Here is a 1,153,433-nt window from a genome sequence, read left to right as displayed (position 1 = left end):
GACTGATGCTTTAGTAAAGAAGAAAAGGGGCATAAAAAATTCTTAAGACGAAATAATGCTCCCTCCAACAAGCTTGTCTCTCAGTGGTCATAATATGTTTTCACTCTCTTGCTCTCTTCATCTGCTTTTCTCTGGCAAAGTGAGAGGTGAATCACTTTTGTACTGCTGTGATTATTTTTACCCCTCAAAACACAGCTTAAGGGCTCCATTTTAGGGCATAATTGCACACAGCGCCAACTTGCTCAAAAGGTTAAAAAAAAAAAAACTCCTCTAGTCTCAGTAAATATCAAGCAGCAGATGAGTCAGGTTCAAGTGAAAGCGGAGGAAACATTAACCATTTCTTACTGAAAACACACATCACATACTTCATTGCTCCTAATCAACCCCACTTGATTCTTTATCTGAACATCAAGGTTCCTCTATGCAGTACACACAATACAGTCAGTCTCTATCTTTACAAATAGCTTGAAATCCAAAAGCACATTGGTAAGTCAGTGCTTGAGCTCAAAATGTGTCTAACCATAAGGGAAAAATATCATACAAGGGGGTTAGCTTTCTAAGCTATCCAAGGGTGGTTAATTGCACTTTGCCATGTATAGAATGGTGATTATTATATTTGTGGTGAAAATTCTAGAATTCAATTTTCTTAGAATACTAATAATTCTATAAACAGAAAAATATTTGAACAGTTGCTTTGATTTTTTTCAAAGGGGAAAGCTGAAAATTAAAATTATTAAAGAACATTAGATTTGGGTATAAGCCCAATAATCATTGCCTCTAAGAAGGAAACTAAAGAGTTAGGTTTTGATTTTGCAGAGAACAAAAGTATCAAACTCAAACCAATCATTTGCTAATTAATTGCAAATTACATAATCAACCCATGTATTTATTTTGCATGTGTCTTCTTCTTTGAATAAGATGTTGAACCATATATTCCTATTATTTTATTTCAATCTCCATACCTATTATAGTTTTCAACCCTCACTGGGCACAAGATAAATGAAATTATCTTTCAGACAAAAAAAAAATGAGTTCTATGACCAGGTTGAAGCTTTCCTAGATCTTGCACTGCAACTTATATCTGACCAATGAAAAAGATGTACTTTAAGACACTTTATATCACTTGTCTTCAAGACCTACAACACCACAACATTGCAAAGTTGTCCTCGTCACTTGTTCAGACTCTAAATTCGGCAGTGGAGGGGAAAAAAGACATACTGGATTGAAGATATATTTATGGAGCATGAGGGAAAGAAACCATGTCATCAACAGGTTTCCTTACTTCTACTATTTCTTCCAATAGTCCATTTCCACACAACCCATGGGGATTTTGTGAGACACTGCATCCCAACTCTGTCCAGATCTTATGCATCTAGTGGCCTCCAATCACACTTGGAGAAAACTCCAAACTCAGTACCATCACCTTCCAGATGCTATCTGACTGACCTAGCCCTGTCACCTCTCTGAGCTCAGCTGACACCACTCCTTAGCTCATCCCCAACCCCTCCCCATCTGAGCACCACTTTACTCCTTTCTTCTTCCTAAAGTGTTCTCCCCCAGATCTTTGTATGGCCTTAACATAATTTTGCTCTCTATAAAATGTCATTTCTTATGTGACCACCATTTTTAAAACTGTCCCTGACCTTCTTCCTTCTATCATCATACCCTGCTTTACTTTTTTAAGGTCATTTATCACTATCTGAAGTCATATTACCTACCTTACTTGCTTTTATTTATTGTCTTTTTCCTCCCTGCTGGAATGTAAACTTCATGAGGACATAGACTATTTCCATTATAGCTAACATTGTTTCCCTAGCACCTAGCCTGGCACATAGTAAACAATAAGCATGTATTAAATGAATGAACAGCTATTTATGTTAAAAAGAAATCCTTGAATTTATTTTGATGTCTGTAATCATTACATTATTGTTAAATGCTATTATAATTAAATCACATTGTGGCCTAGCAAAAGAAAATCACACCCTTTTTGACTGAAATGCTGAGTTCAAGAGGGGAGAGTTCAAGACACAAAGTCTGAAAGCACTTTAAGCCCATTCTCTCACAAATGAACTGAAAAGAAAGGTTAAAGGGATCAAGTTTTTCAGTCTACCAAATAGAAACTCTAAGAGATTAGTTAATTATTGTCTTCACATATATGGAGACATTTCTATCATGAAAATGTCAAGCTGTTATCCATCTATGAAGAGGAAAGAAAAGGAAACAGATTTAAATTAAAGCTGAATGTAAGGATGAATGTAAGACTCACTTGGCCACAACAGAATGAGCTACTAATAGTGGTTTGAGAATATAAGGGCAATATTCTCAAAGAACACAGTTAAAAACATCCATTCTGAGTACATGGACAAATATCCTATGTGATACAGTTGAAACTCCCAGATGGCTTCATTTGGCTAAGGAATGTGTTGAGCAATATAAGGTTAACACAAATTGATATATGTTTATATAAAATAATTCAAACTTATACAAATGTATATAAATACACGCTTCACTCTTTTCTAGTGCTCTGCGTCCAACTAATATTATCTACCTGTCTGATCAAATAAGCAGCTTATCTTCCAAACAGAAACTGAGTGCACCATAATTCTGTCACAGATGATTTTTCCTTCTCCCTCTTCTCCTCTTACTTGGTTTATGCAGCAGATCCCGAAGAAAAACAGGAGAAAATAAATGTCCAGTCAAACTTAAAACCACCCATTGTGTAAGAAGTATTGTTTCCGTCTATTCTGTGATACCAGGAAAACAGTTTCTTCTACTCCAACATTAGTGAATAATAATATTAATGGACAATTATTGAATATTTGTTATTTGCTAAGTGTTTTTCAAATGACTTACATGAATTGCCTCACTTACATCTTACAACTCTTTAGGAAACTGAGATTCAGAAAAGTGAAGCTGATTTGCTCAAGTTGACCCAAACAATAAAGAGCAGAGCCCAGCCTACAATCTGCCCTGTTTGACTGCATTGGATATGTTCTGAACCCCTCTGCTAGATTAAGTTGAAATAGACTAGAAACAGACAATAATTCATCACACACAGGTGGCACTTGCATTTATCAGAGGGCATTAGCATCTTCCTGAGTCCCATGAGAAAGTGATTATTCCTTTTTTCTTCCCATAATCTCTCCTTTGAGAATCCCTTCCCATCTAACATTATCCAAAATTGGCCACCAGCCAGCAAGTATTTTTAAGTCAATCCATTTAAATATTGGACAGACTACCATGCTGAGACACAGAACAGTTCCAAGAGTGTGAACTGGAGAAATGCCCACAGTCTCCAGCTCTGTTTTCAGAATCTCCTCGATGTGCTCTCTCTGAGATGCCCAATTGGGATTATAGTCAAAGGAACTCTATCCCCATGTATACATTAAAGAACATTGTTATGCTGTGTAGAGACATAAATGCCACCTTAGTTGGGGTTTCTTGAGGGTAATATGGCAGGATATAACAATTTTTTAATGTATATATGTTTGCCCTAAAAGTTCTGCAAATTCACAAGAACATAATCACAAATAAACACAAAGCTTAGTTAAAAGGTTGTTCACTGCAGTGTTTTTATAGTATTAAAATAAATGAGGGGCTCCTGGGTGCCTCAGTTGGTTGAGCGTCTGACTTCGGCTCAGGTCATGATCTCACAGCTCATGGATTCAAGCCCTGCGTCAGGCTCTGTGCTAACAGTTCGGAGCATGGAGCCTAGTTTGGATTCCGTGTTGCCCTCTCTCTCTGCCCCTCCCCCGCTCATGCTCTGTCTCTCTCTCTCTCTCTAAATTAAATAAACATTCCATAAATGAATGAATGAATGAATGAATGAATGAAACAAACTGTAAATCCCCACACAGTGTATTGGTTAAATCAATCATGGTACATCCATACAAAGGCATGAAAATAATGTCTGGAAAAAATGTCAGTTTCTTTAAAATAAAAAAAAAAGGGTTGGGGCACCTGGGTGGCTCAGTCTTGAGCATCCAATGTCATAATCTCATGGCTCAGGTCATGATCTCACGGCTTGTGGGTTTGAGCCCCATGTCAGGCTCTGTGCTGACAGCTGAGAGCCTAGAGCCTGCTTTGGATTCTGTGTCTCCCTCTCTCCCTGCCCCTCCTCCCCTCATGTTCTCTCTCTCTCTCTCATTCTCTCTCTCTCTCTCTTTCAAAAATAAATAAACATTAAAAAAAATTTTAAGTGTTCACAATATATTAAGTGAAAAAGCAGTATATAAACAATATTCACATTATGGGTTCATTTTTGAAAAATATATTAAGAGGTACATAAACATGCATAAAAAAAGGAAAAGTTAAGCATTAAAAAGTTAAGTTCTCATTACATAATAGGATTCTATATTAATATTATTTTTTATTTTTTTCATATATATTTCTAAAAAATTGAAAAAAAAGAAAAAAAAAATACAGTCTACTATATTGTCCTTGCATGAAGAGTATAAACTCTTGATGATTATAGCTTTGTAGTAGAGGCTAAAGTCTGGGATTGTGATGCCTCCCACTTTGGTCTTCTTCTTTAATATTACTTTGGCTATTTGGGGTATTTTGTGGTTTCATATAAATTTTAGGATTGCTTATTCTAGCTTCGAGAAGAATGCTGGTGCAATTTTGATTGGGATTGCATTGAATGTGTAGATAGCTTTGGGTAGCATTGACATTTTAACAATACTAAAAAGCTGTAATCATCAAGACAGCATGGTATTGGCACAAAAACAGACACATAGACCAAGGGAATAGAATAGAGACTCCAGAATTGGACCCACATGTATGCCCAACTAATCTTTGACAAAGCAGGAAAGAATATCCAATGGAAAAAAGACAGTCTCTTTAACAAATGGTGCTGGGAGAACTGGACAGCAACATGCAGAAGAATGAAACTAGACCACTTTCTTACACCATTCACAAAAATAAATTCAAAATGGATAAAAGACCTGAATATGAGACAGGAAACCATCAAAACCCTAGAGAAGAAAGTAGGAAAAAACCTCTCTGACCTCAGCTGCAGCAATTTCTTACTTGACACATCTCCAAAGGCAAGGGAATTAAAAGCAAAAATGAACTATTGGGACCTCATGAAGATAAAAAGCTTCTGCACAGCAAAGGAAACAATCAACAAAACTAAAAGGCAACCAACGGAATGGGAAAAAATATTTGCAAATGACATATCGGACAAAGGGCTAGTATCCAAAATCTATAAAGAGCTCACCAAAATCCACACCCAAAAAACAAATAATCCAGTGAAGAAATGGGCAGAAAACATGAATAGACACTTCTCTAAAGAAAACATCCAGATGGCCAACAAGCACATGAAAAGATGCTCAATGTTGCTCCTCATCAGGGAAATACAAATCAAAACCACACTCAGATGCCACCTCACACCAGTCAGAGTGGCTAAAATGAACAAATCAGGAGACTATAGATGCTGGAGAGGATGTGGAGGAACGGGAACCCTCTTGCACTGTTAGTGGGAATGCAAATTGGTGCAGCCGCTCTGGAAAACAGTGTGGAGGTTCCCCAGAAAATTAAAAATAGACCTACCCTATGACCCAGCAGTAGCACTGCTAGGAATTTACCCAAGGGATACAGGAATGCTGATGCATAGGGGCACTTGTACCCCAATGTTTATAGCAGCACTCTCAACAATAGCCAAATTGTGGAAAGAGCCTAAATGTCCATCAACTGACGAATGGATAAAGAAATTGTGGTTTATATACACAATGGAGTACTATATGGCAATGAGAAAGAATGAAATATGGCCCTTTGTAGCAATGTGGATAGAACTGGAGAGTGTTACTCTAAGTGAAATAAGCCATACAGAGAAAGACAGATACCATATGTGTTCACTCTTATGTGGATCCTGAGAAACTTAACAGAAGACCATGGGGGAGGGGAAGAAAAAAAAAGGTTAGGGAGAGAGCCAAACCATAAGAGACTCCTAAAAACTGAGAATAAACTGAGGAAGGATGAGTGGTGCAAGGGAGGGGAAGGTGGGTGAAGCACATTGAGGAGGGCTCCTGTTGGGATGAGCACTGGGTGTTGTATGGAAAACAATTTGACAATAAATTTCATATTAAAAAAAAGTATAAACTCTTCCTGTTTTTAAACAAGATTACTATTTGTATCAAATGACTCTAATAAAACTGTATGCCTAGGGATTTGGCATTTAGTCAAAAGTAGAAAGAAAGATTTATCATAAGTTTAAAATAATGGAAATTTCTTCTTTTCATCTCTTCATGGAATTGGGAAAGAAAATGCCACATTCGATATTTATAGATACAGCCAGCACCTGAGCAGAGAACGGGTGGAGGAAGCCAGCCAAGGTGTCCAGGAACAAATCACTGAATACATGTTTGTGAGTTGAAAAACAGTCAGAAATTAATTGAAAATGAAATATAATGAGAGGCACAATTATGCAGAGTATCAAAGTATTTTTAAAGCAACAGAATACAGAAATTAGTCCTTATATATGGATTTCCATATATTCAGTATACGGAAAAAGTGTCATTTCAAATCAGCTTTAAATGTTAAACTCTTTAATAAATTATGTTCAGATAATTGGGGGGGGGAGGAGAAATTAGATTCCTACCTCACACCATTCAAAAAAGTAAATTTGATTAAGATCCACATCTGTGAGGCCAATCTATTGAAAAATTAGAATAAAGTAGTAGAAAGTGGAAAGTGGAAATGGCTTTTGATGTTGTATGTGAAAACTTCAAGAAAATTTGTGAGATTACAAAATAAAATATCATCTAAAATTTCTGAGATGCAAAATATACTTTAAACAATATAAAAGATAAATGGCATTTTTAGAGAAATTATTTGTAAACTTCATCTCAAGAAAATCAACTGACATTCTTAGCACATGCTAACCTCTCACAAAACAGAAAAATAGGATGTACAGAAAAATGAGCAAAGGATAAGAATAGGCAATCAGAGAAGTAATACAAATAGCTAATACATGAATTTTTTTAAAAAGGTTCAACATCACTATAGTAATTGAGTGAATGCAAATTAAATAATAATGAGACACCATTTTCCCCCAGGAGATTAACAAAAATTGTTTCAATTAGAAAATTCTGAGGGTTGGCAATGCTGTGGTGAAATGGAGATGTTCATACACTGGATTATTAGATTATACTTTGAAACGTCTGTTCGAGGATCAGAATAATATCTATAAAAAATGTAACTGCACTTCTAGGCATCTATCCCTAAGTAAACTTCATAGCCAACAAAGATATGCATACAGCATTGTTGCTTATAGTGAAATTGCATGTTAATCAACATGGGGATACATCTAAAGAAAATATACCCACATGCACACAAAAAGCCAGACCTATATGTATTTGTATATTTTTTGTAAATATATATATGCACATTAACAAATACCAATATAAACCCTAAAACAAAGCATAGGTCTAGGTAAGTATAATCTCTACCTTGTGTGATGGGAAGAAAGGATGAAATCCAGGTTATTAAACCCATTGTTCAGCAGAGGCATTACCTTACCTTTTCATACATGAAGAAAAATTCAGTTCTCAGTTTCAGAGAGGAGCTGGAGAAACAAAATTGTTCTATATAATAAAATTTGATGAGGTATCTTCCTTCCAAGAGTAAAATGTTTGCTCTTGGGAGAGAAAAAAAAAATAGAAAGGCAGAGAAACATGGTGGAATGGACAAAGGACTCCTAGGAACTATATAATGAATAATTTCATCTTAAATTGTTCATATGGTGGTGTCAAATACTCAATCTTCCCCAACTCGCAGAAACATCTGCTCTACACAAATCTTTGTGTGTATGTGGAGGGGATGTGGTGTAGTTATGGGTGCATGCAAATTAAGGAAAGAGTCTGAGTTCCATGCTTTGGTTAGAGCCAGGGCAGAGATAAACAGCCAGAAGATACAGAGAAATAAGGAAAATAAAAAGAAGCAAGGAAGCCAGAGCCATGAAAATGTAAGCTGATTCAGTAACACTCAGAAATCCTGGAAGTAAGGGCGCCTGAGTGGCTCAGTCAGTTAAACATGTGACTTCGGCTCAGGTCATGATCTCAGAGCCCATGAGTTGGAAACACCCCACCCTCATCGGGCTCTGTGCTGACAGCTCAGAGCCTGGAGCCTGCTTCGGATTCTGTGTCTCCCTCTCTTCTGCCCCTCCCCTAATCATGTTCTTTCTCTCCTTCAAAAGTAAATAAACATTAAAAAATTTTTTAAAAAAAGAAATCTTGGAAGTGACATGTCCTTAATATAGGTCAAATAACAGGGGTTTAAGAGTTACTTGTCTAAATCATAAAGAGTGGAGATGTTCTAGTTGGTACGCAGGTTACATATGTTTGTAAATATAATGGTATAATGTTTAGGACATTCATAAACATACACTGGTATATACACTGTATATAGGAATATACACTGGTATAAAAAAATATCATAGAATAAAAAAAGAAGGCCTCTTTTCACTGGCTCACCCCAGTCAGTCCCACTCACTCATACAGTGCGGTGGTCTAGACACTCACATATTCATTGATATATAGAGAGGATGAGTTGAACTGTTACTATTAATGTTGATGCTTCATGACTCTCCATGTACTGCCCCATCCTACCTGCCTGACTAGGATACACCAAGTACAAGTGACATACTACCTAGCTATATTTAGATAAGTAAAGTGACTATAATTGTGTACATTAATTGACCAAAATGAGAACTAGATATTCCTAAAATGTAGTTAGGCTTACAGGTCCAAAAAACCAGAGGATGAAGAGAACTGCATCTATGTAGAAGACAAGATCAGTGAATAAAATATTGCTTTGCAGAAACTAAGAAAAAGAATAGTCCAGCTGATCAGATGTATTGATTATTAAACTGAGAAACTAATACAAGAACTTGTTTCTTAGTAAAACTTAAGACAAGCTCAAAAGTTTAACCAGAGACAGAGTCTGAAAAAAAATCATAAAGACTAGAGACACCACATAGGAAAAAAGGCATTGACAAAGACACCTCTAAGGATCTGACAATCCCAGACAGAGTATTAAGAGTCAACTTGGGGGTGCCTTGGTGGCTCAGTTGGCCTGGTGTCTGACTTCGGCTCAGGTCATGATCTTGAGGTTCCTGAATTCAAGCCTTGCATCAAGCTCCTTGCTGTCAGTGAAGAGCCAGCCTCAGATCCTCTGTCCCCCTCTCCCTCTGCCCTTCCCCCACTTGTGCCCCCTCCCTCTCAAAAATAAATACATATTTTTCAAAAGAGAGTCAATTTGCTGCCTGTACCCATTACCTCAACATATCAGACACCACTAATTGATCCTAGCCCCATTTTGCACAGCTGAACCAGTGATAAAGTCACGATCCTTCTTAAGCAAACAGCCCAGGCAGCAACTACCAATGGATCAGAGTTAACACAACAGATAAAAATCTTATACCACCTAAGTGATTGATTGCACAGAGATATGCAAAAATAAGCTCACTCTAAGTAAGAATGTCTCCAAGATACCTCCTTGCCAAAGCAGAATCCAATATATATACTGGATACATATATATATATATTCCAGCCAGAGTATGCATTATATATGTATAGTTTTTACCCTGTCAATCACTCTGTGTCATCAAGTGTTACAGAACAGAGGTGCCCTCAAAGCTATAATCAGGGAAAAATTCACCTCAGTCTTCAAATTTTAACAATAACAACAAATAGCCTAGTCATGGTATAGAAATATAAAATGCCAGAAGGAATACAGAAGACCTCATTCCAGCTTTCAACTTCCTCTCTCCTGCCTCACCACGGAAAAACTCAAAGCAGGGATTACCAGCTCCCCTGACAAACCCGTCAGCCTACTCCACTCCTAATCATGCAGAGAACAAAAATCTCCCACTACACACTATCTGTGGCTGGGGGAGGGGAGCAGGATTTCTGCTCCAGATCAGAAGAGCAAAGAATTGCATTTGTCCTAGAGAAGGCTCCTGCAAAGTTTCTGCTGAATTGAGCTTTACATGCGGATGGAAAAATCTAGTGTAAGGCATGTGGTTGCATTAATTATAAGATTTCAATTTGACAGTTTAATTAGGAAAAGGAGAGTTAGTGTAGGGCTTGCAGAATTCATGATGAATCACATACTCCAACAGACTTCATTTTCATATTTCAATTACACACATTTCTAACTGATGAACAGCAACATAGCATTTTCTGTTTAATAAATGTGATATCTGTTGGAATTGATAACATTAGTTCAGTAATTACTGAACCATTATTGTCAGGCTTTTAAAAAACATGGAAAAGAAGCCTTAGTTATTAAAGTTTAGCATCAGCACAAAACCACATTTTCAAATGTTCCTACTAAACAGCTTTTTAACAGTGCATTAGCTATCCCTTACAGGTAGAAAGGTAAAACTCAATAGCAGGTATTTGTACAGGATTGATTTTGATCCAATCACACCTATTGGATTCGCTGACATACTACTGTGGCTATTATGTTCCTTCTAAATATTCAGAATTCAGGACAAAACAAAACAAAACAGGGGAGCAGAACTTAAGATCTGAATGACATGCAAATCATGCAAAGATTCCCATATTAGCTTAAAATAATAATAAAATAAAATAACTTATTTTCATCGATCTAAAGATAAATGTAGATTCAACAAGGAGCAAACTTTAAGTGACTCCGTCTGTCAAAACATGTGGAAACTTACGAGTTCTTTCTCAGAGTGCCTGCTTTGAGTTCTGGGAACCAAAGTTGAAAAGCTGGGTAGGTTCATAGATGCACTAGGGTCTTTTCTGTTGCATGGGGTTAGAGACAAACAGAAGTTCATTAAATCAAATACAGATGTCAGTTTCCTCTGGGACTAAAAAAAAAAAAAAAGATCATATCCTACAATGAACACAACTACATACACTAGAAGTGAAGCACATTTCTATTTTTTAAATTACTTCCAAAGTTTTTCATAATGATCTTGACTTCTATCTACCTGAACTACCTGCTTACTACTGTTTGTCTTGCAAAAATCTTGATGATATTTTGCTTAAAAAGCACATTTATATGTTTGTGTGTATATGTATATGTATGTATATATTTGTATATGTATCAAAAATATTTCTAAACATTCAAGTCACAAAAAATAGAAAAAGAGTCTTGCAACATATCACCTCTTACATGTTAGAATTATACTTGTAAAGGATTTGTGTTTTACACTTTCAAAAAGTAAGTCCTATTTCTGCACATGATTAGTAATTCATTTCCATTAGTTTCAGGGGGAATGCTGTGGAACTGAGTATTTTGCTGATTGCTTCAGAATGTTAAATAAACTACCATAAAGTAGCTAGCATAGTGCCTAATACATTGCTCAATAAATGGTAGCTATTATTATATTAGAGGGCCTGATTTTCTTGCACAAAAATTAAAATAATACAAACATATAAACATACAAAAATTATAACACAAAAGTAAGAAGTCTGAAAATTATTTCAAATTTAAAAAGAAAAATCAGAAAGAAATGATATTCCTATCTGCAAATGGCACAGCAGTAAGAAAATATTTAAATTTAACATTCTTAGTTCCTTCCTTGACACAAACCACAGCTTGATTAATGTGCAAATGGCTATTTTCAGGACTTAGAATTGTTCTGCCCTGCCATGGGGTGGCAATATAGGTGCAATAAATAAATAAATAAATAAATAAATAAATCAGAAAAGAATAGCACTTAAGCACTAGAGATTTCCACTTCTCATTTTGTAAATAACTGAGGCCTAGAAAAGCAAACTTCTTTTCTCAGAATCATAATAGCTAATAAATATCAGACTAGATTGTATGCTAATATACTGTTCTGTCCACTTTAGCAACAGTTGCCAAAATATGGCCCCCAGAGCTCAGGGAATCCCCAATTTCCTTTCAGGACCCATAAACCCAAAACCAACTTCCCAAGAATCCTAACACATTATTTTTTAAAATAACTCTACTGACATGTGCACTGATGGCACAAAAGAAATAGCTGGTAAAACTGCTGACACCTTCGAATGAATGAAAGCAGTGTCACCAAACTCTATTAGTAGTCACTGTATTCATCACTGCCACAATCACTGTATAAAAATAAATAAAAAGCCAGTTTCATTAATATCAAGTTTTGAGTACACATCTTTTCAATATTCTGTGTGACAAATGGGAAGCACACCTAAATCCTTTCTGCATATTTAAGGATAATGGTTGTCTCTAGGAAAAGCTCTATGTGATTGTTCAAGAACAAGTTTTGACTTGAAAGAATGAACTTTGGTTATTCAGATTTGCCTATTTGGCAGGCAATGTCTTGGAATTGACAAAAAATGACTCTGTCACTTCAGGGAAACTATCTGGACAGTATTTTTTTGCCGAAGGTAAAATTTAAGCTTTCACGCAAAACTTAGAACTTTGGAAATTTGCATCTGTCATCATGACAGCATCCCAATACTTAAAGACTTTTCTGATAAATTGCTGATGACTTTAATGAATCTGCCTTATTGATATTGTGCAATAAAATGTGTCATCCATTGGTAGATATGCATAACATAGTAGACCATTATTTTCTAAATCATCAATAATGATGTTATAAAATCATGTGTGAGTAAAGTAAATTTTAAGTTTAAAATAGACCAATGGATTTTAATGTAACAGGTACAAAAGTTCTTGGCATGGCTTTAGATTCTACACTGTAAATGATCTTTAAGATTATTAGCACTTGCTGAGTTTTGGTGTAGTATCAAAGAAGAATATTCATAATTATCTGAAAATGCTATTAAAATATTCCCACTTTTCTAACTATACATGTGTATAAGACTAGATTTTCTTTATATTACTGAATCAAAACAATAGATAACAGGTTGAATGAAAAAGGAAATATGTTTTCTATTAAACCAGACATTAAAGATATTTATAAATATGTAAAAGACTTCCATTTTTCTCATTAAATATGTGCATGTTTTGGAAAATGTAGGTATTTTTTTCATAAAAATATGTTTTGTTATTTTTACTTATATAAAGTAATGGCCTTAAAGTTATTTTTAAATGAATCAATAAAAGTTTTCAGCTTTCTTAGCTTTAATTTCTTTTTTGTTTCTTTACTTATTTTTTGAAAGACAGAGCATGAGCAATGGAGGGGGAGAGAGACACACACACATAGAATCCAAAGCAGGCTTCAGGCTCCAAGCTGTCAGCACAGAGCCCAACGCAGGCTCAAACTGTGAGATCATGACCTGAACTGAAGTCAAACATTTAACTGACTGAGCCACCCAGGCGCCCCTCTTAGCTTGAATTTCTAATACGGTATACATTGATACTTCTTACAAAAACAAAAGGTCTTTTTGATCTTCAAGAAATTTTAAGACTATAAAAAGCTCCTGAGTCCAAAAAGTTCGAGAACTACTGCACTCTGCTGGCCAATAGAGATGACAAATAGGTTTCAAATAACATATAAACTTTGATGAGTTGGTAATGGCTACACAGAATTGGTAGAGAAGGACCTAAAACTCATGTTTTGACCTTTGAAGATAGGAATTTAGAAAATGTAGTGTTCAAGCCACATTTTACCCCAAAACACATCATGAAACATTCCAGATCTTTCAGAGCATTCTACATAGTCCAATGTCCTACTCATCTTTCTCTTCCTCACAGTATTAAGCATAGTCCCTCCACAGAGGAGACTAACAAATGTTAACAACTTTAACTAAATCTAATAAAAATCATGCTAATAACTCTTTTTACAAATTCTGATACAAGGTGGAGGGCCAATTGTTACAGTTCTAGGAAGCAAGTGCCAAAAAAAAATGTCTTAAGGTGAAGAGGAAATAGAGTAGACAACTACATAGGTTGTATGATTTCAAGGGAACAGAATAAATTTCTACCCTTAAAAAAACTTTTTTTAAACCTCATAATTAGTGCCTGAATTCATTTTTATAATTGGAGAGATGGCCTTTTATTCTACAATGAAAATGTCAAAATACAAATACTCTAAGGAGAGGTAGCATATTCATTTGAATTCACAATAAATTAAAAATGATTGATATTATCCAGGTTTCAAAGTGACATGATCAAAAGAAAATAATAGGGTAGAAGATCCCAGATGAAAGACACTAAGAGAAGGTAAAAGAAATGACACTAAGTGGAAAAACTGAAGGTTCAAAAGAAAACTTTTATTTATTTCATAATTTGATATAAAGCCAGTCATGTTTTCAGATTCTCTAGAACAACAACAAAATTCTAATCATGTATTTTCCAGTCCATACACAATATTGTAACTTACATAGAATAACAATCTACTAAATAAAAATCAGATTGTCTTGCAACCTAATCTAGCCTACTGGTCTATGTGGCAGCTAACAGTCTATCAAGTTACTAAGCTGCATGTCTAGTATGCACACTTCAACAAGAGTTCCCTCTTGCAATGAAAGGAAAGAAGGCAGACTTTCACATATGCAGTGATGGCTCAGCATAATGGAAAAAGAACTAGAGTAGAGATAGGAACTTGGGTTCAACCCAACCCCTGACTATTGATCATTAGCCCTGTGACTTTGGGCAAGATTTTTATGCTCTCTTGGTCTGTTTTCCCTTAAGGGAAAGGATCTAATGATCTTTTTTTGAAATATAAAATGCAACAGTTTTAAATTTAATTATTTAGATAGGAAATTAACATTTCTGTCACAGACATTATTTTTAGCATGTCTCATTGGAATTTTGTAGAACAATATTTCCTTCAAGGAAAATCAGAATACAGAATATTAAAAGCATTTTAATGAGACAAATTATGTGAGGAGAAAAATCTATATTTAAGCCACTCTTTTGTTTATCTCAATTTTTCATTAACCAGTTAAGGACATAATACTTTTTCACTCTGCTTTACCCAGCAATGCCCAAAGGGCTACCACCTGAATAATAAGAAAACTGCTTATAAAGAGTTTAAAATGGGAATTTGTTTCTATCAAAACCCATCTCTGGCTATTTCCTAAGGGAATTTTAAGAGTTCAAGATGTCATAATCATGCATTTCCTCGCCCTTATAAAAATATTACATGGTATAGAATGAAAGTCTACTCTTTTCCTCTTGCTGTTACCTCAAGAAATACCAAAAATAATTTTGTGAGGCACAGTGTTTGTCATTTTAATTCTGTTGACAACTATGTGTAGTCACGGTTTCCCCTACTGTTTGTTGAATATAACTCCAATTCTAGAATCACTTTAGAGTAGAAAGAGTAGTCTTTTTTAATATAAGGGCCAGTGTCATATTGTGAACTCTTGATAGCTTTAAAAATCTCCCTCCCATTTTAAAATGTGCTGTAAAATGTGTTTTTAAAAATATCCACTGGGGGCGCCTGGTTGGCTCAGTCTGTCAGACTTCTGACTTCGGCTCAGGTCATGATTTCGTGGTCTGTGAGTTCGAGCCCTGCATCAGGCTCTGTGCTGACGGCTCAGAGCCCAGAGCCTGCTTCAGATTCTGTGCCTCCCTCTCTTTCTGCCCCTCCGCTACTCTCTCTCTCTCTCAAAAATACATAAACATTAAAAATTTAAAAAAGAATAATAAAAATACATTCTTCACTAATAACAGCTATACACTAGATTTCATTAAACCACCAAAATGACCCATAACCCAAATTCTCTACCTGAGCTAAGTTTGTCAGTTACTACCCTAATCCTTCCTTTTACTTGTAGCTTCTCTTTTTTATTTGGAACTCTTTGACATCTGTTGATATTTGTATGAATTTCCCCTAAGGTCCTAAAAAAGAAAAGGAAAAGAAAATCTAACAAGCAAAATTTAATTAAACACCAGAAAACAGAATGGCTGTCAAATTATCCCATGATTACAATAGATTTATCGGGAGAAACTCTCCCTCTTACTTGCCAAAGGCTGCATGACTGACAGAATTATTGACTTGGAGCATGAAATGAAGAACAGTTGTCAATATGAAGCATTTTTTTAACCCAGTTAATCAACAAAGTTTCTTATTTGGTCTTCGGACACAGTAGTGCACAGTAATAATACTTGACATTATAAAATTTGCTCTGTGTGCTGTACTGCACATGGGCCATTGCTTTTGTGCCAAAGATCTCATCACTCACTCTGGGTTGGAGGGAGTGAGACGACTTTAAGAAGATAAAATCTAGACCTGGACTGGTCACCATGGTAATTCACATCCAGAATAACTGAAATAATGGTCTCCAGTCTTCATTTGTTTCTTATGTTCTTTTTTTTTTTTTTACTGGAGTTTCTAAATTATTTTAAAATTCCAGGAAGAGCATTTGTAACAAATATAGAAGTCCTCCAAGATTTTGCTGTCCTTTAAAATACAAGTCAAGGATCAATTATCAAAACAAACTCATCCCGTTAATCAGTTTACGAAGGTGCAAATTATTTGTTCAGAATACAATGCCAGTGAGGCTGCTTTGTTTAATAACAATTCTAACAGCAAGAATCCCTGGGGCAGGAAGCAAGTAATCAAGAATCCATCTCTGAAACTTTGAGAATGCTGGCAACAGTCTATTATAATGCATAGTTACAGGGAGACCTTGTACAGAAAACAATACACTGAAATAGACCAGACTTGTTATGAAACAATAAACTTAAATATAGCTCAGGACCTGACACAGCTAAGTGATTTTTGCCTTCTAGGATCGAATTTAACACTCTAGGCTAAGTATTTCAAACAGATTTTTCTACTGTCCACTTCACATACTTGAATACATATACCTTAATCACATTTGGTGGGCAATTTTAACAATGTGCATGTTCACAGAGGGTCATGACATCATTAAAACCGAACATGAATGGCTAAAGGAGCTGATGTAAAGATTGTTTAGTCAATGAAACAGACTATCTGAGCACTTCCAGTATTCACAATATACTAAAAGAGATAAAGGACACCAAAAAATTGTCTGAATACATTCCACAAATACAGCAGCCAGCCATTCATATGCCAGTGAAATGGCAAGTGAAAACAGTCATAGGGTTTGAGAGGAAGGAAGAGAGGCTAAACTGAAGAAATGGGTTGAGATTGAGCTTAAATATTACATAGCAAGAGAAGGAACTACAGCAGATATTGAGAAAGGTGTAGAACTGTGTACTATGTAGAATAGATAGACAGTGGTCCACCATTGGGACTGACAGCAAGGGTCCTTGAGAAACAATAGTGGAGGGTAAATCCAGAAAGGCACATTGAGACCTCTTTGTGCAGAATACAGGGCTGGAATGCCAAACACAATTCCCCCCCTTTTTTTTCAGCACAGTATCTCATGGCTTTGGGAGAATGCTGTGAGGGTTACATGACAAGTATTATTTTCCCCAACTCAGAGGTGGGGTCAGGAATGCTGGGAAGAGGTCAGGGTCACACAGAGAGTGACACAGGGAATGACAGAGAGTCCTGTTTCCCAGTCCAGCCATCTCTCAGCCAAGATACACTACAATCTCCCTGCCTCTTTCCCAGGTTCCAAACTACTGAAATGGAATGACCGTGCTGGAATGAGCTAAAATGCTGGAACCTCCCCTTATTTTTTCCTTCCTCTGTGACAAGAAAGAAAAGAGAGGAGGACTATTGAACTTTAAACTTCCTGATAAACTATAATGTGGGAAAGTGCCATTTTTAGGTTTACATGAAGGAGTTACCTCTGAGAATGGCCCCTTGGCCTGTGAAAAACTAGAAACATCCCAGGAAGTCACTGAAATGTTGTAGCACTGTGAGAATTTGTATAAAAATAAACACTGGATTATTTCAGGCCTACTCCCTTGAGAAAATGAACCAGAATTACTCAGAACTACTAGCCTAATCTTGACAGAACAGAGGAAATTAACAACTGAAGCCAGATTTCTTTTTTCCCTTAAAAAAAAAAACAACCTATTTGTGACATTTTGGAAAATGAAAAAAGAATCAGGTTAACCATGTGATTCAAATGACCCTGAAAGTAAGATGGTTGAGTTCCCTGATGAGAAAACACAGTGTAGACCATTGCTTCTTAGAGGGGGTCGGCTGGAAGCCACAGAACCCACAGAAGTTAAACTCATGGATTCAAAGAGGCACATAATTCAGTTCTCTGTAAACTCTATTCTCTAGAGCCTGGTAGATTTTTTAAGGTTTTGCTCAGTTCCCTGCCCCACCCCACCCCCGCCCCCCACCCCCTCGCCCTGCCGCCTCAGGAGAAATAAAGATTTAAAGGCCAAAAGAAGCACACACCACGTCACTGTGGAAGCTGCCCCCAAGTTTGACTAAAGTGCTTCCTTTCCACTGAAAAATAATTTCCCATTTCTTTCTGGTTTGAAAGAAATCTCTTTTCGGTTGCCAAATCAGTCCACAATCCAATTCATATTTGTAACAAGAATGACTAAACAGCAGCTCAGAGTCATTTATTAAAATGTTGAAGATAATCACTTCTCAGCAACACCACATTATATAGTTTAGTTCAGTCAATACAACAGGCACATGCTCAGTCCCTTCTAGTGCCCAGCACTGTCCCTTCAGCTGTGAAAATGTAAGTCACAAGCCTTCTGTTCAAGAAATTATTGCACTTCCATACACAAACAGATCTATACACACAAATCTATAGCTCCCTGACTTGTACCTTTCTGGGGACACAGAGACAATCCAGGGACATAACATGAAGCAGAGAAGGAAAATGAAGTTAATATCATGCCCCCTTATTTCTTACAGCTAACTATGGGCCCTTATTTCTGGTGCAGAAAATTAACTCATGAAAAAAAAAAAGATATCACAAGAAATATCCTAAGAGAAGATGTAGCTTCAGCTAAGACTAAATGATTGGCCAGGTATTTGGGGGTTTTTATGCTTAATCGCACAGAAAAATGGGAATATAGATGGCTTTTTTTCTTTCCCTGCTTCAGTGTGTCCCTGAGAAGAGCGTGTTCCATTTTGAAATCAGGATCACTACCGTAGATAGCCCAAGTACAAGGACACCTCTGGCCACCTCTTCCACACAAAGGAGGTAACCAAGTGCACCACTAGAAACTCTGACAATAAAAAAGGTATCTCTTACTGTCTAAGGATAGCTTGTAAAGCAATCACATCCATTTTTGGTGTGACCCACATAATGAACCAATGCATTTGATTATTTGGCGAAGGCTCCATTGATTATTTCGGCTTTTTTTTTCTCTTCCTTTAATTGTGTAAAGAACATCCCCAGATGAGGATGTGCTGATGAAGGGCTCTGGTGCAGACAAAGGCTGGGGAGGTCTAAGCTACCTGATCATGCAGTTTTCTTGTGCTTTCTAGTCTGCTCAGGCTCAACAACATTTATCATTTATTATGACAGTTCCACCCAACTCAAAACCTTTTGGGGCATCCAACAGAACACAGTTCATAAAAGTCTTTACCAGGATCCAGTAACATCTCAGAAGCTATTTCCCTACTGCAGATGGCACAGCCTCACTCTGGAATTGTAGGGTCTTCAATATCAATCTCCCAATGGGCTTGCCATAAGCTGTTTACTACATCCTTTCCCACCACTGACACCTCCAGCATCCTAGTCTCCTAGAAAGTAAGCCCCCAAGGGGATGTTTGCTTGCCTTATAATTTTAATCAGCTGCGAAGCCGTTTCCTGTTCTAGGCCCCACATAAAGCTAAGTCTTTTGTATCGTATCATATCATATCATATGCATATCAACTAGAACACTATTTCTAAGTATAGAATGTATCACCTTCAGAACACAAAGAGGCTTACCAAACATTATGCCTTCTTTGTGGTAGGAGATGTACGTGTCTTTAATTTTAGATGAAATATACCAGCATGCCCTTGACTACTGTATGTCTAAAAAATTACAGACATATCATGTATCTGAATTGTCAGTGGGTTTCCCACACTTTGAGGCCGATGTGCCTTACTGAGACCTCCACCATACTAATCACAACTCCCTTATTCTTTCTTATTAGCATGTTATTAATACAATATAGATCAATGTGATGCTCTATGGATGGTCTAGATGTTCCTCTGACTATATCATGACAGAGAGTGGGAGGGTTAATATATACCTGGAACAAAACTTTAAATGTATATTATTTCCCTTTCCACGTAAGTACAAATTATTTCAAATCCTCTTTTCTGACTACAGTAGAAAAGAATGAATTTGCTACATTAAGCCTCATGCCATATACCTGAGAATATATTCATTTACTCAAGTAAAAATAGCACTTCCAACACTCAGGACTATACTTGGTTGAGCTTGTAGCAGTCTATAATCATTCTCAAAGGTCTATTCAGTTTCTGCAGGGAACAGACTTAATTAAATAGAAATACGATACAGACTACCATTCCTTCATCCTTTGGCTCCTTAAGGGTGACCCCAATCTCTGTAATGCCTCCCAGAAGTCAATACCGTTTGTGATTCACTATTTTGATGGAGGGAGGAAGTAATTCCAAAAGCTTCTACTTAGTATTCTCCACCATAATAACACTTACTCCACAGTCCAAGGATTCAATTGGTGTTATTACAACTGCTGAGTATCTTGATCCTAAATTTTATATTTGGGGATTGGTTAAATGTAAACTATGTGGGATTAAAAACCTAGTCAACCTGCTTTAAAATGAACTTGGGCCAGGACTCTACTAAATATTTGGACCTTTATTCCCCTAACTCTAACAGGGACATGGCAGTCCTTCAGGTCTCCATGTATCAATGTCAATTCAGACCCTGTGTCAAATAGCCCTGGAAATGTCTGGCATATCCCTTTCCCTATCCACAGAATCTCTTGGGGAAAGATTAGATGAGTTAGTATAGTATATACCTGACATTGTATCGCCAACAGTTCCCTGAGAGATCCAGCAACCTCATCAGTCATTGGATTCTGTCTGAAATCTAACTCAAGTACTAAAATAGGGTAAGAGAATGCAGCTTCCTTTTAGACCAACAATCTTTGGATACCTTCTCATCACCCATTCTTGTTTTCTTTTTATAGCACATATTAAGTATTTAACATGATAACTGTCTATTTTGACTTAGGAAAGCCATGTTCTATTAACCACAACCTTCCCTGTGGACAACCTCCTTAGCCATCCTCCTTACCCTGCCAGTTCTTAAAATAATTGTGACACCCCTGGATTTTAGTAGTTAAGCACTGCCACCTCATCCTCATTGCTGCAGAGACCCATTATTCTCATGAACTCACAAAGATCCCAGCTCAATGACTGCCAATGAGCCATTAGCACCAGCCGACAGAGAAGAACCACCACTAAACCTCTCAGGGATGCTGATACTCCTCTCACCAATGAGTTTCTGATGGCCTTGGTGATTAGGGTGTCTGCTGGGCCCTCCTTGCAACATAATTCCCTGGTGGGTCTTTTGACCTCACATGATATATGAATTCCAGCATGCCCACTTCCCTGAGCCCCATCATCTTCCCCAGCAATTCAGCCATTTTATTTTACTAAGTATGGGCCATCACTGTCTTCAGGCTTCAAACAGCCACTCTAGCATTAGTTTTCCTCTTCCCCAGGGGTCCTTGACCCAATGTTAAATTCCATGGAAAGACAATATACTGCAAATAAATGACAAACTCTTATTTATCCAGTCTTATGTCTTGGTCCCCTTGATCAAACATACTCAAAATCTAATCCCATGACTCCTACCAGTACACATTAGCTCATCCTTGCAGCTCCCTCAATATGACTGCTATAAATATGCCGTTTACCCTGATCCTTGAATTCCCAAAGCATCTTTTATTTGCCCTCAATAGCATTAAGACCAAGCCATCAATCATACACTTATTTTTTTATTAAAAATTTTTTAATGTTTATTTTTGAGAGAGAGAGAGCATGAGCGGTGGAGGGGCAGAGAAAGAGGGAGACACTGAATCTGAAGCAGGCTCCAGGCTCTGAGCTGTCAACACAGAGCCCAGTGCAGGGCTTGAACCCACAGACCATGAGATCATGACCTGAGCCAAAGCCAGATGCTTAACCAACTGAGCCACCCAGATGCCCCTATCATACACTTATAACAAAGAACACAGTTATTCATTTTTGTCACAAAAGTATTTAGTTTTAATTCAAAAAATTGCATCTGTTCAGATACTTTTAGAGCAGGCAGTGGATACCCCAACAGTTGTCCTTAGTTTCTGATTCCTCCTAAGTCCTAGATTCCCTCACAGTCACAAAACAGCTGCCAGGGGCCACTGGGCCTGACTGCTACTTTCTTTATGTCTAGAGTGAGAGAGAAAGAAATATTTTTTTTTCTTTCCTACTAGCAGAATTAAAAACCCTGCTCTTCACTCTGATTAGGGCATTTGGCCAACATACCCACCAGTGGCATTGGACCATGCAAATAACTGGGAGCAGCTGCGGCCTGAGTGGCTTCACTTTGATTAACTTATTAACTCCAATCATAGTACATAGGTATTTTTGCATTTTTATATTGCTTTTGTTTATTTGTGATATTTTTGTTTTGTTTTATTCTATTTTCTCAGCTATATTCCCAGTGTATAGAGTAGCACCTGGCCATAATTGGTACTCAGTAATTATTTTTTGAATGAATGAAAGGGCTGATTAGGATGCTCTTCTGAAACTGAGGATAGGGTGAATTCCTGAAGCAAACTGAGCAACTTGTTAGGAAAGGAAAATGGACACAGAGTAGCCAACCAATATAATCTGCCTTTCTATTTTGAAGAAGACTTTGAGTAAGTGATTTTTTTCTCAAGCTGTGGGCTCCACATAACTATCTCAACAGAAGAAAAATATCATTTCAAATTATGAGTAGAACTGATCAAACAAATGTTCTTTGTCCCTATGAGTTAGTTCTGGCCCTATTTGGAAATACTTCGTTTTCTTTGTGTTAATCAAAGTTAAGATACTTTTTTTTCCTCTTTAAAATGACTAGCACTTACAGGGCTCTGAAGGAGGTGTTGTTCTTTAAAATCATCATATACTCATATGCCTGATATTCAAAATAATCACTCTCAAGCAATATAATATCTAATGTGAGAATTCAATATCTTCTGCCATTAACAACATCATTAATAACAAATGTCTGTTTAATTACTCTTGCTAAGATTAAAAAGGCCATTATTCTTGTAACTTGAGAAATTCATTAGCTGGAAAAGGCTGTTTAATGCCAAATGCACTCCTTAAAGATGCAGTCTTCTATATTTGAAGGTATTTCTGACATTCATGCATTTGCATTACTTTAAAAAAGCACTACCCAACTGGGCTGAAGATCATGCTGTGACAATAAGCAAGCACTGTAACATTTCAAAATCAGAAATGAAGCTACAAGACATTTTACAATACCATACAGAGTCTGTTCTTTCGAATATTTAAATTCCACACACTGAGCCCATTATTCATCAGTCACCTCTCACTAATACTGTGCTCAAATGAGTCTTGTACCAACACGGTGCATCCTCAGGTACAGTTAATATTCATAAGCACCTCCTCCAAAGGGACTCAGAACCATAACTTAAGATCTCTGCAAGTCAATTTAAAAGTCTGAGACTTCAAGGAATTTAGACCCATTAAATCAAAATTACAAGATGGGATTTAGAACAACATCTTTCTTAATCCACTGTTACGGCTCAATATATTTTTAGCACAAAAACCTGCTTAACATTTAGTAAAAATTAGATCAGTGACAGTATACTCACAGAAAGCAATTCAAATTGCTTCAGTAGTAATGGTTATATACAATATGTTGTACCATTCTTTCACTTTTTTACCACAGTGAACAATAAATCAAAGTCCTAAAACAAGCTACAGTGAAGCATATCTCCTTACTTCTAGGATCTATCTACGTAGTGAATTTGATTTACATTTCCTACTCATGTTTGGGTTCTGAGAGACAAGACTTAAACAACAGAGGGGCGGGAGGAATTGCAGAGTTCAAGCCAATCAAGGTGAATTACTATCTGGAAGGAAGTTGCTGTTCAGACAGTGTCTTGCAATAAAGGAATGTTTTCTCTTCTTCCCTTTCTTAATCTAATAAATATAAATTGAGCACCTCTTCAGTGTCAGGAATCAGGCTACCATTTATTTAGAGTTGAATAAGACATGGTGAGCTGCCATCAAGGAGCTCTTACAACCTGATTATCAAGGTTGCTAAACTAGCTAAAGGCTAGTAGATGCAGTCCTGTTGTAGGTGCTGTGCTACACATTCATGCAGGACATAGTAGGACACAAACAGGAAGTGAGAAGTTCTGTAGAGTCAGTAAAAGCATATGAAAAAGCATAGAAGGATTACATTTTGATGGATCTTAAAGGATAAACAGGGCTTTAGTCATTTTTTTCTTACTTGCCTTTCATGTGACAGGGAAGAATAGGTGAAGGGAGAGTCTGTACTAACCTCAAATTTCATGCAATGAGTTTGATTTCTGTTCCTGCTAGACAGAGGAGCACTGTTAGTCTGATTTGTTGCTTTGTAGGTTTGTTTGTTTGTTTGTTTGTTTCTTTCCATCTGTCTGGAGAGACACTAGATCCAAAAACCTCGTGGTTTCAGCACCATTTGCACTGCTTTTGGGGACGTTTACCTGTGAGAAAGGTAGTATCTTCCAAACTGTCTTATCAATTGTTACCTATCATTGCTCTCTGTTGCAGTGCACTGGTGCTTACGGTATAAACTTACAAGGATCTTAACCAAAAGCAAGAAGCTGATTTTTCTTTATTTCTCTGCTTGAAAATACATGTCTACACGATGTTAAGCACCTGGAATGATTAGGTTAAGCAATGATGTTGTAACAATTTGTGATAATAGTCAAGTGAAAGAACATACCTGATGACGCAAAAAATAAGAAGAGCTCATTCTAAGAAGGAAACTGTTAAAGTCAGCCATCCATGGAACAGACTGCTTTCTAATTTGCTAAATTCCCTTATATTGATGGTAGGAAAGCCAGAATTCAAAGACATTAATTAGAGAAGTTGATAAATCTCTTCATTTTAGAAAGGTTATTTGAATTACAAGACGTGCCATCTCTAAGATTTGTATCATTCTGTAAGATATGGATTTCAACAAAAGGAACTCCTATAGCAATCATCTTTTTGGTCTTTAAAATTTTCAGGGCAGCAATATTTGTTTGTTTTCCCAAATATAAAATAAAGGTAACAAGAACAAGTACATTAATCTTGGCATGTTTTCTTACTTGGAATTTTTACCAACTTAATGCTTATGAATTTTAATGAATATAAGTAATGTAGGGCCAAACATAAAATACTAAGTGGCATCTTCATCTGTATTGACAACACTTTTATAAACACACACACAGTGTTTTTAGTTGATGACATGAATTGCTCTTTGACCCTGGCTGGAGCTTAATGTCTGAATTTAGCTATGCTATCCATTCCTGAAAGCAGTCCAAGAAATAATAGATAGAACTTTATCTGGGAAGACTCTTCAGCAGTTTGAGTTCTGGTACAGAATCAGAACAGGAGTCTACGGCCGTGGAATCCCCTTGGGCTTTTAAAGATTGCAAATAAACACACTAAGTCTCTTAGGGCTGAGACACCATCCTCGTGAGAAAGGTCTGGATTCCAAGCAGTGTTCATGGATTGGCCTGAGTCTGTCTAGGCATCACCTTGGCTCTGCTTTTGTTTTACCTTATGGTTTTATTTTTGAAGTTTCTAGTGAAGGAAATCATAGATAATTTTTCACAGAATGAAAGTTCAGAAGATACATTAAAATAATTCAAATACACCACATGTTTTCTGGAGAATTTTTCCTTATTCTGCTTCACAACCGAAGCCCCTTGAGCTTGGTCCGTAAAGGACAAAAGGGTCTTCTCACCAAACTTATCTGATTTCATTGTCAGAAACAGAATATTAGCCTATATGACTGGGGCTTTACTCTTAGCATGATTTTCTCATACCCATATACAAACACATGCACATTTTAAACTGGAGTTTGCATTTCCATGGGAACTAAATAGACGTTTATAGTACAGATAAAAATGAAAAGAGAAGAGACTTTTTTCCTTCTATAAAAGAATCATTTTTATTCTGTGAAACTCTACTGGGAAAATTTAAAAGGTAAGAGTGTAACTCCTTAAGTGGAAAAAAGCTTCAGTTTTTGCTATGAGCATTAAAATTCACACAAAATTGGTTGAAAGTCTAGCCTAGAAGAAGAAAATGTGTGTGTGTGCACGCATGTGTGTGTATACATATGCATATATATTATAAAAATAGATAAATATGTAATGTTCCAAGTTATTTAAAAATTGTGAGGTTTTTACTTTCAAAAAATCCATGAGTATAAAACATATTGAAATATTTTACATGGAAATTAATTTTCAGTGAAAGGGATCAAGCTTTCATTCCATGAAATAAATAACTTCACAAATAGCATAGAGTTTCTTATTTGATAAGCCATGTTGAATTTGATTCCTTGGTACATGGTTGTAAGACTTTGGAGGAAAATTTTGACTCAGGGTCACAGCTTTGTATTCAAGAGACAGTAATAGGAAAAGGATAGAATGGATTATGTGATTCCTGACACAGTTCTAACAGAAAACCTGTTAATTAGCCTCATGAAAAAAAGGTGAAATTTAGTATAAGGATAAGGGAACTCAAGAACAGAAATGCAGCTGAGCTTCAGGAAGAAGTATACTGATACCAAGGACTAAAGTGCTATACATAATTCGGGGAAGTCATCTCTCCTAATCTCCCATTAACTACATCTTTTTACCCATATGTTTTTTCTCAGTATAAACCAATTCTCTTGGCTTCCTAATTATTTAAATAAAAAGTTCCTTCAAATTCTTGTTTTTATAAAAGATAAGCCATAGTGAAGCCACAATGTATTAGGTATAAGTCCATGGTCAAACATTCGGATTGAATATTTTGGGTAACATACCTAACTTTGGGCCAATAAACATGTCAAGGTAGATAGAAGCACATTATATGCAAATAGTTGCCTCTGCTGTTACTAGGTGGGCTGAAGGGAAATAGCAGGGTTCGGAAAAGTGGCAGGCAATAAATTTAACCATCATCCTTGTGCAGCACACAGATTTCAAAGGCCACATAAGTGAAAAGTACAACCAGGGAGCAATCACAGTAAGCCATGAGGGAGCTACATGACCAATTCTTTAGCTCTGGATTAAGCAGAAACTCAAAAACCTATGCTGGAATCAGCGTATAGGGAGATAAACTATGGCAAGGAGGATTAAGCAGTTTTACAAAATTTTCTGTCAGGTACTTAAATAAACAATGGAAGGAATAGTACACATAATAAAATATACAGTGATGTCAGAATGTCACCTTGGAAAGTTATCATAGGAAGCCTCAGAATCCACACAGACTGTCTTTTAGAATTGTCCTTATTCAAGGCCCTAGTCCTTAGACTTGAAGGCTCAAACACTTAACTTTTTCAGAGCCTTAAAGCAAAGTCATCTTTCTAAGGCAGATTCATGTTAACTCTCCCTCTAAATCAGTCATGAGACTATAATATAAGCTCTAATACAATACAACATCACACATTCACATATAGTTGTATAGCTATACAGTGTGATATAAACTCAAATGCAGCACACCTTCACACATGCCATAATATTCATGTGAACATGACAGACACTTTCTGTCTTGAAATTAAGAAACATGGAAAACAACATCTTAAATTTATCTTACTGACATCATTGCATATGTTTAGATAATATGTAAAAGAGATTCTTACAGCATTATTTGTATAGCAAAACACAGGAAAATACCCAAATAAATGGCATGTTTGTTAAAGTAAACAAAGAAAAAGAGACAACAAAAAAATAGACTTTTTAATACAGAGAAAAGCTGGTGGTTATCAGAGGGGAGGTGGGTGGGGGGAGAGATGAAATAAAGGGTTAAGAGTACACTTATTGTGATGAGTACTGGGTAATGTACAGAATTGTTGAACCATTATACGATAATTGCATACTTGAAATTAATATACTATATGTTAATTATGCTTCAATTTAAAAAATATGACACACATAAACACAAAAGTAAATGGAAAACTACACAACCATTTATGATATGACTTAAATTTCAAATCAAAAGCTCTTTCTTTTTTAAGTATAAACAGTATTGCCTTTTAAAAAGGACACATTGGAGGGCGCCTGGGTGGCTCTGTCGGCTAAGCATCTGACTTTGGCTCAGGTCATGATCTCACAGTTTGTGCGTTCGAGCCCTGCGTCGGGCTCTGTGCTGACAGCTCAGAGCCTGGAGCCTGCTTCAGATTCTGTATCTGTCTCTCTCTGCCCTTCCCCCGCTTGTGCGCTCTCTCTCTCTCTCTCTCTCTCTCTCTCTCAAGAATGAATAAACATTAAAATTTTTTTGAAAATAAAAGAAAATAAAAATAAAAAGGACACATGAAAAATAAAATCATGATCAGAATACCAAGTTAATTTACAGTGAGAAATACATTTACTTCAGCAATCAGAATTCTCTTGTCCAGATAACCAATTTTCTTTTTAAAGCAGACCTATATGGAAGACCAAATAATGATCAAATGCTTGCTCAATAACCATGGAATTAGAAGAGGATTTAGTTAGCTAAATCAATGTTTAATGGCATCAGGACAAGAGAGTATATGTCTCCATTTGTAGATAATAGAAACATCTTTTTATTAGGTTTGGAGTACATGAAGGTTGTTGTTAGGTACAACCCATTGCAGTCTTTTCCTGAGAAATTATGATTTAGCAAATGGGACCACACATCACCAAAGCCCTTTAGCTAAAACATGCTTCCCTCCCTTGGAAAAGCTGCATGGACACATCCAAAGTTTACCTCTGTGACTTTTCTTTCTCTAAACTCCATGGCCCAATATTCTTTATTGTTAGATAAATTTTTCAATATCTTCATTCAGAATAAAATTTCCTAGATGTATCTTTGAAGCAACTTAACATTTCCCAGTTCTGATGCACTTATATAAAAATTTTAGTTTATGGGGCACCTGGGTAGCTCAGTTAAGCATCTGACTCTTGATTTCAGCTCAGATCATGATCTCACGGTTTGTGAGATTGAGTCTCACATCAGTCTTTGTACTAACAGTGTGGAGCCTGCTTCGGATTCTCTCTCTCCCAATCTCTCTGCCCCTCCCCCACTTGTACATATGCTCGCTCGCTCTCTTTCTCTCTCAAAATAAATAAATAAACTTAAAAAAATTAGTTTAGAAGGTGAATAGAAGATGGTGGTGGAGTAGGAGGATCCTAGGATCACCTCATCCCATGAATACAGCTAGACAACTATCAAAGCATCCAATATCCCAGAAATCAGTCTGAAGACTGGCAGAACAAACTCCTCAACTAAAGGTACAGAAGAGGCCACACTGAATAAGGTAGGAAGTGTGGAGATGTGGCTTGGGAGAGAAATGGATCATGGGTACTATGGTGGGGAAAAAGCCATGGTTGTAGAGAAGGGTGAGAGGCAGACTAGCACACAAGGGAACACACAGGAAAACAAATCCCCATAGCAATTGGCTTGGAAAGCAAGAGGGCCTGAATTTTGTGAGTTCTTGTAAACAAGGGGGTTTAAAGTCTAGAGTTTTAAAGGTCAGCATGATTGGTTCTAGGAGACCTGGGAAGACATGGGGGCTGTTCTTAGAGAAAAGGCAGGGCAAATGGCCTTTAGACATAAATCACAGAAACAGTGATCTGAAGAGTTCCTGGGGCACACAGTGGGGAGGTTAGTTGCTCATCTAGGAGTGTGTCCCAGGGAGGCAGCATTGAGAGATCCCTCCAGGAACAAAGGAACTGCCATGTGTCATTTTCCTCTCTTATCCTTCAGCACAAGCACAGGGCCATCTGCAGGAACCAGGGTAGTTATAGAAACACTTTCTACCTAACTTGCTTGCATCAACCCTCCTTACCCCCCACACTCTGGAAGAACCACCCTTCCTACTCATGCTTGCCTCAGACTCAGTGCAGCAAGCCCCCCACCCCCACTCCCCGCCAGAAAACCAGCTCCAACTCCGGCCAACACTGTATCTCTTGACCTGGGAGTTTTGCAAGGCCTCAATTCTGGTGGCAGCAGCAACAGGTCTCATTTCACAAGAAGACCAAGTTTAACACCTAGTTAAAACATGCCACATTCAGGCCAGGGACCAAACACTGCCCATAAGAGGCAAAGAGAGCCTCTGCAGATAATTTGACTGAAGGATAAAGCAGCCAGGACACAACAGCAGAATGCATGTAGCACACATTGGAGACACTCCTGGAAGTGCCAGGCCCTGGGCAATTGGGAATACTACAAAGCAAGGCACTATAGAACCTCTCCTTCACAGGGCTGCAACTCTAAAAAAATGGGGATGTAGCCAACTTTCCTAACACATAGAAACAGGCACAGAGACTTAGACAAAATGAAAAGACAGAGGAATTTGTCCTAAATAAAAGAATAGAACAAGGCCACAGCCAGAGATCTAAGGAAAACAGATATAAGTAACATACCTGATAGAGAATTTAAAGCAATGATCATAAAGATACTCACTGGGCTTGAGAAAAGAGTGAAAGACATGAGTGAGACTCTCAACACAGAAATAAGGAATAATATAGCAGAGATAAAGGGTTCAATAAACAAAATGAGAAACATGATTGATGGAATGAACAGCAGGATGAAAGCAAAGGAATGAATTAGTAATCTAGAAGACAGAGCAATGGAAGAGAGAAAGCTGAAGAGAGAAAAAAAGAATTATGTAAAACAAGAATAGATTTAGGAAATTCAATAACTCCATCAAACATTATAACATTCATATTATAGGAATGTTAACAGAAAAAAAGAGAGAAAAGGTGGAAGAAAATAATTTGAAAAAATAATAGCTGAAAACTTATCTAATCTAAGGAAAGAAACAGATATCTAGATCCAGGAAACACAGAGAACTCCCATCAAAATCAACAAAACAAGACATATTATAATTAAAATGGCAAATACAGTGATGAAGAAAAAAAATTAAAAGACAGACAAAAGAAATCAGTAACTTACAAGGGAAAACCTATAGGCTAGCAGGAGATTTTTCACCAGAAACTTTACAAAACAGAAGGGAGTGACATGGTATATTCATGGTATATTGGACAGGAAAAGTGTGCAGCCAAGAATATTCTGTCCATCAAGGTTATCATTCAGAACAGAAAGAAAGATAAAGAATTTCCCCAAACAAAAACTAAAGGAGTTCATGACCACTAAACCAGCCATGCAAGAAATATTAAAGAAGACTCTTTGAGTGGAAAAGAAAGACCAAAAATGACAGCATGAGGCTAGGAAACAGAAAAGCAATAAAAATGAATACTTCTGTAAAAAAAAAATCAGTCAAGGAAAACACACAATATTGTGAAGGATGTAAAATATGACACCATATACATAAAATGTGGGGAAGAATAAAGAATGGGTTCAAACTTAAATGACCATCAACTTAACACAGACTGCTATAAGGCGAAGATAGTATACACAAATCTAATGGTAAACGCAAATAAAAAACCACTACTAAATATATAAAAAGTAAAGACAAGGAAATCCAAGTATATCACTAAAGAAAACCAGTGAACCATTAAAGAGAGAAAGACAAGAAAGGATCAGAGAAAGTCTTCAGAAACAACCACAAAACAAGTAATAAAACAGCTATAAATACATATTTATCAATAATTACTTTGAATGTAAATAGACTAAATGCTCCAACCAAAAGACAAAGGGTGACAAAATGGATTAAAGAACAAGATCCATCTATATGCTGTCTCTGAGAGACTCGTTTTAGACCTAAAGACACCAGAAAAATGAGAGTGAAGGGATAAAGAAACAGTTATGATACAAATGGAGGTCAAAACAAAGCAAAGGTAACAATATTTATATTGGACAAAATAAACTTTAAAAGAAAGACTGTGGTGGCACCTGTGTGGTTCACTCAGTTAAGTGTCCAACTTCAGCTCAGGTCCTGATCTCATAGTTTGTGAGTTCAAGCCCCGTGTCAGGCTCTGTGCTGACAGCTTGGAGCCTGGAGCCTGCTTCAGATTCTGTGTCTTATTCTCTCTCTGCTCCTCCCCCACTTGTGCTCTATCTCTCTCTCAAAAATAAATGTAAAAAAAAAATTTTTTTAAATAAAGACTGTAATGAGACAAAGAAGGACACTATATAATAATTAAAGGGGAAAATCCAAAAAGAAGATAAAACAATTGTAAATATTTATGTACCCAATATGGAAGCAACCAAATATAACAGTTAATAACAAACATAAAGGGACTAATCAGTAATAATACAATAATAGTAGGGGACATTAACACCCCACTTACATCAATGGACAGACTGTCTAAACAGAAAATCAAGAAGGAAACAGTGGCTTTGAATGACACACTGGACCATGTGGATTTAACAGATATATTCAGAACATTCCATCCTAAAACAGAAGAATATACATTCTTTTCAACCACACATGGAACATTTTCCAAAATAGATCACATATTAGGCTAGAAAACAAGCCTCAACAAATTCAAAAAGATCAAAGTAATACCATGCATCTTTTCTGACCACGATACTATGAAACTAGAAGTCAACCACAAGAAAAAATCTAAAAAGATCATAAACACGTGGAGGTTAAAAACATACTACTAAATAATGGATGAGTTAATAGGAAATAAAAGAAAAGAGCAAAACAGTACAGGGAAACAAATGAAAATGAAAACAAAATGATCCAAAACCTTTGGGACACAACAAAAGTAGTTTCAAGGGGGATGCTTATAGCAATACAGGCCTATCTCAAGAATCAAGAAAAATCTCAAATAATCTAACTTTATACCTAGAGGAGTTAGGAAAAAACAACACACAAAACCTAAAAAATAGCAGAAGGAAGGACATAATACAGATTAGAGCAGAAATAATTTACATGGAAACTAAAAAAAACAATAGATCGATGAAACCAGAAGCTGGTTCTTTGAAAAAAATCAACCAAATTTCTAAACTTTTAGCCAGATTTATCAAGAAAAAAGAGAGAAAGGACCCAAATAAATAAAATCACAAATGAGAGAGGAGAAATAACAACAACCACCACAGAAATACAAACAAGTGTAAGAGAATACTATGAAAAACTATATGCCAACAAAGTGGACAACCTAGAGGAAATGGATAAATTCCTAGAAACATAAAACCTACCAAAACTGAACGAAGAAGAAATAGAAAGTTTAAACAGAATGATTAACAGCAAAGAAATGGAATCAGTAATTGAAACACTCCCAACAAATGAAAGTTCAGGACCAGATAGCTTCACAGGCAATGTTAATACATTTAATAAAGAAGTATTAACTCTTCTGTAAATGTTTGAAACTCTATCATATTTACAGGAGTTAATACCTATTCTTATCAAGCTATTCAAAAAAAAATAGAAAAGGAAGGAAAACTTCCAAATTCATTCTTTGAGGCCAGCATTACCCTATACCAAAACCAGATAAAGACACCACCAAAATAGAGAATTACAGTCCAATATCTCTGATGAACATAGATACAAAAGTCCTCAACAAAATACTAACAAACCAAATCCAACAATACATTAAAAAAATCATTCATCACGATTAAGTGAGATTTATTCCTGGGTGTTAAGGGATGGTTCAATATTTGCAAATCAATCAATGTGATATATCACATCAATAAGAGAAGGGATAAGAATCATATGATCATTTCAATAGATGCAGAAAAAGCACTTGCCAAAGTAAAACATCCATTCATGATAAAAATCCTCGACAAAGTACATTTACAGGGAACATATATCAAGATAATAAAGGCCATATGTGAAAAACCTACAGCTAACATCATCCTTAATGGGGAAAACTGAAAGCCCTTCCCCTAAGGTCAGGAACAAGACAAGGATGTCCACTATCACCACATTTATTCACCATAGTAGTGGAAGTCCTAGCCACAGAAATCAGACAACAAAAAGAAATAAAAGGCATTCAAATTGGTAAGGAAGAAGTCAAACTTTCATTTTTTGCAGATGAATTTGATACTATATATAGAAAACCCAAAAGACTCCACCAAACAACTGCTAGAACTAATAAATTCAGTAAAGTCACAGGATACAAAATCAATCTACAGAAACTTGTTATATTTCTATATGCCAATAATGAAGCAGCAGGAAGAGAAATTAAGAAAACAATCCTATTTACAATTGCACCAAAAATAGTAAGATACTTAGGAACAAACTTAACCAAAGAGGTAAAAGACCTGTATTCTAAAAACTATCAAACACTTATGAAAGAAATTGAAGACTACACAAAGAAATGGAAAACATTCCATGCTCATGGATTGGTGGAACAAATATTGCCGAAATGTCTCTACTTCCCAAATCAATCTACATATTTAATACAATCCCTATCAAAACACCAACAGCATTTTTCACAGAAATAGAACAAACAATTCTAAAATTTGTATGGAATGAAAAAAGACCTCCAATAGCTAAAACAATCTTGAAAAAGAAAAGCATAGCTGGAGGCATCACGATTCCAGACTTCAAGTTATATGAGAAAGCTGTAGTAATCAAAACAGTATGGTAAAAGCACACAAACAGACACAGATTAGTGGAACACAACAGAAAATCCAGAAATAAACCCACAATTATATGATCAGTTTAACCTTTGACAAAGCAGGAAAGAATATCCAATGGGAAAAAAGACAGCCTCTTCAACAAATGGTTTTGGGAAAACTGGACGGCACCATGCAAAAAAATGAAACTGGGCCACCTTTTTATACCAAAAACAAAAATACATTCCAAGTGGATTAAAGAGGGCGCCTGGGGGGTTCAGCTGGTTAAGTGTCTAACTCTTGATTTCAGCTTAGGTCATAATATCACAGTCATGAGACTGAGCCTCACACTAGACTCCATGCCCTGCATGCTTATGATTCTCTCTCTCCCTTTCCCCATTTCTCCCCAGATCACACACTCTTCCTCATATTCTCTCCCTCTCTCACTCTCTCTCTCTCTCTCAAAAAAATATATTAAAGACCTAAATGTGCAATCTAAAACCATAAAAATCTTAGAAAAGAACACAGAAAGTAATTTCTCTAATACCAGCTGGTGTAATCTTTTCTAAATAAATCCCCTGAGGCAAGAAAAATAAAAGCAAAAATAAACTACTGGGACTTGATCAAAACATAAAGCTTCTACACAGCAAAGGAGACAAAAACTAAAACTAAATCAGCAAACTAATCAACTAATCTAAAACTAATCAACAAAACTAAAAGGCTACCTACTGAATGAGAAAAGATATTTGCAAATGATATATCCAATAGAAGTTTACTATCCAAAATATATAAAGAACTAATACAACTCAAAACCCAAAAAACAAATAATCCAATTAATAAATGGGTAGAAGACACGAATAGGCATTTCTCCAAAGAAGACATCCAGATGGCTAACAGACACATGAAAAAATGATCATCATCACTTCCCATCAAGGAAATACAAATCAAAACAACAAGAATCACCTCAAACCTTTCAAAATGGCTAAAATAAAAAACACAAGAAACAACAGTATTGACAAGGATGTGGAGAAAAAGGAACTCTTCCACCGTTGGTGGGAATGCAAACTGGTGCAGCCACTCTGGAAAAGAATATGGAGTTTACTCAAAAAGTTAAAAATAGAAGGAACCTACAACCCAGCAATCGCACTATTGGTATTTACCCAAAGAATACAAAAACACTATTTCAAAGGGTTATATGCATCCCTGTTTATAGGGATTATTTCTAATAGCCAAGATATGGAAACAGCCCAAGTGTCCAATGACTAATGAACAGATAAAGAAGTGGGATACACATACAATGATGAAATCTTGCCGTTTGAAATGACATGGATGGAGCTAGAGACCATAATACTATGTGAAGTAAGTCAGCCAGAGAAAGACAAATACCATACGATTTCACTCATATGTGGAACTTAAAAAACAAAAAAGAGATGGAGGCAAACCAAGAAACAGACTCTTAACAACAGAAAACAAACTGATGGTTACCAGGGAGGAGATGGGTGGGGGAATGGGTGAAATAGGTGATGGGGATTAAGGAGTGGAGTTGTCATGATGAGCAACTGAAAACAAACAAAAAAACAAGACACATTAACTGAAAAAAGCAAATTATAGGGAAAAACATTTTAATTTAAGTTTCTAGGGACAATCTTATTTCCTTCACTTCCAAATTATTCAAGGACGCTTCACCTTAAACCTCATGCAATCAATCTAAAGATTCTCTTTCACGCTATTCTTCAGTTCCTTGAAAATCCACATCAAATTAGAGAAATTAGAGAACTGATTATAGGATGTTTAAAAGTTTCCTGTCTCACCCTAAAAGTCTCAACTATAAGCCATCCAGGAACCTTCACGGTGAGTCACGAGAAGAATGTAGAACCAATCGAAACAAATCCAACTGTACAACTTGACCCTGAAAAGACAGTCAGTCCATGATTCACATCCAGAGTGGGGTCATGACATCAGAAAGAGGCAATATTTGAAATACTCTGGTAGGTAATTTCATAGTGCTAATTGGGAACTCAACTGGTGGCTAAATAAATGGGAAGATGTGACAATTTCTCAGAGGGAAGGTATATTGTTAACTCACAGTAAATATTTAAGAAAACAAAGCTGACATAGCAAGATCAATAGCAGACAAAACGAAATTAAAGGCAAATAATATTAAAGAGATAAAGAGAACGTATATAATATTAAAACAATTCACCAATAGGATATTAAAACTGACTTTACATATACCTAAAAAGATAACGCTAAATAGATTTAAAAAATACTTACAGAATTGCAACAAAAATACTGACAAAACCTCAATCAAAATGGGATATGTTAGCATTTCTCTTTCTGTAACTGACAAAACAAACAGACAAAAAAAGGAAAAGAGATATACAAAATTTGAACAACACATTTAGATGACTCTATTAGATATATTTAGAATGCTGCAGTCCCCAAAATATAAAACATATATTCTTTTTAAGCACAGACACTTTTACATATATTGATCAAGTGTTAGGTCATAAGGAAATCTCAACAAATAAAAAAAAAATCACTACCATACAGATCATGCTGTCTGACCATAGTTAAATAAGAAATGAGTAATAAAAATATCATACAGTACATTTTGGAAACTAAAAATACATTTCAAAATAGCTCTTATGTTAAATAATAAATATGTAAATAAAGCATATGATAAACAGTAAATCATTAAATAATGCATTGGTAAAGAAGAGGAAATTTTGAAATATTTAAAATTGAATGGCAATGAAAGAATTGCATTAAAAAAACTAGTGGACTTCATCTAATGCAAAATTTAGAGGTAAGTTTATAATCCGAAATAGATTTGTTAAAAAATAAGGATGATTCAAAATTAGCAAAGAATTCAGAAAACCAGCAAAAGAGCAAAGTAAAATCAAAGAAATAGGCAAGATGGTAAATTAGGATGGCAAAAGTTAAAATAGAAAAAATTATAGAAATTATCAACAAAGTTGGGTACATTAGAATAACTAGTAGAAAAATACTTAGCAGACTGAGAGAAAAAATTATAAGTTTCAAAGTTTTAAAGGATATATATAGAATATAATCATTGAAAGAGTAAAGATTTTTAACATCATAGTACTATAAGCAAATAAATGACAACACATTATTCAATTTCAATGAAATTTACTTTTCTAGAAAAATATACACTATCAAAAATAACTAAAGAATAATGGAAACTTAAAAGGATCATGAATGTTCAAAAACACAAATCATTAATCCCAAAGCCATTCCCATGAAAAAGATATGAACCAGAGACAATTTTAGAAACAATGCTACAGTGGCATCTGGGTGGCTCAGTCAGCTAGGCATCCAACTCTTGATTTTGGCCCAGGTCATGATCTCACGTTTCCTGAGTTCAAGCTCTGCCTTCAGGCTTCGCGCTGTGCAGAGCCTACTGGGGATTCTCTCTCTCTCCATCTGTCTCTCTCTCTCTGCCCCTCCCCTGCTAGGGTGCACTCACTCTCTCTTTTTCTCTCTCTCTCTAAAAATAAATAAATGAACTTAAAAAAATCTGATCTATAAATAAATAAATAAATAAAGCTACAAAGCTTTCAATAAACAGATAATTTCCATTTTTTGAAATCTGCTCAGGAAGTCTGAAAAGAAAAAAAGCTATCCAACTCATTTCATGAGGCGAGCATAAGTATCATTCCCAACCCAGACAAAACTATTCATGAAACCTAAAAAACAGATTCTAAAATTTATACCTAAGAATAAAGAACCAAAAATAACTATGGCAATTTTGAAGAAGAAAGAGGAGGAAGAGGAGTTTACTGAACAATAGAACATAATAAAGAGCCCAAAAATGTATCTACACATAAATGGCAACTTTCGATAGACCAAATATTTATACTTTGATGAGAAAAGAACAGATTATTTAGTAAAAAATGCTGGATCCCTTTGCTAATTACATAGAAAACAATTTATTGTTTCTCCATGAATAGGAGTATCAAGTAGAATAAGGAAATTGGATCCCTCTCTACAGCACTTACAAAATCAATTCCAGATACCTTAAAAAAACTATTACGTAAAGGATAAAACTTGAAAACTTTTAGGAGAAAATTTTAGAGAATATTTTATGGCCACAGTAAAGAAAAATATGTCTTAAATAACAAACATAAAAGCAGGGTGGGAGAGTAAATTGACTATATTAAAGTTTAAAACTCTGCTATGACAATAGATTCCACAAACTTAGCTAAAAGACACATTCATTTAATTTCAAAACATATGCTTAGAAAACATAATTGTATACTGTATAACAAACAAGATGAAAGTATTCCTAATATATAAAATACAACAGTAAGCAAAGTAAAATTATCAAATAGAAAAATGGGCAACAGTTATGTACCTTCCCAAATGGGAAAAGCTCAATGTCGAATAAGTATATTAACATGTACTCAACCTCCTCCACTTGAATCAAGGAAATCCAAATTAAAAAAAAAAAAAAAACAGCATTTTACCCCCAAAATATAGGGAAAAAAATTTAAATGCTAAGAGTTGGTCTGAGTGTGGTAAAGAGGATCTAGTATACAATGCAAGTAACAGTGTAAATTTAAAAAGAATTTGGCAATATCTCATCAACTTAAAGATGTATATATATTAGGTCCAAGAATTTCACTGCTGGGCATATATACTAGAATTAAATCTACATATATATACATATACATATATATATATATATATATATATATATATATATATATATATATATACACACACATACGTATACATATATATACACAAGAAGACTTAAACAATGATGTTCATTGCAGCACTTTTTGGACTAGAGAAAAACTGCAAGTTAATATCCATCAGTAAGTTAACGATATATATAAATGATATAAATACAAGTATACTTTTCTAAATGGGACACTATGGGTTAAGGTTGGTAAAACAGAATCTATGTATTAAAGCTGATGGATTTTGAAAACATAATGGTAAATTACGGAATTTCCAGAATGCTATACATATTGCATGCTTCCCTCTATAAAAATATAAAAGCACACAAACAATATTCTGTTTTTCATAGATTCATACATAAGTAGTAAAAGGAAAAAAAAAAGGAAAACATTTTTAGGAACCAACTTAAGGAGCATGGTGGCTCAAGAGGGGAGAGTAACAGCATCTGCAAGGACCACAGCAAAGGGGCCAGAAGTTTTATCTACACTTCTATTGAAGTCTGTAGCTAAAATGGCATGATACTACAATGCTTAAAATTTGGTAGCTATATAGGTGTTAATTACATTAATCTTTATAATTGCTTATGTTTTTTAATATGTCATAAGTTAAATAAAAATCTCAAGCTTCAAAAAGAGAGAAAACAAATAAAACTGGCCTCTGTCTGAATACAATTTCCTTAGGTATTGCTTATCAGACCAAAGTACCCATAACCCTGTGAACACACAGCACTGTGCTGGGGACTCATCAAAGTCACATAAATAAGCCACATCTTCCAGGAACATCAATGTTGTTTAGGCACTAAAGAAATATACATAATTATAATAATATAACAAACATAGATATTCATGGGTGAGACTTTGAGTTGCCTTTTATTATCTCTAACCTTCATGTAGGTATCACCTCCATTCTATTCTTTCATCAATTGTCTTCACTATCACCTACAGGTACCATTGGAGGTATTTCTGCAGAAATATTTGCTAAGCATTGCCCTAGGAGAAATCACATGACCCCATCAAATTCCCTTCACAACAAGAATCTACACCACGATGAAGAGCCCAAAGGGACAAAATAGGCTTATATGGATTTACTCAACATTTGAACCTTTGTGTTAATAATCCTCTTTTTTCAGCTTTATGACTTTTATGTTCATTGGAGGCATAATAGTCTGATAAATGCCAGTGGATTTCTTTTATGAATTGGGATTTGGTATGATGCATTAATCCTAAAATGAAGGACACTGTAAACAACTTCACAAAATTCTAAGAACACAGCTAAAAAAAATGTTGACGATATTATGTAATGTCATTTTATGAAGACTCTCAAAAGTAATTTCTTTCTGATCTGATTTCAAAGAAGTCTTTGTTTCTCCAAAGTCACTGGTTTGTCATTACATTTTGAGTAAAGTGAATTGTGGAACAGGTCATACTTCTCTTTTGAGTAAGAGTGAAATGTGGCTGACTGGTGTAGGTAATGCTATTTGGTACATTTTTCTTTTTCTTTTTTTTTTTTTTTTTTTGTTAACAATTTTTGGTGTAGCTTTATATCTTCACTTTCGTTTATTTCTTCTTTAAAGCCTACTTTTTTCTATTTTGTTTAATTTTATGGAACTCTACAAACTGCCTTAAGTCTGAAATAAACAAGAGTAAATAAATAAATAATAGCCCATAGGATAAAAACACACACTTGACAAAGTTTACCAACTATAGATGTAATTTTTGCTGCTTAGTTAACTATTTGGGATTTTTTTAATCATGTAAATTTCTCAATTTTTGCCCTAAAATCATATGGTCTTTTTTCTTTCAATTTATTCTTCATTTGTTTTTAATCTGACAGTAACTATACCTCTGAACTTTGGGATCAAAGGGACAATGTAAAGGCATTGATTTCAGAGTAAAAACTGATGAAACCAAGAAATGACTGCCACAAATGAGTAAACCAAGAAATTACTCTGCCACAAATGAGTTATATAACTTTGACCATCTTAATGGGATTATACAAAGCACATTTTCCTTGGCAAAATGTGCCCATAGGAGTGTTTCTAGTATTAAGTGGATAATGTATATAAACCATATTTTAAATCATGAAGTTGCCTAAAAATATAAATCATAAGAAAGAAAGCAAACATCCTAAGTTTGACATATAAAAATCTAAATTTAAGTTCTGCTTCCATTATTTACTAGCTGTGAAGCCTTGGGCAAGTCTCTTAACCTTTAAAATCTCTGAAAAGTAGGAGTAACAAGCTACTTCAGAAATAGCTGTGAGATTAAAAATAAGGAATATACATAAAAGGGTTCTGAAAAATATAAAATTCCATAGAAATAAATCACTATTTTTATAAATCATTCTTTGCAGAATATATGACTACTAATTTTGTATTGCCGGAGCCTAAGACATTGCTTAAAATATAATTGCTATCTAATAATGAGGGTAAATTGAATTGAACTACTTTTTGGAATAGAAAACATTTGTGAAATGGACTAGTTTTTTTTTCACATATATTTTATCTCAGAACTGTTTTTCTGAAATAACTGATTGAAACCAAAGCAAAAGAAAGAAAGAAACAAACAAACAAAGTAGGATTTCTGTTTATATATACAATGACCTTTATGGTATTTTTCCCACTGCATTGATTGGCACAATAACTAAATTTCCAAACAATTAAAAAAAAAACTAACAGCATATTAAATAAAAGTAACTTCTGTGTTGTAAATGGTATTTTTGGAAATATCTCCCCATGCATATTTCCTTTCAGTAAACCAGTTTATCTTCCTGTGTATCATCCAACATTATCACCTGCTCATCTGACAAATATTGTATGCATGTTGACTTCATATGTACATATGTATGTGCACATATTCAGCATTTATTACTATGTGCCAGATACTGTTCTACTATTGGGGATATAACATTCAATCAAACACAATTTCTACGCTCATAGAGTTTACATTCTAATAGGGGGAGATCAATAATAGAAATATGTATACAAGTAAAACATAATATTCAGATGGCTGGTAGTATGAAGGAAGAATGAAGAAGGATAAAGGGAACAGAGAGTTGGATATGTTAAGGTGAGGTTCCCATTTTACCGAAAGTGGAGAGGAAAGCAGTCTGTCACGAGATGATATTTGAGCAGACACCTAAGAAAAATGAGGCAGCAAGCAATGCTGATATCTGGTACATGCGAACCTTCACATACTAAGTAAAAGGTCCTGCGGTTGAAGCCCCTTCATATATTTGGGGAGCAATAAGCAAGTCCATGCACCTAGAGCAGAATGAGCAAGAGGAAAATTAGTAGGAGATGAGATTAGAGAGGTGCTGAGGGATGAGTTCACATGGTGGTTGATGAATTTTGAGTTAGATAAAATGGGAAGAATGCAGTGAAACTGAAAAGGAATATATATGATAATTGTTCATTTTGTGTGTCAACTTGACTAGGTGACAGAGTGCCCAGATAGTTGGTTAAACATTATTTCTGAATGTTTCCATGGAGGTATTTCTGGATGAGTTTAACATATGAATCTACTAGACTTAATAAAACAGATTTCCTTCCCCTGTATGTGTGGGCATCATCTGATCAATTGAGGGCCTGAACAGAAAAAAAAGGTAGAGAAAGAGAGAACTCATTCTCTCAGCGTGAATGTCACAATGGTCTTCTACTGAATTGTCACATTGGTCTTCTCCCGCCCTCAGACTGGGACTTATATACCCTCAGCTGTCCAGCTGTCAGGCCTCTGAACTTGAATTAGAACTTATACCATCATCAGGGTGCCTGGGTGGCTCAGTCGCTTAAGTATCCAACTCAGGATTTCAGCTCAGGTCATGATTTCTCAGTTCTTGAGATGCCCCGTGGCATCCAGCTCCGCACTAGTGGAGTGGAGGCTGCTTGGGATTCTCTCCTCCTCTCTCTCTGACCCTCCCGCCTGTCTCTCTGTGTGTATGTCTCAAAAATAAATAAACTTTATATTAAAAAAATAAAAGAACTCATACGATCAGCTCTCCTGGTTCTCAGGCCTTTGGACTAGGATTGGAACTACATTACCAGCTTCCCTGGGTTTCTAGCTTATAGACAGCAGAGGTGGGACTTCTCAGCTACCACATTCATGTTTCCCAATCGTTTATAATAAATTTCTTCGTATAGATAGATAGATAGGTAGGTAGATAGATAGATAGATAGATAGATAGATAGATAGATGATAGATGGCTAGAAGACTAGAGTTAGAGAGAGGGAGAGGGAGTGAGAGATACTATTGATTCTGTCTCTCTGGAAAACCTTAATATAATGACTTATGGTAAATTATTTCCACATAGTAAGATAAAGTAGAAAGCCCTCCCCTGGTGGCCCTAGTGGAGTGAGAATCAAGATGAGAGCCAGAGGTGGAGCAAAAAGGAGTCAAACCTGAGGAGGGGCCTATGGAAACTAAATCTCTATGGGGAAATTTGGGAACATTACAAAGTTGCAAGTCTTGGGGAGAATGGAGGAGGGAAGATAGTCAACATGGATAAAGAGAGGGGGCTAAAGACATGAGCCAGAGACACTGCTCCTAGTTACTGGTGGTCTGTTGTGTAGGGGCTTATGCATGCCTCGGTAAGGGGTGATGGGGATGGATTCTGAGGGGAATGGTGACATAGCAGAGGCCTAGGATCATGATCAAGAAATTTTAGGATGTGAGGGCGATCTGGCTGCAACATCTGTCACCCCATGTATCACCAGGGTCGATTCGGCTGATCTGGCTAGCTAGGCAGGTGTCCCCTTCCTCCCTCACTGCTCCATGTGCATCCTTCCCAAAGCTGCACCCTCGGTCGAAGAGGATGACCTTCCCTGGTAAAGGAGGACCATTCTTTGGTCAAGGGTATATAAGCAGTTGCGCTCCCCTGTTAGAACCTCCAAACAGGCTCTCAAGGTTCATTTGTAGTAAATCATAGGGTAGTCAAGCTTCTAATACTCAAGATACATCCAAATGATGTGCTGCATGTGGAAGCCTGCCTTTATAAATAAATAAATAAATAAATAAATAAATAAATAAATAAATGGATAAATTTTTAAGAAAAGAAATTTTAGTGAACTGGGACCGTGGACTTTAGTAGTGGCTTCCTTCATAACAACCATTGAGGCCATATGGGACTACTCACACTATGCTCATTGCTATCAATCTACCCCAATCTACCTCTATCTCTCTGGGGATGGAAGAGGAAATCCAAAGGACTGGTATTATTATAAAAGACACTGCCTTAAATATGAAGAGGCCAGGAGACCACTGATTGTCAAGATTTCTTCCCACCATGGCTCCCTGCACACTACTCAGTGATGGGGGTAGTCCTGAGAAAGATGACTTACAGACCACACAATTCAGTTGCAATTTATGAATTGTGACCCTGCTACATACCACATTTTGGAAATCTCAGTTTTATATATTATTTATCAAAGATCTGTGCCATATATAAAATGAGTTTTCCCACTTTGTATGAGCAGTTATGTAATCAATAACTTCTAGTTAAAAAAGTAACGATGCTTGGGGTGCCTGGATGGCTCAGTCAGACTGTTGATTTTGGCTCAGGTCATGATCTCACAGTCATGAGATTGAGCCCCATGGAGCCTACTTAAGATTCTTCCTCTCCTTCTGCCCCTCCCCTGCTCCCACTCTCTCATACATATGCATGCTCTTTCTTTCTCTCTCTCTCCAAAGGAAAAAAAGTAACAATGCTTAATATTAACTTGACTTTCTAATAAGATCTAATTTAATTATTTGAAAGTTTGATAGGTCATCTACCACATACAATCTACTTATTAGGCAAAATCTGTTGCCATTGGTCATTTGCTAAAGTGTCCGACATTCTCTCTTCACCTCAACTTACTGAATGGGACTACTAAAAGCACGATCTGTATTAGTCCTGTAAGTATTTTTTTTTAAGTATTAGAGTAACTGAATGAACTGCTTCTAAGGTTTACTATTTATTCTCAACTGAAAACAAAACACTGGATCTGAGCCTAAGTGAAGAATTTTATCATTTATCCTTCTGCATTTAAGTTCAAGTCAGGTAATATCTTGAAAGTGATATTTACTTGGATAAAATCAGGACAGCAGCCTAAACAAGGTCCTTCTCATGCTATGATTCTGAAACTTCCATTGCTATTTTTGTATGCGTTTTTTCCCTCTTCTTTGCAATCTTTATAACTTAATCCTCACTGGGGTTCTTCTGTGTTAAAGCAGATAAGCAAAAGTGAATCCTTATATTAGCCGGAAGGCAGCAGGCATAGGAAAAAAGAAGTAGTGGTCACAATCGAAGGACATGTTTTCAATAGTGGTTCAGACATTTTAGAAAAGCTTACTCATCTTTCATATCTGCTAGTATGACCACCTTATTCTTCTTTTTCAGATTGCCTTCAGGGTTATCTGCTGTTTGAGTGTCATTACAAAAGTCAGGTCTGCTCAGGATCATGTCAAATAAGTTATCCTTGTGTCCTATTTTAACTCCCCATTACTTCTTCCCAGCCCTGTACTCTGGGTCCTAACTATGCGTCATATAATGGCAGCTGAGTGCCTCCTTGCGTCACGTCACTTTCTCTCTTAATATGATGAATACCAATGTTATGCAAACCCCTTAAGAGTGTCATAGGTTGTGGTTTTGCTGTCACATCTGAACAAATACCAAGCCTCTTATGGGGAGTAAAATAAGGCATCCTTAGAAAGGGTTACCTGTACAATTTATTATATCAGGATTACTAATCACTTAAGAAAATATAACTTCAAAAATTAATTATGCTTTATAGATACCTTACAAATAAATCCATACTTTAAAAATTTCATGCTGCTTTAACTTTGCCTGGAATCTTACCTTCTGCCCCCAAATTTAACAGCTTAGTTATCCATTATCTAAGCATTTGCCTTGCATTTGAATAATACAGTTTAATCAGATTTTCTAAAGCTTTTATTAGATTATTTTAGAGTGGCATAAATAATGTAAAGTAAGCCTAATTTCATATTAGATACCTTCTGTGGTTGTTCATGCAGCTCAAGTTTTTTTTTTTTTTTTTAATTAAGGCGATTCCAGCAGTCATTTCTGACTTCTGTGGCATCTTTCTACAAATCCTATCTACTTTACTGCTACACTGAGGTTCATTTGTGTCATTCAAATCTTTGCTCTTTAAATATCCACTTATAAATTTATTATGGCAATACATTCATATCTTTACATTTAATCTGAAACTTCGATAACAAGCAGGAGATGGAATAAATGAGTAGCAGACACACTTGACAAAATTAAAATGCTCTCCTGTCAGTGCCCATACGAACTATCACAATGACAGAATAGCATTTTAATTTTGTCCAGTTCTTCTCTCTCCTTTTCACTCTTCATTTCTCCTTCCCCAGCTTGCCGTGGAACCTTTGATAAAAGACCCAGACTTTAAGTGCCCAACATCCTCACCAAAATGTCGGAGGATGTTTTAGAATCATGGATTTTGAATGACAGAGATGAACTTCGCAGCAGCACTGCTGCAGTGGGGAATTTATCATTTTGTTAATTAAGGAGGGTTTTCCAATAGTCACTCCAGACATTGCCTCTGGAATATCATTAATTAACAATCTCGCTTCCACCATGGGAGGGAGGGGGGAGGCCAAGCAGCAAAACTGACAAAAGGAATAACTATTGAAATACACACACCTACAAATTTGAAAAGCACAAGGCAAATTTGGAAAGGAGGCAAATTATTTAAAGCTGGTATTATAGGATCAACAGAGTTAACAAAAATCCAATTCATAGAATCAAAGCTATCTCTGTTCACAGGCCTTGCGTTAGTTTCTAAATAAAGTCAACAATTTAGAAACACTTTATCTGAAGTAAATAATTTACCATGTTGTTTGGAATTTGGGTGGGTTTTTTTTTCCATGATGACTGTTACCTTTCTAGGGGAGAAGAAAATGAGTCTTTTTTTTCCAGTTTTCTTATTTGTTGAGTATCCAGGTAACAAACTACTTAAAATCAACCAAACAAAACTTGATAATTGGCCCCTATCCCCATCTGAGCCACAGAAGAATGTAACCATGGCAACCTGTCGTTTAGAACAGACCATCTCGTGTACCTTTCAGAATTTAAGTATGTGAGAATCTATCCATTCCTAAGCAGAATTATCGTGCCGGGAACATTTTGTTCTTTATTGTAAAGGAAGTATGAAGCCAGGCTCCTAAATAGTTCTCAACAAGGTGTTCAGGTGAAAGAGAGGCTCAGTAGCTATGAAAGATGCAGATACATACTCTAAAGTGAAGTTCTTTTTGTTAAGGAATAAACAAGAAGTGGACTTCATGCAAGGGCAACAATTAATGTCACTATGACTGTAGCAGCATAGCTTGAGGAAACCTTAGTTTCCAAAGAAGCTTGGTTACAACACAGCCACAGCCGGACACAGAAACCAACTCATCTCAAACTCACCCTGCTAAATAAGATAAAAACAGAGAGGGAGGAAAACTGTAAGAGACTCTTAGAGAACTAACTGAGGATTGCTGAAGGAGGGGAGGTGGGTGGGGGGATGGGTTAAATGCGTGATGGGCATTAAGAAGGTTACTTGTTGGGATGAGCACTGGATGTCATATGTAAGAGATGAATCACTGAGTTCTACTCCTGAAGCCAAGACTACACTGTATGTTAGCTAACTTGAATTTGAATACAATTTAAAAAGTAAATAAATAAAATTTTAAAAAATAAAGTAGTTTTGTCTTTCCAATAGGCACATTTAGCATATACCAGTAAGTACTATAAATTCACCTCACTTTGGTTGCTGTTGTTGTCCTTCAGCAATGAAAACTACAAACAGGACTCACCTGTCTGCATTTCATAATACATGAGAACTGTTTTTATTTCTAGTGACAGGGCCTAACCTGCCAGGCAACGATCTTACAGACTTAATCTTCAGGTGTCCCACATCCGCAAAAGAGTTTGAAAAGTGGTCCCTTATTGAAGGCAGCAAGTCTCTTTAAGCATTAAAATATTGTTAGTGATGATTAAAACCTTTGATCAGTTTTTAATTCTATCAATGAAACTGGCAGCCAATTTCTCTATTTCCACTAGAATAATTTTAGAGAGGAAAAACATAAAAAAAAGAACTTAGTGAGTGGGCATCTCAAATTGTGAGGTTAGCAGGAACAAAATACGTTTTGTTAGAGCTGGGTGTATTCTCTTTGCAGTCTCTACCTCAAGGGGCTATAATGGGTATCTGAAGGATACCACCCAAGGGTGGATTTTGCACTGTATATTTAACATGCTATCAGCAGATTTAAATTTCTACATCACTGCTATGTGGGGATCACTATGAATACAGCTAACCTTTTTATCTATATACAATATCAAAGCATGTGTGATAGTTCTTTAATTCCTGTTCAAGCCCCAATTCCTATTCAAGTCAACAAATGTGTATTTGAGCACCTGTTGTGGGAAAGGTACTCTGCAAAGTGCGGTAGGGTGCACAAAGGAGCCCTAGTTGATTTCCCATGAAGCTAACCTAACTTTGGTCCTCTTCTCATCCTTTTGCAAGGATCTGGCAGGGAAGGTGGCAATTTTGTAATTCATAATTCTTAGTATTTTCCTTTAAAAATTGTTCTAAAATTGTATGATCTTTAGGTTCCACAAACCTAGACATGCATCATTATCATCTTCTGCTGGAGTTTAATTTTAACACTTGCACATTTTTCTGTGTGGAACTATTGCAAGAAGAGTGATGAGGTGCTGACTGATGGTACCTCTAGGGGTTTGGACACTTTTCAAGGGGAAGAGGACATGTGGCCTGAGCGACAGAGCAATGAAACCTATAATAATTTAAAGGCGTCTCTACTTTACTGTTTGGGTCATCTCTATTAATAGGATAAAAAGAGAGAGAAGCAGACCATAAGAGACCCTTAACTATAGAGAACAAACTGAGGGTTGCTGGAGGGGAGGTGGGCGGGGGGAATGGGCTAAATGGGTGATGGGCATTAACAAAGAGGGCACTTGTTCTCATGAGCACTAGGTGTTATATGTAAGTGAAGAACCACTGAGTTCTACTCCTGAACCCAATACTATGTTAACTAACTTGAATCTAAATAAAGAGTTTTTTTTTTTAATGTGTGCAATGGTTAGCATTAAATTAAAGAAACCGTTTTGGAAATTCCTTCTTGCTAGTAAATATAGGAAGTCTAAATTTAAAAAAATATATAAAAGGAGTAATAATTTGTGTAATACATAGACATTTATAATCCTACTGACTACCACTTGTTGGATATGCATTTTATGTTTGCAGCATGCAAAATATTTCCTGTACATTAAATCCTCATAACAAACCCACGAGGTAGATACTATGACATTCTCAACTTTAGAGAGGATCCCAGGAACTAGACAGATTAAATAACTTTCCTAAAGTTATACTACCATTAGCCACTTAAAAATCTCATTTAAAAAATAAAATAGGGGCATGTGGGTGGCTCAGTCAGTTGGGAGTCTGACTTCGGCTCAGGTCATGATCTCACTGTTCCCAAATTCAAGCCCAGCGTCAGGCTCTGTGCTGACAGATTAGAGCCTGGAGCGTGTTTTGGATTCTGGGTCTCTCTCTCTCTCTCTAACTCTGTCCCTCTCACACTCAACTCTGTCTCTCTCTCTCTCTCTCTCAAAAATAAACATTAAAAAAATATTTTAATAAAATAGATTGAACTAAAATTTCATTAGAAAAAGCAGACTGTTCAGTCACTATTTCATCACATAAATGCAGACACTCTCTTAGGGAATCTTGATTTGGGATTATGAATTAGTAAAACTGTCTTGGAAAGCAATTTGACAATCTGAGTTTTTTTAACTATGAAATTTTTATACCTTCCACCCAATGATTTCATTTCTAAATTAACCTAAAAACATCATCTGAAATTGGACAAAGATTTATATCTAAAAATGCTCTTCTCAGTATCATGTATAACAATAAATAATATATATTTAAAGTAAAGATATATAATTATAGTGAAATGTAAGGCAGATTTATATATTAGAATGATATATAGGCATCAAAAGTTTTGTTTAACGTTTTTCCTAACATTATGGTACAAAAGTACTAAACACACAAAAATGCATTTTAAAAAAGGCTGGAGGAAAATATAACAAATTGTAATAGTGTTTGAGTTTATGAATATCTAGGTGGGAAAATTCTGTGTGCAATTGAAGGTAGGAAACTGAAACTGAGTTTTAAGACATATTTCAAGCTCAAAAGAAGAATCATCAAAATAATGATGAAAGTCAAAGTCAGCAAGACAGCATTAGATGATACTTAGGTGTATATTTTTTTAACTTTTTGAAGCTTTTTTGGACTTTTGAAATTTTCTATTTTTAATGTGCATTATCTTTCTAATAAAAAGATTTTTTAAATGGGGGATCATTGAAAATGGAAGATGTTAAAGAAGGATTTCAGGAGGCAGTTAAACTTAAGTTATATTTTTGAAATATCAGCAAGTTTTATATGAGCAAAGAGGAAATGGAAATCCAGGGCTAGTCCTAATAGTAAAAACTTGGAGTAGAGAATGTTCAGGCTGCATCTGTGAGGAAATGTCTTAATTTAATGGAATGCAGGATTCTCTCTAGAAAGATAGAAACTAAATTTTAGCTATTAGCATGAAACCAGATTATTCTGCAACTTGATGCCATTTTGAGAATCTGGAATATTACCTACTAAATAAAGTGTGGACCAGTGCCCATCACTGAGCCGAGGACTGGCGTGGAAAGCTGGAGGAAGGCAATGAAGTGGTAGTATGTAGATGAAACAAGGACTCTAGAGAACTTGAGAGTAGAAAGCACTCTGCTATAATCTTCAAGGCACATGATTATTAGTTTTGAAACTAGTTTATTCATAGTGTTAATAGCCAAGAATGTACAGACATCAGAGAAAGTTTAGGGAAAGAATAAACAGCATTTGATGAAAATAAATGTATGAGATTAAAATGATAGGAGGGTATAGACCTTGAGTTCTGGTGACTTCAGTGGTACCATTTTTTTTTTTACAAAGGAGAAAGGCATAGTTTGTTTGGGAAGAAAGTGATTTCAAACTTTAATACGTTTAGATTGAGGAGACAGACAATCCACCAAGGGTACAAGTCCCCATAGCAATTGAGATGCAGACCTCTGAAGCTGGGGTAAATGGAATAAAAGTTTCTCTTATGACTCAAACAAAGCTAGGAGCCAGAAAGAGAGGAAAAAAATAATCAACTCTGCCTAGTACCATCAGAGGGTGTTAGCAGTTACTCATTTTAAGTGTCACTTTGCAAACAGACTTAAACCAACCTTTTGGAACCTAACCAAATTATAAATAGAAGACGTTCTGTGAAGAGGAAGGCCCTCAACATGGAAGTGAAAGTCAAAACCATGAGTCATAGTTGATCCAGGGAAAGTATATAAAAAGGAAAGAGAAATGGCCAAGAATTAAACTCTGGGAATGTTCACAGATAAGAAAAAAAGAAAAGAAGTTTAACTCCAAAACCCAGTGCCTTTATTTAAAATTCTAAGATGTAAGGCCAAATTTGTTCTTCAGGTCAGATGTCGACAGCATACATTGAAACTCTAGAAACAAAAAGCCATAGGAAAACAAAAAATAAACCTATTGAGTCAGAATTCAGGGTATATTGCTTAATGAAAAACAATTAAAAAATTCTTAAAATCAACCAGTAGGAAAGTATGTTTCACAAAAAATCAATCCATTACTAAAACAAAAGTTCTCTTGGGAAAATAAGAGGTCGATACATTTTGGATTCAAACTCAATGACAAAGAAATTAAGACGACATAATAAAGAATATATTTACCTGAGAAGCATCCCAATTAGCTGAATTAACCTGTAATGTTGAGATTGAAGTGGTTACATTTTCCTTCTAAAGACACATGTGTAAATCAAAAGGACATTAAAAATAATTACCTACATATTCTCTCTCTCCCTCTAGCTGTCCCTCTCCCCCCTCCCAATATAAATAAATGAACTTTAAAAAAAGTACCTAAATAAACTATCCAAATTGCAAATCATTATATATTTACTTTTTAAGATGGCGAATACAGCGAGATGCTTTCTCTGTAAATGTTCCTTCTCTAGCTCCGATTTCTGAAAGATAAACTTGACTTTTTGTCACAGAATCTCACATTTATGGGTTCTCAAGATATGATTTCACTTTCACTTGAATTAAAGCAAGTATGTTCTTTCTCCTGATGGCCAAACCCCAAAAGGATTAGTTAAGCTGAAGCTGAACAAAGGTACCAAGTCTCAAGAGCACTTATTGGGAATCTAGACATGTCTTGTCACCAGGGTTACAGGAAAATACAGTACCAACCATGGAGATAAGAGACTGAATAAAAAAAAACAATTAAAATGTTAAGCTTTCTTTATAATGTGGGAATCAAAAAAAGTAAGACTCCTATTAACATATCTTTATTTAAAATTAACAACCACCCACATTTTTCTGTGTTTTTTATGCCATATTTTAAAGAAATAAAGCAATGCAGACAAACTTAAAGTCGTCTATAGCCACCCCTTATTCCCATTTCACTCCTTTCCTCCCTAAAGGCAAACTCTCTAGGTAGATTCCTACTTCAGAAACCTTTAGTAAATGCTCAAACTTACTAGTCGCCAGGGAAGTACAAATTAAAATAATGAATTAACAATATACACACATCAGATTGGCCAGAAACTACAAAGTCTAACAGTATCAAAGCCCAGGTGAATCTTTGGGGAAAGAGGGATTCTTTTATCCATCTGATGGGAATGTAAACTTGAAGTTATCTCTCTGGGGAGGAATTTGCCAATACCTGATAAATATTGAATGTGTTTACCCCATGACAAGGCAATTCCATGACTAGGTTGTGAATATAAACTATTCTTTCCTCTCCCTAGGTATATAGAGGGATTATACTCCTCAGTCCCCTTGTCTTTAGGTGGGGCTAGTTCTGGCTAATAACTGAGAGACAGAAATGGGTGTCACATGTTACTGGATATATAATTGTGAGAGTAAGGCCTCCAAGCTCCTACTTGCCTTGCCAAGATGATCTTGGAAGCATATGCTAATGTGTAGGGAACATAAGATCAAGGCAATCTGGGGAATGCTGAGCCAAATACATGAGGAAAGCTGCCCTGGGGAGTCACCTGAGTCCGTAAAAGATTTTATATGAGCAAGACACAAATTTCTTTTGTGTTAAGCCACTAAGATTTGGAGGTAGCTCTCTATGGCAGCACAAATAGCTTACGCAGACAAATAGATAAATATACACATCACACAAAAATTCTCACACATAGAAACAAGGAGACATGCATCTTAGATGCAACCTTTGCAATAATACAAAATTGATAAATATCTTCATGTTAATGAATAATGGGACCGATCAATTTTGGTATATTTATATGATGGTATTGTAACTATCAGAAAGAAATACAGAAGAATTTTATTTATGTGTGTATGGATTAATCTAAAAATAATTTTAAGAGAAGTTGCTGAGTGATATGTATAATATGATAATACTAGAATGCCTCAATTAGGACAGGAAATTTACTGTCCTGGTAGGTGATACTAATGGCTCAATAAATATTTGTTAAGTGAATAAATAAATGAATTTCTATTATTTTGGAAATTTTAGAAATACAGTATATACTACATAATATCTATCGGTTTTCTTACATGTAGTAAATAATCAAAAAACATATACTAGAAACATCATTTTGTTAACTCATTTTCAGCTGAATAAAGTAACTATGCGATTAGCTTAATTGCCTTGTTACCCCCAAATTAATCTTTCCCTCTGTTAGGATACTCCAATTTGACATTTGCTGTTGGCTTTAGGTAAGCTACTTAACTTTTCATTGCCACATTCTCCCCACTAGTAAAATAAGATTAAAACATAATATTTGTAATATTCTTGTGATGATGAAATTAGATAATATATCTAAAGTGCTCAGACCAGAATGTAGCATAACGTAAGCAAACAAAAGCTATTAGCTGCTATTGTCATTATTGTTGTCGTTGTTGTTATTGTTGTTGTTGTTATTACTGCCATTATTCCTCACCTGGCTTTTAAAGCATTGATAAGTCTATTTGTAAAATTGTTTTTGCTTGTGAATCATGATGTACATAGCTACAGGAATTAACAAATAAAATTTCCTCTTCTATTTGTCAGCTTCTTGGCAATATATTAGGTTTGTAAGTAAACTGTTTCAATATCTAAACATTTATAATAACAAGGAATCCAAGGGTCTGCCTAAACTTTTGAAGCTGAGATACAATGGGAAAAGAAAATTGGTTAAAGAGAGAAGTTTTGAGGCATTGGCTTGCTGTTCTTAACAGTTTCCCAAATTGTTCTATTTCGCACTGCAAAGCTGGGTTAAAAAATGATTGTGTGTGTGTGTGTGTGTGTGTGTGTGTGTGTGTGTGTGTGTGTGTGAGAGAGAGAGAGAGAGAGAGATACTAAAAAAAAAAAAAGAACACTGCCATTAGCCAGCTGAAATTTTGAGGTTACATGAGTTGGCTATGTGTAGAAGTTCAAAATTCAAACTATTTTCTCCACTACTGATAATTAACTTTAGTTTGGGACTGTACTGTTAGTGACACTTCAACAAATCAATGACCCTCAATAGCAGTCTTACCAAACTTCATGATCACCTAAACAGAATCTCTTACATTAACCCTTCACAATTACCTTTCTTTTCTGTTTCTCATCGACAACTTCTTAGGATTCTAATGTGAAGACAAATTGGCCATATTTGGTCTTTTGTAATTTGTAATAAGATTGAATGTTAATTCCTACATCGCTTTGTTTTGAGTCATGTTAAAAAGTTGTAATCAATAGCAGACATCTGTTCACCACACCTTATTTCTTCAGATAGAGTGTTCCTTTTGGAAACATGCATCAGTAAGGAAGTGACAGTAGATATCCCAAACAAGTATCAGTTTGTAACGTTCTACTTTAAAAGAACATGGTTATTTTACTGTTTCATGTGGAAGAACTTTTTGACTACTCTGTACACGCCTGCACTTAAAATATTAGATATGAATTATTTTTAAAAACTAAGAGACTCAAATATCAGGCAATGAAGCTTACCTTGTAGCTAAAGTTCAGTGTGAAAACTAGTAACATAAATATATTGTGTCCATTGTACAGTTTTGTTTGTATACTTTGAGCTCTCTGTTCTATGCTAGTACCCTTAATTGATAAGTATGTTTGTTGAAAATAAAGCAGATAAATATTAGAGATTTTAATTTTCAGAAAGTAAATACTGCTTTGCCACTAAACTTTATTCTTGGAGAGTTTTATATCTTAAAGACTTGGACAGAAATAAAAGCTCATTAACAGAATACTTTTTACCCAAACCACTGCAACTTCATCAGTTTGAATCACAGCTCATTAAAACAATTATAATCAAATGTTTCATTTCTTTTTTCCCTTATGAGAAACAGCTGAAAAGGTTATGTTTGTTTTTCCTTATCTAAATCTTTGGGGTGATATAAACAGGCTACATAGATTTGTGTGCTGTTTTTCATTTATGTTTCAAACTGTCTCTGATGCTAGTTTGAATTATTTCATATTTATCTTAACATTATTTCAACACACTTTCAGAACTTGGTGTTATGAGCATAGTTAAATTAACAAGACATTTAATACCATCCTCTCAAAATTCAAATATTGGCAGATGATTACTTAATGGAATTCAGTTACATTCTCCTGCAGGTGTATTCTATTTTGGACTTCTCTAAAGCTGTAAGAGGATAAAATCTCAATGGTTAGTTTTAAGTCCCCCTTTATACTCTGAAGTACAATATAACACACCATGTTAACTTCAGCAACCCTGCACAACATCAACAACAACAACAAAAAAAACCCACCCTGACTATAGGTAACTCAGCTAATCCATAAGTAAATAAAGCCATAGGAATAGAGCCATATTCTAAGAGCCACAGCCATCTAACTGAAATATCCCCAATCTTTCCTTGTATTATCTTGTATTTACTTATTCATTTTAAATACATATAAATTAAGTATAAGTCTATATTTAAGATTTCATTCAGATTGACCCACCCTAGGTCTGTGAATTGACACCTAACACGCGACTTGTCACTAGAAAGACACTTTTGGCAGAAGTCTGGCATCTGACTGCAACCTCTCCTAACAATGGTATTCCACTATATTCTGCTATATTTACAGGATCATCTCATCTTTGTTAACCATTCCAACAATATGTATAGGTAGGGTTTTAATTAACAATTAACAAGTGAACAATTACTGACTTAACTTGGCAAGGCTCTAGATGTAAAACTAAATATCTTGCATCACAACGTAGGCAGTGAAGGCAAATCTTTTGTACTTTAAGACTAAATATTCATAAAGAAATTATTCTATGTACAGTACTGTTCAAAGTGCTATGGAGAAGCATATAACAGAAAAAAGTCCTCTTCCTGAAGCTCATGTAATCATAGCAGAAGCACATCAAAATTCTTTAAGAATACTGCATGTACAAGCTTCTTTTTCACCAGTTCTTTCCTGGTGACATAGGCTACAGACACGTTAGTCACTTTATACATAAAAAAAAGAAGAAGAAGAAATGAAAAGTAAATTTTCTTTTTATGTAGGCTAAACTACCCTGTTTTCCAACATTTTTTTTCTTTAAAGTATATCCAATCCAACTAAATGATAGTGTAGGCGATAGAAAGCATCTAAGTGAATAAGATCAAAATTCCAGGTTACTATTAATAACTGGATCCATCTTCCTTTTTAAGTTTCAAATCATGAATAATTCCAAAGGGGGGTTACAGTGTACCTTGATGTTTAAGAACTTGAACCGAGTAGACTTTGCTCAGATGACATGGATTTCTTTCTAATGCACTCTTTTTTTAAGTGGTCAATAAAGGGGCACCTGGGTGGCTCATTAGGTTAAGCCTCCAACTTTGGCTCAGGTCATGTTCTCACAGTTTGTGAGTGTGAACCCCACATGCGGCTCTGTGCTGACAGCTCAGAGCCTGGAGCCTGCTTCGGATTCCGTGTCTCCCTCTATCTTTCTGCCCCTCCCCTGCCTACACTCCCATCTCTCTCTGTCTCTCAAAAATAAATAAACGTTAAAAAATTTTTAAATATGACAGATTTATCATTATACCAGTATTTTCTATAATCAAGATCACATGTAATTGATCACTGATTATTGGACCAATATCTATTAACTTTAAAAAATGAAATTAATCCATGTTCACCTTCATGCTATAGATAAATGTGCATTGCAAAATTTTACCTGAATCTCAATGGACATTTAGACAAGCTGAATTCAATGGCATGGAAAATAAAAAATGTACTAAAACATATTGAGACCTGGAAGAAATAGCTTCATCATGTAAATGAAAAATGTGAAGCCCACGAGGCAAATGACTTGCCGAAGGTCAAGTTACAAGTTATAAGCGGTACGTGAATCCCGATCTTCTGATTCTTAATTTAGCTTTTATTCATTCAAACCAAATGTTCCAGTTATCATAATTATGTAAAAATGACCCCCAAACTCTGAAACTTTACTTCACACCCTCTAAGATGGTTATAATCAAAAAGAAATACATTAACAAGTGTTGGTAAGGATGTGGAGAAATTGGAACCCTCATATATGTCTGAGAAGAATGTAAAACAACACAGCCATTTTGGAAAATATGTTCAAAACATTGAACATACACATCTACTTATGACTCAACAATCTGACACTAAAATTGCTAAAAAGTTAGATATCATATGTTTTCACTCATATGTGGATCTTGAGAAACTTAACAGAAGACCATGGGGGAAGGGAAGGGAAAAAAAATAGTTACAAACAGAAAGTGAAGGAGGCAAACCATAAGAGACTCTTAAATACAGAGAACAAACTGAGGGGGGATGGAAGAGAGGGGAAAGTGCATGATGGACATTGAGGAGGGCACTTGTTGGGATGCACACTGCCAAGAGCACACTATACACACTGTATGTTAGCCAAGTTGACAATAAATTATATTAAATAAATAAATAAATAAGTTAAAACAACCCAAATGTCCATCAACTAACAAGAAATATTTCATACCATGGAATATTTTCAGTCATAAGATGAGTGAAACATTGATACCTGATATAACATAGATGACCCTTAAAAACATTATGCTAAGTTAAAGAAGCCACAAAAGGCCACATATCATTCCATTGATATAACATGTACAAAATAGGCAAATCCAGAGAAATAAAAGACACATTAATGTTTGCTACAGGATAGGAAGAGAAGAATGGGGAGAGACTGCAAATGGATATAGGGTTTCTTTTTCTAGTGATGAAATGTCTTAAATTAGCAGCGATAGTTACACAAACTTGTGAATATACTAAAAACCACTGAAATTTACACTTTGAAATAGTGAAATTTATAGCAACTGAATTATATCTTAAATAACATAATTAATATAATCAAATAAAATATCTCAATGAAAACTAATTTTAAAAGACTTAAAACTACACTAACGTGTATTTCCTCATGAATCTGTAGTATTGTCAGGGCTTTTTGTGAAATCAGAGTTGGCTAGTACTGCTCAAAGTCTGAGATCTGGAGTTATCTGGAGGCTCACTTACCCACACACCCAGTGCCAGGGCTGAGACTTGTAGAGCTAGGGCTGGAACGGCTGGAGATCCTCTGTGTCTATACTAGCTTTAAGGCAGCCATACTTCCTACATGGCAATTTTGGCTTCCTTTGTCATATACCTTGAGAGAGAAACAGACAGAAGCCTTTCATGACTGAGTTTCTGAAGTCATGAAGCATTACTTTTGCCACTTTTTCCTGGAAGAGGCAGTTGTATACAGGTTGGCCCTGGCTCAAGGGGGAAAGAATGTAGAACCTACCTCTCAGTGGAAGAATGTCAATGTTACACTGCAAGAAAGGCATGTGGCCTGGGATATATACTGGTGCACCTACCTTTGGAAAACGAAATCTGCCACACCAAGAAATCAAAGTCTACTATATTAATATGTGTATGTCTTCTGGGGAGAGAGTATGACAAAACAGAAATAACAAAGGCATCAATTGGGCAGAAGAGATCAAATGAAATATTGGCCAGTTGGAACCAACTTTTTGGTGATGCCAACAAAATAATTTCCCTTTCCCTCTTGGAAATTTCCAGCCCACACTTACACCCTACACTACTCACCCTTCACTAGTTTCTAAAATTTTCTTGATAAGGAAGAAGTATTTAGTAATTCCTGGCCTCAGTTCTATTTTCTCTATTTAATTTAGGTAACTATGTTTTAGTGTCTTGGATTTGGAGTTTTCTTTTACAAACTATAGGAACACTAAGTAATCTTCAGCAAGGTGGAAAATTATCTAAAATATGGATTATGAGGGAAATCTTAGTACTTTCCCCTCCCCCCAAAAGAAAAAATCAATAACAAATAGAAACTCATCTTTACTTACCAACCCAAATTCTTTCTGAATTCTGAGCTTCCCTGAAGGTATGCTTCACCCATACAGATAATAATAATTTGAAAGCAATGGGAGAATGAAGGTTGGTAGGTAGGTAGGCAGATAGATAAATGGATAAAGTGACACCATGATTCTAAGTTTTTGTTTACTTGGTATTTTTTCTCTGAATTTGAGTAATTTAATCTTCCCAAATCTAAAGCTATATTTAGACAAAAGTCATTCTGTCCACAATAAGTGCTATTTAACCCTCTGCTTTAATTAGGATATGAAAGGCTATACTATGATAACGTATTAGAATAACATAAGCTCAAAATCTCAGTGACTTGATAAAAGTTTATTTTTCTATTATGCTAAGCCAGCTACAAACCTAGGCAACTCTTGACACAGCTATCTTCCAGTCAAAAACCTGGAAATGTAGGCTGATTTCACTTTATGATTTACCATCTCAATCCCTCAGGAACCCAGAGACTGCTTCCAGAATCCTTCAGACAGAAGAGACTCTAGAGAAACAAGGAGGACCTTTCATATCCTCAGACTAGGAGCATCACACACGACTTTTGCTCATGTGGCACTAGTTAGAAACTAGTCCCTACTATCTGCAAGGTAATTGAGAAGTGTATCCTTCTTCAAAGAAGAAAAGGATAATCATATATTAATGAATAATAGAGATGTTCACCACAATTTATTTTGGTTCCTAATTCACTGGAAAAGGAAACACTTAAGTAAATTCATTGGTATTTTTCTCAGACACCCACATTGAAAATTCTAATGGTCTGAATCTTTCAAAGGTCGATAGTTACTACACTGAGTACTGTAGAAATCTCCTCAATGCACACCAAAAAAGCCGAGGGTGAAATGGTTACTAGATGTCTTCTATCAGCACAAAGATGGTGTTTGTATTTGTAATGGCTCTAGAATTTCTGGATAAGAATACTTTTAAAATAGCAATTTCTAGGGAAAAGGAGCTAGGGCATTTACCTTAAACGTGAATTTTCATAGCAAGCACACTCCATTTATCAAATTGTATGCTGATAGAGATTTGTGGGTTACTAAACTGCTGACATCTTTTATGTTAACCTTCCAGTTTAATTTATGTTAACCTGTGACTACTTTTTTAACCTGTGACTATTAATTTTTATTAACCTTTAACATTTTCAACTAAATATATTTGTCTCATCTATTTAATTTAGATGTCACACAGATTACTAAATGTGACCTATGCCCAAAGCGATCACATCTTGCTTTCCATGGCTCTGTCAGCTAATGCTGTCCATTCGGTCTTCTGAAGTAATCTGTTACAGTACACTCTTATGATTGGTATTCTATGAACCAACTGCTATGCTATCTTGTAAACTGCAAACCAGTTAGGTATGCAAGCACAGTTCAGGTGACTCCAATATGCAATCTGTAAAATATCATTAGAGGTGATAATCTTAATTCTTAAATATTTTAGAATTATAAAGTCCACTGAGCTACACTAGAAATAATAATCTCCACTGAGTAATAATTTCTAGAATTTATTGAGCACTTACTATAAGCCAGACACTACTCTAAATACTATCAAGCACCTTCCAGTACATACTTTAGAGCTGCTAATCAGCACAACTCTGAGATAGGTACTAGAATTTTCCAATTTCATGGATAAAGAGGTATGTAACTTGCCCCAAGGATACAGTTAAGTAACCGTCAAGTCAAGAGTTCAGATGCAGACATTTTACTCAAGAGACTTTATCCTCTATTCTTATGTGCAGTTTAAATAAAGTGGCGGTTTGTAACCACAGGAAATACTTGGGAGTGCTGGTTATGGTTTGATTTACCATATCAAACCTGTGGTTTGATTTATTTCATTCTCTCTTCCTCTCTCATTCCATCCATCCCAGCTTAATAAATTCTACAACAATCTACTTTTTCATTTCCATCTACCACATCATGTTTGGAGCCTCTAAGACTTAGAATTGAAAAAAGAAAAAAAAAAAAACAGCAAAAGAAACAAGCCAATTACTTATGGAAGCTTAATGTGCTTCCAGACCCTGATCTCAAATCCCAGTTAATACTACTCTGGAAATGATTCACCAGCAGGGATACAATGCCTCTTATTTGTGAACATAAGGGAATGATTTAATACCTCATGGTTCCCTATCGCAAATGTCACAAGGACATGAAGATAGATTAGAGTAGAGATACTGAGAAAAGCTGTGTTGGGGAAAAGGAAAAGCTTTCCTGTGTAAGGAAAGCTGAATCACCTGAAAGTCTCCCGAAAAAAAAAACTGGAAAATGGGCCCCTCAATAAGAACTCATTACATTTCTTCCTTTATTCTTGAAGTTTGCAGTATTTCTAGAAATTTAGAAAAAATTTTAGGATAATAAATATTTGAAATTCCTTCAAATGTCCTTCAAAATTTGACTTCCTTGAAGAGTTACTACTAGGCACCCAAATATTTAGGGTAAGAGTCCATTGAAAAGGAGACACAAGAGAGTCTAAATGTAAGGGGATATAAACACAATATTCAGATTTTCTTTGGAAATTGGAAGTACAAAAACATGCTTTGGGAAACTCCTTAATCCATTACGGCCAAGCCCAAGCCTGCAAAGTGCTGAAGTCTGATACTGCAGACATCCTAATGGCCCTAACTTGATTATCCAACCTTCTGGGTTTTTTTTATAATTTTCCCCAAAGCCTCCTTTTCTTCCCTCTACAAGTCCAAATTGTATCCCTCACTTGAGACCAGTTTTTCTCACCACTTCCTTGATGGAGTTGTCTCCAAATCTTTGAGCTCGTACGAGTTTCCTCTTTTTCATAAGGATTCTTGGACACTTCAGTGCCTAACAACAGCAGTTAGGTTTAACTACTATGATAAAATCATTAATTCCTTTTTACTCGAACACTGAATTTAGTTTTCCTACTATCACTCACAGGATATGATACTGTGTTTACCAACAAGTAAGACCTCAACAAGTATGTCTTGGATTTAACTGAATTTTTGTTGCTGTTTTGCTAATCGTCCATATTTGGAAGTATTAGAAGGTAGCTGTTACAATTTTTATGATCACACAGCGTTAGCAAAATTATATGTCACGTATTTTAGTTATACTTTACTCTGGGAAACACTGACAATAAAAGTAATAGGTTTTACTTATCAATTTATCTTCGCCAATGGAAAGGCAAATCTTCATTTAAAAGTAAACTGACTTGTATGTTACATTTGAATTTCAAAAAGAAAATCATTGTACATTTATACTTTTGAAAATCTGGATTCCTTAAAAAGCAAATTGGGATGTCTTCCAGTGAAAACTGCTTCAGAAAGCACTACTTAAGAATAGAGTTTGTACTGACCCTAGATTTTTAAAAAAATACCCAAATTTAAGAAACAGTCACAAAAAATTAGTTACCATAGAACTCTTCTAACTAATTCCAGCTCTCAAGATTATTGCTAATCATACAAATATAAGCATTGATTGAAAATAAGAACAAATTTCTGACATGTTCGATCTGAAGCCTCTGTGCCATTGGACATTGAATTTATTCCAAAATGAATTAGTTTATCTAGCAATGTCAAGCTGTCAATGAAACTATCATTCACCTATCTAAAATTGTCAAGTTTTATAAGAAAAACAACTTCTAAAAGAAGGAGAACTAATAAGAACCATGGCACAGTACTAAAATGGCCTTTTGAAAATGGAGTACTTAAGAAATGCTCTATAGGTTATTAATGCCTAACTTTATTTCCTGACTTGAAATTAACATTTAACAATCTTTCTCTTGAATCTTAAGCTCTGAGCTCAGGATTTCTTGGACTTACGTTTTTTTGTTTTTTTTTTTTTCTTATCAAAGTCTTATTTGGAGAAATGTGGCAATTGTGGCAATCCCATTCCCATCATTATATAGCCTATTATGAAGTGAAATCTAGAACTATCCTTGATTGCTCTGCTCTTTGTCAAGAAAACCATTATCACATTTCCTGTTCCAGCTATGATATAATTATAACCAGTCATATTCTTTTGTGTCTACTCAAGTTTTACTGTTTTTTTTAAACAACATAAGCAATCTGGCTATTTTAACACATATACCTCTCTGGATTTGTAATGAAGGCTGTTGAGTCTATCGTTATTGAGATTTAACTGAACAAATCATTTTCATGGGAAAATAGAACCTCCGAAAGATGCATAAAATTAAGAGGTATGCATGGCCTCTATTATTTTTATGTTGGAGCTAATTAATGCCAGCATGAGCAATTAGCAAAAGGTAATAGTATCCTGACTATAATACACATTGCTCATGATAAGCTAATAATTCTAATATTAACTACTGGTCCTCTGTCCCCACTAGATTTGTATTTGCTCCAAAACTGAAAGGGATTATTAGAGTTTTAAAAACCAAGAAAGCAGACAAATAAAAACAGTCAAATGGTCCTCCCTTTTTCCCTTGTAATACCAGATTAGATAATATTTTTGCCTTTTATCTCTGAAAGCTTTAAAAATGCATTGTATGAGCAACCTCTAAAAAAAATTGAATTCTTTTTTTTTTTGCTTCAGCTGCATTTATCAATGAGTAATGCATCATCCAAATACATTTTAGAAATTAGACCTTGTATTCCATTATGCATTTAGACATTTATAGCTGGATGATAAACCTGTGTGCACCTCTGGGGGGTTAGACTTATAAATCAGTGTTCACTGTAAAAATATTATTCTCCTATTTGAAGGTATTGGGGTTCTGTATCTTGTTCTTCTAGCTTTTCCAAAGAAATATAAATTGTTATGAAAGAAAAAGATATAAATATTTGATTTAATGTAAAATGTACCTTTTCCTTTATTAAAGCATACTGAGTGATATGGGTCTCCTTCTAGAACTCCAGATGATTTACTAAACTCCCCACTAACAAAAGATTCAGAACAATAGTCTCTCCCACAGGTAGACCTCTTATCGCCGTGAATCCTACAACTTCCTTAATAACTTCCTTAGTTATTTTTAGAAAATGTGTTTCAATAAAATTGTAGGAAACTAACCTATTAATCTACCGTTCTGTAGCTATAAACTTGTTTGGGAAAAGGTTAACTAATCAGGGTTGGGCTTTGCTTTCTTTCTTTTTTTTTTGTTTCAAGTTTTTATTTAAATTCTAGTTAGTTAACATGTAGTGTAATACTGGTTTTAGGCATAGAATTTAGTGATTCATTACTTACATGTGATACCCAGTGCTCATCACAACAAGTGCTCTCCTTACTATCCATTACCCATTTAACCTAACCCCCACCCCTGCATCCCTCCCCTCTATCAAGGGTTGGGCTTTTCAACCCCTGCCCATTCCAAAGAAAAATCTGTCTTAAGACTCACCCTTGGCCTGGCTCCAGGGAGATGACCTCTGAACCCTGGGAATATTCTGCCTGATAAGAATGTTTTTGTATGACTGAAGCCTTGAGCCACTCTTAGTTCAGTTTGATCTGGTGGGGGGGATGGTTCTCAAGTCTGACTGGCTGAAGTCAGTCATGATGATGCCAACATGATATATCCCCAGTAGAAATCCTGGTCACCAAGGCTTCAGTGAGCTTCCTTGGCTGGAAACACTTCACATATCTTGTTACACATCATTTCAGGAACATAAAGCACATTTCTATGCAATTCCACTGGAAGAGAACCCTAGAAGTGTGCCTGTGATTTTCCCTGGACTTTGCTCCACATGCTTTTTTCACTTTGCTAATTTTAATCTATATCCCTTCACTGTAATAAACCATAAGCGTGAGTATAACAGCTTTTCTGAGTCCTATGTGTCTGTCAGTCCTCAAGCCTGAGGGTGGTCTTGGGGACCCTCAATATAAAACCTACTGTCAGATTTCAAAAGAAATGTGTTGATTTCAGTCAGGACCCCATTAATCTGCACTGAAATTCCTAATCAGAATTTGAAGACACACCCAGCCTTTTGTAGGCTTTTTTGATTGCTCTCCAAGCCTGCTAACATGACCATATTATTCCCCTCTCCGCCATATTCCACACTTTGTGGTATGGCTGCATTCATAAACTTGCTAGATTCCTAAACTTACTGGTTAGTATAATGGGTTGTCTATCATCAAAAATAATGGGAATAAATTTGTGTCTTCAGAAGTGATTCACCAGTTATTACAAATAAGATCATATAAATTTACAGATAATAGGACTCAGGATTTTCAAGATATATAAATATAAATCCCACCAAAAATCTTCATTATGACCAGAATTAAAGATTTTGTCCCTTATCACTTGCTGTAAAACACTCTTCTCTCCCTCTACAGTTGAGAGTCAGCCATCACTTTATCGTGTTATTTCAGCAACATTGAGTTTTTTTCTGAATGACTTTATTTCAAATCTCAATGAAAATAAATCTATATTTATATTTTATTCTAATTAAATGACATTTTAAAAATCAAGGTATGTAGATTTCAGTGATTCCAAATGATATCAATTTATATTTTTACTGAGTTGTTGATATTGGTATTGTTGATTTTTCTAAATTGATTGAAAAATTACAACATCTCTCCAAAGATATTAGAAAGATTTGTCAGACAAAACTAAGTTTAAGGACCAGTAAAATGTATTTGAAATTGAATAGCACCACAACATAGTTTTGTTGTTGTTGTTGTTGTTTAAAGCCTGTGTGTAAGTCCCTAAGTATAAGCAGAACAACAGAAAAGTAAAGTATTCCTCTCTCTGCCAAAAATAAACAACCTACGGGTTGTTATTTAAATATTAATATCAATAAATAAAAGTAATAATAATTACTGAATAGTATGGGTGCATATGAATGACTTCCCTTCATCAGTTCTTTCACACATTTGTATAAAGTAAGCCTGGAGCTATAAAGGGACAAATGATGATTATATCTGCAAGATTCTAGAAAATGTTGAGGGTGTTTCCATTTGTATAGAGAAAGAAAAAAGTCTCACAATTCAGGGACAGGAAGCTATGATTTACATAATGAACATGGCACAGAGACCTATAAAGAATCAAGACTTAGATGGCAGGAAAATCACATTGGCTTAATTCCAAGACACCAGGCACATCCCTGGAAAATTCTGATGTGCCGGAATATAACAGTATGTACTTTTCCCAGAGCCAGAATCAATGCAATATTTGGCGTTCCTACTTATACTTGGAACATGGGATTCTTTTTCTCAGATCCTATCAGGGTTCCATTTATGTTTAGCACCTGCATGCAGCCCCGGGGCTCTAAGAGAGACTTTGTACATATAAGTATGAATTGCTTAACACACATTTTGTAACTTATAGGTATTCATTTTGATAATCTCCATACTCTAATATCTGATTATCATGAAGATGAAAGTGTTACACTTATATAATTGGAATAATCCCCTTTAAATGAGTTTCTACCAATTTTTCACCATCATAAATAATGAGAAATTGCTCAGCAATGTCATGTACAATGATAAAAGTTTATCAATAATAAAAGCCAGGCCACTATATATCACCAGGGTGAAGAAGCCAACCTCTGAAGTGTGAATTCCAGTTCTACCATTTACTAGCTTTGTGACACTTAGTAACTATTGTACTCACTTTAAACACCAGTAAATAAGGATAATAATTTGTAGATAGGGGTAATAAATTTAGCTAACATAAAACTAAGTGAAACTAAAAAGAGCATGCATGGATATAAAACACTTTCCCACAGTGCTTGGTTTAGAGTGAGTGTTTAATTGAAGTTACTGTGGTAGGATAGAAGCTATGAACATGAAAAGGTCCACAGCCTTCCTTCTCCTTCTTTGCATAATGTGGGGAACTAATGGGAAAAGAGAACTAAGTTAGAACATGCAAATTCTCAAAAGAGAACCACGGGACAAACAAAGCACTTTTATCCCAGAACCTCCAATCTTTGAGAAAAGATGGGATCTAGCGAGCAAAATAGCAGGGATGGGTGGACACAGATGCGGGTGCCATATGGGATAAAAGTGTGCGAAGTTCCCAATAACTCAGCATGTTTGAAGAGAGGAAAGAATAGGAGATAAGCGTTAGTGTTGACAAAATCATCAGATGCTTATTAACTGAAAGAAGTATGATGAAAGATTGAAATTTTTGCCTGAAGCTTATTTTTTTTAATGCAACACATTCCAGAAATGGATTTCTGGGGTCACAGATTACAGAGGTGTTATGGGCTGAACTGCTTCCTTCCAAAATTTGTATGTTGAAGATGTTAACTCCCAGTACTCAGAATGTGACTGTATTTGGAAACAAACAGGGTCTTCAAAGAGGTGACTAAGTGAAAATGAAGCCCTTAAGGTAGGTGGTCCCTAATCCAATCTGACTGGTGTCCTTATAGGAAGGGGGAAATCTGAACAGATAGAATATATTAGAGATGCATGAGCAAAGGGCAGACTACATGAGGACACAGCAGTAGGGCAACCATCTGAAAGCCAAGGAAAAAGGCCTCAGGAGAGGCCTGTAGAGACTTTGATCTTGAACTTCTACCCTCTAGAACTGTAAGAACACTTGTTTCTGTCGTTTACGCCACCCAGTCATCTGTGGTCTTTTATGGCAGCCCATGTAAACTAAATACAAGGAGTAAATATTTATATTAGCTATAAAGGGGCAATAATATGCTTAGAGGTTAAAGTGGTGGGAGAAGGCTTTGCCTGGAATGAGAATGATAGAGTTTGACTTTTCAGTTCAAATTTTTGTTCCATCATTTTCTGTTTGTATGACCTTAAGTGAGTTATTTACTCCCTCCATACCACAGTCTTTTAATTTAAAAAAAAGGGGGGGGGGAGGGTGGCTGCATATATAATGGTGTCTACTTCATTTGGTTGTTATCAGACTTAAATGAGCTAAAATAATTAATACCTACAACAGTGACTGGCATATAATACTGGTCAATGATCTTAACAATTTTCCTTGGCTATAATAATTCTTTTCAAGGGTTCTCCATCCTTCTGACCTTCAACATTTTCAAAGACTATGGCAGTGTTGTGGAGAAAGTCTCTGGGTCAGCAGAAGCAATTTTGGCTATGGAGTTATTACAAGGGACAGTTCACTACAAGTCACATATCTTCTTTCATTGGGGTTACAATGAGAAAGGGTCTTCTCATTTTAAAATACCCAAACGTTGGAGCACTTGGGTGGCTCAGTTGGTTGAGTGTCCAACTTCGGCTCAGGTCATGATCTCGCAGTTTGCGAGTTCGAGCCCCACGTCAGGCTCTGTGCTGACAGCTCAGAGCCTGGAGCCTGCTTCAGATTCTGTGTTTCCCTCTCTCTCTGCCCCTCCCCCTCCCTCTCAAAAATAAAATAAACTTTGAAAAGAAGAATAAAAAAAAAAAAGAAATAACCAAAGGTTGAAATTCATTGTAGGAAATGTATCCAGTAAAGAGATTTAGACACAAATCAAGTTAAAGAAGAGAGAACTCTTTAGGTTTCTAAGTTTTGACATTCTGAAATATGTTTGTTGTATACCTTTTCTCTTATTTTTTTTAAATTTATTTATTTATTTTGAGAGACAGAGAGAGTGAGCAGGGGAGGGACAGAGAGAAAGAGGGAGAGAGAGAATCCCAAGCAGGCTCTGCATTGTCAGCGTGGAGCCCGACGCAGGGCTAGAACTCACGAACCATGAGATCACGACCTGAGCTGAAACCATGAGTTAGGTGCTTAACCTATGAGCCACCTAGGTGTCCCTGTTAATAACTAGTTTTTACTTTTCTATTACCTTGCAGTTCCAGATACTGTTCTAAGTGCTTTACATATACTAACTCCTTTAATCTTCCTTATAAACATGTGATAGATATAGTTTGTTAATGAAGAGACAGTTGTAAAGCGGTTCAAAAACATGTTCAAGATGAAGGAGCTAGCAAGTAGCAGTCAGGGTTTGAATCCTGGTGGTGTACGACCAGAGTCCATCCTCTCCTTCATTCTACGCTACCTCAAAAGTTTATTAGGCAGATAATAGATTTTTTTCTTCAATTATATTTACCCCAAAATGTTTCTTTCCAAGATGATACAATGCTGTCATTTATTGGGGGGGAAGAAGATATGATTCATTTATTTGAGCATTAAAGAAACATAGATGTGTAATATCATAGTGCTTAAAAGCAAGATTTCTGCCCGTAGGCTTGTATTCCAGATCTGTATAAACTTAGGGCATGTTATATAGATGAATACAATGAAATTGCTCAAGATCCTTTTCCAAGATATCATGAGCAAATGTGGCCTATAGCAAAATCATATCATGTATCAAGAACATTATTGTGCAGTTTTCCTAACGCATTTATGGTAACTCAAGTAGAAATCACTCTAGAAAGATAGGTTTGGGGTCAGCTTGAAAAGACCCTTGACTGACTTCCAAGAACTGAAGTATGATTTTTAAAATGAGACTCATCATTGGTTCCTGAGCAGGAGGCTAAATATATCAGTGTTCCAGATGGGATATGCAGACGAAACTGAAACTGGAGATGAGAACAGAAACACCATTACTGTATTTGCAGGTATTACACAGTAAGCACCTGAACTTGGTTTGGGGCAACAGTCACAAAAAAATACAAAACAATGAAAAGTGTTGCAAAAAAAAAGTCAGATTTGGCCACCCATTAGATAGGAGTAGAAAAGAAAGACAAAATAAGATTCAAAGAGGACCGAGGCTTCTTGAGTTGGAGTTCATTGGCTCATTCAGGTGCCATGACTAGAACGCGGCAGAAGGAGAAGATCTTGGTATAAAAAAAAAAAATAAAAGATTAAAAGTTGATTTTATAAAATAAAACTGAAGTTTGTTTTCCATCCATTAAATACATTGGTGCTATTTCTACCTTAGGAAAGTAAAGTTCTAATGATTTAAAATAACAGAGACCAAGGGAAGTACCTTTCAATTAAAGATATACAAATTCAACATTATTTGATTTTCAGCGAGCCAAGCAAACACATAATGAGATTCTCCCTTAGGCAAACCATTTGCTATTGACACAAATTACTATCTGACAAGGGATTAGAAAAAAAGAGTCCAAGGAAAAAAATAAAATGTAAACAATGCTTTAGCCTCTTCCTTTCTGCTTTTTGTTAGGTGTTTTACAAATTGTGAGTTAACTCTGTTTTCAGAGTTTTAAAAACAGTTGCAAGAAAGAAAGAAAGAAAGAAAGAAAGAAAGAAAGAAAGAAAGAAAGAAAGAAAGAAAGTGGTTGTTTGGTATTAAATGTTTCTAGAGGCATACCGCTAGTGCGCCAAATTTTCAACTTGTATATTTGTACAGATAATATAATTTAGGTGACTTGGGAATTGCTCTTCAAATTAAAACCAGTTTTAAAATACCAACATCAAGTTAATGAGATTTTACTGAATTTTTAGGAATTTCAGAAACATGAAGATTTTACAGAGGCACTGAGGCTTATTTGCAAAACCTTGGGCAGAATCTCCAGAGTTGTGTTGTTTCCTTCTTTCTTTTTTTTTCCTAATAAGTCATTATGCCTCTACAGAAGCCAGCATATTCTCTGGAGTTTTAATAGATGACATTCTTCACTTTGCCAGCAAAGTACTCCAGGATATATAACAGACCAATGAATTACTCCAGCAGAGCAATAAACGGGGCCTGAAAAAGTTAATGCACTTTCCTAAATGCCAAATTTTTATAAAGTGGCTTATTTTAAAAGATAGATGTCAACCCAGAGTACTATACACATTAGATTCCTTAATAACAGATACTACTTAAGGATATAGAAGTAACAAAAAAAGTAAACACACTTTGGGAAATAATTTTTTTTTATTTTTCTGACTTCTTAGGAAAATAAAAGTCTCATAAAATCATTAAAACTTTCCACTCATCCTCTAAAATATAGTTAAATTCAGAGGAATATTGGTAATGTCTGCATTTTGATATTTAAGGTTAGCCAAATGCATAAGGTCAAAGACTAATTTACTTGCTTTTAATTGCTCCAATATTAAAAGTGTGTGTGTGTGTGTGTGTATATGTGTGTATTGATATACATATACATCCACACATATACATATACCTACCTACTCGATTATATTAATGGACTGTATATATCTAAGTGTATTCTATAATATACCTATATATATTCCCACATGAAATTCTATTAATACTTTTCTTCTAACTATGTAATTTTGTGTTTTCAGGAAAAATGATGTATGATCTTGGAGGTCAGCATATCTGTATTCAAGTACTAGCTTTACTAATTTTTAGTTTTGTAACTTTGGGCAAGTTACTTAGTCTCTCCATGCCTCACTTTCCTCATCTGTAAAATAAACATAATAGTAAGATTGCTATGGATACTAAATAATTATCAAATTACTTATCATCATGCCTGGATACCGTATGTCCCCAATAAACGCTGGCTTTATTATTCATTTTACTTCTTTCATCAAATTGTAAGCATCTTTAAGGCAATTATTACACCATACTAGGTTTCTGTAATTCTATATATCATGTAACACTGCATCTATCACTCTCAGCCTTCAATGACTGCTTTTCAAAGATACCCTCTCCTTTATCCTCTGTATAAGTTATTGAGATATTCTACTATTCCCTAGATTTGAAAGTCTATGAGACATAAGGAAAGTCAACCTAAGGTAGAGCTGTCACCAAAAGTGACTTTGAAATTTGAAAACAGAAACACTGAGGCAGAAGCAGAACAAATATTTTGCCCAAATAAAAGGAAAGCTTTGCCCAAGTTTCCATTGCTGGAAGATTCTTACACATAAAAACCATACTACTAGGAACATGCATGACCAGGTTTAGTGCTTTCATTCATCCTGTAAAATACTGCTGTACTTTTGTTGTCTTGGATAGGCAGTTTTCTATCCATCTTCAGGGTTCTTCTTCTTTCCACTGGTAATAGAATTTGTTTTTCTGAGTTGGGAAGATAAGACTTACACAAGCCAATTTACAACTTCTCTTGGAAGTGAGCTGAGTAACTTTGATACAACTTTAATCCATTTAGAGTCTAATACTTCAGTATGGAAACCAATTTGACAATAAATTTCACATATTGAAAAAAATAGAGTCTAATACTTCGGAAGATCTTACTTTGCAGCCTGCCTTTTCTTCTGCTAAGAATACCCTTTCTTCTCCCTTCAAAGTCACTCTTAGTAACCTTTTAAAACCAATTTCCCAGGTAACTTCCACAAGAAAATACTTTTGACATCCTAAGATTGAATGAGATTCCCTTCATTCAACCATTAACTCAACAAATATTTGAGACCTACTATGTGCCAAATACTAGTCTGCACATGGAAATACAACAGTGATCACATTAACTAGAGTCCCTCCTGAAGCAGGGATACCCCCTAATGGACGGAGAAAGAGAATACATACCCCCTAATGGACAGAGAAAGACAATACATAAAACCCCTAATATGCCACAGGGAATAATGAAACACATAAGTAAAGATAAAATACAGGATGGCAGAAAAATAAAGCAGGCTAGGGATGCTAGGACATCCTGACCAATAGGGTAACTGCTCTTAAATAGGATGGTCAGGGAAAGCCTTAATGACACAATAACATTGAAGTAGTAATTCCAAGGAAGTGAAGGAACAAACCAAGTGTATATTCAGGGGAAGAATGCTTCAGACTAAGAGAACTTCAAGCACAGAAAGCCTGAGGTTGGAACATGCTCAGTATGTTTTAGGAACTAGAAAGGGTGCCTTCATGCCTGGAGCTGTGTGATCACGACAACATGGTGATGAGAGGCAGGAAGACATGTGAGGCCTTTCACCCCATAGGACTTGAGAACTCCAGCATTTACTCAGAGTGAGTTGAGGAGCCACTGGGGGGTTTGAGCTGAAGGGTGTAATGATTTGACATGTTTAAATGAATTATTCTGATTTCTGTCTCATGAATGTACTATAGTGGGACCAGGGAGGAAACCGGCTGATCAGTTAAAGTTTTACAGTGGAAAGATAAGAAAGATAAAAGGGGCTCCCTATGTGTTCCTTTTGCAAGTTGACTATGATCCAGCCTGCCATTATCCTACTCTTTGGCATTTGACTCGATAAAACTATGACATCCCTAAGAGGGGAAATGGGTCTCTTATCTCTGTATCATCAACATTTTATCAAAAACTTCGTATATTATAGTACTCAGCAGATGCTTACTGAATGAAAAGAAGTCTATTAATATAGACTTTCAAAGAAATTCAGACCCTGAGGAGATCCAAATATCATGGCTTTTTAAACAGAAAATTCATGTAAAAAAATATTTGGGCTGATTCACTGGAAGAGAAAAATACTAGTATTCCTCTATATTTTTTGAGATATTGGTCTTCAACTCCATGCAGTAAAAATGTAAAGGAATAAAATTGGGGCTGTGAGCCAATTCTAGAAATGGCAACTAAAGTAATAAAGATAATGGATTTTGATCAGTACATAAAATGAAAATCATAAACAATTTGCATGAAAAATGTAAAGTGACATTAATAAATAAACATCTGTTTAATATTATTAAGGTCAGTTGAGAAAAAACTAATTGTCGTAAATATTTCAATTAGTGTTTTGGCAAAAAGTACTTGAAATTTGAATGATAATGAAGGAAAATGTTTTGAATAAAGGAAGGTTTTAATATTCCAGACCCATAGTGAATCACAAAAAAGCGTTTGTCTACGTATTAGTTTGCTACTGCTGTTGTAACAAATCCACATAAATATAGTAAGCGAACACAACACAAATTTATGAGCATAATTTGTAGGTCAGAAGTCTGACACAGGTCTCACTGAGCTAAAAGCAAGGTGTTGGTAAAGTTGCACTCCTTTCTGGAGGCTCCAGCAGATACTATTCCGCCTTGCCTTTTCCAGCTTCTAGAGAATGATTTAAATTATGATACATCGACATGATGGAATACTATACAGTCATTAAAATTAGGTTTGTCAAATTTTTAGTTATATGACAAAACAATAAAAGTAACAAGTGTTACAAGCCACATTAGATATGCAATATTTTTTCAACTGTACAAAAATACACATGCATGAACAGATGGCTGAAAAAAGGTATTAAATATGATGCTTCTAAATGTAGCTATGAATAGTACCTATTTATTCTTTATGCTCTTTTCTTAATTTTTAAATGAACTTGTATAATTTTTAAAGTAGCATATTTTCAAAAACAGTAGCATGCATTTAAATTAATAGCCCGTGATTTCATACAAATATTTTATTGGCTCTTTCTGATACTTTCTTCTACTCCTTTTCCTCCAATTAAGCATGGTATTAAGACTTTGTTTTAATTTAAATGAAAAAAAAGGGCAAAAGTTGCATCTTGCTCTTTTCTCTTTTATTCATAACCTAAATTCTTCAAAGTACTATACCCAACGCCTTTTGGATTTCCTGATTTAAGTTTCAAAGAGATTCTATTTCTATGAATTCTCCTACCTTAATCTCTTGCTAGACAGCAGGCAACCTTTCCAGAAAAGACTGGATTTTTAATTTTAACTCTGCAAGTCATTCTCCTAACTTTCAGATCTGTTGAAATATTATAACATCCTATGATTTTCTGGCATATATAAAATTAAAAGGAGAGGCAAAACTATGAAGATAGTAAAAAGATCAGGAATTGTGGAGTGGAGAGATGGGGGAGGGAGGAGAGATGAATAGACAAAACACAGAGGACTTTTAGGGCAGTGAAAATACTCTGTATGATATTAGAATGGTGAATTAATGTCATTATATGTTTATCCAAACTCATAGAATGTACACCACCAAATGAACCATAATGTAAACTAAGGTCTTTAAGTGATAATGATGCGTCACTGAAAGTTCATCAATTGTAACAAATGTAACACTCCGCTGGGGGATGTTGATAATGGGAGAGGCTTGTATGTATGGGGGCAGGGGTATATGGGAAATCTCTGTGCTTTCTCTCAACTTTGATGTGAACCTAATACTGCTCTGAAAATATGAAATCTTTTTACCAATTGAAAGGACAGAGGACAGGTAAACTTTTTAAAAGGAAATATAAGTAAATTCATGCCTCCTCATCCATTTAAAAAAACAGTAAAATAGGGGCTCCTGGGTGGCTCAGTCAGTTAAGTGGCCAACTCTTGGTTTTGGCTCAGGTCATGATGTCCCAGTTCATAAGTTCTAGTCCCACATCGGGCTCCTCATAAACAGCACAGAGCCTGCTTGGGATTCTCTCTCCCTCTCTGGCCCTCCCCTGCTCTTTCTCTTTCTCCAAAGAAATAAATAAGCATTTTTTTAAAAACCCAGTAAAATAACAAAGCTCTGTCTTTCACCTGCCAAATTTAACTACTAAAAATAAAAGGCCAACAAATTTGCTTTCATACGTGTTACACATATGTATGTATATTTGTACATATACATACATTACTTTCAAACAGGAAATAAATAGCCTATTGTTAGAGAAATCAGTCCAGGAATCAAACATATTTTCCTTTCCCACTTGCCTTTTGATAATCAGTCATCTTCCACTTTGAAAAGAAAAAGCATACTTGTCTTTAGTTATCTAGACTCTCACAATGATACACTGTGCTGAAGTATAAGTTTCCGTGGTCCCCACCAAAGGAATAGTTTGAAATACTGATATCTGGGAAGTCTTCTTAAATCAAGGCACAATATATACATGGTATAGCTTATGTCTCTCCTTATATTTATTATACCTATTTCCATTAAGGGCTAAGAGTGAAATTAGAGTAATTTGGCCCACATTGGAATCATTTGAATTTAGATAAATTCTGAGTAGGGCAGCATGAATGAAAACAATTTTTGTTGCCTATCACATCTTGTCCATTCACTGCCTTTTGACATTGCTTCTGAGGGATGGCCCTGTGAGCACACAGGCACAAAATATTAAAAGTGCAGCCACCTTACTGACAAATTCATACTAAGACTCAATCCCTGAATTATCCATCAGAATCACTTCTGAAAATCAGAAGTGATATGGTTATCATGAGAAAAATAACAATGTTATGTAAATTAAAAACCAAAGTTAGACATTCTGTGATGGTCTGCCTTGGCTGTTCTATTTGACAATGAAACTGAACTTTCCAGTTAGGTTATAAGGTGAACATTGCCCATGAACTGAAAGAGTTAAGTCTACAGCTCAAGTTTTGTTGTTTTTTTTTTAATTTTTTAATGTTTATTTATTTTTGAGACAGAGAGAGACAGAGCTTGAGTGGGGGAGGGACAGAGAAAAAGAGGGAGACAGAATCTGAAGCAGGCTCCAGGCTCTGAGCTGTCAGCACAGAGTCCGATGCGGGGCTCGAACTCGTGAACCGAGAGATCATGACTTGAGCTGAAGTCGGCCACTTAACTGACTTAGCCACCCAGGCGCCCCTACAGCTCAAGTTTTGATGGGAATAAATATAAGATACTTTATAAGAAAAAAGTACTTTATCAAAAAAATGTACACTGGCATAAACGTATTAAAATAAATGATATTTTTATTTCACCAACCCTTTCTTAGTATACTGAGTAAAGCAAGGTGCCTTTTTGTAAAAAAGTAATAGGAATCACTTGAAAAGCCTTGGGAAAGCCTTTATGTTATTGACAAAGTACATGACTAATGACTGAGTAATAAATTCTTTTGCAAAAGAGGTGACTTCTAACTGCTTACAATGAAATTGAAGAAGATCCTTAACAAGTTGATAACCGAAATATAATTTTAATAATATATCCCCATTTGATTTTTGACATATGACTGATAAAGAACTTAAAAAACAGACACCTCTATAAAAGTTTCCACTTATTTAGGTGAAAATATTTATGTTTTCAACTATAAAAATAAAAAATAGGAATAGAAGGAGTACAAAACTTGCCTCATTCTAGTAACATATAATGTAAATCCATGAAGATACAATATTTTTCATACCAAAAAAAAAATCAAAAACCTTTTGTTACATGGCAAAAACTAATTTATAGACTCAGTAAAACTCCTTTCACAGAAACTTTGTGATAATAGTCAATATATTTTACCACCCATCCTCCTAGTGCAGAAGAATCTTCCTGTATATCCCATCTGGTATGAATTTGTCCTTTCCACTTTCCTCAGTTTCTTCACTGACAAAAGCATAAGACTGTGTTCTTTCCTCATTTAAATGACTTAAGCTTCCCTCCTTTGACAGTGTCTAAAAGTAGATGTTTTAAAAGACTCTTTCACATCGTTAGTTTTTTTTAACTTTTACTTTTTGTGAGATACAACATATAGTACATAAATCATAAATGTACAGCTTAATTAATTTTTAAAAAGCATATGCCTATGGAGCCTCCATCCATATCAAAATGTAAAATATTATTAATACCACATAAGCCTCTTGCATCTTCCCAGCCATTACCACTCCCCCCATATACCAAAGGGTATGTACTGTTCTGACTTCTACTATAATGGCTAAGTTTTGCCTGCTTTTTGAACTTCATAAAACAGAATCATACAATATATGCTCCCTTACATTTGGAGATTGAAAAAAACAAACAAGTCACAAGATGAGAGAACATACTGGCAATACACATATCTGACAAGGGATTTATATTAGGATATATAAATACAAATCAACAAAAAAAAGACAGACAATCCAATTTTAAAATGGGCAAAAGACTTGAACAGGTACATTACTAAAGAGAATAACCAAATAACAGTTCATACATTTTGAGTATCTTCTGTTTAAGCTCTGACTCTTTTGAGGCTCCAAAGCTTAAAGTTCCCTTTTAAATTAACTAATCTCTTCATTCACTAATTTCTTCATTAAGAAAACATTTGTTTAACATCTCCTATGTTCAAGGCGGGGTGTCCTACAATGGAGAAGTAAGAGAGATAAAGCTCCTGGCCTCAGGGAATGAAGGGTCCCATAGTTGAAATAAGTCATGTAAAAAAAAATGGCCACACTCCATATAAATAGTAATACTGGCCACACTAGAAATAAAATTATTGACTGTTCCTATTTGACATAAGGAGAAGGGCAGAGAGAATTGATTAAAGAAGAAAAGGTGGTATTTGGTTGATTTAATATCTTGTGTAATTAGTGTCATTAACCTAAAACAAAACTTAGACAAATAACCCAATGCTGATCATTTTCTTTCCCATGCTTCTATAATCATGGAAGTCAGAATCTGGTCCTAAAAAAGGAGGACGGACATATGGCAGTAATTTGTTGAATCAGAACCAAGAACCATTCTTTCTTTTAATTCTACTCTGACCTTAATATTCCAGAACTGGATAACTCCACAGTCTGAACTACATTTCACAAATTACTGAATTTTCTAACCCTGTATCTTGATATCCCACTAACTGCATTCCTGACATCTCCCTATACAACTTAATCTAGCATTTTTAATGCTTAGATTACCAACCATCATCTATTCTTTCCGTCTCATTTCTGTATGCCATATCTGGAACACTGTGCAGTCCTTGGTTAATCCAGGGCACCTGGGTGGCTCAGTAGGTTAAGCAGCCAGCCCTGTGTCAGAACCCACCCTCAACATGGAACAACTTGGGATTCTCTCTCTCCCTCTCTCTCTCTCTCTACCCCTCCTCTGTTCATGTGTGCCTGCTCTCTTTTTCTCTCTCTCTCTCAAAAATAAATAAATATTAAAAAAATAGTAGCCTTCATCCATATGAGTCTGTTTGCTTTTTGTTCGTATTTTGATTTTGAAATTATTTCTTAGTGTTTTTAATCCATCTGCACTTCCCCAAAATAACAAACAGACCTCTGGTCTTGCTCTTGAGTTTGGACTCCTGCTTTTCACTCACTTCTGAACCACTTCCACTCTCTAGATCCAAGGCTTTCTCAATCTACCCATCTTACAACTATGGAAGAACCAGCCACAACAAAAGGAAAAAGAAGGAAGAAATTTTTTAATAAAAGCAGGCAATGAACACAACCCATTCTTTTCAAATCAGGATATCAATTTTTAAATTGGTGCATCTCTCATCCATATGTATTTCATGAATTTCCCCTATATTTTTGTAATACACTGAATCATAAGCTAGAGTGGTTTTCTCAAAATCTAGCCTACCTGCATCAGAAAATCCTAAGGGTACTTACTTTGAATAAGATTCTTAGACCCCACTGCAACCTACTGAGTCAAGTTTTAGACCTGACATTCACATATCAGATTTTTTTCCTAAGAAGCTCCAAAGGTGATTCCAAAAAGTGGTTCAAAGACCAAAGTCTTAAACCAACTGAAATAAAACAATTCCATGAACAAATGACCACCAACCAATTTACGGATTTATTTTTGCCTACTCTTTCACAGGCATTATGGGAGAACACCAAAGACACTCTCATAAAGAGGCAGGGACACCTCTGACATTATGTAAATAAACCCAGGATAGTTTCATTGAGGGATGAGAAATCACATGAGGAGAGATGCTAGCTTTCCCTTCTAAAGCAGATATGTGACTGACGCCATCCTAGACTGTCCAATCCAAGCCCAAGCCAACTCAGATAAGAAAAACTGCCCCATCAATACACAGAAGTATGAGAAAATATTTTAAAGTGTAATGTTATAAGCAACTAAATTTTGAGGTGGTTTGTTACACGGCAAATACTAACTGATAGACTCAGTAAAATTCCTTTCACAGACACTTTGTGGTAAGCATTATTACATTTTACCAGCCATGCTCTCAGTCCAGAATAATCTTCCTGTATATTCCATCTAATGTGAATTTGTCTTTTCCACTTTCCTCAGTTTCTTCCCTTCATTCACAAGTCTTGCCACTTATTTTCTGCTCCAGAGGTCCTAACCACCTTTTTCATCTTGTTTGCTACATTTTTTGTTTTTTTAATGCATTTTGAGAGAGATCAAGAGAGCACACATGCACACACAACAGAGGAAGGGGCAGAGAGAGGGAGAGAGAGAATCCCAAGCAGGCTCCGTTCTGTCAGTGCAGAGCTAGACTCAGGGTGCAATCCCACAACCCCAAAATCATTACCTGAGTTGAAATCAAGAGTCAGATGCTCAACCAACTGAGCCACCTAGCCACCCCTATTTACTACCTTTTAATTGCACTAACCCTTCATTCACCATCAAGTACATGTAAGTTTTATAAAAGGATCAAGGCATTCAATGAAGTTCCTTTTATTAAGAGCACAAAAGCTGGGAACTACCTAAATCCCGAACACTAGGAGGATACCTAGACAAATTATGGAATTTGATGGAAAAAATATTCAGCCACTGAAAATCACGTTTTTAAAAGAATATTTAGTGACAATAAAAATGCCCATAAGAAGTAAAAAAGGCAGGATTAAACACTATACATATGGCTATTCATATACCCATATAAAAAAGCAAACGACGTACATTGAGATTTTTATTTTTTTTTATTTATATAATTTTTTTTAGATGAATCAAACTTTTATTTTTATTTATTTATTTATTTTTTACAACACCCAGTGCTCATCCCAAAAGGCGCCCTCCTCAATACCCATCACCTTTTTTTTTTTTTTTTAATTTTTTTTTCAACGTTTTTTATTTATTTTTGGGACAGAGAGAGACAGAGCATGAACGGGGGAGGGGCAGAGAGAGAGGGAGACACAGACTCGGAAACAGGCTCCAGGCTCCGAGCCATCAGCCCAGAGCCTGACGCGGGGCTCGAACTCACGGACCGCGAGATCGTGACCTGGCTGAAGTCGGACGCTTAACCGACTGCGCCACCCAGGCGCCCCTACCCATCACCTTTTTAACAGTAGTTATCTCTAGATAATAACATAGTAAATGATTTTTGCTGGCTTCTATACTGTTTTTTCTTTATCATTCTTAAAAATGAGCATTTATTACTTACACATTGAGGAAAAAGCACATGTTAAAAATATATAAATTGTCTTCTTGCTTTCTTCCACAGTTTTCCAAAGTATCTGTAAAACATCTTTGTAAATTACATGAATAAAAATTTTAAAAAATAATCATAAAATGTTATTTTGGCCACTAAAGCTTACATTTTGTCAAAAAGTTACCTAATATAGAAACTATAGTAGGTGGAATTATTAAAAACCAAAAAGAAAGGTATTGCTACAGTCCCACTCAAGCATATTCACTGTTTTTTCACATAAATAATCGTCAGTGTTTTTCTTTCTCAAAAATGCAATTTTTCTATTTGAGATGAAATAACTAAATTTATTGGACTTAAGATAACTAACCTATATATCTGTGTAAAATAGTACTTTTACTATATACTGCCAGAGCAGAGACACAAAAACTGTCCTCTAAGTAATAAATTTGTTTCTCATAGGAGTATAAGATTAAGAACTGTGAAACTACCTTACGTGTCATCTAGGATTTAGCAAATAAACAAATGTATTGGTATGAGAGACAGCTATCTCATTGTCAGAGAAAAGATTTATAAACAGGATAAGAGAGAAAGCTAGAATGGACCAAGTAGGTTTGGATTAGAATTGGATTATCAGTATAAACTCAGTTGTTGCTGTTGTTGCTTTTAATACAGACATATCTAGAAATGGATATAAATGTGTATGATGTATATGTGCATGTGTGTGTATGTATGTATACATGTACATATATATATATGTATTTTACATACTTATCTTTGTGTGTGTGTGTGTGTGTGTGTGTGTGTGTGTACCTTTCCAACCTCTGTCCACTAACAGTTTCTAGAAGAAAGATTACCTAATGTAATGAACACACCTAACACTAGATTTTGTTTTTCAAACACCATTCTTCAAAAAAAAAAGTAACCAGGGTTGGGCTAAGGAAAATACAGTACAAGTCAGCAACATTTTATGGTGTTAGAGGTTAAAGAGTGTCTTCTAATAGGATGCATTAAGAAGTACACAAAATCACTTCTCCACTATTTTTGGCAAAAATGCATATCAACTTTAACATGAGATAACATAAGACAAACTCAATTTGAAGTAGATTTATTCTACCAAATACTGGTTAGTACTCTTTCACGATGTCAAGATCACAAATGAAAAAGTACTACTGAGAAAATGGCCCAATTAGAACAGATTAAAGAGCCATGAATCAGGGTTAATTCCCAGGCTTTGATCATTGTATTACAATTATGTAAGATATTACTGTACAGTGAAGATGGGTAAAGGAACTCTTTATACATTTTTTGTAAGAGTTTTGTAAGTCTGGAAATACTTGAAAATTAAAAGTTTTTAAAAAAGGATTTAATGTAGGACAGGGAATTTTTTTTATTTTGATATGACCCAAACTCTTTCAAAAGTTGTTCCAGAGTGCCTGGCTGGCTCAGTGGGTACTGCATGTGACTCTTGATCTCAGAGTTGTGAGTTTGAGCTCCATGTTGGGTATAGAGATTACTTAAAAATAAAATCTTTTTTTAAAAAGTTTCTAATTCTATATTTAACTGTCTTTTTATCTTTTTTTAAAGATTTTCCTTATTACAACATTAATGCCCCTACTGGCAGCAAGAATCAAGAATTAACTACAGAGAACAACTGAGGGTTGCTGGAGGGGAGACAGGTGGGGGATGGGCTAAATGGGTGATGGGCATTAAGGAGGACACTTATTGGGATGAGCACTGGGTGTTATATGTAAGTGATTCTATTCCTGAAAGCAACATTACACTATAAATTAACTAACTGGAATTTAAATAAAAACGTTTTAAAAAGATTAAATGTTCTGCAATAAAATTTCACCCTCTCTTCTTCTAATAACTTTTTTCTCTCCTTTTATTTATTTATTTTTTAATGTTTATTTATTTATTTTGCGTTCTCTTTCTAGAGAGAGAGTGAGCAGGAGAGAGGCAGACAATCCAGGGCAGGCTGCTCACCATCAGCACAGAGCCCAGTGTAGGGCTCGAACCCCACAAACTGAGATCATTAGCTGAGCCGAAATCAAGAGTCGGACAGCTTAACCGACTGAGCCACCCAGGTGCTCTGTTTTCTCTCCTTTTAAACTTCAATTGTTATTCCCCCATTAAACCTGTATGAGAGAGAAGTCCTTATTTATTTTTCTAAAATTTTATGTATTGTACAGCTTTTTGTAAGCTTCTAACATCACTGAAATACTATAATAATGTGATTCTGGACATTATGGTTAAATAATTGCTACTGTCTTGCTAGTTACTGAAAATAATGTAGTTAAAGCATTATTCTAAATTCCATAATTAAATAATTAGGGTTGTCTTGGTTGCATGCTACTTTTATTATTAGTTCTGTTTTTCCTTATTTTTGTCTTCCTGAGGCAAATGCTGACATATCTCTGGAATGTGCTGGCTTTTGTTTGTTTGGGGTTTTTTTTTGAGTGTTTCCTAGAGTGGAACGACATGACAAATTTCAAGTGATTTTATTTTCTTCATTTTCCTTTTTCCTTTATTTTTATTTTCTCTTTCCTTTCTCTTTTTTTTTAATTATAGTAAAATATACATAAAATAAAATTTACCATCTCACCCATTTTTAAGTGTACAGTTCAGTAGCATTAAGTATATTCACATTGTTGAAAAGTTCTGAGGTTTTTTTTTTCTTTTTACTTTCATTTATATATCCAAAAAAGATGCAAAGCAAAGATTATTTGCTTAATTTTGGAGGACTACTAGGAGAGTGTATTCCTGGTTTCATGTACCACTTTCTCAGACATTATTTGGAATCATTCACATGAGATAAGAATAAAAGTATTAGTGCTAATTTTGATCTCAAATGATTCGGAACAAAAACCAAGAAAGAGAAGTAGAAAGCTAAAATACAGTTATATGCCTCCTGTATAGAACTTATTTATCTAATAAACTCGGTAGCTTCCAGAATACAACTTTACCAGAAAAAATAAGTAGATCAAAGTTCTCCAAAGAACCAAAATCAGTGTAACAAAATCGATGTTTTTAATTGTGTATACTTCAGGCACAAAAGAATCTCATGCTTTCATTCAAGAATTTACTCTTACTCTAAGGGAAATGTAACATACTTGGTCACCTGGTATCTAAAAATCACAGACTAACAACAGCAAATATGAAGTAAAAAGAGGAATGCTTGTAAGCAATATTGGTAACATACTGAAAATAAGAAATTATATGTGGAAAGATGCGGGAAAACCATGATAGGCAAAAAAATGAGTGTATTGTTAAAGAATTATTAAAGAATAAAAATATCTTTCATATCTCAAAATTCCTAGAGGCTATAATAAATTTAAAATCATTTTCATAACTAGCTCTTATAATGATATGTTTAGCATATTCTATTTTCAATACAGGGCATGAAAATAAAATCATAATAAGTAATTTCTATGTTGCAGTATCAACAGGTTTAAAGTATAGGATACATACAGCATTCAGAATGTAAAAAATAAAGTGGCTTTTGTTTTATTTTTGTGGTTGTTTGAAATGGAGGTGCTTCACACCAATGTGGGGGGAAGCGGACATATGGACATATTGATGCAAAAAAATTGTACCAAAATAATTTTTCCCCACAATGCTAGAAATAAGAATTCCATTCTTTCAAAGTCCATTTTTCCCCTGAATGCTGACTTTCCATTAAAACCTTACTTAACAGGTAGCATTAGAACAAGATGACAAAGGCAAACATTGAAGAAAAATATGGACTAAAATATCTAAATATCTAAAATATCTGGCCTAAAACATTAGACTAGAAATGCTTAAGGATCTTCACTGAGAAATGACCACAGGCATTCATAGAGGAATTTATGTCTCGGGAAGATGCCCAATTTGGCAACTGATAAAGTCTTCGAAGGAAAATCCCAAAAAAAATTGAGACTATAAGCTCTATGAGGCCAAGAAGTCTGTCTCTCTTCATCACTGTAATGCCAATGCTTATCATGCAAAGATTGCATACAGCAAAATCAGGGCTCAGATGGAGTGCTTTCTATATACTATATTACTCTTCATTTTTTTCAGTGTTCCAGTGAACTAAGGAGATGTGATACCTGCAGCAAGTAAACACAGTTTCTTTCTGGACTTAAAGTAATTTATCTGAAGTAGCATTGTATGTTTTTTTTTTTTTTAATCAGCTCACAAAACTTCCTCAGAGGTTTTGAGAGGATAGCTTTATTAGACATTTCAATAAACACACCGGCACCATAATTTAATATGAATAACTGACATTTTTTATTCATTTCTTTATCAAACACATATTGAATGTCTACTCTTACCAGTTATTCTACTAGACACCAAAAATACCATGGTGGATCAGAAAAGACAGCATTTTCTCTCATGTATCATACTCTGGTATGAAAAACAGGGTAAACTGTGTAACAAAATTAACAAAATAAGAAAGCTTGTAAGAAATCCTGGAGGAAAAACATGGGACTAAAATAAGAAAAACAAAAGGAGCAGAAGAGGTGAGGAGTGGGGTCTGATTTAGTCAGTAAAGTTTTCCCAAAAAGGTGACATTTAGGCTAAAATGTGAAAAATGATGCAGCACATAGATTGAAAAGAGATTGGGAAGATGATCCTCTGAAGGTAGAAGGAGCTTGTATGTTAAGGAATTGAAACAAGACTGAGATGGCCAAGTCCTAGCAAAGAGGCCATAATAATAGAGTGAGATTTTTCCCTCAGAGCACTGAGAATCCATTGAAGGGGGTCAAAGAAGGGGTTGATATGGCCTAGTTATATATGATATATATTTTTTTTAGTTCTTAAACTAAATTAAATAAACACTGCTAACTTAAATTTTATTTGCTCTGAAATTTTCCATAATGCATGTGAAATAAGGGTTTAACCAACCTTTAATTGTTTGAACCTGTTCGTGCTAAACTGAAACTCAGTTTTAATGGCTGTCTTCCAAAAATCACTCCTTGCTGAACTGTCATAAACTCATAACCACTTAGGTCCTTAAACATCCTCACTGGAAGCTCTGTTTTCCCTCTAACTTCATCATGACCACGGAGATCTACAGTTCCTACTATAATATGACAAAGTGCATTAACTGCACCAAGGGGCTCCATTTGTTGTGTTGGCAGTTTTTGTTCTTCCTTTCACCTCTCTAATGAGGCCCAGTCCCACTCACTGATGTCCTATAGCAGTCAGACAAACCACCGTCTCAAGTTCTGCCAGGAATCAAAAATAACATTAATTGCATTCTATATTGTGTATCTATATTTAATGATAATGGATAATATCTCTGATGACATTTTTTCAAAATTTGTTTCTCCATTTCCCCTTCCTTTGGAAAAATGCCTTCCTGAGTATCTCTCTACCTAGCTTGTTTTAAGAATGTAAATGCTCTTTCACCCTGTGACTCCTATATAATAACCAGTCTACAGAAGTGCTTTAAAAGATCCTGGTTTTACCACCTGAAAGGAGAGGGGGCCTCATAATTGTTCAGAAGAGTTTATTCAGCCCCCACTGGGAGCACATGCAGTTAACATGATTCTGCAGATGGGCTCACAGACATCCTAGTGCTTCCTCACTGGAGCACAATTCTTTTCCCAGGACACAGGACATTTCAGAAAAGGGATAAAGGGAAACACCTTCTCCTTTGGTACTCACAAAGCTGCAGAACTTATACCTTCTAGGACCCGATAATCTTTACCTGTGGCAGTCATAGTTTCTCTAGGCTTTATAGTTCCACACTTTTTCCAAAGTCAAATAGAAAGGTGCCAAATCAAGATACAGGACGTGATGCCTTACAACATTCCCCTGCAGACTCTTATGACCTGCATATGTTAGCAAGACTAATTAACTCTTTGTCTGAAGACACAGAATAAGATAATATATGTTAAAATACCTGAAAGATAGAAAGAGATGTGCAAACTTAAGATACTAAGACCATGGCTTATTTGCCTTTGTATTCCCAATGACTATCATAATACCTTATGTGCAGCAGATTCAGAGAAGACAGACAGATAGATAGATAGACAGATAGATGATAGGTAGCTATAGATATATAAATTTTATATGCAATATGATATGTATATGGGGAGAGGAAGAGAGAGAATGAATAAATCTAATAACTGCATCTGAGTATCAACAAACTTAGCTAGGTAAATTTTGAAATTTGTTCTCCCTTTCTATTTTATTGTTATTGCTATGAACAATATTTAGTATTTATCTTTGAGGCTATCTCACTTTATCTTTTCTTTGATTTTCTCATGTTACCCCACTTTCCCCACTATACACAAAGTATTCCTGGCTGGCCCATGGTGCCTCTCCCTGTCCCCACCCACACCCCCAGTACTTAGCATCTTTGTTCTGTTATCTCCAATGTTTTTCTTCCAAATTTCCCATCAGCTATTAAGTGGAAGAGCACAAATTCAAGTCCAGAGTTGTCTACTTCCAATGCTCTTTTCGCTAATCTCTGCTCCTTCCCAAGGAATTTCTAGTTCTGGTGACTTGATGTTAATGGAAGGATTTTCCTGGAACTCCTCATACCACTCATCATGTGGTACCGTCTCTCCTTCCATAGTAAATGCAGGGCTATTTAGATTACCTTTATATATATGTAAGCACATGGTTTGAACTTGTAGAAAATTGAGTTTGGGGTGCTGAATTTAAAATGAAGTCATCTGAATACTCAGATGAGGACAAAAATCCTATCCTGTGCTGTTAATTCTTGTACTCTTAAGCCTGTGAGTGTGAGAGTCAGACTTAAGGAGTATTTTAGAGATACAGCCAGTTGTCTTATCACTCACTGACTCAAGAGCAGCCCCTGATGAGTCACACATTGCTTCTGTCACAGCACATCAGCCATGAGCCAAAAGTCATCAACTGCATGGAGAGCTGTGCTATCAGTGACTCAGAGCAGCTTTTCCCTGTTTCTCCTGAGGACCAAAAAGGACTCAGTTAAAGCACAAAGAATTTAGAATGGATATGGATAAGAACAAAGAGTGTTAAAGTGGTAAGAAGGTGAAATTACCCAATGGTAACATAAAGCAGAGGATCCAACTCTTTTTTTTAATTAGAGGATGAAGTAGTTTAAGGTGGTGGCATAGAAAGATCCTGAACTTACTATTTCACATAGACAACAAATTTATAACTACATGTGGAACAATTACCTCTGAAAACAATCTGAGAACTAGCTAAACAGCTACTTCACAAGGATAAAAGGGCCAGATCAAGAGGGTAGGAGAGGCAGCGAAAGGGTCTTGCCAAAAGCCCACCTCCAGTGCAGTGACTCACCATTGGGAGGGGTCTGACAAATATGGAACTCCACCCTAAAGAGTGAACGGTTTATTGTCTACCTGAGGCACCCCAACATTTGGGACCTGTACTAGAGAGATGAGCTTCCAAAATGTCTCGCTTTGAAAAACAGTAGGGCTTACATCCAGAACCACAGGGCTGTAGGGAATGGAGTTTATGCTCTTGAAGGGCTCCTGCACAAATCAAATCACTCCAGGACTCAGTACAAAGGCAGCAATTTTAAAAGAGCCTAGACCATATGTGAAGAAGATTCATTTGCTAATCTTAAAGCATCTTCCAGAAACGCAAAATCCTGTTAGACTTTCCACAGGGAATAGAGATGCTACCAGGCACCATTTTTACATTTTCTCTCTACCTTGCTAGTGCTTGCACTGGTGGGAACCATTTTTGCACCCTTCTCTAACCTGCTGGTGTTCCCAAATGTACTGCTGCCATGCCCTCCTTCCTGAGGCAATGGCTGAGCACCTTGTCCCTGCCCAGGACATTCTAAGCCAGGGTACACCCTCAGAACACACAGGAGACATGTCCCTTGAACACTGGACTTTGGTGGCCAAGAGAGATTGCATTTCTGAGACCCATGGGCCTGAAACAATCTAAGTAAAGTTCAAGAAACAACTAAGAACTAGGGAAGGTTAAACAATGTGATTCATCTCACTACACAGGGCCATCCCTTCAAGACTGGGAGAGATAGCTATTTCACTTAACACAGAGAAACAAACACAGAGAGTTAAGCAAAATTAGGAAACAGAGAAATATATTCCAAATGAAAGAACAAGAGAAAAGTTTAATAAAATGGAAATAAGTAATTCACATGATAAAGAGTTCAAAGTAATGGTCATGAAGATGCTCACTGAACTTGGGAGAAAAATGGATGAACACAGAGAGAACTTAAAAAGAGATAGAAAATATAAGAAAGCTCCAAAAACAATTCACAGAGCAGAAGAATATAACAACTGAATGGAAAAAATATTCTAGAAGGGTTTAATAGAAGACCAGATAAAACAGAAGAAATAATCAGTGATCTGGAAAACAGGGCAGTGGAGCTCACCCAAACAAAGCAGCAAAAATAATAATAATAATAATAATAATAATAATGTTTAAAAATGAAGATAGATTGAAAGGACCTATAAGAAAACATCAAGTGAAATAACATTTGCATTATAGGGGTCCCAGAAGAAGAAGAAAGAAAGGGGCATAAAACTTATTTGAAAAAATAATGGCTGAAAACTTCCCTAACTCAGGGAAGGAGATAGACATGCAGATCCAGGTATCCTAAAGAACTCCAAACAAGAAGAACTCAAAAAACTCACACCAAGACAGATTATAATTAAAATTTCAGAAGCTAAAGAAAGATTCTTGAAAGTAATAAGAGTAAAACAATGTGTTACATACAAGGGAACTCCCCCATAAGACTATTAGCAGATGTCTGAGCAGAAATTTTGTAAATCAGAAGGGTGTGGCATGATATTTTCAAAGTGCTGAAAAAAAAATCTTCCAACTAAGAATACTGTACCCAGAAAGGTTATGATTCAGAATTGAAGAATTTTCCAGACAAGTAAACATTTAAAGGGGTTCATCTCTACTAACCCAGCCCTATAAGAAACTCTGAAGGAGTTTCTTTAAAGAGAAAGGGCACTAATTAGTAATAAAACATATCAAAATAAAAGTAAACATGTATTAAAGGAAGTAAATTATTCACTTATATAGCTGTATGAAGAGTAAAAGACAAAAGCAGTAAAAATGACCCTTAACTACAGTGATTAGTTAACAGACACACTATATAAGAAAATGTAAAATGTAACACCAAAAATATAAAACATGGGGGGGAGGGTGGGAGTAAAAACACAGTTTTAAAACGTGTTGAAACTTAACTTCCTACCAGCTTAAAATAAACTATTATATGTAAACCTCATGGTAACCATAAAACAAAAACCTATAATACATACACAAAAGAAAATGAGAAAGCAATCTAAACATAACACTACAGAAAATCATCAAACCATAAGGGAAGAAAGAAAGAGAAGAAGAAAGGAACAGAGGAACTATAAAATAGCCAGAAAACAATGAACAAAATGGCAATAAGTACATATTTATCAATAATTACTTTAGATATAAATGGACTACAATCTCTTATCAAAAGACATAAAGTAGCTCAGTGTATTAAAAAAAATAAACAAGAGTCATCTCTATGTTGCCTATAACAGAGTCACCTCAGATGTGAGGATGCACAGAGACTGAAAGTAAAGGGATAGAAAAAGATGTTTCATGCAAATGGGAAGAAAAAGAACTGATGTAGCTATACTCACATCAGACAAAACAGACTTTAAAACAAAAAACTTGTAATAAGAGGCAAAGATGGGCATTCCATGATAAAGGGGTCAACCCAACAAGAGGATATAACAAATGTAAATATCTATGCACCCAACATAGGAGTACTTATACATATAAAGCAAATGTTAACAGATCTAAAGAGAGATGTCAACAGTACTATGAGTAGAGGCCCTTTATACATTACTTGTATCAATGGACAGATCATCCAGACAGAAAATCAATCAGGAAATATCATCCTTAAATGACACATTAGACAAGATGGATTTAATAGATATATATGGAACATTCCATCCAAAAAGCAAAATACATATTCTTCTCAAGTTCACATGGAACATTCCCCAGGATAGATCATATGCTAGACCACAAAATAAGTATCAATAAATTTAAGAAGACTGAAATCATATCAAGCACATTTTCTGACCAAAATGGTATGAAACTAGAAATCAATTACAACATGAAAACTGAAAATAATCACAAATATTTATAGATCAAACAACAGGACCTGTACGACCCATGGGTGAACAAATAAAGAAGAAATTTAAAAAATGACTTGAGACAAATGAAAATGGAAACACGATGGTCCAAAATGGTAGGAACACAGCAAAAGCAATTCTAAGAGAATTGAGGCCTACCTCAAGAAAGAAAAATCTCAAATAAACAATGTAACTTTACACCCAAAAAAACTATAAAAAGAATATCAAAGCTCAAAGTTAGTAAAAGGAAGGAAATAATAAAGATTAGAGAGGAAATAAATGACTAGAGACTAAAATGAAAATAGAAAAGCTCAATGAAACTAAGAGCTGGTTCTTCAAAAAGGTAAGCAAAATTGACCAAACTTTAGCTAGACTCATTAAGAAAACAAAGAGTTCAAAAACCTAAAATCAGATATGAAAGAGGATAAATTATAAACCAAAGAAACACAAAGATTCATAAGACACTACAGGAACAATTTTATGCCAACACACTGGACAACCTCATAGAACTGGATAAATTCTTCAAAACACACAATCTTCCAAGACTCAAACAAGAATAGAAAATATGAATAGACTGATTATTAGTAAGGAGATTAGATTAGTAATCAAGAAACTCCCAACAAACAAAAGTCCAGGACCAGATGGCTTCACTGGTAAAGTCTATCAAACATTCAAAGAAGAGTTAATACCCATCCTTCTCAAACTCTTCCAAAAAAACTGAAGAGGAGGGGATACTCCCAAATTCAAGACCAGCATACCTTGATACCAAAACCCAGACAAGGACACCATAAAAAAAGAAAATTACAATATCCCCAATGAAGCTAGATGCAAAAATCCTCAGCAAAATATTAGCAAATCAAATTCAACAATGCATTAAAGGGATCATACACCATGATCAAGTGGGATTTAAACTCCAGGAAGAAAGGAAAATTCAACACCTGCAAATCAATCAACATGATAATAACACAATAACAAATTAAGGGTAAAAATCACATGACCTTCTCAGTAGATGCATAAGAAACATTTAACAAAATTCAAACATCCATTTAGTTTTTCAAGTTTGTTTGTTTGTTCATTTATTTGGGGGGGGGGGGGGTTGGGGCAGAGAGAGAGGAAGAGAGAGAATCCCAAGCAGGCTCTACTCTCTCAGCCCAGAGACTGACGGAGGGCTCAATCTCATGAATTGAAAGATCATGACCTGAGCTGAAATCAAGGGCCAGACACTTAAGCAACTGAGACACTCATGCATCCCCAAAAATCTGTTTATGATAAGAATTGTTAACAAAATAGGTACCGATGAAACATACCTCAACATAATATAGGCCACACTGACCAGTCCAAAGCTATCATCACACTCAACATCAAAAAGGTCAAAGCTTTTCTCTAATATCATAAATAAGACAAGAATGCCCACTTTTGACATTACAGTATTGGAAGTCCTAGGCAGAATAATAAAGCAAGAGAAGAAAATAAAAGGCATCCAAATTGGAAAGTAAGAAGTAAAACTATATTTACAGATGACAAAAACCCTAAAGGCCCCACCAAAAAACTGTTAGAACTAACAAACAAATTCAGGATACCAAATCAATATACAAAACATGTGTTGTGTTTTTATACATTAACAATGATCAGAAACACAAGGAAGGAAACAATTACATTTATAATTGCATCAAAAAGAATAAAACATCTAGGAATAACTTTAACCAAGGAGATGAAAGACCTATATGCTGAAAACTGTAAGAAATTGATGAAAAAAATTAAAAGATATTCAGTGCTCATAGATTAGAAAAATATTATAAAAATGTCCATAATAGCCACAGCAAACTAGAAATTCAATGCCATCTCTATCAAAATTCCAAAGGCTTTTTTCAGAGAAATAGAACAAACAATCCTAAAACAAAACAAAACACAGAAACTAGATTAGTGGTTGCCAGGGAGAGGAGGCGGAGGGTGTTGGGCGAAATGGGTGAGTAGATCAAGAGGTATACACTTCCGGGTTACCTGGGTAGCTCAGTCCATTAAGCAGCCAACTTCTGATTTGGGCTCCGGCCATGATCTCAGGGTTGGTAAGATCCACCCCACATCAGAGACTGAGCCCCACATCGGGGTTTACGCTGACAGTGTGGAGCCTGCTTGGATTCTACCTCCCCCTCCCTCTCTCTGCCCCTCCTATGCACTCGAGTGCATACACACACACACATGATCTCTGTCTCTCTCTCTCAAAATAAATAAATAAACTTTAAAAAAAGACAAAAAGAGGTACAAACTCCCAGTTATAAAATAAGTCATGGGGACGCAATGTACACCATGGTGGCTAGCTATGGTCAATAACACTGTATTGTAAATTTGAAAGTGGCCAAGAAAGTAAATCTGAAAAGTTCTTATTACAAGAAAAAATTTTTTTTTCTTTGTAGCTTTGTATAATGAGAAATGGTACTGTACTGTACACAAATGTCAAATCATCATGTTGTATACCTAAAACTAATATAATGTCTGCCACATACACTTTCATTAAAAAAAGAAAGAAAGAAAAAGGAAAACTTCTCAATTCCATAAACTTTTATCAGGTTGAGCTTGGGGAAGGTACTGCCAGAAAACCAACAAGCTAAAAGCAAAATAAAGATCACTCCTCCCAAACACAGCCCAGATCCCCCTTCAAACCTCTGTCTACAATTTAAGGAACTGTAATGGCAACAATACATGACATGTGTGAAGCCTACTAATACAGTTTGATGTATTAGTTGAAAACTATTGAAACAAAGACTATTTCTCAAGAAAAAAAATTTAAATACACAGTTTTCCCAAATGATTGAAATGCTGTCTTATTTAAAAGCAGAGAAAGAACTTCATTAGGTAATTTTTTTAATTCTTTGAAAAAGGTGTAATTCTGTCATTCTGATGTTTATTAAATAAATAACTAATATAAATTTTTTATATAAGAAATTATCTCTGAATATTTCTATTATTAATAATTATATTCTGTGAAGGTAAAACAAAAAAAAATGCTAAAATAGAAGGGATGTCTTGACATCATGAGTTCTCCAACCAGCTATATGAAATGGCCATATGGGCTAATTATTTCAAGCCAATGGTATTTTATAGAGATAAATGAACATCACTGTGTTTGCCTTCCTATATCTTGAGCATTGTCTAAGGGAAATAATACAACCCAGAAGATCAAGAGTTGTTTAGAAATTTATGCAACTGAAATTAATTTCAAATTAATCTAACATTTTGAATGCTAGCTATACCTGAGGTTTTTTTTTTAAGTCTTCTATTTTTAGTACAGCATAACTTTTAGTAGCTAGTATTGGGTTCTCAAAATGCACTGCAGGGAAAGAGAGGGGACCAAGCATCTTCCTAATGAGAGTAATACAATGAACATACATTTTTTATGGGACGTGTTTATCTATCCTCTCTGGAAGACAGGATTGCAATGAGATTTTATTTCCTACTCTCATCCTGGGCTAGAACTTTATCAGGTCCCTGCCAGTGGTGAGTTCTGCTTCTTCCAGAAGAAAATCTTATAAGTCATTTAGTAAATACTAAATGGAAACCCTGGGATATCTCACAACAAGAAATTCAAAAGTAATAGCTGAGCAATTCAGAACAGAACCTCTGTGTCTCTTGTAACAGTATGTTAAGCTAAGTAGAAAGATCTCTGTGGTTTTAGCAACTCTAATCACACCCTATTTGCCCCTATTGACTATAAGCAATGTTTTCTCAAGAACATTAACAAAGTATGAGCTATTTACATATTTCATCATGGAAGGGCCCAAATCTTACTTACATCTGTTTGTTTCTTGGGGCCCTGATCAAAACAGTTTCAGTAAGTGTCCAGTCATATCATTACACATGAAAATAGTTTTGATTTTTGTAGGCACAGGGACTAGTTAAGCCAACATTTAGAGAAAATTCTATTAAGCAAACAATCTCAGTCTAAGGTAGTATAGAATGTGAAAATTATGGTAGAGAAGAGAGAATATCAACAGAAGAGCTGTTTGAAATGCAGGCTCACGAACAGCAATATTCAAAGTGTGACTGAAACAGACTAAAGTATAAAAGTAGACATACCAGAGCCTTGTGTACTTGTCAGGGATAAGGCAAACAACTCGTGGGGCTCTTGCAAGCTTCGGTGTATTAGGAGCCAATGTTTTTCTAATTCTGAATTGGTGGGAAATAATTATGGCCTGTGCATTCTTTTTAGAAAGCTCCGGAAACAGTTGCTACTTTGAAGACATTCTTTCTTTAAAGTGTTGATATTTTTAAAGTGTAATTCTCATAGAGCTATGTTTCAGCGATGTGGTAAGTCACACATTAATTTATATGAAAAGCTGTATGTCCTGACAATATCAATTAACTTGTATTCATATACATTTAACGTTTCTGCAGTAGATATCAGATAGAGGATAGATTACAGACATTATAGATTTTTGCAAATGTGCAAATTTCAAATTTATTCAGTCATTCTTAGGAACTGGAACAAACTAAAGAGAAGAATTCAAGGGTTAAATCCTTCAGGTTTTTATCTTACATCTGCCTTCATTTGCCATATTCCCCATACACACACGTTTCTGGAAGGCAAAGTGTTTCTTCTCTTATAATCTGAGTCCTGGGACTCTAGTAGCATGGTTGCCTAGGGTCTGACAAAATTCTCCCTACATGTTGTATCTCAGATTCACAAAAGAAATCACTTTGGATTTCCCATGTTCAGAATAATTTATCCTGTGGCTTTTACATGGTCAAATTTTAATTTGGGCCCATTATTGCTTTTTATCTGGTAATCATATATATCAATATTTAGATAGATGATAATCAACAACAGAATTCCATGTGATACTTTCCAAAGCGTACTATAACTGTATTTTGCATGCTTGTATTCTACAACATCTATGTTATTTGTCACTGACAAGAAGATGGATAATAGGGAGTTAATTTAACTTTTTCTAACTTTTTAAATGTTTTTTATGTATTTTTGAGAGAGACAGACAGAGTGTGAGTGGGGGAGGGGCAGAGAGAGAGAGGGAGACACAGAATCTGAAGTAGGCTCTAGCCTCTGACCTGTAAGCAGAGACTGACACAGGGCTCAAACTCATGAACTGTGAGATCATGGCCTGAGCTGAAGTCGGATGCTTAACCAACTGAGCCACCCAGGTGCCCCTGGAGTTAATTTAGCTTTTAAGAAATACAGTTGTGTAACACAAAAACAGCCATCAAAATTATGAAATTCTGAACTAATTCTAACCCAGCTCTCTTAGACATTTTAACTGTTTTAAATTCTGATTCGAGTCTTTTAGAATCCATGGTTTGAACTTCAACGTAAAAGATGATACCTGTGGGACAGTAAATAAAAATGGTTTTCATTTGTTCTTAAAATTGTCTACAGTTGAGGTGGCAAAACTCACAAGTTGTTAAAAGGAAAGAGATGCTTTTCAAACCCAAATCAGCTAAATATTAATAGGCCAATGCTAGATATCAATAATCAAAAAGATGTCACCTTAAGGACACTAGAATCCTATAATCAATTGTTATTTGTTGAATTTACTTGTTTATTATTTTTGTCTTTGGAGAGGAAAGTAGTGTAGTACATTAAAAATTACCAGAAGAATTTAGATGACTGATTTACTTCTCTTAGTTTTCCTCTTTTATAACATAATTTCTAAGGTTTTATCCTATCTATCTTGATACTTAACTTTTAAAACTTGCAATCTTGGTCAAAGTTGGCCAGCAATATATCCTTATTTTCTTATGGGTCTGTTTAGTTCTAGATACATTCAGCTTTCTCAGCTCTGTTAGGTTCGTAGTATTTTAAAACACACCTGTTCTTTGTAGAAATTTTGGAGTATCTAACCGCTCTTGAATCACCCCCTATAGGCTAATTCAGTTTCTTGTAAATGTGGAATTGAGATGGTAAGGTAGTCAATTGAAAGAAGATTGATAAACCAAATCTTAGGCATTAAATATAACTATTTCCAAAGAGCATTTGAAAAGGGTCCTCATTTACCCTGTCTGGACAGAATTGGTCAATAATTGGAAAGAGTTTCTCAACCCTAATGTTAGTATCTCAGAGAAGTGGGCAATCTTAATCCAAAAAGAAATATAATAAAAATCAGGAAATTTGAGGTTTGGAAAATGGACAGGCTACAAGTACTAGAGGCAAGAACTGTAGCTGGCCAAGTACTGAAAGGTGAATGAATCTCAGGCATTGTTACCATAGTGTTTGTAGGGCCATCACACATTTGGAGAGAAGTTATCATAAAAATCCAGTAGGCCACTGCATCCCAACTTTCTTTTTTTTTTTTCCACTGTATTCCACATGTCAGATAATACTTACAAGAGCCATACAATACAGTGGAAAAACTAGATTTGTTTAAAAAAAAGAAAGGAAAATAAAAAAGAGAAAAGAAAAGCTTAAAAATAAGCCAAATAGTACTGATGTCTTATTTTCATTAGCATAGCCTTCAAAAAAGTATTTATAAAACATGAAAATTAAATCATACTTTTAAAGATGTCAAAAATGGTTTTATAAGGAAAAATAAATATGACTAATATTTTCTTTAATATTAAACCACGTTTCTTAAATATGAATTTTGACCTTTCTAGAATTCTACTTAACAAATAGCATTAATAAGTTGAGCAACTATGTAACACTAAGGGATATTAATAAATAAATATAATTCCTTTTTTATTACTATATATAATGTACATGCTGTAACATATTTTTATATAAAGAACATCATTTTCATTAAGACATTTAATCATGTAAAACTCTAAGTACTGGTGTTTCATCTGGTCTCCCCACTCCTTTCACTAAAAATGTATTCATGGGTAAAATTATAAAGACATTGTAAGTAACTATAATATCATAGTTCACAAATTCTACAAAATACTCCAAGCACACAACTGTTAGCTATAGAGCACTAAGAGCTGGTTGCTAGAGGTTGCCAAACCTGTGTAGTTCTGGCTCTCCTTGCGATTTCTCTCCCCCTTCTCAAAATCATATCAGAATACATATGGGTATATGAGTGCAAGTGATAGCATTAGAGGAATAACCTTGACTCCTTTTAGACAAATGAAAAATTCACGTCATTCACAAACTTTAGATCTCTATTATTAGCAACAAGAGTACTTGCTACACACCTCAAAATAACACAAATATTCTAGTATCTGCCCTCAGTTGAAAATATCTTGATGGAACTGTTAGCTCTTTGAGTTTCCAGCATTAGTTCCTATTTAAGTTCCCAGCATATGGCACAAGGAGGGCACATTGTCAGCATTCAATAATTGTGGGTGGAATTCAACTTGGCATCCGTTAGGTGACCCTACCGTTGAGGAATGGTCTCCCTTCACTAATCGCAAATGAGAACTGCCAAATACAATTTGGTCCTCCAGACTGGCTGTCAGCACTTTTAATCCATATTAAAGTAAGCTTGCTTACAAAGGAGAAAAATAGCTTACTTTTATAAAGCTTTAGAATGATTGATAAATTTTTTATACATATATGATATTTTAGTCTTCTCATTTTGTCTCTTCATTGCGATTTCATCAATGCAGAGGAAGTGGGGGTGGTCTGATTCTTGGAGGGGCACCTGGGTGGTTCAGGTCGGTTAAGTGTCCAACTCTTGGTTTCGGCTCAGGTCGTGATCTCACAGTTTGTGAGATCCAGCCCTGCGCTGGGCTCTGTGCTGACAGTACTGAGCCTGCTTGGGACACTCTGTCTCTCTGCCTCCCCTACCCCGACATGTGCTTGCATGTGCATGTGCATTCTCTCTCTCTCTCAAAATAAATAAACGTTAAAAAAATTTCAATTAATTAATTAATTAATTAATTCTGATTCTTGAAGAAGAGATTTTATCTCCAAACACGCTGTCTCAATTTCTCACAATTCAGATTCCTAAATAAGTTTTTTAAACGAGGTAATAATAATAAACAGGTCCTCATTCTCTAACCTTTTTACCCCATTCAAAAAAAAAAAAATTTCAGTTCCAATCTCACTCTCAGTTGAATGCTTACAATAATCAATACATAATATAATAAATAATATCAAACATTTACAAAAGCTTTAAAATGTTTACAAAACTTTGCAAAGAACAAAGCTACATCTTTTTCTTTTAAAACATATTTTACCTCAATGAAGACATGTGAAAGCACCCCAATGGAAGCAAGAGCTACCAGATCATATTGAGCAGCTCTCTTTTGACATCTATGGATAATTATGTCCAAGATTAGTATGAAAATGCTTTCTCTCCTTTTTGGCACAACTGATCTGGAATGCCTATGTAAGTTAAGACAAAATGCATTAGCATTTTATAAAACTCCCAATTTTTTTTTTTTTTACAATGAAGCAATTTCCTAAACTTCCACAATCTCAACTGCAAATTAAACTTCTATGTCAGTGCCAGGTTAAATTTCCAAAACACTTTTTTGGAAAGAGGTTTATTGAATGTTTTTTATGTGCTCCACACTATGCTAAGCAATTTTCAGACCTTATCTCATTAATTCTCACACCTATGAGGTAGATACTGTCAAAATCCTCATTTTACAGATGAGAAAAGGAAGTCTGGGGGAGATTTCACCATTTATTCAAGATTGTATAGCCATTACATGGTAGAACTATATTTCAGAGACACAGGTCATTTTCACTTCAAAACCCAAGCTACCTACTATTCTGCAAACTTGTGGTGAAAAGTCTTCAATTTGGGTTCCTTTTTGCATATGAAAAAAGAAAAAGCTTGTAAATTCTCACCTTTAGAAACAATTTCGGAGGTCCTCTAGCCTCCTATGCTTTTCCTCTCTATTTTCTGATGGATCTAAGGCTAGTGTAGACGTTGACTCTTATGAGGTAAGGACAGTGTCCTGATTCTGCATGTTACTTGTCAATGCACATGCCCATGCCTTTAATAACAATTAAAAGACAATTGCTCTTTGATGCAGACACATTCTTCTGCCTTTCAAAGCAAGACTTCAAAGGATGGTCCCCATCTGGCTTACCGAAGATTTAGTCATTCAAGAAATACATTTCTTAATGATCATCTATTATATGCTTTTCCAATTTTCTTTCCAGTTTTCCAATTCAAGAAATTTTTGAATGAATGACATATACACATAATATATTCCCCATGCTGGAAGTAATTCAAGAGCATACTAGAGGTATAGGGAGTTCATTTACAATCCATACCCTTTAGTAATTGAAATGTAAAAATAAAGCTATATGAGTTCCTTAGTTTTAGAGGCATCCAGGACTTTCAGGCCATACAGAGTAGAAATAAAATCATCAACTTATTTTTATCATTCTAATGGAATATCTACTTTAAAACTCTCCTGGAAAAGGCTAACTCTAGTCTAAAACATAAAACTAATGTGGCACCTGGGTGGCTCAGTTTGTTGGGCGTCAGACTTCGGCTCAGGTCATGATCTCACGGCCCGTGCGTTCGAGCCCCACTTCAGGCTCTGTGCTGTCAGTTCGGAGCCTGGAGCCTGCTTCGGATTCTGTGTCTCCCTCTCTCTCTGCCCCTCCACCACTCATGTTCTGTCTCTCTCTATCAAAAAATGAATAAACGTTAAAAAAATTTTTAAATAAAACATAAAACTAAGAAAAGCACTTATTACTTCTTTAAGCAATATGTCCACTATTTTCTTTCATTTCATATCCTGGAAACATATTTCCATAGAATCAGTCACTTTGTAAAAGAAGTTTCTCCTATACTTCTGGGGTGGGGGGGGGGGAGCGCACACACACACACATGCACATTTCTCACTATTTTACCATTCCAGACCTGATTACATTGTTACATTACCCTTTGGCAAGGTTTACAAAAAACGAAACCTCATAACCTCTTGACAAATGTTCCTCTCTTAACTGGTAATGAAAGAGTGAAAATTTGTGGTGAATGAGATCCAACCTGAGGATCCATCTACAAAAGAGAAACAGACATTTCAAACCCTTCTTCCTCTCTTTTTCTCTGAGAATATAAAGAGGACAGTTCTCCATGGGGACTTTTCCTTTCAGAGTAACAATACTTGAAAGTTGAGAATTCATCCACTTTCACCACCTGTTTAAAATGCCCAAGCCTTCCTTGGCCTATTGCAGCAAGTGGTCTGTAAATTTGAACAAACTCAGATTTCTTACATTCCTCCCACCTGCCACATTTTCTTAACTGAAAGCAAAAAGTGTTGCAATTGTATGTATTCCCGCGAGCCTGCAGAGATTCACAGAGTTCTAACAGACACTGCTTTACGTTTTTAAAATAGGACAAAGCAGTCTGAAAATAGTGAGGTTTTGGGGTAGATCTGTTTTTAAAAAGACTTAAATATGGTAAAATCAATCTAAAAACTGTTCTAGGCAGCTGAGAAGCTGGGGATAACATGAGCAAAGGGAATAAAGACAGCGCTGAAGAGCCAGTACCAGTTGCTAATACTTAATCTCTTTAAATAATGAATTAGCTGCTCATATCTAGTGTGGCTGCTAAGAGAAAGCACTTTCTTTGTGGAGTGAAGTAAAGCTTGAATACCCATGAATTATTCAATATAAAGTGTGCCAGTTAAAATGCCTTGATATTGGAAGTCAAGTGTAAGATTATCTCTTGTCTGTCAAAAAGCATCTCTACCGTGTTACTGAGCCCTAGAGGAGGGGCCCAAGGAGAGAGAAGAGAAAGAAGGAAAGCCATCCAGAAACAACATAGTAAAGCACTAAGCATTCAAAGTGAGTTGGTAGCAGCTTCCTCACTGTGGAGAAACCTTTATTGACATGCCCTCTTTAAACAGAAGTTATTGCTTACTGCTTACAGTCACTACCTCCCTCTGTCTTCCAGGATGAAACAAGGAAAAGTTGACTATTTTCCATTGGAAACACTACATACTAGTTCACCACTTGGCTTAAAGAAATAGTTTCCCTCCTATTTTACCTTTTGATCAATTTAGAAGTTTTAAAGCAAAAGTGATTAACCACAAAACATATCAGAATGTAGACCATGGCAAAATTTCAATGTACAGTATTTCATTATTACTCCATGAAATGATATCATACTCAGCTGGATTTTTTTTTCTTTCCTGGAAGTTCTTCAAGATTTGCCCTTTTTTTAATAACTCAGGGAAATCATTTGGTGCATAAAGAAATCAAGATCCTAAAGTCACTGGGCTTCTTTTAAAAATAAAGTACTTGGAAACTGTATATGCTATACTTTCAAAAAGCATTCATTAAACACTAATTATGGGAAGGCACTATTCTAGGTGCTGAGAATAAAAAGATCAGTAGTCCCCACACTCAAGGTATTTGCCATGTAGAAGAAACAGATGCATACACATTAAACCCATAAAATGTCAGAGATGATATGACAGAACATCTCAAAGGGCAGAGGGCAATCTATTTGAGTGGGGAGTGGGGACAATCAGAGAAAGCTCATAGAAAATAGAATGCTAGAGGTTAGATTTGAAAAAAAAACGTAAAAGATGTTCATCAAGGCAGATTGAGGAAGGAGGTTTTTATTACAAGGGACGAGGATGAGTAAAAGCGGTGCTGTGAACACCATCTGGCATCTGTGGAGAACTACAGCCATCAGGGTGTGAGTGAAGCATCATTTAGAAGCTGGCAGGTAAAAATAGGCTAGGCTACAGGCACAAGGCTGATTGTGGGTACCACGCTAAGGAGCTAGAATGTTATTTCCTCAGCAATAAAAGACAATTCAAGGCAGGTAAGCATTAGATGTACATCTTAAGGTTCGTGTTAAGAAAGATCCCTCTGATAATGAAGCAGCGAGCCAACTGAGAAAGTACAAAGCTGGGAATGGGGGCACCAGCTACATTACTATTACCAGTGCAATGAAGACAAAAAAGAATAAAAAGGTGAGGAATGGCCATGGCGGTGGGATCTAATTCAACTCCGAGGTATCTGAATCAGATGAATGAGTAGCAATCTCTGGTACCTGTGAATAAGACCCTTATTTGGAAACAGTCTTTGAAGACATAATTAGTGAAGCAGGCAATCCTTGGCACTCGTTGGCCTACAGCTGTATCACTCCAATCTCTGCCTCTGTCTTTACATAGCTCTCTTTCCTATGTGCCTCCACATCTCTCCCTCTATATAAGGACATCAGTCATATTGGATTAAGGGCCCATCCTACTCTAGTACGACCTACATTTAATTTAACCAATTACATCTGCATCATCTTATTTCCAAATAAGGTCACATTGTGACATATATACACACACACACACGGGAACACAGAAAATGATATAGATATAATGTCAGAATTTTATTTGATGTAATCCTTTTTTCAGAGAAAAAAGAATATGGCTCTATGCTTTGTGGTCCACATAAAACTGTCAACTGCAATCAAGAAGAGAAGTATTAAAGTAGGAGTAATAGCTAACCTCTGTTTCCCAGTATTATTTGGCAAAAAAAAAAACCCACAAAAAACAACTAAGCATTAAATTCAGTAACTGAACTAATCTCTGATCCTTCCTGACAACTTAAATCACTTGACATATTGCAATATTTTCTGCAATTTTCAATGATTTGCTTAAAGCCGACTTCTACCTACTACTCTGCACATAAAATAAAGCCAGCTTAGATCTAAACACTTTGTGGACATTTGATAAATCTAACAAAACCATAACAATGAGCACTGCCCCAATGTTTACATTCAAATTTAAAGGTATAGCACAAGTTGCGGTAGTAAAGAGAATCTTGGAGCAATTAGAGCTAATATACTAATCCATGCGTTTACCTCCCATTCATGCTCTCATGGTCTCATTTGATACTCAACTGCCTGCAATTGGCCAACAAAACAAAACCATCATGTACCAGTTGAAGGTACCCCGCTACCTACCACACCCTTGTTGGCTAGCCATTTCAGCTGCTACTTCCAAAGTTGTCTTCATCTGTTGAGCCTGCTATAACAAAACATGACTGATTGGGTAGCTTATAAATAACAGAAACTTACTCCTGCCAGTTCTAGAGACTAGGAAGTCCAAGATCAAGGTGCCAGCAAATTCAGTGTCTCTTGAGAGCTTATTTCCTGGTTCATTGACTGTGGTCTTCTCCCTGTATCCTCATGTGGCAGAAGGAGTGAGAGAGCTCTCTGGGGTCTCTTTTCTTGGGCATTAACCCCATTCTTGAGGGTTCCCTCTTGTGACCTAATCGCTTCCCAAAGCTCCATCTCTGAATGTCATCACATCAGGGATTAGGTTTCAACATGATTTTTCAGGAGACACAAACATTCACTCTACAGCAAATACCACAAAAAGGCATTCTTGAACTCAGGCTCCTTAAAGTTAATTTGCTTCTGCCCATACAGCCACTTTTTCCTTCACTGATTATACTCCCTGACACTACCTGGATTAATGCTCCACATTCAAAAACACCAGCAAATGCTACCATAGTTATGGTACCCCAGAGCAGAACAATATTTGGACATGATTTGATGGTACTCTAGAAAGTATTCAAAAGATTGTTGAAAGTTATTTATAATGTATTTTACTTTTTGTAGGTAGACAGTATGCTTTTAATATTTTATTTTCCATTTATAAATAGGAAAAAATTCTCAAATATTTTGACAAGTTTTAAATTGCAGAACCTACAAATGTTTAAATAATAAAATGTAGATTTTGCTAGTTTTAATGGTGGTGGGGGGGGGGGGCGGATTCCAGATGGGAAGAAAAGAATAAATGAAGAAAAAGAAAAAAATAAGGGACAGGGGTGCCTGGGTGGCTCTGTTGGTTGGGCATCCAACTCCAGCTCAGGTCATGATCTTGTGGTTCATGAGTTCGAGCCCCGCATCAGGCTCTGTGCTGAGAGCTCAGAGCCTACTTCAGATTCTGTGTCTCCCTCTATCTCTGCCCCTCCCTCACTCACACTCAGTCTCTGTCTCTCTCAAAAATAAATAAATGTTAAAAAAAATTTTTAAGAAAAAATAAGGGACAAAGAGAGGGAGAAAGGGAAGATGGGAGAAAAAGAAAAAAGAACATTTGCCAAATGAACTATCCTGTTATAAAGCTAAGTACTTCGCAAAGCATTAAAATTAAGCCAAAGTTTGAGAATAACAGGCATAAGAAATTCCTATCTTTTAGGTTAGAAAACATCAAGCAAGAAAAAGAAACTGCCCCCAAAAACAAGAAAGATTGCAAAACGTGTAAGATGCCCTGAAGGTAGTTGTACATATGTGTGTAACTGGCATTTTTCCCAGTTCAACTCATGAAGCTGTGCTATTTCTCACGAAGAGATAGGCCTAACTTGCCATGATGAAAAAGAATTCTCTTTAACTAAATATTAAGACATACTAGATTTCAACATCTCCCTCATCACTGACACTCAGTAAATATTTATTTTTACTATTAACCTCAATAGATCTTGGAATTATGTTTGTTCAGGGATACAACAAATCTTATAGGAGACCTCCAGGTAAAAATTATGCAGCCAGTATATAACTTCCTTTCGGATTCAATTTCAGAAACAAACTGAGTTTGAAGCGTGTCAATCATTTTGGGTATTATGTTGTCTTTGTATATTCCACGATGCTTCCAAAATTCAGTGAAGTTCTTTTCCTGCTCAGAAATACCCACCTTTGGAAAACAAGTATAAAAGGGGCCTTCAGGCCACTTGAAACCAAATCCTCTATTATAATATAATGCTCAATTTCTATACATTCAAAAGGACAGATGTCAGGAATCCTGAGTCTGATGTTCATAATTAACTTTTTTCACTTTTTTAAACAACAGAATATATGGATAATTTGCAAAATGCATCTTGATTATTTTTTATTGTTTTTCTCTTAGTTCTCATAACATCACTATATACAATTCTAAAATTAATGCACAATTAAAAGCTTCATTTCAAAGATATACCAATGAATAAATATGTATCGTAGAGAAGTTTCATTTTTAAAACCACTTTCATTCACCACAAATAAGTCTACTCAGAAGTATACTGTGGATTTTCTAACAAGTTTTTCAAGTTTTTATTTACCTAACAGACATTTAAATAGAATATTTCTCCTAGACCATGACTTTTGACTAAGGTATAATCATCAGGGATTTGCAGAAAGAGATATTAACATTAAAAAAGAAAAAAATATTTATGCATCATGTCATATAGATCATCATAGCAATCTAGCTATAACTGCCCTTCTCTTTGATTCCTCCTTCTTCGTTACATAAACTAAGTGATTCTATCTGTAAAAGGTTAGGCAAAATCTTTTGGATTGGAAATTAAGAGTCTCCAAAAGCTAGTATGGCAAAGATCAGCTAAGTACAATGTTTCTTTATGGCCAATGGGACTTCATTTTAGCAAACCTCCAAATCAGAACTGACTTGTGAGTATGAAGATCCCTTAGTAACAAAGAAAAACAATAAGGCCTTAGCAGATATATACATCTATGTAGAGGGATATATAGATACACACACATACAACATACACATATACATATACACACACAATCTCATCTACTTGGCTTAATTAAGAAAGAAAACCCACAACTTTGGGCACTTATGAGCTTGAATTTTCATATTGTACCAGATTTTCTAAATTCTGTGTGTGTGTATATGTTTTCTATACATATTCTACATGTATGTCTATATGTGTAGTTATGAATATATATGAATTATATACATACATATACAAATATAGTTATGGTCTTAGGAAAATAGGAGGTACACACCAGTTGTGAATAAGATCATCAGGAGACCAGGACACTAAGTACATTATCAGCTAACCACACCTCAGCAGAGACCAGCCAATCTCCACCCAAGGGCAACACAGCTAACCCTGCAGACCCAAGACCAGCCCAAGACCAGCACAAGATAAAGACGCTCCTCTTGGACCCCAGTGCCCTGAGATCATCAGTATTTCTCCTGAACCCAAGGGCTATCTTGGGAAAAAGGAAAGGGAGGCAAGGAAGAGATCTGTGGACTAATCAAAGAATCAATTAAACTGGAAGAGTCTAAGATACCATAAGCACTACAAGTCTAAAATTAGACATTAGGATTTTTTTTCCTCTGCTACATAGAAAAGTTGGGGTCAGATGGGGGAAATACCAGTGAGCAAGATTATATGAGCTGTAGAATGAAGAAGTAATATTTTCTCTGGCCACATCATAGACCATGAATACATCTTTAAATCACTACAGAACCGACACACATTTGAGATTTAAAAAGAGACGTATATAAATAATTTAAAAAAAAAAAAAAACTTCTCCTCCTTGGTCACTCTCCTATTTCCTTTCCATTCCCCTCCCCTCTTGGTTTTATTTGCCTTTGAAATAAGATAACATAAAAACTGAAAAAACAGAATGGTCCTTGAAAGTATGAGTATTCGTTCCGCCTGCTGTTTACTCATTTGGGTACCAGAGCACAGAAATTACATCTTTCTGCACTGTTCTATAGGTTCTATAACATAGGGATGCATACAAATTCACTTCAAATAAAGTTGAGAGCAAGAGCTTTACAAAAATGCTTGTGAAGCACTTTGCAAATGTTATACAATATAAATAATTCTATATTTTTTCAACTGTTCCCAAAAGAGAATCAGGGCCTTGTCCTACTCTCTAGAGGTCAAGACAGAGTTAGAACTCCCTACTGCTCTGTTACATTTCCTAGTACCTATTGACCGAACCAGATGTTGGCAGGTATAAAATCTGAGACAGCTGGTTATCCAACCCCTGAGGGCCAAATGCTCCAAAAAAAAATCACTTTTTTTGCAGCACACATCCTGATTCAGAATCTCTAAGCTAATTATCAGGGTTGTGATTCTCAACCTAATCATTTCTACTATGCCTCCAGAGTAAGAGGGAATCTCAAAATTAACACTTAGTGTGCGGAATTGTACACAGATAATGTGCAGATGGCCCACACAGGTTTAAATCCTTAAGGCAGTTTCCACTGCTGTTTACGTTCCTCTTTGGTTTATAAAATCATCAGAAATGATTGACTGAGCTCCTATGGCATGCAACCAACTTCAGAGTGACACCAAGAGGTAAACTGTTTCCTAGCCCTTATTGAACTCGGGATTTGGGAAAAATATAATGCAGACAAAGATGTAACTATGCAACTGACATTGCACAGAAAATAAGCAAAAATCACAAACATGCAGGCTTAAGTTCATGACTTTGGGCAAAAGGCAACCAGTAACAAGAGTTATGGGCCATATCCTTTGTTTTTTCCCCTGGTCTGTTCACAAAGACTATCTGGAGTCAAGATTCAAAGTGCAGAAGAGCGAAAGAGGTGGGGTTTGCCAGAGAAGAGTATGAAATTATCCTGCTCACAACAGAGAGTGACTACAAAAGCACAGAGAGGAAGAACGGAAAAAAAGATTTTTCTGGCAGTTGTTGACATTTTGGTTAGTGCTAAAGAAAATATACAAGTTACCTGCCATCGTTATACATCCCTATCATCACACATACTGGGGAACAGGGTATCTGGGGTCAAAATCTGGCTCCTCTACACACCAGTTTCATAACCTTTGGCAAGAAACTTACTCTCAGTTTCTTCCTATGTAAAATAAGAATAAGAATGGCATCTACTCCATGGAGTTGACATAACAATTAAGAGATAGCACATGATAACTTTTTAATATGAAGTCTTCCATAAACACTGAGTAAAGTTAATTGTTGATGTTGTTGTTATTTTTATGTAGAAATGGGTTTCCTGTATCAGTCTTGGAAAAAATGCGAATTCCAATCCTAGTTACAATCTTGTTATGACATAGTACCTGATACTAATAGTTTATCTATAAAAAATAGAAAAAAATTGCTTATTCACACCTTTAAGTATATTATTCACTTGCAAAATAGATATATTGCTATTTTAGATCAAAATTCTTTGAGGATTAAATAATAGCAGGCAGGTAAAATGCTTAGCACAGTTCTTGCCACATACATAGTAAGTGCTCAAAACTAAGTTGCTCTTATGATCATCATCATTTCAGTTATTCAACATTATCATGATCAATTAAGCAAGGAAAAATTGGGACTCAGGTAAAGGACGTGTTACGGAGAAAAGAAAGGAAAGGAAACGTGTGGAGGATGTATTTTTCTCTATGTGCATAGCAAACTGGGAGATGTCGAATTGATTTTACTGCCAGACAGATGACGGCTGCAGAGTTGATGAAGCTGACACAAGCAGGAGGCTTGCTCTTGACCCAAGAAGGAATTGTTAGTATGCTTTTACTATGTGCACCAAGCATTGTGCCAAGTATTTTATAAACATTAGCTCTTGAAATCCCCACAACCACCCTGTAAAATAGGAGGTATTGTCACCACCCCTATACGATCAACATTTTAATTTTAGCTGAAGAGGGGAATTGTCTTGATCAGAGTCTCGTGACTAGCAGGGGACAAAGTCAGGTCTACCAGGTGCTAGTTCAACTTCTTATGTATAATGTGACATTGGGAACTTTGAAGGAGGAGCCTGAGAGAAATATAAGGAAACAGAAGGGGAAAGTGTCTGTGACACAGTGGTTTTAACTTAATAGCCAGAACTGTTGAAGCACTCTCCTGTTACAGAGAGACCCATTCTTCTAGAAATGTGTTTAGTTTTTATCACTGATACTATGCACATTTTAGAATGTTTTTCTGGGAATTTCAGTCTTGAAAATTTTCCCACTCATGCTGGGAATCTTCTAGAATATTTTGTAGCGCTTAGTCTAAACAATTCCCAGGTGAAAAGGAAACTTGGCTTAACTTGAAAAATTAATCCTAGTCATCAAAAGCAAGGATGTAAGTCAATAAGATACTAAGGAAATACATATATATGAATAAATTAAGTATTCGGGATAGGAAAGCAAACTTTAAAAAATACTACTTATAACAATGAGATACTTTCCCCATACTCCACAGACACTGTCAATTTCCTCATCAATAAATGTCAAAGGTCAAAAACACCCATATCTTGGAAAACCATGGCATTTGAATGCTAAACAAGAGTACCCATAATTGAGGAAATAATAAATCATGTGAATATTTACCTTTGGATATTATTTTATCAACCATAACTAACTTTTTTTTTTGCACAATAAATGCTCATATCCTCGCTGTAAACAAAAAATTGAACATTATAATAAAAGTCCCCCAGCACACACACTTTGATCCCTCTTCTGAATAAAATTATTAGGATAAGACACATCCTTCTAAACATCTTTATATGTAGGACTCAAATCGTGATGCCTGGACCAGCAGCAGCAGCATCACCTGGGAACTTGCTAGAAATGCAAATTCTTGAGTTTCAACCCAGATCTTATGAATCAGAAACGTTGGGAGTAGCACCCAGGGCTGTTCTGAATAGGCCCTTCAGTGACACAAGATGTTCAGTCAAGTTTGAGAAGGGGCCCAGCTCCCCATTGTCCAGGAAATTAACAGTGCACCTGGGCTCTTGTCCTCTAGGCCTCGGCCATGTATCCTTCTCTCTCTTTTTTTTTTAATGTTTATTTATTTTGAGAGAGAGAGCATGCACTTGCGAGTGAACGGAAGTGAGGGAGGGGGGAGGGGGGGGAAGGGCGGGAGAGGGTGAGTGAGAGAGAGAGAGAGAAAATGAGCAGAGGAGGGGCAGAGAGAGGGAGAGAGAGAATCCCAAGTAGGTTCCACACTGCCAGCGCAGACCCCTTTCTCGAGGCTGCATCTCACGAACCATGAGATCATGGCCTGAGCAGAAATCAAAGGTCAGGGTTTCCACTGACTGAGACCCCCAGGAGCCTCTCATGTAACCTTCTAGCCTCACCTTGCCTAAACGAGCCATCTTACCTTTACAGCCCAAGTGTACACATCCGCAGCCCCTAGTTCTGGCCCTGCTATCTTCCTCTTTCAAGGCAGGTCCCTAAATGCTCAGGCTCAGGGCACACACGCAAGCGCCTTAGCAGCGCCCAAAGGCAGGACGGGCGCCGCCTCGAGGGCAGTGGGTGGCAAGAAGCCAGCGGAGGCGAGTTTGGGGCAGGCAGGCAGGACAGCCTGCCAGCAGCGGGAATCGCTGTGCTCCTCCAATCAGAAGCGAGCAGATGAGGGGTCCAATGAGATCCTCGCATGCGAAAGAGAGGGTGTTCCTGTGGCCAGCAAGTGGCCGAGCCCTGGGGTCTGTGCTGTGGGCAGCGGCCAAGCCAACCTTGGGGACCTCCTCCACCTGCACCAACCATAACTAACTTTTAAATAAACTGACTCTCTCATCTTGAACATTCCTGATAATGTGAATCTAAAAGTAGGAACGATGCAGTAGTTTTTATTTTTTCACCTTTGGTTCTTCTTTTTAACTCCATGTAAATAGATACAAGCAAGAATTGTAACTTACTCTACTAAGTACCAAGAACTTTAGAACACATATTACAGATCTCAGTTAAATTAAAAGTTGAGTCAGGTAGAACACACAATCTCTCCACTGTCCTGTTAAATTTCAGTTCAATGGGGAATGCTGCCATTTCTTCAACAGGTTTTCCTGTTACACTCTTATTTTAGGCTAATACCATCAGTACTCTGAAGCAAGTACTCTCAGATCCTAAGCAAATAGCATTATATTACCAAGAAGCAGGGTGTTTAATTGTTTCTAATTTTTCTACACAATCATTGCTTTGGTGTGAACCATCACAGATTGTTTCAAAACAGACCCCGGGTGACTACTCAGCAAAAGTCAATAGGCAAAGCAGAGGCCTAAAGTTTTCTCTTGGGGCATCTCTGCAGTAAATTGTGTTCCTTACACCAACTTCCAACTACCTAATTTTTCAAATCTTGCTGGAATAACAAGTGGCAAATTAGTGGATCTGTCACATGAATGCTATTTGCAATTTACTTGTAGTACACCCTTACTTCACATTCAGGTTTTGTCTTGATGTAATTGACTTAACAAGCAAGTATTTATCACACTTACTGCTCGAAAACATTAATTACCTTTGATCCTGCTGAACCTCACACCTACTTATTTTTAAGAAAATTTGACCAGGTTAAAAAGTTACCTAGATAATTACAACTCATTGTGTATTAGCAATTCCTCAGTATAGAATGTTGCATCCTTCGGAGTCCCACATACCTATTCAAACGTATTCAGAAATTTGAGGCAAAATATATTTATTACTCAATAGAAAATTACAATATTCCAGAAGAAACTGAGCTGTACAATGAAAATAACTTCAATAGTTATACCTTTTTAAAACTGATGAAGCTGAAGTATTTTAGAGTGCAATACCATATGTCTGTGTTAATGTGGCCAAGGTCCTGACGGAGAGATGCAACGCATCCCTCTTTATTAAAAAATAATAATAATAAAATAAAGACGTGATCTTCAGTTTCCAGGATAATAAAGATTTTATGTCTTAGGTACAAGATTCATTGCTGATGAAAAAAAGTTAAAAGTCGTTTCAGATGTTAGAAGTGTTCTGAACACAAATCACACAGTGCATAGCATTTAATTACTTCATTTAAAAATTCTCAGGATGTCCAAAATCGATTCTGTGCATATATAATTGTATGTTCAATGGAGTCGTGGTCTAAGCACATTTAACTTATGCCAAATTAATAATATGCATTTAACAAGTTAAAAAATAAGGAGGGCAGGCGATTCTCCTCACTAAAAAGAGGAGGCTTTCACACTAAAAGAGCCTACAGTCTGGGATGTTAGAAATGGGAGATGTGGCTTCGTGTCCCCTCAGTCATCACAGTTTTCATATATGTCTCTCATAACCTTAGCATCCTATCAGGCTGAGTATGAGTCTGGGGTTTCATACTATGCATTTTGAGGTTAGTGTGTCCTATCAACAAGTTAGCTAGTCATCTGTTTCTCAACTAAGGGAAGAGCAGTTTTTTAAAGACGAGGAGGAAAATATGGGTATTTCGGACTCAATGAGACAATAGGTCATGTCTAGACCCCATGTAACAACTTCTTAAGGGAATTATAGTGTTATTTTGACTCTGTGTAATTTTTGTCCCTCTTGTTTATTTAAGAAGTTGATCTACATATAAAAGAAGAGCCCACTGTACCTAAAACTCATTGCAGCCATCTATCATCACATGTTCATACCCAAGTTCTCTCAATAGTGCCAAGAGACACCTTACCTCAGTGCAAAGTAGATTATATTTGCATATTTATAACTGACATGGAAGCGGCAAATACCCATAATGCACGGCATACTCATAATGCAGCTTGATTTAAATATGTAAATACTAATAAACATGAATATTTAAATCTCAATGAAGAATTCACATAGAAGTAGAGCACATCCAGAATGTAACTTGATATTTGCCTAATATTATAGCACAAACAAAAAGTTAATGCTACCAATTGGAGATGCCTAGTAAACAAGCCTATCTCCACCACACCGAAAAAGCCTGAGTAGGTCTAACCTGAGTAGCATTCTAGCCAGGAGATTCTCTAGGACTGAAGACAGTGGATAATTCCATCAGAATACTTACTGGAAATATCAAACTTTCTTCTCTAGCATTCTTAACACAGATGAAAACCAAATGTGGTTAAAAAACAATTCACAAATATTTACTGAGTCCCTACCAGGTATAAGAAACTGTCCTGGTTACCACAGGAAATTTAAGATATTTTTGCAAGAATTCTAACTATCCACTTGGAAACAAAATCATATCCACGTGAAAAATTATAAGTTAATTGTAGGATAGTTAGAAGTCTAAGTGCAATAATCTAAGGAAAAAGTGGTGATGGCCCAGAGCAGGATAGTAAACGGGTAATGATGAAGGGAGCCTTTAGAGACACTTAAGAACTAGCAAGTAACTCCAATTGAAGTGTGAGAGAGGAGTCAAAGTGGTAGATGGCGATAACATTAACCAAGGCAGAGAATACAGGAACAAGAAAAGGTTTAGGTTGGGAAAGATAACACTTTTTTTTAACTTTGTTGTTTGGGGCTTTGTTTCTTAAAATGGAGATTGGGGGGCTTTTTAAAGGACTATTTTGTAGGAGGTTGTGGATCATCTGTCTCAAGCAATATACAAGGTTCTACTGATCTGTATAGATGACTGTCACTGATCTGTCACAAACACTGTTATATAGATAATTATTCAATCAGTGGAAATAAATGAAATATCCAATGAGTGTACAGACAGTATAGAGAAAGAATTGAATCTAGTGGTGTCCACATTACGAGCTCACAGCAGGAATAAAAATGGTGAGATGGGAGTAAAGAAAAACTTGTGGAATAAGGAACTGGTGAATTCAAAGAAAAGGAGAGTTTCAAGAAAAGAGGGCTCAGCCATTTCTGTCTGCTATTATGTTGAGGTCAAAGAAGATAAGAACAGAAAATATACTGGCATTTATTTTAGTAATTAGGTCACTTGTACCTTTGAGAAGACAAGAAAGGAGCAGGGGAGAAAGCCATATTTTATGCTAACAAAATGGAATTGAGGGTTAAAAAATGGTATTAGAACTCTACCAATCATCCAAACAAGAAAGGAGAGATATCAGATGGTCACAACAAGTTAAGAAATACATTTTTCAAAGTAGGGTAAAACCTTCCAGTAAGAGATGATCACAAATCCCACAGTGTCTCTTAAGAGCAGTCTGAAGCATAATTTCTTCAAACCTCTTCCCCTCCTTCCAAACTCTCCCTCACACACACTATCACCCCCCACCAGAGCCATGCTTTTCTATTGGAGGCATGCCAAAGTTTGACATGTTAAGTGAATGTCACATCTGTCTCAGTACATGAAGATGGCCGAGATTCCATCTAGCCTTTCTTAGAGTTCATCTTCATGAATACATGGAAAAGCTGTTCACGTTAATCTAAGAACAGAACGTGTGTGCTAGGATGCAAGTTCTTCTTGGTTTAGTAGAAAATGCAAACTCTAACATGGGGGCTAGTTTCATCTTGAAATGTTGTTGAAGAAACATGATACTAAATCATGTATCCAGATAGTACAGCCCCAGGCCCATCTCTGACCATGAATATTGCCTGTGTAGAACTAGTCAGCAGAAACTAGTAAGTAGGAGAAAAGTGAAAGTTCAGTTCTTAACCATCATTGTGTACCTGGGATCTAACACAATACCTAGCATGGAGCTTCAATTACTTTTTGTTAGATTGAACAACATTTTCTTTTTTTTTTTTTTTTTTTAACGTTTATTTATTTTTGAGACAGAGAGAGACAGCATGAATGGGGGAGGGTCAGAGAGAGGGAGACACAGAATTGAAACAGGCTCCAGGCTCTGAGCTGTCAGCACAGGGGCCCGATGCGGGGCTCGAACTCACGGACCGCGAGATCGTGACCTGAGCCGAAGTCGGCACTCAACCGACTGAGCCACCCAGGCGCCCCTGAACAACATTTTCTAAACATTTATCCATTCTAAAATTACTCTATCGAACAACTTGTGGTAGGGACAAAAACATAAGACGAGGACACAAAAGGTTAGGGTTTCAGGCCTGCTCTGGAACTTTTTGATAAGTCTTTTATCTCTAATAGTTCTCCCATCTGTATTCCCATTCTGCCATACTTCACAGGTTTTAGAGGGGCACACATAAAAAAATACACGTGAAATTGCTTGGTATATTTTTCTATACTATACAAATATTAAGGCACTTTTTATTGTTACTATTAATATATCATTTAATGTGATCAGATGTTGACATAAAATGTGCATTTTTTTCTGAGTTGGTTTTGCTACAAGTCTTATTTTATTCTTATTTACTCCTGTTTATCTAATCCCTGTTTGAAATCTGCTAAACTATTTGCCTATTTATCAGGGTGGCCCTAATTTGGAATACAGAGACTAATGGCATTGGAAAATTGCACTGAAAGGAGTCACCCATGTATTATGATAGATCATAAATATGGATGACTAGAAAGTAAGATGCTTCGCTTAAGATGCAAATTAGCAGAGAATGAGATGCAGTGAGTTGTGCACCAGAGATTCAAATCCTGATGGAGAAGTCCCTGTAGGGTCACTGACAAAAAGCAGGTTTCTGCTGTTACTCCCCGGCGAGGCTGTAGACACTCCCTGGGCTTGTCATGCAACACTAATTGAACAGGATACCAATAGGAGAGAAAGTGTGCCAGCCCCATCCCTGAGTGCGTAGCCACCAAGTCAAGTCTAGGGAAACACTCCTTGCAAAAAGCACACAGACACAGAACTACAACCTAGCAATCCACAGCCAGGCCAATCCTAGCAGCAGAGTGACTGAGAAATGAGGAAGGCAGAAAGGGAGAAACAGAAGCTTTGCAGGAAAAGCAAACAGTCATAATGAAGATAAACGGTTCTCCAGGGAACTATCACACTCTGTAATCCAAACACTCCTCCTTGCCCTCCTATAACTTGCAAAGTTTATCCCCTAAGTCCCCCATCCTGCCACCCTCCCGGATAAGATTCAGACGATGAGATTCCTGGTGTGATATATCAGACAACAGAGGTTTGGAGTATGTTCATTCATGTAGGGATGGTAAGAGTGTATGAATATGTAACCTTGAGTATGGCCAATAGCAGTAAGAGGGAGAAAATTAAAAGTCAAAAAGAAAGAAGATCAGCATGTAAAATACAAAGTGTCTGCTAGAAAAGTCCTTAATACAGGCAGAAAGTAACCAGAAGCGTAGCTTAGTTGGTATGTACTTGAATTGCCTACTTTTTGGTGCTCTGTTAGTCCCCAAACCTTCTCTCTACTGCCCGTGTTTTGAATCTCTTCTCAGAACTGACGTTATAATCCAAATATGTCATGTTCTTTGTGGCATTAGTGGGAGAAGAAAAGACCAAGGGAAAGAGGATATATGAGAAAATAAAAATGGGAACAGAAAGTAAGAAGGAATATGAGTGAATAAAAAAACCAGGGTTCCATTGTCATGATTCCAGTCACCTAAGCACCTTTCACCAATTCTAAAACATATGCAAGGCCACATTCATCACAGCCACAGCCTCGGGAACACCAGATTGGGAAACGTGCCTCTCTCAAGTCTGTCTTAAATGACCATCTTCCCAGAAACATCATCTGTTAAACTGAACTGCAAATTTCTCAAAAGCAGGTCACTGATCCTTTCTGCTTCTGGTCACAAGACGAAGTCTTAAAAGGAACTGCCTTTCTCCAAACACAGGAACTTGGGATTTTAAAAAGCCAAGAAAGGAAGATAAACAGAAACACATTTAGAGCTTCTATTCACTTAGTGATTCATATTTCACAAACAACTTGAGTATCCATTTAATAAAGGAAAAAATTACTATCAAGAAAATTTGTAATTTACCCAAATCATATTTAACACAAATAAATTCAAAGCACTTCAAATCCAATAGCCAAATCATTCTTTTAAATACATGAATGGATATATCAAATATTTATCCATTAAGAGATCTTTATTGAGACTCAGCTATAACGAGCTTCAGTAAATCAGTCTTGCTATCAAGGACGCCATCTTTAATAACTATAATCTGGGCATGGGGGTAGGTTGTGGGGGGGGGGGTCCCTATTAAGCCAAGATACCTGCTATAACATCATATGCAATATAACTCAGAGTCTATAACAACATGGGGAAGAAGTGGCAAGCCACAGAGCAAAATAACTTGAGTGTGATCCCCATGTGAGGAGCTATCAACAACAGCTACAGATCATACATCAAAGAAGGACAAATGGTAAAAATAATAACTAACATTTATTGAGCTCTCACTATTTGTCAGGCACTACATATTATCTTTTAATTCTTACTATAATATCATGAGATAAGCATTATAATTAAGTAACTGAGCTCAAAGAAATTAATTTGCTCAAGGCCACACAGTGAATAACTGGGCAGATTTTGAACCCAGAAACTTGACATCAGAGCTTCTACTAACCCCGATGTCAGACAGCCACAGGCTCATCCTCAACCCTGCCCCTCTATGTACTTCTATCATCTACTCTTCTACATGGATCTCTCATTCTTTCTCCTGAGTGTCCTTCCTTCTCTGAGACTACTTTGTCTCCATTAATTTCTCCCTCTTTTTTTTAACATTTCTCTTTTCTATCCTTCTTTTTCCTTCTCCTCCTCCTCTCCCTCCTCTTCCTCTATCCCTCTCTTGTTCTCTAAATCAAATTAAATATGGCATTCAAATAAGTTCTTAAAATGATGACTATTTTATATCCCATGGGTTTTTTTAAATTTTTATTTATTTATTTTGAGAGAGAGAGAGTGAGCAAGCATGAGCAGGAGAGGGGCAGAGAGGGAGAGAGAGTCCCGAGAAGGCTCCATCCTGTCAGCACACAGCCCAGTGCAGAGCTCAATCCCACAACCCCGAGATCATGACCTGAGTCAAAATCAAGAGTCAGACACTTAACCAACTGAGCCACCCAGGGGCCCCATATATCCCATACTTTTAATTCAAAATGCATATTGGCAGTACAGCAAAAGGAGGTACCCTTTTATATTTCTAGGTTCCTTCCTCCCAAAAGAAAATGTTAAAAATAAGTAGCTTTCTACTTCTTTGTGGCCCTTGGATGATCTGTTTCTTGAATGAAGACTTACTTACATCAAAAGGTTTCATACTATCTACCATTGATGCTGTACAGTGAATTGTGCCCTTCCCAAAATATGTATGTTGAAGCACTGGACCCCATGTGACTGTTTTGGAAGTAGGGTTTTAGGAGTGATTACGGTTAAAGGAAGTCATAAGGGTAGAGCCTTGATCCCACAGAACTAGTGTCTTTGTAAAAGAAGAAGACATATCACAGATCACTCTCTTTGCACCACATAAGGACATTGGGAGAAGAAGGTGGCTGTCTGCAAGCCAGGAAGGGAGCTCTCACTAGGAACCAAATCAACTGGCACATTGGTCCTGGACTTCCCAGAACCTAGAACTGTGAGAAATAATTTTTTTGTTGCTTAAACTACACAATCTATGATATTTGTTATGGCAGCCTAAGCTAATACAATTGGTCTTAAAAATATGGCTTTCTTTATGCAAAAATTTCATAGTTTAAATTGTTAACACTATGATTTCAATATGGGTATTCACCTCATTAGTAAACAGCTTTGAACTTACTGAGCCTTGGTTAAGATGTTTCTTGGACAAAGAAGAAATATATTCCTAAAATGTTTATAAAACATCGATTGTTTAAATCACATCCAAGATTTACTGGGTCATTTAGGGTAGAAAAACATTTCCTCAAAAGCCAAGAGATTTTGACAGATGTAACCTTGATCCTTCCAAGAAAGAAAGAAAGAAAGAAAGAAAGAAAGAAAGAAAGAAAGAAAGAAAGAAAGAAAGAAAGGAAGGAAGGAGGGGGAGGCCCCTATATTGATATACGTGAGTGTGAAATTTGGTGACATGTTGTTATTTTATTCAATATCCAATAGATGACTCTGCTACCAATTCCATCCATATATTATAAAAGAAAAATAAACCATTCATCCAACTATCAGGTCCAGAAACTGGAAACAACCTAACACAAGAAAGATACTTTTTCAAAGTCTCTTTCTTCTCCATGCTAACAGCAGTGTGAGTACTATTGCTATGCAGCAGTCACTTGACCTGTTGAAACATCAAACAATATTAAGAAAATATCAGTAATTTTCATTAGTTCTCCACCAGGAACCTTTGGCTTCACCAAAAAGGGTATATGAGTTGCTTAATGGCCAAATGGCAAAGAAAACAGTACAGAGAATACTTCCACCAACATCCCCTTCCAGGTTTCCTGAAACTTCAACAAAATACAATTTGACGGCCTCTTGGATGACCTCTGAGAGGTGGAGAGTCACTGTGAATTCCTACCTCTTCTTCCTGTGAAATAAGCTGAGAAATTTCAGAAGAGGAGGCCTTGTAGCTGAGCCTGACTCAGACATGCTTTTTCTGATTCAGCCATAGCTTTGTTTGGAAACCTGTACGTCATGGCCTTGGCGGGCCCCCAAGCTTCCTCCTATGCAGTCTGCTATTTTTCCTCTAGCTTACCCAGAATAGCTGGGCAGAGATTTAGTACAGTTGGTATGCGGTGTTTATAGGCCAAAGTGTTGTCAAGTTTCTTTCTGTGGGCAAGCAGAGGTTCTTGAAGACTGGCAAGAACAAAAGGAAAGGTGCTTCTGGCCTTCTGGTTTTGTTTCCTGGAAGAATTAGAGATCCACTTTCCCTCTTCCAAACAACCCCAGGATTAGAAGAACTTTACCATGTTTAACCTCCTTCTTTATCTTCTTTATTATCTGAAATATTGTTACCTCTTTATGAAACCCAAGTGCTTGGGATTATGGTATATCATTAGTCATATATTTAAACATATTTATTACCTAGGATCCTGCACAGGCAAGACAGGTATAGAAATCTCCTTTTGGAGACTTTTCTGGTATATTATTTCTAAGTATTCTATTTTAAAATGCCAAGTCCAATATTTGGGAACAGAAATGCAAGGATTAAAGAAAATAGGTCCTATCCTAAGAAGAAAAGAAGAAATAGATTTGCTAACTTTTAACTATTCGATCCAGAAGCCTTGTTTCTTTCCCCTTACAATATTTACACCTTCACTTCCCAGTCTTACAAAAATGGAGACCCCAATTCTACACTTCAATCTCCTCTTTTCTGCTCAGTGTAGTTCAATAAAATGGAAGATGGCCCAGATCTTTCTCATCTGTCATATTCCCTTGGGTAAATTGCTATTCCTTTTGCAATTTCCTAGTCACACCATTGCTGTTCCATTAGGCCATGGTACAAATTAAGATTCATGTTGGTGACTTGATTCAGGTTTTACTCTTTGAATGCCCAATTATAGATCAAGCATATGTCTCTGCCATGGAGAAAAAAAAGTCAGGAACAAAATCACAGATTACACTCAGGAAATCTTCCCACGTAGAATCCCTGACTTCTTCCTGCAGCCACAAGAAAAGCCACTCATGGCTCTCAGCTGCTATTTCTCCTGGCTAAGGCAGGATTATGAACCTTGGATGCCCTATGTACTCTTAAGGTCCCCTACTCCTAACACCAATGCATCATTAAAAGTAAAACCCATACCAAACCATGAATGATTATATTATAGTTTTCAAAATTACACCAAACTCCTATGTATGCAAACACGAAATTACATTCTGCTTACATCTACTAATGTGCATTATGTATCTGTGTTTGCTTTGCTGGGCTCTTAAGTGCTGGGGTCTTGAGCATGACCATGTAATGCAGCCATGCTTGAGACTCCTGGCTTGGGTGCTTCTTTCTTTACATTTGTATGAAATGACTGACCCAACCTGACACGGCCCATCCCTGTGGAGGATGTCCCATGGAAACGGAGAAAAATATCAGAGAGGATCAAATACCAATGTTTTGTCCAGCTGCCAATGTAAGATCTCCCTAATAATAGGTTGGAGGCACCAGGAACACTAGATGTTTACATTTATTTTAAAAACACCAACTCCGAAAAAGAGTTCTTCTTGGCTCAGTACACAAACATCTATTGTGAACCCTTCATCCCCAGCACTTTTTAAGCATTACCTCATTAATCTTCAAAGCAGCTATGTAAGCAAGTAGAACTATTTTCTCTGCAATTTTCAATGTCCCACTTAAAATGGATAGGAGAGTGTGCAGTGACAACACTACCAAGGTAGGCTCCCAACAGTACAGACCACCATACAGAGAGATGGAACCACACATGGAGCTTCACCTTCCCAAGTCCTTGCATCCATTTCCATCTCCCCAGAATACTTCCTATTTCCTTTAGGACTGTATCCCATCTATAGGAGCTTCCCATCATATCCTTGCCCCTAAGCTCCCATTCAAATATGCCCATGTTTCTGGAATCCCCATACCTTTGCCTTTGTTCCTTCTTTTTAAGTTTATTTATTTATTTTGAGAGAGAGTGTGTGTGCACACACATGTGCATGAGCAGGAAAGGGGCAGAGAGAGAGAGAAAGAGAGAGAATCCCAAGCAGACTCCTTGCTGACAGCAGAGAGCCTGATGCAGAGCTCGATCCCACAAAGCTACCCAGGCACCCCTCTTTGCCTTTATACTGAGCAAGACTTAGTTAATCTAAAAAATGTCTTTGTGTTACACAGTCAGTATGTTGTACATGTCAACCTTCTATTTATATTCTTACAGAGACCTTATGAAGATGTCTTAATACAAATATAATGAAAGGAATAATGCTTTAAGCTGGAAGATCTGGTGAATATCTCCTACATGACATTAGACTCTTGTAGGTTTTACCTAATCGTGGAGTCTATGCAGTGAAAAGGTAAAGAGCATAGATTGGAATGAAGTTTAACCACCTCTCACTCTTCTTTATCATCTAAAAACTGTGTATGTGTGAGTATGTGTGCAACTCTTTAAGACTAATACTTTGTAGATCTCTACTTCTGTACTCTAACCTTCATCAATATATAGGTCATCTGTGTTTTCTTTTACCTTTAGATATTAGTTTGCATTTTAGAAATTCCATTTATTATTAGTGGAGGAATAATTGATGCTTTGTGCTTTCATCTTTAAGAAAATGACTAGGGGCGCCTGGGTGGCTCAGTCGGTTAAGTGTCCGACTTCGGCTCAGGTCATGATCTCACGGTCTGTGAGTTCGAGCCCCACATTGGGCTCTGTGCTGACAGCTCAGAGCCTGGAGCCTATTTCCGATTCTGTGTCTCCCTCTCTCTCTGACCCTCCCCTGTTCGTGCTCTGTCTCTCTCTGTCTCACAAATAAGTAAACGTTAAAAAAATTTTTTAAAAATTAAAAAAAAAAAAAAGAAAAGAAATGACTATCCAGGGGCATCTGGGTGGCTCAGTGAGTTGAGCGTCTGATTTCAGCTCAGGTCATGATCTCATGGTTCATGAGTTTGAGCCCCACTTCAGGCTCTGTGCTGACAGCTGAGAGCCTGAAGCCTGCTTCAGATTATGTGTTTCCAACCCCTTTCCCCTCCCCAGCTCACACTCTGTCTCTCTCTTTCTCAAAAGTAAATAAGAATATTTTAAAAATTAAAAAAAAAGAAAACTGACTATCTAGAGCAGTTCTGGAATGATTAAAGGCATCAGAAATATTATTATATTTTTACTGTAACCATTTAGAAATATTAGCTTTGAGAGGCAAAAGAGAGTTATCTAATACTATTTATTGGTTTATGTGTGACTTCCTTCCTATTCTAAAAGAGCACTAGTTCAGTTTTATTAAATCTTCTCCATACTTACTGAGATTTCTTCTTAATGGTACAATTCCATTTTAATCACCTGACCAGACACCAGGGCTTGTCAAAGGCAGAATTTGCCTCCTAGTGTATTCAGAACACTTGTTGTATCCTTACTTAGATTTTATCTCAGAAATTACATTAGAGGCTAACATTTAATCTACATAATGACAGTTTTGTTGACATCCCAAGTCTCTCTATGCAATTTGCATACAAAGACACTCACTAATCCAGGAGGATTCCTCCAGGGACAGTTTGAGAGATAGCAAATTTTACATTAACCTAAGAAAAAGAATCAAGTCCCCACCAAGAGTAGACTTCTGGGAGAAATGAAATATAGCATGAAAAATAGCTTCTCATTAGCTTTTCTACTGTTTAAAATTGTACCTATAACACTTTTTCTAAGATGAAATTCTAAATTGGCTTCCATGTTTATATTCAGATGAATACATACATCTCCAGTGCCCAGCACAGTGTCTGGCCTATAAAGATGCTCAGCAAAGTTTCACTGGAGAAAAAATGAGTAGACAAACATTCAAATGTCAAATATTAATAATTTTTGGACTATCCTCTATTTTATATTACCCAAACCTCAGCTTTCTTCCATTAGAGGAACCGATCAGAAGTTGGCAATAGTTTAATTATATTTGAGAAGATATACAAAATCATAAAATCTATGCTTGTAAAACACGAGCCAAAAAACATCTAACGGCCTAAGTATGGCCATTCTCAACTGCCCTTCATTTCCTTCTTAAGCGCCACTTAAATGTTCCCTTATTGCCAATTCCAGATATGTGTCTTAAATAAGTAATAAGATAATTAGCCCTGAAATATACACACTTAACAGACTAACAACAAAAATAATAGAAGACCTTGGGAAAAAAATAATGCATCCTAAAAAGAAATCATGAAAACCCAGTGGAGAGTGAAAAAAGCTGGCTACAGGGCAGGACCAAATCAGATAAACATGTACTGCCGTCTCTATGATTTCACTTCAGCATGGAAATTTCTGGACACAGAAAGGATTGTCATGGAGATCAGAAGATCTGGGATCTGGCCTAAATGTAAAACTAACCAGCTCTGTGAGCCTCAGCATATGATAGCCTCCAGTCTGAATTGTGTTTTGTTTTGTTTTGTTGTTTCACTTCAGACACTGAGTAAGTATTTGACCCAACTTTCCTCATCTGTAAACATGATCATCTCAAAAGTCCTTTCTAAAACTAGCATGCAGTGATTCTAACATTTTAGATTTCAGTGGTGTGGAACAAGATACTAACTACAATTAGAAGAGGGTAAAATGTGAGGAAACTGCTTTCTGAAATTCATCTAAATACTGGATCCACCCCCAAATCAACATGAAGACTTCCTATTTTCTCTAACACTTAAATGCCTTATGCCCAAAATGTGTTATTTCACACTGAAAGTCTGAATATTTTGAATTTTAAGAAATCACATGGGCTTGGCTTCGTGTTTGTACTTGCAGTGGATCCTCACATGAGAAACAGTATTGGAAGCCCTATCATAGTCTAGAAATCAACAGGATAGATTGGGCTAGATTGTTCCCTTAACTGCAGTTCTCTCACATCCCAGGGACATGTCTACACCAGCACCCCTAAAGCAATCCAAATTGAGATCTTCAAGTAGCCCAGTTGATTCAGCTGAGTACGACTAACCAGGTGTAGCCACCACCTAGAACCAGTTGGACATGACCATTCAGTAACCATTTCTTGTGGTCCTCCTCTGTGCCTGGTACTATGTTAGGCAGTGAAGATTAGAGGCGAATATTACGTACCTTCCCCTCAAAGTTCATAGTCTAGCAGTTCATATACAGAAGTTAATAGAGAAATATAAACAATGATATATGTGTTAGGATGGGATAAAGACAGAATGTACAATAGTACAAACGAGAGGCATCTAACAGTCTTTGGAGGTGAGAAGAGGTGATATCTGAGATCTGAAAGTCAACTGGAGTAGGACAAAGTGAAAAGACCATCAGGAAGAGTGGCCTTTCTGGTGGAACAAGAAGTCCAATGTTGGCCAGCAACAGACAATGGAGCAGTGTTTCTCTCTGCCCACCTGCAGAGTCCCACCTAGGGGAGCTGCTAAACATGCAGATTTCTAGGCTCCTCTGCACCCTGACTAAATCAAGAGTCTCTTGGGGATGTGGCCCAGAGATCTGATTATAAAAGTTCATCAAGTGAGTCTGATGAAAGTTGAGGTTTAAGAATCACTGCAATACCAAGTAGCCTCTTCATGCATGTGGCTGCCAACATCTAAGAGCTGAAAATAGTCACATATATGTACAGGAAGATAGTCAACAACAGAGAATCATGAGTGGGTTCCCAGCCATCAGGTTGAATTTTGGAACATATTCAAGTTATGTAAAAAAAGGGATTGTGGTCCTGGACAAATTACCAAGCCAGGATTCCACCACAGAAGAAAATGCCAGGATTTGGGGACCAGAACTAGAAGACAGAGTAGAACCAAGTTACAGGAATAAAGGGAAAGTTTAAAAGATAACTAGCTCTTAAGACCAGAGATAAACTGACAGCATGGGTGATCTCCTGAGTGCCAGAATGTTGGGCCAGGTCTGTGTCCAGGAGCTGACTGAACTCTGATGGTATAAGAAGATAGTGTCTGAGTCTGATAAATCAGGCAGACCCATATATACTCTGGGAACAGATGACAGGGTGTGGTGTACCAGCTTATAACTTAGTATTCTAATACTATTCATTGTATTCATTGAAACTTATTATGCCCTATTTTCATTCTCAGTGCTGGTAGATACATGGCTCTCATTATTTCAACATCCATATTCTTTATAATTAAGTAGAATCTGTTCATATTCCTAACCAGACCTAAATATCAAATTGAGGTATCCTCCAAAAGGATTAGAGACCCACTTTTTTGATATTTGAGATCAATACAAGTTTGTGATTGTAATTTGGAATCACTGATCAATGCTGGACTTTCTAGTGCAAAACAATCAAAAATCCTTTTGCTGAAAGCATTTTTCTGACTTAATCTGCATTTAGAGGGTAATTAATTTCACTTGTTGTCCCTAAATGATTAGCACAGTTTCTGCAGGTCACAGGATCAGTCAAAGGAACTATGAGCAATACTGAACAAAAAGCCCAAGCTGTGTCCTGTTATATTAATGAATCCAACACTGGTATTCATGCCCTTGGTATACCAGACTGGCTGACATTCAACCACTTCCAGTACTTATGGTAGTTCTAGTCAAATGTGTACAAAAGCCTCTTCAACCAGGTTTTTTGAATAAGAAAACAAAGTGTAATATATGGCATGGGCTCTGGAATCAGAAAAATCTGATTTAATGTCAACTTACATTAACTTGTGTAAACTTGGGCAAGTTATTTATCTCCGAGATGCTTATCTGTAAAATGACAGTATTAATACTACCTGGCTTTGTAGCTCATTGAACTGCTTTAGAGATTGAGATAACTGTATGTAAAGCATTCAGAAGAGCACATGGCCAGTTAATTGCTATCATTCTTGTCCCTATTTTAATTCAGGCCGCTCCAGCCAGCAGGTACTGTGAGATCACATCCACAGGAATCACCTGTGTTTTACTGGGACGCATCTCCTCTTGATAATACAAAGTGCTCCACAGATTTCCCCTGGAAATTCGTAAGGGAATGTTGCCTGTACTCATGACCAAGTGCCATGTACTACAGTGCGGTCTCCATCATGTTCTTCCTCTCCTGCTTGGTGCCCTGAGTAATGGCGAAGGTCCATGAGTTGATAGTACTGTCAGTGCTGCTGGTAAGAATGCTCATGTCTGAACCTACACTGTTGATTTCTCATATTCTCAAAGCGTCAGTTCACTAAAGACCCAGTGATGTCACACTCCACCACCAGGAGAAGGGTAATCGAGTACCAGCCATCCACAGCTTCTTGTGAGAACATTTTTTTCAACTAGTATGTGCAACCCCAGCCTCAACAGAGTTCAACTATGAATTTATGCATTGAGCCAAAGTAACGATTTCTGAAAGAAACCCTAGGCCATCCTTCATCCTCATTCCCATTCCAAATTCCTTTCACCAATTTCCCACAAATCAATATGCCAATAAACCTATATTATAGCAGTGATCACTGGAAGACAGTATAGTTCAGTTGTTAAAAGCAAAGGATCGGAGTCAGACTGTTAAGTTTAAGGGGGAAATGACAATTCCTCTGTGCCTCAGAGGATTTTGGGGTTTTTTTTTCAACAATAAAATTGATAAAATAATAGAGCCTAATTAACATAAAAATTTTAGGGGCCTAAATAAGATGAAATATCCAAAGTACTTTAGCATGGTGCCTAGTACATAGTATTGGCTCAATAAATGGTGGAAATAGACATTAGCTGTTATTCCATTTCTGGTAGTCACATTTTATGGACTGAATGTTTGTGTTCCCCACAAAATTAAAATTTTGAAATCTAATACCCAGTGTGATGGTATTTGGAGGTGGGCCTTTGGGAAGTAATTAGGTCACAACAATGCAGTCCTCATGAATGGGATTAGTCCCCTTATACAAAGAGGCCAGAGAGCTAGCTTGCCCTCCATCCACTACATGAGGACACAAATTGGCCATCTGCAACCTGGAAGAGGTCTCTCACTGGAACCTAATCATGCTGACACCCCATCTCCAAATTCCCAGTCCCCAAAATTATGAGAAATAAGTGTTTTTCATTGAAGCCACTCAGCCTATGGCATTTGGTCGTAGCAGCCCAAACTGACTGAGACACCACAGTTTAAGACAAAAATAAGACTTCTTCCACAATCTAACAGAATCACAAATGTTTCCATTCCCATGGGTTTTTTTCCCCTTTTAATATTTACTATGTGCTCAATAGCTATTGAAATAAAAATCTCTGAAATTATGAGAAAATTATATGGAACTTTGTTTTTCAAAACCAATTACCAATTATATCCTAAGTAAGGTTAAAACATCAGATATGCAAAAGATGCATTCTTCATTTTACATAAACTTGCCACCCAAGCAGATTAGTTGAAAACTGTGACACACTGATATCATTACAGTTTTATAACCACTGTTCCCTAGAATTACTTCCTTGTTGAAAAAGTGAAACACAAAAGGCATTCACATAAATACATATCAACGCATACAATAACATTTATATATCACCTAATAATATAAAATGTTATTTCACTTTCGTAATCTAATTTAATCCTTACGGCAACCATGTAAGGAGAGCACAGCAGATACCGTGCCTATGTTATAAAGAAACTAACGCTCAGAGAGAGGTAGGTAAATGATACTAGTCACACAGCTGGCTATGGTGAAGCTAGCACTTGAATCTAAGACTTTCCAAATCTTGTACCAATGCCTGTTTACTGTGACCTTGTTAGTTAAAACTTAAGTGTTTGCTTTCCTGAATTTTGCTATATATGTACTTTGGTATGTCAGTCCACTACCCTCCAATTCTTCCCAATTCACTTACTGGACATTTAAAAAGAATCCATTCTACCATGTATTACAGTATGATGCCAAGTATCATCAGGATTCCTTCCCCTTTCTGACCTCTTTCGAGTTGCTCACCTAGGAAAGACTGTGGACAAAGAGAATCCAGAAAGCAGTTTAGGAAGGAGTCAGGAACCATGAATCACCATCACTGAGTTCCCTTGACACAGGTTGTCCTCAGTTTTCTGAGGCTCTGGGGGACCTGTGGAAAAACATAAAATTGAAGAACTAGGCATAATTTCAGACTGTGATTTCTTCCTTCTTCCTTCTAGCCCAGGTTCTCAAGTCCAGTTGTACCTTAAAAATACCTGAGGAGATTTCCAAAATTCGAAAAGCCTGAGCCCCACCCAGGCCAATTAAATCAGAAAGCTTACAGGTGCATCCAAGGTTTGAGAGCCAGTGCACTGGGCTAACTTCCACATCTCAAGCACAAGGGTAATTTGGGGAACAACAGTTGCTTTTAGGAAAAGCACTCACCACTATTATGGAGAAGGGCAAAGACTATAAAAAAAATAAAACACACAAAAAAACACACAAAAAAAGTGTGTGCTGGTCCGTGGAAAAACTGGAATCTGGGTCAAAAGACAGCCAGATCCAGACCCAACACATCAGCGCTGGCAGCAAGTGCTATAATAATACAGGGAAAATTCTTTCCCCTGCCCAGGTTAAGTCTCCACTCCTATACGTTGCATGAGTTCTTTCTATGCAAAAAGGATTACCCTAGTCCCTATTTTCATTTGGGCCTAATGTGACTGTGTTGTTAATGTTAGGGGTTTGTTTTTTCATTAGAAAAGAATCCAGAAATGTGGAATCTAACATTTTTATTCCCACATTATATATATATATATATATATATATATATATATATATATATATATATATACACACACACACACACATATACATATATATACATACATATATATATATATATATATGTATATATATCTTTTTTTTAATCTCTGAAATTTCTTTCAGACCTGGATTATTTTGTGAGTTAAACTCAAACATCAGTCTTAATTATAGGTATTAAATGTTGAAGAAATAAATATAATAAGAAAAAATAAATATAACAAGTAAAATAGTCTTCACATTTGTTCTATAGTATGTTTAATTTACAACTCCTATTCTCTCATTGTTGCAACTGCTGATATTTACAATATAACTAAGGTCTCAGCATTTGTTAACCTTTCTTTAAACTTAAAGTAAGTGACCCATTGTTTTATGCACCATAACTCACTTATGAGAAAAATCCTAAAATTGCCCTTGATTTATATGACTAAAAATATTTTTGATGTGAAATTATTCTTTATATGTTTGCAGTATATTTCAAATGAAGATGTAGGGGTTTTTTTTTGCCACTATTCTGAACTTCTCCCATCTGCCCTGATAAAAATACAAGTTATAGATTCAAGAATCTCCATAGGAATTCTTTAACTCTGTATCAACAGACAAAGAAATCATTCTTGAAATACATCTGATGACATGATAGACTGGTAAAGTCAAATCTCTCCAGAAGCAAAAATTAACTATGATTACTTGATGTAAGACATCACTCAAACCAATCAAATGTTATTTTGGGAAATCATAAATTTATATCCAGCGTCAGTTTGTCACTCATTAAGTTCTTATAAGAATGATTAGGAAATTATCTTAATAAGTAAACGTTAGTCTTAACCTCTTCTTAGTTTGATGGCTTAAAAATATAAGTTTATATCCATCCATTGAGTCTCACTAAAAGTCTCCGCCTGCTTGGAGAGTTATTTATTCTAGTATTAATAAAATTTGTCCAAGATGGAAGAGGAAATTCTTGCATTGCTTCATTCTGCAACAAATCTGCCTATGACATGTTAGCAAAGCCTTCAAAATATGGTTTCATAGTTAATCTTCGTAAATATTGACCAGGTACCTACTCTTTTCCAGGCACTGTGTGAGCTGCTGGGAATATATGAAAATCTCATTATCTAAGTGTTCTCATACACAAAAACCCTGGGAGCAGATTGCAGTCTTGCCAAGGTGTCGTTTTAGTGACTGACATGGATCACCACCTCCAGCAGTCAATAGTGACAGCAGGCAAAGCTGCTTAACAGGGAGTTACTGATCCTGCAGCTGTATTTTGCTTGTCGCTCCTTTGAAAGATGCTTACTTTGAAGATCTTGATCGTGTGGAAGAGAGGAAGCACGAAATAACCTATAAATCAAGGAACAGAGGGTTTTAGAGCCACAAGTAAATCACCTTGCCAGTAACTCAGAGAGATCACAGAGGAGGTAAACGCAGTGAAGAAAATACAAAAAAGATTCCGTGAACCTTGTGATAAAGGAGTCAATTTCTTTTCCAATAAACATTTTTTAAAGTACTGCAGCAAGAATAGAACTGAAGAGTCTCCCTCCCGCCCACCCTTGCAGAAGGGAAGAAAGATCTAAACAAGGGAACCTCTCCAGGCTCTTTAAGATACCACAAGGAATAGTTCTAGTAACCTCTACCTTTTAATGAAAAGTATGCACTCCTTAGATTTGCTTCCAAATTGCTATCAGTACTCTTTTCCATCCTTATTGAACCTGAAGAAAAACAAATTTCAGATACATTATTGATCATTTATCAATCCCTGGAACTGATAATAATAAACTTTCTTAGGTTGACTATTAGGCCTTGTTCCTCAGGGTTATGAAGAATGTGTTTATGTGGCTCTGGGTTTTACATCTGCAGAGATTTCCTAATTTGCCATAAAAATCATGTAACAAAATGGTGATATAGTTTACATTTCATCCAATTTATTATATTTTAAATACTTTCTACATGGATAAAATGAAGAAACATGATCGTAGAAATTGTCTACAGATAGGAGCATGGTTAATGTCTTTTAATTTGGCCTAATCCACCTAAATTATAGTTAAATCTCACTTAATTGGACTTTATTAATTTTAAATGTGACAAATCTACATGACATTTGGCTAAAGTTGGTCTGTGAAATTAGATGTAGATTCGAATACCAGTTTACCACTTCATTAAAAATTGGTTACACTCATTCTATGACTTATCTGGAAAATGGGGACAGTCTGTCATTTATTTTTACTTATTCTAATCACCCATACTGTTAACACCCTATTGCAATCCACGAACATCTGGTGCACAAGACAATGCAAAAGCCTCCAATTAGAGCCTTCCATCTCCATTCTTACCCACCCACCTCCTCAAAAATATAGGCTATTATTTACACAGCAGTCATAGTGATATCAAAAATCTAAGTCAGAGAATATTACCCCTTTGCTTGAAACTCTGTAATGACTTCTCATTTTACTCAGTAAAATCCAAACTCCTTCCCATGGCTGACAAGGCCTACCTGAATTTCCCACCTACACCACTTTTCTAATCTCATTTTTCCCCAACTTATTGAGATATGACTGACAAATATTGTACATATTTAAGATGTACAATGTAATGTTTTCATATAGATATACATTTTGAGGTGATTACATTTTGAAATGATTAATGAAGCTAATTTAAAAATCCATCACCTCACACAGTTACCTCTTTTCTTCTTGTGTATGTGTATGTGATAAGCACGTAAGATCTATTTTTCTAGCAAGCTTCAAGTACACAATACATTATTATTAACTATAGTCACTATGCTGTACAAAGATCTCCAGAACTTACTCATACTTACATCTGAAAGTTTATACCCTTTGACCAACATCTTCCTATATCCCTTACCTGCAGTCCCTGGTAACAACAATTCTGCCCTGAGTTATACTTTTTTAGATCATTTCACTTAGACTAATGTTTTCTAGTTTCATCCGTATTGTCACTAATGACAGGTTTCCCTTTTTTATTAAGGATGAATAATTTCCCAGTGTACGTGCATGCATGTATATGTCTGTCTCCTATATATATATTTTATATATATATATATATATATATATATAATATATATGTATATATTTTATATATAAAAAATATATATATAAAATATATACGTATATATTTTATATATATAAAATATATATGTCTATATATAATATAATATGTATATGTCAGTTTCATTTGAGGTCTAAGATGTTCCTAAACATGCTATCTTGCCCTTAATGCCCCTAATAAATTGGTTAATTAAATAAGAAGTGGTATAAAAATTCTACTAATTTAGTGTTAAGAGTTATAAACTCAAAAATCACAAAAGCTGGGTGTGGTGATTTTAAAATATGGCCACAAATTCTTTGACATTTCTCACGTTGGGTGGATCTACCTCTCTCTACTTGAATCTGAGCAAACTTGTGACTTTTACTTAAGAAGCTAGGTCAGAATAGGTCATGCAGCTTCCACCTCATTCTCTAGGAAAATTCACCATTGGATAAGCCAAGCACCATGCAAAAAGTTTGACCACTCCAAGATCTCTGTGGTGAAGAGGACACGTGTAGGTGCTCTCATCAACAGCTCCAGCTAAGTTTGCAGCTGATGGACAGCGTCCACTGTCAGGCATCTTGGATGGCCTGGCCACCAGATGGCCATGGTCCTGGCTGACATCTAACAAAAACCACATAAAAAAAAAAAAACCCAGGGAAAACTGTCCAGTCACGCCCTTCCTAAATCTCTGGCCCACAAAATTAAGAGTAAGAGCAAATAGTGGTTGTGTTACATTTTTAAGTTTGGAATCAATTTATTACAAGGTAACAGAGAATCATATACTAGGAAATGTCAAAATTGAGTTTCCTGTCACATGCTATTTCACCTGTATTATTCTGATTCTACTTGCCATGTGGTAAGAAAATGATTCATATAAAATTTAGCCAAGTGTAAACATTGACTTTGATTCACATAACAGGATAGAAAAATATTAAAACTGGAAAGTATTGTTGATTTCGTTCTCCTGAAAATGGAGCCCATGGAGGTTATGGCTTATGAGGAGAGCAGGTGCTCAAAACACGGGACTGCAGACTAAGCCCAGCCCACCTCCTCTTTTGTATAAAATAAAATAAATATGGCCCACAGGACCTCAAGTACTTACTATCTCACCCTGTACCAAAGAAATTTGCCAATACCTGAGTTAGAGAATGGCAAAATTGAAATGGGAACAAAAGTCCTCTGATTCATAGGCAAATATTCTTTTTCCATTATGCTGCCTGACAAGAATAAAATTTTTCATTAACATCAGCATATTTTAATGAGCTTATTTCATGATCCTATGAGTTTAATTTATACCAGGACATCTTAAATTTTGTAAGGACTTTTTGTTTTGGGGGAGACTGTTGTTTTTGTTCTTTTTGTTTTACCTTTGCTCTTGAAAAGAGAGGTGTTAGTCACAAGATGGTTAATATATATTATTGAAGGTTTTCTATGATACCATCAGTGAGGAAAAGAGAAGAAAACTGATAGATTAGCAAGCTTTTTCTCTAAGGGTCGGAATATCTTTTGCTTTGCAAACCAAACAATGTGTATCACAAATACTCTACTCTGCTGTTTAACACAAAAGCAGCCATAGATAAGCCTTAAATAAATGGGCATGGCTGTGTCCAGACTTCATCTGCAAAAACAAGTGGTGGGCTACAGTCAGCCTGCAGTCCTAGTTTGCCAACCCCTGTCTCAGATAATCTGAGACATATAAATGTGCGTGAATGTGCTGCTGCTGCTTAGTAAGACTGTAGTTACGAATTCTACCCAGAGAAGTAGGGGAACATCAAACATGAGGTTCATGTAATAACAATATTTGCCAGTGTATTCAACATGTTTTGCTCCCTATACATTATTTTTTTTTATGTTAGAGAGAGAGAGAGCACATGTGCAAGCAGGGGGGAGGGGCAGAGAGAAAGAGAATCTTAAGCAGGCTCCACACTCAGCGCAGAGCCCAATGCAAGGCTAGGTCCCACAACCCGGGGATCATGACCTGAGCCAAAATCGAGAGCTTGACACTCAACCAACTGAGCCACTCAGATACCCCTTGTTCCCTATACTTTAAAATAATACTTAATACCCAGTCTGAGCCTACTGCAGAATTAGAGTTGAGTTAGTATTACTGAAAGACCTTGTAAGTTAAACTTCAGTCTTTATTATTACAGCTTGAAAGTCTTACCTTTTTACAGTTAATTTATTTCTCCAAGAAATAAAAAGAGACCATTCTAGATGTCAAAAGCCCACTAAAACAGCTGCATCCCAGCCTTAGAATCCTAAAATGGGGTCTGTTTTCACTCCATTGCCAAACTTTCCTGAACACAGTATTTTCAGACTGTATGAGATTTTTCCTCCTGGTTTGCAGAACCCTTGAAGTTCTCTCAATACTGGGGGGAAAGAAAGGCTTATTCTTACCAGTTAGAAGAAGACAATTCCACTTGCAGATGGAAAGAATTTCTATCCTCCATAGGGCTTTACACCACCATAAATTTCCTGGACATGCTGTCACCTATATAAAAGGGACCAATGCCACCTAACTATGAACCTCCCTGGGATAAAGTGGATAAGGTGAGGAAGACAGTAACCTAGCTACCATTGCACTAAGTTGAAGGTGATATTAAAGTAGACTTTTAGGGTGGAAAAGTATGCTTTATTTTTCAGCTTGAGGTAAATGCCTACTTGAACAAAAATAACAAAATTTTTTCCAGTGCTAAAAGCAAATAAGTGGATTTTCCAGAGCTTTAAAAAGAAAAAGAGTATTTCCTTTGTGCCTAAGATATATGTAGATTTCAGAAAGATTTTAAAAATGCATTGATAAGGTAAGCAACTAACCAACGACAAATTCATAGTAATGTTAATTACATAAATATATGTGTGTATATATAGTAATAATTATGAAAAGCAAAATGCAAATATTATAATATTACTTTCAACCATTTCAATTTAAAGAATAAGAAATTTTGAAGTGAATTTTGCTTTGAAAACTCATAGAATTATCCACATATGAAAAATCTAAAATCGCTGTAAAGTGTAAAAATTATCCTTTTTTCCACCTACAGGTAAGTCAAAATTGCTGTGCAAATTTTCTTCAAACTTTTTGAATAGGAATTATCCAGAAAGAAAATCTCTGAAGCTACACACTAAAAACTTCAGAGACAGAAGAAAACTCTTCTCAGTGCCTGCATCTACAGAGCACAGGCAAAACCACCCACCCCCCTCTGCGTGTGCACCCATGTACATGCTCACACACACGTGCACGCACACACACACACATACTCTACACACACACACACACACACACTCTCTATAGTGTATATGATTAACTGATTCAACACAGTTTTATTGAGTGTCATGTACACTAATGTGTGTATGATGCACGTGTACAAATTTGTGTATATTATGTGAATATAACCTCATGTGTGAATATATCTGTGAAAGCAAAGCCAAGAGCAAGGCCTAAGGGCAAAGAGGACATACGCAGGTAAGATGACCCCCAGCTACCTAAGAGCACCAGCAACTATTCTCTGAAGCAGGTTATACACGCACCTTTCCTCTCTACATCTTTCAATTCAACATTTTAAAGTGAAATTATTTTTAAATGTTTCTGAAGTTACATGGAAGACTGCTTAAACTTGTGATTTTTTGAGTTGCAATTTATAAGGTAACCGTACCACTGTTTTCAGTACTAAAGTAAGAGAAAGAGGGCTGGCCATTCACTTTTCTTCTTTAACTCTGGCAAACTTCTATTTCAACAGCCTTTTATATTCATGAAACAATGTACCAAGTTTGGGTACTAGATGTGAGATGCTACTCATGTGGGAAGCCATTCACGCTGACACTACAGATAAGGACTGCTCTTGTTGCAGTGACACAGCAATCCTCTGGTCTCACAGGCCATCATATGTGTCTGAGTTAGCAGGTGGATATAGCCATCCTAAGAATATAACTAGGAAAAATCCAACATGGTAGAACACTAAGCAGTGACTTCTGCAAAGATGAAAACAACTTAGTAATTATAAAAGTCAGACCCTAGATTTCCAAACTAATAGAGATCCAGTATTAATTCTGATTTAGAAACATGACATACATTTCAGAAGTTATTATTTGGTAAGAAAAACAATTAGAAAAGAAAAAAAAAAGCCCTGGGGGTAGGAGTCAAGAAGAAACAGCTTAGTTTTTAAAGTGTCAAGACTGACATCTCACAGAATACAGGGGGAAAGAAAGGAAAAACAGAACATTCCTGTCCTTGATGCTCCCAGGGAGATCAACACTCGCCTTAACAAGAGGAAATGGCCAGCTGTGAAAAAACAGGACCAACTGTGAAGCTGAAGAACCAAGAAGACCTGACTACTTCAGACCCAAAAGTCAACCCCATGAGACAGAGCACCAAAAAGAAGGGAACTTGGTGAGTCCAGAAAAGCATCCAGGAGGAGCACACAGGCCTGGACCCAATCACTTTACCACAGTTAGCTTCAAACTTCCTTGGAGTATCTGACTTCAAACACCAAGATCTCTCTGTCCTGTCCTTTAGAGATAGCATCAGACTACACCTGTTCACCTGTTCATCCTGTATTGCCACCTAGATCAGCTCAGGACCTCATTGCAGATGGCCAGATAAGGTCACCTACTAGGCACTAAAGGAATGAATTCAGGACATGCCACCCATGAAATATGCCACTTTGGTATATGGATTATTTTGAACTGAAGACACATGAAAACAGCAAATGCAGAGAGGCTTTCTCTAAAGACAGATCCTCCAAAAGGAACTCAATTGTTATAAATCCTCTCCCTGGGAGTTTAATCAACCAAGAACGATAGAGTCTTGTCACAGAAAAGACTAGAAGTCAACACGACCCCCTGACAAACTTTGTCACAAATTATCACACCTCCTGTCTATTCTAAGGGCCCATTCGTCTTTGCTAAGTGGCCTACATTTCCACCCCCTTTCTCCTATTAAGACAGTATAAAAGCTCTCAAATCTCACCATTTGGGGGAGGATATTTACTTTTCCTGCAATATCCCCATGTATATAATACTAAAAATTAATAAATAAAATAAAAGCTCTTCTCTTATTAATCTGCCTGTTGTTCATTTATTTCACACACCTCACTATCAGAGAGTGGAGGGAAAAACTTTGTTCCCCTACACAATCTCCTCTCAGCAACACCTCCTCTCGACCAGGCTACAGGCTGCCCAACACAGGCACTTCAAAAGGAAATTTTAAAAGAGGAAAGAAACAGTCTTTGATATTTTGAGCAAGATGATAACTTCTTGGTAAGTTGCACTGTAATAGCACTTTTGTTAAATAGTAAGCATCTCTCCTGAGCCTATGCACAGTGACCTGCCAGTTCTCCTTGACTCAGAAGCCATGGCCCAGGCAGCTAGAGCATTCTGTGTCTCAGATCAGAGAGTGCTGGGAGTTTGGCCTTTGCCTCTACCAGGCCCCAGCCCCACTTTCCTACCAGAGGCTGCTAATAGCAAAAACCACCCTGCTCAGCCATCACAACTGGTCCACAGCCAAGTTGGCTGAAACTTGCCTGCACCAGACCCAATATGGCTAACAAGAACCTTTGTTCCCAGTACCAAAATAGCATTGCATTTCCCTCTAAAGAAATACAATTTTGTCTCTATTACAAGTAGTCTGATGTGTGGTAATCGAAGGGAGACACATTTTAAATTTGAGCTTTATGTTGTGACTAACATTAATTTAAATACCCTACATCAAAGAGCTGTGCTATTCTTCCAAACTGCTTTAAAACCCACCATGATTTTTTTGTTGTTTCAGAAACCCACAGTGCAATCTGCAATGCATTATAAATTTTGAGCGCAGAATCTTATCTATATTTTCTTGCGCATTCCAAAACCCCCCAAAATACTGATCAGAGACAGTTCCCACATTCCAAGACTAGTGCCACAAGCGTGCTGCAAGTTGAGAGAGAAAAGATTGAAAGTAACAGATGTTTGGGTTGCCTAGTCTTGTTATTTTCAAGACTTCATCAACAATGCAAAGTTTTAAATTAGAAATGTACTATAGTTCTATTGTTCCCTATGGAAATTTCTAACTAAAACCAGAGTCTAAGAATTCATTTTCAAACAAAAATTCTAACTTGGTTTTAAGAGGGGGGGAAAAAGTATCCTCTTAGAAGGGAAGACAGTTCAATCTGATGAGCCTCCCCCCTCCAGTCAGCACTGCAGAGGAGAGCAGGATTCAATGAGTAGCAAGTGTTCTCCCACCTCTTGCAGACTTGGTGACTCCATGGGGTATGCTCCCTGCTGTCCAAAAGGGAGGCCGTAGGGGATGCTCACAGCCCCACTACAGTGAGAAAGTTTTGTAGGTCTGTTCTCACTACACTCAGGATAGCTCCACATGCGCTATCCTGACTTGCTTCAAAGAGAGGAGAATTTTAGAAGCCCCTCCAGAAGGCTTGCCTGCATCAACTCCACCATCCATACTGCTCATCCCCTGCTAGGTTTGGCACACCCTGGAGGGAAATTATTAGCTCCCTCCTGGACTCAAAGGGAAGTGTGAGAAAAGTCTATTGTTTGCTCTCAAATCTGCATCCCTAGTGGCTGTCAGTTCACAAATTAGCCTACTTCAAGAAGAGAGCAACACAGGGCTTAAATGATACAGGATTTCACAAAAGCTCTGATCCACGGTTTTCTGGCTGAGGACGGACCAACAAGTGAAACTGATAAAGCAGAGACAGTTTTAATTGAAAGTAGATTTACAGAAGGAAGTCAGTATCCTGTCACTTTTGTTATTGTTGTTGTTGTCCTTAAAATCCTTTTGCCCTTGAGAGCCAAAGCATAAGAGACTGTTAAAAACTGAGAACAAACTGAGGGTTGGTGGGGGGTGGGAGGGAGGGCAGGGTGGGTGATGGGTATTGAGGAGGGCACCTTTTGGGATGAGCACTGGGTGTTGTATGGAAACCAATTTGACAGTAAATTTCATATATTAAAAAATAAAAAAAAAGAAAAAAAAATAAAGTTTATATAAAAAAGACGTTAGAGAGGGAGAGAGCCAGACACAAGAGACTCTTAAAAACTGAGAACAAACTGAGGGTTGATTTGGAGTGGGAGGGAGGAGAGGGTGGGTGATGGGTATTGAGGAGGGCACCTTTTGGGATGAGCACTGGGTGTTGTATGGAAACCAATTTGACAGTAAATTTCATATATTAAAAAATAAAAAATAAATAAAATAAAATAAAAAAAAATAAAAAATAAAATAAAAAAAAATAAAAAATAAAAAAAATTAAAAAAAAGAAAAAGAAAAAAAAATAAAGTTTATATATTCCTATACTTTAAAAAAAAAAAATCCTTTTGCCCTTTTATCCCAACCCTTACGTGAAAACATTCCTGACTACTCTAGCCCCCAATGATCACTCCATTCTCTAAACTCTTAAAAATACATATGGTTTCTGCTGCCAACTAAGCACTTTATTATATACCCACCTGTATTAGTGTCTGTATTATATTTTTAATACTGACTCCCTAAATTGATTTTGAGTGTCTCAAGGGCAGACAAAATGTCTTACACTTACTACCAGGACCTATCATGGAGATACTGGGGATGGGAGAATCCAAGAGAACCATTTGGCATAAGCCTCGTATTCAAAAACAAGACTCAAATTTAGATTTTTGATGATATCTCCAAATGAGATTATACCTAGACTTTCATAGACATACTGGCAAGAGTTTTTAAAAGAAGCACTTCGTCCAACAACTTTAAATTCATCACAGTTTCTATGATCCTTTTTTGGCATTACTTTATTTTTCAATATCCCAGGAGCTTCAAGGAGAGAAAGAGTGACAGAGAGAGAGACAGAGACAGAGACAGAGATGGCTCAGTTTGCCTCAGATTTCCTGTATTATCTGGCACCATGTTACAAAGAATATACTCAGAAAATATTCTCTAATGGTCAACAGACAGTCTGTGGCTTGATGTACAAATCTGGCATGGCCCTTTCCTATAACCCAACCAGAAGTCAGAGACCCAAGCAACTGAAAAGGACTCTGGGTAGACTGGCTAGAGTCCATCTCCAAAGCGATTTTGTCTTCAGAGACATCCCTCCTTGTGGGGAGCAAAACATTAGTATCAAAAGAAGGATGATGTCCTCTTATTTTGTTAATGAGGTACCCCCTGAAAACTTGGCCCTTTGAAATTTAAAGCAACAGAAACCAGAGACAATGGCTATGCTTACTTAACCAGCTATGAGAAAGAGCCATACAGGCAACTGTCATGCATAGACAAAGGGATCTAAAATTCCCAGAACTCCAGTCAATGTATCTCTAAAAGTAATCTCAGGGAAGCAGGACTAGAATGTGATTGCAGTCTTCACAATCTCATAGATTCTTTGAAGAAAGATAGTGTAAAGCAAGTGTGTGAATAGTAAAGGGAAACACAAACTAGTCATGAGTTCATCGTGTGAGTTCACTTTGTAAAGAGACTCCAGGGCAGCTGGTAATCTTCAGGGGACTTGTCCTAAACTGCCCTTGTCTCTCTCAGGCACCTCTTTCTGCCCTATTCTTGACTTTACTTGATGTGGTAACCATTAGTTCTGTTTGCCAAATCATTCTGCCCCTCTGCCTTCTGGAACTTTGTAGAATGGCATTCCCTCCTTCTTCTTCGCAACGAGGCATGGCCTTGTAACTTGTTTTAGTCAATGAAATGTGAGTGATCGAAGAACCAGTGAACAATTCACTATATCTCCATTGTCCTGCCTTGCCTAACATAACATGGATCCTAAAGCACAGAAGTGGAAATTCCCTCTGCCTGGGCCCTGAGTGAGAATGAACACAAGGCCTTCACTGACTCATGGGGACCACTTGTCATGAGGACAAAATAAATAAAATTTATTCTTTTAAGTCATTGAAATCTTAAGATTATTTCTTACTACAGTATAACATACCCCATTCTGATATATAAGAGCAGGGAAGAACTCAAAATGATTAATCCCCTGCCTCCCCAAACTGAAGTAACTTTGGAGTTTCACTCTTATATACCAGGGGATTGTAGAAGCCTCAGATGCGAGAGGCCCATTTTATCATAGCATCCACTGGACTTCTGAATATTAAATGTTATTTTTATTTCAATCTCCTCAGAGAGTAAAATTTTAAATGTTCTCACTACAAAAAAAAAAAAACAAACAAAACAAAACAAAAAAAACAAATTATTATGTGATGTGATGGGAGTGTTAACTAATGCTAGGATAGTAATCACTTTGTAATATAAAAGTATATCAAACCAACACATTGTATACCTTGAACTTATACAATGTGATATGTCAGGTATATCCCAATAAAGCTGGAAACAAATAAAGTAAGTCTCTTGTGGAAAAAGAAATAAAACGTTATTTTTATTTTAAGACAAACACAAACAGACGAGTACAAAGTGCCATAAATTTTTAAGATAAAAGAGAAAACGTCAAAAAAATTTTGGAAGCATAGGTTTAGAGGATGAAACCAGGAATCAGAGCAGAGAAGGGACCTTAGAGATGAGCAGTGTCAGGGAACAGAGGAGGAAGGTGTGGTGCAGAGAATCTACATGACTTATCCAGAGTCCCCAGCCACTTAATGCAGTCCTGGCTGGCTGATTCCGATTCCAGTACTCTTTTTTCCATACCTTGACTGTGTAGGATAATGATTCTCCTAGTGTTCTCAACAATACAAGGGAAGAAAGGGATTCTCACATAAAAACCAGGCATCTTACCTTCACTGTTCACTTGCAGGTGATTCCTTGGGTTGGTGCAATAAGGTGCTTATGAGATGGCAATGAGGTGACCCACTTCAAACCGTCACTTGTTCATAGAGAGATCTCATCTTATGTTTTCCTTTCTTTCCCAACTCCTCACTTTACCTAGGGAGAAAGATTTTTAAAAATAAACAGACTTGCCTTCCCCCACCACATGCCTCCAAAATTTTCCAGCTTTTGATCTTTAAATGTAATCAATTGTCTGTATTTTGGGGTCATTAAATATAATGAGCTATTTTATATATATGCATATTATATATGTATATATTTTATATATGCATATATAATACATGTGTATATGTTTATATATATGTATATGTATATCAGAGAAGGTTCCTCAGTGCTAAACCACCCCTTTTAATAGCTTTCTTTGGAAAAAAGCAGGGTTGAATAAAAAGCCCGCAGCCAGTTTAGTACTAGATCATTCTTAAAGTTATCTTAGGTAAGATTCGGAAGTACCATGTATATTTTCTTTTTTAAGTTGGAACTTAGTTTTTTCATACTGTTTTGGAAATTTGTGAACCCAGATTTTCAAGTGGATGAATTCAAAATACATGAAAAGCGATCAGATTTTTAAAATTTTTAAAGGACTTAAAAATCATTAACCCACAATTTCAGATCAAGAGCCTATAAAACTCAACATTCAAGTTCTACATCTTGTAAGTAGGGCCAGTTTCTGCTACAGACATTATTGAATACTTGGCACTGTGAGATGCTCCGAGCCATGTTAAAGTCCATGCCATGCAATGTCCCTGAGCATTGACCCAGGTTCTTGTTCATTCATTTTTTTATGCACATTACTCACAAAAGAGGAATTTCTTTTGCTTTTGCACAAACCCCTCCAAGCCTTAACAAATCAATGTGTCTTTCCCTATTGTCCTCTCAGTAAACAAATTTTTTTCTGTGATGCTCTTTAGATGAAAATTGTTTCTAAAACAGTCAGTACCATTCGAGTCAGATTTTCATGATTCCATTGTCATTGTAGGTATGGAAGGAAAGTTTGCAAGACATTTCCAAAAGCTCTCAAACTAAACATCACAGGAATGTCCCCATTCCACCTATCCAAATTTGTGCCCCGTTCCTCCTTACCAAAACCTTCTCTTCTAGGGTCATCTCTCCAGCAGTATTTCACAATGATTCCATTTCCACTCTTTCCCTCGTATTATTTTACCACATGCACATACCCCATGTCTTTGTTGCACAAACTCTTCTCTCTACCCAGCTACAAAAGCCTAACTTTTGAAGCCTAATCCAAGTTCCAAAATTTTCTGAAGGATGCTCCCTATTAAATCTACCTTCGACAATAACCCACTTCTGTGAATTCCAACCTCCACTGCCAGGTTTGCCCTTCATTTGGGTGTTTAGTCTTCTCTGCTTTGCACCATCATGTAGCTGCTTCATTGCAAATGTCTTCGTTCTTTGATTTGATCAAAATGTCACAGAGAGGAGGAAACATATGTAAACCAGAGAATGAAATACACCAGGAAAAGCCTATATAGCTAATAAGACCTTCCTATCTTGTCCAATTTGTAGTTCAGCCACTTTCAGAAATATTCCGGGTCTTATTTACAATGGCCCAGGGAGGCAGACAGAGCTTTACCTCTACCCATTCACCACAATAACCACCCCCCAAATTGTTTGCCCTGTGGAGTCAGACTAAAATAAAGGCCCGAACTCAGATAACCCCAGGGAGCCGTTCTAGCAAATGGACTGTTCCACCAATGGGGCTGAAACATCAGCCAAGGCCAGGTGGTGAGAATTTTACAAGCTAGCAGACAGTGGTGATGTGTCAGAGCCAGAGAAAATCAAGACCCAGCCATAGTCAGCTGCAGACTCTGCCGTCATTCCCTCCAGGTATAATCTACTTCCAGAAATAGTATGCATCACAAAGATGACCACAGAGTATAGGCATCCTTGACACATCAGGAAATAGGATCTCGAAAAGGCATGTACCTATATCCTATAAGCAAGTTTCTCACTGTAAATAAAAGTAAAGATGGAAGGAGATTTCTATTACCTGTGAAAAATAATATATACTTCTACTCACATTTCAAAGTTTTGGCTGTGTGGCGGGTTTAGTGGACAGTGGAGAATTTTCAGTGTTTTTTTTTTTTTTCTGCATTAGTCAGTAACATTGTTGAGATGGCAAATCAGTTCACTTTTCCTAGCCTCACAGAGGTACCGCTGTGTATGCACACACACATACCCATACATGTACACACACACTATCTTTCTTATACTTTACTTTTTTTGCTTAACATTACAGTCAATGTGTAGCACAGGTGATGGTCCATACAGAGGCAAAAATGTTATTTTAAGGTTTTTTTTATTTATTTTTGAGACAGAGAGACAGAGCATGAGCAGGGGAGTGGCAGAGAGAAAAGGAGACACAGAATCCAAAGCAGGCTCCAGGCTCTGAGCTGTCAGCACAGAGCCTGACGCAGGGCTTGAACTCACGGACTGTGAGATCATGACCTGAGCTGAAGTCGGATGCTTAACTGACTGAGCCACCCTGGCACTCCACAAAAATGCTATTTTAAAGTTGCTTTCAGTTTGTTCCTGCCGTTCTAGGGCAGCCATTCTCTACCAGGGGTGATTCTGCCCCCAAGAGACATCTGAAAATGTCTGGAGACATTTTGGGGTGTCATAACTGGGGTCAAAAGCTACTGGCATTCTGCTAAACATCTTACAATACAGAAGACAATCTCTCACAGAAAAGAATTATTAGGTCCAAAATGTCAATAGTGTCAAGTTTGAGAAACCCAATCTGATCTAGGGATAAAAGCAGTACATAGTTTTAGGAAAAGAGTACATCATGTTTAAAGGAAAGTACTTTACTGGCCTTTGTTTTATGCAAAAGAAAAACCAACATCTGGTTCTGAAATAGGGAAGTTCAGACTAAGGTTGAGTGATGGCTTTATGAACAGCATCTCTGTGGAAACCAGTATGTTGTTAACTTCATTTTAAAGTTTTTGGCTAGGATGAGAAATGAAGAGGGAGACAAGAACAAATGTCCCAGATTTCCGGGAAGAACTGATTTGAGAGGACTCCCTTTTTAAGGGAGATAAAATGACCCTGAACAATGTCACAGTAGGCAAAGAGCTAAGAAGAGGCAGTCAAATGAACGCTTCCTGTGATGAGGATGACAGATGGCATCTAGGATTGGTGAGATTTGAACCAGTGGTAAGTTTTCCTTTTTCATTGTTATTATTCTCTTATAATACCTCCAAGCCTTCAAAAGAAGTTTTGTAAAGGAACACAACCTTGTGTTTATTGTGTTTAGGGCATAAAGATAACCAAGCCAAGGGCCACCTGGGTGGCTCGTCAGTTAAGTGGCTGACTTCGGCTCAGGTCATGGTCTTGCTGTTCCTGAGTTCGAGCCCCACGCTGGGCTCTGGCTCACAGCTCAGAGCCTGGAGCCTGTTTCGGATTCCCTGTCATCCTTTCTCTCTGCCCCTTCCCCGCTCGTGCTCTCTCGCTTTCTCTTGCTCTCTCTCACTCTCTGTCTGTTGCTCTCTCTCAAAATTAAACAAACATTAAAAAAAAAAAAAAAAAAAAGATAACCAAGCCAAGGATTTCGTTCAGAAAAAAGTACAGATTTCAGTACAGATAAAAGTGAGGAGAGAGCTAGGGGAAAATGGAAAAGGAGTGATATCCACATGCAAGCCATACTCTGAGGGCCCAAAGAGGGAAAGAAGGTTGGATGGACTCACCCAACAGCCAAAGGGAAAATCTGCAAGCCCATGGATAAGTCTATGAGCCAATGTTGACTGTCAGAGGAGTTGGGAGTCTCCCAGGCATGAGTTTGACCTATTATGCCTGCCTGGCTCAGTTATTGGCTAGAAAGTGTGGTCTCGGTGTGAATATGGCAGATTTCAGAGTGCAGCAGCTGGGGACCCTTGGTCAATTACAATCACTGTACTTGGAGGTCTGCTGGGTACATTCTTATGATCATCTCACAAATATGACCATAACCAGGTATTTGGGTCCTTTGGACACCAACTTTTAACAGCATCATCTGTTCAAATGCCCTCCTTTCAGCCACTTGCACTGATGCTGTAATTATTGATAAACATCTCAATAATAAATAGTTTCCACCCAACTGAGAATTGAAAGAAAGAAAAGCCAAATCCTCTAGGATCACAAGAGCAGTAGGAGAAAACTAGCAGACTTCACGGTGCCCAAATCAAGAAAGCCTTCACCTATGTGATACTTTCACCTGGGACTGACCCAGGCTGTGCTGCTTGGAATTCCAGCTCAGTACCTTAGCATGTCACAGACCCTGTCATACAATGACTCCCAGCTCCCTTTCCAGACTTGGAAGCACTCCATTAGAGACCCATCATTATCCACCATAGAACTTCGAAGAGAAAATTGAGTTGAATAAATTATTAGCAATTTCATAATAAACTTCAAATCATCTTCCATACATTTTCCTCAAACTGCCAGAGTAATTTGTATATTAAACATTTAGATCGTACCATCCTTCCTTGTCAAGTCTCCCTTGTGAGAGATTGCTAAGCAAGGAGGAGGCCATTACATTCCAGGAGAGTGTAAGTTCAGAAGGGCTCAAGGCAGACCGTGAGCTGGAAGACTTCTCGAAGGTTTGCCAGCTCTGTGATTTTGTAGTTTTATGATTTCAGATGAAGAACCCAACAAAACACTGAGAAACTTTCCCCACAAAAGAAAAGGAAGTCAGTGGAAAAGCCAGCATTAGACAATGCCTGGCTTCTTAAGCTATCTCCTAAAATATGAAATATAGTTTTGAACCATAGATAATTGTGTTTTCCCTTTATTCAGAACCTCTATTGGAAGAAGTGGACATTAGAAGATAGTACTTGTTTGCATTTGTAAACATCCCAAAAACAGCACACAGAAGGACAAAAGAGCCTGGAAAGACCATCATGAGATTCTTGGTTTGGGTGCCTAACAGAACTCCAAGCATGAGTAGCAGTTACATTTTGGGTAACAGTGTGGACCTAAGTTCATTTCTTTCTTGTATCTTACACAGTGTGTTTACACCTGCCCACCCAAACAGAAGAAATATTAATACAGTGATTTCAGACAAAGTGACAGTCAAGTTGGCCTAAAACACTGGGAACATCAGCAATGTCCCTTAGTGAGTTCTTCACACAAATCCCTATGATTGGGGTTGCTCTGACATTAAAATTACCCTACATATTGTTTCCATCTTCTTCTGTTTGCCCAGTGCTAGAACACAGAAATGTTATTAACTCATAGCGCACACATACACACAAACATACTCACGCACGCACACACAAAGAGCTCAGCTTGTCAACAGCTTTGGTGGAATAAAATACAAATGATAATTAGAAACATGTGTCCCCAGCAAAGAGGCACAGAAACTAAAAGGTCATCTTTTTCCAAATGACCTAATTAGAAAAGCATGGAGTGCTGGCTACAGTATAATGGTTTTACACAGCTTTTAACTCAGACTTCCTGTTTTAAAACAGTGCAATTTACTGCTCCTGTAGCAAATATGAATTGTCACTTAATGCCAACAGAATTACGCCTCACAACACCACCTGCCTCCAGCAATCTCCTCATTGTTAGACCCATCAGCTGAGGACTGCTGATTTACCATCCCAGAATGACCATTTAGAACCTACTGCCAGGACTGCTGCCAAGTTGAGAACAAGGATTTCACGTAGAAGAGAGCCCACGAGGTACTTTACATTAATGCCGATTGAAATATGCATGAATAGAGCAAAGGGAAAAGCAGTTGTTCCAAATCAGACTATCAGTGAATGCTTCTTAGATTCCTTTTTCTGGTCCCAGAGCTAAGATTTTGATGCTGAATAATTTTAATTGCCCAGAGACAATAGACACACACACTGGCTGAAAATGCCGCATGGTAGAAACTCACACAGGCACCCAAATAGAATTGCCGTTTTAAATAGATGCCTGTGTAAATTTGTATTTAATCTCTCTCATATTTATTCAATATGTTGTGATGTTTCATTAAGTATTCATTTTGCTTGTCTCTTTCATTGCCTCAGTTCTCCCAACTGAAACACCTAACTAATGCTATGAGGAAGAACATTTATCCAAGGCTCTAAAGAATTGAAAATACAATAACAGCAAATGGTGCCCAACTATGAACTGTTTTTCCAACCTCTCTTGTAGCTAAGTGTACTCATATGACTAAGTTTAGGCCTGAAGGATATGAGTGGAAGGGATGAATACACCTTCTGAGTCACCTTTGTACAAACTGTTTGCCTTGAATCCTCCATCCCCTGTCACTGGCTGTGGAATGGTGATGACCTGAGTCATCTTGGGTGACAGAGCTGCTCTTGACAGCCTGCACCATTCACCTATACACTTTTCCGTGAGAGAAAAATAAATTGATAGCACTCTTAAGACATTACAGAGCAGGTACACATTGTTGGGTTTTTCTGGCACCTACACATCTTTTACTTTATTTTTTTTTTTTGGAGTTTTGAGTTTTTATTTAAATTTTAGTTAGTTAACATATAGTCTAATATTAGTTTCAGGAGTAGAATTTAGGGACTCATCACTTACATACAACACCCAGTGCTCATCACAAGTGCCCTCCTTAATATCCATCACCCACTTAAACCATCCTCTCACTCACCTCCCATCCAGCAACCTCCCTCTCTCTTTATTTTCCCCAATGTTCATCTGTTTCATTAGTTAAATTCCACATATGAGTGAAATCATATGGTATTTGTCTTTTTCTGACTTATTTCTCTTAGCATAATACATTCTTGCTCCATCCAAGTTGATGCAAATGACAAGATTTCATTCTTTTAAATGGCTGAGTAATATTCTATTGTGTATATAAATGCCACATCTTCTTTATCCATTCATCACCTGATGGACATTCGGGTTCTTTCCATATTTGGCTATTTTTGATAATGCTGCTATAAACATCAGGGTGTATGTATCCCTTTGAATCTGTACTTTTGTACTCTTTGGGTAAATACCTAGTAGTATAATTGCCAGATCGTAGGGTAGTTCTATTTTTAACTTTTTGAGGAACCTCCATACCGTTTTCCAGAGTGGCTGCACCAGTTTGTGTTCCCACCAACAGTGTAAGAGGGTTCCCCTTTTTCTGCACCCTTGCCAACATCTACTGTTTTCTGAGTTGTTAATTTTACCCATTCTGACAGGGGTAAGGTGGCATCTCATGGTGGTTTTGATTTGTATTTCCCTGATGAGGAGTGGTGTTGAGCATCTTTTCATGTGTCTGTTGGCCATCTGGATGTCTTCTTTGGAAAAGTGTCTATTCATGTCTTCTGCCCATTTCTTCACTGGATTATTTGTTTTTTGGGGTGTTGAGTTTGATAGGTTCTTTATAGATTTTGGATCCTAACTCTTTATCTGATATGCTATTTGCAAATATCTTTTCCCATGCCGAAGGTTGCCTTTTAGTTTTGTCAACTATTTCCTTCACTGTACAGAAGCTTTTAATCTTGATGAAGTCTCATTACTTCATTTTTGCTTTTGTTTCCCTTACCTCCAGAGATGTGTCTAATAAAAAGTTGCTATGGCCAATGTCAAAAAGGTTGCTGCCTATGTTCTCCTCTGGGATTTTAATGGTTTCCTGTCTCACATTTAGATTTTTCATCCATTTTGAATTTATTTTTGTGTATGGTGTAGGAAAGTGCCCCAGATTCATTCTTTTGCATGTTGCGGTTCAGTTTTCTCAACACCATTTGTTGAAAAGACTACCTTTTTTCCATTAGATATTCTTTCCTGCTTTGTTGAAGATTATTTGACCATATAGTTGTGGGTCCATTTCTGGGTTCTCTAGTCTGATCTATGTGTCTGTTTTTGTGCCAGTACCATACTGTCTTGATCACTATAGCTTTGTAATATAACTTAAGTCCAGAATTGTGATGCCTCCTGCTTTGCTTTGTTTTTTCAAGATTGCTTTGCCTATTTCAGGTCTTTTGTGGATCCGTACAAGTTTGAGGACTGTTTGTTCTAGCTCTCTGAAAACTGTGGTATTTAGATAGGGGTTGCATTAAATGTGTAGATTGCTTTGGGTAGTATAGACATTTGAACAATATTTGTTCTTCCAATCCATGAGCATGGAATGTTTTTCCATTTCTCAGTATCCTCTTCAATTTCTTTCATAAGTGTGCCATAATTTTCAGAGTACAGATCTTTTATTTCCTAGGTTTGTTATTAGATATCTTAAAGTTTTCAGTTGTGAATGGTATCAATTCCTTGATTTCTCTCTGCTGCTTCATTTTTGGTGTAGAGAAATGTAACAGATTTCTATATGTTGATTTGGTATCCTGCAACTTTACTGAATTTGCGTGTCAGTTAGGCTGTACCTCACCTGAGAAAACAGAAGCATCAAGAAGTTGCTCCCTCTCATTGTGCCTTTGATTTTGTGTGTATCTCTTGAATTGTTCAGTTCATTAGTGAACCAAAGAGAAAGTGATCTTAGACTAATACTTGAACCTAAATCAGTCTTAAAGATCAAACATAGTTCATGGGATCTTTTCTAGAAAATGAGGAGGATGAGTGTTTTAGAGTTTCAAAATCCTATGGTCTAAGGTTCTATACTTCACTTGAAGTAGATCACTGAAGCCAACTGATCACTTGAAGTAGATCAGATATCAATTCTTTTCATCCATTATATCAAAAAAGATATATCTATAAATTCTGTTTCTAGATAAAAAGACTTTTGATACATGCACTTCCTTCATTTAATACTTTTTTTGCAATACTTTAAATTCCTCTATTTCTACTGGCTCCTTCTCTGTACACTTAATCACATAAAGGTCTTTTTCAATTTATAAAATGTTTTTGTTGGATTCTTCTGCACCTTAGATAATTCAATTTTATATATTCCTTTCTCAGTCTAAATTTTGCAAATGTGTGGGCTAGGTCGACTATCTCTAAGACTACATTCTCATTCTCTTCTTAAATCCCTGAAACCTGTGCCTCTCTCTTTCCAGTTTACTAAAATCTTAAAAGATAACTACTCTAAATAAACATTTAAAAAAAGTGGGGGTACCTGGGTGGCTCAGTCAGTTGAGCGTCCAACTTCGGCTCAGGTATGATCTCGTGGTCTGTGGATTCGAGCCCCGCGTCAGGCTCTGTGCTGACAGCTCAGAGCCTGGAAGTTGCTTCAGATTCTGTGTCTCCCTCTCTCTCTGCCCCTCCCCCGCTCATGCTCTCTCTCTCTCTCTCTCTCTCTCTCTCTCTCTCTCTGTCAAAAATAAACATTAAAAAAAAGATAACTACTCTATTTTCCTAATTCTTATATTCCTGAACCATTGTCATTATCCAACAAACAATTGTTGAGCCTCTCCTGTGTAACAGGAAAGAAACGGATTAGAATACAAAGCAAAGTTCTTGAGGATCTCACCTCTTTGTAGCACTGGGCTCTTTTAAAGAATTTCCTTGAACTTGCCTTGATTAGCATGGATACACCATTCTGCTTCTCATACTATATCTATGATTATTCCATTATTCTTTCTTGGTTATTTTTCCTCTGCCAATAGCCCTTAATAGGGGTTTTCTCCCCCGCTCAGTAGCAGGTCCGCTGTTGTGTCTCTCTACTCTCTTCCTTTGGAAATAGCATCAGTTCTCCTGGCTTCAATTATCACCTCTTATGGATGATTCTCATTTGTCTCTAGGCATAAATTTTCGCCCAAGTTTCGGTTTCAAATTCCTAATTACACCTCATTATCCATTACATGTTGAAATTCCAACATGTCTAAAACTAACCTAAATTAATTTTCCTTGCACATACTCCCTACCCCACACTCTACCTAATATATTCCCGTAATGACATATACACTAACTTCCTTATCTCTCCCTTTCTCTTCATAGCAGGCCTTCCTGTACCACAATAGGAACAGAAGTTCCAATCGAAGCAACTTATTTCCTTGGCTGCTTTAATTCGAGCAACTCAATCACGGCAAAAGGAGAGCAAGCATTTGCCTTTTCTCAGAGTATGGTTTCTTCCATGCAGTGCCAAGTAGTTGGGAAATGAAGGAAGGTCAATAAGCAATTACATAATTTACTACCAACATTAACCTGACAAGAATTAGTGGGAGAAGTAATGTGCTCAATCCCCAAAGAGATCTCAAATACTCAGGCTTTGATGAATATATTTATAAAAGCATTTTATTGCAGAACCAATTAGATGAGTACTCCTTGTTCCCTCCATTTTTGTATTATTATAAAATGGTAAAGTACATGTTTCCTTTCCCTTCCATGACTATGGTTGATGCTAAACATACCTGTCTATTGTCCTTTTACTTTTGGTTCCACTTTCTGTCAGAAACCTGTTTTTCTTGGATTATGTTTAACATGTTTACATATTTCAAAAAAAACTATGAGACCTACTTTTGTATTATTGTACAGAATAAATAAACACACACATTTCACACACACATATTTTTTGTTTGCTTTATCATTTAGAGTTCTTGGATACAAGTGGACACAGAAGGATTCTTAAAGAATGCACATAGAGTGTTCAAGATCACCTAACAATGAGGCTTAGAGTCTATTTAATCAGGAGCAATGCCCAAACCAAACTGAAGGACTACCCAGAAAAGACCCCACCTACACAGCCCAGGGCACCCAGGACAGGACGCTAGAATGTATTCTATTGATGCTCTGGAAGGCCAGATATCCCTGCCACCACCTTCACCTGAAATGACTTACTCACTGGGCCTCCTTTGTCCCACTGCTCACTTCTAAACTGAAATCTCACTGAGAGCTATCTGATTGGTGATACCTCAGTTGCATGACTATATCATATCTGTAAGGGAAGTTGTGAAAGTGAATTACTACCCTCAGCTTCAGAGAGGGACTAATAAGGTAAGTTCTATTGTCAAACTAGAAAGGGTATTCAGGGATTCTGTGCAAATAAAAAGGTCTGACAAATGTCCTCTACATTCACTGGCTTCCCTTCCCATCTTCTCTCTTTGCCCATATTACTGTTATTTTACCAATAACCAAGGCTTCTACTATGAGTCATGTGTGTATCTTTTTTATTCTTCAGTTCCTGGATCCTATCAATCAACAATTATTTTCAAGTCATTCACTACTTGTCCAGACTATGTATTGGTGCCGTGGGGATTCAAAGAGAGTGTAAGCCAGAAGTTCAAAAATCTGTAATTAACATATAGAAAAAAAATTAAAGTATTATAAATGGTAAAATAAATTAATTTACTATAACAGAATTTTGAGGAGAGATCTATCAGAGTCAATAAAGAAGTCAAGAAAGAAAGATTTTATAGAAGAATTTAGTACTATTGGGCCTTAAGTTTGGGCTAAAGATCAGGATTGTACACATACAATCCTGTGTTCTTCCTAGTACCTTACTAAAATAATATCAATAAAACAGAAAATTATGAACCTATAACAAGTGCTACTTACGCAGGAACAATGACCAAACCACACTAAGGGAATGCCCAGGAAACATTCCACCTATGCTACCCAGTTGCTCAGCATAGAATCTGGAGAGGATCCATTGGCAGGAGACAGGTTTAGATGTTAAACAGTAGAGAAATAATAACTGATGTGGACAAAACCACATATTAGAGGACTTTCATAAAAGGTTGCAGTTAATAAAGAGGTCAATTAGCCCCCACAAACTCTAGACTCATTTGCCATGTATTACAGAAAACACTAGCAACTTGTCTCTACACCCTGGAAAGGAGAATGAATGAATGTTTTCACCTCTGGAAAAACTGAATGAGCTTAGAGAAAAACCACCACATTCTGACGAATGGCACTACTCTAACCATAAGTGTCAACTTCCCCAAACAATAACTTCAAAATAGTTCCTTCTATCCATGAGCTACATCCAAAAACACAGAATCATCATTCAATTTTTTTGAGGTATTTCTTCTAAATATAAACACAATCATGAGAGTTACAAAAAATGTTAAGGTGTAAGAAAGAAATAAGAACAGTCCAAATATATGACCACAGAGAAAACAAATACTGAAAACATTTGTAAACCCCTTAATCATTATGCTGTGTCTGTAACTCATAAATAAGGTGCTATAAAAAAAAACAGTAGTCAGAGAATAACAAAGAACCCTTGAAAATTAAAAATCTTAATGAAATAAAAACCTAAATGATGGGTTAAAAGATAAAATGTAATTAGAATCAAAAGACAAAGCAAAACAGGAAAAAAGATGGAAAGTCTGACAAACTATGTAAAAGTTGTGATCTAGAAGTTTCTACGTGTGATAAAAGAGGGAAAGAACATATGGATAGAAGGAAATTATCAAAGTATGAAATAAAATTTCCAAAGTTTATGAGATTAGTTCCCATCTTTAAATACCCTACTAAAAGAACAGAAATATTAATAAACAAATGAAAATGGTCATAAAAGGAGATGTCCTAGCGATATTTAGAAGAGATTCTAAAATTTTCTTGCAAGAAGAAATATCCAATTTTCTAATGGAGGAATATAAATTTAGAATGCCACTTCTCAACAACTGAACCCTGGTGGGAGAAAATGGAGCAATGCCATCAAATTTCAATTTGATTTTCAGTATTGATTTCTGTAGAATTTAGCCAAACTATAAATAAAGTGTCTAAGTATAAAGACACTATCAGACATGCAAGAACTCATACAAGTTTCCTCTCACAAACCCTTTCTTGGGAAGTTATTTGGGAATGTGCTCCAGCAAAAGGAAGAAGTAAGATATAAGCTGAAAACGTAAACCCAAAGACATAAGCTGAAAAGGTAAACCCAAAAAAAATCAGTTGACTCAAACTAGGAAGGTATTGAGGGAAGTTCTAAGATTATTACTTTATGGCAGGTTTGGTGATAACCATCCCACATGGAAAAAAAAAAGAGTCCACAAGGACACCAAGAAAAATATTTTTAAAACTTAAAAAAAAAAAAACCTGATAGGATAAAGGGGTGAAAAAGAAGTCAAAAGTTATTAGAAGGAAACCATGATAAGAAAAAAAAAAGAATATCTGAAACTTCAGAAAAAACAAACATCAGAAAATGAAATGAAAATAGTGATTTACTTAGATCTGAAGAGAACAACATTCACATAGTCATAATAAAGAAAATTGACTCGATTAAATACAATATTACTATAGAAAGAGTATAAACAGGGGAAATGAAGAGTGTGAGAAGCCTTTATCCTATGTTCAGGGCAGGAAGTAAGCAGTTTCTAAAACTGTTGATCACAAAACACCAACACAGAGAGTTAAATAGCTAAAAGAAAATTCTTTCCTCTGGCAAGTAGTTGAGGGGGTTAGGGAGCCAGGAAGGGTTTAGCTTTCTTTATGAGCCTGTCCATGCTATTTGCTTTTTACCAGGTGTTAAATTTTGTATTTAAATGTGTTTTTGTTTTGGTTTTTGTTTGTTTTGTTTTGTTTTGTTTTTTTAAGTTGAGAGCTTAGAAAGGCAGGTAGGATTTGGCAGAACTGAGGAGGACACACACATCAAAATCATCAAGGAGAACTAAACACAGTGTTCACCTTAGGCAGGTGAAAAGCCTTGTCGATCAGAATTGAAGTGTTACTGTAAAACAGAGCTTGAAAGGAAGTGTGTTGGGAGCTTTCAGACATACCTGAATAACACCTGGATGAAAGCAATGTTTTAGGAAGATCTGATTGGCTCTGGTGTGCAAGATGACAGAGAAGAGGGAAAGATTCAACTTCCAGTGCACCCCCCCCCACCCAATCTTATCTGGTCTAATATGTCTGCTAATTCATTTTTCCTCATAATCATAAAGCATAAGCATCACGCACTCTTCTCATTTGTCAACTGGTGCCATAACAAAATCAAATGAGCATGAAGGGCTCTTCATGATCGAGATCAGTGGTTCTTACTACCAGCTTCACGCTAGTATCATCTAGGAATACTTTGAAAACACACACACACACACACACACACACACACACACATATCATTTCTGGGCAACATTTCAAACCAGACTTTCTGGTAATGGTTCTCAAAATAAGGTCCCCAGACTAACATCATCAATGTCACCTGTAACTTGTTAGAAAGTAAATCCTTGGGTCCCACCCCATAATATTGAGTCAAGCCGGACCCTGCAGGTGATTCTGATGCTTGCTAACTAAGCACCACTGCTGTTTGGTATACTCATTCTGGTCGAGCATTGGAGTCAGGCAACTACTTAAATGCTGCTGAGCAAATTTCTTAGCTGCTCTAAGCCTCGAATTCCTCATACAAAAAAAATGGAGATAATAATGTCTACCTAACAAGTTTATGGAAAGGATTAATTTGTATAATAAGGTTAGTGTATAAGAGCTCAATAAATGATTTTAAAATATTAGGGTTTTAAAAAATGATATAAACTATATACTTTTATACTATATACTATAGGAACTATAAAGTATACTTTTATATTCTCCATGGTCCAGACAAGCCAATCTACTTACCATTCGTGCACCTGTGTCCACATTGGATTAACTGTCAGTGAAATGGTTCTTCCCACAAGAAACTCACAACGTTATGGAGAACCACATATATTTACACACCAATGAAATTTAAACGCTGGGATGCCTGGGTGGCTCAGGCGATTAAGCGTCTGACTCTTGGTTTCAGCTTAGGTTATGATTCAGGTTTGTTAGTTCAAGCCCCACATCAAGCTCTGTTCTGACAGTGCAGAGCCTGTTTGGGATTCTCTTTCTCTGCCCCTCCACTGTTCATTTCCCCCGCCCCCTCTCAAAATAAATAAAATTTTAAAAACTTAATAAATGCTCAAACTTACATTTAAACAAAATGCTATTAGAATAAAAAGAAATTTCAAATTCAGTCTTCCTTAAAATGGCTCAGAGAAAAGCTTAACAGAGAAGGTGGAATGGAAAGACTGGTAGGGTACCAGTAGCTAGAAAGAGAAAGGAAGAGTAATGCCAACAGTCCCAAGAATGTGTGGCCTGTTGAACCTAATTCCTTTCAGCACATTTAATGCCCTGTAATGCAACCCCTCCTTCTCTTACTATTTCCTCCTCCAGCTGATCATAAGCTACATTTCACCTCCATGATGAACAGCACAGGTAGTCTTCTGAGAACAAACACAGAGTTCATTACATGGAGTGTCCGGGGCATGCCTGGACCTTCAGGCAAAAATCTCAGTACTCTGACCCCACAACTTTTCTTCTTTTTGCGTCCTCTCCCCTTTTCATCCAGCTCCTTTCTACTTCCACCATCCTGCTCTCACCCACATAAACTCTAGGCCTCTGAGCTCCATTATTTTCTGTACCAAGAATGTTCTTCTCCTCATGTCTCTCAAAAATCACATTTTACTTTCAGATAAAAATTCTAATGTTACCTTCTTTTTACCATTTTTAGAAATTCCCCACCAGAAATAGGGTTTTCCTAAGTAATCTCAGAGTATTTCTGTGTTTATAGTATAGTCTTTAACATGTGCATGCTTTCGTATAGCTACCAGCATACCTCCTACTATACTTACGAAACTTTAAAGAGCAAATATCATATTTTGCTCATCTTACTATGCTTCTCTATAGTTCCTTACATGTAAGTTTTCAGTTCTTGTTAGTTGAACTGAACTGAATTGACCTCTTACTCAGAAATCTCCAGTTATACCCATGTGTCTGTGCCATCAAGTCCAACATCAGAATCCTGCCATCTTTTGTGGCTGCCTAATGCCCACTCGATTTTATTTCCTACTTGACCTTAACACAAAAGTGTGAACTTGGGCAAGTTAACATCTCTGAATCTCAGTGTTCTGATATGGAGAAAGTTTGTAATACTTTGATCAATTGTTGTGAAGATTAAATGAAATAAGCTATGCTAAACGGTTAGCAAAACATCTGGAAATAGTAAGCAATCAGTTCATAAATACAGTTACTTGAGTGAAAATTTCATACCTAACTTCTTTTAAAGCAACACTGTCTTGAGAAGAAGCATCTACCTTTTAAGCATTTTCTTCAGAAATAAAGATGAGTATCCTTCAGGCTTTATGGCTATATCTAACCAGATTATTTCCCCATACTCAAACTTAACTGCGTTATTATTATGTTAGAATGTTCATTACATAAAATGTTCTAAGTCATTTCAGTGCTTATGGACATATCATTGCATTATATGCAGTTGCCTACCACTTACAGATTTTAATTTAGTTACTAAATAGTAGGAAATTCTGATTAAGAAATCGCCAGAGGGAAGAAACCAAATTGAAGGGGAGTGAAGTCCGTATCATGGGCCATTTAGCTGAATTAAACCCAGCTTCCATGGGATGGTACGGAGAATGATTAGAAAGCCACATCTCTAGTTACTACATTGAGTCGATTACCAACCAATCTGCACCTCTACATTTTCACACTCACTACCCATGACTTCAGAACATTTCAATAATGAAACTCTACAGGGAGAAAAACTTTGAGTGTTTTTCCTTCACCTTGCCTAATCTCACTCAGCTATCTAGCACAGTAGCATTGCCCCCAAATGACACCACTGAGAAACATGGGAAAAGGGAGGATGAAGGGAAGAAGGGAGAGCAGGAAGGAGGCAGGGGATAAAATCACAGATCGCAAACATATGCTATAAAAATCAATGGAAATTCATTATAAAAAATACAGGAAAAAGTGTTCAGATTTATTTACTTTGCTCTGAACCCCGCTCTTCAAAATGTTTTATTGTTTTGCTATTTAGAAAGTGCTAAGAGATTTTTACAACAGAAGCACTTCTCTGTTTTATTAAAGATTATTTTAAAATGAGCACTGAGCAATTTATAGAAAAATCCATGTTCTCTTCGACTCATGTGGTTCAACCCTACCTGTTAAAGGCTCAATAAACTGTTATTGCTTCGTATTATTGAATCGTTGCAAGTATGAAAACAAAACATACCAGCTTCACATTCCCATTTGCCCTTCACATTTCATCTCCTTCTAGAGCTTTATTCTTTCTTTCCTTCACCAGTGTCTTTGCTTTCACTATGTACACACATTCATATTATTTAAACAGTATTTCCAGATCAAAACACAAGTTTTCATCTGAAGTGTATGTGTTTAGCAATTAAAAAAGAAAAAAAGCAGCTTGACAGGTTCAGATTTTTACTGTTCAATTTCACATACTTGGTATAACTGAGGCAACTTCAGACACAGAAGCAGTGTAATGTACACAAACTGTTTCTTCCCTCTATCAAAGCGTATACTTAAATGGTCATCTTATTGCCTAAAAATCAATTAACAGAATTTTTGGAAAATTTGAAGGGCCTCATCTTCGAATATAGAAATTACAAATTTTTTTCTCTTTTCAGTTTTCAGTTTTTGTTTAACGAATTCAAGTCAAAAACAGAAGTAGTAGCGTCTGTTGATTCTGCCTAATAATTAGTACAGGCGGCAGGGTTACAAGGTTAACACAAGGAAATCATTTGTTTCTGCCTACACATAAGAATATGAAAACACTCTTCAATATAAACATACTTGAGATGCTGAGGTACATTGTGAAGAATTAAACTCTGGGTCTTGTGTAAATTCCCTTGTCTGACAAACAAGAACATATTTCAAAGGTTATCTATGCCTGGAAGCTATACTAGGCAGAGAGACTCCCCCCACCCCTTTTTTATGTGCATTTGGGACTCAGTGGTGATGATAATATGTATTATGAATGAAGTGCAGAAATTAAGAAGAGTGAAGGAGAAAAATGATCTTTTTTCCGGTTAACACAAATTGGTTATCACTTGCTCCTCCAAAGGCCAAAATTCTTTAGCTATTGTGAAGTCAATGAAATTATTTTCCAATCTTATGAATTGCCATAGCAGAATAGAAGATCTTCTTCATTTAAAAGCTTATTTTGCAGTCAAAACAATCCCACCAAGCCTTCAGTACTTGGTGGCAGTGTTTGGTCGCAGTGTTTTGATCTTTGAGAAAGAATACACAAATGAGAATTATTTGGGGACCCACTCACCACAAAGTGACCAGTTTTTAAAGTCAGCATTAGTGCTAGCATAGCAACACCTACTGGTACGTTTATGAAGTAAAGTTGAAACCAACATGGCCATAAATTGGTTCCTCCATCTTAATAAGAAAACTTGCAATCTTTTTACATGTGATGTTGACACATAAAAATGACTACTTCCAAATCAAAGAATGGAAAGGAAAACTATAGTTGTTGAAGAAAAATAACTCTATGTTTAGAGTTCCACTAAGATGATTGTTACCCTTCTCTGTAAACTGAAGTTGCCATTCAGCCTGCTTCTAAAAATTATGTCATGTAGTTCATGTTTGAGACTGATGATCTCCCACCCGTCTCCTTCCCCCTCCTCCTCCCTCTCCTCCTCCTCCTGCTGCCCCCCTGCCTCCTCCTCCTCCTTCCCCACCTCTTTCTTCTTCATACATTCTTTAAAGGGAGTCTAAATATTTACAGGAAGCCATTCAAGAGAGTACTGAATGGATTGAAGTAAGCTGAGAGGAATAACATTTATTTTTACCACAGATATGAAGTCTAGTCACCAAACAATGAATAATACAGCATGTAATGTCATAGTGTGCCAGCTCTACCAACTCCTAAACAACATCTTAACTTAAAGAGACATTCCGGAACAATAAGGACCACAGAGAGCTGCAGAGATTGTATTAAGCACCAAAAGGAAAATACACCCAGATCACTACCAATCCCGACATTCAGTAGTATTTGACCTCACGGATATTTAGAAAACCCATAGCGCCTGGTAAACTCCTCTGTATTGTAATAATTGCTTGAAAACACCAGCCTGAGAAAAGTAAATAAGAAGCCACATGCTGCTAGTTAACCAAGTTGTAAGCTGGGACACTGCTTGACTGCCCCTCTGCTTTCTCGAGAAAGGTGACAAAGTTTTCATTCACTGACAAGAGGTCCACTGAAAGAATTCAGGAGGTAGGTAATACGAACTCTATACTAATCCATGGAAACTCAAGGCCTATGAAAAATAAAGAAGATCCAACCAAGGCAAGTCTGGTCAGTTTCCAAAACCTTGAAATAAAAACCCTTTCCCTCCTAGATAAGGTAGTAATTTTTACTTACAGTCTTCAAGGATTATATAAATTGAGTATCTGCTACTCTTAGTCTGCAATTCTACATTTCAGTTAAGTTGGACACCGTAACAGTTTTGTTCTTTAGTTACCAATGCAGATACTTTCATAATCCTTACAGCACATTTTGAAGCATCCCATTTGACTTAAAGCTACTGAGATTAATGACCTTTTAGGGAACATTATGGAATTTTGTACTCCCAAAAGAAAGAAATGTGTGGGTCTTATACAGAGCTGGAATAAGTCTTGATCTTTATCACCTGATGCCTGGCTTCCTAGGACCACCTCCTAATTGCTCTCTTTAACACCAGGCTTACCCCTTTCTGAACATTCCTGCCAGATTTATTTGCCTAAAGTATTTCTTTCACCAAGTCATGTACCGTCTCAGAAACCCTAGTTTCTCATCTCGCCAAAGAGCCTTCAAACTCCATAGCTTAATGTTCTGCTTTCGAGTATACATTTCAGCCATGGTATTCACTAGCCCCATAACACAAACTTTCCTCTCCTGTCAAGCTAACCAGCAAGTTAATCAGCCTCTGTCTCTTAGGCACATGTTCATTAATATTGCCTCATGTTCTGGGGTGCCTGGGTGGCTCAGCTGGTTAAGTGTCTGACTTCAACTCAGGTCATGATCTTGTAGTTCGTGAGTTCGAGCCCTGCGTTGGGCTCTGTGCTAATAGCTGGGAGCCTGGAGCCTGCTTCAGATTCTGTCTCCTCCTCCTCTCTCTGCCCCTCTCATGCTCATGCTCTGTCTCTCTCTCTATCTCAATGATAAATAAAAGTTAAATATATATTTATTTATATAAATATATATACATATATGTGTGTGTGTGTGTATATATATATATATATATATATATATATATATATATATATATACACACACACATTGCCTATGTTCTAAAGTGGTGCTATTTGCTTCCTCCTTGCTCTGTTATTATCACTTCTACCCTCTCACCCACCCCAGCATCAGTGCTTCCACCATTCCCTCTATCGAAGTCTTCTAGAAACCTCTATATGGACCTCAATACTTATTCCAGCCCCACATGAAGAATTCCTCTGATTTCTTTACTAACTTTTTACCGTTCCAAACATATACTACCTGGTAACAACTTTTGCTGATTGTGTATGTTTCTTCCTAATGTGGCAACAAACTCCTCTAGGATGGGGATGGCACTTGACACTTTTGTATAGCCTCTGTAACTCCAAACACAAATTAAGAGGTGAAAAGAGAGAAAAAAGTGAAAAGTTTCAAAATCACTAGAATTACACTCTGAGAATAGTACAAAATAACATCTAGAATAAAAAAAATAACTCTCATGTTTAAGCGCTTTCACATGCATTTGCTCATTACGTAAAGTATTAGTATCTCAAAATAGAGCCAAGAAATCCCGGAAATTCTCGTAGTTTCCAGAGGAGAAGAAAACAGAAAAGGCAGTGGAACCAGATTGTGGGGTACCTATAATACCTTTTCAGTGATTCCGTAATTCTTACTTATTCAAGGAGGATCCATCTCCTGAAATATTGCTATGGTATATTTTCTGTAACTTATAGTCAAATCACTTTCATTATATATATCATATATATCATATATATCAGGAGACACAGATATATATATCTGTGTATATATATACACAGGAGACAGGAGACACAGAATATATATATATATATATATATATATATATATATATATATATATCATATAATATATATTTAACTACATATTGTATTTATTTATTTTTCATATAATTTACTGTCAAATTGGCTTCCATAAAACACCCAGTGCTCATCCCAACAAGTGCCCTCCTCAATGCCCATCACCTACTTTCCCCTCTTCCCCACCCTCATCAACCCTCAGTTTATTCTCTGTATTTAAGAGTCTCTGATGGTTTGCCTCCCTCCCTCTCTTTTGTAGCTTTTTTTCCCCTCCCCCTCCCCCATGGTCTTCTGTTAAGTTTCTCAAGATCCACATATGAGTGAAAACATATGGTATCTGCCTTTCTCTGACTGACTTATTTCGCTTAGCATAATACCCTCCAGTTCCATCCATGTTGCTGCAAATGGCCAGATTTCATTCTTTCTCATTGCCAAGTAGTGTTCCATTGTATATATATAAACCACATCTTCTTTATCCATTCATCAATTAACTGCATATTTTAAGAGTGGCTACTTTGCAGTTCAGACCTCATTAGTTTTTCCACACTGAATATTCCTTTTACACTTTTTAAAAAAGTTACTTCTTTGGACTTTCGTACTTACCTATTAGGAATATATCTTGGGGAAAAAAACTGGGAATCCTTTTAAAAACTGCTTTAGAGGTTCATGAGATCATAAATGTAAAACTATGCTCTGGAACATAAGTTCCTCTACAAGTTCCATTTATTTTTATTATTGCTACAGTGATTATGGAAATATTCTTAAAAATCAAATTTTCCTAGAATACCTGGGTGGCTTGTTCAATTAAGCATCTGACTCTTGATTTCAGCTCAGATCATGATCTCACTGTTGTTGAGATCGAGCCCTACATGGGGCTCTGTGCTGACAGTGCTGAGCCTGCTTGGGATTCTCTCTCTTTTTTCCTCTGCTCCTCTCCCCCACTTGTTCACTCTCTCTCTCTCTCTCTCTCTCTCTCTCTCTCTCTCCCCTTGCTCTCACTCTCTCTCAAAATAAATAAATAAACATTTTTAAAGTAAATTTTCCTCGTAATAAAATGCATTTGGCATCTCAGCAATTAAACCTTCTTATACTGAACCCTCTTTTAAAGCATGTTGAAGGTCCTCTGCATTCCAGTGGTCTGTTTTTCCTACCATGGCATCTCAAATTACTATTATAGGGAAGGCAAATGTTATGATAAACGGTTTGTGATGAACTTGCCTTTGGATGTTCTTTCACTGTAGTATTTCTTTCCAGTCATCAGTTTTAAGCTAGAATCACTCAACATTCTCAAAGTGTAAATGATAATAAGTAATCTTCAGAGCCCTAGAGATCAACAGGCAAGCCACCCTCCCACAAATGTTACTAAGTCAGGGGACTCTTCTAGGTGGGAATTGAAAGCAGGAATGGGTGGTAGAGAAGAGGAGAAAACGTGGCATTCATACCATGTAATTTCCATATAAACTACTGCATGAACCAAAGCAACATGCCGAAAAGCTAAACAAAGACAGTACAAACTTTGTTAAAATCATTGGCATTGAGGAAGATAAATAAGCTACTATTGATCCGCATCCTCTTTGCCCTTTAGATCTCACTTGACACGACACAATGGTATTTCCCTTTGGGACCCCAGTGTCTTGATCTGAAAACATAACCAGTCATTCCTCAGTGAGGGGGAGAGATTAGTTTTGTTAACATCTGTTTTTTAGGCTTCTTTATTTTTAAGTTCTTGTTGAAACCTCCTTGATCTGCCTACCAGGGAATTGGAGCACATACCATGTGCCTGCTGCCTAAATCTCTGTTCTCTTTATTTGTTCTACAGAATATTGATTTAGATTTTGGCCTATTCGCATTACTTTAAACTTTTAAACACTGGCTCTTATAGCTAGAGGAAAGACTTTGCTGGAGCTAAAATGATCACCCAAGAGAACTTATTGGGGAAACACATAGACCAAAATTAGCCCTTGGCTCTGAATGTACAGCTCCCATTGAAACCAGTGGAAGCTGAACTCTTAGGATTTGAAGACACATTTTCCTTTACATTGAATATAAAGGCTTTTTGAACGGGTTGGGCTTATTTGAGTTTCTGTTAAAGAAGCTGAATTAGCTCTTTGTCATATTATAAAAAGAGAGGCAGCATTGCTTCTCCAATTTGTCTTCTAAGGGTTCTTTTGATATCTAACAAAATTGCAAAGACACCCTTTTTTGTTTCTGTACACTGATTGTTTAATATTACAAAGGACCAGGCATTATACCAAGCCCTTTCACTCTTTTATAGTTCCTACGACATTTTACTATAACATTCTCTAATCCTTTACAACCAAAATAGCAATAAAAACAGAGTGATGTTTAGAATCATGATGGGAGAAGGGGAAAAAGATGGTAGAAAACTAGCACTGGGATTCTTTAATGATAAAAAAATTTTTAAGTTCTGACTTTACCTACGGACTACTGCCATGAATCCTTCTCACTCTCCAGAAAGCTCTTTTATTATGCTGTGGATAGTGCCATTGAGGAAGATCAGATTTCCAAATGCCTCACCTTGTAGTCAGTCTTACTGTTAAAATACTCAGGATGAATTCACTGGCAGAAACAGACTCTAAGAATCTCTGGCTCTGTGCGTTCTGAAAGATGTAAGTAGTGTGGCCATGCTGAGCAGAGGAAATCTCTGCACCAGCACCGGCCCTCCCATAGCAGGCCTCAGCATTTTGGGGGGCCAACACAGTACCATCAGGTTTCTAATTTATTCAAGACAGTTTTGCCCCTTTCCCATCTGACCACACACATAAAATGCATGTCCAACACTTAGAGGTGAGCAAGGGCAACAACTGTGCCTCACTTATTTCTGTGTCTCCTGTCCCTAACATAATTCCTAAACAGAAGCAATTAGCTAAGGTTTCTTGATTTCACATTATGATGAATGAGAGATGCCAGATGATACCAGGTACATTATGGGTTCAGAAAAAACAAACTTTGAAAGACCTTGAGATAATTTAATATGGTTCTCTGCTTACAAAGACTACACTTACACCATAAGCACAGTCTAAGTCATGGAGCAATTTGGGGAACACAGAGGAGAAAACCTGATCTAGCTTGAGAAGGTGATAGGGTTTCCTGGAAGCCTTGAATTTTGAAAATAATAAGAGGGTATGTGTATGTGTGTACAAGTACTCCAGGGGTGCCTTGGTGGCTCAGACAGTTCAGCATCCCACTATTGGTTTCAGCTCAGGTCATGATCTCATGGTTCATGGGATCAAGCCCCATATCTGGCTCTGCAATGACAGCACAGAGCCTGCTTGGGATTCTATCTCTCTCCCTCTCTCTCTGCCCCTCCCTGCTCACACATGCACACTCTCTTGCTCTCTCTCTCAAAATAAATAAACAAACTGAAAAAAAATAAATACTCCAAGCAAAGACAACATGCAAGCCAGAAGACAGAGCATGAACAATGGCATGGAGATATGAATCTGTAACAAATAAGAGTCAGGCCACGGACAGGTTGGCAGAGACCAGACCCTCAAGGTTGGCTGACAAGTTAGGGGTTTCAAATTTTCCTGTGAGCAATGAGCAACCACTGAAACAGTTTAGGCTACACATGACAGGGTCAAATGCATTTTAGATATACCATTTTGGATGGCTGCTGGAAGACAGAGTTAAGGAGAACAAGGCTTCAGCTTTAGATGAGATGTTATAGTAATTTGGGTAAAAGAAAATGAAGGCAAAAACAAGGGAAGTGATGGTTAGGCAAGTGTTAGAAAGTCAAGTCAACAAGACTTGGTGAGTAATTATATGGGGAAAAAAGGGAACTGGAGTGGTAAAGATGGCAAAGAGGCAAAGATTAATGAGTCAAAGATTTAGGACTTAGGTGACTAGCTGGCTAATGTCTCCACCAAACGAAAGAGAGAATCCTAAAAATAAAAACAAAGAAAAACAGATTTTGTGAGAAGAAACATGGGTAAATGAGGAGAGTGTCATGTCATCCAAATGAAGAGAACAAAGTATTTTAAGAAAAAAGAGTATTACAGATAAAGTGTACATTTAGCAAGGAGTCATCCTGGACTGCGATCAGATAAGCAACTTGATCTTGTCTCTAACTGTCCCTTTAAGTTTGTTCAGTGAGTACAGCAATTCTCCCCGCTCTGCATAAAAATTCAGAAGTCCTATGACTTTTCTGCTTATTTTCAGATAATAGAAACTATAAGAATCACTGTAAGTTATAAACACATTTTTTTAATTTCTTATTTTGAAATAATCGCATATGGACAGGAAGTTGCGGAGAGGCCCCATTCACCCTTCAGCTAGTTCTCCCCAAGGGTTACATTTTATATAACTGTAGTATGGTATCAAAACCAGGAAACTGACATTGGTACAATGTGTGTGTAGTTGTGCACCATTTTATATTTTATCACATGTGTAGATTTGAGTAATCACCACTGCAAACACAATGTCAAACTATACTATCATCACAAAGATCCCTAACTGCCTCTTTTTTTTTTATGTTTATTTTTGAGAGAGAGACAGAGCGAGAGTGGGGGGAGGGGCAGAGAAAGAGAGGGAGACACATAATCCGAACCAGGCTCCAGGCTCTGAAGTGTCTGCACAGAACTCGACATGAGGCTCGGACCCACAAAAAGTGAGATCATGACCTGAGCTGAAGTCGGATGCTTAACTGACTGAGCCACCCAGGCACCCTGGAATGCTTGTTTTCAAGTCATATTTAATATCCCTGAATTACTTACTAACATTTATAGGCAACTCAGGATTCCTGAAGTACCCTTGACTCTTCTTTTATCCACATTATGGCAGAGCTGTGATTATAATAATAACTATGTTTAAAATTTTCTTAAATGTTTATTATCTTGAGAGAGAGAGACAGGGAGAGAGAAACAGAGTGCCAGTGGGGGAGGGGCAGAGAGAGAAGGAGACACAGAATCGGGAGAAGGCCCCAGGCTCTAAGCTTTTAGCACAGAGCCCCATGCAGGGCTCAAACCCACAAACCGTAAGATCATGACCTGAGCCAAAGTCAGAGGTTTAACAGACTGAGCCACCCAGGAAACCCTCAGACTGCCTCTTAAATGTAATTCCTACACCCTGCAACCACCACCCTGAATCCCTGGCCACCACTAATCTGCTTTCCAACTCCATAATTTTGTAAATTCAAGAATCATGTTTAATGTAACCTTTTGAGATGGCCTTTCTTTTTTCTTTTTTTAGATAGAAAGAGAGCACAAGTGGGAGAAAGGGGCAGAAGGAGAGAGATAGAGCATGTTAAGCAGGCTCCATGCTCATTGCAGAGCAATGGCATTGAGCAAGTCTCAATCTCACGACCATAAGATCATGACCTGAGCCAAAAGCAAGAGTCCAATGCTCAATGCAATGAGCCACCCAGGCTCCCCAATACTTTGTTCCTTTTTGTTGCTGAGCAGTATCCCACAGTATGGATGTACCAGTTTGCTTCATCATTCACCAGTTGAGAGCTATTTTGGTTGTTTCCAGTTTTTGACTATGACCAATAAAGTTCCTATGAATGGTCATTGACAAGTTTTCATTTCTCTGGGATGGCTGGGTCATACATTAAATGCATGTCTATGTTTTTATGAAACTGCCAAGCTTTTTCAAAATGGCTTTCCCATTTACAATCCCAACAGAAAAGTATGAGAGATCCAGTTTCTCTTCACCATTGACAGCATTTGGTATTGTCATTGTGTTTTCTGTTCACTGGTGTAATAGGTGGTGGTAAAATCTCATCATGATTTAATTTGCTTTTGCTTTTCCCTAATGCCTAGTTATGTTCAATATCTTTTCATGCATTTTTTGTAACTCATTCATAACTGCAATGAAATGTCTGTTCATGTCTTTTATCCATTTTCTGACTGAATTGACTTTTTTTTACTCTTGAGATTTTTTTATGAATGTTTATTTATTCACTTTGAGATAGATAGCATGAGCAGGGGAGGGCAGAGAGAGAGAGGGAGAGGGAGAGGAAAAGGGAGAGGGAGAGGGAGAGGGAGAGGGAGAGGGAGAGAGATAGAGAGAGAGAGAGAGAGAGAGAATCCCAAGCAGGCTCCATGCTCAGTGTGGAGCCTGATGTGAGGCTTGACCCTGGGGTCATTACCTAAGCCAAAATCAAGAATCAGATGCTCGACTGACTGAGCCACCCAGGCACCCCTTTTACTCTTGAGACTTAAGAGTTCTTTACATATTCAAGATACAAATGTCAGACATGGTTTGTAAATATTTTCCTAACAGAGCCTTTCACAAAAGTTTTTAAATTTGATGAAGTCCAATTTATTATTCTTTTCCTATGGATCATCTTGTAGTGTTATATCTAGCAATTGTTAACCAAGCCCTAGGTCTAGAAATTTTTCTTCTATTTTATCGTCTAAAATTTTTATAGTTTCACATGTTACATTTAAATCTATGATCCGTTTTGACTTAATTTTTGTAGGAGTAAAGTTTAGGTCAAGGTTCATATTTTTGCCTATGGATAGCCAATTGGTTAAGCATCATTTGTTGAAAAGACTATCCTTCTTCCATTAAATATCTTTTGCACCTTGTCAAATATCAGTTAGCCTTGGGATTTTTGTGGGCCTATTTGGAAGCTTTCTATTCTGTCCTATTGGCCTGGAAGTTTATCCCTTCACCTACAGCATATAGTCTTGAATATTGTAGCTATATATTACTTCTTGATATTGGATAAAATAATTCCTGTCACTTTATTCTTCTTTTTCAAAATTGTTTAGCTATAATAGTACCTTTGCTTTTTCATATAAATTTCAGAAAAAAAAACTTGTCTATATCTACAAGAAATCTTGTTGGGATTTTCATAGGAACTGTATTCAACCTGTATAAATTTGGGAAGAATTGACACCTTTGTGGTAGGATCCCCTCCCTAAGGAGAGAAAACAAAACAAAACAAACAAACAAACAAAAAACCTGAAGGCAATCTGGCTATACATACGTGACGACATCCCTCATGACCTTGTAACGTGAGACCATTTAATGGGACTGAATGTTTGTGTGTGTTACCATATATAGGAGACAAAGAAATAGAAAATGTATACAAAACTATACCACATGGTATTCAGGGCTCAGTTCTTTGGGTGAAAACCCAACTGAGCAGTGTCGGCATGAATGAAGCTGCTTCCTGGAAAGAAAAGACTCTCTGTGCGAGAATCTTACTACACCTTTACTATGTTTAGGCTTCCAGTCCATGAATACAGCATATCCATTCATTTATTTAAATTTTCTTTGATTTCTTTCATCAGTACTTTGTAGTTTATGAAATTCCTAAACATGTTTTTTTAATTTACAACTAAGCATTTATCTCTTTTTAAAATGATTTTAAGGGCACCTGGTGGCAGTTAAGTATCCAGCTTTGACTCAGGTCATGATTTCATGGCTCCCCACATCCAGCTCTGTGCTGACAGCTCAGAGCATGGCACCTGCTTTGGATTCTGTGTCTCCCTCTCTCTCTGCCCTCTCCCACTTGCACTTTGTCTCTCTCTCTCAAAAATAAACATTAAAAAAATTAAATGATTTTAAATAATATTGTATTTTTAATTTTGTTTTCATTCATATTATATAGAAATATAATTTATTTTTGTTGTTGTTGATTTTGTGATTTTTGTATCTATAAGCTTATGGAACAAACTTACAAGTTCTGGGAAGTTTTTTTTTAATTCTTTGGTATTTTCTACTCCATCTTGTCAGGTGGTAGAGGGGCAATAGTTGTTTCTTTTTTCTTTTGTCCTGTTTGCCTAGGTAGAAAAGTTATTGTCCTAAAATTTTCTATTAGACTGGTCCTTTGATGAAAAAGAGCAAGAATTTCTTGTGTGTATGTTTTTGTTTTGTTTTTATTTGTTGGTGTTTGTTTTTGTTTTTGTTTTTTTGTTTCTGTACCCATTGGCATTTCTGGATTACTGACTTCTCTAGTACCCAGACCGAGATCTATGAAGCAAAAAGAAAACACAGGGAACTCTCCACCACGTTGTCCCTCGGGTCCCCAGTTCCCTAGTCAGTCTCCAATGTTCAGAGTCAATGTCTGCTTTATATATAATGTCCAGGGATTTTAGCTCTACTTAATGAGAGAAATATTAAAAATAAAATCTACTCAATCTCTCTGGAAAAATAAGTCTTCTAAGTCACAAACACTTTCATGTCACAATTAAAGTATTTAATTTTTCATTTTCACAGCTGAGAGCTCTACTTCAGGAAAGGAAGAGTGGTTGACTTCTTTTTTACCTTTTTTCCTTCTTCCCTTTCCCCATTCCTTCCTTTCCTTCTTTCTTCCTTCCTTCCTTCCTTCCTTCCTTCCTTCCTTCCTTCCTTCCTTCCTTTCTCCATCTAGAGTTTCTATACTTCCACCAACTGGATAGCCCTTCTATGAATGAAGGCATTAAAAGAAAGGTAAAATGGCATCATACTCTTAAAACACGTGACTAAAGGTGACTCTTTCTCTTATGGATACTTTCACAGGTTCTCAAGAATCTATCCATCCAAATCCCTCTGAATGCCAGTCCTTCATCATAGGACGTCAGGTGCTTCCAATCACACCTCAGCTGCAGATTCTAGGCAGTACACTCCACAGCCTCTTGCTTTAAGAGTGCTCCTTTGGCAAGTTTTCTATTTAAAAACATCCCCTGCCCCCACAAGACAAGAAGAGAAAAGAAAAGAAAAATTGAATTCAGCAAAGTCGCAGGATACAAAATCAGTGTACAGAAATCAGTTGCATTTCTATACACCAATAATGAAGCAACAGAAAGAGAAATCAAGAAATCGATCCCACTTACAATTGCACCAGGAACCATAAAAAGCCTAGGAATAAACCTAAACAAAGATGTAACAGATCTGTATTCTGCAAACTATAGAAAACTTATGAAAGAAATTGAAGACACAAAGAAATGGAAAAACATTCCATGCTCATGGATTGGAAGAACAAATATTGTTAAAATGTCAATACTACCCAATGCAATCCCAATCAAAATTGCACCAGCATTCTTCTCAAAGCTAGAACAAACAATCCTAAAATTTGTATGGAATCACAAAAGACCCCGAATAGCCAAAGTAATGTTGAAAAAAACCAAAGTGTCACAATCCCAGGCTTTAGCCTCTACTCCAAAGCTATAATCATCAAGACAGTATGGTATTGGCACAAAAACAGACACATAGGCCAGTGGAATAGAATAGAGGACCCAGAATTGGACCCACAGATACATGGCCAACTAATCTTTGACAAAGCAGGAAAGAGTATCCAATGGAAAAAAGACAGTCTCTTTAGCAAATGGTGCTGGGAGAACTGGACAGCAATGTGCAGAAAAATGAAACTGGACCACTTTCTTACACCATTCACAGAATGGATTAAAGACCTAAATGTTAGACAGGAAACCATCAAAACCCTAGAGGAGAAAACAGGAAAAAACCTCTTTGACCTCAGCTGCAGCAATTTCTTGCTCAATGTCTCCAAAGGCAAGAGAAATACAAGCAAAATGAACTATTGGGACCTCAGCGAGATAAAAAGCTTACACACTTCAAAGAAAACAAGCAAAATTAAAAGGCAACTGAAAGAATGGGAGAAGATATTTGCAAATGACATTGGATAAAGGGTTAGTATCCAAAATCTATAATTTACCAAACTCAACATCCAAAAAACAAATAATCCAGCAAAGAAATAGGCAGAAGACATGAATAGACACTTTTCCAAAGAAGACATCCAGATGGCCAACAGATATGAAAAGATGCTTAACATCATTCATCATCAGGAAAATACCAATCAAAACCACTTTGAGATACCACCTCATACCAGTCAGAGTGGCTAAAATTAACAACTCAGAAAAAAACAGATGTTGACAAAGATGTGGACAAATGAGAAACCTCTTGCACTGTTGGTGGGAATGCAAACTGGTGCAGCCACTTTGGAAAACAGTGTGGAGGTTTCTCAAAAAATTAAAAATAGAACTACGCTAGGACCCAGCAATAACACTACTAGGAATTTATCCAAAGGATATAGGAGTGCTGATTCATAGGGGCACATGGATCCCTGATGTTTACAGCAGCACTTTCAACAATAGCCAAATTATGGAAAGAGCCCAAATGTCCATCAACAGATGAATGGATAAAGGAGATGTGTTTATATATACCATGGAATACTACTCAGCAATGAGAAAGAATGAAATCTTACCTTTTGCAACTACGTGGATGGAACTGGAGGATATTATGCTAAGTGAAATAAGTCAGTCAGAGAAAGACAAATAACATATGTTTTCACTCATATGTGGAACTTAAGAAACTTAAAATAAAACCATGGGGGAAGAGATGGGGAAAAAATAGTTTCAAACAGAGAGGAAGCAAACCATTAGAGACTTATAGAGAACGAGCTGAGAGTTGATGGGGTGCGGGGGAGAGGGGAAAATGGGTGATGGGCATTGAGGATGGCACTTATTGGGATGAGAACTGGGTGTTATATGTAAGTGATGAATCACAGGAATCTACCCCCAAAACCAAAACCACACTGTATACACTGTATGTTTGCCAACTTGACAATAAATTATGTTTAAAATAATAATAAAGTAATAAATAAATAAATAATAAAATCATCCTCTACCCCTGCAAAAAACAACAACAACAACAACAAGTCCCCAGGAAGCAATTCTACCGAGTTCCACATCTGTTTCTTAAAATTTAAGTTCTTTTTGCTATGATGGAGGAAAGAGAAAAACTGTCAAGATCCCTAGACATGGCATCTATACAATTGCCAAAGGCTTTTAAAATTTTCTTCAAATGTAAGTAAAGCTAGTATACTGTGGCCCTTCAATTAAGAAACATTTATAAAACACTTCCCCCACCCTTCCTGGCAGGGGATAGGGGGAAAAGAGAGAGAAAGAATCAGAGAAATCCTTTCTCCAGAGAAATCCTATTCACCAAATCATCTTGAATTTTCAACCTTCAAACTTTTTATAATCTCAACATAAGCAAAAGGCTCATGAATCCTAAACCAGTTCTCTATCATTTCCAGTGAAAATATGCATAATCATGTGGTACCTCTCCCTGGCTTATGATATTACCATACCTGGTATCAGAGTCAAATTTTCCCATTTAGCATCTTGTTGCACAGTTACAATGAGGGCAAGTTCAGCAGACACTTCAAAAATACTTGATGAATGAATGTGGTATTACTGCATTTATTTAGTGGTTTCCTCAACTAATTAAAACAAAATGAAGGGCTCTGAGAAAAGAACTGGATTTCTTCCCAATCTTAACTAAGATATCTATACACAGGATACACACAGTAGGTACTCAAATTGTAAATTGTTGAACTGAAGTACACAGAAATACTCTTGTTCAACCAAAGGTCAAGTAGCATATAGTGAATTAGCTAGCACGCCGTAATCATGTGTTATTGAATTTGGTAATAATTTACTTATTATCTGCAATGGGTTTCTGAAAAATATTTCTCTTTCCATTAAGGATTTCATTTTCAACATTTGCTTGTCAGTTAAATCCTCACATCACTAATGTAACTTCTCATCACAGGCAGAATTGAATATTCATGCATAGCTCAAATCAGTGTTACTCTGGCCTCTTACTTTCCCCACCCCCACCCCCACCCCGCCAGATAGTTAACCCATCATTTGTATGGAAAATTTATTACAGTTTGCCATTTATAGACTCTCTTTAAGTCTGGTTTGTTATATGAACTGTAAATTTGCTAAGAAATTGTGTTGGATTGTTATGGAGGTTGGGGACATAAAAATTAGACACATTAAGTAATAATCTTATATTTGTTCCACCTATTGAGACCCTTACTATTCTTCCTATCTTTGCTGAATATTTTTTTTTGAAAATTTCTACATGTAACAGAATTCTCCCACCATTGAAGTATTCTTCTGAAATCTTATTATCGTAATAATGAAGAACCGTATTAAAGATCAAGGCAAATTAACCAGCGTAATTTGTACACTGTAAGTGCTTTCTATGCATATGGACGGGATGAACTGCTATGATGTCATATTACAAAAAAGCATACTGCTTTTTCTACCTCATAAATAGACTCGCATTTTAATTTTTTATTAGATTATTTGGTAATAGACCAATAAATGTACTCTAGCATCTTTTGTATAAGTAATGAATTCTTTGTAATGTGAGATTTCATGACAGCTCTTTGCCATTAATAAACTTCACGGAGAGTAAAGAGACATGACTGAGGTTGGTTTGAGAATTATTGGATCTGCATATTAGCAGAATGAATGAGTCAAGTTCTACTATATCAAAAATATTATCCATAATAATTTGTATGCTAAACAGTGTATAATGATTCTGGCCAGCAGCGCAAGAAGCCACTATTAATTCATACTGATAACCCAGGGCCGGCATGTTCCTTTACAAGGCAACTTATGAAAACAAGCCCAAATTACTGTTGATGTTTAATATTAATTAGGCTCTCTCTTGCCCTGTGGCTTTCCCAAATAATTCTCTGATAGTAAGTCAACCATTAAATGGTTAAGCATGTCCCGAAACAATATGTGTGTCATCAAGGGAGTAATGCAACAGGAGAATTGGATTAACTCAGTGTCATAAACAGCATATTACATAGAAATATGCTTACTTTCTAGGAGCTTACAATCTGAAGCCTGATATTCATCATTGACATCATACATATTGTAGCATAAACACTTCCTAAATGAAGATTAGTTGCATATTAACAATGTAACCCCCTTATTATGCCCTCATAGAAAGCCAAAACTGTACAATTCATTATGAAAATAATCTTATTGTTAACTAAGTAATAATAAGCATAAAATCCCTAGGCATATTCAGGCTTAAGTCATGCACTATAATCCATACAGCACACATTCTAGATGCTTCTGCATTATATTCAGCTCATTCTAGCCACACACTCCCTCCTAAACAGGTACAATAGCCTTGCAACCTCACTGCTTTCTTATAACCCCAGAATCTCTTCCCTCTCTCCTTCATGACAGGTCCTGTAGTTACTTAAATACCATTTGCTTCCCACCAACACCCACCCTCTCCCTCAGCCTAACTTCATATCTCCTATTCAACTTTGGACTAGTTGCCAACGTTTCATTCAATTTAAGAAAGATTTGTTTATCTGTCCCTTAGGATCAGGATTTTTTTTCTCCTGAAGGAGATGAGGAAAAGCTTGATCTTTCAATGATTATGATTTGGAATCAAGAAGCTACAAGACAATCAGAATTTTTAAATGCCAAGGGTTTTCTACTCTCAGAATAGCACACAATTCCTGTAAGTTATTGTGCAAAAAGAGTCTCTGTCTCTTCTTTTCCCTTGTGATGCATTACAAAAGGCCTCTTACTGTTATCCTAACTCAATTAGAACCTGGCCTCAGAAGGCAGAAGGTTATGTGCAAGAAGCCAGTATGGTGTAGGGCGTGTCAGGAAGAACAAATGCATCTTGCCATCATACAGATGAAGGAAAATGTTGTCCTAGACCTCAAAAAAATGTATTTGAAAGCTAGCCTCATTAATGTTGATTCGCCAAAAGTGACATATATCAACAAACAGAATCCTAGAATCTTGTGGTTGTAAGGGGCTTGAGAGGTCATCTAGTCTAAGGTGGACCATGTAAAAATTCCTTTCAAGTGCCTTTCAGACAAGGAAATTAATTCCTTGGGTGAAGGTCAAGCATTTGAGGGAATGATCATCATTAAAGGATTGTATTTGCCAGGCGCACAATCAGGCAAGGCATTGTATGAAGGGTTGAGATAGCATGTCTCTGAGACCTAGAACATTATGAAAAAGTTACTAAAGGAGCTAGCAAAGAGCAAGGGGCTAAATGGCATGCCTGGATCTGGTCAAGGTTAAAAGCAGAAATTACTTTCCATGGAAAAATGACCAAATGTAAACTTCAAGTTACACTGACAAACTAAAGCAGTCTCAGGGAATTTAACAATCTTAGCTGTAAAGTGATGGGTTAACAATCTACACTTTCAGGGGGGAAAAAAAAAGTAAGAGGCCAAAATAACAGTGATTTGAGCTAGGCATGAATATTCAATTTTGCCTATGATGAGAAGTTACATTAATGATGTGAGGATTTAACTGACAAGTAAATGCTGAAAATGAAATCCTTAATGGAAAGAGAAATATTTTTCAGAAACCCATTGCAGATAATAAGTAAATTATTACCAACTTCAATAAAATATGATGATGAACACGTAAACCTTTAATGTCTAACATTAGGCATTACTGAACAATAGAGGTTTCAAAAAGATGAACACCTTTTCAGGTTGCTCCTTTTATTTTTAAAGTATCCACCTCTCCTTGAGATTTCTTTTAGCTACTAATAAAAGAAAAGCTGTTAGAGGGTTTTAAAGGTATTCTTTAGTTCTTAAAGGAATAAGGGAAAGTAGAAGTTTCCCTTTTTCCCCACTAATAAATGCAATTTTTCAAAGTAGTATGTGATTATATTTTTTGGACATGTCAGTAAACACATATTTATAAGTTGTAGATTAAATTTTTACCAATAAATAATATTTAGACCTCCACTAAATTAGGCATGAAACAGAATTTATTTTACATATTTTAAATACAAAAGTGTCCCGTTGTATTCAGTCAGTTACCTTGTGATTCTCAGGAGGGAAGAAGAAAAACCAAACCTTTCATGAGATTCTTGTTCACAGTGCTACTTCTCAGAGCAAAATTTATTTGAAATTCACAGTGGTTTGGCACTTCTGGAGGAAATGCCCAAGCAGAGGACCATTCATCAGTCAACTAGCAGTGCAGGTTTGGAGGGACCTTTTTCATTCCTGCTTTAGTATCAGCCTCTTACTGGGTTAGAAAACCATCAGGATGAAACCCATCAGGATGAAGATCAAAGACCCCTCCTGAAGTAGAAGAGAAAAGGAAATCTGCAACTGAGGTAAGGTGCTAACTTCCACTCTCTCCAGTGACTAAACTAAAATGAAAGAAAATAAGTTGGCTCAAAGTGGTGGGACCTTAGGAATCCTGGGAGTCAGAATTCCCGAGAGCTCTCTGGCTGCAACAGCTTTTGCACTTCAACAAATGTCTAATCAGAATGGTAGAATCCCTCCTCCACATCATGATCTGAGAAAACTATTACCTGAGATACCTTTTCCACCAAATACTTGGAATTATTCTCCTGACATTTTCTGCCGGAAATAATAATTTGGGAAAAGAGAGGTCACAAATTATTTGGAAAATAATTTATTTTCTTCTCTTGATCCCATATTGAATTAATATGATTCTAATACCTCTGTTAAACTTCAAGATGGGAATGATCTCAAGAAATAAATTGTTTCAAAACTGACCATGATATTACTTACCATAGTAATGGTTCTGACTAGTCCTGCATTAAAGAACTCTATATATTCTCAATGAGTAATTTTTATTGTATACAAATATTCCTCTGGACACACTTGGGGAAGTACTGTCCCAAGCAACAAAAAATGATATGAATCTTCTTTTAAGCAATATAAGACCTGATATTTGCTTGCGACATTTCTGTTTGCTCAGGGTTTCCTTTATCTTTCTAGTATATCTTAATGATTCGAGTTGAATCTAAAGGGGAAAGGAGCCCTTCTTCTATCAAAACTCAACTTGGTTCACTGAATAAAATTATAAAGAGGTTTAGTAATCTATTTTTTACAGAGATGAACCCTGAACTGTGATTCTCAGGAATCCTGATAAATGCTCAGGAAAAGGGTAATATGGCCAAAATCACATAGGACATAAGACCAGGACTAGCGTATGCACCTGCTTTTAACCCAGGATATTAACTCAGCAGTGGCCCAAGCCACAGACCCACTTTTTCTCTCCATCACTATCCAAGCCTGCCTCCTACTCATCCACTCCACTATTTTGCACTCTCAGAACTCCTGATTTCTCAACCCACTCCCTTCTCCCCTCTCTTTCCTGAATGATGCTTCTGGGCCGCTTCTCCCTTTCACACTTCAACTACTACCACCACCCTATTCTTTGTATTCTTGGATACAAATCCTGTCCCTGACTTCCAGATCCATGCACTATCCTGGATCCATCCATTCCCTGGATCCATCTGAAGGAATCAAGCAGAATCCAGATCTTCAAACTACTAATCCACACATCATTCTTCATATTAGATTCAGACTCACTGTCTCTTCAGTAAATACTCTCATTTATCTTATTCAGAAGAATAGTCAAGACGGCAGGTTTTCAGTTGGGGCAGGGGATGGGGATTTGCAAACAATTTAACATAGCAAAAAGTATTATTTCCATATATATGGTCTTTGAATTAACCAAATACAGTACTACGCTTTTATTTTAGTTTTTAATTGAAAATTGTTTAATTAGCAACCAATTTATCACAATTTGAGTTTACATTGGCCAGGATGATCAGAGAGTTATCCAGTACAAAAAAGCAACAAACTTTCTTGTGTAATGGAAATCCATGTGTTCCAGATAGGCACTGTAGGAGAAGAAAAATTTTTTCCTCTACTCTCTTAGGTTTAGTGTCAGGGTCTGTGAATTAAACTGAGAAAAGACAGAGTAGAGAAAAAATAGTGTATTTACACATATAATGAGCATACACACAGGTGAACTCAGTGACGAGTAATTCAAAGGAGTAGTTAAAAACTGCAGGCACATATACCATCTTAACAAAGGGCAATAAATTATGGAGAAATGACAAGACAAAGAAAATGGATTTGGGCTTCTAGGGATGGTAAATTGTGGAAAGGTAAACATGTGAGGGGAAACTAATGGAAGGTGAGAGCTATGTAAGTAAGGTTTGTTTATACTGACTCATCTCGGTGCTAACTTTCTGCCTCCTATGATAAGGGTTGTTGTCCTCCTGGTACAAGAGAGGGAAGGGAAGCAAACCTGCACAAAAGGAAATGTATGCCCTGCTTTTTAGATAGAAAGAGGAAGGGAAGAGAGTTCTTCCTGTGTCCCCTGTTTCTTAATTGCCTTCAACTCAAAATAATCCTTATGCCAAAGCAGCATATTTTGAGGGGGCATATTCTTATTCCCTTCAATGTAAAATGGAATGGGGAAAAAAAAGGCTATGTGCATTCAGAACTGTAGGGATAAAACATAACCAGCCTTTGACCTAGAAAAAAATGTATTTTAAAGTGATGGCTCTTTATTTCACTTAGTGTAAGTGATATTTGATTCATATCATATGAACCATATTTGATTCTACAGAAAATAAGGAGACTTACAAGTATAAATCAAGAGATTAAAAAGTGTGAATAATCCCTAAACTGTCTAGCCATAGCATATCTGGACAACTTACTACATTAATCTTCCTCGTTGGGAAGTATGAATATTTGGGACCTGAAAACTTCAAGTAAAAAATGTTTATGCTCTATAAATAAATACCCTACTATTGGCAAAGTGGTCCTCTCATTTATTATAGCTGCTAATACACCTGAAAAAAATAATGAGTAGCTTTTTCCTAATTACAAAAAATAAGAATACCTAATGCAAGAATGAAAAAACAGATTTTTATGAGAGCAAATATTAGAGGAGAATTTATGTGATTTTTTCACTTAAAACTGATAGAAGACCAGAATATGTGCTTATTCTGGTGATGGGTGTAGGGAAGAAGTGAGGAGACAACAGAACTCAAGGGTAACCTTACAGAAGTCCAAACTAACTACAACAGCTTCTAAACTCCTCTCCTTCCCTACACTCTTCATCTCTCTCTCTCTCTCTCTCTCTCTCTCTCTCTCTCTCCCTCTCCTGCTCCTTGTATTCAGTCTTCAGTTTCTTTTTTTTATCCATGGAACTAAGATTTGGGGTAACATGAATATTTTTTATTTTAGTCTCACGAGTTTTTATGTATATGATGCTTCCTGCCAAATAGCTGAGCCATTAGAATTATAGATCTAGCCTGTAACACTGTGTGTTGTCCTTTAGTTGACCGTCTGCACCAATGAAAGGCACTGTTGTCAAGGCATGCCCCTTTGCCCTTGTGGTTACCATTTTACTCCAAAGGATTTCCAAGGGTGAGCTATTATATTGCTTCAGCTACTGTATTCACCCTACTGAGTCACATTTTGGCCAAAAGCCTAATAGAAGGCAGAGTCAATACTGAATTCAGATGAATTTATTCTTCAATATTTTTTAAAAGACACTTTTATAACAAGGCCCTACTGGCAATTAACAGCAATATAATTGACAGTTATAAAATCAAAATAACATAGACACATGTGTCATTTAATTTAAGCAATGCTTTAAAAGAAAAAACATTCTTATGTAAAGTGAATTCCTTTTAACCTGTCATTGATTTTAATCTAAATTCAGATACACATTCTGCTGGCAAAAGTTTGCCCTCTGTATGTGGTAGCTGTTATAACTTAGAATGTGGTTACTTACACAAAATCAAACATTTAAAGAAAAGTAACATTGTTCTTATAAAACACTAACAAAACCCTCAAAACTGTGCAATATAACAAACAAAATACTATAAAACAAAAATAAATAATAAACCTCTACTCAGAGAAACTCTGAAAATACACCTCATTATGCCTCATCTGATATTGCTTCTACAGAGAAAGCAAATTCTAAATCTAAAATATTCTATTTCCCACAAGCCTCAAAATACTCCGATACTTGAGGCAATTGTCTTAATTTTTATATTTGTACTTTAAACACAATTTGAAGAAACTGATCTCTAAGCACTTGGGTTTAATAATCCTTGGAGCCATTCGGTTGCTAACTTACTGTGTTACCCTGGACAATCCATTTTAAATCTCTGAATTTCAGTTCCACTTACAGAATTAGGAGTAACAGGAAGTACACACTTCAGTGGTTTTCACTGTAAGTTTCCCTAGAGATGCTTGAGAGACAGTAAGAGAGAAGCTCAATTTTGTTTCTTTATGTACTCAGGCCCCACACAGAGACACCATGAAAAATGGGTTGTAGAGGATTCAGCTGACTTTCAAGGAACCATCTTAAATAAACATACTACCTAAGTAAATATAGCATGCTAGCTATGTAAATACAGCTTCAAGAAAAGACCTCAGCTACAACATACCCACAAACAGGTTGTTGCCCCCAAATCCTTCCATACAGAAATTCTTAAGCCACCACTGGACCCACTTACTATTTCATTTTTAAAAGGTTTTTGGGGAGGTTTTGCTTTTTATTTTTTTGAAAATGACTAGTGTAATCAAATGATCATGGATTTTACAGTTAGACCAGTGAGACACAAATTCCTCTTCTAATTTCTGTGAACCCCTGGTCATGCTTTTTATTATCTTAGAGCTTCGTTTAAAAAAAATTTTTTTTAATGTTTATTTATTTTTGAGAGAGAGAGAAAAAAAGAATGTGAGCAGGGGAGGGGCAACACAGAATGTGAGGGGAGACACAGAATCTGAAGCAGCCTCCAGGCTCTGAGCTGTCAGCAGAGCCCAATGCGAGGCTCGAACCCATAAACCATGAGATCCTGACTTGAGCCGAAGTCGGACACTTAAGTGACTGAGCCACCCAGGCACCTCTCAGTTTCTTCATTTTTAAAATAAGGATAATAATATCCAACTCACAACGTTTCTGGAGTGATTAATAAAATACTGCATGTAACTGGGATGTAAAAAATTGGGCGGCTTTCACTGGGCTATGAGAACTCCCCAGTCCTTTGAGCTGGCACATCCAAGAATTCTCATATTCCCTGAGGCAATTATACTCACTTGTGTGGCTCTGGCTTCCTCAAATTTTACCTCTGCTTCACTCCACAGGAAAATCGGTCTCCATGTTTCAGTTTTCTCAAGCATTCATAAGTAAAGATACAATCACAAAAGGTGGTTCATGTATTTCTCTTCCTCTCCCACATCTTTCACTACCTTCCAATGCCTCCCTTCAGGATTGGCCTGGGAGCTCTAAATTGTTCTCTCTCTATTATGAAAAAAATCTTCTCTTACTATAAAACCTTGGCAATAACTATTATTCATATCCTGATTCCAGTCCTTACGTTGTACGTGCATTATTTTCAACAGTTACCAAAAATATACCTGTAAACAACTCTAGGCATTGTAATTATCTCCCCAACATTCATTTCATCACTCTCTCATTATTCAGTAGTTATGCTGGTTAGATTTAGATAAATGTTGTTACTCAAAGTGTGACCCATGGGCCAGAAACTGTCAACATCACCTGGTAACTTGCTCAAAATGCAAAATCTCAAGACCCATTCCAGACTATTGATTTGGACCTACAGATAACCCCAACCTTTCTTTTTGCATGATCCTTGAGAGTTCAGGCAACTATGTCTAAAACCAATCAGTGCCATAAATTCCTGGTTTCAAAAATCAGTCCAGAAGGTGGATAATACTAAGATTGTCCAATCAGAGTGATACTCAGGATTTCTGCTTTGCATTTACTAGCAAGGTCTTATCTACCCCACCACATCATCCCTCAAACATGAATAAGAAGGCATGGAAACCTGTTCTGTGCTGCCATCTTGTAATGATGAAGGAAGAAACTGGAGGACAAATCCAATACCAAGAGGGTCTCAGTTGGAGTGCCTGAGTGGCTCGGTCAGTTGGGCATCTGACTTCAGCTCAGGTCATGATCTCATAGTCCATGAGTTTGAGCCCTGCAGCAGGCTCTGTGCTGACAGCCCAGAGCCTAGAGCCTGCTTTGGATTCTGTGTCTCCCTCTCTCTCTGCCCTGCCCCCACTCATGTTTTGTCTCTCTCTCTCTCTCAAAAATAAACAAACATTTTTTAAAAAATTAAAAAAAAACACAAAGAGGGTCTCAGTTAGTCTGAATAGAATGGAACCAAAACTCTAATGAGCTTCCCTCTGAAGCTCATCCTACCTTTCAACACATAATTAAGCAAATTCACCTTCATTTTTTTTTTTTTTTTTTAAATTTTTTTTCAACGTTTTTTATTTATTTTTGGGACAGAGAGAGACAGAGCATGAACGGGGGAGGGGCAGAGAGAGAGGGAGACACAGAATCGGAAACAGGCTCCAGGCTCCGAGCCATCAGCCCAGAGCCTGACGCGGGGCTCGAACTCACGGGCCGCGAGATCGTGACCTGGCTGAAGTCGGACGCTTAACCGACTGCGCCACCCAGGCGCCCCAAATTCACCTTCATTTTTAAGGCTGGGTGAGAAACCATGACCTAGAGTCAAATTTGGTTGGTACTGCTCCAAACTCAGAATGATTTTTGCATTTTAAAAAAAGTGTAGGATAAGAAGAAGAAGGAAGAAAAGGAGAATGAGAAGGAGGGAAGGGGAGGAGGAAGAGGAGGGGAGAAGGAGAGGAGGGAAAGGAGGGGTAGGGGGGAGAGAAAGAAACAGAGATATGGCCCACAAAACCTAAAATATTTACCATCTAGCCCTATACAGTAAAGGCTTGCTGACCCCTAAGCCAACTGAAGCATCCAAACAGATGCTCTCTTCACCTCTTCATGCATCCAAATGGCATTGCACTTAGCAAATTCAATTAGTATTAGTTCTCCCTACCACTGTCCTGCTAAATTCTCCCTGCTCTAAGATTCTGTGATATAATACCTAAAACTAGCAAGTGAAATATAGAAATACTATGTTATATTAAATCATATTTCCTTACATCAATAATGCTTTTATAGATCTGTTGTACTATCAGAAGATTGTGTTGTACTATACAGTGGTTAAGCACATAGTTCTAGAACTAGAATGCCTGAGACTCAACCTGATCACTCACTAGCTGTGAAACCATGAGCAAGTTATTTAACTTGTCTATGCCTCATTTTCTTTATTTAAGTTGGAAATAATAGCCAAAGTACCTACCTCACTGTGTTGACATATGGTTAAATGAACTGTTATATATAAAGTACTCTAGATTGTGCCTAACACATGGTAAAACAAATGAAGTTTATCTTTATCATACCTCTGCTTTACAATTTTCTAAAATGTTAAAATACCAGTCAAGATTCATCCTAATGTTGGTAAAGATATGTAACTGTTCAACAAATGTTCACAACTGTGGCGAATAAAAAACAGATTGTTCCCAATACTACAAACTATCTCTAGCTGATCACTGATATTTTCATTCATGCTTTTAGCACATTGTTCTTAGGTCGTGATGGTTTGGGGTTGGTAAAAACATCCTTTGTTGTCTCCCAGTTCTCAAATTACAGGCACTGGGAAAGGAACAAAGAAGAAGACTAAAAAGGCACCTGAAGACATTGCTATTCAGCTTTCTCTTTTATTGGTTTAAATGCTAATCTGCCACTTCTGAAAACAAGAAATTTCCCCCAGAGAATTCCTTTTGACCTTTCTTAACTTCCTCTCCTTTCTTTCCCTCTGACTTTATTTTTAGATAGATATCAAACAGGAAATTCCAGTCCACTAGGAAATGGTGAATTTTCTAGCTAGAGATCAGAGGGTGGAGCCCAGTGGGAAATCAGTAATGGAGAACAGACTAGGGGTTTGGACAGGGGAAGAATGGATGGATTCTGGTGAAACAAGAGGCCATCTTCATTTCTTTTTTCTCCTCCTAGGGATGAAACCAGTAGCTTCCATCTCTGCCTAAAGAACAACTTTTTAAAAAACAGACCAGTTGATTTAAGGCAAAATTCAAAAATCAAAAGACTGGCAAGACCTACAGAGCAGTTATAGCCACAGAACCGTTCTAATGCCCCAATACCGGATGGATGAGGGTGTGTAGGGTACCAAGAGACATAACAATGATTTGCCACTTACTGCTAAGTGTTGCCAAATGTGCTTTAAGTACCTCATGTACTGGAAATACACTGCAAATTACCTTCCTTATGTTGTGAATAGGAAAAGAAGCTTTTTCTTTCTTTCCTGTTTATACTATCGATCACTGCATATTCAAATCCACCTCTTCTGCCTTGTAAGAAATTGATGTCTAGGATGTACTTTATAACACTTTGTACTTTTTGGATTTGAAACCGTAAAATGTCACACAGTATGACCTTTCTGAATGAGTTTATTAGCTTAATTGTAGTTTAAATTTCATAAGCCAGAAAATACACAATCTTATACAACTACTAAATTTTTCACGAATTATTTGGGATTCTCAAAGATAGCATTATATAGTAAGTTGATTCTGGATTAAAGAATCAACTGGAAACTTAATTCTACAGATTAATATTACTAAAGATCTCTAGCACTGGTTTCTGTAGTGTAAGACATCTGGAAGAAGGCTTCCAAGTTGGGAGACCAGCATCTTTGCTGAAGCTTGCACACAACAAAGTAAAAAACTGTTATATTTTTATATTACCAATCTGGTAAACTCACATAACAAATGTAGAAACTGGCCTGCTGATCATAAAATTCCTCCTTATAAAAATAATGATTCAGAAATGATTTAACACTATGAAAGTGTGTTATGAAAGTAACACTATGAAAACATTCTTAAAGTTTTGATCTATTAAAACTCATGAAAAATTAAGGTGCATTTTTAGTTTGTCCTCTCTTTTTTTAGTCAAGTAATACTTGCATATAGTAAAAAAAAAATGGAAACAGTACAAAAAGGTAAATATATCTATATATGTGACTCCCTTATACCACGGATACCATCACAGAGGAAACTATTACTAATGGTTTATTATATCCTTCCCCAAATTTCAATACAATATAGCAACATATAACCTCTTTTAAACATGAATGAGATCATCTTCTGCACTTTGTTTTGTTTTGTTTTGTTTTGTTTTACTTAATAACATTTTTGGATAAACTCCCATCTAATCCTATAATCTTTTCAATCTAGTGATCAAATCCTAAAATCTAAATACCAAAACATAAACACCAAGTGTTATTTATGCTTCTCAGTGCACCTTCTACCTACCCATGTGAAGGATGGGTGGTCACAGATGAGAAACACACTGTTCAAAAAGGTAAACACCCTTCCTTCTTGCTGAACTTTCCAGACTTCTGAGTGTACTAGTTTACATAGTGACCCAAAAGATTTATGCAATACACTACCTTTCACAAAGTAATTTAAGCAAGGGGTTTTCCCTCAGAGGAGTATGGTATCCCAAAGAACACACTTGGGGAACTGCTTAGCTACAATATCTAGTTTACTCATTCTAAAAATCTGGCACATAGGTTATATTATGCCCATTTTATAAAATAATAAAGCTGAGACACAGAAAGTTTAAGAGACTTTCCTGTGATCACCAGCTGGGAAGTGACAGACTTGTCATCAATCCACCAAATCTACTGTCTTCTCTCTGGACCACACAGAGTGCATCTTCCCTTTACCTTCACTAGCCACTAGTGATATTAAGGAAATATTTCTTGTCTTTAATCTAACTGAAGAGGCTGTACTTAGAAATATTTTGACAGTATAGGTCTGGATACCAGAAAGGCCAAAATCACACTATATATAAAATGCGCAACAGGATCTCAGAGAAGGAAGAAATAACAGTGGACATAGGAGTCCAGGAAAGGCTGATCCATCTGACCTGGAGCATGTTAGTCATGCCCCATTGTGGTCCATCTCTTCAGCTAAAAATCTAAGATAATGCCTTTCTGGTAGCATTTCTAACCAGATAAATGAAAGCTTATACACAAAGCCTGACTTCTCAGTCAATGTTGGCTCTTATCGCCATCTTTAAAATTTGTTTCCAATTTCCTTCCTCCCCTAACCGTTATATTACTGGAAAAGTTAATCATTTTGCAGGAAATTGTATATCCTTTCTGCATGATCCGCATAAATTTCTAGCTTCCTAGAATCCAAAAATCCTAAATCTTTACAAAATATTTTTTTAATTTTTTCAATGTTTATTTTTGAGAGAGAGAGAGACAGAGACAGAGACAGAGACAGAGCATGAGCAGGGGAGGCACAGAGAGGGAGACACAGAATCCGAAGCAGGCTCCAGGCTCTGAGCTGTCAGCACAGAGCCCAAAGCCGGGCTCAAACTCACCAGCCGCAAAATCATGATCTGAACTGAAGTTGGACACTTAACCGACTGAGCCACCCAGGTGCCCCTAAAAAATATTTTTAAATAAAAATTCAAAACTATGCTTGAAGGTCTCCAAATCAATAAGTATTTGCCAATAAGTGTCAAGCCTTGTAATTTTTGCTAACAGATTAGAAAATGGAAATGGTAAGTTGGGCCTCAGATAATGAGGAGGGAGAGAGTTACAACATCAGGTCAGGAAGTGGCCTGGAGGAAAAGGAAGGCACAGGCTTCTCCCCTGAACCACTGAGCTGAGATAGAAAGTGCATGGGAGGAGATCAGGAGGTGTCTACTAGAGAGGGCATCAGCATAGAGCGTATTGCTCTTACTCCAAACTTTCCACATTTGGTATCAGAATTTCCCTGGAGTCAGTTTTCTCTCTCTAATCACATCCATAGCCCCAGGAATAACAAAATCCTGAGACGTTTGGTTTCCAGCCTTTCCTTTTAGTTGCTCCCTTAAGTGTTAGCAACTTGACCTACCTCTCCTACTTCCTGAATTTCTGACACTGTGTCATCTTCCTTGCCATAGTCATCTATGACCTCTTAGCTTTGGCAGAGATAATGCCATTTCTTGGACTAGCGGGCCTCTTGCTCCAGGAAGACGCAATGTCTCCTCATGAATTCCTGTAGTAACATAATTTAGCATCAACTGCATACTGCCATGACCAGTGCTTATTTTATACTGGGCTGATCTCCCACCCACTCTCGCATTTACTGAATCTAGACACCTTAAATGGAGGAACCAAGTTGAGCTCCTCCATTTTTCAATTACCAACTTAATATTCTCACCCTGAAATTTTAGCAAAGTTTTTGTAAGACATTCGAGAAAAGATTGTTAAATATCAATTTCTTATTTTGATTATACCAAACACCTCTTCTGTACCAATTTGCACATTCTGTCAGCTTTACCTAGTATTCCAACCAGTTCTGCAGCAACTATTTCTCTGCGGGCTTCAAGGACCTTCAGAGTGACAGGAGTGTTCAGAGTGACAGGACCTCACTCTGAACAATGGGACAGAGGAGCCAAAGGATAAATATTTCCTCTATTCTTTCCACTATCAGTTCTGAGACATAGTTCTCATTGTTTCTCAGAAAGTTCTATGGAATTGAAAAATCAGTTGTCCATTGGCATGACCAACTTGATAACACATTGTTGTATGGGCTCTTCCTTCTTCCTGTTTCACTCCCCTGTGCTTGTCTCCAGCAACCTAAGATTACATTCTTACATAAACAACTCTCACATAGGCCTCTGCCTCCAGCTCTGCTTTTGAGGGCAAGTTGGTGTGTTGACCAGGGTCCAGTAGTGAAACAGAAACCACACCAGAAATATGAACAGAGAAAATATTACATAAAAATGATTAACTTGCATCAGAAGATTAACTACCAAAGGGTAAGAGAATAGTAAAGAACATGAGAAGAGCAGGTAAAGGAAGCAGCCACTACTTCTAGGGACAAGATGAACTAGTCAGAGAAAAAATAAATCTGGGAGAGGGCATTCCCCCCATGGTTAAGAGTTGAGCCTCATTAGGGAGGGTATGGCCGTGGCCTTTGGATAGCTGAGGAGTTAGCTCCACTGCCAATGATCAGGGCTGGCCCACAAGAAATTGTCTGATGGGTTGCCAAAGAGAAAATTATCCCCTGGAACATAAGGAAGACTCTGGGAAGCTGCCCCTCAACACTCTGGTGAGACCCTTCAGGGAGCCCCCACTATTGCTGGCAACTAGCCAAAAGGCCACCCTTTGGAGTATTGGTGAAACTCGCTGAGAAACCACCCCTGGGTGTTGGCAAAACTACCAGGACAGTGCTCACTATTGGGAGCAAGAACAAACAAATACACCAACAAGATGAAGAGAAACCTCCCTCCCGCATAGTCCTCCTAGCTCTTTCTACCAACAGAGATAACATTGTGCCAGCTGGCTAAGGAAAACTGTTTACAGGTTCTAGCTCCAGTAGCACAAAGCAGGGCAAAGAAGGATGGATTGGGAACAGAGGAGCAATAAGTAACAATGAGCACACAAGGCAGACAGCTTTCTGCCAATGATGGGCAAAACATGATCCTTCCCTCTGGCCATTTACCAAAGTAGCTGGGACAGGAGAGCTCAGCCTGAGCAGCAGTTTCATACCAGTACATGCCCAACCCACGTCCCACTCACCTGCTGTTCTTTCCTTTGATCTTCCCTGTCTCCCCAGCTCACAATAGCACCTGAGGCTTCCTTGCTCTCTGACTTACATCTTCCAATCATCAGCTCCTCGTATCCATGACTGCATGTGAAGAGTGCTCTTGTGGCTCGGTTTTGATCACAAGATCCCACACAGGCCACACCAGATAATGAGCTTCTCCTCCAGGGAGAGGCAGTCAGCACTGCCCTTTCTCTCACACTTTCATTCAGAAACAGCTCTTCCGTGTAAGGGGCTAACCAAATTCTTTAAGTCCAAAGTGAGTAGGGGATCATGTCACATCAACTTCTTTCTCACTCAATAAAGCCATCATAATTACTATTAAACTTTGGACTGGTAACCTCTATTAATCAAAATACTATCAAAATCTTATTACCAAAAACATTCATTTGGGAGTCAGAAAAACCAGTTTTCAAAATTTGGCTGTGCCATTTGCTAGTCATGTGCTCCTAATCAAAATTTTACAATTTTTAACCTTATTCTTTTCTGTAAAATAGAGATAAGGTTTGCTTTCCAAGTTATTTTGAAATTTTTTTAAAAAGGAAGCAAGAAGCATTCATTCATCCAACAAATATTTGTTGAACATCTCCTATGTGCCAGAAATTTTGCTTAAAACTAAGAGAAAAGGTAATGTATGTAAAATTTTTTAATGTTTATTTTTGAGAGAGACAGACAGAGACAGAGAGTGGGGGTGGGGGGTGGTCAGAGAGAGAGAGGGAGACACAGAATCTGAAGCAGGCTCCAGGCTCTGAGCTTTCAGCACAGAGCCTGACACAGGGCTCGAACTCACGGAATACAAGGTCATGACCTGAGCTGAAGTCAGTGGCTCAACCGACTGAGCCACACAGGTGCCCCAAAAAAGGTAATGTGTGTAAACATCTGGCTCATGGTAGAAGCTTAGTACAAAACAATTTCTTTTGCTTTACTTTCCCCTTATGCCTGTGAACATTGTCCATAGTAAGTGAGCAGCACAATTTAGTTATCATTATTCCTCTTATTTGTGTTTCTTTGTTTCATAGGAAGCACAATAGAAAAATCTTTATAGATTACATTCATATACTAACAGTATTAGGGCTATTGTCTATGAGAATAGTCAGGTTGACTGCTATTTGTGATGAAGATCATTGTTAGTGATCATATATGCTCTCTATTGCATCCATTATAAATAATAGTACACATGTCAAATACTTTCGACGTTCGTATTATTTAAAAGACTTTTGTAACCATAAAACATTAACATTTTACATATGGGGATGGAGAGTTTAAATCATTTGCCCAAGGTTGCTCAGTACATCAGTGACATACTTACTAGCTAAACCCCAGGTTTCTGGTGTCCTGGTCCTCCTTCCTCTTCCCTCTCCTTGAGAAAACACTCACCTACAGGGATGCCTACTTGCCTTTCACTCTTCTCTTAAGAAAGTACACTGAGAAAAAAAGTACTTGCATTTCACCCAAATCAAATTAATCAGAAAATAAAATTAAAGTACATTTATTTAGCAGAAAGCTACTCTTTCCATTAATGAGAATTTTATTAAATATAATAAAATATTTCAGGCAGTTCCTTTCTTTCTGGTGTTTTTTTTCCACTTCCTTTCTCAGATTTATTGAAAAGCATTTTTATTAGTGCAATAATAGGCTCCAGGACATGCAATTATATTGAGATGCTGACACTTTCCTGTTAGTTGCAGCCTTTGGCCTGAGGCCAAACACTGAACCCAAGCACATGAGTTTCTGTGCAAGCAGTCCTGGCATGTCACTCGTGTGCCTATGTCCTTAAAGCAACCTCCAATTTTCACCCACGATAAGGAGAATTAACTAATTTTTCCTTCCCATTACAATTAATCCAAATGGATACTCCCATCTCTCTTATTATAGGGAAAGCCAAAAATTCCTTCTGAAATTTTTGGAGAATGCATTTAAGATCTGATTAGAAGCTTTTGACTTCAGTTCATATGGGGAAATGCCATAAAGGGTTTCATTATTTTATGAGTCATTTACAAACATGAAATGCAAAAGCTTATGCCTTTGTCATGAGGGTTCTTTATAGCCTTCACTTCTGTACATTTTTTTATTGCAAATCCTCCTCCTTCTAAGCTCTAAACCAGAGCATTTCAGAGTAAAAGTGTAGATATTGACTATAAATAAAATACATACCCAAACCTCTGGAACTTTTTTTTTTTTAATTTCTCAGGCAAGAATAAACTATCCCTTAAAAAGAATGAAGAAACAACCAGCGGATGTTTCTGAATCCACTCCCACTTTTTGTTTAAAGACATGAAGTCCCAAACTTAAAGAAGTAAAAATCTCTTATCTTTGTTAGATTCTCTACTATAGACCTTCACCACATATTCCAACCTCCTTCTCAGAAACACTGTATGTGTTGTTAGAAAATCCACATACAAACCTTAAAAACTGCTTTTCAGTTAGATGTGAAGAATGAGAATGCGTGTACACACACACACACACACACACACACACACACACACACCATTAGACGATGCCCTCTAAACATGTCTCTGGCCGGAATGAGAACAAAAGCAAAGAGCAAAGTTGGTTCCTGCTTTCCCTAGCTTTGCCCAGCAATGCACTGATGACCATCAACCCCCACAGGTCATATGACTATTCCAGCAAAGTCTCATGTTGTTTTGGATGTCACTTCCTCAGCCAGGAGGTACTAGAAACACCAGTTTTTCTGACCTAAATTTGGTATGAGGGGCTCCTAGGAAAGGTCCCAAACACCTGTGTCTCCTTAAACTACAGTCCTCCAGTGCTGGACATATTTCTCTCTCTAATGACTATGCTTGGTTTCCTGGAGCCATTTCAACCCCATTGGATTAGGACTCTGTCTGCAGTGTAGCTCAGCTCAGTCTCCCTTCCTGAGTCCTGACCAGACTCCTGCTTTCAACTGGCCAGTCCTCTTTGGAAGCAGATCACCCAACTTGGTGATAAAAATTATTGTGAGCACTTTGAAATACTGTTGCCAACCCAGATCAGGCCAAGTGGGCTCAGTCCCTTGGACACTAAACTCCTGCAAACCTTCCTTTAGGTTGGTTCTACAGCCAGGTAGAAGGCAAATGAAACCCCAGTCCTACCCAACCACCACCCCTGCCACTGCCCTCCAGAGATCCACGTGACTCTGAGTTAGCCTCAGAGGTTCAAGTGGTGCAAAAGTCAGAAATGACCATTGTCCAGGGGCACCTGCACGGCTCAGTCAGTTAAGCATTTGACTTCGGCTCAGGTCATGATCTAATGGTTCGTGAGTATTGAATTGGGCAGGATTTTCATTCGTCCAGTACATAAAATGTGACCAAGGTATGTTCCTCAACCATTATATGATGTTACAATGTTGTTTTAGAAACAGGTTCCCTGCAATATTTTATATAAGCAGATTCCAATGAAATAAGCATTTCAAATAGAGTAATTCTCAATTTGTATGGCCCTAATGATTCTCTGGGTATAGCTTCAAAATTAATACTGTTACTGATATGAATGGCAATTATTATCCACACATTTATTCATATATTAATTTAGAAGAGAATTTATTAGTTAAACTTACATTTAGTCTCTGTCCATGTCGTTTTAGGGCTCTGAGTACAAACAGAGAAGTAATTTCAGGGGCGCCTGGGTGGCTCAGCCAGTTAAGCATCTGACTTCGGCTCAGGTCATGGTCTCACAGTCTGTGAGTTCACATAATTCACATGTTACAAAGGATGGGAGTATCACCATTTACAACTTAGGTGTCAACTCCAGGCAGAAATAAACAAAATATAGTTTCAATACTTGGTCTACTTGACCCACCAGGTTTGAGTTGTGGGATTATTAGAATTTTTTTTAATTGAGAAGAGTTGTTGTTTCAAATTTTGAATACAAAGTGAGACTTTACTGATATTTTAAACAATCCCAAAATGAACAAATAAAGCTCAAAGCTAAAAAAAAAAAAAAAAAAAAAAAGGGAGGGGGGTTGGAGGAGAGGCTTAATACCTCCAAATTTTAAAGAGATTTACCAATAATTAGAGACAGACACCCTCCCCAAGGCTTACTAAGAGTCAGCTGAGAGGACTCTACCCAATTAACTATTGACAACCTACCCCCACCATTACCATAGATATTAACCATGGCCAGAAAAAAGGAGCAAGAAAGAGTCACTGGAATCATCAGCTTTATGGGAAATTCAGAGTTCATGGTGAGAAAAGGTTCTCTTGACTCTTCACAGGGAAAGGAAAGGGGTGCCTTCTCCCTACCAGACAAATGAGGAAGGATCCAGGAGAATAACTTATGAAGTCCAGAGGAAGCCACATGGAGGAGACTGGTGTTCCGCTCTCAGTATGATAGTTTTTGAGGCAGCAGACTTACTCATCTGCCTCAGTGCCTGTTTCAAGAAAGAAAAAGAGAACTGGGGATGTGGACAGTAGGGTGGAAACAGCGGGCAGGTTCACACCAGTTTTCCATGATTCAAATGAACAGGGCAGAGAGTAGTTGGCCTGAGCTCTCTAACCTGAATTCCACCCAAGAGGGAGACCACTTGGGTGTGGTCTGAACCCACACAGCAGGGAAGACAGAGTGAGGTAGCCCACGCACTAGCCCCCAGGTCTTTGAAGAATTGCACACATGCCCTCAGAGAAGCCAGCCTGCACATACCTGCCATGCTGATGTCACTAAAATGTACACCAGGGAAGCAATGATAACTAAGTGTAAACTGACTAAGGGACATATCCCCTCTTCTCTCCCTCCTACAAGGCCAGAGGATCTAGACCCAGAGTAGGGAGGAAGACAAGACATTCAAGACAAGACACACAGTGTGAAACCGTCCCTCCCAACCCACTAAAATAAGAAGGATGAAAGAAGAGACCTCATTCACTTCCTCCCTTCTGGCCAACTCTACTCTGGAAGTAGGGATGATTATCCAAGTGAAATCAGTCAACGAACTACAGATTTCCACTGAACTAGACTGAATCAACCCAGAAAGTTACCCAATTTGCAGAGAATGTGTCTATGGGCTCCACAGCCCAGAAAGATTCATAACAGTACACTTGAAGGCAGATATTAAAATGTTAATAATCCACTCCGTTGAAACTCTTCAATAAACCAGATATATTTTTATAAACCCCAAACATGAATTTATATAATCTAGATATGTATTAAATTACTACTGTGTACTCTACTTTTGAAAAGTATGGTGTTTTGGAACTTGGAAGTGTGTGTGTAACAGTGGCTATCAAGATGTCTTAAGAGGAAATATTAATGAATCTAGCCCAGATGGGTAGACAGGAATCTGCATCTAAGCCAGATGGTAACCTAGGCTCAGCCTATACCCAGAAAATCTAGCTGTACTGGTCTTAGTCACATAAAGTACAAATGTTCAACGTCGTTAACCAGTAAAATGATTTACATAATATTCTTGATATACTGTGCTTACCAATAGTGCAAAACTGATAAAATCTGCCTTTGCTACAACCAGGAGGTACTGGTCCAAAATTTTCCATTTGTAAATTATAAGCCAATGCCCCATTCATAATTCAGCCATGAGTCAGTTTTTAAATGAACAGAGATACAAATGCAATCACTGTCAGGCACAAACATGATCACTTTGGTTGTATAAACCTAGGTACCTAGATTTACATCCAATTTGTTTGGCTTTGGAAAGACAGACATGCAAGCTTAATACTAATGGTGAACAAGTAGATATTTTGATTGATTTTTCTGTGCTTTTGAATATCAAGGAGCCCATTTATTTAAAAGTACAACCCTTTGTTTTCTCATGTTAATAGCAGACAGTTGTAGCATGAACACAGTTCATCAAAGCCTTTTGTTGCAAGGAATCACATTAAAACAAGAGTGTGTCAAGCAGCAAACAGATCCAAATTACACAAGGTGTTTTTGACCTTGGCTTCTTTCTTGAGCAGAGACCAGCAATACATATGTAGGCTATCAGAGATTAGAATAAGCCTGTATTCCAAGATGAAAACTGATATTCCAATCTTTTTAATTATATTAATTCCTGAAATCAAAATGCAAAAATACCCACACTATGTCTGTATCTATGATAGTTGGAAGTATATTTAGTATACTAGTAATAATTAATAAAAAGTAAGAACTCATAAATATGAATGTATATAATAAAAACATAAGCTATAAGTCAATATCAATTATACTGGAATACAGGCTTTATGATATAACTATGATCTTTTCTTCTTACTTCATTCAAATAATTTATGCTTCTGCCCTATACGTTTATAATTTAGCTTCATATAAGCAACCAATTAATTTCTTTTATTTTGTTTGGACTTCTAAAGTCTTTGTGTACATGAAAAACAAATTTGATGTAAGCAATTTAACTCTTTTTTTTCCCCAAAATAACAAAAGCATTTTTTACCTACAGAGTGCCAAGAGATTTCTCCTTATAGAGTTAACTCATCCTATGCAACTGCTCCCATCAACTTTGTAGCCAGTGACAATGTGACTATCTAAGTATTCTAATGATTCGTGATGGGAACCAAATTTAGCTACAGTTCAGCTTTTCACTGTTCTGACACTTTATTTTGAATCAAAAATAAAAGTACAATCTGTTTTTCTGACCTGAGCAGACACAAATAATTTATAAAGTTTAAAAAGCTAATTTTAATATTAAAAATAAATATATATACATGTATATTTATTCCTTATGTACATTCAGGTTGTCCTAAAAATAAGATGGAAAACAATCTGCAAGAATCATTTCTTCTGTCTGCAAGCTTATAAATTACACTAAACTCATGAGAAAGTTAAATCTCAAAAGGTCTCCAGTTTAACATTTAGGCAAAAAGTAAGTAAAAGCTCCACATTCTTTACTACTTAACTCAAAATTCCTTTACACATTGCAGGAAGGAAGGAAGCAAGAAAGGAAGGGAGGAAGGGAGGAAGGGAGGAAGGGAGGAAGGAAGAAGGAAGGGGACAAAAATCTCATCTACAAAAGCTAGCACACGTTAGTAAGCTATTTAGGTAGTGCAGTACTCCTGAAAGTAAATAGATATTGTAGAAAAAGAGGAACAGCTAGTGTTCAAAAATTGGAGTCATTATAAAGGAGTTTCCTTTCTTTATCAGTAAACATTTACAAAGTATCTTCAGTGTGCCAGACGCTGTTCTAGAAGCTGGTGAAATAGCAATGAACCACATAAATAAAATTTCTCTCATAATAGAGCTTGTATCCTAGTGGGAGAAGCAGATTATTAACTATATAACCAATATAAAATGCAATGGTAGGCAGTAATAAGAGCTATGAAAAAAAGAAAAAGCAAGGTGTAGGATAGATGTGAGTACGGAGACTTTTGTGAATCAGTTGGTCAGGGAAGGCTTCTCAGAAGAAGTGACCTATTTGCAAAGACCTGGGGGATGGAAAGAGAGCCAGGGAAGAGTCTAGGGGAAGATCATTCCAGGAAGGGGAAAGAAGAAAACCAAGGTAGGGATTTTCCCCTGATTACTCACAACTGATTCACATGCCAGCCTTTTCTAACTCATACCAATGCACTCAATTTTTATCAGCTTTTTGATGATAATTTCTTAGTGAAGAATGACTGTGTTTTCAGTGCATTAAAGTCTACATCATATAAATGTGCCCTCTCTTTAAGAATGTTTATTAGGACTGGAAAGGATCTTGGAGACAAAGTAGTTCATAGTTTCCACATCTGTAATATGAGAATAAGTCCCAGAAAAACTGTATGATCTGCCTACTGTCACATAACTAGTTAATAGTAGAACAGGATTAAGTATAAATCTTAGCCTGATACTTTTCACAATCTATCTTGCCTTGTGGTTATTTGTATTCATCTCATTTCCTCAACTAGACTCTGAGTTTCCTAGGAATAAAGAAGAAAAAGTGTGTGTGTGTGTGGTGTGTGTGTGTGTGTGGTCTAGTAGGATGCCTTTCATAAAACTGGTGGTCAATTAATATTCCAAGAATGAAGAAATATTCTTCTAAGTCAGCCATTTTTCAAAATCCCAGATTTCTTCAAATCCTATACAATCTCCTTGGTAAAGCTATTTTGTCTCTTCTACTAGAATTCTTCAATAAATTGGTAGGGATCTACTTCACTTACTATTCTATAAGTGCTGATAGGATTAAGGCATGGTTCTCACCGAATGGTTCATGATCTAAATGAGAAACAAAGATAGAATATAAACAGAGAGGAATCCAGTAACATGTTCATTTCATGCCTGGATAGTCCCGATGACTAATACGTAATTTTCACAGTAAACAGTTAAGGAAGAAACTTTATGTTTACTGTAGAGACCTGAACACATTGTAGGCATGAAATCATCAATACTGATAACAGCTCAAATTTAGGCAATGTGCTCTCAATAAAACACATTGATCTCTGTTGATTAGTATATATGCTATTAATAAACATTTTTTTACTAACAATATTAGGCTTCCTCTATTGTATATGTGCACATATATACACATATATATATATGTATATATGGGTTTATATGTAAACCCAAATAAAGGGCTACAAGGGCATTATCATTTGATCTATATAATTTGTCAATAATAACAAAATACATTGTCATACAGCATGGGAATATATAACTGGGGTAGTTGACAGTTCTTAAAGAAAGTAAATTCTTCCTAAATTTTTTCTTCCCTTACATAAACAATATGAAAAAGAATCAAATCCTTGCAGAAAGACAGCAATAAAAAAAATGACCTGGTTTCTGTGCCCAAGTTCCCAGTACTCTGCAGAGCACAAGTTAAAAGTCTCAGCTTTTCCACCGTGCAATTCAGAGAATGTGGTGGGAACAGAATTCGAAGGCAACTCAGCTGGAAAATATCTTAGATGAAATATTTTTGTCGAGCACTTTTCTCATGTGAATTTGCTTCTAGTTTGGTATATACCAGTCATCAGAACACGGCAGTCATTTTACCTCATGTCTTGAGGATTTTTTTAATCAACAAACTGCTGTATAAGCCAGCAGAACAAGAGCAAAAAACAAAGCAACCATGTTTAACAGGAGTTATCTCTCTTATAAGGTCAACAGACAAGAGTCAAATTTTAATATCCTCAAAGGTCCTTTCCTATGATAAAATAGCAACAAGGAAAACTCCTTAAGGCTTTCTGCCTAGTTGGCTTTCTTCTCAAAATCAGACTCATCGTTGTCCATAAGGATTCATTTCTATTTTTTAAAGATACATGTCAAGTTTGATAGCTTTTTATTCAAAGTGAATAATAACAACCTAAGTATTAAAAGCAATGTTTTCCCCCCAGATGTGCTGATGTCTCAATAGGTTCTTTTTTATATAAAAGAAAACAAAGCACACACAACTGCTTATCAAATTAACAGCGTGTAGGACTGATGTCCTGGACATAACAGCAGCCTATCCAGTAGGTGTCATCTGATCAAAAATATTTCATATATACAAAAAAAGAAAGTTAAGAAACCCATATGAAAACGTGATAGCCAGAAAAACAACCAATTTAAAAATTAACTCCTTAAAGAAAACAAAATTAAATTAAAATTATCTTGAATCCATTAAAAGTTTACATTCCTGAGCAGTGATTCTCAATTGCTCTCAAATTTCATTGTTCTGGGATAGGGGCCAGGGGTAAAGATTTCTTTTTTAACTCCATAGGTGATTCTAATGTGCAGACAGAGTTGGGAATCAATATATTATATTAACAATAAAAAATAAAATAGGAAATGAGATGTAACTCCAAATAATTTCTCAGATACAGCAATAAAGCAAAAAGGAAAATAAAAAGAGCCTTAAAAGTCTCACCCTGTTCACTCAAATCATCTTTTAATTTTGTTTAACACTAATCACCAACTAATCAGATTCCAATAAGGATGAATCTTCCAAAGTGCAGCCAATTCCTATGCCCTCCAGCCGCACCACAATCCCATAAACCCTCTTCCACAGAGTACCACGGAATGATTTCTCTCATTCACTGTTGTTCTATCTGGACTGAATCTGGCTTCAAAATTGCCAAAGATCACGCAGAACACAAAGGAGACAAGCATTCCATACTTATTTATTATGATGATGCTGGTACAGCCTTAGAAACCCTTCCTAGAAAATAATCTACAAAAAGAGGATGTCATCTCTGCTGAAAATGTGTTACTTTTTTTTTTTTTTGCAATTATTTGCGGTAATGAACTCCTTTGTTTCCCCAAATACCCAAGAATTTCTCATTTTTTTAATAGTCACCAAGATCTAAGATAAGTGGGAAACAATGAATTAAAGATGTAGCCATTAGACTTTCACTTATTTTTTTCCACAGCTTTATTGAGGTATAATTGATGTAAAAACCATATATTTGATGTATACAATTTGATGAGTTTGGACACAGTATACAACAATGCCATCACCACAATCAAGGTAATAAACCTATCCAGCACTTCCAAAAGTGTCTTGTGTCCCATTGTTGTTGTTGTTGTTGTTGTTGTTGTTTGGGGGGGGAGGGTTGTTTGTTTTGTGGTGAATCCACTTAAAATGAGATCTATTTTCTTAACAAATTTTTAAGCACACAATACCATATGTTTAACTATAGGCACTATGTTGAACAGCAGATCTCCAGAACACATTCCTCTTGTGTAACTGTAACTTTATATCCCTTGAACAAGATGTGTGTTATATATATATACACGCACACATACGATGGAAAACTACTCCGCGATGAAAAAGAATGAAATCTTGCTATTTGCAACAATGTGGATGGAACTGGAGGGTATTATATTAAATGAAATAATCCAGTCAGAAAAAAGACAGATATCATATGTCTCCACTCATATGTGGAATTTGAGAAAATTAACAGAAGATCATAGGGGAAGGGAAGGAAAAATGGGTTACAAACAGAGAGGGAGGCAAACCATAAAAGATTCTTAAATACAGATGGCACAAAAACAGACATATAGACCAATGGAATGGAATAGAAACCCCAGAACTAGACCCATAAAACTATGGCCAACTAATCTTTGACAAAGCAGGAAAGAATATCCAATGGAAAAAAGACAGTCTCTTTAACAAATGGTGCCGGGAGAACCGGACAGCAACATGCAGAAGAATGAAACTAGACCACTTTCTTACACCATTCACATAAACAAACTCAAAATGGATAAAGGACTTGAATGTGAGACAGGAAACCATCAAAATCCTAGAGGAGAAAGCAGGAAGAAACCTCTCTGACCTCAGCCACAGCAATTTCTTACTTGACACATCCCCAACGGCAAGGGAATTAAAAGCAAAAATGAACTATTGGGACCTCTTGAAGATAAAAAGCTTCTGCACAGCAAAGGAAACAATCCGCAAAACTAAAAGACAACCAACGGAATGGGAAAAGATATTTGCAAATGACATATCAGACAAAGGGCTAGTATCCAAAATCTATACAGAGCTCACCAAACTCCACACTCGAAAAACAAATAATCCAGTGAAGACATGGGCAGAAAACATGAATAGACACTTCTCTAAAGAAGACATCCAGATGGCCAACAGGCACATGAAAAGATGCTCAACGTCACTCCTCATCAGGGAAATACAAATCAAAACCACACTCAGATATCACCTCACGCCAGTCAGAGTGGCCAAAATGAACAAATCAGGAGACTATAGATGCTGGCAAGAATGTGGACAAACGGGAACCCTCTTGCACTGTTGGTGGGAATGCAAACTGGTGCAGCCACTCTGGAAAACAGTGTGGAGGTTCCTGAAAAAATTAAAAATAGACCCAGCAATAGCACTGCTAGGAATTTACCCAAGGGATAGAGGAGTGCTGATGCATAGGGGCACTTGTATCCCAATGTTTATAGAACCACTCTCAACAATAGCCAAATTATGGAAAGAGCCTAAATGTCCATCAACTGACGAATGGATAAAGAAATTGTGGTTTATATATACAATGGAATACTACATGGCAATGAGAAAGAATGAAATATGGCCTTTCGTAGCAACGTGGATGAAACTGGAGAGTGTTATGTTAAGTGAAATAAGTCATACAGAGAAACACATATATCATATGTTTTCACTCTTATGTGGATCCTAAGAAACTTAACTGAAGTCTATGGGGAGGGGAAGAAAAAAAAAAGACGTTAGAGAGGGAGAGAGCCAGACACAAGAGACTCTTAAAAACTGAGAACAAACTGAGGGTTGTTTTGGAGTGGGAGGGAGGAGAGGGTGGGTGATGGGTATTGAGGAGGGCACATTTTGGGATGAGCACTGGGTGTTGTATGGAAACCAATCTGACAATAAATTTCATATTAAAAAAAAGATTCTTAAGTACAGAGAGCAAACTGAGGATTTATGGAGGAGGAGGTTTAGAGGGGGCAGGGAAAATGGGAGATGAGCATTGAGGAGGGCAATTGTTGGGATGAGCCCTGGGTATTGTATATAAGTGATGAATCACGGTAATCTACTTCCGAATCCAAGACTACATTGTATGCACTTATGTTAGCTAGGATGACAGCAAATTATTAAAAAACAAGAATTCTCAATTTCCCCCTTCCCTGGAAATCACCACTCTACTCTCTGCATCTATGAGTTTGGCCATTTTAAATTCCTCCTATAAGTGGAATCATTCAATATTTGTCATTCTTTGACTGACTTACCTCACTCAGCATAATGTCTCCCAGATCTATCCATGTGATCACAAATGGTAGAATTTCCTCCTTTCTATAAAAGGCTGAACATTATCCTATTGTACATATATGTCACATTTATTTTCTTTATCTATTAACTCTTTAATGGATATTTGTATTATTTCCTTATTTGGGCTATTGTGAATAATGCCACAAAGGACTTGGAAGTGCAGATATCTCTTTGAGATTTCAGTTATCTTGAATATATACCCATAAGTGGAATTCCCAACTCATATGGTAGTTCTATTTTTAATTTGAGGGGAACAACATTAAACTAAAAGTCTTAGGCACAGTAAAAGAAACAATCAACAACGGGAAAAAGGCAATATATAAAATGGAAGAAAATATTTACAAACCATTTATCTCATAAAGGGTAAATATCCAAAATATCCAAAATAATAGCAAAACCTCAACTCAATAGCAAAAATATAATAATAATAATAAGTATTATTAATAATAATAATCATAAATAGGTAATAAAAAGTAACCTGATGAGAAATGGGCAAAAGACATGAATATACATTTTCAAAAGAAGACATATAAATGGCCAACAGGTATATGAAAAGGTGCTCAACATCAGTAATCATCAGGGAAATGCAAATAAAAACCACAGTAAAGGGCACCTGGGGAGCTCAGTCAGTTAAGCGTCCAGACTTTAAGCATCATGATCTTAGCTCAGGTCATGATCTCATAGTTGCTGAGATCAAGCCCCATCTTGGGCTCTGTACTGACAGCATGGAGCCTGCTTGGGATTCTTCTCTTCCTCTTTCTCTGCCCCTCCCCCACCAAAATAAATAAATTTTTTAAAAACCCACAATAAAATAACACTACGCTTGTAAGATGACTGTTATCACAGACACACTAATAAAAGGTAGCAAGTGAACAAGTGTTGATGAGGTTGTAGAGAAATTGGAGCCCTTGTATACTGTCAGTGGGAATGTAAAATAGTGTAGCCACTATGAAAATAGACCTATGCCTGATACCAATGAGCCTATAGTTTCTCTGTCACCACAAAAAGGAAAGGAGGAGCAGACTGGGTCAGAACTTAATCCTTTAAACTGCATTTTAGAATTTGTAAATAATTCCACTTCAATTTAGTCAGAAAACAACTCTGTCTACTGTTATCCCTTTTCCACAAAGAAATAAGAACACTGTATTTTCATGATGGAGCCCATGTGGCTCATAAAGATAAACTGGTGTCAAAATCAATCTTCAGACAAAGATAACTATAAACAAAGGGCACAAGGGGTGGGGGTGGGAATGAGAGAAAACCTTGATTTACAGTATTTGTTAGTTCCACTGGTGTAAAGACTTCCATCATGGCAGAGCTCAAGCTTACCAATGTGACGTCAACCAACTAGAAAATTCCTGAAAATCTAACAATCAGCTCTGCTGAGCCAATACACAGGGATTTCACCACACCACTGCATATTAGTTTCCAGTTTATTTTACCTAATTCCCTGTTGTATATGTTCTAAAAGCTTGATCCCATAGAAGTAATCTTTATCAACTCACGAATGCTAAAATATATTAAGATTATATGCCATGGGAAGACACGGCTTGACGGAGAAACTCCCCAATCAAGATTTATACTCTTTATTTAATGTGACTTGCCCCATTTCTAATCCCTCACAGGAAGCACATTAGCAATCTCGTTCATTTGGACATAGTAATGTGGTATCATATATGTGCCAAATGTTGTCAGATTTCAAGTCCTAGCTCTGAAGATCCAGGAATCTTGTAGCCCTGAGGGAAAAACCACAAGGCCCATGTAATCATTTATGGACTACTATTAATGACAGTGATACTCCCCATCTAGGAGGGGCAGTGCTATTCTTGCAGAAGAAAGTACAGGAATGACATTCCAGAATCTCTCATTAGGAATTACAAGGGGCAGAAAGATATTCTGTAACATAAATTACAATAGAGATCAAGTATAAGACCCTATGAAATTTAGCATTAAATCAATAACCAGATGTTTCTTTATATAAATTTTGTGTTTTATATAATAAAAGAAAATATTTTCAACAATTTCTATTTTGAAGTCAGTAAAGAAGTCCCATTCCCTTGGATCTTATGTAAGTTCAGCCCATTCTCAGTAGGTACTAGAGGAACCCTAAGAAAAAAAGGAGATAGAGAAAGAAGGACATTTAACATTTATTAGTTTATGAGGTCTAACTGTAACTGGTCACTATATCCATCTTTTAGCATATTCTTTGAGTCTTCTTGGGAGGGGGATGAGAACTCAGGAAAGAAATATGTTTCTTTTGTCATTTGTCCCCTGCCAAACACATCTAGTCATAGATACTAGGAGAGCATCACTCACCTAGTAAAATAGGAAAGAAATATTGAGGGAGGAAACCACCTCCCAACTATATCTGAAACAGAGATGTGTTTGTTGCAGGCTAAGACACAGGCAAAAATCAGTCTATTAAACAAAGCAAAAACCTGATCTTGTATTGGGTTTGAGGGAAGCACAGAGTTCTGGGATTGGCCGAATTTTAAAAATGGGAATATATAGGTACTAGCTGACCTTTACTGTTTTTAGTGATTGGCGGGCTTTCAGAGGCATGGATCTCAGAACAAGACTGCTGTTTGTTGAGCAAGGGTTTACAACCACTTTTGTGGTTCCTTGCTGACAACTGGGAATAGAACAAAGGACCAATCCTTCTTGTACTTCCTTGCATGAACTTAAAGAGTAAGAATGCTTTAGTCTCAGAAAAAAAAAAATCAGAATGGTGATTGTTACAGTCCAGTGTAGAATTTCTCACAGATAATACTTCCTTATTATATAAGAAAATATATATGTTGTCTTAAGAAATTAATTTTTACCTCATTAATAAACACTAAGTATTATTTATTAACATAATAATACATTGTATGTATGTAATCAATCATCAAATCTCTAATGATTCAAATATGTGATTCAGTCTAGATTTAAAAAAATTTTTTTAATGTTTATTTATTTTTGAGAGAGAGAGAGAGAGAGAGAGAGAAATAGAGTGCGAGCAGGGGAGAGGCGAAGAGAGAGGGAGACAGAGAATCTGAAATAGGCTTCTGGCTCTGAGCTATCAGCACAGAGCCTGACACAGGGCTCAAACTCACAAACTGTGAGATCATGACTTGAGCCGAAGTCAGATGCTTAAACCACTGAGCCACCCAGGCGCCTCAAGTCTAGCTTTAATGCTGAGAGAATAAGCCTGATCTGAACAACCCAAATTAAAAATGTTAAACATGGATTACTTCATATACTTAGTTTGAGGACTTTCTGTCACATTTTCATCTACTTACAAAAATGGTGATTTGGGAGCTCCTGATGGCTCAGTAAGTAGAACGTGTGACTCCTGATCTCAGGGTTGTGAGTCTAAGCCCCACACCAGGCAGGGAGCCTACTTAAAACAAGTATTTTTTTTTTAATGGAAATTTGGGAATCAGGTAGATCAATTCAAAATTTGTCATTTACTAGATGTCTAACTGTAGAAAAGTTAGTCTCATTTTCTTCATTACAAATAAGGATAGTAATAGCTCACAATATTGCGAAAAGCAATATATAAAAGATGTGCCTGCATTCATATAAAATACACTGTCAAAATTGTAACCAGAAATGGAATGTGAGAAAAGTAAATGATAATGTTCCATGTCACTGCATCTACAAGAGTTTTGCTAAATAATGAGAACAATAATAACAAAATTATAGAAATCCTGAATTATGCTTGGCAATATATTTCTATCATTTTTGTATATGATTTTATCTTTATTTCTCCCCAGGTTAGGTTGACACAGAAGTTTTACCACTTTCAGGATGCCTAATAATTTCGACCCATGACTTAATTGTACTTAATTGATGAGACACATTTATTAAGACTAGTAATAGCATTTTCATTTTTCTGTTTCCATAATGCAGTCAGAAAAAAATATAATAAAGTATTCAAATCATTGCACAAATTGCCAAAGACAGCAATAGTGCCAAGTTCAAGTCACTGGGTAGGAGGCAATGCTGACAATGAAATACTCAAAATATCCTTTTATCAACTCAGGTGTGGATGTTGCAATTTGTTGTGAAAGAGATGCTGCACTTATATAGTAACCATTACTACATGGAGCTATTTAAATTTAAATTTAAAATAATTAACATCAAATAAAATTTTAAGTTCAATTTCTCACTAGCCATATTTCAAGAGATCAATAGCCCCATGTGGCTAATGGCTACCACATTGCACAGTGTAGAGAAAATTTCAAAAATCACAGAAAATTCAGCTGAATGGAGCTGGTTCAGAGACTTTTCCTTGTATCATGTTTGAAAATGCAAATATTTTCTGAAGCCTGTCAATGCTTCTCTCATTATATTTCATCCTTTTCTATCCTCACAGCTTTACTTTCTGAGTTCAGGATCCCTATGAGTTAGCTCTGGCAAAAATCTGTAAATGGTTTCACGGTTTCTAGTCTCTTCTCCAGTTAATCCATCCCTATAAGCCAAAGTTGATTAATTTTTCTCAAGTGATGTTTTTTTTCCCACCCAAAACTTTCAGGGTCTTCACCTTAGGATAAATAGCACATATATGTGTACCAAGCAAAAGGGTAAGATACATAAGAATCTTTAATCAACTGGCTTACTTCTGTCTCCTACAAAGGGATCCCAAAACCTAAGCCAGTCTTCTGTTCCATCACAAATGTCAGCTCATTGTTCCCTCATTATACTTTGCCCATTTCCACTTTTGCTCAAGTTATCTTTTTCTATTTGGAAATAATTGTAGATTCTATCCTGCGTGCTTGAATGTAATGCCATCATCCTATCAAATCCAGTTGGTCTGATTTTATCCATACAGCTGAACTTGACCACTTCACATCATAGCTATCTCTAATAACCCATGTTGGTGATCTTTCCTCTGTAATTCTGTCTCCACTGACTGTCATATTTGAGGATGTTCATCATAGCTGCTGTTCCTCGCATTCAAGGAATTTACAATCTGTTTTCTAGAGAGAATTACATATCTATAAACAGTAACCAAGACCTGTGGGAGTCTTTTTGGGTACCCCACAATGTCTACACCCATGTTTCATGAAGTTTAGTTTTTAAAATAATTGATTCAAATTTTATCTTGAAAAGGGAATGAAAAGGTAGAGAAAAATAATATTTCCTGGGCATAAATCTGGATCCACACAAATTATTAGTTTCATTTTATAGATGAGGTTCAGAGAAGTTATGTAAATTATTTGAGGTTATAGCTAAGATGAGAGATCAGAGATTTTAAAACAAATTCTAAAGCTCATGACCTTTTAACTAAAAGGAACCTCTCCTTCAAGAAAGGGCTTAGGCTTTTTCCTCCAGAGCTAGTACTTTGAAAAGTGCTCATGGCACACAATCAAAAGTTATCTCTATGATTTCTGTCTTCCTTTGTACTTTTAAATGTGATCAGAGCAGGAAATTCATGCCTGTCATTGAATTAAAAGTCAAGCAAGCCCCATGATTTTCTAGTCTCTTCTTGGTAATAGAAACTCCTATGGTCACTTTAACCCTTCTCTCAGACATTACAGTATTTAATCCAATCTATTAATGAACGCTGCAAACTTCATTCACAGCTAAGACTCTTTCACTACTCTCCAGCTAAGGCTGGCAACAGATGGGCCACCCGCCTTCAGGAATTAGATGTGGTCCATTTCTTCCCTCTTTCCCTCACTTTTCTTATCTTTCTCCCATAATCAATAGCTGCTTGGTCTTGTTCTTAAAGGTTCAAATACGTGGTGAGAGGTGGGAGAGGAAAAAGACATAGAAAGGTTCTTAGCAACTTTACTGTCATGGAGAGGTACCATGTTCTTCAGACCTCACAGAATCATTCTCTCATAGGTGTTTTTAGAGATTGTTTGGAGACTGTCATGCTGGGCACCTGCAAATGTGATTCCCTTGACCAAGGCAGTGCCTCACCTATGACTGGTTGCTTCTAAACCTCTTGTGGCTTCTGACCTGAGTGGCATACCCCTTAGCCACTGACTCTGGGACCTCCTCACCCTAATGCATCATCTTCTTTTGCAGAGTCCCATGGTTAATTGACTTCAGGCTAATGTTTTTACTGAATTTTCCTCATGGCTACAATTCATACACCTTTGGCCCCTTAACAGGCATATACAGAAACTTTCCTGACATGTTCCTTTTTCCTTAAAGGCTGCTTCAGCTTACTCAGGCATGAATCAGACTTCAGTCCTCTCTGTTCCTAACTTTAAAAAACACACAAGTAGTTCCCTGAGCTGAACTTCACTCACAAGACTCCAAACAGTCCTGTGTAGAGGCTGGGGGAACCTCCACAGAACTCAGAGTTCTCTCCAAAAGCTCCCCTCACAAAATCCTGCTCTCTCCCCTCTTTCTTGGTCCTCAACATAACCTTCATAGTCATCTCTCTGATTCTCAGGTAAGGGGTCTCCCTCATAATTCATTCTTGAATGTAGCCTCCAACATCTTCACGACTCAGCCAAAACTGAGAGAAGGGCCTCATTTTAACAGGGCCTCCTGTTACACCTGTTAAGGTGCAATTACCTCAGACAGAATAGTATCTCTGTTTTGGGTTATAGAGTGTATTGATCACAAAGTGGCAACTTATTTCTCTGTAATATCCATTTTCTATGTATCAACTCACCCTGCATCCTTTCAGTTCCCAACTATTGTTTCATGGCAACATAATTTTTTCATTGTTTTCATTACTCTACATATCATACTTAAATCTTCCAAGTACTTAATTATATTTTGTTTTCATTTTCATCTCAACTATCACGTGTGGCTTTATTCCTGTTTTCATCTTTCTCCTTTTACTTAATGTTCAGTGATATTCCTCATCTCCACACATTTTGAGTCAGAAAAAGCAAAAAGTAGATATTGTTTTCTCTGCCTCTGATTTCAGAGAAATTGCTAGTCTTATTGCAAGCAGTGATCTTCCCTCATCCAGTTGTCTTTCACAAATAGAGCAAAGCAGAATCTGCTTCTAAGTTAAACAAAAAGCAGAAATCAGAATGTCAAATTATAATTGGCATATCCCAGACATAATCAATATTGCCTTTTGCAAGTTCCTCCCACAGTAAAAGCAAACCCTGGTTAGCGCTGGCCAAATCTTGAGTAATTTGGCTTCAAATTATTACCATACTTAATATCTCTGAATCAACAGTGATGACTAAGATAAAGTGAACTATAAGAAATGATCAGTCTTCAGTGCAAAAACTTTTTCACTTTGTGCCAACTATTGCTGGTGCACCTGTTTTATGTTCAGAGTGGGAAGAAAATCAAGAAAGACATGGCCAATTTTGAAAGAGACACAATGTTTTCAGTGTCTCAAAATAGCTCAAATACATGCATTGCTTCTACTACTTATTCAAACTACAAGGCTGATTAAGCATATGTGTAAGGCAGCATGCAAATAAAAAAAATTACCTATTCACATCCCACCTTACTCTCCCAGGTTCCAGTTTCTTACCTAAGAATTAATACTGCACCAAGCAGAGACAGAGAGAAACCAGTAAGCCAGAGAGCTTTCAATGGGGTATACACAAAGAAGCAATTGAGAGGAATTACAGAATTTCTGATACTGCATTTGCTAAGGACTCTAGAAATGATCTACACCAGGGCCCGCTTTTCACAGGGAGAACTTAAATTGTTGTTAAAGTAGATTGCACTGGTTCAGCTAACATGATAGCTCAATAAAGCCTCTGTGATCTAAATCCTAGAAAATTGAGAAGTGGACTTTATATTAACTAAAGTCAGATTTTTTTTCCCCAAGTTGTAATCCTAGAACCATGACAGGACTCACAGATTGGTGATAAGAATGTATTTTAAGGGACTTTTAAGTGAATAAACCAATATAATTTGCCTGGAGATCACACAGAGGGAAAGTGGAACTACGAAGAATCATGTTCTAGATTCATTCCTCCATCAATTTTGTGGGTGCCTCAATTCCTTCCCAGGTTCGGGACAAAACATGGGCTTAGATACATAGCAGGTCTGAGACTCACATTTGTGCCGATCAGGTGTCGCCTGTGAATGAGGAGAGAGTATAGCCAACCATCAAGCATAATGGATGAATACGCTGTACTGAGACCTAAGCGTGACTCAAAAACATAGACAAATCTCTTGCGGAAAAAAGATATCCAGGGTTTTCATACAAATAACTACAAATTCAAACCAAGTTCAAGATTCAGAGTGTATACCCAAGAAATATGGGATAGGAAGTGATTAGAAATCCAGATGGATAAGGATGCATGTCCAAAGAAGATTCTAAGCACCCACTAGCAGAATAGTGGAGAACGTAATGATACGATGTTTCGTTGAAGGGTGAATATACATTATTTGTACAAATATTTTTCTATTTATCAAAAATGTCATTTTCTTTCATCTTCAAGGGAAATTTTGTTAATTAAGTGGATACAATGACATTTTAAATAATCCACCAACCCTTTCTAAAACTATTAGGCCACATTTTTTTGGCAATTGATCCATAATTGAATTTCAAATCAACTTAATACAATATAATGCAAAAATATGTTTCCTTTAACTCTCTGGGACAAGATAACCAAAATACGATGATGAACAAAATATAAGATTCACCTTCACAGAATTCATAGTGTGACAGTGAAAATACCCAAGCAATTAAAAATGTGATGAGTGTTAGGAAATGAATGTTATGGGAGTACTATAAGGGGAATTCAGTCTAGTATACAGAATCAGAAAATGTCTCCCAGATAAAGTGATATCTAACTGAGATTTGGAGACTGAGTATAAGTTTTCCAGATGAAAATTTAAAAACGGATGGGGGTATTTTGGACTATCTTCATAACTAGAGAGGCTCAACTGGCATTCATAGGAATTAACTGCCCAACCAATCAACTAAATTGTGAGAAATAACATAGCGTTGTTGCTCTAAACCATTCAGTTTGCGGGTATTTTACTGTTTTGCTTTCACATGGCCTAGGCAGGTGCCAACAAAGCAAAAATGATCTTCTGATCATCTTGAGACACTACTGATTTCTTATGCTTTTGCAGACTAAAAACTATGGGTGCCCAAGATTGAATCAGGCATTTCAGTATTTTATTGCCATAGTGATGGAGGGTGCTAATAGCATTTAGTGGATGGGGCCCAGGAATGCCAGACATCTTGCACCACAAGAAATTAGTCAGCATCTCTTTTGACTTGAGAATATCATGCCAAATATTTAATTAGGTGAAAAACCCGAGTTTCCCACTTAAATTCCTTTTACATATAAACACAAAGTATGCTTTGTACAGTCTTTAGGTCCATAATATTCAAGGAATGTAGCTACAATGGAAAGAGAGAGAAGACTGTATTTTATTTTGTTTGAAAGCATACTTACAGTTGTTCATCATTCTAGAAAATCACATCACTGAGAGCAATACTACTCATGGTATCTGGACTGCTAGTATAACACAACTGTGTCAGTTTGTATTTATATAATTAAATCCACAGCAATTCCTCAAATAGGAGCATACACCTGCCTGCTTCATTAAGTCTTTCAGGGTCACTTTGCCAAAACATTTACATATGTAAATATATACTAATTTAATATTAATATTTTCATTTATTTTCCTCTATATAGAAATCTGGAATTTCAGAATTCTATATAGGAATCCGGAATTCCTCTGATAGTGTAGTGTTATTGATCTTATATTATCCGTGGATTTTATTTCAGGAAAGCATAGGTGATATTGCCAAATAAATATTGTAAAAAGAGAACTTTGGTTCAAAGAGGACTAAGCTCTAAAGGAAAAATGTGTCCACCATGGCCCATCAAATTCTTGGAGGCATTTTTAAATGTTGGCATTTTAAAAGAAGGTATTATCTTTGCATCCAACTGATAATTACCCCATTTTTAGACAATTCCTTTGGATTGAGATATGACTCAAATGTACAATGTTTATAGCCATTCTTAATGCATACAGTTATTCACTGCCACCCATGTGTCTCACAGCTTGGGTGAATTTCTCAGCAGTTTGTCCCTTTTCCCACCCAACTGAAAGACAGGATCTCTTTGGTCATTAGTGCAGCCCAATCTTCTCATTCAGAGTATCAACCAATTCTTCTATTGAATATCAAAACAGCCTTCTTTGAACAACTCAGCCATGAATCCGCATCAGGACTATACTTTGTCCACACAAGTTCCCTGAATTAACCTTTCTTGCTTTTCCTCAAATTATTTCATTGTCCATCTTTACTCACTACTTCATCTATAGATTATCTCCACAAAATTTCAAGACACATATTCCTTGTATATTGAATTTCCCAGCACTCTTACACTTTGTATACTACCATCTACACTGCCATGTGAGTCTTCAAATCTTCCCTCCTGGCCACTAGATCTTAATTCAATAAATCTCTAAATCAGGTACCCATTTCCTGATTTTTTGCCTTTTCCTACACAAATCCCTGTAAACATGAGTCCATATAGAATTCTGTTGAATGTTTTTGTCATGCAAGAAAAAAGGTGGGATGTTTTGTATAACCATTAGTTTTTATGTAATTTATGCAAATCACTTAATATCTTTGGCCTTAATATCCTGACAGGTAAATTGAGGTTAATAGAAAAACTTAATTTCACAGAGTTGTGAGGATTAAATGAACTAATACAGGCTAAGCAATGAAAATCATGTTTACACATAGTAAGCACTATATAATATATTGTTATTATGCATAATTGTGTAAGTTATATTTTACAGTCTAGCTTGGTTTTTAAAGGTTTTTAACTATACTTAGTAAAACAAATTCTCACTTAATTAAAAAATGTGCTGATTATATAAACATAAGCACACACTATAAAATTCTAGCATCCCCCAAAATCTGACTTGTTTCCAAATGGAATTAACTTCAACACCAGTAGCATGGGTGAGGCAGTCAGCAACAGTCACTAAGTAGGCACTGTGCTGGCCCTCGGCATTCACTAGTGTTTTGGTCCAACTGAAGCTCGGTAAGACCTCCAATTTGGCAGCATCATAAGTTCACACCAGGTTATAAGATGTGAAAAGTCATCCACTGGGTTTTCTGGAAGCGTCAGTCTCTTGGGAAAAATGGCTCACCATGTAAGCAGTTGTTCTATGCATGCCAAAAAACAAAAAAGCCTGGGTGGCTCAGTCGGTTAAGTGTCTGACTTCAGCTTGGGTCATGATCTCACAGTTTGTGGGTTCAAGCCCTGCATCGTGCTCTGTACTGACAGCTCAGAGCCTGGAGCCTGCTTCAGATTCTATGTCTCCTTCTCTCTCTGTGCCCACCCCCCTACTTGTGTTATGTCTCTCTCTGTCTTTCAAAAATAAATAAATGTAAAAAAAAAATTTTTTTTAAACAAAAAGGCCCAGAGAAGGTAAGAAATCAGCTTAAGGTCTTACCAGTATGAAAATTAATCAGGATAATGTTCAATTCTTCCCCTTAGCTTTCAAATCTGTGCTTTAATTAGACTGGTGAGGGGGAACCAGACAATAAACTGAAACCAGTCTTGAACCTCATTTCATTAAGCCCCTGGCAACCTTCCTTATTAATTGCCTACCCAACATCCCTTCCTTGACTGATAAGTTCATCCAGTTGTGCAAAGGTCCAAAATAGAATTCTAATTGTATGGTTGAGGCCCCTACATCATGTCTAACACTTCATCCTGAGATTCTCATAAAGAGTCGGGTATGTCCCAAGCAGTTAGTTTCAGCAGTTAAGATTGGTTGTGAGAAGGAAATACAAACACTGAAAAAGCAACAGGACTTAAATCACCAGAAGAGAGATGATTTAAAGATGTGCTAGTTCCCACATTCCCACCACAGGCACTGAGATGATCCTGGCCTTCAGATCAAGGTGGGTATCCAGGAGAGGCAGAGGCGTGGGTTGGAAAACCAGTAGAGCAGCCAAGAAAGAGATATTCGGTACCAGGCAACAGTCATTGATTTCAATAGCCATTGGGTAGGAGAAAGATGCTTTTCCAAACCTTTGGAAAGAAGAGTTAGAGCTTAGGCGGTAGAACAAAGAAATATACGAATTCAAAATGCAATGAATGAAAGATTCTGTCCTCAGACTCTTTTCTTTTCTCTTTCCCTCAGTGTCTCTCATTCCTTAACTGGCCATGGTATAAAATTGTATTTTGAGGCACGTGGGTGGCTCGATTAGTTAAGCATCCAGCTCTTGATTTCAGCTCAGGTCATGATCTCACCAATTGTAAGATCAAGCCCTGTGTCAAGCTCTGCACTGACAGCGGAGAGCCTGCTTGGAATTCTCTCTCTCTGCCTCTCTCAGCCTCTCCACCACTCGTGCCCTCTCTCTCTCTCAAAATAAATAAACATCAAAAAAATAAAATTGTATTTTTGTATGATTTGTGAAATGTATATTTATGCCTCTCACTAGAAAATAGATTATACTGCTTGAGTTTGGAAGTTTAGGGCTTTTCCTTCTTCTTGTTTTATTTATTTATTTATTTATTTTTTGACTAATGATCATTTGCCCTCCACAGGAAAAAAAAAAAAAGTAGCTACACTGAGTAGCTACTTTGCTAAAGCAGTAAATTGTATCGCATAGTTACCAACTTTTTTAAAAGACATGCAATTTATCTGAAGAATTTCATTGGTTGAAGATGTGAATTAACATACAGAAAATTCATCATTTGGATGGTTCACTCAGCTCTAGATAGTTACAAAGTTATAGAAACAAAATAATGATTTCATTGACAAGCAAAAAAATATTATCTCCATTTCTTCCAATTGGTTATTTTTTTTTTAGGAAGAGATTTCAAAAGCATCTCTAGTGTGCTTTAATTATCCCTTATGCCTCATGCCATTTCTTTAGAGGGTATTTATTAAACATTTTAAATGACATCACTTCCTATTTATATAAGGTATTTGGTTTATAAGATCTTTTCATATCGTGGCATTTGACAGTCACCACAATTCTATAAAGGAGACAGAAAAGTCGTTTTTTATTTTAATTCTATACATAAGGAAATTCAGACTCAGAATATGTGACATTCCAAGCATTCATTTAGTTGTGATTGGCAGGGTTAACATGCAAGACAGGATCTTCCAACTCCAAGTTTAGTGTATTCACCCTACACCATAGGACTTCTTTAGTTAGAACCACCAACCAAGGAAGATCACAGTTTGAGCAAATGATTTACAACTATGTAAGAGGTGAGTCCATGAGTAGAAAGAAAGTAAAATACTTAGATCTTATCTCAAATAATATGCTTTTGTATCATTTAAATATATAGAAATCCAAAATAAGGAAACAACCATCCACTTTTCAAGAGGTATGTTAACAGAATATAGGCAGTGCTTCTACTCAGATAACACAGAAAATATTAACAGCAAAGGAGAGTCAGATAATCCCATCACTTCACACCCCAACATAACCAGACACATCCACAGTACCCCACTCCAACCATGAGATATCAATTTTTTAAGTGATACCCTATGTTAATAGTCTGAGTGTCTTCAACTCTTCCAACTATATTCAATCTCCCCTGCATTAATTTTTTTTTAATTAGCCTTATATCACAATATGATGAATACAAAATCCAGTCTTTGGGAGCCCGGGTTGCTCAGTTGGTTAAGCATCCAACTCTAGATTTCAGATCAGGTCATGATCTCACAATTCATGAGTTCGAGCCCTGTGTTGGGCTTTGCATTGACAGTGTGTAGTCTGCTTGGAATTCTCTGTCTCCCTCTCTCTCTGCCCCTCCCCTGCTCATTCTCTCTCTCTCTCTCTCTCTCTCTCTCTCTCTCTCTCTCTCTCTCTCTCAAAATAAATAAACATTTATAAAAAAGAAAGAAACAAAGAAAATCTAGTCTCAGGCCCACCCCCCCCCCAAATATCCTCAAGGTTCTCTGCTTTGTTATTATTCTTCTGTTCACCTAATCATGAAATATAGCCCATTTTTCTATCAATTCTTCCCTGACTACCAAAAATGAAAGGCACTAGTGAATAAAAAGGCAGAGTGTGAAGCATAGATTTTTAACTACAGGTTAAGTAGAATATGTCTGAAGATAGAAGGTAATATACATGGAAGCATCGTGCAAACCAAAAAAATAAAAATGTATTGTAGACACCCCTACTCCTTAAGTGCTTGTGCCAAACATACCACACCAATATTTTTTCCACAGGCTATATTTTCACCCTCTTCTTTTTTGCTTTATAGATACTGGTTTCTCCCCCTATCCCCTGCCTATTACCATCTCCCTCTTGGGAAGCCCTTGAAAAAAACATATTTTTCAAGCAGAGCCAGTGAGTCCTCACCTTCCAGACCACATCCTGAGACCTATCTTTTCACACTCAAATGGCCCAATTATTTGCTTTGCAAAGAGACAAAAAAAAAAGTCTCTCCCAAAGAGGAAGTATGATTAAAACTTTTAGAATAATTTAATTTTTCTCTCATCACAGAAGTCTTGATTTTTACCTTAGAAACCCCAGAATTTCTAGTAGAAATGTGCTAGTGTACTCTATAAAATAACCATCTTTGATATAAAGTACTGTTTTGGCTTTTCATCAAGTAAAATCAATACTCAGAATACATTCACAGGGAACAATTAAGACAAATAGATGGAAGTTAACAGGAAAATAGGATTTTGCTCAAAAAAGTTAAAACATTCCCTAGAGTTATTTGAAGTCTCATAAGCTAAAGGTGTTGGAAACTGGAAAGGGTCAGAAAGATACTAGATAATGACCTATGGGATAGGGCACGAAGAGAAACATTTGTTATGTCGAAAGTTGGGTTCCATGGTCTCTAAGGTCCCTCCCAACCCTCAGAGCCTAGACGCCAAATTTGACTGTCAATCAGAGCACAAGTCTCTGCATACTTGCAGGCCTGCCTATGGTTGGCAGTTTGTCTTTATTGCTTGGTTCAAATTCTTTTCCATGACCAAATATTTGTACTTAATATTCAAGCAATAATGTCAAAGCATATTACAAATTTCAATAAAAGAAACATTTAGAGAGCTGCTCACACGATTAATCTCCTTTAGTGGTATATATAACCAAGACTTAGTCATATTGGTTATTATGAATAATATCCATAGATTTAAAAAATTGTTCTAAAGATAATCTTATCTAATCAGGTATGTTAATAACATTAATCACATATTCAACCAAAATGTCCTAAGTATCTGTTAAGTGATATACATCATGTTAGAAACTAGGGATAAAAGATACTACTCTGACTGATACCAATAGCAACAAACAATACTTATCATACACGTAGTGTGCACCAGGTACAGTTATGCATTTTACTTTCATTATCTTTTTAAATCAAGAATCCATCAAAATAGATTTAGAAACCCAAACTTACCTGGTCACATATGATTAGGTCTGTGTAACTCCAAAAGGCCACCTTCCTAGCCACTCTTCAATACACCAGAGCTACACCAAAAAATGAACCAACAGAGACGGCACAATGAAATCACATGGTAGAGCCAAGCACAGAATGCAAGGGAAGCCTTTAATTCCACCTAGGAAGGGGGTGCCTGAGTCAGGTGCAGGGGCTGTTTCAGTGCTTATCAGAGATAGTTTTTGACTGAGACTTGTGGAATGATTTGTAACATTGAAAATAAAGGGAGGAGCCAGGAAAAAGAAAGAATATGAAAAGTCACAGCCTTATGAAAGACCAGGTGTATGTCAAAATCTACATTTCACTGTAACTTAAATGGGAATGGCAGGGGATGAAAACAGACAAACAGGTAGCTGGGAGACATCAGTTGTTTATTAAAGACTTTGTCTGACTTGCCAATAAATTTTATTTGAAGATAATAAAAAGTCACTGGAGAATTTTAAGCAAAGGAATGAAGTGATCAAAAATGCATTTGAGAAAACTCATTCTAACTGCTTTACTTGGTCGATGGATATGGAGGAAAGAAGACAGATTCAAGAAATAGGCTTTAGGGACCAGATGAGGGTGAGAAGAGAAAGGAGAACAAAGGAACTATAAAACAAAGGAACTATAAAAGGAACATTTTATAGTTTAGTCAATGTTAGTCATGTTAACGTCCATGTTAGTCAAACGGGTTGATGGTGGTGCATTCGCTGCAATAGTGAAGAAAGTGACAGCACAACTATGGGTAAAATAGATGTTCTATTCTGCTTTAGATTGTTGAGACCTAAAGTTGGAGATTTGGATTACTTTAAATTTAAATGTAAAAGATGGAACCAAGATTCCTTAGCTTTTGACTCAGAGGCCTATCAAACTCAGAAATCAAAAGAGTAGAAAAAAAAACAGCTTTGGAAGTCTAAATTTGCTCTCCCTTTAGACTTGGAGAACATAGGGAAAGAGAGGGAGAAGGACAGATACTGAGTTTCTCTCTATTGGCTTATTTCCTATTAGCCAAGGAAGGAATCTGTTATAGGTGATATCAGTGATCTGCAGCTGTGAACATGGGACGGAACACTAGTGACACTGGACCTAGAATTCCAAGGTGAAAGCAGACCATGATGATGTAGGAGTGGCTTGCTTAAAGATTTTACTTATTCAAGTGAACGTAACTGGGATTTGAAAATGATAACTGGAAGCTTTGGATTCCAAATCTCCTACCTTGACAAATGACTTCTTCTTACTACTATGGATAATTTTCCTCTGATGTCTATTTAATCTCCAACTTATAAATGTTTGTGTTAATGCCCTGTCTACCAACATCTTGTATGGTTTGAAGAGGTGAATTTGTGGCACACGTATATCTGAGTAATGGAAACAGGGCTACAACTAGTACATAATTAGAAAAAGATCACTCTTTAAGATGTACAAATTATACAAGAGCAACACTCTGAACAGTGAATTATTAAATGTTCTCCTAGTTGGGATAGACCAACTAGAAAAAAGTGCCTGCTTCCTAGGGAAAGACCCAGTCCCATGACAGGATACATTTTCCAGTCCCCAGCCAGATCCTCAGGAAAACATAACCATACATGGGGGCCCTCAGTGCAAACAACACCCTATTTTATAATCCTTACAGACAACAAAGCACAATCAATATTCCATAGCCCCAGGGCCATTCCAATGCACAATTCCAGGGGACACCAAACACATGGAAACATTGTCAGGGTTCCCCTGGAGTTGTGCTATATGACTGTGCTGCACAGTGTTTCTCTTCTAAGGATGGAATTACCATACAATTGTGTGGATGGTTAGTGGGGTAGGAAATCTCTGACAAGTGAGATATTCTTGCAAACCCTTCCCTACTACACATTGTTCAACAGGCATCTGATCTATCAATTCTACCTATCATTCAATATCCATTCAATATTCATAATCTAACCATCAACTCAAATTACATCTTGAATCAATGTCCCTTTCTCCATCTCTGCCTTCTTATCTGAGACACCATCCTCCCTTAGCTAGACCACTGTTCTCATTTTTCTACTATGTTCTCTCCTCCAGCACATTTTACACAAATAGCCACAGTGATTTTCTTTAAATAAAATTCTGATCATGTCAATCCTTCTTAAGATTTTTCAGTGGTTTTCTATTTCTCTTAAAATAAAATCCTAAATCCCATGTCAGCAAAGTCTTGGTATGGTCTTCTCCTGCACGTGCTGTTTTCTCTTCCTCCCAACCTTCCACCAGGTCACTTCTCCTCATTCTGCAGGTTCCAACATAATTGCTGCTTCTGTAGAGAAGCTTCCTAATCTAAATAGAGTCCCATCACGAGGCAATAATCTCTAGTCTTCTCTCGTGCTTTAGTGAATACTAATCACAATTTATGATGAGACAATTATTTGTATCATATATTCAATGCAACTCCCCAGGGGTAAGGGCTGCCAGGGCAAGAGCAGTGTCTATTCTGTTGAACGCCAGATCCACGCACTGTACCTAGCTCAGTGCCTGCTATATTTGATGGATAACAGGGTAGGTAATGGCTCATTTAGCTATTAATCCATCAACCCATTGCTATAAAACATTAATAGTAAGGATATATGCTCAAACATCACTATGTATGGACAGCCTTATGCCCAAACAGGTCAATTCCCTGCTACCCAGGTGAAAAAAGAAAAATCCACGTAAAAATAATGGTAGAATTTGTGGCAGTGGCGTTGAAGGTAGCAGTGACGTTGGCAATGGTGATAAAGAGAAATTCTTGTTTTTCCTACTCACCGTTTTCTGCACAATTTTAGTAACCTGTTTTGATGTCAAACTTTATCACAGCCAAGTCCTAACTTCTAAGCATATAAACTACAGAGCATAAAATCCTCCTCTTTGAAAACCATAGGCAGTTTTGACAATATATTTGAATTCATTAACCTCTTAACTCTGGTACAAGTCCATATTCACAAGTATGACAATGATTAAGTTAATGAGTTAATCATTCCCTTCTAGTTACAGTCTTTCTTAATTAGTTGATTTAAATTGGGGAGTGGGAGGAGGAAGGGGAAGAATCTTCTGTGGAGTCTATTTTCATAGTGCCAGATAAAATTTCTGAAGGCTTTTTTTGAAAGATTTAGAAATGTAGACATCTTTCCCATACCGTTTATGATTTTTTAAGCTACCAAGTCCTACTAAGCCGATTATCATATTTTAGCAAAATAAATCACTTGGCAAGCACTTCCTACACGCCTGCCCTGCAGAGACCATACCCTAAAGTCAGGCCCTCCAGGAAACACAAAGAGGCCAAGGGATATGACACAGGCTTTGCAAGCTTGTGAATCTAAAGTTTGTTAGTCATCTAACCAAAACTTAAGGGCCATGGATCATATTTTCAGGATCAGTTGCCTCCCCTTGCAGGGCCTTAGTTCACACGACCACGGTGTTTCCAAGTTTTAAAAAAGAGTGTGAAAATTTACTCTAATGTCCTTGCATAATTTGGACCAGGCCCCACAAATGCCCTATCATTATATTATGCAGACATTGTTCAAGTAATATTCTTAGCATTTTAATTTCCCTTTCTCGTTTATGATTTTAAAAGCTCTCTCAAGTGACCTTAAATAAATGCTAGATGGTAGTCTCAAATTTCCTCACTTCAATAATTTTTCTCTTATCAGTGCACTTACAAGTTTTTAAATATCTTTGCCCTTCCCCTCCCCCTCCACATAGTACACATAACTGGAATGGTGCATACTTATTTTATACCTTGAGGGTTCAAGAGTCTTTATACTTTTATATTCCAGTGTCTGGAGCAGAAAGAAGCAGAAATGGTTAGTTATTTAGTAAAAGAAAGCCAAGCTGAAGAACTTGGAAGGTGATACCAGAGATTCAGTGACGCTCTTGAGAGAAGTGATTTATATGTGACGTCCCTTTCTACTTCCATTCTCCTCCACTCCCTAAAACATTGCTCACTCTTTGCTTCTAGGAGTCTATTTCACATACCTCATATAAGCAGAAGCATACAGTAGTTGTCTTTCTGTGACTGGCCTTTTTCAGTTAGCATAATGTCTTCCAATTTCGTCCATGGTGTCACATATACAGGATTTCCTTCTTTTTTTTAAGCTGAATAATAAAAGCAGAGAGTAGAATGGTGATTACAAGAGACCTCAGGGAGGGAGAAGTGGGGAGTTGTTCAACTGGCATGTAGTTTCGCTCACGAAGATGAATAAGTTCTAGAGATCTGCTATACAACATAATGCCTGTGGTTAATGATATTGTATAGTACAATTAAAAATGTGTCAAGTAGGCAGATCTCATGTTAAGTGTTCTCACCACAGTAATAATAATTTGTTTAATTTTTCACTTTCTCTCCCCTACCCTACTCCATCTCTCTCTCTCTAGATATATAGATAGATAGATAGATACACACACACATATATATAGTTGTCTTCTTCCTACAAATATCTTCAATTCTTAAAATAAAAATCTTACTAGGATGAATTGATTTTTTTTTTCTTTCCACTACCTTTTAATTAAACTCAAAACATACTTTGATTTAAATATTTTTAGGTTTTTGTTCTGTTTTGTTTTGTTTGCTATGCATTAATCTCCAGGACCCAAAGTAACCAAAATTGGAACTTTGATACTATCATTTGGAAGCATAGAAAAGAGAATTTTTTTTCTTTAGAAGGTTTGTTAGATATCATCTAACAAATTTATAAATTTTACAAATTTATCTTACTTTAGAAATGAGAACATTAAGGCCTACCTGGGAGTAAACTGCCATAATTCTCTTTAGTAAATTTAACCCATTATAATAAAGAAAGAAAGCTTTGAAAGGGCAGGAATTTATTGAAAACTGAATCCTTTTTCAAAAAGGCCAATGATACCAGAACTTCCACTTGGCTCTACAGAGAGGTCTCATTCTTTTTTGGTTTCTCCTTGGCTTAAATATCCCCCCTCATGGCAAGGGAAATGAGGTCACAGTGTAGCTCTGAGGTCCCTAATAGGACCAAGAAAAAAAAAAAAAAAAAAAAAAGAGGAGATGAGGGAAAAAGAAGCAAGTCAAGCACTGACTTTGCAAAACCATTATGTCATTTAGTTACTGATTTGTATTTTTTCACATATTCTGAAAAACAAAGAATATAAGAATTATATGTAAGAAATCAAGAACATGGTTCTGAAAAGTATTCCCTAATACACATCACTTTAATACAAAAGAACAACTTTATATTGATTATACCTTTATATTTATTTACATTATGTCATTTTCAATGTTGTGTCCATACCAGATTAAAACCTCTTGAAGGCAAGGACCTTGGCATAGGGCTTATACATACTGCTTAGGAATCATAATGGACCAAGCACACATGTGCTTCAACGCTAAAATGAAATGGAATCAATCATTACTTAAAATTTTAGTGTCATAAGAAGGAAATGAAATGTTTCCTATTGATTTAAGACATATTAAATTTACCTATATTTCATCAAATAATTAAAAATATGTTTAAGAAATATTTTTGATAACTTTACACAAGTATTTCTTGTTTACCTGTAATTAGAAAAGCTAAAAATAGCAGAGTATGATAATCCCAATCTAACCTCGTGTGTGTGCCTGCGTATCAGGTAACAAGTATGTGTGTGTGTGGGGGGCAGGGGGAATGTGTGTGTGTATAACGTGTGTACAAATATATGAGAGAATGGAAGGAAAGAAGCATCTCTGAACCCCTGAGCAGCCACCTGAAGAGGACTATAGCCAGCATGGCCTCCTGCCCTTACGATTATACACAATCAGTGCCTGCCTTAACACTCACAAGTCAAAAAGCTATTGATTTGCAGCCTGCCTTAGAATGTGCTATTGGTGGAGAGAGTGTCTGGCAATGAGAGAACTCAGAGTACAAGACACTGGAGAAGAGGGTCGCTTCACTCAGAAAGAGGTCACAGGGCTTTCCTCTTTGTGATGCATCCAAAGGAAAGCAACAGCTGCAAAACAGAGAACAGTATAATGCATACAATACGATCAGACAAAGAAAAATAAGTCCCCAAAAAATAAGAATATGTATTCATGAACTTGACTTGATATAGCACAGGATAAAGAAATAATGGGGCACCTGGGTGGCTCAGTCGGTTGAGTGTCTGCCTCTTGATTTCAACTCAGGATCGTGGGATTGAGCCTCTGCATGGGCTCCACACTGAGCATGGAGACTGCTTGGGATTCTCCCTCTCAACCTCTGCCCCTTCCCCCACCCCACCCTCATACCCCCACTCCCATTCACGAGTGCTTGCTCTTTCTCTCTCTGTCTGTCAAAAAAAAAAAAAAAGAAAAAGAAAAAGAAAAAAGAAAAGAAATAATTTAGCCATTATAAGTCCAACAGATCAATACAAGCAGTCAATGTTTTGATTAAAATGGTCATTTTTCATACTGCTTTATGCAGTTTGACAATTTCACTTTCTAAATCAATTGGTTTAAGCAGATTGATCTATGTCACCACCTAAATTCTTTCCACATGGATATAGTTTAAGAATGTTACAAGAATCTAAGAAAGCCCATATGCATAATCATTTCATAGATGGTTGACCAAAAATGAAATTTCCAACACTAGATAAAACAGTAACAATTATGTGGATGGAGGTGGAAATAATGTCTGTAGTTTAAAGCTCTGAAACATATGATACCCTAGATGTGTGTCCTGTTTTGGAAAGCTGCCCCCAGGCTGTCTTGTAGAAGGGTTAGGGGCAAGATAACAGAGGCTCACGCAGACATCTCTGGGCTAAGGAAGGGACTTTCAGGCCACAACATTCTCTTGAGTTCCAAGGAGTCATCCCCAGTGAGAGGGACCACGTTCGAAGACGATTGACAGTTTAGACTGAAAACAGCTTTCAAAGAGACTAATCTTATAAAGTATTGCAAATGAATAAGGGCAACAGGAGAAGGTGTTCACCTGCCAGTCTCCGCCGTGCAAGATGAGAGCCTGTCTGTACTCACACATGTGCTGACTTAAAAAAAAAAAAATCACATAAAAAACAACATCTTTGCTTCGGAGACGTTTTTAACAAGTATTACAGAAAGAGCACCAGCTACCAAAAAGAGTTGCCAAGGCCAGAAGGAGCCATCAATCGAAACAGTTTACATTTCAAAGTTTTTCCAAGAAGAGTGAAAAACGTCTCCCTGCCTTGATGGAAAACAGAGGCGCTGTAGTAAGAATCTATGTGCTGCCTTCTCAGTCAAGTTTCTTTCTCTAGAGTGGCCTTTTAAACCTTAGGTTGGTACCCACAGGTAGAGAGAAATAGAAGTGTTAGTATCTCCTGGGGCTTGTGCCCTGAGCAGCTTAGTGGCCTGTGGAATCAGGATAAAAATCCTCTTCCTTTTATGAGTTTCACAAGAAAAACAGCCTTATTGCTCTTGGGCACTATTTGAGATTGATCGGTCACTTTTACTTCTATACTACGTACTTTCTGACATCACTGAACAAATAATTATACGTATCTGCCTTGGAATGTTTTTTTCCCCTGGAGATAATTCCGGAATCGAGTCTTACTTATCTCAGCCTCTTTTACAATGGAGGAAATGAAAGCTAACAATGCCACATTTTAACCAGGGTGTGCATTTGTTTGTCCCTTGTAAAGAAAATGTTTTTTTTTTTATTTGAAAGAAAAAGTCTGCGTGCTTTTCTTTGGCCCCGGAGAAGGAAAAAAGAACATTTCTTAAATTCAGTAAGGATTTTCAAAAGATACATAATCTAATGGATACTTCTGGTTTTAGCTTTTAATTTTCTGCTTAATTTTTCCATGACATTACTAAACACCAAATCTAATTTCCTGAATCTATTAGAATAAATTCTACATACTTTCATTTTTCGTTCCAGAAGCAGGTCAAATGGAAACAATAGTCTAAGAAAAAATTTTAATTTCATAATTAAGACTTGGGAAAGGAAGATAACAGTGAGAAACTTTTGTAATTGATATGTGTCCCATGAAAATGGTTATTTGTGCATCTCCCTCCTACACACAACATGCCAACAATCCCTCCACTAGATCCAAACGTGCCAACACATCTCTTTGACCAATAAGTAATGTGTATAACCATAACAAATACTCAAATGCCCTGATTACCCAGAAGTAGTGCCATGACCATTTTCTTAGATTGCAGTAGAATAGATTAAAAAAAGGACCACCTTCTCTTTTTGCACACACACACATACGCTGTTCATTATGATCACAAAGGTTACCGTCACTTTCTTAGATTGACCTTTCGATATAAATTACACAATATCACTGAAAAATATTACCAATTTCCATACCAACATCCTTTGTAAATACCACTGGTTCTCCATGAACTCCTTCTGACCTCCTGGTCTGAGGCTGTCACCATATGATGTACATAATTCTCTCAACACTGATCCATTACTTCTGCTCAGTGTTGGGGGTCAGGCCAATAGTGTAAAGTCAAAGATAATTAGCAGCCCTATCAATAACCAGCTCCAGAATTGTCGCCTAAGTGACAGGCCAGAAAAGCCAAGAAAAGAGGTAGCAATAGAAAGTAGAAGAAAAGTGCCGGTACATTCTGTGGTTCGAGCAGCTGCTATGGACTATCAGCATCACCAGGAGACCTCATTGCATTAGCATAAATTCAAATGACAAATGCACAGTGCTATTCAGAGACTCATTAATTTGCAATGGGTGCAGTGCTCATGACATATTAGTGCAAAATTCAAATGTCTTTGTAGCAATGTGAATTTAGTTGTGAGACCAAAGTCGCTAAAATGAAAATGTGTGGTTTTTTTAGCAGTTTATTAAATTATGAACTGTGATGACTATATCCGTGCATCTTTTTAAGCAGATGAGGTCCAGCGTGCTCCAGCGGCAAATCGCATGGTTTGTGTTGATATTTTCCTGTCAGACAATTTCCAAGCAGCAGATAAGATACTAGACTGTCTGCTTTGCTCTGCTGCATGCGGACTGAGAGCTCCCCCTTCTGGACAAATGACATTGCCACTCTAAAAGAATATGCCACCATTTATTGTCTTCTTTTTGTATCTTTAACAACAGGTTTTGATGCAAAGAATTTCAGTGTCCACCGAAAGCCAAAAGAAAATAATTTGGTATCATTTATTGTAAAGGAGAGTATATGATAACTTTCTACAAAATGCAGAAGTCACCCTCAATTGAAATTGGTCTTACATAATTTTCTACACAGCGACTCCAAGATCTCATTTATAAGCATCTTTTTTAAAATAACTGCCTGGTTTACGTATAGCTAGAATATAAGCAAAAAAAAAAATTAATTGTTATTGTCATATTATTTCCATAATACCATAAACAAGCTTACAATTACTAAGCATTCAATTGTATAAAGAAAATAGCATGGATATACATAGACAGAGCCTTTTAAACAAAGCTACTAAGTATATCTTGTACTCAACTTGGTTGAATGAGATTATGAACAGACACAGACAAGGAAAGCCAGATCATACCTTTGCCACTTGTGTCTGGTGGGCTAATCTGTCTTTTTAACATAACAAATCTTCTGCCCAATTATTTCAAGTTACTCAAAACAAATTTATTGCTGTTGTGCCTTTTAAAAATATAGTGACTCATATCATTACAAAAATGGAATGAAGAAGGAGGTTAACTTTCTCTCCAGTATTGATGTAACCCAAATATACGAAATGAAATGTCACACCTGCACTTCTCAGTATCCAGAATTCATAGTTTCTTAGAGCAGACCTGAATCCCGGTTTATATTAAACAAATACTCATGTTCATAGCTAATACTTTTAAAGAGATACATTTAGCATTTTTCAGAAGAAGCTATAGCTTTCCAAATCATGTATCATACCTCTGCAAAAATTGAAAAGCAGGCTACCATTTGAAAATTGCTGTTAGGAGAATAGAAAATCTACAAGTAAAAGATGTATCCTTTGGCCATTTGAACGAACTAATCTCCACTGGGCTATCCAAAGTGTGCTTTAGCAGGTCCTTCTTAAAAAGTATGTTTATCACTTTCTAAACTTTGAATACATTATATCAGGTACAAAGGGGGCTACGTCACCCTATTATTGCTTCTAGACTTAATTATGTACTCTCTGCGCACTCGATTTACAGTGAATTTGGTGAAAGCCATTCCACTAAAAGCTGTGTACTTCTAAATTACATTTAATAATATCATTGATGCTTTGTGTCATCTTCAACAATTAAAAATAACATCACTGTAATCTATCCTACTTACTTGGAATTGAATTGGTCTTGAGTTATTTAGCAGGCTCATTTTATTTAACAGTAACTGCTACATGAAAGATACAGAGCTAATGAGGATTGAGAAGGATCGCTGTACATTAAACATGTGGAAGGAGCATGTAACTGAGCAATATCAGATTTATCTCTGTAGCTGGATGTCTTGGCATTGTTTATCCTTACCGCATTCCCTTTCACCAAGTACTTAGAATTCCACACTCGCAGAATGTCACAACCGGAAGGGCCATTGTTGACCATCTCTCATTTTACAGACACAAGGAGGAGAGACTCTGAAAAGCTCAGCAAATTTACCAAGATCTAACAGCTAGAAAGTGGTAGAACTGAGGAAAGAGCTCTGGTCTCCGGACATTCCTTCTCAAACTTTAGCACACCAAAGAATTACCTGGAGGACTTGTTAAAACAGATTGCTAGGCCTGCTACCAGAGTTTCTGATTCAGTATTGGGGGAAGAGATTCTCATTTCTGGCTACCTCCAAGTAATACTGTTATTGCTGGCCCAATGGCCACATGTTCAGATCTTAAGAACTACTGTTCTCTAAACCAGTTTTCTGTAAACTGCTGTATTCTTATTTCTAATAACATCTCTAATCATGATACACAAATCACACTCAATATCACATTACTTTTCTGTCATCTCTCTGAAAGAAGACAAGGGTAATACCTACAGTGTTAAAAATTTGGAAGGGCACAGGAAAACAAAACAAAACAAAACAAAAAACCAAGGTACCCAAAGCCAGATTAAGGCATTTAGGGACACTAAACACTGAAAAGATTATTGCCACTGAGGTGAATCGCTATCCCAATTCAACCCATGTAAATCTCAAGGTAAAAAGCAATATTAAACCATACACACTGTAAAAGAGCCAATCAAAGCCTTAAAGTCTTAAGGTTCTCCCTCTCTCACTCTCTCTGTCTCCATCTCTCTCTTTCTGTCTCCCTCTCTCTCTCTCCCCCCTCCCCAAACCCTCACTTATACCCTAAGCATTTCATAGTGTACCTATCAGGTTATTCTAAAGACAGCTCTATTTCTATATTTCTAAGCTACTCTTTTTCATTCTGTCTTACCATGATCACTTGTCTATTTTGTGAGTATAAAATGAACTCTGAGCTGCAGTTTTCTTAAATCATTACAGAATCTACATAGAGGCCAAATATAGGCAAGATGGCCTTATCTCCGTTGCCTTCCCCCACTAGCTATCAATATTTAGGCAAACAGAAGTTTACCCTCTTTTCAGTCTCTAAAATAAAATAGCATTTACAGACCTAATGCATCAAAGTGCAACTTATCATTGCCCATATAATGTATTTGCAAATTTAGGTCACAAGAATCAGAAAGAGCTCCTGGGTAAGGAAACCTGAAATTGCCTGTGCTTGAAGAACCAGCTCAGAAGAACGGGAGCATCTTCAAGAATTTCACCCAGGCATTTGCCGGTTCCTGAGCCTAATGCACAGAATTCAACAAACCTGTTCAGCACTCTGGTCTCACAGTTAGTTGTAACATCATTGCCTTTTTTTCCTGGTTTGGAAAATAACTGTAATGAAGTTAATCACCAAAACCCAATATATACATCTATATATTGATTTTAAAATAGCGTCAGTTTGGAAAATGAAAGTGACTAATGATAGGAAAAGATTTTAATTATATATATAAGCCTTGATGTTTCTGTGTTCTCTCTGCTTTTTTTATTGGAGTACAATTACCTCTTTTTTCAGAAGATTTTCAAAATTATCTTTTATCAGTTTTTAGAAAATTTCTGAAATCATGGAATAGATTTTATTCCAATTCATATTATGAATACTGCATTTTTCTGAGCATTAAGGATCCTCCCCCAAAAAATAACATCCCTATTTCTGGAGTTCTCTAGTAAGTTACGACATTGAAATCCACTTTGCTATATTACTTAGACTCCTACAGAAAATTAACTTTTCATTTCAAAATAATTTGCAACTATAGTTTCCACGCAAATTTTGCTGTGTTTTTGCCTTATATTTTCTACCATCGTCCCCATTATTCAGATAAGCCAACCAATCACAGAAAAATTAACATAGGTTTGTCACGATTACTGGTGCACCCATGCTGTTACTGGGCTTATTACATGCCTCAGCCACATGTTATGTTCACCATCATTTCACCTAGACCTTCCAGTAACATACTCCTAATCCCAAATTCTTTTCCATGCTAGATGCTTCCTTTCACATTTCTTCTTCAGGTTTAAATCAAATAGACCTCCTATCTTTCACAGTCCTTGAATGCTATGCAATTTCTGAATTGCAATAAAAGTTCTATTTTCCTCTGTCTAAATTAAAGTGAATTATTTAGTGTTTCAATGAGTGGCAAACACAGAATTTGTTTATTCAGGACAAAAAACTATGAGAATATGATTCTTCTTTACAACACAATAGAATACTTATTCCTTCAAAAAATTCTGCCCTTTAAAAAAATGTATTAAGTGAAATCAAGTATTGTAACTCAGAGGTTATTTGGGAAAAAGTTTATTAATGTAAATGGCTAAAATCTAGCCTCATGTGAATACTAAGGCAGATAAATAGCAGTCTATTAATTCAGGTTATCTTCTCTACAACTGCATTTTTATTTATATCCTTTCATTTCAAAATATATGCGCATATACTATTTTTATCTCTCAGTAAAAATAAAGCTAGATATTTTTTGGTATATTAAGCAAGTCTGTTTTACCTGTTTCTAAAATCTTCTCTCTGATATTTTTAAGACAGTTATCTTACACAGACTCTAGAAATGCAAAGGCAATAAAAATGAATCGTTTTGTCTCATGCAGGAATCTTTATTAATGAATATGTGAACATTCTCTGTACAATTTAATATGCTGTATCCACTCATATAATTCTACAAAGAAGTATATTTTTGTGCATAAGCTGATTGGTAAATTTGATTTTAATAAGAAATCAGTAAAATATGCATATTACAAGTGAAGAGAGTACAGGTTCCTATCTGCCATTTATAGTAAGATCTTATATTTCAGAGCTTAATAATGAACCTCCCTGGGGAAGATTTAATAAAGCAGGTGCTCTGGTATTGCAGGCACTTTTGCTTCTGTCTTTCCTTTTTTTCCAATCTCCATGGAAAAAAAAATCTCAATAAGATTCATGACCCTGTTTATCAAGGATAAATCTAGTATAGTCTGGACCATGTACCACCCAAGCTGATCCAGATCTCCAACCCAACCCACTGTTTGTCACTGCGTTTATAAAGCACAACATGTCCTGTGAAATTATATGTTTAAGCATTGTCTCTCCATCCTTATCACAAGAAGTATAAAACCAGTTTAGAGTAACCGTCTGTTGCACAGTGTAACAAATTTTTAAAAATACAAGTGGGGTGGAGGGGGGAGTAGATCTTAACTGTTCTCTTCTCCTACAGAACACCTAATGTCTAAAACATGTTCAATCCTGTTAATGCTTGTCAAGTATTTCACAGTTCAGCTTTGTTCAGACTTTTTACTGACTATGAAAAATCAATTTGGTGGGATTCAGATTCCAGAGACGGAAGAGCTGGAAGAGACCTTAAATAACCTTGTTCTACCAGGTTTATAGGTCAAAAACTGAGTCCCAAGAAAATTAAGTGACTTGCCCAAGGTTTTCCAAAGAATCCAGTTTTAAACTCAAGTCTACAGACCCCTATTTCAGCATCCTTCTCACTGTTCATTTCATCTGATATTTTTCTTTAATAATTAAACAATTTCAAGAAGATACACAATGTGATTTCACAATTAAGATAAAGCAGTTACATTATATCCAGGATTGTGTAGAATTTCACTTGTACAGAGTTTCATCTGGTATTTAGTCATTATAGTCAAATAGTATCATTATCTTTCAATTACAGAGATCAATTCTAGTTCATTAGCAAAATAAAATGATTGCCGAAGGTCCACATGAATTCTTCAAAGCTGCAATCTTCCTAATGTCAGAAGTGAAATACATTTCATAAAAAAACAAAATTTAACAAAAGTACTTGAGGTTAAGTCAAACTGTGCAAGCCTCACTCACCTAAGTTATCACAGATCTATGTTCAACAGTATAATTCAAAGATCTGAAAAGGAAAATACATGCCAAAACCCTTATTAATAGCCATTTCCCCCTATTTCTTGGTTTTAGTAGCTTTTCCAAGAAAGATTAGGGTCACAGGATATTATAGCATGGACAAAGATTTTTAAGTATAGATTCAAGCTAAATGACCTAGAACTACATAAAAGGAAGACTAGATTATGTTTAACCTTACAAGAGAATTCTACATGTAGGTAAAAACAATGGCCCAAACAATATAGCTATTAAGGACTGTGGCAACCTTATCAGGTTTTCTGAACTGACAGCCTTAATTGCTATGAAAGCAAATCCCAGTCAGCTAAGCAGAGCTAAAAGCAAAGGGGTAACAATATTATCAATCTAAATTGATGCTAATATCCTCTCCATAAAACTATACTGGTGTATCTTGGAAGAAGTCATCATTTACAAAAAATACATAAAGCTGTTCCTCTTTAATATTTTCAGTTATTATAAAGTTATCATATTAGAGTTTCTAAGATGATATAAACATTTCAATGTTAAATTGTTAGAATATGTAAACCAAAATTATAGGCTTTGGCTTTCCAAAATATTTTTTTTTAATTTTTTTAATGTTTATTTATTTTTGAGACAGAGGGAGACAGCGAGTGGGGGAGTGGCAGAGAAAAAGGGAGACACAGAATCTGAAACAGGCTCCCGGCTCAGCTGTCAGCACAGAGCCTGATGTGGGGCTCGAACCCAAGAACCGTGAGATCATGACCTGAGGCGAAGTTGGACGCTTAACCAACTGAGCCACCCAGGCACCCCATCCAACATATTTTTAATTGTACTTTTTCTAAAAAAGTAATTGATGATCTGCTCAGACCATGATGTGGCCACACAAATAGCACAAATAGTTATGATCATGATATACATCGGGCTTGCAATAAAAGGGATTTTTCCCCATTATATACGGACAAAAATTTAAAACAAAAAAAGTTAAAGATAGTTACATTGTGCTTTTATACATCGATCCTTTTCAATATAAATCAACCCTTCATAAATTTATTTATGCAACTTAACATACATTATCTCATTCTTCTTAGTAATTATTTGCTTCATGGGACACAATCCCTGGAATTCTCAATTACTAGAAACTCAAGAAGTTTATCTTGTTAAATAGTTTGCTAATATAGAAGAATGACCTTTTTGAGTCATACTAAACAAAGGGCAGTAGTAGTCAGGAAGCCTGGACAGTATGTAAATCAGGCAATTAAGTAAACAGATATCAGGGGTACAATAATAGCTGTCAGTAAACAAGAGGAAAAGTCAGGTAAGAAATTTAGCGAAGAGAAGTAGATGTAGCCTAATAAATGAAAGGGCCCTAAAGGAATGAAGAAAAGCCTGGCCTAGAGAGTAAACTTCTGGGCAGAAGATAATACCCTTGTCTAACAGGAGGAAAGGGTACCCAGGTAACTGTGGGATTCTCAATGGGCAGACTGAAGCAACTCTGTGTTCAGCAATGGGGCCTCAAAAGAGAAGAGTTGTGTGTATAATTAAACAGACTAGGGACCCCTGGGTGGTTCAGTGGGTTAAGCGGCTGACTTTGGCTCAGGTCATGATCTAGCCGTTCATGAGCCATGTCAGGCTCTGTGCTGACAGCTCAGAGCCTGGAGCCTGCTTCAGATTCTGTGTCTCCCTCTCTTTGTCTCTCTGCCCCTCCCCTGCCCACTCTCCATCTCTCTCCAAAAAAAATAATAAATAAATAAACATTAAAAAAATTTTTTTTAAAGACTAGACACTGAGACCCCACTGAAAACCACACGGAGTCATCTTCCTGTGAAAGACCAGGTGGGTAAAGATTGGTGCTGCATAGACTAGCAGATGGAGAAAGTCTGGGGCTCAGCAGCAGCAGAACATGTCAATGCAAAGCAAACTGACGGCAGTCAAGGACACGAGCTGATGCAGGCCTCATCTGTATGCATGAGTGCTGCTGGGGAAGGGCTTCCTTTTTGTTTGCATAATTTCTGAAATTCTTAGACAAATTTATAAACTGGTTGGCCCCCACAAATACAATACCATCCTTCTAGCCAATGTGGCATCTGGAGGCGTGAGCCACTCAATGGAACCTAGCAAGGGAAGAGCCATACATCAAGAGTCTGGGGATTGATTTATCCAAATTATACTGTGTTGGTATATCTTCTATTATAAAAATACCCCTACTGAAAGTAAATGCTACATATGCAGATGAAAGGGAAAACTCCACTACACAACTCTTGATGTGTGTTGCACTGTTCACCCGCAAATTTAGTCTTTTGGATTATGATATTTGTAAGTCAAGGCTTTATACACAAAATGTAGTATTGTTCTACTCTTGCTCTTACACTTTAGTCTAGCAATAATTCCATGTTATTGGGGATGTTGATAGTCAAATTGTCCTGAATGCTGCCATTACTTGGGTATTTTCATCAATGCCCTATTGTTTCATGAAACATTGCTCAGCATTCTTCATTTATATTCAACTTTTAAAAAAGAAAAGAGAACCAAAAGAAATGCTTAAAGATATTTATGTTCTCTTAATTTAACTCAGAGATAAAGGAAAAAATGTTAACCATGGGTGAGTCTAAAATATACTAAGATGCCTAGGAATGAAACTTTCCTTCAATAAAATTTTTAACTAGAAAAATAACACGCTATCTTGAATAACTTAGATGTTCTGTCGGGCAAGAACCTGGAAAAGATAACTTTAAATTATTTTACTTTGGAGGCCACCTGGGTGGCTCAGTCAGTTAAGCATCTGACTTCAGCTCAGGTCATGATCTTGAAGTTCATGGGTTCGAGCCCCGTATCGGGCTTTGTGCTGACAGCTCAGAGCCTGGAGCCTGCTTAGGATTCTATGTCCCCATCTCTCTCTCTGCTCCTCCCCCACTCATGTTCTGTCTCTCTCTCTCTCTCTCTCTCTCTCTCTCTCAAAAATAAAATCAACCGGGGCGCCTGGGTGGCGCAGTCGGTTAAGCGTCCGACTTCAGCCAGGTCACGATCTCGCGGTCCGTGAGTTCGAGCCCCGCGTCAGGCTCTGGGCTGATGGCTCGGGGCCTGGAGCCTGTTTCCCATTCTGTGTCTCCCTCTCTCTCTGCCCCTCCCCCGTTCATGCTCTGTCTCTCTCTGTCCCAAAAATAAATAAAAAACGTTGAAAAAAAATTTAAAAAAAAATAAAATAAAATCAACCTTAAAAATATTTTTTAAATAAAAAATAACTTATTTTAATTTTTCAAATGACAAATTTATGCATGTGCACTACACTACAAATAGTACAAAGAATTCTAAAGTCCCACTCCAGTGATCACCCCAATCCAAATCAGCTCCCATGAGGTAAACACTGTTACCAGTTAGAAGTGTATTCTTCTAAACTATTTCTTACGCACTTATAAAGATATAAAGAATAAGTACGCAACTGCCTTTATACATATAATTAGTGCATTGAGATATGTCTTTTTTTCTTGCTTTTACATAAATTGAGAGAAAATGCCCTTTAATTCTATGATTGCATAATTTCATTAATTGTTCTGAGAAAATAAAACATTTCCTTGGAACTATTGGCCCAGAAGCTAGTATTGCACTGAGCTTCTGAAATAGCCTATTAGCAGGAGCATCCCTTGCCTAAAGAAGAAAAATCTGCTTCAGTAGCGCTATCATGTCCTTTGCAACCCTCTGCCAAACAGCATATATTTAGCTTCAGGCTCATCGACAAACTAGCAATGTCATTCGTCCTCAGTATCCATTATAAAAACTTGCACCTGATGAACCTCAAAGCAAGTTTCTAGATCACATACCCTTTTGGTCCAGCAATTCACTTTGCTCATCTTTTATCATCATTGCTTGTTAAATTTGCAACGCACACACGCACAAGCATGCAGCTATGGAGAGAATTAAACCCTACACTGTTCTCCCCTTGGGGTGAAGGGAAGGAAAGAAAAACAGGAAAGTCAATATTAAATATTTGCTGTGGTTATTTAAGTATATATACATTTGTGTGTTTCCCCTTGGAGGTTGCTTGATGGAGGATGCGTTTACAGAAACTTTAAATAAGTGGGTCAATCACTGTAAGACGCACAGAGACTTAACTTTTTTCCAATTCTATTATTCGGGGCTGTTCGATTTGATGTTTGATTTGAAATTAAGAGCTTTAAATAAATGCTTGGAAACTATACGGGATGGCAGTATTTAGCAATCTTGTTTTCTTTACATAACGTAACACACTAATGGACTACATTTTTCTTTGCTTTTTGCCATTAATTCTGAAAATAAGCAAGTTACTGTCCAAATCAGAGCCAAAAACACCACAGGGTTTCTGGCTGCAAAGGGACACTTCATGCATGAATGTGGGAAAGGAAAAAGTTGATAAACAGCCAGTTGGGAAGTGTGAAGAGATTATTTTTATTTCATGGTGTTTTCAGTGTGTAGTATCTCAGATGTTCAAAAATATATCACTGTGCCTGAAAGTTTACAATCCCCATAGTAGATATTATCCAATGTAGTAGATGTGAAACACTTATAATGAGGACGCTTTCCCTCCATCTCTCCCTCTTGCCCTTCCTCTCTTTCTCTTTTCCAAATCTAATGGGGTTAAAATGCAGCTTCACAGAAAGCAAGCATAGGCACATTGGAATTTTAATGAATGGATCCATGAGATGCGGTTCTTAAAAAAGTGAAACAGATGCTGTCCCTCTGCTGCTGTTCTTTCTTCCTGATTATTTTTATTGCTTTGCTATTCAAAAGAATCTGGTACTTCGGGGTGATTTTCCTTTGATAACCATCCTCTTTCCAACACTGAACACCCAAGTATTGTGTTCAGACCTCAAGGTTTGCAATAATAGTGTTGAACAAATTTGGGGGAAAAAACTTAAAAATTATGGTCTACATTTCATTGTTGATTCTGTAGAAATACACACACACACACACACACACACACACACACATACATACACATACAATAGGACTAGCCTGGATCTCCAAAATGATAAAAATTAATTATCTCACCAAAGTGCTGACCTCCAACATCTTTGCAAGGTTTTCAGTGTGTGAGACACATTTTCTGTCTACATGAAACATTACCTTTGCTAGTCTTGCTCATTAGTTCATCCTTCTTATTGCCATTGCCTCTAATTATTTTATTATCATCTTAAATTTTTTATTATTATTTATCATCTGTGCTAGTTTTATAATATAAGAAAAATTTAGAATTTAATAAAGCAAAACTATAATTGTCTTAGTTCATCAATAAAGGTGTGTTGCTTGGGAGCATAAATGGGAAGTTAATTTGTTTTGCAAAATAAATGCCACAATAATGGAAAGACAAAAATATTCAAAATTCTCTTAATAAAGGGCAGAGTACAGAATATTTTCATCTTATATCTTGAAATAAAGGAGAATGAAAATATAATCAATTGACTCTTGTATAATCATACAATTATACAATTATAAATATGTGTATATATCTACAATCTACCTCCCCCCCAATGCTATTTAAATGCAAAGAAATTAGCACATATGAGCTCAAAAGTACTCACATCTATAGAATATATCTTGTGCTCATATGTAATAAATCTGTTGAATGAGGAGCACCTGCATAGCTCAGTCAGTTAAGCATCTGACTCTTGATTTTGGCTCAGGTCATGATCTCACAGTTGAGAGATTGAGCCCTGCATCTGGCTCTGTACTGAGCATGGAGCCTGCTTAAGATTCTCTCTCTCCAGCTGCTCTTCTCTCCCACTCAACACTCTCTCTCTCTCTCTCTCTCTCTCTCTCTCTCTCTAGTAAAAAAAATAAGAAGAAGAATAAGTTGAATAAATTTGTTGAGTGAACATTCTAAAAGGCAGAGGGTTAGAGCTTTTGTGAAGCTGGGAAACAATTTGAAACACTTTCTAATCATAATAGGTAGTCATTATGTGTGTTGCTCCTCTAGATATCCCATATCTGTTCGTTAGTTGAAAACAACAAAACTCAGGATAAAACTTGTTTCTTGGACACTCCATCCAAAAGAAACCAAAGTAAATTACAGTACTCTCAACTTAATTTTGGAAGCTAGTCAACTCTCTATTTAAACTTCTGAAACAATATTAGTAAAATAGTAAAAAACACAGACTCCTATCCGTTAGCTTTCCAAAGACATGTGGTCTTTCTGTTCTTATGCAACAAAGAGGTTTATTTCTAGTACATAAATTATTTCATAGAAAAGAAATAATTTCAAAAAGATAAATATAGTACTTTTATAAAGAGTAAAGGGAAAAGAAATAGTGTGCTTATATCGTATGTTAGTTTCTTTGTGTATTAGTAGTTGCTCATCAAAACAAGGAAATAACATGGTTTTTAAGATACTAAAAGATTAACCTCTGAAGGTAAGTGGTATATGACAAGTACAAAGTAAAAAACATAGGGATATTTCCTTTTGTAACTTGTAATGGTTTGTAAACAAAATAAATCTAAGAAATACGAGGGACTCAGTAGCACCAATAGAAGTGTTGGACACAGAGAAAATTCTTTTTTTTTTTAATTATCTTCATATTTATTTATTTTTGAGAGACAGAGCATGAGTGGGGGAGGGGCAGAAAGAGAGGGAGACATAGAATCCAAAGCAGGCTCCAGGCTCTGAGCTGTCAGCACATAGCCCGACGCGGGGCTCAAATGCACGAACCATGAGATCGTGACCTGAGCCAAAGTCGGATGCTTAACCAACTGAACCACCCAGGTGCCCCGACACAGAGAAAATTCTTAACCAAAAACTCCTGCCAAGTTTCCTACTTTGTTTTATATGTAAATCTATTGGTGAAGTAAGGGGTTGGGTGTTAAGGCTTCCTTCTTGAGTTTTCCTACTTTAGAAATAACCAAACAAATATACACCCATCATGTGTTAGAAAGTGACGTACATCTTTATGCCTCAATCTTTTGAGGAAATGGTCCTATACATAGATGGCCACTCCCAATTCCCTCTCCTGGGTGACCTCCATGAGAATACACTTACGGTTGTCCTGCCCACAAAACTAACTCCATAGTTCCTCAAAAAGTTTAAAATAGAATTACCATACAATCCAGCAATTCTACTTCTAGGTATATACACTACAAAAAAACTGAAAACAGGTGTTCAAACAAAGACTTGTGTAAAAATGTTCGTAACAACACTATTCAAAATAGTCCAAAATAGTTCCATTTGGTGGAAACAGCCAAATGACCATCAATAGATGAACAGATAAACAAAATATAGTACATCCATACAATTGAATATAACTTACCCATGGAAAGTAGTGAAGTACCGATACATGCTACTACATGGATGAATCTTGAAAACATTATCTTAAGCAAAAGAAGTCAGACACAGAGGTCCTTAGATTGTACAATTTCATTTATATGGAATATCCAGAAAAGGCAAATGCATAGAGACAAAAAACAGTTCACTGCTTGCCAGGGGCCAAGAGAGTGGGGAATACAGACTGATTCCTTAATATGTATGAGGCCTCCTCTTGGGGTAATAAAAATGTCCCCTAACCAGATAATGGTGATGGTTGTACAACATCTGGTTGTACAACCAGATAATGGTGATGGTGATACCATAAGACAGTGAACTCTAAACAGTTAAAATGCTAAATTTTATGTTATGTGAATTTTATCTCAATTAAAAACAAAACTAAACTAAACTAAATTCCAGTGTTTGTGATCTGGCCCCAAAACTCTTCAGAGTCTATGTGCCTGGCCTAAGTGATCTGTGCCCCTGGCAGCCAAGACTCCTCACAGCAGTATTGGAGATGTCGCTTTTAAGTGAGGTCAAGTTCCCACTACAGTGCCTAAATAAACTTTCTCAAAATGTGGCCCTAAAGGCAAAAATTCTGATATGTTGACTTTTATTAGTCATTTTAACAGTATGCATTTTCAAGAGACCAAGATTTTAGATTTTTTTTTTTTTTTCTAATTCAGGACTTTCTACCTTTTAGCTCTTTGGCCATCAAAGAAATTTTTTCAGAGGCAATGATGAATTGGCTTCCTTGTAGGGCAACCATACATCCAGTTTCCTAAAAGCCTTCTGGTTTACATCTACTGACCTAGCAATTAATAGTAGTGTCCCTACTACTCTCAAAAGTGTCCCAGTCTGGACGATACATTGAATGATCTCCCTACTTCACAGGGACCACAGTTTAAGCTTTGCTGACTGATCTGTCCAACAAGAGTCTTTTTTTTGTGCCAGCTTTGATCCAGTTCTCTGGCAAGTTAGATGTGATTTGTCTTAATATATGCATTCTGTTTGCCAAGGCATACATAGCATGTTTGGACAATATGGTCTCATTTCATGATCTTTTGCTCTTATTTTTTCTTCATATCCTATGATACAGCTAATCGTTTGTGGGAACCAAAATGCTAGGAATGATGCCACAGGGAAACTTTCCTATAAGGTATACTTTCTAAAGTGGATTAATCAAAAAAAAAAAAAAAAAAGCTTAATAAACTCAATTTGGGCACACCCTGATGTTACTACATGGTAGTGTTGAGCTAAATCTGGTTGAAATTTCCCTCACATCTATTTGATAGGATCAAGTGCTATAGATAATTTCATAGTTGTCTACCTATGCTTACTAACATCCCTCTAGGTCAAAAATAGTCATCCTTTTTTCTTTTAACCTATGCATAGTCTCAGAACCTATGTTCATACAAGATTAAATCAAGGAAGTAGGTGGGCTAAGAAGACTGACATGAGCTGAGAGATTCTGAAATTAGATTACCAATGAGCATATTAAATTGATGCATTCCTTTTATTTTTTTTAATTTTTTTAAATGTTTATTTATTTTTGAGAGAGACAGAGACAGAATGCGAGTGGGTTGGGGCAGAGAGAGAGGGAGACACAGAATCTGAAGCAGGCTCCAGGCTCTGAACTGCCAATACAGAGCCCGACGCGAGGCTAGAACTCACAAGCTGTGAAATCATGACCTGAGCCAAAGTCAGACACTCAACTGACTAAGCCACCCAGGCGCCCCGATGCATTCCTTTTAAATAACGCTATCTGCTTCTTATATCTAGAAATTTAGTAGCATCGTGATTACATATTTCAATATTTGCTGTCAAGATCACCCTAAACAAAAATTAATCAGGCAATATATTAGTTGGATTCCTTTGACTACAAGTGGGATTGGCATAGGCCATCATAAGAACAGCAAAGTTTATTATGAGATTACCCACAGGCTTGAAGAACCAGTTACACTCTGTTTCTGTCAGCTCCCTAAAAACTTTGACTTCATTATGGTCCACTGTGGTGCCAGCTTCACACGACAGCATCCTTTCAGCTCGAGCTCTTACTTCTTTCCATTAATTTAGTTCAAATAACTAAAAGGGACAGTCTAATTGATCCAACCCACCTTGTTGTATTAGGCCATGCCACAGGTCATTGGTTCCTCTATAAAACATCTGCCCCTATTTCAGATTCATTACCCCCTTACCATCCCCTTAAGCAAGATAAACTGTTTTGGCCAAAGAAGAAAAGCTCAGTCGTGTAGTATGTTAAAATCCCCCCACCTTCCTGCCAGCAGGCGTTTTAAGCAAGGCAGTCAGTCCCCCTCAGAATGGGAGATTCTATATGCCCAACAGGGGCAGTTTTTCTCTTTGTTTTCTTCTCACTCCTTCCCACCCATCTCCACAAAAAGCTAGCTCCAGCAAAATGCTTTAACTCCATTCTATTCAACCTACCCTGGACCCCATTCTCATTAACTCTTACTCTTAATTAGATATCAAATATTTCCAATATCAAGTGTTAATGACAACTCGATGCTACTTTCAAGAGATCACTTTTAAATTAGCAAGAACCTCCCAGCTAAGAACCTCTCTGTGCTATTAGAGAAATATTTAGAAACAAGAACTTCTGCCAAGCACCTTCCCAACCTCCAATCATATCATATTTCTGTCTATATACTTGACCAGCTCAGGATTTTCTTGCTTTTCCATTTAATTCAAATCAATACCTGATCAAAACTTATTTTGCTTTATGTTTGTAATTCTGTAACTGTTTCAAAGCACAGAAATTCATACAATGAGGAAAGTCTTGTTTTTCAAGTATTATTCACTTATAAATATAAGATGTATTTGAAAGTCCTTTCTGCAGAAATGAAAGGCAGCCAGCAATGGATTAAACATACTGTGTATCTGTGGTCTTTGCTGCACAGTCTGAAAAGCCATTTCTATGAAATTTTTAAAAATTGAAAAATATTTACTAAGTTACTACCTGACATAATACAGTAGGTGCAGGTAATAGATTTCTTTTATAAAAGTTATCTCCCTGCCCTCAAAGAACCTATGTTCAGTTCAGGAGTTCCTCGACATTCCCACCCTTGCTCAGTTTCTCAAGTTGTCTAAATGAAAAACTCATTCAGAGACCTGGGAAAATAGCAAGTGGACAGCCCTAGAAAGCTTCTCTGGGCAGAAAAAAAATTCCCATGAGGGGTGCCTGGGTGGTTCAGTCAGTTAAGCATCCGACTCTTGATTTTGGCTCAGGTCATGATCTCATGGTTTGTGGGATCCAGCCCCCACAGGGCTCTGTGCTGACAGCGTGGAGCCTCCCTAGGATTCTCTCTCTCTCTCTCTCTCTCTCTCTCTCTCTCAAAATAAATTAATTAAACTTAAAAAAAAATCCACGAAATTTAATGTGTTAAGAAGATATCTTTCTTACCTCTCTGATCCCCTAAGCAAACCTACTGAATTTTCCTTCTTGTCTGTGTAAGGGACTATCAGGGACCACACCAGCAGTCAGGGCTCAGAAGAGACATGTACTAAGCAGAGGGACACATTCAGAGCAAGGGCAAAGGATAAAGGCACACCTATCTTTAAGGGGTTGTGTGTTGGGCTATTTTTTGTTCTTTCTGTTTTCCTAGGAAACATCATTTTGGAAAGTGAAGATATGACAAGTGGAGAGAAAGCAAAGATATAAGATGAGGAAAAGGGAGGGGAAGTAGACAAAGAGCCTGGCCTTTCAGTATGTGAGGATTTTCCCTTTTCTAGGAAGTTTAAAAAAAAAGTCTTCTCAAGGAAATTTAACACTTTCATACTATGATTAATGTATTAACACTTTAAAAAAAACAGTGATATAAACTCTAGCTAATTCTGTGCTGAAGATACTGAATTCAGGCACAAATCACACAAACAGTCCTCAAGCTTACAATGAAATACACTCCTGGAAGAGGAGCAATCAATAATATGATGCTACTAGATCTAGCTTCTTCAATAGAAGTAATGTCATAAGTGGGTGGAGGGAGATAACGTCCCTGGCTAAAGCCTGACATTAAACATTTTATAGACTAGGCAGCAAAGAGCTATTTAATCTTCCCAGCAAAATGTTTGTTTCAAACTGGTACAGATTAAAACCTTCCAAACTATACCGAAATTGAACAGCACCCAGTTTGGAATCCCAGCTCTGTCATTTTCTAGCTATGTCACTTCAGGTAAGTTACCCTGAGACAGGGAAACTAAAGGAATCCCATGAAAACTTTTTGTTCCTCCTTTCCTGCTTCTATTTTTGCTAGGACCTCTACCTCCACCTTACACACATGACTTACAAAACAGATAACGTATGTCCTCCTTTTAAAGGTCAAAGAGTTTTTCAAGTCTTCCGACACAGTAAGTAACATCTACCATGGAGGACACTTGAGCACTCTCGTCCTTGTTTTGACCAGTTTCTAGATGCCTGAGAGGATACGTATACCAGACCACAATCTTCAGTAAAAACTCCAGTCCCCAAGCAAGGACAAGGCTCACTCAACCTTCTTTCTGGGCCTGCCATGGAGACTTCTGAGTCTTTCTGTGTGAGTCATTCCATAGATCCTCTGTCCATATCTGCACTCTCCATATATCTTCAATCTGCTCTTACTTCCTCTTGGCTGGAGTTTGATTTCTATTCCGCTTGAAGCCAAGGACCCTCTTGACAGGTCCTGTGGGACTACCTCTGGGTCCCTAGACACTGCCTGCCTGCCTCGATCCTCTCAGAATCAGTTTCCCTTTCTATAAAATTGGATTATAATGATACCTATCTCATAAAGCATGAATTTGTGATAAAACAAGCAATATGTATTTTGGTCTTCATTCTCTGGCTCCCAGCCAGAGCTCCTAAAACCTTTACAATTTCCTAAGTGAAAAAGGTGTAAGGGGTATCTTTAGTTGTAATATTTGGTTTTTGTCCCTGGTTCCTGATATAGTTCAAGAGTGATAGAGGTAAAAGGAGTATCTTTTGTTATTTATAACAAAACCTTTTCAACCACACCTGAGTTTATGTTAATGAATTGACTTTTGGAAAGCCCCTAAGAATGGGAAGGCTTGTTGCCAGGGGAACCAACAATGTGATGAGAGTTTGGCACTTTCAGCCCATCTCCCCAGCATTCCAGTGAAGGAGAGGGGATGGATATTAAGTTAATCACTAATTGCCTATGATTTAATCAGTTATGTTTATCTGGTAAAGCCTCTATTAAAACCCTGACCAAAGAGCTGAGAGAGCTTCCAGGTTGGTGAACACATCAAGGTGAGGGGAAAGTGACCCACCCAGAGAAGTCACAGAAGCTCCACACCACTTCCCGCATATATTGTCTTATGCACTGTTACCATTTGTCTGTTCCTGAGTTGTATTTCTCAAAACAATAATAATAAGCAAAGCACTTTCCTGAGTTTTGTGAGCCCATCTAGCAAATTATCAAACCCAAAGACGGGTTTGCAGAATCCCTGATTTATAGCAAGTCAGTCAGAACTACAGGTGACAACCTGGGACGTGTAATTGGTGTCTCACGTGGGGAGCCCTCTTCTGGGAATGAGCCCTTAACCCGTGGGGTCTTCACTAATTCCAGTCAGTGTCAGAATTGGGTTATATAGTAGGACTCCCAGTTGGTGTCCTCCAACAAATGGAGAATTGCTTGGTTTACAAAACTACACACATTTGGTGTCAGAAGTGTTGTGAGAATCGAGGAAAGAAGTTTTCCTTGTATATGGTGTTCAAAAAACCACAACAGGTCCAAAATAGAGTCACTTGTTCTAAGCCCTACATCAGCAAAAAAGGTCTTAAAACCTAACCTAATTGCAGTTTCAACGTCTGCCAAAGACTAGAATTTTAAACATATCAGTCTGGAATTTACTGATCAATCCCAGAGAGGTAATCTGCCTAATAGACCCTGGTCCACTCCCCTTCCCCAAAGGAAGGTCAGCTTGCCTGAAATAATACTATCTTTTGTTTATGACATCCTTACTCCTGCCCCCTTCTGCCTACAAAAGCCTTCTATTTTCTACAGCTCTTCAGAGCTCCTTTCTACTTTCTAGATGGGACAAAACCCAATTGTGGAGTAAAGCCAATTTACTGTAGTCAGTTGAAGTTTTGGCTTTTGGCAAGGGTATTGTAAGAGTTAAATTAAATAATCTATATAAAGCACTTAGCAATGCCTAGCAAGTACTATGCACTCAGTAAAGGTTAGTTGTAATTATTATCATGTGTACATATTGATAAACATGTTTCCGGATTGCCACTCATTGTGCAAATTGGTCTATTTCATCCAAACACAATGCATCCTACATGCCCTAGACAAAAATACCAGCCAACTCTATCATATAGAGTCCACCATACTTATTTCTGATATTTTGATTCAGTCAGTTCAGCTGGCCTGAATCATACCTCTGGCTTCCAACAACCTCACTGTGGCCTCTTTTGCTCTAGCCCCCATCTTGACCCCCAACACTTAGTTGGGATCTGCTCAAGCTAGCTATGCTACCTGCACTAACCTTCCCTGTTCAGTGAAAGGATTTAGATCATTGTAATTAATGATGTAAAGTTATATTTAAATAATCCAGTATAAATATATAAAATATTTGTCGCTAATTTAGTTGAATCTTGATTCTTCCCTTACTTCTATCCCACCAAAAACTGCTCCTTCCTAAGAACTCCTCACTTCAGTAAAGAGTACTCCCCAAATTCCCCAAAATTCTAAGTGTCAATTCCTCTTTTTTTCCACTCCCTAAATTCAGTTCATCAGTAAGTTCTACCACTGTAATTGTGAAATACATTCTGAATCTTTCCCCTTTTGTCTGTATTATTAACATCTTTGTCCATTGGCAAGTCAGCATCGGTATCATCTGGGAACTTGCTGAACAGTTCTTAGGCCCCATCCCAGAAATACTGACTCAGGAGGGAGAGGAAGAGGTATCAGTCTGTGTTTTAACAGGCCATCCAAGTGATTCTGACAAACACCCTGGCCTGCAAACCACTGCTCCCATCAAAACCACTGTCAGCTCCCAGTGTCAGTGTATGACAATATCAAAGCAGCATTATGAGTCTCTACTCTTGTTCCCCTACCATCCATTTTCCTCTCAGCAACAGGAATAGTATTTTTTTTTACTTGAAATCCTCCAGTGACTTTCTATGTCCATTAAACTAAAATTATTTTCCTTACCCTGGTTTACACATCCCTACATGACCTAGCTACATGCTTCTTCTCCAATAACATCCCTCTCCATCTTTTATGCTCTAGCAACACTGGTCTTCTCTTCCCATCACTTAAACATACCATGCTGGGCCTTTGTAAAAATTTGCTCCTTTGCTGGTATCATCCTTATCATTCAGGTCTCAGATTCAGTGTTTCAGATTCAAGGTCTTCACACTATGTGAAGCTTCTGGGGTCCAATAATTAGTCACTTACAGATAACAAACACTCATTCTCTGCATATCACTAACTGTGACCTCATAGCTTTCTTATTTGCTATTTTTACAGTTTATTATCTTTCTTTTACTAGATGGCCTTAGAGTAATGATTTGTCCATTATGTTTACCTTTGTTGATCCAGAAACCAGAATAATAATGCAAATGTTTAATAAATATTTGTTGAAATAATTAACTAATTGTAAAAAAGCAGCAGAGGAAGAAGCACGTGCAACAATATCAGGGAGTTTGGAAAGTCTTTGAGGAGATTGTGTCAAGTGACTCTAAAAGTGACTCTAAAAGGAGACAGAGGAGGACAATGGATCAAAACTGAAGTCTGATCCAACAGGGCTCAAATACCAGCTCTGCCTCTCACAAGGTACCGGACCTGGAGCAAATTTCTATCTTTTTTTTTAAACCTTTTCAACATCATCCTCTCAGGGTTGTGTTTGGAAATAACTCAAATAATATAATAGGAAACTTAGCACATGGTAAATACACAGTAATTATAATTTGGAACTTTGCAGAAGGTCTGGAGGTCTTTGAAAAATATGTTATATATTGCACATGATAATAGGAATGTTAATCAAAATGAAATAAAGGAAAAACTCACCTATAATCTTGTTACCTCAAAAAACATTTTCATCTTGTCACTTCACTTTTATATACATAGAATATTTTTACATAATAAAAATCGCAAAGTAGATTCAATTTTGTAATTCCTTGACTTTTTGAAAACTCAGTTCAGAGATGTCTCTTTTTCTGCCTCATTTTTAAATTTCCCTCAAGCAGGTAGAGAGAAGCAATCAAGTTGTTGGTCCTCCCTGCCTTTGAAGCTGAAAGTTTTACTACCTTCTTGAAATGCAATCTCTACTTTAGCGATTTCATCTTGCACTCTGATATTATGAATGTCATGTCTTTAAAATGCATGAAACAACCTTTATTTGCACTAAAATTCCCAGCCTTTGATCATTTCCCATCCTTTTGTCTCAAAAATAACTGCTCCAGGTTTTGACTAGAAGAGTGGTCAACTCAAAGGCATATGTCTCTGTGTTTGATCATGAATCTACAAAATTAAAAGGCTTTGTTTTCATTGGAGGAACGCTAGTAATAGGGAGAGGAATGAATCATGGAGGCAGATGGAAGAAGGAAGTCAGAGTAGCATGATGACTATCATTGAAGAGAAACCCTGAATGCCATAGTTTTTGGAGTACTCATGGTCACTGTAAGTAATGGGAAGGGGTATCATAAGTGTAGTGAGAGGATCATTGTAAACTGATGAATTTTCAAAAGTAAACAGAGGAAAGTAAAAGTCTCCAAATTCAGTCTGTCTAAACAATATTAATCAAATGGCTACTATATGCCATGCAATGTGTTAAGTGCTGGGGGGATTATGATGATCAAAAAATAAATAAATACATAAAACTGAAACCTAGGTATGGTTCCTATCCCCCATATTTATAACCTTGGGTAAGAAATACCAATGAGCCAAATAAACACTCAAATAAACATAAATTTATAACCCAGATTACTGATGGAAAAAAGATACATAGTGTCATAAGATCATGAAATAATTAGATCTCACCTAGATTTGGGAATAAGGAAGGACTCTCTGAGCAGGAAGCATTTGAGCTAGATCTGAAAGTAAATGTTAACTGGATAACTGCTTTTGACTTGGAAGTAGGAGGGAATGGGTGTGCAGAGCATTCCAGATAGAGAACAGCATACACAACGGCCCTGAGTTAGGAGGAACAAAGCATGTTAATGGAACTGATAGAAAATCAATACTATTATGACCAAAGCTGTTCAGAAGTTCAGCTGAAATATGCTGCCAGTCAAGGTTGGATGTATCTGAATAGGTGATGGGGTTCTAACTCACAAAGTCTGTTGTAGGGATTAAATAAGTAAAATGGGAACATCCTGGTAAAGTACAGTACAGTGTTTGGCACAAAATAAAGTGGCTTGTAAGTGCTCTTTGTTATTATTATCATTCGGCATTACCACGTCCACTGTTTATACGTTAATTATTTTCCATCATTTCTGCCTCTATGTCTGGTCAGCTCAGGCTGCTATTGTCCCTCACATGGACTCCCTACAACAGCTCCATTCTCCACAATGAACCCACCGCTTCCCACATGAAAGCACTTAAGGACTCCACCTCTAGTTAGTTGTATATAATGTTGGTTTGCGATATGGTATATTGTATGTGAAGATGATAAGATTAAAAGCCAGAAATTATCTATAGTGGCCAAAATATATGGAAAATACAATGTCATTATTACATAAGAGAGTGGTACAGAGGGTTTAAATAACATAAATTTAAAATATAAGATGGAATTAAAATATTATTCAGAGTAATTATAATTTTAACTAAGAGTCACCTGTCAGTACAAGCTGTCAATATCAAAAGCTCAGATAGGGTAGCTAGGTAGATAGACAGGGTAGAGAAGACAAGACCACACCTGCTGGGTGGAAGATCTAGGGAGAGCTGGAAACCCTAACTTGAGTCTCTGGTCACTTCAGAGTAAAGCCAGCCTTTGGTAATATCTCTCCAGAGTGAAGCTCCAAGAGAGTCACAGCTCTCTTCTCCTGCCAACCAGTCCAAAACCCCAGCCTAAGTGTCTCCCTTTCTTTCTGACCCAGGATTTTAACTTCCTGTTCAACAGGATAAGAGGTGAAAGTAGGAGAAGAGTAAAAAGTGATAAAATGACTGCTTAAAGACCTCCCAAGCCTCTTCTTCCTTTACCTTCAAATTACTTCTTGCTAGCCTCTAGGTAAATACCTACTATTTACCTAGAGGTAAATGGAACCCAAACAGAGGATTCTTCAAAACCAATAGGTACTAAGTCCCCTGAGTGGCTCAGTGGGTTGAGCATCTAACTCTTCATTTCAGCTCAGGTTATGATACCAGGGTCCTGGGATCAATCCCTGTGTCAGGCTACACACTAAGCATGGAGCCTGCTTAAGTTCTCTCTCTCGCCATCTCTCTCTCTCTCTCTCTCTCTCTCTAAAATAAAACAAACAGAAAAAGAAAACAAGATAAGTACCAATATAATGGAGAATTCTCTTGATCCAAAACCCTACTAAAGATTCACCATTGCATCAAGATAAAATCCAAAGCTCTCAGCCCTCCATGCAGGGCCTCTTATGATCTGTGCCCTCTAGTGCCTCCAACTTTACCTCTCATTACAACTCCACTCAGTGAACTCCAAATAGTCTATTATTATTATTATTATTATTATTATTATTATTATTATTGATGTTTATTTTTGAGAGAGACAGAGCATGAGCAGGACAGGAGCAAAGAGAGAGAGAGAAAGACAGAATCTGAAGCAGGCTCCAGGCTCCAAGCTATCAGTGCAGAGCCCAATGTAGGGCTCGAACTCTCAAGCCATGAGATTATGACCTAAGCCAAAGTTGGACTCTTAACCGACTGAGCCATCCTTAAACTCCAAACAATCTTATAGCTTTTGAAATTTCTTGTATGGACAGTACTCTGGCTTACCTTTGGTCTTGGTGTATATGTGCTGCTCTCTTTGCCTAGATTACATTCTCACCAGCAACATATGAGGGTTTCAATTCCTTCTATACTTTTTAAGTTAGGATCTTGGTGCATATGAAATTGTGTCCCATAGGGTTAATGAGGTTAAACTGTCACCAGCAAGACCCCCATTGACCCCATCCTTCCCAGGAATGTTAACTTTATCTTTTAGAGGCAAACAACATGAAGAGCTCCCACTGGCCTAGACCAGTTTGAGCTTGACCACTGACTCACAACGGTGCAGATGGACCATGAAGTGTCCGACAGTTATCTCTACCTCATTATAATGTTAAAATCTCTACCCAAGTTGAAGCACAAGCTTCATTAACATAACATGGACATATGGATAGGCATGTCTCCTAAGTACCATGTGATGACAAAACTCTCCTTTCTGAATATTCACCCTAGTCCTAACGAACAGAAACCCCCTCACACCCGTTCAGGGAGTCAAGGCTTTAGAAGTTATTCCCCGTGATCTCTATTTGCTGCAAATAATTTATAAACTACATAAGTGCTTCTCTCTTTAAAAGAATTTCTTTTAATGGCTTTATTACTCTGCTCTGGCTGCCATAGCAAAATACTATAGACTGGGAGGCTTAAACAACTGAAATTTATTTTCTCACAGTTCTACAGGTTAAAAAGTCTAGGATCAAAGTTGGGTTTCTGGTAATAACTCTTTTCATGGTTTGCAAATGGCCACCTTTCTGCTTTATCCTCAAATGACCTTTCCTCAGAGCACATGGGGAAAAAAAGAGAGACATCTGGTCTCTCTTCCACTTCTTATAAGTACACCAATCCTATCATATTAGGGTCCCAAGATTATGACCTTTTTTAAACCTTTATTACCTCCTTATAGGCCCTGTCTTCAAACACAGTCACACTGGGTGCTGGGCTTCAAGATATGAATTTCAGGGGGACACAATTCAGTCCAAAGCAATGGCTGAACAATAGTCTGAAAAATTCTATATGAGAATAATGCTCCAGGAGCAAGATACTAAAGTTAAGAAACTTTTTCCTTAAAATATATTATTTGCAAATTTCCTTTAAAATTCATTTTGTTGTGTTAGCTACATACCCTTCACGTCCAAGTGTGGATAAAAGTGTCTTTCTGAAATTTCTCACCTGCATCTACTTGCAATCTGGAAGAACAGACTTCACACTCTTTCAAAAGATATTTAAATTTTCTGTGTAGCTCAACTGTTGTTGTCTCTAACTCCATTTCTATGCTAAAGAAAATGATGCCTTTTACACCATTGAGAGCCTGAATAATCTTGAAAGTTTTCATATGAACTGATGGAGGAAAAGAGGCCATCCTAGAGTTAGCCTTATTGGAAGCTTCTACCAAGCAAAAAACTTTAGAATTCCAAAGAAAACTAATTGGAACCCTGAAGCAGATGGGAAAAGCAGAAATTTCAGAACACCTTTGTGACCTCATTACAAGCATAATGAAGGAGGCAACGATGGAGTTAATTAGAAAAGAGGCAAGAAAAAGATTAAATGAGAGTACAAAAACAACAAAATGTAACTCACAGAAAGGGAAGCATTCAGCAAGAAATAGAATATGCTGATCTCTGCAAAACTATTCAGAACCAAAGAAGATGGGAGCTAGAATCAAACAAAAGGAATATAAACCAGGTGGCCACTGAGGAAGAAAAGTCTGTAGAAAACACAAAGAGCAGGCACCTGGGAAGGAACTAGCCGATGTCTGCATCAAGCAAAAAATATAGCCCCAGCAGCCAGGGGAATTTAGCTGGTTATACAAGAGGGGTCGTTCTTAGTTGGGTGGCACTAATTGTGTACCTGTGTAGGTGGCGAATAAAGCTCATGGGTTTCTTAGTAGCCACAAATAGACATTAGTCCAAATTTGTCCTTCATCACTTAAGACCATCTCAAACTGTTAACATCCTCACCGATTTCCACTATGTGTAGAGACTGAAATGACCTCTAAAGATCAATGATAATTTTCACAAGCAATATATGTCCAGAGATAGTCTGTACACAGTAAATTTTAAAACCTGTTAATAAAATGACATTGTACACATGCAGTTTGTCCATCTATCTATGTTGTTTTGACAATAAGAAGACAGTGTCATAGGCCCATTTCACTGTAAAAGTTTCTGATAGACGAAAAGTACCATGCTTTTTTCTTTTTAAGATCACTTATTTATTTTGAGAGAGAGAGAGAGAGAACATGCATGGGAGAGGGGCAGAGAGAGAGAGGGAGAGAGAGACTCCCAAGCAGGCTCTGAACTGTCAGCGCAGAGCCTGACATGGGGCTCAATCCCATGAACCGCAAGATCATGACCTGAGCCCAAATCAAGAGTTGGACACTCAAACAACTGAGTCACCTAGGTGCTCCCCCTCAACACTTTATAAAAAATTGTCTTATTTTTTTCTTTTCTGAGAGAGAGCACATGCAAGTATGGGAGGGGCAGACCGAGAGAGAGAGAGAGAGACAGAGAGAGAGAGAGAATCCCAAGCAGGCTCCATGCCCCATGCAGAGCCCAACCCAGGACTCCTTTCCACAACCCTGGAATCATGACCTGAGTGAAAATTAAGAGTCAGATGTTCAACCATCTGACCTGAGCCAGATGGCCTGAGCCACCCAGGCGCCCAAGAGTACCATGCTTTCTGGTCCAAATATAGCCATGCTACTTGTATAGACTGATGGTTTAGATTGTGAGGAATAAGTAGAGAAGGGATCAGGAAATCAGTTAATACAAGCCAAACACTAGCAAGTTCAGCCCCAAATCTTGTTTCTCAATTATATAGATGAGCTAATTACAATGAGTACACAGACTAGATATTTTCTATATAATTTCTTTATATTTAAAATAATCCACCTCAGTATGTGATTAAATTGAACATGAAACTATAAAATATTATTTCCTACAACTAACCTTAATACCACAGTGGTGATAAATTTAAGGCTCCAGGTTCTCACTCATGCACTGCCCCAGGGATGTCACTGAACAGGCATCAAGTTGGACTGACCAGTCATTTCTGCTACAGTCACACAGCTCTGTGTATCAAGAATGTAAGATTTCTTCGAGCTCAAGATTGATACATGAATAATGTAGGGAGTACATTTGTCACGTGTACCACATCTTTAAACCTCTCACAGAAACCTTACATTGTAAAGATACATGAAAAGTTAATGTTGCAAACATCCTTTACAGTGTAAAAGAAGAAATGAAAATTTGAAATATAAACAGAGAGGAGGAGGGTCAGATTATTTTGAATGTGACTTTTGGAGAGTTTTTAACACCTGAGAGAAAGGTAGTATCTAGCTAGAACTTATTTAAGAATGTGTACCATGACAGTCTATATCACTTAACTTCATCATACAATTATTTCCTAGCAATTGGTCTCTCCCAGAAAGTCAGAACCTCATTTTATCTAGTCCACTAATCTCTCTTTGGTCACTCCACCTCAAACTCTGCCAATTATTTGCACAGCCAGTTCCGAAGCCTAAAATTCCTACCTGTTCTCTTCTGCTTGTTCTGTTCTGAGACTAAAACATTTCTAAAAGAAGTCAGAGAGTGATATAGACTGGCTTCTACAAACTCCTACCATGTATTTTTTCCTCAATTGCTTTTAACTTCCAAGATTTCCACCACTGAATAAACATCAGGAACGGTCCTCATATAAACTCTGGAATTGTTCCTGGAGTTACTTTCTTTTATAACCCCTAGCCTTGTTTAAGATGATTGTATTTGTTAATAATCTTGACTCCTTATGTAGATTCCTCTCTTGACTGGCCACTTAGGTTTGAACCAGGTTTTGAATAGTAGTTATTTGTACTTGACTTTGCTTTTTGACAAGGTGCATTCAGTGCAAAATGTACTAGTTAGTCTTTGAGGATAGGTCTTAGTCACCTTTGATTCCCACACATGAAGATACCATTGCAGCCAATGAATGGGATCCTATCCCCATAGCCCACCCAAAAGTTTCTAACTAACCTGGTACTCCTTCTTCTCAGCTCCTTCCAGGTGGAGATCAATTCCAAAACTCTTTCCACCTTATTCAGGGCTCAACAGTATTTGATAATACTTTCCCTGGTTTAATTTTTATCATGTTTTCTTCTGTGTTCTTCCCACTTCTACCATTCTCCAGAAAGCTGCCAAACACTCCACCCCTCCTTTGCTATACACAACCAACTCTATTAACCAGCCCAAAGTCATTCAACAATATTAAGGCGCTCACCTACTTAACATTGTAGGAGCAAGAACCACTTTCTCGAAAGCTGAGTTTGGAAATACCCTGAGTTTGGAATATCCATCTGTAGCCCTAACACTTTAGGCCACTTGCAGGATCCTTACAAGTATGGCATAAACAGGGTGGTCTCCAAACCTAAACACCCCCATCCGGAGTTCTGCTGGCTAAATTGGTTTTGTTTGAAATAGATGGGAAAACTTAATAAAGGAACGGGTATTAAATGTCAAAGGCACAAAGGAAGAAAAAAGGCCACTGATATCAAATTGTGCTCATGAGGATCTTGGAAAACATTTAAAATATTCATCAAACAAGGTGTAAAAGGTAGCATCAGTCTCTAGGAAAAGTTTCCGAGTACACAAAATAGGCAGCAGTGAGCAAAACTGGGTATACCAGAATGACGGCACGCATAGAGCAGGGTGGGAGTAAAGGCATGTCTCTCCTTAGATGGAGCTGAGCTATAGATGACAGCGATGCAGGGTGATGACAAGGGTAGAATGAATAGGATTGGCTAAGTCAAGAACTAAGTGCCAAGGCCTCTACTCTCACAGCAGAGTGAGGAGAGGAAATAAGACCACGTTATTAACAGGGCACCTGGCTGGTTCAGTTGATTAAGCGCCTGATACTTGATTTGGGCTCAGGTCATGATCTCACAGTTCATGAGATCAAGCCTTGCATCAGGATGCTGAGAGCATGGAGCCTGCTTGGGATTCATTCTCTCTCTCTCTCTCTCTCTCTCAAAATAAATAAATAAACTTTTTAAAAAGGCCACATTATTAATGAATCATGCTCCTCTTAATATAAATCTGGAATTCCGTTGTTATAGACTGACACATACTCTTATCCAATTATTACACAATTCATTCTTACTCTAAATCAGAATCGCACGCATAGAACAACTATGTCCTATATTATATATGAAAGTTTCCTAGGCATCTTTGGCAGCAGGTGGAAGGCGTAAGAGTACAATAATAACACCACCATTGTATCTATACAGTATTTTATTTCATGGTTTTGAAAAAAAATAGTTAATTTTGTAATAACGAATACTATATAATCTATGGTATTTTATTATTACATAGTATAATAATAAAAAGTATATTGTATACAATAATATATATATATGCTATAATAACCAGTACCATAAAACGGTATTTCCTCCAAGCCTTCCATTAAAGTACCTACCATCTCCCCTATACTTCTAAGGTCCTCACACACCTTATCTGTGATTGGACTGTAAGAGTACTTTCCTTTCTACCCAGTGAAGACCTTGCTTTGTGGTTGCTCTTTGCACTGCTGAGAAAAGAAGCCAGCCCTGTAGCCACTGAGGGTACTGTTGCCTTTTACTTCTCTAGCCCCATTATTATCTAAGCATCAGTGTTCAGGGACATATTCTGCTCATTTTTCTCATCCACTCTCAAAGCTTTCCTAATAGAACCAAAAATTCTTTTGCACAGTCTCCTGAAAGTGACCAGGTCAACATCAGTTCACATTTTCAAATCTCAAAAATTATACAAAAAATAAATAAACAGACAACAGGGACTTGCTCATTCCAGCTTCCTCAGAGAACTACAGCAAAGAAATATAGCCTGCATTGTAGGCAACTTCATTTAACCACAGAGATAGATCATCACAGAGGAAAACTTTGTCAAAGCTCGATGGTAAGCAAAAGCCACTGAATTGCTTATGGGGAATAACTTTAGGTTCAAACTCTATGAAAGGCAGATAAGTATGTAGATGGAGGCGGTGGTAATGGACAGAAAGGGACAAAGAGGAGGAGAAGGAAGAAAATGATGGTATTCTTATTCGAAAATGCGTATGATACCACCTATATGTAAATCCACTTTACGAAATGAAGTATATTTGGAAAATGACCACTGCTCAGTTAGACACTAGATAAGCACTTATTTGATGGCTTGTTTCATTCCCACACCTGTCACTTTCTTCTGAGCCATGGAGATATAGACTGTCAATTAAGAGAGAGAGCAAGTTTACCTAATGTCATGTGAGCTTTTAGCCATGTACAAATACTTGCAATGTTCTATTTCTCTTCCAAGGCTATAGTGCTTATTCAAATCTTGGTTTTCTAAGGAAAACCAGTGTTTAACAAATGTTTAAAGATTATAGTCAGTGATCCTTCAGGATGAGAAGTAATACAATTAAGATTTTTTTTTTAATTTTTAATGATTATTCATTTTTTTGAGAAAGAGAGAGAGAAAGAGAGATAGAGTGCAAGTGGGGGAGGGGCAGAGAGAGGGGCACACAGAATCTGAAGCAGGCTCCAGGCTCTGAACTGTCAGCCCAGAGCCCGACGCGGGGCCAGAACCCATGAACTACAAGATCACAAACAGAGCCAAAGTCAGACACCTAACCAACTGAGCCACCAGATGCCCCCAATTAAGATTTTTTTTAATGGTGCTACACTAACCTTTCTGAGACTACGAAATATAATCTCAGTTCTACAAAATGTTTATAATATATGTATGTACGTATATAATTTTTGAAATGTGATTGCTTGACATTTTTAATTTCCTAATACTAAGCATGAATTAATTGCAAACAATAGAGTTCTTGTGTTTCAGTTAATTCTTTTGTCTGTTTTTAACACCTTAGTGCCACATAATAAGTACAATTCAAACTGAAATAGAGCTAGATAATCAGTATAATTGTTTCACATGGGTATAGCATCAATGTCTCTGAAAGAGTTGATGTAACTTCCAAAAATACCAAACCGGGGACTATAGGAAAGCAGTGAGAAAACTGGTTCAATATGATATCGATTTGTGGAATTCTTGAGTTCAAACCACGAGTTCCCCACTTGGTCTATAGATCTAGGTATTCCTGGAACCAGTATCCATAGTTCAGACAGAGCTTACTAGAGATCCAGCAATCTCTAACCTTTGACCAAATTAATCCCAGGATGGTTTCGATACAGATGCACAAACAATGGTGCTAGTGTGCTCCTGGAAGCCCGTAGACCTTCCCGTACTATCCGTCTTGCTGTGAAATGTCCAGATAAACCCCAGCAGCCAGGTAAATAATAGATGACATTTAATAAAAGCAAATCAAATTTAACATTTTGAATCAATTTCTTTCCCAAATATAGCACAGAAATTTAAAGCAAATGCTTTAATTGTGCATTTTCTCTGGCCAATCTCATTCTAACATTAAAACAGTGCCTCCCACAACTTTGTCACTCCCACCTGCCAGGACTAACGCTGTAGTTATACAGGCATAACCCAGGCGCAGTTAGGTCCAAATTTAAAATATTATGGAAGTTAGTGTTCCTTTTCAACGTACATTTCCATATACAAACAGGAAGAAGTCAAGCCTAGACGAAATCTGCATCTCTTAAGACATTTTTGTCTTTTTTTTGTTTTGTTTTTTGAGGTATAATTAACATAGGACATTTTGTCTTAAGCATTTTCCTCACACTTGTTAATCTTCTTCATAAAATTGCTTTGTCAAATAAAAGCAGTTAAATTCTTAACAAAAATAGCAGAGAGATGTAAATAAATCAAGAACAGTTAAATAGTTCCTGGCTCCAAATTAATACATTTCCTATTATATTCTGTCAGCATAGTTACAGCTTAGAAGATATCAAAGGATTGTCCAAAGTAGCAGTGTAAACAGTAAATATTATCTAAAAATGAAACTCACTTTATTGGCTATTTAGGACTTTCTATTTCTTTTCGCTAATAAAGAGAATAATTCAGATATTATATTTGATGCTGAATCATAAATCCATCAAAGAACTTATTTTCCTTAAATCCCAAATTCCAAGACATATGGAAAATTGCCTTAAGGTAGAGAAAGTTGTTGCCTTTATCACACTGTGCATCTAAATTCCCAAGATGATTGATTTAACGAGGTTTGCACATTAGAAGCCTTTTCCATTGTTACAATAAGAGGAAATCACAAGAAAGATTAATGCCCTCCGCATGGTGCCACTGTATTAAAATGTCTTTGAAATGTCTTCACTCCAGGAGCACTTCCTAACCATGCCAGTGCTTAGGAAAGTTGGTCTCAGTGTAAAGAATTTATTAGTTATGGCGATGAAGCTGTTGTGCCGGAAATAAATACCTGTGACATGCTTACTTTCAAAGGAAAGTATAAGCCAGTCAGTTTCCAAACAAAATTTGATTTCATGGCTTGGTTACAAGGAAAGCACATCTCTGAGGTGTTTGCAAGTGAGGCCACCCACAGGTCTGCCATGGTATCTAGGATCTTGTCACAACAATGCAGTGTTAGTGAAAGGGAAGCAAAGCGGAGCGATCCTCCTTACACTTGGAAAGCTTCTCACACTTAGATCTTTCCTGGTGTTTTCCCTGAAGTGACAATGTTTTTCTTGCCCTCACCTTCCCTCTTCATCACAGACACAGGAGAAAGGAAAATATTTCAATCCACTATTACAAATCCCTGGGATGGTGACATATACCCGAGTCTGTCCCTTCTTACACCACTCTAATTATATAAAGACTTCAGAGAATAATTGTCTTTTTGAAGAGAGAGAGAATGCATGCCTGACTTCAGGACAGGGGCAGAGCAGGGGAGACAGGGAGACAGAGAGACTGAGAGACAGAGAGGAGAGAGAGAGAGAGAGAGAGAGAGAGAGAGAGAGAGAGAGAGAATGAATCTGAAGCAGTCTCCATGCTCAGCGATGGATGTGGGGATCGATCCCATGACCATGGGATATGACCTTAGCTGAATCAAGAGTCCGAGGTCAGATGCTCAGCCAACTGAGCCACCGAGGTGCCCCAGGAATAATTTTTTTAAAACCTAATTAAGCCTTATACACCACATGTAATCAATCATCCCACTAATAACATTAACTGGGCACCAGTCATATGCCTGGTATTATGCTAAATGCTGGGATCTACACATGAAACAATTTATGAACCAAAAAAAATATTACTACTTCATTACCACGAGGTAAAATAATAGCCCAAACAGTGTAACCTGTACAACAGCAAAGCAAGTTAGAAATACTGAAAAGCAAGAGAACTGTGGCTGACAGTTACCAAAACGTGCACAGCACAGAAAGATAACTGTTGACACACATCAAATATTAACCCAACAAGCATGAAAACAGAAGGACTTCTATCACTTCAGCCTTATTCCCTGACATTCGTGCATTTCTGTTTCTTTGCCTTTAATCATGCTTCCTTGGTCTGGAATGTTTTCTCCCCTCTTCATCCCCCCCAAGGGATGCTCTCCTGAAAGAGCCAGCTGAAATCCTGTGTCCCCCATGGCAATTCCCAGCCCCAGAAACCTCTTATTTCTATGAATTCTTATACTTTTTCTAATCTCCACCTTCTACTTTAGCAGATGTTGTCCCATACTCCTTGTTCTTGTTTCCCCTTTGGTTAATTTTATAATCCCAGCTACCTTGCAACCAAAACTTCTGCCTCTCCACAATACTTATTACAGGAGTGAACACATTATTATATACACTTGATAAGTACTTGACAATTTGATTTGTTCTAAGATGGCCTGTTAACAAAAGGGCTTTATGAGATTACAAAAAAAAGTGGAGACTTACAGAATGGAAGCATGTATTTATTCACCACTCTGTAGTAAAAATGAAAACAGTTATCAAAATATATAGAAAACTCAGACATTGAGATGCAAACAATAAAGTGTCAAGTTTTTAATTAGGTCAATGGTTTAAAACATTAAAGATTAGAATTATGAAAAAATCCACAAACAAACATAACAGGAACAAATATTAATGTATGAGGAGAGTTCATAGAGCCTTTGCCTGACTCCAAAAACTCTATCATTGCTTCCCGGGCATCCTCTTCCCTTGCATTGGACAAGTTAGGATTTACTCAGTGGATCAGTAGAGATCACAAGGTTGTGAGACACAGAGGGAGAAGCAAAGAATCTGTACACATGAGGCATTAAGGAGTCATTCTGGGAGAGACTTTAAAGAGAGGATAAGGAAAAAAGCTATTGGGGAAGCTGCCCATGAGAGAGTAAGGAGTGAAAGTAAAGACCAGGGTTCCAGTTCTATTCAGCTAATACCGAGCAGAAAGATCTGGGAAAGTTATCTAAACCCTTTAAATTACAGACTGCGTATCTGCAAAGTCAGAGCAATAGAACCTAGCACACTGGGTTGTTGTGAGGATTAAGTGAGTTCTTAGCCTATTACTGATTCTCGGTAAATGGAGTAAATATAACCACGTTATTAACAATAACAGGCTTTGAAATTTTGACTGATAACTATTTGAAAGAAAAAAATTATTTGAAAACATGTTTCCTCCTAGAAGTTAGTATATCCATAGGGAAGTTATAAGAACCGGGCACAATCAGAGGACATAATCACACCAGAGACTCATCCAGTGTGCTGGTGGTATGGAGAGAAACTGGGAGAGCCTGGCAAATGCTACACTTTCCACACGTCTCCTTTCTCTCCCTCTTGCAGCTCAACCTTCTTTTCTTTTCACTCTCTCTTCAAGCATTGTTGACCTACCTCTTCCTACTTACATCCTATCCTCACCCTTTCCTCTTTTCCTATATTTTCACAAGTTCCCTTTCATCCATTTTATTGCCTACACATATTACTCTTAAGAACACAGAAATGCAAACATGAAAAGAAGAAAAGTATTGATTCTCTTTCATGTGTGTAATAAATTGAACCACATGAAATTGTCATTTTGTAGGAAAAATTTACATAAACAAAATATACAGTATGTTTATAACAGTATGTCTACCTACAACTACTACAGATACCTTCTAATGCTCTTACTAATTTAGGTTGGTGAAAAATTAAGGTAACTTCACTTTGGTAACATTGCAAAGTCATGTTCAAAGTGTGTTGAAATTTCAACTGGTTTTGAATAACTTTAAAGCTCTTTTGCATTTGGTCAAGATGTGACTAAATTTGTAAGCCAAATGCTTTTTCAAAAATGAACCATAAAATGTGGATGAGTATGTGTGGATATGTAGTTAGGGTTCTTTGGTTTTAAGCAATAGAAGCCAACTCTGGATAACTTACACATAAGAAGTAATTTAATGAAAGGTAAGGGAGAGTTCACAGAATTCTTAAAAACCTGAACAATTAGTTCTTGGTAAAAAGAGAAGGCCAAACATGGGATCTCAGGAATAAAGGATTCATGGTTAGAATCTTTAGGAAGCTCCCAAAGAATTAAAAAGCTCCAGTGGAAAAGAATAAACTTTATATTTTAAGGAAGTTTTAAGTTCATGGCAAAATTGAGCGGAAGGTACAGAGATTTCCCATATGCTGCCTGCATTCACCTATGCATAGCCTCCCCCATTATCAATGGCCCCCACCAGAATGGTACATTTGTTACAATCAATGAATCTACAGTGACACATCATTTTTACCCAGAGAGCAGAGTACATGAAGGTTCACTCTTGGTGTTGTACATTTGACAAGTTTTGACAGACATATAATGGCATGTATCCACCATCATAGTAACATACAGGGTAGTTTCATTCCGCTGACAAATCCTCTGTTTTCCACCTATTCGTCCCTCTCTCCCCCAAACCCTAGCAACTACTGATCTTTTTACTGTCTCCATAGTTTTACCTTTTCCAGAAAGCCATAAACTTGGAATCTACAGTGTTTGTCCTAGAACTTACCTGAAGAAAAAAAAAAAAAGGAATAATTTTCCTACCTCACAGGGTTGTATATGATTACATAAGTTAATATATGTACAGTGCTTAGAACATGGTTTAGACCATCATAATGCTCAATAAAAATCAGCTGGATATTATTGTCCCAACTCTGCTGTTATTAACTCTACCCTTATAGTCACCCCACATCTTTTCATCTTATGTTTATACCAATCTCTCTAGACAATGAACTTGGCTTTCCGCAGAACCATATTTTTTTTTGCTTCATCTCTCAGAAAACCAACATAGAACACTTCTTTTGGTTAGACCTTATTTTCTTCTGCCCACATATTACCCCATAATCAATCTCTTAGTCTTATCTCTTATGATTTCACATATGTAAGCAAGCCAGTAAAGAATCTGACCCTAGGTATTAAAGACATCAACCTCCTGTTGTATAGAAAAGATCATAATAATTAGGAGGCATGGGGCGCCTGGGTGGCTCAGTCGGTAAGCGTCCGACTTCGGCTCAGGTCACGATCTCGCGGTCCGTGAGTTCGAGCCCCGCGTCGGGCTCTGTGCTGACGGCTCGGAGCCTGGAGCCTGCTTTGGATTCTGTGTCTCCCTCTCTCTCTCTCTGCCCCTCCCCCACTCGTGCTCTGTCTCTCTCTGTCTCTCCAAAATAAATAAAAGGTAAAAAAAAAAAAATTTAAATAATTAGGAGGCATCAATGTGGGTAGTAAAATCACCAGCTCTTTGGGGCTAGAATATAGCTAACTTGGGATAAAACCCTATCTTATGGAAATTTGACTCGTCTATAGTAAAAATTATCTTTCCAGTGTTCTTCTAAGCTTTAATTTCACACAGAGGTTTCAAATACTAATCAAGTGCCTTGGGTAGCAGGAACTCAATGGCTCTCAGATGGACCCCAGGAAAGGATTCAGGTCATGGAATCATAAAGTGATGGCAGGCCATTGAAAGAGAAGGAAGTAACACAGTGAGGTAAATTTACCATTACAAGTTACAATGGATTTGGTTAACATGTAAAGGTAAAGATTCAAAGAATCTAAAGAGTACTCAGAGTATATAGGTAAAGTGTAAGGTTTATTTTAGTAAATTCTGTTAACTTCCTAGTGATCAAAAATCAAGGAGGTAACAATCACATGCATACAGATAGTGGTGTTCCACTGTGCTTTGTTGTTACCTACCCACTAGCAACTTTTCTTCCTTTTCATTACTAAATACACCCAGTTCATTCAAACATTAAGTCAACCATGTTCTTCTCAAAAGACTGGGCTCCTGTGGTTCAAGTCAATTGTGGCAATTCCATTTACTTTGCAGATAATGGCTCTAAAAATGGACAAGTGTTGCAAAAGTAGCAAGCAGGAAGTAAGGAGAAACTTTTGAAGAGAGTTAGATGGACGAATTTCATCACTCTTAAAAAAGAAGAGGAGAAAATAAAAAATAAGGAAAACAAAGTATAAAGCATTTATTCTGTTTCCTGAATTTTGTGTAACCAAATAGTTGATAAGGAAAAATTCTTCTTTATTCAAGAATTCCAGTTAATAAATACAGCCATTAAGGGGTAATGAAGCTAGGCAACAAGCATCAGTAGAGGCCAAAATATTATGCAAAAGTTGGTATGGGATTTTATAAAGAATGGAATTTATTGAAAACTTCTGAATTCACTGATGAATCTTAATATCACTAAAACTGGAACAACATTACCTGTGCTCTAACTTGAACTTTTAGGAAGTAAACAGTATCACTTATGAAATATTCTTGCAAAACAAAACAGAAGTAAACCTGAATCTATTCAAGTTTCTATATTTAAACCTCTATTTTTGGAAATATAAGGAAGAGGATCAAAGTAAATGCAGCACAAGGAAGCAATCAGTCACATTCAGAATGTGGATAGTCTACAGGATAAATAGCAGTTTCTTCAATAAATAAATGGACAGAGATGGTTAAAGACTAAATGAGGCTTAGAGAAATATAACAACCAAATGTCGTTTAAGGACCTTATTTGAATTATTCTTTTTTTCTTTACATAGTTGGGGAAAATTGAACATAGATTAGTGTGTAAATGATTTTAAGGAATTATTATGACTTTTATATGTGATAAAGATACAATGGTTAAGAAAAAATGTCTATATTTGCTAAATGCATGCTGAAATTTTTACGGGCAAAATATGTAATGCTTGATTGAATGTACTCAAGCCAAAAAAAGTAGAGAAAAGAAATAAATGAAACAGATTGGCAAAATGTCAATAATTATTAAAGCTGGGTAAAGGGTGTATGCTTGAAATTTTCTAATATTGAAAGATTTTAGAGACATGGGAAAAATCTGACATAAGAAAAGATGCACCCTATGGGGCGCCTGGGTGGCTCAGTCAGTTGAGCATCTGACTTCGGCTCAGGTTATGATCTCACAGTTTATGGGTTCAAGCCCCGCATCAGACTCTGTGCTGACCTTTCAGAGCCTGGAACCTGCTTCAGACTGTGTCTCCCTCTTTCTCTGCCCCTCCACCATTCTCACTCTGTGTCTCTCTCAAAAAAATTAAACATTTAAAAATTTTTAAAAGAAAGAAAGAAAGAAAGAAAGAAAGAAAGAAAGAAAGAAAGAATGCACCCTCTTCCTGTTTCCAGCCTCTGAACATTATTATGACCCTGACAGGCAACTGTATTTATGGCAGAACAGAGAGAGTGGAAGAAACTCATTCATTGATAACATCATTGAGCCATGGATTAACTCACCCTGAAAGTATTCTACTCTGTGATTTGACGATGTCAAGTAACTAATGCTTTATTATTTCAGATAATTTTAAGATAAGTTTTCTATTACTCGCAGCCAAAAGTATCCTATGTTATCCTAAATGTTACATAAAATTATTGTATTGCTGTTTTAAAAATTATTTTCTAATTAAGCAAATAATTACATGCTCATTGAAAGTAGTTACTACCTACTCTTTGGAAAAAAAAAAAACGATAGAACAGGCACAGAGTTATGATTCCCTTTCATGCCCCCCCCCCAAATGCTTACTCCTTATCAGATGCAACCACTATTAACACATTTTGATTTAAATCTGCTCCTATGTTTGCCTAGATAACGCTGTTTGCACGTACTCCTTTGTGATTCTATGTTCCTCTGTATCTACGTATATCCTCATGTGGGACCTAATCCTTTTGGCACAAAGAACTTGTCTTTGCATTCACCTATAATTATCTCCCCAAGTGGATAATGTGGCACTAAAATTTCACCAGGCACTCAGTAAACAGTGGTTTGTAGGTGATACTGATGTTAAGGAGAAAAGCTGAGCTTATGAGAATTATTTCCAAAGTGAGCACAAACTGAACTCCAAGTCTGAAAATGCAATATTGCACCTTCCCCATCCGCGCAGAAAAATAACAATAGAACACAACCGAAGATATCAGCAGGTGTGCAACATGCAAATGGCAAGCGTGGAAACCAAAGTGACTGACATTCTGAAGACATTTTCCAGCAAGATAAATTGTCAAAGCTGAGAACATTTGAACAGCAGGGCACAGCAAAGAGGCATTACATCTTCACATTTCAAGTCATTTGGCTGTGCACAGCAGAGTTACTTACAAAACTTAGTAAAGAGAAATCTACATTAACTGTTGAGCCATCCATAGGACTGCATTTGGTAAGGAGAGAGGGCATATGTGCCCATCTGTTCCGGATCTAGCTACCTTCCCAACCTTCCCTCTCTTGTCATTTTTAGAATGTAAACATTTTGAATGTAGGGAGGAACTGGGTTCTGTGGTACGTTCTGAACAGTTTCCAGCACTTTGAGCACTTAGAACATTTTTAAGGAATAACAACATTTTGCATTGGACTGGAGGGAATAGAACTTCCCCTTCATTTGCTAAAATGAGAATATCTTTTATTCACCAAAAGCTGTTCTTTGGCTGACCAATTTAGTAAAAGAATAAAGAACTCCTCCTCTCATGCTTAGAAGAGACCTGTTCTTAGACAATGAAATGATAATTGAAGGAGACATATAGCAGCAGAGAGCCAGTCTGTAAAAGTATTTCTCCGAACAAGAAACATGGTTATGGAATGAAGACACTGCTGGGCCCAGCCAGGGGTTCTGCTTTGAAAGCCCCAGGCTCTCTAGAGCACATATAGAAGAAAAGCATGCAAGATTTGGCCAGGCATTTATAAAAGGGACAGAAAACTTTGGGTTCCACATGCCCAAGTTTAAAAAGGGGGAAAGTGTTGGCATCGATATTGCAGAATCTTTTAGTATTAGTAAACTGTTTCTTAAAAAGAAAATCAAAAATTTTTAAATCTCTTTTGGATTTATCCTACAGATATCGTTGCTCAAGTGTGAAACAGGTATACAAATAAAGTAAGTCCTTATGCTCTGTAATTGTGAAATATTGGAAACAACATGAATATCCATCAATAGGGGAATGATTGAGTCATTTATAGCACATCAATACAATGGAACACTATGTAACTAAAAAAAGAATGAAAAAGTGCTCTATACAGCTATGAGAAGAATGAAGGATACATTGTTAAGTTTTAGACAAAAAAAACAGAATAATGTGTGTAGTATAATGCCAGTTTTCTGATAAAGAAACGATTAATATCTGTATTTGTAGCAAGTATATGCATAAACTAAACTCTACTAACTGGCAGAGAGTGGGAACTGAGCGTGGGAAAGGTAAGAATTGCAGGGCTGCTTTTCAATATATAGTTTTTCATAGTTTCTCATTTTGAATCACATAGCTCTTAAAAAAATTTGGGGGGGGGGCTTTTTTTAAGTTTTTATTTATTTATTTTGAGAGAAAGAGAGGTGTGTGGGGGGGGAAACAGAATCCAAAGCAGGCCCCACGCTGTCAGCGCAGAGCCCAACGAAGGGCTCCATCTCACATACCGTGAGATCATGACCTGAGTTGAAATCCAGAGTCAGACGCCCAACTGACTAAGCCACCCAGGCGCCCCTATAAAAATATGTTTAATGAGGGGCGCCTGGGTGGCTGGCTCAGTTGGTTAAAGCATCCAACTCAGCTTAGGTCATGGTCTCATTGTTCATGAGTTCGAGCCCACATCAGGCTGTCTGCTGTCAGTGCAGAGCCTGCTGCGGATCCTCTGTCTCCCTTTCTCTCTACCCGTCTTCACCCCCTCCACTCTATCACAAATAAATTAACTTAAAAAGTTATTTTTAGTGAACTTTCATTTAAACCTCTATTAAAGCTTAAAATCAATTTCAGGCCAAATTTCTTTTTTAGGATGATTTTTTTTTAACGTGTCCTTCTAAGTACTACAAAAGGAAGGCCATGCTGCCTCTCCTGATCAGCTCAAAAAATAAAAAATAAATAAATAAAAAATTGGAGCAGGTAAAAGGATTTAAGTGTACAATACCCTATTTTTCCCTAGACAGCTGATAACCTGAATATATAAATATTTGAAATGCTGAGTTGCTAATGTAAAATGAAAGATGTAACCTCAGGGATAGAACTGAATTCACAAGGGAATGACTACAATTTAGAGGAAGAAAAATACATATAGTCAGACTAATGCTAAAACCTCAATTGTGTCCACAGAGACTGTAAACAAGAAGTCTAGGTGAGTGACAAACATTATAAGATCTTCAACAATGAATGCTAGTTTATATGCTTCACTCCATTTATGTCAATAACAGTTATATTTATGGAATATATAGATGGCCTCACCCAAAGGCCCTATTACCATAGAAAATAAAAGTGTGGGATAAAGGTCAACTCTGCCCCTTGTCCCTAGGGAAAATAAATTGTTGAAGCTACAACCTAGCCAAAGAATAAATGCCTAAAGGCCTCTGTTAAAACTTTTAACTTAATTCCTGAAACCTTTTGTTGCATCTTTATTTTCTGTTATTTCTCAATTGTTTTGAAAATAAGTACTCACAGTAGTCGGGGAAATAAAAGCTGTATTAAGGTCTCTATCAAGGCAATATGTAGCCTTCTCTCTTAATGATAACACAAAACAAAACACAAAATTCAAGTACCGCTGTTGCCTTCATTTTACCCTTTTTTATTAAAAAAATTATTTAAGAAAATCACCAAACCTTTTTTTAATATTGATTAAATGAGAAATAAGCCAATAATACACTTCAAAATGCAACGAGCATAAATGATAAACCAGCTAACATTATTATATTTGCTATTTAATTTATAAGTATTAATTATAAATGTAAATCAGTATAATGTAGCCATAATGTTTTCTTAAAGTGATAAATAATTCCACATTGTGATTCACATAAAAATCTTTCATTTAAAAATAAAATCACTTTTTAAAATCGGGGAAAATATACTTGGGAAGATTGGAACTTCTCCAAATGACCCAGAGAAGCAGAAACATGAGTTAATAATCTGAGTGTCATTTCAATTCAGTGTTTGTGGGATATCAGATGTATGAAAAACTGCAGTGAAGAACAAGGTGGAAAACATGTCTCAACAATATTATTATAAGATATCTCATTTCTATATATGATCTCGAGGTTTGTTTTAAATCAGTAATCTTTCCTAAAACCCATACCATAGCATATCATAGACGACATTATTTCATTTGTCTAATATCATTCAAATATGTACGCAAGTAGCTGTCAGTAGTGGCAACTTAAGAAAATTAGAAAAGACTCTGTTTAACAATTTGGGTATGCCAGCATTAACAAAACAAGCAAACAAACAAAAATCCAAATGCAGAACACAAGTACAATCACTCATCTTGATATTCTGCCTGTATGTCACTAAATATCCGAAAGTAAAAGTAAAAACTCTTGAGGACTAGAAGGCTCTTAGAGGTTTTAGTAGTACAACAATCCTTGACAGATGATCACACACTGGATAATCGGGTGAGCGCTTGCAATGATGGGAAATTAACAGCCAAAAGTTCCTTGCTGAATAGTTCTAATTCTTACCGGAAAAGTTTTCCTGATTCCAATAATAGCCCCCACACCTTATACCAATTATTCCAAAATAAACAACAAAAAAAAAGTTTCTTTCCCCAACATGGCAGCCTTTCAAATATTCAAACATGGCTGCCATGTATCCAGGTTCTTTTTGGTTCCAAATAAAACACCTCCATATCATTCAAGTGTTTTCTTGTACTTTCCAGACTCTCCACCTTCTACCTTCCCCCTTTCTCTTTGATATTCTAGTACACCAATGTCCCTCTTAGAGGGGGGCACCTAGAATTGAATATAACACAAGTTTGGTCTAACCAGCAGACACTACCCCAAAAAAAGGATCTCTCTTGATGTGGACCATGCCATGCCTCAACTAATGCAACCTGTAATTATATGCCTCAACAGTCAAAACATATTTTCTTTGTGTCATATTGCATTTAGGATTAACCACAATGCCAATAAGGTCTTGGCAATATTATACTTTCTATTTATATTATTTTAATAACCATAGGACTTAACATTAATATCTGGAAAATTTTATCTAATTGGTTTTATTCCATCTTTCCAATGAGCATTAATTCTGTTATTCGATATATTCACTGTACCTCAAAGTTTATATTAATTGTAATTTTTATAAGGTTGGGTACTGTTTCCAAAGCAGTAAAAAATGTTTAATAGGGAAACTAGAGCATTATGAAACTTCACTAGAGAGAGTCTTAAAAATTGATATTGGTGCATTAATCAAATTTCTTTGCATTTAGTTGTACAATCACATACAAATCTAGTTAATTGCATTATCACTAATTCTATATTTTATCACCTGCTCAAAAAGTACATAACGGGGGCTATCAAATGACCAAGCCACACTATACCATAGGATACTGCTGACCCATCAATTTAGCAACCCATAAGAGAAATGAAAACGGCATTATTTAAGAGGGACTTTTAGCTGGTGAATACATGCTGCCACCCAGAGATTATATTTCACATTTCTATATACCACGTACAAACTTATTTCTTCACCAAAAAAATGATATGTATCCACACATATGACCTTAGAATTTGGAATTCAACTGTTCTGGAGTGTGAAATTTTTAAAATCCTAAACACCAATGAAATTTCTAAGAGCAATCAAAGGAAGAAACAGAATTCTGGTAGGATTCCTCAGTTCCAGTTACATCTGCATTCTTCTATCCAGCTCTATCTCTAGCGTAGTAATAACATAAGATACTCTGGAGAAGATGGGCTTCTTTTAAACAGGGATCTTAGTAATGTTATCCAAAGTTGCACGTGTATTTGCTTTTAAATGACTTCTCTTCTGTTAACACTTTTTATCTTCTTGGCAAATAGGGGAAGAGTCTAGCCACAAAGTGCTCTTCCTTAGTTATGATAGTACCTATGGTAAGCAAATGAATGAACTAATAAATAAGAGAAAGATGGGGGAGAGGGAGTGAGACTTTTGCTTACTAACAAATTGGCCTTTTAACTCTCTTTATTAGGGAATAAGTTCTTTCCTTAAGTGGCTTATAGTGGGAAAGTGAATTCACTAAGAGAGGGGCACAGAGGCAGTGAGAAAGAGATACACTAATGACTTGAGACAAGAGCACCCAAATCTTTCACACAAGTTCTTGGACAGAGTTGGCTAATTTATTCCAAAAGAATTTTTTTAAGTGTATTTATTTATTTTGAGAGAGAGAGAGAGAAGGACAGAAAGAGAACCCCAAGCAGTCTCTGTAGCGCAGAGCCCTACAGGGGGCTAAAACTTACGAACCGTGAAATCATGACCTGAGCCGAAACCAAGATGCCTCAATTCCAAAAGAATTTTTAATTTTTAATAGGGAGATATAAACCCCCTGAAATCCAATCTAATCTGCAGATTAATACAGAAACTAATACAGAAACAGAAATTCTGCAGACTAATACAGAAACATCACAAGCCGATTCAGAGACAGTGGTCTATCTACATGCAACATTTTCAAAGTCGTAATTAAAATTATAAAAATGACATAAATTATTTCTTCAATTATTTTTTAAGATTTCCTTTTATAAAAATGATTCTATCCTAAGACACTTTTTTTTCAAAGAGAACAAAATAAACTTGAATAGATTTCTAGAAAAAACTAATTGAATTGATATAACAATATAATTATGGTACAAGTACAATATGTAGAGATTAACTGGCCTAAAATGCCACATGTTGTATAGGTAAAGAGAACTTTGCATCACAAAGCAACTCAGGTCTTCATTAAAATTTTTGCTATAGGTTATAAGGCAATCCAAAAGTTTTAAAGAATATTCTCAATTTTTAAGCAGGTTTATTCTATAAGATTTCTCTAAGATGCTCTAAGCTGTTTGGAAACTTGAAGCTAGAAAAACTGCCATTTGAAAACTGTGAACAACTTTATGTTGCATAAGATGTGAAAATCATACACCACTTTTTCCCTTGTCTTTGAAAAAATACAATGAGTCCCTTCATTATACAAATATAAAATAGCAATGTTTGGGAAGCTGTGGCTCCAAAGAGCTGAATTATTCAATGAGATCACAGAAAAGGCTCTGTTTGACCCCTGCAGACTCTTTTCTTTAAAGAAAAATTCCCTTAAATCTCCCTTTTCATTGCAGCATACCTGCAAACTCTTGCTTTCCTTGTACATGAGGAAGTGTGCTCATGGAAGAGGAGGAACTAAGATTCAGAACTATTAGAAAGATACCTGATATTATATTGGTTTCAAGGATATAAAGGTGAACTTGAGTCAGAATCTCTGGTGATGGAGTTTGCACGTCAATATTTATAGAAAGTTCCAAACATGCTTCTGAAGCACAGCCAGGTTGCAAAAGGCTTCTACTGCAACGGATTGTAGGAAACTCCCTCACAGTTCAAATTAAGATTAACCCAGACTTTGAAAATACTCTGAGGTTGGGCTCTTACGTTCTGATGTGATTGTTTGGAGCAAAGACACACCAGAAATGTTCTAAGACCAGGGATTCCCTACAAAGAAGTGCAAGCAGGAAGATTCAGGAACAGGAGAGGCCACCTGAGACCCAAGTGAGATTGGGATGGCAAAAATGTCTCTGTTCACATTGAGCCTTAGAGTTCAGAACACAGGACCTGGGAGCATTAAGACTGGAAGGTGTTCCTGGTTATTGGATAAGCTGAACTTCATTTGTGAAAACAGACCAGGAGCTGGACTAGAAAGCACACGGAGATGGACAGAGCACTGTCAGCTTCACCTACACTCAGGTACTAGGTCACATGTGCGTAGAGTTTGCACAATACTGAACCATATTGCACAATATTGTCTATTTCTCGTGTGAGTGTGTGTGTGTGTGTGTGTGTGTGTGTGTGTGTGTGTGTGTGTGTTGGAGTTTGCTACATGTTATTCTGCCCTTTGGTACAAAGATGATTCAAGATACTACAAATCTTTACTAGTTCACAATATCCTTGACACCAGGTACAAACAAAGGGAGCAGAAAAGTTTTATCTGGCATCTCTTTGTATTCGACACCTTCTCCATCAACATCTCAAGATGAAATGCAGGCGCTTGCACATGCTCCAGGCCCTGACAGAAGCAGATGTGTGGAAACCAGCAACTGCTACCGTGTTCAGATTCAGATGGGCAATGGAGATGACTTTGCGGGTAGCCTCAGATTCAGTGATGAGGCTACATTTCATGTAAACAGGAAGTGTATCACCTTAATATCTGTATGTGTACACTGAAAACTAACATGTTGCAATGAAACGTGCAGGATCCACGATATTTAGTGATTTTTGTGCCATACAATGCACAAAGTACCCTTCTTGTTGGACCCTTCTTGTTTTGGCTGATGGGTCTCACAACTAAAACTGACACAATGAATTTTCCCATGGCCATAGGCAGACTTAACAATTTGCACAGACTTATCCATAAGATTCCTACTGCTGGGTAAAAAGTCAACTGTTATTTTGTTAGATACTACCGATTTCCTTCCAAAGAAGTTATACCATTTTACATCCTCTTCCCCCAGCAGTGTAAGAAAGCGCCTATTCCTACAGGCTTGCCAACAGAATGTATTACCAGACTTTTATGTGATGATCTGATAAGTGACATGTGTACCTTGGTGTCATTTTAACATATCGTTCACTTAGTATGAGTTAAGATTGAGTATCTTCTCATATGTCTAAGGATTACATGAATGTTTTTTTCCTGTGTTGTGTCTATTCATGCCCTTTGCTTTATTTTTCTATTGGGTTGCTGGTCTTTTGCTTCTCAATTTCTAAGAATTTAAACACTCCCTAAATTAGCTTACAAATGTAATACAAGTCCAATAAAAATACCAATAGATTTGTCTTTTTTTTCTGAAATAGACAATAAGTGCTGGGTTTTTGGGGTACATTTTGCTTGTTTGTTTTTCTCTACAAATTGAGAAACAACTTGGGTTTTTATAAATATATAGAACAATTTATAAGATTTGCATATTTCTTGTTAACTTTTATCTAGGTACTGTATTTTATTTTTCTTCTTGCTATTGTAAATGGGGTCTTGTCTTCAATGATATATTCTGACTCATTTTCTGTGTCTAGCAAGGCTATTTATTTGTGTATGTTAATTTCATATCCTGTTACCTTTCTGAGTTTCATTTGTAGTTGTTTTTTTAACGGTTTCTCTTGCAATTCTCCAATTATTCATTCACAGACTGCCTTTTCCTTTCCCATTCTTGTTTTAATTTTCTTCTCTTATCTAATTGTGCTAGCTAACACTGCTGGTAAAATTTTAAAGAGTAATGTTGAAAACTAGTGTCATTGTCTTATTCTTGACTACTGAGAACACCTCCAATGCTTCCTTATCATGTAAGATGTTGTGTTGGGGATAGATACAAATATGTACATATGTGTGTATATATGTTTATATCTATACATATATACATTTCTACATATAGTTTATCGATTGCCAATTTATTTTTTTAAAAAGCAGAAATGGAGACTGAATTTTGTCAAATGGTTTTTTTATTTTTTTAAATTTACATCCAAATTAGTTAGCATATAGTGCTAACTATATTAGCACTATATAATGCTATATATATATATATAGTATTGCTATATATATATATATAGCATTATATATATACTATATTGTTTTCAGGATTTCAGGAATGATTTCAGGAATAGATTCCTTAGTGCCCCTTACCCATTTAACAAATGCTTTTTTGAGCATTTATAGACATAATCATGTTTTCCCCCCTTAATTCTTTTAAATTACTAATATCAAACCATCCTCACTTTTCTGGGGTAAACCCCCACTTGGTCATGAAATGTTCTTTTTTTTAATGTATTGTTGAAAACTGTTTGCTTATATTGTATTGAGTAGAGCTGCATCAATATCTAGAATTGATATTGTTCTCTGGGTTTTTTTTTTGTCTTGTGCAACTTTAGTAGTTTTGGTATCCATGCTATACCTACTTCATTAATGAATTTGGACACATTCCTATGTTTTCTTTATTAAACTGTAACAGCTAGCCATAGTAATATTTTAAGGGATAACAGTTTGACTGATTTTTCTATTTTTCCTAAACTCTTCTTCCCCCTACCTTCCTTTTTCTCATCATCCAAGTCAACAATTCTTTTTCATAATGCTAATTTTCAAAACCTTGTATATCTGCTTGCAATTCTACTTCCTGATTTGCCACCTTTAAATTTTTTTTTTTAACGTTTATTTATTTTTGAGACAGGGAGAAACAGAGCATGAATGGGGGAGGGTCACAGAGAGAGGGAGACACAGAATCTGAAACAGGCTCCAGGCTCTGAGCCGTCAGGCCAGAGCCCGACGCGGGGCTCGAACTCACGGACCATGAGATCATGACCTGAGCCGAAGTCAGCCGCTCAACCGACTGAGCCACCCAGGCGCCCCAGATTTGCCACCTTTAAATGATATCACTTTACCTCCAGTTATGACTTACAGAGCACGATTGAGTTTATTCTACTTCCTACCATCTGTCTTCCTTCTCCTCCCATTTTTCCTCAGGTGTTCACTTCTTACATCATCAAGGCATACAACATTTGTACACTATTACATCACCCTTATCCCCCTATATGTTTGTTCTATTCTTGCTACTATATTTATATCTATGTATTACTTACAGATGGTCCTTCTGCCACTGACTACTTCCTGGTTGGAAAAGTGCACCTGCAAGTTTTTATTTGCTCTATACTTTTTATCTGAAACTTCTACATGTGAGGGAGAGTTTGGCTAGATGTATATTCCTTGGCTCCCACTTTATTTCTGGAGTACCAAGCTCTACAATGTTCTGTCAGCATTAAATATTGCTATTGAAAAGTCTGGTGTAACTTGGTTTTTTTTCCTCATAAGTTACTTGGACTTCTCACCTAGTTACCCAGAGGATTATTTTTTATTCTTTAAAGTCCAAAAATTTTATCAGTTTATCTCAAGTCTTAATATTAATCATTGTTGATTAGTTTTCTGGAGGTATATGATAGGTCCTTTCAATCTGTAGATTCAAATTTTGTGTGATATTAGGGATGTTCCCATGAACTGTAATTTTAAATATGTGTTATGTTACATTTTTTGTTTTCCTTTCTCAAAAACTAGTTCTATGTTTGTAGATCTTCCTCATCTTCTCTACCATTTTCCTCCCTAGCTTTTTATTTTTCGCTTTTTCTTTTTTCTTTTCTTCCCCATACCCTTACGTTTTCAAGACATTTAGTGTCTCTTTGCTTTTTGTAATTTAGTTTGCATTTCTGAAATAATTGTATCTGTTTCTCCAGTTTCTTTCCTGAATTCTGTCAATTCCCATTTTCGTCTTCCTATTATTGTCTGGCCATCTTTTCTCTAAGTTCCTTTATTTCTATTTTGTGATTTTTTTATAGATGGGATTGCTTTATATGCATATCACTTTTCCTTAGAAGAACATTGTTTCCAATTTTCTTTTTTTTTTTTTTTTGAACCGTTTATTCAGTTTTGAGAGGGAGAGACAGGGCGTGAGTGGGAGAGGGACAGCGAGAGAAGGAGAACACAGAATCTGAAGCAGGCTCCAGGCTCCGAGCTGTCAGCACAGAGCCCGATGTGGGGCTCAAACTCACAAACCATGAGATCATGACCTGAGCTGAAGTCGGGAGCCTAACTGACTGAGCCACCCAGGTGCCCCTGCAATTTTCTTGTAATTGTGATGGTGTTTTTATTCCACTGCTAAGCTCTGACTTTTCTGTCTTTCTTTATGACTTCTATGTGTGGCTGTAACATTTTCACTTTTTTATTCATAATTGAACGAGTTTCTTTTTTCCTGGCTTCCCTATGACCAAAAGAACCTAGTGAATGGGAGATGAGAGGTAAAGATTGCTTTCCCAGTTTCTTTAGCTCAGGGGATCTGTCCTGTGTTGTTACTGTGCCAGGTACTTTCTCTAGCGTCTTGCAGTACAACTGTACACATCTGTTCTCCCTGCTTCTCTCCTAGCCCTGATGCCCACAGCAGGTCTCACTCAGGTAGGGCTCCTTCCTTTCGGGGGTGAGTATTTGCTGTTATTTTCTGTGTTCTGCTTCTGCTATAAAATCTCGCTCCCAGTTCTTTCCCACAGCACCTGCCACCCTACACCATTTGGCAGCCCATGCTGTTCTGATTTCATATGTTCTTCCCCCAACTTATATTTTATTTGGAGTTTGTAGGTCTTCCTAACTCTCCTCATTTTATTGCAGGAGTAGGCTGCAGGGTGTTGTGTTTTTGTTGTTGTTGTTGTTGTTTGTTTTGTTTTGTTTTGTTGTGACCTTTTGTTGTTTTTACTGGAATCCAGAATTCCCCTAGTATAAACATCAAGTTATCATCTCTGTTGTTCTTCCCTTGCGTCACCCAGGAACCTTCAGTTCATTTCGATAAAACTAACAACCAGGTCTCTGGCGGATTCTAGAAAACTAAGAGAAGCACCTGCGCTCGTGTATAGTATCAAACAGAAGATGTGGAGGCTACTGTTAGTAGCCTGAGGGTGGGCTGCCATCTGAGACTAGAGAAAGTATTCTGAGTGGAAGAAGGCTGGCGTCAGAGAGTATATCTGCAATGTGGAAACAGCCAAATTAATACACGACGTGTTGTTGTTGCTATTACTATTATTATTATTTGTGAAACTAGTAAGCAAAGTCAGGCATTCCTGCAAGTTCTTGTGGAGTAGAATAATAATAATCACAGCAATAACAACTAATACAGAGTAACTGCTATGTGCCAAGCACTGTCCTAAGTGCTTTATGTATATCAGTTCATTCATCTCTCACAACACTATGAGATAGTGCTCTTATCCCTACTTTACAAAAAACACTGAGACACAGAAAGTATGAGTAATTTACAAAAGATCACACAGCTAGTGAACAGTAAAACTGAGATTCAGACCCACTGGCTTCCAAATTCCCTGCTTTTGACCAGTGTGGGATCTGTATCTGTCAAACGTTTTGTAAAAGATAAGACATCTTCAGGAAATCCAACTTTTTAAATTCTTTTTAATATTTATCTATTTTCGAGAGGGAGAGCACGCAAGCAGGGAAAAGCAGAGGGAAAGGGACACACAGATTCCACAGCAGGCTCCAGGCTCTGAGCTGTCAGCATAGAGCTCAATGCAGGGCTCAGACTCAGGGAGTGCAAGATCATGACCTGAGTCAAAGTCATTTGCTCAACTGACTGAGCCACCCGGGCACCCCTAGGAAAGCTGAGTTTTAAAGTGTCCTAGGGGCGTCTGGGTGGCGCAGTCGGTTAAGCGTCCGACTTCAGCCAGGTCACGATCTCGCGGTCCGTGAGTTCCAGCCCCGCGTCAGGCTCTGGGCTGATGGCTCAGAGCCTGGAGCCTGTTTCCGATTCTGTATCTCCCTCTCTCTCTGACCCTCCCCCGTTCATGCTCTGTCTCTCTCTGTCCCAAAAATAAAAAAATAAAAAACGTTGAAAAAAAAAATAAATAAATAAAGTGTCCTAAATAGAGAAAGCTACTTCCTCAGTTTCTTAGGATGCATACCCAAAGCCACCTCTGAGCAATGATGTTACTGTGAATGCAAGTAAGCCACAGGCCAATATGTCAGAGAAACTTGGCTTTGCACATATATATTAAGACTAAACACTTCTCATACTTTAGAACCCAATAGGTAAAAATTCAAATATGGAAGATAGTCATTTAATTGAGAAAGTAAATGGTTCACTTCAAGATGGCAATGACTTGATGTGCTCCAAATTTTAAATAGAAAACCTAGTTAATTTTGTAACAACCACCACTATTAGAGTCACGATCATCAGAAAGTATAGACATCACATAGACAATTCATATTCTTGATCCCGAACTACTGATCTTTCTGGGGGGGAAAAAAAAGTATTTTCAGGAAATCTGATTTCCCTGTGGTATCCTGAAATATTTTATCAGAGATGTCTAAAACTTGTTACTCTGGTTCATAAAATGTCCTAAAAATTTTTTGAGGAAGCTCACAGCGTCAGAATTAAAAATGTCTGCTCATCAGGAAAACACCATTAAGAAAATGAATAGGTAAGGCAATGGCTCAGAAAATAAATAAATTTTATACATACATACACACACACACACACACACACACACACACACACACTACACATATCTGAAAAATGACTCAAGTTATGTAAAAACTCTTGTAAATAAGCAGTAAAACCACAAGTAACCTAATAAAAATGGGCAAAAGATGTAAACAATTCATAGAGGATTTGCGAAAGGTCAATAAAAAAGTTGTTTTTTTTTTTAAGGGCTTAACATAGGATGCCTGGGTGGCTCACGTGGTTGAATGTCTGACTCTTGATTTGAGCTCAGGTCATGATCTCACAGTTTCATGAATTTGATCCCCATGTCAGGTGTTTGTTGCCAGTGCAGAGCCTGCTTGGGATTCTTTCTTTCTCCCCCCCTCTCTGCCTTTCCCCTGCTGGCACTCTCTCTGTCTCTCTCAAAATAAATAAATAAGCTTAAAATGGCTTAACATTATTAATTTTTAGAGAAATTCAAATTAAAACCACAATAAGGTTATCACTCCAAACACATTAAAATAATAAAAAAAAATTTTAAATGACAATGCAAAATGTTGGCGAGTATATGGAGTAACTAGAACTCTTATACTTTGCTCATAGGAGTATAAATGGTACAACCACCTTGAAAAATGAGTCGACAGCTACTAATTAAACATACATCTATACTGTCATAACTCCTAGGTACTTACTCAAGAAATTAAAACAAATGTCTACAAAAAGACTTACACAGAAATATTTATAGCCAAAAACTGGGACATAATCCTAATATCCATCAACAGGGGAAATAATAAACTAATTATTTTATATTCATACAATGGAATACTATTCAGTAATTTAAAAGAACGACCTCTGAAACACATACAACATGCATGAATCTCAAAAATCCTGTGCTAAGCAAATGAAACAGGACACATAGAATATCTATTGTGTAATTCCTTTTATCTGAAATCCAAGAATAGATGATCCATGGTGACAAATATCAGAAAGTGACCACCTCTGGAGTGTTGGAAGAGTGACTAGAAGGGGGCACAGAGCTCTTTTGGAGATGACAGAAATGTTTTTTAATCTCAATTGTAGTGATGTTTATACATGTGAATCCAATTATTAGACTCATCAAACTGAACACTTAACATTTTATTTTACTTTTTTTTACATTAAATTTTATTTTACTTTTTATTCTACCTTTTTTGGGAGGGGATGAGAAATATATCTCAACAAAAAAGGGGGGGAATTAACAATGGTTATTTTTTATTTATCTATCCAAAAACATTTCTTGAGTAAAGTTAATATATTTACATATCATTTTAAGATAGACCTGTAATGATAAATGCCACAAAGGATCGTAAAGTTCATTATTATTTCCTTCTATTAAAAAAAGAAGGAAAGGGGTGCCTGGGTGGCTCAGTCGGTTAAGCGTCCAACCTCAGCTCAGGTCATGATCTAGCAGTCTGTGAGTTTGAGCCCCACGCCGGGCTCTATGCTGACAGCTCAGAGGCTGGAGTCTGTTTCAGATTCTGTCTCCCTTTCTCTCTCTGACCCTCCCCCATTCATGCTCTGTCTCTGTCTCAAAAATAAACAAAAAAAATTTTTTTTTAAAGGAAAGACTAGTAAGTATCTGAAGTGATCCTTACATTTTTTTGGCTGGTAAAGAATAGAACTTCATTCAGATTACTTCAAATAATAATTATATATTTTAAGCATGCACACTCACATAATCTCCAGAAAATCCATTAACAACCATAGAATGGACCTCTGGAATTTGGAGCCATTCAAAAATTGAAGGACTCAAACTAGATATGGGAGATAGTTAGCCTATCACCCCTTCAACAGAAGGATTTTGTCAATTTCTTTCTGTTACCCACTTGTATGGGTACAGATGTATGTTTCCAACCTCTGCTTCTTCTGCTCTTGCTACTACCAAGCCAACTATCTCACTCTGTGCTATACTATGTCTTTTGCCGCCTGCTTATGATGTGTGATTTCTGCTTGCTCATAGCCTACTGTCTAAGTGACAATTGCTTACTTCAGCTCACTCAGCCCTACTGCTGCTAATACAATAACTCCTACTCTCTCCATATATCTTCAGTAAGATGCACCCAAATACAACATCTGAGTTGGCCTAAATAATCATCCATGTTTCAACAAAAACATGAATGTCACCTCATAGGCCATTTACTGGACCAGCTGCACTGAGCCAGTTGTCCTTCCTCGGGTCAACCACCCTGACCTAAAGACAAGACAGGCAATTCCATCATTGCAAGATATGGGTGAGAAACCAGATATAGCTTTTCCCTCAACAGAGGGCTCCCTATGAGCAGAGCAATCTCCCTTTGATGGCACAGTAATTGGTAAGAACTGTGATTGACCTGTTCTGCATGTTGTAACAATCTAAAAATTATACCTGAAGTCCATGGTGGATTTTTGCAGAGGAAAGAATAGACCGGCAGGAGGGAATATCCCTACCCTTAGAGATAATACATAATTTGTATTAAGTGCCCTAAAGTTCATGGAAGGGAAATGAAGTATAATCAATGTGCTCTTAGCAGATCCTTAAAAAAAGAATACGAGAGAGAAGCCAAGTCTAGAGTAAGGACCAAGCCACCCCATTTGAGTGAGGAGTCAGTTAGATTATCATAATAATGGTATGTTACATGTATATATATAGCCCCATATATGTTATATGTATATGTATAATAACACAGTAAGAATTACATGGCACTTGCTGCACATGAGGAGCTGTTCTCAACACTTTCCATTATTTACTCTTGATTCTCAGATACTTTGTGAGGTAAGGGAGATGGAGACACATGTGGAATAAGTCACTTGTTCAATGCCAAGTATTCGGTAAATGGCAGAGATGGGATTGATCATAAGCAGCCTGGCTCCAGAGTCTGTTTGAACCACTATGTTATTTGGAATCTTTGTAGCTAATAATCAATTTCCCAAGATAGAATCTAGTTTGAAAATGGAGGACTTATGCCTATTTTAAGTTTTTTTGTTTTTGTTTTTGTTTTTTTAAGTAAGCTCTACACCCAATGCAGAGCTTGAACTCACAATCCCCAGGTCAAGAGTCACATACTTCATTGACTGAGCCAGTCAAGCACCTCTGATTCCCATTTTAAAGGAGAGAACAAAACCCTACTCTCAGTGAGTAGTCTGCTTCCATAAAGGTGACTTGGTTAAAACTGGTAAGAAGCCACTAGGAGAATAGTTCCTTAACCATGTACTTTGAGAATAAAATCTAAGTGACTCTTAGATCTGAATGGAAAAGAACACAGGCTCCATTCCTGATGCTCTCTGGATATGACTGGTGAGAGAAAAACCTTCACCTGTGAGGTGGAAAATAGATATGAATAAAAACCAAACTCAGCCCCATCTGGCAGTCGCTGCTCAATCACCTCCAACATATGCACCCAGGAAACACCTCACCTCTCCTCACTTTACCTTACCTCACTTACTTACCTTACATGGTTACACAGCACCTAATGATTTTCAAAGCATCTCTACTCCTATTTCAAGCTTGCATCAATCCACTAAAGTGGATGGGCCTTTATCATACACATTTCTGGATTATGGGATGCAGGTTCTTAGAGGTTAAGAGATCATGCAAGACCACACAAAAAATTAAATAATGAGAAGGGATGAAGACACAGGGCTTCTGTCCCCAGATGCAGTGTTCTCCCCATGGCATGTCACTAACGTGGAAATGTGAGTGACAACCCAAGTTGTCAACAATGTTCCATACAACAATGGGACAACTTGGCCAGGCTTTCCAGGTGAGGTCCCAAGGTCAGTAAAAGTCAGACACCTAAGAGTGCCACCCTACATATATGGCAGCTCATCGTTTCTGATTTCTTGTCTGGTGAAGACAGATAATAATTCATTTGGTTTTCTGTACATTTGCCTGTTGAAGTCAACCTCCATTCATCCAGTCAATGATAACTGGATAGTAAGAGAAATGTTAGGTTTGTTAACCAAGCATATGCCTAAGTTTTCATGGGGTGAATAAGAGATTTATATGAGTTAAAACTAACTGAATTTCCACTACAAGTACATTCCAAAAGATTAAAATCAGTTGTCCTAAACCAACATAAATGATCCACCAATATATTTGGGTGTAACACTAAATTCTACTAATAGTCTATTTTTGCGAAAATTTAGTTTAAAAATGAATTAAGTAATAGTTTGATTTTAAATTATGAACAAAGACATTATTTACATTTCCTAAGAAATGTATCACTCATGAGGAAATAATGCATTTATTTTGAAAATCAAACTACATTTGACCAAGACTTTATGGATTCAAATAATTCACTTCCGGAAATACATCTCTGACATAGTTTCTTTGTATATGACAAACACTTTCTAAAGTTTTTGCTCATTCATTCACTTATTCATTCAAAACCAGTTACTGAGTACCTATCCTGAACTATGCTGGACACCGGGGATACAACAGTGATAAAAACAAATTTAAAAAATCCTTGGCCTCTTGGAGAGAGCTCTGGGAGAGGAAGCAAACCAATTGGTAGTAAACAAGATAAGTAGGTAAAGTGTATAATGTATTAGGTGGCGATAAACGCTAAGAAAAACAATAAAAGAGGGAAACCAGAGACAAGAAGCTGCGGTTTAAATAGGGTGACCAAAGCATCATAGTTTGCATGGGACTGGGTTTTAAAACTAAAGAATGCCTTAAGAATCTTCAGTCTCAGGCAAAACAGTATAATTTGTCACTCTAAATCCACACTGAGGGGCCAGAGAAGGCATATGACGAAGCTATTATTCGACTAAAAAGAACATTCCAGGTAGAGGAAATCGGAAGTGCAAAGGCTGAGGCAGGAACACACCCTGTTTGTCTGAGCAAGAGCAAGGACTGGTGTGCTTGGAGGTGGTGTGTAAGAAAGATGTGAGAGAAGTAAAAGAGGAGAGGCAACTATGACCCAGTGAGGTGCTTCAGGAAAATGCTCAGTGACCTCAGCAGGAAGAAGGAATATTGTCAGTACTGCTACTCCTCACCAGGAAGAAACCTGCCCCAGATCCTGTTGTTCTGGTTCTGACTGTGGGACTTCTGGGAAAAGCAAGGAGCAAAGGGGGACTAGAATCGTAGTTGAGGAAGTTGAGAGAAAGAAATGAGATCTGCCCTAGGGTAAAGGATCCCTCCCACAAATTCATCTTCCTCAAGGAAGTTTCAGGTTAAATCCTTGGATGTGTGTGTGTATTTATCCCATCTCTTCATTTCTTCCTCTCTAATCCTGTTCAACTAGGCTCCTTCTGTTTGTTGACAATTCAGGGTTTTAAAGTTAGTACTACCACCAGGCACTCCTGCTGATGGAAGAAGTCCAAATTCTATTTGGCCACGAATACAATTACACCCACAGAAGTATATTTTTGCTCCCAGCTTCAGTCTTCTTTTTGCCAGGTAGATAATTTATACAGAGCTAGAAAAAGATTGCTTAGGGGCAAATGACACAATATACTTGCCACAGATAGATTCAGCCACTGTTTCTGAGACCAAGGCACTAAGCAATTTGCTTAACTTTTCAACTCCCATTTCAACATCCTTTTTTCATTTAAATGGAGTTGATATTTCTTTACCATCTACTAGTAGCAGAGGGTGTCATGAGGACATTTTCAAATGCTTTAAACTACCCAAGATAAAAGATACTTCATGAGCCTTATGCGATGCTGTCACTGACTCTTCATTCTCACTAGCCCTATTTTTGTGTCTCTCTTTCTTATTTTCAACAAACATAATCATTCAGTACACCCATTGTATGCATACTTGGCAAATTTGCTAACTATGAATTTGTGTGCTCCTTCAGGTGTTTCATCCATATTTATTGATATTCATCAAAGAAGCAGGAGTAGTGATGGAGACTATTGGCTTTTTTTTTTGCTGCTGCTGCTGCTGAAGTTGTAGACGAATTAAATTGTCTCTCAGATGTTATCAGCAGCTGTCAAAAAGCATACCTTACGCAAAAATCTATTTTGTATTCAGAAAGCATGAAATCACACAACACAGTGACTCCAGCAGCAAATTCTACAGTTATCTATGGCTGTTTATTGAAGGCCAACTATGTGCCAATCACCAAATCCTTAAGATTGTATCTGGATCATTCCTAGGAATGGGTAACCAGCATATGATATACTATATATGATTTCAAAGACTCCCAACAAAAATCCTTCCCCTTAACGTACTTTCCTAAACAGTTACACTGTAAATAATGTAAGAGGGTCCATTAAGGGTCTCTAGGCTTTAAGTGGAGGCTTCACAAGTAATTTCAGGCCCAAACATCCTCATAAGAGGGATGAGTTTAGATTTGGAGGAGGGGGAGGAAGAGGATAAAAGCATTAAGAGGAAGAAATGCACTTGAGGGACATTGAACTGGGGGTGTGAGACCTCTGTCTGATAGAAAAATGAAGAGCAAAAATGGAAATACTGTATTTCAAAGGGTATTTTTTAAAGTATTTTAAGTCATTCAACTACAATTCACAATGGCTACCTTGCAAGAGTTCCTAATGCAGCAAATGTGTGTTCTCCAGAAATTGATCATTACGAATATTTAACATAGCAGGTTTTGTGGTTGTTGTTCAGCTCTCTTTTTTCTTTGTACTTTGTTTTGTTCTCTTACTTTAAGGGGGAAGTAAAATGTTTTACTAGAGCATACACACACACAGAAACATACACTGAGGGGAAAAACAAGTTTGAATTTCTCAACCCCATTCTTCTTCAGATCGTGGGCCATTCATTTAACCTTCATATATATTGATTTCCTAATCTGCAAAATGGTTATAACACTACCATCCTTCTCTTATCACAGAGCCACTTCATCATGTGAGTTAATGTTTACAAAAGCACTCTGAAAAATGTGTCACTATGCAAATATTAGGTGGAAATCATTATTTTTCTTATAGTTAAACTATTAATTTTATGCTCCCTTCTGTCCATCAAAGGTCGCCCTGAACCAACTTGCAAAAGGAAACCTTTTGTGTTTGCATATGTAGTTGCTCTCTGCTACTTCCATGGGCGAATATGTTTATCTTAGTCCAGCCTCTGGCAAGCACATCACTCCACCCTGTGTAGCCAGAGGGAAAGAATCGTCCTGAATAAAAAATAAGGGTCAATCATTCAAGAGACATAAATTTCTTCAAGTTCGGGGACCTATTTGTCACGATGAGAAGGAACAAAACTACACTTGCATAAGATATTCAAAAAGAAAATTAAGAGAAAAGAAAAACAAAAACCTGAGCAATCATTGCATATTTTTCCTTTGAGGCAACATTCCTCAGTCTGTGTTTCAAGAAGGTATTTTTGTTAAGGATTTTTTTTTTTAGATTTCCCAATATGTAACCTTATAATGATGTAACCTGCATCTCTATAAATTATATAGCATGTGTCAGAATCAAATGCTCTTAAAATATTATCAAAGGTTGCTAAATATATTTTGCACATTCCTTCCTAACTCTATGTTATACAGTAATTGATACAGAGCCCACAAAACATCTAAAAATACTTTTACAGCAAAATAAATGCCTGCAATTTCTTTCTACTCTATGGTAAACGTGGACCACAAAAACCAATATAGAAATTCAAAAGTACAATTCAGGAAGCAAAGGAAAGGAAAGATAAAACAGTGGTCTCCACAACTCAACATTTACTTCATCGCCCCCTAATTACCAAGCTACACATGGTTCAAAGAGTTAGAATCCATTAGAATTATGACCTTTTTTCCCAATGATATGGAAGTATTTTTTTCTCTGGTCAGGAGGCCGAATTTGAATTAAACAAATATGAAGGAGTAGCAAACAACGTGGTTGGACACACTGCTGTTTCTCTATCCCACAACCTTCCTCCCCTCCTCCTTCCTAGCAAAAAGATGATTTTTCTTAGGTATCCATGCCTCCTCTCCATGACTCAGGGGGGGGGATATCCTGATTCCTCACTGTTTTAAGTATACTTCTCCCCTGAGCAAACAAAACATTGTGCTTTGGTCTCAGTTTTTGGTCCAGGGTAGGATATGTCTTTAACTATGTCAGACTAAAAGAAACAACTTGATTCCATACTTGAGGCAGAGGATTTCACCTTCTTCTGTTCAATGTCAACAAGAAATCACATGGCTCTGATAGCCCTGATGGTCACCACAAGGGAGAAACAGGAATAAGATGAAGCTCATGCCATGTATGGCCGAACACACAGGCAGAAAGAAGCTGGGTCCTCAATGACTCAACACCAGCAACTGTATGACAAAAGGCTGCCTTACTCCTGACTTGCCAATTATATCATTGGCAACCAATTATTGTTTAACAATTCAGATCGGATTTATTTGTTGTTACACACAGCCAAACACATTGCAAGTATTAACAGCCATATTCTTTTCAAGTATTCTTTTACTTTGTGCAGCTTCTTAATGAGTAGACCTGTTAAATAGGTAAGAGCGAGGTCAAACAGTCAAGTTTGCATTCATTGTACTATATGCAAGTAAGTAGTCCAGCTAGTTGCTGTTACTAGGGGGGATAGTCAACCATGAAAAGGTTTCACTCATCTCCATAGGAAGATATTTCTTTTAGTACCTGCTTACACAAAGCAAATAGTGACTTTTCCCAGCTAAGAGTAATTTAAAACAGGATTCCCATCACCAGTGTACAAAAAGTATTTATGTAAAGAAAACCTAATCCGTTCAAGAGAGTACCTCTTATTTCATCTTCCTGGAAGAGTCTTTTCATTCTTCCTCTCCACCTGATCTAGCTGAGTCCCACTCACTCTTCAGGGTTCAATTTCACTGCCTCTTCTCCTGGACCCATGAAGACTAAACTACATGCCCTTCTTACATGTTCCCATAGCATTCTCAATTTACCCCAATCCCAGCTCTCTATTATATGGCAATTACCTTTTTGTTTATTCGTACTCTCCACTAGCATGTAAGAACCCCTAGGGCTGGGATGGCCAGCCATCTAATTCACTAGTATATCCATAGTATCTAGCGCAATGCCTACTCACCACAGGTGCTTAGAAATATTTGCAGAATAAACACAGGCCTGGAATGCTTTGAATAGAACAAGGCAGTTGCAGCATAAAATAGCCACTCCTTTTAGAAAGTTAAATAGGATGAGGTGGCTATCTGGCAACTCTTAATCTCAGAGCTGTGAATTTGAGCCCAATGAGCCCAGAGCCCAATGTTGGGTGTAGAGATTACTTAAAAATAAAATCTTTAAAAAAAAAAAAAAAGAGGGCACCTGGGTGGCTCAGTCAGTTGAGCATCCAACTTCGGCTTAGGTCATGACCTCATGGCCCATGGGTTTGAGCCTCGCATCTGGCTCTATGCTGACAGCTTAGAGCCTAGAGTTGCTTCAGATTCTGTGTCTCCTTCTCTCTCTGCCCCTCCCCCACTCGTATTCTGTCTCTCTCTCTCTCTCAAAAAAAAAAAATAAATAAACACTAAAAAAAATTATACATATTAAAAAAAGAAAATTAAATAGGAAACATTTTGGAAAAAACAAAATTTCCAAAAAAGACTTTTTTTAAGATCAATTTTGAGTGTTTGTAATTGCATATTTCAAAAGCTTTAATAAAGGTCCTGATGCAAGAAAAAGATATATCTTGTCATATGCTATAAGTTATATAGATACAGATATATTAAAAAAAACATAAACTATGGAAGAAAGGCTTTTATAGTTCGTTGTTTTAAATACAGTTATATAGTTTGGTCATTTTCAACAATTTTGTAGGGTTCATAAATAAAGGTCCAGATTAAAGAATCCTTCCAAGTAGTTTTGATATAGGCAAATCCTACTTAACTGTTTTACCCTAAAGACTCTGTTGGCCAGAAATGATGAGTTCTATTATGCGTGAAGCTTTTAATAATTATTATCTTTTTACATTTTAATCACTAGTAACATTACTCTGGTGCATATAATTCTAGAGGTCAATTACTATTTAAAATGGAAAAAAGGACTACCAAAATTACTTTATTACACCATAATTTTTGGTATCAAATATACAAAAACTTAAGCTTCACTAGAACTTGGAAATCTCCTCAAAGCACTTTTCCAATATAAGACTTTGTTAAAAATAAAACTTGTTTTATGCCATTAGAAAATGTCAAAATTTTAATAATATAAATTGTAACAGAAGGCTTTCATTTTGCCTAATTAGAGCAAAGAAATTTGTTTTGTTGTTAAAGTAATATTTTTATTCATAAACAGCAACACCCCAAAGAGGCCATAAAGGGTGTGAAGAGCAGATTTTATGGGAGATAAAGCAGAATAATCACACTATATTTCCAGAGAATTTGCATTTGGATTTTATTTGATGCCTATTTATACTGATTTCTAGTTTTATAGTGGTAACAAGATTTTCCAAATTTATTTCAGTTGAAAGATCATGATTGTAACTGCATACCTCAAGATGACACCTACAGAAGTTTTAGGGTGCCCCTAATATGGATTCTCCAGGTATAATTTATTAAAAGCAAGCAAACAGATGAACAAACTAGGCTAACTGAATTTCTTTTGTAAGTTATCATTTCTATCCACAAATGTTTACTGAAAACCTGTTGTAGTTATTACTCAGTCCCTGCATGGGTGAGGAGTAGGGGGTTGAAGAAGTGGTATTTAAATGACCTCCATCTTGCATCCTAGCATCTAGATCCTTGCCTTGTGCCAATAGAAAGAAAGAGCAAGAGATTTAAGGAGAGAGGACAGAGTCAGTGACCGAAGCTAACTTAGTAAACTCCAAGACCCCTTTAGGCCTCTTATAACCACATGAAGGGTCTTGGTTCACTTTTATTGAGCATGTACCCACTTAAATCTGAGCTTGTTAATTAGGACAAGCCTACTCTGTTATGGCATGGTTGGTTGACTGGTTGATTTTTGTTATTGAGGAAGGAAGCATACTACTCTCTAGACTACTATTTATACTACTAGTTTGTGGCTCTACTAGCATTTACTCTTAAATAGTGACTATTCTTGTATGGTCTATTAATGCTATCCCCAAAATATATTATACTTGTGTTTCAGTCTCATATTCTAGCTCTCTGTCTCTCTTATCTTCTCTAATTTACCATAGGTAGGTCACTTTTGAAAAAAAAAATAGCTGAGAATATTAAATATGAAATTATACACCCTACAATTATATGCATTCCATTCTAGAAAAGAAGACCAGATAGGAGAAATCCAAAAGGAACCAATAGATTGTATTTACATAACAGAGTAGAAAGAAGAGATGTAAGATAGTAAGCTGACCAATTTGAGAGAGAGACTAGGCAGAGTTCCAAGATTTGACAGTATTTGGAGCCTAAATATTTGTGAAACCACATTTCACAGTGCATCACACTGACCAAAAAGCTCATGTTAACTGAAGAGAATGGAAATATGAGAAACCTGACATATGAAAGGGAGAAAGGTATAAGGTGGTTAAAATCCAGAGATTAAAGGGGAAGAAGGTGGCACTGAGAATAATTAGAAAGAAATCTGAGAAATCAAATATAGTGACAAATCCCCATCACTTCTCCAATCAGCATAAATAAAAATAGACAGTAAAGGGGGACCAAAAAAAAAAAAAAAAAAAAACAGGAATTTATCTTAGAAAAGAACGTTATCATCAAAAGTAGAAAAGTCAATAAAGGGAAAAATTAAGTAGAGAGGAATTGCAAATTATAAAAATAATTAAATGGGATTGTGGGGGCACCTGGTTGACTCAGTCGTTTAAGCATCCAACCCTTGATTTCAGTTCAGGTCATGATCTCACAGTTTTGTGAGTTCAAGCCCCACATGGACTCTGAACTGACAGTGTGGAACCTGCTTGAGATTATCCCTCTCTCTCTCTGCCCCTCCCCTATTCACATTCCCTCTGTCTCTCTCAAAATAAATAAACTTTCAAAAAAATGGGATTTTGAATATTTATTTACACATACATATGTGAATGTCTGTTTAACAAACTGAATGCAGAATAATGGAGAAGAGGTTCACTTTGAGGCCCCTTAATTGAGTGGAAGGGAGTCTTAGGACCACACCTCCCTATGCTTGCTAAGACATTAATGTCAAAACCTAATATTGATATTAAATAAATCACTAAATCTTTGCTAAAGTCTATAATATGTAACTAGAAATAATTTTCTAAAGATGTGTGGATAAAGGTGAATACTCATAATAGTGTGCTGTGAGTACTACTATAAGCACTTTTTCCTTTTTTGCTATTTCAATATCCAGCAGTGTGTAATTATATAATGTCAACCTGTTATGTTTGAAAATAATACCCCCACAGGGGTTGGCTTATATCACAAGATCTTTGAATATGAATGTGGTTATAAGAATTTTCCTTCTGATTATACCTATGTTGAGGTAGTTTGTTGCTATAGGTTATGGTAATAATACTTCACATTTTATAGCCTTTTCATCCAAGGATTTAGGAAATGTTGCTAAAAATAAGAGAGCTAAAATTCAATAACTAGAAAACCTAACATCGTGGTTCTTTCTCTACTTATTGTGGAACATTTTTCTTCTTACAAAAAAGTAAGATTTTTTTTTTCTTCACTATTTCTCAAATTTTTCTTTGGTAACTGAGGAAGATTATGCTAATATAAATGTAGAGGCAATTACAAGAAACACACATAATGAACTAGAGTACATATAGTTGAAGAAACTTTATATCTAAAGCAAAGAATAGGTAAGCAGTTAAAAAGTGCTTTGAACACTAATGAAAACACGCTAATTTAAAAGTACAATGACACTAGTGAGCTTCTATTTTAATTGCTTTCTTGGGCATATAACCGGACCCATATTTGCAAAACAGCAGACTATGTCTAGTGTTAGGCTAATTCACCACTTGGAATTAAATGTACAACTAGCTCATAAGCATAATCCACTGAGCAAATCCATGACTCACAAAGGCAGCTCCTCTTTAATACAAAGAATAGACCAAAGAGAAGGAAGCTTTTAAGACTAGCAGAGAAAGAATATGATATAATCTGTCAAGACACAAAAACTACTGTACAAATGTTGTAAGTATATTCATGCGTAATCAAAATAATGATGCTAGAGTACTATAGCACTTTAAGGAAGAAAATATTTATGATATTTAATATCAACTTCTGTGCATCTCAGATTGAAACTGATATTATATTTTCTTCTCATCTTGCCTGTCAACCTAAAACTTCTCACATAACCCCATGGTTCTATTTTTGTTATTGCTGTGCTTTGTTTTAATAATATATTCAAGTAGTAGAAATTCAGAATATCTCAGGGTGGTTTGAAATTGAATACATGTTTCCAATTCCATTGCTTATTCATTCAATAAATATTTAAAGAGGTCTTAATATGACCCAGGCACTAGACTAAGAGCTGGGGAGAAAGCCATGAGTTAAAGAGATGTGGCCTCTGTCTTCATGGGCCTATTAGCCCAGAAAGGAAGACAGATCCCAAGAAAGCAAGTGCTATGGCGGCCATGAAAAGAAGTGCAGGAACCATGAGAGTATTGAACAGAATGACTGTGGGGGAGAGCTGTGTCACATAAGCCATGAAGGATGAGTAAAAGGTAGGGCTTAGAAAGGTAGAAGAACAAAAGGTAAGGGGAGGAGGAAGGACCCTTCCTGAGAGAGGGACTAAGTATTCTGTGGCAAGAAATAACATGATAAATCAGGATAAGCCAAGAGTCTTCAAATGCATAGTCAGCACCATACCAGCAGTTGCCGTGTTGTTTTTTGGGTTCATTGATATATCATCCTAGTGCCTAGCACACAGTGATCAGCCAATTAATATTTACTAAGTTAATGTGATTCAAGGATAGATAACTAAGAGGAGATCAGCACAAAATGATTCTACAGAGGTAAATAAAGGTCAGATATGCAGGACCTCAGAGGCATGTTAAGAATGTTTCATTTTACCCTAAAAGGGGAAATCACTGAAGATCCTGTGCAGGATAGTAACATCCAAAAAGATGATTTTTCCTATTATCATATTTCATCAACTCTAAGGAACCACTGAATATAAAATATATCATTATTTTATGTGACTTATTTTTTAAAAATGCTACTAATTAAACTGCAGATGCAAAATTAGTTGTAAGACTTCCCCTGATTTCAAAGAAGTCCAAATGTAAAAAAAAAAAAAAAGTGTGTATTGTCATTAATGAAATATAATGTGTGGAGAATGGATTAAAAGTGGGAAACCATGGGTACAAAGCAACTAGTTAGAAGCATATTATCATGGCTGCTTCAGTGACTCAGGCTATTACAGAAGTTGAAGACTGGACCATTACCATGGCAGTTTGGAAGCAGAAAAATGAAAGAAAGAAAAGGTATTCAGGAAGTAGAATTGTGAGAATTGTAACTGTTAATTATTAGAGTGAGAAAGTCCAAGGCATTGGGTGGATGGTTTATTGAATTGGAAACATTAATACGGATGCTATGAAGCAAAATCTGGGCTAGAGATATAAATTTGTGATTTATCAGCATATAGATCATGAATGAAGTCATGGGAGCAAAGAGAATTCTTTTTTTAGGGAAGCAGGTTTTAAACAGGGTCCATGACTCCAGCTGCATTACTGTGAATTGGAAATGACCATGATGGGAGACAGTAAAACAAATCAAAATCTTCTTGACATAATACAAGAGAAAGAAATGTGGGCCTGACAAAGGCATGAGCAGTGAAACAGAAAGAGGGTTCAGATCACACAGATATTGTAAAGGTGAGAGCCTAGGACTTAGTGACTAAACCGGCTGTGGAGGCTGTGAAAGAAGAAACGGTCAACTCTTCACAGGTTCCTGGGTAGATCATAGTGCTATTAACTATATAATAAGGGAGGAGGAGGAGGAGGAGGAGGAGGAAGAAAAAGAAAAAGAAGAAGAAGAAGAAGAAGAAGAAGAAGAAGAAGGAGGAAGAAGAAGAAGAGGAAGAGGAAGAGGAAGAAGAAGAAGAAGAAGAAGAAGAAGAAGAAGAAGAAGAAGAAGAAGGAAGAGGAGGGGGAGGAGGAGGGGGAGGAGGAGGGGGGAGGAGGAGGGGGAGGAGGAGGGGGAGAAGGAGGGGGAGAAGGAGGGGGAGAAGGAGGGGGAGGGGGAGGAGGGAGGAGGAAGAGAGGAAAAAGAAAAAGGAGGAGGAGAAAGAGGAGGAGAAGAAGAAGACGAAGCAGCAGAAGAGGTGGAAGAGGAAGAAGAAGTAGAAGAAGGGGGAGGGGGGAGGGGAGGAGGAGGGAGAGGAGGAGGGGAGAGGAAGAGGGGGAGGAGGAGAGGGGAAGGGGAAGGAGAAGGAGAAGAAAGAAGCAGCTTGCAGGAAAGACAAGAAGCTCTAGTTTAAGACCATTTAATGGCTGACTCTGACCTATAGAACATCCAAATGAAGACGTTTGCCAGGCAATTTTAATATTCAAACAAAAACAAAAATGTTATACTGTGCTATATTGAAACCTAGTTCATCCTACAAACAACACTGGGGACATCCTGAGCATAAATATTTGGTTCAAGAAGAGGTATCATCATAATATCTGAGAGTTCAAATTCTATGGTTAGATGGTCTGGAAGACAGTCTTCACTCCAGTGCTGCTGGCTAAGAGATCTTGGGCTAGACACTTGACAACTCTGAGCCTTGGTTTCTTCATTGGTAAACTGAGGATAATGTTTAGCTTCTAAAGGTGTTTTACAAATGAAAAAAGAAATAAAAATATGTAGAACAGTGCTTGGCATGTGTAAAGCATTTGATACATTGCAGCTATTTTTATTATCTTTTTTGGTGGGGGACAAATTTGTTTAATGTTACAATTGTATTTATTCTTGTCATTCTTACTTGAAATATTTATTGGCCTCTGCTATGTGGGAGATACTGGTAACCAACTTCTTCTACCATATCTCCCATCTCTTATTGTAAACATTGAATCAGTTGCTATTCCTCAATTTTTTTCTCTGTTCTCTATGTTCTTTGATGTCTTGCCCTTCAGTCTGGTCTAAAATGTCAGCAAGACCTCACATGCATGCCACCACATGGTCATACAAACTTTCTTCATAATAGACCAAATAATAGGATATAAGGAAGACAGACATGATTCAAGGTACAGAGGACCCACATTTGAACCAATAACTTATATTTCTACATAGTTTATATATTAAAAGAGAAAGGTAATTTCAACATCAGAGAGAGTCATTTCCTCAAAATGATTTAAATTTCCTTTTCAGCTTCTCTTGGGGGGAAATTGCATCATTAATTTGTGATTCTCTTTTTCTAACATTTGTAAATTTAATACTTACATGTACCTTTCTTCCTTCAGGGATTTGTTCCTCTTTGCTACTATTTTGTTATCATTAAAAGGCTTTGAAACAAAGTCATTTTGAAGCTATTCTTGCTTACGCTTTTATTTTTCGCTTCTTGGCTTTAACACTAGTTTTTAAATTCTTACCCAGAGTTGCCTGTTGGAAACTGCCCTTGTTATAGAAGAGGTTACCATGATTTATAATAGATCTAGATACATATTCTTTTGTGGTTTCTAGATTTCCCTTTGCTTACTTGTTTTGGGAAATTCTTCAATCTACTTCTATCTGCTAATTGATCACTTACTCAGCTAGAATTTCATCGCTTTATTTTGAAATTGTTTCCTTTTATTTAATTTTTATCTTCCTCTGGGCTGTGTATGCCAGTAGGATAACAGGGAGAATCTCCTACATGTCACTATCCTAATTTAAAAAGAGTCCCATATGATAGCCACCTGTTGTCTCTTTGCTCATGGCAGACCACCCAGGATCCCGCATGGAAATGGAAATCTCGCATCAGTTCCTTCACTAAAGAACACACACTCCAGAATTAAAACACAAGCATGTATTTCCTGTATTTAGGGGAACAACAGTTATGGAGCATATTTTTTAATGTGTCGGAATGGCACTCCTTTGTTAACTATAAGAGCTTGTAATCTAGTTGGGAGAGAAAAAATGCCATGGAACGGTTCAAGGATCACCACACACACAAAAAAATGAAGTGCAAGAAGTACCTGGGTGGCTCAGTATGTTAAGCTTCCTTAACCTCTTGATTTCGGCTCAGGTTATATTCTCACAGTTGGTGAGATCAAGTCTGCATTGGGCTCTGCCCTGAAAGCATGGAGACTTATTGGAGTTCTCTCTCCCTCTCTCCCTCTGCCCTTCCCCTGCTTGCTCTCTCTTAATAAATAAATAAGTAAATAAAAATTAAGTGCAAATTTTAAGGAAAAGCAGATAAACTGAATATACAAATCACTCAAAGAGGATACAGAGCAATTGACTGTTTCTGATCAAATAGGATGAAAGAGTTCCTAGGGAGTAGAAATTTTTTAAACAAGTGAAAAAATCTGGTAGGCATTTAACAAAAGAAAGTAATTTTGATTATTTCAAACAAGCAATAATATGGAGGTTTCAGAGAGCCAAGAGACACAGAGACCAATGAAATAGTTTGGGACCCACTCTATTCTCAATTCAAATAATATTATATAACATCAGATGCTTTCACATTGGTTTTAGTTCTGTAATTATCTGGATATTTTTCCTGCAAATTTTTAGCTGATATCACTGCCCTACCTCTTGAAAATAGGGAAGAAAGTGCAAACAAAGAGTTTTTGCCTGAAAGTAGGTGACAGCTTCAAAAGGGAAATATGGTCCTTTATAACTCTCATGGAACAAAAATGTTTAGAAGTGATAGCAGCCCACCATAACTCTATTTCCTCATGTGAAATTGCCCGATAGGCAGGACCCTTTCCATTCTTTAGTAAGAATATGAAAGTAAAGCTGGCATGATTTTTAGATGGAGATTTCTTACAGAAACTCTCTATGCATTATATGTATGTTACACTTGTTACAAAATGTCTAAATTGTCTTCCGAAAAAAAATCTTACTTGTTTCACATAAATTATCAAGAAAAAGTAAATCATTAATTGTGTGGTGAATACATGGGGAAATTTTTACCAAGGCTCTCCAGGATCAAAGACATGTTGAGAAGAAGCAAAAGGGAACAGCTTTTTGGAGCAGCCCAAAAGAAAACAAAATAAGAAACTTCCCAGAAGTTTTCAGGCTTTAGGCAAAAACACAACATGAGATTAAACAAGAAACTTTAGTCTCTATGAAATAAAATGGATATAGTCTATTGGGAAGAATAATCTTGACTTAGAGAAAAGTCTCAATTAAAAAATAATTTCTCCAGAGTGTAGTATTCATAATTTCAAGCATAAAATAGAAACTATAATGAAAAAATGTATTAGTAAAATTACATTAGATTTTGAAAATTTACAATTCATTATAGAGTGCTGAAAATACAAGAATTTATTGCACAAAATAGAAGGTAAAGGTGTGTTGCAAAAATTCCTATTTCATGAATCACTTAGTTTTGAAAAGAATTGGATTTCTTCATGTTTGTAAGTAAAACCTAGAATTTCAAAGTAAAACAACAACAAAAATACCGCATTCAAAAATGCAGGCTTTCATAACAGAGTTTTAGTTCTAACTTTATCATTTACCGTGTTCCTTCCATATTTTCTTTATATAAATACATGCTGTGGAAATTTGTTGTGATATATATAAAGAACCTAAAATTTCCTGTTAAGTATGGTGGATTAAACACACCTATTCTCTGGCCCTTCCCCAAAACTCTAAAGTTTAAAACACACATACACACACACACACAAGAAAAGAAAAAAAAAACACTTTTAAGCATAAATCCATAAGGACAATAAAAATGAGTGAGAAGAATGTAGGAGACAAGAGATGACATGATAATTTTAGAAAGTAAAAAGCAAATAGGAAAAAGGGAAGTGTCTCAACCTATCAGAGAAAGCTGAAAACTAAGTCTACGATCTAATCGTGCCACAGCACTTGGAAAGCCTCGACAACTGGCAGCACCAAGTATTTCTGAAGGTAGGTATACAGGGGGACTTCAAACAAAATTATAGACAAATCTTTCTCATCCATTGAAGAGGATAAACTAGGGCAAGTTCTGAATCCAAGGATAGGTTACAGCTGAAGGCATGGGAAAGGTATCAAGTCGCAACAAGAGCTTTGAGGGGAAGTTTACTTTAGGAACAACATTCTCCCTCAACTCCATCCTCTACTTGGCTCTCAGAACACCAGCAATCATACTTATCCCATACCCCAAGACATAAGATTAAAGATTCTTCTCTGAATTAGCCCAAGGGAAAAGATATAGAAATAGAAGAGGGAAAGCAGTTAAACATTTAGGGATCCATCTAACAGATCCAATATCAAAATACCAGGAATTGCTGAAAGAAAAAAATAAAACCTAAAATTGAAGGCAATAAATTATTACAGAACTAAAACAAAAAAACATTCAAATCATGAAAGTCAGGATTTCCAAATTAAAATCTGGGTAAACACAGTTCTTTTAAAGCACTAAAGACAATTAAGGCAGGCAGGATTTGAAGAGCCAAGATCACAGAGAAAGGAAAATGCATTGAAGTAAGCCTTACATTCATTGATGGTCCTCAGAGCATTTGTTAATTTGTATTGTGTGGTTTTGAAGCTGAAAAAAAGGGTTGGCCTGGAGTTTGTTGTCAGTGTCAATGGTTTGGGGAGACACAAATTCAAGTTCAGGGATACCCAGGATTCCAAAACTTGAGGAACCAATATCCTAAAGAAAAGAGGACCACAGGGAGAAGTAAACCTGACATTCCTTGGAATTTTTCTCTTTAACGTAGTTGCAGATTCTTAAACTTTTCAGGATTAGAAGCAAAGAAAACAAGCAGAAACCTGCAGTTAGAAGCTAAAAATGAAGCAGAATATTTAACTGACCACAGCGTCAAGAAGACAAAACTTAAAGTTCAAGGCCCACCAAGGATAAGAGATCTTGATAAATAGTTCCAGACTTTTAGCCAAGATCCCCAAAAGGAAAATACTCTAGAAGCAAGAACAGACTGGAAATAGACTATCTGCAAATGTACCAAGGTGATCCATCCCTCCTTTAACTGCTTGCTAAAGAAGAGAAAATTGTCTCTGGAAAAAGATAAAAATCATCCAGAGCCTCTATAAGTTTTAATTTACAATGTCCAGCATTAAGTCAAAAATCACCAGGCATGCAAGAAAGACAAAAATGACTCAAAACAAAGAGCAAATAAATAAATAAATAAATAAAACAGAAACAGACCCACAGGTAGTCTAGGTATCAGAGGTATCAATATGGACTTCAAAATAGCTACACTAACATTCAAGAAAATAAATCGCAAGATGAATAATTTTGTCAGAACAGTCTATATTAAAAACAATCCACTGAAAATTTAGAATGAAAAAATTTTAAAAAACTCAAAATAAGAAATCTATAGATGGGTATAATAACACATTAGACAAGCAAAAGAAAGGATTAATGAATTAGAAAATAGTTCATTTGAAAAAAAAAAAATCCAAACTGAAACATAAAGAGAATAAAAGAGTAGAAAATTCAGAAAAGGCATTAGAGTCAAATGGGTCACAGTAAAAAGTTGTAACAGACATGTAAGTGGAATATTCAGGATGACAGCTATGGGGCAAGTCTATAGAGCAACCAGTGCAGATGAAGGCTGGAGAACAGATCTCTAGAAGAGCTATTTCTAACACAGAGTGAATACAGTGGTCATTCAAAGTATTAGAATTTCAGTTCTGTCAGAGAATTGGCGATGAATCAGTGATATTTACATAGAAAATTTTTTTAAAAAGAGACTTTTTATTTCAAAGAAAACATAAGCTATATCAGAAAGGCAATGAAATACAGTATAACATATGGTTTGCTATGCATAATATATGATCATAACAATGTAAACAAATATTGACTTAAATAAAACATATAGGATAAAATCTTGGATTATGAGTAACTTATTCTGTGAGTATTCCACAAAACCAGCAAACATTTCTAATAAATTTTAACTTGACACGTGAGTGATGTCTTGCAAGACAAGTAGTACATGATGCTGAATGTCACATGATCACAACTGAGCCAGTGGTTCTTGAAATTCACTTTGATATACAAGTACTTTGAATTACAAGCGTGTTTCCCAAACAAATTATGCTCACAAACCAAGGTTTTAGTGTGTAATTTTACTGAAAGAATGAGAATGGAGAAATATTTCTGGGTTGAAGTGATAGGATATGAGAAAGCTAAACCATAATCTTCTAGAGCAAAAAGTCAATGAATAATATTTAAAACTGACAAATCAGGGGTGCCTGGGTGTCTCAGCTGGTTAAGCTGTTGATTTCAGCATAGATCATGATCTTACAACTTGTGAGTTCCAGCCCCACATCGGGCTCTGCAATGACAGTGCACAGCCTGCTTGGGATTCTCTCTCTCTCCCTCTCCCTCTGCTCCTCCCCCCTTGCACGTGCTCTCTCTCTCTCTTTCAAAATAAATAAAATAAACCTTAAAAAAACCTGACAAATCAAAAAATAATGGTAAAAGCTGTTATTTTGATATATGGAAGCAAATATTTTTTTAAAAAACAGCTAAAAGTAATTTAAAGCAGTTGCATCTGGAGAGAAGGAATTTGTAGAGAAGAGGAATAAAACAGGAGCCAGCTATTTTTTATGAGTCTTAAAGTATTGTTTGATTTCTTAAGCATATGCAAGTATGACTTTAAAAAAAATACATTAAGATAAAAAGGATAAAGAAAATAAAATGACTGGTGTATGGTAGGTATTCCATAAATGTTTATTATATAAATTGTAAGACATCAGGGAGTGTGGTAAAAGGTAAGTCATTGACAATTTGTTGAGCTCAGGATCCTTCCAGAGGAGTGAAGCATTGCCTGAAATTCTGCCCTGAGTGCATCTTCTGCCTGAGAGTGTCTTCTCCCTTCCCCACCACCACCCCCCCATTTGCTGGAGTCTCTTGATAACTATTCAGCAGGACTGTCCCGCCTCAGAGAAGAGAAAGAGCTGCCTACACAAAGCTAGCTGATAACACTGAATTGTCACATGCCTATAAACAAATAATATGAACTTCCTGAGGCCTCAATTTTTCAGTTCTTCCAAGCTCATAGAGTCTGGTTACTAACCGAATAGTAAGGTCAATTGGCTTTCTTCCTTGGATTATTAAATCTTAGAGAAACTTCAAGCCCTGATTTGATCCAGATTGTGGTGGCAGGCAAGAAATCGTCTATGTTAAAAAGCTGGAATAGTTTATCCCTCCCCCTACCCCCACCAAACAACAACAGCAACAACAACAGTATAAAACTCACGTTCCACCTCCAATCAAGTCTGCTTAGGTGGCCATGTATCTGAGAAATGACATTTATAGTGAGGCTATTTACAGCTTCAAACAGCACAAACAAACCTGATAAGTACCTGGAGAAACAAAGGTAGTACAGAGCAGAGGCTCAGGGCTTTTTATTAGGATGGATGGATAGATGTATCGATGTAAGGACAAGTATTGACTCGGGAGACAAATATGGCACACAGCAACTTAATCTTAGACACTCAGGGACCAAAAATATGAGAGTGAGGCAATACCTTCTATACTCCTTCCTCCACAATTTTGGGTTCAAACACAGTTATCTTATGCAGTCAAAGATCTCAGAGTTGGAAGGGATATTAGGAGATTGTTTTGTTCTCTTTAACAGATGAAGAAACAAAAGCTTTAAGAAGTCACGGTAGGGGAAAATTCTGGGAAGACAGTGGTGGCAGTTGGGGTAGTTTTAAATCACCTCAAATTGTCATGAAAACAGAAAACAGCATGACAGCAAAACCAAAAACCTGCAGACCAACATGTAAAACAAAATAGGTGATAAGATATTGTGTTTTTTTTTAAGTTTATTTATTTATTTTGAGAGAGAGCACAAGCAGGGGAGGGGCAGAGAAAGAGAAGAGAGAATCCCAAGCAGGCTCAACACTGTCAGTGCAGAACCTGAGGTGGGGCCTAAGCCCACAAACCATGAGATCAGGACCTAAGCCAAAATGAAGAGTCGGACGTTTAACCAACTGAGCCACCCAGGCACTCCAGTGATAAGGTGTTTAGTTTATTGAACCCCCAAAACAAATAGCAACAAAACATCAACAGCGATACAATCAATGTGGAGTCAGCATTTCTGTGTAAGGAGTTAGAGGGGTGTCTTCACAGACCCAAGGACAACAAAACCCCCAAATCAGTAGAAAGTGTTGCAAACCAAGATCAAGGCTTCTTCCTAATAAAAATAAAATTGTTATTTTGGAGGTATATGTTGATTTCATTGATATCACAAAAGATTCATACACTCTAGTCTGTGGAGCATCACAGAAAATCTGAATATTGGTAAGTCATCAGGTTATACCAGTCCATCAATTGGCAATTTTTAAACATTGCTAAGAAAATAAATAGCAGTTTGAAAGACTATTCGTGTGTGTGTGTGTGTGTGTGTGTGTGTAAACTTACATATATCAATGTATCGATTTTTTTTTAAATTTTTTTTTCAACGTTTTTTATTTATTTTTGGGACAGAGAGAGACAGAGCATGAACGGGGGAGGGGCAGAGAGAGAGGGAGACACAGAATCGGAAACAGGCTCCAGGCTCCGAGCCATCAGCCCAGAGTCTGACAGGGCTGGAACTCACGGACCGCGAGATCATGACCTGGCTGAAGTCGGACACTTAACCGACGGCGCCACCCAGGCGCCCCTGTATCGATATTTTTAAATAATCTTTCCTTCAAACTATTAGCTTTGTACTCTTTGCACTAAATCAAATGATTCTAGAAAAATCACTATATTTTAATTTTAAAATTGTTTGGAACTATGAAATTGACCTTTAAAAATACTAATGTTTCAGCCAAGCGCTCAGGTATCCTTTTAGCATTAGGAATACTTGCTCTCATCTTGCTGATATCAAAACTGCTATTTTCCTCTCAAAATGCATGAGAAGATGTCCAGTGTACATTGATATGGTGCCCTGAGGATGTCTCTATTTATAATATGGGGTATCTCATGAACAATTCTGGTTCTAGGCAATAGTGCTCCAAGGCAGAACAGAGTGGTCTGTCCCAAGTGACTTTCTTAGGTGGCCCCCTATGATGCAAATTGGGCTGCCCTCGAGGCACCCTATAAATTTATTATAAAAAATCTAAAATGAAAACCCACAAACTAACAAAAAAAAAGTTTGTCTTACTAAAATGAAAACTATTCCCCTGAACTCAATGTAACTTTAAAATAGAGCAGAGCAACAGTTACCATAAGAACCAATGGAAGAGGCCTCTAGCACTATTTTATTAGGAAATTCCATTTTATTAGGAAGAAGCACTGGTTTCTTGTATATAACTCTGAAAGAAGTAAAAAAAAAAAAAAAATTCTCATCTGAAGTTGCTGAAGTGATTACGGCGCCCTATGTGCTTTGCAATCATTATATCGCTTTGTGGTTAGACATGAGCATCAACATTGTTACAGTTTATTGTGTCCAGAATTTGTTTTAACAGCCTTCTTATCACTTACTTTGACATCTCCAGAAATGTATGTTGGCAAGAATGGTTGGACAAATAGTTAAATAAAAATCTGAAACTGTCTTTTAAACTCTAGTTTTGTGACTTCTGCTTCTGACCATGATAGAGAAACAGGGAATCTTCCACCTTAAGCAAAGAGAAAACAGGACAAAAATATAGGAAAGAATTGTTTTCAGACATTGAACAATAGGCAGCACAGGAGTGTGCAACCTAAGAAAAGGGAAACAATGTGAACTCTACTATCGTTCCACCTTACTCCCTGAAGGCAGTTTCCAGTTCTCGGAGAAGACAAGGAAACCCAGACTGAGCCCTGTGGTCTTGCTGGGTTTAAGAGGCAGAAGTTGGAATTCAGGGCAGCCAAGACAGGTAGAATTTCCATAGCAAAGTGCCAGAGAGGAGGGAGCTCCACAGATAGAAATTTCCAGAGATCAGTGGAGGATTTCCCACAGATCTTTAGCTGAGTACCAATCTGTACGTGCAAGAGAAAGTAGTGCCTTTGACCAAATAAGCAGCAGAAAGCAGAAGGCCAATTTTCCATTCCGACAGGGCCAGAAACTCTGCCTGTCCCAACCAACCAGGGTGAGAAGACTCATAATACTCGAAACAAGAGGAAGTATCTTCAGGTTATACTGCTTTTGTTGCCAGGCCAAATTAGCCCTAGTTTAAAGGCTGTTCTGGATCTGCCTAATAAAGCTTAAAACTCAGCCTCAGGGCACCTGGGTGGCTCAGTCGGGTGAGCCTCAAGTTCATCTCAGGTCAGGATCTCATAGTTGGATCCCCGCATCTGTGCGACAGCTCAGAGCCTGGAGCCTACTTTGGATTCTGCTTCAGTATCTCTCTGCCCCTCCCCCCATCTCTCTCTCTCTCTCTCTCTCTCTCTCTCTCTCAAAAATAAATAATAAAAGCAAAACAAACAAAAAACAAAAAAACTCGGCCTCAAAGGAATCTGGTTCCTAAGACTTAACTGTGTGCCAGGACAAAATACAACACTGTTTATAGAAATGCCAAAACATTTAGCACTCAAAAACAAAAGCACAATATCCAGTATCCAATCAATACTCACCACACAGGAAAAGAAGCATACATGAGAGATAATAGAATTAGCAAACACAAGTGTGATGAGGAGAGAAATGAGGTTTGGTTTTTTTTTAATGGAACACTTAGAGATGAAAAGTTGAGTACCTGAAATAAAATATATACACTGGGTATGATTAACAGCAAATTAGGAGCTGCATGGGGGAGGGGGAGCGCATTTGAAGACAAGCAAAAGCAACTATCCAAAATGAAGCACGGAGAAAAAAAAAACTGGGGGTGAGGGGGCGGGAAGAAAGGTATCACTGACCTCTGGGATAATATCAAGTTGTCATAATACGTGTGTGATCAAAATCTAGACAAAAGCCAAGAGTACAGAGGAAAGAAAAATCTTTGAAGAAATAATGGCTAAAAATCTCCCAAAGTTGGTAAATTCTACTTAGTTTTAAATTCACAGTATCTCTGAAAATTCTATTCTCCAATGATTGATAAACCTAACACTTGACTTGGGGAGACAAAAAGCCAAAAATTCAAAGCTAGTACTGAGAAATTCAACACAATGTCTTAACTGTGTTATCAAGGGGGAAAAGAGAGAGAGAGAGAGAAAGAAAGAAAATAATTAACAGCCATAAGAAGTGAATTAAGGTTGAAATGTCATGTGGTACTTTAGCCTGAATTCTGAATTTCCTTGTTCTCATCGATCTAAATCAGGCCCTAATGATATTTAAATGAAGCTACTTGTAATTCCCATAATAGGCAAACAGAAGGGAGGTTAAAATAATTCTATTATTTCACAATGATGAAACAGATTGAATATTTCAATTATTCTACTTATTATAGTACACATAGAACAATGCACTGTAATCTGCTTCGATATATATAGGCTCTTTAACCACACCACAGTGGGACTAATACACTCCATTTGGTTGAGCTTCACTCGCTGATTCAGTGTTGGAATAAAGTACTTCACAGATTAGCTTAGTCTGCAGCACTTAAAGGTCAGGATTTATTGTAATGTAAATCACAAAGCAATTTTATCTTGACAGAGATTACATACTGTTACAATATTTCTCGCTGAATCTAGTGATGCGTTTGCTTTTTCTTTGCAACTGCTGTGCAAATTGGACCGTAGCCCAGAAAAGAAAAAGAGATGGCAGGCTGCTTTGGCTTTTTAGAAACAACTTAATTCTCTTCATTTTTCAAAGTTCCACAAGAAAAAAAAAATCTCTGAAAATACACATAAAATCATACATAAATACTTGTAAACCTTTACAAACCCTAAGCTCAAGTGCACACAGATATCTGTGAATGATCATCTATCAAATATTTCTATGTGTTTCAGGAAAAAGTAGAATATAATTGCTAAGGACTAACCTCTAATCATTCATACTCAGGTGTCTTGATACATTAGCTAAATTGTCTCCATTTTACAAACAGAATAAGAAGCATTCAAGTCTGATGAAAGACATCACAAATAAAAAGAAAACAAAGTATAAACAACTTTGGTGAAGATTAGGAAGTCCACTGCTGTCAGTGGTCTTTGTAACAAATATTGAGTGGCAGAGTGGCAACACCTTCCCAATTTTTCTTTCTTTGGAGACTGCGCTTAAACTAGAAACGGACTGGGACTAGAAATCAGAAATTCCTTTTTGATTACCAGGGAATTAAATGAGCTTTTCACTTAATTTGAGGAGTTTGAGGTGTCTTTATTCCTGAAATTCTCAAGACAAGACAAACTAGTTTCCACCCTAAATTATGTCTCTCAAAAAATAAACAAAAATAAAACGTCCCCACAAAGTTTAAAACAGTGTATGTATTAGATTTTGCCAAGTTTTATCAATTCTTCATTCATGGTTTACATTAATAATGTGTAAAAATGGTGTGGTAAAGCCCCAGACTCACCAGAAAATGTATATCCATGGCTAGGAGCGCCTGGGTGGCTCAGTGTCTGACTTCGGCTCAGGTCATGATCTCGCGGTTTCTGAGTTTGAGTCTCGCGTCAGGCTCTGTTCTGTCAGCTCAGAGCCTGGAACCTGCTTCAGATTCTGTGTCGTCTCTCTCTGCTCCTCCCTCTCCCCCACTTGTGTTCTGTCTCTCTCTCAAAAATAAATAAACATAAAAAAATTTAAAAAAGAAAAAGAAAATGTATCCATGGCTAATATTCAACTGCAATTACTCTATTTCTATTCCCCTCACCTGGGCCACAATTGGGTATTTACCTCAGCTCCAACTCTTACAAAGCACCATTCCTGGAATGAAAGGTGATATATTATAATACTGTTTATCCAAATCCTGAGAAGCTTGTTCTTTCATGCTACTGGCTGTACCCTGTCAAGGAAGGCTTTCCCACCTATCAGTCATTCTGGGTCAACCTTCCTATATCTGTAATCCAATTTTAGTTTGATTCGTTTTCTTTAATCAATTCAAATGTTGGTCTACATGAACTTATTTTTAAAAATTTTTTCCAAAATTATAGATTTGACTTGATAGTTTAGAAAAAAATAATGTTTGCTGTATACTACTTGAAACAGTCTCATGTGTCAGCTGTTGTCTATGTGGCACATTTGGGGAAATACAAGCTATACAAAGAGTTATGAAAATAGGAGTGAAGTTCAACTTGTATGTGGGCAATAAATGATGTCTTCTTATTCATAAAATACAGGAACCCATCTCCATAATTACATGTGCAATTAGGCACAGGCACTTGCCATCTGAAAGTTCTCCCTATACAGACCAATCACACATCCCGATTTGCTTGGGACAGTCCCAGTTTATACCTCTTGTTGTCCTGAGGCTCCCTCTTTCACTCTCAAAAATGTCCTGGTTTGCATCATACCCAAAAGGCTGGAACTAATCATCCCCAGAAAACCAGAAGGTCAAAGATATTTCTCATTGACCACACTCTTGTCTTCTACAGGCAGCCCTCCAGCTCTTCCATACATGTTATTTTAATCTTCATAACAACCCTGGGAGTTAGTAGTATGTATAAACTACACATGCGGGAACAGGCTCAGGGAGGTTTAACGACTCGGTGTTCATACAGTTATTAAGTGACGCAACTAGGATTCACATCCAGATCTCTGCTCCACGTGAAGGGATCCCTTCTAGGGGATTAGGAGGTGTGGGGGTGAGGGAAGGAAAAGTGTGGGTTTGAGAGGCAGAAATATCCTGAGAAAAGGCCCATTCCCTTTCATACTTGATTTGAAGAGATTAGAGCAAGAAACAGGTCTGTAATATTGCCACTTCCCATTTCAAAAGAATTCATATTCCCTTAAAGCTATATTATCTGCACTGGTTAGATTGCCAGGATTATAGTGTTTGCTTCGGCAGCACATATACTAAAAAGAGAGAGAGAGAGAGAGAGAGAGAGAGAGAGAGAGACTGCCAGGATTATAATCAACAGGCCTTGTGAATTAAATGGACAGCTGTGTTCTGCCCTGAAAATCCAACCAAACTCTTAATTACAAGTTAAATTTTATAACTCAGTCTTCTTTTTGATGCTGAAAGGAAAAGAAAGGGGAAAAGGAGGCACCCCTGTGGGGAGACAAGAAGGAAAGGGAAGGACGGGTAACGAAACAGCCTGCCTTTTCTGCCCCACCCTCCTTCCCTCCTGCACCACTGCTCGCTGCCAAACACATCTACCCTCCCAGCTCGCGTGCGGGAGGGCGAGGGCCGAAAGCTTTACATTACACCACTGGTTTACACCCTGAGGAACGGCGCGTGAGCTGCAAATACACTTTGAAGCAACTTTCTAAAAGGCACATCTATATTTACCAATGTGTTCCACATGATTAAACTGTGAAATTTGTCTCCAGTTTGGCAATACCTTTGAGAGATGTTGTGAGGTTTAGAAAGAAAATGCCTGCGAAGTGCCTTAAGTTTCATGAAAGGAAAGCACCGTATGCATCCAAAGGTGCTACTCCACGCCTTGGCGCTATATTGGTGCAACAGCAAATAAAGTAGCCTAAGTTATGATGTCACAATGTTGTCATGCAACATCATACACAGTGAGAGCAAGAAAAATCTGTTTGAGAATGCCTCTTTTCCCCTCCTCTTCTGCATGTTAAAGCATATGGTATCCAAAACTAGTTCACAGTGAACTTCATTTCTGCCACTGCTGTAAATGAAGTTTCTTCTCAGGCAGATGTCAGTGCTAAAACTTTGGTGTTCATAAATACCAAATTTACATAAAATCTATACAGCTTTTTTTTTTTTTTTTCAAAAATCTTTCTTGGTTGGTGTAGGCTGATTGGCTAGGATACATAGGTCACTTATTTCTTTCTGAACTGATTATACATTTCCAAATTCACTAATTTGAAAAACAATAATTATGAGGGGGGCACAATGACATTCCTTGAGGTCTCTGGCTATAAATGTCATGTGCCAGGTTGAAAGAAAGACAAAAAATTAGTAAGTTAACTGAGATATTCTTGGATTGTCAATTTAGGCTTATGGTCCCAAACTACTGGTCACCATTTATTGCAAAAAGCATCATTTGCAGATAGAATAAGAAATGACTCTCATAGGTACTTTATTTCCTGAAAACATCACCAAAATAACCTTTTCATAAAGCAAACTTGAGTTTATTGCTTGCCACAGTAAGTGAGACCACTACTTTGACAAGAATCTTGGTGGAGTTTCAGAAGAGGTAAAATAAAGATCAGATATGTATAAGATATGGGAAGTTTGGTTTAAGATGGATCTTTTGGTATGAGAAGAGGGGTTTCATTATGATTGGGCAAATCTATGATCTAATAGTTTAAGATTGGTAGACACAAAATGGGGGAGGTTTAAAAAGAAAGGGCTTCAAAACAATTTTGAGGAGTAAACAGTCCTTTAATGTTGCTTTATTTGAGTAGCCTAATATCAGTTTAAAAGGATTTTCAGGAACTTTCTGAAATGAACACTAAAGTTATTAGCAACTTGATCTTCCCAGGCAAATTTCTGAAACAGTAAAATCAGTTTGATGAAGAGAGTGGAATAATAAAGTCACATTAATGAAGCATCTGAATTTTTTTTATTTTTTTCATTTATTTATTATTTAATTTACATCCAAATTAGCATATGGTGCAATAATGATTTCAGGAATAGAGTCCTTAATGCCCCTTACCCATTTATGAAGCATCTGAATTTTAAAGTCATTGTAATGTAAACCATAAGCTGTTACAGGTATACATGGTCTTGGTTTTCAACACCTTAATCACTAGTGTTGTTGAAATTCTACTGGAAAAGCCCAGACACCAAGAGCAGCTCCTTTTCTGAATAAAGGACACACTTCAAACCACCAAAGCAGGCAAAGGCTTCCTCTCAGATACCATCTTCCTTTACCTTGTTTCATTGCTGATGACATTCTGATGGAACCATTTTTTCTTAAAGAGGTTACTTCTTTCTAGAAGATCACAGTCAATTCTGGTCTTAGGGATTATTCCTTTCTTTTGCATGACCTAGTATAACTCTGTGTATACGATATAGTTTAACACTTTGAGGATAAACCAGAAGTTCTTTGGCAACCCCTCATTGTTCTTGCTGTAATAAAAATCCTGATCATACCTCTATTCTGTTTAAAACTTTCTAGTAAGTCTTTGTCCTCTAGATGATATCTAAGCTTCTCAACATGCCTCTCGAACCATATTTCTCTCTGCTCCTCTCTCATTGCACCACATCTATGAGCACATACTTGAATTCTATATGCCAATTGCATTAAACTACTTGCAATTTCAGAATATACCTGGCTGTCTTCCCTCACTGGAAGGGCTTCTCCGTGTAGAGCTGTGTCTATCTCATAACTGTCCATTTATTTGCTAACATGTTCCTCTCCGTCAGTAAGCAACTTGAGGGCAAGTACTATGTCTTACCATATAGTCTGGGAAATAGAGGCCACTCAAGATATTTTTTCAATAGGTAGTCAGTGAATGGATAGAGCAAATTTTATGATTCTGACCAAAAAAAATTCATAAAATGACAAGATCTCAAAAAATCATCTGACAGACCCTAAACAATGAAGAGGAATTCTTTTGTATAATTTTATTATTTTTTAATGTTTATTTATTTATTTTTGAAAGAGAGAGAGTGTGTGAGCAAGGGAGGGGCAGAGAGAGAGGGGGAGAGAGTAAATCCCAAGCAGGCTCCACACTGTCAGCACAGAACCCAAAACGGGGCTTAAATTCACAAACTGTGAGATCATGACCTGAGCCGAAGTTAGTCCCTCAAATGACTGAGCCACTCAGGTGCCTTGAGGAATTCTTAAAGTGTTAGTTCCAAATCAACAGTAAATTTTAAGAGAATTAAAAAGAAGGTTTGCACAAACAAGATTTTTTTGGTTTTAATTTGTTTTTTATTTTAATAGGTAATGCAGTTAGTTACATGGTTTAAAAATCAAGAAATATAAAGTGTATTGCACAAGCCAGATTAATAAAAATTTAAAAGCATGAGAATGCATTCTGTTGTGAGACTGTGGAAAGGCATGCACTTTCGTACATTACTGGTACACCCTTTTGGAGAGGAATTTGACAATGTCTAATAAAACTATTTATACATTTACCTTTTGACCTAATTATTCCACTTCTAGGAATTTACCCTGAAGATACACTTACAACAATAGAAAAATATACATGTACAGGGTTATTCATTGCAGCACTGTTTATAATTGTGAAATATTAGAAACAACTTAAATGCCCATAAATAGAATGGTGATGAATAAATCATGCTACATCCACAGAGAATTATGCAGCTATTAAAAAAAGAATAAGAAAAATCTTTATGAACTGATATAGAGTGACATCCATAATACATGGTTAAGAGAAAACAGCAAAATGCAAAAGAGTAGCTATAGTATTTTGCCATGCGTGTAAGAAAAAGTAAAGGGAAATATAAGGAAATATACATATATCTGCCAGCTTTAGCAAAAAGTTACATAGAAAGGATAAACTAGAAACAAATGAAATTGGGAAACTACAGGGGTAGGAACAGAATGGAAGGAATGGAGGAAAAGGAACAGGTAAAATGGATGAGTGGGATTATCTCTAAATTTATCTTCACACACAGTTCTGATTTTTAGAACAATGACATTGTTTCACATACACAAAATACAAATAAATGTTAAAAATTAAGCAAGACTTGGAGAAAGTCATAATGGAAATATAAACAGCAACAAATGAGCCTAATTCTATTAGAAATGAATAACATAACCCTATTTAAGGAGACAAAGAAAAAAAGAACTAATCCAAGTCATTGTGGATAACAACATTTTTAATATATGTATTTTAACTCTAAAGACAAAAGAGGGGCGCCTGGGTGGCTCACTCGGTTAAGCGTCCGACTTTGGCTCAGGTCATGATCTCACGATCTGTGAGTTCGAGCCCCGCGTTGGGCTCTGTGCTGACAGATCAGACCCTGGAGCTTGCTTCGGATTCTGTGTCTCCTTCTCTCTCTGCCCCTCCCCCACTTGTGCCCTGTCTCTGTCTCTCAAAAGTAAATAAATGTAAAAGAAAAATCTTTTAAAGACAAAAGAAACTGATAGAAGTACTATACCCTAATTAATAAATTGTTCTGAAACTGTATCTATTCTACGATTGAGCAAATAAATACACTGTGGTATCTATCTCACTTTTAGAAAAAGGATTTACAAATAATGGAAGGGGGAAGGCTAGAATGGCTTCAGTGGTGATGGACTAGAACTGGAGATGTTGGTATGAATCACGGTTTTTATTATACAGTGAGATGAGGAAAGAGAGAATGTGTTTCTCTGTGATGCCTATTAATAGGGTCTAGAAGCAATGACACCTGAGTAGTAATGAACACATCTAGCCTCCAGATCTTGGTTTCTAAAGACATAAATAAAAGGAACCGAGACTCGTTGGAAAAATGGCTGATTCCAGGGCTGGAGCAGAGAAAATTCTGTCTGGGTATGGGACATTTAATGGAACCAGAAAATATGGAAGTGTTCATAGAGATAACACACACACACACACACACACACACACACATACACACACACAAATTGCACAAAACCTAAATTAAATGAAATAAAGAAGGAAAATATATGAAATTTTTAAAAAATCACTGGTGGCAAGGGAAAATATGGAGAAAAATACCTGAAATGTTCAAATTAGATGCCTAAAATTAATTTAGCCTTTGATTTTTTAATTTTACTTTGTCTAGGTACACATATCCAGCTTCCCCACTCACTTATTAATGAGTATTTAGAATAAAAATATAAGCTATAATTTATATCACGTGCTCTAATACCATAAGCAGAACAAAGGAAACATTCCATGTACTTGATCATTTTAATCCTCTTCTCTTTGTCTATTATGATCATTACAAAGAAAGGTTAAATACTGCATACTTCAATGCTGTTCTCAAGAATAATTTCCAAAACTAAAAGTAAGGTCCAGTTTTATGTCTTAGGAACTTACAATAGAGATTGATAAATAACTATAGACAGCATTCCTTCGCCCTCCCTGGGTTGCCCTGGAGATCGGCGGGGAGGGGGGATATAATTCTGGTTGTCAACATCAGCTTCAGGTGGATGCTTTTTATTTTATGTAAAAGTTGGCTATTCTTCAGAGAATGGCATTAGCACATATTCACGCTAATGGTGGGTATTCTAACAACTAGTCAGTCACTGACTGAGTCAGCTCTTCTAAAGTTGCTCTGAATGTTATTTTAATCTTCTATTTTTTATTTACCTTTCCATCCATTTATTGTGTCTCTCTACTAGTGAATCCAACACACCTGAATTTATCTTAAAATTCCTTCCTTTGCACTTCCTAAAGCATGTATCATGGTATTTGCTTCAAAGAGATACAGTTTGAGTATGAGACTGTTCGTTACCTTGCAACTTTGAATCGTGCTTTCCGTACAAAGAAGCGGGATCAATATTACATACTATGAATTGAAAGGACAACCAACTAATCCGAAAAACACCTTTACTTATCTTCAAACTGCCTATTAGAAAAAAGTAAACACAAATGGTAATTTGAAAATGATAAATACCTTCAGTCAAGTTAAATTAATCTAAGTATTTTTTTTATATTGAGCAGAATTTCTCTAGGAAGTGTATGCATCTATTTGTTTCATCCTTACAATTACCCTATAATGTAGGAATTATCCCATTTAATAGATTGAGACTCAGAACTTACTACATTTGTTCACAGTCAATTCGGCAAGTATGTGGCAGAAGTGGAGTTCACAATCTAGTGTGATTTCAAAGCCAATGATCTTTCTAACTGTACCCGCCCCTCCACACACACCCCTAATAAAATCTGAAAAAGATAAAATCAAAATAGTTGAGTGAAGTTTTAATTATGCTCAAACTAAAAACAGAGCATGAGAGGCAAAAAAAAAAAATCTTAGATAAAACCAACACAAACAGCACTGGACTAGAAGTAGGGAGACCTTGGTTCTGGACTTTTTCTCATGCTGTACCACTCCACTCTTCTAATACCTGGCTCATTAAAACCAGACATTAAATATTCATTGACTCACTCACGTCTAACTAAAGGGTACAAATAGAATCTTTAAAACAAAATTAATCAACCCACCATATGATAATAAAATTTCAATTAGCTAGAACAATTAGGAGATTGTTTAATATAACCTTTGGTTAACTAATCATGAATAGAAAATCCTTTTTGTAGATTCAACTTTGCTATTGGACATCTATCTAAAACTCTTTTACTAAGCAGAGCAAATTTTATAGTACAGAAGAATTACTGAAGAACTTGCTATAGTAGATTCTGGGGCTCTATCTTAAAAGACTACACTTGAATTAAGAGACAATACACTATATGTATGTGTGTAATTCTGGAGTGATTCTGATTCCGATCTTAAGATGAAACTGAGAAGCACTAAGTAAAGGATATAGAACATACTAAAGCCTTTTTTGATGACAAGACTTGATAACACCTCAGTCATCATCCTGACCACTTACCATTTTTTTTCTAAACCCCTGATGTTAAAGGCACAGAATCCTGGGCCAGATTCTAAGAGTCAATAACCCTGGCTTTTACCTTTGCCCTTTAAAGAAAGTGTATTTTAAAACTCCAAACGGAGGTTAATTGCCTTCTGATAAATTGAGGTTTTGAGATTTTCGTTAGTCAGAATTAGGTGACATGGAATACAAAGTCACAATTGACATTACTAAAAGCAATGTTCGTGATACATCCTTCTTCAGGTTTTATCAAAAATATACGCAAGCATCACACATGATATACGCCAGAACTACTTTTTCACACCTTTCTATTTGAGTAGCTCATAGGCTCACTTTATTCATGGTTACAACAAACAGCGCGTGATCGGTAGCCATGGTTGCTAATAGGTATTTTAAGAATTAATGTATAAGTGACACAGTTTAAAATATATATTAAATAGCTGGCACCAAAATTCTTCTTAGAGAAAGAACATTTGTTTAGGAAAATATCCTGCTGACCCATTTGGGCGGGAATATTCATGTCAGAAGGGAAAAAAAAGAAGAAAGGGAGGACAGAATTTCTCTGCATGAAAAATGTAAGAAATTTGGGGAAGGAGGTGTTCCTTAAGAATGGAGGAAGGATGGAGAGGGATAAAGGTAAACAGTATAGCAAAGGCTAGAGTACCAGTTATAAGAAATAGCCAAGTTTTTTTTTTTTTTTGGTTTTTTTTTTAAGTATAGCAGTATTTAATACAATTTAAAGTTATCTGTTTGGCTTAGATATAAACTTATTTTTATCTCTCCAAACATTCACTGAAGGCTGCTCTACTCTAAATGAAACTTATACTTTTCCTTTTAACCCCTTCTGAATTGTTCCATTTTTAATGTATGTATCATAAACAATGAAACAATAATATTCAAGTACTCTCTAAGCTCTTTAACATTTATTATCTCATTTAATCTTCAAAACAATTCTATAAAGTAGGTACTATTATTAGGGGCATTTTACAGATGAGGAAGCTAAATTCTAGAGAGGCTAAATAACTTACCAAAGATTACACAGGTAGTAAGTGATGGAGCCAGAATTCAAACACAAGACCGCATGCTCCTAACCTTTCCTGGTTCAAACATATGTTTGGAGCGAAATAGGCTCATCCATCCATAGATACATACATAAAATAAAGAGACATTCTAGTCTCTTTATTTGAATGCCTCTTTATTTAAACAAAATACATTTTTATAAAATAGGAATATTCAAAATATGAATAATATTCAAAATGTGGATAATATTGTTATACTACTATAATTTTCAAAATATTTTAAAATCACTAAAAGTAAAAGCACAGTAATAATAAATTCTGGGTTGGGACACCTGGGTGGCTCATTCAGTTGAGTGACTGACTCGGTTTCAGCTCAGGTCATGATCCCAGGGTTGTGGGGTGGATGCTTGCTTACATTGCTCTCTCCCTCTGCCCCTCCCCCTCACCTTGTGCTCTCTCTTTCTATATATAAAATAAAATTAAATAATAAAAATAATAACAATAACAAATTCTGGATATTGAATTCCCATTCCTCAGCATCTTTACTTCTATCATATTATCATCCTTGAAGAGTTAATCACTGATTAATTCACTAATAATTAATTAACAACTAATAATTACTTACAGTATAATCTCTGTACTGGTTTTAAAATATGTTCAGAAATTTCTTGACACTCTTCCTTCCAAAAGGCGGATCCTAATTCCCCTCCTCTTAAATGTGAGCTGGACTTAGTGACTTACTTTTAACGTGATCCATGTAATCACGTATAAGTTGGTCATAAAAGTCTTCGCAGCTTCGTCTTGCTCTGGATCTTAGATCACTTGCTCTGGGGGAAGCCTGCTGCCATGACATGAGGACACTGCAAGCAGCCCTATGACGAAATCCATGTGACAAGGACCTGAACCCTCCTGCCAACAGCCAGTGAGGAATTGGGGCCTCCTGCAACAGTCGTGTGTGTGAGCCACGTAGGAGGTGGATCTTCCAGTCCCAGCCAAGCCTTCAGATGACTGCAGCCCCGTGAGAGACTTCAAGAGAGAACCACCCAGCTAAGGCACTTCCAGTTTCCTGGGCCCACAGAAACTATGTAAGATAGTAAATACTTACTGTTTAAGTCATCTGCGTTTGGGAGAATTTGTCATAGTAGCAATAGGTAAGTAATAAACTCCCCATGTCAGTGATTATCAAAATGTGGTCCCAAGATCAGCAGCATCAGCATTTCCTAGGTACTTGCTAGAAATGCAAGTTCTCAGGCTCCACACTAGACTTATTAAATCAGGAACTCTGGGATTGAGGGGCTGCAATTTGTTTTAACAAGCCCTCTAGATGATTCTAATGCATACTCATACTAAAGTTTGAGGACCATTATGCTAAGTTTTCGGTAATTTGGCTAACAGTTAACCTCAAACCTCCTTAATACCAGCCCCAACTCCTACCTCCCAAGAAACCTGTATTTATTCTTGGAAGATAGTATAATATTAGCATGAGATTGTAGACAAACCTCTTTCTCATGACAAATATCAACTCTGAAAGGGCAGAGACTGCCTATCTCCACATTGTACCCAGCACATAATAAATGTTCAATAAAAATTAGTTGGATAATTATAAGAATGACTAAATACATAACCATTATTTGGTAAAGAGTATTTTTTTTCTTTCCTATTTATCATCACTTGAACTTGAACTCTTTCAAAGTGACTTCAGCTAAGAACATCTGTTTGTTATGGTATCCATGGAGATGAGATGCTTGTAGTATATAAAAGTATACATTAAAATGACTAAGCCTGACTTTACAACATATGCTCACTTAGGTGGTCTGTGAAGTTGTTCAACACAAACTGATAATCCATCAATTACCAGCCATCAACGATATGTCCCCCTAGTGATATGGTCCTTATTAAGGGCTGTTTGAATACCAAAAGGGGATTTGAGAAAGCTGGCAAATGCTAACATTTGCCTGACATTTGTTCTTATCATTCTAAAATATGTATTATTCATAAAATGGTAACTCTAATTGATTATATGAGTATACAAAAACTAACAGGTAGTGATATGAAGCCCTCAAAATAAGACAGTTCATAATATTAATTCTGTAGCATTTTTAATTAGCTAAATGAAAAGTCTGTATTCCAAGGATTTGGGGTTACAAAGTTAGACAATTGTCATTCCTACTGGACATATCAGAGCTTTTGATATACTAATGTGAAATGTGAATTTTCAAGAAGTGAATGTAATGAACGATTCTATTACATACAGCATAGAACCTTTGGGAGGAGCCACTTGTAAAGCTAATACTCTAGAAAACACTGCCCTAGTGTAAATCTTTAATGATATCTCTACTTCTTCGAATTTGAAATCTAAAGTGTATTGTTTGGTTTATAAAATATCTCTTCTGGTTATATTTAAATCTTTTAAATCAGTATTTCATATACTTCCTATAAACTTAACTCAATATCATTCTTATCTCTATGTTATTATATATTCATTGATATTATGATTGTGTACAAAGTAATTTTTTTTACTATAAAGTACAACTTGGTTGTTAAAATTACATCCCCCAAATCACATACATTCTCTATATATTATTAACTTAAGTAAAAACCATACAGAAATATTTTAACAACTACAACAGTTCAAAGGAAAAATTATATAAAAATGACTGTGATAGTTAAATCCTTTGGGAGTATACTAATAATTTAATTATACTAATAATACACTAGGGCAATGACTTCCAATGATACTGTGTTCCAACTTCTGCACTGCAGCCTACACATTGTAGGTTGTTAGCCTCCTTCTCTGAGAACAAATATTCCACCCCATCCAGAAATGGGTCATGGAACCAATGTGGTACTCAGTAACCTGTTGCCATAGGCTACAATTAATTGGGCTAGATTTGGATACTACACTAAAGCTTGTCCAATCAGATTCTCTTTCCAGGAATTTGTATTTAGGATTAAACAATTCTAGCTTGTCTCTGCTGGTGGTAAAAACTGAGCCCATATAAATTTGGGAACTTTGGGGTTCTATTTAGATGAAAAAGAAAAAAATCAATCTGTGGAGAAAACCAATAAAACATACACTCCAAGGGAAGTGTGCATGATCTTAGAAAGGTGCTTCCTAATTATCTATTTTATAAAACTATGGCACTTGTTTATAATGGATACTTGGCAGAATTAACAAAGAAAAGTCCCTTCAGTTTGTAACTACTTACCTAAAATAGAACAGTATGGTTACAAAGTAATAGATAAATTGTAAGTCACAGGATCATACTTAGAAACTTCTAGTTTAACATAAATAAAAATAAGTAAACAAAGAAAAATTCTCCATTCTCCAAGGTCAAAGTTTCCAAGATCCTATATCTTGGAATCTTTGCCCACATCTAAAGCAATGGCCCTATCTTTGTAGATGGCTTTGTGGCTGAGCCACAAAAGAACTCACATGCTGCTCTCTGACCCTCTATGGGCAGATCTGATTATAGGTAATGGGCCCTTTGTAAAGAAAAACTCACTTCTGTGTTTTTCTCTTTTACTCTCACACTGCTACCACACTCACAATACTTCTGACACCCATCGTATGCAGGTTTTTTTTTTCCTCATACGAAGCAATTTTCTGTGATACTACCTGTGTGTCCTATAATTCAATTAAACTCTGACACTAACTAGAGTTAGTGCAGACCCTACAGGTTAAGAGCTCAGTCCTGCAATACTGCCCCCAATTTTAGATGCCAATTGTAAGTAGTCGGATCCCAGGTTGCCCACAACTTCTGTCCAACTTAGCTACGTATTAGAGGTTCCCATGATCCCCCTTCTCAGATTCAATCATTTGCTAGAATAGCTCACAAAACTCAGAGAAACACACAGGTCTACCAATTTATAATATGATAAAGGATATGATTAAAAAAACACAGATGAATAGTCAGATGAAGAGATACATAGGACAAGACCTGAGAAGATCTCAAGCATAGGAGATTCATTCTCCATGAAGACATACCTCCTTCCAGCAGTAATGTATTTGCCAACCCAGCAGCTCCATGAATCCTGTACTGTGGTGTCATCACATAGGCATGATGGAATACTGTTTCCAGCCTCTCTCCTGTCTTCAGAGAATGAAGGGTGGTGCTGAAAGTTTCAAACTTCAAATCATGACTTGGCCTTTTTGGTGACTGGCCCCACCCAGGAGTCCATCTCAAGTCAACTCATTAGAACAAGACATTCCAATTACCCAGGAAATTCCAAGGAATTTAGGTGCTCTGTGGCAGACACTCTTACTGCTCGGGAGATTGGTTACAAAGGTCTTAAGAGCTCTGTGCCAGAAACTGGGGTCAAAGATAAATATTAGGACAAAAAGATTCTCCTAGCACCCCATTTACAAGGGTTTTGAGAGCTCTGTGTCAGGAATGAGGGTGAGGGGGAGAGAACAATATATATATTTGTTATTATTTTACAGCCATTCTGGAACAAGCCCCACCATCCTATGAACTGCCTGTGACTGATATGGCCCATGGAGAAAGCTAAAGTTAAAACCTAGAGACATTCTTTGCTATAGAGGGGGTAGATACTGAAAGTATAAATGACCTGATGTCTGAGATTTCAACTCTTCCTGACTCATTATTGTATGATAACCATTTGGGTTAAAAAAAAATCAAATAATTCATTTGAAAGACCAACTATGCAGTGAGCAATCTGTGGATGGAAATCTGTGTGGTTAAGATAACTAAGTATCATAATTTTTGTTTACCTTTTTTATTAGTTCAACAGGACTGTACTATGATGTGATAATAAACAACTTCTAAAATGTAGCAACTTAACCCATTTAATTTTTCCACACTAAATATGAAAAGAGGAACACAGGAGATTTCAATACTATCATGAAGTCCCTAAGAAACCCAGGCTGTAGGGGTGTCTGGGTGGCTCAGTTGGTTAAGCGTCTGACTTCGGCTCAGGTCATGATCTCGCAATCAGTAAGTTCGAGCCCTGTGTCAGGTTCTGTGCTTACAGCTCAAAGCCTGGACGCTGTTTCAGATTCTCTCTCTCTCTCTCTCTGTCTCTCTCTCTCAAAAATAAACATTAGGAAGGAAGGAAGGAAGGAAGGAAGGAAGGAAGGAAGGAAGGAAAGAAGAAAGAAAGAAAGAAAGAAAGGGAGTGTGGGAGGGAGGAAAAAAGAAAGAAAGAGACAGAAAGAAAGAAAGGAAAGAATCTCCATCTTAGCACAGAGTTTCATGATCATCACAGCAGGGGAACACCATAAAGTGCAGACAGGCTCTTACTACTCCCACCTCTGGTTGATACATAGCACTTCTGCTCAGATTTCATTAGCCAAAACATGTGACATAGTCCACCGGGGTGAGACTTTCAACCCTTCCATTGCCTGGAAGTAGAATGGAAAATCTGTGAATACATTACGACATATTTTGTATTTGAGCACCTGACAATTCACATTACTTAGTAAGAAGTAGGAAAACACTCAGGCTCCTTCCATGGTTTCTTCTCACTTAAAGCTCAATTCTGGCCCAAATATTTCTACTCATAGCCAGCACCTCAAACATTTCTGAGCTAGTTTCTTATGATACAGAGGAATCCACTAAGGGATTCTGGCACAGGAACTAGCAATATTTCAAATATCAGGGGAAGATGATTTGTGTAAGCAAGGGAAATAGCGAGGATCTGCTTTTTACAAATATCTTCTACCCCCAAAGTTCATCAGTTTTACATCTTTAGATTAAAAGGGCATTTAAAAAAACATTTACAACTAAAAAGGCAATGTATGCTCAGAAATTTCAAAAATAACAGAAAAAAATCAAGACGAGTAAGAGTACTCCTTTTTACCAGCTAGAAATATACATTTCTTATTATAGAGAATTTCAAAACATATGCAAAAGTACCTAGGCATTTAATAATGATACAATGGAATTAACGTGCACCAATCTTTGTGCAAATCTCTAAGTATTTATCAGATGGAATTAATACAAATATATTAACAATCAAAAAGCGCGGAAGTTTTGTTAAAGTCCTTAACACATATTGTTCACTTGTGAAATCCACAAAGTTAGGAAGTTTATCTTATTTGCCTCTGTGTCAGCAAAGTCAGAAAAGTAACTGGCACATGGTAGACATTCACTAAGAATGTGCCAAATGAATGAATGAATGTATTACCAAGGGGCTTTCCAAAATAAACTGTACATTCAATACAATTACTCCCACAGAAAGTTACGTCTATCACTTGTCACCATCTTGGTCTGATTCATTATTTAGGTAATTTATTTCTTCCTGATACTTAGTAAAGGAATAGGTGTATTTAATGACAGTCATTTCCTGGTAAGTAGTACATGGGAGAAGGATACAAATTTACCTTCCCTCCAATTCCCTCCAAAATTTCCCTGGAATCTTAGGACTCAACCTTAGGACGCAACAACTCTTGCAGCAAGAAAAAAATATATACTCAATTTGTTGAAAATATTTATATTCTCCTAAAACCTGGGTAGGAAACATGTGCTTATAGAGATATATAGGTAATATAAGTATCTGGTGTGTGTGTGTGTGTGTGTGTGTGTGTGTGTGTGTGTGTGTGTGTGTGTGAGTGCACGCGCGTGTGCCTGCTAACGGCTTACAATAACATCAATTACATTTTGTCTCAGATTAAAAATTGTTCATACTCCTCAAATTGATCTACAACAAAATGCATATATTGTTTCCCACGAAGCCCTATGACTCCAGAACAGTCTTTGACAAATTCTTTAGCCTGCCTGGCTTGCTTTTTTCTAATAATACAAATGAAGTACACATGTAGTATGCTTGTATACAAAGTAGTACTTTGATATAGAGCTTCTATATCTCATTTCTTAAATTAAGGCCTTTCACAGAGCTTTTAATAATGCAGTCCCATGCTTCTAGAATTACAGGCAAAGTTAAAAATCATTCATCCTTTGCCTTTCAACAAATTCCAGTTGTCTCCTCTGTGTACATGTAAATTCTACTAATGTTAATGGAGGCGATGCACGTGCATACGCCGTGGAATCTATCTCTAAATCACACTTTAATCTTTAGCTACATAACTCTGGCTCTTGTTCAAATGATACATGTGCCTCAAATACACTCTGTATGTCTGTTATTTCTTGTCTGAATATTAAAATTTATTCCTGTATTTTTAGTAGCTATTGTAACATTTTGGCCAACAAATTTTCTTATTATTGTTGTACATGTGTTGAGTTTTAACTGGGTGCTAGATGAAACCATAAAAATTTCCTGATTTATTATAATGCAATTAGAATGTAAATTCGACTCCCGACCAGGTTATATTTGTTTTTGAAAATGAACATTTTCTGTTGTTTTCCACCTGGTTAAACATATGCAGTAAAGAGAAAACATAATGCAAACAAAATAAATGTAAGTAACCCGGTTGCTTATTTCTGTATCAAATCATGGTTATCTTTACAGAGTAAAAAAAAAAAATCTTAACACATGCATTTTTTAAAAACCCAGGTAAATGACATCATGTTTGGTATACTTACACTAAAAATATTTTATTAACCATATTAACTTTTGAAAGTGGCCAGCTAAATAATTTTGCATCATTTTTATATAAATCCTAATTAATGCTCTGTAAATTGATGTTCATGTAAATCTAGCAATTAGCCCTTTCTCAAGAGGATCCTATCCATCTCCATCTTCACATTGTTTGTCTTTCCACTTCCCCAGAATGTTTCCTCAAAAGGTGAAAAAAAGAAAGATAATCCTGAAACATGTAAAATATAGCAAAGCCAAAACTCATACGCTTTGAGATGAGGAACAATGATCATTTTTCTCCTTAGCTGTTCTCTTATTCTGGAATCACATTCCTCCAGTTGAGAGCAACTTACCAATTAAATATAATTCCATCTATTTGCATCTTAAGCTGTGGATATTCAGTCAATGCAAAGTCCAAATGTCAAGAACATGTTAGGCCTGTTTTTCACCTTCCCTTCAGTCCCCTTTCTTCCCCTTTCCTTCCTGAGAAAAGTAAAGGCAGAATGAAGTCTTCATTATCCTTAGGCTGTCACTTAAGGGAGCTCCCTTGTAGTGCAGCAGGGTTTGTCAATTCTTTTGGACACAGTCCAGAAAGTCCTCGGCCTCAGCCAGAGTCTCTAGGCATAAAATCCACTTTCTGCAAAAACTTCAGACCATATGGGACTCAAACACAATATCAGACCCTTCACCTAGCCCCATTCTTCAGCCATCTGACACAGTGGCCTAGATGGACTGTGGCTTCATCCCAATTTCAGGATTCCCTAAAAAGCTTACAATTTCCTAGGCTATGTCTTGAGAAGCCACGACTAATGTTCCCTTCACCAGGAATCTGGGTGTTTCTATCACCCTTAAATTCTGCCCAAAACACCCCTCCCTAAATTCAAACCCCAAGGTAGGGAGCCAGAATGTTCATTTCTGATCTACCAGTTTCCTTTCTCTCTCTCCTTCCCAGTAAAGAATTTTCTACTTTCCCTTCCTATCACACCAGGACTGCTGCTAAAATGTATATTTCTTCTTCCCTATTCCATGGCATTTGCCCTTCTCCTCCCTTAATCCTTGCTAAAATACTTATTCCTTGCTAAAATCATCCCGACTTTACTCAAGTATGAGTCAGGAGTGTGTTTTAGGAAAGCCTGTGTCTCTCTTCATCTTCAGAGTACTATTTGGATTAAGGCAACGCTGATGATTCCATTTCTCTGGCTACTTAGTTTAGAGATGACATTATGCAATCGTGGTCATTGAGATGTAAGGAGAATGTGCTGGGGACTTCTGGCAAAAGGTTCCTTTCTTAAAGAGGGACATGAATACAGATGTCCTCTTCTGCAGCCTTTGGGTAATGTTTATGAGGACATGAGGCCTGGAACTGGTGCAGTCAGTTATCTTGCACCTAAAAGGAGAGGGGCCAACATGCTACAAATTGCAGCCCAGAATAAGGATAGGAAACCCAGGTCCTTAATAATGTCACTGAGCCATTGAACAAGATACCCCACTTATTAACCAACCATCTCAAGATTTCTTTTTGTGTATGAGAATATTTCCTCATGGTCAAACACTTCCGGTTGGCTTTTCTAATACTAACTGATTATATCTTCTCTGAAAACAGAGGCCAGATGAAGGAAACTATATGAAATATAATTAAAAAGTATCCCCATAACAAATATATAGTATCGCTTCAAATTCTCTCTGAAGGGGCTCAACTACAAGAGTTATTGGTGAAGTCAGGTTCCTACCCAGGAGCAATGAGTCCCAATTAGCTACGTGGATAGTACTGAGACTCAACTAAACCTAGCCTGCATTAATAAAGAGTGCCCAAAGTGCCGTTAGTCCCCATCTGATGGCATCTTTGATAGAACCCCAGATGTCCACAGTGCTTGAAAGAAAACTTCAGAGAGTTCTCACTCAGATCAAAAAAGGCAAGAGATAATTCTGATTTTTTTCACACTGCCCTCCATTTTTTTGTTTGTGCTTTTGTCAGCTGTAAATATACATAGTTTAAGAAGTTGATGACCTCTACAAAGTTTTCACTTAAAAAACACAAAAAGGCAGTCTCTTCCCTACCATCATATCCTGCTTCTCAGAGGCAACCACTCTCAGCACTTTAAATTGAATCTTTTGGTGTTCAATTAAAAATATTTCAATAATATGATAATGTATTTGTTTGCCAGGATTGCTGTAACACAGTATCATAGCCTGGGTGGCTTAAGTAACAGGAATTTATTTTCTTACAATTCTAGAGGCTAGAAGATCCAAAATCAAAGTGTCAGCAGGTTCCGTTTCTCTTAAGGCATTTCCCCTTGGCCTGCAGACATCCACCTTCTCTGTGTGCCATCTGTGAGAAGGACATGCTGAGTCCACACATGGTCTTTTCTCTATGTCCATGCATCCCTTGTGTTTCTCTCTGTATGTCTTAATCTCTTCTTCTTACAAAGACACCAGTTAGATTAGATTGGGGTGCATCCTAAGTGTCTCATTTTAACTTAATTACCTGTTTAAAAGCATGTGTGGCAAACTCCCCCCACATACAGGCTTCCCTATAGTTGTAAGGTAATGGGGGTTAGGGCTTCAACATATGAGTTTGTGGAGACCCCGTTTAGTCCATAACAGGTAACATAAATTGAAAATATTTATATAGTAGTTACTATATAGCAGTATGGTGATGTTATAAACTCATGTTTGTATTATCCTCACAATAACCCTGTGTAATATGTATTATTACTATGATCTCCATTTTATGTAGAAGTACTGATATACAGAGAAGTAATTCGCCCAAGGTCATATTGCTGGAAAGTAGCAGAGTCACAATTCAAACCTAGGTAGTCTGGACCTGGTTTATGCTCTTATTACTAAAGTACACTCCATTCTTACATTGCTAGTTCTATCTATAGAAGAGGAACATTATTTCTCTTTCTAACTCTAGCAAATACACATGCAGGAGCATATACACACATGTGTACAAAACACACTTTCCTTCATCCTCCCAATATGATTTCATAAATTTTGGTTAGATCAGTGTTCAGATTTACCTTTTATGATGTGTTTTTTGTAGTCAAGCAATAAAGAACATTATTACTACTTTTTTTCTTGCATAGATTTTCATTTCCCTGGAGTTAATAATGGAATTATTTTTACTTTTGCTTAGTTTTCTACGTAGTTATCACAAATTTAACCCCAAATTCCCTGAGAATTATTAAATCTCTTCTCAATGTTTTATTCACATCAGGTATTCTAGTAATTTGATCTTCCTGAATAATTTCTGCCACCCCTTTCTGACCTGCTCTAATCTGGCTATCACTCCCTAAGCCTAGAGCTAGCATCTTGGTATTGCTCTTAATCCACATCATAGAGATTTTGCCTTGCTTCTGTGTTGATGGTTCTTTCATGAACATCATATCTTTAAGTATTTTGTTTCACTCCCTCCTTTTAGGGAAGTATATCTTCCATGAGCTTCCAGAAAATACAAGCAGAGAGGTAAATTTTTTGAGAACTTGTAGGTCTGCAAATGTCTTTATTCTATCTCACACTTTATTAATAGTTTAGCTAGGTATAAAGTATTAGCTTAGAAGTCATTTTTCTTCACCATTTTAAACCTATAGACCTATAGTCTTCAAGTTTCCAGTGTTGTTAAGAAGTTATTCTGATTTGCAATATTTTTTATGTGACCTATATATTCTCCCTGGAAGCTTCCAGAATCTTCTTTATGCCCCTCAGGATTCTGAAAGTTATTCATAATTGGGCCATGTACTCAACCTGGAAACTAATTCTTAAGTTCTGAGAAATGTTATTGAATTATTTTATTGATAATTGTTTTCCCTTTATCCTCCCCATGACACCACTTCTCTGTTCTCTTTGAAACTTCTTTTATTCAGATGCCAGATAATGAGACTGACCTTCAAAACGTCTTTTCTTTCCTCTTTGTCTTTTTCTTCTACTTTCTGAGATTTTCTCAACTTTATCTTTCAACTTACATATCAAGTTTTTTCATGTCTGCCATCATATGTTTTCTTTAATTTCCATAAGCTCTTTTATGTTCATTCAATGTTTCTTCTATGGTATCTTGTTTTTATCTCAAGGATTTAATATCTTATATACCTGAAGTTATTAATCTTTTTCTTCCCACTTTTTTCTATTGATTCATTTTGGATCCTGTTGTAAGTAGGGTTTCCTGAGACAGATTTAGGGGCAGATTGTTAATTGGGGAGTGCCTTCAAGAGAAATAACCTTAAGAGACTAAGAAACTGAATTGTGAGGCACTTCCAACAGGAAATCCCACGGGGAGCTCTGGAGCTAGGATGATGCTTTTGAGGCGTTCCTAATTGAGGCAAAGGAAACACACCTTTCTGCCCATGACTCAGACCCTAAATCTCAGCCAGACTGTATATGGGCTACTCTGGGGAAGGGATGTAACCCTGAGGTAAAGTAATACTACGTAGCCGCTCTGCTGTGAGCCTTTAAGTCAACATTAACAGCAGCTGAAGAAAAGAATGCCTCAGTCCTTGAAGGGCAGAGCTAAGCAGTGCAACACAGCATCCACTATAGTCTTTATTTCTCAAGTTAAAATCTCTCCTTTAGAACTTAGTGATCTTGGTTCTTTTCATATACAAAAGTAGAGATACTAAAAAGTTGTTTAAAACCTGTACTTTCATGGCACAAAAACAGACACATAGACCAATGGAATAGAATAGAAACCCCAGAACTAGACCCACAAACGTATGGCCAACTAATCTTTGACAAAGCAAGAAAGAACATCCAATGGAAAAAAGACAGTCGCTTTAACAAATGGTGCTGGGAGAACTGGACAGCAACATGCAGAAGGATGAAACTAGACCATTTTCTGACACCATTCACAAAAATAAACTCAAAATGGATAAAGGACCTGAATGTGAGACAGGAAGCCATCAAAACCCTAGAGGAGAAAGCAGGAAAAGACCTCTCTGACCTCAGCCTCAGCAATTTCTTACTTGACACATCTCCAAAGTCAAGGGAATTAAAAGCAAAAATGAACTATTGGGACCTCACGAAGATAAAAAGCTTCTTCACAGAAAAAGGAAACAACCAACAAAACTAAAAGGCAACCAACGGAATGGGAAAAGATATTTGCAAATGACATATCGGACAAGGGGCTAGTATCCAAAATGTATAAAGAGCTCACCAAACTCCACACCCAAAAAACAAATAATCCAATGAAGACATGGGCAGAAAACATGAATAGACACTTCTCTAAAGAAGACATCCAGATGGCCAACAGGCACATGAAAAGATGCTCAACGTCGCTCCTCATCAGGGAAATACAAATCAAAACCACAGTCAGATACCACCTCACGCCAGTCAGAGTGGCCAAAATGAACAAATCAGGAGACTATAGATGCTGGCGAGAATGTGGACAAATGCGAACCCTCTTGCACTGTTGGTGGGAATGCAAACTGGTGCAGCCACTCTGGAAAACAGTGTGGAGGTTCCTCAGAAAATTAAAAATAGACCTACCCTATGACCCAGCAATAGCACTGCTAGGAATTTACCCAAGGGATACAGGAGTACTGATGCATAGGGGCACTTGTACCCCAATGTTTATAGCAGCACTCTCAACAATAGCCAAATTATGGAAAGAGCCTAAATGTCCATCAACTGATGAATGGATAAAGAAATTGTGGTTTATATACACAATGGAGTACTACATGGCAATGAGAAAGAATGAAATATGGCCTTTTGTAGCAACATGGATGGAACTGGAGAGTGTGATGCTAAGTGAAATAAGCCATACAGAGAAAGACAGATACCATACGTTTTCACTCTTATGTGGATCCTGAGAAACTTAACAGAAACCCATGGGGGAGGGGAAGGAAAAAAAAACAAAACGAGGTTCGAGTGGAAGAGAGCCAAAGCATAAGAGACTCTTAAAAACTGAGAACAAACTGAGGGTTGATGGGGGGTGGGAGGGAGGGGAGGGTGGGTGATGGGTATTGAGGAGGGCACCTTTTGGGATGGGCACTGGGTATTGTATGGAAACTAATTTGACAATAAACTTCATATATTGAAAATAAATAAATAAATAAATAAATAAATAAATAAATAAATAAATAAATAAAACCTCTAAGTTCATGCTACCATTTGTCAACTGTGAGCCTTATAGTAGGGTGTTCTGGCTGGTAACTTCACTGGGTTCCCCAGATGACTTTTCTCTTGACTGGTCAGATTTCATAATGAAGCATCTTTTGTCTAGATTGGATTGTCAACAATCTGAGTACCAAGAGGAAAAAGAGAGGGGAAGGAGAGGGTCTTGGTATTCAGTATGCAAATGATCAGTTAATCATTCGTTTTCATCAAGTTACTGTCCCCTCTCATCCCCACCACTTCCTGGTACATCTCAATCCAGAAAGCTTCATGGAGTTTGTTTAGTTTCTGTTGTTTTTTTTTCCCCTTCTACTCCAAAGCTAAACCTGAAGAATGGAAAAGAGAATTTGCCTGGCTGTGCAACTGGGGACTTAACTACTTCTTAAAGAGGCTGTCATCCAATCCTCCTATTTTTAGCCCCACCTTCAATCTCATTTCCAGAGGTAACTGGTAAAACCAATTCCTGAACCTTCTGGAGAATTTACAATGTGAAAGCTTCTCAGTTTTTCCCATCGTCAGCAAAGAATTTGGCTTTCCAGGTCTGCTGAGTCAGTACCATTCATTCACCTGCTTTCCAGCTTTAAAAAACTTGCTGTTTCTTCCTCTTCCATTCTCTGTCCTTACAAGTGTATGCATTTAAAAATATATATCCCTTTACTGTCATTTTAGGAAGCAAAAGTGTATGTGCCTACTTAGTCTCTGGCTTATATATTCTTTCTCACATGTATTTTAAAAATAGGTAAAATATTCTTATGATTCTGGAGAAAATGTGTCTCTCCTACCCATCTTTCAGCTATTCTGTTGCCTCTTTTGCCTCCAAACCTAACCAGGTAATTAATCACTCTTATTAATCCCTTGTACATCTTTCAAGAGCTTATGTAGGTACAAGGAAAAATACATATTCTTATTCTTCCCTTTTTACACAAAAGGTAACATAAGACTGTTTTGTACCTTGCAGTTTTCATTTAATGTTGCTTAAAGTTCTTTGCATAGTATAGCTCAGTATAGAGCTTTCTCATTCTTTTAACAGCTGTATAGTATTCTATTTAATCAATTCCTATCAAGAAACATTTGTTTCCAATTTTTGCTATAAAAAACTTATGAATAATCTTCAAAATAATTTTGTGTGTGTACAAGTATAGCCATAGACTAAATTCCAGAGAACATGTTGCTGAGCCAGGTGGTGTCTATCATTTATACTGTTGATAGATGTTATCAATTGTCCTCCATGGTGGTTGTATCAATATTCAATCCCAACCATGGAGAAATGTCTGCTTATTTCTCCCAAATCCCAGCATTTAACATAATTTATTACAAAAGTAACCATAACACATGAAATTGTATCTCAGTGCACTTTACCATGCACTTCTCTTAGTACAAGTAAACATTTTCCTGTCTAGGATACATTTTCATTTCATTCTGCTTAAGTTGCATTCCATTCTTCATAATGTAGAGTTAAAACTTTTCTTTGGAGAGAAAAATGGTGTGTGTGTGTGTGTGTGTGTGTGTGTGTGTGTGTGTGTTATAAGCAAAAATTCAAAGGCATCATTACAACATTGTTGAGCTAAGTGTATTATTCTAGTATTTACAAAAAATATCTTACTGTATGTAAAACACCATATGTTGATATTTATTAAGGACAAAGGAAATTATCTGAAGTGTTATCTAGAGCAAGGTATTTCTCTTACAGAAGAACATATCTGGTTAGAAGGCACACTAACTCAAATTATGAGTTCACTAGTTTAGGTTGAGGAAATATGCTTGGGACAATGTTTATAATGTTCATAACTGTAATATGTTAAAATCAATTATGCTATTGCAGAAAGAATACTGAGCTTAGAATCAGAAGGCAGAGTACCTTATACTACTTAAGTAGTGTAATCACTCTCAGCTTCAATTTCTGATCTGAAAAATAGGAATAGTAATATCTGCCCCACAAATTTGTAAACTCTGCTCACCAGTGAAAACCATTAAATTACTTCTAATCAATAAAATAAAAAAGAAGATAGTTGAGTCAGATAAAAACAGCTAAAATTATAGAAATGGAATTAGTTGACCATAAAAAATATTAAGCAGTATTAAGGGACATTAGTATAAACAAATACAATAATAAGTGAAGCTAAGAAAGCATGTATAATTTGAAAGCACAAAATAGAATGTCCTCACAACTAGAAGTGAAGCAAAAATACAGATTTCCCAATTTTGTGATTATAAAACTTACCTGTTTTGTGGTTATGGATATTATAGTATGAACGAAAATGTTTCATAAAACCTGTAAGCCTTGAGATCCCAAACAAAAGCCAGAGTAGGGAATAAAATAAACTGAATTGAAAAAATTTAGAAACGTGTTTTGTGAAAAATATTTTGTTTTCTGTATGTTATCCTAGGTATTTTAAATATAAATTATTTCTGATAAAGACTTTATATTTTCATTTTATAGTCATTCTAAAAAAGGTTAACAAATCAAAAAAGCCCCTCATATACCTATTTTTATATTTTAATTTTATATATAATTTTAAAAAGGAATTATGAGAAATACCATTGTGTGGAATATAGTAGCATTTTTCAAATGTATGTATAGTTCTAAAAAAAATAAAAATTACTGTCATGTAATTGGCATATGAAATGCATGTTTTCTCAGATTTAATTTTTTAGTTGCAGCAATAGGTCCCCCTGGTGGAGGTTGAAAATATATTTTGTCCCATTTTTCTGTCTTTCTAAATCACTATTCTAATTTTAAGAGATTAAGTACATCCTTCCTTGAAAAAAATGCATAGGGAAAAATTTAAGAGAAGAATTGGCTGATTAAAGGTGGAGATTAGAAGGCCTCTGGATTGAATGGCATCTGCTCTACGTGTAAATCTGTTCTTAATACATTCATAATTATCAGAATCAAAACCCCTCCCCCAAAAAAGAACACCCTCAAAACAAAGATCTAAATTTTTTTTTTAATGTTTATTTTTGAGAGAGAGAGACAAAGTGTGAGCAGGGGAGGAGCAGATAGAGGGAGACACAGAATCCGAAGCAGGCTCCAGGCTCTGAGCTGTCAGCACAGACCCCGTCACGGGGCTGGAACCCCTGGACTGCGAGATCATGACCTGAGCTGAAGTCGGAGGCTTAACCAACTGAGCCACCCAGGCGCCTCAAAACAAAGATTTAGTTAATAGATTAACATAATTGAATATGCAACACAATAACACTTCTAAAAATTAGATTCATAAGTTACATGAATCTAGCTAATGATTCCTCTTAGTGGTCTGTATCTATTAATGTATACAAGGCAAATGAGACCTTTAGGCTTGAAAGCACAATCAGATGCAGGAATGAAACAGGTCTTGAAATGAAACCAGAATCACGTGTTCCTGTTCAATTCCATCAGTAGATGGCCACCCACAATCACCTTAGAACAGTATGAAATTCAGATTTCATTCTGTAACCTTTTGAAAACTGAGGTCAATCAGAGTCAGTACCAAGGCAAAAACAAATTTAGAAGATACAGTCTTTCTTTAGCTGTTCCCCCACACCCTGAGGTCCTGGATATCCCAGAACATCCAAGATCAGATTGTAAATCTATAAATCACTTGAACACACAAGCCAGTAACTACTCAGCAGTCCTTTGCCATCAGTGTCTTTCTGCCACTCCTCATTCCAACTCCTGCCAGTTTCTCCCACAGCACTCCCAAATCTCTGGCTTCCTTGAGGCCTAGGAACCCCTGACCAACTATTGATATAGCGCATTCCTCAATGCTTAATTTCTCAGAATCTTAAGCCGTGTTTTAAGATACAAGGCCAAACAATATAGCAATTCTACTTTCCTTTAATTTCATGTTTTTAGATTTTCCTTAGAAATTAGAATATGAAGTGGGTCATTACGCAAATAATGAGTATGTGAATTAATCAGCACTTTAGAAACTTCTACATCAATACTGTAAGTCATATTCTAAGTCAAGCGCTCTTTCACCTTTTGGCCCTCACTCATCTTTAACCTCAGTGTGGATTCCTGGAACAAGTTTCTTGAATCAGTTGTTAACTAGATTAACAACACTAAGGTATAGCAAGGGACTAGCATTTTCCCTTCCTCATGGTGCTGGGAGTTGGGGCAGGGGGATGCTGAAGAATGAGGAGTGCTGCTATAGGTTCTGACCCTCACTTCAATGAAAGCTGCTTCAGTTAACACTTCTCTATCCTGGGGGGACAAGGGAAGAAGGAGAGAGCAAAAGTGGTAAAAAGCAGCAATTTGTAATGAAAATATAAGTCCGAGGTCTCTGCTTTTAGCCACAGTTAATTTCAGGGTTTAAATTAACCTCAAATAACTGCAGTTGACTTTGTCTCTTCTTCCTTCTATCTGGTTTGTGATCTACTGTTTCTAACTTAATAATCTTACTGTATTTGTCTAGAGATGTTTGTTATAGGTACTTCTTTAGAAAAAGACAAGATACAAATTTTAAATAGAAACAAAGCTCTTTTCAGAAAAGGTTTGCCTTTTCTCTTTTTCACATGAATTAACCCTTTAGATGTGAAGACCCCAATAGCTGATAAAAATCAAGATTAAGTTTTAAGATAATTTTTAAAAAATCTTTTGACTGTAGTTACTTAGTAGAAAAACAAATTATGATTTTTAAGCTTGTTTTGACCAAATGGAAATAGTTAACAGTATTACTTCCACCAGATGTTAACAGTATATGATTTATATAATTCTCTACTTTGAGATACCCAGGTTCTCTAAGAATACTTCCTTCAAACAGACTTCCACTTGGCTTGCTTATATGTTTATGAATACTCCAAAGAATAAAGTAATGTGGGTTTAAAATTTAGTCCCAGCATATCCTAGCTACTTGGGTCTGGGTACACCCAAGAGTCCCCAAGAGGCCTTGCAGATTCCAGAATTACCAGTATAAGATTACAGAACTATAGTTCACTTGGACCCATAGACCAATAATTCTAACTATAGGACAAGCTTAATTGTAACAATTTATGTTTTAATTTTGCAATTCAAAAAATATTTTTGGGGGGCCTGGGTGGTTCAGTCAATTGAGCATCCACCTTCAGCTCAGGTCATGACCTCATGGTCCAGGAGTTTGAGCCCCACATCGGGCTCACTACTGCCAGTGCAGAGCCCGTTTTAGATCCTCTGTCCCCCTCTCTTGCACCCCCCCCGGCTCATGCTCTCTCTCTCAAAAAAGAACATTAAAATTTTTTTCACAAGTATAATCTATTTTTCCCAAAACCAAATAAGTAGATAGGATAGATATTACATTTTCTAATTTCTTTAAATCTTTCCCAGTTTTTATCTTTTAAATCTTTGCTATAGCAGTGAAACCAACCAATTAGATTTGAAGGGTTCTTCATACAAAATTTTAGAACCCAAATCTTGCTTTTTTTTTTTTCTCTTTGAGGGAGTTTTATTTTTTATTGCCAATGTTGAACAATGTTCCACCATCCCTTAGGACTTAGATTAATAACAATTATCTCCCAGCAAGACTGGTATAGAAAAGGTCCCCTGGAAAGTTTAGTTTAGGGCCAGCTATTTCAGATTTAATTGAACACTTTATCTTAACGGAAAATGAAAAAAGAAAACAGATCTTGCTTAAAATATGGTTAAATCTACCTGGTTGGCAGGGACTTTCAATGAATGAACTTTCAAGACAAGCAAATGCATATTTTCTAGCAAAAGATTGCTCCTCAGTAGGACAACCCCAAATCTTTAACCTGCTGTTAAATTTCAGGAGGTCCTCAATGATACGGAATATGATTTGGAAATATTTTTATCACTTAGCATTTAGCTGATATATGTAGAGTGATTTTTACTCTAAAGAGCCATCCATCAGGAGTAGGCTTGCATCAGTAAGTTGCCAGAATTTATGTTCTACAACAGTACACGTTTCCTGTCAGGCTTACATAGACCTTTTGGAAGACCTTGGGGATATAGTCTATCTTAACGCCATACAGTGAAAATGATCGCTCTTTTCAGAGAACACAGTGGTGTGCTGGACAAATGTTACAAGCATATTAAAAGCAGAAATGTCGGACTCCAGGGATTCCATTAAGTATCCTTATTTCTTTCATTACAGAATAAAAACCCACTTTAAAATATTTTTAATTAAGTATAAGATGAAAGTAACCCTGCTGATCTTTGATTCTATAAAATGTCAGTAATCTTCCTAAAATTATCATATAATGAAAAAATATCTTACATATTCTCAGACTAGCACAAGACATACAGGTTTCCAGGGTTCTGAAGAAAAGGATAATTTGGGTTTTTGTAGGCAGATAATATTATTAATGATTTACTTAACAGAGCACACCTCACAGAGGTAACTCGAATGTAAATATATTATCTCATATAAAAGATTTGATTTCACTAGTTTTATATTTAACTTGGCAAACTTTCAGTCTTAGATGAAGCTTTCAATGAATGCTTTAACTATAGGACAACAGATACTGAACACAGAATCAGGAAATGTAAACAAATGATCTATTTCAACTGGATATGGGTGAACCTAGCCTGCTTAATTAACCAAGATCTCCAAGACCTAACTAAACTGTCATCCACATGACTGCCATGCTGCATTCCAAGAATTCCTGCTTGCAACCCAAATCCTGAACAATTCACCATTCTGCTATTAAAATGACCTATACTGACCCCTTCTCTAACACATGCACCTCCACTGAGACCTAGAAGAGCTTTGCTTTAGAGTATCATGTCCAATCCATAAACCCTCCTCCTCTCCAGCTTGATGTCTCAAAGACCCTCCCACACATACTCTTACCAACTGAACTCCTAAACCCAAGCTTCCTTCCTTTCCCTACTAAGAATTTAAGAGTTTTTTCTTCATTCAATCAATTCTCCCTCCCCCAATCTTTTCCACAAAGGCAAATTGGAAAAAAATGTTCTAAATTTTACTCTCAAATTGACAATGTTTTTAAAAACAAAATTTTTTTAATCTTTATTTTTCAGGGAGAGAGAGAGAGAGAGAGAGAGAGAGACCGATCAAGAGTGGGGGAGGGGCAGAGAGAGAGGGAGGCAGACACCAAAGCAGTCTCCAGGCTCTGAGCTGTCAGCACAGAGCCTGACACAGGGGGTCAAACCTATGAATCATGAGATCATGACCTGAGGTTGGACACTTAATGGGATAAGCCACCCAGGCGCCACTCTCAAAATGACAATGCTTTGAGTCTTCACTACTCAACATGTACTTTCTCTATAAGTATTTGCTTAATATTATATTTTCAATTAATATGTTTCATTCCCAAACATCTAGTTTTTCAATGCGCTGCCCTATAACTATCAACTAAGATTATTAGCTTCTAGAGGTATGGCACCAAACACTAACTCCCAAGGAATAACACATAATAAAATGAATGCCATGCTAGATTAAGCATACATGTTTAATCAATGCTTTTGCTACTGAGCTTCTGAATTCCAGATTCTTTTAGTTTTATATTTTTTAAAGTGTGATCCTTTATACCTTGAGATACTCCATCAAAGTTACTGTAAGAAAGTATAATCTAGTGGTTCTGAATAGACCTGGAGTCAGAAAAAGCTTAGGACCAAATTCTAATTCCAATTCCTGTTACCTGGAACAAATAACTTAAACCCTGTAAGCTTTTGGCTTTCTTGTGTGTAGAATAAAGTCAATCTAATAGTATCTATCCCAGAAGTTTATTAAGATTAAAATTTATAATATATGTACATACCTATGTGTGTCTGGAACACTGCAGCACTTAATGTTACTTAATTTTTAAAAAGACATTTCCTTTATAAAACTTAGCTACACAGCATACATACAATATTCATGTGAAAAAAAAACCTTTTATTTCTATAGTTTCTTCTAAGTGTAAAGGAAAACACATAATCTTCTCTAAATTAACAATGGTAACTATCCTCAGAGATCAAGTATCCAGATCTCAGACTTTGCCTAAGCCAGTTTTGAACACCTTTTGCCCCAAACATAAATGACAGTCTCCCTCAACCCCCTACACTAATAACCTAGTTCCAATGATAAAAAATATATATGGCCAATTGTGCTGGTTATTAAGCTATGTTTTCTCCATAGCTCCAAACCACAATTCTATACTTAACTACAAAATACAGGGGTTGGACCTCTGTAAACAACATTTCTCCTTTGCTAGCTGAATTTTTCTTGGGCTTCACTAGGGAGGACTAGAAGAGTGAAAAAGAAAGGCAGCAGGGGAAAGAATCCTGCTGTTTCCTGTTTGCTTATTGTTCCTATCCGCATGTCCAGGGCAAAAATTCATCATTCCAGTGGCAGCACTTGGTTCCAGCCTCCAGCTTCTTATCATTACCCAATACTGACAATACCCTTTCCTCAAATGTCCCCAAGTCCCTGCTCTATAGAACCTTTCCTCCAAGCTTCTAGTTTCTGCAATCTCAACCTCTATCTTCCATTCCCTCAGCTCCAGACATGGTACTTGCTTCCTATAGTTATCTATGTCAGTGTTCCCTTTCTGAGTTTTTTGTTCTCCAGTATCAAATTAACCTATTCCTATTACTACACTATTAAAACATCTAGTTGTACTCTTCCTCCTGTCTGAAATCTGACATTGATATTATTCAGAGGGGTGGGGATAGGAGTTAAAAAAAATTTTTTTAGCCTTTATTTTATATAACATCTTTATGCATTACTTATGTAATTTTTAAGTGATTTTTAAAAAATTCTTTTGCCTTCTTCACACTGGTGTTCAAAACATTGTAATCTTTTTAAAGAACACACCACTAGTAAATCCCCCAGAAAATTTATTTCCAGAGACTAGTATCAGAAAGATGGCTTTTGAAGTTGAAGCCATTAGCCACTCAACTGGATAATCTACTTATTGTGGTGTTTGCTGATGTAAGGCCATTAACACAGGCACATCAACTTAATTTTAAAGTCTTCCATTAGGAGTGCCTGAGGGGCTCAGTTGGTTAAGTGCCTGCCTCTTGATTTTGGCTCAGGTCATGATACCACCATTCATGAGTTCAAGTCCCACTTCAGGCTCTGGGTTCCATGCTGTGAGCATAGACTGCTTGGGATTCTCTCTCTGCCTTTCTTGTGCTCACTCTGTCTCAAAATAAATAAACTTAAAAAAAAATGAAGTCTTCCATTAGAAGTATTGTATGGATTTTCTGCAACAAAGAATTCAATAAGCCTAGCACAGTACCCATCATTTATTAAGTGCGTAACAAGTATGTTTATTTCCTCCACATCTCAAAAACTTACCACCACTCTAACCTAAGGGTTGCTAATAGGCACATACTTTAGAGAACAGGCTCGTTAGCTTGTAACAAAGATGAAGGAAAAGACCTTAGCTGACAAATCCCAAACTATCAAGGCCAGAACAGCAATTAAGCAGGCAAGTTTAGCAAAAACAAATATTTTTATACATCACAAAATGCCATTTCATGAGAAATATGACAATATGATAAATGAGATGAATATCTACCTCCACTTCCTTCTTTCTTAAAGCAAATTCACTCTTTTCTTTTTATTCCCACCTCTACTAGCCATTTTATTGGCCTTTCAACTCTATAGTTAGTTAACAGTGAAAAAATTATCCACACCCTTCTGCAGGAGAAAACTTCCAAAAACATGACGAACTAAGGTGGGCACTCTTCCCTCAACCCACAGTAAGAAGGGAAGAAACAAAACTGCTGGTATCCCAAAGAATAAGTATTTATATTAAGAATAAAGAAGTTATCTTAGTAAGCGACAAAAAGTAGCTTGGATTATTTGTTCTAATAAAGTGGCAGAAAACAAGCAAGCCTAGATTTATTTTTATCTGTGTTTTACTCTTCACTTTTATTTTTTAATTTGCTGTAAATCAACATATTTTGTGATCAAGACATAGAAGGCAATTCATCAATAAGGGTGATAAAATTTTTTTTAATTTCAAAGAATATTTGTTGCCCTGGATATTGTTACTACTGTGAGCACTGATTTCATATTCAAAATTAAATTTTAATATGGTGAGCAATTATCTTGCTTTCTAGTTAACTATTTGAAGTGTCACCACTGTTATATTATTCCCTACTGATTTGTTTGTTAAATTTCTAGTGGGTAACTCTTTATGGAATACTCTAGGAAGCTCACAATATTTCAAGTGCATCAAATTATTACTGTACTTTAAATTTAAAGCAAGAAATCTAAAGAAAGGTCACTGAAATAGACAACTTTCTTCCAGAGAGTCCCTACCAGCAGGAACCAGATAATTAGTGAAGGATCAGAATGGGTACCAATTCCCTACAACCTATCTCCCATTACCACTTGTCTCCCCCCTAACATACATTTCTACAAGGCAGAAGAGCCCACCAATACCTGGAAAGTCTGTCTCTACTGTTTCCTGCTGAATCACAAAATGTTCCTTTATACAGGTAAAACATAATCTTAAATATTTCTGTGGCTTAGTTTTCTATTTTCATCATTGTGACGTTTAACTGAGTGATAATTATCTTAACAGATCACAATTCCAAAATTTAAATCTTTCATTTTGTCAAGAAATCAGACGATTCAAACTGTACTCAATTAGTTTAAGGAAATATCCAGATTCAACTGTCACAACTTACGTTAAGACACGAGAAGTGCTATCGAACGTAATACATGAGGATAAATGGGTCTATATGCACACTTTTTCCTTCCAAACTGCAAGACATGACTCTTAAAAAAGGAATTATGCGTGTATTGAGTCATCATCCTGTATTGAAATATAAAATGTCAAACCTGTAATGGAAAAATGTGCTATTCTGTTGCTATTTGTATTTCAATTTTTTTTTCTGAAACTAGTAGTTCAAAGAGAAAAGATTTAAGAAACATACTGTTGAGCATTAACAGACACTCGGAATCAAAATAAAACAGAAAATTTACCATACTTTAAAGTACTACTAAAATAAAGACTTTATTAATGAAAGTCTGCATAATGTGTACATCAAAACAAAAGTGACTACTGATGCCGAATAAAAAACTTTCAGAGAATGTGTACCACGTGATTCAATTTTTTAAATTTTATATATATATATATATAAAAGCTATATTATAAATACAAAGCTAAACTATTAGAGTGCTAACAATACTGCTCATACAAAGAAAATTAACAGTAGTAAAATATGAATACATAAGACACTTATTTTTGGTCCTTTTGGAAAAAGAGAACTAAGTTGGGTTTCTTTTTAACATGGCTCCAGCACAAAAATAGAATATGAGATGTAACTGCAACATTCTTAGTGTTTATCCTTGTAATTCTTTAAATGTCACCCGTCATAATAGCAATGAACTCCTCTTGATTTACTGCAGTAAGAAAGAAAATATAAGTCAGAAATACAAATTTTTCACAGGACAATTGTACTATTTTATACTAAGTATTTTTAAATTTTGTATTATACAAAATTGTTAATAAATTAAGACATATTATTTTGCTTTTACTTCTTTGATAGGAAGTTGACCACGTTTATTAAGTAGAACCTCATGAATACAAAAATATATAATGTGATAAACAATATGAATATAATATTAATGACAGAAAAGACATATTATTTAAGTTACAAAAAAGTCTATCATAATGACAATATTTACATACACTAACAAAAATAGTTTTAAAGCTTGAAATTTTTAATTTTTTAAATGGTTAAAAAAGCCTCTTTATTATCTTTATTCTATGAGTTCATTTAGCAATCCCTTCCTTCATAAACAAGTTTAAATCTATCATACATGTACATTAGAATTCTAAAGGAAGAAAATATAGAATTTTTTAAAAAGTCAAATTGTTGTTTGATTTTTTATATATTTAAAAGCCACTTAAAAAAATTTGAAAACATCTAGAGTAATAGTAATTTTAAAGGGTACAAATTTAATCTTAATTAGCTAGATAATACAGCAACTATAAAATATAGATGTAAATGCAGAAACCATCACTCATAAAGAGAAAATGTTACCAAAACTATAAATAAAGTTCAGTAAGAACCTACAGTGTATAAAGCACCATATTTAAGAAGGCAACCTAGAAATAAATAGGTAATAATCTTATTAAATAATTTTTAAAACCAATATATACAAATATACACAATTACTAATAGAAATGTTCAGAAAAGAATGCTCCCTCTTTGTAAAACAGGTGATTTCATGGGGTCCAAAACTTAACACATACCTTAACAAAACACTGGTTATGAATGATCATTTTGATAATAATAGTAACACTGAATGAGGAAAAGAAAGATCTGGATTCCAGTCATATCTCTGATACAGAACAGTTCTGTGTCTTAATTTTTTCATCTGAAAATACTGAACTACAAGATTATCTTTTTAGGTTGTTTCTACATGGTAATATATGAAAACATTCCAATGACTCAAACATTTTTAATTGCCTAGTGAATGCCTACACCATCCTAAGAGTTGTGTAATATACCAAAGCAGACACCAGGGTTCCTAATCTACAGTATCTTGAAATTTAAGTGAAGAAGATATTAGGTAATATAAAATTATTTTTAGTTTTCTTAGGAGTAACAATGGTATCATAATTTTGAAAAACAATATCCTTATTCTTAGCAGATGCATGCTAAAATGTGAGGGAGGTCAAGTTCAGGACATATTTTTCAAATGATCCAGAAAAAAAATACACACTACAGACAATGCAAATACAGTAAAATGTTAACTGCTGAATCTAGGTAGAAGGGGTAGAAGGTATAAAGGTGCGTATTGTACTAAACTAATATTTTTTCCCTCTATGGTTGAGAAAATTCATAATGAAAAGTTAGAAAAATATTAACCAATTAAAACACACTGAGGAGATGAAATATGTACATCAGGAATGAAAAAAATATACTGGTTCCAGTTTTAATAATCATGTAAGTCATGTTTCATACCAGAAACAGAGAACTGCTGTATAAGACAAAACATGATCTATTATTAAAATAATACACATATCTATGTTGAAAAAAATTCCATCATAATGGGAAAAATCATTACTTCTGAGAAAAACTTCGGCAAGAATAAATCTTGATTTGGGCTCTAAAATAAAACATAGGATTTGGTTTGACAGGAAGTGGAAAGAAAGCTAAGGTATGAGAATACCTTCAGCAACATAGTTAAAAAAAGAAATAGTGCAAAAATAAGCTCTAAGAAGTTAAGAAGAATAAGTTGGCCAGAAGCTGGTAATGAACCATGAATCCATGCATTTCAATACTAAACATCTGCAAGACATTATGACACAGTAGAACACATAACCTGTAATATTTTCAATGATCTTACAAATTCTAGTAGTGATCTTTGACTTTCGTATAGCTTCATAACTTTCTCCATCAATCATATATCGAGTTTCTATACTAATAAATCTAGCACAATACCCACCTTTAAATAGGCATCTGATAAAATATTTATTGAATCAAACAAATATAACACTTTTCTCCTACACTGCCTCTTTTATTTTATTTTTCATGTTTATTTTTGAAAGAGAGAGAGAGAGCAAGAGAGCATGAGCAGGGAGGGACAGACAGAGAGGGAGTATCACAGAAGTCGAAGCAGGCTACATACAGGCTCTGAGCTGTCCGCACAGAGCCCAACACAGGGCTTGAACTCACAAACCCCACAAACCGTGAGATCATGACCCGAGCAGAAGTCGGACGCTCAACCAAGCCACCCAGGCGCCCCTCCTACACTACCTCTTTAAACAAAATTTTCATAAATCAATCACTTCATTGGGTTAATCTTATTACAGGTATTTTAAATACAGAATTTATTACCTAATAAAGATAAATTATCTACAAATTAAGTAGATTAAGTACCTTAGAGACTACCTGGCTTTAGAGGAAAATTTTAGCAAAATTTAGACAAATTTTAGCATCTGAAGTGACAGTTGAGTCTTTTATTGAATACTGAGTATTGAATATTTTATATACTAAAATAGCATGTAATTTTTAAAATTCCATAAACATAGAAACCTAATTTTATTTTTTAGCATAAGAGGTAACACAGTGTTATGGATAAAAGCATAAACAGGTTATAAATCTCTTGGAACGTTAGTTTCTTCATTTATAGATGCATCCATCTATCCTATGCATTAATATAGATAATACTATATTTACTTCACAAAAGCCATTATGAAAATTAAGTGACATAATACACAATGTAAATGCCAAGCACAGAATCTAACAAGTATTAACTACTAAATAAGTGTTAATACTTATCATAATTATTTAAAAGATGGTCCACTTTGGGTTTTTAAATGTTGATTTTTCCAAAAATATTTACTGTGTTTTACAGATCTTGGGAGTGATAATTGGGAAAGCATTCTTTCTGTATCATTAGCACAGCTCTATTTAGATCTTGCATTATATTTTTTTTTCCTTTAACTCCTTCACTGTATTTATTATTCTAAATACACAATAAACATTTCATTTTCACTGCTCCTAAATACTAAAGTATGAAAAATTCATAAAGACAGAAGAATTACCAAAGTCTACAAAAAAAGACAGCAAGTATTATGATCTTTACTAATTTAACATATACAAAGAAAACAGGTTATATTTAAACAAAACTGCAGCCAAAAGAATCCAAATTAATCAAATTAACAAGTTTTTCTAAAATGCCACTCATACTTTTTCCAAAATAGGCAGGTTTTCATACAGCTACAGAGACCCATGTAAGTTATGGCAATATCCCAAAGCCAGACTAAAAATGGATTACAGTTCATTGTTTCTGAATATGAAAATGTCTTTCAACAATGATTTCCTGGACTTGCCACAATAATAAACTTAGTACATCTTGTTTGAGAAACAGATAATATAAAATAGCTACTATGAATTCTGAAAAAGTGTATTTATCAATTACAAGAGCATTTATAGATATAAATAAAAAACAGTAGTATATGTACGCATGTGCAAGACTATTATTCATATGGTCAAAGACAATATTTGATGCATACACCTAGACCCCATGTAATACTTCAGAAGTCCCTCACCCCCCAGAAATTCAAATCCCAGACTGGATACTAGATTAGATGAATTTAATATGTTAAGAACACCTTCCTCCACTTGCATAAAAGACAAATCTTAACAATAAAAGATTATGCACCACTGTATTATATTTGTAACCAATCTCTTAGAAAAAAAAGAAAAAATGTTACTTGCCTGTTAGTCATTTAACCAAATGACAGTAGGATGCCCAAGCAACAGTTATACAGTGACTTAAAGTAAAGTTAGCATTGAGAACCAAAGTAATGTTTTAAGTAAGTATGCACTAAAATCTTCAAGCAATGGGGCTTGAACTCTTGAGTTTCAAAAGCAACAAACAGAGCGGACTAACAAGAGATGTAAGAAATGGGACACATTTTCTATGCAAAGTTTCGCATTGTTTAAATTTAAGAGGCAGCTTCATAATTAATATTTTCCTCTAATGTCAAATTAAGCTAATACCAAAACCTAATTTGCATGTGCCTAACACAGGAAAAGAAAATAACTCTAATCTTTTGACACAGGTAGTAGCCGTTACTGACGATTTATGAAATAGACATACCAAGATTTTCTATGCTACTTAAGATAGTACCTTTATAAAACAGAGCTGCTTTGAAATTAGTTAGGGTAACAGCCAACAGCTTGGTAAGACACAAAAATTTTTTAAATATGAAGGCAGTGGATACTATCTTTGTTTTAAAAACCATCTTTGTTTTAAATATAAACAGGGGCACTTGGGTGGCTGAGTCCGTTAAGCATCCAACTTCGGCTCAGGTCATGATCTCACGGTTCCTGAGTTTGAGCCCCATGTTGGGCTCTATGCTGACAGTTCATAGCCTGGGGCCTGCTTTAGATTCTAGGTCTCCCTCTCTCTCTGTCCCTCCCCCACCTCTCTCTCTCTCTCAAAAATAAACATTAAAAAATAATTAGACTCTTAAATACAGAGAACTGAGGGTTGTTGAGGGGATGGGGGAGAGGGGAAAATGGGTGATGGGCACTGAGGACACTTGTTGGGATGTGCACTGGGTGTTGTGTGTAAGCAATGAGCCATGGGAATCTACCCCGAGAACCAAGAGCACACTGTGCACGCTGTATGTTAGCCAATTTGACAATAAATTACATTTTAAATAAATAAATAAATATAAATCTATCAATACCCTTCAAAGAACTAGTATTAAAAAAAAAGTTTTATATTCCTTGAATAATATTTACATAAATATGAGAAAGTATAATACACAACTCTAAAGTACAATCTACAAACCTGAACTTATAGCTACTGTCTTACCTCCTTATTAAAGCATGACAGTATTGCCAAAGTAAAGTATGTATTATGTACATATTTATGTATGTATGTATAGGTGATACTCTATCAACATGTATCTACTGTAATACACACTCCTGGGTCAGGGCTTTAAATCAACCAACGTCAGAGCACTCACTGTGTTCAAGAAAATGCAGGAAAATATAAAGATGAGTAAAGATACAAAAAAAGGAAAACAAGTTTCCATTTAGTAATAGGCACCTTCAAATATCTTCCTTTAAAATACTTACAACCACCTGGAAGGTATTACCATTCTCACTTTAATAAATGGGAAACCACAACTCAGAAAACACTGAAAACTCGCACAACATTACAGAGCAACTATGTAAGTGGCAGAGATTCAATTCAAATCCAGATCTGTAGGTTTCCAAAGCCTCAGGCCTTTCACCCTATAGGATTCCATACTGCTCTTAAGGAACTTATAATATATTGGAGAGTTACACATGTAAATAACTAACAGAAGGCATTGTACAGAACTGTCAAATACCGTGTTCCTCTAAATGCTATGGACCCTCAATGGCAGTCTCCATAACTCATACAGAGGCCACCAGAGGAGGCTCGAGAAAATGGAATTTTAAAATGAATCAGAGAGAAAGACTAACATTTTAGCAGACAGAAACTGGCAATTAGAATATTCTAGGATTAAGGAATGGCATGGCATAAAAAAGTGTTTTCAGGGTAGAATATATTTGGTCAAGGCATGTATGTATGGGAGGTGAAAGTTAAAGCAGGACACTGAAGAGCTCAGTAGGAAATAAAACTGGATAGTTAGGGCAGAATCTATCTTAGAGAGCTTTGAAATTTACTCTGTAGGTAGTGAAGAATCATTCAGTGTTCGAAGAGAAGAATGACATCATCAAACCTGTATTTTAAGAAAAGAATGTTATCAAGAAACTAAATTAGAGGGTAGAGGCTCATAGGCATAGAGGGCAATTAGGAGGGTAAAGGGACTGTAGAGTCAGTGAGGGCAGAAACCACATCTGCCTTCCTCATTGTGTAGCAGCACCAGATTGCACATAAGGCACCATATCCAGCAGGCATTCAAGGAAATAATGAATGGGGCTATAATAACATTCCTACAAAGAAATTAGGGCCAGAACTAGGGCAGCAGCAGTAAACAAAGACATAAAACAGTTTCAAAACATTTGAAGAGTAGAAACAATAGAACTTAGTTACAGTTTAGAAGAGCATGTAGTTTAAGGAAGAAGTCATTAAAGGCTGATGTTTTATGGGTGCCTGGGTGGCTTAGTGGGTTAAGCGTCTGACTCTTGATTTCAGCACCAATGATGATCTCATGGTTTGTGGGACAGAGCCCCGTGACGGGTTCTGTGCTGACAGCACAGAGCCTGCTTGGGATTCTCTCTCCCTCTCTCTCTGCCCCTCCCGACTTTCACACACATGAACACAGTCACTCAATCTCTCTCTAAAAAAATAAACACTTTTTAAAAAGTGGACATTTTTTACCAAGTAGCTGAAATTTTGGTGATGTTCAAAAAGGATTTTGGTGATCCTCAAGGAAAGATTTTGGTGATGCTCAAAAAGTAAAGTACCTTCCTGAAGTGTGGAACTTGATTTTACAACCAGTTTATTTGGTTTTAAAGGTCTGCTTCATTCTAAATTGAATTATGTGAAATGTTTATGCAAAAACCCCACTATAGGGTGAACAACAATTATACCAAATAGAGATACTTTGCAATGAGTCTTGAAAATCATTTGATTTTAGACAAATTTACTATATGCATATATCAGTAATAATACCTAAAATATGTGTTTTACTCAAAACTTACTTTCTCCATCACCATCTTTATCAAATTCTTCTATCATAGCCCGAAGTTCTTCATCACTCATGTTTTCACCCAGTTCTCTGGCAACACGTCGCAAATTTCTCAAGCTTATTTTACCTGAATCATCATCATCAAATAGTTTAAATGCCTTTAATATTTCTTCATGTGGATCTCTTTCCAATATCCAGTCTGTCACTACAGTTAAAAAGAAATTTTAAAAAAAATTTAAAAACACTTCATAATCACAAATGCATTCATGAAATCAAAAAGTACTAGATGAGAATTAAAGTTGTGAATCTTTCAACATTTAGTTTGATAATAAAATGCCAAATCAGAGCCCAAGAACCCAAAAGGTAAAACTCAAATTATAAAAATCAAATCTGGGTTTTAAAATTTAATCTTTATGTTATCAACAATTCATCCTATTATAAGAGTAAGCAAAACTATCACACACAGAGGCAAAATAAAAAGGACTACATACCATATTTATTTAAGGTCTACCATTATCAAGAATTGTACTAGGCTCCACTAACACCAAACAAAAAAGTCTAGGAGTTTGTAACTTAGCTATAGAGATGGTATATCAACAAAACAATTAAAGCTACTTAGATAAAAGCTGTCTGATGGCTGAACTTAAGCACATTATGGTTCCTTAAATTTAACCCTGTAATAAAGACCAAAAATTCCTGACAAATTCACTGCCATCATCGACAGAGATACAATTTCAGACAGACGAAAATTCTACCGATAGCTTCATGATTTGAGGAAACTCTTGGTTTTCAAAAATATGAAAAGTAGTTACTGAATATGACTGTAGCAAGAACCACCTCTCCCCCTCTGCCCCCCAAAAAACAAAGTCTGGAAAGATCTCTCTAAAATCACGCCCATTTTGTTCACCAAGATAATAACTCTCAAAAAACTACAATTAAAAGTGAGAAATATCAGACTTCAACAGCAATAATATACTCTAATAGATTAAAGGTAGTAATATAGAATAATGTAGTAAACTTAAACACTATTTTTAATATTCACAGTCATTAATCAATAGCCACAACAATAAAAATTAAAGTAACAATCTGTGGTATAAAATTTTTTCAGTTACTAGATAAAAATCTGAAAATATCTAAGTAAACATCTCTGAAGTAATTCTACAAGCTAGTCTACTACTATAACAAAAATTATTTGGGGCGCCTGGGTGGCGCAGTCGGTTGAGCGTCCGACTTCAGCCAGGTCACGATCTCGCGGTCCGTGAGTTCGAGCCCCGCGTCGGGCTCTGGGCTGATGGCTCGGAGCCTGGAGCCTGTTTCCGATTCTGTGTCTCCCTCTCTCTCTGCCCCTCCCCCGTTCATGCTCTGTCTCTCTCTGTCCCAAAAATAAATAAAAAACGTTGAAAAAAAAAAAAAAATTATTTATGACTTTCATCATGCCATTAAAAATAATTCAGTTCTAGTAAGGTTGACAGAATCATTAAAAACTTGCAAATGCTTATAGATGGAAAGTTTAATGCACTCAAAAGGAAAACTACAATTCAAGCCCACAAAAAATTATTGTTGTTTTGCTGTACTATCACTGTATTTGGTTAAGTAAGCTTTAGAGTAAGTACCTATTTAAGCTAACGTTAAATCATCTACATATACGTTTAATAGTTTTCTATTACCCGTTAATTGTATCCAAAAAGTCTTTCAAGTAACTAATTGAAGTATATTACTATAAGTATGCAAATAACCCAAGCTCATAAATATTCAGTCAAAAAGGAGTTGGCATATACACAGCCATAACACCAAAATAAAATACCATGCTTAACTCTATGGCTCATACTCAACTTATTTTGAATTTAGTCCCAACAAAAAAGCAGGACAAGGAAAAAAAAAAGTGTTAAGAAATTTTCTTCACCAATTAAATAATTTACATGACAGGTGAACCAAAAAAGCAGCTTGCTGAGAGTATTAATGTACTTAAAGAAGCAACAGGGTGATGTGGGGAACAGATGGGGCTCCAAGATGTATAAATTCTTATCCCACTAGTGCTTTAATTGTGTTAGTTACTTCAGACTTATGTGTATATATAATCTTTTATCAATACTTTGCCTTAGAATACAACTTTTCTCAGGAATTATAAATACCCATAATTCTGGACAGCTAAAACATGGTATCTTTATGGTGACTCTCCTCCATGCCTTCATGCTCTATTCCTATTCTACAAAGTAGAATTGTAAGAAACATTTTTTTTCCAAAGAAAATAAATCAACTAATATACACTTAGGTGACTTCAATCTAATTCACAAATTGCTGTCCATGTAACTTTATTTTCAAATTATACTACCATAAATATACTTCCTAAAAACAGTTAGACCTTACACATTATAAAAATCACTTAAGAACATAGCACATTAGAAAACATCACATTAAAAGTTAAAAAATCATTAAAGGTGCTGCTAGAAATACAGCTTCAACTATATTTCTCACTGCCTTTTGGGGGTTTCTATCCAAAAATACAAGTTATTTTACACTCAACATTTCAGAATTCAAATTCCTCCCACTATCACCAAGATAGCTGTTGTTTTGATGCCTGATCTCAAAAAAGATAACAGCATCATTAACAAATAATCTCTCATATTTGAAGTCTGAACATTTTTTAAGCTGATTAACCTAATCAGCGATTTATTACTACAGCGCTAAGGATACTACCCTTTTTACTCTTAAATGGGCCTCTCTCTTCATTCTCACCACCCTCAGCATAAAAAGTCTATTATTTTCTGTCTTCAGTCTCTCTGCCCTTCAACCCATCTTTAATACTCTCAACAGAGTTACCTTTCTAAAATATATCTTCTCTTCCACAGAAATTGACAATGATCATCTGCTGACTAAAGTCCAAGCTCTATATGTAATGCAAGACTACCTATTTGGCCCAATACTATCTTCCACTTCAAACATACTATACTTCCAGTACCACCCTGTTGTTGCTGTTTTCTCTGCCTCCAATGTCTTTCTCTACTGCGTCCCACAATCTTCTCCTTAGGATGAAATCCTATTCACATTCCCAAAGGCCTAAATTAAAAATCCCCTCTGCAAGGTCTTCTTCAATTGCTCCAGGCCAAGAATTGACAATTCTTTTTGTTGTCAAAAAACAGATAGTAAATATTTTAGCCTTTGTGGGGGCATAAGGTCTCTGTCTAAACTACTTTCTCTGCCAACTCCTGCTTTAAACAAAATTATAATTTACCACAGAACACCACAGCTTATTATTACTTACATTTAAATGGTAAGCTCCTTGAAAGACCCTCTTGGTAACTTCTAATTAATTCCCCTCCCTCAACCCAACATAGTACCTAATGCCAAAAAAATCAGCAAATATTTGTTAAATAAGCAAAGCAAAATGGTAATACAATATTCTATTCTAAAGAGGCAATGGAATGTGCCCAAAGATTCTGGTTACGTGTCAGACTTCATCCAGAAATATCTGTGGAACAGTATCCTTCACTAGTAATAGATGATACCTAAAACTAAGACTCAAATGTTCTGATTTTGAGTTATCTGTCCCAAAGTATAAAACATACCTTCATCTGTGGTCAGTTATTATTGAAAAATAATCCACAAATGGAGAGAATACAGAGCTCTTGACTTCAATTTCTAAACAGTAATAAATTTTTATTTGACTGATGGTATTTTCAAGCAGGTCAAAAGCCTAATCTTTGAAAGTCAGAGAGAAGTTTACCCATGGCCATTAATTCTGGAAGAAACCCAGTAATCATGCTCTCTTTTTTTTTAAGTTAATTTATTTATTTTGAGACAGAAGGAGGGAGACAGAGAGAGAGGGGGGAAGAGTAGAGAGAGGGAGAGACAAAGAATCCCAAGGAGGCTCCACATGTCAGTGCAGAGCCAGAGGCGGGGCTCTAACTCATGGACCTGTGAGATCATGACCTGAGCCGAAACCAAGAGTCGGAGGCCTAACCTACTGAGCCACCCTCATACCCTGTTATTAACACAGAAAAGATGGAGGGTCAGGAAAAGGTGAATATGGCATGGGACTTTGGCTTCAACTGCTAATAAGATCACAAATTTAAAACTGTATTTACTTAAGATGATATGTGTTACATAAAATTATTAATGACAATGATATAATGCTTAAAATAGCCTGCAACTATGAAAACAGGGTAATCAGAAAAATATAAATACATGGAATATAATACTTTTTATGTTCCAGTGATGCATGTACAATTATTACGAGGCACTAAAACACAATAAAACAAAGACAATTTTTAAAGTAATACTAACAAATACTTAATAGTACTTACTATAGCTAGGCCCCTTGCTAAGCACTTTACTTATTAACTTATTTATTCCTCACAACCCACAAGATAGCCCCAATTTATAGTTGAGACACAGAGAAGTACAATGACCAAATTATACAGCTAGTAAGTGGCAAAACCAAGATCTGAACCCAAGCAATCTGGTTTCAAACTGTCCATGCCAAGCCACTACATTGTATCAAATGTGCCTGAATTGCAGCTCTTTCCTAATGGTATCATTGTCACTATATCCTAACACCTGTCTATAAATAATCTAAGTTGGAACTTGGACTAAGATCATGAACTATACAAGAGCTTCAATACTGAAAGACTGAAAGAATAAAGATGGCTCTCCTCCTCTCAATAAATCTACCAATTAGAAAAAACGAAACAAAACAAAACCAAAAAACCACACGCAATATGCTTCCCAAAGGGACAACCTGCTTCTCTAAACAGTTATTTCTCAGTGTATAAATTGAAGTTCTTCTGTGTTGTGCTTTCTTTCTCTTTTAGGCTCATCCTTTAATTTCTCTCTTCACTTTCATTTTGAGTTTTCAGATTAAAAAAATAAAAACAATGATTTAATGATAGGACTCTATCTTTTCCATATGTACTAACTGCCATTTTTTTTTTTTTTTTTGCTTTGTGTATTGCTTCTTGCTGAATATTTACACAAAAAGTTTCTGTATATGTGTAACTGGATTTGTTCCTAAATTTTTTACATCTCTAAAAACATGAAATGTATATATCATGACCCATATAAAGTGGTTATCAATGGTTTAGAAAATTTATTTAATAAAAACCTGAATATACATACATTCTACGTATAATATTCTACATAATGTATTTAAATTATAATAACAAAGTCCTTGCCTTCCAGAATCTTCTATACTAAAAAGCCTGATATATGCTGTAAATAATTCACTAAAATCAACTGTATAAAATTCAATCATATTAAGCTCATGACACATTATGCTTAGTTGGTTGTTCTACAATGATTTTTCCTGCTTAAGTCTGCCAAATGCCTCCTTTACCACAATCTTCTCTCCACTTGCAACTTTAAACAGATGACTTTATTCACCAAGATCAAGTCACTCAGAGTATATAGACCTTCATAAGCTGTGTCAACCTGAAGGCATGCCCTTCATCTAGAGCCAAAGATAACAAATGCTACAGGTTTTCTCTTCTCCCACTCTGCCAACAAAAATCACACACCAGAATGGTCTTAGGAAATATTTTCCATACAAAAGGATACCAAATTTTCTGTTTTACTCTAAGAAAATAATTTTTTGATCATCCTTTATCATGTAATATAAACACATATTACTTAGAAAAACATCCTCCCACAAAAAGTTACACAATAGTTCCTTAGAATCTTTAGAACTAAAGACAAAATGATAAATTCCACAGGGAAGCTGTAAATCTTATATTTTCTTTGAAATTAAGTAAAAAGAGTGTCCCCCGGCCCCCATATGAGATCCACATTATACCACAATGTTCTATAACAAAATTCCATAACCCAGAGAATTAAAAAAATACTAATATTAACCAGAAAATTTCCTAACAAGTGCTAATTACAAAGACTATTAAAATACACACCAACTTCATTAAAATCTTCAAAGGTGATTTTCCCTGTGGCTTCTCTGTCATAATCTTTAAGAATCTTCAGTACATCAGCTTTTTTTACATCAAACCCCAAGGCTCTCATTGCCACCTTTTGGATTAAAAGGGAAAAGCAAATTATCAAGCACTCTTTCAAAAGAAGTGACTTCTAATTCTTAAGTTTTCAGACTTAAGAGAGGCAAACACATTAATGAAACATTTAATTCTGTTGCATGTTTTATATCTCTAAAAAAACAAAGTGATAGTTTTTCTCCACTACTGAAATTAAATGGCAATTTTTTTCATTTATATATCTTTTATAGGACATACCAATCAAGTGTTTATAAAATACACTTTTTATATATTTTTATATAAATATATAAATATATAAATATATAAATATATAAATATATAAATATATAAATATATAAATATATAAATATATAAATATATAAAATACACTATTTATATATTATATATATATTATATAAATATATAAATATATAAATATATAAATATAATTATATATATAAATATATAAATATATAAAATACACTATTTATATATTTTTATAAAATATAAAATTATAAAATACTATACAATAGGCTGACGTAGTGTACAGATCATTCTACTTATTTTTTAAATGTTTATCTTGAGAGAGAGAATCCCAAGCAGGCTCCACGCCGTCAGCACAGAGCATGATGTGGGGCTCAATCTCAGAAATTATGAGATTATGACCTAAGCTAAAATCAAGAGTCAGGTGCTTAACTGACTTGAGCCACCTAGGCACCCAGTATACAGATCATTTTAACAAGTTATTTGCTCTCAAATGATTAACAACCAAAATGCAAAAAAAAGGCATAGCATGAATATTAAAAATTTATACAACAGAAGAGATAAAAGAATGAAAATAAGAGTTACCATAAGAATCTACACGATTAGTTGTTAAGTAAGTAGTTCAGGTCCCTGAGTTTAAAGAAAAGATCCAAGATCCTGTTTCTGTTAACAAGAAGAGAGACATGACACTGACTAAAGAAGTCTTACTTGGAGAGGTTCCATTTGTTCCCTGATGTATGGATGAAATAAAGTAGAAGGGCAATAAGAAAAGGATGACTGGTATTAAAACAGATACCATAAAAAAGAGGTTTGAGGACAGTGAAGAGAGCTGCTTATCTTACCTGAACAGGAAGAGCTCAGGTGGAAGCAAGTGGTTAGCAAATGAGAAAAGGAGCTAGTAGTAAAAGTGTGGAGGGCATTCAATAAAAATTAAAGGAATGTGAACTTTATGCAGTTCATAACGAGGAGCCACTAGTTTTATGAACAATGAACAAAATGAGGAAAGAATTTTAGAAAGATGAACCTGATGGTACTATACAGAGTTAACTAGAAGCTCTAGGTAGGAAATAAGATCCCAAACCAAAATAATAACAATGGCAACAAATGGAAGAGACATTATAAAGCAAGAATGGATCAAAGCTGGGTAAGTAAAAAAATAAATAAAAAAAATAAAAAAAGAACTAAAGAGCTATTAAAATGTTGCCTTTCTCATTGTGCTAAGTGTGAGATCTATACTATCCTAAACACCAATTTTCCCTTGCATCTTTAGAAATAATTCTAGGCCCTAAAATTGACGTTTTTCCCCATTAGCATCGTGTCAACATCAGACATCATTTATGTTGTCTGCACCAGAGAAAGTACATAAAGAATATACTACTAACATGTTCAAATTAAAAGAGAAATAACACTCTCACAATGTGAAAGAAGAATGAGTCACCAAAAACCAAACAAACAAAAAACAGTGGGAAGAAGAATACAGTAAAAACTGTTTAAATCTTATAGTTTGAAATCTTTTAATTATGTGAATGAAAAATAAGGCCTTGCATAGAAATTTATTTTTATATTTAAAACACTATTCATTTTACAATATGAAAAGGAATTTCTAAAAAGATGTTAGGAGTATTATTCAATTTTCTTATAGCATTTAACTGTGAACATTTAAAACGGTTTCATATTTCCAAAACCAGTTAAAATACTTTAGAAATGTATTTTAACCAATTATCAAAAATGAACATCATTTTAACAGAAAAATATGTATTTTACATTACACTATTACCTTTAATTCATGATAATCTATTGCTTCATCCTTGTCTGTGTCAAATAGTTCAAAAGCATCTTTAATTTCTTGTTTCTGTTCTTCAGAGAGTTCTCTTCTTTTTTTCCTCTTTGTTTTGTCTACCACAAGCTCATTTCTATGAAATGAAAAGAAACAAAGTCTTTTTAGCCTACTTTAATTCTATTCTCCTATGCATCCAGATGATTAAAATGCAACAAAAAAACTAACCGATTGAATAATTTTTTAAATTTCTAAAAAGGAAGTTATGTGGGAGAATCAGAAATCTTCCGTACATGAGCCTTGCTCATTCCATAGTCTAAGCTGCTATAAATTTGCACTTTCCAAAAGTGAAAAGTATTACAAGTTATTCAAAGAAATGAAGACCTTTCTTTCCTTCTAGCTTTGCATTTATTCTCACTGATACTACAGACGAAAAAATCAGAACTTGAATAAAAAACATTGTTTTTATGACAAAAAATCGCCAACAAAAGAACAAAGCATTCATTATTTACATTGCTCTAAACATAGTGTTAAAAAATCAAAGGAAAATTCCTAACTGATGATCGTTATGTATTTGGTTTACTTCTGATATCACTTATAAGTTACCTAAATTTCTACCCAAAAAAGTTTAAAATTTAACAATTAACTTACAAAGTATTTCAGCGTGGTAGGTTACAAGTGATTTAGATTACACATAAGTTTGGCACTTTATTTACAATTTCTTTCATTGATATGTCTAAACAAACCATGAAAACGCCAAAAAAAAAAAAAAAAGAGAGTATTTGTGCTAATTTTCTATAATAAAGTGAAGAGTCTATGGTTTTGTAAATCTCACTTGTAAATTTAGATTTAGTCTCTCATAAACTCTGGCAACTTTTTTAAAGGAAATTTTATTTTAAAAGCCAGAAATGTCCTCCTTAAGAGATACTGATCTTAGCGTTCCAAAATTTCAAATGCCGCTGCAACATCTGCATAAAAACAAGTTTTGAAACCCAACAAACTCATAAAACTTTAAAATGTAAAACTCGGGTTGATTTCAGTAAAACACGTTATCTATTTGCCTGTATTTTGTTCTCTAAAATCTACAACAAAGGCAAGAGATGATTAGAAAGTGACCGAAGACGTACAATAAATAAAGCTGAGGAAAATCGGTTTACACCAGCTCGAACATTTCCCGGGGTCATTTTCTCTGAAAGGCCAAGTCCACAACAGACCTACAACTGACCCCACGCAAGGCTCCCACAGGAATCTCCTAACCGAAGGCGGCACCAGTTTAGAGAGGCGTATCTAGCTATTTTTAAGGTATTGACGTCTACACGGGGCTGGGGGCAACAGACAGGGGGTTAGAGGTCGCAAGTGAAGGAAAGGTAAAGAAACTAAAAAATTTGAAAAATCTTAAGAGATTACCAATTAAAGTCATTAAAATGGGTCTCCGGTTATACCTTAATATAGGGCCCTAGCAGAAGAGCAGTGAGGGGTTAATGTTATTCCCAAATTTTATAGTTAAATATGATGACAGCACTGCCGCTGAGGTGGGGCCGTAGACCAGGAAGGAGGAGCTGAACTAAGGGATGCTCCATGGCCTGATTTCTCGCAGAAAAACCGCGAGAAGAAACATCGCGATATTTCACTCCCTCCTCGCAACGAAAACAGCCCATCTTTTTGGTGGTGCAAAGCCCAACGCACTGATAGACGTGTCTACCTCAGCAGAAATGCACGGGGCTCATCACCTGCGACACACCACGGCCCCCAGAGTGAGGGGTCCGGGCCCGGGAACGCTGGCCGAGACTCCTCTCCCTCGTCCCAAACTGCATCCCCTTCCTCGCCTCGGCCCCAACTGCCTCCCTTCCACACACACCCGCCCTGGGGCCCGCTGCGAGGTGTGGAGAGCTTTGCGGCCTCCTCATTACCGACCTCAGAGCTAAACTCATTTTCTCTTCGGACAGAGACGTTCCGCTCAAGAACGACCTTAACGCCCTACCCAAGGCAGCACGACTTCCACGAGCCGTTCAACAGACACCAACGACCTCAGCGGCCTCAAGGACCTCCCACAAGGTAGACACTTCTGAGCCGGATTGGTTGACATTGTTAATGTCCTGCCCTTTGAGGCGGAAGCGTCATTCGTCCTCTTCTCTCATTGGGTGTATCTAGCGTCAATCAAAGAAACCTCTCCTCCCTCTTGGTCTCTTGCCCCTCCTCCCGCCCTTTAGATTGGCCTGTTGCGGTTTCCCCAAATCCTTTGCGGAGCGAGGGTCTGGATATTTGCGTGGTAGAGGGAGGTTGGTAGCTGGACCTCGCCTCACGCAAGGAGGCCTGTAATCTGTGGCGCTTGTCCGGAGGCAAGACGGACAGCTCCGAGGGAAAGGAAGGAAGGGAGAAGAGGCACGCTGTGGGCTATCCTAAGTCTAGAAGGAGGGAGTAACCGGGGAATGAGGTCTGCCAAATTTGGCTTCGCCATGTTCTAAAACTTTGGGTGGGGGTTCTAAAACACAGGCTTAAACATCCTTTTCTCCCATTCTGATTTTAGTAGATATGAATCTGCATTCTTTTTTCCTTACAAACTGGCCAAGTGATTCTAAATCAGTTGCTCTGGGTTATTTTTGTGTAATTATTGGGTTGGATTATTAGGCTACTTACGGTGAAGCTGTACTTCACCTTCTCTTAGCTCTCTTTCTCCTTGATTTTTCGATAATGTCCTTCATTTTCCAGGGTTGTAAGCTGCTTATGCACATTATCGTATACCTTCACTTCAAAACTAACTTCTTGAAGCTCATTTGGGTAATTAATTTGTTTACTTGTTCGACACTCCTCCTAAGGAAAGCTGACTTCCTTAAAGTGCACGATTTCATCTTTCATTTGACGCTATTCCTAGTGCCTAATACAATGCCTCATGCATAGGTGCTCAATAAATATTTGTTGCCTTGAATGGAATCTTGCTGTGAAAACCCACAAAGCACTGAACTAAACTGTAAACTTCATAAAGAAATGAAATAGCTTGAATGTGGGGGTCGAGCAGGGGAAGGGGGAAGGTACGTAACACTATGGTGTATGTATGAAAGATATATATGTGTTTCAAGGAGGATAGGAGAGAAGAAAGTCTTCTTGAAGGATTTGACATATATGTTAGGCCTAGAAGGATAAGCTAAATTTGAACAAGTAAAACTAGTATGCTATTATAACTCTAAAAATTAAAGGTTAGGTGCCCCTGGGTAGCTCAGCGGGTTAAATGTGGGACTTTTGATTTGGACTGGGATCATGATCTAAAGGTTTGTGGGAGGGAGCCTTGAGTTGGGCTCTGAGCTTACAGCATAGAGCCTGCTTGGGGTTCTCTCTCTCTCTTCCTCTCTCAAATAATACAATAAACTTTTTAAAAAATAATAAAAATTAAAAGGTAAAGGATAGCTGCCCAAAAAACAAAAGTAGAAAACTTACCCTTTTAAAGTACTTTCATAAATCACCTTTGAGTCTAAATGGAAAGGGAATACTGCCACTAAAAAGGTTTTTGGTCCTTTAAAAGGGAGTTTGGGGCGCCTGACTGGCTCAGTCTGTAGAGCATATGACTCTTGATCTTGGGTTGGTGAGTTCAAGCCCCACATTGGGCATGGAACTTAAACTTTAAGAAAATTAAAAATAAAAGAGAGGTTTACAAATTATTAAAATACTTGATACATCTTCATGCTGCCAGTAAATATCAAAATGAAATGGTCACTTTTCAAGGAAAACATAAAAAAGGTAGAAAACTGAATTAGGTCAGTAAGTATAGACAGGACTGAATGATAGGATGCCACCAAAGATTTGTGCCACAAAATAAAAAGGTATCCAGCCCGCTCAGTTATGAGCGAGTTAAAAATTCGTGAGGAGCTAATTACTGTGCTTTAAACTCAAAACACGATGGAAAGTTTCTTGAGTATTGAAGCTAGCACAACCCATAGCATCCTCAAAAGCATTTAAAATCACTGTATGCCCCACAGTGAGAGTGTATGTGGTGCTCACCATTGTGTGTGCGTAGCTCATATTTGATGTTCATTGATGAACATATGTGCAAAAATTTTAGATGTTGGCAAAATCAATTTGGTATTGTCTTAAAGGAACATTTCACTATAACCAAACAGTTTATTCTTAAAATGCAAAGATAGTTCAAAATAAAAATCTGTATTCATCATAATGCTACATTAAGGAGATTGCCTCCAAAAAAGCACGGGAAACTATTCAGAATCCATTTCTAATAAAATACATATTAATCAGCTCTAGAGGTACATTTTTAACTTGAGCAACATACTTGACAAAGGCTAGTATTTCTTAAACATGGTACCTGAAACACTAGAATTTTGTGGGATGTTTATGGTCATTTCATGAAGAATGAGTTTTGTGGGCAAATAATTTGGGAAAATAGATTTTTAAATGTTAAACTAAAATGTTTGCTACAGGATATCCTACTAATAGAATGACAGGAAAGTTAATCATCACTTCTACATAGTAGTGAGAATTAGTGACAATTCCATTCCTTGCTATAAGAGAAAAAAAACCTCTAGGTGAAAAACCATGCACCCTGATAAAACTAGGGGTCAGATCATCTATTACTAAACTAAGCTAGGGGATTAGCAACTCTGCCACAGACACCATTAAAATAGTTAGCAACACTGTCTTTGAAATTCTAATCAATGATATAATAAACAAGAAAAAGAAGTGATATATAAAATTAACATTAAGTGTGGATAATATGTTTACCTGGAAAAATCCAAGAGTATCAAACTATTAGAATTGAAAAAAGAATTCAATAAAGTAGATGATTTTCAGAAAAACTTACAAAATCAACAAACAATTGCAAGTTAATAATAGCCTTATGAAATTCCTACCAATAAACTTGAAATCTGTAGGATCAGAAGGAAGAAAATCACAAAATTTTACTAAAAAATATGAGATTTGAATAAATTGATACAGAAGCTTTTCTCCTAGATGGGATGAGTCATTATTGTAAAACTGTTGATTATACTCTAGATTTATCTGTAAATTTAATATAATCAAAATGAAAATTCTCAATTTTTTTCTTGAATGTAATAAAAGTTCTTGTAAGGATCATCTCAAAAATTGCATAAAAATGTTACAAAATGGTGAAAAAGAATAGTAATAGAAAAATCACTCTACAGGATATTAAAATGTATTTGCTGCTATGGTAATCAAAATAATAAATCCAGAGCCAGAACCAAAAGTAGATAGAACTTGTGGTTTAAGAAGATAGAAGCCTTAGTATTTGTTTAGTCTTCCTCCTGAAACTTTAATAAAACAATAGCTGAGAAATACTTTTTTTTAAGTTTTATTTTATTTGTTTGAGGCAGGCAGAGATAGCAAGAGGGGGAAGGGCAGTGGGTGAGTGAGAGAATCCCAAGAGATCATGACCTGAGCCAAAACCAAGAGTCAGACATGAACCTACTAAGCCACACAGGCACCCTAAGAAATAATTTCTAATACTGAAGTGATCTGGAGAGCTACCATTAGCATAATAGGTATTTCAAAAAATACCTGAAAGATCAAGCAATATGGAAGCCTGTTGACAAATGAGGTAGATCATCAAAGTGGCAACTCCTCAGAATTTGCAGGTGACTAAAGCTTCACAGAGAGTTGATCTGCCTGACAGTCCAGGAAAGACGCTAGGCTTGGAGTTGTCTGGCACAGTAGAGGGTGGAAATGAGAAGAGGGCTGAATACAGAATGTAAAAGCTCTTTAGGAAAAGTACTGCACTTGAATTCTTCCAGATTCCCCTCCCCAGTATTTTCTTCATGTCTACCTCGAACCCCAATCTTAAGAATGAATGAAGAATCAAAAACCGTCAGAAATAAGAAGAAAATCAGCAGCATGAATGATAAAACTAAGGAAAACAACTATCTAGGAAGACTCAGAGTCAGCTTAGGAATCAAAATTCATAATATTAAGCTTCCTAAGAGGTAGTCAAGAAAAAACTGTTTTAGAGAACAGCATACTCTGAAACAGTAACATTCTGATAATAATAAAAGCCTGTTAAACATATGATCGATGAAGTCAAAAGTGTAATAGAATGATGAGATGATTTCACTGAGGAAATATTCCAGAACTTAAAACTTTTAGGCAAAAACATGGAAAAATTGGAAAAACATGGAGAATTAACCCAATAGATCCATCATATGACTAACAAGAATTCCAGAAACAGCAACAAATGGAGAAGAGGCAGAAAAATAACAAAAACGTAACTGAAGAAATATTCTAAGAACCTAAAAATTAGTACAAGTTTTCAGATTGGTAGGACATGCCTCATACTGAGCAAACTAAAATGGTAAAAGAATCAACTTATCAGTAAGACACTTCATTTTTTAAAAATATTTTTAACCTTATTTTGAGAGAGAGCGAGCAGTGGAGGGGCAGAGAGAGAAGGGAAAGAAAATCCCAAGCAGGCTCCAATACTGTCAGCGCAGAGCCCAACATGGGGCGTGAACTCACAAACTGGGAGATCATGACCTGAGCGGAAACCCAAGAATCAGATGGTCAACTGACTGAGCCTCAAACATAAAAACATCAGAACATCAAAAATAAAAAGGTTAACTTCCAGGGGCACATGGGTGGCTCAGCTTGTTAAGAGTCCAACTCGATTTGGAGTATACCAGATTTTATATGTCTGCTTATGTAATTCAATCTGAAGTACTCCACCTAACCTCTTAAATCTTTTAGCTAAGAATGTTTAACTTGAATTTAAGTAAATCTTAATACATAATTTCTCATGTATAGGAAATTAGGAGATGGAGAAACCACTTAAAAAAAAAAAAGTACCATGGCATCAGACAAATCCGGAGAGTAACACATTCTGTAGGACAAATGGCCACTCTCCTCAACAAGTCAGTGCATGAAAAAAGGGATTGACCTAGATTAAAAGAGACTTAAAGGACATTACCTCCAAATAGAATGCCTTGTCCTGGATTAAGACATTGGACAAAGCAGCTGTAAAAGGCATTATGGAGACAATTGTGGAAATTTGAATATGGACAGGAGATTACATGTTCTAAAGAAATTACTAGTAATTTCATCAGGCATTTTAATAACATCTTGTCCATTTATGAAAATGTTCTCCTTTTTAGAGAACAAAGTAAAGTGTTTGAGGTAAAATGTTCAAAATGTCGGTAATTTACTTTAGCATATAAAAATCAGTTTAAAAACTTCAAAGGTACCAGGCACCTGGGTGGCTCAGTCCATTAAGCGTCCAACTTTGGCTCGGGTCATGATCTCGCAGTCCATAGGTTCGAGCCCCGCTTCGGGCTCTGTGCTGACAACTCAGAGCCTGGAGCCTGCTTCAGATTCTGTGTCTCCCTCTCTGCCCCTCTCCTGCTCTCTCTGTGCCTCTCTTAACAATAAACATTAAATTTTTTTAAAAAGGTACAATGTTAAATTCTATGAAGAAAATAAGACAGGGCAATGAGGAGCTAACCACAAGTTGAGTACTACAGAACTGAGAAGGTCCATGATAAAGTGACTTTTGAACTGTGATATTAAATGACTGACAGCTGTGTCAGTTTAGGTCCTTTGAATTCCAGATGACAACATAGGATCAGTCATGAAAGAGACTAGGAAACATCAGTGAAGGATAAAGGTGTGGTAAGCAGAAGGCAGGAGAGTCTTCAAACTACAATACTGTCCTCACACCTGGGAACAGAAAGGGGAAGGAAGGAGAACTGGGTAGGAAGAGCTTCACAGTACAATGCAGTTGTGAAATAATTTCAGGCCACTGAGGAGCCCCAAAGCAAAAATGGCCCTATAGAGGAGTCTTGGGTTAGGCAGGAATAGTGGAGGTCTAGTATCCATTCTGTACTGTACTCAGTCACCAGCTAGACACAGGCTAGGGGAAATGTGGCCTCAGTATGAGTGGTCTGAAAACATGGCAGCTGAAAGGTTGTAAAAAGCCATCATGATGGCAATTTTAAGGAGTGGTCAACATGCAGGTGCAACTGAGGGAACAACAGGATAAGAACTGAAAAGAAGCAATTGAACTTAGCAATTAAGAAGTCTTTGGTGACCTAGTAAAGAAGTGACCTAGTAAGGAAGACCTTTGATGACCTACTCACACAGAGGAAGATCTGACCAATATACCTTCAATACTGTTGTATAAGCCTGGCAAAGCTCTGAAGGGAGAATATACCAAAAAGAGGAAATGACAAAGGTGCAAAGGCCACAGGTTAGGAACAAAGTTGGCATAATCAAGGACAGGAAAGATTTCAATAAGTTTGATGTATAATGAGAATAGCAGAATGGTATAAGAAGTCAGATTGATAAACAGAGTCCTAATTATGTAGAGTCTAGTAGTTCATGTTGAAGGATAAATTTTATTTCAAGTGTAATGGAAATCCATCAGCAGGTTTTAAGCAGTGAATTATTATGATCTGATTTAGGTTTTGGAGCCAAACTTCCTGAAACATTAATCTATATTCACAGCATCCATTTCCTCATATCTCATTTTCTCTCAACCCACAGCAAATCTGACTTACATTCACCTCTCTACTGAAGTGCTTTTACTAGGTCACCAAAGACTTCTTAATTGCTAGTTCAATTGCTTCTTTTCAGTTCTCATCCTGTTGTCTCCTCGGTTGCGTCTGCATGTTGACCACTCCTTAAAATTGCCATCATGACCGCTTTTTACTACTCCTTCCTAGTTTTCTTTGATGGCTTTTTTTTTTTTTATTCATTCCCTGTTTGTTTGTTTGTTTGTTTTCAAAATGATGTTCTTAATACTTTCATGCTATTCTTAAGCACTCTCACCTACTAAATTTCAACAGTCACATACTGATGACTCCAAAATTTCTCACATTTTTTCTGATAACCCTCTACTCGCAGTATGAACATAGACTTCCATTTATGTCATGCATTTCCATTATATGGAAAAGAATATACCAAAACAAAAATAATTATCTTCTTCTAAAATACTTCTTATATGTTCTGCATCCTGGATAATGCCATTACCAGTCACCCAGTTTATATAACTCCTTGGAATAATATTTAACTCCTCACTATTGTCGAAGTATAATTTTCAAAATTTAAACACAGGACTATTATAAAAATATAGAATGAATATGTTTCTAAGATCTATTTAACTTTTTTAATGAGGAACCCAGCCAGATGATAAAGCTAGTTCACAGAAAAAAGTAGAAAAACTAAGTATATCTAGGTAGTTCCTGAAGGCATGCTGAGATAGGTTGGCTAAATTACAATGTCCTACAAGTCAAAATAAACTGTAGCCTTTGGAGTTGCACTCTCTATCAAACAAACATGATATGCATCTCTCTAGGGCAAAAATCTACAAGTTAATGTTTTACACAGTCTAAGCCCTAATCAGTAGCAACTAACAAAGGTAAACAAACCTCCAAGAGAAATTCTTATTGAGTATAACTTAAATTAAACAATATTCCAGAATGACATATAGCCATCCTTTGGCATCATGTCCGAGTTTTGGATGGTTTTTCTTCTATACGATCCCACATCACCATCATGTGGTGATGGAGCTATTTAAAGACAAATCTGCCTGACTCCAATGCCTCTATTGTTCCCTATGAAAAATGTGAATGGTAGGCAAATTTTAAGTAGTGCACAGAAAATGAGCAGAATTAAGATTTGAGGAAGGCTTCTGGTTTTCATGCTTAGTAAAACATAATAATTAAGAGAGTATGACATTGGAGAAAAGATAGAAAACTGTATCAATAGAGTAGACCTATTCATACAGTCAAACAGTCATTTGATTAATTATAAAGACACTAAGTCCATGGGGAAAAGACCTTGCAATAAATAGATATCACATAAAAATAAATGAATATTATTCTTTTCTCTCACCAACACAAAAATTAACTTCAGATGGATCATAGAATTATATGTGAAAGAAAATCTTATAAAATTTCTAAAAGCAACATAGGATAATATCTCCATGACTTTGAGACAGATAAGATTTCTTAAACAGGACTTAAAAAGCATTAATCATAAAAATAAAAACTGATAAATTGACATCCTCAAAATTAAAAATTTCTGCTCATCAAAGACACCACTAGAAAAGTAAAAAGACGGAGTGTCTGGATGGCTCATTCAGTTAAGTATCCAACGTCAGGTCAGGTCATGATATCACAGTCCATAGGTTCGAGCCCCATGTTGGGCTCTGTGCTGACAGCTCAGAGCCTGGAGCCTGCTTCAGATTCTGTGTCTCCCTCTCTCTCAGCCCTTGCCCGCACTTTGTCTCTTTCTCTTTCTCTTTCAAAAATAAACATTAAAAAAAAATATAATGAAAAGAAGTGGAAGTGTGTAAGAAAACATTTATAACACATATATCTGATAAAACATTACAAATCAATTATAAAAAGTCTTAAAGCCCAATAAGAACATTGTATAAAAGATTTGAATTATCAGTTAAAACCACAATGAATGTTATTGCAAACACACCAAAATGGCTAATATTAAAATAAATAAAAATTTTTTAGAAGATTAACAATATCATATGGTGGCAAAAGATGTGGACCAACTCTTAAAAGATTGCTGATAGGAATGTAAAATGATACATCCAATTTGTAAGTGTCTATCTCTACAAATGTTAAAAATTCACTTACCTTACAACACAGCAATTTCATTTGTAGGTATGAATCCAAAAGTAGTGGTATATTCCCCCAGAAAAACTTACATGAGAATGTTCACTGCAGGTTTATTCATAATGACTCCATACTGAAAGCATCCCAAATTTTCATTAACATGTAAAAGGAGAAACAAATTGAGGTATACTCATATAAAGGAATACTACCAGTGATAAAGAAAAAAAAACAACACAAAATTAACAGTAACATCAACAATAAGATTGATACTCGTGGATATTGTTTTTAGTGAAATGAGTCAGATACAAAAGAAAACATGCAAATGAGTATGCTGCACATGATTCCGTTTATATAAAGTTCAACAACTGGCAGAACTAATCAATATTTATATAATTCAGAACAGTGGTTACCTCTGGGCAGGCAGAAATGGGGTAATAGTGGTGATATTTATTGAAAAAGAACAAAATGGAACTTTAGAGGGTGTTGGAAATGTTCCAAATCTTGATCTGCATGGTGGTTTGAAGGGTGTATGCACATGTAAAAATCATCTAATTGCATACTTAAAATTAATGCACTTTATGCATTTTACTAGGTAACTTATCCATCAAAAATATTAGGTTCTCACAAGGCATTTGGTTGCAATTTTTGTAGAGTTAAGAATAATCGTCAAGATTGTAAAAGGTTAAGGAATGATGAAGCAGTAAGAATTAACTTCACTTTGAAGAAATTTGTGAAGAGAAGCAGAAAATTAAGGAATTAATAAAGATATTCACAAGTGAAAGAAGGTTGTTTTTAAAATTCTTTTAGAATAGGAAATGCTTTATTAGAGGAGAAGCCAGTGGAAAGGTACAGGTTGAAGATGGACCTGAGGGAAGAGAAGAGAAAGTTGATAAGACTTGATATCTTGGTGTCAAAGGTGGAGAATTATTTAAAGAGAAGAAAGATAAAGAAAAGTAGGGTGAAGGAACTAAATGATTGTGAAATAGAAGATAATTTAGGTTCTTTCACAGACTTTCTCTCCACTTCCTTAGGAAAATACGAAGTAAGGACATCCAATAAAAGTCAAGAGCTGGGAGGAAAGGATGACTGGAGGTAGAGTAGAGGGCTTGATGAAGCCAGTCAGCTGTTTCATTAGATTTGAAATCTCGGCAACTTTACCTTTTGAGTTTCCTCATCCCTATGATAGGGATTCCACTCACAGAGTTGTTATGAAGATTAAATTAGCTGATGTATATAAAGTATTCACATATGACAATCAATAAATGTTAGTTCCCCTTTAAAAAGGAGTAGAGGGGTGCCTGGGTGGCTCAGTACGTTCAGCATCGGACTTGGGCTCAGGTCATGATGTCATGGTTTGTGGTTTCGAGCCCCGTATCAAACTCTGTGGTGACAGCTTGGAGACAGGAGCCTGCTTCATATTCTGTGTCTTCCTCTCTCTCTGCCCCTCCCCCACTCACATTGTGTGTGTGTGTGTGTGTGTGTGTGTGTGTGTGTGTGTGTCTGTCTCAAAAATAGATAAACACTAAAAAAAAATTAAGGGGTTCCTGGGTGGCTCAGTTGGTTAAGTGTCCGACTTTGGCTCAGGTCATGATCTCTCAGTTTGTGAGTTTGAACCCCGCATTGGGCTCTGTGCTGACAGCTCAGAGCCTGGAGCCTGCTTTGGATTCTGTCTCCTTCTCTCTCTGCACTCCCCACCCCCGCTCATGCTCTGTCTCTCTCTGTCTCAAAAATAAATGAACGTTAAAAAAAAAAAAAGTTGCTGGAAATTACCCTCCACAAAGAGCTTGAAAAATAGAATCATCTGGAGTCAGAATAAAAAACTCAGTGAAGGATAAGGAACCTAGGCACTTCCTTAACATCTGTAGGGGCTAGTGCAAATGAGGTGTCATATACCTTACGTATAAATATTTTAAAGTTATAAATCAAGCTAATAAGCTGTTAAATAAAATATGTTCTGTCCTCCTACTTTGACAAATATAGCTTCATAATGACTGAAGTTTAGGTTTGAAATTAGAATTCTGAATTCTTGGTGTTCCACATTGAATCCTGGGAATGTTGGAAGAGCCAGACCAAGTCAAACTTTTCTTTCTTCTTCCAACGCTGTCCCATACCAGGAGAGGCCTCCAGTGTACATGGGTGGATACGCCAGCTTGAAAATCCAAGCTCCACTCCTATTTTTGGCAAATAGCAGCCATCTGGCCACTTTTAGGCTTGGGCTGTGTACTCCAATGGCATTGTCCTTGCTATGCAAAAGCCCTAAAGGGAGGCTTAGAGACATTTGGGTGGGGAATTCTGAGGTCCCAAGTGTCTGGAGCTTGGTCTAGAAGGAGTATATGAGCTTTGGGTCTATAAGGGAAGAAAAATAATTTTTCCTCTACCCTTCTGAGTTCTTGTCTGAGATCACTGTAATAAAAGACAGATTAACAAGAGAAAATCAAACAGAACTTTATTAACATGTTTACCTCTTCTATATGTGGATGATACCCAGGGAAAAACGAGTAACTCAGAGAGGTGACTTAGAATTCCAGCTTATTATGGAACGGGTAAAAGACTTGGTAGGGGGAGAAAGTGGGTATGACTAAATGGATCTTTATAGCCCTATGATCTATCCTTTCCTTGAAAGTTTCTGCAGAAAAAAAGTGGAAGGATCATTTTGTTGCATTCCTCCATTCTTGTTTTTAAAAGAACAAGTCCCAAGCCCTACAAATGGCTTGTATTGAACTTTCATATTTGAATTAAAGATTGTTAAACATGAAACAAAAAAAGAATTCCAGCTTATATGGCATCTTCAACAAAGAACAGTAAATTTGTGACAGGAGAGTGGAAAGCAAATTTAGGCTTCCAATGGCAGCAAACTGTGGGCAGGTGAATATATGGAAGGAAACTAATGGAATAAGGTTTGTTTGCAGATTCCTTTAATGCCATCTCTGAGCTAATAAGAGTCTTTTTCTGGTAAAAGGAGAATTTGTATCCTGCCTTTAGGCAGAAAAGGGGTAGGGTAGAGAGAACCCTTAGTTCTTCTTAGTTTCTTCTTAGTTGCGTTCACTTCAAAATACTTTTTATGTCAAAAAGGCATATTTTGTGGTAGCGTATTTTGCTATCCTTCGGTGGATATATTTCCTAAGGTGCCTGGAACTCTTCACCTCATGTGGAATGCAGTGTAGAAGGGCCAGAGTGGGTTCCAGAACATTGGCCTCTGAGCAATACCTCCTGTGCTCAGAGCTAAGGACCTTACACTCCTTTTATTCTTTATAGTGCTTATAGTCGCATTTAGGGCTAGGATTATCCACACTTCCTGCTTCCAGAAGTGAACACAGGTAGACTGCAATACTGCTAACAGGAAAGAGCAAAATATTCAAAACAAAAATATGCTGGAAATATAATGAAAATGAAGTAGAGTCTTTAAGTCCTTATTAAGGCTGCTTTCCACCTAAAAGTAAGCTCTCTAGCCTTTTGAGTTACTTTTATGGGTTGATAGCTTTCCTATGAAGCACTGCATAAAACTGAAGATGATTTATTAATCTCAGGTCTATTCTTCAAATCAAAATATTTAGTAGGTGGCCATGGTCTGGTAACCAGCTTTTGCAAGCTTTGGTTAAAGATGAATTTTCATAACCTCTTTGTCTGGCCTTACATTTTTTAAAATCAAACAAGTTGTATTTAGATACTCATGTTTATAGATTCATAGGATGTCTTTGAATACAAATGGTGTCCTTATCACAACAGTCAAAAACAAAGGATTTGGGTTTTTTTTTTTTTGATGAATTCTCATTAGTAATGAGGCACTAAACATGCTCCTGAATACAATGTAGAGGTGAAAATTAATAGGTTTATTTTTAGCTACCACCTACATACTATAAGCAGACAACATCAAGAGCAAGAAGGAAATAATGGTTCCTTTAATAAATCATAATGTTCCTGAAAAATTCTTCTTCCTCCCAGAATTGGGGCATCTAATTATATAAGTGATTACTGTGGCAACAGCTTAGATATGAAGAGAAAGAGAGGAGGGGGAGAAGGGAAACAGGGAGGGAGGGAGAATGAATTAGGCTATTAAACAAAAAGAAAAAAGTATTTTGACTGAAGAACAAAATGTGGGAACTGCTAACTAGAAGAGAAAGGAAACACTGAAAAAGTTATCTTTAAGGCTTAAACCAGTCAATATCTGAATATTAAAGGTAAATTTGTGAATGTAGATAAAAGAAGCTAAAAATCACAATAATAGTTTTCATAAAATAGGCTAAGGAAATACATACATATTTTTAAATTATGTAATAAACTCTGCAGGTGGAAATTCCACAGACTATAAAATACTATGTACAATAAGAAAAAGATTTCATGTTGTATAACATGTTATATGTTTTAATGTTAATGTACTATATGTTATGAATTATGTAATATATACTATGTTTCTATATTATAACAGAACCTAGAATACTGTTGACCCTTGAATAACACAGGTTTGAACTCTGGGGTCCACTTTTATGTGGATTTTTTAAAAATAAATACAGTACATACCTTAAATGTATTTCCTGTTCCTTATGGTTTTTTAATAACATTTTCTTTTCTCTAGCTTGCTTTATTATAAGAATACAGTATATAATACATATAACATATAAAATATGTGTTAATAGATAGTTTATATTGATAAGGTTTCTGGACAACAGAAGGTGATTAGTAGTTAAGTTTTGGGGGAGCCAATAGTTAAACACCAATTTTTGCCTGCATAGGAGTGGAAGGGATGGTGGTGCCTCTAACTCCTGTGTTGTTCAAGCATCATCTGTATATGAGAAGACAGCTCATGTAAAAAGATCTACAAATAGCTTATAAACATATGACTTGTTCAGCTTCTTTAAAAATAAGGTCAGTGCTTACACTGCAGTGAGATACAAATTTTCACTTGTTACATTTGCAAAGATCTAAGTTTGGAATTACAAACTTACTATGGAGAATGAGCAGGGTTTCCCTAAACATTGTTGATAGATAATTTAGGGCAACCTTTTTGGTGAACTTTGGAGATCACATGTATCAAAATTTTAAATCCGCATACACTTGAGAAGCACTTCTACTTCTCAAAAATTACTCTGTAGGTGTACTTGTACATAAAGTATGTGCAAAGCTATTCGTTACAGCTTATAAAAGAAAAAGATTGGTTCACATGGAATCACTGTGAAGAGTAAAATTCAAGCTTTTTAACCCTGAGTCATAGCTGGGCCCATAGTAGAGCTCCTTTTGTGAACCAAGCATCCCTCGTGTAGTCCTTATGCAAGCTGGTTGTGTGTTCTAGGGGCTAATTCTGTCACCAGTTTGGTGGAAAACAAGAAGGCTCAACTGGTAGTGATTGCACATGATGTGGATCCCATGGAGATGGTTGTCTTCCTGCCTGCCCTATATTGTAAGATGGGGGTTCCCTACTGTATTATCAAGGGGAAGGCCAGGCTGGGGTATCTGGTCCACAGGAAGACCTGCACCACTGTCATCTTCACACAGGTTAACTCTGAATACAAAGGAGATCTGGCTAAGCTGGTGGAAGCGATCAGGACCAATTATGACAACAGATATGATGAGATCTGCTGTCAGTGGGGAGGCAGTGTCCTGGATCCAAAGTCAGTGGCTTGCGTTGCCAAGCTGGAAAAGGCAAAGCCTAAAACTGGCCACCAAATTGGGCTAAGTGTACGCTATTGAATCTTCTGTACATAAAAGTAATAAAAGTTGTCTTTCAAAAAAAAGGAAGAGAGAAAGATTTGAAAAATACTAACTGTCCATGAACAGATGACAGTTTATTTATTTTTTTAATGTTTATTTATTTTGGAGAGAGAGACAGAGTGTGAGTGGGGGGAGGGGCAGAGAGGGGGAGGGAGACAGAATCCAAAGTAGGTCCAGGCTCTGAGCTGTCAGCACAGAGCCCGATGCGGGGCTCAAACTCATGAACTGCGAGATTATGACCTGAGCCGAAGTCGGATGTTCAACAGAATGAGCCACCCAGGCACCCCCAGATGACAGTTTAAATGCATTAATTTACATTCATAGCATGGAATTATTATAAACCTGTTAAAAAGAATAAAACATACCTATAGATACTATCATGTACTATTTTTGGAATGCATCATTAAATGAGAAAAAAAAGTACAGAGAAGTGTATATAACATATGATCAATTTGAATTTGAAATAACGACAACAACAACAATAATAATACTAATGGAGATTGCAGCTACTTTACAATATTAATCCTCTTCAGCCAAAAAGTACCAAAAATACCTGTAGTTGAACCACGTTTAATTGTTTGTTTATTTTTTTTTCTTCCTTCAAACATCATGAGGGTACTCTCTTAGAAAGAGAGTATGAGAAAAGACTCGGCTTGGGTTGGGTGATTTTGAGGGGTCCAAGGAAGTGAGGACAACTATATCATTGGGTATCTTAACAAATTTTGTCTATTGAGAGAGCAGCCTTTAGGAGGATAAAGCTATAATTGGATAAAGTCTAGGCTCCACTTGGTCTTTGCTGGCAGGGATGGGGGTGGGGCCATAGTTTATTCTATAGTAAATTGGTTATTTCCCAAAAGCTTTCTGCCTTTGTAGGCTGCCATTTTCCTGGTCCTTTGGCTCAAAGGAGCAGTTTTTGCTGGGCCCTTTTCTGTAGGTGCCCATTTATTTCCAGGCTTTCTGGCTTCTCTAGCACCAATTCTGGGATATATTCAGCAAAAAGAAAACCCAGGGAACTCATCACCATGTTGTTTGTTCATTGGATCTTGAAGTCTTTAGCTGATATGCTTTCTCATATGTTTGCTTTTTATATTATGCCCAGGATTTTTAGTTATAAATTGAGAAAGTGCATCTACTCAATCTTCCTGGAATGGAAATCCCTGGATAGATTTTTTTCACTGTTTGGAATTTTTTTGCCATAAGCATGAATCATTCATTCAAATAAGTAAATACATATAGATACAAACTTTGCTTTTTAAAAACTGATCACTGCAGAATCCCTATGAAGAATATAAAGGAAAACAGTGGGATAGAGAGTGGCTGAAGTAAGAAAAGCTTCTTGGTTAAGGTGGTCAGGGAAAACCTCTCTGTGACACTTGAGCTGGAATAAAAAACCAGTCTTGTAAAGAACTGAAGAAGAGAAGAGGAAGAGGAAATCCAAAAGACCTGAAATAGAAATAAGCTTGGCATAATCCAGGAACAGAGGGAATTCTAGTATCCATGGAATACTGGAGCTGTCATCTCACTTATTGGCATAATGAAAAGAATTAGCCAACATTCATATTGGATCTTCGCTTACTCATCAGTTGCAACCATAAGTTAAATACAGATACAAAAGTTTAGCAAAAATCAATGAAAGAATTCTGCAAAAACTGAAATGCCATATGGAATTTACAACAAGGAATATTACCTATTTTATTATTTACGTTTGTGCAACATATCCTTTATATTAATAAAAGTTATTCTAGAATGTATGTATGTGTAAACGTGTGTGGGTGTGTGAAGCCTCAAAGAAAAGTGAAGCCTAGGAATATATTTAAGAGCCATCAGTATTTAAATGGCAGTTAAAGCTGCTTAACCAGATAAAATCAACTAGGAAAAGTGTGTGTAAACAAAAATAAAGTGCAAGACCAAATCCTGGGCATGAAAAATGGTATTGCCAGTGTGGTAGAAGGAAAACCAGGAGAAAATGCTGTGCTGGAAGCCAAGTAAGAAGAAGTAGTCAACTAAGTTGGACTTGGAAAAATTGGTAACTTCAACAAGGGCACATTTAATGGAATGTTGATGTCCAAAGCCAGATTGGATGAATTTAAAATAGACATAGCACTTTTGGCTCCCTGGTTGTCAGCAAGAACCAAGCGCCTTATGAAAGGCAGCAAAAAAGGAGCCAAGAAGAAAGTGGTTGATCCATTTTCAAAGAAAGGTTGGTGTGATGTAAAAGTGCCAGCTATGTTTAATATACGAAATATCAGAAAAACACTAGTCACAAGAACTCAAGCAACCAAAATCACATCCGATGACCTTAAGGATCATGTTTTCGAAGTGAGCCTTGCTGATCTGCAGAATGATGAAGTTGCATTTAGAAAGTTCAAGCTAATTACTGAAGATGTTCAAGGCAAAAACTGCCTAATTTCTGTGGCATGGATCTTACCCATGACAAAATGTGCTCCATGGTCAAAAAATGTCAGATCATGATTGAAGCTCCTGTTAATGTCAATACTGCTAATGGTTATTTGCTTCATCTCTTTTGTGTTGCTTTTACTACTAAACGCAACATTCAGATTTGGAAGACCTGTTATGCTCACCACCAACAAATCCACCAAATTTGGAAAAAGATGATGGAAATCATGACCCAAGAGGTGCAGACAAATGACTTGAAAAAAGTGGTCAATAAATTGATTCCAGACAGCATCGGGAATGACATAGAAAAGATTTGTCAGTCTATTTATCCACTCCATGATGTCTTCATTAGAAAAGTAAAAATGCTGACAAAACCTAACTTTGAACTGGGAAAGCTCATGGAGCTTCATGATGAAGGTAGTAGTTCTGGAAAAACTACTGGGAGTGAGACTGGTACTAAAGTTGAACAAGCTGATGGATATGAGCCACCAGCCCAAGAATCTGTTTAAAATTCAGACATTTAATGGTGACAAATAAAAAATCTTATTTGTGATATTTAATTTCTGGTCATTCTTTTTAAATAATCTATACTTGGTGAATCAGATGTTCTGAACTGATGGTGATGTGAACTTTTCTGAACTGTTGTATGAATTTAATTCATTGCTCTTAGTTACTAAATAGCTGCGAAAGACTAGTAATCTATTTTAAGCTGAAGTAATCTGGATGGAAGTATAATAGATGGCTAATAAAATGAAATCTTTAGAGACAAATATAATAAAATAGTCATAGCATTTCCATTGTCAATCAAGATTTATGCAAAATGCATTTTGAAATTTTCTTCTAACTATGAGAAATACAGGGTAGAAAACTCCCTAAACTCACAGATTTACCTGGTAATAGTGTAATGGTTAAATTGTAGTGTAGGGCTAACGCTTAGCTTGAAAGATAACAACTTTGTTCTGACACTGAAGGTCAAAAGATAACAGCCTTGCTTTTACTCTTGTAAATCATACTTCATACTCTTGTGAATCAGGCTTTACCAATGAAGGAAACAAAAGCTCAAAAAAAGACCATCAGAGACAAGGTCAAGGAGATCCACTGGTTGCAACTTAGCAGCAGAAAGTCCAAAATAATCACCTCATTCGATAACTGTTTCTGACTCATCTGGCAACTGTTTCTAATTAATCTGGGAACTGTTTCTCTGTTCTGTTCGCAGATAATGACAAAACGATGTGATCGGCTTTAAAAACTCTGTACCCCAGCTGTTCAGAGCCACATTCTTATCAAGAGTGTTGGTCCCAATCAGTCGGCCTTGCCTCTCATTGTAATAAACTTTGTTGCGACTGTCACTGGTGCCCGTAGCATACTGTTTCAGGAGTCGTGTGGATGCAACAAAGGAGAAAGAATTTCTTCCTTTAACCTGACTCTATTATGAATTCAACCCTTTCTATTTGTCCTTCTCCACAGCTATTATTTATAGATAAGGTTGCAAATTTATGGCCTTATGACCAGATTTTGCCCATAGATGTTTTTTGTTCAGCTGCTTAGTATTGGCTCAGAGATTTTCTACTTGAAAAGAGCAGAATCCCTATCTTTAGGAATACATATTACTTGTGTGTCCCATCCTCCTTGCCCTTCCCTTCCCCTATCACCTTTAAGAATCTTTACACAAGACCATTCTGTTTCCTACACATTCCTTACAAAACTGTATAAACTTTGAAGTAATTACAAGTGAGATGATGTTATATTTATAGTTGGCTTCAAATAATCCACTCTGTGTGCAATGGTGAGAGGGCAGGGATTTGGTAAGGGAGTGGATGAAACAAAATTGGCCATATGTTGAAAATCGTTGAGGATGGTTGTGTACTAAGGGGTTGATTATACTCTTCTTTCTATGTTTGTATGTGATTGAAATTTTCTAGAATAATATATATATATATATATATATATATATATATATGCATATATTTTTTTAAATGTTTTATTTATTTTTGAGACAGAGAGTACAAGTGGGGAAGAGGCAGAGAGACAGAGGGAGACAGAATCCAAAGCAGGCTCCAGGCTCTGAGCTGTCAGCACAGAGCCTGACAGGGGGTTTGAACTCGTGAACTGCAAGATCATGACCTGAGCTAAAGTCAGTCACTTAACCAACTGAGACACCCAAGTGCCCCAAGAATAAAAATATATTTTTTAATATTTTAAAACTATTTTTAAAATATTTTTAATGTTTTAAAAATATTCTTAAATGTGGGGAGAAAGCTAGGATAGTTTTACCATCAAGAAATCTACACACAGCTTGAGAAGGCACTTTCTTCAAAGAGTTAGAGCTCAGAGAGTGAGGGGAGAGGAGTGTGCACTGGCAGAGAGAAAGAGGCACACAGGTGTTTAAAGCTGTACCATGTTGATGGAGGAAGCCAGATTGCAGTGTGGTTCAAGCATAGCAGGAACAAACATGCGTGGACTGCTTTGTGCATATTTCTGTGTGCTATGTCTTACAGATATTTTCTCACTTACTGCTCATACATCCTGTGATGTAGGCAAAAGACTGGTTCAGGGACAAGTTAAGTTACTTGTTTGGGTCACAAAGCTGGTAACTGGTACCTTTTGGGAGGGTAATTTCACTGAAAAAGCCACACTGTAGTGGGCTGAGAAATAGATGAGCAGAGACCAGAGACCTCTTACCAGCTAAATAAGACCTACAGGAGATATACTTAAATGTTTGACTTTGTTTTTGACATTTAAAAACTGTGAACAAAGATGGAGCTCCTGGGTGGCTCAGTTGGTTAAGTGTCCAGTTCTTGGTTTCGGCTCAGGTCATGATCTCACGGTTTGTGGGACGGAACCTTATTAGCTATCCATGCACTGACAACGTGAAGCCTGCTCGGCATTATCTCCCTCCTCCCTGTCTACCCCTCCCCACCCCTCACATGTGTGCTCTCCCTCTCAAAAATTTTTTAAAAAATTGAAAAATTTAAAAACCATGAACAAAGAACAAAAACTCTTGACTTCTGACTTCTCTTAAAGAAGCAAACAGTTGGGGCGCCTAGGTGGCGCAGTCGGTTAAGCGTCCGACTTCAGCCAGGTCACGATCTCGCGGTCTGTGAGTTCGAGCCCCGCGTCAGGCTCTGGGCTGATGGCTCGGAGCCTGGAGCCTGTTTCCAATTCTGTGTGTCTCCCCCTCTCTCTGCCCCTCCCCCGTTCATGCTCTCTCTCTCTCTGTGCCAAAAATAAATAAAAAACGTTGAAAAAAAGAAAATTAAAAAAAAAAAAAAGAAGCAAACAGTTTAGTGTCCCAGATGCTGCACCCCTTCACAACCAAGGCATTGCTGCCCCCTTTCTGTGGGACCTGAGCTCTCCTTTTTGTCAGAGTCCTCTGACCTCATTACTTTATTGCAAAGGCACTGCTTCATTTTGTGAATTATGGCCTATGTAATTATTTGAGTTCATTTATATACTAATTAGATTCAACCTGGAGTATTATGACATACTAGTGTGGGTCTGATCAGTAAGAGAGAAAGAAATAGTCATAGAACCCCATGTGATTTGTCCACCACATGTTGAGAACTACAGTCAAAACCACTTCTATAGCAATTAATCCTGTATTCTGTGCCTATGGTAATGTCTTGTGCAGAGTTTTCTTTTGCTGTAAGTGCTAAGTGCCATATGAATGAGTGGTGTGATAATAAATGCTCAGGAATTCTGAGGAGGGCACAATTATTTCTGCAGTCATTAAGACAAAGAATTGTAAAAGTTGGGTTGAAATTTTATGAGAAGAGAAATCATTAGAGATAGAAAAATATCAAAGGAGAAAGGCATGAATTTGGGGAAGTGCAAAATATGTGCAGGGAGTGGGAAAGCAGGCTAGTATATGTGAAGCTCATGCTCCTTCATCTAAGCAACTCTAACTCAGGAATTGGATAGAACCATAGAAATGCTAATACTAGAAAGGAGCCTGCAGATCAGATTGCTTGAAAGAGGCTTCTTCTCATAGATGACAACCAAGATTTTGAGAAGTTGGGTGATTTGCTTAATGGCACATAGCTAATTGGCGAAGGAATTGAGATTAGACCTTCTGATTTTGCGTGTCCTTCTTTGATACTTCCCTTCAATGTGAGTTATTTACATTATAAGGAAGGAGAGGAAAATATGAGCTTTAGCTGAGTTCTAGATATATTATTTTTAATGACCTCATCACTCATTTAAAATTTAATTCCTTTCATCACTCATTTAAAATTTAAATTCTTAACCAGGAATTAACCCATAAAAGTACTCAGAGAACCTGACAACTTGAGCAAAGTGTTAAGAGTAGTTGATCTAGGGGCACCTGGGCTGGCTCAGTTGGTGGAACATGCGACTCTGTGTCTTGGGATTATAAATTTTAGCACCAGATTGGGTGTAGAGATTACTTAAAAATAAAATCTTAAGAAAAAAAGAGTAATTGATCTATCATACCACTCTCTGCCATTATGCCGTTGCATTTCATCTCATTCAAGAGTGATTTGCCCAGCTTCTAAATTCTACATAACTACCATATTCAGTAAGGGAAAGGAAACATGCTGGCAGGCAAGGCTCAGGCTCAGGCTTTATAATAATAAAGATTGGAATCTGAAAATAATGGTCAGTTTCAATGTTGTGTAAAAGAGTTTGACAGACTATCTCTGGCTTTCATTCCGCAGTTGGTGATGCCTGGTTCACATCTTAGAATTTGAGACTGGCGCTATTGCATAATATTGAAACCAAAGGCTTTGGATATGAATCCAGGAGCTAAGTGATGTGGGCAATTTATTTAACCCCTCCAAACATTAGTTTGCACATATATAAAATGGTGCAGATATATAAAATTGTGTTATCAGAACTGAGTAACTAAATTTGGGTTTTCCCTAAAGCAAACTGTGCGACAAGGATTTGGATTCAAATAGCTTATTTGGGAGGTGATTCCAGAAACATGGTGAGGGTGTGACAAAGTTAGACAGGGAAGGGAATCCTACTGGGGATAATCCATCACAGTGCTAGAAAGCTAGGATGAGTAGTTAACCCCAATCTCCATTCCTCACTGGTTGAGGGTTGCTCCTGGGTTATTCACGGATACTTCTGGCTTACCCTGAGCACAAGTCAGACACACTGCAGGGCACAGAGAAAGCCCTCACACAGAAGCCCTCACCACAGCTTGAAGTAAGAAGCATTTGGTTTTTACAGGAACTGTCCGCAAAGACTCCACATGATTTCTGGAGGGGCTTGGGGAATATGAGCATAGCATTGGCAGCATCTTCTATAGTGAGATATGTTTGTCATAGTGGCACTTGGAACCATAATAAGCACTGAAGAAATGATATAGCTGCTTAAAGTACAAAATACTAACTACTGAGATGGCAAAAGAAAAGTCTTCCCAATTGGAAAGAGGAAACACCATTACCAAGGAAATGAAATGAGTAGATTCAAACCAGAAACCCAGAGTCATCCTTCACATTACTTTCTTCTTCCCATCCCCCACCTTTTCTCCATATCCCATGAATTTAATTACTTTAACAATACTTCCCTTCTCTCTTCTCCATCCCAGCAGCACTATCTGAAAGCAGGCATTTCAAATTTCTTGCTTGAATTATCATGGCAGTCTTCTAACTAGCCTTCCTGCCAGTGTTTGTTGCTTCACGCTGACCCCCACTGAATCCATTCATTAGCTATTATGAGAATGCTTTCCCTTAAACCCAGCCCTGATGCAGTCATCCTCTACTTCATTACTTCAAATACCTCAGAGATTCACCACTTTTTTCTGGGTGAAATGAAAACTCTACGATACAGGACTCTTCATAATCTAGTTTACTTCTCCATTCCCATGTCCATTATGACTCACTCTCAACTTTTAAATTCCAGATAGAAACAAACCGTCTTTAATGCCTGATATACACCACACTTTCTCACTGTTCAATGCCATGTTCCATGCTCTTCCCTACCTTTCATCATCTAGAAAACTACTGGTTTTCATTCAGGAATTCAAGGATATTTACCTCTCAATGTTGGCTTGCATCAGTGATCAGATAATATATCTGTATATCTGTTAAAACTTACCACTTACATTATAAATGTCTATTTACTTTCTTTTTACAAATTAGACCAGTATTCTTCATGATCACATACTGACCATCTGCATTCTTAACACGTACCCAAGGTAATTTGTATTCCCACTGAAGTCTAATAATCATTTTATTATATGAAGAGCTTCCTAAGGAGAACAACTTTTTTCTCTGCAATCCTAGTACCTAACATAGCACCTAACATGTAGTTGATATTCAATAAGTAACTCTTGAATTAATACAAGTGTTTAAGTTTTGAGTATGTCTACCCTTTCACAGACATTTTTATCAGGCTGCCACCTATGGTAATAAGTCTCATTTTAAAATTAGTCCCTTTGCTGATGATATTGGAAATTGGAAATCTCATTGGTGATCTGCCAGTCCTCCAGCTAAGTGACTATTAAATTTGACCTGGTATTCCACTTTTTTACCTTTGATTGTCTTTAAACTTTTTCCATGAAAAGTATTTAGTCTCAATGGTTTTGTTAATGAAGTCTAGAAGAATGTTTCTCAAACTTTAATATACTAAAAAGACCTGGAGAGCTTGTTAAAAATAGAGAAGACTGAGCCCCAATCTCATAGATTCTATTCAGTATTTGAAAGAAGAAAGGAAAGGATCTCTATTTTTAATAAGATCTTGGAGAAAAATTAACTCCTATAAAAATAGATCTACATATTATATAGAGAAAAGGTAGACATTTCTACAAACTGATAGACACTTATGTTTTATTTCCTCTAAAGAAATACTATGACCTGTTTTGAAAGAAATTATCAGCACAGTTTACAAATCGCTCTTTAAGTTTAGTGTTGCTGTTTTTTGCCTTGATTGGCTTGTCTAGCAACTTAATGTACCTAAAGGAAACCCATTGTCAATTTTCTTCTTTCCATCTTGTGTCTGTGCCCACATAATGTTCTTCCTGCACACAACCTTTTTACTAGACAACAAATCTTAATCCAAAATTTGAATCTATTCTTATTTTCCATAACAATGACAACAGGATCTGTAGTTACCTGAACCCTTGACAACAACTGGGGGAGAGGCTACTTCAATGAGGATGAATATGCACAGTCATACCCCATCCTTCTTACCTCTTGTACACTGCCCAGGGGTGGCATGGTCATCATAACCATGGAACCCTTTTCAGAATAGAAGTTTTATCATTTTATGCAGGGTTTATAAACTGTATCTGTCCCTCTGTCTACTTTATTGTCTCTCCTCTGGACTTTTATATCTACCACAGAAGATATCATAAAAAGACATCCTTTAGTTGTCCCAGGCTGGGGTAGATTCTGTCATGTCACTTTCTTAAGTTTTTTTAAATAATGTTTATTTATTTTTGAGAGAGAGAGAAAGCACGCATGAGCATGAGCAGGGAGGGGTAGAGAGAGAGGGAGACACAGAGAAGCAGGCTCCAGGCTCTGAGCTGCCAGCACAGAGCCCGAGGCTGGGCTTGAACTCACAGACCACAACATCATGACCTGAGTCAAAGTCAGATGCTTAACCAACTGAGCCACCCAGGTGCCCCACATCATGTCACTTTCTTGACCAATGATGAGAAAGGATCTCTATTTTGCTAAATTCAGCACAAGTCATTATGGTCCCCTAAGCATAAAAATGCTTTTTAAAAGTGGAATCAGAATACTTGGAATTTTTTTTTAAGTTTTTTTTTTTTTTTTTAATCAAGATACTAGGTACGTGATGATCTGAAAATTCAAGGGGAACCTGGAAAAATCTCTACCACAGTCAGATGGAGTCAGAATATCTTTGTAAACTATTGTCTCCATGCTGTTACTAGAAATGAAATAGTTATTTAATACAACAGAGCAAATCTGTTTTACATAAGACTATAAAAATATATCAATGCAGAAAATAGATGGTAATACCTGTGGATTTTCTGATCTGTATTGTAAGTAAAATTCTGCTGGACTTATAAGTATACTTCTTATATGTTTAAATATCAAAGTTTTTTGGATTGGAGAGTTTTCTAGAAATCCAATTATTATTTTGTAATCAAAGCCAATGATAAAATAATATTTTATTCAATGGAATATTCTTTAAAAGCTAGTTTTGCTGTAATGCAACTATTAAATAAAAGCAAAGGATTTTGGTATAAGATTCTACCTTTAGACCATACATAATATATACCTATTTATTTTATCTTGTACCTTTTTAAAATTTGATATGAACTATCAATTTTATCACTTGATTTTATGATTTAGTTTGGGTATTTAACAATTCCTTCAGTGAAACATTGCCTTTAAATGTATTTTCTTCAATTATGAAAGGATCTTTCCCTGTTCTAATTCATATCCTAATCCTACTGAGCTTAATAAATAGGGAATATAACCTAAAAAGAAAAAAAGAGTAGCCACATCTAGAACCTTAATTTGAAAAAAGTATATATTAATAATTGCTTTCTAAAAATGAATGCTTTTTTATTTAGTGCTACACAAAGAAAAAATTAATGGAAATTTTAGGAGAAAAATTATTTTTCTGAATTTCTTCAATTAAACCACTAGATGGCAATATCTTTGTTTCTTTGTGATTACACTAGACAAATGGCTCTTGAGGAAAACACAATCATATGTTTTAAAGCTCTGACCTCAGCTACCAAATTGCTGTTCCTAAATTTTACAGAGAGAAAACTGCAGAAGAGAAAACTCCGGTCCAGTTAAAGAATACTTTATTGTGTTTGGGTTGTAGTCAATTAATGTTCTTCCTTAATAACCAGAAAACCAGTGGGTCACTCAAGTGGAAAAGGAACAGCTTTACTTTGTAGCACACAAACTTTCAAGATTCTAGGCTTGCAAGGAGACTAGGTACAGAAAGACACTACTGAAACAGCATTCTTGAATCTGTCTTCATTACTTTCCACTTACTTTTTTTTTTATTTATCACCTAATTTCACCATCTCTAAAATTTCTTTTTCCTCCTTGTGAATTAAAAAACACAGCCAAGGGTGGAAGGAAGGGTTTGAGGGCAGATAAACCTTCTGGAGGAGATTCCTTTACCACAGATAATTTTGCTTACTACATGCAAAAACTATAGTCCCTATACTGAAAATATCCTTTTTACCTCAAGATTATTACCACTAATTTTTGTGTAATTTAAGGTTACATATTTAGTAAACTGTCTGAATTTCTTTCTTATTTGGAACTATTGAAATGTAATCAAAACATCAGGTCTTTAACTGCTATGGTATAATGTTCAAAAAGAAACAAATACTTTTTACTGTCATGTAAATATAAAATGAACACATGTGAAAGATTTTATTCAACTCATTAGTAATGAGAGAATAAGTTTAAGAAAGTTTTTAAATATACATACATACACATACAATTAGGAATGCTGAAAAGAATTTGCTAATAGCTGCAAAACTGGTTAATAACCTACAGGGCAATAAAATTTAATCCTTGTGGTAATCTTTTCCACAAGAAGAAATAAATTTTATATCTACAAGACAAAATAATTTGCCTTGCCATGTACAAGAATTATTTGTATTACTATTAGTTTTGTACAACTTAATTTCTACTGTGTGGAAATGTAAAATAACCTCCACAGGAAAAAGTGATCAAAGATACCCAACCTTATATAATCAGATAATCTCCAGAAGATCTACTAATCTCAGTAATCTCTTCTGTTCCTTTCCAAGTAATTGACAATTTTTCCTACCATTACCATTTTTAAAAACAGTTACGTTGTGGGACGAGGTATGTAAAGAAAGAGCTTTATTCCATGTGCTGCCACAAGGAGGCTTTTTCCCCTCACTAGATTTCCTGCACAAATGGTGACCAGGACCAATGATTAAATCAGGGACACTGTCATTAAGATTTGGAATAAACCCATTAGCAGACAATGGGCTTCTTTAATTCTAGAAGCAGATGTCAGAGTTGGTGAGCAAAGAATTGTCCATAAATTAAAGAAGAATAGGAATGACTTGTCTCTGCCTTGGCTCACAATATTTTAAGTGTGATGTGGTGCCACAAAATATACTTGAATGTGGGGATGTCTCCCAATTCCTCCAGAGATTAGATTTGGAAAAAAGTAAGAATATAGTACATCTCATGAACTAAGTGATTTGCAACCATAAATGCCTATAAGGGAAAGGCAGATAAAAATGAGTAAAGCGGCAGGGGGGAGGGGGTGGCGCAGGCAGGATATAACACAGCGTACAGTAGAAGAACTAGGTGGAGAAACTCATGCCCTATCTACAGAGTGAGATTACTATTTGGGTCCAATAATTGGTGCTATATGGAAATGCAGATCCCAAAAGGCAGATTTTCAGATATTTGAAGAGAAATAAGAAAATCAAATTGTTATATAGTTTCTCCTGACTTTTTTTTAGATGCTGGCCACTTAACCAATAAATATATAAGTAAATACATATATCCATAAATACATGAATAAACATGATGTGTCTTTTCTTCCCCAAAAAAAAATTTCCCTAAGAGAAATTTCTAGCATCTCTCTCCCCTATGAAGTCTGTTGAAGGGGCAAACTCTGGAAAGTAAGAGTGTGGTTGGAGATGTAGTGACAAGAATTGAACTGCAGTGATGACCAGGTAGACAGTAAGTATGTGTAAACTGTGTATCTGGGAGCCAACTGGGAGACAACAGAAATGGGGTTCCTTTGGGGGCTTGGACTTCTCATAACTTAGGAAAACCTTGAGCATCAAAGACCATTTATGTCACTTCTTGTCCTTCTCATTCCTGGCCTCAGTGCTGCACAATGCTGAGTTCACTAAATACAATCAATAAATATTTGCTGATTGACTTGTCATTCAAATAGCAAGTGAAGTGGAAGGATCAATATAACCTTTATTTTTTGTCAACTTTTTTTGTAACTCAGGCACTCTGTGTGTGTGTGTGTGTGTGTGTGTGTGTGTGTGTGTGTGTGTGTGTACTGTCTTAATTCCCTAAAATTAGTGGGGAAGGGAAGGTGTAAATGAATTGTTAACAGATTCCAGAATGGAACTGGGGATTTATTATCACCACAGCCTGCTTTACTCCTTTATCCCCTAAAGACTTCACAAAACTATAGATGATGTGTACTTTAACTGGACAGGGCTTCTGTAAAGACAAACACTAGGTATCCATCCACCACCATTACAGCCTATTGGTCCACCTGCAGATACCTGACCTAAGCTGAACCAATCAGATTCTTTTTCTCGGGACTTTTGAATACAGATACTGAGCCAATTAGTCAGAAGATGCTAAATACAACCGAAGGGTCAGGGCAAGACCTATAAAGGACAGCAAATCAAAGCCAAGAACAAGATAATTTTGGGGGGGGGGGAGCAGAGATGCCACAAGTAAACCCAGAAGCACAGAGAGAAGCAGAGGCCAAGCAACTCTGAGGGAGATGAAATGAAATGTTGGGTTTTTGAAACGGTCAGTTTTCTCCCTTAAATAAACCTCTCGTTGCTGAAGCTAATGTCAGTGTATATTTGTTACTCACAACCACACAATTCATAATTCCTGTCTACTAGTTACAGCACTGCCAGATGCAGGAAACCCATCCTCGGCAGACTGGAGAGACCTTGTTAATGTGACCTGAGAACACAGTGTGGTCTCCATGGTGATTCTTACAACTGATTCTCCAGCACTTTTTATCTAAGACTCTGAAGGTTAATTTAAATGTTCCTAAAAAGAAATGAAATAGAACTTCAGGGTCAAATGGAGTTTTCCTTGACATTTCCTATGTACTTCTCTCAGTATACATGTATCTCTATTAAAAATATCAAACTCTTGGTAACTGCCAGGTCTACATGTAAAGGTGGTAATTTTTGCAGTTTTAGCCATAAGAAACATCATTTTAATATCTAAAAATTAGTCCATTTTATTGTCTACTTAATGGTGAGACAGTTTTAAAAGCTTTAAATAACCTATAATAGCTCAATGGAAACAAATCACCTCAATACAAATGTATTCTCCTTGATTCCTTGATCAATGATGCAATTACTTTCTTTTTCTTTTCCTCATTGTATCTCATTTTTTACAATGGCTTACCATTGGGGTAACATGGGACTTGATCCCACAATCCTGGGATCATGACCTGGGCTGAAATCAAGAGTCAGATGCTCAACTGACTGAGCCACCCAGGTGCCCTAAAACAGTTTTTTTTTAAGTTTTATTTATTTAAGTAATCTTTGCACCCCAGGTGGGGCTCAAACTCATGACCTCAAGGTCAAGAGTTACATGTTCTTCCAACTGACCTAGCTGAGTGCCCCTAAAATAGTTTTTTTTAATTTTTTATTTATGTTTTAATTGTTTTAAATATTTATTTATGGGAGAGAGTGAGTGAGCAGGGAAGGGGGAGAGAGAGAGGGCGACAGAAGATCTGAAGCAGACTCTGTGCTGACAGCAAAGAACCCAATGCAGGACTCGAACTTAAGAACTGTTAGATCATACCTGAGCTAAAGTAAGATACTTAACTGACTGACCCACCCAGGCACCCCTAAAACAGTTTTTTTTTTAATTTTTTTTTAACGTTTATTTATTTTTGAGACAGAGACACAGCATGAACAGGGGAGGGGCAGAGAGAGAGGGAGACACAGAATCCGAAACAGGCTCCAGGCTCTGAGCTGTCAGCACAGAGCCCGACGCGGGGCTTGAACTCACGGACAGTGAGATCATGACCTGAGCCGAGGTCGGACGCTTAACCGACCAAGCCACCCAGGCACCCCTAAAACAGTTTTTTTAAAAAGATGTTTTCAAGTCTTTTACAATAGCTTTATAATTATATCTAATTATATCAACTATGTGGACAATTATGTTACACATAATTAAATTTCATTATTATTATTTTGCTATGAACTTGCAGCATAGCAATAAGAACAAACAGACTCCTTTGCTTCTCTACTGCTAGTAACAGGCTTCACTAGACATTAGTTTTAACTATCAGTAAAGTGTATAAGTATTAAATGTTATTGAGCTGGAAAGTACTATTGAAAGCAGTGTTTTAGGGAAATTATTTTAATGGTGGTGCTCAGGTCAGGATTAGTTATTAATATCAACAGTGTATATAAGAATCCAATCATTTGGGGGCACCTGAGTGGCTCAGTTGGTTAAGCATCCAACTTCGGCTCAGGTCATGATCTCATGGTTTATGAGTTCAAGCCCTGCATCAGGCTCTGTGCTGACATCTCAGAGCCTGGAGCCTGCTTCAGATTCTGTCTGTCTCTCTCTCTCTCTCTCTGACCCTCATCAGAGACCGCGCTTTGTGTGTGTCTCTCTCTCAAAAATAAATAAACGTTAAAAAAAAATTAAAAAAAAAAAAAGAATTCAATCGTTTGGAATAATCAGGCTTGCCACATTGAATAATTCTAGCCTAGACAAAGATTGCCCCCTGAAATGGCCTTCTGCTGGCTTCCTCAGCTATTCATTTCCTATATTACTAAGCACCTACCTTGAGCATGTTTGTCATATACAAAGAGCAACAAGGGGTTAAGTGGGGTAGGAACTGAGTGAGGTGGAATAGAGTAATAGAAGAGATTAGAGAGGTGGGGGGTAGATTGGTAACATCTTATAAAACTATATAGCCCTTCATTATATAAAAGGAATTAACTTTTATGGGGGAATGAGGAAAAAATTTTTTGAAGTTTTTGTGTAAAGAAGTGATATGATCCACCTTATAAATTTTAAAAGTTCATTTGGGATCCTGGTTGAGAATACACTGTGAGGAGCCAAGGGAAGAGAAGGAAGATCAATAGGAACTTGGTATTGCAACAATTCAGGTGAGGTTTGATAGAAGCTGAGACCAGGGTAATAATGGTGGAGATAGAAATACTCAGACTGTGAATTTGAATTCGATTTTTGAAGACAGAACCAGTAGGACTTGTCATAATTGGGGTATATCAGTTAGGAATTGTATTTAGTAGTTAACAACTGAAATCTACCTAGAGAGTATTTTTTCTTTTTTTTTTTATTTTATTTTTTTAATTCACTTCCAAGTTAGTTAGCATATAGTGCAACAATGATTTCAGGAGTAGATTCCCTAATGCCCCCTACCCATTTAGCCCACCTCCCCTGCCACAACCCCTCAAGTAACCCTCCATTTGTTCTTAATTCCAGAAGTAGGCAAACATGTGATGACATGGTAGCTGTCTACAGTTATCAGGAACTCAAGTTCCTTCTCATTTTCTGCTTTACCACCACAGTTTTCATTATCAAGGGCATAGATGACTAAGAAGTCCATTCATTGGGTCCTTTTTCATGACTGGAGAAAAGAGGGAGGAGGAGAAGCCAAAAATGTTTTCTATTTAGCTAAGCAGAACCTCTTAAGCAACCTTTCCAGGAATCCTATACAACATTTTGACTTAGAACTTTTTAGCTAGAACTTATTCACAAGGCCACACTTACCTACAAGGAATGTCTGGGAAATATAGTCTTTCAGGTGAGAACATTATAACTGTCCCCCCCCCCCCCAAAAGCCTGGTGTTCTGTTACTAAGGAAAATAGGAAGAATGGATACTGGTGGCAACTAGCACCCTTTGCCACGTGGATATGAGACAAATTGAGAGATCAAGGGTGACTGGCAGGAAAAGACTCTTACCCTTTATATGTCATAGACCCCTGTTAGCCCTCCAATGAAGGTTATGACCTGCCCTCTCAGAGCATTGTTTTAAGAATATGAATTAAAATAGTTAAAATTACAAAGGAACTCACTTATATTGAAATATCATTATCAAAATAATAAAACATGTGATAAACACATGTGCTTTCTTGACAGTTGTTCCTATAATTCAAAGCAATGATGGGGACACCTGGGTGGCTCAGTTAGTTAAGCATCCAAACCTTGATTTCAGCTCAGGTCATGGTCTCATGGTCATTAGATCAAGCTCCATGTCAGACTCTTTGCTGGATGTGGAGCCTGCCTAAGATTCTCGCTCTTCCCTCTCTCTCTCTTCCCCCCTTCTTGCACGTGTGTGCATGCTCTGTCTCTAAAACAAACAAAAAAACCACAAAGCAATGATGAATATTAAAGGTATTTTGAAAACTCTGTAACAACTGTAATGTAATATAAAAATATCTGTGATTTTTGTTGGTGACAAATCACAGATATTATTATTTATTCCCTATAATAATAATTGAGGAAACATTGAATTTCAGTTACAGATTTGTGGTATTATAGATGCACTTTTTCCCATCCAATTTTATAGTCTCCTTGATCCCTTGAAACTTCATGAATCCAAGGATAAGGACCCCTTTACAAAAAATTTCAGCCTCTGCAACTGGAAGGACATGGATGCAATTATCGAGGTTTGAGAGAAAAAATCCACAGTTCGTTTTTGGATATGTTGAATTTGAGATGTCTATTTTACTAGTTAGGATTAGATTCGGTAAAAATAATAGAAAAGTCCTAAATGCCAGTGGCTAAAATAACATGAACACATAAAAGCCTGACACAGACAAGCATGATGTTCCACAGTGTCATTAAGCCAGGATCCTTCTGTCTTGTTGCCCCACCAGGTGTTTTTCAGTCCCCAAGTTCCCTCTTAGGTGCAAGATTGCTTTGGGACCTGCAGTCATTATATGCATTTTAAATGCCTCCAACAGAATTCTGGCAAACAATAAATATTTGCTAAATGAATACAATAGAGATACAAATGCAGATATCTTCTTAGAAATAATAGTGTAAGGTTTTTTTTCAATTTTTTTTTAATGTTTATTTATTTTTGAGAGACAGAGATTGTGAGTGGGGGAGGGACAAAGAGAGAGGGAGACACAGAATCCAAAGCAGGCTCCAGGCTCTGAGCTGTCAGCACAGAGCCCAACGCAGGGCTTGAACTCACAAACTGTGAGATCCTGACCTGAGCCAAAGTCAGACACTTAACTGACTGAACCATCCAGGCACCCCAGAAACAATAGTGTAAGTTTTAAGAGCAGATGAAAATTTTAAGAAAGAATAGTTGTATCTGTACGTGTGTGTGTGTGTGTGTGTGTGTGTGTGTGTGTGTGTATAAAGCATATATATTTGAGATTTTTTCTTAAAAACTCAATTTTATGCCTAAAAGCTTATGTGTACTTATGTGTATACATTCACATGCACCACACTCAGACAAATAGAAGGGCACACATTTAGAAGAGCTCTACACTTTGTTTAATACTCTGCTTTTGCCATCTTGAAATTTTTCATAACTTCTGAACAAAAGACCCCACAAATTAGGTAGATAGTTCTGTGAACAGGATTTTTATTTGGTGATTTGGAACCTTAGATCCATCTTCACATTGTAGTGAAGGAATGCTGGAAAAAATGAAGCCATGATAAAATTGAGCAAATGGTCCTGCACTATCAGGAGCAAGTTGGCAAAATTGCAAGTTTTAGCTCCCCAAAAAAGTCTTAGTTACCATCAAATAACATACATTTAAGATACACATATAGAATTATTCAGCATAAGCCAAACAGGTACCTTAAAAAACCACGTATTGTGACTTGGTGGAATCTAGGTTAATACAGCTTTACCCTATTCACCATATTTACTGTAATTCAAAACAAAGAAATTCAACTCCCTTGCTTGTCAGAAAAGCCTCTTGAGTGAAGCTTCAGTGAATCTCCAAGTTTTGAGATTATTCTGTCTATAATGATTGGCACCAAAAAATAAAGTTTAAAAAGAACTTGGCAGGAAGACAAAGAGGCTGTGGCAGATAAGATTTAAAGAAAAAAAGAGGGGTGTCTGGGTGGCTCAGTCGGTTAAGTGTCTGACTCTTGGTTTTGGCTCAGGTCATGATCTCACGGTTCGTGGGACTGAGCCTCACATCCGGCTCTGAGCTGACGGTGCAGATCCTGCTTGGGATTCTCTCTGCCCCTCCCCTGGCCATGCGTGCACTCTCTCTCTCTTTCTCAAAATAAATAAATAAACATTTAAAAACAAAAAGAAGAAAGATCATGAGAGATTGTATCACCAGGAATGCAGCTGGTTGTTCACCAGCTACCCTTCAGCCAAGCATAGGCTGCTCCTCAGCCTCTCATCAATCAAAGTGACTGTCACTATCAGTTCTTTTATTTCTTCCAAGTTTTTATTTAACTTCAAGTTAGTTAACATATAGTGTAGTATTGGTTTCAGGAGTAGAATTTAGTGATTCATCACTTACGTACAGCACCCAGTGCTCATCCCAGCAAGTGCCCTCCTTAATGCCCATCACCCATTTAGCCCATCCCCCCGCCCACCTCCCCTCCAGCAACCCTCAGTTTGTTCTCTGCTGTTAAGAATCTCTTATGGCATACCTCCCTCCCTGTTATTTTCTTATTTTATTTTTCTTCCCTTCCCTCATGTTCATCTGTTTTGTTTCTTAAATCCCACAAATGGCTAAAATCGTATCGTATTTGTCTTTCTCTGACTTATTTTGCTTAGCCTAATATACTCTAGTTCCATCCACATCATTGCAAACGGCAAGATTTCATTCTTTTTAATGGCTGAGTAATATTCCATTGTGTATATATACCACATCTTCTTTATCCATTCAGCTGTGGATGGACATTTGCACTCTTTCCATAATTTGGCTATTGTTGATAATGGCACTATCAGTTCTAACTTGAAGGCCTAGACTCATTCTAACCATGGCTGTTAAAAGATAAACTGAGGCATATTAAAAATTTTAAGAGTTCTTTGAGCAAAAAATCGGTTCCGATAAAGCAGCATCTAATCTAGCAGATAGGAAGGAGCTCTGAGGAGCTGTACAAAAGGAAAGACTTTTATAGTCAAAAGGGAGCTGGAACAAGAAAATTTTACCAGGCAAAAACAAAACTAAACAAAACAGATTGGCTATTCCAAAGTTACTTTTCTTTAGGAGGATGAGGCATCTCTTGGGGAAGTTACCAAACTAGTGCTGATCAGGTGATTCCTGATTGAGTAGTCTAAGATTCTGTTTCTGGGAGAGCCAAAACTGTAATTAGGTTCAGTCTCAGTTTGTTGACATGGGGATTAGCATAAGCAACTCCATTTTCAGCCTATTGTCTTGTTTTTAACATGACCCAGAGCAGTGATCATATAGGATTAAAATTATAAGATGTTTATGGGGGGAGGGGAGGGATGGTGTAAGAATGCCAAACTTGTAACTATGTCTCTCCCACATTTTTCAGTATCACTGGAAATATTGGTGTTATGACAATTAGCACATTTTTCCTAATTTTCAAGCACCAAGGGGTACCAAATCAAAGTTGGAAACAAATTTATAGGTTTGCCTTGAGAAATCTCTGTCTCTGAGACTCAAAATTAGTCATAAAAATTAAAGTTTTCTCTGTTTATAGTGAGTATAGAGTAATGGTTAAGAGTGTGGACTTTGCAACCAAACTACCTAGATTTTAATCCTAGTTCATTTATCTATAAACTCTGTTTTATAGTCCCCATCTGCCAACAAAGGTGTGGAGGGAGGCAAGCTCTTAGTAGTGTCTGTGTTATAGTACCTTGTTGTGAGGAACAAATAATGTAAGTGAAACAAAACAGTTTTAGGCATATGATAAATGTTAAGCAGGCCAGTATGAGAATAAGTCATTTTAAAGGGAAATTTTCAGAAATGGTTAAAATCATGGCTCTGATATAGATTTAAAATGACTGTGTTTCAAAGATTCTATTTAACTTACCCTTTTTTAGAAAAGTTTATTTATTTAATCTCTACACCCAATGTGTATGTATATAGGGGCTCAAACTCATGATCCCAAGATCAAGAATCATATGCTCTTCAAATAGGCACCCCTATTTGACATATTCTTAATGAAAGAACCAGAAAATGTCACAACTGGTTAAAAGGAAAAGTCAAAGAACAGAGATACCTATAGACAAAAAATGTTGAAATGAATTTGTAGAGAGACCTAAAACTTGCTTTCTGGGATGAAAGCATCTCTATTCTCCTTCTGCCAGAAAGAATCTATTTGCATATTTACTCTTCGAAGCCTATTCTTTGAAAGTAGTTTTATTAACAGTACCTATTAATTTGGGAAAATCCTTCATTTTTGAAGTATCCAAAATGTCCTATTGTTTCTGGTCTGCCAAGAAGCAAATTTCTTACCACTTGTAAGTTTGGAACTGTCTTGGTCCCTTCAGGCTACTGTTAGAAAAATACCACAGACTAGGTGACTTGTAAACAGTAGGAATGTTTTACAATTCTGGGGGCTGTAAAGTCCAAGATCAAGGCAGATTCCATGTCTGGTGAAGGCCTACTTCCTGGTTCATAGACAATCACCTTTTCACAGCATCCTTGCATGGCAGATGGGGTGACAGAACTCTCTGGGATTTCTTTTATAAAGGCATTAATCCCATTCATATAGATTCTGCCCTTGTGAACTAATCACCTTCCAAAGTCCCCATCTCCAAATACCAGAATATTAGCGATTAGGTTCCAACATATGGAGGGACAAAGATTTCAATCTATAGTAGGGACTCTGTACAGCAGGCACAGGACAGCTTTCCTGAAGGACTCAGTAGACATTGGGTGCATAAGTAAGGTCAATTTTAATTCCCTTAAAATGGCTTATAATATCTGATTAAATGAGCACTATTCTCAAATATGACATTGTAGGTACAGCCTTGCTTTTGTAAATGCCAATTATCCTAGCAAAAAGGGGGACAGTGTGTCACTGGAACCACACAAATAACTATATATCACCATGCAAAATGTGTATATCAATAAGAGTGTTTGAATGTTGGGATTGGGACTGGTCAATGAGAAGCTGATATCTTTTTTTTAATGTTTTCAATTGTTTCTTGTAATGTTTTAAATTTACAAGAAGAGTTTATTAAATTTCTGTGGTCTACCAGGGTGCCTAGGTGGTTCAGTTGGTTAAGTGTCCAACTTCAGCTCAGGTCATGATCTCATGGTCCGTGAGTTTAAGGTCTGTGTTGGGCTCTGTGCTGACAGCTCAGAGCCTGGAGGGAGCCTGCCTCAGATTCTGCCTCTCTCTCTCTCTCTCTCTCTCTCTCTCTCTCTCTCTCTCTGTGTCTCTCTCTCCCTCTCAAAAATGAATAAATGTCAAAAAAAAATTTCCTTTAATTGCTGTGGACTACAGATAGCTTAAGAAGGAAAGAGAAGGCTTCTTTATATGTCTAGCAAATAAAACCTTAAGACAATATCAACAATATTTTAAACAAATAGCCACAATAAAATTTTCCCTTATCACTTTATTTAGTACAATGTAAGAAATTCTTTTTTACTACATCTTGAGATGTCAGTCTTGTGAAGCCATCTGCTTCTCAACTAAAGGGTTCTAGAATTCTGATTCCAGCCCCCAGTATGCTCTGAAAATTGTCTAAGTGATACCATGAAAATCCTATACCCAAGAGTCGTGTCTTTGAAGCATCAGTAGTTTGAAGTAGCTGGCACATTCCTTTTCTACTGGGCTCTGAAATGATTCTTCTTTGTTAAATACACAAACTCAGGCCTGTAGCTGATTGTAGATTGCTTGAGGCAAACATAGAATAAAACAAAACTATTCATAGATGAGAGAGACTTAAAATGGCTATGGCTAATTTATTACTAATAATTTCCAAATTTGAAAGATCTAATGAAAGTTCATAATAAGGCTAACGTAACTGACACAGAAATTGGCTGTTTCTATAACATGAAAAACCAAATAATAAAGCCATTTCCAAAAAAATTGCCAATGTCTTTAAGGACAATGATTAAGCCTATTTTCAAATAGGTCAGTGAATGTTACACCTGATCCACAAAAAAATAGGTGATCATAGTTTGTTTTTTTTTTAATATTGTACTATAACATATAATACTGAGAAATGATATACATTGTATACCAAGAATATTAACTGAAGGTATTCAGTATGTCTGGTATAGGTCCTGGTTTATTTACTTGTTTAAAACTCCCTGGATAAGTCTTATATGCATGCCAAATTGAAAACCACTGGCCCATATGATGCTAGATTCAAATTATAAAGTAAGATTTTGGCAAGTAGCATTTAAAAGCATAACTGAAATTATTACTGGTAATACAGTGTTGCTTTCTTTCATTAGGCAACACTCTGCCAGGTCCCTCACAAATATAGAAAAAGTCAATAGAATTATATTATCGGCATTTTGATCAGTGTTTTACCTAAAGTTAAAACGCATAATGGGAAATGAGGCATTGGCAAATCCCAGGAACATCCCATGAAGTATATAAAAATTTAATCTTGGGAAGGTAAAATGTCTTTCTGATTGGACAACAGTCTTCATGTAACTCATCGCAAGTAACCAATCAAATGAACATGTGTTTTGCTCTGCTGTCTTGGCTGCCCTCTGTTCCATTTAGTCTCTAATGTCTCCAACAACGTAAAAATATTTCTTGAGTTTGTAGCAGCATTTTTCATAATAGTCGAAAGGTAGAAACAACCCAAATTAACTGATAAATGAATAATCAAAATGTTATATGATCAAATATTATTTGGAAATAAAAAGAAGTGAAACAGTGATACACACTACAACATGGGTGAACCCTGAAAACATTATACTCAATGAAAGAAGCCAGACTCAAAAGACATATGCTGTGTGATTCCATTTTTCTGAAATTTCCAGAATAGGCAAATCCCTAAAGACAGAAAGTAGATTAGTGGTTACCTGGGTCTGGCAGGGAGAGAAAATGCAGAGAGATTGCCAGTAGGTACAAAGATTTTTCGGGGGGGAGGGGGCAGTGATAAAAATGTTCTGGAATTAGATGGTGGTGTTGGTTATACATTTTAGTGAATATACTTAAAACCACTGAAATGTAGGGGGCCTGGGTGACTCAGTCAATTCACTGTCCCACTCTTGATCTCAACTCTGGTCTTGATCTCATGGCCATGAGTTCTGCCCACACTTAGCCCTGGAATTGGGCCCCCACGCTGAACATGAAGCCTACTTAAAAACAAAATAAAACAAAACAAAACAAAACAAAACAAAACAACATAACAGCTGTGAATTGTATACTTTAACGGGGTGAATTTTGTAGTTTGTGAATAATATCTTAATAATAAACACTTTTTAAAAGACATTGTAGAACAAAGGCAGTCAGTGCATCTGTTTCTCAGCTGGGCAGAAACATGAGAGACCTGTGGTGAATTGTCTCCCATTGTTTCTATCCAAGTACATAGTATTTTTTAAAACATACTTTTCCTTATATATGTTTTGGACATATTTTTGTCCATATATATTTCTTATAGATGTTTATATACGTTTCCTTATATAGTTTAGGTGTATATGCCTATTTATATGTATAGGCATATATGCCTAGGTGTTTAAAAATTATTCTTAGGTGTATATGCCTAACTATATATATGTATATATGCTTCGGTATTTAAAAATTATTCTAAGTACTTATTATTATAAACTATACTTTGGAACTCATTTTTGTTCATATAAATGAAGACTATTTTTTAATGACTTTCTTATTTTTTTTCTATTTTTTTTTAAGACTATATTTTTTTCAGAGCAGTTTTATGTTCACGGCAAAATTGAGAAGATGGGGATTTCCCCTAAGCCCGCTACCACTGCCTGCATAGCCTCCTTCATCAACATCCCCCATCAGAATGATACATTTGTTACAGTTGATAAGTCTGTACTGAAACATCATAATCATCCAAAGTTCACAGTCTACCTTGGGGTTCACTCTTGGCATACATTCATTGGGTTTGGACAAATGTATAATGACTTGTATCCATCATTATGCATTCCGCCTAGTCATTGGCCCCAACCCCCACCCCTAGTAACCATGGGTCTTTTTATTAGCTCTAACATTTGCCTTATCCAGAATGTTGTATAATTAGAATCATACAGTAAGTAGCCTGTTGAGATTGGCTTCTTTTACTTTGTAATGGGCATTTATGTTGTCTCCATATATTTTCATGACTTGATAGCTCATTTCTTTTTTTTTTTTTAATTGTTTTAGTGTTTATTTTTGAGAGACACAGAGTGAGTGGGGGAGGGGCAGAAAGAAAGGGAGACAGAGAATCTGAAGCAGGCTCCAGGCTCCAACCTGGCAGCAAAGAGCCTCATGCGGGGCTCAAACTCACAAACGGGTGAGATCATGACCTGAGCTGAAGTCGGCCAATTAACCAAATGAGCCACCCACGCACCCCGGTAGATCATGTCTTTTTAGCACTGAATAATATTCCATTGTCTACATCTACCACAGTTTATCCATTTACCTATTGAAGGATATCTTGGTTACTCATTTGCCATCTGTATGTCTTCTTTGGTGAAGACTCTAGGTTTTTAATGTTAATTTCATATATTGCTATTTTGGTAAATTGTCTTACTGTTTGAAGTGGTTTTTCCACTTATTTCCATCTATTCTTTTGTTTTTTCCACAAGATGCTGGCTTTGGTGTATATATTAAAACTTAAGAGTAGTACACTTTAGAAATCTATGTGCAAGAGAGGCAAGGAAGGGAGGCCCTGTGGTTGCACACTACATTGTAAGATGATTTCACTGGGCCCTTTCTTTGGGGACCCCAGAGTCAGTATCATCAGGTCTTTCAGGTGTCAAATTTCTAAGAAAAGGATCTTGCCTGGAGGATAGATTTGTCATAACTGCCAACATTCTTTGAACTAGGTTGGAGGACTCTGCAAGTGTGAACTTTAAGTATACAAACTTTCACTGTACATAAACCTTTGCTAAGGGGTGCAAGGGGTGCCTGGGTGGCTCAGTCCATTAAGCCTCTGACTTCAGCTCAGGTCATGATCTCATGGTTCACAGGTTTGAGCCCTGTGTTGGACTTTGTGCTAGCTCAGAGTCTGGAGCCTGCTTTGGATTTTGTGTCTCCCTCTCTCTCTGCTCCTCCTGTGCTCACACTTTGCCTCTCTCTCTCAAAACTAAATAAACATTAAAAAAAAAAAAAAAGATAACAAAAACAGAAAAAAGAAAACCCGTTCCTAAATCCCTTTCTTTTCAAAATAGGACCCAAGGTCCAGTATCCTCTGAATAGAGATTCTGCTTTACTGTCTCTGCATAACAATCCTATAGACAGGAGCAGATTATACTCTTGTGGGACCTGAAGCATGCACTTTGGGGGCTTTGAGAGAAAGAATAAAAAATAATTTAGTTTTACAAATTAAAGCCAAAAAATGATCATCTGAACACATTTCTTAGGCCCCTCTCAGGCCTTGGAAGGGGCCTATGCAAGTACTAGGCACTAAAGCTAAAGATTACTTAACTTCATGCTAGATCTAAAATAACTTCCAATCATCCTTGAGTTGGGGGGGTGGAATTACTTAGTAGTGTAGTTAGGGAGGGATTTAAATAAAAAAGACCTTTACCACGACTCCTAGAGGTACCTGGTGCTATCAATTTCTAAGCCTTTTGTGGGGCAGTTGGTGGTGGTTGGGGGGCGGGGGGGGGGGGGGGGGGAGGGTTGTGTTGTGATGATTGTTTCTTGGCTTTCCTCATTCCTGTTTGCGGCTTTCTTGGGTTTACCAAATTAGTTTTCATTCATCTATCAGCCTTTCAGGGACAGAATGATGCTGTTGTCTCCTTTACCATTTTTGGTCTTGTAAGTTTGTGCCATTAAAAAATGATTTTCCCGTCATTTCACTGAATTTCAGAAAGGAGCAGAGGTAAAGCTACATGCTCAGTCTATCATTCTTAACCCAAAATCAGAATGCGCCAAATCACAGCCCAAACTTGCACCCTCCCACCCCATAAATGGCTGGAAGCACTCTACACTTTTAGCAGCACAGCATGAAAATATCCACTTACCCTTATACTAATACTTCATATTCTTGAATTTCCCTGTTTTAGAGTAAACTATCTTATTATTTAAACTTGCATTTCCCGGATTACTACTGAGGTTCAGCATAATTCTGAATGTTTAATGGCCTTTGTGTTTCATCTTCTGTGAATAACCTGCTCATATAATTTACCCATTTTTGTAATAGGTAGTAAAGGAGATTAGAACATGACACCTCAAAATATACCACTTTGGCATACTGATTGACCTGAGGCAAGTGAGAAAAAACAAATATGGTAAGGGTTCCCTTTCTACCTAAAACAGGGCATTAAATTTCCCATGAGAAAAGTGTCCTCCTTATATCAGGAAGACTGGAACATTTTTATCACTGGAAACAGAGAGTTGACACCAAGATTACTCTATATGAACAAACCAGCTAGAATAACCCTGGTCTTTCATTAGTTTTCCTCATCTATTTCCTAGTCATTTTCCCACAGTTTACTAACCTTAGTCCAAACACTCTTCTCCTGCCTGGTCAGTCTCCACAATTTATTGTTCTTTGTTAAAATGATATGTAAAGTCTCATGCCAATCCACTTCTTTGGGTTTTCATTTCTTATACATAAAACCTTCCTCATCCACATAAAAATTTTAATAACAAATAAAATTTATATGCTCCTTTTGTCTTTTGTAAATGTAATCCTTGGGCCCAGCCACAGGACCTCAGACAGGAGAAGAAAGGTGTTCCCACCCTTACAGCAGTTTACCTTTTTCTTATTGATCTGTAGGCATTCTTTTTGGTTGTTTAAAAAAATTTTGCTGTTACACAATTTGTGAATATTTTCTTCTAATTTATCATTTTAACTTTATGGCATCTGAATTCTAGGACATTTTAAATTCTGATGATTTTGCTTTTTTTTTTTTTTTTCCTATATAAAGATCTTCCCTATCCTAATGTCTTAAACATGATTTAAAATTTCAATACACATGTGTTTCCATTTTTCAAATTTAGGTCTTTAATCCATTTGGAATTTATTTTTATATTGTCAGGGACCTTTTTTCTCACATCAACAATTAGAATAAATACCAAATAACTCATCTTTTATCCATTGATTTAAAATGCAATATTTATAACTACCAAAAATTTATATGGGCATTTTCTGGATTCTCCATTCTTGTCCATGGATTTGATGTCTTATTTATTACACATTTTCAAAACTGTACTTCACATAGGGAATATTTATAAGAAATTAAATAGGAATTTGCTGTTAGAAAAAAATACCAACTAGAGATTGAAATAAAATGTCCACTTTAATATTTATCACACAAATTTTTACTTACACTTATCTGAAAATTATAAGAAGACAATGTGTACATGTCACAATCATATTACTATTCATATAAGAACAACTACACATAATCATTTACTCAACTATATCAGAATAACACAAGATTTTTGTTTGTTTTAGACTTCTTAGTTAAAAGGAAACACCAAATAAGGAAAATGAGTTTCCAAAGATTCAGTTATTAACAATACAAATAAAAATTATTTCTAAATGTCTTACATTTGACAACTCTGAATTATACTTACATACTATTATTTCCAAAAATCATAAGTTACAATACGGGTCACTGTCAGGGTGAAAATATATTTTTTAAAGCTTCTTTTAAAATATGCTATTATTAGGCTTAACATCACTTGATTTACTCTTGGCACATGTGGCATCTGGGAAAGTAAAAATACACTTTGCCAATTTTATGTTATTGTGCAGATATAAGAGAAAGAGCACAGTTTGGGAGGAAGACAGACCTGTGTTCAATTACCAGCTTTGTCCAAAGTTTTGTTGTGTTTGGCTGGTCAATTACTTCTTGGCACTGGGGCCAGGATTAAACTGAATAATGCATATTTTAAAATGCATAGCATGAGCACTAAATGGATGACAGATCCTTTCCCCAATTTATTCACACTGAAGCAAAAGCAAAATATCACAGTCTTATGTGTTTGTATAATTTGAAAAACAAAAAAAAGTTGGAGATTTAAAAATAAAACTAACATGTTTTGAAAAATTGTACTTTTAAGAAATAAAGAAAGCCTTCATCAGGTTCAAATATTTCTCAGTAAAACTTAGTGCCTACTATACCCTGATTTTTTTTTTTTAAGTCCTAAGGTATGATAAAATGGTCAATGGTTAAGGACTTTTGGTTTTCTTTTGTGCTACTGATATAAAAATAATGGCTATATTTAAGGCTCATTAAGTGATTGTAGTTGCCCTGAACCAAATCTATACTCTTCATGCTGCATATCAACTGAAACCTACAGCCTTATATGAGTAGATTCCTTTGATGGCATGTGGCAGGACAGCTTGTCTGTCACTGAAGATGACTCATATACACCATCACAAACCCACCTGTCTCATGCTAAATACTTGGTATTTGGAGGATCTAAGATTCCTGAAAATTAAATTTAAATTGTCACAAGGAATAGCCTACTTAGGATAGCAATGCTTCCATCCCCGTTCTTGGATCTTTTTGTCCCCTACCCTGACCACCTAACAAATCATCTTTCCAAATATGACTGAAAAACCCCTCTTCCAGGAATCTCTTCCTAACCAAACTCCACACCCCTCCATGTTTGTCCCTGATACTCATGTGTAATTTGTATTAGCTTCAACCTACATATATTATTATTCATGTTTTGTTTGCCTTCTAGCTAAGATTCCATCTCTTTGACTTTTTAAGCTTCCACAGTGTTTAGCACAATACTGTGCATGTATGTATGTGACTGTGTGTATGAATGTGGGATATGTGTGTGGGTGTTGAATTAAAAAAAGACTAAAAAACCTGGGTGGGTTAAGGGTGGAAAAATTTTATAATTTTTCAGATATCAAAGTTGCTAAACTTTCTTAATACTAAACAATCTGATTTCCAAAGCTATCTCAGTTTGGTTTTGGACATGTCAATAATAAAAAGGCAGTGACAAAACTGCTTAAAAAACCTTTATGAAATATTCCAAAAGGCTTTTTAATAAATTATAAAGAGCACCAAACCAAAACATTTCACTAAAATAGTGGGCTAACCTTTCCTATAACTTTATAAATGTAGAGTTCTTTTCATTCAAGACAAAGAATACTGAACAGGAATAGGTGTTGTGAATCAGGATAAAAAAGGCAATTCACTCTAAGTCAATATCTAATGCACATTTTGCAGTTAATCTGAAAAGCCTTCCATGGTACATATGCATGTTATGATAAGTAAAAGAATGATTCATATCAGAATGTCATAGATCTCTATAGTTGTTGTGGTATTATAAAATATGACACATATACTGAAGCTGCTATTTAACAAGAAAAATTTTGTTTATAATAGCTGTTAATATTAAAATAGGATATAATAAAAAATTATTTTCAATGTGTATATTTTCAAATTTCCCTGACAGTGTCCTTTTGAGAAATCTGACAATTTGTAATTATATTACAGACATTTGAATTTCATTTTTATGATTGAAAATATTACACGCACATAATAACAAACAACACTGTGTGGTAGCTTTTGACTGAAGCACTCTGCAATTTATATTTAAAGCTTTGCAACAAAACAAAATTCATTGTACTCTTTGTAAGTAAAATTACACAGCATATAATACGCTCTAATTACATTAAGAATAAATAAATGAAGCATAAAAATTCTGTGCTATACCAATGGATTGTTTTAGCTGTCATTCTAAATATTAATTTATATGTTTGTATTGAGTTCTAATGTATTTTAAACTCAAGACCCTTTATCTTTAAATAATATATTAAAATATCAAGTTTGGAATATAAACATAAAACTTTATGCCTCTTTTTCTAGGGCATCTAGGAAATAAAATAAGAGAAATGGGAAGTAAGGATGATAGTTCTTTCTGTTACTATGCCTCCTTACTTCCCCATATATTTCTATGTTGTTTCTGGATATTACAAGATGACAAATATTACAAGATGACAGCTTGGCAAATTATAAGCTTATTTAAATGATTTCTTATTTGAAAGAAAGAAAAATTTTTAATGAAGAGCTTCCTTTTTGGGCTTACTCATTCTCAACCTTTTTTTTTCTCTAATAAAGCATTTCTTGAAATGCTCACTATTACTCATTTTAACAGCACAAAATGAATTGAATTTACAGAATTAATCAAAATAGGTTATCAGTGTAGATACTAGGGTGAGGTCCTAGAATTTGTTACACGTAAGGCTAAACTTGCAAGAGATCGCATGGCAAAAGTAGAAACTTTGTGACATATGCCAGCTTTTGAAATATAGTTAGAAGCCAATCGAAAAAGCCTTTCAGCACCAAAGGTATTGAAATGCCCAGGAAGCACCTTCTCTACCAGACCTCTGTCCACTAATTCTATCAGACGTTCACAGGTTCCAACATAGTCACTTATCCTGCTGTATGGAAGCCAGTCAATCAGTGATCCATCATACACGACGTCTCCACTGAAGAGAATCTTTCGGTCTTTGTCATGTAAGCAAATACTGCCCCTGGAGTGACCAGGCATGTGCATAACAGTGAGCTGTCTGTCACCAAGGTTGATCACATCCCCTACAAATGGAAACAGAATTTACAGATAAACATGTTGTATACTTGACTTCAATCACTTAAAGAATAAAAGAAAAGAACATTAAATGTTTTCAAAAAGGTCGGGAAGGATAACACTTATTTTACTTTTATTTCAAAAATACAGTATTTCTTAATGGTGATTTAAAAATAATTTGCATATATTTCATTTCTATTGTTTGCTTAACCAGTGTTTGTCAAAGTGAATTATGTGGAACACTATTTTTTCAGGTTGTTATGATACATAAAAGAAAAGATTCTGTAGTCAAATAATTTGGAAACATTTCTTCAAAGAAAGTTAAGTAGCTTTTTTTCTGCAAGGCTTCTGAGAACTTTTTAATATAGTAATGTACATTGTAGATATACACAAGGGAGATAGGGTTATACCATTTCTCAAACTTATTTGACCACAACACTTTTATTTTTTAGTACATCCTTGGTACCAGTATCCTGATAACACGATTCATGAATGCTACTCTATATTTTGCCCCTTCTTTTGTCACCCTGTGAAAATTAAGCCTTGAAGAATCAGTACAAATGATCATGCTCTGGCTATTGTTGTTGCTATGAGTAATAAATTATCTTTAGTCTCCTGCCAGAATCTATTAAACCCTGGCAGGCTAATTTGCAAATCAGGTAAAATCTCACACTCTTCCCAGTTATTTGATAGTGAGAGGAAATTGAGGTATAAATGCAAAATTACTGTTTCACTGGTTTTAAATCACTGGTTTTACTAACTTAAGTAAATCACTGGTTTACATATTGTTATGTTTAGTTCAAACACATATACACAGAAAAAATCAAAGACATAGAGTTAAAAAGTTAATGGGGAATAAAAACAGTGTAATAATAGGAATTTGTGAAACCTAAAAGACAATGAAAGTGGAAAAGAGAGCTAAATAAGAAATGAGACAGGGGCGCCTGGGTGGCTCAGTCGGTTAAGCGGCCGACTTCGGCCCAGGTCATGATCTCGCGGTCCGTGAGTTCGAGCCCCACGTCAGGCTCTGTGCTAACAGCTCAGAGCCAGGAGCCTGTTTCAGATTCTGTGTCTCCCTCTCTCTGACCCTCCCCCGTTCATGCTTTGTCTCTCTCTGTCTCAAAAAAAATAAACGCTAAAAAAAAATTTTTTTTTAACAAAAAAAAGAAATGAGGCATAGAAAACAAATAACAGAATGGCAGACCTAAATTCAACTATATCAATAATTACATTGAATATGAATGGGATAAGGCAGACATTGTCAAACTAGATTTAAAAAGCAGGATACATATGTAGTCTACAAGAGAGGAACTATAAGATATAAGACAAACAGAGGTTGAAAAAGTTATGCAATATAAATATTAGTAAGAGAACTAGAGTGGCTATATTAATATTAGACAAAATAAGGACTATTAGTAGAGAAAAGAGGTACATTTTATTAGGATATACATTAAGTCAACATACTAAAAAATTATACATGTACCTAAAACAGACACTAAAGATTCATGAAAAAAGTTTCAGTAAAAACTGACAGAATTAAGAATAAACAATTAACTGATTATGCTTAGAGATTAAAATATTCCTCTCTGAATAATCTGTAATACAAGTAGATAGAAAATCAGTAAGAATACAGAAGACCTGAACAACACTATCAAACAACTTAACCTAAGTGACATTTATACAACACTTTATCTTAAAACAGTAAAGTACACATTCGTTTTAATTGCACATGGAATATTCACCAGGCTACACAGCCATAAAGCAAGTCTCAGTAAATATGAAAGGAATAAAATCATAAAAATATGTTCTTTGACTATAACATAATTAAATTAGAAATTAATAACAAAAATAAATATGGGAAATATCCAAATATACACAAAGTAAGCATCACACTTCTACCTAACTTAGGGATCAAAGATGAAATCACAGGAGATTAGAAAATCTCTTGAACTAATTATCAGAGAATACTATGAAAAATTATATGCCAACAAACTGGACAACCTGGAAGAAATGGACAAATTCCTAGACACCCACGCACTACCAAAACTCAAGCAGGAAAGAATAGAAAATTTGAACAGACCCATAACTAGTGAAGAAATGGAATCAGTTATCAAAAATCTCCCAACAAAGAAGAGTCTTGGGCCAGATGGCTTCCCTGGGGAATTGTACCAGACATTTAAAGCAGAGTTAATACCTATCCTTCTCAAGCTGTTCCAAAAAATAGAAATGGAAGGAAAATTTCCAGACTCATTCTATGAAGCCAGCACTACCTTGATTCCCAAACCAGACAGAGACCCCACAAAAAAGAATTACAGGTCAATATCCCTGATGAACATGGATGCAAAAATCCTCAATAAGATACTAGCAAATCGAATTCAACAGCATATAAAAAAGAATTATTCACCATGATCAAGTGGGATTCATTCCTGGGCTGCAGGGCTGGTTCAATATTCGCAAATCAATCAATGTGATACATCACATTAATAAAAGAAAGGATATGAACCATATGATCCTGTCAACAGATGCAAAAAAATCATTTGACAAAACACAGTATCCTTTCTTAATAAAAACTGTCAAGAAAGTTGTGATAGAAGGAATACACTTAAACATCGTAAAAGCCATATATGAAAAGCCCACAGCTAATATCATCCTTAACAGGGAAAAACTGAGAGCTTTCCCCCTGAGATCAGGAACACGACAGGGATGTCCACTCTCACCACTGTTGTTTAAATAGTGTTGGAAGTGCTAGCATCAGCAATCCAACAACAAAAGGAAATCAAAGGCATCAAAATTGGCAAAGAAGAAACCAAACTTTCATTTTTCACAGACGACATGATACATGGAAAACCAGAAAGACTCCACCAAAAGATTGCTAGAACTGATACATGAATTCAGCAAAGTCTCAGGGTACAAAATCAATGCACAGAAATCTGTTGCATTTTTATACACCAATAATTAAGCAACAGAAAGAGAAATAAAGAAACTGATCCCATTTACAATTGCAGCAAGAACCATAAAATACCTAGGAATAAACCTAACCAAAGAGGTAAAAAAGATCTGGATGCTGAAAATTATAGAAAACTTATGAAGGAAATTGAAGAAGTTACAAAGAAACTGAAAGACATTCCATGCTCATGGATTGGAAGAATAAATATTGTTAAAATGTCAATACCACCCAAAGCAATCTACACATTCAATGCAATCTCAATCAAAACTGCACTGGCATTCTTCTCAAAGCTAGAAAAAACACTAAAATTTGTATGGAACCACAAAAGACCCCGAATAGCCAAGGTAATATTGAAGAAGAAAACCAAAGTGGGACACCTCACAATCCCAGACGTTAGCCTCTACTACAAAGCTGTAATCATCAACAGTATGGTATTGGCACAAAAACAGACACAGAGACCAATGGAATAGAATAGACATTCCAGAATTGGACCCACAAATGTATGCTCAATTAATCTTTGACAAAGTAGGAAAGAGTATCCAATGGAAAAAAGAAAGTCTCTTTAGCAAATGGTGCTGGGAGAACTGGACAGCAACATGCAGAAGAATAAAACTAGACCACTTTCTTGCCCATATACAAAAATAAGCTCAAAATGGATGAAAGACCTAAATGTGAGGCAGGAAACCATCAAAACCCTCGAGGAGAAAGCATGCAAAAACTTCTTTAACCTCAGCCACAGCAATTTCTTGCTCAACACATCTCCAAAGGCAAGGGAATTAAAACCAAAAATGAACTATTGGGACCTCATCAAGATAAAAAGCTTCTGTACTGCAAAGGAAACAATCAACAAAACTAAAAAGCAACCGATGGAATGGGAAAAGATATTTGTAAGTGACATACCAAATCAAGGGTAGTATCCCAAATCTATAACTTACCAAACTCCACACCAGAAAAACAAAGAATCCAGTGACGAAATGGGCAGAAGACACGAATAGACACTTATCCAAAGAAGACATCCAGATGGCCAACAGGCACATGAAATTATGCTCAACATTATTCATGATCAGGGAAATACCAATCAAAACCACACTGAGATACCACCTCACATTGGTCAGAGTGGCTAAAATGAACAACTCAGGAAACTACAGATGCTGGCGAGGATGTGGAGAAACAGGAACCTTCTTGCACTGTTGGTGGGAATGCAAACTGGTACAGCTGCTCTGAAAAACAGTGTGGAGGTTCCTCAAAAAGCTAAAAGTAGAATTACCCTACGACCCAGCAATAGCACTACTAGGAATTTATCCAAGGGATACAGAAGTGCTGATTCATAAGGGGCACATGTACCCTAATGTTTATAGCAGCACTTTCAATAATAGCCAAATTATATAAAAAGCCTAAACATCCATCAACTGATGAATGGATAAAGAAGATGTGGTTTATATGTATAATGGAATACTACTTGGCAATGAGGAAGAATGAAATCTGGCCCTTTGTAGCAACATGGCTGGAACTGGAGAGTATAATGCTAAGTGAAATAAGTCAGGCAGAGAAGGACAGATATCACATGTTTTCACTCATATGTGGATCTTGAGAAACTTAACAGAAGACCATGGGGGAAAGGAAAGGGAAAAAAAATAGTTATAAACAGAGAGGAAGGGAGGCAACCCATAAGAGACTCTTAAATACAGAGAACAAACTAAGGGTGGATGGGACGGTGGGGGAGAGGGGAAAATGGGTGATGGGCATTAAGGAGGGCACTTGTTGGGATGAGCACTGGGTGTTGTATGTAAGCAATGAAGCATGGGAATCTAACCCAAAAACCAACAGCACACTTTACACTCTGTATATTAGCTAATTTGACAATAAATTATATTAAAAAATATCTTGAACTGAATGAAAATAAAAACAAAATATATCACACCTAATCGGCTGCTGGTAACACAATACTTAGAAAAAAAATTATTGCTTTAAATGCTTATTTGTAAAGGATTAACTGTTTAAAATCAAAGTTTCTATCTTAAGAAGTTAGGAAAAGAAGCAAATCAAATACAAAATGTTAAGGAATAAATAAAGGCCAGAGCAGAAATAAATGAAATAAGAAACAAATACCAATAGAAAAAAATAAAAGAAACTAATAGGTGGCTCATTGAAAAGAGCAACAAAAATGATAAACTCCACTGGCTAGACAAAAAAATTAGAGAAAACATAAATTGCAAAAATCAGGAATGAAAGAAGGACTATCACTATAGACCCTAAGGAAATGAAAAGGAGGATAAGGGAATATTATGAACAACAAATTTGACAACTTAGTTGAAATAAACAAATTCTTAGAAAGAGACAAATTACCAAAAGTGATTGAAGAAGAAAAAGAAAATCTATGTAGACCTATCAAGCAAAGAAATTGATTAATAATTTAAATCTCCCCACAAAGAAAAGTCCAGGCTCAAAGATGGTTTCTGTCAGTCACTCAAGACAGGGAAAGTATCTATATAGACTTTCAGAATATAGAAGAAGAAGAAAAGCTTCCTAATTCAATTTTACCCTAATTAAAGCCCGACAAAGGCAATGTAAAAAAAATAATAAAACTACAGGGGTGCCTGGATGGCTCAATAAGTTAAGCGTTGGACTCTTGGTTTCAGCTCAGGCCATGATCTCAGTTTTGTGAATTAAGAGATTCTCTCTCTCCCTCCCCTCTCTGCCCCTCCTCCACTCATTCTGTCTCTCTCTCTCTCAAAATAAATAAACTAAAAAAAAAAGGAAACTACAAACCAATATTCCTAACGAAAGTAGTCTCAAAAATCCTTATCAATCCTTATCAATATTGGCAAACTAAATACAACAATTTATAAATAGGATAATGACCAAATGGGGTTTATCCCAGAAATATAAATTTGGTTTGACTTCTGAAAATCAGGTAACAAACTATATTATATTAGTAAAATAAAGGGGAAAAGTCATATGAACATCTCAATAGGTGAAGAAAAAGCATATGACAAAATCCAAACCTTACTGGTGGTAAAAACTTTCAGCAAACTAGGAGTAGAGGGAAGGTCGTCAACTTGATTAAGGGCATCTATGAAAAACCTAAAGCTAACTTACCACTGAATAGAAACACTTAAGTGCTTTCCTCCTAAGATGGAAGGAAGGCAAGGAAGTTTACTCTTAACCATTTCTATTTAACATCACACTAAAGATTTTAGCCAAGGGAGTAAGCCAAGAAAAAGAGAGTACAGTCACAGAGAATGGAAGAGAAGTAAATCTGTCTTTATTCACAGATAACAAGATCTTATTTGTAGAAAAACCTAAGAAATGTGGGGGAAAGCTAGAGAATTAAAAAAGCAAGTTTAGCAATGTCAAGGGTACAAGATCAGAATACAAAAATAAATTGTATTTCTATATATTAGCAATGAACATCATAAAGTGAATTTAAAAAGCCATTTTGTTCACAATAGTATCAAAAAGAATGAAATACTTAGGAAAAATGTATATCTTTATACTGAAAGGTGTTTTTATACCTTGGAATAGAGTCCAAAAGGAGATTTGACAAATGGTGTCAACCAAGATAATTCAGTGGGCAAAAAGATGCTCTTCTCAACTAAATGGACTGGGACACTTTGGATATCCATATCCAAATAAGCAGAAAAGAACCTTTCAACCATCACTGCACAATATGGACAAAAACTAACTCAAAATGGATCATAAACCTAAATGTGAAAGTTTCTAGAAAACAAATAGAAGGGGTGCCTGGTTGGCTTAGTCAGTTAAGTGTCTGACTCTTGGTTTCTGCTCAGGTCATGATCTCATGGTTCCTGAGTTCAAGCCCCACATTGGGCTCTGTGCTGCCATTGCAGAGCCTGCTTGGGATTCTCTCTCTCCCTCTCTCTCTCTGCCCTTCTCTCTCTCTCAAAATAAATACACTTAAAAAAATTTTTTTTAAATAAATAAAAAGGAAAAAAGATTTTAATAGATCCTTTAACAAAGAAGACACTTGACTAGCAAATAAGTACCTGAAAATATGCTCACCATCATTAGTTATTAGGGAGATGCTAAACCACAATGAAATACCACTACACACTCACTAGAATGGCTACAATCAAAAGGACTGACAAAAGCAAGTGTAGACAAAGAGCTGAAGAAACTGGAAGTCTTATCCATTGCATTTGGGAATATAAAATCGTATAACTACTTTGGAAAACAGGCACTTTCTTAAAAATTAACATCCACTACCATAAGATCCCGGAATTCCATTCCTAGGTATCTACCAAGGGAAAGGAAAACATGCATCCACACAAGACTTACCTGCAAATGTTCATGACAGCATTATTAATTACGGCCTCAAACTAGAAAGATTCAAATTTCCTTCAATAGGTGAGGATATAAAATATGTTATAACCATAAATGGATTATTTCTCAGCAATAGAAAGGAATGAATAAGAGATACAACATGGACGAATCTCCAAAACACCATTCCAAATGAAAAAGACAGACACAAAGACCATATATGATTGCATTTGTAGAAACTTAAGAAAAAATATATATAGTAATACAAAACAGATCAGTGAGGCCAAGAGTGGGAGCAGGGATTGTCCTAGTCTTGTCGTGAATCCCAGTAAGAATGTTAAGATGGAATCAGACACTCCCAGCTTTCTCTGCATTCCAGTCTTAACGGGCCAGACTCCTTTACAATATAATTGTTCCAGAATTAAAGTGCCTCTGAGAATCACAAACTACTGTCATTTACCGTATGACTGGCAGGTAAGGTAAAGAAATTATAGCCAGGTTGGTTTAATAATAGAGCTGTTGGAGACCCATTTTTTCATAAGTGTATAGAAAGGAAAGGAGGAAGGAAGGAAGTGAAGGAAGTTGAATCCTAAAAAAAAAAAAAAAAAAAAAAAAAAAAAGGAGAAGCTGTGGATAATTACCAATGCAGGGATAGAGTCTTATTGATCTTTGGTTATATCCAGGTGGTATTCAAAGTATTTAGCAACAGATAAGTTGTGAGTGCCCACCTATCAAAATGGATACCAACTGTAAGCAGTTGATAAGGCCATAATGGGTGAGTATTAGATTCTTCCAATACCTTACAGCTTTGTAAATGCCTCCCCTATGCTTATAATGCTCACTTGTAGAATTTCAATAAGACCTCTCCTACAAGACTCAAAATTGCCTATGACATATATCCATATATAAATAAATACCACATAGAAAAGCATATAATACACACACACACACCCTATGCTTCCAAGCCCTCACCCTGACCCAGTTGTCATTAGATTCCAACCATACTAGACCTTTCTTGGCTTCCCAAATACCCTTTCCCATCTTGGTAACCCCATATTTTTATTTCATTTTTTAATCAAAGAAACATATGTACACATCTCAAAATATTTCAGAAGGGCTTAAAATGTAAGAAAAAGTTATTTGCCCCATTCTGACTCTAGCTCCAATCCTGCTACCAAGTATCAACCACTTTTTAACAATTTTAGCTATTTCTTCCGGTAGCTGCCTCTACTACATATATTTATCTCTAAAATTTTTTTATATTTCATTTCTTGATTTACTAATTAGATATACTATACTGATTTCATTCACATATTACCATTTCTTGGTTTTTAAATTTTAGATTTTGTTGACTTCCACTATAAAATATAAGAATCTTTAGCTCTCTTTACCCCTCACTCTCCACTTACCAACACCACTCTTGTATATATTTCTTGTCCAAAAGAGTAACGATTTAACTGCTCCAGTGTGGAGCTCTTTATGCCTGGCATAGTATCATTGTCAGAACGTCATTTTTGCCATCATCCTGATGTTTCCTTTCAACTTTTTCTTGTATTTGATCTCCTGTTTCCTGTATTCCATATCTTCCTCTTGCTTTACTTCCTTATTTTGAAGGGAGTAAATAGGATAAAATTATATCTTGGTAACTTTCTAAGTAACAGCAATCTTTTTTGATAACCTGATTGTTAGTGAAATGGATGTAAAATTCTGAGTTGGAAATAAATTTTATTCAAATAAGGCATAGCTCTTCTTTTCTAGCTCTAAAGCCATTATGATCTGTATAGATGACATTTTAATTTCTGGAAACTTGCTTCCAGTATTCTGAAATTTTACAATAATGTGCCTTGGGTTGGATGTGTTTTCATTCATCACGCTAGGAACTCTGTGGGCTCTTTTAATCTGAAATTTTACATCTCTTAATTGTGGGATATTTTCTTTAATTATCGCTATTATCCTTTCTTTTCTTCCATTTTCTCTACTCTATCTGTGCTTCTATTATTCCAGTGTTGAATTTTCCAAATGGGTCCTCTACTGGTTCTCTTCTCGTTTTCATTTTACCTTTCTTCTCCTTTTTTTTTTAAGTTTTTCAACTTTATCTTCAGTTCTTCTACTAAGAAACTTCTATCATTTTAAATTTCAAGAACTCATGTGTGTGTGTGTGTGTGTGTGTGTGTGTGCGCATGTGCATACTGTTCTGTTGCTTATTTTTAAAGCATCCTAATGTCTCTTGAATACGTTGAATGCAATAGCTTCTGTTATCCCCTGATGCTATTAATGATTGTCTTCCCCTCTCAAGTTGCTTTATGCTATTTGTTTTAGTATTTGATCTCGTGTTAGACCATTTTCTAGGATTTTTCATAATGCTTGGTTGCCTATTTGAGAATGGGGGGGGGGGGTGAAAAGGCTGCTTGAAGCACATGCATTGGGCTTAATGATCAAGGCTGTGCTGTAGACAGACGAAGCCAAAGATTGCTTAGGGATCAGCATCTTAGTTTTTCCTCTAGGGCTGGTCACATTAACCAGGTAAGATTCTTCCAGTTTGCTACTTGGCGGGGTAAAGACCTGGCTCTCATCCTTCTTGAAACTAACAAGGAACATACATACACATACACACATACATTCTCTCACCCTTTCTTCCTTATACGCCTGCACGCACGAGCACGCGCGCGCGCACACACACACACACACACACACACACACACACACACACACACACATTCCTCCTATTTTCCATACTGAATGCTGAGCTCAGTAGTACTTGGCATCGCTTAATCAACACTCCTCTGCTTTATTCTCCCCAGAGAACAAACTAAGTGCATGGACATTCCAGAGTTTTCACAGCTTCTTAAATGGCTTTCAACCAATTCTACTTATTTTACTATTTATCTTTCCTTTGCCCCCACTAAGATACCATCTACTGCTAATTCCCGAGCCTTTTAAAGCTCCTACAGTGCAAACTGGATTGGCTCTTGATTTCCCATTGCTGGCAGAAGATAAAACTGCTGACTCAGTCATTACATTTACATCAGCATTCAAAATAGTTCAATATGGATTTATACTTAAAACAGACAAACCAAGGTCCTTTTATTACAGGCTTAGGTTTCGGATGGAGTAGTTTTCAATCTGCTACCTTTCTAGGGTCTATTTTTTGTTTTTAACCTCCCCAAGTGACTTCAGTCTGCCTGTCATAACTGTGTAATTATCTTGATGACTGGGCAAATTAATTAAACATATATAAGGGGTCAAAATGTCTCCACTTCATATCATTTGACTATTGTGGAAAATAGATAAAAAGACGTATGGTACTATATTAAGAATAGTACTATAGAAGGTACTATAGGGTTTATCTATCTTCTTATAGGAGGATACTATTTCACTATTCATAGGGGGAGTTATTTTTCCATCAAAGATGATAAATGATGATCTCTCCCTGACCCTCCTTTGCAAGTTAGTTTTTGGGTTAGTCATACAGCACAGATTTATGCTTCCTCATGACAGGTGATCATCAATTCACTAAATGAAATGTAATAAACTAATGACTTCAGGCTCCTTATGTTCTAACCAAAGCAACAGCTGTATGCTGTTCAGATATGGGCTCATCATGTATATGTGTAACCATGTATGAATTTTTCATATAAATATTTTATATCTCCTTCCAGCCATCTGGATTATGATAACAGCAAGTCAGCTGGCCACATTATTCAGAAGAGAAAGGAAATTAATATTCCTGAGAAAAGAGAAAATTAGATACTACTTGAGAGGATGAGGCATTCTGCTTCTAATGAAAAACAACTTTTGATATAACACAATATTCTCAGCTTTAAGTGTTTGGTAAATATTAAGCTTTTTTTTTTTTTTCACACCTTCAAAGGCTTAAAGCACCACACAGATAGCTTGCAGGCCCCCTGTATTTCCAAAATGCTATAATTCTATCATAAACTGGGATTTAGGAAACCTGGATTCTAGTCTCAGCTCTTTTCCAAACTGGCTATGTGATCTCAGGCATGATAATTCAGGCCTGCTTGAACTCTTCATCTATAAAACAATAATTCTTATCGTTCTTTCACCATTGATTTCCTATTGTTGGCACAGATGGAAAAGTGAATAAATCACAAGTAATTTATTCATTCAGACAACTGTAATGTATTTTAAATACTAATTTAAACATTTTTTGGTCTCAGTGCCACAATTAATTTAATCTTAATACCCATCAACTACATGGAAATCCTAACTCTAAAAAGTATCACTTTTATCAAGAAATACAAAGAATACTGTAAATGTACTTTTCTTTCATCTTAAATTGTCAGATGATATAAGACTCCCATCTAAATCAGTCTCTTTTTTTTTAATCTTTAGATTTGAAATTTTAATGAAGAGGCTTTGTGGGTGGGGTGTAAGGTATGGAATCTTGCTTTCTATTTTTTATATTTCAAGTGCTCAAGATCTCATCTATAAGATAAACTGATTTTTGTAAAATATTTAATCATTTGTCATATTGGTCCTTCATAAAGTAAGCTTATTGTACTGCAGCAACAGGATTTTTCTATCTCCTAGAGGAATGTTTTAATAAATTAAATTGGCAATTAAAATGGTTTCAAGATAAAAATGAGAGAAGGGGGTTTCATATCCTACTTATAATTACAATATATTTATGGGATAGAATTTATGATCTGCATGCGTTGATCTATTGTGCCTTGGTTCAAATCCTAGCTTTTGTCACTATCTTGCTCTCTGGACTCTAGGCAAGCCATTTAATTAGGGGTCAGCCACCTCACTTCAAATATGTTGTGAAGATAAAATGAAATCAACAAAAATATTCTAAAAAGAAAAAAGGAAATTTAATATACAAATATTGTATTGTGGCTAATTAACTCAATTATTTAAGTGCCTGCTTGGCGTTGAGAGGGCTGGGACCCTACTCTGTTGTATTTTATTCCATTAGTTTCTCTCTGATCCCCATCCTTTCTTTTACAGAGCCAGAGGCCCAAGGCTACCCATGCATTAGTCGGTATACTTCACCATCACCGGAAATAACCTCATTAATCTTTTTCAGGCCTTGCTTTAAACCAGACCATGTATCTGTCATAATGTTAAGACTCACATTCTCTACTTTTTATGTTCACTATCAAGCTTTTTCTCTAATGAGGCAACATCAAGAACAGAAATCTATCTGGAAGATAAGGATGCACAAGTAGATAAGAACCACTGCTCCCTAATGGCTTTCTAAACCTACAGGTGGGAATTGTTCATATCCAGTGGTGACGCCGACAGAGAGCGGATGAAGTCAGCTGTTCTCAAAAGCATAGAGCCTGTCATGCACTCGGTGAGGACTCATTCCTTAAAAGTCTTTTCGCTATAAAAGCGCCTGGAAATCTGGCAAGTGTTCAGGAAAAGAATGTAAAATCCCTAGTCACAAGCCTCTGTAGTGTTACTACTATACCTTACACAGGAATCTGACTAGGGGGTGGGGCCGGCTTTCATTTGAGTACTTGGCTTTGCCACACAGTGCCAGAACTGGTCTGTGGTAAGGAAGGCTTCGAGGGCCTTGGCTCAGATCGAGTAGGCGTTTACTCAGGGAAGGGAGAAACAGTAGTGGTGTTTCTGCGATGTGACAAAACAAACCAGTTTACAGCCACGCACGTCTGCAACATGCATCCCTCGAACAGTTTTTCCCAATCCCTTCCCTTAAAGAGAGCGCGCGCCCGTGAGGGCCCATTACCATCCTGCAGGATGAGAGTGGGCTGCACCGCCTGCACTCGGAACTGCCTGGCCCTCCAGCCCGGGCTGGGCGCCCGCACCACCTCACTGTCGGACAGCCAGGTCACGGTCTCAAAGTTGTCCCCGCGAGCCAGCGCCTCGGCCTCGGCGTGATGCACGGCCACCCGGTCGAACTGGTAGAGGCCGCCGGAGTGGTCGAAGTGCACGTGTGTGGCCACGGCCAGCAGTGGCCGGCACGCCGCGTCCTCTTTGGCCCCGTGATCCTGCAAGAGGCCGGAGGAGTACAGGTACTCCGGGAGGCTGCGCAGCCCCAGGCCCGTATCGATCACCACATCCTGCTCGGAACCACGCACCAGCCAGATGTTGGCGCGGTTGCCCGACTCATAGAAGCGTTCCTGAATCCAAAAGATGCCGTCGCCCAGGGACTTGTGGGCGTACCACTCCAGCGCGGACATGCTGGGCAGGGGTGCGGTCTGGCCGAGTGGGTGTAAGGGTGTGTGCCTCCTGCAAGCTGTCCAGACGCGAGGCGCTGCGGCGGTGTGGAGCGGTCAGCCCGCAGCAAGGGAGGAGGGGCAGAGCGCGGAGAGGGCGGGGGATTCGGGAGGTGCGGGTTTGGGGGGTGGGGTGGGGGAGAACTAGGAGGAAGGACGCGCCGAGTCGCGGCCTGGAGAGTCTGCACGCACCCTCCAGCCAGGTCTGCAGAGAGTGGCGGCTGCTCTGCCCGCGCCTAGGCGCTGGAGTAATCTCGGCTTCAGCAGCTGCAGCACAAAGGAGAGTTAACGCAGGGGCACTGCAGCAGACTGGAGACCCAGAAGGAATCGCTCTTCACCCCGGGGGTCTGACTGCAGAGGCCAGGGGAGGTGCCAGGTCCTCCCATCCACTGCGCTCCGGCAAGCGCACTTCCAGCCAGCGCCGAAAGAGTCAGGCCAAACCGGATGGAGAAGTACGGCGCCTGCCAAGGGCTAAAAAGCTCCTTGCCCAGGGGGGCGGGGCCTAGAGAGAGAATGGGCGGGGCTAACTGTTGGGGATCGGAACAAGGCTCTGAGCCCGCGTGGAGGGCGGAGCGCGTTTCTCTAGAGGTGGAACCGGTATCCCAGCGCTCGCGCCTTCTGTGTGCACCCCTTCCTTGCCGGCCGGCACTTTGGGTGCACAGTTTTACCCAAGCCTCGAGACAGCAGGTAACAGAGGGAGCAATTGAGGGGTTGGGAGGCGATGGAGAGGGTAGAGAGAAGTTAAAGGGGCACATGGAGAAGGTGGGGGAAGTCAGAGGTGGAGATTCAATAAAGCGCTTCAGGATTGAGGGTAGTTGGGAGATAGCTTTACCTTTCCCTTCTAATCCCTTTAAAATCTTTGAAAACCGCCCTTTCCCGATCTTAACGAGGCTCCACTTCCTGGACTGTTTGCAGTGAGTTAGAAGAGGATTTATGCTGTTACCATCTACTGATGGTAGATTTTCAAATCTGGGGACTATGTGATTGGTTCAGGCACGAGTCATTGCCGCAGACTTGCTGCTATGGACAGACTATTCAGTATGTTTTCTTAACTCTTGGCACTTTAACCTGTATCGTGGGGAGAAGGGTTGTTAATAACGTCTTAATGCTCTTATAAAAAATGAAATTCTGTATTCCTTCCCCTACCCTCCATTTTTTTGGGGGGGGGGTTTAGTTTGTCAGCTCTTGAAAGAGAGCAAAGAAAGTTGGTAGAAAAGGCTCAACTAAGTAAAGGTGGAGGCAGTCGCACCTTGTGAGAACAGAAAACGTGGATAATATCTGGGTGTGGCCCAGCCCGCCATATAAATCACCCCCACTATGAACACCAGATCCCTGTATCCACCTAGCACCTCCCAGCTACTGAAACATCAAGTTAGGCTTCAAAAATTCCCTGGAGAACTTGATTAATTATAAAGAAACCCATGAGCTAGCTTTGTAAAAAGTAATTATGAAAACCCTTATTGTGGCAGCTACTAATAAACCTTCGTAGGAGAGATGTACTGTCCTCTCCTACACTCCTAAAAACCTTTGGTGGAGATGTAGCTTTTCTGAATATTTTCCTAATCTTCAGCCACTGTTTGGGGCTGTCCTTACATGCAAGTCCCTGAGCTAGATGATCTGTGAGAATAGTATTGAGTGGAAAAAAAAGAAAAGAAAAGAAAAATAAGTCATGATTTGGGTTCTCAAGAATTTGAGGGAAGATGATATTTATGCACACCTATTTGCAATATAAAACAGTATGGTGTATATACGACAGAGGAAGTAAAAACTAGGTGCTATAAGGATACAGATGAAAAGGATTATTGAAGAGTAGCATTTGAGCAGGGCTTAAAAGACCACTGTTTGTCAGGATGCTCTCAGCTGGGAAGTACAGAGCTTTCTGTAGTTTAGACATTTTTCCCATAGGCAGAGGGAAACCGCTGTAGGAGAAATGGAGAGATATCCTTACTAGGCCATGAGCTCAGCAATAATTCACCCAGTATTTGTTGGACTTTTGCCAGGCTCTGGTAAGTGATAGAGCATGGAAATGTAAGTCTTCAAGGAGGCCTTCATATTTACAGATCCATCTGCTTGTATCACACTCCCTTGGATGTCCATATTTTCTTAGTTCTCGACATGGTTCTTTCCATTTCCTGTGCTAGACTATGAGCTCCACAAGAGCAGAAACTTTGTTTTGTTCACTGCTATATTCCCAGTGTGCAGAAGATGGTCTGACACAGAGGGTGCTTAATAAATACTTGATGAATAGTTAATTGAAGGGCTTACTGGAGAGACAGACAAGAACTGGCAATCACAACATGATCTTTAAAAGGGTAATAAAAGCACTGTAGTACTTGGGAAACAGACAAGGGAGAGATCTGTCTCCTTGTTGGGTAGAGAAAATGGTCACAGAGAGGTGTCATTTGCACAGCATCTTAAATGGTGCCAGGCGTTGCGTAGTTGGATGCGGGAGGAAGGCATTCCAGGCAGAAGGAATGCTACATGCAAGAGCTGATGTAGCAGAGTAGAGAGTGGCTAGAGTGTGGTGTGTAGGGGGCAAGAGACAGAGAGTTAGACTCAAAGCTTTGTTAGGTAAGGAGAGTGACACATCAAGGTTTATGTTCTAGAGAGGTGACTGGAGAGTGGGTTGAAAGTGGGAGGCTGGCAATGGGAATTTATTTGTTCTGTGTTAGAGATGGTAAAGTCCTGAACAAAAGCAGAGGTCAAGGAAGGTGAATATGTAAGAGGATACAGCCAATATTCTTCTATAAGGGTATCAAGGAAGGTGGAGGGGAGGACAGCATGACTATCAGGTTCTGACTGGGACAATTGAGGTGTCATTTATCAGGAAAGATGCTGTGACCTGTCTTTTCGTGCCTCCCCCAGCTTCCATGCCTACTTACATCAGATTGTACATTCATTCACGTAGCCACTATGTAAAAGGGGCAGTGTGAGATGTGGAAGACAACACATTTAGGCCACAATCACAACTCGTAAAATGTTAGCACTAGGAGGAACTTCAGATATTACCTCAGCCTGTGACGTAGTGTTGTCTCTACAGTCAAACAGAATGGACTTTGCATTTCAGCTCTTGGATGTTTGAACAACACCCATCAAACTAGCTCAGAACAGTTCTGAACAGGAATTTTCAGGATTTCAGGAATCCAAAATAGAAGGATGATGCTTCTGATTTTATACTTTGAAAGTCAGTTAATTTTGCCATTGCTAATTCACTTCCTTGTAAAGATTAATAAAAGTATCTGTGGGATTAAAAAAGTGTTCAACTAGCCTGGGAATGTGTTTCAGGTAGTGTAATGTGGATGAATGGAGAATGGAAAGGTACCTGAGGCTTTAACCCAGTTTTGTCTTTGTTAGAAATTAACTGTGTGCCTTTAGGCAATCAACTAACCTCTCAGGGCTTCACTTTCCTCTTTTACAAAATGTGAAGTTTAATAGGAAGCAGTGGTTCTTTAAAAAAATTTTTTAACCATATTTATTTTTGAGAGACAGAGAGACAGAGTGTGAGCGTGAGGGGCAAAAGAGAAGGAGTCTCAGAATCAGAAGCAGGCTCCAGGTTCTGAGCTGTTAGCACAGAACCTGACACATGACTTGAACCACAAGACCATGACCTGATCTGAAGTCAGTTGCTTAACATACTGAGCCACCCAGGCACCCCAGAAAGCAGTGGATCTTAATTTACGCTATATGCTGTAAACTCTGGGAATGCTTTGAAAAGTCCTAATGCCTGAATCCCATCTCTAAAGATTCTGATTTTGTTGTTCTGGTATGAAGCCTGAGTTTTGTTTGTACATTCTGATGCTTCTAGTGTACTTCCAGGTCTCCAACTTTATAGTTCTGGAAGTTTAAAAGAAAACAACAATGTTAATAGTAGGCTGACTGAATTGTACTTCTTTGGGTAGATTTTGCTCATGACACCATATGAAAGAAAGGAAGGAAAGAAGAGAGGAAGGAAAAGAAAGAGAAGGAAAGAGAGCTTAACATTAATTGTGGAGCTGTTGCTATATAGAGAGCACTGTGCTAGACAGTGGGGATATAAAATCTCTGTTAATACGGCCAAAGAAATAAATAAAACATAAGTGAAACTCCTTGCCTTTGGAAAAGACCCATTTCCCAAAAGGTGCATTGTCTCTATTTCTTCCAAAATTGAAGAGTAGCAATATGTAACACCTCAATTTTTTAAAATGCACTTATTTTATTGGAGGATCTTTACAAGAGCGAAGTGGGGTGAAGCAACTGCTGTGGATTTTGTTAGGTAAGGAGAGTGACACATCAAGGTTTATGTTCTAGAGAGATGACTGGAGAGTGGGTTGAAAGTGGGAGGCTGGCAATGGGAATTTATTTGTTCTGTGTTAGAGATGGTAAAGTCCTGAACAAAAGTAGAGGTTAAGGAAGGTGAATATGTAAGAGGATACAGCTAATATTCTTCTATAAGGGTATCAAGGAGACTGGACTTAGACTGGATCTTCAGGTGAAAGGGGCTACTGTTAAGCAGGGAGGAAAATGGGGTAGATTGTAGTGGAGAGAATGGTAAACAAGACATGATGATACAAGGAGTCAGGAGTGCGGGCATCTTAAAAGGGCCCTGAATACTTGGGTAGGAAGTTTGGATTTAATCCTGTAGCAAAGAGGGAAGATGAGAAGACCGACATGATCAGAACTATGCCTTAGGATGAATAATGTGGAAGAATAAATTAAAACAAATAGGAAGAACAAGGGATACCACAAAACTTGCAGTCACTCAAAAGTGATGTAGAAAGAGGTTAAACTGGATTATGGTAGAGGAAATGGAAATGAAGGGACATTTCGAAGGAAGGATTAGGTGATTGATTCGATAGGAGGGGTAGAACAGAGTGAGGAATCAATATTGATGCACTCCAAGTCATCAAGTGTTGGTGACTGGGAAAATAACATTCTGTGGAGAAGCAGGGACATAATACCTAAAAGGCAAGCCAGTTGGTGTAGGGGGAAGATGACCTCAGTATTTTAAGTTTAAAGTGCTTTCCAAATATTCTTTTGATAGTGGGAACATGGGCTGAAACTCGAGACAAAGGGCAGTGTTGGAGATAATAGTATGGGAGAGGTCATCAAACCCTGCGTGCTGGTGTGTTTTCTGAAGACCAAAAAAAAAAAAAGCAGAAGACCAAAGATTGAACCTTAAGGAAATCCATATTTAGGAGGTTTAAGAAGAGAAGTAGCCAATAACAACAAAAAAAACCCAGAGTTTTAATAAAGCCTAGGAAGGAGAGAATTTCAAAAGGGAGGAGGCCATAGCAAGTCATGTGCTTTGGAAGTCCAAGACATGAATGAGGACAAAATGCCAGTGGATTTTGCTCTTGGGAGCCATTGGGACCTTTGCATTTCAACATTTTTGTGAAACCAGTTCCCATCACAAGTGAGGTAAAAAGCCAAACCCTTTACCTCAACTCACACAGGGCTCCGCAAAATCCGGCCCTGACCTGCCTCTTCTTGTTCCTTACTCCTCGCCAGGGACATGGCCTTCTCATTCCTCACACACTCCCAGCATTTGGCTTCTTTCTCTGCACTTGTTCCTCCTTCTCTGTGCAGCCATGTCTACCTTATCCCCTTATCTTGTGGCTTACAGGCCTTCTCCGGCATGGTGCTCAGATTTATCCTCCACAGAAAGACCTTCCTTGTGTGAAAAGCTAACATACCCCTTTATTATTCTCTGTCCCCTTGCCGTCATTTATTTTTTTTCAAGAGCTGTGTTGATGAGTTTCTAGGGCTGCTATAACATTTTACCACTAATTGGGCGACTTCAAATAGCCGATATTTATTCTCTCTCAGTTCTGGTGGCCCAAAGTCTGAAAACAAGGTGAAATCAAGGTGTGGGCAGGGTTCATTCTTTCCAGAGGCTCTGAGGGAGAATTTGTTCCAGGCCTCTCCTAGCTTGCAGTGCTTCCTGGCACTCTTTGGTATTCTTGACTTGCAGCTGCAGCCTCCCAGTCTCTGCCTCCCATCTTCACATGGTGTTTTCCCTCTGTGTGTGTTTCTCTCTGTCCACATTTCCCTCTTAGAAAGACACCCATCATTGGAAGAGGGCTCACCCTGATTCACTATGACCTCATCTTAATTTGATTACATCTGCAGGAAAGATTTTATTTCCAAATAAGGAAGGTCATCACATTCACAGGTACGGGGTGGGTAGGAGGGAGACACAATTCAACCCACAGCAAGAGTACATACTATTATGTTACACATTTATTTGTTTACATGTTTGTGTTCTTTGAGCCACTGAAATACTTGCCCTTAGTACAGGGACATGGTTTTATTCATGGGTCCTGCCATAGTGCCTGGAATACTCAATATTGGTTGAATGAATGACTCAATGAAATTGGCCTATATGAAGTAGAGGAAGATTGGGATAATAAGGAAATGGGGAAAGCTGCTTATAAAAAACCTTTCATTCAAGCAGTTTGGGAGGGTGAAAGAAGAACATGGCAGTGGTTGACTCAGAGGATACCAGAGATTGATGCTTAGGCCTCACTTGTGAGCCATTTTCCCTATGAGACAGTTACTAGAGTCCAAGAAGTACCTCTTAGGTCTCCAAGAGAAGAAAATTAATTTGGCAGCTTCTGTAGGTACAGGAGAACTGACTCATAATAGCCAAACTAAAAAGAGATGAATTTGTAGGCCAGAAGGCCATGTAATCATTGAGGGTGCCTCAAGAGCTAGGATTGATTTTTCTGCCAAGGGCAATCCATTCATTAATGATACCAGTTTATACATCCAAAGGTACTTGATAAATACGGAAGTTTAGAGGCTCCAGCGTCTGGTATTTCTCAAGGGATTTTCCATCAAACAATGGTAGCTGACATACTCTCTTCTTAGGGTGAGTTTTCCCAACTGTTTCTCAGAGCCCACCTCCAAAGATTCTGGTGTAGGTTTGAATACTTGAAGATTGCATAGGATTCGATATGTATATTTAACAAGTTCTCTGGCCAGTTCTCATGATCAGGCAAGTTTGGGAAATGCCTGGAATTGTTCATCTTTACTTGTGGGCAAATCCCAGACTGGAATTAAGCCCAGTGGTCTTGACCATGCCTACAGGGCTCTCACAATTCATTTCTTAGAGTGAGTGTGTCTTTTTGCTCAGCAGTTTTCATACTTGGAAGACCTGCTTTCTGCAGGCTCAGCATATACTTGAGTGACTCAGCAATGAAACATGGCCATTTAGATATCCTCCTCTCTTTTAGTGTGGACACATGGAATGAGCTTGGGTATTAGAATAGGTACCTTTCCTCTACAACTTATGCTTCATTGTAGCTAAATAGTGAATGAGGAAATTCAGTCATGATAGAATTCCAATTAGTAGATACAGAAAGAATAAAATTACAGCCCATAATGGAATAATGAATCTAGGCTACGATCATCAATGGCTGCTGACATCATTAGGTGGAAAGTGATGGGGAACTGTATGCTAGATGAAACAGACTGCTAGCACCTGAACCCACTGACCAGAGAACATCAGTGAGAGAGAGAAAGGGAGAGAAAGAAAGAGAGATTGGTTTTGTTTGCATCCTGATGTGATGCAATAGGAGGAACAGAGCAACTCTTTTAAGTGTCCTTGTAAAAAATTAAACTCAAATTTGAGTAAGCCTCTAGTTCACCTATTTAGAAAATAGAAAATACAATGAAGAGGAATGTGTTATACTGCATTTCATGTATTCAGTTCCTCAAATTCGGAAATGGGAGAATGTTACAACCTTGCTGCTTTCAAACAGTGGCCCGCATACCAGTAGCATGGATAATCCCAGAGAGCTTGTTAGAAATGCAGGTTCTCAGCCAGCTGAATCAGAATCTGCATTTTAACAAGATTCCTAGGTAATTCTCGTGTGCCTTAAATTTGGAGAAGCATTGTATAGGAAATGACCTCAGTTTTTCAAAAAATAACGGTAAGGAAAGAAAGGAAGGGGAACTGTTAAGTCAGTAGGAGAGGATATATTGCTGTTTTCTTGGACTTGCAGGATTGATACACAGTATTATCAGTGGGAAAAGAGACTTAGAGGATGTGTGTCATAATCACCACGACAGTCAACTGCACTCTTGTAGTGACAGAGCCTTGGTATAGGGATCCCTGTTAATATACTGCCAGCTCAGTTCTCACACTGTAGAGATCAATCCTGTTTCAGACAATTCACAAGTTCAGTAGAGAACTTGAGTATGTGACATCTCTACTGTGACCAAAGTTGAAAAGAGTACAGGTTTATCTTACCTTTAATTTAACTATTTCAGATGTTTTTTTTTATCATTTAAAAATCTAAAGTGTATATGACTCGTGGTAGTCTTCAAGCTGAATGAGAAAGCTGGGTGGTCTGTCTTCATCAGCCAGACCTTTCCTTGTCCACACTTTTTACATATGTCTGAAATCTTGATGCCAAATCACAGAGGGGTGGAGAGAATTGCATCAACTGGCTGTGTGCAGTGGTCTGGGCAGCATCTCAAAGGGGACCCAGGGTCAGCTGTTCACCCAGGGCCTGGTGAGGTAATTGAGGCCATCATCATGTCACCTGCCAGACCTGAGTAGATGTGAGGAGTTCAGAAATCAGTTTAGCGTATGTTTATTATTTCTTTACAAGTTTTGCTTTCCAGAAGTATTTTCCATTAGCCATGCTACTTAAGGGACAGAGTTTTATATTCTGCTTTAAAATGTTGATTTCCTTTTTTTTTATGTGATGTCTTTCAGAATTTGCTGGTATAACTAGTTCTGATGGCTGGGAACAAAGGACGCGGACGTGCAGCTTACACCTTTAATATTGAGGCAGTTGGATTTGGCAGAGGTGAAAAGCTACCCGATGTAGTCCTGAAACCACCCCCACTATTTCCTGTAAGTACATTAACAGCAGATTACTCATAGCTGGTTTTTTCATCTTTCAAAGAAAATTAAAATTCTGCACAGGACTGAAGATATAACATCCTTAGAATATCTTAAGTGTAAGAAAGTAAAAGAGAGTGTGCTTCACGGCCACTGTTCTTCCCTGAACCTCTTCTAATTTTTACACTGCCTTCTAAAAACAAAGAAACTGTATACAACTTGATGTGAATACATTCAGTACAACATGAACTAAGAAAGAATTTTTTCATTTCCTACTTCTTCTGTTGCTATTTTTGATGTATTCCAATACCAAAATAATATTTTGTTTTTTAAATTTTTTTAATGTTTGTTTATTTATTTATTTTGGCAGAGAGAGAGAGAATGAAGGCAAGCAGGGGTGGGGCAGAGAGAGAGGGAGAGTGGGAGAGAATCCCAAGCAGACTCTGTGCTGTTAGCAGAGTGTGACGTGGGGCTCGACTGCACGAGCTGTGAGATCATGATGTCTCCCAGCCCCTCAAAATAATATTTTTAGGGGCGCCTGGGTGGCTTGGTCGGTTGGGCATCCGACTTCGGCTCAGGTCATGATCTCACAGTCCGTGAGTTCGAGGCCCGCGTCGGGCTCTGTGCTGACAGCTCAGAGCCTGGAGCCTGTTTCAGATTCTGTGTCTCCGTCTCTCTCTGCCCCTCCCCTGTTCATGCTCTCTTTCTGTCTCAAAAATAAATAAACGTTAAAAAAAAAAAAATTAAAAAAAAATAATAATATTTTTAAAAGGTTAGGTTTTACAGTGCTCCCTAGTGGTCCTCAGTCTACTAGACTTTCACTTAATGATTTTCTTCTCATCTTGTATCTACAGAATTTGATTTTGCTCCCTAGTGTACCGTTTTGCCTTTGATTCCCCACTCGCCTGTTTTGGTTTTTGCTTATTTCTCTATTTTATTAAAGTCAGTTTGAGTTTTGTTGCTGTTTCTCAAAATCTAGTTGTTCCTGCTACATTTAGTGTTGCTTTTAAATCTAATGAGTATGCTGTAAACCTAATTGGCATAATGTTTAATTTAAGGCTTTCACTTTACATTTAGTTTGAAACCTGAGCTTACATTTCCAGATGTGTATGTGCTGCAATATAAAAAATGAAAAACTCATAAATGACCAGATACCCTTCGATCCAGCAGTTTCTCCCCTATTTCAGAAGGGAAAAGTCTTTTGTCGAATGATTTGTGTAAGTAGAGGACGCTGGACAAATGTATCTAGGGATCTAGATGTCTTACACAGGGAGTCTCTACTTTTTGCTCTTGATATTTTGCCTTTCTGATATTTAGTATAGCCTGGAACAATGACAGATACCTCACGTTTGTGCATTATGTCAATCACTTTATACATTGATTTCCTTGAAAACAACTCTTCTCCATGTGTGAGGTTACTTCTAAACACTGGAAATATTAGTACATACTGTGTTGTTGTATAGTTGGAATAAAATTGAAATTCCTTGCTGCTGGCAAACTGGCTGTGTTTGATATGGCCTTGCTGGTGTCTCTCTGACTCTTGCTACCACTGTCCTTCTCGCTTCTTAGCCATCATGGCCTCCTTGTTCTCTCAGGCCTTTTCCTCTGCCAGTTTCCGTGGCTAAAGCCATCTATTCCCAAGTCTGCATGATGACTTCCTAATTTTTTCCGGAGCAGTACTCAGATGTGATTTCCTGAGAGGTCCTGTGTGCTTACCCTGTCTAGACCAACTACTTCCAACCTCCGTGTATTCTGTCAGTCACACTTTTTTCTACCCAGCCTTACTTTTTTTATGACACTTATCGCTACCTCAAATTGCATATTTCCTCATTGTTTACTTATTTCTTGTATTTTTCTCTTCTAGTATGTAAGTTCCCTAAGGGCAAGAAGTTTGACCAGTTCATCATGGTATCTCTTATTGTCTAGCCATGTCTAGCTTATAGTAAGCACCCAATAAATAGCTGTAGAATGAATGAATAAACTCAGAGTGAAATTTTGAAAATGTACCCTGTACGTAGTTCTGATACCAGAAATGTCTTTTTCTTTTAGAAATGTCTTTTACTACATACCCTGAGACCCCACTTTTTAATAAATATATGTATTTCATGAACATATATACCTATGTGTGCATGTGTATAATTTTATAAAATTGAAGATGTAGATTCAAACTCCCGCTTTGTCATTTACATGGTTTATGAGCTTATAGATTGTTCACGTCTCAGTTTATTTACTGTAAAAGGGGAAGTACTGATGATACTTTAAGTGGGATTGTGGATGTTGAGTGATGAGGACATCCTGGTCAGAGTAACCACTTGTACATGATAACTGCTACTTTTAATCTTTTTTTTTTTTTTTTTTTTTTTTTTTTTTTAATGCTACTTCTCCCACCAATACCACCACTACTAATTGAGGTTACTAGGGGACTAAAGCAGTTACTCTCATTTACTCAATGAGTAAACTCTCATTGTTTACTAAAGTTTAGTTACTCTAAAACATGTAATCACAGTCAACAGACTATATAACAAAATACTTGGTGTGGTCAGTAGGAAAATTAAGAATCTTTCCTACTGTCTAAAATGAGAGCAAAGTAGGAAATAGGCTAAAAAGTTAAATAGATTCCAAAAGCTCAACGTCTTTTCAGTTGATTGTAAAACTTAGTACCTGGGAAATGTAGTTTTTCAATAAAAATGAAATTTTCCAGATTATAGACAAAAGGGATGTTAAGAAACTTATTTTATTAAAAAGGCACACACACATACACACACATTGTCTTTTAAACAGGATACAGATTATAAACCGGTGCCACTGAAAGCAGGAGAGGGCGAAGAATACATGCTGGCATTGAAACAGGAGTTGAGAGAAACTATGAAAAGGATGCCTTATTATTTAGAAACACCTGAAGAAAAACAAGGTGGGTTTGGACCCTTTGGTTATGTGGTTGAATGTGTACAGACAAGACAGTGTTTGTGTACAAGACAGAGAGTAATTTGGTGCTGATTGATTTAGTTACATCAGAAATTATCAACTACCATAAAAGAGCATAGTTCTGTTGATTCAACAGAAAATGTATTTTAAACTTTCTGATATTTTATTTTTAAAATTACCTTTTAATAGAAATTTCATAGGCTTGGTGAAAATTACAAAAAACAGAAATAGTAAAAAGTAAAAATCACCTCTAATGCTTATGGCTAGAGATCTATTAATATTTTATTATACATTCTAGATTTTTTTCTTTTGCATGTGTATGGTTTTTATAAAATTGGATTCTTTGCATCTTCCTTTTTTACCCAATAGCATGTTATTAGCATGTTCACATGTCCTCAATATTCTTGGAAAATTAGATTTTTAATCATTATGTGGTATTCCATGATCTGTATATAACATTATTAATTGTACGTAGTTCTCTGCTGTTAGATTTAAAGTGTTTTCTAGTTTTTTGCTCATATGTGTATATAATGCAATGGTTATCCTTACACATAAATTTTTTGTATCTAATATTAAATTTAAAATGTATTTAAAATTAAATATGATTATTTAATATTTTGGTGAAAACTTTTAGAAGCCATAAATATATTTTTGACTTATGATTTGTACATAAGAAAACATAAAGGGTGTACTCCTTGGTTATGCCAAGGACAGAGAGGAGAAATTACCATTGGAGAAGGCTTGAAAGTCTCAGAGAGGGAGTGGGAAGTGGTTTTAGAGGAAGAGAGCCCATTCCTGAGTAGTTATTTAGCACATTAGGTCTGTATTGATTTTCAGTTTCTGCCCTCGAATGTTGAAATTAGAGAGATCAATATCATCCTTGAGTTCCCAAAACAACATCATTAAAGCATGAGAAATTCATATAGTATCATCTCATTCCATTAGTATTAAAAATGCATTCCATTTTCTCCCTCTCTAAAAGACTTAGAACTGGCTAAGAGTCAAAAAGAAAGTCTTATATAGTAATATTACATGTGCTTATAATTATAAGAAGCATTTTAGACAAGTTTATTTATTTTTCAAACGTAGCTGCTTGAAGTTTATATAGTGGTTTAGAAAGGTATATTTTTATCTCAAAAGTGCAGATTTTTTTTACTTTCATGATTATGTTACATGCTTTTATCTATCTGAGTTCAAAAATGAAATTAAAGCTCTAATTGTAAAGATTTTTAAAAAGATTAAATGAACTAATAAACATTCTTATTAGAAAAAATTATAGTGTAGGGTATACTTTAATCTTTTAAAAATTATTGTTTTTTCTAGAGTATGGAACAGACTTAACTAAATGTGGTCATTATTAAAGCATAGGTCTAATTTGCAAGTATATCATATCATTAAAACATACCTGGGAGTCTTTTAAACAGGGAACACAATTTCATTGCTGGTTTCTGGGAGTGGTTGGCTTGTACCTGGATTAAGAGGCTCTTTATCTTTGATGACTACAGAACGTATTTAAAAATACAAGGAATCGTTTCTGTTTCTTTCTGGAAAAAAACACTTCTATAGGATTTTCCAAATTGATACAAGTATATTCTCCTTCAAAATCTTCATGTTTACCTTTCTTTTCTGATGTAATGTATTTTAAAAAACTACAGTTGAAAATGTTTTTTAAAATATATACATACATACGCATGAATATAGGTTAATATAATAAATACACATATATACATATATACACACACATAATGTTTATGTACTCTGCACACCATAAATGAGAAAGAATTGGCCAGACTGAACAGCAGTATGCGTCTGTCAGAGGAAGCTACATTCTGGATGGTGTTCTATCACTGTACCTTTATCAGCCTTCTCCCATCACTCATCACCTATATGCTTTAAGAAAGAGAGACTTAGGAATTAATGTAAAGAACTAAATGAGGGTAGGAGATCTCTGGGTTTCCTGATAACCTTGTGGCTAGTGGCTCAGGGCATTGAAATCACAAAGAACTGAGGACATAGAATAAAAATATATCTTATCGTGATGTTTTCACAATTTGTTTATAATGCTTTCGGGTAGAATTATAGAAATGATTGGTATTTTCTTTTATTTTTGTAATAAAAGAAAAACACCAATATTATTATTTTAATGAATTGTAGCTGCAAGGATATATAGAGAGCATCTGATCCAATTGTTCCCAGCTCGGGTTCCTGCATTACTGGGGTCCTCTGAGGTAGAAACAGGAGTGACAGTGGCAATCATTCTGTAAGCCATTTTTAGAACTTCAAAAGCTTAATGGAAATCATAACATTTACTTGCAATATGGCCATAAGATCTGCTGTTGAATAAATGGAGTTTGGTTTTTGTTAACTGTCAATGTGCCATCAGGGTCCATGAGACCCCTATTTTGATTTTTGATTTTCTTGTAATGTTTATTTATTTTGAGAGAGAGAAAGAAAGTGAGCAAGGGAGAGGCAGAAAGAGAATCCCAAGCAGGCTCTATGCTGCCAGTGCAGAGCCCGATGTGGGGCTCGAACCCATGAACTGCAAGATCATGACCTGAACCAAAATCCAGAGTCAGATGCTTGACCAACTGAGCCACTCAGGCACTGCTGGAGTTTATTTTTGAGCAGTGATATTCATAACTTTAATTTTTTTTAAGTTTATTTGTTTATTTTGAAAGAGAGTGAGCAAGAGATCATGAGCAGAGGTGGGGCAGAGAGAGAGAGAGAGTGAGAAAGAGAGAGAAAGAGAAAGAGAGAGAATACCAAGCAGGCTCCATGCTCTGTGTGGAACCCAGCTCAGGGCTCGAACCCACAAACCGTGAGATCATGACCTGAGCTGAAATCAAGAGTCAGTCACTTAACCAACTGATCCACCCAGGCGCCCCCATAACTTTTATTTTTTAATAGAGATCTTCTAAAAAACAAAGAGAATTTATTTAAAAAAAAAAAACAAAACTCATTTTATCTGAGCATTACCATATCAGCTCATTGGATCCTTTTATAAATTTAAATACGTTTTGGAATCTTAGTGATTTCACTTTTCCTTCATCTGTAAACATTTTGCTGTTTTATCAGCACAGATATTCTTTCATCATTACTCATCAGTTATCCCCCACTACCCTGGGAAAAAGAGACTAAAACATCAGAAACAAAATGGAAAAATGGTGAAGTTGCACGGAAGGATGGTACAGCATTGAAATAAGTCAGCACGGTCGCATTATCCTTCCGTGTTTCTATTGTGTTGCCCAAAGTATTATAGTAATGTTTAAGAAGATATAAAAAGAAAAGAAGTCTAGAGAGACTCTTGTCTTTGTGGTTGTTTTGTTTTTGTTTTAGCTTTCATAAAATGCAATTGAGAATTCAGAATTGTTCATTTTCTGCCCATAATGGTGCAGAGAAGAAAATTGACAGGGGAAGATGTGACACAATCACTAGACAAAAAAGATGAATGTAGAGGCAGTAATTCCTTGGGCGCCAACGATGATCATGAAATCTTTGTATAAGTAAAATCTCAAACTGAGTCTTCATCTGACAACATTCTAGATGAATCTTCTCAAACTCAAGAGTCAGTGGGTAAACAATCTATCTCTAAGAATAAAAAGGAAATATGGTATTCTTCTTAAAAAGCACCTCGTTACATACTATTTTGTGATAAGAACCTGGACCATCTAGTCCGTTAAAATGACATATGATGATATTTTTCTTTTTTTATATTGATGTACCAAAAGTTATTTGGTGTAGTTTGTGACTGGACACATGCTGAAGGCAAAAACAAAGATGATCGAAAGGCAATAGGTTGTGCAGGAATGAAATGGTTTGTTGGATTGATCATGTTAATTAGTAATTATAAATTTAATAATGAAAATGTTTTACAATTATAGACCAAAGAAGATGGCTGGGCCATTCTCACTTCATTACAAATGTGAGCTATCAAAGCTTTTTAAAGTACTGTATTTTGATGATGAAAGTGTAAGAAGAATTGCACTTCTTACAATTCTGGAACCTATTAGAATGTATTTCTAATCTAGAATCATTTGGATGTTGCAAATGTGAGAAGAATCAGAAGTAAGAAGTTAGAACTTATTAATAAAATGTATTTAAAATCTGGAATCAGGATATATGAAATGCATATATTCAAAGGTTGTACATGAAAAATGTACATGTGTTCCTAAAATGCACAGTTGATGCACAGTTAACAGCATTCAAAAGACTTGCTGGGGCACCTGAGTGATTCAGTTGGTTGAGCATCTGATACTTGATTTTAGCTGAGGTCGTGATCCCAGGGTCATAGGATTGAGCCCTGCATCAGGCTTAAGTCTACTTAAGATTCTCTCTCTTGGGGCACACAGGTGGCTCAGTCAGTTAGGCAACCAACTCTTTTTTTTTTTTTTTTTTTTAAGTAATTCAATTTTTATTTATTTTTTATGTATTTTTCATTTTTTTAATATATGAAATTTATTGTCAAATTGGTTTCCATACAACACCCAGTGCTCATCCCAAAAGATGCCCTCTTCAATACCCATCACCTACCCTCCCCTCCCTCCCACTCCCCATCAACCCTCAGTTTGTTCTCAGTTTTTAAGAGTCTCTTATGCTTTGGCTCTCTCCCACTCTAACCTCTTTTTTTTTTTTTCCCTTCCCCTTCCCCATGGGTTCCTGTTAAGTTTCTCAGGATCCACCTAAGAGTGAACACATATGGTATCTGTCTTTCTCTGTATGGCTTATTTCACTTAGCATCACACTCTGCAGTTCCATCCACGTTGCTACAAAAGGCCATATTTCATTCTTTCTCATTGCCCTGTAGTACTCCATTGTGTATATAAACCACAATTTCTTTATCCAACCAACTCTTGATTTCAGCTTAGGTCATGATCTCACCATTTGCGAGATCGAGCCCCATATTGGGCTCTGTGCTGACAGCATGGAGCCTGCTTGGGATTTTCTATCTCTCTTCCTCTCTGTCTCTCTGTCTCTCTGTCTCTCTGTCTCTCTCTCTCTGCCACTCCCCTGCTCACTCTCTCTCTCTCAAAATAAATAAAGTTAAAAAATTCTCCGTCTGCCCTTCTCCCCTGCTCATACACTCTAAGAAAAAAAAAATGGCCTTCAAAACGAGGGAAATAATGGAACATAAATTTGAGTTTACTGTACTTAAGTTCTTTTTAAAACTTGTAATAATTTTCTTTCTTTTTAAATAACAGTTTTATTGAGATAAAATTCACATATATAAAAATATACTTTTTAAAGTATACAATTCAGTGGCTTTTAGTGTAGTTACAGAATTGTACAGTCAACAGTACTGTCTAATTTTTAGAACCTTTTCATCATTCTGAAAAGAAACGCTATACCCACTAGTATAGGCTTCTATTCTCTCCTGTCTCTAGCCCATGGCAGCTACTAATCTGCTTTGTAGTGTTTTGTCTGTTCTGGATATTTCATATAAATGGAATAATAAGGACCCCTGGTTGGCTCGGTTGGTGAAGCAGGCAACTCTTGATCTTGGGACTATAAATTCAAGCCCCACATTGGGTGTAGAGATTACTTAAAGATAACATCTTTGAAAGAAATGGAATCATAAAATGTGACTTTTGTGACTGCCTTCTTTAACTTAGCATAATGTTTTCATGGTTCACCTGTGGTACTGCAGTCTTCATTCCTTTCTATGGCTGAATAATACTCCATTGGTTGTATATACCACATTTTGTTTACCCAGCAACCAGTTGATTGACATGTGGGTCAGTTCCACTTTGGAGCTATCATGAGTAATGCTGCTTTGAACATTCATGTATTTTCTACTGGGTGGACACATGTTATTTCTACTGGGTGTATATCTAGGATCATCAGATAACTGTATTTAACATTTTGAGGAACTGTCAAACTATTTTCCAAAGTTCTTGCAGTATTTTACGTCACTAATGTTATATGAGGATTCCAGTTCCTCCACATCCTTGCTAGCACTTGTCATTGCCTTTTTGGTTGTAGCCATCCTACTGGGTATTAAGTGCTGTCTCATTGCGGTTTTGATTTGAATTTCCCAAACAACCAATGATGTCGAACATCTTATCATGTGCTTTTTTTCCACGCATATCTTTGCAGAAATGCCAGTTCAAATCCTTTGCCTCTTTTTAACTGGGTTTCAGTAGTTGTTTTTCAATATCACTCATTCTTCTAGAAGTTTACTACTAAAGGTTAAATTTATCTAAAATATGCAATCTGTTGTGGAGAAAATTTTTAAATGCGAATGCTGGGAATTTGTGCTGACTTCTCTTTACAGGTGAAAAGCTTAAGAGCAAGATTGAAGTCAAAACAGTTAAATACCTAGAAAAGCTTGGTCTCTTGGTCTCTCTGATCTACTATTTATTTTGGTTATCTTTGTCTAACACCATGGTTTTGCTGTTATTTGGGATCATTTTCTTAACATGGAAGAAAAAGTACATACTTGGGCCTTGCTTTTTATGTTTTCATCTTTTGGTTTAACTTCCCTTTTTCATGGCTGTACTCCTAAAACCACATTTTATGATGAACCATGGTTTCAAGCTATGGCATGATGCTGTCACTTACACTGCCAACTATGGTTTCAAGCTGTGGCATGATACCAACTTACGCTGCTAGGAAAGGGTTTGGGCCCTCATTGAGGGAGTTTCTTGCAGCATAGTGGGCAAAGCAGAAACAAGAGCCACAGCTATGGCTCTCCCATTTTGGGCAAGCCTAGGAGGTCCCTGCAGAGTTGTCAGCAATTGACATGGAAGGCTTTTGGCTTGCTCAAGTCCAACCCTACCTACTCCTACCCTTTTCCCCATTCTGCTCCTCAATGGATTGTGAAAAGTAGCTCACTGAGAAGCCTAACTGTGTATTAATGTATGTATCAAGCACTGGAGGTGAGCAAACAGCTCTCTATCTCCACTTAGGTAGTTAATACATCCCAGTTAAACAAGATTTAAAGACTGGGAGCTGGAGGCCAGTGTCACAAGAAGAAAATAGAAGATGCCAAGTGACTTTCTTTCCTGGTATTTAAGTGGCTTTCTGACCTGGCTTTGGGCTTTTGTGAATATTTTCAGAAACGAGTCAGGTTGTCTGATTCTAAAAAACATGCTTAGGGTTTCTGCTCGCCCCCAGCCATTCATACCCAGCTGCTTCTTGCCACTTCCTTAAACGTGTGATACTAATTGAACTTTCCAGTAGGTGTTCAGAAACACTTTAGGCACAAATATAGGAAACTGTGTGTGAAATAAAAGATGTTACCTGGTGTTTTCAGTTATTTTAAAGGAATGGCTTAAATGCAGGCTTATTCTGCAGTTTTCTAATGAACACTTTTTATTTTTTTTCTAGATATTGAAAGATACAGTAAAAGATATATGAAGGTATACAAGGAGGAGTGGATACCAGGTAATTATAAAACTGAAAATGTTAAAATAATTTTTAAAGCTTATCTCCCTACCCCCTATTTTTTTTAGGGAAAATTTTCTATTTTTACCCTAGGAATTTTCACTGTAAGAAAATAGTTTGGCTCTTTTCCTATAATTAATTACTAATATATATCTTTTGAAAACTAGGATGAAAGATTTTTATACCATAACAAGGAAGAGTTGAAATGTTTTTGAAGTTCTTAAAATATTTTTTTATAAAATAGGACTTGCCAAATGCATTTGGGCTTTCCACTTCATTTTCCACAATCACCATTTTAATCTACAGTACCAATTATACTTCCATGTTTGTGAGTGATTTCAGCTTTAGAGGAGAAAACAAATCCAGGCAGACAGTATTGAAGCCAAGCTCATGGACCTTCCTTTCAAGCAAATATAGACTCTTTTTATTTGCTAAGAAGCTTTTTCAACAGAACCATATCTAAGAGAGATTTTTTCAACATTCACAGATTTTCCTTGGACACAGGCAAAGTAGAAGAGGCTGGAGAGATTTCATCCAGCTCATTCATTTTACAGACAAAAAAGTAATTGCCATAAAAATGAAGTGACTTATCAGGGTGACTGGGACAATACTTCTAGAACCTGGGCCTTCTCATTTTAACTCACTTCCCTTTGACATCTCTGTCCTTGTTGTTGTGGTAACTGCCTTTGGTAAGAATATAAATGGCATTTACAGAATTGTTGCTTTCACGAGTAATACTGGTCTTTTCAGTGTGCATCATTGTTAAGGTTGGATTCCCCTTGAACACTCTCCTGTCTCCTATATCAGATCTCTCCCATCTTCCACATCATATTCATCTCCTTAAAGGATTCTCTTTACCTACTTTTTCATGATCACCTATGAGTCATTTATAAAAGCAGAAATATATTCAAAGCAAAATTTATTAATTCAGGTAAAATGGCTTGAGTTATAAATGCTTTCTCCAAAATACCCTGAGGTTGTTGTTTTTTTGTTTGTTTTAGTAGGCAGTATTTTTTAATCCATTTTTATGTTGCTTCATTTTTCTGATTAACTCTATGCTTAAAAATTAAAAGAAAGTGGGGCAGCTAGGTGGCTCTGTTTGTTAAGCACCTGACTTCAGCTCAGTCATGATCTTGTGGTTCATGAGTTTGAGTCCCGCATCAGGGTCTCTGTTGTCAGTGCAGAGCCCTGACTTTGTATCCTCTGTCTCTGTTTCTCTCTGCCCCTGCCCTGTTTGCACTCACACACACACATGTGCACACCAGTCTCTCTCTCTCAAAAATAAACATTTAAAAAAATTAAAAGAAAGTGATAAATTAGAGAAATTCTTTACCTCCTGCAGTCAAAATTATTTATTAGAGTGAATTTACTTTTCCATGGCTGTTTTTATTTTTAATTATAAAGTTTTGGGTTAATTATTAGAATTGCTTAATTTTCATGTGTTGGGATTGTGGTCATATATTTTAACTTTAAAAAAAAATTCCTTATTACGTAAGAAACACGTATCAACTATAGAAAACTTACAAAATACAGCATGGTCAAATAATACATAAATAATAAATAAGAAAAGCAGCTATAATCCTAACACCCATAAAGAATTACTATAATATTTTGTTCCCAACCTAGAGCTTTCTCTGCACAAAAATTAAATATATGAAAATATTTATATGTTAGGTTTATTTTTTACTGGGATTCTATATGAATGTCTTATTTTATTTTAAGTATTTATTTATTAATTTTGAGACTGGGGATGGGAGAGGGATGGAGAGAATCCCTGGCAGTCTCCATGCTGTCAACGCAGAGTCCGATGTGGGGCTCAATCTCATGAGATCATGAGATCATGGAGATCATGACCTGAGCCAAAACCAAGAGTCAGAGGCCTAGCCAACCAAACCACACAGGCGCCCCTGTACTTACTATCTGAGAAACTTTTTCTTATTCAACAGTATGTCATGATTAACAAAATTTTTCTACGTTATTTTTCTTGTTATGAAAATTTCCATATTTAAAATTGATTAGATAAATACTATATAACTATTGACAGAAAGTTGTAGAAATTTTATAGCACTATTTCAAAGTTTTTTTTTTAATGTTTATTTTTTTTTTAATACTCTTTACACTCAAAGTGGAGCTTGAACTCATGACCCTGAAATAAAGAGTCTCATGCTCTTCCAAATGAGCCAGCTGGGAGCCACCAAAGTTCTTTTTAATGAACTCTTTTTTTTTTCATAGGAGAAAATATATCACCTAGGCTAAATCTGTACAGTCAGATATTAAGAAATTTTATTTTCACTGATTAACCAACTGTCATGTCCCTTTAAATAGTCATATCCAGTGCCACTAATTCCTAGAGGAAACTGCAACTGTTGTATTTTTTTTTTCTTTTGTACATGCAGATTGGAGAAGACTCCCAAGAGAAATGATGCCAAGGAAAAAGTGCAAAAAAGGTACATTGACTAATGTAATAATCCAGGTAATAAAAGGTTATTGCTCAAATTCTAATTATGGAATGAATTCTTAATCTGAAGTTACACTCAGCATTCTGAATGCTTTTTCTTAAAATATGTTTGACATTTTGACTATTGTGTTAAAACTTTCTGTTGTTGGTTTTTTGCTTTGTTTTGATACTTTGTTTAGTTTTTCCGTTCTTTAAGTATGGAATTTTGATGTGCTAGAGAAGACTTTTCAATTATTGTAGACGTTTTACTTTTGAAAATTTGAAATTTTGCATATAAATGCATTTGATGGTTATACCATCTATATTCTAAGTTTTTAACTCATATATTTGGAACTGGTAAAATTTGGGAACTCGTAGATTAGAACTTTATGTGGCACACAAAATACCAAAGTGAAAATTTCCAGTGTGGTGTTCTTTCATAATTCCGCTGAGTGAATAGTTGTTGAGAATCTACTGTTGCCAGACACTGTGCTAAAAGAAATGAAACAGTGAGCAAAGTGGGAATAGTCCTTGCCTTAATGGGGCTTACAGTCAAATGGAGTAAAAACATTAAATAAAAACACACTGTCCTCAGTGGGAGGTCAAGGAAGTTTCTTCGAAGAAATGTAATTGGAGCCCGGATTGCATGAGTAAATTTACTAAGATGGAATTGGCAGAAGAACATCCGAGAAACACCAGGTTTGTGGGGGGAAATCATGAGTTACAGTTTAGAAGTGGTCTTTAAGTTTCCTTTGAAATATACAAATAGAAATGTTGAGCATGTTGTTGGATACAGGGGGATGGACTTCAAAATGGAGATGATAGGGATCAGCATAGGTGCTATAATTGAAACTGTGAGGAAGGGTGAGATTATCTAGGCTGAAATTAGAGAATTAGAAGAAATGAGGGCCTAAGCCTAAACTTGGAGGACTGCCAAAATTTAATGGGCTGGTAGAGGAGGTTGAATCAGCAAAGAAAGGAGATGGAAGGAGAAGGGATGGGGAGGGAGAGAGGAGAACCAGAAGAGAGTGGAGTCACAGAAGCAAGAGTATGCAAGAAGTACAGACCATTTCAAATGGTGATCAACAGTGTTAAAGGAGGTTAAACAAAATTGTTATGAGGTCAAGTAAGATACAGATTGGAAAATGTAAACTAATTTTTGACTTATTGATCATTGTTGCCCTCAGGGAGGGCTTTTTAAAAGATTTGTAAGCATGGAATTCAGATTGGAATGGATTAAACAGTAAATGGGAATTTAGGAAAAAGGGACAGAGAGCATAGATGAATGTTTGGGAAATTTGGATATGAAGACTAAAGAAATGAGGTGCCTGGATGGCTCAGTCAGTTGAATGTCCAGCTCTTGATACTTGGTCATGATCTCATGGTTCTTGAGTTCAAGCCCCGTGTAGCTCTGTGCTGATAGCGCAGAGCCTGCTTGGGATTCTCTGTCTCTCTCTCTGAAAAATAAATAAACATGAAAGAAAGAAAGAAAGAAAGAAAGAAAGAAAGAAAGAAAGAAAGAAAGAAAGAAAGAAAGGAAGGAAGAAAGAAAGAGGGAGGGAAGAAAGAAAGAAAGAAAGAAAGAGGGAGGGAAGAAAGAAAGAAAGAAAGAGGGAGGGAAGAAAGAAAGAAAGAAAGAAAGAAAGAAAGAAAGAAAGAAAGAAAGAAAGAAAGAAAGAAAGAAAGGCGCCTGGGTGACTCAGTCAGTTAAGTGTCTTGACTTCAACTCAGGTCATGATATCACAGTCCGTGGGTTCGAGTCTCGTGTCAGGCTCTGTACTGACAGCTCAAAGCCTGGAGCTTACTTCAGATCTGTGTCTCCCTCTCACTTTGCCCTTCTCCTGCTGACTCTCTCTCTGTCTCTCTGTCTGTCTCTCTGTCTGTCTCTCTCTCTCTCTCTCAAAAATAAATAAACATAGGGGCACCTGGGTAGCTCAGACCGTTAAGGGTCTGACTTCAGCTCAGGTCATGATCTCACAGTTCGTGAGTTCAACCCCATATCTGGCTCTGTGCTGACAGCTCTCACTGTCCCTCCCCTGCGTTTGCGCTCTGTCTCTCTCTCTCTCTCAAAAGTAAATAAATAAACATTAGTAAAAAATTGAAAATAAATAAATAAATAAACATTTGGAAAATTTATAAAAAAGAATAAAGAGAGAAAAAGTGAAGTAGCCAGACAGGTTAATAACAATAGGGCTAGCAATTAAGAGAAGAGATTTCCTCCCTTACCCCTCTCTTTTTTTTTTTAGGCCTGGTATTTTGCATTTTGCTTTTTAAATAGACTTCATTTTTTTTTTTTACCATTTTATTTAATTTATTTTTTTTAATTTACATCCAAGTTAGTTAGCATATAGTGTGACAATGCTTTCAGGAGTAGATTCCTTAATGTCCCTTACCCATGATTTAGCACATCTTCCCTCCCGCAACCCTCTGTTTGTTCTCCATATTTAAGAGTCTCTTATGTTTGGTCCCTCTCCCTGTTTTTATATTATTTTTGCTTCCCTTCCCTTATGTTTATCTGTTTTGTATCTTAAAGTCCTCATATGAGTGAGGTCATATGATATTTGTCTTTCTCTAATTTCGCTTAACATAATACCCTCTAGTTCCATCCGGGTAGTTGCAAATGGCAAGATTTCATTCTTTTTTGATTGCTGAGTAGTACTCCATTGTATGTGTATATATATATATATATATATATATATATATATATATATACCCACATCTTCTTTATCCATTCATCCATCGATGGACATTTATGCTCTTTCCACACTTTATTGTTGATAGTGCCACTATAAACATTGGGGTGCATGTGCCCCTTTTGAAACAGCATACCTCTATCCTTTGGATAAATATCTAGTAGTGCAATTGCTGGGTTGTAGGGTAGTTCGATTTTAATTTTTTGAGGAACCTCCATACTGTTTTCCAGAGTAGCTGCACCAGTTTGCATTCCTACCAGCAGTGCAAAAGAGATCCTCTTTCTCCGCATCCTTGCCAACATCTGTTGTTGCCGGAGTTGTTAATGTTAGCCAGTCTGACAGGTGTGAGATAGTATCTCATTGTGGTTTTGATTTGTATTTCCCTGATGATGAGTAATGTTGAGCATTTTTTCATGTGTCAGTTGACCATCTAGATATCTTCTTTGGAGAAGTGTCTATTCATGTCTTTTGCCCATTTCTTCACTGGATTACTTGTTTTGTGGGTGTTGAGTTTGATAAGTTCTTGATAGATTTTGGATACTAACCCTTTATCTGATATGTTATTGGCAAATACCTTGTCCCATTCCGTCGGTTGCCTTTTAGTTCTGCTGATTTTTTCCTTCACTGTGCAGCAGCTTTTTATTTTGATGAGGTCCCAATAGTTCATTTTTGCTTTTGTTTCCCTTGTCTCCAAAAACATGTTGAGTAAGAAGTTGCTGTGGCCAAGATCAGAGAGGTTTTTGCCTGCCTTCTCCTCGAGGATTTTGATGGCTTCCTGTTTTTTTAGGTCTTTCATCCATTTTGAGTTTATTTTTGTGTATGGTGTAAGAAAGTAGTCCAGGTTCATTTTTCTGCATGTCGCTGTCTAGTTTTCCCAGCACCATTTGCTGAAGAAGACTGTCTTTATTCCATTGGATATTCTTTCCTGCCTTGTCAAAGATTAGTTGGCCATACTTTGTGGGTCCATATCTGGGTTCTCTATTCTGTTCCATTGATCTGAGTGAAATAGACTTCATTTTTTAGAGCAGTTTTGGATTCACAGCAAAATTGAGCAGGTAAGTGCAGGTTTCCCTTATACTTCCTGCCCCCATACATGCATAGCCTCCCCCATTATTAATATCCCCCACCAGAGTGATATATTTGTTACAATTACGGATCCTACCTTGACATAATCATTATTACAAAGAGTCCATAGTTTACATTAGGATTCACTCTTGGTATTGTACATTCTGTGGGTAAAGGCAAATATATAATGATATGCATGCACCATTGTAATATCATACAGAGTACTTTCACTGCCTTAAAAATTCTCTGTGCTCTGCCTATTCATCTCTTTCTCCTCCTTACCCCTGGCAACCACTGATCTTTTTACTGTCCTCATAGCTTTGCCTTTTCCAAAATGTCATATAGATGGAAGCATTCAGTATGTAGTCTTTTCAGATTGACTTCTTTTACTTAATAATAAGCATTTAATTTTCCTCCATGACTTTTCATGGCTTCACAGCTCATTTTTTGTTAGTGCTTAATAATATGGCATTGTCTGGATATGCAACAGTTTGTTTATGCATTTCCTTACTACAGGCATCTTGATGGCTTCCAAGATTTGTGAGTTATGAATAAAGCTGCTATAAACATCCACTATTGTGTGGACATAAGTTTTCAACTCCTTTGAGTAAATACCAGGGAGCATGATTGCTGGATTGTATGGTAAGAGTATACTTAGCTTTGTAAGAAACCACCAAACTGTCTTCCAGAGTTGCTCTACCATGTTGCATTCCCACCAGCAACCAATGACAGTTCCCGATTTTATATATCCTGGCTAGCATTTGGTGGTAGTGTTCTGGATTTTGGCCATTCTAATAGGTGCATAGTAAGTATCTCACTACTATTTTAATTTGCACTTCTCTGGTGACTTATGATGTGGAGCATCTTTAATGTATTTATTTGCCATTTGTATATCTTGTTTGGAAAGAGGTCTGTGGCCCATTTTTTAATGTTTTGTGTGGGTGTGTGTCTGTGTGTTCTTATTGTGAAGTTTTAGGAGTTCTTTGTATATCTTGGATAACAGTCTATAAGAAAAGCTTACTCCTGCTGTATCTCCTTTAGTCTCCTACCACTACTATATTCACAAAATTTCTGACACCAGGTGTATGGAATTTTTTTTCCCCACACCAAGCAGTTCTCTGCAACACCAGGTGGCTGTCTTACAATTTAATTCAGTTCCAAAATCAACTGTAATTAGCACAGACCCCACATGTTAAGGACTCAGTCCAGCTCCCCACTTCAAAAGCCAATTACAAGTAGTAGGTTCCCCAGATTACCCATAATTTCTATCCGACTTGGCTACAGATCAGGGGTTCCTATGACCCTCCTCCCACTTGGATTTCATTTACTAGAACAGCTCACAGAACCCTAGGAAACATTTAGGTTTACCGGTTTATTATTTAATAAAGATATGATAGTGGATACAGATGAACAGTCAGATGAAAAGGTAGATAAAGTCTAGAACGATTCCTAACACAGGAACTTTTCTGTCTCCCTGGAGCTGGGGTGCCCCACCTTCCCAGCATGTGAATGTGTTTACCAACCTGGAAGCTCCTCAAACGCCCATACTTTGGGGATTTTTATAGAGGCTTCATCACATAAGTATGATCAATCATGAACTCAGTCTCAAGTCCCTTTCCACTCCAGGGGAATGGAGAATGGAGCTGAAAATTCCAGGCTTTTAATCCTGGTTTGATCTGTCTTGTGCCCTTATCCTGAAGCTGTCTAGGAGCCCCGAAGAGTTGTCTCCTTAGAACAAAAGACACTCCTATCACGCAGTAAATTTCAAGGGATTAGGAACTCTGCCAGGAACTAAGGTCAAAGACTAAATATGAGAACAAAAGATGCTTCTAGTGTTTTTATCACTTAGGAAATTATAAGGGTTTTAGGAGTTCTGTGCAAGGAACCGGGAAGAGAGACCAATATTTTTTTGTATTATTTCAAATAGTGCTTTATCAGATACGTCTTTTGCAAATATTTTCTCCCAGTCTGTGGTTTTTCTTCTCATTTTCTTGACATTATCTTTTGCAGAGCAGAATTTTTTTATTTTAATGAAGTCCACCTTATCAGTTATTCCTTTCATAGATCATGGCTTTAGTGTTATATCTAAAAGGTAATTACCAAACTCAAGGTCATCTAGAGTTTTACAGTTTTGTGTTTTGTATTTAGGTGGTGATCCATTTTGAGTTCATTTTTGTGAAGAGTGTAAGGTTTTTTAATGTTTGTTTATTTTTGAGAGAGAAAGGGGGAGGCAGAGAGAGAAGGAGACAGAGGATCCAAAGTTGGATCCAAAGCTGGTTCTGTGCTATCAGCACAGAGCCTGATGTAGGGCTCAAACTCATAAACTGTGAGATCATGACCTGAGCCAGAGTTGGATACTTAACTGACTGAGCCACCCAGGCACCCCTATATTCACTTTTTTTTTTGCTTGTGGAAGTTTAGTTGTTCCAGCATCATTTGTTGAAAAGACTCTTTTCTCCATTGTATGGCCTTTGCTTCTTTTTCTATATTTTTGTGGGTCTATTTCTGGGCTCTCTATTCTATTCCATTGACCTTTGTATATTCTTTCACCTTTACCGGGAAGTCTTGATTATCAGAGCTTTAGAGTATGTTTTAAAGTCTGGTAGTGTCAGTCCTCCAACCTTGTTCTTTCCTTCAATTTTGCGATGCCTATTCTAGATCTTTTGCCTCTCCATTTAAACGTTAGAAACAATTTGTTGATACTATAAAATAACTTACTAGGATTTTGATTGAGATTGCATTGAATCTATAGATGAAGTTGGGAAGAACTGTCATCTTCACAGTATTGAATCTTACTATCCATGAACATGTAATATCTCTCCATTTATTTAGATGTTTGATTTCATTCTTCAGAGTTTTATAGTTTTCTTCATATAGACTATGTACTTATTTTGTTAGATTTTATCTAAGTGTTTCTTTTGGGGGTGCTAATGTAAACAGTAGTAGATTTTTAATTTCAAATTCCACTTGTTCATTGTTGGTATATAAGAAGGCTATTGACCTTTGTGTATTACCCTTGTATCCTGCAACCCTGCTGTAATCACGTATTAGTTTCCAGACTTTTGGTCTCATTCTTTCAGATTTTCTGCATAGATGATCATGTCATCTGTGCACGAAGATAGTTTTATTTCTTCCTTCCCAATCTGTTTACCTCTTATATCCTTTCCTTATCTGATGGCATTAGCAAGAACTTCTAGTACAATGTTGAAAAACAGTGGTGAGAGGGAACTTTCTTGCCTGGTTCTTAATCTTAGTGGGAAAGTGTTAAACTTTTCACCTTTAAGTATGACGTCAAGCCTTTCACCATTAGATGTAGCTATCGTTTTTTTGGTGGCTATTCTTTATCAAGTTTAGGAAGTTTCCCTCTATTCTTTGTTTACTAAGGGTTTTTCGTTATGAATGGGTGTTTGATTTTGTCAGAGGCTTTTTGTGCATCTGTTGATATGATCATGTGATTTTTTTTCTTTAGCCTGTTAATTTGATGGATTAAGTTAATTGATTTGGGAAGATTGAACCAGCCTTACATACCTGAGATAAATCCTACTTAGTTGTGATGTATTATTCTTTCTATACATTGTGGGATTAGATGTGGTAAATGTTTTGTTGAAAATTTTTGCTTATATGTTCATGAGAGATTGATCTTCTGTTTCCTTACTTATAATATTTGTCTGGTTTTGGTATTAGGGTAATGCTGGCCTCACAGAATGAGTTAGGAAGTATTGCTTCATCTCCTGTCTGCTGAAAGAGATCCCCCTCCCCTTTTTAACAGCTTTATTGAGGTATCATTGACATATGATAAAATGCATATATTTGAATATATAATTTGGTAAATTCTGACACATGTATTTAAAGTGGAAGTATTTCTATTTTGTTTCATTTCAAAGCTACAGTATATAAGAATATTTAGCTTGATTGAGTACAAAATATTATGTTAAAAACCCAAAATAGGGGCGCCCGGGTGGCTCAGTCGGTTAAGTGTCCGACTTCAGCTCAGGTCATGATCATGATTTGTGAGTTCAAGCCCCGCGTCAGGCTCTGTGCTGACAGCTTGGAGCCTGGAGCCTGCTTCGGATTCTGTGTCTCCTTCTCTCTCTGCCCCTCCCCGACTTGTGCTCCGTCTTTCTATGTCTCTCAAAAAATGAATAAATGTTAAAAAAAATTTTTTTTTAAAAACCAAAATATTATACATTGAGATATAATAGTTTTATCTGGTGTTTTTTTATACCTTTGGCTTTTATTGGGCAAATATATTATTTTTACAATATAATAACATGTGCATTAATGATACTGGTCATGTCCTAGTAGATTGTAAATTTGTAGCAGACTTTAAAGAGCCAAAAAGAATGTATCTGATTTGGAAAAATTAATTTTTTCAAATATATCCCACTGACTACTCATCCCTGGAACTTTATATACACATTGATTATTAGTTAAAACTTCCAGTGTGTCAGAATTTCCATTTGTTAAAAAACAAAACAACAACCATAAAACTTTGTTTCCATTCTGAGCTTTTTTTTTTTTTTTTGCATATTGTATAATTTTTGTGTTTGATTCCTGGTAAACTTATACTCTCCTTTTTGTTAAGATGGCCTCTACTGATTTACATGAAAGTAAATAGTACCCAAAGGGCCAAAGGCTGAAAAATTTTTTTCTTGAAGAACCAGCTGTTGGCAGATATTGAAAGAAACAAACAAAAATTCAAATATATGCATGTATTTGGCCAAAGATGAGGGAAAAATGCCTGTTAATGTTTTGAGGTTAAAACAGTCTTTTAACAAATTTTGGAAATTTGACACTTCTCCCCCAGTTGTACATAAAAGAATTAGTGATTATGTAAAAACAGTTTAATAAATAGCAAAAGATACTTAGTTGCCTTTTGGCAACTGACTTTCTTGGTCAAGAAATCAGTAGTTTTTAATAAGTTCATTTACCTGACCATGTTCTATAATACCCATTAAACAGACTTATGTGTTATGAAATTTAAATAATTCAACAGAAGATTCTTAGAGAAAAAGACTTCATTATGTGAGTAAATTACATTCTTAGCTAATGTTTTCTGATTTCGATATCATAATATATATTGAAATCTAGTTCATATATGATACTATATTTTATGTGCTACAGTTCAAATTAAACAGTCTTTACCCTCAAGGGGAACAGAAAAAGTTACCCATGATTAAATCTACCTATTACCTTTTTTTGAACAAAACTTCACATAAATATGTTTGGGGTTCTGAGTTCAGTGATTCCCTGAGGGGCAATTTGGTATGTAACACAGTAAATTGTAATTCCATCAGTTATGGGTCATCTACCACAATCTAGAAATTTCTTCTTTTATAAGTTAAATGTTAATCTTTAACAAAATTACATATTTCTGAGCTATATTTTCCTGTGTTGCCAAGTAATTTCTAGGTATTTAGCTTGATTTGGGGAAAGGACTATAATACTTTCAATCACAATGGGACAATTTTGTAGCATATCATAATGCCTTGGTGACTGACTGGAAGGATCTATATGTGAAATAATTCTCTATGCCCTGAAGTTTTACAATAGCTTCAAAATGCAATGTTTTTTATATGGCTCAAAAAAATTACCCCAATGCCATTAAAACATTTATACTGCTTTGACTTTTCAGGTTCATATAATGGGCATATTCAGGGTAGCCATTTTAATCTTCATTCCAAAGATAATGCTTATGTTGTGTGAATATAACCTCTTTCTCATTTCCTTAACCATTGACAAATGGTTATTTATTTATTTATTTATTCTGCACTTGTTTTTTTATTTTCCAAACCTGGTCAAATTGCCCTACTTAAAACAAAGTACACCAATCAGTGACCAAGAAGCCAATGCAGATGATATATTTGTGAGATTCTTTCACTGGTCCTCTGGTGCTTCTTCCTGAAGTAACATTTTAGCAGTTTGGGCTTAATAACATTAATTGCCAGTACAGATTTTCAGTACTAGTAAAAAGATATGTGGTTACGGTCTTAAAAAACTTCCTATTAAGTGATTATCGTTGACTCCTGATCATGGAAAATTGGGGAGGCATGCTGATTGATTTTGTTATTCTTTTGGAAAATTCAGTGTGCAAATTGGATGACTGCCCAGTAGGACATATCACTATGCTAGACAGCATATGAAATATAATACACAGTTTCTGTTATAGAAATATGTGTTAACAGCGGTTTTACTTTAGCAGGCCCCAAATCCCAAAAAGCAAAGGCTACGGGCAAAGGCGCGTCACTCACTAATACTGCAGATGTATTGAAAAAAATCGAGGTAAGGTTTTCTTCTTACTGTAAGAGCAAGCTGTAAAAGTATCATGCCTCCTTCACCTTCTTCACTCTTTACACCTTCTCTCACTTGTTAATCGTACCTAGATTTGGCACAACCAATCCCAGCACACAGGGTAACTAGAAAGATTTGAACATTGTTGGCTGGTAGATAAGGAGGCTCCATCCTGTCCTTCATTACCACTTACCTGTCAACTTACCTTACCTTCTGTCGCCTACTTCCTTTTCCATGTATCCTATTTTCCCCTTGAATGTCTGTGTATTCTTATTTTCCCCTGGCATTGGAATTATGTATTGGAAAGAAACACGAAAGAGTTATATACCTAAAATGTATTTTTTAAAAATATTTTTAAATTATTTTTTAAGTTTATTTATTGTGAGAGAAAGACAGAGACAGAGTGCATACGCACAAAAAGGGAAGGGGCAGAGAGGGAGAGAGAGAATCTCATGCAGGCTCCATGCTTACTGCAGAGATCGACCTAGGGCTCGTCTCACAACTGCAAGATCATGACCTGAGCGAATGTCAAGAGTTAGACTCTTAACCGACTGAGCCACCCAGGCACCCCCTGAAATGTATTTCTTTTAAAAACCTCTCATTGTTTTTTCCTATTATTGTATATGTACTTTTTTAATGCTTTTTTTCTGTCTCATGTTGAGTGCTTTGAGAGAAAAGTACATCTTATAGAACTTAAGTTTATATCTTCATTGTTTTTAATATTTCAAAAATAAAAAAGAGAAAGTATCCAAAAGGTTAATAAACTGAAAATTTCTCCTCCCATTCTTGCGCCTAACCATCCAGTTCCCCCCTTGTAGACAATCAGTATTCCCTGTTTCTTACAGATCTTTCAGAAATATTTTATGTATAACAAATACAGATTTTTTTCTTTTTCGTTTTAAAGACAAAAGTTAGCATGTTACACTCTTCTGCATTTTCATTTTATTACTTGTAATCAACTGGAGATGATTCTGTGTCAGTCTGTATAGACTTGCCTCATTCTTTTTTTTTCTCCTTTTTTGCCTACCCTATAAGAATGAACCATAGTTTATTGAACCAATACCCAATTGATGGACTTAATGTTTCATCTAGTGTTTTGCTATTATAAACAGTGCTGTAGTGAATTCATATTAAGTATGTCATTATACATATGTAAAGTAGATTTCTTGAAGTGCATTTCTTGGGTCAATTCTTATGTGTATTAGAAAATAGGGATGAATATTGACAGATCACTCTCAATGGAGGTTATACCAATTGAGGAAGTCAAGGCTTTAAAACTTTTACTTGTTGGGGCACCTGGATGGCTTAGTTGGTTAAGCGTCCAACTTCAGCTCAAGTCATGATCTCACAGTTCCTGAGTTTAAGCCCCACATCAGGTTCTCTGCTGTCAGCATGGAGCCTGCTTCAGATCCTCTGTCCCCCTCTTCTCTGCCCCTCCCCCACTGGCTCGCACACGTTCTCTCTCTCTCTCTCTCTCTCTCCCTCAAAAATAAAATAAACATTAAAAAATAAAAATAAATAAAACTTTTACTTGTTTGGTCAAGTTGGCATAGCTATGTGGTAACAGAAACTCATATTTGTTATTTTATTTTTTAACTAGTACTTGAGCTGGAGGTAACATGTATGAAAATAAAGCCAGGAGGATATTGAAGGAAAAGTGATAACTGTCAGGTTTAACTGTGGTAGAATGATGGATGAGGTTGCAGAACTTGCCAACTTATATTAACTGAACACAGATTCAGACTGTTGTCAAATCTTCTCAAAACTGCATATGACATGTGCTATAAGGAAGATTGATCTGAATGTAGTCTCATCAGAACAAATGATGCTTCCAGGTTTTCTACAAACACCTTTTTCATTTTGCACATTGTTAAAATTAGAGTTTTAAATCTAGAAATCTAAATGAGTTAGCTTTATTAACTCTGAGTTAAAGAGTAAAATTAGCTTCTGGATGACTCTATTATTGTTTCATTTCTTTAGCAAAAGTAGTTGCAAATTTATTATAATAAAACTTATTTGGGGGCGCCTGGGTGGCTCAGTCAGTTAAGCGTCTGACTCTTGGTTTTGGCTCAGGTCATGATCTCTCAGTTCGTGGGATTGAGCCCCACATGGGATTCTGTGCTGATAGCATGGAGCCTGGTTGGGATTGTCTCTCCCTCTCTCTCTCCCCCTCCCATCCTCGTGCTGTCTCTCTCAAAATAAATAAATACTTAAAAAAAAAAGCTTCTGTGGATGGAGAAGGAGTAACATACAGTCAGATCTCATGATTAATGTGTGAATAATCAGACAGCAGTAAACTAATATTTGAGCTTGTATCTGTTTGATTTACAGGAAGGCCTCTCTGTAGGGTAGCTATGTATTATTTAAACTAGAAGAACTGTTCCCTTTCTATAAGTTAACTGTTTGCAAAGTGTTTTCATGTTATGTCAATCACATTATTCTTACAACAAATCTGTAAGATAGTAGGGGTAAATAGTTAAATCTCACAGAGGAGAAAATGGAGACTAATAAGCAGACAAACCAAAAATAGCAGTTTAACACAAAAAGAATAAAGTAGTGGGAGAATGTGTGTGGCTCTGAGATCATTTTTTTAAATTGCAGTTATCTGCAATAGTTCACCAATTTAAGTATTTTATGGGTTTGATTTAGATCTACGTGGTAGAAATAAAGTTGTTATTTATTTAAAGATATCTGAGGTGGCAGTAATGGAAATAAAGACTTCCTAGTCATACACAGTACTGAATGAATTCTATATTTGAAAAATATTTTCCTTAATTAGCTTGAATAAGTGTATATCTAATTGTGAAATAATAGCTAATAGCAGGATTTTTCAGATATAGTGTATACTTTTCACAGTGTTAAATAAACATAGCACAGTTTTCTTTTAACTACACAATATTCATGGGTTGTAGGCCTCTTTACTGCAATATGACTAAAATAGAAAAGAAAAAACTCCATATGTTAATGTCAACATAGCATCATTATGTGTGGGTATGTGTGTATGTATTTACAGACACTTCAGAAGATCTATAAACACTATTTTATATTCGCAGGGCTCGAATTCACGAACCAGGAGATCATGACCTGAGCTGAAGTCAGTCGCTTAACCGACTGAGCCACCCAGGCACCCCAGAGAGCATTCAACTTTTGATCTCAGGGTCCTGAGTTCAAGCTCCAGGTTGAGAATAAAGTTTACTTTAAAAATAAATAAATAAAGGGCACCTGGGTGGCTCAGTCAGTTAAGCATTTGACTCTTGATTTTGCTTTGGCTCAGGTCATGATCTCACAGTTGGTGAGTTCGAGACCTGCATTGGGCACTGTGCTGCTGGTGCAGAGTCTGCTTGGAATTCTCTCTCCCTCTCTCTCTGCCCCTTCTCTCTCAAAATAAATTAAACAGGCATTTTGAAATGTTATCATTATATTCTCTTTTCTCCTTTCATGTTGGAAGGACAAGAGAATAACATCCTGAAAGTGTCTCTCCATAAACTGAATCAACTCAGTATTTTAGAAGGAGGTAGGAAGGAAATCATAAAAACAAAGCATTGTGCATTAGAGCTGATACCCTAGCAACACCTGAGATCTAGTTATGAACTAACAAAAACGAAGTAAATGCTAGTGTAATGACAAGACAAAGAGTCCCTCCTTTTTTTATTAAATTTATAAAAAATGTTTATATTAAGAGATAGACACAGAGCATAAGCAGGGGAGGAATATAGAGAGGGGGAAGACACAGAATCTGAAGCAGGCTCCAGGCTCCGAGTTGTCAGCACAGAGCCTGATGTGGGGCTCGAACTCACAAACTGTGAGGTCATGACCCGAGCTGAAGTCGGACGCTTAACTGACTGAACCACCTGGGCACCCCAAGAGTTCCTCCTTTCTTGAGTGAACTCACAGTTTCCTAGGTGGTGGCCTGGAGTTTTAGAATAAGATGATAGGTTAACTATATTCTCCTGAGCTAAGCAGGGAGGTTAAAGTCTAGTGAATTCCATTTAAGTTAATGAAGTTCAGGGGCGCCTAGCTGGCTCAGTTGGTTGGGCATCCAACTTCCGCTCAGGTCGTGAACTCACAGTTCATGAGCTCGAGCCCCACATCGGGCTTGCTGCTGTCAGCCTATGAGCACAGAGCCTACTTTGGATCCTTTCCCTCTGCCCCTCCCCTACCCATGTGCTCTCCTTCTCTGTCTCCCTCTCTCTCTCTCTCTCTCTCTCAGAAAAAAATAAAATAAATTTTTTTTTAATTAATGAAGTTCATTTATACCAGGAATTGGAAAAGAGAGGTGATGGTGAAAAATCAGATGAGGAAAATGAAGAGAAAGAAGGAAGCAAAGAGAAAAATAAAGAAGGTGATGATGATGAGGATGATGATGCTGCAGAACAAGAGGAGTATGATGAAGAAGAGCAAGAAGAGGTAATGGTCTATTGGAGGATGGTAACAAAGTTACTAAGTTTAAGGATTATCTAATGAGATTCAGATATATGCTATATAATTAAAATAACAAACCAAAACCAAGTTGATGGGTACCAGGGATGTATCATTATCACTGCTATCAATTCCTTAGTGTCAAGAGAATTATTATTGCATTGAAATAATGATACTAAACTGAATGTAGGAGGTAAAAATAACTCCAGAGGCAAGTTTGTAAGTGGAAGTCCACAAGTTAAGGAAATTGATCAGATTAGTTTAAAATTTATCTACATAAAATTTTAAATCAGCAATGACAGTAATTAAGGACTTAGTCACTAAATTCAGAGTCTGAAGAGGAAATCCCTGCAATGCATACCATCATGTTTTAAATCCCAAAGTGCATGTGGACCCTGTCGGGGAACATGTATGATCCAACCCCAAGTATCCGACTGAGGCAGGACTTAGCGGTTTGGGTTTGGGATTTCTCACTTTTAGAAACATGGTGCATTTCAAAATAGAGACAGTCATTTTTGTTATTTATTTTTGAGTAGATTAACTTTGTTGGTTATGGCATCTTTGGGACTTAGATACCTCTTACAGTAGTCCTAGGCTGAGAGTTTCTTCTCCATGACAGTGCACTTTTTTTTCACTCCATTTTAGCTCCTCACATGCCGCCGAATCTTTTCTTTACCTGAAACTGCTACAGCTATGAAATCTTTATTATATGCTTTAATTAGTTTACATTAAATTTTGGATTTTTTTTTTTTTTTGAAATTTACATTGGTATAAAGGGAGAGGTCTGGATCCATTTTTATCTATCTCCAAATGGCTAGCCAGCCACTAACCTCATTTATTAAACACTTTTCTTTCTTCACTGGTTTGAAATTCCCCTGTATCAGCTCTCAGATTCTCACTTCGACTTAGATGTATTTCTGAGATCTGGTTTTGAACCATCACTCTGCTGATGCAATTAATAGAAGGTTCTGATTATTAACATTTTTGGAAGAATTTTCCTGAGTATTCTTTATTCTTCCAGATAAATTTTAAATTTAAACATTTTAAAATTAAACCTGTCTCCAGCTTTCTTTCCGGATCATTCACTTTTTTATTCCTACACTCTGACATGTTTGAGACTGCCAGGCTCTCTGATTCTCTATTTCCCTTTCATTGGTTCCTTGTCTTAATTTCCTTCCCTAAGGGACCTAGACCCTTGCTCACCCTTTAACTGCTTTCTTGCCATTCCTCTCTTCCCTTGTCCTCCCAGCACCCACTTGAGATCAAAGTAACCTGTGATCAATTCCACTGTCTCTGCTTTTCCCCTCCAAACTGCCTATTGAGCTTTTTTGAGGAATCACAGGAACCCATGCCACTAAAACAACACTAGCCCCTTTTTGTTGGCTTACATGATTTCTCTGTTTCTCTTGTCAAATCCTCTGTCTACGGCAGTTATTTTAGATCATCTCTTTTCTTCTTAATCCCTCTCCTTGACTACCTTTCCTTTCACTCTTAGCAGATAATAGCATCTTCATACAGAAAATGAAGCCATCAAGAAGATACTCCCATAATTTCATGTCCTCTGCCTTCAGACTAAATGTCTTTCCTCCTTGTTTTTGTTTTTGTTTTTTTGTTTGTTTTTCCAGTGGAAGAAATAGGCTTCATCGTATTTGGAACTAACTGTCTTGCCTTTTTGGGGGTGGGAACCATAATCCTCATGTCATTTCCCTTTTCATATTTTCAATCTCTTTTCCTACTCATATTTTCCATTCATGCATTAAAACATGTTCATCTCTCGGAGCGACTGGGTGGCTCAGTCGGTTGGGCATCCGACTTCGGCTCAGGTCATGATCTCATGGTTTGTGGGTTTGAGCCCCACATCGGGCTCTGTGCTGACAGCTTGCTCAGAGCCTGAAGTCTGCTTCAGATTCTGTGTCTCCTTCTCTTTCTCTCTGCCCTTCCCCTGCTCATGCTCTGTCTCTGTCTTTCAAAAATAAATAAAGGTTAAAAAAAAAAATTAAACAAAAACAAAAACATGTTCATCTCTCATTATGATTCCCCTCCAAATGTGCTGCTGTGTCCTGGGAAGTTGTTTAGCTTGCTTCACTTGCTCACTGCCCTGTAACCTCCTGTATTTAGTTCTTTTTCATCTGATTTCCACCTACATGCTCTTAAAATTATTGCCACCAAGTTCACCAATAAATAAAATTTAGTCCTTATTTCACTTGACTTTTCTGCAACATTTAACACTCTCACAACATCATGATTAAAATATTATTTCCTTTATTTAAATTCAACAAATTAAGGCAATTATGGCATCAGCTATATGCCAGGCGTTGTGCTGGATGCTAAGACATAGGCAAACATTGTTGCTTTTCTGGGTTTTTGTGACACAACACTTCCTGTTTTTCTCCTAGTCTGGTACCTTTTCATGATCTCTTTTGAGTTCTTTCTTTTCTCATCTTTAAATGTTAGTATTCTTCAGAGTTCTTCCTTTGGATTTCCTTTTCTCTCTACAGTCTCCCTGTATGCATCCTTATCCAAAGTTTTAGTTGCCCTATATATACCTATTACTCATTTTCTTTCATTCAGTGTGTTTTTATACTAAGTGGTTCTTAGAATTGTACTAGACATGGGGAATATCAGGATCAGATACAGTTCTCCCATCAAGGATATTGGTCTAGTGGGGAGACACACAAGAGAAGAGACAATTATAATATAATGAATAATGCTATGGTGTAATACCTAGTTCAGGATGTTACAGGGGTACGTAAGAAGGGCACCAAACTCCATTTTAATGATATGAAAGAAGGTATCTCAAAAAAGACAATCTGAAGACTAAATCACATCAAGATGAAAAATGGAGTGGAAGATAATTACAGATAGAGGAAAGAGCGTGGAGAAGGCTTGCAGGTGAGGAGGGTTTAGCATACTAGTGTAATTGACCAGGTGAGTCAGTATGGCTAGGCTGGAGGATGTAAGTGGGGGTGTGTGGAGACATGAAGCCAGAGACAAAAAAAAGGGGGGGATCTTAAGTACCAGGCTGAACAATATTACCTTACCCTTAGTGCTGTGGGGAGCCATTGAAGGGTTTTAAGCCGTAGAGTAGTTTTATCATATTTGTATTTTAGAAAGCCCAGTTGCTTGGATTGGAAGGAGCCATGGTTAGACCATGTTTGAAAGTTTGTTGCTATGAACCAGTGGTTCTCTACCAGTGGTAATTTTGCCCTCTGAGGTATATCTGGTAATATTTGGAGACATTTTTGAGTGTCATAACTGGTCTTGGGGGTCATGGCATGCTATTAGCTTTTAGTGGCTAGTGGCTTGTTTTCTAGACAAGGCTGGCTTTTGGAATGCTCTGCTTATAAAGTCTGCTTGAGGTGAGCTCTGTTGAGAGTAAGATCTTTCCTAACAAGAATAACAGACATCAGGATTCTAGTAGTTTCAGAATTCTGTGTTAGGCCTTAGCAAAGCACTAAACAGTTTATATAAATATGTTTCCACTTTAATAGAGAAATGATACCTGTTTTGAGTATGAGGCTGGGTGAAGGATGAAGAGGGGAGATTAAAGACTTTTCTATATTTATTCTTTACTCTTTTTAGCAGTCAATTAATGAAAAAAATCATGCTAATTAACTTACTTGATGTATTGAGGATTTGATAAGCATTGTTTCTGAAGAGTAAATGGAGCAACCATATATAGTTTTATATATATATATATATAACTATCTATATAACACCTCTATGTAAAATTCAAGAAATACAGACTTTTTCTTTCCTCGGTCTTGTGAATATTGTTATTAAAGAAAAAAATCAAGCATTCAAATGAAAGCAAAGAACCATTTAAGCCATCAGTTTCAACAAGTTCTCACTTTGTACCTGTATCAATATTATTAACATCACGAAATTACCTATTGTGAATCACTGAATGTACTTGGAGGTGCTCATGTCTAAAGCATAAATTGCATGTGCTTGATTTGGAATAGTGGAGTATCCCTTCCAATTTCATTTACAGTCAGGTTCATTTGAACTCTCAACCATGCCACACCTCCCCTGTACACTAGCCCCAGGCTTCAGCCATATTTCCAGACATCATTAGATTTCTTGGCAACAGAGAAACCAGGCCATCTTACTGGAGATGATATGGAAACTTACTGGATATAGAAACTTAACAGTGTTGAGGGAAGACAAAGTAATGAAATCTATATCTGAATAATGCAAGTTGTCTTGCATTATTTATATAAACTTACATAGTAAAAAATCCCACCACATAGATACTTATAAAGCTGAAATCCAGATGCCTTTCTTTAGAGAATAGTCTCTATTTTGTTACTGTATCGTAACTCCTGTTATAGAGAGTAGAAATGCAGATTAATATTTTTATGGCAGATTTCAATGATGTACAAAAATCTAGTAACTAGTAAAATAAACATCTATGGACTTATCACCCAGCTTTAACAATCATTAGTTTATAGCCAGTCTTTCAACCACCCATTCATTCACCCAGTCCACTCCTATCCCACCCCACTTCCATTCCCCATCCACCTTGGATTATTATAAAGCAAATCCCAGGCATTGTATCATTTCATCCATAAATATTTCAGTATGGACTAAAAAATAAGGACTCTTTAACAACATCACAACATCATTAGTACACCTAATATCCTTAATATCATCAAATATTAAGCCAATGTTCAAATATTTTCAATTGTCCGCCAAATTTTTTTTGTCTGTTCCAATCAAAATCCAGATACATCCCATACACTGGAATTGGTTAATAATGCTCTTAAATTTCTTTTAATCCATATCCAAAATGGATTTTTAAATTTTTGATAGCGCAGAAATATCAGGAATCATTTACATGGATAATAGTCTTACCCTGTCTTAATAATTGAAATGTTCCCAGGAGTTTAATCCCTCTTAACCTCAAGGAAACTGAGGGCTCCCGGATGGAATATGGCATTTTCTAGGTTTTTTTTTTTGGTATCTTGAGGCTTGTATTTTGATGGAAAGCAAAAATCCCTCTACTTTTGCTCAATTACACACCAGGACTGAAAACCTCAGTTCTGGTGTACTTGAATGTTAATGTAAATTGGCTTTGTTTCTTGATTGTACATTTGTTTGGAGTAACTAATTGGTGGTTTGGCTAACTAAACCCTGTATCATCTTACTGAGGTATAATGAATTCGATGTATCATTCTACTAAGGAGTAACGGACATTCCTTCATTTTCTCTTAACTAGTTGGTGCCTGAGAATAGTAGGAGGTGATGGTCTTGTGGAAAGCAGCACAAGTAGATGGGAGTGAAAAATATTTTTTAAGGAGATGAAATAGCAGAGACTTTTTTAAAGCGGGATATATTTTATTACCCAGATTTGATATTCATAAATTAAGATTAAAGGGACAGCCTAAATGATGTTTTTTAATAATGTTACTAATTCATTTTAATGTTAACTGAGAAATTTCTCACTTCACTTAGGAAAATGACTACATTAATTCATACTTTGAAGATGGAGATGATTTTGGTGCAGACAGTGATGACAACATGGATGAAGCAACCTATTAGCTATGGAATGTCTCCAAAAATATCTTTATGATACAGCTTCTAAATATTTGGACAGACTTGTTTCCTATTTCTGATAAGGAATGAGTATTGTATTTTTGTTCCTGTTTTGTTAGACAAATATTTGCTGTCAAAACACTCGGAACCACATTGAGTTTACATACTAGGTACCTTACCAGTTAGTCTCTGATGCTCTGACATTCCTTCTCAACATCCTGTCATGCCTCTTACGTGTTCAAGTGGATGTTTTTTTTTTTGTATTATTCAGATTTGAATGTGCCTAGAGTTTTTGCATCTTTTAATCTATGTATCCATACTTGAACAAATTATTCTTGTTTAACTTGATCTGTTGTAAAACTAGTACTGGTCATCATAGTGGATTTCTGTAATCTGAACATTGATTAATACTGCACAAGGAGCACTTTAAAAACAAAGAAACTTGAAAATAATTTTATCTTTTACTTTTACATGGTATGTTCTGTGCTACGACTACATAAACCTACCTGAGTTCACAACGGTGTAATTTATGAGATTGGAAGTTTTGTGATCAAAAACATACACGCTGGGGAAAATGCCAGATTTTTGAGGTGTAGTGGCTGCTGTTAAATTTCATAGGACTCCTAGTTACCCAAGTGATTTATATCACAGTGCAGAATAAAACTCAGGTCATTTTAAAATCAAGATCAATCTTTTTTGTTTATTAAAAACTAGCTCCCCTGCTTTTTTTCTATTTTGGCAGGGAAAATACCGAAAAACCCTCAGCCTCCAAAGACACACAAATGCCAAAGATTTTCAAGGGAATTCATATTATGTATTTTTAGATGATTAATGTTACCTACCAAAAGGAATAAATTTTCTCTTTAGGGAATGTATTACCTGTTACCCTCTAACCTTGAGAATCACAGCCAAATTCTATTTCTGCCTTTACCATTAGACTCAGTCTTGAAAATCAGCTTGGTTTTCTGTGCCTTAGTTTCTCCACCTGTAAACTATTTCCTACAAAAATTGCTTAAACACCAACCAAAATTTGTTGTATGTATTCATTCATACCTTATAGAAATGATCACTTAATTTTAATTTGATCACCCTCTAAAAAATTGTAGCTTGGTAAGTGATTTAAAAGTTTTAAAAATCAACCATATTTTCCTCAAAAAATATATTATAATCTGATTTCCCATCGTGTATTCTGGAGGGGAAGATTGGAGAAAATTTATATTGTGCCATTTTGTAATGTGACTTTCTCAGGAAAAAGATCACTTTGAATTTTAATACTTCCTCAGTTAATTCAAGATGCGTGTGAAGACCATTAGTTCAGTGCTGTGTTGATCATATGTGAATTATTAAAATAAGCTTCTGGGAAATTGTAAACATTCTAAATGGAAAACAGGAATAAAAAAGTCCACATTAAAACAACAATCTACTGGACTTAGAAGGTCATAAAGTTTCCAGTTGTAATGGGCAAATAGTCACTTAGGATTATTAATTAAAACATTGATGTTTTAGGGGCACCTGGGTGGCTTATTCGGTTAAGCATCGACTCTTGATTTCAGCTCAAGTCATGATCTCACAGTCGTGAGATGGAGCCCCACGCTGGGCTCTGCACTCAGTGTGGGATTCTCTCCCTCCCTCTCCCTTTGCTCCTGACCCACTTGTGTGTGCTTGCACACATACGCTCTCTCAAAAAATAAATATTTAAAAAATATTGTTTCATTCTCTCACTTCCTTAGTACCTTAGCCAAATACCACTTAATTTATAGAAATCTGATCTCAATGGTTCTATTTACTTTATTATAAATCTGCAGATAACTTTGTGAATTGAGCAAATGCACTGAAGTATTTTTCCTAGCTTTCAATTTGCCTCCACAATTTTAGTCCAGCAGATGGTAAGACAGCCCTTTTAGGCAAGGATTAGCTCCAGGAGGCTCCAGCCATCTGCCTTAAGTGCATTATCTTCCCCCCTTGGAAGATCTTTGTAGAAGTTTAAGGTTGACCAACTGTGGGAACAGATAGGTAGTATTTGCAGGTTGCTTTACCAGCATGAGTCTTGTTTTTCTGGCTTAAATTCTCAGGGACTGTGAAGTTAGGTATTCCATAAGAAGGTAAACATTAATGCAAAGATAGCCTCCTATATATAAAAAAGTACTTGAAGTGTCTTTAAATTTGCTATATTAACAGGCATACGTTTTTGCTACAATGCTTATTTTTTGTTTACACATTAAATTCTTACAAAACAAAATTGTGTCCTTTTGTTTTATATGAACATGTTTTATTTTGAGCCTACTTAAATATATTTAATAGAGAAAATACAGATTTTACCTAGTAAAATATTTATTGAGCAAGAATGACACTATCAAATATTCGTGAATAAGCACCAACAAAAAAGAAAACTCAAGGTGATTAAAGTCATGATAAATTAAGATTTGGCAGACAGTGTAATATTAGTGTGATCACTAGTATCACAGACCTACACTGGATACAACAGAATGCTAAGAAATCTGGAGGATCTTGTTAAACTTTCCATCCCCACCATAACGTACAGTGTCAATGGCTTTGCCTTAATATGGTTAAAGGCTCTGGAGTTAGTAAGAACTTTTTCTTAAAAAGTAACTTTAAGTACAATTTTAAGAAAAAGTAAAGATTACATCACAAATTCTTCCACTAAATAAAAGCTTCAAACCAACTTTTTCAATTATTTTTGATATTGGTAACTTTTAAAAATAAAATATCCTTGAAATGGAAAGGTGGTTTTATGATAAAATTTACACATAATTTGTTAAATGTCTGACCCACAACTTGCTAAGAAGTCGTGGATCATGCCTTTTAAGGTCATCTTCTCTGATATCGAAGAGCATCCAAAGAACACTCATCTGAAATTTGTTTTCATTTATGTCTTATAAATAATCCAGTGGATTTTATTTCATTCTAACAAGGAGGAAATATGAATTACTAAACCTCTGGCAATTCTATCCACCTTACATAGTATCTCTATTTTAAATAGTTTGAAAGAAGAGGAGAAAACGTTTGCTTTTATTCAATTAAATTCACCAGCTTCCATTTTACATTGAATAATAAAATAGAAACTTTATTACATTTTGCATATCTTAAAATACAAAAAATAAGGGGCAGAAAATTTTAAAAACCAGTTTTACAGATGTACATGCTAACAATGTTCTACAATTCCATTTTGCATTTGTATCCAATACATTATACAAAAGATTTATAGTATTTGCATACATAAAAAGAATTAAATAAAGCATTCAGATATTTCTATGATCTAACAGTGCAATATGCATATACTTGGAAGAAAAATACTGATTTCCTGAGTAACGGTGTTGTAATTCAAAATAAGAATGATACCCATCATAATGCACCATTTAAATAGACTTCTAAAAACTCCACCTTTACCCTGTAATGCTTTGACTGGATCCTTTCTTCATAGTATTTCTGAAACATCCTTCATATTCCCAAGTAGGTAATTTTAGAAATAGATACCTTCAAAAGAACTAATCATTAAGTAGTGGTTCATTTAAAGAATTCTTCAAGCCACTGAACAAGCAAGTAGAGTCCAGAAAAAAAAAAGCTTTAAACGGTAAGTCCTTTGGAAAAGTTCATTTAGCATTACAGTCTTATAATTCTAATGTGGCCAGCCGACTGTATAATCCATTTTAATCTATCTTTTGAAGACATGAATCCCATAATTTTCTAGGAGTAGGACAGCAAAAACTTTAAATGGCATCCAATAGTTCAAAACAACCCTAACCATTTGTACCCAGACTTAAAAAAAAATAATAATCTGCTCTAAAAATAGCAGATTTTTCTTCGCTTACAACTCCATTTTTTTTAAGTGAACCAAACTCATTTGCGGTTGCTAGCATATATATATATTACATATATACCTTCTAATGTAAAGCATCCAAGTAAATTCAAAGAAGAGTTGCAACACAATTAAAATCCACAATATCAAACAATAACTCTTATTAAGTTTTATAAACTAATCTGTGTTTGCCACAAGTTTTGATGTATACTAGTACTTTTTAAAAGCTAAAATTATTCTAGATCTGTTAAATGCTTAGGAAATTTTTTTTCATTTAAAATGACCCTTAAAGATTAGAATCTAAAAGTCTATATATAAGATATATATAGAATTAGATATAATTCAAATATATAGAAAAAGGAAACTGCCTGATTGTGTCATAAGGATATGTTCTATTTCCTTCAAGAGGCCATTCTACAAGACTGAAATGGTTTTTAATCAAGTACACAGTACACTTCACTACCTTACGTAACTTATTTTGAAATCAGACCTACCATGATTTCAAAGTACCACTAGCAAAAAGGAATCACTGACTGTAATTTCATCAATTCGATGTAAACAAAGTTCTTCATTCCACTCTAAAATAATCCATTTTTCTTTCCTAAAACTTGATTTTTCAGCAGGCGTAATAAATACAATGTAAACCAACCAAGTTAACACAGCATAAAGTCGAAAGATCATACATATTTTCAAGATGCTAAGGCACATTAAAATAATTTTAAAATTTCAAACTAAAAAGTTACTGAAAAAATGATTTTGCTACACCTTCCAATATTAACATTTTTCGTTAATTGTCTAAGGTCCTTTAATATATCCAAGAGCTTTAATGTTTGACTTCTTTGTCCTGTCTTTTTATGATACTTTGCTCCTGAAAGTACATAAAACCTCATGTACCATATGTACTTTTTCACCCCACTTGTTACCAATATTGGAGTTTGAAATATAAAATCACTGGTCTAAAGCTGAAACATTAAAAATTAGTAAATAATGCCCAGAAAATGAAGTGGTATTATATACCTAAAGGTACATACTTTATTATACACAAAACACAAAACAGGCAATCCAGACTCCACCAAATCTTACTTCTAATTAATCATTTTGGTTACATTTTTAAAACACACACTTTAAGAAATTAAATGATGGAAATTAGTATACAAATGATGTTTACTTAGCCAGACTGTATCTGATCCACAGCAAATCTTAAGAAGTAGCACTATCAAGCCCTTTCAACTGATCTACACGCCTTTGGCCTCTGCTGCCCAATTTGATGCTATAGTTCAGAGGAAAAAAAGGTTTAAGTTGAACATTTTCTCTTTGAAAAATATAGGTTAATGGGTCAATCAATAATTTGTCTGTTACTTTCACGCAAAAGGTCTCTCTCATCTTTGCTTTTGATTCATGAACCAATTTCTACAACAGATCTCAGAGGCAGACAATGAAAATTTGTTTTAACCCCATGAAGTTGTGCTTGATAGTGAAGGTGGAGATGAATTTATACAGCCTATGTTATGAATCCTATTGGACCATCTGAAATAATACTTAATTTTAATTCTAAAAATTAAATTAGCTTACATAAGTAGTATTATAAGGCATTAAATGTAATTAAGGCATGTTACTACAAGTAACACAGCAACAACTTATCACAGTATGTGAGGATTTAATTCCTAAATAATGCTAATCTGTATAACACTTTTCATTAAAGAATTACAAAAGTGCTTTCAAATAACAGAGGCAAATATACTCACTTAAAAAACAGAAGCAGAGGCACCAAGCTTTAAGAGACAAAGATCACTTTTAGGTCTTGACCTAATCCAGTGTTCCAGGGACCAAATGGCAACTTCCCAACCATACACATTATTTTAGGGGCTTATACAAGTTATTTTGCCTAATAAGTTTAATATTAACAACCTTAAGCCAAAAAATAATTACTTGAAAAATAAAACTTAAACATAACCAGTCTTGAATATAAAAAATGATACATTTTCCAAGTTAAGAACTTCCTAGACCCATATTTAAATTCATTTCTGCTTTAAGCATTGATACAAGATATATGGATTTACAACTCTCAATATCAACGACCAACTGTAGGAATTTCATACTCAATCTATTTGTAAGTGGCTCCAAAAAAGGGTGAAAAACAAAAGCATCTTCAATCTCCTTAACTTTTGCCTTTAAAGTGGTTACTGAATAGAATTGATTCATCACACTCCAGATTCACATGATCATTAACACTGTAAGTATGAGCTCACTGCTATGTTTTGTGTTGAGCAGCAGGTGACTGAGAATCTTGACTATATAGTTTATGATCATGTTGGCCAAAGGGTATTCCCTTAGTTGGACCAATTCCATTTTCCATTTCTCTCTGTTGTGATGGGGGTGTGACTCCTGAATGCAAATGTGAGGAAGAATCCACTGTTGAATGATGACTAACATCCACTTTAGCTAAAATTTCATAATACAGCAAATAAAATACTGGCGTTATTATACCTACTATCAACATTATCACTACGGCTGTCCACCACCCTATTCCCCAGTCTGCTCCATAATAAGGATCCTTACGTTGAATGTTTTTGTTATCAGGTTCAAAACGTATTTGTTGTGCTGTTAAAGCAGATACCACCTCATTAAGGTTCTCTCTTTTGGTGTCTGTACATTTTACTATTTGTTCTATGTCTCGGTCTACTTCTTTTAAAAAGCTACCAGCTGACTCACTGGAAGAAAGAGAATCATTAGGTGGCAAAATTTCCTGTTGTTCTGGAACATACTGGACAGATGACGGACGTGAAGCCTGTCTTCCTTTTGGAGGATAAAGTGTTTCAGTCAATGAACTAAACTTCTTAACTGGAATTTTGATAGACCTAAGGGCAAAAAAGTCTTGATCGCTGATGAGATTATTAACCCTCTTGATATCTGCTACCTGTAAAAAAAAAAAAAAAAAAAAAAAAAAAAAGCAACATTCAACTGAATTTTCAATCAAAACAGAGGTAACAGTATTCATTCATCCCATTACTTTTGGAAGGAAAAAAAAAGGTACAGTTTAATTATTAGTAGTATTAAGTTATCACACCCGGAGAGATTTTATTTGTGGATAACAGTTCTATACCACTCTTGATCTACCAGTCTTAGGAAATCGCTAATTACTTTTTACTGTCACTCATGTATTAACACAAATGTTAGGTATTTAAGTAGATCCTGGAATCCTTTGATATTTCTCTTTGTACATCATGCACAAATATCACACTTCTGCTGTTTGTAAACAATGAGAAGGAAGAATTACAGATATTTATGTTCTTTCATTCTTGCAATTAGAATATAGGCAAATATCAACTTATCCAACTAAAACTACCATATTTTATCAAAACTAAGATGCCATCAACTCTAAAATGTGCCATTATTTATCACTAAGGAAAAAAAAATATTAAGGGTGCCACCATTTCACTTTCAAAGATGTTAAAATGTATCAAAAAACATGCACCTTAGATAACATATTTCCCTTACTTGTCTTCTAATGACATTTTCCCTAACTTCTGTGTTCATGCAGTATTCAACCACCCCCAAGATGAGTCATTTTTTATAAGCTTTCCCTATGTATTATACAGTCCTCAACCTGTCTGTATATCCTATCTACCTGCCATTGTGAGGAGGGAGAGCATGGGAGTATTCCTCAGATTACCCGTTATTATGCCAGGCCTCCCACAATCTTTGAGTGATTAGTCCCATTCATGATTTCCATCAACGCTTTAACCTAAGCCCTAGTCATTTATCACTCGATTGATGTCAGAGAGGTAAAGTGTGTCTAGGATAAAGCTTTTCTGGCTTGGTCAACTCAATGGATAATAATGTCATTTACTGAGATATAGAACACTTTGGAGGGAGAAAAGAAAATAAACACAGATTATATACGTGTTGACTTTGAGGTGACTGAAATATCTAGGTGGAAGTTATCCAACAGGGAGTGATATGTCTGAAATTTGAAAGAATGATCTCATCTAGAAATAATGACTTGTGGATTATCAGCAAAAAATGGTAAATGAAGTCACAAGTGTACACAGATTCACTAAAAAAGACTAGGAGAAAAAGGTGATAAATGAAAGATGACTGAGGAATGCCAACATTTGAGGGTTATGTTGAATAAGAGAAATCTACAAAGGAGATTAAGAAAGAGTGGCCAAGGGGTGGCTGGCTGGCTCAGTCAAATGAGTGTGTGACTCTTGATCCTGGGGTTGTGAGTTTGAGCCCCATGTTGGGTACAAAGATTAGTTAAAAATAAAAATTTTAAAAGCAAAGAGTGGCCAAGAAAGCAATATACAATGGTGGGTTTGACTATCTGGGTTTGACGGATGGCTATGATACTTTCTAGCTCTATGATTTGGGGCAAGTTGTTTAACCACTCTGCAATGAAATTTCCACGTATGTAAAATGACAGTAATAACACTACCTACCACATAGAGTTTTGCAAAGATTAATAAATTAAAACATATGAACATTCAAATAGCAATACATAGTACATTATGCAAATGTTAGCTGTTATTAAATATTACTAGTAGGAAAATCAGAAAGCTGAAGAATCAAGGAGGTCAAACAAGGACGGTTTTTAGGAGGGGGTGGTGACTGATCAACTGCAGATTTCTGATCAAGTTCACTGAAGAATGAGAGTTCCTGTTGGAAAAATCAACTCCCTGGAAGTGTGTATGTGGGAAGAGGATGGAGAGGAAGACTGAGGAGTAATTAGATGAGACAATAAAGGATGCTTTGAAAGTTTATGACCTCAAGACTGTTTAAGGCAAATGAAGACTCACTGACAAACTCCAAAACCTGACCCCATTCTCTTTAAATGTTTGTTTGGTATTGTCTATTCTGACTAGTAACTACTCCATACTCTTTCTAAACCAGGCTTCCAAGTCTTAAGTGTCTACCTAGGTTCTCACTCTAATTATCCCTATATTCTCCATTATACTAACTTCTTTGGTTGCATTTAGGATTCCAACCTTGCAATTTTTATGCTCTTGTCAGTTTTAGGACTGGCATATTTTTAATAATTTCTAAAATTGAGTACTTACAAGAGGAATACAGCACTAAGTACCCTATTTTTATTTACTTTTTTATAAAATATGTGAAGTGAATTAAAAAAAAAATTTTTAATGTTTATTCATTTTTGAGAAAGACAAAGTGCAAGTGGGGAAGGGTCAGAGAGAGGGAGATACAGAATCCGAAGCAGGCTCCAGTCTCTGAGCTGTGAGCACAGAGCCCAACATGGGGCTCAAACTCACCGACCGCGAGATCATAACCTGAGCCAAAGTCAGACTCTTAACCGAGCCACCCAAACACCCCATAAGTACCCTATTTTTAAAGTGATAAATCCTTTTGTAAGGTTCTTCCTTTTTTTGATGGTTCAGCTCCTGGTAAAAGGGAGCATTGCTTAACTCCCTAACACTGTTGTATCAATCTTCCTTATTGTAGACAAGACCTTCTTTCCTCTAATGTTAACCTAACTGCCCTTTCATCATTCTTCATTTTAAATGAGGAATCAGCTGAATAACCCCAAATAATCTCTGTAAACTTCTTCTCTATCATTATTACACATATTTTAGTCCAAGCCCTGATCATCTTCACTTGAATTATTCCAACAACCTCCTTACTGGGTCCCCTCCAACTCACCGGCAGGTTTCCCTACCATTTTGTAGTACTCTTGTTAAACCTTATAGCAGTGTTCTTACTATATAGATCAAACTTTTCCTCAGTTCTCTCAAAGTGCTTCATCCCAATCAGTCTACGCCCCTCATTTTTGAAACATCTATTAAACTTCTTCTGTTGTTCACCTTATTTTCTCCTTAAAATCTTCTCCATGTCACTGTCCTATACCTTTCTCCTCATATACTCTAGTCATATTTTTTTCCTTTTCACCTCATTAGAAATATAATCTATTTTTAATCATTCATATAGATGGCATTTCAAACTTCTCTTCTTGTAAGACAATTTATTAGGTTCGTTAAAAAAGAATCCATGTCTTTCTCTAATAAAGCTAGTGGACCACACTTTTCTCTTGAATCTCCACCTTGGTAATTTCAGCCTGGCCCCTAATTTTATTTACTTTTTAATATGAAATTTATTTTCAAATTGGTTTCCACACAACACCCAGTGCTCATCCCAACAGGTGCCCTCAATGCCCATCACCCACTTTCCCCTCCCTCCGACCCCCCATCAACCCTCAGTTTATTCTCAGTTTTTAAGAGTCTCTTATGGGTTGCCTCCTTCCCTCTCTGTAACTTTCTTTTCCCCTTCCCCTCCCCCATGGTCTTCTGTTAAGTTCCTCAGGATCCACATAAGAGTGAAAACATATGGTATCTGTTCTCTATATGACTTATTTCACTTAGCATAACACTCTGCAGTTCCATCCACGTTGCTACAAAAGGCCATATTTCATTCTTTCTCATTGCCAAGTAGTATTCCATTGTATATATAAACCACAACTTCTTTATCCATTCATCAATTGATAGACGTTTAGGCTCTTTCCATAGGAGATATTTGGCTATTGTTGAAAGTGCTGCTATAAACATTGGGGTGCAAGTGCCCCTATGCATCAGCACTCCTGTATCCCTTAGGTAATCTTAGTTACTATCCATCATCAACCTTCTAAAGCACATTTTGTAAATTATTTCTCTACAAAACATGAATTCACATGTCTATGTTAAAAATTAAACCAGATATACTATGATATAATAATAAATGGTACTGCCTCCATGAACAAGTTGCAAACCCCCCGCCCCAAATCCAGCTCTTATCTCATCAAGAAATGTGTTTCACTAAAATACTTTATTAAGTTTTTAAATAAAAATTCTTAATGTGTCTGTTTTGAACAACTATGAATCGCAGTAATTATTTAAAAAAAAATACATAGAACCTTAGGGTCACAGGAAATTTTTAAAAATTCAGTTCATATTGGTATATATTTGGGGGTGCCTGTATGGCTCCGTCGGTTAAAAATTTGACTCCTGATTTCAGCTCAGGTCATGATCTCATGATTTGTGAGATCAAGCCCCATGATGGGCTCCAACCTGTCAGCTTGAGATTTTCTCTCCCTTTCTCTCTGCCCCTCCCCACTCACGCTCTCACTCCCTCTCAAAATAAACATTTAAAAATAAGTAAAATAAATTTGTATGAATTTGTATAAACAAGTTTATAAATACATATGATATTATTATAGAGAACTATGACAGGTAACCAATAAAAGGCTCTCAAGTACAAAAATATACATTATGGAAGACTGTGGAGGGAGGATGAAAATTTTAATCAAGGAGAAAAAGCAATGATAAAACTTTTATGCTAGTAAAAGTTTCATGCTTATACACTGGGGCACCTGGGTGGCTCAGTCAGTTGAGGGTCCAACTTGAGCTCAGGTCATGATCTCACAGTTCGTGAGTTCGAGCCCCACATTGGGCTCACTGCTGTCAGGACAGAGCCTGCTAGGGATACTCTGTCCCCCTTTCTCTCTGCCCCTCCCCAGCTCATACTCTATCTCAAAAATAAACATTTAAAAAGAGAGAGAGCGAGAGAGAGCGAGAGAGAGCGAGAGAGAGAGAGAGAGGGAGAGAGAGCGAGAGCATATAAAGAGTATTCTAACAGTCTTATTTTTAAGTATCAATAGCGACAACATTTTTGAAATTATATCCTTTAAGTCATTAGGAAGTATTTAAACTCACTTTAAAATGTGCAAGGAGGTACACAGTAAATACATTTCAAAATTCTACTAGGAGTATGACAACATAAAGTTCAAAAAACAGTTTCCGTAACAGTTTCCGTATCATGTTTACATGAAAACAGATTCCGCACTAAGGATGCAAGATGGACATAATGACACAGATATAAAATGGATATAAAGAGTTTGGTATTATTAAAATAAAAATATACCTCCCTTTTTATCAATCCTACTTTGGAGAACCTACTCCACAGAAATAAAGGTAGCACCACTTATTTTTAATTAAAAATTTTTTTCTTTAATGTTTATTTTTGAGATAGAGCACGAGTGACGCAGAGAAAAAGGGAGACAGAGAATCTGAAGCAGGCTCCAGGCTCTGCGCTGTCAGCACAGAGCCCAACCCCACGAACCTTGAGATCATGACCTGAGCAGAAGCTGGACACTTAACCGACTTAGCCACCCAGGTGCCCTGTGTACCACCATTTAAAGATACAGTGCTGATGATATTCACAATTCAAAACATGAAGAAAATCTTGAGTACGTGATAGAATAGTTTAATATCATGGTATATCCATACTATGCAATACTATATAACTATATAAAATGGGTTAGATGTGTCAGACAGTGAGGCATGTCTATGATATATTAAGAAATGAGGGGTGCCTGGGTGGCTCAGTAAGTTAAGTGTCTGACCTTGATTTTGGCTCAGGTCATGATCTCATGCTTCATGAGAGTGAACCCCTTGTCGGGCTCCACACAGAAAGCTTTCAGCTTTCTGATTGGGATTCCCTCTCAATCTCTCTCTGTCCCTCTCCTGCTCATATTCTCTCTCTCAAAGTAAATGAATAAACATTACAAAAAAAAAAAAAGGAAGAAATAAAAAAGACAAAAGTAACTTGCAGAGTAATAGGCACAGTATACACCAATTTTTTTAGTGTTTTTATATATGTATTTTTTTTGAGAGACAGAGAAGGGTGGGGGGAGAGAGAGCGAGCGCACATGTGTGCATGTGCACATGAATGAGGGAGGGGCAGAGAAAAAGGGCAATAGAGGATCCAAAGAGGGTTCTGCCCTGACAGCAGTGAGCCAATATGGGGCTGGAACTCACGAACTGTGAGATCATGACCCGAGCCGAAGCTGGATACTCAACCGACTGAGCCACACAAGTGCCCCAAACCAATTTTTAAAAACAAAAATTGGGGCACCTGGGTGGCTCAGTCGGTTAAGCAGGCAACTTCAGCTAGGGTCATGATCTCACAGTTCGTGGGTTCAAGCCTCATGTCAGGCTCTGTGCTGACGGCTTGAGAACATGGAGCCAGCTTCGGATTCTTTGTCTCCCTCTCTCTGCCCCTCCCCAGTTTGCACTGTCTCTCTCATTCTCAAAAATACATAAACATTAAGAAAATTGTTTTTTGGTTTTTTAAATTTTTTTTATTTTAGCTTTTTTTTTGTTTTTTGTTTTTTTTTAACAGAAAAACAAAAAATCACCAACACCCCAAGTATTTTAGATAATACATATTTATATTTATATATTACACATATTATTTTTATAAGCACAAAAAAAGGTATGGAAAGCAACACCCCAAAGTGTGTTATTTCAGGAAGATGAGGCAGAAAAAATTTTTCTTATATATTTCTATATTCTCTTAAAACCTGAGTAAGGAGACAAGATAACACATTTGGATGTCTTTTAATACTGAAACTAGACTCATGGATTTAGAAATAAACGGAAATCCAAGTATTCACTTAAAAATTTAAAAAGTTAACATCTACCAACATAATACAGTTTTCTATGGAAAGAAAGGAAAAGACAAGATAAAAGCACAGAACTTACTTCAATTTGTGCTAATGAACAAATAATTTATTTTGGACAGCATTATGCAAAATCAAATTAAAACTTACCGTACAACAGTACTGAAGGGCTATTGCATTTAAAGTATCTCCTTCCTGTATATCTTTTGTTAATACTATGATGTCATCAAGTCTATCTCTTGATGTACTTCTTCGGATTTTCTCTTTTCCTCTGGATCGAAGCTCATACACTTCGGCATCCTCCTCCAACATGTCACTGTCTGTACAATTTCCAAATGCATGTACTTGACCACTTGAATGAACTCCTGGAAGAGGAAAACTACGATTCTGATGTCTCCCTGCCATGTCAAAATCTGAGGGGGAAAGAAAGAGAAAACTCTGGAGTGTAGCTGATCCATATGACTGAGTTACATGAATTTTACATTCAGGACACATTATACGTATATTTTTAAGAATGATTTTAGTTATTTAAAAATTTAGGTTTGAGTTTTAGAGATGTTAAAGTACAAAGAACATATCTGGCAGCAGAAACAATGAGAGAGGAGGGAGAGGTAATCCATTCTTATAAACTATGTATCACCAAAAGTGGAGGTGATAAACATTTTCACGGAATTAAACAGTTATTTTTTTAAGGTCAAAAAATTAAGTTCCCCTTATTCTGAGTATGTGAATAAAATTAAGGAAACTTCTGATCATATATGTGCAATTTATAATTCTGATAAGTCAAAGTATGGGTTTTATATGTACAAACAAAACACTTTAATAAATCCAAATATTCTGGCTTGTTCAGCATTTTAAGCTCATATATCTTTTGTACTACCTATCTACCTCCTTGGATCAAGTGGACTTCAGTATTTATGTTTAGAATATATATCATGTGCTTTCTATATAGGTCGTAATTTTGTCCTAGACCAAGGATTCTTATTTTTTGAAAGTTTTTCACCAACATTTATCAAAGTCCTCATCCAACTCAATTTATGGTTGATAAAGACTGAATATAGTTTAGGCCACTACATTCATTTCTACTTCAGAAAAGATACTCTTAAGAATGAGCACTGGCCTAAATTAAAAGCATACATCAATAAGCATGTTATCAATGAGTACTTTTTGTTTACTTGTATATGCAGTCTCAACTGATCTTCAACAAGCTGGCCTATTCTCATTAAAGACAAAACAAAAATAAAAAACTAATTCCACAGGTCCAGTTCTTGCTTCATATTACATGTTCACATAAGAAAGGAAGTATAGTAGATTGCTTTCAGTTATTGTTGTGAAAGATGGAAAGAAGTAGAAGGAGTAAAAGGCATTTTGGAGATAAAATACTTAGGACTTAATACTGTGACTCAGATATCAAGAGACGAAAGAAGTTAAGAATTATGCCAAGATTTCAGATTTGCATCATTGAGGAAATGGTGATGCCATTCTCTAGAAAACAAAACACTGGAAGAAAAGTGGGAGGCTAGACTGTGATTATAAATTCCTTTAAGACAGCCCAAAAGAATGTGAAGTAGCCCAGCAGGCTACATAGTCAAATTCAGAAAGGTCTGGGCTAGAAATATAATTTCATGACTCATGTGCATAGGTAGAAACCGAAGCCGTATAGGTATAAAGGAGACTACCTAGAAAAAGTACAGAATAAGAAAAGAGCAGCCAAGACTGAGCCTTGAAGACCTGCTACGTGTAGTAGTATGTGAGGGAAGGAAAATCAGCCTGCAAAGAATACGGAAAAGGAATATTCAGAAGAAGAAACCATAAAAATATTATGTCATGGAAGCCAAGCCCAAATGGTGTCTTCCCATCCAAGTACTAACCAGGCCCGACCCTGCTTAGCTTCCGAGATCAGACGAGATCGGGCGCGTTCAGGGTGGTATGGCCATAGACCCAAATGGTGTCTTAAAGGACTTAGTTCAGTTGTGAATACTACAGACAAATATGAAGTGACAAAGAGAAAAAAACAAACAAAAAACAACTCTCTGACTCTGCTGTACAACAATGCAATGCTTTAAGAACTCAAGGGTTTTTATTAGACCTAGATAACTAATAGTTACATGTTAAGTAGACTTAAAAGTTAAAAACCACTTAATATACACTAATTGAAATGTGGCCATACTTCCCTTTAGATTCTTCCTAATAATTTGTTGTTAGAATCCCAAACTGGCTTAGAACAGTTGAAATTCAGTGAGCAATGTGCAAAGCCATTTTACATACTGACATCAAACTTTCTCCAGAGTCTATTGCTAAATACTAAATAATACGACTAGAACTTCATCTCACTATCTCTTCTCTTGTGTAATGAAATGCAGGCAGCAGACTACCACAAGTGGATACTGATTTTGAATAATCAAGAACTGGTTGTGACTCCAATGAAAGTGGAAAGCTAGTCACAGGCCCAAGCAGATAATTATCTAAGCCGACTATACAGACAGCAGAAAGTACATAGTATTCATCTCATCTGGCTCAGTTTTCTTCACCTGTCTTAATTCTTAGGGTAGGGGAAAAAAAAAAACCCTGCATGCCACCTAGATTACAAACCATGGCAAAAAGTAATTACCAATGGATACGTTATTAAAGCATTTAACCAGCTCACTCTGTAACTGTAAATTGTTTCCCAAACACCTTCATACTTTATAGTAACTGTTGTTGGGTGTTTTGCTTTGACTTTCTTTAAGCAGATAGGGCCATAGGGTCATAGGGCACAAGGTAGTTCAGCACTGGGATAGTAGTAACACAGGGACTGTATCCGCCAGGGGCAATTCAGGTTTTAAAAACTTCTCTTCCTCTCTATTCCACACACCTAGATTTTTTCTTTCCCTGTTTATATGATGATTAAATCTCAGGTTTTCACGCCACACCGTCACACTTGGACGGTGTGGACGAGATGTTGCCAGCATATATTATCGTGGGGTAAATGTAGTGTTTAGGTTTTAAATGCGTGGCTCTGAGAACCAAACAGGTAGGAGTCCTTCCTCTGACCCTGTTTCCCCGAGAGTGTAAAGAGGGGCTTCGGTGGGGTTGGTGGCGAAGATCTCCTCTGCCTTGAGGTCTCCTACATGCAGGCCAGGATCCGAGTCCCAACCGGCGGCCCCGGCTACACCTGCGGCCGAGGGCTCTCCGCCATCTCCAGCGAGAGTGTAGCAGGGCCCAATCCCGCCGACCACCATCTTTACCTGTTCGGTTAGCAGCGGGGACGCAACGAGGAGCCCGCTGCCAGGTCCGCCGCCGCGGCTCCTGTCCCGGGCAAATTCATGACCAACCCTGCGCTTTTGGCTGCCCCTGCCCTCTGCCGCCACCGCCGCCAACGTCTCTGCCTTCCGGGCCGTGCGCCGCCGCCACGTCCGCAAACCTGCCGTGCGTCATCGCGTCAAGTGGGCGGAGGTGGGCAGAAGAGGGAGAGGAGGAGGAGGCCGGAGGTGGAAAGGGGCGGGGAAGGAGGAGGGCGGGGACGCGAAGGCGAGACCAGACCCGGAGGCTTCTTAACCACTGGCCTGCGCCTGGCGCGCAGGCGCAGAGACGCCGCCAGGGCCGCGGGGGCGGGGTCCGAGTTCCAGCTCCGCCCATATCTCCTCTCCTTCGGCCCCTACCCCGCCCCTCACCCTCCGTGATTGTAGCTCCGAGGGCCAACCCCGCTGGTTAACCCGGTGATCGGGAGCTACCTGCCCGCTGCGCCTTTGTCCTTCGTGCACACAGTGCTGGCAAAGACTGTCTAGAAAATACCCAGGGGTGGGAATCGGGAGGAGAGAGATGCTTAAGGATATGACGGGCACTGTTGAGCGTTTCTTCTTGCTCTGCATCTGGAGGTTTGTCTAGGGTGGAGAAGGTCGCCCAAAACCTTAGTATTGACATCCATGTTTTGGAAAATTGTACTGTGCTTATTACTTTTCATGCGGAAGCTTCTAGACTTTTGCAGAAGAGACAAAATACTGGAGAGAAGTCCTTGGTTGGCGGGGTAGGGTTGCCTCAGTCTTTGTATTGATAGGTGAGGAAAGTGGGCCACCTAGAGTCAGGCCCCGGAAAATGTTTGCCCTCAGGCTTTGGTTCTCAGCTTGTTATTCTCAAGGAGTCAAGGCTGTGTACAAATTGTAACTTTGTTTTGAAAATTAACTAAAAGTCACTGGTAGTCACTGTTGGGGTCTATGAGATACAGTTTGTTAAATCACAAACTCCTTACTTAATATATTATTTTTCTCAAATTTGCTAAATGAGTATGATAATGTGTTTGAATTTATGTAAATGACTGTAAAGCATTTTAGTGATATGCCTCCTGTTTCCCAAAGTTAACGTTACAGACTTTGCCCTTTGATGACCATGCTGTCTTATGACAATGTACGTGTTCGACCCAAACAGCTGGGATGCAGGGCGCAGAGCACTTCTTTTCAGAATGTCTGAATATTTATGCATCATGAAGACCTTGAAGCTGTGTTTTAAATTACTTTCAAAGAGTGTTTTTGTTTTCTGGGAAGTGTGTTCAGTAAAGGTTAGGAATTCTGCACTGCAATATTTTTCTTTTATTTGAGGAGGTAGACACTGCGGTCCACAATGCGACACAAAGAACTGCAGGAGAAGACTTTTTTTTTTTTTTTTTTTTAAGTTTGTCAGAGCTGTTCTGTGTGCTGTTGCCCTTGTGACACCCGTCTGTAACCATTTATCACTGAGACATTTTCTCATCAGTAGACAAAAGATATATTCCCTACTTGATATGTAGGGCTTCAGCTGCTCAGCCTTCATGAATGTTAATGTGAATACAACCTTCTTTCTGCGTGTAGGTTACTTTTCTTATTTTAATGTCAATAGGCAGTGGAATCCATGTGAGAGCCTAAGTGATAGAATTTCAAGCACTTCTACAACACTGCTACCTGTTTTCTTTTTATAAATATTTTTTCAATGATATCTGCGTGTTTTTGAATCAATATTTATGTTTAACAAAAGTGCAGTTATTGAACTTTATATAAAGACAATAATAGAACTATATTTTATTATTAAAATATACAAAGGAAGCAGTTAGCCATGAATTTTGGCCACGTTCCAAAAAGCTGGCCAGTAGGAACAAGTACTTTGTCTTTGAGAAAAAGGATGTCCCCACAGCTGAGCAAAGCCAAAGGGATTTTCAGTTTTTGAGATTTCATCTGACACAGTTTTCATTAGACGGCTGCAGATGAAAGAATATTTAGTTTTTAGGAATGTGTGTTTCTGTCACTAGCATTCAAGTTTTGTGATTTGCTCCAGAATAAAAACAGTATTGTAATGAGAGTATAAGTTGATGCAGCTGGCTGAGAGTGGTACTTGGTAATATCTATCAAAGTTAAAAATGCAATTGACTGAACTATTAAATGGCTAGGTAATTACCTTGGATTCACTTACACGTACATACATATAAAATGTAATAGATATGTTCAGGAATGTTTACTACAGTCATAGCCAAAAATCTGAAAATATCCTAAATGTTCATCAGTAGCAGACTGGATACTTCTGATACGTTTATATATCAGAATATTGTAATGTTATGCTTTTAATGTTTAACTCCAACAAATGCAATTAATCTATATTTTCTGATTTATTTCTTCATTTACCTAATAGATTTTCATTAGAGGAAAAGTATATGCGAGACCTTTATTCAAGCCATTGGGGATACAGTGTTTAAGAAGACTGTTTCCTTACTCACAAAGCGTCCATGTCTAGACACGTGGAAAAAATCTCCAAAATGTATTTTAAAGAGAAAAAGGTAAGTTACATATAAGAGGTATGATGTTATTCCTTTGGAATAGAATTTATATGTATACTCCCCCCCCCCCCCCACATACACACACACACATTCATGTATCTATGCAGGGAGATACATTTAATCTTTCTTTCTGGAATGTTATTGAAGGAATTTTGAACAGTGGTTAAAAAGGACTAGATGTGGCAGGAGAATAAGAAGACTCTTCCTTTTCTTCTTAGCCCTCTCTATATAGATTAAATTTTTATTACCACGTGATTTTATTTTATTGAACAATATTAAGACTGAACACATTTTATTATTGAATAACTGGACTTGTTTTATCTACATTTAACCAATAATCAACCATCCAACTCTTAATCACTCCAGAGTCTGTTTGTACTTTTATTTTCAAATAATAAGTGCCTGGAGAAAAGAACCAGATCAAGTCACTTAGTAATCAAAAAATGAGGGGCACCTGGGTGGCTCAGTCGGTTAAGCATCCGACTTTGGCTCAGGTCATGATCTCTCTGTTCGTAGGTTCGAACTCCGTGTCAGGCTCTGTGCTGACAGCTCAGAGCCAGAAACCTGCTTCAGATTCTGTGTCTCCCTCTCTCTTTCTGTCCATCCCCTGCTCACTCTCTGTCTCTCAAAAATGAATAAATGTTAAAAAAGAAAAAAAATTTTAATGAAAGGCAGGGCACCTGAGTGGCTCAGTTGGTTAGTGTCCAGTTCTTAGTTTCAGCTCAGGTCATGTTCTCACACTTCATAGGTTCGAGCCCCGTATTGGGCTCTGCGTTCATAGTGTGGAGCCTGCTTGGGATTCTCTCTCTCCCTCTCTCTCTCTCTGCCCCTCCCCGACTCGTGCTCTTGCTCTGTCACAAAACAAACTTTTTTTTTTTTAAAGGAGACTTTTTAAAAAAGTAAATAAAAAATAAATGAAAGGTAACAGAACACTGAATTATTTTTACTTTTTTTTTTTTTTTTATTTCTCTCTGGCAGATTTCTTTCATCCCTGCTTTTACTGTCTGCTCCTTCCTATGTCCTTTTATCAACCTTTCTTTTTAATTCTACTTTCTAGAAGCAAATCTGAAAAAGACCTCTGTACACTAAGGAAATACTTCAACTCAGATGAATTTAAAACTATATTCTGGGATGAAACTTAAAAAAAAAAATCCTGTCGTCTCTCATCATTACGTATATATGTGGTGGTGGTGGTTTGTGTGTGTGTGTGTGTGTGTGTGTGTGTGTGTGCGTGTGTATACATATATTTGAATCTGTATATATAGAATCCATATAGAGAGGAAATATTGTGTCTCTTCTCTAGAAGTCTTGGAGAAAAAACAAAGTGCATGATTTAGATATGTTTTGCTAGAGATGAACCAGATGACCTTTCTAGTTGCCATGCACCCTATGATTTTAAAATATAGTGATTATCGGGGCGCCAAGGTGGCTCAATCGGTTAAGCATCTGACTTCAGCTCAGGTCTTGATCTCACAGTTTGTGGGTTTGAGCCTCCCCCACCCCCATAGGGCTCTGTGCTGACAGCTCAGAGCCTGGAACCTGATTCTAATTCTGTGTCTCCTTCTCCCTCTGCCCCTTCCCTACTGGCTCTCTCTTGCTCTCTCTCTCTCAAAAATAAAGAAACATTAAATTTTTTTTTTAAACATAGTGGTTATTATAATCACAGCTCTGCCATAATGCAGTTGAAAGAAGAGTCAAGGATACTTCATGAATCCAGAGTTGCTTATAAATGTTAGTAAGTAATTCAGGAATATTAAATATGACTTGAAAACAAGCATTCTGGGGCGCCTGGGTAGCTCAGTCACTTAGGCACCTGACTTCAGCTCAGGTCATGATCTCACTGTTCATGAGTTTGAGGTCCATGTTTGGTTCTGTGCTGAGAGCTCAGAGCCTGGAGCATGCTTTGGATTCTGTGCCTCCCTCTCTCTCTGCCCCTCCCCCACTCACTCTCTGTCTCTCTGTCTCTCTCTCAAAAATAAACATTAAAAAAAGAAAGAAAGAAAACAAGCTTTCCAATCCCTCTGTCCATACAGGCATTACTATATGAAAACTAGTCTCACAAATACTATTCTTAAGTTCATTAGCTAAGTAGTTGGTACATATAAAAATGAAGGGTTGTGTGTTTATAATTCAATAGACTGTAACTTAAATGCTTTGTTTTCCATAATCTTTACAATCTCTATGGTTACATAAGTAAATTGGTGCAGGTGAATGCCCTAGAAGCTATAACCTAGAAGCTTGCTATTGTGCCTACTCCTCCAAAGACCTAAATGGTCAGACAGAATTCAATTAAGCCCACTTCACCAAAAGAAAACATTAAAAGGATGAACCAGTCTATGGAATTGGGTGAGAGCAAAAGGTGATTATCCAAAGTGGAGAGTAAGGCAAAATAGAGTCCAGATGGTGGACATCCAGTTAGATTTCTTAGATGTTCAATAGTGTGCTCATGGAGTCAGGAAGATTAGGGGGTAGGAAAACACAAGGGGAGAAGTGAAGAGGCAACAATGTCTTTCCATTCTAGTCTGCTTCTCTCCCAGTGGGTAGAGACCACTTCTTGACAATTGTCAGCTTGACCAACAATACCTGAAAAACCAAACTAGAGGTTCAAAAGCAAAACTTTCATTCCCATATAAAGAATCATAGAACAGGGGCATCTGGTGACTCAGTTTGTTAAGCATCCCACTTTTGATTTTGGCTCGTTCATGATCCCAGGGTCATGGGAGCATCGAGCCCCACATTGGGCTCCTATACTGGGTGTGGAGCCTGCTTGAGATTCTCTCTCTCTCTCTCTCTCTCTCTCTCTCTCTCTCTGTCTCTCTCTCTTTGTCCCTCTCCTCAACTTTTGTGCTCTCTCTCTCCAAAATTAAAAAAATAATAATAAAATTAAAATTAAAAAGAATCATAGAGCAGTAAACTGAAGTAGTGCTTATCTGACAGTATAGACAGAAATTACATCTATTTACTTGACAAATAATAATTACGTACCTACTGTGTTTAAGGTACTGTTTTAAGCCCTGGGAATATGTGCCCAAACAAGTCCAAATCATTGCTCTCATGGAGCTTATATTTTTGTGGTAGAAGACAGAGAAGAATAAGACGAATAAATGAAACACTGGTACGTTGGATGGTGATAAATGAATGGGGAAAAATTTAGTAGGGAAGGAGGTTGGAGTGTTCTAGGTGAGGGGAACTTGTGTTTGTGATAGGGTGGGTGAGAAAAGGCCTGATTAAAAAGGGCTGAAGAAAGTATATGAGCCATGTTGGTACCTAGGAGAAGAACCTGCTAGTCAGAGGGAACAACCAAGTAAGTACCACTTTCCTGAGAGGAAGTGTGCCTTGTGTATTGGCAAAATAGCAAGAAGACCATCAGGGCTCAAGTGGATTGCACAAGGTGGGAGAGCAGCCAGAGACGAAGTTAAGAAGGAGCAAAATTGGCTGAGAATGTGTGTGCCATTACAGGACTCAGACTTTCACTCTGAGTAAGAATGGGAAACCATGCATGGGAGGGTTTTGAGCAGAGGAGAACATTATTTACCTTCAAAAAGGATCACTTAGGAGGCCTAGGGTGGAAGCAGGGAGATCAGTTAGGCTACTGCAGTAACTCAGGCAAGAGGGAGGTTGCCTTGAATCAGAAAGAATGTCAACTTCATCCAACTGATTTGGATTAAATACATTTGGTTTAAAAATATTTTTGCAAAGGATCTAAATTTAGGAGGTTGTGCAATTTTGATTTTAAAGATATTTTTCATTGGTTTCTTCTTGCATACTTTGATTAGTGAGTCTGTCCTTAGGGTCTCTTTTCCCACCATTAATTCTGAATAAGCCAGATTTATCACCTTAACAATTGTTGGATCTAAATAAAGTTTTCCTTTTCCCTCTTCACCATGTTTTCATTTATTTACAGTTAAGATTGAGCTGTTCCCCACCCCACTTCCAACCCACCCCCGCCCTTTTTTTCCCAAGCTTTAATCCTATCTGGCTTCTAAATCCCTTCAGAATTATTTGAAGCAAAGGATGCCTGCTGACTTCAAAGAGTATTTCACACTTGGATTTACTTGGTGGGGTATATAGCAAGAGTAGTGAAACCTTTCTTCCTTTCTATGCAGAATAGTGTGTTTGGCAATAGTATATGCTAATCAGTGAGCAGTCTGCTAAGAAGAAATGCACTGAAACATTTTTTATTTGTTGTTTTGAAAAGGACCTATTTTCCTTTGCAGTACTTTTCAATTATAAATCTAATCTGTTATTTTGAAGGAGAATCAATGTGTATTAATAGAAACTCGATTAACTTTGCTTTCATTACCTTTTCCTTAAGGTCGTACTAGAGATTTGGTTATCTATAGCATAATATAATGTAAATGAATACTTGGCTTGTACGGATTTCACTCATTTCATTGAAAAATAAATATTTAAAATATTTTTTACTGTTTTTTAAATTTATTTTTGAGAGAGAGACAGAGGCAGTACGAATGAGGGAGGGGCAGAGGGAGAGAGGGAGACACGGAATCCAAAGAAAGCTCCAGGCTCTGTACTGACAGCTCAGCTGTCTGTGCTGTGAGCACAGAGCCCAACACAGGCTCGAACTCGTGAACCACGAGATCATTCATGACGTGAGCTGAAGTCAGACACTTAACAACTGAGCAACCCAGTCACCCTGAAAAATAAATATTTTAGTACACCAGGCCTCAAAAGAAAATTCCTGGGTGTTTTTTTTTTTTTTTTTTTGGCATTGTGAAAAACAATTTTTATAGGCTTTATAATTAATGGGGATGCAAAAGAAGGCATTAGCTTGAGAAAGAATGATTCTTTGTGTAAAAATATTGTGGTTACTCATAAGGCAAAATCCATAAAACCATTACCTAAACTAGTCTCCTAAAATAGATATGCCAGCCCTTCTACTTTATTTGGTCTTAGCAACTGGATGGAATAGAGTTTGGAAGTGAATGTGATGTGAATAAACAAAAAGCTTTATAGTAAATTATTTTTTCTTCCTGACTTATCCTACCTTCCATGAACTATATTCACCTTTCTCTTAATGTCTGCCCTTTATCCATTAAAATTCTGGTTTCATTAGAACTGGATGTAGGGCCTGCTGATCCTGGTTGGTTGTGTGTAATGAGAGCACCCAAATGCATTGCTAAGGGATTGGAAAACTTCATCAAGGAAATTATGATAAGAATGGTAACATCTACTTCTTTCAATATTTCTGAAGTCGAGGCAGTCTGTAAAACTGACATTTCAATAGCCATACCAACTATTGTCAAAATGTGGTCTGCCACACTTTTTGTCAAAGTGTGGTCTTGTCAGTTCCTGAGACTCCTTCAAGTCCTCAAGGTCAAAAGTATTTTTGTAATAATTCTAAAAAGTTGTTTGCCTTGCTCACTGTGTCATTATTTGCACTCATAGTGAAACTTTAGCATAAATGAAGGCAGTAGCACCAAACTATATTAGTAGTCATGTATTGCCCAATGCTGCAAACGCATTTAAAAAAAAAAGTTTTCTTGAGAACATTCCTTGATTATTAAATCTCAACCCTTGACTACATTTTTTAAAATTATCCTTTCTGATGAAATGCAAAATATGCATAAATCTCTTTTACTTCATATTAAAATCCAATGGTCGTCTGGAGGAAAAGCTCTTATGCTCTTGTTTAATTCTGGAGCTGAACAACCCATTTTTATCATAGGGCACAACTTTTAATAGAAAGAATGATTAGCAGAAAAACTGTGGTCAATAAGAATTAGATATATGGTAGCCATTTTCTTGAAAATGAACAGAGTAAGTCAGTTACTTCAAGGAAAACAAGACAGAATTTGCTATCATTGATAAAACTCAAGTTTTATCTCAAGCAAAAATTAGATTTTAGAAAACTTTATTGTCTCTATAGGCTTCCCAAAGCTGAAAGAATGTGTGATAAAATTTATGGTGATAATAAGGTGGTTTTTCAAATACCATCAAATGAAATGTGTCAACGCTTGGAAAATCTGCATAATTCAGAGAACCATATTTTCCAAATGTACAATGTTATAAAATCATGCACAGATAAAAGATCCATTTGAAGTGTGAGTCCAAAGGATATTAACGTGACTAAGTGAAAAATGTTCGATATGCTTCAGATGCCACATTGCAATTAACTTTTAAGAAACTATCATTTACTGAGTCTTGGTATAGTATCAAGAGTGAATATCCACAATTATCTGAAAACCCAATGAAAATCCTTCTCCCTGTCTTAATGTAATATTTATAAGGGTCTGGATATTCTTTATATACTTCAACCAAAACAATATATAGAAACAGATTGAATGTAAAGGAAATATAAGAATCCACCTGTCATTACAGTTAATAAATGCCTTTAGCAAAGTTGCAGGATACAACATCAACACATAAAAATCTCTGGTATTTCTATACACTAGCAATGAACAACCTGAAAAGAAAATTTAGAAAATAATTCCATTTACAATAGCACCAAAAAAGAATAATTAAGAATATATTTAACCAAGAATATGTAAGCCTTGCTCACAGAAAACTATAAAACAATACTGAAAGAAATAAAAGAATATTAATAAATGGAAAGACATCCTGTGTTCATGGATTAGAAGACTTAATATTGTTAAGATGGCAATATTGCCCAAAGCAATCTATAGTTTCAATGCAATCTCTATGAAGATCCTAACAGACTTGGAACAGAAATGGAAAAGCTGATCCAGAATACATAACAAAAGGCAAAGGATTCCAACTACTCAAAACAAACTTGAAAAAGCCCCATGTTGGGCTCCATGAGCATGGAGCTGGCTTGGGATTCTCTCTCTCTCTCCCTCTCTCTCTGCCCCTCCCCCACTCATTCCCTCTCTCTCTCTCTCTCGCTCTCGCTCTCGCTCTCGCTCTCTCTCTCTCAATAAATAAGTAAATAAAAACTTTTTAAAAATCTTGAAAAGGAGAGGCAAAGTTGAAGAGTTCACACTTTCAACGTTTACTACAAAACTACACTAATCAAAACAGTTTGGTACTGGCATGAGGAAAGACCTATGTCAATGGAAGAAAAATGAGAGCTCAGAAATAAATTTATAGATAGGTTGATTTTTGACAAAAGTGCCAAGACCATTCTATAGAGAAAGAATGTCTTCAACAAATGGTGATGGGACAACTCGATATCCATACACAAAAGAATGAAGTTGGACCTGACACCACGTACAAAAAAATAACTGAACATGGATCAAAGACCTACATACAAGAGCTAAAACTATAAAAACCTTTTTAAAAAGACATAGGAATAAACCTTCATGATCTGCAATTTGACATGATTTCTAAAGATATGACACAAAAACACAATCAACAAAAGAAAAGAATACATTGGACTTAGTTAAAACTAAAACTTTTGGGCATCAAGGACACTATCACGAGAGCGAAAAGACACCCTGCAGAATAGGAGAAAATATTTGTAGATCACACATCTGGTCTAGTATACAGGATATATGAAGCACTCATAACTCAACAACAAAAGGACAAACACTCAATGAAAAAATAGGCCAAGGACTTGAACAGATAGATATTCCTCCAAAGAAAGTATACGAATGGCCAACAAGCATAAGATGCTCGACAGGATTAGTCACTAGAGAAATACAAAACTTCGGTGAGATGCCACTTCACACCAAACAAAATGTGGTGTACACAGACACTCCAAACAGGATGTCGTGTATACGTAAAATCAAATATTACTCAGCCACAAAAAGAAATGAAGTACTGCTATGTGCTCCAACATGGATGGACCTTGAAAACATTACGCTAAGTGAAAGAAGCCAGACATAAAAGGCCACATGCTGTATGATTCCATTTATATGTGATATCCAGAATAGGCAAATCCACAGAGACAGAAAGCAGATTAGTTGTTGCCAAGGGCTTGGGGAAGGGAGGAATAGGAAGTGACTACTTAATGGCTACAGGTTTTCCTATTGGAGTGTTGAAAATGTTCTGGTAGTCATGAGAGTTGCATAACACTGTGAACATATTAAACGCCACTGAATTGTATACTTTCAAATGGTACAGATGGTAAGTTTTATGTTATATGTATGTTACCACGATTACAAAACAAATACAGCTGTAATAAGTAATCAAAGAAATTTGGAAAATGGTAAATGATGGCACTGATGTCACTAAATATTTTTGTTTTGGGAAATACAGTTTTCATAAAAATATATTATTGGGGCGCCTGGGTGGCTCAGTCGGTTGAGCGTCCGACGTCAGCTCAGGTCATGATCTCACAGTCAGTGAGTTCGAGCCCCGCATCGGGCTCTGTGCTGACAGCTCAGAGCCTGGAGCCTGCTTCAGATTCTGTGTCTTCCTCTCTCTCTGCCCCTGCCCTGTTCATGCTCTGTCTCTCTCTGTCTCAAAATAAATAAATAAATAAATAAATAAATAAATAAATAAATAAAATTAAAAAAAATTAAAAAAATATATATATTATTGATGTTAGCTTGAAATGAGTTTACTTTTAATTGAATGAATGCGTACATATTTTGAATCATTCTTAGATTTAATACTGTAAATATTGATAGCTATTACAACTATAATCCAAAGCTTGAGTCCTCAGTTTTTAAGAGACCAAAGGAGTCCTGACTTTAAAAAATCTGAGAACCCCTTGGGAATGCAAGCTTGTGCAGCCACCCTGGAAAACAATATGGAGGTTCCTGAAAAAACTAAAAATAGAACTACCATACGACCCAGCAATTGCACTACTAGGCATTTATCCACGGAATACAGGTGTGCTGTTTCAAAGGGACACATGCACCCCCATGTTTATAGCAGCACTATCAACAATAGCCAAAGTATGGAAAGAGCCCAAATGTCCATCGATGGATGAATGGATAAAGAAAATGTGATATATATATATTTATATATATATAAATATATATATATATATACACACATACACACAACGGAGTATTACTCAGCAATCAAAAAGAATGAAATCTTGCCATTTGCAACTATGTGCATGGAACTGGAGGGTATTATGCTAAGTGAAATTAGTCAGAGAAAGACAAAAATCATATGACTTCACTCATATGAAGACTTTAAGAGACAAAACAGATGAACATAAGGGAAGGGAAACAAAAATAATATAAAAATAGGGAGGGGGACAAAACAGAAGAGACTCATAAATATGGAGAACAAACAGGGTTAATGAAGGGGTTGTGGGAGGGGGGATGGGCTAAATGGGTAAGGGGCATTAAGGAATCTACTCCTGAAATCATTGTTGCACTATATGTTAACTAATGTGGATGTAAATTTTAAAAAATAAAAAAAAAGACCAAAAAAATCAGTTCAGCGATATTATATAGAATAAAAATTTTTAAATATGAAGAAAAAAATCTGAGAACCCCTAAGCAGTGCTATATGATAAAGCCTCAAAGTTATTTAAGCCAAGTTACAGTGTGAATTCTAAGGTCCAAAGATTTTCTAATATAAGTCCATTGTGAACCTAAGTGTTACAGATTAAAGCAGAACTCGAAAAAAATATCCTTCTAATCATATTACCACAATGTAAGGTAGAAGGTTGGAAACTAGCTTATTAGTGGGAGACATGGTTTGAACGGAGGAGTGGGGAAGTCAAAGAAAGACAGGTATTTGGGGGGTTGAGAAAGGTGAGCGGTAGGTGAAGAGGATCTTAAGGGAAATTCATGATTCAGTACATTAATTCAATGACGAATGTATAATAATTTTAAACAAGATTTTTCCTATTGTCTAGTTTTCTTTGCTAATACCTAATTTACACTTACAAAATCATTTATTATGCGCCAGGTATTATTCTAAGAGATTTATTATGTGTATGACACTATTATTTTAATTTGTAATATACTATTTTGAGGAATATTTTGAGAATAAGTTACAGATATCTTCACCCCAAATACCTCAGCATATGTCTCCAAAGAACAAAGACATACTTGTACAAAAACACAATATAACCATCACCCAAGTGTAATGCTGATAAAATCTTATTCTCACATATTCAGTTTATATTTAAATAGCCAAGATTGCCCTGATTGTGTTCTTTATCTGGTTTCCTTTTTGTACTTATTTACTTATTTTATTTTATTTTTCATGTTTTTTTTTTAATGTTTATTTTGAGAGAGAGAGAGAATACAAGCAGGGGAGAAGCAGACAGAGTCCCAAGCAGGCTCTGCATTGAATGAGCCACCCAGGAGCCCCTATTTATTTATTTTAAAATGAGACCTGGAATTTAATTAAAGTTTCTGGGTTGAATTAGTTGTCATGCCTCTTTAGTTTTTGGTGGTTTTTTGGGTTTTTTTGTTTTTTCCCCAGAAAGTTCCTACGCTCCCCTCTTCCATCTCAGTTTTTGGCCTTATGTGACTGATATTTTTGAAAAATCTAGACTTCAGTCACTTTGCATAGTGCACCTTAATTTGAATTTGTTTGATTATTTCCTCATGATTACATTCAGGGTAAATGTTTTTGGGCAAGAATCCTACATTGGTGATGTTGGGTACTTCTCAGTGCATCGGATCAAAAGGCACCCTTGTCTGTTTGCTTCATTATTGATGACCAGGCAACTAAGTACTTAAAGTATTTAATTAAAATTTTTTTAAGTTTATTTATTTTGATAGAGAGAACACACACACGGGAAGGGCAGAGAGAAATCCCACACTGTCATGGTGCAAACCTGATGTGGTTCTCAAACTCACGAAACCATGAGATCATGACCTGAGCCCAAACCGAGAGCTGCTCTTTTAATGTATTTAATTTTAAAACAGTGAGGCTGTAAGGCCACCTGGGTGGCTCAGTCAGTTAAGCATCTGACTTTGGCCATAGGTCAAGATCTCACCATTCCTGAGTTTGAGCCCCCAGTTGGTCTCTGTGTTGACAGCTCAGAGCCTGGAGCCTGTTTCCGATTCTGTGTCTCCCTCTCTCTCTCTCTCTCTGCCCCTCTCCCACTCACACTCTGTGTCTCTCAAAAATAAATAAACATTAAAAATTTCTTAAGAAACAATAACCTAGGTTGTGGCTATTGTTGTTACTTTTTACAGATTTCAATATTTTGTACATAAGGACACTGAGACATTAAGTGTCTTGTCTAAGGTCACTTAGCAATAGTAGAACAGAGTTCTGAACTCAGTGGTTCCAAAATCTGCAAGATTAACCATTTACTACATTGTAAAGAGACTGATAACCAACTTAAAGACTCTTTTTAAAAATTTTTTTAAATGTTTCTTATTTATTTTTTGAGAGAGAGAAAGAGACAGAGAGCAAGCAGGGGAGAGACAGAGAGAGAGGGAGTCACAGAATCCAAAGCAGGCTCCAGGCTGCAAGCTGTCAGCACAAGAGCCTGATGCGGGGCTGGAACTCATGCATGGATCTTGAGATCATGACCTGAGCTGAAGTAGGATGCTTCACACTGAACCACCCAGGCACCCCAGCAACTTAAAGATTCTTGATTCATTACCTACCTTCAGGGTATATAAGGCTAGGAGATTGGTCTCGAGGCCTGTAGTGAGAATTTTTTTGGAGAGAGCTGTCCTTGTGCTTTGCCTTCTACCTCTCCCACCTCTAGGCAAAAGTGGTGGAGAAACAGAGAATCACTTGGAGAGCTTGACTTGGAGTTTGAGGAATAGAGGAGCTGGTACCCGACTCATCCTGAAAAAGTCAAAAGGTGAGTTTGACCCTGCCCTACAGTTAGAGTAATGACTGTGGAAAGATGTGGTATTCTGAGGGTCAGTTGAAAATGTATCAGACGGGTCTTAATTGTCTAAAGAGACCACAACCAAGAGACCTATCTGGAGGGAGGAAGCAACCCTGGCTGACTACCAGAAAATAGAGACTGGAAGGTTTAACTACCAGTGGTATACCCAGGGAAACATAGCCCGTGTCAGGTATCCCCATAGATGAGAGTCTCTAAAGAATTCATTCAGAAAAGAGCCTTTTTTTAACCTCTATCTCCTTGTCTGCTTCTCAACCCTGAAGGAACCATTAAAGAGCATAATGAAAAGTAGAGGAGTTGGAAGGAGTAGAGAAAATGAGTGACCGTGTCCTCCTTCTTCACTGTAGGCATTATAAACTGGATCGGGCTCAAGCCAAAAAAGAACTGACTCACAAAACTTAAATGGGAGGGTAAGCTTTGCTTTGTACTATCTGACAATGAGACTATTTTTTAATACTGTAACTGAAAATGAATGTGAAACATGGGGCCCACCCAAAATCTCATCCTGGGCACAAAAAAGAATTGTGAACAACGCAGGTTTAATGAGTCAGTGATAAGATAGAACAGAATTGTGTTAATTCAGTAAACTGGCTTCTTAGATATTGAGCCCCTTTCCAGTATTTCCTCCTCAGGTTAATCTTATGTGGAACACTGGAAAAGAACTGCTTTCTTACTCACTACCAGAGTGTCTCTGACCTTTGACTCTGATTTAGGAGACATTGTTCAATGGTTATTGTCCTATGAAATCGTGCAGAATTGTATTATGTTCCTTTGTGTGAACTGCAAACAGAACCTTTCCAACTGTTGGGTGGAGTAGATTATCACTGACAACATGAAATTTTTTCAGTAATGCCACTCAGATTCTGCCCCTCCCATGGGAGCCAACTGCAATTTGTTTGGATAATATATATATTTAAAGAAAATTTTTAATGTTTATTTATTACTGAGAAACAGAGTGAGACAGAGTATGAGCATGGGAGGGGCAGAGAGAGGGGGAGACACAGACTCTGAAGCAGGCTCCAGGCTCTGAGCTGTCAGCACTGAGCCCGATGTGGGGCCAGAATTCACAAACTGTGAGATCACGACCTGAGCAGAAGTTGGACCCTTAACCAACTGAGCCACCCAGGTGCCCCACAATTTGGTTGGATATTGATTCTGCTCTGGCTGCTGCGCTCTGGCGTAGAGTGCCTGTCCATTTCTTCATCCCACTTGGAGTGCTGTATATTTCAGTTAGGGATGATATGGGCATCCCTCAGTGGCCTAATTCTTTTTCTCTTTCAACTCAGTCCCATTCTGTGTCTCTTCTTGCCTCCCTCTCTCCTGCTCTTCCTTCTACACTGGTCCCAAGGTGAACTAGCTTCTAATTTTTTTTGACTTACCTTCTCTTTCTAGCACTTTCTCTTTAGATCCTGCAGGAAATACAGTGTTTCTGATTGTAGATAGGATGATCATCCATAGGTAGGATTTGCCTCTGGCTTCTAGTTTCATTAGTATCAAGCTTCACTCAGTTCTAGTCCATCAGCCCTAGACCTCCCTCTCCGATCTCCAAGGAAGGATGCCTGACATTTAGCTTGGGATATAGGGATATAGAAGCAGAGTTGGCTGGGGAAGAAAATCCCCCTCCTATCATCATCTCAAATAAGGAAGGGTTTCCCTTGAAGTGCCTCCTGACTGGCTGAGAATAGGCCCCAACACACTGACGAGTGAGAAATCTTGGTATATCTAACTTTAAAAAATGTCTTCATTGAGAGGAGAAAAGGGACATTAATTGACTCATGTGTTTATGGATTCATTCCACATGAGGTGGCTAAAAATATTAAATAACTTAAAATTATATAAATCACAAAAAACAATAAAATTAAATAAGTGTCTTTTATTCTACTGAGTGATGATGATGAAGAGAACAGGCTATTTGAAATTATGAGGAAAATTATGTATTAGGTTGAATCACACGAAACTGCTGTTATTCAACCATTTTGCCCATGTTTGACCATTTTAACATAAGAAAATATCAATTTCGTGTGGTTCAGCCTAATATTAATGTTTTAAAGACATCTTTGATAGCATTTCTCTGCTGTAAATGCTTTTCCATTTGAATGATAATGTATGTTAGTCCCAGTTCTTCTTTTATATTATTTTCAATTACTTTACACTACCAGTAGAGTGCATTGGGTGCCTGGTGATATCAAAGAAAATTTTTATAATAAAATGTATGCATAGATGCATCTGGTTATGATTTGCTTTTCCTTTTCTCCAATTGCATAATTCGAGTTGATGCTGCATAATTCTTTTTTCCTTTTATTCCATTCCATATGGTGGCAGAACAAGTACCAAAAGATGAATACTTTCAGTACCTTTCATATCAAAGCTGCAGCTTTCACATTCTGTTCTATTGATACTGCATTTTGGCAGCGGATAAAGGAACACAGTTAAAGTCTCTGCTCATAATTGGTTTTATTTGGGAAAGATTTTCTTTGAACTAGTGACCACCCGTGATTTTATAATTATCAGAAATTAACCAGCTCAGCATTTCTTGTAGGAAATACTCACAATGCACTTCCTTGCTTTTTTGAAGAAAAAAAAAGAAAAGCATAAAGAAAAGAAAAACTAAAAAGTATTAGAGAACTCCATTTTGTTTGGGAGTATTCCTTGTGGGATTGCTCTAATGGAATGCTAAAGCTGTATTTGTCTGCATGGTACTCTTTCAAGCACGGTCTTAAAAACCTTTTTACTTTCTCAGAACCCTACAAAGAAAAAAACTCAAAAAGGAGTTTGCTTTTCTGAAAAGTGAGACAATTCCAGTATAAGTTTTCTGATATGACCTGACTTATGTATAAGCTACAGACAGAGTGTTAAAGCTTTCTGCAGAGTGCTCTTTTTTCTTCTTTTTAGCTACTTTCTTGAGACTTAAACCACATAGCATACAATTCACTCATTTAAAATGTGCCATTCAGCTTTTTATGTATAAGAAAATAAAATTTTAAAAATTGTGGTAAAATAAGTAGAACATAAAATTTGCCATTTTAACCATTTTAAGTGTACAATTCAGTAGCCCTTATTACATTCACAGTGGTGTATAACCATCGCCATTATCTACTTCCAAAATTTTTTCATCACCTTAGGCAGAAACTACAGATAGTACTCTTACATGTCTTTCAGTATGATTTGAAATTGCCATGGTTGCATTAAATTGTTTAAGAAAGCTTATTGGACATTGGAAAGGTAGAAAATCTGAACTTAAGTCTAAAGCTGATGGCAGAGATGTCTGCATTAAGTGGACCAAGCACCCCTACATATATAAAGTTTGCAAGGCCCTGCATGATGCCCAAACATACCATCAGTCAAACCTCTCTTCCCACTGGGCTTGATTTTCTCACCCATGTGGGAAATAGACAGTGGGAGCTTTGTTTGCAGTGGCTTTGTTTGCTTGCAGCCATTGGTAAAATAAACATTACCTCAGATTGCACAAGTCCTTGGTAGAGTTTGGGGGTCCTGGGAGAGCAGATCCTATAACCCCACACAGATGACTTCATCATGTTATCTGGTGTTGACTCAACCCATTGAGGATAATTGCATTGCAGTGCAGTTCCCAGTAGGACTGGTTTAGATCATGGGATGTTAAATGAAAGACTCCTCTGCTCTGGGAAGAGATCTGAAGGAGAAACACTGAAGAGAAGCTTGCCTTCTCTCATTTTAGGTTGGCCTGATTTGTCACTGAAGCTTTAATGACACTTCAGGAACTCATCGGACAGATCTATACTTATGAAAAGTTCTCACAGTTTCATCTTTGGATAGGATCAGTGAGCTCTGCACTGAATTTAGTACAGTGATAACTGAAAATACACCCAGTGAGTGCTTGGATTGAGAAAGCAGGCTCATTTTGTGACCCAAACCACCAGAAACTAAACTTATGTAATTAATCAAACTGTCTTTGAAGAAATCTCAGTATTTTCATTTATTTACAATTTTTTTCAATGTTTATTTATTTTTGAGAGAGAGAGAGAGAGCGCGCGCGTGGGTGGGGGGAGGGGCATAGAGAGAGGGAGACAGAATCTGAAGCAGGCTCCAGGCTCTCTGCTCTTGGTTCTAGGCTCTAGTCTCTAGGCTCTAGGCTCTAGGCTCTAGGCTCTAGGCTCTCGGCTCTGAGCTGTCAGCACAGAGCCCCACACAGGGCTTGAACTCACAAACCCTGAGATTATGACCTGAGCCGAAGAGGATGCTTAACCGAATGAGCCATCCAGGCACCCTGAAATCTCGGTATTTTTAAGTAGAAAAAGTCAATTTTAGAATATTATATTTGATGAATGGAGAAAGTATTAGTCAATGGACATTATTAAATAGAAAGATTTAATAGAATAACATGCTTATCCTGGTTCTTATTAATTATGCTTCAAGGTGGGATATATATAAGTGGAATTTAAAGAATCTTAAATCAAAGATTTAAAGATTTTATATCAAAAGCATTACATCTCTCTTCTCTGCCCTCCTCCCTGACACCTCTCAGGGAATTAGCTATTTGAATTTAGCATTTGGTAAGTTTACCACAGCCCACAGAATGTTTTTGGAAGCTTTAAATTCTTCTTTCACTGTACTGTCAGACATGTAAATACAAGCTTATTACAAGATAATTATGCAAGTAGTGGAAACCTTACAATCTATCCTCATGTGCAGACAGAAATCATAATCTTGGCCTAACTAGAACTCAATGTTAGGAATGAAGGATTTGTTTGCCTCGCCTGCTCCCAAACCTCAAGTAATAAATCTCAAAAGCTTTAATATTGATTCAACAAAATGAATGGCTGAGTCATTTCAGAAGGACTCTGACAAGTGGACAAATGCTGCCATGGTGACATTTTGATATGCAGTGTGGTTACGGCGCTTTGCTGGTTTCCTCCCCCTGCCATTAAAACAAAATGACCAACCATGGGAAGTACCACACACAGCGGGCCTATCCCAGAGGCAACTAAGGAAAGAAAGATTTAATTAGCTGCTCTTAAAGGATTAAAGATTCCATATGCATTCATAGCTGACTTATGGAGAAATTCTTTTTAAAATAGAAAAACTGTCTGACAAATATTTCTTGTTAAGAAATACAAACTATTACTAATCTAAAAAAGTCTCAGGTCACATTTTTGGTGAATGTTTTATAAACAGATTTCTTGAGAAAGAAATATTTTTAACTTCGGAAGTTAAGAATTAAAATATTTCCCACTGGACATAAAATTGTACTAAATATATTCTTTGCTAAATAATGTAATAAAATATTGCATATGGCCATAATAAAAATAAGATACAATATCTGTAATAAAATACTATTATTGCATATGTTTATAATTTATAAAGAGATGGGACTATTTGTTACAAAGCAATATGTACACTTGGCTATTACTTGATCTTAATATTCATTTGATGGAGCTATTAACAATACATATGTATGGGTTTCCTTACTAGTATAAAAGAGATCTAGTTATGTTAAAGACAGATACAACCACATTATAGCATGAAGAGAAATGGCTTAAAAATTTTAATGGGAGGGGCGCCTGGGTGGTTCAGTCAGTTAAGCATCTGAGTTCAGCTCAGGTGATGATCTCACAGTCGGTGAATTCGCCCCCCGCGTTGGGCTCTGTGCTGACAGCTCAGAGCTTGGAGCCTGCTTCAGATTCTGTGTCTCCCTCTCTCTCTGCCCCTCCCCTGCTCATGCTCTGTCTCTCTCTGTCTCAAAAATAAATAAAAACATTTTAAAAAATTAAAAAAAATTTTAATGGGAAAAAACTTTAAAATATATAATTATAAATTTATAAATTAATTTATATATAATTACCACTGTGGTGTTGTTGTTATTGGAATGGTTAACTTGGAAGAAAAACCTTCTCAACTGTACTATAATACAGCTAAAAGGAAATAATTTTTTTTATCTTATTTCAATGTTTTTCAGGCAGTTATTAAAATCTTACTATGTACCAGAATTTACTATGTCATTCAATCTGTGCACAATTCTATTTAGTAGGTATCATAAGAATTTCCATTTTATAGACAAGGAAACTGAAGTATGAAAGAGTAATAAATTTATCTAAGTTTGCTCAATTTACCTACACTGTAGTATCTCTTTGCATCATCTGGGCCCAATCATAGGAAAATGCTTTCATTTCTGGTCTTCTATGGCTTTAGAAATAGAAAATGTGCTACTGATTTTACAAAATCTCAGATATGTTTTGTAAATAGACTTCTTCAGGGAAAACATTTTTAATTTAGGAAGATAAAGATTCAAAAGATTTACAATAGAACATAAAAATTATACTTAATTCATCCTTTGCTTTTTACTTATTAATTTTAGAAAAATTAAATATTGAGATTATAGAGTATTTTTTAAGTTCTTATTTATTATTTTGAGAGAGACAGAGACAGTGCAAGGGGGGAGGGAATCCCAAGCAGACTCCACACTGTCAGTTCAGGGTCCAATGTGGGGCTTGAACTCATGAAACCATGAGATCATGACCTGAGCAGAAACCAAGAGTCAGTTGCTTAACTGACTGAGCCATTCAGGCACCCCAAGATTATAGAGATTTCTAAAAGGGAGACATAACTAAGTACAAAAAATTAACATTTTTATTTAAAATATTAATTTCAGGGGCGCCTGGGTGGCTCAGTTGGTTAAGCGTCCAACTTCAGCTTAGGTCATGATCTCGAGGTTCTCGAGTTCGAGCCCCATGTCGGGCTCTGTGCTGACAGCTCAGAGCCTGGAGCCTGCTTCGGATCCTGGGTCTCACTCTCTCTCTGCCCCTCCCTCACTCATGCTTTGTCTGTGTCTCTCAAAAATAAAAAATAAAAATGTTAAAAAAATAAAATATTAATTTCACACACAAATAACAAATGATACAAAGGTTTTCATGTTGTTATTGGGTTTTGTTTTGTTGTCATCATATATCTGGTTTAAAATCCTAAAATGTCACCTCAGCTTCTCTTGTCTGTGAGAGTCTGGCTTGACCCCTACCTTGTCAAAACCACAGTCTTAAGTTAAGGAGGAAGTACTCTTTTTACACTTCATGTATGTAAGGACTGAGAAGCCTCTGACACAGAAGTTAGAGATTTCAAAACGGTCATGACACATTATAACAAATTGTTCACCTATAGATAACTCATAAGTAGTCTAGAAAAGGTCCAGGAAAATCAAAGGCTTTGGCAAGACAGTAAAATATGGAGACCAGGACTCCCGTGAGCTGTTCAGCCTGTTCCAGTTGGCTTATTGTATAGTTTTTTGGACCCCAGTGGTCAGTGGCCCCAACTTGCCAAACCAGAATCAACCAGGGCTTGACACGCTCCTCTTTCCTTCCGAGGATGTGAAATCACCTCCTGCTGGAGCTGTGTGCCAGTCCTTTTTGTGTGTGAGCCCATTCTCCTTTGTCCTGGCTCCTCCCTCAAACAACTGTAAACATGTCCGTTTTCCTGGGGCTTTAGTATCAGTGTTCAAACTGCAGAAGTTGGATGCTGGAAGTCTTGCATTGATAGGAAGATGTGAAAAATGCCTCTCAGGTCAGGAGCCATGGGATTAAAACCTTCCAGTTCTTCTAGGCTTCCAATGTTAAGCTCTTTTCTGATATAAAATTTTTGTCATCTAGAAGGACTTCTCACTTTTCCAAGCCTCCCCCAGCTTTTCAACCCTATCATAAAGTCTGTTTTTTTCATGGGGTCCTCATTGGTGGGAACAACTCCAGAGGCGTTCCACGAGTTGCACAACTCCTGCAGCCCTGGAAAGAATGGCTCCAACATGTAAGGATCCCAAACCTGAAAGAAACAAGTCTCTTTCCACTAACTGCCCAAAAACTGCGTTTTTCTGACTTTGATTTTAGACCCATAGTCAGGCTTTCATCCTTCTTGGAACAAAAGTGTATTTTGAAGATTATCAATGGAAATCATATAGAAAAAAAAGTTCTGTGATCAAATAAAACAGCGAGTTAAACAAATTTAAACTGGTTTATTTATGATAATACTCAAGTCTTTTACTATTTTATCGGGCTTAGTGATTTTCCAAGGAAACATCCCACATTTATGGTTTAATTGCTAAGAGTTTTGCCCTTTACAAAGGTTGGCAAAATGAAACCCACAGTACATACTTTCAAAATGCCTATCTAACTAGTTGACTGGGGGGTTTAATTCAGTGTGGTTCAAACATGAGCTTAAAACATGGACATGAAAATATTATTGTCTCCAGTCTCTTCCCCATCTGTTCCAAGTCAAGTAAGTAATTCTTTTCCACTGTCTTGGGGGTGATTCCACAACTTCAATGTATGGCAATCTCAAATCATATCCAAAGCTTTCTCCTGCTCATTACCTGAAATGGGGTGGAGGCATGGTTAGTTGTTGACGTGTGCAGCGTGCACATGCGTGTGTGTGTGTGTGTGTGTGTGTGTGTGTGTGTGTGTGTGGTGATTCTAATTTTAGAATACCTCTCTTACCTCCTCCATTTCAAGGTTTAACTCTTCTGGGTCTCACTGTTTGTTTAGTGGTTAGGAATTGGCTGTCTTTCAGGGCTTAACTCATCTAATACTGAGAGTTGAGAGGGAGAATAGAAGGACAATTATCTCTTTGACTGCTTATGGGCACAGTGCCCTTTTTTATGGTTGTAACTGATCTCTGGATAATGCAGATGAGCTATCCCCTGTGTGCCTGGGATGCTAACTTTCTCAATGGCACATGAGTAAGTTCAGTGCATTCTGTGAGCCCTCCCCTTTGCATGATTCCTTGAAGTGGGTTCTTCCTTAACCACCTTTTTCAGCTACTACCTGGAAGTACACTACTTCTTGCTTCTGGAATTGTCTCACTGCTATTCTCTAAGGCTATTCTCTAAGGTCAAGCATTAGCAATATTATGCTAGACTGCAGCTTTTATGGTATCACAATCTGTAGGAGATCTATACATTCTCATACAAAGGTGAGAGTGAGTCTGCTAACCTGCACTCTTTCTCTCTTGCCTAGCATCTTTCTTTCCCAGTTCTCCTTCCTCTTAGTGGTAGGGTCAGGGCAGACCAAGGAACCTATTGACCTGAACCAGTAGTCAACAGCAGGATAAGTTACCAGGCCTCCCTCTCCAGAGAGGAGCAGAGAGAAAAGCCAGACCCTCCCTTGTCTCTGTCTCTGATTTTTCTTTCCCTCTGGGGTGAGGATGGAGGTAGGTGATTGTGCTATATTGTAATTTTACCTCTCAAAAAGCCCTGGTGGCAGAATCTGGTGTCGGTGTTTAGCAGCTTTCTGTAGAAGTCAGGTACTGGGGCTCCTGGGTGGCTCCGGTTGTGTCCGACTCTTGGTTTCAGCTCAGGTCATGATCTTGAAGTTTGTGAGACTGAGCCCCATGTTGGGCTCTGGGCTGACAGCACAGAATCTGCTTAGGATTCTCTCTCCCTCTCTCTCTGTCTCTCTCTCTGCTCCTCCCCTGCTCATGTTCACTCTCTCTCTCTCTCTCTCTCTCTCTCTCTGTCTCAAAATAAATAAATAAACCAAAAAAAAAAAAAAAAGTCAGGTACTTATCTCTTTGGTCCTGGCTTGCACTAACTCACCACTTCTAGGAGAGATGGCCCAATCAGTACGTTGATTTATAAAATTGTAAGATGTTCACAGCAAGTAAGCCAGAAGCCACAGTTAGTACATATGTTGATAATAGTTGTTAGCTGCTTCTTTTTGTTTCTTTTTTTCTTTTCTTTCCTTTTTGTTGTTGTTTTCAAAGACGGTGAGAATGAGAAACTCTAGGCAAGACTGTTAAGGGTAAGGATTTTGGATTAGAGCATGCAAGAGCTTTAGCCAGAATCTTAATATACAGATGTTGTGAATTTCAGATTAAAATATTGATCATAAGCTAGGCAGAGAAAAAAGAAACAGCACATTATAAAAATGAGGACTTAGGACGTGGAACATTCCAGATTTCTTGCAAAGAATCAGGGCTAGAATACATACAACATGTCCTTGTGGAATAGGACAGCAAATTCAGCTAAGAAAGTTCCTGCATTTTGTCCATGTTCATATTCTGTGTGGCTAATAATGCTTCTGGTTAAATAGGCATTTATTTCAAATATGCACTGTAATGAGGAGGGTTATGGCAGAATCTGAAAAAGAGGAAAAACAAGGTCTGTCAGCTCAGAGGCTGTGCGCCTTTATGTATTAGCAAGCAAGAGATCAGTTAAATGAAAATCAGTTTGTAGTAGTGTTCAAATAGGTAGTAACACTAAAGGGTAGCCCTGTGTGAGACACTGTTCACAAGGAATCACTCAGACTTTCTGAGGCTTTTTATTTCCAAAAGGCCCAAGAATGTTTTTTTTTTTTTCTGACCTAGAAATAGAATAACAGCTTCAAGTATGCTCAGTTATTAAATGGATACTCGAATTCCCTTGTGGCAGGAATTATTCTCTTTGGCTCATTGTTTTAAATTTTCTTTAAAAGCCTATTTATTTATCTTGAGAGAGAGGAAGAGTGTGAGTCAGGGAGAGGAGAGGAGAGGAGAGGAGAGGAGAGGAGAGGAGACGAGAGGAGAGGAGACGAGAGAGAGAGAGAGACAAAATCCCAAGCAGGCCCTGTGCTGTCATCACCGTCACTCACAAATTTTAATTCTGGGTCTGACAGTGGGGCTTCCTCCTCACTTACCTGTCTAGTCACATCATTCATCCAACAAATGTTTAATGAGCTATGACTATGTACCCAGGATCTTTGAGAACTTGGATTTAAGCTCTGTTTTTCCATTATGGAGTGCTAAGATAATAAACACTACCTGTTATTGAGAACTTTGCTACATGTTGGTGTGCAAGGGAGGATAGATGGGGCACTAGTAGCCTAGGCAGGTCTGATGGGACTGTGGAGAGAAAAAGGGGCCCAAGTCTGGCAAACTCTTGACAAGTCTTAATTTGTTCCCTGTCTGAGATCTGGAGCCCAAACAGAAGAAGCCTCTGGCAGACAGATTTGGGCACTCTTGAGATAACATTTTACGTCTACTTCTTTGGAATTTAGCAAACTGGAGACTGCCTAAACTTGGTTTTGTTCCTTTGATAAAATTCCCTTATGTGTGCCTAAACTTAGATATCTGAACTCAGAATGTCAAATATGAGAAATAGCTTTTTCAAGGAACTGCAAAGATCTTTGGAGATTTGTAAGGCTTACTGAGTATGCAGGGCTAACTAACTTGAAGAAGGAAGAACTGTGTGACATCAGTTCTTTCCTTACAGAGTTTAAGGAAACTAATTACTTTTTACTCCGTGAAATTTAGTTACTGAAAATTGATTTGATGGAGATTACTACAGGGAAAAATACACTCCATCAGTTCTGCATTGAAGCAGAATTAGGAATTAGGCCACCTTTGTCTTCAGAACTTTCAACACCTCAGCAACACCTGCCACCTCCCACATCCACATGCCCAGGAATCTACTTCCTTTCTGTTTTCCTTAACAAAGTATGACTTGAAGCACAAAATCTCTCAATGCTGTAAATGATGGAAGATGTTTCCATCTGATTCAGTTGTATTTGTATTTTAATATAGGATTAGTCTTTTTTTTTTTTTTACATTAAATTGTGAAGTACAGGGACGTAGGCTTTGGCAATATTTTTTTTTTATTTAAAAAATTTTTTTAGTGTTTATTATTTGAGAGAGAGAGAGAGAGAGAGAGAGAGAGAGCATGAGCATGGGAGGGGCAGAGAGAGATGGAGACACAGAATCCAAAACGGGCTCCAGGCCCTGAACTGTCAGCACAGAGCCCAACACGGAGCTCGAACCCACAAACTGCGAGATCATGATCTGAGCCAAAGTCAGACGCTTAACCAACCACCCAGGCACCCCAGGCTTTGGCAATCATTTTTATATGACAGCCTTCCAGGTTCTTCGCAGAACCCTATTCTATTGTATAGTCCTGCCTGCCCTCCCTTCTTCTCTTCCAGATGTATTGAATTTCTACTACTATGTTCTAGAGCCTATTCTAGCTACTAGGAATAGAGTAGTGAATGAGAGAGACATAGAACCCCTCATGGAGCTTTTGTTCTTGTGGGTGGACAAAAACACCTAAATAAGCAAATAAGCTATTTATTAGGGTAAATAATATAAAGAAAATAAAACAAGGTAATGGGTAAGAGCGCCTGTGGAAGTTGTCAGGGCAGATGCCTCTGAGGAAGGGATTGTCGAGCTACCCCTCAAATGAAGGATATGACAGAGATGGCAGCGATATGAAGATCTCCATCAACATGTACCAGGCAGAGGGGAAAGTTGTGCCTAAGTTCTGAAGCAGGAGTGATTTTGATGTGTTTGAGCCACAGAAAGAAGGTCAGTATTATAGGAGTACAGCGAAAAGAGGGAGAATGGTATAAGATGAGGCTAGAGAGGAAAGTGGGGGCAGAATCATGTGGGCCTTTTAGTCCCTGTGAGGAGTTTGGATTGAAGTATGTTGAGCATCCGTTGAAAACTTTCAGCATTTGATAGCATCTACACCACCTTGTCACATACTTGTGCTAAAAATACCACTTCTTCTGTTTCCTGGAGTTTTATTTTTCAAGGCGACGATCATCAGCTCTCTGGAGAAACGTTCACCATTCTGTATAATCTCTTCCTCTTGGAACATCTCTAGCACTTTCTGGGATGCTCATTTTTTGCCTGGCATCTTCTCCTATTTGGGTTCATTAAACTTTCACCCTAGAGAGTGCAAGTTCAGTGAACTTAGGGTTGTGTTTTAGGGATCATTGTTTTTCCCACAGTGTCTTCCAGTGTCTTCTGCTTCCTAAACACTCAGTAATAATTGTTAATGAATTACTTAGTTCCCTGAGGTAGCTTTGAGAAAGAGAGTGGGTGTAAATTTTCATTTCAATCCATCACAATGCCTAAGGTGGTATCCTACGCAGAGTGAAAATGCATGTTGAATAAGTCCAGTCGTGGAGAATGTGTTTAATCATGGGACTGGGTGAAACAATGATTAAGCCAGAGTAGTTTGATAGACACTGACTTTATCAGGGTCTTAATAAACTAAAGTAACATTTAGTCACAAATAAAGCTTTTAAGCACATGACTAAAATGATAAAACTGTGGGTTGAATACAGAATATTGAATAATCTACAAGCTGTAAATTCATGGGGCATATTAATAGTGAACACACGTTTAAAACAATGTTAAGAGAACATTTTTCTAATATTACATTTTTCTGTTTCACATTATCACTGCATGGATAATTGATTCACTGTTTTGACTATAAATTGTCTCCATGTTTCAGTTTCCTTACCGTAGGTTATAGTAAGAAGATCAGTGTCAACTCTTTCACTATACCCCATGGATTTACAGTTTCTAGACCCAGATCCCCCTTTGTAGTTGAGCATCATAGGAAAGCTCTTCAATCACCTTGATCATTTAGGTTGCTCTTCTCACTACCTGTTCTTACGCTTTCAAGTGCAGTATTTGCGTTCCTACACAGTTTGTGTCAGAACACTTTTGCCTGAAAAAGGGTTTAGTGCCCAGCCGTTTGTTGACTGTTGCAGCTGTGAGATGAGATGTTCAGCAACAACCCATAACAATTCTAAATCAGTACTGCTGGATAGCAGTTTGCAATTCAAAGTAACTATTCCTATTGAGATTCATTACAAAGGGTACCCATATGCCCTGTATTTGGAATTAGGAGATGTAAGACCTAGTTCTCTTTCCTCCTTTAAGCTATTCAGTCAGCGTGTATTTTAATTTCTTTCGTCCATAAAATCAGCGGCGAGATGGTGTTGGACTGCTAATTGCTAATCTTTAACCTCCTCCCTGATTTGAAACTTCTAAGAATGCTGCACGTACTTTAAAAATCTCAGGTGCAGCTGGGCGTTTGCACGCGCTGATGATATGGTCTGACCTTGGGAGCTTTACTTTTAAACCCTGGGAGTAATTGCCAACCTCTGTTGGGGTTTACCACGCGTGAGATGTAGCGTTGCAATTCACACACGATCTCATTCATCGAATCCCTCTAACAACTGTATGAGGTAGGAATTAACCCTCGTTTATAAATGAGGCAAATAATTAACCTAGATGTTGACCTTAGTCTCTGTTTATAAGTACAGGTAAGTGTAGAGTGCTTATTTTTAATGTTTCATCAATTAATGCTCAAATTCTCATTTGAACATCTCAGGGGGTACTTCAGTCAAAGTTTAAATAAATATCGTCAGGAAAGGAACAGGAATCAGTAGTAAATGGGTTTTCTCCCCGGAAAGAAAACCGGGAATGGCTTACAGTGGAGTACCCAGGGCGGAGTGCCCGCCAGTCTGGGGGTGGCGGGAGTCCTTGTGCCTAAGGGGACTAACTAGAAAGTTTAGTCTAGGGGTACAACTAGAAGGCGCGAACCGTGCCCTCCACTGTGCTGCACCAGCCGAGGCGCGACTCCTGGGTTCCGGCGCGCAGGCAGGTCAGCTTAGGCGCCTCACTGCCGGAACAGACCATTAGGGATGGCCAAGGCAGGGTGTTCTCGACGCCGGAGCCCGGACCTGACTGCCCGCTGAGCAGATGAGGGCGCGCTGCCTTGGGCAGCCACCCCCGCTCCGCTGGTCAGGTGAGCGCAGCCCGGGGAGCCGCGAGTCCTATTGGAGCAGATCGAGGATGAGGGGGAGGAGAAAGGGGGGAGGAGAATGGAGCCACCATCCTGACCCCACAGCGGGAGTGAGAACTAGCAGCCCCGGCGAAGCCTGGGGACGCGAGGGAGAGGCAGAACGACGGTGTGCGAAAGGGACCGGCGGCGACCGCAGGGCGCGCGCGGATGTCGGTGTCCCCAGGGCTAGGTAGGCTGTGGTTGGGGGATGGTGCTGCGAACATCCCACTGCTGGAAGGGAACGCCGCGGCACGCGCGACACGCTGGGTCGCTGCTCCCGCACCTGTTGCGGGAGGTGGAGGCGTGGGCGCGAGAGGCAGGGCGCGCACCCGGCGCCGCGCGCTGCGGCTAATCCCGCAGAGCCTCGGCGTCCGCTCTGCCCGGGCTGCGGCGGTGGAGGGAACCTGGCGTCCCTACCAGCCGCCCCTTTCCAAACTGTTTGATCTCAAAGAAGGTGAGACGTGGATGGGCAGATGGAAAAGTTTCTCTCTTTCTGCCTGTTTGAAACCCGAATCCCTAGCTTTAATTTTAAAAAATCCGCTTTGAAAGTAACAGACCGAGAACGGCGCGCCGTGATAATTAATAATCAATGGCAGTAATTAATGATGGGAACGTTGGAATAAACCTAAGGAGTCTTATGTTAAAAAATAACCACTAGGTCCCAGAACTTTCAGTGAGATATGTTGATTTCAGGGAGTTTGGAATTATCCTGGAGCCGTAGGATAATATATTTTTTAAAAAGCTTAGACTTTTTTAATGTCTTCAACTACTTTAAAATTGATTTTTTTCCTTAAAATTAAAACTAAGAAATTTTGCTTAGTGTTCATGAGGGACAAAAACTCATTTTAAGGTGCAATATTAACTTACTCGTTGTAACTCTTATTTTAAACCAGCTTTTAACATTTCATGAAATCCACAATCTTGGGAAATGTGTGTAATGTGTTTATATGTAGGCTGCAGACTCTTTTAGAAATTACTCATATCACATCTTAAGAGGGCATAATTACCAACCATTAGGATAAAGCTCAAAAAAATATACCTTAGCATTATTTGAAAATTCCTTCTGAAGTTATTACCTTAAATTACTAAAGTGCTTTTTCCTCCCCTTTGTGTGTCATTTATCAAAACAGCTAGATAGAACCAAAAAAAAAAAAAGTCACTAAAAAAAGATATTCTAGTCAAGATACACATGAACACCAACAGTTAATTTTTTGGTGAGTTACTACAGGGAGTGCCAAATACACTCTGAACTGTGATATAATACAGTCTTTTAAATATATGCAATTAGATAGGAGTCTTGGCTTGCCATTAATTTACAGTGACTTTAGACGTTCATCCATCCTTCTGGGCCTGATTTTTCTTTATTTACAAAATAAATGAATTAGACCTGGTGATTGAAAAGAGTTATTTCAGGCTGAAATGATGGGTCTCAAAATTATAACTTTTTTTTTCAACATTATAACTTTTAAAAAAAGTAGCCAGCATGCATATGCTAAAAATAAACATGTTATTTTCATGATGAATCATGATGGCAGCCACCCCATACTGAATGTAATGTAATGTAATGAATTCTGAGAAGCCCTTTATATAGATGATTTAACACTCAGGACAACACCATAAATTAAATAGTATCATCCCAATGTACAGATAATGATACTAAGCCATGGAAAGTTTAAACTTCTTGCCAAAGTTCCCCAGTTAGAGCTGGATGAAGGATCTTTCCTGAATGCTCTAAGCATCTCTGCTATACTGCATGTGATGATTAAAAGCTGAAACCACCTATAAACATCAGCTCAGAAATATTCTTTGACTAAAATGTAAGTCCATAATGTGGTGAAGGTAAATTATGGAACAACACTGAATCTTGATATCTACAGAAATGGAAATAATGCATCAGTCAACATTTATTGTGTTTTAATAAGAGCAATTATAGTTTTATATTGTATATATATCAAATATTGAATGCCAATTGCAGTTATCATCAGAAAATGATAACATGAGTTGTATTTGGAACACAAATGCTTTCATGGTAATGAAAATAATGATTAGAAATAATATGGTAAGGTAAGTGTTAAAGTATTAAAGAGATCTTTCTACTTGCAGGTGCCCTTGGCCATGTTACACCCAGAGAAAAAGAGTATATACAGCCGAATGAGCTGTGGCTAAACTCTTGTGTTCATGTGCCCACAATGAATGATAATAGCATGCTATATTTATTGAAAGTGCCTTCCATGACAGGAATTCTAGGCCTTTAAAAAGAGAAGCTTTGTTATTTAATCATCAAATATTATTATCCTGATTTGCAGATGAAAGAACTGAGGCAGAAAGATCTGTGACCTGGGAGGACCCGCAAACAAAATACATTGTCCTTAGATTAGGTGTATGGTCCTTTAATGGTAAGATAGTCATAGGCTGTGAATACACCATTGCAATCCTTAAGCACTGGGAGGAAATTTGGAGCCAAACTGGATCAACCCCTTTATTTTATGTTTGGGGAAATTGAAACGTAGAAAAGTTGAGAGACTTAAAGTCACATCTTCTCTTTTCCCATTTATGACTTTAGACACCTGGATATTCCCATAAACTGATAAGTGAGAAGCATGATAAATAAGTACATAACTTAGTCATTATGTGTTTGATTTATTGACAGACAACCAAATACTGCCTCATGCTTTGTGTGTGTGTGTGTGTGTGCGTGTGTGTGTGTGCGTGTGTGTGTGTGTGTGTGTGTATCTGTTCCACTGGTTTAATATTTCTGTCCTGAAAATTTCAAGTTTGCCCAATTAGGGTAGTAAATCTTTGAGGCCAGTGACTATATTATATATATTTCTAGTATCTCTTAGAGTTTAGCCAAGTGAATATATATATTATATTGAATTTCTTATAGGCTTTGTTACCTATTTACCTGTGATAGCTCATTGTCTTATACACCGCGTCCAGAAATCTGTGCAGTACAAGCAGTGTGCTGTTATTACTTTTACTTCACATAGAGCGCAACCAGATAATTTACAGATGCTTTTAAAGCATATTGAGCTCCTTAGATGATGGTTGCTTAATTTGATCATAAAATGTGGTGTGTTACCACAGAGAGGTTTGGATGGGCATTTCCTTGATTTTGTGGGAAAAGTCAAACAGCTTAGTATTACATGCAGTTGAGTGTACATCTCTCTCTCTCTCTTTGACTTGGAAATAATGTCTTTTTTCTGATTGTAAAGATAATAGAGAATCATGTAGGAGATTCAAACAGTACAGAAAAAAGAAAAATCACCCAGAACTCCACCGTCCGAGGATTTTGGTGAACATCCAGCCAGAAAGCTGTTTTTTTCCCCCATAACTCCTGTTGAATTATTTATTGGAACTGTTTACGATTTAAAGCGCTACTTAGTCCTAGTACTCTACCACCCCCGGGCAGCTCAGACGTTAAGTAAAGATACTTATTGAGAAGTGATAAAAAGACTGTCTCATTCAGAATGAAGTAGTACAGAAAGTTGTTTTCTCCATGCATGCATGCCTGTTTTTCTCCCTTCACAAAGGCATCTTTGCATGTATGGAGGGTTCCCCAATGTGTCAGGATGTCAGGCCACACAAGAGGCCACAGCACCCGAGCTCTGTTGCCCTGATAGAGGTGTGGTAGAGGAGGAGAAGGGTGGAGCTGGGACACAGGAGGCTGGGGTAATACAAAAGCTATGTTTTCTGATTCCACTGTGACACATTATACACTTTAAAATGTACCAGACCAAGTCCCTCCCCCAGCTGCTGGGCAGGTGGTCATGGGGCCCTTTCTGATGCAGTCAGGCGTAAGGCTGGCTATACCTCAGAATGAGGGCAGGATGCTGATAGGACATTTCTCATTCATTTATTCAGCATTCTGAAAAACCCGAATAGACTCTTTTTCATATAAAGGGGGAAAACTGACTGTTGGAATAATTCTCCATAAATGAGTTTTGAACTAATACAAAATTATTAGGTATAAAGGGAGACTGGGGGTCTCTTTGAGTTTTGCTATGATAGCTATTTTTATATGCATTTGAGTATAATTACATTAAGAATACTCACATTTTAAAGATTATATTATTTGATGACTTTAATTTATATGTTTATTTGTTATTCAAAATTCCTTTTCCCTGGGCACATTTTGTTGATTTGTGCTATATATTTGAACATCGAACTCTTTCATGCCTTACTTTATTAGGGGCTTAACATGGCTTAAATCCAGCCATCTGTTCTCATCTTGGCACATCAGCACATTGGAGATGCTGGTAGGGGCTAAATAAATTTCCCACATTTTAAAGGTTAGGGAAAGAACTACCTTTATGAATAGATTTCAAATGATTCTCAGCAAGACAATAGTGCAGAAGTGGAGTAAAAATGCATTTCATTCTCTGAAGCACAAGGTCCCCTGTCTGTCTTTAGTTTTGCTGAAAGGCAATTAGCATTTCAACTAGCCAATTTGGTTACATGCAATGAAGTACTTGGGTTTATAATTTGCTGCTCTCTGTCTGAGGCATTTGAGCTCCAGCTCTTATGTAATCCTCTCCAAGTAGCCTTCTCTCCAGCATAGTTATTGTTGCTGGTCGTAAGTAACTAATCAACAGAGTTTTCCTTGCCTTCAACTGTGGGGTGCCATAAGGCAAGGAAAATGAAATGCCAAGCTAATAAGGGGATGATTGTAATTATTAAATAGTCATTATTGAAACGTGGCACAGGTTGAAAGATACAGAATAGCTTCAAATGGAATGGCTTCAAAATACAACTTCAAAAAAAGGCATTGTGTGGCACTCCTAATAGTTTATTTCTGCATGCAGTAGGCCCAGTGAACAGAGGGTATCCATATTATATAGAGGGAATTAAGGGAGATGACTCAAAATTAACAAAGAAGAAGCAATTCTTTTTTAAAAAATATAATTTATTGTCAAGTTACCTAACATACGGTGTATACAGTGTGCTCTTGGCTTCAGGAAGAAGAAGCAGTTCTTAATTGTTAATATTGACTTTGCTGTCTCTCTGCAAGAAATAATTCTGTGGGGAATAGGCGTAAAAGAAAAGATTTTTTTTTTTTTAGTATTGTAACACGTGATCAAGTGCTCTGAAGTATATTGTGGAAATAATTCAGGGGTTTGTATTTGTGTGCTAACTGAAGGTAAGATTTTGTTAGCTTCTTTAGTCATGAATTCTGATAATTAGGTAATATTAATATACTTCCTGTGTAAACTCATATTCTTCAGAAGGAACCACTCTGTGTTTTGATAATCCTTTTGTTAGGATAATTGGAAGGATATTATCCTTTAATCCATGTCATAGGGCAGTAATTCAGTTTAGCTCATCTTTTTATGCAGTGCTGTTTTTGCAGAGTTGTACTTATGTAAATATTGGGAAATAAAGTAATACATGTTTCATTTTTCAAATAACATTTCATTGAAAGGAGTCATAATAGAAATGTTTTAGATATAAGCCTGGCAAATGATCAATATAATTTTGAGAATGTATATGAAAGAATTACATTACCTTTTATATCTCCAACCTGTGTTATAGAGAGAAAGCCCTATCTATAGCTATAATTAGAGTCATTTGTATAATATTCAACTAAATTCAGCAGTGTTGGTGAGCACAGATGAAATAAAGAAGGCTCATCTGTCCTCTGGCAGACTAGTCGGCTAGGGATGGGAAATGTTGTGGAAAAAGTTGGACTTGATCTGGATGTTGCAGAGTGGTGGGGAGAAGGGAGTGGAGAGTAGAGAGAAGAGCCCAGGGAATAGCTTGGGTCAGAGGCGCAGAGGGAGGAGTGATCCAGGTGTCTTGTCCTAGATACACATTAGATCAATTTGAGTGCATAGGTTGAAAGAAGAGAAAGAGATGGCTGGAAATGCAGGGTTTGTTAGATTTTTTTAAACATTGAGATATAATTCACTCATTAAAAAAATCCCCAGCTTTTAAAGTGGGTAATTCAGTGGTATTTAATGTATTTACAGAGTTGTGCAGCTGTCACCACCATCTTTCCAGAACATTTTCATCACCTCAAAAAGAAATTCTGTAGCTAGTAGCTTTCACTCCCCATCCTCTCCTACCCCCAAGTCCCTGGCAAGCAATCTAATGTCTGTGTCTCTACAGTTGTGCCTGTTCTGGGCATTTCGTATAACTGGAATCTTACGGTATGTAGCCTTTTGTGTCTCCCTTCTTTCACTTACCATAATGTTTTCAAAGTTTATCGTGCTTGTATCACTACTTCATTCTTTCTTTAAATGTTTATTCATTTATTTATTTTGGAGAGAGAGAGGAAGGGAGGGAGGGAGAGAGACAGAGAGAAAATGAACAAGCGGGGGAGGGGCAGAGAGAGAGGGAGACAGAGAATCTGAAGCAGGCTCCACGCTCTGAGCTGTTAGCTCAGAGCCCGACGTGGGGCTTGAACTCACGAACAATGAGATCACAACCTGAGCCGAAGTTGGACGCTTAACCAGCTGAGCCACCCAGGCACCCCGTTATGGCTGAGTAATATTCCTTTGTATGTATATATAAATATAATGCCTTTATCCATTCATCAGTTGATGGACATTGGGTTGTTTCTATTTTGACTATTGTATGACAGACATTTGTATATAAATGTTTGTGTGAATGTATATTTTCAGTTCTCTTGAATCTAGGAGTGGAATTATTGGCTCAGTTGGGACAGTGGATAAAATAGCCAGTGTGCATTCAGAAGACACTTTTCCCTTTTCTTTTTATACATGCTTTTAAGCTCAGGGTCACATTATGGGGCACATGTGTGAGGTATGGCTTAAAGGTTTGTAACTAGGAACTCTCCTTGCATAGACCCCTGCCACTTAACTAAGACATTTAAGACATGACCAAATGGTGAGAAAACAAAGTAAAGGAACAACTTGCTGCCAGTGACTTCTCCCTTACCACTGGCTGTAGTTTTTCCTACGAAAGAAGTGTGGTCCAGGTTGGCATTATGATTAACCTGTCTAGGATATACTAAAGTCAGAAATATGACTGGATATTGTCTGATACACACTGAATTCAATTCTCTGATGACTTCTGTGTTTTCGGTAGGAACTCATCTAAATGATACTGGTTGAACAACCAAAATGAGAAAAAAATATTTTTTCTTCTAAGCCAGTTTAATGAAAGTTTAAAATGTTATTTCATTAATGAGGGTAATTCAATAAATCCCTTGATTGAGAATTGGGCTTTAAGTAAATAAAAGACAAGTCCAATTCACTAATGTTAGTTTGTCAGATAATCAATAATTCTCGTATGTGTGTGTGCATTTATACATTTATTTGAATCTTTAGTTTCCTGAAAGGTCTGATGTACTTTATAAAATGAACAAATTGAAACAAATAAATTTGATTAAGTTTGTCTAATTTTGGTGGAGGCAAAATATTTTAAGCTTTTTTCTTAAAATTTTTTTAATGTTTATTTATTTTTGAGAGAGAGAGACAGAGTGTGAGTGGGGGAGGAGCAGAGAGAGAGGGAGACATAATATCCGAAGCAGGCTTCAGGCTCTGAGCCGTCAGCACAGAGCCGAATGCGGGGCTCGAACTCACCAACTGCGAGATCATGACCTGAGCCGAAGTCGGACACTTAGCCACTGAGCCACCCAGGCACCCCTACATTTTAAACTTTTTTGAAAAGAAAAACAAAAAACTATACTTGCATTAGTACCTTATGAATTGCAGCATAGGCTCACATGAATTAATTCATGGAATTCTAATAACCATGTGGTTGTAAGTTATTAACTGTTTTACTTTGTGGATGAAATGAAGATTCATAATAGTCAACAAAATTAATTAAAAACAGCAACAAACTCAAATCTTTAATTTAATGCCCAAAACTTGTCCAGTCATTAATAATCACAGCAATGATCATAATCTAATATTTTTTGATGTTTCACAAAAACATTTCTATTAATTTTAAAATGAATTAACTCCTTATCTTAGATTTCCTAATATAAATAAATCTGTTTCATCAGGTAGGATGGCATTGAAAACCTCACACTAATAAAAATATTTCTAAACCTCAACCAGGAGGACTTCACTTCTTTTGAACATTTGTTACCAAAATTATAAATAATTCGAGGTAGTCTTTAAATACCCTTGCAAAGCAATTTGATCCTGAGTGGCTGTTTTACATAGCATTTAAGTACATTTCTTGGAGAAAGTCAGCAAACTTAGGAAATTGTTCTTGTTTTTAGGTGACTAGAATGACTTAGCTTTTATAAGTCAGTTCTATACCTACTATTTGAGACCTTGAAATAATATAGTTAATAGAATTTCCAGAAGCTGTTTTAGCTTAGGGGATTTTACTTCATCTTTTTTTTTAATTTCTCCCTAATATTCATGAGTGATACTGTATTGGGGGTTGTTCATTCATTCACTCATTCATTCAGCGTTTACTGAAGCACTCTGCCATGAACTTGAAACACACACTGAGTTGATTTCTCCTTTTACATTTTATTGTAGCTACTGAGCTCAAAATTCAGATTTTATAGTGATTTTTTCACATTTTAAAATCGCAGTGATTTCACTGGCACCATGTATAGAACTCTTAACCCTACTCTTCTAGGGAGCTAACACCTCCCCTCTCCCTCCCCAGCTCATATCTTTCAACACAGGAGATGAATGTAACCATGGAGAGAATTAGGGCTGCATACTGCCTTCTTTCATTGCTTCTGCTCTTACTAGAGTATTGATTGTGTCAGCCACAAATAAAATCTACACCGACACCTAATAACCTTGCAAATGGAAGATCACCGTGAGTGTGAAATTGTGCATAATATGACCATTCTTATTACATCATTAAGCATTAGGTATAGGGCTGGTCTGTTCACTAGACTGTGCTGGTGAGTAGGCGGTGCTGCCAATAGGCTAGGTTTGATTATAGAGAGAAGAGAATAAAGATGTGCACTTGTCATTTAATAGCATGTTTCTATGATAGGAAGTATAGAGAGTGTGACTTTTAAAATGATCTTTTCTACATGACTATGAGCAACATTCCTTTCTTAATAGAGAATATTAACATGGTATGTAGTTAAAAGCATGGGATCTAGACCTTGAGAGCTTAGGTTTGTATCCTGGCTTTGAATATCTGAGGTCTAATCTTGACAAATACATTTAGCCTGTATGTCAGGTTCCTCATCAGAAAATGAGCATAATAATAGTACCTCTCTTACGTTTTTAATGGTTGCTCTGAGGATGAAAGAAGTTAACACATGTGAAGGAATTAGAATAGCCTAGCTTTTAGCTGCTATTAGCTAATATTGTCACACATGGAATCCAAATTTTTGATGATGAGGCTACATAAAGGATACCTTCTTCCTTTGCTCCTTATGTCTCCTGTAGACTTCTGAAGAGGGTTTAAATTTACCTTGAAGCTACCAGAGCTCAGGCTTCAGCCCCTAACATTTGTTTTTCTTTCTTTCTTTTGTAGACTTCTTTGGGATCCTTAGGACATTAATATTACAGCTGTTTTATTTTCTAATATAAGCACTTCCTTAGGGAAGTCCTCCCTCATCCCTCCAATTAGGTTTTACATCATTCAGGTTCCTGTTTCTGTAGTAATTGCTGCTTTGACCCATGAGTTTTTCTAGGGCTTTAAAAACAAATTTCCAAGTGATGCTGCTTTAGTTTTGTTTTTTGGTGTTGTTGATTCATAAATGAATTTTATTTTATTCAGAACACAAATGCTAGATGCTATCCAATGTTGGAATTTTTTGTCAGGTTTTATAAACCTTTCTTGTTTCCTCAAAACAACATTGTCTTCTCTGATTGTTGGGTTATATTCTGTATGCCCATCAGATAGATTAAGCTTAATAACTGTGTGGTTCAGACCCTCCATATCCTTCCTAATTTTTATGTGCTTGATATATTAACTACAGAAAAAGAGAGAGAGAATATTAAAATCCCTCACTTTAATGTTGTAGCAGTTTTTTCTTTACATATTTTGAAGCTCTGTTTTAGCTTATCTCCTGGTAACAGGAGATTTGACATGTGACATTTGACATTTTGTTATTTTATAGTGACTGTCTTTATATGCTTTTTGCCTTCCAGTCTGTTTTGTCTCTAACAGACAACAGCAACATTTCAGGAGGATTTGCCTGTTATCTCATGAACTTCAGAAAGAAGGAAATGAGCCCAGAAGGGTCTAAGATGGGAGGAATGTTGACTGAAGTTGAGAGTAAACGTTTGGATAAACAAAGAATATTAATGATTAAAACCTGTAATTCTAATGTTATACATTAAGAGTGAAGCAAAATAAGGTACAGCTTATGTTATAAAATTAGCGTGTTAGTGGGGTTTGTGTGACAGATGACTGGTTTTAAGTATTCTAAGATACTTACATTGTTCTATAGTTAGGTGAAGATATTTAACTTTAAACTTTTCTAAGTTTACAGGACAAAAATGAAATCTTTTAAAGAACAAACACATCAATCCACAAGCACAGCAAAGGGAAACAAAAGAAGAAAAAATAAAACTGAGTAAGAGCAGGGCAAAAAGTACAAATAAAATAGCAGAAAAAGATCTAAATGTAAAACTATAAGTGAATATAAATTAAACTCTTAAGTAAGAGCACAGAGATTATCAGAGAAGACCAAAAATGATAGAAGTCAATTACGTGTTATTTATAAGGAATATGCATTAGGCAAAAGAACATAGAAAGGTTGAAAGCAAGAGAATGCAGAGGGGATAACAGCCTCTAACAATTTGGTATTTAATTTTGTACACTGTTATTTGAAAGGAGCCATACATTCTGTATGCTGCAGCTGTAACTAATGACTCTAAAACTTAATAGCTTAAAATAACTATTTATTTTGGTCCTAAGTCTACAACTTGGGTAGGGTTTTGTTGGCACAGTTATCTCTTTTTGATTACAGCCATTCTAATAGAAGGAAAGTGATATTTTATTGTGGTTTTGATTTGCATTTTTCTGATGACTAATCATGTTGCATACCTTTTCCTGTACCTTTTGAGCCATTGGTATGTATTCTTCTTGAAAATGTCTATTCAGTTTCTCTGCCCATTTTTAAATCAGATTGTTTGTCTTTTGATATTGAGTTGTAGGGGCTCTTTATATATTTTGGATATTAACTCCCTTATCAGTATAGAATATGCAAATAGTTTCTCTCATTCTGCAGGCTGCCTTTTCATTATGTTGATGGTTTCCTTGGTGTTGCAGAGTTTTTTAGTTTGATGTAGTTTCTCTTGCTTGTTTTTGCTTTTGTTGCTTTTGTTTTTGGTTTCAAATTCAAGAAATCATTGCCAAGACTGACAACGACCCTACCCCCTATATTTTCTACTAGGAGTTTTATGGTTTCAGGTCTTATGTTCAAGTCCTTGATTCATTTCGAATTGTTTTTATGTGCTTGTTTCATCCACAAATGATTATTTAAAAAAATTTTTTTTATTAGGAGTTGCAAACATGTGCTTTTTTAACTCTGTTCTTCTTGCCACATTTGCTGGAATTCTTAAGGAGGAACTTTTCCTTAAGAGCTAGGCTATTTGGTTACGCTGAAAAGGAGTTTACCCAGGATAGACAGGATAAATATTTCATTGTTCCCTTTTAAATGTTAATTTCAGAATAAGCCATTGATGCTCTAGTTACTTTCAGTGGTAACCAGTGAGATTTACTTATTTATTTAATTAATTTATTTTAGTATCCTTATGAACATAAGGATTTATATATTGAGTATGTTTCAAAGAGTTGCAATCGTTAACTTCTAGATTCACAAAACTTTTAATCTTTGGCAAATGGGAGCCCTTTCATGTTCCTCTGTCCCATTGGTGTGACCTCATTAATCTTTAATAACTTCCTTACTCCAAGATGTTCAGGTTCATTTCACATATTTCTGTCCCCAGACATCAGTTATTCCTATAAGAAACCCTGGTTTTACTGGGGAATGGTGTTTAGAGACAAAAATGTGAGTACCAGTGATGCATTGTTACTGAGTTGTCATTACTTCTAAGCCTTTTTTTTTTTTTTTTTTACCTTTTTTTAATGTTTATTATTTCTGAGAGAGAGACAGTGCACGTGGGGGAGGGGCAGAGAGAGAGAGGGAGACACAGAATCTGAAGCAGGTTTCAGGCTCTGAGCTGTCACCACAGAGTCCGATGTGGGGCTTGAACTTGTGAACCGCGAGATGATGACCTGAGCCGGTCAGGCTCTTAACTGACTGAACCACCCAGGCGCCCCACTCTAAGCCTTTTTGATAGAGTCAGGATATGCGTATTTCACAAAGAAAAAAAGTTATGAAGTAATATTGGTATGTCGAATTTAAGTTTAACCTTACAGATACTTTACACAATTTCTTTGGTTTTATTGGCATTTGTCTTTTGTCTTATGTAATTACTTATTCTTTTATCTTGTAAACATGTATACTTTCAAAAGATATATTCCACAACATATAAAATGTGGCTCCAAAATGTATAATCTATAATATAAAAATATAATTTAAACATAATAATACTGATTGTCACTGACAGTAAGAATATTGGATGAAGTATAAGCTTTCTTTGCAGCTGCATTTGTCCTTAGTATTTATTTTACTATGGTCAGATAGTCAAAATACTATGTTCTAGAGTCACTAGAAATAATTTTTTTGTCTGTGTGGTTATTATCATTACTTGATATATAGTTGCTTTATTTCAGTTTGTCTATATAGAGTTATTTTTGCAAAAGAAACATTGGCAACATAAATCAAGGGCTAGTAAAAATGGTTGTCTATAGAAGAGAGGAAAGGAATAGGTGGATGGAAGTGAGAACTATCTGAATATACCTCGTTATATAGGCTTAAGTTTGGATTTATGTACATGTGTTACATATTCTGAAAAAGAATTAGGTTAAAAAATGATCAACACCAGGAGATGTCAAACAGTCTGTTGGATATGTGAGTCTGGAATTTAGGGAAGAAGTTTGCCTGGGGATGTAAATTTAGAAGATTATGTTTAAAGCAGTGAGGTGGATGAGATCACAGTAAGAGTTAGTGGGGAAGAGGTCTGGGTCTGAGAACTAGAATAGTTTATTATGCAGAGGTCAGGAAGAAGACAAGGATCCAGCAAAGAGGCTGAAGGGTATCTAGTGAGTGAGAAGGAAAACCCAGATGAATGTGGCATCAGTAAGCCTTATTTCTTCTGACTTAAGAAGAAGGAAGTGGAGGCACCTGGGTGTTTCAGTCATTTGGGGCATCTGACTCTTGATCTTAGCACGGGTCTTGATTTCAGGGTTGTGTGTTCCAGCCCCTTAGTGGGCTTCACCCTGGGCATGAAGCCTATTTAAAAAGAAAAATTAAAATGAAGAAAAAAGAAGTGACTATCTGCCCTTTCAGTCACTTTTTAAAATATTTATTTATTTTGAGAGAGAGAGAGAGAGAGAGAGAGAGAGAGAGAGAGAGAATGCATGCTCACAAGAAGGGGAGGGGCAAAGAGATTGGGAGAGAGAATCCTAAGCAGGCTCCACACTGTCAGTGCTGCGCCCATACAGGGCTTGATCTCATGAGTTGGATGCTTAATTGACTCATCCACCCAGGCACCCTTTAGTCACTTTTCCTATTACCATCCTTTTAGTTTATCCTAAGCCCCAGGTGAATACTTAAAGTTATAGAAAGTAACTGGAGTTAGGGAAATGGGAGATATTTAGAGTGGGAGTGTGATCTGATAATGGGAAAGCAAGTCCAAGTTAGAAGAGACTTTCAAGTAAGCCAGTTCTTATAAAATTTTCACTCTTAGTCTACCAACCTTCGGATACCTTCAACCCTTGCAGTTGGTGTTGTTAAACTTAAGTGAAATTCTGGATTTAAAATAAGATCGAGTTAAAGTTGGAGGAATAAAAATAAACAAAAAATTATCTTGCATGAATTGTAATAAAATACAGAGGAAAATTATACAGATTTTTTTTTTTAAGCCAGTTGATTAGCTGAAATTTTATGATTGAATGAAGTCACACTTACTGTGATAGAAGTGAGGACAGAGTGGGTGGTATAACTTCAAAGTATTTTGTTCCCTGAACACATTCATCAAAGGCAAACTAATGAAAGAAGAAAGTCTGAGGGAGTCATTGCATATTTAGAAAAAAACTGTCTTATTTCAGTTTATGACACCAGATCTCCTAAGGCAGAGTTAAGAGATGAAAGATAGCGTAGTTGATGCACACAATGAATTCTATTAAAAGCTTCCTTTTCACTTGTGAATTTTCTTCAAAGCTAAGTTTTAGGTATGAGGAATTTCATAGAAGGATGTAGGATACATGTGTATGGGGAGGACTGTGTTCTGTCCTCGAGGAATGCATTGCAGCTGAAAGAAGAAATTGAGGAATGGAAGATAAAGAAGAAAACAGTTTAGGAAAAGTAAAAGATGATGAGAGATTTTTTCGTATTCTTATTTTGATTAAATAATATTTCTGCTTTTTTTATTTTATACAAACAGTTGGGTACTAAACATATCTAGAAGTTCCCAGTTTTGATAATGGATTGAGAATACATTCATACAATTCTGATTCTAAGAATGTAATCCTTAGGTTCTGATTAAGCTCTGAGGACTTATATCCATAATTTTAGTTTTGGGATTTAGTTTCAGAGTTTGAATTCTTCATATTTTGCTTTTGAAAAAAACAGTATCAGGAGTGACTATAGTATAACATATTCAGTGAAGTGACTATGGGAAACATGTAAAGATGTAAAGAAACAGCAAAACTGCCTGAAACTTATTTACCTAAGGATGACCACCGTTCTTCCTGCATTTTCTAAGTGTATATTCACTTGTACACTTAAATAATTTAGTGTTTACTTTTTATGTGTTTTATTTTAGATTAACATATTGCATCATAAAATTCATTTAAACTATAACCTATGATATTTCATAATGTGTTCTTCATTATATTAAGTAATTATGTAATAAAAATTAAAGTGATGCATTATGTTTGATTTGGGAAATTAATGTATATTAAAATGTCAGGATCCTGAACAGAAATGTTCAGGGGTGCCTGGGTGTCTCATTCGGTTAAGCATCTGACTCTTGATTTCAGCTCAGGTCATGATCTCACAGTTGTGAGATAAGGCCTCGTGCCTTAGGCATGGAGCCTGCTTAGGATTCTCTTTCTCCTTCTGCCCCTCTTGCCTGCTTGCTCTCTCTCTCTCTCTCAAAAATTTTTCTTAAATTACAAAAAAGAAATGTTCAAGTTATCTATTTCTGCATAAATCAACTACCCCAACATTTAGTAGCTGAAATTAATTTATGTTGATTTCATATAGCTCTGGGGTTTGAAGGGCTTAGCTGGACTCTTCTTCCTTGGGGCCAACCATAGAATTATAACCAGTGAGTTGCTGAGGGTGAAATCATCTGATGCTTAATCAGTCCCATGTCTGGGTTGTGATGTCATGTCTATACATGACATGTGTGGGCAGTTGTCCAAGTATCTCTTTCTATGCAGGTCCTCCAAGTGGCTAGCTTGGGCTTCCTCAAGGTATGGTAGTCTTACATGGTAGATATCCTACATTGTGGTTGGCTTCTTCTAAGACAAGCATTGCTGGAGCAAGTTGCTAAAAATTATTTTTTCCTAGAGTCCTACTTCTTGACAGTGCTTGTGGAAACTGGTTTTGTTAATATGAATTGAGTGAGTTATGGCTGGTTAGTAAACATTAAGCAGCGTGATAAGAGTGTCACATATCTTATTTCTTCTAAACCTCATGACTGCCCTTTGAAGTAGATGATTTAAACCCACATTTTCATGAGAAATCTGAGGTTTAGAGATATAGCTGAGTTTTAGAGACACTAAGCCACTTGCCAACCTAACACAGATGGTAGGGACAGAGCATGGATGTGACCTAGGCCATACGACCTCAAAACAGTTGTTTATAATTTTCTGTAACACAGTTTCTTTTTTAAAATTAAAAAAAAGTTTTAATTAATGATTTGGAATGGGACTAGGCTCGGTACAGAGGGGGATGCAAAGATAGATAAAGCATAACACCCCTTCTTAAGGAGACCAAAATATACTGCAGTTTTGATGCAATTGTAGATAAAAAAAATAATATTATAAGTCATTTATAAGAGAGCAGTACTCAACTCATCTCCACTATATGGATGTAGAGTCGGAATAGAGAAAGAGGGTAGGTTGGGAGGTATAGCATTTTGTTTTGGTTTGAGACATGTTTGAGGGACTGGTAGGACATCTGTATGGAGATACCCAGCAGTTAGTTGAGAGTGTCTTGAGGTCCACATGTAGGATTGGGGCTTTATTTAACAAGGATTATTGGGGCTCCTGGGTGGCTCAGTTGATTAAATGTCCGACTTCAGCTCAGGTCATGATCTCACCGTCTGTGGATTTGAGCCCCATGTCAAGCTCTGTGCTGACAACTCGGAGCCTGGAGCCAGCTTGAGATTCTGTGTCTCCTCCTCTCTTTGCCCCTCCCCCCCTTTCTCTCTCTCAAAATAATAAACATTAAAACAAATTTAGAAAACAAGGATTATTACCTACTGTAGTTAAAAGAGTTTGTTAGATACTGTGGGGTAGCTACATGGAAGTGTCTGGGTAGTTGACAATATGAGTCTAGTTCTGAAGGACGTAAGTAGATACCAATAGGGGAAAATTGCTTTGTGGTCATTATAGATTTGAAAAATGATGGATTAAAGTTAAGTCTGTGTTTAGGCCTTCTTAGTACTTGTTTTTGCTTTAAGTATTTTGAACTTTTAAGAAAGTTTATATTGTATCCATACAAATATTATTTCCTAAACATAGTTCACAAACCGTGTTTAGTTTGGCCAAAATGTGGCATAACTTTGCATAGAACACACTTTGGAAAACATACTTCTAAGAGCTTATGTGAAAGTTTAAAAGTTGGAATTTAAAGTCTTTTTATAGGGACTAGGGAAAGCTGAGATTTCTCAGACAGAAAGTTTAAATTTAATACTGAAAGGATGGATAGAGTTGAGATGGAAGCTTGAAGAGGATGCAAGACTGAGGTTGTGGGATTGTTCGCAGGTAAGAAGACTGAATTTGAAAGACCAGGAAGACTGGAGAGAGGGAGGGAGGGAGGAGAGAAGAGGAAGAGAAGAGGTAGAGAGATAAAAGAGAATAAAGTCTTCAAGAAACGTGAAAGAATGAGTTAGAGTATGGATGGTGTGTTACTCTTAGGAGTATGGGTGTTGCATTTTTGGAGACAGTCTATGGAGATGGAGGAAGAGAGAATTATGAGGGAAGGAAAATTCTGAAATATAAACGTTCAGAAGTGGACAGTTAATATTGATGGGAATTCTGAATAAATACTGATTTCTCATATATAAATGTGTACAATTCATTTCCCAGTAACTGTTCATATATCTTTGTTGGAGGGTACAGTTGGGAGGTAAAAACTGATATAGAGAGGATTTAACTTGTTTTTACCTAGGGAAAAAACTTATTCAAGATGAAATTCTATTTTAATGTCTTGATTTTGGTCATGTTTACTGCTGCGTGTCCAGGCCTTAGACAGTGGGCACATTGTAGCCACTCAGCGAGTACTTTTTGAATGTTGCCAAATGATGAATGAATGTTAGATACAGCCACAGCTAAGACTGTCAGTAGGGTCCACATGCCACACATGGGTTTACTTTAAGCTCTTTAAAACTTGTGTGCATGAACGAAAAGACTAAGCTCTTGAAGGGCTTTGCGCTAAACTCTATAGCTGGAGTGAGCTGATTAGGAACAGTGTGGCCTGACGACCGCACTAAAGAGTGGTTTAGGCAGTTGTGTGGCCCTCATCTGAAAGATAGTGCTGACGTATGCCAGGAGCTGAGGTCAGTGTGGCGTGAGGGCCACATACACCAGCAGGCCTAGGCAGATGGAGGAGGACCGGGTTCAGACAGGGCACTGGGTGCTGAGGCTCCATGGCAGCTGGATCACTGTTGTCTGGGAGATACCATACCTCCTTTAGGAATGCATATGGCACTGGAATTCTTAGAGCATGCAATAAGGGACCTCCAAGAGGTAAAGCTGGATTTCCTTCCAGCGTGATGCAAGGTGTTTTGAGTAGAATTTAATTTAATTTGGAGAAATAATGTCCTGGTGAGATATTTGAACCGTAAGTGTTGTGGACTAGTTCATACTTGTTACAGACCGATGATTCCAAGGAATTAATATTTTTCATTACATCACAGCTATAAGAAAATTTTAATCAAATTTAACCCTGTCATCACTCAGCATAGTACTAAAACAGAGTTTGGACTACATTTAAAACAACAAAAATAAACACTATCTTTTAAGAGGAAGAAAAGAAGAAAAACATTTAACTTTGTAATATGTGTAGGCAGTAAATGATGACCATGAAACACCTGGAAGAGTGGACATTTAAAGTAAGAAATTAAAACAAAACAAAACAAAAAAAAACAAGAGAAGTTAGAGTAGATGTTATGAGAAAAGTACAGATAATAGTTATAAAACAAAAAAATAAGAGAGAGTACAGCCAATATATTATTAGGCATTTGTTTTTCTATAAAGATGAATTTAAGTCAAACCTACCAAATATCTTATTTAAAATGAAAAATCAGAAAAAAATAAAATGAAAAACCACAACATCTTGTAAAATGTTTTATACAGCTCAGACCCATTCCAGTGATCTGTTACTGATAAACTCCTATGCTTTCCTTAACCAGAAAGATTTCAAACTTTGCCATAGAATTTTTGAGTATTCTGATAGATGTTATTAACTTTTTTATCAGTAAAAAAACAACAAAAAACCAGCCTGAAATGTTTGCTCTGGAGTTAGTGGCACTTTCAAAGCGTTGTTTACCAGGGTTTAATTGAGTCAGTGGAGTGTTTTAGCATTCGGAAATTTTGACCTGCTGGGTAGAGGTACTTCTGTAATCGTACCAAGCATTATAGAGGTTTATCAAAAATGGATTTTAGGCTTTATCTTACAATTTTTATTTGTAAACTACTTATGTAACTGGACAGCAAGGGAAACTCAATCTCAGTGATTTTCCTTAGGGATACAAGTATATTGACAAAGCATTGTGGTATACTGAAATGACAGTAAATCTATTTCTCACAAGTTCAATGTTTATGAGACAGATAGAGAAATGATATTGTAAGGTCATTGGTTTCAAACTTCCTTGGATGGAAATGTTTGTAATTCAAGCTTAGGTTTTATAGGTTTCAAAGCCGTGAGTATTATAGAAGTTGGGGTAGGAGTGCCTAGGTGGCTCTGTTGATTAAACCTTCAACTCTTAATTTCAGCTCAGGTCATTATCTTGTGGTTTGTAGGATTGAGCCCCTCATCTGGCTCTGCACTGACAGCGTGGAGCCTGCTTGGGATTCTCTCTCTCCTTCTCTCTCTGTCTGTACCCTACTTTAGCATGATTTCTCTTGCTCTTTCTCTCAAAATAAATAAACTTAAAAAAAAAAGGAAAATGAATACGAATTAAAAAAAAAGAAGTTGGGGAAAAAGTAAAGGGTGTTCAGATATTTTGGCTTCAAATTAAGGCTTTTATTAATATTAGAATTTTGTACAGTTTTTGAGGCCCTGTGGAAAATTTGAAAATTGTCCAGTGAAGGGATTGAATATCTAAAAAGTATTTCGTTTAGGGGTGCCTAGAGGGCTCAGTCAGAAGAGTATGCAACTCTTAATCTTGGGGTTATGAGTTTGGATGCCACATTAGGGTAAAGATTACTTAAATAAAAATCAATAAAAAGTATGTTGTTTAAATTAGGAAAGTGGCTCCTTAGGAGTACCTGGATGGCTCAGTTGGTTAAGCATCTGACTTTAGCTCAGGTCATGATCTCATGGTTTGTGGGTTCGAGCCTTGCGTCAGGCTCTGTGTTGACAGCCCAGAACCTGGAGCCTGCTTCAGATTCTGGGTCTCCCTCTGTCTCTGCTGCTACCCTACTCATGCTCTGTCTCTCTCTGTCTCTCAAAAATAAATAAGTATTAAAAAAATAAAAGGAAAATGGCTCCCTGCAGTGACAGTAGATTGTATGACACATAAGTATTTTGCAAATATGGAGGAGGAATTACTTAGCTGGATCACAAGTGATTGTCTAGCACTTTACCTAATTCATCTGAATATCATATATTTAGCCAGTGTGGTTACTTTAAAGAAACTACTTTACCTTAATAAAATTCAGCAAGACCAAAGAACAAAAATTTTTTTTCATGTATCATTGTTAAACAAACAATTCTGTTTTGTGTCAGAGTTCATAAGTGAAAGTAATCACCAGAAAACAGAATGTTAAGAACAAAATTAAAGTTTACTTTTTGTTTAAACAAAAATAAATAATAAAAAACTACTCTTCTACTTGGAAATGAGAGAAACCTCAACTCTTCTAAGTAATACTTGCATTATAAGAAACTAATATCTGCAGTAATAAACTTTTTAGACTACAACAGCACAAACTCAGCTTATCAAAACCTGTGAGATACAGTCAAAGCTGCACTTGGAGCAAAACCATAGCTTTAGGGAAGGAATAATGAAAACTAAATTAATTTTCAATTTATGAATCTTTTTTTTGATTTAACTTTATTTTTTATTTTTTAAAATTTACATCCAAATTAGTTAATATATAGTGAAGCAATGATTTCAGTAGATTCCCTACTGCCCCTTACCCATTTAGCCCATCCCCCCTCCCACAACCCCTCCAGCAACCCTCAGTTTGTTCTCCATATTTATGAGTCTCCTTTGTTTTGTCCCCCTCCCTGTTTTTATATTATTTTTGTTTCCCTACCCTTATGTTCATCTGTTTTGTCTCTTAAAGTCCTCATATGAGTGAAGACATATGATTTTTGTCTTTCTCTGACTAATTTCACGTAGCATAATACCCTCCAGTTCCATCCATGTAGTTGCAAATGGCAAGATTTCATTCTTTTTGATTGCTGAGTAATACTCCATTATACACACACACACACACACACACACACACACACACACACCACATTTTCTTTATCCATTCATCCATCGATGGACATTTGGGCTCTTTCCATACTTTGGCTATTGTTGATAGTGCTGCTATAAACATGGGGGTGTATGTGTTCCTTCGAAACAGCACACCTGTATCCTGTGGATAAATGCCTAGTAGTGCAATTGCTGGGTCATATGGTAGTTCTATTTTTAGTTTTTTCAGGAACCTCCATACTGTTTTCCAGAGTGGCTGCACCAGCTTGCACTCCCACCAACAATGCAAAAGAGATCCTCTTTCTCCTCATCCTCACCAACATCTGTTGTTGCCTGAGTTGCTAATGTTAGCCATTCTGACAGGTGTAAAGTGGTATCTCATTGTGGTTTTGATTTGTATTTGCCTGATGATGAGTGATGTTGAGCATTTTTTCATGTGTTGGTTGGCCATCTGGATGTCTTCTTTGGAGAAATGTCTATTCATGTCTTTTGCCCATTTCTTCACTGGATTATTTGTTTTTTGGGTGTTGAGTTTGATAAGTTCTTTGTAGATTTTGGATATTAACCCTTTATCTGATATGTCATTTGCAGATATCTTCTCCCATTCTGTCGGTTGCCTTTTAGTTTTGCTGATTGTTTCCTTCACTGTGCAGAAGCTTTTTATTTTGATGAGATCCCAGTAGTTCATTTTTGCTTTTGTTTCCCTTGCCTCCGGAGACGTGTTGAATAAGAAATTGCTGTGGCCAAGATCAAAGAGGTTTTTGCCTTCTTTCTCATTGAAGATTTTGATGGCTTCCTGTCTTACATTGAGGTCTTTCATCCACTTTGAGTTTATTTTTGTGTATGGTGTAAGAAAGTAGTCCAGGTTCATTCTTCTGCATGTCACTGTCCAGCTTTCCCAGCACCACTTGGTGAAGAGACTGTCTTTATTCCATTGTTTATTCTTTCCTGCTTTGTCAAAGATTAGTTGCCCATACGTTTGTGGGTCCATTTCTGGGTTCTTGATTCTGTTCCATGGATCTGAGTGTCTGTTCTTCTGCCAGTAGTACCATACTGTCTTGATGATTACAGCTTTGTAGTATAGTTTGAAGTCTGGGATTGTGATGCCTCCTGCTTTGGTTTTCTTTTTCAAGATTGCTTTGGGTATTCGGGGTCTTTTCTGGTTCCATACAAATTTTAGGATTATTTGTTATAGCTCTGTGAAGAAGGCTGGTGTTACTTTGATAGGGATCATGTTGAATATGTAGATTGCGTTGGGTAGTATTAATTTATGAATCTTAAGAAAATATTTTAATAAACCAATCAGGATAGAGAAATTGCTAAAGATTAAAGAAGAAAGTGGTGAATTAGAAAGCTGGAAATTTGTGGACTTGGTAAATAAATCCAAGGCCAAAATAGCCAAAATCAGTAGTCTTACTGCTTCATTTTACAGATGAGGAAGTAAACTCACGAAGTTAAATGACTGTCTAAAGTTGCCCAGCTAGTAAGCGGCAGAGTACTCTAAGGACACAGCTGATAGGCCCTGATGTATTTTCTTTAGCATGAAGATTGGCATTAACCAGCCGGTCCATTAGTCTGAATTCTGGTGACAGTGTAGGCCCTATGAGGCTAGAAAATGGCTTGTGAGTGATATTGCTGGAGATGTTACAATTGCTTGAAGCAACTGGTTGCAAAAAATATGGTAGAAATCACGTGTCTGTTGGAGGTTGCTAGAACCTTGAAAATAAGGGCACATAAGCATTACTACAACTTGGGATAATATAATCAAGAGTTTTATTAACAGAAGACAGAGTGAGTTTAGGTAGATATGACTTCAGAGAAATTGAGGAGCATAATCTGAAATTGATAACCATTTGGCAGCACTTTTCATAAATTCATGGTATAGTGACTCTGTATTCCGTTAATTCTATCAGACTGCCATACATAGTCCCTATATATTTTGATTAGGTTCCACTGCTATGTTATATAGATTTACATTACAAAATGTACATAATGTTTTGGTGTTGGTACAGTTTTTAATAAGTAGATGATGGATGGAAGGAAGTTGAGCTTGTTTCCTTTAAAAGAAAGCAATACAGTTATTTTAAAAAGGGTTGAGTAGGCTGCATGTAGTAACTTCCTTCTAAAAAGTATATTATAGAAAGGGTGGAGAGAGGAAAGTAACATTGCAGGGGAGAACCCTGACAAACACTATCTCAGCTAGGAGTGATAAGTCATGTTGATAGTACATACCTTTATATCATGTAATGAGAATGTCAATCTACCTCTGTGGTCTTCCTGCCAAACCCATAATCCCAGTCTAATTATGAGACAAATCATCAGACAAGTCTCAGTTGAGGAACATTCTGCAAAACACCTGCTAGTACTCTTCAAAACTGTATCAAGGTTATCAAAAATAAGAAAAGTTTGAGAGGGATGCTTGAGTGGCACAGTCAGTTAAGTGTCCAACTTTGGCTCAGGTCATGATCTCACAGTTCAAGAGTTTGAGACCTACATTGGGCTCTCTGCTGTTGGCACAGAGCCCTCTTTAAATCATCTGTCCCCCTCTCTCTTTGCCCCTGTCCCCCCTCTCTCAAAAATAAATAAACATTAAAAAACAAAAAGGAAATAGTCTGAGAAACTGTCACAGCCAAGAGGAGCCTAAGAAAACATGACAGCTAAATGGAACATATCCTGGATGAGATCCTGGAACAGAAAAAGGACGTTAGGTACCTAAACAAAGTATTGACTTTAGTCAAACTATATTTTGTGGTTTTCTCATTTTATTGTGAAAATAATAAATATTTATTAAAAAAAATCATGATATAGGGCATCTGGCGGCTCAGTCAGTTAAGCGTGTGACTTTGGCTCAGGTCATGATCTTGCAGTTTGTGAGTTCAAGCCCTGTGTTGAACAGCTCAGAGCCTGGAGCCTGCTTCAGATTCTGTCTCCCCCTCTTTCTGACCCTCCCCAGATTGCTTTCTGTTTCTCTCTAAAAGGATTAATAAAATATAATAAAAAATAAAAAAAAATCATAAGGGGCGCCTGGGTGGCTCAGTTGGTTAAGCAGCCAACTTCAGCTAGGTCATGATCTTGCAGTTTGTGGGTTTGAGCCCCGCGTCACGTTCTGTGCCAATAGGTCAGAGCCTGGAGCCTGCTTCAGAATCTGTGTCTCCCTCTCTCTCTGCCCTCCCCCTGCTCATGCTCTGTCTCTTTCTGTGTCTGTCAAGAATAAACATCAAAAAAAATTTTTGAGAAAAAAAAATCATGTTATAAAACCATAGTGGTGGCTCTGCACAAGCTGGGTTGTTAAAAGGTTTGTGAACACTTAAAAGATCTAGAAAAAGAACAAAGCCCAAAGTTAGTACAAAGAAGGGAATGATAAAGATCAGAGTGGAAATAAAATAGAGATTGAAAAACAATAGAGAAGATAATGAGACTAAGAACTGGTCCTTTGAAAGGATAAGCAAAATTGATAAGCCTTTAGCCAAACTAACCAAGAAAATAAGAGGACTCACATAAATAAACTTAGAAAAGAAAGAGGGGAAGTTATACGTGACACTACAGAAATACAAAAAATTATGAGTCTATTACAATAAAATAATATGCAAACAAATTGGACAACCTAGAAGAAATGAATAAATAAAGATCATATCTTCTGGAGGGGGCTTGGGTGGCTCAGTCAGTTAAGCGTCTGATTCTTGATTTCGGCTCAGATCATGATCTCTTGGTTTGTGAGATCAAGCCCCACATTGGGCTCTGCGCTGACAGCATGGAACCTGCTGGGGATTCCCTCTCCCTCTTTCTCTGTCCCTCCCCTGCTTGTGTGCTTGTACCCTGTCTCTTCTCTGTCTCTCTCTTACACACACAAAAATAAACAAACATTTAAAAAAGAATATCTTCCCAGACTGAATCCTAATGAAATAGAATATCTGAACAGACTAATGACTAGTAACAAAATTGAATCACTATTCAGAAAGCCCCCCAAAAAACAAAAGTATAGGATTCACAGATGAATTCTACCAGACAGTTAAAAAAGAGTTAATACCTATTGTTTTCAAGTTATTTCCAAAAATATCAGAGAAAGGAATACTTCCAAATTCATTCTTTGAGACCAGCATTACCATGATACCAAGGGCCAACAAAGACCTACAAAAAAAGATAATTACAGACCAATATTCCTGATGAACATAGATGCAAAAGTCTTCAACAAAATATTAGGAAACCAAATTCAGTGATACATTAAAAGGTTCATTCACCAGCAGCCTCGATTTAGTGTATGGATACAAGGATGGTTCAATGTCCATAAATTAATTAATGTGATATACCACATTAACAAAATGAAAGATAAAAATTATATGATTGTTTCAATAGATTCACAAAAAGGATTTGACAAAATCCAACATTTATTCATGGTAAAAAGCTGTCAACAAAGTGGGTATAGAGGGAACATACCTCAAAGGCTGTATATGATAAGCCCACAGATAACATTGTATTCAATAATGGAAAGCTGAAAGCTTTTCTGGTGAGATCGGGAAGAAGACAAGGATGCCTGCTGTTACCACTTTTATTCAACATATTACTAGAAATTGTAGCCATAGCAGTCAGACAAGAAAAAGATACAAAAGGCCCCCAAATTGGTAATAAGGAGGTAAAACTTACTATTTGTAGTTGATATGATACTGTATATAGAAAACCCTAAAGACTCCACCAAAAAAATCTATTAGAACTAATAAGTTAATTTCGCAAAATTGTGGGATACAAAATCAATATACAGAAATGTTGTGTTTCCATACACTACTGATGAAATACCAGAAAGAGAAATTAAAAAAAAAAACCAAACAATCTGACTTACAGTTGCATCAGAAAGAATAAAATAGCTAGAAATAAATTTAACCAAAGAGGTTAATGACCTATACTCTGAAAATTAAAAACATTGATAAAATAAGTCAAAGATGGCACAAATAAATAGAAAGATATACCATGCTAATGGATTAGAAGAATTAATAATGTCCATACTACCCAAAGCTATCTACATGTTCAATGTAATCCCTATCAAAATGCCAATAGTATTTTTCACAGAATTAGAGAAAAAAAAATCCTAAAATTTGTATTAAACTACAAAAGACTCTGAATAGCCAAAGCAATCTTGAGAAAGAACAAAGCTGGAGAAACAAAGCCTAAAATACTAGATTTCAAGATATGCTGTAAAGCTGTAGTAATCAAAATACTATGGTACTAACACAGAAATAGACATGTAGATCAATAGAGTAGAAGAGAGAGCCCAGAAATAAATCCATGCTTCTATAGTCAATCTGTGACAAAGAAGACAAGAATATACAATGGGGAGAAGACAGTATCTTCAATAAGTGGTTTTGGGAAAATTGGATAGCTACATGCAAAAGAATGAAAATAGACCACTTGCTTGCAGTATACAGAAAAATAAATTCAAAATGGATGTAAAGACCTAAATGTAAGACCTAGAACCATAAAACTCCTAAAAGAAAACATAGGGAGTAATCTCCTGAACATCAGTCTTAACAGTGTTTTTCTGGATCTGTCTCTTCAGGTAAGGGCAACAAAAGCAAAAATAAACAATTGAGACTGACTACATCAAGCTGAAAAGGTTTTGCATGGTGAAGGAAGCCATCAATAAAACAAAAAGGCAACCTATTGAATGGGAGAAGATATTTGCAAATGATAATAACTGATAAGGGATTAATATACAAAATTATACAAAGAACTCCTACAACTCAGCACTTCAAAGAAACAACTTATCTGATGAAAAAATGGGCAGAATACGTGACTAGACATTTTTCCAAGGAGGACACACACATGGCCAGCCAACAGATGTATGAAAAAATGCCGAATGGCTAGCATCAAAAAGACAGGAAATAACAAGTGTTGGTGAGGATTTGGAGAAAAGGGAACCCTTATGCACTGTTTGTGGGAATGTAGGTGCAGCCATTGTTGAAAACAGTATGGAGGGTCCTCAAAAAACTAAAAACAAAGTACCATATACTCTAGTAATTCAACTAATGGGTATTTACCCAAGGAAAACAAAAACACTAGAAAAATAGAGAAATAGAAAAATAAACACCATATGTTTACTGCAGCATCATTTACAGTAGCCAAGGTATGGAAGCAACCCAAGGATCCATCATTAGACCAATGGATAAAGAAGATGTGGTATATATATGCAATATAAATACTTAGCCATGAAAAAGAATGAAGTCTTGGTATTCAGGACAGTGTGACCTAGAGGGTATTATGCTAAGTTAGATAAGTCAGAGAAAGACAAATGCCATATGATTTACTTAGATACGGATTTGAAAACAGACTCATAGAGAACAAACTAGTGGTTGTCAGAGGGGAGAAGGATGGTGTGATAGGCAAAATAGGTGAGGGGGATAAAGAGGTACAAACTTCAGTTATAAAATTTAAGTCGTGAGATGTAAAAGTACAGCATGAGGAATATAGTCAATAATATTGTGGTAACTTGTGGTGGTGACAGATAGTGACTATGCTTATCATAGCATTTTGTAATGTATGTAATTGTTGAATCGCTGTGTTGTATACCTGAAATGAGTACAATATATCAAGTGTATTTCAATTGAAAAAATAAACGTTTGTGGTGTTTAAGTGTGGTGATCCTCTGCTACAGCACCGTTGTGACGGTAGTTTTGACCTCAACACCTTTAGGCCCAGTAGTCTGTCTTTTGTGTTTTATACCCTTTTGTTATTCAGGAGGAACCTCAAGTCATTACAGATAGAATACAGACTTGTTTTTCTAACTCTGAAAAGTATTGTTCTCCCTCTCTGGGGTGATAGGTGGAACCAGGTAGGTAGGCGTTTCCTAAGTTCCCAGCTCTTTCTTCTACCTGTGCTTTCCATGCCAGGTATAGTGTGTAGAGGTAGCTGATACTCTGGTTTGAGGTTTGTTTTTTTGTTTTTTTGTTTTTTGTTTTGTTTTTGAGAGAGAGTGGGAGTGAATGAGGAAGGGGCAAAGGGAGAGGAAGAGAAAGAATCTTAAGCAGGTTCCACACCCAGTATGGAGCCTGATGAAGGGCTCAGTGTCATGACCGTGAGGTCATGACCTGAGCTAAAACCAAGAGTTGGATTCCTGGATGCCTAACCAACTGAGCCACGCAGGTGCCCCTGGTTTGAGTTTTGCAAGTATTCCAGGAACATCAGGAATCCCACCATTTTGTTCTTCAAATACATTATTGTAATTCATTTCCCCTCAGACCTTGAAGTGCCATTGTGGGTTTTCATTGTGCTTTTCAAACTTTTCTAGGTTCTGGATGTGTCCATCTTACCTCAGACATCCTTCTTTCATTCTAATGTTGTTATTGTGATAGTGGATGGGTGGGAGGAGAGCCTCACACAGGACAGTCTAAGAAGCCCAATCCTGTTGCCTTTGGTCTCTTGGCCATGTGGACATTGAAGGTCCAGAGCCTGGAATCTGGTACTTCATGGTATACTGGAATGAATTTTTCTGTGCTTCACAAATACCCCAGTGCTTTAGCTGTTCTTTTCCCCCCCTTTAACAGTTGAGGGAACTTAGGGCCCAGAGAGGTAGATTAACTTGTCCATTGATGGCAAAGATGGAAGAAGACAGAGACTAGAGGTGACTGGGGGCTCAGCATCCCCAGGGGCACTGGCAGTGTTTAACTAGAGGATTCAGAGCAAATATTGTAGGATCCCCAAGTAGGTACTGCTGGGAATGCTTTCCCTTTGTCCTCTAAAATCAAATTCCTGGGACTCTCTAGGGGGCAGCCTGCAAGGTGTGTATGTGTGCATATGTATGTCTGGACATGTATACATGTATTTTTCTGCCTTTGAATGACATGAATATAAGAAATATTTTACTTTTCTATTTGGTCCCACTTAGAGGAGACATTGGCATGGTACTGGAGTTCAAATTCTCTTTCTAATTAGCAGTTGGCTGCTCAGCTCCAGCCAGCTGATGTCATGTAGAAATGTGAACTCAGTTTTTTCAAAATAATCTAGAAACCCATTTTTTAAAAATGTGACATCCTTAAATTTTAAATCTTGGAAAAAACTCTTTTAGTATTATTTTGTAAACACAGTTTGGCCTAAAAACATGTCTCTAGACCTCTCTGCGTGAAACCTCTGGGTTTCAGCATGAAACATGAAACTCTGTACTTTGTTCTTTTCCTTACCTGCCATGAGTACATACAATGTTTTTTTTTAGAAATGACAGCATCTGGATTCTCCAATGAATGCAAATGATATTCAAGAAATAGGTACAGAATAGAAAGAAACTCACAGAAAGTGGCTGAGAGAATTTTTTTTTTAAGGTAATACTGAATCTCAGTTCAAATGAATTATAGCTGTTTTCGGTGAAGTCTTAATTTCAGTAAAATTGTTTTGTGACTTTTGCTTTTGATTTTTATGAGGAATTGCAAATTTCATTTTTACAAAGAGTTTTAAGTGGCAAAAATCTATCTTTAAATTCTTAGGACTTTTTTTCATCATTAGAGAGCATGTTTTTGAAGATGGAGGGGTGCCATCTAATGGTAGTTCATGAAATCTTCATTTGGACACATGATCCTTATATTTCAAAGGAGCAAAAAGGCAAGCGTGTCTTCTTGACAGGGTTACCTTTAACACACTCAGACGTGGAATCTGTGTGAACACATCCTGACTGACTTTATTGCTTCTGAATTTGCCTCAAAGTATTTTGTGTAGTGAATTTTTCACTTTGTGCTTTGGCAAAGTGGGATAGAGACAACCCATTTGAAACCTATAACCTTCTAGAGCCCCACATATCCTAGAGTTGAAGCTTCTGCCTACTGTTCTTCCTGTTTTTTTTGGTGAGCATTTGTAATTCAAATATGAGCAGCTTTTGAATGGCTTTTGTGATCTAGTTGATGACTCATGCAAATGGGACTGTATGGTCTCATGGAAAATGTTAAGCTTAAATATTTTGGGAATCAGAAATCAGAAGTCCACATACATTATCTAAAAGATTTTATGTCTTCTATCAAGCATTTACTTACCTCATTTAGTAAGTTTAGTAATATGTTACTTTTCCAGGAAATTCTGGTTCAAGTTGTACAATTGTTTACTGAAATGGTTGTTGTGGAACCAGAGTCCTATGCATATGCCAGGGTGATTTGTTCTATAATGGTTATTCTTTTGGAAAAGAAAAAAAGAAAAAGAATGAAAAAAGAAAAAAGAGAGAGATTGTGTTGAATTACACTTTGCACAAGCTGGTAAATATTACTCTCATAAAAGTATAAGATGAGCACATGTCAATGATTTTATTCAACTCATTAGTGAGGAAACGAAGAAAGTGTTAATGCTGGTTCAAAGAGCTTTTGAGGAGCTAACTATAAGAAAATTAATAAAGGAATGTTGGGATAAGATTTTTAGGTTAGTTATAAAACTGGTTACTGTCCTCCTGGGCAATAAAACTATGGCCTCTGGATTATCTCTTTCACTGGACAAAAATTATTTGCATGTTTACTGCATGAAAATTTCCAGATTTGCATGTAAATTCACAAAGTCTGAAACCTTTTATCAATAGTAAAGAATTGTTGAGTTGAACAAAGTACTTTTCTTTAAATCTTGCATCGGTGTGTGTCTGTGTGGTACTGAAATTACATGCCACATCCTTTTTTTGCCTTGTATCCAAGTCTTGGATACTGTTTCTTAAAAATGATCAATATCGTTGACCCTTATGTCTGTATCCATGTTTGGTGCTGAAAATGCGAAAGGTATCCAAAATGGGTGAGGTCATTGTCCTGAGTGCGTTTCTTCTAAGGGTAGAGGTGGAATAAATGCAAATTGTGATTAAGTGCAATGAAATAAGCAAAAAGCTGAGAGAAGGATATCAGAGGACAAATTTCTTTACATACAGAAAATAGAAAGATGATTCTGAGAAGATGACATTTAAGCAAAAACATAAAGGATGAGAAAGGATCATGTGAAAGGTGGGAGGGAAGAGAGTTTTAGGCGTGGGAGTAACCAGCTGTGGCCAGAAGTGAGAAAGGGCTTGACTCATCCAAGGATCTGGAACCCCAGTGTGGCTGTGAGTGAGGGGGAGAGTGGCACTTGATAGTCTTGCAGTCCATGGTAAGGAGTTTGCACTTTATTTTGAGTATACTTAAGGGTTTTTAAAGATTTTTCTTGTAAAAGCTTTTTTTATCATGGAAAACTTTAAACATACAAAAAAAAAAAAAAAAAAAAAGAAATGAACGCATCACCCAGTGTGGGACTAGATCCCAAGCATTTTGGCTCCTAATGTGTGACTGATACAAAAGTAGGTGGAAGAGTGAAAGCAAAAAAAAAAAAAAAAAAAAAAAAAAATTTGTTGAAAATATGAAGGCGATGAAAATAAACCATTGGAAGCAGTTAATGGGAGATGCCACAATGTTTTTTTAGAGCCACGACAGGATTTAAAGTGATAACTGAATATTTAAGAAAATAAAAACTTTAGATATACACTTTAATATTGGGTCTTCCCAAACCACCTAAAGCTTCACAGTAGAGGGCTTTAAAAAATTATATAAACCCACAAAGATAGAAGAGGAGAGGAGACAATACCAATGTGGTTTTTGAGCCAGAAGGCAGATGGATGAGTAGTAATTGGCTTAGCAGACCCACAGCAGCTTAACTCTATAAGCTAGCAGGCCAAGAAATAGCCAGTTTGCACAGAATTCTCGAAAAGCATAGGAAGTGGTAGCAACAGGTACCTCTAAAACTATGGGGGTGGGGCTGGGTAAACAACTAGATAGGGTGAAAGCTGTTCCAGGAGTAGTCAGATTCCTAGAATTATCATCCATTCTATACTGTTCCTAACCCCTCCTCCCCACCTCCACCTCTTTGCAGCTTTACTGTTTACCCTCCAGAAACTATTAAACATGGTTTCTTGATTGGGGATCTGAGGCATGTATGAAGGATGAAGATCCCTAAAGATACAGGAAATTAGATGACCATATGATTACTGATTGCTGAGACTCTAGTCCTTTTCCTGCCCTTGGTTCCTGAAATCTTCGTAGTTATATCTGTATCTTCTGAATAGTAGAATGGAAGATTTTCCTTTGAGGAACCTGACCAGCCCTTAGTCTTTTCTGAAGGTACCAAAATTGAAAATTTCTAATAAAAAGTTTACTCAAATTCACCCAAGTTAACAAGCTACACTCTTCCACATATGCTCAAAACTTTGAATTTTCATTTTGTTCTCTGATTGTTAATCATGGGGCAGATAAACAGACCCATATATTCAGAGCATTCAATCATTATTTTAGTCTCTTACTTTTAAGCATATACAGATAACCAAGAATTACCAGAGGTATGAAGAAATTTTTTATGTAGAAGATAGATTTCAGGGATTAAGTAATAAAGCAACTTAGAGGTATCAGAGACCATTAAGAGAACAGAAAAGTTTTAAAAAATTAATACTTTCTGAGAGATAAAAGCAGGTATTTGATTAATGGAAAAAGAACAGGATACCATTAAATTCTTGGAAATTGAAAGCACAATAGTATAAATAAAAAAATTTTTAGTAGAATTGAAATTTAATGATGAATTAAATTCTCAGGGAAAAAAATCAAAGATTTGGAAATTAGAATAAAGGATAAGAAAATGAAAGGGTTAATCCCAGAATATCAAGAAAAAAATAGGAGTTTTTAGGATAAAAGAACAGTGAAAATGGAAGGAGGAGAAATCATTGTAATATAAGAAAAATGTCTAGATTTGAAGGATGAGTGTCAGACTGAAGGGGGACTGACTGAGTACTCAGACAAATGAACAAAAATAAACCCATTCCAAGAAAAATCCTTTGAAATTTTCATAACACTGTGGACAAGGAGAAAAAGCTTCCAGAGGCAAGACAATGCAAATAAACATGTACAATACTTCATAATCAAAATGATTTTTGATTTCTTAAGAGCAATATTGGAAGTTTGAAAATAATGGAACAAGGCTTTGAAAATAATGAAAATTGTTTTCACCAGAAATTCTGTACCCAATAGAAGTATTGTTAAGTGGAAGATTAATACACAAAAATTTCTAACATACAAGATTTAAAACGTTTATTTCTACACAGCCTTTCTTAGGAAGTTACTGGAGGGTGCTCTCCATCAAAACAAGAGAATAAACCAAGTAAACCAAGAAAGAAAAAAACGTGGAATCAGCAAACATATCAAAGGGGAAAAAAATCAAAGGGATCCCTGGATGATTTTTGTGTTTCACACGTAGAGGTGAAGAAGTCCTGATGAATAAAGACTTGACAATGTTTTGTCTAGGAAAGTACAAGTTGCCAGATTTATGTCTCTTCACCCTAGAGGGTGAATCAATGGGTATCATGAAAGTCAGTGGACACAATCATTTAATTGATTAGATCTGCAATTGTGATGGCATGTAGTTGAGGCAATTATATGTGTGCATTATGAATGTCTACATCAAACCCTAGTATCTATCTCTCTTTTAACCACCATCTTGAGAAAATGTGCTGATTCCTGTAGTCTGTATGCAGAAGAAAACAATCTGGCACAGGAATTTTCTCCTGCAGACATACATCTTACTATATGCATAGATTCTTTCTTGTGAAGAGACAAAGTTGATCGTTGTAATTGACTGGATAGCAGAAGCATATGGCTGGTGGGGGCTGGTGTGAGGGAGACTTACTTCTCATTATTTACCTTTTTTGTCCCTTCTTAATATTGTGCCAGGATATATATGTTATTTAAAGATGAATAAAATAAAAATCTTGAATAAGTAAAGCTAATAAACTTTATATAAATAACTTTAAGAGACTACTCCCCTTTTCACTTAAAAATATCTGACATTTCCTGTATGTGTAACATCAGCTTACTTTTTATTGAAAGTTGCAAATTTAAATTTTGTTTTGGTATGGAGGAAGGAAAACATTTTTTTGTAGTACTCACCCAAATATAAATAACACAGATTAAGAATTCTTAGAGGCTGAATAATTTATGATATGAGTGATGAAACTTCTCTTGTTCCATAGGAGAAACTCTATAGCTTTAGAATGCTCATTAGTAAATGTAATAGAATTGAAGTAATTCTATTCTAGAAAACCTTTCGCCATTAGGATCATATTTTCAGTATCAGTTACCTGGTGGTCACACCGTGGGAAGATGCTTGCTACAGCCCAGACAAGGCAGCAGCTGAAACAAAAGGTCAATGCATCCTTTCAATTCCACACTGATAATGTTTGTCATCTTACTTTGTCCAATCACTCGTAGAGGTTGTACCCTTGTTTATTCTGAAACTTAAAAAGACAAAATTAACTTTTATTATTTTTTTTAATTTTTAATGTTTATTCATTTTTAAGAGAGAGAGAGGGAGAGACAGAGAGAGTCAGAGCATAAGCAGGGGAAGGGCAGAAAGCGAAGGAGACACAGAATCTGAAGCAGGCTCTAGGCTCTGAGCTTTCAGCACAGAGCCCGACGCAGGGCTCAGACCCATGAACTGCAAGTTGGCGCTGAAGTCGGTGCTGAAGTCGGTGCTTAACTGACTGAGCCACCCAGGCGCCCCCAGCAGAGTTAACTTTTAAATTGACTGAAGGTTTTCTTAGAAAGTTGATAACTGCAAAATCAGCAAAATCTATTTTTAATATGTTTTTCTTTATATTGTCATCTGTTGAGTCCTGATTCTTATTTGTGTACTTTCTTTTATTCTTTATCCTATTCTATTTCTACAGAGTTATTGAAACTTAAAATAGAAGGCTATTCCCATTTCCTCAAAATATACTCTATATGCTACCTTTCCTAAGGTACCCATTAATAAGAGGCGAGATAGGAGGAAGGTCATATCCTAGGTAAACAGGATTTGGAATTCTGTGGTTAGTATGACATACTGTCCACAGTATGTCATTGGAGTATATACATATACATTGGAGTATATATGACATTTAATTTTATAAATGACATAATAATATATAATATTATATAACATATTATTATATAATTATAATATAATATAATAATATATGACATTTAATACATTGTGTGCTAAGTGACCCAAATGGAGAATAAAGTTAGTGAATACCAGTAGGTTTTCCAAAGAGAAAGGACAGTTAGACATTCAGGAAAAAAGCAGAGAAAAAAATTAATGCCAGGCAAATTTAAAGAAGCATAATATTGGGGTTCCTTGTGACAGTCAGAATGCATTAACTTTTTAGAACAGAGTGTTGCATTCTGTCCTGCTATTATTGTCAAGACCTCTTTGGTTTGTCTGCCTGTCCTAAATTTCCTTACTAGTCATTGTCAGTTTTAAAGTGGAAGGGGCGGGCGCCTGGGTGGCTCAGTCGGTTAAGTGTCCGACTCAGGTCATGATCCTCTGGTTTGAGTTCGAGCCCCGCATCAGGCTCAGAACCTGCAGCCTGCTTCGGATTCTGTGTCTCCCTCTCTCTGTGTTCCTCCCCTTCTCACACTCTGTCTCTCGCTCTCAAAAATAAACATTAAAAAATTAAAGTGGAAGGAAAGCTATCGTAGATGGTGGTAATAATTACATGGGAACAGGAAAGATAGCTAGTGTTGTATCCTTTCACAGAAGATTAGAAAGACTAAGACTGTTGAATGTCGGAGCAGAGGAGAAGGGATCTTCCACTTGGTATATCCTGATGTCGATTCATAGTGTCACAGATTGGAGATTAATGGATAAATATTGATGTTGCAAAGCGACAGAAAAATCCAGCCTAAGCTGGCTGTCACAAAAAATGTAATTTATTGCCCAGTTTTGGAAAAGGCCAGGGTAAAGCTGGATTCAGGAAGCTAAGCTTGATTGTCAAGACTTGGCTCTTCTCTACCTCTTGGCTCTGTCTTTGGCTGTGTTGGTTTCCTTTCCAGGCTTCAGAGGAAACTGGCCCCAATCAAAATGATCCCAAATCCAGCAGTAAGGGGAATCTGCATCCTTATGCTTAAGCAGGATTCTCAGAATTGTTTTGTTGACTTTGGCCCATTGCTGTGATTATTGTGGAGCCAAGGACCATATCTTGTGGATCTTCATATCCTCAGTGATTAGTTCAGGGTGTTTGTTTGCACAATGTATAGTAGGTGCTCAGTATACAAATGTTATACCAAATTTTAATCTGCTCTTCTGAAAGCAAACAATTTGCATTGTAGCAACTATTCTAATATAATCCTGACTTTAATTTCAAAATATTTTTTTGTGGAATTAGATGACTTGTTGGATAGGCTGAAAGTGATTACTAAAAACTAAAGACTTTGTGCCTGTGTGTGATCAAGACTATCAAAATTTCATAGTAAAATCAGGAAACAAGCAAGAAAGTAACATAAATCTCATATTGTTTTAACACGATAAGAAATCTATTCAGAGATAAGAGATCTTTGGCAGGAACAGCTTTGATTTCCTTTGAATCACACTGAGCGAGGTAAGAGGAGAACATGGACGGTAGTTAGAAAAGAGAGGATCTGAATATTGGAATATCATGCCAATGCAGAGGAGAGGAATGCCTTCATAATGTAAAGTTCTTTTTTTACAGTTATGACAGAATATGAGTTCAGCACATCTTTAAACACATGTTGTTTGAAATTCATTTTATAAAGAAGTTTAGAATAGGTAGTCTGATGGGTCATATAAGACTTTTCTTAAATCCAATAAGAAAGACCTGAAATAGATGTAAGACTTATGTGTTTTGTCAGTCACTAATGCTAATCTTCTGAGTTTAATATAGGGAGTTCCAAAGACTGGATTTTTAGCATGATAGAGGAGAATATACCTAGTTACCCTAAAAAGAAACTTCAGCATTTGTGTAATTATGCCTGTCTTCTAATGGGAACTTCACTTCTAAAGCTTTTTCTTCATCTTTAAATTTCTATTGAATGCCAACTTTGCCTCAGCAACTTTTCTTACAGGTTGAAAAGATGAAAGCAGGGGAGATTCAATTATCAATGATGTCACAGAATTTGAGGCATTTCCAATCATGCTTGTTTGTTCATTTCACATAATCTCAAAACTCACTGATGTGCACCAATTTAAAATGAATTTACTGACTTAACCACAAGATCTCGGAGCTCTAATTGCCTGGGAAACTGCAAGAATGCACCATTTGAACTCATTGGTCCTGACGTTAAAAGATGCTGTTAAATATTTAAAGTAGTCAAGAGAACTGCAGTTTCTGTTAAGTAAATATAGTGTTTATTAGAATAATAATGTGCCCACTTTTAGGATACTTATGCAGCTTTTTGGTAGTTTTGGTGCATGAGTTTAAAATATTTGAATGTTTAAAAATATATAGCATAAGCAGTCTACTAAATTTTTCAAGATGGTGACATGTGATTTGCAAGAATAGAATATAAGAGGCAATATAGTATGGTTTTTGGGTAGAGAGTCTGCAAGTAGACTGCTGGGTTCAAATCCCCTTGTCCTCTTAACTAAATAACAGTGCGTGTGTTAACTAGATGGTGTGTGCTTTAGTTTCCTTAGCTGTCAATGGGATTAATGCTACTAGTACCTTCTTCACAGACAGGTTGTGAAGATTAAACGTGTTATCGTGTATAAAGTATCTACAGCAACACTACATAAGCATTAGCTTTTCTGGTTTCTTTCTATAGGTAATTGCAGTTTTTCTTCAAGATAGATGGAATCCTAGAATATAATATAGTAACACACACAGAAATATATGTGGGGAATTCTGTAGTAAGTTCAAGCATATTGCATTGAAAAATTCAGTAATTAACTCACAGCTCCAAATGTGGTCTGTTGTACATCCATTTCAAAACATGCTCCTCACACTCTAGTTCAGTGTATGTCAAAATGTATGTTAAGGATCAGTTACTTTAGAGTGAAAGGGCTGCCTGTTAGTTGTAGATTCCTGGGCCTCAATCAAATTCACCGGATCAGAATTTTTGAGTCCGTGAGTTAGCATTTTAACAAACATTTGACTTGTTTCTTGTGGAGGACAAATTTTGAGAAGTTACATCTCCAGCTGTTCATGATTCCCCCTTGTCGTGCTGTAATTCACTTACACTCTTTCTCACTCAGAACTTCAGGTGTCCTCTTACTTCTGTCAGCTCAAAATTCTATCACAGCTCACGTTCAAGGAGTTTTTTTTTCTTTCGAAATCACAGTAGACCACAGTTGATCTTTTTCTTACGCATCGCTGCCTCATCACCCCTCCATTCTGTATTCTCTTTCTCATTCCTAGTTCATTTCTTTCCCACTATTTGTCATAAGTGAGGTGTGAAATCATTCTGGCTTTAGAATTCCACAGAAAATCTTAGTTGTCTTTGGTGGCCCAGAATTGCTCCTAATCTCCTACCTCACTCAGGCTTTGCCTTTTTCCTTCCCTTTCTCTCATTCTTTTCATTTCCTTTCTTTGGGCTAACATTAGTGCCTTAGAAGTCAGGGAAGAGAGAAGTTTTATTTCTTCTTGCAAGTCCCTTTATCCCCATGGCAGGTGAAACATTCTCAGAGAGAAGGCACAGGTGTAGAAAATGCTTTAGTCTTCCAGAATCTCTGGTCCTGTTGGCCCATGTCTCATTCCTGGACTCCATCTGACCTCTGCATCCCTGCCTGTGGATTTTGCAGTTTTAACTATATGAGACGTCATTAAGCAATCTCAGATTGCATTGTTTGAATATACTTGATTGAGAAAATTGAATTTAAAGTAAAATATATCAAGATCTCATGTATTTGGTGGTTTTTAAATACAAAGCCACGTGTAGCCATGTGGCAGTACCACATACATGAAAATTTTATTACTTCTTGACCAAGGTAAAGAGTAATAGGAAGCATTTTGGCTCACTGAGTGCATAATGCAACTCTCCTTTAAAACACATGAACTTGTTATGTTCGTGTGACTGGTCACATAATCCATTGGAATCTTAATGATCCGTGAGATCAATTGTTCACATTTTTAGAGGTACATCTACATTACAAAACAACATTGCTTTCAAGAGGCCACTGCACTGTTGTGCTTTTGAAAGCACTTGAATCACACAAGGCTGCAAGTAGGAACACTATTGATGCGTCATAAACACACACATTCTAGTAAGAAGAAAACAGTACAGTTATGGAAAAGAAGGAAATACACACTTTGCCAGATTTACTTTTAAAGCAACATAGACATTTTCTAAGAAATGATGTTAGTATTTTAGGTAGTAGAATGGGAGAAATTTAGGTCCTGGAAATTTATGTTGAAAGCATTAGCATTTCCTTGCAATAACTAAAAAATTTTAAAAAGCATTTTCAAGTAAGACAAATGTCAGGAAAAGGTAGACACAACCAAGAAATCAATTTATTAATAAAGTTTCAGCTTCAGCTGCTTTTATATCCCAGTTTTAAGAGTTCTCTCATAGTTTTGTGATAAATAAATAGATGAAGAGGCCCTATTAAGATCATTGATCGACTTGATAATTTTTTAGTGTTGGCTTGTATTTTACAGTTTCATTTTGGGGAGAAGATGGGCTTTAATTTCATTTCCAAAGTACTGATTTATGTTTTTCTTAGGATAAATTAGAGGGTCAAAAAATTTAAAAACCCTAATTTGATAAATAAGTTTAAGACTACTGATAACTATTATCTTGTTATATAGGTTAAAGAACAAAAAGTAGTTATGAATTGTAAAAAATAATCATAGAAGAGATTGTGATTTTAAACTTATTTCTCTGATCCCATATTTAAATTGGATGGTTTAATATTTGATGTATTTATGTCTTAGTTCCTTACCGTCTAGCTCTTCACTCTGTTTATATCTGTAGCAACATGGTCTAATGAAAATATATTAGGTATGTTTTGTGAACAAAGCTTTTTTCTTTTTTTCCTAATAGGGATGCCCTCTGCATCTTTATTAGTAAATCTCCTCTCAGCTTTATTCATCCCTTATGTGTTTGGAGAAACAGAAATAAGGTTTGCCGGACAGACAACATTTGTAGTTAATGAAACAAGTACAACAGTTATTCGTCTTGTCATCGAAAGGATAGGAGAGCCAGCAAATGTCACCGCAATTGTATCGGTAAGAAATGATGTAGCTCTGTTCTTACTGAAGTAGATGATATGACATTTCTTAGTTTCAGCGACAAGAATTTTTCTTAACCGTTTGAGATTCTGAGTAGTTTCATTATGATAAATGATTTTTGGGTATACTATTCCATTCATATTTCCTAAATTTTTTTTAACTTGAGATTCTGAGTTGTTTCATTATGATAAATGATTTGTAGGTACACTATTCCATTCATATTTCCTGTAGGTTTATAGGGTGCTCCAATTAGCATATGCACGTGCCAATAATAGTAAAGATATAGACTGATTATTTTTAAATGTTCATATGTTTATTTTAAAACAAATAAAAAACAAAGATATCAGTAAGTGTTCCTAGGTAAAATAACATTTACTTCGGGTAATTTGGATTCCAGTTATCTCTGCTCAGATATATATTTCAGGTGGCTTAGGGAAAAATACATAAAATTTTTTAAAGTAATGGCAAATTAAAAGTGAATTTTGTCAGAAAGCTTGGGAGAAATTAAGTTCATTAACTTAGGTACAGGTTATGTAGGATTTGTTAAACTGTCAGGTTATCTTGCACACAGTTTAGTTATTGGATGGATTCAGTGTGCATATATCTGTGTCTACGTGTAACCAGAAAGTAATGTCATATGACCACTAAGGATATTGCTGTATCTGAGGCCCAAAGTACTTGAATTTTTTTTTTCCAAAATAAGTTTTGAAGTAGTGGGTTAAATTATCACATTGTGAAACATTGTAAAAAAGAGATAAAAAAGGAAAAGAAAGATATAAAAAAAATATGAAACAAACCCAGTTTTATAACTTTGTGCATTGCTTTTAGTTTTTAATTTATAATATGTGTGTATATATTTACTTATTTCATTTTAACGAGTATACATTATAGTTGATAACCTTTTATGCATAATTTTTATTGTATCATAAGAATGTTGTGTGATTCTGTCATTTTTCACAGCTTTTCCCCATGGTGGCATCATCATTTCCCAATTATTTTTCACCTGGCTTTCACTGAGGTTGCTTCCAATTTTTGTTGCTGTAAATGCTGCTCTGATGAAAATGTTTACATATGTATTGATTTTTGCATATTTTGGATAGTTAAACGATTTTTGGGGTTGGGTTACTGTGTTTTTCTCTTTATTTGTTTCAGTGGCTCTTGATAGTTAATGCTTTGTAAAAGACTGCAACTTTTTATATTAAGGTATAAGTACAAGTTTTTCAGTACCCTTAACTTACTCGGATATCTCAAGTATTTAACCTTTATTTTTACAAATGAAAACTAGAAATTGACTGTAATTTCCCAAACATGTTCATCATTTTTTATTTGCACTAAATCATGTTTTTTTTTCTAGTAGATAGGTTATTCATTCTGAGTTCTTTGGCAAAAGAAACCTCATTTAGATTTGCACAAGAAGTTGTTTCTTTATAATTTCATCATTACTGCTCCCTTGAAAATCTGTTAGCAATGCTGATGTTATAGAATGAAGCCTTAAAAACTTAAGGAAAAGTTTGTGATGAGTAATAATTTGGAATGCTGAAAGAATTGAGTCTTTATTGGAACTATGGGAAAATATAAATAAAACTTCATTTGAAAGTTCTGGAAAAAGTACTTCTTTGAAACTGATAGCATAAGTAATTTTTATTTTCCTGGTGTATTTTGACAGGCTATTTCCACTTCTTCTTTGAGGGAGTTTTAGCTACAATTTTTTTTTTTTTTTTTTGTCAGGTTTGGTGTAATCCCCTTGAGATCATTCAAGAGGCAGAGAAAAAAATTCACATCCATACTTGCTATGCAATTATTACTTTCCTGTGTCGTGATTCCTTTACCTTCTAGAGCATAAACAAATGTTTCTGTTTAGAATAATTTTTAATAATGTGTTTTGAAGGTGATTTTTATTGGTTTTTAAATATTTGTTTTGTTTTTGTACATCCATTATATAAACATCAGTGTCAGTTGATGACTACTGTGTTTTCTGTTGATGGCTCCAATTAGCATCAGTTTTGGTTGTCCTAAGAACTGTCTCTTTTTTGCATTTGATAGCTATATGGAGATGACACTGGTGACTTTTTTGACACATATGCTGCAGCTTTTATACCTGTTGGAGAAACAAATAGAACAGTGTACATAGCAGTATGTGACGATGACTTGCCAGAGCCCGACGAAACTTTTACTTTTCACTTGACATTCCAGGTAAGTCCTTCTTGCCCCTGCTGCCCACCTTGAACTCACAGAAACCTCACAATGCTTAAAAATCTGTTTCTCTAGAGATAAGCCAATCTAGAGACTGGAGGTGGTTTTCAAAGAAGTCAGAACTGACAGTCTCTTTGGCAATTCCATGGTCTGGTTATTTTTCCTCAGACAATCTTGTTTAGAAGATTCTACAGTTAGTTTCTGGATCCATTCAGCTTATTTAGGAATTGCCATGACAGATGCTCAAGAAAAACCTGTCTTCCCTTTGGCTCTTTTCTCTTTTATCCCTCCCCTGCTACCAGATGCACAAAGAATGACCGAGACTTCTGAGTTCAAAGGAGAGGGATACAAAAAGCAGGCTTGGAAGTGGGAGGTCCCTGTGCCTTAGAATCATTTTGGAGTAGCTCTGGGAAAAATGTTTGAATAGCCTAAGGTTTAATTGTCCTTTATGGCTTGATCTATTAGGTTGAGGTAATGACTGCTAACACTGCTGTAGTTAATTTTTCTGAGGGGCATTGAGAATTCTTTTTAGAATGATTATATTGGTATGAGTAAAATTTTTATGAAAATGATACTTGAAATAATCCTGTTTTGCCTTTGTATATCACTTTTTTGCATATTATGCTGCCGTAGAATATCAATAGAAATGTTGTAGAAAACTCTTCCCTTATTAATCAGAAAAAATGTTTTAATATTTTATCTTTAATTTGGCTTTATAATTTATAAAGTAAATAATTCTTAAGTGTCAGCACCTTCTATAGTGAGAAGAAAACACGTTTGAATAGAATTTTATACTGCTTACTTAATTCTCTGTTATATTAGTAATGAGATTGGAGTAATTATAATATAGCATTACTAGCCAGTGTTTGCTTATCATTGTAATGATTTAGTGATTAATCGTTTTTAAAAGTTTTTGAAAAGTTTTTATTTGGGACTTCTTTACCATGTTGACTTAATTTGAAAACATTTTCTTAATCTGCATTAAAAGTGTGCTTGTATTTTTATTCATAGTCTGAACAATTACTTAAAGACAGAAACTCTATTAAAATCATTCTTTTTTTCCTCTTATTTTTAATTTATTAACTTACCTTGGGGCTTTTATTTTAGAAACCTTCAGCAAATGTGAAGCTTGGATGGCCAAGGACTGTTACTGTGACAATATTATCAAATGACAATGCATTTGGAATTATTTCATTTAATATGGTATGGTTACATACTGATCAATCTTGTGGTTGCTAGATAATAGTTATTAAATTAAAGAAATTTTTTTAGTGTTTATTCATTTTTCAGAGACAGAGATAGAGCGTGAGGAGGGGAGGGGCCGAGAGAGAGGGAGACACAGAATCTGAAGCAGGCTCCAGGCTCTGAGCTGTCAGCACAGAGACTGACGCGGGGCTCAGACTCACAGACCATGAGATCATGACCTGAGCTGAAGTCGGACACTTAACTGACTGAGCCACCCAGGCACCACAGTAGTTACTAAATTTTTAAATTATTTTTCATGATATTACCTGGTATCATCTTGCCATTTGAAAATAAATACAATTCGCTCTAACTCCATCCATATCCCATATTCTGTAGACTGTCCATTTGTGCTGCCTGAGATTTCTCCAGATTGAGGAGGCCTATGTGATCTTGGCTGTCTCTTGTCCTGTTCTTCTGCTGATCATTCCACCTGATTCATTCGTTACTTCCGTTGGTGGTCTGTAACTTGGATGTTGTCTTATTCTTTTGCATCTGTTGTAACAGAATTATGTAGACTGGTGGCTTAAAAACAACAGAAATGTATTTCTCACGGTTCTGAAGGCTGAAGTCCAAGATCAGGGTGCTAGCAGATTTGGTGTCTGGTGACGGCCTGCTTCCTAGGGGTCTTCTTGTTATGCTTTCATAAGGTAGAAGGGGCAAGGAGCTCTCTGGGATCTCTCTGATAAGGGCACTTATCCCATTTGAGAGCTTTGGCCTCATGATCTAATCACCCCAATGGCCCTGCTCCTACAGTTTGAACATGACTTTGGGTTGGGGGGGGGGGGTGGGGACACAAACATTTAGTCTTGTAGCAGATGTTGTAATCTAGTTCCTTTTGCTTGATTTTCTCAGCTGCCTCTTAAAGGAAATCTTGTTTGTCAGCCTTCTCTGAAAGTTGGGAGATGAGAAAAACTTATTGAAAGAATACTGGAAAAACCTACAGTCAACTGAAAATTCAGTAGCAGACATAGTTCTTAAAAATTCTATACTCAATCCCTACACTGAGATTTTCCCATTTATTAATATTTCTTAAAGGTTAAAATTCCTTGTCATCCCCCTTAGTTTTGCTGAGCAGTTCATTTTATTCTCTCTGATCGCCAGATTCCTATGTTCCCGACCAGTTCTGTGTTCATAGAGTTTTATCTTTAGAAACAAACCCACAAGCTAGGTCCCCCACTGAGAGAAGTTGTTTCCAGCTCCTAAAATAAAACAAAATTTGTCTTGGGTACAATTGGATTTTGCCATGAAGTTTTAGACTATAATAACCTTCCTGATATGGAGTCTTTTTGAATCATGTTACTAATTATCATTACTAAAAGATGATGTGGTACTCCCCAGCTTTTTATTTATTTTCCAATTTAGATTGCTGCTGCAGTTGGTAGAATGTATGTCATTTTCTTAGTACCTTAAATTATCTTTGAAACAAGGTGGGCTATAGATAAATATGATCTTTTAATTGCAGTATCTTTATTAAAAAAGATATGTGGATAATGTCAATGTAGTAGACATTTTGTGACCTCCATTATATTGTCATATACAAAATTAAATTAATTAATCAGTCATTTCTATTTAAATTATAGGGAATTATTAGTTAATTATGAGGCAGGCTCACTTAATTGCTTAATTTCTCTCCTTATTGCCTTTCTCTTTTCTATTTACTCCCAACCTATCCCCACTATCCTCATACTGACTTGTTTAAAGGTTCTTTCCTTCCTTCCTTCCTTCCTTCCTTCCTTCCTTCCTTCCTTCCTCTTCTTTCTCTCTTTCTTTTTCTCTCTCTTTTTATTCTCTCTCTTTTTCTCTTTTCTTTTCTTTTCTTCTTTTTTCTTAGCTTCTGGGAATGAACCCTAATCTTTTGCATTGGTCACAGGTCCCTGACTGTTGTGGTCACAGTGCTGCCAGGCAGCCTCTGATTGGGCACCTGCATCATGTGGTTAAAATTAAATTAACTAGCTTTTGAGCTCACAGTAGTTAGTAAATAGGCTGGATTTGGTTCCTGGCCTGGATGATGATTATACTGATGATGAAGATAGCACTGATGATGTATGATGTCTTTGGGACAGGCATTCCTATCCCTGTTTATGGATGGGAACACTGAGACTTGGTGTCACCAGGAAAGATGGGCATTGCTGCCCTAGTTACCATGCACCTGGCTGCTTCCCTCTTCCTCTTCTTCTAGCTGGAGTTTCAGGCAGCCAAGCCAGAGTGTTTCAGCATTTGAAGTCCTGGCTTCTTCTTTGCTTCAGTGATCATGTCCTGAAAGCATTAGCAGTTCTCTGCTTTTCGTTGATAGGCTGACCACTGAGGAGGGAACAGTGGTTGGGAGCAAGGCCTGTGGGTGGTACTTCCAGTGGGTGGTTGCAAATGAACTGCTCTCATCTGGAGAAGCATCTCGTTTTTGTGACCTCTTGGGTCTCTGGGGCATTTGAGTTTGTTGTCTTTCAACTAGATAATCTTTATGGTCCCTCAGCAGAACAGCTAGTTGATGGAACCAGAACAAGAACTTACAACTTTTGCCTGAATAGTTTTATGTTCCCTTTACACTATTATTTTTTAGCATTTTTATTAGATACACCTAATTAATGCTAGGAAGTACAGCACTCTCAGGGCACCAGGTGAATTAATTTATCTGTGGAAATTTAGTATTTCTAAGGTAATATTTTGCACCAGTCTACCTCTAGTTGATGAGTGCCTGATTGTCTTTGTTCTTCCCGATAGCCTTTTTCAATCACAGTGAGTGAACCTAGGGGCAGAAATGAATCTGTGCCTTTTACTCTCATCAGAGAAAAAGGAACTTATGGAATGGTCACTGTGACTTTTGAAGTAAGTGTACTGTGCAATCACTTTATTTTTTATTTATTTTTATTTTTTGAGAGCGAGAGGGAGCAAGCGAGCTGGGGAGGGGCAGGGGGGAGAGCGAGAGAGAATCTTAAGCGTATAAACAGCATCTCTTCTCAGAATTCAGTCTCCCCCGTGCCCTTCTTAGTTTTTTTTCTCCATAATACTTATCATCTGAAAAATATGTATTTCTTTGTCCGTTTTTCCTTTCATTAAATGTTAGGTCCTTGTGGGTAAGGAGTTTACCTGTTCACTGTTGTATCCTTAGCACCTAAAAGAGGTCAGGCACAGAGTACTTAAGTACTTTTCAAAAGGAATGATTTTATTACATCTTTATATCTAGCCTGTTAGTATGTTATTATGATTATTTTAAAGATGGGGAAAGTGCTGTTTGGAGTTGCTGAATACTTGCCCAGTGTTAAACAGTCACTGGTGGAATTGCCATGTGATTCTATGACTTAAGAGAATTTTCCAATTTTGAATACCTTCCTCTCATGGAAGAATACATTTTTTCTCAGGTTTAATGTAATGGCTTGAAAAAATAAAAAAGAGAAAACTCTTAGAAATCATGTAGTTTAATGTGATTATAGTCCATATCTATAATTACAGGCCTTGACTATTAATTACAAGGGCAAACTTATATACAGTTTTCTATAATTCTTCTTATAAAACATTTTTAAGTAAAAACCAGATTTTTGTCATTTAACATCACAATAGTGCTTTCTTACTCTAGTGAAATATTTTGCATTTATGGATGGTACTATGTGTTTCTTTTCAGGTAGAGGGTGGCTCAAATCCACCTGAGGAAGATTTGAGCCCAGTTAAAGGAAATATCACCTTTCCCCCTGGCAGAGCAACAGTAGTTTATAACTTGACAGTACTTGACGATGAGGTGAGATAATATAAATGCTTCAATGGGACAGAGATTCTGTCTGCAGTATAGACATGTTAGAACATTATGTCAAGCATTAAATTGTGTTCAGTATTTGAAATTATTCAAGAACTTAGTCCTGTGTAAAGCTAGTGTATTGTACTAACTAGTTAGTGTATACTTTAGCTATAAATAGCCATTTTGGTGGATATCTGGTAAATATTTACCTTATTTATTTCACAATTGTGTATATAAAAGCTGATGAACCTGAATAATAACTGCCAACCACACGTAATACAGTAACTTAAGTATTTGGTAAACCTTGATGATTGTTTTTTGTTAGTGATTGCAGTTTTGAGTAGGTATAGTGCTACCTACCCAGCATAAGTATTTTACTATAAAAGCAAAGAAAATTCTACTGTAATTGATGTCCTTTTGTTTAGATATTTTAATTAAAAATTTTTTTTAACTAAAAAATTTTTTAAAATATTTATTTAGACACAGAGAGAGACAGAGCACGAGAGAGGGAGACAGAATCCGAAGTAGCTCCAGGCTCTGGGCGTGGGGTTCAAACCCACAAACTGTGAGATCATAACCTGAGCTAAAGTCAGACACTTAACCGACTGAGCCACCCAGGCACCCCTTGTTTGGATATTTTAAATGTTCACATTCATGGGAAAGCTTTAGTTATTTTTACATTGCACATTGAAGCTACCAGGGATTGAGATAAATGAGATAGCTAACTTAACTAGGGAGAGAATTGATTTTGAACAATAATGTGCAAGGATATCTCCGTGAGCTAAATGAGAGAAAACATAACTTTTACACTTGATCTTAGCCAAAAAGCTGAGACACGATTGAGAAAACATAACTTTTAATGAAACAATCTTAGTATTGTCAGAAAAAAGTAGAGAGAATAGCTTGGAATTTATAACCATGCTTCTACTTTCCAAAAAAAAAAAAAAATCAAGAAACCAAATCACAACAAATCCTAAGAGTATAAAAACAAATGAATTAGAAGATATTATTAGAAACTCTCTCCTTGAAAAAAGTGAAGTGGTATTAGCATTGATAACTCTAGTTGATCTGGTTATGTAAACTAATAAAAACCTTTGGTTTTTAGATCCTTGGAAAGGTTATAATTTAGGGCAATGATTAATTATACATTTTAACTATAAACCTAAAAGATCATCTTCTGAGGATAATGTACATCATGGTACCTACAGTTAATAAAACAGTGTTGTATGTTTGAAAGTTGCTGAGAGTAGATCGTAAGTGTTCAGCCACGTGCCTGTAAGAGTCAACTATGTGAGGTGATGGATGTGTTAATTCTCTGGATCTTGGCAATCATTCAAATATGTGTATGTATATCAAACCATCATGTAGAATTTATAGAAAAAGCTCAAGCAGTATACTAAGAAGAAATCCCTAAGATTTCTGTGCAGTTGCAAAAAAAAGTTTCACCTTAACCAGGTGAACATTTGCATGATAGTGACTCTTAGAACTTGTTCTCCAGAGAGGCATGATGTGTATTTTGGAAATCATGATTGGTTCGTACATTTACCTCTTGAATTAGAAACCATTTAGAGAGAAGCAAGAATAATTCACATGGTTGAAAACTAACCATTTGTATGTGATGTTTAATGTAGTTTTCCAGATTCTTAGATATTATATATCTATAATATTATTCCAGCTTCTTAGATATTCTTATATTTATTATTAGATTACCACAATGCTGCTTTTGATTCTACTAATCTGATAAAACTAGTAAAATTTTATGTCCAGTTTTACTGTCATATCATTAGCATTATGTAGAGATTGGTCAAAGTTAAAGACATATACCTATACTTTAATACTTGTCCAGACAATTGCTTTATGAACTTTTCTTTACCTATCTAAAATATATTATTTAACTTAGGAAAATATTTTAATATATAGCTATTAAACAGACTTCTTCTCTGTTTCCTCCCTCCAGTTAAAATATTTCTGTTTCTATGTTTGTATTGAAACATAGTGACTTTGTATACTTTGGTTTCTTTGCAGATGTTTTGGCTATTGATATTTTTGCTCCTGTTTATATTTATTTGACAGGTACCAGAAAATGATGAAATATTTTTGATTCAACTGAAAAGTGTAGAAGGAGGAGCTGAGATCAACATCTCTAGGAGCTCAGTTGAGATAATCATTAAGAAAAATGATAGTCCCGTGAGATTCATTCAAAGTGTTTATTTGGTACCCGAGGAAGATCACATACTCATAATTCCAGTGGTTCGTGGGAAAGATGACAGTGGGAATCTGATTGGATCTGATGAATACGAAGTTTCAATCAGTTATGTTGTTATAACCGGGAATTCAACAGCACATGCCCAGCAGAACTTAGATTTCATTGATCTTCAGCCAACCACAACTATTGTTTTTCCACCTTTTATTTATGAATCACACCTAAAATTTCACATAGTTGATGACACCATTCCAGAGATTGCTGAATCATTTCATGTTGTATTATTAAAAGATACCTTGCAGGGAGATGCTGTGCTCTTAGGCCCTTCTACTGTGCAAGTCACAATTAAGCCAAACGACAAACCTTATGGAGTCCTCTCATTCAACAGTATCTTGTTTGAAAGGACAGTGGTAATTGATGAAGATACAACATCAAGGTATAGTTGATTTTAAACCTTGCTACACTTATTTTTTAAATGTTTTTAATTTTTGAAAGGTAGGGGGGAAGGGCATAGAGCAAGAGGGACAGAAGATCTGAAGTGGGTTTTGTGCTGACAGCAGACAGACTGATGTGGGGATCGAACCCATGAACTGTGAGATCATGACCTGAGCTGGAATCAGATGCTTAACTGACGTAGGCGCCCCTATTTTATTATTTTAAAATAATATGTTATTTGAATATATTATTCCAAGATTTAGTATTTGTGGTGTTGGACATAGTGCCAAACTGTGCCATTTCTTCACCATGGTTTTGCTGTTTTTTCTTCTTATTTTCAGAGTAATTTAAATATGCAAGTGAATTCACATTATGATAAATTCTGAGGACACATCTACATATCTACCCCCTCATATTAAAAACATTCATTCTTTGTGATATGGATTCTGCTTTTACTAATATCTGATGGCCAGTTTGACATTGAAAAACCTAGCTAAGGGAAACATAGTATAATATGTGACCTTATATATTTCTTTTAAAACTCTAGATTTGAAGACATTACAGTGGTTAGGAATGGTGGCACCCATGGGAATATTTCTGTGAACTGGGAATTGACACGGAATAGCAGTGATGCTTCACCGGTAATAGCAGATATCAGACCAAGTTCCGGAGTTCTCCATTTTGCACAAGGGCAGATGTTGGCATCAATTCCTCTTACTATCATTAATGATGATTTTCCGGAAGAGGCAGAAGCTTATCTACTTCGGATTCTGCCTCATACTATAAGAGGAGGTGCAGAAGTGAGCGAACCAGCAGAGGTAGATCACTTGTTATGTTTTACTTCTGTGAATATTTCTGTTACAGAGGAGCCAAAGAATTTGGTCACACAAATCACTTTTATGCTTAGTTTGATGCACAAATCACTTTTATGTTTAGCTTGATACAACAGGAGAAACACTGGTTTTGGAAATGACATTTGTTTCTTTTGCTCAAGATTGTCTCTTCTGTAAATAAGAAGTTCACTCTTCAAAAAGATCCTATGAACAGTACATTAGTAAGGTCGTCAAATCTATTTTTTAAAATTCTTTTTAATGTTTATTTATTTTTGAGAGAGACAAATTGTGAGTGGGAGAGGGGCAGAGAGAGAGGGAGACACAGAATCTGAAGCAGACTCCAGGCTCTGAGCTGTCAGCACAGAGCCCAATGTGGGGCTCAAACTCAACAAACCACGAGATAATGACTTGAGCTGAAGTCAGACTTTTAACCGACTGAACCACCCAGGTGCCCCTCATATCTGTTTTTGATTCATATTTTACTCTGTTACATATAAAAAGTGACCATCTTTAGACATGATCTTTAAATAAATACTAAAAATCAGAATAGCCTAGAAAATAGTTTGGTATTGTCAGACGTGAGAATTCTGTACTTTAATATTTTATTTTTATCTGCAGCTTTTGTTCTACATTCAGGATAGTGATGATGTTTATGGCCTAATAATATTTTTTCCTATGGAACACCAGAAGATTGAAAGCAGCCCGGGTGAACGATATTTATCCCTGAGTTTTACAAGACTAGGAGGAACCAAAGGAGATGTGAACATGTTTTATTCTGCACTTTATATTCCTGCTGGAGCTGTAGACCCTTTGCGAGCAAAAGATGGCATCTTAAATACATCCAGGAGAAATAACCTCATTTTTCCAGAGCAGAAAACCCAAGTTACTACAAAATTACCAATAAGAAATGATGCATTCCTTCAAAATGGGGCCCACTTTCTAGTAAAGGTATTTTAATGATTAGAACAGTTTAAACTTTGGCTAACCTGCACGTGTACTTGTCTCTGTGAGAGAGTTACCTGAACATTATCTTGCCCTTATTTATGGTTTAGATTCTACCATTGGTTACTAAATTTTGTTGAGGGGGTCCAAAGAGAGACTGTGTCTGTTCCCAAGCCATATAAAGGATGAATACAACAAGGGTCCTACTAAAGTTAATATTGTAATCAAGTGATAATAAAAATACACCAACTTGAAATGCAGGTCAGAATATAATGGGTGACCCAATGGAGTAGCACAGATTGTTTAATGAAGAAGGGCCAGGGAGTGGGGAGATAGAGTGAGAGATCTGCCATTCTTTGGAGTTGATTTGGGCTAATGTGACATAGGAATGGGATTTGTAGGATAAATACTGTTTTTCATGATGGCTGCTGCAGGGAAGGCATTCCAGAAATAAAAAAGCAATATGAGAAAAATTGTGTAGATATTTTTAAATAATATACTGAAATCTGATTCTTTTGTCTATTAACTATAGATACGATCTCTGGCTTTTCATCTCTTTAATAATAAGAAGTTAGGGCCCCATAACATATTCTTCCATGTTGTGTTTTTTTTTATTTCTTTTATTAGCCAAAATATTATTTTATTGCCAAAATTTTATTTATTTTAATGTTTAGTTTTGAGAGAGAGAGACAGGCAGACAGAGCACGAGCCGGGGAGGAGCAGAGAGAGTGACAGAATTTGAAGCAGGCTCCAGGCTCTGAGCTGTCAGCACAGAGCCTGATGTGGGGCTCGAACTCCCGAACTACAAGATCATGACCCTCGCTCAAGTTGGATGTTTAACTGACTGAGCCACCCAGGCGCCCCTTATTGCCAAAATTTAAAACATCTGCACTCATTTGTGATACTGTGGCTCATTTTCCATGCATTTGGTTTTGGTTGCATCTGAAAATTAGCAATAAAATTGGTGCTTATCAAATTTTGGTTATGTAAATAAATTTAATACAGAATTAGATAGTATGAATGGATGGATAAAGAGTTTATAATCCTGTGTCACCACACATTTTGCTAACCGAAATATGTATCAAATGAAACAGCATATTCCATTAATTTTTTTTGAATCATGCACATTTAAACTGGTTTCATATTTTTGCCTAGAGTTTGTTTTGTGGTTTATTGTTGCTTTCTCTGGTATTTGTAATTGCTGACTTTCTATATGCCATCCTTACCATGTTATAGCTTCCAGTTGTCTTATATGTTGGATGGTGAGATTAGCCATATTAACTGCTTTTTACGCTTGCTTCACACCTGCTACTTGGGATGGGTTTTACTGGGCTCCTGAATTTTCCTGAACTCTTGCCTTTTCCTTCTTGAATTGTGTTTTAGTTTTGTTGTAGTATATCTTCCTCAAATACATGTGCACAAAAGGAATGTGCAAGGTAAACTTTTGAGTCTTTGAGCAGCTGAAAACAAAATCTCAAACTCACATTGCTAATTTGGCTTGGTAGAAATTTTTAGATTAAAATAATTTTTTCTTCAGCACTCAGAAAGTATTGTCTTTTAGCTTCCACAGTTGTTGATGAGAAATTTGAGGGGAAAGACATTATTTACCTTTTTAGGTAACTTGCTCATTATCTCCGAAGGCTTTTTTAAATGTTTTTGGTGTTCTGAATTCTGCAGGGTTGTGTCCCACCTTGCTTATTAGCACTTGGTGGGATAACTCTTTTATTCTGAAGACTTTTGTCTTTTTTTTTTTTTAAGCTGGGCCACTGCTCATGCTTGTCCCATTTGTGTATTTCTTTTTAAAATTAGGGGTGCCTGGGTGGCTCAGTCGGTTAAGCGTCCGACTTCAGCTCAGGTCACTGTCTCGTGGTCCGTGAGTTCGAGCCCTGCATCAGGCTCTGGGCTGATGGCTCAGAGCCTGGAGCCTGCTTCCGATTCTGTGTCTGCCTCTCTCTCTGCCCCTCCCCAGTTCATGCTCTGTCTCTCTCTGTCCCAAAAATAAATAAAAGTTAAAAAAAATTAAAAAAAATAAAATAAAATAATTATTATTTTTTATTTTAGAGAGAGAGAGAATGCATGTGAGCAGGGGAGAGGGGCACACGGAGAGAGAGAGAATCTTAAGCAGGCTACACGCTCAGTGCATAGCCCATTTTGGGGCTTGATCCCAGGACCCTAGGATCATGACCTGAGCTGAAACCAAGAGTCAGACACTCCTCCAACTAAGTCAGCCAAGCACCCCATTGTTTGTGTATTTCTTGAGGATTCCTAGTGGAGGGGTCTAGGTTACCTGTTATGGAGATATATGATTTATCAGTATATAGAGGATGCCTCTTTGTAATATGTGTACCCAGAGGGAGACCTTTTGGCACTATTCCCAGAAATTTTGTCACTAGTGGTATGAGAGTCTGCCTGTTTATCTGTATTATTATTATTATTATTATTATTATTATTATTATTTTATGTCCCCTCAAAATGGGGTATTTATGATGTGGTGCATACTTCTGTCTATGAGGATAATGCATTCTTCGGAGCATCCATGAATTTCTCTTGGAGTGATGGGTGAAGAGAACATGGCCTTATATACAGTTGTATCTGCCTCCCCTTGGCTTGTGGGATGCTTTTGTGATATGACTGGCCAGATTGCGGGGAGGGGTCTGGATCTGTGAAGTGGATTGAGTGCATGGTTGAGCCTGTGGCCCTAGCCCTGTTGAACAAGAAGTTAAAGTGACGAGAATGCGGCTACTAGAACACATTTAGAGATACATTTAGAAAGCTGTGAGTTTGGCCTTATAAAAAATGTCACAACTTTTTTTTTTAATATTTTTTTTAACGTTTATTTATTTTTGAGACAGAGAGAGACAGAGCATGAATGGGGGAGGGTCAGAGAAAAGGAGACACAGAATCCGAAACAGGCTCCAGGCTCTGAGCTGTGAGCACAGAGCCCGACGTGGGGCTCAAACTCACAGACCGTGAGATCATGACCTGAGCCGAAGTCGGCTGCTTAACTGACTGAGCCACACAGGCGCCCCAGTCACAACTTTTTAAAATTGGTCCTAATAAATTGAAAATACATACTGACTTCACCAGCTTGCGCTTAGGGCAGTATTTTCCCAAGTTAGGAGTTTTCAAGAGTCTCTGGGCGATAATAACCTCTCAAGAAGAATTTCATAATTTAATGGAGTTTTTTTTTTTTCACTTTTGGGGTGAACTCTGTCCTTTGCCTTCTCTGCTGTTGTTGTCTGGATTCAGAGCTTTCTTATTAATAGACATTGTCTTAGGCTTCTGTAAAGAATACCGTAGACTAGGTGGCTTAAACAGCAGACATTTATTTTAAATAAATGTCTCCCAGTATTGGAGTCTGGGAAGTTGGAGATCAGGGTGCTGGGCATGGTGAGCGTCTGGTGAGAGCACTCTTCCTGGTTTGCAGACTAATAGTGTCTTATTGCTGTGCCCTCACATAGTGGACAGAGAGGAAACAAGCTCCTTGATGTCCCTTCATATAGGGTCATTAATCTCACAAGAACTCTACTCCATGATCCACTTATCTCCCAAAGGTCCCATTTCCAAATGCCATCTCACCGGGGATTAGGTTTTCAATATGTGAATTCTGGGGGAACACAAACATTTAAATTCATAACATATGTTTCAGTGTATGTCAGTATTCAGTTCTCCCTCTGTCTGCCCCCAGTCTTGCACAGGGCACAAATGATACGTGAACTGAATTATTATCCCAAGTGAAATGAGCAGAAATTTTACACAGTTACTTTTGCTTTCATGGAGGCCTGGTCCTCCTGGCATCATGGTAATAGTGTAGTGGCAGGAGTTGAGTTTGGGACTGATGATGCAGTAAAGTTGATCTTGAGTCGTAGACAACTTTTCTGTGCCCTTTTTAGCTTTCTGATTTTTTTCCTCATGCTTCCTCTAAAACTAGTTTTTTACTGTGATATAGACCCTATCTATATAGGGTCTATATATAGATATATCTATAGATATCGATATATCGATATCGACATATCTATAGATATCGATATATCGATATCGATATATCGATAGATATAGATATGTCGATATAGATATAGATATAGATATAGATATATCTAGATATAGATATATCTATATCTATATAGACCCTATCTATATAGACCTATATAGGGTCTGTGCCAATATTAGTAAGCTTTTAGTCTTTTGAAAATATCCAATATCTCTATCCAAGTACCTGCAGAAAATCTCTGTAAGCAAAAGCTTATTCAGAACGTTCTCTGGATCAGATATTATCCAAGCTATTTTTCATCTTTCCATACGAACATGACAGAATTTCCTTTCTTCATGATACTTGAAAAGTAAGGAAAAGCTTGAAGAAGTGTATAATGTCTGAATTTTGGTGATGCCAGTTTAGAAATCTGTTTGCACCACTAATTCCAGACTCAATTCTTTATCTCTTCTGTATTCAGTTAAAAAACAAAGGTCTTACAGCACAGACAGTTAATTTAACACTATAGGGCGAAAGAGACATTATTAGTCACGGACACAATTCCTCAAGGTTCAAAACAGCTGTAGGTTGTGGAAGGCTGGTGGAAATTAGAAGGTTGTATAGTTTGTATAGTACATAATGGATGAGCAACTCAAGAATAGGAGGCATCAGACTCTGTGGAAAGTTGAATGAAAGTGAAGAAAGGAGAATCTGAGACATGAGCTCCTCATTCTTCACCAACCCTCTCAGCTGAGTACATTAGTCTGAGATACAACTTTTGGCAGGCTTAGGGTTTGCTAATGTGCTGTCCCAGTTGCAAACCATCTGAAAGCAAAGAACGACTCTTTGTGAATGGGGCAGTTTGATTTAGCAGATGCTTAAGGAACCCAGACAAAAAGGCTTACAGACTAGGAAATAAGCCTTGGAAAATTAGCATTTTCCTTTGGATCAGTTCATTTCATAGCCTTCTATATCTTCTTTCTTTGTGTTTTCAAAAATATTATATTTAGAATGAATTCTGTAGCTTTTTTGATAAATGTAAGCTATGACTTATTTTCCTTTTTAGAAAGTTTTGAAGGAAAAATACATTGAGTTTTTTTTTCTTGATATAAACAGTATTATTAGTTTAGCTCTTTCTGAGCGTATGGGAATGAGATTGTTCATTACAAACACATGCTGACTCACACGTGGCCATATATTTTAGAAACATCTTTGCCTTCAAGCAATGCACTTATATTTATATGTGATTCAAATATATAAATTTTATGTGTTTCTTCTTTGTGATATTTTTTAAGATAAATAGTAATTTATATGTGCACATATATAATCCTTTTCTCTAGAAAGAATGACAGTTATGTGGCTTTTACTGTTTACCTTTACATTATATTTATTTTATAAAGTAAATGCAGTATACTAAAGAATTACATGTTCTATTTTACTTGAATTAGTCTACATACTGTATTTGCGGGAGAATTGGTCAATCTGATTTCTTTGTTTTCTTTTACTCAAATGACTTATTTACCAAATATGGAATTTTTCCTATCTTTGTCTTCCTGTATGTGATTTTTAAAACAAAATGTATGACATTTAAAAAAGGCATTTACTTTTGCTCTATAAAATATATATTGTTTATCATAAAATGTGAGGTTGTATGTCGGATCAGAATTAGTCCTGTCCACTTGTGGAAAATCATCTTAAATTGCAAGTCTCTTCTGGTAGTACTTACTCGCATCGTTTCCATATTACAAAGCCTAACAGAGGGCTCTATAGAGTGGGAGGTCCATAATGTCTTACTAAGTTCAAAATTGCTTTTCAACTTAAAATCTCTATGATTTTTCCAGTCTTGTAGTGATTGTCTGTTCCTATAATTCTCAAGTGAACACTGCATGGGTTGATCAGCTGAATTTTGGAAAGTTAGAATATTAAGATGTTGAAGGTTTGTAATATACCAAGATTCCTATAGAGCTCATTCTGTGTTGGAGGGATGAGTCGACAAACATTTACTGTGTCTCAGCTGCAGTTTTGGGTCATGGCTGGGAAAAGGCTGAGAAGACCACAGACTCACAAGGACTTTGCTGGAAAGTAAAAGTCTGGAGTGCATAAAATGATGAGCAAGAAACATGTGAAATTTATGATAAAGTTCTAAGTTTAGTGAGGTTAATAGTAGAAATTCAGAAAGAGATAGAATAAAGATGACTGTAGATACCAGGAAATCTTCTGGAAAGAGAGGGAGATTTAACTGGTGTTTAAGAGTAGGTACACTTTGGACTTGTGAGATGATGAGAGGCCATTCTAGATGAGAAGAACACCATGAAAGTTATTCTAGTGGCCATGTTCATTAAGTACATACAGGGATAATTTGTGTTATACGTAGGCTGTTTTTTCTTTGAACAGAAAGACATGTTAAGTTACATTTGGAGTTCTGAATGATCTTCTGACACTGAATTTTCTCTGTCAGGGAAGGGGGAGTGGGTGACTGATTGGAGGTGTGGTGAGTGGAAGAGAAGAATGAGATATGGGCAACTCTATTTGGCTTTAAAGTCAAGATAGTTGGGTATAAGTGATAAGGAGGTAAAGAAGATGGCAGTGTTGGTGATGTTAGTGGTGATGGGACATGGAACAGAGATACTGATTTCTATTTTGGACATTCTGTCTATAAGGTGTCTGTGTGACATTTAGATGATGTCCTGTGACAGTTGATTATAAAGATTTAGAATTTGAAGGAGAGATCTAGGGATTTTTAAGGAGAGTGTATGAAATTATAAGATAAAGGGCTTAGGAAGAACCTTGGGGAATAATAACTGAAGAGCAAAAAGAGCCCAAGAAGCCAGTGCAGGAGATTGAAATAGGATGGTGAATGAAAGAGGAGGTGAAATTGCCAAGTTTATTTGTGAACTTTAGCTGTATTTACTTTGGTGCCCATGCTATTATGACTTTTTTTTTTCAATTTAAAAATTTCTGTTCTTTAAAATTTTTCATTGTGTTTGTTTCTTTGTTTATTATAGTTGGAAACTGTGGAGTTGGTGAACATAATTCCCCCAATCCCGCCTATAAGTCCTAGATTTGGGAAAATCCAAAATATTTCTTTAGCGGTTACTCCGGACATTGCAAATGGAGAAATTGGCTTCATTAGCAACCTTCCAATCATTTTGCATGAACCAGAAGATTCTGCTGCTGAAGTGGTAAGTAGGCTTATTCTCATTGATGGGGCCTAATGAGTCTTGAGATAATGCACAGACACTATTTTTTTTTTTTTTAGTATTAACATACAAAAGCAACAGATCTTGAAAAGCACCAGCATTTGCAGCAAGTCTTCAATATGTCACTTGATATAAATAACTGATGAGGATGTGATTTTCCATCATCTTTTGTCATATTTGAAAAAATAAAATTAGAATTAATCGCTCATGGCTAGAATTGAGTATTTTGACGTGGCTACTTTTAGGTAGTGCTATGACATTTGACAGAGTGATAGCCAAATATATTTTTTTGTTGCCAAGTCATGTGTACCTCAGGTATCCTTGGCCTGTTCCATTTCTTAGCATTCCTTATGCTTGCCTCCTGGGGCAGGACTGGGGTGGCTGCCTTGGGTTCTCTGCTTGGTGATGGAAGTGATGGTGGTAAAGTAGTGGAATGCCAAATCCTAGGAATTTTATATTATATATATGGGTGCATTTTTGTGTATGCGCACACACACAAAAGCATACTCATACATTCAGCACCCCTACCTGCTCCCTACCCTATTTGAATTTTCCTGCCATCTATCCAGGGATGGCTCTAACCTTCAGCTTTACCATTTTCTGAGTCACAGTCTATCCCTGAGACCCTTTCCAAGTCTCTCACACTTCTGTTTGATTTAAAGTAGTTTGGGGTTCAGATCAGAAAAGAAGATAACTGTTTTTGTTATCAAAGCCTCATGTCAAAATGGGGTGTCTGCAACTTCCTTTGTTTGTATATTTCATTCTATAAATAGGCAGAGAAGCTAATTTTTTAAGATGGTTGTGGTTTTTTATATTTTTTCTTAATACTCTGTTTCCTTCTAAAAACTAAAAAAAAAAAAAATTAAAGAGTGGATTGCTTTCTTTCATTCATCTGTCATTGTACCATTTCATATTTTTCCCTTGAGAGAAGTAAGTTTTGAGGGAAAATTTTGGGCTCTATGAACCTGAATTCTTCTCCTTCTGGGAAACAGAAAGGGTGGAAATTTCCCTTGGTTCTGTTTCTCTGTGTTTCATCTGTAGCCCAGGCCACACCCATTCTTCAGGGTGATTAAAAGGCTCAGCCCTCTGTTAATTTTTTTTGTCTTCCCTAAATATCTTATTTTGCTCCCTAGTCTCCAGCCCTGACTATTGCTAGTCAAATTAGCAGAATGGTTAGTGAGGAAAATGTCTTCTATTTTTCAAGATGAGATGTATTAAAAAAGCAAAGAACAAAGAAAGTACCTTTTTTAGTGGCTTAAAAAATGGCATATCTACCATCAAGTATTCATTTATATTCTTTATTTGAAAAAACTTTATCATTATCTATAATTTATCCTTTTATTATGTATGTTTGAAATATACTACACTTAAAACTACCAAATATAATTTGTTTCAGAATTATTATAATAGGTATCCTTTATTTAGATCCTACAATGGAGAGGCACTCTAATCCTCTCCACAAACTTACAAAATAGGGAAACTCTAGCTTCATTTCACTTGTGGAAATTGAGGTCAGGGAGGTTAAGTAACTTGTCCAGAGTAACCCAGAATTATGATTTGAGTATCTGATTTTGTTTCTACTGCATTTATTGTGTGGGTTAGAAACATTTATTAATGGTATTACTTTGTATTTTTGCCCTCATCATTTTAGGATGCCTCTCACATAATTTTCTAGTTGTACTTACAAAAGCTCATTTTTCAGTTTATATTGTGATATTACGTTAATTCTTTTTTCAGAGAAACTGCAGTGGAAATGTATTCTTCAGGCAGATTGTTCTGTTTTTCATGATTTTTTGACTTTTAAAATATTTTTCTTTTTATTAAGACAAATCCCAGGTTAGGGATACTTTTGGGTGGGAGCAATTTCGTAGATAAACTTGATTAGCAAATACTAATAAGAATTAGCTATATCTATAATTATTTTTATGCTTAAACAGAAGGCTTGTTCAGTTGTATTTTTAATGTCATCTAATAGTTGGCTTCTCTATGCAGAATGCATATATTCATAATTCACATAATAACATGTGCATGCCCTAACTGAAAGCTTATATAATTTGTTAGCATATGTTTCAGAAGAAATTGTTCCATTTTTTTTCTTTGTATAAGGTCTACATTCCCTTACATCGAGATGGAACTGATGGCCAGGCTACTGTCTATTGGAGTTTGAAGCCCTCTGGCTTTAATTCAAAAGCAGTGACCCTGGACGATATAGGTCCCTTTAATGGCTCTGTTGTGTTTTTATCTGGGCAAAGTGACACAACAATCAACATTACGGTCAAAGCTGATGATACACCGGAAATGAATGAGACGGTAACACTTTCTCTAGACAGGTAATAACCCATTTAGTTTATGTTTATTTAGTAACATGTATATGTTATATGTTCAAGGTCTCTGAAATAATTTTTTGTTTTAATTATTTCCTCCATATAAAGTAAAAAGAAAAAACTGAGTGGATAACATTTGGCTACTCTTCTGACGTTTTGTTTTTTGTTGATGGCAACTATGAGTGTTATGACATAGTGAACTTTTACCCTGCTATTCATTATGAGGAAACATTACAGGGAAAATTTATGAAAGGTATCAGATACATCATAAGCATAGCTAATATGTTGCTATATTAAAAAAGTAGGCAGCAACAAATCTAAAATGTTAGGTTAAGCAAACAGCTCTGTTGGCTTCATTTTCAACAGGGGAGAGGATTAGAGCTTTATTTTGAGTGAGTAAAAAGAAAGCGTTAATCTTTATATAATGAAATTCTCTTTTAGCATAGAATGTGAACGCTAAATAGTATTTATATTTTTAGAGAATCAAAAGTACAAATTTAAGAGGTATTCTTCTGTAATAATGAGAATTTACTTAATATTTCTCAGTGGATAATTGGTATTAGGAAAATATTACAGTCTCCTAAAGAGAATTTTTTTAAGCAATTCAAAAAATCTCCAAAAATGAAAAAGAATACTGTATTTAACTGATGTCAGTTAATTAAAAAAAATCAAGATCAATCTTATGTGCTGTAATTCCCTATATTAAAGTTGATACATATTAGAGGGGGTTAGTGTGATTGGAGGGCTTTGTAAAATTCATATTTTATAAACAATAAAATTCACAGATAAATTTAATTGGCATTATCTTATATTACATGAATCAGGAGTGAAATAGTAATCATTATTTTATGGAAGCCCTGATCCTCTATATTTTACCATTAGGTTTTTCTTTGTAGGTATTTTGCGTAAACATATTCCATAAACCTGATTAGTAGCTCTTCTTTATTTTTATGTTGAGGAAAAATAAGAATGTACGGAATAAATTTACAGAATGTCTGCTATGCATTTTGTTTTCATAACCGTTTTATGTGTACTTTTTTACGTGAAAAGTAACAAAACATCAACAAAGTGAACAAACAAAAAAGCAAAAACCAAATGCAACACTCACACTGTCCAAATGACTTATGTTTTAAATACGTATTTCACATTAAATCTTATGGAAAGGTATTTCAAATGACTCAAGAAAATCAGTGAAATGTAATGTAAGTGAAAACTGAAAATGATTATTTTTTCACTTACATTCTTTTTCTCTTAGTTAGGTTTGAGTACTTCTTAAATCAATAGACAGTCTTCAAAAATAAACTGAAAGAAAGTGAACAGCAGTTATAAGCCAGACATATAGCAGTTCATAGAAATTGTTAATGAGTTTCCACTTTGGCCAAATGTTTGAAGAATGATTTAAATTTCATCTCTGAAAGTTTATAGTGACTATAATTCCATCAAAATAGTCAATTTTAACTTTATAATATAAACCTTTAATTAAATATAATTTTTATGTGTTTATTTCTCTGTCTCCCATCGGCAAAAACAATACACAAGAAGTACAAATCATGGAGTAGAGAATTTCAGGAATTATTAGTTCCTCTCTTTTCAAATACAGGAAATTATTTCAATTTTATATTAAAATGTTTTAATTCAATTAGCAACTAGTGCTTACTTGTATTAGTTGTGCATGAACAAGAATGAGCAAAGTACCTTTGAGTGTTCTAAGACATATTTAATTAAATAAATATGAGAATAAAATCTTTGATTGGAAATAATATATTTTACCAAAACCATCTCACTTTTGCAAATTTTTAACAAAACTAAAATGAAAGAATGAATGGTAGTAAGTATTATTACGTTATGATATAATAGTGCAACAAAAATAATTAACACTTTATTGTGGTACATTATACACTTTCTCTAAAGTCAAATTCAAATACAAGTTCTCTGTAGTACAGATAAAAGTTGCTCTGGAGTTAAACAGTTTATGATGCTTTCAATATCTTATCAGGTAAAAAATATTTTACTGTTTAGTTTTCCCCAAATCAGAAAAAGAAATTATTTTTCCAATTTATTTCAGAAAACTTTTTGTATATGTGGTGTATAACCCCATTCTTACAATGTTATTTGACTTTAAAAATGAAGCCCTTGTGTTGTGCATGTTGACATGTGTTTTTTGAGGCTGTTTGAAAATGCAATACATTGTAAATTTGAAAGTATTTAGATTTCCTGATACTAAGTTCTTTGTAAGTAATAGTTGTCAAAATTAAAAGATAAACTGCTGTCTTATGGCTTCTTGAATATATTTCTATGCAAATGGGAAAGGTATGTATTTCTTTGCTTATAGAGTTTTAATTTTTTCAAAGAACAGTTGGCTTCAGATCTGAGGACAAAGATTTTTGTTTTTTTAAAAACCTCATTAAAGCTACTAAGTAATTATAAGTCAGGCTGAATGAGATTTGCTCAGCTGCTGCGGTCTGTGAGCATGCACAGTGCTTGGCAGGCCTCCGCGCCTTGGAGCAGGCCTGGAAAGGAATGTCTTCAATGGGTGTTGACATGCTGGCTGGCCATGGGGTCATCCTTCCCAAGTGGGAACTGCTGAACCTCTTGCTAGCGTTTGTCAATAGCAGAGAAACCAATGTGCAGAATTCCCATAAAGTGTACATTACTGGCTCATGGGGGAAAAATGAAAGGCTTTCTTTAGCTTTATTTTTACTCTGTCATTCAAATTCCTAGCAGTATTAGTGAGATTTTGGCAAATGGTGTCTCTGTCTCCTTTTTCGTCCCTCCCATACTTCTTTCTGTGTTGACAGGGTAGAAACCAAAAGGTTTGTCGTGTTTTTTGGGTAAGTGTACAAAATAATGACTGGGGTTTTTTTTGTTTTTTTTTTTTGTTTTTGGTTTTGGTTTTTCAACCTTTTGCTTTTCCACCCATTGTTTTGGACAAGGCTGTGGTTCTGCGTGGTTCTGCATGACCACAGGTCTTGAGAAATTTTGCTTGATGCCTGTGCATGTTTTGTGTGTAGTTTCATTTTCTAATGGTAAGAGGAGCGTGTATGAAATATGGGCAGATTTGTTATGAAAATCATATGACTGCATTAACAATATAACAAATAGCTTTCCTATTATTTGGACTGTCTCTTCTGTGGCCATGAGTATGCTAGGTGTTGGTTGTCCGATATCCAAAAGCTAGAGAAGAATGTTAATTCTGATTCTCTTTTACGTAGGAAGTGAGCTGTCTTTTCTACATATTAATTGTGGCTTCATTGTAATTTTGAGGTCTGATCATGAGTACTTTTTGGTTTAGCAGACAGTGACATTTGGGAAGGTTTAGAGCAGATTGCAGGATTGAGAATTCTCAGAGTATGCTGGCTTTTAAACCCCCAGAGCCTTGCCTCCCAGTCCCTTTGATCATTCTAATTACACATTGAGCATAAAAACCAGAAATGAAAAAAATAATCTGGTTTTAAATATGTTCTTTTGAGAGATGTATTGGAATTGTTTACCAAGTCATACATCTCAGTTCCATTCTATTCCATATTTTTTGGTGTATGTCCTATATTTTCTTATATAATAACAAAAAATTATGAGGTTGAAATTGAAGTGAATAGAACCATATGAAAGGTCACAAAATATTTCTAAAATCTAATCATAATTTCATTTATTTTTTATCTGTATGGTTTGCTTTAGCCCATGCAGTTACCCAACTTTTATTTAGTTAGTATAATCTAATGTCATGAGTTATTTAAAAAAAAAATTCAAGTGTATGTAAAGTCAAAACAATTTTATTTAAATATATTTTCTAGCTACATGTTACAAATTAAATTTTTCTAAAACTGTGAACAAATTTCTAGATTTGGTACTTTATAAAAATATATTTATTGCCTTTGATTACTGTATTTTTGGTGTACTTAGGCAACATGCGATTTCAGTCAAATATGAAAGATATAAAGAATTCAGAAATAGAAATTCTTCCATAAATGTTACGAGTAAAACTATTTTGATCCTAAGTGATTTTAATACACTTAAATTCAGTTTAACTCCTAGTAACATTCATATTCATTTTCTGAAAGTGTTGTAAATATTATAAGTAAGGCTACAAAATTGAGAAGTAAGATTATAGGTGGCGGATGCCTTTTTCTCCCCTTTGCCTTTTACAGGGTCAGTGTGGAAAATCAAGTGCTAAAATCTGGATATACTAGCCGTGACCTAATTATTTTGGAAAATGATGATCCTGGGGGAGTTTTTGAATTTTCTCCTACATCTAGAGGACCCTATGTTATAAAAGTAAGTATGAAAGAAACTTCCATCTATTCTGTACTCACAACTCGAGGAGAACAGTCTTGATGGATTTGAACTTTTGTGGATTTTCATTTTTTTTAAGGAAGGGGAATCTGTAGAGCTCCATATCACCCGATCCAGGGGAGCTCTGGTTAAGCAGTTTCTACACTACCGAGTAGAGCCGAGAGATAGCAATGAATTCTACGGAAACACAGGGGTGCTAGAATTTAAACCTGGGGAACGAGAGATCGTAATCACATTGTTATCAAGATTGGATGGGATACCAGAGGTACAGGATTTTTTTTCTTGTGCTTTTGTGGAAAGCTGATAGTATCTAGTACATTATGAGTGTAGATATTTTGAACATTGACAAGGAGATAGAGGAATGGAAGTGAGCAAGAAAAGACTGAGAAGTATTTATGTTTGGAAAAGAAAAGAAAAACAAGTTTAAAAAGCAAAAGAAGATTCATTCAACTTTGAATTGTATGTTTGTCCTACATAAAGAAATACCAAATGATCTGAAACTTTCAGTGATTGGTTTTCATAAGTTTACTTATGTTAAGCCTTATTGTATGTAACCTGTTTGAACGTGTAATGATATGGGTTTGAAGTGTTTCTGTAAAATCACATTTTTAAAGGAAATAAAGTTAAGTTTTGTATTGATGGAACCACATATTGTTCCGGCATGTTTGCACACCAGTGTGTATGTAGCTTTGAAATTAATTTTATTTTATTTACATGTGCTAGTTTAAATGACTAGATCATCAGTGATATGTCCAAGTCTTCTTACTGTTTCAGTATAGTCTCATGGCTTCTCTTTTCTCTTTTTTGGACAATATGTACTTTTATATCTGATGTCTCCCTTACCCGACAGGAGAATGTTAAACAATTGTTTTAGAAATAATATTAGCTCTTTTGTTTTCTCAGTGAGTGGTATGTTTCTGAAAAATAGGTAGTAGTAGTGTTCCTGATTATCTGTATTTTATTTGCTTTGAAGATTTGAACTTTATATCTTTCCTAATTTGACATGTTCACTTTAGTTGGATGAACACTACTGGGTGGTCCTCAGCAGCCATGGTGAACGGGAAAGCAAGTTGGGAAGTGCCACGGTTGTCAACATAACGATTCTAAAAAACGACGATCCTCATGGGATTATAGAGTTTGTTTCTGATGATCTAATTGTTATGATCAATGAAAGTAAAGGAGACGATACCTATAGTGGTAATTTGTTCTGCTTCTCATATTCTAGTATTGTTTACTAAAGAGGAAATTAACCACTTTTTCTTTTATTTCTTTAGCAAATAGTTATTTTTACTTGTCCATCTGCCTTAAAATTACATGTAGTGCAGACATTGGTGTTTTTAAAAATGAGGTTTAGGATTCCTATTTTTATTTCTTACCTTAGTGTTGTAATGATAATGATGTAATGATAATGATGGTCTCAGTTATATTTTGATTTCAGTTAACCACATGTGGTAGAATCCGAACGATAGGATTCAAATAGGAGAGACTTTAAAACTGAGAATTAGTGCTTGGGAGCTAAGTGCAGTGGCATGAAATGAGAAGGAGCTTATTTTTAGAGCAGCGTCTGTGTAGGTGAAAAAACTACTTTTGAGTGTACAGCTTCCTCTAGCAGCTTTAGCAAATATCCTTTTACAACTTTATGATAGGTGAACCTGATTAATCACCATTTTGTTCCCTGTACTGAATGACTTTTAAATCCCCGAACTGTGGTAAATAAGATCAAGTCCATTTATTGCACAAATTTTATACCTGCAGAAAGAAAACTAGGTTACCACATTTAGATACATACTTTGAACCCATGTAAGCAAATGATTGGCTTTTATTAAAAAGAGGTCTTATATTTACTTTTGTTTTTTAAGCAGTTTCTTTACTTATTTTATAAGTGTTCAATATATATTCATGTATATTATACACATTTGTATTTCACAGCTGTTTATGATGTAGTAAGAAATCGAGGCAACTTTGGTGTTGTTAGTGTATCATGGGTGGTTTGTCCAGACTTTACACAAGATGTGTTTCCTGTCCAAGGGACTATTTTCTTTGGAGATCAGGAATTTTCGAAAAATATCACCATTTATTCCCTTCCAGATGAGGTAAATGTTGCATATATTAACTCTCTTTATGCGTTGTCATTGCTTAATAATTACTTTTTATTTAATAATTAATCATCTGGCAATACATCTTGTCATGAAAATATGTCAAAAAGAATGCAGGCATGATAATGTCTGAATAGACACCAAAAGAGAAATACTTTTTGTTTCCCTGAAGGCATTTTTAACTCTTAGAACTCACGGTTGCCAGTAACATGCACAAGTGTCTAGGTTAGGTTGAGGTTAAATGTGCCGCTTGTGCTTTGGGCCTTTGAAGACAAGGGTGTACCGTCTATTAAGTATGCTCTTGGTGCATTCTCAGAATCGGAACAAAGGACCAGATGGATCATGGACCCAGAGTGGTGCTCATGTTATTGGTAGTGAAGAGAAAGAACTTAGTAACAATGGGAGTGGACTTTTCTGAGCTGAGCTGTGCTTTAAACAGTCACGAAGCCTGTTTACTTTCCCTCAGGCTTGTTCCTTGAGAGAAAGACTTCCAACGTGCTTCCATTTTAGGATGCAGAGAACACTAGCTTACATGGATGAAATGAAAGAGAAATGGTGTTCACCTATGGATTTATATAGACTCAGAGATGGTAGGGAATCTCATCTTGGTAGGACATGGGAATGAGGTCTTTATGGGTGAAGCTTCAGTAAGGTTTGTGAGAGGCCTTTGAGAGCTAGCCACACTCTTGTTACTATTATGACCTCTGTTCTAAATGCATCCAAAAGTTATATTTCTGGCTTTTTTTTTTTTTTTTTTGGTAAACGACACATATCTTCTTATAGAAATAATGTGAGCTGTGTATTATTTATATTTTTAGCATATATAAAACAAAATAACTGGATTTCTATTAAATTTTATGAGTTAGAATAAAATGGCTGTTTGGATGAAATGCATATTAAAATGTTTTTTTGGGTCTGAATCCTACTTGAGTCATTAGGGTGCTTCTGCCTCAAATGGCAGTGAATGTTAGTACTGCCATTAATAGAGTCATTTTTTAAAAGATAAAACATAATTTAGGACTGTAGTATAGAATTGTTTGTGCAAATCACCTGACTTAAAACATGTATAACATTTCCCACAAGATTCCAGAGGAAATGGAGGAATTCACCATTACTCTACTTAATGCCACTGGAGGAGCTAAGATAGGAAATAGAACTACTGCAACTCTGAGGATTAGAAGAAATGATGACCCCATTTATTTTGCAGGTGGTATTTCTGTCTTTTTTGAGTGACTTTACATCTTTTTAAACAGTAGGTAGATATGTTTTCAGTAACGTTTTTAACTGAACATTTTCAAGAAAGCACAACTGATGCTTATTTAAATATGATTTCTTGATTTGTTTGAATGATCATTATTTAATCTGTTTGATATTTTAAGAAATGTTTTTAAAGGTTGTCGGAAGGAAAAAGACAATAAAACAAGTACTGTTTTTACTAGCTTTGTTCTCCCTCTGCCTTCAGATTCCAAGGTATTTCTTTTGCCTTTGTGCAGTAAAGAGCACTCTTCATGAAACTTCTTCCAGTACACAATGTAGCCAGTTCAGGGTCTGGGTATTATTTGCCTAATGGATGCTCACTTACTGAAATAACTAATCTTTACTGGATCTGTAAATTAAGGATTCCCTATTTTTTGCATTTTAATTTTCTTTAGAAGTCTCTTTGGGGACTCTAGACAGTTTTTAGTTTTCATTGTAATTTTAATTCCAGTATAGGTAACGTACAGTGTGATATTACTTTCAGGTATACAATATAGTAATTCAAAACTTGGATACAACACCCCATGCTCATTGTGACAAGGGCACTCCTTAATCCCCATCACCTATTTTATCCCCAGTCCCCACCTTCCCACTCTGTCTCCTGGAACCATTGGTTTGTTCTCTGCAGTTGACCTTTTTTAGTTTGATTTGTGAGCTTAATTGGTGTCTAATTCTTTCTTAAACCTTTTTCTGCAAGCCATTCAATTTACAACTGCAGGAACCTTTTAAAGCTCTTGAATTTTACTGATTACTATTCTTAACATTCAGATAACATGTACATAATGAATTAGTCCTGTGTTCAGCCTTCTGCTAATTGCTGTGGCACAAATAGAACATAAGATAGCTGGGCTTATTCTCAAGGAACTTACAATCTGAATTTGGATATGAGGTATATGAAACAGTAGGCAGAGGATTCAGCATGTAATTTACTGACAGCTTGAGAGTTGAAGACCATGAATTCTGTAGGAATGAAGGCAAGGGGAAGGTTACTAACCTAGAAGTAATCAGAAGAGGCTTCATGTAGGACTTGGCAATAGAGTTGAATCTTTAAGCAAAGATACAATGGAGGACAGTTCTTGTTTGGGCAGGGAGAAACAAAGTGATTTGAAAATATGTAGATGGGATCAGAAAAGCTCACATGTTCCTTCTTTTCTTCATAAATATTTCAGAACCTCGTGTGGTGAGAGTTCAGGAAGGTGAGACTGCTAACTTTACAGTTGTCAGAAATGGATCTGTGGATGTTGCCTGCACTGTCCAATATGCTACCATGGATGGGAAGGCTACCGCAAGAGAGGGAGACTTTGTTCCTGTTGAAAAGGGAGAAGCGCTCGTTTTTGCGGTTGGAAATAGGAAGCAGAGGATATCTGTCTTCATTAATGAAGATGATATCCCAGAAACAGATGAGTCTTTTTATATAATCCTCTTTAATTCAACAGGTAAATAAATTACATTTTTATGGCGGATCTGTTGTTTCAGTACCTTTATCAAGATGACATTATGTAACTGTCGTCTATGACTATTCAAGAGCAGAATTGTTTCTTTTATTGCTTTTTTGAGGGAAAGAATGAAGAATATACGTGTTGAATCTTCATGTGCCTGGTATACTCTGTGGCATTGTTTTTAATTTTTTTCACAATGTGGCACATGTATAAAATTGTGATACTATGTAAGGAATAGAAATCTTCTAGTTAAAGCTACCCTCAGCCTTGTTTAGTAACCCAAGGGCTTAGGGAATCAGTATCTGTAACCCCTTGCCATTCTAGCATGGCGTTGGACATACTGGCCAGGAAGCTGCAGTCTGTAGATGGTTGAATACAATTGGCTGTTTGATAATTCTCTGAAGGTATAGCCATGATGAATGGTACTTTGCAAGAAGGAAAAGATAAGGCTCTTTCTTCTTCTCTATACCATAAATGAAGCAGGATGTTTGGACCCCACTGTTTGGGTCCTGATATTACCTTTAGTCAATTGGTGAGGCTATAGCTTGTTTCTACATTTATTCTTTTTTTTATTTTATTTAAAAAAAATTTTTTTTTTAACGTTTATTTATTTTTGAGATAGAGAGAGACAGAGCATGAACGGGGGAGGGTCAGAGAGAGGGAGACACAGAATCCGAAACAGGCTCCAGGGTCTGATCTGTCAGCACAGAGCCCGACGCGGGGCTTGAACTCATGGACCGTGAGATCATGACCTGAGCCGAAGTCGGCCGCTCAACCGACTGAGCCACCCAGGCGCCCCTCTACATTTATTCTTTTAAGTGTACAAAGAGTTAGTTTTTTATGCACCTTTTGAGAATAAGTTGAAGATAGGATACTCCATCACCCCTGAATACATTAGTGCATTTTTTCTACAAACAAGGACACTCTCTTACATAACCACAATATAACCATAATGTAGTATAACCATTAATATAACATTAATGTAGTCATTGCCTCAGACCCCATTCAGATTTCTCCAGTTGTCCCAATAATGTCCTTTCTAGCAAAATGATCCTTTCATAAATCATGCGTTGATTTTAGTTGTCCTGTCTCTTTAATCTCTTCAATTTGGAGTAGTTCTCCTCAGTCTTTCCTTGACTTTTATGACCGTTATAATATAGAAATTACAGGCTAGTTATTTTGTAGAACATCGCCCATTTTATGTTTGATATTTCCCCATTACTAGTTTCAGGTTTTACATCGTTAGCAGGAATTTCATAGAAGTTACACTGTGTTCTTAACCATCTCTTCAGTTGACATGTGATTTTGTTTTTTGTCCCTTGATGGCAGTGTTTACTTTGACCATAATTTAGGTGGTGACTGCCAGGCTTCTCTACTGTACTTTTTTCTTTGTAATTAATGAATATTTTTGTGGGGAACACACTTTAGTAAATATCCTGTAACTCACCAAACTTTCATTTTTTTTCACTGATCTATATATCAGTATTGACTCATGATTTTATTTTAATACAGTGGGTTATATTTCACTGTCATTATTTGTTTTGGTGGTCAGATTTTCCCAGATTTGGCTAATGGTAGCCTATTTGAGATGACTTTTTTGTCTTTTTGACATATTCCATATTATTCTGTGAGCATTTTCTTACTTCCTGGCACAGCAAGCTGTTATAAACTCATCTTATACTTTTCCTGTGACAACCCTGAAATTAGTCATTTCTCCAAGAAGCCTGGTTTCTTTCAGTGAAGGATGTTTCTTAGAAACCAGAATCTGGGCATTAGGTGGGCATATTTGTTCTCAGCGTATGTTCCTCCTCGGCCCTGTTTGTGTACAGAAATTAGGCATGTATTTATGTATCTATTTCTATATACATACACTTGTCTATCTGTAATTCTGTATCCAACTATGTGAAAACCATTAGTTCATACCAATATTTCTATTTCTATTTCAGTGATTTGTTATAAGCTTCCAGGTTTCTTTCCTTCCATATTTGTCCCTTCTTTCTCTGATACTGTTAACTTTAGAAGCTGTTATCATTAATATATTTACTTATTTGATTAATTCCCTCTGTAACCACTTTTCCCCGTTGCTTCTTTTATCCTCCTTACACAAGGAGGTTACCTTTCTTACCCCTCTAGGGTTCTAGCTTCCTATGTTAGGCCAATTCCCTGTGTGGATGCCTTCCCACTCCACTCAGATTCCAACATCTAACACCGAGGTTTTCTTCTGTGGAGATGGCCTCCACAGAGGTCACTGTGGACCTCTGTTATGGTCACTGAGGACCACTGTTATGGTCACTGTTGTGCCATAACCGTCTGCCCTTACTGTGAATGCCTGCCTTGTGCTTTACCTTGTGTCTTTTGGACTGAAATACTCAGAAAGAAGAAAAGGAAAAGAAAGAGCTCACTTTTTGTTTATGCTGTGTTTCTCTGTCATTTTCCCTATCTTTATCTCTCTTCAGTTGTGTCTCTCTTCCTGTTTCCCTTCTTGTTTTTCACCCGGCTTAATAAGAAAATCAAAAAAGTAAAAATGAAAAATTCTTATGAGGAAAAAATTAACTTTGTAGAGTAATGTCCACAAAATAAATTTTACAGTTACAGAAAACCCCCACAATTATTAATCAGGTATTATGTAGACCAGAAACATTTTGATTAATTGTCCTAAAATTTAAATGAAAGAAATTGCTATAGATAAAAATAATTTTGGTGATGTAAAAGTGAAAAAGTTTTGCTGTCTGATGAAGAAATGACATAGTCTTAATAGTTTGCTGTAGAAATAAGTTCTTAATTCCATTTATTAATTTGGTGTCATTTTGTGGAAAACTATTGTATCCCCAAAATCTTTGGGGTCAAAATGTCACTGGGGTTCAACTATTATCAGGAACAAAATGTCACTATGATTATGGTGGATCAAAATATCTAAACCTCTTTTTAATTTTTTATTCTTTTTTAAGTTTAGAGAGAGCATACATGCACACATAAGTGGGGGAAGGGCAAAGGGAGGGATGGGGGAGTGGGAGAGAGAGAGAGAGAGTGAGAGAGAGAGAGAGAGGGAGATTCTTAAGCAGGCTCCATGTTTAGCACAGAGCCCAACATGGGGCTCGATACCATAACCCTGAGATCATGAGCTAAGCCAAAGTCAAGAGTCAGATGCTCAACCGACTGAGCCATCCAGGTGCCCCAAAACATCCAAACCTCTTACATAGAGAATGTAACATGACTATGCAAGGAAATGACTGTGTTTATTTTGTAAAATGTATCATTGGGGAAATATATTTTGATATTTGGAGAGAGAACAAGTAAGAGGAAGCGGTGTCACTGGATGACTGGCCTGAGGTATACTGCCACTGCATTTGTTTTCAATATTTTCCCAGATGTCATGGCATCTGAGGACGTAGTGACTTTAGCTATGAAGACTTGGATGACATAATTTGTGCTTTTACATCTCCTCTTAGTTCTTTCTCTTCCACTCTTCTCTCCTCTTTTATGATGTCAACACATCGAGCCCTGAAGGGATCAACGGTAGGAGGGCTGGATGGGTAGCATCTCTAACAGGACCTAGTGTTGGCAATGGATATTTGTCCCTGATAGTTACTGTTCACAGTATATGGCCCGAGATTGAATTATTGAATCAAAGGATGTGGCCATGCTCAGAGCCCTTGTTAAATACTGTCAATTCTCCCTGTGGAGGGATGGAATGAGTTTTTAGTACCACGTGTGATATGTTGTATGACAAATGCACATGGCATCAGTATCCTGCCAAAATTAGATTTTATTATTTTTGTTTTTCCTAGATTTTTATGATTCGATATTTTGAGGTATTTGGTTATTCTGTATTGTCAGCATTTTCTGTACAATTATTTTACTAGACAGTATTTTTTCCCTCTTTCCATTGGTTAATTATCAAAGTAAGTGTGAGTACAGTTGTATATTGATGTAAATTCTTTTTAATGTGCTGGTCTGCTGCATTTAATTTCTGATTCTATAATTTTAGTTTTAGATGTTGCCCTTATCTGATTTTAAAAGTTTTATTTCTTTCAGTTCAGCTAACATTCATAAATAACTTTTGTGTACCAGTTACTGGAACTCTACTCTTCAGGGCATGGAATTGATTAAGAAGGATTTGTCCAAGGAGCTCACAGTAGAATTGTATGTGTGTGTGGGTGTGTGTACTAAATTAATGCTATGATTGTTATGATACACTGACAAAGTGGGAAGTGCTGTAGGAACATGGTGGAACTTCTCTTACCTTAACTTTGGAATTCAAGGAAGAATTCCTGGAAGATGTGTCGCTTGAGCTGGGTCTTGAGGAGTAACAAGTGTAAAGATAAGGAGGATTTTGCTTGCTTTGGGAACAGCAGGAACAGAAAAGAGCTTTAGATCTCTGGGAAATAATGAGAATGTTATTGGCAATAACAGTGCTGACATACTTTGGATGGAATTGGAGTAGAGGAATCAAGTTCAACACCATAAAGATTGCTTTGTTCTGTGTATGACCAGATCAAACTGCTTCCTGAAAACAGAGACTTACAGGGAAATACACGGGGCGCTTGGGTGGTTCGTTCAGTTGAGTGTCTGACTTCGGCTCAGGTCATGATCTCACAGTTTGTGAGTTTGAACCCTGCATTGGCTTTGCTCCTGTCAGTGTGGAGCCTGCTTCTGATCCTCTGTTGTTCCCCCTCCCACACCCTCCCCCACTGCCCCGAGGCTTCATTCTCTGTCTCTCCCAAAAATAAATATTAAAAAAATAAATATAAATAAAGGGAAATGCCCAAGGGATGCCTTGGGTGGCTCATTCTGAGCATCTGACTCCTGATTTTAGCTCAGGTCACGATCCCAGGGTCGTGGGATTGAGCCCTCACCGTCTCCTTACTGAGCAAGGAGCCTGCTTAAGATTCTCTTCCTCTCTCTCCACCCCCCTCCACCCTACTCCTTTCCCCTGTTCATGCACTCTCTCTAAAATAAAAATTTTTTAATATTAAAAAGGGAAATGTTCAGACCATTCTAATTAATATGAACAGGAATATATTTTTTTAATGTTTACTTATTTTTGAGACAGAGAGAGACAGAGCATGAATGAGGGAGGGTCAGAGAGAGAGGGAGACACCGAATCTGAAGCAGGCTCCAAGCTCCGAGCTGTCAGCACAGAGCCCGACGCGGGGCTTGAACTCACAGACCATGAGATCATGACCTGAGCCGAAGTCGGAAGCTCAACTGACTGAGCCACCCAGGTGCCCCTGAACAGGAATATTTTTATGTTATGGGGTAATCCTCCCATTTTTTATGAAAAGAAAGAATATACCTCAAAAATTTGAATTACATAAAGCTGTGTTTTTGATTTCTAATTAAACTACTAAAGCAATATTCCTGTTGTGAAGAAAAGTATCTTCTCTGTTTTTCAGTGAAGTAGGTCTTCTGTAATTAAACATTTCCACAAAGACAAGTCACATTAAACTTATCTAGGCATCTCTTTTATTTATGACCTTCATTGTGGAAATTCTTGCTGAAATTTGAACTTCATTATAAACTTTTCCTTAATTTTAAATATGAATTTAATAGCAAGTTAACTACTTCTTTGTTATTTTAATTTTTTTAATTTAGGTGATACAGTAGTATATCAATATGGAATAGCTACAGTGATAATTGAAGCTAATGATGACCCAAATGGCATTTTTTCTCTGGAGCCCATAGACAAAGCAGTAGAAGAAGGAAAGACTAATGCATTTTGGTAAGCATATTTGAATAAGGTAAAATCATAATTGGATAAAATAAAACCTTTAAGCATGCACAAATTTGAAATATTATTAATGTTTCAAAATTTCAAAATTTCAAAATGAACTATAAGCTTTGTTTATGGTGTTGCCACTTGTTTAAAAAAAACAAAAAACAACACTTTAGCTGGTGAACAGAAATTATTATCCGTACCCTCCTCACCTCAGCTTCCATCATCAGGACTGAGAGACTTGAGTTATCCAAGGTCTTCTGCAACTCTTCTTTCAAATGATATGTGACTACCCTCACCCCATCCTTTGCTTTTGAAGAACTCTTGCCAGTTCTTCTGTAAATATTTTTCGATGGGGTTTAGAATTTACCCTTCAGTTTGTACTTTGAAGAGTATGACTTTTAAGATGGCTTCTCTTTGTTGTTTAAAGTTCTGCCTCATTCTCTTACCGTGAGATTAATCATGGGTTCTCACTAAGGATTAGCTGGCTGGTTTATATTAAAGATGGTAAATAGAAAAAGTCTATTGCTGAGATGACACAGAAAGCTATCATTGGAGTTAAATTCACTACTTATATATTTTTCATAAAAATTAATTTTCTTTAATTTGTTACGTAGGATTTTGAGGCATCGCGGACACTTTGGCAATGTTTCTGTGGCTTGGCAGCTGTTTGAGAATGATTCTGCTTTGCAGCCTGGACAGGAGTTCTATGAAACTTCAGGGATTGTTAACTTTATGGATGGTGAAGAAGCCAAACCAATAATTCTCCATGCTTTTCCAGATAAAATTCCTGAATTCAATGAATTTTATATTTTAAAGCTTGTAAACATTTCAGGTGCTGTGTTTTTCCACCTTTTTTATTTTATTGCTGAAATTTGATGTTTTATACATAAGTAATTAGAGCTGTACCAAAAATACAATTAATGAAAAAGTAAGTGTATCTTGATTGTCCAACTTTAAATGTCAAAAATACCCTTTTTGATAGAAGCATTATTTTTAACATTCATTTTGTGGTCTTGGCTTGGCTAAGTTTTATGGATGGAGACTTACATTCATTCTTAAATAGATTTTTTTCCTCACTAAATAGAGTATCTCCAACAAAATATTAATGGAAGTTAGGAAGTACAGATTCATGGTAGCTTAAACCTTGGTCTTGTGCCATTGAAACAATTTAGACAATCAGTTTCCCCATTACTTGTGGTTTTAAGCACAGGAATTAAAACTTTCTAGTTAATATTCTCTTTTCATGCTTTTTTGGTTATTAATGAAATTATTCTGAGCCAAAATACCTCTGAAAATGTGGTAAAAAACATATGGTGACATTGTTGTTCATTGATTAATGACTATATTATTTAACCAGAAGTTTGCTAGTCAAATTCCTTTTGTCTTCACCTCATACTGGAAAGTACTTCAGATTCTGATTTCTTATTTATTATAAGTCAATCTTATTACAGGTGGATCTCCAGGCCCTGGGGGCCAACTAGCAGGAACCAACCTCCAGGTGACAGTAATGATTCCATTTAATGATGATCCCTTTGGAATTTTCATCTTGGATCCAGAGTGCTTAGAGAGAGAAGTTGCAGAAGATGTCCTGTCAGAAGACGATATGTCTTATATTACCAATTTTACCATTTTGAGGCAGCAGGGTGTGTTTGGTGATGTACGAGTAGGCTGGGAAATACTGTCCAGTGAGTTCACTGATGGTTTGCCCCCAATGATAGATTTTTTGCTAGTTGGAATTTTCCCCAGCACTGTGCATTTACAGCCGCACATGCGGCGTCACCACAGTGGAACAGATGCTTTGTACTTCAGTGGAGTAGAGGGTGCATTTGGAACTGTTCATCCAAAATACCATCCTTCCAAGAACAACTCAATTGCCAACTTTACGTTTTCAGCTTGGGTAATCCCCGATGCCAATACAAATGGATTTGTTATAGCAAAGGATGATGGTAATGGAAGCATCTACTATGGGGTAAAAATTCAAACAAACGAATCCCATGTGACACTTTCTCTTCATTACAAAACTTTGGGTTCCAATGCTACATATATTGCCAAGACAACAGTCACGAAATATTTAGAAGAAAATGTTTGGCTTCATCTTCTCATTGTCCTGGATGATGGTATAATTGAATTCTACCTTGATGGAAATGCGATGCCCAGAGGAATCAAGAGTCTGAAAGGAGAAGCCATTATTGATGGTGAGTGTCATCTTTGACTAGGACACTGAATTTTGAATTTTTAAAAATTTTGATTTCTTACAAAGGCCAACTGGTATTTAAAAATCTGCTTGTGTATTGGTTTAATTTCTGTAATAAAGCTATGCCTACCAAAACCATAAATTCTGTACTGAGTGTTGCAGAAACGAATCAGGGAAAGTCTTTATCCTTGACGTACTTAAAATAGGCTCTGGGAGAGAGATGTGTATGTATAAACAGATCACCTCAATATTGTCGGATGAAAGAAAAATTATGAAGGCAGAATATTTATCTCCCCATAGGCAGTAGGAGGGATGGGGCATGATGATTCCAGGTAGAAAAAAGAGCAGAGGTATAGAAACATGAAACAGCCTATTGAATTTGGGGAACTGCTGCTTGGTGAATTGCTGGAGGTGAAGGGTGTTGGGTGTAAGGTTAAGGAGGAGTTGAAAGAGAAAAATTACTCTAAAATGCCCTGCAATTACAGAAGTTTATAGTATTAGTAGGTAAATAGGTGAATTCTGTGGAGAGCTTTGAAGAAATAGGCTTTGTGGTCTTCAATCTGCATTATGTATTGTTTCTTTGAGAAATAGTGGTTATTTCCGTTATAATCACCAATTCTTTCCCAGCCCCTCCATCCTAGGATGTGATTATTTTTTAATTAGTAGGAAAGTAGAGCACAGCTTATATGGTTGTAGCTTATTAGACTATTTTCCTTCTGAACCTCCTTGCATTGGGTATCTGGTTGTATTTTTTTTCTAGTAGAAAAAAAATGCCCAAAAGAAACAACATGCACACGCTACTGATTTCACCTCCAAGGATTATGCTTACAGCATTCTGTAGCATTAAATCAATCCCCTTTTGATTGTGTGAATATATGCATATGTCTGTTACCACTGATTCATCTGGTGATGGCATGGTGGTAGAATGAGAGTGGGAAGGATTGGGGAGATCAAGAGCTGGTGTTTCTTTTCTCTGTTTAGCGTACTGCAAGGAACTTAGATTGTTTCTGTAATTTGTAATTTGGAAACAAAATTTCAAAGTATTTATATATTTAAAATATATTAATGAACTATAGTATATGTTAGGTATTTTAAGATACATAAAAGTATATGTTCCATATGGTGTACAGATAGATGAAGTTTTAAAACTTTAAATTCATTAATTTCAGCACCCATGTAACTAACTAGATCAAGAAATAGCATTCCAGAACCCTTCTAGCCCTTCTGCAGTCACTGACTCACCACCCTGCCCACCTACTGTTGCCATTTCTGAGAGCATGAGAGTAGCTTCTCCTATTTTTTTATTTTATGTAAATCAATTGAGCAGTGTGGATACTTGAGTGCCTGGCTTCTTTTGCCCAGTATTGTTTCTAGTGTTCATCATATCTTTGCCTGTCATAGATATTTCACTCTCTTTACTATATAGTTAGTCCAGAACTGCTGCAGGGGCGATTGAAATAATAATTGCAGGATACTTGTGACTGCCCTAAAACAACTACCTGGGTTCTGCCTTGGTTGATGATTTTTATAAACAGTATTACTTGTACTTTTTTCCCAAAGTACTGCCAAGCTGTCATCTTATATAAATATCCTAGTTGAGTTATTGGAGAGGGAATAAGTAAAGAAATAAGAACTAGTGAATTTTCGAAAAGGGAGAGCTTTAAAGAAATAGTCATGATTATTGATACATAGTAATATAATTGGAGCTTCATGTTGTTATTTTCATGAAAAAATCTGTAAGACTTGCATATGATATTGTTCCTGGGGAGGAATACTTTTTTTTTTTTGTATATCCTTTGCATTAATTATTGGTGTAAAATTATTTGGTCTGTGAAAACTTTTGTTGAATTCTCACAGCTTTATTTGACTCAGGATGCTTTTCTAACAGATTAAGCCTTGATTTGCTCAAACAACAGTAATAGAAACAGTTAAAAAAATTGTGACTGAATTGTTCCATTCTTAGATGTGCAAGAGATTTTAAAATTTTCTGGAAGAAAAATCTATATAAGTATACACTCACATATACATAAACACATACACACACATATATACACACACGTACAAGATATCCTTTAGTGTAACATATCTTACATCCCAGCAATTAGATTCTGTTTTCATATCAGAAAAGAGCTTTCATTTGATTATATTTGCTTTATGTATTTTATTTATCTAATAAAACCTCTTAACAAAATTGTTCCACTTTCTGAATCACACTTTGTAATTTGGTACAGGATAGTAGTGGATATTGTCGTGTTTAAACCCATTTCTAATTGCAGGGCCTGGAATGCTGAGGATTGGGGCAGGAATGAATGGCAATGACAGATTTACAGGTTTGATGCAGGATGTGAGGTCCTATGAGCGGAAACTGACTGTTGAAGAAATTTATGAACTTCATGCTATGCCAGCCAAGAGTGATTTACATCCTGTTTCTGGATATCTGGAGTTCCGACAAGGAGAAACTAACAAATCATTCATTATTTCTGCAAGAGATGATAATGAAGAGGAGGGAGAGGAATTATTCATTCTTAAACTAGTCTCTGTATATGGAGGAGCTCGCATTTCTGAAGAGAATACTACAGCAAGATTAATAATACAAAAAAGTGACAACGCCAATGGCTTGTTTGGTTTCACAGGAACTTGTATCCCAGAGGTAAGTAGTGCGCTTGGGGGATTTTGGAGTTAAAAGTTCACTGTAGGTAGATTTGTTTGGGGGTAGCCTTTCTTTCATTTGGTAAATGTGCTTAAGTATCTACTCTAAGCCCAGAAGTATGCTAGAACAAGTGGTTGCAAAAGTAAAGTATAAGGTCCTTGCTTTTATAAGTTCACAGTTTGAATTAGAAGCTTTATCAGCTGATAGAAGTAATAAGAAATTAACAAATGAAACTTGAGCAATTATCTGTAAAGTTAATGTATTTCACAGAAGGCCCAGAATACTCCACATGTAATGTACTTTGTCTACTGTTTGGATACTACATAGGTAAATGAAATAATACATATTGAAAGCTTCTATGAATAATAGTAATTGAAACTTTATTAAAATATGATTTTTTGAGTTTTTTTTTCCACATGTGAAATGTATGTGTGAGTAGTTACAACATTCTTCCATGTTGGGTGTAATGCCTTCCTTATCACCCTTCTTGGCCAGCTTTAATTCATTAGGCTGTTTTATTGTCCTTATCAGTTCTTTCCAGGTTTTCAAAGATCTCTAATCATCTTGGTTTCCTGTTCAGTAATGTGAGATCTCATGACACCACTTCACAGGTGTTGACTGTGACAACAACAGCTCCATGCCCATGAAAGGATGCCAAGTAACAAGAGTCTTTTCCTTTGCAAGTTGATGCTTGTAGATTTAGAAGGGCTTTTTTGTAAATTGAAGCAATTAAGAAAACCATGAATTAATACCAGGTGAAAAGCAGTCTCCTGGTCATAGGCCCGATTTAGCTCAAATTGGGGAGCCTAGCTCTCAGAGGAGTGTCTTACTGCCCTTCTCAGCTCTTTAGTTTGGTGATAATCATAAGAGATCTTCAAATAGTGGGCTTTTTCTATACCAGAAATACCAGAATATCTTAGACTAAGGAGGAGAAATGTCATACAAATCTGTAATTTAAAAAGAATTGTGTTTATCTATAATGATAATACTTAAAAATGTTTTTTAAATGTTTATTTTTGAGAGAGAGAGAGAGAGAGCATGAGTGGGGAAGGGGCAAAGAGAGAGGGAGAGATGGAATCTGAAGCAGTCTCCAGGCTCTGAGCTGTCAGTGCAGAGACCTACATAGGGCTCGAACTTGTGAACTGTGAGATATGATCTGAGCCGAAATCAGATGCTTAATGGACTGAGCCACCCCGGCGTCCCTATAATGATAATAGTTTTAAATAGATATTCAATCATTAAAGAATTTTACATGTTAAGTTTTTGATATGCCTTTCTGACAATCCATAATACAGTGGCAACAAATATTAATTATTATTCTCACCACCCAATAAGGTTAAGAACTGAGGGTTAGAGGACCTGAAAAAAATAACCTAACTTGAATTAAATAAGACAGGATCAAATACCTGGTTCAAGGCTTGGCAGTTACCAACACTAAATAAATATGAGTTTTACTTTTTTTTCTTCTAAGATACAGTGGGAAGAACTGAAATTTGAATCTGTCTTGTGACTTCTAACCTTTGTCTTTCCCCCTGTGTTTTTAATATTATCATCTCTATTTTTAAAAAGACAGGTCGCTTCCATCAGACCGTGAGAACCATTAGGGTACCATGTAAAATCAGCTTCCCTTTAATTCCTTTTATGACTCAGCACCTGCCTATGGCTCTAGCTTCTTGGTCAGTATGTTGGTCAGACTCCTCTTTGATCAGTATGTTTCAGTCACACTTGCCTGCTTCAATTACAGTCTCTGGGCATCAGGGCTTTGTAGCCTCTCTATTTGGAACACTCCCATTCTAGATCTTCAGAATCAGTCATTCAAATCTCAGTTTTAAGACCTTTTCTCAGTGAAGACTTTCTTATCTAAAGTAGCCCCCCCTTCCTTCTCCCAACCAGTTTTTCTCCATCCCTTCACCTAGTTTTAATTTTTCTATAATATTTATTACACTCTTAAATTCCCTTTGTTATTTATAAGTTCATATATTTATTGGCTAGCCCTTTCCACCATATGGATGAAAGAACCCTGAGTGTAATAAGGTCTTATTGTTCATTATTGTATCTCCCAACACCTAGAATGGATTATAGTAGGTACTTAATACGTCTTTGTTGAATTTACGAATGTATTCTAGTAATTAAGACCTAAAAAGGCATATACTTCAAACAACAAACACGTTTAGGTTCAGTTAGCTGCATAAACAACCAAACTGGAAAAAAAATACATAAATGTTAAAAATCTGCCCCAAGTGAGGAATAGTTTTTGATTGTTTTTCTGGCTTTGTGGGCTATGATAGTGAGTTTTCAATGCTGGAGTTTTCAATGCTGGCTTGTCTTACAAGTCCCACTGATAGATTGCATTGGTGTGGGTTTGCCCCCACTTAGTTATATAGCTTTGCCTGTTCATAGAAATCTCAAAATTTGAACAGGACCAGTCAAGTCTTTAATTGGAGAAGAGAGAACTTCGCAATGTAAGCCGCAACATGTATACTATTAGAACTTCTGGAAAGAAAAAGAAAACATTCTCCAAGCCCAAAGGAGAGAGAAATAGAATATATCTATATTGGAAAGAGTAAAATTTAGACAGTAAAGGGAAGTGTTGAGTCTAAAAGAACATTGGAATCTCAGGAATATTATAGAATTTGCGTTTCTGAAATTATTAAGACTATAAGTATAGAATTCTTTCATCTTTTCATCTTTTTTTCATCTTTTCATATTTCTCCTAAGGAGTAATATGAAGTATTTTTATCATCATCAGTAATACTAATTGATTGCTTGCTGAAGTTGTAATTCAAAGTGCAGGTAGATCAATGGGTTCTAATGTATTAGAGTACGATTTTACATTTGCAACTCAACTCTAAGAAACTACCACTTGTCAAATTGGTATAATGTGGAGGAGGAATATCCGTAACTATCTGCCAAGACTGTTTAAATCCTCCTCCTTTCCCAGTTACATATCTGTGTGAGGATGGCTATTTTCATATATTTCAACCAAAATAACAAGTAGCAACAGAGAAATTGATTGCAGAAGGAGATATGAGAGTCTAGCTGTCTTCCATTAAGCTAGACATTAAAAGAGATTTACAAAAATTTAAACAATGCCCCTCTGTCACTAATTTCTTTTGTTTTGGAAAATACAGTTGTTTCACATAAAATATGTTGCTTATGTTAGCACGTAATGAGTTTATTATTGCTATTTTAAAATGAGTTGCTATATCAATATTTAAATTCTTTTCAATTTTAATTTGTAAAATGGTAAATATCAGCAGATTTCACTAGCATAAGCTAAAAGCTCCTTGGGGTTCTTAAAAATTTTTATGAGTGTTCAGGAATTAATGAAACAAAATTATGTGAGAACCCCTGGTTTATTCTATGCTTGGAATTGTCTGCAGGGTTTAAATTTTATGGCTATTTGCTTCATTTTTAGAAATAAAAACCACTGTCACTTCCGTAGATTCTTCTCTATTGTGTTATTGTGGTGACATTGAAAAGTTAATTTTTTTCTTATCCCTTCAAAAATGTTGAAGGCAATAGCGATCTTTAAAGACTTCTCTATGAGTTATGTTATGCTTTTACATTTTCATAGATTCATATGAAATAAAATAATATGAAAGTTAAAATGAAAGTATAATCACATCTTAAATAATGAAAAAATGTAGAACATGACATGGTCTATACTTGGCATATTGAAAGAGATCATAATTATTTTGTGATTTGTTACTGCCTAGCCTGGTATGCCATCTTGTTTTTACTAAGTAGCAGGTGCTTAATAAATTGTAATTGAAAGAATGAATAAACCTGTATGTAGTGGAGAGCCCTGATGGGGCCATGCCAACTAGTTCTCTGTATTCCAGGTGGTGTCTATACTGAACAGATGACTGAGTTTTGTTGGATCTGTAGCATAGCAACCACATTCTCATGTTTTCCACCCGTATTTTGGTATTCTGTGTATTCTTTAATGTTACTTTCTCTGCACCTTATTTTGGCACTATTTTTGTATGTCCTACAGTCTTGTATATCAGATAATTATAAAGTAATGAGATTACTTTTCATAATGATTCATAGAACTTCCTAGTCTCATTATTTTATTTTTATAACTAATACTTGGATTAAATTTTATATTTATGAACTCAGCCTAAGAATAGATTTAGAGATATTTTGAGAGGATCTTTGTAAAACTGAGAATATTATTTAACTTGGACTGTGTTTCTTTTTAAGTGCCTGCCATATGTTATGTGAATAGATTCCTTTAGATATAAGTGATATTGATATAATCTGATATCATAGATCTTCACCCAAGTGTGAAACAAAATAAAAAATTAATTGGATGTGTAATTATTAGGTGTTAGCTTTAATCTTCTACTCCAATACAGAAAGCCAAATTATGGCTCAGTGCATTATTTTTTTCTGGGAAAATATGTTTCAAAAACTTTTCTGGTTGTTAACCTTTATAATTACTCTTCTGTAGTTCTGAAGATTGAGCACATTTCTGATTCAAAAGAGGAAATAGTAGTGGCTACTGCTGTTTATTGTGAAAAACTGAGTGATGGTGGTTTTTGATGATTACTTCTTGATGTTATGCTTCTCGTATACTGGCCTAAACGTTTGCTCGTATCCTGATTCCAAAGTCAGTTAGTTGAATATTTTAATAGAAAAACTATTTTAACTGTTTATTCTCATATCTTCATTATTTTCTGGTATTAATAATTCCTTCATCTGGTTCAGTATTTCCCAGGGATTGCGCACGATGACCTTAATAAGAAATGTCTAATGCGTATTCCTGGGCACATTCCTGATTGAGGACTCCATTTCTGAATCAGAATCTCTGGCAGGGAGATGAGATGGGAATCAAAACCCTGAACTTAAAAAATCTTTTTAAATGGAAAATATCATACATACATAAAAATAAGAGAAGACAGAATAATGAACCCCAGTGACCCACCACCTAAGCGTCAACATTTATCAGACTTTGGCCAATTTCATCTCCTTGTTTTGGGCTGAAGTCATTTTTAAAGCAAATCTCAGACATTGTGTCATTTGTCTGTAAATTCATAAGTATGAAAAATGGATTTTTACCAAGCATCCGAGGTGATTTTTTTATGGACCTTTGACATTTGAAGTTTCTTCCCTAACTGGAGATTTATAGTTTACTTTATTGAATAAATTGTTAATATGGATAGCCTTTTCTTTAAAAAAAAAACCCCTGAAAATAGTAGCTGATAGATTTTGATTAGGGCTTTACCAAATGAAAGCATGGTTAAATAGCTTTTCCCTGTGTGATTCCTACAAGTAAAAAGCTCCTTTCTTAGTCCTGGGTGCTGCCTGGTAATGCTCTTAGACTTAGTAAGTAAGTAGTTGTAAGGAAATATGTCAGAGTCCTGAGTGCATCTTTGGATCCATTTCATTTTTGTCTCCTGCTAAAAAGGGAAAATTTGAAATTCATATGTTGGGATTAATTAATTCATATGTTGGGATAATTATTAATATGAAATTCGTATGTTGGGATTAATGGCTTATTTATTTAGCTTATTCAGAGTGTTCATTCTGGTTAAAATTTGGGGCAAATGTGTTCCCATTGTGATAGGAATCAAAATGTATAGGGATTTACTTTTTTCAATACGTAAGCATATATATTTCTTGATAAAATGGGAATGTAGCATTTTTTTTTTTTGGAATTGTGTATGTATCTGTATGTTTGTTAAGGAGAAAAAATATAAAAAATTTTCAGTACTTAATATATTCCTGTAGGTACCTTCTAAGACATTTGTTTAATCACCCAGATCCATTAGACATTATGATACTCATTTTCAGAAGAAATCACTGAGACTGAGATGTTTGATAAATGGTAGCGTGAAGAGGCTTAGGAATGTTTGACCTTAAAGCCATATACTCTTTTCATCACACATTTATATACCAGTGGCTGTGATGAAAATGCTGATGTAAATGTCTAGGTGGCAGGTGGGAATTAAATTAGATGCGTATTGAGCACTTGGGTGTCTCTTCTGTTTCCCCTTCTCTCCAGCCTCAGGATTGGAGCGCCCCACCTTCAGAGCAGTCAGTTCTTCCATCATGTGGTAGATGGGCTCCTAAAAATCACTGCAGTATGCCAAACTGGATGAGGAAAACACAGAACTTAAGGAAATGATGGGTTAGGAGAACACTACTCAAAAACTTGGTCAGTGGCATGTAAAAAGAAAGATAGGGAATCAATAAAAAAAGTTTCACACAATAAATGTGAAATACTCATATACTACAAGAAATATGGTGTATACCTAGGGAAAAACCCTTGTTTGCTTGAAGAAGCAAGCAGTACACAGTTGCAGGTTGTGTATTCTTGTGAAGTGAGAGGAAGGTTATCTGACATCCAAGGGAAAGTTGCCACATTAGATGCAGTTAAGTGTGGCTAGCAACACACGTGTTGCACTGAGGCAGCTGATGTTTCAGGGGTGTTTGTGTTTCTACATGACTTGTTTCAGGTCAGCGCAGTTTTCTGTGTTCACCATGTTTCTTATAGATGAAATCACATAAGCAAATGTGAAGTCCACATAACAGATTATGGATTATTCACATTATGCTCTCTGATAGGTCAGTTGCATTGGAATAGTTTTATGATTTCAAAACCAGTGTTATAGCATAACTGACCATACTTGATCCTTTTCTTTACATCTATAGTTACTTCTCTTGTCATCTCTTCCAGTCTTTAAGTAGCATTTATATAATGTTATATGTATATACCATTTGTATGTGGCCTTAAATACCATTTATATGTTGATGCCTCCCAAATTTATAATGTCAATCCTGGCCTCTCCCCAAAATTCCAGACTCATTTTTCTAGCTGCTCACTTGACACATCTCTTGGATATGTAGTAGACATTTCAAACTGAGCATATTTAACAGTCAACTCTTTGACCTTTACTGTAAAGCCTGTAACTAACTGTTGGAGGTGGAAAGATCAAGCCTGCTTTACACAAGCCTGACGTGTCTTGATGTATTGGTGCTTGCTGAAAGTGGGCTACCACCACTCTGTTGCTCCATTCAGGAGTGGCTCTGAAGGATGAGGACAGAGCAGTAAACAGCCAGCCCACTTAGCTAGTCATTTTATGTGGAGGGAGAAATGGTCTGAAGTTATGAAGTACATGTTTGAGCAGTGCTAATGACATAGTGGTCTGGCAGGGACTTAAATTCATCAAGACTAGAGACAAGAAAATTTGGGGAAGAGTCATGTTAATAGATAGAAGGATATGGGCACTAAGTGTAAGGGGACATTTCCCAAAAGACTCTCAACAACTGGGAAATTAGGATGAGGCATCCACTGGATGTCAACTAGACTCTTCACTGCCAGCACAGTGCCATTAACAGAGTGATGGCAGGAATCGAGGCTATGCATGTGCCAGACAGCATGAGCTCCCTCTTATTTTTTTTTAAGTTTATTTATTTATTTTGAGAGAGAGAGACAGACAATCCCAAGCAGGCTCCATGCTGTCAGTTCAGAGCCTGGTGTGGGGCCCGATCCCACCAACCAGGACTCGATCCAATGAACCAGGACCCAATCCCACGAACCATGAGATCATGACTTGAGATGAAATCAAGAGTAGATGCTTAACCAACTGAGCCACCCCATTATGAGCTCCCTCTTAACAAGATGGATCTAGAAACTCTCGCTGCTGAATGCCCAAATAGCAAGCAGCAAAGACCAAAGGTAGTTGCTTTCCAATAAGCTCTTTAGTGGTAGCTTGATCCCAATCTGGCTGTTTTACTCCAGAGTGAGTAATTACTGGAATTAATACTTACCTTAGCTAATGAGTTATTGTTGTTGTTATTATTGTTATTATTATTATTATATTGGAATTAATGTTGGAGTTCTATTATTATTATATTGGAATTATTATTGGAATTAATACTTACCTAATGAGTTTATGTTCTTAGTAGATCTACCAGACCATCATCTGAAGGCTGAAAAAATGCCTGCTGTGTCCACTGGGAAGCCTGCCTCAGAGGGACTTGTTTTATGTGAAGGAGGTGTAACAGTGGGCACACAGTCCTAGGATTCCCTGCCCTTACTATAAACCACATCACCTGAATCAGCTGGCTTACTACAATAATGGGATGGCCTGATAAAGACTCAGCTAAGGTGCCATCTCAAGGACCACATCTTGTAGGGTGGGGGTGATCTAGTATGTATCCAGTGGCTGATAACTGGTCAGTGTCCACAGTACCTAGGCTACATGGGCTCAGGAGACAAGAGGTAGAAAGTAAGAGTGGCCCTGTCTCCATCACTCCCAGTCACCAATTGCTAGAATTTGTGTTTCTCATTCTCATGCTTTAGGTTCTGCTGGATTATAAGTTCTGGCTCTGTCTGGGTGAGGGGCTGTCCACCAGGAGTCGCACTGGAGGCTCTGCTGAACAATCACCTGTAGTTTTGGGCTTCTCATTCCAGGGGGCCTGCAGGCAAATAAAAGAATTATAGTATTGTCCCAGAAATGCTTAGTCTTATTTACTATGAGGCACTAGGGTTGCTGTTACCCTTTGAAGCAGAGGTATTGATGGTTGGTGAAACTCAGGATTTCTTGGTGCTTCCACACTCATTGATAACTATGTTGACTATTGCCTTTTTGTGAATACATTTTAAATCTTTTCTTTCCAGCCCCAGTGTTGGCACCAAAATGACTCTATCTTATGCTGACAGAGGTGATCATGATTGACATGAAAAAGAGTGACATCATCTAAATTAGAACTTGTATTTTGAGTTCTATTCCTTTAGTTTTGGTTCTTTTTTCTATGAATTGTATATATGCTTGCTAACATAAAAATAAAATTGAATTAAAAGACTGAGAATTTAAGAGCATCAAGACTTTATTCTAAAAGATCTAACTTCATGTAATTTTTAAGCATTTATCTTAAGTGTTTAGATAAAAATATTTTCCATATGAAAAATACATACAGACATGTGTATACATGTATATATGTATACATATGTATATATGACTATCAAAAAATATTGAGCATAATAGAAAATGCCCTCCTTGACCTGACATTTGTCTTCCCACCAGACGTTTCTCAAGGCTCTCGCCACTTGTCACTTTGTGCTGTCCTCAGAATGATTTCATAAAATCCACTCTATTACTTTTTATGTCCATGCCTAGAATGTTCTCCCTCATGTCATTTTCTACCCTCTACCCCACACTTCTATTCCCCATTTGGCTTGTCCGTGTTCAACTTCTAAAACTTTGAGTTTGTCTTTCTTTTTAGATTTATCCGAGACTGTCGGATAAATTTTTTTTGATAGATGTTTTGTACCATAGCATGCAGAAAAGTGGCTGGCATATATGAAGTATCAATGAATGAATTACATGTACAGTTAACTGATTATAATTGTTGTAATTTTCATATTTTGCATTTTTGTATTTTTATAAAATCTCTAAAAGTGTGAGACAAAAATGCATGGTTTTGAGTATTTCTTAGCAGTCATAACTATGTCTGGAGGAATGGAGAAGCTTCCTCACAGTGTTAGAAAGTTACAGAATTAAGTTTATGGTAATTACATGAAAGCATTATAATTTTATCACTGACTTAAATCGGTATGTGTTTATAAATAATTTATGCTCAATTTCAGATTGCAGAGGAGGGATCCACCATTTCATGTGTGGTGGAACGAACCAGAGGAGCTCTGGATTATGTGCATGTTTTTTATACCATCTCACAGATCGAATCTGAAGGCATTAATTACCTTGTTGATGATTTTGCTAATGCCAGTGGAACTATCACGTTCCTTCCTTGGCAGAGATCTGAGGTAAACCCTACCTTGTTTCCTTGAAAGTCTCCTGGAAAGCTTTTCCTGTTTGTTCTGTAACTTATTTGCAACTTCTTGCTGTTTAAGCGATGTAAAGTATTCAGGTAATTAGGTAAATATCATGGTCTAAAATGTTTTTTTAATTTATTTATGCAAAATAAAAACTAAAGGTTTTGAATGATTATAGTATTATTATAGTTTTATAGTTTTATATCTTCTTTAATTCCTGTATAATAAAAATGGTATAACTTGAAGGTTTGTCATTGTGGGTTTTTTGTTGTTGTTGTTGTTGTTGTTATTACTACTGATACAATGGGAAACTGCAGCGATCTTAATGGTACTCTTCTAATCAGCCAATGAGGAATTCTTATAACTATAATCTCACTTTGTTTTTAAACATGGAAAAAATGAGGTAGTTTTTCTTTGTTTTGAAAGTACAAGTGATCTCAAGTTTTATCAAAACTTTCCATGAACTATCGTCTCATTTCTGAATAGGTGCTCCAGAAATAAATGGCACTTCTTGTAAGTGACATCGAGGTGAGACTGTGTCCTCTACCAGAATTAAAAATTTTTTTTTAATGTTTATGTATTTTTGAGAGAGAGAGGTAGAGCACAAGCAGGTCAGGGGCAGAGAGAGAAGGAGACACAGAATCTGAAACAGGCTCCAGGCTCTGAGCTGTCAGCACAGAGCCCGATGCTGGGCTCGAACTCACGAGCTGTGAGATCGTGACCTGAGCCGAAGTTGGATGCCCAACTGACTGAGCCACCAAGCACCCCCTCTATCAGAATTTTTTAAAACATTCTTCTAGTCTACCATGTTAGAATATTCACATCAGTATAATTTTTCATTAAAAATGTAAGTAGCTTATATGTCATTAATGATACATAGTAAAATAACTTAAGGCTTGCAAATATAATCTTTGAGGAAATATCTAAGGGATTTAGGAGTTAATTGGTTGGAAAAGATAAAATTGAGGGAAGACTTAAAATATGCTTAAGATTTAAAGAGTTAACACTAAAGAATGATCAAATCTCTATAATTTGGGGAAGAAGGAGATTAAATTGTTTATAACAAAAGTTCTCCAATAACAGGCTGCAGATAGATCCATGGTAAATATTTTGCTGATTCTTTGGTAAAGTGAGGAAAATTATGAAAACTAAGCAAGTTTTCATAAGGCTAACAATGCTATTTAAAGAACTGTATTTTAATCTGATGTTGTCTTTTTCACTACTTTTCTGGATTTAAAGTATTCTTTTTTTTTTTACTCAAGTAATAATGGTGGCATTTAGTCACTTATTTATGTTTCTACTTGGAAAACAGAGTTGATCCCCCAGATTTTCCTTGGGAAATTTACCAACTATGAAGTGAAAATATAACCAGAAACCATTGTTTTATAAACACATTTTGGAAGAGCTAAGAGTTAATCAGATTCTGGAAAATAAGCTCTTGTGAAGTTATATTTAAAATATTTTCTTCTATAATTTTTAGTTTCTTTAAGCAATAAGTGATCTTTATTGCAAAGTAGTAACATTGACTAGTGGGGTTGGTTTATAATACGATGTCTGCTAGATCTACACCAACCACTTAATCTGGCTTTGTAAGACATGGTGATGTTTTGGTGTTACTTTTTATAGCAACATTTGTTAGCTTTGCTTTGTAGGGGCAAGATATCTGAAATCTTCAGACTGCATATTGTTATTTTTAGTTTAGGAACAATGACATGATTTGGGTAGTAGGTATCATTTTTGCCCTTCCCCTTGAGTATTTTGGCTGTGCCATATGTTAATTTCTTATTTAAAATTTTGATTAAAATGAACATTAAAACCAAATTCAGACCTGCTAAATCAAACTCTTAAGAAAAACTACATTAAAAAAAAGTCCTCCAAATGGTTTTAGCCCAAAGATTAGTACTTTGGAGATTGCATTTGGAGTGAGAGTGCATTGTCAGAATGTTGTCACCCTTCTTTCTGGGAGAAACCAGGAAGGCCTCTTCATTCCTTTCTGTTCTCCACTTGCTATGCTAAGTGAGTCATCAGGGTCTGGGTCTTCTATCTCTAGAACAAATCTCAAATCCATCTGTTTTTCTTCATCTCCACTGTCACTGCATTATTCAGAATCTCATTCTCTCTCATCATTCACCTCCTGTCTCAGCCCCTAGCATCCTTTCTTGCCCTGTCCACTCTGTTTACACTCTGCCCTGGTACTGAGTCTAAAACAAAATTCTCATTTTGTCCGTTTCCTGCTTATGATTCTTCTGTTCTCTCCACTGCCTGTGGAATGAAGTCCCAATTTTTTTTTGGCATTTGAAAATTTATTACTGTCATGTTTTCACCATCAAAACTTATGATCTTGGTCTTTCTTTCTTCTCTTTGTGTAAGGCCAATAGAGAGACACTGGCTACTTCACCAATCTTAAAACAAACTCCAGGAATGTTACCAACAGCATGACCTTTGTGACCAAATCCAACAACCAGAACTTCGTCATTTTCCTGGAACAGAATCAACAGTTTACTTCTGGTGTCAGCAACTATCACTAAAAATACCCGTTTGTTATATAAAAAAACTGGGAGAAAATATCTTAAGAACAGAAACTACAATAGACTAAAACTCTTACCTCAATAAAATTCAACCATCTTTGGATACAAAGGCTGTGATTTTTTTTTTTTTTTTTTTTTTTTTTTTTTTTTGCCATTCTTGATCAGCTACACCCTGACACACTTCCTGATGGCAGAATTTGGCTGTTTGGCTCCGACCCCTTTTTTCCAGCACACCTCCCTTTTCACGGGTCGTGTCTTCAAAAGTATTGGCCTTCAGGGCTCTGCCCAACTGGGCTTTCTTGTACTGAATATGGCACTTCCATCTTGCCCATCCTGCTGGTGCTGTGGGCCTGAGAGTCAAAATTGTTTTTAGTGTTAGCATAAAAGGTCCCTTTGAACTGAGCTAATTATCTGTCTAGCCTTATCTCCCACACCAGTGATGGTGGTCTAATTTCAGTTTCCCTGTATGCCTTATTCTTTCACACCGGCTCCCTCTACAAGTGCTGTTTCTTTTACTCGGAATGTCCTTCCCATTATTATTTACAACCACAACTAACACATTAAGACACTTAAAACGTGTCTGTTGTAAAATCGTTAGTAGGTAAAGTTGGTTGTTCTTTTTATGTGTACTTTGTGCATAACCCTATTATGACATTTTACATTGCATTTGATCAATTAATATCTTGTTACATTTTTAATATATGGAATATATTAAATACTATAATAACTATATTTAATGATTCAAAACCAGACCAGTAACCTACTAACTAGCAGTTTACATTGTTTTAAATGTTTTCCTTGTCATCTCTTTCCTACAATAGCCCGTGAGCCTCTTTGGGATTGGGGCATTTTCCAATCTTGGCACATTGTGGGTGTCACGGCATGCTTATTCAGTTAATAAAGGGAGGGGAATTGTTTTTTCACTTCAGATTTTGACTTAAATTTTGTAGAGCTTGGCTTGAGTTATTGCTACTTTTTTGGAAAGATTACTTACACCAGATTTTCAAAGTCCATTTTGAATCTCTTTTTAAAAATTCTACTACTAAGAATGTCAGGTGTTCCTTAGGCAGGAACTAGACATGTATATGTTGTCCGTTCAACTGCCCCCTGCACATCCCATCAGATAACATGCAGTTCCTTATTTATGAACTTTGTACCCTGAGGTTGGTCATACCACTGTCGTTGGTACAAGCAATATATGATATTACATTGATACATTAATATGTCATGTATGGTATGATGTTAATACATCAATATGGTATTTTCATTTTATTTATTTTATTTTACTTATTTTTTTATTTGAGAGAATGTGAGCAGGAAAGAGGGGCAGAAGGAGAGAGAGAATCCCAAGCAGGCTCCACACTCAGTGCAGAGCCCAACGTGGGGCATGATCCTCTGACCCTGGGGTCACAACCTGAGCTGAAATCAAGAGTCGGTCACTCACCTGAGCCACCCAGGTGCCCCTCAATATGATATTTTTAGACAGAAAGTGTTCATACTCGACACCCATTATTGTTTAAGAATTCACTTCTCTGGTCCTTCTCTGTCTGTGTTTTAATGTTTAATAAATGGATCATGTTAGGTGTTGTCAATACAGAGCCTGCTTGGGATTCTCTGCCTCCCTCTCTCTCTGCCCCTCCCCTGGTCACCTGTGCATGCATGCTTGCATTCTCTGTCTCTCTCTCCCTCAAAAGTAAATAAACATTTTTTAAAAAGGAAGTGGATCATGTTACATAGTAACTTCAATTAAATATAACTTAATTGGCTATTTTCTTTTCTTCTGGTAAGTGGTAAGTCATTTCTGTATGCCTCATTGCTTCATGCCTCTGGATTTTTACATTTATAGGTTCTGAATATATATGTTCTTGATGATGATATTCCTGAGCTTAATGAGTATTTCCGTGTGACGCTGGTTTCTGCAATTCCTGGAGATGGGAAGCTGGGATCCATCCCCACCAGTGGTGCAAGCATAGACCCTGAAAAGGAAACAACAGATATCACCATCAAAGCTAGTGATCACCCATATGGTAACCAAGCCCTCCTGGAAGAAGAATGCTCTCTTCTCCGGGTATATTTGGTCTAGTTAAGAACTTCTGAAGGGAGATTTTGCAAATGATTGCAATTGAACTCCTTTGGGTCCTCTAACTTGTGGGCTCTTGAAATTCTAAGCTGCCATTTTGAGGGACATTGTTTATAAAAGAAAATACAAAGATCAATTTCTGAAGTTTACAAATATATTTTGAAAGGTATATACAGGATTATTTAAAACAAAAAAAGTACTTTCATTCATGGCTTTCAAAATTTTTTTATTTAAAAAATTATCTTCTAGTGATATGTTAACAACTAATTAATTGAAATACTTTGTAATTTATATTGTACTGTCTTAAAGAAGTGAAGTTATCACTGTCTGTTTATATTAATTTCTTTTTGTGCTGCAAAGTGATAATTTTCTTAATTGTGGAGTTATCACAGATATCCGTCCTAACAAATAGAGACTGTTATTCTATATTGAAAATTAATAGTTTTTTGGGGGGCATAAAGCAAGAAAAACTAGTAACAGTTCTGTGTAGGGAACCTGAGAGGCTCTTGAACTCTGATTTTACAGTTAAATTTTTCTTAAATGGGTTGCAAATCCTTTAGGGAGGCATTTATCATGTTCTGCTCTAAGTTTAAGAATGAATTCTAGAGACTCAAATATTCTAGAGATTCTTTGGGTAGAGACAAAGAAAATTTTAACTTATATTGAAAACTTAACACATTCTGTGTCAAAAGCATGTTAATCAAATCTTCACTGAAGTCTTTCTAAATGAAAGCCCTCCGAATTTTATTCTGGTGGCCAAAATAATTGTGCAAGTTTGTTTCAGATGAATTCTGAAGATGTTTCAGAAGAAATTCTTCCACAGATCACTGGGGTCAGAATGGCTCTCTGTGTCTTGCAGGCTTGCTGCAGTTCTCCACAGGGCTGCCCCCTGAGCCTGAGGACGCGATGACCCTGCCTTCAAGCAGCATGCCTCACGTCACCGTGCAGGAGGAAGATGGAGAAGTGAGACTATTGGTCGTCCGGGCACAAGGACTCCTGGGGAGGGTTCTGGCGGAATTTAGGACGGTGTCACTGACGGCATTTAGTCCTGAGGACTATCAGGTAAATCACTTGATCATTTGGAAGCCATATTTATCAAAGAGACTCAGTCCTTCCCTTGCGGGAGTGGAAGAGACTTGCACTGGTCCCCTGTTATACTCAACAAGCAAAATAAGCGCTGATGGATTGCTCTCTAGCCTGTTGATTTCTACAAATTCAAGTACTTCAGTCCTTTAACGCCTGACACTTAAGTAGCTCTCATACTGATAATTTCTCTTGTGTCTTATATTTGTCATAGTGTTCACTTATATTACTTATTTTAAGGTCACAGATTTTGATATATAGGGTATATATTTAAAATTCTATTTCTTAAACGTTTTATTTTTTTAATATTTTAAAAAATGTTTATATTTTTGAGAGAGGGAGAGAGGGAGAGAGAGAGAGAGAGAGAGAGAGCGAGCAAGCACCAGTGGAGGAGGGGCAGAGAGAAAGGGAGACACAGAATCTGAAGCAGGCCCCAGTCTCCGAGCTGTCAGCACAGAGCCTGATGCGGGGCTCAAACTCAAGAACTGCAAGATCATGACCTGAGCTGAAGTTGGATACTCACTTGACTGAGCCATGCAGGCACCCGTCTTTCTTCAACATTTAAAATTTTTTTTAATGTTTATTTATTTTTGACAGAGAGAGCAAGTGCATGAGCAGGGGAGGAACAGAGAGAGAAGGAGACACAGAATCTGAAGCAGGCTCCAGGATCTGAGCTGTCAGCACAGAGCCTGACATGAGGCTTGGACTCACAAACTGTGAGATCATGACCTAGCTGAAGTCAGACACTCAACTGACTGAGCCACCCAGGTGTCCCTTAAACATTTTAAACCCTCTTGTATGCTTCCATCAAACAGGTCCAAAATTGTAAAGAAATTGTATATCCATGTCTTTTCCATTTGAATTATATTATTCTCCAAGTGAGAAGTAGTGTGGCACTGGCAAACAGAAGCTTGGGATTTTGAGCTGGACCAGACTGGGTTTCAACTGGTCTTCTAAATGTGTGACCTTGGGAGCCTCAAATCTTCCTAACCTTAGTATCCTTATCATTAAGAGGAGACCATGTCTACTGGGCAGAATTGCTCTGAGGATGGATGGCAGCATTTTAAGTGTCATGTACTATACATGGCACATACACAGTGACATTGTTACCGCTGCCTATTCTTATTATCACCAGTTCGTTCATATTAAGCAAATGCTCATGATTTCTTCTTGGCTGTACTTCTCAGGATGTATTTTCTATCCTTCAACAACTTTATTTTCCCAAAGAGTCCTCTTTTTAAAATTTAATATTAGGGGCGTCTGGGTGGCTCAGTCGGTTAAGCGGCTGACTTTGGCTCAGGTCATGATCTCGCGGTCCGTGAGTTCGAGTCCCGCGTCAGGCTCTGTGCTGACAGCTCAGAGCCTGGAGCCTGTTTCAGATTCTGTGTCACCCTCTCTCTGACCCTCCCCCATTCGTGCTCTTTTCTCTGTCTCAAAAATAAATAAACGTTAAAAAAAAATTTAAAATTTAATATTAGTTTCCCTCCTTCTTCCTAATAAGACCTGCACAATGGTTTGGAGTTCAGTAATTTGTATATAGTTTTCTGTTCAAACCTCAGAAACCTTGCCTAATTGAATTCAATTAATTTTGGCTGTAGTCCAGTGGGCAAAGTTTTCTCAGATTTCTTCTTTCTTAGACTCTTTTTCTTGGGCAAGTTCTATTTCTCTTGCCTTGACATTTATTGTATCTTTAATTAATTTGATATATAACATATTCCACAAGACATTACAGCTTAGCTTAATATTCTCTGCATTCTCTTAAAGAAATACTTTAGTCCTTATATTGGTGGTCTCCAATTTCTAGTTATTCTGGAAATCCCCAATCTCCAGTTGGATTATCATTTTCTTTAATAACCAAAACAAAATAAAGCAAAACCTATGCCCCTATATTTCATGACAGTCAGACTACCCTTGAAGACATTTCTGATGATTTTTAGGGTATTTGGATGTCCTGTTTGTCACTGGTTTTCACTTTGAACTGTAATCTTTGCTTTTCCCTGAAAACCTGATAACTTCTTCACTTCTCTATGATGGGTTAGCTCTTTCTGGTCTGCATTAGCATATAAAAGCAAGACTTTTTAGGCTGTGTGTGTGAGTATGCAAGTGTCGGGGAAGGAGGGAAAGTGCCAGGAGGGATCCTCTACTGAAGAGGAGACAATTGCATATCAGATATCACTGTTCTTAAGTTTATTCTCTTATATTGAGGTACACGTGGTCCCCACCATCCAGGTGCTTACTCCCAGCTCTTGAGAATGATATTAAATAGCTAATTAATGACTGAATCACAGTTACAGAAATGTTCAAGTTTGGTACTATGGGAGAGAAGTGGATATTGACATAGGGTAGTGGAGGTGGCCTTTTTTTGGGGAAGTGATACTTATGCTGAGCTCTGAAGTTTAAAGAGGAGAAAACTAGCAAACTAGGTGAAGCGGGAGGGAAGAACTACCTGAGATCTCATGGTAAAATGGCATGAGTAAAATGGTTAAATGGCCCTAATGAGGAGCAGAAAGAAGACCAGTGTTTCTGGAATGTGGACAGATAGGTGTCATGATAAAAGATAAGGTAAACAAGGGCCTGAATCTTCCTAGGCCTTAGATCTCATGCTATATTTGTGCCTTATATTTTAATAGCAAGGAGAAGTAATTGAAAGGTGTTATATATTTATGAAAGATTATGAAACTGAACTGGGGAGAATGGATTGGAAGATATAGGCACTGGATGCAGAAAGGCCAGTAAGGAGTCCATTTTCTAAACAAGGCGAAAGGTGTTAGTATTTTGGACTAGGTAGATCATGGTGTATATGTAAAGAAGTAGGTGGTCTCAAGAAGTGTGTCAGAGTTGAAATGGCAGGACGTGAAGGTTGTTTATTGTAAAGGATAAAAAGAAGAAGGTGTCAAAAGTGACCCCCTAGTTCTGGGCATGAACAACTTGCTGCTATATAATTTAGTACGATGGAGAGGATTGGATAAGGCATAGATTTTTTTAAGGGAAAATTGTGACTTAAAAATTCTGACAGAAATTATAAGAAAACTTTGAAGTAGGCATTAAGATTTAAGTCTAGATATAGGGGTTGGAGAGAGGAATTTAAGAGTTGGGAGCATATAAATAATATTAAAAGCCTAAGCCTATGGTATCCTTGTCTAGAGAGAGTCTAATAAACAGCAGTTTTTAGAGGTCATAAGGAGACTGTTAAAATCAGTAACGAATACTAAAAAGGATGAGTTAGAAAGTTAAGGAAAAATGGTGAGTGTGATATGGAATACCAGAGAAAAACATATTTCTGGAGAGTTAATGGCTAATTGTGTAGGATATTACAAAGGTCAAGTTAAAAGATGGTTTCCTTAGACAGTCAAATATTATCTCTGTTGTTAACACTTGTAGAATTACTCTATTGATGATTGCCCTCTAGGCAAAGTTAATTACTTCCTTCTTGAGCAAACTATATGTATTTTACAGCTGTTGTTATTCTATTTGAATTATTATATTACACAGTTAACATTCCTGATAGAATCTTCTCCATCTCGCTAGAGATTTGTCTTGGTTATTTTTGAATTCCACGCATTTAAAATGGTGCCATTGTACATGCTGTGCATTTGGTAAATATTTTTAAAAAGTAAATAAATGAATAAGTAAATTGGTACTTGGGTTTCTTAATTTAGCTTTAAGGCCATTAATAGCTCCTGAGAATGTAATATAGTTTGTCCATGCAAACTAACACTAGAAAAATTTGAACAACTTTAAGGTGTATTCTCATGTCTTGAGGGGACAGTGTTTTTTTTTTTAAGAGATAATGAAGATGGGAGTAAAAAAGGACCGTAAGACTTTGAATTTAAATAAGTTTTTGTTTTTCCTGTAGTATGTGAACTTTTGTGATGGGAGATCTATCTGTATGACGAATTGCAGTTGCAAGTACAATCAAGAAAATGTTAATGCCCAATAGACAGATATTTATTGTTTGGAGAAATTCTCAGAATGAAAACACCAAAATGCTGTTGTTAGGCACTGAGTAATTACATTACTCAATGATATAATTTGAATAGCTCTAAATATACTTGTCAAGAGACATGTGCATTGAATTAATTTAGGAATTTGTGGTTTTCACATATTCAGATATCTCATTTGCCTTGACTATCTTTTTGATGAATAGCTAAACAAGAGAAATAAAAATCTGTCTGCTTTATTTAGTTGTGGAGAATATTTGTTTAGAATTTGTATTGAACACTATCCATATCCACCTAAGGACTTTGAGGTTTATATTCTTATTATGTTATTCTGTTTCAGTATTTACAACAATGTGGGACATAGTAAATACTCATTGTGCACATTAATATTCAGAATAATTATAATCTAATGGATAAATGTTTTGTTTGTATTTCAGAGTGTTTCTGGTACCTTAGAATTTCAACCAGGAGAAAGATACAAATACATTTCTGTTAACATCACTGATAATTCTGTCCCTGAATTGGAAAAATCTTTTAAAGTTGAGTTATTGAACTTGGAGGGAGGAGGTAAGCTGGTGACTCAAAAGTGTCATATATTTGCTTGTCCATTCAGCTTGATGATAGTAGATTCTATTAAGGAAATGCAATCCTTGGAATCAATGTAACGTTTTTTTTAAATGAGTGAATTACTAGTTTTTGGAAAGAGCACCCTGAAGATTAATAATTACTAATATACTAATAATTGTATGGTAGGCAGTTTCTGATGGAGAGTCCCTTTCTTTTATTGGTAAAAAGAAAATTTCCATCTTTCCACATAAAGTTAGAATATTTATTGGTTTTAGAAATCAATATTCAACTCATAGTTTTATTTACATAGACTTTTGCTGTGAGGTTGGTTAATTCTGAGTTAATATTTCTAACGTTTATTGTAAGGACACCATCTGTTCGTATTGTTTTTTCCCCTTTTATTACCCATTGGTCTTTTCCTAAAGTAGATGTGCTTTTAGCATGAAGTAGTATAATTGTTCTCATTCACCAAATCATAGTTGTCATTTGTAGTAGGTGCCCCTAAAATCACATCTTTCCTTTCTCCCACTTTTGGATTTTCATAGTAGCTCCTTCAGAGCTATTTCCACATGTAGCCCAGGTAAAAACTAGTCCTTTCAGTTAATTTATTATGAGGTGATTATCAATAAAACAGGTCAGCAGTACTTTGTCTTCAATTATGATATTCAAAATCTCCAATTTTCATAGATTTTTGGAGTCAGAATTCATTTTGTGGCAAAACCCATCTGCACTGGAGAGAGGCTATTTATAGTCTTTATCCCATTTGGATGAACTATTTATATAGATTTCTTTGCAGAAGTGTTAATGTATTTGATATTCAGGTACTGCTTGGGGTGTTATAGAATATATATGATGTGCATCATATTCCCTTTATAAATGTAAGAAATTGAGAGTTGGTATGGAATCAGCAGGACATTTTCTTCCGTTACAAAACCTTGTATTATCATCTTGTTATTATCTTCATGTTTTAGTGAAGAAAGTTACAATACTGTATAAGCCATCCAAAGGGAGAGATTGAGTAAAATAGAAATATTAAAATTGTCTTTTACTGTGTAATGAGACTTTGGAGTAAGTATGCAGGATTTCCCCACATTTCCTTTCCCTGTGTTCACAAAGCCCAGGGTGAAAGCAAAGGAGGCCAAGCCAGGAAAGGGACTAAATAGTGCCACAGGTTGGTTGACTGCATAGAACAGTATAAATATGCTGAATGGCCTTTTTTGGAGAGCGACATGTAAAAATGCCAGCCTTGTTTGTCCTCCAGAGACAATTACTCGCATGTCTGAATCATTATTTTCATGACAGGACTTCATTAATTAGAGGTCACTATAAAATAGGTGAAAAGTTGTTCTTTGTATCCCTTGTAGCCAGTAGTACGTATTTAATAGAGAAAATGTTAGTGATCATTATTGATTAATAAGTAACATTAAATATCTTCAGAAGTAATATTTGTCACCATAGTGATTTTATGTAGAAACTTCTCCCCATATGTTTAGAATATGCACCGTTCTGTTACATGTTAATTGGGCATGGGTACTCATTTGAAAACCAGTCTTGCATTCTCATTAGAAGCAATAGTGGCAGACAGTCTCATTTTCCCCTCAGTGAGTTGGGATCGGAGGTAAAGGGATCTAGGTACCAGCTTCTATTCTGAGTCATAGCTAGGGACTGCCTAAGAAGTGCAGTATTGTGGGGAGTTAAATTCTTTTGATAGCCACCCACATAGATATTTTATGTTATTCAGGGTACATTGGTGTTGAACTTCACCATCTCTCATGATGTGTAGGTAATATAGGGGATGCACTGGATATTCCCTAAAATTCATTTTGTCTCTTAAGTCTCTAAGGTGATTTCAGATGCGTGATGTTGTAAATTCTCATGTCTAGTGTATCCCATTCCTGTTGAGGGGAGGAACAGAAGAGCAGGGCAGATTTTAAAATAGCATGTCAGTCAGGCATATAGGTATGGATGTGGACTTTCTTCTCTTACTCCTCTTCTTTTCTACTGCTACCATTACTACCCTTCCTTTCTTCTTTGTTTGTAAACATTTGATAAATTAATGAGGGGGGTATAAGATGTATTGGAAGTGAAGGTAATACTACTTTTTCTTTATCATAGTCTTTACATATTGCTGAAGTACTTTATTCTTTACATTATTTGTTTGGTCTTTACAACAGTTCTGTACAAAGCAGCCATTTTAGAGGTGAGAAAACTGAGATACCAAGAGGTTTAATGACTTGCTGAAGGTTTTCCAGTGGGTATCTCTCACAGCCAGGTGTGAAGTAGACGGTTTTACACCACTTGCCGAGGCCTCTTTCTACCATGTCAGTGGCAAAAGGGTGCTCAAGTCTGAGGATGGAAAATAAAGTGGGAATTTGAACGTATGGCTGGAGGGAAACGTTGGGCGCATTTCCCTAATTTTGAGTTTGATTCTTGTGTATGGTAAGGTGACTCTGTCATAGTCGTATAGGCCTAACTGTGGTTATACACAACCACAAATATTTTAAAAATATTTAAAATGTTAAAAACAATATACATTGCTTTAAGTAAGTGATTTAAAAAGAAAACTGGTCAAGTTGGCAGAAATGAGAAATACCAATTTACAACTTATTTACATGGAATATTTCCTAAAGCTCTGGATGAATTTTTAATAAATTGGTAGCTTGACTAATATTATACTTTTACCATTTAAAATAATTTATTTTCTATGGAAGAATGCATGCCATTGGGTGAATATTACTACATTTTCCTCTTTTCTGGATATGTTTTAAGAGCTCTCCATTTTCTCACTGTGTCAATGTGTATTGTGTGGGTGTGTGTGTCTCTGTGTCTCCTTGTGAAGTGACTGAATTCTTTAGGGTTGATGGCAGTGGTAGTGGTGACGGGGACATGGAATTCTTCCTTCCAACTATTCACAAACATGGTAAGCAGCTGTTCCAAGGCCCTGTACTAGTCTGCATTTTATTTTAACTTTGCAGAGACAACAATACTAACCAATTATTTACGCCTACTATGTGCAGGTCCTTTACATGTTTTCTCATTAACCATAACAGCAACTTTTTGAAGTATTATTTGCTCTGTGTTACAGTTACCTAGCTAGGCAAGTGATCAAGCCAGAATCAAATTCTTGCCTGCCTCCAAAGCCCAGACTTTTCTTTGTATGAACCCAATACAGTCGGTTTCCTGATTCTACTTGTAATAGAAATTTTGCTTGAATATCATTTATAAAATGATTTTTGAAAATCTTTTACATAGCTTTGAATACTTAAAAAGAGATAAATAGAACATTTATATTGTCATGTTAAATGTATCATGCTTATTTGCAAAAAGAACCAGCAGTCTTTGTATGTAGCATTTAATCAAAATATATGGGAAAAAGAAATTAAGGAGGCAATAAATGGGGAGAATTAGTTGCCAATCATTGGGAGGATATACTGAAAAGAGAATGCATTTGAAGTAGATTCATATGCCAGTATGATTCAGCATTTTTTTTTTTTTTGTATTGGGAGAAAACAAATAGAATACTTATTTCTTGAGGGAGAACTCTTTCTAATCTTCAGATGTTCCTTTTCACAATTTCAGGTTTTATATTTTAGGGTCAGAACTCATGTTCCTACCCCTCTCATTCCTAACTTCCATCAATGCCTCATGGAGCCACTGTATTTCATTACTCTGTTACTTTTGGAATTCCTCATTTTTTGTCTGCCTATATTAATACAACATAAAAGTTGAACATACTTCTTAGGAAATAATTCAGTACTTCTTTAGATATTGACACCTCTTTAGTTACAAGATTAGAATATTTGGGGCCAAGAGAGGTAGATCTGTAGTATTATAATATGTTGAAAAAATAGTCCTAGAAACCAAGAATCTGTTTAGCCAGATTGATGAAAATCATAGGGAAACTCTTTCATAAAGGCAAAAGTCATTTGGCTCATGTTCTTCTGAGGTCAGCAAAGGTTGTGGGAGACTTTCCTCATATACTCCGTGTGGAAGAATGTTCTCTTTCATAGGAGAGAAAAAGAAAAACAAGTTTTCCTTATTCATCTCCAAGTGCTTATACAGCACTTGTATATCACGTTGGTGCCAAAATAGAGAAAGGTCATAAAAGCATGAATATGTGTGGCAACCATTTGTGTCTGCCTTTCTTTCTAAAACAAATTAGAACGTACTCAATGAATGGAACAACTCTTTTCAAAAAGTTGTTCCTTGGCTTTTCTTTTGGTTTGCAAATTACTTATTAACATTTTCTTGCTATTTGTTGGAACTTATTCATGCAGCCAGTCTAGGAGTGGCTTCACAAATTCTAGTGACAATTGCAGCCTCTGACCATGCTCATGGTGTATTTGAATTTAGCCCTGAGTCACTCTTTGTCAGTGGAACTGAACCAGAAGATGGGTACAGCACTGTTACATTAAATGTGAGTACATTTTTTCCCTGCAGCCTTAGACATTTTGCCTACTTTTATTTTTTTCCCAAAGTGTACGTATTTATTTTGAGAGAGAGAGAGTGTGTGAGCAGGGGAGGAGTGGAGAGAGGGGGAGAGAGAGAATGCCAGGCAGGCTCCTTCTTGCCAGAGCAGAGCCCAACCCAGGGCTCGAACCCATGAACCATGAGATCATGACCTGAGCCAAAACCAAGAATCAGATGCTCAACCGACTGAGCCACCTACGCGCCCCCACTTTGTCTTCTTTTAAAGTTGTTTTATTGTATTATGAAGGTGTCCTTTATGTTATTTTTTTTTTCCTTTTTAGGTAGAGGGGAATGAGCCTAGTGGTACATACAGTACAAATTGATCATTGAATAGGGATTTGAATAAAGATTTGTCTTTTTATGTAGTTTTGCATATAAATTTATCTTGTGATTCTGAGGAATCATAAATCTTTAAGGAATATAGTGGAGCTATACAAGTGATATTTTATATAGATGTTGTACTAATTCGCTTAGGCTGTGGTAAAAAATGTCTCCTAAAGCTCAGTGGCTTAATATAACAAAGATTTGTTTTTCCACTCATGGTATATCTGCAACTTAACTTAGCAGTTGTCAGTCATTGAGGGATCAAGGATACAGAGGGAATAGCTCAGTGAGTCCTTCTGTCTTCATGGTGGTTGGTGGGGTGGGAGGGTTGTAGGGAGGGGTGGGAATGTGGATGTAGAGAACCTCATACTGGCTCTTATAGTTTCTTGTGATTCATAACATTTCCATTTACACTTTTGTGGTCAAAGCAAGTTACATGGCAGTGCCTAATGTTAACGGGTAGAAAGATGCAATCCTATCTCATCTCTCTCCCAAAGAGAAAGAAAATCCAAAACATTTATGAACAGCACTAATAATGAAAACTCTCTATGGGGTGTGTGTGTGTGTGTGTGTGTGTGTGTGTGTGTGTGTGTGTAGGTGTACTTCCTACACTGCTTTGTTCCAGTTAGGAATTAAGCAGAATTCTATTGTTAAACAACTGGCATGAGCTAGAAGCTTGCTCACCTTCCTCAAATTTTATGTAAATAATGAAGAAAGATCACTCAAAATACATCCCTTAGCACTCTTGTGGCAGATATTCAATATTAGAAAGGATAACTAATTATTCAAAAAAGAAAAAAAGAAAAGAAGGGATCAAGTTTTATAAAATTGTTGTCTTGAATGTTACTCTGATTAACATTCAGATTTAAGTATAAATAAAAATTATTATTTGGGACTTGGAGTAATTTTAAACCTCTTTACTCTTCTTAACATGTTACTGGCAAAAGCATTTCTTCTTAAATATATTTTATCAAACCTTGGGTGAAATATTTTTTTTGGTGAGTTTTCCATATTACATTGAAGATAAAAGGAAATAATTTGTTTTCCGAAATGAGTTTTTGTCTAACTTTTCAGAAAATATCATTCATTATTCCTTACAATGAAGGGTATAACATCTTGCAGTAAAAACAAAAATATTCATGAGTGTATTTAAATATAATAAATTATAGGGGCACCTGGGTGGCTCAGTTGGTTGGGCATTTGAGTCTTGATTTCAGCTCAGGTCATGTTTTCACATTTTGTGGGTTCGAGCCCCGCATTGAACTCCGCACTGGTGGTATGGAACCTGCTTGGGATTCTCCCTCTCTCTCTGCTCCTCCCCTGCTTGTGCTCTCTCTGTGTCTCTCAAAATAAATAAATAAACTGTAAAAAAATATATACATATATAATAAATTATTAATTACATTTGCTTCATTACTAATATTGCAGAAAAGATACAGCTGTAGGTAGTTTAGTTAGAAGCTAAAAATATTCAGTCAATTTGTAGCTTCATGCAACATCACTTTTTAAGTTGACTCTCTGAGGGTCTTCAAAGATGGGTAGTACTTCTTCCCTGCCATCAAGAATCTTATAGTCTCTTTTTTTAAATGTTTATTTATTTTTTGGACAGAGAATGAGAAGGGGGAGGGGGAGAGAGAGGGAGAGACACAGAAGCCGAAGCAGGCTCCAGGCTCTGAGCTGTGAGCACAGAGCTCAACGTGGAGCTGAAACCCACAAGCTGGGAGATCATGAACTGAGCTGAAGTCGGACACTTAACCACCTGAGCCACCCAGGTGCCCCTAGAATCTTATATTATTGGTAACAACTTATAAAGAATAAAATAAAAATTGAGTATACTGCTATCATTCTATATTTAAAAACCTCTAAATCAATCACTTTAATCCCTCTTTTAATACATTTTACCATTAAATATCTTCTAGATTCTGAGAAACCATGGAGCTCTGTCTCAAGTGACTTTGCTTTGGAGCATAGACTCTGATCCTGATGGCGATCTTGCCTTCACCTCTGGCAATGTCACATTTGAGATTGGGCAGAAGAGTGTCAACATCACAGTGGAAATACTTCCGGATGAAGATCCAGAACTGGATAAGGCCTTCTCTGTGTCAATCATCAGTGTGTCCAGTGGCTCTTTGGGAGTTCACACTAATGCCACATTAACAGTTTTGGCTAGTGATGATCCTTGTGGGGTCTTCATCTTTTCCGAGAAAAATAGGCCTATCAAAGTTGAAGAAGCAACCCAGAATATCACACTATCAGTGATAAGGTTAAAAGGCCTCATGGGAAAAGTCATAGTCACATATGCAACACTGGATGATATGGAAAAACCACCTTATTTTCCACCCAGTATAGCCAGAGCAAGTCAAGGAAGAGACTATATGCCAGCTTCTGGATTTGCTCTTTTCAGAGCCAATCAGAGTGAGGCAACCATAACTATTTCAGTTTTGGATGATGATGAACCAGAAAGGTCGGAGTCTGTGTTTGTTGAACTCCTCAACTCTACTTTAATAGAGAAAGTACAGAATCGCCCAAGTAAGTAACCACTAGTGTGTTTTTATTATTATTATTGAGGTAAGAATCCTAAAATAATAAATTAAGAATTGGGTATAGCAGAAAATTCTCTAAAAATAGTAAGCTCTGACTCTGAAAGCATCATCATACAAAAGTTGATCTATAAGGCAAATGGAAGTGGGACACTTGAAAACAAGAAGTCATGTTCTACAGGTCTCTAATGTTCCCAGACTAAATTTTTAAAAGCTTCTATGTAATCCCGTGCGAGTGACCTTTAGTACTATTGTATTATGTATTACAGCTTCAAAATCATTCTAGAATTAATCTGGGGATTTCAGGGACAGTCCTGGTAGTAAGTAAGATCCTGAGCCTCCCTCACTTTGATCCACTCTGGAAGATTCCCTAACTCATGTAGCCTCTTTGGTGATGAGTATGTAGATCCAGCAACTGCATGAGGGGAGGGGGACAGGATTGTGTAGCAGTAAGAAATCCTGTAAATTTGTGAGTCACTGAGAGTTGAGAAGGCACTAGTTGGGGATAAGAATGAGGAGTGACGCACGTTGGACAGAAGATCTGGCGCAGCAACTTCTTTTGAAAAGTAGCAGCCACTCCCCTTGGGGTTGTGGCTCAGTGGCTTTGTAGAGAGTCTGGTGGCTACTGGTAGAGAGCATGCCTGATGCTTGTGGACCTGAAAGCGGTTATTGTGTTAATATCTCTCTAAGCGGCCATGTAACTTTTAGAAACGTGTTTTTAAATAAAGAGAAAAATCTAGAATTCCTGGAATAAGGGAACAAGGAAGATTAGTGGCATTAATTTGATATTAATTTAACATCGGTTTTACGGCAATATTTATAAGAAAACAAAACCTTCTTAAGGAAGCTGGAATTACATATTCCAAAAGTAATATTCCAAGAGCTACATGTTGACTGTGTTTTGCCATATAAATTAAGTTTTCTCATAAATAAATTTCTTCACCTTACTGTAATACCTGGATGGTTATACTATATAGTGAGCAGCATTCTTGTCCACAATGTAAGTAACTGTAGTCCAGGATTATAGAAGGAAATTTACTTTATAGGACAACTGCTCACATTAAGTGTTCAGATTACAGTCAAGGTTAAAATTCTCATACAATACCCCATCCCTTTTTTTAAGATTTAAGATTTAAGATTAGTTAAAATTTGTAATACAACCCAGTGATTAATCTTATTAATTAAGAATTTAAAAAATGCCTTGTTTTCAAGGAACTCACAGTTTATTGAATAAGATAGAAATAAACCTGGAAGGGAGTATCACATACAGTGGTAGCTAGGGCTTTGGGCGTTGGTGTTAAGAGAATATTCCAATTTACAGTAATGAACTATTGGGCATAATCTTTTTGTGGCCCCCAGTTTCCTTACCTATTGTACAGAAATACCATGGGACTTAAATACAGTCATATATGTGAAAATGAATACAGTGTCTGGCACCTGGTAAGCATTCAGTAGGTATGAACAATTATTGTTAATAGCATGGTATATGCAGAATATCAATGTGCTGTAGGATGGGAGAAACAATCACTGTATGTTTTATGTTTGATATGTTCCTGGAACCAGGCAGCGTACTTGGGGCAACTCACAATAGGTGTAAGATACGATGTGAAATAATTAAAGAACAATTAAATGCAAATCTGTGTGATAGTGACTAAATTTTAATAGACAAAATCAGTGTAGGACCCAGCAGGGTCTCTCTTGCTGTGCTCTGCGTATACTCATTAATTTTGAGGAGAGCAGTAAGACAAGAGGTGATCAGCACGTGGGTAAGAGCATAGCGCAGAATGAACAGTTGTGGGTAATTGAAGGTTTTATACCTGGTTTGATGTGGAATTGTCTGTGGGGAATGAGAGATTTAGACAGCCCCTTACAGGATGCCTCTTGATGTGTCCGCCAAGTGCTAGCATGATATGTGACTTCCTCCCCATCTTTGTGCCTCTGATTCCTCATCTGTAAAATGTGGACAATGTTAGCTGCCCCATAGAGTGTGGGGATTAAATAACTTGATACAAGAAAAATGCTTCAAACAATGCCAGGCAAATTCTTGCCTAATCTAGTTGAATTTAATTATATTATATTGATTCATTATCAATAAATCATTATTTTTGATTTTGATTTTAACTGTGATACAATTTAGCATGGTCTCGGCCTATACCACTGAAATTAAATGGTGTTATTGTTTTTAGATTAAATTCTCAGAAAATGTTAAATTTTATTATTATCACACATGTCCAAGTACTACAATCGTTAGAGAGTTTACCAACTCAAAATTGTTTACTGCTAATAAGAGTTTGTTGATGCTTCGTTTGTGTTGAAAGGTCTCTTGTTATGTAGTTTTGTCAAGGGTGCTGGTTGAAATTGAACCTAGAAAATAAATTAGGAAGGGTTTGTGGAAGGTCATGTGTTTAAAATCAGGGGCAAGTGAGAAGAAAGCCTTGAAAGTACTGAGCACAATTGATTGAATCAGTGTTAGACAGCATTGAGGCTGACTGCTTTCTGGCCAAGGTAGTTGAGTGAGTGTTAACTGAGAGGGGGCAGAGAGGAACAGGTTTGTGAGCAAGGACAGGGACACAGAGAGGCAGTAATTTAATTAGAGAATGATGATTTGCAGCTGGTCTTTGAGGGCACGAAGCTTAATTACTTTCCTACTCAATTTTGTAACTGAAATGCTGTTTTTAAAAAAATTTTATGGCATGCTGGTAACTAATTAGAAGAGCATAATTCTGTAGGTGTCATCATTATCTGTTTTAATATTATGCAAAGTGATGATTAGTCACACTCGAATCATTTTTTGCCTTTTGACAAATTTCCAATACTTATTAAATTATTCCTGCAGGGTGACTATTCCTCTGCTAGAGATTCTATAATAAAAATCTCTCTAGAATGTAAAGCTAAAAGAGAGTAGGGACTTTCTGTTTAATTTATTTTTGTTTCCCTAGTGTCTAGATGAGTGCCAGTACATAAGAGTCAGTAAATGTTTTTTGATATACATAGTAGAGAAAATACCAAATGAAGCTCTCATTTGGCTGATCTTGCTGCTGAGGCTTCCTGGTAACTTTTGGCCAGTTTGTAGAATTTTGATACATTAGCTTTTCTTCTTTCAGTTCCAAATTCCCCACGCCTTGGGCCTAAGGTCGAAACCATTGCTCATCTAATCATCATTGCCAATGACGATGCATTTGGAACTCTTCAGCTCTCAGCACCAGTTGTTCGAGTGGCAGAAAATCACGTTGGACCCATTATCAATGTGACTAGAGCAGGAGGAGCATTTGCAGATGTTTCTGTGAAGTTTAAAGCCGTGCCAATAACTGCAGTGGCGGGTGAGAAGAGACATCCAAGGAGCAGTGAAGTGTTTTAGAGGGAAATTATATTCTTAATTAACAAAGCCACTTAGAGATGTAGTGAGAAAAATCAACTAGAAAACAATAGTTCTCTTGCATCTTTTTAAAGGCATAAATGTAGAGCTTTTATCTTGCATTTATGGCACCAGTTTTGCAGAATTCTTGAGAAATGTTAGCAAAATTATATATGAACTTTAAAGTTAAAATGACCAAAATATGCACGTACCAACGAAAAGTAAACTAAGGAAAATATTGTTAGGCTTTCTCTATGTGTACTTTTTAGTTTTTTGAAAGGGATTCATGTGTAAATGATCCTGAGGAATGCAGGATAAAATGTGCAGCCACATGATTGCAGTGCTTGGCAACAGTCTTGACTCTCAACCCATTTATCTTGCTTGTTTATTTATTTATGAAGAATGTGGAAGAGGCAATGGCTTGCATTAACTATTCTGGGTAAGCAAAATGATTTCATTGCCAAATGCAAGCATTAGGGGACTGCCTTTTTTGTTGGTGCGGTTATAGCATCTAGATGGAGATTTGCCAGAGAGCTATTCAGTTAGAATCTTTCTAGCATGCACTCAGAGGAACGGGCGTGTGAATGGACAGGATAACATGCTTGACCTTTTGAAATAAATCATTTGGATATGATATTTGCTTGAAAAGGTAATAAACAAGGCCCACTTAGTTCCTAAGTGGGGTGTGTGTATGTGTGTGTGTGTGTGTGTATGCATGCATGTGTGTGTGCATATGTGCGCATGTGCACACGTATATCTTAGGTAGTCTGACTGAGGAATACCTGACTGTCTATACAGGGCCTTACATCTTGACAAACAGTGGGGATGAATCAGTGTTCTAGGAAATTAGCCCTTAGGCTTCATAAGAGGACTCTCTCCTTTCCCTACCCAGGCTTTGACCAGGAACAAAGCTCCTGCCATCCTGAGCAGTATGCAGTAGCAGCTTTTAATCCAGTTTTATAGGAAAGCCCATAGTTTCCAGCGGTAACATTGATAATGCAGACATGCCTGTATCTGTACCCAGTATAATTTCTTTCTAGTGAGGTCAGGATTCTAGTTCTCTTTTTCGTTTTAAAAGTATTGTACACATTTTCTTTTGCTTTTGTAGATAAGGGGTTATCTTGTGGTAATGGATGACTGTGTATCTTTGTCTGAGTCCATAGCCATATCATCTCTTTTGTCTGTATTGACATTTATGTCTAGTGACAAATAGAAGAAATTATGTATGCATTTTACTAAAAGGGAAAGGATAAACTTGAACATCTTTTGGAGGTCTTTTTCATTATTTTATGATCTCAAACCCATTTTTTCTGGGAAGAGAGGTAAAATCATTTTGTTTAGAGTATATGTAGTCATTGTCCTTAAAAAAGCTTTACAAGTATGTCCGTGAAATTTGATACATCATAATATTTCACTAGTATATGGCATGTTTATTACCATATTAGGGAATTGTCTTAGCATTTTGCTATTTATCTTTATAGGTGAAGATTATAGCATAGCTTCATCGGATGTGGTCTTGCTAGAAGGGGAAACCAGTAAAGCTGTGCCAATATACATCATTAATGACATCTACCCTGAACTGGAAGAATCTTTTCTTGTGCAACTGCTGAATGAGACAACAGGAGGAGCCAAATTAGGGGTGTTAACAGAGGCGATCATTATCATTGAGGCCTCTGATGACCCCTATGGATTATTTGGTAACCAAACTAGTTTTAACTCATTGATATAGATCATACATTTCTTTCTTTTTAGGGACTTAGGATTAACTTGATCATGTTTCTCTTTTTAACCTGCTGTTACTGATAACATAGGATACCTGTACACCCTCACTCGCAGTGCTTAGTGGTTGTTAAAAGGAATCAACGTCTTAGCATAAATATGTAAGGGACAAACTTTTAGGCTTTTAAGTCCGATATGACCTCGAGATGTGTTTTGTGGATCTTAGACAATTTTTTCAAAAATTAACTTACAGAAATTTACACAAAAGTTTGGATTTCTGGGCTTTCATGATTAGCAGGAAATCTGACAACACTGAGCCTCCTTCTGCATAGCATCAGTTGTGGGTACAAACTAACAGCTGCCTCTTTGATCCAGGCTTCTGCTGTGCAATTAGCCACAGAACTTAGTAGACCCACTTCACTCATGACTGGTATATGCCTGGCCTTGTGGGATCCTGAGTTTGTGGTTTCTGTTTCTATCATAGAGAACAATAATTTGGAAATTTTGAAAGACTGCTTAAGGGAAAAAAAGAATCAACTATAGGGTAATAATGGTTAGCTCTGTGTTGCCTCAGTTTCACTTTGTATTTGAAATGAACTCTGTTCTGCCCTTCAGGTTTTCAGATTACTAAACTTATTGTAGAGGAACCTGAGTTTAACTCAGTGAAGGTAAACCTGCCAATAATTCGAAATTCTGGGACACTCGGCAATGTTACTGTTCAGTGGGTCGCCACCATTAATGGACAGCTTGCTACTGGTGACCTGCAAGTTGTCTCAGGTAATGTGACCTTTGCCCCTGGGGAAACCATTCAAACCTTGTTGTTAGAGGTCCTGGCTGACGACGTTCCGGAGATCGAAGAGGTGAGAGGAATGGCTAGTATAGAATGACACTGTAAATCATACCTTGTCTTATAGTGACTAGAACAGATGGCTCTTATTGTGGCATTTATAGAGAATGTCAAGTTAATTATTTCTACAAGAATTTTCAAAATATGGTAGTGATTTTTACAGATAACAAAAGCAAGAATATTCTAGAAAAAGTTCTTGTACATATTGAATTTTATAAGTTTTTTGTGCAATTACATTGTATTTTCAATGAATGATTAAATATACATATTTATAGATTTAACATGTATATTTATACATTTTTCCATATAAACTGTTAATTTGTTTGTATCTAGATTCCCTTTTAGCTTGAGTGCTAGCCAGTTGATGTTAATTAAATTTAGATTTTGATTTTCTACTTCTTTATTTATTCTTCAATAGTTTTGAGAATTTAGTATATGGCAGATACCACGTTAGACATATCTACCTGATATTTCATGGTAAATAAGCTAGGTGGCAAATAAAAATAGAGCCTCAGTGGAAAGTTGGTTCATTATTAATATATATTAGCTAAAGATAATTTTATATTATGAAATTCAAGTATTATTAAAGCCTAGGTCTCATTAAATTACTTTTAATGGCATTTATTCTGTAATAGAATCAGATTTTTATAGAAAGGAAGTCCATAACATTTCACTTGAGTGATAATTATGTCATTATTCAGTTCTAAAATATTGGATATTAGTTAATACAGATAAAACATTTCTCTTTCCTTCTCTCTAAATTAGGTGGCACTATGATATGATGTCTTTTGTTTTACATTTTGTTAGAGAATTTCCATTTAAGATAATGTGGAAAATAAAGCATAATAGATTACTTATAAAACATACATGCAATATTTTCCCTAAATAAAAAAAATGTATATAATGAACATAAAATGTATTACTGAAATGGTAACTATAAACAAGGATCTAAAAATTGATTCCCAAGATTATATTGCTGAATATTAAGGAATTTAAGTATCCTGTGTTTATTATATATAATTGTGCTTTATTATTAAAAGTTGATAATGGATTATTCTGTTACATGTTGGGTTTATAAATGTAATGGGAGTTTCTTTGAGTCCATTCATATTACATTATATTTTGTCCTTGTTTTTGTATGGATTATATGTTTGATTCCCCCTCCTCTCCCACTGCATCATTGTTATTTTAATTTCAGAACTGGGATTCTGTTAAGGAAATTTTCACTGTATTTTTAGGTTATCCAAGTGCAGCTAACTGATGCCTCTGGTGGAGGTACTATTGGGTTAGATCGAGTGGCAAATATTATTATTCCTGCCAATGATAATCCTTATGGTACAGTAGCCTTTGTTCAGTCGGTTTATCGTGTTCAAGAGCCTCTGGAGCGAAGTTCCTGTGCTAACATAACTGTCAGGCGAAGGTATATGAACTAATGGCTTCTGTCTGTGGGGGGGTTGGGGCTTGTGGGTGGTAGGAAGTGACCTCTTGTGCAATTAAATAATTTAGGTTTTGTGGTTATTATAAAATATAAATTATTTTCTAGGTTATGGTAATTTGTTAATTGAATTATGCCTATTAATATGAAGAACCCAATATATTTATCATACCTATTCTTAGTGAAATGGATAATAGATTATACATCATTGGGCTTTCTAACCACAGAAAGTTACTGCTTTAATCTCTGGTTTTTTTGAATTAGAACTTAAATACAACTAGCTTCCAAATTAAAGAATATTCAGATGCTGTATGAAGTGGTTGTGTTTTCTGCATGTGTGTGTGTGAGGCAGCATACAGTTCACCGAGCTCCTTCAGAAATAGAAAAATGAGGTGTTGGGAATTTGTGGCAAGTAATTACATTTCCTTAAAATGAACTCATGCCATTATCGTTATTACTTTGTTTCTGTGAAATCTGGTAATGAAAATTCATTTTCTAATTCTGTTCAATAATTCTGAAATGGATATGATTTGGCTATCTTTGAATAGCTTGGTTAAGAGTAACTATTGTTTAATTGCAAACCAGCAGGATTCCCTTACATGAGAAAGTAAAATGTTGAATAACAAATATAATTAAGAAACATGGTTGCATTTGTACTATTACTTTTACACTTAAAAAAAGTAAAAACTCCAGTCAGTATTTTCCTTTTCTAATTAATCCACAGATTGCTTTGAGTGCTTAACCTGTCTTTTAATTGTCACTCCATGTTTTAGCGGAGGGCACTTTGGTCGGCTATTGTTGTTCTACAGTACTTCTGATATTGATGTAGTGGCTCTTGCGGTGGAGGAAGGTCAAGATTTACTGTCCTACTATGAATCGCCAATTCAAGGGGTGCCTGACCCACTGTGGAGAACTTGGATGAATGTCTCTGCAATGGAGGAACCCCAGTATACCTGTGCCACTTTGTGTCTCAAAGAACATGCATGCTTGGCATTTTCATTTTTCAGTGCTTCTGAGGGCCCCCACTGTTTTTGGATGACATCATGGATCAGTCCATTGGTTAACATCTCAGACTCCTGGACCTACAGGAAAAACATGACAAGGGTAGCATCTCTGTTTAGTGGTCAGGCTGTGGCTGGGAGTGACTATGAGCCTGTGACAAGGCAATGGGCCATAATGCTGGAAGGTGATGAATTTGCAAATCTCACAGTTTCTATTCTTCCTGATGATTTCCCAGAGATGGATGAGAGTTTTCTGATTTCTCTCCTTGAAGTTCACCTCATGAACATCACAGCCAGTTTTGAAAACCAACCAACCATAGGACAGCCAAATACTTCTACAGTTGTCATAGCATTAAATGGTGATGCCTTTGGAGTGTTTGTGATCTACAGTATTAGTCCCAATACCTCAGAAGATGGCTTATATGTCGAAGTTCAGGAACAGCCCCAAACCACAGTGGAGCTGATGATCCTCAGGACGGGGGGCAGCTTAGGTCAGGTGACAGTCGAATGGCGTGTTGTTGGTGGAACTGCTACTGAAGGTTCAGATTTTGTAGGTGCTGGAGATATTCTGACTTTTGCTGAAGGTAAGTGATGGTTCTAAATGAGGTTTGGTTTCCCCTGGTAAAGTCATTCTAGTCAATTTTTATGGTAATGTTCATAAGAATTCTTACTGTGTAGATTGTGGCTAATATATGAAAGTGCAGTATGGTTTAAAAAAGAAGTTAGCTTGTTAGTAGTTGACATGGCATATGTAGAGTGACTTGTATCTCTTTTAGTTTATTCAAAAAAGATTTTCAGGGAATGTGTGTATCTTATTCCTTTATAGTTACAGCAGTACCTTTAAGGAAACAGGCAACTCTAAGGCAAGTTCTAATTTTGTAAGGGAAATTACCAAATTTCATACTATTTAGGCATGAAGATTTATCCTGATTTTTCTAGTACATATTAAAAAGCTTCTCAGTTAATACTCATTTTCCTATCTATCAATACTTCTTACCCATGAGAATTTTCAATGAAAATAATTTGTAAGTATAAACAGTATGAACTTTGATGACTTCATTCATATTAAATTAAGCCTAGTGATAGAACAACTTATAATAATGTTCTTAGGCTTGGATGGGATAACTGTTGTAAATTTTCATGAACAATATAATTATAGGTAACTTGGCCAACACATTAGAATTAGGGTTGGATTCATGGGTTTTCTTTTTCAGGTCTAATTGAATCATGATATTTAGATTTGGAATGTTTAGATGTTAAAATAATTATCTTTGGGTGGGAGAAAGATATCTTTATTAAGATCATTGTTTAAATCCTGATTTGGGCAATTATAGATTCCATATAGTTTTTAGCATAGAGTTTGCCTGAATGAAAAAATGGACACTTAAAAAAGCCTCACAATATACAAAAAAAAGAAGGAAATAAATACTATTCACAGTTCCATGTATTAGAGCAATTGATTACATCTTTTGTTGTTTAACTTTTTTGCATATACTGTTTTTAGAAACAGTAATTGGAGGTCATGATCATGATGCATATGTAGCATACTTTTTGACATATCTAATAAGCATTATGTTTTAATTTTAAAAATAAATTTTAAAAGTAAATTTTAAAAATAAATTTTAAAAGTAAATTATTAAAATTTAAAAGTAAAATTTAAAAATAGTACATCACATTTCTATAATGGTTATTTCCTAGTAAATGATTTTGGGAATAATGGAATATGATATGCTTGGTGGAGTGGGGACCGCAGGTTGGTAATTGGTAACATTTCTCCTTATTTCAAAGGAAATAATGAAAACATAATGAGGATGACTGGAGATGAAAATTTAAAGTTAGATTTTCCAGCAGCTTTAATAACTACAGAGAAAGTTATATAAAGTAATAGCATTGGGGCGCCTGGATGACTAAGTGGATTAAGCGTCTGACTCTTGATTTTGTTGTCATGATCTCTTGGTTGTGAGATCGAGCCCCACATTCACCTCTGCACTGGATGAGGAACCTGCTTAAGATTCTCTCTCTCCCTCTCACTCTGCCCATCCTCCACTCATTCTCCCCCCACCAAAATTTAAAAAGTAATATACTTTTTAGGTTAGTATTACCTTGAATTATAATTTTAGCATCACACAAAATGGACTATATTTAATATCTAACCCAGATTCTTAGATAATCTGTAGTCTCTTGAGGCAGTCATGATACTGTGAATTGATGAAATGCAACAGGGTCATGAGAGAACATGCATTCGTATCCCCTTTCTCCTTTTTCCTGCCTTTTCTCATCTCACCCTTTCATCCTCTTTCCAGAAAGTGGTAAAGAATTAGGTGGAGGAAAATAGGCTGATCTGCAGAAGCCGTGTCATGTTTAGAGGTGTTTAGTGTTGCTTCATGCACACTAGTGGGATCCTAGTGCAAATGGGAAAATAGATTGCTTGAGCCTTGTCATTGTTACACAGCCCTCTGAATTCCTCTTTTGCCTTTTTCCTTCATTTCCCCACCTCTTGGAAACTGATATTTGATGCTGTCATGTAGTCATCCAAAGACTCATCTCATTCAGGCTGGTTCTTTTCACTCAGAATTTGCCATCCCTTTTCTGTTTGCCACTCTTTGACTGCTATTTCCTAAGTGTTCCTAGTCTTTTAGGGAGGTATTGGCTCGATTACCTAAAGAAAATTATTCACAGCAATGCCAGAATGAGAATGAGACTCCACTCACCTAGAGAGAGAGGTGTTTCTGAAAGAACATGCTTTAGAAATCCTTTCCCTGGCTAGGTCATTGTTCTAGGCAAAGACCAGGAATAAAACTGTGATTCTTTGAAATAATTCTACCCTTTAAAAATTTTTTCCATAATTCAAAATGTCCTTCTCTGCAATCTGTCCATGTTAATAAAATTTTACAGGGTTTTATATGTGAAAGGATATACAGATTAACATACAACTTTTGCTTATAGTGGCACTAATACTGTTCATGATATTCACTTACATGCTTTTACTTAACTTTTTAAAAATGTTTGTTTGAGAGTGAAAGAACTTGAGCAGGGAGGGTCAGAGAGAGAGGGGGAGAGAGAGAATCCCATGCAGCCTCCGCGTTGCCATTGCAGAGCCCAAGACAGGGCTCCGTCTCATGAATGGTGAGATCATGACCTGAGCCTAAATCAGCAGTTGGACGCTTAACCGACTGAGCCACCCAGGTGCCCCTTACCTTTTTAAAATGGAAGTAATTTGGGACTTTCGTGAATTCTGTATGTTGGTGATTTTGTTACTTCGGTTTTTATTGTACTAATTTTTTTTTAATAGGTGAAACCAAAAAGACGGCCGTCTTAGCCATTTTGGATGATTCTGAGCCAGAGGATGATGAAAGCATCATAGTTAGTTTGGTGTACACTGAAGGGGGAAGTAGAATTTTGCCCAGCTCCAGCACTGTTAGAGTGAATATTTTGGCCAATGACAACGTGGCGGGAATTGTTAGCTTTCAGACAACTTCGAGATCTGTCATAGGCCATGAAGGTGGGTTCCTTTTTTTGTTCAGCACATTCATTCTCTTTTCCATGGAAGTCATTTTTTGTTTATTCTTTTAAAGTTTCCGATGTTTCTTTTTTATCCTTTCGTTATTTTGTAGAGCTGTGTATATAGTGTGCATGGAACTTAGCTGGGAGAGGGCTCTATAGTGAACTGTGCAAATACTTAGGAGCCTTGAAGATTCCAGCTTGCTTCCTCCCACTGGTGTGATTTTAAGGGAGTTAGTCAGACTTGGGGTGCTCAGCTTTCTCGTATGTTAAATGACAAGAAATACTACTTACGTCATAGTTTTTTTAGGATTACATGAGTTAATGAATGTAAAGTGCTTATCATAGTTCCTAGCAAGTGTCTATGTACCTAGTGATAGTTGTTGATATTAAACTGTGAAACACTGGCTCCTTGTTCAAAACAAATAGTAGTTTGCAGTTGGAGAATATTTCAGTGTGGATTTTATATTGTGTTGATATATTTTATGAATGAAGTGCCAAACTAGAAAAAAATTAGAATGTGTCCATTTTTTCTTTAAAAATAAAGATTTTCTTGAATCCTCACTTAATATTTTACATCATATGTAGGGTTTTGCATATATGAGCTAATTTTTACTTAAAACATTTTAGCAATGTCTTTTGTCTTTGAATAAGCCTGTTTGAGATAAAACTGGTATTTATAACTTGCTTCACTATAGTTTGTATTTAGAAGAATAAATAACTGTACCTCAGAAAGATAAGAAATGACAAGGATATAGCTCATGTGTTTGGACTTGTGTTTTACAGATGAGGAAACTAAGACACAGATTAGGTGACTTGACAAGGTCATACAGCTAGTTAATTGCTGTGCTGGAAACTACATATGTTTTAGTGTGCATTACCTTTTACCTTACTCTAAACATGGGAGTTTATTTAACTTCCCAGTACAAGTGTCTGAGCTGTTTTTCAACACTCTTCCCTTTTATTGTGGTTTAGAATCTCATGTCATAGCGATAATAAAAATGACTAACAGGTTGCTGTAAGTGCAGTCTAAAGACACATCATCAACTCTCAAAAAAATATTTGTAATATAAAAGTCATTGTAGAAGTTAATCTTAATAATAATGACAGCAGCAATAACATTTAGTGAGTCTCTTCTGTGTGCCAGACATTTAACATCCGTTATTATACTTCATTTGAACACTAGTCCTATAAAGTGGGCATAATAGTATACACCTAATATTCTCACAAGGAGACTGAATTTCTGATAAATTAAGTAGCACACAATTATTCATAGTGGAGCTTAAACACAATACTGTGTGAACTCAAAGTCCATTACTACTGTATAGGGAAATCTGTGAGAAGAAAACATGTTTTACTTGAATTTAATCTGCTGCATAACTTGACGTTGTAGGAACTTTTGGTAAATATTTCACATGATTTGAGTTGAAAGAATAATGACTTTGAGTACCAATGTCCATGTGAGAGAAGCAAATTGATCAGAGACCCTGACTATCTCAGCTTATAGGTGGAAATTGGATTTTTAGAGATAATAGTTGAAGTGAGGAAAATTAATAAGATCTTTGTGGATAGAGGAAGAAAAGCAAGGTGTTAAAGATGGAGCCATGTGGAACACCCAGGCTGAAATGCTGGGAAAGAAAAAAGACCTTTTGGGAGAGAGAGAAGGCTCTCCCCGAGGTGGGAAGAGACTGAGAGAAGAGTGTGTTTTCATTCATTATCAGAAGAAGAAAGTAACATGGGGAGCAAGTGAGATTAGATTCCCAAATGGGCTGGAGGAAACGGTAGTAAATGTAGAGGATTTTAAAGGACAACTTGGGATGGGAAGCAAATATCTAAGAACGTGGAAGTCTTCAGGCAGTGCTCCTCCACGTAGGGTCCTCACATCAGTGCCCATCCACAAAGTGCTTGCTTTGTGGCAAGATAAGTTTAGAAGTTGAAATAAGCCCTTCTAGAAACTTTTAAAACATTTTCATTTTGTTAATAACCAAAAGCATTGTCTGTGGGCTTGTAACTTGTATGTATTTATGGGGGTTTTTTTGCAAAGAGAAAAAAGAACTAGTAATTAAAATCAGTAGGCCACTTGTGTTATTGGTCAAAAATGTGCATTATCATATTTCTCTGAAGGCATGAGTTTGGTACTGGAAATAAAACACTGACTTACTTTTACTGCTTGCATGAGGGCTCCCTAGATTTTTCTTATTTTCTAAATAAAATTTGAGGTGAATTTGATTCCTTTACATGCTTTCCTAAACCTTTATTCATAAGTTTTTTCAGGAGTCTAAATTAATTCTTTTTCCCTTTTTTTAAAATGTTTATTTATTTTTGAGAGAGAGAGAGAGAGACAGAGCATGAGTAGGGGAGGGGCAGAGAGAGATGGAGACACAGAATCCGAAGCAGGCTCCAGGCTCTGAGCTGTCAGCACAGAGCCCGATGCGGGGCTCGAACTCACAAACTGTGAGATCCTGACCTGAGCCGAGGTCGGACGCTTAACTGACTGAGCCACATAGGTACCCCTATTTTCTTTTTTCAAAAACATTATATTGAGCCTCAAGAATTTAGAATTTTGTGTGTATGTTACCATAAGCTTGCACAGAGAAATGTGTATCAACCATATATGTTTACCAAAGTGAATTAATGAGAATTTCATGGTGATTCTTCAAGATAACTGCTATACAAACAGTAAGAGGCACCTGGGTGACTCAGTTGGTTAAACATCTGACTTCGGCTCAGGTTATGATCTTGCACTTTGTTGGTTCGAGCCTTGTGTCGGGCTCTGTGCTGACAACTCAGAGCCTGGAGCCTGCTTCAGATTCTGTGTCTCCCTCTCACTCTCTGCCCTTCCCCCACTTAGGCTCTGTTTCTCTCTCAAAATGAATAGACATTAAAAAAAATTTAAACAGGGTAAAAAAAAAATCATGCCATGTGGACCTAACTAGTGTTAACCCTGCTTTTGGCCTAGTGTTGGAGTTTCATTTATATGTTTAGGTTTAAAATGTGGACTATCCTGAACTTCTGGCTCTGGAATACCTTTTTAGTTCGTGGAGAGGAATTGCCTCCGTGCTCAACAGTGTACTAAATTCTGTAGAATTCTATTTCTTCTTTTTGTTGTAAAGCAATTGGACAGATGCCCTATGGTAAATATTACTTTCTTTCAAATGGAATGGACAAATTTAAAAATAGGGGGCAATAGATTTTTACTGTGGTTGAAAACTATGTGTGCCAGTTATAAATCCATGGTAGATGTGTCACTTGGTCATCAACTCAGCAGCATCATAATCATCATGCCATATTCAATGGATTTAAAAATGTGCCTTTTTTCAGAGACAGTTTGAATCTTTTTTAGGGAGAGATTTGAACAAGAAATGCAATTTTTAAACATACAGAGCTGCCGTAGAGTAGACACACTCAACGTTTTTCTCAATTGTTCATATTGACAGTTTGTGTTGCACATGATTCATGTTCCTATAATTAGTTTAAATCATTTTCTGTTTATGGTAGAGGGCAGTTAATTTGGATGGTCTCTCTCTCTCTCTCTCTCTCTCTCTCTATATATATATATATATATATATATATAGCATGTGTACATGTATCTGTTAAAATACATTTCCTTTGTTTTAATTTCCATTATTATTGGACACAGTATAGTTGATGTTTATCTTTTAGAAAGACTCCTGGTTTGTTTTGGGAACAGGTAGACGAAACAAAACACTTAAAGTTGTTAAAATACATTTTACGTTTATATTTCTTAATCTGCATTAGGCTAGGCCTAGATGCTATATGATAGATCTTCTGTTTTAGAGTTCTATGGTATCACCAACTTTTGGTGGACTCTGCATTTTATATCAAAATGATCTTCTGCGAATGTCGTCAGACTCTCCTGTAGGTAAGGGCATTGCTTAGGCTTTCATTCTGGGCAAAAACTAGAAGGCACTGTAGCATAGCACCTAGCAAAATATTTATATGACAATTATAACTTGCCCTCTGTAGGGCATTCCTTTTGTCCTTGCCTTTTATTCTTAAAAGACTAAGCACCTGTTTCTAAGTCTTCCTTTTCCTGTGACTGTTTCTTGACTCCTCATCCAGGTAGAGGGTAACTCTGATAATTTTTCCCAGGAAGCATATTAAATGGACCTGGTTCCTGGGAGTCTTTCCTAAAGAGGCAATATCACTACTGTCATTTTGATTATTTGTTAGGAAAATTTTCACCCTCTTTATGCTTTTTCACATGATTTACAGTGGGCTTACATGATTGTATTTAAGGAATACTTTCTTTACCATTTATTTATATGTATGTGTTTGTGTGTGTATCCTGCTTCAAGCTGTGTTTCTTGCAGTATTGTCTTGCAAGTTACTTGCATGGTAACTTGTTAAATTTTTAAAGGTGGTATCAAATGGGTGTTTTTAGACTTTGAGCATTTTATGCGCATTAAGTTTGTAGGAGGACTTTACTTTTTTTCTCTCCTTAGCATTTCATTTTTATTTTCACTTTTTAATGGTATATTTTCCCACAGATCTCCGTGTACAATCTTGTAGTCATATATTTTATTATTATGATTATAGGTTCCCCTTAAACGTGAATCTATATTGACCTACATTTTGTTTTCTTGCCACTTGTGTTCATAATGCATTTTTAGCACTTGATCAAACTTCTGTAATATTCTTCTTTCACTATTAGTAAGTTTTGGGACTTAAAAAATTTTAAAAAACCATGACTATAAACCTTTTTATTTGTGTCACCAGACCACACTGTAGGTGAAACTGCTTAATTACTCCAAGGCTCTCTTTATGTCTCTCAGTTAATAAACCCTTCATTGAATACAGAGCTGCCCTATGAGAAATTCTAGAAGGTATACAATAGAGGAACTCTAGGATTTCATAGTGGTGCCTGTCTTTTGTTCATATGAATTCTACAAGTATATAAATTTTGAATGATATCTTGGCAGTTATGGCTCATTCTACAGGCTTTCTTTCACTAACCTTGAGATAAATTGATTCCTAACTAGCAGTCCCTATATGGTTCAAAAAAAAATATTTGTTCTCAGACATAGTCTACTAATGTAATGGTGATTAATTTTTTCTTGTATTAAAACACTTAAAAATGTATACATTAAAGTATCTGGGAAATCTTATTTAGAAATCTGATACTTTTGCCTTATGTTTTCCACTCTCCCGAGAAAATTAATTGCCCTAAAATTAGTTATGAGTGCTTAACTTTAGCATGAAATTTTTATTTTGTTTTTTAGTAACTGGAATTAAGATAAACTTTAAGTTAATTAATCCATGATATTTTAAGAAACATTTCTCTCAGAAAATACCTTCAGAAATAAAAAACATTGTAGTAATTTAAAAACTATTAGAAAATGTAAACATATTTTGTCTTATTTCTCCTCTCCTTGTTTAAAGAGTGTTAGAAGTGTTTGCTTATTGGATAACTAAGTAAAAGTGATACTTGGAGTGAATATGCATGGATTTCAACTATAAGTCTATGCCACAAATATAAATAACTCGTGTTCTTTTAAAGTCTTTGGAACACCATTCCATTTATCTTTTCATTAAAAATTATTTTTTTAGTGATATAGTTCATTAACTTTGTGTTCATCATCATCTGTGACTTTTGAATTGAGCATATGTTCTCAACAAGCAATGTGGCCATCAGCAATACTTCCTAGGAACTTACTTTCCTCTTTGAGTAGTTGAAAAGAAATGATTGTCATGATTTTCTTCAATTTTACAAAGTATTATGTAAGGATAAAAGCCAAGAATGGAAAGTATCTAAAATACCTCAATCATCCAGGAAGGAAGACCGTAACTTTGGTGAAGTTACAGAGGCTGATGTACAAATTTGACACCTTTCCTTTGTATTTCTTTTTATAAAACAAAATCATTGATGGTATATGTAAGTTACAATTTGAAGAAATGTGATTTTCAGGTATTTGCAAGCATTTTTATGCATGCATTGTGTAAAATCACATTGCATATCAGTGTAAGGAATTTGTGTCCTTTTGAGAAGTAAAGAAGAATTTACTTGTGTTATTACTAGTTTTGACCATAAGGACTTTTTTCCCCTTTAATTTACAGAACATTTATGTTCTGGTGCATGTTTTGGAGTGTATGAAAGTTTGTGTTTCCCATTTTAGCATGTGCTTTTGGTAACTTCTACATATTGAACTTCCTGAAGTTCTACTAAGTGAAAGTATTTAAAAGTGGGATCCCTATGTTAAACAATAAGCATGTGTAAAGCTTCTGGAAAATTCAAAACAGGACAGCCTTTTAATGTTCGTAGAAAAGGTGCTGTAATAGTTGCATGTTTGGAATTGGGGTTTTGTTGGGTTGAAGTGCTATTTATTTTCTGTTAAACATTTATCAATCTTTACATTTCATTTGCAGGAGAAATTTTGCAATTCCATGTGGTAAGAACACCCCCTGGTCGAGGAAATGTTTCTGTTAACTGGAAAATTATTGGGGAAAATCTAGAACTCAATTTTGGTAACTCTACCGGACAACTCTTCTTTCCTGAGGTATTACTACAAAGAAAAGATTTAACACAGCTATGTAGAGAAAACAATGTAAGTAAAACCTTGGTTTGCGAGCATAATTCGTCCTGGAAACATGCTTATAATCCAAAGCACTCATATATCAAAGTGAATTTCAAGAACCATTGGCTCACTTATGATCATGTGACATTCAGTGTCATGTACTATTCGTTTTGCAAGACATTGCTCGTTTATCAAGTTAAAATTTATTAGAAATGTTTACTTGTGGAACACTTGCAAAACAAGTTACTCACAATCCAAGGTTTTACTATATTTTGAAGAAAATGGGAAAACTCTGATTATGTAAAACAAGGATTAACAGAGATTGATGTGAGAGTTCTCTTTGAAACCTAGAGGAAGAACATTACTCGAAGAATATCTAAGACTTAAAAAGTGCCCGGGGCAGGGTGCCTTGATGGCTGTCAGTTAAGGCTCCGTCTCCTGATTTTGGCTCAGTTCATCTTCTCACGATTCATGAGATTGAGCCCTGCATTGGGCTCTACGCTGACCGCTGCTTGGGATTCGCTCTCTCTCTCTCTCTGCGCCTCCACTGCATATGCGTGTGCGCGCTCTCTCTCTCTCTCTCTCTCTCTCTCTCTCTCTCTCAAAATAAATAAATAAATATATTTTAGAAAGTGAGTTTGTTTTTCCTGTGTCTTTGGCAGACTTACTTGAAGGAAATCGTAGATATCAACTTTGTATTTGAGCCAAGCTCTCTTGCTGTTCTCCTGCCCTCCCACTTCTGGTGTCCACCGTGTCATTCTGAACAGGATGGATAGTGCTTGTCCTTTTCTGTTACTCCTCACTGTCTTGGAACTTTAAATGCAAGACAGTAACAAATTTAGCTCTTAAGTATCTTTTTATGTCTTGTTCACACTGAATTTTTGAGGTTCCATTTAGAAGCTCTTTCTGATAGATTGAAAGAAGGTGATTGGTGGGAAATAACTTTATAAGAGCATTTCTTGGATAGAAAATCAGCACCATTTAATTATAACTCTCCCATCTTCACCTCTTTTCTGTACTCAGTATGAATTCTTGTTTGATAGTCCGTTTCATTCTTTTTCTTCCTCATTTCCACTCCCTTGATATTAAGCCACGTTCCATAACTTTCTGCCTCGAGTACTGCATTGGCCTTCTCGTACCTACTTTTCCTGCAACACGGCCTTTTTCATCGTTCCCCTTTTTCCTATTCACCACTGCCATACAAATCTCCCCAACGTTTTGCTTTGTCTTACATTTTTAGTAGAGCTACATTGCATATTCGATAAGATCTACATTCAGTAGCTCAGCATTCAGGATCCTCTGTAATTAGCTGCTGTCTACTTTCAGCCTGGTTTCCCCATGAGTCAATGGTTTTTATTTATTTTTTAATCCACAGGCTGCTTGTTTAAATGAAAATTTATTTAGATGCATAATTTATAAAGCCAATAAAAGCAAGAGATATTTCAGTGGCAATGGAAGGATGAACTTCTTTCTGTTTGTCATAGGGGTCATTGAATAAAACGATATTTGTGCATTTGTTTGATGACAACATTCCTGAAGAGAAAGAAGTATACCAAGTCCTTCTCTACGATGTCAGGACACAAGGTAATTCAAAATTCAATTTAAAATTTTTTCTAGCAGATTGTTCTTTTTAGAAAATTGTACTTGCTATGTCTATATTTAACAACTAGATGCATACTAATTAAGAAATATTACTTTATTTTTTGAAAGTATGTCTTTAAATATTGTCGGTCTCATAAAAATGTTAGATCTAAAACAATCAGCTCAAAATGGAATTCTTCTCTTTGTGGATTCAGGAGATAACCTCTAGAAGTTTTGCTAAATATTTTCTTCTGGAATAAAATACATTTCCAAAGAATAATTTTTCTGTAATTAATTTATATTAGGAGACCAATTTGGACTTGGGCCAGTTATATAGATAGCTCCAATCTAATCAATTTTGAGTATATTATCTGGGTACTTCCTTTAATTTCTACTCAATTTCTGTAATTCGGATGATTATTATAGCAAATGATGATAGTATGTCAAGTGAAAATATTTTATGATTTACTATCTAGGAAAAGAAAACTAAAATGTAGGTTCTGTTTGTCAACGTGAAGATTTCTGTTACCGGGTTGAATGAAATAGAACACTTTTTGGGCGCTTCAATATGTTTCAGAGGGTGGGGTTATAATTTAAGTATTTAGAAGTTAATGCCAAATCACTGTTAGATTTCTTGTGATCCCTGATGTTTTTAGGGGTTCCATCAGCAGGAATTGCTCTGCTGGATGCTCAAGGATATGCAGCTGTCCTGACTGTAGAAGCCAGTGATGAACCGCATGGAGTTTTAAATTTTGCTCTTTCGTCAAGATTTGTTTTGCTACAGGAGGCTAACATGACAGTTCAGCTTTTCATCAACAGAGAATTTGGATCTCTAGGTTTGTGTTACTGTAGAGTGAATGGGGTTTCCAGGCAGGTGCTCTTTCAGTATTCTACGTGTGTGGATGAAAGCCATTGCTAAAGTAAATCAGAGACAGGAGAGACAATTTACTATTTGTTAATTCAGAACAAGACTTTATAACTTTTTTATTTTTGAAGTTTATTTATTTATTTATTTAGTAATCTCCACACTCACCGTGGGGCTCAAACCTACAACCCTGAGCTCAAGTCACATGCTTTTTTTTTAAAATTAATTAATTAATTAATTAATTTTTAAATTTACTCCAAGTTGGTTAGCATATAGTGCCACAATGATTTCAGGAGTAGATTCCTTAATGCCTCTTACCCATTTAGCTCATTCCCCCTCCCACAACCCCTCCAGCAATCCTCTGTTTGTTCTTTGTATTTAAGAGTCTCTTATGTTTTGTCCCCCTCCCTGTTTTTATATTATTTTTGCTTCCCTTCCCTTATGTTCATCTGTTTTATATCTTAAATTCCTCATGTGAATGACATCATATATTTGTCTTTGACTAATTTCGCTTAGCATAATACACTACAGTTCCAGCCACGTAATTGCAAATGTCAAGATTTCATTCTTTTTGACTGCCGAGTAATAGTCCATTGTGTGTGTATATAGATATAGATATAGATATAGATATAGATATAGATATATGTATATCTATCTATATGTATATATATATATATATATATATATATATATATATATATATATATATATATATATATATCTTCCTTATCCATTTATCCATCGATGGACATTTGGGCTCTTTTCATACTTTGGCTGTTTGTTGATAGCGCTGCTATAAACATTGGGGTGCATGTGCCCCTTCGAAACAGCACACCTGTATCCTGTGGATAAATATCTAGTAGTGCTATTTGCTGGGTTGTAGGGTAGGTCTATTTTTAATTTTTTAAGGAACCTCCATACTATTTTCCAGAGTGGCTATACCAGTGTGCATTCCCACCAGCAATGCAAAAGAGATCCTCTTTCTCCACATTCTTGCCAACATGTGTTGTTGCCATGTTGTTAATGTTAGCCATTCTGACAGGTGTGAGGTGGTATCTCATTATGGTTTCCATTTTTTTTTTAATTTTTATTTTTTAAAATTTTATTTATTTTTTAAATGAAATTTACTGTCAAATTGGTTTCCATACAACACCCAGTGCTCATTCCAAGAGGTGCCCTCCTCAATGCCCATCACTCACTTTCCCCTAACCACCCCCGCCATCAACCCTCAGTTTATTCTCAGTATTTAAGAGTCTCTTATGGTTTGCCTCCTTCTCTCTCTGTAACTTTCCCCCCCCCTTCTCCTCCCCCCTGGTCTTCTGTTGAGTTTCTCAGGATCCACAAGGAGTGAAAACATACGGTATCTGTCTTTCTCTGCCTGACTTTTTTCACTTAGCATAACACTCTCCAGTTCTATCCATGTTTCTACAAATGGCCAGATTTCATTCTTTCTCATTGCCAAGTAGTGTTCCATTATGTATAAACCACATATTCTTTATCCATTCATCAGTTGATGGACATTTAGGCTCTTTCCATAATTTGGCTATTGTTGAGAGTGCTGCTGTAAACATTGGGGTACAAGTGCCCCTATGCATCAGCACTCCTGTATCCCTTGGGTAAATTCCTAGGAGTGCTATTGCTGGGTCATAGGGTAGATCTATTTTTAGTTTTTTTGAGGAACCTCCATACTGTTTTCCAGAGCGGCTGTACCAGTTTGCATTCCCACCAACAGTGCAAGAGGGTTCCCGTTTCTCCACATCCTCTCCAGCATCTATAGTTTCCTGATTGGTTCATTTTGGCTACTCTGACCGGTGTGCGGTGGTATCTCAGTGTGGTTTTGATTTGTATTTCCCTGATGAGGAGTGACATTGAGCATCTTTTCATGTGTCTGTTGGCCATCTGGATGTCTTCATTGGATAAGTGTCTTCTGTTCATGTCTTCTGCCCATTTCTTCACTGGATTCTTTGTTTTTCTGGTGTGGAGTTTGATAATTTTTTTATAGATTTGGGATATTAACCCTTGATTCGATATGTCATTTGCAAATATATTCCCATTCTGTTGGTTGCCTTTTAGTTTTGTTGATTGTTTCCTTTACAGTGCAGAACATTTTCATCTTGATGAGGTCCCAATAATTCATTTTTGCTTTTAATTCCCTTGCCTTTGGAGATGTGTCAAGTAAGAAATTGCTGTGGCTGAGGTCAGAGAGTTTTTTCCTGCTTTCTCCTCTAGGGTTTTGATAGTTTCCTGTCTCACATTCAGGTCCTTCATCCATTTTGAGTTTATTTTTATGAATGGTGTAAGAAAGTGGTCTAGTTTCATTCTTCTGCATGTTGCTGTCCAGTTCTCCCAGCACCATTTGTTAAAGAGACTGTCTTTTTTTTCATTGGATATTCGTTTCTGCTTTGTCCAAGATTAGTTGACCATACATTTGTGGGTCCAATTCTTGCATCTCTATCCTATTCCATTGGTCTATGTGTCCATTTTTGTGCAAATACCATGCTGTTTTGATGATTACAGCTTTGTAGTAGAGGCTAAAGTCTGGGATTGTGATGCCTCCTGCTTTGGTTTTCTTCTTCAGTATGACTTTGGCTATTTGGGGTCTTTTGTGGTTCCATATGAATTTTAGTATTGCTTGTTCTAGCTTCGAGAAGAATGCTGGTGCAATTTTGATTGGGATTGCATTGAATGTGTAGATTGCTTTGGGTAGTATTGACATTTTAACAATATTTATTCTTCCAGTCCATGAGCACAGAATGTTTTTCCGTGGTTTCCATTTGTATTTCCCTCATGATGAGTGATATTGAGCATTTTTTTCATGCATCGGTTGGCCATCTGGATGTCTTCTTTACATCCAGGGAAGTGTCCCATTCTTGTCTTTTGCCCATTTCTTCACTGGATTATTTGTTTTTTGGGTGTTGAGTTTGATAAGTTCTTTATAGAGTCACATGCTTTTCTGATTTAGCCAGCCAGATGCTCCTAACTTCCTTATTTTTGAAAGATTAAAGTAATTATCTATCATCACAGAAATGCTGTGTAACAATCATAAAATGTCAGCAGTGTGTAGTAATAGGCTTGTTCTGGGTCCACTACCATAGATTGGGTTTGGCCTGGGTGGCCCTACTCCAGATGTCTCTCATTCTTCTCCTGGGGTCATTAGAGGCCCAAGAAAGTAAACAAAAGCTTGCCAGTCTCCTTGAGGTCTAAGCTCAGAACTAGCACATAATCACTTTTACCTTGTACTAACAGCCAAAACAAGTCACAGCCAAACTCAAAGTCTGAAGGCAGCTCAGTATACCTTACCCACAATGGGATATCACTGAGGTATTACAAGGCCAAGGTTATAGGAAAAGGTAAGGAATGGGGGCCAAGAATACAAGGTACTGCAGGTGCTTTTAGGAAAGTCAAAAAGTTAACACTAAGATATTATTTTAAAAGTTTAAGTAATTATAAAATCTCTTCCCATCCAATTCAATTAGGAGCCATTAATGTCACATATACCACGGTTCCTGGAATGTTGAGTCTAAAGAACCAAACAGAAGGAAACCTTGCTGAGCCAGATGTTGACTTTATCTCAGTGGTTGGCTTTCTGATTTTAGAAGAAGGGGAAACAGCAGCAGCCATCAACATTACTATACTTGAGGTAAAACTATTTTGCTATTGTTATATTAAATCCAAATAACCACAAAGAAAGTAGAAATTGATGGAATATTCTAGTGCCTTTAAATCAGATTATTTCCTTTTGTGATTTTTTTACAACCACACTGGGGTTTCTGTTCTTGTCAAAATAGGCTGGTCTGTTGTGTATTTTGTTATAGAAACATCTCCTGATAAAGAGAACTTCTTTAGGGCAGTCCCCTTTAAGATAGGCATTGTCTTACGAGATTCCAGGGAAGCATTTTGATTACTCCAAAGGATTCGTTGGACCAGCAAATCCATGTAGGTCAGCATTTTAGTTGTTAGGAATGGTTAAATTAGAGATAGTGAGAAACTCACTGGAGGCTGATGGCATAAAATGTGATTACGGTCAAACTTATCACTGGTGACTGAAATTACATTTTAAATGATTTTTCATCTTGTAAAACCTCATGCTGTTTTGGGACCCAGTGCTTCAGCTACCTGCATACGTTTCCGAAAGGTTTATGAAAGTAGTATGTATGGAGAAGGTAGGAGATGGTATGTATGTGTGTTGGAGGGAAGACCATAAATACTGCTTTAGAAAAATAATTTTCAACTAGTCTGTATTTTGGGGCTTCTGTTTTTGAAAAGGTTTTATTTGCTCAGAAGCTTTTTACTTTTAGAAAATTCTAAGTAGTGTAAACCATTCATCATCTGAAGTTAGTAACTCTTACACTTTGTTGATTACCATTGCATAGTGACCTCATACAGTAGTATGAGATCTCTAGAGCCTTAAGATAAAAGGTAATACTCAGCATGTGACATGTAACACGATTTGGTAAAAACAAAACAAAACATTAAGCCAAGTCTTCTTTCAAATATGTAACCTATTAATACAATAAGTAAATATAAATAAATGGATTATTCCTTAGATATGATAATTTTTAAAACAGAAAATATGTAGCCAACCCTTCTTTTCCTTGCAGAGTCTAGTTTTATGAACATAGAGTTTCCAGTTTACCTTTTTTTTCCTCCCTAGGTCTTTGTAGCCCTTTCTATTCCCTGAGTGGCATGAGGTTAAGAGACTACAGGCCTGTACACAGAAATAAGCCAGGCCTGGGTTGGGGGACAGGGTGAGCAGTGATAGGGGAGTTGCTGCATGAGAGTGAGGAACAGTGGGGATGAGTAAGGGACTGTCCCTTTTACATAACTGATTCTATAATTCCCATTGGTCTGTATAGTATAGAAGATAGTTTAGAGACCATTTCCTATTTTTTCACAATGAAATACATCTCCATTAAATAAAATGAATAATACAAAATGTATGTACTGACACACACACACACACACACACACACACACACACACAGACATTGGGTTTTTATGTAAATATTGTTGACTGTCTTGTCATGATTGACAGGGGTTTTGCTAGTCCTTAAGTTTTGGATATCTGCCTTATTTTCAATGCTGTTATGGGAACTAGTGATTAAAAGTAATAGTGTATTAAAATTAACCATCACAGGGGTGCCTGGATGGCTTAGTCGGTTAAGCATCTGACTTCATCTCAGGTCATGATCTCACAGTTTGTGAGTTCGAGCCCGCATCGGGCTCTGTGCTGACAGCTGAGAGCCTGGAGCCTGCTTCGAATTCTGTGTCTATCCCTTTTTTTCTACTCTTCCCCCTGTTTATGCCCTTTCTCTCTCTCTCTCCCTCTCAAAAATCAATAAATAAACATTAAAAAATTAACCATCACAAATAGCTATCACTTTTAAAGGACTCTCTGTAGGCCAGGCACTCCATACTCATTATTTTTAATCATTATTACAGTCCCCAATTGTTTCCCCCATGGTGGAAGCTGAGGCTTTAAGTAACTCACTTAAAATTACAGAATTTGGTGTTAGGTCTCCTTGACTGTGAAGTCTGTATTTTTTTTTTCATGGTATTGTATTCCACATTCCAATCATTGGATAGTAAGGTAATTTAAAACCTTCTTTTCTTCCATTATATTTAAATTTTATTAGTTTTGTATATTTGTGTTATTGGTTGACATATCAGTTTAGGAAAAAAATATATTAGCAGTTTTGTGTGTTGAACCTAATAACTTATTGTACAATAGGTGTAAGTTTATACTTTTATTATTTTTTTTTAAATTTCAGCTTTATTGAAATACTATATACTGCATGGTATCACTTATGCAGAATCCAAAATATATATAAAATTGTAAGATATTTAAAATGTATATTGTGATTTTTTTAAAAAAAAGTTCATTTACTTTGAGAGAGAGAACATGAGCAGGGGAAGGGGCAGAGAGAGAGAAAATCTTACGCAGCTTTCCACAGCATCAGTGCAGAGCCTGACGGGGGTTCAAACTCACAAACTGTGAGATAATGACCTGAGCCCAAGTCAGATGCTTAGCCGACTGGGCCACCCAGGTGCCCTTGTGGTGATTTGATACATGTATACATTGTGAAAGAGATTCCTCCTATCTGTTTAATGGACATATTTATCACCTGACCTGTTTATCTTTTTTTGTGTCTGAGAGTTTTTAAAATTTCAATTATATGATAACAGTGTTATTACCTATATAGTCACTGTGTTTTACATGAGACCCTTGGACCTTATTTATCTTAGAGCTGAGTTTGTACTCTTTTACCAACTTCTCCTTATTTCTCCCACCCCCCCAGCCCCTGGCTGTGGCCACCAGTTTGCTACTGTCTGTTTCTGTGAGTTTAACTTTCTTTCTTTCTTTCTTTCTTTTTTTTTTTTTTTCAGATTCCACATATAAGTGATACCATGCAGTATTTGTTTTTCACTGTCTGGTTTATTTCACTTAGCAAAATGCCCTCTAGGTCCATCCATGTTGTTGCAAATGGCAGGATTTCTGTCTTCCTTGTGTCTGAATAATATTCCATCATGTATATATACACCACATCTTCCCCATCCATTCACTCATTGATGGACACTTAAGTTTCTGTATCTTGGCTACTGTGAATAATTCTGCGGACATGGGAGTTCAGATATTTCTTCGATACCCTGTTTTTACTACCTTTGGGTATATACCCTGGTGTGGGATTGCTGGATTATATGGTAGTTCTATTTTTAATTCTTTGAGGAACCTCCATATTGTGTCGCATAGTGGCTGTACAAATTTACATTCCCACCAACAGTACACAAGGGCTCCCTATTCTCCACATCCTCACCAATATTTATCGCTTGTCTTTTTGATAATAGTCATTCTAAGAAATGTAAGGTAATGTCTCATTCTGGTTTTGATTTGCATTTCCATGATGATCAGTGATATTGAGCACCTTTTCCTGTATGTGTTGGCCACATCTTTCTTGGAAAAATAACTAGATCTGTTGTACATTTTAAAATCAGATTATTTGTGGGGTTTTTTTGGAGGGAGGGGCTGCTGAGTTGTAGCAGTTCTTTATGTATTTTGGATGTTAACTCTTTATCATATATGTGATTTGCAAATACTTTCTCCCATTCCATTGGTTGTCTTTTCATTTTGTGGATGGTTTCCTTTGCTGTGCAGAAGCTTTTTAGTGTGTTGTAGTCCCACTTGGTTATTTATGCTTTTGCTTTTGGTGTCAAATCTGAAAAAAACATCATAGCCAAGAATGTTTATTTAAAATTTTAAATCTTTTCTATTCTAGCTTTGCATTTTTATACTTGTTGCTATATACTACTTAAGTGTATATATTTACCAGATAATTTTAAAAACTGCTTGTGAGAGGTCATGACTTTGAGAGCGTAATTATAGGGAATTTAATGGATATAATTTTTGCAGGACGACATACCAGAGCTAGAAGAATATTTCCTTGTGAATTTAACTTATGTTGACCTTATCATGGCTCCTTTAACTTCATTTCCTCCTAGACTAGGTATGATTTTTGTTTGTTTTCGTTTATTCACTGCAAATGAAGTAAAGTTATTCATTTTTAAATCAGAAGTAATCGCTTATAATACTTGTTAATCTCAGCTATGAAAGAAAATATAGTGAGCTTTTAGGTTTATTTTAATTTAGAGATTGTCATCTGTTGCATTTTTGTACATTGGACATCATAAACACATTCAAGAATTATTTATTGTGTCATGCTTTCTAAATTTTACAACTATTTATGATGAAATTTGTAATCTTAAAAATAGAATTAGTTCTTAGGCATTTTTCCTGTTAAAATTTAATTTGCTATTTTTATTAGATCTCCAAACTGTCAGATGATTTTATTTTTCTTTAGGGTAAGCAGTACTTTTGTTTGTTTATTGTGTTCTCTGCTTCTTTTTTGACCTTTTACCTCTTTCTTTTCATGCTTTAGAAAAGATTCACTTTATTCATTACAGACTGAAAGGTAAAACTTGAACCTCAGTATAGATTTACGTAGATTACTTTAACAAGGTGTATTCTTATTTTAAAACACAATCTTTAGTGTGCAGTTTGGGCATTTAGTATTGAGAATTTTGTCTGAAGCTTGTAGGTATGATGGCCTGGGAAGTGTGGGCTGGGAGCCCTGTGGTAGCCTGTTCCCCCTCCCTTGGTTAGAAGATGGGCTGGATGGCGGGAAATTAGCCTGGGTTCAAGGAAGAGAAGCATGGCCAAGAGGAGTAACCTAAGGAATAAGTTTTCCTCATTCACTTGTGAGACTCAGTATGACAACTTTGAAAATAACAGAAGAGAATAATGAGTTTATAACATATTACAGTAAGAACCTTGGTTTGCGAGTGTAATTTGTTCTGGAAACATGCTTGTAATCCAAAGCACTCAAATATCAAAGCAAATTTTAAGAACCATTGGCTCATTTGTGATCATGTGACATTTGGCGTCATATACTACTCATATTGCAAGTCATTGCCTGTTTATCAAGTTAAAATTTATTAGAAATGTTTGCTCATCTTGCAGAAAACTCGCAGAACAAGTTATTTGCAATCCAAGGTTTTACTGTATGTGGAAAGGTTTGGTTCTTTTACAAAAGGAATTTATGACTCCAGTGACTAAGTTGTTTATATCCAGTATTTATTATAAGATAATTACTGTTCATGCTAAGAAAACTTACTTCATATTTCTTTATACTCATATTAGAGGTAACTTAAATAGTGTAACTTCTGTTGAGTGCTTTCTAATGCCCCTGTTTCAAGTGCTTTATATGTCAGTACCATCATTCGTTACACTTGAGCATTTTACAGATGAGGGAGTGGAGGCTAGGAGAAGCTAAGTAACATGCCCAGAGTCACACAGTGAGGAGATGGTGGAGCTGGGCTTATGCTGTGAAGCCTCTAGTCTGATGGACACAAATTTTGATTTTATATTCTTTTCTTGACAATGTTCTCTTCGCTCAGAGAGAATTACGCCCTCCGTATCCCTTCCCCACCTAGGCCACTGTTAGAAGTATCATAAGAGTAAGGTAGAGCCTTCAAATTTTAAAGGGGAAAGGACAAAATATTAAAAAACTAAACAGGGACACGGTTAATATTTCAAGACTGAATAATGAATACTGGGAATATACTGAACTTGGTAGACCGAGTATAAGTTAAAAAGGGATAAAACTTCAGTCTTAGTCTCTGTGCCACCTAACCTTCCCCCATCTTTCCAAGGTTTTGTCTCACCTTGTATCCCTGTCTCTCCCTGCTTCTCCTTAAACCTGCACTTTTCTCTGCAGTACTTATCGCCTTTCTCTTCCCATTCCTTTCTCTTTTCTTGTTCTTTCTACTTCGTCCAGTGGTCCCTATTTTCCTTTCCTCTTGAAATGGATTAAAATAATAGAAATAAAACCATAACCTCAGTTGCTTATTTTATATTGTTCTCAGTTCATTAGATTTCAGTAAGTGGGTGTTCTTGTTAGGAAAAAGTTTTCTTATTCAAATATTATAAGCATTTATATTTTATTTTCTTAAACATCTTTGAGTAATGTCTATGATATCTTTATATTAGAAATTATATGATCTCAAAGGATGGTCTTTAAATTCTGTGTCAAATCATTCTTTTTTAATCATTTCTATTTAAAAATATATTTCTGTGTTGTTTTCAGATTCAGAGGGCTTGACTGCACAAATTATTATTGATGCCAATGATGGTGCTCGAGGTGTAATCGAATGGCAACATAGCAGGTAAGACCAAAGCTGTGTAAGAGTCCTTTTCTGAGTTTCAGATTTTTTATCTACTGAATAAAATCTTACAAGGAAAAGATTAATGTATTATGTTTATTTTAGGTTTGCAGTAAATGAAACCAAAGGAAGTTTAACATTGGTAGCTCAGCGAAGCAAAAGGACTCTTGGCCATGTTTCCTTGTTTGTATATGCCCAGAATTTGGAAGCACAGCTGGGGCTGGATTACATCTTCACCCCATCGGTGAATTCCTTGTGAATTATAGTGACTTAGGTCTTGTAGTAATAAATCTGAAAGTAATGAACTATTATGTATTGCATATTAAATTAGGGTAGAAGACTTCTACGTTATGGAATAGCTCCCTTCACTATTTTAGTAAAATTTGTAAATTTTTAGTTCTAAACATTATTCTCTATTTATTTTATTCATTTATTATTTTGTTTTAATATTTGATATTATTTTATTCACTGTCTTATTACAATATATGATAATGGAGAACACAAGTTATTGTGTCAAAGAATTTATATCATTATATTTATATCATTAGAAACATATTTTCTGGAGTGTTTCTTATGCTTCTTGAAAGTTTAAGGTTTTTAGTTTTTAAGTTTTTATTTTATTTTTTAGTAATCTCTACACCCAACATGGGGCTCAAACTCACAACCCTGAGATTGAGAGTTGTATACTCTACTAACTGACCCAGCCAGGCGTGCTGAAAATTTTAAGTCTTTTATTTCTTTGTTTTAATTTACTGAAACACAATTAGTGTTTTAAAATGCTTTTTAATTTGTCTCTTGGTGCCTTTTATTCCTCAGTCAAATGTTTACTTTCTTCTCTTTCTCCACACATTTTACTTTTTAAACTTAATGTTGTCAATTTAAATAAAAAAGGTCAATAAAAAATAAGGGAAAATCCCTTATTTTTATTAAAAAGTTTATTTCATATTGCCAGCCATATTGTATTTTTGCCAAATATTCTGTGAAAAATCAATCATATATTTATATATAATACCACCTACTTTCACTTTCTTGTCCAGATTCTTCATTTTGTTGATGGAGAAAGGTATAAAAATATTGACATCATGGTTCTTGATGATGACATTCCAGAAGGAGATGAAACATTTCAGCTGATTTTAACAAATCCTTCTCCTGGACTAGAGCTGGGGGAAAAAACAATAGGTAATTAACAATTTCTTATATACAGTTCACTTTCACCCATGATGTTTTCCTAACATGGAGGCAGTTGTACAGGGATTAAAGTCTTGATAGTTTTCTATGCTTAGAATAAAAAGCATTTTAAATTCAACATTTTGGAATCCCTATGTCAGTATAATAGTCCTTCCAGCCTTGTGTAGTTGTGTGTGTTTGTGTGTGTGTAAAACAAAAAAGTAGGTTCGTAGTAACAATTATATTAAGTCATTTCTGTAGCTACAAATTAAATAACTAAATGTCTTTCATTTAGAATTTAAATTCTTCTCTGGTTTCCTGTTTACCAATAGAGGGAATGACAAGTTGTTTAGTATCATTTTATTGCTATAGTATTTTCACATAAAGTTGAAGTATACTGATACCTAAGACATTATGGGAGCCACAATTCTTTGGAGCAGTTTGACATTGTTATGAAATGTCATACTAATTTACTGCTTGTTAGATATGATACTGACTGCTTAGAGAGGGTAAAAAAGAGAGGAGAAAACTTCATGGAAATATAGAACTTGTAGGATTGGAAGGTCTCTTTAAAAGTCACTTAATTTAGTTTCTGTGGTGATATGTCAGGTGCATTTAGAAGACCAAGAGTTGACTGACTCTTCAACCTCTTGTTTTAGCTAGTGGCTGAGAGTTCTTTGGGATTCCCTTAATTTAATTAACCTTTATATTCCTAAATTATTGGTCTATATGTGAAAAAAATTTTGATTTGTAATAAAAAACATGAAAGAATCTTGAGTAATTCAAGAACTGGGTTTTACTTTTATTGCCATATTAATAAAACAGATTGATATTTCTGTGTATTTAGAACCTTTCTTGAGTCTACAGCCATGTTTCAAATTCAGAGTATGTTGAAAATATACCTTAAAAAATGTTTACTTATTTTGAGAGAGAGAGAGAGAGAGCATGAGCAAGGGAGGGGCAGAGAGAGAGAGAGAGAGAGAGAGCGAGCATGAGCAAGGGAGGGGCAGAGAGAGAGAGAGAGAGAGAGAGAGAGAAAGAGAGAGAGAGAGAGAGAGAGAGAGGAGAGAGAAAATCCCAAGCAGGCTCCGCATTGCCAGCATAGAGCCTGATGTGGGCTCAATCCCATAAACTGTGAGATCATGACCTGAGCCAAAATCAAGAATGGGACGCTGACCAACTGAGCCACCCAGGCACTCGTAAAATATATATTTTTTTGTACATACAACATAGTGGGTTGTATGTAAAGGGTTGTAGGAATGGAAATGATGTGTTGATTAAGAATCTTTTATGTATAAACAATAGAAAACCCAATTCAAATGGACTTAAAGGTAATTTATTGGCTCATTTAATCTGAGGGTCCAGAGGCATACACAGTTTTAGATGCAGTGGTACCAGGACTTAACATGCCACCAAAGACCTTGTTGTTCTCTGCCTCTTCTCCTTGCCTTTTGGCATATTGGCTTCCACACAAGGCTAATGTTACTTGTCACAAGATGATTATCCACATCTTCCTTTTACATTCTATGTAATAGGAAAGAAGAGCACTCAAACTTAAGCATTCCTAAAAAAGGCCTAATACAATTCTGTTTGGAATTATGTAGGTTATATGCCCACAACCATGAGGCCTATCTTATTCTGTCAGGTTTACTTTATACTTGCGATTTTCTGTTTTTAAATCTAAAAACAGTCCTCAGTGCTTTGATAGTGGGTGATTTCTTAAACTATGCCCCATTAATCAGCCTTTAGACCATTTCAAAAATTCCGTAAAATATCAATAAATATTCTTATATATAAATCTTTGTATATATGAGTAATTAAGATCATCTGTTGAGTACATTGGGTATTGAGTGGAAAGGACAACAGCTGCCTTCTTTATTACCCCCACTCCAAAGTTATATATAAAATTTTTATTTCTTCACATCCTCAGCAGGAATTTCTTTGGATTTTAACATCTCTCTCTCTCTCTCTCTTTCTCTCTCTTTCTCTCTCTCTCTTTCATCTGTTTTTCCTGGACTCTAATTCTGTTCTATTTGCCTGTTTTATGTACTAATAGCAGTTTTATTTATCATAGCTTTAATATACATTTTATTTTTTTAGGCCAAATACTTTTTATTTTTTTTCTCTGTACCATCTCACCTATTCTTTCAAGTATCTTTTCCATATGAACTTTAGAATCAATGAACTGAATTCCATAAAGCAACTATTTTGATAGTTTTGGGGTTGAATTCAAGTTTTAGGTTAATTTGAAAGAACTCAGCATCATTATAATACTGTTTTTTCATTTAGAAATATGATATACTTTTCCATTAATTTAGATCATCTTTTGTATCATTGCTTTAATTTGTGTTCCCTCAAAAGCAAACCCTGAGACAAGGATTTGGATGGAAGTAGTTTATTGGAGGAAGTGATCTCTGGAGACATAGTGAGAAGTGAAGAAGTGAGACAGAGAGAGAGAAGAAGGCTGGTAAAAGTTGGGCTGACGAATGGTACTGCTTTGGGCAACTGGAGCTCAGTGCTGCTGGGGTCCTTCCTAGACACCGAGATGAGCAAAGCTCAGGGTGATCGTCCTAAAAAGAAGTTGGGATATTCATTCACCAGCTCCTGTCCCTCGTTGTTTGAGTATGCTCTTGGGTGTTAAGTCTCCAGCAGTTCTGGCTTTATTCCTGCATCAGCTGATGGTGTCCTCAGGTAGAAAGATCAGTTGGCAAAAGAAACTCTTGAAGTGGTCTTGAAAGGGCCTAGGGGGCATGGAAGAGACACTGATAGCATTGGTCACAGTCACACATTAACACTGTATACATTGTTCATATAGGTCCTCTATTTTTAACTTTAATTTCTAGGTATTGTTGCTATTGTGAATGAGGTCCCTTTTCTGTTGTTTTTTTTAATAGTTATAGCTTATACATAGAGATATTATAATAATCTTTTATTTATTTTTTTTTAATTTTTTTTAATGTTTGTTTATTTTTGAGACAGAGAGACACAGAGCATGAACAGGGGAGGGGCAGAGAGAGAGGGAGACACAGAATCTGAAACAGGCTCCAGGCTCTGAGCCATCAGCACAGAGCCCGACGCGGGGCTCGAACTCACGGACCGTGAGATCATGACCTGAGCCGAAGTTGGCCGCTTAACCGACTGAGCCACCCAGGCGCCCCTATAATAATCTTTCAGATGCATGTTCCATAGCACACTTCCTAGCTCTGAGCACCAGTACTGCCACTTGCTAGCTTGTGTACTTCCACAGATTGCCTCTCTGTGCTTCAGCCGTTGGATTTGTAAAGTGAAAATAGTAATAGAATCAACCTCCTAGGGTTGTGAGAATTAAATGGGTTAACACAGGTTAAGCAATTTGTAAGTTCCCAGTAGGATTAGTTGTTCCACTGCTATTATTCATATTATCATTAATGGTAGTAAAAAATAAAAAGCTCTTAGTTTTTGAAGGTTACTCAGCTTACATTTTCAACTCTTATAATAGTTCTAAGAAGTTTTTTCTCCTGTTTTTTTTTTTTTTAAGAAGACAATCATGTTGTCTAGAAAATAGTGTTAGTTCTGACTCTTCCTTTCCATTGTTTTCATACCTGTTACCTGGCTCCTGGCTCCAGGACAATGCTGAATAGTAGCAGTAATGGCAGGTATTGTTGTTGTCTTTCTGTTTTTAGTGGCACCCTTCCAATGTTTCAACATTGAGTTAGGTCTTTGTTATTGGCTTTTGAGGTTGACGAGAAAGGTGCCTTTTATTTTAAGATTACTGACTATTTTTATATCATGAGTGAATATGGAATTTTATTAAATGCCTTTTAAAATTCCCTTTATTTTTAAGGTGATCTAGAAAAGAGTTGTCTTAGTTTATAATGAAACATCTCCATACTTCCCAGTACTTATAACCTGCCCTATTTTGATTTAGTGCTTTAATATTTTTATTTCAACAGCGTTAATTACCATCCTTGCTAATGATGATGGCCCTGGAGTCCTATCATTTAACAACAGTGAGCACTTTTTCCTAAGAGAACCGACAGCTCTCTACATACAGGAGAGTAGTGCACTATTGTATGTTGTTCGGGAACCTGCACAAGGACTCTTTGGAACTGTGACAGTTCAGTTCATTGTGACAGAGGTAAACTCCTCAGTGGAGTCCAAAGATCTGACCCCTGTCAAAGGCTACATTGTTTTAGAAGAAGGTGTTCGCTTCAAGGTATAGTATGAGGCTTTAATGCCCCTGCAATTGGTTCTTTTTTATTGCTGAGTAGCACTGCACTCAATAGTCCATTATTTGTTTATCCATTTTTCTGTTGATAAACATGTGGGTTGTTTCTAATGTTCTTTAATCAGAATAAGTAATATTTATGAATAATTTTCTCTTAGGGGACTACCCTGGGTCCTAAAAAGAAAAAAAAAAAAGTTCTCCCAGACTAGATGACAGGCAAAGATGATTAGATTACCATGTGAAAGTGTTACAGTGCTATATAGTCTGCATAGAGTGCTGGTGGAGAAATTTGTTCTGCAAATAGGGTAGTGGAATGTGCAAGTAATAAGGAAAATGTACATATTGCTGTTGTAAATGTTAACTATTTAGGTAACATACTTCACTTTATATTATTTTTAAAACAAAAGCTAAAAAACTCTAAACCATTTATTATAGTCACTAAGCCCTAGCCAGTCATCCTTTTGGCCACATTTTCATTAAACAAAATATAATTGCTTACTCTAGCCTGCTTATTTGAGAAGCCTGTATCCTGTGTGAATAGGAATAGCTTATTGGAGAAGAAATGCTGGATTTGGGGTTAATTATAAATGTGATCTATACTTATGGAAGTTTACCTTCTGAAACTTCCTTTTCTGTATATTGATAATTTTCTGTCCCCACAACTAAATTTTATTCATTCATTCATTCATTCATTTTAAAGTTTATTTATTTATTTTTGAGAGAGACAGAGAGAGAGGATACGAGCAAGAGAGGAGAGAGAGGATCCCAAGCAGATTCTGCACTGATAGCACAGAGCCTGTCACGGGGCTCAGTTGCATGAACCGTGAGATCATGACCTGAGCTGAAATCAAGAGTTAGACACTTAACCAACTGAGCCACCCAGGCGCCCCTAAATTTTATGTTTTAAAACACAGTTAAAGCTTAAAATTGCTAACTACATTTGCCTAAGGTTTTTCAAGCCTGACATAAAGTATAATTATAAAGTAATGTATTTAAAATTATGTTATCTAAAAACAGTCTACCTGGTAATCACTTTTCTTTGTGATCAGTTTGTGTACACTTTAACTCATTTTAAATTCGTATTTATTTACATGTACAATTTTTTCATGTTTTTGGAAATTTGAAAGTTTAATCATTTAAGAATATTTATATCTTGATATAGATATAAAAGAATTCAAATTTTAAGTATTTAATGAATTTTCCATTGCTTTACATTCACAGGCATTTTCCTCTTTTAAAAAAATGTTTTAAATTTAATTAACTTAATAAACATTTTTATTTTTATTATCTATTTAAATTATAAAAATTATTCATTATAATATATAATTATAATATATATTATATAAATTATATATTATATATTATTATATATATTATATAAATATTAATATATAATATATAGATGTCTATAATAAATACACATCTATATAAAATATATACTCTTCCTAATTATAATAATTGATCATTATTATGAATTATATTAATATAATAAATATATAATATAATAATTAAAATATAAATTACTATATTAACATTTTTTTCTTAAAAGATTCTTTTTCACAGTGTTTAAAGATCTTTCTGTTAATTAGGCAAATTAAACATTAGAGAAAATTGGATTAAGTAGAATTTTATTTCACTTACGTAACGGTCTTTTTCCCCATGTTTTTATTTTGAGGTATAAACAGTAAAATTCAAAAATCTTAAGTACATGGGTCATTAACTTTCAAAATATATATACACCCATGTAACCACACGCAGATTAATATATTGAGTATTACCATCACCTAGAAGTTTCTTTCTTCTCTCTTGCCCTCACCAGAGAAACTACTTTCTGGTTTCTGTCATTGAAGACTCGTTTTGCGGATTCTTGAGGTTCATATAAATAGGTACCATATAGTATGTACTCTTTGTATCTGGCTTCTTTTGGCCTACGTAGTTTTTGAGATCTATTGAGTTGCATCAGTAGTTCAGGTTTTTGTTGTTGGTGTTTTTTTGTTTTTTTTGTTTTTTGTTTTTTTGAGAGAGAGAGAGAGAGAGAGAGAGCTTGAGCAGGGGAGAGTAGCAGAGAGAGAGTGAGAGAGAGAGAGAATTTTTTTTTTTATTTTTTATTTTTTTATTTTTTTAATTTTTTTATCTTTTTAAACCTTTATTTATTTTTGAGACAGAGAGAGACAGAGCATGAACGGGGGAGGGTCAGAGAGGGAGACATAGAATCGGAAACAGGCTCCAGGCTCCGAGCCGTCAGCACAGAGCCCGACGCGGGGCTCGAACTCATGGAACCGTGAGATCACGACCTGAGCCGAAGTCGGCCGCCCAACCGACTGAGCCACCCAGGTGCCCCGAGAGAGAGAATTTTAAGCAAGCTCTGTGCTCAGTGTGCAGCTCGATGTGGGGCTTGATCTCACAACCATGAGATCATGACCTGAGTCGAAATCAAGAGTTGGATGCTTAGCCAGCTAAGCCACCCAGGCGCCCCTATAGTTGGTTCTTTTTTATTGCTGAGTAGCACTGCACTGAATAGACCAGTATTTGTTTATCTGTCTTTCTTTTGATAATCATGTGGGTTGTTTCTAATTTGTGCCTACTATGGCTATAATTGCTTTTTTTTACAGTGACTCTTACACTAGAATGAGACTGATGCAGTTATGTAGCTAAGCAGGATCAAGAGTTAGCAAACATCAAGACCTAAATTTATTTTTTTAATCTCAACATTATTTTTAAATGTCATAAAATTTATTTTTAGAGACTTCAGTGCAATATATCACAGTGTTGAAAATCTTGAAAGTGGTAACTTGAAACACTTATAACTATTACATATTATGGGGATCAGTATTAAGATAAAAAAGAAACGATCTTTTCCAAAATGTATAATCTTGTTGTCAAAAATGTTTAGCAGATTTCTTTGTATGTGTATTGCAGAAATACTGAAGTCTAGTAACTTTATCTTTTAATTTTGTTTTCAGGCCCTACACATTTCTGCCATATTGGACACTGAACCAGAGATGGATGAGCATTTTGTATGCACCTTGTTTAATCCGACTGGAGGTGCTAGACTGGGGGCACATGTTCAAACCCTGATAACAGTTTTGCAAAACCAGGCCCCTCTGGGGTTATTCAGTATCTCTGCAGTTGCAAATAGGTATAGTTTATTCATAAGGAAATTGTCAAGTAGGAAATATCTTTTGACATAAAGAAAATGCAGAGGGAAATTGATCTCTGACTCTTTTAAAGGGTACTTTTAAAATGAGCTCCAGCAGATAGATCCAGAGAGGCGTTATGCCCTCTTGTGACAAGGAACATCCAAAACCTAATCATGTCTTGTATAATGGTATTATTAGAATTCTTATTTCCTTGGAATTCCTACTTTCAAGTGAAGGCTTGTACAATTTTGTATTTTCAGTGATGGTAAAAAGCAAGAAATGGTATAAAAATATTTAGCTGTTCAAACCAAATGAATGACTCTTCATACATATATTAACATGATTGTAGTTTGAAATTCCGCTGGAAGCTGACACATATTTGATTTTTTATTTCTTAGAAATACTCTATTTCTTAGAAATACTCCAGTAGATCTAGTTTTAGTACTAAACTAATAATTTTTGGATTCATTTTTTTTCTTTTTGATATGCTGTTGATTCATCTAAGAGGAAACTTAGGAGTGACAAAGCTTTATTTTTTAGAATATATAGTATGAAGTTACTGACTCTGGGTATTTCTTAATACTTAAGAATGTACTTAGTATATTTTTAAAACCACAGTATCAGATCATAGTACTTCTTTAATCTTCATAAATTAATATTTTGAGCTGTAGGGGTCTAATTTTCATGCTGTGTGAAATTTGTGGATGGGTCTCACCTTGGCTTATGTAAATTTAAAAGTGTATTAAATATATTCTAGCATTGTGATATATATATTCAATATGTAGAAATTATATTATTTTCTGCTTTCTGTAATCTTTTTTTTTTAGAGCCACGTTTATAGACGTTGAAGAAGCCAACAGGACTGTATATTTAAACGTGTCACGCACTAATGGCATTGATTTAGCTGTGAGTGTGGAGTGGGAGACAGTATCTGAAACAGCCTTTGGCATGAGTACGTTTGGTTTCTTGTAAGCACAAAATTTTATAACTGAGAAAGATCGCATCTATCAGATTTAATTTCCCCCCATGAATTGTATCTTATGGATCTGTTGAAAATGGAGAACAGATGTCTAATTCTTTTATTGCAGCCGCAAATATTTATTGAGAGTCTATCATGTGTCAGGCATGATATTGAACTCATGATGCTTAGAATTTAGGAGGAGACAAAAATAAACTCAGTAAGTAAAACTCAGTATGTAGTTTAAAACTGTAATAAATGTTTTAAAGGAGTAATTCTAAGTGCTGTGAGAACACGAAGGAGTGCTTCCCAAGAGTATCAGTGTTTGAACAAGGATTGAATGATGAGTGATGTTGATTCTGCAAAGATCTGAGTTGGAGGACCATGGAGGGAAGGTGGGAAACTATTGAGGCACAAGTCTAGAGGCATAAAAAAGTGTAGAAATGATGAACTGTAGAGTGGACATTGGAGTTAGAAATAAGTGGGAGAGTTGACTTTGAAGAACTAGGTAAGACCTGATCATTGAAGAGCTTGAAGAATATGTTAGGTACTTTAGTCTTTATTCTAGGGTTAATGAAAAGTCTCTGAGTGGTTCATGCTTACAGGAGAGTTGCCAGGTATATTTGTGGAGTATGGCATAATCTCATTTGCATTTCAAAGATACAATTCTTGGTACTGTGTAGAGAATGATTTGGCAAAGAAGAAAAGAGAGGATGAAAGGAGACAAACAAAAGGTCAGCCTATGGTCGTTTGGACAAAGTGATGGATTGTGTATGAAGGAGATTGCAGAGATAATTACTAGATTTTTAGCTTCTGTGGTTGCATGGAGAGTCATACTTGCCAGTAAGAATGGATGAGGGCTAGGTGTTATTTTGGTGAGAGGGAGTAAAATATGTGATTTAACACATTTTGAATTTGAGTTACTTTTGAGAAGACATTTCTCTAGACTCAAAGGAACAGAAACTTTTGCAGAGATAAATTTGGATATCTTTAGTGTGTATGTTGTATTTAAAATCATGGAAATTCATGTAAAAACCTGGAAAGAGGGACTGTAGGTAGAGAAGGGAGGAGGACCCAGACTGAGCTCTGAGAAGGCTCAAATTGAGTTACTAGGGAGAGGAAGAGGATGAAGCAAAGGAGACGTAGAAGACCTAGTGTGAGAAACCCAAGGGAATGTGGGATTGCAGACAGCAGCAGAAGAATGTTTGAAAAAGGAAGGAGTGGTAACTGTGTTAGTTGCTGGTGTAGAAGCCCAGTAAGATAAAAACCAAAAAATGTCTATTGTGGTTAGCAATAGAGAAGGAATAAAATAGCAAGAGCTATTTGTATAGAGGGATAGGAATTGAAATAACATTTTGAATGGAGGTAAGGGAATGGAGACCTCAAATATATGTAACTGTTTGAGGTTTGACTGAGAAGGTAGGACCTAGCAAAGGTAGTGATATGGTGTAGGACTCAAGGGGTTTTGTTTATTCATTTGTTTAGTTTCGAGAGACCTAAGCATATTTAAATGCTGACAGAAAAGGCCTAGTAAGTAGAGAAAGAGTGAATATTTAAAATGGAAAGGGTTAGTAGCGGTATAATTTTCTAAAAGACAGGAGGTGATAGGATCCAAAAAGGAAAGAGTATGATTTCTAATTCAGTTATCTCATTATGGTTTGGAATCTGCATGTGTTTTTGGAAGTACTTGTGAGGGTGTATGTTGGAGATTCTTAAATGTCAGCATTATTTATTTTTCATTCACCATCTTCCTGCATTATGGTAGGGAAGGATTAGGCCAGATGGTAAGGACCTTAATGTAAAACATTCAGACTCTTAATGCGAAAGCTGTGGTGTACCTTTAAAAGATGACAGTAGGAATTAAAAATACTTGTTTTTTAGGAAAGGAAATCACTTTGAGGCATTGACATGACTTCTTGAACTGGTAATCTGAAAATGATCAATAATTTATAAGGAGCCTAGATTTCAACCTTGACATTTATTCTTATTGTTCACACATTAGCTAAAGTTTAAAAAGAAATTTCTTTGGGAAACTGGTATGATAATAAAACGTAGAGCTTTTTAAAAATTATTGTTCATGGGATAGGGATTTTTTTTTGTCTTTGTTTAAATGTGCAAAATTTGGGACATGTACCTGTGATAAGTTGATTAAAAACTTGACAACTATTTAAAGTAGGTGAGTCTGTTTTGGTGTTCTTAAATATATAATGTGTAAAGCAAGAAATCAGTGGATGGGCATAGTTTCAAATTAACAGTGTAAGTTTTTAAAACTAAACATTTAGTGTGTTTCTATAAAACTAGATTATTTAAACATTTCTCAATTATATTTTCATCATCTTTATGAAAGTTGATAAAAATCATGTTGAGCATATTTCCCTTTAAAATATACATTTAGTATTTTAGGGGTGCCTGGGTGGCTCAGTCGGTTAAGTGTCCGACTTTGGCTCAGGTCATGATCTCGCGGTTCTTGGGTTTGAGCCCCACGTTGGGCTCTGTGCTGACAGCTCAGAGCCTAGAGCCTGCTTCAGATTCTGTGCCTCGCTCTCTGTCTGCCCCTTCTCCACTCACTCTCTGTGTCTCTCTTTCTCTCTCTCAAAAATAAATAAACATTAAAACATTTTTAAATATACATTTAGTATTTTAAATGCACTTTGGAAAGATCTATGTAGATTTAGAACAGAGTTTTAACAATTTTTAAAAGTTGTTATTTTTAGTTATTTTTTAAATTCTATGGCTTATATTTTTTGTCTTATACACACACACCATTTATGTCTTACAACAAACTCACTAGTTGAACTGTTTAAACACTAAACTTGGCATAAAGATTTGAAGGGGTTTTACATTAGCAAATCATGATTTATGTTTTTCAGGGGGAATGGATGCTGTGTTTTCCATAGTTCAAAGTTTTTTGGATGCATCACCTTCTGGTTGGTGTTTCTTTATTTTGGAAGATTCAATTTATGGTGTAATGTTAAGAAAAGTGTCTTCTACTATTTATCGATGGCAAGGGATTTTTGTACCACTTGAGGTAAACATCAGTCATTTTATAGTACATAAAATAAAATGTACATGTAAATATCAGATGACTCATGAATTAACTGTTATTCCTTGTTTCCTAGGATTTAAATATAGAAAATCCTAAAACTTGTGAGGCATTTAATATTGGTGTTTCTCCTTACTTTGTGATTACTCATGAAGAAAGAAATGAAGAAAAGCCTTCCGTTATCAGTGTGTATACATTCACATCTGGATTCAAATTATTCTTGGTAAAAAATGTCTTCATTTTTTGTAGATTTCTTTATTTAAAAGGAAAATTAGATTTGTAAGATCTAAATGGAAGATAATATATGTTCTATATTAATATGAAAAGCAGCTTTTTGCAAGTTGATACACATTTTAGCAGAGTGACTTTATCCGGGATATTTTTGTCTGTCTTGAAATGACACCTAAGTATGCATTCCTAGTGTTCAGAATGATTTTTAAAATTTTGAACTTCAAATATTACTCATACTATTAGTGTATTCAGAGCCTTTCCTAGTTAAATTCGCCTTTAAATATTTTTTCCCATGGTCTTATCTTCCTTGCAGGTACAAACGATCATTATTTCGGAAAGTTCTCAAGTAAAATATTTTAGTTCAGAAAATCAAGATTATTTAATTGTTGCAAGTCAAAGAGATGATTCTGAATTAACTCAGGTCTGATTCTTTTAAAATGAATTTTTAAAAAGTACTCTATTTGAAACTCGTCAAAGGTGTAGTCTGTAAATTTAGTGTAAAAAAACCCCATTATTTGATGGTGGTAAAATAGTAAAGTAGAATGTAGATATTAATTATTCACAGTTAATTTTTAAACATTGGAATTATAAATATTGTCTTCAAGAGGCAGACCAAGTGCAGTAATAAGCATGAACATTTAATTAGAGTTTAATGGCTTTGGAAAACATTATGCAGAAAAATCATGTAACTGGACAGATGGTATCACTAATAATTCATGATTAGCATTGCCAAATGGGCGCTTAACATCACCCCCAGAAATTCCACAGTTCTCTAATTAACTACATCTCATAATCCTAATAATACTTATTTGATAATTTTCTCACTCCTCTGACTCACTTACCTGCTTCTCATTGCATTTTCAGCTGATGACTTTGTTGAAATGAAATCTACCAGAAAGGAGCTTAGTCATCTTGCCAAGACCAAATTCAGAAACCTTCTTGAAACCCAGTCTTATTCCTCCATCCCGTTATGGAAAAAGTTTTCCTTCTATAACAACCAGCTCCTCTTGCCATAAGAAGGTTTAGTTATTCCCTTTGTGTCTGGCATCACTAGTGTCTCTCTCTGTCAAATTATTGCAATCAGTGTAAATGCAGGATCTCCAAGTTTCAAAAGAAATTTCTCTCCTGATCTCACCCCCTTCTACCTTCTGTTTCATTTCTTTTCTCCCTTCTGTAGTAAGACACGGTGAAAGAATTGTCTACCAGCTTTTGTCTTTCCTCATGGTCATTGATGACAGCTGGGTTGCAAATTCACTGGATGTTTTTTTGGTCATTGTCTTATGCTGCTTCCTATTAGCATGTGACAGTTACCTCATCCTCAAATTTAAACTGTCTCTTGTCTTCATTTCTTTTTTTTTAAATTTTTTAAATATTTATTCTTGAGAGAGAGAGTGAGACAGAGCATGAGCAGGGGAGGGACAGAGAGAGCCAGGGAGACACAGAATCCGAAGCAGGCTCTAATCTCTGAGCCAGCAGCACAAAGACTGACGTGGGGCTCGAACTCATGAACAATGAGATCATGACCTGAGCCGAAGTCAGATGCTTAACCAATTGAGCCACCCCGACACCCCTCTTCTCTTCATTTCTGAAATACCACACAGGTTTGCCTTCTGTGTCTCTGTGTCACCCTTTTCAGTTTCCACCGCCAGTTCCTCCTCCCTTTTCTGAACTTAGATATCTTGGCGTTTTTCAGTTTTAGTGTTTGTTCAAATTTCTTTTTCTTTTTGTCCAATCCAGGTACTTTTATCAATCCTGTGCCTTTAGGTGTCAGTTATAGGCTGTCTTCCAATTTTCTTGGTAGCCTTTTCTCTAATTTCTAGACTTACATATCTAACTTCTTGTTGGCATCACTCCGTAAGTACCTAAGTTTAATAACATATCGCAAACTTAACTTTGATTTTCTCTTTGAAACTTGTTGCAATGCTTGCTTTCATCTCAGGAAATAGCAACCTCATAAATGCAATTGCTCAAGACCAAATGCTGGCATTCATCTTTCTTGATTACTCATTTTTATTCATTCACATCTAATTTATAACTGTTTTTGATTATTTCTCCTAGTAATGTTTTGAATACAGACATTTCTTTCCATCTCTTATTCTCACTGCCTCATCCAGGTCCTGTCATTTCTCTCCCACACTGTTGGAGTAGCCTCCCAGCTGCTCTCAGAACTTCTCTGACTCCTCACATCCCTTATCCATCAAGTAGCTGGAGCAGTCTTTTAAAAATAATATTTCATATTATTCCTCATTTTAAAACTATTCAGTGATTTCTAATTATATGTAAAATAAATTCTAAGTTATTTAATAATGGACTATAAGTTGCATAGCTATATTTCTGTATACACTCAACACAGGACTGGATTATGTCAATACTGTCGCTTTTGCTCTGTAAAGGATCCCAGTGATAAATTATATGGTCATCTTCACTGTCTTCACTGTCTTCATTCCTTAGCACTATCAACTTCCTTCTAGTTGGACCATTCTTCATTCAGCTTATGACAAACATTTTTTGCCTTAGAAATTTTTCCATGTCATTCATTGTCATTCTTTCCAACTTTATTTCCCTAGTACACCCATAATTCTTTATCATATCATCCCAGTTGTTATCTTCAGCATTTGTCTCAATTGAATAATCATACATTTATTTATCAGTGTGTTTATTGTTTGCCTTTTCCTAACAGTTAATAAGATCCATAAGGGAGAGGCCACTCTATCCATAATTCCTAGCATAATGCCAGTCTCACATAAGATTTCCAGTTGTTGACTGAATAAATATAATTCTGCAATTGACCAGATTGTGTAAGAAACCAGGTAGATTCAGGATCTTCTTTTAATTTTAAATATGTGAACACTCACCTTAAAACCTTGTATGCATTGCCACCTTCAGGACTAAAAATTTTTGGTGTTTCTTTTTATATTCTATTGCTTGAACAGTGGATAAGGAATGATTTTACGGCATCAGAAGGTTTCTTACCCACAACTGAAATTTTCATATATAAGTAACTTCTCTCCTGTTTTTAGCTTTCCTTTTCTCTTTCTGTGACTTGCCCCTACCCAGATGTATATTTGAAATTGATTTATTTTCATATAACTTCTTTTTCACTCATTCTCTGCATGTGCTTATACACACACACACACACACACACACACACACACACAGAGCAGTGAGAGAGCGTCAGTTTTGATATTTTCTCATTTATGAAAGTATCCTCCTAACTAAATAAAGGGTACCAGGAAAGTAAATAAATGATATTGGTTAAAATCACACAAGTACTAAATTCCTACTCATGAAGGGTTTTGTATTTGAACATTTCCCACAGGTCTTCAGATGGAGCGGAGAAAGCTTCACCTTGCATCAGACACTTCCTGTCCGAGGTGTGCTGAGCATAGCCTTGTTCACCCGAAGAGGCTCTGTGTTCTTAGCCATTTCCCAGGTTAATGCCAGGCTAAATTCCCTTTTACTCAGATGGTCTGGCAGTGAGTTTATTAACTTTCAAGAAGTGCCAGTTAGTGGGACAACACAAGTTGAGGCCTTGGCTTCAGGAGATGATATTTACTTAATCTTTGCCAAAACTCTCTCTCTAGGTAAGAAGATATTAGCGTTTGCCATATATACATTGTGGTTGAAATTATACAGCATTCATATAGTAGGATCTTTATGAAAACACGTAGCTCTCGGAATAATTTTTTAGCTAATCCATTTCTTCTTTTCTTTAATGTTTATTTTGAGAGAGAGAGAGCATGTGCCCACACGTGTGCAGGGGGAGGGGCAGAGAGAGGGAGGAAAGAGAGAATCCCAAGCAGGATCTGCACTGTGAGGGCGGAGCCCAGTGCGGGTCTCCATCCCGTGAACCGTGAGATCATGACCTTAGCCAAAACCAAGAGTCAGATGCTCAACTGACTGAGCTGCCCAGGTGCCCCAGCTAATCCATTTCTTGATGCATAAGGTATTGACTGTCAGCTACAAATGGATTTTAGGGGGAAAAAACAGATTTTAAGTGTTATATGTATAATCTTTAGATGACAAACTATCACATTAAAGTTATATTAAAATTTGGGATGGGTATGTAAAGTGGAAAGATCTATGAAGATCTTATATCAGAAGTGCAAACAGATAACATTTTATGTGACTGTACTTGGGGAGCCGTGGGTAATTTATAGTAGTAATAAATAGTGCTCAGCGACTTTTGATAAGACTGTTTCAAAATATTCTCTGAGTATAAATATGCTTTCTTTTGCCTAGTGGAACTTTCTTAGGTAAAACTTAAGCATTCCTAAAAAAACAAACGTGTGTCACTGTTCTTTAATATCAGATCATGATTTGATTAAGCAGTGACCATACTTCATGTAGTAAATGCAAAAAGACATTTGAAGTGTTTCCTACCAAGTTGTGTTATTATTTAAATAAATGAATTTGGAGGAATGTCCTAACTAAATTTGTTTTTAAATTAAGTTAAATATTTTTATAATTTTTTTACTGTGTAATTTCGTCATTTTTTTCCTGTAACTTTTGCCTTCAGATTTGGCTTTTATTCCATTACTGTAGGAAATCAGAATTCAATTGATATTTTCATCTGGGAGACAGGACAGTCTTCTTTCAGATATTTTCAATCCCTGGATTTTACTACCATTAATAGGATCTACGCCTTTACGCCAGCTTCAGGAACAGGTAAGGGTGTTTAAACTAGTCTGAAATGCAATGTAGAAAGCTAGAATAATTTTAATCTTGTTGAGTTAGAGATAGTATCACTTTGCCAGACACTGGGTCTTTTAATAAGGATCTAAAATCAAGATCTTAACAGTACTATTTCTGGAAATCCTAGAAATTCAAAAGGGCTAATATTTTTAAATGGGAATTGTGCTTGAGAAGAATCAGAATAACTGAAATGTGTTATTTTAGACATAATAGTGAGCATTAGTGAACATATCAGTGAGCAGACAACATTAGTGAAGGATAAAGTAATACATTTATTTTGTCTAGAGAAAAATGAAGAGTGACATTGCATATAGTGTATATTTTAAATATGAAAGTATAAAAGGATAACAGGTATCTGCATTGAAGTATTTTTAAAAAGTCAGAAAATGGCTGTTCACTCTCCCATCCTTCTTCCAGTCTGATCCTGTCTTGACTTTCTGTGCTTTAATATACACATCAGAAACATAAGCAATATTTTTACTCACAGTTGTTTCAGAAACAAAAGTCCGTTAGTGAGAAACCAAGGGGTGAATGTTGTCTGGAGGCTGTAGGATTATTGCAGGGTTGGTGAAGAATCATTTAGGTGGACCAGTGGCAACAAGGCATAGAGGCCAGCAGCACTTGGCCTGTTGAGCTTGTGGGGCTGCCTCTCCGAACAGGTGTGAACAATGCAGGGAGCAGGCTCACTGAGTCATCAGGTCTCCTGTTAGGGTGCCCAGAGGAACTTGGAAGCCAAACCAAGTGACTCAGCAGGTGAGTCTGGATCAAAGCTTCACTTTTAAACTGAGACATAGGAATTTTGTATGAATCAAACAGCACCATTTATTATTAGCCATTATATATAAGTCATTGTTTAAGGTTATGAAGAGTTCTTTCTTTTTTTAAAATTTTTTCAAGTTTATTTATTTATTTTAATGGGCAGGAGAGTGGCAGAGAGAGAGAGGGAGAGAGAGAGAGAGAGGGAAAATACCAAGCAAGTTTTGTGGTGTCATCACAGAACCCTATGCAGGGCTCGATCCCATGAACCGTGAGATCATGACCTGAGCCAAAATCAAGAATTGGACGCTTAACTGACTGTGCCACCCAGGCACCCCTAAAGTTATGAAGAATTCTGTACCTTCAAAGGTCTGGTTGGAGAAGCAAGAAAAATATTAAGATAATAATTCAAGATAGAATTCCAGTCCTATTTGCTCTGTCATTGGTGGAATTGAAGTGGGTAAGAGGTATCAGAGGGGAGCTTGAGCTCGGCCTGGGTGGGCTGGTAGGAAATGTTGTGCGCAGGAGGGAAGGTGTGAGCAAAAGAGAAAAGTAGAAGTAGACATGATGCTGAGGGCACAGTGAGTCAACCAGAGTGGTAGGGACAGAGGATTTGACTCAGCGTAGTGGTGGTAAGGTTGGAAACACACTAGCATCTATACAAGAAGGTCTGGAATGTCAGGTTCAGGATTTCATATGTGTTTGGATGGTTCAGTGGTTCCCCAATATTTTTGCCTTAGGAACTTCTCATTCTCTTAAAATGTTAAGGAACTCAGAGTGCTTTTGTTTGTGTGGGTTCTATTTACTAATATTTATTGTATTAGAAATTAAAAAGGAGAAATGTTAAAGATACTTCTTAATTAAGAATGAGAGCAATGAACTTACTACATGTGAACAAAAATAACACGTTTTATTTTTTTAAAAAAAGTATTTTCTAAAATAAAAACCTTTGTACAAAGAATGGTATTACTTTCTTATTTTACAAGTTCCTTTAATGTCTTGTTTCTTATGTCTGTGTCTGTATTCTGTCTACTGCAATATTATCAGTCATATGGCCTCCAGAAAATCCCACATACACTCAACAAAGAATAAGAATGGTGTAGACAAACAGCATCTGAGTATTACTACAAAAATAGTTTTGACCTCACAGACCCTCTTGAAGTGTGTCAGTGACTGTTAGGGGTCTGGTGACTACCTAAACTCTGAGCATTATTAGGGTAGAGAAATCCTTGAAGGCATTTCAAAAGCAAATGATGATCAAAAACATGTTTTCTAATTCCACCTAGCTTTGGTGTATGTAATATGCTGGATGCAGAGTTTGCACCTTCACGGACAGGAGTTAACATAGAAGCCTCTGCAGGGTTTAGAGATGTGGCACTGAAGAAATCAGCCAGAGGTTTAGATTTTGGAGACATCAATGCATTCAGGTAGTTGAACTCATAAAAGCTAGAATCTACTTAGGATACTGAGAAGAGTAGAGGATTTAGCACAAATATAGGAATCTGTTCTCGCAGTTTCTCTCTTAGGTGCCTGACTGCAGTTTTCTCATTCAGGCACTGTAATCTTTAGACCCTGTCTCCTTCAGTTACCTCACCTGCTGAGCAGGAATCAGCATTATTTATCTCTCATTGCTTTATGGATTATCTATCTCATTGTGCTTTGTTTCCCTGTGCCCTCTTCCCTCCTCAGTCCCATGTCCATGCTACTTTCTCCCAGACCCTGGCCACCTGACATCTGGACCATTACATCATTGTCTGGCCTCTACCTTAGGCTCACTGTGCTGTCAGAGCCCTGTGTGTGTCTCTGTTCTGTTCATCCTCTTCGTAAATACCTTCTCTTGACTTGTCGTGACACCTCTCTGACGGGTCGTAGCTGTGACTTTCTTATCATTCACTCAGCAGTTGATTTACTAAATAAATTATGTATCTTTCACCGTGTATTTGTTTGTGTCTACTTGTCCTTTAATTTTGTTCCTTTATTAGTTTTGCTTTTCTTACACCTCAAGTTTTCAAGTGGACTAACAGTATCTACTTGAGTCACTTATTATAATTCAAAATAGTTTCCTAATGAATGTTTTTAAGGATGACAAGTGCTGCCTGAATGGGTTATTAATTGAAGTTATAGAATTCTCTTTAAAGATTTTTAAAGAAATAGAATAGGCACACTTTCTAAAAGAATTTATGAAAAATTCTGCCAGAGGCTTGTTAGGGGACCCATTGTGAGGTCTCTTTATTTCTTTTGTTTCTGTGACTTGAGGTTGTAGAAGTATGAAAAGATTGTAAGTAATTATTTAGAATGGCTTATTATAGATCCCCTGAAAGCTGAAATTATGCATTAAATAATATTCAAGGACTTTCTTATTTTGAATATGTCAAATATTAGATTGGAGCCATGACTGTGAGGATTACATATTTATTCTGGTTAATGACTTGACAGAGATTATTGGGTGGTGACAGAATTCTTTAAATGCAAGAGGAAGAATGGATATGACAGAGAAGGCAAGGACATATACACTTATCTTTCTTTCTTCCTTCTCTTCTTCATTATTTAATAGAGTTTTTAAAATGCCAGTTATGTGCCAGGCATAGTGGTAGGCCCTGAGGAAATAAGGACAAACAAAACGAATTCTAGTCCCTGCTCTGAAGAAGTTTAACATACAGTAGGGAATGGGGGACATGATATATAATCACACACAAAAAGCTTCTAGGTACAAACATAACTGTTGTCCAAGGATACAGTGCTGTCATAACACAAAATAGAGAAGACTTGACCAGGTCTAAGGGATGTCCAGAAAGCTTCTTTAAGGAAGAGGCATTTAATTAATGCTGCTGGAAAGACACTGATCCCTCCCTTTCTCCTTAACTCCCCAATACTCTCAGCTTCACTATCACCTTTGAAAAACCATCATCTTTGGAAATCATTTGGATGAATTCATCATTCTCTTCATTCCTGCAGAGTGACCATAAGAAGCCCAGGCCCCCTCTAGAGAAAGCGACTGTCATCTCATCTGTGTGTGTCCTAGATCCCATGAGCCCTAATTTCCAGACCAGGGGCACAACTCTTCCCTCCCCCAACTTCCTACACCCTTCCACAGTGCCTCCCAGAACAGACCCAACTTTTCTCGTAATTTCCCTCACCTCTTTGCCCTGGAACCTCGCTCTAGCACTCAGCACTCAGTCCTGGGACTTCTCTATCTACACTCCTTAAATGATCTCAGCCAGTTGCCTTCCTTTGGAATACTCTTATTTGTTTGCTTATGGTTTTGATAACTGGAAGGGAAATCTATAATCAGTACCAGTTAAAATTTTGTTCTCCAGAGGAGAGGTATAGGATTTTTTTTCTTTTAAATTCCCTGGCCCACTTCTGTGATCTTGAACAGTACAAATATTGTTTTCTGAGAAAACACTTTCTGCATACATACTCTACAGATTTGAGCCCCCTACGTTTCCTAGTCTGAATGTCTGATTATCTTTTTGTTGCCTTCTCATATTTCTCAGATTGAGAGGAAATGAATAGAGTGTATCTCCAATGATTAAGATACATAATCAATCAATGATGCTCAGAGTACTTTAGTTTATGATTTTGGTTGAGCCTGTAGAAACAATTATTGATTGGACCTGTAGAATCATTTAAATTTGGGAGATGTTGAGATCTGTCTGAGAAATTTGCTCTTTACTGAATGTCCCCAGTTTAACAAAGCTTTATGAAAAATATGTCATCATTGTTAACATACAAGTTTATTGATAACATTTTTCTTGATTTTTACCTTTTATACAACATTTATTAGACTGCAATAGCACTTAAATAATTACCATAAAGAAACATAATGAATAATTCTTGATATTTAAGGATTTGGAATCTTCCATTGTAACCTTATAGGCTGAAATGTTCATGGTTTCTGGTTCTAGTGCTGTTTTAATATCCAACCCATCTTAGTTGATATCTTTATGTTCCCATGTGTTTCTTCAAGTACTAGAATTTGTGCATGTTTCTGGATGGTTTCTCAGTTTTAAGCCTGAAGATTGCTTAATGGTATATACAACGTAATAAGCTCCCTTTCTCTGAATTTCCCCTTATACAATGTACTAAGCCCCTTTACCCTCCATGTTTGCTAATATGTACCATTGCATTGAATCATTAAGAGCACATTTTCCTACTAACATTTCAAAAAGCATTGGCAGCAAGATCATAAATTTGTTCATATCCTTTGGCCTAATTACCACCTTTAAGAATTTATCAAATGAAAAAAATTAATAACTGTCTCTAATTCATCTTGAAAAGTTAAATAAAAATAATAAACATTCAATGTAGAGAACATTTAGGCATTTTTTTATTAAGTAATTTTTTTTTAGCATTTATTCATTTTTAAGAGACAGACAGAGAGCACGAGTGGGGGAGGGGCAGAGAGAGAGGGAGACACAGAAACCGAAGCAGGCTCCAGGCTCTGAGCTGTCAACACAGAGCCCAACGTGGGGCTTGAACCACGAACTGTGAAATCATGACCTGAGCTGAAGTCGGACGCTTAACCAACTAAGCCACCCAGTCACCCATGAACATTTACGCATATTTTAAAGATCAACCCTGTAGATTATATATGCATTAAAACTATAAATTTCAATGCTTTGTAATAACACCTAAGAAATGCTGTATAAATTTAAGGTTAAGCTTTGTAATTAAGAATTTTTTTGTAAATAGTCTCTTTACTCATGGTTCATCATGAATTCATATGGATGGTGGCTGGAAAGGAAAATACAAAAATGAAGCGTTTAGTGATGGGATTATACATCTTTTTCACTTTTAAAAATATCCTCCCATATTACCCAGCACATAAATACTGATGAATGCAGAGAGTCCACAATGCATTTGGGTTTCACCCAGTGATTTTTTTTCTGTTTTAATGTTTATTTATTTATTTTGAGAGAGAGAGCTGAGGAGGGGCAGAGAGAGAAAGGGAGAGAGAGAGAGAATCCCAAGCAGGCTCCATGCTGTTAGCGCAAAGCTTGACATGGGTCTCGAACTCACAAACCATGAGATCATGACCTGAGCTGAGGTCAGGAGTCAGATGCTTAACCGACTGAGCCACCCAGTTGCCCTATCCAGTGATTTCTTAAGTGGAAATAGGTTTATTGTTAGGCTGGTTTGATCATTCCACAGCATTTAAAAAATTACTATTTCAAATAATATTCATTTCAAATAATATTTTGATTTTCAGAAATCAGATCATATTTAGTTAATTCAGACACCAAAATGGAACTTTGAGAGTTGAAAAGATTTTGTTTTGGTCCTACAATAGGGAGCATGTGAGATAACATTCACATTTTACTATAGTTGCCTTTTCTTTCCTTTCCACAGTCCACATACTTCTTGTTGGCCAAGCAATGTCTGCACTTTACTGCTGGAATTCAGAGCTGAATCAATTCTCTTTTATTCTGGAAGCACCTTCTGCTCATGATGCAGCTTCTGTTACAGTAAAGTCCCTTAATTCAAGCAAGAATTTAATTGCTCTAGTGGGAACCAGGCACTCCCACATATATGAGCTGGCCTATATCTCCAGCCAGTCTGACTTTATTCCTAGGTACGTTCACCATTTTATACGGAACCTCTTTATGCTTACCATAGTTTTTATAGGGCACCTAATTTCTAAGTGTTTATTTAATGACTGAAAAAATATAAAATATAAGGTTAATTTATAATCTAGAAATTTGGTTATGTTCCATATTACTTATATATATTCTATCGAGCTAATCAGTATTTTAAACATTTTGGATTAAAATTTTATTTATGAAATGTGATTTTTCCAAATGATTAGTATTAATCAGTGTTCTGAGAATTTTATATGTAATCTACTGTGTATATGCCTGAGATTTGTTTCAGCTGTATTATTTGATGTGCTTCTTATGCTAGTTCAGGTGAACTGATATTTGAACCTGGTGACAGAGAAGCTGTAATAGTGGTAAATGTCCTTGATGATACAGTTCCAGAAGAAGAAGAATTCTTCAGAGTTGAGCTTAAAAATCCCAAAGGAGGAGCAGAGATTGGTATTAATGGTTATGTAAAAATAACTATTATGTCTAATGATGATGCCTATGGAGTCGTTGGATTTGCTCAGGTATAGATCCCACACTTAAAAGTCAAAATGATTTATTCATTGTATTTATATGCTAGATGTTGTCAGCACTCAGTCCTCCTTTGAGTATCTTAAGCCTCTCTTCCTTCTCTTTCCCTGTTTCACCCTGACTGTGCATTTTAAGGTGTACTTAACTGATGTCTTATAATTTATAGTCCTACACGCTGAAACTTCTGAATCATCTTGTCCTAAACTTTTTTTTTTTTGTACTGATTACTCTTATAGGATTGAATTTGAAATGTTCCCAGTTGGCCTTAGTCCTGGAGTTTGGCTCTGCTATTAGCCTTATCTCTAGAGGGTAATGATGAAACAAGTCCCAAATAGACTATATACTGTGTTTTATCACACACATCACCTACAAATATATTACTGTCTTATGTATATTGAGAGAGAGAGAGAGAGAGAGAGAGATTTATAACTGTACTTGCATTGTACACATGGAGGTGCTTTCCCCTGAAGAAAGAGAACTATTCAGATATTCTCAGGTTGACTTCCATCTCAGAGTTCATATTCCTTTATTCATGAGCAAAAGGACACCCTTTTATATTGCACCATTTAGCCCTGTGTGCGAACTCTATCCTGATTTCTTTTTTTTTAATATGAAATTTATTGTTAAATTGTTTTCCATACATCACCCAGTGCTCATCCCATCAGGTGCCCTCCTCAATGCCCACCACCCACTTTCCCTCCCTCCCACCCCCATCAGCCCTCAGTTTATTCTCAGTTTTGAAGAGTCTTTCATGGTTTGGCTCCCTCCCTCTCTAACTTTTTTTTTTCCTTCCCTTCCCCCATGGTCTTAAGTTTCTCAGGATCCACATAAGAGTGAAAACATATGGTATCTGTCTTTCTCTGCCTGCCTTATTTCACTTAGCATAACACTCTCCAGCTCCATCCACGTTTCTACAAAAGGCTACATTTCATTCTTTCTCATTGCCAAGTAGTATTTCATTGTGTATATAAACCACAATTTCTTTATCCATTCATCAGTTGATGGACATTTAGGCTCTTTCCATAATTTGGCTATTGTTGAGAGTGCCGCTATAAACATTGGGGTACAGGTGCCCCTATGCCTCAGTACTCCTGTATCCCTTGGATAAATTCCTAGCAGTGCTATTGCTGGGTCATAGGGTAGGTCTATTTTTAATTTTTTGAGGAACCTCCACACTTTTTTCCAGAGTGGTTGCACCAGTTTGCATTCCCACCAACAGTGCAAGAGGGTTCCCATTTCTCCACATCCTCGCCAGCATCTATAGTCTCCTGATTTGTTCATTTTAGTCACTCTGAGTGGCGTGAGGTGGTATCTGAGTGTGGTTTTGATTTGTATTTCCCTGATGAGGAGTGACGTTGAGCATCTTTTCATGTGCCTGTTGGCCATATGGATGATGTCTTTAGATGAGTGTCTATTCATGTTTTCTTCCCATTTCTTCACTGGATTATTTCTTTTTCATATGTGGAGTTTGGTGAGTTCTTTATAGATTTTGGATACTAGCCCTTTGTCCGATATGTCATTTGCAAATATCTTTTCCCATTCTGTCAGTTGCCTTTTAGTTTCGTTGATTGTTTCCTTTGCTGCGCAGAAGCTTTTTATCTTCATGAGGTCCCAACAGTTCATTTTTGCTTTTAATTCCCTTGCCTTTGGAGATGTGTCAAGTAAGAAATTGCTACGGCTGAGGTCAGAGAGGTTTTTTCCTGCTTTCTCCTCTAGGGTTTTGATGGTTTCCTGTCTCACATTCAGGTCCTTTATCCATTTTGAGTTTATTTTTTATCCTTATTTCTTAACTAGAGTTATAGCTGCAACTATCATGTATCGTTCTCTGAAATCTTCTGCAAGTAAGGAAAACCCAGCTCAAATTGTCTTAAACACCAAGAACATGTCCACAGAGAAGATAAGCTTCAGAGTTGGGTGGATACTATGTCAACATGGCTCAGATTCTTTCCATCTCTCCACTTTGCCAGCATAAAGCTGGTTCTTCATCTGGTTGTTTGAAAGCTGATGTTACTGTTAGGTCTACTGCTTTCTTGTTCATGTCCAGTTGGGGAGAGAGAGAAATGTGGCTCTTGGAGTAAGGAAGAGATTTCCCAAAAGCTTCTGGAAAACTCTTCTCATCTCTCATTGAACTAACAAGGCCACTTATGCAACTGTTCATTAATTTATTTATTTGTGTAGCATTTTTTTAAACAAACACCTGTGTACCAGATGCTCTTTCAGGTGCTAGAGATATATCAAAAAGTAAAACAGTAGAACTCTTTATCCTCAATGTTCTTAAATTGTAGATGAGGCAAAGGGAGACAGTAGACAAGAGACATCTGTACTGTATCTGATGGTAGTATGTGCCATGGAAGAACGCTAGGCAGGAAGGACAGATGGAGATTGTGAGGGAGGGGGTGGGGATTGTGTGCAGAGAAGTGAAACATAGGCTATCAGGGAGGGTGGCATTGAGGAAGTGATATGAGGACGAAGGTGTGTAGGAGATGGGGGAAGAACATTCAAGGCAGGGGGAACCAGCAGCAACAGCCGAAGCCCTGAAATAAGCCTTGCCTATCTGTTGTAGCAAGGAGGCCACTGTGGCCGAAGTCAGTCAGGTAGAGATGAGGCCAAAGAAATTGAAGGGCCAGGGCCTTGTTTCAGGCATCCCCAGCAGCACCCACAGTTTTGATGACTTGCTAGGAGGACTCAAAGGACTCAGGGTTCTGTCATTCTCATACTGTGATTTATTACAGTTGTGGGGATACAAAACAAAGTCATAAGGGAAAAGGCTTATGGAGTGAAGTGCAGAGGAAACTGGGTGCAAGCTTCCAAGAGCTCTCCCCAGGGGAATCACACAGGACACACTTAATTCCCCCAGCATTGAGGTGAACACTGACAGTATGTGAGATGTGTTATCAACCGGGGAAGCTCATTAGAGACTCCGTGCCTGGGGTTTTCCCTGGGAACTGTTCATGCAGGCCCTCTCAGCCTGGCACATGTCACAATTCCAGACTCCCAGAGTGAAAACAGGTGTTCAGTAAAAACTACATTGTGTGTATAGTACAGGCACGGAGAGCCACTATGAGTTCCAGGAATGGCGAGAATCCTCTTGAAATCCAGCTTCCTAGACACCAGGCAAGGGCCAACCTCTGAGCAGCCTTTGAAGGATAGCAGGGAGGCTGCTGTGTGAACTTACTCCTGTATAAGCCGCTGATTACCATCATGAAGTTAGCCACTGAGGGAATGGGTTGAAGTGGGAGAGCAACATGACCCGGCTCACATAACCATTTTGGGGGTGCCTGGGTGGTTCAGTGGGTTGAGCCTCTAACTTCAGCTTAGGTCATGATCTCATTGTGTGTTTGGGCCCTGTGTCAGGCTCTGTGCTGACAGCTCAGAGCCTGGAGCCTGCTTCGGCTTCTATGTCTGTCTGTCTGTCTGCCTCCCCCCTGCTCACGCGCTGTCTCTCTCAAAAATAAATAAACATTAAAAAAAATTTTTAAATAAAATAAATGAACTACTCTGGCCATAGAATTGACACTAGATTGTAAGTGGGTAAGGACAGAAATTGACGGGAAACTAGTGCAGTAATTTAGCAATAAACCACAGAATTACAGGAAGCAGGAATTTTCCTTTCAGTGAGAGATGTACAACTTATTAAGAGCAGGTTTGAGAGCTGAGATGAGGAGTTTTGGATGTGCTAATGTCCTGAATGAGTCCTTGCAAGTGTTGTAGGATCACCATGTTCCTCATTCTGGCCCATCTCTGCAGATACAGGCAGGTCAGCTTTTCCTGAAGCACTTCTGCCCAGAAGAATTATAATGTGAGCCATATATATAATTTTAGTTTTTTAGCTCCAGAAAAGAAAAATAGAAATAGGTGAAAATATTTTTAGTATTTTATTTTATTTAGCCTGATATATTAACCAACATAAAATGGCTGATGAAATACTCTATACTCTTTTTTTCATACTTTGTCTTCAAACCTCCAGTGCATTTTGCACTTATAGACCAGTCACGTAACAGGTGCTCAGTAGCCACCTGTGGCCACTGGCCACTGTGTAGGACAGTACAGCTCTAAGGCGTGAATTGTGGTGGTGAAGATTAGAAAGAAAGAAGACTACCTTCCCCACCAGGTGGAAACATGACTTGTTTCCTTACTTTCTTCCAGTTTCTGTTGAAATAACAACTTACCAGAAAGGCCTTCCCTGATTGAAAATTGTTAATTCACCACCATCATTCTGTACCTTTTTTATCCTGCCTTAGTCTTCTTTATGGAATTTATAGTGGCCTAATTTGTCTATTGTCAAGTTTCTTTTTCTAGAATGCAAGGCTACAAGAACTGAGATACTGTTTTGTTCACAGCTTTATGCCAGAAAAATGCCTGATACACAGGAAGTGTTTGGTATGAATCTTTCATAATGCAGGGGAGGGGACAGAACACTCCCATGGCTTTCTCCGGCCATAGATATTGACAGGGCAGAGCTGGAGACCTTGGAGCAAGAACCAACATGCTCTGCTGTGTGGTCTCATCCTCCTGTCGTTAAACCTTGCTGAGCATGGAGAGCACATTCTATTCCTTAACTGTTTAAGTATGGTAGATTTCCTCTTTTTTTTTTTTTTAATTTTTATTTATTTTTGGGAGAGAGAAAGCATGAGTGGGAAGGGGCAGAGAGAGGGAGACACAGAATCCGAAGCAGGTTCCAGGCTCCAAGCTGTTAGCACAGAGCCTGACACAGGGCTCGAACCCATGAACCGCAAGATCGTGACCTGAACTGAAGTCAGATGCTTAACCGACTGAGGTACCCAGGTGCCCCAGATTTCTCTTTATGAAGCTTACTCCAAAATTATCATAGAAACATCAAAGTACTGTGGTTTAATCTTTCCCAGTAGATAATATCCTGGGTTCTTTCAGTCCATTCGCTAGAATTTCTCAGTACAGGCCTCTTGTGTCTGGACAAGTTTGTTATACGATAAGATTTAGTTGTCAGAGAGTTTCTTCATACTTTTCTGGCTGTATTAAATCCTTGTTTTACTAACCCTTATTGGTAGAGGGCATGGAGCCTGAGAGGCTTCTCTTTGAAAGGCATTGTATTTTATGTACAAATTATATACATATTTTATTTTATTTTTTTAAAGATTTTATTTTTAAGTAATCTCTACACCCATCATGGGGCTCGAATTTACAACCCTGAGATTTAGTCGTGTATTCTACTGACTGATCCAGCCATATCCATTTTTATGGATTTAAAATATCCATATTTTAAAATCAAGATATTTTCTGTAGGAATGTTTGAATGCTTTGAGCAAGATTTTATTACTATGTAACATTTGTAACAATATGTGAAAAATGCAGTGTAAAACACTGCCAAAGGAAAGGCTATCTACTCAAATTAGCCTTCTAAATAGAAGCTTTAAGAAATTCATGGAGGAATTTATTTTCAGATTACCATAGTAAAAAGACAAGAAAAAGAAAACTATTACTGGGAAGATTGTTAAAATCTTTATACTCCATATTCTTCCTTTATTGCTTATAGATAAAGTAGGGGTGTTGTAAGAAGGGATTCTTTTGAATATTGATTTTGAGGAAAAGCTCATTCAGCAGCTGGCAAGAGATGCTGCAAGTGTTGGAGGAGGAGTTCCAGTCACACTAAGGTAGAAATCAGTCTGGGACGAAGGAAAGACACCACGAAGCTTAGGTGAGAAGAGAGTGTGAGATTCTAATACCAGAGAAGGGGCTATTTCTGGCAGGAAAAATAGTTGTAAAGACTAGGGACTAAGGATGAAACATCATCAGTGGAAACAGCACAGGCTGTAGAGTATATGAATTCAAGGATAATCACATTTCAGAGTGTATGAATTCAAGGATAAAAGACGTTTGTAAGTGAACAGGAAGAATGCCCTGATTCTCACTGGTGTTTCTACATTTGGGTGGGACCTTAAAGTCCACGTAGATCAAAAACTTATTTTACAAGAAGGAAACAAGACCTAGAGGGATTGCCAGAAGTTGCACAGGGGGAGAAGATTTCCTTCATCTCCTGACTCTATGTCCATCCATTTCTACAAACTTTATATACTATGTATAATACTGTCAAAAAGTATATGCTCTCTGGATATGAATATAACATATGTTTGTTGAATAAATTTGAAAATTACAGAAGACAAAGTAAAAAATAATCGTCTAAAAATTAACATTTTAGTTTACTTTAACTTAGCCTTTTACCTATTCACACATGTATGTTTTTGAAATAAAATCATGGCTATCTTATACTGCTGTTTTTTTAACTATTGTTTTTCACTTATATCACATTTTTGTGTTACCCATTATTGCTTAGTACTATGAAGTTTGCACATACATAACAGCACGAAATAAAAGTGTACTTAGGTAATGTCCGTTAATCCCTTGTGACTTCCTGTGTGTTTTTCAGAATTCATTATATAAGCAAGTGGAAGAAATGGAGCAAGATAGCTTAATAACTTTGAATGTTGAGCGCTTAAAAGGAACATATGGTCGTATAACCACAGCATGGGAAGCTGACGGAAGTATTAGTGATGTATTTCCTACCTCAGGAGTGGTACGTAATTTACAAAATTATAGGAGAGTCACTTCTAAATTATGGTTACTGTTGATGCCTGCCTTATGGATGAAGTGTTTGAGTTTGACCATGTCAGCCCTGGATTCCTACTAATCACTGTAGAGAGGGATACAATTTAAGATTAGTTTTATTGTGATTTTTGTTCGTTTTTTTCTTTAATACCAAAATTATCTATAAAAAAGTCATCCCTTTTTAGGTTCAGTACATCAGTTGGCCAGATTGTAGATGTGTTACACTGTCAGAAAGATAAAACCAATTACACTGGAGATGGAAATGTTTCAAGATTTGTATAAAATGGAAGCAGTAAATAGGGAATGAATCTATGTAAGATAGTCAGGCGTATGAAAAAGTAGATCAGAATTGCTGAGTGATGTAGGTTTAGTTTTCTGTAGATAGACTCCGAGATTAAGAGTTGTGGGTAGTTTACTGAGGAGACACACCCATAAGGAAACAAGGAAGGTAGGAATGTGCAGAGGGGCCGTTGGTCCTTGGGTAGTTGCACCTGAGGTTGAGTGTGTGAGCAAGTTCTGGAGGTGAACTGGTTCTCCAGAGTTGTTTTCCAGTGGAACAAGGAGGCTGAGATTTTGCATCCCTATTTTGGGTATCCTTCACCTCACATCATCTTCTGGGTAGAGTATAATCTTCAGCGGAAGTGTACTGTAGCTGAAGACAGGTCCCAGTGACAAACACAAAAGCTCTTATTCCCACCAATTGGGATATGGGCACACCAGCTCTAAGAAGGGATCTGGGCAGAAGATCACTTTATCTACTATTGGAAGATAGTATAAAATTGGGTCAGAGATCGAAGAATGGAATCAGATTTGGGTCAGAAAGGTAAATGACTTTAAAAGAGAGGGTTTTAAGAACCTTTAGTTCCTAATTAGAAAATGGGTGGTGTTCTTGACTCACCTTGGGTTTCACAGATTTATCCATAAAATTTTTCCCAAATGCTTCTCTGAAGAGTTCCTTTAAAAGGCCTCTCATGGAATTATCTCAAAAAAAAAAACGATGGGTGTATGTTAGGTCTACCATTTCTAGGCTTTTGTACCATTCAAAGATTAGAGCTTTAGTGCCTTAAAAATGTTTTGGCAAATTTTATTGCATTGAGTATTTACTTTTATGGAAGTTACCAAAACTATAAGTTGTATCTATCAGGTTATGTGTGTTCTGAATTATATTTCACCAATTAATATTTCTTAACATAAACATGATTAAAATGATTTCTAATTTAAATGTATAATAGTATCTTAAGTGTAGACTATATTTGGAAGAATTAATTATTTTATTCAAGAGCTAATAAACTTTTCCTGTAAAGGGCCAGATAGTAAATATTTTAGACTTATGGGCTGTTATGGTCTCTTTCTCAGATTCTCAACTTTGCCTTTGTAGCATAATAGCAATGTTAGATGATATATAATCAAGTGAACTTTGCTGTATGCCAGTAAAACTTAATTTAAAAAATGGATTTCACCAAAGGGTAGTAGTGCTCTGACCCCTGATTTTATTAATAAAGCTCTTCAGTTTATATCTTCAAGTGCCTTCTGAGGTGGAGAGATGAGCGTCAACAAAATGGGCCTGGAATGCTAGTTTGAATGGTTGTAGCTTGTAGTCATGTTGCTAGAGAATAGGGTATAAGGTGGGGAGCAATGGGAAATGACATTCAAGGAACAAAGAAAGCCCTATCAGAAAGGATTTCAGATGCCTTTTAGCAAATTTGGATTTGACTCTAGACAGTGCAGATACAACAGGAGGAGAGAGATGCTCTGATTTGTATCTCTTTTTGTCTTTCTCTACCTCTGTTTTGGTTCATTGATTGTTAAATCATACATCTATTGTAGCCAAAAGAAATAGCAATCCTGGCAACATTTTTGTAGAGAAAAATGTTTAAACTAGTATGTTACCTTCTTTTATTTGTATACTTATTAAAAAAAATTTTGTTAAAGTTTATTTATTTTTGAGACAGAGAGAGACAGAGCATGAACAGGGGAGGGTCAGAGAGAGAGGGAGACACAGAATTTGAAGCAGGTTCCAGGCTCTGAGCTGTCAGCACAGAGCCTGATGCAGGGCTTGAACTCGCAGACTGTGAGATCATGACCTGAGCCGAAGTCAGAGGCTCAACCGACTGAGCCACCCAGGCTCCCCGACCTTCTTTTATTTTTATAGATTTTTCAATATGTTATCTGGGACTTAGACTCCCAGAGAGACTATATACTCTATATTTTAATAGAATGTAGGCTTCAGGATGTGACAGTTTGGCTACAGGTTTTATCAGGTTGAGTTTCAGTAATTGTTTACTTTTTTCTTTTTCCTAACAGTCTTCCACTTTTAATATGAAAAGAATTTGATTGATTTGTAGAATCATATTGTGTTGCTTAAATATCTCTTGTTATTTAAGTTGTGGTTCATATTGAAAGAAAATTTAATCTGATGTTCTTACTGCACAGTGATAATTACAAAATAAATAAAATCTTCTTTCTTTAAAATTTTAGATTTCATTTTCTGAAGGGCAGGCACTATCTACAATCACTCTGACTGTTATTGCTGATGATATACCAGAGTTATCAGAAATTGTGACTGTAACACTCATTCGTGTTACCACAGAAGGAGTTGAGGACCTATCTAAAGGTGCTACCATTGATCAGAAAAGAAACAGATCTGTGATAACGACTCTGCCCAATGATTCACCTTATGGCTTAGTGGGTTGGCATGCTGAGTTTCTCTTCATTAGAGTAGCAGAGCCTAAAGGTAAGTCTTGTTAAATATTTTTCAGGTTCTAGTAACTTTTATTGGGTAATTTAATTGTAATGTTTACTAGGAATATAAGTCCCTTTGTGTGTGGGGGGGGGGGGGGCGGTATTCAGGTGTGCCTGGGGGCTCAGTCAGTTGGATAACTCTTGATTTTGGCTCAGGTCATGATCTCACGGTTTGTGATTTCAAGGCCTGTGTCTGGCTCCAGAGCACTGCTTGGGATTTGTTCTTTCTCCCTCTCTCTCTCTCTCTCTCTCTCTCTCTCTCTCAAACTAAATAAATAAAATTAAAAAAAAAAATATATATATATATGTATACACATACATACATATTTTCAGTTTGACAGATCATATTTAATCTTTTCTACTTTTTGTTTATTAAATTTTATGATCATATAATCACTTAACAATAGTGTTACGAGAAACACTTTTACTCTTTTGAGACATTACTATCATAATAGAAACGTTAATATTTTGGTAAATCATTGCAGTAAAGGTGACTGGTTTTTATTTTACTTTCCCTTTTTCATTATTTATTTGTTGTCTTTCCATGCTCAGATTTCCTCTACACAGATTTTCAACAGTTATAGGCAACAGTAAGCAACACAGTAAAATGCATATAGTACTCAAGGTATTGTTAAACCCCAAATCAGTAATTAGAATATTTTTTCTGTGAAGTGTAAGTAATCAGTCCCTATTTCCTTTAAGCTTAGTGCTGAAATCTCTGCCCAAATAACTACTTATATAGATATAAGATATATGGATTTTTTTAGATAAATGCCATTTGACTTATTTGAACAAATATATTTGAACATACATGATATGTATTTATTTAGAATATGCTGTGTGAAGGCTCTAAAATTTTCAGACAGGAACATGGACATCTTTCAAGGATCTTTCATTTAGATAGTTGACTGAAAAAAAATGACATATATATCTGGGCGTTTATATGTCTGTATATATGGGAACAGAAGCAGTAGACTTAGAATATGTTCATTTATTCACTCAACAAACATTTTGAAGCACCTAGGAAGTGCCACAAATTGTGCTGTGTGTTCTGGAAACAGAGACACAGTCTTAGGTTGTTAGAAACTCACAGACCAGTGAGGAAGATTGGCAAGCATTTTTTTGGTCCATTTACAGGGCAAATTTAATGTTAAAAATCTAAGAAATGAAATAAAAAATAGGTGCTGTGAAATACTTTGATCCTTGTGGTAAACACCTGACTATAAGAACAAAATTACTGACTGTTCGTCTAATGATTAAGTTATTAAATGATGACTTTGGGTGTTTACTTTTTCATTTTTGAAAAATCTTCACATTTGCAATTAGCACCTCTGTCAACCTGCACATATGTACTTACCTAAGATTTTCAGCAGTTTTTGTTAAGGTACATGATAGTGTGCAACATAGGAGGGTGATTAGAGAACCCAAAGTGAGGGTTTAGAACTGGGATATAATATATGATGATTGCCAGCACAACTTTAGGGACAAGGGGGACAAAGCACAAAATCTTCCTTGGGACCATACATTGGGATAGTGCAGGACATTCCACGTAAGTGCTTGGAATAGTGTCGACCACAAATAGGAAAGGTTATTTACTTGAGGTATGTGTATCTCACAGAGAACATCACCGTTCTTCAGTTACCCATTGTTCGAGATAAAGGACTGTTTGGGGACATTGCCATTCACTTGATAGCTAAACCCAATTTCTTACTGCACATCGATAATCAAGCTACTGAGAATGAAGACTTTGTGGTACAAGAAACAATAATAATGATGAAAGAAAACATGAAAGAAACTTACATCAAAGTTGCCATTTTGCCGGTGAGTTTAGGGTGCAATAAATAGGATGTAAAATAAAAGAATATGCTCTTAAAGATAAAATTGTGATGCTCTGGAAGATAAAAATCTTTGAAAAGGTTGCTTTTACATGTAAAATTGTGAGTATTCTAATTTTTCCACCCACCCTAACATTTAATAACAGATGACTACTTTTTATAACTGGTAAAAATAATATATTTACTAATGATTTGTGTTTATTTTTGAACTGGAATATTGTTTGAATGACCGTTGAAGCATGGAATTTACATTTGATTATATGTTTCATTGCATTCACTGTTTTGCTGGTTAGTTAGTTGTTTTGAACTAACGAGTGAATGAATAGAGTGCCCGAATTAATGTGGTTATTTTTATTGTTGGTTTGATAGTACAGTATTTTCATGTCATGATATTATTCAAATCAAGATTATTCTTTAGATGATTTAGATCTGGTTTTAGTGCTTTCTCACGTATATAAGAATAAGTGTATATATCTGTAATAATTCACAAGAAACTAAGAGTAGTTATTAGTGTTATCTGTAATATATATTATCTAATATTGTGTGTGTTATAATCTTATATATTACAATGTTAACAATAAATATATATTATTAAATAAAGATAATGTTGCATAGTAATATCAGTGTTACTAATTGCAGTATTAGTGGTATTAAATAATAGTGGCCTCTAGAAAGGACATTCTGGGAAAGATGTAAGGGATGAGGCAGAACGGAAGTTTCCTTTCCTGTTCAATGTCCATTATTTCTATCTTTGGAAATTTTTTATCATCTATTCCAAAATAAGGTAACAGTTTTTAAAAAGTTAATTAGAATATAGGATAATATCTAGAGTTGCAAGTCTAGAGCTTTTACTTTTAAGATGTATGTAGCATTTACCATTTCTCCTGTATTTGGTGGGGTATTATGTGCATAAAACATATTTGATAGAATATGATCAAAATTGTGTGGTATATTTAAAAAAAAATTTGCTAATGAGTATTAGGCTTCAGTTAAAACTTCACTGATAAGCTTGAATATTCCCTAAGATTCTGAAATTTTTCAGTGGGAATGTGTTAAAATATAAAAGGGAATCTTTTTTATTTGTGAAAAAGTTGCCCATTCCTGTGGTCAATCATTTATTCCTTACTGAAAAATAATCAGGTTTCCAAGACAAATTCAGTATATTTTTAAAAATGGAACACCATGTCTCTCCTGTTTGCCCCACCCCCCTCAGGATAATGCTCCTGAGTTGGAAGAAGGATTTATTGTCAACATCACTGAAGTGTACCTGGTGAATTCTGACTTCTCTGCAGGACAGCCAAGTGTGCGGAGACCTGGGATGGAAATAGTTGAGATAATGATTGAAGAAAATGATGATCCCAGAGGAATTTTTAAGTTTCATGTTACCACAGTGAGATAAACTTTAATATATTTATAGTAATACAGACACTTCTACCTGCTGATTTGCTCAATGTTATGTATTTTCTGCAGAGTAATTGGCTTTGCTTATAGATATTTATAAATATCTGCCTTAATGGGCACCTGGGTGGCTCATTCAGTTAAGTGTCCGACTTCGGCTCAGGTCATGATCTCACAACTTGTGAGTTCGAGCCCCACATCAGGCCCTGTGCTGCCAGCTCGGAGCCTGGAGCCCACTTGAGATACTGTGTCTCCCTCTCTCTCTCTGCCCCTCCCCCACTCATGCTCTGTCTCTCTCTCCCTCAAAATTAAATAAACATTAAAAAAAGCCTTTAAAAAATAAGTATGTGCCTTAAAATTTGTCTTATAGACTAATTCTTAATTCTCTTTGTGCTAGACCAAGAGGTTAAGCAAGTATATTTTCAAATTTAAATTTGAAAAGAATTTTGAAAACACCTATTATGCATATTTATATCCGACTATTGATTTCTACTTTGAAGTGTGAAATATAAGAAATGTAAGAAGAAATAATAAATTTAGAAAATGTTGATAGGGTGCCTGAGTGGCTCAGTTGGCTGAGTGTCCTGTCTGACTCTTGATTTCAACTCAAATCATGATCTCATGGTTTATTCGAGCCCCACATCAGGCTCTGTGCTGATAGCAGGGAGCCTGCTATGATTCTCTTCCTCCCTCTCTCTCTGTCCCTCCTCTCTCTGTCTCTCTCTCTCTCTCTGTCTCTCTCTCCCCCGCCCCCAAATAAATAAATAAGTTTAAAAAAAAAGGAAAGTGATGATGACATATAAGATGTTAATCTTCTCTTGTATTTTAACTATATTCTTTATTTAAAGGATTTTGGTGGAGTTATTACTGCCTATGAGGTGCCTCCACCACTGAATATTCTTCAAATTCCTGTAGTCCGGATGGCTGGAAGCTTTGGGGCAGTAAATGTTTATTGGAAAGCAACACTGGATAGTGCTGGCCTGGAAGACTTTAAGCCATCTCATGGGATTCTTGAATTTGCAGATAAACAAGTATGCTAATGACAAATGTATTAGCAATTTTTCGTTGTACTTCAAACATCTTATAGATACCCACCAATGGATGCATTAGTGACTGCTAAATGTATTATACTTTTTGTTTGTATATCAAGCCAAACAGAACTCTTATTAATTAATATGTTATAATTTATTGGTGGACATAGGAAGAGAATATAAAGGAACAAAAATCTCACCCTTTTCTGAACTTTCCTACCTCATTTAATTTTAAGGAGAAGTTAAAGGAGGATAATGAATGGCTTAGAAGTGCCTAAGAATGTAAGAATGTATAAAAAATTGCCTCATGAACTTTGTTATTCCTATAAATTTTAGGTTCTTTTATTCTATTGATTTCTTAATGCTTATCAATACAGATAACTTACTTATTTAGGATTTGCCCTGAAAGTGTGCACATTTTATTACATAATATCCAGAACTTTTTGTTACAACTAAAAACAAGACTTTTTAAAATGATAGAGAAGAGACAAAATAATCAAATCTGAAAAATTGAAAAACAGTATTCTAGATTTGGGCCAAAGTATTCTCTAAGAGTTAGTTACAATTTTGGAAACTGGACATTTTGTAATATGTATGAAGCCTGATTTTGCTGAGACAGATTTGTACAGTATGCATCAGCCTATTAGTTGCTGCTGAAAAATAAGCATACAGGTTAGACATCCCTATACATAATGGTTTATTAATATTTGAAATCATGAGTTTTTAACAAATTTAGAACTTCAAACATTTCCTACTAAAAGGAGGGAAAAGAGAGATCTTTACACTAACAGTAGAAACAAATACATATATTTTTCATCAAAGTAGCATTCTGCCTTATATTACTAGCACTTTATTTTGTGCATGAGGTTGAAGTCCTGTTATTTAACAGTACCTTAAGATCATTGTCATTCTTAAAGTTAACATCTTCTAAGCAAGTATTCTGTATTTTACAGTATAGAGTTGAGGTGCCTACATTTTAATAAGCTTCCATTTTAACATTTGATTTTGTTCAGGTTTCCGCTTCTGAGTATGAATCCAGATTTCTCACTTTTTTATTAAAGGTATTAGGTAGATTTATGTAGAAAAACTTCATTTTCCGGTAAACGTCTGGGTCAAAATAATGGAATTTCCCTCCGAGATACAGAAAACATTTTAAATGTAGAGATACAGCTAGAATATTTTTATGACCGGTAGTGAAATCACAAGCTGGGCCAAGTTTTACTTATTTATAAGTTATAAAAATGTTTAACATAGACCCAGACAAATGTACGAAATCCTGATCACCAACATTTGAGAACAGCAGAATTGGGTTTTCTTCCTGCCTTTCTTTAACATTTTAAGAGTGACATTTGAAGCCAAAGGGATTTATTCTAACTGCTGAAGACAATGGTAATTTCTATGTTACCATTGTATATCATGTGATATTAATGCTAAGTATACTAATGTTTATATTTGTGAAATGGTTATTAGAGCCTATATGGCATTTCAAATACTTTTGTTCAAGAATCAGGCTTCATTAGTTTTTGTATACATAAATATCACTATATTTTATTACATATGTAATTCCCTTATCTTGAAAATAATAGACTGTAAATTTCTGATTTGAAATACTAAATAGTATGTATAATTTTAAAATAGTATTATGAACATAACAGGCCAAAAAATACTATATTTTTGTACTATATTTCTGTCAACTAAAAGTTTAAATATATGTGATCAAAAATTGTTATTATATTATATCCTCCTTGCCTCTTACCCTCCCTCCTTCCCTTGTTCCCTCCCTGATTTCTCTCCCTCCTTTTCCTTCTTTCTCCCTTTTCTTTTGTAGGTTACTGCAATGATAGAAATTACCATAATTGATGATGCTGAACTTGAACTCATGGAGACGTTCACTATTTCCTTAATCAGGGTGGCTGGAGGTGGCAGACTTGGCGATGACGTTGTGGTAACTGTTGTTATTCCGCAAAATGACTCCCCATTTGGAGTATTTGGATTTGAAGAAAAGACTGTAAGTTAAATATATCAGGGGGAGGGTGCCTTCCCCTAAGCTAATTATTTTTGTAGATTTAAAAGAAAGATATCTTTCATTTTTTAAAAAACTTTTACCTCTCACTCATGATTTTCTGCTCAAAAGTCCTTGAAGTTGGCTGTTGAATTAAGGGTCAGTCCTCTAATCTGTGTTTGACAGTAATGAGTCATCTAAGATCAGACAATTACAAAGGGGGAAAAAAATCTTACTTATTGGGTATCGTAGACCAAGAGTTAGTTTTTGTCCATATGTTTTGTTCTCAGCCTGTCTTGCTACCAGACCACCATCCTGGTCACAAGGCAAGATTTTATGATGAATCTAAGTGTTAAATCCTAGGATACATTTAGTTGGGGAGGGATTTACTTTACCTTCCCTTCTCGTACTCAGTCTTATATTGAACAAAACACGGAGGGATTTACTTTACCTTCCCTTCTGGTACTCAGTCTCATATTGAACAAACACCACAGTCAACCCAGCTGAAATGTTTCTTTGTATTTGTTCTTTCCTCCCTCTTACTTCCCTTTGGTTGTCTACTTTCAGGACCTGGAAGAGGGAAGCCAGTTACTATTACCGGTTTAATTGCTAAGGGAGAAAAAAACTTAACCATTTATGCAGCCAGATTTGGTGACTAATGCTAAATTATCTCTACATCTTAAATATTAAAAAATTGTTAAAACTGTATCACAATTAGTACATGATTTTATATCACCATTTTTAAGGCTGTCTTTCAAAGGAAATTCCAAGATGAAATAATCATATATTTAGATAATTCTGATATACAAAGTTTTCTTGGTCTATAGGTCACCTTTCCCTTTATTTGACCACTTATAGATAATTAGTAATTCATAATAGATCATTTTAAATAATAAACAGATTGCTCCCAATGCTCATTGTCTTTACTATTTTGTGGATGAAAGGCTAGACTTATAACTTGCCCATTAAGGCTGGGCTTCCCAGATGCTCCAAACTTTAAATATATCCTAATAATTACCTAATGATTACATCATTGAAGTTTTTTTTTTTTTTAACGTTTATTTATTTTTGAGACCAAGAGAGACAGAGCATGAACGGGGGAGGGTCAGAGAGAGGGAGACACAGAATATGAAACAGGCTCCAGGCTCTGAGCTGCCAGCACAGGGCCCAACGCAGGGCTCAAACTCACGGACCGCGAAATCATGACCTGAGCTGAAGTCGGCCGCTTAACCGACTGAGCCACCCAGGCACCCCCATCATTGAAGTTTTAATTTCATAAGAGAATAGGAACCATGAGAGGGACAGGACACACACACTTCTGCTATAGCCTTATGAGTCTCTCTTTCTTGGGAAATGAATAAGCAGAATTAAGTGTTTGTAAGGAGTGGTAGAGTCACAAGAGTGGCTGTGAATGTTTCCTGAGCAAAATGAAAAGTCTGGAAAACATAAAGCTATTAGTATAAAGAAGAGAGTAAAAAGTATCCATAATGTTATTAACCTAAGATACGGACATCATTAATATTTTTTTATTTCCATCTATGCTTTTTTTCTTTGCATTTGTGAAAAGAAATATTTTAATTGATATAAATATAATTCAGTTTTCATAAAATGTCATTTAACTTCTGAGTTTGGATAAAAGGTTCAGGGTTTCATTCAAATCTTCAGTGGTAAAACCTTAACATAAATGTTGCTTTTAACTTTGTCATGCTTTTGGACTCCTAGGCATTAGACGGTATGTGTATAAGTTTCTCTCACTATTAGGGAAAATGAAGACTTATATGCCTATTCATAAATAACTTTATTTTATCTTAACTACTGTTGTAAACTTTAGTGCACCCTTGGCCTGAGAACTCATATCTTATTGTAGTAACCTCAAGTTTCCAATTTGTCTTGCAATCTAAAAGTGAGAGTGAGGTCACCCAATTCCTACTGTGTTATTTCTCATAAGCCTTGCTGTGAGGAACAAATGAGTTGATATATGTAAAGCACTTACAACTGAGTCTTACACTTAGTAGGTGTCAATTGCTATTTTTATAATTAGTAGTATCAGCAGCAGCTTGTTTTTCAGCCCTTTGTGGTTACTTTTTTATATTGTGTTTCTTACTGCCAAAGGCTCTTGATAACACAACATTTTTTGTTTTAACATGTATCTAAGATACACAGTATTGTGCATATAGTGAACATTTTGTTAGCATTATTTGATGACAGATTAGATTTAGAAGTCAACAATATTGAGGAAAGTTTATTAATATAAATCTGTCAGAACAAATAAGCTGCTCATGAGGGCAATATGGTAAGTATACCAAAGCACTGGCAATAGCACAGGCTCAAGAAATCTCCTTGTGAAACTGAAGCTGCAATGTTATCATCTATGGAAAGAAAAAGGACTTATATATGAATGATAAGTTTATAATGGGTATCTTCTTTCTCACTTTGCTTCTTATTTAATATTTCTGTTATCTGAGGGGTGGCATGAATAGCACTGGCTATGGAGTCAGAACATCTGAACCAGAAGAGAAGGCTTCTCTTTTCCATATATGTGCATATATCCAACCCCCAGATTTCTTAGAGCGTCTGTGAAGCTTAAATAAGATAATGTATATGCCGGAATTGACATATACTAGAAGCTCAATAAATATTAGTTAGCTCTAAAGCTCTGCTCTTGGAACCATTACCAAATCTCATGAAAAAAAAAAAAGCAAAACAAATTTGTGTTGGGCACTTAGGTATCTGTCTTGAAAATAGAAAGCATTGTTTTATATTATTGTATTTACATAACAGGTGGATATTATAGGCTTAGTTTGGACTTTGCTTCCCCAGTCAGTATATGCAATTCAGTTGAACCAGCTCTCTTAATAAGGAACTTGTGTAGAAAATAAATAGTACAGGTAAATTAATGTATTGAATTTCCTTCTCTATTTCTGTCAGGTTAATAAAAACCTCTTTTAAATTTGGACTTACTCCTGAAGCCAAGACTACACTGTGTTAAGTAACTTGAAAATAAATTAAAAAAAAAACAAAATAAAACAAATAAATTTGGACTTCCTAAAATTGGCAAACTGCAGATAATTAGGAGGACACTTGCAGTCTGTATTATCTGGGGAGCCTGACTCCATTAACAAAGAACCCCTAAATCTTACTTCCTTAAGATAATAAGAGTTTATTTTTTTATTCCTTCAGAAGCCCTACATCCATGGTCCTTGTGGGGTCTTAGGGACACCTCTTGTCCAACTGGCGTCTCAGGCACCCACTTCTTTCCTTCTTGACTCTGTCCTGGTTCCTGGGAGTCCTCACTAGTCACCCAGCACATGGAGAAAAAAGGAATGTGGAATGTTTTGTGGGAAGCTGATGCAGACTGTTAGGAACATACTTCACTTCCCATGTGTTACTGTTGGCCAGAATTTAGTCACATGCTCTACCTAATTGCTAGGAGATGAGGAAAGGCTAGGAGATGCCAAGTTCAGCAGAGTGTCTAGGACAAAAAGGAAATGGGGTTTGGTGAAGTATTTTTTTTTTTTTTTTTGGCCAGATGATTGTAACATGCCATGAACAGAGTTCTGAATTGAAAAGTTTCAGTCTTTGCAAATAGAAATAAGATTATTTTTCCTGCTCCTTTCTTTTTTCACCTTACTGGATTTTCTTTCTTTTAGGTAATGGTTAATGAATCTCTTTTGTCTGATGACCCTGATTCATATGTGACATTGACAGTTGTCCGGTCCCTAGGAGGAAAAGGAGCTGTTCGACTTCAGTGGACCATAGATGAGACAGCTAAAAATGATCTCAGGCCTTTGAATGGGACGCTTCTTTTTGATGAGGTATCGTCAGCATCAGGACTCCTGTAGTTTTTTTCAAACTTGTGTTTGTTTTTTTCCCATAGTACTGCTTATGAATTCGTATGATGGTATATACTATGTGTGGAATTTATTTGAAATCATAGGCACTTTGGAGGAAAATCACACACATACCTGATGTCTAAAATCTAACTTAATTTCAGATACTGCCTCCATCCCTCAACGTTTCCTCTCCTGACTGAGGGTAAAACCCATCAATCAAGCTGGACATCTGGGAGTTATCCCCATTTCCACCCATTCTGTAACTCTTATTTGATCCCAAGTCTCGTCAATGTTTAGACAGTTTAGAGATTATGTTAATTTTCCCCCTTCTTTCCAATTAAAAACTTACATGGGATTTTTGGTCAGAGCTAATTTTTATATAGTAATTTTTCTAGAAGCAACTCATAATTCTAAGGTACAAAAAGACACTTGAAAAAATACTTATGGGCATAAACATTATTCTGCTAATGAGAACACTCAAAATTTGGCTTTTATCAATCCAGAAAATTTATTATTCTTCTCATTTGATATAGACAGAGTCTGAAAAGACCATTGTGTTGCACACGCTTCATGATACTGTGTTGGAGGAGGACAGGCGTTTTACCATTCAGTTGATACCAATTGATGAAGTAGAAATATCTCCAGTGAAAGGTAAGAGAAATTCACATGTTTGGAAATTAGAAAGTAGATACTCAGGAAAATATAACCAAATAATGAGTAGTTACAAAGTTAGGTTTTATAATTACTAAAATGTTTGCTGAAACATAAGCTAACCCACTTGTATGACAGCCAAAGAGTTTTTAAAAGTGAAATTCTAATACCTGATTGGTATTGGAATTGGTAAAGTTATATATCAAAGATTTTACAGTACTTAGCTCTGTGATTTTTTAAAAGATGTTGTTGTTGTGATGTTTGTAAAGTAAAATATGGAAGCTTCCTAAAATGTCCATGAATAGGAGACTGGTTAAATATGACAGAGTACCATATAAGTATTCAAAAGGATATAGCTGAAAAAGCTTTAATTACATTAAACATTAAAAACACTTAGTTACGTGGATAATTGCTGTGTTATAGCAGGCTTCATAACATGTTCAGAGTTATCCCATTTTTTCACGTGCATGTTATAAGTGTGTTTGGAATTACTTACTTGAAATGTTGATAGTGTGATTTGATTACCTATATTTTCTACACATTTATAATTGTCACATATGGCTTTTATAATAAAATATTATTTTAAAACTTAGCATATTATGTCTGTTTCAGGCTAGCTATGTCTATTTTCATCTGAAAGTGATTACTTCAATATTTTGACATTTCAGAAACAGGCATCGTAATTCTCATTTGTCTATGGTCCTTATGAAAATTTGTTTCCTATCTGAAGAGAAAGGGTTAATGGTCCTAAAATGGTTGCATTGTGGTACAGACAATAATAACCATAAAAAAATGGCCCAGCAACTTTGATATGAAAGCTTAGTGATATACGTGCCCTTTTTTAACATCAGTAGCTCCATCCTATGGAGTTGGTCTGTGGCCGAAAAAGCAGAATTCCAGGCCAAAGAGATTCTCAAAATTGTAGAGAATATCACTGTATGTACTTAAGGTAGTTCTTTTCTCATTTTTCTCTAGAGTACTTTCCAACAAACCTCTGAGGGAATCATATGATTATACCATATTCTTCCATACATCTTAAGTTAGCTCAGTTGTCTACATCACATTGGATGTCAGACTGATGTCATATAGACTAACTAGACATAAGACTAAGAATATACCTGTGGTTCAGGATGAATAATTTATTAATCTAAAAAATATATTTCGAATTGTGGCATACTTGGACATGACGGACCACTCTTAGTTTTATTAATCCATTGCCAAAGAAAGTGAGAGTATAGTTACTCAGTCCTTTGTTTCATAAAACCCTAATATTAGCTTCTGGAAACACTTTCCTTCAAGTTAGTGCCAAATTATAATATGAATACTCATATTACTTGTTATAATTTTTCTTTCTATTATTTAACTCGCTTTTTATAAATGCTTGTAAGCAAATAGCAGAGTCAGAAAATTAAAACTAAAAAACTACCCCAAGAATTCTTACTTTTGCCACATAGCCAGTTTTAGTGAACTGCAAAATGGTCATTGCAGAAGTAAATTAATGCAAATGGTGGAAGAGTACTCTCTTATTATGAGAGTGATAGTGGAATTATTGCCCACTTTCTCCTGCACCCTTTCATTAAAATATGATTTGGGGCAAGTTTTTTGCCTCACTGTCTTGAGTGCCTCAATGTGCTTAAATAATTTCGTTGGGAAAATGAGGATAAATGAGGATAATGTTAGCACCTAGTTCATATGATTCCCATGACCATTGACTCACAGGATTAGTATATATGTAAAGTGCTGAGAATTTTGCCAGGCATATAATAAGTGAATACATATGTTTGTTTCATTCATGTTATGTATCATCTTCAACTCAGGTAGTGCATCAATAATCATTCGGGGAGATAAGGGAACATCAGGAGAAGTTGGGATTGCTCCATCATCTAAGCATGTCCTCATCGGGGAACCCTCAGGAAAATACAATGGTACTGCTATCATCAGGTATGGGCTTCATGCTTTTTCTTTGCTTAGGTCGAGATTTTGAACTTTTATTTAAAATCCTTAGCATTTTTATGTAAGTGCATTGTTTTCATCACATACATATTCTTCAGGCATCATCATTTTATATGTTAGTAACATCCTATGGAAAGTAGAAAAAAGTTTTGCTAAAAATTAAAGACCTATCCTGACCTATCTTGAAGTTAGATGATGAAGAATATTTAGGAAAAGTTTCTTCAACAGATATGTATTGATCATACGGTTGCATATTCATGAATCTTGACATCTAATGATCATGACTGCTACTTGGGTGATTTGCACAACCTACGACAAGGAAAGTACCTTCACTTAACATCAGGAGATCTGATGCTTTCACCCTGTTCTGTCACACACCGTGTCAAATAAGAGAGTTACTTCCTGTCTGTAAGCTTGTGTCTTAGCTACAAGATCATTCCTTTGAAAATCCTCTGGATCAAACATTTTATGATTCTAAGTGTTCTAAAATTAGGCCCTATATATAATTAGGGCCTATTAAAGTAGTATGATCATAGGCAGTTTTCTTTATTACAAATTTTCTCATGAAGAGAGGGACAGCTATCAATGAAAAAACCGAATTTGGGTTAATACTTTATCTTTTTCATAGTTTTCCTCTAGTGTTCTTTGTATCAAGTGCTGTTTTTTAAGAGAACTGTGGTAAACTATTCATATTTTGCCCCTTGTGTATTACATGAAAAGTCTATAAATGCTTTCTTTTAAATCCCTTTAAAAGAATACAGGTTTTGTCTGTATTGTTGTTGAAAGACACAGAAAATATTTAGGAAACATATTTAGGAAAAATTACTTCAACAAAATTGTACTGATTATACCTTTGTATATTATAGCCTCGTTCGTGGTTCAGCGATTTGGGGGGAGGTCACTGTGTACTGGAGGATATTCCCTCCTTCTGTGGGAGAATTTGCTGAAATATCAGGGAAACTGACATTGCGAGATGGACAGTCTGCAGCAGTTGTAATAATACAGGTATCAATATTACTCGTTTCTGTTATTCCCTATGTTCTGTGTGTGTGGTGGGGTGGGGTGGTTGGGGGTTGTTGATATCCCTGAGTTTGTTGTTGTTGTTTACGTGATAGGCATTTTTCTTTAAGTGTTATAGATCCTACTGATAACGTCTCTTTCTGTCCTTCTCTAGGCTTTGAATGATGACATTCCTGAGGAGAAGAGCTTCTATGAGTTTCAGCTCACTGGGGTCAGTGAGGGGGGGATACTAAGTGAATCCCGCAGCACTGCTGGTATCACAGTGGTGGCCAGTGACTTTCCCTATGGCCGATTCTCCTTTTCACATGAGCAACTTCGAGTGTCAGAGGAAGCCAAAAGGGTAGAGTATAAAATGCTTAAAATCTTAAATACCATTTTTAGTTTCTATTTTTTTGTGAGTGAGTGATTTTTTTTGGCAAGCTTGATTAAGCTTTAATTTAAATATTAAGAGTTAATGTAACAAGTTATAGTGTGAGTGATCTTGACAAAGTATTTCCTTGTTCATTTTCCATAGTTTTCACAAACTAATTTGTTAATATCATTATTTTAACATATAATTTATAAACTTTTATATATTTATTTGCAATCTTAACATAACCCTGATAAACATAGAAAATTAGTTAGAAATGATAACAATTAAGTATTGTCTGGTAGATAAAACATCCAAATTAAATAAAAACTGTTTCTTGCATAGGTGAACATCACAGTCACCCGTTCAGGTGGATCATTGGGTCCTGTGAGACTCTGGTATGAGACCGTGAGTGGGACAGCAGAGGCAGGCTTGGATTTTATCCCTGCGGTAGGGGAGCTGCTCTTTGAAGCAGAGGAAATGGCAAAAAGTGTGCCGATTGAAATACTTGATGATGGTCTTCCAGAAGGCCCAGAGGAATTTTCTCTAGTAATTACAAAGGTGGAACTCCTGGGAAGGTAAAGAAAATTGGGAAAAAGCAAACAAAAAAAGAGAGAGGGAGAAGAATATTTGTTGTGGGGATTAATCCTGAACTTGTTCTTTTTCAGATTTATGTGACAGTGGGACAGGACATAGAAGGGAAATTATGATAAAGGATGTTAATTATGCAGTGTTCTAAAGTATTATTTTTCCCCTAAAGTTGAAAGTATATTGTTTTTCTTGTGAGAATTCACTCTGGGTAGTCAGGGAATTGAACATGGCATGGGCTTGTAATAATTTCGTAACCTCTATCTCCACACCTGTGAAAGGACTGAGTGAGAGATTTCTTTCCTTGGTATCTCTGAAGGCCGTGTTATCTTCTGTGGGGGAAGGAGGTGGTTGCTTGCCCATCAGCAGTTTCTAACTGGGGAAAAATTTGAGTCAAAGATAGTTGTTAGCTGTGCACCAGGATTTTATTGAAAATTAAGAATTAACCATACTGAGCCTGTCTCACTCCCTGATTTGGTGGGAGCAGACTTGATGAACAAGGACAGAAACTCCTTACGCATTCTGTAGTAGCCCAGGGAGTACGTCTGCTCTGACAGACTACACAAAACCTGCAACTAGAATAATGTTTGCATTTATGTAAGTTTTTTTAATGTTTATTTGTTTATCTTGAGAGAGAGAGATTGAATCCCAAGCAGGCTCTGCACTGTCAGCACAGCCCGGCATGGGGCTTGAACTCACAAACCCTGAGATCATGACCTGAGCTGAAATCAAGTCAGATGCTCAATGGACTGAGCCTCCCAGGCGCCCCTACATTTATGAGTCTCAAAGGAATTTTTCTTGTGCATGAATATGTTTTTGCATCTGTTATATGCATGCCATGCTTTAAAAGCTGTTTCCAGCTAAAATCTTTCACTGTGTGACTTAGGTAGAGTGTATATCATTCCACTTGGGAAAAAATACTGTGGATTTGTGTACACTTCAAGCCTTAAATTTCCCAGAAATGATTCTGTGTCTGGCAATGGTAATTAATTTTTTTTTACTGGAAAAATAACTTTATTTTCTTCAGGGGTGTGGACAGATGTCTAATATCAGAACTCAAGGAATTGCTTCCTGGTGCTAGCAGCCTTCATGACTTTGAACCTGTTGAGTGCAAGTCTGGCTCAGGGGCTGGCATGCACCCACTGTGACAATGTCACTGATCTGGACATCCCTAAAGCATGGGGAGAGGTGCACAGACAAGTTCTTAAAGCATTTCTCAAAGTAGTTCTACTCTTGAATGTAGTGGAGGGAGGCTCAGTGGATGACAGTGGTCCTCTGCTTCTTCATCTTGGTCACCACACCAGACAGAATCTGCCCTTGGATGGAGAAATTACCAGGAAAGGGGCATTTTTGTCAAATAGGTGCCTTCAATGGCCTCCTTGGGCATCTTGAAGCCCAGACCAATGTTTTTGCAGTATCACAGGAGCGTCTCCTTGCCAGTTTATCCAAGCAGGACCCTCTTCTTACTTTGAAAGTGGTTACATGCTTTTGGTAGGCATCCTTAGTCTGAATGTCCACCATCTTCCTGGCCATTTGAAAAAAGGAAAACCGACAATGGGAATGAATTTTAGCTTACATTAAATGTGTTAAAATTTGAGCTGCTCGCTGTTTTCATTAAGTAAGTGAAATTTAGCCAAATTAACTCATTAAGTGTGGAGATAACATCTGTTGCTATTGGCTAACTATGACTTGGCCTTAAAAAGCAATTCCTGCTTAAGTTTAATTCTGAGAAAACCAAGTTTTTCCTTCTAGGTGAATTTCTAGGTTTCCTTTGATTTGAAAAAGGAAAGTTGTATGATCTCATTTTGCCTAGTTGCTAGAAAATTTACTTCTTTGGGATTAAGGGAATCAGGTCATCTACAGTCCATCTCAGACAACTGTTAACATTGACTCTTACTTAATAGTTTAATCCCCAGTTTTCTAATGTTGCCTTACAAATAATCTTATTAATCAGCTTTCAACCTTTTGAAACTATGTAGCATAAAAACACCAGGCAAATAGAATTTGAGAATTGAAGAAAAGACTGAAATGGTTTTGTGACATTTTTTAGCTTCAGGAATTAAAGTGATATAAAACTCTGGAGGTCACAACTTTTCTTCATGGGGAAAAACATCAATCAAAAAAAAAAAGGTGACTTCCTCAGCAGAAATATGTCATTAGCCAAGTGAACTACCATGTGTATTAAAGAATAGAGGCATTGATTGCAGTTGGTGTCCACAGAGATATTTTCTTATAGCTTGAAATTTCTTTAGTGGCATGACACCCTTTTTTTCCTTAAAGTAACCCTTTCAGGGATACCTGGGTGGCTCAGTCAGTCGAGTGTCCAACTTCGGCTCAGGTCATGATCTCTCAGTCTGTGAGTTCGAGCCCTGTGTCGGGCTCTGTGCTAATAGCTCAGAGCCTGGAGCCTGCTTCGGATTCTGTATCTCCTTCTTTCTCTGCCCCTCCCTGCTCGTGCTCTGTCTCTCTCTCTCTCAAAAATGAATAAACATTAAAAAAAAGTTAAGGTCACCCTTTTAGGGGAACCTGGGTGTCTCAGTCAGTTAAGTGTCCAACTCTTGATTTTGGCTCAGGTCATTATCTCACAGTCTGTGGCAATGAGCCCCATGTTCAGCTCTGCAGTCTCATTGGGCCCTGTGCTGATAGCACAGAGCATGCTTGAGATTCTCTCTCTTCCTCTCTCTCTGTTCCTCCCCGCATACAAATGCCCTCGCTTGTTCTCTCTCTTTTTCAAAATGTAAATAAACATAAAAAAATTTTAAAGTAACCCTTTCATCCTGACACTGTGACTGTGGCCCAGCTGGTTTCCTGTCTCAGAGTGCACTACAGTTTCATGTACATCCTCTTCCTTGGTCCATCACTGTTGGATGAGTTTATCAATGCATTCGTCACCCAGAGGTTCATTTTACAACTTTTCCCCAATTTCCCAATAGTCTTTTTCTCATTTAATAACTTTATATTGGTTTAGGTTTCATGCAGGCAGTGATAATTGGGAGCAGCACAGAAGTCTGTTTCAGGCATCATTTCAGGAAAAAGAAATATTTTAGTGTTGGGATCTTTAAAAATATAAGAACACTTAATAGGACTAAGTTATAGGAGCTAAGAGGACATTTCAATGAACAATTATTTACTCCTTTTCTTTTATTATTTTTTTTATGACTTCGCAAGCGGGTATGATTTTACCATTCAAGAAAATGGACTTCAGATAGATCAACCTCCCGAAATAGGAAACATCTCCATTATTCGAATCATAATAATGAAAAATGATAATGTAGAGGGTGTCATTGAATTTGACCCAAGATACACTGCCTTTGAAGGTAAGTTTTCAGTCATCTTATAAATTTGCCGCAACTTTCTTTTTTCAAAAAGGTTTTTTAAATTTATTTATTGAGAGAGAGAGAGAGAGAGAGAGAGAGAGAGAGAGAGAGAGAGACGATGGGAGTAGAGGAAGGGCAGAGAGAGAGAATTCCCAAGCAGGCCCCACCCTGTCAGCATAGAACCTGAGTGGGGCTCAGTCTCATGAACCGGGAGATCCATGACCTGAGCCAAAATCAAGAATTGGATGCTTAATTGACTGAGCCACCCAGGTGCCCCTACATGTACACCTTTATATGTATTTACATATATTTATATATTTTATTTGTAAAATATATTTTGAGTTATCTTTGGGCAGTATGAACCTTACTTGTGTGTGGCAAAGCTGAATGGTAAGGAATGAGGCTTTAGAAAACCCATTGAACCTTAGGATTATTGCAATGTTTAGATTTCAGTCATTTTCATAAAGTATCTTTCTCATTTATGAAATCATTTCCTCTCTGATTAGAAATCAGTGAATATTCAGTTTCTAATAAATAATCAGCTTTGAAATGACCGTTTTACTGGACTGCAGATACAATGCAGGTGGTATCTGGGCACCTACTCGTACTTTCTTGTGACAGTTCCTAACAGCAGCCACCTACTGTTGTCTGTTCCCCACCCCCCTAGAAGCAGAATGCATGATCTATGGCTGTAAGCCCTCCTGGGGAAAAAGGGGCTGCTTTTTTATTTTATTTAAAGGTAGAATATGAACATGCCTTTCAAAATAATCATGTTATCTTCTTGCTGCAATTAACTTTTTGACTTCATTGCCTCCATCATATTCATTGGTTATGTACCCATTTTTAAAGCTCATCAGAAATCATTTTGCAATTGATTAATATCGACTTTACAGATATGGAAGACATCACTATTTTGTGAACTTCAGTCTACAGTTAATAAAAGTCATGCTTTAGTTTTATACCAAGAAATAAATAAATCACTTAGAATTTTTTTTGTGTTCAGTGATTTCTGTTTGATTTGTTGTCTTTGGAGCAATGCATATTTATAACTACAGTGTAAATTCAGTATTATTTAGCTATAGCTAATATAAACTGTTGGCTAATGTAAACATAGCTAGTGTAAACTATTAAATGACATTTTAATTTACAGAGGTTGGCATAGCTTAAGAGGAAGTAAATTTTTGAAAAGAATTTCTAAGTTGAAATTAAACTTTGAGGATACATTTTCACATTTTCAAATATATTTCATCGGAACTCAAGAAGTAATAGAATTATATTTATATGTGGACTTCTAAAACATTCATATGATATAATTAACATTAAACACAGTTATTTATATTACATAGACTTCAACTAAATGTAGCAGCAGTCCAGAATACTTTCCTTTGAGTACACATATTTTAAGGGTTTTTCATGTTCATCTAGCATTGTCTAAGGGTTTTTCATATTCATCTAGCATTGTCTTGGAAAGCAAGCATCATTTATTTGTATGTAGCACACAGAGGAAGAATTCTTGTGCTAATGATTAAATAGGTTATTTCAATTCTAACTTGCACTGCTCACTATAATTTTTAACTTATGACAAACTGCATTTCTCATAAAAAATGTCTTGAAATTTTCACTAATATTTTTTAAAGTGATAAATGAACTATGGAAACATTGAGGGCTTGCACAACTGTACTGTTATATTGCTGTGTTTAATTTGACTGAGTCTTAAAAAGATAGTGGTTTTGTCTGGCATACCAGTTAATTACATATTCCTGCCACAGTGGAGGAGGATGTTGGCGTGATTATGATTCCAGTGGTGAGGCTGCAGGGGACTTATGGCCGTGTGACTGCTGATTTCATCTCTCGGAGTTCCTCTACAGTTCCTGCCGGTGTGGATTATATACTGCATGGCAGTTCAATCACCTTTCAGCATGGACAGAATTTAAGTTTTATAAATGTCTCCATCATTGATGATAATGAAAGGTAATACTATTTAGTAATGTTGGAAATACTTTGGGCATATGTAAAGCAGGATTTTTGTGTTCCAGTCTTTACCTATGTTTTGCACTGATAACAGGATTTTAGGTTATACATGTGCCAATTGAGAAACTCATGAGAAACTTTTATGGGGGCTGGGGTAGGGAAGAAGGGATCAGGAGACCATTAGGATTGTCTTTGTCATTTTTTGCATATAGAGGGAAACAATAAATTTTTGTTCTCTTAGATTTGAAAAGCCTAATCAGAATGTAGAAGCATCCTGCAATTCACTTCCTTAATAATGCATTAAGCAATTCAAAAGAGAGGAAGAACGTCTAATAACTATTGCAGGTTATGTAATATTGAAGTTGATCATTCATGCTTTTAGCTAAGCACCCTCTTCGTACCACTGGTGTATGAATGCTGTGCCTTGAATATGTATGACCAATTTGGAAAATGACTAGTTATTTGGGTTTTAGAAGCGTTTTAATATGTTTAAACTCAGAATTGCTCCTTCTTGCTATGCAGTGAATTTGCAGAGCCCATTGAAATTTTGCTCATTGGAGCGACTGGAGGAGCGGTCCTTGGGCGCCACCTAGTGAGCAGAATCACAATTGCCAAGAGTGACCCTCCGTTTGGCGTTGTAAGATTTCTTAATGAAAGCAACATTTCTGTTCCTAATCCCCATTCCACAGTGATTTTATCCTTGCTGCTGGAGCGGGCTGGAGGACTCTTGGGAGAGATTCAGGTAGAGTTCTTCTTCCCATGGTTTGAAAAATGATAGCTTGAGTATGGAGCTGGATTTTCTTACTATTCAAATATATCCATTTATGTATATGCAATAATATTTATTAATTACCTAATAGGGGTAAAGTGGCTTCCAGGTCATATAAGTCCATAAAAATGTATGAGACAAGCTGTCATCAGAATCTCTCGAGAGCAAGTTAGAAATAAAATGAAGAATTCTTATAAAACGCATTAGTTCAAGTACTTGTTGAGTGCTTTCCATGTTCCAGGTCCTCTTCTGGGCACTGAGAATACACTGGTGACCTAGACAGACCTCGTCTCTGTTCTCTTAGAGTTTTCAGAGCAATAAACAAAAAGAAAATTATGTGATAGCACTTAAGTGCTCTGCAGGGATGTAAAATTGAGAAACACAATCGTGAGTTACCTCTAGATTGACTACTACTCTAGAGTTAGAGTTGTTGACTACTCTAGATTAGATGGTGACGTGATATTTAAGCTGAACACTGGATGCTGAGAAAGAGATGGTCACGTAATTGTTAGAGGGATGAGCATTTGGGCAGAAGGAATAAGTGTGTATCTACAAGCCTGGCATGTTTGAGGTACGGAGAGTTCCATGTGGTAGCGGGCTTGGGTGGTCGGGGGTAGCAGCACAAGGTAGATCAGAGAGGTCGAGAGATGTTTGATCACAGCGACCCTCCTTAGCCAGACTAAAGAGCATTCTAAGTGCAAACAGGATACCATTAGAGAGTTTGAAGTGGGGGAATGGTGTTGATGTCCCTGGATTGCCATTTTTAAGTAGCTCCCTTTTGACTGTTCTAAGGAAAATGAAATGTCAAGAAGCCAGAGTAGAAGCAGGGAGGTTAGTTAGGAGGCTCTTGCCCTGTGTCGTCCAGGGTCAGGATGACAGTGGCTCAGACAGGTGGAGATGGGATGGTGAGGAGTGAATAGATATTGAGTATGTTTTGGAGAAAACACTAGACTAGTGGAGGCTGAGGGAAGGCGGAATGAAGAATAACTGCTGCAATTTCAGTTGAGCGGCTGGTTAAACTGTAGTGCTGTTTACTGAGATGCAGAAGCTTGGCAGAAAACCAAGAGTTCTGTTTTGGCCATGTTAATTGGAGATTGATACCGGATGTCCCAGTGCAGGGTCGGGCAGGCAGGGGCATGTGTAAGTATGGGTTGCGGTTGCGGGGAGGGGAGAAGCTGCTGACGTGTGGAGGCATTTGAAACTGTGTGGCCTAAGGTGCGTAGATAGGGACGTGAAGGAGACAGCCTGAGGTCCCCAGCTGCCAGCAGTGAACTCTCTGAGGAAGGAGAGCCAGCTAAGAAACCTGAGATGTAGAGGCGGAGGAAAACTGGGAAGGTATGTATCATGGAGGCCACTGAAGACAGGATGCAGCATTGCCAGAAAGAGGCAGTGGTCAGCTGCATGCCCAGTGCTGCGGAAAGAGGAAAGAAGCAAAGAGAAATTCCCAATTTTCTTTCCTTGCAGATATGAAAAGTATATGAGTTTATATTATAGAAATATTTAAAAAGGCATTTAGAATATAATTTTGTTTTTTATAACAATTTAAGAAAAGTTGTGTTTGCTTTACACTAGGAATTTATTTAGGTGTATTTAAAAGAAGTTACACACCCATAAGATTTTTCACATAGTTTTATTATCTTATTCAAATGGGTTTTGGTTGACAGAACCTGTGCATACAGCAAAACAGTGTTGTATTCATACTATTTAAATTTTTATTTCTCTAAAATGTATATTTAAAATACATGCTTTTATATTTTTGTTATCCTGTGGTGATGACAAATGACCAAGTATTCATACTTTTCTTTACTTAGTAAGCATATACATTGTTATCCCTGAAAACTTATATCCTGCAATTAGGTAGTTTATATTTGCAAATATTAGTATTTTTATTTTTTTAACTTTTAATTAAAAAATTGTTTTTCAATGTTTAGTTTTGAAAGACAGAGAGAGACAGAGACAGAGTGTGAGCAGGGGAGGGGCAGAGAGAGAGAGAGGGAAATAGAATCCTAAGCAGGCTCCTGGCCCTGAATTGTCAACACAGAGCCCTGCATGGGGCTTGAACTCAAGAGCCATGAGATCATGACCAGAGCCGAAGTTGGACATGTAACTGATTGAGCCACCCAGATGCCCCTCAAATATTAGTATTTTTTAAAAGACATGAGGAATTTGCTGGAGATATCATAGAATAATTTTCATATATAGATATATTTGTTTCTAATACTACATATCCTGCAAAGTAATTCTTTGCTTAAAATTGATTATCTCTGGGGCACCTGGTTGGCTTAGTCAGTAAATTGTGCCATTCTTGATCTCAGGGTTGTGAGTTTGAGCTCCTCATTGAGTGTAGAGATTACTTTTTAAAAAATTTTAAAATAAAGAAATAAATTAAAAAATTGAAATTGATCATCTCTATTAAAAACACAATATCCTTCAGGTGAACTGGGAGATATTAGGACCCAATTCTCAAGAAGCTTTACCACCACAGAACAGAGACATTGCAGACCCAGTGAGTGGATTCTTCTATTTTGGAGAGGGAGAAGGTGGTGTGAGAACCATCACTCTGACAATCTATCCTCATGAAGACATTGAAGTTGAAGAGATTTTCATTATTAAACTTGAACTTGTGAAAGGAGAAGCTAAATTAGACTCCAGATCTAAAGATATTACTATAACAGTAAGTCCAACTTTATTTTTCCCACAGAATTTTGGATTTAATGAATTTATCAAAAAATGCATTTTATATTTGTTGAAACTCCATGGGCTTAAGATGTATCGAAAGTCATAAAACCAGATAAAGTCAGAATAATTCCTATGGACCAGACTTTCTGGTTATTATATTAATTCATTATATAGCTTGATTATTGGTAGTTACTTTTTAAGTGGCCTTCATGTAGTGTGATAAATACTTATTTTGCTCCCTGAGAAAATTTGGTGTTTTGGAAATATTTTTGCACTTTTAGACAGGAGCTGTTTGTTACATCATCCTAAACATTGGGTATCCTTGCTTTGAAAGTACATAAAAGTTATTAACTCAGTCACAAGGCAGATTGTGGGGAGAAAGAATGGTTATTTGTTCAATTAGCGCAATGATGTGTTGCATCAACTCTGAATTTAGTGTATTTTATATGAATGAACCATTTAGTCCATTAGGGGTAGAAAGTGCTGGGGACCAAGGCTACTGTGAAAATGATCGAGAGAGATATTCTTTTTTTTTTTTTTTTAAGCTTAGAAAATAGTCTGGGGTCTGTATCAGTCAGACTTCTCCAGAAAAACAAAGAGAGAGAAAGATTGACTTAAAAAAAATGGCTCACACGTTTGTGAAGGTTGACAAGTCCAAAGTCCATAGAGCAGGCTGGTAGGAAGGTTACGAAAGACTTGCAGTCGTGATCTTGAGTTTGAATTTTGTGGGACAGGTTGGCAGAATGGAAAATCAAGCAGGATTCCTAAATTGCAGTGTTGAGGCAGAATTCCTTTTCTTCTGGGAAGCTCTAGTGTTTGCTCTAAAAGCCTTCAGCTGATTGGAGGAGGCCCACTCACAATATCAAGGGTAATCTCTTTCACTCAAGTCAACCAATTGTAAATATTAATCACATCTACAAAATACTTTCACAACAAAATCTAGGCTAGTGTTTGACTGAACAATTAGACCTGGTAAAGTGAAGCAAACATGAGGCAAATCAAATCAAATTCAGGCATTGAAGTACCATCCTTCTGAGACTCTCCAAATTACAGTTTTCCAGACACTCCCATTACCCTTGGGGAATAAGAACCTACTTGTTTTAGATAACAATCAGTGTACTGAAGAAGCTTTTGAAAAATCAGGTAGCTAGGCAGATTATATTCAAGACTTATTTCTGTGTTTCTTTCATTTCTTCAGCTTATCTGCATATTGATATGTTAGGTACTGTAATTTCATCTGTAGTTGTTATATTATTCATTCTGCTATCTTTTTCTGTTTTTAGATACAGAAGTTTGGCGATCCAAATGGGGTTGTTCAGTTTGCTCCTGAGTCTTTATCTGAGAAGACCTATTCAGAGCCGTCGGCTCTGGAAGGGCCCCTGATCATTACTTTCTTTGTCAAAAGAGTCAAGGGCATTTTTGGAGAAATTATGGTACTATTTTTCATTTGATTTTTAAATAGTGTGACAATTTGCCAAACAAACGTGATTGGGAAGAACAGAGAAACTGTATGTTATGGTAAAAATTTTAGAAGTAACATGAGTTTCAGAGAAGCCGAGAAGGTTCATTTCAGCACCTTTGGGTTCTTCAGCCAACATCAACCTCTAGCTGTTTCTCTAAACCCAGCTATACTTAGATTGAAAAGATCTTTCTCACACTTAGTCATGAAGGGTGTGACTGAATTATTTTGTATTTTCTTATTTGCTCTGATGTTTAACTTTTCCTACTTAAGTCCCTCAATGAGTTTTGTAAATTGCTTAATCTATTCTTTAGAGCTTTATTTCTCAGTATAATTTTCTCATTTACCAACTGATTTTTAAGAGGTTGCATTTGCATGTATATTGACATAGACTGTTTGGGGATGGTCTTGTAAATCATCGGGATGTTTGTCTAACAGATCAAGGTTGTTTGTTTGCTAGCAGAACATACTTTGCAGTTTCTTTATGAACTTAACTCTTTTCACATATTGGAGATTAACTGGTACTTCCTCAGTGGAAACTTTATGGTTAGGGGTACAAAAATTCTTGGAAAAGAATTTGTAATTCTTGAAATCTTGTAGATATTCCCTTTTTGTTAAAAGTGAACCCAAACAAATTCCAGTATGAAGCATCAGATTCTCTACTCGCTTTTTATCTTCAAGTATTGTCTGTGATTCAAATGCCTATCAAATACATATTCAGAACTCTAGAATGTATTTATGGAACTGCCATTCCAAAGTTAACTTTGCTTTGCTTTATCTCTTCAAATCATGTTATTATTTTAGAAGTGAAATGAGATTTTGTAATCTTGTCCTGCAAATTGCATACAATAGTCTGAAAGAGTTCATATACTTTCATGATGCTAATGTCATTCTTCCATACTTTCTAAACTGACTATTTGGAGAGTCTGGCTTTGACTATGATGCTGCACAATTCAGAGTTAGTTTTTGTATATTATGGGGGGAAATATAAAGGCTTTTGATTCAATATACTGAATTATGTGACTTTGTTGGATTATTTCCTTTTATTTTAGGTTTACTGGGAAATAAGCAGTGTGTTTGACATTACTGGAGACTTTCTTTCTACAAAAGGATTTTTCACTATTGCTGATGGAGAGAGTGAAGTGAGATTTGATGTTCATTTGCTGCCAGATGATATACCTGAGATTGAAGAAGATTATGTGATCCGGCTTGTTTCTGTAGAGGGAGGAGCAGAACTGGATCCAGAGAAATGCATCACACAGTTCTCTGTTTCTGCAAATGATGACCCACATGGAGTATTTGCTCTGTATTCAGATTACCAGTCAATCCTTGTAGGGCAAAACCTTAGTAGATTCATCCAAATTAATGTAACCCGGCTTGCTGGAACATTTGGAGACGTGGCTGTTGGTTTTCGGATCTCTTCTGACCAAAAGGAGCAGCTAGTTGTTAGTGAAAATTCAGAGAGGCAGCTGGTGGTCAAAGACGGTGCCAGATATAAAGTGGACCTGGTGCCAGTGAGGAGTCAGGTTTGTAGCATTTCTTCAGTTTCCTGACCGTTTCAAGGAGAGGCCTGGCTTATCTCGTTTTCAGCTTAAAATCTTACTGAGATATTTAAATATAACCATAAAAAAATGCCATAAAAATGCATAATAATTATTGGATGAGACATGTGCAGTTCATAAATGAATTTAGTATATTCCCATTTGGTAATAACATATTTTTGTTTAAATGCATCTGACACTTAATGCAGTACTTATTTCTAACATTCCTATAGTTCTTTGGGAAATTGACTCGATGCCCTGACCCTGTTGTATTAATTTCTAGCCTCCATTTCCTGTTTCTGAAAATTTTCCAGACTGGAATAAAGACTGCAAAGCTGGGGAAGTGGGAGATGGATGAACTTGACCAGAATATGATTGTATTAAGTCTCACTGACAAATTAGAAGAGTTTTTAAAAAAATACAGTGTGCCTAAATTATGTAACAAAACATTTTCTTATACCTATCTATGTAATATCACCTTGTGAATGCATTCAAGTTTTAATTTCTGTTAATGAACACCAGGGGACATTCCTTTAGCTTTTCTAGGAATAGCTTCCTATTATTTTATAGTGAGATTTCATTTGACAGTAAGACCTGCCACAGTGAAGATTTGATTATTCTGTTATTTTACTAAGCCATATGGATAGTACAAAACTATTCTCAGACTATGTGTAGGAAATCCAAAATAAGTGATATATATTACAGGGACTAAAAGCCTTGATCTTCCTAACTCCTAGATTGTCTCTTGTAGTGCATGGTACCTGGAACATTTTGAAGGGTGTTAGTCTTCTTTTCCTTTCACTTGAAAAGATGAATGGTATACAGTTGACCCTTGAGCAACCTGAGTTGAGCTGTGCGGGTTCACTTACATGTGGATGTGTTGCAGCAAATATAGTACAGCACTGTAAATGTTTTTTCCCTTATGATTTTCTTAAGAACATTTTCTTCTCTCCAGCTTGCTTTATTGCAAGAATACAGTAGTAATATGTGAAAACTTATCAAATATGTGTTAATTGACTGTTCATGTTATCAGTAAGGCTTCTAGTCAACAGTAGGCCATCAGTAGTTAAGTTTTGGAGAATCAAAAGTTATATGCATATTTTCTTCTTCTAACTAATATCCCAGTCTTCAAAGAGCAATGCATTATATCTAGAGCATAAGGGAAAAAGGAGACCACTGAAAAAATCTTAACCCTCGATTTCTGCACATGCCCCACCATAACGGTCCAGCCAGTGAACTGTGTGGAGGAAGGGTGCACCCCTAGAAGAGAGGTGGGAGGCACATGCTTGAAGTGAGGACACTGATTTATTTCTGTTTCCTTAGCACTTGATCTATGAGTCATATTCAGTGAGTGTCACTTTGAAAAAATGAAGATTGATTGCATGATTGAAGCATCTGTTATCCTCATGTTACATAACATTTGAAACTACTAGGGTACATATTTTGCACATTTGGAGGACTGTGGTGTATGTTTAAGTACATTATATTTAAAAGAAGAACAGACTCCACAAAAATGGTTATTTTTGCATTCAATAAAGGTGTACAGAGTTTTTAGTAATAGTCCAGATTATGAGATGACTTGGAGGCTTATCCATTATCAACAACCATGTTTCTGTGGGAAAATGCTTTGTAAATTTAAAAAAAAAATCCATTTTAGAGTAACATTAATTTTTAAATTCAGAATTTCCCTTTTTTAGTTAGATTTGAAAACTTTAAAACTTTGTAATCTAATACATTTTATTAGTAATTTTTATTTATCCAAAATATTCGGATGATCAGTACACCTACATCATTATCCGTTTTGAGTAAATCTCATTAGCATAGTAATTATCACTCGATGGAGAAGAAGAAAGTGAGTTTTAGATGCTGACTGTTCACCAGTGCGCTCTTTTATTCCTGTGGTACATGATTCCATTACTAATGTGACTTCTGTGATTGTTATCATTCTTGAGGCATTTGGACACACATGGAAGATTTGCAAATTTGTGTTTTTACACTCGATCACTCTTCACCCCATAGTCTTTGTACTTGTGATTTGTTTTATGACCTGAGGGAAAAGACATATATTGATGAAACTGTATGCAAGGACCGTGAGATGTTGTGCTAAGGACTCCTGTCAAATGTCAGTATTTTTCTCTGAAAATTATTTTTTATACTACTAAAGAAGTCATTGATACTGATTGTTTATAGGTCTTCTTATCCCTGGGCTCTAATTTCACCTTGCAACTGCTGACTGTGATGCTTGTCAGTGGGCGTTTCTACGGCATGCCAAAAATTCTCCAGGAAGCAAAATCCACTGTCCTTCCTGTCCCTGAGAAAGCCGCCAATTCTCAGGTAATGAGTCCAGGGTGTGTAACCGTCGTAGAACCACTAGAGGGCAGCTTTCACAGGAAGGATTAAAAAGATTCTTAGACCTAAAATTGCTCAAGATTCATTATTTCCTTAAATCAGTATCAAAGTAGATGCACTGATTATAGATGCATTGTATGAAAGTAATTTGCCAATTTTTGGCATTTTCCTTTTTGGAGATTTAGAAAGTTTGTGTCTCACAGAATGTGAATATAAGGATTTTTAAAATAACCGTCACCTAGAATAAAAATTTCCAGGTTTTTGTTGTTGTTGTTAGTGAATATTTCATATTGAGATATTTTATGCTAAATAATTAAAATTAGAACAAAACATCAGTTAATATTTCAGACTTTTTCATTTACTCATTGTGAATATTTTTCTTTCATTTTGAGAGCCCTTTTTATTGTGCCACGTTTGTGATGTTGGAGATAAATCGTGATAGGATCCTGTGACTTGGTTGTCCCTGCATATTTGAATCTTCTACAGGAGTTCAGTGTGGGAAAGAGTGTTTCCTAATCACTTTGTAAATTCACAGGAGAACAAAGAATAACTTGAGGGCTTTAATTCCTATGTAGGCAGATTCTGTCAGTATACGAGCAAGGCAGAGGCTGTTGTCTCTGGCTCATGGTAATGTGTGTATCTGTTAGACGGTTCCTGGGTGGCTCAGTCAGTTAAGTGTCCGACTTCAGGTCAGGTCATGATCCCATAGCTTGTGTGTTCAAGCCCTACATCACGCTCTGTGCTGACAGCTCAAAGACTGGCACCTGCTTTGGATTCTGTGTCTCCCTCTCTCTCTGCCCCTCCCCTGCTTGCTCTTTGTCTCTCTCTCTCTTGATCTCAAAAATAAGTAAATATTAAAAAAAAAGTCTGGAATATTGAAGAAAAATAAAATGGGGCAAATGAGTCTTAATATAGAACTGTCAATCATATGGTATCCCAATTTATTGGTATTGGGACCAAAAGAGGTAAACTGAGTTATCCAAATCACAGTGTGAAGCCAGGAATCTGGTTTTATTTTTACTTATTGGCCAGAAATTATTTCATCTATAAATCATTTTTAAGTCCCAGAGTTTCCTGAAAAGGTTACCCTTAAAACAAGATCTTACTTGATATGGATGAAAAAGATGATTATTTTAAAAAAATCTTTGGAGGTTTCTGGTCCTCAAAAAAATATTAAATTGAGTCAAAGAGCTGGAAAGAATCTTAATAGAAAATCTAGTGTATGGTGCTCATTTTACAAATGAAGAATTTATTATTATATCTTGGAAAGAAGTCAGATTTCAGTTCTAGATAAACCAGATTCTATAAAAACCCATGAACAAATCATTAAAATTTTTAATCTTTTGCTTTCATTTTTAACAAATTACATTTGTCTTTTTTGGGTCTTGTAAATTCAGAGGATTATATTTTGATTAAAAAAAAAGGTATAAACTATCATTGGAGTTACAAAATTGAATAAATTTCCAAATCTCAGATGTCATTTTATTTTTTTTATTTTATTTTTTTAATGTTTATTTATTTTTGAGACAGAGAGAGACAGAGCATGAATGAGGGAGGGTCAGAGAGAGAGGGAGACACAGAATCTGAAGCAGGCTCCAGGCTCTGAGCTGTCAGCACAGAGCCCAACGCGGGGCTCGAACTCACGGACTGTGAGATCATGACCTGAGCCGAAGTTGGCCGCTTAACCGACTGGGCCACCCAGGCGCCCCTCAGATGTCATTTCTTAAGCATTACTCTTGAATTGAATATTTTCAAAACAAGAAAATAGATTGTATAAACAAAGAGAAAGTTGACTTATAACTGACTGTTTAGAAAACAGGAATGTTTAGAAAGAAATAAAATATTCTAAGCATGTTTTTTCTCAGGTTGGTTTTGAATCTACTGCTTTTCCACTCACGGACGTCACTGCGGGAACAAGCCACGTTGTGATTTCTAGGAGAGGCACATATGGCTCTCTCGTGGTTGCCTGGGTGGCTGGATATGCTCCTGGGTTAGAAATCCCCGAATTCATTGTTGTTGGCAATATGACCCCAAAATTAGGTGAGTTGTAGCTTTTCTAAGATCTGCCCTATAGGACATGGAGATGTGTAATTGGCCACTCATTTTCTTGGACTGTCGTTACTCTGGATAATGAACTGTGTTTCGTTTTTGTTTTTTGCTTCTTAATGTTTATGTTTTTATTTTTAAAAAAAAAATTAAAAAAAAAAAAAAAAAAAAAAAAAAAAAAAAAAAAGAGGACCCAAAGCAGGCTCCATGCTTGCAGCAGAGACCCTGATGTGGAGCTCAAACTCATGAACCACGAGATCATGACCTGAGCCACCCAGGCACCCCTTGTTTTTTTTTAATGTTATTTATCGATTTTGAGACAGAAAGCAAGCAGAGGAGGGGCAGAGAGGGAGAGAGAGAATCCCAAGCAGGCTCCGTGCTATCAGTGTGGAGCCTGACCTGGCTCTACCACACAAACCACGAGATCGTGACCTGAGCTGAAACCAAGAGTTGGACACTCAACTGACTGAGCCACCCCAGCGCCCTGAACCATTTTTCTTTTCTTTTTATTTTTCTTTTTTTAAGTTTATTCATTTATTTTGAGAGAGAGACAGTGTGGGTAAGGAAGTGGCAGAGAGAGAGAGAGAGAGAGAGAGAGAGAGAGAGAGAGAGAGACACACTCCCAATCAGGCACTGCACTGTCAGTGGGGTTCAAACTCACAAACCCTGAGATAATTAATGACCTGTGCTTAAGTCGGATGCTTAACTGACTGAGCCTCCCAGGTGCCCCACCATTTGTTTTCTAATACACTGCTTTCATATTTGAGTGATCAGAGTTGGTAAAAATGAGAAACTTTATTCAATCAAAATAAAAACTTCATACCTCACCTGGAAATAGTGGTCACTAAGCAGATGATTCTGTCGATATATTAGTTTATTAAAAGTAGTTCTAAAAACTTAATGTGCCTGTATAATATTAAAAAAAGGTAGAACTTTGTATTCATTTATGTGTTCACCTGAATATTTCTCACAATAGAGTGGCTGTTGCTTCATTTTCTTTCTTTCTTTTTTAATTATAACGTTAGCTCTGTGAGGGTCACTGAGACCTAAATGTTAGATGATGTGACCTCTACCATGCGGAACAGACAGGGATTGAAGGCAGAACTTGTGGCGTAATGACCTTTCTCTAAGTTTACTTCCCCTTCTGCCTTTTTAAATGTTTTAACCTTTTGTAGACTGTCACAGAATTTTGGAAAAGACAGTATTTTACTGCATTTTTAAGAGTTGTATCCCAGTGTAAGAACTCATAAATAATACCCTGATACTCTTGTCCTCTTCCCTCCCAGGGAGCCTTTCATTTTCTCATGGAGAACAAAGTAAAGGAGTCTTGCTGTGGACATTTCCCAGTCCTGGTCGGCCAGAGGCCTTTGTTATTCACCTCTCTGGGGTGCAGAGCAGTGCCCCTGGTGGGGCTCAACTTCGGTAAGATCCTCAACCAGCAAAACAAAGAGAATTTTCAACCCAATTCTCAACCAGTAAAATCTCTGAGGAACAGTGTGGAATTTAGCAGTTGAAACAGAAGAAGACACAAGGATCACTTTCCTTGAAGCAAATGTGAGAACAGTTTTAGTGTAGAGCAACACATGGCCTGCATGCCAAAGATGCCACAGAAGGAGGCTGACTTTCCTAGAGTCACCGCCCTCTGCTTGCTTTGAAGAGAGTTCTTCCTGTCCTCTTACTCCATAGTGTTGGCCTAGGTAACGCCTCCAACAAAAACCGTGATGGCAAATCATCTGTTATTAAAGGAGGCTGTCTCCTGAGAATTTGCCAGAAAATACCTAATTTTCCCAAGGGATTAAGAATAAGAATAGGCATAGCAGGGTTATAATGTGACTTGTACTGGTGGCTCTTTTGAGTTTAATTTAAATCAGTACATTTGCAGATAAATATGTCCCAGTCAAAAGCAATTTACTTGTCTCATACCTGCGATGGGGTTGATCAGAATAGCAGAGGGCAGACCTCTGCAGACCTCAGCAGAATAGCAGAGGTGGACTCATGGATTTAGTCCTGGCCCTGCCACTTATTTGCTGTGTGACTTTGGGAAAGTTACTTGATCTTTCTTCTCTTCACTTTACTTACTAGGAAAATGGTGGAAAGGTGTGGGCAAAACCAGCGTGTGTTCAAGTATGTTTGTATGTATGTTTAGATTTAAGAGATCTTGGTTGGCACAATCAAATATTTAAAAAGTATCTTAAAATGTTTTTTAAATATTTAAAAAATGTTTGGCCACAGAATGTAATGCTGGGTAAGAAATTTAAATGCTTTTAACAATAACAATAGTTAACAGTTTTATAGTGCTTATGATAGGTCAGGCATTGTTTTGAGATACATATTTCAGGGCACCTGGGTGGCTCAGTCGGTTAAGCGTCCGACTTCAGCTCAGGTCATGATCTCACAGTTCGTGGGTTCAAGCCCTGCTTTAGGCTCAGTGCTGGCAGCTCAGAGCCTGGAGCCTGCTTCAGATTCTGTGTCTCCCTCTCTCTTGGCCCTTCCCCCACTCACACTCTATTTCTTTCTCTCTCAAAAATAAACATTAAAAAAAGATATATTTTATAATTTGTATATATGGTGTTATATATGTCTTAATTATATTTTATATGTATGCATGTATGTTTACTATGACTTTACAACAACCATATGACATGGATACTATTATTAGTCCCATTAGATGAAGAAAGAACTCATAGATATGTAATGTACCCCCCATCACACAGCTTATAAGGTTGGGACCATAATTTGAACCCAGGCTGCCTTCTACTTTCTGAGCTCTTAACCGCTATGCTATGTGTTGAGAGATAGGTGCTTGACACTAGAGAGTGATGGGCTCTGGGGTGTCCTCCCTAAAGGATTAAAAAAACTGATTAAACAACAGGTAAAAAAAAACCAAAACTGTTAGCCAAAGAAATTATGTCTGTGATCTAAATTCTCTTGATGGGCCACCTGTGTTACCTCTGGCATAACCGTTAATTCACAACAAAACTCCATAAGAAAAAGCTAAAGATAAATCACTCATTTATGGATGTTTCTTCAAATTCACATGAAAAATTTTAGCAAAAACTGTGTGAGAGAATAGTCCCATTACTGGCCAGCTGGAAGAAGCAAGGATTTTGCATTTAATAGGGATGGCCATTTCTATTTGGTAGATAAGAAATCTGGCTGACATCCAGAGCATCCTGAGTTTTTGGCTCCCTGTGTACTTATCATAAGAGAGAGCCTCCTGTTTCAAATTCTTCAGAGAACTGCTCTGGGATAAACTAGATATACAGGCCAGAGACCTGTATGTTCTTCACTGGGCTAATAAAACTTGTCAGGGCTTGTCACCCATGATCACAGCTTCTCTTCTTACATTTCTTGTGTTCTGGTGTATTCACTAATGCGTAAATAGGGTTTTGTGGAATTTGAAAGGGCATGCCATTTTTAAGGTGCCTCTCATGAGGGGCACCTCGGTGGCTCAGTAGGTTGGGTGTCCAACTCTTGATTTCAGCTCAAGTAATGATCTCCTTGTTTGTGAGATTGAGCCCTGTATCAGGCTCTGCCCTGAAAACGTGGAGCCTGCTTGGAATTCTCTCTCCCTCTCTCTCTGTCCCTCCCCAATGCACACATGCATATGCATATGCACTCTCCCTCTCAAAATACATAAATAAGATGCCCTCATGAGAAGCACTTTAAATATTTGAAAAATGAATCTCTACAATAGTATTCCTTTTTTTCATCTGTTCTTTCATGTTGTTTTTTTCCAGATCAGGGTTCACCTTTGCTGAAATTGAACCAATGGGAGTCTTTCAATTTTCCCCTAGTTCAAGAAATGTCATCCTGTCAGAGGATACACAGATGATTAGATTATATGTCCAAAGACTCTTTGGGTTCCACGGCGATCTTATTAAAGTTTCTTATCAGACAACTGCAGGCAGTGCAAAGCCCATGGAAGACTTTGAGCCTGTTCAGAATGGGGAACTACTTTTTGAAAAATTCCAACCTGAGGTCAATATTGAAATAATCATTATTAATGATCAGCTTCCTGAGGAAGAAGAAATGTTTTACATTAATCTTACTTCAGTAGAAATGAAAGGATTACAAAAGTTTGATGCTGATTGGAGACCACGCCTGAATCTAGATTTCAGTGTGGCATTGATCTCAATATTGGATAATGATGACCCGGCGGGAATGGATGTTTCTTTCCCTGAGACAACTGTGGCCATAGCAGTTGACACAGCTCTCATTCCTGTAGAAACTGACTTCTCAAGCACATACCCTGACACAACCACGATAAATGCTGTTCCACAGCCCTCTGAAATGGTTGCCATTGTTCCTGAGGCAACTGGTGTATCCGCCATCCCTGAGAAACTTGTCACTGTCCCTGATACATCTGCCTTGCCTGGGAAGCCCGAGGTGTCCACTGTGACTGCAAATGTTTCCATCCATGGAACATTTAGTCTTGGGCCACCTGTTGTTTATGTTGAAGAAGAGGTGAAAAATGGTACATCTAATGCTGTAGAAGTTTTGATCCGAAGAACTGGTGGGTCTACTGGCAACGTCAGCGTAACAGTTAAAACTTTTGGTGAAAGATCTTCTCAGAAGGAACCAAATGCATTGCCCTTTCATGATATCTATGGAATTTCCAACCTAACGTGGGCAACTGAAGAAGAAGATTTTGAAGAACAAACTGTTACCCTTACATTTGTAGATGGAGAAAGAGAACATAAAGTATTGGTTCAAATTTTGGATGATGATGAGCCCGAGGGGCAAGAATTCTTCTATGTGTTTCTCACAGACCCTCAAGGAGGAGCACAGATTGTGAAGGGGAAGGATGATGGTGGATTTGCAGCCTTTGCCATGGTCATTATTACAGGTATAATGGAGATAAAAATGTACTTTTGTGGTAAAAAATTTGTAATAATATTACTGTCTTAAATTTAATTTGAGAGGGTGACTTACTTGAATTGCTCATAGTTATTCATTAATCCATTGTTTTCTTGTGGCAGGAACCCATAACATGAACTCATGATATTATTCTGGGGCGCCAAGCTCGAATTTAATTGTACTGTAAATGTCACTTAGCTCACATCTAGTTAAACAGTCTATAAATTTATACTTTCACAGTATTAGGAAGACCATAAAAATGCTTAAGACCATGTTCTTCTACTGGAAAATATTTAATTTAATTATCCAAACACATGATTGCATATCCTTTTGTGAAACCTCATTCTGCATTTCTGAACCACTTTCAATAATCCATCCCCAAATCTAAGTCTCAATGCTAGGAAATTCTTTATGTTGGGAAATAGATGAAAACTCTTTTATTTTGTTCTCCTTTTGAACCATTGCAGTTTTTATAACTTCTTTACTATTGGGTATATAAATTACAATAGATTAAAAATATACTGATTTTTTAAGAGTTTCTTATACATCTTCTAAAATGTTTCAGTGATAATTGGTAGTTTTCCTCTGAAATCATACTGTGTTTCTTAAAGTTGTTTAGCTCAGCTTGTCAGTATCTTACCCTAATTAGAGTATTGACGAGGCCATCTTATGAGTCTTACCTACTCTGCTCTTTTTTATAAACATTTATGAATTTTACACAGTGCTTCAGAGTTTCAGATGACACTATGATAAAATAGTGTAGTGGAAAGGAAACTAAATGTCATGGCTCCTATATTTATGGACCACATCAACCATTAATTGGGAGACTTGATGAAATCATTTAGTGTCTACTCTTTATGTCTCTATTTTATAAAAGGAAAATTTTAGAATAAACATTTTTATGTACCCCTTTAGGATTTGATGCCTCCTAGAATTTTTATTTTAGCCATTCAGTAGTAATTAAATCATAATTTTGCAATTATATAACTTCCTTTTATACCCAGCCAGAATTGTCATTTATTCCCATTCCTCTAGTTTATTGAGTATTGTAAGTTGTAATTCTGTTCACCAAGTTATTTACTGATTTTGATTCAGTTTAGGTTAATGCATCTATATTTTTCTATCAAAATTATTTTGACACTCAGTATCCTCCTCCCCCATGCTATAGGATAGATATTTAATTATAGTTATTTGAATATGACGAGGGATCCATGAAAATATTTAGCAGCTAGTGTGGCAGAGGCCCAGACCAGTCAAAATGGTTGCCAGAGGCTCCTTGATATCCTAAGCATTTCCCCAGTAGTTACTGGATTGTGGAGACATCTTGTGGCCCTGGTTACAGTGTCAGGAGAGGGTGCTTGGGGTGCTCAGAAAAGCAGCTGTGTACATGTGGAACGGAGGTGCTCCTCACTCAGTATGGCGTACCAATACCAGTGCATAGCCGTGTGGCATGCCAACACCATACTGATGTGACATACCAGTGCCTACCCATATACCAGCCCTGAGCCTAACTCACCAGGCAAACAGTCACTCAGCTGAACCTTGATGAGGTTCTCTAATGTTTATTCCCTACATAGGGTACACTGACGATACACATAGGGCAAATGATAACTCCTCACCATACCTACCTCTTACTGTCACGTGATGTAATCTATGTGACAACATCCAAAGTACATTTGCATGGTCATATACCCCAGGTTCCCTTATTTGTCTTCTTTACTCCTGGCTTTTTATTTTAAATTTTATTTAATTTTAATGTTTTTTTGTTTTTTTGTTTGTTTTTTTTTTTACTTTTGAGAGAGAGAGAGAGCGAGCATGAGCAGGGGAGAGGCATAGAGGGAGACCCAGAATCTGAAAGGGGCTCTGGACTCTGAGCTGTTAGCCCAGAGCCTGACACGGGGCTCGAACTCACAAGCTACGAGATCATGACCTGAGCCAAAGTCGGATGCCCAACAGACTGAGCCACCAAGTGCCCCATCTGCCTTTTTATTTTAAAATAATATTTCCTTTTTAACGACATTAGTTTTTCCCATTCTTCTTATCTTTCGCTAATCTGCATAGTCTTTTCACATTTAGACTTTAGAACAAACTTTCAAAATAATATCAGGAGAAAATAGTTTATCATTTAGTTTTGGGTTTGATCATTAGCATATTACAAGTCTTAATTCATCTTACTAGAAACTTGACATCATTTTATGATCGTAGATGTGGCACGGGAAGCATTGTGTTCATCAGAACCATGCTCAGTGCTGTATCACTGGAAAAGAAAATGAAGGTTCTGCTTGTGAAAAGTTTATATTCTATTTGGAGAGACAAATCCCCACCAAAATGACAAGGAAACTGTTGCTACCAAAGGAAAAAGTTGCTGACAGTTTCGGATGCAGGGCTAAGAAGTGATTGCAGTGATTAATGAGTGAGGATGAAGACTGGCAGTCCGGCTGAAACGAGGCACACATGAGACACCAGGACAAAATGGTTCATCACCTGCATGTCCCTAATTAATAGGCTCCACATCTACTCACACTTCAGACCTGCAAAGTAAGGGCTGGTGACTCCTGGAGCTCCCTCATTGGGACCATTAGGTGGTTTGCTGTTTCCTTACCCTGACCCCTAACTTCAGAGGTTCTGTCTCCTTGGAACCCCAGCAGTGAGGTTGTACAGTGACGGGCACAAGTGGTTTTTGAAGCTAATTGTTTGGGGTCATTGCTTTTAGGATCACTTTGCAAAACTGGGTCATTGAGAAATAGAAAGCAGCAGGCAGGAACTGTTTACTGGCATATCTCTAGTCTGAGAAGCTAGCTTACATGCTGGCAAAGATTTGGAGTGACTGTTTTAGTGCAGTGTGGTCCCTTGGTTTGCTCGAGTTTAAACACAGTTTGTAGTATGATGGTGCATGTAACCTCCAGTGTTGCTCAGAGTTGCTTCTTTTACTCAGAGATACTTAGGAGTTCCTTAATAGTTATGTTTTTCTCTGGGGGAAATAACCAAATGCATAACATGAATGGTCTTATAGGAAGGAAAATCAGTTAAATGCAGTTCATTATTCAGCAAATATTCATTAAACACTTACAATATGCTGGACACTGTTATGGATACTGAGAATACAGCAGTAAACAGAAACGTTGCTACTGTGGTAGAATATACTAACTTTCAACAGTAAACATATGTAAAATGTAAAGGGCTATCAAATATAAAATAGTCTCATCAGAGAGAAATGAGCATGTGTCAATGTGGAATATAGGAAATTATGTTTTCTTTCTTCTGGTCTTATGTTCTCAAGGTGTCACCTACCTTGGTATTATCATTTTGATTCTAGTCTACTTTTAGTAAAGATCTTTAAAAATTGTAACTGCCCCTACTCACTTAATATTTCTCACTTCTATACCGTCTGAGCTGGAAAGATTAGCAAAGCATTGGAGATCTTCTAGAGTCTTGAGTATATTATAACCCTCCTTTTTACTTATCAGGGAGTGATCTTCACAATGGCATCATCGGATTCAGTGAGGAGTCCCAGAGTGGACTGGAGCTGGGTGAAGGAGCTGATAAGAACAGACTGCATCTTACTGTCACACGACAACCAAACAGGTATGTTGATACATATATATGTAGCAGATATAACATCCTATGTGTCTGTATAGTATCTGATTTGAATTCATAAAATGGTAAAAACAGGATGAAATGCTAATAGAAGGTCATGTGGAATTTGGTATGTCAGTGTTCGGATGCTGTAGTTGCTAATCTGTGATTTAACACACTTGGTTAATGAGTGTGACTTAGGGCCACCTTGAATATTTTGTACTTCATAAAGTACCATACAGACAGAAGATTATGGAAAGTCATCACTTCAGCAAATTTACTATTCTCTGATCACTCCACGTACACAACTATTTTATTAGGGAAACATGGAGTATCAAAATTTTGCTTGCAACTTAATACTCCACAGTACACATCTTCTGAATGCTCATCACAGACATACATGTGTTATGTACCCATGTACATGGGTGTAAATTATCTTTTCCATTTTGGGCCTAAATTCTCTGGAAATGTTGGTCATCTCTTGCCCTTTGTTTTTATAATAACGGTCCTTTTTAGCAGTAGTGTGTTTCCCTTAGAAGAATTGTTGTGAAAAGACAAAGAACACTTACTTGAAGGCAGGAGTAAGTGAGCATACTAGGCAGAGAGATACTATTTGTTTCCACGTTCTTGATACATAGTAGTTTAAGAAGTACTTACTCAGGTTTGAATAGAGTGTGGTCAAAGAATGCCACGTAAACTCTGGCCTTGATTTTTTAAGGGTAATGATTAGGTGAATTGGTTACCTTCAGCTTTATCAGTGGTCAAGGAAGTGCTATGCTTTGGGTGAAGAGGTACACTTAAGCGCAATGATACATTCTGCATTAGACACAGGGATAACACTCTCTGCTATTGCATTTGCATAGGTTTTGCTTTGTTCCTAGGGCCTTTGAAGATGTCAGGATCTTTTGGCGAGTCACATTTAACAAAACAGCTGCCGTACTCCAGAAAGATGGTGTGAACCTGATGGATGAACTTCTATCTGTATCAGGGACCACAACCTGTACAGTGGGTCAAACAAAGTGCCTTGTCACCATTGAGCTCAAACTGGGGAAGGTAAGAAATGATGAGGAACTGTGTTTTCAACTTCTAATTATATTTCTGCAGAATTAATAATTTTAGAGTCACTTTATTGCAATTTACACATTGGTTATGTGGAGATTCTTTGTGCCTCGCCTAGCCATAATATCTAAATCTCTTTTCTAGGTAACAGACTTGAGACTTACAAATTATTACATAATGAATTTTTTTAAATATTTATGTTTTTATTTTGAGAGAGAAAGAGACAGCACAAGCAGGGGGAGGGGCAGAGAAAGAGAGAGAGAGAAAGAGAGAGAGAGAGAAGAGAGGAGAGAGAGAGAATCCCAAGCAGGTTCCATGCTGTCAGCACAAAGCCTGATATGGCTCAACCCCACAAACCATGAAACCACAACCCGAGCTGAAATCAAGAAACAGATGCTCAACCGAGCCACCCAGGTGCCCCTATATTATGAATTTTTTAATAAGCTCGTCAGTTGCGCACCTAAAACTAATACATTATATGTCAATTTTATCTCAGTAATACCAAAAAATCTCATCAGTTTTCTCCATTTCTGCTTCTTGTCATTTTCGAGGTTCTTCTGGGGCCACATGCTCATTGTGTGAATGATGCCTTGAATCATTTTCAGTCTAAATGTTTAATGTTTTGCTCTTATCATACCCATAATTTTGCCTAAATCATGTTATATCCATAGATTTCATCCATAGAATGAAAGTTCTCTCATTCTTTATTCATATATGGAGAGAGTTCACTTTTGATCTACCATTCTTGGTGAATGTTTGGATAAATTTCTATGCATTTGTATTGTACATGGCACTCAGGAGACAGGCAGGCCCTATCTTTCCATAGGAATCTGCATTATTCACATGGTATTAGTCACTGATGACTTACCAGAGCTTAAGTCTTTTAGTAAATGTGTGTGACCTTTTTTTTTTTTTTTTTTTTAATGACTGTTTGGTGATAATTTAATGCCTAGGGAGCACTCAGTATTTTTTGTCCACTACTTAATTTATTACAGTAAAATATTTAACATAAAAACTAGCCATAATATTATGAATGTTCAAAAGTATCAAGGTTTTGGGGGCGCCTGGGTGGCTCAGTCGGTTAAGTGTCCAACTTCGACTCAGGTCATGATCTCACGGTTTGTGAGTTTGAGCCCTGTGTTGGGCTCTGTGCTAACAGCTCAGAGCGTGGAGCCTGCTTCAGATTCTTTGTGTCCTCCTCTCTCTGTCCCTCCCATGCTCATGCTCTGTCTGTCTCTGTCTCTCAGTAATAAATAAACGTTAAAAAAATTTTTTTTAAAGTATCATGGTTTCTTTCTCCATGCCACACACTTCAAACAGCAGAAAAAGTATGCACAAATGCAATTATTCCAAAACGTGTAACTATGCTTAAATCCATTCTAAATAGCAATGTTGTAGATTTCATTTTTTTTTTCATTTTTTTCTCTTATTTTTTCACTTTCTGAGGATCCCTGTACCAGTGATATTGATCTTCCCTAAGGTTACACTAGTATTTATTTTCATACCTTCCTGGAATTGTAATAATTTTACTGGCTCCAAAAGAGAAATAATACCTATTTTAGGAGGTTATGTATTCTTGGTTATCACTACTTTGTTCTTTGTTGGTATTATGGGTCCTGGTTCTTGTCTAAAGTTGTTTCACGTAAGAATTGCTGGTCATCTGGTTGGGATCTATTTTATGACTTCACTTGTTAGATCATTAGATTTTTTTTTTTAAGCTCATGCCTCAGAGGTTGATTTTTTTTTTAATACCATATTTTTCTTCCAGAATCCTTTATTCTTTGAACTTTGCAGTGCCAGCTTTACGTTAATCTTGCTTTATCATTCTTGTGACAGGAGCTGGTCTATTAGAGGTATTGGGAATATATACCTTGTTAGTGTCTTGTTGTATTTAGGAGGGCAATCTGGAGGCTTCATCTCATAAAAGATGAGATAACCAGCCTGTGTTCTTAGGGCATCTCTTTAGCTCTTCTCTTCTGTGACATTGGAACACACAGTTGTGTAATCTTTCACCTTGTGTGTGACTACCAGCATTCTTTACCTTCTGACTGGTTTTCATCTTTATTTATATGTGTTTCATAGGTCCGAACAATTTATTCCTGTTATTGGTACAATTCTTACTCCTTCTAGGAATGTTGTCTTATTCACATTTTTTATTAGCTCTTTGCTACTTACGTATGCAAAGAATGTTTGTCATTCTTTAATAAATGAACACATATTTAATAAAAGGCATAAATATCCAGGTACGTTAACAGTCTCCTTCAAATTAAAGTTAATAAAATATTCAGTACATACTTTATATTCACATTTATTTTCCATTATAATCATTTTTTACACACTATGGTAACTTTTCTCCTTTAAATATCATTATAGACTCAAATTCAACTACTTTTTTCAATTAAAAAATTTTATTGAAGTATAGTAGACACAAAGTATAGTTTCAGGTGTACGGTGTAGTGATTTGGCAAGTCTCTATTTTATATTTGTGCGCAATTCAAGTATCGCTATCTTTAGCTACCATATAATGCTATTACAGTATCACTGACTGTATTCCTTATGCTCTACCCTTCACCCATGTGACTTATTCCATAACTGGAAGCCTGTATCTCCCACTCCCCTTCACCTGTTGTGCCCGGTCCCCTATCCCCCTTCTCTCTGGTAGTCACTAGTTTGTTCTATGTATTTATGGGTGTGTTTCGGCTTTTATGTTTGTTTGTTCATTTGTTTCATTTTTTAAATTCCACGTACAAGTGATGAAATCACATATGGTATTGGTCTTTCTCTGACTTATTTCTCTTAACATAAATACCCTCTAGGTTTATCAACTAATTTTAATTACTTACTGAATGACTTTCTTTTCACTCCTCAAATAGCCATGGCATGGCCACTGAAAGTCCTATTAAGATCGTTTTCTGGTCTTTTCCTATTATTTTAAAGTTCTGTGGGCATCTGGGTAGCTCAGTCAAACTTCAACTCATGATTTTGGCTCAGGCCATCATCGCGCGGTTCGTGAGTTCAAGCCCACATCAGGCTCTGCACTGACAGCGCTGTACCTGCTTGGAATTCTTTGTGTCTCCCTCCCCCACTCATGCTCTCTCTCTCAAAATAAAAAAATAAACTTAAAAACAAAATAAAACTCCGGAAGTATTTTTGCTTTATGGCAATAACATATATCTCATAGCCATTCTGATTTTTCCTGATCTAAGACATCCAATCAACTACCATCCAAGGAGTTGATTTATTTCATCCAGAAGAGTTGTAGAGATCTAAATATACGTTCTAGATACACATGGGAGTTGGTGGTTGGCAAAGGTGCCGCTGCTGTGGGCCACCTTACTAGTGATAGAGCTAGAAAATATTTTAAAAATATTAAGTCCAACTGTTTTTATCTAATTTAACGTATCATTTTATCATACTTTATTTTTCTTGAGGAGTTTCATTAGCTGCTAATAGTTTCTGTTGTACCAAAATTTCAATATTCAAAACATTTGATGTTATTCTACTTGGAAACATGTAAGTCCTCTTCTAGGCCTTTTTCAAAAAGTTTCATGCCTTCAACCCCCAACAACCCCATATTTCCTAACTGTCCCTTAGGGACTAATCAAAATACTGCTAACTCCATGATGCCTCCCCTGATATCTCCAGTTAGAATTCTTAAGTCTCTTGGGGCACCTGGATGGCTCAGTCGGTTAAGTGTCCAGCTTCAGCTCGGGTCATGATCTTGCAGCCCGTGAGTTCGAGCCCCATGTCATGTTCTGTGCTGACAGCTCAGAGCCTGAAACCTGCTTCAGATTCTGTGTCCTCCTCTCTCTGTCCCTTTCCCGCTCATGTCTCTCTGTTTCTCAAAACCAAATAAATATTAAAAAAAAAAAAAAAGAATTCTTAAGTCTCTAAATTTACAGACTTGATACCTTTTTTTATGGAAGTTACTGGTTATATGTAGGGTTAAAACTTATGCATATTTTATCTTGACAGTTGGACTCTTACCTGATTGAAAATTAGAACATGATTTTATTCATCTTTACATTCCTCCCATCATCTTCCATAAATATGTGTTGCATAGAGGAGTTATTGACAAGTCTATTGTGCATTTTATTTCAAATAGGATTTTTGGTAAATTGCAATCTTGACTAGATCTCACTAGACTTAAAACTTGTATCTCATACACAGATGTCAATCTTGTAAGAAAAATCTTTTGAGATCAGAGTTCAATCCTATATTGCTATTTGGATAAATGTCTTTATGAGTCTTTTGCTGACTTCATTCTTGTAAAGTGATACTAGTCAGTTTTTAGAGATAAAAATGATTTTCATGGAGTAGAAATACCTTATTGGTGACAGCAGGCAGGTACAGTAGGTAAAGATCCTGAAAGATAGAGAAGTTATGCTTTCATCCTATTTGAAGGAGGTCTCTACCTGCAGGAGAGAGAGGGAAAAGAAAAAAGGCAAGCAGAGGTGGTCTTGGAGAAGCTGAAAGGAAGGGAGATAGGCTGGGTAGAGTTGTAGGTGGGAGAAGAGACTGCTTCCTCTGGGCTTGCTCAACTGGCAGGAGATACCAAGGGAAGTCCTAAATACTAAAGATACTATAATTATGGATTAAGGGAATGTGGTGGACAGTACATAGGATGCTAGCTATGTATATCCTTTTTCCTAATGAGGGCAATGCTACTAAACCCATATCTAAGTAGTTTCAGTTAGATAAGAGAAAGAATTTGGTCTCACCTCTTACTTCTCTAATATAATGCCCAAATCATAGAGTTAAATTTTCTTCTGCATCCTGAGAAGCAGCTAATTTTCAAAGCATTTTGCTCTCATTGTCTTCCCAGCTGTCAAAAGGCAAGGTACAAGTAAGAGTAATACACATTCCAGTTTCAGTAAGAGGAAGTTTAGAAGGGTGAAGAAGGAAGAAGGTTATATGCTTAGAAGAATAAAAAAATTATTTCCAGAATGTATGGTTAGCTTCTAATACACATTTTAACATCTCACATTTTGTGACTAGAAGGAAACTTCTTACCATTCCAGTTCAAGTTCTTCTTTTTATGTATGATAAACTGATACCTAGAGATGTAAATGAGACTGATTCAGTGACCATGTTCTTCTCTAGTAGGCTTTGAGAGATTATTTGGAGGTCCTAGCAGACCTAAGAACCAACCATCTCCTCGTTTTTAAATAAAGAACAGGCTTCAAGTGTACTGAACTTATTTAGGAAAGTAGTGGTAAGAGTTTACGCTCTGATGATAGAACACCTGGGTTCAAATCTTAGCTCTTCCCTCAATTAGCTCAGTGACATTAGGCAAGTTGCTTAGCCTTCCTGAGCCTCCCGTGTTTGCTGAGGTTAATAATAGCATTGTTAATGGAAAAAAGACAGTCTCTTTAACAAACGGTGCTGGGAGAACTGGACAGCAACATGCAGAAGAATGAAACTAGACCACTTTCTTACACCATTCACAAAAATAAACTCAACTGGATAAAGGACCTGAATGTGAGACAGGAAACCATCAAAACCCTAGAGGAGAAAGCAGGAAAAGACCTCTCTGACCTCAGCCACAGCAATTTCTTACTTGACACATCCCCAAAGGCAAGGGAATTAAAAGCAAAAATGAACTATTGGGACCTCTTGAAGATAAAAAGCTTCTGCACAGCAAAGGAAACAATCAGCAAAACTAAAAGACAACCAACGGAATGGGAAAAGATATTTGCAAATGACATATCAGACAAAGGGCTAGTATCCAAAATCTATAAAGAGCTCACCAAACTCCACACCAAAAACAAATAATCCAGTGAAGACATGGGCAGAAAACATGAATAGACATTTCTCTAAAGAAGACATCCAGATGGCCAACAGGCACATGAAAAGATGCTCAACATTGCTCCTTATCAGGGAAATACAAATCAAAACCACACTCAGATATCACCTCACGCCAGCCAGAGTGGCCAAAATGAACAAATCAGGAGACTATAGATGCTGGCGAGAATGTGGACAAACGGGAACCCTCTTGCACTGTTGGTGGGAATGCAAACTGGTGCAGCCACTCTGGAAAACAGTGTGGAGGTTCCTCAAAAAATTAAAAATAGACCTACCCTATGACCCAGCAGTGGCACTGCTAGGAATTTACCCAAGGGATACAGGAGTACTGATGCATAGGGGCACTTGTACCCCAATGTTTATAGCAGCACTCTCAACAATAGCCAAATTATGGAAAGAGCCTAAATGTCCATCAACTGATGAATGGATAAAGAAATTGTGGTTTGTATACACAATGGAGTACTATGTGGCAATGAGAAAGAATGAAATATGGCCCTTTGTAGCAGCGTGGATGGAACTGGAGAGTGTGATGCTAAGTGAAATAAGCCATACAGAGAAAGACAGATACCATATGTTTTCACTCTTATGTGGATCCTGAGAAACTTAACAGAAACCCATGGGGGAGGGGAAGGAAAAAAAAGAGGTTAGAGTGGGAGAGAGCCAAAGCATAAGAGACTCTTAAAACCTGAGAACAAACTGAGGGTTGATGGGGGGTGGGAGGGTGGGGAGGATAGGTGATGGGTATTGAAGAGGGCATTTTTTGGGATGAGCACTGGGTGTTGTATGGAAACCAGTTTGACAATAAATTTCATATATTAAAAAATAAATACACATTAAAAAAATAAAAAAAATAATAGCATTGTTAGATTAAATGAGATCGTGAATGAGAGAGGTTCCTTGCACAGTTCTTGGAATGAGTTGGCTCTTCATTAAGAGAAGGTTGTATTATTGTTATTCAGAGTGGGTGGGAATAGAGCCTGAGGCAATTCAGTGACTTGAGAAGTAGTTGCATCAGCACTAGTGGTTAGAGAGTTATTAAAACAATGCAAACCTAACACTGTGGAATGACATCCATGGAGTGATTTCACCGACTGATGGTGGTTTCTACTAAATTCATTTGAGTCCCCCGACCCCCAGCATAAAGTTTTTCTACTCCATCATATCTCTAGTTATCACTTCTACAGTTATTCAGTACTACTTTCATTTTGAAGTTACGAAGAATTTAAGTAACTTTCCTTAGTAAGTTACTTGCCCAAGATTAGAACATGTCGTTTGAATTCCAGACCATTTCCCCTTCCCCTGCTGCTGTACTTAATGGTTCTATGTTAGCAAAATGTGTAAAGGTGATAGTTAAATCACTTAGGAGGCATACTCTTAACCCACAAAATCTGTTTAAAGTAAACAGATCTAAACATTTGTTGGAAATATTTTTTAAAAATATTTAAGTAAGATATTATTTTATTACTAGTTTGTCTGCTTCTGAGCAGATCTGGGCCCATGGAAAATAATTTTATAGTAGTTAAGCAAAACCTTACCCTGGAATGCTTCTGACCTGATGAAGAAAGGAACTTTTGGCCATTACACATGTAATGGGTTCTTGTGAAGTCTCCACGTCATGTTTAAGTCTAGAGAAGTTCAGATATGATCTGCAATTTTTGGATTCTGTATATAATTCAGGCAGATTGTTTGAGTAGAGTATTTTATAAGACTGGAAGATTCATTTTGTCTCTGGTCTAATTATGTGCTGGCACCCATCTGTACACTGTTCATTTTAGATGGTTCTTAGATTATAACATACTCTTTTGACTCTGAGTGGTTATAAGTAATGTTGTAATCATCATCATAAAGCAAAGAAATACTTTGCTAGAAAATAAAGACAAGAGTCTGTGTTGGAATGTGATATGCTGACATCCTGGACTAAATGAAATGTTTGTGAACTCAAGTTTACTTGACCATTAGGGAATAATAATTCCTGACGATAGTTACCCGTACTTTTCTAGTTTTTTAGTTTATTGTGTTTGCCAAATTTAGTTTCTCGAAGGTGGGAAAAGTACTGTTCTCTCTATATTTCAATACTACTGACAGTTGATCAGGGAAAGTAAAAGAATGATATATGCCATGGGGAAGCTAAATATATTTCTTCAGATAATAAAATGAGATTAAGTTCATTTACTGGGTGACTAAGATTCAACTTTCCCTTCGATGGTACTAAAGTTCATCTTACTGCTTCATGACATAATGATTCTCATTAAAATGATCACAAAACAAAGGATGAAAAAAGCCCCTGGTAGGTAAAAACAATGCATTATGTCAAATTAGACAATGACACATTTAGCTGTGAAATGTATTGGCTTAGCTTCTTAGAGTTATGCCATGTACTGCTAAGATTTTTAGATTACAGTGAAAGAGTGAATAAGTAAAAACAGGTGAGTGACAGTACGTTACAAAATGGATTCAGGCTCTAGAGAATAAATTTTTTGAGATTGTTAAGAAGAACTGAGATGAAACATGACAAACTATAACTCAACAGACTAAATTTAGACTTACTTGATACTGAATTTGGGAAAATTCTTAAAAATACATAAGATTACAGAATTGACTGTTATCAATATTTGGTCATATTTCTGTATAACCTTTTAAAAATGAAACCTTACAAAAGTTGAAGCTCTCTATTTCCTTTATTCCCAGCTTGATTCTACAGCTCCATGCCCTACCTATCCCCAACCCAACCCCTCTACCTGAGCCAACTACTGTCACAGTGAAATTTGGGGATTTTTAAAAAATTTCATAGTAAGGTTTTTGTCATTTATTATTTTATTTTAATTTTTTTTGAGTATTGCTGACACACATTAATTAATGCTGACACATTAATTTCAGGTATACAACATAGTGACTCAACGTCTGTATACATTATGCTGTGCTCACAAGCTTAGCTACCATACGTCACCATTCAACACCACCACAGTACCACTGACTGTATTCCCTGTGCTGTGCCTTTTATTCCCATGACTTATTCCTTCCATAACTAGGAGCCTATTTTACTTTCAAATCCTTACGTAAATGTGTATCCATTAACACTATGTAGTAAGCTTTATCTAATTTTATACTTTATGCTTATTGTATCATGCTATACATATCATTATGTAACTTGATTTTTTTTACTTATTAGCATATTTCCAGATCCATCTATGTTGAAAAGTATTGAAATGGTTCATTCCTTTTAACTACTAAATAGCATTTCATTGTAGGAATGTTTATCTTTTTGCTTATTGAAGTACACATAGGTTGTCTCCTGATACTGATGTCCTAGTAAGAAGCTCACCCAGGAGAGTAAAGGTGTTTCTTAAAGAAAAACCAAAACCATAAACCCTCTTGTAATCTAACATAAGAATTTGATCCTGTAATTCTACAGACTGTATCTCCAGATGTGTTTGTTTTTATAATTATGCACATAAATACTATTTCTGAACATCATCATTATGTAAAAATAGAAACATATTAGTAATCATCCTTTTTTCTTTTTCTAATTGTCAGATACCTCGAGTTGAAATGCATTTTTTTGTGGAATTGTATGAAGTAAGTGCTGGGGCAGCAATAAACAGTAGTGCCAGATTTGCACAAATTAAATTCTTACGGAGTGAGAAACCTCAAAGCCTCGTGTATTTTTCTGTGGGTTCTCGACTGCCAGTGGCTCATAAGAAGGCCACTTTAATCAGTTTGCAGGTGGCCAGAGATGCTGGGACAGGACTAATGATGTCTGTTAACTTCAGTACCCAGGTGAGCATGGAATATGTATCAACCCACATTATGGTTTCCTTCTTTATTTGTAACATATGTCATAAAAAGGATAATCGATATAGTATTTTCTCATGATACCATTTTAATTCACACTGTATTTATTACATTAAGCTTTGTCCTTGGAATAGTTCGGCTTCACTTAGGTCATGTTCTAAAGTGATAGTCTTTTATACTTCTTTTTTTGAAAAAGGTGATAATACAATGCAAAGTGTCTTACATAAAACGGTTCTATAAAATCTCTAGAGAGTTAGAATTTTTTCAGAATGTAACTGAGAAAGACCAGAAACAAAAAGTAAGAGTCTTTGTTATGTTCTGTATCTGAACTGGTTGAAAATTTACTTCTCCAAAACTTCATGCTCTATTTGACCTTTAGGTTTCTTTAAATCCATAAGTTCATGAGGTCTCGCTGCCACTTTTTACAGCCCTCCTACTGGGGAGAAGGGAGGGAGTAGGTGCGTTCCCAGAGACTCAGAAAAGCCGTGTGGTTAACACTCAGTGACCAGACCCTGGGATTGGTCCAGACAGCATCATACACCTTTCCGGCATTATTCTTTAAATTTTGTCTTAGTAGCAAAACACTAATACATGAAAACAAAAGAGTGTATCTGCTCTGCCTGAAGCACAGTTGTGGGGGTTAGAGTGTGCCCACCGTAGCCCTCCTTTTTTTTTTTTTCCTTCACTCATCGAACTCGACAAAATCCACAATTTGAAAACCATCATTCTGCTCACAGCTGCCATTTCCCCTGTTTCAAGATTCCAAACCTGGTGACCCTTTAGGCCTCCCAGTTTCAAAAGTGGTTGCTGTTGTTGCTGTTTTTACAAAGTGCCCCAGACCGTGTACTTGGTTGGATCACTCTTGGGTGGCTCAAACATGTAGAACATTCTGTGCTTAAAGTACAATTTATGTGTAGCCAGTTTCTGTAGCCATCATGTGAGTCAGGGATGAGAGATGAAACTCAGAACTGTGGGTGGTGAGCTGTCTGAAGTTTGCCAGGCAGAAAAGCTTGTCTTTATGACAGAGTCCATAGCTTGGCAAACAAGAAGATGAAACTCTATCATACGAAACTCTGGAAATAAACTCCATTCTGTGGGGCATCTTTGTGGCTCAGTCGGTTAAGCATCTGACTCTTGGTTTCAGCGCAGGTCATGATCTCACGGTTTGTGAGTTCGAGCCCCTCGTCGAGCTCTGCATTGACAGACAGCATGCAGCTTGCTTGGGATTTTCTCTCTCTCTCCGCCCCTCCCCCGCTTGAGTTTCCGCACTCTCTCTCTGTGTGTCTCTCTCTCTCAAAGAAATAAATAATAAAAAATCAACATTTTAAGAAAAGAAAGAAACTTCATTCTAAATAGGCTCGAAGTGGTATGGACACAAAGTGAGGTATTTTGATTCATGGTGGGAAGATTTTAGTATTTTTTTTCTTTTGAGCATTTAAGTAAGATAGAAAGAAGAATGGGGGAAAATACGTGTTTCATTCTCTTCTTCTCCAGTGAGATAGATACCATCATATGCTCGCCACTTTGTAGATTAGAAGAAGAGAGACTGGAGAACAAGAACAGATGATAAAGAGATGTGAGGCACATTTTAAACTAGTTCAATGTGCTCAAATGACAGTGTAAGGTTGAAGTTTCCAAAATAAGAATCTGAATGCCAGCTTATCTATCACATTCATTTATATTCTTTCTCGATTCACCATAAATGATTCCTTGAAAAACACATGCTGTCACTGGCATGTAACTCGTAGCATATTTATGACCACTATGAAAATCAACATGAAGGATCCCTGTTGTGTTGAAAATGTTCTGTATGTTGACTATATTCACGTCAATATCCTAGATATATTATTGTTATGGAAGATGTTACTAAAGAGTGACCTGGAATAAAGGGTGCGGGGGATCACTCTTTATTACATCTCATAACTGCATGTGAATCTGCAGTTATCTCAAAATTAAAAATGTAATTTAAAAACAGAAAGGAAAGTCTCACCTTTCTGGTACTTTATTTTCCTATTCCTTCATTGCCACTGCATTTTGTCTCTCTGAATGCTGACATAAGTAGAAGACAGAAACCTAAAATTCTATTTTCTAGTAGCTGGCAAGGATGAGAAAATAATTATGGACTAAGTTACTATACTGTTACAAAGATACCAATTTTCATTTTACTTTAGATAGATTATAATAATATAGTCAAATAGTAGCTGTAGCATGCATACTTTTGGTGGGTCAGCATTCTCTGTACATAAATACTATCGTCTTAACATAAGCTCCTTTATATCTATGTATTTGTGACATAAAGTTAAGGGATATAAAGATATGAGAGAGTGAAAACATCACCAATTCCAGTTATTTTTAGATAGGCCTATAGCTGTGTTTTGCATGAAGTAATGCAGAAATGTCCCATCTCTTTTCTTTGCCTCCATGTTCACCCCCTGCTCTAGCCTGTGCACAAGAGCCAGAACACTCAGGAAAATATGAGATAAAATGTGTCATTATACTGCTGGAATCTCCAGTGTCTTCCTGCCATTCTCTGTATAATGGATGTACATGGTCTGACCCTGCCCACCTCTCTCACTCTCTCATGTCAGCTTCTTCTCATTTCATCCTTCTGATCACACTGGCTTCCTGGTTCTTCATCTGACATTTTAAGATGGTTCCCATCTCAGGACTTTTGCAATATTTCCCGTCAGATCCCTTATGGCTTGTTTGCTTATGTCACTGAGGTCTCTGCTTACATATCACATAAGGATCTTCTATGACCAGCCTTCTTTAAAATAGTAGCCTTACCATCACCCTGTATCCCCTTGTGTAGTCTTATTTCTCTTCAAAAAATTCATCTTCATGTAAAATTATGTTGTTGATTCTCTAACTTTTGTACTACCTATATCTTCTGCTAGAACAGGTTCCATGAATGCAGGTGTTCTGTGTTCACATCTGCATCCACAGTTTTCTAGCACACACGAGGGTTTAATATTTGTTTGCTCAGTCGTGAATGAATGTACATTACCTTTTCTTTCCTAAGTTCTCAGGCTTCACTTAAAAATAAAAAATCTTTTAATAACCATAATTTGGAGAAAATCAGAAGTACATATGGCCAGGACCTAATATTCTTCAGGGCATTTTCATATCTTAAGTGTAACCAACAAGAGACCAATTTTTTCTGCCTCCTCCTTCTTCCCCTCTTCCTTCTTTGTACTCCTCCAAACTCCATCCTCCTAAATTTTTTAGGTGAGAAGGAAGATATAAATATTCTCTCATTTCCTACATACTTCTATTATGCAGCATGAATTATTTAAAGCACAGTTTTCAGGGGCAGTTGGGTGGCTGAGTCGGTTAAGTGTCCGACTCCGGCTCAGATCGTGATCTCGCCGTTCCTGAGTTCAACTCCTGCATCGGGCTCTGTGCTGACAGCTCAGAGCCTGGAGCCTGGTTTGAATTCTGTGATTCCCTCTTTCTCTGCCCCTCCACCGCTCATACTCTGTCTCTCAAAAAATAAATAAATGTTAAAAAAAATAAAGCACAGTTTTCAGTGTGTTTACAACTGCAGAAATTCCATGAGGTAATAGTGGCGTCTCTTTTCTAGTTCTCTTCCTTGAGCTATTCTAAGGCATCTGTCTTTCCTAACTTCATCACTGTGTATTTATCTCTCTAATTTATCTTAGGAGATTAGAGCAAATGTAAGAACCCATGTTTTAGTATTAATGTTGTTATGGCCCATCAGTTTGTTTAAGAGAAACAGGATTTGTTTAAGAAGGTAGAGTTTGTTCAGGACAAAATCAGAGGTGTTAACAGTTTCACTTCAGTGGTGTTGTTTAATTTCTAGGAGTTGAGGAGTGCTGAAAAAATTGGCCGTACTCTCATCTCTCCAGCTCTTTCAGGGAAGGATTTTGTGAGAACTGAAGGCACTTTGGTCTTTGAACCTGGCCAGAGCAACACCATACTGGATGTCATCCTAACACCAGACACAGGGTCTTTAAATCCTTTTCCTAAACGCTTCCAGATTGTGCTCTTTGACCCAAAAGGTGGGGCCAGAATTGATAAAGTATATGGGACCGCTAACATCACTCTCGTTTCTGATGCGGATTCACAGTCCTTTTGGGGACTTGCGGATCAGTTACAGCAGCCCCTGGATGGTGACATTCTTAACAGAGTACTCCACAGCATCAGCATGAAAGTGGCAATGGAGAACACAGATGAACAGCTCAGCGCCGTGATTCATTTAACAGACAAGGTAAGATGCCCTTGCAAGTGTTATTAGCAGCTGGATTAGTAAAATTTCATTTAAAAAATTAAAAAAACAAAACAGTAAATAATGTTAGTTATCAAGAAATTATGATAGGGTTGAATTTATGAACATAAGAATAGAATTCATCATATCAGACACTGTAATTTTGCTGATGTCTGTCTGGAAAGCTCAGTCTTAAGCCCGGAGAATAATCAGTAATCTGTAGTGGCAAGGACAGCCCATTGTCTGAAAGGGGGCACCAGATGTCAGAAGCTAACCTCCAGAGGCTGGACGAATATCTTGTGAGATTTCATCTCAGTTTTCTGAGCCCGTAGAAAGGACTTGGACTAGATTACATAGTTTTTCCATGGAACAGGAGCTGTTGTTCTCTGCTTGTTTTCTGCTCCTCCTGGGCACTGAACAGGGCACCTTCTCTCAGAGAAGAAGAAATAAGGAATGACCAAATGATTGCAGGCATTCAAATTGATGTGGACTTAGATCAACCAGGTCTTATTTTTAACCCATTTATTTATTTAGAGTAATGCCAGTAAAGAAATTAAAAGGAAATGCAAGATCCTAAAAATGTAAATGAAAGACGAGATCTGCAAAGAATTATTATTAAAGGAAAAGACTCTATAGGGATTTATTTGGGACTTTCTTAATCAAGATATTTCTTAGTAATATATTTATGTACAAGCATGAAAATTTTTGAATGCATGCATATGAATTTATAAATGGTGTATTTTTACATAGTGACCCTTTAAGTACTTAAAATACTAACAGCGGAGTTTTAGATTATCATTCCTATTTTACTTCTCATGTGGTCTCTTAAAATACGATGCCTGAAGGGTAGAAAAGAAAATTATAAAGTACATAGGCAAGAAGAGGGAGTCTTGCCAAATAGCTTTTAAAACATAGAGAAGTGACTGCTATTTCATGCAGAGAAAGTTCTAGAGATAAGAATTCACTATGGGATGGGGTGCCTGGGTGTCTCAGTCGGTTGAGCATCCGACTCTTGATTTCTGCTCAGGTTGTGATCTCACGGTTCCTAGGATCGAACCCCGCATCAGGCTCTGTGCTGACAGCAGGGAGTCTGCTTGGGATTCTCTCTCTCTTCTCTCTCTGCCCATACCCCACTCGTAGACACTATCTTTCTCTCAAAATAAATAAATAAACTTAAAAAAAAAAAAAGAATTCACGGTGGGGAATATTGTTACTTAAACTCTCTAATAATGAAACGGCCTAGGACAATAACACGTTGATTTTGACCAAGAAGAGGGAAAGAATGCACAGTAGCTCCATTTCAGAAAAGAGAACCTTATTTCATGTGATTTAGAGAAGATAAGGACATTCTATTTCCTCAATAAGGTATGTAAGAGAACTGTATATTATTGGTGTAGAATCAACATTTCTTTAACTAGCATTGTCAAGTAGTACATATTGTTTGCTTTTCATTGGATCTGTCATGAGTAGTAAAACTGAATTATGAAAGAAACTCATGAAAAAATATAATTAACTTTTTTTGTAATTACTTGTTTTTGAGTAATCATTAGCAAACATTGTTTTCAAAATGTATTGTTATTAAAATTTTTTTAATGTATGGCATATTGTCTTCTCAAATTGAATTTTTATATGTATGTCATTATTTAATTCTGGTGATTTGAGTGGCTGACTTATTCAATAATTTTATATATTTTATAATATGTTTTATATAATATTATACTTAATACTATATAAATAAAACTGAAAAATTCTCCTGAATTCCCCTGAACAACTTGAGTAAATAGAAATTTATACCTTGTCCCACGATAGGAAGACTCAGCATCATAAAGACAACAATTTCCTGTAAATAAACCTATAAAAGCAATATAGTCCCTATCAAAATATCAGTAAGTTATTTTGTATTTTTTAAACTGGACAAAGTGATGTCATTGTTGACCTGGAGGATATACATGTGAGAATGGGCAGAAATTTTGTGAATAAGAAGAAAAATGATAGGGACCTCACCACACCACAAATATGAAAACTATATTATGAACTTAAATTAAACAATTAAGCAATTAAATTAATGAACTTAAATTAAACAATATTATGAACTTAAACAAGTAAGCAGTTAAAACACAGTGACACTGGTGTAGACAGAGACACTGAGAGGATGAAAGAGAACAGAAAGTAAAGAAATAAATGCAAGCACATATGAAAACTCCACACATCATAAAAGTGACATTTCAGATTAATGGCTTAAAAATTTTTATTCTGTAAATGTTATTGATGTAGCTGTTTTTAACCATTTGTAAGATAAATAGAGCTGGATCTCTATCCTAAACACTATTCCAAAATAAATCTCAGACAGATCAGAGATTGTAAAACTGATACCATGAAAGTATTCATAGAAAACATGGATGAATCGTTTTTAATATGTAAGTTTGAAGTGAAACAAAATTTCTTTCTGCATACACCCCAAGGAAAGTGAAAAGACAGCTAATGTTAAAGGTCAGTGCTGACAACAGCAGCCATACAAAGCAGGAATTATATAAATGGCCACTTTGTTTTACTTATTGAGTGCTTTACCAGAAGAAACTTTCTATTTCCCTTGAATATGAATGGAAGGTTGGGTGGCTCCAGCATTCTTGGATGACAACCTTTAATTCTTAAAACTGCACATGTTGCTCTGTTGGCTTCTGGCATTTCATTTATAAAAAAGTCTGATGTCAAACTGAATTTTTGTTTCTCTTTTGGTAATTTTTCTTTCCTATCTGGTTTCTGGTAGGATTTTTTTTTTAACACTTGAAATAATATTTAACAATCACCCAGTGCATCTGTTGGTGTTTCTTTTTTTGAGTATAACAAGCTTTGCATTTTTAGACATGACTGTTTCTTTAGCTTATCAAGGAACTGTGGGGGGTTTTTATTTTTTTTACTTTTATTTTTTGCTTCTGCCAGCTCTTTTATATGCTTGTTGGATCTCATGGATTTGTTTTATTTATCTGTTACATTTTCTCGGAGTTCTGGAAGCATATCCTGAGCTGATTTTCCATTGTATTCAGTTTGATTGTTTCAATAGTCAGTGAGCTGTTTGTTTTTCTTCATTGTAATTTTTATTTGTTAAATTTTTACTTTGTTTTGTTGCCAGATAAATAAATTTACTTTGTATCTTTTATCATCTTTTCTTTGTGGATTTTTCTCCATTCTTGCTTACTATCTTTGAGATGGATATTCTTATAAACTTAGATCTTGAGTTCAGCTATCAGTTTGGCTCTGTGTAAATTACAAAACTTTAAAACTCCACTGGTAGTAGCAGCAGACAGATCATCTCAGTGTTGTCAAAAATTCATTAATAAAGGTATGTGCAAGTTACAAAGAGAGTGATCATGTTTATTGACAGGTGGGGCACAGTGTATAAATCACAGAGAAAGTGATGACTAATCTGGATTTTGAAGAATTTATAGAGACTTCTCAGGTATATAAGAATAGTGGAATAACAAATCAATGGCTTTATACCCATGCTTAATCTAACAATAAAGATGTGGTCCCTGTCATTCTGGCAAAGAAAACCAAAATAAATCATGAAAGCTATTTTCCTCTTACTCTCCTTGTCCCTCAAACAACAAATAACCTGGTTTTTTAAGGTAGGAAGCCTCATACTTCCAGATAAAGGCAAGAGTGCCAGGAGCTGCTGACTACTCTTGATTAGAAAAGGATATTTTTATTTGATGTTTGAGAAATTTAGTGATAGGCAGTGATGTCTGTTCATTGAAAGCCAGGTAATCAAGAATAATCTTGCTTTTTTATTGGCAAATATTCTTGTACTTATTTTTATTTCCTGGGTAGATCCAAAAGTGAGATTAATTTTAATATTCGTGATGTTCATTATTATAGTTAAGAATAAGTGATCCATGCAACCATCTAGCTATTAAATAAAAAAATATGTTTTGCTGATCATGCCTTTTCTTAAGAAATGATTATGCTTTTTAAAGTGCAAGTAAATTTGAAATATTTTTATACCAGTTTTTATTAAATTCTTCATAGATTCTTCCTTATTTTGCTACTTTTTAAAAAAAAAATTTAATGTTTATTTTTGAGAGAGAGAGGAGGGGAGGGGAGAAGGGGCAGAGAGAGAAGGAGACACAGTATCCAAAGCAGGCTCCAGATTCTCAGCTGTCAGCACAGAGCCTGATGTGGGGCTCGCACTCATGAACCTCCAGGTGGTGACCTGAGCCGTAAGTTGGACCCTTAATCAACTGAGCCACCCAGGCACCTCTGCTAGTTTAAAGACGTGTTAAAGAACATGTACTGTACCATACATATCATTTAAGCAGGTTATTTTTGAAGATATTTTTTTCATACTGGAATTTTTTTTTTTCTAGATAACTGTTGAAGGAAAAAGCCAGGCATTCAGTGTTGAAAATCGAAATCTTTTTTATGAAATACTCTGTGCTCTTATTAACCCAAAGCGCAAAGATACTAGGGGATTCAGTCACTTCATTGAAGTGACTGAGAATTTTGCCTTTTCTCTGCTGACTGATGTTACCTGTGGCTCTCCTGGTGAAAAGTAAGTATTTTTACATCATACTTGATATGTATTCCTTCATAGTTTACAAAGTAATATGCAATGCAAATTCACATTTAAATGTTGTAACTAAGGATTACACAGTCAATGCATTGTATCCAATGGGCAAATGAAGTAATTATTTGAAGAAAACATAGTAACTACATCAAGAAAAATGAATGTATCCTGTAAGCAGTATGTTCCTCTTTTTTGAAGGGTCTTTTAAGAATTAAAAAAATGGTTTATTGCTTACTCTTATGATATAATAGAAGATATATTCTGAACAGAGAAAAAAAAAGGAAGGTGATTCCAACTTTTAGACATGTTTTGATGTACTGTTGCAGTGAAGTTATGGTCCAGTTTTATGTATTTGGAGGCAGCTCTCCCAGTGTTATTCAACTTTGGAGTAGTTGTTTCATGGCAGAAAGCAAGCAAGAGGAAAAGGAAAAAATAAAATGTGGCTCATGTTCATTATCAACTATATAATTAATTTTGTAACTATATGTTAGTGTTCTTCAGAAGTCATGGTATTTTAAATTACATTCAGAAAGTAAATTGGATAACTAGTAAAGTGATCTAAAAATGTTTTATTTCTATTTGATTTAATATAAAAATGGCTGACAATAGAAGCTGGTTAAAAATGGAGATTTCCTTCCAATTCTCACAGAGTAATACAGGCTATTTAAAAAGTAGTGACTGAAATCATTATTGTACTATTTGCTAACTAACTTGGATGTGAAAGAAAGAAAGAAAGAAAGAAAGAAAGAAAGAAAGAAAGAAAGAAAGATTATTGCCCTTACCTTTAATAGAAGAGAGCAGTTGTGGGAATAAGTGCAATTGGAAAATTAAGGTGGAAATAAAATAAATAAATAGAAATAAAAAAGAAGCAGTGACTATTATTTAATGAAACATCTCTGATTAAAAGTGTTTATGTATTTCTTCTTAATGCCTTCATCAGCATTTAAGTCACATTGAAATTCAGGAATATTTTGGAGGCCATATTTTAAAAATCTGGTATAATAATTTCAGACATCTACTTAGTGCCCTTTATAAACTTTGACAGATTAATTAATATATGGGTTGAATATGTAAAAATTTTAGCTTTAGCTCTTAGATCCCAAGACACGTGAAGTTCAAAGAAATAGTCAATCCAGATATAAAAGGTTACAAGGGAGATCAAGGAATAAAATGAGAAGACTGGTATTAACTGTACCTCTGCTCCAGTCCTCAACTTTGTACTAGATTGAACAGTATGAAGTTGCCTTTTTTGTAGGTAAAAGAAAGTATAATATATTCAACTTTTCATATGGTTCAACCTAATCCTTACTAAAAATTATATTTTCTTCTTATAAAAGATCATTGTAAACAGCTGGTCAAAGATAGGGCTAGAACTTTCATTATTCCCATTTACAGGTATAGAAGTGGAGAGACCTTAACTCAGCTTGTCAAGGGTCACACGATTAGTCGTGGTGAGATGCCAGTTCAGGCCTGCGTAATTCCCCATCCCCTGATGAGCACTATGCCTTGTGGTCAGAAGAGACTGTAACCACTTGTTTTGTAACAAGCCACCCCTGTGGCTATAAAGTGCCCACGACTTTCATCCCAGGTTAGTGCTGGGGTCTGATTTGAGGTTAAGGTACAAAACCAGCATCCTTTTATGCTGTACTCTTAACTCTAATGAGTGAGTCCTAAGGATTGAGGTTTTCTTAATGGAGTTCATCAGCAAAGCTCTGCATACCTTTTTAGGAGGCCCCTTCTCCAGTCTTCACCACTGGTCCTAAATGTCTGTCTGAGACCAGTGATTAGTTCAGCTACTCACTACCTTTTATACATGTCCCTAATGTCTTCAGAACCCTCTGAAATGGATCATTTCTTTACTTCATGTAAGTTTGCAGTGAGGCCAGTGTGTGTGTGTGTGTGTGTGTGTGTGTGTGTGGTTAAAAAACATCCTTTATTGTTTTTCTCTCTTGAACTGTGTTCAGCTCTGTTGTTCAATGAAATCAAAAGTTTATAACTTTATAATTCCCCATAGTGCCAATCTTTTCCTTTTGTTTTTCCATATTTTTGCAAGATCATTGTGATATTGAGGTTGTCTTAGATGTGAACCACCCACCCTGCTTTGAATGTTTGCTCCCATATTTGTGACCTCAAAGGCATAGTGAGAACTCAAAAAGTATAGGATACACAAAAGGAGTTACCTTTCTGCCTTGTTGCCTAATGTATTCCCAGGCCTGGAATGGTCTCTGGTATGTGGTAGATCCTCAGTGGTTATGGTATAATGAGTGACTAGAATAAAGAAATGAATCAATATGTTTTTTGCCATGTGTTTCCTCTCCATAGACTTACCTTTCCTTCTGAGTTGTCCAGAAGGAAACAGCATGTGCATTGGCAGTCAGCCAGGAATAGTGTGGTATGTTTCGGGAGATCATCAACCTTTAAAGACCCAATATAGGGGCACCTGGGTGGCTCAGTCGGTTAAGTGTCCGACTTTGGCTCAGGTCATGATCTCACGGTCCGTGAGTTCAAGCCCCGCATCAGGCTCTGTGCTGACAGCTCAGAGCCTGGAGCCTGCTTCAGATTCTGTGTCTCCCTCTCTCTCTGCCCCTCCCCCGTTCATGCTCTGTCTCTTTCTGTCTCAAAAATAAACATTAAAAAAAAAAAAAGACCCAATATAGAATAAGATAGGTAGGATTCATGTGTGTTTGAAAGAATCAGACTCAGGATTTTAGAACCGTCATGTCGAGGACAGTGTCAAAGGCTGAAGAAGATGATAAATCAAGAAATAGGAAGACTACATAGGGGATGAATGTTCAGGTAAGATGAGGCCTGAAATTGAAGCAGGGACATGGGGAAGATGGTACTTCGAAAACAATTTAGTGGTAAAATTACCATATAGGTGACAAATTAAACTTCAAAAATAAGAGAGTAATCAACACCAGATTTTTTACTTGGAAAACTCTAAAGTTGTTGACCATTCCAATATGTGTTATTTATACATTGTCTTAAGCAGTATTCATTGGCAGCTACTGAGGGTGAAGGATTTGGGAATTGAGCAGGGATGCTGAGGAGAATGATGGCATCTAGAACAATTGGAAGCCAAGTTAAAACAATGTCAGTGTATTGAGGGCCCAGCTGCAGTTGGTCAGTGGATTTGTAGTGGTACCATTCTACATGTTAATGTGGGGTTCTCCCCCTTTCACATCAGCTGGGGTGTCAAACAGACTGTGGGATTGATTAAAGTGAGTGTGGTAGAAGGGTGTAGATATAGGAGGTTAAAGTATCAGGGGGAGTATAGTTATTTGCCAGACAGATGGGCCAGGAATTTGGCACTGTAGTGTCAAAGCTGGGTAGAGCCAGTGCATGCTAGATAGGTCTCAGTATCCCAAGGTAATGGCATCCAGGATGACACTGATGGACTAAATCTCATTAGATTCCAGGGAGAATGGGCAAAAGGTATGCAGCCATGTGGCCGCTGGTCTCAGCGGCATTGTACCTGGGCAGGGGCTGCAGCTTTTAGCTTCGAGTCACCAGTGAAGATGTGAGAGGCTGAATGAGGATATTAAGAGATGAGGTTTTGGTGAGCTGTTGTGAAGGTGTGGGTGGTTTACACAGCTTGAGATGATTAAGGAGTCCTGTACAACAGGGGTCTAGAGCTTACGTGAATGACTGGATTAAAGATAGATATTTGAAGGCACTGATTCAAATGTGGTAGTTAAAATTATGGAAGATTTTTAAAAAAAAATTTTTTTAACGTTTATTTATTTTTGAGACAGAGAGAGACAGAGCATGAACGGGGGAGGGTCAGAGAGAGAGGGAGACACAGAATCTGAAACAGGTTCCAGGCTCTGAGCTGTCAGCACAGAGCCCGACGCGGGGCTGGAACTCACGGACCATGAGATCATGACCTGAGCCGAAGTCGGACGCTCAACCGACTGAGCCACCCAGGCGCCCCTGGAAGATTTTTTTAAGAGAGAGAATATAACTAGAGAAAAAGCCCTCCCCTCCTTTCCTTTTCTTCCTTAAATCTTCTATTTAAAATTCTCAGCTCCATCTCCCAGGTTAGGGATTTTGACAAGGCATCATTATCTCCATTATTTAATTATACATACTCTCTGCTTGTTGTGGTCCATATAAGTTTTAACATTTAATGCATAATTTTTACCCTAAAATCATAATATTCTCCAAATTTTTTTAGGCAGGTTTCAGATCTGATTCATCTTTGTATCTCTTCTTTGTAACTATGATGGGTCCAAGACAGGATTTATTACATTCTTTGGGGGTTAAAAAAGATTCGAGGGGCCGGCCCCTGGGTGGCTCAGTCAGCTAAACATCTGACACTTGGATTTCAGCTCAGGTCATAATCTCATGGTATCGAGCCCTGCATCAGGCTCTGTGCTGTCAGCGTGGAGAGAGAGCTTGGGATTCTCTCTCTTCCTTTCTCTCTGCTCTTCCCCTGCTCATGCTCTCTCACAATAAATAAATTAAGTTAAAAAAAAAAAAAAAAGATTTGTAGGACCCCTAACCTCCTCTCCAGGCAAGGATTCTCATTTAGTAAGTCTGGGATGTGATTTAGAAATCTGTATTTTCAAACAAGCTTCCAAGTGATTTCAACACACACTGAGGTTTGGAAGCACTTTCACTAAGCCCATCTTATGCCTAGGGTGTTTAAAACAGAGTTGTTGAATGGATAAAGATCCCAGCTCTAGGCAGTTTCTCTTACCAGTCACATGGTTGGATTTGAAATGCTCTGATGGAGCAGAAAGAGATGAGGTAAACCCTTGATGAAAACGTGGCTCTGGGTGTATAAGGTTTACAGTATTCTTAAATAAAGCAGAGGTTTCAGTATAATGGTGCACCCTTTCCTCAACCCATTCCACCAATGCTGATGTGACTAACACAGAAAAGACACAGATTGTATCTGATATCCGTGAAATAGCTCTCAGCTTTCTAAAACCCGTGTTTTGGATTACAAGGGGAATCAGGAAAAGGATGCCGAAAGTTCTGTGGAAAACAATCCTTCCTGACAGTTAACCATAAAAGAACTGAAAGCACATTGTCTTTACTGCTTCTGGGTTGGTAATGTCATGGTTGTGCATAAAGAACAGAGCCCCTGTGTAATACATTTTAACAGATAGAAGTGCATATGAGTACGTAAATGCGTGCCATTTTTTTCACAGCCTTTTGCTTCTCTGTTACAGAAGCAAGACCATCCTTAACAGTTGCCCCTATTTGTCCATACTGGCTCTTCACTGGTATCCTCAACAAATCAATGGGCACAAGTTTGAAGGAAAAGAAGGTGATTATATTCGAGTTCCAGAGAGGTTATTGGAGGTTCCAGATGCAGAAATAATGGCTGGAAAAAGGACTTGTGAATTAGTCCAGTTTACAGAGTATAGCAGCCAACAGTGGTTTATAACTGGAAACAGTCTTCATGCCCTGAAAAATAAGGTAATCTATGACTTAAAGAATTCTGTGGTTAGAATCTGATTTTTCCTTAGTAGACACACTCCTCAGAATGCATTTGCTCGATCAGATTTGTGGTCAGGACTGCACATGGTGAGCTAATTATGAAACATGTCCCATCTTCATGAACTTATTTGTAGAATGTGCAGTCTCAAATATAGTTGGAAATAGCTCCTTCATGTTTTCTTGAGGAAAATATATATAGTGGGGAAAGTGAAAAATGTAGCCTTCACTAATATTATATCATATTCTGTTCCCCACTCATGATGAAGCCAGACAGTTAAAGTGAGCATTGTCTGTAGAAGATGGCTCGGTAACTCAAGTGGAGGTAAAATGTTTGCAATGAAAAACCAGTCAGATTCCCTGCATTCCTAAGTAAGCTAATTATTTCAGTAGTGGCAGTAAGCAAGTGATTTAAGTGACTAGGAAAATGAATCAAAGTTCAGAATTGATTTTTCCTTTGATTTTAAAACACCATTTTTCTGTCTTTTTTGTCATTACAGGTACTATCTTTGAGTGTGAAAGGTCAGAGTTCACAACTCTTGACTGACAACAATGAAGTTCTCTATAGGATTTATGCTGCTGAGCCCAGGATTATTCCCCACACTTCTCTGTGTCTCCTTTGGAATCAGGCTGCTGCAAGGTACTTAATAATTCTTTAAAATAAAAATTCAGTCCTTCCCCATTCTACCACCGTTGAGCCCAATTTTTGTACTGAACATACAGGGTAGCCTCAGGTGAGACTTTAGAGTGGAGAAAAATCCCTGCAATAAAATGACAAAGCAGCATTGGAAATTGGCATTATGCAGGTAGCAAGTGGAGCCCAACAATTTAAAGATGTGTTTAACACATTACTTCTTTATTATAACTGCTCTCATTGGACCTAGTGTGAGTTCTACTCAATTCACATAACCTTCCTTTGTTTATTGGTTAATTTGTTGGGCAGGAAAGGAGATTCTTTTTGCCTCTTCCATCTGGCTTATAGTTCTGAATCTGATGCTCTGTGTTTAGAGGAATTAGCAGGAATTTATAATTCTAGTCCACATGTGGCTTAGAGTACATTTTAGAATTAAACCATGCACAGGAATGAGAAGAAGAGAATGATTCTTCTGTAGAATCTCCTTGGCCTAGGGCCTCCAGTTTCTGAGCAGTTCTAATGCCTGAAGCTCCATCAGTGCTGTAGGGTCAGGCATGGCTGGCCCAGAGGGCTTAGTCACTAGGCTCTATTTATTTCTGACTTTCACCTGCACAGACTAAAATTCTAAATACATTTAACAGCTGTGTTGGGTAGCTGTCCTCCAAACAGCAAAATTCTGGTTAGTCTTTTTCTTTGTGTAAAAATCTTTTCAGTTGAAATTTCGAATGCCTGGTGAGAGATCTTAAACTTAATACATAGATACTGTGCCATCCTTGATACATAACTAATAATGAATGCTTCAAACTTGAATCTGCTGTTGGGGCTAAGAAGTTTTATGTCCTTAGAAAAGTAAAGGATTCAAGAGGCACTATCAAAGGGAGGAGGCTCAACCTAGAGTCACTGAGGAATGATCACAAGGCTTGGCATCTAACCCTGTATTTGCTGTAATCATTACAAAGTTTTTGTGTTAAAAGCCAGATATTATAGAAGGAAACTTTTGAAAGAATGCTGGAGAACATTTATGAAATATAACTGGCTTCAAAATTTAAACAAAAATGAAGAAAGAAACATAGAAAATCTTTTAAGTAATTTATGTGGTTCAAAGGAATTGGGGCGCCTGGGTACCTCCTTAGGTTAAGCAACTGACTCTTGGTTTTGGCTCATGTCATGATCTCACGGTTCTTGAGTTCGAGCCCCACATTGGGCTCCAAGCTAGCAGTGAGGAGTCTTCTTGGGATTCTCTTTGTCCCTCTCTCTGCCCCTCCCCTGCTTTAGCGTGCATGCATGCTTTCTCTCTCTCTCTCTCTCTCTCTCTCTCTCTCTCTCTCTCTCAAAAATAAATAAATAAACAAAAAAAAATTACAAGGAATTGTTTGAAGAAGGGTGAAGACTACACATGTAGTGGCTCTGTCCATCTTTTGGTATTTTTGAATGCTAGGGAAGAGTGCATCTGCACTGGGGTGTGTTTGCTTTAGATTAAGTGCTGGCACTGCTCTCTTGAGAGGACTGGCTGCTTTGGTATCAGGAATGCTTCTGCAGGTTTGGTTAGTATTTAGGCTGCTTCTTGGGGTATCTTGTGGGATCTGTTGTGTCATGTCTTAGACAAGATATTCCCTCCAGTGTTTTTTTTCTTGAAAATTGGTATGCTAAATGATTGAGTAAAGAACACTTAAGTTCAGTAAGTTAATTTTACTTTAAAAGCCATCTCAATACCCTAAGTGTTGATAAAAGAGCAGTAGTGACCGTTGTGTTTTTTCCCTAGCTGGTTGTCTGACAGTCAGTTTTGCAAAGTGGTTGAGGACACTTCAGACTACGTGGAATGTGCCTGTTCATACATGTCCATGCATGCGGTCTACGCCGAGACTGACAACTTATCTTCATACAATGAAGCTTTTTTCTCTTCTGGATTTATATGTATCTCAGGTCAGTTATGGTATTTTAGAGTCAATAATTTTGAATATTTATAAGAATGAAAGTCTGTTTTCCCATGTTTGCAAGATGCAAATATACTGTAATTCATTAGTACTAGGGGGAAATGAATTTTACCATTGTCTTATTCATTAATTCATACAGTGGGTATTTATGGAAGGCCAACTTGGTACTGACATAATGAATAACAAAGGTATAATACAAGATACAATATAATAATGTAATAAGATATTATAAAGAACAAGACAGTTCCAACTCATAAGGAATATACAAGACAGTGTGAGATAGAAGCTAGATAGTAGGGAAGAATAGGGGCACCTGGGTAGCTCAGTTGCTTAAGCATCTGACTTCGGCTCAGGTCATTATCTCATGGTTCATGAATTCGAGCCCTACATCGGGCTCTGCACTGACAGCTCAGAGCATGGAGCCTGTTTCTAATTCTGTGTCTCCTTCTCTCTTTGGCCCTCCCCCACTCACACTCTGTCTCTCTCTCTGTCTTTCTCAAAAATAAATAAACAGTAAAAAATTGTTTTTAAAAAGATAGTAGGGAAGGATATAGTTCTTAGTGTTATGATGTAGAGGGCTGGTTCTGCAGTAGAATGTCAGGATTATATGAGACATAATATACAGTGTTCGATGTGGTCTGACATAAATTATAAGCATTTTGTATTTTCATTAAAAAAACAAACATAGGGATGCCTGGGTGGCTTAGTTGGTTAAGTGTCCAATTCTCAATTTTGGCTCAGGTCATGATCTCACTGTTCGTGGGCTTGAGCACTGCATCGGGCTCTGCACTGACAGTGTGGAGCCTGCTTGGGATTCTCTCACTTCCTCTCTTCCTGCCCCTCCCCTGCTAATGCTCACACCCTCTTACTCAAAATAAATAAATAAACTTAAGAATAAAAAAACACGCATACAACCTATGAGCTGTGAATATACTCAATCACTCTGTAAAAAATAGTCTTTCATCTTTTACATGTAGAACCCTTTTCTGGCAGGAATAGGAACCTCACTGGTATTAATGTCTGTCAAACTATTTACCTGTACCTTAATTTTTAATAAGTATAGAACTTTTCTCATTTGCTGTATTGATTATATGGGCAGGAGTCTGAGAATTCCTTTAACTATATTTCTCTTCCCTACCCTTGCTTATTCCATGCCCTGAGTCATCTTTTACAGCCCCCTGCTGCTTCTGTAAACAGTGTGTTATACAGACAACTAGGTATAGGAGGCAGATTCCCTGGGTTCAAATCCTGGTTCTGCCAGTGGCCAGGTGTGGGATCTGGGACAAATTAGTTTCTCTATATACCGAGGTTTCTTTGCCCATAATATATGACTTTAAAGTGTACTAATATAATAGGGTGGTAAACATACTAACTCAGAAATTTCTGATCTCCTACTTTAATAATGTTTTGTCTGTAAATGTGATTATTACTACGTTTGTGTCTTTTTTACTTGGTATGGAAACAATAATCTTTATTACGAAACTTTTGTGGAGGTAGACACAAGTAATTAATTAATATTCTTTGTCCTGAGGATTTAAAAATCTTTCCATTATAATTTCATTTTATAAGAATATACATTTCCCTTAATTTATGTTAAGTTTAAGTCTAACATATTCAATAGCAAAAGTTACTTTCTTATTCTTAATAACATCTTTCATAAGGATAACATTTCTTGCTTGATAGATTCTTCTAGGTCCACATAGTTCCCAAATCAGATGGAGACATCCTACTTGATTTTATTGCTAGTATATTTACTGAAATTTCATAGACATAAAATAAAGCCAAAAGGTAAAATGCTGCAGTAAAATCTGGATGTAATTTTATATATTTCCTTAGGGACATAAACTCAAGTGCTGCTATGACCCCACAAAATCCCTTGCTTGCTCTAAGTATTGAACATCAAAACAGAGTTTTAAAAACTAAAGAGAGAATATTATCGTGATTCTGTAGAAGACTAGCAGGACAATAACATATTTCCTAGAAGAATTGTTAATAGATATTTTTTCCAATTCAGTCTAGAAAAGAGTACATAGATTTGCTCAGGTATTTGAGAACCAATACCTGAATATCAGTGTTTGATTTTATTACTTTTGACTTAGAGTCATATTTGAAATTATCGGGTCTTTCCCCCTCTGTCCACAACATATTTTTTTAATGTTCGTTTGTTTATGTATGTATGTATGTATGTATTTATTTTGAGAGAGAGTACACACACATGCACACACAAGCAAGGGAGGGGCAGAGAGAGAAGGGAGAGAGATAGAATCCCAAGCAGGCTCTACACTGTCAGCGCAGAGCCCCATGTGGGGTTTAAACTCATGAACTGTGAGCTCATGACCTGATCCAAAATCAAGATTTGGACGCCTGACCCGACAGAGTCACGCAGGCACCCCTGTCCACAGCATATTGTAATGTATACAGCGTGTTCTGTAGAGCAGGAGACATAAAGTCCTGTGTTTGTATCTGTTTCTACCTTTATGGGAGGAAGATTTCCATCTATCCTTCTGATGGCCCCCAGGAACTAGAGATGAGAATTTTGTGTATCTTACATGCACATTTTATAATTTATGTCAGACCCTATCAGAAATCCATCTAAATTTGGAAGCAGTCTGACCAGCTCTTTTCATGAAACATGCCAACATACAATTACATATGAAGTAATAAATCCTTTAAGCCAGGATGGATCACAGTGTTTCTGTTTTAGTTCTATATGTCTGGTTATTGCACTCCAGCAGAACACCTTAAATGATCAAAGTGTGTGAAATGGCCATACAGGCCAAAAAGTTTAGTAATCTTCAGCTTTGGAAGATGAAAGATGAGGGTTTATATATACCTGCAGCTTTAAAAATTGTAAACGAGTTTAACAGATTTCAAGAAATTGAACAAAGGTTATCTTTTGAAGCCAAAAAGATAGGACAAGTAAAACATAAACGTGCACTTAGGTGTAACAGTATGAAAGTCACTTGGAAAGGTGACTTAGAAGAAATGCAACTTAAAATAATGTTAGATAATGATGCCATAACACCATAATTTTCAGAGTGTACTTGTTAAGGAACCTAAAGCCTGGTTTGAAGTACATGGTACTATCTGGAGAATAATGTCAAAGAAGCCTCTCCTGCTTCTTGTAAGTCTGTTAATGTTGTAGTAGGATAGACTATTGGATTGGAATCATTCTGATTTTAACTTTAAATACAATTCCTGTGGCCTTGGGATCTTAACAAGACCTGTAACATTCCATAATCCATTTCAGTTTTAATATCAGTATGTGAACTAGGTCTTACGTGATGCCCTTGCTCTTAAGTCTCCTGTGTTTGGAGGGCTTTTAAGCTGAGATTAAAGATGAGTTACAGACTTCACGTTTATTTATTGTTCTTTTTTTGTTCTCTTACAGTGGAGAAATCATTTAGCACATTAGTCAAACTAAAGCTTTCCCTTTTACATGGGTAATGGTTTTATTTACTGTACAGATTACTAAGTATATACATGTCAGCACAATGTCAATTTTTCAGTTAAGGAACAAAATAATTGTCTATAAATTGCTAAATAATAAGACAGGATAAATAAATCAGTACAATCCAAAGTCCTTTGAAGCATGCTTTTTCTTTTGTCCAAGGTATATTAAACTGAAAGACTATTCTAGTTATGCCTTTTATGTTTTACAAGCTGAAATTCTGATAGTTTTTCCAGAAAAAAAATACCTTTACCATATGCCACCCATTCATTTCAAAATACTTTTCAAAGTTAGAGATTTAAAAAAAAAATTTTGTGTCACATTCTTCCAAAAATATCAAGTTTATATTCACTGTAATCACTGTCCTAAAATAGCCTTATGATTATGGGGGAAGGTATATCAAAACAGCTTCATTTTAACTATCAAATGGAGGAGTTACTAACATGAATAGAAAACAATAAGTAAGAATCTTTTTAAAGCCATTTGAAGAGAAAGTTGCAGATAGTGAGTCAGAAAGCTTAGTTTTAATTCTGATATGGCATAAAAATAGTGGATTTCTCTAGACATACAGGACATATTTAAGATGAACTTGGTGCAAGTTAGCAGAAGACAATTCGAATTTCTTAAATAAATAGAGTTCAGGGTGGATTAATTCAGGACCTCAGTGGTGTCATCAGAGGCCCACCCCCTTCTTGTTTTTCTGTATTGCTCTCCTCAAAGATTTTGTTTTCTGTCTTGCCCTACATGGTCTTGAGCTAGCCGCAACTCTCAGCATTGCACAAGTGTCTAGGCTTGCCAAAGGAAAAGCACTTACTTGATCTTGTTTTAAGAGCAATGAAAACTTCCCTGAAAACCACCCAGAATGTTTTCTTGCACATCTCTTTGCACAGAATTGTGATCTCTGACCTTTCATAAACCAGTCTGTGTCTGGGAGGAGGTACAGGTAGAAATGTAGAGATAAGGTGGGAGAGCAGCAAGTAACTACCTTTTTCAACACTGTGTCTTCGTTGCCCAACACAGCCCCTGATGTGTAGCAGTTTATAGTTAGTGGTTAAGTTAGTAAATAAATGAATATATGTTGTTGATGTGACATCCTCCAACAATTACGTGTTCTTGTGACTATGTAAGTCAACATCCTACTTTCAAGTCCCAAACCTTCTCTCATTTTAGCCATTTTTAATAAAAATTCTTCTGAAATACAGCATATTCTTTTTTTCCTTTCACTCAGGACAGGACATTTAAACACAGCACTCTCCAGTGTATCTTGCTGCAATGATCAAAATGCTTTGCACTGTCCAATATAGTAGCCACTGGTCACATGTGTTATTGAGCCTTCAGAATATGACTGGAACAAGTGACTGGAACAAGTGAAGAACTGAATTTTTCATTCTATTTAATTTTAACTAATTAAAATGTAGATAAACACATGTGGTTATTGAACCTCTCAGGTTTAACACTCTGATTTTCTGGAGGCTAGTCTCCTGACCCTCATCCCTCTGTAAGAAATCCTCTCCCCAAACACATAGAACTTGTGTTCTCTAAGGTGGTTCATATTGACTTTTGTTCAACAGAGAAAACTTTTCAGGCTTGACAATTTTGTTTTCCTGCCTTTAGCTTATTAGTAGCAGTAACCAAGAGGCACCATGCTCAGAGGAGAGAAATGTGGGAGTCATTAGAGATGAGCCACAAGAATTAAAAAAAGGAACAGTTACAGCTAGCATTAGGTGGGAAAATAGAAAAAAAATGAAGGTAACAACCTAGTAATTGATTTAATAATGTATAGTGAGCGTGTGGTTTTGTTGAGATTTATCCATAGAGGAGATAGAGACAGATACATAGGTAGATACAAAAGTTATGAACACTTAAAAGAAATTTCATGGCAAAAAAACATTGATATTTAGATCAGTAACTTGGAAAGTGTATCCTATTCTTTTTTTTTAGTTTTAATTTTAATTTTTTTAAATTTATATCCAAATTAGTTAACATATAGTGCAACAATGATTTCAGAAGTAGATTCCTTAGTGCCCCTCACCCATTTAGCCTCCCCCCGCACAACCCCTCCAGTAACCCTCAGTTTGTTCTCCATATTTAAGAGTCTCTTCTGTTTTGTCCCCCTCCCTATTTTCATATTATTTTTGTTTCCCTTCCCTTATGTTCATCTGTTTTGTCTCTTAGTCCTCATATGAGTGAAGTCATATGATTTTTGTCTTTCTCTGACTGGGTAATTTCACTTAGCATAATACCCTCCAGTTCCATCCATGCAGTTGCAAATGGCAAGATTTCATTCTTTTTTGATTGCCGAGTAATACTCCATTGTATGTATGTATGTATGTGTATATACATATATGTATGTATATATATATACCACATCTTCTTTATCCATTCATCTATCGATGGATATTTGGGCTCTTTCCATACTTTGGCTATTGTTGACAGTTCTGCTATAAACATGGGGGTGCATGTGTCCCTTCAAAACAGCACACCTGTATCCCTTGGATAAATGCCTAGTAGTGCAATTGCTGGGTCGTAGGGTAGTTCTATTTTTAGTTTTTTGAGGAACCTCCATACTGTTTTCCAGAGTGGCTGCACCAGCTTGCATTCCCAAGGTATACCCTATTCTTAAGGGATGTCAAATGATAGATATGTTTACTGGGTATGCATATTCATATACAAACATTATGTATGTTTATACACATTATAAACATTCCGATATTGTGTAGCTCAATAAAATCTTTGGTCCAGTTTGATGTTAGAAAAACAATCTAGTTAGTTCATTAGAGTTTTTATTCTCTAAATCAAATATTATCAGTGTTACTTTGTTAAGGGTAATTTATCTTTTCCTTCACTTTCTAATAATATAGAAAAGTCGTTTGTGTTAGGGAACTAATTAATAGCTCTTTTCCAATTGATTATATAACCTACATTGTGCTAGGAAAAAAAGTAAAGGAAAATTATCCAGTTAGCTGCTTGTTATTTCCGCATAATGGCCAAGGAGTCAATTTTTTAAAAAGCTGTTTAGCGCACCTTTAGGTAATAACTGGAATTGTTACACTTTATTATTTTTTTAAAAACATTCTATTTATAGTTATAACACTTTATACCCTGTGATTTACTTGTTGAATTTAAACCAAACATTGTTATAACTTAAAAAAAGAAACGACTGACTTGTAAATTTAAATCATGTATGCTAAATGCAGCTTTTTGATATCAGATAAGAAAATAAAAGTTAAGTACTTAGCATATAGTGCGTCAGGAACTTGAGAACTGAAGCATGCATTTCTTTAAATATAAGATATTCACCATCTTTCCCAAGGCCTGTCAAGGCTGGGGAGCAGGCTGCTTGAGGTTTTTTAGCACCATTCTTCTTCCCTAAATAAAAAATGCATCCAGACAACTATCATGCATTATAGTTCTAGGCTAATAAAATCTAGCCCATTTTTTTACCACTGGCTTTGAATCCTGGACTACCACCAGGTGTCATGCTAGCATGTTAATTGCAGCTCATATACTTAATTAAATATTCTTGAGCTGGTCAAGTTTAACGGTACTAAATTTATCTCATGAAAAGTGAATATAATGGAGAATTACCAAGTTAAGGGAAAAGGCTGTGAATAAGCTCTTCTTGTGATCTAGAAAAAAACCAGTTGACTCATGTTTATTTCTCCTTTATCCAACACTAATCCCCTTGCCTCACATTGTTGGCATCTACCACAATAAACGTACAGTAAAGCACATATTTGTGATCATGTGGCTTATATCGAAAAAAATTTGCAAGGCCTTGCTTTTAAATCAGTTTATTACACACACACACCAAACCTTGAGTTTAAACTAGCTTTGATCACCATAAGAAATTCCTGGTGAACGTTGGTGAGTTCAGAGCATTAGCTTCAGTAGTTTATAGACTAAGTAAAGATGCAAAGTCAGGCATGACACTGCAGTTTCTGGATACTCTGTGTCCCTGTGTGGGTGGATCTTGGAGGCAACCTGAGACCTGCACACCTGCCCCAGAACACCCTAGAGCAGCCTTCCGAAAAATGGATTATGTCAGATTTCTTGGCCAAATTTCTAGGCCAAAAGCTTTGTCTAATGCAAAGACTCACTTCCTATGTGGAACTTTGTCTAACTTATTAAAATCTAAACTTTACCAAAAGGAGTTAGGAGAGGCATTGCTGTAAGGAATACTACTAGTTAGTCATCAGCCCCCTGTGGGCACTTTGCAGAGGCCCAATCCACTTAGGCCAACATGTGGTATATTTTAAAAGTTTGCTCCAGGGGTGCCCGGGTGGCTCAGTCGGTTAAGCATCTGACTTCAGCTGAGGTCATGATCTCACAGTTCGTGGGTTCGAGTCCCACCTTGGGCTCTGTGGTGGCAGCTCAGAGCCTGGAGCCTGCTTCGAATTCTGTGTCTCCCTCTCTCTCTGCCCCTCCTCCACTTGCACTCTGTCTCTCTCTCCTCAAAAATAAACAAACATTTAAAATATATGTATAAAAAAAATAAAAAATAAAAAAAATATATATATGTATGGGGCACCTGGGTGGCTCAGTCAGTTAAGTGTCTGACTTGAGCTCAGGTCATGATCTCATGGTATGTGGGTTTGAGCCCCGCATCGGGCTCTGTGCTGACAGCTCGGAGCCTGGAGCCTGGAGCCTGCTTTGGATTCTGTGTCTCCCTTTCTCTCTACCCTCTCCCTCTCGTGCTCTGTCTCTGTCTCTCTCTCTCAAAAATAAATAAACATTAAAAAAAATTCTTTAAATATATGTGTAAATTAAAAATAAATTAAAAAAAATAAAGTTTGTTCCATAACTTCATAGAAGATAATGGAAAGCAAATTTAAATAAATGCAGCGTCTCCTGTTTGTAAAGGAGGCATTAATAAATGAGGTTCAAACTGTGTTAAAACTACATGCAAATGATATGGCAAAGCAGCACGTACATGCCAATTGTCACGTTTTGATGGTTCTCACACAAAATAACTCTAGCAAAGGTGTGAAGGATGAAAAGGCGTAAGTGAAAAACCAAATGGGTTACTATTTGAAGCACATTTAAATTCTAGAACAGGAAATATTTAAAAAATATGTATATACTCTGCATTTAAAACATGGCACTAAAAGAAATTTATAGATACAAATTGCAAGAAAAAAGATTTTTTGGTTAATGCTGAGTGTCTTTGTATTTTTTTTAGTGCCAAATTTCTAATCATCCCCTTGAAGTAGTGTAAAGAGATGAATTCAAGTACATTTAAAGAAAATAAGAACAGTTTTCTTTACCCCGCTTAGAAATATAGATGCTTAGGTTAAACGTCATCTCAGGAGGAAAGAATACATTTTGTTCTTTGGTTTTGGCACCCAGTAGCATAAGGTTACTCTTAAAATTCATAATTACCACTGTTGTAATTACATAACTATTCCTAGTAGATAAAAAGGGAGTAATTACTAAGCCCGAGTTTTGTTAGTACTATTCACAATTTTCTGCCTGAAAACTCCAATTCACCTCCCTAAATATCTCTATTTAGCCAAGCCACCTGTTCTTGGAAAATTAGATTGGAATTTGATTCTTTTCTTATACAGTAAAACTTGTCTAGTGGAAACATAGAAAAACAGAAGCGTAATGAAGTTATTAATCTGCTTAATTTGTTCTATCTTTTTGGTAAGGGAGTGAACATGTAGCTGTTGAAAATTAACGTTGTCCTTTGGCCCTAATTGCTAAGATTGTATATGTCATGTAAAATGGAGTAGATTAAAATTAAAATATGATTGTTTCCATGCTGTGCGGCATGGGGAGACTACAGGCCTTATATGCTTACCTGTTCCAAAGAACTTTGCTTCGCTACTGTTTGCTCATGGATTGTAAACCCACCTGTGAACGTTTTTGTTCTTGCAGGTCTTGGCCTGGCTGTCCTTTCCCATATCTTCTGTGCCAGGCACTCCATGTTTGCAGCTAAGCTTCTGGCTCACATGATGGCAGCCAGCTTAGGTACACAGGTAAGAGGGCCCGGGGATTTCTACCTTTCACAAGAGGTTCATGTTTCTTCTTCTGTGATCCTTGAATTGAACATATGAGCAAAGTGTAATCTCATTGTAGCTGAAGTAAGCTTGTTTAGTTGTACAGCAGGGGAGGGTGGAAGAGTGTGGTAAGAGGAAATGACAGTATTAGGACCTAAAGTGTGTTTTGTGAACTGTTTTATACAGAGGTACCTTAATATCCTCCCTTACAAGAAAATAGCTGCTTCTTATCACAAAGCATTATACTCTCAATTTATATGTGATAAATATATTACTGATGTGTGCATGTATTAACATTAGCATATTTTCCTTAATCTGTTTGAATAAAATATGCTTTGTTACAAATTCTTTTACATGGAGGGCATTAAGATGATATGTATTTTAAAATATCTGCTAATATTTTATCTGTTGACCCTTGAACATAGGGTACAGGGCACTGACTCCCTGTGCAGTCACAAATCTGCATAGAACTCTTGTCTCCCCCAAAACCTAACTACTGATAGTGTACTGTTGACTGGAAGCCTTACAGGTAACATAAACAGTTGATTAACCTGTGTTTTGTATGTTGTATGTATTAAATGCTGCATTCTTACGCTAAAGTCAAGCAAGCTAGAGAAAAGAAAATATTATTTAAAAAATCATAAGGAAAATGCATTTCCAACACTATATACTGTATTTATTGAAAAAAATCCACATTGTAAGTGAACCCACACAGTTGAGACCCAGGTTGTTCAAGAGTCAACTGTATTTTGTGTGGTTTAATATTATAGAACACAGTTTGGTAGAACGTTCTTTTCTGAAAAAACTACTCAGGTTTTCTCTTGCAGAAGATAGAACATGAAAAACATGTCATCCAATAGCATGAAGTTTAAAGCACAGTTTAAAACACAGAAAACAGATCAAAAGATGAAATTAGATGCCTTTCCTGTCCATGAAGTACTCACAGTCTAGAACAGTAGATGTATAGATAAGTGCAAACATGGACTATTTGCAAAGTACTGTGTGACTGTAGATGATGATTTAATTTATTTTTCTGTGAAGGTCCAGGAAGTCTTCATATAGGAGGTGATATTTGTGGTCAGACTTGAATGAGAAGTTCGTGCAGTTTGTTGATGAAGGGAAAGGTGGGCATAGATGTTTGTACAAGCAAAGGGGGAAAGGCATATTCATATCTACTTGAAGGCTGTAATTACAGATCCGGACAGTAGGAAGACATTATACAGTATTATTATTGAGAGAACTTTGTATTTATTTTATAAAGTAAAACTTCCCCTTTTCTAGGTAGTTGGGGCCCTTCTGGAGTGCAAAATAATACTGTTTCTTGATTGGGTGCTGCTGGTTATATGCATATGTTCAAGTTATGTAAATTTATTGTGCTGTACACTTAGGATTTGCATGCTGTGTTTCAGAGTGCTTAAGGCATTTTATTGAACTCTAACAGAAGTTTTTAAAATAATACTAGAAGAGGAGCTGAAATTTAAGATGGAAAATTATCTGAGATATTGGACTCCTATTGTCTTTTTTTTTTTTTTTTTTTTTTTTGGTCCTAGGAGTGAAAATGGCATGTGTAAATTTCATAACTTTATTTTGGGGGAACAGTTAAGTGCTGGATTCGAGCAGAGGATTCCAGATTGCGTTTTTAAAGTACCTATGAGCTTTGGGAGGTAACAGCTGTTACCAAAGGGGGGCTTACATTGAATTTGACAAGGCTATTTATATTGCCTTGGTAACCTATCTTAGCTGTCTGATCTTGCCTTTGCTTCTTGTATTTAAGATCTTAGAAAACCCGCCTTCCATAATTAGAGTTTACATGGCTGCATTCACCACCCACTCTGGTGATTTTTTGGCAGCAGAATTTGTACAAGTCTTAATTATAGCACTGTAGAATTACAGACAACTCTTCAGTGTCCTAGCAGACAAATTTGCTCATGTCTGGGGATGTGAAAGAAGGACCCAGGATTTATATGTTGGGACACTGCCTTCTGATTCACATTGTACTTAACATTAATTTTAGAGAAGAAGGGTAGTCAAATCCATGTTTTTTGGTTTATTTTTAGAATAGATGAAGCATTGTGCCATGAAATATTCTGTAATATGTAGCTTGTGACATAAAATATCTAAAAAAAAACATTTCCGTAGTTTGTAGGAAGAATTGGTGTATTATTGATAAAGTACTGTTGCCTCAAAATGGTTTACCTATCTACTTTGATTTTTTTAAATACTGTTTAAATTTGTTTTAATGTTTACTTATTTTTTGAGAGAGATAGAGAGACAGAGCATGAGCAGGGGAGGGGCAGAGAGAGAGGGAGACACACAATCCGAAGCAGGCTTCAGGCTCTGAGTGGGCAGCACAGAGCCTGACACCAGGCTCGAACTCAGAAACTGTGAGATCATGACCTGAGCTGAAGTCGGATGCTTAACCGACTGAGCCACCCAGGCGCCCCATAAATACCCTCTAAATTAAAGAGAATAGTTGTTTCCCTGAAAATCTTTTAGCAAAGGCTTTTTTAAATTCTCAGACTCTCCAAAAAAAAAAAAAAAGAAATGAAGCTGACTGCAGGAACTTGGGCCCGCTCTTTCTGAATTTTAAAATCGTATTGATGTCTCCAGTTACAGAATCTTGCCAATGGGGGTATTCCATTTCCAACCTCAGATCTCTCATTTGGAATCCTCCATCAACATTATGTTGACATCCCTAGAGTGTGAGTTTCCTCTTGAGAAGTCTTCAAAAATACACTTTTGGCCAGTCATTCTTTGGCTAAGAGAATGAAACTTTCCTTGCTGGCCTCAAGTGTTTGAGTTGCAAATACTCAAATACAGGTCAGCCAAAAGCATTCAGTCTCACATCTTTATTGCTTACCTAGAATGAGATTGAATGGCCTTTGTGGGAAAGGGAAGAATAGAAATGTGATCATCTTTGACTTCCTTTTGTCATTGTAGGTCAGTCAGTGAGCAAGTTAGCAATCAAAATGTGCTCGTCTGGCTCTACTTCTCTGCTAGAAACATATGCAAAAATATATATTTATATTATTTATATCTATAAATTAATCTGGTTTGCCATTCTAGCATCTTTGAGAATCATTGACTATAAACTACCAGCAGGTGGCAGTAGAAGTTTTTTTTTTATTTTTTATTATTATTTTTTTTTAATGGTTTCAATCCCTAGCAAAAATGGAGTTCAGCAGAAAACTTGAGAGATGTTTTTACAGTGCTTCCATGATTGGGCTAGAGAGTATTCTTCTGTAATAGTAAATGTACGTTTGTGGCTTCTTACCATTGTCTTTTTATTTCTTTTGTTCAGAATTATACTAAATAAAAGTGTAGGATACCATAAGCAAGGTTCTGCATCACTAGCTTAGAATATATCTTTGTGTCATTTATCACTTATAGTTAAATTCAGGGGCAAAAGATTGTTTTCCTGTTTATATTTTTGCTGTGGAAGTTTTAATAAGTCCATTATTTATATAGAAATATCTGTTCATTGAAATGTTGCAGGTAGAAGTTTTGAGATAAGATCTCTTTTTTCAGTATTGTTTATTTAAAAAATAATATGTATTTTTCTTCAGTGCCAAGTTAAAATGTCTCGGTTACCTAAAAGAAGATTACTAAATGGCAAGAAATTGTGAGACCATTCACTTCAAGTATAATGTGAAGAACAGCAAACAAATTTTTATGGTATTGGGTGATATTTCTCGGAAAAACATCTAATTATATCTTTGGAATTTTTATCTTAGAATCACATTGCCAACCCATGTGTGCCCTGATAAGGCTGGTAAACAACTAGGACAAAGGACAAGTTTGCAGTTCAGGGTTCTCAGTTCTGGGGGTTCTGTCAGGAAAAGCAATTCTCCAAATCTAAAAAAAGAACAGAAGTTTTCTCATAGAAAACATGATAAGATAGAACTGCATTTACTCTCTGGTTGGTAAACTTAACAAAGGGAAATACTTGGGTTTTTTCCCTCTGTTTTTTTTTGTTGTTGTTGTTGTTGTTTATTTACATGGCTTAAGCACATATTTTTAAACTGAACAGTAAATTTGTCTAGAAAAAAAATGTATGTAAAAATGATTAAATTTGTTGGCCAGTCTATATATTATCTGAATTCAGAAGACACTAAATATCTGAGAATTTTAAATACTTAAATTAAGTTTTTGGTGGCCATTGGATGTGCAGGAGTTGTAACTACTTAGACATTCTCCTCAGTAAAGGACAAGGGAATTGCCTTAAAATTCAGAAGCTTGTTCTCTGGCATTTAGCTGAAGATGGGCTATCAGTGTTTGTCCAGTTTTCTAATTCTGCAACATTTGGGGTGTCATTTTGCCATGTCATTTTGTTTCCCGGGTAGAATGCTGCCCAAATATTCCTGCCAACAGGTTCTGCTTTAATGCTGAAATGTCCTTTCGGTTTGAATATCTAGCATCTTTGGGACTCTAAGAATCGTTGACTACAATGTGAGGGAAGCCAGAAGCCATGTGTAAACTCTCAAATACAGGTTCCTTCTGGCTACTACAGGGCCCGGTTTCTCCCCTTACAGCTTCCCTGTTTTGTTGAGACTGCCAGCTCAGGAAAGCCATTGTGTGTGCAGAGTCTGAAAATGCATATCTAAAAAGTATATTTATATCAATTAAAGCAGAATGAGACAAATTATAAAGTGTAAACTAATCAGAACAGATTTTTGTTTAGTTGGAATTTTGGGTTAATTACTTACCAGAATATCCTATATTATTTCTGCTTTGTTACTAAACAAACAAACAAAAAGAAACAAAAAAAAAGTAAGAATTGAAGTACAAGGATCAAAATTGGGTCTCGCTTTGAGGATTGGGAACTTGAGAAACACAAAGGGTCGTTATCCAGTAGAATATTTGTGATTATATGCCAGTGCATATGTAAGTAGATCAGAAATGTGTTTCTTAAGCTTCATTGTGGGCATCTTATTAAAATTCAGATACTGAACCAGTAAGCCTGGGGTGGGCTTCTAGATCGGGCTTGTTAGGAGATTAGATTGACCATATTATGACCCAAGTGCATTTCTGGTTGTTGCTGTTGCTGCCACTGCTGCTGTTGCTGTTATTATTGTTATTACCAAACCCACACTGTCAGCCTGTCTTCCTTACTGTGAAAAATTATTTAAGAAATACCATTAATTAAATTTTTACTTTCATTCATAGTGTCATTGCCTTTGAAACTACTTACAAATGCTTGTCTTTCCTTCTGGAAGGAAAGACTACTGCTGCTTTTTTCTTGTTTTATCCTCCCCTACTCCATCCCTAAGTACCCAAAGGAAAGGTACTTAGACAAGAGAACTAATGTCCGACCCAGAGTACAGACTATGTTTTTATTTTGGTCTTTCTCATAGCATTTCATACTTGGCAGAACTTCTCAGTGTTGTTTTTGGACATAAAATAAACCACTAGAAAGAAAGTGTAGCCAGTCCCTCCCCTATTCTTTCTTCCCTCTGAAGACCTTGAGTGTGCCCCCATTTAAATGGTATTAAGTATGTCAGGTTTCCATTTTTATTTTTTGTCCAAAAAATTTTGTATTCAATTGTGCCTTGTCTTCATGTAGAGATTAAATGGTGACCATGAATAAAGAGCATTCCGCACCCAGATATGAATATATATTTAAGTTGAATTTATTATATATTTGAGTCTTAATTCAGGTGTGATCCTCAATATGGCCAAAGGCTTAGCACATTCATGACTGAATGCCCATTCCATTGTCCACTAGTGAAATTAAAACAAAAAATTTGAGTAAACTCTCCTTATCCCAGGTGAAGATCATCATTCATCTATAAAGTCAACCACTTGGAACTCATCTACCACATGCACAGTTTTGAGATTGAGATTATGCCATGGGAAATTCCAAGCAAGACATGCACACATGAAGTATGTAAATGACAGTCTAAAATAGCAACCTCATACCTCATACCAATAGCAACCTAAGAACCAAGTGTGTACGTAGGTCTCTTCTTCTCTAGTGTACTGTATAGTATTCCGTAAGCTATCAACAGGGGGGCCTCAGCTTGAATGTCTTCATGTAGCAACATAGCCAACTTAGTTGTTGAAGGATGTATGAGATGTGAAGACTTAGAATGCGCACATTCTAGGAATGGGAAGGAGAAAGAATAAAGGCATGGAGGTTATAACGGACCTGGGCGTTCCACTCAATCGAGGCCTGCCCGTGCGCCCCTGCGCAAGAAGAGATAGATACACTGACTACAGGCGAGGTAGTTTCATATTGCCTGAGAACCACGGGGAGCCACCTGTGGAGTTAGTCCAAAAAGGTACAGTATGAAAGCGGTGTTTTTAAGGATTAATCTGGCAATTAGGGATTAAATCAAAAGTGAATTAAAGTAGGTGAGAAGGTGGAATTAGGGAGATCGGTTTAGAGAAGCTGGGTAGGGCAGCTTTTACCATTATCCGGTTGTGATGGGTTGTGAGCTGGGACAATGGTAGGGGTAATGAGAATCCAGAGGAAGAAATAAGAACTAATAAAAACACCCTGTTTTGCTTTATGAAAGCTTTGAAATCTTACTTCTTTTTTTATAATCAATAAAAAGACCGCATTGCAAATTTTATTTAATTTAATAAATGCTAATATAATACCTATTAAGTATTATGTGAGGTAAGGATTATGATGTAGGTACTAATATTCCTCCTTTTTTACAGACGAGGCAGTCAAGGCAAAACGAATAGAAGTTACTTGCCCTAGGTCACATAGTGGTGACAGAGCCAGTAATTGAGCACAAGCAGCCAGGCTCCAGTCCTTGCCTTTAACCACTATGCATACTGCCTCATAAATCAGGAATTAATGAGATTTACTCTGTCACCAAAGGAGGTAGATGATTTTAAGATAACTGTGGAACTCGTGGTTTCATTTGACTTAAATAGAAAAAGCTAAAAGGTTTAATAGATGGGATACATGCAGTTTGCAGCCTTAGGGATTTAAAGTTTCTATAGCACATTTAAACCAGTGGTTCAGATATTACCTATATAAACATGAAATCTTGACACTGTAAAACAGGTTCTATGACACAGGTTGTGTACCCGTGATTATAGAATACACATAGCTAATGTCATTAAGAGCTTGCCTTTATGGCACTGAACTAAGTGATTTATACGTATTGCCTTGTTGTAACTACCAGACGAGCTGGGAACTGCCATCATTCTTATTTTACAGATGGAAAAACAGGACTAAGTTTTGTTACCTGTCTTAACCTTCATTGGTAGAATGTGGCAGCTGGAAGAAAGATTCCAACTCAAGGCAGTCTGGCTCCGAAACCCATGTGTTTAAAACACTGTGCCATGTGGAATGAGAAGGATCATTAGGAGTGGATAATTAAAGCACAGTTAAAGTTTCTGAAGCCAAGGAAGGGAAAAAAGATTTCAAATGGAAGGACTGAGCATCAGTGGGAGATTAGTCCTCAAATTTGGCAAGAACAAGGTCATTGGAAACTTGGAGAGAGAGGATGAACATGAGATGTAAAAAGTTAGGGAAGAAGGGGGTAGGGAAGAAATGGGACAGGCTGATTCACACCATACCTGAAAGAAGTTTGACAGTGAAGGAAGGGGGCTGTCAGGGTTCAGGAAGGGGGAGCCACTCAGGTGCCTCTGATCATAAAAAGCTTGCTGAAGGGAAGGTGGACCCTGGGGCTTCCAGCTACCACCAGCCGAAGGACAGATTTCTCCCTCTCCCACCCTACCCTCTTGATTGGTATTTTCCTCCTTTGAAAAAGAGTTTTTTTGGAAAAAAAAAAAAAAAGGTTTATTTATTTTGAGAGACACAGGGAGAGTGCGTGCACTGGGGAGAAGCAGAGAGAGAGGGAGGGAGAGAGAATCCCAATGTGGGACTTGAGCTCACGAACCATGAGATCTTGATCTGAGCTGAAACCAAGAGTCGGACACTTAAGTGACTGAGCCACCTAGGGACCCCTGAAAGAGAGCTTTTTATAGAAAACTGATGAAAGGGTGATAAAAATTAGTACATTTCTCTTTGGTCTTTGTTTTGATTTATATTTTTTTATCGCTTTGAAATGTTTTATGCCTAAGGCAAGTGACACCCTGCTAGTGTGCCTAACCTAATCATGTTACATCTGGGAGATTAGAGCTATAGTTTGAACTCCCCCCCTCCCCTATTTCCTGAATCCAAATGTCTTTGATGACTTTATATTTTGGGTATTATTACTGAATTTCATGTGAATTTGCAATCAGTTGTGAAGTCAGTTTGTAACTAGTGATTATCAAATAGTTTTATAATCTTTTCTGCAACCAAAAATGTTGACATTATGTTATTCACAAGTGTGTGCTTTGAGGGATTAAAATGATATTGGTATTCAGATGAAGGGAAACTTGAGTATCAATCCAGGCATTGAATTTCAGAAGAAATTATGTATTTTATTTCTGCTTTCTTCTTGAGTACACATTTTCTTTATGCATCAAATTTTTCATTCTTAAATATTTAAATAATACAATCCAGCCTTTTTTCAGCATGCTTTCAAAATTCAGCTCAACCATAGACTGTTCTCACTAAATTGAAAATAAGTGGATGCCAAAGATACAAAAATAGTATCATGGTCACACTACTGGGAAATTCAAACTTTCCCAAGTGCTGAAGTAGCAAAGCAACAGAAAGAGTGAGTAATATTCTGAATGAGGCTACAGTGACATTATCATGTTTGCAACATGGCTTTTGTTACTAGGAAAATTTGTGAGGCAAATCCAGAATTTACCAGAAAATACCAGTTTGGAATCTTCTATTACAGCCTCAGAAACATAAACTATCCTTGACTTTTTAAAAGCCTTCTTTTGATATCCTTAACTAGGGAAAATTGGCATCTGAGAAAAATTGTTTTTATGAATATTTAGTACTGGCTGTAAAGAACTTTAACAAATATGGAGTGTAGGGGGAAGAGTCCCAGTTTTGGACTTAGAAGGACAAATGGAGTAATATCCTGAGCTGTATCAGAAAAATCTTTGGAAAAATAAGAATGCCTGCCTTGCAGAGTTGTTAAGAAGATAATAGATCATGTTCAACAAGCTGGAAACACAATGCCTGAGAACAAGGGAGCAGAGGAAGGTGAGGACGGTCCCTGCTGCTCACTGCAGGGCAGAGGCCCTTTGCTTCAGCTCTGAGTCGAACACTCCCTAATGCCTTCTGGAGCACCGAGCGCCATTTTCTATTCCAGAGGTTTTCTTAAATCAACCGCAAGGGAGGTGACAAGTTTTTCAGGCTCACCCCCTTAAAATAGCCCTCTCTGTCTTGCCTGCTGCCACACTTCTCACTTTACTGTCCCGGAAAGGCTTTGCTGTTGGACCACATTATGTGTATGCACTGTATTAATTTTGCTTTGTTTATATTTTTTAAATGAGCTTCCCCCCCACCCCCGCCCAATCTTGAGTGTTTCCTAAGTTCTTATGTCTTTTTTGCTTGTGTTGAGTTGTTGAAACCTTAAGAACTGGAGACAGATGTGTATGTGTCTTTCATTCATATATATATATATATATATATATATATATATATATATATATACACATATGTATACATACCTATATATATGCCTTTTTATATATACGCTTACATACATTTATGGTTTTTAAATTTTTTTAATGTTTATTTTTGAGAGAGAGAGACAGAGTGCAAGTGGAGGAGGGACAGAGACAGAGAGGGAGACACAGAATCTGAAGCAGGCTCCAGGCTCTGAGCTCTGAGCCTGATGTGGGGCTCAAATCCACGAACCACAAGATTGTGACCTGAGCTGAAGTTGGACACTTAACCAACTGAGCCACCCAGGCGCCCCCATGCTTACATACATTTAAATGGGCATCCATGTGTCTTTTAAAAATTATATATGCCTTTATATATAAAAAATATAAAATACATATATTTATATATTAGTGTGTATGTAGGGTGAGCTTGTGCACATGTATGTGTATACATTTGACATTTGAAATAGGCTTATATTTAAAAAACACAGAAACATGTAATGAAACTCTTGGTACTGCTAAGGACTACCTACTATAAACACTGATATGCATAAATTCCTTGTAATCCGTATAACACCGTGAGGTAATCAGTATTATTTTTATTACTCCTGGATTGCACATAAAAAATAGGAGACCCCAAAAGGTTTTGTTGGTTACCCCCTGCTCCCCCATCCATATCAAGTAGGTCTGTCATCTCCAAAACCCTGCTGTCCGTCTCCACCCCTCTTGGAAGGAACCAGAGAACTGGGTGGTGCCTTCTTCCTCCACTTCCATGGAACATAAGAGCATGGTCTCTTGGAGATGGTTTTTAAAACAGCTTTGTTGAAACACAATTCATATACCACACGTTTCCCCCATTTAAGGTGTACAGTTCTTTGACTTTCGATATATATGCTGAGTCATGCAAGCAACACCAATCAATTTTATTTCTTTTTCTAGCTTTATTGAGATATAGCCAACATTTACTATTATACTAATCATTTCAGTGGGCCTCCCTTCGGTCTCGTTTCTAAATCTCAAGTATCTTGCTTTCCTTTTGTAAATCTTTTCAATGACTGGCCCTTACAAAATTGGTTTTTGAATTTACAAATACATCTATAAGCCCTAGAAGTTGTGTCTTGAGCTTCAGCTGCTTGCTCTACCAACAGAATGTCTTACATTTAGTCGCCTATCTGCCTAACTGATCTTTAAGTTCCTGAGCAAAGAAACTCTTTTTTTGTGTCATATGCTATGCCAAATGGTAAACAAGAGGGCCAGGATAACACTAGTTATAAAAGTGAAGCAGCCTTTCTTATTGGCTTGTTAGCTGTGTGGGGCCTAGAACCACCTTTCTAGCAAAGCCTCATTTGGATCCAATCTCCCAGGAACGTGTGCTCTGTGTTCTGCCAGGGATGGGAGGAACTTGGTTTCAGGTGCTATGTTTTGGTTATAAGGCTGAATGTTATTGCCAAATTGAAACACTGACATGTTATGTATCAACAACCAAGTGTATTTCATTGCCAAATGTCATCTTCAGAAGATAGTGTGTGCATGTGATCTTCGGGGATTAGGCCTCACTTCAAGCCCCGCTCCCATCCAGTTTAGTCCCCCGCACCTTCAGGAATACAGAAATCAAGGTGAGGTGAAAGAGTGAGTGAGGTGAAATGACACTCTGAGTTCGTATTCTCATTTTTTAGAAATATTTTAAAACTTTTTCAGTACGGATTTCCCTTTTCAAAAATATGTATAGACCTAACTATATTTGGGAATTAAATGTATTTTATCTTGCCGCTTCCAGAGTTTATCCTAATTGTTATCATGTTCCTGTAAACCATCTTTCTTCTACAGTAGCCTCAAAACTATTCCCCATGGTTTTACTCTGGCCCTGGTCTTTATAATCTGTTCTCTTCTCAGTAGCCAGAGTAGTCCTTTCAAAGGCTGAATCAACCCAAGTCATTCTCCCACCTGAAATCCTTCAGTGACTTCCTATTGCTCATAAAAAGAGGAACTTTTGGCCTTTGTCCAGAAACTCCTTGAGGGTCATTCCTGCCTGTGCTGATCTTACCTTCTGCCATCTTTACCCATTCACCCAGCACCAGCCAATAATTTTTTTTAAAAAATTATTATTTTTTTAATTTTATAATGTTTATTCATTTTTGAGAGACAGAGAGCATGAGCGGGAAAGGAGCAGAGAGAGGGAGACACAGAATTGGAACCAGACTCCAGGCTCTGAGCTGCCAGCACAGAGCCCAACATGGGGCTCGAACTCACGAACTGCGAGATCATGACCTGAGCCTAAGTCTGACGCTCAACCAACTGAGCCACCCAGGCACCCCATGTATTTTTTACTTTTTTTAAAGTTTTTATTTATTTAGAGAGAGGGTGAGAGCACAAGTGGGAGAGGAACAGGCAGAGAAGGAGAGAATCCCAAGCAGGATCCATGCTGTCAGCACAGAGCCCCATGTTGGTCTCAAACTCATGAACCATGAGATCATGACCCAAGTGGAAATCAGGAGTCAGACACTTCACCGACTGAGCCACCCAGGTGCCCCTGCTTATTCTTATATTTATTCATCTATCCACCCTTTCTTCATGCTTGGCACATATGTTATCACCTCAGAACAGGCTCCCTGAGTAGCCCCGCTGCTCGCATCACTGTTACGTTTACTTTATATATGAAATCAGTATCTGGATTCTCTTGTTTATTTATTATCTTGTGTCCTCTTCCTCATTTCCTCCTTCTCATCTCCTAGAATATAAAGTCCGTTTGATCAGGAATTGCCTGTCTTGTTCATTGCTATGTGTCCAGCGCCCATAAAAAGCTTTTTGGCACATACAAGATTTCCAATAAAAACTAGTTAAAATAATGAGAAAAACAATCAAGTAAAAGAAAATTATAGGCTTGCTCCTAAAAAAAATTCCTCTGCATTTTAAAATGAAGTTATCACCATTTTCTCACGAAAATAAGCTCAATTCCTTGAAGAAAAATCAGAATTAAAAATTACTTACATTACTAAAAATTTGTAATGTTGTAGTGGTCTACAACTTACAGACAAAGTGCATTATAAATCTTGGTTTATAATTTAAATGCACTCAACTCAGAATTAGGTTTTTTTCCTCAGAAAAATAGTTCTAAAGAGAAGTTAAGATCCCAAGCCAGCCACCAAAACCTGTTCAACTCTTCATCCAGCTCTTAAGGATCCTAATTGTACTTTGTAATTTTTCTTCGTGTTGAAACACATTCTAATTTCTGATTGGGAATTTCAGTCAACCTTGCTGTTCCCACATCCTGTCCTTTCTTCAGAAGCCCACAGAAGCAGACCAGAAGGGCCCAGGATTGGGAAGCAGTGGGGACAGGTGAAATGGAGTTAGAAGTCAGAGGTAGACTTCTGGAAATCTGCTTCCTGAGTTCAGGGAGATGCTTCTCTGAATAACTTGCATGTCAGATATGAAGGTTTCTGAATCTTGTGGCAATGGTAGAGGACAGGTATTTGGTTCTTAAAGCAGCTTTTTTAACTTCTTAGTGAGAAGCAAAGTTAGAGGTGGGAGAACAACTAAATGTTGGAGTATACAGAAGAGGTTTCTCAAATAAGATCTTTCTGTATTCCATAAGAATAACATTTTGTGAGGGGAGCCTGGGTGGCTCAGTCAGGTAAGTGTCCAGCTCTTGAATTTGGCTTAGGTCATGATCTCATGGTCACGAGATGGAGCCCCATGTTGGGTGTGGAGGGATTCTCTCTCTCCCTCTTCCCCTGTCTAACCCCCGACTCAAAGAAAAGACCAAGAATAACATTTTGTGATAGATTGAGTCTAGATACTCAGGATAGATAATAACTAATTGTGATAGCTAATTGCAATAAATAATTATAAACGTCTATAGTACCAAAGTAGACAATATAAGCCATTAAAGTAAGGATCTAAGTAACAAGGTTGTCATATTGACAATATGTTGGAACTAAGGCTGAGGTGAAATATCCCAACAGACATAGACATGATGAACATAATGAACATAATGAACTATCCTGCTGTGGTTAGGTCATGTTTATAATTATGATGAAGCCACTGATCTTTTCTGAGTTTGTTATATTGGATACCACACCCCCAAAGCCCTTTACCCTACAAATAGCTGAAAGCATTCATTATAATGCTTGCTGTTTTAAAAACAAGTGAGTTAATGAGACATAACAATCATAAAACCTTGTTTCCTCCCCCAAATATATTTTTTAAAAATTAAAGTCTTTGCATTTAAGAACATGGTTTTATACCTTGGAGATCTTTAGATTAAAAAGTGAAAGTGTTAGTTAATTTTCTTGGCTTTCTTGAATCTGTAGAGAAATGTTCGATAAATTTTGTTGTACTAGGGCAATGTAAGCATTTTTAATTCTATATATAGAGGCAGGTAGGTATTGCTTACACTGTTTCTTTACTCCACAGAGGTCCAAAAGTCAGAGGAGTCTAAGAGATTAGCCTTAGGAGGCCAGAATGGCTGGTTTCCCACTGTTTTCACTCAGGTCATGGTCATCGTTACTGTTAATTCTTAAGTACTTGTGAGACCCTGTAAAAGATGGCCTGTATTATACAAACAGTCCAAACTTGAATTTCATTGTAAGTTAGGGATTGGCATTTTGACAGTGTTTGTCAGGATTAATTACTGAAGACTCTTGTGTGAATGTAGAAAAGTCAGATGAGAGCAAGCAAGTCTGTCTACCTCCTCCTGTTTGAGTCTCAATCAGAGCAGCAGAAAGATCTATTTGTTCTCTAGGAACAAAAAGAAGAAGATCTTTTCTGAAATTTTTGTAGAAGCCCAATTTAAATTTATCTCTTTGTATACAACAGCTATTCATTGTTCCCATTCTGCAAATACTTAGTGTTATATGTACTATATCAAGCTTTTTGCTAGGAACTACAGATATAAAGCTAAAAAAGATTTCCTTTAGATCCTCGAACAATTTATAGTCTACTAGGAAGGGAATAAACATGTAAATAAATGAATGCAATGGAGTGTTATAGGCCTATGACGGCAGTGTGTGGGATATAGGCCTATGATGGCAGCATATGGTGGGATAAAGAAGGAAAGGGAGAATTATTAATTCTATCCAGAGGGTGAGGGGTGGGGTCAGAAAAATCTTTAGAGAGATGAGAATGCTTAAGGTGTCTTGGAAGATAAGAAATCTTCACCAGGTGGAATCTACACATAATTATAATACAGACATTAGTAAAGGCAGAGGAAGGGGTTGTGTCTGGCAGGATTATGATACAAAAGGGATTGTTCTACATTGGATTATATTCTGTTTATTTTGCAAGTCTTCAGGGATGGTTCAACTGGTTGAGGGCTGCTGGGGAGGTAGGGAGAATCATTTCTGTGGCAGACTTGGAAGAGACGGAGAAGAGTCTCCAGACCTGAGCAGAGCTGATATTTGAGGAGGTAACAAGAAATGAGCATTTCTTACAAGTTTTTCAAGGAGAAGCATTTGGGTGCCACAGATATGTTTTCATGTCTCATGTGCATTTTTCTTAGAAAGGTGTTATATAGTCTAATCTGAAAAGGCTAGTGTATCCAGTTCTATACTACCCCTGATAAAAATCAGAAGTCTCTGTTCTGTAAGGTATCAGGTTCTCTGGGGTTTCATGTGGGGTTTTTTTGTCTTTTAATAATGCACAAAGTAATATCTGTTAAAAAGTGAAGCATTCATTATACATTAATTCTTGAAAACAACTCCAATGAACTCTGTTATTAGTTTGAGTAAAAAAAATAGGAAAAAGCTAATCAAGTATAAAGTATGTTTTTCAGTGTTACTTCAAATGCAATCTACTGCGATCATGTTAAAGGTCCATAAAAGCATAAATTAATGTAGTTTCATATATTACATTATTTAAACTTATATAAAAATATCGATACAACACTATATTTTATATGCCTTTTACATAGTCATTAGGACAAATTTCAGAAAAACACTACAATGAAGTTGTGCTAGCTCCAACTATGTAACCATAGGAAATATATCCTGTATTTTCCGTATTACCTTTGCGAATCTACTATTGAATTAGCATTTTTGAGGAAAAGATAGAATTCAGAACATAGAAAAATACAGCGAAAATACCACAGGAAAATATCTGTGTCATTGTTTAAAATTCAGCATGTGTAACTCTTTTCTAAGTTATTAATAGGCCTGAGAACAACAACATAAGCAATTTCTCCTAAATAGAAGCAAGTCCTAGAGAATAGACTTCCGTCAGAAGTGGCTGCTGTTAAGGGAGAAGGGAAGCCGAATTCAAACAGTTTTGTGAGAAACTAGAAAAGAGGAAGCAATTCAGCTTCACAATCAGTCACTGATATTTGGTTTACTCTCTTTGGAGTTCACAAGTGGCTGCCAAGCTACGTATAATGCACGCTGTCTAATCCTCGGAGGCCTCTCTTCTAGCTGATGTCTGCGTCAGTGGTGGCCATGAGAGAGGAAGCAACTTCAAGAAAAGATTGTTTACCACTTGAGTTTAACATGGAATTAGAAGGCTAAAGTAAGTGGTTTAGAACACCAGTGGAATGCTGTTTTGTATAAATTTAAAAGACAGTGATTCCCAAGAGTTGCTGAACATCTCGACCTACATGTTAATTAGGGTCTCATTCTAGAAGGGCACCTTCTTACCACTTCCTTGGGGTAATTCTGAAAAGTCAAAGACATATTTTCAGTAAATCCTTCTTAAGTTTATTGTCATTTATAAATTATGTGTGAGATTACACAATCAATCTGACTAACCCCAAAAGTACTCACAATCACATCCTCTGGAAGGTTATCATCTAAGGAGTGCTGGGTATACATATAGCTATATGAAACAAGAGAAAGTTTGAAATTGGCTACATAAATGTGGTGCAGTTGTCACCCATTTTTTGTTGCTGCACACTTACACTTTCCCCCTGACAGATTATAATTTACTTGAGGGTAAGGACTCTAACCACATTTGTTTGTTAGATCTCCTTCTGTGGACAAACTGCAACAAATGGAAAAGAAACCATTGACCAACTGCGTGTGAGTAATTCTTTCCCCAGGATAAGCCCACTTCAGCTTTTAAGTGGAGAATGGCTTGGGGAAGGTGTTGAAGAAAGAAGGTCACAGACTCATACATGTTGGAAACAAGGCTTTTGTTCACATTCTTCCATTCTGCATGCAGGAGGAAGGGAACGGAGCATCCACCAGCAAAAGCAGGGCAAGGACTCCAACCTTACTTTGTGGGGTGGAGCCTCAGATTTCCCCTCCCAGTGTCGTTCCAAAAATTGTTTTGAGATCCACAAGGAAGACAGACCCTTAGATACAAGTAAACCCCCTTACCATAGGCTTTTGAAGAGCAATCCATGTGCACATTTTGAAAACAAAAGAAAGTATCAGTGAACAAAATCAGCTAGGAGACTTGAAAGGAGTTTTCATTTAGAAAAATAATTAATTCAGTTAAGATATTTTGTTAAAGTTTTTTAACTAATGTTTTTACTTTTAAAATGTGTAACACATAATTATTTTGATTATGGAAGCCCTGACTCTCCTCATCAAAGGAAGAATGTCCTCTCTCCCACTCCTGAACAAGATTTAGCCTTGTTTCTTGAGATTTAATTTTTTAGAATTGTGCTTCTTCGATTTGCTTGATTTCTTCCTTTTATTTTCCTAAACAGAAGTGGCATATATTTAATTTCAAGTTTTAATTCAATTAAAACAAATTCTTTTAAAAAACCATTTTCAGGTGGGTTTTTTTCCTTTTTATTTATATAATTCTTAGAGGGGTAATGATATTGTTAATAATATTCTTTTTGAGTTTTTGGTGTGATCCAAAGACTTTAAATATGCGACTTCATTTTATTTTCATAGTAGTGCTATCATGGGCATCATTGTCTTCATTTTATAACTGGTAATCTGAGTCTCACAGAATGTAATTAAACTTGCCCAAGAAACCATAGCTGTGAAGCAAGACTAAGATTTGAACCCATGTGTTTATGAATCTCTTTTATCCATGAAACTACCCACAAACATGTATAAATGTGTGTGTACATATGTATATCACATGGACATACTTTGTTATGCATCTCGTTAGTTGAAAATTGATGGAATATTTTGTATTTCTTGGATCCTACATTAGTACATTGCCAAGAAACTGCTGGGTTCCACCTGTGCAATTTTTGAAAAGAAATTAAATGATGCACTCCAGGAAGGGTTCACATTTGCTCATTATTTCTGGATTAATCAGGTTAATGGGAAAGAACAAAAAACAGCTAAGACCGGAGCACCTGTAACCAGTGTTGCCGGAAGTTCTGTCCTTATTACTTTGACCTGTGTGTGTGTGTGTGTGTGTGTGTGTGTGTGCACGCATGTGTGTGTGGCAAAAGATCTAATTATTGGGCTTTTAATAATATAATTTAGGTACTCATTAAATGTGCTACCATTTAATAGACTTGTCTGATCACAAACCTTCATTAAAAGTCTCAGAAAAGTTTTTTTTTAATCTTGTATTTTTCCGTAAAATTCATCTCATTGGATAATTCAAGAGAGATGGACTTTGGTCAGTGGTTCACAGTAACAAACGAAGATTAGATGTGTGAGTGATGCTCAGAATTTGTAATATTAATCTGCTGTTTTATAGTATTGATGCAAGTTGTGGAAAACGAATCTGGAAACCTTAGAGATTGGAAAGAAACAAGAATAAAACATGGGGCAAATTTATCTTTAACTTTTGAATATAAGCTAACTTTTACTAAGTATTAAGCCATTGGAAGAACTTCTAAAATTCATGTATGGGAGAAAATCACAGATTTTCTCACAGGTTTTAAAGGAATTACTTTTTCCATTAATATGTTTGCTTCCAAACAGAAAGCTTTTTCTAGATTTTAAACTTTGATATTTTGATTAAGTGGAATTATTTTAAAACAAATATTTTTCTCATTTATGAAACCAGTTTTACAGAACTCTTCAATGCTTCTTTATTTGTCTTTCTGATTCATTTTAGAGGAGTGGATAGGAAATAAAATTATTGAATACTCTGTTGAGAATCACATATTTTAAATCTCCATTTTACAGATGTGGAAACAAACTTACCCATGGTCTCTTGCCTAGTAACTGATGAAGCTGTAAATAAAACTTACATCTTAAAACTTACACTATGTTTTTTTTTTTTTACTACACATACACCTATCTATATTTTTCATGATAAACTTTTAAAAACTCCTCTCTGTGATATTTTCCATTTAAAATTTTCAAGAAAGCTATTGTTCTGGATGGGAAAGCTCCACCTGTGCCCAGACAGGCCTTTGGATGCACTCACTACTTACCTGCTTAGACATGATAAATTGCTCTTTCTGTTGGCATTTTATATAGACACAATGAATGCCTTAAAAAAAATCTCTTGTTGAAGTATAGTTAACATACAGTGTTATATTAGATTCAGGTGCACAATGTAACATTTCAAAAATTCTATACATTACTCACTACTCAATCATGATCAGTGTAGCCTTAATCTTTTTTATCTATTTCACCTGTCCTCTACCTACCTCCCCTCTGGCAACCACCGAAGTTGTTCTCCATGTTTAAGAGTCTTTTTTTTTTTTTTTTTTGTCTTTTTTTCCTATGTTCGTTTGTTTTGTTTTCTTTCGGAAACTCCACGTGAATGAAAATATATGGTATTTGTCTTTCTCTGACTTATTTCAGTTAGCATTATACCTTCTAGGTCTATCCATGTTGTTGCAAATGGTAAGATCTCATTCTTTTTTACGCTGAGTAATATTCTGTGTGTATATGTGTGTGTGTATGTACCATCTTCTTGATCCATCCAACTATGGACACTTGGATTGCTTCCATATCTTGGCTACTGTAAATAATGCTGCAGTAAACATAAGGGTGCATATATCTTTTTGAATTAGTGTTTTTGTTTTCTTTGGGTAAATACCCAGTACTGGAATTACTGGATCGTATTGTGATCAGTATCGTATACTGATCATAGCTCTTATATAAGATGAGCAACAATATTCAAAAGCACATAGATATTCTTAATCAATTAATAAGTACATAATAAATATATATAAATGATTCTAACATGAACCACAGTTTTCAGAATTCTAAAAATCATATCAGTAAATATCCTCAAAGTCATGTCAAATTAAAAATCCTCACTTTAAAAAATGTCTGTGACCATATTATATATTATGTGCTATTAATAACTCACAATCTTTAAGTTAAATGTTTTTGATAGTAATATTTTCATCAAAACGGCAGTTCAGTATGAAAAAATTCTGTGTCTACATTGGAAGTTTAGGATTTGAACATAATCTTAATGGGTCTATACCTAAAACTACTGCCAACCTCAGTTATGTCTGAATTGATTTTATTTGTCCGAAGATATGATTGTGGAGAATTGTGATTCTTTTTAAATATATTTTCAGATAAACCCTAACAGATCTTTAGTGATAGAGATACTGTACTAAAAATTACATGTTCATCTTTGAGAACGAGAGGGAAGGTCTTCTGGAATAACTACATGGTATTTTAGGCCTTGAAGAGGATGACATTATGGAGAGGCAGCAAAATATATTCATTCTTAAACCATTATCTGTTTTTTTCTCTTTTCCTATTATTTCAGTAAATATAAGAGCCAGTGTTAAGGTACATAGAAAATGCTGGTCTTCAGAACCCTACTTAGTACTTGGAATGTTTTTACTTTACTAAATTTTTTTTAATGTTTATTTTTGAGAGAGAGAGAGAGACAGAGAGACAGAGCATGAGCAGGGGAGGGGCAGAGGGAGAGAGAGACACAGAATCCCAAGCAGGCTCCAGTCTCTGAGCTGTCAGCACAGAGCCCAATGCAGGGCTCGAACCCACGAACCATGAGATCATGATCTGGCTGAAGTCGGACACTTAACTGACTGAGCCACCCAGGTGCCCCATAACGTTTTTATTTTAAATGATGATCCTCTTATGAACTGGTCACTCTTGCCATACCTAGTTTCTTGTCATAGCTGCCATATTTAACTGGAAGCAATATTGGTACAATGCTGGCTTGCTCCACCAGCCTGAAATTTATTTGCATAGGTGCAGAATATACCTCTTTCTAACTGCCACTTCTCTATTTTTTACTAATTTGGCATTTCACCTTCTTTCACCCCCTTTTCCTAACTCCCCACCTTAAAGCCAGCATTCTTATCTGGCACTTGGTAACTGTAAAATGTGTCCATATGCACTTTATCCTTTTATTAACAGAATTGTGGCATGAAGAGGTGAGTTGTAGTAACTAGAACTACACATTTTTGAGGGGGTAAAGTTACAGGTTTCTGTTGGTGTTGACTTGCAGGTCAGGGAGTCGTAACGAGCAGAGTGGTTGTGGTGTGATGGTACATGAGTCCCCTTATCCTTGTGTAGCCCTTATCCTTAGCATTACTGATTTCTCATTGCTTTTCTCCTTTTCTCCCTTTTTGTCACTTGTCAACATTGGAATCACATTTATAAAATAAAAGTACTTTTCATGCACTCTAACCTTATTGGCATTAACCAAGTGGTTTTCGTGTAAATTTTACAGCCCTAAACTAGGATTTCTCAGCCTCAGCATATTGACATTTTAAGGCAAAAGATATGTTGCGGGAGCCTGTTCTGTGCATTGTAAGATGTTTAGCAACATCTCTGGCCCCTCCTCACTAGATGCCAGTAGCATCCACTTCCCCAGCTGTTACATCTAAAAATGTCTTCAGGTGTAATCAAATGTTTCCTGGAGGCCAAAATCATCCGCATTGTATTTGAGAGCCCACTACTCTACATAACTGGTCTAACTCCTTTCATCATTTCTTTCTACATGTTTTAGGAAATTATTCTGTTGTTTTTAAATTAGAGAACAATGATCTTATTTCACTTTAGGATGTTGGTTTCAACACTACTGGGCACTGCATTGCCTCTGATTCTTTTTGTTTCATATCATGGCCTCTTCAAGAGCTGCTAATACATGTTCCCAGTGTTGTTTTGGTGTGAGATGGTGAAAAAATAATGTCAGTGACTTATACCGGGTACCTATGACAGTTGATTGTCTTCTCAGCCTGGCTACTCTTTGGAGAATATCTTGGTGATAACTCTATCTTCCGATGCTACCTGCTAATTTTTTTCAAACCAAGCTACTGATTTCAACTTTTTGGTGGAAAGTAGACCCCACGTTATCATTGTTTTGTTCCCATAGTGCCAAAGCGCAGAGCAATTTTTTGACTGTCCTGGTGTTAGCGCTGGAAGTTTTGGCTTCTGGTAAACCTTCAGTCGTGAGAAATCGAAGATGATGGTTCAAAATCCTACTTGATACTCTTTTTATTTCCCTTGCAATCAGAGCATCTTAGTCCTACCTTAATTTCTGTTCTACAGTGGGATGGGGAATTTAGTGCAGGGACACTGAGGTTCTGGAAATGAGGTGGGCCCGTAGTTAGGTTATGTGTGGTCTCACAGTGTTTTCCAAAAATTGAGTTTGAATGTTTTCCATGGATCCTGGCCCTGTGTTGTTTTATATCTGGTTCCTCTACACATTTATGTTGATTGCCTTGTACTGATGGTCTTTGCTTTGTACCCCTTCATTTAAGGACTGCTTTCCACTTTATTATTTGGTAAAGAAAATCTTTGGTTTTGTGTAGATTTTTCACAAGGCAAACTCATAGATGTATTTGTGGTTCACAAATTCTTTCATCTATCCCATAACATGAAATCAGCTTTCTGATAATTTATAATCTCTTGGCAGTCTTTTTAAATGGTTGCTTGCTCCCAGGCGATTCACTCAAAGACTTCTTAAACTGTGGATACTTTACAGGTGAAACAGATAGCAATCTGTGTGGTGTTGATTAAGGATTATTAAAATTATCTTCTCTATACTTAGTATATCTCCTCTATAATAATATAGGAATGTTCCAACACTAGCTCAACTCCTTCAAATTAATGTTTGTATCCACTGGGGCGCCTGGCTGGCTCAGTCAGTAAAGCATGTGACTCTTATCTTGGGGTTGTAAATTTGAGCCCCACATTGGGTGTAGAGATTACTTAAAACTAAAACTAAAAATAAAATTAAATAAAGTTTGTATCCACAGATCTCCAGTTAAAATGCACATTTGTGAGCAATAACAAACTCGTTAGCATATAATAATAGTACAGTCACCTAGTTATTACAAAAGCCTATATGAAATAAGATGAGTTTTGAGAAATGACCAAAGGGAGAGTTATGAAGTTTGTTTGTCTGACACAGGTAAGGACTCAGTATTGACAGTTCTAAGCAAGTAGAGCAGTATTGGGACGTGCAGTGCTAGGAAAGGAGTTGTTAACAGAATGTAAGTCGAGAAAAAGAAATGAATCTGCCTCATAACTTGTCTTAGCCTATTGGTTTAAGGCGTTAATAAGTACTAGGGTCTTTAGGCTAGTTGTATGCTACGGAAAAGGAGGCAAGGGTAGTGAGTGGTATTGCTCACTTACTACCCTCAGTAATATTGAAGTGGGTTGGCCAAGGGCTCATTAACTCCAACATGGCCAGTACCAATTCCATGATGTCCTCTCCTGATTTTAGTGTAGCAGTAGTCATTCTTAGAAGGCATCAACAATCCTGTTCCACATAATGTCTGTGTTTTCTCCTTACAGTGACAAAGCACACATTCACTGAGCACTTGAGCCAAGCTGTTGTTCTGAAGGCCTGCTCTTGGCACTGTTTTATAGGAACTTTCTCAAAAGAACTCTGACCAGAGTCTTGCTATTAGTATCCAACCTTTTAGTTTCCCTTTGAACGTGGTATGGATTGCATGGACCACCCTCTCCTACTTGGTCTATGGCTTCAGTTCCTCAAACTCCTCCTCTTACCGCCAGCTACCAATTGCTAGAGTTTCTCAGCTCACTACTGGGCTCACTTATTTTCTGTCTCTATAGAAGTATTTAACAGAATGATACTGGAATGAGACCGACCTAGAGAGTTGAACAGAGATGCAGATTCAGAGTCCCTACCCCAAACCTACTGAATCAGAATTGCCCCGGGAAATTTTTCCGCATGCTGAAATTGTAGATATAACACTCCGTACTCTCTCCGTCAGTGATCTCATCATTAGCCATAGCTTTAAGTACCATTTGTTTGCTTCATTACTTGCAAAGTTTAGATCTCCACTGCAAACCACTCTTTGAAGCTCTGGTCTTGTATACTTTGTTGCCCTCATATCTCTCCTTGGATGTCTTATAAGTATCTCAAACTTAACATGTCCAAAAAAAATGTTTAATATTCCCTCGAAATGTGTTCCTCCCACATTGTTCTGTATCTCAGTAATTGGGACCATCTTTCCCAGGATTTCTTGAACATTATTTATTCCTTCCTGCGCATTACCCATAGTATCCAGCCTATCAGCAAGGTCTATTGATTCTACCTCCAAATTATGCAATGACTTCATCTATTTTTTTTTCCAAATCCATCTACTACCTATTTTTCAGCCCACCACGTGCCTTATGTGACTACTAAAATTGGCCTCTAACTGGTCTGCCTGCTTCACCTGTAGGTTGCTTGCAACTTGCTGTCTATATTTAGGAGTCCAGTGTCATCTTTTAAAAATTTCATATATGTCCTCTTACAAAACCGTTTAATGGCTTCACACTGCTCTTCGGATTCAGTTCAAACATCTTAGTATGGCTGGTCTAACAGTGCATGGCCAGCTTGGTTAGCCTCACCAGTCTCTCCCCAGCCCTAGCACTCTGCCCCTCACTCGCTATGCTCCAGCACAGTGATTTTGCCTTGGTTTCCTGAGGGTTCCCTATCTTGAAAGCTTCACGGGTACACTAGCCTCTTCCTGAAATGCTCTTTTCCCTGGTCCTTGGCTGCTCACACTGCAGATCCCTTCAATCATGTTAGGGATCAGGTTAAATGTCACCTTTTTAGGGAGGCCTTCCTCACCATTTACTTTGCTCTATTTAAATCTCCCTCATCCTCAGCATGTAGTATTCTCCCAGTTCAGTTTTCCTTTCCTCTATAGTACTTCGTACATTGTGGTCATTTATTCACTCATTGCTGTTTTCCTCAGGAGACCATATGCTATGTAAGAGTGTGAACCATGGCTGCTTTTATTACTACTGTGCACACTCATTCCTCAGAACAGTGCTTGGACAATAACTGATTTCATATTGAAAGTGGAAACCTACATACTAAAATCTAACATGGAATTATAATAATTTAACTCTATCCCGTATTTCATCTGTTATGCTTTTATATAGTTTCATGTAAATATGTAACAGCATTAACTAGCCAGCACTGAACTTGCATAATTCAAGAGTAAGATTCTTGTACCATGATTTTGTTTAAAGTTTATATATTTATTTTGAGAGAGAGAGAGGGAGTGTGCCTGTGAGGGGGGGAGGGGCAGAGAGAGGAGAAAGAGAATCCCAAGTAGGCTCTCAACTGTCAGTGTGAAGCCCAGTGTGGGGCTCGGGCTCACAAACTTTGAAATCAGGACCTGAGCCAAAACCAAGAGTCAGATACTTAACCAACTGAGCCACTCAGGTGCCCATTCTACCATAATTTTTAAAAATTCAGCATTCCAGATATAGTGATCTTTTTCACTTATGTGGCAAAAGAACAAACACATGGTTGACCTTAGATAAGGTATAAAATGACCATTTGCCCACACACTGTGACTTGAGGGAGGTTATAAAAGCAAAAACAACTAAAAGGTATTCATTAACCCTTGATTGTTGTTCCTAAAATGTCACCATTTTGAACATTGTCTTCTTGGGGTTCTGTTAAAATCATGTACATGAAAGGGTCATTGCACTATCTGAGTTCAGTGTACATGTGATCTGTTGCATCACTTTTATTTTAGTAGAACTGGATAGCAATAAAATCCCCATATAACTCTATGATAGTATAATATTATTATTAACCAGAAATATCTGTGTTGTTTTCTGCCCATCACCACACTGTGAGCTCATAAGAGCCAAAAAGGAATTCATCACTAGGATAGAACATCATAGAATTCACAAAACTGTACTGAAAGAATGAGTAAATAAATCATATATATAATAGTAACTTTTTGTGGCTGGTGCAAGAATTTAAGATAAAGAATTCTATACAACAATTGAAATGATGTTAAAACATGAATGAATACGCTTATGGACTTTGGAGAAAGACATCACTCTAATTGGCCTTGTTTCACTGATAATACAAAAGGTGTTTGATAATTGGTTACCAGGTGTCAATCATTTGGTGTTTTTAACCAATGTAGTTCAGAGTTGCTTCGTCAACTCTTACATTTAGTGCCTTTGTTTTCTCCTTTCTTTTATTTTTTAATGGAAGTCTAGTTGACAAACAATGTTACTTTAGTTTCAGGTGTATGTTTTCTCCTTTCTTATCTATCCATTTTCACCTTTTATGCTTGGCTTATTTTTGTTAAGTGGTACAAATATTGAGTAACATTTATTGACGTTGGCACACTTTCACAACCCGCCTGTGGCCTTTCTCCTCATTACCTTATCTGACACTCTTTAAACTGTATTTTTACTATTCTTGCACAACTGATTCTAGTGAAATAGAGAAGCCGTCATTTTTAATCCTCTGCTGTTTTTCTCACAGCAGAAGCTGTGGCTACTTCTGGGGTATCATTAGCAAGTTAAATGCTGAATACCACATTTTGGGTTGTGGCCTCTTATGACTCACTTGTCTTTTGAACAAGGTGTGTCCAATGTTGGAAAGAAATCATAGCAAGGTCTACACCGGAGTGCCAACACGTTTTTCAGAAGGAGTTGCCACACCCAAACCTAAAGCGTTTTTTCAACAGCTAAGATTAAGAGTAATTAACATTTAAAATACCCCCACTTATTTGTCCATTAAGTTTTCATGAAAACATTTTAGCCATGTGTGTCAGCGCTCATTTTAACTTCTTTATCTTTCAAAGGTTTGTCTTTATTAGAACAGTGTTTCCTCAGCAGAGATCTTTGTTTTAGATTGACTGCTTTTCTATACAGAGTAATCCTGCTCTGTGGAGGCTGATGGTCTAGATGAGCTGATGTCAATGTTGTGGACTCTTTACTGTCCTCCCTTGTTCATCATACAGAGAAGGCTCATTTAGGTAGTGAGGAAAAAGAGTTCACTGCTATGACCTTGTACAGATTATTGTTTTCAAGGCTGAAATCTCCTTTTAGGTATGTATTCTTAAAGAAAGTACTTTTTTGTTGATAGTCTATTTCAGTAGGAGAGGGAAATTTCTTGGCAGACCTATCTTGTAAGACTGTATAATATAAAAACAATTAAAATTTATTTTTTTGTCATCTCTTCACCTTTTTTGTTCATGTAAAAGCAACCATATTTTTTTTTTTACCATTGTATGGTTTTCTGTGAATCTTTTTTGTGCACAATTTGGTATCTTTAGTTTAGTTTGTGTTTTTGGGAGAGAGAGAGAGAGTGCATGAGTGGGCGAGGAGCAGAGACAGGGAGAGAGGGAATCCCAATCAGGCTCCACATGCCCTGACAGTACAGAGCCTGACGTGGAGCTCTATCCCACGAACTGTGACATCATGACCCAAAAGTCAGATGCTTAAATGATTGAGCCACCCAGGCACCCCACAATTCGGTATTTAAAATTCTTCCATGTATTTGAGGAAACTACATCTATTGTATATAAAGTTAAGCAGAGTTGTTATAGTACTTATTAGTGTTTCTCTATGAAGATGATTGTCATAAGTCAAAAAGTTAAGTCCTGTCAGTAGTGTGTACCCACACATTTGATAGGAAGGCTATGGGGAAAGAGAAGGATAATGGAGAGCGTTGTCTTTTCCTGCACATATGCAGATTTATTCCCTCATTTGAGAGACTTTCGTAAATACTCTAAACAGCTGCAAAATCCTCCATCATTCGGCTGTTTACTTCAAAATCCATTGTAGTTGTTGATCAGTCTTGTGGTTCTCAGAATTGGCACATTATTTAAGGTATTAACAGTTTTTAACCCCCAGGGAAAAAAAGGATTCCTCCATGTTTTTTGCTCTTGATTCTTTACTTTCATTAATATAGCCTAAGGTTGCTTTAGCTATTTTAGCTGTTGGAAATAAATCATGAAGATAACTTTAGGTATCATATAGTACAGCTCATCCTGCATCTTGCCTGTTCTCCCTGAGTTAGGTTTCTGAAATGTATGCAGACTCCTTTGTGCAGTATGGCTTATGCATTGTACTAGCTGTGGTCTTCTGCTCTGCATGAATGTACTGTTGCCTGTCTGTTCCTTCCTCTCTTGATGGACTCCTGGGTGATTTCCATCCTTTTGCTCTTTCATACAATGCTTCTGTGACCCTTACAGCGTAGTGGTTAACAGACTCCAGAACTGGACTGCTTGGGTGTGTGTTACCACCCTTACTAGTGATGTGACTTTGGCAGGTTGTAAACTGCTGTGCCTCAGTTTACTGGTCTGTTAAATGCAGTATATTTCCAATGGGGTAAGCATCTTATGAGCATAACAGAGTAAAAACACAGGAAGGACTTAGAACAGTGCCTGACCCACAGGAGCCATGGTAACAAGTGTTAGCTATTACATTTATTAATACGGTACCCTTGCATGCCTCCTGAAGTGTTTACGTGTGACACTTTCTCTTGGGTAAATACCTAGAAGGGTAATTTATGGGCTATAGCTTAGGAATATCTTTCATTTTACCAGAAAATTGTTAAATTGTTCTCTAAAGATATTGTACCAACTTATACCTGTGGTGCATCAGTTCCTTTTTGTCCTCCACTTCAAGTTTATCGTGAGACTTTTAATTTTTTTCAGTCTGATAGGTGACAGAGTAGCTCTCTGTTATTTTAATTTGCATTCTCTGATAAAGAGTCAAGTTGAAAATCTTTTCTAATTGGCCTTTCTGGGAATTTCCATTAATAGTCTTTGCTTAAAACAAAATGTACAATACTAGATACAAGCATATGAAATTAAAATATAGGAAGAAGGGGCAGAAATGGTTTGGAAGACTAGGACCTGGCTGTATCTGTAATATTTTATTTCTTTAAACAACAACAATTTAAAGAAAATATTTATTATATCTGGGTGATGAGTAGCTGGTTATGTATTATTTGTCATTTTCATGATGTTTTCAATATTTCATAATTTAAAAAATCAATTTAGGTTTCATTACCAAGCCAGGAATCATGTTTGGGATTCAGCAATTAAAGAGTGATAGCACTGTTTTAAATATTATTGATTAAGACAATTAGTATGTATATGTTAGTATAAGAAAAGCAATTACTTATAGGAACATTTTAATCATAAAAGTATAAATAGTAAAATTCAGGGGCACCTGGGTGGCTCAGTCGGTTAAGCATCCGACTTCGGCTCAGGTCATGATCTCACGGTCTGTGAGTTCGAGCCCCGTGTCGGGCTCTGTGCTGACAGCTCAGAGCCTGGAGCCTGTTTCAGATTCTGTGTCTCCCTCTCTCTCTGCCCCCCCCCCCATTCATGCTCTGTCTCTCTCTGTCTCAAAAATAAATAAATGTTAAACAGTAAAATTCAAATAATACTAGCATTCCATTTATTTAAAAAATATGGAAAATACATTTGGAGAGAAAATTCTCTAGTTTTTTTTTTTTTCTCCTGACAATAGAAAAGGATTATGGTGTGATAAAATAATAAAATATCCTGTGGAACATTGTATTTTAAAAGTTTTACCGACTATGTTACCAAAATTAATTATGTCAGTAAATTTCACTAGGATATTTTATAAAACTACCATTTTTCTTAATCTTAGAATGATATCTTTTTAGACACCATTAAAATAGGTTAAATGTGATGCTCTTATCAATATAAGGAGGCAAATGACATAAACCCACCTGCTATCATTTGTGTGTGTGTGTGTGTGTGTGTGTGTCTAATATTTAATTTGTGCAAGCAGTGATTTTTTTGTAATAATTACTACATTTAATTAATATGAAAAGTTTGATTTTAACATAGGCAAATGACACAGATGATTACATCATCTAGACAGTTTTCTTATCTATGGTGAAAAGTTGTAAGTTCAGAGCAACAAATGCAACTTAAATATTACCTATTAGGATTTAAAGGTTAAAGGGTGAATTTTCCTGGACAGTTGTTGACTAGAACTCTAAATGAATCTATGTAATGTAATCTTGTGGATTTAAAAGATCATTATAGATTTGTTCAGTTTCTTTGAAGTTCCCACTATTCTCAGTACTATAATGCTACATGTTAACATGAAATTATCTTTCCTTCATCTTTCTTAACATGTTTCCCATAATAAATTTTTATTATTCTGAGAAGATTTTAGATTTGATTATACTAGTACTGCGATTCAAATTTTCCAACACAGGTTATAATAACTTATGAAACTGTTTCTATGATATCAGGATAGATTGATATATAATAAAACTATTAGTCTCTTAATTTTCTAGAACCCAAAGTAAAAAAGTCTAGTAACATTCCAGTCTTGTAATTTGAAAATCATGGCAGTCTGAGAATTAGGTAAATAGTGAATACAGTAGTCAGATATTTAAAAACAGCTGTATTGAAGCATATTTGAAAAACAACCTATACACATTTAAAATGTACAATTTGATAAATTTTGACACACACACATATATATACTTATAAAGTAATCAGTACAATTAAGATAATGAACATAACCATCACCCCCCAAAATTTCCTCTGACCTTTTGGTAATCCTTCACCCCACTCCCCCATTTCCAGTCAACAACTAATCTGTTTGCTGTCACAAAAGAGAAGTTTGTATTTTCTAGACTTTTACATATTTTTTTTTTTGCATATTGACACTGTTCATCAATACTGCATGGGTAAATTCCAAACCAGGATATAAAACTATTAGATAGTAAATCTAAATTATTCTTATATACTCATTCATATCTTAAGAAATGTCCAGAACGGGCCCCTGGGTGCTCAGTTGATTAAGCATTCAACTCGCTTTCAACTCAGGTTTCTCACACTCTCATGAGTTCGAGCCCCATGTCAAGGTCTGCACTGGCAGGATGGAGCCCACTTGGGATTCTTTCTCTTTCCCTTTCTCTCTGCCCCTCCCCTGCTCTCATGCTGTCTCTATCTGTTCCAAAATAAATAAACACACACACTCTCTTAAAAAATTGAGAAACAAAAAAGACATGTGCAAAGCACAGCTTTATTTGTAACTATAATCTTCAGTCAAAACTTACCCAGTTGATTTTGGCTTTTGAACAAGATGGAGTAAGAGGACAGATAGGTTGCAAGAAGATGTGTGTATTAGTTATCTATTGCTGCATAACAAATTATACCAAAACTTAGCAGTTTAAATGACAGACATTTAATTCTGAAGGTCAAGAATCCTGGAGTGACTTTGTTCGGTGATTATGGCCCAGGCTATTTAATGATGTTGCAGTCACACTATTGGTGAGGGCTGCAGTTATCTGAATGCTTGACTTCACTAGAAATTCTGTTCCCGAGATGGCCAAATTTCTCACTGGCCTACTCCTGCTGTCAGAAGGCATCAGATCCTCATGCTTTGGCCTTTTTATATGATTGTTCAACATAGTGTTGGGCTTCCTATAGAGAGAATATTACAAGAGAGAATGAGCATGACCCAAATGAAAGCGGAATTATCTTGGAAGTCATATACCGTCTCTTCTCTCATGTTCTACTGGTCACTTAGAACAACCCCTGTTCACTGTGGAAGGGGAGTACACACCTAATTCATGGTAGGAGCTAGATGTCATTGAGGCCATCTTGAAGGCTAGCTACCACAATATGTTTAGGCTATTTAAAATCAAATTGTTCGGGGTGCCTGGGTGGCTTGGTCGGTTGAGCGTCTGACTTCGGCTCAGGTCATGATCTCACAGTCTGTGAGTTCGAGCCCCGCGTCGGGCTCTGTGCTGATAGCTCAGAGCCTGGAGCCTGTTTCAGATTCTGTGTCTCCCTCCCTCTCTGCTCCTCCCCTCTGTTAATGTTCTGTCTCTGTCTCAAAAATAAATAAACGTTAAAAAAAAAAAATTAAAAAAAAAATCAAATTGTTCAACAAGCTCTAAGACTCACGTAATCTGCCCATAAATCCACATTAGCCATATATATTTGCCTATAATTTATAGGCTGATTATGTAAAAGTCTTATAATTTATTGAATAATAATTTTAAAAAAATTTTTTAATGTTTATTTATTTTTGACAGAGAGAGAGAGAGACAAAACATGAGTGGGGGAGGGGCAGAGAGAGAGGGAGACAGAATCCAAAGCAGGCTCCAGGCTCTGAGTTGTCAGCACAGAGCCCAACATAGGTCTCGAACTCGTGAGATCCTGACCTGAGCTGAAGTTGGATGCTTAACTGACTGAGCCATCCAGGTGCCCCCCACAGAAATGTTTTAATGTTTATTTTTGAGAGAAAGAGTGTGAGTGAGGGAGGGTCAGAGAGAGAAGGAGACGGAGAATCCCAAACAGGCTTCAGACTGTCAGCACAGAGCCCAACATGGGGCTTAAACCCATGAACAATGAGATCAGAACCTGAGCTGAAGTCAGATGCTCAACTGCCTGATTTCAGGCACCGCCACCCAGGCACCACATTGAATAATAATTTTAAAAGCATATTCACTTGCCACTTTACTACCAGCAGTTGAAAGTAACAATACTGCATTTTCTTTAAATATTTTCTATAATGGAGTGCCTGGCTGGCTCAGTGGTAAAGCATGAGACTCTTGATCATCACATCATGGATGCAAGCCCCACGTTGAGTGTAGACATTGCTTAAAAAATAAAGTCTTTTAAAAATAAATAAATAAGTATCCTCTCTATTTCAAGAACTTTTTGTTAAATCGGGTACATTTCATCCTCTGTGCTTTTTTTTAAGTATATATTTAAGTATTTATAAGAGTTTCAGGACAAAAGAGAACCATCTGTATCAGTTATACCTTCAGCATGTGAAAGAATCTGAATCCATTATATGTAGTTTTATTCTCAAGAATTAATAATAAACATTAAATTAAGAAAGATTAACTAATTCAATATTTATTTTTCACAAGTTCTGCCATATGTAGCAAAAAGTCATTCATATGAAGATTGTTAGTGTATTGTTCACACTTCTCAGTGCATTTCCAATATTTTAGGTATAGATACATTTTTAAAATTCTTTGCCAGTGCTGCCTTGAAAACTGGTATGGGAAGACATAAAGAGGAAAATTTGAGTTTAAAAATAAATCCCACTTAGAAATTCAGCATACTTTTAAAAGATCATCTAAAGCTAAATTATAGCTTTTTCTTAAACTCTAATAAAGACTCAAAGTATTAATAGATGTTCTCCTATGTTAACAGTAATAGAGTATGTGACTCAAAATAAGCCCCCCAATGCAAACAATGAAAACTAAATTGAGCACAGCATCAAAAATCTGGCAGTAAAATCATCTTGCCCCACCCTGTAGCACATGCTGTTCCCAAGGAAGAAGCAGTAAGTTCTGAAGCTTAAGTTTTGGCAAAGGTTCTCATCATTCTCAGACCCCCTTCAGACTCCCAGATCTGTATTCAATATCATTGTTCTTTTCATACCCCTGCCTGCCCCATCTGCTCTTGCTGATCACTTTCTTAAACTTTAGGAATACCTGCACAATTTCATGTAATTTTAACTGTACCCCAAAACACAGCAGCATATAAAGTGAATAGATGAAATAGCTTGCCTTTGCTTGGTGAGTCAAAGACTCACTCACTCAATTCCTCAGTGGGAGGCACTATATGGTGGCTGGCTGGCAAAACTGAGTAGACTAGTAACCTTTGACTGTTCTTTCCCAATGTAATTATTTTACTCATATTTCATGACTTTGTTAAGAATGCATCAGTCACTGATGCTACGAGACACATTGGCTTCTCAGACTCCACTGGGCTTCCTGAGTGTAACTGGCATAGCACCCAGGCATGGTCATAGCACATAGCAGGGCACAGGGCATCGGGTATCTATTCCCAAGAATGAAAATGCAAACCTAATTTATTATTTACCCTGAATTTCTTCAAGATAAATTTTAATTAAATTAGGAATGTCAGTATTAAAAAGCAAGGTCTTGTTTCCTAAGTCTGGTCCTTCAATCTGAATGCTTTCATTAGATTAATTTTAATCATTTATCACATTAATCAAGATTCATTGAGTTTGTAATAAAGGCCAGGCAACCATGTTTGCAGTGGTGAACAGAAAAGGGCAAGGTTTCTACTCTGGGCATAAGTACCTTAGCATTTGAGACTGACATAAAGGAGTAAAGAAATAGTTCAGGTAGTGCTAAGTGTTATGGAGAAAATCATTTGGAGGAACATGGAGTCAAGTGAAGGCATCTCTGTGGAGATGACCTGTGAACTGAGAGGAAATGCAAAAATTGTGGCAGGAACATTCTAGGGAGAGAAAATAGCAAGTGCAAAAAGGACCCAGAGACAAGAACAAGCTTGACATGCTTGAACAACAAACAGAAAGGACGGTGTAGCCATCACTTAGTGCATAGGATAGGAAGTCTTAGAAAATGGGGTCAAGTGGTAGACAGGGCCTTCATATATATAGCACATCTTTAAATTTTTAAATTTATTTTCTTTTTTTCCCCTCAATTTAAGAAAATACATAGACCATCTGACTCTTTGTAACAGAGTAAATTTCAAATTAAAGGACTTAATTGAACTTTGCCTTAATTGAACACTGCATCTATCTATTAATTCTGTGCTAATAGTTGAATTGTAAGTTATTTTGTCTATAGATTTGTGCCCTTCATTAGAATGAGATATGCTCGGGGCGCCTGGGTGGCTCACTTGGTTAAGCATCCAACTCTTGAGTTTTGGCTCAGGTCATGATCTCACAGTTCATGAGATCAAGCCCTGCAATGGGCTTTGCACTGACAGCATGGAACCTGCTTGGGATCTTGATCTCCATCTCTGTCTGCCCCTTATCCACTCACGTGCACTCTCTCCCTCTCTCTCTCTCTCAAAATAAATAAACATTAAAAAAAAAAAAAGAATTAGATGTGCTCTGATATGTCTAGGCTCAGAACTGCCAATAGGGGTGCAGATAAGTCCTTGAACCCCAGCTTCTTATATGGTTGACTATCAGATGATCAGGTTAAATGGATTTTACGTAGTTGAAAATGTAAATACTTTTTAAAAGTATCACAAATTAGTTTAAATGCAGCAGATCTGGCATTTCTTTCTTGAGATATTTCAAAGTCTGAGGAAGGAAAGTTATCTTTTTATGTTTCTTGGACTTATAGTGGACTTATAAATTTCACCTGAAGTGATTTATTTAAAAAAAAAAATCTGATGTTACAGTGAATTATTTGCTACTCCATATTTAACCATTGGGGTTAATTCTTCAGAATTGAGACAATTGACAGCCATTCAGTGTGTTTGGCCCCTGACTGCTAATGGTTTCAATATATACATATTAGAAGTGAAACTAACATAATAAAATACATATCCCATGTGAGTGAAAAAGTAAGCACTATGATTTCTCCAGAAAAAAGAAACTGAAAAATAACCTTCTCATGAACTTACTGCACCAGCACAGAACAGTGTTAAATGCATGAGGAGAGAGGACTGCTGGGGCTCAATGAAATACCACTTATGGTACAGTCTTGTTGGCAAGCTGCCCAACACAGTGTGGGGACTATGAATTCTCAGGAAACACAGACCTAAAGTTTGGACAGATTATGAAATTTGAGTCCTGGCTTTATGGAGCGATTTCTTTTATATGAATTTCCAAAATAGCTGTCTTATTAAACTTCTTTCTGTTTTGTTGTTTGTACATGTTTTTTTTTTAAGTTTATTTATTTAGAGTGCAGTGCAGAGCCCCAAGCAGGGCTTGAACAAATGAACCATGAGATCATGACTTGAACCAAGATCAAGAGATGGAGACTTAACTGACTGAGCCACCCAGGTGTCCCTGTACATGTGTTTGAAAGAAGAAAACGTCTTAACTTAGAGAAATAGTATTGAATACAGAATGCCACGGAGCCAGCAGAAAGTTTAGCACATCTAATATATATTTTGTATAAATATAAGCACTTATAAGATCAATTAAAATTTATTTTTATAAATTAATTTAGTTCAGACATGAAAATTATCCTATGGAAGGAAAGACAACATATAAACGTGATTCATTGTGAGTATTGATAGAGAAGTCAGTAGATCTGGATTTTATATCCTTAGTTGTTACTCTTGTTATTTGTTAGTTTTGTGCCTATTTTATCAGCTATAAAATTTGAATAATATAGTGCTAAGTGTTTAGAATAGTCACATGTGATGTAAATATATGTGTGCATAATTCACACATATTTTAGAATTAAATTCATTATATGAGTAGTCCATGAAATTCTGTAAGCTTAGTACAGTGCCTAGCAAAACATCAGCACTCAATAAATTGTTAACTCATTAATAGCCAGGCTTTCCCTTTTTTGTACCCCCAAAAAGTAGTTGCAGTTTTGCATTCTACTATCTTAATATTATATCAGGATTAAAGCAACTTGAAAATAACTTTTTACCTATGTGCAATTAGCAATCAGAAAAAAAAAAGAAGTGAGGGGAGGAGAGAAATACATTGATATTCCTTTTTTTTAGGAGATCCCAGATGATGAGAACTTATTTACCTTTACATTCATTGGCTTTATTCATCAACAGGTATTCCTTTTTTGAGGGCTGTCATTTTGCCTCTGAGGCTTTCTCTGGCTTGTGTTTGCTAAGTGAGAGGATGAGAAACTTTTTTCTATTGTGCCTTTCCTTTAGACAATGTACAGGTGGGGTGGTGTGCTCGTGCAGCTTAACACCGTAGGAGAGGGAAGCACAGCTCAGGGACTTGGCTGTGACTACCCAAGCCCCTAACAGTAGTGATGGTTGAGGTCAGAGGGTGGCATGCCCTGTCTACCCGACCCCTGCTGATATAAATCTGACTTTCCTGGGTTTGCTTGCTTTTGCCTTTATCCATTTCCATCCATGTCCCCTAAGAAATGCTCTTGTGTAAGTAGGTACAGCTTTACTTTTGCAAGTGCTTCCACTTTCATTGTCCCTAGGTACATTTATATGTGTTAATCCCTGGAAACACTTCAGAGTGTTATTGTGAATTTCAAGTTGACTTCCTTCTGTCATGTCTGACTATTTGAGGCTAAAGATCCTTTGCAGACAAAGAGAAAATAATGGATAACATGTTCTGTCTAGAACCAGAACAGGAGAGTCTCTCATGGCTTTAATCATTGGGCCTGGGCCAAGACTTGGAGGATCTCAGCAATTCACCTTTGTTGGGGCCTCAGTGGTCTTTTCATTGCCTTATGTGGTTAACATATTTTAACTTACCTCCTCCATTTCAAGTTGGTCATAGAAATTTGTTTTTAAAGCCTGATAAACAGACAAGTTCCACAGTTGAATTTCCTTAGTCAGTGTTGAGTCATTACTGTATCCTCACTTTTGCAGCAGATGTCATCACTGAGATTTGGGATTTGCTGAAACACTTTCGCTCTGAATAAAAAGTTTCACAACTTCATGTAGGTTAGCATTTTCATTGTGTCTGATTTTTAGCATGCTTGAATAAATTTAAAAGCGGTAACTCATTGAAAGTAACTGAACCAAAGGAACGGGATGGTATCACAGATTCTTGGAAATCAGTTATGGTTAAAGATTACAGTGGACTCTGCTGCTGCCTGTCTTTTTTATGTAAACATAAAGTTCAAAGGTCACACATGACAGAGAGAAAAGAGCATTTAGCTTCTGCAAAACTTTTTTTAACTCTTTCTTTAAATAGTTTCCTGATCATACCCTGTTTGCAAAGTAAATGGAACAGTGAACTTCCTGGATGCTGGGTTTTAGCATAAATATATCAGATAGCAAACTTACTGGCAGATGAATCACAATGTTTTTCACTTGCAGTTGAAGATACACTGCCGTGTCCCAGGATAGTCCCCAGACCTTTGGGATGGTGTTTCTGGTGTTGAGTCTTCTTAGGGAACAGATCACTCTCCATACCTATCTGTTCTCTAGTCTGTCTGGCCCTCAATAGGTAAATGTCCCCTATCTGGCCAACAGCAACAAAGCTGAGAAAACTTGGCTGAATCTGGAAACCTGTTGTTAGTCTGCCTCTTCCCCAATACCAGGAGGCTGCCTGCATTCTTGCTTGTTTCCCAGGGTCTGACTTCAGACCCTGTTCTGTGCTGGCTGTGACCTCAGCAGCTTTCTAATATAAGGAATTTGGACTTGCCTCTCCCTGCCTCATTTAATCCTCTTTCTTTGCACCCCACTACTACTCTTTATACACCAGATACTTGTGTGGCTTTTCTCCTTTCTTTGAGTGGACTTTGAGGTTTCTCCAGGCCTGGTGTGCCAACCTCCTGCACCTTCCAGACATCCACTGTCCTCTCCTTCCACTCCCCGTGCCATTTCCCTAATCTAATCCACCTCATTGGGCAGTCTGGTATCAGAGTGAGCGTCCTGCATCTTAGCCTGCTAGAGTTTTGGCCAGCCACCATTCCCCTTCATCTGAGGGACCTCACCAACTTGTCTGTCACCCGGGGTGATGCCATCAGCTCTTTGGAAGAGAGGGTTCTGAATATGGCCTTGTGCTCATCCATGCCTGTTTTCCCTTTGATTGACTATTCCTTGCACTTTTTCTCACCACAAATTTCATGTCTCATAGACAATATAAGAAAAACACACGTACTTCTTTTATTTACTATTTGAGTAAAGTATAGACACTTAATGATAAATAGAATGGAGTAAACTTTACAAGCAGAAAGTAATACTTTTAAAATGTCCTCTCTTAAATAGGGACTTCTCCATTTAGATGAGGATTTAATAATTCTCTGAAAGATATTGCTTGGATGCCCAGACTTCTGCATACAGACTATGCAGTTATTTCTTTTTCTTTTCTTTTCTTTCTTTTTTTTTTTTTTTTTTTTTTTTGATCTAAAGCTATGCTTCTCGGACTTTAATGCGAATATGGGTTTGTATACAACACAAATAGAGATGTACCTTGAACTTCCTGGGCAAAATAACTTTTGAAAATCCCTTTTATTTGGCCCTTCACCGAAGTGGTTTTTTTTGGGTTTTTTTGTTTTTTTTAACTTAAGTCATTTGCCAAGATTTAAAAATCAGGAAATTTCAACCAAAAAAACCAGACTTTTGGTTGCAAAAAATTGTTAAATGTAGCAACACTACTGATTGCATTTCTTTGCAGCAGCTGCGACATGGTTGGAAGGAACAGGTGCCTCTTGACATGGGTGTGTGCTCGTTGGTTTGACACAATTCTTGTCCTGCAGGCTTCACTCACTTATGTTAACTCTTGGGCCTTATAGGCATTTGAATTTGTGATATGTCTTAAAAGGAAAAGAATGGTTGGTATCAAAGAGATAAAGGCATAGATTTTCACCCAGCAGCACTTTTTTGAAGAATTAAAACATAGAAAAAGTTACAAAGAATAAGGTAACAGTCTTGTATTACCATCTCCCAGAATAAGTCACTGTTAAGTTTGGGGAAATTTCCTTTCAGGGATCCTCCCCACCTCTCATCCAGCACCAGAGTTTCTCCCCCCGCCCCCATAGAATTTTAATAGAATGTGCAGGAGTTAATTTCTCCCTCAGCAAGCTTCCCTCATTCTTTAACATCCTGCTGTCTTTTTCCTCAGGAGATGTAATAATTTCAGGTTTGCAAAGTCCATTCACTTTGTGACTAGGGCACTAGACTTTCTCCAAATCAGGGACTTGACTGGTTCCTACTCAAGGATTCTTCCCAGCCACTAGGCCCAAGTAGAAAACATCGTTGTCAATTGATTTCATAGTGGTTTAGATAGGATGAAGGGACAGTTGTTGAGTACTTTTAACAAGTTAATTTGTGAGTATTCATAAATGTGGAACATTTTAGGGCAGTTGGGTTTGTCTTAGTCCTGACCTCACCTGTTTAGGAAGGTGTATTTTTCAGATTCTGGCCAGCTTCAGGCCAATGGAAGTAAGAAGTGAAGATAGTCAACTATTCATCTAGACCAAAGTTGAGAAATCCAGATGCCTTTTTTGTGTAGTGTGATATCTCTAGGCCCACCTCCATTGCCTCCAAACCTTTGCACCCAAGAGCTGTCCTCCTGGGAATGAGTGTGAACCCATTTGACTTGCTCAGACTACTTACATAATTATCAGCTTCTGATTTGTAATTGCTGTGTATTTTAGCAGTTCTAGCAGTTTGAGCATATTCAGGCATTTAGGATGCAAATACTGTTTTTAAATTAGGATTTAGACTCTTTTTCTCTCTCCCAAGAAATAATTTAATCCATAGTATGGCTGTGATGTACAAAAGTTGATGTCATTATCTTTTCTATGCATTATTCCAGCAGTATCGTAGATTAGATAGAATTCTGTGGTTTATTCAGAAAGCCTCACCATCTCATAGCATGTTTCTATGGGAAAGCACACTCTGCGATACACATATTAGAAAAGGATGCAGGGAATCTGTCTTTCTTACTCAGCCACAACCCCTGAGCATGGTTTACGTGACAGCCATTTGTGCCAATAGATGTCTGCAGACTAGTGTTCTTATTGCTCACACTTTGCAACTCAGGCTAGAGCCCTTTCTCCTCCGCTTTTCCCAGCTCCATGTGGTATGTTTGGCACATTTCGGCACCTGCGACACAGCTCTCTCCTTATTTCTCTTTTTTTAATGTTTCTCTTCTGTTTATTCCCACACATGCAGTAATGGCAAACATATTTCTTACTTTAAAAGGGATGTATTCACTTATAGCCATAGGCCACTTCTATGTGTCTTTCTGTAACAAATGCTTATTGTTCTTATCTTAAAGATGAATTTGAACTTGCCTGTATTATACTCTTTTGTTTGTCTGTAATCAGGTAAATCACTGTTGTTGTTACTCCCAAATACAAATTTCTGTAATTCACTTCAAATAGCAAATTCCCCTAAGAGAAGTCACAAGATTAAACAGGGTCTGTACATGGCCCCGTTTCAGAGTTGCATGAAATAGCAGGTAGCTGGGGTTTTGCTTTGAGAACCAGCAGAACCCAGTGAAGCCAGACTGGAGAATGGAGGGGGTGGATTTAGAGGGAGAAGTAGGGACCGGGTAATGTCATGTCTACTCGCTTATCATAAACTACTTTTGTTTTATTCTAAATGTGACGAGAAGTCATGACAAAGTTTTGGCTGCTGGGTGGAGGATGGACTGTGGTAAATAGTAGATGGTGGAGGACAATGAAAAAAAGACAACAGTGAAGATGTCTTTGCAGGAGTCCAGGTGAGAGATAGTGATGGCGTGAACTAGGGCCTCAGGAGTGAGGAGAATAAGTTTCAGGTTTGCACTGTATTTTGAAGGTAAAGCCAACAGGATTTGCTGCTGGGTTAGATGTGGCCTGTGAGAGAAAAAGAGGAGTCCAGGAAGACCCCTGGTTTGAGTCCCTCAGTCTTTATTGATTCCTTTCCTTCAACACACCAGTTTTCCATGTCATTTCTTCCTTTCAGAAATCAACTTCGAGCAGATACTCCATTACTCACTTGCTTGTCCTCTCTTCTCTCACCACCCACCTCTGGAAACTTACAGATTATACCTGTTCTGTGAACTTTCTAACAGATTTTGAAATCCTTGATCTTTCATCAAACTCTTCTGATTGACCAAAGACCAGATTCTTTCCACATAGTTTATTTAGTTGGGAGAAAGAGTTTCCGTAGCTATTCCATTCTTAACCCAGTAACACATGTTGCCTCCCGGCTACAGTGTGCTACCTTTTAACTGAGAAATCCTAATGCCTCATTTTCCCCTAATGTATTTGCTCTGGCCATTTAATCCCATGTTTTAATATACGTACATCCATGTAAGTGCCTGTCATTGATTTTTAACACCTAGAGGACAATCCCTGCCTTATACTTTTACAATTAGGTTCTAAATAAATGTTTTTTAAGTGATGATAGCATTTTAATTCCAATGTAGTAGACAGTGGCTTGTATGGTAAGAATTGTAATCACAATTTCACCCATAATCAGGTTGTTTTCTCCTCACATTTTAAGGTGATGATGTACCTGAGTTTTTCTGAAAGCATCACTCTGCTATCATTTTTCAAGGGCTGGCCTCTTTACCACACTGAGTTTACCAAGCTTTCCACTATGCCAACATCATACCGTCACCATTCTACCACATGCGACACCTCTTTCCCAATATTGGAAAGCCACTTTTGTGTTAGAAACTCTTTGGAAAGGGATGGGAAAATCCTTTATTTTAGGGGAAAAATGACATCCATTTACTTACTAATAAATCTAGAATTTCCATTGAGCTGACTTTAATAGTATGTTTTTATGAACCATGTTTAGCAAAGGGAATTAATTTCCTTTCAGTATCACCATGGACTTTTAGAAACCAAGAATGATTTATTTTGTTTTGTGTCTAAGATTAACCAAGTTAAGAATGGAAAAATCCTATTAGATCATAAGAGACTGTTCCCTTCCCCACTGCAGGATTATGTGCTACAGTATATTTCCTAATCTTTGTTCTTTTTAATAACATTCTTCCTGTATTCATTTCAAAGTCATTACCCCAAAATGTTTCCATGAAATTATATTGTGCGTGATTTCAGATAGAGATAAATTTCTTATGTTTGTTTTATAATACACACCAAAGTTTATTTTTTTTTAAATATTGAGCAATATTTATCTCTTTCAAATGGAACAATCATAGTAGTGTCTCTGTGAGTTTAAATAATAACAGTATTTTCTTGTACTTGAGTAACTTGCAGTATAATTTTGGAATAGTAATATTTTGTTTGGAACACAGTGTGGACTGTGGGCCATTTGTCAGATATACTTTACAAAGAAATCAGAATGTACCCTAAATGGAGAGAGGGAAGCAGATCAGGGGTGTGTTTTCTTCTTTGGCTTTCTGTTTTTTGATACAAAAAAGGTGGAATTGATAGACTAATGATCCATTGGTACATGAATAACTTAAATAATAAAGTAGTAGTCTGTATTCTCAAGTAGTGTAGAGATGTACAGGTGGACCTGTCAGACTTCAGCAGGTGACTTCTGCTGTGGTTCATGATTCCCAGATGGTATCCAGCCAGCACTTAATCTGTTCAAAGTTAAGTAAGTAAGATCTATCCACAAAATATAAGTAGGAAATAGTATAAACTAAATTAATCAGCAAATTAGTTATTAGGTACGTCATTATTTAATACATTAAATAGTGCTACTGTGGACATTTGTCTTTCAATCTAATGGTGTGTGTGTTTTGAATTTTTCTCAAAGATAGTTTGAAAATCATCTGGCTTTTGAAAAAACAAACTAGCTAACTTGAGAAACAAAAGAATAAGCCCAAATGTTATATATCACTTAAGTTGGATTTGCGTATTATCTTATTAACAGTCGGCAATTAAAAAGTCACCTAAATTAATAAATGTTACTTTTTTCCACGAACCCAGGGAAGATCTACTAGTTTACTACTTAAAAACTGGCCATGGCTCCTCAGTGCATCCCAGATGAAGTCTAAACTCCTTGGCATAGCATATGCTCCAGTACCCACTGATGCTCAGTCTCCCCTTGCATCCCTTCTCTTTGGCACATCTCCCTCCTGCCCCTCACCCATATTCCACTGCTCTCCTGTCTTTACCACTGGGGATTCTGCTGCCACCTGCAACTTTTTCTTGCTTTGCCTGATGTATTACTACTCATTCTTCATGCCTAGTGTCAAATGGCTGGGTAGTTTTTCTGGGCTTGATGAGGTGCCCCTGAAATATTTTATATTCTCTGGGTTTTTCTAAGGGTGAAATGATGCTTTTTTCATGTCTCTATCCCTGTGTTCATCTGCGCCACTGTGTGCTAAGTATTTGACAGCAGGGATGTTAAAGGTATTTATGGAATTTGTCAGTAAATTAATGAATGAATGTTATAGTAATCCATCCGTGGTTGGATACTACTAATCAATACTTTAATGACTAGTATCCAGTATTTTCTAGTTCTTCATATTTCACACAAGTGAAACAATTTGTGCCTATTGTATTTTGGTACAGAAGCCATTTTTTTTTTTTATTTGTTCACCTTTGCTGTGAATTCAGTGGCAGAATTTTACTCTAATTATCTCAGATAAATTACTTGTTCTCACACAGTTGTATACTAAATATTGTGTGCATTTGCCCTTCTGCACATTTGCCTGGGTAAAGAGTGATATCACAGTATCCAAGGAACTCTCAGAAACACTTAAGAAGTATTCTACTCAAAACCAAATGTGACATGAATACATAGCTCTTTGGGTGTTTGGAATCTCTCCGGGGAAGCTGACACTTGAGACAAACAAAAAAATGCAGGGCTGTACACAGTTCTGTTAAAATGCTCAGAGGATAAAATAATTGCTCTAGAAATTCAGAGTGGAGATGATAAAGAAGGACTAGGGGAGGCGTAGCATATGAGTGTGATTTTAAGGGCGAATAGGGGGCAGAATGCCGCAGGAGGTTGGGGGCATCATAGCAGAGGTCCGAGCTCTGGAGAATGTTTGCTTGATCCCCCTTCCTCACTTTACCTATTCTCCAGACACTCCGATGTGTCTGCTGCTATGCACAGGATCACACTAGCCAAGTTCTGGGAAAGGATCCAGTAGGAAACATGTCAGAAACTTCCTGGCCATAACAGAAAATTGCTTCAGTATCAAATTGCTTTGTTGCTTGGGCCTCACATCTGTTTCCTTGTCCTTTCACCAACCCCTGTGCTGGTTCAAGTGGATCTCCTGATTCCTGCCTCCTTGACCTTGTAACCATTCCAGAAGCCTTGCCATTGTGCCTCAGGGTTCTCATCTGCCTGCTTGATTTTTTTTTACTTTTATTTTTTTCCTTTGGTCTTTGAGCTCCTATGACGTGTATGTTCTCATTTTCTGCCTGGCTGAGCGAGGTTCCTGACTTGCTCCTCTCAGTCAGATTCTTTGCTTGTTAGTGAATCTGGCTTGCCATCGATTTAGTTGCTGACCTCTAGTTTTTAGTATAGTTGGCTTTCTACCCATCTAGACTGCATTTCCAACCAGAAAATAGCGTAGTCTCAGTTTCCTGCCCTGCGTCTTGTTCTGTCATAACTATCAGCTCACTTGGCATGAGTGATTCATTTATGGGAAGACTGAAAAAATAGGATAAATTTATGAAAGGATTTCCAAGATAGGTTGAAGTTGTTATTTCACTCTCTATGCCAATAGTTTTTGAAGTAGGAGGTTTGCACTTCAAAAATACACAGGATGATCCATTGGGGGGTGGAAAGAAATTATTATAATGATTAGTCCATTGTGTTTTTATCTTAAAAATTTTTTAAGAATTACCATTATTTAAAATACAAAAGAAATGAAAAATGTAAATATTTAGAATAAAAATAAATAGCACAATTATTTAAATTATAGATTATATAAATTATCGTATGCATCTGAGAACTAGAAACACAAAACCTATACACTTAATACAAACTCTTCCTCAACTATATACATAGAAATCTTAAAGGTTAAGTATAAAAGTGAAATAAACACTATTTTAAAACGACAATACCATGCTCATTCACTGTGCTTTTTATCTCCAAGTAGAATATGCACATAGGATGAGGTTCTTCATCAAAGATATTTTTATATCTACCTCTCAAATAGTCTTGGAAATTACCAGTTTTTGTTGGTGGAATCTCTATTACAACTGATTAAAAATACCATTGATTTTTGCTCTAAGTGTAGTTAAGAAAAAGTTTGTATTAGGAGTATAAGTATCACCTTTGACATGTGATTGCATCATAAGGAGTACCTTCAGTCTGTAAGTTTTGGCAAGAATCTTTTTCAAGATGTATATATGCATGTTTTCCCTGCTATCTGAAAATTCACTTTATGCCACTTTGTTTTTACAAAAGACCTACAGTAGCTGTTTGCCCTAACCAAGGGAAATCCAAAGAGGGTTTTCACTTTTACAAAATGGTAGCTGTCTCTTGGCTTTAACACCATTTCAATTTATGTAAGATTTAATAGGAATGCTCTACTTTCAGATAGCGGGAGAAACTTGTATATGTGTGTGTGTGAATATATGTATGTGTGTATGTATATATATATATATACACATACACACATACATATATATATATATATATAATGTGTGTGTTTATATATATATACAGAGACACGCTCATATACTTCTCACAATTTTTATCTTTAATAGCAAGAAAATATTGGCCAAAAATCTAATTTTTATGGGAATACATTTTTTATAGCAGCAATGGCAGGTTCTTTTGTCAGTGTTCCTCTCTATTCCTATTAGAGTTCTCATCAGGTGTTTGAACTTGGCAACTCATAAGAGAAAGGATGACATTAAAGTAGTCTGAGATCGTCCTTATATTAACTGAGTTGTGGCCATTATCTTATTTAATATTGAAAAAATAGAGTTCCAGTTAATGGGATTTCTCTCCATTCTACAAATAAACCTAGTAAAGGAGTTACAAAAGAGAACTATAACATCTTAAATACCTTTGATGGGTTTACCAAGGAAAGTAAAATTATAACTATAAAATCAGTGTGGTTCTATTTTTAAGTGAAATTCTTTAGGAAAATGGAGTAGGTAGGTAGCATAGTGAGAGTTCTGTTTTTAATTTACCTAAGTTCTTTCATGTATTGACAACAGTGTGGCTCTTTTAGACTACTAGGCATTTAGCTTTTGATCTCTCTGTATTCTGTAAATGTTAGGAACCACCAGTTTGTCTCTTGATCCAAACATTCCCATCTAGGCTGAATCCATGATCAGTTAGTTACCCTTGTTAATTCAAAATCTATTAAAAGGTGTTATTTGGATTCATTCTCTTAATATTTCCATAGAAACTAAAAATTGTCCCAACAGTATTGTTTTTACATACTTTTTACCTAGGAGGATAAAGTTTTTTTTAGCTTATGGTAATTTTTATTAATGCAAAACATATGAAATGAATCGCACAAAAGTTGACCTTGTAACTTCTCACATGTTACATTAGTAGTTTTAATATTACATACTAAATATATAATGCCTACCTCCTTTATTTGTGTATTTATTTTGGCCTCAGCTTTCTCAGCTTTCTGAGTCTCCCAAAGAGTATAAACTTTTTGGAATCAGAAGCAATGTCCTGGACTTTTTTCCCCTTGTCCTGTCAGGAAGTTAAGTGGGGACTTTACCAAATCTCTCCAAAAAGTGTCTTCCAGTATCTCAGGTTGAGAACGCCTTTGCCTAAGAGAACAGGTCAACGTGTCCTGTTGATTGGCCCCATAATGATTAGACTGCCAAGTCTACAGTGCTTCAAGTCTGCTTGGCTTCAAAACTTGGCTCTGCCATTTCTGAGCCGCACGATGGCGGCAGTTGACTTACTGAGCCAATCGCAGGGAGTTGTCATGAGCATAAAATGCAAAACAGTATGTAAATATCCTGACAAGGTGCCTGATACACGGTAAGGACTTCATATATAAAAACTGCTATTATTGTCATTATGATTACGGAGAGAAGAGAACCTTGTTCAACAGGGGTGTTTAAAGAGGTCATTAACCTCTCAAGACCATTGGTAAACAGCAGCAAGCCTCTTGTAATGCTGATACCAGGTCCTTTTATAACGAAGGAAGCGGGAGGGAAAAGAAGAACCGGAAACAGCTGAATAAGAAGACCTAAGTCAACTGGAGGCCTGACTGGCCTTAATGATTTTAAGTGACAGTACCAAGCATTTCTCTTGACCTTCTGCCAGCATTATCTTTTGCTCAAAGTTAATTAATTCCAGTTCTCAGATCTATATTGTCCACATTCATTTTTATGTAGTAGAAATTTGGGACTTTTATATTTCCATTTAAAACAAATTTTCATTCCCCTTAACCTTTCAGGTTTGTACTATATGAAAAACAAGACTAGACAAATATAGCAGGTCTTGAAAAAACCATTTTCAATATTGAATGAAACGAGAAAAATTATTCAGAAGTAAACCCTAAAATCAAAAGAGAGCCATTCCTATATTTGGTGAAGAGAATTGGAATATTAAGAAATGTATTGTTAGAAGCACATATTAAGAATTTATTATATAAATATAACATATATTTATATATAATATATAATATATATAATATACATACTAATATAGTCAGTATATATATTAATAATATATATACTGACTAATATATGTCATATATATATAATATATATACTAATATTATACTGTATAATATATATACAATATAATATATATACTGACTTCTTTAATCCTCACGATGGCCCTCAGTAAGTAGTTATCATTGCCATTTTGCAGATGAAGACATTGAGGCACCAACAGTTTAACTTTGCTAACGACAAACATCTAGTAAACCGCTTAGTAGCTAGCTCTGCTCATGCCTAAACTTGTGTCCTGTCAATTCTATGTGAATTCTATGTTCACATGTATTTCCGATGATTAAAAGGCTCAGTGTAAAAAATTCTGTGCCACACTTAACTAGGAGTTTGTGTTTTCGCCTAAGTAATTGGGTCCCCAGCAAGTCATGTGCATTATACACTGCAGAAATGTAGGGCCAGTGCCTTCTCAGTAATCAGTAATTGCTTAGGGCAGGGTGGAAGCAATCTCTGTATTTATCCAACTCTAGAATGGAAGTGTCCCCTCTCATAGGAGCAGCCATTACACCAGTAATCAGAGAATCTGTGCTCTTATCAATTTCACACCTAACCCAAAGAATAAACCTGAATTTGTAGACTTTTTACTACACTGTCCTGTCATATCCATATTTCCCACTTCCCTAGTGGGAATTCTTCTTTTTCTGATTTGGTGGAAGTTAAGCAATTAGGTCTAATAGAGGTTTTACTTTGGAAAAGTGGTAACATAAAAATAGTTTTAGAGATAATGATTAGTATACATGTGAAGTTGTAAAATGCCTTTAGTCGTATTAAGATTATAATAAAATTTTAAGAAGTTGTCTTCAAATTTTAGTTTTCCTCAATTGCAGGAAATTGAAATTTGATGAGGAAACCTAGATACATCCTCCATTTGAAGTAGTTCAAGTCTGTGCCTTAGAAGCCACATTTATCACAATTCATGGATCTCTTCTTGTTGCAGAGTAGTTTTCTAAATATAATCACAAAGAGAGACTTCCTGTCCATAAACCTCATTCTGAAATGAGTTCCATGTGAGTGTCCACAGAAAGAACGAAGCCAACCACAAGGCACTTTCAAGATACATGTGTTCATTTCATTTGAAAATATTGAAAGTTAGTTGTTCATCGATACATGATACTTCCTCATGCCTCAACATCATAAATCTTTATAAGTGAATATCATGCTATATAGTGTTTGGTCACCGTGGCATGAATTTTGAAGATTTAATAAGACCCTCTTAGCATGAATACTTTAACAGTGAAAATCTAATCCTTTTTTCAGTATGTGCAGTAGAGGATGGGACTATTTTAATGGACCCAGGTTTAGCTGAGTAATAACATCTTAATAACTTTAGGTTGTGCCAGCTGCTGTCCTAACATGGAGACTGTCTCATTTAACCTCACAACAAATCTTTGAGTGAGCTACTCTTACTCTCCCTATTTAAAAATAATAAACCTGAGGCTCAGAGAGTTTAGCTAGCTTGTCTAAGATCACAAAACTATTACGTGGTGATAAACTGTCCTAATTCTAGACCAAAGAATTATAGCTAATAGGCTTAGTGAAGCATAACTATATTAGTGTGGTTAGTGTAGTACCAAAAATTATGTAAGTAAAAATTTTGTAAATATAATTACTTTATCTAATAATTGACCTTTAATAAAAGAGATACTTCTCCTGTTTCTCCTTGCTTTTCACTTACCAGCAGCTGCCAGATCCTTTTCATTAACTTTATAGGTCAAGTGGTTAATAATCTTTAAGTAGACCTTTAAATTCACCAGCTAAGTTTATTTATTAACAATAACAAAAACAAAAGCAGCCTGTTTTTCAAGAAACCCCGTCTAAATAACAGTAGTCATGTGATCACAATGTTTTAATTACCTTTAAGATCTCTTAAGAGACGAATTCTCTAAGTGACTATTGGAACATTTATGAACAAAGATATGTTATGGTCTCTGCCTGTGTGCTTTCCTTATAACTGGATTTTGTGATGTTTGTAATTTTTTCTTTTTCTTTCTTTAACTTTGAAAATTTTATATATAATTAAACTTTATTTTTAATATTCATTATTATTAATTTGTGGGGATTATTCCCTAGAAAATACTACCTTCTCAAGATAGTACTCTTAAAGTAATCTTAGAAAAGGTAATATATTCAGATGTAGTTTAGGGTAACTTATTTTTAATTATTTGTTATAAGGTATTTATCATTTGCAAAAAAGTAATAATTTAGAATAATCAATATTCTGATTTAAAAGCACCTTGATGTTAAAATAATTACTTTGAAGTTTGTTGTGTTGAGCGACTCTGGAGTTTGGCTTAAGAATTCAGATACTATTTAGTCCCCCAGACTTGAGTATTACGTATTAATCTCTATGGCCTTTGCTCTGAAATCTGGGGAAGAACCACATGAACTGAACATGATGAGGTCCATGACCTTATTTGTTTGTTTTTCCATTGTGTCTGAAGGCTAAACTCTTTCAGGAACGCAAAAAGCACTGCAAAAATGAACATTGACTGTGGGATTGGTAGAAAAGGGGGTGGGGACCAAGTAAAAAATACACATGGAGTTCTAAAATTAGCCTCTGTTATCACTGTGCTGCCCATGGGGGGCTGCTGGCTGTCCTGTGGTTGAGAGGACTTTCCCCCACCTTCACTGGGACACTCTGACGAGGAGCCCAGCCTTCTGCTCACAGACTTTGCCCTTATATAGTATACTCCATGGGTGCACTTCATCCTTAGAAAAATTACCCAAATTCACTTCAAAAGAGCACATCAGTTTATTTTACTTACAGTTATACACATAACGAATAGTTCAGCATTTCATAGCTCATTCGTGTAAATATTTAGTCTGTAATGATAAGGATTTGGGCCATACTTAGCATTATTTGTTGATACTTACAAGCCCTTGTACATTTGTGATTGTCTTATATTTGGGGTGACAGATTATGGTTTAGATGGGTATGGGCAGGGACTCTTGACCTCTGCATAGCATTTCCCAGATGTTTTCTTAGGTGTGGACTGGCCCCAGGGCTTGGAGACTTGGAGATGTTCAGGGGGCATTTGGATAGAGTTTGTCATTGTCCTCCCAATGAGTTTTCAGTGTAGCCACTTTATGACATTTTTGTGGGATTGCCTCTAGAATCCCGTTCCAGGGAGTTAATTGGAAGTAACGATTACATGTAACAAGGCAATGACAATTCTTCAAAACATGGATTTAATATAACAACTTTTCATTTGTAGTGGCACCATACTGTCATTTAAGAACATTAAAAGTATGAAGACATTTTGAAATTGATAACATCATTACACTAAATAAAATCTAAAGGAAATGTATATTTTCAGCAGTCTCACCACCAACGGATAAACTGATAAGGCCCCTTTGTGGTGGAGCCAGGCCATTTGAATTTTCAGGAACATGTGCAGGTGATCTTTTGAGCACCCCAGGTGAAGAACCAAAGTTTGATATAGTTTCAGCCAGTGTGGATGTTACTTTATGTTCTTTTTATATATTCTGTTTGACTTAATGTGATATCAGATACTTACAGTGCTCTTTCATAATCTTTAAATTTTTCATTACAATGTTTTTATATTTATGTATTATAATTTTTTGAATCAGTCTTCTAATGTTGAGTCTCATATTTGTAAGTTAGTGGAGGACAATGATGCATTATCATTTGGTTTTTACTGGATCATTTCCCGACCAAATCAAAGGGAATGAACAAACCTTGCTGTTCATTGTTGCCACATTGCTTTCATAAGAAGGGATGTGGCAATCCCAATACTATCAGCAGCGAGTGCTTGTTTCACCATAACTTTCCTGGAATTGGGAATTATCATTTACTAAAGCACATTTTAAATCCCCATCCTTTTCAGGGCTTCCAGAAATGAGAAGGGAAAATACCACAAATAGCGACATTTATAAATAAAGCCATGGATAATTCCCTGGAAGCTGGGGGATATAAATAGTGCTGTGTCTATAATCAAATAGATACCAGTAGGTTATTCTCATTTAAAAGTGACTTTCTAAATCATTACCAACAAAAATTTGTAAAATGTAAATTACCTACAACAACCAAAAATGAGTAAAAATTAACTGTCATGACTTATGCCAACTGTGTGTTTAGCAGTTAGAATATTCAAAATGAGTAAACAGGACTGTGGTGAATCAAAACAACATGAACAGGTGTAACCTGCTTCACATGGTTAAGGTTTATACCACACGCAGAATCTGACACACTGCCGGGGAAATAAATTTCAAACCTGATCATCTCTGTAATTGAGAGTCCAGACTTCTTTCCTTAAAAGAAAAAATCAGCCAGAGAGCCTCACCTTATGTTTTTTATTATCCGTAGGCTATAGAAAGCGTGCTTTCAAGCAGAAAGTAGATTATTGGCTAATAATGACTTGAAATGCAGATATTCAGAGAATATCTCTAAACTTTGTAAAAAATGTTTATTTATTTTTGAGAGTGATAGAGAGAGAATGAGTAGGGGACAGGTAGAGAGAGAGGGAGACACAGAATCCGAAGCAGGCTCCAGGCTCCTAGCTGTCCGCCCAGCACCCAGATGCAGAGCTCAGTGAACCATGAGATCATGACCTGAGCTGAAGTTAGACGCTTAACCAGTTGAGCCACCCAGAGGCCCCTATCTCTAAACTTCTGAGTTGGATTCCTCTTCTTCCTCTTCCTGTTCCTCACCTTCTATCATCTTTATCATCACCACCTTTTTGTAAGTGGATCATTTGTAGTTACTATACTGAATAGTACTTTTTTTATTTAATCTTTATCATGGCTGTTAGATGTATTTTATTCCTCCATTTTTCAAATGAGGAAACTGAGCAGGGAGGAAAAAAACGCACCATTCAACACTGGTTGTACAACCAGTAAGAGCAGCAGCTGGAATTTGACTGATGTAGAGTGAGTCCCTCAGTATCTACCCTTCTTCCATCGCTGAAATCAAACATTTCAGTGGACTTGCAGAGATTATTTGGCTCTCACAGATGCTATGCTTTGGGCACTAGATCCGCTCAATCTGGTAGTTGTGGAAGGTGCTAATTTTTGTGGGAAGTAGTCCAAGAGTTTTGAATCAATTCTGATTCTAATGATCCTCCAGAAGGTTTTCTTGACTTTCAGCACACCTGTAGAGGTTTTATTACAGGACATGTCTACCAGACTGAACGAAAGCCCAGATCCAGAGAGAATAATCTAAAACATCTGTTTTTCAGAGGCCAGTCCTCTTTTATTGACATCCACTCATCACTAGGTGTTTTTTTTTTTAAGTTAGTTTATTTATTTGAGAGAAAGAGTGAGTGAGCAGGGGAGAGCCAGCGAGAAGGAGATGCACTGTCAGGGCAGGTCCTGACACAGGGCTCGATCCCATGAACCGTGAGATCATGACTTGAGCGGAAATCAAGAGTCAGATACTCAGCCAACTGAGCCACTCATGCTCCCCATCCGTCACTAGGTTTTAATCTTGCAGCAATTTTTGTTGGGGGGGGTGGGGAATCTTACATGTCCATCAGTCACTAAGTTCATTTGAGAGGTAGATACAAAGATTAGTGGAAAGCCTGTCAATTTTGAATGTAGCTATATCTGAATTTGAAATCCAGCCCCACTACTTATTTTTATAACTTTGGACAGCTAAATTACTTAATGTCTCTGTACCTAAATTTTTTGGTCCTTAAAACGTATATAACAGTCACAAGTTTGCAGGGTCGTTATGAAGATTAAATGAGAAACAACTGGAGTTTGAAAAATGAAAATTCTTAGGGCACCTGGCTGGCTCAGTCCATTAAGCGGCCAACTCTTGATTTTGGCTCTGGTCATGATCTCATGGTCATGGATCAAGCCCTGGATTGGGCTCCGCAGTGACAGCACGGAGCCTGCTTGGGATTCATTCTCAATCAATCTCTCTCTCTCTCTCTCTCTCTCTCTCTCTCTCTCCCTCCCTCCCTCCCCTCTCATTCTCACTCTGCCTCTCCCCCACTCACACTCCCTCTGTCTCAAAATAAATGAACAGTTAAAAAAAGGAAAAATGAAAATTCTTCCTCAAAGTAATCTCTTTCTTTGCTAAAATGTACTGTAATTATTTAATGTATTCATCTGTGATTCAGGTGAAGTTTAGCATAAGCTTTGAGTGTTGCTCCCTTAGAGGACACAGAGACAATAGCTTGAGATCTTATCACTGCTAGAATAAATATTTTGAAAAAGGGTTATTTTGCAAATAGTTCGTTTGCTTCTTGAATAAAAAAGATCATTTTTCCTTTCAGGGTCAGTTTTTGCCCTTCATTTATTTTCATTATTCTAAATTCAGCTGGCCCCTAGAATTTTTATCAGATATGACTTCTCTTTAATATGCTAGTGGAGAATGATGAACATTTTATAGTTTATTTCTATCATGAGCTAAGCTCATAAAGAAATTTATGTTAGGTGAGTTGGAGTTATAATCTCATTAGTGTCTTTTCCTCTATTGCAGAAAACAAGTTTTTCTCATTATAAAACAATTATAAACAGTTATAAGTTTCTTATAAAGTGAGTAACTCAACAGAAATAGTGTAGTTAATGTTTCATATGTCAAAAGGGGGCACCTGGTGGCTCAGTCATTTGAGCAGCTGACTTGATTTTGGCTTAGGTTGTGATTTTATGGTTCATGGGATCAAGTCCCACATCGGGCTCTGTGCTGAGTGTGAAGCCAGCTTAAGATTCTCTCTCTTTCCCTCTGCCCCCTCTGTCTGCTTGTTCTTTCTCTCTCTAAAATAAAATATAAACAAGCAATAAACAAACAAATAAAATGTCAGCATGGAATTTTGCTTCCTTAAGTTTATTTTTTTTTAACAAATTCTTTTTTAACGTTTATTTATTTTTGAGACAGAGAGAGACAGCGTGAACAGGGGAGGGGCAGAGAGAGAGGGAGACAGAGAATCCGAAACAGGCTCCAGGCTCCGAGCTGTCAGCACAGAGCCCGACGCGGGGCTCGAACTCACAGACCGCGAGATCATGACCTGAGCCGAAGTCAGACACTTAACCGACCGAGCCACCCAGGCGCCCCGCTTCCTTAAGTTTAAAAAAATCTAACCTAAGTTCCTCTTTACTTAAAAAAAATCCCTCTTATAAAATGTTTTTACCAAACTGCTACCTGCCAAATCCATTGTTTTTTTCCATTTCTTATCTTCTTTTGATATTGTTTACCACATCCTACTTTGTGCAACTCTTTTGACATTTTAATTAGTTCCAAATTTTATTATGAAACATATAAACTACTAAAAATGTGAGCACTGATGTGCCTTCTCCCAGTTCAATAAAACATTATCAACCGTTCAACTTCCCTGTATGTTCCTCCCTGCTTGTAATCCTCCCCAAACAGATGTGTAACCATTATCCAAAATTTGGTATAGAACATTCTCATTCATTTTTTATACTTTTACTATATATTTGTGTACTCCTACACAATATGTCATGTTACATTTTATATGTTTTTAACCTTTATATAAATGACATTATAGTGTATTTGTGTGTTTGTCAGCACTTATTTTTGTATTTTTCAGTTGACATTGTTTTGTGAGATAATTCTGTGACACTACTTTCTGTTTGCCCTCACCTATGTTTCTCCTACTATTCTCCTTTGGTTGGACCCCACTCCTGCATTGGTTTTGTTCCCAGGGTCCTGTAACTGACAGCCTTTTCTTCTTACCGCACAGTCTCTCCCTGTGTATTCCTTGCCTCACTTGGCTTTTTCAAAGCTCTTGTATTCTCTTGAGATCCAGGCCTGTTTGTGTAAAAACCTGCTGGATATCTGCGACAGGATATCCTGCAAGCACCCTAAACTTCATCTTTCAAAAAGTGAATTCACAATTTTTTCCCCTAGACCTACAATCTCTTCTGCTTTTCTTTAATCTGAATAAGGACACACCATCACTCTGTGATTCGTGCTGTTCGTTTAGATACTCTGAAATCCCTAGTATTCTTTACTCTTCACACTCCTTAAACCATAAGTCCTCTAGAGGCTAAAAGCAAACACTGAGCTGCCGGAACAAAACACATATAATAATACATATACATAAGAACATTGCCAGGTTTTTTTTTTCTTATGTAACATCCTGAGAAGAGTGCCCAAGTCAGTGGGCAGCTCATCTCCATGAAACCCTTTAGAGACTCAGACCACAGCACCTCTTCTGTCATCAACATATGACCTCCAAGGTTACAGTTCCAGCTAGTGGGAGGGGGCACAGAGGAAGACCAAGGTCAACAATTAACTCTTAAGTAAGGCTAAGTTCACATCACTTTCATGAACATTGTGCAGGCTATAAGGAGTTCTCTTGCTCTCTTTTTCTAAATTTTTTTTAATGTTTATTTTATTTTTGACAGAAAGAGAGACAGAGCATGAGCAGGGGAGGGGCAGAGAGAGAGGGAGACACAGAATCCGAAGCCAGGCTCTGAGCTGTCAGCATAGAGCCCGACGCGGGGCTTGAACTCAAAGACCGCGAGATCATGACCTGAGTTGAAGTCAGATGCTCAACCGACTGAGCCACCCAGGTGCCCCAGGAGTTCTCTTGCTCTCTTAAGTGGCCAGCCACCCCCTAGCCATAACTCTACACCATGAAAGTGTGGGAGAATGGATTTTGGTGGGTAATCCTGTATCTGTGCCACACGTAAATTCATAAATGTCTTTCAGGGGCTTTCCTTTCTTACCTCATTTAAATGCCACTGCTGTAGTTCAAGGCTTCAACATCTCTTCCTTAAATTACTTCAAATAACCTTTTGCCTGGTTATGTTTATTTCTTTCAGCCCATTTCCCATGCTAATGTCACAATTCTTTTTTTTTTTAATATTGGCATTCTGTGGTTTTTCTTCAAGAAAAATTTTTAAAAAGCTAATGCATAATATAATGAGTATAGACAACAATCTCATAGTGCAATCATCAAACTTACTAAGAGACTAAAAGTTAATTATCCCTGTCACTAAAAAGAAAGGATAATTATATAATATGGTAAAAGTGCTAAATATCTCTACAATAGCAATACAATTGATATAAATGTATCAAATTAATGTGCTGTACACCTTAAATATATGCCATGTTATATGTCAAATACATTCAATTAGAACAATTTTTGAAAGTCCAGTATCCTGGGGTGCCTGGGTAGCTCAGTCAGTTGAGTGTCTGACTCTTGATTTCAGTTCAGGTCATGATCCCAGGGTTGAGGGATCAAACACCAGTTTGGGCTCCGTGGTGAGCATGGAGTCTGCTTGAGATTCTCTCTCTCTTTCTCACTCTGCCCCTCCTCACTGCTCACATGCGCACGTTCTTGCTTGCTCTTGCGCACTCTCTCTCTCTCTCTCACACACACACGCAAAAAAGTCCAATATCACCACAGGATCTCTTCAATGTTTGTGAAATAAATGTCAAGTTGTATGACAGGTATATAGAATAGTCACAACCTGGCCTCAGGTTACTTCCCTGACCTGGCCTTTTGGCACTCTTTCCACGTATTCCGTACTTTCAACATTTGTGCTGGCTTACTGTGACTTGACCATGTTATGTATTTTCAAAGCTATATGTCCTTAGTTTTGAAATCTCCTGTGACTAGAGCTCTTTGTCCCTTTATTCTGTATGATTGTCACCTCCTATCAACGGCTTTCCTAGATAACCTTCCACGGAAGCAGAGTTTATTGCTGCTTTACCTCTGTTGCCAAGTATTTAGACCTGCACTGCTCAGAATATGATCTGCAGATCGGTAGCACTGGTATCATTTGGAAACTTGTTCACAATGCAGAATATCTGGCCCAGCCCGGCCTACTGAATCAGCATCTGCATTTGTAACAAGCTCCCATGTGATCTGATACTGCTGGTGCACAGGCTTTAGAATTGTTGTTTGCTTCTTTTTTTCTTTAATATGGTTTGGCTAAAAATCTTTGGCAAGGAGCCATATTTCTTATCAGTACTATTTTAAGGAGAGATCATGGTGTGATTCTTGATGCAACAGCTTCCTGAGCTACAGGGTCACATGTACAACTTTCTCATTAGAATCACTGATGCCAATATTTACTTTCAGTGTTGGTCTAACAAAATGAATATGTTGCTAGAAGTGGGTGATGGGTCCTTTGGCAGACCATGATTAAAAAACAAACAGGGGCTCCTGGGTGACTCAGTTGGTTCAGTATCTGGCTCTTAATGTCAGCTCAGTTCCAGATCTTGCCATGGTGAGATCGAGCATTACATTGGGCTCCTCGGTGAACATGGAGCCTGCTTGGGATTCTCTTCCCCCCCCCCCTCTCTCTCTGCTCCTCCCCTGCTTTCACTTTCTCTCTCTCTCAAAATAAATAAATAAATAAACATTTAAAACTCAGAGATAGTGGATGAGAATGCCAACTTTATAAAAACATGTTTTTATGGGGGACTTAATTGTCCAGGAACATTTCTATACAATCTTCTAAATTTATAATGACCAAATGGTAATATCCTTTCATTGTTCTGGTGGCTTGTGCATGTGTTTTTATAACTCAGTATTTAATGCATGAATTTGAATTTATTTTGAATTTAAATGCAATAGTATTGTTTTGTTGTGTAAGCGTTTATTTTTTTCAACCAAGTAAAAAGTGGCCAAAAGTTGGCGTTAGCCAGACTTTTAATTTTTAAATATTAGAGAATTCTTTCTAGGTTTACATGAATCCAAAGTTCTGAGTGGAAACTATAATTCTTCTTTGCATATATGATAATTTTTTATCACCCTAATCAACTTGGTCTTACAATTTTATAAATTACTCCATTTAATGGAAATGAGGAAATACTGTGATTTCAAGTCTACCGATTTTACCTGGGTATTAAAGAAAATATCTCTCACAATGTAAGAACCTTCACAATGTAAAAACCTATATAATGTAGTCTATGCAACTCAGTAAACACTTGGAGACTGTCCACTATGGGCAACATGTGTGCTGGGATCTAGGGATGAACAGTGCCTGATTTTGAGAAGGAGAAACATAAACAGATTGTTTTAGTACAGGGTGTCAGTGCTAAGGTAAGACTTATGAACGTGGTCGATGAGAGCTCCAAGAAGGGGCCACGTGGCTCCCCGCAAGGTGACTTGGTAGATGACACCCAAGCTGAGTACTGAAAGATTAGTAGCTTTTTGATAGGTGAAGCGAAGGAGGTGGGGGAGAAGCAATAGTTCCTGAAATGAGTCCAGGTAGAGCAAGTGGCATTGGTAAAAACAGGGAATGCTGCCATGGTGTCATGTGTTGATGGAGAAAGGATCAAACAGCAGTTTAGGGTGACTGGAGTGTAAAGCAAAACAGGGCAGAAGTGCAAGCTGAGGCTGGACTGGTAAGCAGGAGCTAATGATCAAAGGCCAGGTGTCAAAGAAGCTTGTAATTTTACCTTTGATGAGGAGATAGTGAAGATTTAGAGTAGAGAATGATAGGACCAGGGATCACTTAGTTGTTCATCCAAGAATGCATCCAGTTCACTAAGCGGTTTCCATAAAACAAATTTTGTTTCTTGGTTCAGGTCTTCTTTGCTGCCACAATCGATAAACTTCACTAGTCCAAAATGTTTGCTTTCCTAGGAGTAATACAATCTAATTAAGAAATCTTTCAAATCACAAGGTGTGAGAAAAAATAACTTTTTGCTATTTGAATTCTTTTGTGCTAAACTTTATATAAATGATTAAATTGAAGTATAGAAAGTAGAGTGTGATTCGGCAAACATGCAATTACACTGACAACACAGTTTCTTTTAAAATTGTCAGGATAATTGCGTATTATTAATAGTTGTCCGTTGCTATTTCTTTGATTAGTCCATAATTAGCTATGTTTCCTACTTAATGGACAGATATGAAATAACTGTTGTTGGACAAGCGTGTGCTTGAAAATCCCCTGTTATATATTGATTCAGGAAAAAATCATCAGCAGTTTGTTACTGATCTAAATTTAGACACCTGATATCTTAAAATTTAATTAAATATTTAGTGGTCATAAAAGAAGTGATCCATGGGAGCAGAGGTACAAAGAGCAGCAAGGAGAGCCAGGAACTTCAACTTTATGTGTTCCCTCTACTCACTTTGTTTTATTTTCCTTCCCCATATAAATTATTATAAATTTTCCACTTGGTAGAAAGGATTTCTCAAGCATTGCCGGCCGGTTTAGTTTATTTTCCTTGTGAACAAATCTGTATGTAATCAGTTTAGCAGGTGAGAGAATTCAAGGAAGCGGTGACTTGCTAGGAAATGAGTTTGCAAGGCTGTGAATTTGTTGTCGTTAATGGTATGATTTCCCAAATATCCCATTTCATTTTTACGTAAAAGGTACTTTTCCGTCCCATCGCTCCAACCTCGAGTACGTCTAACCACTAGGAGGCACTCTTTCCAAACTCTCGTTCTCAGAGCGCCCAGAATTTTTCCCAATAAAGTCTGTGGGTATTTATTCATCTTTTCTGTTTTCGTTTCTAAGCTAAATGTTTTTGCACTCAGTGTCTATTTGCTAGTAGAGATGGTTGTTAAAAGAGAAAGAAAAGAAAGCACTTCCAAACGTTTTGATTGGGATCTACTTTTCCAAGTGCTATTTTATGGAGTGAGGTATTTAATTTGTTAGAAAAGCACATCTCTGTGACATCAAATGTTTATTAAAAGTTTTAATAATGCCTTTAAAATAAATGATTCTCTCCTCAATATTTTTTTCTCTGAGGTAGCAGCATTGAGATGCCTAAATGTGTCTTAGGGAAGAGCAGTTGAGGATATTAAGTGATAGTAGAATGCAACATTACAAAAAGTAAACAGTGATTTGTATTGGGAGGAGCTTTCAGATCTGAAAAAGTCATCAGGGACTGTAGGATTGCTGTGTGGTGTATACACATACATAGAGATGACAATGACCAGAACCTAGAGAACATTTTCATCGTGGCACATGAAAATCAGTTTCATCACTGCCAGTCACACAACTGATATATACAGTTGGAATAATGATTCCCTGAAATTAAACAAGAGTTATCAGTTGTGTCAGAAATAATCACACTTGGCATTTTGGATTATAGCAACTAATACAGCTATTAAATATTTGGATAGTTTCAAATTCCTGTTACCAGAGATTATAAGTGAACATTTAAAATGTACTTCCAATTGAAATCAGTTGGTTTACTTTAAAAAGCATGATTTTTCCAGTTTGTTACATCAGCATCAAAGACCTCTCTCCATTGTTTCATTCATTTATTGAGGGTATACTGGCCAGGCCCTATTCCTGACTTTGTTTAGAACAGGAAACATAGAGACAAAATTCCTTTCCTTGTGATGTTTATATTTGTTGGTGGTAGTGGCAGGGGGCAAGGGGACCTATCAGGTTGAGATGAACTGCAGTGGAAAAGGATAAAGCAGTTACAAAAGGATTGAAAGTATTAGAGGCTGAGCTACTTTATATGGAGAGGTTAAGGAAGGGCTCCCTGAGAAGGTATCATTTGAGGAGACATGGAAATGAGGATGAAAGCCATGCATGTAACTGGGGGAAGTTCCAGATAAAAGGAAGCAAAAAGCAAGCTTCATCCTGAGGTGTACATGAGGCATAGTAAGAAAGCGTGTGTCTGGAATGTTGGGGAGTCTGGTCGCAGAGAAGTTCAGGGAGATGTGACAGATCTAGTAGAGTCTTCTTCCAGATAGCGTAGGAAGCCACTGGCGGGATTTGGGCTACCTGAGTGACTTTGTCACTAACTTCTGAGGTAAATCTAGACTGTACAGTGAGATGACAGTAGGAAAATTAAGTCATTTTGCAGTTGTCTAAAAGCAAGAGATGATGGTTCTACATGAACTTGAGGAAGTTCCACAACTTTGTTGAGGCTGTTTCCCCTTGTGAGGATAATGAGACCTATATGTCAACTTGTTTTGAGGATTAAATGACAGAACCTTCTGGATCCTTTTGACTAAGACTTTGTGGAGCTGATTCATTCAGAAGATCACCTTTAGAGTTTTATACACACACATATACACATACACAGTCAGAATCATATCTTTGATTATTGTAAGTCATTCAACTTAGTGTTCTCCCAGTCTTTGTCTTTTCTGTCAAATATATTTTCCACATTAATTGTATTTCTCAACATAGTTCTGAGTATGCTTCTTTGACCATATACTCCACCCCCAATTCACAAATCTGTGATGGCTCCCTATAACTTGTGCTTAAATTCAGAACTTCTGAATTTAGTTTTTGAAAGCCTTCAGTATTGCACTTTAGTCACCTACTGTATGCAACACCAGATTGCTATTTCCTGTAAATTCCCTCCTTTCCAATCCTCTTTTGCTTTATTTAGGTTTCCTGCCTGAGATGTCGAGAGTCTGAATCTCAGTCTGTCCACACACATACAGGAGGAATATAACTCTATTTGATCATAACTGAATTGGGCCTCATTCTGCTGGGTGGTAGAAACTCAAGTCTGCACTCCCTTGGCCTTTTTCTGAGGCTCTACTTTTATGTTCTTGGAGACTTTTGTAATAGTAAGCCATCTGGGAGAAAAAGGCAAGGGCATCCTCAGTCTGGTCCTCTGTGGTCATCCATTGACAGTTTCATTCTGGCTGGCAGCCCAGGATGTCTCCCAGGTAACTGGTCTGGAGTAGGGACTTAAGTCTTCACTTCTGTTCCCCGAGAGTGAGTAGTTTTACTCAGGGTGAGTAGTTCTGGGACTGTATGTATCCCTACAATACTCACTCCCAATGTGTGTATTCCTTGGGCTCTGACTGGTAGCTGTGGAGTGAGCAGAATTGCTTAATGTATTTGGGCAAGTTTTGCTCTCTCATACAGAGAAGGCAGATGGTTGATGCTCTTGAAACTTACAAAAATTCAGAGTCTATATCTTCAACAGGAAAAAAAAAAGTGTGAAGGGGCACCTGGGTGAATTAGTTGGTTAAGCATCACACTCTTGATTTCAGCTTAGGTCATGATCCAAGGGTTGTGGGATCAAACCGCGCATCCAGCGAGGAACCTGCTTAAGATTCTCTCTCAGGGCACCTAGGTGGCTCAGTCAGTTAAGCCTCCGACTTTGACTCAGGTCATGATCTCATGGTTCATAGGTTTGAGCCCCGCATCAGGCTCTGTGCTGACAGCTCAGGGCCTGTAGCCCGCTTCGTGTTCTGTGTGTCTCTCTCTGCCCCTACCCCACTTGTGCTCTCTCCCTCTCTCTTTTTCTCTCTCTCTTTCTCAAATAAGTAAATAAACATTTTAAAAATCTTTTAAAAAAAATTCTCTCTCTTCCCCTGTATGCGTGTTGTCTCTGTCTCAAAGAAAAAAAAAGTCTGGGAAAAAAAAAAGTCATGTGACTTCCTAATAGTTTTTTGGTGGTGGTGGTGGTTTTAGCTATGAACTCTGTGGGTACAACAGAATCTGTACCTTTACGCCTGTACACAGATTTATGGTATGTGTTCGGTTGGGACGATGTACTGAGCTTCATAGATAGATATCCAAATGTCTTGTGTCTTGAAGTACTGTTTCTCAGAATGTGACTTCAGGACCAACTCTGTTGTTATCTCAAGTACTTGTTAAAAATCAGTTACCCTAAAATTTTTGCGTTAGATCTCTTACGATGAAGCTTGTTAGTTTGCACCTGTAATCATTTCCAAGATGATTCTTTTGCACCCTAGATTTTGTGAACCATTGTCCTAGGTCATGGAAAAAGACAATGACCATGTTCTGCAGTGTTCTTCCAAACAACCTTTGTGATTTCTTCTGGACTAAGATATTTTGGATTATGGATCTCATTTAGTTAATTATTATGGGATTATTAAATTTTTAATTTTCTGTTTATTTCTAGCATTAATCATGGTGTTCTTTCTCACATGCACACACACGTTCTATCTGTATCTAAACATATCTACAACTTTCGAATTTGATAATATGAATATTTTGCATTTTTCTGACTTTTTTAAAGTTACATGAGTTGTAACTTTACATGTTGTAAAGTCACATGAGTTGTAACTTACATGTAAAAATCTTCCTTTTTTCTGGGACACCTGGGTGGCTCAGTTAAGTGTCCAACTTCAGCTCAGGTCATGATCTCGAAGTTCATGAGTTTGACCCCACATTGGGCTGTCTGCTGTCAGCGCAGAGGCCACTTTGATCTTCTCTACCCCATTTTCTCTACCCCTCCCCTGCATGCTCGCGCTCTCTCTCTCTCTCTCTCTCTCTCCCCCCCCTCTGTCAAAAATAAACAAACACTTTTTAAAAATCTTCCTTTTTTCATACCCAATATTGTTTATTTGTGCCTCTTTTCTTGATTAGCCTTTCTCAAGGTTTATCTAGTTTAATTGACATTTTCAAAGAACAAACTTACGGTTTTGCTTACTGTTTTTGTTTTTTTTCCAGTTTACCCTTTCTTTATTTTCTTCTACCTAATTTGTTTACCTTTTTATTTACTTAGGTTTTGAACTAAATAACTTTTTAGGGTTTTTTTGTAAGTAAAAATTAAATCTATAAATTTACCTTTAAGTATCACTGTAGCAGCTTTCCAGTAAATTTTGGTGCTTTTGTTGTCATTTAGTTCTAAACATTTTGTGCTCTCCATTTTAATTTATTTTAATTAATGTGGGAGCACATTTAAAAAAATTTTTAAATAATGTTTTTATTTTTTACTAGGTTTTTTTAATGTTTATTTTTGAGAGAGAGAGAAAGAGAGCAAGAGCACATGTATGAGGTGGGGGAAGGACAGAGAGGGGGACAGAGGATCTGAAGCGGGCTCTGCACTAGCAGCAGAGAGCTGAATGCAGAGCTGTAACTCAGGAACTGCAAGATCATGATGTGAGTTGAAAAGTCAGATGCTTAAACCGACTGAGCCACCCAGGCACCCCTATTTGTTTTTTTTTTACTAGTTTTTTATTACTGACTTCTAATTTAATCATATTGGGTCAAAAATTATGTAGTTACATATGATATCATATGTAGTTACATATGACATCATTTGTAAAAATTTGTTGAGATTTTAGGGAGAATGTAGTACCTAGTCAATTTCTGTAAATATTTTCTCTTCCCAGAATTTTTGTTTGTTAAAACTTTTTTTTATCCTTACTATTTTTATCTGTGTGATCTATCAGTACCTGATAGAAGTATTTTAAATATTTTATTTTTTTAAGTTTATTTAAGTAATCTCTACACCCAACATAGGCCCTGAACTCATCACCCCAAGATCAAGAGTTGTATGCTCTTCTGACTGAGCCAGCCAGGTGCCCCTTAAATCATTTATTTTGATTGTGTATTTCTCACTATCTCCTGTTAATCCTATCAGGTTTTGTCAGATATGTTTTAAGATTACATTATATTTTTTGTATATTTGTGCTAATTTTTTTCTATTATAGGTATTCTCTTATATTCTTTCAATGCTTTTTTCTTTTAAATCATATTTTGTCTGATTTTCTTAGTGATAAAATATCCTCTTATTGCTGTTTTTAGTATATTTGTATGTTACATCTTTTTTCATACTTTATTTTCAACCTCTTCCATGTTTGTGTTTTAGATGTAATTCTTGGAAGCAATTAAGAGCTTGATTTTTTTTATTAAATCAAGTATTCTGACTTTCTTAATGAGTTTAATCTATGTCTGTTTATTCTGATTATTGATATATTGGACGGACTGCTACAATATTTCTTGTTTTCTGTTTATCCTCTTTTTTTCTTTTTCATTTTTCTCCTTCCCTGTGTTCTGTGTAATCTGTAATGTTTTCATTTGGAAATTATGGATTATATTGTTTACTCATACATTTTAACATATATATTTAAGTAAAAAAAAGTAACAATGTATGTAGTTTATTATTTTGTCTTCTTTGTTACTGTAACAAGAATTTTGTCAATTTGTGTTGTTTATAGATTTTTTAACAGAATTATCATTTATCAGTCTTTTAAGAAATAGATAAAATTTTGCTGTCTATAATCATTACTTGCTGTGGGTACTGTTGTGTCTTATATATTATACCTTCCTGATGGGTTGGATTTTCTTTTTCTAGAAGACTTTAATGGGTCGTTTGCTAAGTATATTGGTGTCCAGTATCTTTTTTTTAAAGCTTTTTTTAAAATTTTTATTTATTTTGAGAGAGAGACACACAGTGTGAGCAGGGGAGGGACAGAGAGAGAGGGAGACACAGAATCTGAAGAAGGTTCCAGGCTCTGAGCTGTCAGCACAAAGCCGACATGGGGCTCAAACTCACAGGCTGTGAGATTGTGACCTAAGCTGAAGTCAGATGCCCAACCACTTCCCAATCACCCTTGAAACCCCTAGTGCCAGGTATCTTCATCTGTTTATGTCTAAATATTTTTATTTTTCTCCCAGGTTTAAAAAAAATAGTTTAGTTGGGTATAGAAATTTAGGTTAAAAGCTGTATTTCCTTGGCACCTTGAAAATACCACTTCATTCTTTCTTGTCATCTGTTGTAGCCAGTGAGAAGTTTATTGTCAGCCTGTCATTCTAATGTAGATAATTAGTACTTTCCCCCTTCTGAATACTTTTCTGTATCCTAAATATTCTTTCATGTTTAGCCATGACTTTCTGTTCTGTATTCTGGGAGAATTCTTCAGTATCCACTACCCTTTCATTAATTCATTCTTGTTCCCAGTCTTAAGTTATCATATTTATTTCATCTTTTAATTTTACTAACTATGCTTTTAAATTTCGAGGTTTGTATAAGAATTCACGTATACTTATTACTAACTGTGTACTGTATATTTTATAGCCTCTTGCTATATTTTTTATACTTTATTTATTTTGAGAGAGAGAGAGAGAGACAGGGAGTGTGCATGCAAATGGGGGAGGAGTGGAGATGGAGAAGGAGAGACAGAATCCCAAGCAGGCTCCACACTATCAGTGCAGAGCCCAACACAGGGCTTGAACCCACAAACTGAGATCATGACCTGATCTGAAATCCAGAGTCAGTCACTTAACTGACTGAGCCACCCAGTTACCCTGCCTCTTGCTGTTTTTACTGATAACTTTGCCTTCATTAATCTCTGGTCGTTGTTAACATACTCTTTTAATATCTTTGTCAGCTTGTTTCCTGAAACTAATTTTATCTGGAGTGCATTAATGTTCAAATTATTTATTTGATTGATCACCTTTTATTTGCATCAGATTTATTCATGTGTTCTGAAATATTGCTTGGCAGGCTTATTGTTGAGTGGTAGATTTTTTGCCTTGTTTTGTTTTCTCCCTTCTCCTCTCCTTTCCTTTTTTCATCACCTCTTCATTTCTAATAGTATTGCAGTAGCTCCCACCTAAACTTAGAGCTCCCCTACTGGAACTCAGACTTACAATAACAAAATATTCCTGGGTATATGGTCAGTCTAGTCTTGGAGCCAAATGATGACATGGCTCATTTTCTCATTAGCAGACTGGATTGGTGTTCTACTCAGTCCTACAGCTCCATAAGACACTAGTTTGGGCCACAGTTGATAGAAACTGTTTTAGTCTTTTTTTTTTTCAGGAAGTTTAGGTAAGGAAGCACCAACACATGCCGCCTGCAGTTTCCCCTTTCCTGTGAAACATTTTTGTTTTTACCCCACAGCAGCCAAAATATCTGATGTCTCAGCATACTTCCAAACTCCTAGTCCAACAAAATCATGACTTTAGTACCAGCCTACCCTCTGGATTTTTATTCCATTTCTGGTTCGCAAAGTATTTGATTGTATTTGACCCTGGCTGTACTGTGAATTTTGCTCCTTTCACTCTAACTCCATCACTGGTCTGTATTTAGAATGGACTTTCCTGTATGAAGCCATTGTGCATCTTGAACTGGAAGTCCCAAACAGTCTGTTTGAGGAAAAGGGAGAAATAAAAAATAGTTTTATTGGGGTTGTCATTCAGTAATTCTTAATGTCAATTAGAACAAAAGCAGCTGTTTATTTGCTGGCTTTTATTCCAGTTGTAATACTTACTGCTCTGAAAAATTCATTTTGATTAACTTGAAGCTATTCTTATCTATATTTCCTCCTTAGAACTACTTGGTTTTGACTTGTATTTTGTGGTCTGATTTAATACACTACTATTGAAGAATATGTTTTTCGAAAGGAAAGGATAACAGTGAGGCTGATAATGTTTCAGTGTCAGAAGAGATCATTTTATTAAAAACTTCCCCACTGAATGCTTCTTTTAGGGCTTTTTGCGATCTCCTCTGACTGTGACTTTGCTCCAGCATCCAGAACCTTTGTTTAATTCTCCACTACTTTTTACTCAACAGATATTTTATTGACCATCTATTGTATGCCAGGCACTCTTCTGTGTACAAAATATGAATATATGACAGCAGACAAATCATATAAAATCTCCACCTTCCTTGAGCCTGCATTCTAGTTTATTGTTGATTATAGCTATGATCAAGCATGGTTTTTATTAATCACTAAACACTAGGGAAAGTTACAGTTCTAAGTTGGTTATGTGCACTACTGGTGGGAGAAGTATAGTTGGTGATTCTAGGATTCACTTTCATAATATTATCTTTCAATTCAGAAACTATATCCAGAGGAACTCATCTTTATTCTTTGTGGCACATGCCTGGAACACTGATAGAAGAAACACCACCCCTATTAGTGTGTGTGTCTTTATATTTTCTATTAGTTAAGTTTACACTAGTAGACTATCAGTAACTTTAATGCTATCGTTATGGATTTAAAATTTATTTAGAAGATTGATAATTATTTCATTTGTCTGTAAATCAAATGTGCCATATTTAGAAAACCATATTCAGATCTTCCAGCTTGGAATACAAAGTTAAATCAAGACAATAAAAGAAGCATATTGTCAGGATAAGCCTTGGAATTATGTTTGAGAACACAGCAGTCAAAGAAGAGGCCCATTTTTAATGAGGTACAAGATGCGGCTCAGAGTTTCATTAATTAGGTAGCTATGTGAGGAATGACACTTAAAAGCAGTTTTAGGGTATTGGTTTCCATTGACTTACTCATTTTGTTCTGATTTCCTGCTCTGATTAATGAATTTTTGAGCAATGGTGATTAGGTTAGTTTGAGTTCATTATTCAAATACCAGGGTTTAACAGAACACTAAACAGAACATCAGGAAATGTGGATTCCGTTCTAGGCTTACTCCTGACTTTCCATGCAATTTGAATTTCTTCCTGCCTTGTGGAGATATTGTAGATTAATATTATTATGAATGAAATGCTTTAAAGGGCAAGGATATAAAGTACTGTGAAAGTACCTGTGGGAAAAAACAATAATAATTAAGGGGAAAAAATAACTCTAGTTCACCTGGGAATAATACTTATAATTGATAAGCAACTTTTCCTTGGAAATTTAGATACATTGCTGTACAGGTGGAAGAATAGCATTTCCTTTCACTTGGTTGTAATATAATCATATCTAACATTTGAATAGTGGTTTTCAGGTTTTTTAAACACTTTCTCATTGGAATCTCATGTGATCCTTACAAAAGCCCAGTAAGTTAGACCATTTCTGTGCGGCCTCATGAAAAGCCAAAAATCATCTTTTCTCAGAGAGCCTACGAGACATTGGACACATTTGTCTTACTCTTCAACACTGATGCCATTCTAGAGTTCCCCACAGAGACAAGAGATCCTGTCATTCTTACCTTACTTCACCTCTTCATGCAATTGAGAAATAGCGTATTTCCCAAACATACATCTTGGTATTTTCATTTACCTTAGGCCTTCGAAATGGCATTGTTGACTTCTTTTCTCCTTAAGAGCTGTTCCTGTGAGTAGCTTCTGGCTTTTTCTGCAGACTAGCAGAACAGCCCAGGAGCTGCTTTTATTTCACAGAAGCAATGCATATAGGATAAGAATCTTCCACTCTCCACCGACTGTCTTTTAAGCACTTGGGTGTAAATTCGATTCTGTCTTCTCCGAAATGTGAATTGCTTTAGGAGCATGCTCAGTGTTCAGACTGTTCCACAAAGAGAAGATACATCGTCTGTGTCATCTTTTAGTTTTCTCTAAGAATCCAAAATAAATTCAAAAGGCACACTGTGGTTGGCATTTACTCTGAATTTACGAGTCTTCCGTGATTTTGATGACGTTCCTCCTTATTCCAAGTTTATCCATTACTGGCAAAGGGATGGTACACAGGTGAGCTGGCTGAGTTTAGCACAGTACTCTGTTTCATTGTAAACATATACTCTGGGGAAAGACAGACGGATTTGTATACACTGCCAAGGCTATTGCCACAGTGAATGTGTTTCTGAGTCAGAATTCCTAAGATAGAGAAACCTGTGTCAAGAGCTTGGAGGGAGGCTTTAGGATGTAGCCAGTGGAAGTGTTGGGTCAGATCATAAGACTCAGCTTCTGAGGTTACATCACAAACTCAAAAGGCCTTCAGGGGCCAGTCACACCATAAGCATACGAAAGAAAACAAGTGTAAAGCAACAGGGAATGGTGACAGAGGGGACATAGGGAGTACATGCCCTGCCTAAGGGCATTCTCATTCGAATTATTAAAAACACTGAGCTGGCCAAAGAAAACACATATGCAGGCAGAAGTTCACTTTCCAGTGTGTGACGCCTGCCGTGAGGCCAAGTTCAGTTCTGTTGGCTGGTTTAGTTTGGTGGATCCCATTAGATTGGCCCAGGGTGTGTTAGCATCTAAGGGGATTCTAAAGCCTCAAATGAAAGAGTCAAAGAGTCACGGACCCTATCCCATTGGCCTCATCTTTTCTCTATTCATCTTATTCCCCCCACAGCACACATACACACATGCACGCACGTACACCCGGTCATGAACAGGCCTGGAAATGCAGAAGCCTGAGGCCAAAATCGTGCTCCTATCAGGTTGATATATTAGTCTGCAACCCAAGCAGAGAAACTGCACTTAATATGGGGTGTGGTAGCTGTTTGGTGTAACTAAATAATGTTAATTTTTATTTCATCAGAATATGATATTTCTATGCTTTAAGTCACTTTTATGTCCTTCATATTTTGGTAGTGGCATATACTTATTCTGAAAACAAAATTGGTTTCGAACAGTTTTCCTTTCCAAAGGTACTGGTACAGAAGGGACATACTCGGTACTTAAAATAATTGATTCTAAAAGCAGTACATTGCTTAAAATAATGCCACTGCATCAGGAACATTTTCTGGTTTTTCCTTCATTGGATGACTCAGGACTATTCTGTTTACTCTTCCTGTCTGTCCGATGGAAAAACAGAAAAAGCATATTTGAATGAACTTTCCTTGGATTGTTTTCAAATTTTTTATTTAAATATTTCCATAGGACTTCATAAACAGCAAACAGAACAAATATACAGAATGACTTATCATTGGCCAAGGGAGAAAAGCTATTAAAGTACCAGCACCAGGAGAATAAGTGAAATACAAATATATTTGATAATAAATAGTAAACATCCAATTACATTTGCTTTAGATTAATACGATCTTTTCAGATAATGACACCATTAATGGGTTATTGAATGATACGCCATGACGTCTCTCAGTCTGTGAGTTAATCAGACAAGTTACTTGGAAGCAAAAAGCCACGCTCTGTTGTAACTGGAACAAAAGCCCAGAGAGAGAAAGGGTGCTGCGAACACTGGAGCCAGCCAGTTTGAACCGGCACGAGTTAGAAATGCTGGGAGAGGAGAGGTGGGACCGGCAGAGAGGAGGAGCACTGGGAAGAGAATTATATTCAGCGATTCCTCAGTTCAGAGGTTCACTGTAAGGCAGTTCAGAGGCTCTCATTTGAATGTGTGGTTATGGCCATAACATTCTCACAAACTTCTTATTCTTCTATGAAAGAAACACAGAAACAGCTGTTGTACTACAGCAAAGCTTTCTGCATTTTTTCTCCTGGGATTTGCCCTTTTTCCCCCCTCCTTATCAGGGTAGAGTATGAATACTAGTAAAGTAGCATTCTTAGTTTTGAACATTTCCTAAGAAAAAAATAAAAACAAAGTATAAATAAAATCTGTTCTAGAGAATTCCTAATAAATTCATGCCAAGTAAAAGCACTTCTTTTGAGTATTATAAACAGATATCACCATGAAAAGCAAATAAAACTATACTTCAAAAACTGTCTAATTACAATATTGTAGAATATGTGTTAGGGATGTACGTTTGTTCTAAATCACCAGAAACAGGAAATCACCCGTAACCCTTGTGAGGATCAAAGTCACCGAAGATTTTCTTAGGTAAAGGAAATGAAATTGGTTGATATTACATGATCAGCCTTGTGAAAATTTATAATACGAATAGCCATTAAAAAAAATAAGAATGACTTTCAGGAATGAGTTAAATTGAGTGGGCAGGAAGGTAGATATGAGGCTTCTGGTATGTTTCAAACTCATGATACTCAAATCAGTTCTGTCTCATTAATTTTGGGTTTTACTACTACTAGGCAGCAATCCAGAATCATTTAAAACTTGCTAGATGCTTTCCACTCTGAGTCACTGCCAACCCTGTCCCCCAGTTGAGAATACAGGTATTAGAGACAGAACTGGAAGAATCATCTAACCCAAAATCTCAGCCATACAGATATTTGGAGGAATTTAAAAATTCAACTTCAGAGCAGACTCTCATGCAGAGTTAGATATAGTCTAAATTCAAATGCGTATGGAATAAAACCCATAGCTAACTTATCTTGTATCTTGAAATTTTATTTATAGATGGGTAATGTAATAATCTTATATTACCCATTAATTTCAATATTTCTTCTCACAAAGCTTTATATTAGAACGATTTACAAGAAAACCGTAGCCTTCTATATTCTTCTCTTCTTTGGTAGATATCCATTGAGTAAGGAACCATCTGGAAATAACAGTGTGTACCAAAAAAGCTACCTAAGCTAATCCAAAAGGGAATAGTTAGAATTATTAACTGGCCACTCTTTCTTTGGCGATGACTCATTGACACTATTCACCTACTATGTTATGAAACACATTATTAAAGCTAACCTTGTGTATTGTAGGTGCTAGGTGCTAAGATGACAGCAAAGAAGTTCCTGACAGTACTGTAATCTTTGGCTCAACATGTGTACTTGACAATTAACTAACAATGCCAGGCAGCATTCAATTAAGAACACTAAGTAGCAGACACAATAAGGAGTTAGTTCTGGAAAAATACTAGCCCAAGTGTATTTGGAGAAAGGGCCATAACTTGGGTTGTTCCCTGGAGAAGGGGTAGAACTGAGCAAAAGAGAGGTGGAGGGGAAATGAATGCGAGATATTTATAGGAGGTTGAGGAGTTTTTCAGAGTTAATGGTAGGTTCTGAGTTTGAGATGAGTGAAATGTTGGAGAGTACGGATAAAGTGGGGTGAGGTTAGAGATTGTAAAATTAATCCATATAGATCAAGTCTCACAAACCCAAATGCCTCTAAGAGGCCAGATAAGCTGTTTAAGTGAGGTGCAAGGGACTGACTAATCATTCCCTGTGCCAAGGACTTCTTACTTTTCAAGAAAAATCAAATATGTAAACTATTGTGTGAAATATCTGGACTTTTAAAGCAGTAAGCAGGCGGGGCTCCTGGGTGGTTCAGTCGGTTGAGCGTCCGACTTCGGCTCAGGTCACAATCTCGCGGTTCGTGAATTCGAGCCCCGCGTCGGGCTCTGGGCTGATGGCTCAGAGCCTGGAGCCTGCTTCCGATTCTGTGTCTCCCTCTCTCTCTGCCCCTCCCCCGTTCATGCTCTGTCTCTCTCTGTCCCAAAAATAAATAAACGTTAAAAAAAAAAAAAAATTAAAGCAGTAAGCAGGCCAAACAAAACCTATCTGGAGGCTGTGATACCATAGCCACAATTTGTGTAGGAAAAGGTGAGCCTTGCAGCCTTTTCCTCACCACAGATATGATGAATATTTTAAGAAGGATGTCACAGTGGTTGCCCATAGGTGATTTTGAATGGGAAGGAGCTACAGCCTCAAGGAAGTCTTTCCTGTGCCTTTTCCAACTAGGAGCTACAAATAGTCCCCAAGACTTGGAGACTGACTGAGCTAGTCCTAATGTGCTTCCTTAGGACCCTTTGGGTAGGAGGGAAAATTGTAGAGTAGCTCTTAAAAACTGGCCTTCTCCTGTCACTCATAAAAATGTCTTTTGTCAGCAGCATCTGCACTGCTTGCCTCTAGCCATGCTTCACTTTTAATTGTCAAATACAGTGAGGCATGGGTGGGGAGCAAGAGAGTTGGTGACTTGGTTAGTTCGTTGGTTGGTTGGTTGTCTTGAGGATCTTCTGAGTTCTAGATGCAGTATCAAGCTTCATCCCTGGCCTTTAAATTAGAACATCAGAACCTGGAACCATTCTGCTACTTCTTGGCCTTAGCACCTTGGACAAACCATACAGCTTCTTGAACCTGACATACTGTTTCCCATCCCAGGACCATGGCACTTGCTGTGTTCTTTTGGCCAGCAAAACTTTTCTTCTCACGTTTACTGACTGTCACTTCTGTGTCCTTAAGATGACAGCTACAATGTTACTTCTTCAAAGAGACCTCCCATGATTTTCCCTTCTAAATGGAGCCTGGGGCTGCTCTAACAAAGTAGCCAAACTGGGCCCCTTAAAACAACAGAAATGTCTTTCCTTACTGTTGTAGAGGATGGATGTCTGACATCTAGGAGTCAGTGGAGCCATGCTCCCTCTAAAGGCTCTAGGGCAGAGTCCTCCCTTGCTGTTTCATAGTTTTCAATGAATGCCAGCCATCCTTGGCATTCCTTGGATGGCAGCTACCTGACTCCAATCTCAGACTCTCTTATCACCATGGCCTTCTGCCCTGTGTGTGTGTGTGTGTGTGTGTGTGTGTGTGTGTGTGTTTGTGTCTCCACAGAGTTCTTAAAAGTCATGGGATTCAGGGCCCACCCTAAGCTAGTGTGACCTCATCTAAACTAATGACATCTGCAAAGACACTATTTCCAAATAAAGTCAACTTCCGAGGTTCCAAGTGGACATGAATTTTGGGGTGACACTATTAAAACTATTGTAAGATCCCTGTTTTCTCTCCTCCGTTGTACTGATTGTATGTGTAGTTATATGTTCATTTGTTACTTTATCTTCCTGACATGAAAATTCTGTAAGGATAGGATTCAAGTCTCTTTTATTTGTTTCTACCTACCATTTGTGCCTAGAGTATTATCGATAACTAATATTTATTCAATGAATTCAATAATCTTTTTTCCTCAGGGCTCATTGTCTTCAGTGATAAAAAGATGGGGTTGGGAGGTGCGTGCCTTGGTGGCTCAGTCAGTTAAGCATTCTACTCTTGGTTTTGGCTCAGGTCATGACCTCATGGTTGATGAGTTCGAGCCCGCAAGGAGCTTCATGCTCACGGTGCGGAGAGCTTGCTTGGAATTCTATCTCTCCCTCTCTCTTTACCCCTCCCCTGCATGTGCTTGCTCTCTCTCTCTCTCTCTCTCTCTCAAAATAAATCAACTTAAAAAATGATGGGTTTGTAATTGTTGGTCCTTAAAGTATTTTACAGTGCAAATAATACATGATTCTGACCTTTCTCTAGATGCTCAGTGACACCAAGTTGGCCTTTGCTTGCACAAGATTTTTTTAAACTATGATTACACCGTGTCTTTCATTTAGAGTTCTACTTGAAGGGAAAGGGAAAAAAAAAACACGGAACACTGAGATAACAATTAGTTGGCCTGATAAAAAGGGACCAACAAATTTCCAAGATTCAGATTGTGTCTTTAAGTGTAATGAACACTCATTCTGGGTTATATTTGAAAACTGGGCACCAAAGCTAAATGTACTTCAAGCAGTTTTCAGTTTTACATTCAGAGAGATTGATGCCCCAAAAGACCTTTTTAAATTTCAAACAATGTTATTTCATAGGAATATAATTCATTTCCTTTTAAATTTAAAAACATGTATGTTTTTATTGCATGAGACAGTTATTTCTCATGCAAGTTAATTTATCAGTTTGAATTATTTAATTGGAAAATTATTGGAAATGTGTCATCAGTTTTGACATTTTTAACAATACAGTGTTGCTAAAGCATACTCTTGGGGACCTTTAAATGCCATCAGGAAAAAAATCCACTTAATTCTGCTACTGAGAAAATGGGCTGGGTTTTATTATTTTTTTTTATTAAAACACGATTTTATTTGCATTAAATTTAAGAATGTTTAAAGTTGCAATTCTAAACAAAACAAATGCAGTTCTAAGATTCCTAAGTACTTATAATTGAAAAGGAACATAACTGTGATAAAAATGGTGAAGAACTGACTATATTAATATCTTTATGCTGTAAAAGCTTGTTCATAAATGTTTTTTATTTTGCTAGAAATATCACCAAAATAGATGTAGTTTTGGTGTCAATTAAAAATGCTATGTCAACTGGGGCGCCTGGGTGGCTCAGTCAGTTAGGTGTCCAACTCTTGGTTTTGGGTCATCTCATGGTTTGTGAGATCAAGCCTTGATTGGGCTCTGTGCTGATCATGGAGCTTGCTTGGGATTCCCTCCCCCCGCCCCCTCCCCCCCCCCCCATATAAAGAAGCATTTTTAAAAATCATATGTCGGGGCGCCTGGGTGGCTCAGTCAGTTAAGCGACTGACTTCGGCTCAGGTCACGATCTCGCGGTCCGTGAGTTCGAGCCCCGCGTCGGGCTCTGTGCTGACAGCTTAAAGCCTGGAGCCTGTTTCGGATTCTGTGTCTCCCTCTCTCTCTGACCCTCCCCCGTTCATGCTCTGTCTCTCTCTGTCTCAAAAATAAATAAACATTTAAAAAAAATGTTTAAAAAAAAAATAAAATAAAAAAAAAATAAAAATCATACGTCAACCAAACTTATGGGTTTTTTTTTATGTTTATTTTTGAGAGAGAGACAGAGTGCGAGCAGGGGAGGGGCAGAGAGAGAGAAGGAGACACAATCCGAAGCAGGCTCCAGGCTCTGAGCTGTCAGCACAGAGTCCGACGCAGGGCTCCAACTCAAGAACTATAAGATCGTGACCTGAGCTGAAGTCAGATGCTTAACCACCTGAGCCACCCAGGCGCCCCTCAACTCTACTTATGTTAAAATGTTTTTAAAAAATCAGATGACTTCAGTTCAATTCAATGGACATATTTTTTTTTTATTTTTTTTTCAGCGTTTTTTAATTTTTTTTATTTTTTTTTATTTTTGGGACAGAGAGAGACAGAGCATGAACGGGGGAGGGGCAGAGAGAGAGGGAGACACAGAATCGGAAACAGGCTCCAGGCTCCGAGCCATCAGCCCAGAGCCTGACGCGGGGCTCGAACTCACAGACCGCGAGATTGTGACCTGGCTGAAGTCGGACGCTTAACCGACTGCGCCACCCAGGCGCCCCTCAATAGACATATTTTAATCCAGGCCCTGTGTATATGCTGAAGATGAAAAGCAAAATAGTATGAGGCACTTACTTCCCGGCCAATGAACTGAATTTTTTCCTATTCCAAAGACAAACTTTTCTCTTTTCTTTTTTCCTTGTTTCTCTTTAGTGCTCTAATCAGTAAGAAGAGAGAGAAATTTAACTGGGAAGATAGCAGGATGGGAGCCAGGTGTCAGCCATGCCATCTCTTTTCCTACCTTCCCAGCCAGGAAGAGGGATTTAGTCATAAGCACAGGAGAAGAAAAGCGAGGGGACATGGGATTCCCCGTCACCGGGAAGTTCTAGAGGCTCTCTGCATAATAGAGCATCCTTGCACATAATGGGTGGATTTGGTTTAGACTCTGACCCATGTATTCTGAGATGTTTTTGAATTGTAAGTCAGAAGGAAGCTGAAAAATCATGGTATTTTAGAGCAATATAGTAAGGTACATTAGCTTTCATCCAACCCTACCCTCTGATTTTAAAATGGATTGTGTTCTGTTGAGTATTTGGAAGTGACTCAGTAAAGTACACAGTGCCCTGATGTGAAGTTTCTTGGACTAAGGAGAGATGCTTTTATTCATGTTTGATTAACCATTTCCAGAATAATTGTTAAACACAAACTTTGTACAATGGTTGGTCCATGATTCCTATCAGCATCTTAACAATTGAATGTTTCTACATGAATGAAGGAGAACTGGCAAGGCATTTATTAAAGTGTGGTGGTCACTTCAGTGAAAAATGTAGTAACGAGTATATTGCTGCATATTGAGGTAATTACACCATACTGTTCTCTGTGGAGAAGTAGTTGTCCAGGTGAGAGATAATAGTGGAAAGGGATGTGGGATTGACATATTCAAGAGGTATTTAAAAAGTATAGCTGATAGAATTTGAGAACTAATTACACAGGATGAAAAAAAAGAAGTCAAGGGCTTGAGTACTGGATCAGTTACTGGACCCAGAACATTGGATGTGCTTTTTAGTGAAGAGGAGAGCATTTCAGTGTGGAGTCTTGTAGGGAGTGATTATGCCTGAGTATGTATCTCTGATTATTTCACATATTCATAATCAATCTATTTTAAGTTTTAAATTTAATACCATCTGATCATTACTTATCTCAAATAAGGCCTAGTAACAAATTTTATTTTTGTTCATAATTATTATATATATCATATATATGTATTATATATATAATATGATATATATCATAATATAATATGATATATATCATAATATAATATGATATATATCATAATATTATTATTTTTGCTCATAAAAATGAGTATTTCACTTAAGTTAATGCAATTTCTGTTTTATTAGAAGCCATGGTTGTAATTAACCACATAGTTAATTTTAAAAAGCAAAAACAGGGTGGTTGAGCATCCAGCTCTTGATTTCGGCTCAGGTTGTGATCCCAGGGTTGTGGGATCTAGCCCTGCATTGGGCTCTGTGCTGATTGTGAAGCCTGCTTAAGTTTGTCTCTCTCTCTCTCTCCCCCCCTGCTCCTCAATAGAATAGAATAGAATAGAATAGAATAGAATAGAATAGAATAGAATACAAAATACTTTTAATGGTGCATGCAATTAAATGAAAAAGTCTCCATTTTAAATTAGTTTCTAAATTATAGATTTGTAAACATTTCCAAATGAGTTGGTATCCTGCAAATGATAAATTCAAAATATTTATTTACATTAAATAATAAATAAATTTATAAATGTTCTCATAAGTAATAAATTTAATTTATACTGAAATTTTATTTCTTTTAAAAAGAAATAATTCAACAAATATTTATTAAATTCTCACTAGATCTTAGCCAATGTACTATTAGGTATACCTCGATAAACAAGACATGAGCCCTAAAAAACATGAATAGACATTTCTCCAAAGAAGACACCCAGATGGCCAACTGACACATGAAAAAATGCTCAACATCACTCATCATCAGGAAAATGTAAATCAAAACCACCATGAGATACCACCTCACACCTGTCAAAATGGCCAACAGTAACAACTCAGGCAACAACACATGTTGGTGAGGATGCAGAGAAAGAGGATCTCTTTTGCACTGCTGGTGGGAATGCAAACTGGTGCAGCCACTCTGCAAAACAGTATGGAGGTTCCTCATAAAATTAGAATCAGAACTACCCTGCGACCCAGCAATCACACTACTAGGTATTTATCGAAAGGATATGGGTGTACTGTTTCCAAGGAGCACATGTACCGTGATGTTTATAGCAGCACTATGAACAATAGCCAAAGTATGGAAAGAGCCCAAATGTCCATCGATGGATGAATGGATAAAGAAGATGTGGTATATATATATATATGTATGTATATATATACACACCATGAAGTATTATATGGCAATCAAAAAGAAAGAAATCTTGCCATTTGCAACTACATGGATGGAACTAGAGAGTACTATGCTAAGTGAAATTAGTCAGAGGAAGACAAATACCATATGACTTCACTTATATGAGGACTTTAAAATACAAAACAGATGAACATAAAGGAAGGGAAGGAAAAATAATATAAAAATAGAGACAGAGACAGTACATAAGAGACTTTTAAATGTAGAGAACAAAGGGAGCAGTGCTGGAGGGGTTGTTGGAGGGGGGATGGGCTAAATGGGTAAGGGGCATTAAGGAACCTACTCCTGAAATCATTATTGCGCTATATGCTAACTACCTTGGATGTAAATTTAAAAAATATATAAATTATTAAATTAAAACACACACACACACACACACACACACACACACACACACACACCACCTGGGAGCTAAATGCTTCTTGGCACACAGGAGCCAAATATTCCCTGAGCTTATAATATATTTTTTGTGCTTTTTAAATGGTCTCTTTATAATATATATTAAATATGTCTAATGTTCTAGAAAAGTTCTCATCTCCATAAGAAGAGAATATTCAGTCTTGGCAGCCTCAGTTTACCCATTAGTAAACTCCTTCACTGGGACAATATGCTGGAAAGCCTGCTGCCATTCCAATGGGCAGAGTTACAAGAGAGGGGAGAGCTAGAGGGATGTGGTGATGAGTGGTATTAGGACCCTGAGCCACACCTGGATCTCCAAATATCAGCACTTCAAGGACTAGGCCTGGGGCATATGAACCAGTGCAAGATAAAAGAAGGAAATACATACATACATACATACATACATACATACATACATACATACATACAACCAAGACATGAGCCCTACCTTCAAAGTGCTTAAATCTGAACTGAGAGTTTATTAAATACAAGTTATGTAGAATTGGAGCTATTTTTAAGGATATAACTTATACTGCATGTAAAGCTATCTTAATTTTTTCAGGCAGTGGGTAACTTGCTGTAATACTCTTCTGTAAATCCGTGGCAATACTTGCAAAGGTCGGTTATTTGTCATTGTTAAAATAGGAATTTCCTAAAGATCGAGGGTCAAAATTTCTCCACAGACTAAAAACTAATGAAAATTTTATACAGATATCCAAAACTCCATTGTACCAAGAACTAGTAATTGCCCATAGTCTACCCCGAGCCTTTAAAAGTTATCTCTCTTTTGGGGTGCTTGGGTAGCTCAGTCAGTTAAGCATCCCACTTTGGCTCAGGTCATGATCTCTCAGTTCATTGAGTTGGAGCCCCGCATTGGGCTTGCTGCTGTCAGCACAGAGCCTGCTTTGGACCCTCTGCCCCCCTTTCTCTCTGCCCCTTCCCTTCTCTCTCTCTCTAAAATAAAAATAAACATTAGAAAATAAATAAAAGCTCTCTCTGTTTTAGTACTGGCTATCAGTGCTGCCCAAATAGTGCCTCTCTTTCTGATCTCTCTGCCCTGCTGCTGCTACCCCTGCCTCCATCTGTTTTCTCTCTGCCTTTTTTTGGTTCCTACCACTTCTCGAGAGAGTCTTTACTTTAGTTCAAAACAGCTAATGTTTATGAACATCATTAGTCAGTTACCGTGCTCTTCATTCCAATCAGACAGTCATGGGTTACCATTTATTAACTCTGAGACCTTTTATTTTCATTGCTACTTTCTGTTCAAAGATAATACATTTTTGTTAAATCCTATTTGTGCCTGTAGGGGGGTGCCGTGAAAAAGATTGAGTTGGTGGAAGGGTGGACTATTTTGAGGTTTAAGCATGCTGGATACTTGAAGCTGCCAGACTGATGAGTAGATATCCCACATATCTAATATGACCAAAGTCAGCTACCCCAAGTCCTTGTCTTATTCCATCGTATTTCATAACACTATCAGAATAATCACATTTTCTCCTTTGGGACATGAACTCAGTTAAGCTGTCTGTGTAGATAGTAATGAGAGAGAAGTATCAAAATGTCACTTCAGATTTCTACCATTTAAATACAAGAGTCAACTTTTTTTTTTCAATATATGAAGTTTATTGTCAAACTGGTTTCCATACAACACCCAGTGCTCATCCCAAAAGGTGCCCTCCTCAATACCCATCACCCACCCTCCCCTCCCTCCCACCCCCCATCAACCCTCAGTTTGTTCTCAGTTTTTAAGGGTCCAGGAGTCAACTTTCATGTAGATTTTGATCTACTTGTGTTGATCTGACCTGTTTCCTTATATGGAGCCCTCTTTTATTTCCTATATGCTACTGGATTGTCTACGGTAGGAATTTTTCATATTTTACATTTTTAAAAGAAAAGCACTTGGATTATCTGTTGATAATCATCACCTACTTTTTATCAGTTCAAGAACATAAATTTTAGTATTAACCTAAAATAAACTTAAAAACAGCTTAATAAAATTTGTTAATTGAAAAGAACAATTTGAATCACTTTTGAGATTTGCCAGCATTGAGCATGTTTATGGGAACATTAATATTAACAGAGATATTCTTTTTTTTTTAATTTTTTTATGTTTATTTATTTTTGAGAGACAGAGACAGAGCATGAGCAGGGAGGGAGGGGCAAAGAGAGAGGGAGACACAGACTCCAGAGTAGGCTCCAGGCTCTGAGCTGTCAGCACAGAGCCCGACTCGGGAATCAAACTGCAAAGATCATGCCCTGAGCCAAAGTCGGACGCTTAACCAACTGAGCCACTCAGGTGCCCCAGCAGAAATATTCTTGAAAGGCATGTGGCAAATCTCAATTCTGTTTTCATATCCAAGGAACTAATGGCTGCCTTTGCCTGGATTTTATTTGTTTCCATGAAATAGCATAAAAACAGGAGAGAATAGCAAAAAGAGAATGGAGTTAGGGGTCAGATAAGCCGGATCCCAACTATGCCATTGATCAGTTGAAGACCTCTGGGTTTCTGTTTCCTTAATACCATGCAGGGATAATAACTTTATAGGACTATTATGAAAATTAAAATGATATGACCTATTTACAGAAACCACCTAAAGCCTACTACACCTTAGGCACCCAATAAATGTTAATTACTTTTCTCTCCATTTATTGAGTGAAAATATAGCCCAATGTGCCCATAATACTCAATATTTTAGGACACTAAAGGGATTCATATGCTCATTTTTCCAAGTCCAGGAATACTGGTTCTTCTTGGAAGACCTAGTTTATTTTGAGTGTCATCAGTGGTTTCGGTTTTGTTTTAGCTGACCCATTTAGACAATGAAGACGCTTGGCAATTCATAAACATCCTGATGTTTCTTCTTCAAGAAATTACACAAAGGTAAAACATAATTCACTGATTGATTCTCAGATCAAGAGCTCAGAAATTCCTAGAAGCTGATTCCATTTATACCATAGAATCCTTATTTTCTTTAAAAAATGATCTTATGGACTTCCAAGTTATTTACCAGTTGGAAACAAGAGGAGTCTTCAGTTGCTAACAGTACATCAGCCTGTCCAGTTTCATATAAATATCTACACCTATTTGAACAAGTTGCCCATTCTTTATGATGAACACTGACATAAAAATTTACACTTATACTTTTAATTTCACAACAACCCTATGAGGTGAATACTGTGCTATCTCTTCATTTTTATACATGAGAAAAGAGAGGCACAGAGAGATAATTTTCCAAAGTACTACAATTAATAAGGAATAGAGCCAAGATTTAATTTAAGCATTCTGGCTCAGAGCTCATGATCTTAATCACTATACTTCTTGTTATTTTTGTTTTTTTGGTTTGTTTTCATGAAGTGACTAAGGGATTTGAAAAGTTGAAACCCTCAGAGCTCTTTAATTTTAAATATTAAATGTCTTTAACAGATTCTCATGACAACACTGAGTTGAAATCTACATTATAATCTGGCCCTTTCCTTCATTCCATCATGCAGTGAGCTTTGCTAGTAGTCTCACTGGAGGAGTCACACAGTGTAGACATCTAAACACACACCCTTGCTTTTTAATTTGAGTAAAATGCCTAGTCTTAATTTTTTTCATCATAGATTTATGATATCTGATAAATGAACACAGCTTGTTCATATCATACTAATCTTTTCAAGTTCTTTATGGGCAAGTGATTAGATCCTTTACTTCTTGTGGGCTGGCTAATGACATTTAAACTGGTGGAATACCTCAGGTAGCCTCCATGTTGGACCATAGGTGCCTAGTTTCTTCCAGAGGGCCACATGCTCTATGTGTGGGGCATACTTCTTTTATTTGAGCTGTCTTTTCTACATACTACATATTCCTAACCAGAATTGATTCAATCATGTCACTTTGCAGATTATATTGTTTATTGCTCTCAATCTCACAGATGCATTTGTGTTGCTACTACTAGCTTTAATGACCTCTGTGAAATTGCAAATAAAGTCAATACCGCCTGTCCAGCTTTTGAAGAATAATGATTCAAGTGAAAAAATTTTAAAGTTATGTATAAAAATTTAGCTATTTGAGAAACAACAACTGTTGGCAAGGGTGTGGAGAAAAAGGAACCCTCATGCACTGTTAGCGGGAATGCAAACTGGTGCAGCCACTGTGGAAAACAGTATGGAGGTTCCTCAGAAATTTGAAAATAGAATTACCATATGATCCTATAATTCCACTACTGGGGATTTAATCAAAATACGAAGGCACTAATTCAAAAAGAAATATGCAACCCTATGTTTATGGAAGCATTATTTACAGTAGCCAAAATATAGAAGCAACTCAAGTATTTGTGGCATATATAAACAATAGAATATTACTCAACCATTAAAAAAGAATGAAATCTTGCCATTTGCAACAACATGGATGGATTTAGAGGATATAATGCTAATAAGTTACATAAGTCAGAGAAAGACATATACGATGATTTCACTCATGTGGAATTTAAGAAACAAAACTAATGGAAACGGGAAAAATACAAAAAAATGATTTAAATAAATAAGCAGACTAGTGTTCATTAGAGGGGAGATGTGTACAGGTATGGGTAAAACAGGGGAAGGGGATTAAAAAGTACACTTAATGGTGATGAGTCCTGAGCAATGAATAGAATTGTTGACTCACTGTAGTATACACCTGAAACTAATATAGCACTATGTTAATTATACTAGAATTAAAACAAAAACTTGGCTATTTGACTTAATTTGAAGTAAAAATACGAATTGAAACTAACTGACCATGAAGATAATGTGTGCCTTTTTTATTAATAATTATTATAACAATTTTCTGGAGTAATTCTGGAGAAATGGTACAAAAAATAACATAACACAGAAAGAGTATGGTAATGGCTGTAGGAAATTTATTTCATTTCTTTTTCCTTAAAAATCTAGATGAAAGATAAAACCTTTTTTTTAAAGGCCTATAAAAAAATGTTTGATTTCCCTAATTGTGAATTAGATTTCTGCTATGCTTATTTAGTTTTAACTATGCCAATGGACTGATCAAATAATTATCAATAGTAATTGCAAGTACCTTTTTTTTTTAATGTTGTTTATCTTTGAGAGAGAGAGGGAAAGAGAGCACAAGCCGGGAGGGGCAGAAACAGAAGGGGACAGAGGGTCTGAAGCTGCCCTGCGCTGACAGCCCAATGCATGGCTCAAACTCACGAACTATGAGAACATGACCTGAGCTGAAGTTGGGCGCTTAACCGACTGAGCCACCTAAGTGCCGCTTCTAGTACTTTTTATATTTAAAATTTTTTTTTAACGTTTATTTATTTTTTGAGAGACTGAGAGAGACAGAGCACAAGTGGAGGAGGAGCAGAAGGAGACACAGAACCCGAAGCAGGCTCCAGGCTCCAGGCTCTAGGCTCTAGGCTCTAGGCTCAGAGCTGTCAGCATAGAGCCCGATACAGGGCTCGAATCCACAAACTGTGAGATCATGACCTGAGCAAAAGTCAGATGCTTAACTGACTGAGTCACCCATGCACCCCTACTACTTTTTATATTTAAACATATATTATAGTAACTAAATGTTAAACTGAAGTTGATTTTTAATGAGAACATAATATATTAGATATCCACATACTATGTAAAACCCTATGGAAAACACAGGACTTCTTTTCCAGCTTTTTTTTTTTTTTTTTTTTAACTTTTACTAAGCTTCAGTTTCCTCCTCTATAAAATGGAGGCAGTGATCTCTAAATTGCATGAGTTATTTAGGAATAATATGAAATAATGTTTTGTAGGGCATTTACTACAGTACCTGGCACATAATAGCCATTCATTAAAGGGTAATTATTATTGTTATTATTGCTGATAAAAATAAGTTAGTGCTTTTTTGGCTATATACCAGATGAAAAAGACTAGTCTTAGTGTTAATGCATGACTCATAAAGATCTGTTTCTCAGAAAGAAAATCACTTTTAAAAGAAAAGAAATAAAAACAATAAAGTATCTCTAAAAACTTCTGAAATGGGGGCTGAATTTCTTTTTTGGGGTTTTTTGTTTGTTTTGTTTGTTTTTTGGTAAATTCTACCATTGTTTCTTGCAGAATGGCCTTTTAAAATGTCTTTATTTGTGGGGCAGATTGTCCCAAGCAGTCTACTTTACCAAAAATGAGCTATGACAAAAATGGACATGTGTATAGATGTGAGGTTTGTTCTTTTTTGAAATGATAATTGCCAACATTTGATTTACTTAATTCATATACTTAAAATAATCTGACTCTGTCCATATACAATCTAAGTGGACCCTCCCAGTCTCCATCTGCTTCTGACTCTGAGGAGTAGCTGCTGATTTACATAATGGTACGTGTTCTTATATTTTAATTATTAGATGTGATGAGAAAACAGCATGCTTCATGTTCTGACAGTAATGTGTAGTGTGAGTAGGAGATTTGTGCCCTGTGTTATTTACAGCAGCAGGCACAAGGGTGTACTAAAGAGAGGACATACACAGAATGTGCCATCAGGAAACTGTGAATGTTGATTGATTTTGGTACTGTATTTTTACTATGGCAACTATAAAAAGGTAATAATTATTAAAACCTGTTCATACTGGTTTCTGACATTCAGGAGTTGCCAAAAGCTATTGCATTGCGTAAAATACCTCCCTGACACGCCTAAGATATTTAGAGGCATATTTAATTTAATTTAATTTTCAAGGGTCTTATATATACACATACATCTTATGTAACAGCCAGAGTAAGTATAAAATACAGAGAATTGGGACTTGTATAGGAAAGAAATGTTACAGAACCAGGCTGGATCGCTGGCGGAAAAACCAAGCAGCACTCGGAGATCTTGGTAGATCAGAGTTTTATTTTACACTGGCAAGCTCAGAGGAGATCCTTCTCCAGAGATCTGAGCCCTGAGCACAAGCATGGGGGACAGTTTATTATCTGTTACTTTCACATTCTGCATTAGTAGTAATTTGGCACACATGGCAAGCAGGGCAGGAAGAAGAACCTGGAAGAAGAGTCTGTAAGCTAGGAACTAGAGCTTATGTTCGTCCCGTAGGCCATCTTATGGTGCATAACTTTACTTATTTTCCCAACATTCCCTCTTTTATGCCTTTTCAAAATATCTTTTTGGTAGGCATCACCCTTTAGTTCCTGGGGTTGGTATCCTTGGAGGGCTAAGATGCGCGTTGCAATTTCCAGGTAATGTTGAGGGACCTGGTCAGGGTTTGTATAATGTCCTCCACAAATGCAGGTCCGTTGTCACTGTGTATGGTTAAGGGCATACCAAACCGAGGCACAATTTCCTGTAGAAGAGCTTTGGCCACCTCAGAGCTCTTTCCGTCCTGGTCGGAAAGACTTCGACCCCCCAGAATATGTGCAGATTATTACAAGGAGGTACCTGAATCCGTTGCTTGGTTGTATATCTGTAAAGTCCACCTCCAAGTCTTTAAAAAGGGTGGCCCCCATCCTTTGAATGAACCAGTTCTCCTGGGTTTTTATGGGGTGGGTTTCTAGTAACTGTCAGATCAGGTTCAGGGAGGATATGGTTTGCATATATAGAGATCCATCCCGTTTTCCAGTTGTTTAAATAATCATATGCCCATGGGGTCTTATTTTTTTCCCTACAGAATAACAAGCACAAAAGATTGTCTACATGAAATACTGTGACAGTTCTTCTGACATTTACCTCAAATTGTCTAGTTTAGGCAAACAACAAACATTTAAAGACAATCAGAACTAGAATTTAACACCCGTAACAGTGCGTTGTTAAAACATAGCTTTTCTCTCTAAAAACCTGCATTTCCAGAGATAGCCAAATCGAGACCAATGCATTTGTAGAACAAATCCAGTCTTAACAAACCTGGCCTAATTATTTACATAAGCTCAGCAAGAATAGCAATTGATCATGAGGATCTTTTAAAGTTTGCTTTGCTGGAACCTTTTATAAGGAATCTCCAGTTTGAACTTTTAGTAGCCTCTCCAGGCCAGAAGCCAAGCCAAATACTTGCCATCAGACAGGCCTGCGATACTGGTAGATTTGGGTGAATTCCTTTTCACAAGGTCCCCGAGATATCCTGAGGTTGCTGCACCTGCTAGGAAGTGACCTTTACTCACCTGGTGAGGCTGCTGGGAACTCTGTAAGCAAGGTATCAGGCCAACCTTTCCAAGGGGCTTTATGGTTCCATGTTTCATAAAGCCAACCTTAGTTCCTGAAAGCTGTCTGGTCATATCTGAGTCTATGCTTGTCACTCTCAAATATGACATTCCAGTCAAAAGCCTTGGTAAAATAACCAGTATTTCTAATGGTGACCTGTTACAAGGAGAACAGATTCTTATTGAACTTATGTAAACAATTGTAATTGCCATGAAAAAAAGAGTACTCACTGAGAGTTTTTGAATTTCAGAGGATTTAGGTAGAGAGAAAAGATAAATGCTTCAGTTTACAAATGAATACTTTATGACATTTCAGTTTATCATAGGTATCATAAAAGTTTCCTTAATCTGGAGGTGCAAACATTAAAGAACCAGCAATATTTCCAACAAGAGTCACAAAACTATAATCTTCCTCAGGTCAACCTTGGTAGAGTAAAAGTTTCATTTTTAATGCTGCTAACTTTAAAGACAGGTCCAACAAACTTAAATAGTTTAGATACTGAATATGTTTCACATGCATTCACTTAAAATCAATCAGTTTTTCCCCATTGTCAGTTTTCACCTGGGACACCAGTGGGGGTATCTGAAGTGGGTGGTCCAAGGGGGTGCTCTTTGCCCCTTGACCTTGAGAGTGGAGGGGAGGAGCCAATGGTGCTTGAGGCACTGAGGATGGTATAGGAACCAGTTATGTAGACCACACCCAAGTTGGTACAGAAACAGGAGGTGGTTGGGGGAAAGGCAGAAGAGGTAAGGTGCCAGCAGAAGGCAGAGAAGGAAAACTGGATTCAAAACCTTAGCCCAGACAGAGGAGCAGACGCCGTGTTTTCTTCCACCAAAGTGGAAATATGGAGTCCACATCAGGTCAGAGAAGACTGGGAATTTCCTCGAAACAAGTGGAGTGTCAGCAGCTGCTTGGGAATATTCCTTAAAGTCCCTGTCCTGAAGTAGTCTAACCACACTTGGCTCCATTTATAGCTGTTAACCTGGGAAATGAATGAGGGAGAAGGCCTCACAACTATTGGGCAGAGGAACAGGGAGAGAGGGTCAGCGTCCCCTTCAGTCTGATTCTATCTCAGCCAGACCAATAAAGTCCCTTTCTCGAGGAGGGCTGGGTTTTGGGGGCCCCTTCCGATTTGGGCACTCATTCTTCCAGTGTCCCTTTCCTGTGCAGTAGGCACATTGGTCTTTTGCTAAGGGGCCTCTGGGCTTTCCCCGCTTTGGTGGTTGGAGCTTCCCAGTCTTTGCATTGTCCTTTTCTTTCCGTGCTACTGCCAGAAGGGTGACCCTCTTCTTTAGTCTTTTTTCAGTTTCCCTCAGCTGTGATTTCCCTGTTCACGAAAACTTTATTGGCGACCTCTGTCAACTGGGTAATATTCATCCCGGCTAAGCCCTTTAGCTTTTGGAGTTTTCTCCTGATGCCTGGGGTGCAGTCTGGCTGCTGGCCCTGGTGAGAGAGGATTCTCCAGGTTCGGGGATAGAGGAGAGACGAATGACAGAGGAGTTTCAGGCCCCTGTGCCCCGGGGGGGGGGGGGGGCTTAGTGGGTACGGTGGTGGAAAGACTGGGTCCTCCTCTGGGTCTCCCACAGATGCCGGACGGGAGCAGTGGGCTGCTTCTTCAGTTCTCCAGGTGAAGCAGCTAAAACCTTTGCCTGACTCTGTGTTATAGATGAATTGCATCCAAGGTAGGGGATTTGGGGCAATTTCAAGTCAGGAATCAATATACAGAAATTGGTCAGGGTGACCTGGGTTTCCAGTGACTATTTGCCAAACCTGCCGGACCAGTTGGACACCTAATGTTCCTTCTGAGAGTCATCCTACATCAAAAGTGGGCCATTTCAACTCGCAAAGGGCCCTTAACTTGCCAGGTGTCATCTAATTCCATAGTCCCCTGAAAACCCCTTCTTTACTCTGTCCTGACCCCATAATGTTCCTGTGAGATGGAGTTGCAAAGACAGAAGGGTAGGGGTGCCCCCTCTAATGAGACTAGTCAGATGCCTGTCTCACTGTATCCCTAAGGAGCTTAGGTGATGCTTAGTTGTAGCAGTCTCAGCTTTGTGACTTACAATCAGAAACTATTCTGATGCTGCCATAGGTTATATGCCGTTCACCGTGGAATCGCAGATGGGCCCACTCAGACTACATGGGCTTTTGGGAACCTTAAGGGTGCCCCCCCGTGGAGCCACAGAATCGAACTTCTCAGGGCAAGCCAGACCAAATCGGACATTTGCACTCATATACACACCAGAGGTTATTGCATTCCCTCCCACAGAATTCCTACCTGTGAGACCTCTGAAGTCTCTAGGGAGTGATCAAATCCCCCTTCCACTCTTGTGAGTGGGTCTGACTAGATTGAGGCCCCAGCTTTACCGGTTCCGATGTCGGGTCCAGGTCCTTGCTTGCCAAGTCTCTTCGAGTCTGGCAGGAATGGCAGAGCAGGACTGGCCTGAGGCGACCAAGTGAAAGACTGCCAAAAATCAGGCAGGGCGCGCTTTCTCTGTTGCGATGCCTAATTCCGTCACCACCTTGCCATTTTCCCAAACCGGTGGCAACAATGGGCCAGCGTGGTTGGGTTTCCTGGTCAGGGAACCGAGTTTGTTATGGAACCAGGCTGGATCACTGGTGGAAAAACCAAGTGACACTCGGAGATCTTGGTGGATCCAAGTTTTATTTTACACTGGCGAGCTCGGAGGAGATCCTTCTCCAGAGATCTGAGTCCTGAGCACAAGCATGGGGGACAATTTATCATCTGTTACTTCCGCATTGTGCATTAGTAGTAATTTGGCATGCATGGCAAGCAGGGCAGGAAGAAGAGCCTGGAAGAGAAGTCTCTAAGCTAGGAACTAGAGCTTATGTTAGTCCTGTGGGCCATCTTATGGTGCATAACTTTATTTATTTTCCCAACAGAAGGAAGGAAGGAATCAAGGAAGGAAGGAAGGAAGGAAGGAAGGGAAGAAGGAAGGGGAAAGCAAGCTAACTATGAACATGAGCATAATAGATTTTATGTTCTTTGACATGAAGACCATAGGAGGGCCATCCAAAAATATTCAAAGCTTTCTAGTCAATGTGGGGGGAAAAAGGAATATCTGTGTGAAATCAGTGAGAATAATTTTAATGTTAAGTATGATATTTTTAGTAATAGTAAAAATTCAGATTTGGTATTGACAAAATATTTCTGGTATTTAAACTTCTCTTAAGGGATAAGGTAGAAACACCAGTGAAAAAGATGCTAGCCTGGGGTGGGGGGTTGTAATAGTACACATGTGATTTCAAGATAATGAAAAAAGATACAGGAAATTAAGTATGGCATTAGTCCAAGTGTTTTGTTTATACGAACATGCTACAGGCAGTCTCTATTGAGCATACCTAAAAAAAAATACTGATAACCTTGCCTTTATAGTTGTTTTTCCATTTCTGGTTTCTACCTTTTTGCATAAGGAATTAACTATTATCACTAAACTTTATTGATGTTTTAAGTTTAATACTTTTTTAAAGTTCTTCAGATAGTTTGTTTCTTCAAATACTCTTGTAACTTTTTTTTTTAAAAATTAATATTTATTTTGGAAGGTGAGAGCGACAGTGTGAGCAGGGAAGGGGCAGACAGAGAGGGAGACACAGAATCTGAAGTGGGCTCCAGGCTCTGAGCTGTCAGCATAGAGACTGATGCAGCCCTTTCAAATAATTTTAAAAGTTACACAGATAGGGACACCTGGGTGGCTTAGTCGATTAAGCATCCAACTTCAGCTCAGGTCATGATCTTGTAGTCTGTGAGGGTGAGCCCCATGTTGGGCTCTGTGCTAACAGCTCTGAGCCTGGAGCCTGCTTCGAGTTCTGTGTTTCCCCTCTCTCTGCCCCTCCCCTGCTCTCTGTCTCTCTCTCTCAAACACTAATTGTAAAAAGGGAAAAAAAAAAAAAAGTTACACAGATAATGCTGATTAAAACTTAAACAAAAGGAAGTCTGTTAACCACAGAATACATTAGTCATGGAAATGTCATTATACTTTGTGAATTCCATTATCATTGGCATTGGCACATTGGCAATAGCCAATGCAACAGCAACATGCAAAGGTCTTTTTGTCTTTAGCCTCAGATTAATGGGTTATTAACACAGTTTTCTAATGAAAGGGATTCTGCAGACATAAATGATTTACAAGTAGTAGAAATAATGTGGAACTCAGCGTCTTGTGATCTTTTTAGCTTAACATATCTTGCTTTTGTCATTGAAACAAATGTTTAAAATAGCTTACTCATCAGTTAACTTTGGAAGAAGAGAGTAAAAAACTTTTTGGATCAGGGATGCTAAGTGGATTAGAAAATGTGAATTATAAAAATTCAAAAATTAGGGGCGCCTGTGTGATTCCATCAGTTAAGCGTCCAACTTTGGCTCAGGTCATGATCTCGCGGTTTGTGAATTCGAGCCCTGCCTTGGGCTCCATGCTGACAGCTCAGAGCTTGGAGCCTGTTTCGGATTCTGTGTCTCCCTCTGTCTCTGTCCCTTCCCTGCATGTGCTCTGTCTCTCAAAAATAAATAAACATTTAATTCACAAAATAGAGTAAGTGGATACTGTAGATTCAAGTGTAGTTAGTTAAGCTCAAGACAGAACACCATAATAATAGTAAATATTTTAATTTCAGGAAAAAAGAAAGTTAATAGCAGGATCCAGAAGGTGTTAATACCTGCAAGAGTCTGCTTCAAGCCGAAATGAAATAATAGGGACCAGATTTACCATCAGATCTAAAACAAATGAAAAAAACGGAACATTATATGAAATAATGTCAATAGGCTAGACATCAGGCAGCCAAGGATGAGGATCCCTGAAGTACAAGAAACAAACAGGATGAGGTTAATAATTGCCCTGGAATACTGCCTTCCAAGCTGTGGCACAAAAAGGAGGAACACAGGTGGTCTGCAGATTCACAGAACTAAGGAGAAAGATGAGAGTCTGAGAAAAACAAGGTGGCTAAAGTTTGGAGGCCAAAATACTGAAAAAGAAGGAACCCTGGAGATAGGCAGAGTTCTTATTTTTCAGTTGAGTTCTGACTAGCCCATGTTGTAAGGAAACTACCCAAAGCTAGAGAAAGAGTCCCCCAGAAGGCAAAAGAGATCAATGTGAGGTGCTTACACAGAGCCACGAATAGTAACTTTTCCTGCTGTTAGACTAAGAAATCCTCAAGATCCACAAACACCTGAGTAGAGTATACAGACGGGTGTTGCCTCAGCCCCATGGAGTGATTGGCCTGAGCACTAGGCCCTGCCCAACACATCTTAACCGCAAGAATTGAAAAGACCAAATTGCTTCCACATGCATCCTAGCACAAAGCTCAAAAATATTTAGAGGAACACAAATATCCAACTCCCAAAGAGGTAAGATCACAGTGTTTGATATTTAATAAAAAACTGTAAGATGTGGTGAAAGGCAAGAAAATATGACACAGGGCGCCTGGAAGGCTCAGTTGATTAAGCGTCTGACTTTGGCTCAGGTCATGATCTCATGGTTCATGAGTTCAAGCCCTGTATCAGGCTCTGTGCTGACAGCTCAGAGCCTGGAGCCTGCTTCAGATTCTGTGCCTCTCTGTCTATCCCTCCCCCTCTCACACTCTGTCTCTCTCCTCAAAAATAAACGTTAAAAAAAAAAAAAAAAAAAAGATTATCTCTTTCCCTCTCTGTCTGTCCCTACCCCTCTTGTACATATGTGTTCTCTCACTCTCTCTCTTAAAATAAATAAACACTGAAACAAAAAAGAAATGAAAACTACAATGTGTGAGATGAAAAATACCCTGATTGGGATTAGAAATAGCAGAAGAAAAAATAAGTGAATTTGAAAACAGCAATATCAGTTACTCTAAAATGAAAAAGAAAAGAGGGAGTCAGAATAAATCAGCAGGGCACCATTGAACTGTGGGGAAAAAATTAAGTGTTTCATATATGTGTAATTGAGGTGTCAGAAAGAGAGGTAAAAGTGCCTAGTGGTTGGGAAAGAGCATTTTAAAAAGTAATGATTAAAATTTTCCAAATTTCTTAAAAACTGTTAACTTATGTATTCAAGAATCGTGATGAGCCCCACACAGAAGAAGCATGAAGAAACTGTATGAAAGCACATCATAATCAAATTGCGTAAAACTAGTATAAGGAGAAAAATCTTACGGGCAACAAAAATTAAAACAAAAAAATCCATACAGAGGAATAAACATAAGAATTACAGCAAATTTCTTGTCAGAAATAATACAAGTGAGGAGAAAGTAGAGCAACATGTTTAAGTACTGAAGGAGAAAATACCTGTTGAGCATCGGACCCTTGATCAGGCTCCTTGATCAGGAGGTCAGTCTCCACACTCAGCTTGAGATTCTGTCTCTCTATCTACCCATTTCCCCAACTCGCACTCAGTCTGTCTCTCTAAAATTAAAAAAAATAAAAATAAAAAGATGGAAAATTAATTGGGATTGACTATATTAACAAAGTAGATTTTAAATATTTTTTTAATGTTTATTTTTTGAGAGAGAGACAGACAGACAGAAGCATGAGCACGGGAGGGACAGAGGTAGAGGGAGACATAGAATCTGGAGCAGGCTCCAGGCTCTGAGCTGTCAGCACAGAGCCCCATGCAGGGCTCACTCACAAACTGCGAGATCACGACCTGAGCCGAAGCCAGATGCCACATAGTAGATTTTATTTTTTTATTTTTTTTATTTTTTTTTTTTTATATTTCAATATTTAATGATACATATTTTCTTTCATTCCATTTGTTTGTATATTTGTTTCCTTATTTAAATGTCTTTCTCATTGTTTTTACATTTCTTTTTTTTTTATTTTTTTTATTTTTTAATATATGAAATTTACTGTCAAATTGGTTTCCATACAACACCCAGTGCTCATCCCAAAAGGTGCCCTCCTCAATACCCATCACCCACCCTGCCCTCCCTCCCACCCTGCCCTCCCTCCCACCCCCCATCAACCCTCAGTTTGTTCTCAGTTTTTAACAGTCTCTTATGCTTTGGCTCTCTCCCACTCTAACCTCTTTTTCTTTTTTTTTTTTTTTTTTTTTTTCCTTCCCCTCCCCCATGGGTTTCTGTTATGTTTCTCAGGATCCACATAAGAGTGAAACCATATGGTATCTGTCTTTCTCTGTATGGCTTATTTCACTTAGCATCACACTCTCCAGTTCCATCCATGTTGCTACAAAAGGCCATATTTCATTTTTTCTCATTGCCACGTAGTATTCCATTGTGTATATAAACCACAATTTCTTTATCCATTCATCAGTTGATGGACATTTAGGCTCTTTCCATAATTTGGCTATTGTTGAGAGTGCCGCTATAAACATTGGGGTACAGGTGCCCCTATGCCTCAGTACTCCTGTATCCCTTGGATAAATTCCTAGCAGTGCTATTGCTGGGTCATAGGGTAGGTCTATTTTTAATTTTCTGAGGAACCTCCACACTGCTTTCCAGAGCGGCTGCACCAATTTGCATTCCCACCAACAGTGCAAGAGGGTTCCTGTTTCTCCACATCCTCTCCAGCATCTATAGTCTCCTGATTTCTTCATTTTGGCCACTCTGACTGGCGTGAGGTGGTATCTGAGTGTGGTTTTGATTTGTATTTCCCTGATAAGGAGCGACGTTGAACATCTTTTCATGTGCCTGTTGGCCATCCGGATGTCTTCTTTAGAGAAGTGTCTATTCATGTTTTCTGCCCATTTCTTCACTGGGTTATTTGTTTTTCGGGTGTGGAGTTTGATGAGCTCTTTATAGATTTTGGATACTAGCCCTTTGTCCGATGTGTCATTTGCAAATATCTTTTCCCATTCCGTTGGTTGCCTTTTAGTTTTGTTGGTTGTTTCCTTTGCTGTGCAGAAGCTTTTTATCTTCATAAGGTCCCAGTAATTCACTTTTGCTTTTAATTCCCTTGCCTTTGGGGATGTGCCGAGTAAGAGATTGCTACGGCTGAGGTCAGAGAGGTCTTTTCCTGCTTTCTCCTCTAAGGTTTTGATGGTTTCCTGTCTCACATTCAGGTCCTTTATCCATTTTGAGTTTATTTTTGTGAATGGTGTGAGAAAGTGGTCTAGTTTCAACATTCTGCATGTTGCTGTCCAGTTCTCCCAGCACCATTTGTTAAAGAGACTGTCTTTTTTCCATTGGATGTTCTTTCCTGCTTTGTCAAAGATGAGTTGGCCATACGTTTGTGGGTCTAGTTCTGGGGTTTTGCCACATAGTAGATTTTAGAGCAAAGTTATACCAGAGAAAAAAGTCATTCTATAATGATAAAGGGGTTAGTTTATTGAGAGACTATAATCACCCTAAATTTAATAACTTGATAACTAAGCTTCCAAATATACCATGCAAAAATTTATAGAACTACAAGGAAAACTTGACAAATCCACAATTATAGTTGGGAATTTAAAGACTTCTCTTTCAATAATTGATAGAAATTTTTTAAAAGAACAGAAAATCTGTAAATACATGGAATTTTGTTTTGTTTTTTTAGAATATAGAATATTTTAACATGTTATCATCCAACCTGAACTAATTGAGATTTATAAAACACTGAAACCAACAGTAGTATAATACATGTTTTTTATCATGTACGCAAGGAACATAGGCTTATAAATTCAAAATTATTAAAGCCATACAGAGTATGTCCTCTGACCACAACAGAATTAAATTGGGAATCAACAGAAAGATCACTAGAATATCTTCAAATATTTGGAAACTAATTAGCACACTTATAGATAATCCATAGGTCAGAAAATAATTCAAGAAAATTTCAAAGAATTTTGAACTGAGTGAAAATGAAAACACAATATATCAAAATTTGAGGAATCCTTAAAGCAATATAAGGAAAAAATATAATAGAACTAAATGCCTCTATTAGAAAAAGAAATAAGGTTTCAAAAATAGGACCACAGAAATATAAAAAGTTTTTAAATTAAAAATAGGAGAAAAAGAAGAAATAAATAATAAAGAACAGAACAGGAATCACTGAAATATAAAACAGTAAAACAACAGAGAAAATCAATGAAACCAAGAGCCATTTCCTTAAGATCAATAAAGTGACCAACCTTTAGCCAGAACAATCAAGAAAAAAAAAAGAGGAGCTCTAAATTACCATTATGAAGAAAGAGAAATGGCATCACAACAGATTCTAAATATTAAAAAGATAATAAGGGAATATTATATATCACTTTATACCAACAAATTTTCCAGGTTTGGTTAAATAAAAAAGTTACTTAAAATGACATATATTACCAAAACTCATTCAGTAAGAGCTAGGTTATCTGAATAGGTATATATCTATTAAAGAAATTGAATTTATATTTAAAAATCTTGCCACTAAGATAACTTTAGTCTTAACATGGTTTTATTGATGAATTTTATCAAACATTTAAGAAAAAAATACCACTTCTATACAGATTCTTCCAGAAAATTGAAAAAGAGGAACTCTTTCCCAACTCTCTAAAACCAGCATTACCCTGATACCAAAATGAGACAAAGAAAGACTACAAACCAGTGTTCCTCATGAATATTGATGCAGATATTCTTAATATAGTTTTAGCAAATCAAAATGATAATGCATCACAAAAAGTGATAACTATCCAAGTAGTATAAAGTTGGTTTAATATTCCAGTATCAATCAAATTAATTCATCATATTAATTAGCAAGCAAAAATGGAATAAAATGTTTTGTAATCTCAATAGAGAAATAGCATTTGCCAAAATTCAATAGCCATTCCTGATAAAAAAAAAAAAAAACAAACAAACTCCAACCAAGTAGGAATAGAGGGGAGCTTTCTCAACTTGACAATGCCATCTACAAAAAGAAATTATATTAACTAACCTCATAGTTGTAATGATTTGCTAGGGCGGCCATAACAAATTACCATAGACTGGATGGCTTAAATAACAAATTTATTTTCTTACAGTTCTGAAAGCTAGAATTCCAAGATCAAGGTGTTGACAGGGTTGATTTCATATTGAGTCCTCTCTCCTTGCTGTACAGATGTCTGTCTTCTCCCTTTGTGTTGGCATGGTCTTTCTTCTGTACGTGTGCTTGCCAGTATCCAAAATTTTCTCTTATAAGGAAATCACTCATAGTGGATTACAGCCCACCTTAAAGACCTCACTTTAATTTAATTACCTCTTTATTGACTTCATTTTCAAATACAGTTTATTCTGAGTAGAGGTTAGGACTTCAGTGTATGAATTCTGGGGGACACAATTCAGACCATTAAAATACTTAATGGTGAAAACAATGTTTTCATGCTAAGATCAAAAAGAAAACAAGGGTGTTCATTTTTGCCACCTCTTTTCAGTACTCTGTGTGTGTGTGTGAGTGTGTGTACATTATATCTATATTTATATCCATTGTCAACAAGTACCATAAGGCAAGAAAGAGAAATTAAAGCCATTCTGATTAAAAAGTAAGTAAAATTCCATTTATGCAGAGATGACATAATCCTTTATGTAGAAAATATGTTTTCTACAAAAAAGCTACTCAAACTAATAAGTATGTTCTGTAAGTTGGCAAGATGAAGATCAATATACAAAAATCAATTGTATTTCTGTATACTAGCAGTGAATATCAGGAATTAAAATTTAGTGAAATATCAGTTATGATAATAGCAAAAATATAAAATACTTAGGGATGAATCTCTTAAAAATTATATGAAGGACTTGTACATGGATAATTACAAAGTACTTCTGAGAGGAATTAGAGAAGACCTAAATACATGGAAGGTACCATGTGGTCATGAGAAGAAAGAGTCGATACTGTTAGTATGTCCATTCTCAGATTCAACCCAATTCCAATCACAACCTCAGTAGGTTTCTGTTTTTGTAAGCATCTATCTGGTTCTAAAATTTATATGGAAATGCATGTGACTTGGAATGGACAATATAACTTTGACAAAGAAGAATAAATCAGAGTCTAACACTACCTGGTTTCAAAAATTATAGCTTCAGTCATCAAGACGATGTGATTTTGGTGTAAACATAGAAAAATTGATTGATGGGACATATCAGAGAGGCCAGAAGCAGATTCCTACATAGATAGACAAAAATGCAAAAGGTAATTCAGAAGTATTTATAAAAGATCAAAAAAGGTAGATTCAATCCATAATTGGGTTTCACCAATGTTAAAAACGTTTGTTCTTCCAATGACACTGTTAAGAGAATTTTTGAAAACAAGCCACAGAGTAGAAGGAAGTACTTGCACATTAAACATGTGATGAAAGACTTGTATCATGAATATAAAAAGAACTCATAAAACTCAACATTAAGAAAACAAACCAATTTTTCAAGTAGGCAAGAGAGCTGAAGAGGCATTTCTTCAAAGAAAAGACATGGATTGCAGATAGGGACATGAAAACATGGTTAACGTCATTACTTATTAGGAAAATCCAAATTTAGATCACAATGAGGAACTATGTGTGCCCCTTAGAAAGGCTAAAAGGTTTTTTGACTATCCCAGACAAGTTTTAGTGAGATGCTAATATATTGCTGATGAGAATGGAAATGTTACAAGCACTTTGGAAAATAATTTATCTATTTCTAAGAATATTAAATACACACACAAGAGAATATTAAATACACACTTATCATATGATCCACCTGTTCCTTCTCCTAGATATTTATTCAAGACAAATAAAAGCACTTGTACATTCATAGCAGCTTTATTTGTAAAAAATAAAAAAAAAAACTGGAAACAACCCAAATATCCATCAGTATTTGAAAGAACACATAATTAAAACACTATAGGTGTTTTGGATAAGCTGGAGAGTAAAGAGAAAGGCAATTAATAGAGAGGAATGAAAATGTTTATAGTAAAGTGGGGAGAGAGGTATACTAAGGAGTACTGAGAATTGATGTTTATAGTGAAATCATTTTTTATTATTTAGCCCAGCAGAAACACCTGCTCTGTATTTAAAATGAAAACTATACATAGGTACAGTAGAACTCTCATCAACCAGAAGAAGCAAAGAATTTTATAAGTTACTAACAAAACATATCAGATACTCTCTTTGGGGACATATATTTATTTTTCTTTTCTCTTTAGTTAAGCTGTATATATGTTATATCAGTATAGAATTGAGAATAGTATTATATTTGCTATTGGCATTATATTCTATGGCCATTATGAACCTGTGGTGGGCCATGGATTAAAAAATTGAGGAAGAGTGAACTAGAAGTTCAGCACTTTGAGGCAGGACTTGAGTTTGATTTTAGCTTTATAGGCTGCAGCATGGTGTTCTAGAGAGAATGCTATATAAATGAGAACTCCAGGATTTGAATCCCACTTTAACTGGGGCACCTGGGTGGCTCCGTCAGTTAAGCATCAGATTTTGGCTCAGGTTATGATCTTGCGGTTCGTGAGTTCGAGCTCTGGATCGGGCTCTGTGCAGACACCTCAGAGCCTGGAGCCTGATTCTATATCTCCCTCTCTCACTCATACTCTGTCTCTGTCTCTCTCTCAAAAATTAATAATGATAGGGGCGCCTGGGTGGCGCAGTCGGTTAAGCATCCGACTTCAGCCAGGTCACGATCTCGCGGTCTGTGAGTTCGAGCCCCGCGTCAGGCTCTGGGCTGATGGCTCGGAGCCTGGAGCCTGTTTCCGATTCTGTGTCTCCCTCTCTCTCTGCCCCTCCCCCGTTCATACTCTGTCTCTCTCTGTCCCAAAAATAAATAAAAAACGTTGAAAAAAAATTTTTTTTAAAAAAAATTAATAATGATAATAATAAACAAACATTGAATCCCACTTTAACTTTCAAACACATTTAGTTACCTCCAAAAAGTGAATTCCTGTATCAGATCCTTTTTCATCATTTATTAAGTTTGTGTAACTTAATAATGACTTCACATCATTAATATGTGGGTTCACAAGAAAACCAGGGAAAGCATGTAGCACCTTTTGCCACCATATTCTTTATCTCATAAAGATAGTAACACTTTGTTGGTAGTGGGTGCTTGCCTGCTTACTGAATGAATCAGTAACGTGAATGACTGAGGACCTTTGAAAAATTCTTTTTGTTTTTTATATTATGATGTTTAATGCATCCAGAGAACTGACTGTGAAAATAACCTTTCTCCTGGTCATCTCTGTATGACTAAGTAAAAGAACAATGGTAATAACTCCTTTCTCCTTACGTTAATGTGCCTTAAAGATGTATGTGCTAAATATGCTAGGAGATGGCATTTTATTTTACTTTAACCATTTAATTTGTATTTAAGCTAAAGTTAATTTAATTTTAGATACGCCTGGTTATTTGTAATAGCTGGTTCTCCCAAGTTTTCTTACCTCATTCCTGTTGTAGCAGTGTGCACTGTGATAGGTCAGCCTTTTCTTGCAGACTAACCTCCTTTCATACAGATGAAAGTATTTCTTGTGCTTTAGAGAACACTCTGGAAGAATGTTCATAGTTTGCAAAAGTAGATTTGTGACTGGTATTTTTAGGGCTTAGAAAAGGAGAGTAAAACATAATAAAATATAGAGAAGTCCTATCTGTAGAATAGAATTCTGGGTGTTAAAACTGTATTCTGAAAGCAAATGCAGCTTAAATAATAACCTTTACTAATTTGTTTCAAAGAAAAGAGTTTTTAAGAGAATAACAATTATTCAAGTTAGCATACCATTTATAAATAGTTTCATAGAATACTTAAAACTAAGCATATTCAATTACAAGTTTGGATTACACTATTGTCTTACATAAGCAAACTCTTCAGGTTGATTAGAACATAACTACCAAGTAAACCTCAACGCTATGCATATTATAGAATATGAATTAGAGAGGTTCAAACTTATTATATAGGTACACTTACAAAATCTTTGTGGAAATAGATGCCACTTTGTAAAAAGAAGGAAAATAAGATGTTAAAATTACTCCTTTTCTTTTCCTTTGGCTGAACCTCTCAGTCTGTTCTTCCAACAGCTTTTAAGGAAGTTTTGGTGCTTAGTGTTCAACGTTAGTTGAACGAAACTAATGTTAGTTTTGGTGAAAGTGTTCAGTGAATATTTGTGGAATTTAGGAAGGTTAAATTTATGATCTATAGTGTGTTACAATTCAGAAGTTAGAAGCTAAAATCTAGGAAGATCTAAGCATGTTTTCAAAATAATTGAAAAGCTATTTGTGATATGTTCTGGAAGGGTGAATTTGTTGACTTTGTTTTTTTGTTTTTTTGGTTTTTTTTTTTCAATATATGAAGTTTATTGTCAAATTGGTTTCTTTTTTTTTTTTTAATTTTTTTTTTTAACGTTTATTTATTTTTGAGATAGAGAGAGACAGAGCATGAACGGGGGAGGGTCAGAGAGAGGGAGACACAGAATCTGAAACAGGCTCCAGGCTCTGAGCTGTCAGCACAGAGCCCGACGTGGGGCTCGAACTCATGGACCACAAGATCATGACCTGAGCCGAAGTCGGCCGCTTAACCGACTGAGCCACCCAGGCGCCCCATGTCAAATTGGTTTCCATACAACACCCAGTGCTCATCCCAAAAGGTGCCCTCCTCAATACCCATCACCCACCCTCCCCTCCCTCCCACCCCCCATCAACCCTCAGTTTGTTCTCAGTTTTTAACAGTCTCTTATGCTTTGGCTCTCTCCCACTCTAACCTCTTTTTCTTTTTTTTTTTCCTTCCCCTCCCCCATGGGTTTCTGTTAAGTTTCTCGGGATCCACATAAGAGTGAAACCATATGGTATCTGTCTTTCTCTGTATGGCTTATTTCACTTAGCATCACACTCTCCAGTTCCATCCACGTTGCTACAAAAGGCCATATTTCATTCTTTCTCATTGCCACGTAGTACTCCATTGGGTATATAAACCACAATTTCTTTATCCATTCATCAGTTGATGGACATTTAGGCTCTTTCCATAATTTGGCTATTGTTGAGAGTGCTGCTATAAACATTGGGGTACTAGTGCCCCTATGCCTCAGTACTCCTGTATCCCTTGGATAAATTCCTAGCAGTGCTATTGCTGGGTCATAGGGTAGGTCTATTTTTAATTTTCTGAGGAACCTCCACACTGCTTTCCAGAGCGGCTGCACCAATTTGCATTCCCATCAACAGTGCAAGAGGGTTCCTGTTTCTCCACATCCTCTCCAGCATCTATAGTCTCCTGATTTCTTCATTTTGGCCACTCTGACTGGCGTGAGGTGATATCTGAGTGTGGTTTTGATTTGTATTTCCCTGATAAGGAGCGACGTTGAACATCTTTTCATGTGCCTGTTGGCCATCCGGATGTCTTCTTTAGAGAAGTGTCTATTCATGTTTTCTGCCCATTTCTTCACTGGGTTATTTGTTTTTCAGGTGTGGAGTTTGGTGAGCTCTTTATAGATTTTGGATACTAGCCCTTTGTCCGATGTGTCATTTGCAAATATCTTTTCCCATTCCGTTGGTTGCCTTTAGTTTTGTTGGTTGTTTCCTTTGCTGTGCAGAAGCTTTTTATCTTCATAAGGTCCCAGTAATTCATTTTTGCTTTTAATTCCCTTGCCTTTGGAGATGTGTCGAGTAAGAAATTGCTGAGGCTGAGGTCAGAGAGGTCTTTTCCTGCTTTCTCCTCTAGGGTTTTGATGGTTTCCTGTCTCACATTCAGGTCCTTTATCCATTTTGAATTTATTTTTGTGAATGGTGTGAGAAAGTGGTCTAGTTTCAACCTTCTGCATGTTGCTGTCCAGTTCTCCCAGCACCATTTGTTAAAGAGACTGTCTTTTTTCCATTGGATGTTCTTTCCTGCTTTGTCAAAGATGAGTTGGCCATACGTTTGTGGGTCTAGTTCTGGGGTTTCTATTCTATTCCATTGGTCTATGTGTCTGTTTTTGTGCCAATACCATGCTGTCTTGATGACAGCTTTGTAGTACAGGCTAAAGTCTGGGATTGTGATGCCTCCTGCTTTGGTCTTCTTCTTCAAAATTACTTTGGCTATTTGGGGCCTTTTGTGGTTCCATATGAATTTTAGGATTGCTTGTTCTAGTTTTGAGAAGAATGCTGGTGCGATTTTGATTGGGATTGCATTGAATATGTAGATAGCTTTGGGTAGTATTGACATTTTGACAATATTTATTCTTCCAATCCATGAGCAGGGAATGTCTTTCCATTTCTTTATATCTTCTTCAATTACCTTCATAAGCTTTCTGTAGTTTTCAGCATACAGATCTTTTACATCTTTGGTGAGATTTATTCCTAGGTATTTTATGCTTCTTGGTGCAATTGTGAATGGGATCAGTTTCTTTATTTGTCTTTCTGTTGCTTCATTGTTAGTGTATAAGAATGCAACTGATTTCTGTACATTGATTTTGTATCCTGCAACTTTGCTGAATTCATGTATCAGTTCTAGCAGACTTTTGGTGGAGTCTATCGGAGTTGACTTTGTTTTTTTTAGGGAACTCATTTGTACCAGATTGTTAGGAAATAATGAGACATTAATTTCTAGCATCTGCTTTTTTCCCCTAATACTGTGTGTTACAAATGCTCCCAATCCAGGGCTAAATAAACAGAAAGTTGAGTTAGGAATGCTTCTCATTTAAAAAATAATCCTGGAATCTTGGCACAGAAAGGAACTTAAGAATTTATCATTTCCATCTTCTTCCTACTACAGATGAAGAAACTAGTCTCAGAAGGATAAACTGAGTTATGTCTATAGCTTCAAAAAAGAAAAAGAAAAAGCCTTTTTTTTTCTTCTATACTTGGTACAAGAAGTACTCAATAAATAATTTCCAAGAGGAAAGAGTCACTTCAGTATGGCCTAAGATACATATTATTGTAGGGGCACCTGGATGGCTCAGTCGGTTGAGCGTCTGACTTCGGCTCAGGTCATGATCTCACGGTTTGTGAGTTCAGGCCCCACATCAGGCTCTGTACTGACAGCTCAGAGCTTGGCGCCTGCTTCGGATTCTGTGCCTCTCTCTCTCTCTGTCCCTCCCCTGCTCACACTCTGTCTCTGTCTCTCAAAAATAATTAAATTTTTAATTTTTAAAAAAGATACATGTTACTGTAAATTTACTAATGAGCATTTTGGCTTTTCTTTAGTTGACTAAGTAGGCTGGTTATGGTTAAGTGTCACCCTGTGAAGTGAAGACATTTGAAGCATGTAGGCCCTCACCTTAGATCCTGACAAATTCACCACAGTGATGCTACCCTAGGAACACTGCTGGATAGAAATTTTCAAGGTGGTTTAATGGCCACAACCTTTGTGACAAAAGGATTAGGGAGGCACATGTTTCATTTGAAAATAAAAGCAATACTTTGTCCCATTACTCTAATTTCGTTTTGAGCACAGTATTTATTTTTTAAAAATTTCAAACAACCTCAAAGTTATTTATGTTTCTTTGTTAGAAGGTAGGTTTTGAGATATAGGTCAGCTGTTTTTTTCCTTGCAACACCCCTTTGTCTTTTTGGCATCAGTTACTCTTTCTCTCAACAGTAATTTATTGAACATTTGTATATTCCTGGCATAATGGTAGCTTGTTAAAATATAAAACCAAAAAGGCTTGGTCACTGTCCTAAAAAGAGAGTTTATTCCTTGAGAAGTTATGCTATTGTTGTTCGAAATCTCCCCTTGCCATCTGCACTTTTCATTACAAAATTTAACACAGTAGGCATATATTGTTGAAAATACAAAACAATAGGTAGAAACCACAAGAGTGTTTTCCTTTATTTATTTATTCATTTATTTAATAAGTATTTATGGAGTACCTACTGTATGCCAGACTCTGGGCTGCATAATTAGGATATATCAGTAACTGAAACATTCAATGATCCTGCCTTCATAAGTATTACATTCTAGTAGGTGAACAATAGTAGGCGAGATGAACAATAACCACGAAACATAGTAAGTAAACAAATTACAAAGCATGTTAGAAGATGATAAGTGTCATTAAAAAAAAAGTAGGGGAGCCCAGTGACTCAGTCACTTAGGTGCTGGACTCTTGATCTCAGCTCTGGTCATGATCTTGCAGTTCATGGGTTCAAGCCCTACATTAGGCTCTGACTGAAAGTGTGGAGCCTGCTTGGGATCCTCTCTCTCTCCCTCTCTCTGCCCCTCCCCTGCTTGTGTGCTCTCTCTCTCTCACTCACTCTCTCTCTCTCTCTCTCTCTCTCTCTCTCAAACTAAAAAAGTAAAAAGGGGTAGGGGCATCACGTGTGGGGGAGGGATAAAAGAAAAGGGTATAATTTTAATTTGTGTGGTCATCTTGTCATTCTGAAGATTTCCCTTGACCAAAGCCTTGGGGGCAGTTGAAATAAAAGTCCAAGGTTTAGAATAATCCTAGGATCTGAAATTGTAAATTTAAGTCTACTTTGTTACATAGGTCACTTCACAAAAAGAACATGCATTTGGTGGTAAAGTCACACCCTTTGCTTTTCTTTCTTGTCCCTCTTTGTAGCTTTGATTTAAGTGAATGTCTGTATTTTCTTTTCTAATTATCTAAAATAAATGCATTTTGTGGGATTTTTGTCCATCCATAATAAGAAAAGGGTTTACTTTCAAAATTACTTTTTGGGGTGCCTGAGTGGCTCAGTCAGTTAAGCATCTGACTTCAGCTCAGGTCATGATCTCACAGTTCGGTTCATGAGTTCAAGCCCTGCATTGGGCTCTGTGTTGACACCTCCGATCATGGAGCCTGCTTCAGATTCTGTGTCTTTCTGTCTGTCTCTCTCTCTCTCTCTCTCTCTGCCCCTCCCCCACTCACATTCTGTCTCTATCTCTCTCAAAAATAAACATTTTTAAATATTTAAAAAGAAAGAAAATTATCTCTTGACAGAAAGTAGCCTAATTTCATATAATTCATTGTTTCTTAGCAATGTAAAAATCCGGGGTGCATGGGTGGCTCAGTTGGTTAAACGTCTAACTTTGGCTCAGGTCATGATCTTGTGGTTCATGGTTTCGAGCCCTGCATCCGGCTCTGTGCTAACAGCTCAAAGCCTGGAGCCTGCTTAGGATTCTGTGTCTACCTCTCTCTCTGCCCCTCCCCTGCTCCTGCTCACTCTCACTCTCTCTCAAAAATAAATAAACATTAAAAAATTAAAAAAAAAAAAAGAAATGTACAAATCCATAAAAGACACAGCGTGAGGAACACAGTCACCGATATTGTAATAGCAAAGTAACAGGACAGGTACTTTGGTATTACAATAGCTACACTTAATGAACACAGCTATAAATGTATAAACTTGTCAGATCAGGTTGTACACCTGAATCTGATGTAACATTATGTCAACTATATTCAAATAAATAAATAAATAAATAAATAAATAAATAAATAAATAAATGCAATATAAAACTCTATGTATTTGCCATTTTTTTTAATTTTTTTTTTTAACGTTTATTTATTTTTGAGACAGAGAGAGACAGAGCATGAATGGGGGAGGGTCAGAGAGAGAGGGAGACACAGAATCGGAAGCAGGCTCCAGGCTCTGAGCTGTCAGCACAGAGCCCAACGCGGGGCTCGAACTCACGGACCGTGAGATCGTGACCAGTGCCGAAGTCGGACGTTTAACCGACCAAGCCACCCAGGCGCCCCTGTATTTGCCATTTTTAGAATGACTGTTTATCATCTCAGTTTGAGCAACACATTAACTTATTTTCCCTTTGAGTCATTGAATCCTAGATTCTGATAAGAACAGTTTGTTTTCTTAATATCCTTGATCACTTTTAGCATGGTTTTAAAATACAGGTATTTGTTTCTTACAGATTGTGTTCCTGGCTTCTGCATATGCAAGTCCCCAACTCACAGATGAGAGCTGTTCGGCCATGGCTGCTGTCACACATTATCTGTATCTTTGCCAGTTCAGCTGGATGCTCATTCAGGTTGGTACCTCATTTCCTCCTCCCACCCCCTTCAGCGTTGCAGTGAATCTGCGTGGAATGTTCTTCCTATCTGCTATTCTTTATACTGAAGTGGAAGTAATTCCATATATCTATCACTGCATTCCTAGGAGATCATTGGAAAGAAAACCTTGTAAGCTGTACAACATCAGAAAGTTTAGTGAATTGGGGAAATGGGCAGAAACATAGTAGGGGTAGAAATAAGGAAGTGGTAGGAGATGAGGCTTGTGATGTGGACCCTGTAAAGCACAGTAAGAAATGTGAACTTTTTTCTAGGGGAGGTCATAGAATGAAACAAGTGACGGGACAACGTTTGTATTTTAGGAAGATTTTCCTGTGTGTAGTGAATTGGTGACAGAAGGGTTGACATGGGAGCTAATTCAGTTTACATTAGCTGCATCCAGGTAAGAGAACATGGCAGTGTGAACCTGAGAGTAGCAGAAGAAGCTTTTGAGATTTCTTTCTTTTTTTTTTAAACTATAATAATAGAATGTATAGATGGTTAAGAAGAATGCAGAAGGTGCAACCAAGGATGGTTCCCAAGTTTCTGCATGAGTAGATGGGTGGATGGGGGTGCCTTGAACTGAAATAATGACCACTGGAAATTACAGGAAGGATGATGGCACTTTTAGGACATGCTGAGTGTGAAGTTTCTCCAGTGTAAGACCTCCAGTGGGGACTTTGGGAGAAGTGGGATACACAGTACTAAATCTCAGAACAGAGGCCCATGCTATATAAATACTTTAGAAAATTGTTGACTTACAGTTGGAAAATGAGTGCATTGCTTTGGAAGAGATCGCCTTGGGAGAAAGTACAGAGTAAGACCTGAACAGTCCTAGTAGACACCTGAGGAACTAGTAAACGTTGCGGACAGACGTGAACTCTTCCTTTTCTGCCTAAAATCCCAAGTTCTCTTCATTGTCCTATGCACGTTTGCTTGATAAAGAGAAAAATATGAAAGCTGGATCCACTTAAGTAGTGTTAACGTCATTAAATGGCTCAACTAAATGAAATGTTGCCTTTGATAATGCTTTGATATTGTTAAATCTTTCATATGATACAAAGTTTTGTTTGTGTTTTGAGTATGCAGGTGAACTATTTCATGCAAACAGATGCATTCAGTGCTTGCATATTCTTTTTTCTTGTTGAATAAAAGGATGTGGGGTTTTCACTACACAGCAATAATGAAAGAATATGAGAGTACCATACAAACTCACGGAAGGGATATTTTGCAAGGTATGATATTATAGTTGTTGGGAGAACTGAACTGAATTATTTAGTTAATAGAACTAATTGCAATAATTAAAGCCCTGAATCTGGGTTTGAATTCTGATTTTGCCACTATCTTTGTAACTTTAATCAAGTTTTTGGCCTTTTCCAAGTTTTGTTTCTAAATCTGCGTACGAGGATAATTCCTTCTTCATAGAATTATTATTTCATAGGTCTTTAAGCAGCTCTAATTATGAAAAGCTTCTGGTGTTCTCAAACCCCTCCCCCATAATTAAAAAGTAAAGCTAAATCTTGGGGCACCTGGGTGGCTCAGTCGGTTGAGGACCCAACTTTGGCTCAGGTCATGATCTCACGGTTTGTGAGTTTGAGCCCCACATTGGGCTCACTGCTGTCAGTGTTGTCACTGTTGAGCCCATTTTGGATCCTCTGTCCCTCCCTCTCTCTTCCTCTCCCCAGCTCGTGCTTTCTATGTCATAAATAAACATTAAAATAAAAAATTTGAAATATAAAAAAAGTTAAGCTAAATCTAAACCATATAACATAAAACTTAATATTTGCTGATATTAAAGTATTTACTAGATTCTCTGCAAAATTATTTTAAGAGTTTAAGCTGAACTTTTTATGTGTACCATGTATATATTGTTATTTATCTGCTTGGACTGAGGTCCTCAGTGTTGTGGGGAAGGTCTTTGTCCACGTCCCTGCCCTACTCAGTTTTTGATGAATGAGTCAGATAAAGACCCAGGAAACTGTCCTATCAGGTATGCAGATGATACAGAGTTGAGAAAACAGCTAAAACAGAAAGCTGCCTGGATTAGCGATGCAGGTAGAATCAACATAGAGAAACTGCTGTGAAAGATTGAAAACTGAACATAATCTGATGGGGTTAAGATAAACCACCTGAAATATTAATTTAACACAGACTTAGGTGCAATCAAATGTGTGACCAGATTGCTTAAAACAGCAACTACAAAAACAACACAGACCTAGGTTACATTAATAACAGCATAGAGGTAGGTGAGGGAATCATGGTTACATTGTAATCTACAAATGTTCAAGAAACCTTGAGACCCTGTAACAACTTTCATGAATCCTGTTTCACCAGGAATATTAACTAGCCAATGAGAAGTTGGAAACAGTCTTGTAAGAAACTTTGAGGCAGCTGGAGATAACTAACCTGGAAAGAATTTAGAGTGATGTGATGGCTGTCCACAAATACTGGAAGTGCTACTACAGGAAATAAAGACTGGTCTGTAGCTCTAGTTGGAAGAATGGCACAAATGGGTCAACAATTAGAGAAGCAAGTTTTGATTCACTTTAAGGTCTTTGATAGCCAATAAAACTGTCAAAATTGAAGAGGCTGTTTCTAAAAACAGAAAGTACCAGTCAGTGAAATATATTCAAACAGGGATAAATGAACAACTTTCGAACATGTTTTCCTGCCTTGGGGCAGTGTTAGATGGGATCACATATAAGATTTCACCCAACTCAATAGAGACTGATGTATTCTCTATCTCTTTTTCCAGTCTTAAGTAAATAAGATTGTGGCTGATGGACATTTAGTAAGGTAATTAGATATCTGTATGGCTATTGGTTAGGAAAAGTATTGAAAGCACCAGTGAAGTTTAATGTATTTCAGATGGCACACCACACATTTTTCATGGTTTGTGGTGCAACCACAAGGGGAAAATTCAATAATTTCTCATTCTAGGTAGGTTACTTCTAATGAGTTACTTTGTGGGAAGAGGTTGTCACTTTACCAACATGTGTTTTCCTATTTGTAAACTACTGTCTGCTAAAATCTTATTTTTAAAATAGAATCCATTTAAAAAAATTTTTTTTAACATTTATACATTTTTGAGAGACAGAGCATGAGTGGGGAAGGGGCAGAGAGAGAGTGGGGGGAGACACAGAATCTGAAGCAGGCTTCAGGCTCCAAGCTGTCAGCACAGAGCCCAGCGTGGAATTCAAACTCACGGACTGTGAGATCATGACCTGAGCTAAAGTCACATGCCTAACCTACTGAGCCACGCAGGCGCCCCAAAACTAGAATCCATTTTTAAAACATTGTGTAAAAGATTAGATTGCTGTTAACCCAATCCTGATAGTCAATTAGGGTTTAAAAATTTTTTAATATTAACATTTTAGTAATTCTACTTCTTATTTTTAACAGGACAGAATTTGACTTATGTATGTGTGTGCATAGCTTATGACAAAAAGTTAACCATTAACTTTTTTTTTGAATGTTTTATTCTTGAGAGAGAGAGAGAGAGAGACAGCGACTAGCAGGGGAGGGGCAGAGTGAGAGAGGGACACAGAATCTGAAGCAGGCTCCAGGCTCTGAGCTGTCAGCCCAGAGCCCAACGTGGGGCTCAAACTCACAAACCGTGAGATCATGACCTGAACCGAAGTCAGACGCTTTACCGACTGAGTCACCCAGGCGCCCCTAACCATTAACTTTTAATCATTGGACTTAGCATGTCAGAATTACTGTTCATTTTGACCTGCCTCATATCTTCAGTGTTAGAAAAAATGCATTTAAATAACTTTATCTTGAACTTTTATATTATATACTTTTAGTACATTATAGTAAAACTGGATTATATTTTAGAGTAATGAAAGATCTTATCAGTAAACAAGTTACATAACTTTTCTGAGCCTAGATTTTCTTATCTGAATAATCAGATTCGTAATAACAGTACCCATCTTTGAGGATTGTGGAAAGATAAAATGAATTCATACGTGAAAAGAGCTTGGAAATGTGCCTGGCACAGACTGCTCCATACATATTTACCCAATATAATTGGCTAAGCAAATATGTATGGCTAATATTCCATGGATTTTGAAACATGTTACAAACTATGTTTTTCCAGTACAATTTCCACTTTTTTATTCCCAAAAGAGAATTTGCTTGAGAATAGTAGGGAGAGACTCAGAGTGAGGCAGACAGCAACTGGCTGTGAAGCTTCAGCAAGCTAGATAAATAACCTCTAACCTCTTGTACTGACGTACTCTCATGGCTCATCACAGCATCTGTAACTTGTGACCTTCACTCTGTTTCTTTAGGCTTCCCCCTTTCTGGACAGGGAAGTTGTATCACTAATGATTGGAATAGAGTAACAAACTATTTCCCTTATTTTTTTTCAAGCAAACAACTCACAAATTCCCTTTTAGGCCATGGAACTTGAGCTATCCTTGTTCATCATGCAAAAACCATGAAACTACTGAAATAATCTTCCACTTCCTTAAAACAGCCGATCATGTCTACTTTCAGAAAAACGAACAGTGAGAATTTAAACTCTTGTACGATTTTTACTGTCTTTTCCTAGTTTCTATTGTTCTATTTTCATTTCCTTTTTCTGTTTTGATTTGCTTTCATTTTAGGAATAGCATATACTTGTGGTACAAAACATAGTCAAACACTGAAGAGAAAAATAAAATGAAAAGTACATCTGTTTCTCCCTATTTCACACACTTTCCACCCTCTGCTTTACCCTCAACCCTACTCCCAAATGTAAACACTGTTAGTGGTTTCCTGTGTATCTTTCCAGAAGTATTCCACAAATATACAAACATTTATAAATATATAAAAAAGCACATATGTGTATATTCTTGTGTGTGTGTGTGTTTATTTACTTATATATAGTGCATATAAATTTATTTATACACACATTTACCAAATACAGTTATACTTTTTTTCCTATTTTATAATATGGTTATTCCATAGTTTATTTTTCTGGTCTCTTATTAACGAAATACCAGTTAATTTCAGTTAATTTTCTAGTATAAACTATGTTTCCTTGAACATCCTTGCATTCTGAATATTTATTTACTTTTGGAATATTCTTAGAATAAATTCCTAGAACTTATGCCTTTACTATTAACATTTACATGAAATGTACTGTGAGATGAACTGCCAGACCATGAGTTAATCCATGAAGAAAATAAATCACAAGTAACTTATTCGAGATGTTAGTATATAATATGGGTAAATAGAAACTTACTTTTTCTGTATATTCATTTGGCCCACTTTTATGATCATTTCCTGTCACCAAAATCATATAGCAGTCTACTTCAGATATGAACAATATCCAAACCTTCGACTACCCTTACAGTTTGTTGATTTCATGCTTAGGGAAATAGTATAATGTTTTATTTTAAAACTAAAGCTTACTTGAAGAAAAAATTTTTTGTTAAATTTCTCATGTTTTTTATTTATTTTTTGAGAAAGTGTGAGCTGGGGAGAGGCAGAGAAGGAGGGGGACAGAAGATCCGAAGCGGGCTCCATGCTGGCAGGCTGACAGCTGCAAGCCCGATGCAGGGCTTGAACTCAGGAACTACAAGATCATGACCTGAGCCAAAGTCAGATGCTTAACTGACTGAGCCACCCAGGCACCCCAAAGAACATATTTTTTAATTGCAGGATAAAGTTAGAAATCATTCAGCAATTGTAACTTGTGCCTTAATTTCTGTGTAAAATCAGGCTATGAAGAAGCAAATATACATATTATTTATTCCTTGGCAGAAAGGCTATTTAGTGCCAGGGCATAGCAACAAGAAGGAAAATGCTACAACTAGCTGTGTTTCTCCTTCATCATTGATTTAATTTGGGAGGACATCAAAGCTATTAAGGACAACGGACTGGTAATTATAAAGATAAAAAGGAAATACCCAGGAAATACTGAATTCTCCAGTCCTCAAAAAGCCTTGCAATTTATTTCATGCATAATTGTTAAGAAAGAGGGAGGCTAACTTTAGCAAGGACATGTGGTAACATTTCTTAGACTCTTCTCTGAAATGAACGACTAAGAACATATGATAATGACACAATTAATAGCATCCATGATCTCTGAGTAAACTTGATACTATAAATCAGTCTAAGGTTTCTGGTGACAGAGTTAATAACCAAATATTAAATGACAGGCGAGATACCAGTCTTATCCCACGTAGCATAAAAATATATGGGGCTCAGGAAGCCTACTTTTAATTGTAAAAAAATAAAAAGAATTTCACCTTTATGTTTTACAAATGTACTAATATCCGATATATTAATATATGTTATATGAGTAAACTAATGAATTTGTGTTTATGGAGCATATGAAAGCATAATTATGGCCTATGATAATTAATAAGATAAGTCTTCATTTTTCCTATGTGGATATTGGAAAATAGTAGTAGTCACTGAAAATGTTACTATAAAAATGAAGAGATATGTCTGTATAAGAATATAAGTAACTATACTTACAGACATACGATTTTTTAGTTTATTCCTATCTATATTTGACCTAGATTATATCTGGCTATTTTGGTTGGTTTGCATTTTAATCAGAATCAATTTAAATTCTGGGGCGCTTGGGTGGCTCAGTCAGTTAAGCATCTGACTTCAGCTCAGGTCATGATCTCACAGCTTATGAGTTCATGCCCCACATCAGGCTCTGTGCTGACAGCTCACAGCCTGGAGCCTGCTTCATATTCTGTCCCCTCTCTCTCTGCCCCTCCCCCACTCACACTCCGTGTCTCTCTCTCTCAAAATAAATAAACATTTAAAAATTTAAAAAAAAAAGAATTTAAATTCTAACAACTTCAGTTACTTCTTCCATCCTCAGCTTCCTCCTGTGTGTTAAAAAAAAAAAAGAAAGAAAAGAAAATGGGAAAAAGGAAAAAAAAGAAAAAAACTATAATAAAAGTTAGGAAAACCATTGTTTTGATTAAATGAGATATAGTTAAAAGTGGCGTCTACATTTATTACTCAATTAGTAAATATAGGTTCCATTCTTCCTCTCATAAATTATTGCATTTAATATTTTAAAGTTTGCACCAGTTAACTTTGATCCTCATCACTAGGAGTTCAAGCAAATCAATTAAAATTTTTGAGCCTCCCAACAATCTTTTCTGGCAAGATAGTATATAACTGAGTAAACTCAGTAACTAAACCAAATTATAAAATTGTTAAATTCAACAAAACTTATTAACTCAAATTGTATAGATCTTCATTTGTTTGGTATTTCTCAGCAAATACTATATGCAAAGCATTTTACTAGATACTCTGAGGTATACAAAAGTTAATTTCCCACATGTCACAGTCATGTTTGAACAATTTATCTTCTGATAAACCTTTGTAAAATGTCTTTTAGTGTTAGCAAAAAAATGGAGAGGAAAAGAGAAAGGGTAATTTCCATACTTTTACAAGAAAAATGCATCTCCACAGGCATAGGAAGTGTTTGGGGGAAATGAGAGGGGGAAAAAAGCTCTCGTGTGAAAAATATTGTCAATATTTTTGTGAGTCTCTATGGAAATAAATCTTAATCAGTCTTCAGAGGAACCTTGGACTTATTTTCTAATCCCAGCTCTATAATTAACCAAAATATGAAAAAGCTGTACTTTTCTCTCATTGCCCTTGCTTCCTCATCTCTAATAAGAGGGTATGTGTGGTAAGATCATCTGTAAACTTGGTATTAACTTCTAAAATTCACAGTCTGAGCATCCATACCATTAGTGTTTTTATTTAAGAAATTGTAATTTCTACAATGATTCAATCATAAAGTATGAGTAAGGAAATTGTTAGTAGCATAGTTTAACTTATCCCTTTACCAGAGGAGGAAACTGAAGCCCAGAGGAACCAAATAATGTTGGCCAAAAACATACAGCTTATCCATGCACGACCACGTCAGAATCCAAATCAAGTCACACTAAATCAACGTGTCTTTTCAAAAAAATTTTAAACTCATTATTTATATTATTATTTACCTGAAACTTTATTTTTTTTTCAATGTTTACTTATTTTTGAGAGACAGAGAGAGAAAGAGCATGAGCAAGGGAGGGGCAGAGAGAGAGGGAGACACAGAATCCAAAGCAGGCTGCAGGCTCTAAGCCGTCCGCACAGAGCCCAACATGGGGCTTGAACTCACAGACCACGAGATCATGACCTGAGCCAAAGTCAGAGTAACTGACTGAGCCACCCAGGTGCCCTCGGAAGGTGGTAAATGTAGCAGTGTTTAGAGGTGATGTTAAAAATGTGACTGGTGATGTTAAAAAATGCCACCTCAGCCTGGGTAGCTGAGTCTGTTGAGCGTCTGACTTCAGCTCAGGTCATGATCTCGCAGTTCATGGGTTTGAGCCCCGTATCAGGCTTTGTGCTGACAGCTCAGAGCCTGAAGCCTGCTTTGGATTCTGTGTCTCCTTCTCTCTCTGTTCCTCCCCTGCTCACGTTCTGTCTCTCTCTCTCAAAGATAAATAAAGATTAAAAAAAAATTTTTTTTAATGTGACTGTGGTAACATCACTGATTTTTGGACACTGCAAAACATTTTATTCAGTTGTCCCTTTCGAAGTGTCTGTTGGGTTCCTAAAGCTGAAAATAGTTTTGAATCATTTGGGGCTTGCCTTCAGCCTACATTACATTAATGCTAGGAATCTGTGAGCTGTGTGTTATGAAGTATAGTCAAGTTAGATTAATACGGTTGGCTAAATTGGGGGATAGTAACATTTTGGCTAAAAAATAGCATGACTACGTAGTGGTGATGTCTTGAGATGGCCCATAAGATGGTCTAACAAAAATTTTAAAGCTTAGAGATAGAAACGTAAATAGAGACCTAACTATTGAAATTTTCAGTTCACAGTGTTTGGCAGGAAAAAAGTGACATATGGACAGTGAACAGTAAGCCATGCTCAGTCCACCTGAAGCATGTTTGGGTGAGAGTGACACCCTTTAACTTGCATTGAGTTCTCAAAATTTCGTTAGTTCCAGTATTGGGTCATCACACAGACACCAAGACACACAGATTGCACATGCTGTGAATCTGTCAACATGAAATTATCATACAAACATAATGGTCTTTAAACCCTCTTACCTCAGATTACAAGAGAGGAACCATGATTACGAGGAAAAGAACGGAGTCACTGCTCCACTGTCTTCTCTGTTTAGAGAATGGTAGTCACTGGTGATTTTAATCCCACTGCTTTTGAATAGCATTATATATCTCATTCATTTTCCTTTTTTCTTTTAACAACAAACTAAATTGAGCTAACTTGAGCAAACATTTAAATCATAAAAAGAATAATAAGCATATAGGATAACTTACTGAACCCAAGAACTGTAAGAATTGTCTCCTCTGAAAACACACTTTCTCTCTTCCCTGGGCTGTTGCCTATTCCTACCAGTAAAGTTCCTATGTCCTCTTTTTTCAGCTGACCAGCTGAATTTCAAGAAAATCAGTGATTCATAATTGACCCAGCTTGGGTCAAACTTCTGTCCCAGATCAAATCAGCTATGAATGGAAGAACAGGGTCATGAATCCACTCTGCATATTTGGGAGTGGAATCAGTAGTGGAAAGATAGGGTTCTGAGAAGAACTCATGACCCAGTCGTATCTCAAAAGGTACCTTCCATACTATATTAAAATATCGTAAAATTCAAGTAAAACTTGAAGTTAGCTCACCAACACAGATTTTATCTTTGAGCCATATGGTATTTCTAAGATAATTAAACATCATTTCATTACATTGTATCTCAATTCTGTAGCAAAAAGAAGAAAACAAAACAAAACTTACAGTGGGAAAGCCTGTCCTTAAAGTACATGTCAGTGGTTGGATTCTTTTGGGAGGGAAAAGGATTTTTTTTTTTAAGTCAACAAAAGGTTGTGACTATAGGAGTTGTGTTGTTTGTTCATCAGCACTGTGCCTTGAGCTTTTTGGAGCAGAAGCCATGCATGTCCAAATCTAGCCAACAGTTACACTTGTGTCAGTCTTATCTGAGCCTCTGGTAAAGATCAGACAGTTGCCAAAAGACTGGGCGATTCTAACTGATGGAACTAATGTCCATCTTTATAAAAGCAGACATTTCTGAAATATCCCAATCTCTATCATGATGAACCAACTTAGAAGTCATTTAACCCACTCTTTTCTGATTCTTCCACCAACTATCCCACTGAGTTACCATCTTATATGGATACACACAAACATCTATTTAAAGTAAATAATTAATACTTTTATTTGGGAAATGGGCTAATCATCCTTCTTTTGCCTGAATTTTTATTCTGTAACAGGCTGTTTGATCACCTCAGCGTCAGACAGTTGATGCGGTCCCACTTACTTGGGTGCGCATCCCAGTCCTAATTATGGAAAGAAAGGAGAAAGCCCTGTTGGACCCAATGATTTGAAAAAGAAGTTAGAACAAATTTACATAAGGAACAACTCAAAACATGCTTCATAATTACAGGCATACGCAGATATACATAAAGATATGGAGTGCTGACAGGAAATAAAATTCAGAGACAAAAATCTCCAAGTAACCAAACATTTTTATTTTTTCCTGGCTTAGGCCGTTCAGTACTAATCCCTCAAGGCTGATTGGGTCCAGATAGAACCTTACTTGGAAGACTCTGTAAGCAGCACCTAAAAGCCTTCCCATGAACATTAGACATGCTTATTTATCCCATAGAAAGAGTTTCCATTGTATCACAGCTTACTTTTGGTCTTAGACGGTTTATCTTTTGTCTTTCACACTGTCTGACATCCTAAAAGGAGATTTAAGGGAGGTGGTAACATTTTCTAATGGTGACAATGTGCTCAGCACTTTATACATAATATCTCATTTAATCTTTGTAATAACCTCAGTGTATGCATAAGGGGACCAAAGCTATGGCATTGTTGCTTGCTCCTGATTAGCTCTCTGATATATATAAATACTTATGTATGTGTGTGTGTGTGTATGTACATATATATATGTGTGTGTGTGTGTAGGTGTATATATGTATTTATGCTCACACGTTTTCCACCAGATGAAACTGAGAAGGAGGATTTATTTAGTAAAGAAGTATCATTGCATGAGAAATGAACATGTTCAGTGTTGTTGCTCTGCTAAATGTAATTAAACATAAGTACTCTAATGGAAAGAGAACACTAGAAGGCAGAATATATAAGTTCCAAATTTGGCTTAGGCGTGGGAGCTAAAGCGTGGGATTTGGGGCCAATAAGAACATTTTGTTTTCCTATTCTGTTTATCTGATGTTCCCCCTCATCTTCCTGATTCTCTATATGCTTATCTTTTATATTTTTATCTAAATAAGAAATAATGGATATAAAATATGATATAAATATAAAACAAATATTTTCATTAATATTTCTTTCCCACTTGTTTGGAAACTAACATACAAGAAAGCAAATACCTCCCCTATCTCTTTCACTGCTATATCCCCTGTGCCTAGACTGGTCCCTGGAATTCAGTAAGCATTCAGTAAATATTTGTCAGGTAAATGAATGAAAAAGAGTATAAACTGAGGAAGAAAAACAGCTACAAAAACTACCCCATCATAGTACTTTTTTCTCTGTGGAGTCATTTTCTGTTTACTCATCTGTATCCCGTACTGGGAACTGACATGGGGCTATCTTCACAATTATGTACACATTTCTAGAAAAGTGTCTAGCCCTGTCATAAAGGCCATAATAAAAATTGTCCAGTAGTCTAGAACAATGGGCTATTTGCTTCATTATCATCATGAAGTTGTTCACAGGAGAAGTAGGTTTGAATATCAGTGTATGTTTCTTCAAAGACACATTCACAGAACAATCATAGATGATTGTGACAGAATAAATCAAAGCAAACTAAGAAAAATAAAAGGTATAATAAATATTTTTCACTATTTCAAGATTTGGGAGGTATCCTGAATTTCTTTGAACTAACTAAAAAAAAATCAAATAAAAAATAATTATAAAGTAATGGTAGCCCTTTGTTGGTCAGTAGTAAGTTTGTGTCCTGTGCCATTAGACCAGAACCTGTTCATTTTATGTTCTGTTTCCTTCTTTAGTCTGTGAATTTCTGGTACGTACTGGTGATGAACGATGAACACTCAGAGAGGCGATATCTGCTATTTTTCCTTCTGAGTTGGGGACTTCCAGCTTTTGTGGTGATTCTCCTCATAGTTATTTTGAGAGGAATCTATCATCAGAGCATGCCACAGATCTATGGACTCATCCATGGTGACCTGTAAGTACATCCAGGCACAACTCATTTAGCCTTTTTAGCCTTTTGTACCCAGACAGCTTTAGTAGTAGATGGTGAAACAGTTGACGAGGTGGTATGACTAAAGGAGGAATACCAGGAAGACCTTGCATTCCTCCCAGATTGTCTGCATCTCTGCTTCCTCTAATTATCCCTTTAAGTAAGAAACTATTACCTTTCCAGTTCCCTTGATAGATGCACTTTTCTCAGGTGAGTTGATGTATTAGATGGTTCACAGTAATTTGTACTTTAGCATAATTTAGTTTATTAGATTGAGACAAAAATACCTAGTGAAATAAGGGAACTATGAAAATTTTGATAAAGAATAGAATCAATGAAAAATATGGAGTATGGCATATTATCTAAGGACTCTGATATTTATTTGGGGGTGGGGGGATGGGAGAAAATGATAGTTACTGACATCCATAACATCCTTAAATACCAAAAGACTGTATCAGAGTGAATGGAAAGTGTCTGCAAAAGTACACAGGAAAGAGACAGGGTCAACTACAACCTTCTTGTATATTCTTACTAAAGTACACTAATAGTCTTAAAATGTAACAAATTTGTATATACACACATATATACATGCCTGAATCCTGAATCTGGTATCTTATGGCTTTGAGGACCACCCAGCTCTTTTTATTGACTCCACACGCAGGGAAAAAAAATTAGGGGTACCTGGGTGGCTCAGTCAATTAAGCATACGACTTGATCTTGGCTTGGGTCATGATCTCGTGGTTCTGGAGTTCAAGCCTCACCTCGGGATCTGCACTGATAGAGTGGAGCCTGCTTGGGATTCTGGCTCTCCCTCTCTCTGCCTCTTCCCCACTTGCACGCTCCTTTGCTCTCTCAAAGTAAATAAATAAACTTAAAAAACCTTTATAATATTAAAGTTTAATCAGCTCCCTTGGTGTAATGAGGATTAGAGGGGAAAAGTAACATTTCTAAATAAAGAATAGCTTATTCACAATCTTATGAAGATAGTATTACCTAATTATCTCACAGGTTATTATTATTATTATTATTACTAGTTAATAGATGTGAATAATCTTTAAATGTAAAAGTAGTATATAAGCAGAAGTCATTTCAGTACCATTATTGCCCCTGATCAGTTATAATTATCTATTAATAATTAATAAATACTTATTATTGAGGTATGCAAATATATTTCACAAATGGGCAGTCACACACACACATATCCCCCGCTACATTCAACCAAGGAAACTAGCCGTGTGATACGCACACACCCACTGAGATGCCATATATAGTCATTTTTTATTAAGATTCAGTAAGATTCCCTCATACTGTTTACCTTATAGCATTATAACGTATTTGTGCATATAAAATTCTAAAAGCCTAATCTTCTAGAAGGGAATTATGGTGTCTTTTCAAAATTGTGTTGTGACATTTTGTTACCCCTGACATTAATTTAAATCTTGGGCAGCCAGGATTAGTGTCAGAAAGTTCGGCATCATTCTTTGTCTAATACAAAGCAACCATGAGACAAGTCCTGGCTGCCAGCTGCCCATCCCTTTCATGAGCTTCCTGGCAACACAGGACTTACTTGGCAGCAGTTTTAGCATTAACACATGTCCCCATCCAGCCTTGGTAAATGGAACCTGATAAAAGTGATATTAATTAGAAGGAACTCTCTTGGTGCTTCTAAAGGGATTTTTAAAGAGAGAAATAGGGGCACCTGGGTGGCTCAGTCGGTTAAGCATCCAACTTCTGCTCAGGTCATGGCTCGTGGTTCACGATTTTGAGCCCTGCATCGGGCTCTGTGCTGACAGCTCAGAACCTCGAGCATTGCTTCAGATTCTATGTCTCCCTCTCTCTCTCAAAAATAAATAAAAGCCCCTCTTTCATTCAAAAATAAATCCCCTCCCCTGCTCATGCTCTATCTCTCTCTCTCTCAAAAATAAATAAAACATTAAAAAAAATTTTAAGAGAGAAATAAACTATTGTACAAGAATGTCCAAGTCAACTGAATGTTAAAATATTTGCTTTCTGAGGCTTTTGCAAAAAGTTTTTTATTATCGGCTTAATTATAAGTAAAATGCAAAATACATTAACCTCTACCTGGTTTTCATATGTTAGGGATTATTAGACCAAAGTGACTAACTTTTGTCACTCTTATAGGTTACATTGATCCTCCATTCACTTAGAATTCCTAAATCATCCCTATGTAAATTTGTTATAGTTTATTTTTACTTCTGTGTTTTCATTATCACTTTAATTTCAATATAAGGATACAAATTATGATATGATTTATGTAAAATATTTTGTACTTATGACATCATGTAGAAACTTTTCTCTAGAGGTAATGATAGGATTTGTGGTTATGGGAAATAGCTGCTCATCTATCATGTAGTGGTTACTTCACAGTAACAAAAAACATCTTTCTATGAAGAATTTTCTCTAATGCATCCATATATCCAGTTATTATTTTTAAATGTTTTTCTCAAACTTTGGAACCTAGATTATGATAATTTTATAAAAACAGGTGAGAAGTGATCTGTCTCTTTTCTCCTATTAGCTGGAAAGGTTTTCAAGTTCGTGTTATTTCTTCTTTGTTTTTGTAGTTTTTTTGTGTTTTTTTTAAGTAAGCTCTGTGCTCAACATGGGGCTTGAACTCATGACCCCGAGATTAAGAGTTGCTTGCCCTACTGACTGAGCCAGCCAGCACACCCTTCTTCCTTAGTATTTTAGAAGACTTTACACATGAAGCTAGCTAGGCTGTTTTTGTTTTTGTTTTTTGTTTTTTTGTTTTGTTTTGGTTTTTTTTTTTGGGGGGGGGGTGCAAGTGAGCAAGGAGCAGAGAGAGAGAGAGAAAAGCAGAGCTGACCAAAGCAGGGCACGAGCTCACCCAATACAGGGCTTGAGCTCACACGATGTGGGACTCTAACTCGCAAACATGATATCATGACCTGAGTCAAAGTCAGATGCTTAACCGACTGAGCCACCCAGGTACCTTACAGGAACACTTTTAACTACAGGTTTATTTTCTTTAAACTATATGGAACTATTCATATTGTTTGTATCTAGTTCTTCCTGTATCATTTTGGTAAATCTTTTTTCTATGAATGTTTTCATTTCATATCGGTATTATAATTTCTTAATGTTTATAAGATCTACAGTAATGAAACTTTTTTCATTCTTGTTATTGATAATTTGTGTCTTTTCTTACTTTTTTTTCCCCTCTCTTGATCAGTCTTGCTGAGGGTTTATTAATATTATTTTTCTTTCCCCAATCTAGCATTTTACTGCTGGATAATCTCTATTATGCATTTGTTGTCAGTTTCATTTTAACTTCATCAATTTCTACACTCATTTTTTTATTACTTATACTGTCTGGGTTTTATCTGATTTTTTTTTTCTTTCCTTTTTTTTTTTCTTCTTATTGTATGCCAGGCGGTATGCATTTATTTTGTTTATTTTGTTAAAAATTTCCTGGGCTTCGTGGAGGTACAGTTGACATATATTATTGTGTAAGTTTAAGGTGATGATTTGATGCATCACTTGCAAAATGACTGCTACAATAGAGTTTTAGTTAACACTTCCATCACCTCACATAATTAACCTTTTTAAATGTGTGTGATAAGAACATTTAAGATTTACTCTCTTAGCAACTTTCAAACATATAATACATTATCATTCTCTGTAGTCATTATGCTATACATTGAACCCCCAGAACTGACTCATCTTATAACTGAAAGTTTGTACCTTTTGACCAACATCTCCTCATTTCCCCCAACCGCAGCCCATGGCAACCAACACTCTACCCTCTGTTTTTATGAATTTGGCTTTTTTTAGATTCCTCATATAAGTGAGAATATACAGTATTTGTCTTTCTCTATCTATCCCTGATGCCCTCAGGGTCTATCCATGTTGTTGCAAATGGCAGGATTTTCTTCTTTCTCATGGCTCAATAAATTCTATTGCACTGATATAAAAAAATATTTGTGTGTATGTGTGTGTGTTATGTATATACACATCACATTTTCTTTATCCATTCATCTAGAGACAGACATTTAGGTTGTTTCCATATCTTAGCTGTTGTGAATAATACTGCAGTGAAAATGGGAGTGCAGATCTCTCTTTGAGATCCAGATTTCATTTCCTTTGGATGTATACCCAGAGTTACGATTGCTAAATCATATGATAGTTCTGTTTTTAATTTTTTGAGGAACTTCAGTACTGTTTTCTTTAGTGGCTGTGCCAGTTTACATTCCCACCAACATTCTGTGATCTTTCCTTTCTTCTGCTAACTTTGGGCTTATTTTATTCTTTTTTGCTAGTTCCTTGAGGTGTTCTTAATTTGTTAGGTTGTTAATTTGACACCTTTATTTTTTCCTAATATTGGCATTTATCACTATAAATCTCATCTTAGAATTGTTTGGGGATGTTGTGGTTTGTTTTTTTTTTTTCCAGGACATTTTTTTATTTCCCTTTTGATTTCTTCTTTTACCCATTTGCTGTCAGGAGTATAATTTTAATTTCCACATTCTTGCGAAATTTCCAGTTTTCTTCCTGTTACTGATTTCTAATTTCATATCATTGCCGTTGGAAAAGATATTTGGTATGATTTCAATACTCTTAAATTTGTTAAGACTTGTTTTGTAGCCTAATATATGGTCTATTCTGGAGAATGTTCTATGTGCACATGACAAAAATGGATATACTGCTACTTTGGATTGAATGTTCTGTATATGTCTTTAGGTCCATTTAGTCTAAACTATAGACTAAAGTTCAAGTCCAGCATTTCCTTATTGATTTTCTTAATGGAAGACCAATCAATTGTTGAAAGTGGAATATTGAAGTTCCCTACTATTATCCTATTGTTGTTTATTTTTCCCTTCACATCTGTTAACATTTTCTTATATATTTGGGTGCCCTGACATTGGGTCTGTATGTACTTATGATTGTTATATACGTTCTTGATAAGTTGACCCTTTATCATTATTATATCATGGCTTTCTTTATCACTTGTTATACATTTTGAGTTGAAGTTTATTTTGTCTGATATAAGTGTAGCCATCCCTGCCCACTTCTGGTTTCCACTTGATGGAATATCTTTTTCACTTTTTTACTGTAAGCTTATGTATGTCCCTGGAGCTGAAGTGACTCTCGTATAGGCAGCATATCATTAAATCTTGTGGTTTGGTTGTTTTTTTTTTTTTTTTAATGTTTGTTCATTTTGAGAAAGAAAGAGCGCCAGCAGGGGAGGGTTAGAGAGAAAGGGAAGCACAGAATCCAAAGCAGGCCCCAGGTTCTGAGCTGTCAGCACAGAGTCTGATGTGGAGCTGGAACTCATGGACTGCAAGATCATGACCTGAGCTGAAGTCAGATGCTTAACCGACTGAGCCACCCAGTCCCCCCGAGATTTTTTTTAAGTTTTTTTTTTTTTTATTTTAAGAAAGAGAGCAAGCATGAGTGGGAGAGGGGGGCAGAGAGATTGGAGGGAGAGAATCCCAAGCAGGCAGCACACAGCACAGAGCTGGACAGGGGCTCAAACTCACAAACCATGGGATTGTGACCTGAGCTGAAATCAAGAGTCTGACTCTTAACCGACTGAGCCACCCGGGCACCCCAGCTCTTGTTTTATCAATCTATTCAGCCACTCTACCTTTTAATTGGAGAATTGGGTTCATTTACATTTAGAGTATTTATTGATATGTAAAAACTCACTAATGCAATCTTACTGTCTTCTGGCTGTTTTGTAGTTCCCGTATTCCTTTCTTCTTTCCTTGCTATCTTCTTTTACTAATTAATGGTTTTCCTTAGTGGTACACTTTGATTCCCTACTCTTTATCTTTTGTGTATCTACTGTAGGTTTTTGTTTTATGGTTACCATGAGGCTTCCATAAAACCTCATCTAGATATAACTATTTTACGCTGACAGCTTAAAACTTCAGTCACTTGCACAAACTCTGCCCTTCCACTTCACCCCTCTCCTTTTATGTTTTGATGTTAAAACTTACCTCTTGTTAAATCGTGTTTTCATTTGAAATTTAATGTAGCTATAGTTACTTTCAATCCTTTTTTTCTTTAACCTTCATACTAGAGTTATAGGATTATCATACCATGATATTATTGAGAATTCTGAATTTGACTGTATAGTTATCTTTACTAGTATACTGTATATTTTCACATGTTTTCAGGCAACCAGTTAACATCCTTTCATTTCAGCCTGAAGAACTCCTTTCACCTTTTCTTTTCCTTTTTCTTCTTTCTTTGTGTCTTATTTTAGAGAGAGTGCACACATGCAAGCAGGGGAGAAGGGCAGAGGGAGAGAAAGAGAATCTTAAGTAGGCTCCACATTGAGCACAGAGCCTACAGCAACACAGGGCTTGATCTCACAACTGTGAGATCATGACTTGAGCTGAATCGAGAGCCAGATGCTCAACCAACTGAGCTACCTAGGCGCCCCTCTTTTCACCTTTTCTCATAAAGCAGATCTAGTGGTGATGAAATCCTTCAGCTTTTATTTGTGTGGGAAAATCTTTATTTCTCCTTCATTTCTGAAGAATAATTTTGCTGGGTAGGGTATTCCTGATTAGCACATTTTTTTGCTTCCAGCACTTTGAATATATCATCCCACTCACTCTCTCCTGGCCTGGAAGATTTGTGCTTAGAAATCCTCTGATAGCATTAAGGGGAGTCCCTTGAAAGTTATAAGCTTCCTTTCTGTCTCTGCTTTTAAGATTCTCTTTGTCTTTGATTTTTCACAAGTTTATTATAATGTGCTTTGGAAAAGCTGAGTTTGTTTAGGGACCTATATTATATATTCAGAAGTCCAATAAACATCTTTACCAGAATGACGCATAGCTATCTTATCTTTAGCATGTTCAAAATTGATCTTATAATTGTGTGCTTTGACCTGTATTTCCTAGGAAAGTTCCACCATCCGCCCAGGTACCCAAACTGTGAACTTAAGACTTTTTCTACTTCTTTTTTCTTACACTTCACATGCTATTAATCACAAATTATTTTCTAGCCTAACTCCTACATGTCTTCCTAATTTACCTTCTCATTTTCATCTTCATCTCTTATTTCATCACCATCTCTTCAGTTCAGTTCTGTCATCTTCGTCTGGTCTTTTGGGTTGCCTCCTAGCTTGTGTTCCCATCTCTAATTTCTTCCTTTTTAAATCCATCCACTAAATTCTGAAATATGGAAATGATCATATCACTCTGATGCTTTGAAACCCAACAGTTGCTTTTCATTACCTTCAAGTTCATGGACTGATAGGTCATCCATAGTTGACACTAACCTGCTGAACCAGCTTCATTTAGCATCCCTCACACGCATCCTCCCCAATTACCTTTGTAACTGAATCATTCATTTGATATCTCCAATGGTCTCTTGATACCTTTGAATGTATCTTCTATGTCTCAAATGGTTTTCTTTGCTTTTGTCTGCCTAGAAAATATCTATTATTTTCCTCTAAATATCAACTTAAATATCACCTCTGTCGAGGATCTAGTTTCAGATTAAAATACTACCTCTTATATGTAGCCTTGATAGACTCAGAACCTGTCATAAATCCTATGATTTAGCAACCATAGTATATTATGAACACTTGATTATGTCAGCCATGTTCATTGAAATTCACACTAGAGATAGGTGATTAATAATTGGTAACATATGGTAGAAGTTACTAAATTTTTGAAGGATACAGGGCATAATTTACTCTTTAATGTAAATATCTGAACCGAAAAAAAGGAAAGCCTTAACAACCCAAGCTAAGTGTATACAAAGGAGGGTTTAGAGATAACTTTCGTGCTTTCTCTATGCAGTAACATGTATATAATAAAATTTTGCACAATCATATGATTATCAAAATGTATCTAAAAGTACTTGGAAGTGACCAAATAATACTGTATCTCAACACTTTAAATACTACATAAGAATGGTGATATTTTATAAGAAAAAAACTTCCTTATACATACATAAAGGGTCAAATTGTAATTTACCAAGACTAATGGATTTTTTAATCTAGGTTTAAGACACACAACATGATCTGGAGAAAGGTCCTACAGAGACTATAAAATTGTAAGTTTGCTTTTGTCTGTCAAGTAGAAAATCCAGTATAGACTTGTTATTGCTCCTTTGTCACTGAGTCAGATGATCTTATGACTGTATGAGGAATCATACTATACTCAAAGTTAACAAAAGAAGGCTTCCTATACCTTTAACATTTTCTTAAAGACATCTTCATCACTTTTTGAAATCAGTGCTAGAAATTTTTCCAGCTTTCTTTTTATCTTATAATTGAACAGTGCTGAAATAAAATAAAGTCAAAGTAAAGGAAATCAATCAATTTTGATTGATTTCCATTGGTTACCAGAAGTCATTCTATTGAGAGTATCCAGAGGTAGTTTTTATTGAGTAGTTTATAGAGTATCCTTGGAAGTAGTCACCCATTTTTCTTGGATTCACTTCTTGGCTACTTGAGAAAAAAGAAACAAGCTAAAGAGAAATCTTTAGCCTGTTCATTCAAAGGGCAGAGGGAAGAGAATATGGAACTGAGTGAAGAGCCAGGGTGGAAGCAAAAGGAATATAGCCCTGAGAATTATCCCTAAATAGATTAAAAAAAAAACACACACACACACATTAATTTGAGTCTACAACTCTGTGGCTATGAACGGATAGAGTGATTGAGAATCAGTATCCGAGTCATGCCATATAGAGAAGAAGACAGTGAAGGCTTTCTTATCTCAGTATTCCTACCTTTCAGCTGCAAGACCCTGACACATCAATAAATGTCAATAGCAGTAAAACTGACATAATAATGATGATTGATTGGTTTGTACTTCCAAACACTTGCTTTTTTCTTTCTTGCTTGCTAATTCATATGAATTCAAACTTCAGAAAAAATCAGCATATACCTATAGAATAACTATTATGTGCAAAGGCCTAAGTGAATTCTCATCTATTTAATCTAAGAATTTGTTTGCTCATAGTGAAAAAATGCATAACTTAATTTTAAAATTGCTTACAGTTTTTTAATTTTTTAGTATTTCAGTTTCTCAGTTTTTAGCATATTTTACTCTTGATATTTTGATCTTTTTTTTTTTTAACAAATCTTAATTACAACCTCTTCTGATTATCCTGATCCTGAGCTGAATTACCCATTTTATAAATTATTCAATCCTCTGAAAACAATCTAATTTAGTTAGCTATATTAGGAGAAATTGTTGTTAATATAGAAGACAAATCTGTATGCTCTAAATTAGAACTAAGCAGAAGTAATAGTGGTCTATTGCAAGTATGATCACATGAGAGTCTTTATTTTTATTAAATTACTTAAAAAGAGAATCATGAAAAAATGATTATAAATATAGAGAGCCTGTTTACTTATTGTCTAAGATTAGAGAATATTGACATAAATGAATGCAGGAGCAGTATTATCAGGATCTCTTCATAGATTTGTTCAGGTAGGGGGTGTATTATTACACATGGTGTACACACACATACACACACACGCACATAATATATGAACATAGAGATAGCTGCTTTAGACTGGCATTTTCCATTTATTCAGATCTCCAAAATAAAGAGATATTGGAAGTATACTTTCGTTTAAAATCTTAGAATCCCAGAATTGAAGGGTTGGAAAATATTTTCAAGCTTGCCTTAATAAAGTCCTCAAAAACATCATGATTAAAACCCCTGTTCAAAGTATCTTGAACTTCTTATCCCAAATATTCACTTTATTTGACTTTTTATGGGTACTGATTAACAACCTACTCCGCTAATCTTATCTCATTCCCTTATCTTGTGTTAGCTTTATCTCTCCTAGCAACAACCTTAGCTTTTGTGACTACTGCTTTATCTCTCTGAGAAACATTCTGCCTGGTGCCTTGAGTGACATCCCTCATGGCTTCTGAGTCCCTGGATTCTTCTCTTTACAAGCAAGGTGGAACCTGGACAAAAGAGAACTTTATAAAGCATTGAATCCAGTCCCCATGCAATCTTTGAGTAATCTTTACAGCATTGCAGACCAATGTTCATTCATTTTATAGTTGAACTCATCTGTGAAAAAGAATGTATTTCCTCCCAGGGCTTTCTTACGTAGAGTAAAAAAATCTCTTAGATTCTGTCTCAATGTCTGATTGCTGAGTTCATACCAAAAAACAAACAAGAAACAAAAAATAACTTGGTATTTTCCATGTGATAATCCTTCAGTGTCACAGTTTTCTTCTTTTTTTGTTTTTTCCAAGCTGAACATTTCTGATTTGTTCAAATATGTCTTCACGGGGCGCCTGGGTGGCTCAGTCGGTTAAGCATTAAGCATCCAACTCTCTTGATTTCAGCTCAGGTCATGATCTCATGGTTCGTGGGATCAAGCCCCAGATTGGGCTGTGCCCTGGCAGCATGGAGCCTGCTTGGGATAATCTCTCCCCCTCTCTTGCTTATGCTTGCTGCTTAGGCTCCTTATGCTTGCTCTCTCTCTCTCTCTCTCTCAAAATCAATAAACTTAAAAAATATATATGTCCTCATATAGTGTGCTTTTGCATCTTTTCACTATCTCAGTAGCTCTCTTCTAAACTTATTCTGTCTATATCAGTCTTTTCTTTCTTTTTCTATTTTATTTTTGAAAGAATTTTAAACACAGAAAAGTTGCAAAAATTGTCAGCATTTACATACACCCTTCACCCTGGGTACACACACACATACTTACGTAGCCATGGCACGATGATCAAAACCAAGATATTAACTGTGATAAATAACTATTAATTAAATGGCAGACTTTGCTCAGAGTTACCCAGTTTTCTCCACAGTGTCTTTTTCTGTTCCAAAATCCAGTGCTGGATTCCACATGTCATTCAGTGATTACATCTCTTTGTCTCCTCCAATCTGACAGTTCCTCTGTCTTCCCTTGTTTTTACTTTTGATAAGTACTGGTCAATCATTTTATAGAATGTCTCCAAACTTGGTTTTATTTAATGTTTTCCCATGATTATATGGAGAGTATGCATTTTTTTTTGTTTTGCAAAAATGGCACACAATATTAAAGTACAAGTTTTTGTGTGTCATCCAATATGTTTTCGGTTCTCTTGGATATATACCTAAGATTGGAATTGTTGGGTCATATGATTTAACTTGCTGCTTTCAAGATTCTCTCCTTGTCTTTGTCTTTCAGCAGTTTAATTATGATATTTCTAGATATGGTTGTCACTAGTTTCTCCTAATTAAGGTTTGTTGAGCTTAATGTGCAAATTAATGTTTTTCATCCGATTTGGGAAGGTTTTGGCTGTTATTTCTCCAGATATTCTTTCTATCCCTTTCTCTCCTCTTTTGGGACACTTACTATTCATTTGTTGATAAGCTTGATGATGTCCCAGGAGCTCTGAGGTTCTGTTGATTTTTCTTCATTATTTTTCTTTCTGTTGCTCAGACTTGATGATCTCAACTGGCCTATATTCTTATTTACTGGTTCTTTCTTATTCCTGCTCAAAACTGCTGTTGAGCTTGTCTAATGAAATTTTCATTAAAGTTATTATACTTTTTAACACTAGAATTTCTGTTGGTATTTGGGTTTTTTTATTTGTTTGTTTTGGGGGAGTCTGGTTTTTTTTTTTTTTAGCAATTTCTTTCTCTGTGTTGGTATTCTTTATTTGGTGAGACATCATTCTTATACACTCATTTAGTTCTTTACACATGGTTTCTTTTATTATTTGAACAAATTTTAAGTAGCTGGTTTAAAGTCTTTATTCAGTAGATTTAATATCTGGTTTTCCTCATTGATAGTAACTTTGCTTGCTTTTTTTCCCCCTGTATATGGACCATACTTTCTTATTTCTTTGCATGTGTTGTAATTTTTGTATAGAACTGGATATTCTAAATAATATAATGTGGAAAATCTGAAAATTATATTCTCCCTTTTCCTCAGGGTTTGTTGTTTCTGCTCATTTCAGTAGTAGTTCTTCATTTATTGAGTTTTATGAACTAATTCTATAAATGTATAAAACTAAATTCTATAAATATTCTTTGTCAGTGGCCACTGATCTGTGTTCTGTTAGTTTAGTGATTCATGATTGACAATTATTTCCTTAAATGCTTGGAACCAAGAAATCTCCCACTCTTTACCAAGTGGTTCTATGTGCATGTTAGAACGTGACTTCAACACTCCACCAGGAAGTTGACAACTACCCCTTAGCCTTCACTTCCTGCTTATGTAGGCCTTCAAGGTCAACCAGTGATGAGAGAGCCTAAGGGATTCTCAGGTTTTTCCTGAGCATGGGCACAGTCCTAGGCATGAACGTGAATTTCTAAATTCTCAGGATTATATTGGCCCCCTCTGAGGCCTCTGTGGACATCACATACCCCAGCTTTTCTTACAATCTTCTTGGTTTGTCTGTTTGCCCTAGTTGTTTTTATTCATTAGTTCAGGAAGCCATGAAGTTAAATCACTTGCTTTACATTGTTTTTAATAAACAACCCTGTCCCTTTCACCCCCTCATTCTTTCCGTCCACCCAAGGAACAGAATTCTGTACTGGCTGGACTCTGAGACAGGTCAAATATAGAAATATCCTTGTAAATTAGGGCTTTCATTAGAAATGAAGCTTTCAAAGAGTGACAGCTGCATTCTCCCACCCAAATTTCTTCCCTAGTGGCTACTAGACTGTGCCAGGAATGCGAGTTGTTATTTTTCAAGGTCACATGAAACTAGAGACCAGTTCTGATATTTAAGCAATCCAATATTACATAAATATGCTTAACTCTAGAACACCCAAGTACTGAAATGCGGGAACATAAAACAGTATACTTCAGCAACCTCACTATACTAAATATGTCAGGAGATGTGTCTGTAGATTTTTCTTCGATTGGAGTGCAGTGGAAAAGGCAGCTTTGGAGGTAGATGGACAAGGAGTCAAATACTGACCGTGCCATATTCTGATTCTGTGACCCTGCACAAGTTGCCCTCTAAGAGCTTGAAGTTCCCCATCTGTAGAATAGGTGTAATAAAAACCCGTGTCTTAGAAATGTGATGTGGATTGATTGAGATGATAAATGTAAAAAAAAATGCATGTGAATGTACAGTGTCTGGCACACAGGAGGGGTCAGTTTGTGAAAGCCTAATTTATCAGTCTGTGAATGTGTGTCTCATATGAAGTAATAATTACATGTAACCTATCAGATAAGCCTGTCTAAATATTACTGGCCCTATAAATTCTTAAAGGGTTGCCTATCATTTTATTATCTCCAGATATTCTGATACTGTTATTTAAATTATTTCTATCATTTTCTTTTGCATCTTTGACATTAATATTGCAAACAGTATATTCTTTAATATTTCTGAAACTCAGAAGCTTTTATCAGCCTAACTTAAAGAGTTTTGTTTTGGTTATAAATGAGGGGAAAAATACAAATAAAGCTTTCCATATTTTATATAACAGAATACCATACACGGGGTGACTTTAAACAACAAACATTTATTTTTCATAGTTCTGGAAGCTCACAGTCCAGATCAGAGTGCCAACATGATCAGGTTCTTGGTGAGGGCCCTCTTGCAGGTTATGTCCTCATGTGGCCTTCCTGGGTGCATGCACAGAGAGATCCTGTGTTTCCTAATCTAAGAATTTGTTTGCTCGTAGTGGAAAAATGCATGGCTTAATTTTAAGATTGATTACAGTTTTTTAACTTTTTAGAATTTCAGCTTCTTAGTGTTTTAGCATATTTTACTCTTGATATTTTTGATAAGTCTTTTTTTTTTAACAAATCTTAATTATAACCTCTTCTGATTATCCTGATCCTGAGCTGAATTACCCATTTTATAAATTATTCAATCCTCTGAAAACAATCTAATTTAGTTAGCTATATTAGGAGAAATTGTTGTTAATATAGAAGACAAATATGTATGCTCTAAATTAGAACTAAGCAGAAGTAATAGTGGTCTATTGGAAGTATGATATCACATGAGAGTCTTTATTTTATTAAATTACTTAAAAAGAGAATCATGAAAAAATGATCATAAATATAGAGAGCCTGTTTACTTATTGTCTAAGATTAGAGAATATTGTCATAAATGAATAAAGGAGGAGTATTATCAGGATCTTACCATGAGGCCCCACCCTCATGACCTAATCCAACAATAATTACTTCTCAAAGGCTCCACCTCCAAAAACATCACACTGAGGGTTAAGGTTTCAATGTAGGAATTTTGTGGCAGACAGAAATGTTCAGTCCATGGCAGGTATTTTTAAAGTTTACCTAGGGGAGCCTGGGTGGCTCAGTTGGTTAAGTGTCCAACTTCAGCTAAGGTCATGTTCTCATGGTTCATGAGTTTGAGTCCTGCATCGGGCTCTGTGCTGACAGCTCACAGCCTGGTGCCTACTTCAGATTTTGTGTCTCCCTTTCTCTCTGTCCCTCTCCTGCTCGTGCTCTGTCTTTCTCTCTCAAAAATAAATGTTAAAAAAAATTTTTTTAAGTTTATCTAAATGTGAATGTAATCTAAAGTAAATGATTAAGTATCCATTTTAGTTCCAGGGAATCATTTTTGACCAGGCCACAAGCTGTGAAAAATAGTAGAACTTTAGTCTCATTTTTGTTGAAAGATGAAGAACTGTGTTCTTCTGTATCCAGAAACAGCCGGGTTATTCTAAAATTATTCTCAGAGTAAAGTTTCCTGTAAATATTTTTGCTTATACCGACTTCATTTGTATCAACAATGGCTCTTTCCAAGTCTTAATACTTACTATAATAACATCAGTATATTAATATGTAACAATCACTTATAACTCCATCACAAAGATAATTTGAGATAGATAGATAGATAGATAGATATTTTAATGTTTGTTATTTATTTTGAGAGAGAGAGAGAGAGAGGGAGAGCAGGGGAGGGGCAGAGAGAGAGGGACACAGAGAATCCCAACCAAGCCACGGGATATCAGCACAGAGCCTGACATAGGGCTTGAACCCACAAACCATAAGATCATGACCTGAGCCAGACACTCAACCAGCTGAGCCCCCAGGTGCACCTCTGGGGCGTGTGTGTTTGTGTGTGTGTGTGTGTATTTTTTAACCTTTTTTCTATGTATATGCACACACACACACACACATATATATATACATTCACATATATTTGAATATATACATTCTCAATAAAAGCAGGATACCTTATGTACTATTTTGCAGTTTACTTTTTATGTGACAGTTTTCTATATCAGTATATATTAATCATATTTTGTCCTATAGTGTTTTGTTATTTCACCAACCCTCTATCGTTAGACTTTTGAACTATGTCTAGTTGGGTTTTTTTAATAACACTGTTGTAATGTATATCCCTATAGAGTATAATGTTTGTTGTACTTCTGTTAATATTTTCCATAGGATGAATTTTGAGCAATGGAATGGCTCATTTAAAGGACACCTACATAATTTTTTACTTTAAAATATATTACCAGAGTGTTTTCTAAAATAACAAATAGCAAATTATAACAGAGCCTGTTGCCCCACATTCTTGCCAGTTCTGGGTATCCTAAGTTTTTTTTACGTGTTTGCCGATGTGAAATTTTATAAAAAATATTTTTTTCAAATTTTTATTTCTTTAACAGTTAGTATGTTTTAATAGCTTATTTTATTTTGTACCAGACATTATACTAAGTACATGGTCTCATTTATATATCTTTGCATAGCTTTATTTAGCATTTTTCTTTTGTCAGTTGTTTGTTCATCTCCCTGCATTAATTTTTCTGATTGTTCATGTTTTCCAATAATTTGAAGTGTTTGTTTTCTTTTCCTTTTTTAAAAGGTGAGGTTGGCTATATTAGGGCTATTACTTTTGTCTCCCTTGAATTTTTATTTCTCTATTAACACATCATTCTCCTATCCATTTTTAAGGAAATTTTACATCTTAATGTATGAGATGAGCTTTTGTGTGATATCAGATCATTTCAGAGAATCATTTGTGTGCTAATTAAAATTTCCAAGTACAATAATAGTACGTTGAGAACATTTAAAGTGATTTACTCAGGGTCAAAATGGTGAAAGTGTGTTGCCACAAGACCCTCAGTCTGAATTCATCCTAATTTATTAACTAGAGGCAGAATCAGGAAGACTAATGATTACTTATCACTGCAAAGTGCTAAGGACTTGGATATGTGAAATATCAAGCCAAATAAAGTATTAAGAAATAACTAATTGTAAAACTGTAGGAGATGGAGTTGTAGTGATAGAGATGTTTGTGAAATTGCATTTTTTAAAATTTTGTTTTAATGGTTTGTTTATTTTTGAGACAGAGAGAGAGCCAGCGCGGGGATGGAGCAGAGAGAGAGGGAGACACAGAATCCAAAGCAGGCTCCAGGTTCCGAGCTGTCAGCATAGAGCCCAATGCAAGGCTCGAACTCATGAACCATGAGATTATGACCTGAGCTGAAGTCAGATGCTTAACCAACTGAGCCACCCAGGCGCCCCTAAAATTGCATTTTATCTTGCTTATTTCTTTTAAAAAATTTTAGGGACCAAATGCAAAAGTTGGTCAGCTTTCGTTTTCAGATGTTTTGTATTACAAGGTATTTTGCAATATCTCAAAAATTCTCATTTGAAAAACTGAAAAAGCTTATACAACCACAAATGACCAAGTGTGTATTAGTTCAGGAAACAAATCAGTTATTTATAGCAGAAGTTCTGTTGAAGATAATTCTAATGAAAAAGGAAATGCCCACAAATATAAACATTGTGTCAAAGAGGATACTTGGTACAACCTAAGAAAACCGTTCCCTGCTTAAAAAGATTTTCTGACAGTTGATTTTCAGGTTGTATTTTTTACTTTGTAACTTCTCAGGGCAAGGATATCTGCCTGCTATTTCTTTTTCTTAAAATAATTTCTTATTATAAAATTAATGTTTATTTTAGAAACTATGGAAAACTTAGAAATATAATTTTGAAAAATGAAAATCAGATATATTTCCATTATTCCTATATTAGCACTTCTAATTGTTGATATGTTTCTGTTTATGTCCTGATTTACATATTTTGGTTTTTATAGTTCAAAATTGGGATTACACAATTCTGTCTCCTTATTTCACTTAATGTTATATCATTAGAACTTCCCATACCATTAAGTGTACCTCAGCATTTTTTACTGGCATCACAGTGTCTTTCTCACGATAGAATTTGTCATATCATGTTTATCATTTCCCAGCTTTGGACATTTAAATTCTTCCCTGTCCCCATTTTTTTTTTTTAATTTAAATCCAAGTTAGTTAACATGTAGTGTAATAATGGTTTCAGGAGTACAATTTAGTGATTCACCACTTACTTACAACACAACAGTGCTCATCACAATAAGTTCTCTCCTTAATGCCCATCACCCATTTAGCCCATCCTCCACCCACCACCCTTCCAGCAACCCTCAGTTTGTTTTCTGTTTTAAGGGTCTCTTATGGTTTGTCTCCCTCTCTGTTTTTATCTTATTTTTCCTTCCCTTCCCCTATGTTCATCTGTTTTGTTTCTTAAATTACACAAATGAGTGACATTATTTATCTTTCTCTGACTTACTTCGCTTAGCAATACATTCTACTTCCATCCACATTGTTGCAAGTGGCAATATTTCATTTTTCTTATCACAGTAATATTCCATTTTATTTATTTATTTATTTATTTATTTATTTATTTATTTATTTAACGTTTATTGATTTTTGAGACAGAGAGAGACAGAGCATGAACGGGGGAGGGGCAGAGAGAGGGAGACACAGAATCTGAAACAGGCTACAGGCTCCGAGCTGTCAGCACAGGGCCCGATGCAGGGCTCGAACTCACGGACCGCGACATCATGACCTGAGCGAAGTCGGACGCTTAACCGACTGAGCCACCCAGGCGCCCCTCCATTATATTTATATACACCACATCTCTTCTATCCATTTGTCAGCCGATGGACATTTGGACTCTTTATGTAATTTGGCTATTGTTGATAGTGCTGCTATAAACATTGGGGTGCATATGCCCCTTTGATTCAGCAATCTTGTATCTTTTGGATAAATACCTGATAGTGCAATTGCTGGGTCATAGGGTAGGTCTATTTTAATTTAATTTATTTTTTTTTCTTGTCTCTTGGTCCTGGACACAATATTTTTAAACTTTTGAGAAACCTCCATACTGTTTTCCAGAGCACCTGCACCAGTTTGCATTCCCACCAGCAGTGCAAAAGGGTTCCTCTTTCTCCGCATCCTCCCCAACATCTGTTGTTGCCACAGTTGTTAATTTTAGCCATTCTGACAGGTGTGAGGTGGTATCTCATAGTGGTTGTGATTTGTATTTCCCCAATAATGAGAGATGTTGAGCATCTTTTCATGTGTCTGTTAGCCATCTGGATGTCTTCTTTGGAAAAGTGTCTATTCATGTCTTTTGCCCATTTCTTTACTGGATTATTTATTTTTTAGATGTTGAGTTTGGGAATTTCTTTATAGATATCGGATACTAACTTTTTATTCGACATGTCATTTGCATATATCTTCTCCCATTCTGTTGGTTGCCTTTTAGTTTTGCTGAGTGTTTAATTCACTATGCAGAAGCTTTTTATCTTGATGAGGTCCCAATAGTACATTTTTGCTTTTGTTTGCCATGCCTTGAGGGACTGTCTAATAAGAAGGTGCTACAGCTGAGATCTAAGAGGTTGTTACCTGTGTTCTCCTCGAGGATTTTGATGCTTTCCTGTCTTTTTTTTTTTTTTTTAATTTTTTAACGTTTTTTTAATTTATTTTTGAGACAGAGAGAGACAGAGCATGAACGGGGGAGGGGCAGAGAGAGAGGGAGACACAGAATCCGAAGCAGGCTCCAGGCTCTGAGCCATCCGCCCAGAGCCCGACGCGGGGCTCGAACTCACGGACCGCGAGATCGTGACCTGAGCCGAAGTTGGACGCTCAACCGACTGAGCCACCCAGGCGCCCCATGCTTTCCTGTCTTACATTTAGGTCTTTCATCCATTTGAGTTTATTTTTGTGTATGCTTTAAGAAAGTGGTCCAGGTTCATTCTTTTGCATGTTGCTGTTCAGTTTTCCCAACACCTTTTTCCATTAGCTATTCTTTCCTGCTTTGTTGAAGATTAGTTGACCATACATTTGTGAGTCCATTTCTGGGTTCTCTGTTCTGTTCCATTGATCTATGTGTCACCATTTTTAATATTGAAAAATCTGCAGTGATTGTGCTATGTCACATTTCCATAGCACAGATTCCTTAAAATGAAATTACTAGATTAAAGATACATTTTTAGAAATACTAAAATTACAAAACTGTCATCCAAAAAGGTTGAAAGTTATAGAGTCACCTGGGTGGCTCAGTCAGTTGAGTTTCTGACTCTTGATTTCTGCTCAGGTCATGATCTCACAGTTCGTGGGATCGAGGCCTGCTTGAGCTCTGTGCTGATATCATGGAGGCTCCTTGGGATTCGCTCTCTCCCTCTCTCTGTCTCTGCCCCTCCCCTGCTTGTGTGTATGTGTGTGCACATACTCTCTCTCAAATAAATAAACATTTTTTAAAATGTTAAAAATATGATCCTTTTTTTAAAAGTTTATCTGAGAGAGAGAGAAAGAGCACAAGTGGAGGAGGAGCAGAGAGAGATGGAGAGAGAGAGAATCCCAAGCAGGTTCCACACTACCAGTGTGGAGCCCAATTTGGGGCTCAAACTCAAGAACTGCAAGATCATGACCTAAGCAGAAGTTGAACATCTAACCAACTGAGTCACCCAGGCACCCCAAAAATACAATCTTAATGATATTTCTTTTGTTTAAATATTTATTTATTTTTGAGAGAGAGCATGAATGTGGGAGGGACAGAGAGAGAGGAAGATACAGAATCTGAAGCAGGCTTCAGGCTCTGAGCTGTCAACACAGAGCCTAATGCAGGGCTCAAACTCATGACCATGAGATCATGACCTGAGCCAAAGTTGGACTCTTAACCTACTGAGCCACCCAGGTGCCCCCTTAATAATATTTCTTGAGAGTACCAGTCTCCCAACACCAATGCTAGTCTTGATTATGAGCTTTATGATTTTGATAGGTAAATGTCATATATTAGGGCTCTCCAGAGAAAAAGAATCAATACAATATAGTTAGCTGGGTAGATAGATAGATACATGGATATAAATTTATTATAAGGAATTGGCTTGTGAGATTATGGAGGTCTGCAATTACCACAATCGGCAGGGAAAGTTAGCAAGCTGGAGATGTAGAAGAACAGATAGTGTAGGTGTGGTTCCATTCTAAAGGCCAGGAGGCTTGAAACCCAGGAGCAGCCAGTGTTCCAGTTGGTGTCTGAGGGAGGAAGAAAGCCAATGTCCAGTTCAAAGACCATCAGGCAGGAAGAATTCCCTTTTATTCAGGGGAAGATCCAGGGGATTTTTGTTCTATGCAGGCCTTCAGCTGATTGAATGAGGCCCACCCACATTGAGAGCAATCTGCTTTACTCAGTTTATCTATGTACTTAAATGTTAGTCTCATCCAAAAACAATTTTACACACACATCCAGAGAAATGTTTGACTAAATATCTGGGCCTCTCATGGCCCAGTCAAGTTGACATATAACCAGCATATGCAATGAAATAATGTTTTGTTGCTATTTATTTAATGAGACCAAGGAGTTTGAATACACTTTTATAAATTTATCGGCCATTTGTACCTGTTTGATAAACTGTTTGTGTCCTTAGTTTTCTTTTGTCTCTCTGCTTCAGTTGAGTTGTCCAATCTTAGACATTTTTTTTTGCTGTTTTCCCATTGTTTTAATCAAAGATACCAAAGTATCCTGAGTACTTATCACTAGACCTTGTGTTCTATCTACATGATTACAATAATCACACCTTTTTTTTTCTTAATCATTTTTCAAGTCTGACTTTTTCCCATGCGTCCTGCCACAGCTACTGAGGTTTGTGTGTCCTCTTAGTCATTCGGGTTTCTGCATCGCCATACCGCTCATCCCTGCTTCCAATACAGATTTGACTTGTTATTGCATATTTCCCCGCTCCTTTTCTCCCCTTGTTACCTCCCTCAGAATACTTTTGTCTGGACCTTACTTTGCTTCTTTCCTTAGGCTTTGTCTTTTTGGATTATATTTAGAGTTTTAGGCCATTTTCTAAAACTTTTGTTCTGGTCCCCGTTATAATTTTCAAAACCATCATCTTTTTTTCTGGCACTTGCGGGTTTTACTTTTTCTTTTCATGTATCCCATGTTGGTTATTTTATCTATTTATTTATTTATTTGTTTGTTTGTTTATTTTTTCACAGAATCGGAAGTAGGCTCCAGGCTCTGAGCCATTAGCCCAGAGCCCGATGCGGGGCTCGAACTCACGGATCGCGAGATCGTGACCTGAGCTGAAGTCGGATGCTTAACCGACTGCGCCACCCAGGCGCCCCTCATGTTGGTTATTTTATTTTATTTTTTTTCTTTTTTTTTTTTTTTTTTCAACATTTTTTTTTTTATTTATTTTTGGGACAGAGAGAGACAGAGCATGAACGGGGGAGGGGCAGAGAGAGAGGGAGACACAGAATCACACAGAATCGGAGACAGGCTCCAGGCTCCGAGCCATCAGCCCAGAGCCTGACGCGGGGCTCGAACTCACGGACCGCGAGATCGTGACCTGGCTGAAGTCGGACGCTTAACCGACTGCGCCACCCAGGCGCCCCTCATGTTGGTTATTTTTAAAAAGCATTTACTCATTCTAGAATGAGATCTCCCTGGAGCCTTGTGTTATTCAATACACGAAATTTTGATTTGGGGTTTTGCTCACCTTTGTTCTTAGTTATTATAGGGGATCTCTTTAAATACAAATCTTGATTTAAGGTTTATTTACATAGTAACATACATAGTAAGGTCTATGTGTATAGCACAGTTAATGGTAATTAACAGCATGCATCTACTGTAGGTCTATAAGAAAGAAGTGTAGTTTTCAGCTACCCACATAGGTAGTCATCTGGCACTTTAAATCAGTTGAATACATGAAAAATGTGAGCCCCCAAAGACATTGCTGCCAGTTTTTTCCTGTCTCTCTGCCTCTGTAATGTATCTTTCCTGGGAACCATACCTCTCCAAGTGCCGTAGCCAAACACAATCCCCTTTACTCCTACTGCCCCCGTGGATTTGGTGAACTGCATCCTTGGAAATAATAGATAAAGATCATCAGGACCAATTTGAGGGTGCAGTGCTGGCAGAAGAAAAGGAACCGTGGCTGTCTCACCAAGAAATTCCTGTGATCTGCCCAGCTTCCTAGTTGATAGAGATCCTAGCTCTTTTTAAAGCTAAATGAATACTTATGTGAACCATTAGATAAGTTATTTCTTCGTGGAAAATTTAGGTGCAAAGAGGTGCAAATCCAAAACAATTATAAGTAGCATAGCCAGAATTACACCCAGTGTGTCTGACTTATCTGTAGATCCATAGCTGCTCCCACACACACATACTGGAAATCCTAGTCTACTTGAAACAGTGTAACTGATGTATTTTATTTGAAAATCTGACAGTTATTCAGAAGGTAGAGGAAGCAGTAAGGCCAACAGCTTGACATAATTCTGTTTAATTTTAGAAATAGAAATGATAAGATCCAGCAGAAAATAACCCTCGCCAAATGGAGCTTTTGATAAACAGAGAAGGAAATCCTGAACATAAGTAGATATGTGTGCACACTAAAATTTAGGAAGATCAGTTTTGAAACAGATAAAAAATTGGAGAACATTTCATTACTGGAGATTCTGAAAAACAGTGGCAGAGGAATGAAAGTTTTAAGAATGAACTTCAAATGGAATGGTTGAAAATAATTTTAAAAAGAGGGAGAAAAGAGGAAGGCAGTCATCAGAATCAATCTGGGGGTGTGTATTCTCATTTGGGGAGGGCTCAGAATAACAAGGGCAGGCATAATGAAAGAAAGTATAAATATATCCTAGAGAAAAAGAATGGCTAATGTAGGAAAAGAAGAACTTAAACTAAAATGAAGTGAGGCTTGTTAAAAATGATAAAATGACAAGTGGAGGAAAGGAGAGACCATTGAAAGTTTTTGTTAAGATTAAAAATACCCTCTACAGTGGAGAAAACCTCTATAGGGAGGCATTTAATATTAGAAAAAGAAAAGATGATTCAGTTCGATTTTGCTTTCACTTTCTCCATCAAGTAGAAAGAATCTCTAGAGAGGGAAGAAAAGAGCTACCAGTAAAAGACCTGAACTCTCAAAGTGAGCTGATTATGTGAGCATCTAGGCGTTCTAAGTCACTTCACATTTATTTCTCTTCCTGCTTGACTGATAAAATTCAAATATGAGAGAATTTGAGGAACCAACATTGAGGAATGTGGAATGCAGGACAGTTCTGTAATAGAAAACAAATGGAAAATAAGTGAATATTGTCCCCAGTTTCATAAATTGGATTCTCAGTCTTCCTGGTCCTGAAAAAAATTCCCAATATCTTCGTAAATTGATGCCTTAAGAACACTTAGAAAAAAAGAAACCAGTGATAAACTAAAAGATAACATATACTGTTGGACCAATTTCCTTTATAAGGAGTGTACCAGTATACTCTCTATAGGAGAATGCTATAGACATTGTAATCTGTGTCATTTTTTCCCATTGTTTGTTAATGACGTGATGGTAAACTATGGACTGGATGTAGCTGAGTTGTTTTATGCTTGCTTAAATCAGTGTACCTAAAGAGTATGGCTTTACTAATTCGTTTTGAATTCTAAAGAGAAAGAGAAATTGCTGGAAAACAGTGGCATACATGTCAGTAGGAGACTGATCATGATGTTTAGGAGGATGTCACATGACATCACAGAGAAGGTTTGTGGACCTGTCCATAGCTTCATAGATAGATAGAAGCATAGATAGATATGCTTTGTATCTAAAGCGTAACAGAACACAGCTTTCTTCAAATCTGTGAAGAACTGACTTAACAAAAACAGAGACCAGAAGAGTCAACTTGGAGAGTCAAACACTGATTGGAAGTTAATTAAATGACTTCTAAAGTTCCTTTCCCCTCAGTGTTTTATAATTTGATTCTCTGTTATAAATCTGAAAAAATTTTTAAATCTGATATATATTTTTAATTGTTTTTAAAAATAGACTACTACATTCAATCCTACACTAAAGGAGCCTACTTTGTATAATTTTTTAGAATTCATTTTAAACTTTATTGCTTTTCTATGCTTGTTTTAGAGTAAATGCTCAATAAATAATCAGTAAATAAATTTGGTTGACCAATTTGCTTTAAGAGTTTAGTTGTTGTAGGGGCACCTGGGTGGCTCAGTTGGTTAAGCATATGACTTCGGCTCAGGTCACGATCTCAAGGTTTGTGGGTTTGAGCCTCACGTCAGGCTATGTGCTAACAGCTCAGAGCCTGGAGCCTGCTTTGGATTCTGTGTCTCCCTCTCTGTCTGCCCCTCCCCTGCTCATGTTCTGTCTCTCTGTCTCTCAAAAATGAATAAACGTTAAAAAAAAAAAAAAGATTCTAGTTGTTGCTAAAATATCACATAGGATATAATTGTTAACCCAAAAATTGGCTTCTTGTAAAGGAAAAAGATGCCCCAAGATACTCATATAAAAAGAAATTTAGCGGTATTTTAAATTATATTTTAAAATAATATCAAAAAAGTTTCAAGGCAACAATTCCAGTTTGTTTGTCAGTACTATTTATGTTGTGAAAAATCTGCTGATGGTGCATTCTCCAACTTTATCATCAAGTAGGTGCTCAAGCTATTAATTTTGGAGTCATCTTTGGCATTTCCCTCTCATCCACTTTCCACATGCTGTTAGTCACAGGGCTATTGATCCTTTTGATAACACTTAAAACCTGTTCCCTCCTGTCCTTTTCTATTTCACAGGCCTAATTCATGTCCTTGTGATCTTGAACCAAGTCTATTGCAATAGCCTCCAAGTTATTATATTATTTACTCCCCATTTTAATCCTTTCGCTGTACCGTCACCAAAGTCCATTCTAAAACAAGATCTGCTTAAACCCCTTCAGCACCTCTCTGAAAAAAAATCCAAACTTGTTTATACAGCAGGCAGTTCCCTTACTGCCCTTCATGCACTGGCCACAACCTGTATTCTTCCAGCCCTTCATAGCAGCTCGTGCACACTCAGCCCTGGATCGAAGGTACTTGTAGACTAAGTACCAAGTTTCAACCCAAGATACTTACAGAGTACCCCAGAGTCATAAAGCCTCAGGATAGACATGGTTCATCTTCCTGAAGTTTAATTTTATTTAAATGAAGAAAGGTAGTTTTGTTGAGAAGGGAAAGAGGACAGAACCCTATCCAAGTGAAAATATGTAAGAGAGGTAATGGAAAATCTCAATGAATTTTTAAAGTGAAATAGATAAAAATTACAGAAATTTCTTAGAGTGGTAGGCCTTTTCAAGCCACAATGTTAAGAATCACCAGAATTGCCCGTTCATTATTCATCATTAATAGTTCTCAGTGGAGAAGTCTAAGAAACACTGTTGTAGACAATTAGCCCTTTCTCGAACATACCAAGGCATTTCATACTTTGCTCTTTTTTGGAAGACCATTTTCCTTCTTCATTACTAAATGGATTTTTACTCAACTTTTAAGGTCTAGTCAAAGGCTGTTTATTTTATGAGACCTTCTCAGAACACCTCAAAGAAAATTAATTGCATCTTTCTTTTCCTGTAACACCTTTAACCCCTCTTATCGATGATAAGATGTCTTATAGTTAAGTATTTACCTGTCTCCCAATTAGGTCATAATTTCTATGAAGGCAAAGTCTTATTCTTCCTTGTAATCCTGGAATCTACCCTGCAGTCTTATGCTGGTAAATGTTTAACAACTGGCTCCTGGGGGCAGGGGACATCTGATTTGTAGCCTTAGCTAGTTTTCATGGCTGGTTTCAAGCTACCCATGCGACACCACCAAACACGGAGAGGGAAAGAGATGCATGGTAGCACCCCATATTTGACATATCCACCACATTTCCACAGTGGATGGATGGGTGATAATAAGACCTAGTAAAATAATAAGAAAGTGGTGAGTTTTGAGTTTCAACTTTGCTTTTAATATAATTAAGTGTAAGCCTAATTTTTAATACTGGCTGTGTTTAACAGCTGGTTCACAAAATTCTTAAAAATTGAATGATCAGCTCTCGTGAGCTTGCACAAGGCAGCCTCTGCGCAGCATAGCCTATGCTCCTTAGAAGTAAATGTTAACAGACTCCAACAATCATTTTCAGAGGATTCTAGGGGGGAAAATATGTTGGTAGTAGTGTAGGAACACTAATACTTCCCTTAGGTTGATACTGATGTTATCTTCAAATAATCTATTGCGTCTGTGTGTGACTTGCTATGTCTTCAGTTCATTTAAATGTTCAAAATGTGTTGCCCATTGGGGCAAATCACAGGGTAACACAAAGACTATTGACCATGTTTCCTAAGTTTCCTCCAAGCGTGACTTTTTCTGGCATAGAGATGTGAGGTGAAAGGAAGCAGCTATGACCTTCCACTCTCAGAACCTCTGCAAAATGATCTTTAATCAAGGAAAGGATGAAGAGAATAAATGTAGTATCCAGAACTGTCCATGCTTCCTCTGATAACATTTTTGCTAACCCATCTTTGTTTGCACTCAGGCCCTCAGATTGCACTTACTGGTCCCACTGGAGAGAACTGAAACGAGACAGGGTGAATCACATAGTTCTGGCATGTCCCAAGAATGACCTACTGCCGACTTCCCTTGACGTGAAATAAGATATTCTTGGTAGATTTCAGAATACATTTTATTTTTTATTCCAAATGGTCACACCGCTTGTGTGTGCTTAGTCATACAATAAATATCTGTCTGTGATAGATAATTAGAGCCAAAAATTGGGAAGTAACTAGAAATTTTCTTTTGTTAAAGCTGTAGCTTTTGAATATGATTTTAATAAAAGAATCCACGTTAAGTTTTCTTTTTCCATTTTATAATGGCAAAAGAGAGGCAAGTCAGTTCTGTCATGAAATAAAGTTATATAATGTGTGTATTAAGTTGTACTATAGTGCCTATGTCACTAAATTGGGTGGATTTCAAAACACTATCACAGCCCTCTAGGGATTTGGACTCAAGGAGAAAGAATAAAAGCATCAGAAAATTAAGCACATACATTTAAATATGTTTCAGTAAATTAAGGGTAGTTATATGAATTATGAGTATATATTCCATGTGTTTCTGAAACACTGCAAGTTATTTTGGTTTCTGAATTCCATTAAGGCATCACAGAAACAAACGGATGTTGACTAGATCAGGGTCACCCTAGTAATATACTGTCATCATCTCAGCCTCTCCTTTTTTAAAATGTGTCTGTAGTAGGTCACAAACAAAATAGTCTTTAAACGTGAGTTACTAAAAACCAGCTGTGTTAAGAAATAGGTGTTAGTAGAGGAATAAAATGAACAGGACACCTGGGCTTCCAAAGTACTGAAAGATAGTCTTACTCAGCATTTCTGAGAAGTGGTGGTTTCATACACAGTTCCTAGGGCAGATCAAAAGAGCCACCTCATACATCTGTCCATCTTCTAAAAGAAGGGGAAATGCTTGAATGAGCACAAAGCCTGTGTTAAAGCCAGTCTTCTTCTCAGAGATGAGATGATCTTTGAGGCACTTTTCATTGACTCTTGCTTGCCCTGGCCAGACGTAGTTCTTTCTGGACTGTAAGTCAAGTTTAGTTTTCCTCTGAGTGACGGAATATTTCAAAGTAGAAAAATCATTGTTCACATTTGTCCAGATAGGTTTGTTTTTTTTTTTCAGTGAGCTCTCTGCCCAATATGGGGCTCGAACTCACAACTCCCAGATCAAGAGTTGCATGCTCTACCAACTGAGCCAGCCAGGCACCCCTGTTCAGATAGATTTTTGATGGGCCAAAAACAAAATGAAAAAATTTAGTCAAAGATATTTTCAGATACTAAAGCCACTGGAAAATGAACACTTAAGTGATAGTGATTCCACAATATAAAGAGACTTTGTCTGATATCTGAAAGTAACTCATACTACTTCATTAGAAAGCTGAAAATCTTCCATCAGTCAATCTGTACTTGCATCCTAGAAATCACCTTTCATTCAACTGAAGTATATTAAACTTAGTATCTGAAAACTTTATGAAATGTTTGAAATATTTAATAAATATTAGACAAAGTAATGATTCCCACAGTACTAAGTTCTGTATTGAAATAGTTGACATGCTTCTCTCTCTTTCCCAGTAGGCTGTAAATTCCCTGAAAATGAAATCCAGACATTATTTGACTTTGGATTCTCAGCATAGTGCACAATTACTCAGTGTTTGATAATGATTTCTTAGAAACAGATAGCAACATATTTTATTAAAATCCTTTTGTATTACTTACGTTATATACGTAAAGGAAATTTGTAACAATATACATCAAACCACTAGCAGTGGTTTATCTCTGGGGAATGGGGTGGGGCATGGGTATAAAAAGCCCTTTACTTTCTGCTTTGGAGTCTTATGATTGTGTTTATCACAAACTTCACTACTTTCATAATAAAAAATGTTTAAAGCCAAAAAAATGTGGCACCTTAAAAGCTTTATAAATGGGAGAACTTGGCAAATGTCTAACTCCTTGTTACCTTTATGTTGAAGTCTTCACTGAATTTTATTTCCATTTATTTTGTTTTCGAAGGAGGAACAACTTAATTTGAACACTTTGGTAACCAACATGTCATTTCTGGTTCTTTCCTGATATCTTGGATTAAACTTCCCTTCACAATTCTGCATCCACTTCCCCTTCTTCCATAGTTTCCTAGGTTCATCATGATCACGTGAATGAGTGGTAAAAAAACATGACTGCCCAGATCCTAGGAGAGTTCACTCTACATTCTTCCTCATTCATGTAAAACACTGTTACATAAAGAATATTTACTTTTGTGTATTGTGTGTGTATACAGCATTGCTCATCTTACTAGAAAATGATGAATGTTAAATTTCTCACTACACTCATTGTTCTGTTTGTCTATGACATGGCGTATGTTGTCCTTTTACATTCTTTTTCTACAGAGATTTGGTAGGGCAAGGAGTAAAAAAGTGGTGCTAACAGGTTTCGCACTTTATTAGCATTGAGTCTCATTCCATTGATAGTAGTAGCACTGAACTGATCTATCCATTTAAACGAAAACACTTTCCTCCCTGGGAAATGAGCCATCATCTCCTTCAATTGTGACTTCCTCCAGGTATCTGAACTTACCTGACTCCATTCCCCACCCTCCACTCTTCACATCTAGTAAAATCCCCTCTTGTTTCTGGTTCTTTCTTTACGGTACGTCTCTCATTTGGCTTTTTCATTCCATGCCCACTACCAGCCCTTAAATCTATGACCTGAAATATTGAAATAAAAACAAGTCCAGTACTTAGCTGGCTCCCCAGTTTTTCTGTAATTGAGGCCAGGTTGGTCTGCTGTCCCCTACCGGTAGTCTTCTGGGGATCACTTTCCTACTTACTCCTAAATAAAGTGTGATTTCCCTTAGCCTAACTTTCAGTGTCCCTTGATACCTTTTCAGCTTGGTCTGTGACTGTTAGACATTTCATTTGTTCCAGTCTACTTGGGATGCTTGTTATTATTCCCCTTCCAACACCTTATTCTTTCCTTACTCTACCCATTTGTTTATACCGTTTGTTTTCATAAATCGCATTCAGTCTTCCTTTCCTGCCTCTCTGTCTGTTAAAATCTTGTGTATACCTTGGGGTTTAATTCTATTACCTTCTAGAAGCCTTGCTTCCTTTTCATTATAGGCAGGCTCTCTGTCCTATGAATAGCTTTCTGTTTATTTGAATACTCATGACACTTACAGAATTGCTCGCATCATTTGTGTAGCTGTCTCTCTCCCTGTTACTTTACTTGCCTACTATGTGTCAAGTATTGCTCTGATGCTGAGGGAATAATAGAAAACAAGAAGCAGTTGTTCCCTGCCTTAGACAAGATAAGTGATCAAGTGTGTTCATAAATGTTTAACATTGAGATGGCTCAAACATACATCTGTTTGTAATTTCTAATCAGCCTTTAATTGACTGATTTGACGCATACTTTGCCTTTACAACAGGAACAAAAAATCTTTTATCCATTCAACACAAAGATTTATTGATCATCTGTTTGGTTCTAGACACTGAGTGGTGGGAAGTTCCTCAGAAATTACCAGACCCTGGGCGTGCCTAGCTGGCTCAGTGGGTAGAGCATGCGACTCTTGATCTCAGGATTGTAGGTCCGAGCCCTACAGTGGTTATAGAGGGTACTTAAAAAGAAAATCTTTATGAAAGAAAAAAAGAAAGAAAGAAAGGAAAGAATGAAGGAAGGAAGAAAAGAGAAAGAAAGAAAAGGAAAAGAAAAGAAAAAAGAAAAGAAAAAAGAAAAAAGGAAAAAGAAAAGAAAGAAAAATTAATTACCAGACTCTGGAGGGTGCTTGCTTTTACAGCCACCACCTCAGCTCTCAGCCCCTGCAAAGATTCACAGACGCATGTACACACAAGTGCAGAGACAAATTCCCCCACACATGGATCCACACTTATGAGCCTGGGATGTTTCTTGGCCTCTTTTTCTATCTCAATTTCTTTAAGCCTATTATTTATTAAAGAAGAGAAAACCTCAAAACTTTGGGAGGAGGGGAAAAGCTGACCCTTATTTTATGAAAACCATTCTCCATTCCACAAGATCAGACATTAATCCCATAAGCATGCCAAGAGCCAGGTTGAGGAGCTTTAGGTATCCTGTGGCCAATGATGCGAATGTACTCTCACTCACTTCAGCTTGAATGGACAGACCGAGTAAAGCTAAATGGAATGAAAGATAATGTGACCAAAGCAGAGAGAGCCGTTGTTCATTTATTCATTCATTTATGCATTCATTCAATAAGTATTTATTAAGTACCTTTTATATGCCAAAATGGATTAGGAGTCATTGGATGTATGGTAATAAAAACAGTCTGAGACATTATTCCCAGTGATAGTAAAAAGAGAGAAGGTACAGGGTTGCAAAGGGAAGGATAAAGAGGGAAAAACAGAGAAGAGGACTTTGACATTAATCAAAACTGTCATATATTATATCTTTTTAAAATTATTTATTTTTTTGAGAGAGAGACAGGGCACATGTGAGTGAGGGGCAGGGAGAGAGAGAGACAGTCCCTGGAGGGGCAGGGAGAGAGAGACAATCCCAGGAGGGACAGAGAGAGAAAGAGAAGCAGGGCTCATCCGAGGCAAGGCTCGTGCTTACCCAAAGCAGGGCTTGAGCTCATGAACTGTGAGATCATGACCTGGACCAAAGTCAGATGCTTAACAAGTGAGCCACCCAGGTGCCCTTTTTTTTTTTTTTTCAAAGAGACTTTATTTATTTATTTTTTTAAGTAAACTCTACAGGGGACTCGAACTCACAACCCTGAGATCAAGAGTCACATGCTCTACCAATTAAGCCAGCCAGGTGCCCCTAAGACTGTCATATAATTGTAAGCCCTAGGGATGTCTGGGATATAATGTGAGGAGTTCCAATGGGAAAACCATTTATGAAACTGTTGTTGCATTACATTCAGTGCTACCCAGCAGTTCAGGAGAATTAATATATATTTCAAGCATGATTTATTTTAAGTGTGGCTTTCAGAAAGGGTATATGTGGGGCGCCTGTGTGGCGCAGTCGGTTAAGCGTCCGACTTCAGCCAGGTCACGATCTCGCGGTCCGTGGGTTCGAGCCCCGCGTCAGGCTCTGGGCTGATGGCTCGGAGCCTGGAGCCTGTTTCCGATTCTGTGTCTCCCTCTCTCTCTGCCCCTCCCCCGTTCATGCTCTGTCTCTCTCTCTCTGTCCCAAAAATAAATAAAAAACGTTGAAAAAAAAAAAAAAAAAAGAAAGGGTATATGTGACTCATGAGGAGCCTTTTTCTATATGTTGTTGCTAACCTTCCAATTTTGACATATATATGTGTTTTTCATAAGAGACCTTGTTCTGTCATGCAGCATTGACCAGCTACCAAACTATGTGAACTAAATTTAGACCACAACTGGCAGAATGTGTTCTCATGTAAAGAAAGTAGAATACATCAGGTAATTCCTGTAGTCCTGTGGTAAAAATGTATAATAATAAATATAATATGCAGAAGTATAATAATAAAATTTGTGAACTTTTTAAGTTAAGATGTATCAGCGGATCCATGGGGGTCTGTGATGTCTTTTGGTTGGTCACCTGTGGGAAAGCTGAAGCTGTTCACACTGGGCTGCCACTTCAGCAGCGAGTCAGGAACACTTTATCCTCCTGTGGCAGGGATAGAGGGGGTGACTGCAGAGCAAATAACCAGTCAGCAATGTCGCATACTCTTTTTAACTCAGTGGCTCTTGATAAATAAGAGTTTATGATAAAAGCATCAAGTTGTGGAGATGGCAGCAGCAATGTGAATTGCTGGTAATTAGATTGACAGAGTACAAATGGGTTTGTGCCCTTGGATGTGAATGTACCCCCAGGATAATGTTTCTCAGTGTGCGTTTCTCAGACTGTCTGCTTCACCTGAAAATTCTGATTCCTCGGCTCTGCCTACAGAGATTCTGACTCCTCAGGTCTGGGGTGGGCCATGAAGGTCAGTGCTCTGAACCAGCCCTCAGAGGAGTCTAATGCAAATTGAAGTTTGAAACGTATGCACTTAAAAGGAAAAAAAAAAAAAATATCTTCCTATCAGTCAATATAACTAAATTGTTAACAGGAATAAAACTATAATGATTACATGTTCAGAAGTACGAAATATATATCATACACTGAGCCACAGTGTAAAACAAATTTATTTTATTGAAGTATTTGTAATCAGCTCTACCAAATATATGCTGGGTTTTCCGTATTTATTAGAAGAAGTAAGCCACATACAGAGACTTAGTAAAGAACCTGGCCTGCAAGGAAAAGAAAAACCTTTTCTGCAGGACTCTCTCCTTTCCCTCCTGACCTTGACTGCTTTAAGAGACTGATATCCTGCAGGAAGTCCCAGGTGGGCTTCCTGGAATGCAATTTCATACTCTGCCAGCTCTTCCTGTCCTTAAATACTTGCTAATTGAAGCTCCAGACAGCTGGAGTAGCCAGCAGAGCTTCACAAACAGGTCCCTCTGCTGTCCCAGGACCTGGACAGAGATGCCACAGGAGGTGCCATCAGTAAACTGGATATGGGAGGTTTACATAGCAGCGTAGTAGAATGAAGTTTTTGGCAGAGTCTCAAGAGAGGTGTTGAAAGAACAAGTGGAGATTTATGTTGCTCAGTCCCTTGACCTCAGATAGTGTTTGCGTTGGGTTCGTAGGTGTGAATTGCCCTTCTAAAAAGTAGCAGACACTCTTAAACTTGCCTTAAATCAGCTAAGAGAAAAAATGCACCGTAGCGTCATACAGAGAACTTGAGAAATGAATTTTAAATCCTTTTATGAAATTGTCACATTGAGATTCCTTTCCAAGACAGTGTCCTGAAACACACTGAAAGCAATTCAGTAAAAATCCCCACACTTTATGAGGCAAAATACGATTACTCAGAATTCATGCTGATACAGATGACAAACCCAGTGCAAACTGGCATGGTGTAAGCCTTAAAGATTATGTAATGTAATTGTCTGTGAATGAGTGGCTTCAGGCATTGTGAATCCAAGGGTTCAGATGTCACTGCATGCTGACTTTCACCATGGAGGGGTGGAGTCCTTGTCACAGCGATTGTCTTTCAGTCATCGCACCACTGCAGGGTGCTTCCTTCAGGGTGACAGAGTGATGGCTCCTGGCTTCAGGCTCTCATCCTTTCAGCCTAGCGATCCAGATGGAAGCGATTTTCTCCTTTCAAGAGTTCCCCCAAAAAGTCCTAAATGAGAGTTTCATTAGCCTCATGGAGTCAAGAGAACAGCTTATCTCTGTGGATAGAGGAGCAGATAACATTGATTTCCCAGGTAAGGGTCCATCCTTAGAGCAGTGAAGAGTGAGGTCAGCTATGATAGTAAGAAAGTAGTATGTAAAAATCTATATGAATGCAGTCCTAGGGTTACGAAACGTAGGGGAATTAGTTGAGATCTTTCTGACATCCACCCTTTTTTTTTTTTTTTTTTTTGTTTATTTATTTGAGAGAAACAGAGCATGAGTGGAGAGGGGCAGAGGGAGAGGGACAGAGAGAATCTCAAGCAGGATCCTCATAGTCAGTGCACAGTGCCCGCCACAGTACTCAAACTGAAGAAACTGTGAGCTCACGGCCTGAGCCAAAATCAAGAGTAGGATGCTTAACTGGCTGATCCACCCAGGTGCCCCTGACATCCATCCTTAGGATTGCTGTCTACTTTGATCTGGCATAGATGACCCTTCTTAGCTAGAACACTTTTAATCATCTCTTCTGGCCTTAAACTATTTGATAAATATGTCACACTTCAGTGCAAAATGAAACCAACTTGAAGATTGCTCTTTTGCACCCTTGGCTAATGGTAACAGATGTGGTGGCTTGTGTGTTGCTGTGCCATTAATTTACTTAGGTTCTTTCTCTGAATGGAAATTAGAAATGATGCCATTAGGTCTCCATTTTTTGCATTGGAATCTGATGATTATGAACTGCTTTATTCTTTTAATTATACAATTCCTGGGATTCTCAGTGATAGATGTCACTGAAATAAAATAATTATTGGTAAAAATTATTGGTAAAAATGCCACATTGCCTTTAAAAAGGTAAATATTTTGGGATGCCTGGGTGGCTTAATTGGTTGAGCATCCGACTTCAGCTCAGGTCATGATCTCACAGTTTGTGGGTTCAAGGCTCACATGGGGATCTGTGCTGACAGCTCGGAGCCTGGAGCCTGCTTCTCATTCTATGCCTCCCTCTCTCTCTCTGCCTCTCCCCTGCTTGTGCTCTCTCTCTCTCTCTCTCTCTCAAAAATAAATAAATAAACAAAACGAAAAAATGATAAAAGGGTAAATATTTGTAGTTCTTTACATTTTAACTCTTCAGATTTGCATAACTAAGTACATATGGAAAGAAATCTAATTCTTCTCTGTCAGAGAATTTTCTCATTCATTTGGCTAGGCATTTCCTACTCTCTGTACCTCTCCCATTCCCTGGTTTCTGATACTTTCTCCTTGTATAATTACCATTTAAGCCGGTGGAACTTTAAAATTCTTTTCAAATAATTGGACCTATCTAAGCCTTGGTGATCCATATAGGTCATATTTAAGAAAAGTTGAGAGAAAATATGATAATGTTTCTAACTATATTGCTTATAGTTATGGGAGGATGGCTGATTTCTTCCCCCTAGATTGCATATGATGCTACTATCTGTTTAATGTTAGCTGGTTTATGTTATTTCTGGGCAGGTTCCAGTAATCGTTCTTGTCAGGCTGCCATGGGTGTGTGCTTTTGTAAGCTGGCCTTGATCCCAAAGAGTGGGACCCGGAATCCAACATGTGTCCAGTTCCATTCTCAGCCCTCTAAACTATGCAGCTTTCTTAGTACTGGCATATTTACTGGCCTTCATTATCTAATCAGCTGGTCACAGAGAAAAGAGCTTGTTAAATAGCTTCCATTTATATGTGACTTTCCACTTTGGTAACTACTTTCATGTACATTATCCTACTTGATTCTCAAATAGATGAGGTATCATTATCCTAAGTTTTCAGGTAAAGACTGGAGCTTAAAGACCTTTAGTGATTTGTGCCAAGTTATGTGAGTAAAAAATGACAGAATCAGGGCTTTGACTCTGGACTGAGTCTGTGTTCTTTCCATCTTGCCACTGCCTGGAACCCATTCTGGCATTTGCAGACTGTGAGACAGAGCAAGGCATGTGTGAAAGACCAGCTGCCATTGCGTATGTCACTCAGGAAGTCTGCAAGGCTGAGAAATGGGCGGGCATTTTAGTTGGAAGGCAGAGGGGCTTGATAGCAATTGAGACACTGAGAAGACACTGGGGAGGAAGAATGAACCGGTAGGAGACATTATAAAGGACACTTACACCTACTGAATGTTATTGCCTTGACATCTAAATCTCTGAGATATTATTTAAGAGCTACTCATTTTGGGGACAAGTTAGTTCTTGTACTACCTGTATCATAATTCAAATAAGAGAAATCTTTTCATTAAAGGTCACTTGATTTGAAATACACAGTATTTCCTCAAGCATATTTATTCTCAGTTTACTAGTTTATAAATGAGAATTTGCTTTATCATTTAAGTCCTTTGTATGTATTTTCAAAATTGTAATATAAATTTAAAACAAATATTTCCCTACAGAAAGAGACAGAAATTAGTGGTTTAAGTCCATTAATTATTGTTGGGACTTTGAATTGCAAAAGAAAATATTTTATCTAACGTGATTTTTGTCTTATTTCAAGAATGTCAATTACAACTGTCACAACTGATATTTTTGAAGGGCTCTGATGCAAAATGGCATAAACCTGTCAGTTTCATTCATCATTATGTAAGATATGACTTGAATCCTAACTGAAGCCTACTGTCTTCCTCTTGATGGTATTATTTTTCTCTCAATTTTCTCACGATGTTGTATTTACAAAGTTAAGTCCATAAAATCCAATTTGAGTGGCTGGAAGCAGATCAAATGGTTTAATGAACTCAGCTTTATTTATATTAGTTGGGGAAATCAAAGCCAAGACTAATAATTTCTGTGCCCATGAAAGAATCAGGGACCTAATTAAGCCCACAAGAGAAGCAGGTGAGAGACTGCTTATCTTCCACATTTCCTGTATGAAATAGTCCTACCTCATCTCACTAGCTTTCATGTGAGTCTTTACCAAGGAAGTGCAAAACAGAGGTAAGCGTAAATCACACTGGCTCTCCTGAAAGAATGGCACCAAGTAGATAAAGTGTGGTTGCACTCCCAGATCATTACATCTGTGTGGCACAGATTCATAGTCACCCTTGTCCTGGCTTTTTGGAAGAGACCAGCCAGTTCCAAATTGTCTTGTAAAAGAAGGGTAGTGTTTGGTAGTAGGCGTGCTCTCATCTGCACCTGGAGGAGCTGGAACACTGATTCTAGATGCTTTATGTGAGCAATGATGTATATCCAGGGAAAAGCCAGTGAAGGTTATTTTTCAAATGACTGCCTACTCATGAGAGTGGTTCAGCACCATGATTAGGGTGCTCTGCAGTCAGAAAAAATGGCAACTGAAGGTATGAATATAGTCAAGGATTCTAATCATGCAAGCAGTTGATAGCTGAATTGTAATTCAAAACATTTCGAAATTGACCCCCCAAAAAATGGAATGGTTCATACAATAATCACAAGGATTCTAAAATCATGCAAGCAGTTGATATTGCCTACAACTCAAAATATTTTCAAATTGACCCCCCCCTAAAAATCGAATGGTTCATACGGTAATCACAGTTCTCAAAACAGTTCCATCTTGAACTAGTTAAAATGGCATAATCATCTTTCTCCTAGCCTTATCTGCCTGATTCAACCATAGCAGATGTTATCTGCTCTATAGAGCAGATCTATAGATCTATAGATCATGCAATCTAGGCTCTCTGATACAGATACTTAGGAGTAGAGATTACAGCCAAGTTCAGCATAATGTTTCCGCTAAAACTAGACTTAAGCTTAGGTACTCTCAGCTGCTTGTAGAATGTCTAAGGAGCCAGATGGGAAGAACCACTAATATTATCATCTGGGAGAGTTGAATAGTTGAGCTACAAAAAATTTCTGTGACTCCTAAGAACTTTCCTCTCTCTCTCTCTCTCTCGCTCTCTCGCTCTCTCGCTCTCTGTCTCTCTCAGCCATGAAAATAGGACAAGGGAAAAAAAATTGATTCAGAGGCTCAGTAGAGAGTACCCCTGTACTTTAACATTTAGGGAAAGGAAAACCTCTAACTTTTCTAAGTCCTGGATACATTTGGGTTCTTATTTGTGTAACCCCTGTAATCAAGGCTAAATACAGACAGCTGAGTTTGACTTGGCCTGGGTTTTCTTGAAATGGCTAACATCCATTTATAGGCTCATAAATCCTTCAAGTGTTTCCACTGTGTGGGTTTATGGAACCCCACCCTCGCTTATGAGTAACTAGAATAGGGTCACAGATAAGCTCGATTACTTGTGGGGAGAATTTTAGGAGTAGATGAATATAGTAATTTAGTTTGCTTAATGTGAGGACTGAATTTGTTCCAACAGGTTTACAAGTTATAGTTTCAGCATGAAGCATTCTGTGTTGCTATTTTAAGGTGTTACATTAAAAGGAGACAAAAGAGCTAAAAATTACTAAATTTAGGTGTGAAATCCTGGGACTTTTGAAAGGAAATTGGGGGTCCTATGGATATTTCTATAATTTTTAAGCTCCCTGTTGTCTCGGGTCTTACTTCCTTTTTGTGTGAGTTAAAATAGAAATGATTTCTTTTTCCCTATTGAAGATCCTTCAGATAAACTAAGACCTAGTGATTTTAGAGGGGGATTGATCCTTAAACAGAAACTCTTATTTATAAGCAAACTTACATGTTACAGTTTTACAGTTAATAAGCCAGTGTTTAAATATTAAAAACACTCTTGTGATGAAAAACTCTGTAGGGGGTGGGTGGCTAAACTATGGGATTATTGTAAGCATTTACATGTTCTGAGCCTTTAGATTAACCTGCAGCTCTTCCTGGACAGAAGAGAGGGTGGGACACCTGAGCCCAGGTTAAAAGTGTGATAGTCTGAAGAAGTGATAAAAGTGAGTTGATAAAGACGTTAATGGGAAACAAGGACCTGATACCAGAAATAGAATTGTTGTTATATATTCAGATTAAAAAGGTGTATGTTTTCTCTCCTGATCTTTTGTTTAATTTCTGAGCTAGGGTTAGTTTTTCTGGACATTTCAGGGTTTAGTTGCTGGAATAGTAAGTGAAACACACTTGGAAATGCTTTCTGATATCTGGTATAGAAACATAAATCATATTCCTACCCATGGTTTCTATCTCATAATCCCAAAGGGATCCTGGGCCACACCCAAGCTCCAGGGGTGACTTGATGGCCAGGGGCCACTCTGACTTTCAACAGATTGCAGTGAGGGAGCTACTCTTCTAGGTACAAATTCTTGACCCAGAAACAGGTCATTGAATGGTTTAGCACCAGGTTCTCTATGAATGTGCCTTGTATCTTGGGCTAGGAGGCAGTCCTGTCTCCAACCGTGTCCTGTTTTCTGGGATGAGGGGGTCTCTGCACTGGACCCCTATTCCAACAGCGGGGCCAATAGGGGACCCGCTATGTGAGGCCAACCAAGGGCTTCCCCACGCTCCTGTATCCTCCTGCCTGGGAAGGATTCTGAATTAGAGTCGCTCAGTCCCACTCCTGCAGAGGGTAACTTCAGCGCATTGGCCCCTCAGCCAAGCACACACACCAGCGGAAAGCTGTGTAAACCTAGTACAGCTGCCCTTCCTCCAGTTTCTCTTTCCGTGGCTTCAGTCCACCATGGTCCACCCCAGTGTAGAAACGGATGATCCTCCTTCTGACATATCATCAGGTTACTAGTAGCCTAACCCTAGATCGCAATGCCTCCATCACTGAGACCTCACTCCCCAACCCATCAAGTAGGCACTTCATCATCTCATATCATCACAGGAAGAAGGGTGAAAACAGTATAACAAGATATTTTGAGAAAGAGAGTGACCACATTCACATAACTTTTATTATAGTATATTGTTATAATTGTTCTATTTTGTTGTTAGTTATTGTTAATCTTTCACTGTGCCAAATTTGTAAATTAAACTTTATCCGAGGTATGTATGTGTAGGAAAAAACATAGTATATTTAGGGTTTGGTAATGTCCATGGTTTCAAGCACCCACTGGAGGTCTTGAACTGTATCCCCATGGATAAGGGCAGACTGCTATACTGATGCATAGGCCCAATCCTAACCCAGTTTCTGCACCTAGGACCAAGGGCCCAAGCATGAGGATGTTCCAAAAACTCCCCAGCTGATTCTCACATGCAGCCAGAGAATTCCTCTTCTCTAGACACTCAAGCCTGTAGCATCACTTTGTCTTAGCTGTTTAGTCTCTTGTTGATCTTAGCCGTTTCTTCCTTCGTGCTCCTAGCCTTGTCTAGCGTATGATGATTTTGAGACAGAGAAGAATGGCAATGAAACAGAAGGTTTGAGTACTTTCAGTCTAGTTGAAGAAAGGAAGTCCATGTTAATAATACCCTGTTTTAGAAAGGGAAGCGATCTCTGTATTCCTTGAATTATTTTAGTAGATTAATAAGCCCTAACTCTACTCTCCTTACTCTACCAACATTTAGAGTTTGAGAACATTATTTTGTTTACAGCCTCTATACATCAGCACTGATTTATTTCTCTCCTGAGATTTAACTAAAAGTAACTCAGTTACGTACAGTTTTTTAAAAAAAACTTTAAATGTTTTTATTTTATTCTGGGGAGAGACAGAGTGGGGGGGGGAGGAGCAGAGAGAGAGGGAGACACAGAATCTGAAGCAGGCTCGAGGCTCCCAGCTGCCAGCCTAGAGCCTGATGTGGGGCTCAAACCCACGAACCGCAAGATCATTATCTGAGCCAAAGTCGGATTCTTAACCATTTGAGTCACCCAGGTGCCCCAGTTACACACAAATTTTTAGAAACTGAACAACTACACAAAATGATTAAAAGATACAAAATAAAATTCTTAATCCCTAGAAAATGCCTCTGAATGTGTGCACATTTCAAAATAAGAGGAACGAGGTCCCACTAAAACTTTTATTTTTTAGTTTAAAAAAAAAAGTCAGTTTGTTCTCAAAGACACAAACTACAGCATGGACATTTCCATGGTGTTTAGAATGCTGCTTATTGCATAATGGGCTAAAGAGGGTAAGTCTTTCCTTTCAATAGAAAGCATGCCCTTTAAATTTTTTGCCAGGCTAAGTGACAGATGAGACAATTTACATCCACTAAAATTTCAGAAACTTGATACAGTAGCCTTGGCAACAAAATTCTACCAAATGAAAAGCATCAAATTGCACAGAATGGTGTGCACAGCCAGTGGGTCTCCACGTCAACTTCCCTGGGAATTGTGCCAAGATAAATGGCTTTAAAGTTTCCATTGCTGCTTCTGAATTATAAACTGCAGCTTTTTGAGCTCTTATTAGACTAGGAAAGTTGATTGCCTATTGCAAGCTTGTCTGACCTACCTGGCAAACTTGAGACCATCCCCAACCCATCAGAGTAAAAGACCTGCTACACATTAAATTACAGTATCCCTCCTGTCCTGCGTCATTCTCCTTCTCCTCTCTGGAGCATTCCCTTGCTCTTCTGTTTTTCCATTTGCTCCTTCTTCTGGGCATAGTCTCCTTCCCCATGCAGACCTCAACTAACTTGCTTAAAAATCACACAGTTAGTCAGGAACAAAATCAGGAGCTTGCATATTGCAAAAACAAAGTTGCCTAGGGGCACAAGGAAGACTTTGAGGCCATGTCTTACCTAAGTCTGATAATGAATCATTTTAATACCAGTTATCAAAAGGGACACATAAGTACGTTTTAAAAGAACTTGGGATTGATTTACCATAAAAAATGTAGTGTAATTGATTTAATGTGTCACCTTTGTGGACATGTAGTTGGAACAGTGGATATGATTACTTTTGAATACAACCTTTTTTCTGTAGTGAGAGTCATCAAGGAAGGGCAGGCTCTCAAATAAGATGGCTGTTCTAGCTGATTTCTTAAGAGGGCCATGGGCAAAAGAGAGCCAGTAGTGCATCCTTTCTGCCACGCCTTGGTACACCTTCAGAATGGCAGCCTGCAAACCAGGGTCCTCACCAGTCAGCAAGTACATAGACCCGGATTCTCATTTCCATAATGGGCCTTTTCATGTATTCCAGTTATCTCCATTGATAGCCCAGATGGGGAGCTGAAATGACCCTGTTTTAGTGGTGTTGTTCGGCTGCAGTTGGTACAGGAAATCTGGATATACTGTTAAAACATAAGGCTGGGGTGCCTGGGTGACTCAATCACTTAAGCATCTGACTCTTGATTTTGGCTCAGGTCAAGATCTCACAGGTCACGAGTTTGAGCCCGGTGTCCAGCTCTGTGCTGACAGCATGAAGCCTCCTTGGAATTCTCTTTTCCTCTCTCTCTGCCCCTCATCTGCTTGTGCGCGCTCTCTCTCTCTCTCTCTCTCTCTCTCTCAAAATAAATAAAAACTTTAAAAATAAATAAATTAAAAAATAAAGCATAGTGCATTGAAAAGCTTGGCAGGCTAGCTTCAATGCATGAAAGCTCTTCAGTTCTCAACAGGACAGAGGTGACAATTTTGAAGAATTGGGCACATTATTTTGATGAGTGATAACCAAAGAAATGCCATCTAATAATAATTATTAATTTAAATATTAATTAAATATAATAATTATGTGCTTAGTACAAAGCGCTGCTGTGAAGTGCATACGATTATTATCATCTCCATTTTAGAAATGAGAAAACTGAGGCACAAAGTACCTACGTAAAATTTGCATGTGTAACACAGCCAGCATGTGGCTTAGCTGGGATGCGAACCTGCTTCAAGGTCTGCTTTAAGGCATGGCCCTCACAAACAAGATTACATGTTTGCAAATGCTTTACAGCAGACTAGGTGTGATACCAGCAAATGAAATGTATTTTATTGGAGCAGGGCATAAAACAATGGCCTTTAAAAAATAAAACAGCCAAAGATCATAAAACCACTTTGGTGCTTTGTAAATATTAACCAAACTACTATTTTTAAATCCGGCAATTTAATTATTAAATAATACCGTTCCCTCTCTTGGTACAATGCCTTTTCCCTGTATTTCAACATAAGCCCTGGAAAATGGAAAAATTCAAGATTAAACCTCTGTGTTTGATATTGAGGAGTAGAAGGAAATAAGTATACATTACTGGTATACAGTATACAATTTGTATTGGCGTCTCCTTGGATTTCAGTTAATAGAGGGAATGTTTTTAGTGTTGAAGCTCTTATTAAGGAGGTTTAATAGCACTTTGAACATGAAAATTCCTGAACTCATAGGCAGCCATCTGTGCTGTGAGTGGATTTTAGGGGGATGCCAGAAACACCTGGTAGGTGGGGGATGGGAACACTGAAGGCCTCAGTTAAAATGCCTAATCTATCAATAAGAATAAATGTTTTCATAAAAACAAGTTAACCTCAGCTCTTATAGCATGAGGGTAGGATCAAAAGCCCACAGACTAGGAAACTATTCCTTTCTCTGCCATTAATGAACTGTCTAACTAGAGGAAAGGAACACTCTCAGTTCTTCATTTTCCAAACCATAAAATAATTAATGGACTAAATAATGGTTGCTAACCTCTTTGATAATCTAATAAAGCTCAGAACTCACTCTCTTGAGAAATGTGCAGGCATAAATTCATTGAAGTTCTTGAGCCCCTAAGCCTCATCATAGAACCCAGGTTAAAAACATAGATTAAATCTCACATTCTTTGCAATGCCTCCTTTGGTGATTCTGTTAATTTGTAATGCTGGCAAGTTGAGATATGATAGGTGGATTTCCTTGTTCAGGAGCAAGGCAAGGCCTGCCCAGAATATGCAAAGATATGGTACCTGTATGAGAAAGGGGGTGAAGAAGGTTATTGGGTTAGTTTGAACAGGAGCTCGGTGGAAAGAGGGAAGTTCCTGGTGTGAAAAGACTCTGCTCTGTGCTGAGGACAGACACAGTGACTTGCCGGGAGGGGACAACAAGGATTTTAAGTTTGTTCTCCTGCTCTAGTATATTGTGCTTTATGCATTGGTCCAGGCCATCTAATCAGGATCTCATTAAGGAAAAGCTTAGCATTGTTTGGTTCTCTTTCCCACAGCAGAGCTAAAAGTAAACAGTGGCCAAAGATAAACAAGGAACACTGCTTTTTCCTGTGTTGTACAATAGTAAGTCTAATTTATTGACAATATTGTTGCTGTGGCAAATACTGAATCTTACAAAGAACTTTTTAAAGAGCCTGCTGGTTTCTAAGCTTAACCAAGACAGCCTACTGTCTTTTGTCATTAATAGAATTTGTTTTCTAAATCAGGATTTCTTAAATAACAGTGTGCATGTGTGCCGGAAGACCAAGAGACTCACTTGCTACTCAAATCCAGGGTTTTATTTTGTTTTGTTTTATTTTGTTTTGTTTTGAACTCTCTAAACCAGTGAATGGCTGCATATCAACTTTTCTCTGCTTTTGTTTCTTGTAAAAAGTAGAAAGACAGATGTATTAATAAAGATCAGCATTGTACCTCCCTGCTTCTGAATCTGTTTTGAGGCTGTATGGATCATGGTGTGGGGAAGGATTTCTACCCAGATCCTTGACACTATGAACAACTCCACTCTTCCTCCTCTCCCTCATACCTCATAATCTACATAAAGCTAGATGGAGAACTTACCCCACAGAACCTAGAGTTCTAAACAGAGTCAAGGCCAGCCTACATTACAGTCCTAGTTTTTGTAAGAAAATTGTACTTACCAAGGTCTGCTTCACCATTCTTTCTTGATTGATTGCTTATTGTGGCTATCTTTCCAAAAGATTTTAAGTTGACTTTAATATCCTTAAAGTTGGTTTTAGTATCCTTTTATTTTTCATTTTGTTCGTCTGACCCAGTCTACATCCTGCCCCTAACCTTATTTTCCCAGTAATAAGGTCTACGTGTACATGACCAGACTTATCTAACACATCGGATGTATCCTAATCATCTGCTGATGCCTTGCCCTGCCCCATTGTTAAGACTTCTCTGTCATCAAGGACCAATCTCTTAAAGCACAACCTGTTCCAGGCTTATGTCACTGAACATGACTGAGCCAAAGTCCAACAAGTGAAAACATTAGATTTTTTCCTTAGTTTTTTTTTCTCAAAAGAAAAATATACCATAAACACAGTGCAACTCCCCTTCCTACTCCTCCATATTATAAAGGTTAGTGTGTATCCTTTCCATCCATGTTTTTATACCCTTCACAAGCCACAGAGTATTAATTTCTGTAAATGTACCTACCCTTCCACAATTTGCTTATTTAATCAACATGTTTATTGTTGATAATGGTTATTCCAGCTTGATACTTACTTATACCTTTAGTTCACTGATTTAAAGTGTTCTTCTGTATGCACAGGTATGAATATGAATATAATGTTATTTATTTCTCCCATTTGTTAGCTATCAAGAGATAGACATGTAGATTTCGCCTAATTCTTCTTGTTAGAAACAGTGGTCCAGTGAACATATTTGCATATGTGTGTGTACAAAAATTTCTCTGGAACATATAACTAGAAATAAAACTGTTGAACTTCATGTAGACACATCTTAAACAGTAGTCATTAACAAATTGCTCTTGAAAACGGTTGCTGCAATTTGTACTATGTGAGACATGTAGGAGCATATCTCCGTAGCTGTGCCAACACTTAGTGCCTTGTCCTTGCAGATTATTGTCCATTTTTCTAATGGATTGATAGTCTTTTTCTTATTGATTTGTGGGAGTTTATATAACTTTTTTCATGATAGTGACAATTTTTCAGTTAAATGTGTTGCAAATTATAAGCTTCTAGTTTGTCCTGCCTTTTGAGTTTTATGTATCAGATGAAGTATTCAAGTTGCTGTAGTCATATTAACCAAATTTTTCCTTTAACGTTTACATTTCAGTACCTTGCTTAAGAAAAAAATCTATCCCAACATCATAATCTCTTACATGGTCTTTTAAAATGTTTGAACTTTCACTTTTTTCATTTAGATGTTTTATTCATCTGAAATGTATTTTCATTGGTAGTGTCAAGTAGGGATCTATTTTTTTAAAAAATAGTAACGTATTGTGTCAATACCATCTAGTGAGTAATGTATTCTTCCCCTATTTATGTGTCATATACTAAAAGTCCTTTCACGTGTGGGTAGTCTTTTCCTTCTGTTCCATTTGCTTATTTCTATGCTAAGACCATAATTGTTTAATTGCTATTTTTCTCCTTTAATCTGTTAATGATGACATTATATTGATAGGTATCCTCATGTAAAGCGATCTTTGATGTACTTGGATAAACAATACTTTGTTTTAGTCCACTCCTAGATTCAAATTGCTAATATTTAATTTAGGTTTTTTTTCCATGCATATCCATAAGCAAGATTCGTTTGTACTGATTGTTTTCATACATATCTGGTCTTCTGGGATCCAAATTATAGTATCATCAAAAAATGAGGTTGAGAACTTTCTATTTTATGATATAATTTGTATAAGATGGAGTTATCTTTTTTATAAAGGTTTAACACTCACCTGTAACCCCTTATTGACCCGAAGATATGGAGTGAAGGTTTTTTTTAATGTTTGTTTGTTTGTTTATTTTTGAGAGAGAGACTGCACGCATAGGTGCATGTACAAACGCGCACATGTGCAAGCAGGGGAAGTGTGGAGGGAGAGGGAGCAGGAGGCAGAGAGAGAATCCCAAGCACAATCAGTGCAGAGTAGTAGCGGGGCTCCAACTCACCCACAACCCATCAGATCATGAGCTGAGCTGAAATCAAGAGGCAGACGCTTAACCAGCTGAGCCACCCAGGGGCGTGTGGAGGGAGTTTTTACTCTAATTTCTTCAGTAGTTTTTGGTGTATTCACATATTGTATTTTTATTGAGTCACTTTTGGTATTTTTTTCTAGAACATTTATTTCATCTAAATTTCAAAAATTTTTGCATAAAATGCTTTGTATTATTTTCTTATATCTAAAGTCATATCCCTCTTTTCATTCTTTTTTTTTCCTTCCAAGATTGTGTTTAAATTTTTTTTTTAATGTTTATTTATTTTTAAAAGAGAGACAGAATGCGAGTTGGTTAGGGGCAGAGAGAGAGGGAGACACAGAAGCAGAAGCAGGCTCCAGGCTCTGAGCTGTCAGCACAGAGCCTGATGCAGGGCTTGAACTCGCAAGCTGTGAGATCATGACCTGAGCCGAAGTCGGACGCTCAACCAACTGAGCCACCCTGGCGCCCCAGTTCCAAGATTTGTTTAAATTCAAGTTTGTAAACATATAGTATAGTATTGGTTTCAGGAGTAGAATTTAGTGATTCATCACTTACATACAACACCCAGTGCTCATCCCAACAATTGCCCTCTTTAATACCCATCACCCATTTAGCCCATCCCCCCACACACCTCCCCTCCAGCAACCCTCAGTTTGTTCTCTACAATTAAGAGTTTCTTATGGTTTACCTCCCTCCCTGTTTATACCTTATTTTATTTTTCCTTCCCTTCTCCTATATTCATCTTTTTGTTTCTTTAATTCCACATATGCATGACATCATATGGTATTTGTCTTTCTTTGACTGATTTATTTTACATAGTGTAATATGCTCTACTTCTATCCACATTGTTGCAAATGGCAAGATTTCATTCTTTTTCGTGGATGAGTAATATTCCATTGCATATATGTCTCACATCTTCTTTATCCATTCATCAGTCAGTGGACATTTGGGCTCTTTCCATAATTTGGCAGTTGGTAGTACTGCTATACACATTGGGGTGCATGTGCCCCTTCGAATCAGTACTTTTTTATCCTTTGGCAAATACCTAGTAGTGCAATTGCTGGATCATAGGGTTCCTCTGTCTTTAATTTCCTGAGGAACCTCCACACTCTTTTCTAGCATGGCTGCACCAGTTTACATTCCCACCAACAGTGTAAGAGGGTCCTCCTTACTCTGTGTCCTCACCAACATCTGTTGTTGTCTGAGTTGTTACTTTTAGCCATTTTGACAGGTGTGGTATCTTATTGTGGTTTTGATTTGTATTTCTCTGATAATGAGTGATGTTAAGCATTTTTTCATGTGTCTGTTAGCCATTTGTAGGTTTTCTTTGAAGAAATGTCTGTTCATGTCTTCTGCCCATTTTTTTTTAATTTGGGGGTGTTGAGTTTGATAAGTTCTTTATAGATTTTGAAGACTAGTCCTTTAGCCAATATGTCATTTGCAAATATCTTCTCTCATTCCGTAGGTTGCCTTTCAGTTTTGTCAATTGTTTCCTTTGTCCGTTTTTTCATTCTTAACATTGTTCTTATGCCTTATTTCTTTTTAATGATCAATAATGCCAATGATAGTTTCTTTTCAAAGAAGTAGTTTTTAAACCATGCCTTCATTCATGTGATCAGTAAACTTCATTGAGTAACTGCTGTATGCCATGTTCTGCTCTAAGTGACTGGGGTCAGGATGAAAATAGTGAAAAATAAGTAGATCCTTAGATCCCTGCTCTTGTGGAGTTTATGAGGGAAAGACAAAAAAAACACATTAAATATAATTAATTATATGGGATATTATAAGATACAAAATGCTATGGGAAAGATAGGGCAGGGTGACCAGGATCAGAGGTGTTAAAGGGTATGAAAGGACATGTGGATCACCATTTTAAAGAAGGTTTTTAAGACAGACAGGAGAGGTGTCATTTAGGAGATGATATCTGAGCAAAGATTTAAAGGAGGCAAGGAAGTTAGTCATGTGGGTATCTGGAAAGGAATATTTCTGGCAGAGGGAGCAGCCAGTGCAAAATTCCTAAGGCAAAAGCATGCCTGGGATGGCTGAGGATTGCAAAGAGGCCAGTATGGCCCAGGTAGAGTGAGTGAGAGAGATTGGAAAGAAGTCAGGGAAATAGGTAAGTGTAATCACTCTGGGATTACCCTGAGAAGTCTATGGGAGGAATGACAGAATCTGAGTTACAGTTTCAAATGTAAAGGGAAGCAGGGTGGAGAAGTTAGGAGGCTAATGCAAAATAGAGGCAACACAGATAATGGGCCCTTGGCCCAAGGTGGGTAGCATTGGAGATGTAGATATGAGGCTGGTAACATTCATCTGTGCTGTTTTTGTTTGTTTGTACTTCACCAATGTTGGCTTTTATCTTTATTATTTTCTTTCTTCTACTTTCTTTTTTTTTTAATTGAAGTGTAATTGACACACATTGTTACATACCATCTATTCTTACCTATTTTGTTCAATTCATTATAATTAAATGTTGTATTTGGTCAGATACCTTAATCATATGGTTTGTTCTTTCATTGTTTTCCTCATTTTTTGTTTCTGTCAACTTGATTTCTCAGTTTCTGAAAGAAATGAACTCTTACAATATGAGTGTGAATGTGTTGATTTTATCTTATATCAGGGTTTGCATTAATGTATTTTGAGACTGTCTTATTGGGTTCATGTAGTTTCCACATTATTATATCTTCCAGGGTAAATTGTTCTTTTATCACTAAGTAATACATCTTTTTGTCTCTACAAATGCTTATAAGCCTTACCTTCTACTTCGTTGGTATCAGTATTACTTTTTGCTTTGGCGTTTCCTAACTCTACTTTAAACTCTATGGGTCATTATTTTTAGGTAAATCTCCTGTGGCATGTATCTGGATTTGTATAAATCAAATGTATAGTCCGATTAGCTAGTGGGTTTAATACAGTTATATTTATTGCAATGGTTGGTAAGCAAGAGTTATTTCTACTAACTCATTTTATATTTTCTATAAATCAGGCTTTTTGATAACTTTCTTTACGCCGTCTTTTCATTGCTTTGGTTAAACAACCCACTTTTTGTTTACAAGTTGATATAGTTTTTTTTTTTTTTTAATTCAAGTATAATTAACATAGAGTGTTATATTAGTTTCAGGTGTACAATATGATTCAACAATTCTATACATTGCTCAGTGTTCATCACAATAAGTATATTCTTTATCTCTTACCTATTTCACCCATCTCCCCACCCACCTCTCCTCTGGCAACCACCAGTTTGTTCTTTATATTTAAGAATCTGTCTTTTTGGATGTGTCTTTTTTTTTTCTTAGTTGTTTATTTTGTTTTTTAAATTCCACATATGAGTGAAATCATGGTATTTGTCTTTCTGTGACTGACTTATTTCACTTAGCAACATACCCTCTAGATCCATCCATGTTGTTTTAAATGGCAAGACTTCATTTCTTTTTTATGGCTAATATTCCATTTTTTATGATACACACACACACCTTCTTTATCGATTCATCTATGGATGGACACTTCAGTTGCTTCCATAACTTGGCTACTGTAAACAATGCTGCAATAAACATCTGTGTTTATAGTTTTTTGAATTAGTGTTTTCATTTCTTTGGGTAAACATCCAGTGGTGGAATTACTGGATCTTATGATAATTCTATTTTTAATTTTTTTGAGGAACCTCCAGACTGTTTCCATACTGGCTCCACCATCTTGTATTCCCAGGAACAGTGTATTCTCACCAACACTTGTTGTTTTCTGTGTCTTTGATCATCATTCTGACAGGTTTAAAATGATATCTTATTGTGGTTTCGATTTGCATTTCCCTGCTAATTAGTGTTATTGAGCACCTCTTCATGTGTCTGTTAGCTATCTGTATATCTTCTTTGAAAAAATGTCTATTCATGTCTTCTGCTCATTTTCTGATTGGACTATTTGGGTTTTTTAGTATTGAGTTGTATAAATTCTTCATATATTTTGGATACTAACTCCTTATTGGATATATCATTTGCAAATCTTCTCCTATCCGGTGGGTTTTCTTTTTGTTTTGTTGATATTTCCTTTGCTGTGCAAAAAGCTTTTTATTTTGGGGTAGTCTCAATAGTTTAATTTTGTTTTGTTTCCATTGCCAAAGGAGACAGCTAGAAAAATGTTTCTATAGCTGATGTCAAAGAGATTATTGTCTGTGTTTTCTTCTAGGTATTTTATGGTTTCAGGTCTCACGTTTAGGTCTTTAATTCTTTTTTGAGTTTATTTTTTGTTTATGATGTAAAAAAGTAGTTCAGTTTCATTCTTGTGCATATAGCTGTCTCATTTTTCCCAGCACCATTTATTGAAAAGACTATCTTTTTTTCATTGTATATTCTTGCCTCCTTTGTTGTAGATTAATTGACCATATAATCATAGGTTTATTTCTGGGCTCTGTATTCTATTCCCTTGTCTATTTTTGTGCCAGTACCATATTGTTTTGATTACTACAGCTTTGCAGTTTATCTTGAAATCTGAGATTGTGTTGAGCTTTGAAGAAATCTTCAAGATTGCTTTGGGTATTGGGAGTCTTTTGTGGTTCCATACAAATTTTAGGATTATTTGTTCTAGTTCTGTAAAAAAATGCTGTTGATATTTTGATAGGGATTTCATTAGGTCTGTAGATTGCTTTGAGTAGTGTGGACATTTTTAACAATATTTTTTCTCCAAATCCATGAGCATGGAGTATCTTTCTATTCATTTGTCAACTTCAATTTCTTTCGTGTTTCATAATTTTTGGAGTACAGGTCTTTCACCTCTTTGATTAAGTTTATTCCTAAGTATTTTATTGTTTCTGGTGCAACTGTAAATGGGATTTTTTTTTAATTTCTCTTTATGCTACTTCTTCATTAGTATATGGAAATCCACCCATTTCTGTATATTGATTTTGTATTCTCAAATTTATATAGTTTTTGAGTATATATATATATATATATATACACACACACACACACATATATATACACACACACACACATATACACACACACACACACACACACACACATATATATATACACTTAGCAAAATATACACTTAGCAAAAATTTTAAAGTTAATGTCTTTAATTTTTACATTAATAATAGAAGGACATGTATTTCCTTTTGAGGTTTATAATTTTTGTTGTTGTAAATCCAGCTAGGTAAGGGTAATTGTTTTATAGGAAATCCCTGTGCCCTTTAATGGGGTCCTGCACAACTCACAGGTTCCAGACCAGTTTTATCTTAATTTCTTAGCGTGATATTCCTGATCTATATGAACAATGTCAATTTGGATGCAACATCTTCATGGGGGGCAGGAATTGGAATTCAGATATCTGTCTAGCAACTATTTTCCACTTCCTTACAGCAGTCAACAAGGACTTCTCTGGTACCCATCTCATCCTGGCAGCCATTCATGGCCTCTAGAATCCTGCATTAACTGCATTCTATCACGTTCAGGCAGGGTCCTGCCACATACACAGGCATTAAACCCAAGCTTCTCTGGTTCTGACTGCTCTGTGAGCCACAGGACTGTACCCTCCAAATCTGTCACTTTATTTTATACACATGAAGAAATGTGGTTTTATGTGTTGAATTAGACTATACATTTAAATTTTTATTATTCTTGGTGTTTTTTGTTTGTTTGTTTTTAAGTGAACTCTATGCCCAATGAGATCAAGAGTCGCATGTTCTACTGACTAAGCCAGCCAGGTGCCCATCTTGTTTATTTTTTAAGAAATTTATTTGTTTGGAGCAGAGGAAAGTTATTACACATCAGTACAGTCAACCATATTGACCTGAAGTCTATTTTCCACATTTTCACTTTAATATTCAAAATCTTAGTGATATTGATTTATATTTCTGATGCTGCCTTACTCAAAGACACTGTTTGTTTAAAATTTCTGTTTTTCTGGGGTGCCTGGTAGCTTAGTTGGTTAAGCAGCTGACTTTGGCTCAGGTCATGATCTCACAGCTTGTGGGCTCGAGCCCCGTATCCTGTTCTGTTCTGACAGCCCAGAGCCTGGAGCCTGCTTCAGATTCTGTGTCTCCCTCTCTCTCTGCCCCTCCCCCACTTGCTCACACTCACTCTCTCTCTCTCTCTCTCTCTCTCAAAAATAAATAAACATAAAAAAATTTTTAAAATTAAAATTTCTGTTTTTCTTGTTTTTTTTGAATCACCAAATACTTTAATTCCTTTATATAAGGGGAATACAGTTTAGCACGTAAATTCTTAACCAACTTTGGTTTTGTGATAACTTGATTTTATATATGAATACCAAAATTTAGAAAGTTTTAAACTTTATATTCAACATTTTAACTGAACATATGAGCAGTGATTGCTTTTTCTAAATCTTCCCAAAAAAGCTGGAAGACTGAGTCCAGGGAAGGCCAGGAGGTTACACAAACATTTTTCTGAGGCTTGTGAAAAACAGTTGGAGTCAGTCTAAATGCAAGACACATTATATTTCAATCTGATAAGATGAAGTTTGTAAACTTTTTGAGCAGGTTAACATCTGAGTAACACAAAACTCATGGAAGAATCTGCTTCAGTTGTGACAGCATTGTAACAAGGATTTCTGAACATTTGAAAAGAGATTCAATAAGGGTGATGTGACACAGTAGATTATTAACACCCGTTCATCAGTTCTGTTTTAGCAAAGGATCCTTCTAGAAGGTTTATTGTCAAGTACTCTGTCCTCCCAGAGTTACCCTTCCATAATACGGTTTTGAGAGCCTGACCTGATTCCCTATCATAGGAAAGGTGGAGGGGATAGTGTCTTCACCCACTTTTCCACAAACACTTGTGCTCTGGATTTCTGCATCTAGCTTCTTCCACACGTTTTCCTCTCTCTGTTTGTTATTAACAAAGAGATGAAACATAAATTCTTTCAAATTCAACAAATTCATTCAAAATTTGAATTCATTCAAATTCAACAAGCACAAGTCAGGGTAAAGAGAAGACAAAACAGAATATGAAGCATTTTGCTTGGCATCCTTATTTTTAAGGATTTCTCCTGTCACCTGCAACTGAGAGATTTCCTCAGTGGTCTCTTTCTTATGTCCTCAGCTGTCACTGCCTCCCTTGGAAAGGAACTACCCCTGGAAAGGAACAGTTTTTTCCTTACTTGCTTTGAATAGCAAATCGACTTTTCTTTGACCTCACCTTTTCTTTCTCTTGAGGCCCATGCATTTACCCCCCAATGACTTATTAAGGAGTTTTGCTAACCATATTATATCCCTAAGAAGAATTCTGTTTACCAGATTTTGAAATAATATATTTTTCTTCCCCAACATGTTCCAGATGCATTTTATAACTTTACTTCACCCCAATTTTCTGAAATGCTTTCATTAATAACTTTGAGTTTATTAAAAACAAAAAAAATTTAGGAATGTAATTTTCAGGAATGAGATTGATAAGTTATTATTATATATATTATATATAACATATATTATATACATTATAAATATATATTAACTAGCCCAATTTAGTGAGGTCAAATCAAGTAGTACATGCAGACCAATATATAACAGCAAAAGGAAACCAAAAAGATCTTGGATTTTTAATCAAATTGAAAAGCCAAATTACCTTGGACATCAAGATCATAGATAAATTCATGTATCTACTTGTCTAGTTCCAAATCTTCTATCACTTACTGTGTGACCTTGAACAAGTAATTTAACTTTTCTGTTCTTCAGTTTTCTCATCTGTAACAATAATAATAATAATAATAATAATAATATGCCTACCTCATATGGATGTTGTAAGCAATAATTTAGTTAATACAAGCAAAGCTCTTAGTACAATGCCTGGCATCTTGTTAGCTAAGATTTACATACTCACACCACATATGTTATCTCAAGGATTTGACAACAAAAGTATGACGCAAAGAAGGAGGTTTACAGATTAGGGTTTTAGATTAAATGTCACAGATATCTGACATTCAGAATATACTCAGTGAAGGGGCACCTGGGTGGCACAGTAGGTTAAGTGTCCAACTCTTGATTTAGGCTCACATCAGGATCTTGTGGTTCATAACTTCAAGCCCTGCATCAATACTAGCTCAGAGCCTGCTTAGGATTTGTTCTCTCTCTGCCCTCCCCTGTTTGCTCTCTCTCTTAAATAAATAAACACTTAAGAATGTGTGTGTGTGTGTGTGTGTGTGTGTGTGTGTGTGTGTGTGTGTATAAAATCAATAAAGAAATCACTATCTTTCAACTTTATTCTAATATATGCCAAATAAATCTAAATTATTCATAAGGAAGTAAGGCATGCACCCTTACATTTTTCTTAATATTTTTTTCTGGCTCCTTAGAAAATCTGATAAAAGCAATTTACTTGTTTCAGTAACTGTGTGAAAATAATAGTGCTTACATATTGGATTCATGGTTCCCACGAAGCCCATCCTGATATCTCAGGTTAAGAATTCATGGCTTAAGAGTCTCTGGTAGGAAATCAGTTGGGGAAAAAAAGGTTTTTTTCAACTGTTTTTAACGTTGAGAATTACAAGACATAGATGACTTCCTGTTGTTAGGAACTCTGATGCTTCTGAAATTTTACCCTCCTCGCTAGCTAAGAAATTAGCCTGCTATAGTGCATGCATACTGGCAGAAATGAAAATTCTGGGTTAGAGATAAAGCAATTCATGACCCAGCAAGGGCAGCTCATGTTCACATCTATTTCCGTTGCCCCCTCAAGACTCAGGGGCCAGTGCAAAGCAGCCTAGGCAGATGCTATGTACAGAAGTGGATTTGTATCCCAGCTGAGGATTCTCAAGCTTAGGAAACTCCAGTCTTTTATAATGGGCTGCAGGCAAATCTGTCTGATCTTTACACTGGAAGGACCCATCTTTATTATACTAGAAAACAGCACAGAAGTCTGCCTTCTGCTCCAGAGGAGAGTGCTATCTCTATCTTCCAAGGCTATCCATACTTTCTTGAAAAGATAGTCCAGAACAAAAGCTGTCAGTGCCTCTCTTGCAAGACAGAAAGAAACAGACCCTTGGAGGACCTTGTCCCAACATGTGTCCCACCATGTATCGTGGAAGACATATTGTCAGGTTTTAGTTGGCGGAGGGGGAATAGTTAGTTATATGGATAGATAATCCATAATCTCTTCACTGTAATAGAAATATGAAAGGAACAAGGTATACATAGTGATTGCCTTTGGGAAGCTTACAGACTTTAAACAAATAAGCCTTACAGTGTATTGCAATTTAGATAAATTCCACCAGAGGAAATTAAATGGATTTATGAAATTGTACATTAGGGGGACTTGATCTATGATGACGTCAAAGGAAGTGTCCCCAAGAAATAATACTTGAAAACAAGGCCTACCAGAGTAGTAGGAATCATCAGGTTAAGAGTAGGGAACACATGGGCTCCTGGGTGGCTCAGTTGGTTTAGTGTCCGACTTCAGCTCAGGTCATGGTCTCACAGTTCATGGGTTTGAGCCCCACATTGGGCTTTATGCTGACTGCACAGAGTCTGCTTTGAATTCTGTATCCCTCTCTCTGTCTGCCCCTCCCCCACTCTCTCTCTCTCTCAAAAATAAATAAACATTAAAATTTTTTAAGGAAAAAAAAAAAAGAGTAGGTAGTGCAGTATTTTGAGTAAAAGGAAAATCTTCCTGGAGGAAGAAAGCCTGGATTACTGGAGGAACAGGACACAGGAGGGCCAGGATTATTAGATCAGAATAAAAAAAGCAGGGGCCAGATTGGATTTTGGACTTGATCCTGATAACAATGCAGTCACTCAAAGGTTAAGAAAGAACACGCCCTTACTATATTTGCATTGTAAAAGCCTCCACTGCCACCACCACCACTATTGTTGGTAAGAGATTATAGGGAAATCAATGAATTCAGACAGGGGAGTTGAAAGCTTATTTATTTACATAAGCCAGACTAGAGGTGATGGTGACCTGTGTATAGACACTGGCATTGTAGATGAAAAGAAATGATGGATTCCAAAATATCTATAAAATGTAGTTGTCAGGCCTGGGTGATTGATTTGATATTTAGAGGGAGAAAAAGTCATGGGCAATTCTCAGATTTCTGGCATGGGAAACTGCACAGGCAGAGTGCCTAGAATGAATTATCTAGCCTCTTGGGGATTCATCTCAGAAATTCACTTCTATTTCAGTGGCAGCAAGCATTCTAGATATATACACATAAGGAACCTGCTTGTCTCTATAGCCCTAACAACTAACTTTGGTACAGATGAAGGATGAGCTGTAGGGGATTGAGATGTCAACATATACCTCCTAACCTCAATATAGAGCTCTGTTTCGCTCGAATTCATTGAAGAAAAGAGTATCCTTATGTTATCAGTTGGTAAAATATTACTTCACATTTTCCTAGCAGTATGATCCCTTCCAAATAGCACAATTTAAATCAGGATGTAATGCCATCATTAACTCTCCCTCACTTCCCAATGTATTCATTTTGTCATGTTGTCTTAATGCCCATGGATGCCCTTAATGCCCATTCTGAATGTATAGGAGTTATGTAACCATATCAAGTATGTATTGAGCCTGCTGTTCACAATGTGTAAGTTATTTTTTGGGATTAAGAAACTCCCAAAAGCATCTTCTTGAAGTGTTTAAAAATACATTTGCTAGGGGTACCCAGGTGGCTCAGTTGGTTAAGCATCCAACTTTGGCTAAGGTCATGATCTCAAGGTTCATGGGTTCAAGCCCCACTTCGGGCTCTGTGCTGACATTTCAGAGCCTGGAGCCTGCTTCGGATTCTGTGTTTCCTTCTCTCTGCCCTTCCCCTGCTCACACCCTCACACTGTCTCTCTGTCTCTCTGTCTCAAAAATAAACAAACACTAAAAAATAAATGAATAAATAAAAAATGCATTTGCTAAAAATCCAACTCGAACTCTTCTAGGAAAACACATCGCTTGTGTTTCTAAAAACCTTCAGAGCAAGGTAGGATTCAGGTAGCTTGAAGACAGAAGATGACATTAGGGTTCTGTCTCACTCCATGACTCACTTCTGGGTTCTCTTATGCTTTCATTATTGGCAGGCTTTCTCCATGAGGCAGGAAAAGAGGCCACTGGCAAATCCTAGCCTATGTGGTCCTCTGGTTTCGCAGTGAAGAGCATATTGCTTTTCTGTCATAAAAACTGGGAAGACCCAGTTAAGTCAGTGTGGCCAGAGGATGAAGCACTGACTGTCCTACTAGGGTCACCTGTTTACTTGGCTAGTTCAACTGGAACTGCATGTTATCTCTGCTCCATAAGAAGAGGAGGATATGACCCCAGAGCATGGGGAAGGGATGATGGACGGGCACAGATACCAACAAACAACATGATCATTTCAGTTAGGAAAACCGGGGAGATGCTGAAACATGGCTGAATGACTCCAGTAAGGACAGACCTGAAAGAGTAAATCAAGGTGCACAGGGACAAATGAAGAAGAGGCAGTTGTGCAGTAACACAAATAGAAGATGAAAAGACTATACAGTGTGTGGCTTGTGAATCAATAGGTGCCAAAGTTTTGAAAGCAAGGAAATAGAAAGATACATTAAAAACTATGTGCAGAGTAGGGGAATGATGATTCAGTTTTACTATTTTACTACCTTAAGTCAGATGCTTGTCTCTAAGCCGGGACTCTTCAACTAAAAAAATAGACTGAAAACATTTCAGAAGAGTTCTACAAAGATGAGTAGCAGGTAGAAAATGAAATTTAAAAAGCAATAAGCAGGTATGTAGTGCTTTGTAGTGCTCAAAAGGCAAAGTAAGGCCTTTTGAGGAGGATAAAAGATATAAAATTATTGTAATAGGGAAATATGAATTTAATACTTTTATGTATATATGTTCCTGTGCATTTTAAAAATGGCTGTTTTTCTTTCTGCATCTGTACTCAAGATAAAACAGAATAAAAGAAGTTTGAGCAGAAGCATAAAACATTTGGATTAGAGATAGGGAAAGTTTTAACTTTGTTGGTATGAATTAGGAGCCTTCTCTGGAATCTTTTAAAATAAAATTCCTTCTCGTCTCTTCGATTGGTGGAGGTCCTGCACTGCTCAGAGTTGAAGCAAGAGTTCCAGGAGTGCTGGCTTCACAAGGGTGAGAATCACATGTTACACAAATTTGCATCTTAGGAGCAAGAGCATAAGAGACTCTAAAATATTTCCTGAGTCAATGTGTGTTGTTGCTAGTTTATATATACACTCAATTCTTAATTTTCTGTGTATGGAATCTGTTTTGTGGATCTACCAAACAAATATTAGGCTGGTGTTATCATCATGCATAGCAGACTCCTAGACTGCCAACTTTCTAGCTACTGTGTTTTCAGTGAATAGAAGTGAGATCTGCTATTAATCCAAGTAAAAGATTAATGACAATGTGGTACTGATACAATTTCCAATTATCTGCAATTTGGGATCAGCTGGTCCATTGTCTCCATCTATTATTATCAACTAAGAGTTTATTCTAACACTAATTATGAAGGATGGAGTTTGTTAATATCACAGGTTATACTGAATAAAAAGCACATGGTCATAACACCATGATGAATAGATTCAATACTGAGTTCAGGTCAAAATGGATTTGAGTGATGGAATTTAGGCTTACAAAGAAACTGAAGGCCCATCTTCTACTTAACCTCTCTTTCTGTTGACATGTCATTATTTAAGTGACAATGAGATTGAGGCCCAGTTGAGGTGAATGATTTGCCAATGTAAAAATTACCTCTTTAAGGCAGAACTTGTAGCGGAACCACTTAAAAGAGGAAAATTTCCTGAAGTCAGAGGAAAGTTTTCAGAGGCCATAACTTAATAGAAATATTAATTTCAGGGGTGCCTGGGTGGCTCAGTTGGTTAAGCATCCGACTCTGGCTCAGGTCATCTCACGCTTCAGGTGTGGGTTCAAGCGCTGTGTTGAGCCCTGTGCTGACAGCTACAAGCCTGGAGTCTGTTTCGGATTCTGTGTCTCCCTCTCTCTCTGCCCCTCCCCTGCTCATGCTCGCTCTCTCTCTCTCTCTCCCTCTCTCCCTCTCTCCCTCTCTCTCTCTCAAAAATAAATGGTAAAAAAAATTTTTTAAGGAAAATATTAATTTCAGTTGGTTACTATAATCTCTTAATACCATCATGAGACTTCATTGACTTGCGGTTGTTTTTGTGATGCTCTGCAAACACATTCAGCACTGCAGCCAAACTTAGTATGTTTGTTTCCCTTCTTCTCATATATAAGGAACACCTCACAGAGTGCCTTAGATTTGAGGAGAACTTAGGTGGTAAAATTAAAATTAGCTCTCCATCAGGAAATAGTTGTCAGGATGAAGAAATCTGGAAGTTATTTCACTGCTTCACAGAGGTTTGAAGCTTGAGACTCATAGTTTAGTTCTACTGACTTGCCTAAGACCTAATTACTCTAGTCCATACACCATTGGCCCAGGGAAGACATGTTCACTCAGTTCAAGCAGGCTCTCCAAGCTCTGCCTACTTCTATGGAATCAGTTAAGTGGTTAATGCCTTATGAAGAAATTGTGTGTTGCTATAGTTGTTTTAATTTATTTTGAATAATAAAAAAATCTAGGAGTCATACTATTGGGAGTCACCTTAAATGATAATGAATTATAATAAGTATCACAGTAAACTTGCAACCACAAAGTAAACTGTTTTATTTCATTCAGTTGGGCCCGCGCTGCCCATTTGGACCTCACAAAACATGTCTACCTCCTTGGATATTAAAATAAGTGTTGAAGTGCTTCACTGTGATACATTTTGGTTTTTAGCCCATCGCATCACAGAGAGCTAAACTTTAAATACTAACTCGAGATAATTTAATCTGAATTAAAAAATTTCAGTATTAGAAAATACAGCAGTCTTTAAAAAATAAGACTCTACACATTAGCCGACAATCTCTGTCCTGTTTCGTTTATGCAGTTCTAAAGTTATGTATGTCAGGACTTTAACAAACATGTGCTTGTAAACCCATAAATGGGAGGTACCGTAGGAAGCAGGTCTCCATGATGGTGTTCCATGTGATTCCAAGTACTGAAAGGGTTTACTGTTTTGCTCCAACTCTTTATTGAAATCCTCAAAATTTGATTCCTTGATTTTTTTTCCTTCCCAAGAGAACAAACAAGCTATAGTTTGAGTCAGTAATAACACCAAGCATTTTTATTAATGTGTGCTCAGCAACAGCCTGAGACTTGTGTGGTTACTTGAGCCACAGACCAGTGTCTGTCGGCAGTTTCCTGTTAAGCATCTGGAAAAAGCACATGTAATTCTTTTGAGAAGAAACACCAAAATTACATCTCTGCTTGATTATCTCAGATGTAATCAAAGAAGGAAACCTATGGTGTGTTCTTGACTGTAATACAATAGACCTGTCTATAGCCTGGAGAAATCCATCTGTGTTTATTTTCCTACCAGAGGAATATCTAGCCCAGATATAGTCCTGTTAGTATTATATTGGTTCAAACTGACAAATTTTTTTTTAATATTTATTTATTTTTGAGAGAGATAGAGAGCAGGGGAAGGGCAGAGAGAGGAGAGAGAGGATCTGAAGCAGGCTCTGCGCAGACAGCAGAGAGCCTGATGCAGGGCTTGAACTCATGAACTGGGAGATCACGACTCCAGTGAAACCAAGAGTCAGACATTTACCTGACTGAGCCACTCAGGCATCCCTGACAAATCTTTTTTTCTTTTAAAGATACCTTGATGGTGATCCTCTTTGAAGGTATAGAAGTTTTTGCCACAAGTTTTGTGTGTGTGTGTGTTGGGGGGGGGGGCGTTCTAGGGTTTTTTTGTTTTTTATCTTTTTTTGTTTTTGTTTGTTTTTGTTTTGTTTTGTTTAATTTTTTTTTTTTTTACATTTACTTATTTCTGAGACAGAGAGAGACAGAGCATGAATGGGGGAGGGTCAGAGAGAGAGGGAGACACAGAATCCGAAGCAAGCCCCAGGCTCCAAGCTGTCAGCACAGAGCCCGACGCAGGGCTCGAACTCACAAACCATGAGATCATGACCTGAGCCGAAGTTGGTAATTCAACCAACTGAGCCACCCAGGCGCCCCTTGTTTGTTTTTTTAAAGTAGGCTCCACACCCAGTATGGGGCTTGAACTCAAAACCTTGAAATTAAGAGTCACATGCTCTATGGGGTACCTGGGGGGCTTAGGTGGTTAAGTGGTTAGGTGTCCAAATTCAGCTCAGGTCATGATCTCATGGCTCGGCTCATGAGTTTGAGCCCCACATGGGGCTCTGTGCTGATAGCTCAGAGCCTGGAGCCTGCTTTGGCTCCCTCTGTCTCCCTCTGTCTCTGCCCCTCCCCCGCTCATGCGCTTGCACACGCACACACATGCGTGCACACTCTCTCTCTCTTTCTCTCAAATGTAAATAAACATTTAAAAAAAATTAGAATCACATGCTCTACCAACTAAGCCATTTAGCTATGCACTTTATAAGGATACTTTGCTCAATGCCCAGCCACCTTGTTGAGAGAGGTAGTGTGGTACAGTGGTTGGAGAAAGGAATCTGGAGCCAGACTGATTACTTGGGTTCAAAATCTGGCTGTTCTGCCTCCTAGAGTTCAACCTTGAAGAACTCATATTAACCTCTTTGTGCCTTGATTCTCCTATTTGTAAAATGAGGATCATAATACCCTCTTATGATTATTGTGAGGATTAATGAATTATTCTACTCATTCTACTCTTCTACTACTGAGAAGCATTTAGTATGTGCCTAGCACTAAGTGCCTAGCATTTAGTATGTGAGAGTTACGTGCTAACGCCGCACTCAGACCCAACCCTGTAGAGTGTCTATAGTGATTCACAGCATAAGCCTGATCTTTTAGTTTGACTTCTCAAAGTCATTTTTGTTTTCATTATACGTGATGTTTAACATACATTTGAAACAGGGAAAGAAAATGGTACAAGTTCAAAGATTTAAGACATATACTCACACACAAAGATGGCAACACTTTCTATCACTGGTAAAGAAAGAGTTTTTTTTAAGTAATCAGTATACATTTTTTCCAGTGTTACTATTGAAAGTACTTTCTCATTTTCAATTTTGAATTCTTCAACGAAGAATTGTTGTTAAAGCCGTTGCTTTGCTTGGGAACATACTTCACGGTAAAATAGCCAAAGTCTCTTTAAGCAGGTTAAATAAAAATGGAGATGTCAGAAAAATGAAAGACCTCCCAACCCACACTGAATTGCACTTGCTTTGATATTGTTATTTTGCTATCTTCAAATTAAAAATAAATTGATGTTGCTTTTTGAAATCTTATTTAAGTACAGACTGGCAGAACCATAAAGGTAGAACAATAAATATTTTTTGTTTCTTGAACCTTTATCATGTGCCATTATGTTCAACAGTGAGTAGGATACAAAAAGGAATAAACTAGAGCTCTGTTTTTGAAAGCTTATAGTCTGTTTGGAACAATAAGACACAAAAACGATAAGAGGTCAGTACAGATCAGTAAATCATTAGTAATACGGAAATTCACATGAAAGAAAGATCATTGTGGGTAGATATGGTCAAAGAAAACTTTAGAAGAGGATGATATTTTAGCCAGGCATTAAAGAATGAAAAGAATTTTCCTAGGTAGTTCCATGAGTGAATTCCACTCATGAGTGAATTTCAGACTAGGCTGAGCAAAGATAAGAATGGGCAAATTAGCATGGCTGAAAGGCCAGAGCAAACCGTTTGAATCCAGGATCATCCAATGGCCAGAACATATTTTACTAGTTTATTGATACCTTACAAATGTAATTATCACCTTTTTTCAACTGGATCCTTACACCTGTGCATTCATGTTTTCCAGTGACTGTGAGGCATGGGCTTTATGTAAGTTGGCAAGTACAGTATTTAACTCTTTAAAAAATGCAGTATATTTCTATTCATATTTAGCTAGGAGCCTTTTCATCAAACTAAAATTCCCAAGGCCCTCCTACAGATCCTGCTGATGAAGAATTAGAAAAATAACCATACTGGGGCACCTAGGTGGCTCAGTTGATTGAGCATCAGACTTCGGCTCAGGTCATGATCTCGTGGTCCGTGAGTCCGAGCCCCGCATCAGGCTTTGTGCTGACACCTCAGAGCCTGGAACCTGCTTCGGATTCTGTCTCCATTTTCTCTCTGCCTCTCCCCCATTCATGCTCACTTGCTCTCTCTCTCTCTTTCTCAAAAATAAAAAAAGAAAAGAAAAGAAAAAAACCGTACTGGGGCACCTAGGTGGCTCAGTCGGTTGAGCATCAGACTTCGGCTCATGTCACGGTCTCACGGTTCATGGGTTTGAGCCTCACGTCAGGCTCACTGCTGTCAACACAGAGCCTGCTTCAGATCCTCTGTCCCCTCCCTCTCTCTCTCTCTGCACCCCCTGTGCTCTCTCTGTCTCAAAAATAAAAACATAAATTAAAAAAAATAAATAAATAAAAATAACCATACCTATCTGGGTACATATGGTGACAATGAGAATTTTTATGTTTCAGAAATAAGGTAATAGGATTCTTTCCCAATGTAGTGAAATAGTGAGTGAGCAATATCCTACCATTTCAGGACTTGCATTTATTCATTTGGACAATAGCATGCTGATTATACCTCTAGAATATTACTATTTTTTCCTGTTGTTACAAAGGAGACATCTGTGATCTAGCACTGATTTGGTCATCAAAAAATCTCTTATCTCAGTTTTGCTTCTTATAGGGAGACTATCTCTCTGACCTTCTCACAGAATATTAGCAATTCCCAATACTTTATAATGACTTTATCCAATTCCATCTTCTGTCATGGCTTTATCACCATCCAATGTGGTATCTATTTATTTACTGTGTGTGTGGGTTTTTTTTTTCATATTTTTCTGTCTCTCAAGTGTCTATGTCAGATTCCAGCTGTGGTGTAAATGGAAGTTTTTACTCTTAAATTTCTTTCTAATAACTTAGCTCAGGACAAGGTTGGATTTAAAAGAATTAATAAGTGGCTCCTGGATGGTTCGGTCAGTTGAGCATCAACTCTTGATTTCAGCTCAAGTCATGATCTGAGGGTTGTGGGATTCAGACTTGGGTCAGGCTCCACACTGAGTGGGAACCCTCCTTAAGATTCCCTCTCTCTCTGTTTCTCTCTCTCCCTCTCCCCTGCTCATGCTCTCTTAAAAAAAAAAAAAAAAAAAAAAAAAAAAAAAAAAAGGAGAAACAGCACTGTCCACTAGAGTGTAGGCTCCATGAGGGCAAGGACTGCTTGCTCTGGTGCTTAGTCTCTACTCTAACCCTGGAGCCTTGAACAATCTCAGGCATCTGCAAAGTGCTCAATAAATATTCATTAAATGAGAGAATGGACATATTAATGCTCATCTTATGGATTCTTCATGAGAATTAAACCAAAGATTGTGTGTAAAAATATACCTAGCACAGCACAACCTAGCATGGGATATGGAATCCACAAACCCTAAAAGGGCCGATACAGTACCTAGAAATGCCAGACCTGACTTAAATGTATGAACTTCAACCCAGACACTGGGAGAAACTAACGAAGTATATGTTTTAAATATATTTGACTCTTGAAAATTATCACTATCCTTGTTTTCATAATGAGTGATTTTTTTTTTTTTTACGATGATGAGAACTTCATCATGACTTCAGCAGCAGTTGGCCTTATGTCAGCTGATAAAACCTTCTTTCACATAACAGATGGAAGAAGAGCCTACACATTGTGCCTAACCATAGACTGAGGACTATACTTGACTATATTTGATCTGTGTCTTGGCACTGTTGAATAATGATTATACTTCAACTATAAAATGAAGCTACTGGCTTTTCTTTTCTTTTTTTAAATTAATCTCAAGAAAGACCACTTGGAACTCCAGGCAAATGCAAATGTCAACATCAGGGTCCTTGTGTGACTTTTTATGAGGATTAAAGAAAGGGAGTTACAAAGAATCAGACATCTGATTTTAGCATGTGTGATAGTCTCATAGCCTCTGTATTTTCTTGAAACTTTCTCCTCAAAAAGATCCATCTCAGAATCTAACTTTCCAAAATTGCGTAGTGTAGCATTTAGGGGATGGATTGTAGTGTTTTGTACTCTGTTTTCTTGATAGCACTGAAATACAGGAGAATCTCATCTCTGCTGTGTTTCTCTGCAAGATATCTGCATGCCGACAGCCATCCTACCATTGGGCTCCCAGGAGAGTCTAGCTTTAGACCTAGTGTTTGAAATAATTTGTGTCTAGGGCCACCTGGGTGGCTCAGTCTGTTGAGTGTCCGACTTCAGCTCAGGTCATGATCTCACAGTTTATGTCCGTTCAAGCCCCATGTCGGTCTCTGTACTGACAGCTCAGAGCCTGGAACCTGCTTCAGATTCTTTGTCTCCTTCTCTCTCTGCCCCTCCTCTGCTCACACTCTGTCTCTCTCTCTTAAAAATAAATAAATATTTAAAAAAAAAAAACTAAAAAAAATAATGTGTCTAGTTAAAGATGCCTATGTCAGATTCCAGTTATACTTTAGGAAATAATTTTATTTATCAGTAGAAGACAAATTTACGTTTAAAAGATAGGAAGAAAGGCGGTATCCATATGAATAGCCCTCTTCTCGCTTCAGAAATACAGCTGCTTCAGTGCTCATCCTTTTGCTACTTTTATCCAATACAAATACTTTCTTCAGTTAAGTTTTGGTTAGTTTCAGAGCACTAAAGGGAAGTGGAATATTTCAAAGAGGGGTGAATTCTACCACAACTCCACTTCCCAAACCCCTCCACTCAGCTTTGATCTTATGGGTCATACCTTGACATTTTCACTGGGTTGAAGGGTCCTGAGAAGAGAGCATTGGTTCAGTAACCACTTCCTTCCTGGCACAGCTGTGATTTCTGGACTGTTTGGGGAACTTTTGAAATTCTTACATAGCGCTCTCTTGAGTTTTCCTCCATAATTATCCTTTCCACAGACTGTATTAGAAGGGTTGTAAAATGTTGTGTCTCCCTTTCACTTGAGGCCTTTTTTGTGAAGTTAGTAAAATACATGGTGTGTGTGTCTTTGGACCAGTCAAGCCTGTGTTTTAATGTTATGGGGTTATTAATTCTGGTGCCTGCCCACCCCCCCCCATATCAGGGCATGTACACAAATCCTTAGCCTTGAAAGTTTTATAGCCCCAGAGGAACAAAGATTAATCATAATTATATTATCTTCCTGAAAATCTCAAGCCACGCTTCCCTTTTTAAGAGCACAGATGATTCCTGAACCAACAGGAAGCAAAGCTCAGAAATTTCTGAGTATTGCCTTTTCTTTGCCATTGTCTGAGAAAGAGAGTGTGGCTTTCTCAAGACTGTCCAAATGATTTTCTTCTCGGGTCACTTAAGGAACAAATGTCCTTCTCAATTCTTATTTCTTTCTTGGCAAATATAATTTCACCATCCAACTCCCGTGTACACAATAACTCACTGCTTCCTTTGAGCTCCTGCCACTCTCCAGGTGGCTGTGCTATCACATTTAACACATTGCATTCAGATATGGCATGAGCCTCTCCTCAATGCTATACCCTGATCTTCTCCAGGTCAGGAGGCATGTATTATTCATCACTATATGCAGAGAGCATAGCAAATAGTATGCACATAGTTGTTGCCTGATAAACACATGTTAAATGAATGAATAACAGTCATGTGAAAGATCAGCAACATTGAATTTAAGATCAGCAACATTGTCCATTATATGACATAGTGACCATGTTCCTCCATATTGGAAACAGTTGTGCTTCTCCTGAACTACTTTGTGTGTGAGCACGTGTGTGCATGCACCCAGAAACACCTGCTAGAGAGCGGGTTGGTATGAATGTATAGCCTATTTATAGTAAATGACACTTTGGTGCCCCATTCCTGATTTAATCTTAGTTTATTTTTTATTTGCCTCAGTTCTCTCATTTTCATTTTAGCTTATGTAGAGTATGTTTTATAAGCTACTTAAAACCCTTTTAGGAACATAAGCTAAACTTTAGTATTTTATTGAAATAATAAAGCATATGGTAGGTCTAGTACCTCTTTACTGAGAGGGAAACTATGGGGGAAAAACATCATGAGGATGCTATTTGCTGTTACTCAGATACTGAAATTACATGATAGGAACCTTTAACAAAGCTGCCTCAATTGCCAGAGAAAATGTCTTCCTAGTCCAGTAACATTGCTGCAAAAATAACAGCTAAGGCAAAGTAAGGAAGGCCACTGTAATGGCATGTGCTCCCTTACCCTTCAAAACAGCAACTGTAGAGGGACCTGGGAGCTCAGCTGGTTAAGTATCCAACTTCAGCTCAGGTTATAATCTCACGGTTCATGGGTTTGAGCCCCACACTGGGCTGTCTGCTGTCAGCACGGAGCCCACTCTGGATCCTGTGTTCCCCTCTCTCTTCACCTCTCCCCCCAGGCTCCCCCCATGCCCCCACCCCCACTCTCAAAATAAATAAACATTAAAAAAACAAAAAGCAACCATAGAGAATCCCTGAGTAGTTATGTAATCTCCATCCCAACATAAAGATTCAATCCCACCTCACCTTTCTATGATTTTAAATGTAGGATTTTGTATACACAATTTCGGGTCACTTTGGCAGAACCAAATGGAGATTTAGACACCTATGTTTTAAAGATGGTAAGTCTTTCTGGCTTTCAAGTGGCCAAACATTGACCCAGGGCTTTCACATTTAAGTCATTGCTGTGGGTGTTCATGCCAGTGCTTGCTTTTCTGAGAAATGGTATCTGGTGCTAGAGGTGTTGATGATTTTGTGGATAAACTTGCTTTGCAAAAAATCAGTGACAGTAACCAAATATTTGGGTATCATATGAAATGGATTATGAATACAGTTAAATCCCACATATAGTTTCTATACATGAGTAAGCATAACAGTGTTTCAGCAAAGAATTAAACCAATTCACAGCTGAAGTAAATGATAATGGCTGTTCTTTATTGAATTCTTACAACATGCTACATACTGTCCTAAGCACCTTCATCAACTTAATCTCATTTAATTCTCACAACACATTTATTTTAAAAAATAGATTTTATTTATATTTTATAAGTAAAGATTCTGAGGCTCAGAGTGATAACTTCACTCACCCACAGTCATATAGCTATTAAATAGCAGTGCCAAAGTTCAAAGCCAGACCTGTCTGATTCAGACTCCACATGTATAAGCACATGGCTTTCTCACTCTGTTTTGTGAAATCATCATACTCTTCCTCTTCCGATGTAAAACATCCCAGACAATAATATGTTTTGATGCATTTCTACCCATAATCAAACTCAGATTAGTCTCTGTTTTTGGTGATAACAGGCAGCAGAATCTTCAAGTGAGTTTTTGAGGTGATCTCTCCTAACTGCCTTCCACATATCTGAGTCACAGGCTTCCAAATGAGTTATGAAGAAGAGTCTTGACATTCGATAAGATTCGATAAGTACATGATGGGGGGGCGGGGGTGCCTGGGTGGCTCAGTTGGTTGAGTATCCAACTTCAGTTCAGTTCATGATGTCATAGTTCATGAGTTTGAGCCCCACATTGGGCTCACCTTTGTCAGTGCAGAGCCTGCTTCCGATCTTCTCCCTCTCTCTCTCTGCCCCTCTTTCACTCATTCTCTCTCTCTCTCTTTCTCACTCTCTCTCAAAAAATAAACATTAAAAAAATAGTAAATAAATAAAATAAAAGTACATGAGGGGTGCCTCAGTCAGTTAAGTGTCTGCCTCTTGATTTCAGCTCAGATGAGGTTGTGAGATCAAGCCCCACACAATGTGTCTTCACTTACCATGAAGCCTGCCCAAGATTGTCCCTCTTACTCTGACCCTCACCCACTCACACGTGTGCTTTCTCTCTCTCTTTCTCCCTCAAAAATTTAAAAAGAAAACAAAATTTTTCTAAGTACATGATACCCTCCCAGATGGTATGTATATCATGCTCTTGAATTTCCAGCATGTTTTAAAAATTATTTCCATTTCATGGCACATGAAACTTTTATTTGAAGAAAAAGAACAAACTAGTGTACTGTCATAAAAGGAAGTTTTTATGGCCCAGCTCTACAATTAAGTTTTGCTACCATTAAAAAGTTAAGAACCTCAGCCAAAAATCTTTAGTGCATATTAGATCATGACTTTTTATTTAAAAGAAATTCAGAAAACTCATGAAGGAGATAGTCTTAAATTTTTTAAGGCAGGTTTTAGGCTATTTGGGTTTTTCTCACATGTTCATGATTATGCTCAGAAATTAATATCACTCTGCTGTTCCCATTTCATTTCACTGCCCTGAAATCCTGTTGCTGAAATTACTAGAGTTGAAAATAACAGGAACATCCTGTTGTCAAAAATAAGTTCCTTATGATAAAATACTGTTTCAACTGAAGCCAACTTTTGTTTTGTTTTGTTTTGTTTTGTTTTGTTTTGTTTTGTTTTGTAGAGGGTGGAAGGACCTCAGTGGGAGAGGGGCTTATGAGTGACAGAATATGATTTTGGATTCACTGCCCTTCACTCCTTTATTATATCTCCAACTAAATGGAATTTATTCTTTTGTATGAAATTTTACATTTTGCAAAAATTTTAATATATGGTGTCATTAAAAACTTTCATAGGAGGGGGAAAAAACTTTCCTGGGAGCAGTAAGTATGGTCTAAGTTGCCTGGCTCATGACTATTGAGTGTTATACTCAGAAATATGTGTGTTTATCATTTCTTCTATGATTTATTCATTAGTCCCCTAGCTCCTAAGAACTTATATGCAAAGTAAAATAAAACACAGAAGACACTTCCTAAGAAAGGGATTTTTAAATTTTTAGTAGAATGTGACCCTTGCAAACATTTTAGGCTATTTTTCTCTTGAGTCCCACTTATGTTTCAGAGCCTCATTCACAGCACTGACTTAGGAGGTTCTTGCCCCTTGGTTTCTTGACCAGAGCTGAAGGGAGGATGGGTGACCTTTACTATCCCTTCTGGTTCTCAGATTCTATCAAGAAACATTTTCTTAAATGAAAGGAGGAAGTGCATTTAACCACCTGGTGAGCTATGCAGGTTGATGGGGACATTCACAATGCTTGCTTTCTAACAGTTAACACCGAGAGTGTTCCAGCAACTACCCCATCCAGAATGCAGGCTTCCAGAAACACTCCCTCCTCTAGAAAACCGTCAACTAATTGTCTTTATCCCTTCAGCATCCTTTGCCCTCTCCTTGAGGGCTTTGAGGAACAGTGAGAAAGAAGCCATTCTGATCCTGAGAGAAGCCCCTAAACAGCTCTGTCTGCTACTGCTGACACTTCAGGGCTAGGCCTGCTTGTCAGCCTGTGGTGGTGCCATCACATTACATGGGACTGCCTTCACTAGGACTTGCCTCTTTTTGAATGACCCCTAAGTACTTTGACTTTTCAAGTTAGAACGAAGTTTCAACAGAAATACACATGAGTCATGGGGAAAAGCTGCAGAGGGAAAGTTTTCCTCCTTCCCCTCTTGTAGACCCATTGTGGACACAGGCAGATCTTCTGATTTGCATAACTGAATCACCAAATATCTACGGATTGGTAAGGAATTGGAAAGGGAAACAAATGATATTAAACCCCTCCTCTTCCCTGAAGACTTCCCTGACTACCCCAGTCAAAAGGTGTTCCTCTCTTTGAACTCCAGCTGTTCAGCATTTTTTCCCTGGCACATAAAGGTGATAGATGTTACACTTCTCTCTACTATTTGGAATCTCCTTTTTCTTACATGAGAGGATTTGGGGCTTCATTATAGATAATGATAATAATAATAGCAAATAGATTTTATCTTACACCTATAGCATGACAGGCTCTGATTGAAGATCTTTACCTATATTAACTCATTGAGTTCTTACTCTCCTCTCTGAGGTAGATGCTATTGTTCTTTCCATTTTACTTGTTAGGAAACTGAGGTCAGGAGAGAAGCTCAATACTGGCTCAAGTCAGAGAGTCAATAAAAGGTATACCTAGGACCGACTCAGATGGTTTGATTCCAGAGCCTTCATTCTTTTTTTTTTTTTATCTAATGTTTATTTATTTTTGGAGAGAGAGAGAGACAGAGCATGAGCAGGGGAGGGTCAGAGAGAGGGAAGAGACACAGAATCCGAAGTAGGCTCAAGGCTCTGAGCTGTCAGCAGAGAGCTCGACGTAGGGCTCGAACCCACAAACCATGAGATCATGACCTAAGCCAAAATTGGATGCTTAACTGACTGAGCCATCCAGGCGCCCGCCACCCTTTTTTAAATTTTTTAATGTTTACTTTTGGAGATAGAGAGATAGAATGTGAGTGGGGAAAGGGCAGAGAGAGACAGCCTTCATTCTCTTTTTTTTTTTTTTTAATTCTTTTTTTTTTTTTTTAATTTACATCCAAGTTACCATATAGTGCAACAATGATTTCAGGAGTAGATTCCTTAATGCCTCTTACCCATTTAGCCCGTCCACCTTCCCAAAATCCCCCCAGGAACCCTCTGTTTGTTCTCCATATTTAAGACTCTCTTATGTTTTGTCCCCCTCCCTGTTTTTATATTATTTTTACTTCCCTTCCCTATGTTCATCTGTTTTGTTTCTTAAAGTCCTCATATGAGTGAAGTCATATGATATTTGTCTTTCTCTGACTGACTAATTTCACTTAGCATAATACCCTCTAGTTCCATCCACATAGTTGCAAATGGCAAGATTTCATTCTTTTTGATTGCCGAGTAATACTCCATTGTGTGTGTGTGTGTGTGTGTGTGTGTGTGTGTGTGTGTGTGTGTATACACCACATCTTTTTTATCCATTCATTCATGGATGGACATTTGGGCTCTTTCCATACTTTGGCTATTGTTGATAGTGTTGCTGTTAACATTGGGGTGCATGTGGGGCGCCTGGGTGGCTCAGTCAGTTGGGCGTCTGACTTCAGCTCAGGTCATGATCTCACAGTCCGTGAGTTCAAGCCCCACGTTGGGCTCTGTGCTGACAGCTCAGAGCCTGGAGCCTGTTTCAGATTCTGTGTCTCCCTCTCTCTCTGACCTTCCCCCATTCATGCTCTGTCTCTCTCTGTCTCAGAAATGAATAAACGTTAAAAAAAATTTAAAAAAAAATTGGGGTGCATGTGCCCCTTCGAAACAGCATACCTGTATCCCTTGGATAAATACCTAGTAGTGCAATTGCTGGGTCGTAGGGGAGTTCTATTTTTAATTTTTTGAGGAACTTCCATAGTGTTTTCCAGAGTGGCTGCACCAGTTTGCATTCCCACCGGCAGTGCAAAAGATCCTCTTTCTCTGCATCCTCACCAACATCTGTTGTTGCCGGAGTTGTTAATGTTAGACATTCTGACAGGTGCGAGGTGGTATTTCATTGTGGTTTTGATTTGTAGTTCCGAGATGATGAGTGATGTTGAGCATTTTTTCATGTGTCGGTTGGCCATCTGGATGTCTTCTTTGGAGAAGTGTCTATTCATGTCTTTTGCCCATTTCTTCACTGGATTATTTGTTTTTTGGGTGTTGAGTTTGAGAAATTCTTTATTGATTTTGGATACTAACCCTTTATCTGATAGGTCATTTACAAGTATCTTGTCCCATTCTGTCAGTTGCCTTTTAGTTTTGCTGATTGTTTCTTTTGCTGTGCAGAAGCTTTTTATTTTGATGAGGTCCCAGTAGTTCATTTTTGCCTTTGTTTCCCTTGCCCCCAGTGATGTGTTGAGTAAGAAGTTGCTGCAGCCAAGATCAAAGAGGATTTGCCTGCTTTCTCCTCGATTTTGATGGCTTCCTGTCTTACATTTATCTTCCATCCATTTTGAGTTTATTTTTGTGTATGGTGTAAAAAGTGGTCTAGGTTCATTCTTCTGCAAGTCACTGTCCAGTTTTCCCAGCACCACTTGCTGAAGAGGCTGTCTTCATTCCATTGAATATTCCTTCCTGCTGTGTCAAAAATTAGTTGGCCACACCTCACGCCAGTCAGAGTGGCCAAAATGAAGAAATCAGGAGACTATAGATGCTGGAGAGGATGTGGAGAAACAGGAACCCTCTTGCACTGTTGGTGGGAATGCAAATTGGTGCAGCCGCTCTGGAAAGCAGTGTGGAGGTTCCTCAGAAAATTAAAAATAGACCTACCCTATGACCCAGCAATAGCACTGCTAGGAATTTATCCAAGGGATACAGGAGTACTGATGCATAGGGGCACCTGTACCCCAATGTTTATAGCGGCACTCTCAACAATAGCCAAATTATGGAAAGAGCCTAAATGTCCATCAACTGATGAATGGATAAAGAAATTGTGGTTTATATACACAATGGAATACTACGTGGCAATGAGAAAAAATGAAATATGGCCTTTTGTAGCAACATGGATGGAACTGGAGAGTGTGATGCTAAGTGAAATAAGCCATACAGAGAAAGACAGATACCATATGGTTTCACTCTTATGTGGATCCTGAGAAACATAACAGAAACCCATGGGGGAGGGGAAGGAAAAAAAAAAAAAAAAAAAGAGGTTAGAGTGGGAGAGAGCCAAAGCATTAGAGACTGTTAAAAACTGAGAACAAACTGAGGGTTGATGGGGGGTGGGAGGGAGGGCAGGGTGGGAGGGAGGGCAGGGTGGGTGATGGGTATTGAGGAGGGCACCTTTTGGGATGAGCACTGGGTGTTGTATGGAAACCAATTTGACAGTAAATTTCATATATTAAAAAAAAAAAAAAAAAAAAAAAAAAAAGACTTTTCCTATTTGACCTTTGTTCACTAATAAACTGGATTAATTCTGAAAAAAAAAAAAAAAAAAAAATTAGTTGGCCATACATTTGTGGGTCTATTTCTGGCTTCTCTATTCTGTTCCATTGATCTGAGTGTATGTTCTTGTGCCAGTACCATACTGTCTTGATGATTATAGCTTTGTAATAAAGCTTAAAGTCCAGGATTGTGATGCCTCCTGCTTTGGTTTTCTTTTTCAGGATTGCTTTGTCTATTCCGGGGTCTTTTCTGGTTCCATACAAATTTTAGAATTGTTTGTTCTAGCTCTGTGAAGAATGCTGGTGTTATTTTGATAGGGATTGCATTTAATATGTAGATTTCTATGGGTAATATTTACATTTTAACACTATTTGTTGTTCCTATCCAGGAGCATGGAATATTTTTCCAATTTTTGTGTCTTCTTCAATTTCTTTCATAAGCTTTCTATAGTTTTCAGTGTACAGATTTTTCACCTCTTTGGTTTGATGTATTTCTGGGTATTTTATGGTTTTAGGTGCACTTGTAAATGGGATCGATTCCTTGATTTCTCTTTCTGTTGCTTCATTGTTGGTGTATAGGAATGCAACCGATTTCTGTGCATTGGTTTTATATCCTGCCACTTTGCTGAATTCATGGATCAGTGCTAGCAGTTATTTATGGAATCTTTGGGTTTCCCATATAGAGTATCATGTCATCTGTGAAGAGTGAAAGTTTGACCTCCTCCTGGCTGGTTTGGATTCCTTTTATTTCTTTGTGCTGTCTGATTGCTGAGACTAAGACGTCCAATACTATGTTTGAATAACAGCGGCAAGAGTGGACATCCCTGTCTTATTCCTGACCTTAGGGGGAAAGCTCTGAACCCCCACTGAGGATTGTATTAGCATTGGGTCTTTCATATATGGCTTTTATGATCTCAAGGTATGATCCTTCTACCCCTGCTTTCTTAAGGGTTTTTATCAAGAAAGGATGCTGTATTTTGTCAAATGCGTTTTCTGCATCTGTTGAGAGGATCACGTGATTCTTGTCCTTTCTTTTATTGATGTGATGAATCACATTGATTGTTTTGCGGATATTGAACCAGCCCCGCATCCCAGGTATAAATCCCACTTGGTTGTGGTGAATAATTTGTTTAACGTATTGTTGGATCTGGTTGGCTAACATCTTGTTGAGGATTTTTGTATCCACATTCATCAGGGAAATTGGTCTGTAGTTCTCCTTTTTAATGGGGTCTGTGTTCGGTTTTGGAATCAAGGTAATGCTGGCTTCATAGAAAGAGTTTGGAAGCTTTCCTTCCATTTCTATTTTTTGAAACAACTTCAAGAGAATAGGTGTTAACTCCTCCTTAAATGTTTGGTAGAATTCCCCTGGAAAGCCATCTGGCCCTGGACTCCTGTTTTGGGGGAGATTTTTGATTACTAATTTGATTTCTTTATTGGTTATGGGTCTGTTCAAATTTTCTGTTTCTTCCTTTTTCAGTTTTGGTAGTTTATATATTTCTAATAATTTGTTCATTTCTTCCAGATTGTCCATTTTATTGGCGTATAATTGCTCATAATATTCTCTTATTATTGTTTTTATTTCTGCTGTGTTGGTTGTGATCTCTCCTCTTTCATTCTTGATTTTATTTATTTGGGTCCTTTTTCTTTTTGATCAAACTGGCTAGTGGTTTATCAATTTTGTTAATTCTTTCAAAGAACCAGCTTCTGGTTTCATTGATCTGTTTTACTGTTTTTATGGTTTCGATGGCATTAATTTCTACTCTAATCTTTATTATTTCCTGTCTTCTGCTGGTTTGGGGTTTTATTTGCTGTTCTTTTCCCAGCTCTTTACGGTGTAAGGTTACGTTGTGTATCTTAACCTTTCTTCCTTCTTTAAGAAGGCCTGGCTTGCTATATACTTCCTCTTAGGACCACTTTTGCTGTGTCCCAGAGGTTTTGGGCTGTGGTGTTATCATTTTCATTGGCTTCCATGTACTTTTTAATTTCCTCTTCAACTTCTTGGTTAGCCTGTTCATTCTTTAACAGGATGTTCTTTAGTCTCCAAGTGTTTGTTATCTTTCCAAATTTTTTCTTATGGTTGATTTTGAGTTTCATAGCATTGTGGTCTGAAAATATACACGGTATGGTCTCGATCTTTTTGTACTTGTTGAGGGCTGATTTGTGTCCTAGTGTGTGATCTATTCTGGAGAACGTTCCATGTGCACTGGAGAAGAATGTATATTCCATTGCTTTAGGATGAAATGTTCTAAATATATCTGTTAAGTCCATCTGATCCAGCGTGTCATTCAAAGCCATTGTTTTCTTGTTGATTTTCTATTTAGGTGACCTGGCCATTGCTGTGAGTGGGGTGTTGAAGTCCCCTACTATTATGGTATTATTATCAATGAGTTTCTTTATGTTTGTGATTAATTGATTTACATATTTGGGTGCTTACATATTTGGAGCATAAATGTTTACAATTGTTATGTCTTCTTGATGGATAGACCCCTTAATTATGATATAATGCCCTTCTTCATCTCTTATTACAGTCTTTATTTTAAAGTCTAGATTGTGTGATATAAGTATGGCTACTCTGGCTTTTGTCAACCATTAGCATGATAGATGGTTCTCCATCTCCTTACTTTCAATCTGAAGGTGTCTTTAGGTCTAAAGTGGGTCTCTTGTAAACAGCATATAGATGGATCTTTTTTTTTTATCCATTCTGTTACCCTGTTTCTTTTGATTGGAGCATTGAGTCCACTGATGTTTAGAGTGAGTATTGAAAAATAAGAGTTTATTGCCATTATGTTTCTTATAGAGTTGGAGTTTCTGGTGGTGTTCTCTGTCCTTTCTAGTCTTTGTTGCTTTTGGTCTTTTTTTTTTTTTCAACTTTTCTCCCCTCAGAGAGTCTCCCTTAAAATTTCTTGCAAGGCTGGTTAGTGGTCGCAAACTCCTTTAATTTTTGTTTGTCTGGGAAACTTTTAATCTCTCCTTCTATTTTGAATGACAGCCTTGCTGGATAAAGAATTCTTGACTGTATATTTTTCCAGTTCAGCACATTGAATATATCCTTCCACTCCTTTCTGACTTGCCAAATTTCTGTGGACAGGTCTACTGTAAACCTGATCTGTCTGCCCTTGTAGGTTAAGGACTTTTTTTCCCTTGCTGCTTTCATGATTCTTTCTTTGCCTGAATGTTTTTGTGAATTTGACTATGATATGCCTTGCTGATGGTCGGTTTTTGTTGAATCTTATAGGAGTCCTGTGTGCTTCCTGGATTTTGATATCTGTGTCTTCCCCCAGGTTAGGAAAGTTTTCTGCTGTGATTTGCTCACATAACCCTTCTTACGCTTTTTCTCTCTCTTAATCTTCTGGGACCCCTATGATTCCGAGGTTGTTCCTTTTTAATGAGTCTCTAATTCTTAAATCGTGCTCTTTTGCCTTAGTCGCCCTCTTTTTTTCTGCTTCATTATTGTTCAAAGTTTGTCCTCTATATCGCTGATTTGCTGCCCTACCTCATCTATCCTTGCTGTTGTGGCATCCATTCGAAATTGCAGCTCAGTTATAGCATTTTTTATTACATCCTGACTAGCTTTTACTTCTTTTATCTCCGCAGAGAGGAATTCTAATCTATTTTCGACCCAAGCTAGTATTCTTAGTATTGTGATTCTAAATTCTGGTTCAGACACCTTGCTTCTTTCTGTGCTGATTAAGTCCCTGGTTGTCGTTTCTTCCTGCTCTTTCTTTTGGGGTGAATTCCTTCATTTTAGCATTTTGATGGAAGAAAAGGAATTAATAATGTAAAAAAATTAAAATTAAAAAATTAAAAACAACACACACATACACACACACACACACACACACACACAAATCAAATAAATGATGCTATAACCTAGGTGTGTTTTGGTCTCGCTATTGAAAGGGGCTTGAAAGATTAGAGAGAAAAGGGGGGATAAAAAGGGAAAAAAAAAGAAAAACAAAAAAAAAGAAAACGGTTCAAAATTTGAGAAAATGCATACAATTAAATAGAATAAAACGAAATGATGGAAGAAAAGTAAAATTTGAAAAATTTACCAAAAAAGTAAAAATAGTAGAAAAAAATAAAAATATTTTTACGAAAAATTGAAAATAACAATAAATTTTTTCTTTCTGTATCTGTATTCAAGAAAAAGAAAAGAAAAAAAAAAGAAAAAAAAAATTGAATAGATGGACCAGCGAACAGACTGAAATACAATTGAAATTACATTGCTTTCCCCTAGAAGTCAAACTATGAAGCACTTTATAGTCTGTAAACTAAGCAGGCAGAGAGATTTGTGGTGTTCCTGATGAGCGAGGTTGGCCCAGTTGGGCGGGGTTTAGTGTAACATCTCCGTTATCCACTAGATGGCGCCGCTTAGCTTCCTGGAGTGGATTCTTGTGGCACTTGTGGGTGTGTATGTGCATGCGTGGGGCAGGGGGGTGAAAATGGCATCACCTAGCTACCCCGTCTCTAGTATCGGAACTCTTTGCTCTCCCCAACCAGCAATCGTGCACCTGTCCTTTGTCTCTGGCTTCCATCCACTTCCCACTTTTACACTGTCTGTGACCAAGCTGTCAAGGTGCCAGGCAGCAACTCCCTCCTGAGTTTTATCTCATATGTGGCTGTTTCCTGACCCCTCATTTCTGAGGGACTGCAGCTTTGACCTGCTCAGATAATCTGGGGGAGGTTTTCACTGAGGAATGGCCCAGTGCCAGCTGTACCCAGGAACGTTTGTGGGACTGCTGCTGCCAATGCCCTGAGACTGTGTGCGGCTGGTTGCCAGCCCACCCCAGAAAAAGTTCACATGGTCGTGTAGCAGCAGTGTTTCAGGGATTATGGAAAATCACAACATACCTCTGGCACCACAGAGCTTTCATTCTTAAATTTATATTCTTTTTTGTAGACAGTATTCTCCTAATCCAATAAGAGGCTTCTACCTACCCCATGTTTCTCCCACTTACACCCTCAATAGTGACATCATTTATTTTCCTTTGAGAAACTTGTTTACATAAACCATAAAGGAGATAACTTTATATCTATATATATCTAGATAGATATCTACCTATCTATTAGGGCTTTCCCACTTGGGACTTTTCACTGTTGCTTCTATAGGTGTATAATCCAGTCCTTCAGATTTCAAAACTTCAAGGAAAGTGAAATGTGTCATTTCCACACCAAAACTGGGGTTTCCCATAGAGTGAATAGAATTTTGGCCTCCATATCCTTCACTTCCAGTTTTACTTTTCTTTTCTAAATTAATCCGTGAACTGTATCTTGTTTTCCCCAGGTATTGTGGTCCATATTTCTTGTTTTGTCTTGTTTCAAGTTTTTATTTAAATTCTAGTTGGTTAAACATTCTAGTATAGTGCACGATTGTTTTCAGGAATAGAATTTAGTGATTCATGACTTACATAAAAGACCCAGTCCTCAACACAAGTGTCCTGTTTAATACCCATCACCCATCTAGCCCATCCCCCACTCACCTCCCCTCCAGCAACCCTCAGTTTGTTCTCTATAGTCAAGAGTCTCTTGGAGAGAGAGAAAATGGCGGTGTAGGAGGATGCTGGGCTCACCTTGTCCTGCTGATCACTTAGATTCCACCCATATCTGCCTAAATAACCCAGAAAACTGCCAGAAGACTAGCAGAATGGACTCTTTGGAGCCAAGTGTAGACAAGAGGCCCACGAAGAGAGTAGGAGGGGCAGAGAGGCAGTGAGCACTACACGGACTGGCAGGAGGGAGCCGGGGTGGTGGAGGGGCAGCCCACCTGGCAAGGCAGAGCCCCCGAGTCTGACTTGCAAAAGCAGAGGGGCCATACTGCATGAGTTCTGACAGCCAGTGGGGCTTAACATCTGGAATGTTATAAGTCAGCAGCTCTGCTGGGAGAGCTGGAGGGCTTGAAGACACCGGGAGGGAGAGTTGCTAAACCCCGGAAGACAGAGCTCACCTTGGCAAGGAACAAAGGCACTGGCCAGCGCCATCTGCCTCTCCCATCCCCCAGCTGAAATCCCAAAGGGAACCAGTTCCTGTCACCGAATTTCTTGCACCGTGCAAACACCCAACTCTGTGCTTCTGTGGATCCATCCCTCCCTCCTGGTGCTGCAGCGCCCCGTCCACAGGGGGACCACCAATGGCAAAGCAAGCTAAGCTGCCCCTGCGCACCTTGCTGATCCACCCCGGCTAATATGCCAGATCCCATCAAAGCAGCACCACAAGCCTGGCAGTGTGCAAGTAGCCCAGACAGGGGCCACACCACTCCACAGTACGTCCTGCCCCTGAGAGTGGGAAAGATAAGGTATACACCAGTCTTACTGTGGCCCCAGCTGTGGGCTGGGGGCAGACATCAGGTCTGACTGCAGCCCCACCCACCAACATAAGTTACTCCAGACAGCACAGGGGAAGTGCCCTGCAGTTCCGCACCACCCCAGGGACTATCCAAAATGATGAAACGGAAGAATTCTCCTCAAAAGAAACTCCAGGAAGTAGCGACAGCTAACATATTGATCACAAATGATTTAAGCAATATAACAGAACAAGAACTTAGAATAATAGTCATAAAATGAATCGCTGGGCTTGAAAAAAGTATAGAGGACAGAAGAGAATCTATTGCTACAGAGATCAAGGGACTAAGAAATAGTCATGAGGAGCTAAAAAATAGTATAAATGAGGTGCAAAATAAAATGGAGGTGACCACAGCTCAGATTGAAGAGGCAGGTGAGAGAATAGGTGAAGTAGAAGATAAAATTATGGAAAAAGAGGAAGCTGAGAAAAAGATAAAAAAAATCCAGGAGTATGAGGGGAGAATTAGAGCACTAAGTGATGCAATGAAACAGATTGTTATACGGATAACAATATCCATATAATAGGAATTCCAGAAGAGGAAGAGAGAGAGAAAGGGGCTAAAGGTGTACTTGAACAAATCATAGCTGAGATCTGGGGAAGAAAAAAAGGCATTGAAATCCAAGAGGCACAGAGAACTCCCTTCAGATGTAACTTGAATCGATCTTCTGCAATGATATCACAGTGAAACTGGCAAAATACAAGGGTAAACAGAAAATTCTGAAAGCAGCTAGGGATAAACATGCCCTAACATACAAAGGGAGACCGATAAGACTAGTGACAGACCTATCTACTGAAACTTGGCAGGCCAGATAGGAATGGCAGGAAATCTTCAATGTGATGAACAGAAAAAAATATGCAGCCGAGAATCCTTTATCCAGCAAGTCTGCCATTCAGAATAGGAGAGATAAAGGTTTTCCCAAACAAACAAAAACTGAAGGAATTCATCACCACTAAACCAGCCCTACAAGAGATCCTAAGGGGGATTCTGTGAGTGAAATGTGCAAGGACCACAAAGTACCAGAGACATCACTACAAGCATGAAACCTACAGACATCACAATGACTCTAAACCCATATCTTTCTATAATAACACTGAATGTAAATAGACTAAATGCTCCAACCAAAAGACATAGGGTATCAGAATGGATAAAAAAACAAGACCCATCTATTTGCTGTCTATGAGACTCATTTTAGACCTGAGGACATCTTCAGATTGAAAGTGAGGGGATGGAGAGCTATCTATCATGCTACTGGAAATCAAAAGAAAGCTGGAGTAGCCATATTTATATCAGACAAACTAGACTTTAAATTAAAGGCTGTAACAAGAGATGAAGAAGGACATTATATAATAATTACAGGGTCTATCCATCAGGAAGAGCTAACAATTACAAATGTCTATGCGCCAAATACAGGAGCCCCCAAATAGATAAAACAATCACAAACATAAGCAACCTTATTGATAAGAATGTGGTAATTGCAGGGGACTTTAATTCTCCACTTACAACAATGGATAGATCATCTAGACACAGGATCAATAAAGAAACAAGGGCTTTAACAATAAACATACATTGGATCAGATGGACTTGACAGATATATTTAGAACTCTGCATCCCAAAGCAACAGAATATACTTTCTTCTCGAGTGCACATGGAACATTCTCCAAGACAGATCACATACTGGGTCACAAAACAGCCCTTCATAAGTATACAAGAATTGAGATCATACCATGCATACACATTCACAATGCTATGAAGCTTGAAACCAACGATAGGAAAAAGCCTGGAAAACCTCCAAAAGAGTGGAGGTTAAAGAACACCCTACTAAAGAATGAATGGGTCAACCAGTCAATTAGAGAAGAAATTTAAAAATATATGGAAACAAATGAAAATGAAAATACAACAATCCAAATGCTTTGGGATGCAACGAAGGCAGTCCTGAGAGGAAAATACATTGCAATCCAGGCCTATCTCAAGAAACAAGAAAATTCCCAAATACAAAATCTAACAGCACACTAAAGGAAATAGAAGCAGAACAGCAAGACACCCCAAACCCAGCAGAAGAAGAGAAATAATAAAGATCAGAGCAGAAATAAACAATATAGAATCTAAAAAAAAACTGTAGAGCAGATCAATGAAACCAAGAGTAGGCTTTTTGAAAAAATAAACAAAATTGATAAACCTCTAGCCAGGCTTCTCAAAAAGAAAAGGGAGGGGACCCAAATAGATAAAATCATGAATGAAAATGGAATTATTGCAACCAATCCCTCAGAAATACAAGCAATTATCAGGGAATACTATGAAAAATTATATGCCAACAAACTGGACAACCTGGAAGAAATGGACAAATTCCTAAGCACCCACACCCTTCCAAAACTCAAACAGGAAGAAATAGAAAACTTGAACAGACCCATAACCAGCAAAGAAATTGGATCGGTTATCAAAAATCTCCCAACAAATAACAGTCCAGGACCAGATGGCTTCCCAGGGGAATTCTACCAGACATTTAACACAGAGATAATACCTATCCTTCTCAAGCTGTTCCAAAAAATAGAAAGGAAAGGAAAACTCCCAGACTCATTCTATGAAGCCAGCATTACTTTGATTCCTAAACCAGACAGAGACCCAGCAAAAAAAGAGAACTATGGGCCAATATCCCTGATGAATATAGATGTGCAAATTCTTAATAATATACTAGCAGATCAAGTTCAACAGCATATAAAAAGAATTATTCACCATGATCAAGTGGGATTCATTCCTGGGCTGCAGGGCTGCTTCAACATTCACAAATCAATGTGATACATCACATTAATAAAAGAAAAGATAAGAACCATATGATCCTGTCAATCGATGCAGAAAAGGCATTTGACAAAATTCAGCATCCTTTCTTAATAAAAACCCTCGACAAAGTCAGGATAGAAGGAACATACTTAAAGATCATAAAAGCCATTTATGAAAAGCCCACAGCTAACATCATCCTCAATGGGGAAAAACTGAGAGCTTTCCCCCTGAGATCAGGAACACAACAGGTATGTCCACTCTCACCGCGGTTGTTTAACATAGTGTTGGAAGTTCTAGCATCAGCAATCAGACAACAAAAGGAAATCAAAGGCATCAAAATTGGCAAAAACGAAGTCAAGCTTTCACTTTTTGCAGATGACATGGTATTATACATGGAAAACCCAATAGACTCCACCAAAAGTCTGCTAAAACTAATACATGAATTCAGCAAAGTTGCAGGATACAAAATCAATGTGCAGAAATCAGTTGCATTCTTATATACTAATAACGAAGCAACAGAAATTCAAATAACGAAACTGATCCCATTCACAATTGCACCAAGAAGCATAAAATACCTAGGAATAAACCTAACCGAAGATGTAAAAGATCTGTATGCTGAAAACTATAGAAACCTTATGAAGGTAATTGAAGAAGATATAAAGAAATGGAAAAACATTCTGTGGTCATGGGTTGGAAGAATAAATATTGTTAAAATGTCAATACTACCCAAAGCTATCTACACATTCAATGCAATCCCAATCAAAATTGCACCAGCATTCTTCTCGAAGCTAGAACAAGCAATCCTAAAATTTGTATGGAACCACAAAAGACCCCGAATAGCCAAAGTAATTCTGAAGAAGAAGACCAAAGCAGGAGGCATCACAATCCCAGACTTTAGCCTCTACTACAAAGCTGTAATCATCAAGACAGCATGGTATTGGCACAAAAATTGACACATAGACCAATGGAATAGAATAGAAACCCCAGAACTAGACCCACAAAAGTGTGGCAACTGATCTTTGACAAAGCAGGAAAGAATGGAAAAAAGACAGTCTCTTTAACAAAGGGTGCTGGGAGAACTGGACACCAACATGCAGAAGGATGAAACTAGACCACTTTCTTACACCATTCACAAAAATAAACTCACAATGGATAAAGGACCTGAATGTGAGACAGGAAACCATCAAAACCCTAGAGGAGAAAGCAGGAAAAGACCTCTCTGACCTCAGCCTCAGCAATTTCTTACTTGACACATCTCCAAAGGCAAGGGAATTAAAAGCAAAAATGAACTATCAGGACCTCATGAAGATAAAAACTTCTGCACAGCAAAGGAAACAACCAACAAAACTAAAAGGCAACCAACAGAATGGGAAAAGATATTTGCAAATGACATATCGGACAAAGGGCTAGTATCCAAAATCTATAAAGAGCTCACCAAACTCCACACCCAAAAAACAAATAATCCAGTGAAGAAATGGGCAGAAAACATGAATAGACACTTCTCTAAAGAAGACATCCGGATGGCCAACAGGCACATGAAAAGATGCTCAACGTCGCTCCTCATCAGTGAAATGCAAATCAAAACCACACTCAGATACCACCTCACACCAGAGTGGCTAAAATGAACAAATCAGGAGACTATAGATGCTGGAGAGGATGTGGAGAAACGGGAACCCTCTTGCACTGTCGGTGGGAATACAAACTGGTGCAGCCACTCTGGAAAACAGTGTGGAGGTTCCTCAAAAAATTAAAAATAGATCTACCTTATGATCCAGCAATAGCACTGCTAGGAATTTACCCAAGGGATACAGGAGTGCTGATGCATAGGGGCACTTGTACCCCAATGTTTATAGCAGCACTTTCAACAATAGCCAAATACGGAAAGAGCCTAAATGTCCATCAACTAATGAATAGATAAAGAAATTGTGGTTTATGTAGACAATGGAATACTACATGGCAATGAGAAAGAATGAAGTAGGCCTTTTGTATCAACGTGGATGGAACTGGTGAGTGTTATGCTAAGTGAAATAAGTCATACAAAGAAAGACAGATACCATATGTTTTCACTCTTATGTGGATCCGGAGAAACTTACCAGAATACCATGGGGTAGGGGAAGGAAAAAAAAAAGAGGTTAGAGAGGATGGGAGCCAAAACATAAGAGACTCTTAAGGAGGGAAGGGTGGGTGGGTGATGGTTATTGAGAAGGGCACCTATTGGGATGAGCACTGGGTATTGTATGGAAACCAATTTGACAATAAATTTCATATTTAAAAAGAAAAAACTCATTTGCAAAAAAAAGTCTCTTAGGGCTCCTGAGTAGCTCAGTCTGTTAAGCCTCCAACTCTTGATTTCAGCTCAGGTCATGATCTCACGCTTCATGAGATCAAGCCCCATGTCAGGCTCTCTGCTGACAGCATGGCACCTACTTGGAATTCTCTCTACCCCTTCCCTGTTCATGCTTGCAAGCACATGTGTGTGCATGCCCTCTCTATATATAAATAAATAAACTTTACGAAAAAGAGTCTCTTATGGTTTGCTTCCCTCTCTTTTTTTTCCCTTCCCCTGTGTTCATCTGTTTTGTTTCTACATATTCTTACCTTTTTACATATTTATTAGATATGCTTTACATGTTAGCAGAGCATTATGGGATTTTATAATAATCTTTTTTTGTTATATTTTATTTTTCTTGCTCCAAGATCCTTCAGGAAAGGAATTATACCTCATACACTTCTTATGTTTCCAGCTATAACTGTCAAATTGTAGACATATATAAATACTCAATAAATACTAATTAATGGTAAAGTCATAGGCCAGCTCTAGCAACCGTGATATGAACATATCAAGGGTTAGATATCTAAAACACATCTTTGATGTGCTAACCCGTTACTTTAAAGACCAACATCCTTAAATATTTGTTCAATAAAACGTTCAGGATATCAGAATTGAAATGGGCCCAGAAACAGAGCTGAGCATTGGATTTAGACATAACTATGTTATATACAACTGGCGATAATGACCTTAAAATGCTTGACATATCACCTCATCTACTCACATTTCACTTGTTTTCTCAGTAGTTAAAAGTTACCCCTGTTGTTATCAGGATGTTTTACTAATACCACAAGGAATTGTATAGTATATTTTAAACAGCATTGACTAAGTCCACTTAACAGTGTCTTAATGATTTAATGTCAACATTTAAGAACATTATTAGTTATTGCAGTGTGCTATAAATGTTAATGTGACCGTAGGTAATACAAGATGTTGGTATGATTGAACACTCACTTCTGCAAGGGAGTACTCTAGAAGTTTTCTCTTGTAGTGTTTGCAACTTTCACATAAAGTCAGTGGAATCTGTGGACCTGGTCCCCAAAGCAATGTAATGTGGCTACCAATCAGTAAAATGTGATTGATTAAAGGCTGGATTATCCTGGGATGTCTGGGTGGCTCAGTGGGTTGAATGTCTGACTTTGGCTCAGGTTCATGATCTCACAGGGGTTTGAGCCCCTGTGGCTCGAGCTCGCAGGTTCAAGCCCCAGTCTTCAGATTCCCTGTCTCCCTATCTCTCTGCCCCTCCCCTACTCATGCTCTCTCTCTGCCAAAAATAAATAAACATTAAAAAATTTTTTCTTAAGTTGGATTATTCTTCTACCCAGTGATTTTTGCTTTTTGGAGAAATCTCCCCCATTGCTGTCAGAATTTGTTGATCCTTAAAATATCAATATCACATTTCAGGGGCACCTGTGTGGCTCCATCAGTTAACCATCTGACTTTGGCTCAGGTCTTGATCTCATGGTTCATGGGTTGGAGCCTGGTGTTGGGCTCTGTGCTAACAGCTCAGAGCCTGGAGCCTGCTCTGGATTCTGTGTCTCCCTCTCTCTCTCTCTCTGCCCCTCCCTGTTCATGCTCTGTGTGTGTGTCTCTCAGAAATAAACATTAAAAAGTTTAAAAAAATCTATATCATCACATTTCTACCTTTCTCATATTTTTCATAGACTCCAATGAAACATATATGAGGGTATTGTAAGAGTATTTGGGGAAAGAACACCTCAAATTCTACAAAGTCTTCATCAGGAAAAGGAAGTAATATTTGTGATAACATGACACACACACCCAGTATCCTCTAAGCTATTCCTAAATGCTTTGAGCTTTTTGAAATCTCAGATTTAAAGCACAAGAAAACTACATTTGCAATATTAACCTAAGATGGAAAGTACTGCCTCCTGTCTGTGTGATACGGGATTAGCTGTACCTGAAGCTGCTTTCTTGCTAAAGGTTATACTACAAGGATCTCTGTCCACAGGTGCAATCATGAAGTAAAATGAGGGTTGGGGGATACAAAAAGACAGATATTTTTTGGGCATTAATCTTGTATTCCCATGGTCATCTCTGTAAGTCTTACTTTTATAAACTTAGGAAAACGTATCATTTTACCATCTTCTGATACAAGAAGGTGATATGATTAGTCAGAATTGATTTAGCCATCCATGCAGAGACTGGGTGAGTAATAGGTAAGGGCAGGATACCTTGAATGCTGTAGGACAATGACATTTTCTAGTACCACACAATTTTGTTTTATGAGAACATAGAGCATTAGTACATGTAAAAAATAACAAGTCAGCCTGACCTTATTCTCATTAAATTCTGAAGGGGCTTGATTCACTGGAACCTACCTGGAGCAAAGTTCCCAAGCACTGTCCAATAGGGTGATTGCAGCATTATCGTTGTTCAGAGAGTAGACTGTTTGGACTTCAGTTTCTTGGAAAAAGAAAAAAGGTCATTTTGGAAATCATGATTTTCAGAATTTTTTTTCAACTATCTCTAGTCTTTGTTAATACTTTGAGTCCAATGTTCATCTTTGGAATTTATGTGTAAAAAATATATTTTACCTTTTTAATGAGCTAGGGATGTGGGCAACTGTCTCTTTCAGCAAGAGCTAATTATATACGATACAAAGCTATCTTTTGGTTTATATATCTGACCTTCAAGATTTTAGGCAGCTTATTATTTGATGAATTAAATATCTGCTCTGTTTGAAGTACATGAAACAATATTGCTGTAGTATGTGCATGTTTTTCTTTGCTCAATCTTTTTTTAAGTAGATACAGTTTACACACTGAAAGTGAGACTGATTCTTATAGTTTGGTCCTTGGACTTCTTAGAAGGCAGTTGTCAAGGAATTGAGTTAGATAGCAACACTCACCGTGGTGTAGACTGAGCTCTAAAACTAGTAGACATGACAGTGATCTCCTACTCCATCTTCAGGAGCAGTGTTGTTTCAAACAACAGTGTGTGTTCACTCCCTCTTTCTCTAGCACTCACTCACCAGCTGTGTTTTAACTGTGGCCATTATAGTTGCATGTAAAACCTACTAAAGCTACTTGGAGTAAAGGGAGCAGAGTTATAGACAGTCTCGGGCATTCTCATGGACATTCAGAAGTAGACAATGAGATATAGTTGGACCTCAGAGAACCTGGAATTAGAGTGCTGAAAACCAAAACCACACTTTTCATTTTTTAGGGACCACAGAGTCTCCCACATCTTCTTGTGAGTATCTCAATGCTCATTCACTCCTTCCTTCTCTCCTCCCTTTGTCCATTTTTTCTGTATATTCATTGTATATTTACTCCAGTGTGGATGTTTGCCCTGAATGTACATTGACTCTAGTGTCCACCACTATCTGGCACCTATCCATGTCAAATTCTTTTTGTTTTTTCAAGTATTTATTTATTTTGAGAGAGAGAGAGAGAGAGAACACTTGCACGCATGTGCATTGGGGGAGGGGCAGAGAGAGGGAGAAAGAGAATCTCAAGCAGGCTCCATGCTGCCAGCGCAGAGCCTGATTTGGGGCTTGAACCCATGAACCATAAGATCGTGACCTGAGCTGAAATCAGGAATCAGTTGCTTAACCGACTGAGCCATCTAGGTGCCTCCCTGCCATGTCAGATTCTTAAGAGCAGAAAGTTGATTGGCTCAGTTCAACTTTTAGAGCAGAGGCACCAAGTTATAAGTCAAGGGCAAGCCAGAGAAATGACTATCTTTGGATCAGGTATCCATCCCAAAGCTAGTCATCTGTGGCTGGGGTGTGGGGATAGAGGTACATGGCACATGGGCTCACCTTTTCAGGAAGGCTTGAGCAATGTGGGCAGTTGCAGAGCCTGTCTATTGCACTTACACTCACAAACTTTATTCCTTCATGGGTTTTTCAGATGCAGCAGGACTAAATATCTAACCTCCCCTCCACACCCACCTCAGCTCTAGCACTCCCATCTCATTTCACACTACCAGTCTGCAAATGTGTTGTGTCCATTCTCATGTTATTTGCTAGCTCTCTGCTCTTCTACAGTCAGAAAGCTGAGGTTGCTAATCCCAGGCTTCTACATGTGACAGATCTCTGTTTCTCTTTTTTTACTTCCTGCCACTTTTCTTTCTGTTTGGCTCTTCAGGCTACTGTGACCACCCTGTACTACGAAATCTCTGAGAATGATTCTCCTTGGGATTACATAGGCCCTTGGCTTGGCTGCCAAAGAGATGTAAAGATTAGTTAAATTGTTAATTACATTCAGCTACTTTATGTTCCACTAGTGTGCTACAGGAGTGCTTCTCTAACTTTCAATGTGCACGTGAAACACCTGGGGATCTTGTTAAAATGCAGTTTCCTTGGGAGCTGTCATCGGGTTTGAGACTCTGCATTTTTAACAAGCTCCTGGGTCATGCTGCTGCCCATGCTGTTAAAAGAAAGATACTTGCAGTAGAAGGCTAGATTGTGAAGTGCTGCGCCCTTACTATAAGTGCAGTCTTCTGTATAGGAAGCACCATGTCCAGGTGTCTTTGTATGCTCTTCCATGTTCAGCAGTGTGCCTCGTATGTGACGTAATTCAAATGTTGCTTGGGTCATTAAACTAGGCACACATGAAATGCGGGGTTTTCTATGTCTACTTTTTTTTTTTTTTAAGTGAGTGTTTTTTTTAAAAAAAGTGCTACTGCTAGGAATTTACCCAAGGGATACAGGAGTACTGATGCATAGGGACACTTGGACCCCAATGTTTATAGCAGCACTCTCAACAATAGCCAAATTGTGGAAAGAGCCTAAATGTCCATCAACTGATGAATGGATAAAGAAATTATGGTTTATATACACAATGGAGTACTACGTGGCAATGAGAAAGAACGAAATATGGCCCTTTGTAGCAACGTGGATGGAACTGGAGAGTGTGATGCTAAGTGAAATAAGCCATACAGAGAAAGACAGATACCATATGTGTTCACTCTTATGTGGATCCTGAGAAACTTAGCAGAAACCCATGGGGGCGGGGAAGGAAAAAAAAAAAGAGGTTAGAGTGGGAGAGAGCCAAAGCATAAGAGACTGTTAAAAACTAAGAACAAACTGAGGGTTGATGGGGGGTGGGAGGGAGGGGAGGGTGGGTGATGGGTATTGAGGAGGGCACCTTTTGGGATGAGCACTGGGTGTTGTATGGAAACCATTTTAACAATAAATTTCATATATTGAAAAAAAATAAATATTTACTGAATTTAAAATAAATGTTAATCTAACAGAGGGCAAAAAAAAGTGCTAAAAATCAGTTACATCAATAAACATTTCTTTAGGATCTGATTATGCAATAAACATTTCTTAAGGAGAAATATAAGGAGAATATTACAGTTCCTGTCCTCAAGGAGAACACTGGTGTGTTTACCACTAACTCTAATATATTTTTACTGGAATTGTGGAAATGATTTTAGAATTGTAGGGGTAGCAGTTAAGGTAAATGAGCCTGTTTATGCTGCTAGCAATTTGACCTTCTCTAATTTAGAAGTCATTTTTCTATACATACAGTGAGTTTAGTGGAGTTATTGGGATGTTTATGTGTGATAATGCATATAATAAATGTCGTCACTTAATAAATGATCACTCCTGTTTTATGAGTAATGATGGTGGAATTAAGAATAATAGCAGTAATATTTAAGATAGTTTTTATTATCCAGCTGATTCACTCTAGGAGAATACTTTGTCCCTCCCTTTCCTCTCCAAGTCCGTATATTACCCTAATGTGCGATTTCACTTTGTAGGACTTATCTGCAGTTTAATCTTAATATTGTTCTTGTTTAAAGTTTAAACTTCAAGGAACATGCATTTTAAGAATTCAGTAGATTTCCCTTGGTACAAAACTGCTCTAGGCACTACCATAGAAAGATAGAAAGAAAAAGAAACATGTTTTCCTACATTGCAGCTGGTTAAACCCAAACTGTTATTTTTCCCTTCACTCTGATGTCAAAAAATTAATGTGCTTGAAGTGTTTCTCTATACCTCTCTTGTCATGTTGGATGGGACAGAAAATACGTATACACAAATTTACATGCATATATACATAAATTCACAAGTGAATAAAAAATGTGTTAAATAATAATATCATCTTTGGAAAGAAAGTAAATGGGATATGCAGTGAAAGGAATATTGAAATCACGAGTATTGGCTTAGATCTTATTTATAAATGATAAGCATCCACATAATGAACAACATCTGTATTCTTCAACTAAGGCCAATAAACAGATATATTCACACAAAATAGAAACCAGCTTGCAATAAATGAACAGTTTTTCATTCATCATACATTCAATCAATTTCTAGAATAAAACTGACAGACCATCTTCTTTATCCCCACATAAAGTAGAGTATCACCATGAGCTTCCATGAAGAAAAAGTTGGTCAGAGCAACAAATGTAGCTGTTGATATAGTTGCAACTGTTAAAGAAGTCTTCAGGAGACTTACCTTGTGGGAGGTTGGCACATGAGCCTCTGAATCATAAGTGTTAGCAGCATCTTACTGAGAAGAAGTACTTACAAAGAAGACCTTAGAAACAAACATTTAGAGTTGACCCTTGAACAACACAGTTTGAAATGCACGGGTCCCCTCATATGCCACTTTTTAAAATAAACACAGTATATACTGTAAATGTATTTTCTCTTCCTTTTTATTTTCTCTTCCTTATGGTGTTCTTTTCTCTAAGAGCTTACTTTATTCAAACAGTACAATATAAAATACATACAACATACGAAATGTGTGTCAGTTGCTGTTTATGCTATCAGTAAGGCTTCCAGTCAGCAGTAGGCTATCAGTAGGTAAGTTTTGGGGGAGTCAATAGATACATGGATTTTTGACTGGAACAGGGGGTCAGTGCCTCTAATGCCTGCATTGTTCAAGTATCAGCGATATTATTCTTCCATTACCTAGTTCTTTTTTCATTACCTATGTGACCCAGATGTAACCCAGATAGCAGCTCCCTGGATTTCTTGATGTCCTCCAGTATACCAAGGTCAACTTGTTCTTTAAAATACAATTTAAATGAACTCAAATCACAGCCTCACATACAAGAAGTTCCCAGCGTCCCTCCCAGTATTTTTAGCAGTTTTACTTGGAGCTTACATCTCTCCTGGACTCCTTTGTTTCTGAGTTCCTTCCTGATTTCATACAGGAAAAAAGAAACTGAAATACCCCAGGCCATATGTGTGTGTGTGTGTGTGTGTGTGTGTGTGTGTATGCAAAATATATATACATATATAAACATATATATAAATATAAACATATATATACAAATATAAACATATATATGTATATATACACATATATATATATTTTTTTTTTTTTTTTTTTTTACATCAACTTGGGCAATGCAAGTGAAAACACTTCAAGAGGTACAAAGTGCTATCTAGGGGAGGTAATAATCTTCCTAAATGAGATAGTGACATAAAGCATCGTGAATGTTCTAAGAGCAGAGCAGAAGGGAAAAACTGAAGATAATGAAATAGCATCTGCTTGTTTCATCTGGCTGAAAATACAATAAAGGGTGAAGCGCTGACTAGATTTTGAAGTCAATTAGATTGTCTGTGGGTTATAATAAGAAAGGAAATTTACCCATGGAAGTTTAAAAGGGAATGAACAGCCAAAGTGAGTCATGTGATTGCAAGAATCCAGAAGAGTATTCCACACCAAAAGAGAGAAGGGTTGCCAGAATACTTTGAAGCAGGGTGAGGCAGTAATTACAAGGAACACATTTTCCTTACCGTTTTAAAGACAGCAGATCCACATGGCCTTTGTCTCATTTTCTGGTGACTGCCAGGTCTGCTCTTGAAGCACTAGCTGCCAGGGCACTAATCAGCTGCTTCCACAGCTCTCGTGTGTGCCTGGCTCTCAGTCTCATTACTTACGTTACATTCAGTTTTCCCGAGAATTTGTTCCCAGCCTCCTTTCAGAAACTATTTCTAACATGGTATTCACTGTTTCCTAACTCTGCACATCACTCTCATGTGGTGTAATCCTCAAACTACCTGGATATACTGTATCTCTTAATCGATTGGACTGAAAGAAATTTGGGTAGGTGAGGTTCATTTGTTGTTGCTGTTGTTTTAAGGGCAGAATATACTTCATTTATCTTAGGCACTTTTTTTTTAAACAGTTTTTTTTTTCAATGTTTATTCTTGAGAGAGAGAGAGAGAGAGAGAAAGCAGGGGAGGGGCAGAGAGAGAAAGGAAGACAGAGAATCTGAAATAGGCTCCAGGCTCTGAGTTGTCTGCACAGAGCCCAATGCAGGGCTCGAACCCACGAATTGCGAGATCATGACCTGAGCTGAAGTCGGATGCTTAACTGACTGAGCCACCCAGCTGCCCCCATCTTAGGCACTTTGCATTATATGTCAGAAGCTTTATTCTATAGCACTAGAAATCCCTTTATGATAGTACTGATTAGAAAATTAGAGTAGTACCTATTAGCATTAAAGGTAATGAGAAAAGGTAAATGAGAATTTTAAAGAAGGTATTCTTTCACTAAAAGTAATTTGAAAATGTGGAATGACATAGCTCGTTCCACCTACTTCCGTGGACAGGGTCACAGAAGTGTGGAGTCCCTGACTGCTGTCTGCACTAGTGGCTTACCTTTTTAGCCCTATCTCCTTTGCAAGTGTCTCATTTGATAGCGTTATAGAAGAGTTGTCTGGTTCCCTAGACCCAAAGAAAGGTGATATGTGCATAAGGCAGATTGTTGGGGAAAGACCGACATGGAGTCACAGCTACACAGAAGTGGGCACAGGCAGGGCCGTGCAGTCCAGCAGTGCTGAAGTAGCCAAGAAGGCAGGAAGTGCTGCGACAGGACTAGGCATGCTGTGGAGCCAAAGCCCTCCTCATCAATGATCTGGCCCCATTTTGCCCATGCGGAAGACAAACTTAGGGCGCTCTCAGCAGCCCAGCACTCATGAGAGGCCATGATTTGTGTGCCTCTGAAGAATATGGAGCAATTGGGTCACTTCAGCATTGGCTAATTTTCCTGCCCCCTTTTCTGAAAGAACAGGCCAGCTTGGCCAAGGCATCATACAAGCAGGGAGAATTGCAAAGGAGATTTTTAAGAGCTGTGGTGCATAGAGAATTCCCTTCTCTTCCCAAGAGCCACTGCAGACTTGCCTAGTTTCTTATAACTTCGTAGGGGTCCACTCTGCCTCTTTTAACCAGGATAGTGTGCCATTCTTTGGGGTTCTGGTTTCAAAGGTTGTCTTCTAAAGGAAAGGCGAGTTTTTCAGAAGGCCCTTCAAGTAGAGATGTGACAACCAAATGTGGTCAGCCGCTGGGAAATGCAGATGTTGAAGAGTCAAACCTATGCTATAGCACTTGGTGCAAAATGTTTATTACTGCTCGAGCAGCTCACAGTAGCTTCAGTAACCCCATTTTACAGACTGAAGTTGAATTATGATGACATTTTTCAAGGTAGAGCGAAAGCTGTGAAGTCTGTATGAGTTCCTTTGTCAGTATCTGTATTTGTCTAAACAACTTTAGGCTGGTCTCTGGCAGTGAATCCATAATTCAGATGAAAACAATTGTTTAAAGCCAATGTATGTAAAATGAGTAGCCAACATGACTACTATTTTTAGTGCAGAAATATATTCAAGATCAAAGCCATTGGTGTTTGCCTGTTTTATTCAATCATACGCCTTTTACCTGGAAGACACAGGTCTTGTGGCATAAAGATGAGTGTGCAGGGAATGATTCAGGCTTTGCGTGTCCAAATTAAATTCTAAAAGCCAGGATATTCATCATTCTGACATCTCTTTGCAGATGCAGAATGTGTATTGAAATATCTCTTGAAATGTGTCTTGTTTACTTAAGGAATACATTTACCAGATCATGTTAATTAGAAATAATACCTGAGTAAGGTCTTTAATAATGTATCTCTTTTTAAATATAAAATGGAGGCACTATTTTTCCCAGTTGCAAGAATGGCTGTTTCTCCTAATTTCCTATACTTTAGATTTTGAGGTGTCCTTCTGACTAAGTTTATGTTTTTCTCAGAGTTTTGAGTTTTCTTGAGAATCCATTATTTTTGGCTGTATGTAATCTAGGTTTGTAGGTATTATGTATTAAAAATGGAGAAGTCGGAAAAAGATATTTGAAATGAGACACTCCATACTATTAAGATTTCTTATAATTGAAAGTATTATAGTATTATTTTTTTTATTTTTTAAAGGTTTATTTATTTTTGAGAGAGAGAGCACAAGCAGGGGAGGGGCAGAGAGAGAGGGGGACAGAAGATCTGAAATGGGCTTTCACTAACAGCAGTGAGCCCAATGCAGGGCTCAAACCCACAAATTGGGAGATAACGACCTGAGCCGAAGTGGGACACTCAACCAACTAAGCCACCCAGAAGCCCCAGTATTATGTTGTAAGAGGTATGTTCTTCATAATACCTCAAAAGCACAGTTTTAGATATTGAGAACATATTTTTAGCAGTCCTCCATTTTGACACTTTTTTGTGAAAGATTTGATGTAAAGAGCAAGAGGATTTTATGACCAATGAGTAAAAATTTCCAGTTAAAGCGGTGCCTGAGTGGCTGAATTGGTTGAGTATCTGACTTCTGCTGTCAGTGCGGAGCCTGCTTTGGATCCTCTGTCCCCCTCTCTCTCTGCCCCTCCCCCACTTGCTCTGTCTCTCTCAAAATAATTACACTTAGGGGCGCCTGGGTGGCTCAGTCGGTTAAGCGTCCGACTTTGGCTCGGGTCATGATCTCACGGTCTGTGAGTTCGAGCCCCACGTCGAGCTCTGTGCTGACAGCTTGGAGCCTAGAGCCTGCTTCCGATTCTGTGTCTCTGTCTCTCTCTGACCCTCTGCTGTTCATGCTCTCTCTCTGTCTCAAAAATAAATAAACATTAAAAAAAAAAATAATAATAATAATAATAATTACACTTAAAAAAAATTTCCAGGTACATCTCAGAAACCATTTCCCATGGAATTTCAATGTTACAAAATTAGTGAAAGCTTACCTTGGACCTCATTGATCTAAGTAAACTCCAGAATCATAAATTCAATTGTGTAGTAGAACTTCTAAGTGGAAAGTTGTCATCATTTTCAAGACAATTAATGGCTCTTGGAGGTATGTATAACTTAGAAATGACAAAACTGTCATTCACTCAAAAAACAAGATTGTAGAAATGACAGAATGAACCCTAGGAATCCTCAAACTTGCGTTTATTTATTTTTTTTTTAACGTTTATTTATTTTTGAGACAGAGCATGAATGGGGGAGAGGCAGAGAGAGAGGGAAACACAGAATCGAAAGCAGGCTCCAGGCTCCGAGCCATCAGCCCAGAGCCCGACGCAGGGCTCGAACTCACAGACTGCAGGGCTCGAACTCACAGACTGCGAGATCGTGACCTGAGTTGAAGTCAGACACTTAACCGACTGAGCCACCCAGGCGCCCCAAACTTGTGTTTAAATAATGCCTCCTTGGGGCGCCTGGGTGGCTTGGTCGGTTGGGCGTCCGACTTCGGCTCAGGTCATGATCTCACGGTCCGTGGGTTCGAGCCCCGCGTCGGGCTCTGTGCTGACAGCTCGGAGCCTGGAGCCTGTTTCAGATTCTGTGTCTCCCTCTCTCTCTGCTCCTCCCCTGTTCATGCTGTGTCTCTCTCTGTCTCAAAAATAAATAAACGTATAAAAAAAAAATTTAAATAATGCCTCCTTGGGGTGCGTGGGTGGCTCAGTTGATTGGGCCACCGACTTCATTCAGCTCAGGTCATGATCTTGCAGCCTGTGAGTCCAAGCCCCGCGTTGGGCTCTGTGCTGACAGCTCAGAGCCTGGAGACTGTTTTGGATACTGTGTCTCCCTCTTTCTCTGCCCTTCCCCCACTTGCACCATGTCTCTCAAAAATAAATAAAAACATTTAAAATTTTTTAAAAACAAAACCAAAAAAACAATGCCTTCTTTTATGAGGTCCTCAATAAGACCTTGGTCTCCATAGGCCAATAAGACAGAGCTAGAAAAGTGAATGTGAGTTTCTCAAATTTATTTTGCCATAACCTTTGTTGAAGTTTTCTGAGCACCTCAGGATATGCGTATTCCACAGAACCTACTTTGTGAAGCAGTGGGCTGGATTTAATCGGGTAGCCTGTACTCAAACCAAGCTTCAATTTGGCAAATCAAAAATTTGCTTTTGCCAACATTTAGATACAAAGAGCTAGTATAAAGTGATGATGTAACCCATTCTGAATTTAGAAACGTGTTTATTGAAGTTGTCTGAGTTGTCTTGTCTCTTCTGTCCTCCAGGTGTTTCATCCCAAACATCTATGCGGCTCTCTTCACTGGGGCTCTTGTTCCTTTAACGTGCCTTGTGGTAGTGTTTGTGGTGTTCATCCATGCCTACCAGGTGAAGCCACAGTGGAAAGCATATGACGACATCTTCAGAGGAAGAACAAATGCTGCAGGTTTGAAAGGAACCCTTTTCCCTTTTTGTACTTTTGAGATGGGAACTTTTTAACGGTGGGAAAATGTCACTGAATAATGTTTACCAAAAAAAAAAAAAAAAAAATGGAGAAAAGTTAGACTCAGCTTCTAGCACCGAAGCCATAGGTTAAGCTATGGCTCTCCAGTTTCACCTGCTTCTTGGCACTTCCTGACATGTCTCTTTCTTTAGGGTGCCATAGGTTTTATCTCTGGTTCCAATTTTGTCCTTAAGATACTCGTGTTCAAGGGGCTCCTGAGTGACTGTCGGCTAAGTGTCCGACTTCAGCTCAGGTCATGATCTCATGGTTCGTGGGTTTGAGCCCTACATCAAGCTCTGTGCTGACAGCTTAGAGCCTGGAGCCTGCTCCAGATTCTGTGTCTTCCTCTCTCTGCCCCACCCACTTGTGTACTCTCTCCCTCTCAGTCTCAAAAATACATGTATAAATGTAAAAAAAAAAAAGTTTAAAAAAAGATACTTATGTTCCAGGAGCATTTGGGTGGCTCAGTCAGTTAAGGGACCAACTCTTGGTTTCAGCTCTGGTCATGATCTCACAGCTTGTGAGATCAACGCCCGCGTTGGGCTCTGTGCTGGCAACATGGAACCTGCTAGGGATTCTCTCTCTCCCACTCTTTCTGTTCCTCCCCTGCTTGTGCTCTCTTTCTCTCTCCCTCTCTCAAAATAAATAAACATTTTTAAATTTTTTTTAAAAAGATACTTATGTTCAAGTCAATGCCTCACAGCCTTGGGAACTGCTTCCCCGGGCTTTCTTCAAGCCAAGCAAGAACAGCCTGTGTTCAACCTGTGAAATCTATTCATTTCTTTCAGCTTCTGAGCCTTCTTCACAGACAGCCCTCCCTAATGCTCATGAGTGCTGTATTTTGCTTGTGGGGTTTTGATTGTGCTGACAGATGTTTAAAAACATATGTGATGGGATAGCTTCGTAACTGGCTACACATGTCTGGTTACTTAAGAGCGCAAGTCTTTCCAGCGCAAGTTGGCTTTCACTGCAGCTCATTTTTTCCCTTTGAATCATACTTAACACAGGTTTTTATGACCTGATTCTTTTTTGTTGTTGTTGTTGTTAGATTAGAGTCTCTTAGGAATTTTCTTAACTAGGAACAGTAACCATACACCTTCATAGAGAAAATTCTCTCTAAATTGGTGTCAGTGATGGGGATATTAGAGAGAATCTTGTGATCTGGGGATGGGGGACCCCTCTTAGGCCAATGAAAAAGTCTCCTCTTTTCTGAATTTTTACAGATCTAAAGCCAAATGAGTAAGAGGAATTCTTCACATTTTAAGTGCTTTCCAAAGTTTAAGCAAGTTACCATATACAAAGTCCCTTGAATAGTATCTAATACATTATTATCAGCTCAACAGAAATTGTCACAGGATGAGAAAAGGAGACCCTCTAATGTATGAAGAGACTTCTAGTTCCTGAAATGGATGAGGGAACACATGAAAAGATTTCCTCATGATATAAAGAGAAGGAACTTCTTGATGTTAGTTTGTGAGGTAGTTTGTAGGGTAGCTGTTTCTAGCCAGCTCTTGTCTCCCCTTTCCCATTTAGCATGCAGTCATTGTGTGGGCTGAAATTTTATATAACATTATGATTAATCTTAACTTTTTAATAGAAGAAGTAATATTCAATGTAGAAATCCTACTTTTTCATGGGGCATAGGATTTATCCAGAAACTGTGCTTTTTTTCAACTTGGGATTCATTTTAGTAAAATTAATATTCTCTTCAGAACAGAAAGTTTGTTTTCTTTTCCCAAATGATAAGATTTGTTTTGTTTTCTATATGATATAAAAGTGCTAGTGTTTGCATGTTTTCAACAGTGATAACATAAGGGCCTAACCTAATGAGTTAATTCTTTTTCATGGCTAACTGCCTTTTGGACATGATCCATCATGGATACAGTAGATAATAATACTCCAATTATCTGAAAAACATAGCCCTCAAGCATTAAACATAATGCTAAAAGCTTCAGCATACTTGTTTCTCAACTAGGGAAACCTCTCGTGCAATGAAATATTAATAGAAGCATTGTTCTGTTGTAGCTTTTCAAATAAAAATACTATTATAATTCTAATTCCCCTATTCCCATGTCAATTCAGTCTAATAGTCATTATTTCACACTTGGACTCTTACAGTATTTTCCTGACTGGCCACTAGTTGTAGTCTTTTTCTTCCCTATCTCGTCTTCTCAGATGTGTATATTTCAGAACTGTAAAGTAGGTTCCCTGACTCCAGCATTACAGTCACTTGTTGTTCTCTCTCGTTGCCTGAGAGAAGTCCAGTCTCTTTAGCCTACAATACAGGAGTTCCTATAGTCCACGCACCAGGCCATCTTTTCATCCCCAAGTTGCTTAATATTTATCCTGCCTTCTGACCATCCCATGTATTTTCTCCTTCCTAAAATTACCTGATACTGTCATCTTTGGTCATGTAAGGAGACCTCTGCTCTGCACTCTTCATCAATAGCTGACAAAACTCATGTGTGTAGTAAGTAATATGAGAAAATGTGGATGAGAGAGAGGTGGAAGACATTTATTATCCTCCCATAATCTTCATTAGCTCCGTAAAACTGCCCAAAATAAACCCATCATTTCAGTAAAAATAGTATGCTAGATAAGCACAAGTGAATTCCCCTAGACCCTCCCTTCCAAGAAGGTACTACTAAGTTTGAGGTGCCTGGGTGGCATAATCGGTTAAGCATCTGACTTCCGCTCAGGTCATGATCTCAACAGTTCGTGATTTCATAGTTCACAGTTCGTGACATTGCAGAGCCTTCTTGGGATCCTTTCTCCCCCTCTCTCTCTGCCCCTCCCCCACACACTCTGTCATTCTCTCTCTTTCTCTCTCTCAAAAATGAATAAACTTAAAAAAATTTTTTTCTAAAAGTTCCCAACATGTGACCTCTTCTCCGAAGCCTTTGCAGTTGCCTCTTCACAGAACCACATCAAATAAGAATTGCTCATTTCCCTATCTCTGCCTTTAAAGCTCGTTGTCCCCATAGCCATTATAGCACTTATCTTAGAATGAGATGGTGACTTCTTTTGGTGTGTGTGGTTGATTTCCTTAATAAATGATGAATTCCTGGAGAGCAAGGACCATTTATTATTCATCTCTATCTGTATCAGTACAGTCTTGTAAATTGCTTGTAGATAGCAGGAGCATAGTTAATATTTGTTGACTAAATGAATAAATTAATAATCATAAATGTACCATAAAATCTTTTAGGTATGGATCTTTAAGCTAAATATAGCATTAAAAAGAAGAGGAATCTGTTATATAATCAAAAGTAAAAATTAAAGGATTTACCTCATTGATCTCATTGTAGGTATCCCTTTGAAAGTTATTATCACTGGGACTGTAATTTTTTTCTTGACTTCTGTGATTCCCTAAAATATGCATTCAGCTTTGACTGCTGGTATGATCTTTTATATTTTACTTGCAATGTACTGTACCACCTCCATTTGAATACGTTCCACTTAATTCAAATTCAAAATTTCTAGAAGAAAAAGAAAATGCCTTCTCAACCAAGGAGCATTTGATACTGTTTGAATCTTTTGGCTAAAATTCCTTTGCATTGACCCGAAGAGTGTCCAGTCAGGATGGCACTGTAAATTCATTTATTGCCCTCTGCCCTACTCCATAGAAGCCCTCACCTGGGACGTACAGACAGGATATAACAAGAGAAAATATTTTTTACAGGGACATGTCTTTGGGTCAGAAATAGAACAGGAACACAAAGTAGTAAACTGGGCTGAAGCCATGGACCCAAGGTTTTCTGGGTCCACAAGCCAGTGGATGTGGGAGTATCTCCACTGATGGGGGAGTGAATTAGGAGCTAAAATATTTCACCCAAGGCAGGTAGACTGGAGCAGTAGCACTTGCATGAAACACCTGCCACAGTAGCTTGGGCTTTGGGTTACAGGAATTTGGGAGGCCAAGGAGAAGGCAGACAAAGCATGTGATCTAGTACCTGGCCCAGTTTTCCAGAGTTTACAGACTATATTGCTATCATATCCACATGTCACTATAGGGGCTGGAGGCCCAAGACACAAAACTAGTTCCCCTTGGATAGGAGAGCTGAGTGGAGGCAACCATAAAATCATTAGAAAAACACAGACAGACAAAGAGAGTAAGCAAAGGAACAAATGTTTTCTACTCAAGATTAGCTGAAGTATAAATGTTTCAGACATTGGAAAAAAACCAACAGATAGCCTTTAAAATCAGCAATCAAAAAGATGAATTTAAGCCAGAAAAGAAGTTTACATATAGAATAAACTATAAATAAGTTTGATAAGTAAATTAGGATCCCTGAAAATATAGAGCAGGAATCATCAAACTGTGGCCCTGCTGGCCACTCACTTTTCCCCATTTCATCTATTCTCTAGTAGCTTCATGGAGATCTAATTTACCTGCAAAAGTTCATCTGTTTAAATTTACATTTCAGTGGTCTTTAGTGTATTTATATAGTTGTGTAACTATCACCATAATCTAATTTTAGAACATTTTCATCACCTCAAAAAGAAACCCCGTATCCATTAGCAGGCATTCCTCTTTCTACACTTCCCTGAGCCCTACCTTCTATCTCTAGAAATGTGTCTGTTCTGGACACTTCCTGTAACTGGGTCATAGAAGATGTGGTCTTTTGTGTCTAGCATCCTTCATTAGCATCATGGTTTCAAAGTTCATATATGTTATAGCATGTAGCACCGCTTAGTTTTTTGGTTGTTTTGTTTTGGTTTGGTTTTTTGACAAATAATATGCCAGTGTATAGATACACCACATTTTCATCTTCCATTCATCAGTTGATGGACATTTGGGTTGTTTTCACCTTTGGGCTATTAAGAACGCTGCTGTGGACATTCATATACAAGTTTTTATATTAACATAGGTTTTCATTCCTCATGGGTATATACCTAGAAGTAGAACTGCTGGGTCATATGGCAGCTCTGTTTCACATTTTGAAGAACTGCCAAAGTATTTGCCGAAGTGGAGGTGCCTGGGTAGCTCAGTCTCTTAAGCATCCAACTCTTGATTTTGGCTCAGGTCATGATCCCATGGTTCATGGGATCGAGCCCCTCAGGCTCTGCACCGACCCTGTAGAGCCTGCTTGAGCTTCTCTCTCTCTGCCCCCCCCCCCACACTCACACATGTGCGTATGCATGCGTGCATGTGCCCTCTCTTTCTCTCTCTCTTAAAAAATAAATAAACATTTAAATAAATAAACAATTTTCCAAAATGGCTACAGTGACCTGTTTTTTAAGTAAATTTTGTTTGGAACTGAGCCACACCCATTTGTTTGCATAGATCCTATGCTGCTCTCACAATGCAGAGTTGAGTATATGTTGCTGCAACGGAGACCGTGTGGCCTACAAACCCTAACATATTTAATATCTGACCATTTACAGAAAAAGTTGAACAGCTGACCCCTGATATAAAGAAACATATATCCACTAAAAACATTTAAACATGAAAAACAAAAATAGATATAAACAATATAAAAATAGGCAAATATGAAAATGAAATAATTTCAGAAATCTTGGCAATGAAAAATATGCTCTTTGAAATATTGAAATATCTTGACATTTGAGGTAAACCTAGATGAGTAACAGAGAAGAGGAATGAATTAGCATCTGATGGTAGGATTGAGGAATTCACCGAGGTCATGTGCAAAAAAGAGAAAATATGAAAACTAAGCTAAGAGGTATGAGAACACCTCACAAAAGACAAGAATATATGGAATGGAGAAAAAGAAGATTTGAAGAGATAATGCTTGAGACTTTTTCAGAATTGAAAAAAATGAACACAATTACACATAAGGTAAACACATTGTAAAAAGCAGGGCGGGGGGAGGTGAGAGAATGCTGAGAAGTCTAGTATATTAGCAAAATATAAAGTACATTTTGAAAGCTCCCATGTCTGTATTTTTGAAAAACTGGAGAATGAGCACCTTTTCTTCGCTCCTCATATTCGGTACTGTTATGAGCAGCACCAGCCCCACACAGGAGTTCAGATGCCACCTTGCAAACACATGCCACTAAGCTCGCTGCAAACCTGAGCTCTAAAAGCAGCACACAAGCTCTTCTCTGCTTCTCTCTGAGAAACCTGCACTTTTTACACCCCATGTACACTAATGCCTGAGGAGGAAGGCAGTTCTAATTAGTCTGAAGCATATCCAGCTTGGTTCTGCAATTCCAAGCATCTACAAAAGCAGCCTTTTTTCCCGAAGCACCTCTGATCTGATGGTTTATAGTTTAGGTATATTTTGCCTTGCGTTCTTTAACTGGATGAGCATTTATAGATATATTAGATAGCAGCATGAGAAATGTATTTTCAAGTAGTGAATCAAGAGTTGAAATCACTTTTAACAATGAGTAAGATGCATTATGAGAAGGAAAGGTCAATTTGTAGTTTCCTTACAGCCAAGCTGGGTTTTGTGTTCAAGTAAATGTGATGGCTGTGATTATTTACTTACTGTAGAGTTTTAGGTTTGGTAAACAGATGTGATAAGTTAACTCCAGCATCAGACCTCTTTGACTACCTAAAGAGTTGGCAGCAGTCGGTTTTTTAGGCCTGGAGTCTTCTATATTCTATAGAACTGTTCTCCAAACTAATCACTCTTATGCAGATTAGATGTATCGGACAACTGGAGCAGGTTTAGGTCAATCTACTGCATTTGGTTATGATTACTAAGGATCAGTCCCTTTACACTTTGTGTTCTGAGTGCATTTTTTGCTCCTGATAGCCCTTTATTTCAGAGTGCAGATAAACTCAAGGAAATCTAAAGGAAAGAGGAACAGAGAAGGAGTTGCCAGTGAATACAATACACTTTGTGCTGTAGTCTCCCAAAAACGGCTACAGTCCATCCCTTCCCTTTCTGAGTGTGGTCTGGGGCAGTGCTTACAGCTTGGCATTTTGTGGCCCTTTTGCTGCCAGACCGCTGTGAACCAAATTTTCGAAGGTCAGTGGCTCCTAATGAGAATCACTGGCCCTCTCCTCCTCCCTTTAGTGGGGTGAGTGTGCAGTGAGAATGAGTCAGGAAAAAGGTATGTTCCCTGAACTAAATTTCAATGTCTGAAACAGCGTTTTAAACAAAGCCTATAATTTTAGGGTTTGGTTTTGATCTCTGGCAGTGATAAGCTTGTCTCTCCTTTTAGGCTCATTAGAATTTACTGGTTCTTTCTGAATCATCATCCAATTCCAATGTGAAGAATGATTCATGGATCAGGGAAGGAAAATTAATTTGAATAAAAAGAGGAAGTAGGTGGTTACAAATCCCTTTCTTATAAAAATCCCACGTATGTTTCAATATGTTACATAAAGGTGGCTTGATCCAGCTACCTGTGGATAGCATAAATCTGATGTGTGTGGCATCTCTGGAACTATAATGACTACTTCTCTACTTGGGAGCATATTTGAGGATGAATGCTTCAATTTTTTTTTTTCTGAAACTCCATTTCCTCATACTTAGGGTGAACAACAGTAGTAAAATAAATAAAGATTCCATTGCAATTATGAAAATCATTGAAAAGTTGTTATAATGAATATAATATATAACAGTATATATCATATCAATATATAATAATTAGTTAATATATACTATTCATTACATTAATATATAAATTATTATTAATATATAATTGGTTGTTATTACTATATGATATAATTAATGTATCATCCCATACACCCTAAAGTTGAGTGATTTTCTTTTCTCTCTGGACATTTTGAAAATTCCAAAAGGAGTTTCAAGAAACCCAATGAAATCCAAAGGAAAAAGAAGAAAAGGAAAGAGCTCCTGGTAAATGCAATACACTGTGTATGGTATTCTCCAGAGATGGCCGCCATCAGTTATTTCCCTCCCTTTGCATATGTGCTACTCTTCACATAAAGCAGTAGAGCCTTTCCCCTCCCTTTAAATCTGGACTGGCTTTGGACTTGCTTGGACTAGTATAATATGATGGCAGTGAGGCCGTCCCATAATGGGCCTAGCCTTTAAGAAGACTAGCACTTTCAGCTTCCTTCCTCTTGGAAGTCAGCCACCAGAAGTCCAATTACTCTGAGACCACCATGGCGTTAGGAACCCCAAGCTAGTCTTGCAGAGCAGCCATGTGAATAGACATGCTTGGCAAGTTGTTTCAGGCATCCCGGCTCTGATTCCAGACATGTAAGTGAAGATGCCTTCTTGTAGTTTCCAGCCTGAGGAGACACCACACAGAGCAGAAAAACTGCCCAGCCCAGATTGTAGGACTGTGAGAAATAATGAACTGTTTTAAGCCACTAGATTTTGTAGTGGTTTATCACGGAGGAATCAATAGCTGAAACACTCGGGTTCTGGTATCCTTATTATCCTCACATCAGAATTCTAAGTATGTCACTGTCACTTCAAATTTTATTGCTTGCAGAAACATACATGGTTTATAAATGTGAAAAATATATATATATATATATTTTTTTTCCTAAAGCAAAATTAAGGCTTCCACTAAAGCAAAGTAAAAATAGTCTTACCTAGTGACAGTATGTGCTTAAATAAGATCCAGAATGACCAATATAACAGGTTTCACACATCCTTGGCAGTAAGCTGTTTGTCTGCAGTCTACTCCCAGGTCCAGTGCTGAAAAGAAAATAAAAAAACAGTTCCTGGGGACCTAAGGGAAACCCCAGAGCGTCTCACTACACAGGAAACAGCTCTTCCATTTGAGCTAGAAAAAGCTTTGTGAGCACAGTTCATTCTTCCCACATTTGCCAGTAGTGGTAGGGAAAATCCAAAAGATTAAAGAAACATTGTGGATGCTCCTTCTCTGTGTAGTTTATATCTATGACCTCAGTCTTCAAGGATTCAAATTAGAAATCTTTGAATCTGAAAGATGATGTGTAGTCACTGAATGTTTTCTGCAGGCTTTGATAATGCTTTTAAAAAACTAGAACAATAACATCAGGAGTTAGTTTCCTAAGGCTTAAGGATATCCGCATAAAAAGTAAGAAATAAAGGGCTCCCTGGGTAGCTCAGTCGGTTAAGCATCTGACACTTGATTTCAGCTCAGGTCGTGATCTCATGGTCATGATTTCATGGTCATGAGATCGAGCCCCACATGGGTCTCCCCACTGGGTGTGGAGCCTGCTTAAAATCCCCTCTGCCTCTTTCTCACCACACAGGCTCTCTCTCTTAGATAGATAGATAGATAGATAGATAGATAGATAGATAGATAGATAGATAGATAGATAGATAAAGATTTAAAAGTAAAAAAATAAAATGATAGAGTTGAGAGCTTAAACTTCTGTTTGAACTCTTGATTTACACATGTAACCAAAGGAGAAAATGGACTGATGATTTGTAGCAGAGCTGGGTCTTTCTAGAAGTCAAGTTTTCTTAATATCTTTATCTCAGTGAACTGCCCTTTACCTAGTCTCCTTGAATACTAGGAGGATAAGGGCAGTTCTCTACTGAGGCTATTTCAGTATCAAACTGTTCAATTTGCATATGTTTTCTAGGTGGAAGAGAGCAGTGAGCAGAGATAAGATAAGGTTGGAAGAACAGTAAGAGCTGACCTACATATAAGTAGCAGGTATGAATTATGCCCTGGTGATCATAATCATCCTCAGCACCAGTGCCAATTAAAGCTCACCATGCTAGACACTGAGCTAAGCATTTTGTATATATTATCTCAATTTTTACAAGAATCCTATGAAGCAGGTATTCTTATTCTTGCAATCAGACAAGGAAATGAGAAGCTTAGAAAACTGTCCAAGTTATAAAGCTCTTAAATTGTGCAGTTGCGATTAGAACTCTCAAGGTCTCCAGAGATGCCGTTACTGCTAATGCTAGCATTTCACCCCTTCCCATTTTGGTATCAAAAGTTTCATTGTAGGGCACCTGGCTGGCTCAGTCAGTGGAGAATGCAACTCTCGATCTCAGGGTTGTAAATTCAAGCCCCACATTGGATGTAGAGATTACCTAAAAATAAAATCTTTAGGAAAAAAAAAAGTTTCATTGAGAGGTACCTGTCTGGCTCAATGAGTAGAGCATACGACTCTTGATCTTGGGGTCTGTGCTCAAGCCACACGTTGGGTGCAGAGATTACTTTAAAAAATGTTTCATTGAGGGGCACCTGGGTGGCTCAGTCAGTTAAGCGTCTAACTTCGGCTCAGGTCATGATCTCATGGTTCGTGGGTTCAAGCCCTGTGTCGGGCCCTGTGCTGACAGCTCAGAGCCCGGAGCCTGCTTCAGATTGTGTCTCTATCTCTCTCTTCCCTTCCCTCACTGGTGTTCTGTCTCTGTCTCTCTCTCTCTCTCAAAAATAAATATTTAAAAAATGTTTTTAATGTTCCATTGAGAAAAACATGTAAACATTAAATTAAACCTAGAAAACACAAGCCCATAAAATTATTAGACTCCATTCCCCGGAACGACTTTGAAGTGATCTGGTCTGGCAGATTGTTCCTTCAATTTCTAATTTCCAAGAAACACTGCTCCCTTTTTTTTTTAATTTTGAGAGAGAGAGAAAGATCATGAGAGCAGAGGAGAGGAGCAGAGGGAGAGAGAGAGAGAATCTTAAATAGACGCTATACTTAGCTCATCGTGGAGCCTGATACAGGGCTTCATCCCGTGATTCTGGGATCATGACCTGAGCCAAAATCAAAAGTCAGACGCTCACCTGACTGAGCCACCCAGGTGCCCCCATATAAAGTCGTTAGTGTACTCTCTGAAACATATTAAGCATTCAATATATGTTGGTATTTTTATTACCATAACAACTCTTTCAATATGTAATTGATATGGAATACAGTTGGATATGTAACTCCTTTGTCCTACATGTTTTTTTAAATGTCTTTCAAATATGCCTCCTTTTTTTTTTCTTCATGGTTATGCCTGGTGTATTAGCTCAGGCTGCCATAACAAAATATCATAGACTATGTGGCTTAACCAAGAGAAATTTATTCCTCATGGTTCTAGAGGCTGAAAAGTCCCACAGTCTGGGTGCTGGCCAATTCTGCTCCTAATGAAAGCCCTCTGCCTGGCTTACCATGGCCATCTTTTTGCTGTGTCTTCACATGAAGAAAGAGAGTTAGTTCATCTCCCAAGCACACTAACCCCATCACAAAAGTTCTACCCTCATGACTTAATTACCCCCTCAAAGTCCTCATCTCCAAATACCATTACATTGAGGGTTAGGGCTTCAACATACAACTTTTGGAGGGACATAATTTAGTCCATAGTACCTGGGTTATATCCCTCATCATCTTTTACTTAGACAATTGCAACTGTTTTGAGACTGATATTCTTAATTCTTATCTGTCCCCGTTCTGCACTGAACAATCTAAAAAGTGAAAATTGATCACATCATTTAAATCATCCAATAGCAATTTTTAGACTATAGGATAAAAGGAAAATTCCAGAGGCGCCCAGGTGGCTCATTGGGTTAAACTTTTGACTCGGTTTCGCTCACATCATGGTCTCACAGTTTGTGAGTTCGAGCCCCACATTGGGCTCTGCACTGACAACATGGAGCCTTCCTGGGATTCTCTCTCCCTCTCTCTCTGTCCCTCCCCCTCCCCCAATCATGCTCTCTCTCCCTCTCTCAAAATAAATAAACTTTCAAAATATTTTTTAAAAAAGGGAAAATTCCACTACTTCTCCGCAAAAACTCTTGATTTACTCCAGCCATACTTCACTAGTGCTGTTGCCTAAAAGTGATGTGATTCCTGGTAAATCCGGACTTAACACGACTGAATTTACTGTCACTTGCTGAGTTCATCAGTTTTGGTGACCAAGGAAGGTCACTTGCTGAGTTCATCAGTTTTGGTGATCAAGGAAGAGAGGGAATTGCATCGAAATGAATTTCCCTCTGGATGCACATCATGAACAGGCTGGGTATCGCTGGAAGATATGGTCAGTGTGGTATTCATATGGTCAGTGTCTAAGAATGTCACAGTGGCATTGTTGCTTAGATGCATTGCATACTCTTTGACCTTCAGTGTGGTTGGCATCTCTTACTGACAAACCCATAGCATTGCCATGCCTCAGTTTGACCCAGAGAATCAGTGAAACTTTCCCAATTGTTTATAATTTTTATACATAGGCTAAATGAGTTTCCCATATATTTCCTTGGCAGTTTTTCTCCAAATAAATAAAAAGTTACATTTTAATTTTCCTGGCATACTTCTCTTTTTAAAGGACTTCCCCCTCTCCTCAAATCCTTCTTTATTTATCCTGGAAAAATTACCAATGACGCATTTCTTTCTTCTCCTTTGAAAGCTACATAAAACAGTTATTCATGTTTATTGCTTTGATCTAACAGCACATTCTTTTTTTTTTTTTTTAATGGATGACTGAAGTCTTCCATTTAACTGTTGGCTGATGAAAATACAATTTCTTATTTTTTTTTAATGTGTCTCTCTCAAATTTGTATTCAGACAGTTGCCAAAAACATATATAAAACTCTACTAGAGAATATAAAAATCAGTTTTCAAGGCTGTTTGATCTTGGATTATTTATGGCATCGAGAACATTATATTCCCCATTGACCTGCTCTATGAGCCACCTCAGTCAGTGTTAACGTGGTGATCCTGTAATACACCTGAGTCTCTCTAGTCGGCCAAATCCCAAATTCTTAACTGTAAATTCCATTCTTGATTTGCAGCTTTTTCTATGTATTGTTTATTGCCATTCTCATTATTTAGAAAAAGTTCCAATTTATTATTCCATATCTACATAGGTCTTTAAAATGCATATGGTTACAAGATCCCACATTAATCAACTGGTATGATATTAAAGAGGAGATCCAGAAATAAAGGAAAATAGGGCTGATAAAATTAGGGAAATAGGAAGTAGGGATGGGTAATCTGGGGAATTCAATTGCATTGTAAACTTCTTTTAAAATGTATAGTTGGTGGAGTGCCTGGCTGGCTCAGTTGGTTAAGCATTTGACTTGATTTTGGCTCAGGTCATGATCTCACAGTTTGTGGGATCGAGCCCCATGTTAGGCTGTGCGCTGACAGTGCTGAGCCTGCTTGGGATTCTCTTGCTTCTTCTGTCTTTGCTCCTCCCCCATTCACATTCCACACGCTCTCTCTCTTTCTCTCTCTCTCTCAAAATAAATAAACTTTAAAAAAGAAGGTATAATTGGCACAATGTCTGTGATCATAATGCTGTACTTAATAGTTTGCATATTATAAAACCCAGGAAGTTGAAAATGGCATCTTTATAAGTGGTTTCTTTTCAGAAAAGTACCCCATTACCATATCAAAAGAGAAGTTTGGGTTTCATTGGGCCAGAAAGCAGTAATAAACTCGGTCTCATCCTTTCACACAAGTACTTTTTCAGTTACCTTACCATAAAAGATCACTTTCCTTACAACCAGTTACAAGAGGCCACTCCTTCCAATTTACTAGGATGTCAAATATATTTTTGCTCTTATGTAAGGTTACTATGTCCCTGGGTAACACATTTTCCTATGTTTAAATTTTTTTTTTTTTTTTTTTTTTTTACCATTTATTTATTTTTGAGACAGAGAGAGACAGAGCATGAATGGGGGAGGGTCAGAGAGAGAGGGAGACACAGAATCCGAAACAGGCTCCAGGCTCTGAGCTGTCAGCACAGAGCCCGATGTGGGGCTTGAACTCAAGAGATCATGACCTGAGCTGAAGTCGGACGCTTAACCGACTGTGCCACCCAGGCGCCCCCCTATGTTTAAATCTATGCTTTTTGCTTAGCCTTCCTTTTCCTTTTCATGGTGCTGTGGTTGCCATCCTTCATGATAGCCTCCTTTCCTAGTCCACAATCTCCCTTTCCACCTCTGAACACAACTTCTGTCTCTCTCTCCCAGTTCTTTGCTCCTACTTGTTCTTCATTCTCACTGTGACCTCCCTTCCCTCAACCTTGTGATAGGACAGTCCCAAGAATATTTTCACTGGCACTTTTGATTTCCTCACCAATTTGGCTCCCTCCTTGAGCAATTTTGCCCATCACTGGTCCAGTCTATGCCACACACTTGTCTCCTTGTTATTAACCAATTAGTGCTACTCTGCAGTGGAAACGAGTTTATTGTAAGTAACCTTAACTGAGCCACCTCTGCATCTCAAAAATCATTTGGATTATCTTTCATTGATCTTTAAGTAATCTTTGAAACAGATTTCACTGCCCCTAAGTTTTGTGCTTAATATCTTCTACTCTCACTCTCTGCAAGGTATGAACAGAGCGTGATGCTGTCTCACTAACCTGTCCTTATTTTTATCTGATCATTTATCTTTGTTGCCTCCCTTCTTTGCCACTTTCCTCCCATTTTAGGTAACTCATTTTCACCAAAGCTAACCTTCTGGATTGTGTCCTTTATCTGTTTTTCCTTTTCTTAGAACTTGCTTCATTAAATTTTCCACAATCGCCTTACCTCTTAAGTATCTCCCTCTCCTCTGGGTCTCTCCTCTCCGTCTAAAAACATGCATCACTTTTCACTGACTTAAAAGAGCTTAGGGGTGTCTGGGTGGCCCAGTCTGTTATGAAGCATCTAACTCTTGGTTTGGGATCAGGTAATGATGTCACAGTTTGTGAGTTCAAGCCCCACATCAGGCTGTGTGCTGGCAGCATGGAACCTGCTTGGGATTCTCTCTACCCCTCCCCTCAGTTCTGTCTCTTAAATAAATAAATAAATAAATAAATAAATAAATAAATAAATAAAAGAGGTTACCCACAATGCCTTATCACATTACTTCCCTGACTCTCTCCTTCACCAACCAGTTTCTTGAAGAATACTACTGCCTGTACTCCTCACCTTCTGTTCACTGCTAAGTCTTGAGAGTACATTGCTTATTCTCTTTCATTCATCACCTATATAACTTTGGATACCAGGTCTACTGACCTCTCTCCTCTTGTCCTTATCCTTACACTCTTCCACATAAATCAGTACTGATAACCACAACTTAACTGAATATAGTTCATCTCCCTTGGTTTTTATGATACTCTCTTCTTTTTTTCCTGCGAAATCCCAGGCCATGCGTCATTCTTCTTGAGATTCACAACTATGGAGTATAAATGGTTTCTAGGGATTGCTTTTGCCTTTTTCATTATCATAGTGGTAATTTTCAAATCTGTCAGCTTGAGCCCAACTTCTCTTCCCAACTTCTTCCCTGTCTTCTCTCTGAGAATAATATCTTGTCCTCAGGAAGTACAAAAATTGTCATCAGCTTTGTTTTTCTGCCTTCCCCAACTGCTATGATCTCTATGTTATTCTTTCTTCTTCCTTTTCTTCTTCCTTTTAATCCTTTTCTTATTTTCCTAACTGAAGCCTGTATAATTTCTTTTAACTCCACAGTCATAGACTTTTAGGTCAATAGGTGTCAAATATGACCAATTATCAAAATTAGACTTTCAGAGGGGTGCCTGGGTGGCTCAGTCAGATAAGCGACCAACTTCGGCTCGGGTCACGATCTCACAGCTTGTGAGTTTGAGCCCTGCGTCGAGCTCTGTGCTGACAGCTCATAGCCTGGACTCTGCTTTGGATTCTGTGTCTCCCTCTCTGTCTGCCCTTACCCCCTCACATGCTGTCTCTCTCTCTCTCTCTCTCAAAAATAAATAAACATTTTAAAAAAATAAGTTAAAAAAAATTAGACTTTCAGAGGGACACCTGGCGGGCTTAGTCGGTAGAGCCTGCTACTGTTGAGCCCAGGGTTATGAGTTCAAGCCCCACGTTGGGTGCAGAGCCTAGTTTAAAAAAAAAGTCAGATTTTCAAAAATTATGCTTTAATGAGTCTCCCTGCAGACATACTGAATTAGAATCTTCAGGAAAGTCCTAATATCTGCATAATTTTGAAGTTTGTCATTGGTTTGTGATTTGGGGGTATGACTAGATTCTATTTCGGTAACATTTTTGTGTCCTCTCCTTTGTGGTGGCCTCTCCTCTGCCGTTCCCTTGCCTCAGGCCTTCATTATCTCCCCCTTTGACCACAGCAGTAGTTGCCTAACCGGTGTCCTTGCCTGCAGCAGTCTCTCCGCCAATCTATTTACTTTCCTTTGAGATTAAGCTTTGTTTTGATAAGGCCACACCTCTTTCTCAGAAATTTTAAATGGCTTTCATTTCCTATAAAATAATTCTGTATTGCTAACCTAGCCCTCAAGATGCCTTCACCATGTAGTGCTACAAACATTCTCCTCATTAAGCACCTTCTTTGACCTTTAATTCCAACCGGAAAGACTAATTTACACTAATTTATGCACTTGCCTCTTTCGTCTCTCTTTTGGCTGTTCCCAGTACGTTAATCTCAACACTTACGTGCTGAAATAGAGCTCATCTTCAAGGCCCACCTGAAATTCCTTCCCCTTCTCAATACTATCAGTGGGAGTTAACTGCTGCCTTCCCTGGGTTTTTTTGTAACTCGGTCTCTCTCTTCTAATACTTATCCTCTACCTTTTAGTGTAGGGTGTGTGTGTGTGGGTGTGTGGGTGTGTGGGTGTGTGTGTGCTATTTGAAGGAATATGCATATGTAATTCATCCTCTTATCTGTCACATTTTATCTAATATATTTTTGATGCTTGCTAAAACATATTTCTTGAATAACAAGCAATAGCCAAAATGTACATAACGCTGTTCAAAGTGTTATGCATTTCAACCATTTAATTCTCCCTAGATACACAAGATGTTATTTGGCAGATACTAATATGATTGTCACTTTACTGATGAGGAACTTGTGTCCCAGAGCAGTGAAGTGACTTACCAAGGTCACACAACTGGTAAATGGCCTTCAAGTAGTCTGACTCCGGAGTCCTTGCTCCTATAGCTGCAGTTCTGCCTTTTTTGTGAATAAATCCCACCCAGTCAAACTCAGTGCATGCTTTTTTTTTAAAAAAAGTGTAATTTGCCAAGGGCCCATATCCAAAACAGATCTTTTTCTTTTAATGGAATTTGACAGAAGCAAATTGTAAAATTTATTATAAATAACCTTCAGGAAAGTAAATGATGTGATTTATAATTAGGATGCACCAACTTACAGAAAGAAGTAGATATTGGATTGGAGGAAAGGCTGAGGTTGTTGAAGAACAATTTGAAGCCCTATTGCACAGTTCTATAAAGATAGTGTAAATCAGTGTTGTAAATTAACAAGTCATTGAAATGAACAATTTTTGATCCTTACACTCATTTAATTATACAATTTCTAAGAAGTGTGGTGGTTTCCTCTCTCCTGAGAAAGGAGAGGGAAATTCCAGAGTATTTGCAAATAAACACTCATTCTGTGGTTATATTAAAGCTGCTTTATCAACCAGGAAAAAAAATTTGTTTTTTTACAAATGCGTTTCACAAAATTGCACCTGGTTAAAAAAAAAAAAGTAACAAATGGATAGAAACAAACACAAACTGTAGCAGGACCTGTCTAGTAAAGACAGAATCGAATAGTAAAAATGGCTCCTTTTGGGGACTTGGGAAGCACAGTGGCCAAAAAAACTGTATGGCTGCTCTTTCGTTAGTCTTATCTACTAATGCCAAAACCATGGTACCTAGAGTTAAATAAAATTCCAATGCTCTCACTCTTTTTTTGCCCCTAAGGAAGGGAGATTTAATTTTAAAAAATTTTATTTGAGTATATTTGACACACAATGTTACATTAGTTTCAGGTGTAGGACATTGTGATTCAGTTTCTCTACACATTATGCTTTGCTCACCACAAACTTAGCTACTATCTGTCACCATGCAAGTCTATAAGTATCATTGATTACACTCCCTATGCAGTAACTTTTATTCCTATGACTTATTCATCCAGAAACTGAAAGCCTCTACCTCCCACTCCCCTTCTTCCATTTTGCCCATCTTCCTACCCACCTCCCCTCTGGCATCCATCAGTTTGTTCGCAGGTTTAATAGATCTGTATCTGCTTTTTGTTTGTCTGTTTATTCATTTGTTTGGTTGTTTAGATTCCATATGTAAGTTAAATCATACGTCTTTCTCAGTCTGATTTAATTTCACTTAGCATGCTACCCTCTAGGCACATCTGTGTTGTTGTAGATGGCAAGATCTCATCCTTTTTATGGCTGTTTAATATTCCTGTGTGTGTGTGTGTGTGTGTGTGTGTGTACCTCCCACATCTTCTTTATCCAGTGCTCTTACTCTTAAAAAAAAAAAAATGTGGAAACATAATTTTGAGCCTAGGACAAAATTTGCTACTAATATCAGATACCCATGAATCAGTCTAACCATTAACAATTTGAATTCCCAATGAAAGAGGAGAAAAAGAGAAAAAAGGTTGGAATTAAGATCTCACAGATTTTAAGCTGTCCATATGACATTCCAAATATGTAATACGCATATGACAAATATACAAAGAAATTTTAATGGTATATCATTGGGTACAAATCACTTTGGTCACTAATATAGAAACATTATCCGTATTGATGTTACTGTCGTCTTGGACAGCCTCCTTCTCTGTAAATGATACACATGGCATCCAATCTGGATATTGCCTTTCTTTCTTAAACACAATGGTTCCTCTTATTTTCTCTGTAAGGGCTTGGTCCAAGGTTGTTAGTAAGAATAAGCAATAAGATATTAGTTTACTTCCACATGGATAAAATTCCTGGCCACACCTGTGGGTACTGTGCCATTGCTTACATGAACAATGATAAGCCTGTGTATAACACAGATATTATACCACTTTATGGTCTGTTATTATTGTGTATACCTGCAAACAGCTCTGTATGTGGGTTTCGTGTTAGTTTTCTCTACTTACAGATATTATTTAACAACAGAGCGTAAGTAATATCCTCAAAGCTTTTGTGAAATACATTACATCATTTTGAAGATGAGACAATGCCCTAGGGCACCTGGGTGGCTCAATAGGTTAAGCGTCCCTTTTTGACTCAGGTCATGAACTCACTATTTGTGAGTTGGAGCCCTGTGTCAGGGTTTTTGCTGTCCACACAGAGCCCACTTCAGATCCTCTGCCTCACTCTCTCTCTGCGCCGCCCCCCCACCAGAATAAATAAACACATTAAAAAAAAAAAAAAAAGACCAGACAATGCCCTGATAATCTGATAGCCATAGGAAGAAGAGATGCAATTAATCACATTGACAGAGAAGATCCAAAGGATTTAGCTCAAGTAGACTTTTTAGAATAGTGACATGGCAAGCGAAATAAAAATAAAGTAAAATTTTAAGTTCGTGTTACAGTTTTGCAATGTGATAGCTAGAGAACCAAATTAAAGGAAATAAGTGTGAGGTCAGCTGGCATTTATCCAGATTGAGGGTCTACCAGAAAACAATTCTGGAACTGACATATTTAACACACTGTAAAAATATTTTCTTGAACACATCTTTAGTATTAATTTTTATGAGACATTGTGTCAGAATTGACTCAAGACTTCAGTGTTGAATGTGAGCCTGTTAACTCTTAATGACTACTGTGTGGTGTCCTATCAAACCATCTGTAAAATATAACTGGTTATTCATGGCCAAATACATAGTAACCTAATTTCCAAAAATTATGAGGCCATATAGTAAGATTCAAAATATAGATGTAAGCAGGTTGAAAGACACATTGTATATTTTCATAGTATTATAGAAGCTAAATGTGTTGGAAATTGCTGTTAGGTGTCTGAGCATGCCTGGGGATGAGTGTTTTGAACTCTTTAATGGCTGAGTAACTGGTAGTGTAGTTAGTAAACTAGGTTAAGCCAGTCTTCAGTTGTTAGTTGGCTGGCTTCGTGTTTGTTCTAGACCTCCTAAAAACTTCTGTCATAATGTCATTGTGTGAAATGTTTATGAAGTGTGTTAAAAATCACTATGTTGGCTGTGAACCCAAGTGATAATTCTCCCCATAGTTCCAAGACATCTTCCTCACAAGAAGAAAACAGACCATTTAACCTTTTCCTTAAGTATCACAGACCTATTTGACACCCCCCCCCCCGGAGGATATTATCTGGCAACTTTGAAGTACATGGTTCAAATGGAATTACTCTAATAACAGTTTGTGCAAGGTCTATGTGGGTATGTCTCATCTAACTTGATTATTCTCCTTAGATTCAAAATTATAGTCTGCAAATTGAAAATTATATATAGCTTTTGCAAGGCGAGACCATAATTCTAGGCTTGTACTATTTTTTTTTCATTCCCAATAAATCACACTCAAAGTAGGCCTGACACTGGACTGTCCTTTAGCATCCAGGGCAGCCCTAAGTCAGCTGGTGACAAAGTACCGTTATTTAGGTTCTCGGAGACCTTGAGACTCCTCTGAAAACCTGTTCACATTCCTCCTCTCTGCCTCTGGAAAATACACTCTAGACCAATATTGATTAACTCTCTTCTCTGCCTACAGATCCATTTTTTCACCTGTACAGATCCTTCCAAATTAGGCTTGCTTTCTTCCCCTATCAGTTAAGGGTCCAGGTAAATCCGTGTCCAAAGGTGGTATGTGTAGGCTCCCACTATTAGTTGTGTTTGCTGTACCCATTGTCTAAGATGTCCTGCAGGCTACTTAAATTACCTTCTAGAGTTGAAGTTTATTCTTGTGAATCACAATACCTTCTTGAGACTCATTGCCATCAGTTTTAAGTGGGATTGGGTGGGTTAGACTAGAATAGAAAAGGGAGAGGAAAGAGAATAGAAGACACTGAGAGGTCCATTTTAAATAGGCTGGTAAGGGGGCGCCTGGGTGGCTCATTCGATTAAGTGTCTGACTCTTGATTTTGGCTCAGGTTGTGGTCTCACAGTTGTGAGTTGGAGCCCGCGTCAGGCTCAGGGCTCACAGCACAGAGCTTCATATCCTCTCTCTCTCTCTCTCTCTCTCTCTCTCTCTCTGCCCCTCCCCCACTCAACACTTGCTCTCTCTTTGTCTCTCTCTCTCTGTCTCAAAAATAAATAATTGTTAAAAAAATTTTAAATAGGCTTGGCAGGGGAGCACCTGGATGGCTCTGTTGGTTAAGCATCCAACCTTGTCTCAGGCCAAGATCTCATGCTTTGTGAGTTCAAGCTCCACATCAGGCTTCCTGCTGTCAGCTCAGAGCCTGCTTTGGATCCTTTGTCCCTGTCTCTCTCTCTGCCCCTCCCCTGCTCACTTGCTCTCTCTCTCTTTCTCAAAAATAGATAAATAAACATTTAACAAATAAATAAATAGGCTGCTCAGGAAGTTTTCAGTAACAGTTTGGATGTGGTGGAAATTATAGTCTACACTCTGACAGCAACCCTCCTCCAAGTGTGATCTTCAGATTATGTCAGGTAAACAGAAGGGTTCTTTTTTTTTTTTTTTTTAGGTTAACTTATTTATTTTGAGGGTTGAGGAGGGACAGAGAGAGAATCCCAAGCAGGCTCTGTGCTGTCAGCACAAACATGGGGCTCGACCCACGCACCGTGAGATTGTGACCTGAGCCAAAATCAAGAGTCAGATGCTCTCGGGCTCTGTGCTGACAGCTGAGAGCCTGGAGCCTGCTTGGGATTCTGTGTCTCGCTGTCTCTCTGCCCCTTCCCCTCTCACACTCTGTCTCCCAAAAATAAATAAAACGTTAAAAAAGAAAAGTTAAGGAGTCAGATGCTCAAGCAGCTGAGCCACCCAGGTGCCTCCAGAAGGGTTCTGTAGCCAAATAGTTTTGGGAAATTCAGGTACAAAAAAAGCTCAACGTGTTTTTTTATTAACTGATTTTTGGGCTCTTCAAATAGGTAAGAAGGGGCTATGTATAGCCATGCACTATTTGCCTAACTTGACTAAAGTCATAATGGTCATGAGAATAAGGATGATAGTGGGTAAGGCTTACTGAGCTTGTGCTTTGTGCCAGGTTTTGTGCCAAGCGCTTTAACATGGATGGTTCCCCCCCACACGTCCCATGTGGTGCAGCACATGAGGGGAAATGAGGCATGGGGTCAATCTATGTGAATGGTTGTACTAGTACCAGGAAGGAAGAGAAAGTCTGAGAGGAAGGGAAATCTCCAGACCTGGAATTATAGAGCTCAAGGGACATGGAGGTGCACATTTGGAAATTGCTGTCCCTAAAGTGCTCATTGAAAGAAAGTGACTGTGGAGATTATGAATTTAGAAAGGATGCCTAACAGGGGCACCTGGGTGGCTCAGTTGGTTAAGCATCCGACTTCGGCTCAGGTCATGATCTCGCAGTCCGTGAGTTCTAGCCCCGCGTCGGGCTCTGTGCTGACAGCTCAGAGCCTGGAGCCTGCTTCCGATTCTGTGTCTCCCTCTCTCTGACCCTCCCCCGTTCATGCTCTGTCTCTCTCTGTCTCAAAAATAAATAAACATTAAAAAAGTAAAAAAAAAAGAAAGAAAGGATGCCTAAGAAAAGTGAAGAACCTGGCATATAGCGGAGAGCAGAGATGTGCAAAGTCTAGCCTGCTGCAACAAACATTTAAGAGCTCTTAAAAACCCCTTTAGAGAACAGGAAAACCAAGTCCTGTGGCTCCTGTCTCCAGATTCTGTTGTAAGTGTTTGTAGATTCATGATCTGTTCTACCCACAGTATCCTAATGCTGACTTGGCAGTTCTGTGAACTGTGTGTCCTGTTGTATTCTTCCAGGACTTTTGGTTTATTTGCTGAGAACACTGGTAGGTGACTGTGCATTGTGGGGTTAGTGTCGTCCCTTGTTAAGAAAGCTTAAGAACACACTTAATATGTTCTCACCAATAAATGGGTCAGATCAATGAAATTTCTCTGCCTCCAAGTATCTGCTAATTTCAGAATAAAAGGCCCATAATTTAGAAATAAGGCCTTTCTATACCTTGTTTTCAATTACCTTTTTTTCTCATTTAAAAATAATACATGCCTGTTGTTGGAAATAGCCCCATAAATATCTTAAATCTACACATTATTTCACAGCTGCATTCCTTGTTTTACATTGATGAGTTTGTTTTAGTAGCACATCCAAATTGTTAGAATCAGAAGGTCAGTGAGGTAAAATTAAAACAAGTACTTTAGAAGATTGTAAACACAGAATAAATTTCAGCCTCATGTAAATGAGGTGTGATTTCCATAATAAAGCCATTATTGTTGTCACTGGTGCATAGCAATAAAGCCAAGGCTGCAATTACAAAGAGAAGAGATAATACAGCACCATACTTTCTTTAAAAATGGCAATTAAATTCATTGAAATCATATTTTCCACTAAAACATAAAGAGATTTTATGTATTCTCAATGGAATCTACAAAATCCCATAAGTAGACTTTCTTAATGATGGTAAGTACTAAATGACATATCCACTTGCTGATTTTTTTTTTCCTTTCCACAAGTAATTTCTTTCACTAAAACCTTTTCAGACTACTTCGTTTTTCACATTAATGACTCCGTGCTAATTTAAGTATTTAAATCAAGTACTTTGAGGATTTGATTCTTTTTTTTCCCTCCTTGTCATCGAACTTCATCTTCACACCAGCCTATCTTTTTTAGCATGACCTTAACGAAAAATTGTAGTAAAATATACATAACACAAAATTTACCATTTTAACCATTTTTAAGCGTACAATTCAGTGGCAAAAAGTACGTTCACAATGTTGTGCAACCATCACCACTATCCATTTCCAGAAGTTTTTCATCAACTCAAACATGAACTCTGTACCCGATAAACAGAATTTCCTATTCCCCATTTTTCTCAGTCCCTGGTGACCTCTCTTCTACTTTCTGTCTAGAGGAATTTGCCTACTCCAGGCACCTCATGTAAATGGAATCCTACAATATTTGTCTGGCTTATTCTAATCAACATAATGTTTTCAACATTCATCCACATTGCAGCACATGTCAGAATTTCATTCCTTTTTAAGACTGAGTAATATTCCATCGTATGTATATACAATAGCAACCATTTTCACTGCCAACAAAATCACCACATAACTAATAGGCAATAAAGCAATTTGGCTGTAAAAGATAAAAGTCATGAAAAATAAAAGAGGGCATTCATGAAGAAGAACATGATGAAATATGAAAAATGAATAGCAAAATTAAAAAGACCTTATTGTGAATACAAAATGTTTTAATACATTTTATTTTTTTTACATGGGCTCCATGCCCAATGTGGGGCTTGAACCCATGACCCCAACATCAAGAGTCGCATGATGTACTGACTAAGCCAGCCAGGAACCCCTGAATACATTTTATTATTTTTCTGTGTGCTTTTTTTTTTTTTTTAAAGTTTATTTCTTTATTTTGAGAGAGACAGAAAGAGGCAAGTAGGAGAGGGGCAGAGAGAGGGCGAGAGAGAGAGAATCCCAAGCAGGCTGTGTGCTGTCAGCTTGACCTCGTGAACAATGAGATCATGACCTGAGCTGAATGCTTAATGGACCGAGCCACCCAGGCCCCCCACCTCTGAATACCTTTTAAATGTGTGTAGATTGCCTGAACAGGTATCAGGTTTTATTTTGTGGATTGTACCTAAGCATTTGTCTTCAGAGGCTTTCATTCATAGTGCTATACTTTTGTTTGTTTGTTAATTCATCTCCTTGTTCATCGTCACACTTTTTTTGTTTCACTAAAATTTCTTCCTTTATTAGCAGAGTTACCAGTTTCCAAACACTAGGATGCATATTTGTAACTGAGCTTTGAAGTACATTGTAAAAGCCCTTCGACACTGTTGGTTATTGGCACAGTGTCACAGTTCACTGATAGACATCCTAAAGTTCTATAGGAAATGTTGGTTCAAAACTCGGTGCCAGTGTAGAGACCATTCTGAAGGCTAAGATTTATATAAAATGAGTGTAGTGTGTCAGTGGAAAAATGAACCAAACCCTCAACCAGTTGCCTTTTTAACTTTGCTAAAATGTTTGCCCCCAAAATGCTTGCAGCAAAGATGTTTCTGGTGATAGTACCTAGAGCCATTGAAGTTCTGTTTTCTAACAAATTCACCTGTAAACATAAGTTTCTAGTGTGGCCGGTTGTAAATACCTGTTTCGGTAAGCACTGACTTATACAGTCAACAGAAAAGTTACTAGTCGTTCACCAAATGTGAAATGTCAGCTTCTGAAATATACAACCAATATGATTTTCACTAAGTGCAGCATTAATTTTCTGCTTACCAAATGGAATTCCCAGTAGCTATTAGCATCACCACCCACCACCACCCCCACCCCACGTCTGTCCCCATCACCCACTCCCAACAGCCCTTTTCCCTGTGGTCAGTTACTCCAGGCCCCAAAGAGGGTGAAGGTACGTCCTCAGAGGTGGGTTAGCATAAAGCTGATGAAGTTTTAAGTTTTAGAGCCTCTCCCTTGCATATAGGCCCTTTCCAAGATTTTATGCCTAATTTTGCTTTTTGCAGTTTTTATTTTTTTAAAGATATCTCTTCAAGTTTTATGAACTTCAGGCCCACAAAATCTGGATGTACCCCTAGATATGTTTCTTCCACCTGAAATCATGTCCTCAGCGTTGTTGCACTGCTGAAAAACCAGCCTGGGGTTTATTGTTCAACTCGCTGAGTTATTTATGCCTGGCTTTCTTCCTTGCAGAGTTTCTGATCTGGGGTGCCAAGCCACCACACTTGTCTGCAGAGTTCCAGAAAAACATAGGCCTGGGTGTTTCTGGTCAGGCCCCTGTATGCTCTCTCAGCTCCCCCACTGAGCTCTGTCAGCACACAGCACTTGTTGGGCTAGGCACTTTAGAGGAACATGAAGGCCAAATTTTGAAAATTGGGTTCCTAGTTTTCCATGCAGAGTATGCATGTCCTTTTGTACTCTGCACAGAGCCATAAATAGAATTTTGTACTTACACAGTGGAACAAAGAATGCAATTGCCAGAGTTAATACCTAATCTTTAAAAAATTTAATGAGTATAGCATAGGAAGTTTCCTAAATATTAGGGTATCTTGTCATTAGTAAAAATGAGCCTCTGGCCCTTTATCAAATTGTATGATTTCATTAAACAAAAATGAATTTTTATAAAATTTAAATAAATCTTAATATATTTTCCCCTGTCCTGCTGTAAGGCATTAATGACAAAGGAATTATTCATCTGTATAAGCCGTGTCTTATATTATTCTTATTTTCTCTGTGAAGTTATAATAACTCAGGCAATTTTATATTTTTTTATGAAGGGTATTTTTGGGAAGATACCAGCATAGTGTCTTTTTAAAGGCTTTTTTTCTCCTCAAAAAAAAAAAAAAAAAAAAAAGAATGTTCAGGTTCCATTTTCCTCTTCCCCTCCCCCTTTCCCTTTCTTTCCTTTCTTTTGTCCTGTTTCTTTTTTTGCCTTTCCCTTCCCTTCTCAAAGAATTCCATCCTAAAGCCCTCTTCACAATTACCATCCACAGGAAGATGTTCAAGCATGGAGTGTGGGAACCCTGTTCGTTGTGAGGGGGGCATCTGTGTGAGGGATGGGGTACAGCCCAGCTTGAGATGTCAGAACCCAAATAAGCTTGAGGGGTCATCTGTGCAAGAGAAGGAATAACAGCACCCAGAGATTAGGTACAATCAACTAGGGCAATTGGTCAAATAGATAAATATATTAAGAATAACGAGAACTAGATTTCTTAACAACAGACAAGAGATTTACACAAATTAAAGGAAAAAAAGTGAGAATTAACCCTGTGGTTTGGATTGGATTTGGAAATATTAGTGTGAACTAATCATGTTCATTACATAGAAATAGCTACAGTAATCTAGATGTAAACGTGTGTGTGTGTGTGTGTGTGTGTGTGTGTGTGTGGTGTGTTCATATGTGTACCTACATAGATTCTCTAGCTCTGTCTACAGAGAGGGCTTAGGAGCAGAAACACCCCAATAATAGCGAGCGTATTGACCACCTAATCTTGGTTTCTAAATGCCATTCTCCCCAAAAAGAAACCAGAACTGGATCAGGGAAAGTACAAGATAAGTTTGAAACATCTTGTTGGGCCAGAAATCAAGGAAGTACTTACAGAATCATGAGAACGTAACAAAAGGCACAAAGGGCACAGATGCCATCTTATCTTGTAAGGGCTTCCATTAATCAAATTCAGGATAATTTGGGCATCAAAATGATAGTAGTCAGTAATAACCCTTTTTTCAAGTTTATTTATTTATTTTGAGAGAGACAGGGACAGCACGAGTGGAGGAGGGGAGACAAGCCTCAAACCCATGAACCGTGAGATCATGACCTGAGGAAATCAAGTCAGACACTTAAGCTACTGAGCCACCCAGGCACCCCAATAACCCTTTAAATAAATTGAGAATCTGTGAGTCCATATTATAAAAATAAATAATGGATAAATCACACATTTGATAAGAGGAAGGGTTTTATCCAGTTTCAAAGTAATCCCACACAGATAATTAGTAATCACAAAGGAAAACAGACTGACTTCACAGTAGAGAATCTGTGCAGCCACTACCTTAATCACATGACCTGAATGAGCAGCCTAATGGGACAAATGGAATTTTTGTGCCACCCAATAAAAGAATGCTATAACAAGAACCCAGTATCAGTTCTGTGACTTTTGCCAAATTTTTTAATCTGAATCACAGGAAGAGATCAGATGAACTCAAATTTAAGGACACTCCACAGGAAAAACTGGCCGGTAATCTTCAAAAGTGTCAGTCATAAAAGCCAAGGACATACAGATGAACTGTTTGGGATTAAAGGAGACTACAGAAACATGTCAGCTGTACCTTTCCGCTGCAAAAAAGATAACAGAAATAATGGACAATCTTGAATGGGATCTGAGGATGGCAGGAATATATGAGTACTGATTTCCTGATTTGATGGTCCTATTGTGTTTATGTAGGAGAAAATCTTTGTAGAAAATACACATTAAAGTTTTCAGAGGGAAAAATGAAAACAACAGAAAAATTAAGTTTTGGGGCTCCTGGCAGGCTCTGTCAGAAGAGGGTGTCACTCCTGATCTTGGGGCCAGGAGTTCGAGCCCCATAGTGCATGTAGAGGTTACTAAAAAAAATAAACTTAAAAAATGTTAGCTTAAAAAATATATTTAAAAAAATAAAGTATTCAGAAGGTGATGGAGGAAGGCAACTTTCAAGTGGTTCAGGGAAAAGAAAAACTATGTTGTCATACTGTACTTACAGCTCTTCTGTAAGTTTGACATTGTTTCAAAATAAAATTTTAAAATTGCTAAAGTCATATTATTTAACTATTCACATTTTCAGAGTGCATGTAAATTTTAGGCATTACTTGGTAAAATGGTGGGTGTATTTGGACCTTGAAGTCTGTCCTAAGAGTTGTCAATGGTGTGGTCCATCCTGATGTCTTTCAGACAGCTTGAAATGTGTTTATTTGCAGCTGTTATGATCTGATTCGCTTTTCACGTCTACTATAGGTAGTCATTTAAATAATAAAATCCCCTTTTTAAGGTTATTATTCTACAATGCAAATATCAAAGACAAATGAGTAATGAAGTCCTTGGCCCTGAAGAGATCTCTCCTGAAAACTACAGAAACAACTTGCACGAGAAACAGCAGCCAGAATAAGCTTAGTGTTCACACTAGCAAACCTGTCACTTCACCTTTACTCTAACATTAGCTATAAAGTTTGGTGTCTTCTCTGTCAGAAAAAAAAAGGGATGAGTACATACTTTTCCATGACACACAAGCTAGTTTTTATATCATTTGTGTTTTAAATTGTTGGGTTGGACTACGCTAATTTCCAGAGCAACACCGCTGCCTGTCATTTTCTGGTGGAAAGCTTTTAAGGGGATTTACCTGGGGATGAAATGTGATTGCATCTCTGCAGTTGTTCATGGCACTTCCTGAACAGTCCAGCAGGTGGTAGTCTAGGAGAGGAACAGTTCTCATTCTGCACCACCACCCCACCCCCCCAGCCCCATCAGGAAAACAGAAAGAATGTGGACTCAGCAATGTGCCCTCTCTTTTCTGGCATAAGAATGGGATTTCCAAGGTTGTTCTTTCAAAATGGGTACTTAGGCATACAGAGTGTTACAAGAAAGGAGCCAATATACATTTGTGTGTATCTGTGACTATGCAGGATCCCAGAGCTCAAAAAAAAATTTTTTTTTTATTTCTAGAAGTCCCGCTGGTTTTATATCTCTTTGCCCTGATTTCTGTGACATGGCTTTGGGGAGGCCTGCACATGGCTTACAGACACTTCTGGATGTTGGTCCTCTTTGTCATTTTCAACAGTCTACAGGTAAGCTTACAGTCCGGTTGCTGGTGGAACACATGTATGCTCATGAACACGGGCATGGAGTTTCAATGTAAAGGAATCAAGTGCCTACACGTAGGTGAATTTTTACACACAACATCACGCAAAGTTGCAGAATAAAATGATCAAGGGCTGAATCTTTAATACCTAAAATATGGCTGGGCTTCTAACTTGCTGTTTATACTGATAATATAAAGGGTAAAATATTTACCCTCCTTTATTTAGATAACATCTGAGTAAATACAAAAACATATTTCTTTTTCAGCAGGATTGATGTTTATAAACTTTGCAGCAGGTAACCATGGACGGTGGCTGTGTCTAGATGTTAGAGCAATTGAAGAGTGAAATAGATAGCAGTGTTCAAGCAGTCCACTCTTACGCCTGGTGCTTAGTGAAATGAGAGTGTTTTGGTTCACTGAAAAATGATTGACATCCTCTAAGTCTGGCAATGCCCAGCTTAAATTAGTTTTGTGAGCGTGCTTGGATAGCATAACTAGGAATTATATAACTATAGCAAAAATTAAAGCTGACTTTTTTAGTGCTTTTGTTAAATGGAAAAAAAGTTGCACCCTGAAATTAACAAATGGAACAAATGAACTCATTTTCCTTATTTTCCAAAGTGAAAAGGTCTGTCCCAGACCAAAATAATATCTTGAATTTACCAAAGATCTCTCTAAAAAGTCCTTATTTGGACCACCATGTTGCAAGGAACATGAGTAGAAAAACCTGTTAGGATTACAGCATACAACTGAAACGAGACTCAAAGCATATTTTGATTTCATTTTAAGGATTTTAAGGAAACAAATTATTTAGTGACAGCATATCTTCCAGCCCAGTGCCTAAGCAAATCATAATATGGATTTAGGAAGGACAGAAAATACAAAGTAACTTGAAAGTTTGGCATCAGGTTGATACAAGGAGGTGTGTAGACATCTCTGTATAGCCACAGAGATCATCAAGCACCTGCTGCTGGCACATTGTGTTAATGCTACAGTCCCAGGGTGGAGGGGACAGGCCTGCTCCTTTACAATGTGATGATTCAAGGGAGTAAACAGCGGTTAGAATACACTATGCCAGGTGCCGTGCAAACAAAAGGGTTGAGTGAAGCACCTGTTTACTCCTGCAAGTGCTAGCATTTGAGATGAGCCCCGGAAGTGAGCCCTTCAGATCAGAGGCCCTGTCTGGTCAGCTTTGAATCCCAGGGGTCTGTTGGAACTAACACCGAGGTCCACACTGGCAGCCTGCAGATGTATTTTATTTTGTGGACACACAGTGGTATACAGAACAGTGTTTTAAATTGTTTCATATTTGGGGGCAGCTGGGTGGCTCAGTCATTGAGAGTCCCAACTTCAGCTCAGGTCATGATCTCACCACTGTTTGTGAATTCGAGCCCCACATCAGACTTGCTGCTGTCTGCACGAAGCCTGCTTCGGATCTTCTGTCCCCCTCCCTTTCTGCCCCTCCCCCTGTTCTCAAAAATAGAAAAATAAAACATTAAAAAAAAACTCTTTAAAAAATTGTTTAATATTTGCTGCAAACTTTTAAAATTGAGAAATCTCACATAAAAACTTGAATTTCTGGCTTTTCTTTAATAGCAGTACTTGCTTGGCAGCAATTGGCAAGTCCTAAGTGGATGCTTCCCCCTTTAGATGGGGCATGTGATCTTATTATACATGGGATAGACTTCGTTCATTCACTTTACCTGCCATTGAGTTTGCAATACCTTTAATGTTAAGTAAGTGATGAGTGTATGGTTAGAGATGAGCATTTCAGGCAGAGAAACAGTGTTAGTCTGGGCAGTACAAAAGGGAACTGATTAATCTCGCCGAGATTTAGAGAAGAGTTGGGGTGAGGGTGGCAAGAAGAAAGGCTTTGCGGTTCGGAAGGTAATGCTGGGAGCCGAGACAGACGAGGGTAAGTTGGCCTCAGTGCCATGTTACCATGCTTTGGAAGGGATGTTGAACTTCAGCTTTTAAGCAGTAGGAAGCCATCAAAGTTGGAGTTTTTATTTGTTTTGCTCTGATTTGTTTTTAAAATTTTTTAAATTTTGATTGGGAATCACTTGCTTGTACTACTTTTTAGAAGGATGACTGGAAACATTTAGGAAGGTAACGAAATGTGGAACAGCTCCAGTTAGAGGTGGGCTCCTATCATAGTCCAGCCTATAATATTTCAGCAGCATACCTGGGAATAGAGAGCAGGTGACAGGTTTGAGAATTGTAAAGATAACCATTAATGGAATTTGGTTAGCCAATAAAATGTAGGGATGTGGAGTATCAGAGAGCAACATCATGTAGAAATGCCAGGCTCAGGTGAATGGCTGGGTACCAACATCTTTAGTCAACATGAAGATCACATCAGGCATAGGGTTCTAGGAAATACGCAGTGAGGTTGGTGAGTTGGTAAGATGTGGGAGTCATTAGTAAAGTTAATTTTAGTTAATAATTGTATAATAATAATAATTTAGTAACTAGGTTTTAGGAGAGAGCTACAGAAAGAGATTATTAATGAAAGGGAACTAGAATAGAAGAGTTTGGAGTTTCTGGTAGAAAAGAAAGTTTCAGAAGAAAACAATACTAACTAACTGTCAAGTGCAGCAGAGAAGATAAATAGGCTGAGGACCGAGGGGCATTGTGGTGCAGTGCAATGTTCCCCACCTGTGGCTTGCAGCAAAATCATGTAAAGGGCTTGTTGAAACACAGGTTGTCAGGCCCCACACTGAGAGTTTCTGATACAGTAGATCTGAGCAGATCTGGAAGTTTGCTTTTCTAGCAGTTTCACAGATGATGCTGAGACAGCCAGGCTAGGGACCACAGTTTGAGAACTGCTGATATAGTGAACATGATCCTAACTCCACCAATCTATCCAGCTGACGAGTCATGGATACAAATTTTTTTCTACTTTCTTCATCTGTGAAATGGGAATACATACTATTTAGGATTATGGTGTGATTTAATTAAATGGCATAACATATTAAGCAATTGTACTGTACCTCACATGAGGAGCAAATATTTTTATCCAAGAAGTTGAATGGAGTCTAGAAAGAGAGATAAAGTAATAGCTTAGGAAGGATGTTTGGCTGGTTGGTTCAAAGGAGATTTTTTGTTTCTGTTTTCTTGTGAAAAGAACCAACAAAGAAGGAGAAACTGACAAGTGGAGGAAAGAAAGACTCTTTGCTGTGGCAAGATCATGGACAGGGCAGGAAGAACAGAAGTGATGGAGGAGAGATGTTTCTCTCTCTGAGGCTAGGGAGAGAGGGAGGAACATGGAAAACCATTTGGAAGCTGGAAGTGAGGAAAGTTGGAATTTGCATCTAATGCTCTCTCTTTTCTCTGAAAGTCAAGAAGCAAGGACATTTGTTGAGAAAAATGGGTTGAAAGCTTGAGCCTAAAAGTGGTAAAAAGTTCAGAGAAGTTTCTAGGCAGAAAGTAAATAGCAAACTATGGTGGGTTGGAAGATAGATGGTCAAGAAACAGACTGCTTAGAGAGAAATTGGAGGGATTCAGTGGAGGTTAGACACCTGAAATCCATGATTGAACCAGTCACCAGCAGTTAAATAAACGTGAACCTCAAGGTTAAGGTGGTAGCCAGTATAACCTATCAAACCACATATACACGAAAAAGTCTGTGGAGCACTTATGCAAGTTTACTAATAAACGAGGACTGTTGGACATTAAACTATATTTCATGGTGAGATATAAACGTAATTGTTATGGCCTGTTTCTTAGAGGAACTTAATCAAAGCTAAGTATATGTAAAAACTAAAAACATCTCAAACGCATATTTAATGAGTTTCATTCCATCTCTGTGGCACTCTGGAAGCCACGAGCTTATGTGCCATTCTGGCACACCAGTACCTTCCTGGTACCAGTGCTCAGTTAATCATTCCTAAAAGAATTGCCTGTTAAGAAACACTTGAGGGGCGCCTGGGTGGCTCGGTCGGTTAAGCATCCGACTTCGGCTCAGGTCATGATCTCGCAGTCTGTGAGTTCGAGCCCCCCTCGAACTCCCTTATGAAACACAGAGCCTGTTTCAGATTCTGTGTCTCCCCCTCCCTACCCCTCCCCCGTTCATGCTCTGTTTCTCTCTGTCTCAAAAATAAATAAACGTTAAAAAAAAATTTTTTTTAAAAAGAAACACTTGAAAAATATGATTTCTCTACGGTTCGTTGGAGTTCATTTAGTTTGTAAACTGTCTCATGTCATCAACTTGGGCATTTTCATAGAATATGGCTGTATGGTAGTAAGATCTTCCAAGTATGTTCCATGAAGACTTAGTGGTTAGTATTATTTTTTATTGGCTTTGTATTTTTTTTAACTGGCTTTTGTCAATATCTGCACCCACAAAAGTGTGTATCTTATGCTTGGCTACTGTATTTTGCTCAAAGGGGATTACTGCTTCATTTTTTTATCCAGATTATTATTATGTGATAGAGACTATTATTTTATCCAGACTATTATTATGTGATTAGGTGCCCAGAGACTAACAGATGAAAGTTATCTTTTTATAATAATCTAAATTTTTGTATATTTATTGTTTGATGAAATTTTAAAAAGGGAATCTTTTTGTTTGTTTGTTTTTAAAGTAAACTCTACCCCCAACATGGGGGCTCGAACTACCACCCAAGATCAAGGGTCGCATGTTCAATCGACTGAGCCAGCCAGGCACCCTTAAAAGGAAATCTTAAAAATTTTTTTTTTATTTGAGTATAGTTGACACACAATGTTACATTAGTTTCAAGTGTACAACATAGTGATTCAACATCTCTGTACACATTATGCTGTGTTGACCATAAGTGTAATTATTGTCACTATACTACACTATTATGATATCATTGACTGTGTTCTATATGCTGTGCCTTTCATTGCTGTGACTTATTCTGTAACTGGAAGCCTGTGTCTCCCACTCCTCTTCACTCATTATGCCTATCCTCCCACCCCCACTTCCCCCCTGGCAGTCATCAGTTTGTTTTCTGTTTTTAGAGGTCTGGTTCTGCTTTTTGTTTGTTTGTTTGTTCTTTTTTTTTTTTTTTTAATTCCACATGTAAGTGAAATCATATGGTATTTATCTTTCACATTCTGTCTTATTTCACTTAGCATAATACTCTCTAGGTCCAAATGGCACAGTCTCATTCTTTTTTAAGGCTGCATAATATTTCATTGTATATAAGTATTACATCTTCCTTATCCATTTGTCCATCAGTGGGCACTTAAGTCTTCCATATTTTGGCTATTGTAAATAATGCCGCAGTAAACATAGGGGTGCCTATATCTTTCAAATTAGTGTTTTTGTTTTCTTTGGGTAAATACCTAGTTGTAGATTTATTGGGTCATATGGGATTTCTGTTTTTAATTTTTTGAAGAACTTCCTTAGTGTTTTCCACAGTGTCTATACAATTTACATTCCCACCAACAGGGTATGAGGGTTCCTTTTTCTACACATCTTCTCCAACACTTGTTATATCTTGCCTTCTTTTTTTTTTTTTATCATAACCATTCTCACAGGTATAAGGTGATATCTTAACTGTGGTTTTGATCTGCATTTTCCTGATGAGTAGTGATGTTGCACACCTTTTCCTATGTCTATTGGCCATCTGTATATCTTCTTCGAAAAAATACCTATTCAAGCCCTCTGCCCATTTTTCAGTCAGATTGTTTGTTTGTTTGTTTGGTGTTGAGTTGTATGAGTTCTTTACATATTTTGGGTATTAACCCCTCATTCAATATATCATTTGCAAATATCTTCTCCCATTCAGTAGATTTTTTGTTTTGTTTTGTTTTGTTGATGGTTTCCTTCACTGTGCAAAAGTTTTTTATTTTAATTTAATCCCAGTAGCTTATTTTTGCTTTAAAAAAGGGTATCTTGGGGTGCTTGGGTGGCTCAGTCAGTTAAGTGTCCAAGTTCAGCTCAGGTCATGATCTCATAGTTCATGGGTTCAAGCCCCACATCGGGCTCTGTGCTGACAGCTCAGAGCCTGGAGCCTGCTAATGATTCTGTATGTGTATCTCTCTCTGCCCCTCCCCTGCTCATGCTCTGTTTTTCTCTATCTCAAAAATAATTAAAAATAAAAATAAATAAATAAGGGAATCTTGATCACTTGAAATATTATCAGGAATTTCTTGATCACTTTCTGAAGATTCAGGGTTGAGCTACCAAGCATCTAATACATTTGAGCTTTTAAGAAAATGTGTATGAAGTACTTTATAAAGCATGATGGATACAAATGCAAAGTGAGTTTAGAAAAATTATTCTAAATTTGTCTGCTATTATTTTTATTGCTTAATATCTTATTGACCATGATGGTACCACCAGTGCAAGACTCACCTCCTATCAGCTTTCTCACCCCAGGATGGAAAGAGCTTATTCCCCAGTAGGAAAATCCTTTAAGACTTAAATTACCCTCACCTTGGATCACCGACTATGCAGAAACCAGTCACATGTGAAAGGTACTCTGGCCAGACCTGGGTCATGAGCAGTCTCCATCAGTAGAAGGAGTTTAATTGTTATCACAAAAACTACATAGAATGGAATTCCCACCAGAAGAAATGATGCTTTTATCAATAAAAGAGGGGCAACAGTGGTAGGTGGGCCATTGTAACAGATGTCCACTATACATATTTTCTGAATTTCTTGTTCATTGATATAAGTTGGGATAAGGCCAAAGACAGCTATTGTCAAATCACTGGGATATTTCGTTGATGTGACCTCAGTTTATTATGAATATTCTTGGTATCTATCATCTAACCAAATGTCTCTATAGTCCACAAGAAATTCATAAGGGACCACATTTAATTTTTTTTTTTAATTCCCTGATCCATTAATCCAATAATCTTTGTTTTTTTTTTTTACGTGAGTTGAATTTATTTCTAAGATTTGTGTTCATGCTTATACATCACAGCTTTCTTAAACTGTTTAGTCCAAGGTATATCCAAATGGTGTAACAATAATGGGAACAATCACAAGAGTTTATCCTCAGCTGCTAGGCATTGCTTGAACCCTGTCAGTTGTTAAAATATGGAAATGGCTAGGGTTTAAACTCTTTGCCTATGTCCCAGGCTTAATCTAGGAGAATCCCCAAACTTCCAGCAGCTGAAAGGTTAATGCGTGGCCAGATAGGGAGCCTCCAGGAGCCTAACTCCAGCTCTAGACCTCCAGCCATTCTGATTGGTCAGTGTAGGTGCCACATTCATCACACATTTTGCATATCACTCCTAGCTTAATTACGTTCTAAAGTATTTTCTATTTTTAACTGGAACCAGTCAGATTCAGACTTAAATACAGCATTTATTTCAGATTTTCTTCTAGGGCTGCCTCACTAACTGACAATTTTTTCACATGTGTAGGGAATCCCATATAGGATAATAAGGGTAGCCAGCAATATCAGGCATGAGCTTCTTAAAGATGCTGGAAAACACGTTTTTGGAAAGGATTCATATACATAGAAGAACCTTTCCAAAAACTGAAATGCATTCTTGGAATGCATAAGCTGGCAAGGGAGCAGAACTTTACATAGTATTGGGATATGACACTTCTCAGAATGTGAGTTATGAGACCACATTGTTCAGAGTCCTGTTTGACTCTCTCTGTCTGTAACTGGCTTATACATGTTCGTTTATACAAGCATCTGGTCTCGAGATGTTCCCTAGCAATTTTTGAACCATTCGCTATTTCAGAGAAGGGAGTTACAACATGGAATTTGTAGCTAAAAATATATAGCCTATGTTCAAATTTAAGATCAGCTGGTTAAAATCATTTTTATTCCTCACCCCATGTCTTAAACATTAGGCTGGGAAATAAGTAACTCAAAGGTAGAGACAGTTTCTTTTACTTTTTTATTGTTTTGTGGTTTTTTTTGGTGGTAACTAGAGGTGTTGTTTTTTTTTTTAATGTTTATTTTGAGAGACAGAGAGAGAGAGCTTCGGCAGGGGAGGGGCAGAGAGAGAGGGAGAGAGAGAATTCCAAGCAGCCTTCACATTAACAGCCAGGCTTCATCTCCCGGAATGGAACAGTGAGGTCATGATCTGAGTCGAAATCAAGAGTCGGACACTTAACCAACTGTGCCACCCAGGTGCCCCAACTAGACTGTTTTGAACGCATAAATATTCTTTTAATACAGAAAAATAGTGTTTATTTTCTTACTCCTCTTTCTTTCCTTCCCTCCTTCTTTCCCCTTATGTCCTTTCTTCCTTCCTTGTTTTCCACGTATCTCTTGTCATTATATATTGAATTTCAGCTTTAAAACTAATGCCTTCTCTTAAGAAGAAATTCTCCCAAAGGAAAATAGTCCTTGAGGTATCATAAGAAATGGAACATGTTTCTGTGCTCAGGAAACGTACAGAGTTCATAGCAAACGGAATAGAGAAGAAAATTAATAATCCTCCTTTAATTTTCTTCTGTGAGAATTCCTACTTAGCATCCAGAGGGGTTCAGTGCAGGTGTCGGCTTAGATACAGTACATATTTAGTCTTGGCTGCTTCCTTTTGAGGATAAACAGCTCTTGGGAAATACACATTGTTAAATAATCAGTTACAGAGGACTAATTGTTTCAAGGCACTCTCTTTGCAATTGCTTTCCAACAGCCAACAGTAATAAGAAATGTCACTTTGTTTCCATTGGAGACTAGCACATGAACTATTCATGAAGAGTGGAAAAGCAATCTTCCCAGAAAACCCTGGAATAAACATGTTGAAGCCAGGGGAGGTTGGGACTCTTTCATTGATTTGTCCCAGAGCCATGTCAAGTTAAGTGAAAAAAAAAAAAAAAATAGCTACACTCCTTTTGTAGCGTGAGATGGAGAAACTAATGAATGCCTGGTGTGCTCTTCAAAACATCCCAGAACATTTCTATAACTTTACAAATAAATATACAGAAGCTAAGACAAGGAGGTGTATTTAAATTGTCTTGATTAGGTCATACCACTGTCTAATGTTCAGTAACATCTGGGCTTGGGAATCATCTTTCTGTTTTCCTATAGTAAACTTCTTAACTCTATTTGACAATAAATGACAACATCTCACGTTGCCTTCTCATTACCCTGTTGATTGGCCAGGCAGGGCTCTTGAGACAGACTGCAGGATTTTCACTTTTGTTTGTACTAGGTTTTGTAAATAAAAGTGTCAGGGTCTGATCTGCCAGTGGGTATCTTCCACGAATACAGTGTTACTAATGAAGGGACTGTATAGACTACCTTTTGACACCTGGCTTCATCCTTGCAAAACAGCTGCCTCCATTTCTCCTGCCCTAATGTTTCCATTTCAGAACTTTTTCCGTGCCCTTTCTGATCACATTTTTTTGCATTTCAACCATGTAGCATGCCCTCCTGGACTTGCAGGGCCCTTATCTCACCAGTGAAAAGATCTAGCACTCCTCTGATCCTTGAAATCACAATGCCACAAGAATTAGAGTAAACAAGCCACATACCCTCTTTTGTTAAAACAGTTTTGGGAGAACACAGCCAGCAGTTAACATTTGGAGCCATGTTTCCCCTGGTCATTCAGATTCTTTGCCTTAGTGTTAATTCATAATTTTTCCAGGGTGTAAAATTTTATTCTTATCTCTTGTATTACTCAAATATTGAGTATTCGGAGTATTGAGTATTGGGAACAATATATATTTTTGTAAATACATTTTATATGTATATGTTATGGTAAAATTCAGTGCTGAGCTGCCAGATGCAGTGCAATGAGGATGCAGTTAAGTGTCTTTTTTTTTTTTTTAATTTTTTTAATGTTTATTTATTTTTGACAGAGAGAGGGAGACAGAACGCGAATAGGGGAGGGACAGAGAGAGAGAGAGAGAGAGAGATACAGAATCGAAGCAGGCTCCAGGCTCTGAGCTGTCAGCACAGAGTCTGATGTGTGGCCCGAACCCACGAACCGTGAGATCATGACCTGAGCCGAAGTCGGATGCTTAACTGACTGAGCCACCCAGGCGCCCCAAATGTCTTAAAACCTCTGTTGTACCAAAAGACTTGACGCCTGCAAGGTTTAGTTACCTACTTTCCAAATGGAGGTAAAATCCAAAAATGCCCTGAATTTTATCCTAGAGATGATATAAAAATATATGTACAAAATATAATGTATAAAGTACATGGTCTATAAATACAAAATATTATAAAAGAATAAATGGGCAAAAGAAATGGTTATCTCCAGAACTACATAAAGACAAATGAGAGGCCAAAAAGAGATTAGTAAGCTTAGCCTTTAAATCCTCTCTTAAGCCACTGATTGACCACTGAATGATCTCATCCACTCACACAGAGGTATTCCCTATATACAGGTGCCATAGTTCCCCTGTGTCCATCATCACAATGCTTATTTTGTGACATGAATCTGCTGTAGTCACTGATCTGCTTTTAAATGTGTAGCACACGCCTTCAGGTCCAAACAGGTTACTCACGTGAGTGATGTAAGCTTACTGTGAGACTCTCTAGGATTTGGTGGGGACTGTATAACGGGAGAGTTCAGACCCTTCCAAAAAGCATGCAAATGAAAAAAGCAAACAGGGTGTGGGCCAAACAACAGATTTTCCAGGGAAAATCCCCCAGGGTCCAACAGAACCTGGCTTTCAGGCTTTGTGGCTAATCTATTTATAGTTTGCCCCCTCCCTTGGGGCAAAGTAAAAGTTTGGGGGATCCAAGTGGCTCAACTGAAAACCTACTGTATTAACTGGAACTCGTCCTGCATGGCAATCTTTGGACTCCATTTCTTCATTCTCTGGTGCGGTGAGACTGCTGAATTCTCTGCTTAGCTTTTTAGCCTTGGAAGCAGCTGGATTCCAGTAGTTTCCTAACCTTTCCTCCCACACAAAGTCAGCTTTGGAAGTGGCAAATGCCTTTATAGTTCTCTTTTGCTTCAGAATCTTGGCCCCTCAAGTCCTGATTGCCTTAGTAGATTTGAACCCTATTTTTTCATCTCCCCAACCTGCTCAGATTGCAGCAGGTCCCAGGCTGCAACTTCCTGTTCTGCCTCTAGGCATCTCACTTTGAATTGGAAAATTCCCTAAAGAAAGAAAAAGGGGGGGGGGGGGGGTGGCAGTGAATGGAGGGCTCCCTGCTGTATGGATTTTGCTTCTGTACAAGACCTTGGCTCCTCAAGTACTAGCTGTTCGGATGACTTTCATCTGCTCTTTTGTTACTGTCTGTGTTGTTGTTTTATTATTGTACATGTGTGTTTGAAAGTGTTTTCTCCAGCTTGTAGAATTCCACTCAGTGAGGGTTAATCTGATATAAAATCCATCAAAGCCAGGAGCAAAAATCCCCATAAATTTATTTCAACAAGTATCTAATAAATTTTTAGCGTAAACTGAACGCGTGTTGATAAGTGAAGATGTTTGGAGCCACTGCAAGTCCTCAGATGTGGAGTGGGTGACCTTTTAAGACATATTCACTGTGCTGGTGCTCCTGGGAACACCCATGAAGGTGTCTACCTGGAACTTTTTTTTTAAGTTTATTTGTTTTAGTAATCTCTGTGCCCAGTGTGGGACAACCCTGAGAATGTACAACCCTGAGATAAGAGTTGGATGGTCGTCCAAATGAGCCAGCCAGGGGCCCCTGTGCCTGAAACTTCTTAAGGTCAGCTGATGAAGAGGGTACTTTACGTTTTATATATCACACACATGTGTGCACACACACAGAACAAGATCTTCCCACCTATTTCGGCAAACTGAAATAAACCAAAGAAAAACATAATCCACACTGAAGAGAAACTAAAGGCTGCATGTTCCAGAAGGTTACTGCTCTAGGAAATAGGACTACCTTCTTAAAATGTGGATTTAAAAAATGCCAACTAAAATCTTGATGAAAAAAGTTTTAAATGGCCTGAATTCACATACAAACCTAAGTTTTTGAAAAATCTTTTTAGATGAACAGATCCAGGAAATTCAGTCTTAATCCTTTACAATAAAACAATTCTCTGTCACTGTTTTCCTCTGCAGTATTTTAAATAGCATTCTTCAGCTTGAGAAATTACATTAATTTCTCAATGAAATAATGGCATTAAAAGACTTTGGAGTACATATACTGTCCTACTAATTTTTAGTTTTGTGATTTTTGGCACGTTCTTTACTTTCTCTGAAATGGGGATGGATACTTCTCCTTAACTTTAGAAGGCATCTGTGGAAATCAACAAAAAATATCTTAAGTTTTTAGCACATGATAGGTGCTTAGTAATGTTAACTACTTTTCTCCCGCCCCTAAAGTGATACCTGCATTTAGTTTAAGATTCTTCTCTCTCTCTCTCTCTCTCTTTCTCCCTCTCTCTCTCTCTCTCTCTTTTTTTAATGTTTATTTATTTTTGAGAGAGAGAGAGTGAGAGAGAGCGCTCATGCATGCTTGCTGGGGAGGGGCAGAGAGAGGGGGACCCATGAGGGCTCTGCACTGACAGCAGGGAGCCCCGATGCGATGCGGGGCTCAAACTTACTCTGAGATCATTACCTGAGCCAAAGTTAGACACTCAACCAACCCAGCCACCCAGACGCCTCTAAGGTTATTTTCACATAAACAGAAATCCTGAGCTTCAGATCTTCATGGCATATCTCTGAAATCAGCAGCGTTTCTGTAATTGCTGATTATTCGGTCAGTTTAGAATGATGATGATGTCACAGGCCACGTTCACTAAGCTGCCATCTCAGTGATCTTATTTGGCTACAATCCCCAGTGTTTAGATACTATATAAGTATGATGTAGACATAAAATCTATTAGTTACATTTTGTCCTTTGTTCTGTAACATTTTGGAACTCTTATTATAAAGGAGTGATATGGTAGATTATATACATTTTTACCTTATTGTTTGAGCCAGTATCATAACACTGGAAATTTTGTATTCATTCACTGAAAAGCATTAATCTCTCTGAAATGTATTTATGAATGTATATGTTAGATGACACATTCCCATGCCTCTATGCTGAATATCTATTATAATAAAAATCAAAACAATAGGGGCACCCAGGTGGCTCAGTCGGTTAAGCCTCTGACTCTTGAACTCAGCTTGGGTCATGATCTCACGGTTCGTGGATTCAAGCCCCACATCGGGCTCTGAGCTGGCAGTGGAGCCTGCGTGGGATTCTGTCTCCCTCTCTCCCTGCCTCTCCTGTCTCATGCTCACTCTCTGTCTCAAAATAAATTTAAAAAACTGAAAAAAAATCAGAACAATAACAGCTAGTATTTATTGAGTGCTTATTATGTGGAACTGTACTTCTATCATTTAATTTTTACAACAATCCTGTAAAGTAAGGACTATTATTCTTGCCTTTTTACATACGGAGAGACAGAGGCTTAGAGAAACTGAGTAACTTAGGCAAGATCACACTCCCAGTAAGTCATGAGCTGCGATCCTGTGTACTGTAATCAGTTCCCCTACTAGGCTTTGCAATGCTCGAAGACCATAGGACCTCTTGCTTACTATCCCACGGCACCTCAGCAGAAGGATGTCTTATAGTAGCTAGTCAACAAATGCCTATTAAATTAAATTTTTTCTGACTTAAAATGTATTAACAAGCAAGATGAATTAAAATGCATTCTTGGGGCGCCTGGGTGGCGCAGTCGGTTAAGTGTCCGACTTCAGCCAGGTCACGATCTCGCAGTCCGTGAGTTCGAGCCCCGCGTCAGGCTCTGGGCTGATGGCTCGGAGCCTGGAGCCTGTTTCCGATTCTGTGTCTCCCTCTCTCTCTGCCCCTCCCCCGTGCATGCTCTGTCTCTCTCTGTCCCAAAAATAAATAAAAAACGTTGAAAAAAAAAAAATGCATTCTGGGTGGCTCAGTTGGTTAACCGTCCGACTTCGGCTCAGGTCATGATCTTGCAGTTCGTGAGTTTGAGTCCCAGGTTGGGCTCTGTGTTGACAGCTCAGAGCCTGGAGCCTGCTTCAGATTCTGTGTCTCCCTGTCTCTCTCTGCCCCACTCCCACTCATGCTCTGTCTGTCTGTCTGTCTCTCTCTCTTGTGAATTAATAAACATTAAATTAATGCATAATAACCATAATTAACATGAATTGTTATTTGGTTACCTTTCACCTATAAAAACTAACGTATTGCAGTAAATGTTCCTTTACTTTAGCATTGATGCCCATTACAAAGTCACATTCTCCTAGAGAACAGTCTGTCTTTGGCTTAGTTGAAGATCTTTATTGAGGGAACTGGAGGGCAACAGCAACATCCAGCAGGCTCCAGATGAGACAGAGAGTTCCACAGTGAATATTCTCCCCATAGGTTCTTATATCCTTCATTTCCCTAGTTCTCTAATGTAGCCAGTTTTAATAGAAGTGACCTTAAGCATAGAGTCAAGTTAGCAAGTCACATTCCTGTTGCTTGCTGAGAAGATTTGTAAGGACTGAGAGAACAGAAATGGAAACAAAAAATGTGACTCCTGTCCCTAAAGGCAGGAAAAGGTCAAAAACAAAAACAACAACAACAACAACAAAAAAAACGTGTGGAGGTGGGCGCTTGGGTAGCTCGGTCAGTTTAAGGGTCTGTCTATTGATTTCAGCTCAGGTCATGGTCTGACAGTTTCTTGAGGTCAAGCCCGACATTGGGCTCTGTGCTCACAGTGCAGAGCCTGCTGGAGATTCTCCCCCTCTGTCTGCCCCTCCCCTGTTCACACCTTCTCTGTCTCTCTCAAAATAAATAAATAAATAAACTTTTTAAAAAAGTGTGAAGTTATATCTGTGGCTCCCTTATATCCATCCTTTTTGCCTTTTCTTCCTGTGTGTCACTGTCCCCTCCACTCTCTAAAGTCTACACTTCCAGCCACTGCTGCAACTGAACTGCCTTCCACCTAGATCAGTTGCTTCGTCTTTTTAAATACTGCATAGACCTTCTTGGACAGAAAACCTGTGTAGGAGACACACTTACACACTAAGACAGGGCTGGAGGAAATCAAGCATTGGATTGCACGGCCCAGGCTCTAAGCATCTAGGAATCCGGATGTCTGTTCCAAGGAGACCCAGAGGCCATATGCATTGAGCTAAACAGACCAGATAGAGTGAGTTTCTAAACCTCTGGTAACACTCTCACCCGTGAACTCCACTGTTCTCTGAAGTCTGTAACACACATTACCTTTCAGTGAGTATCAACTGAGTTGAAACATGGCAGCAAATGCACAGTCCGGTTGACCTTTTCTAAGAAAATACTCAAAGTGTCTAGCTTTATGTGCCTCCACTTAATTGATTGTTCCTGTGTGAAGACAAAGACATAGTAAACTTAGCTCTAATTGGGGCTAGACAGGCGATCTGAAACGATGGAATTACAGAAAAAGAGAAGGAGAACTTCGTATTCACTGGCTGTGATCAATCCAGGAGGCAATTGTCCTGAATGTGCCTAGGTCTCCTAAAGTGAAATGAGGACATTGGTGCTTGCATTGTCTCCCTTTTGCTTGCCTGGTTTCTCGCCCTTTCAAGTATGTGTGCAGCCTCTCGTTGGTTGATGTGGTTGCAGCATTTTGTACTGAAGATTTGTTCATCACTGAATATCCACCTCCATCTTCTGCACTACAAGCATTAGAGAAACTCCAGTGGAATAGTATAGAAAAAAACTTACTAGAATTGTAGGTCCTGATTATTACAACTGTAGTGCTGACCTGATCATTTACTGATAGGAAGTTTTTCAAAGGAATTTTTTCTTTCCTAATTTTTAAAAAATAGTTATTTTTGAGATAGAGAGAGCAGGAGTGGGGGAGGGGCAGAGAGAGAGGGGGGCAGAGGATCTGAAGCAGGCTCTGCACTGACAGCAGCCTGCCTGACATGGGGCTCAAACTCATTAACCGTGAGATCATAACCTGACCTGAAGTCAGACACTCAACCAACTGAGCCACCCAGGCACCCAGGAAATTTTTCTTTTTAAAATGAAGATTTAAAAGACGCAAATCAAAACTGAATAAATGTACCTATGATTTTTTTCATCAAAAAGCCCTCCTATACTTTTCCCCTTCAAGGCTTGGCAGAATAACAGGTCATGGGGTAACCAGACCTAGTACAGTGAGTTGGAGGGGCAATAGTCTTAGTAAATAAATTTTATAAGAGTTATAAATGCTACTTGATCACAGATGATATGCTTTTAAGTTATTCACTTTCATGAGGAATCACTGTAAAAATAAAAGGGAGGTTGTATAGGGATGTCTCCCTTTTCAGTGCTCATCCTAAGTATGAAAATTTGGTCCAGGGGGGCACCTGGGTGGCTCAGTCAGTTAAGGGTCTGACTTCAGCTCAGGTCATGATCTCACAGTTCATGAGTTCGAGCCCCTCATCAGGCTCTGCACTGACAGCTCAGAGTCTGGGTCCTGCTTAGGATTCTGTGTCTCCCTCTCTCTCGGCCCCTCCACTGCTCACACTCTGTTTCTCTCTCTCAAAAGTAAATAAGCATTAAAAAAAAATTTTTTTAAAGAAAATTTGGTCTAGCATTTCTGAGCCCGGGAGGAATCTGCTTCTTTGTTATTTTATTGTAACAATACTGTATTAGTAACAAGTTAATTTATATTATTTTTCCTATTATTAACAATGATACCTTTACATTTCTCAGTATCTTTTAGAAATGTTTATGCTTGAAACAAATTTAAGTAGTCATCCCTGTGGAAACTTTTCAATATCATATTGTATTCCTGTGATACACTTTTGAGAATTATGTTTTATTTCTGAGTACATGCTGACCTATGATACAGTGTTTGGATGTCTCTCATATGTGGCAATATGCCTTTAGTGTGTGCAGTCTTCAGTAAAATGAAATAAAATGCTACAAGTAAACCAAGATTGACTACAATAGTTGACTATAAATTCTGTACTAGAACCTCTTCCCCATTCTTTTCTTTACCCATGAGCTCCTCTTCAAAAAATAAATCAGAAAAATGTTAGAAGACCATAATATAGATAGGATCTGCAAGTGCAGGAGATCTCTTGAAGAATGGGTGCCTCTGAATCATCGCTGCAAATTTTCTGGACTTGCTGTATTTATCACCCAAAGTTTTGTATGTTTCACATGCTTGTAAAATCCACTTTTATCTCTTTTTCCCATGCTTCAATATGTTGTTATTTACGTATAAGTGATACAAGCCACAGTGCTTCACAACTTGTTGGTTTCTTTTAGTACACTATAATTTAGTACTTTATTCTTTGGATAGAGTCCACAACGGTTTTTTGTTTTGTTGTGTTGTGGGGTTTTTTGTTGTTGTTGTTGTTGTTGGGTTTTTTTTTTTTGCCTGTAAACCATGTGAATCAAATATTTCATTAGGAAAAGTAGAGTCAGAGAAACAGAAAGGTCATCTCTACCAAAACAAAACCACATTTCATTAGTCCTTTATACTTAATTTCATCTGTGTTCTTCTCTTCCAACATGGAATGCATGCTTTTAATGCAAAAATGAGGAAAAAACAAATATAAAATCTGGTTGAAATCTGGCTTTATTTGAATCACCAAATGGGTTCGTTAATCAGTATGAATTAGCAAAATGATATATACTCCTGATCTTAATGCTCACTGACAGTGTTTGGTTTTTTTTAATGTTACTCATTTTTGAGGAACAGAGACCGAGTGCAAGTGGGGGGAGGGGCAGAGAGAGGGAGACACAGAATCTGAAGCAGGCTACAGGTTCCCAGTTGTCAGCACAGAGCCCAGTGCTCCAACCCCAAGATCATGACTGGAGCCAAAGTCGCTTAACCAACTGAGCCACCCAGGCGCACACTAACACTGTTTCTATCTGCTGTTTCCCTTTGTGGACCTGAGAGGAGGAGGCTAGTTCTGTTGCACTACACTCCTCACAGCACTGCTATGCTCATCCCTCTGAATTTTCCAAGAATCCTCCCTGGCTGCAACTACTACCCATCCCATACATGGGATTCATTCCAGTGCTGTTCATTCTTTTACACATATCTTCTGAAGATCTAGCAAGAGGATCTCTCATTCTCTACATCCAGAATTCTGAGAGATCCTCTACTTCTCTCTACTGGCATCCAATTACACTTGTAATTCCCTTCTTCCATTTACAGCTGTCACCAGACCCTGTCTAACCTCTGTTTCCCGCTTCTCTGGATTTCTGTCTCCCATGACATATTTCGCCTTTTTTGCCCCTTTCCCTACAACTTGGATCATTCGTGGACACCAAAGTATTTTTATCATTCTATCACATTCTCACTGACTAAGTGACCTTAAATCAACTACTTCATCTTATTGGTGAAGTAACCAGGGCTGGACCAATTGACTTTGTAAGTGACTAATTTTTCTTTTTAAAATTTCTACTTTTGGCTGGTGCAGCCACTCTGGAAAACAGTATGGAGGTTCCTCAAAAAATTAAAAATAGAACTACCCTACAACCCAGCAATTGCGCTACTAGGTATGTACCCAAGGGATACAGGTATGCTGTTTCGAAGGGACACATGCACCCCCATGTTTATAGCAGCACTAGCAACAATAGCCAAAGTATGGAAAGAGCCCAAATGTCCATCGATGGATGAATGGATAAAGAAGATGTGGTATATATATACAGTGGAGTATTACTCGGCAATCAAAAAGAATGAAATCTTGCCATTTGCAACTACATGGATGAAACTAGAGGGTATTATGCTAAGCGAAATTAGTCAGAGAAGGACAAACATCATATGATTTCACTCATATGAGAACTTTAATACACGGAACAGGTGAACATAAGGGAAGCAAAAATAATATAAAAACAGGGAGGGGGACAAAACAGAAAAGACTCTTAAATATGAAGAACAAACAGAGGGTTACTGGAGGGGTTATCGGAGGGGGGATGGGTTAAATTGGTAAGGAGCCTTAAGGAATCTACTCCTGAAATCATTGTTGCAGTATATGCTCACTAACTTGGATTTAAATTAAAAAAAGAAAATAAAAAAAGAAAAACTGCAAAATAGTAACGTATATATGTAAAATATAAAAACAAAATTCTACTTTTGGGGTACCTGGGTAGCTCAGTTGGTTAAGTGTCCAACTTTGGTTCAGGTCACAACCTCACTTGGTGAGTTGGAGCCCTGCCTCGGGTAAGCTTGAGCCCCACTCCAGGCTCTGCATTCTCGCCCTCTCTCTCTCTCTCTCTCTCTCTCTCTGCATGTCATGGGATTCTTTCTCACTCTCTCTGTGCCCCTCGCTCATTCACTGTCTCTCAAATAAATAAATAAATAAGTAAATAAATTCTACTTTTCCTATTTATTTTCATTTGGGGTAAAATTGTCTTTGGAGAAGACCATCTATAGCCCAAATACAAGCAGACATGTATGAATTTGCCTCTGAAATGAGTTGTATTTGTGGATCATAATGACCCATGAACAAAGCTTTGAACTAGGATTTAGGAATGCCATTAAACGATACAGAAATGCCATTAAATAATTGTGTGACTTTGACCAAACCATGAAGATGGAATTTCTTCATCTATACGTGAATGAAATCAGACAGTATCTTGCCTAACTCTGGAACTTGATGATTCTATTACAAAACTTTATTAAAACGAATAATGCTCTATTTGAGAAGCCAAAAAGTTTTAGAGACATTGCTTTTGCCATTCATTTTGCAAGTACACGTGTTCTTTTCTGCTCTTCTTTTGTTCGGAATTGAAAAGGGAGGCCTGAGAGAGTGAGGTGAGCTCTAGAGGAAAAGGGCTTTGTCTGGGAACTAAACCTGCAAACAACCCCTGGTCCCAGGTCATGTTCTGTGGTCTTCTGGGATATCACGCTTCTTTCTTCATTCGTAGCTATACTCTAAGCTTCTCTCTGCTCAATCGCAGAACTCTCATGAGTTTGCCAAAACTCTGAAATATCAATCACAGGATTAACTAAACAGCACATTTTTATATTTGAAACCCCAATTTTGCTTTTTTACTAAAACCGCTTTCCTCATCAGTATATTTAAAATATTTGAATAACTGTGCAATAAATAGCAAGAGACACAAATGATTATTTCATAATTACATGCTAAATTGATGATATAAGAATTCCCTATCACTCACTGGGTATCATTGGGAAGCTCACTTAATTTCTCTAATGTCTCAGTTTCTCTCTTTCTTTTTTTTTTTTTAAGTTTATTCATTTATTTTGAGAGAGAAAAAAGAGAGAGCGTGTGAGAAGGGCAGAGAATATGGGAGAGAGAGAGAGAATCCCAAGCAGCCTTCACACTGTCAGTGCAGAGCCCGACACGTGGCTTGAACTCACGAACCAACCGTGAGATCATGACCTGAGCTGACACCAAGAGTCGGACGCTTAACCGACAGAGCCACCCAGGTGCCGCACAGTTTCTCTCTTTCTGAAAATTGTGGCTAAAAATAGTACCTACGTAGCACTATTGGGAGGATTGAGTAAAATGAGGAACATGTGAAGCATGGCCATGTGTGTGGAGCTGAAAGAATGCTCAGAAAATATTAGCTACTCTCATTGTAATGGTGATGGTTGTTTTCTAGTATTATTTGCAATTATTCTTAGTAATAATAATAGAGAAGTGCATAGAAAGGTCTTGAAAAGCCAGAGATGGCCTTGTGAAAGATGGGGTCGTAGAGCGGGGCCACAGAGTATACCAAATTTGGATGCGTTCGGAGGAGAGGAAGGTCTTTTCATGTTCTTCAGATAAAAGGATGGGCAAAGGCACAAGATGGAAGAGAGCATGGTTATCTTTGACTAGCTTAAATGAAGTTTCTGTGGAAGAATGAAAGGAAATAGCACTGAAAAGGCCCTGGGGTAAGCGTAGAGTTGGGGAGGGGTGACAGGAGCAAAGCCTTTGTGCCACATTATTATGGCATCTATTAAAAACAATTTAAAGAACTTAAAAAAAAAAGCTTAGTAAAAAAAAAATTCATTGTTTTGTAAATACCTTAACCACAGCAAATTTTACACCTGACCTCTTGCATTCCATCCATAAAGACAAGTTCAAAGACAGCCACCCACCAGGGAGTTTCTTTTGCTGAAACACAGGACCTAATCCTGGGCGATCTTGCCCCTCCCACCGACAGTGGCTGACATTGCGAGCCCAGAGCAGCATGAAAGTCATTTGCCATAAATAAGTAATATATAAATGCACTAAATAAAATTGTAATCCAGAGTGTAATCTTCGTGAGACCAGGGGCCCTGACATAAATCTCCCATGTGTCTCACCTCATAGCCTCTCATAGCCTCTCTTACCACGCTCAGAACCTCCTGAGTTGAATCAGGGGCACTTGGGGCTTAGGACGCTGCACATTAGACACTGAAGTGGAAGCTGATTTAATCCTTAAAGTCTAGAGGAGGTACATGGAGAGAGCCCCTGAACTTAGCATCCCTCTAAAATCGCTGGCACTTGTCTTCTTTCCCTTCCCATCACCATCTCTGTTTCATCAGCTGCAATAGCTGGTCATCCTTCCCTCCCTTTCAACATCTGTTTTCTATTGTACCCCGTTGTTCTCCTTTTTTATCTGTCTTGATCATTCTCACAGATTCGGGACTCTGTCAGTAATCCTAACGATTACTATGTATGGCTTATCCCCTGAGAGAGCAAGCCTTCCACACCCGAGGACCCCACTCTGCACTGAAAAAAAAACAAACAAAACCCCCCAAAATCCACCTAATAGTGTTCAGCAGGGGCTTTTTGTTGTTTTGTTTTAGGAGACACGGTGAATTTCCCACTTCAGAACTGGTGAAAAGAAATAAAACATCCAGCTTTGTGCCATTTCGGAAAGCAGTGCACATTCCTAGTAGCAGTTAATAATGGCAGGTGCTGGGAGGAATCCTAGATGGGCAACTGGCTCCCTGAAGTCAGCCAGGACTTGGCCGCGTGTGTTTTCAGAGCTGTGAGAAAGACTGAAATGTAGCCGCACCACTGCTGGGCAGTCCACAGGCGCCTTGCCGCTGGAGGCCCTGACACGCTTTGAAAATCTCCCCGAGTTGTCTTTTGCCTCTGTGTTACCAAGTTAGCACCTGGCCCCGCAGCGATTTTCCCGCTGCGGGTCACCAAGAGCTAGCCTCTGCTATTTTATAAGCAGAGAGCTGGCAACCGTCCTGAAATACGGAGGCTGGGCGTAATCTCCATAGTTGCAGGTTGAAACAAAGAAGTGTTTTAGAGCTCTTGTTACTTGACTTCAGACATCACCCTTCTATTTATCAACTTTGCAGCCCAATTTTGGGACCGCATTAAGAAATGAAAGAAAATCCACCAGTAACAGCCATTAGCCAAGAACAGAGTCAAGGACAAGCCTCCCCAGTGAGCAGACCAAGTGTCAGGCACATGGTACAAACCGAGGAAGATTCTGTAAGGCAGGACTGAGAAAAATTCTTACAGATCCCCAGTGTTGGTTTTATTATTGTAATGCTACTTAAGTACATATAAGCTCGTCTACAGCTATAAAGCAAAAAAAGAAAAAAGAAAATCATGCACATTCACTTCTTCTTTGGCCCTCAGAACTCTCTGCCTTGGCATGACTGTATCTTTTTATTGACACAGAGTTGGCTCAATTAATGTGAGTTATATATCTTCGTCACTAACAAGCCTTTTCCAGCCAGAGCAACAATTGAAGTCCCAGACGCAAGGACATCAGAGAGCGGTGGCATTTTGCCTTTGCTTGGCCTCCTGAAGTGTCTAAGCGGCATAAGGACAGTTCAGATCAGAGGAGAAAGGGGATAGAAAAAGGTGAGAGAAGAGCGTGAGCCAAATCCTGCCAAACATCTGCCGAAAAGAACATACTGCCTCTACCAGCCTCTCCTTAGGTACTTAGCATGCTTACACCAGTAGGTGCACAGGCCATGTCTATAGAAGGCCGAAAGCAGACCAGGCAGGGCCTGTGGTCAAGAGCCAGAGTGCCTTGTCTAATGGGTCAGCAGCTACTTGGCTCCACTTAAGCATTTGCTAGACAGGAAGCAGATCGAGCGTCAGCCAGATCTTCTGATTTTTCTAGAGAAGCCAGAAACCAGATTTTTATGTGAGAGCTCCTAATTTGTTAATACTGGCAACTATTTAAAGACAACCTTTAAATACTGTGCAGGCCAATCAAAACCTGTTGGCAGGCAGTGCTCGAGCTGCCCGTTTTGGACCTCTGGCTCACCTAGTAGGCACGCACTGAAGGCTTCATCATAATGAACTGGAGCCCTCCCTTGTAGTCCACGTGGATCAGGGAAAAGAGACTTTTCCAGCTCTGTCTTTGACAAATTTTGTAGACCAAACATTTTTAAAAATCAGAGTTGTTTTAAGAATTCTTGGACCCCTTTTCTGAACATAATCTGGAACAAACCCCAGCTTCCAGGGTGGCCTCAGGATGATCCATCCCCTCAAGTGACCTTCCAGTCCATGGCTGGTCCAAGAGGGGAAAAAGGAGATGCTGGCCATTCTGAGCCTGTTCTGGATGACTGCAAAGACCTTGTTCAGATCTGTGGCTCAGAGCAGACACAGATCCAGTTATTTTTGATAAATGGGGAAAAGGCACATGATGGGCATAAGTTGAATGAGAGCCTCCTCAGCTGTGCCTGGTAAGCTGAGGTACATCCGTGCTGAGGGGAATGAGATTCTGTGGGAGACCGAAGAGATAAAGGAAACGTAGAAAGGAGGGTGCAGAGCCATTCATTCCTGCTCCTCATCTGTAAGAACAAGCCATCAAAAGTAGAAGTAGAAGAGCTGAAGAACAAGACCATGGGAATGCTCTGGGTCCCTTCCGAACTTGCTCCTTGAACATGTGCATCCATCCACCAGGCTGTTGGACATCTTGACCAAAAATAGGAGCAGTGCCAATGGCTGGGATGGAGGCAACAGACTTTCTTTTTTCTTTTTTTTTTTTTTCTTTTTTTTGGTGGGCTGAAAGTGCATTTTTATTTATTTTATTTTTTTAATAATTTATTTATTTTTTAAATTTACATCCAAGTTAGCATATAGTGCAACAATGATTTCAGGAGTAGATTCCTTAATGTCCCTTACCCCAGTTAGCTCATCCCCCCTCCCACAACTGTCCAGTAATCCTCTGTTCTCCGTATTTGAGTCTCTTATGTTTTGTCCCCCTCCCTGCTTGTATGTTATTTTTGCTTCCCTTCCCTTATGTTCATCTGTTTTGTATCTTAAATTCCTCATATGAGTGAAGTCATATGACTTTCTCTCTCTGACTAATGTTGCTTAACATAATACCTTCTAGTTCCATCCACGTAGTTGCAAATGGCAAGATTTCATTTGTTTTGATTGCCGAGTAATATTCCATTGTGCATATATAAATATATATACACATATATATATACATACCACATATATACACATACCACATCTTCTTTATCCATTCATCCATCAAGGGACATTTGGACTCTTTCCATACTTTAGCTATGGCAACAGACTATTTTTATTCCAAGTTGAGGAACAGGCTATGTAAGCAGATAAAAACATGGGGCAAGTCAAAAGAAATGTCAGACCCCAAGCTCATGGGTGTGTTTCTTTCTCATGGTGTGAGAGTTGGGCCAGAAGTCTGTCCACCATGTCAGGACCTGCAATTCAGGCTTGATCAAGCTGTAGTTCAGAAATGCAGCACTAGGGGCGCCTGGGTGGCTTAGTTGGTTAAGCATCTGACTTCACTCAAGTCATGATCTTGCAGTTTGTTGAGTTCAAGCCCCATGTTGGGCTCCATGCTGACAGCTCAGAGCCTGGAGCCTGCTTTAGATTCTGTGTCTCCCTCTCCTTCTGTCATTCCCCGACTCTGTTTTCTCTTGCACTCTGTTTCTCTTTCAAAAATAAATAAACATTTTTTAAAAACTTTTTTTAAAAAGAAAGAAATGAAGCACAAGATTTAAGACAAAAGCAAGTCTTTCGTGCCCAGTGTCATCTGGGTCTTGTGTTTCTTTCTTTCTTTTTTTAATGGATTTTTTTTTTCCCAGAGAGGAGAGCATGACGTCAGCCAAATATGTGATACAGGCTCATCTAATTAAAATTTTGTTTATTTACTTGTGATTTTAAAAGAATATGAAGCATACTTGTGAGACATTTGTGTCTGGAAAGAGTTGAGCAACTCTAAAGCTGTAACGTGTGGTGATTGGTTAAAAATTACTAAATTATGTGTCTTTATTTTCCGCGAAATGTCAAATGTTGTTCTTTTGCTTCTATAAAGGTCAATATGGCTTAAGGAGAAAGGGGAAAAAAAAACAAACTTGGACTGTTAACTTGTTATTGAACTTTAGAAGTGTTTTATTTACCAGTAAAATTAAATCTAAAAATGTTTTGGTGGCTCTGAAACAAGAAAGACTAGATTGCAATAAAGTTAATGACTTTGTGTTACTTTCCTCTTCTTTCTGGGCCTTTCAGTGAAAAACAAAAAGGGGCAAACAAGCTAAACAGCAAAAGTTATTTATATTTACTCTGTGTATACGTATATGTGGGATATATATTATGTTGCATGGATGGGGTGTCATAATTTTTTCCTTATGCTTTCTGCCCTTTGATGTTCTTGAACAGAATATAGTTGGGGAAATAAAATTCTTTTGGTAAATATGTTTCATAGTGACATTTACTAATGGTAACCAGGGACTTGCTTCTCAGAGAAGTCATCTCCTTTTTATGACCAGTGATGAACAACTGCACACACACGGTTAGAAAAGGAGAAAGTACCCTTTGTTCTAGGTTATTTCCAAATAACCATTGTTATTTATTAGGACCATTTGCTCTGTTTACGATACACTACTACCTCATACCCCTTTTTGGGGAAAAAAAGGAGTAAAAATAATTAAACGGTAGTATTTAACTCAAATTGCATCTTCTAATCTTGTTGCAAAGGCTGAGAGTAGTCTGGCAACATGCAGGTCAGGAAATGTTTTGCTGTCACTGACAGAACACATGCTGGTGACATGTTCAAAATAGAATATGCCAAAGCTCCTCTTCTTTAATTCCAGTAGAGTTAACATAAAAGTTCATCTTTTGTAGCTCCCTACTCTGCTCCCCATGTCTTTTTCCTTCTCATGTCCCCTGCCCACTACCCCAATTTGTGCTCTTTTGCTGAACTTGGCTCACTGTCCATTAATCCCCTGCTGACAGTCCCACGGTGCCAGTTTCAGGTGTGCTTCTTGCCATGATATTGGCACTTTTTTTTTTTAAGTTTATTTACTTTTCCTGAGAGAGACAGAGACAGCACGAGTGGGGGAGAGAGAGAGAGAGAGAGAGAGAGAGAGAGAGAATCCCGAGCAGGCTCCGAGCTGTCAGCACAGAGCCCAACACGGGGCTTGAACTCACAAAACCGTGAGATCATGACCTGAGCCAAAGTCAGATGCTTAACCAACTGAGCCACCCAGGCGCCCCAATATTGACATTTTTGAAAGGGACTCCTGGGGCACCTGGGTGGCTCAGACAGTTAAGCATCCGACTTTGGCTCAGGTCATGATCTCATGGTTTGTGAGTTTGAGCCCCGCATGGGGCTCACTGCTGTCAGGTTAGAGCCCAGTTTGGATCGTCTGTCTCCCTCTCTCTCTGCCCCTTTCCCTTGTCTCTCAAAAATAACTTTAAAAGAGACTTCCATTCAGTAGATGGCCTCTTTATTTTTTGGATGGTTTCCTTTGATTGCATATTGTATAGAATTGTTGAATCACTAGGTTGTACACCTGAAATTAATATAACATTACGTGCCAACTCTACTTCAATAATAATTTTTTTAAATTAATTCATTAATTTTTTGAGAGAGAGCATGGGAGAGGCAGAGAGAGAGACAGGGAGAGAGAGGATCCCAAGCAGGCTCTGCCCTGTCAGTGCAGAGCCTGATGTGGGGCCCAAACCCACGAACCGTGAGATCATGACCTGAGCCAAAATCAAGAGTCAGACACTTAATCACTGAGCCAGCCAGGCATCCCAATAAAAAAAAAAATGAAGTTAAAAAAGGGGGGGCTTTCAGATTCACTCCCATTTCTCTTTCTCCTGGAGAGCAAGTAAACGTGATAAAACCCATTTGCCTTAGTAATCCACTTTCCAGGATGATTTGTGCTTGCATGTGATTAGGAAGTACAAACTCTTCACCACACTTCTTGGGTTAAAATCCTAGCCCAGCCACTCCCAGTTCACTAATGTTATGTTACTTATGATCCTTGTACTTCCCTTTCCTCATCCACAAAGTCAGAATGGTAGTAATATCCTGTCTCAGTGTTGTTGAATGAGACACTAGACATAAAGCATTTAAGAGTGGTAGTACATAACAAGCACGCAACAAATGGTAGTTATTTTTTTTGTGATTACTATTCTTCCCCATGTTACCACTCCTGTTTTATAAATCTCATTTGTTGAATTCACTTGTCATTACTTCTCCATTCCTGAGCTATGAATTTGCTGTAGTTACTACCAGAAGATGCTTAACTTTGATTGATTGATTGATTGATTGATTGATTAACTCTGGCCCAGGAACTCTTTTATGTGTTTTGGATAAATCAGTTACCAAAACAGACAAGAGTGCTTGTCCTTGAGAAACTTGCATTTTAGTGAGGGGTAGATAGATAATACAAATAAACATAAGGAAATTATGTAGCATATTAGAAGGTGATAAATGCCAAGTTCAGGAGAGGGACAGGCAGGCAGGTGGGTTGCATAAATAGCTGGTCCTGAAGCATTTTGAGGAGGCGAGTGATAAGCACATTTAGAAGGAAACAAAGGAAGGCCTGAGAGTCCATTTTCCATTGCTTTTACTTCCTTGTCTGACTCACATATTTATTAATTTTTTTTTCCTGAATAGACTTTGTTTTTATTATTTCTGAGTAGCCACCAGTGACGTCCATTACACTATTAGTTTCACCAAGTGAATATCTATTCAACTAGCTTTTTTTGCCCTATTTTTTGGCTTTTTATCCTAAAATTTCCTGTTGCATTCAGTTTCTGGTATATTTTGAACTCATCTATCAAAAGCACCACAAAATTAATTTTTAAAAATGTCTGTCTAGTTTTTCTCTCCCAGTTAAGTGTGGTTAATATTAGGTTCATTATGTAAGGTCGCATTTTCACTTCAGGCCCACCTAGTAATGCTGCATCAAAAGGAAGTTAAAACTTAACTGCTTAAGCTAGGATGCAAATACTCAATCTGGGCATTGAGGGTTGCAGTGGTGACTTTAACACGCCTGCAGAAAAAACCCCAGCCCTAGTGCAGACCCCCAAAGTTCACATAATGGAGGACTGCAGTGATGACAAGTAGGACACAACAATCACAGCAAAATGTAGTCTTCTTTAAAAAAAACTCTGTCCATTGGGTGCCTGGGTGGCTCCGTTGGTTAAGCGTCCCACTCTTGGTTTCGGCTCAGGTTGGGCTCAGGTCAGGCTTGACGCTAAGCGTGGAGCCTGCTTGAGATTCTCTCTCCCTCTCTCTCCGCCCCTCCCTCATTTGCATGCTCTCTCTCAAAGATAAATAAATTAAAAAAAAATAAAAGTAAAATAAAAAAATCTGTCCATGACAGACTTCAGCATTTTCATTACAGAGACAGAAAGAAAACTTCAGATTGGTTGGCTTAGTTCAGAAAATTGCCTGAAAATATGTGACTCTGAGGTTTTCCGTAATGCTCTCTTAAATATGAGTCTCTGTGTTTTTATAATTAATTTCTAAAGCTCTATGTTAATAATTTAATATTAAACGAACTATCACTTCACATGTGAAGTTTGAAAGTCTGTAGAACAGTACGGTCTGTGTTTGGGAGAGACGGAGGAGGGCGAGCAGGAGGTGGTCCCCCCGAGACTTGGGGTTTCAGCAGCTTTGTCAGGGGGCAGTGCAGACATCAGAGTCCAGCTCAACAAGACTATCTAGAATAAAAGCAACGGAGTGCACGAAGGGAAGTCACTCGCTACTTTTCGCTCTGCTTCCCTTTTCAGGTATCCTCAGTTCTCAGGTCCTACCTCCCCTGAATTTGCAAAAAGAGGACCTGATGCTCCCTAGATGTGTTGAGATAATCCTTTAAACTGTGTGCTTGCTGCTGACATTATGTGTAAACACTGGTCTCTTGAGACGCCTGAGTGGCTCAGTTGGCTAAGCTTCTGACTCTTGATTTCTGCTCGGGTTGTGATCTCACGGTTCGTGAGATTGAGCCCCACCACCAGCCCTGCGTTGGGCTGCCCACTATAAGCACAGAGCCTGCTTGGGATTCTCTCTCTCCCTCTCTCTCTGCCTCTCCCCTGCTTTCTCTCTGTCTCTGTCTCTCAAAATAAACAAGTTAAAAACTTTTTAAAAAATAAATAAACTTTTTAAAAAATATTTGTTTAAAAACTTTTTTAAACAAATATCATTCACTTTGAGTAGGTCACATAATACAGTTTGCCCAAATGATACTTCTCTGAAAGGACTTGTAGTGCAGTTAGAAGATACAGGGAAAGCTGTAATCTGAAACATCACTTTGCAAAATTACTAGGGTGAATAATCTGACCCATAAGAATGCACTGAAAATCCCAAAAAGATTGCCCAGAGAGAATCAGGCAACATTAGTCTGTGTAAATGACAGCACAGAGGTAAGGACCTGGAATCAGACATGCATAAATTCTAGGTATGGTGCCATGCCTAAGTCCCAGTAAATGAAATAACACACGTAAAGTGCTCAGCCCCTGTGCTTGGCACATAAGCAAACGCTCAGTACAGGGTAGTTTTACTATTAAAAAAAAAGGAAAAAAGAGAGGCAGAGAAAAGTTGCATGGCTTTAAATAATTCTCCAAATTTATTTTGAATAGATGCATTTTGTGCTAGAGCTTTTCATGGTAACCAGATCAACAAAGCATGGAAAGTACTATTGCTAGGGCATATTGGCTGGAATGAACAAATATGTGATGATAGTCATACACGATACAGAGGTATTTTATTGCATTCCCATCTTCTTGCCTTAGACCATGCCATTACGTTCATGTGTAATTTTGTTACCCTTTTTAAAATTTTTCCAGATCTTAACTTTCTTAAGGATCCAGCTTTAAATGTAGCACTTCGGTGAAAACTTCTGGGCCTCACTAGTTTACCATAATCTCTTCTGATGCCAGCCCCCGCATTGTATCCTATATTTCCACTCATTTGGAACACCCTCCGCCACCTGGGGCTGTTCCCCAACCATTTCCCTGAAGACCCACTCTCCTGTTTCTTTTGTACTGCCCGGAAAGCTTAATTACAGGGCTGGCACAATGTCCTCAGTAAATTCTTGTTGAGTTAAATCTCTTATTTGAAATTTCCAATGCCTGCATTCCCCTCCCACAAATCTCCTCAATTTAGGAAAATCTCTTGAAATGACTCACAATTTTTAGCACCTCATCCCAAACTGACATTTTCAAATTATTTACATGCTTCATAGTTTTCCAGTGTGTACCATCAAAACAGTGTTTATATTAAAAGAACATGTTTAATTATCAAGCATTTATCCCAGTAAATGTGCTGATAGCCAGCAGCATTGTCCTATTGACAAAGAGCTGGAGTAGCTGAAGGTTACATGCTTTGCCTCAAATAATAGATTTAGTGGTGGGATTAGGAACACAAGTAAGATTAGCCTCCCAGAGCGGTCTGTGGCCTTAAGCAGCCAGGAAGGTGAAGTCGGTGCCTTAGTTAACTCACTAACTTTACTGGAAGTGCATATTTTCCGCGTGCCAAGTTCAGTAAGTCATGGAGTAAATGTTTATTTTGCTATGCTTTGAAAAGTTGCTTTGCTTCTTGTAAATTTTCTTGATGGAGGAATTCCAAGATATGACTTAATCTATGTTTGCAGCATTGAACTAGAAACAGGATTTGTTCTGTGACTTGGCTCTGTCATTTATGGGCCACTTCTGGAGGGAGGGTGTGTGGAAGCAACAGGAGAAATGCCTGGCTTTTGAATGCCAACAAGTGACATACTCATAAAGTTTTTGATTTTCTGACATCCAAAGGCAGGCATCCAGCCTTGCGGAACAGTAGGTATCCATCTTGGAGATCATAGTCACTGGTTTCCAGAATTACAGTAACCAGGTAGTACACAGGATCACCTCATCGGACTTTCCCATAACCTGCACAAAGGACACCTTTGTGCTTTCCTGTGGGTGCTGTGTTTTGACTCTCTTGGAATAAACTCCCTCAGGTGAGAGATGACCTAGTCATCACTAGTAAGGAATGCTATCACCAGTTGGGGCTATCTGTTATTATCCTTTGAATTTACTCAAGGCCTATAAAGCATTTGAGAGTTCATGTTTGTTAACTAATAGTTATCTTATCAGAGATTTGGGTTATTACCAAAGGAACTACCAAAGAGTGCATGTCATAGAAAAATATCTCTTCAGCTGGATAAATAGTCCATGTAACCACACAGTAGACACAGCAAAAGCAAGATCTTATTGACAGCTATAATCTGGGATAAGAAATTAGGAAGCTAACTTCGTGGGTGACACCAGGACTTAGCCTGAACCACTTTAAGTCCTCTCTGTTTTCCTCATACAAATCTGGGTTGCTTTCAAAATCAACAGACTGTCATGCTGTTGATTTACAACCTCAACGACTTTGTTAACCCTTTTTAAAATGAAGTCACTCTGATTCTTGAACTCATTACAAGTATACTAGCTTTACGGTTCTTCACATTCCTCATGCCCCCTCAGGCAACACTCTACAATATAGTTTAAAATCTAATCACTCTTCTCAGTATTATAATTTTGAACAAGCAACAGGATTCATTTTGGGTTTGTAATGTCCTCATTGGGAACCATATGGACCATTTAAGTAAACATCTGTGATTCCCTTTAGTTGTACACTGAAAATAAAGTGCTACATGAAGATTTTATTCAGCCTGATATCAGAAGCTTCACTGTTCTTCTCTGTTGGTTATTGCAGCAGGGACACGTCTTGTCTTCTTGAAAGCTTTCTTGGATGTACTACTGTTTCCTCCTGCCTGCTGCCTGGCTTCCTGTATGTCTTGGGAAAACTCACTGGGAAGTCAAGCCTTGCCAAGGGGTCTTCTCTGCTCGGCCCCAAGCATTTTTTGACGTATTTCTTCAAATCTCCCACAAATTCTTTTTTTCCTTATCATGACACTTACATACCATAATACTGTTACTTTTGTTTTTCTCTCACTGACCTGCTAGCCACTTGAAGACAGGTAGTATATGTTTTATTTCTTTTTCAAACTCCATGTCGCTTCTCAGAAATGTTGAATGAATGAATGAATGAACCCATGAATGAATGCTAAGAACAATGAATGGTTTATTGTACCTTTCCAATATGTTGACTTATATTGGTGTATCCTAAATTTAAATCACCCTTTACCACTAATATCCCCCTCCACACACACACTGATTAAAAAATAGTAAAGACGTGAAGGTCCATTCTGCTGTATTTGCAGTAAACTGATAATGGCCACACTAATTCCAGAATTTTCTATCCCTGGTTCCCAGTACTTATCATTTGAACCATCACCATTGTTCATTCCAAGGCAAATCTGAAAGGACAGTATTCACTGGGAAATAAATGTCCCTTTAAGTTCCTAGAGGATTATTATAAAAACAGGGAGGCAAAGATTCTTTAATGTTGGAAAAATAAAACAAGACTCCTATAATTAAACCCAAAAGCTATAGTATAGATGAGAAAAAGCAGTAATCACCCTAAAATAGAAAGAGCCTGGATTTCAAATATTTAATTTTCTCTGGACTAAGAAGTTGATGCAGACTGTTGTGGGTGTTTTAAGATCAAAATGATTTAGACAGATATATATAGAACGTTTTGCTGTTGTACTTATGGGCTAGAACTAACTCTGAAATTCATTTCCTTTTTTTATAAAAAAGTATGGTTGACATTTACTAGGGGCACTCTTTCTTCTCTACCACATATAATTGTTATGTAGCAAGAAAAGCAAAAATCACTATTAGAGATCTATTTATTAAATTTCTCTACTACCATTCTCAGTCATGCAGCCATGACCCAGACTAACTTAGAAAGCAATTTGGAAAGAAGGTACACTTCTTCCTTTCCTACGAATTCTGTAATCACGTATCGTGACTGGATTCACCAGTATTTTAATGCTGTATAGGATGTGGTGGTGGTGGTTTTCTTTCAAGGGTATTTTAGATGCTGCCTTTATCTTTGTAGACACCGTAGATCAAAGTTTGATTCTTAAGTTTACAGCCTCAAAAACTTGAATTTCTTGTAATTGCAATTAAATAAACAAGTTCTTGAAAACAAAACAAAACAAAATAAAACAAACAAAAAAACTTGAATTTGACAAGGCTCCAGAAAGCTGATTCACTACTCAAGTGTTCATGAGGTATTAATTTACAATGAGATTTGTGTGTGGCTGGGGAAATGGGCCAGTTGTCCACAGAAAGTAAATTCATAAATTTAACCTTCTTTGTGATAAACCCCAAGAGGAGACAAAATGCATGCAACTGTGTATATTATATTCTGCAACTATTTAAAAAATCAAACTTTAATTCTAAAAAGACTCATATAATCCAGTCTCCAGCACATCTTGATTTTGCAAGTGAGAAACTGGGACCCTGGGTTTTCAGAAGTATTTAGTGACAGAGCTGAGACTGGAGTCCAAGACTACCAGATAGAGATCTATATACTTTTCACAACCTCTGCTACCTCCCTGATTTTGGAGTGGGTTGGGTGGTCAGAAGTTGAAACTGCAGATGACCCAGGGGCACCTGGCAGCTCAGTCAGTAGAGCATTTAATTCCTGATCAAGGTTGTAAGTTCAAGCCCGACATTGGGTATAGAGATTACTTAATTTTTTTTTTAATTTTTTAACATTTATTTATTTTTGAGAGACAGAGCATGAACAGGGGAGGGGCAGAGAGAGAGGGAGACACAGAATCCGAAGTAGGTTCCAGCACAGAGCCCGACGCAGGGCTCGAACCCATAAACCACGAGATCATGACCTAAGCCAAAGTCAGACGCTTAATCGACTGAGCCACCCAGGCACCCCTAGATGTTACTTTAAAAAATAAAATCTTTTTTAAAATGATTTTTTAAAAGAATCTTTTTAGAGACTATAAAATTAAACAGGAGAAAAAAATCCTCAAAAGGAATATTTTTAAGAAGCTTAAGGCCTGGGTGGCTCAGTCGGTTAAGCGGCCGACTTAGGCTCAGGTCATGATCTCATGGTCCGTGAGTTCAAGCCCCGTGTCGGGCTCTGTGCTGACCACTCAGAGCCTGGAGCCTGTTTCAGATTCTGTGTCTCCCTCTCTCTCTGCCCCTCCCGTGTTCATGCTCTGTCTCTGTCTGTCTCAAAAATAAATAAGTGTTAAAAAAAAATGTTTTTTTAAATTTAAAAAAAAAAGAAGCTTAAGTCATCTGATAAAGCACCTTTATCTCTACTTTGGGCGGGGGACTGGTAAATTTCTAAATTTAAAAATGGAAGAAGACAGCAAGAAATAAAACATCTGGGTCAGTGGTTAGTGGTAAAGAATCTCTGACAGATTCTTGACACTGGCTACCTAAGTGATCATTTGTCATTAGTTTCCTGAGTGTTTTATCTTTACACAACAAATTGTTACATTTATTTTAACTATTACATTGTAAATCAATGTGTCTTTAGTTAGAAGTCTCTCTGGAATTTCCCATAAATTTGAGTTTTGTTATTACCTTCATTGGTAGTATATTCACAAATCATATTTTAGATTATTTCTGCAAAGATTTCAACAGATGGTCTTTCTTATCACTTATTTATGCAAAAGTATTTCATAAGTCAGTCACCATATCAGGTTCTAAGAGTACAATGGAGGACGAAACAGGATCAGTCCCAAACAGAGCACATAAAATATCACAGAGGCTACTTCTCCTGTGGGAGGCAGATTTTAACAAAATAATCACACAAAAGTGCTAAAAACTATGATAAGTTCTACAAGAGAACAGTGTTGGGTGCTATGAAAGCATAAACAGAAGAAAAGCATGGAATTGGGGGGATTCCTGAGGAAGTGAGGTCAGAAGGCTGAGTAAGTGGTGCCAGTCTCAAGGGAAATTCTGCGTTGTTCTCCAGGCAGAGAGAGCCACATGTGAGGGAGCTCTTAGAAGCCTGCCTGGCCATCCTACCTGTGCAATACACAGTCATGGAATGATTGGAAAAATGAATATGCCAAGCCCTTGAGGTGGCGAACTTGAAATTAGGCTAGCGTAGCTGGATGTGGAAAATGCAAGCGGGGTGGCGGCAAAGAGCTTGGAAAAGTGGGTAGCATCCAGGTCTTGCAGAGGCCTATGAGACATTTTAGGATTGGGGCCTTTATCTTAGAAGAGGAGTAAACATTAAAGGGTTGTAAGCAGTGAAGTGGCAGCTTCTGTCACAGAGAATTATCGCAGGAGAGGGGGGAAGAGAGCAGAGGCGAGCTGATACAGAGATTCTTGCCTCGGTGAAGGTGTGAGGTCACGGTGACTGACCAGCGCTCAGTGGATTTGGAGAGAAGTCCAAGGTTCAAGAGATATTTCGGAGGTTGAACTACCTACCCTTGTGGTGGACTAGATTGCAGGGTGGGGAGGAGGAGGGAGAGGGGGTCATCCCAGATGTCCCATGCCTTTCTTGTGACTTCAGTATGTGTAAATGACCCACCTTACACAGCTTTGAGAAAGTTACTGAACTTCTCTGAAGAAAGGCTCGTGGGATACAGAACGAGAATACCTACTTCATAGGATTGTTGAGAGGTTTGGACAACAATGTTTTCAAAGCCCCTAATATGTGCCTGGCACATTCAGAAGAGCAAGAGATAGAAATTACCTTTCCTTCTTTTTTTTTTTTTTTTTTTTTTTGAGAGAGAGAGAGAGAGAGAGAGCACATACACATGAGTGGGAGAGGGGCAGAGGGAGAGAGAGATTTTCAAGGAGGCTCCACACCAGGCTCAATCCCACAACCAATCATGAGATCATGACCTGGGCCAACATCAAGAGTCAGACACTTTAGCTGCCCATACCTTTCCTTTTTTGTGTGCTCATTTTTGCATCTTCTATTTATAGGACTCTTGTATTTTGCATCTTATATTTCTGGGAATCCCACGAACTTTGTCTGATTTGCTACTATAATAAATATGTTTTTATAATATTATTATTATTATTTTTATTTTTAAGTAAACTCTACGCCCAATGTGGGGCTTGAACTAATGACCCCAAGATCAAGAGTTGCATGCTTTACAAATGGAGCTGGCCAGGCACCGTAAAATGAGTATGTTTTTAATACAGTACTTATTTTAGGGGGTTCCTGGGTGGCTCAGTAGGTTAAGCATCTGACTTCGGCTCCGGTCATGATCTATAATTCATGAGTTCAAGCCCCGTGTTGAGCTCTGCTCTGACAGCTCAGAGACTGGAGCCTGCTTCGGATTCTGTGTCTCCTTCTCTCTCTCTGCCCCTCTCTAGCTTGTACACAAGTGCACACACATAGTCTCTCTCTCAAAAATAAATAAACATTTTGGGGGAAAAAAGTACTTATTTTATCAGGTTTTTGTACAGAGGTCAAGCCTATCATACAACTTTTTAAGGATACATACTTTTTGGGGCGCCTGGGTGGCTCAGTCCGTTAAGCGTCCGACTTCAGCTCGGGTCATGATCTCACAGTCCGTGAGTTCGAGCCCTGTGAGTCGGGCTCTGTGCTGACAGCTCAGAGCCTGGTCCTGTTTCAAATTCTGTGTCTCCCTCTCTCTCTGCCCCTCCCCTGCTCATGCTCTGTCTCTGTCTCAAAAATAAATAAATGTTTTTAAAAAATTAAAAAAAAAAAAGGGGCGCCTGGGTGGCGCAGTCGGTTAAGCGTCCGACTTCAGCCAGGTCACCATCTCGCGGTCCGTGAGTTCGAGCCCCGCGTCAGGCTCTGGGCTGATGGCTCGGAGCCTGGAGCCTGTTTCCGATTCTGTGTCTCCCTCTCTCTCTGCCCCTCCCCCGTTCATGCTCTGTCTCTCTCTGTCCCAAAAATAAATAAAAAACGTTGAAAAAAAAAATAAAAAAAAAAAAAAGGATACGTACTTTTTGTCACTTTGGCAGGTAATGGTGTTCTGAGTCCAGATTCCAATGTTTGTGTGTGGGGATGGAGGTTCCCCATATCACCAACAAGCAATTCTCAGGACACCAGCTGGGTGCCCTGCCACTGAACTCAATTCTAGCACTATCTCCTGGAGATAACATTAGATTCTATAAGCTAAAGTTTCAGTCCTACAGGACTGCTCCCCACCACCCCAGTTCCGATAGTGGTCATAAGCCCAGGTTGTTACCTATACTCATGAGTGACTGGCTATAAATCAGAGGTCCCCAAGACCTCCTCCTCGGGGGACATCTGGGTGGCTCAGTCAGTTGAGCATCCAACTCCTGATCCCAGCTCAGGACCTAATCTTAGGGCTGTGAGTTCAAGCCCCACATTGGTTTCTGTACTGGGCTCCACCCTGGGGGTGAAGCCTACTTTAAAAAAAAAAAAAAAAAGACCCCTTTCTGGGTTCAGTTAATCTGCTAGAGCAGCTCACAGAACTCAGAGAAACATTTTACTTACTAGATGACTGGTTTATTATAAAAGGATATAACAGGAACAGCCAGACAGAAGGCATGCACTGGGCAAGGCAGAGGTAAGGGCACAGAGCCTCCATGCTCTCCCCAGGCTCTCCATTCTCCCCAAATCTCCATGTGTTCCCAACCTGGAAACTCTCTAAACCTAACCCTTTTGAGTTTCTATGGAAGCTTCATTACATAGGCATGACTGATTAAATCACTGTCTGCCAGAGATTAAATCAACTTCCAGCCCCTCTCCTCTCCCTAGAGGCCAGAGGTAGGACTCAAAGTTCCAAATGTCTAATCACAGGGTTGGCTCCACTGGCAGCTGGTCCCTATCCTTAGGTACTTTCTAAAAGTCGCCTAATGAACACAACAAAAGACACCTTTATTGCTCTCCTCACTAGAGGAAATGCCAAGGGCTTTCGGAGATTTGTGTCACAAACTAGATGGAAGACCAAATCTATATTTCTTATTATAAATCACAATATCACAGGCAGTCAATCAGCTTTAGCACCGAGAGGCTGCCCCTTTCCTAAAATGTAGTAACCATTAAGAAACCCAAATGCTCAGTATGCCACCGACTTCAACTTTGTATATTAAAGATTTAATAAAATGAAGAAGATCCAACTACCAATATTTCAATCCTATTAATTTCACACATATGCATAAAAAAATGTAGAAAAGGGAAATTAATATGTAAACTACAGAGATAACAGTCCATAATTCTTTAGGGAAAAATGTAAGCAAGGGTAGAGAAAACTGTTGTACCCTTTAGAACATATCTGAAGGAAATGGCCTGCTGTTTCTGTGTCCAGACTTTATAATTATTGACAAATCATATAAAGGATCACGTCATCCTTTGCCATGTGGGGGAATACACAGATTCACCGTTAACCATACAGACATTTCCTCGTACAAATATAGAATGTTTCCTTATATTTTAAGATTATTTTTTTTCAAATATGCAATTTTGTTTCTTTGTCTTATAAATACTACATTTTTCTTATAAAAATTACAACCTTGGTTAAAATAATGTTGTAAAGGGGCACCTGGGTGGCTCAGTCCGTTAAGCGGTTAGGCATCTGACCTTGGCTCAGGTCATGATCTCATGGCTCAGGAGTTTGAGCCCGACGTTGGGCTCTGTGCTGACAGCTCAGAGCCTGGAGCCTGCTTCACATTCTGTGTCTCCTTCTCTCTCTGCCCTTCCCCCATTCACACTGTCTGTCTGTCTGTCTGTCTCTCTCTCTCTCTCTCTCTCACTCAAATAAACATTAAAAAAAAGAATAATGTAAAATGTGCATTCTTTTATAAAGGTGGTAAATTAAAAAAATTTTTTTTAACGTTTATTTATTTTTGAGACAGAGAGAGACAGAGCATGAATGGGGGAGGGTCAGAGAGAGGGAGACACAGAATCGGAAGCAGGCTCCAGACTCTGAGCTGTCAGCACAGAGCCCGACGCGGGGCTTGAACTCACGGACCACGAGATCATGACCTGAGCTGAAGTTGGCCGCTTAACCGACTGAGCCACCCAGGCGCCCCTAAAGGTGGTAAATTTTAAAGTAAAAGGACAAACCACAATCTGTATGAAAAATTTGCAAAACTACATAATGGAGACCAACATTTGGGGCTTGGGGTTTAGTTTGCTAATTTTATCAGATTTTTTTTTAGATATAGCTATTGCCTAAGATACTTACATTAAAACTTTTTTCAAACCAATAAAATAGTTAAATGTGTCATGCTTTTATATATACCCCCAAAGCTTTAAACACACACTCAGAGTTCAGCTTTTATTGTCTTTCCCATAACATGCCTTTCATCTCCTCCCACTATAGGTGGTGGTTGCTCCAACTTAACAGCCTATAAACATTTGTTATTACATACCCTCATACACTTACCTATGTGGGATGAGTCATGGAGCAGCTGCCTAAGAGCACCCCAATTCAAGTCTTCCAGAATTTCTGGGAAGATGTAGTAAGGAAATGGCATAGATGATTCCATTTTACTCATTTCTTAGTTAAGAGTAAGCCCTTAAGATGTAGAAGCTGTTCTTAAAGGTATTCTGATTTTGCTTGCCCTTATTTTTCTAGGTACCAGGTAATACAGGGGTTTTTTTGGACTTCATATATTCACTCATCTGCTCAACAAATATTTATGAAGAAGTTGGTCTTTGCAGGGTACTGAGCTGGGCTCATTTCAGTAAATAAATCCCGCTGTCTTGCTTTTGGAAGCTTACAGTCTACAGTGTGATGTAGGAGACCAACTAGAAAGCTAGCCGTTATGATAGAGCATAACAAGTGCCATGAAGCAGGTGCACAGGCTGCGGTGATAATGTTGGGTTACCCAACCCAGTATGGGCTAGTGGGGTGTCCACAGAAGAATCTGTGTCCTGGAAGAAGCTGGTACTTGACTGATGAGTAGAGCTAGCCAGATCAGGGGAGCAAAAGAGCAGCAGAGGAAAAATCAAGGCAAACCTGAGAGAAAAGCACAGCACATGTGGAGGAATGGAAGGAAAGTGCCTGGTGATTGAGTATGCCTGGAGTGTGCAGTCTCAGGCAGGGAGTGGTGACAGGTGAGGCTCAAGACACAGAAGGCTTTATTAGCCAAGTTACGAAATTTCATTCTGAACTCTGAAGGTATTGGGAACCACTGAAGCATTAACACCTCCCCCCACCATTTTGTGAAATGACTCCATAAAAAATAAACCCTGTCAGTGAAGAAACTGCTACTCATGCCTTAAGAAAGATAGTCAAGAATTACATTTAGAATCACACTTAAGGCAGAATAGCACCTTGGTTTGTATTCTCTATCAGTTCTGGGAAAGAAGTGGTTCTTAGCCATGTAAAATATTCAACTGCAAAGATCCTGCTTGGCCTTAAAATGTTATTTCTCTGAACACAACCTGGTGGCAGACCACCTCAACTGGTAGGAATGTGCTGTACAAAGAAATCAACCAAGTTGAGGATGAGACTAACTTGGTGAAAATCCTTTTAACAATAAAAATAGGGGCGCCTGGGTGGCTCAGTTGGTTAAGCATCCGACTTCTGCTCAGGTCATGATCTCACAGTCCGTGAGTTCGAGCCCTGCATGGGGCTCTGTGTTGACAGCTCAGAGCCTGGAGCCTGTTTCAGATTCTGTGTCTCCCTCTCTGGGCCTCCCCCACTCGTGCTCTGTCTCCCTCTGTCTTAAAAAAAATAAAAATAAAAATATCACCTTATATTTATAAAGCGTATGTATAGCTTAAAAATACACATCTTATATTTATTTGAGCCTCATATTAATCTATTGAGGTAACTGATATTGATATTGTCATTATACAGATGAAAAACTGAGGTTCATATAAATAAAGAATAGCTCAATATAGTAGTATTTATAGCAAGCTGCCCAGCTACTTATACTAATTAGTATATAATTATACTTACTATATTAATATTATTTAGTAGAGATTCAGTTCCAAGATATCCGACTTTAAATCCCATTCTTCACAAAAGAATGATTATAAGTAGTAAAGAGAATTAAGTTTAGGGCTATACTAAAATCTTTGTTTAGATTTTTTTGGTTAAATTATCAGTCACAGGAATTGAACACTCTACTTCCTTAAATAGTAGAAGATAATAATGTCCTTGGACTCCAAATATAAAACAATATAATACTTGTTTGCTATTTTTTGTGTTTGTTTGGGCTAAGGAAGAGAAATACTCTATTCAAAATGTTCTTTTTTAAAAAATAAAAGGAAAAGAATATCGACTTGAGGTTCTGGTAATTAAAAGAAGCACTACTAGAAAGTTTATCTTTCACTACTATAACATGTTTAACATTTCTGAAGAATTGGCGGTGGAGTAAATACATGAAACGAAATCTTTTTTTCCCTTTGAGTTCACTCACAAGACAGATAATACACGCTCACATACGAAACTTGGTATTGCAAAGTTGAAAAATTCTGTCAAGAAAGACGTTGGAGAGTGTGGACCTACATCATAGCTTAATTTTATTTACGTACTTCATACTTTAAACTCTAAGTTCTCTGAAGCAGGTACTACATCTTTTACATTGTTGGAGCACTGGGTGGCTCAGTCAGTTAAGCATCCAACTTTTGATTTTGGCTCATCATGATCTCATGGTTCATGAGTTTGAGCCCCACATCAGGCTCTGTGCTGACAGTGTGGGACCTACTTGGGATTGTCTGTCTCTCCTTCTGTCTCTGCCCATCTCTGCCCTGCTGTCTCTCATATAAATAAATACAGTATGTATATTTCTCGTATGAATCACAGAATTGCCCATGCATTGGACAGTGAAAAACTTCTAAAAGAGTGCTATACAACATTATTTGGTTGAAGAAAGATAAAATATTTGGAAGAGCATCCCCAGCTTTCAGTAAGACCAGTCACTGGACCCATCTTCCGCTTCGCTCAGTTCCCCATTAGGCAGTGAGCTGAGCTGTGGACATGAAGTTCTCTTGGAGAGAGGACTGAGCCTGTCTGCTCACTGTCTGCATGGAAACTACAGTGCCCTCCTAGATGGATGCTCAGCTATTCCGTATTCATTCAGTGAAGGAATCAAAGATGGTTCAGAAAGAATTTAAATTGCAGACCATCCTCATGTCAAGAAGGCTGGCTGCAATCTGGGTTTTATATTAGGATGTACCCAGTAGCTCTTCTGTGTCAAATAGGATAGCTTTGACAATGCTGGGCCCTTACTGAGCCCTAGCTAGCCCTGCTAAACTGCCATGGAATGCATTGTCATTGACCCTTGAGTGAAAGGGGGTGATCTTAATAAAAATGCTGAGACAAGAGGCTAAACTAGGAATCCCAAGCAAGCCAGGATTGTCCCAGGCAGACCAGAATCTCAGGTTACCCTAGCAATTGCCCAACTATAAATCCCATCTTCAGCTTAAAAAAAAAAAAAAATGCTTACACATGAAAACATGTCCTTACATAATTAACGGGTTGGAGAAAATAAACCCTCTGTAGAAACTGTAGTTTTAAGAAAGTTCCTATCCAAGATAGAGTGGTTATTGCTGAGTGTTAGGATTTGGTGTAAATTTTGGAGGTTTTTTGGCTTCTCTGTATTTTTTTTCCTTTCTTCTTTCCCCTCAGCAATAAATGTTAACAATGAATTAGGGCTGCTTTATATTTTTGTCCTTTAATGTTTTTCTATTTATTTATTCATTTACTTATTTATTTATTTTTGAGAGAGGCAGAGACAGAGCATGGCAGACAGAGGCAGAAAGAGAAGGAGACACAGAATCTGAAGGAGGCTCCAGGCTCTGAGCTGTCAGCAGAGAGCTGTATGTGGGGCTCAAACTTAACAAGCCGCAAGATCATGACCTGAGCTGAAGTCAGACGCTTAACCAACTGAGCCACCCAGATGCCCCTATTCTTGCCCTTTAAAATTAAAATATCCATAGAACTTTTTTAGAATTTTGATAGTAAATCAAATATTTCACGGAGCATTACTGGAGAAACTTTAGTGTCCTTCTCGGATCAGAAAAATTATAACGAAAAGATATTAAATGATTTGTCCTTACTAAGTAGCTCTTTAATCATCAGACACAAGAGTATTTGAAAATCGTAACAAATAATATTTCACAATATATATTCTGGTTCTTAATATCTGGAATTATTTCTGATTTCTGTTTAGATGCTATATTACCTTAAATCTATAAATGTGAAAATTTCCAGAAGTGTGATACCTTAAAGAATTTTTATATGCTGGTGAGAGGTCCCAGAATTTGCCAGTTTTGCCAGTTGTAGTTGGAAAGCTATTCCTGTCTCCTCCGTGCATGATTTACACCTGTGTGTCTCAGTAAAGCAAAACATAGGATGTTGAGTTCCACATTTCTATAAAAGTCTACAAAAACCATGTTATTATTTTGAAATTGATTCACCTGATTCACCTGTTTCTAAAACAAGGCCATTTAGATTGTCTTTGATATTTGATTAACCATGTCGTGATGACGAATTTCTTAAAAGTTTACTAGATTTTTTTTTTTTCCTTTTTAAAAGCAATGTAACAAGGGGCACCTGGGTGACTCAATCGGTCAAGCATTAGACGCTTAGTTTTAGCTCAGGTCATGATGTCATGGTTTCATGAGTTCGAGCCCCGCATCGGGCTTTACATTGATGGTGTGGATCCTGCTTAGGATTCTCTCTCTTTCCCTCTCTCTCTGCCCCTCCCCTGCTCACACACACTCTCCCTCTCTCAAAAATAAATAAGTAAACTTAAAAAAAATTTTTTTAGTTAAAAAAAAAGGCAGTGTAACGAGTTGGAACCTTGGGAGCCCGGCAACCTTTGAGAAGCCTCTCTGGCATCCCCCTGGTGCCAGGGCTTTGCCTGAGCCTCTTCCTTAACCACTAGGCAGCTTTTTAACCACCCTGGAGCCCTTGCCAAAACTGTGGACCAAATGGAAACAATAAAGGTTGTCGTAGCAAAAAAAAAAAAAAAGCAATATAAAAGATTTAGAAGTCCACTAGTTATGTGTTTGGCTGACTATCTGCTTCCAGCAACTTGTGGAACAGGAATAAGTCAGGAACACAAAAATTGGGCATCTCCGGAAGGGACCTTGGTGTCAGAGAAGATGTAAAATTGACAGGAAGGCACACCCACATTAATCCATCATGGTAGAAAATGTATTGAACATTCATTCAGTATCTTCAGATGGAATACCTGATTTAGTTTTCAGTTTAAAAGAATTGGCCTCTGTGCTGTATAGTCTTTTGCTCTAAATAAGAATAATAATGAATGAAGTAGGTGGGGGGAGGGGAATCACTCCCATCCAGTTTCACATATAGTTAACAAACTAGCTGATACCATTTCATGAATCCAGTGATTCCCTATCCTCAGGGTACTTTTTCTGGACAGCACTATATATTATATATATTTCAGTCTGTTCTCACTATTCTTTTTTGTCATTGTTTCCCCCAGAGATGTTAGTTATACCTGAAATAAACAAGTGCCTCTTTTTGCTTCTTCTTGATGTCTTTTTTTGACAATGTGGACCACCTCACTCTTCTGGAACAGAATCTTCTCTTGGCTTCCCTCGGTATAGTTAGTTGTAGCTGTCCTCCTCCCTGACCTATCAGTTGTTTGTTTATTTCACTGGTTTCTCTTCCTGTTAATGTCCTCCTGCTGTTTTTAATCCTGAACACTCAGCCATTTTCTCTTTACCGTGTCTTCCTTAAAAGAATGCTATAACGGTGTTGCGTCTGCTTTTACTACTGCACAGCTTTTTCCACACTTATTTCTCTAACCTTGCCTTCTCTCCTGATCTCCAGTCTAGTACTTAAAATAATCTTACATGTTTTCCCTTCTACGTATGTGATGTTTAACTTAGTTTCCACAGTAAAGTGATTCCTTCCACTGTTTTTATTGGCACTGGGTTTTCCCAGTTTTCCCCCTTTTCATCATTATCAACACAATTCTTTGTTCGACTACCACTGTCCAAACAATTGAGCTTAATCTATAGAATGGTTAACCGATCTCTGAATGCTAGATTCTTAAATCCTTCAAAAAGACTTTTTAAAGGATGTTGACAAGAGCCATGTTTAAAAGTACTAGTAAAGAATGGGTTTTACATTTATATATGTTGGGGAAAAAATAGAAAAGAGAATATTTTGTGACATGTGGAAATGGTATGAAATTAAAATTTTCAGTTCGTTTTTGACAAAGACTGTTATGTCCTAAGTCTAAAATGTTTACTATGTGATTCTTCTCAGAAAAAGTTTGCTGACCCTTGGTTTAAAAGATTAGTTTCCAATTTGTTAAAACAACAAATTCAAAACTCTGGTTTGTCCTCAAGCTTTTAAATTTTTTTTTCAATGTTTTTTATTTATTTTTGGGACAGAGAGAGACAGAGCATGAAAGGGGGAGGGGCAGAGAGAGAGGGAGACACAGAATCGGAAACAGGCTCCAGGCTCTGAGCCATCAGCCCAGAGCCCGACGCGGGGCTCGAACTCACGGACCGCGAGATCGTGACCTGGCTGAAGTCGGAGGCTTAACCGACTGCGCCACCCAGGCGCCCCTCCTCAAGCTTTTAAAAAGCAAGGTGGTTACACACCCATGAAACCACAATCATTTCCATCACCCCAGAAGATTCCTAGGCCCACCTGCAGAACATCTCTCCCTCCTGGCAACCACTAGTCTGTTTTCTGTCTCTCTATAAATTTGTATGTTCTAGGATTTTGTGTCAATAGAGTGTGTACTCATTTGTGTCTGGCTTTTTTTACCCAGCATATTGATTTTGAGATTCATTGATGTTGTTATGTGTATCAATAGGTTTTTTTTTCTATGTTTATTTATTTTTGAGAGAGAGAGCAAGTGGGGAGGGGGAAACAGAGAGAGAGGAGAGAGAGAATCCCAAGCAAACTCTGTACTGTCAGTGCAGAGCCCAGCTTGGAGCTCATTCCCACAAACCGTGGGCTGAGCTGAAATCAAGAGACAGATGCTTAACTGACTGAGCCATCCAGGCGCCCCAGTAGTTTGTTCCTTTTTTTTTTTTTTTTTTTGAGGTTTATTGTATAATAATTGACAAATGAGATTGTAAGATATTTAAAGTGTATATCATGGCAGTTTGATATACATATACACATCAGCAATGGGCCATTTTGACTCATGTCCATAGTTGGTTGGACACTTTGCAAACTTTTTACCGTTAGACAAAACTAAAAGCAAACTTTTGAATAATCTTTTCTGCATAGAAAAACCAACCAGAGAGCATAAAGACAATTTACTAATTATTTTGTTACTGTTGTTATTATTATTCATATTATTTCCATGTGCAAACTTTGAGTATTTCCAGTGCCTGTGGCAGAGGTTTCTCAGAATAAACCAAAAATAGGTTCAAATTATATTCTTAAAGAGTATTTATAGATATAACAAGATTTAAATAAATAATCATGGTGCAGTTTGGTATTTTTATCATCTTAATTTAAAAAATATGTTTTACATTCAAAATTTCTTCCAACTGGATTCTCTTCACCTCTTCTTATTAAAACCATAAAAAAAATTATTCTGATTCCAAACCTCCTCTACATTATTTAGTTCCATCTCTCTACTATTATGACCACCTCTATCTAGCCTTCTCTGTCCCTCAGTCCTACCACCCAATTCAATATGTACTTCTGAAATTTTTCTAATCTGGGGGCTCTCAAAGCAGGGAGTTACTGGGGTCAGGGATTTGTGTTCTTATAACAACACACACACACATAAACACACACACACACACACACACACACACACACACACACACACACCTTAATTTTTCTTCTGTCTTGGCAGAAATAGTCTTGCTCCTAATAAGTAATATGACTAAGTGTTCCATGCTTTGAAACTTAACAGAAGCATGATGAACAATAAGAGTGTCAGAGATGAACCTTCTTCTGTAGAAGAAGGTTCAAGAGAAAAGGCTGAAGGAACAGGGATCATGTCTGGAGAGAAGATTGCTGAGGCAAAACCTAATAATTGTCTTTTGTTTCATGAATATTTATCACAAAGAAACCTGACCAATGTTTCTTGTGTCCATTAAGTGACATGCAGGGAAATACATCCTTAAACTGTAGGTAGAAACTTTGCCTGAAAAAATAATCTTGTCTGTACTCTAGATATATATGGTAAAAAGTATATAGAATTGTTATTCCTGGGGTGCCAGGGTGGCTCAGTCGGTTAAGCATCCGACTTTGGCCCAGGTCATGATCTCAGGGTTTGTTGGCTCAAGCCCCGCATCCGGCTCTGTGCTGACAGCTCAGAGCCTGGAGCCTGCTTCTGATTCTTTGACTCCCTCTTTCTCTGAGCCTCCCCCACTCACGATCTGACTCTGTCTCTCAAAAATAAATTAAAATGTTAAAAAAAAAACAACTTGTTTTTAAAAAAAAAAGAATTGTTATTCCTAAGAATTACAAAATTTAGAACAGACATCTTTCTGGGCACCTCAGTAGCTTAGTTGGTTGTGTGTCCAGCTTTGGCTTATGTCATGATCTTGTGGTTCATGAGTTCAAGATCCACATCAGGCTCACTGCTGTCAGCACAGAACTCGCTTCAGATCCTCTGTCCCCCTCTCTCTGCCCCTCGCCGCTTGTGCTCTCTCAAAAATAAATTTAAAACATGAAAAAAAAAAAAAGAACAGTCATCTTTCCAAGTCCAAACCTTGAAAGTGAAGGCCTGCTAACCAATATTTTAGTCATAGACATGTGTGAAGTCAACAAACTAAGCCAACTGAAAATGTATTGACTCTACTAGTTCTGAATAGATAATGTCCCTTAAAATAGTAAGAAATTTTAGAACCTAACGTAACCCATGGTGAACACTAGGTCATTGCCTATCCCATCCAAATAATTTGTAAAAACATTCAGGTAATAAATATTCCCGTAGACTTCTAAGTATTTCAATTGTGCTGACTAACCAATGTCCATCAAGATGAACTTGCTTGTTTCCTTTCTCTGTATATTTAATGCACACATCAGATTGTAGATTCTTATTATAAATAACATCAACAAAAGCCACTGAAACTGAAAAAAAAGAAGAGATAAAAAAAAATAAGAGGCTAGGAACGATGCAATTCCTACTTATCTCATACCTAAAACAATGTACAAATGCACAAATACTGGATTTATCTTTTCAATGCTGTCACTGGCATGAAATCCATTGTCTTTGCTGCCAAGTCACTAGCGATACGAAACAGCAGTAGGTCTGCAGCCCACGAGCATGCGAAGGCAGAAACAAGAGATCAACAGAGACTTTTCAGGGTTGTCTGCCAAGGGAAGAGCAAAAGCAGAAAGCTGTGAAGTCCTTTGAGAGGAAGTGGCCGCAAGAAGCAGCAGCAATATACAAACCCAGCCCCAGCAGAGAAGCCAGAGACAGCCAGGAAGTCACCTGGGAGCTAAGCACCAAGCAAGCCCACCACCAGAGGGGCACCAGCCCAAAAAAGCAGAGACCCAGCCAGGAGTGGATGCTTGCTTCTCCCATGAGGGAGTCTTGGCAATGTAACTAACATGTGAAATGGAAAGACCAAACCAAAACAAAATTTTATTGAGCGTCTACCAGATCACTTAACTATAGTGAGAGAAACAGAGGACTAAAATCAACACATGCCTCAGACCCACGTTTGTCCCCACCCCCATCCCACTCTCACCCCTGCTGATATTTAAAAACCATAATCTCTTCACAAATATTTCTTAAGCTCCTTTTGTGTGCCAGGGTCCACGCTGCAAATTTAAAATATAATGGTGAACTGGACATAGTCTCTTGCTTTCTAGGAGGGTAAAGTTTAATGGAAGATACTCTTTTTTTTTTATCACAAATTTGTGATTTTTTTTCAGCTGAAAACTGAATTTTAATGAAGATTTCATTTCTCGAATTCCCTTGTCCTGCATCATTTTGTGCACTTTCTTAGACTATCTAAAAGATAAGTGGTTTTATATAGGCCATTTGTAAAGCCTCCACAAAAATGTGGAGATTTTGAAATTGCACATTTTCCCTGTGGCTCCAAAAACATTATACCTATTATTTCAATATCTCTATGTTTCAGTTTTTAAAATGTGGAAAAGAAAAACAAAAAATTATCCACATGTCCATGTTCCCATTATATACAATTCATCTGTATTAACCCATTATATAGAATTGATCTTTGTTAATATACTGACAAATCTGCTTGTAGTTAAAAAAATTACTATTTGGAAAAAATGGTAACTATTTACTATAAAGAATTGAAACAGAATAAAAGCATAAAGATTAAAAAGTTTTTTTAAAGTAATCTCTACAGCCAACATGAAGTTCAAACTCATGACCCCAAGATCAAGAGTCACCTGCTCTTACTTTATGAGCCACAAAGGCACCCCAAGGTTAAAAACCTTTAAAATGACTTCAAAAATAATCCTCATTAACATTAGGTGACCATAACAGAAACAGTGATGGCCAGGAATTTTCAAAATTCTATAGCAAAAACCACAAATCCAAAAAGCTTAAGAGAACCCCCAACAAAGAAAATTATACCCAGGTATATCACAGACTCTTGAAAATCTAAATAGAAAATCATGGGGACAGCTTGGGGAAGTAAAGGGAACATTGCACACACACAAAAAAAGGTAAAAACAAACACTATTCTCATCAGAAACCTTGGAAACCAGAAGACAGTATAATGATATCTTCAAAGTCCCCAGAAAAACAAAAAACCTGTTAACCTAGAATTCTGTATCTGGTGGAAATATTCCCCTAAAATGATAATGCGGTTGCCTGGGTGGCTCCATCAGTTAAGCGTCCAACTTCAGCTCAGATCATGATCTCACAGTTCGTGAGTTAGAGCCCCACGTCAGGCTCAGTGCTGACAGCTCAGAGCCTAGAGCCTGCTTCGGATTCTGTGTCTCCCTCTCTCTCTGCCCCTCCCCCATTCACACTCTTTGTGTGTCTCTGTCTCTGTCTCTCAAATATAAAATAAAACATTAAAAATAATAATAATGAAGATGGAATAAAGACATTTTCAGGCAGACAAAAGTTGAAAGAATTTATTTCTAACATATCTGAACTCTAAGAAATGCTAAAAAGAAGTTCTGCAGGCTAGAGGGAAAGAGAAGTGATACGAGCAAATCCTGTTCCAAAGAAAGGAATGAAGAGCACCAGAAAGAGCAAATGAGGCATTAAAAACAAAGGATCATTTTTAAAATCATTCCCACTTTATACATACATATGTCATTAAGTCTCTTTGAATACCATTGGCTATTTAAAAATAAAAGTAACATTAAGTGCACATCATTCTAGACACCTTTTTTGGAATACTAAATATGATTGGATGTCTAATTACAAGTAAATTTTAAATTATGTGACCATATTATATTTGCTGTAATATACAAAACTAAATTTATTTGAAAATTTCATTAGAAAAACTAAAATGGAAGAGGAGTAATTGTTGAATTTCAAAAAATTGTTCTATACCACAAATATAGATATACTAGGTAGGGGTGCCTGGCTGGATCCTTTGGAGGAACATGTGACTCTGATCTAAGGGTTGTGAGTTCAAGCCCCAAGTTGGGGCATAGAGCTTACTTTAAGAAAAAAGAAGACAAGAAATTATAAATACATTAAAGGATTAGAGGGGTGCCTGGGTGGCTCTGTCAGTTAAGCATCTGACTCTTGATTTTGGCTCAGATCGTGATCTATCGGTTTGTTGGATTGAGCCCAAGTCAAGCTCTGCACCAACAGTGCAGAACCTGCTTGGGATTCTCTCTCTTCTCTCTCTCTGTGCCCACACCCCAGCTCTTTCACTCTTTCTATCTCAAAATTTAAAAAAAAAATTTTTTAATGATTAGAATCACTGTTTTTTATTACCTAGGTATTTCAATTTTATAGTATTGATTGACTACATGCTGTAAAACATGGAATCATGAATAATCATGTCTCCCATCTCCTCTATCCCAACCTTAGGAACTTTCTTAGTTAATATTATCTTTTTAGGTTGTCTAGACTTAACTTTTTCATTTGACTCTCTAATTCTCATAATTTTGTTCAGTATTGGTTTTATATCTAAATGCATAGATATATAGGTCTTTTTACATGATCCTTTTTTTTTTTTTCAAGTTTATTTTAGAGAGAGGGAGAGAGAATCCTATGCAGGCTCCAGACTGCTAGGTCGGAGCCCAACACAGGGCTCAAAGCCACCAACCATGAGATCAAGAGTTAGATACCCAACTGACTGAGCCACCCAGGCACCCCACATGATCCTTTTGCCATCTTTGTACTGAATTCTGTTTTTTCTTCTGTACGGGCAATTCATCTCTTTATTGGTTATATTTTATTATCATGTAGTTTGGGTTACCTTCACCCAAGAGGATACATGGATGTTGCATTCCCAGCATATTTTTTTAATGGTTGATAATTTCAAATGCTCTATTGGCTGAGTGTAATATTCTTGGACCACTTTTTCCCCTCAGAACTTAATAGATATTGTTCCATTGTCTTTTAGCACTACTAGTTGATGTAAAGAAGTCTGAGGAAAGCCTAAAATTTACCACTTAGTCACAGATTGGCTTTTTTTCTGCTTGAATATCTTAAAGTTTAAAACTTAGTAAGGCTATGATTTGGTATTAAGGAATCTGTATCAAAATTTCCCTGGTATATGGTATTATACTTTCAATCTGAAGGTTCAGTTATTTTTTTCTTTTACAAGAAATTATTATTATATTAATATTATGTCTTTTTATTCATCTTCAGTTATCATTCTTTGGATTCCCCTTTTCAAGTATAGCAATGAACAATTCTTGAGTATTTTTTTCCCTATTAGCTTCTGTAATTCCTTTAATCTTTGTCTTTTTCATCTTAGTTCACTGGACTTTATATTAGCAAAATCTCCTTTATTTTCAAACTCCCTGAATCATAGTTAGTGCCAACTACTAACAGCACAGTAGTTCAACTTTTGTGGTTACAGTGAGATGTGCGGTATCTGTAAGACCAATTTCTCATTACCTGTGGAACTCTAGCTTTTTATTCCTCAAATATTTAAGTGCTGGCAACTCTATAAACTTTACATTTTAGTGTCTAGACATTTAATTCTTTGTGTTTTAATGGCAGGCTAGGCACTATCACCTGCGTATTTTTATCATGCATCATTGGCCAAAACTCTTTGCCAGAAACTGAAATAAATATTAGAAGTAGAGGTTGTGTGGAGTCAGTATGTCAGGTTGCTGAACACATATAGCTCAGTATCTGTGAGAGCTCTTTTTGGATGGGTGTGTTAATGTTCACTGGTGGAGGACACAGTGTAAGGTCTGTCACACTTTGTGTGGAACGTGGAAAAAATAGTGAGTTGATGTTTCGCTTTATTTAGAGCCGATTTAAAATTAAAGAAATGGGACTGGGCAGCTGTTTTTAAATGGGCTCATTGAATGCATTTGATTTTTTCACCACTTTTTTATAACCTGAAGGAATTATGGGAAGGGCGAGGCAGAGACAAAGGGCATTGCCAACGGTGACAGTTTGCATGCAGTTACGGTTTGAATACCTGGATTCTACCCTCTCCTGAGATCTTTTTACAAGTCCTGCCAAGATTAACTGCTCCTGTTTGAAGGCCATATCGTAGTCCTCAGAGGGAGGCACTTTCAGATTGAAGATGAGTTCTCCAAACCAGCGCAAAGCCCTAAGACTTCACTTCCTTCAGGAGCAGGCAGCTTAATCAACTTGCTGTTTTACCCGGTTCTCCTCTGCCACCACTTCTCGGGAAGATCTGTCAAATAGCAAAGTTGATTCTTTCCCACCTTAATGGAACTGATAGATATCACTGAGTTAAGCAGCCACATCTGCTGTACTTATTTTCCTCTTTGATCATATTAGGAGATCAAACTCCTTTAGACATTATGGTCTGTTTGTGTCTCACTGAATGTTTGCCAATAAGTTTAAATGCCTGTATCAAAAAAATTAAATTAAATTAAAAATTGGCCATAGTAGGTATGTTTCATCCAGATACAATCTAACTAAAGACTTTGAAAACATTTTTCATCATTGTAGTAGGAGATCCAACAAAATTATCAAAATAGCAATGCGCAGAAAGAATTCCCTTCTGTCACCCTTCCCTGAGTAAAGCATAGGAACAACAGGTGGATGGATTATATAGGTCTTGCTTCTAAGAGAGTTAACCTATTACTTTGTAAGATATTGTTGTCTCTGTGAGCAACTTGAGAGTAGGAATCTGATGTTTTATCCTTGCATCTCAGTGCCTGACCGTGTACATATAGTGGGTGGTCAGCATTTTGGATTGAACACTTGAGATTCTAGATTCTCTGTTACATTATTTTACAGACCAGCATATAAGGGAGAGCCTGGGATTGAAACATGTTTGGGAAAGGAACTTGTTTTTACTCTGAGGTCAGAAATCTCCATGGCTGAGTACTTTAGATAAAGAAGCTCCCTTTTCTGTATTTGCCCAGCCTGGGCCGGACCCAGGCAAATGTCACACAATCTACATTTAAACATTCTTTTCTTTTCTAAAATGTTTATGTTTCCTGGGGGCACATCTAAAAGATGCAAAGTATTAGCTGTATATGTATTCTTTTAAGAAAAAGAAAAAAAAAACACATGTAATTTTCACATGCAAGTTATTTTCAGCAGGCAGTTCCTTTCCTGAAGCACAAAAGGCTACATATAAAAACAAACAAGAGAGAATGTGCTGTTTTAATAAATGGGTCCTTAGAGATGGATTTTAAAACATGGTTTTTGTTTCCTGATCTAGCTTTTACCCTATCACTTCGTAACACTTAGAGAAATCCTGAAATAAATCAGAGACATTCTCACAGTTTTTAAGGCTGACAGTTTAATTTTTTTCCTGTTTTGTCTATTGCTGTGGCCAATTTAATTAGGTCATACCCATGTGAAAAATTACTTGTTCAAGAAAAATTTTGGATGTGTGTGTGTGTTTTCAGGAAGATTTATTTCTGCTAACGTTTATATCATCATTTGCATGTGAAACTAATTCACTTACCTACATAACTTAAAATACTAATGTTGCTCAAAAACAAACAAAACAACCCTAATTCAAAAGGAAACATGTTTCTGTTAGTAACTTTATATTGTGGTTAAGGTAATTATACTTAAAAATATTTTTAGCAGGTGAACCACTGATCTTAAAACATATCTGTTAATTATACAGATTGGATACCAACTCTGGAAGGGGGAGAAAGACCTAATTTATGGCAGTATTCTAGAAATGGCAACATAGCTCACATGCTAGCATGCCCATCATGCAGACTGTTTTCAAATTTCATTTTATTAAAAATTCATTGTCATTCTTATGCCTTGAGTATTTTCTAACAGACACTTTGCTATTTATACCAGCAGATACAAGTTTCAAGCCCACAAGTATATTATTTGCATTATTGCTTCCATACTCCTAGAAATGTCATGAACCATGTGAGAATGCAAGCTTCACAAAACGAAGAAACTTACTCGTATTTCATGAAAAATGTTAACATTAACTCCTTTTCTTCTTTAATAAGTTTGCTTTCATTTTTGTGGATTAATGTAAGAATTTTCATAACTAAGGAGATTCTAATTTGCTTCCAAAACTTAAACACCAAGATTAACAGATACAAAAGCCACAATTTAACATATTTTATTGGCCGAGAATAAAGGTCAAAATTACCAAGCATTATAGAAGCACCATTAGAAGTATACAGTAGATCCCTTGTAGAAATCATGAAGGACAGCCAGTGTAGGCCATGTCTGGAACACAAATGCAAAATCTGAGTTGCTCTCTGTGACGGAAGCAGAGCAATTGTCAAGAGCTTGACTAGGTTGCAAAAGAATTTAAAGGGCCAGCAGATCTTTAAGAACTCACAAGATAGCTTTGTTGTCTCCTGGAACGTTCGCTGAGAAGCAAGGCACGCTAAATACCAAGCAATTCACAGAATTCCTGAGTCCCTACCCAGTGATGCTGTTTTCAAATGAAATAAGTCAGTGAGCTGTATAAACAAAATCAGAAGGCTCAATTAGTACTGCCCTTCTGGAAGTCTACCTCACTTCAACCATTTTGCTAGAAAAAAAATGAGAACAAGTGAGATCCATGGGAAAAGAGTAATTTTCGGGAAGGCAAGAGGTTTGCTTTCTATAACAAAAAGCTACACGGCTAATCAGATATGCGTCTGCAGTTTGTTTTCACATATTTGTAGGGCTAGATTTCAGAGTCACTTGTGTTTTAATCAATAAAAAAAATGTGGTTTTTTTTTTGTTTGTTTGTTTTTTGTTTTTAGTGAGGGGGCACTTTTCCCAAATAACACTGGAAAACTTTTTTGTGACATCCAGAAATTTACAGTGGCCCCTTGCTAGCCTTGTAACATGTTCTGTAATTCCCAGCTTCAGGTAGAATTTGAATGCTTGTAGAAAATCCAGCTATGCTTACAACCACCTTTATTTTTCAGCTGCGGTAGCCGGATTTCCTTTAACAAACTAGTGTTATTTTCTTTTGCAGGGACTTTATGTTTTTGTGGTTTATTTCATTCTGCACAACCAGACGTGCTGCCCTATGAAGGCCAGCTACACAGTGGAAATGAATGGACACCCTGGGCCCAGCACAGCCTTCTTCACACCAGGGAGTGGCATGCCTCCTGCTGGAGGGGAAATCAGCAAGTCCACGCAGAACCTTATCAGTGCTATGGAGGAGGTGCCTGCTCTTGCCTTTGCTCTTGCACTTGCTCACGTTCTCCCCTCCCTGCCTGCCTCCCCTTCCCTCCTCCTTTCTCCCTTCCGTACCCATCTCCCCCTCTCTTCCCACCTCTCCCTCTTTCTCTCTCCCTCCCCCTTTCCCTGTCCACCTCCACCTCAAGATGATTGCAGGTTAAAAGGTACTATGTGACTTTTAAATCCCTCTCCTGGGAACAGCCTCTGATCAGTGGTATTTGATTGGCTTACTGTGGTATCATGCCTGTTACCTAATTCTCTTTTTCCCTGCCCTGTGAGCTAAACTAACCAGCGATTTGTACTGGGAAGTCAGAACATAATTTGTCGTCTCTTTCTTCAAAATCTTCCTAATTTAAAATGGCAGTGACTGGATGTGCTTTGGAAATGTTTTTTTTTAAATACTGTTCTTCCTAAAAATACGTCCTTCACTCTCTTTCTTCACCCATCCCAGCTCATTACTTGGATCCCAGCAAATACTCAGTGAAAAGAAAGGAGGCTAAAACTCTTTTTAAGTACCAGAAAATATTTTAGGGCAAAAGCTTGGAAGAGGGCTTCAGCAGCACTGCTAGAAAAATCTATCCAGGATGTCCTCTGTGAGATCCACCTCCCACTGTTCTTTGCATTCTGTCCTCATCATTTTGCTTTCCTTTGTCTAAATCACATTGCCACCAATCTGTCAGTAATGCTGCTCATAGCACTGGGACCAATGCTCAAAGTTTAAACTTACATGAAGACATTTGTCCAGGAAGAGATAGTATGCAGGTCCCTGACCATTTCTACAGTGCCAGAAGAATGCTTGCTTATTGCTCCTTACATAACTCACATTGCTGTCTTTGTATTAAAGAGCCAAGGACAATGGCACCTGGGTGGTGGCCAGTTAAGCATCGGACTCTTGTTTTAGGCTCAGGTCATGATCTCAAGGTTCCTGAGTTTGGTTCCTGAGTTCGAACCCCATGTTGGACTCTGTGCTGACAGCACAGAGTCTGCTTGAGATTCTCTCTCTCTCCTTCTCTTGCTGCCCATCTCCTGCTTGTGCTGTTTCTGTCTCTCTCAAAATAAGTAAATAAACATTTTAAAAAAGGAAAACCAAGGGACACAGTATTTGTGTTTGCATCCTGAAATCTGGCAAGAAATCAAAGTGCATCTGTCTGAAAAGGTAATCGTTTATTGATAGGTAAGTAGGTAAATAGGTAGGTAGGTAGGTATGTAGATAGATAATCTACCTGCTCAGTGATATTTTTTGTCTCCCATGTTAAATGTTGAAAGGAATTTTATTCATGTCAGGTTAAAATTAAAATAGGTAAGTGATCACAAGTATATTTAAGAATTGGGATATATCTTTAGTACCCTTAAATGTTTAGAAATCTAGTGCCATTTCTATATCCCCAAAGTGGTTAAAATGGAATTGTTTTCACATTGTAGTTGGTACCAATAGAAATGGATACTTTTTTTTAATTTTTTTTTTAATGTTTATTTATTTTTGAGACATAGAGAGACAGAGCATGTAAGGGGGAGGGTCAGACAGAGAGGGAGACACAGAATCGGAAGCAGGCTCCAGGCTCTGAGCTGTCAGCACAGAGCCAGGCGCGGGGCTCGAACTCACGGACCGCGAGATCATGACCTGAGCCGAAGTCGGACGCTTAACCGACTGAGCCACCCAGGCGCCCCAGAAATGGATACTTTTAGAACCAACGATTCAGGAGTGAATCTTTAAAAAAAAAAAAAATGTTTTTTTGTCTTTTTGATTGTTTATCCAATCTAGCATTTGTCTAGATCTGAGCTATACAATACAATAGCCATTAGCCATGTGTGGCTATTTAAATTCAAACTAAGTAAAATTAAACAGCATTAAAAGTTCAGTTTGTCACTCACCCTGGCCACATTCAAGTGCCCAGTAGCCACATGTTCCGTGGCTGCCGCAAAGGAGAGCACAGATTTAAGATATCCGTGTCATCACAGAAAGCTCTGCTGAGCGGTGTGGCTCTTGATGGTCAACTTCTTACTGAAATATTTTAAGGCTTAATCTTCTCTCACATTATTCCTACAGTCCTCAGGTCACTTTTCTCAGCAGGAGGCTTCCCTGTAGTCTCTCAGAAAACCCTGTGTCGGGAGGGAACAGCTGTGACAATTCAGTTCCTGGGCCTGAGCCACTACTTGAATGTTCATGTAGGGTGTTGCACAATGGCACACCCTTCAAGTGTGTCCTGCCTTCCTCAGAAGCTCAGAATTGGCCTTGATCCAGCTGTCAGTGAGGGACTGTCAGCAACATTCTAGAAAGCCACGCAGAGAAGGGAAAGCATTAGGCAAGGAAGGATTAAGGGGTTGTTTATCAGTGACCAAGAGGGAAGTGAATACATTTAATCATTTTAGGTTAGAACTATCTTTTTAATCATTTAATCCAATGATTATGTGAAGATTTATTTTGTAACTGGAAGTTTCTACCTTTTACTCCCCTTAGGCTATTTTGTTCACCAGTCCATTAACTGCCCCCAGTTCTTATGTTCTTAACAGTTTCCTTCCCATACATCCTACAAAAAAATAAAACATGTTGTTTGGGTTTAAAAAATAATTTTCTTTCCCCACACATGACCACATAGAAATCTACAAGTAATTCTAACAGAGAAGTTGTTGAGAAACACCAGATTAGGTTGTCTCTAAGGACAAAAGGTAAAATTAAAGAGGTCTTCTTCTAAACAGTTCAGCAGTCCCTTCACTTGATGTTTGTAATAAGAATGTGAAGATAAATTATTCATGTAGATATCAGAGTAACTATGTAGGTGTTGATATTATTGTTTCCTTTTCTCCCCACCCTACACCAAAAAGGTGCCACCTGATTGGGAGAGAGCATCCTTCCAACAAGCCAGTCAGGCCAGCCCTGACCTGAAGCCAAGTCCGCAGAATGGCACCACATTTCCTTCCTCTGGAGGATATGGCCAGGGGTCACTAATAGCTGATGAGGAGTCCCAGGAGTTTGATGACTTGATATTTGCATTAAAAACTGGTATGTATGAACCCACAAACCACATTAGAAGTAGGCACTCTTGCTATGCTACAACTTATATCCTCTTCCCATGAAGTGCACATCCTGATTCTCATGACCCATTCCTAATCCTAGCCAAACTTTAGGATATTTTGTTCTTGGCACCAACTATAACACAATCTAAAAATAATTTATAATTTGCTTTTAAGAAAAAGGCATACTCTAAATGTAAATGTCTCTGTCCTGGAATCTTGATGTAACACCAAGATACCATTGAAACAATCTCAGTGTTGTAAGACAATCTGGTAGGGATCTCACTCAGAGGGTTTTTCCTCTGACCTGCCACAGAGACCTAGAGTGTCTTTGAAGCAAAGAATTTCAAAGGCAGTATCATGGGCGGCATGTAGTTCTTTCGTTTTCCAAGCACCATAACATATTGTATCTCACTGGCTCCTCCTACATGTTCAACCCCACTCAGCCTGTGACCCCAATAGATAGTTGTTTTCAAATCAAATATACGGGTTTTTTCCTTTCCTTTAAACATTTTTTTTTTTAATTATTAAGTAAACTCTACCCCAACGTGGGGCTTGAACTTAAGACCCTGAGATCAAAAGTCCCATGCTGTCGACTGAGCCAGGTAGGTGCCCCTGCATTTTTTTTTTTTTCCTCAGAAAGATCTTGAACTGCCAGTGTTATAAAAATTTCAGTGAAATTTTCATTTCTAGATGTGCAAGCAAGCAAGAAGATACGTCCATGCTCAGATGAGCCTATTAAAATAATTATTCCAAGTATATTTTACTATATATATATATATATATATATATATATATATATATATATATATATATATATATATATGCCTATATTAAGCATAGTGCTTGGAGGGGCACCTGGGTGGCTCAGGCAGTTAAGGGTTCGACTTCAGCTCAGGTCATGATCTTGCAGTTTGTGGGTTCGAGCCCCACATCAGGCTCTGTGCTGACAGCTCAGAGCCTGGAGTCTGCTTCAGATTCTGTGTCTCCCTCTCTCTATGCCTCTCCCCTGCTTGCTCTCTGTGTCTCTCTCGAAAACAAATAAACATCAAAAAAAAATTAAAGAAAAAAGAATAGTGTTTGGAAAATGAATACTTTCCAATATTCATATCCAACAATATTATTGGAAAAATGAATGAATGAAAGAAAAATGAAACTTAAGAGTTTGCTTGGAGGAATAGACATTCACACAAATGTGATATAAGGAAGAGTAAATAAGTAGTGAAAAGAAATATTAATTATTGAAGAGATCAAGGAAATCTTTTTAAATGTTCTCAATTGTATCTTGAAAAATATGTAGGTTTTAAATAGGTGAAGGGTGGAGGAAAGGCACTGCAGACTGAGGGAGTAGAATGAGCCATGCCTTGGGGCTTACAGGTGCTCAGTTTATAGGTGCCTGGGGAGAAGAGACCCTGCCTGCAGCATGGCCAGGGTGGAAGGTGAGTGCATCCAGGCAGAAGCACGAAGGCCTGAAACCTGCATGGTTTATAATTTACTGTAGTTTCCCAACTGGGTTTCAGCGAACAACCTCCTTGAGATATTTATAGCCCTCCTCAATGGGAGGATCCCCTGACTGAGTCTATTTGGGAAACTGCAAAGATTCACAATTCAATTAGCATTTTAGCAGCTCTGAAAAGTCCTAGAGTAAAGAAACCCACTTCACTTAATTTAACCTGGTGTTTCCGGAACACATTTAGTAATAGATTCATTTTGTGGGAGCAGAACACTTGCTGGTATTTTACATAATGTTAAAATGCTGCTCAGATTCCATGTTAAGGAGTGGGATTTTTATAGAACCTAGTGAGCCATGGAGGTTTTTGAGGAGAGGAATGGCATGTTCCCACTGGTTTTTGAGGCAAAATAACTCTTACAAAAGTATGAAGAGTAAATTTAGAAGCAAAGCCAGAAAGGCTGGGAGATTGTTGCAATTGTCCAAGGGAATGGGGTTTGGGTCCCAGATTTAGGAAGTGGAAATAAGAAAGAGAAGATGAGCACAAGAGGAAGGCTGAGCGAACACTCAGAGGACAGTCAGTAAAGGCTTCTGCTTCTCACTTCAGAGGCTGAGGAATCATGTAAAGAGCATTTGTTCATTGATTTGTTTGCAGCGAGAAACTGGTGAGTTCAGATTCGGACTTATTGGTTATTAGGCCTGGTGGATCTTAAACATTCAGGCTTGAAGGATCTTAAGCTGAGGGTTTAGGATTGAAGGTATTGGTTTGAAATGCATCCATGTGGAAACTGTATTTGAAGCTGCGGGGATGGACAAGTTTGATCTTGGGAGAATGAAGGAGAGAGAGAAGAAGAAAAGAGGTGAGGAAGGGAAAGAAGAAGAACATCCTAGATAATATCTGCCTTTCAAGAGTGAATAGAAGAGGGTCCCACAAAGGAAACTGCAGTGTGCTGAGAAGGAAGTAAAGAGACAAGAAAGTTTTATGAAGGAGGTAATGAACAACTGCCCAAAATGCTCACTAGCATTAGGACTAGAAAGGGGCTTTCAGATTACTAATAATTCTCAGGGAAGATTATGTCCCCAGCACTACAAAGTGGTCAGTTGTTATTATGACACTGAAAACATAAAATGAATTCTTGCAGGATAATTAAATTAGATGTGGGTCCTATATATATAACAAGTATTAAATGCATTCAGTTCAGGAATGTATGGAATGACTTGCTTACTTATAGATGAGTTTAGCATTCTTTGGAGCTCATTAAACTTGTTAGGAAATAAATACTTAAAAAGACCAAAATAGCAGTCTGTAACATTGGATCCCTCTGTTTTCAGAAAAGCACCACCCCCTAGACGCTTCATCGTAGAATATGGTCAAATCAGAGGAGCAGTCCATATACCATTCCACCTACAGCTGAATTTACAGTTGATGCATAGGCTGGATTTGGCCCACCAGAGGGTTTTGTTTGATTCTCATAGTGTTGTAACATTTTTTTAAGTACATATTTAAGAATTTAGAGAAATTCCAGGGTGCCTGGCTGATTCAGTCAGACTATGCAACCCTTGATCTTGGGGTCATGATTTCAAGCTCCATGTTGGGTATAGAGATTACTTGCAAACAAAAATCTTAAAGAAAAAAAATTTAGAGGTGTCCCATAAAACCCCACAATTTCTTTTTTTGAAAAATCTAGCAACAGAGTGCTTAAAGTCTAGCACAATCCTAAAATCTCCTTGATTAGAGTTGTGTAATGGCTGCCCCTTTAGACAGAGCATGAGATCTTTGATTTGTCCAGTGCTCACTAGACCTGGGTCACTGGTCTAAGCTATCCCACCTGGTCTCTGTGACATTTGAGTTCATAAACCTTAATGTATCACAGGTCCACTTTAACCATGGCTCACTCCAGCTCTGATACTGGGCATAGTGGGTCTTCTAAGCCTTTTTCATTTAAACCACTAAACAACTTTGAAAAGCTATCTAACCCTTTGCATATATTTTAATAAAAATGTAAAGGTTTTCATAAGTTGAAATAGGATCAAATAATGTAATTTCCACTGTATTATAAGTTTAAAATGAAAATTTTACATTATTCTTTTAAACTATTTCATAGGAATCTAAATATCATAGCAACTAGATACCCATTGTTATTCATTCCATTTTTAAAATATAGGAGTAGACTTTTTTCTTAGAGTTGGAAATTTTACATAATTGTCTTTTCTCCTTGAACTTGTATTTCCACTCCACTCCCACCACAGAATTTTATCCTAATGTAATATATTTTGTGCTTGAAATTCATTTAATCTTCACTTACTCATACTTCTCTCTCACAAAACATGTATATAAATTGAAATTTAAAATTATTCTGTGGCCATAAGGCTATATATAAAGTGTCCAAATTTTCTTTTATTATCATTATAGTTATTATTAATCTACAGTTGAGTAAGTCAGCACTGATTTTAAAATATTAAATGTTTTGATAAGTAATTATCAAAAACTCATGAGAAGAGTGCACCTTGGGACGCCTGGCTGCCTCAGTCAGATCTCATGGCCTTAAATTCAAGCCCCACCTTGGATACATAAATAAACTTAAAAAAAAACTTAAATAAGTAAACTTTAAAAAAAAAAAGGAGTGCACATAGAAGTTAAAGATCTGGGAATACATTTTCTTAAACCTGTCCTTCTCATACCACCCTAGACCCTTTGAAAAGCCATGTACCAAAGGTAAAGGAATCCCAATGCTTCAGATGCTTTGTAAAGGACATCAGAGGCACTGACCTGGAACATTGTATAGTATTAGATTATGAGGTGAGTGACCAGATTTTTATGTTGATCCAAAAATGACAAGATTCTAGAATATGTCAGGCTTGGAACATATTAGGCTTAGAAACAGGGTCTTTCTTCACTGAAGACTCCTCCCAGAGAGACTAATCTGATTCCTTATCATCCCTCATCTCTTAGCTTCCTGGCTTTACCCAGGCCAAGGACACAAATGTCATGGTAAACATTTCTTTATTGAAAACTTCAAATGATTTCTTTTTCAGTCAGAAGAAAATAAATAACAAGTCCTTGAATAGAAACAAAAACATTCAGAATCAAGGCCCAAATGCTCAAACTGCTCTAAGAACTCATTAATAAATTTCTCTTTCAGCTATAATCCATAAAATCACAATGACTTATTTAACTTCAAAAACTTCTAGAGACCAGTGTGCTAAATAAAGTTAAGTGGGCATCAAAATGGAAGAGCAGAATTTGGAAAGCTAGAAGATTGAGGGAGAATGACCTTTGTATTACTGTCACATTTGAAAAATCCACAGAAAATAGGAATGTGCCTTGGGGTCAGAGAGCCCAGTGTTGGCAACCTAGTTCTGCAGTCCGCTATCTGTGTGATTTTCAGCAAGTGACTCAAGCTTTCAGTTTCCTCATTTAGCTAATAAGAGTTATTATAAGTAGTTGGTAAGTTTTCCTGGGGTTTAGAGATTGTTAGTGTAAAGAATCTATCAGTAGCTGGCAGTCTAAGTTCAGTAGCACATTGTATAAATTATTTGTTTGGTTCAGCTCATTGTTATGCTTAAAAACAATTTTCTTTTATTAAATTTTTTTGAACATTTATTTATTTTTGAAAGACAGAGAAGGAGTGGGAGAGGGGCAGAGAGAAAGGGAGATACAGAATCTGAAGCAGGCTTCAGGCTCTGAGCCGTCAACACAGAGCCCAACACCAGGCACAAACTCCCGAACCATGAGATCATGACCTGAGCCGAAGTTAGACACTTAACTGACTGAGTCACCCAGGTGCCCCTTTTTCAGTTTATTTATTTATTTTGAGAGAGACAGAGACAGTGCAAGTGGGGGAGGGGCAGAGAGAAAGGGGGAGAGAGAGAATCCCAAGCAAGCCCCACACCTTAATCACAGATATTCGAGGCTTGAAACCAGGAACTTAGAGATCATGATCTGAGCCAAAACCAAGAGCCGGCAGCTAAACCTACTGAGCCACCCAGGTGCCCCTAAAAACAATTTTACATATCCATACTGTGTTCTGAAACACCCGGGTGTTCATTGCATCATGACTATTAAGTGAGGTAGGAATGGGGGTGGCTTGAATATGTGCGGAGAAGGTTTAAAATGTGTTCTAGACCAGGCACAAAGTAGCACAATTAGAACTGCCACCAAAAAGACAGTATGGTATAGAAGAAAACACCTTATATTTGGGGTCAGAAGACCATTGGACATCTTCAGTCTGGGATTTCCCTGCTATGTGACATGAGCAAGTCAGTCAACACCCTGATCTCCACTCAATCCCTGCATCTGTAAAACAAGACTAATAATCATCCTTTCCTAACTAAACTGTATTGAAATGTTGAAGAAAGGAGAGGCACTAGATGAATGTAAAATATTACAACTAGTTTCTTTGATATTACCTATTCTACCATAGGGAAAGGTGACTATTACCACAGTTAGTGGATTTTTCTTGAATTTCTGGCTTAAAATTTAAGCAGAAAAATTCCTTTCAGAAAATCCTGATACTCACTGCAAAACACCCTCCCAGACTACTTATGCATTACAAAGAGCCCAGAAGCCCGGGGCTATGCTCCCAGTCTGTCATGTTATTACTGTGTGTAATATGGGCCCTTTCTGAGTCTCAGTGAGGGATTAAGAATTGAGTAATATGCATTTATTTCAGCTTGGGAGAAACTGAGGAGGAGGATGAGCTGGGTCATGTAGATGTGGTGATTCAAGGGGAGACTCTATCTACAACTTCCTGACGTTTCACAGGGCTCTGGGCTACAAACAAGATGGTGACAGCCATTACTTTGAAAGCTACGCCCCATGTTAAACCTCCCAGCCCAGTCCCCTCTGTTCCTTGCTGTCTGCTCAGCAGGCTTTCGGTACAGAACTTCTCTCTGGTGTGCTTTGTAAATATGCTGGGCAAACACTTCTGTATTCCTAAGGAGATTTGGAGCAGGCCAGCACAAAGTCAGTGGGAGCTCATACTAGTTTGTTCATTAAGCCCCACTCTGCCCTGATGGTAATCATGGTGTCCTCTCCTTCTCTGTAGTTGATCTCCTATTGGGCAACTTTGTTATTTAGCCCTTTTGTTCCTCCTTACCTGAGGCTGCTACTGGCCTCAGGGCCTCAGTTACCTTCTCCTTATAGAGTGGCCAAGGTCTTCCAATCCACTCAGGTTCTTCCAAGTGGGACAGTTCCCCTGCTCCCCTGGCAGAGAAGCATGGACCTTTTATCCTCCTTCTAAGACATAATAGCCGATTCAAATATTACCTCAGGGGCCAAGCAGATACTGTAGATGACGCAAGAAGACCAGATGAGAAAACAGTGGCAAACCGGAGGGTAGTGCCAGATCCATGTTTTTGCTCCTTTTTTTTTTTCCATTCCAAAAATGCAGGCCTAGTGCTGCCCTCTGCTTTTTCAAGAGAAACCAAAAATCTGATTTTTTTTTTCACATTAAATGTGTTCGTTTTGGCAACTAAATTTCTAAAAATGTTGTCATTGGCAATATTTTAGTTAATAACTTCCAAGAGTGCATGGGTGTTTGTTATACATTTTGCTCCATGACTTACATATACATTATCTGGAGAGATACCACATAATTTATTATCCAAACCTGGGCAGTTTAAGAGAAAAAAGGGTATGTGATTCAGATTTTTTCAGGTATAAACTAGGACTTTTCTTTTCAAATATTGCATTCTCTACCTCCCTGTTTTGAAGGAAGGTGAAAGAGCTATCTGTGGAAGGGTGGGGGAATGGGCCTTGATGGATGGGCAGGAAGATACTCAGGCTGGAATTAATGGGCACATGAAGGACGAGACAAGAGACCTGATTACGTTGAGAAAGCTTTCCAATAGGCAAATGTTGAAGTATGTCTATTTGGTAGGGTAGAGCCAGATTAGGAAGTGTCCTGAAAGCCAATGCAGACGGTTCCAGACTTGATGTGTTACTGACGCATCAGCAAGAAGAGGGCAGTGAAATGTAGAAAGGATCAGAGGAACAGAACGGGCAATAAGGCTGGAAGAAACATTGTTGAGAACTAGAACGCAGAGCATAGCTTATTAATACATTCAGCAAACATTCACTGAACACCCACAGTGTGCTGAGCACTGTCCTGTGAGTTAGAAGGTTCAAAGATATGAGGGATATGATGCAATGAGGGAGTCAGAAATTTTGAAAGAGAACCATCAGGTTTCTGTGGGTAGCCAAGGTAACCGCTGAGTTGATACTGACAGGAAGAATGGAGGCAGCCAGATTAAGGAGGTGGGGGATGAGAAGGGCATCTCAGGCAGGGGGATAGTAGTGAGATGTCAGGCTAGAGAGCAAAACAGGTCACGCAGATAGTGTGGGCCTTGAAGCGGGACTGAAGACAAGGCCTCCAGTGGTGAGACAGAAGGAAGAGATTCAGGAGAAAGCAGAAGAGCTCTGGAAAGAACCAGCAGGTCAGGGGATGAGATGAGCAAGTGTAGTGTCCCAGAAGCAAAGGGTGGAAGTAGGGTTTCAACAGCAACCTTTCACAGAGAGGGTGGGGAGGACAGACCCAGAAGAAGGAGGGCTTGGCTGGAAGAAGGCAGTGGTGGGCTCCTCCTTCCATCCCCAACTAGGTTAAGACGAACCTAATTCATAGCTACCAACTCTGCACATGTGCCTTTCCTGCGTTTCAAACAGAAAGGGAAGTCTCGGCTGCCCAGCAACTGGTTTTTCACTTTCCTTCTTGTTTGCAGCGTGTGTGCCCAGCAGAGGGGGAGGAGTGGGACCTGTAATCGGTAGTGATTCAGCCCAGCAGCACACCCTGTGACCACATCCCCATTCTGTGTGTGAGTGTGTGAGTTTGAGTGTGTGTGTGTGAGAGAACATGAGAGTTTGTGTTCCTCCGCGCATTAGACAAGAGAAGAACAAGGTATTACTCCAGCACAGTGTTAAATTCTCTGAATTATTCTGAGTTGTAAAACGAGGAGTGAACAGTGGAGCTTCCTCAAAACAGAGATTCTGGGCGCTCTCTGTAATTAACAGCTAGCCTTGTGGGTTTTGTGTATGGATCTGTTTTGGTTCTGTGTTATGCAATTATTTTTATATTGGGATCAGATCTGAGTCATTCAGAGCCTGTGTCTTCTGGACGCTGATAAGACAGCAGGTGTTGTCAGTGCAGCTCTTTCTTCTCAGAGCGTGCAACTCTTGATCTTGGGGTGGTGAGTTCAAACCCTACATTGGGTGTGGAGCCTACTTAAAAAAAATTAATAATGATATCTATTCAAAATGTATAGCTCGCTATTTACCAGTGTAATAGAAATAAACATGTGTTGTTTTGATTTAACTTGGCCCTCAAAACACTGCACTAATGGTTGGGAGTTTTGTGTTTATTCTTTTTCTATTACAGGTGCTGGTCTCAGTGTCAGTGATAATGAATCGGGTCAAGGGAGCCAGGAGGGAGGCACCTTGACTGACTCCCAGATCGTAGAACTCAGGAGGATACCCATTGCTGACACCCACCTCTAGCGCCTTAGTGACCATTAGAATGATACTTTCGTATTTGTATTGGTTTTGAGCTAAAACTCTAATTTTTTACATACAGCTCTATAATAGGAACCTATGAATTGTACTGGATGATTAACCCAGAAGTGATTGTTGTGTTGGGAATATGAGTTACTTATCTTTGTGCAACCTGAAAATTCATTGCTATGATGAAGACTGGATCAATTTCTATCCCTTATACCATATATTCCAAGAATACTAGTTGTTTTTTTAATCATCCTGCATGGCTAACATTGTTTAATAAAAGTAATAACGATCAATAAAAACAATAGAATCCATATGACATCACCCAGGCTCGTTATTTATGAGGAAATGTTGTGTATGAGCAAAGAAACACGCTTACCTAGTGTGGTCAAGCACCTTTTTTCTTCCAGTATTGATACAGGTCATCCAGACTTAAGACTTTACAGCTTTTAGAAGACTTTCATTCCTAAAAACCATAAAATGTTATCGTCTGTTAAAGATTCTACACTACGTGTTAACGGGGATACTGCAGTTTGCATCATCTTTCATCAAAAGTATGTATTTCTGCTCATTATAAAATTAGGGATCTGAACATTTTCCAAAATAAATGTTCTGTTCCCAGTTAAAAATAACTACTACATCAAGCATTTTAGCACAGCTAAGAAGAGGAGCATTTAAACAGTGCAGTTTGTTTAGGAGAAATATTTCTGGGTTTTGATTTTTCAGTCTTTCTTTGTCTTGGAATGAGAAATCAGAAAGTCTGTCCCAGAACAAACACTATTGTGTTTGTGATGATTTCATTGACTGTGGTTCCAGAAGAATCATTAGGAACAGAACACATTTGTCCTAAGGAAGCCTTTGTGACCTTTTGTTTCTGAATTTTTTAGTATTTTTGAGAAAATCAGTATCATCTCAACAAAAAAATTAAAATTAAAAATAATTAAGAGAAAACTTTGTTCCTTTAGAGCCATAATTAAAACACCTAAGTGTCCTTTAATTACTTAAGCATGGATTTACTTTTTATAAAACCTGAGTGGCATTATTTATCTTGATGAGATTGTGAAATGACTCTTCTCTTTCTGTTAGTCCTCCCCCACTCCTACTTCCTCCCTCTTACATTGAGTGTTCATGGGTGGATTGTCACTGTAGGTAGGAAACAAAAAGCTGCCCAACAAAATCAAACAGCATAACAAACAAAGCTCCGTCCTTGGTGGAGTCATAATCCTTTTTGGAAACTTTAGAATAGGTGGTAACAGGATTGTATTTACGTTATGTGACAAATAAGTTGGTTGTCTCTTTCAGCCCCAGCACTGCTCTGTATACAGTCTGTTTCATGATAGGGTGGAGGCAATTGATGAAATTGGTTATAATATGTAAAATCTAAGATGAAAATTTTAGACTTGGTAACATTGAAATTGTTAATAGATTTTAATGAATTGGGGGCTTATGTAATGATGATAGAAATGTGAGATTTCATTGCGTGGAATCTGTAAGTCATAGTCACTGTAACATTTTCCCCAGAAAACTAGATTCTTATTTGTCACTTAAGGTATTTTCTTAAGGAATTTACTTAGGGTAAAATCAGTCTCGTTACCACCATTTTTTAAAATAATTTTTTTACGTTTATTTATGTTGAGAGAGACAGAGCAGGAGCAAGAGAAGGGCAGAGCGAGAGGAGAGAGAATCCCAAGCAGGCTCTGCAGGGTCAGTGCAGAGCCCAACGTGAGGCCTGAACTCATGAAACCGTGAGATCATGACCTGAGGTGAAATCAAGAGTCAGATGCTTAACAGACTGAGCCAATCCAGGCGCTCCAACCACCACCTTTAAAGTTCATGAAAAGCCTATCACTTTACCAATGAGGAATTCTCTAACAAAGGCAATTGCCAGTAGCTACTCACTTTCATTTCAGCATATCGTCAGAATTTGGGGAAAGTCTGGCCTAAAACATGACAAATGGGATACGTTTTTTACTTCAGTTTCTTGGATTTGTATGGTTGTCCAAAGAACCATTTTAATAAGGAATCAAAAGGACTACCTGCTGCTGTTCAGCAGGATTCTTTTAAATATTGGAAGGAAAGAAACAAAATTTCCAGAAGCCACAGTGCTAAAATAAATAAACTTTATGTTCTAACAGCAGCAATATTTTGCCATCCTGTTTCCTCTCACTGTAGATTAAAATGGGACATTTGCCCAGGAAGTATAATACTGTGTAGGAAGAAACAAATCAAATCAAATTCCTAAAAATGAAAACTAAAGAAAGGGTTGGGACTACTGTGTTGCAATTGCTTTTTTTCAGGGGGTTTGAACTTCTTTCTTCATGACACTTTTTAAAATTAATTAATTAATTTTTGAAAGAGAGGTGGGGGGAGGAGCAGAGAGAGAGGATCTGAAGCTGGTTCTGTACTGACAGTGAGAGGCCACTGCAGGGCTCGAACTCACGAAGAGTAAGATCATGACCTGAGCCAGGTAGGATGCCTTAACTGACTGAGCCCACGAGGCACCCCTCTTCGTGACAGTAAAAAAAATTTTTTTTTTAATGTTTATATATTTTTGAGAGACAGAGTGTGAGTTGGGGAGGGGCAGAGAGAGAGGGAGACACAGAATCAAAGCAGACTCCAGGTTCCCAGTGGTCAGCACAGAGCCCCATGCAGGGCTCGAACTCACAAACCTCCAGGTCATGACCTGAGCTGAAGTCAGTCGCTTAACCAACTAAACCACCCAGGCACTCCTTTGTGACATTTTTAAAGGAGCTTGATTAAGATGTAATTCACATCCCATACAATGCACCCATTTAAAGTGTGCAATTCAGTAGTATTTGGTATATTGGATTATTGGGGTTTCTTTATTGTAAAATATATGTAATACAAAATTTGTCATTTTAACCATTTTTATTGTAATTTTTAAATTCAGTGGCATTAATTACCTTTACAATGCTATTCACCCCTCCCCTCTATTTCCAAAACTGTTTCACCACCCTAAACAGAAACTCTGTTTTTCTCATCTCCATGACATTTTCTGTCCTCTGTCAATAGACACCTAACATTTCCTTGGGAAATGTCTCTGCTGTATTTTTGTGATCTTAAATTTGTTCTTCTTTTTGCCTCAGGTTTTCTTCAATTTTTATTTTCTAGAACATTAAAAAAAAAAAAAAAAGATTTTCTCATTCTGGATGCAAGCGCAGACAGGCATGCTACTGAGGTATGGAGTAGTGTTGTTGCTGTTGGAATTCCTACCAAGATAGGAGTGCAGGCAAATGAAAATCTTAGTGAGTAAAACAGAAAGAATTTCACTCTGGAACTTTAGCTTTAAGTTGTTTTTCAGTTTCTTGAGGTGTCTTAGGATTGGTGTGTGTGTGTGTGTGTGTGTGTGTGTGTGTGTGTGTGTGTGTTTTGTTTTTTTTAAAGTAATCTCTACACCCAAAGTGGGGCTCAAACTCACAACACTGAGATCAGGAGTTGCATGCTCCACCAACTGAGCCAGCCAGGTGCCCTGAGGAATCTTAGGGTTTAATCAATATTTCCATGTCTCCCAAATCTGATCAAAGAAGTTTAAACACATAATTTGGGATATGAATGGAAAAAGACAATGCTTATTTAGGGAAATAGCTCCCAAGCAATTTCACCTTGTGCTTACCAGCACTTAAGATGCTCGTTGAGTTTAGCTGTAAGGCCTCTGGATAGATTTGTTTGAGGGTAGGTCTCAATCAGATAAGTTAAGTGGTGTTGACCTTCTCAGAGCACCTGGATGCCAGAGTGGATTTCATCTAGACAGCCTGATCTTGGTAGGAACAGAGAAATCAACAAGGCCATTCCTATGTTTCATATGTTCTTTTAGTGACTAATGGTATGGACCTAGTCTCCCCAGTGCTTCTCTCTCAGGTATAAGTGAAAGAACCACACTGTCCAAGTGGCATTTAAAGAATGAACCAAGTGACTGAATCTAGGAACTCTTCCATTGTCTTGAATCTTCTTCTAGTCTTTTCAGCTAATAAAATAAGTAAGACAGATGAATGATATTCTTACTGATAAAATGTTGGTACATTGATGTTATTCTTAATACATTTCACCTACCCAAATTTTTTATTAAGTTTATTTATTTAAGCAATCTGTACACCCAATATAAGGCTCAAACTCATGACCCTAAGATCAAGAGTTGCATGCTCTTCTGGGGGCGCCTGGGTGGCTCAGTTGGTTAGGCGATCGACTTCAGCTCAAGTCATGATCTTGTGGTTTGTGGGTTCGAGCCCCACGTCGGGATCTGCGCTGACAGCTCAGAGCCTGGAGGCTGCTTCGGATTCTGTGTCTCCCTCTGTTTCTGCTCCTCCCTTGCTCATGCTCTGTCTCTCTTTCCTTCAAAAATAAATAAATATTAAAAAAATGAAAAAAAAAAAAAAGAGTCGCATGCTCTTCCGACTGAGCCAGCCAGGTACCCCTCACCTACCCAAATTTTTATCTCATAAAAACAATTTCAACACTATAATAGAAAACCAAACTCACCTTTACAAAAATCTAAGAAATCCCAGATGCTTTATTAAACTGTTACACATGCTAGGTGGCATATACAATGAATATTCCTGAGGGAAAAAAATAAACACTATTTTTACTGCTGTCTGTAACTATTCAAATCACTTTGACAAGTTTGGCAACCCCCTTAATTAGGAATTTACTACACTGGAGATAAAAGAGTTTAACAAGGAATATATTTAAAGCCACCAAGATACTCACTAATGCTTCAGTATCATTGATTTATGGCCAGTAAACATCATTTTCTTAAGTAGATTACATGATTGCAGGAGAAGAAGCAAATGGAGAATAACCCTGTTTCCCATCATCTCTGACAATGGGATGCAGTTATCAGATACTGTTGCCATGGTTCTTGGGAGTCCTATAGAGTGCTTTGGTTCAGTTCCCAGCCTGGGGACTCAACAACTGGGTCTAACAGCTCTGACTGCCCTATGAGCACCAAATTTAGAGCTGAAGTCACTAAAAATGACTCAGCTCAAGGAAGTTGTTAGCACTTCTAGGACTGAAATAGTATCTTAGTCCTGTGAGAAAACATAGGTAATCACTGTTTTCTAATAGATGAAATAATTCCAACTTAAATGGGGTAAAGCATACTTTTTGCCTGTGATTAACCTTTAGGAGTTTATGAGCAAAAGCACAAATTTGACTTTTTTAAAAATATAGGAATGAGGGACGCCTGGGTGACTCCATCAGTTAAGCATCTGACCCTTGATTTCGGCTCAGGTCATGATCTCACAGTTTGTGAGGGTGAGCCCCACACCAGGCTCCATGCTGACTGTGGAGCCTACTTGGGATTCTCTCTCTCCTTCTGTCTCTGCCCCTTGCCCCCCCCCAAAATAAATAAAATTTAAATAATATATATAGGAATGAAATGACAACATTTGTTTCATGATACTAATGAAGAAAAGAAGCCACAAATCATTTCAACATCACTTATTTTGGATTTGATTATGAGTATGATTATCGTTATTTTATTATTTTATTTTTTTATTTTTATTTTTTTGATTATAGTTATTTTAAAGGTAAAGGTATATATGTGTATATGTGTGAGAGAGAAAGAGACTGAAAGAAAGAATTCTGGAAAATCAGAGCAAGAAAAGCAAGAAAATCACGATAATACATTACAGTTCGCAAGGCATGATTTTAAAAGATTTTGAAAAGCTGATTAATGAAGTGTATGAAACTGTCCATCATCCTGCCCCATAGTATGTATCTTTACTCTCTGTATATCCATCAAAATCATTTTGAAGCCTTTTGCCACATTACAAGAGGGAAGTAGTAATCATTTAATAAAGTACTAGATGGAGTAGAGGACACTAATAAAACAAATTAGAAAGGTGCTCAAGAACTATCAGGGGCATTATGGTAACTTTCTGGAACATTCCATCAAATAATGCATAGATATTATGTAGTAAATGGCTTGTTTCTTTTTTTTTTTTTTTAATGTTTATGTATATTTGAGAGATCACGTGAGCAAGTGGGGGCGGGGCAGAGAGAAAGAGGGATACAGGATCCAATGCGGGGCTCAAACTCACAAGCCATGAGACCATGACTTGAGCCAAAGTCAGTGCTTAACTGATTGAGCCACCCAGGTGCCCCAGCTTGTTTCTTCTTTTAAAAGATGATCTTTGGGGTGCCTGGGTGGCTCAGTCAGTTGAGCGTCCGACTTCGGCTCAGGTCATGATCTCACAGTTTGTGAGTTCAAGCCCTGTGTCGGGCTCTGTGCTGACAGCTTGGAGCCCGGAGCCTGCTTCAGATTCTGTGTCTCCCTCTCTCTCTGCCCCATCCCCACTCATGCTCAGTCTCTCTCTGTCTTAAAAATAAATAAATTTTTTTTAAAAAAATTATCTTTATCCTCCATGTTCAACCACATGAACCTTTTGCCACATTACAGGATTTCCTTCTTTTTTTTTTTTTTTTTTTTTTTACCAGTGAATAGTATTCCATTGTATGTGTATACCATATGTTTTTTAGTCATTCATCTATAGATGGACATTTGGGTTGTTTCCGTGTGTTGGCTATTGTGAATAATAACTCCAGTGAACATGGAATATCTTCAAGATACTGACTTCAGTTCTTTTGGATAAATACCAAGATGTGAGATTGCTGGATCATATGAGAGTTCTATTTTTTTTTTTTTTTTTTTATGTTCATTTTTGAGAGAGAGAGCATGAGCAGGGAAAGGGTAGAGAGAGGAGACACACTCTGAAGCAGGCTCCATGCTGTCCGCACAGAACCTGATGTGGGGCTCAAACTCACAAACTACAAGATCATGACCAGAGCCGAAGTTGGATGCTCAACAGACTGAGCCACCCAGGCACACCGTGAGAGTTCTATTTTTAATTTTTTTGAGGAATCTCCATGCTGTTTGCCTTTGTGGCTGTGCGGTTTTGTAGTACCACGAGCAGTGTGCAAAGTTTCCCAATTTCTTTACATCCTCACTAACACTGGTCTTTTGGGTTTTTTTTTTTTATAATAGTCATCTTGACAGGTGTGAGGTGATATCGTATGGTTTTGATTTGCATTTTTCTGGTAACTAGTGATGCTGAACATTTTTTTATATATCCGTTGGCCATTTGTATGTCTTTGAAGAAATGCCTATGCACGTCCTTAGCCCATTTCTTAATTGCATCATTAGGTTTTTGGGGTTTTGTTTTGTTTTGTTTTTTGGTTTTTGGGTTTTTTTTGCTTTTGAGTTGTAGGATTTCCTTCTATTTTGGAGATTAACCTCTTCTCAAGTATACAGTTTGTAAATATTTTCTCCCATTCTGTAGGTTGTCTTTTCACTCTTTTGATAAGTGAAATAAGCCAGTGACAGAAAGACAAATACTGCATGATCCTCCTTAGATAAGATACCTAAAATAATCAAATTTACGGGTGCCTGGGTGGTTCAGTTGGTTGAGTGACTGACTTCGGCTCAGGTCATGATCTCACAGCTTGTGAGTTCAAGCCCTGCGTGGGACTCTGTGCTGACAGCTCAGAGCCTGGAGCCTGCTTTAGAGTCTGTGTCTCCCTCTCTCTCTGCCCCTCTCCCACTCACATTCTGTCCCTCTCTCAAAAATTAAAAAAATTAAAAATTTTTTTAAGTAATAATAAAATAAAGTAATCAAATTCATAGAACCAAAGAATAGCATGGTGGTTTCCTGGGGCTGAGGGAAGGGAGAAATGGGGAGTTACTAACCAGCAGGCATAATGTTTTAGTTAAGCAAGATGAATAAGCTCTAAAGATAGGCTGTACAATATTGTACCTAGAGGCACTAATACTTTATTGTACACTTAAAATTTTGTTAAGAGGGTAGATCTGTTAAGCATTCTTACCACAATAAAAATATTTTTTTTTTTTTTAATTTGCTAACAGAGCTGCTTAATCACTATAATTCACTGCAAGTGCTGGCATTGTATGGGGAAGGAGGTTCAAATATTTTTTTAAAGTTCTCCCATCTGTGGGGCCCCTGGGTGGCTCAGTTGGTTAATGTCCGGCTCTTAATTTCAGCTCGGGTCATGATCTCATGGTTTGTGGGTTCGGACTCCACGCTGACAGCATGGAGCCTCTTGGGATTCTCTTTCTCTCCCTCTCTCTCTGCCTCTCCCCCCCCCCCCCAAATAAATAATATAAACTTTAAAACATAAAGTTTTCCAATCTACTGTAGAACTGTTAGTAACCCCTGACAGAATCCCTAATAATATCTGCAGAACCCCAACTGAGAAACCCATAGTAGATTGTAAGCTCATGAAGAGTGGGGACTGTGTCTTGTTTATTTCGGTGTCTTAAGCACCTAGCACAATGCCTGGATCCAAACTGATGCCCACTCAACACATGTGGAACTGAAAAAAAAATCGTTTTCATCCTAATAACTAAAGAAGAGAATAATTTCTCTTGATCTTTTATATATTTAGTTACAGATGTTTTGCCTTTAAAAATCCAAATGGATAGCAATTATTGAACAAATTAGATGCCATATCATCTTCATGTTACCAAACAGCTTTCATTTTCAAAGCTGTAATTTGTTGAATTATTCATTTTGCTGCCTAGTTATCCAAGGAGTCTTGAAAAACACTGAAGACCTCTGAAAAGCTTAATTTGATTTGTCAGTAGCCTGTATAACAAGTTTCAAAGTAGGATAGTATTTTAAGGGTTCCTTGGTGGGGGCAGAGAGGAGGCCAAACAGAGTAAATAGACAAGAGACAATAGTGACTCTTTGTATCTCATTATTATTCCATGACCTGTTAATCATAAGGGTTTTGTATGGAAAATTACATATGCATGAATGTTTTGTAACCAAAGGGTTATAATCTTCAATCTCTCTCATACTTATCTGGGTCCACAGTAGGAAGTCAAAGAAGTGTGTATTGTGTCATTCATGGTTGATTCATTATGCCTGTACTAAATACATTTGAAATAACAGTCTGCATTGTAACACTCAAACATAGATAACGTGTAATTTCTAATCTCAGTGAGTCAAGAGAATAAGACTAATTGTACTCTGAAGCTGAGAAATCAACGTCTACCAGATTGATTGTAAGCGTCCAAGGTTCAGAAGACCACACTATCATCTTCATAACAGCAATGCCTCTATTCCATGCTGTTAGGAACTAATTATTGATAAAAGTCAAGACTTCATATCCAGTCACAATGTGATTCCTCAAAACAACCCTGAGGATTGTGAGTCAAAAGTCATTGCTTTTTGCTGGTTGCCAAGACTGAACTGTGAAAAGTAGAACTTCTTTCTGGCCAAGGACAAAAAAAAAAAAAAAAAAAAATGCATCTGAAAAAGTGACTTTTTTTAAGGAATAGACATTTTAAAGTCAGAAAGAAAAAAAAAAAAGATAAATTGCTCCAAATCACAATTTTCCAGTGTACACATGACAGCAATACACAACAGAATTGCTAGGATGAAAGGAGGAACAAAAAGCGAATTTTATTTCAATTTATCTTTGGTTCAGGTATTTCAAATGCTATAAACTAGGACCGAATAGAATATTTTGAAAGAAAGAAAAAACATACTTGCTTAATCATACAAAATCTCTTTTTGTCTTATTATGTAAGACTGCTCACATAGTACGGAATGTTTGGGATCTTCTCCCTTTATCTTCTTACTTACCTTTGCCCCTTTCCTCATACAAGGCAAACTTATTCTTGTAAGAAGGAATTTCTGAAAAATTATATTAAAATCATATATTAAAATTTTTTAATGTTTGTTTATTTTCGAGAGAGAGGGAGAAACAGAGCATAAACAAGGGAGGGGCAGAAAGACAGGGAGACACAGAATCTGAAGCAGGCTCCAGGATCTGAGCTGTCAGCACAGAGCCTGAGGCAGGGCTTGAACTCATAAATCAGGAGATCATGACCTGAGCACAAGTCAGTCGCTCAATCAACTGGCCACCCAGGCACCCCTAAAATCATATATTTAAATAAAAGTATATCACTTTTCTTTTTCTTTCTTTTCTTTTCTTTTCTTTCTTTTCTCATGGGAAAATCTGATTACAAATAAGGGTTCTGATAAAAAGAACTAAGCTAAGAAGAGGAAGTGCATCTGTCTGCTCATCAAAAGGGAAAAAAAAGCACCATCGAAAATAAAGATGGGTGGTGTTTAGTCAGTTCTCCTCGGGGTCTAAGTCACCACCTCATAATGATGTAGCTGCAGGAGATGGATGTGTAGACTAATGTGCAAAGGCACGGAGGAGAGGCTAGCCAGAGCCACACGAGGCAAGTGGCGCGATGAAAAATGTTACTTTTTGTGTTTTTATCTTACTACCAGAGTTTGTTTAAGACATAACAGCTCAGGGCTCCTGGGTGGCTCAGTCGGTTGAGCGACTGACTCCGGCTCAGGTCATGATATCAAGGTCCATGAGTTCGAGCCCTGCGTGGGGGCTCTGTGCTGACAGCTCGGAGCCTGGGGCTGTTTCAGATTCTGCATCTCCCCTTCTCTCTACCCCTCCCCACCCGTGCTCGCTCAGGCGCGCGCTTTCTCTCTCTCTCTCTCAAAAATAAGCATTAAAAAAACTTTAAAAAAAAAAAAAAGAGTGATAGCAGCTCTCAAATGTTTCAGTTAGTGCTTAGCCCAGAGGTGTTGACACGGAGATTGGAACAGCTACCGGAGTGAACCACTATTATTCAGTCACACTGAAAAATTCCAGGAGAGGAACGTCCTGGGTCCCCAGAGAACTGGCTGAGTGTGAACATGCAGCGCCCAGTGAGAATCTCTCCTGTGCCAGCTTCAGCCCCGCCCCCGGGGTCGCACCTGCAGGCGTGCACCCTGCGCCCTGCAATATTCCAGAACAGAGGAAGTCCCACTTCTGAGTTCTTAAGTTCTGGTCAGAACTTAAGTCAAGTACCAAAATGTTCGGCATATTCTTCTCACCTCCTTGCCACTCTGTAGCTGAAAATACCAGATAATTTCTTCTTTACATGATTCCCACTTCAATCCTTCCCATCAAGTGTTGAAATAGGGGTTATGTATTTAATACTTGATTTTTAGAAAGTCATTTAATAAATGCCAGCTCTATTCATGCCTTTAGAGGAAGTAGAGAGCAGTCGTATTTTCTTCCGTCTAGGATTTTCACCAACGAAGTAAGTACGTTTCCTGCATACATGAGGTAAAAAAACACTCAACACTCAAGTTTCTCAGTGCAGTTTGTATTTGTGACAAAAGCAGGGAAAAGGTTTTTTCTGTATGTGGGTGAATTATTTTGATAAAAGATAGGGGCTAGAGGCAAGATGGAATGAAACCTTTTTGCTCTCTCCTCAACTCAGGAAGATTTTGTATTTCATTCTCTTTTTCTCCCTGTGCGTCGAGACTCTCTCCCCTCTTTCTTGAATAAACAGAAAAACAAAAAGCTGTAAGTAGTCTGAAGTAGTTGTTAGGGGTAAACAACTTAACGAGTTCAAACAGTTATCCCCGGTAGGTTCCAGGATAATTTATTTGCACAGATCCGTTCCCTTTGATGTTCAGACCAGTGGACTCCACCTGGTGATAGCTAGAAAACCCTATAAAGGAAATTACTTTCCCGGATATGAAACAAAGGAACTTATACACATTAATATGACCAATTCTGGACTCGACAACTAAAGAAAAATATAGAACATACATTGGATTTTCATAGTAGACAATATTGAAAACAAATAAAATGAATGAATTCTACCCAAGTAGAGAAATTACTTTTTTTTAATGTTTATTTATTTACTTTTGAGACACAGAGAGAGACAAGCAAGGGAGGGGCAGAGAGAGAGGGAGATACAGAATCTGAAGCAGGCTCCAGCCTCTGAGCTGTCAGCACAGAGTCCCAAGAGGAACTCAAACCCATGAACTGCGAGATCATGACCTGAGGTGAAGTTGGAGGTTTAACCGACTGAGCCACCCAGGCGCCCTGAGAAATAACTTTTTGAAGGGTCACAAGTAGACACAGTTATTTGAAATAAAGTAGGAATTGAATATGCCTTAAAAACAAGAGATGAATTGGATTTCTTTTGTAATACAAATATCTAAGTCAAGGATTAAAGGACACAAGCAGTGTAAAATACTCGAGAAATCTGGAACACGAAAGATTCATTAAAAGATTGGAAAATAGTACAATCTAGAGTCCCAGCCTATTTTACTTAAAGCTGATCTTACTAAGAAACAGAATTATTCACTTAATGATTATTCTGGAAAACTTCCTTGGCAAAAATCCAACATTTTCTAAAACTCTGTTAGATCTAGTATCTTATGATTCCATATAAGTAAACTCAGATGCTGCTTCATTGCCACAAAGAGAGTAGCTTGTATTTCCTATTAACAAAACACACACAATTACATACTCCTCTTGGTTTATTGGTAGTACATTTGAGATTATATGCTTTTATGTCATCCAATCAATAGAAATCTATAGGCAGAGTTCAGTGGATTTTGTATTTTGCTCAAATACTGTCTCTAGAATACAAGGTTGTCCATTTGGAATTATAAGATTCCTTCATTTTCCAGAACTTAAACTATTTGAAAAGTTTTGTTCCTTTTGGAAGAACAACTATTCTTCACAGGATTTAGATTGTAATAAATAACACTGTTACCATAAATTAGAAACTCTCTAAAGGTGACAAGCCTTTTAGCTTCAGTGATTTGTACCTCTCTTTCCATCTATACCTTCTCCTTAGCATGGGTGCTGAAAACTTAGACCTTCAGAGTAGAAAATGCCAGTTGGAAATACAATAAATTTCATGCATTTCATCAGCTTGATTTCAGTTGTCATGTGGAATAATCTGTAGAACCCAAGACCCTGTAGGGCCCTTGGAATAAACAATAGTGGCTTTCTGTTGTAGGACTAAACTGTAATATAAAGCAAAGAGGGGACGTGCTCACACTCTGCCTGCTTCAAGGCAAAGTAAAAATTAAGCTCAGCATATGTCATCACATACTTACAAGTGACTTATGAGAGCCTTCTTTATAAATAGATTTTGAGAGTGCCAAGGTTTCCAATGAAATAGGAAACTATTAAAATGGTTTATCATTTTCATTGTGGGGAAAAACAGAGACACCACTGATTCCCCTAAGGCAATAACTGGCCCTTCAAGGACTGTAAAGGAATCGTAGGTGATGGCCCAAATTATTAAATCTGTTACCGAATAGGTAGACTTTTAAAAACATGGCTTCTACCAAGACTACATTGTATGTTATCTAACATGAGAATACATTTTTTAAAAATAAAAACAAATAAAAATAAATAAAAACATGACTTCTACAATGATCCCCAGTGACAGTATGTGTGCTCATGGGCTGCAAAAATGCATATGATAAAAGATTTGATAAGCCTCCTTTTGATGCTGCTGATGAATTATAGTTCACAGATCCACCTAATAATTCTAAAGCTTCATTTCACAGATGAGAATAAATTTGTTTTAAAGAAAAGTGTAGGGTGCCTGGATGGCTCAGTTGGTAGAGCATGTGCCTCTTAATCTTGGGGTCAAGAGTTCAAGCCCCATGTTGGGTGTGGAGCCCACTTTAAAAAAAAAGAAAAGAAAAATGTAACAGTGGTAAGATTAAAAGTTTACACAGTATATATGCTCTTCTAAGGTACAAATTTTTTGGAGAATGAAATGAATGTAGGAAGAAAGCTCTTGTGAAGTCATCTGAGAGAGAATATTTTTAGAGTATGTTAAAAATATTAATGAATAGGGGCGCCTGACTGGCTCAGTAGAGCATGCGACTTTTGATCTCAGGGTCGTGAGTTCAAGCCCCATGTTGGGTGTGGAGCCTACTTAAAAAAAATGTTAATGTATAAATGAGACAACTTTTATAATACAACCCAAAATTTATAGCTAACAAAATACGTATAATAAAATTCTACATATTTACATGTATGTTAATATGTAATATAAGTACAAAAAGCCTATAATTGTATATTATATGTATATAAATATATAGCACATACATTATAATTATATTTATCTTCACATGAATACACATCACACACAAATATACACAAATATATATATAACAAGTTATTAATTGTGTTCAGAGATGCTCGATTTCTTCTTTGGCTTTTCTGTATTTTTCAAGTTTTCTACAAAGAATGTGTGTTACCTTTGAAAAAAAATATACACTTTGGTGGAACATATTTAAGCCCTGATTTTAGCACAGGTAGTTTGTGTTTTTTTTTTTAATGTTTATTTACTTTTGAGAGAGAGAGAGAGACAGAGCACGAGCAGGGGAGGGAAGAGAGAGAGGGAGACACAGAATCCAAAGCAGGCTCCAGGGTCTGAGCTGTCAGCACAGAGTCGACATGGGGCTCAAACTCATGAACCATGAGATCAAGATCTAAGCTGAAGTCAGACGCTTAACTGACTGAGCCGCCCAGGTGCCCATAGCACAGGTAGTTTTTAAGACACCTATTTGTTTTTGCCCAGTCAACTTCTGGTGAAACAATTGTAGTTAGCGAGATTTTTTTTTACAATAATTTTTTTAGAGTTTTAGGTTTACAACAAAACTGAGAGGCAAGTAGAGACTTCCCATATACCCTCTGCCTCTATAAGTGCATAGGCTACATCACTCACCAGAATGGTACATTTTTTACAATTGAGCCTACATTGACCCATCATAATCACCCAATGTCCAAAGTTTACCTTAGGGTTCACTCTTGGTGTTATAATTCTATGGGTTTAGACAAATCCATAATGACATAATCCATCATTATAAAATTATACAGAGTATTTTCACTAAAAATCCTTTGTGCTCTGCCTGATTATCCTTCCCCCATCCCTGGCTGGTGATATTTTCAGTCTCAGGACCTTGGGCACTCTGTTCCTGGTGGAAATGACTGATGTGCTTTGATGCGATTTTATAATCTGCTTCACAGATGATATTAGGTGACAATAGTGATTGACTCACAGTGACCACCGTGAGCCTCAGAACCACTGAAGCTGTGGGTGCTAGAGTCTGTGAGATCTCTATTCATAAACTCTTAGACTTTCCTCCCAGCCCGAGGAAATCTCTAATTTGGGCATAGAAAAGAAGGGGGGAGAAAGGAAGCCCCAAGTCACAGGAAAGGTCTGTCGCTGGCAGTTTACAGAAGGAACAAAGGAGTGCTTTCATCCCAATCAATGGGTGCCACAATGTTAGCATATTTTAAAGACAATAACATATATTTGATGGTCACAAATGAATTATTCACTGAAAAGCGAACATTAGGGGTATTATCTCAGACTTCTGGATTTACTCCACGTTTCAGGAAAAAACCCAAAACTATGCTATATTTCAAAGGAAAGTGTAGCTTTAAATTTTTACTCTTCAGATGTTTGGAAACTTCAAATAACTGTTCCAGATCTGATCACTAAATATTTCCTTTGTTGCATAGAAACTAACATTTAAGTCACTATATTTGAGTACTAAAAAGCAAAGGGAAAAACTCATCCTGTCCTGCCACTTTCTCTGGAATCCCAAGCCCAGCATGCTTCATACTTAATTACACACAGTCCACACATTATCCACACACAGTGCCCTTCCTCACAGCACCCTCCAGTCAGGAAGGTCAGGGCTTTTGGCCTCTTTCTCTCCCTGATATTTTGAAGTACATGAAGCATACTTCATTTTTTAAATCTTGTTTTATATGTTTAAGAACTTGAGGGGCGCCTGGGTGACTCAGTCAGTTAAGCATCTGACTTCGACTCAGGTCATGATCTCACGGTTCATGAGTTTGAGCCCCGCATCAGGCTCTGTGCTGACAGCTCAGAGTCTGGAGCCTGCTTCAGATTCTGTATCTCCCTTTCTCTCTTCCCCTCCCCTGCTTGTGTTCTTTCTCAAAAATAAACATTAAAAAAAAAAGAACTTGATATTTGATCTCTGATTTTTTCCTATTTAATATTTTCAATCAATTTATTGTGCTTCATTTATAGTTGCATAATGTGTATACATATGCTTTTAATTATAGTTGTCAAAATATGTCAGTTTACTTTTACACAAATTGAGGCCCATTTAGAGGTGTCCTGCTCAGTTCTAAAATGAGATCAGTACATCCATGAAATGTTTTCTATCTCAGGTGGCCTTCTATGCCCAATACCATCTGTTTTCTCCTGCTCTTCCCCTCCACTCCCCACCACCAAATATCCTTCTCTGAGCAATATTTTCCTGCTTCTTTATTCTTTTCTTTATTCTCTTACTGTGACAACATCAAACCCAAGTTCAGAAACAAAAAGATATTAGAATAATTAGTACTAGCTACTATAATAAACAAACATCAACTTTCAGTGGCTTAACGTAATTTTCTTTCTTGTTGTGCAAAGTGCAACATAACTCTCATCCACACAATGATTCAGGCATCCTGGCTCCTTCTGTCCTGCATTAGTATCGTATTTTAGACCCTCAGAATCCTTCATTCTTAGCAGGTGGCCTGGGAAAGAGAGAGCAGAAGCTTTCATGGAACGTGTGATCAGAGCTACAGGTTCATTGGCCAGAACTCAGTCAGATGGCCCTTTCTAGGAAACGTGTTGAGCTATGTGCCATGAAGGAGCATATACAGGAGAACACCAACAGCCTCATCACATGGAGAGTGGTTCCACAGTCACACCATCTCAAGGGACCAACGCTTATCCAGGCATGTTTTCAGGCACATGTTGCTCTTCCCATCCCAGCCACCCGGTTGCCCTGTCTCTGTCCTACCTTATCATTTTAAAAAATATTTTTAAAAATGTTTATTTACTTATTTTTGAGAGAGAGAGAGAGAGCAGGGGAGGAGCAGAGAGAGAGGGAGACAGAATCCCAAGCAGACTCCATGCTGTCAGCACTAAACCACCCAGGTGCCCCTCTGACATTATCATTTTAACTCACCCACAGCGAGTCCTCCCATAGTCCCCGTACATTACTTCATGCCAACTCTTACCACTCTACCTCCAGTTCCAGATAGGAATCAAACACTTTCAAAGCTAATGTCTTTGTTTTGGATTTTGTCGGTCCCGTCAACATTTCTAAGGAACAAAAAATGAGGGAGAAATAAGCAAATAAAATCAAACACTGGCTACCATAAGGAACCATCAATACCAGGTTATGAAAAAGATTCTGGAGAGACGGAAGCTGAAATGAGAACTTAGAGTTTTTCCGAAAATTAGCACAGTGATTTTGATACTCTCATACATATTTACAATCCTTAAACATTCCCTGAGATAAAAAGATAAATCTTCTGTGCCAGAACAGATAGCCTAAGGGTAGATATCAGACATGTGAAAGAGTACTCCAAAGAACTAGCTGCAAGAGGAAAGATTTTGCAATTTTCAGACCTGAGGTCAATGCCCCAAAGATGAGTTGAAAAATTCTGAAAAACAATCTCTTACACTAGATGGTCACTCCTAAACCAGATATTTTTCTTCCCCAGAAACAAAAGAAAAAAAGCCTGTGATGAAAAGACCTCACTGCCCTTGAATTCAGAATCATCCAAATACTGTTGGAAAAGTAAATAGAGGGAGGTATTGCTGTATTTCTTAGTCTTCGCTGGTATCCATCCAATTAATCATATACATTAAAATAAAAATGTTCCTACTGAGTTAATTATGATAATAATACCCCCTTTTTTTTACAGGACATATTAGAGTTTTTCAAACATTTTTTAGGTTTATCATACTAACTTCTTTATATCTCTTCAATGACTTATGGCAGTATGACAGTCCTTTCAACTTAAACTGACCTGTTGTTGCTACTGAAACATTTTTAAATAAAAATTATTCTAAACCTTCACACCAAGTCAAATTTTTCTTGCTGGATGGTTCAAAGTAGGTATTATAATTAAAAGTGAAATGGAGCAATGGAGTGGCTCATTCAGTTAAGCGTCCGATTCTTGATCTCAGCTCAGGTCGTGATCTCATATCATGGTTTTTGGGATCAAGCCCTACGTCCGGTTCAGGGCTGACAGCTTAGCCTGCTTGGGATTCTCTCTCTTCCTTTTGCTCTGCCTCTCTCTCTCTCTCAAAATAAATAAATAAACGTTAAAAAGAAATTAAAAAAATAAAAGTGAAGAAACAACTTAGATCAGAATTTAAAAAATTCCCTGGCTCTTCTACTTACAGGAAATCATAGATTATTCTTTTCCAAAGGGTAAAAAAAAAAAAAAAAAAAAAAATCTTGTGTGAGTAATAAGACAAATTTTTACACAAATAAGCAATAACATGAGCTAGACAGATGTTGTTTATAAATTCTTTTACTTGTACCATTTCTCTGGGAAGTTTTTCAATTTGGAAAAAAAATCATTTAAAGTGCAAAAGAATAGATGTTTTGCCATTGGGACCTTATTATGATATGTAATGGACAAAGTTCAGATCATTTTTAATGTTAATAATCTAAACTGCAAAATGTGAAGTGTAATAGCTGGAATCTTTTGGTTGCAGAAAAGATCCACCCGTAACCAGTTTCAGTGATAAGGAGAAATTGGCAATTTATTATACAATTACCGGTTAGCTCTAGAACTCTTCTCTCTTTCTTTTTCTTTCTCTCTCGACTAGATTTCTGTGCTTCCTGGATTGAAATGGAAGAAAATGTGGTTGAAAGCATACACCAGCCTATCCTCCATGTCAGAGAGTACCTCATCCAAGTCCCAATTCTTAATTCCTGCAAATGTATCTCAGGTTCCAGTTTGAATCGGGTTGTCAACCTCTAATCCAATCAACTTTGGCAGGGGCTGAGTCATTTCATACAAATGGAGATTGAAGGCATGATGCTGGTACAGTTTAAGAAAAACACAATATACAGCAATTACAAATGGCAAGAACAGCGTTAGAATTAACACCTGGAAAAGTAAGTTTGCACAATGGTTTATCAACTACTTAACTGAATTTTTTTTTAAAAAATATTTGTTTATTTTTCAGAGAGAGAGAGACAGAGACAGAGCATGAGCAGGGGAGGGGCAGAAAGAGAGGGAGACACAGAATCCGAAGCAGGCTCCAGGCTCTGAGCTGTCAGCCCCGAGCCCAACGTGGGGCTCGAACCCACAAGCTGTGAGATCATGATCTGAGCTGAGGTCGGAGGCTCAACCGACGGAGCCACCCAGGCGCCCCTTAACTGAATTTTTTTATTAGTCTGACTGATTAACCGTCTGCTTTAGTAGGGTGTTACATGCAATCTCAATAAGCTACTTAAAGATCGAAGTTGACGTATTAGTTCCATCATTGGTTTCCCCTGACATCTCACAACACTGAGGAGGATTCCCAAAGTATAGCTTTCTACCCATCTGTCTGTCAGTCTGTCTCCCTATCTCTGCTTCTATCCACCTAATCGGTCCTGCCACACAGGCTCTAAATTACTTAGCTTCAGTGCGCTCAATTTGCAAAGACCATGATGTGGACATCATCTGGAGTTCCACTACTCGGCGATCCTTTTCGTATGACAGGACGTCTGGAGGCTTCCATAGTTTGTTATGTTTCCGGAGCTGTAACCTACTTCTTCAGCTGGAGGCAAACTTGTGGAGACAAAGGATCATGTATTACTATTTTCATTGTCTATAGTTGTCTTGTACAAAAGCTTAGCATCTTAAAACAGCACCCATTACCTCACACAATTTCTGAGGATCAGGAATTTAGGAGGGGCTTAGCTAGGAGCTTCTAAATCAAGGGATCTCATGAAGTTGCTGGCATGCTGTCGGCCAGGACTACAACCTCCTGAGAAGTCATCTGATAGCTTGACCAGGTCTAGAGGATCTACTTCCTAGATGGCTCGCTCAGATTGCTAGTGGCAGAAGGCCTCAGTTCATCACAATGTGGCCTTCGCAGGGCTCACACGGTACGTCAGCTGTTTTCCCTAGAGCAAGTGATGAGGAAGAGCGGCCAACAGTGCCTTTTGAAGACTCAGTCTCTGAAGTCCCACACTACCATTTCTGCTTCATTTGATTGGTTAGCAGCAAGTCACTAAATCCAGCCCACACTCAAGGGGAGGGAAATTAAGCTTGACCTCTTTTAGCAAAAATCGCACCTCAGGTAAACTTCATTGGCTACAATACTGGCACTGCGCAAAGCTTAGGCTCTGCTTCTTGAAGGTAAGAGTATCAAAAAATTGGGGGAATGATTGGGGGACATGTTTGAATTTGAATTTTATTTTTTTTAAAGGTTTTTTTTAAATTTTTTTTTTAATGTTTATTTATTTTTGAGACAGAGAGAGACAGAGCATGAACGGGGGAGGGTCAGAGAGAGGGAGACACAGAATCTGAAACAGGCTCCAGGCTCTGAGCTGTCAGCACAGAGCCCGATGCGGGGCTCAAACTCACGGACCTCGAGATCATGACCTGAGCCGAAGTCGGCCGCTTAACCGACTGAGCCACCCAGGCGCCCCTAAAGGTTTTTTTAAAAGTAATCTCTACACCCAACATGGGGCTCAAATTTACAGCTCACATATCAAGAGTCACAGGCTTACTGGGACACATGAGTGGCTCTGTCCTTTAAGCATCCGACTTCAGCTCAGGTCATGATCTCACAGTTCCTGAGTTCAAGCCCTGTGTCAGACTCTGGTGTGACAGCTCAGAGCCTAGAGCCTGTTTTGGATTCTGTGTCTCCATCTCTCTGCCTTTTCTCCATTCATGCTCTCTGTCTCTCTCTCTCAAAAATAAACATTAAAAAAAAAAAAAAAAGAGTTGCAGGTTTACTGACTGAGCCAGCTAGCCCCTCCCTCCATCCCCCCTCCTTCTCAGGGATGTATCTTTAAAATTTAAAAAAGTTTTTATTTTTTAAATGTTTGCTTATTTATTTATCTTTTGAGAGAGAGAGCAAACTGGTGAGGGACAGAGAGAGAAGGAGCAAGAAATCCCAAGCAGGCTCCTCACTTTCAGTATAGAGCCCAACATGGGGCTTGAACTCATGAACCCTGAAATCATGACCTGAGCCTAAACCAAGAGTCTGAGACTCAGCTGAGCCACCCCGGTGCCCCACCACCATTAATTTTTTAATGGCATCTTCAGAGTTTACCTATGAGCCAGTCCTCAATTTTTATTTATTTATTTTTGTTGTTGAATGTGTGATTTACCAAAGTGAGGTATAGAAGTGTGATGTGATTTTTTTTTAATGTTTATTTATTTTGAGAGAGAGAGAGCGCACACGCATGGGAGGGGGAGAGGGAGAGAGAGAGAGAATCCCAAGCAGTTTCCACACAGCAGCATGGACCCCGCACGAGGCTGAAACCCAGGAACCAAAAGATCATGACCTGAGCCAAAATCAAGACTTGGACCAACCAACTAAGCCACCCAGGAGCCCCTTAATAAGAAATATATGTTCTGTCTTCCTTCCCATTTGTGGCACAGAGCTCCCAACCCCCCCCCCCGCCCCCCCCCCCAATTCCCTAAGGGATAAAATCAACAAAGGTGTCTCTTGTTATGTTAATGACGTGACTTTTTGACCTCACCTAAAGGTGAGGGGAAAGGCTGGCTGCTGGGAGAACCAATCACGTGTTTCGAGGGTTGGAATTTTTCAGTCCCGCCCCTGAACCTCCGGGGAAGAGAGAGGGCCTTGGGGTTGAGTCCGTGGCCAATGGCCAGTGATTTAGGCAATCACGTCCGTGTAGTGAAGTCTCCATAAAAATCGCACAAGGACGCGGTTCAGAAAGCTTTCGGGTTGGTGAACAGCTGGGGATCTGCGGGACACCCGGAGAGGGCCTGGACGGTCTCTGCCCTTTCCCCCTGCCTTGCTCTTTGCATCTCTTCTACCTGGCTGTTCCTGAATTATATCCTTCTATAGTAAGTAAAATGTTTCTCTGAGTTCTGTGAGCCTCTCTAAGCTAACCAATTAATGGAACCCAAGGAAGGAGGAGGTTGTGAGAACCTCTGTTTTACAGCCTTTGGGTCAGAAGCACAGGTTAACCTGTGTCAGAATGGAGTTGATACCCAGCTTGTGTGCCCAGATAATTGGTGGTATGGAGAACGCCCCCCAACACGTTGGAAAATTGGGTGCTCAGAACACCAAAAGGAGCAAATCCAGATTGTATCTCCAAATATTTGCTCTTGTTTCGAACTTTATAGAAAAGTTTTAATTTATGTTTATCATTTATTAATGTATCAATTAATAAAATGCCTTAGGTATACATTTATTAATAGGTTTATCCTTATCTTTGATAGGCAGATTATTCGAGCCCAGGTCTCAACCTAGAACTATTAACTCAGAATTTCTTGGAGAGTAGGGCTTGGTATTGGCGTTTTGCATAATTCCTCAGGTGATTCTAAATACAGCTAGCAATAAGAACCGCTGAACTAGATAACTTTGGATGTCATTTTCACTTCCAATTTTCTATGATTTATTCTCTTCTATAAGAGTCTTGTGGCATTACAGCTGTTCCCTTTTGCAAGATGTATACAAGGATGTATCTACCCACGGGGTTCCAAAAGACAGTACAGAAAAAGAAAATAGGTGTTTCTTGACCTCCTGGCGCATAGTGTTTTTTTTTAGGTATTTGGTTATATGAAAATTATATTCTCAATTACTAATTCTTTTCTTTGACAGAATGCCCTGGATACCACTTAAGTCCATTTCAGTTGCTAGATTTTGACTAAGATTATAACCAAATGAGGGATAGAATATCTCTCAGCTGGGGTAGGAGGAGGAATTCAAGAAACCACAGAGGATGCCTCAGAGATTCGCTGTGAGGGAGGACTTGGTATTCTTCAGATACATATCTTGGAGTTTGCTGGCTGAGCTTATAACTAGATGATTTCCTGCTTCATATAAACACTACACCCCAGGGTAAAGCTAGAGGTCTCAGCTTCCTTCCCAGCCTTCCTTCTGTGTTTTTATATGCAGGGCTTTAACTAAGTCACTTCTCTTTGGCTACATACAGATTTTTCTCTCCTCTGGGTGGAGCCGAGCTCACTGAAAACAGGATAATTTTGAAAACACCACACCTATAATTGAAAAGGATTTCTGAAGGCCTTTTATGATCTTTTTCTATTGCCTCTTACGCCATCCAAAGTCAAACCAGCTGACTCCAGAACCCAAGTGGCAGCTGTTCAGTCTTGGCACCAAATAATCCTTGAGACCCAGGGCATGACTCTTCAGTGAGCTCAGTTGCAACCCATGAGGATCTCTGACTACTTTCTAATTATTTCCATTGCAAAAGGCCCTGAGTTATTTAATGAATCATGTCATTTTTATTGAAATGTAAACTAAGGGTGATAAAAGGCCTATGGCCACACACACAAGAATCATAGCTTCATAACTGGGGTCAAGAGGAAGTAGATCTGTACATATTCACTGTATACTTGGGTCATGAGCACCAAAGATGGTGACCAGTGGTAAGGATCAGATCACCTCTACCATACGTATCAGGAAGGGTAGGGATTATGATTTATTTCTCAAAAGAAGAAAAAAAAGGAAGAAAATGGTGTGTCTTTGTCTAAAGATAGATGGATGCAAATGTGACTTTTACAAATTATTCCTTACGCTACCAAGTCTCTTGCTAATAATACCATAAGAATAATAATCTTGGTCACCAACAATATGTTAGGCACTGCTTCATGTCCTTTATACACTTTATCTTATAGAATCCTCCTAACTTTCCTAAAACCTTTTTACTTATCACTGTGTTACAGAAGAGGAAACTGAAATCCAAAACTATGAAGTCCTTTACCCGATAGAAATTTCTACTCAGTCTCTTTCTATTTCTTTGCTTTTCTAGCTTTCTTTCTGTTCTACCTTCATTTCTCTCCCTCCCTCCCTCTCTCCCTCTCTCTCTCTCTTTTTTTTTTTTTTTTTTTTTTTTTGACTTCCCTTTCATTTACCTCTTTGGGCTTCATAAGCAAGAAGTTCAGAATCTTTGAAGCATAAATGTTGAACTCAAATAAGAAAAGACAAGTATAGCCCTGGTCAATGTGAAATTGCTGTGCAAAGAAGGAAAAAAAGCCAGGTCAATAAGAACGAGTATTTACTCCTTACCAAACCCTTCCCCCACCGTACTGTCTTCAGAAGAAGTTGGCTAGCTCACCCGACTGCCAAAACAAGTTTCAGGAGGGAGAAGTAAATGAGCCTTGCAACAACATTTGCCACACCTCCTACCCACCTCCTTTGAGAACAGGATGGTAAACATCCCCTCTACTGATCTAGTTTCACTTCAGCTCTCAACACGGTACTATTTTGGGGTCAAACACCCTAAGAAACCTGGATGACTCAGACACGTGAATTTTTTTTTAAATTTTTTTGATATTTATTTTTGAGAGAGAGACTGAGAATGAGCAGAGGAGGGGCAGAGAGAGAGAGAGAGAGAGAGAGAGAGAGAGAGAGAGAGAGAGAGACACAGAATCTGAAGCAGGCTCCAGGCTCTGAGCTGTCAGCACAGAGCCCTACACGGGGTTTGAACTCATGAACTGTGAGATCATGACCTGAGCCGAAGTCGGAAGCTCAACCGACTGAGCCACCCAAGACACCCCAGACATGTGAATTTTTAACCATTATAATGCCTTCCATGTGTACAACTCTTAAAAAGAATATTCTCACATGTCCTCTCTTACAATCAACTACATTATTCATTAAAGTGTATGCGAAGTTCGAGAGAAAAGTGAGGATGGTGTTCCCCTAAGTTAGCTTGAGACCATGATTAAAAAAAAAAATCCTATCTTTATTGTCCATTTTAATAGTTTTCTAATGCGATTTCATGCAAGAGAAAGGACTTGGCACAAACTAGAGCTGCTTCTGGAGACATCTGTCTAAAGAGCCATGGGTAGGCTCCCCCAATATATGCAAACTGTCAATATAACAATGAAATGTTGGACCCTTCTTCCTGCCTGTCAGATCCCTCCCTGTAACCTCCTAGAAATGTCTATTGCTCTTCTAGATGACTCATGAATGGGAAAGATCTTAAAGTTACAAGGACTTAGAAAGACATTTGCATGGAAAATTGGAGAATTAGATCAGGAAAATTAACCTAAGGGTTTAATTCATCTTTACACTTGTCTTGTGACCTATCAATATATTGATCTTTCTAGGGTTTGTAAAGGGAACTTGTATGAGATTGATACACTCCCCTTAATTTCTACCTCAAAGCGTTTCTGTTTAGCCCAATGGTCTCAGCAGTCCAAGCCCTTCCCAGCAGCCTTGTACAGGTGGTTTAAGAAATGGAAAGAACTAAATGGTAATTCCTACCAGACACAGGAATTTACAGATCCACACAGATTTAACATTAAATGGTAAAACGAAGAGGTCGAGAAGCCCTCACACCTCCGAGGAGCATTACCTGTTTGGAAAGTTACATTGGTTTGTTTCCTTCTGAAGCAGATAGTTGGAGTTAGAGATCTACTTTTGCAAATCAGGAAAATAAACATTTTAATCAACATGTAAAATGTTCATCTAATTTTACACACATAGGGTGAACATAAAATTTATTTAAACCAAGACACTTGAAGGAAGTAAAGGGGGCGCTACGAACAATCACACCAGGGCAACAGATAATAAACCTAGACTGTCTAGGGCAAAACAGGACATGTGATCAACCCACCCATAAGTGAACATTTGAAACAGTTTTTCTCTGTTCCTCATAATCTTTTTATTACATCCAAGTGGCAAGGATATTGTTCACTTTCTTTTTTATACTGAGAAGTAAATTTGTTCCACTTTCTTGAAAAATAATCCTGTGTTCTAGGTCTCAGCTAATCTGTTTTGAGTCTCATTGTGTATTTTATTTCTGTAAAACTGAGATGTTGGCTTTCCACATACCTACATTTCTGTGAACCCTCTGGAAGATAATTTTAAAATAGCTGCAGTCCTTCCCACTATTTCAACATTTATTCAAAGACATTTAGTTTTATTTTGAATAACTACAAAGTTCATTTTGGAGGTAAAGTGTCTGCTTCTTCCCCTGCCCCGGACCATTCTCCAATTTTAGTAGAGCAATGGAATTCGCCTTTTAGAATAATTTTTAGTACCTGAATACATCATCAATTTACTGTTCGTTTTGAGATATCATGAACTAACTTAATTTCAGCTTCCACCCAAGGTGTCCTTTGCCTGCTTATTTTATAGATAGATCAATGCGATAGATTGACTGTTGCAGATCTTAAGAGGGCTCGTTGGAGTACATTTGAAAACTTAAATTTTATATAACAGAGTGTTATATTTTCTCCTGCTCTAAACGCTTTTATTTTATTTTGTTTTAATTTGCTATAAACATTTTTTTAATGTTTGTTTTTGAGAGAGGGAGAGAATGAGTGGGGGAGGGGCAGAGAGAGAGAGGGAGACAGGATTGGAAGTGGGCTCTGTGCTCACAGCAGAGAGCCGGATGTGGGGCTCGAACTCATGAAAAGTGAGATCATGACCTGAGCCTAAGTCAGATGCTCAACCAACTGAGCCACCCAGATGCCCCGCTATAAACATTTTGTAAGCATTCTCAGATTGTTTGGAACTAGGTGGAATACAACCAACCGCCTATAAGGTTGTGATGGGAGAAGAAACGAGGGTGTTTAGAATGGCGACATTCTGAAATTTAAGCAATGGTGGATTAGGGGCAAGGATGACACAGTACCAGTAAGAAACAGAGAGGCTATCTTAAAACACATGAGTCCTCCAGGTTGGATTGCAAGTGTTTTTCTCCCTTGTATTAGCGTCCAAATATTAGCTTTCCTTTCTGTGTTAGTTGACATAGTTGCTTAAGGTAAAGACATTAAGGAATATCTAGAATACCTGTTTTCCAATAAAATTACCAGCCATTTATGAACATTCTGCTCTAGTATCTAACTTTTTTCCTTTAGTTTTTTTAATGTTTATTCATTTTTTTAAGAGACACACACACACACACACACACACACACACACACACACACAGTGCAAGTTGGGGAGCGGCAGAGAGAGAGGACACAGAATGTGAAGCACGCTCCAGGCCCTGATCTGTCAGCGTGGAGCCCTATGCGAGACTTAAACCCACAAACTGCAAGATCATGACCTGAGCCCAAGTCGGATGCTTAATCAACTGAGCCTCCTAGGCGCCCCCAATTTTGTTTTAAGATTTTATTTTTCGGTAATCTCTACACGCAATGTAGGGCTTGAACTTAAAAACCCAAGAGCAAGGGTCACATGTTCTACTGACTCAGCCAGTCAGGTGCCCCTAGAATATAACTTATTGGCTCTGGGAAACTGTTCTGGATTTTTCCAGAGTAGGCAATGCCATGATCAAATATGATTTAGTCAGATTAATTGGCCAATGAATAAAAGAATAAACTAACATTTATACAGTGCTTGTTCTGAACTGAGTACTCTAAGTATTGTATATCAATTATATCACTTAATTAAAAGAAAAGTAAGATAATTTTGTGACATCCATTCTCCAGGTGAAAAAATGGGAGCTATTTCTGTTGAAATAACTTGCCTGAGTTCGTATAACAATGAAAGGGTGGAGCTAGGAATCCAATCCAGGCAGGATAGTGCTGAGGGTTGTCTGATCATTCACTACACTCTTAAGACTGACTAGGAAAAGATACTGAAAGCCCAGAAAAAGATACAAGACTATTTCATTGGTCCAAACACAAGAGAATGAGGCAAGGGGACAGGGAGGGTAAGGGAGAAGTTACAAATAAAGAAACAGTAGCTCTGTGATGTTCTTTGGATTCGTTAGGTTATAAAGAAAGCAAAAGATAAGATTAGTGTGATTAATAGGAATAATGTGGCTGGGAAGCCCTGATTTAAAAAAAAAAAAAAAAAAAAAAAAGGCTTTGTTGGATGGGGGAATAATTTCTCTTTGGACATTCTGAATTGAAAGGATACCTGGAATAAACAAAGAAGTTTGGCATGTTGATATTTAGTTTGCAAAGCAAAATAAAGTACCCAAATAAATGTCTGGTGTGTTTCTCCACTGTGTTCCCCCTTATTAAGAGAAAATTCTATTGGTAGAATGTATAGGATATCTACTATCAAGAACTGTATAAAAGAAGTATTATAATTTTGTTGCAGAAATGATTACAGGCTCTTGAGAGCTAAAACAGCTTGTTCAAGGGGCAGACATCTGGGTGGCTCAGTCGATTCAGCATCTGACTCTTGATCTTGGCTCAGGTCATGATCTTACGGTTCACAACATCAAGCCCTGCATCAGGTTCTGTGCTGTGTCAGCATGGAGACTGCTTGGGATTCTCCATCTCTCCGTCTCTCTTTGCTCCTCTGCCACTTGTGCACAAGTGTTCTTTCTCAAAATAAATAAGCATTAAAATAAAATAAAACATTATATTTTTTTAAAAAATGAAATAACTTACCAAGGTCACACAGTTTGTAAATAACCACAACTTTTGTGTTTTCTTGGTAATCAATAATTATAAGTCAGAGCACTCCTCACTAATGATGACTATCCATCCCTTAAGCAAAGAGACCTCAAAGTGTGAAGAGGAGAGAAGAAAGAATAAGTAACAGATTAATGCATGAATAAATGCATGTTATGTAAATTTTAAGCAGAAACAAATTTTCTCCACTTGGAATTTTCTTTTTCTGCTTCCAGTAAACCATGTGGGTTGTTATAAAAATATTACCCAAAATTTAACCTTTCTAAAAAATTTTTCTAAATGAAAAATCATTTGTCTCTAATCCCTTTGTTATTGTTTGGCAACCCTTAATATACATTAGTGTGATCTCAAGATGTTTCTACTTGGAGCCTACATAGATGTTGGGCTTGGGCTCCTCTAGGAACTACAGCTGTCCCAGAGGATTGGGTAGCAACTTGGAGTCTGCTTTGTTCAGAAATCCCTGCTAAACCATAGTTTATTGTTCACTGGGCAAACATACCTTAGGCACTACATATGTCTTTGTATGTGTGTTAATTTACCTTTTAAAGTACTAATGGGAACAGAGGTTTGTTTGTGGTAAGTGAATCTTGATAGGTCAACTTCACCTTGTGTAGAGGTATTTTAATTTGTTCCAGGTAGACGTTAATTTGTCTAGTTTATTGACTGGAAGTTATAATTCAGTGGCAAAATGAGAGCAGTGTGTTCTTTTCCTTTTGACAGATTCATGTCCGTCCGAGTACATCATCAACAAAAGATGACCTACCCATACAACTTTTTAAGCCCTTACTGGAAAAGTCCAATGGTGGCCATAAAAAGTTAGTCTTTATCTATGCTCAGAATCCTGTTTCATAAACTCAACTTTTTTTTTTTTTTTTTTTTTTTTTAAAGATAGGGTAGGTTAGTAACTAGCTGTTTTCTGAAACTGATCAACCTATCTTTGAGACCAGTTTAATTTGTAGCTGGTGTGAATTTAGTCATTCCCTAGAACCGAGGTCCTCAAATTTTAGCATGCCTCAGAACCACCTGGAGGGCTGGGCCCCAGCCCCAGCACTTATGATTTAGTAGTTTTGGTAGGGGTAAGGCCCGAGAATGTGCATTTCTGTCAGGTTCCCAAGTGAAGTGGCTTCTCCTGGTACCACCCTTTGAGAACCCCTGCCCTAGGAAGAGTTCTCTCTCCCTGGTGGGGACTGAGAGCAATAACATCCAAGTTGTGAAGGCTTCTCTAGAGAGGTTAACATGTGGTCAATGAACATGTGGTCATTAGGTCTGTTTTTGGTTTGTTTTCTTACTGTTGGTATTTGTCGGGGGAAGGACGAAGTGAAGAAAAAGGTGTCTTCTGATACTCATGCCTAGACCTTGTGATATTTGATGAAATTTCTATCAATACATACTTCTAAATCTAGTACCTCTGCTTTACATCCTCTCTCCCCCACCAAAAACGGAACAAAGCAAAATCTAAACTAAATGTTGCAGTCTCTTACCAGCACTTAAAAAGTTAACGACACCAAATAGAATTGCTCAGGTCAGCGGAGGGTAAAACCAGCATTTGGAAATGCTGTGAGAACACAAATAGTTGAAACTGTGGAAGAGGCCTGAGGAAATTACAGAGGGAAAACTTTCCGCCCAAGGTTCCAGTTGCCAAGGAGTTTGTGTAGGTTGCTGGAGACCTCACCCCTCCGTGGCTCCTCTGTGACTCAACTGTGTCCCTGGGAAGCCTCCTATTCGGCAACCAGAGCAAACTCAGAACCTCCTCCTTTGCTCTTACTGGGATGAAACGCACCAGAGAGCTTTGGTTTCTAAAACACGGATGTTTCGGATCAAGTGGACAGTAGCAGAGCCTGTCCTCTGATTCCTAGAAGCCAGTCTGGTTCTGGCCTAGGTGCAAAGGTTGGAATAGAGAAACTGTATAATGGGTCTGGCTGCAGCAGCAGGAGGGGAGGAGGGCAAGGCTGCCATATGCTTGGACCCCACTTGGAGGTCTGGTTGGGCTTGGCACATCAAGGTCACTCATGTTACAGTCTTGGATTCCAGCTCCACTCCCCCTCTTTTTTGGAGTGGGATGGCCTTCTACAGGTAGAAACTCCCACACATGAAACAGCTTTTCCCTCTGGGCACATTTTATTTCTGCCATTTCACATTTTGCCCTTGCCGGTCCAAATTCAATAATAACCGGAGGCAAATACGCAATTTTCCTTTCCCAAAGAGGAGAGCATAATCTAATGCTGCAGTGCTTAATCAAAAACTGTTTCTTGGTTTAGATCCGTGCTTCTCACACTTCAACAGGCATGTCATTATCTGGGGATCTTGTTAAAAAGTAGAACCTGATTTAGTAGGTCTGGGTTGGGTCCTGAGATTATGAGTTTCTAGGAAACTGCCAGGTGTTGATGCCGCTCCTCTGAAGACCCCTGCTTTGAATAGCAAGGGGATTAGTGTTCAGCCCAGGCTCCTTAGGGTCAGCCAGAGGGGCTGTTAATTTGCTTGCTGTTTTTGAAGAGTGATACCCAGGTGCCCAGAGATTTTGATTTGACTGGCCTAGCATTTTTTCAAGAGCTTCCTAAGTGATTTATTACATAACCAGGATTGAGAAAATAAACCCAAATTAATTTTTTTTAAACTATGAGTAGCTATCATTAGTGAGTCAGAATCGGAAACATTATAAATATGGTTTAAGTGAAATAGAATTGAACAGAACACAGTAGAGCACATTGTAGCAGTGTGAATACTGTCTGGTGAAGCTTTACAGCTATGTGTCTGCGAATATACAGTGGTCCATGTAAAACTATTGAGGTTACAGTCAAAACCTCTTGAGAAGTCTCTGTTGCAGCTACTTAACTTTGCCATCACAGTGTGAAAGTACATCTAGACACTGTGTAAGCTCATAGGCATGGTTGTGTGAAATTTGCATTTGATTCAGTTTTTTTTACATATCATAAAATATTTTCTACTGGTTACTTTTCAGCCACTTAAAAACAGAAAATTAGCCCATGGGCCCTGTCTAGATTGCCAGCCTTGACTGAGATATCTTGGTTTTTGCCCTCTGCTTGATTTAATCAGTTATAGCCGATGGCTTCCGGCCTGATCCCAAAATAGCATCCTATTATGATGACTACTTCATCCTTTGTATTTCCATTAAAAATACCTGGATTTAGAGGTGCGGCCTTTTGTGGTTGTTAGTAATAATAATAATTGTTATTGTTAAAAAAAATAGTATTTTGGACTTTAAAAATCTATGTCAGTGGGGCTCCTGGCTAGGTCAGTCAGAAGAGCATGTGACTTTTGCTCTGATGAGTTCAAGCCCCACATTGGGTATAGAAATTATTTAAGTAAAACTTTAGGGAAAAAAAATCTACGCTAAGTCCTATGTTAAATATGGCAGAGTAATTTTAGTTAAGAATAACTCAATCACTGGATAGAACACATGTGTCTTCACACTTTTTTTGTGTAGCAGAATTTCACTTTAATTATAAAATCCCAATACTTTGATTAATAAATTGTCAGTTTATCATGAAAAATAGATTTAAAGGTATGCTTTACAAATAATAGAAGACAAATAAATACCAAATGTAAGTTCCTTACCAGAAAACATGATTCTTTCCACTATTTACAGAAAACTTTTTAATTCTCTTTTGTTTTTAATTTTTTTAATATTTATATTTGAGAGAGTGTGAGCAGGGGAGGGGCAGATTGAGAGGAAGACAGAACCCGAAGCAGGCTCCAGGCTCTGAGTTGTCAGCACAGAGCCTGATGCTGGGCTCAAACTCACAAACCGTGAGATCATGACCTGATCTGAAGTTGGACAGTCAACCACCTGAGCCACCCAGGGACCCCAAAACCTCTGTTCTTGAGCAAAAGACTAAACAAGTTCGCTGAAAACCATGGTTAAAATACTACTTCTTTCCCCAGTTACTTGGGATATCCTACATTGTAGTAACCTGCTGGTGCATTTTATTTTTGGCCACTCAAGGGCCAAGAGATAAAAGGTCATTGGGTACTTGTGGGGGTGAAAAAGAGTGTTCCACTTATTTGGGTTACGATAATAAATATTTATTGAATGCTCACTGTGTACCTGGTATTAAACTTAGCCTCTGAAGAAAAGGCAGGTAAAAAAAACAGACCATAGGGGCATCTGGGTGGCCCAGTTGGTTAGGAGTCTGACTTGGCCTCAGGTCATGGTCTCACGATTCATGAGTTTGAGCCCTGTGTGGGGCTTTCTGCTCTCAGCACGGAGCCCACTTAAGATCTTCTGTCCCCTCTCTCTCTGTCCCTTCCAGTCTCGTACTTTGTCTCTCTCTCAAAAATAAATAAACATTAAAAAAACAAACAAGCAGCAGATCATGACTTCTGAGCTCCTGGAGCTTTCAATATAATGGCAGAAGCAGCTATTGAGGAGTTCCAGATAAATCTGTAATTACCAACTATGTTAAAACCAGATGGAAGTGCTGTGAAGAGAGTTTAACAAGAGGGGCCCAGATTTGAACAGGTGCTTTACGGGAGTCATCATTGAAGAGTGACATTTCAGTTGAGTCCTAGGAGAAGCAGAGATTACTTATTTAAGATGAGAGTGGAGGAAATCCCTTCCCAGGCAGGGAAGATCCTGCATGAAAACTCCGAAGGGGAAAAGCAGGTGGCAGGCAGTTTCAAAGGGCTGCGAGGCCATTGCAGCCAGAGCTAAGAGAGGCAGGGGGAGGGCTGTACAAGCTATGAGGAGAGAAATTGACAGGCCAGATCACACAGGTACTCATGGCCTGGTGAAGACACTGGCTTTTATTCTAAGGGTGGTGAGAGTGCTTATTAAGCCTTTTTTTTTTTTTTTAATGTTTATTTATTTATTTTGAGAGAGAGCGCACACATGCATGCGAGCAGGGGAGGGACAGAGAGAGAGAGAGAGAGAGAGAGAGAGAGAATCCCAAGCAGGCTCTATAGTCTCAGCACAGAGTCTGATCTGGGGCTTGATCTCACCAACCGGGAGGTCATGACCTGAGCTGAAATCAAGAGGTGGATGCTTAACTGACTGGGCCACCCATGGGCCCCTTTAAACTTTTAATATAGAGTAGTTACATGTACAGATTTGCATTTTTAGTCTTTGAGGGGGCCAAACTCATGTTTGGTTTGGTTTGGTTTGGTTTGTCTTCAGGTGCCCAAAGAGTAGCCGTTAGTAGCATATTACCTGTTGCTATTAAAATAAATGCCCTGCATCACTCTGGCTGCTGTTTATTTTATTTTTTATTTATTTTTTTAACATTTATTCATCTTTGAGAGACAGAGTGTGAGAGGGGTAGGGACAGAGAGAGAGAGGGAGACACAGGATCTGCAGCAGGCTCCAGGCTCCAAGCTGTCAGCACAGAGCCCGACGTGGGGCTCGAACTCACAAACTTAAAGATCATGACCTGAGCCACAATTAGACGCTTAACCGACTGAGCCACCCAGGCACCCCTGGCTGCTGTGTGGGAAATAGACAGGGGGAGACAGTGCCAAGAATGAAAGTGGGAAGACTTGTTGCAGGATGCTGTGCTCCCAGCAAGAGATGGTGGCATTTTGGACAAGTGACCGTGATAGAGATGGGGCGAGGAGGAAAAGAGGCGTGACGTGTTTCAGAAATAGAATAATTGGATTGATTACTGACTGCATGCAAGGAGGAGAGGAAGAGGAAAAAATTAAAGATGATGCCCAGACTTTCCTTGGATCACTATGTGAAGAGGGACATAGGAGAAGATGTAGGTTTTAAGGGATAGAGTGATCAATTTTGAAAACTTTTAATTTGAGATGTCTATAAAATGGTGAATGTGGGACATCAAGGAAGCAGGTATACAGGGCTGGAGATCAAAAGAGAGGATTAGGATGACAGTATATACAAGGCAGTCCCTGACATGTGTGTCAATTTACTTGTTGTGATGAATGCTAATTTAGTACCTATTCTATGCTGAGCAGTGCTCTAGTTACTGAGACTATAAAGAGAAAATAGGTGAAGTTTCATATATGAAGCCCTTTGAAGATATGGTACTTACATGAACCAGAACATACAGGTAGAGAGAACAGGAGAAAGAGGAGTGTCTCAAGAAGGTGATAGTTAAGGTGAAAATAAAGACCGAGAACAAGCCATTCAAAGATCTGGAAAAGTGCTCCCGACCAGGGAGATAGCAACTGCAAAGTTCCTGAAGGAGAAGTGAGCATCGTATGCTTGGGGAACAGTGAGAGACCTGGTATGGCAGGTGTGAAGTCAACAAAGAAGGAACTAGAAGAAAGAAGGGTGTGAATCATATGGAACCTTAGAGTCCATGGAATAGTTTCTCTAAGTATGGTGGGAGGTCATTAGAGGATTTTGTATAGGGAGCGATGTTATATGATTACCATTTTTCAAAAACCTGTTGAGCTTGTAGAATCTAGTGAGGAACAGGGAGATCCATCAAGATACTACTAGAATCCTCCTGTTCCTACTTTAGTGCTATGGGCTAAACTAACGTCCTACCCAAAATGTACATGTTGAAGCCCTGGCCCCCACTGTGATGCTCTTTGGAGATGGGACTTTGTGGAGTAATTAGGTGCAGATGAGGTCGTGAAGGTAGAGCGTTTATAAGAATTAGGATTTAGAGCCCTTATAAGAATAAATACCAGAGAGTTTGCTCTTTGTCTCTAGTGTGAAGACATGGTCTGAAGGAAGCCATCGGCAAGGCAGGAAGAGGGTCCTCATCCAAATCCTGATCATACCGGCACCATGATTTCAGACTTCCAGCCTCTAGAACTGTACGAAAAATCTATGCTCTCTAGGCTGACTTGTCTGTGGTATTTCTTTTTTTTTTTTTTTTTAATTTTTTTTTAACGTTTTATTTATTTTTGAGACAGAGAGAGACAGAACATAAACGGGGGAGGGGCAGAGAGAGAGGGAGACACACAGAATCAGAAGCAGGCTCCAGGCTCCGAGCCATCAGCCCAGAGCCCGACGCGGGGCTCAAACTCACGGACCTCGAGATCGTGACCTGAGCCGAAGTCGGCCGCTCAACCGACTGAGCCACCCAGGCGCCCCGTCTGTGGTATTTCTTATGGCAACCTGAGAAGACCAGTAGAGTCCAAAAGCAAAAAATGACCTGTGGAGGTTGGTAGGGCCTATTCCTTGCTGAGTAAGTAATCTGGGCAGAGTTCTGATTTCCAGTGTGATCAAAGTAGAGGGTTTCCCTGGCAAGAGCACTGGGGTTTTGACTAAGCTTGAGCTCTTGGAACAGTGAAGACAGGAGAACATCTTCTAGGCTCTGGCAGCTCCTTTCCCGTCTTTCAGTTTCCCTATCACACTTGTTTTCTGTCTCCAAAAAAGACCAAGCCATAAACGGGAGGAGAGCATTTCCACAGGTTGTGGAATTAGTTCTCCAAGGACGCTCACAACTCCATCTGCTGGTATTTAATAGATCCCTCCAAGCCAGAAAAATCTATTGATGAGTGGTAGCCTATGATCGCCATTGCAGCCATAGTGCAATGTCGTAAAATGGTTGCCTGTCATCACAGTTATGTTGCAATTGCTTCTCACTACACTGAGCACACGAAAGGTCCGTATTTCTACGCGTCAAACGGAATTTTGGTGCTGGAGCTCCTTGGAGATAACTGCTGTGAGTGAAAGGTAATACGGTGACAGTTATTACTGTCTGGAGAGTGATCGCACAAACAAGTGCCAGCTGCCTGTCCCAGTCTGGGACTGTGTAACAGAGTGGGTCTAAATCAGACTGAAAAATCAAATCAGTTAACTTTAAATTATTTAAATTTTCCAGTGAAGCAAAACTGCAAGCATGCTAGACTATTCCTAGGTTATCTGTTTCACAGCAGTGCGTTAGTGTCTATTTTTCCTTCTGAGGAATGCAGAGGCCTGAAAACACAACAACAACCCATTTTTTGTTGGATGTTTGAACCTGTCCTGTTTTATTTCTCAATCTGGATCACTGAAGAAAAGCGTCCTACCCCCGCCATATTAAGTGAATCATAGCCAATTTTGAATTACTTTCCCAGGGCTGCATCAAAGTGGCCCCCTTGACTATGAGAGTGAGAGGTTATTAAGCCTGCGGCACGCATTCATTGGTCACCTGAACCTACAGTGGTCATTATCAGAAGTAGCTGAGAAGCTGACAAGTAGCTCCAAATAGAGACTGCTACCCCAACCTTTGCTCGCCTAGTGAAATCTCCACAAAACTCGAAAAAGCCCTAAAATTCAGAGTCCCAGTTGCAGCCTAACACTGTTGTGAACTCGTGATTGCACCCCTGCATTACTGTGTCTCTGTTACTTCCCAAACTGTTTGTTCAAGGAACCCACTGAGATGGAAAGTAAACTTTCCTAATGCTGCTCAGACTTAAGGAGTGACAATGACAGAGATGGTCAAGTTTTTTTCAATTTTAGTTGAAAAAAAAAACAAAGAAGAGGTTTAGACTAGATGACCAGAGACAATCAATAGTGCTTAACAAAATATCTGTATGCTTTCCACATTCCCCAGCCTCCCTGACAGGTCTGGGCCATGTGACTAGCTCTGCACATAGGATGAGGGCAAAGGACCATGGTCACCTCCAGGCCTGGCCCCTTAAGATTCCCAGCCTGTTCCCTGTCTTGTTGTGGTGGTATAACAACAAGATGGTAGAAGTGATCACATATATATGAGACCAGCAAGGAAAAGAGAAATATGTATCTTGGTTATATTAAATCACTGAGATTTTTTAGTCTGTGTGCTGTCCTTCCCAGCACTGGTGATCCTGACTACTATGGACCAGTCTTCTGGCTGCCTTACAGAATTGGTATTCCAGCACTGTCCCTGGGTGGTGGGCCAAACTGATGAAGTAGTAGTCTTACCATGCTCAATTAGTAGTGATGTTAAGGCTTGGACTAATGGGCAGGAAAACTCAGTTAAATGCTTGCAGTTAAATGCATTATTGACCATACACACGAAGCAGTGGGATGAAAATTGTGGGAAACACCAAAAGAGTATACGTGACATTCATAGGAGATTCTATTAGAGTCAAGGGTAAAATAGTCAATGAATGAAACGGTTAAATAACAGTGGTTCTAACAAAGAAATTCAAAATCTAAGAATACCATTGTGGGTTGGACTTACCTGAAGAATCTTCAAGTAGAGTCAAAAGCATAGCACTGAATAAAACAAAAGAACAAAAGAAAAGAAAATAAAAACAGTAAATGGTTACGTGAGTCTAAAGAAGATTTTCTCTTGGGGTTTGCTCATGTTGGGTGCTAACTCTTCATTTTTTTTTTAAATATAATTTATTTTCAAATTGGCTAACATACAGTGTGTACCCTGTACTCTTGGTTTTGGGGGTAGATTCCATGGTTCATTGCTTACATACAACACCCAGTGCTCATACCAACAAGTGGGCGGTAACTCTTCAAAGCTGATAAATGTAAGGCTCAATGTCTCCATATATCGTTAGGCCTTAGAATGGCTTATAATTATTTTAAAAATCAAGAGCTTATTTTCTCATCAAAAAACCTTACTTTAGGGGCACCTGCCTGGCTCAGTTGGAAGACCATGCAATTCTTGATCTCCAGGTCATGAGTTCAAGCCCCACAGTGGGTGTAGGGATGACTAAAAAACATAAATTAATTTTAAAAATCCTTACTTTATATGATAATTTCTCAAAGATAATAATATACAAGCAGCACATAGTATGTAACAAAGGCAACTCAAAAAGAGCAAAATACCAACAGCAAATTGGAAACAAAATCCACTATAGGGGTGCCTGGGTGGCTCAGTTGGTTAAGCATCCAACTTCGGTTCAGGTCATCATCTCATGGTTTGTGGGTTTGAGCCCCACGTTGGGCTCTGTGCTGATAGCTTGGAGGCTGGAGGCTGCTTTGGTTTCTGTGTCTCCCACTCTCTTGGCCCTTCCCCCACTCATGCTCTGTGTCTCTCTGTCTCTCAAAAATGAATAAATGTTAACAAAAATTTAAATTTTTATGTATAAAAAATTAATATAAAATGCCAAGCCACAAATATGCTTAATTCCTTTCGATCATTGTGTCCATTTTTATCTTTATGCTTTAAATGCTTACCGTCAATATTTCATTCTGAATGATAGGGGCTATTTGTCCAAAACATACCTTCCTTATATGTTCTCAGAAATCAATAATCCCCTTGGAGAACCTCAAAGGAAGGTTTTTTTCAATCTCACTTAACTTTGGTGGTTGATTTTTTTTTGTTTACTGAGTGAAATATATATCTGTAGACATGATGTTATTTTATTCTTTAAGGGAATTATTGATGTGGGAAACAAAGGCAAAGGAAAAGATTAAATTTCCTTGCTACTTACAGCCCATTGACAAGTCCTTGAGGCAGGCAGAGTGACCTTCTTCTGTGAGCTCAGCTGTTTTGATGATGACACTTTGCTAAGGGACGAAAGGCAATCTTAGCTTAACATTATCCTGACCCTCCAGGATCCTGTAAGTCTTTTTTAACATATAACAATTACTTTGGAAACTTACTTTATCTCAACCCCTCAAGGTCTATGTTGGCAATCATCCCCAAAGCATATAGCTCATTGATACACATCTGAAGGGTCTCATGACTAAGGTTTTATTAGATAGTAATAAATGACTTTTTTGTAACAAGAGCTACCCCCCTCAAGGTCCTGGGAATCTTGCTTCCAAGATTACTTAGAGACTGACTCCATTCCTAACCCCCTCCCAACCTAAAAGTGTGTAATTAGTCACCTGTTAAAACTCCAGTGCTGGGCCCCTGGGTGGCTCAGTTGGTTAAGTATCCAGCTTCGGCTCAGGTCCCGATCTCACAGTTTGTGGATTTGAGCCCCGAGTCGGTCTCTGTGTTAACAGCTCAGAGCCTGGAACCTGCTTCAGATTCTGTGTCTCCCTCTCTCTCTGCCCTTCCCCCACTCATGATCTTTCTCTTTCTCTCTCAAAAATGAATAAACATTAAAAACAAACCAAAACCAAAACAAAACCCCAAGGCAGCTCTATCTGCCCACAGGTCCTATCCCTGTGCTTTAATAAAACTACCTTTTTGCACCAAAGAAATCTCAAGAATTCTTTCTTGACCGTTTGCTCCAAACCCCAACATTTCCACATTATTATCACATTATTTTTTTTTTGAATTGTGGAAGTCTATATTTGTACAGACTTTTTAACTGATGTTATCTCATAATAGTCCAATAAGGAAGTTTATTTATAATTCCTATGATGCAAATACTAAACCTGTTTACATTTAGTGTAAGATAAAACTAGACTCCAGTTTGTATTCTCTGACTCTAGATCCCTTTGTCACCTTTTGTTCCATGAAACATTCAAAACTAGAAGAACACCCATTTTATTAAATGTCTACTTGAGCAAAGCAGATAAGTAGCAGATAACCTGATTTAAACATAGAGAAGTAAAGACAAAATAGAAAAAGTTTTTTTTTTTTATTGACTCAATTGAAATGGCACAAAGTTAGTGGCATTGGAATACAAAATACTTCATTTAAATTACAAATTATAAGAAAGTTCTAAAGAGAACTAGTTGGAAAGTAGGACTGAAACAGCATGTATCCACAGATTGTCTAAAAAGGTGTTGTTGGTTTTCAGATGAGTCCCATGTATCCAGTCAATCAGTGCTTAATACCTTTGTTGTGTTTACATCTCTCTTTCTAGGTACTAGTGATACTAGTGATCCTACTGGATCCTATTGGATCCTATTGGTGCCTGTTATCCTCAGGCTGTTTTTTTTTTTTTTTCCCTTCTAAAGATTGATTGAATTTCTTTTGAGGAATAGGTGATCCATGGTGTTACATTAGTTTTAGGTGTACAACACAGTGATCTGACAAGTCTCTACACCAGCCATGCTCAGCACAACCATAGCTATCATTCTCCCCAGGCTTTTTCATCTTCAGTGTCTTCCCCTTCATCACAACCATCCCCCATGTTTATGGACATTTTCATGTTTCTTCCTAGGAAAGTCTTTCCTACATCCTACATTTCTTTCCATCTCCCGCCATTTTGCAAAATTTCTAAAAAGAATAGTGACATTTGCTGGTTTCACATCATTGCCTTCCCCACATTCACCATAACCTGGCTTTCATTCTTGACACAATTCCACTAAACTTTTACCCAGGAGGTCTCCAAGATCTTGTGTATCACCAATATAGAAGTCTCTGGGTCTGACTGTTGAAGTATTTTACATGCTTGGTTGCATGTTATGATTGTACCGTTCTGGACTTGGGACATTGCTTCAGAAGTGCTTTCCTCCTACTCCGCCCATCTCTTTTTTTAGTTGGTTGGATGCTGAAATGGAAGTGGCCCCTAAGCTTCCATACCTGGCCCTCCTTTCTACGAACACTGAACAATCTCTGTTGCTTTCATTCAGGCTTCTACTGGGACCTCTATACATTGATGAAACAATGCAATTTATCCCCTTTTCTGATCTTTGCCAACCTGAGCCTATATTTCTTTCCAAATGAAGACTCACCATTTCCACTTGGATGTACCTTGGTCTCCTCAGTATCAGCATTCCCAAAACCAAACTTTTTTTTCCTCCCAATTTTTCTTCTATGTTGTGCCCCTCTTGGGTGACTAGCATTACCATGTCTCTACTCATCCAAGATAACCCAAGTCATCTCTGATGTTTGTGTACCCCTCTTTGATTTCTCAAATTAAAAAAAAATTTTTTTAATGTTTATTTATTTTAGAGAGAGATAGAGTGTGAGCAGGGGAAGGGCAGAGAGAGAGGGGGACACAGAATTTGAAGCAGGCTCCAGGCTCCTTGCTGTTAGCACAGAGCCCGGTGTTTCTCATATGCTTGCTCTCTTCTTTATTTCTTCTGGCTCCACTTTAGCTCAGACTCTCACCATCAGTGTCCTAGACAATCTTGAGAGCCTCCTAATGTGTCTCCCTGCTTCTAGTCTTTCCTAATCTGGCACATCCTTATGATGATCTATTAGCATTAAAACTTATCTGTCATCAAATGTTAAGGTTGAATTCAGTGTCATCACAATAACATTTTTGGTAGGAGACCCCTCCACCAGCACTGTTTGGTTAAAAGACTACATAAAACCTCATCTGTTTTCCACATGACTTCTGACCAGAGTAATATTTATAAAGAGAAAATATGTTCCATTACCCCTGCTTAAGACTCTTTAGTGCTATACTGTCTTCAGAATCAAGGGAAGGAGAACAAAGGTCTTAACTTCTACTCCATTCTCATTGTCCCACCTGTCTTATTTTTCTGCTAATTTGTGTTTAACTTCCAGAGATCACTGTGCTCTTTAATAACTCTGGGTCTCATACATTCTGTTTTCCTGCCCAGAATGCCCTCTGCCCACCTGTTCTTTGCCTGCTAGATGTCTATTCCTTCCCCATTAGTTTGCCTCTGTATACCTCTCTAGGCTCATATCTCCAACATCCTCCTTAAAGTAAACGCTTCCCAAATTTCTAATCTTTTGACATTGCTCTTTCCTGCTTGGGAGCTTTTGTACCTGAAATTCTGCCTTGAATACCCTTTCCCTGCTTAGCTTGCTTGACACTTAGCCTTCAAAATTTAATTCAGATGTCATCTCCTGTATGCCTGACTCCCAGGCCATCTTCTGAACTTGGATTATAGCACATTTCACCACTACCAAAGCACTGTACTGTATACTGCTTACTAAAGATAGTTTCCCATTTGATTTTTACTGCAGTGTTTTAGGGCACTAGTAGCTAGCATAGGAGATAAACTCCTACATCTAAGTAGCTAAATGCAGTAGAGATTTATTTCTTGCCTCAGTGAAGTCCAAAAGAGACGTTTCTGATTGTCAGGTGACTCTACTCCAAGCACAAGTTGGGGTCTCAAGTTCCATCTGGTGGTTTAGCCAGTTTCAGTAAATGTTTACTTTGTAAAGGGAAAGAGGGCACCTGGGTAGCTCAGTTGGTTAGGCTTCTGATTTCGGCTCAAGACATGATTTCATGGTTTGTGGGTTTGAGCCCCATGTCGGTTTCTGTGCTGACAGCTCAGGGCCTGGAGCCTGCTTCAGATTCTGTCTCTCTCTCTCCCTCTCTCTCTCTCTCTGCCCTTTCCCTACTGGTGCTCTGTTTGTCTCTCTCTCCCTCTCTCATAAATAAATAAACATTAAAAAAAAAGAAGAAGAAAGAAAAAGGGGAAGGAAGTGTGGCAGATCGGGTCTGCTACTGTCATATAGGACTTATGCCCTACTCCCCTAAGCCATGGGGCTCAGACACGGGGCCACACCTAAATAGAGAGGCTGGGAAAGTGGTCTAGGTCTGTATCTGGGCAAAGAGCAAATGACTTGGTGAGCTGAGCAGTCAGCTAGTCTCTGCTAGAGCTGGACACTGCCTTTATCTAACACCAGTGCTGCTCATAGTCCTGACCCGTAGTTGTTGAAGGAATGAGTAAATGAAAGATAATAGATCTTTAAATTCTTAGCACTGAGCAGACTATTCCAATAATCCATAAAATAGCCCCTAGAGGATCTAGGGAGATTCAGAGAGGGACCAGAAGGGATTCTTAAGGAACTGAAAATGAGGTCTCTGTGGAATAATTAAATGTTTTGGATTGCTCTTCGTGAAATAGCGTAAGAAAAAAGTCATCATACTCTTAAAAGTTAGCAAAGGCTAACGAAAGTACTCCAGATATTACACTTATTTCTACCACCAAGCTTTGTTGGTTGGTTGTTAAAGGGTTTGCTGAGGTATAACTAGGGTTTCTAACAAGAAACAGTGCCTATCATGATTGTTAAAAAATTTGTAGGTTGTAGGAGATTTGCAAAAGGAGGTCATGATAGGTAAATCTTAAGTAATACCTTATCTATGGATCTTTGGAAATGGCAGGTGGGGAGATATTTATCTTTTTTTTTTTTTTAATAATTGTAGAAATTAAAGTTAACTTTTCAGATTAAAAAATAAAATCTGAAGGATGCCTGGGTGGCTCATTCGGTTAAGTGTCCGTCTTCAGCTCAGGTCATGATCTCAATGGTTGGTGAGTTTGAGCCCTGCATCGGGCTCTGTGCTGGCAGCTCAGAGCCTGGAACCTTCTTTGGATTCTGTCTCCCTCTCTCTCTGCCCCTCCCCCACTCACACTCTGTGTCTCTCTCTCTCAAAAATAAATAAGCAAAATTTTTTTAAAAAATAAAATCAAATCTGAAATAGGAATTTACCCTCTTGATGCTGTTCAAAAATTACTTTTTCTGGTTACTTTTACTGTGTATAATAAAAGATGAGAAAAGTTAGGCATTATGAATTAGGGTGGAATTTCTATAAGATTCTCCTTATCAGTTCGTTCTCAGTTATGAGAGAGTTAGAAGAAAAAGTGTTTGACACCTTCGTTGGTTTAAAGTTCTGAGGTGGAGGTTTCAGTCCTAGAAAATGTCTTTCTCTAAGCTCATGGTCAGAGCATGGTCAGAAGCACTTTTTTTTTTTTTTTTTTTTTTAAATTAGAGAGTGCACACACACCAGCTGGGGAGGAGGGGCAGTGGGAGAGAAACAGAAAGAATCCTAAGCAGGCTCAGCACAGAGCCCAGTGTGGGTCTCCATCCCATAACCATGGGATCATGACCAGAGCCAAAATCAAGACTCGGACCCTCAGCCAATTGAGCCACCCTGGCACCCCAAATATTTCCCCTATTTAAAGAAATTCTGGGGTGCCTGGGTGGTTTCCTCAGTTAAGCATCTGACTCTTGATTTCAGCTCAGATCATGATCTCGCGGTTTGTGAGTTCCAGCCCTTTGTTGGGCTCTGTGCTGGCAGCATGGAGCCTGCTTGGGATTCTGTCGCCCTCTCTCCCTCTGTCCTTCCCAGCTTGCTCTCTATCTCTCTTTCAGAATAAATAAAAGTAAACTTAAAAAGAGTTCTTAATAAAAAGGAAAAGAAATTCTTACCTTATAATAAAGTAGTGGGCAGAATATTAGGGGTGAGGTGGATAGTACTTAATATTAGCCTCAGGTACACATAGATCATTCACTCAATGTATTTTCAATCACCTGTGGAAAATTCCATGCTCATTACGGGGGTTATATTATGTTCTATTATATTGACTATTATATAGGATATATATAGAATATTATATGTGTAATAGAGAATAAAATAGATACAATCCCTCCCTTCATGGAGCCTAAATTATAGCAGGAGAGACAGATATGAAACGACTAAATCCTTGTGTGGTTGGAATTGTGATAAATGGTAGGAAGAAGTACAGAAAACTGATGGAGTATAATCAAGGGAGACTGTCTTGGTTTGGGGGGAATCAGGGAAAATCTTTCAAGTGCCATTGAGTAGAGCATTGAAGGATGATGGGCTGAGAGAAAGCTGGGGCAGGGGGCGAGCAGAGTAAGGTCTGTTTCCGGCAGAGGAATTTCTTTGTTCAGAGACCCAGAGAAAACCAGTATAGCTGGATACTGGCTAGGAGAGGTAGGCTGGGTCCATGATAAGATTTTAGGCTTTATCTTTATAGCAGTGGCTGAACACAGAAGGGATTCAAACAGGGAAGTTAATTGATTTTGTTTGTATTTTATATCTTAGCGCATTCTGGCTGCACCTAGGAGAATGGTTTGGAGGGGCAAGTTGCTGGGGAGACAAGACCTTTCACATTGGCTCACAGTAAACCATGACGGAGGCTTGACCGGAGCATGCAGGGGGCATAGCAAATGGCTGGGCTCACAGATTCCTTCTGAATTCAGGAAATTTCTTACTTTCCTATGAAATCGGCTATGGGTTCTAAAGAATATTTGCTATGTTTTACTAGTGTTTTTGTTTTTAGAGCACTTAGATCACAAGTCTACTTAAAAGTCTTCACTTTTTGGGGCACCTGGCTGGCTCAGTCGGTTAAGTGACCAACTTTGACTCATGTCATGATCTCACAGTACGTGAGTTTGAGCCCTGCGTTCGGCTCTGTGCTGACAGCTCAGAGCCTAGAGCCTGCTTCAGATTGTGTGTCTCCCCCTCTCTCTGCCTCTCCCCCTCTTGGGCTTTGTCTCTCTCAAAAACAAATAAACATTAAAAAAAAAAAGTCTTCACTTTTTATGGTTTTGTTTGAAGAAAGGATTTCACGTTTAATAAATGTGAGAAAATTGAGACCTAGGGAAATTGTAATTACTCAGATTCCTCTAGCTATCCAGTGAGCAGTAGAGCTGAGGTAGCATCCAAGTTGTTTACTCTGTCAGTTCACATTAAGCTACATCTCTCCTGTTCTCATACAATAGTGGGGGGCAGGGGGAAACCAGCCAACTTCCTTTCAAGGCAAATATGGTGTCTGCCTTGGTCAGGTGAGCTGTCAGCGACTCAGCCCACAGCTTCAGAAAAATAACCCAAGCCTAAACTAGAGCGTTTTTCTCTCAGCCCTCACAGCATAGTGAGGACTTTGACGATAGTCATAACTCTTATGCATGGCCTTTTATATTTTAAGTTTGTAACAAATCTAGACCTTTATTCCTCATCTGCAATGCTTTCTCAGTTCAGTGAAGAGCATCTAATTTTTAAAGGCCAAGCTATAGTGCAACTGAAGCTGATGGAACAGAGAAGTGTTTCATCAAGTCAAACGTTACGTAAGATTAAATTGCAAAGAGAGTAATAAACATTTTTATGTTACATGTAAATACTGTCAAGTCAGCTTGAAGCTGCTTCTTAAAATTTAGTGTGCTTAAAAAATGTGCTATTTTAAATAACTATACTCCACTTATTGTATTTAGTATCGGGAGTCCTTTCCCTATCCCTGCCCAAGTGGTTCCTAGGAATGCCCTCTGCTCCCCTCCTTAGCATGCTGGCCAGGCATCTATTTAGGGCAGGAAAGCCTCAAGACTTGGATAGGACCAGAGGTGAGAAAAGAAAAGGGAGTCCTCTTCCTCTTCAGGAGGGAAGAGACAAGTTTGTTAAAAATATAAAAGGAGGGACACTTGGGTGGCTCAGTCGACTGAGTGTCTGGCTTCAGCTCAGGTCATGATCTCGTGGTTTGTGAGTTCAAGTTCCACATCAGGCTCTGTGCTGTCAGCGCAGAATGTGCTAGCATCCTCTGTCCCTCTCTCTGCCCTTCCCCTGCTTGCACTTTCTCAAAAATAAATAAACATATAAAAAAAATAGAAAAGGAAGAGTATCTAAAGGATCAAGGAACTGGAGAAAGAGGAAGGCGGTGGGGAGAATGGATGGAGATGGGAGGCAGAAGGCTGCAGAGAGAGTAAGATACATCTCATTATGTCTTTTCTTTCCCCAAACTCTCAGTTGTCTTCTCACTTAGGAACACATTCAGTTTAGCTTAAGTGAAAAAGAGAAGTTTATTGGAAGGACACAAAAAATACCTAATACAAAACATAGTTAGACTACAGGAGGGACTAGCAAATAAAATAGCAAATTGAGGGGCACCTGGGTGGCTCAGTTGGTTGAGCATCTGACTTTGGCTGAGGTCATGATCTCGTGATTTATGAGTTTGAGCTGCACGTTGGGCTCTCTGCTGTCAGCTTGGAGCCTGAGACTGCTTCAGGTTCTGTGTCTCCCTCTCTCTCTGCCTCTCTTCTGCTCACGCTGTCTCTGTCTCTCTCTCTCTCAAAAATAAACAGTTAAAAATTTTTTTTAAAGTAGCAAATTGACAGGCTCCGAGGAAAATTCTTTCCCTCTGGTTTTCTTGGTTTGCTACTTCTCCCTCCCTCTTTCAATTTTTCTGACTCTCCCTGCCATCCCCAACACAGAATTCCTCATCTCTTTTCTTGTGGTGGTTTTCATTCTTTTTCCGTGCATGCTGGACCTTTGCTTACACATTCTCTTAACAGGACTGGATCTCTGGGGCTCCTGGAAATCTCTTCATTTCAAATAACCCTGCTGTCTCCAGTTGCAAATTCCCAAGTTAAAATGTGTAGTTGGCCTACCTTAGGTTAGGTGTCCTTCAATGGTTCCACCAGTTTTGGCATAATTGCCAAAGTAACTACTCTTGTTGGATGTGTGGTAAGGTACCAGGTAGTAGAGTGGAAGGATTATGGGCTGGACAGCTGGCTTGATACGTGTATACATCCCCTTGCAACCTTGTCCTGAGCTTTCAGCCAGTGCCCTCAGTCTCTTGCTCTAATCACAAGAGTTGTCAACCTCTTATAATAGAATTTCTCATAGTATTATTTAGATCACTTGCATCAAATGTGTTTACAAAAAAAAATGCAGATAGTCTCTTACTCCTATCCCTTACCTATTCCAGATACCTTGTATATATACTTTGGAGGTGGGCATGAAAACTCACTGGTAATAAGACTCTTTCTCTTGGAAAACATGCTATGAATTTCAAATAACACACATTAACTTCTAGAATAAATATATTGCAAATAACAATTGTAAAACACTAGTGATAAAAATATATTCTTCTTTGAACATTAAAAGGATATTCATTTTAAAATTTTAGAAAGGAAGGAGAAGATAGTATCATGCAAAAATTAATATGTAGAATTTTCCTCTTTATTTCCCTGCTGTTTTACTTAGTGCATCTGCAGTAACAGCAGATCTTTAAGGAACCCAGGAAATCTGCCGTAGTTCAATCATATTTCTGCCTCTTCCATATCTGTCTTGATCATTCTGTATTTTGAGTTGATTTTCTCTTCAACTCTGGTGGTATCCAGATACTCTTAACATGCCTATGTCATTACAACTATGCACTGGATCTTATCATCAAATGCCACTGTTTCCCTGTGAAAGTTATCCACGACAAAACTGAGGCTAATCCTTACCAACTGCCTGATCATTAATACACATTTATCTCAGACTGGATCCTCTCCCTACCTATTTCTGTGAGCTTGTGTTTTTCAAATTTGAATACATATATCCCTGGGGACACACAATTTTATATCAGGAGCTGTTAAGATAAAGGTAATATTTTTTACCGCAATGTTTACTTAGCTGAAAATTTAATAACTGGAATGCAACCTAAAATATTATTTTGTCTTAAACATGGATATGTTAAAGAGAAAGATTTAAAAAAAAAACACAAAAAACTTCACATTAAGCTTGCCTGGGTGGCTCAGTCGGTTAAGCGTCCGACTTGGGCCTGGTCATGATCTCGCTGTTCGTGGATTTGAGCCCCATGTCCGGCTTGGTGCAGACAGCTCAGAGCCTGGAGCCTGCTTTGGATTCTGTGTCTCCCTCTCTTTCTGCCTCTCCCCTGTGCACATTTTGTCTCTCTCCGTCTCTTAAAAATAAATGTTAAAAAAACTTTTTTTTAAAAAAAATTCACATTTAATTTTAAGACCAAAGGTAGGCTTCAAACTATTTGTGCTGTATTCCCCAAGCTCTCAGTTTGGGGTGCATATTTACGTTTATAATATGTTATTAATTTAGCTGATCTCCTTGAAACATATATTCAGTGAAAATACCAGCTTACTCAATGAGAAAGCTTACAGAAAAATACACATCAGTCCCTGCTGTCCTCTCCCTTCTGTGTCTGATTGTTAATGAGCCCCAAGAGTCTCTGGTTTTCAAGGGGCTAGGTGGGAGCCAAAAGAAAGCAATTTCATTTTCAAGTAAGTGTATCTTTCAGTAGAACTTCAACAAAGTAAATATCCTCTGGAGCTGGTTTCATAATAGGTTCCTCTTATGAAGACTGGCTCTAACCAGTTCTTGGGAAATGTGCTTACAGACAGGGATTGCCCAACTGATTTCAGTAGACAAGAAAGTACATAGGGCAACAGGGGTCATGCCAATGAATATATACCCTATACACATCTTTATGAACAGACTAATCCACTAAACAGTGCCACATACTTGTTATCAGGATTTAGATAATATCCTCCAAAGAGCACAAGGCATTCTTCATAAAAACTTAAAAGTAAACAATGTTGTTCATTCTTTTCCTGCTGGCAGAATGAAAATTACCTCTGTGGGGGTTGACCATATAGATAGCCAGAGGAGACAGCTGCCCACACGGTTTAATTTGAGGGAAGCCATAAGGTCCTGACTGTTGGAGAATAGTTTCCCTTTGATTTCTCAGAACTAGCGCTCCCCATATGCCTGGTCTCCATTCCCACCATTAATCCAATGAATTAGACACTAAGTAGAAGAGTTATTTCCCATAAAGTCACTCTGAAAGTGTACACTTCTGTGATCTGTAAGGGGCATTGTTGTGTTTTTTTCCCCCCTAGTTATACAATAATATGTATTTACTTACTGACATAGGTTAATTTACCTGAATTAATTATCAGCTTGGAAAACAAGTACTGGGATTTTGATGACATTTGACATAAAGTGGTAATTATTTTAATGAGAGTTGAGGCATGGGTTTCAAGGGCTATTGCCCAGAATCAGCTGAGCTGGTCGGAGCCCAGCAGAGGGCACTCTAGGAAACCAGCACAAGGACACTAGACGCCTAACAGTAGAGACAGATTTACTAAACCTAAGCTTTTTCCCCCATGTAATTTTTGCTAAGCTAGCCCTTCCTGATCACCACAAAGCAAGTCAGACAACTTCAAGGTTAACTGGTCCTACGTAGACTGGTCAGGAGGCAGCAATTACTTCTGAATTCTGTAAAGTGCTAAAATAACAATAATCATCATTATCATCATTGTCATCATCACCTACACCCCTATGAGCCATATGTAACTTCTCAATTGCCTCTGGTACGATCAGTCATTTGCATTCCTCCTGTGGGTAATATAAAGTTGCTGGCAGCCATGGAAACCATAAAGATCACTAGAAAGGCACAGAGGGGAATCAGGACTGATGAGCACAGTCACAAGGGTGGTTTATATAACATCCTCACTGGTTGCTCCATAATGTAGATTGCTGGAAAGGCCACCAAATTACTTTTCTCTTTGAGACTTGTTTGCTCACATAGCTGTAAGGGCTTTATAGAAATGGACAGATGGAGCCAGATTCGTTTTTAGAAAGCCAGAGGATACCCTTTCCATATAGCATTCTAAATTGTTTCTTAAGTATGGAGTTCACTGTAGATTCACAAGGATGATTCCAACATAGAATTGAGTGTGTGCTTGCACTAGGCCAAAGAGTAGGAAGTGAGCTTTGAAAAATTATCGAAACAAATGAATAATCCAACTCCAGTTATGTAGAGCAAAACAGGAGGATCCAACCTAACTTACGTAGCCAATGACCATTTGCCTTGCCATCCTCTCCCCCCAAATAAAAAATTAACAGTGATCCTATTTTGTGACAAAAATAAATATAAAAGTATTAGTCCCTGACAAGAAAAGAGAATAAAGGGATGATGAAGGTCTAAAATTGTCCCTGTTCTTATTACACCTTTTGTTGTTGATCTCCCCCCACTATTCTACAAATAGCCTGTGAGTGCGGAGACAGAGTGCTTGGGTTTGGTAAACGCTCCACAAATCCTGATTTAATGAACAAACCCAGTACAATCCCTAGGGTTGAAGTGGAATTTGGGATGATAGCCCAATTAGAGGTACCAAGAGAATGTCTAGTCAGGCTGATGGAACTTGGTGACCTATACGTGTACTTAGAGGCAACAACTATCAGTGATATGCAGGAAGAAGTTCTGGAATGTGCCAACAGTTAGGTGCATAGGCCCAGAAACAAAAAGTCTAGAAGGGGCAGCTCACACAGTATACGTGCATGGAAAAATAAGATCAGGACAATCTATCAGCAGGGAGTAGAATACCAGCATTGGGCTGGTGTCAAGGAAAGGTTATAGTCATTGAGAAGACATCTTCATGAGTGAGGCAGAGGCCAAGCTCTAGAATATAAGGTTATCAAGATAGGATGTTAGATATTTCTAAATTTAGAAGCTTCCAAAGCTAGGGTAAATGGGAGAGAAGGTTTGGTTTCATTAATAAGACAAGCAATGGTAGCAACCTGGCCACAGGTATCATTGGTCCATTTTATAGATGAGGAAGGTGAGGCTCAGTGAGAAAAAAAGTCCAAGACCGTACAGATAATGTAAGTATCTGATCCAGGTTTAAAAATAAACCCTACTAGGGTGCCTGCGTGTCTTAGTCAATTAAGGATGTGACTTCAGTTCAGGTCATGATCTGGCGGTTCCTGAGTTCGGGCCCTGCATCAGGTTCTGTGCTGACATCTCAGAGCCTGGAACCTGCTTTGGATTCTGTGCCTTCCTCTCTGTCTGCCTCTCCCCAGCTTGTGTGCTCTCTCTCTCTCAAAAATAAACATTAATAAAAAAATTTTTAATAAAAAAGAAACCCTACCTATGTCCAAAATTATTCCTTTTTTTTTTTTTTTTTTCTTGGGCCTGCAACTCTAAAAGATCAGTTTCTGGAACTAGTAAGTCATTCTAGCTTTGTAACTTGATTGTGACTCCTCGGAGCGGTGGACTAGAACTCCTGTCAGCCCTCAGAGGATTCCAGACCTGGGGATGGAGCTGAGTCTATAGTAGGGATTCTTGACCTTGCCTGTGCATTGGAATTATCTTTGTAGTGTTTTAAAAACACTGACACCTGGGTTCCACCACCAGAGTTGATAATTTAATTGATCCGAGGTATGGCCTATGCATCAGGATTTCTAAAAAACCTTCCAAGTAATTCTATTGAGTGGTCAAGCAGGAAACTACTGGCTACAAACAAAGGTCAAGAGGGTTTAGCTGTTTGCGGAGGAGAGCTGTAGTGACCAAACTTCCATGTTTCAGTGTAATAGGAAAAATACTAGAAGATTCGTGGGCTTATAGGCATTTTCTTGGATAATGGACCATAACCTACTCTGCTTTTCCAGTTTAACCTCTTAGAAAATATGCCAAAAGTAAACAGGTGTATAATTAACTTTGTAAGTCAAATGGTTCTGTGTTCTTAGATTCTAAGTGCTGGTTATGTGTGACCAAAGGCAAGGGTTTAGAGCTGGATCTCCCAAATTGCTCATTACTATTCTATGCTTGGTTAAAACTCTTACATCATCCCACAATGGAATGTGACCCAAGTAAAGAAGAAAACGAAAACATTTGCATTGCTTTCATGATTAGTAATGGGATTGTAGAGGGTTTGAGGTGTCTCAAAACAACTTGTACTTTTCCCAACCTATTTGAGACCTGGTTCATGTTAGAGTTACTAACCCTAATGCTCCTGAATGATATAGCAGAGTATCATTTTTGGACATGTTAATTTTAGATGTGTAATTTGTTTGGACTAAATCCAAATCCTGAGACTCATTTATTATTTAAGGTATGTAGTAAATACAGCAACTACAACAAAGCTTCTTCCTCCAACTTCGATTATCAGAATTCTTGTCCACAGTTTCCTAACAGAAAACAAACTACAAAACAAGTACACAGTTGTCTAGGGTGACAATAAATCCTGGTTTGCCTGGGACAATCCTGGTTTATTCCTGTTGCATAATTACTAATAGAACTCTCTCTCTCAAAAATGTTTCTGGTTGGTTGATGAATTATTTGGCCACTCAAGGTGCTTTCCCTCTACAGCTACTGCAGGGAAATCTCATGATTGAATGGGGTCCGTTTAAAACATTTAGAACACTCCTATAGGTGTTGAGGAAAAGTAAGTCATCAAAATGTCAATTGGCTGATCAACCTTTCTTCTTTAAAAGCAAAATAACAGGGGCACCTGGATGGCTCAGTCTGTAAAGCTGCTGACTCTTGTTATTGGCTCATGGTCATGATCTTATGGTTCACGGGATTGAGCCCCACACTGGGCTCTGCACTGACAGAGAGGAGCCTACTTGGGATTCTCTTTTTCCCTCTCTCTCTTTGTCCCTCCCTTGCTTGTGCACGGGTGCTCTCTCTCTGTCTTTCAAAATAAACATACTTGAAAATAAAGATTTCTAACATATTCTTCTAATTAACTCCATTAACACAGAAAATCCTATTAAACAAAAGTAACTTGTAAATTCTGCCTTAGGACCTGTGTTCTTATCTTTGCTAGTAACTAATCAGCAGCCTTGAACACAAAGTCTATTCTGATCTAAGTTTTCTCCTTTGCAAAAAAGAGTGGATTGAGCTAAGTAAGTGGTCTCTCTCATCTTTTTAAGTGACAGTTCTGTGAGTTTAGATTGCTACTTTCTCAAAGCATTTTATTTAACTGACATTTTGCTGATTCTAAAGTTCCACACTGTATTAAGCTAAGCTCACTGATACAAGACCAAATCGGTTGAATTTACTTTATTCAGTGATGATTAAATATTTTTAAAGATAGTTTTGATTCTACCAATATTTATTTAATATATACCATCTAGAAAACTGTCCATATGGATGCTCTATTAAATTTTTATAGTTACATTTCATTTATTTGGCTGTTGTTCACTGTGGCATTATCTATGAAATATTAGGGTTGTTTTGGAAAATACATAGAGAGTTATTTTAAGCCCTTAAACATCACTTGTTTGAAACCAAGAATCTGCCAGTTATAGGTATATTTTTTAATGACACATACAAAGTTTTGTGTGTAAGCTTAAAACAAATGACTGGATTTATTCATCTCCTTATTCAGTAAGCATGCATTAAATGTCCACTTTGTACCTGGAACTGAGTTAAATTCTCATAATACAAAGTCAAATAAAACATAGTCTCTCAAGTAGTTCACAGCTTAGTACATCTGTATCTGTGGGATACCTCGCACATCAGTAACAGGTAGTGGTTCAAGACTAGGGTGACCAAGTGATATTTTGAAAGTGAAAAGGGACACCATTAGTAATTACACTAGCCCAAAAGGCATAATTTGGGACTGTCGTAGGCAATGCAATCTGTGATCACTCTATTCAGGACAAAATACAAAGTGGCCTATTGTATCCAATTGCCTCCATATCCAAGGATGGGTATGTTAGCCAAATTGGACTGCTTAGAAAGATGGGTCATAGTTTAAAAACCGGTAGTCTGTATTACATGGTATAATCTTGTTTCCTTGTTTTATTTGTACCCCCTCAGAATTCTTTTATAGAAACATATTTGTGTGATACCCTAGTCAAAAACGAAAACAAAGGTAAGTGAGAAATGTCTTGAGGAAGAGTCCAAGACAGTGAAGGTTGGGGAAAATGTGTCCTTTTACACATGGCTGAGGAAACTAGAATCCTGGATGGGAAGCATAATTTGCACGATCTCTGATCTCAAGTACTTGAATGAGCAACATTTTTAAGTAAGATGGGGCAAATGCTGTACTCCAGAGAGCAGAACACAGATGGATTTATGTTTTTAAAATACAAGGAAAAAAAACCTTTCAATTTAAGGAAGAATTTTAACACTTATTGGCAACACAATAGATTGCCAAATGAGAAAGAAAACATATTGACACAAGCAGTGTGCAAGTCAAAGTTCGGCAAGTCAGTAGTGTTGGCGAGGAGCTGGGTACTCCCCATGGTGCTGGGAATTCAAGGTCCTCTGGTGAAGCGGCTGTTATTTCTGCCTGGCCAGCTTCCCATTCCTCATTTTGGTAATAGCCTGCCAGTGTTCTTTGTTGAAACTCTTCTTTTCCACTTCTATGAGGTTTGAAGTTTGATAGAGCTAAAATCATCCTCAGGTTCCAGCAATGAGAATGTAGTTCTAATACAGACATTTAGTTTTTTTTCATACTCTTGGCCAAAAATGGCACATGGGTCATGCTAGGCAAATCTGAATCAGTCCTAGTAGTTTGTTAAGAAAATTTTTGGGAAAAAATCTTTTTTTTGACAGGATTGCTGAAAGGATAAGTGTAGGCCTAGAACTTCTGGCAGCCATCTAGGGGAGGGAGCCAAGCACTAGGGGAGGGCTTGCCTGAGAATGGAACCTGTACAAGGGGAAAGTATACCCAGGAATGGAAAAAGGTGGATTGGATCCTGGTGCTTTTTGGGCTTCTACATCCAGCAATGTCTGGAGACAGACTAACTGGAGTTTTCAATTCTGTGTGCCAACATATTCCTCTTTTAAAATTTAAGCCAGTTGAATAGAGTTTCTATTATTTGAAACCGAAAAAATCTTGGATAATGTAGATCCTTTCCAACCAAACTTAATACGTCATGTACTCTATAAATCTAGCTTGGCAAATTTCTAGTAATTTCTAATAGTTTTTTTTAGCATTTCTAGTAATGCTTTGTTGGTATTTAGATACAGTTACTTAGTATAAGTATTTGGAAATTATAAAACCTCATTGATTTAAAAATTGTATTTTACATTGGTGTAGACAGTTGTTTTTCCTATTTTGCTTGAATTGATGAGGCTTTTTTTTTTTTTAATGTTTAATTTTGAGAGACAGGGGGACAGAGGATCTGTCAGCTCAGAGCTGGACACAGGGCTCAGACCCACGAAGACTGAGATCATGACCTGAGCCAAAGTTGGAGGGGCGTCTGGGTGGTTCAGTTGGGTAAGCGTCAAACTCTTGATTTGGTCTCAGGTCATGATCTCACAGTTTGTGGGTTTGAGCCCCAAGCTGGGCTGCAAGCTGACAGCGTGAAGCCTGCTTGGGATTCTCTCTCTGCCCTCACCCCCCACGCTTGTGCTCTCTCTCTCTCTCTCTCTCTCTCTCAAAATAAATAAACTTAAAAAAATAAGAATAGGTTTTTCTAAAAAAGGATTGTTTGAAAGGTATTTCCAAAAAGGGATTCATAACATTGGCAAAATATTGGGAACTAGCTCAACAGATGCTGTGTTAGGTGGAATTCTTGATTTCTAACAACTCTGGCTAGAATTACACAGAAAAGAAGTTTATTAAATGGATATTGAATAGTTTACAGACAAACTGGGAGGGCTGGAGAGACCAATTTCAGGCTAAGAATCCAAAGGAAAAGCTCCAAACTATGTCTCAGCCTTGTTTTTCACAAGGAAATAATTGTTGTCATTGTCATGGTCTGTCTCTCTTTCTCTGTCTCTCTCTCACGACTTGTGTTCTTGATTTCTTGCATCACAAACTCCTTGGTCCAAATCTAGTTCTGAGCCCAAGTCTGATAGAAGTGTTCTGTCTTCAGAGGAAGCTCCTAAGGACCTAGTATTCTCAGTCTCTAAAACAATAGGCTCTCTGCCCCACATCAAGACTTATAAGTGGAGAATTTCCCAAATATAGAAAGGGGCTTGGTTGCTATGTAGCCAGAATGAATCACAGATGTCCACTATAAGCCAAGCTTTTGGCACACTAACATCAACTCACAAGCTTCTCTCCATATTTAAAGTTACAGAAAAGCAATGCTTGCTCTTAACCTAAAGTGACTATTCTTCCCCATATAAAGGTAGTGAGCTGAAGTCTTTTCCACATTGCAATCCAGGCTTTCTGGAAGGTGTCCAGTTCTCCTGGAGTGGTTCTATGGTTTTGTCTCAATATTCTGCAAACTATGCCCTAATATTTAAAAGTTAACCACCACCAAAATACCCTATATAAATCATTGGAGAAATGCAGGAAAATATAGGAAAACTTGATAAAATATATAAATACACACATGAAAGAAAATATGGGTAGATGCCACAGTTCAGATTTTTGCAACTCTCTTTGTGCTCTGTTTGGGTTGCTGACTTGTCTCCTCCATCCATTTCACCTTTCTTTTCCCTCAGCCAAGGGTTACCTGCCCCTTCATTCCTGAGAAAACCGACTCCTGGCCCATATTTCCCATATTGGGTTGTTGTGGATTTCTTTTAACATTTAACAATGGAAGTGGCAGTATTAAGAGTACCTCAGAAGATCACTGGGTTTCTGTTAATGCTTTTTTGATCTCATTGTATAATAGCAACACTATTTCCCCATTATAGCTAACATCAATCATTCCTGTCATACCATAATCCTCTTTTTGACTATTTATCTCTGGTTTCAAAATCAGAAATGAGGAAGCAGCGATCTCCACTTCTAATTCAATGAAACCAGTCTTTACTTGATGCCCTGTGGAAGTGGCCCTCCCTTGACTACTAAGAGCCCCCTAAACCAGTGGAGCCTAAAAGGACTGGAGTAGAATGCCAAATTTTTGTGAGTGAGCCATCAGTTGAATTTGCTTAAGATACCACTCCTAGTTCTGCCTCTTGCTTACCAGATTCACATATTCTAGCTATGGAATTATCAGTGTTGGTTCAGAGCACATACCATATCCTAGATTAGCACCCAACTTCACAGAGTGTTGTCTCCAAACTGGCATTCCAAAATTTTGTAAGGTCAACTGATGCTGGATAAGAGAATACATGGTAAAGCCAGTGATTCCATAAACATTAATCCATTTTCTTCTTTCACCATAAAATTTTCTTGATCAGAATTTACATTGTATCGTACTTCACATAGAGAATATACTTGGTAGATCTACGAATGGTAATTCTGGTAGAAACATGGTGGGCAGGAAAAGCAAGTAAAATACAGAATACTCATCTAATTAATAATTAATCATCCAGTAATCACCATAATCCCTAGATGATGTTCTCCATTATAGAAGGAGTCCAATATAATCAATAGGCTGGTCTCCAGACAACACTTAAGTGTTGGTGGTTCAAGCCTAGTTGGGGGCAATAGGATCCTAAAATACATGTAGTGTTTTGTTTTGTTGTGTTTTGTTTTGTTTTGTTTTCTCAGAGCCAGTTCTGGTTTGGGGTGCTTTGGTTGCTTAAGCTGAGTTCTGGTTCTTCAGCTCTCCCAGTGATTCTGTGACCTACTCTATATGCGACCATACTGTCTGGTTCAGGTAGCATTATGTTGAAGTGCTTATAACTAAGAAATAAGCAGCCTTCTTGAAATAGATGCTTTTATGAAAGGTAGCTATGAATCAACATCCCACAAATGGAATATCATCTAATTGCTGACTCCAAAGCACCAAATGGTTATCTCATAGGCATCTGGCTCTTAACATGTTGAAAATATAACTCTAAATGTCCCCACTTTTCCTCCCCCAGCCCTCTCTAGGTTTATGTATTATGATGCCAGCATGCTCCCATCACTCACACTCCAAACCATGGTCTCTTCTTTCTTACTTTCTTTCATCATTTATAGACCTACATCTAGCAAGTTCTTACAGCTTTGCTTTCAAAATTTGATCGAGTCCATATATCATCTCAATTTCTACCTCATCACAGCCTTCATCATCCCTTACCTGAACCATTGCCTTAGATTTATAACTGGTTTCTCTGTTTTTACTCTTTCCCCATATGGTCTATTCAGCACACAAAGTGATGTTTTACACATTGAAGTCATACCATATCGTTCCTGTAATGGATTGAATGTTTGTGTCCCCTCCCTGCCCCCAAAATTTACATGCTGAAGTTTTAAAATCCTTTGTGGTGATATTTAAAGATGGACCTCTAAGGAATAATGAAGGTTAAATGAAGTCCTACGGATGGGGCTGTGATCTGATGTGATTAGTGTCTTTAAAAAAAGAGGTGCCACTAACAACAAAATACTTGAAAAAGAAATAAAACAATCCTGTTTACAATAACATCAAAAACAATAAAATAATTAGGAAAAAGCTTAACCTAGGAGGTAAAAGATTAAAACACTAAAAATTCGAAGGCTTTAATGAAAGAAAGCAAAGAAGACAGAAACAAATGGAAAGCTGTCCTGTGTTCATGGATTAGGAAAATTAATATTGTTAAAATGTCCATACTACCTAAAGCCATCTATAGATTTAATGTAATCCCTATCAAAATTTTAATGGCATTAAAAAAAATTATTGGACCACCTGGGTGGCTCAATTAAGTGTCCAACTTTGGTTCAGGTCATGATCTCACAGTTCACGAGTTAGAACCCCACATCAGGCTCTGTGCTGACAGCTCAGAGTCTGTAGCCTGCTTCGGATTCTGTGTCTCCCTCTGTCTCTGCCCCTCCCCCACTTGTGTCCTCTCCCCGCCCCCCTCAAAGATAAACAATAAAAAATGTATTTAAAAATTGATTTTATTTTATTTTAGAGAGAATCCCAAGCAGGCTCCACACTCAGTACAGAGCCTGATGTGGGGCTTAATCCCACAACCCTGGAATCATGACCTGAGCTGAAATCAAGAGTCAGATGCTCAAGTGACTAAGTCACCCAGGCATCCCTCAATGGCATTTTTCACAGAAATAAAAAATTCTAAAATCCATATAGAACCACAGAATACCCCAAAAGAGCCAAAGCAATCCTGATCAAGAACAAAACTGGAGGCATCACACTTTCTGATTCCAAACTATGTTAGAAAACTATAGTAATCAAAACAATATGGTACTATCATAAAAATAGATACATAGACCAATGTAACAGGTCAAGACCCCAGAAATAAACCCTTGCATATATTGTCAAAAGATGCTTGACAAGGAAGCCAAGAGTACTCAATGGGGAAAAGATAGTCTCTTCAATAAATGGTGTTGGGAAAACTGGATAATCACATGCAGAAGAATGAAATTCGATCTCATGTTACATCAATCACAAAAATTAAGTTAAAGTGCATTAAAACCTTAGCTATAAGACCAGAAATTGAAAACTCATAGAAAAAAAAAAAAAAAGGGAAAAAGCATCTTTACATTGGTTCTGGAAATGATTTTTTGGATAGGACACCAAAAGTACAAATGACAAAAGCAAAAATCCACGAGTGGGACTATATCAAACTAAAAAGCTTCTGCAGAGCAAAAGAAACCATGAAGTGAAAAGGCAACCGACAGAATGAGAGAAAATATTTGCAAATCATAATTTGATAAGGGGTTAATAATCATAATTTGATAAGGGGTTAATATCCAAAGTATGTAAGGAACTCATATAATGCAACAGAAAAAAAAATCCAAATAAAAAACGAATAGAGGATCTGAATAAATGTTTTTCTTTAGGAGACATACAAATGGCCAAGAGACATGTGAAAAGGTGCTCAACATCACTAATCATCAGGGAAATGCAAATAAAAATCACAGTGAGATATCACCTCACACTTTTACAATGGCTGTTGTTAAAAAGGCAAGAAATAACAAGTGTTGGCGAGATTGCAGAGAAAAGGGAACACTTGTCTACTGTTGGAGGGAGTGTATATTGGTACACCCACCATGGAAAACATTATGGAGTTTCCTCGAAAGATTAAAAACTGAACTATCCTGGAGCACCTGGGTGGCTCAGTTGAGCGTCTGACTCTGGATTTCAGCTCAGGTCATAATCCCAGAGTTGTGGGAATTAGCCCTATGTCGGGCTCCACACTGAGCCTGGAGCTTGCTTAAGATTCTCTCTCTCTGTCTTTATCCCCCCCCCCCCGCCCCTCTCCCCTACTTTATCTTTCTCTAAAATAAAAATAAATAAGTAAAATAAAAAATAAAAACAGAACTATCATATGATCCAATAATTCCACTTCTGGGTAAATAGCCAAAGGAAATGAAAATGGGATCTCAAAGAGATATCTGTGCCCCCATGTTCATTGCAGCATTATTCACAAAATTCAAGATATAGGAACAATCTAAGTGTCTGTCTATGGATGATTGGACACAGAAGATGTGGTATGGGTATGTGCACACATGAGCACACACGCACTATGGAATATTATTCAGTCATAAGAAGGAAGGAAATCCTGCTATTTGCAACAACATGAATGGAGCTTGAGGGCATTATGCTAATTGAAATAAGCCAGACAGAGAAAGACAAATACTGTATGATCTCACTTATATGTGGAATCTAAAAAAGCTGAGCACATAGAAACTGAGAGTAGAATGGTAGTTACCAGAGGCTACAGGTATGAAAAATGGAAAGATGTCAGTCAAAGGGTACATCCTGCTGGTCAGAAGATGAATAAATTCTGGGGGTCTAATGTACAGCGTAGAGATTATAGTTACCAATATTGTATTTATATTTGAAAATTACTATGAAGATAGATCTTAAGTGTTCTCACCATGCACACACACAAATGGTAATTATGTGAACTAATGGAGGTGTTAACTTACCCCTATTTTGGTAATCCTTTTGCAGGATATAGGTATATCAAAACATCATGTTGTATTCCTTAAACTCAAATAGTATCTTATGTCAATTATATTCTCAAAGCTGGGGAAAAAAAAGATAGCAGAGCTTGCTTGCACTTGAACGTGGTCTCTTGCTTGCTCTCTCTCTTTCCCCTTTGCAAGCATAAATTGAGGAAAGGGTCTATGAGAATGTTGTGAGAAGGTGGCTGTCTGCAAGCAAAGAAGAGAGTCCTCACCAGAAAGTGGCCATGCTGGCACCCTGACTTTGAACTTCCAGCATCTGGAACTATGAGAAACTAAGTTTCTGTTGTTTAAGCCATAGCCTTGAGAGTTTTTTTTATTGCGACAGCCTGTGCTGATCAATACAACTCCCCACTCACACATGTAGAGTAAAATCCAGAATTCTCATTATTACTTAAAAGGTCCAGCATTATCCTAACTTGCCTGCCACCAGCCTCTCCTGCAGTCGGTCAACACTTGGTACCGGGCTCTCTTGGTGTTCTGTACACACACCGTGCCCAGTTCATTCCCATCCCAAGGGCTGTGCAGTTCCTTTCCTTCTGGTCAAGTCAGCTTCCACAGGCCTTCTCACATCATAGCCCTTTGCTTCATTCTGATGCCTAAAACCATGTCAGTGACTCCCATTCATGCCCCATCACTATACCCTCTCCCCGTTGTCTCCTTCATAGTGTTTATCCTCACCTACAATTATATATTTGTCATTTTACTTATTTTTCTAAAACATGTTCCCCTACTGGTAGATGAACTCCACGTGGACAAGAATCTAGTCTGTCTTGTGTACCATTGTGTTCTAGACACATTGTTGTTGTTGTTTTTTTTTTTTTATGTTTATTCTTGAGAGTGAGCACGAGTGAGCAGGGGAGGGGCAGAGAGAGAAGGGGACAGAGAATTGGAAGCAGTCTCTGCTCTGTCTGCAGAGTCTGATGCAGGGCTCAAACCCGTGAACCGTAAGATCACGACGTGAGCTGAAATCAGACACTTAACCCACCGAGCTGCCCAGGCACCCCTAGACACATTCTTATTGAAAATTCTAGTCTTCCTGACATTGTTTTTAAAAAGCCATGAATGGTTTTTTAAAAACAAGCTTGCACATGAAATAACAGGCAAAGTTTTAAAAATGACATACTAAATGGAATCATAAAAACTTTCTAGAAAAAATCAATAACATTTAAAGTCAAACAGTTTGCTAAAAATACAACACTGCTGAGTAATACATGGCATGGCTTTGCCAGAAATACATAGAAAGGGAAAGCCCTCAGCTTACTATTTATGACAGAAACACCTAAAAAACTCTTCTTAATGGACTATAAAGAAATAGATGTTGAAATATAGTTGCCTTGAATAACTCCTCATCTTGTGGTTATAGCTTTAACCCTTTGGCCTCATCCCAGGAATTTTTGTTTCTGATAATGAAGCTATAGGAAAGAAAATAAATGGTGTGCACCTATACTGCCTTTTGGTTGACAGTGTAATTAAGATTAGGAGCTGGAGACAAAAAAACCTCAGCTAGAGATTTCTGCAGTTTAGTGAATCCTTCCTCCTACACTCTTAACAGCAACAGCACAGCTGCCTGGTGCAGTGCTGCAAGACATTTTGCTCACACATACAGTTTAGCCAAGAGTGGGTGGCTTCAAGCAACCAGGAAGACAGGTTTCAATTGGCAACGTCATTTTCCTGGTTTGACCCCATGACTGAAGCATCTTGCTTTGGGATTTGGGTCAGTCAATCAGCACATATTTTTCCAGTGCTTACTTTGGGTACCGAACACTGTTAACTCAGCAGGATGACACAGGCAGAGGCAGAAAGAGGCAATAGGGGGGAAAAAAAGGCAAAGTTGCAAAAAGTGAGATTAAGAAATTCTGTTGCACTGAAGAAAGTTTGAGTACCATTGAGAGATAAGTATACTTTTACAGATATGTGAAGTAAGGAATCATGTATAGCTATAATCTATTGATTTAAACCAAGTGTGTCTACCAAATGTATGTTAAATGTATTAGATAAATTTATTTTATTTATTTTTTCATGTTTATTTATTTTGAGAGAGAGAGAGAGAGAGAGAGAGAGAGAGGCAGGGAGGGAGGAAAGGAGGGGCAGAGAGAGAGAGAGAGGGAATTCCAAGCAGGTTCTATGCTGTCAGTGCAGAGGCTGATGCCAGGCTCGATCCCACAAACTGTGAGATCATGACCTGAACTGAAACCAAGAGTCAGACTCTTAACCAACTGAACTATCCAGGTGCCCCTGGATAAATAGATTTTTTTAAAAAGGTTTAATTATTATTTCCCAGTGAGAATGGTAGGGATGACATGGCTATTGAATCACAGAAAATTCTGTAGATCACCCCTCCTCTAAATGTTCTCATCTTTGCAAAATTAAACAGTTATTTAAAAATGTTTAAAAGTTCAAATGTGAGTTACAGTTAAACATTATCAGATAGTGCGTGGAATTCTAGTTATTCCTAAAATGCACTCTGAAGGCAAAAAGAAGGCAGTATCAAGGTTTCCATCCAAGAAGATTCCATCACTATGACAGCCTATCACACTTGAGGAGGATCTCACCTATTGTCCCAGCTACTTTCACATCCTTGACTTTCAGACCTCCTCCTCTGGTCTGACACCCCTGTTTCTGGTCCAGGAGAGAATAGACCAGGCCACATGCACATATCTGCAGAAATGTCACAGCCTTGAGTATTTTATGTGTGGACCAAGTCCTCCTAACCAGAAACCCTTGATATATAAAATCACTATGTTTTTGCATCATCAGATATATCAGTAAAGTGACTGAGATAAAGTTGCTACTTTTCACATCCTCTGATCATCTTAGCAGTGACCATGTGTCCTACCTCACAGAGAACTGCAGTAAACAGGTGTTTAACCAGCTCACTACTCCTTTTTCTTCTCATCTCAAGAGTTTGCTCCTTCACTGAAAGTTATTCTTTTTGGTTCAAAAGTGGATCCCCTTTTCTCTCTTGCAGTATTTTGTTACATGGATTGTTTTTTTTTTTTTTTTTAAACTACATTTTAGAGGCACCTGGGTGGCTCAGTCAGTTAAATGTTCAACTTCAGCTCAGGTCGTGATGTCATGGTTCATGAATTTGACCCCTACATCAGGCTCTGCTGTCAGCTTGGAGCCTGCTTTGGATCCTCTGTCTTCCTCTCTCTCTGCCCCTCCCCTGCTCACACTCCAAAATAAATAAACATTAAAAACATTGTGTTTCAGTATCAACCTACTTCCTCCTATAAAACAGATTTCATCTCACTACTGTAAAAAATATGAATAAAATACTTTTCCTCAACTCTGCATTCTCCTCACAGCCAGCTAACCTGTTCCTCCACCCCAACCCTCTGGTTCACAGCTGAGCTTCACAGAAGAATGGTCTTCCATCTCTGGTTACTTTTCTTTATGTTCCATTTTCTCTTCAGTCTCCAGCTTCCTCCCTTTTAGCTCAGTTTCTCACACTTCTCTGGCAAGACTCATCAAAGACTTTCCTATTTCCAGATCCCTTGGTCCTTTTAGTTCTTACCTTATTTAAATTATCTATTGTGCTTCTGCCATGGATCCTTCCTTCTTTACTCTCCTTGTTTCCAGAAAATTTCTCTGACCACTCCTTCTTTGTCTTCTTTACTGCTGCCTGCTATTTAAATGTTGAAATTTCTTTTTTATTATTCTACAATATTTTCCTAGGAAATAGTATGTGTGTATAACCCCTAGATCTGTATGTCCTTCCCTGCCTTTTGTTTTCTTTTTTAAATATTTATTTATTTATTTATTTTTGAAAGAGAGAGAGAGAGAGCGCACACACACACACACACACACACACACACACACACACGTACAAGTGGGGGAGGGGAAGAAAGAAAGAGAGGGAGACACAGAATCTGAAGCAGGCTTCGGGCTCTGAGCTGTCAGCACAGAGATAAAGTTGCTACTTTTCACATCCTCTGATCATCTTAGCAGTGACCATGTGTCCTACCTCACAGAGAACTGCAGTAAACAGGTGTTTAACAAGCTCACTACTCCTTTTTCTTCTCATCTCAAGAGTTTGCTCCTTCACTGAAAGTTATTATTTTTGGTTCAAAAGTGGATCCCCTTTTCTCTCTTGCAGTAGTTTGTTCCATGGATTGGAACAAACCCAATGTGGGGTTTGATGTGGGGCCTGAACCCACGAACTGTGAGATCATGATCTGAGTTGAAGTCAGATGCTTAGCCTACTGAGCCACCCAGGCACCCCTTCCCTGCATTTTCTATAACTATCCTGTATTTTTCACCACATATCCAGTTGCCTGTTCACTCTCTTTCTCCATCTTGCATCCCCAGATCAATAAAGCTCAACATGTCCTAAGCAGAGATCCTTTGTCTCAAAACTTGATCCTCAGTCTCTTTTCCTTGTTTTAACAAATGTCACTGCTATTTCTATGCCAAATGGTTTCTTGCCTCTGTATTTTTATCTGTTCTCTTCCCTCCATTGAGATTATACTTTTGTCCCACCTGCCTAGGAATACTTAACCATCTTCAAGTTTGAGAATTGCCTGTGTCATGAAGCATTACCAGCCTGACCTGGTAAAAGTTACCACTGACCACTGCCTCCTAACCCTTAGAGAGATGTGTAGAACAGCACGTATAGTACCGAACTGTGAAGAAGAAGCATGTTTCAGGGAGAGGGAAGAGCATGGGAAGAAAGCCCTCAGATAAGAAGGAACGTGGAGCTTTTGAAGGAACACAAGAGCTCAGTGTGGCTGGAGCACTCAGTCAGAGAGACAGTGGCATAAAAAAACAATTGAACAAGGTAAAGTCTTAATCAGGCAGAGCTTTGAGGGCTATGGTAAAAATGTTTGCGTTGTATCCTAACTACCAGGGAAACCAAGAACTTCTCTAAGACTGAAAGTGGCAGGATCCAAATTGGGTTTTAAAATGATCTCTAAGGCTGCAGTGTAAATAGATTTTAGGGAAGCAGGATTATTAAAGAGGCAGCTAGAAAGTCATTATAGTAATTGAGCTGAAAAACAATAGTCACTTAGCCTGGGATGGTAATAGGAATGATAGAGAATAGTCAATATTTTTAACAAATTCTCAGTAGCAGACAAATGAGACTGTGTTGCTCGATTAAACCAATAATCTGTTTCAGGATGTTCCATGGTCATTACTGGCTGCATCCTGTGACCATCTGGAGACCAGAATGACCAGCCAAACCCTGTGTCTTTGCACACACACAAAAACAACTTTTACAAAATTCATTGGCATGTTCCTTAAAGTTTGCTGTGTTCTTTGAACTCTCCTGACCTTGGGAAAATGCTTTGCCCACAGAAAACTTTTTCAGCCAATTGAGTTTGGACTCTTTTTAAAGGTCACATGGACTCATGTATTAAAAATACTATTTTGTACATTTCTATTTCCTTTGTTGGCTCCAGATACTAAATTTCTCTAGAGCTAACAAAGAATAAAGGGAGATCAATGAAGAAAATGAATTTTAGGGAGCACAGTATCTAGTCTAGCTCTTAATTCAAAGCTACAGGCCTAGTTGCAAAGACATTTCATTATTACATCAGTTATGCAATGTTATTCCATAAATATTTATTGAGAACTGATTATGATCTCAGATTCATGCTAGGTGTCATGGATGACAATGCTATTGCCCTCCAAGGAACTCACTGTTAGACTATCAGAGACTTTCTGTTAATAATTCAGCAATTTACATGCCCCTGCCCAAGATAACTCAATTTTTAAAATATCATACGAGAAAGAGAAGTACAGCGTTATTTACTACTATCTTTATATAATCAAAGTCAAAGGAAAAAACCCAGACCATTTTCTAATGGATTTAAATACCATATATTGTAAATCTGGTTAACTGAATTCATCTGAATTGGCTATCTTCCTACTATCTAACCCATATCTGCTAAATAGGTACCAGTTTTCTCTTAGTTTATTTCTACAGTGGATCTAAAATGATTTCTTACATTCCTTTTATAATATAGTAACTATATGAACTATATATAGTAACTATAAAAAGTAAATATGAAAAGTTGTTGAAGATGAAACATATCTACATGGGAACATAAATTCCCTGTGACCACCTTTAGATATTTTAAAAGAAATTCTCACTAAGAATGTGGATCTCCAAAATAAGGAAAGAAAGCCATCTTATGGCATTGCACTGTTGAAAAGCATCCTATCTCCAGGATTTTTATGGATGATTCAGTTTGTTCCTTAAAATCAGGTTCTCTAACAGCAACCCCATCTGACTCTGGGGGAAGTTACCATTTCTATTAGCTAAACTTCTAGGAAGATATTTTCTTAATTATTTATACTAAGTTGAAACATACTTGAATGCTTTTAATGCTTATTAAACTAGGTACCAACGCGTAACATTTTTTTTTTTATGCCAGGTTTGTGTGTGTATCGTCTCTGTTTCTAATTTCAATGGTTACTGTGAAATCTCAAGTAGAATCCTGAAAACTTCCAACCACTGGTCCTTCTCTACCAATCTTTCTGTTAATGAATTCATTCATTTATTCAGCAAATATTCATTATTTATCATGTGCCAGTCAGAGATAGGACCTAGGAGTGGAAATAAAGTCATGAACAAACAGAAAAGGCCTTGCCTTCATTGCAGTGAATGGAAATAGTATAAGAACAGTGAAAAGAAAGCATAGTGGGACATATGGTGATAAGTGCATGAAGAAAAAATAATTCAGGAAAGGTGATACTGGTGTATTGATTAATAATAAAATGGTAGTTACAAGAATAGATTCTATTATCATCTGGATATCATAGTGGCCTCACATATTTGAATATACATCTGTTTGTTACTTGTAAATATTTCTAATAGGTAGGATGCCCTGTGGGTTCATATAATATTCAAAATAATTGGTTCTATATTTTGTATATCATGAAGTTACATGTTGAAGCTGAGCTATAATAACAATGAGTTTTTGTTTGTAGAGTTCTGTGGAACTCAACTGGGTCAGATAATAACATTTTAGAACTTTGTTTCCATTGCTCTGAAGTGGAAACTGGCTTAAGTTGACTCTACAAAGTAGAGAATACAGTAAACTGGTCCCTGCCTGTGTATGTGCATTTACTTTCCAGGGTACACCAGCTCACACCGTACATTTGAAGTTTTTTTGACCCTCCACCTGAGGTTTGGCTGAGGTTCTAGGGAAGACTTTTTGTTTCAAATTAGGATAACCTGGAGCAGACTAGAGCCAAGGTACTTGATTAGAGACTCATTTGATTATATTACATATCCTTTTTATCAATACACTAGATTCCTCGGGACTTCCCATAACTTAAAATTCTTAGTAGGCTGCTTCCAAATTTTCCAAAACTAATTCATCTCACAAAAGATGAAAATATTCAACTGCATGACATTTTGAATACCATTTTCCAGTTCTAAATCTGACTAGCACCTCTAAACTCCAGTTCCAAACTCCATTGCCTTTCTACAATCCATGGTTCCTTTTCTTCCCCCTCAACTCCCTATTCAATAGTGACGTGCTGGTAAACGTTTAATAGCTGGTTCTTCAGGATAAAAAGACCTGACTTAGATTGTTTTTCCATTTCTGTGCTAGAAGTACTCCTGCCTTAGCTGATTTTGAACTACCACTATGACATCATTGAAAGTGGAGTTACAAAGACATGCTCACAGCTGATTCTCAGGAGAGAGAACGTGCTCACACACCAGCGGGGGAGGGACACAGAGGGAGAGACAATCCTAAGCAGGCTCCACACTGCCCTGTCAGCACGGAGCCCAACGTAGGGCTGGATCCTACGAATGGTGAGATCATGACCTGAGCCAAAATCAAGAGTCAGACATTTAACCGACTGTGCCACCCATCCATTCTTAATTGATTACCCCCCCATCCATTCTTAATCAATTAAAAAAAAAAACTGGTTTTCATTGAGAGGTAAAGGCTTTATGAAATTTTGTTCTTGGCATCCTAGCACAGAAATACTAGCCAGTTGACTATCAGTTGGCCAGCACATGATTAACATAAAAAGTATTATAAACATCTCAATATTTAATTATAATGATGTTGGGTTGTTTTCATCGTTGAAGGACAAAAGTGTGTTTGTCTTGAAGATAACTCAAAATGAGCTATTTTGAAATTTTATACAAAATCTCCAATAACAAGTGTTAGCAGAAATAGCAACATTTTAAACTTCCAAAAGATTACATAATACATTAAAAGTTCCATTTTATGCTTGTAAATTACACATGAAATTACACAATTTTTTGTCATTGCACAGATATGCATGACCTTCCAACTGTAGTCCCTGTACATGCCTGGGAGAGAATAAATGGCTGACCATGTGTTTTGAGTAAGCATCACTGATAGAGCAGCATGCAAACACAAGTAACCTACAGAATGTTGTTGCATGTGCTAAGCTGGCAATGAAGAAATTATTCAGAAAATATTTGTTAAGCAATTATCACACTTATTAGAAATATACAAGATGTTTTCATTTCAACTATTAATTACCTGAACTATGAATCAGAGGTAGACCAAAACCCAGTATGTGTAATGTTCCATCACATTTTTAGACAGGCATTAATATGTGTAATTATTTCCATCTATACATCTCCTATACACGTATCTGCAAAATGGAAAGAAAAAAATTCTTCATTGAACTTTATTGGCCTGCCACCTGCAAAATTTTTAAATGATTTTCTCACAAAGTAGCCACAATTGTTCATCAAAGTCACTAGTTTAAAACTCTTACTGGTCTTATCTCAAAGGAAACTGAGCTTAATAGTAATAATAATGCTTTTCATTTTAAAGATGTTTGCTCTAGTGATTCTAGAATTATTAGAATTATCCCCATTTTTACATAAGGAAAGAAAGAAAGCTTGTGACCTGTGACTAGTTAGAACTGAAATGCAAATTTTTAAAAAATTTTTACTATAAATGCAAAGCAGTTTCTAAGCACTTGTTGGAAAACCACATATATTTCAGATTCTATTTTCTAGAGCCTTCCCCCCCTCCCCAACTTTAAGGTTGTAATAAGAAGTGTCCTCTGAATGCTCTTCTTTTGTCTTCTTAAGTCTTGATGTTTTGAAGATTTCCACTTCTTACATTATATTTAATTTCTAGTAGAACTCTTACCTTTTCTCCATCTGTGTCTTAGTCACAGCCGGCCTTTTGCATTTTCATGTAAATGATAGACTTGCTTTATCAAGTTGTGTACACACACACACACACACACACATGAATTGGAATGGGAGGTGGAAAAGTGTGCTAGAGAAAGAGAATAGGAAGAGATTTTGGGTGATTTTGTTGGGGTATGTGTCAAGTACAGTGGCCAAAAGATTGACACCTACAAATTTGTGTTCAGCTAAGTTGTATCAGGCAAAAGGAAGAAAAATAAAAAATAGATCCTCCCCCCCCCCCATTTTCTTCTCCTAAGTTCAGTTCTTCTATAAGGTTGTTTCTCTGTAGCAGCTAACTACACTACCACGTCTCCAAAGATGGTGATCCCATTCCCTACCACTTGGGGTCATTGAAAAAGAGACTAACACTAGAGTTAGGATTTCCTCATTCAGTGGAAAAATCCATGCTTAGCACCATGTAATTTTAAGGCTGTATGGTACAGGAATGCAATTGAATAATATTGGCTGGGAAAAGGAATAATACACGTGGCTTTTTAATTGTTTCTGATGAGACATTAGACTCTAAATGACCAGATTTCCAGAGATTTCCATTTTAGGGACTGTCAATCAGGAGCAGCATTGAGGAGCTAAATGTGTGCATGTCTGGACTCCACGGCTGCTAAAAATGTTCCAGCTGCCAAACAGGGAGTGAGTGTTTCGTCAGCATGCAGCTGAGGGGTAAATGAGGACAGCCAGGCTGGGTACACTCTCACGGTTGCCTGTGTACGTTCACGTCATGCCATACGCCTCCTTTCCCACCAGGCAGCTCCATCTTTCTCTCCTTTATGCTTAACAAGTATTCATACATTGAAATTTCAAAGTACTTCTTTGTGTGTATTTAGGTGTTTTATGCGTCTTTTTGAGATAAAACTTGTTATGTTTAGAGATCATTTCTGGTTTCCTTAAAATGCAAGTGATCTGATTCATGATAATGTGACATATGGAAGAGGGCCATGAATGTAGAACAAGGCGTTGGCTAATTTCCGCAACTCGGGGCAAGTGCATGGCAGACTATGATCTAATTCTAGAGGGTATACAGTTTCAGATTTAACAGCTTAATAGAAGTGAAAAAAGATAAACTTGAGGACCCATTTGGTATAGAAATTCTTACTTAAGACCATCCCTCAACAACAACAAAAATCTCTCAATGAGATAACTAAGAAAAAGGGAAAGTAGTAAAGACACTTGCTACCCTTGACATTAACTCTGAATGAGGGTAGGAAGTCTTGATAATATTTAACCTCAAGCTAGCCCTCAACCTGAGTTTAGGGTCAGAATTGATACTCTGTATATGGCTTAAAATGCCCAAACAGAATTTACATTAATGTGGTCCTGGGTTGGCAGAGTTCCTGGGAAGAATGGATAGAAGACAATGTAGATGTTTTAAATCTAAGTCCCAAACTTCTCACAAATAAATTTCCAAGGAACAGATGTACAGAATGAAAAAACCTCAAAACAGGACAAACAATCCACTATGAGTAGGAGAAACAAAAACAAGAAAACAAAGTATCACCACCACAACAAAATCAAAGGCCATAGATACTGAAATTATAGGTTTTAATATATGATAATAAGCATGTGTAATATGTTTAAAGAATTATTTTTAAAGAACTAAATAGAGGGACGCCTAGGTGGCTCAGTCGGTTAAGCGTCCCAACTTCGGCTCAGGTCATGATCTCACAGTTTATGAGTTCGAGCCCCGAGTCGGGCTCTGTGCTGACAGCCCAGAGCCTGGAGCTGCTTCACATTCTGTGTGTCTCTCTCTCTGCCTCTTCCCTGCTCACACTCTGTCACTCTCTCTCTCAGAAATAAATAAGCATTAAAAAAAATTAAAGAAAAAAGAACTAAATAGAAATCCTAGAAATAAGATATAATAATTAAAATAGAAGCTCCACGTACAATTTAAAAAGTTTATAGACAAAGCTGAAGAGTGAATTAGTAGGCTAGATGATTAAAGAAATTTTCCAGAATACTGCACAGTGATACATACATTAAAACTGCTATTAGAAGATATTTGTGTTTCTACTTGTATATAAATATATTAATATATATTTAAGTGTAAGTGAAAGTATTCTAGGACTGTAAAAGACAGAAATCTTCACATTCAGGTACATAAGGAACTCTAAGCAAGATCAGTGAAATCCACACCTAAACCTGTCATAGTTAAACTGTAGAACACCAAGAACAAAAATCAAAGTTTATTAACAAGAACAAAAAGAATGGGAAGTCTGAATAGGAATCTGAAACTAGATGGGTTTAGCAGAACTCAAGAAGCTTCCTACTCTAAACAATAGTAGAGAAGGTAGAAAAACCAACCCAATATATACCTCAAAATCCACAAACAGCTCAGCAATGGCAGTGTCTGATAATTTTGGAAATGGGAATAAAGTTGGGCCTAATAAAGGAGGATTGACTCAATGTTGACGAATTAGATACCCAAAGCCTTGTAACTCCATATAACAGGATTGCCATTTTTCTCTGTCAGCAGAGCACTGGAATTGTTTCCCCCAGAGAGGATAGACCACAGTGTTTCTTGACTAGAGGGCTCAGCGCATAGTTGAGGGTAGAGGTGGCCACCACAATGAAAACTGATTAAATGAAATGCTTACATACTGGCTGTGCTAATACCACCATCCTTCCACCAGCCCCCTTGGCTCTGAAACATTAGCAGTTAGGTTTTACTGGCAACGAAGGAGAAAGGAAGAATGTCTCCTGGGGAATTTTCCTGCTCTCCCAAAGGCATCCATATGCACAGATGTCAGGGGTGTCCCAATGAAATGGTTTAACCAGAACACCTTGAAATAAGCTTGTGGCCAACAGGCCCCATGCATGGATATGGAACTCCAAACATCTTTTTATTTTTAATAATTTTTTAAATGTTTACTTTTCAGAGAGAGAGACAGAGTATGAGTGGGGGGAGAGGCAGAGAGAGAGACACACACAGAATCTGAAGCAGGCTCCAGGCTCTGAGCCATCAGCACAGAGCCTGATGCAGGGCTCGAACTCACGAACTGTGAGATCATGACCTGAGCCGGAGTCTAACGCTTAACCGACTGAGCCACCCAGGTTCCCCTCCAAACATCTTTTTAATGCTCCACTCTTAAATGAGAGCTCACAGCCAGGGATCACTACGAGATACTGAGGAATATCAGAAAGAGATCTGAAAACAAAGAAACAGAAAAAATAATTTTACTTTTTTAAGTTTATTTGAGAGAGAAAGTGCAAGTCAAGGAGGGGCAGAGAGACAGGGCAGAGAGAGAGAATCCCAAGCAGGCTCTACATTGTCAGTGCAGAGTCTGATGTGGGGCTTGAACACACGAACCCTGAGATCATGACCTGAGGTGAAGTCAGATGCTTAACCTACTGAGCTATCCAGGCAGTCATCAGAAAACATTTTCAAAGAAACAGCCATGCAAAGAGAAGAAAAACACACTTTTAAGTTATTTTATATGTTCAGAGACATAAATAAGATAGTGCAGCCATAAAAGAATAAGATGCTTTATTAAAAGGATAGGAAAAAGCTGTGTAAGAAAAACAACCCAGTTCTTCTCTCCTGAGCCTTTCTCCTTTACTACTCACATAGAACAACTTGTCTCTGTCACTTCTGACACTTCTAAGTCACTAGATGTATGCAGATTTCCCCCCAAACTGAGCAATTCACCATGACACCAGCTGGGGATCCTGCAATTTAACTCAGTTCTGACACTTTCTACCCGGAGAGAGTATCAGATCCAACAGGTTAAGGATCTGATACACCCCCCCCCCCCCACTTCAGATGCCCACCACAGGTAGTGGGTCCCCAAGTTACCCACAACTTCTGTCAGATTTGGCTACAAATTGGAGGTTCCCATGACCCCCTCCTCAGGTTTGATTAATTTGCTAGAGCTGCTCACAGAACTCAGGGAAACACTTACTTATGTTTAGCAGTTTATTAAAGGATCTAATAAAGGATACAGATAAAGAACCAGATGAAGAGAGACATAGGATGAGGTCTGGGAGGGTTCTCAGAGCAGGAGCTTCTGTGCCTTGAAACTGTGGGGTTTATCACCCTCCTGGTGTGGATGTACTCACTGTCCTGGAAGTTTTCTGAATCTCCATATTATTGGGATTTTATGGAGGCTTCCTCATGTAGACATGATCAATTATTACCTCCGTTTCCATCCTCCCTCCCCTCTAGAAAAGTGGGAGTGGGGCTGAAAATTCCAAGTTTCTACAGTTGATCTGAGCTAAAAGGCCGAGAAGCAATGAAAATTCCAAGCTTCTAATCATTGCTTGGTATTTCTGGTGACCAAACCCCATCCAGGAGCCCACCTAGAGTCACGTCATTAGAAAAAAAGATGCTCCTACTACTCTTATCAATTAGGAAATTACAAGGGTTTTAGCAATTCTGTACCCAGAACCAGGGGGAGAGACCAATGTATGTATTTTCTGTTATCTCACAGGAGCCACTGAAAATTGTAAACACATAGAAATTAGAAGGGCTTACATGTAGAATTAAGAAAATCTTTGAGAAAGTAGAGCAAAAAGGCAAAGAGATAAAAAATAAGAGAAAATAAAATAAAGTTAAGACACAAGCTCATCACATCCAAATTTCAAGTAAGAGTAGGGAATATAGACAAACATCAAAAAATATAACCCAATAATATTTCATAGAGCAGGAAAGTTCAGGAATTTCCAGATTGAAAGGGTTCACAGAGTGCTTGATAACGTGGCTAAAAATAAACCTACCACAAGATGCATCATTGTGAAATTTCAAAACACTAGGAGCAAAGAGCTTCAACAGAGGGTAAAGTCAGCACAGTGCCTTCAGAATTCTGAGTAAAATTATTTCCAACTTAGAGCTCTGTATTCAAACTATGAACATTAGAGAGACCAACAGAGAGGGTGTTGAGGTAGGAGTGATGCTTTATTTTTCAGATTTGCTGGAGGGTGTATGAGTATTCATTTTATTATTCTTTAAGCCACATAGGTATGTTCTATGTGCTGTTTAAACTCTAATATATCACATCATTAAAAAAAAAAACCCAAAAGATCAGCAAGCAAAACTGCAAATTTGCTTGTAAAACATTAGCAAACAAAATGTTAGAACTTGATGGAGTTGAATGATGGGTGCATGTATGTTCTGCTAGTCTATGTACCTTTTTGCATACTTAATGTATATTATAAAATATTTTAAGAAAAAAATTTTAAAAGTCTGGGTGGAAAGGTGGTATGGCAGAAGAGAATGAGTGACAGCATGCTAAAAGACCATTCTCTTTGTCTAGAATGGTAAAAAGTGTTCTCCATGGTGGGCTCTGATCCCTACCAACTTATTTTACCATTTTTATACTTAAAATACTAAGCAGGTGGTCTCAATGAGTAGTCCATTCCACTTATAAACAGCTACATGAGCTTTTCTTTAAAAAAAAAATTTTTTTTTAATGTTTATCTTTAAGAGAGAGAGAGAATGTGAGCAGGGGATGGGCCGAAAGAGAGGGAGAAATAGAATCTGAAGCAGGCTCCAGGGTCTGAGCTGTCAGAGGGTCTCGAACTCACCAACTGTGAGATCATGACCTGAGCCAAAGTTGGATGCTCAACCAACTGAGCCACCCAGGTGCCCCCCACAACGTGACCTTTTCTGTGAAATTATAGACCTCTTGGCTTGTTACATATACCGTAAAAAATATTTGTTGATGTCTTTCTTTTTTAGGTATTATTAGAAATAGGCTGGCTATCACAACTCCATCAATACTGTCTTATGGTTTATTACCTTTTTCAGGCTTTGTTCAGACCGGTTGGGCTCTTACCACTTAGTAGTATTGTCTTAAGTAAAGTTTCTATCTTCTTTTTCAGTTTACTCATTAGTATACTGGGAATAATAATAGCGTCTAACTTGTAGGGGTTTTGTGAAACTTAATGTTAGCTATTGTCATTATCACTATTTGCAAACGGTAGGGTTGTATTGTCATAAACTAAAAGTGGTCATCATAGTCCTAACCCTGGTAAAGAAATACAGAATGAACATTTTTACTGGTAAGCTTAGATATAAATGTAGTCACACTGCAGAGTGATTAATAAAAGAATTCTAAAGGAAATATAAATATGGTAACACTAAAGATCAGTAGAGAGCACTACTAAGAGCATCTCTGAACTATGAAGCTGTTTGTTTTATTTGTATATATTTATACACAGAACACTTCATGAATTTGCATGTCAGCCTTGCATAGGGGCCATGCTAATCTTCTCTAAATTGTTCCAGTTTTAGTATATGTGCTGCTGCAGTGAGCATGTGTTCATTACTTTTGAAATCCTGCTGGTATTTTTTTTCCAAGAAAAACTTTTGATCCTTCTTATAATGCAAAATATTTGACATACAGCTAAGGACTTTTAGTTTGGTAAATATATATATATATATATATATATATATATATTTATTTATTTATTTATTTATTTATTTATAAATATAAATATATATATATTACCAAAAAAATAAATGTTATATATATATATATATATATATATATAACCAAAAAAAAAAAAAAAAAAAAAAAAGAGGGGGAGATGAAGACAGCCTCGTCCCCTTAGAAAATCAAAACTGTATGGCTAAAGTCTCAAACAGCAGTAAAGTATCCTAAATGCTAAATTTTGTATAGTCAGTCATTACCTCACTCAATAGGTTGCGTAGGTCACAATACTCATCCAAAATAATATTAAAACCAACATTTAAAAGATCAGCTGAACTATATAAAAACATGTTTGTGATTTTAAAGATGCCATAAGTTCATTTTGTCTTACTTTTGATTAATATATTAATTTCTGCTTTTTGAGTATCAGTATAAAATCCCTGAATTAACTCTAAAATCATAATGCTATTATCCCTTAGACAATTTTAAACTTGAAAACTTGGTTTATATAATGTTTCCTCAACCCAGAGGCATCACTTATTCTTGTCCTTTCTAGCCTGTAAAATTCTAGGACTTTTTGAGTTTGAACTGTGCTACAGTACAGATGCAAATATAAAATGCATTACAGTTTTTCTCAGCCTCTTTTCTTTGTTTGCGGAACCTCTTTGCCATTCTCAATCATGACAGTCAAAACTTGACTCCACCCCTAGGTAAAGTGGTGAGTCAGGAGAGCAAAAAGAGTAGCAACATCCTCTTGAGCAAGACATTGGTTCTCTTACTGGAGCTGTTGAGAAAAAGATTCTTTACCTGTTGAGGTTTCTAAACTGCTCATATGTCAGTTTGAAGCTGCTTAGAACCTGCTTTCTGGGAGTACTTGCCTAAGAATGAAGGCAACTCTGAAGCCAGCAGAGCAGATCAGAGGAGGGGATTGTTTTTAATGATAACATTTGACTCTATCAGAAGTCCGTCCAACCATGAACTTCCCACTTTTGCCAGTAAAGAAAGTAAGATTAAGGAAAATAAAAGGTTATGCAGGAAAGAAAAATTATCAAATGCTGCATGGCTCAGCTGTGACTAGCTTTTATATTGTCATAATAATGTAAACAATGAATATTGACTTAACCAAAATTGCTATATAATTATATGCGGTAGATGTGAGGATGAGAAGAGGGATAGATATGAACGGGTAATGGCAAAGCAATACTGAATCCACATCTACCTTGTTAGGAAGTCAATAGATAATGCCCATTTCTGCAAAGTCAAGAAGCAGCACTATAAATATATTGTCCAGAAATATGGCCTGAAATTACCCTTCTCCCCCCCACCCTCCAAACACTGGTTTAGAAATCTTTGCCCTGGGCACTTGGTAGTCCCTTTCAATGTGCAAACTCCTATCTTTCAATGAAAAGTGTTCTTGATTTACTTATTTGATTATTTTCTTCTATCCATTTCCTCTTAACTCCCTTTCTTCAATTACTTGGATAGTGGGCTTCCTGGACTGTTCCTCTAGTTCTCTGATTTCTGAATCTTCTCTCTTGTGATCCTCTCATTGTCTTCTTGCTCTACTTTCAGAGAGATTTCCTTAACTATCTTTCAGCCTTTTATTATTTGTTTCGAAAAGTTTCTGCTCTCACAATTTGAACTTTTAGAAGCTCTTTTTTTGTTATTCTTTTTAGACAGATGATAGGTAATCATGTGGTTCTAATGCTGTGGATACAGTTATACTCTCTCGCCTGTTTGTAATAGATATGAAAGATAGTGTTTCTATTTTCTTCCCTCCCCTCCATTCATCTCTTCAGTGTTGTTTCTGTTTGCTCCTTTCCGTCTTTGTCTCACACTTAGAGGCTTTCCTCAGAATGGCCTTTGGTTTTGTAAGAGTGGGGAGATTGGACAGCTATGGGAAGCTCTGAGTACCTCTGGGTATAGTACATTGAAGGGGGCTTTGCCCTTGGTTGGTGAGTTGGGTGGTCTCTTTCATTGAAGGAACACTAATGTCAGAATTTTACGTTTTCTTGGATCAGATTCCCAACAGGTGACTTTGCCATTCCTAGGCCTTGGAGGTAGAGGCTGGAAGCAGGCATTACAGGAACCAAGTGCAGGAAGACAACACAGCCATTCTGAGAGCACCATATGTTAAAGTTCATTGAGTTCCACTCTTTATAGCATGGCTCCCCTAACTTTGATTTTTGCCTAGTGTCCTCTATTTCAAAGATCCTTTCTAGAATAAACCTGACATGTTCTGTCTACCTGCACAGTAGGTCCATTATACAGAGTAGGTGAAGAGTTCTGGGGTGGTGGTGGTGGGGAAGATGTCTGACTGCACCCTACAAACACTTCCCACTCATTCTCCTGTTGATAGCCTTACAGGTACCACAGTTCAGAAATAACTGTTGCCAACAATTTGGAGGCTTTAGGTAATCAGAAACATAAATTAATTTCTTACTTTTACCCACAGTTGCTTTCTAAAGTTTTAACAGGTAGTTACTACTCTTAGGTCTGCTTTTCAGTTTCTAAGACTTTCTTGTATTGACTTTTCTGCCCTCTTTGTCCTTATGAGGTTATTCTTTTTATTTTCTTTTTAAAAAATTTTTAATGTTTATTTATTTTTGAGAGGGAGGGAAAGTGACAGAGAATGATGAGTGGGGGAGGGACAGAGAGAGGGAGACACAGAATCCGAAGCAGGCTCCGGGCTCCGAGCTGTCTGCACAGAGCCTGACGCGGGGCTCGAACCCACGAACTGTGAGATCATGACCTGAGCCAAAGTCAGACGGTTATCTGACTGAGCCACCCAGCCACCCTTGAGGTTATTCTTTTTAAATTGCTTTTCTGTCATTTTGATGAGATTATAGAAAGGAAGCAAACACAAGTACAAGAATTTTACCCTTTATTTTTACCTAGAAGTCTTCATTTTTCATTATCTTAGCTATTACAGCAAGGACTCTAAAGCTATAGGTGTTAGGTTTATATGAAATATCTAAAGATAGGTATCTTTTAAAATGGTTTAGATTGAGCGGATTTAGGCAAACCATGGAAACTCCTATTTGGGTCTCACAATTTTACTCAGCTGTTACTAACTTCTCTAGAAGTTTTTACACTTTTAAAACTGACTCAGAAAAAGCTCTCTTCCATTTTCTAGGTCCTAAAACTGAATTATTCTACACGTAATGCCTCCATATTTTGAATTCAATAGAAGATTGTTTCACTCAGACAGTCTACTTTACTTTTACATCTATTTTCACCAAAATATTTTCTCTATGTTTAGTAAATTGCTTTTTCATGCCATATAAACAGTGAATAAGTTCTAAAAACTGTATTTTCCTGGGGCGCCTGGGTGGTTGAGTGTCCAACTCTTAATTTTGGCTCAGGTCATGATCTCGCGGTTCGTGAGTTCGAGTCCCCTGTTGGGCTCTGTGCTGCCAGCTCAGAGCCTGGAGCCAGCTTCGGATTCTGTATCTCCCTCTCTCTCTGCCCCTCCCCCACTCATGCTCTGTCTCTCTGTCTCTCTGTCTCTCTCTCTGTCAAAAATAAATAAATAAACATTAAAAAAAAAAAAAGAAATTAAAATTACACCTTAGGAATAGTTCTTCTTTAATTCTCCTCAAAATTAGGTAAAAAGCTTTCTGTATAAAATTTTAAACTATGCAGTCTTAAATATTTAATATTTAATAAAATAATAAGTACATCATATCAAGTAAACAAGAGTCTTGCTAGACATCTTAGCTTGGTAAACAAGGCTCCCAGAATTACTGAACAATCTAGTTCTTAATCTTTCCAAATGCACTGTTGTGTTTATGAGTGACAAGTTACCATTATGGCCTAATTACTGGTGCTTGCTCTAGACATATGCAAAATATTTACAGTGTAATAAAAGAATCCACACAACCCAAATGCTTTGGTAAAGTTAAATTCTATAGCCCTCTCTTCTCCATTTTTATTTTTTATTTTAGGGGAAATGTAATTATCATATAGTCAGCATCAAAGAACTAAAAGTTACAGTTCCCAAACCTGCTTTGTTTAAATGTGTTTGCAAATATTCTTTCTTTGTGAATTTCTAAACCATCCCCTTCAACACCCTACCTGCAATAGACATATATATTTGAACAGATTTTGCTATTGAAAAATATACAAAAAGGAAATTCACACATCTATAGTAGCATTAGATGTTTCAAAATACTTAGGGTAGAAATTGATTCTTGTAAGTTATTTATGTTTTGCTGGCCTATCATTTGGTGGACCTTACTAAATCTGTGAACATCTTGTAAAATGTCTTATAGTCATCTATCAGTGTTTCAGTACATATGTCTTGGGTATCAGAGGTACTGGAATTTGATGTCTTTAATGAAAATACGCAGAGGGGCACCTGCATGGCTCAGTCGGTTGAGCATCTGACTCTGTTTTGGCTCGGGTCATGATCCTAGGGTTATGGGATTGAGCCCTGCATCAGGCTCTGTGCTGAGTGTAGAGTCTGCTTGGAATTCTCTCTCTCCCTCCCTCTGCCCCTCTCCCCAGCTTGCATGCACTCGAGTGCTTGCTTGCTCTCTCTCACTCTCAAACAAACAAACAAACAAAAAAGTTTGTTAAACAATAAAAAAATAAAATAGGCAGAAAAGATTGGCAGTCCTGGATAGGAGTCAACAGTTGATCATAGAGTGTATTTGAGCTAGACTTTGAATCAGCAGACTGATTGTAGTCCTTGATACATTGGATTTGACCCAAAGGGGTCATATATTTATCTAGAGTTAAAATTTATTACCTATGGAATAGTAGGATTAATAGTTGCTCATCTCCTATTTCATAGGATTGCCGTGATTCTCATTTTACTTTACTATTATTTTCTAAACCTCAAGAGAAGTATTTTTATATTAGATTCTATATATAGAATTTTAAAGTGTTACAAATTGGCACTACAATATGTATATTACATTTTTTTCCATAAAATTACATTTATTTCAGGCAGACACATTGGGCTATTTAGATTGAGGATAATTTGGGTGATTAAAGCAGTTTGGCTTTGCCAGGGACCATGAGTTTCAACTTAATTTCTTACTGGTTTTTAACCACACAAACTGCATTCCACCACCCCCCCCCCCTTTCTTCTTTAGACGGATTATTTCCTGTACTTGAAGGAAGAATGGATGTGGAATTAGATCGGCCTAATTAGATTTGACTCTTCTTTCACCAGGACACTTTCAATCCTTTGGGAATATCGTCAGCTTTGCCTTGAGAATACGTCCAGAGTCGCACCACTTTTCTCCAGCTGCACTGCTACCACACTGGTCTAGTCTTCGGTCTGGGCAATTACAGTGACCTCCTAACTGGCCTGCCTGCTTTCATGCTTGCATCTTATAGTCTATTTTTCACATCAAAGTGATCCTATATAAGAGATCTATATAAGAGAAGTTGTGTCCCTTTAGTGCTCAGAATCCTCCAGTGATTCCTCATTTCATTCATTCCAAAGTTCATTGGCCTACAGAGCCCTCCATGAACTGACTGAGCTCCCTGCCTTTCTGACCTGTTTACCTATTTTCTGTCTCTCTCACCCCACTGCGAACCCCTTGGCCTCTTTGATATTCCTCCAACCCACCAAGGAATACCCTTTTGCTTGTGCTGTTATTTCTGCCTTCTGAATGCTGTTCTCTCAGATATTTTCATGGCATTCTCCTTTACTTCCTTCAGGTTTCGGCTCACAACAGTCTAGGAAGCCTTTTCTTACCATCATCTGTAAATAGCACCATAACATCTACTTGCCCTTTTTTTTGTTGTTTTTTTGTTTTTTTTTTTACTTTTCTCTGTAACACTTATTTGCAATGAATACGTTATACGGTTGACCCTTGAACAACATGGGTTTGAACTATGTGAGTCCATACATATGTGGATTTTTTTGCAAATATAATACAGTACTGTAAATGTGTTTTCCTTATGACTTTCTTAATATTTTATTTTCTCTAGATTATTATAAGAATACAGTATATAATACATATAAAAATATGTATTAGTTGTTTATGTTATCAGTAAGGCTTCTGGTCAACTGTAGGTTATTAGTAGTTAAGTTTTGGTGGTGGGAGGGTCAAAGTTATACTCAGATTTTCTTTTTTTTTTTTTTTTTAATTAAAAAACATTTTTTTAAGGTTTATTTATTTTTGAGACAGAGAGAGACAGAGCATGAACGGGGGAGGGTCAGAGAGAGGGAGACACAGAATCTGAAACAGGTCTGAGCTGGCAGCACAGAGCCCGATGCGGGGCTCTAACTGACGGACCGCGAAATCATGACCTGAGCCGAAGTCGGCCACTTAACCGACTGAGCCACCCAGGCGCCCCTATACTCAGATTTTCAACTGCACTGGGGGTTGGTGCCTTTAACCCCCACATTGTTCAGGGGTCAGCTGTATTACTAGTGGGTTTTCAAAATGATACAACCACTCTAGAAAGTAGCTTGTAGTTTCTTAAAAGCTTAAATATGTACTTAACATACAACCCATGTATTTGCTTTTAGATATTTTCCCAGGAGAAATGAATACTGCACAAAAACTTATGAGTAAAGCTGCCATGGGTATGTGTATATTACAGCCCCTAAGTGAAAACAATCCAAATGTCCATCAATATGAAAATGGATAAACAAATGGCATTATAGCCATAAAATGGAATAGTACTCAGGGGAAAAAAAGAACTAGTTATAGATACATACAACATTGATGAACCTCAAAAAGCTTATGCTAAGTAAAAAAGCCAGACCCCAAAAGCATACATACTATTTACAGAATATTCTTAAAAAAGCAGAACTAACCTATCATGATAGAAATCAGATCAACTGCCTGAGGTTGGGAGTGGAGGGGAAACTGACTGAAAAGGGCATTAAGGAGACTTTGGTTGGGGGGAGGGTGCTCTGTATCTTGTAGTCATGGAATTCTCACTAAGTATACGTATTTGTTAAGACTGTACACTTAGAATGGATGCATTTCATTATATGTAAAGCTCTAATTCAATATAGGGTTCATTTTTAAAAAGGTGGCTTCATAAGAGAAAGAATGTGGGGCACCTGGGTGGCTCAGTCCATTCAAATCCTACTCTTGATTCAGCTCAGGTCAGGATCTCATAGTTTGTGAGTCTGAGCCCCACATTGGGCTGTGTGCTGACAGTGTGGAGCCTGCTTGGGATTCTCTCTGTCCCTCTCTCTCTGCCCCTCCCTGCTCACACTGTCTCTCAAAAGTAAACATTTTTTTTTTTTTTTTTAAGAAAAATAATGTAACCCATGGTGGAAAATGTATTTTAATTTTTTTTAATGTTTATTCATTTTCTTGAGAGAGAAAGAGAGAGACAGACAGAATGCAAGTGGGGGAGGGGCAGAGAAAGAGGGAGACAGAATCTGAAGCAGGCTCCAGGCTCCGAGCTGACAGCACAGAAGGCGATGCTGGGCCTGAACTCATGGACAGCAGATTCATGACCTGAGCTGAAGTTGGACGCTCAACTAACTGAGCCACTCAAGTGCCCCATAAATTACAGATCTGAGAAAATTGGGGGAATCTTAGGGCCTACCATTGAAAAAATCTCATGTTTTTGTTCAGATATAACTCCACTGTGTGTTACAACTTGAAATGTTTGGTAAAAAGCATCCTGGTTAGCATGATAAGAAAGGTTAAGGAGTCACCATGAAATCCAAACTCTGTAATTTCTCTTAAGCTTCTGAGCGGGTGCAGAAGCTCTGGCCTTCATGAACATCAAGTAGTGTCCTAGAGATGCCATCATCACAAAAAAACAAAACCCAAAGGGCTGGGAAAGTGGTGAAAGGGATGAGTGGTGGTGCTAATACCAATCTGGCTCCTTTGCTACAGACTCTTGTTCTCTCATTCTGTATTTATCCAGTGCTTTATTTAGAAAAGATTAAATCAAAACTGTAAAATTAAAACATGATGAGTGATTAAAAGCAGCAAGAGAAAACAACTTGTTACATATAACAGACTCCCCCTGCCCCAAAGCTGTCAGTAGATTTCTCAGAAACTTTTTGGCCCCAAAGGGAGTGGCATGATATATTCAGGTGCTGAAAGGAAAAAATTCCAACCAAGAATACTTTACCCAGCACAGTTATCATTCAGAATTGAAGGAGAGAGAAAGGGTTTTCCAGACAAGCAAAGCTAAAGGAATTCATCACCACTAAACCAGCCTTACAAGAAATGTTGAAGGGAATTCTTTAAGCTAAAAGAAAAGGACACTAATTTGCAACAAGAAAACATATGAAAGTAAAAATCTCACTGATAAAGGTAAATATATAGAAAAGATAGTGGATTAATCACTTATAAAGCTAGTATGAAGTTTAAAATAAAATAGGAAAAATATAACTACAATAATTAGAGGATATACAAAATAAAAAGGTAAAATGTGACAGCAAATACATAAAATTGGGGGGGGGGTAAAAATGCAGGGTTTTAAAATGTGTTCGTACTTAAGTTGCTTTCATCTTAAAATAGATGATTGTACAAACAGGCTGTTATATGTGAGCCTCATGGTAACCACACAGCAAAAACCTATAATAGACCCATAAAAGATAATAAGAAAGGAGTCTGAGCATATTACATAAAGTGATCAAGGCACAAGGAAGAAAGGAGTAAAGAATTACAAGGGGTGCCTGGGTGGCTCAGTTGGTTAAGCATCTAAGTTTGACTCAGGTCATGAACTCACGCGCTGGTGAGTTCACACCCCACGTTGGGCTCTGTGCTGACCAGCTCAGAGCCTGGAGCCTGCTTCAGGTTCTATGTCTCTGTCACTCTCTGCCCCTCCCCAACTTGCGTGCATGCATGTGCATGTGTGCATGCCTAGACTCTCTCTCTCAAAAATAAACATTAAAAAAAAAAAAAAAAGAATTACGAAACAGCCACAAAATTGAATCAGTAATCAAAAACCTCCTGACTAGCAAGAGTTCAGGGATGAGACAGCTTCACTCATGAATTCTACTAAACAAAGATTTTAATACCAATCCTTCTCAAAGTCTTCCAAAAATTTGAAGAGAAAGGAATGCTTCTGAACTCATTTTATGAGGTCAGCATTACTCTCATACCAAAACCAGTCAAAGACACCATAAAAAATAAAACTATGGACTACTATTCCTGGTGAACGTAGATGAAAAAAATCCTCAACAAAATACAAGCAAACTGAATTCAACAATACATTAAAAGAAGCATTCACAGTGATCAAGTGGGATTTATTCCAGTGATGCAAGGATGGTTCACAATCTGCAAATTAATCACTATGATATACCACATTAAAAATGTGAAGGAATGTGGAGCGCCTGGGTGGCTCAGTCAGTTAAGCATCTGACTCTTGATTTTGGTCATGATCTCAGGGTCTGTGAAATTGAGCCCTGTATTGGGCTGTGTGCTGATAGTACAGAGCTTGCTTGTGATTCTTTCTCTCTCCCCCTCTATCTGCCCTTCTCCTCCTTGCATATGCGCTCTCTCTCAAATAAGCATTAAAAAACGAAGGAATAAAATGATCTCAGTAGATGCAGAAAAAGTAGTTGTCAAAGTTTAGCATACTTTTAGATTAAAAAAAAAAAAAACCAACAACCCTGTCAACAAAGTGAGTATAGAGAGAACATACCTCAACATAGTAAAGGCCATATATGACAAGACCACAGCTAACACTATGCTCAATAGTAAAAAATTGAAAGCTCTTGTTTTAAGATTAGGAACAAGATAAGGATGTTTACTATCACCCCTTTTTTTCTTTTTTTTTTTTTGTTTTCAAAAAATATTTATTTTTTCTTTTTGAATTTTAATGACTAGTTTTTTTTTTTTAATATATGAAATTTATTGTCAAATTGGTTTCCATACAACACCCAGTGCTCATCCCAAAAGGTGCTCTCCTCAATGCCCATCATCCAATTTCCCCTCTCCCCCACCCCCCATCAAACCTCAGTTTGTTCTCAGATTTTAAAAGTCTCTTATGCTTTGGCTATCTCCCACTCTAACCTCTTTTTTTTTTTCCTTCCCCTCCCCCATGGGTTTCTGTTAAGTTTCTCAGGATTCACATAAGAGTGAAACCATATGGTATCTGTCTTTCTCTGTATGGCTTATTTCACTTAGCATCACACTCTCACGTTCCATCCACGTTGCTACAAAGGGCCATATTTCATTCTTTCTCATTGCCATGTAGTACTCCATTGTGTATATAAACCACAATTTCTTTATCCATTCATCAGTTGATGGACATTTAGGCTCTTTCCACAATTTGGCTATTGTTGAGAGTGCTGCTATACACATTGGTGTCCAAGTGTCCCTATGCATCAGTACTCCTGTATCCCTTGGGTAAATTCCTAGCAGTGCTATTGCTGGGTCGTAGGGTAGGTCTATTTTTAATTTTCTGAGGAACCTCCACACTGTTTTCCAGAGCGGCTGCACCAATTTGCATTCCCACCAACAGTGCAAGAGGGTTCCCGTTTCTCCACATCCTCTCCAGCATCTATAATCTCCTGATTTGTTCATTTTGGCCACTCTGACTGGCGTGAGGTATCACCCCTTTTTTTCAACATAGTACTAGGAGTCCTAACCAAAGTCCTTAGGCAGGAGAAGAAATAAAAGACATCCAAATTGGGAAGGAAAAAGTAAAACTGTCATTATTCGTGAACATGGTTTTATATATTGAAAACCTTATAGAGTCCACCAAAACTCTAGTTGAAACTAATAAATGAATTCAGTAAAATTCAGGGTACAAAATCAGTATGTAAAACGTGTTGAATTTTTATATACTAACAACGAACTATCAGGAAGAGAAATTAAAAAAATCTTATTTATAATTGCATTAAAAAGGAATAAAATACCCAGGAATAATTTTAACCAAAGAAGCGAAAGGCCTGTATACTGAATACTAAGACATTGATGAAAGAAATTAAAGAAGACACAAAGAAATGCAAACATACTTCATGCTCACAGATTGGAAGAATTAATATTGTTAAAATGTCCATATTACACAAAGCAATCTGCAGATTAAATGAAATCCCTATCAAAATACCAACATTTTTCACAGGACTAGAACAAAAAATCCTAAATTCTAAAATTTGCATGGAAGGGTGCTTGGGTGGTTCAGTTGGTTAAGTGTCTCACTTTGGCTCAGGTCATGATCTCAGGGTTTTATGAGTTCGAGCCCCACATTGAGCCCTCTGCTCCATGCAGATCCCACTTCTGATCCTCTGTATCCCTTTCTCTGTGCCCCTCCCCCTCTCATGAGCGCTCTTGCTCTTTCTCTCCCTCTCTGTCAAAAATAAATAAACATTAAAAAAAGAATAAAAAATAAAAACAATAAAACACAGGTGGGCAAAGTATGGTTCATTGCTTGTTGAAAAAAATAAATAAAATTTGTATGGAAATACAAGAGACTGCAAATAGCAAAGCAATCTTGAGAAAAAAGAACAAAGAGACATCACAGTCCCGGATTTCAAATTATATTATAAAGTTATAGTAATCAAAACAGCATGGTATTGGCATAAAAACAGACACATGGATCAATGAAACAGAATAAAGAGCCCCAAAGTAAACCCATGCACATATGGGCAATTAATTTGTAACAAAGGAGGCAAGAATGTACCATGGGGAAAAGACAGTTTCTTTAATAAATAGTATTGTTAAGACTGGACCACTAACTTAAAATTAGCTCAACATGGATTAAACACTTAAATGTGAAACTTGAAATTATGAGACTTCTAGA

The 1,153,433-nt window shown here is 37.2% G+C and overlaps 6 protein-coding genes, 3 long non-coding RNA genes, 1 other non-coding gene and 2 pseudogenes across 21 annotated transcripts; 4 read left to right on the top strand and 8 right to left on the bottom strand.

The window, feature by feature from the left end:
- Positions 1-130,769: 130,769 nt before the first annotated feature.
- LOC109275069 (uncharacterized) lies at positions 130,770-308,219 on the bottom strand. Its single transcript, XR_002083961.2, has 5 exons — positions 308,061-308,219; positions 222,104-222,223; positions 142,429-142,575; positions 131,324-131,398; positions 130,770-131,030 (listed from the first exon to the last, which is right to left on the bottom strand). It is a non-coding gene; the product is annotated as an uncharacterized LOC109275069 (long non-coding RNA).
- Positions 308,220-339,662: 31,443 nt separating this feature from the next.
- On the bottom strand, positions 339,663-356,869 carry CETN3 (centrin 3). Its single transcript, XM_019462806.2, has 5 exons — positions 356,756-356,869; positions 354,842-354,977; positions 352,726-352,840; positions 346,842-347,033; positions 339,663-340,077 (listed from the first exon to the last, which is right to left on the bottom strand). Exons 1-5 carry the CDS (start codon positions 356,770-356,772, stop codon positions 340,034-340,036), a joined length of 504 nt encoding a protein of 167 aa, XP_019318351.1. The 5' UTR covers positions 356,773-356,869; the 3' UTR covers positions 339,663-340,033.
- Positions 356,782-460,055, top strand: POLR3G (RNA polymerase III subunit G). 4 transcript variants are annotated; one of them, XM_053907205.1, is made up of 8 exons: positions 356,782-356,896; positions 424,937-425,077; positions 427,847-427,976; positions 435,317-435,373; positions 437,770-437,820; positions 447,771-447,850; positions 452,120-452,266; positions 457,736-460,055. In XM_053907205.1, the coding sequence occupies exons 2-8, from the start codon at positions 424,961-424,963 to the stop codon at positions 457,820-457,822; spliced, it is 669 nt and encodes a 222-aa protein (XP_053763180.1). In that variant the 5' UTR covers positions 356,782-356,896; positions 424,937-424,960; the 3' UTR covers positions 457,823-460,055. The 4 variants fall into 4 exon arrangements, with proteins under 4 accessions (XP_053763180.1, XP_019318348.1, XP_019318349.1 ...); XM_019462803.2 differs by having other exon boundaries at positions 447,768-447,850; XM_019462804.2 differs by lacking the exon at positions 356,782-356,896 and adding an exon at positions 416,578-416,684 and having other exon boundaries at positions 447,768-447,850.
- LOC109274875 (60S ribosomal protein L7a-like) lies at positions 370,509-371,092 on the top strand (annotated as a pseudogene).
- LOC109274870 (40S ribosomal protein S3a-like) lies at positions 372,560-374,084 on the top strand. Its single transcript, XM_053907203.1, is given in 2 exon segments — positions 372,560-373,528; positions 373,531-374,084. Coding segments are annotated over 2 exon segments (849 nt in total). The 5' UTR covers positions 372,560-373,182; the 3' UTR covers positions 374,034-374,084.
- On the bottom strand, positions 399,518-416,393 carry MBLAC2 (metallo-beta-lactamase domain containing 2). The gene is made up of 2 exons (XM_019462800.2): positions 415,743-416,393; positions 399,518-402,803 (listed from the first exon to the last, which is right to left on the bottom strand). The coding sequence occupies exons 1-2, from the start codon at positions 416,194-416,196 to the stop codon at positions 402,418-402,420; spliced, it is 840 nt and encodes a 279-aa protein (XP_019318345.1). The 5' UTR covers positions 416,197-416,393; the 3' UTR covers positions 399,518-402,417.
- An 818-nt stretch (positions 460,056-460,873) lies between the features above and the next one.
- Positions 460,874-474,617, bottom strand: LYSMD3 (LysM domain containing 3). Its single transcript, XM_019462799.2, has 3 exons — positions 474,309-474,617; positions 471,232-471,494; positions 460,874-464,550 (listed from the first exon to the last, which is right to left on the bottom strand). Exons 2-3 carry the CDS (start codon positions 471,484-471,486, stop codon positions 463,885-463,887), a joined length of 921 nt encoding a protein of 306 aa, XP_019318344.1. The 5' UTR covers positions 471,487-471,494; positions 474,309-474,617; the 3' UTR covers positions 460,874-463,884.
- A 115-nt stretch (positions 474,618-474,732) lies between these two features.
- On the top strand, positions 474,733-1,065,624 carry ADGRV1 (adhesion G protein-coupled receptor V1). Of its 9 annotated transcripts, none has more exons than XM_053907199.1 (94): positions 474,733-474,938; positions 476,716-476,860; positions 488,424-488,522; positions 488,918-488,980; positions 542,762-542,946; positions 544,993-545,142; positions 546,250-546,345; positions 549,106-549,210; positions 550,004-550,117; positions 552,188-552,753; positions 553,300-553,570; positions 554,204-554,533; positions 561,503-561,679; positions 563,804-564,027; positions 568,167-568,293; positions 568,391-568,576; positions 569,328-569,508; positions 570,241-570,404; positions 571,491-571,614; positions 572,834-573,100; positions 578,699-578,825; positions 579,437-579,654; positions 580,274-581,017; positions 583,293-583,666; positions 593,271-593,447; positions 597,831-598,011; positions 598,924-599,126; positions 603,526-603,655; positions 606,495-606,575; positions 607,933-608,072; positions 610,369-610,978; positions 614,094-614,309; positions 615,826-616,041; positions 616,679-616,923; positions 618,149-618,330; positions 619,119-619,930; positions 622,639-622,848; positions 629,235-629,365; positions 630,868-630,967; positions 631,621-631,800; positions 635,306-635,469; positions 639,238-639,331; positions 639,764-639,796; positions 641,471-641,549; positions 641,652-641,790; positions 642,584-642,725; positions 646,646-646,908; positions 649,884-650,059; positions 650,888-651,012; positions 653,889-654,046; positions 654,138-654,284; positions 654,606-654,713; positions 657,612-657,876; positions 658,838-658,960; positions 665,096-665,318; positions 665,648-665,852; positions 672,263-672,409; positions 674,920-675,175; positions 676,802-677,004; positions 678,232-678,408; positions 679,265-679,447; positions 681,276-681,455; positions 685,100-685,264; positions 685,816-685,933; positions 687,751-687,874; positions 688,753-688,891; positions 689,061-689,246; positions 689,601-689,833; positions 693,012-693,160; positions 694,930-695,131; positions 695,654-695,873; positions 698,335-698,574; positions 699,863-700,012; positions 701,091-701,564; positions 703,770-703,913; positions 705,794-705,968; positions 707,261-707,396; positions 709,715-710,823; positions 714,302-714,419; positions 715,292-715,463; positions 724,809-725,051; positions 728,890-729,297; positions 733,659-733,843; positions 739,039-739,288; positions 739,807-739,946; positions 741,703-741,863; positions 751,206-751,306; positions 858,616-858,732; positions 870,784-870,962; positions 968,663-968,820; positions 997,768-997,889; positions 1,053,148-1,053,339; positions 1,056,180-1,056,357; positions 1,065,192-1,065,624. In XM_053907199.1, the coding sequence occupies exons 5-94, from the start codon at positions 542,764-542,766 to the stop codon at positions 1,065,308-1,065,310; spliced, it is 18,939 nt and encodes a 6,312-aa protein (XP_053763174.1). In that variant the 5' UTR covers positions 474,733-474,938; positions 476,716-476,860; positions 488,424-488,522; positions 488,918-488,980; positions 542,762-542,763; the 3' UTR covers positions 1,065,311-1,065,624. The 9 variants fall into 9 exon arrangements, with proteins under 9 accessions (XP_053763174.1, XP_053763175.1, XP_053763176.1 ...); XM_053907200.1 differs by having other exon boundaries at positions 488,834-488,980; XM_053907201.1 differs by lacking the exon at positions 474,733-474,938 and having other exon boundaries at positions 476,440-476,860.
- On the bottom strand, positions 690,772-691,382 carry LOC109274865 (40S ribosomal protein S11-like; annotated as a pseudogene).
- Positions 903,686-915,500, bottom strand: LOC109274866 (uncharacterized). The gene is made up of 2 exons (XR_002083871.2): positions 915,320-915,500; positions 903,686-904,798 (listed from the first exon to the last, which is right to left on the bottom strand). It is a non-coding gene; the product is annotated as an uncharacterized LOC109274866 (long non-coding RNA).
- Positions 1,065,625-1,102,595: 36,971 nt separating the features above from the next.
- Positions 1,102,596-1,104,320, bottom strand: LOC128778361 (uncharacterized). The gene is made up of 3 exons (XR_008423960.1): positions 1,104,200-1,104,320; positions 1,103,800-1,103,875; positions 1,102,596-1,102,624 (listed from the first exon to the last, which is right to left on the bottom strand). It is a non-coding gene; the product is annotated as an uncharacterized LOC128778361 (long non-coding RNA).
- Positions 1,104,321-1,141,517: 37,197 nt separating this feature from the next.
- Positions 1,141,518-1,141,624, bottom strand: LOC109275068 (U6 spliceosomal RNA). The gene has a single exon (XR_002083960.2). It is a non-coding gene; the product is annotated as a U6 spliceosomal RNA (small nuclear RNA).
- Between the last annotated feature and the right edge of the window lie 11,809 nt (positions 1,141,625-1,153,433).

The sequence above is a fragment of the Panthera pardus genome, unplaced genomic scaffold (assembly GCF_024362965.1).
Source record: "Panthera pardus isolate Hobbes unplaced genomic scaffold, ASM2436296v1 HiC_scaffold_2, whole genome shotgun sequence".
Classification (NCBI taxonomy): Eukaryota; Metazoa; Chordata; class Mammalia; order Carnivora; family Felidae; genus Panthera; species Panthera pardus.
The sequence above is the reverse complement of the archived record's forward strand: the minus strand, read 5'-3'. Positions and strand labels throughout refer to the sequence as shown.

Coding starts and splice junctions, on each gene's coding strand:
- POLR3G (XM_019462803.2), top strand. CDS start 424,961: ATGGCTGGGAACAAAGGACGCGGACGTGCAGCTTACACCTTTAATATT. Junction 425,078..427,846: donor AACCACCCCCACTATTTCCT/GTAAGTACATTA, acceptor TCTTTTAAACAG/GATACAGATTATAAACCGGT. Junction 427,977..435,316: donor AACACCTGAAGAAAAACAAG/GTGGGTTTGGAC, acceptor TTTTTTTTCTAG/ATATTGAAAGATACAGTAAA.
- ADGRV1 (XM_019462794.2), top strand. CDS start 503,305: ATGTCGGTGTCCCCAGGGCTAG. Junction 654,047..654,137: donor GGATTTTTGTACCACTTGAG/GTAAACATCAGT, acceptor CTTGTTTCCTAG/GATTTAAATATAGAAAATCC. Junction 729,298..733,658: donor TGATTCATTTAACAGACAAG/GTAAGATGCCCT, acceptor TTTTTTTTCTAG/ATAACTGTTGAAGGAAAAAG.
- CETN3 (XM_019462806.2), bottom strand. Junction 347,034..352,725: donor TGAAGATTTTAATGAAGTTG/GTGTGTATTTTA, acceptor TTTTAACTGTAG/TGACAGACTGGATATTGGAA. Junction 340,078..346,841: donor TAAAGATGGTGATGGAGAAA/GTAAGTTTTGAG, acceptor TTCTTACTGCAG/TAAATCAAGAGGAGTTCATT.
- MBLAC2 (XM_019462800.2), bottom strand. CDS start 416,196: ATGTCCGCGCTGGAGTGGTACGCCCACAAGTCCCTGGGCGACGGCATC. Junction 402,804..415,742: donor CACTCTCATCCTGCAGGATG/GTAATGGGCCCT, acceptor TTCCATTTGTAG/GGGATGTGATCAACCTTGGT.
- LYSMD3 (XM_019462799.2), bottom strand. CDS start 471,486: ATGGCAGGGAGACATCAGAATCGTAGTTTTCCTCTTCCAGGAGTTCAT. Junction 464,551..471,231: donor CCCTTCAGTACTGTTGTACG/GTAAGTTTTAAT, acceptor TTTTTTTTACAG/GTAGCAGATATCAAGAGGGT.